Source organism: Pristiophorus japonicus, chromosome 5, assembly GCF_044704955.1.
Source record: "Pristiophorus japonicus isolate sPriJap1 chromosome 5, sPriJap1.hap1, whole genome shotgun sequence".
Taxonomy (NCBI): domain Eukaryota; kingdom Metazoa; phylum Chordata; class Chondrichthyes; family Pristiophoridae; genus Pristiophorus; species Pristiophorus japonicus.
In genome coordinates, this window is record NC_091981.1 from 293,934,501 (window position 1) to 294,819,073 (window position 884,573).

The window sequence follows — 884,573 nt, forward strand, 5'->3', positions numbered from 1 at the left end:
CCATGAACTAATTTCACGCTACTGGTGAGGACCAATTTCATCCTGCAAGCTCTCGCTCACAAAATGCAGCCAGCGGAAAATCATATGCAGAAATAAATGGCCGGAAGCTTCCCAGCCCTGCGAGTGCGGGTTTGGAGGCAGGCCCACTGTCTAATCCACAGCGGCTCGGGATCCCGCTCTGAACCCGCCTCCGTGTGAGTTTCTGACCTGTCAGATTTGCATTCGGATCGCAGACCCGACAGAAAGAAGCGGGACAGGTAATTAAACATCATTAAAAAGTACTTAAATGCTGGTTAAGAGGCTTAAAAACAGGCACTTACAATTTTACCAACCTTTTGACGGGTTTGCCATGCCTCGGAGAACACGCCAGGTAAGTGAAGTCAGGTTCACAGTGACTCTCTATTGCTTTGGCTAGTTGACAGTTACAGCAGTGGTGTAAAAGCTACAATTTCACAGCTGTTCACTTTCCAATGTCAGAAGCTAAAGCCTTCAGGATTTGGAAAAGACTGTTGAGCTGTATGCATTTTGGAAGTTGTAAGGGGCCCCTCCCACGAGCGGGCCCCCTGATATAGAGGGCCGACGCTCGCCCCAACCTGCGTAACAGCCCCCGGAGTTAGCAGACAGAGACGGATGGCAAGGTATAACGATCTTTTATTACGAACATCCAGGAACACCTCTTATCACAGTCGCCGATGAATGGAGATGCTCTCCGAACAGCACAATCATACAACTTTTATACATTTCAAAAACCCCTCCGTTCCCTGGTAAGACCTCCCTAGATCTCTAATTGGACCTCATCAGTGCTACTTCTCTAATTGGACTACCTTATTAGTGCTACTTTGGATTGACAGGCCAAGACCCTCGTGACCACCTTTGGCCGTGACTAGAATGACTTCATTAGGTCAGAATTTGTTGATTCTCCTTGTTGTCTGTGAGTCTGCCTCGAGCCTCTTCGCAAGGTCTTATCAATGTCTGTTTAGGTTCTCACATCGTATCCTGTCGGAATATTATTGAATTGATAACTTCTGGAGCCTTGGTACAAGGCCGAAGAAAGGCCTTTTACCTCCTTATGGGTCGGTGCAGGAACCAGCACTTTAACCTTTGTCCCGCTGGTACCCCTAATGCCAAATTTCTCTTACAATTCCCCCCTTTTGGCCCTTGGTTATACGCCAAGCTGGCCATATTTCCCGAGAACGATCTCCCTGTAGGCAAGTTCCAAATAGGTCCGTTCACCCGGGTGGCCATCTCCCCAGCTTCGGGACCTCCTGAGACCTTTCCTGCAAATTTAAAAATGTAAGTGCTTCCTGTAGAACTGCTTAAATTTTCATCCCTTATGGCCTTAATCATAGTGCGTGCCCTGACGTATCGTTTGGCCTGTTTAATTCGTGCACATGTTAATCCCATCATGACCATCAGAACCAGGCCCTGTATTACTACAAGTACATGTGATATAATTCTTATCCATAGGTAGATTCAAATATTAAGTCCAAGTCCCACAGCTTTGAGTACCAGAGCTGATCAGCCAGCATCGCGTTAGGGTTGTCTACTTCTTCCATCAGCTGGATATACTGTCGTCTTTGATTCTGGATTCCTTGCACCAAACATAATTATTCCTCATTTAATTCCGGTGCCTTGCGGTTCCCATACCGCCTCCTTGTACCCCTCTCGGAGGGTATCCGTGACCGTTCCGTGGATGATTTCCGTTGTCTTGGGATGTATGTGGTATCCATTTATGTCTATTTTTCCTATGGGCCTGAAACAGAAGTTAGGGTTAGTGATGACACAGGGGGTGACTCCTCCCTGGTCTTAATCGTTGGGTTGGCTGCTCCTGTGCTCACGTACCAAATCTCCATTCCCTTGTGGAGCAGCGATTGTTTCGGAATCGTGTTCAACAGGAGTGATACTCAGCATGCATCTGTTTGTTTGGTGGAATCTGCAATCATCATTCGTCATTCATGGCGTACCGCGACATAAAACCACTTGATTATTTTTATAGCAATCAGTTATGTCAATGCCTTTCATACTAATTTAATTTTAATCACCTGTCTGGCAGGCTGATGGTAACACAACCGAGTTTGGTTTCTTACTTCACCGATATTATCGATCTGGTATAAAGGGTCTCCCTTTGTTACATCATACTGTGGTATGGACAACATAAATCCGATCATATTCACCCGCCCAGTAATACATCTGAAATTTGGCACCCATGCGTGACTATTCCTTCGTACCTCGCATTTGTCATTCATTTTTTTATCTAGAGTCCAATTGTTAAGTATGCTGTTCGGGATCCAATGTGGTATGTCCCCATTCTGGAGTTGCTCCAAGTTATGTTGTACTTCACTTAATCCAGGCCCCATACCCGGAGCAAACTATCTCAGTTTGTAATTGTTTACTTATGTCGTTCCCCATTGCGTGGATCAAATTTATTGTCTTGGCATGCTTCTGTAATGTATGGGCCACTTGTAACAGTTCCCCTTCCGCACCACCTCCCCACCGCGCATGTCGGGCTTGATTATCCAAGTCCCTCCCCACTAAACCACTCAAGACTACACCATTAAGTTGTTAACCCGGTCATATATTGCCTACAGGCCTATGGAATTCATCGTCATAACCCCTGCCGCATAACCCGTGCCTAGTGTTTCCAGTATTCCCCTTTTTGTTCGACCTTGTCCTGTTCCCTTTCTGAAATTAAATCTCAGGGTAGTGGATTCTGGGCCTTCGAGGATCCGTTGTGCCAGGTTCTGGTATAGACTTATAGTTTCATTCTCACAGAAGCTAGGAAGAATGATATCCATTAGATTTAAGTTAAGTAGTCACTGACGCACCCCAAATTATATCCTTTCTTTAGATTCTTTTATTACTAGCCCCCCTTTGGCTCCAGTCTTTATGGACGGGCTTATGGGGGGACTTGCGTGGTTGTGCTGGGAAGAGTTGTTGTCCCCAGAGTGGTTGTTGGGGCAGTGGTAGGGCTTCCCAGGGTCCCTTTGGGCATGTTTGGTGTCCCAGCCGGACCTTTATTGTCATCTTTCCTCCACACTTCATCCGTCCCCCTTTTTAGGTTGTATTCCTTCTTGTTTGCGCTGCGCATGATCAATACCGGCTTCTCCGTGTTGTTACCGTGTCACGCTTCAGGACATACACCTTATATTCCAGAGACCTCCCTTGGTCTTCATTTTATCCCATTGGCCAGTTTTCCTAAACATCCTGGGGTCCCACCCCCTTTTTGCTCCATTCTGTTCCCACCCTTCTGTTTCTCTTGCGGGGTGGATTTGGCTGCTTGTTTTGCAGCTTCATCCGCCCAGGCATGAGCTTCTAGAACTGAAATTCCGTCCAGTTGGATTTCTGCGCCCTTCCCCTTTTGATCCTATGAACAAGCTCCTGTCCTCGGAATCTACTGGCGCCCATGGCATCGGCAGCCTGCTGCATTACAACCTTACTTAAGACACTATACATAGCCATGCGTTAAAATAAGTTCTGTCCTTGCTCCAGTCGTTGGCTGCTGGGATGCATATTTCGGCAGTCAAATTAAACAAAGCTAGTTGATGTAGTAGTGTCTTTCCTGCGTGTGCTATATCTCTCGTAGTCCATCTGTATTATCCGGTGCCTGCGTAGGCCTTAAGGTTCCCAGTATCCTGAGTCTCTGAAGTAGCCGCTGCGGTCCCATCTCAGTGAGTGTTTTATCTGCAAATTTTAAACAGATAGCCTGGTCGTCACCAGGTGTTAGGTTCTGGTCTACTCATCTTTTATCCATGCATGTCGAGGTCACTCTGTGAAATCGGAGGTAAAGTTAGGTTGGGTTTGTAGACTACACTTACCCACCGTGGGCTCTATTGCCATAGGTGATGGTGCTATGGCTGCGCACTGCACTATCCGTCTGGTCCCATTTAAAAAAATCTCTTCCCGCTTATTTATCTTAGCTTTTAATTCTTGAATTTGTTTTGTTTGAGTATATTTCTTTTATTTGTATCAGGCGAGTATTATTACATAAGCTAGTTCTGTTTTTATTTTTATTCTGACTATCGCACCATTTCCTCTGTCTGTCAGGTGAGTCTTTTTTATTCTATTTAGAAATCCAAATTAATAATGTCCAGTATAAAACAGCTGTCAATGGAAAGGGTTAACTCCTTTACAGATTTGTAAGAAAGCCTGATGTCATTACGTGACTTCACGTAATCATCCGAAAAATTCTTTTTTAAGTCTTTGTGCCTTCAAAACTTGCTTAGAAATTAGGAATCCATTAAAACAGCAGAAAGTAAAGCCGTCATAATAAAAGTCTTCTCATCAGGAAAGACGGCATTTTAGATTAAACTCCAATTCTTTCTTAACTTCTAATTCAAGTACTTGCCAAAGATTTTTTTTTAATTGATTTAAAACGAGATCACACATTTTTAATAGCAATTTTGTTTACTGAAATCCAATTTTCACACACACTATACATTTCCAACATTTCGTTTTATTTTACACTCCCGTTCACTGGGCAGATCTTGTGTTTTATTTCTCTTTCAGCACAAAATCTAAACATCCGTGCCAGTTCTATTTTCTATAAGAATTTTAAAATTTAGTAAGATTCTCTAATTCCCAGTTTTTTCTTTCTGTGCTGAGTTCGCATAGCTTAGATCTTTGCTCCTCATTATTTTCAAAACCCTCCTGCTTGTTTAGACTGTTCGGGACTTTTCTTGATAAACAACGTCCATTTTGGAAATCTTTCAAACTGCAGTGAAACATTCTCGTAATTTAAAATCATTATCAATGGAGAGTGTCTTTTACCTCTTCAAATTCTTTTTTTTCCCAATTAAACCAATATCTTTTTCACAGCTGAGATCAACTAGTATTTAGTAAGTTATGTCTTTTTCCATCGCAAACACCCCTTTTTTTTTCCAGCACCTAATTAGTGCATTACGTCTTTTTTTTTCAGATCACCTTTCTTCAAATTAGGTTTTGTATTTTACACGGAGGGCTCGTGACTCCGTAAATTTGTTAATTTAAAATCATCAGACAATCGAAAACACTTTTTCTTTCAAATTTGTTCAGTTTGTTTACTTTCAAAGTGGCGTCTTTATCTTTTTCTTTTCTCCATAACTAGAACGGAGTCTAGCACGTACGCTTTGAGGGCTGCTTTTCGTTATCTCAAATTCCAGTTTCAAGGTCGTTACAATGTCTTTTTCTAAACTGCTAAAGCTTGCTGTTCTAACATTTTCAAAAGTCCCTTTTACACCTTCGCAGATAGCTCGCCACTCGCCCAGGAGTTTGACCTGATCCGTGAAGGTATTTCTAGACTGTTTCCAAACCTTTTCGTTTTATTTCTCCTTTTTTCTTTAAGAGATCAGATTTAATTTAATAATTAATTTTTTTTAGTTTGAATCCATCTCAGTATTTTGCTGTGCCTTCTCTTAATATCTCAAAATACCAATTCAAATTTTGTAATTTCAATCTTTATTTAAAACTTTTTTTTTACTGAGCTAGAAGCTTTTGCGTCAAGGTTTTACACAAAGGAAAATGGGAGCGTACTTCCCCAGACCGCAGCCACGAGAGATCCTCACAGGCCTTTTTTAAAAGGCATTCTTTATCTCATTCCTAGACTAAATTTATGTCTTTCAACCCAATGTAATCAATGATTGCGTGTTTTCTTTCGACAAGTAAGTGAGCGTGTCAAATAAATATTTTTTTTTTTAACCACCTGGACAATGTATTTTTTTATCTTTTGCTCAACAAACCTATCCTTTGTGCATTTCCTAGCTCCATAACTTATCATCCGAATAAATCCACACCTGCGTTTCTAACTTAAAATGTCTTAAAACTTCCCACATACAGGACAACACTACAAAGGGTTAAAAAAAACTTTCACTCTGTTTGGAAAAGTGGGTGGAGCTGCACTATTTTTCCAAACAGGCTTTCAGAAACATGAAAAATTCATTCCGCAGTCAAAAAATCACACAAGGACTCTCACTCAACGACAGACATTCACAAAAGTCTCTCTTCATTCAACAAAGCCTATTAATTGTTTGGCTGGCTCTATTTTTGGATGATCCATATGTCACTTAAGATAGTCACTATCAGCTTTTTTATGGCATTACGTAGTTATGCAAGTTACAATTGGTTTTATTCGCCTTTTTAATAGCCGTGTTACCCATCTTCTTCGGGGCTATCTTGGGCACTCCCTTTAATTCGTGTTAGGTATGCAGGACGTTATTTATATCTATATGTCTTCCCTTAGCGCCGTACACTCGTACTGCCACGCTTTGGGTCAATATATCCCATCACTGCCGGGACGTCGTCTCCATGTCCTCGCTATATATATGTCTTCCCTTGGCGCCGTACACTCGTACTGCCACGCTTTGGGTCAATATGTCTCGTCCCTGCACCGTGCACTCGTACCGCTTCGGGTCAATAGACTTTCCTCTATATCTTCCCTTGCGTCGTACCCTCACACTGCCATGCTACCTCCACGCGCGCATTTTAGGATGCACCTTTTGACCCCCTTCTACCCCAAGATCGTCCTTGTCCTCCGTCTCCGTCCCTCCTGGACCTGCTACAAATGGTTCTTTGTACAGATGTCCTTCCCTTGCGGTTTACAATGCCACAGCTCTAACTTGAAGGTGGTAAATTAAAACATACTCACCCCAACAGCTGGGTCATTGTTCCGTTCGGGAAGTCCGTACCCTGCTCGCAGCGCCAAATGTAAGGGGAAAATGGGAAGGCTTCTCCTCCCACGAGCGGGCCCCCTGATATAGAGGATCGATGCTCGCCCCAACCCGCATAACAGCCCCTGGAGTTAGCAGACAGAGCTGGATGGCAAGGTATAATGATCTTTTATTACGAACGTCCGGGAACACCTCTTATCACAGCCACCTATGAGTGGAGATGCTCTCCGAATAGCACAATCATACAACTTTTGTACATTTCAAAAACCCCTCCGTTCCCTGGTAAGACCTCCCTAGATCTCTAATTGGACTACCTTATCAGTGCTACCTCTCTACTTGGACTTCCTTATTAGTGCTACTTTGGATTGACAGGCCAAGACCCTCGTGACCACCTTTGGCCGTGACTAGAATGACTTCATTAGGTCAGAATTTGTTGATTCTCCTTGGTGCCCGTGAGTCCGCCTCGAGCCTCTTCGCAAGGTCTTATCAATGTCTGTTTAGGTTCTCACATTGTATCCTGTCGGAATATTATTGAATTGATAACTTCTGGAGCCTTGGTACAAGGCTGAAGAAAGGCCTTTTACCTCCTCATGGGCCGGTGCAGGAACCAGCACTTTAAACCTTGTCCCGCTGGTACCCCTAATGCCAAATTTCTCTTACAAAGTGTTTGCAGTGAACTCTCTATTCACTGTCACCTCTCTAGAACAACCTCTCTCACTACTGACAGGACGCTTCTGTTATCTCAACCTCACCTGCCATCTATTCCAGTATCATCGGTGCCTTTGAAAAAAATCTCACCGAGGTCCTTAGAATCTCACCACGATCAGCCCCAACACAAACATCACTAAACACACCAGCATCACCACTAACAACACCAACCTTCTCCACAATCACCTGAAGCTGCACATTACGCAGGGCATCAGCACCCGACCACATTGCTGTCCGGGAGGCCAGTGATGGCCTCACCATGGCCACATTTATTTCACTTGACGCTGTGCACCCTGAATAACACATGATGCTCCAGGTTGGCACCATCCCACACCAGCTTCATAAAGCCTCCCTGCAGTGTCCAACCCATTCCTTTCACACTCATCACCATTGTGGGGGTTCCCTTTATGTCTCACTATTCACTACAACTCACTAAGCCACTTCCAAAGCTGCCCACAAATGTGTCCAAGAACGCAAAGTGCTGGCAAATAAAGATTTCAATGTTTGACAACACATCAACATTAACTATACATGAACATTGTACAAAATACCCAAGTGTCTACCCTTTGTGTGTTGTTAGTTGGTATGATTGGACTAGGATGAGGGTGAGTGTGAGGGGTGACGCGTGAGATGGGCAACTGATAATGTAGATAGAGAGATGGGTGGAGGTGCAAGGTAAGTTGGTGTGAGTAAGGATGTGCAGGAGTAGGGTAGGGAAGGCAGAGGGACGGGGATGTGATGAGTGGCACAGCAGGATGAGGTTAAGTGTGGCTTTGCAGTAACGTTTCGTGATCTATTGAGATCATTGAAAGGTTTGCACCACTGCAGCCTGGTCCTCCTGACCACATCCCTGCTTGTGCCCTCCTGTACAATGTGCATCAGGCTGCATTGGTGTACTGATGAGGTCCCTTCCGCCCATGGGAAGGGAAGAGAATCTCCCTGCGTGCTGTGACTCCCTCCATAAGCATCGAGAGCCTGGGTACAGCTGCGCACCTCTGCAGTGCTTGTCAGTGTTTGCAGCAGCTCAATGTTGCAGAACACTGACAGAAGAAGTGCCAAAAGCAATATGGGCATGGTCCCTTTAAGGAAACCAGCTGATGACGCATCATCAAACAACGTCATCAGATCGGCTTCCTCTTAATTGGCCGGGAGCAAGCACAATCATTGGAAGAATCGGGACAGAGAGCAGGCTCAACTCAGGAGCACCAATCCCAGCCACACCGATCCCACCATGTGTGGCGAAATCACTGCCTATATGTCTAAAGCCTGCTCACAAAATTTAGCAATCAGCCTGTGCATACACAGAACAGCTAATTTATGCAGGCAATTAGCCCTTATATCTTTCATCCAATGTGAACAAGTACCGCTTAATCAATATATATATATATATTTAACAATTATGAATTGTGGCTGTTATACTTTAGGAGTCACACATACTAGTATTTGAACCATGCTTTAAAGATATTGGCCAGATTTTCCTGTAGCAGGCTATCTAACGGCATATCAAACTTTCAGCTCCGAATAGCTTTGTCCATTAAGTTGTTGAAAGTATGAGCTGATAAGGGTGCAGCGAGAGAAACAGAGCATCTGGGACCTGAGTCAACAGGGCAAGCAATAGAATGTCTCCTTAACCAATAAGATTGAAGGAGTGAAAAATAAATACAGGATGGACTGAGAAGAAGGGTAAATTAAAGGGGGTGAATTCAATGTCAAATCAGGTACAGAAAGAGAAATGGAGAGAGGGAAAGAAAGGTTTGGTTTAAGAGGGAAAAAAAAACAAAAAAACATTTTTAATTTTATGTTTTCAAAATCTCCCAACAATAATTAAAAGCTGAAGGAATCAAACTCCACACTTGTAATAGTTAATTTTCAGTACCAAAGATGTTGATTGTCAGTAATTAACACTCACCAGATTGTTAAAAGGTTACTTAACACTTGAAATGACAAGGCCTAACTTTCTGTGACACCTTTTGATTGTATCTACGGCGCAGATACAGCAACTTCCTGCCAATGGTGAGGCAGAGCGCAAAATGCCATTTTAGTGAAGCTAATGGCGGAGTGGTACAACTCGGACAGCAACATTTGGATATTTGCATTTAACCGTAACTCTGGCCCTCGCCTGAAGTTGCTGTACCCTTTAGCCTCACCATTATTTTCACAACAAAATCTGGTTCATTATAAAAAACTAACACTTAAAATTTCCAACTGGTTTCTTTTGAGCAGTCGTTTACAAGCACCTGCTACAGAAAAAACTTCCAAATAACAGAAAATGCACTCTGTGACATCAGGAATTGTCCATTTTCATTATTTAAACATTATGAACTTAAAGAGACACCAATTACAGACAGCCCCGTCTTACATGGAGTAATGTTCCTTTCCTTATAAATCAGTGCATCCTCTGCTTAAAGAACATAAGAAATAGGAGCTAGAGTAGGCCATTTGACCCCTCGAGCCTGCTCTGCCATTTAATAAGATCATAGAAACATAGAAATTTACAGCACAGAATTAGGCCATTTTGGCCCATCGTGTCCACGCCGGCCGACAAAGAGCCGCACGGCCCTTGGTCAGCAGCCCTAAAGGTTCCACATAAACCTATGAACAATGGGGAAAGTCAAAGAGCACCCAGCCCAACCAGTCCGCCTCACACAACTGTGACACCCCTTATACTGAAAACATTTACACTCCATCCCAATCAAAGCCATGTGATCTCCCGGGAGAGACAAAAACCAGATAAAAACCCAGGCCAATTTAGGGAGAAAAAATCTGGGAAAATTCCTCTCTAACCCATCCAGGCGATTGACACTAGTCCAGGAGATCACCCTGGCCGTGTTCTATTCCCTGCAGTACTTACCATTATATCTACACCGTCCAACGAAAGGTCATCCAGTCTACTCCCAATTACCAGCTCTCGGTCTGTAACCCTGCAGGTCACTGCACATTAAGTGCCCATCCAATCATCTCTTAAAAAGTGGTGAGGGTTTCTGCATCCACCACCCTTCCAGGCAGAGTTCCAGATCCCCACAACCCTCTGCGTAAAGAAGCCTCCCCTCAAATCCCCTCTAAACCTTCCGCCAACCACCTTAAAACTATGCCCCCTCATAATAGACCCCTCCACCAATGGAAATAGACCCTTACTATCCACTATCCAGGCCCCTCAATATTTTGTACACCTCAGTGAGGTCTCCTCTCAACCTCCTCTGTTCCAATGAGAACAAACCCAGCCTATCCAATCTGTCCTCATAACTAAGATTCTCCATTCCAGGCAGCATCCCAGTAAATCCCCTCTGCAACCTCTCCAGTGAAATCACTTCCTTCCTATAATACGGCGACCAGAACTGCACGCAGTACTCCAGCTGTGGCTTAACCAAAGTATTATACAATTTAAGCGTAACCTCCCTGCTCTTCTATTCTATGCCTCAGCCAATAAAGACAAACATTCCGTATGCCTTCTTACCCACCTTATCCACCTGGCCTGCTACTTTCAGGGATATGTGGACAAGCACCACTCTGTACTGGGCCTCACCCTGCACTGGGCACCACCCTGCACTGGATCACTCTGCGCTTGGCACCACCTGCACTGGGCCTCACCCTGCACTGGGCACCACCCTGCACTGGATCACTCTGCGCTTGGCACCACTTGCACTGGGCATCACCCTGCACTGGGTCACCCTGCACTGGGCATCACCCTGCACTGGGTCACCCTGCACTGGGCACCACCCTGCACTGGGTCACCCTGCACTGGGCACCACCCTGCACTGGGCACCACCCTGCACTGGACATCACCCTGCACTGGGCACCACCCTGCACTGGGTCACCCTGCTCTGGGTCACTGCACCGGGCACCACCCTGCACTGGACATCACCCTGCACTGGGCACCACCCTGCACTGGGTCACTCTGCACTGAGCAACACCCTGCACTGGGCACCACCCTGCACTGGGCACCACCCTGCACTGGACATCACCCTGCACTGGGTCACCCTGCACTGGGCACCACCCTGCACTGGGTCACCCTGCACTGGGTCACTCTGCACTGGGCACCACCCTGCACTGGACATCACCCTGCACTGGACATCACCCTGCACTGGGCACCACCCTGCACTGGGTCACCCTGCACTGGGCACCACCCTGCACTGGGCACCACCCTGCACTGGGTACCACTCTGCACTGGGTCACCCTGCACTGGGTCACTGCACCGGGCACCACCCTGCACTGGACATCACCCTGCACTGGGCATCACCCTGCACTGGGTCACCCTGCACTGAACATCACCCTGCACTGGGTCACCCTGCACTGGACATCACCCTGCACTGGGCACCACCCTGCACTGGGTCACCCTGCACTGGGTCACTGCACCGGGCACCACCCTGCATTGGACATCACCCTGCACTGGGCACCACCCTGCACTGGATCACCCTGCACTGGGTCACTCTGCACTGGGCACCACCCTGCACTGGACATCACCCTGCACTGGGCACCACCCTGCACTGGGTTACCCTGCACTGGGTCACTCTGCACTGGGCACCACCCTGCACTGGGTCACCCTGCACTGGGCACCACCCTAGATCACGGCTGATCTGATCATGGACTCAGCTCCATTTCCCTGCCCACTCCCCATAACCTTCACCCCCTTATCGCTCAAAAATCTGTCCATCTTCACCTTAAATATATTCAATGACCCAGCCTCCACAGCTCTCTGGGGCAGTGAATTCCACAGACTTACAACCCTCTGAGAGAAGAAATTCCTCCTCATCTCAGTTTTAAATGGAAGGCCCCTTATTCTGAGACTATATCCGCGAGTTTTAGTTTCCCCTATGAGTAGAAATATCCTCTCTGCATCCACTTTGTCGAACTCCCTCAATATCTTATATGTGTTGATAAGATCACCTCTCATTCTTCTGAACTCCAATGAGTATAGGCCCAACCTACTCAGCCTATCTTCGTAAGTCAACCCCCTCATCTCCAGAATCAACCCAGTGAAACTTTCTGAACAGCCTCCAATGCAAGTATATCCTTCCTTAAACACAGAGACCAAAACTGTACGCAGTACTCCAGGTGTGGCCTCACCAATACCCTGTACAGTTGTAGCAGGACTTCTCTGCTTTTATACTCCATCCCCCTTGCAATAAAGGCCAACATTCCATTTGCCTTCCTGATTACTTGCTGTACCTGCATACTTAACCTTTTGTGTTTCATGCACAAGGACCCCCAGCTCCCTTTGTACTGCAGCTCTTTACAGTTTTTCTTCATTTAAATTATAATTTGCTTTTCTATTTTTTCTGCCAAAGTGGATAACCTCACATTTTCTCACCATGTGCTCTATCTGCCAATTTTTTACCCACTCACTGAGCCTGTCTATATTCCTTTGCAGATTTTTTGTGTACTCCTCACAATTTGCTTTCCCACCCATCTTTGTATCATCAGCAAACTTGGCTACATTACACTCAGTCCCTTCACCCAAGTCATTAATATAGATTGTAAATAGTTGAGGCCCCAGCACCGATTCCTGCGGCACCCCACTAGTTAATGTTTGTCAACCGGAAAATGATCCGTTTATCCCGACTCTCTGTTTTCTGTTAGTTAGCCAATCCTCTATCCATGCTAATATATTACCCCCAACCTCGTGAACTTTCATCTTGCTCAATAACCTTTTATGTGGCACCTTATCGAATGCCTTCCAAAAATCCAAATACACCACATCCACTGGTTTCCCCTTATCCTCCCTGCTCATTACATCCTCAAAAACTCCAGCAGGATTGTCAAACATGATTTCCCTTTCATAAAACCATGCTGACTCTGCTTGATTGAATTATGCTTTACCAAATGTCCTGCTATGGCTTCCTTAATAATGGACTCCAGCATTTTCCATCGATATATGTTAGGCTAACCGGTCTATAGGTAGCTGTCTGTCTGCCTCCTTTTTTAAATAGGGGCGTTATATTTGCGGTTTTCCAATCCGCTGGGACCTCCCCAGAATCCAGGGAATTTTGGTAAATTACAACCAATGCATCCACGATCTCTTCTTTTAAGACCCTAGGATGCAAGCCATTAGGTCCAGGGGACTTGTCCGCCTTTAGTCCCATTATTTTACCGAGTACTACTTCTTTAGTGATAGTGATTGTATTTAATTCCTCCCTCCCTATAGCCCCTTGATTATCCATTATTGGGATGTTTTAGTGTCTTCTACCGTGAAGACCAATACAAAATATTTGTTCAATGTCTCTGCCATTTCCCTGTTCTCCATTATTAATTCCCCAGTCTCATCATCTAGGGGATCAACATTTAGTTTAGCCACGTTCTTCCTTTTTCATCATCATAGGCAGTCCCTCGAAACGAGGATGACTTGCTTCCACGCCAAAAAAGGATAAGTTCACAGGTGTTCCAATGATGGACCTAAAATTCCAGGTCCTGAACCACATCCTGAAGAGTGGAAGCTGCCTGTGTGTGGATTTTTTTAATGTGCACACAGCCACCACACAGGCTTGACAGAGTTAGGTTTTGGTCTAGTGGCAAGGATTACCCAAGACTGGAGACCTGCTCTGCTGCATGGACCTAGTGCACACATATATCGCAGTGTGGACTGGCCCGTGCTGCCCCTGGGCCCGAACCCACGCCTCCCCTGGGCCCCGATCACGTCCCTCCTCAATCTCTTGCCGCTCCTTCACCCCGACCTCGCCGGCCACAAACACGCACAATGGCCGGTCGGCACTGCAACTACTGGGTACTGCACCCCTGCAGCCTGCTCCTGGGAGAGACCTGGAGCTGCCTGTGCAGGGACCCGCAGCTCACCAACTTGACGCAAACCGTGCTGTGCCCAGTGTGTCCATTACTTACAGAATTGTGAGGTACTTCAGATCTTCCCTCCCAAGTAGGAAGTTCCTGAGCAACAGCCCACCGGACACAGAGCTTCAATGGACCTTTTATGTACCTATAGAAACTCTTATATTTTGTGCTAGTTTACTTTCATAATCTATCTTCCCCCTCTATTATTTTTTTAGTCATTCTTTGCTAGCTTTTAAAAGTTTCCCAATCCTCTGGCCTCCCACTAGTCTTGGCCACATTATATGCCCTTGTTTTTAATTTGAAACCATCCCTTATTTCCTTCGTTAGCCACAGATGGTTAACCCTTCTCTTACAGTCTTTTCTTCTCATTGAGATATATTTTTGTTGTGAGTTATGAAATATCACCATACTGTGAACCTTTTGACATTGGTATTGGTGGCCTCTTCAAGATCATTAATTAAAACAATGAACAATAAAAGATCCAATGCAGAACCAGGGAATTTTTACCAGACTCTAATCTGAATTGGTTCCATTAATCACAAGGGCCAAGGGAAGCAAGGACACGGAATAAATAAAGACAAGTCTTGCATTTATATGGCGCCTTTCACAACTTCAGCGTCTCCCAAAACACTTTCTAGCCAATTAAGTACTCTTGAAGAACTCCCCCAACCAAGCTATTCTAGAACAGTAATGGAATATAGGAACAGGAGTAGCCCCATTCAGCCCTTCGAGCCAGTTAGAATCATAGAAATTTACAGCATGGAAGGAGGCCATTTTGGCCTATCGTATCTGCCGGCCAACAAGCAGCTATCCAGCCTAATCCCACTTTCCAGCTCTAGGCCCGCAGCCCTGCACTTCAGGTGCACATCCAAGTACTTTTTAAATGTGGTGAGGGGTTTCTGCCTCTACCACCCTTTCAGGCAGTGAGTTCCAGACCCCCACAAGCTGGATGAAGAAATTTCCCCTCAAATCCCCTCTAAACCTTTGAGCAATTACTTTAAATTTATGCCCCTGGTTGTTGACCCCTCTGCTAAATAGGCCCTTTTTATGCACTATATCTAGGCCCTTCATAATTTTATACACCTCAATGAGGTCTCCCCTCAGCCTCCTCTGTTTCAAGGAAAACAAACCCAGCCTAACCAATCTGTCCTCATAGCTAAGATTCTTCACTCCCAGCAACATCCTCGTAAATCTCCTCTGTATCCTCTCCAGTGCAATCACATCCTTCCTGTAATGCGGTGACCAGAACTGCACGCAGTACTCTTGCTGTGGCCTAATTTTTATACAGTTCAAGCATAACCCGCCCTCCCAGCTCTTATATTCTATTCCTCGGCTAATCAAGGCAAGCATTCCATATGCTTTCTTAACCACCTTATCTACCTGGCCTGCTACCTTCAGGGATCTGTGGACATGCATTCCAAGGTCCCTTTGTCCACCTGGCTTTTGTTCCTCTACACTGCTCAATGTCCTACCATTTATACCCTTTCCTTGTTAGCCCTCCCCAAATGCATTACCTCACACATCTCCGGATTAAATCCCATTTGCCACTGTTCTGCCCACCTGGCCAGTTGATTGATATCTTCCTGCAGTCTGCAGCTTTCTTCTTCATTATCAACCACACAGCCTATTTTTGTATCATCTGCAAACGTCTTAATCATACCCCCTACATTCAAGTCCGGATCATTGATATATACCACAAAAAGCAAAGGACCTAGTTCTGAACCTTGCAAAACCCCACTGGAAACATTCTTTCAGTCACAAAAACACCCATCAACATTTACCCTTTGATTCCTGCCTCTGAGCCAATTTTGGATCCAACTTGCCACTTTGCCCTGGATCTCATGGGTTTTTACTTTTGTGACCGGTCTGCCATGTAGGACCTTGCTAAAATCCATATATATTACATCATACGTACTGCCCACATCGTCTCTCCTGGTTACCTCCTCGAAAAATGCAATCAAGTTAGTCAGACACAACCTTCCCTTAACAAATCCGTGCTGACTGTCCCTGAGTAATCGTGTCTCTCTAAATGTAGATTTATCCTGTCCTTCAGGATTTTTTCCAATAATTTTCCCACTACTGAGGTTAGGCTGACTGGCCTGCAATTACTCGGTCTATCTCTTTCTCCCTTCTTAACAAGAGTACTACATTAGCAGTCCTCCGGCATGACACCTGAAGCCAGAGAGGATTGGAAAATGATGGTCCAAGCCTCTGCTATTTCCTCTTTTGCTTTGCTTAACAACTTGAGATACATTTCATCTACTATAAAAAGCCCAAGGCCTTACTTCAATCTTGAACACTGTCTGTTGCTAGGATGATCTGTAATTCTCTCTCTCTCTCGACTGTTCCTAGGCGAGGGTATCATTCTCCCCCTCATGTACCAACAGACACTGAGCCACATCAGGAAATATTAGGACAGGTGACCAAATGCTTGGTCAAAGAATTGGTTTTAAGGAATGCCTTAAAGGGCAAGAGAGACAAAGAGGTGGAGTGGTTTAGGGAGAGAATTCCAGAGCTTAGGGCCGAGGAAGCTAAAGGCACGGCCACCAATGGTGGAACGATGCAAATTGGAGATGTGCAAGAGGCCAGAATTGGAGGAGCGTAGTGATCTTGGAAGTTTTTCGGGCTGAAGGAGGTTACAGAGATCGGGAGGGCCAAGAACATGGAGGGATTTGAAATCAAGAATTAGAATTTTAAAATAGAGGCGGTGACCGGGAGCCAATGTAGGTCAACGAACACAGGGGTGATGGGGACTTATCCACTTTCAAAGCTGCTAAATCCCTTAATACCTCCTCGCTCACTATGTTTATTTCATCTAAAATTTCACCTCCTCCTCGATAGCAGTGTCGTAAGCTCTGGAATTCTCTCCCTAAACTGCTCCACTTCTTTGTCTCTCTCCCCCTCTCTTTTGTGAAAGCAGACGCAAAGTATTCATTGAGAACCATAACCACATCTTCTGCCTCCCTACAGATTATCATCATGGTCTCTAATAGGCCCTACCAATGCTTTTGTTATAAGAACATAAGAAATAGGAACAGGAGTAGGCTGTACGGCCCCTCGAGCCTGCTCCGCCATTCAATAAGATCATGGCTGATCTGATCATGGACTCTTCTCCACTCCCCATAACCTCATATCCTCTTATCATTTAAGAAACTATCTATTTCCATCTTAAATTTATTCAATGTCCCAGCTTCCACAGCTCTCTGAGGCAGCGAATCCAAAGATTTACAACCCTCAGAGAAGAAATTTCTCATCTCTGTTTTAAAAGGGCGGCCCCTTATTCTAAGATCATGCCCTCTAGTTCTAGTTTCCCCCATCAGTGGAAACATCCTCTCTGCATTCAACTTGTCAAGCCCCCTCATAATCTTATACGTTTTGATAAGATCACCTCTCATTCTTCTGAATTCCAATGAGTAGATGCCCAATCTACTCAACCTTTCCTCATAAGTCAACCCCCTCATCCTCGGAATCAACCTAGTGCACCTTCTCTGAACTACCTCCAAAACAAGTATATCCTTTCGTATATATGGAAACCAAAACTGCACGCAGTATTCCAGGTGTGGCCTCACCAATACCCTGTACAACTGTAGCAAGACTTCCCTGCTTTTATACTCCATCCACTTTGCAATAAAGGCCAAGATACCATTGGCCTTCCTGATCACTTGCTGTACCTGCATACTATCCTTTTGTGTTTCATGCACAAATACCCCCAGGTCCTGCTGTACTGCAGCACTTTGCAATCTTTCTCCATTTAAATAATAACTTGCTCTTTGATTTTTTTTCTGCCAATTTTATCCTCATGCTCTTAATATATTTATAAAACATCTTTGGGTTTTCCTTGACTTTACTTGCCAAGAACTTTTCATGCTCTTTGCTTTCCTAATATCCCTTTTAATTTCACTCCTGGACTTTCTACATTCCTCGAGAGATTCTGCTGTATTTAGCCATCGGTATCTGTCATTAGCTTCCTTTTTTCTTTATCCTAACCTGTATGTCCCTGTCCCTGATTCAATATTAGTTTCCTTGGGATTTACGGCATGCTATCCTCTTTCTCTACGTTAAATATTGACACGAAGTAATTATTCAACATGTCCACCATTTCCATCATCATCATCATAGGTAGTCCCTCGGAATCGAGGAAAACTTGCTTCCATTCTTAAAGTGAGTTCTTAGGTGGCTGAACAGTCCAATCCGAGATCCACAGTCTCTGTGACAGATGGGACAGATAGTCGTTGAGGGAAGGGGTGGGTGGGACTGGTTTGCCACATGGTCTTTCTGCTGCCTGGGCTTGATTTCTGCATGCTCTCGGCGATAAGACTCGAGGTGCTCGGTGCCCTCCCGGATGCACTTCCTCCACTTAGGGCGGTGTTTGGCCAGGGACTCCCAGGTGTCGGTGGGGATGTTGCATTTTTTCAGGGAGGCTTCGAGCGTGTCCTTGTAACGTTTCCTCTGCCCACCTTTGGCTCGTTTGCCGTGAAGGAGTTCCGAGTAGAGCGCTTCCTTTGGGAGTATCGTGTCTGGCATGCGGACAGTGTGGCCTGCCCAACGGAGCTGATCAAATGTGGTCAGTGCTTCAATGCTGGGGATGTTGGCCTGGTTGAGGACGCTAATGTTGGTGCGTCTGTCCTCCCAGGGGATTTGTAGGATCTTGCGGAGACATCGTTGTTGGTATTTCTCCAGCGACTTGACGTGTGTACTGTACATGAACTATCATTAACAGTATCACCGATTTCAGCATTCAAGTGGCCAACATTACTCCTGACTACCCTCTTTTACCCAATATAATTATAAAAATTATCTTGTTAATTTTGATATCCCTCACAAATTTCTTATCAGACTCTCTTTTTGAGGATCTTACTATCTGTTTTGTCACCCTTTGCTCTTCTTTGCATCTTTACCATTCACCCGGATCTGTTCCAGTTTTTGCATTTTTGTATGTTTTATTCTTTTCATTTTATGCTGCCCCTCACCTCTTTAGTTATCCATGGCTTTTTTTTGGCAAGTAGCTCTCTTGCCCCTCAGAGATATAAACTGGTTCTATATTACGTTAAATGATTTTTTTCAATTCGGATCTTTTGTCGTTGTACCCAGTTTACTGACTCATCACGTTAAAGTCGGCATTATCTACATTTCTTCTTAGGCAGTCCCTCGGAGTTGAGGATGACTTGCTTCCACATTAAAAATGAGTTCTCAGGTGACTGAAGAATCCAATACGGGACCTACAGTCTCTTGTCACAGGTGGGGCAAATGGTGGTTGGAGGAACGGGAGTTTGGGGTGCCTAGGTTGCTGCGATCTCCTTCCTCTGTCTACACTTGGCTTCAGTTTGCTCTCGGCGAAAAGACTCGAGGTTTTCAGCACCTTCTGGATGCTGTACCTCCACTTAGGGCAGTCTTGGGCCAGGATTTCCCAGGTGTCGGTGGGGATGTTGCACTTTTTCAAGGAGGCTTTTCAGAATGGCAGGCAGTGACTAGTGGAGTGCCGCAGGGCTCAGTGCTGGGACCCCAGCTCTTTACAATATACATTAATGATTTAGATGAAGGAATTGAGTGTAAAATCTCCAAGTTTGCAGATGACACTAAACTGGATGGCGGTGTGAGCTGTGAGGAGGATGCTTAGAGGCTGCAGGGTGACTTGGACAGGTTAGGTGAGTGGGCAAATGCATGGCAGATGCAGTATAATGTGGATAAATGTGAGGTTATCCATTTTGGGGGCAAAAACACAAAGGCAGAATATTATCTGAATGGCGGCAGATTAGGAAAAGGGGAGGTGCAACGAGACCTGGGTGTCATGCTTCATCAGTCATTGAAAGTTGGCATGCAGATACAGCAGGCGGTGAAGAAGGCAAAAATGGTATGTTGGCCTTCATAGCTAGGGGATTTGAGTATAGGAGCAGGGAGGTCTTACTACAGTTGTACAGGGCCTTAGTGAGGCTTCACCTGGAATATTGTGTTCAGTTTTGGTCTCCTAATCTGAGGAAGGACGTGCTTGCTATTGAGGGAGTGAGGCGAAGGTTCACCAGACTGATTCCAGGGATGGCTGCACTGTCATATGAGGAAAGACTGGATCAACTGGGTCTTTATTCACTGGAGTTTAGAAGCATGAGAGGGGATCTCATAGAAATGTACAAGATTCTGATGGGACTGGACAGGTTAGATGCGGGAAGAATGTTCCCGATGTTGGGGAAGTCCAGAGCCAGGGGACATAGTCTTAGGATAAGGGGTAGGCCACTTAGGACTGAGATGAGGAGAAACTTCTTCACTCAGAGAGTTGTTAACCTGTGGAATTCCCTGCCGCAGAGAGTTGTTGATGCCAGTTCATTGGATATATTCAAAAGGGAGTTAGATATGGCCCTTACGGCTAAGGGAATCAAGGGGTATGGAGAGAAAGCAGGAAAGGGGTACTGAGGGAGTGATCAGCCATGATCTTATTGAATGGCGGTGCAGGGTCAAAGGGCCAAATGTCCTACTGCTGCACCTATTTTCTATGTTTCTATGTGTCCTTGAAGAGTTTCCTCTGGCCACCTGGGGCTCGCTTGCCATGTCGGAGCTCCGAGTAGAGCGCTTGTTTTGAGAGTCTCGTGTCAGGCATGCGGACGATGTGGCCCATCCAGCAGAGCTGATCGAGCGTGGTCAGTGCTTCGATGCTGGGGATGTTGGCCTGAGCGAGAACACTGACACTGGTACGCCTATCCTGCCAACGGATTTGCAGGATCTTGCGGAGGCAATGTTGGTGGTACTTCTCCAGTGTTTTGAGGGGCCTGCTGTACATAGACCATGATTCTGAGCTATATAGGAGGGCGGGTATCACTACTGCTCTGTAGACCATGAATTTGATGCTGCGTTTGACGTCCTCGTCTTCAAGCACTCTCTTCCTCAGGTGATTGAAGGCTCCACTGGCACACTGAAGGCAGTGTTGGACCACGTCGTCGATGTCTGTCATTGTTGACAGTAGGCTCCCGAGGTATGGAAAATGGTCCACGTTGTCCAAGGCCTCGTCGTGGATTTTGATAAATGGGGCGCAGTGCTGTACGGCGGTGGAGGACCTTTGTCTTACAGATGTTTAGTGTAAGGCCTAAGCTTTCGTACGCCTCAGTGAAGGTATTGACGATGGCTTGGAGTTCGGACTCCGAATGCGCAAACATAAGCATCGTCTGCGTACTGTAGTTCGTTGATGGAGGATGGGACGAAGATCTAGAATCATAGCAGCTGGTTTGCGTTTCTCCCTTTCAAACACTACGTTGAACTCGATCATGTTACGATCACTATTAGATAAATATTCACGCACCATTAGTCTGTTAACTAAATCTGGCTCATTACTAAATCTAATATGCATGTCCTCTTGTTGGTTCTGGGACATATTGTTGTAGGAAACTATCCTGGACACTCCAGAAATTCACTACCTTCCTGACAGGTGCTAGTCTGCTTGTCCCAATTTATATAAATGTTAAAATCGCCCATTAAAACCACTCTAGCTTTACTACACGCTTACCTAATCTCTGCATTTATACAATCTAACGCTTCACAGCTGCTTCTCTCTTTCCCCAGCCTCCCTCTCCCCAGTCTTCTATACCCCAGTCTCCCTCTCCCCAGCCTCCCTCTCCCCAGTCTCTCTCCCCCCACCCCAGTCCCTCTCTCCCCCCCAGTCCCTCTCTCCCCCCCCAGTCCCTCTCTCCCCCCCCAGTCCCTCTCTCCCCCCCCAGTCCCTCTCTCCCCCCCCAGTCCCTCTCTCCCCCCCCAGTCCCTCTCCCCCCCACCCCCAGTCCCTCTCTCTCTCCCCCCCCCCAGTCCCTCTCTCTCTCGCCACCCCCAGTCCCTCTCTCTTCCCCCCCCCCAGTCCCTCTCTCTTCCCCCCCCAGTCCCTCCCTCTCCCCCCCCCCCCCCACCGTCCCTCCCTCTCCCTCCCCCCAGTCCCTCTCTCTCTCCTCCAGTCCCTCTCTCTCTCTCTCTCTCTCTCCCCCCAGTCCTTCTCTCTCTCCCCCAGTCCCTCTCTCGCCCTCCAGCCCCTCTCTCTACCCCCTCCCCCAGTCCCTCACTCTCCCCCAGTCCCTTGCTCTCTGTCCCTGTCTCATTCTCTGTCTCTCTCTCACTCCCCCTCCCTCTCTCTCTCCCAACTCTCTCTTTCCCCCTCATCTCTCTCCCTTTCTCTCTCCCCATTTCTCTCTACCCCAGTCTCTTTCTCTCTCTCTCTCCCCCAAACTCTTCCTCTTTCTCCCATTGTTGTGTACGCGTAAATAACTGACAAACTGAGCCAGGATTAATGTAACTTAACTGTGTTTTTATACAGCCCAAAATGGAGTCTCCAAACCGGCATGAACCAGCATGAGTACAGCAACTGTGAATAGCTCTCGCAGGATCCTAATGCCCGTCTGTCCTGTAACAAATAAATAGTGTATGAACACAACATATTTCCCCCCTTTTTAAAACCACAGTCCATGTACAGACAAAGTCCCTGGATAACCAGGTCGTGTTCTGATACGCTGAGACTGGCGTGGAGCTTGTGGTGTTTGATCGAGGTTTTCGGTTAGAAAACAGAACGGAGCCTCTGCCCACCTGGTCTGTTGGCCTGTGAGTTGGGATCAGTCTAGGAACGTTCCATCAAGTTCCGTCATTGAGCTCGTAGATGTGAGGGCTGAACTTTCGCCCGATCTGTTTTGAAGGCGCAAGTGAAGATGCAAGCTTATAACTGCGGTTTGGGCCCTTAACTCTGACCCAATCTCTGTTCTTCAGTTGGAGCTTTTAAGCGTGTCGTTTTGTGTCAGTGTACGATTTCGCTTTTCATTAGCATTCCGAAATCTGGGATGCGAGTGTAGTTATCTTCGCGCTAGGTTTGACCGGGGGTTTGAGAATGTCCAGTAGCCAGCGAAGATTCCGCCCAATCATGAGCTCAGCGGGTGTCTTCCCCGTTAGCGAGTGCTTTGTCGAACAGTATGTGCGGAGAATGGTCTGAACCGCTTCATCGAATGTTTGGCCTGCGGCAAGGTTGGCTTTCAAACCCTCTTTGATGATGCGGTTACAACGCTCAACACCTCCGTTGCTTTGAGGTTTGTACCGAGCAGTAAGCTCGATAGCATGACGAATGAGGAAATCCACGAAATGGCCAGACACAAACTGTGGTCCATTGTCAGTGATTATGACCTCTGGGAGGCCCCACTTTGCAGAATAGTGACGATTGTTGATGAGGCCACTGAACTTTTTGTAGTGATTTCGGGCCATTGGAATGCAGGTCATGTACTATAACGAAACGCTGGTGCTGTGGAGCTGCTTCAACTGGACCGAAGATATCCAACGAAAGTTGTGGCCGTGGAATAGGCTTCATTGGCACTGGTCAGATGTTTGCAGCCCCTTTGCTCAGACTGTATGCTTCGCAGGGTGAGATGAACTCCTCGATGCGAGTGTCAATCCCAGACCACCATACTGAATCACGACTTCATGCGGACAATGCCAGGGTGTCCATCGATTGCCAATGAGAGAACGCGCTGTTGAAGCGACTTGGGAATTACTGCTCTATCACTCAACAAGGGTAGATGTCGATGACGAAGTCCAACACTGCCTTCAGTGTGCCAGTGCAGCCTTCGGTCGCCTGAGGAAGAGAGTGAAGCCTAGGATCTCAAACCCAACACCAAGCTCATGGTCTACAGAGCAGTAGTGATACCCGCCCTCCTATATGCTTCAGAGACATGGACTATGTACAGCAGGCACCTTAAAGCACTGGAGAAGCATCACCAGTGCTGCCTCCACAAGATCCTGCCAATCCATTGGCAGGATAGGCACACCAATGTCCATGATCTCGCTCAGACCAACACCCCCAGCATTGACCACACTCAATCAGCTCCAATACCCGATACGAGGCTCCCAAAACAAGCACTCTGCTCAGAGCTCCGACACAGCAAGTGAGTCCCAGGTGTGCAGAGGAAACGCTTCAAGGACACCCTCAAAGCCTCCTTGACGAATTGCAACATCCCCACCGACACCTGGGAATCCCTGGCCCAAGACCGCTCAAAGTGGAGAAGCATCCGGGAAGGCGCCGAACACTTCGAGTCTCTTTGCCGGGAGCACGTGGAAGCCAAGCGCAAACAGTGGAAGGAGTGCACGACAACCCAGGCACCCCACCCATCTTTTCCTTCAACCACCGTCTGCCTCACCTGTGACAGAGACTGTCGGTCCCATATTGATCTCTTCAGTCATCTGAGAACTCATATTAGTGTGGAAGCAGGTCATCCTTGACTTCAAGGGACTGCCTAAGAAGACTTCAGTCCACTTCTCTATCATCCCCAACACACACTCTCCTTCCCACGGCACCTTCCCGTGCCAGCGCAGGAGATGCAACACCTGCCCTTTTACCTCCTCCCTTCCCACTGTCCAGCGCCCCAAACACTGTTTCCAGGTAAAACAGCGATATACTTTGTACTTCTTTCAATTTAGTATAGTTTCTTCCCTGCTCAGGATGAGGTCTTTTCAACATTGGGAAGACTAAATACAGATTGTGTGATCGCTTTACAAAGCACCTTGATTCAGTTCACAAGCGTAACCCCGAGCTTCCGGTTGCCTGTCATTTCAATACTCTGATCTACTCCCACTCTGACCTCTTTGTCCTTGGCCTCCTACACTGGTCCAATGAAGCTCAACATAAGCTTGAGAAACAACACCTCATCTTTCTATTAGGCACTTTACAGCCTTCCGCACTCAATTTTGAGTTCAACAATTTCAAATCAAAATCGCATACCCCATTTTTTTGGATGGCAGCTATTGCTGATGATTTTTGTTATTCCCATTTACACCTCCTCTAGACCCATCTTTTGTTTATTTACTTGTCCCATTACCATCTCTTTTTGCCTTGCACCATCATCACATTTGTCTTTTAATCTCTCCTGCCTTCCACCTCATCACCGACCATCACTGTTGTTCTTTCCTCTCCTCCCGCCTTTCCCTGGCTCTGTACTTGCTGAAAACCTGTTGGGCTGGAACTTGCCCCGTGCCCTATTTATTCAAATTATTTACGGGAGGCGGACGTTAGCACCCAGAAATTGGGCTCTTTGTCCTGAAGAAATCTTCCTGATGCTTTCAGAGCGGTAGGTAAGCGACAATAGGGCGTTGTCACTCAGCGGCCCGCTGACCACGTCAGCTCAGCGCTATTGACAACAGCGCGACTTAAAAGGCCGGCAATTAAAGTATGATGGCGACCACGGCGCAAGGCCCTCTCCTTTAAGGGCCGCTGCAGTGCCAGCCATCGGCAGCTTCGCGACCTGCAAAGTGGTCGGGGGCCTCGCCCGGCGCCAACCGTGCTCCCATGGGGCACTTTCCACCGCAGGGCGCAAAAGGAGTCGGCGTGGGGCGATAAGGATTCCCAGGGCGAAAACAACGGGGCTGGGCGGAAACCCCCGTTAATCCCGAGGAAATTGCGAGTGGGGCGCTCCAGCCGCCTGCCCACGGGCGCAAAACACCATCGCCCCATTAGTGGCTACTGCAGGCATTTTCACAAAGGGACAATTTCTAGACCGTTACATCCCTAACTTTTTGTACTTCAGACGAAGTGTCATCAACCTGACTATTAACTTTGTTTCTCTCTCCACAGATGCTGCCTGACCTGCTGAGTATTTCCCACACATTCTGTTTTCTTTTCAGATTTCCAGCATTCACAGTATTTTGGTTCTGTTAATTTTGGTTGGTTAATTTTCTTGCAAAAGAACATAACATAAGAAATAGGAGCAGGAGTAGGCCATTTGGCTCCTCGAGACTGCTCTGCCATTCAATGAGATCATTGCTGATCTGATCCTGGCCTCAACTCCACGTTGCGGAATTGGAGCTGAGGGTGGATTTACTCTGGAGCATCCACGATGCTGAGAATGACATGAGCAGCACGTGTAGTGAATTGGCCTTACCGCAGGTGAAGGGTCCACAGCCAGTTAGGGAATGGAAGACCAGCAGGAAGAGCAGTGCAAGGAAGGTAGTGCAGGGGTCCCCTGTGGCCATCCCCCTGCAAAACAGATACACCGCTTTGAGTACTGTTGAGGGGGATGACTCATCAGGGGAGGGCAGCAGCAGCCAAGTTCATGGCACTGTGGCTGGCTCTGCTGCACAGGAGGGCAGGAAAAAGAGTGGGAGAGCGATAGTGATAGGGGATTCAATTGCAAGGGGAATAGATAGGTGTTTCTGCGGCCGCAACAGAGACTCCAGGATGGTATGTTGCCTCCCTGGTGCAAGGGTCAAGGATGTCTCGGAGCGGGTGCAGGACATTCTGAAAAGGAATGGTGAACAGCCAGTTGCTGTGGTGCACATTGGTACCAACGATATAGGTTAAAAAAAAGGAATGAGGTCCTACGAGACGAATTTAAGGAGCTAGGAGTTAAATTAAAACGTAGGACCTCAAAAGCTAGTCAGAGTAGGAATCGCAGGATAGCTCAGATGAATACGTGGCTTGAGCAGTGGTGCAGCAGGGAGGGATTCAAATTCCTGGGGCATTGGAACTGGTTCTGGGGGAGGTGGGACCAGTACAAACCGGACGGTCTGCACCTGGGCAGGACCGGAACCAATGTCCTAGGGGGAGTGTTTGCTAGTGCTGTTGGGGAGGAGTTAAACTAATGTGGCAGGGGGATGGGAACCAATGCAGGGAGACAGAGGGAAACAAAATGGAGACAAAAGCAAAAGACAGAAAGGAGATGAGTAAAAGTGGAGGGCAGAGAAACCCAAGGCAAAAAACAAAAAGGGCCACTGTACAGCAAAATTCTAAAGGGTCAAAGTGTAATAAAAAGGCAAGCATGAAAGCTCGGTGCCTCAATGCAACGAGTATTCGGAACCCAGGAGAGGGCTCTGAGATAGTTAGAGTGGGTGAGAGCTCAGATGAACAGGACCCCAAGAAAGAATGCAAAAGGCAGGAGGCAACAGAGCAGAGTAGCACTGGGGTAAGTGTAAACCACAAGGTGATAGGAAGGGACAATATGTATGAATATAAAGGGGCTGCAGGAGGGGTCAAAACTAAAAATCATGGTTTAAAAACTAGTATTGAAACACTCTACCTAAACACACGCAGCATTCGAAATAAAGTAAATGAGTTGACGGCACAAATCATTACAAATGGGTATGATTTGGTGGCCATTACAGAAACGTGGTTGCAGGCTGGCCAAGACTGGGAATTAAACATACAGGGGTATCTGACAATTCGGAAAGATAGACAAGAAGGGAAAGGAGGTGGGGTAGCTCTGTTAATAAAGGATGATATCAGGGCAGTTGTGAGAGACGACATTGGCTCTAATGAACAAAATGTTGAATCATTGTGGGTGGAGATTAGAGATAGTAAGGGGAAAAAGTCACTGGTGGGCGTAATTTATAGGTCCCCAAATAATAACTTCACGGTGGAGCGGGCAATAATCAAGGGAATAATGGAGGCATGTGAAAAAGGAATGGCAGTAATCATGGGGGATTTTAACCTACATATCGATTGGTCAAACCAAATCGCACGGGGTAGCCTGGAGGAGGAATTCATAGAATGCATATGGGATTGTTTCTTAGAACAGTATGTTACAGAACCTACAAGGGAGCAAGCTATCTTAGATCTGGTCCTGTGTAATGAGACAGGAATAATAAACGATCTCCTAGTAAAAGATCCTCTCGGAATGAGTTATCACAGTATGGTTGAATTTGTAATACAGATTGAGGGTGAGGAAGTAGTGTCTCAAACGAGCGTACTATGCTTAAACAAAGGGGACTACAGTGGGATGAGGGCAGAGTTGGCTAAAGTAGACTGGAAACACAGACTAAACGGTGGCACAATTGAGGAACAGTGGAGGACTTTTAAGGAGCTCTTTCATAATGCTCAACAAAAATATATTCCAGTGAAAAAGAAGGACGGTAAGAGAAGGGATAACCAGCCGTGGATAACCAAGGAAATAAAGGAGAGTATCAAATTAAAAATCAATGCGTATAAGGTGGCCAAGGTTAGTAGGAAACTAGAAGATTGGGAAAATTTTAAACGACAGCAAGAATGACTAAGAAAGCAATAAAGAAAGGAAAGATAGATTACGAAAGTAAACTTGCGCAAAACATAAAAACAGATAGTAAAAGCTTTCACCGATATATGAAACAGAAAAGAGTGACTAAAGTAAATGTTGGTCCCTTAGAAGATGAGAAGGGGATTTAATAATGGGAAATGTGGAAATGGCTGAGACCTTAAACAATTATTTTGCTTCCGTCTTCACAGTGGAAGACACAAAAACCATGCCAAAAATTGCTGGTCACGGGAATGTGGGAAGGGAGGACCTTGAGGCAATCACTATCACTAGTGGGGTAGTGCTGGACAGGCTAATTGGACTAAAGGTAGACAAGTCCCCTGGTCCTGATGAAATGCATTCTAGGGTATTAAAAGAGATGGCAGAAGTTATAGCAGATGCATTCGTTATAATCTACCAAAATTCTCTGGACTCTGGGTAGGTACCAGCGGATTAGAAAACAGCTAATGTAACATCTTTGTTTAAAAAAGGGGGCAGACAAAAGGCAGGTAACTATAGGCCGGTTAGTTTAACATCTGTAGTGGGGAAAATGCTTGAAGCTATCATTAAGGAAGAAATAGCGGGACATCTAGATAGGAATAATGCAATCAAGCAGACGCAACATGGATTCATGAAGGGGAAATCATGTTTAACTAATTTACTGGAATTCTTTGAGGATGTAACGAGCATGGTGGATAGAGGTGTATCGATGGATGTGGTGTATTTAGATTTCCAAAAGGCATTCGTTAAGGTGCCACACAAAAGGTTACTGCAGAAGATAAAGGTACGCAGAGTCAGAGGAAATGTATTAGCATGGATAGAGAATTGGCTGGCTAACAGAAAGCAGAGAGTCAGGATAAATGGGTCCTTTTCGGGTTGGAAATTGGTGGTTAGTGGTGTGCCACAGGGATTGGTGCTGGGACCACAACTGTTTACAATATACATAGATGACCTGGAAGAGGGGACAGAGTGTAGTGTAACAAAATTTGCAGATGACACAAAGATTAGTGGGAAAGCGGGTTGTGTAGAGGACACAGAGAGGCTGCGAAGAGATTTAGATAGATTAAGCAAATGGGCTAAGGTTTGGCAGATGGAATACAATGTTGGAAAATGTGAGGTCATCCACCTTGGAAAAAAAAACAGTAAAAGGGAATATTATTTGAATGGGGAGAAATTACAACATGCTGCGGTGCAGAGGGACCTGGGGGTCCTTGTGCATGAAACACTTTTAGAGTTTATCTGCAAAACAAAACATTAAACCGTGCCACCCGACCTGGGTGACACACCAGACATTTACAAGGCCCTTTTTTTTTTCCTTTTTTTGGATTTTTTTTTGTGTTTTTCTTTTTTTTTTGGTTTTTTTTTGGGCACTAAAATCACAATTTATCCCCAGTGCCCCCTATAAAAGGGAAGGGGGACACGAAAAGCACCGGCAATTAAAACAAATTAAACTTTAAAACGTAAAATCAAATTAAAATTTGGTTGCCGTGCGTGATGATGCACTCCAGTCCCTCCGGTGCCCACCTCTCGCGGAAGGCCGTGAGCGTACCGGTGGACACCGCGTGCTCCATCTCCAAGGACACCCTGGACAGGATGTAAGAGCGGAAGAGAGACAGGCAGTCAGGTTGAACGATCCTTGTGCATGAATCCCAAAAAAGTTAGTTTGCAGGTGCAGCAGGTAATCAGGAAGGCGAATGGAATGTTAGCCTTCATTGCGAGAGGGATGGAGTACAAAAGCAGGGAAGTCCTGCTGCAACTGTACAGGGTATTGGTGAGGCCGCACCTGGAGTACTGCGTGCAGTTTTGGTCACCTTACTTAAGGAAGGATATACTAGCTTTGGAGGGAGTACAGAGACGATTCACTCGGCTGATTCCGGAGATGATGATAGATTGAGTAGACTGGGTTTTTACTCGTTGGAGTTCAGAAGGATGAGGGGTGATCTTATAGAAACATTTAAAATAATGAAAGGGATAGACAAGATCGAGGCAGAGAGGTTGTTTCCACTGGTAGGGGAGACTAGAACTAGGGGGCACAGCCTCAAAATAAGGGGGAGCCAATTTAAAACCGAGTTGAGAAGGAATTTCTTCTCCCAGAGGGTTGCAAATCTGTGGAATTCTCTGCCCCAGGAAGCAGTTGAGGCTAGCTCATTGAATGTATTCAAATCACAGATAGATTGATTTTTAACCAATAAGGGAATTAAGGGTTACGGGGAGCGGGCGGGTAAGTGGAGCTGAGTCCACGGCCAGATCAGCCATGATCTTGTTGAATGGCGGAGCAGGCTCGAGGGGCTAGATGGCCTACTCCTGTTCCTAATTCTTATGTTCTGATGTTCTTATGTTCCCTGCCCGCTCCCTATAACCCTTGCTCCCTCATCATTCAAAAATCTGTCTAACTCCACCTTAAATATATTCAATGACCCAGCCTCCACAGCTCCTTGGGGTAGAAAATTCCAAAGATTCATGACCCTCTGAGAGAATAAATTCCTCCTCATTTCTGTCTTAAATGGGCGACCCCTTATTCTGAAACTATGCCCCCAAGTTCTAGATTCCCCCATGAGGGGAAACATCCTCCCTGCATCTACCCTGTCGAGCCCTCTCTGAATCTTATATGTTTCAATAAGATCACCTCTCATTCTTCTAAACTCCAATCAGTAGAGGCCAAAACTACTCAACCTTTCTTCATACAACAACCCCTTCAACTCAGGAATCAACCTTGTGAACCTTCTCTGAACTGCCTCCAATGCAAGCATATCCTTCCTTAACTAAGACCAAAACTGTACGCAGTCCTCAAGGTGTGGTCTTACCAACGCCCTGTACAGTTGTAGCAGGACTTCTCTGCTTTTATACTTTATCCCCCTTGCAATAAAAGTCAACATTCCATTTGCCTTCCTGATTACTTGCTGTACCTGCATGCTAACTTTTTGTGTTTCCTCTGTACCTCTGTACTGCAGCACTCTGTAATCTCTCCCCATTTAAATAGTAATTTCCTTTTTTATTTTTCCTACCAAAGTGGATAACCTCACACTTTCCCACATTATACTCCATCTACCAAATTTTTGCCCACTCACTTAGCCTGTCTATATCCCTTTGTAGATTCTTTACAGCCTCCTCGCAGCTTCCTTTCTACCTATCTTTGAATCATCAGTAAATCTGGCTATGTTACACTCGTTCCCTTCATCCAAGTCATTAATATAAATTGTAAATAGTCGAGGCCCCAGCACTGATCCCTACGGCACCCCACTAGTTACTGTTTGTCAACCTGAAAATGACCCATTTATCCTGACTCTCTGTTTTCTATTAGTTACCCAATCCTCTATCCATGCTAATATATTACCCCCAACCCCATGAGCTCTTATTTGTGCAGTAACCTTTTATGTGGCACATTATCGAATGCTTTTTGGAATCCAAATACCTGTACACAACATCTATTGGTTCTCCTTTATCCTGCTCATTATATCCTCAAAGAACCCCAGCAAATTTGTCAAACATGATTTCCCTTTTAGAAAGCCATGCTGACTCTGACTGCATTTTGATTTTCTAAATGTCCTGCTACTACTTCCTTAAATGATGGACTCCAGCATTTTCCCAATGACAGATACTAGGCTGACTGGTCTACAGTTTCCTGCTTTCTGTCTCCCTCCTTTCTTAAATAGGGGACGTTACATTTGCGGTTTTCCAGTCCACTGGGACCTCTCCAGAATCAGGGAATTTTAGTAAATTGCAGCCAATGCATTCACCAACTTTGCAGCCACTTCTTTTAAGACCTTAGGATGCAGGCCATCAGGTCCAGAGGACCAGGCCATCAGGTCCAGAGGACCAGGCCATCAGGTCCAGGGGACCAGGCCATCAGGTCCAGAGGACCAGGCCATCAGGTCCAGGGGACCAGGCCATCAGGTCCAGAGGACCAGGCCATCAGGTCCAGGGGACCAGGCCAGCAGGTCCAGAGGACCAGGCCATCAGGTCCAGAGGACCAGGCCATCAGGTCCAGGGGACCAGGCCATCAGGTCCAGAGGACCAGGCCATCAGGTCCAGGGGACCAGGCCATCAGGTCCAGAGGACCAGGCCATCAGGTCCAGAGGACCAGGCCATCAGGTCCAGGGGACTTGTCCACCTTTAGTCCCATTAGTTTGCCTAGTATTTTATCTCTAGTGATAGTGATTGTTGTAAGTAGCCCCCACCTCCCCACTAGCTTCTTGATTATCAGTTATTGGGATGTTTTTAGTGTCTTTTACCATGAAGATTGATACAAAATATTTGTTCAAAGTCTCCGCCATTATTAATTCCCCAATCTCATTCTCTAAGGAACCACTGTTTACTTTAGCTACTCGCTTCCTTTTTATATACCTGTAAAAGCTCTTAATGCCTGGTTTTATATTTCTTGCTAGTTTACTCTCATGTGTTATCTTCTCTTCCTTTATCATTTTTTTATCATTTGCTGGTTTCTAAAAATGTCCCAATCCTCTGGCCTCCCACTGTTCTTCACAACATTGTATGCCTTTGTTTTCAATTTGATCCCATCCTTTACTTCCTTATTTAACAAGGGATGATTCATCCTTCTCTTAGAGTCTTTATTTCTCACTGGAGTATACTTTACTGAGAGTTATGAAATATCTTCTTAAATGTTTGCCACTGTGTTTTTACAGTCTTACACTTTAATATATTTTCCAGTCCACTTTAACCAACTTTGCCTTCATACCTTTGTAATTACCTTTATTTAAGTTCAGGACACTAGTTTGAGACCTAGCTTTCTCACCCTCAAACTGAATTTGGAATTCTGTCATGCTATGATCACTCTTCCCAAGAGGATCCTTCACTGCGTGATCATTAATCGTTACACATTCCCAGATCTAGAATAGTCCTGTACTGGTCTGCAAATGATCAAATTGAATTGAATATAATTTCACAATTTGCCCTCGTAGGAATTGAATACACGACCTCTGGGACTACCTTAACCAATAGATGACCAGAATTGGACACACAGGTGTGGTCTAACCTGAACACTGTTTGACCATAGCTTTCCCTAACCATGTAGTGTAACATTCCAGTTGTTCATTGTTTCTCTGCATTGGTTGGACATATTAAACTTTGAGGCCACTAAAACTTTTGGGTCACTTGATTACATTCTTAGCTGGTGCAACACTATTCATTGAGTATATGTGTCATCTATTTTTTCCGGGGCGGTACTAGGTGCTCCAGGATGAAGTCCCGATCTCCGAGGCGCAGATCGTAGCGTTTTCGGCCTCGGACTTCTTATTGCTCCGCGCCGACCCCTTTTGCGCCCTTCGGGGGAAATTGCCCCACGGGAGTGCGGCTTGCACTGGGCGATCGATGCCGGTCCCACGGGAGTGCGGCTTACACTGGGCGATCGATACCGGTCCCACGGGAGTGCGGCTTGCACTGGGCGATCGATGCCGGTAGTGCCCCGTTATTACCCCCCTTTGGCTTATGTCTTTGAATTAGAAGAAGTTGTGGACCCAGCACTGATCCCTGGGGCACCCCATTCAATACTCCCACATTCACCAACCCCACCACCCCAATGTAACTCCTTTACACAACTCAGAATGTTTTTATCCATACCTATAATACTTGGATTCTCACAGCCTTAAGTGTGTAACTTTGTTAAATGCCTTTTGGAAATCTAATTAAATGAAATATATTTTTATGGGGAGAGAATATCCATGCCATACCATGTAATTAGAAACTATTATACAGATTTCTCATAACTTTGGTCTGGAGATTCTTAAGCAGTGTAACAGGTTTCTGTGAATGTTATAATAAAATACAAGGTTCATTTTAAAGGCAGCTTTAAAGATTCGGAATCACTGTCATTAATGGTAATTGGCATTCATTTCCCTGATATAATGATTGGATTTGTAACTCAAGCCTTTTTGTAATGTAAACCAAGCAGCAAATAAAACATTTTCCAGGTTTTTGGGAGATGTTTTTGTCCAGTGTTGCAAGTTTTACAGCAAATTATCAAAAATGGACCAAAGTGGACCTGCAAAATCAACAGGGCCTCAAACTATGAACATTAGAAATAGGAACAGGAGTAGGCTATTTTGCCCCTCGAGTCTGCTCCGCCATTCAATAAGATCATGGCTGATCCTTCACTACAAGATCATTAATTAATCCAAACTCGTTACACATTACCAGATCTAAAATAGTTTTCTCCTGGTTGGTTCCACAACGTATTGTTCCAAGAAACCATCCCACATACACTCTATAAACTCTTCCTCAAGGTTACCATTTGCCAATTTGATTTGTCCCATCAATATGAAGATTAAAATCGCCCATGATTATTGCTGTACCTTTCTTACAAGCCTCCATTAATTCTTGATTTATACTCTGTGCCATGGAACGGCTACTGTTTGGGGGCCAGTAGACCGCTCCCACCAGTGACTTCTTTCCCTTATTATTTCTTATCTCCACCCAAACTGATTCTACATCTTGATCTTCTGAGCCAATATCATTTCTCACTACTGCACTGTTCTTATCCTTTATTTATAGAGCTACCGCATCTCCTTTTCCTTTCTCCCTAGCCTTACGAAATGGCAAATACCCCTGAATATTTAGTTCCCAGCCTTGGTCACCTTGCAACCACGTCTCTGTAATGGCACTCAGATCATACCCATTTATTTCAATTTTGCCGTCAACTCATCTATCTTGTTATGAATGCTGCATGTGTTCAGATATAGAGCTTTTAATTTTGTCTTATGCTCTGTCACTACTTGTCACACTCTGGTTATCATTACCCCTATCGCTACCGTGCACTTTTGCCTTCTCCTTTCTCTTTGTCTTTTTTAATTTCTGCTCACCGGATTCCGCCCCCCCCCCTCCCACTATTTAGTCTAAAGCCCTATCTACAGCCCTAGCTATTCGATTCGCCAGGACACTGGTCCCAGCCTGGTTCAAGTGAAGTCCGTCCTGATGGAGCAGCTCCCTCCTATCCCAGAACTGGTGCCAGTGCCCCCTGAATTGAAACCCATGCCTCCTCTCAAAATGGTGGAGAGGAGCAGTGGGTCCTGTCTCCAATAATATATAAAAATTACAGAGCCGGATCAAGAGAGTCCAACTAAATACCTTACACTATAACTGGTAACCAGGGGAATGCTTCCAAGAATACAGATGAACTGATGCAAGATAAGTTCAAAATACAGAGAGGACTTTTAACCCCCCAAAATGGGTGGGTTGGGGTCAGGAGGGAGGGTAGGAAGTTAAAAAATTGAATCCGGCCTCAACCCGCCTCCAACCCACTCATTTCTGATTTTAACTGAGGTGGCACAGGGTGCAGCAGCCAACTCATTCCTCGGAGGTGGATCGCACATTTAAATATTATAATAAGACTGGCGTGCCTTATGCTGATCCACCCTTTCAAATTTAACTCTGCCTGATCCGGTTTCCCGGGCCTCGAAGAACTGACCAGATAAAGGAAGACGAGGACTGCTGGATCCAGGAGCTAAGTGCCTTTACATTCCGATCACCCGCCGATCACCCCGTGAGGTCTCTGACCCCCCCCCCCCCCGCAACCTGAGGCCTCCAATCCTCACTCTGTCCTCTCCCCTCCAACCTCCTATCACCATCCCAGCCTCCCCACTCTAGCCGCCTATCCTGCTAAGGCCCCTAACCACCCCCACCCCATGCTCCTCCAGTCTTCCTCACCTCAAGCCCGGATCATCATCTGTCCACCAAGCACCCCCACCTCCCGATGCTCCTCCTGCCCCAAACCTCCTGCCCCAATTGTTGTGTGTCTTCTGACTACACCTACCTAGCCCGATGTTCCTCTGGCCCTGATCGCTCTGCATCTCTCGACAATGCTTCATCCCCCCCACCCCGCCCCCCCGATGCTCCTCTGGCCCCCAGCCACAGCCCCGGTCACTCTGTCCCTCCTCTCTGCGGCCTAATGCCGCAGGCCTATCCACCCATAGCCTGCCACAATCTCCATCTGGCTGGCTGCAGGGCAGGAAACAGAGATTTCAAATGCTAATCAGGCCTTGCTGTTAAGTTCCCCAGGTTTCCTGACCACTTTCTAGCCCTCCTCCTCACTCCCCACTCACCTCCAGATTAAAGTTCCAGCCACAGTATGAGTAGTGAACAATGATAAAGTAGCAGGGGCACTTAAGCCAATTTTCTATCCTTCCCCCTCCCTTGTCTCAATTAAGTCAGGTGTTGTGCTTTTTACCGATGCATGAGTTGACCTTGGATGAGCCAGTCCAGTGTTTTGGGTTCAACCAATTACCCTGGCCCTGATATTCCACAGGTGCTGATCTTGGTGATGGTGATGAGATTGCACCTGCCAGTGACCTCCAATACTGACCCCCGCCTGAGTTTGTGGAGTCATTGGGAGGGAACCACATTTGTATGGGGCAAGCAGAAGTCAAATGGTGCATCTTTAGCTTCTGCCTGCCCCATACACCTGGAAGCTTGAACCACAGTCTGTCTGCTTTTTAATGACTGTCTTGTTCTGAACATGGAAATCAACTCAATAATAGCATCTGCTGGCACTGAGGCTAATAATATTATTTAAAGTTGCAAACATAGGAACATAGGAATGGCTAGATGAAAAAAGACCGAACGTCCATCTAGTTCAACTTCAGCCGATCAGACATGATCTTATTGAATGGCAGAGCAGGCTCGAGGGGCTGTATGGCCTACTCCTGTTCCTATTTCTTATGTTCTTCTAATCCTGCTAGTCACATGATACACTGATAATGGAATTATTCACTAATCATAATAATCAGTCTCTATCAATTAGATTACAATCGACTCAGACATGAGACGAGGAGACCCCCCACAGTGGCGGAAAGCTTTGGGTGCATAGGTCCAAGGCAGGGTACACTTACCACATGTTATGTCTCAGGTTACATCACCTAGTCGGGAACAGCAGCGGGAGCGGGCGGACCTGTGAGGGAAGCGGCAGCAGCGGAGTCAAAAGTAAGAAAGAAGTAAAAAGTAATCGAAGTGTGGCGTCAAGCCAAAAGGGTAAGTGATTGGCTGGTTGAGTGGTGAGTAGTTTTCTTTTTCTTTATCTTTTTTTTTTCTTCGCAGTAAGAAACCTTGTCGTTGTTGCCAAATTAAGTAATCTAAGGGTTAAGTCATCACAGGAGAGCCCAGACCTGTGTCATGATCCTCCTGTGCTATGTGGGAAATCAGGGACACTGGACAACTGCATGTGCATCCAACTGCAGATCCTGACAGACCACATTGCGGCACTGGAGCTGTGCATGGATTCACTCTGGAGCATCCACGATGCTGAGGATGTCGTGAATAGCACGTTTAGTGAGTTGGTCACACCACAGGTAAAGGTTACACAGGCAGATAGGGAATGGGTGACCATCAGGAAGAGCAGTGGAGGAGGATTTCCTGGAGTGTATAAGGAATAATTTTCTAGACCAATATGGCGTGGAATCAATTAGAGAGCTGGCCATCCTAGGCTGGGTCTTGTGTAACGAGAGAGGATTAATTAGCAAATCTGGTCATGTGGGGTCCCTTGGGGAAGCGTGACCATAAGATGGTAGAATTCTTCATTAAAATAGAGAGTGACACAGTTAATTCAGAGATTAGGGTCCGGAACTTAAAGAAAGGAAACTTCGACGGTATGAGACGTGAATTGGCCAGGATAGACTGGAGAATGATACTTAAAGAGTTGACGGTGGATAGACAATGGCAGACATTTAAACATCACATGGATGAGCTACAACAATTGTACATCCCTGTGTGGTGTAAGAATAAAAAAGGAAAGGTGGCCCAACCGTGGCTAACAAGGGAAATTAGGGAAAGTGTTAAATCCAAGGAAGAGGCATATAAAATGGCCAGAAAAAGCAGCAAACCTGAGGACTCGGAGAAATTTAGAATTCAGCAGAGGAGGACTAAGGGTCTAATTAAGAGGGGAAAAATAGAGTATGAGAGTAAGCTTGCAGAGAACATAAAAACTGACTGCAAAAGCTTCTATAAATATGTGAAGAGAAAAAGATTAGTGAAGACTAATGTAGGTCCTTTGCAGTCAGAATCAGGTGAATTCATAATGGAAAACAAGAAATGGCAGACCATGTGAACAAATACTTTGGTTTTGTCTTCACTCAGGAAAACACAAATAACCTCCCAAAAATACTAGGGGACCGAGGGTCTAGCAAGAAGGGGGAACTGAAGGAAATCCTTATTAGTCAGGAAATGGTGTTAGGGAAATTGAAGGGACTGAAGGCTGATAAATCCCCAGGGCCCGATAGTCTGCATCTCAGAGTACTTAAGGAAGTGACCCTAGAAATAGATGCATTGGTGGTCATTTTCCAACATTCCATGGACTCTGGTTCAGTTCTTATGGATTGGAGGTTAGCTAATGTAACCCCACTTTTTAAAAAAGGAGGGAGAAAGAAAACAGGGAATTATAGACCGGTTAGTCTGACATCAGTGATGGGGAAAATGTTGGAATCAATTATTAAAGATGTAATAGCAGCGCATTTGGAAAGCAGTGACAGGATCGGTCCAAGTCAGCATGGATTTATGAAAGGGAAATCATGCTTGACAAATCTTCTAGAATTTTTTGAGGATGTAACTAGTAGAATGGATAAGGAAGAACCAGTGGATGTGGTGTATTTGAACTTTCAAAAGGCTTTTGACAAAGTCCACATAAGAGATTAGTATGCAAAATTAAGGCATATGGTATTGGGAGTAATGTACTGATGTGGATAGAGAACTGGTCAGCAGACAGGAAGCAAAGAGTGGGAATAAACGGGTCCTTTTCAGAATGGCAGGCAGTGACTAGTGGAGTGCCGCAGGGCTCAGTGCTGGGACCCCAACTATTTACAACATACATTAATGATTTAGACGAAGGAATTGAATGTACTATCTCCAAGTTTGCAGATGACACTAAGCTGGGTGGCAGTGCGAGCTGTGAGGAGGATGCGAAGAGGCTGCAGGGGGACTTGGACAGGTGAATGGGCAAATGCATGGCAGATGCAGTATAATGTGGATAATGTGAAGTGGCAAAAACTGGAAGGCAGAATGTTATCTGAATGGTGACAGATTACTAAAAGGGGAGATGCAACGAGACCAGGGTGTCATGGTACATCAGTCATTGAAGGTAGGCATGCAGGTACAGCAGGCAGTAAAGAAAGCAAATGGCATGCTGACCTTCATAGTGAGAGGATTTGAGTATAGGAGCAAGGAGGTCTTACTGCAGTTGTACAGGGCCATGGTGAGACCACATCTTGAGTATTGTGTGCAGTTTTGGTTTCCTAATCTGAGGAAGGACGTGCTTGCTATTGAGGGAGTGCAGCAAAGGTTCAGACTGATTCCCGGGATGGCAGGACTGACATATGAGGAAAGACTGGATTGGCTAGGCTGATATTCACTGGAATTTAGAAGAATGAGAGGGGATCTCATAGAAACTTATAATATTCTGACGGGACTGGACAGGTTAGATGCAGGAAGAATGTTCCCGATGTTGGGGAAGTCCAGAACCAGAGGTCACAGTCTAAAGATAAGGTGTAAGCCATATAGGACCGAGATGAGGAGAAACTTTTTCACCCAGAGAGTTGTGAACCTGTGGAATTCTCTGCCACAGAAAGTTTTTGAGTCCAGTTCGTTGGACATATTCAAAAGGGAGTTAGATGTGGCCCTTACAGCTAAAGAGATCAGTGGGTATGGAGAGAAGGCAGGGGTGGGGTACTGAGGTTGCCTGATCAGCCATGATCATATTGAATGGTGGTGCAGGCTTGAAGGGCTGAATGGCCTACTCCTGCACCTATTTTCTCTGTTTCTATGTTTCTAATTTGCCAGGCATCAAGAGCAAAATCAGACTGTCAGGCATTCTATTACTTCTCCATACTGAACAGGCTCAGGGCTAGACTTTCCATTAGTTTTGCATCGCGACCGCCCACTTAGCGTCCATTTTAATGCTGAGATGAGGTATACCGCCCAAATATCACCCATTTCGCAAAAAAATGGAAACTAACGCCCATTTATCGCTTATTTATCGCCCAGCATTACTTTCGGCATTTAGTTAATCCCGAGAATTAATAATACCGCCCGTCCATTTTTTCCTGCCGTAAACTTCATAAAATTGGAAATTAACGCCCATATTGTCGCCAAGCTTTTGGCATCTCGACCAAATATCGCTCGCCGAAACAAACACGGAGAAAAAGTTGCTCTCTCCTGAACTAAACCCAGCGGTATGGATGCCATGTTGTAAATCGAAGGAGTTTTCATAAAAAAGGCTTCTTTAACTTCTGGGGAGTTTTGATGTAATCTGGAGTTATTTTAAGTTGATTTGAACATCTGAACAAACATCTTATCATACTGTTGATGAATTGAATTTATTTTATTTGTTTTACTAGGTAAATTTATTGTTTGTGAACAATAGTCTAGTACTGATAGTTATTGTAATGGGGCCTGTCATTTCTCAGCCGTCTTGATGACTATGCACATGCTGCAGACTAGAGATGGGAGAAGGTTTATTGAAGAGCATTATGTGCCCAACCAAAGAGGTGCCAGACTGAGGAGGAGGAGGACGAGAATGTACACCCGATGCACTTACCGGGAGACGTGCTCTTATCTGAGAAAATGGGCAACAATGTTATGTAAAATAAAATAAATATAATATCTGTATTAAGTCATACTGAGAACTGTACAAAACACCCCACTCCACCCCACAACAAAACTAACACATTTGAATCATCTATAACATTTTTTACACTTCCAACAATACTTCAAAAGAACACAAATGCAAAAAAAACTAGGTACCCCCTTCCCCCAAACCTCCCAACAAAGTAGCAACAACAACATCAACATACTGTCACCAATACAACTCCTGCCGCCATGAGCCTCACTTTCCTTTACCCCCTCGCTTCTCCCCACCTCTACCCCTTCCCCTCCCGACTCCAAGCTGCCTTGCTGAAGTGCTCCTCAGGCGCTGCTTCATTGATGGGAGGACGGGAGATCCGCTGGTTGGCCGGATACAGGAGAGGACGGTCCCGATGAGGGAACGGCATCTGAGCCAGAAGCAAGAGCTTCCTCCTGGCTCGTATATGTCGTTGGCAATGGGGATGCGGCACCTTAGGGTTCAGTGCCGCATTCCGGGACCACTGGTGATACCAGTGATCCTGGCTATCACCTCCAGGGCCTCCGCTATCCACGGCACGTACTCAGTCATGGTGGCCGACATGCTGGCCCATTGTCTGGAGGATCTGCTGACATATTTCAACACTCTTCCTGGACAAACTAACCATGTCCCCACTTAGTTCTGCCGCTCGCGAAGCAGTCCTGCTGCATCGAACCAACCTCCGCAGGGTTGGCACCGGCATGGAGACATTTGGGGTGCTCTGCGGCATAGTGCTTGGGCCCGCTACCTCTATGGTGGAGGAGGACATGGCCGCAGGAGCACTAGATGTTATCAGGGTTGTATAGATGATGGAGCTTGTCGCTGCAGGCTGCTCAAAGTCTGCACTGTCATCAGTGGAGAAGGCACCCTGCAGCTCCACGGGTGAGATTCGGGGCTCCTTAGTACCAGACTGACGATCCCCCGCCGAGATTACCGCTGGATCTGCACCTTGGCTCGTTGATGTTGCATGGGACTGCACTGCTGGCTGAGGTACAAAACATAAATCAGGTTATTAGAGCAGAAGGGGGTGCTAGGGTCACAGGGTGATTCACACGCTACATGCAGCATATGCATGACAAAAACACTACCGCTATCAAAATGATCACAGCTATCACCCATGCGCCACTGTTCGGCCCTATTCTTCGAGAGCTTCTTCTGCAAAAGGTAACAACAGCATGACATGGCATGAGATTATTGCGTAAGATCATTGCTAGGTCACAGAAACTGATACAACACATAACCGACAGATGTAATTATTATTATTACTATTATTAACCTAAAGACGTGCATAGGCTTTGAGTAAAACATTCCCGGTATAAGTGCAATACATCAGGTCTGAATTTATTCACTCATTACACTTACAATTCAAATTATATAAATATATAAGTAAATGTAAATAAATATAATACTTACTCTGGCGGATCCGACAGGGTCATTCCACCACTTGCGGCACTGGTTGCCATCACGCACTTCGTGCGTCACTGACGAGACCAGCTCAGCTATGACGACCCAAATTTTCTGGTAAACCTTTGGGGTGGGCTTCACACGCGCACCCCGGATCAACTGACCCCAACATGACTCCACCTCCTGCAGGAAGGAGGCATTTGCCTCGTTGGAGAATCTCCGAGCTTGTTTTCGTCCTCCCACTTCAAGTTCCTCTCCTACTTCACTGCTCTCGCCAGTCTCCTCCCCCTCCTCATCGTGCTATCTCGCCTGCTCCATGTCTTCCATGTAAATAATTTTTTTTCTCCCAAATCTCGGTGTAAACAAAGTAATTTGTGCTCTCAATTCTTCTTACTGCTCCAAAATCTCTTTCCTACCTCCCACAACAGCCAAACAACCAGACAACACACCCACATACTTTCACTTCCTCTCTTCTCTCTCTGCGCATATACTGATGACCCCTGACCTCCTGAAACACAGAAAACGACCGTTGCCATGGCGTTGCTATGGATGCCGACATTTGATGGCAGAAGGGCAAAAGAATTACCACTAACATCCATTTCACCGCTCCCGGTAACGCCCATTTTATAAAGTGCAAAGTTGGGGTTTTGAAAGTGGCTGATAATCCAGCGATCTCAATACCCATAATAAACGCCAACGCTGGAAATAACGCCCATTTTTGGGCGATCTGCACAAAAATAGAAAGTCTAGCCCTCAATGTTATTAAGTCAACTGGGACATTTGTTCTGGTACGATAACTTGTCACAATAAATCAAGGAGAATTTATTGTCTCACATTGCTTTATTGTGTGAATGAGTCAGTAGGTTGCTCTTCTGTGCGATGACCTTTCCTCAATGCAGTGACCTCTACTGACTAAATGTTGGTTTTCTGTAATTAATTGAGAGAGTTCATTCAAAAATGAACAAGTCCCTCAGTGAGACAGATGACAGATTTCTTTGAATGTTCTCTGCAGGTAGTTTGAATTGTTCGACCAATATTTCACACCCACTTCATCTGTCCCTTAACAAATGCCATTGGAATTGAAGAATTGGAAGGATGGATGAACCGCTGAATTGGCACTGGTGTTACAAACTTGGGCGGGCCTAGTATTGGAGGTCACTCTGAAAAAATAACGGCAATGTTTCATTAAGACAAATGTCTCCCATATTACAAATCTAGACACTGAAGCTCTGAAATTCCTGGGGCCAAGGAGGATGAAAGTGAGGCACCATTTAGGGGTGCAACTCGAAGATGCTGGGTTTCCGTCTCACATAAGAACCTCCACATTCTCATTCTGAGAGAGGTAGGCACTTAGGCAAATACCTGCTTTGAGGGCCAAGCATAGGTTCCGCCGTCAGCCACTGCGGCTCAGTAAAGGAGACCTCTGATGCTCAAGCAGGATTGAGGGGCACCATATAATATACCCAGAGGGAATTGCCAGTAGTGTGTTCAGTGCTGAACAATCTGACAGGCACATCACCATAAAATCTGCTGATAGGGAAAAGCTACAAGCCATTGAGAGCCTGGAAAATTATACACATAATCTAGTAGCAGCTGAGTAACCAGTGCAAGAAGGCAGACTGTTACATCAGGCAATCACAGACGCATATTTTCCAGGTAAAGAAGAATTTCACCTTCGGAATTATTTGCCAGGGAGAACTGGCATCTTAACAGTGGTCAAACTATGACATTTTTAAAACAGAACCCTTGTGCTCGGTGATTTCAATCTTTTCCTTAATTCATCAAGCTCTCCTTTGAATTCATTGCCTTCCTATCTTCCCTTAATCTCTCCCTCCATATAAACTCCCCAACCCATATTCACTGCCATCTCCTTGACCTTGCCATCTTGCATGACCTTACCACTCCCATCATGTCAATCAAAGATAAGGCCATCTCTGCTCAATTCCTTGGTCTAGAAATTGGCCTCGTTAGCGCCTCCACAGGGTGACGACGGGGCGCTAACCAGGTATCGACCGGGTGAGGTGATATATTCGGCGGTAGGTTGGCGGCGATGGTACTGTATTGCACCCCTATCTCCTTCACCCAGAGATCGTGACATCATCGTGGGCATCGTCCCCATAGTGCCCCGGATCCGAACTTGCGTTCCACCCCTTGCAGCATCGCTGGATGAAAACACCGGCAGCTGCAGGAGGCGTCCATCAGGAGGCCGGACACTTCAGGGGCGAGAATTAAAGGCGAGGTGATTGAGGTAAGTACAAAAAAAATGTAACTGCTCTCTTTCAGGTTTGTTGCTGTTCTTCTTTGCCCATGATTGAGCAGCCTGGCACTTTGCTTCAGTGCATCAGGCTGATCGGGCCGGATCAGCCCACAGGGAGAAGCTAAGTTTTTATTTTGCAGAGCCTGTAGCGATGGCCCTTCCCTTTACAGGAAGGAAGGAGTCTTCCAACACAGCAGCGCTGCACAACTTACCACCCCGTCTGCTGCCTGTTGCGCTCCAGGAAGGAAGTGGAGCGCCTGATTTAGTGCTGCACTTCATTCCTGGAGTGATACCCCTGAATTTTTTTTTAAGTAGATAAAGATTAGCTCCTGGTGTTATCACCCCAAACGGGGCGCTCCTGAATATCTCCCTGCTTGTATCACTCTCCACCCATATCCTCCTTCTCCCTACCAACCCTTCTTCCCTACTTCCTTTTGTATCCACCCATGGAAAAATTCTCTCCCAAATCATTTTACAACTACACATCCCAACTGGCTAGCCTTTGGTCTGCCATTCACCACATATCTGCAGCTACCTATATGCTCAACCACACTCTCACCTCCTCCTTTTACGCCTAGGTCCCCATTAAAACCATTGCTCTCTCTCACCCTGGTTATTCCGCCTGGTATGATCCTCATCTCCATTCTCTTAAGTCCACAGAATGCAGACTTGAACGTGTATGGCAGACAACTGGTTTAGCCATTCATCACCAGATCTGGCTGGACATAAAGCACTATCGGGTCCTGCTCACCTCTTCCAACATTGCTCACTATTCCAGGATCATGCTGGAATGCTAAGATAACCCTCAATTTCTTTTATATATTGCAAATGCTCTTCTTAAACCCCATCCTCTGCCTCCTTTACCCTCGCCTCCAACAATAAGTGCAAGAAGCTCATGAACTTCTTTGTCACTAAGATTGAGACTATCTGTTCAGCTGCCTTTGTCACTTTCCTCCCTTTCCCTATCCCACCGGATCAAACTTTCTTCCATTCTCCCATCAATCCTGTGCTTGCTGACCTACATTGGCTCCAGGTTAAGCAAAACCTTGATTTTAAAATCTCATCCTTGTTTCCAAATCCCTCCATCACCTAGCACTTTCCTATCGCTGTAACTTCCTCCAGCCCTACAACCCTCGGAGATATCTACGCTCCTCCAATTCTGGCCCCTTGCTCATCCCCAATTTTAATCGCTCCATCATTGGTGGCTGTGCCTTCTCTGCTGCGGCCCTAAGCTCTGGAACTCCCTCCCTAAACCTCTCCGCTGCTCTACCTCTTCTCCTTTCTAGACGCTCCATAAAACCTACTTCTTTGACCAAGCTTTTGGTCATCTGCCTTAATGTCCCCTTAGGTGGTTTGGTGTCAAGTTTTGTTTGATAACACACCTCTGAAGCGCAGAGGGACATTTTACCATGTTAAAGGTGCTATATAAATGGAAGTTGTCATGATTTCGATTCCTTGTGCGTAGAGGAAATCTGCTCACTTAAGAGTTATTGGCAGAGATGAAACGGAATTCTACAAGCACTGGTTGAACAATATTCTGGACTATTATGTTACCCTTTACTACAAATTTTAAAACAGAACCCAAATATCTTTCAGCCTAAAAAATGCTGTCTTTCTAGAACTTACGTCTACCATGTTGAGTCAAGTTACACAGAGGAACTGTAAAAGCGACACCAGGTTGAACCGGATCTGGACGATTTGCTGTCAGGAAATAGAGAACAAAATGAAGTCCAGTACATCAAGAAAAACATCTGACTACTGAGAATGTGCAAATTACCAACTAAATACAATGTTGAAATTGTTATTCAACGAGAAAGGCTGCTGATGGACTCCATGTTATTTGTAGATTGCACTATAGATTCTTATGATGGAGATTACAGATTCCACTGATGGAGATTGTAGATTCATATGATGGAGATTATGGGCGAGACTTTCCATGGGTTTTGCATCTCTACCGCCCACTTAACGTCCATTTTAACGCTGAGATGAGGTATAACGCTCAGATACACACACTTGGGAAAAAAATGGAAACTTATGTGCATTTATTGCTCACTTATCACCCAGCGTTACTTTTGGCATATAGTTAACGCCAAGAATTAATAATACTGCCCGCCCATTTTTTTTTTGCTGTAAACATCAGAATAGACTAAACTAACGTCCATAATATCGCCGAGCATTACTTTCGGCAGCTCGCCCACCAAATATCGCTCGCCAAAACAAACGCTGAAAAAAAGCTGCATTCACCTGACCTTCAGCCAGCGGTATGGACGCCATTTTGTAAATCGGAGGAGTTTTCATGTAAAAGGCTGTTTCAACTTCTTCAAGTTTTTATGTAATCTGGAGTTATTTTAAGGTGATTTGAAAATCTGAACAAACATTTTATCATACTGTGGGCGAATTGAATTTATTTTATTTGTTTTAGTAGGTAAATTTATTGTTTGTGAACAATAGGTATAATACTGATTGTTATTGTAATGGGGCCTGTAATTTCTCAGCCTGTCTTGATGATTATGCACATGCTGCAGACAAGAGATGGAAGAAGGTATATTGAAGAGCATTATGTGCCCAATCAAAGAGGTGGCAGACTGAGGAGGACGAGAACTTACACCCGACGCACTTACAGGGAGAAACAGTCTTACCTGAACTTGTCTGATAACACTTGCCTTAGGACACTGCGCTTCCGGAAAGAGGTCATCCGTGAGATATGCCAGCTCATCAGGGGAGATCTGCAGCCTACCAGCACCATCAGGACCGTACTGTCCGTTGAGGTTAAGGTCACTATGGCACTTTCCTTCTATGCATCGGGTTCTTTTCAGGCCTCAGCTGGTGACATTTGCGCTATATCTCAGCATGTCACACATTGCTGCATTAGACAGGTGACTGAAGCCCTTTACACACGCAGGATGGACTTTATCAGCTTCCCTATGAGCAGGGTGGCACAGACTGAGAGGGCCCTAGGATTCTCCAGAATAGCAAACTTTCCCAAGGTGCAGGGAGCAATAGACTTTACGCACATCGGCATGCAGGCACCTTTTCAGGATGCAGAGGATTTTCGGAACTGAAAGGGATTCCACTCACTGAATGTGCAACTCGTTGTCGACCACAAGCAAATTATAATGGCAGTTAATACCAAATTTCCAGGCAGCATCCATGATGCTCACAACCTGTGTGAGAGCGCTGTATCTGACATGTTTACCAGTCAGCCACAAGGTAATTGCTGGGTGCTTGGTGACAAAGGATATGGCCTCGCCACCTGGCTGATGACCCCCCTGCGTAAGCCCCAGACAGAAGCCGAGAAGAAATACAATGAAAGCCACACGCAATATCGGCAAAAAGACAATTGGAGTGCTTAAGCAGCGCTTTAGATGCCTGGACCACTCAGGAGGGGAGCTACAATACAACCCTGAGCAGGTAGCTCAATTCGTGGTGGACAACTTGGCTATTAGGAGGGGACAAGAATTGTCAGAAGGGACTGCCGGTCCACCTCAGGAGAGAGAGGAAGAGGAGGATGAGGAGGTAGACGCTGACCTCGAGCCAGACAATCAGGCTGACAATGAAACCATGCCCCCGCCCCCCCCCTCTAAATCGTAGGAAAGGGCCCGTGATGGCTACATAGCTGCAAGACTCTTACGTCAGCAGCTCATTAATGAGCGCTTTGCTTGAAATAACGGTGGTATTTACAAAGCTGCAAGACTGCTGTGTCTGCAGTTCATACATGAATGGTGTGCATTACCTTGGTGACAGTTAAAGTTGATTCAAGTTACGTTTAATTATCCCCTTTCATGTTAAGGAATCACCAGTGTTTAACGTTACAGCTATCTGAGAAAATACGCAACAATGTTATGTTAAATTTTTAAAAATTAATCAAACCATTTGTATTAATTCATTATTCTTACTCTAAAAAACACTCCACCCCACCCCACAACAAATTTATAACATTTTTAACATTTCCAGTAACACTAATAACACAAATGCAAATACAACAATGTGCCCCCTCCCCCCTCCCCCAAACGTCCCAACATTCATTAACGAGCAACAACAACAACAATACTGTTAGAACTCCAAATCCTGCGTCCATGCACCTCATTAACCTTACCCCCCCTGTATCTTCTCCCCACCTCTACGCCTTCCCCTCCTGACTCCAAGCCGCTTTGCTGCAGTGCTCCTCAGGTGCTGCTTCATTGGGGGGGATGATGGTAATCTGCTGTTTGGCCAGATGCTGGTGAGGACATTGCCGAGGAGGAACCTCCTCCAAGCCAGAAGCAAGAGCTTCCTCCTGGCTCTCGTGTCATTGGAAATAGGGGTCCAGCATCTTGGGGTTCAGTGCTGCATTCCGGGAACACTGCTGGCCCTCTGGCACCAGTGTTCCTGGCTCTCACCTCCAGGGTCTCCACCATCTGCGGCATGTACTCTGTCATGGTCACGGATAGTGTGGCCATCTGTTGGGATATGTCCCCCATTGTCTGGAAAATCTGCTGACCTATGTCAACACTCCTCCTGGACAAATGCACCATGTCCCCGCTGAGATCTGCCGACCGTGGAGCAGTCCAGCTGCATCGAACCAACCTCGGCGGCGTCGGCGCCGGCATGGAGACACTTGGGGTGCCCTGCGGCAATTTGCTTGGGCCCGCTACCTCCACAGTGGAGGAGGACATGGCCACAGGAGCACTAAATGTAATAGGTGTGCTGGATCTTGATGTCATTGCTGCAAGCTTCTCCAACTCCTCACTGTCCTCAGTGGAGAGGAGAACCTGCAGCTCAACGGGCTATATACGGGGCCACTCAAGACCACCAGAGCACAATCCACCGCAGACGCTGCCACCGGATCATCACCTTGCCTCGGGGCTCTTGCCAGTGACTGCGCTCTTGGCTGAGCTACAAAACATAAATGAGGTAATTAGAGAAGGGGGTGCTAGGGTCACAGGGTGATTCAAACGTGACACACAGCATACTCATCAATCATCTATCATATATTGTATGGATATGAGTGGGTGTGGCATCTATTGACTTTACATCAATGGGGTACAATTTACTCAGGTGGCATAACATCAGGTTCTGCTGCTGCACGGGTGGACGAGTGGTTGTGGCTCCCCACTAGTGCCAGCGCCCGCTCCTCGATGTCTGTCAGCTCACTGAGCACTGGTGGGCCACCAAACGTGCGCCGCTGCTCGGCCCCATTCGAAAGCTTCTTCTGCAAAAGGTAACAACAGCACGACATGCCATAAGATCATTGCATTAGATCATTGTTAGGTACTGTCACAGATACTGATACAACCACATAACCGTATGGATGGTATAATTATTATTATGATCATTATTAACCTAAACACGTTCACCGTAAACATAGGATTTGAGTAAAACATTAGATTTGAGTAAAACATTACCGGTCTAACTGCAATACATCAGATATGAATTTATTTACTCATTACACTTCCAATTCTAATTATATAAATATATAAGTAAATGAAAATAAATGTAATACGTACTCTGCTGGAGCTGACAAGGTTGTTCTAGCATTTGCGGCACTGCTTGCCCTCACACACCTCATGCATCACCGACGAGACCATTTCAGCAATTTGGGTCCAAATCTTCAGATCAACCTTCAGGGTAAGCTTCCCATGCTCACCCCGAGTCAATTGATCCCAACGTAACTCCACCTCATGCAGGGGGGCAGCATTTGCCTCGTCTGAGAATCTCCTCGCTCATTTTCGTCCTCCCATCTCCACTTCCTCTCCAACCTAACTGCCCTCACCAGCCTCCTCCACCTCCACATCGTGATCTCTCGCCTCCTCCATCCCTTCTGTTTTTTTATATCTTTGTGATAGATATTTCTGTCTCACAAAACGAAATAGTGCTATTTTTAATGAGTATTCTTCATAAAAATCGTTCCAAACTCCCACGATATCCAAACAAAGCACAAATACCGACACAACAACCCCACACATGCTTTCTCTTCCTCTCTGCTCTCTCTCTCCTCTTCTGCGCACGAATTGATGACCACTGACCTCCTAAAACGCAGGAAAAGACCGTTGCTATGGCGTTGCTTTGGACGGCGACATTTTAAGACAGGAAAAAAAATACCACTAACGCCCATTTCACATCGCTCCCGCTAATGCCCATTTTATGAAGTGGACATGAGCGGTTTCCAAATGGGCGATAATCCGGCAATCTCAAATATTGTGTTCCTAACACAGATGAGGCTGCACACAGGGAGGTTAAAGTAACAGTGACCTCAGTCTTTAATAAGACACTCCAGAGTGAGGAACAGGCCTTAGGGGCCAGCTTATATCTCCCAAGAGATGCTGGGATCCCTTGGGACTTCAGGGGATGAGCTCCCTGGTGGCGGAACATGGCAGTGCATGCTTTACAGATACACAACATCACTCCCCACTCCCAAAGTCAAAGTGAAAACTATTTATAAGGTGAGGCGGTTGGGAGCCTTTCTTTCCCTGGTGAACCGCCTCGGTACAAATGTCTGATCTGGTGTGTTGGCTGTGCCCTCGTTGAGCTGGAGTGTTGTTGTCCCTGCAGGGCTGCTGGGTGAGCCTGGCCTTGCTGGGCTGTTGGGCGTGATGGGTTCGATTTCCTGGTCCGGCGTGGTGTCGTTGATCCTTTGGGTGTGTGTTGTGGGCTCGATAAAGGTGGTGTCTGCCGTGGGTTGTTCAGGGCAGTCTGTGAATCGCAGCCTCGTTTGGTCCCGGTGCTTTCTGCAAATTTGTCCATTGTCTAGTTTGACTACAAACACCCTATTCCCTTCTTTAGCTATCACCGTGCCCGCGATCCACTTGGGACCATGTCCATAGTTTAGCACATACACAGGGTCATTCAAATCAATTTCCCATGACACAGTGGCGCGACCATCGTTTATATTTTGTTGCTGCCGCCTGCTCTCTACCTGGTCATGCAGGTTGGGGTGAACCAGCGAGAGTCTGGTTTTAAGTGTCCTTTTCATGAGTAGCTCAGACGGGGGCACCCCTGTGAGCGAGTGGGGTCTCGTGCGGTAGCTGAGCAGTACTCGGGACAGGCGGGTTTGGAGTGAGCCTTCTGTGACTCATTTAAGGCTCTGTTTGATGGTTTGTACTGCCCGTTCTGCCTGCCCATTGGAGGCTGGTTTAAATGGGGCCGAGGTGACATGCATGATCCCATTGCGGGTCATGAATTCTTTAAATTCGGCACTGGTGAAACATGGCCCGTTGTCACTGACCAGTATGTCAGGCAGGCCGTGGGTGGCCCTCAGGCTTTCAATGGTGGCGGTGGCGGTGCTTCCCGACATTATTTCACGTTCAATCCATTTTGAAAAAGCATCCACCACCACCAGGAACATTTTACCGAGAAACGGGACCGCATAGTCGACATGGATCCTCGACCATAGTCTGAAGGGCCAGGACCACAAACTTAGTGCTGCCTCTCTGGGCGCGTTGCTCAACTGAGCACATACACTGCTTTGCCGTACACAGGGCTCTAAGTCAGAGTCGATACCGGGCCACCACACGTGGGATCTGGCTATTATTTTCATCATTACTATACCCGGGTGTATGCTGTGGAGAGCCGAGATGAACGTCTCCCTGCCCTTTTTGGGTAGCACTACGCGGTTACCCCACAACAGGCAGTCTGCCTGAATGGACAGCTCGTTCTTTCGCCGCTGGAATGGCTTGATTGGCTCTTGCATTTCAACGGGGATGCTGGCCCAGCTCCCTTGCAGTACATATTTTTTTACTCGGGACAGCAGAGGATCTTGGCTGGTCCAAGTCCTAATCTGGCGGGCCGTGACAGGTGGTTTATCATTTTCAAACACTTCCATGACCATCAACAAGTCTGCGGGCAGCGCCACCATCAACAAGTTTGCAGGCTGCGCCATTTCCACCCCCGTGGTGGGCAATGGTAGCCGACTGAGAGCATCCGCACAGTTCTTGGTGCCTGGCTTGTGGCGGATGGTATAGTTATACGCTGATAGGGCGAATGCCCACCTTTGTATGCGGGCTGAGGCATTAGTATTTATCCCCTTCTTTTCAGCGAACAGGGTTGTGAGGGGCTTGTGATCGGTTTCCAGCTCAAATTTGAGGCCAAACAGGTACTGATGCATTTTTTTCACCCCGAACACACGCTAATGCCTCTTTCTCAATCATGCTATAGGCCCTCTCGGCCTTAGGCAAGCTCCTGGAAGCATAGGCGACAGTTTGCAGCTTCCCTGCACCGTTAGCTTGTTATAATACACACCCGACTCCGTACGACGATGTATCACATGCTGGCACAAGTCTTTTACACGGCTTATACAATACAAGCAGCTTGTTGGAGCATAAAATGTTTCTGGCTTTCTCAAAACCAATTACTTGTTTTTTTTCCCCATACCCAGTTCTCACCTTTGCGCAATAACAAATGTAGGGGCTCTAAGAGGGTGCTTAACCCCGGTAGGAAGTTACCAAAATAGTTGAGGAGTCCCAGGAACAACCGCAGCTCCGTGACGTTCTGTGGCCTGGGCGTGTTCCTGATAGCCTCTGTCTTGGTGTCTGTGGGCCGAATGCTGTCCGCCGCGATCTTTCTCCCCAAAAACTCCACCTCTGTTGCCATGAAGACACATTTCGACCTCTTCAGCCACAGCCCTACGCGATCCAGTCGCTGGAGGACCTCCTCCAGGTTTTGTAGGTACTCGACGGTGTCCCGACCCGTGACCAATATGTCGTCCTGAAAAACCACCGTGTGTGGTACCGACTTGAGTAGGCTCTCCATGTTTCTCTGGAAGATCGATGCAGCCGACCGAATTCCAAACAGGCATCTGCTGTAGATGAACAGTCCCTTGTGCGTGTTGATGCAGGTGAGGCTTTGAAGACTCCTCCAGCTCCTGCGTCATGTAGGCCGAAGTCAGGTCGAGCTTGGTGAACGTCTTACCTCCTGGCAGCGTTGCAAATAGGTCGTCTGCCTTAGGTAGCGGGTATTGGTCCTGTAGCGAGAAACAATTAATAGTTACTTTATAATCGCCACAAATCCTGACCGTGCCATCACTTTTGAGTACTAGAACAATCGGGCTGGCCCACTCGCTGAATTCCACTGGGAAGGCGATGCCCTCGCGTTGCAGCCTGTCCAGCTCGATTTCCACTCTCTCCCTCATCATGTGAGGTACCGCTCGTGCCTTGTGGTGAATGGGTCGTGCCTCTGGGACCAAGTGGATCTGCACCTTCGCCCTGGAAAAGTTTCCAATGCCTGGCTCAAAAAGGGAAGGAAATTTGTTCAGAACCTGGGTACATGAGGCCTCATTGACATGTGATAGCGCTCGGATATCCAGCTCCAGCGGATTTTGCCCAGCCAGCTCCTTCCAAGCAGTGTGAGGCCATTGCCCGGGACAATCCAGAGTGGCAGTTTATGCACCGTGCCATCATAGATGACCTTGACCATGGCGCTGCCCAGGACAGTGATAAACTCTTTGGTGTAGATTCTCGGTTTCGTGTGGATGGGGCTCAGGGCTCGTCTGAATGCCTTGTTGCACCACAGTCTCTCAAACATCTTTTTACTCATGATGGATTGGCTAGCGCCAGTGTCCAGTTCCATGGCTACGGGTAAGGCATTCAATTTTACGTTTAGCATTATAGGTGGACGTTTCATTGAAAATCTGTGCACCCCGTGTACTTCAGCATCTGCCTCCCTCAGACTCGAAACTGCTTTGATCCACCATGGACCGATCTTCCTCTGCCACGTGGTGGTTAGCAGGTTTTGCAGAGCTTGCAGCTTGTTTGCAAGCTCGTTGGAGGTGCCCCATTGTTCCACAGCTCTTTCAAGCATATCCTTTGAAGCGGTGTGAATAGGCTGAATGGAAGCCTCCACAACGCCAACAAGGTGTGAATTGGCTTGCATTCATCCTTTGTTGGGGACTCTGAGTCATCTGGGTCACCCGAGGCCTGCTGGCAGTTGCAGACTCGTGGGCTCTGCCCTGTACATTTCTGCTCGCAAACATAGTTCCAGTTAATTTATGAACATTGCTAGCACTTGTGTGCTGAGAGATTTGTTTGGTGTTATCACTGGTGGACATAAACGCCTGTGCTATCGCAATGGTCTTCCTGAGGGTCGGTGTCTCTACAGTCAAAAGTTTTCGGAGGATGGTCTCGTGGCCAATGCCCAGTACAAAAAAGTCTCTGAGCATCTGCTCCAGGTAGCCATCAAACTCACATTGTCCTGCAAGTCGCCTTAGCTCGGCGACGTAGCTCGCCACTTCCTGACATTCAGATCACTGGTACGGTGTAGAACCGATACCTCGCCATCAGCATGCTCTCCCTCTGGTTAAGATGCTCCCAAACCAGTGTACACAGCTCCTCATATGACTTATCTGTGGGTTTCACCGGAGCCAGAAGATTCTTCATGAGGCTGTAGGTCGGTGCCCCGCAGACCGTGAGGAGGACCGCTCTCCTTTTTGCAGCGCGTCCTTCTCCGTTCAGCTCGTTGGCTACAAAGTACTGGTCTAGCCGTTCGACATAGGCTTCCCAGTCCTCACCCTCCGAGAACTTCTCCAGGATGCCCACAGTTTGCTGCATCTTTGCGTTGGATTCATATTCTTGTCGCCAATTATTGTGTTCCTAACACAGATGAGACTGCATACAGGGAGGTTAAAGTAACAGTGACCTCAGTCTTTAATACGACACTCCAGAGTGAGGAACAGGCCTTAGGGGCCGGCTTATATACAGTGCTCCCAAGGGATACTAGGATCCCTTGGGACTTCAGGGGATGAGCTCCCTGGTGGAGGAAAATGGGAGTCCATGCTTTACAGATACACAACATCAAAACCCATAAAAATGCCAACGCTGGAAATAACGCCCATTTTGGTCGATCTGCACAATAATGGAAAGTCTGGCACAAAAGATTGTTATGATGGAGATTATAGATTCCATTGATGGAGATTATAAATTCTTATGATGGAGATTATAGAGTATTATGATGGAGATTATAGATTATGATGAAGACTATAGATTATGATGATGGAGATTATAGATTATTATGACAGAGATTATAGATTATAGATTCCAGGCAGCATCCATGATGCTCACAACCTGTGTGAGAGCGCTGTATCTGACATGTTTACCAGTCAGCCACAAGGTAATTGCTGGGTGCTTGGTGACAAAGGATATGGCCTCGCCACCTGGCTGATGACCCCCCTGCGTAAGACCCAGACAGAAGCCGAGAAGAAATACAATGAAAGCCACACGCAATATCGGCAAAAAGACAATTGGAGTGCTTAAGCAGCGCTTTAGATGCCTGGACCACTCAGGAGGGGAGCTACAATACAACCCTGAGTAGGTAGCTCAATTCGTGGTGGACAACTTGGCTATTAGGAGGGGACAAGAATTGCCAGAAGGGACTGCCGGTCCACCTCAGGAGAGAGAGGAAGAGGAGGATGAGGAGGTAGACGCTGACCTCGAGCCAGACAATCAGGCTGACAATGAAACTATGCCCCCGCCCCCCCCCCTCTAAATCGTAGGAAAGGGCCCGTGATGGCTACATAGCTGCAAGACTCTTACGTCAGCAGCTCATTAATGAGCGCTTTGCTTGAAATAACGGTGGTATTTACAAAGCTGCAAGACTGCTGTGTCTGCAGTTCATACATGAATGGTGTGCATTACCTTGGTGACAGTTAAAGTTGATTCAAGTTACGTTTAATTATCCCCTTTCATGTTAAGGAATCACCAGTGTTTAACGTTACAGCTATCTGAGAAAATACGCAACAATGTTATGTTAAATTTTTAAAAATTAATCAAACCATTTGTATTAATTCATTATTCTTACTCTAAAAAACACTCCACCCCACCCCACAACAAATTTATAACATTTTTAACATTTCCAGTAACACTAATAACACAAATGCAAATACAACAATGTGCCCCCTCCCCCCTCCCCCAAACGTCCCAACATTCATTAACGAGCAACAACAACAACAATACTGTTAGAACTCCAAATCCTGCGTCCATGCACCTCATTAACCTTACCCCCCCTGTATCTTCTCCCCACCTCTACGCCTTCCCCTCCTGACTCCAAGCCGCTTTGCTGCAGTGCTCCTCAGGTGCTGCTTCATTGGGGGGATGATGGTAATCTGCTGTTTGGCCAGATGCTGGTGAGGACATTGCCGAGGAGGAACCTCCTCCAAGCCAGAAGCAAGAGCTTCCTCCTGGCTCTCGTGTCATTGGAAATAGGGGTCCAGCATCTTGGGGTTCAGTGCTGCATTCCGGGAACACTGCTGGCCCTCTGGCACCAGTGTTCCTGGCTCTCACCTCCAGGGTCTCCGCCATCTGCGGCATGTACTCTGTCATGGTCACGGATAGTGTGGCCATCTGTTGGGATATGTCCCCCATTGTCTGGAAAATCTGCTGACCTATGTCAACACTCCTCCTGGACAAATGCACCATGTCCCCGCTGAGATCTGCCGACCGTGGAGCAGTCCAGCTGCATCGAACCAACCTCGGCGGCGTCGGCGCCGGCATGGAGACACTTGGGGTGCCCTGCGGCAATTTGCTTGGGCCCGCTACCTCCACAGTGGAGGAGGACATGGCCACAGGAGCACTAAATGTAATAGGTGTGCTGGATCTTGATGTCATTGCTGCAAGCTTCTCCAACTCCTCACTGTCCTCAGTGGAGAGGAGAACCTGCAGCTCAACGGGCTATATACGGGGCCACTCAAGACCACCAGAGCACAATCCACCGCAGGCGCTGCCACCGGATCATCACCTTGCCTCGGGGCTCTTGCCAGTGACTGCGCTCTTGGCTGAGCTACAAAACATAAATGAGGTAATTAGAGAAGGGGGTGCTAGGGTCACAGGGTGATTCAAACGTGACACACAGCATACTCATCAATCATCTATCATATATTGTATGGATATGAGTGGGTGTGGCATCTATTGACTTTACATCAATGGGGTACAATTTACTCAGGTGGCATAACATCAGGTTCTGCTGCTGCACGGGTGGACGAGTGGTTGTGGCTCCCCACTAGTGCCAGCGCCCGCCCCTCGATGTCTGTCAGCTCACTGAGCACTGGTGGGCCACCAAACGTGCGCCACTGCTCGGCCCCATTCGAAAGCTTCTTCTGCAAAAGGTAACAACAGCACGACATGCCATAAGATCATTGCATTAGATCATTGTTAGGTACTGTCACAGATACTGATACAACCACATAACCGTATGGATGGTATAATTATTATTATGATCATTATTAACCTAAACACGTTCACCGTAAACATAGGATTTGAGTAAAACATTAGATTTGAGTAAAACATTACCGGTCTAACTGCAATACATCAGATATGAATTTATTTACTCATTACACTTCCAATTCTAATTATATAAATATATAAGTAAATGAAAATAAATGTAATACGTACTCTGCTGGAGCTGACAAGGTTGTTCTAGCATTTGCGGCACTGCTTGCCCTCACACACCTCATGCATCACCGACGAGACCATTTCAGCAATTTGGGTCCAAATCTTCAGATCAACCTTCAGGGTAGGCTTCCCATGCTCACCCCGAGTCAATTGATCCCAACGTAACTCCACCTCATGCAGGGGGGCAGCATTTGCCTCGTCTGAGAATCTCCTCGCTCATTTTCGTCCTCCCATCTCCACTTCCTCTCCAACCTAACTGCCCTCACCAGCCTCCTCCACCTCCACATCGTGATCTCTCGCCTCCTCCATCCCTTCTGTTTTTTTATATCTTTGTGATAGATATTTCTGTCTCACAAAACGAAATAGTGCTATTTTTAATGAGTACTCTTCATAAAAATCATTCCAAACTCCCACGATATCCAAACAAAGCACAAATACCGACACAACAACCCCACACATGCTTTCTCTTCCTCTCTGCTCTCTCTCTCCTCTTCTGCGCATGAATTGATGACCACTGACCTCCTAAAACGCAGGAAAAGACCGTTGCTATGGCGTTGCTTTGGACGGCGACATTTTAAGACAGGAAAAAAAATACCACTAACGCCCATTTCACATCGCTCCCGCTAATGCCCATTTTATGAAGTGGACATGAGCGGTTTCCAAATGGGCGATAATCCGGCAATCTCAAATATTGTGTTCCTAACACAGATGAGGCTGCACACAGGCAGGTTAAAGTAACAGTGACCTCAGTCTTTAATAAGACACTCCAGAGTGAGGAACAGGCCTTAGGGGCCAGCTTATATCTCCCAAGAGATGCTGGGATCCCTTGGGACTTCAGGGGATGAGCTCCCTGGTGGCGTAACATGGCAGTGCATGCTTTACAGATACACAACATCACTCCCCACTCCCAAAGTCAAAGTGAAAACTATTTATAAGGTGAGGCGGTTGGGAGCCTTTCTTTCCCTGGTGGACCGCCTCGGTACAAATGTCTGATCTGGTGTGTTGGCTGTGCCCTCGTTGAGCTGGAGTGTTGTTGTCCCTGCAGGGCTGCTGGGTGAGCCTGGCCTTGCTGGGCTGTTGGGCGTGATGGGTTCGATTTCCTGGTCCGGCGTGGTGTCGTTGATCCTTTGGGTGTGTGTTGTGGGCTCGATAAAGGTGGTGTCTGCCGTGGGTTGTTCAGGGCAGTCTGTGAATCGCAGCCTCGTTTGGTCCCGGTGCTTTCTGCAAATTTGTCCATTGTCTAGTTTGACTACAAACACCCTATTCCCTTCTTTAGCTATCACCGTGCCCGCGATCCACTTGGGACCATGTCCATAGTTTAGCACATACACAGGGTCATTCAAATCAATTTCCCATGACACAGTGGCGCGACCATCGTTTATATTTTGTTGCTGCCGCCTGCTCTCTACCTGGTCATGCAGGTTGGTGTGAACCAGCGAGAGTCTGGTTTTAAGTGTCCTTTTCATGAGTAGCTCAGACGGGGGCACCCCTGTGAGCGAGTGGGGTCTCGTGCGGTAGCTGAGCAGTACTCGGGACAGGCGGGTTTGGAGTGAGCCTTCTGTGACTCATTTAAGGCTCTGTTTGATGGTTTGTACTGCCCGTTCTGCCTGCCCATTGGAGGCTGGTTTAAATGGGGCCGAGGTGACATGCTTGATCCCATTGCGGGTCATGAATTCTTTAAATTCGGCACTGGTGAAACATGGCCCGTTGTCACTGACCAGTATGTCAGGCAGGCCGTGGGTGGCCCTCAGGCTTTCAATGGTGGCGGTGGCGGTGCTTCCCGACATTATTTCACGTTCAATCCATTTTGAAAAAGCATCCACCACCACCAGGAACATTTTACCGAGAAACGGGCCCGCATAGTCGACATGGATCCTCGACCATAGTCTGAAGGGCCAGGACCACAAACTTAGTGCTGCCTCTCTGGGCGCGTTGCTCAACTGAGCACATACACTGCTTTGCCGTACACAGGGCTCTAAGTCAGAGTCGATACCGGGCCACCACACGTGGGATCTGGCTATTATTTTCATCGTTACTATACCCGGGTGTATGCTGTGGAGAGCCGAGATGAACGTCTCCCTGCCCTTTTTGGGTAGCACTACGCGGTTACCCCACAACAGGCAGTCTGCCTGAATGGACAGCTCGTTCTTTCGCCGCTGGAACGGCTTGATTGGCTCTTGCATTTCAACGGGGATGCTGGCCCAGCTCCCATGCAGTACATATTTTTTTACTCGGGACAGCAGAGGATCTTGGCTGGTCCAAGTCCTAATCTGGCGGGCCGTGACAGGTGGTTTATCATTTTCAAACACTTCCATGACCATCAACAAGTCTGCGGGCAGCGCCACCATCAACAAGTTTGCAGGCTGCGCCATTTCCACCCCCGTGGTGGGCAATGGTAGCCGACTGAGAGCATCCGCACAGTTCTCGGTGCCTGGCTTGTGGCGGATGGTATAGTTATACGCTGATAGGGCGAATGCCCACCTTTGTATGCGGGCTGAGGCATTAGTATTTATCCCCTTCTTTTCAGCGAACAGGGTTGTGAGGGGCTTGTGATCGGTTTCCAGCTCAAATTTGAGGCCAAACAGGTACTGATGCATTTTTTTCACCCCGAACACACGCTAATGCCTCTTTCTCAATCATGCTATAGGCCCTCTCGGCCTTAGGCAAGCTCCTGGAAGCATAGGTGACAGTTTGCAGCTTCCCTGCACCGTTAGCTTGTTATAATACACACCCGACTCCGTACGACGATGTATCACATGCTGGCACAAGTCTTTTACACGGCTTATACAATACAAGCAGCTTGTTGGAGCATAAAATGTCTCTGGCTTTCTCAAAACCAATTACTTGTTTTTTTTCCCCATACCCAGTTCTCACCTTTGCACAATAACAAATGTAGGGGCTCTAAGTGGGTGCTTAACCCCGGTAGGAAGTTACCAAAATAGTTGAGGAGTCCCAGGAACAACCGCAGCTCCGTGACGTTCTGTGGCCTGGGCGTGTTCCTGATAGCCTCTGTCTTGGCGTCTGTGGGCCGAATGCTGTCCGCCGCGATCTTTCTCCCCAAAAACTCCACCTCTGTTGCCATGAAGACACATTTCGACCTCTTCAGCCACAGCCCTACGCGATCCAGTCGCTGGAGGACCTCCTCCAGGTTTTGTAGGTACTCGACGGTGTCCCGACCCGTGACCAATATGTCGTCCTGAAAAACCACCGTGTGTGGTACCGACTTGAGTAGGCTCTCCATGTTTCTCTGGAAGATCGATGCAGCCGACCGAATTCCAAACAGGCATCTGCTGTAGATGAACAGTCCCTTGTGCGTGTTGATGCAGGTGAGGCTTTGAAGACTCCTCCAGCTCCTGCGTCATGTAGGCCGAAGTCAGGTCGAGCTTGGTGAACGTCTTACCTCCTGGCAGCGTTGCAAATAGGTCGTCTGCCTTAGGTAGCGGGTATTGGTCCTGTAGCGAGAAACGATTAATAGTTACTTTATAATCGCCACAAATCCTGACCGTGCCATCACTTTTGAGTACTAGAACAATCGGGCTGGCCCACTCGCTGAATCCCACTGGGAAGGCGATGCCCTCGCGTTGCAGCCTGTCCAGCTCGATTTCCACTCTCTCCCTCATCATATGAGGTACCGCTCGCGCCTTGTGGTGAATGGATCGTGCCTCTGGGACCAAGTGGATCTGCACCTTCGCCCTGGAAAAGTTTCCAATGCCTGGCTCAAAAAGGGAAGGAAATTTGTTCAGAACCTGGGTACATGAGGCCTCATTGACATGTGATAGCGCTCGGATATCCAGCTCCAGCGGATTTTGCCCAGCCAGCTCCTTCCAAGCAGTGTGAGGCCATTGCCCGGGACAATCCAGAGTGGCAGTTTATGCACCGTGCCATCATAGATGACCTTGACCATGGCGCTGCCCAGGACAGTGATAAACTCTTTGGTGTAGATTCTCGGTTTCGTGTGGATGGGGCTCAGGGCTCGTCTGAATGCCTTGTTGCACCACAGTCTCTCAAACATCTTTTTACTCATGATGGATTGGCTAGCGCCAGTGTCCAGTTCCATGGCTACGGGTAAGCCATTCAATTTTACGTTTAGCATTATAGGTGGACGTTTCATTGAAAATCTGTGCACCCCGTGTACTTCAGCATCTGCCTCCTCCCTCAGACTCGAAACTGCTTTGATCCACCATGGACCGATCTTCCTCTGCCACGTGGTGGTTAGCAGGTTTTGCAGAGCTTGCAGCTTGTTTGCAAGCTCGTTGGAGGTGCCCCATTGTTCCACAGCTCTTTCAAGCATATCCTTTGAAGCGGTGTGAATAGGCTGAATGGAAGCCTCCACAACGCCAACAAGGTGTGAATTGGCTTGCATTCATCCTTTGTTGGGGACTCTGAGTCATCTGGGTCACCCGAGGCCTGCTGGCAGTTGCAGACCCGTGGGCTCTGCCCTGTACATTTCTGCTCGCAAACATAGTTCCAGTTAATTTATGAACATTGCTAGCACTTGTGTGCTGAGAGATTTGATTGGTGTTATCACTGGTGGACATAAACGCCTGTGCTATCGCAATGGTCTTCCTGAGGGTCGGTGTCTCTACAGTCAAAAGTTTTCGGAGGATGGTCTCGTGGCCAATGCCCAGTACAAAAAAGTCTCTGAGCATCTGCTCCAGGTAGCCATCAAACTCACATTGTCCTGCAAGTCGCCTTAGCTCGGCGACGTAGCTCGCCACTTCCTGACATTCAGATCACTGGTACGGTGTAGAACCGATACCTCGCCATCAGCATGCTCTCCCTCTGGTTAAGATGCTCCCAAACCAGTGTACACAGCTCCTCATATGACTTATCTGTGGGTTTCACCGGAGCCAGAAGATTATTCATGAGGCTGTAGGTCGGTGCCCCGCAGACCGTGAGGAGGACCGCTCTCCTTTTTGCAGCGCGTCCTTCTCCGTTCAGCTCGTTGGCTACAAAGTACTGGTCTAGCCGTTCGACATAGGCTTCCCAGTCCTCACCCTCCGAGAACTTCTCCAGGATGCCCACAGTTTGCTGCATCTTTGCGTTGGATTCATATTCTTGTCGCCAATTATTGTGTTCCTAACACAGATGAGACTGCATACAGGGAGGTTAAAGTAACAGTGACCTCAGTCTTTAATACGACACTCCAGAGTGAGGAACAGGCCTTAGGGGCCGGCTTATATACAGTGCTCCCAAGGGATACTAGGATCCCTTGGGACTTCAGGGGATGAGCTCCCTGGTGGAGGAAAATGGGAGTCCATGCTTTACAGATACACAACATCAAAACCCATAAAAATGCCAACGCTGGAAATAACGCCCATTTTGGTTGATCTGCACAATAATGGAAAGTCTGGCACAAAAGATTGTTATGATGGAGATTATAGATTCCATTGATGGAGATTATAAATTCTTATGATGGAGATTATAGAGTATTATGATGGAGATTATAGATTATGATGAAGACTATAGATTATGATGATGGAGATTATAGATTATTATGACAGAGATTATAGATTCCGCTGAAGGAGGTTATAGATTCTTATTATGGAGATTATTATGATGGAGATTATAGATTCTTATGATTGAGATTATAGATTATTATGATGGAGATTATTAATTCCAATGAGAAGTACATAAGAACATTAATACGATCATGGCTGATCCGATCATGAACTCAGGTCTACATCCTTGCCCACTCCCCATAACCCCTTATCCCTTTATCGTTTAAGAAACTGTCTATTTCGGTCTTAAATTTATTTAATGTCCCAGCTTCCACAGCTCGCTGAGACAGCGAATTCGACAGATGGAGATTTTAGATTCTTATGATGGAGATTATAGAAACATAGAAAAATAGATGCAGGAGTAGGCCATGTGGCCCTTCGAGCCTGCACCACTATTCAATAAGTTCATGGCTGATCATTCCCTCAGTACCCCTTTCCTGCTTTCTCTCCATACCCCTTGATCCCCTTAACTGTAAGAGTCATATCTAACTCCCTCTTAAATAAATCCAGTGAACTGGCATCAACAACTCTCTGAGGCAGGGAATTCCACAGGTAAACAACTCTCTGAGTGAAGAAGTTTCTCCTCATCTCAGTCCTAAATGGCCTACACCTTATCATAAGACTATGTCCCCTGGTTCTGGACTTCCGCAACATCGGGAACATTCTTTCCGCATCTAACCTGTCCAGTCCCGTCAGAATCTTATATGTTTCTATGATATCCCCTCTCATCCTTCTAAACTCCAGTGAATAAAGGCCCAGTTGATCCAGTCTCTCCTCATTTGACAGCCCAGCCGTCCCTGGAATCAGTCTGGTGAACCTTCGCTGCACTCCTTCAATAGCAAGAACGTCCTTCCTCAGACTAGGAGACCAAAACTGAACACAATATTCCAGATGAGGCCTCACTAAGGCCCTGTACAACTGCAGTAAGATCTCCCTGCTCCTATACTCAAATCCCCTAGCTATGAAGGCCAACATACCATTTGCCTTCTTCACTGCCTGCTGTACCTGCATGCCAACTTTCAATGACTGATGAACCACGACACCCAGGTCTCGATGCACCTCCCCTTTTCCTAATCTGCCATCATTCAGATAATATTCTGCCTTCCTGTTTTTGCACGCAAAATGGATAACCTCACATTTATCCACATTATACTGCATCTGCCATGCATTTGCCCACTCACCTAACCTGTCCAAGTCACCCTGCAGCCTCTTAGCGTCCTCCTCACAGCTCACACTGCCACCCAGTTTAGTGTCATCTACAAACTTGGAGATATTACACTCAATTCCTTCATCTAAATCGTTAATGTATATTTTAAAGAGCTGGGGTCCCAGCACTGAGCCCTGCGGCACTCCACTAGTCACTGCCTGCCATTCTGAAAAAGACCCGTTTATCCCGACTCTCTGCTTCCTGTCTGCCAACCAGTTCCCTATTCATGTCAGTATATTACCCCCAATACCATGTGCTTTGACTTTGCACAACAATCTCTTGTGCGGGACCTTGTCAAAAGCCTTCTGAAAGTCCAAATGCACCACATCCACTGGTTCTCCCTTGTTCACTCTGCTAGTTACATCCTCAAAAGATTCCAGAAGATTTGTCAAGCATGATTTCCCTTTCATAAATCCATGCTGACTTGATCCGATCCTGTCACCGCTTTCCAAATGCGCTGCTATTTCATCCTTCATGATCGATTCCAACATTTTCCCCACTACTGATATCAAGCTAACCGGTCTATAATTACCCGTTTTCTCTCTCCCTCCTTTTTTAAAAAGTGGTGTTACATTAGCTACCCTCCAGTCCATGGGAACTGATCCAGTGTCGATAGACTGTTGAAAAATGATCACCAATGCATCCACCATTTCTAGGGCCACTTCCTTGAGCACCCTGGGATGCAGACTATCAGGCCCCGGGGATTTATTCGCCTTCAATCCCATCAATTTCCCGAACACAATTTCCCGCCGAATAAGGATATCCTTCAGTTCCTCCTTCTCACTAGACCCACTGTCCCCTAGTACCTTCGGAAGGTTATTTGTATCTTCCTTCATGAAGACAGAACCGAAGTATTGGTTCAATTGGTCTGCCATTTCTTTGTTCCCCATTATAATTTCACCTGAATCCGACTGCAAGGGACCTACGTTTGTCTTTACTAATCTTTTTCTCTTCACATATTTATAGAAGCTTTTGCAGTCAGTTTTTATATTCCCTGCAAGCTTCTGCTCGTACTCTATTTTCCCCCTCTTAATTAAACCCTTAGTCCTCTGTTGAATTCTAAATTTCTCCCAGTCCTCAGGTTTGTTGCTTTTTCTAGCCAATTTATATGCCTCTTCCTTGGCTTTAACACTATCCTTAATTTCCTTTGTTAGCCATGGTTGAGCCACCTTCCCAGTTTTATTTTTACTCCAGCCAGGGATGTACATTTGCTGAAGTTCATCCATGTGATCTTTAAATATTTGCCATTGCTTATCCACCATCAACCCTTTTAGTATCGTTTGACAGTCTAATCTATCCAATTCATGCCTCATACCATCGAAGTTACCTTTCCTTAATTTCAGGACCCTAGTTTCCGAATTAACTTTATCACTCTTCACCTTAATAAGGAATTCTACCATATTATGGTCACTTTTCCCCAAGGGGCCTCGCACAACAAGATTGCTAATTACTCCCTTCTCATTACACAATACCCAGTCTAGGATGGCCAGCTCCCTGGTTGGCTCCTTGACATGATGGTCTAGAAAGCCATCCCTATTACACTCGAGGAAATGTTCCTCCACCGCATTGCTACCAGTTAGGTTAGCCCAATCAATGTGTAGATTAAAGTCGCCCATGATTACTGCTGTATCTTTATTGCACACATCCCTTATTTCTTGCTTGATGCTGTCCCCAACCTCACTACTACTGTTTGGTGGTCTATACACAACACCCACGAGCGTTTTCAGCCCTTTGGTATTCCGCAACTCCAACCATACCGATTCCAGATCATCCAGGCTAATGTCCTTCCTTACAATTGCATTGATTTCATCTTTCAACAGCAACACCACCCTGCCTCCTTTTCCTTTCTGTCTATCCTTCCTAAATGCTGAATACCCCTGGATGTTGAGTTCCCAGCCATGGTCACCTTGGAGCCATGTCTCCGTGATGCCAATCACATCGTATCCGTTAACTGCTGTCTGCGCAGTTAATTCATGCACCTTATTCCGAATACTCCTCGCATTGAGGCACAGAGCCTTCAGGCTTGTTTTTTTAACACACTTTGCCCCTTTAGAATTTTGCTGTAATGTGGCCCTTTTTGTTTCTTGCCTTGTGTTTCTCTGCCCTCCACTTTTACTATTCTCCTTTCTATATTTTGCTTCTGACTTCTTTTTATTTCCCTCTGTCTCCCTGCATAGGTTCCCATCCCCCTGCCATATTAGTTTAACTCCTCCCCAACAACACTAGCAAACACTTCCCCGAGGATATTGGTTCCGATCCTGCCCAGGTGCAGACCGTCTGGTTTGTACTAGTCCCACCTCTCCCAGAACTGGTTCCAATGTCCCTGGAATTTGAATAGCTCCCTTCTGCACCACTCCTCAAGCCATGTATTAGAAACATAGAAAATAGGTGCAGGAGTAGGCCATTCGGCCTTTGGAGCCTGCACCGCCATTCAATGAGTTCATGGCTGAACATGCAACTTCAGTACCCCATTCCTGCTTTCTTGCCATACCCCTTGATCCCCCTAGTAGTAAGGACTAAATCTAACTCCTTTTTGAATATATTTAGTGAATTGGCCTCAATAACTCTGTGGTAGAGAATTCCACAGGTTCACCACTCTCTGGGTGAAGAAGTTTCTCCTCATCTCGGTCCTAAATGGCTTACCCCTTATCCTTAGACTGTGACCCATGGTCTTTCCCAACATTGGGAACATTCTTCCTGCATCTAACCTGTCTAAACCCGTCAGAATTTTAAACGTTTCTATGAGATCCCCTCTCATTCTTCTGAACTCCAGTGAATACAAGCCCAGTTCATTCAGTCTTTCTTGATATGTCAGTCCCGCCATCCCGGGAATCAGTCTGGTGAACCTTCGCTGCACTCCCTCAATAGCAAGAATGTCCTTCCTCAAGTTAGGAAACCAAAACTGTGCACAATACTCCAGGTGTGGCCTCACCAAGGCCCTGTACAACTGTAGTAACACCTCCCTGCCCCTGTACTCAAATCCCCTCGCTATGAAGGCCAACATGCCATTTGCTTTCTTAACTGTCTGCTGTACCTGCATGCCAACCTTCAATGACTGATGTACCATGACACCCAGGTTTCGCTGCACCCCCTCTTTTCCTAATCTGTCACCATTCAGATAATAGTCTGTCTCTCTGTTTTTACCACCAAAGTGGATAACCTCACATTTATCCACATTATACTTCATCTGCCATACATTTTCCCACTCACCTAACCTATCCAAGTCACTCTGCAGCCTCATAGCATCCTCCTTGCAGCTCACACTGCCACCTAACTTAGTGTCATCCGCAAATTTGGAGATACTACATTTAAACCCCTCGTCTAAATCATTAATGTACAGTGTAAACAGCTGGGGCCCCAGCACAGAACCTTGCAGTACCCCACTAGTCACTGCCTGCCATTCTGAAAAGTACCCATTTACTCCAATCTTTGCTTCCTGTCTGCCAACCGTTCTCAATCCACGTCAGCAAACTACCCCCAATCCCATGTGCTTTAACTTTGTACATTAATCTCTTGTGTGGGACCTTGTCGAAAGCCTTCTGAAAGTCCAAATACACCACAACAACTGGTTCTCCCTTGTCCACTCTACTGGAAACATCCTCAAAAAATTCCAGAAGATTTGTCAAGCATGATTTCCCTTTCACAAATTCATGCTAACTTGGACCTATCATGTCACCTCTTTCCAAATGCGCTGCTATGACATCCTTAATAATTGGTTCCATCATTTTACCCACTAACGATGTTAGGCTGATCGGTCTCTAATTCCCTGCTTTCTCTCTCCCTCCTTTTTTAAAAAGTGGGGTTACATTGGCTACCCTCCACTCGATAGGAACTGATCCAGAGTCAATGGAATGTTGGAAAATGACTGTCAATGCATCCGCTATTTCCAATGCTACCTCCTTAAGTACTCTGGGATGCAGTCCTTCAGGCCCTGGTGATTTATCGGCCTTCAATCCCATCAATTTCCCCAACACAATTTCCCGACTAATAAGGATTTCCCTCAGTTCCTCCTTCTTACTAGACCCTCTGACCCCTTTTATATCCGGAAAGTTGTTTGTGTACTCCTTACTGAATACCGAACCAAAGTACTTGTTCAATTGGTCTGCCATTTCTTTGTTCCCCGTTATGACTTCCCCTGATTCTGACTGCAGGGGACCTACATTTGTCTTGACTAACCTTTTTCTCTTTACATATCGATAGAAGATTTTGCAGTCCGTCTTAATGTTCCCTGCAAGCTTCCTCTTGTACTCTATTTTGTACTCTACTGCTCTAATCAAACCCTTTGTCCTCCTCTGCTGAGTTTTAAATTTCTCCCAGTCCCCGGGTTCGCTGCTATTTCTGGCCAATTTGTATGCCACTTCCTTGGCTTTAATACTATCCCTGATTTTCCTTGATAGCCACGGTTGAGCCACCTTCCCTTTTTTATTTTTACGCCAGACATGGATGTCCAGTTGTTGTAGTTCATCCATGCGGTCTCTAAATGTCTGCCATTGCCCATCCACTGTCAACCCCTTAGGTATCATTCACCAATCTATCCTAGCCAATTCACGCCTCATACCTTCAAAGTTACCCTTCTTTAAGTTCTGGACCATGGTTTCTGAATTAACTGTTTCATTCTCCATCCTAATGTAGAATTCCACCATATTATGGTCACTCTTCCCCAAGGGGCCTCGCACAACGAGATTGCTAATTAATCCTCTCTCATTACACAACACCCAGTCTAAGATGGCCTCCCCCCTAGTTGGTTCCTCGACATATTGGTCTAGAAAACCATTCCTTATGCACTCCAGGAACTCCTCCTCCACCGTATTGCTTTCAGTTTGGTTAGCCCAATCTATATGCATATTAAAGTCACCCATGATAACTGCTGCACCTTTATTGCATGCACCCCTAATTTCCTGTTTGATGCCCTCCCCAACATCACTACTACTGTCATCTGAGCTATCCTGCGATTCCTACTCTGACTAGCACGTGGCACTGGTAGCAATCCTGAGATTACTACTTTTGAAGTCCTACTTTTTAATTTAACTCCTAGCTCCCTAAATTCGCCTCGTAGGACCTCATCCCATTTTTTACCTATATCATTGGTTCCTATATGCACCACGACAACTGGCTGTTCACCCTCCCTTTTCAGAAGGTCCTGCACCTACTCCGATACATCCTTGACCCTTGCACCAGGGAGGCAACATACCATCCTGGAGTCTCGGTTGCGGCCACAGAAACGCCTATCTATTCCCCTTACAATTGAATCCCCTATCACTATCGCTCTCCCACTCTTTTTCCTGCCCTCCTGTGCAGCAAAGCCACCCACGGTGCCATGAACTTGGCTGCTGCTGCTCCCCCCGATGGGTCATCCCCCTCAACAGTACTCTGTTTTGCAGGGGGATGACCGCAGGGGATCCCTGCACTACCTTCCTTGCACTGCTCTTCCTGTTGGTCTTCCATTCCCTATCTGGCTGTGTACCCTTTATCTGCGGTAAGACCAACTCACGAAACGTGCTATTCACGTCATTCTCAGCATCGTGCATGCTCCAGAGTGAATCCACCCGCAGCTCCAGTTCCACAACATGGTTCGTCAGGAGCTGGAGGCGGATACACTTCCCGCACACGTAGTCGTCAGGGACACCGGAGGCATTCCTGATTTCCCACATAGTACAGGAGGAGCATAACACGTGTCCGAGGTCTCCTGCCATGACTTAACCCTTAGATACACTTAAATTGGCAACAACAATGCTAAAAGTTACTCACTGATATAGAAGAGAAAAAAGAAAAACTACTTACCAATCACCAGCCAATCACTTACCCCCTTGGCTATGACATCACTTTTCTATTTCTTTCGACTTCTTTTTTGCCTTCTCCCTGTAGTTGCACAACTGGCCTCTCGCCGACCCCGGACTCACGCCTCTCGCCAACGCACCTCGCGACTGCCACCATGTTGGGCCTTTTATAGACCTCTCGCCGATCCCGGACTCACGCCTCTCGCCAACGCACCTCCCGACTGCCGCCGCGTTGGGCCTTTTATAGACCTCTCGCCGACCCCGGACTCACGCCTCTCGCCAACGCATCTCCCGACTGCCGCCGCATTGGGCCTTTTATAGACCTCTTGCCGACCCCGGACTCACGCCTCTCGATGACGCATAATACATTATTATAATGGAGATTATAGATTCCACTGATGGAGATTATAGCTACTTTTGATGGAGATTATGGGCTAGAACTTCAACTTTTCTTGCATGCTTAACGCTCACTTAATGCCTATTTTACCACTGAAATGACAGAAAATGCCCATATATCACCCATTTTGGCACAAAATGGAAACTGATGGGCATTTTTCGGAAACTTATCGCCAAGCGTTACTTTCCCCATGTACTTAACACTGAGAAAATATATTACTGCCCACCCACTTTTTTAGGGCGGAATCAGCAGAATGGGCGAATTCAATGCCCATAATATCGCCTAGCGTTACTTTCTGCATGGAATTAACGCCAAGATTCAATATTATTGCCTGGCGACTGTTTTTTTTATCATAAAGAGCATTGTTGCCGAAACTAGCGGCAATGAGATCACCCATTGTCACTTTCACCACATCGCACACAAATCGCCCACAATATTGCTCACCCAAAAAATCGCCCACAAAAAGTGGAACTAACCGGAACTAATCACAGCGTTATGGACGCCATGTTCTATTTAGATCACATGTCGCGTCCTTTAAAAGTGCTTCAACCTCGGCGGAGTTTGGATATACTCTGCAGGTCGTTGGAGTTGATATGAACATCTGTAAAAACATCTTGACCATACTGTGACTGATTGGAATTGAAGAGGTGTCTTCATCGGGACATTCCTTGTTTGTGATTAATCGGTGGAAAACAGAGCTACTGGAATGGGGCCTGTCCTTTCTCACCCTCTCTTGGTGACCAAATACATGCAGGAGACTCGACATCGCCGAAGGAACGCTCCACTGAATTATGTGCCCAATGTAAGACATGACAGACAGATGAGGAGGACCAGATGTTACACCCCCCGCAAGTACAAGGAGAAGCAGTCTCACCTCGACTTGCCTGACACCACTGGCCTTCGGAGACTGCGCTTCCACAAAGAGGTTATAACCGAGGTATGCCAGCTCATAAGGGCAGATCTGCAACCTGCCAGCGCTACCAGTACTGCACAGTCCATCGAGGTCAAAGTCGTCACGGCACTGTCGTTCTACGCCTCGGGTTCTTTTCAGGCCACAGTTGGCAACATTTGCGGACTTTCTCAGCATGCCACACATCGCTGCATTAGAAACATAGAAACATAGAAAATAGATGCAGGAGTAGGCCATTTGGCCCTTCGAGCCTGCACCACCCTTCAATAAGATCATGGCTGATTATTCCCTCAGTACCCCTTGCCTGCTTTCTCTCCATACCCCTTGATCCCTTTAGCCGTAAGGGCCCTATCTAACTCCCTCTTGAATATATCCAATGAACTGGCATCAACAACTCTCTGCGGTAGGGAATTCCACAGGTTCACCACTCTCTGAGTGAAGAAGTTTCTCCTCATCTCAGTCCTAAATGGCCTACCCCTTATCCACGACTGTGTCCCCGGTTTTGGACCTCCCCAGCATTGGGAACATTCTTCCTGCATCTAACCTGTCCAGTCCCGTCAGAATCTTATAGGTTTCTATGAGATCCCCTCTCACCCTTCTAAATTCCAGTGTATAAAGGCCCAGTTGATCCAATCTCTCCTCATATGTCAGTCCTGCCATCCTGGGAATCAGTCTGGTTGGCAGACAGGAAGCAGAGAGTCGGGATAAATGGGTCCTTTTTAGAATGGCAGGCAGTGACTAGTGGAGTGCCGCAGGGCTCAGTGCTGGGACCCCAGCTATTTACAATATACATCAATGATTTAGATGAAGGAATTGAGTGTAATATCTCCAAGTTTGCAGATGACACTAAGCTGGGTGGCAGTGTGAGCTGTGAGGAGGACGCTAAGAGGCTGCAGGGTGACTTGGAAAGGTTAGGTGAGTGGGCAAATGCAAGGCAGATGCAGTATAATGTGAGGTTATCCATTTTGGGGGAAAAAACACGAAGCTGGAATATTATCTGAATGGCAGCAGATTAGGAAAAGGGTAGGTGCAACGAGACAAGGGTGGCAAGGTATATCAATCATTGAAAGTTGGCATGCAGGTACAGCAGGCGGTGAAGAAGGCAAATGGTATGTTGACCTTCATAGCTAGAGAATTTGAGTACAGGAGCAGGGAGGTCTTACTGCAGTTGTACAGGGCCTTGGTGAGGCCACACGTGGAATATTGTGTTCAGTTTTGGTCTCCTAATCTGAGGAAGGACATTCTTGCTATTGAGGGAGTGCAGCGAAGGTTCACCAGACTGATTCCCGGGATGGCAGGACTGACATATGAGGAGAGACTAGATCGACTGAGCCTGTATTCACTGGAGTTTAGAAGGATGAGAGGGGATCTCATAGAAACATATAAAATTCTGATGGGACTGGACAGGTTAGATGCAGGAAGAATGTTCCCGATGTTGGGGAAGTCCAGAACCAGGGGACCCAGTCTAACGATAAGGGCTAAGCCATTTAGGACTGAGATGAGGAGAAACTTCTTCACTCAGAGAATTGTTAACCTGTGGAATTCCCTACCGCAGAGAGTTGTTGATGCCAGTTCATTGGATATAGTCAAGGGGGAGTTCGATAAGGTCCTTATGGCTAAAGGGATCAAGGGGTATGGAGAGAAAGCAGGAAAGGGGTACTGAGGTGAATGATCAGCCATGATCTTATTGAATGAAGGTGCAGGCTTGAAGGGTCAAATGGCCGACTCCTGCACCTATTTTCTATGTTTCTATTCCACTGATGGAGATTATTTTAAAAAGGAGGCAGACAAAAAGCTGGAAACTATAGACCAGTTAGCCTAACATCTGTGGTTGGGAAAATGTTGGAGCCCATTATTAAGGAAGCAGTAGCAGGACATTTGGAAAAGCAAATTTCGGTCAGGCAGAGTCAGCATGGATTTATGAAAGGGAAGTCATATTTGACAAATTTGCTGGAGTTCTTTGAGGATGTAACGAACAGGGTGGATAAAGGGGAACCAATGGATATGGTGCATTTGGACTTCCAGAAGGCATTTGACAAGGTGCCACATAAAAGGTTACTGCACAAGATAAAAGTTCACGGGGTTGAAGGTAATATATTAGCAAGGATAGAGGATTGGCTAACTAACAGAAAACAGAGAGTCGGAATAAATGGTTCATTCGCTGGTTGGCAACCAGTAACTAGTGGGGTGCCGCAGGGATCAGTGCTGGGACCCCCAACTATTTACAATCTATATTAACGACTTGGAAGAAGGGACTGAGTGTAACATAGCCAAGTTTGCTGCCGATACAACAATGGGAGGAAAAGCAATGTGTGAGGAGGACACACAAAATCTGCAAAAGAACATAGACAGGCTAAGTGTGTGGGCAAAAATTTGGTAAATGCAGTATAATGTTGGAAAGTGTGAGGTCATGCACTTTGGCAGAAAAAAATCAAAGAGCAAGTTATTATTTAAATGGAGAAAAATTGCAAAGTGCCGCAGTGCAGCGGGACCTGGGGGTACTTGTGCATGAAACACAGAAGGATAGTATGCAGGTACAGCAAGTGATCACGAAGGCCAATGGAATCTTGGCCTTTATTGCAAAGGGGATGGAGTATAAAAGCAGGGAAGTCTTGCTACAGCTATACAAGGTATTGGTGAGGCCACACCTGGAATACTGCGTGCAGTTTTGGTTTCCATATTTACAAAAGGATATACTTTGGAGGCAGTTCAGAGAAGGTTCACTAGGTTGATTCCAGAGATGAGGGGGTTGACTTATGAGGAAAGGTTGAGTAGGTTGGGCCTCTACTCATTGGAATTCAGAAGAATGAGAGGTGATCTTATCAAAACGTATAAGATTATGAGGGGGCTTGACAAGGTGGATGCAGAGAGGATGTTTCCACTGATGGGGGGGGGGGGGGGACTAGAACTAGAGGCCATGATCTTAGAATAAGGGGCCGCCCACAAAAAAATTCGAAGTATTCAATTTCTTCTCATTTTAATGATCTAAGAAAAAAATGAACATTAAAAAAAAGAGGTTGTGTAACATTTAAGGGGTAGGGGATAATATAGAAGAAAATTGCGAGAAATATAGAAGAAGCCACGAAGAGAAGGACATTTGGCAGACTAAGCAGAATATAAAATAAATTCCATGGTCAACAGAAAAAGGAATGGCTCAGGACTTAATCAGTACATAAGGAGTATCAGGACTGTCAGCTTTGAAAGAATAGAAGGAGTTACATTTATACAGCTTTGGCACTGTGGCAGCACTTTCACCTCAAAGCCAGAAAGTTATGGGTTCGAAGCCCCATTCCAGAGACTTGTATACATAATGTGTGCACTGTTGGATGTGCTGTCTATTGGAGGTTAAACCGAGGTCCTGTCTGTCCCTCTCAAGTTCACATAAAGGAGCCCATGGCATTATTTGAAGAAAAGCAGTAGGATTTTTCTTGCGGCCTGGCCAATGCCTATCTCTCAGCTGCCACCACCAAATCTGATTATCTAATCATTTATCTCATTGCTCTTTGTTGGACCTCTCTGTGTGAGAATTGGCTGCTATGGTTCCCTACATTATTTCAAAAGGACTTCATTGACTGTGAAGTGCTTTGGGACATCCTGAGGATATGGAAACATTATATAAATGCAAGTCCTTTCTTTAGTCAAAGAAGGAGTAGGGCTAGTTAGAGATGGATAAACCCAGTTGTACTTGACAATGAGTGAGGTCCTCAATAAATCTTTTGCCTCAGTTTTTACAGAGGAAGGTGAAAACGTAACTGTAGGAATACCTGAGGAGAGTACATACTTGAGATATATTTTAGAAGCAAATTGTACTTTAAAAATGCGACTAAAAATAGAAAAGTTCCAGGGTCCAGATAAGTACTGTATTTGAAAAAGAGGAATATAGAAGATTATTGGTGAAGCACAATGCAGTGGAACTAGGGCCAACAGATAGAACCATTGGATCATAGAATGGTTACAGCAGAGGAGGAGGCCATTAGCCCTTTGAGCCCGTGCCGGCTCTCTGCAAGAGCACTTCAACCAGATCCACTCCCCCGTTCATTCCACAATTTTTTTCCTTCAGGTACGTATCCAATTCCCTTTTGAAAGCTTTGATTGAATCTGCCTCCAACACCCTTTCAGGAGGTGCATTCCAGATCATAACCACTCGCTGCATAATAAAGTTTTTCCTCACGTCGCCTTTGGTTCTTCTGCCAATCACCTTGAATCTGTGTCCTCTAGTTCTCGACCCTTCAATCAATAAATAATCCACTAATGGGAACAGTTTCTATCTACTCTGTCCAGACCCCGCATGATTTTGAACACGTCAATCAAATCTCCTCTCAACCTTCTCTGCTCGAAGGACAACAACCCCAGTTTCTCCAGTCTATCCACATAGCTGAAGTCCCTCACCTGTGGAAGCTTTTCTGCACCCTCTCTAAGGCCTTTACATCCTTCCTAAAGTGTGGTGCCCAGAAATGGACACAATACTTCAGTTGAGGCCAAAAGTTTTTCATAAAGGTTCATCATAAATGTCTTACTTTTGTACTCTATGGGCTGGATTGTCAGCTCATTTGCACCTTGGTTAGCGCCCCAGTGGAGCGTTAAATCCTGATTTTGGGCATTATGCCGGGTGTCCAGGATTTACTGCCCGAGTGGAAGATTCAGCTATTGGTTTGCGGCAGCTCAAAAACTTACTGCCCCGCCCTCCATTTTTAGCGTGATGATATCAATCGTCGTGCAAAGCTGCGCTGGCGCTCCGGATGGAATATTCGGCCTTAACGCCTCATTTAACGCCCACCCCAGGAAACACCTAAAAAACACAGGCGGTATTGGCAGCATTTTTAAATGGAGGATGAGGATCCTACATTACAGGTCATATTGACTACAACGGTTGCGCGCAGTATGCTGTGTGAAGCTCCAACTTGCAAACTTCACTTTTATCTGCCATTACAGTGCCCTTACAACTTCAGTAAGAGAAATTAATGGGGGCATTACTAGTTCACCAGCGTAAAATGCTCCATGCTATTGCCAAGCGGTGTCAAGCTAGAGAAAGGACTCTTGGCCATGTCGGCCCATGGATGATGAGAGGCCAAAGACATCCGGGGAGGAGGGCTTACCTCGCACGGGTTTACAGGCACCAATGCTCAGACCTCCAGCTCGCTGAGGAGCAGTGTGTGAGAAGGCTGCGCTTCTGAAAGGAAATGCTGACAAAGATATGCCATCTGCTACAGGCAGACCCATGCCTGGACCACTCTGGAGGCAGCCTTGAATACTCCCCTCAACAGATTTCCAAATTCATTATTGTGTACTGCATGTTGCACAGCTTAGCCACCATGAGGGGCCAGGCATTGCCAGTGGGGATTGTATACCCACCTCAGGAGGAGGAGGATAAAGAAGAGGAGCCTGGAGAGGCCCCCATTGGATTGCCACCCCATCCACGGGGGAGGCAGCGTGGAGATGTTGCCAGACCCACGAATCACACGTCACCAGCTCGCAATGGACCGGCTCTCCCGGATGCTCTTCCTCCACTTAGGGCGGTATTTGACCAGGGACTCCCAGGTGTCGATGGGGATGTTGCACTTTATCAAGGAGGCTTTGAGGGTGTCCTTGAAACGTTTCCTTTGCCCACCTGGGGCTCGCTTGCCGTGTAGTAATTCCGAGTAGAATGCTTGCTTTGGGAGTCTCGTGTCGGTCAGGCAAACAACATGGCCCATCCAACGGAGCTGATTGAGTGTGGTCAGTGCTTTGATGCTGGCCTGATCGAGGACACTGACGTTGATGCGTCTGTCCTCCCATGGGATCTCCAGGATCTTGCAGATGCATCGCTGGTGGTATTTCTCCAGTGGTTTGAGGTGTCGACTGTATATGGTCCACATCTCTGAGGCATACAAGAGGGCGGGTACCACTACTGCCCTGTAGACCATAAGCTTGGTGCCAGATTTGAGGGCCTGATCTTCGAACAGTCTCTTCCTCCGGCGGCCGAAGGCTGCGCTGGCGCACTGGAAGTGGTGTTGAACCTCGTCGTCTGTGTCTGCCCTTGCTAGTAATAGGCTCCCAACTATACAGCATTCCTTCAGTACTACATTGAATTATTAGCCTGGAATGTGTACTCAGTTCCTGGTGAAGTATTGAGTTAACAACCCTTTAAAAGGCGAGAGCACTACCAAGCTAATACCAACAACAATAAATTACATTTATATAGCACCCAAAAGTAGGAAAATGTCCCAAGGCACTTCACAGTAAGGAAAAACTGAAGCTAAAGATACAGGGATGACCAAAACCATATTCAAGGGGATGTGTTTTAAGAAGTGATTTACAGGAGGAGAGGGAAGTGCAGAGGCAGAGGAGAGGGAATTCCTGAGTGAAGGATTCGGCAGCAGTCACTAGTGTTGAGGCAAAGAGAGGGGACAGTGCTTGAGAGCCCAGAGTCAGATGAATGGAGAGTTTGGGGTGGAGAGGGAGCAGAGGGGAGTTGTAGAGCTGGAAAGGGTTATGGGGATAGGGAAGAGTAAGATTAGTTTAAACACAAGAATGAGAACTTTAAATGAGAGGCATTGACGGACCGGGAACCCTGAATAGCTCAGCGAGGACAGGTGTGGTGGGTAAACGAAGGAGTTTTGGTTGAGCTGAAGTTTATGGAGGAGGCTAGCCAGGAGAACATTCTTATAGTTGAGTCTGGAGTCAACAAAGGCATGGAAGAAGGTTCCAAAGACAGAGGAAATGGTGGAGGCAGCTAATATTACAGAAGTAGGTGCTATTTGTGATGGAGACGATATGGAGACAGAATTTCAGCTTGGGGTCAAATAGGACACAGAGGTGAGGGCCAAAGATGATGGCTTTGATTTTCCCACATGAATCATACTTTTAGAAATCCTCGATTTTCCAAGGCTACTTGCCAGGAGCAGAGCCTTGCTACTAGCAGATGGGGGAAGGATGGAAAACAATCTAATGTGGCCAAATTTTCAGCCTGCAATGTTGGGAGTCTATGCTCCAGGCATATAATATTGATTTAAATTTAGTCCCATGTATGCCTTTGGACAAGGCTCTGTTTATAACAGCACCATTCATTTAAAATGGATGAAAAATCGGGCAGGCTTGATTACTTGTATGCAATCCTTCCTATCTGATTTTCTTCTATGCCCTTCACCCAGCTGAATATTTAACACCTAAAAGCAAAGGAGGTAAATCAACTTCATATTTTTGAAGTGCTTTGTTGGCAAACTTGATACGATTTTGGGTAAAGTAACACCCAGCAAAAAGCAGAGGAATAAATGGTCAGTTAGTTTGAAGGTGGGTAGTGGTGTCCCACAAGGATCAGTGCTGGGACCACTGCTGTTCACAATTTACAATAATGATTTAGACTTTGAAATCAAAAATACAATTTGTAAAAATTTGCAATGACACCAAATTGGGGACGATAGTTAATACTGAGGAGGATGGCAACAAATTACAGGAGGACATTAATAAACTTGCAGAATGGACATATAATTGGTAAATTAAGTTCAGCACAGATAAATGTGAGGTATTACATTTTGGTAGGAAGAATAGGGAGGTCATTTATTACTTGGAGGGTACGAATCTAGGTGGGGTAGAGGAATAAAGGGATCTCGGAGTACAAATGCACAAATCACTAAAAATTGCGACACAGGTTAGCAAGGCCATAAAAAGCAATCCAAACACTGGGGTTTATTTCTCGAGGTATAGAATTGAAAAGTATGGAAGTTATGCTAAACCTGTATCGAACCTTGGTTAGACCACACTTAGAGTACTGCGTACAGTTCTAGTCGCCAGATTATAAAGATATATAGAGGAACTAGAGAGGGTACAGAGAAGATTTACAAGGATGATACCATAAAGGTGAGGGTATACATATCAGGAAAGGATGAACAGGCTGGGTCTCTTTTCTCTTGAAAAAAAAAAGGCTGAGGGGTGACATAATAGAGGTCTTTAAAATGATGAAAAGTTTTGATAGAGTGGATACAGAGAGAATGTTTCCACTTGTGAGAAGAGCATAACTAGAGGCCATTAATATAAGATAGTCACCAAGAAATCCAAGAGGGAATTCAGAAGAAACTTCTGTACCCAGAGAATGGTGAGAATGTGGAACTCGCTACCACACGGAGTGGTTGAAGCGAATAGTAGCGATGCATTAAGGGGAGGCTCCACAAGCATATGGGCGATAAAACCAGAAAATGCTGGAAATCTCAGCGGGGTCAGGCAGCATCTAGGGAGAGAAAAACAGAGTTAACATCTCGGGTTGACGCCCCTTCGTCAGAATATTTTGTTTTTGTAATGCATTTGAGGGAGCAAGGAATAGAGGGTTATGCTGATAGATTTAGATGAGTAAAGACTGGAGGAGACTCAAGTGGAACATAAAAGCGGGCATGAACTGGTTGGGCCCAATGGCTTGTTTCTGTGCCATTTATCCTATGTAATCCTATGTAGTTTTTTTGTTGATGTTGATGGTGTTGGTTGAAGTTGTAATGTTGGCCAGAATGCCAGAATAATACTCTGCCTGTTTGAAAATAGCTATGGGATGTTGACCCCCCATGCCCAGTCCTGTGGCCTCTACCACCAAGAAGGACAAGAGCAGCAGGTGCATGGCAACATCACCACCTCCATATTCCCCTTGAAATCACACACCCTCCTGATTTGGACGTATATTACCATTCCTTCATCATTGCTGGGTCAAATTCCCTATCTAATATTATTGTGGAACCATTAACGTAAGGTCTCAGGTTGGTTAAAAACAAGGCCCACCATCACCTTCAACTAGCAATGGGCATTATTTTATTTTTTATTTATTTCCTATCTCAAATTGCCCTTGAGAAGGTGGTGATGAGCTGGCTTCTTGAACCGCTACAGTCCGTAAGGCGAAGGCACTCCCACAGTGCTGTTAGGGAGGGAATTCCAGGATTTTGACCCAGCGACGATGAAGGAATGGCGATATATTTCCAAGTCAGGCTGGTGTGTAACTTGGAGTTGAACTCGGAGATGCGGCTTTGGCATCAACTGCATCTTGAGAACTAATAAATAAAAAGGATTCCAGCTGAACAAATGGAATAGGCAGACAAGACATCAGGTTAATGTCTGATAAAAAAAGACGACAGCTTGAAAAATGCAGTTTGGGCATTAGAATGTCAGCTCGATTCTGAGCTAAAACTCCAAAAATGGAGCCCACAACCTTCTGACCCAGGAGCAAGAGTACCAACCAAGTGAGCCAAGCTGACAGACATTTCATAACTTACTAATTCTGTGTCTCTTTGCAACCGGCGCAGGTTGAAGGTTAAATCCACTGGGAAGTTGATCATCTCCAGCTCTCCGAGTGTCAGCTTTTAAAGCTGCCATTAAATAGATAATTGAAGTTACACAGATATCAAAATAAGCTAAATACTGAATAGTAACAAAACACAAGTAAGATAATGTTGAACCTCGTCTTTGTCTAGAGATGTGATTACTGACATCCTACTTGCAGGAAAAAAATCAAATAAATTTTGGTAGCCAGCGGCTGTCCACACAGTAGCATTGGCAGCACATTCACAGGTTTTAACCTCATGTTGAATCATGCAATCATATGGGACGAAATTCGATACCACCCCATTTGGGGGCAATAATCACTGTGAGGCAGGACTTCCTGCACTCCACCACCTCTCGAGGGCGGGACTGGGACACTAACTGCCCCGGACATTTTCCAGCGCTACACGGAGTGTCTTCTCTTAAAGGATAGGGCACTTTGCCGACTCTGCATCGGGGAGAAGGAGCCACCACTTCGCCACTGGGGAGCAGGGCGCTATGGCAGCAGCCTGGCACAGAAGCGGAGTGCCGGGCTGCAACATCGCGGCACGGACCCCGCCAACGGATAAAACAAGACAACACCCGTTAAGTCGGCCGTTTAAAAAAAAAAGTGCGCGCCGCATCTCCCCTTTAATTTTCGTCCCGCGAGCGGAGTGAGGTCCAGTTCGCGACCCTGTTCTTCTGACATACACATATGTACTTCCACACGATGGTTTCCAGAGAGAGATCAGGAGTAGAACCCTCGATTTCCTTCGCTGAATCCCAGCTCTTCCTGTAGCCATTGCATCTGCACCTGATTGTCGAACCCAGCCAACAGAGCATAGGGCACGGATCAAAACTGGGAACTTTCAAGTTTGTACAGCTCAGCTATTCACTGCCATTATCGAGAGATTCATTATTCCTGTTGTCAAAAGAGGATTCAAATAAACCTAAGGATTTCTTAACTCCATGACTTACCTGATTGATTTTCCTGTTGCTGCCTCATCCTTCTATGCCTTTCTTCATCTTCTTCTGCGAATTGCACTAGCTGTTCCATTATCCGCTCTAAATCTTTTTTCGTCTTCCGGTGAATTTCGTCCATGTCTTTTAGGTCGTTTTCCAATTCCTCTCGCTCTTCTGCTGTCTTTTCCCTGCATTTCATTCCGTCCATCAATCGTTGAATTTCTACTTGCTCTTGAGCAATCAGTACCTCATATTCCCCGCGCATGCGTTCCAGCTTAGCTATTTTTTCTGGTCGTTGTTGCGCTCTCAATGTCTGTTTCTCTATTCTGTCCCAAAAATTGTGCACTTGCTGTTGTGTTTGGAGATTAGTAAAATCAAAATTCAGTCGCTGTTGATCTGTTAATAAAGAGACATGATATGAGTGATGGCATCAAAATCTACCTTGAAAGAAAATCTAAGTGCTAAATGGTGATGCAGAGGCAAACAAAATATAAGCCTAGTAACGTCAAGCAAATAATTATTCCAGGAGGTGGACAACAGAAGTGAAATTCACAATTTTTTCTGGTAGCTGGCCATCAGGCTTATTCGTTGGGTTGGCAAAGGACAAAGAACATGAAGGCAAGAAATAGGAGGGAGGCCAGGATGGAACTTTGAGGAATAATAGAAGTGACCTTGTGTATGCGGGAGGGTAAATCATTGCAAGAAATATGGTAGTTAGCCTGGAGCAAGTAGGAATGGCAGCCTGGTAAGGTAGTACTGCAGAGCTGGATCATGGAGGAAAGGAATGGAGGAGGGTGGGAGTGTTCAACTATATTAAAACTGCAGAAATCAGGGCAACGATTATCACAAAAGATGCCACTGTGACTTTGGCCAAGGGTACTCTCAGTGCTGTGGGGCTAGGAAAGATTAATACAGAGCTGGATAGCAACAACACATCTGAGGTCCTCAGAAAGTGGATGTTAGAGATGAGATTGCAGTTGAAGAGGATGGTGAGGGTTTCGAAAGTGAGCTTTTTAACGATGGTGGGCTTTTGCAGAGAGGACAGGAAACCTGTCAAATGGTTTACGATGTAATTGAGTATTGGACTGAAGAATAGTCATTGAGTGCTGAGGAACTGGTTACATATTACAGAAACCATTTTTAAACATAATTTTCTCCTATCCTTCTCCTTTAAATCACCAGCAAATTATTCTCTGTCAAATGGCACTGACTCCTAGAAAATGACATCCCATTCTTAGGCCAGTCTCTAAGAGGCACGCAGAGCATCCGGGTATGATATGCCAAAGGCCAGCCCTTCTCCCCTGTGAGGCCTTTGTGTGTCACCTATTGTAATAGTCTCAGTTGCATTCTGAAACTTTCTGTAAAATAAGAACATAAGAAATAGGTGCAGGAGTAGGCCCATTCGGCCCTTCGAGCCTGCACCATCATTCAATAAGATCATGGCTGATCATTCCCTCAGTACCCCTTTCCTGCTTTCTCTCCATAACCCTTGATCCCCTTAGCCGTAAGGGCCATATCTAACTCACTCTTGAATATCTCCAATGAACTGGCATCAACAACCCTCTGCGGCAGAGAATTCCACAGGTTAACAACGCTGAGTGAAGAAGTTTCTCCTCATCTCAGTCCTAAATGGCCTAACCCTGATCCTAATACTGTGTCCCCTGGTTCTGGACTTACCCAACATCGGGAACAATTTATTCGAATCTAACCTGTCCAGTCCCGTTAGAATCTTGTATTTTTCTATAAGATCCCCTCTCATTTTTCTAAACTCCAATGTATAAAGGCCCAGTTGATCCAGTCTCTCCTCATATGTCAGTCCTGCCATCCCGGGAATCAGTCTGGTGAACCTTCGCTGCACTCCCTTAATAGCAAGAACGTCCTTCCTCAGATTAGGAGACCAAAACTGAACACAATATTCCAGATGAGGCCTCACGAAGGCCCTGTACAACTGCAGTAAGACCTCCCTGCTCCTATACTCAAATCCCCTAGCTATGAAGGCCAATATACCATTTGCCTTCTTCACCGCCTGCTGTACCTGTATGTCAACTTTCAAAGACTGATGAACCATGACACCCAGGTCTCGTTGCACCTCCACTTTTCCTAATCTTCCGCCATTCAGATAATCTGTCTTTGCGTTTTTGCCCCCAAATTGGATAACCTCACATTTATCCACATTATACTGCACCTGCCATGCATTTGCCCACTCACCCAACCTGTCCAAGTCACCCTGCAGCCTCCTAGCATCCCCCTCACAGCTCACACCGCTACCCAGTTTAGTGTCATCTGCAAACTTGGAGATATTACACTCAATTCCTTCATCCAAATCATTGATGTATATTGTAAAGAGCTGGGGTCCCAGCACTGAGCCCTGTGGCACTCCACTAGTCACTGCCTGCCATTCTGAAAAGGACCCGTTTATCCCGACTCTCTGCTTCCTGTCTGCCAATCAGTTCTCTATCCACGTCAGTATATTACCCCCAATACCATATGCTTTGATTTTGCACACCAATCTCTTGTGTGGGACCTTGTCAAAAGCCTTTTGAAAGTACAAATACACCACATCCACTGGTTCTTCCTTGTCCACTCTACTAGTTACATCCTCAAAAAATTCCAGAAGATTTGTCAAGCATGATTTCCCCTTCATAAATCCATGCTGACTTGGACCGATCCTGTCACTGCTTTCCAAATGCGCTGCTATTTCATCCTTAATAATTGATTCCAACACTTTCCCCACTACTGATGTCAGGCTAACCGGTCTATAATTACCCGCTTTCTCTCTCTCTCCCTCCCTTTTTAAAAAGTGGTGTTACATTAGCTACCCTCCAGTTCATAGGAACTGATCCAGAGTCGATAGACTGTTGGAAAATGATCACCAATGCATCCACTATTTCTAGGGCCACTTCCTTAAGTACTCTGGGATGCAGACTATCAGGCACCGGGGATTTATCAGCCTTCAATCCCATCAATTTCCCTAACACAATTTCCCACCTAATAAGGATATCCTTCAGTTCCTCCTTCTCACTAGACCCTATGTCCCCTAGTACTTCTGGAAGGTTATTTATGTCTTCGGGATAAACGGGTCCTTTTCAGAATGGCAGGCAGTTACTAGTGGAGTGCCACAGGGCTCAGTGCTGGGACCCCAGCTCTTTACAATATACATAAATGATTTGGATGAGGGAATTGAGTGTAATATCTCCAAGTTTGCAGGCTCGAAGGGCCGAATGGCCTACTCCTGCACCTATTTTCTATTTTTTCTATATTTTGTGAAGACAGAACCAAAGTATTTGTTCAATTGGTCTGCCATTTCTTTGTTCCCCATTATAAATTCACCTGAATCCGACTGCACGGGACCTACGTTTGTCTTCACTAATCTTTTTCTCTTCACATATCTATATTCCTCCTCAGTTCCGTTTTAAGTGGGCGACCCCTTATTCTGAAACTATGCCTCCTAGTTCTAGATTCCCACATGAGGGGATACATCCTCTCTGTATATACCTTATCGAGCCTCCTCAGAATCTTATATGTTTCAATAAGATCAGCTCTCATTGTTCTAAACTCCAATGAGTATAGGCCCAACCTGCTCAACCTTTCTTCATATGACAACCCCTTCATCTCAGGAATTAACCTCATGAACCTTCTCTGAACTGCCTCCAATACAAGTATATGCTTCCTTAAATTAGGAGAAGAAATCTGTACACAGTACTCCAGGTGTGGTCTTCCAAATTCCCTGTACAGTTAGAGCAGGAATTCCCTACTTTTATATTCCTTGCAATAATAGTAACATAGGAAATAAGAGAAGCCCATTCGGCCCCTTGAGCCTGCTCCGCCATTCTATAAGATCATGGCTGATCTGACCTTGGGCTCAGCTCCTCTTCCCTGCCCGCTCCCCATAACCCTTCACTCCCTTATCTTTCAAACAGCTGTCTATCTCCAACTTAAATATATTTAACGACCCAGCCTCCACAGCTCTCTGGGACAGAGAATTCCACAAATGTACGACCCTCTGAGAGAAGAAATTCCTCCTTATCTCAGTTCTAAATGGGCAACCCCTTATTCTTGAACGATGCCCCCTAGTTCTAGATTCCCCCACAAGTGGAAACGTCCTCTCTGCATCTACCTTGTCGCGACCCCTCAGTATCTTATATGTTTTAATAAGATCCCCTCTCATTCTTCTAAACTCTAATGACTAGAGACCCAGCCTACTCAACCTTTCGTCATAAGTCAATCCCCTCATCTCAGGAATCAACCAAGAGAGCCTTCTCTGAACTGCCTTCAATGCAAGTATAGAAACATAGAATTTACAACGCAGAAGGAGGGCATTTCGGCTCACCGTGTCCGTGCAGGTCAACAAAGAGCCACATGGCCCTTGGTCAGCAGTCCTAAAGGTTACACATAAACCTATGAACAATGACGGAAAGGCAAAGAGCACCCAGCCCAACCAGTCTGCCTCACCACAACTGTGACACCCTTTATACTAAAACATTCTACACTCCACCCCAACTGGAGGTATGTGATCTCCTGGGAGAGGCAAAAACCAGATAAAAACTCAGGCCAATGTAGGGAGAAATAATCTGGGAAAATTCCTCTCCGACCCATCCAGGTGATCGAAACTAGTCCAGGTGATTACCCTGGCCATATTCTATTCCCTGCAGTACTTTACCATTATATCCGCGCCGTCCAACAAAAGGTCATCCAGTCTAATCCCAATTACCAGCTCTAGGTTCGTAACCCTGCAGGTTACTGCACTTTAAGTGCCCATCCAACCATCTCTTAAAAGTGGTGAGGGTTCCTGCATCCACCACTCTTCCAGGCAGCAAGTTCCAGATCCCCACAACCCTCTGCGTAAAGAAACACCCCCTCAAATCCCCTCTAAACCTTCCACCAGCTACCTTAAAACTATGCCCCCTCATAATAGACACCTCCACAAATGGAAATAGACCCTTACTATCCACTATGTCCAGGCAATATTTTGTACACCTCAATGAGGTCTCCTCTCAACCTCTTCTGTTCCAATGAGAACAAACCCAGCCTATCCAATCTGTCCTCATAACTAAGATTCTCCATTCCAGGCAGCATCCTGGTAAATCTCCTCTACACCCCCTCTAGTGCAATCACGTCCTACCTTTAATACAACGGCGAAAACTGTACGCAATACTCCAGCTGTGGCCTAACCAAAGTATTATACAATTCAAGCATAACCTCCCTGCTCTTATATTCTGTGCCTCGGCCAATAAAGGCAAGCATTCCCTATGCTTTCTTAACCACCTTATCCACCTGGCCTGCTACTTTCAGGGATCTGTGGACAAGCACTCCAAGGTCCCTTTGTTCATCTACACTGTTAAGCAACCTACTGTTTAATGTGTATACCCTTTCCTTATTAGCCCTCCCACAGTGCATCACCTCACACTTCCCTAAATTAAATTCCATTTACCACTGCTCTGCCCACCTGACCAGTAGATTGATATCCTCCTGCAGCCCATGACTTTCCTCTTCATTATCAACCACACAGCCAATTTTAGTGTTGTCTGCAAACTTCTTAATCATACTCCCTATATTCAAATCTAAATCATTGATATATACCACAAAAAAGCAAGGATCCCAGTACTGAGCCCTGCAGAACCACTGGAAACATCCTTCCAGTCACAAACACATTCATCAATCATTACCCTTTGCTCCCTACCTCCAAGCCAATTTTGGATCCAACTTGACACTTTGCCCTGTATCCCATGGGCTTTAACCTTCATGATCAGTCTACCATGTGGGACCTTATCAAAAGCTTTGCTAAAGTCCATATATACTACATCATACGCACATCATGTGCAAAGTTAAAGCACATGGGATTGGGGGTAGTGTGCTGACGTGGATTGAGAACTGGTTGTCAGACAGGAAGCAAAGAGTAGGAGTAAACGGGTACTTTTCAGAATGGCAGGCAGTGACTAGTGGAGTGCCGCAAGGTTCTGTGCTGGGGCCCCAGCTGTTTACATTGTACATTAATGATTTAGACGAGGGGATTAAATGCAGTATCTCCAAATTTGCGGATGATACTAAGTTGGGTGGCAGTGTGAGCTGCGAGGAGGCTGCTATTAGGCTGCAGAGTGACTTGGATAGGTTAGGTGAGTGGGCAAATGCATGGCAGATGAAGTATAATGTGGATAAATGTGAGGTTATCCACTTTGATGGTAAAAACAGAGAGACAGACTATTATCTGAATGGTGACAGATTAGGAAAAGGGAAGGTGCAACGAGACCTGGGTGTCATGGTACATCAGTCATTGAAGGTTAGCATGCAGGTACAGCAGGCGGTTAAGAAAGCAAATGGCATGTTGGCCTTCATAGCGAGGGGATTTGAATACAGGGGCAGGGAGGTGTTGCTACAGTTGTACAGGGCCTTGGTGAGGCCACACCTGGAGTATTGTGTACAGTTTTGGTCTCCTAACTTGAGGAAGGACATTCTTGCTATTGAGGGAGTGCAGCGAAGGTTCACCAGACTGATTCCCGGGATGGCGGGACTGACCTATCAAGAAAGATTGGATCAACTGGGCTTGTATTCACTGGAGTTCAGAAGAATGAGAGGGGACCTCATAGAAACGTTTAAAATTCTGACGGGTTTAGACAGGTTAGATGCAGAAAGAATGTTCCCAATGTTGGGGAAGTCCAGAACCAGGGGTCACAGTCTGAGGATAAGGGGTAAGCCATTTAGGACCGAGATGAGGAGAAACTTCTTCACCCAGAGAGTGGTGAACCTGTGGAATTCTCTACCACAGAAAGTAGTTGAGGCCAATTCACTAAATATATTCAAAAGGGAGTTAGATGAAGTCCTTACTACTCGGGGGATCAAGGGTTATGGCGAGAAAGCAGGAAGGGGGTACTGAAGTTTCATGTTCAGCCATGAACTCATTGAATGGCGGTGCAGGCTAGAAGGGCTGAATGGCCTGCTCCTGCACTTATTTTCTATGTTTCTATGTTTCTACCCTCATCGACCCTCTTGGTTGCCTCCTTAAAAAATTCAATCAGGTTAATCACATGATCTTCCCTTAACAAATCTGTGCTGACTGTCCCTAATTAATCCTTGCCTTTCCAAATACAGATTTATCCTGCCTTTCAGGATTTTTTCCAATAATTTTCCCACCACTGAGGTTAGACTGACAGGCCTGTAATTACGCGGCCTATCCCTTTCTCCCTTCTTAAAAATGGTACTACATTAGCAGTCCTCCAATCCTCTGGCACCATGCCCAGATCCAAAGAGGACTGGAAAATGATGGTCAAGGCCTCCGCTATTTCATCTTTTACTTCACTCAACAGCTGGGATGCAGTTCATCCGGGCCTAGGGACTTATCTACTTTCAAAGCTGCTAAGCCTTTCCTCTCTCACTATATTTATTTCATCCAGAATATCACACTCCTCTTCGATAGCAGTATCTGCATTGCCCCTTTCCTTTGTGAAAACAGTTGCAAAGTATTCGTTAAGAACCTTCTCAACATCTTCTGCCTCCACACAAAGATTACCCTCATGGTCTCTAATAGGCCCTACCCTTTCTTTAGTTACATTCTTAGTCTTAATATATTTATAGAACATCTTTGGGTTTTCCTTAATTTTACTGGCCAAGAATTTCTCGTGCTCTCTCTTAGCATTCCTAATATCCTTTTTAATTTTGCCTCTTAACTTTCTACATTCCTCTAAAGATTCGATAGTATTTAGCTGTTGATATATGGCTTAAGAGTCCCTTTTTTTCTTAATCCTCCCCTGTAAATCCCTAGACATCCAAGGGGTTCTAGAATTATTTTTCCCAGCCTTTTTTCTTAAGGGCACATGTTTGGTCTGAGCCTTCTGGATCTCCTCCTTAAATGCCTCCCACTATTCTGACATTGATTTACCCACAAGTAGCTGTTTCCAGTCCACTGTGGCCAAATCACTCCTTAACTTAGCAAAATTAGCTTTTCCCCAATTCGGAACTTTTATTCCAGGCCTATTCTTGTCTTTATCCATAACCAACTTGAATCTGACTGAATTATGATCACTGGCACCCAAGTGCTCCCCCACTAATAAACCTTCAACCTGCCCAGCTTCATTCCCCAAAATTAAATCCAAGACCGCTCCCTCTCATGTTGGGCTTGCTACATACTGAGTAAAAATGTTCTCTTGAATGCATTTCAAAAATTCCACACCCTCCATACCTTTCACACTAAATTTGTCCCAATCAATATTTGGATAGTTAAAATCCCCCACTATTACTACCCTATGGTTCTTGGACTTCACAGCAATTTGCCTATATATTTGCTCCTCTGTCTCTCCCTCCCACTGTTTGGTGGTCTATAATACACGGCAAGTAGTGTGATCGCCCCTTTTTTATTTTTCAATTCGACCCATATGGCCTCATTTGATGATCCCTCTAACATATCATTCCTCCTCACCGCTGTAATAGTTTCTTTAATCAGTACTGCAACCCCACCTCCCCCCCACCCACCTTTTTACCCCCCTCGCTATCTTGTCTAAAAATCCTGTAGCCAGGAGCATTGATCTGCCAAACCTGTCCCTCTTTCAGCCATGTGTCATGTATCTCACACCACTATATATAACTGTATCTTACCATGCTATACATGACTGTAACTAGATATGACCTGTAACCACAAGCATACCTTACCACCAGGGGTGCACTTGCAGGAGACACTGCACACCTGTCCCACACAGGTATATAAAGGCAGGTCTCAGGCAAGTGAGGCATTCCAGAGCTGTGAAATAAAGGTGCAGGTCCTGAGTGACCTTGACTTCAACATGTGCCTCGTGTAAGTCTGTACTGCAGGGTCAGGACTTTACACCATGTTTCTGTAATGGCTATAATGTCATACTCCCAAGTGTCTACCTGTGCTCTGAGCTCATCTGCCTTATTCGCTATACTTCTTGCATTAAAGTATATACCATTCAGCACAGGAAGACCTCCTTGCTTACTACTTATGAAGCCCTGTTTCCTCTGTCTTACAGATTCACTTTCTAGATTCTTGCTATCTAACTTCTGCTTTACTTCCTTCCCTTTTGAATTCGTTCTCAGGTTCCCATCCCTCTGCCAAGCTAGTTTAAACTCTCCCCAACAACACTAGTGAAACTCCCCGCGAGGATATTTGTCCCGGCTCTGTTGAGGTGCAACCCGTTCGGTTTGTACAGGTCCCATCTCCCCCAGAAGCTGTCCCAATGCCTCAAGAATTTAAAGTCCTCCCTCCTACACCAACTTTCCAGCCACGTGTTCATCCTCTCTATTCTTCTATTCTTATGCTCGTTAGCACGTGACACCGGTAGTAACCCAGCGATTACTACCTTTGAAGTCCTATCCTTTAATTTTCTTCCTAGCTCCCTGAATTCTTCCTGTAGGACCTCATTCCTTGTTTTACCTATGTCATTGGTCCCGATATGGACCACGACCTCTAGCTGTTTACCCTCCCCCCTCAGGATGCCCTGCGTCCGCTCTGTGACATCCTTAACGCTGGCACCAGGGAGGCACAAAACCATTCGGAAGTCACAGAATGCCGCAGAAATGCCTGTCTGTTCCTCTAACTATAGAATCCCCTATCACTGGGGCTCTTTTGTTCTTTGTCCCTCCCCTCTGTGCAGCTGAGCCACCCGTGGTGTCTTGGAATTGGTTCTGTCTGCACTCCCCAGAGGCACCATCATCCTTACCGATACTCAAAAGTGAATATCGGTTTGAAAGCGAGATGGACCCACGGGGAGACTCCTGCGCTACCTGCCTAGCACACTTACTACATCTGGTGGTCACCCACTTCACCTCTACCTGCACGCCTTTAAGCTGCGGGGCGACCACCTCCTGAAACGTGCTATCCACGTAGTTCTCAGCCTCGTGGATGCACCTTATTGACTCCACCCACTGCTCAAGCTCCGAAACGCGAAGCTCGGGTAGCTGAACCTGGAGACACCTCCTGCACACATAGTTGTCTTAAATAAGGACGCAATACCTCAGGTGTGGTCTCACCATACCCTGTACAGTTGCAGCAGTACTTCCCTGCTTTTATCATGCATCCCCCTTGCAATAATGGCCAATATTCCATTTGATTTCCTGATTAATTGCTGTACCTGCATACTATTTTTTTGCACAAGGACCCTCTGTACTGCAACATTTTGTAATTTCTCTCCAATTTAAATAATAATTTGCTTTTGGATTTTTCCTGCCAACATGGATAACCTCACACATTACACATTATACTCCATCTGCCAAATGTTTGCCCACTCACTTAGCCTGTCTATATCCCTTTGTAGATTATTTGCATCCTCCTCACAACTTGCTTTCCCACTGATCTTTGTATCATCAGTAAATTTAGCTGCATTACAGTCAGTCCCTTCATCCAAGTCATTAACATAAATTGTAAATACTTGAGGCCCCAATACTGATCCTTGTGCCACCCCACTAGTTACAGTTTGCCAACCTGAAAATGACTCACTATCCCGACTCTTTGTTGTCTGTTAGTTAGCCAATTCCCTATCCACATTAATATCTTACCCACAATCCCATGAGATCTAATCTTGTGCAGTAACCTTTTATGTGGCAGCTTGTGGAATGTTTTCTGGATATACAAATACACGACATCCACTGTGTTATACATGTGGACTTGTATTTACCCTGTACAGCCACCAGAGGGCTCATTCCCCGGAGTCCCAAGGGATCCCATAATCCCTTGGGAGCACAGGTATTTAAGAAGGCTTCACAAGTTGGAGAGGCACTCAGGAGACCTGCAATAAAAGACTAAGGTCACACTTTACTTTGAGCTCACAGTGTTCAGTCTGACTTTTTCTCCATACACAACAACTGACGATGAGATACAGACAGCGAACCCAAAGATGCAGAGAACAGTGGGCGTCCTGGAGAAATTTTCGGAGGGAGAGGATTGGGAAACTTTTGTGGAGCAACTCGACCAATACTTCGTGGCCAACGAGCTAGATGGGGAAGAGAGCACTGCCAAACGTAGAGCGATCTTCCTCACCGTCTGTGGGGTACCAACATATGGCCTCATGAAGAATCTGCTCACTCCAGCGAAACCCACGGAGAAATTGTACGACGATTTGTGCACACTGGTCCGAGAGCATTTGAACCTGAAAGAAAGCATTCTGATGGTGAGGTACCGGTTCTACACCTACAAAAGATCTGAAGGCCAGGAAGTGGCGAGTTATGTCTTCAAGCTGAGACGCCTTGCAGAACATTGCGAATTTGTAGGACATTTGGGGAACATGCTCAGAGACTTTTTCATGCTTGGCATTGGCCATGAAACCTTACTTCGCAAGCTTTTGACTGCAGAGACCCCAACCTTGAGTAAGGCCATAGCGATAGCCACCAGTGACAATACTAAGCAAATCTCTCAGCACACAAGTGCTGCTACAAGTACAGTGAACAAAGTGATGTTGTTTTCGAATCATAACGTACAGGGAAGGTCACACATACCTGCAGCTACACGTCCGCAGATGTCTCAGAGTCCAGCATCAAGAGTGATGAATGCAAGGCCATTAACACCTTGTTGGCACTGCAGGGGTCATCATCATTTCCATTCATACCGATTCAAAGGATACATTTGCAAGGGCTGTGGAACAATGGGACACCTCCAACGAGTGTGCAGGCGAGCTGCTAAGCCTGTTAAACCTGCAAACCACCACATTGCAGAGGAGGACAGATTCATGGAGGATCACTACGAACCAGAGCCTCAGATAGAGGAGGCAGAGGTACATGGGATGCACACATTCACCACGAATTGTTCCCCGATAATGCTGAATGTTGAACTAAATGGACTCCCGGATGGCAATGGAGCTGAACACGGGCGCGAGCCAGTCCATCATGGGCAAAAAGACTTTCGAAAGGTTGTGGTGCAATAAGGCCTCAAGGCCAGTCTTAACTCCAGTTCGCACGAGACTAAGAATTTACACTAAAGAACTGATTCCTGTAATCGGCAGTGCTACCGTAAAGGTCTCCTACGATGGAGCACAAGCTACCACTCTGGGTGGTACCGGGCGATGGTCCCAAGCTGCTCGGTAAGAGCTGGCTGCGAAACATACGCTGGAACTGGAATGACGTCCGAGCGCTATTGCCCGCTGACGACACAGGTCTTAAACAAATTTCCTTCGCTGTTCGAACCAGGCATCGGGAAATTCCAAGGAGCAAAAATGCAGATCTACCTAATTCCGGGAGCGCGACCCATCCATCACAAGGCGAGAGCAGTACCGTACATGATGAGAGAAAATGTAGAGATCGAGCTAGACCGGCTGCAATGAGAGGGCATCATTTCACCGATTGAGTTCAATGAGTGGGCCAGTCCTATTGTCCCAATCCTCAAGGAAGATGGCACCGTCAGAATCTGTGGCGATTACAAAGTAACTATCAATCGTTTCTCCCTGTACCAATACCCACTACCAAAAGCCGACGACCTCTTTGCAACGCTGGCGGGAAGAAAGACGTTCACGAAGCTGGATCTGACATCAGCCTACATGATGCAGGAACTGGAGGAATCATCGAAGACCCTCACCTGCATCAACACGCACAACGGTCTTTTTATTTATAACAGATGCCCATTTGGAATCCGATCAGCGGCGGCGATATTCCCGAGAAACATGGAAAGCTTACTGAAGTTGGTCCCGCACACTGTGGTCTTCCAGGACCATCTTGGTCACAGGTCGGAACACAGTCGAGCACCTGCAGAACCTGGAGGTGGTTCTTAGTTGACTCAACCGCGTGGGGCTCAGGTTAAAACGCTCAAAGTGCATTTTCCTGGTGCCTGAAGTGGAGTTCCTGGGAAGGAGGATTGTGGCGGACGGCATCAGGCCCACCAACATGAAGACGGAGGCAATCGAGAATGCACCGAGGCCACAGAACGTGATGGAGCTGCGGTCGTTTCTAGGACTCTTGAACTACTTTGGTAACTTCTTACCGGGTCTCAGCACACTGCTAGAATCACTGCATGTCTTACTATGAAACGGGGGTGAATGGGTTTGGGGCAAAAGCCAAGAAAATGCCTTTGTAAAAGCGAGAAAATTGTTATGCTCAAACAAATTGCTTGTGCTGTATGATCCATGTAAGCGTTTGGTACTAGCACGCGATGCATCGTCATATGGTGTCGGGTGTGTATTGCAACAAGCTAATGATTTCGGGAAACTGCAACCGGTTTCTTATGCATCCAGGAGTCTGTCTAAGACTGAGAGAGCCTACAGCATGATTGAGAAAGAAGCGTTAGCGTGTGTCTATGGAGTAATGAAAATGCATCAATACCTGTTTGGGCTAAAATTCGAATTGGAAACTGACCATAAGCCACTTATATCCCTGTTCTCTAAGAGTAAAGGGATGAATACCAATGCATTGGCCCGCATCCAGAGATGGGCACTCACATTGTCCGCATACAACTACGCCATCCGCCACAGGCCAGGCACAGAAAACTGCGCCGATGCTCTCAGTAGGCTGCCATTACCCACCACAGGGGTGGAAATGGTGCAGCCCGCAGATCTAGCCATGGTTATGGAAGCATTTGAGAGTGAGCAATCACCCGTCACTGCCTGGCAGATCAAAACCTGGACAAGCCAGGACCCCTTATTATCTCTTGTCAAAAGCTGTGTGCTTCACGGGAGCTGGTCCAGTGTCCCAGTGGAAATGCAGGAAGATATAAAGCCGTTCCAGCGGCGCAAAGATGAAATGTCTATACAGGCAGATTGCCTTCTGTGGGGCAATCGAGTAGTGGTTCCCGAGAAGGGCAGAGACACTTTCATCAATGACCTCCACAGTACCTACCCAGGCATCATAATGATGAAAGCGATAGCCAGATCCCACGTGTGGTGGCCCGGTATCGATGCGGACTTAGAGTTCCTGCGTTCACGGATGTAATACATGCTTGCAGTTAAGAAATGTACCCAGGGAGGCGCCGCTAAGGTTATGGTCTTGGCCCTCCAAACCGCGGTCTAGGGTACACGTCGACTATGCAGGCCCGTTCTTGGGTAAAATGTTCCTTGTGGTTGTAGACGCGTACTCCAAGTGAATTTGAATGTGAGATAATGTCGGCTAGCACGTCTGCTGCCACCACTGAAAGCCTGCGGGCCATGTTTGCTACACATGGCTTACCCGATGTCCTGGTGAGCGACAACGGGCCATGTTTTACCAGTGCTGAGTTCAAAGAATTCATGACCCGTAACGGGATCAAACATGTCACATCTGCCCCGTTTAAACCAGCATCCAATGGTCAGGCAGAGAGAGCAGTGCAAACCATCAAGCATGGCTTGAAGAGGGTAACTGAAGGCTCACTGCAGACTCGCCTATCCCGAGTCCTGCTTAGCTACCGCATGAGACCACACTCACTCACTGGGATCCCACCTGCTGAACTGCTCATGAAAAGAGCACTTAAGACAAGGCTCTCGTTAGTTCACCCTGATTTACATGAATAGATAGAGAGCAGGCGGCTTCAACAAAATGCAGACCATGATATTGCATATGTGTCATGCGAAATTGAAGTCAATGATCTTGTATTTGTATTAAATTATGGACAAGGTCCCAAGTGGCTTCTCGGCACTGTCGTGGCCAAAGAGGGGAGCAGGGTGTTTCGGATCAAACTTTCAAATGGACTCATTCACCGGAAACACTTGGACCAAATCAAACTCAGATTTACGGACTACCCTGAGCAACCCACCTTGGCCCCTACCTTTTTTGATCCCCCAACATACACACCAGTGGCAACCGATACCACGGTTGACCAAGAAGCAGAACCCATCATCCACAGCAGCCCTGCAGGGCCCAACACACCAGGCAGCCTAGCAAGGCCAGCTGCACAGCAGCCTGCGAGGGCCCAACAAATGATTCAACAACTGAGCTTTCACACCGAGATGATCAACCAGGGCAAGAAGGGTCCCAGATCGACTCACATTGTAAATAGTTACACTACTAACTTTGAGGGGGAATGTTGTTATATATGTGGACTTGTATTTAGTCTATATAGGCACCAGAGGGCTCATTCCCCGGAGTCCCAAGGGATCCCATAATTTTTTGGGAGCACAAATATTTAAGAAGGCTTCACAGGTTGGAGAGGCACTCTGGAGATCTGCGATAAGAGACTAAGGTCACACTTTACTTTGAGCTCACAGCGTTCAGTCTGACTCTTTCTCCATACACAACACACTGGTTCACCTTTAACCACTCTGTTTGTTACATCCTCAAAGAACTCCAGCAAATTTGATTCCCTTTTCATAAAACCATGCTAACTCTGATTGACTGCATTATGATTTTCTAAATGTCCTGCTACTACTTCCTTAATTTTCCCAATGACAGATCTTAGGCTAACTGATCTATAGTTTCCTGCTTTATGTCTCCCTCCTTTCTTAAATAGGGGCGTTACATTTGCATTTTTCCAATCCACTGGGACCTTGCCAGAATCCAGGGAATTTTGGTAGATTACAACCGATGCATCCACTTTCTCTGCAGCTACTTCTTTTAAGACCCTAGGATGCAGGCCATCAGATCTAGGGGACTTGTCCATTTTTGGTTCCATTAGTTTGTCTAGTACTTCATCTCTAGTGATAATGATTGTTTTAAGTTTCTTCCACCTCCAATAGCTCCTTAATAATCAATTATTGGTGTCTTCTACCATGAAGACCGATACAAAATAGTTGTTCAAAGTCTTCGCCATTTCCCTGTTTCCCATTATTAATTCTCCAGTTTCATCCTTTAAGGGACCAACGCTGACTTTAACTACTCGCTTCCTTTTTATATACTTGTAGAAGCTTTTACTGTCTGTTTTTATATTTCTTGCTAATTTACTCTCATATGTTATCTTCTCTGTCTTTATCATTTTGCTGGTTTCTAAAAATGTCCCAATCCTCTGGCCTTCCAATGTTCTTTGCAACATTGTATGCCTTGGTTTTCAATTTGATACCATCCTTTACTTCCTTAGTTAACAAGGGATCCTTCCCTTCCTTCCCTTCCCTTCGCGTCTTTATTTCTCACTGGAATAAATCTTCGCTGAGAATTATGAAATAACTTCTTAAATGTTTGCCACTGTGTTTGTACAGTCTTTCCCTTTAATATATTTTACCAGGCCACTTTAACTAACTCTGCCTTCATAGCTTTGTAATTACCTTTATTTAAGTTCAGGACACTAGTTTGAGAACTAGCTTGCTCACCCTCAAACTGAATTTGAAATTCTACCATGTTATGATCACTCATCCCAAGAGGATCCTTCACTACAAGATCATTAATTAATCCAGACTTGTTACACATTACCAGATCTAAAATAGTTTGCTCCCTGGTTGGTTCCACAACGTATTGTTCCAAGAAACCATCCCACATACACTCTATGAACTCTTCCTCAAGGCTGCCTTTGCCAATTTGATTTGTCCAATCAATATGAAGATTAAAATCACCCATGATTATTGCTGTACCTTTCTTACAAGCCTCCATTATTTCTTGATTTATATGTGCCACAGAGTGTCTGCTGTTTGGGGGTCTGTAGACCGCTCCCACCAGTGTCTTCTTTCCCTTATTACTTCTTATCTCCACCTAAACTGATTTACATCTTGATCTTCTGAGCCAATATCATTTCTTACTACTGTACTGATCTCATCTGTTGGGGTAAAAAGACTTCTCTTTCTCAAGGTGGACTCCCTGATATAAGAGATCGACACCCGCCCTCTCGTATAGCGACCATGGAATCACTTAAACGAAACCTTCGATTCAACTGGTTTTTATTCAAGCATGCTATGGAAGGGTTCCGATGGACGCTTTTCCGATCAGAGGTTTTACAATTACAATTTTACATTTTTCGAGGTGTGCGACCCTCCTACAAAACCATCGATTGGTCTACTGCTATCAGCGAAGTTACATTGATTTGTTGACCCTTATCAGACTAGCTCTGAGTGGTTCTTCACCAGCTGTCCATCTCCCATCACATGTCACTCTCCCAGAATGTGTGGTTCAGTGGTGTTAACTTTGCCTCAGTTCCTCATGACGTGTGAAGTAACCTTGCCTTCCAGGGTTTGCCATGTTTCTAGACTGTTGACTCTCCACTGCCCTTGGGGGGTGTGTTATTCAGTACTGAGTGTATGTTTTCATCTTCTTTCAGTCTGTGCTAAGGAGCAATGCATTGTTGGCTACTTATAAGCCCTACAATCTGGACCATGTGTCAGATCAATTCACTACCTTCAGTATCCTTTTTAGTGACCATCTGTCTGTCTCCCACTTTAGTGACCGTATTTTATCCCCTCACATCATCCTTTATTATCAGAGCTACCCCACTTCCTTTTCCTTTCTGTCTATCCTTACAAAATGGCAAATACCCCTGAATATTTAGTTCCCAGCGTTGGTCACCTTGCAATCACGTCTCTGTAATGGCAATCAGATCATACCCATTTATTTCTATTTGTGCCGTCAACTTATCTATCTTGATGTGAATGCTTTGTGTGTTCAGATATAGAGCTTTTAATTTTGTCTTATGTGTATATGCTCTGTCCGTACTTATCACACTCTGGTTACAATTACCCCTATCGCTATCCTGCACTTTTCCCGTCTCCTTTTTCTTTGACGTTTTTAATTTCCGCTCACCGGATCCTTCCCCCCCCGCACTATTTAGTTTAAAGCCCTATCTACAGCCCTAGTTATTCGATTCGCCAGGACGCTGGTTCAAGTGAAGTTCGTCCTGATGGAACAGCTCCCTCTTATCCCAGTACTGGTGCCAGTGTCCCATGAATTGAAGCCCATTCCTCCCACACCAATCGTTGAGCCACGCATTCATCTCTCTGATCCTATTTATCCTATACAAATTTGCTGCGACCGCTCAAAGTAGAGGAAAGGCATCCGGGACGGCGCCGAACACCTCGAGTCTCTTCGCCGAGAGCAAGCTAAAGCCAAGTGTCGACAGTGGAAGGAGCGCGCGGCAACCCAGGCATCTCACCCACCCATTCCTTCAACCACCGTCTGCCCCACCTGTGACAGAGACTGAAGGTCCTGCATTGGACCCTTTAGTCACCTGAGAACTCATTTTTAGTGTGGAAGCAAAGTCATCCTCGACTCCAAGGGACTGCCTATGTTGATGATGATGAATTCAGAGATTATTACCCTTGTGGTTCTGCTTTTTGATTTAGTCCCTAGCTCCTCAATCTCCCTCAGCAGAACCTCTTTCTTTGTTCTACCTATGTCATTGGTACCTGCATCGACCACGACAACTGAATCTTCCCCCTCTCAATCCCCTTCAAATTGTGTCATGGGATCTTTTATATCCAGCTTTGGTTTAAACTTCATCAAAGATGGCAACTTTGGGAAAGCAGTATTTGCCTAGATTCATGCACTAAAAATACAGAGCGGGGCTTGAACTTACAGAAGCAAGAATATCAACAGTTGAACCAAGCTATTTGGGTTGAAATTCACATGTGCCCAATCTCTGATGTGGTCCTTAGAAGAATTGTCCATTGCCTCTTCCCACTAGGCTGTCCTTAAATCATTACCTGTATTTTTATTTAACTGTACCTTATTCTGGTACTTACCCAGTCTTCGATTATATATGTCCCTTTGTTCTTCTGCAATCAAAGAACAGAAAAACTTTCAAGCACAAACCGCAAAGTACAGAAAAAATATTTCTCATCCGTTGTCTGCAGCCTTCCCCAACTTTCCTTATTGTGGATTTATGAGCACTAATTGGTCTCCAATCACAACCAAGTTGCCATTCTTCATGAATAAGCCTTCATAATGAGTTCATTGGCTGCACATATCAGCAGGGGGCACAATATCATTAGTAACTTGCATTACTTAAAGCTAGCCCGCACTACTGAAAGCTATCTTGCACTTCTTAAAAGGGAGGTGCATTGTGGCTGAAGCAGGTGCTAGGAATGAGACCCCAGAGGAAGGTAGTGGTGTAGGGCAAAGAGATAAGATGTTGAGTCTTTTCCCAGCAAACAGTACTGAGAATCGGTGTCAGAGAGAGAGTGGCTGTGACTTAAAGCTTCATCTCTTGTTTTCTCACTGACATGATTATAGGCATCAAATCAGTGCCAATATTCTCCATGTCCATTTTTCCTTTGCGCTTCCGATTTCGGCTTAGTTCCACCCCGTGCATGTGGTTTCGCTCCCCCACCCCACCCACTGCTTTTCAGCTCTCTGATTTTCTTTCTTTTTTTCACTTACCTTACGTCTTGATAATTTCCTGGGGCTTATAAGAATTATCATGCCACCCTAATAGCAGCTTGTAAAAGTTGTGGCATTTGTGATCACGATGTTGTTCCTGGAGAACCACATCCAGAAGCTGGAGGAATCTTGGGGAAAAACTGGGTGGTGTTCGGACATTATTAGCCTTTATGGGATAAAACCCCATTCTGCTCCGAGAGCTCAGTCATAATATAGATTGGAACCTGGTAATTTAATTGAATTTGTATCTATTATATATTAAAAATGAAGGGCTGAATTTTCCACTGCATCTCCGCCCGGTTTCTCGGCAGTATTGGTCGGTTAGGGCGGAAAACCATCCGGCGTAAAATTCCATAGAGTTCCACCGGTGGTTTCGAAATACCGCTGGGGAGCGGACCGCCGGCGTGTACCGTCCAAAAACCGCCACTGTCCGAGTTCTGACTCAGCGGTGACCCGTGGCTAAGTAGAAAAAAAACACCCACGAGAAAGCGGGAGCTGGGCGGTAGGTAAGTAGCCCTGCAAAAAAAACAAGGTCAGTTAACGGGTTTTTAATAACTATTTTAAAATTATTTTACAGCGATTAAGTTGAATAGGGTTCTGAGAATGTTTTCTGATTTTTTATTTTATGTTTTTTAGAAAAAATATTTTTTGTGTTTTGCTCCCTCCGGGGCCCAACCCGCAGCCTCGGTCTAAATTTTAGTAATTACCGCCCAATCGGCACAAGATCGCGTTTTCCACTGAGAATCGGGGTGTAATGTCCATTTTTTCCACTGGGCGAAATGTTTTCCTTTTTTTTGTGGAATTTTTCACCCGCACTAATTTTTGGACTGGTGGATGTTTTGGAAATTCTAGCCCAAGTCCAAACCATTCCCTTGGTGGTGCATTATCAGTATTGTTGGGGCTGAATTCGCGGCCCCTATGGACGCGTACGAGGTGCTCATGTGCCTGTAGGTTTAGGCATGCACTCCACATGCACCTGAACCTGGGAACTTGCGCTCTGTCTAACAGAAATGGGAATTTGCCCAACTTCTTCCCAGCGAATACCCGTGAAATTCTTACACCTGACAAAGGTAAGACTTTTAAAAGACAGAAAAATACATTACTTTCAATAATTTAAATATTTAAAAACCTGTGGAATAAGGTAAGTTTATTGTTAGACCCTTTTAAAACATGTAAATTTATTTTTCAAAAAATAACATTTTTGTTTTAAATAATTAATTGCATTCAATTTTGATGAATTTTAAATATGTAATGTTTGTTAAATTTATTTTAAGTGTTTGTGTATTCTGGGGGCTGTTCCGTACATACGGAACTCACCACAAGTATGAATGGGAATACCCTACCTTGATTGGTTGGGCTGGCCTGCGTGATCCCAGGGCCGCTTGTGAATACATGGCCCTCTATGCAGGCCAATGTGTAGAGGCCCAGGACCAGAAGTCTCCAAACCTCCCGGACCACCAGGTAAGTTCGTCGATTTTTTTTCAGGTCGGAAGCATCCGCCCGAGGGAAGCCTCCGACCGCAATTTCTGCACCGTTGTCCTTGTTTATAAAATTGTTCATTTTTTATGTTGTTCGTAAAGCAGCAGCTGGAAAGGGCTAGGCCTGTGCTGCATGCCTACAGCCATTACACCAAAGCCCAAAACTTGGAAAAGTGTTTATATGTCTTTGGAGTCAGCCTATTCATGTGCAATTTGAGTGGAAAAACACAGGTCAAGACGAGGATTGTTGCAATTGCTGTGCAACTGAATTGTATTAAACTAAATCAATAATGCAGATATTGTATACATATATTGTGATTTCGTAATTCCATGAGTCAATTTGCAAGAGTGGGAAAGTTGCAATTGTGTTACTATCTACTGTACAATTGGGAATTAGAATTGTGTCCAGTAGCATATTTATACAGCCATGATCTTATTGAATGGCGGAGCAGGCTCGAGGGGCTAGATGGCCTACTCCTGTTCCTAATTCTTATGTTCTTAAGTATATGCATTTTAGAAAAGTGTTTGCTTTGGAAAGAGAATTATGTGAGATATCTCTGGTCAGTCAGAGTGGGGAGAAAAGAGGAAATCTCAGTCCAAGGAAGGGAAAGACTGGAGGAGTAAAACAAAAATAATAATAAATATATATGTTTAATTGTTTAACTAATTTTTATGCAGGGGTACCATGGAATTTTTATAACATGTTAGGCGGGCCTCAAAAACTAAAAGGCTGAGATCCCCTGACTTAGTGGTAGCATAGAGCTGGAATCTGCACATGGTGTGACACTGGGCACAAGTGTGTGCACTGCAGTCAGGGCAGGGGTCAGGGATAGCGCAGGTGCCAACTCGCCGGAGGGCAAGGTCTCACACGGGTTCTGTTGCAGAGGACTCAGATGAGGACTTCGATGGGCTAGGCTACAGCAAAAGGCTGATGGGTATACACACCAAAATGCTTGACAGAAAGCCTGTGTTCTATTTCGAGGAGCGTGGAGGAGTCCGGTACTAACCTGGTGCTGGTCTTTGCACAGAGCTTGGCACCCCTCCTTTCCAGCGTGGCACTGGTGGCCAACTCCATCAACGCACTTGTGGAACCAACCACGATGCAACGTCTGATGGCTGATGTCTCAGCTTCCACTGCAGTACAAGCAGCAGCCACCCAACATTTGAGTGCTGCAGTGGTAGCTCAGACTGCTGCCATCCTGGCTCTGGATACCGGTGTTCAAAGGGGCTTCCAGGGTGCTCCAGCAGTCCAGCAATCTGTCCTCCACCAGATGACTAGGATTGTTGAGGCACCGCCTAGGAGAATCCTAGTGGCTCCATGGAGCACGAACCTGCTGTCCTCTCTCAGGATGACAGCATTTGTGCTCTTACACTCCAGCCCCTTCACCAGTGCCCTTACTATCAGCCAGCCAGCCCAGACTGCTGCTGCCCATGCTGCCCTGCAGTCTGGGTTCCTTGGCCCACAGCTGCTTGCGGTCATCCTCCAAGGCCATCTGCAGTCTCCTCCATTGAAAGTAAGCAGACTTCCACCAACAATGCTGCATAGCCACTAGGGGAGCATCTCGTAGGAGCATTAGGACAGGCAAAGGCCTGATGAAAACAGGCAATCAAGGAATTCACAAGGATGATTATTTATGTATGCAATATTGCATTTTTAATTTATAATTTTGGAATGGAATGTATATTGTTTGTTGGCTTTTATTTTTCCATGGTGGGCAAGAGACTGGGCTGTAATGATCAGTGACAGAGGGAAGGTAAGGAGTGTGGGACTGTTGGTGAATGGGAAATTGGGGTTCAGGTTACTAGTATCGCACTTGAATTAGCTCCTAATGCAAAGCCCGAGCCAGCCTTCCTTCCTCTTCCATCTCCTCCATCTCCTCCTCCTTGGGCTCCTGCTCCTCAGCTTCCCATCTATTAGTATAGTATAGTATTAGGCAGTCCCTCATGATGAGGATGACCCATTTCCACACCAAAAAAAAGGTGAGTTCACAGGTGTTTCAATGAGTGACCTAATATTCCAGGTCCCGAGCTACATCTTGAAGGGTGGAAGATGCCTGTGCGTGAATTCCTTTAACCAGCCACCACACGGGCTTGACAGAGCAAGGTCTTGGTCCAGTGGCAAGGGTTAACCAAGACGAGTGGAGTCCAAGCTCTGCTGCATGGGCCCCAACCCCACTGTTGCTATATGTTGCGCCGCTTCTGGCCCACGACCCCTCCGCTCCTTACCTCTGACACCGTCACTCCTGGGCCCCAAACGCTCACCTCTCCTGGGCCCCAAACGCTCACCTCTACTGGGCCCCAAACGCTCACCTCTACTGGGCCCCAAACGCTCACCTCTCCTGGGCCCCGAAATCTCACCTCTCCTGGGCCCCGAAATCTCACCTCTCCTGGACCCCAAACTCTCACCTCACCTGAACCCCGAAATCTCACCTCTCCTGGGCCCCGAAATCTCACCTCTCCTGGACCCCAAACTCTCACCTCACCTGAACCCCGAAATATCACCTCTCCTGGACCCTGAACTCTCACCTCTCCTGGACCCCGAACTCTCGCCTCTCCTGGGCCCCAAACTCTCACCTCTCCTGGACTCCGAACTCTCACCTCTCCTGGGCCCCGAACCCTCACCTCTCCTGGACCCCGAACCCGCACCTCTCCTGGACCCCGAACCCTCACCTCTCCTGGGCCCCGAACTCTCACCTCTCCTGGGCCCCGAACCCTCACCTCTCCTGGACCCCGAACTCTCACCTCTCCTGGGCTCCGAACTCTCACCTCTTCTGGGCTCTGAACTCTCTGCCTCTCCTGGGCCCCGAACTCTTGCCTCTCCTGGGCCCCGAACTCTCACCTCTCCTGGGCCCCGAACCCTCACCTCTCCTGGGCCCCGAACCCTCACCTCTCCTGGACCCCGAACTCTCACCTCTCCTGGGCCCCGAACTCTCTGCCTCTCCTGGGCCCAGAACTCTTGCCTCTCCTGGGCCCCGAATGCTCGCCTCTCCTGGGTCCCGAACTCTGCCTCTCCTAGGCTCTGAACTATCGCATCACCACGGCCCCAACCTCATTGCTCCTCCGCTTCTCGCTGCCTCTCTTCCAGTACCTGGGACCCGACCCCGCCGATGGTCCCGCCCACACTCCAATCGGCGACCTGGATTATTGTGACGTCAATCCAGTTGCTCTCCTCGAAGCCATCGCTCTCCAAGAATAGCTCGTGCTGGGCCTGGGGCTTGCTCCTCCTTTTATCCCCAACTTGCCGCTGATATTGTCCCTCGTAGGCAGCGCCCTCCCGATCTGCGAGGGAACACCATCAGCGGCAGGTCGGGGATATAAGGCGGAGCCAGCCCCAGCTTCTCACCTTCTCGGTGGTGGCAAGGGCTGTTCCTTCATAATGACAAGGTTGTGAAGCATGCAGCATATCACTACAAATCTTGAGACCCGCTCAGCCGAGTACTGCAGGGCTCCTCCAGAGTGATCCAGGCTGCGGAATCGTTGCTTCAGGACAACAATTGTCTGCGCTATCAGATTTCTATGGCAGCGTAGCTCTCATTGTATGCCTGTTGTTCACATTTGCGTGGGGTTGCAAACCAGAGCCATGTTGTCACTGGATACCCCTCGTCACCCGTTAGCCACCCTTTGGCTTGCCATGGTGGTTGAAATGTAGCTGACGCAGAGGATTGCGCAGAATGAACACATTGTAATTGCTGCCAGGACACCGGGCATTGGCCTGCATGTTGTGCTGCCTGTGTCACACACCAGCTGCACGTTGAGGGAGTAGAATCCCTTTTTTTTCAGGTACATAGCAGAGTTGACATGAGGCGCCCGTAAAGCAATGTGCGTGCAGTTAATGGCACCCTGAGCCAAGGAGAAGCCTTCAATACATTAAAACCCTTGTGGTCACTCCACCTGCTTCTCTCTGGCAATAAAATGAAGTTATCTCTGCGTAGAGTGCCTCAGTGACCTCCCTTTGTGCAACAGTGTACTGCAAACTGTGAGAAGTTGCTAATGTCTCCAGCAGCTGCCTGCAAGGATAAAAGTTCATCGTTACGGTTACCTTCACAGCCACTGGCAATATGGTCCTTGCCTTGCTCTGAGGTTGGAGTTGAAGCAGTTGGCAGATTTCAGTGACAGCGCAGACAGCTCAAACATTGGCCATCATTGAAGTTCAGATCGGAGAATTATTCCCTGAACACCACTGGCAGATATTGCCTCCTGCTCAGAGCCCTTCTCCCCTCCTCCTCCTTCCTCTTTTAGCAGCTTGTCCTGCTCTGTGTGGCCTCTACTCGTTCTCTCAGTCATATTTGATTCCAAGAGAAAGGCCTGCTAGTGCACCCATGTCTGGGAGCAACTGATTTGTGCAGAAGCCTTAAAGTCAGCACAAAGTACTTCAGCACATGCCACAACACTCCCTGTAAATCTTTGAAACTTGGCACAATTATGGAAAATATCAGAAATGTGTAGAATTGTAGAAACAGCCAGAGGAAATAAACCAGCAACTAGCCTGTAAGTAGTTGATGATCCCTTTAAATAAGACAGGTGAGGAGTCTTTTACGTGTTCAGCTGTGCGAGGTTATGAGAGGGTGTAAACTGGAGCTTGGAGCTCCAAACTCTCAAATCAGCGATGCATGCTGATTGGCGTCATTATCTGTCTGTCCTACATACTTCTGGTGCACATTGGGTGCACAAACGTTATCCCTTTTAGCAAGATGGCGTCCGTGCACTTTCCATCAGAAGTGTGTGTACACACTTTGGGCAGCATTAAGGAACCCTAAGGAGCACTGTAGCTCCCAAAAAGCAGATGTTGCCATGTAGTTTTATCATGCAGCACCATATAGTTCAATCAGGAATAGGAATGCAGCAGATTTTCTTTCTCCTTGCTAATCTAGGGTGACACAGCCCACTTGTAGCACAATGAACGTTGTCCCTATTGGAATCACAAAACTCTGCACAAACAGATTTTGCAGGTATATATTAGTTCAACCACTTACTAAATAAACTCACAGCCTTTGGGGATGGGAGGGAGATGGAATCTAATTGTTATTTCTTCAAAAGAGAGCCTAAAAATCTTTCAATTAAACAAGTTCTCCACTTCCAGGACTTACGTGACAAATATGGCGGCTGCAAATATTCTGGTGGAATAGTATAGGGAAGCTTTACCCCTGTTAGTAAACAAAAAACAATGGAAAATATAAGTACAGTACATATTGAACGATGGTGGACAAGAACAACAACTTGCATTTATATAGTGCCATTAACGTAGTAAAACATCTTAAGGCGCTTTACAGGAGCGTTATCAAACAAAACTTGCACTGAAAATCGAAGATGCACAAAAGACCAGAATTGAAGGACCACAGAGATCCCTGAGGGTTGTAGGATTGGAGAAGGTTACAGAGCAAGGGAAGGGTGAGGCCATGGAGAGATTTTAAAATAAGGATAAGAATTTTAAAATCGAAGCATGTAGGTCAGCATGCCATAAACAAAAATATATTTGTTGAACAAATAAATATTCTGTAATGTGGACAACCTGAAGGAAATTCACATTGTTTCTGGCAACCAATAACACTCGATAAATTTGCTAGCACACCACAGTATAGATGCTCCGGCACTAGCGGAATATACACTGGAATTTCTACTGGTGGCATCTGGACAGATTCAAATGGAAGTTGGCTGTTTATATCCAATTTTCCAAGGCCAACTCATTAGTATAGCTTCAGATACAGATTCAGACAGGTGTAAGGAGCACACTAGCAGTGGGAGCAGGAAAATTGCATTGTAGTGAAATTTGAAGGATTGAGTCAATTGAAGCGAAGTGCAATAACAGAGAGGGACAGCATTCTGCAAGACTTTTGGAACCCTTCAAAAGACACAGATCTGCTGACCGAGGGCCCCATGGCCAGATGCGTTTGCCAGGGCCTGGATAAATGGTTAGTGTTGTCATGGCAAAGTGCAGCCAATAGGAATGTTAACTGTGAATCAGCTAATAATGCATTGCTTTCTGCATTATACTGGAAGCAGGGTACACTGGGATTGTGGTGCTGTTCTGAGCAAACCATATTGGTTATTCAGGCATTCATATAACTTAGTCATGCCATTGGGATTGCTGTCCTGCTTTTCTTTGGAAAGTGGGGCCTGCACCTGCACTAATCTGCTGCCAGAGTGAGGTATGGTCACAATGTTTGCAGATGTGGGTATTTGAAGAACGTAATTGGGCGAATGCTGCTGCCAGAATAACCAGGTGGCTTGGAACCGATCTCAGTGTAGAAGATGCAACAACGAGCATCTGGAGGGTGAACGAGGATGAACTGAAGAGGGAACTTGGAACAGGATGTCACAACTCAGACCCAGGGATCAATGGAGCAATATAATTCTCAATTTTTTCTTGTGAATTGCTGCTCAAAAAATGTAATGTATTAAGTCTTACTTATATCAAATAAAAATCACCACTGTTACCAATCTGGCATCAGCTTCGGACAATTGGAAAAAGTCCAAAAAGAGCTTAACCCTGGCCCCGCCACACATAGAGTTCTGTCTTGTCTGACTAACTTAATTGAATTTTTCGAGGAGGCAACCAGGAGGATCGATGAGGGTATGATGTAGTGTATATGGATTTTAGTAAAGCTTTCAGTAACGTCCCACATGACAGACTGGTCACAAAAGTAAAAGCCCCTGGGATCCAGGGCAAAGTGGCAAGTTGGATCCAAAATTGGCTCAGATGCAGGAAGCAAAGGGTGACGGTTGATGGGTGTTTTTGTGACTGGAAGGCTGTATCCAGTGTGGTTCTGCAGGGCTCATTGCTGGGTCCCTTGTTTTCTGTGGTATATATCAATGACTTGGACTTGAATGTTGGGGATATGATTAAGATGTTTGCACATTACACTGAAATAGGCTGTGCGGTTAATAATGAAGAAGAAAGCTGCGGACTGCAGGAAGATATCAATGTACTGGTCAGGTGGGCAGAACAGTGGCAAATGGAATTCAATCCGGATAAGTGTAAGGTAATGTATTTGGGGAGATCTAACAAGACAAGGAAATATATATTAAATGTTACGACACTGAAAAGTGTAAAAGGAACAAAGGGACCTTGGAGTGCAGGTCCACAGATCCCTGAAGGAGCAGGCCAGGTAGATAAGGTGGTTAAGGCGGCATATGGAATACTTGCCTTTATTAGTCGAGGAATAGAATACAAGAGCAAGGAGGTAATGCTTGAACTTTATAAAACACAAGTTAGGCCACAGCTGGAGTACTGTGTGCAATTCTCGTCACCACATTACAGGAAAAATGTGACTGCACTGGAAAGGGTGCAGAGGAGATTTACAAGAATGTTGCCTGGGACTGGAGAATTTTGGCTATGAAGAAAGATTGGAGATGCTGGGTCTGATTTCTTTGGAACAGAGGAGGCTGAAGGGGAGACCTGATTGAGGTGTATAAAATTATGAGGACCTGGATAGAATGAATAGGAAGGACCTGTTTCCCTTGGCGGAGGGCTCAACAACCAGAGGGCATAGAAACATAGAAATTTACAGCAGAAGGAGGCCATTTTGGTCCATCATGTCCGCACCGGCTGACAAAGAGCCACATGGCCTTCGGTCAACAGCCCTGAAGGGTACATGATCTTAGAATAAGGGGCCGCCCATTTAAAACAGAGATGAGGAGGAATTTCTTCTCTCAGAAGGTTGTAAATCTATGGAATTTTCTGCCTCGGAGAACTGTGGAAGCTGGGACATTGAATAAATTTATATATTTCCAAGTAGATGGTGTGTGACTTGGAGGGGAACTTGCAGGTGATGGTGCTCCCATTCGCCTGCTGCCCTTGCCCTTCTAGGTGCTGGAGGTAGAGGTTTGGGAGGTGCTGCCGAAGAAGCCTTGTTGAATTTGCTGTAGTGCTGCTTGTAGCTGGTACACACTACAGTCACGGTACGCCGATGGTGGAGGGAGTGAATGTTTAAGGTGGTGGATGGGGTACCAATCAAGCGGGCTTCTTTTCCCTGGATGGTTCTTCTTGAGTATTGTTGGAGCTGCACTCATCCAGGCAGCTGGAGTATATTCCATCACACTCCTAACTTGTGCCTTGTAGATGGTGGAAAAACTTTGGGGAGTCAGGAGGTGAGACACTCGCCACAGAATACCCAGCCTCTGACCTGCTCTTGTTGCCACGCTATTTATGAGGCTGGTCCAGTTAAGTTTCTGGTCAATGGTGGCCCCCCAAGATGTTAGTGGGGGATTTGGCGATGGTAATGCCATTGAATGTTAAGGGGCAGTGGTTAGACTCTCGCTTGCTGGAGATAGTCATTGCTTGGCATGTGTGTGGCTCGAATGTTACTTGCCACTTATCAGCCCAAGCCTGAATGTCATCCAGGTCTTACTGTATTCAGGCATGGGCTGCTGCATTATCTGAGGAGTTGCGAATGGAACTGAACACTGTGCAGTCATCAGCGAACATCCCCACTTCTGAACTTATGATGGAAGGAAGGTCACTGAAGATGGTTGGGCCTAGGACACTGCCCTGAGGAACTCCTGCAGCGATGTCCTGGGGCTGTGATGATTGACCTCCAACGACCATAACCATCTTCCTTTGTGCTAGGTCTGACTCCAGCCAGTGGAGAGTTTTCCCCCTGATTCCCATTGACTTCAGTTTTACTAGAGCTCCTTGATGCCACACTCGGTCAAATGCTGCATTGATGTCGAGGTCAGTCACTCTCACCTCACCTCTGGAATTCAGCTCTTTTGTCCATGTTTGGACTGTAAGGGGATAAAATATGGTCACTAAAGTGGAAGTAGACAGACAGATAGATGGTCACTAAAGTGGATACTGAAGGTAGTGAATTGATCTGACATATGGTCCAGATTTTAGGGCTTATCAGTATTAGGAGGCTCTGAGGAATCGAGAGTTTCTCTACCTTATGGTAGGGATTGCAATATATTGTAATTTTACAGATTGTATGTAAAACTCGCTTATGTATGTAAAGCACAACACACACTTACATTGGGTTTTAAGAAGAGGAAGCAGCAAAGCTTGCTATGCAGCAAAGCTTGATGGTTAATGAACCATCCGTTGTGTTAACCTTAATACAAACTGAAGGAAACTTACATTCAGTACAGAATAACATCCACCAAGGACAATGGAGAGTCAACAGTCTAGAAATATAGATTGTAGCAGCATCTGAAAATCAGATAGCAAACCCTGGGAAGCAAGGTTAATTCACATATCATGAGGAACTGAGGCAAAGTTAACCGGTCAAAGTTGACACCACTGAACAACACATTACAGAAGGGTGACTTAATGGGAGATGGACAGGTGGGAGGAACTATTCAGAGCCAGTCTGACAAGGGACAACAAATCAATGTAACTTCACTGATAGCATAGGCCAATCGACAGTTTTGTAGGAGGGTCGCACACCTCGAAAAATGTATAACTCTAGCTGTAAAATCTCTGTTGTTAGAAAGTTCATCCGTGAACACTTCCCCTGCACGCTTGAATAAAAACCGAGGTTTGGTCTTAGTGATTCTGTGGTCACTATACGGGCAGGTGTCGATTCCTTATATCAGGGAGTCCACCTTGAAGAAGAGAAGTCTTCTTTTTACCCCAACAGGACCAAGGCTGTAATGAAGTCTGTAATGCCGAGTGTTCCTGTTGGAACCCAAACTGGGTATCAGTGAGCAGGTTATCGCTGAGTAAGTACCGCTTGATGGCACCGTGGATGACACCTTCCATCACTTTGCTGATGATTGAGAGTAGACTGATAGGGCGGTAATTGACCGGATTGTATTTGTCCTGCTTTTTGTGGACAGGACATATCTGAGCAGTTTTCCACATTGCTGGATAGATGCTAGTGTTGTAGCTGTACTGGAACAGCCTGGCTAGAGGCACGGCCAATTCTGGAGCACAAGTCTTCAGCACAACAGCCGGGATGTTGTCGGGGCCCATAGCCTTTGCTTTATCCAATGCACTCAGCCATTTCTTGATATCACGTGGAGTGAATCGAATTGGCTGAAGACTGGCTTCTGTGATGGTGAGGACCACAGGAGGAAGCCGATATAGATCATCCACTCAGCACTTCTGGCTGAAGGTGGTTGTAAACACTTCAGCCTTTTCTTTTTCACTCACATGCTGGGTTCAGCCATCATTGAGGATGGGGATATTCATGGAGCCTCCTCCACCCGTTAGTTATTTAATGGTCCACCACCATTCTCGGCTTTTTCTCGGCAGGTCTACAGAGCTTTGATCTGATCCGTTGATTGTGGAATTGATTAGCCTAGTCTATAGCATGCTGCTTCCGCTTTTTAGCACGCTTGTTGTTGGGGTAAAAGGAAGACTTCGCTCCCTCGAAGCGGATTACTTTATATAGGAAGTCGACATCTGCCCTTCTGTTGGGGTAAAAGGAAGACTTCTCTCCCTCAGGATGGACTACCTGATATAGGTAATCAACACCTCGCCTGTCGCCCTCCGTATAACGACCACTGAATTAAACAAACAAAACCGTAGGTTCAACCAGCTTTATTTTGAGCAAATGCAAGGGAAGGTTCAATCGCGGATCCTTCAAAATACAAGAGGTTTCGAGTATAATTTATACAGGTTTTGGAGAGGAGCTACCCTCCTACAAAATCATCGATAGGTCTATTGCTATCAGCGGAGTTACATTGATTTGTCGACTCTTATCAGACTGGCTCTGAGTGATACATGCGATTGTCCATTTCCCATCATATGTTAATTATGTTGTTCCATGATTTGCACTTTGCCACAGTCAAGATGTCGCCTGAAGTAACTGTTCCAAAATACTGGCTTTCTTATCTCTTCCTCAGAGACTTATAATCCAAATTGTAACTACTGATTTCTGCTGTTTTGCTAAGTGTTACTAAGGTTAACCATACAGTTTTAATGCGTTATAATGTGCTATACCTACATAAGCAAGATACAATAGGCAATTATTCCTCAGACCCTCCTTATACTGATTAGTTCACTACCTTCAGCATCTGTCTGCTCTTTGCCTGCCACAATTCGATATCCCTTACACATGTAGTTCTGTGCTGCTGCTTCTCCAGGTTGGCACCTAATTTTTATGAATGCCTGGTGCTGCTCCTGGAATGCTCTTCTACACTTCATTGAACCAGGGTTGGTCCCCAGGCCTGATGGTAAAGGTAGAGGGAGGGATATATCGGACCATGAGGTTACAGATTGTGGTGGAAAACAATTCTGCTGCTGCTGATAGCCCACAGCGCCTCATGGATGCCCAGTTTTGAGCTGCTAGATCTATTCTTCATCTATCCCATTTAGCACGGTGATAGTGCCACACAACACGATGGAGGGTATCCTCAGTGTGAAGATGGAACTTTGTCTTCACAATGACTGTGTGATGGTCACTGCTACCAATGCTGTCACTGACAGATGCTTCTGTGACAGGTAGATTGGCGAGGACGAGGTCAAGTAGGTTTTTTCCTCGTGTTGGTTCTCTCACCACCTGCTGCAGGCCCAGTCTGGCAGCTATGTCCTTCAGGACTTGGCCAGCTCGATCAGTAGTGGTGCTGCTGAGCCACTCTTGATGATGGACATTGAAGTCCCAACCCAGAGGACATTCTGTGCCCTTGCAACTCTCAGTGCTTCTTCCAAGTGGTGTTCAACATGAAAGAGTACTCATTTATCAGCAGAGGGAGGGCGGTAGGTGGTAATCAGCAGGAGGTTTCCTGGCCCATGATTGACCTGAAGCCATGAAACTTCATGGGATCCGGAGTCAATGTTGAGGACTCCCAGGACCACGCCCTCCCGACTGTATACCTCTGTGCCACCACCCCTGGTGGGTCTGTCCTGCCGGTGGGACAGGACATACCCAGGGATGGTGATGGAGGAGTCTGGGACATTGGCTGAAAGGTATAATTCTGTGAGTATGGCTATGTTAGGCTGTTGCTTGACTAGTCTGTGGGACAGCTCTCACAATTTTGGCACAAGCCCCCAGATGTTAGTGAGGAGGACTTTGCAGGGTTGACGGGCTGGGTGTGCCGTTGTCGTGTCCATAGCCAGTGCCGAGGTCGATGCCAGGTGGTCCGTCTAGTTTTATTTTTATTATTGTTTTTCGTAGCGGTTGTATACAATTGGGTGTCTTGCTAGGCCATTTCAGAGGGCAGTGAAGTGTCAACCAATTGCTGTGGGTCTAGAGCCACATATAGGCCTGACCGGGTAAGGACGGCAGATTTCCTTCCCTGAAGGACATTAGTGAACCAAATGGGTTTTTATGACAATCTGGTAGTTTCTTGTACATGAATCACAGAAAGTTAACATGCAGGTACAGCAAGCAATTAAGAAAGCAAATGCTTTGTTAGCTTTTGTCACAAAGGGATTAGAGTATAAAGTAAAGAAGCCTTACTACAATAATACAGAGCATTGGTGGGGCCACATCTGGAGTACTGTGTACAGTTCTGGTCTCCTTATATAAGGAAAGACTTGCCATAGAGGGAGTGTACAACAAAGGTTCACCAGACTGATTCCTGGGATGGGAGGATTGTCCTATGAGGAAAGTAAACTAGGCCTATATTCTCTAGTTTAGAAGAATGGGAGGTGATCTAATTGAAACATAATTCTTAAGGGGCTTGATAGGATTTAATGCTGGGAAAATGTTTCCCCTGGCTGGGGAATTGAGAATATGGGGTCATAGTCTCAGAATAAGGGTCAGGCCATTTAGGACCAAGAGGAGGAGAAATTTCTTCACTGAGTTGTGAATCTTTGGAATTCTCTATCCCAGAGAGCTGTGGATGCTCAGTCGTTGAGTATATTTGAGACAGAGGTCGATAAATTTTGGGGAACTATGGGAATAATGTGGGAAAGTGGAGTTGAAGTAGAAGATCAGCCATGATTTTGTTGAATGGTGGAGCAGGCTCGAGGGGCCAAATGATCTACTCCAGCTCCTATTTCTTATGTTCTTGAGGTATTGATCAGTCATGATCTAATTGAATGGCAGAACAGGCTTGAGGGGCTTAATGGCCTCCTGTTCCTATTTTTCAATTTTTCATACCAGCCATCCTACAAGATAAGGAAACACAAGTAGAAAGGGGTGAAAAGCCAGTTCAGGACAACAGTCAGGAGATACTTCTTGTACAAAGAGAGATCAATAATGGGAATGTTCCTGTGCATAAGGTAGTGGAGTCAAATGCTTTAGAAATCATGCAGATCATAAGTTTCTATCAAAGGAAGAGCCCAATGGCCTGAATGGCCCTCCTCATCTGGGCCTTGTCTTTTTGACAGAAAGGTATAAGCACGAGGAACTAGGCTTGCCACTGCCTCAAACCCTTTCTGTAGGATTCTTACAGCCAAGCAGAGAATGGGATATATTTCCTCCAATTACTGTAGGCAGGACTTGAACCCTACATCCCAGAGGTGAAATGTCATTGTGTTTACCTAATCTATAGAGGCAGATAGATTTTTAACACATAACTCGGTTTAAGACATTGCAACAGTTTAAAATATGTTTCTTATTTTCCTTGATAGCAACAGGATGGAGACACCAACAGATTTTTTTCACTCTAAAATGGCAGGTAGTGTTTATATTAGATGAAATGCAGCAGGAGAAGATAAAAACTACAATTTATCAATATTAAATACATGGTTAGTACTTCTTTATTTGTTCTTTACTCTCCCTCGTCTGACAACTCATGCCAGGGTACTGTTCCACCCTCTAGTAACTCACTTTTCATGTGTGAAGTCTGTAAAGTATTTAGCAGTGAAGGGCATTAAGAGAGCCCACTCTTAATGCCCTTCTGACCCCATGCAGCAGGAGTCACTGAGTAGAGGATCAATCCATAATTTCCCCTTCTCTAACCTAGGGGCACAGAGCGAAATGCATTGCTCCTATCGCGCTGGAACATAGGTATAGGAGGAGGCTATTCAGCCCATTGAATCTGTTCCACCATTCAATGGCTGATCTGTATCTTAACTCCATTTACCCACCTTCGTTCCATATTCCTTAATAACCTTACCCAACAAAAATCTATCAATCTCAGTTTAAATTGACCTCCATCCATAACAGTTTTTTGGGGGAGAGAGTTCCAGATTTCACCAACCCTTATGTGAAGAAGTGCTTCCTAACATCACCTCTGAATAGCCTAGCTCTAAGGTTAAGGTTATGCCTCCTTGTTCTTGTCTACCTCACGAGAGGAAATAGTTTTTCTCTATCAACCCTATCAAATTCTTTAACCATCAAAAACACAAAAGGATCACCCCTTTTTCTTCTATACTCGAGGAATACAAATCAAGTATATGCAGCTCAGTAAACTCAGCACATGCTGGGATCTTCCAGCTGCATACCGATAAATTATTAATTAGATCAACTATCTGATCACTACACTTTGGAAAGAGTGCTGCAATATCCTGCCATTAAAGAATTTCTGCAGTTTCAGAACTTACCAGTGGGCTCCAGTGCACATGGCAGTGAATCTGGCAGTGGCTCTGCCAGTGGTCCTGGCGTTCTCTCTCGTTCTGTTAGTTAAACAGAGGACAGACACACTTAGCTCAAAACTAGATCAAACAAAAATCTGCTTACAGTAATTGCTGGGTGGCAAACCATCAATGAAAGCAGATACATTAATGTTGCACAAGAAATGATCCTGACAGATGAACTACCCAAAGGAAGTTCACAATGTGGGGTCAGATTAACCTAACCTGCCTGGCGGGAAACTGATGGGATCAGATCGGGGGTTGCCCCATTTTGAAACGAGCAGTCTATCCGATCCTGTCAGTTTACCATTGGGCGAGTTAGGTTAAAATTATGTCCACATTGTTTTTTGGGGAGCCAGGTAGGCTTCCCACACAGTTAAAAATTCCTGTTAGCCATCGGTCTTTACAGTTCTGAACAAATGTGCCCAGTTCTGTCATTGCGTCTCTGCTGCACTTTAAAAGCAAGCATTAAACTTCACAACTCTGAGGCCAGTATAAGGTCACGTCACATCTTAGCGGCCACAAAAGAAAAATGTCCTCAAAAATGCATCCGTCGCACTCCCACTTGTGCTGCTAACCCTCGTCCGTCCCGAATGTGACCGCCTCCTGTATCGGGGTGGGGGGACAGCACAGTCAGGGGGAGGGGGATCTCCTACTTTCAGGTACATACAGATCATTACTCACTAGGTCACCTTTCTAATCGCTACACTTTGGAAAGCTGCTTCAATATCCTGCCATTAAAGAATTTCTGTAGTTTCAGAACTTACCAGGCATGATGGGTGGCTGGTACTCCAGCCTTGGCTTTGGATACTGAATTGCCTTTGGTTGTGGCTTTGGTACAGGGCAAACCGGAGGTGCTTCTGTTAATAAATAATTAGGACAGACACACTTAGCTCAAAACTAGAACATCAAACAAAAATCTACTTACGGTAATTACTGGGTGGCAATCCATCAATGAAATGTTGCACAAGAAATGATCCTGACAGATGAACTGCCCAACGGAAATTCACAATGTGGGGTCAGTTTATCCTAACCTGCCTGGTGGGAAACTGATGGGATCAGATCAGTTGCCCCATTTTGAAATGACCAGTCTATCCGATCCTGTCAGTTTACCCTTGGGCAGGTTAGGTTGAAATTATGTCCACATTGTTTTCTTGGGAGCCAGGTAGGCTTCCTACACAGTTAAAAATTCCTGTTAGCCATCGATCTTACAGTTCTGAACAAATGTGCCCGGTTCTGTCATTGCGCCTCTGCTGCACTTTAAAAGCAAGCATTAAACTTCACAACTCTGAGGCCAGTATAAGGTCACGTCACATCTTAGCGACCACAAAAGAAAAATGTCCTCAAAAATGCATCCGTCGCACTCCCGCTTGTGCTGCTAACCCTCGTACATCCCGAATGTGACCCCCCCCCCGCCCCGTATCAGGGCGGGGTCGGCACATTCAGGGGGAGGGGGATCTCCTGCTTTCAGGTACTTACAGATCATTACTCACTAGGTCACCTCTCTAATCGCTATACTTTGGAAAGGTGCTTCAATATCTTGCCATTAAAGAATTTCTATAGTTTCAGAACTTACGTATGGGAATCATGGGAGGCGGCAGGTTAGCCGGCACTGGCCGAAACATTGGGTACATGCTTTGCTGCAACATTTCCAAAGTTGGCTGTACGGCTGGTGGGGGTGTTATGGCCCGAGGAAAATTGGTATAGTATGGCAACTTTTCTGTTAACAAAAGTAGAGGACACACTTTGATCAAAACTAGAACATCAACAAAAAGAATCTACTTACAATAACTACTGATTGGCAAACCATCAATGAAAACACAGGTATGTTCTAATACTACTTAGAATTTACAGCAAATAGTCCATTCGGCCCAACTGGTCTGTGCCAGTGTTTATGCTCCACACGAGTCTCCTCCCATCCCATTTCATCTAACTGCATCAGCATATCCTTCTATTCCTTTTTCCTTCATGCACTTATCGAGCTTAGTGTCAGCTGTGGCTCAGTAGCACCCTCGCCTCTGAGTCAGAAGGTTGTTAGCACATAAATCTAGGGTGACACTCCAGTGCAGTGCTGAGCGTTATACTGTTGGAGGTGCTACCTTTTGGAGGAGACATTAAACCGAGGCCCCGTCTGCTCTCTCAGGTGGACGTAAAAGACCCCCATGGCACTATTTTTTTGAAGAATAGGGAAGTTAGCCCCAGTAATGTTTATCCTGGCCAATATTTATCCCTCAATCGATATCTCAAAAAAAAAATTCTGCTCATTATCACATTGTTATTTGTGAGAACTTGCTGTGCACAAATTGGCTGCCGCATTTCCTACATTGCAACAGTGATTACACTTCAAAAAGTACTTAATTGGCTGTAAAGCGCTTTGGGAGGTCCGGTGGCCGTGAAAGGCGCTGTATCTTAAAGTCATCTATGTGATTTGCCTCAACTTCTCCACATGGTAGGAAATTCCACATTGTAACCACACTTTGGGTAATACAGTTTCTCCTGAATTCTTTATTGGATTTATTAGTGACTATCTTGGCCCCTAGTTTTGGTCCCCTCACAAGTCTAACCTATGAATCCCTTTTTAAAATTTAAATACCTCCATTAAGTCAACATTGCAAAGGAAATCTAAGATTCAAGATTTAGGTAAGAATTACTTCAATGGGTTGAGAAATAGATTGTCCACAGTAAACTTAGTAAATCTGTTAGTGGGTAAAATGACAGAAGATCAGTGGGAGATGTTCAAAGAAGAATGAACGTGATACAAAACCAGTTTATACCGCCTAAGGGGCAGATGTTCTACATGGACGACTAAATAGATAAGGGAAAACATAAAACTAATTGAAAAAGCATATGAGAATGCAAACTTTAACACACATCCTGGCGAATGGGTGGGATACAAAGAACAGCGCAGATGGATGTTAACGGATATGATGTAATTGGGATTACGGAGACATGGCTCCAGGGTGACCAAGGCTGGGAACTCAACATCCAGGGGTATTCAATATTCAGGAAGGATAGACAGAAAGGAAAAGGAGGTGGGATAGCATTGCTGGTTAAAGAGGAAATTAACACCATAGTAAGGAAGGACATTAGCTTGGATGATGTGGAATCTGTATGGGTAGAGCTGCAGAACATCAAAGGGCAGAAAACGCTAGTGGGAGTTGGGTACAGACCACCAAACAGCAGTAGTGAGGTTGGGGTCAGCATCAAACAAGAAATTAGGGATGCGTGCAATAAAGGTACAGCAGTTATCATGGGCGACTTTAATCTACATATAGATTGGGCTAACCAAACTGGTAGCAATGCGATGGAGGAGGATTTCCTGGAGTATATAAGGGATGGTTATCTAGACCAATATGTCGAGCAACCAACTAGCGAGCAGGCCATGCTAGACTAGGTGTTGTGTAATGAGAGAGGATTAATTAGCAATCTTGTTGTGTAAGGCCCCTTGGGGAAGAGTGACCATAATATGGTAGAATTCTTCATTAAGATGGATAGTGACACAGTTAATTCAGAGACTAGGGTCCTGAACTTAAAGAAAGGTAAGCTCGATGGTATGAGACGTGAATTGGCTAGGATAGACTGGCGAATGATACTTAAAGGGTTGACGGTGGATAGGCAATAGCATACATTTAAAGATCACATGGATGAACTACAACAATTGTACATCCCCGTCTGGCGTAAAAGTAAAACGAGGAAGGTGGCTCAATCATGGCTAACAAGGGAAATTAGGGATAGTGATAAATCCAAGGAAGAGGCATATAAATTGGCCAGAAAAAGCAGCAAACCTGAGGACTGGGAGAAATTTAGAATTCAGCAGAGGAGAAAGAGTTTAATTAGGAGGGGAAAAATAGAGTTTGAGAATAAGCTTGCAAAAACTGACTGCAAAAGCTTCTATAGATATGTGAAGAGAAAAAGATTAGTGAAGACAAATGTAGGTCCCTTGCAGTCAGAATCAGGTGAATTTATAAAGGGGAACAAAGAAATGGCAGACCAAATGAACAAATACTTTGGTTCTGTCTTCACGAAGGAAGACACAAAAAACCTTCCGGAAATAGTAGGGGACCGAGGGTCTAGCAAGAAGGAGGAACTGAAAGAAATCCTTATTAGTCAGGAAATTGTGTTAGGGAAATTAATGGGATTGAAGGCCAATAAATCCCCAGGGCCAGATAGTCTGCATTCAAGAGTACTTAAGGAAGTGGCCCTAGAAATAGTGGATGCATTGGTGGTCATTTTCCAACATTCTATAGACTCTGGATCAGTTCCTATGGATTGGAGGGGAGCTAATGTAACCCCACTTTTTAAAAGAGGGAGAGAAAACAGGGAATTATAGACCGGTTAGCCTGACATTGGTAGTGGGAAAAATGTTGAAATCAATTATTAAAGATGTAATAGCAGCGCATTTGGAAAGCAGTGACAGGATCGGTCCAAGTCAGCATGGATTTATGACAGGGAAATCATGCTTGACAAATCTTCTAGAATTTTTTGAGGGTGTAATTAGTAGAGTGGACAAGGGAGAACCAGTGGATGTGGTGATTCTGGACTTTCAAAATACTTTTGACAAGGTCCCACACAAGAGATTAGTGTGCAAAATTAATGCACATGGTATTAGGGTAATGTATTGACGAGGATAGAGAACTGGTTGGCAGACAGGAAGCAAAGAGTAGGAATAAACGGGTCCTTTTCAGAATGGCAGGCAGTGGGGTACCGCAAGGTTCAGTGCTGGGACCCCAGCTATTTACAATATACATTAATGATTTAGACTAAGGAATTGAATGTAATATCTCCAAGTTTGCAGATGACACTAAGCTGGGTGACAGTGTGAGCTGTGAGTAGGCTGCTAAGAGGCTGCAGGGTGACTTGGATAGGTTAGGTGAGTGGGCAATTGCATGGCAGATGCAGTATAATGTAGATAAATGTGAGGTTATCCACTTGGGTGGCAAAAACAGGAAGGCAGAATATTATCTGAATGATGGCAGATTCGTAAAAGGGGAGGTGCAACGAGACCTGGGTGTCATAGTACATCATTCATTTAAAGCTGGCATGCAGGTGGTGAAGAAGGCAAATGGCATGTTAGCCTTCATAGCGAGAGGATTTGAGTATAGGAGCAGGGAGGTCTTACTGCACTTGTACAGGGCCTTGGTGAGGCCACATCTTGACTATTGTGTATAATTTTGGTCTTCTAATCTGAGGAATGACATTCTTGCTATTGAAGAAATGCAGTGAAGGTTCACCAGAATGATTCCCGGGATGGCAGGATTGACATATAAAGAAAGACTGGATCGACTAGGCTTATATTCACTGGAATTTAGAAGAAGGAGAGGGGATCTCATAGAAACATATAAAATTCTGACGGGATTGGACAGGTTAGATGCAGAAAGAATGTTCCCAATGTTGGGGAAGTCCAGAACCAGTCTAATGATAAGGGGTAAGCCATTTAGGACCAAGATGAGGAGAAACTTCTTCACTCAGAGAATTGTGAACCTGTGGAATTCTCTACCACAGAAAGTTGTTGAGGCCAGTTCGTTAAGATATATTCAAAAGGGAGTTAGATGTGGCCCTTATGGCTAAAGGGATCAAGAGGTATGGAGAAAAAGCAGGAATGGGATACTGACGTTGCATGATCAGCCATGATCATATTGAATGGTGGTGCAGGCTCGAAGGGCCGAATGGCCTACTCCTGCATCTATTTTCTGTTTCTATGTGACAAAACAGCTTGAGCTACAAAAAGGGAGTATGTAAAGGAACTTGTAAGGGATATCAAAATCAACACAAACAATTATATTAGGAAAAAGACAGTGCTTAAGAGCAATGTGGGCTCTTAAAAAACTGATACTGGTTATACTATAAATGAAAATAACAAAATGCCGAACATGTTAAATAATTACTTTACCAGCACAAAATGTCCTCCAATTCTGTACTGTAATTATTCTATAAATCTAATATGTACAGTAGAGGAAAAGGATAGTCTGCTGGATACCCCTAGGAAACTAATTTTGAATAAGTGACAGGGACTCGCCATAATTAACGTAAGCAAATTATTAGTAATGAAGAAAATAGTGACAAATCCCCATCCTAGAGTTTTAAAGGAAGTAGATGAGAACATTGCCGATGCCCTATGATATTCCCCAAATCCCTCAATTGAGGAACCGTTACTTTAGTTTGGAAAATTGCACGTATCCCTTTGCTTTTTAAGAAAGGTGAGAGAGGGAAACCAAGGATTTATAGACCTGTTGTTGGGAAATTACTCGAGTTTATAATTAAGGATAGAGTGACTGAGCAGCTTGAACATTTTCAGCTGATCAGAGAGAGCCAGCATGGTTTGTGTAAGGTAGGTCATGCCTGCTGAAGCTGATTGAATTTATTGAAAAAGTTACTGAAGTAGTGGACAGGGGATTGTCAATGGATGTTACTTTTATGAACTTCCAAAAGGCATTTGATAAAGTCCCGCATATGAGACTATTAGCTAAAGTTGAAGGTCATGGAATTGAGGGAAATTTGTTGTCCTAGTTAATAGATTGGCTGAGCGGCAGAGGAGTCAGAGAGTAGGGATAATGGGCAACTATTCAAATTGGCAGGAAGTCTCGTTATCGACGGTTGAGCCATTGGAAACAGTTTCTCTTTAATTACTCTATCCAAATCCTTCATGATTTCAAACACCTCTATCAAATCTCCTCTTAGCCTTCGCTGCTGTAAGGAGAACAATCCCAGCTTCTCTAGTCTAACCACTCTAATCCCTCATCCCCGGAAACATTCTAGTAAATCTCTTCTGTTCCCTCTCCAAAGCCTTCACATCCTTCGTAAAGTGTGGTGCCCAGAATTGAACACAATACTCCAGAAAGGCTTCCACATTTTAAAAGAGATGGTTGGTTCAAAGCTGTCAGTGTCCTGTTAGGTGGGTTAGGTTAAAATGGCTCCAACATTGTTTTTTTTTTGGTCGACCTTAATCATGCTGTTCTGAAGAAATTTGTCCGATTATTTCATTCCGCTTCTGGCTGGACTTTAAAGGTCTGCAACAATCCTCACAGCTCAGAGGCCAATACATCATCATAGGCAGTCCCTCGGGGTACAAGGTCAAATCACATTTCACTGACCAAAAACAGAAAATGCTGGAAATACTCAGCGGGTCAGGCAGCATCAGTGGAGGGAGAAACAGAGTTAATATTTCAGTAGGATCATCGACCTGAAACATTAACTCTGTTTCTCTCTCCACAGATGCTGCCTGACCTGCTGAGTATTCCCAGCATTTTCTGTTTTTATTTCAGATTCCAGCCTTATTTTGCTTTTGTACAAGAAAAATTTATCCTGGAAAATCTGCATCTGCTGTACTCCTACTTGTGCTGCTCACCATCATCCACCCTGAATGTGACCAGCTTTTTGCCTGAAGCTATTTACACTGTCCATTTTAATGTATTTCCCTGGTAAATTATGCCTAATTCTTTTTTTACTTTCGGTGAAAAAGTTTCACCTGACTTCCCATCCTGCCCTAACTTCCTAATTTTTCTAACTGCGTTTTCTGAAATGTGAACCCTTCAACATAGTGAACAAATTGTCTGAATCAATCATAATTTCTTTACCAATCTGGAAATCTTGAACTAGATTAGCTTACATTTTTCTTGCTTTGAAATAAAACAAGCCTTTTTAACTTTCGTAACCTGCAACACAGACCGTAGATGGGATAGAGTTTTAGGACTCATGGAGGTAGAAATTGGACCTTTTTGCACCTGTTTTATGGGATGTAAGTTGTTCCCAATTTCAGGAACAAACATTCTGCACCTCAAGGACACCTAAAAAACGTTCAACCCGAAATTAGGGTGGGCCATTTTTTCCAGAGTCTGTAGCAGCCAATTAAGAAAGGTGTTGGGCCTCTTGCATATGCTATTGAAGGCTCTAATGCCTGATTTATGCCCTTTTCAGGAAATTAGGTTGTTCTGAGAGCAGGTAGCATTGGGTCTGCTCTGCTCAGCTTTTCCATGCATTGGATGCAGCCTAGCAAGTGGCTGCCACCAAAAAGATCAATTTTTTTTTTGGTCATGTGGAGTCAAGAAGAGCAGGAGAGGATCCACAGCACTCCCGATGGCCACAATCAGCCTCCCCCCACCCCACACACTTAGCTGAGGGTTACTGGTGGCAAAAATGGCCCAAAATTTGTTTTCCAAGATAGGCAATCTACTTGTAGAGGCCGAGGTGTCAGCAGCTTGCCAAAAAGGCCTCCCACTAGAATAGTTGGCCAACAGCTTAAGGAAGTGGGGTGGCCACTGCTCTCAAGCATATTCTAGGGACACAATTTTTAATTTGTTCTCAGGATGTGGATGACATTGGCAAAACTGTGCTATTGTCCATCGTTAATTGTGTACATCTGGATAACTTGCAGAGTTACTTCATTGGACATTGAGTGAATCATGTAATGTGGTACTGGAGCCAGTCACATTTGGGCCAGACTAGGTAGGGGCTGGCAGGTTTCCTTCCCTGGAATGCATTAGTGAAGCAGTTAGGTTTTTCTTAACGACAATCTGGCAGCTTTAAAAGGTAATTTTTTGCTGCTTCTAGCTCACAATTTACCAGATGTATTGAATTCAATTCATCACTTGCCATGCTGGGATTTGACCTACCTGACCTCCGGTTGCTAGTCCAATATCGTAACCACAACACTTCATGGGAGCCAGTAAGTGCTCTCACTTCAGGAGAGATGGTGTGTAGCATAGGGACACAGGAGAAAAGCTTCAGTGGAGATGCAACTTCACACAGAGGGGCCAATAATGTGACCCGAGCACCTGACTACCATCACTGTCCAACAAAGGGTTAGACCGATTCCTCCCCAATACCCGCACCTATACGCACCCACCTCCTGGTGTGAGTTATCATCAAGCTCTGGGTAAATCTCTCATGAGTCACACTGAGAATGTTGGGGCAGTATTTTGGGCACAAGCAGCAAATGAAAAGACTGCAGGATTGTGCACGCGGCACTTTTCCAGTGGGAGGAGGGACACTGTGCAGAGGGCAAAGGGTAGGGTAGGGAATTGTTGCCATTGGGCAGAGTGCAGCAAAAGGACTGGGGTGCCCAATTTTACTTCTTTCATATTTTTAAAATACAGCTTCTCCTGTAGCTTTTTGCAGGCTACTCGGGCTCTCCAGCAGCAGTGTAGGATGGTATTTAAAGAGATCCCGGGTTGGATGGAGTGATTTAATGAGCTTATTGCACAACATGGATGCTGCCACCCACCTCCTTTTGCACTTGGCATCTGCATTCAGGCACATTGAGGGATTCAGGTGTCTGCGCCCAATTTTCCAGCTGGATTCACCTTGGGGCCAAAATTCGTTAACGCCTCATTTGGGGCGGTAATTTTTTACTCTGAGAAATTTTAGTGCCCGGCGAGATGGGTTGCCAAATTGTGGCAAATTGGGCGTTTTTGCCCCAGAAGTAAGGAAGGTGGGGGCGGCTGTAAATGAGGCACCAATGCCCTCAGCTGGGTGCTGCAGGGGTCCTATTCACAGCCACTTACCCAATTTCAGCTGAATTCCATTCATGAATCAGCTGTCAATCCTTAACTCCAGCTCCATCTGGCTCTTAAAGGGATTGATGCTGGTTTTCAGCCTTGCTGAAGTCATTCACTCATCTCTGGACTTCAGGAAAGAACTGAAATGGCTGTTGGACATCGCTCTTCAAGGAAGAGGGCCACAAGATTCAGCAATGTGGCTTTGGAGACATTGGTGGGGCCACTAGATATCAGGAGGGACTCCCTGTTCCCTCCTTGGGAAGGGAACCATCACCACAGGTTTTCCGTGCCACGTGGCCCGGGAGGTGTAGGCCAGCACTGAGGTGCACAGACGCCTGCTGCTTGAAATTCATCGGCCTATGTCGAGTGGCAAAAGTGAGTACAAGCTTCCACACCTCCTCCATACCAGCCTCTCAACCTCTGTCTGTGCACACTGTGCAAACCAGCACTCACCCACCTCCTCCATACCAGCCTCTCAACCTCTATCTGTGCACACTGTGCAAACCACCACTCCCCCACCACTCAACCACCAAGCATCTGCAGATACTCACATCCTCGTCTCACGCCTTGCCTACATTCACAGCTATTCAACCATGGCAGGCATATTTTCGCATATGTTGCTGGACTCTTTATCTTTCCTTTACAAGCCAAGGTGGCACATAATAGATGGGAGCAGCAGAGGACTGGAGTAGGGGAACTAACCTGCGACCCCTCTCTGACCTTGAGGAGCAAGTGCTGTGGCTTATTGGCCTGCAGGTTTTGGGCACCGAGGCCAGCGGCGGCGTTGACCCCGCTGGGGGCAGCAACAGTATCTTTATCCCCTCTCCTTCTCTCATACCACTCCCCCGCCCCCCCACACACCAGCATGCTTTATCACTTTCCAGCTCCTGATACTGTCTGCATTCCTTTCTCCATTACTGCCCCACTGCCTTCGCCTTAAGGCAAAGCTGTCCATCCTGCACCTGAGTTCCCCAACACATTGTGGAGGGAGATGATGAGGAGGAGGAGGAGCTGAGCACAGCGTCATTGTATCCCTCACCTACAGGCACCTGCTCAGAGACTGGTATGATGCATTCATTAGCAATGAGCTTAGTAGAGGGGTCTGCACTGGGCCAAGAGGGCTGCAGCAAGGCCAAGGAGAAAGGGAACCTTGGGAGCCATCTCCCCGGAAGGCGAGTCTACACACGAGTTCAGCTCAACAGGCCTCAGATGAGGACATCAATGGGGAGACATTCACACAAAGGATGATGGCCATGTACTCTGACATCATAGATGCAATGGCAAGGGTGCCTAAGAGCCTGTTAGGAGTGGTATGGAGCATGGAAGAGTCCGCCTCTAGCATTGTAGAGCACTCTGCGTGAATCATGGAACCCATCATTGGCAGTCGGCAGACGATGGCGGACTCCCAGAGAGACCGTGTGGATCCAGACGTCATGACACGTGTCATGGGCGACATGGCAGCTTCCATTGCAGCACTGGTGGAAGCAATCAATGTCTTAATGCTGTAATGCAGACAATGATTGGTGGCATTGAAGCTCAGACTGTTCTCATGCAGTCTCAGCTGGATGCCATGCAATGTGTTGGTGCTGTCATGCAGTCGGTGAGTGCTGACATCGAGTCTCAGACTGCTCTCACGCAGTCTCAGCTGGATGCCATGCAATGTGTTGGTGCTGTCATGCAGTCAGTGAGTGCTGACATCGAGTCTCAGACTGCTCTCACGCAGTCTCAGCTGGATGGCACGTGTGCTGTGACTGCTGCCACTACTGCTAGGACCGCCACAATCTACCGGGGATCTCACGGTGTCACAGCAGCCAACCAAACTGTGCTCTAGTGGATTGGTGGGGATGCTGAGCTGCTGCCCCGGAGCAGTGACACTGGGTCAGTGGAGCAGGAACCTGTTGTCCTCTCTCAGGATGACAGCATTCCTGAGCCCACCACTGCCACTCCACCATTGCATTTGTCACTCCAGCCTCGCGCTCCAAACTCTAAATTCCAAACTATGGCAAATCAAACAAAGCCCGACTTCATGGGACAGTTAGAGGAGCAGTTTGGAGCGCGGGGTGGGAGCTGTGGGCAAATCAAAAAAAGCTAGCCACCACAGCAGCAGAATCAACAACGCAGAGGTTGGAAGCAGCGTGGAGCGGAGGTTGTAATCGGGGAAGAGCGGAGGTTGTAATCGGGGAAGAGCGGAGGTTGTAATCGGGGAAGAGCGGAGGTTGTAATCGAGGAAGAGCGGAGGTTGTAATCGGGGAAGAACGGAGGTCGGAATCGAGGAGGAGCAGAGGTCCGAAGAGTAAGTGGTGAGGAGCGGAGGTCGGAAGCGGCGAGGAGAGGAGGTCGTAATCGGGAAAGAGCGGAGGTCGGAAGCGACGAGGAGAGGAGGTCGGGAGCAGTGAGGAGCGGAGGTCGGAAGCGACGAGGAGCGGAGGTCGGGAGCGCTGAGGAGAGGAGGTCGGGAGCGCTGAGGAGAGGAGGTCGGGAGCGCTGAGGAGAGGAGGTCAGAAGCGGTGAGGAGAGGAGGTCGGGAGCGGTGAGGAGAGGAGGTCAGCAGCGGTGAGGAGAGGAGGTCGGGAGCGGTGAGGAGCGGAGGTCGGGAGCGGTGAGGAGAGGAGGTCGGGAGCGCTGAGGAGAGGAGGTCGGGAGCGCTGAGGAGAGGAGGTCAGGAGCGGTGAGGAGCGGAGGTCGGGAGCGGTGAGGAGAGGAGGTCGGGAGCGGTGAGGAGAGGAGGTCAGAAGCGGTGAGGAGCGGAGGTCGGGAGCGGTGAGGAGAGGAGGTCGGGAGCGGTGAGGAGCGGAGGTCGGGAGCGGTGAGGAGAGGAGGTCGGGAGCGCTGAGGAGAGGAGGTCGGGAGCGCTGAGGAGAGGAGGTCAGAAACGGTGAGGAGCGGAGGTTGGGAGCAGTGAGGAGAGGAGGTCGGGAGCGGTGAGGAGCGGAGGTCAGAAGCGGTGAGGAGCGGAGGTCAGAAGCGGTGAGGAGCGGAGGTCGGGAGCGGTGAGGAGCGGAGGTCGGGAGCGGTGAGGAGCGGAGGTCGGGAGCGGTGAGGAGCGGAGGTTGGGAGCGCTGAGGAGAGGAGGTCGGGAGCGGTGAGGAGCGGAGGTCGGGAGCGGTGAGGAGCGGAGGTCGGGAGCGGTGAGGAGCGGAGGTCAGAAGAGGTGAGGAGAGGAGGTCGGGAGCGGTGAGGAGAGGAGGTCGGGAGCGGTGTGGAGCGGAGGTCGGGAGCGGTGAGGAGAGGAGGTCAGAATCGGTGAGGAGAGGAGGTCGGGAGCGGTGAGGAGAGGAGGTCGGGAGCGGTGAGGAGAGGAGGTCAGAAGCGGTGAGGAGAGGAGGTCGGGAGCGGTGAGGAGAGGAGGTCGGGAGCGGTGAGGAGCGGAGGTCGGGAGCAGTGAGGAGAGGAGGTCGGGAGCAGTGAGGAGAGGAGGTCGGGAGCAGTGAGGAGTGGAGGTCAGAAGCGGTGAGGAGAGGAGGTCGGGAGCGCTGAGGAGAGGAGGTCGGAAGCGGTGAGGAGAGGAGGTCGGGAGCGGTGAGGAGAGGAGGTCGGGAGCAGTGAGTAGAGGAGGTCGGGAGCAGTGAGGAGAGGAGGTCGGGAGCGGTGAGGAGAGGAGGTCAGAAGCGGTGAGGAGAGGAGGTCGGGAGCGGTGAGTAGAGGAGGTCGGGAGCAGTGAGGAGAGGAGGTCGGAAGCGGAGAGGAGAGGAGGTCGGGAGCGGTGAGGAGAGGAGGTCGGGAGCGGTGAGGAGAGGAGGTCAGCAGCGGTGAGGAGAGGAGGTCGGGAGCGGTGAGGAGCGGAGGTCGGGAGCAGTGAGGAGAGGAGGTCGGGAGCGGTGAGGAGCGGAGGTCGGGAGCGGTGAGGAGAGGAGGTCGGGAGCGGTGAGGAGAGGAGGTCGGGAGCAGTGAGGAGCGGAGGTCGGGAGCGGTGAGGAGAGGAGGTCGGGAGCGGTGAGGAGCGGAGGTCGGGAGCGGTGAGGAGAGGAGGTCGGGAGCGGTGAGGAGAGGAGGTCGGGAGCGGTGAGGAGAGGAGGTCGGGAGCAGTGAGGAGCGGAGGTCGGGAGCAGTGAGGAGAGGAGGTCGGGAGCAGTGAGGAGCGGAGGTCGGGAGCGGTGAGGAGAGGAGGTCGGGAGCGGTGAGGAGCGGAGGTCGGGAGCGGTGAGGAGAGGAGGTCGGGAGCAGTGAGGAGAGGAGGTCGGGAGCGGTGAGGAGAGGAGGTCGGGAGCAGTGAGGAGAGGAGGTCGGGAGCGGTGAGGAGAGGAGGTCGGGAGCGGTGAGGAGAGGAGGTCGGGAGCGGTGAGGAGAGGAGGTCGGGAGCGGTGAGGAGAGGAGGTCGGAAGCGGAGAGGAGAGGAGGTCGGGAGCGGTGAGGAGAGGAGGTCGGGAGCGGTGAGGAGAGGAAGTCGGGATCGGTGAGGTAGAGAGGAGGTCGGGAGCGGTGAGGAGAGGAGGTCGGGAGCGGTGAGGAGAGGAGGTCGGAAGCGGAGAGGAGAGAATGAATGACGCACGGAGGAGCGGAGAATTCGGAGTCCAAAGGTAGAGCTGCATGATCAAGACCAAGGGAAGGCATAGCACGGGCCAATAGTGAGGCTGTGAGGTCATGAGGCACACATTGCGTTCTATCAATTCCACATAGAGAGAGGTCCTGTGGGAAGGAGGACAGTAGGAGTATGTTTGAGTTTGTGTGTATGTATTGGCACACACTGGTCTCCGGCCGTCTTGGATCCCCTTGTCACTGAACCAAGACCTTGGTGCGTCAAGCCCATGTGGTGGCTGGTGTGCAATGGCCAACCCACATTAAAATAATTCACGCACAGATATCTTCCTCCATTTAAAATGAGTTCATCAGTCACCTGAGTACTCATCTATAGTGTGGAAGCAAGTCATCCTCGACCCCGAGGGACGGCCTATGACGATGATGATGATGGATGCAAAACAGGGAGATGATGGAGATGTCTCCTGTTGCTCCCTGGAATGATCCATTGGCAAAGAATTGAACGCGATGGTGACCTTGACTGCCATTGAGAGAGCCGTCCTCAGCCTGGTCTGAGGCTCGAGGTCTGGTTGGAGGAGGTGGCAGAGCTCTGTGACCACGTCCTTGCTGAAGCGCAGCCTTCACACAAACTGTTCCTTAGTGAAATTTATGTCAGAGAACTGCTGCCAAAATGCCCTGAGACAGTAAGGTTTCAAATTTTCAGCCCTGTGGCACCTTCTCCCTCTGGCCACATTTTGCTGCCTTTCTCTCTGTGCTGATTCCTGTGCTGATCCCTGTGCTAATCCCTATCTTGCACATGTCTTTCTCCTTGCCTTTCTCTATGCCTTTCTCTCTGCAATTGTCTCCACCTTTGTCTTCGCCAAAGCATCCTCCGCCTAAGCAGCAAGCCTGAAGACTGGGAGAAAGTTAGAATTCAGCAGAGGAGGACAAAGGGTTTAATTAGGAGGAGGAAAATTGAGTACGAGGGGAAGCTTGCAGGGAACATAAAAACTGACTGCAAAAGCTTCTATAGATATGTGAAGAGAAAAAGAGTAGTGAAAAATGTAGGTCCCTTGCAGTCAGACTCAGGTGAATTTATAATGGGGAACAAAGAAATGGCAGACCAATTGAACAAATACTTTGCTTCTGTCTTCATGAAGGAAGTCACAAATAACCTTCCGGATGTACTGGGGGACCGAGGGTCTAGTGAGAAGGAGGAACTGAAGGATATCCTTATTAGGTGGGAAATTGTGCTGGGGAAATTGATGGGATTGAAGGCCGATAAATCCCCGGGGCCTGATTGTCTGCATCCAAGAGTACTTAAGGAAGTGGCCCTAGAAATAGTGGATGCATTGGTGATCATTTTCCAACAGTCTATTGACTCTGGATCAGTTCCTATGGACTGGAGGGTAGCTAATGTAACACCACTTTTTAAAAAAGGAGGGAGAGAGAAAACGGGTAATTATAGACCGGTTAGCCTGAAATCAGCAGTGGAGAAAATGTTGGAATCAATTATTAAGGATGAAATAGCAGCGCATTTGGAAAGCAGTGACAGGATCGGTCCATGGATTTATGAAAGGAAAATCATGCTTGATAAATCTTCTGGAATTTTTTGAGGATGTAACTAGTAGAGTGGACAAGGGAGAACCAGTGGATGTGGTGTATTTGGACTTTCAAAAGGCCTTTGACAGATCCCACATAAGAGATTGGTGTGCAAAATCAAAGCGCATGGTATTGGGGATAATGTCCTGGCGTGGCTAGAGAATTTTGGCAGACAGGAAGCAGAGAGTCGGGATAAACGGGTCCTTTTCAGGCAGTGACTGGTGGAGTGCCGCAGGGCTCAGTGCTGGGACCCCAGCTCTTTGCAATATACATTAATGATTTGGATGAAGGAATTGAGTGTAATATCTCCAAGTTTGCAGATGACACTAAACTGGGTAGCGGTGTGAGCTGTGAGGAGGCTGCAGGGTGATTTGGACAGGTTAGGTGAGTGGGAAAATGCATGGCAGATGCAGTATAATATGGATAAATGTGAGATTATCCACTTTGGTGGCAAAAACACGAAGACAGAATATTATCTGAATGGCAGCGGATTAGGAAAATGGAGGTGCAAAGAGACCTGGGTGTCATGGTTCATCACTCATTGAAAGTTGGCATACAGGTACAGCAAGCGATGAAGAAGGCAAATGGCATGCTGGCCTTCATAGCGAGGGGATTTGAGTATAGGAGCAGGGACGTCTTACTGCAGTTGTACAGCGCCTTGGTGAGGCCTCACCTGGAATATTGTGTTCAGTTTTTGTCTCCTAATCTGAGAAAGGACGTTCTTGCTATTGAGGGAGTGCAGTGAAGGTTCACCAGACTGATTCCCGGGATGGCAGATCTGACATATGAGGAGAGACTGGATCAACTGGGCCTATAAAAGGCTCAGCAGTCCGGGGAGAGTCGAGAGAGGCGGGAGTCGAGAGAGGCAGCGGCCTATAAAAGGCTCAGCAGTCCGGGGAGCGTCGAGAGAGGCGGGAGTTGAGGGAGGCAGCGGCCTATAAAAGGCTCAGCAGTCCGGGGAGCGTCGAGAGAGGCGGGAGTCGAGAGAGGCAGCGGCCTATAAAAGGCTCAGCAGTCCGGGGAGCGTCGAGAGAGGCGGGAGTCGAGAGAGGCAGCGGCCTATAAAAGGCTCAGCAGTCCGGGTAGAGTCGAGAGAGGCGGGAGTCGAGAGAGGCGTACTTGTGCAGCTCCAGCTGAGAGAAGTCAAAAAAGAAGTAGAAAGAAATCAAAAGGTGACGTCACAGCCAACGTGGTAAGTGATTGGCTGCTGATTGGTGAGTAGTTTTTCTTTTTTTCTTTTTCTTTATTAGTCAGTAACTTTTAACATTGTTGTCGGCAATTTAAGTGTATCTAAGGGTTAAGTCATGGCAGGACAGCTCGGTCACGTGATATGCTCCCCCTGTACCATGTGGGAACACGGGGACAACACCAGTGTCCCTGACGACTACATGTGCGGGAAGTGTATCCACCTCCGGCTCCTGACGGTCCGCGTTGCGGAGTTGGAGCTGAGGGTGGATTCACTCTGGAGCATCCACGATGCTGAGAATGACGTGAGTATCACGTGTAGCGAGTTGGTCTTACCGCAGGAGAAGGGTCCACAGCCAGCGAGGGAATGGAAGACCAGCAGGAAGGTAGTGCAGGGGTCCCCTGTGGTCATCCCACTGCAAAACAGATACACTGCTTTGAGTGCTGTTGAGGGGGATGACTCATCAGGAGAGGGCAGCAGCAGCCAAGTTCATGGCACCGTGGCTGGCTCTGTTGCACAGGAGGGCAGGAAAAAGAGTGGGCGAGCGATAGTGATAGGGGATTCAATTGTAAGGGAAATAGATAGGCGTTTCTGCGGCCGCAACCGAGACTCCAGGATAGTATGTTGCCTCCCTGGTGCAAGGGTCAAGGATGTCTCGGAGCGGGTGCAGGACATTCTAAAAAGGGAGGGAGAACAGCCAGTTGTCGTGGTGCACGTTGGTACCAATGACATAGGTAAAAAAAGGGATGAGTTCCTACGAAATGAATTTAAGGAGCTAGGAGCTAAATTAAAAAGTAGGACCTCAAAAGTAGTAATCTCGGGATTGCTACCAGTGCCACGTGCTAGTCAGAGTAGGAATCGCAGGATAGCTCAGATGAATACGTGGCTTGAGCATTGGTGCAGCAGGGAGGGATTCAAATTCCTGGGGCATTGGAACCGGTTCTGGGGGAGGTGGGACCAGTACAATCCGGACGGTCTGCACCTGGGCAGAATCGGAACCAATGTCCTTGGGGGAGTGTTTGCTAGTGCTGTTGGGGAGGAGTTAAACTAATATGGCAGGGGGATGGGAACCAATGCAGGGAGATAGAGGGAAACAAAAAGGAGGCAAAAACAAAAGACAGAAAGGAGATGAGGAAAAGTGGAGGGCAGAGAAACCCAAGGCAAAGAACAAAAAGGGCCATTGTACAGCAAAATTCTAAAAGGACAGAGGGTGTTAAAAAAACAAGCCTAAAGGCTTTGTGTCTTAATGCAAGGAGTATCCGCAATAAGGGGGATGAATTAACTGTGCAAATAGATGTTAACAAATATGATGTGATTGGGATTACGGAGACATGGCTCCAGGATGATCAGGGCTGGGAACTCAACATCCAGGGGTATTCAACATTCAGGAAGGATAGAATAAAAGGAAAAGGAGGTGGGGTAGCATTGCTGGTTAAGGAGGAGATTAAGGCAATAGTTAGGAAGGACATTAGCTTGGATGATGTGGAATCTATATGGGTAGAGCTGCAGAACACCAAAGGGCAAAAAACGTTAGTGGGAGTTGTGTACAGACCTCCAAACAGTAGTAGTGATGTTGGGGAGGGCATCAAACAGGAAATTAGGGGTGCGTGCAATAAAGGTGCAGCAGTTATAATGAGTGACTTTAATATGCACATAGATTGGGCTAACCAAACTGGAAGCAATACGGTGGAGGAGGATTTCCTGGAGTGCATAAGGAATGGTTTTTTAGACCAATATGTCGAGGAAACAACTAGGGGGGAGGCCATCTTAGACTGGGTGTTATGTAATGAGAGAGGATTAATTAGCAATCTCGTTGTGCGAGGCCACTTGGGGAAGAGTGACCATAATATGGTGGAATTCTGCATTGGGATGGAGAATGAAACAGTTAATTCAGAGACCATGGTCCAGAACTTAAAGAAGGCTAACTTTGAAGGTATGAGGCGTGAATTGGCTGGGATGGATTGGCGAATGATACTTAAGGGGTTGACTGTGGATGGGCAATGGCAGACATTTAGAGACCGCATGGATGAACTACAACAATTGTACATTCTGAATGGTGACAGATTAGGAAAAGGGGAGGTGCAAAGAGACCTGGGTGTCATGGTACATCAGTCATTGAAGGTTGGCATGCAGGTGCAGCAGGCGGTTAAGAAAGCAAATGGCATGTTGGCCTTCATAGCGAGGGGATTTGAGTACAGGGGCAGGGAGGTGTTGCTACAGTTGTACAGGGCATTGGTGAGGCCACACCTGGAGTATTGTGTACAGTTTTGGTCTCCTAACCTGAGGAAGGACATTCTTGCTATTGAGGGAGTGCAGCGAAGGTTCACCAGACTGATTCCCGGGATGGCGGGACTGAACTATCAAGAAAGACTGGATCAACTGGGCTTGTATTCACTGGAGTTCAGAAGAATTAGAGGGGACCTCATGGAAACATTTAAAATTCTGACGGGGTTAGACAGGTTAGATGCAGGAAGAATGTTCCCAATGTTGGGGAAGTCCAGAACCAGAGGTCACAGTCTAAGGATAAGGGGTAAGCCATTTAGGACCGAGATGCGGAGGAACTTCTTCACCCAGAGAGTGGTGAACCTGTGGAATTCTCTACCACAGAAAGTTGTTGAGGCCAATTCACTAAATATATTCAAAAAGGAATTAGATGAGGTCCTTACTACTAGGGGGATCAAGGGGTATGGCAAGAAAGCAGGAATGGGGTACTGAAGTTGAATGTTCAGCCATGAACTCATTGAATGGCGGTGCAGGCTAGAAGGGCCGAATGGCCTACTCCTGCACCTATTTTCTATGTTTCTATGTTTCTATGTTTATACATTGGAGTTTAGAATGATGAGAGGGGATCTCATAGAAACATATAAAATTCTGACGGGTTTGGACAGGTTAGATGCAGGAAGAATGTTCCCGATGTTGGGGAAGTCCAGAACCAGGGGACATAATCTTAGGATAAGAGGTAGGCTATTTAGGACTGAGATGAAGAGAATCTTCTTCACTCAGAGAGTTGTTTACCTGTGGAATTCCCTGCCGCAGAGAGTTGCTGATGCCAGTTCATTGGATATATTCAAGAGGGAGTTAGATATGGCCCTTAGGGCTAAAGGGATCAAGGGTTATGGAGAGAAGGCAGGAAATGGGTACTGAGGTGAATGATCAGCCATGATCTTGTTGAATGGCGGTGCAGGCTCGAAGGGCCGAATAGCCTACTCCTGCACCTATTTTCTATGTATCTATGTTTCTATGTCGGAGCAGGGGGCCGAGTGCCAACACAGGACCCATGAAGCAAGTCATTGGTACATCAGTCATTGAAAGTTGGCATGCAGGTACAGCAGGAAGTGAAGAAGGCAAATTGCATGTTGGCCTTCATAGCTAGAGGATTTGAGTATCGGAGCAGGGAGGTCTTACTGCAGTTGTACAGGGCCTTAGTGAGGCCACACCTTGAATATTGTGTTCAGTTTTGGTCTCCTAATCTGAGGAACGACATTTTTGCTGTTGAGGTAATGCAACAAAGGTTCACCAGACTGATTTCCAGGATGGCAGGACTGACATATGAAGAAAGACTGGATCGACTAAGCTTATATTCATTGAAATTTAGAAGAATTAGAGGGGATCGCATGGAAACATATAAAATTCTGACGGGTTTGGACAGGTTAGATGCAGGAAGAATGTTCCCGATGTTGGGGAAGTCCAGAACTAGGGGTCACAGTCTAAGGATAAGGGGTAAGCCATTTAGGACCGAGGTGAGGAGAAATTTCTTCACTCAGAGAATTGTGAACCTGTGGAATTCTCTACCACAGAAAGTTGTTGAGGCCAGTTCGTTGGATATATTCAAAAGGGAGTTAGACGTGGCCCTTACGGCTAAAGGGATCAAGGGGTATGGAGAGAAAGCAGGAGTGGGGTACTGAAGTTGCATGATCAGCCATGATCATATTGAATGGCGGTGCAGGCTCGAAGGGCCGAATGGCCCACTCCTGCACCTATTTTTATGTTTCTATGTTAAGAGAAATGTTGTAATTTCAAATCTGCCTTTAGTGATACAGGGGATAGTTAGGAGGCAGAACAATCCTTGAAATAAATATCGCTGCCATCGGTTTACCAGCAACTCTGCCTATTTGTTGGAAAGCAGAAAAAAGAAATGTCCGACAGAAATTATGTTTCAAGATGACACCTTTAAATAGCACTGCTCCAGTTGATTCCCGACTGCAACTCGGCAGCTGAAGCTGTTGTCACTGCCAGGCGGTAAGTGAGGGTGTGCAGCCGAATTTCACTTCTGGGGCGGTGATGGGGCATTGCACATGGTGATGATGTCATCATAGCAATGCGCAGCCAAGAGGGGGCTCTCCCGGCAGGAGCAAGGCACCCTCCGCAAAATCCCCGCCCAATTCCGGGGGTCGATTTTAGTGCCACGCCCGGGGGAAAACCATTTTGTGCCCTGATAGCGCCTCCCGGAAGCGCTAACGGCAATCGCAATAGAAACGGAAATTTCGGCCCCCTTGTGTCCACCATCATATTACTGGTCACATGGAGTCTGGCGTGCCTTTTTCCCTGCAAACCTCAATTTGTTTTATGTCTCTCAAACTTACTTTTTACTACCTCTGGTTGTTTAGGTGGATATCTCTCTCGAAGAGTAGGCTTATTTTTTACGAAATAGCATGCCATCTCTTTGTCAGTTAAATTTTTGACAACTAGTGGTTCTTCTGCAAAAGGAAACAACAGTTATTGAACAGTTAAAGATCTACAATACAAACAAATAAATGACCCCAGGCAGGGCTAGAACTTCACATTTTTAGGAGCAAGTTAGGTTGCTTACTCATTATATTTGCTGGTCAAACAAAGACTTTGACAGTCAAAATATTCAATACATAAGCATGCAGTCCTTTGGCACTTCCCCTGGCTGTTATTTCAAAGCTATTTACTATCTCTACATGGTGAATTATAGTCACATTTATGCTTGCATTTCTATTCTTTCCATTTGCATTATTTTCTATATCTATTGTAATGGTGTATGTATGTAGACTCGGGGAGAAATTTGCAGTTTGCGATTCCCGCCTCGGTTACCGCCCCCAAACGTGGTGCTATTGGGCCCCGGACACTAAATGGAAAGTGGTTAAATTTGCTGATAATGCCAACCCGTGAGGGGCAATGGAGTTGGAGGAAGCAACACAACAATTTGGACATTTGGACAGATAAATGGCAGGTGAAATTTAATGCAGGCAAGTACAAAGCACTGCACATAATGTGGAAAAATAAGACACATACATACTTCATGAATGGTGTTGAAATAGCTAATAATGAGAAAAGAGATCTAAGAATCTTAGTAGATTTGACACACAATATGTTCAAGTCAGTAGAATGTTAAACCACAGAGCCAGAAGAGTAGGATACAAGTCAGGTGATCAAACTGCACATGTATTTGGCCGGACCGCACCTGGAGTACTGTGTCCAGTTCTGTTCACCGAGGGAGATATTCAAGTGCTGGAGGCAGTACAGAGAAAAGGCTGATGTCGAGGATCTGAGATATGAGAAAAGACTGGAAAAATCTTCTTTTTGTCCTGGAAAGAAAGTGCTAATGAGGTAATCTATAGAGGGATCTAAAATGTAGTCTGGAAAACGTAAATTCGCAATATTGCTTTAACTCAAATTGTAGGAGTGTAACAAGAAGACAAAGATTCAAACCAGTGAAGGATAAATTTAGTTATGATATCAGGAAATTAATATTTCTTTACACACAATATGATCAATGTTTGAGCTTCAAGATGGAGAGGTGGAGATTAAAAATCTTGGATTAATTTAAGAAACAATTAGATGATGCATTCGGGAGACTATAGACTGCTTCTGGATGGATGAACTAATATGGACTGAATAGTCTTTCTCATTCGTAATTTATCTTGTGGTTTTGTGTGTTTATCAGTGTGGCCCTGAAATCATATCATGGGATATTAAAGCTGAAAGCATTGCTTTAAAGTTGAGCTATGTTATTTTAGCACAGATATTAGCCCATTTATTTTGCAATGTATTATTAATGTTTACAATCCACTTACAGAGTGGTGATGAGAAATGTTACACTTCTCCTCCCGTCTGGTCCTAGCTGTAGTGTGGTGCTGGAGGATTGCTAACGTTGTACCGTTGATTAAAAGGGGAGAAAGAGATAGACTGAGTAATTACAGGCCAATCAGCCTAACCTCGCTGGTGGGAAAATTATTAGAAAAAATTCTGTTGGACAGGATAAATCTTCATTCTAAATAGACTAATCAAGGAAAGTCAGCATGAAATTGTAAAGGGAAAGTTGTGACTTTGTAATTTTTGAGGAGGTAACAAGGAGGGTCGATGAGGGCAGTGCATTTGATGTAAAAAATGAATTTTAGCAATGTTTTTGATAAAATCCACATGTAAGACTGGTCATGAAAGTAAAAGCCCATGGTATCCAAGGCAATGTGGCAAGTTGGATCCAAAATTGGCTCAGAAGAAGAAAAAGATAATGGTTGATGAATGTTATTGTGACTGGAAGGCTATTTCCAGTAGGGTTCCGCAGGCCTCAGTACTAGGTCCCTTGATTTTTGTGGTATATATCAATGATTAGACTTGAATTTAGGGTGTATGATTAAGAATTTTGCAGATGATACAAAAATTGGCTGTGTGGTTGATAATGAAGACAAAAACTATAGATTGCAGGAAAATATCGCTGAACTGGTCAGGTGGGCAGAACGGTGGCAAATGGAATTCAATCCGGAGAAGTGTGAGGTTAATGTATTTGGGGAGGGCTATCATATCATTGTAGGCAGTCCCTCGGAATCAAGGAAGACTTGCTTCCTCTCTAAAAATGAGTTCTCAGGTGACTGAACAGTCCAATACGAGAACCACAGTCCCTGTCACAGGTGGGGCAGACAGTCGTTGAAGGTAAGAGTGTGACAGGTTTGCCACACGCTCGTTCCGCTGCCTGCGCTTGACTGCTACATGCTCTTAGCGATGAGACTCAAGGTGCTCAGCGCCTTCCCGGATGCATTTCCTCCACTTAGGGTGGTCTTTGGCCAGGGTCTCCCAGGTGTCGGTGGGGATGTTGCACTTTATCAGGGAGGCTTTGAAGGTGTCCTTGTAACATTTCCGCTGCCCACCCTTGGCTCGTTTGCCGTGAAGGAGTTCCGAGTAGAGTGGATTGGGTCTGTAATGGATCCGTTGGTAAGGATCACGGCCTGCAGGTTGTTGTGGAGCAGGCAGAGAATGGTGACTGTAGTAGAACAAATTAGTCAGGGGGAAAATTAATTTAGTAAAGTTCAAATCTTAAGCAAGAAAGGTTGAAAGAAAAGATATACATGTGTTCATGATGGAATAGCTGAGCTCTGCAGTTCAGTAACTAATGGTTATAGCCTTCTCTATAATCTCGAAACAGAATGTGTTTTGCTGTTATCAGAGCTAAGAACAAAGAGGTTATAAAACCCAGCTGAATGTGTTTTTAGAAGGAGTTGAAACTGAGGTCAAGATTGGTTTACCAATTGTTTCAAAGCAGTTAGGATAAGAGGACAACAGTTCAAGGAACTTCAGAATGATGTGACCATGTAACTTATCAGATAAATGGCAACAGGGGAGGTAACAAAGTTTGCTGTCAATATAATTGTAGTAACCAATTAATTATAGCAGGTAGGCGAAAAGTTTGTGACGCGACAGGGAAACAACAAATGGAAAGCCTCCGCGGAGAACTTCATGATTTTGTATGTATTTTGACTGTATAAAAACAGTAAACCAGGATTGTTCAGAGAGAACAGCTGGTTTGGGTCACCGAGTTATTGAACTCGTGTAGAAGCTGTTTCTCCCTGGATCGAGTACCTTATAATAAACAATTCTTTTCTCCAAAACAGACTTGTGTTGAGTATCTTTGTAATATTCCATGACAGTGACGAACTTTTGGGGGCATCCGAAACGGAGGATGATGCCCCATCGACCCTTACGGTTGACAGTATCAAAGGCCTTTGTAAGGTCAAAGAAGGCCATGTGTAAGGGTTGGTGCTGTTCCCTGCATTTTTCTTGCAGCTGTCGCGATGTAAAAATCATGTCCGTTGTGCCCTGTGGGGGACGAAATCCGCACTGTGACTCCGGGAGGAGCTCCTCAGCCACAGGGAGAAGACGGTTGAGGAGGACTCTAGCGTCGAATTTCCCAGTGGCTGATAACAGGGAGATTCCTCTGTAGTTGCCGCAGTCAGACTTGTCCCCTTTTTTAAAGATGGTCATGATCACTGCATTTCTGAGATCTCTCGGCATGCTCTCCTCCCTCCAGATGAGGGAGATGAGGTTATGCATTCGTGCCAACAGTGCCTCTCCGCCATACTTCAGTGCCTCAGCGGGGATTCCATCTGCTCCCGTGGCCTTTTTGTTTTTAAGCTGTCTTATGGCTTTTTCTACCTCGTGCAGGGCTGGAGTTTTACTGAGGTGGTGGCAGGTAGCATGCTGCGGGATGGAGTTGAGGACACTCGAGTCAAAGGCAAAGTCTCAATTGAGGAGATCTTCGAAGTGCTCCTTCCAGCGGGCCCCGACTGCCTCGGTGTCCTTGATGAGTGTTTCCCCGTTCTTGGCCAGCAGTGGGGTGGGGCTTTTGGAGTTTGGACCGTAGGTGGCCTTGACTGTGATGAAGAATCCTCGCACATCCTGGCTATCAGCCAGCTGCTGTATCTCCTGTGCTTTTTCCATCCACCACCTGTTCTTTAGGTCCCGAGTTTTTTGTTGGACCTCGGCCTTAAGCCGTGCTGCCTTGCTGCTCCCGAGTTAGGTTGTTGTTTAAGGCTCAGAAATGCCCTGCGCTTGCGATCTATTAGCTCTTGCATCTCCTGGTTATTCACATCAAACCAGTCCTGGTGCTTCCTGGTTGAGTGACCGAGCGTCTCTTCGCAGTCGCTGGTTATGGAGGCCTGGAGGGCAGACCAAGTGCTGTGGGCATTCTGCGTCTCGGGATCATCAAGGCACGCCAGGTTAGCTATGAGGCGCTGACTGTATAGGGCTCTCTTAGCTGGGTCTTTGAGTGCCCCGGCATTGACTTTTTTGCAGCACTGCTTCTGCTGCCCTCGCTGCTTTGGGGCTATGTTGATGTCAATGATGGATCGGATTAGGCGCTGGTCCGTCCAGCAGTCATCAGCTCCTGTCATGGCGCAGGTGATGTGCACATCCTTGCGATCCCTGGCTAGGATGACAAGGCAAGGGAATACATATTAAATGGTAGGACATTGAGAAGTGTAGAGGAACAAAGGGACCTTGGAGTGCTGTCCACAAATCCCTGAAGGTAGCAGGCCAGGTAGATAAGGTGGTTAAGAAGACATACGGAATACTTGCCTTTATTAGCTGAGGCATAGCATACAAGAACAGGGAGGCTATGCTTGAACTGTATGAAATACTAATTAGGCCATAGTTAGAGTACTGCATGCAGTTCTGATCACCATATTACAGGAAAGATGTGATTGCACTAGAGAGGGTACAGAGGAGATTTACAAGAATGTTGCCTGGACTGGAAAATTTTAGCTAAGAGGAAAGACCTTATTGAGGTGTATAAAGTTATGAGGGGCCTATATAGAGTGGATATGAAGGACCTATTTCCCTATATTGTAAGGGGGATGGAGTATAAAAGCAGAGAAGTCCTGCTACAACTGTACAGGATATTGGCGAGGCCACACTTAGAGTACTGCATTCAGTTTTGGTCTCTGTATTTAACGAAGGATATGCTTACATTGGAAGCAGTTCAGAGAAGGTTCACTAGGTTGATTCCGGTGATGAGGGGGTTGACGTATGAAGATAGCTTGAGTAGGTTGGGCCTGTACTGATTGGAGTTCAGAAGAATGAGAGGTGATATTATCGAAACATATAAGATAATGGGGGGCTCGACAAGGTGGATGCAGAGAGGATATTTCCACTCATAAGGGAAACTAGAACTAGGGGGCATAGTCTCAGAATAATGGGCCGGGGAGATGAGGAGGAATTTCTTCTCTGAGGGTTGTAAATCTGTGGAATTCTCTGCCCCAGAGAGCTGTGGAGGCTAGGTCATTGAATATATTTAAGGCGGAGATAGACAGATTTTTGAGTGATAAAGGAATAAACGGTTATGGGGAGCGGGTAGAGAAGTGGAGCTGAGTCCATGATCAGATCAGCCATGATCTTATTGAATGGCGGAGCAGGCTCGAGGGGCCAAATGGCCTACTCCTGCTCCTATTTCTTATGTTCTTATTTAAAGTAATTGGTATTAAGTTTAGAGGGGATTTGAGGGGAAATGTTTCCACCCAGAGGGTGGTGGGTGTCTCAAACGCACGGCCTGAAAGGGTGGTAGAAGCAGAAACCCTCACCGCATTTAAAAAGTACTTGGAAGTGCACTTGAAGTGCCGTAACCTATGGACCAAGAGCTGGAAAGTGGGATTAAGCTGGATAGCTCTTTGTCAGCTGGCACGGACACGATGGGCAAAAGGCCTCCTTTCAGGCTGTAAGGGCTAGACTTTCCACTAGGTGGCTAAGGCCCCAAAAAATAGACCTTATTCCAGCGATTTGTGATGTATCGCCCATGCTGATCGCCAGCATAAGGCCCATCTTTTTTTTTGGCGATTTTCCACTCGGCCTTACCCCAGTGATGTCAAATGGGCAATCTGATTTCTCAGCGATCTCACGATCATCCGAAAAAAGAGGAAGTGAAATGGAAGTCCAAAAAAAAAGCTTCCCTAGCAATGATATTGTGCGCATGTGTGGGATGTTCTTTTTTGGATCGATTTTTTTTGCCGCGTTTGGAGAGTTCATGGGTCATCGCACATGCTCAGAAGGAAAGGGAGGGTTGGTGAGAGCGGGAGAGAGAGAGGAGAGAGGAGTTCATTGGTAGATTGTTATCAGTTATCATTACAGACGTTTCAGCAATGGTCATGTCGAACCAAAATCCAAATGAAAGTAAAAGTGAAAGAAGGGCCAAAGCCTTCAGTGAGGAGGCTAATGAGGCACAAGTCCATGTTGTATCAACAAGGTGGGAGGACTTGACACGGGGTGGCCTTGGGAAACTTCCGCCCCGTGCTTACAGGCGGATCTGGCAGGAGATTGCTGATGTGGTGACATCGGCATCCCATGAGGTGCGGACATCTGACCAGTGCCGCAAGAGGTGGAACAGCCTCCTAGCAGCTGCCAGAGTAAGTCTGATTCTACTATATGTTTAAAACATATATAACACTCCTGTTTATAAATTATTATGTATTATTTATTTGATGTTTATTAATTGCAAACAAATTCTTCAATTTTAATTATTTATAATGTGAAGTTAAAAAACTACTTTAAATGAAAAAAATGACATTACCAATTACATTTATTCACCCTAATACTAAGTTGCATGTTATAGTATTAAAAATTATTCATATGCAGCCACCATAGTAAGTTGCATTGTAATATTTAAAAATATTAATATTTTTTTTAAATTGTAATATTTAAAAATATTCATTTAAAAGATATTTAAAAGTCAGATTTAAAATCATACGTACATATGTATTGTATACTTACTGTGTATAATTAGAATAATATTAAAAATTATTCATATGCAATACGAGCTTACGTAATAATGGAACATTTAAATCAGTCTTCAAAGTTTATTGTCAGGAAAAGTAGCTTATGCCATGCAATGTTAAATTATCATTTACAGAAAAAGATAAGTTTAAACTGCGCGGAGCAAAGGAGGATGGGTGGCGGCCCCGTGGCAATGCACATTCTCAATCCATACGAGGAGCTTGCGGTGGCCTTGGTGGGTCCTGAAAGCCGTGCGGTCACGACTCGTGATGAGGCCGAGCCCACCCTTGAGCCTGGTGAGTAATGCGGAATGTGCAAATCAAACTTTACTAATAACATACGCGAATATCGTAGTTGCGCATTTGTTATGCAATTATAATTCATTAGTTCAGATGTAGTCTGATCTACGAGTGAGGTCATGTTAACGCGGATGAACCCTTGTGCATTTGTGGTTTTGCAAAGTATTGCAAAGTTTTGCATTACATTGAAATTGATATTGAAATATTGAAATATATTCATATGTATTGTTATGAGTTGTTTAGAAATTTCATTCATCTTTCTAAGGTGAAGTGTCCGTTAAGCACTGCCACTCGCAGAGCCTGGTTCTAACAGCTCACAGGAGGGTGAGACAGCGGAAGACGAGCAGGAGGAGGAGCAGGGAGGAGGAGGAGGATTTATTTTGTGGGGGGGGAGCAACCTGCGGCCATCTCGGTTGAGATGGAAGAAGCACCGGGACCAAGCGGTGTGCAGGTGGCGATGCCAAGGCGTGTCATATTGCAAACGCTGACCCCACGGAGGTCCGGCGAGCAATCACCTAGCTTGGCGGGCCAGACAGAGAGCTTGATTTTCCTGTGCAGGGAGACGACCTTATCCAAGGGTTCGCGGGATTCTCTGCGAACTGGAGCCAGTTTCCAGCATCCTGGAGCGAGTTCTGCACGAACTTCTCGAACTGGTCTTCTGAGCAGTCACAGACTGCAAGGGAGACCTTGGAGGCTATTAGGCAACAGACAACCGCAACCAATGCCCTATGGCATGCGTTGCTGGCTGCACACGGCGCTGCATCCCAAGGTGTCGTGTCTGCTCACAGCAAAACCTCTGGCACGCAAGTGAGTACAGAGGACACAGTTCCTCCTGACTCGGAAGTGGAGCCTCAGGCTTCTGCTTCCGCTCCGTCATCTCCACCACGGCAGGAAGTCTTGCCGTCCCACTCTGCACGACGTCTTGGTGTTGGTCTGCGTCGACCAAAATGGGTGGGTGGGGTGCGAACCCCGGGTGGGGCTGGACCTGGAGGGAAATGTAGCTGCAGGTAGGGAGCGGGGCATTTTTTCACAGTTTGTTCACTTGTTCAATTGTTCTTGTTCCTGTTTTGTTAGTTTTGTTTGTTGTTATTGGTTAATTGTTGGTTGTTAATTGTTAAGATTTTGTATTTTGTATTTGAGGGAAGGGTGGGTTGGTGCCGGGGGGGGGGAGGGGGGGAGGGGGCTGGGAGCAGGGGATTGGAGGGATAGTTTTTCAATTTTTATTTGCGTTTTTGTTCATAAAAAAAAAATGTCTTTAATTCAATAAATTGTGTGTCTTCTCTCTTAGTTATCAACTATACAGATGTTATTCCATATCTGAGCATTCTATTAATATACAAGTACTTTAGTAATACCTTCTAATAAATTCTATTATATAAAACCTATTCAATAAAAACATGAAAAATTACAGTTCTCATCCTCATTAAATTTTATTATGTAAAACCTAATTATATAAAACCAAACATAATATAACTATATGAAAACTTACAGCTCTCAGTAAATTATACTATATAAAACCTATTTAATAAAAATAACGTAATAATACCTATTTATATTCCTTGTCTCAATATTCTGAGTACAACTAGCTCTCTAATTAAATCACAACTAATCCTCTACCCTTCCACTGAAGTCAAAATGGCATCCATAGTGCCCATTTTCCTTCTCTTAGGTCCAGAAAAAGCAACTATTTCTCAGCACTGTTTTGGGCCTTACATCAGCCCAGCGAAGTGCATGCTAGGTGCTGAAACTTGGGATGGGCCTTAGTGTGGGCTATAATTTCGGCGATCTTCTTAGACGCCTGTTTTTTGGGCGATATTTTGGGCCTAGTTTCCACTTTTTGCTCAAAATGGGCGATATAGGTCCATTTTGGGCCATATATGGGCCATAACTGGGCGATGTGAAGTGGAAAATCTAGCCCTAAATTTCTATGATTTTGTGTATTTACAACCAACCCCTTTCTGCACGTCTTCAAATCATTTAAGCTGTTCTGGAGAGTGTATGTGTGCCAGTGTGCATAAATCATTTACTAACATTCTGTCTTTTTTGGACTAGGAAGCCGATCTGTCTCTATCAATTCAGGAACATATGCTAAGCCTATTTTGTTTGCCTCTTTCATCTGCCCTTTTCAAGGCACCCCCCCATTTAAGACTTCATTTCAAACCTACATTGGCCCAATATGGTTTTTTGGGGGGTCATCCAAGATCATACTGCTCTGGTAAGGAAAAAGCATCTCCTTGTGATGGCTTCAACCATGGGTCAGTGCATAAATACACACCATGATAGTGTCAAGGTATACTGAACAGAAAGTCCTGGTATCGATAATCTACAGGGATGCATTGCAGCCACTCATCATGGTTACGTTGATAGCACAAGCCTCCCCTGTAGTCTCTATTACCACACAATAGGACAAGAGTTGTGAGAGCTTCGTCAAGTTCCCCTCCAAGTCACACACCGACTTGGACATATGTCGCCAGTCATTCCTTCATCATCGTTGAGTCAATGTCCTGGAATTCCCTTCCAAACACCCTCAACACAAAGACTGCAGTGGTTCAAGGAGAAGGCTCACCATTACCTTCTCAGGGCAATGAGGGATGGCCAATTAAATGTGCCCCTGCCAGTGTTGCCTGCATCATAAGAACAAAGCATAAAAAAAATTATCAAATCTTAGTCAGAGGTAAGGCTGCCAATTCTGGTTGGATGTAGTCCTGAAGGTTTCATCACATGACCTCCCTCCTCCCACCCAGTTCAACAGCTGTTTTATCCTTCTCCAATATTTTGATAACTAATAAAAAAATAGAAAATGCTTGTTTCTTTAATGCCCCCTGACTTTTCTCTCCCGGGATGTTTGCAGCAGTGTCCTGGAAATTAATCTTCAACACTAGTCAGAAGTGCTGCAATTGCCTTTCATTCTGAGGCTACGGAGGGGGGAACCAATGGAGTGTTCTGGGCCGAGTTTTGGGCCAGCAATGCCCAGTGTCACCTTTGACACGCACACTATATTATTGGGGGAAAAAACCTTGATTAGCTTAAATTTCTCATTGTTGTTGACTGCAGTATTGCCTACGTTTTCGTCTTTTTCGTCTCTTTGCTGTTGACAAATAAGAAAAAGATTACTTTAAAATCTTATTGATTTAAAAATGCAGGTATTGTTCTCAAAGATAACCATTTCCTCTGTACTCACGTGGAAGTGTGGGTTGTCGGGTGCCTATTAACATACAACAGAAAACAAAATAAGTTAACATTTGGAAACACAGCACATCAACTACTAGAAGCTGATATCAAAAAACACTTTAAAGGGCATTATTGGTGAGAGCAAAGTCACTCGAGAGGATAGTGGAATAACTATTGGAGGACCAGCCTTGTTGTTGGAGTAAGTGAGAGTATGAGTAAGGAGAAACTCTTTTTGGAGTTCACCTGCAAAACATAAAACATTAAACTGTGCCACCCGACCTGGGTGACACTCCAGACATTTACAAGGCCCTTTTTTTTCCCCCTTTTTTTTTTGTTTGTTTTTTTCTTTTTTTTGTTTTTTTTTTGGGCACTAAATTCACAATTTTTGAGTAAGGAGAAAGTGCACCCGGGGGTCGACAGCTGGGAGAAATTATTGAGGTCAGGTGGGATGAGATCATGTATGCATTTGAAGTCGAGGATGAGGTTAATCGGGAGTGATTAAAGCTTGATAAGGGCAGGGGTCATGGGAGGACTGGTCTTTGACTTGCAATCAGACCAATGAAGAAATGAATATCCCACCAATTTCGACTTATTTTGAAGCCAGGTCTCACTGAACTGTTCACTCCCCAAAGTGGGAGCCAGGTTTGGAGCAAAGTGTCCAGGTACTCTTCGCCCTCCCTTATGACTACCTAAAATCAGAGTCATTGAGCGGGAGTGTGAGTTGGAGACACTCCGACACATAAAGAAGGGGGAAGAGTATCTGGACAGTTTGCTCCAGACTTTGGTTACACCTCGCAGAGAGGTGCAGGTTTAAATCGGTGTTGGCGTGCAGAGTAAGGGGAATTCAGGTAAGAAAAGGAATGGGGATCCACAGAAACTGATCCTATCCAACAGGTATGTATGTGCTACCTGTGGGGATAAGGATAAAGACTGTCAGAAGGACAGCCAGAATGCAGACCATGGCACTTTGCAGCAGGAGGCTGTCCAAAATGGAAAGTAGGAGGAGCAGAGGAAGTGTAATGTGGTAGTTATAGGAGATTCTATAGCATTCTTTGTAAGCAAAATTGAGAGTCCCCCATGGTATGTCCTGACATTATAATTTCAATTTGGCCCATCATCCCTTTTGTCTCTCTAATCTCTCCTGCCTTCCATCCTATCACAGACCTTCCCTTTTGTTCTTCCCCTCCCCCTTTCAGTGCTTGTTAAGAATCTGTTCTTTCCAAACACTCTCCAGTTCTAACGAACGGTCATCGACCCAAAACATTAACTCTGCTTTCTCTCCACAGTTGTTGCCTGACCCGCTGAGATTTGCAGCATTTTCTGTTTTTATTCTTGATTACAGGATCCGCAGTATTTTGCTTTTGTCTGGTATGTTGCCTATCTGGTGCCAGGATGAGGAACATCTCGACGCAGCTTGAAAGGATATGGAGAGGGAGGGGGACAATCTAGTTATTGTGGTCCATGTTAGAACCAACAACATAGAGAAGAGCAGGCAAGAGGTCCTGTTTGGGGCATACCAGGAACTAGGAGCTCAATTAAAGAACAGTACCGCAAAAGTTATAATCTCTGGATTATTACCTCAGCCATGTGCAAATTGGCATAGGGAAAAGCTGATTAGGGAAGTGAACATGTGGCTAAAGGAGTGGTGTGGGAAAGAGGGCACTGGCACCAGTATTGGGACAGAAGGAACGACACCATTGGGACGGGATGCACCGGGGTCATAGCAGAAAGGAAAAATAGGGCGGTCACAAGGACTTTAAACTAGTAAATATGAGGGGAGGGTTCAGGTGGAAATTGTAGTACAAATAGTAACTTAAAAGCAAACAAAAGTGAAGAGAGTAGAGTAACAGTCAGAAATTGTGCTTTAGGCACTACAAGTAAAGGAAAAGTTAAAAGATTAAACCAGGAGAGAGAAACAAGAGAGTAAAATATTGGAGCTGAAGGACAGGCTAGGGTGTGTGGCCCAAGTAAGCGTTCTTTATACAAACGCACAGAGTATAAGGTATAAATTGAATGAAAGAAAGAATGAACTGCAGGTGTGAATTCAAATTGAGGGTATGACATGGTAGCCATTACTATGACATGGCTGCAAGACTGTCAGGACTGGGAACTAAATATACCAGGTTATAAGGTCTACAGGAAAGATAGGGAAAATGGCAGACGGGGAGGAGTAGCGTTAGTAATTAAGGATTTAATCATTTCAATGATAAGAGAGGATATAAAGAGAGGTAAGCAGGCAGTGGAGAATTTATGGGTAGAATTAAGAAATAGAAAAGGATTTAAAACTGTAGTGGGAGTTGTGAAGTACTCGTTTGTATAAATGTAGAGATTAGACAAGCGAGTAGCAAAGGCAGAGTGGTTTTAATGGGGGATTTTAACTTTCACATTAATCTGGATAAGCAGGTAATGAATTTCTTGTGTGCCCAGGATACTTTTCTACAACAATATGTCCTGGAGGCAACAAGGGGTCATACCATATTAGGTTTAGTAATGAGTAATGAGCCAGATTTAGTTAACAGACTAACGGTGTGTCAATATTTATCCAATATCGATCATAATATGATCGAGTTGAACGTAACGTTTGAAAGGGAGAAACGCGAAGCAGTTACTAAGATTTTAGATTTCGGTAAAGCCAACTTCAAATTGATGAGACAGAGATGGCCCACAGTAAACTGGGCAAGTCTGTTAATGGGTAAAACCACAGGTGCTGGGGCCTCAACTATTTACAATCTATATTAATGACTTGGATGAAGGGACTGAGTGCAATGTAGCCAAGTTTGCTGATGATACAAAGATGGGTGGGAAAGCAAATTGTGAGAAGGACAAAAAATCTTCAAAGGGATATAGACAGGCTCAGTGAGTGGACAAAAATTTGGCAGATGGAGTATAATGTGGGAAAACGTGAGGTTATCCACTTTGGCAGAAAAAAAAGAAAAGCAAATTATTATTTAAATGGAGAAAAATTGCAAAGTGCTGCATTACAGAGGGACCTGGGGGTCCTTGTGCATGAAATACAAAAAGTTAGTATGCAGGTACAGCAAGTGATCAAAAAGGCAAATGGAATGTTGGCCTTTATTGCAAGGGGGATAGAGTATAAAAGCAGAGAAGTCCTGCTAAAACTTACAGGGTATTGGTGAGGCCACACCTGGAGTACTGCATACAGTTTTGGTCTCCGTATTTAAGGAAGGATATATTTGCATTGGAAGCTGTTCAGAGAAGGTTCACTAGGTTAATCCCGGAGATGAGAGAGATGACTTATGAAGATAGCTTGAGTAAGTTGGGCCTATACTCATTGGAGTTCAGAAGAATGAGATGATCTTATCGAAACATATAAGATAATGAGGGGGCTCGACAAGGTGGATGCAGAGAGGATATTTCCACTCATAGGGGAAACTAAAACTAGGGGGCTGCCCATTTCAAACTGAGATGGGGAGGAATTTCTTCTCTCAGAGGGTTGTAAATCTCTGGAATTCTCTGCCCCAGAGAGCTGTGGAGGTTGGGTCATTGAATATATTTAAGGTGGAGAAAAACAGATTTTTGATCGATAAGGGAATAAAGGGTTATGGGGAGTGGGCAGGGAAGTGAAGCTGAGACCATAATCAGATCAGCCATGATCATATTAAATGACGGGGCAGGCTTGTGGGGCCAAATGGCCTATTCCTGCTCCTATTTCTTATGTTCTTATTGTTATGTCTCAAATAAAGTAATGTAACTGAGTTCTGTAGACGTGAGTAAGTGTGACCTTAGTTCCTTTATTCTAACTCCAGAGTGCAAGTACAGCATGGGAGGCTTGCTTATATACAGTGCCCCCAAGGGATGCTGGGATCCCTTGGGACTCTAACAGGTACGCCCTCTGGTGGCGGTATAATACTGGTTACATAGGGTTGCATACATAACATCACTTCCTCCCAAAGTCAATAGTACACTTATTTACAGGGTGAGACGATCTGGGGCCTTTTGCTCCCTAGTCAATCGTCTCGGTACAAATGTAGGTGTAGGTGAGTTGATTGGTTCTTCGTTGGGCTGCAGTGCAGCTGGCCTTGCTGGGCTGCTAGGGATGGTGAGTTCAGCTTCGTGGTCAATCGTGATGTCAATTGCCACTTGTGTGTGTGTTGGAGAATCGAAGTTGGTGGTGTCCTCTTCGGGTTGCTCGTGGCTGTCTGTGAATCACAGTTTGGTTTGGTCCAAATGTTTTCGGCAAGTTAGTCCATTCGCAAGTTTGACCTCAAACACCCTACTTCGTTCTTTACCTATGACAGTGCCAGCAAGCCATTTGGGACCATGTCCATAGTTGAATACAAATACAGGGTCATTGACTTCAATATCGCGTGACAAATTTGCACGATCATGGTACAGGCTTTGTTGATGCCACCTGTCCTCGACATGATCATGGAGATCAGGGTGGACAAGAGAGAGCCTTGTTTTGAGCGCCCTTTTCAAGAGCAGCTCGGCTGGGGGATCCCCGTGAGCGAGTGGGGTCTGGTGTAGTAGCTGAGCAGGACTTAGGGCAGGCAGGTCTGCAGGGAGCCTTCCAACACGTGTTTCAAGCTTTACTTGATGGTTTGGACTGCCTGTTCTGCCTGGCTGTTGGATGCGGGCTTGAACGGGGCTGATGTGACGTGCTTGATCCCATTGCGAGTCATGAATTCCTTGAATTGAGCACTGGTGAAGCACGGCCCATTGTTGCTGACAAGGACATCAGGCAGGCCGTGCGTGGCAAACATAAGCTCATAGGCTTTCGATGATGACAATGGAATTGCTTACAGACATTATTACGCACTCAATCCATTTTGAATAAGCATCCACAATAACCAAAAATATTTTGCCTAGAAACGGGCCAGCAAAATCAACGTGGATCCTAGACCACGGTTTGGAGGGCCAGGACCACAAACTTAGCGGTGCATCCCTGCGTGCATTGCTCAGTTGAGAGCAGGTGTTGCATTGGCGCACGGAAGACTCCAAATCTGAGTCAATGCCAGGCCACCAAACATGGGATCTGGCTATTGCTTTCATCATTGCTATGCCTGGGTGGGTACTGTGTAGATCACGTATGAACGTTTCCCTGCCTTTCTTAGGCAAAACCATGTGATTACCCCACAAAAAACAGACCGCCTGTATGGACATTTCGTCTTTGCGCCACTGGAACGGCTTGATCTCTTCATGCATCTCCGCTGGGACGCTGGACCAGCTCCCATGGAGGACACGGTTTTTTACAAGGGACAGTAAAAGATCCTGGCTAGTCCAGGTCCTGATCTGGCGGGCTGTAACGGATGACTTTTCATTTTCAAATGCATCCATCACCAAGAGCAAATCTGCGGACTATGCTATTTCCATCCCGGTGGTGGGCAATGGTAGCCGACTGAGAGCATCAGCGCAGTTCTCTGTGCCCGGCCTGTGGCGGATTACATAGTTATATGCAGACAGTGTGAGCGCCAGTCAATAGTTTGTGAAAAAGTCTCTTAGCATTTGCTCCAGGAATCCATCGAATTTGCAATGTCTTGCAAGGCGCCTTGGTTCGGCGACATAGCTCGCCACTTCCTGGCCTTCAGACGTGGACATGCCATCAGAACGCTCTCCTTCGGAATTAGGTGCTCCCGGACCAGCGTACACAGTTCCTCATACGATTTGGCTGTTGGTTTCATCGGAGCGCGAAGATTCTTCATGAGGCCCTAGGTTGCTGCCCCGCAGACGGTGAGGAGGATTGCCCTTCATTTGGTATTGTTCGAGCTCCCTTCTAGCTCATTGGCCACGAAGTATTGGTCGAGACGCTCCACGAAAGCCTCCCAATCATCCCCTTCTGAGAATTTCTCCAGGATGCCAACAGTTCTCTTCATTTTCGCGTGATGGTTCGTTATCTCGTCGCCATTTGTTATGTCTCAAATAAAGTAATGTAACTGAGTACTGTAGACATGAGTAAATGTGACCTTAGTTCCTTTATTCTAACTCCAGAGTGCAGGTACAGCATGGGAGGCCTGCTTATATACAGTGCTCCCAAGGGATGCTGGGATCCCTTGGGACTCCAACAGGTACGCCCTTTAGTGGTGGTATAATACTGGTTACATAGGGTTGCATACATAATACTTATGTTCTAGGATCAGTGGAAGATGTTCAAAAAAGAATTTAAGGTGATACAGAACCAGTTTATACCCCTGAGGGGCAAGAGCTCTACTTTGGAGGCAGTTCAGAGAAGGTTCACTAGGTTGATTCCAGGAATGACTTATGAGGAAAGGTTGAGTAGGTTGGGCCTATACTGATTTGAATTCAGAAGAATGAAAGGTGATCTTATCGAAACATATGAGATTATGAGGGGACTTGACAAGGTGGATGCAGAGAGGATGTTTCCACTGATGGGGGAGACTAGAACCAGAGGGCATGATCTTAGAATAAGGGGCCGCCCATTTAAAACTGAGATTAGGAGAAATTTCTTCTCTCTGAGGTTTGTAAATCTGTGGAATTCACTGCCTCAGAGAGCTGTGGAAGCTGCGGCATTGAATAAATTTAAGACAGAAATAGACAGTTTCTTACATGATCAGAGGATAAGGAGTTATGGGGAGCGGGCAGGGAAGTGGATCTGAGTTTATGATCAGATCAGCCATGATCTTATTGAATGGTGGAGCAGGCTCGAGGGGCCGTATGGCCTACTCCTGTTCCTATTTCTTATGTTCTTATGTTCTTATTGCCAAAAAACAGCCATGGATGACTAGAGAGGTGAGGGATGGCATAAAACTAAAAGAAAAAGCATACAAAATGCAAAAACTAGCACAGATCCTGGCGACTGGCAAACATATAAAGAACAGCAAAGGGTCACAAAACAGATAGTAAGAGCTTCAAGAAGGGAGTATGAAAATAAACTTGCAAGGGATATCAAAGTCAATATGAAGAATTATATTAGGAAAAAGAGGGTAGTCAGCAGCAATGCTGGCCTCTTCAAAACTGAAAGTGGTGATATTGTCATGGTAATAAGAAAATGGCGGACATGTTGAGTCATTACTTTGCGTCAGTAATTACATTACAGGAAGAGGACAGCATGCCAGAAATTCCAAGAAAACTAATATTAAATCAGGGACAGCCACTCAATAACACAAGTAAAATAACAGTAATGAAGAAAATAATGGCACTAAAGAGTGACAAATCCCCAGGGCCAGATGGTTTCCATCCCATTGCAAATATCCTAATTATGATCTTCCAAAGTTGCCTCAATTCAGGAACCGTTCGTTTAGATTGGAAAATTGCACGGCACTCCGCTAATTAAGAATGGCGAGGAGGGAAATCCTAACATCTATTGTGGGGAAATTGCAAGAGTCTATAAGTAAGGATAGGGTGACTGAATAGCTCGATGATTTTCAGTTGATCAGAGAGCATCAGCATGGATTTGTGAAAGGCAGGTCATGCCTGACAAACCTGATTTTTTTGAGGAGGTGACTAAAGTAGTGGACAAGGGAATGTCTATGGATGGTATTTATATGGACTTCCAGAAGGTATTTGATAAAGTCCCACATAATGGGCTGTTAACTAAGGTAGAAGCTCATGGAATTAAGGGAAATTTATTGACCTAGTTAGGAAATTGGCTGAGCAGCAGGAGACAGAGAGAAGGGATAATGAGCAGTGCTCTAATTCATAGGTGTCCCACAGGGATCTGTGTTGGAGCCTCAACTATTCACTGTATTTATTAACAACAAAAATGATGGTATAGAAAGCCACATATCCAAATTTGCCGATGACACAAAGATAGGCGGCATTGTAGGCATGAAAGCATAACATTACAAAGGGATAGTGACAGATTAAGTGAATAGGCAAAACTGTGGCAAATGGATTTTAATATAGGCAAATGCAAGATCACTTTGGATCTAAAAAGGATAGAACAGGGTACTTTCTAAATTGGTGAAAAGCTACAAACAGTGGGGGTCCAGGTACATAGATCATTAAAATGTCATGAACAGGTACAGAAAATAATTAAAAAGGCTAATGGAATGCTGGCCTTTATATCTAGAAGACTAGAATACAAGGGGGTAGAAGTTATGCTGCAGCTATACAAAACCCTGGTTAGACCACACCTGGAGTACTGGGAGCAATTCTGGGCACCATATCTTAGGAAGAATATATTGGCCTTAGAGGGAGGGAGGGAGGGAGAGAGGTTTACCAGAATGATACCTGAACTTCATGAAGAGAGCTAGGGTTCCCTAGACTTTAGAAGGTTAAGGGATGATTTGATAGAAATGTTTAAGATATTAAGCTGATAGAATTGATAGAGATAAACTATTTCCGCTGGTTGAGTTTTCTAGGACTAGGGGCCAGTGTAAAAATTAGAGTCAGACCTTTCAGGAGTAAAATTAGGAAACACTTCTGCACACAAAGGGTGGTAGAAATTTGGAACTCTCTTCCATAAATGGCAAATGATGCTAGATCAATTGTTCATTTTAAATCGGAAATTGCTAGCTTTCTGTTAACCAAAAGTATTAAGGGTTATGGGTCAAAGGCGGATATATGGAGTTAGGTCATAGATCAGTCATGATCTCACTGAATGGTGGAACCGGATCGAGGGGCTAAATGGCCTACTCATGTTCCCATCTTCCTCCAAAACAACAACTTGTATTTATATAGCACCTTTAACGTAGCAAAACGCCCCAAGGCTCTTCATAGGAATGTTTTAAAACAAATAAATTTGACAGCGAGCCACATAAGAAGAGATTACGGCAGATGACCAAAAGCTTGACCAAAACACTTAAGGATAGAGTTTCTGATTTGGCATTCCCAATGGAAGCGCATATTGCAAATCAATATCCTATCACACCCTGGTGCAGTACATTGAAGCTCAATCTTAACTTTAGCTTTGTTGTATAGCTTACATGTTTCACGTTTTTGCTTCTTCATCTTTTCCTCTAACTCCTCTTGCTTCGCTGTGAAGACAGAAAATAAATATTTTAGTTGCATGCCTTCACATCAGGTAACGTGAATTGTTAGTGGTCCACTGCGCTCAGAGTGCGTAACCCCATTTGTGAGCCTCTTCTCATTTTGCAACTTACGTTTTCCCTGATACGCTAGCATCGCTTTACGACCATCCTCTGTGGAGTTAAAAATATAAAAAAATGTTCAGAACTGTAAAGAGACAAAATAAACCATTCATATCCATCTGGCCAATCACCAACCCTTGACTGCACTTCACCTCTGATACCCTTCAGCCCTAGCAACAAAAATGTACACACCCCCTTGAAATTTCAAGTGCCCTCTGCTCCCACTACATCCCTGGTTAGGCTATTAGATGCACTGTAACAAACTTCTGTCTGAAAAAGTGTTACGGCTATCTCTGCGACTGACTTTCTCTTTCAGGAAGCGGTGATCACAGGGGGTGCTAGTTCTGAACTCATGGGTTCACAGGTTCTGATTTTCCATCGAAACAAAAATTCCAGAAGCCAGACAATAGAGGCAGATAGAATGGCTTCCATCTGTGCTGTACTGTTCTATGACACAAGACTCCCAAAGCAAGCGCTCTACTCGGAATCCTTCACTGCAAACGAGCCAAAGGTGGGCAGAGGAAACGTTACAAGGACACCCTCAAAGCCTCCCTGATAAAGTTGAACATCCCCACTGACACCTGGGAGTCCCTGGCCAAAGACCGCCCTCAGTGGAGGAAGTGCATCTGGGAGGGCGCTGAGCACCTCGAGTCTCATCGCCGAGAGCATGCAGAAAACAAGTGCAGGCAGTGGAAAGAGCATGTGGCAAATCAGTCCCACCCACCTCTTCCCTCAACGACTATCTGTCCCACCTGTGACAGGGACTGTGGTTCTCGTATTGGACTGTTCAGCCACCTAAGGACTCATTTTAAGAGTGGAAGCAAGTCTTCCTCGATTGCAAGGGACTGCCTATGACTGTTTTATGATTCTATGATGACCACAATACCAGGTTGATCTGTCCCTCCCTGAGCATAAACTCAGTCAGTGCCGGACAGTCATGTTCCCCAGAAAATTTTGTTCTCCAGCCGCTCCATTCTGATGCTCAGCTGCTGTTATTACAAGGCCCCTGCTTCATCTGAAGAAGGCACCTTTGTCAAAGGGTCAACAGAAGTTGTTGCTTCTAGAGGCAGATCAGATGCTGCTTTTGAGGTACTAGTGGTGCTATGTGTAAGATGGATCTTTTTACGAGCTGTCTTGTCATGGTCTGTCAATCATGGTCAATCATCTCAGCCCCAGAACATCACTGCAGGAGATCCTCAGGGCAGTGTCCTAGGCCTAACCATCTTCATCAATGACCTTCCCTCCATCATAAGGTCAGAAATTGTGGATGTTCACTGATGACTGCACAGTGTTCAGTACCATTCGGAATTCCTCAGATAATGAAGCAGTCCATGCCTGTCTGCAGCAAGGCCTGGATAACATTCAGGCTTGGGCTGATAACTGGCAAGCAATATTCATGCTACACAAGTGCCAAGCAATGACTATCTCCAACAAGAGAGAGTCTAGTTACATCCCCTTGACAGTCAATGGCATTACCATGGTCAATTCCCCCACCATCAATATCCTGGGGGTCACCATTGGCCAGACATTGAACTGGACCAGCCACATAAATACTGTGGCTACAAGAGCAGTTCAGAGGCTGGATATTCTGCGGCAAGTGACTCACTCACCTCTTGACTGCCCAAAGCCTTTCTACTATCTACACGGCACAAGTCAGGAGTGTGATGGAATACTCTCCACTTGCCTGGATGAGTGCAGCTCCAACAACACTCAAGAAGCTCGGCACGATCCAGGACAAAGCAGCCCGCTTGATTGGCATCCCATCCACCACCTTAAACATTCACTCCCTCCACCGCCGGCTCACCATGGCTACAGTGTGTACCATCTACATGATGCACTGCAGCAACTCGCCAAGGCTTCTTTGACAGCACTTCCTAAACCTGCGACCTCTACCACCTAGAAGGACAAGAGCAGCAGACACATGAGAACACCTGTAACCACCTGTAAGTTCCCCTCCAAATCACACACCATCCCGACTTGGAAATATATTGTCATTTCTTCTTCGTCGCTGGGTCAAAATCCTGAAAAACTGCATTATGGGAGTACCTTCACCACATGAACTACAAAAAAAAAAAATACTGCTACAGCTGCCTCGGTGAAAGTAATGTAAGAGAAAGAATCGTAACCTCACTTCCGCTCTCCCTCCCAGATTTAGATCTCTGGTAGTGCCATGACAAACAGTAAATTGTTGGGCCTCTCCATACCATGAAGCCCAGGAGATTATAACTCAGTCCACCGTCAGAAGCACTCATTGGTTCGCAGACAGGAGCAGGATTTGAGGCAGAAGGAGGCCCAGCACCAATGAACCCGAGCACTTGGGTAAGGAGGAGGCCTGAAGGGCATCACGGTTGGGGATGTCAGAGGTAGGGTAGGCCCAAGGTTTGCTTGTGTGGCCCAGAGATACATTCCTGCTCCTCCTAGCTCACAAGGGAAACCAGAGAGAAAGTAAAATGATATTCTGGGCCTCTTCGGTTTCCCTGTTCCATACCTTTGGTTTCGCCTCTTCCCCTCCCTCAGTTTTGCCTCTTCCCCACTCTCGGTTTCCCTCATTCCTCACACTTGGTTCATCCACTTCCCTACCCTCAGATTCCCCTCTTCCCCATTCTCATTTTCGCTTTTTCCTCGCCATTGGTTTCCCGACTTCTCCAATTCTCCAATTCCCCGATTCCCCGATTCCATAATTCTCCAATTCCCCACTCTCAGATTCCTCACTTCCGTACTCCCAGATTCCCCTCTTCCCCACCCTCAATGTCTCTTCTTCCCTTCCTTCAGTGTCCCCACTTCTCCACTCACATTCGCCCCTTTTCCCTGCCCTCTGTTTCCTCTGTTTCCCACACTCAGTTTCCGGTCTCCCCACTTTTGGTTCCCCCAGTTCCCCGCCTTCCGTCTCCCCTCTTCGCCTGCTCATGTGTGTCCTTCAGGTTCTTGGAACTTGTCGCACAACAGCTGCTGTACAAAATCACAAACAGAATTACTCATTTTCCGGGCACCCCAACTTTATAAGATAAATGCAATAACATTTGTAGAAATCATGTCATCAAATGTCACATGATCAAATGTCAAGTGATCAGAAGTCACATGATTGGTGCCATGTGTTCAGATGTCATGTGGTCAGTGTCACATGATCAAACTTCCAGGAATGACTCCAACCAGAGTTGGCAACCCTACTGTGGCCATTTTAACAGCTTGCCTGCCAGGTTTTGCGGCTAGTCCATTATGAAAGCCTTGCCTTTTTCCCTTACAGACATACAGCAAAAGTGCAGGGTATCCTTTGGATGTGTAACTGCATCAGTCTGGCATTACCACTTCTGCTTCCCCTCCTCTCGAATCCACAAATTCAGAGATCTCCTGACAGGAACATCTCACGGCTGGACTCCAATCAGAAAATAAGCAAGTGTAGCTGTGCTAACAGCCAGAGACACAAGATGTAGAAGAACCTCTGGTTGTCATCAGGAAGGCTCCAAGAAGTACCTAGATCATGCAGAAACAAATTGTTGCTAAAAGACCAACCAAGAATTGCAATACAGTTGAAAGGAACCCAACTAGCAGCATCCTTTTTATAGTTGTGTTCAGTCTTTGGGAAGCAGTCCCTCCCAAGGGTGGCAACTGACTCACTAACACAAATGAACGTCGACGCTAGTGCGTCTATCCTCCCAGTGGATTTGCAGGATCTTGGGGAGGCAGCATTGGTGGTATTTCTCCAGTGCTTTGAGGTGTCTGCCATATATGGTCCACATTTATGAGTCATATGGGAGGATAGACGAACCAACGTCAGTGTTCTTCACCAGGTCAACATCCCCAGCATCGAAGCACTGACCTCACTCGACCAGCATGCCAGACACGAGACTCCCAAAGCAAGTGCTCTATTCGGAACTCCTACACGGCAAGCGAGCCGCAGGTGGGCAGAGGAAACATTTCAAGGACACCCTCAAAGCCTCCCTGATAAAGTGTAACATCCCCACCGGAACCTGGGAATCCCTGGCCCAAGACCACACTAAGTGGAAAAAGAGCATCCGGGAGGGCACTGAGCACCTCGAGTCTCGTCGCTGAGAGCATGCAGAAAACAAGCACAGGCAGCAGAACGGGCATGCGGCAAACCAGACTCCCCACCCAACCTTTCCTTCAACGACTGTCTATTCCACCTGTGACAGAGATTGTAATTCCCGCATTGGGCTATTGATCATTTTTAGAGTGGAAGCAAGTCTTCCTCGATTTCGAGGGACTGCCTAAGATGGTGAAGGAACACAAATGATCAGTGCATAAGAGATACGTTATTAAGCACTTTGGTTCATCAACCATGAAGTAGACCCCTGGCCTTTGTATCTAATCATACATGGCTCCTGCACTCTCAGGTGGTCAACATTGATTTATTGGCCACATAAATTACACACACGCTCATGCACACATATATTAATACACACAAAACCACTTATTTACAGATATATATACACAGATATATATACACAAATGCACATGCTCATTCACAAAGAAACACACACACACACATCCACACACATTTTGCTACTCAGTTAACAAATTTGGTAGATCAGCCAAAAACACACATTGACACAGACATAAAAAATCTCATTGGGAATTTCCTCAGGGTTCTCCCGGATAACTGCTGGAACAGAAGATCAGCGTAAGCCCCAGATACATATATGAACTGGATTTACGCCGATCTTACGCTGAAGTTATGGTGACCGATCAGAAGAATGGATCCGAGGAAATTCTCTCCCTCCAGGGATCAAGTTAAATTTAAGAACACCAGACAAAACAACATGAAGTGTCAATTTAGAATCTGACACTGTTCAAGGACTTACCTCTCTTTGCTTGGGATATTTTGCGCTCCCAAACTTCAATTGCAGACAAGAGAATGAAAGTAGTCAGTATACAGTCTGTGCATCAAATCCCATCTACTGAAAGTAGCTACCAAGCATAGGCACAAAACTATTGAACAGAGCACTGTTCAGTGATAGGAACTGCTACAGAAGTCTGTATATTTGTCAGCCAGTTTGGCTATCCACTTAACAAACTTACCAGCTCACCAAATGTTTTGGTAACCACAGATATACATGCACACACACAAAAATATATTGATTCCAAAATAAACAAAGACCTGAAAATTTCGACTTGTGCTTCTCTACAGATACTGCCTGACTTGCTGAGTATTTCCAGATTTTTCTGTTTTTAATTCAAGCATTTGCACCAGTTACATTTCAAGTTGAAATTACAGTTAACAATCTTGCAAACCCGGAGCCTGACCATTGACTCACAAGGGGTAAGCATATGTGCTTTCAGAGCCATGATAATCTAAAGCAGTACTTTATAAATTGATTTATTTTTTATAAGACATTTATTGTGGTAAACCTGTAATATATATAGCTCCACCCAGTCGACTACTGTGGTACTGCAGCCAGTACTGTTTACAAGAATAAACAGTTCAGGTCAGCTGACAGGGCTTCCTGAAGATATCAGCCATCTTAAAGCCTGTGTGTGTTTGTGATGTCATATTAACAACATAACATTTGGTGATGAGAATGGGACAATCGGATAACAAAGCTGCAATTTTTATTGGCGGATGATTCAGCCACCTGACAGAGAGACTTTGAGAGCTTCTCTGTTTTGATTAACAGCTAAAAATTCAAGGTAAATTACAAGCACATTTGTCTGAATTGCCAGAGTCCAGATGGCCGCATCTATGGAAATAATAGGGCACTTGGGGGAGTTTCAACCTGACCATGAAAGTTTCGGGGCATATTTGGAGCGGCTAGAAATGTTGTTCACCATGAATAATATAATTGAAGTCCCCGATGATGAAAACCATAACCGGGTGGTTTTGGAAAGAAAACGGGCTATTTTCTTAACTGAAGCAGGGCTCGAGGTGTATGCAACCCCAAAAAATGTGTTTGTGCCTGTCAAACCAAAGGACACATCTCTTAAGCAGAACAGCACTACAGTCATGAACCCCTGGAAATTGCTGAAACTTATCATTTCGGAATACAAGATCAGTTAACTGAAGAAAATATCAGAGTACATTGTAGCAAAAAAAAGTTATCGATTCACTGTAATTTCGGTAACTTTCAGGACCGAGCATTGAGTGACCACTTTGTTTATGGGATGAAAAATGATGCGATCAGAAGAAAGTTATTGACAACTCCTAACTTGACTTTTGATTTAGCTTAGAACATAAGTACATAAGAAATAGGAACAGGAGTAGGCCATACGGCCCCTCGAGCCTGCTCCGCTATTTAATACAATCATGGCTGATCTGATCATGGACTCAGCTCCACTTCCCACCCGCTCCACATAACCTCTTATCCTCTTATCGTTTAAGAAACTGTCCATTTCTGTCATTTATTCCATGTCCCAGCTTCCACAGCTCTCTGAGGCAGCGAATTCCACAGATTTACAACCCTCTGTGGGAAGAAATTTCTCCTCATCTCCATTTAAAATGGGCAGCCCCTTATTCTAAGATCATGCCCTCTAGTTCTAGTCTCCCCCTTCAGTGGAAACATCCTCTCTGCGTCCACCTTGTCAAGCCCCCTCATAATCTTATACATTTTGATAAGGTCACCACATTCTTCTGAATTCCAATGAGTAGAGGCCCAACCTACTCAACCTTTCCTCATAAGTCATCCCCCTGATCCCCGCAATCAACCTAGTGAACCTTCTCTGAACTGTCTCCAAAGCAGTTATATCCTTTCGTAAATATGGAAACCAAAACTGCATGCAGTATTCCAGGTGTGGCCTCAACAATACCTTATATAGCTGTAGCAAGACTTCCCTGTTTTTATACTCCATCCCCTTTGCAATAAAGGCAAAGATTCCATTGGCCTTCCTGATCACTTGCTGTACCTGCATACTATCCTTTTGTGTTTCATGCACAAGTACCCCCAGGTCCCGCTGTACTGCGGCACTTTGCAATCTTTCTCCATTTAAATAATAACTTGCTCTTTGATTTTTCTGCCAAAGTGCATGACCTCACACTTTCCGACATTATACTTCATCTGCCAAATTTTTGCCCACTCACTTAGCCTGTGTCTGTTCTTTTGCAGATTTTTTGTGTCCTCCTCACACATTGCTTTTCCTTCCATCTTTGTATGGTCAGCAAACTTGGCTGCGTTACACTCAGTCCCTTCTTCCAAGTTGTTAATATAGATTGTAAATAGTTGGGGTCCTAGCACTAATCCCTGTGGCACGCCACTAGTTAGTGGTTGCCAACCAGAGAATGAACCATTTATCCCAACTCTCTGTTCTCTGTTAGTTAGCCAATCCTCTATCCATGCTAATATATTACCCCCAACCCCGTGAACTTTAATCTTGTGCAGTAACCTTTTATGTGGTACCTTGTCAAATGCCTGTCAAATGCTTGTCAAATGCTTGTAAGACAGCTATGTCAATGGGCATGGCTGACCAATATTCCCGAGAATTTCATACCATTTCTAGTCATCAGACAACCGAGGTGAATCGCCTGCAGGTTAAAAGTAAAAGACAGTTGGGCTCAAAGGTCTCAGCAACTGGCAATGGTAACAGAGCATTGAAGTCATGCTGTCGGTATCTGGGACAACACATTGCTCAAAGTTGTCCATATGTGAAGGTAGAGTGTTTCTTCTGCAGGAAAACTGTGCGTCTTGTGAAGGCATGCCAACTGAAGAGTAAACCAATAAAATTCCCCAGAGACTACATAGCATAGAAGAAAAACAACAGGACGAGGAGGTTTTAGAGCTACACATCATCAGGAGCACGAGGGTAACTAACAGCGATTCGAAAAGTATCATCGTCCACGTAGATGTTGCAGGAACCAAGATACCCATGGAAATCGACTCTGGTACATCTGTGAGTGTCGTACCGGAATTGCTATACCTCGACAAATTGCGTGATTTCCCATTGAAGAAATCCAAGATAGAGCTGCGAGGCTACACAGGAGAGAACATTCCTGTGGTACCGGTGAAATACAAGGATCAATTTCAGAGCTTGCCTCTCTTGGTAGTGGCAGGAGACAAGCGTGCTTTACTGGGAAGAAATTGGTTGGGATCACTGAAGCTGGATTGGAGTGAGATTTTTCATGTTGAAACAAGATTTGCATCAAAGGATGATGTCATCAAGAAATATCCGAAGGTGTTCTGCAAAACAGGCAGTCCGATCCAAGGCTTCAGGTGAGTATCAGGGTACAGAAGGACATTAGACTAGTTTACTGCAAGTCACGTCCCGTACCATATGCACTCAAGGAGAAAGTTGAACAAGAAATCAAAAGACGAGAGACTGAGAACATTATCTCTAAGATAGATCTATGTAATTGGGCTACACCATTGTTGTTGTACCTAAGTCCGATGGTAAGGTAAGGTTGTGTGGTAATTATAAATTAACCGTAAACCAGGTTCTAGAGGGTAATGTCCCCAATACATTGCCAAATGTAGAAGATTTGTTCATAACACTGACAGATGGTCAGATCTTCTCAAAGGTGGATCTGATGAATGCCTACTTACAACTTGAACTAGATGAGGAGTCCAAGTCATGCTTGACTATAAATACTCATCTAGGCCTATATCAGTTTAATAATAGGTTACCATTTGGAGTGTCTTCCGCCCCTGCTAAGGGGTGATGAACCAGATTTTGCAAGATATTGAAGGGGTAGTATGTTATTTAGATGACATACTAATTTCAGCACCAAACAGGCAAATTCATAATAACATATTGAATGAAGTATTCAAATGGCTAGAGAAGTACAGAGTACGAGCGACTGCTCGCAAGTGTGAGTTATTTCAAAACTCAATGGAGTACTTAGAGCACAGGGTAGACAAAGATGGTTTACCTCCAACTAAGGGAAAGCTGGTTGCAATCAGAAATGCACCCACTCCCAAGAATGTCACTGAACTTCGATCATTTTTGGGTCTTTTGAACTATTATGGGAAGTTCCTACCAAATTTGGCTACAGTGTTACATCCACTGAATGAACTATTGAAAAAACAGGTCCATTGGAAATGGTCACAGCATTCAAGGAGTGTAAAAGCAAATTGGTAGAGAGCACCATGTTAGTTCACTATGACCTATCTAAGGAGATCAAGCTAGCATGTGATGCCTCTCTGTATGGAGTTGGGGCTGTAATCTCTTATGTACTACATAGTGGGGAGGAGAGACCAATTGCTTTTGCTTCATGCACTCTCAGTGCCAGTGAGAGTAATTATGTGCAAATCGAAAGGGAAGCTTTGGCATTAATTTTTGGAGTCAAGAAGTTCCACAAATACTTGTATGGTCATAAGTTTACCATCGTTATAGACCATACATCGTTATGACAGCAATCCTCCATCCGAAGTCCCCAGTTCCAACATTAGCTGCAGCCTGAATGCAGAGATGGGCTTTGATTTTGTCAGCATATACAAATGATATTGAATACAGGCGACCAGCTGATCACAGTAGTGCTGATGCTATGTCTAAATTACCTTCCCCATCACGTTACACCCGATAGGGAAGAAGTGTTCTATTTTTCATACATTGATGAACTGCCAGTCACAGCTGAAGAGATTGGTAGAGCAACCAAACGTGACTCAGTTATGTCAAGGGTGTATGATTACATCGCAAATGGCTGGCCAAACCAGATATCAGATAAAGATATTCATCCATTCTTCATTCATAGGAATGAATTATCAGTCGATAAAGATTGTATCATGTGGGGTGCAAGAGTAGTTATACCTAATAAATTCAGGTCCAAATTATTAAGAGATCTTCATGACAAGCACCTGGGAAACATAGAAACATAGAAAATAGGTGCAGGAGTAGGCCATTCGATAAGATCATGTGCCTGACCAAGAGTTTTGCACGCAGTTACTTGGTGGCTAGGTCTAGATAAAGATATAGAGTACATCGTCAGTCAATGTACAACATATCAATCGGTAAGCAAGAAACCACCACCAGTACCATTACAGCCATGGAAATGGCCTCCCAGGGTTTTGCAAAGGTTACATATTGATTTTGCTGAGCTAGAAGGACAACAATTGTTCAATGTGATTGATAGCCATTCGAAGTGGGTCGAGATGTTTCCAATGCGGAAAATAACAAGTAAAACAGACATTTTGCGAAGATTATTTTCTTCGTTTGGCCTCCCAGAATTGTTTCTAATAATGGACCACAATTTTGTTCAGAAGAATTTGTACAGTTCACGAGTAAAAATGGTGTGAAACATACCACGTACCATCCTGCTTCAAAAGGTGCAGCAGAGCGCACAGTACAAATTGTAAAACGTGCCCTCATCAAACAGATGTTGGATCCAAATCCAAAGAAACGACAGTTGTCATTGGACCACAAATTGGCTAATTTTATAATTACGTATCATAATACACCTCATACAACTATTGGTAGAACACCAGCAGAGTTGTTTCTGAAACGACATCGACGAACCAGATTCTCGTTGTTAAAACCAAACTTTGCAGAGTCAATCGAAGAGAAACAATTAAGACAGAAAGAGAATCATGCTAGAGGTAGAGTAAAAGAGAGTAGTGTGAAATTAAATCAGAAGGTGAGAGTGAAGCACTAAAGTGGTTACCAGGAAGAGTAGTGAAGATATGTAGTTCTTGCACATATTTGGTCAAGATGTTTGATCATGGACATGTTAGGTTTGTTTACATTGATCATATTTTACCTACAGACGTGGAAGGAGTTGAAGGTTGGAATGATTTGATTATTTCTGACTCATATAGTTTTAATACAAGTAAAGTACCAGTAGCATATCCTACATCAAATGTATTGGAAACAAGTCCAAGAGAAAATAAGAATTTAAGTCTGAGTCCAAGTCAGGCAGACAAACAATCTGAAGTTAGAGAGAATTCAAATGGAAATCAAGGGCATCCCTTGGAGGAAAACTTTCCTCAGGATCAGCCTTGAATGAGTCTAAGTTCAACACCATGTTTGGAAGGATTGGTTTGAGAGCGGAGGTATCCTCTTCAAAACAGAAAACAAGTGGTTAAGCTTGATTTGTAAATGTGGCAAAATAAGTCCATATCTTTTGTTATGTATAACCATGCAAGTTATGTATGATGATCGTTTTTTATAATTACTTCTTCATTAAGGAGTGAGAAGTGTAATATATATAGTTCCATCCAGTGTGGCACTGCAGCCAGTGCTGTTTACGAGAATAAACAGTTCAGGTCAGCTGACAGGGCTTCCTGAAGTTATCAGCCATCTTAAAGTCTGTGTGTGTTTGAGATGTCGTACTGAAAACATAACAAACTTTATTCTAAAATTCACCTTCTGTTTTAGGAGGCCTTTTCATATACTTCTCAGGACTCCAAACTCTTGGGTCTATCTCATCTTTTGCAAACTCAAAGAATTCTGGTGAAAACAGAACTGTTAACAGAGAATGGAAGAAATTAGTCATAGTTATGCCAACCATCTAAAACCAGTAAGTAACACATGTTACTATCAAAGTCTAATACAAGATTGAACAAGTATTTGTTCAGTGTTGTGAATTATTAAAAGTACTGGGTACAACTAAAGGTTTGCATGGTCTGTTGACAGCTAGTCATGTCAACTTATGCTTCAAATATGGTAGTCCAGATCGTACATTCTGGAACAAATCTAGCCAGTCATCTTGCTGTTCTTGGCTAAATTTCCATATCTTGTAATAATCTTGACAAAATAAGAGTTTAGATCATATGGTCCCTTTCTCCATTGACCTTTCAATGCAACTAGGATGGACATATGTGCGAAACAGTTTGCAAAACGCTGCTGCCCATATTTACATCCATCTAATAAACTGACAGAAATGACCAGATAATGTACAGTATATCTATCAGAATATGAGGGAGGGGGTGGTGAGGGAATGGCAGATGTAAAGTATTTAAGTGATGGAAATAAATCATCCAAATTATTTCCAGTCATTTCCATCGAGTATGGGTTCCAGGTCACCATATTGCCACTACAGTTTCTAATCCTGATCTCTTGTACCAATCCTCAACACTCTACTTGTAAGCCAAATAGGACAGCAGTATAGGTCTTCTGATTGGGCGCGATGCCCTGTGGACAATGAATGGGAAAAATCAGTTCCCACTCTGGTTTGTTATCCAGTGAGACTCTGCTGGAAAGTGCATGGACATAAGAGCTCCCAGCCCTGCTTGCCGGGGCCACATATTGGGAATTTGGTTACGTGTTTCCGTATATTTGCTATGCATGCAGATGAGGGTAATAGAGATGTTTAAAATGACGAAGGCATGAATAGGGTAGATAGAAACAATTTACTCCGGTGGGGGGGTTCCAGAATTTAAAATTAGAGCTAAGCCATTTAGGAATTAGGAATCAAGAAGTAATTTTTCACACAAAGGATAGTGGAAATCTGGAAGTGCCTCCCCAAAAGGCTGTGGATGCTGGGATAATTGAAATTTTCAAGAAAGATCATTAGCTTTTTGTTTAAGTAAGGGCATCAAGGGAGTAATGAAGAGTAAATGAAGCTAAGGTACTGATCAGTCGTGATTTAAATGAATGGTGGAACAGGCTCGAGGGGCTGAATGGCCTCTTCCTAATCCTATGGTCCCATGTCAATTCTTATGAGGACTGTCCAGACTGCCTATTGGGTGTTATGGCAGCAATCTGGAACATTAACAGAGGGGATATACCTTAATTTGCCTTTTCTTGTTTTTTGGAATACTGATGGAATATGTTGGCATTTCACTGCTGAAAGTTCAGTTCAAAAGCCTATTGGATCATTCCTCATTTGAACACTTACGTTTGGGCTCATCCTTTTCGTATTCGGCACAAGCAGCATCAAATGCCTTTCTCAATATTTCTGCTGTTAATAGTGAACAGAAAATAGAAATATTTATTTCAGAAGGAATCTAACTACTGGAAAAATTTAATTATGTCATCAATGCACAAGACAGTGTTGAACATCATTTAATGATTAGAACTGTTAAAAGTTTCTTCAGCAGAATGAAACATTCTTCTTTTTGTGAATTTTGAACTCATCCAGGTACGGTGACATTGCATAAGCGTCGGTATTAAGAAGCATAGTATTGTTTGATGTAGGCTAAATCTACTAATCTGTTCCAACATCATGGATGCAATAGTTACAGAGAGGCGGGGTGGGAGCAGTGGAGCACATTTGCGTGGGGGAAACCCAGAATTCCCAGGAAGGAGGAGGCCCTACAATCATTTCTAAATTCTGGTTCCAATCCGGCAACCGCTCTAGATTGACAGGCTATCTGTAGAAGGGGCAAATCCCGACAACCAGGAAAGATCATGGGTTGAAAGGAGGAGCCAATAAAGATTACGGGACATAAGGGGTTGTCCCTGAGGTTCCAGCATTTTCCCCATGACCGATGTCAAGCTAACCGGTCTATAATGCCCTCTTTTTTAAAAAGTAGGGTTACATTAGCTACCCTCCAATCCATAGGAACTGTACCAGAGTCCATGGAATGTTGGAAAATGTCCACCAATGCATCCACTATTTCTAGGGTCACTTCCTTAAGTACTCTGGGATGCAGACTATCAGGCCCTGGGGATTTATGGCATGCAGTCCCTAACACCATTTCCTGACTAATAAGGATTTCCCTCAGTTCCCCCTTCTCACTAGACCCTTGGTCCCTTATTATTTTTGGAAGGTTATTGGTGTCTTCCTTAGTGAAGACAGAACCAAAGTATTTGTTCAATTGGTCTGCAATTTCCTTCTTCCCCATTATGAATTCATCTGATTCTGACTGCAAGGGATCTACATTAGTCTTCACTAATCTTTTTCTCTTCACATATCTATAGAAGCTTTTGCAGTCAGTTTTTATGTTCCCTGCAAGCTTCCTCTCATACTCTATTTTCCCCCTCTTAATTAAACCTTTTATCCTCCTCTGTTGAATTCTAAATTTCTCCCAGTCCTCAGGTTGGTTGCTTTTTCTAGCCAAATTATATGCCTCTTCCTTGGTTTTAACACTATCCTTAATTTCCCCGTTAGCCACGGTTGAGCCACCTTTCCTGTTTTACTTTTACTCCAAACAGGGATGTACAATTGCTGAAGTTCATCCATGTGATCTTTAAATGTTTGCCATTATTTATCCACTGTCAACCCTTTAAGTATCCTTTGCCAGTCTATTCTAGCCAATTCATGCCTCATACCGTCAAAGTTACCTTTCCTTAAGTTCAGGACTCTAGTTTCCGAATTAACTGTGTCACTCTCCATCTTAATAAAGAATTCTACCATATTATGGTCACTCTTCCCCAAGGGGCCTCACACAACAAGATTTCTAATTAGTCCTTTCTCATTACACATCACCCAGTCTAGGATGGCCAGCTCTCTAGTTGGTTCCTCGACATATTGGTCTAGAAAACCTTCCCTAATACATTCCAGGAAATCCTCCTCCACCGCATTGCTACCAGTTAGGTTAGCCCAATCAATGTGTAGATTAAAGTCGCCCATGATTACTGCTGTACATTTATTACACACAAATCTTATTTCTTGTTTGATGCTGTCCCCAACCTCATAACTACTGTTTGGTGCACTGTACACAACTCCCACTAGAGTTTTCTGCCCTTTCGTATTCCACAGCTCCAACCATACCGATTCCACATCATCCAGGCTAATGTCCCTCCTTACTATTGCATTAATTTCCTCTTTAACCAGCAATGCCACCCCGCCTCCTTTTCCGCTCTGCCTATCGTTCCTAAATGTTGAATACCCCTGGATGTTGAGTTCCCAGCCTTGGTCACCCTGGAGCCATGTCTCCGTGATGCCAATTACATCATATCCATTAACTGCTTTCTGCACAGTTAATTCGTCCACCTCATTCCGAATACTCCTCGCATTGAGGCACAGAGCATTCGGGCTTGTATTTTTAACACACTTTGCCCCTTTAGAAGTTTGCTGTAATGTGGACTTTTTTGTTTTTGCCTTGGGTTTTTCTGCCCTCCACTTTTACTATTCTCCTTTCTATCTTTTGCTTCGGCCTCCATTTTATTTCCCTCTGTCTCCCTGCATAGGGTCCCATCCCCCTGCCATGTTAGTTTAACTCCTCCCCAACAGCACTAACAAACACTCCCCCTAGGACATTGGTTCCAGTCCTGCCCAGGTGCAGACCATCCGGTTTGTACTGGTCCCACCTCCCCCAGAACCAGTTCCAATGTCCCAGGAATTTGAATCCCTCCCTTTTGCACCACTCCTCAAGCCACATATTAATCTGAGCTGTCCTGCGATTCCTACTCTGACTAGCACGTGGCACTGGTAGCAATCCTGAGATTACTACTTTTGAGATCTTACTTTTTAATTTAGCTCCTAGCTCCCTAAATTCGTCTTGTAGGACCTCATCCCATTTTTTACCTACATCGTTGGTACCTATATGCACCACAACAACTGGCTGTTCACCCTCCCTTTTCAGAATGTCCTGCACCCACTCAGAGACATCCTTGACCCTTGCACCAGGGAGGTAACATACCATCCTGGAGTCTTGGTTGCAGCCGCAGAAACGCCTATCTATTCCCCTGACAATCGAATCCCCGATTACTATAGCTCTCTCACTCTTTTTCCTGCCCTCCTGTGCAGCAGAGCCACCCACGGTGCCATGGGCTTGGCTGCTGCTTCCCTCCCCTGATGAGTCATCCCCCTCAACAGTACCCAAAGTGGTGTATCTGTTTTGCAGAGGGATGACCGCAGGGGACCCCTGCACTAAGTTCCTTCCACTGCTCTTTCTGTTGGTCACCCATCCCCTATCTGGTTGTGTACCATTTACTTGCAGTATGACCAACTTAAATGTGCTATTCTCATCATTCTCAGCATCGTGGATGCTCCAGAGTAAATCCACCCGCAGCTCCAGTGCCGCAATGCGGTCCCTCAGGAGCTGGAGGCGGATGCACATCCCGCACACGTAGTCGTCAGGGACACCAGAGGCGTCCCTGACTTCCCACATAGTACAGGAGGAGCATAACACATGTCTGAGCTGTCCAGCCATGACTTAACCCTTAGATAAACTTAAATTGGCAACAACAATGATAAAGGTTACTTACTGATATAGAAAGGAAAAAGAAAAACTACTTCCCAATCACCAGCCAATCACTTACCCCCTTGGCTGTGACGTTACCTATCGATTTCTTTCTACTTCTTTTTTCCTCCCTGCTGCAGCTGCACCGACTAGCCTATTTAAATGTCTGCCATTGCCTATCCACCGTCAACCCTTTAAGTATCATTCTCCAGTCTATCCTCGCAAATTCACGTCTCCTACCGTCGAAGTTTCCTTTCTTTAAGTTCAGGATCCTAGTCTCTGAATTAACTGTGTCACTCTCCATCTTAATGAAGAATTCTACCATATTAAAGGCCCTGCACGACCAGATTGCTAATTAATGCTCTCTTGTTACACAAGACCCAGTCTAGGCCTGCTCTCTAGTTGGTTCCTCAATAGTCTAGAAAACTATCCCTTATACACTCCAGGAAATCCTCCTCCACAGCACTGCTACCCAGTTTGGTTAGCCCACTCAATATGTAGATTAAAGTCACCCATGATTACTGCTGCACCTTTATTGTATGCATTCCTAATTTCCTGTTTGATGCGATCCCCAATCTCCCTACTACTGTTTGGTGGTCTGTACACAACTCCCACTAACACTTTCTGCCCTTTGGTGTTTTGCAGCTCTACCCATATAGATTCCACATCATCCACGCTAATGTCCTTCCTTACTATTGCGTTAATCTCCTCTTTAACCAGTAACGCTACCCCACCTCCTTTTCCTTCCTGTCTGTCCTTCCTGAATATTGAGTTCCCAGCCTTGGTTACCTTGGAGCCATGGCTCCATAATCCCAATGACATTATATCCGTTTACAGCTATCTGCGCAGTCAATTCACCCACCTTATTATAAATGCTCCTTGCATTGAGACTCAGAGCCTTCAGGCTTGTTTTTTTAACACTTTTTGTCCTTTTAGAATTATGTTATAATGTGGCCCTTTTTCATTTTTGCCCTTGATTTCTCTGCCCTCCACTCTTGCTTTTCTCCTTCCTACCTTTTGCTTCTGCCCCCCTTTTACTTCCCTCTGCCTCCCTGCATAGATTCCCATCCCCCTGCCATTTTACTTTAAACCCTTCCCAACAGCACTAGCAAACACTCCGCCTAGGACATTGGTTCCGGTCCTGCCCAGGTGCAGACCATCCAGTTTGTACTGGTCCCACCTCCCCCAGAACCGGTTCCAATGTCCCAGGAATTTGAATCCCTTCCCCTTGCACCATTTTGCTACTCTGACTAGCACGTGGCACTGGTAGCAATCCTGAGATTACTACCTTTGAGGTCCTACTTTTTAATTTAACTCCTAGCTCCCTAAATTCAGCTTTTAGGATGTCATCCCGTTTTTTACCAATGTTGTTGGTACCTATATGTACCACGACATCTGGCTGTTCACCCTCCCTTTCCAGAATGCGCTGCAGTCGCTCCAAGACATCCTTGACCTTTGCACCAGGGAGCCAACATACCATCCTGGAGTCTCGTTTGCGGCCGCAGAAACGCCTGTCTATTCCCCTTACAATCGAATCCCCTATCACTGTAGTTCTCCCACCCTTTTTCCTGTCCTCCTGCGCAGCAGAGCCAGAGCAGGTCAGCCATGATCTTATTGAATGGCGGAGCAGGCACGAGGGGCCAAATGGCCTACTCTTGCTCTTATTTCTTATGTAAGGGGGAGAGGCAGAAAAGATCATGGCGCTTAAGGTGTGGTCGGCAAAGATTGTGGAGCATAAGGAAGTTCGGACCAGCCTTCAGAAGGGAGGGAAATATCGCGGTGCATAAGCCTTAGTATGGCGGGATTGGCTGATCACTGCAGAAGGTTTACTTGAGACAAGCACTGCTCTAAAAAGCACTTACTTGCTTGATCTGGCTGCTCCCATCTCCAACTTGCTGTTGCATTTGCCCTGGGAAAACCAGCTGGCCAGTGTTAAATTTAAATCAGGCTCCCAACTGCACTGTGGGAGCCTGATTAAATATTATAATGACCTGACCGACTCTGGAGAACATGACATAGACACGCAATGCAATGTGCCACCGTAAAAATGGCAACAGGCATGTAAATGGCGGGTTGGGATCATATTATGTGATTTTAAACTTTTACCCCTGACTTGATGTGGTTAAAATTTCCCCCCTTTATCAAACCCCAAAAGTTAGCAGTAGTGCACCAGTATGACATTTTTCAATCTCCTTCTCACCAACGTATGCGCATGTACTCTGTCAATGTGCAGTTGGTGGTGAGTCATTTGGAGGTTTCACACAGACATCTACTTTTCTGAGTCAAAGACTGTGGACTTGGCGGGTTGCTTAAAATGAAAGCATCGTGGAGTCTGCTGTAACATAACGGTGGGCATAACACTGTAGCACAATGTGGAATGTGTGGCAACTTCAGACTGATGTTCAACAGCTTCCCCCCTACCACCGAGGCCCTCAGGACAGTCTCAGCTGCTGCCACAGATTCTCCGACTGCCTCGCACAGAGGCCCTTGTGCTGGTTGAAGAGAGACACCCTTTCCCAGCTTCCATGTATTAGGGACTGGGATACTGACATGTATTCTGAGGGAATATTTTTGCAAAGGCTATGGGGAAATAGCAGGGGGAGTGGAACTAATTGGATAGCTCTTTCAAAGAGCTGATATCGACACGATGGGCCAAATGGCCTCCTGTGCTGTAGGATTCAATGACTCTTTAAATTGTTATGGCGGGATTATGAACTCATATTGTCTGGACTATTAGTCCCATCCTCTAGATTACTATCGAATAAAATAACCACATGACCATACCCTGTTATTGATCACGGGGCATCAACTGTACAGGCTAAAGCGGTTTCCTTTTAATATAATTCAAAGAAATTGGACCTTCTTTGGCCAGCAGAGATCAGGGCTGCGTTAACCTGCAGCAGGCACTGAGGAGTTTATGGCCCCTGTTCGGGGGTATCCCTAGTTGAGGCCGAGATCCTCAAAAAATGCTCATGACCTTCACCCTGGCCAAATCAGTCAGGGTCAGGGGGCACACTCTTGAACTCCCAAAGGTTTCCACAGCAATAGAAAATCCTGGCTCATCTAGCCCATCAGTTCAAGAATTCAATGTTCAAGGTCTTACGCTTTGAAGGTCGGTCAAAGAGACTGTTAAACCCTTCTTCTCCTTCACGGGCTAGACAGAGAATAAAAGTTAAGCACTTGCTCAACACAACATATACTTATTGAAAACATTCGATTTTGCTGTGACAATACAAATTAATAATGCTGAAGAAATAGTAATTGACAGACATATTGTAGGATTTAACTTTACTGCAATGAGGTTATCTCTTTTCATGCGTAACTAACAAAGAGATTTTCTTTTAATATAAATTAAAGAAAATTGACCTTCTACATTAAGCTGCGACAGGCAACTGAGGCCTCAGTTTCTGGCCACTGACCACCAGTCATTAACTTTTCTTCAACATGGATGAAATCCAACAAACCTCAGCCTAGAAAATGAGGTTGGTGACACATTCAAAGACTCTTAAATATAGATCCAAGCTGCTTCACAGTGACACAAGAAAAATACATTCTACACAAAGTCAAAGGACATATTTGAAGAGGTGTGACTGGGAACCTCATGAAATAAATTGGTTTTTAAAGAGGGTCTTAAAGAAATGGAGTGAGATGGAGATGTGGCGTGTCTTAGGGGGAAATTCTAGAGCATGGGGTCTATGTGTCTGAAGGCACAGCGGTGAAGTGGTGAAGTGAAGTGATGATGCACAAGAGGCCTAAGTCAGAGGAGTGGATAATTTGTGTTGAGGGGGTGGGATTGTAAGGTTGTAAGAGGTTATGGAGATGAAAGTAGGTGGACTTAGTGATGGAGAGGATATGGGCTAGGGATCATTTCGGGGTCGAATAGGACACCAAGGTTGTAAACAGCCTGGTTCAACCTAAGACGTTGGCTAGGTAGAGGAATGGAATCAGTGGCAAGGATATGGCGTGGTCCAAATATGATGGCTTTATTCTTCTCAGTATTTACATGGTGGAAATTGCAGCTCATCCAAGAATGGACATCAGACAGGCAGTCTGAGTTCACAAAGACAGTGGAATTTTCAAGACAGGTGGTGGAGTGATAGATTTGTGTGTCATGACCAACTCGTGTGGAAGCTAACTCCATGTTTGCAGCTGAAGTCACTAAGGGGCAGGTTGTAGATGAGGCAGAGGAGTGGGCCAAGCCTTGGCTTAAAGACATTAGGAGGTAGCTTCTGGAATTGTAAAACAACTGAGTGCAAAGAGGAGAATCCAGTAGGTTCCATCATGAGCACACGGCCAAGTTTCCTGCCTGATTTTCCTCTTTTCACTGCTTTGCACACTCAGGCGATCCAACGCACCCAAGCAGATTCAGCCCCATGCAAGTCCTGAGGAGCTCTCTGGCAGGAGTGGAAGTGCATGTTATAAAGGGATTACAAAGATAACCTTAAAATACTCAACCTTCAGTCTTCATCCTTATGATTTAAAATCAGCTTCCATTCACTCCATGACAGTTAGATTCGATTTTCCCATTAGCAGGAATATGATCCAACTGAAGGCGGATGGGATTTGTGCCCCACACCTTTCTGCTAGTACGCTGGCCGAGGAACATCTTCCGTGGTCAGCACCATTTCTCATATGTAAGGCGGGCTTGCAGTAGTATGTGGGAAACGTACTCTAGTCATTAATATGCACAGGAATGTCCTGGAAGTAGTGGCTGGAGCTGGTGAAATTGTCTCCCCGCCACACTTCCTACTCCCACTCAGTATTCTACTACCTGAGCAGTGAAAAATCGACTCAACGTACCTTGGGCTAGCAACACCCAACATGGTGCTGACCATAGACGATGTACCAGGAATGAATGGAAACTGGACTGAATGTTGAGTACTTTATGGTTATCTCTGTAATATGGTAGACCAGGGCAGCAGCAGCACCGAGCAGCCAGAGGATAAATTGAGCAGGAGGCCCAGAGAGAGCATAGACTGGAGCAGCGGCGGCAGCGAGTAGGCAAAGGATCGGGAGCAACTCAACACAGGAGTGACCAGGAAACCAAAAGTGACCTCAACATAAGGGAGCTGATAGGTGAGTAGCTGTTGAGTAGTTTTTTTTAAACGTTTTCTTCTTAAGTTTTAAATGTATTTCTGTTAGGTTCGTTCATAGCCAATTAAATAGAGGGACAGAGCTGATTGGTGAGCAGCTGATGAATGTTTTTTGTTAAGTTTTAAATTTATTTCTGCCATGTTAGTTCATAATCTATTAAATAGAGGCATGGCAGGGCAGTTCAATCCCGTGGAATGCACATCCTGTGCCATGTGGGAAGTCCTGGATGCTTTTCGCGGTCTGGACGACCACGTGTGCGGGAAGTGTCGCCAGCTATGGCATCTTAAGATCTGTGTTTTGGAGCTGTGGTATATCCATGAGGCTGATAAATTTGTGGTTAGCGCGTTTCAGGAGCTAGTCACCCCGCAGCGCAAGAGTGTGCAGGCATAGAGGGAATGGATGACCTCCAGACAGATGAAGAGGACCAGGCAGGTATTGTAGGAGTCCCGTGAGTCTATCTTGCTCTCCAACCAGTATTCTATCCTGAGTACTGGTGGGGGCGATGGTTCCTCTGGGGAATGCAGCCAGAGACAAGTCCACAGCAACACGGGTGGGGATTCGATAGTCAGGGGAGCAGACAGGCATTTCTGTGGCCACAGATGTGACTCCAGGATGGTATGTTGCCTCTCTGGTGCCAGGGTCAAGGATGTCACTGAACGGCTGCAGATTTTAGGGAGCTAGGAGAGAGGTTAAAAAGCAGATTATTTCCAGTGCCATGTGCTAGTGAGTACAGAAATGGGAAGATAGAAGGGATGAATGAGTGGTTGGAGAGATGGTACAGGAGGGAGGGCTTTAGATTCCTGAGGCATTGGGTCCATTTCTGGGGGAGGTGGGACCTGTACAAGCCAGATGGGTTGCACCTCAACAGAGCAGCGACCAATATCCTCATGGAGAGGTTGGTTGTGCTGTTGGGGAGAGTTTAAACTAGCTTGGCAGGAGTTGGGAACATGAGAGTAGTGTTAGAAGGGAGAGAAGCCAAGCTGGAAATGGAATGCAGAAAATTAGTAAGCGAGTTTGGAAGGCAGAGGAAACAAAGGCTAGAAAATGGACAACAAGGCAGTTTGGAAATGCTAAATGGCATATACTTTCATGCAAAGAGTCTAGGAAATAAGGCAGATGAGCTAAGGGCACATAGATATATGGGATTATGATATTAAAGCCATTACTGAGATATGGCTGAAAGAAGGGCAGGAATGGCAGCTCAACATTGCTGGTAACAGGATTTTCAGATGAGATCGAGAGGGGAATAAAAAAGGAGTATTGATTATTAAATAAACAATTACAGCTGTGAGGAGGGATGATATGTTACAAGGATCATCAAATGAGGCCATATAGATTGAACTAAAGAACAAGAAAGGAACAATCACACTGCTGGAAGTGTACTACAGACCCCAAAACAGTCTGAGGGAGATAAAAGAGCAAATCTGTAGGCAAATTTCTGACAAATGCAAAAGCAATAGAGCAATAATAGTGGATGAAATCAATTACCCTAATATTGGGCCCAATTTTAGCCATGACTTGCATCCATTTTTTGGAGTAAGTTGGTTTTTCTGACGTAAGTTTAAAAAACCCGATTTTCCCCAATAAACTTGCTCCAGAGTAACTTAGTTAGGTACGATTTTTTAAAGTTTTTTTTTCAAAGGCACTTACACCAGTTTTGGACATTTATGCCACTTTGGCCAGCTAACACTTACACCAAATCGACCTAGGTCAGTGTATGTGGCCAGCTCTGAAAAACGTTGCGGGAAGTTAAGAAATCAACCCAGGTAAGTAAGTAAGGACCTGCACCCAAGCACCAAGCAGCAAACATTCCAAATAAAAGTTAAAATAACTAAATAAAAATAAAGAACTCAGGTAAACAATTGATTAACAACTAAATATTTGAAGTAAATCCTACCTTGGGCAGGGGAAGGCAGTGGGCCGGCCGATAGGGGAGGCATGGGATGGGGCGGCCGGCAAAGACGCATTGGTAAGCTGAAGCGGGGGGGAAGGAAGGGAGGGAGAGGAAAGGCTGGGCTCGACGGCATTGGGAGGGGGGGAGGGAGGGATGGAGAGGAAAGGCTGGGCTCGACGGCATTGGGAGGGGGGGAGGGAGGGAGGGAGAGGAAAGGCTGGGCTCGATGGCATCAAGGGGAGGGGGTGGGGAGGGAGAGGAAAGGCTGGGCTCCACTGCATCAGGAGGGAGGGAGAGGAAAGGCTGGGCTCGGTGGCCTGTGCAGGAGGCCTCTCGGCCTGGGTTAGGGGCGGCACGACAACGCGCACTTGGGGGGGGGGAAATTGAGTCCCTGGTGCTGGAAGGTCGTATTATGCTTAGGAGCTCTTTTTCGATCGGCACAGATTCGATGAGTCAATTGGCCTACTTCTGTGTTGTTATTTATCCATGATTCAATGGGCTCAATTTTGGCCCAGCCCGTTTTTCGGCGCACTTACCGGAGATGCGCCACTTTTCTCCGTTCAGAAGTGTGCAGAAAAGTTTCCTTCACAGTTTGGCCGCTGTCCGGCCTCCTCCCTGTGGTCGCGCAGTGTGGCCAGTCGAGTGGGGGGTGGAGCCAGCATCCTGTGCCGAAAACAGTGCCAGGACGTCTGCACATGCGCAGTGGAGTGTCCGCGCATGCGCAGCAGCTCCTCGTCCCCAGCCTCTCTATGTCTTGCTGCAGCCGCTGTGTGGGACCCGTGCCGGCCAAATGTTGTGAGTAGGGGTATGGAGTGGCAATTGCATGGATTGCTTAGTTCCATTTGGTTGGAAAATGCCTATTTATGGATTTAAATTGAAAAATACATTACTTATTGGGGAGCTGTGTGTGCATTAACAGATGATGCAGTCAGTTTAAGTAGCATGCTTCTTTAGTTACCCACATTGAAAAGCCTTAACCCTACTTTGGTAAATGCATCAAAATTGAAGCTTTAATCACTTTAATCTTAGAAATCGCACTGCCCGCCCACCTCTAGCCCTGGCCGAGTGGGCTCCAGTGGGATTTCTAAGAAATCAATCGCACCAGGAGGCCACTCGGCCTGGGCTAGGGGCAGGCAGGAGAACTGATAGTGCTCCTGCCTGGATGATTTCTATCAGTTCTCCTGCCTGCCCGTCCCTAGCCCAGGCCGAGTGGCCTCCAGCACCGGTCGGCCCACTGCCTTCCCGGGCCGAGTGTTAAGATGAAGGTCGGACTTACTTCAATTTTTTATTTGTTATTGAACGTTTCGAACTTTTTGTTTCCCAGCTTTGCTGGTTTGTAAGGCTTGATGCTTTAGGTGCAGGTCCTCTCCGCTTCCCTTCCCACCCAATCCCAGGCTGAATGGCCTCCGATGTACCTATCTGCGCCGATTTCTTTAACTCTCTGCAAAGGTTTTCTGAAGTGGCCACATATGCTGGCCTAAGTAGATTTGGAGTAACTATTAGCTGGTCAAAGTTGCCTAAATGGGCAGAACTGGTGTAGGTGGCTGGTAACGCCCCCTTTTGAGAGAAAAAAAAACAAAACTAAAAAAATCGTAACTAACTCACTTACGCTGGTGCAAATTGATTGTGGAAAATGGGAATTTTTAAGTTACACCAGAAAAACCAAGTTACTCCAAAAAAAACGGAGCAACTCCTGGCCCTATGATACTAAGGATGTCTTTAAGTATTACCAGTTTTTAAGCCATGAATGTCCCAGTTTATAGGTTCTCCGATCATTATATCACCAGCTGAGAAAGTGTGCAAGACACTTGCTCATCCCAGTATTTCCTTCTTCATGACCCAAAATTCAAACATCTTTCAAATAGTTATTTCCTTATGTTAGATATTTACCTGTTCTCATCTCCTCTTCGGCCTCTTTAAAAAAAAAACAACATAAAGTTCAAGTCTTGCCAATGGATAAAATGCAACAGATATCAATCCTATAGAGGGGTCCTATTGCGATTGTTGGGTGCTGTAAAGCACTGCAAGGCAGAGCAATGTGGCCCACAGCATGAAGGCCCAAGCCTCTGACAATCTTGGACCAGTGCCTATGGACTGGAGGGTAGCTAATGTAACCCCACTTTTTAAAAAAGGAGGGAGAGAGAAAACAGGGAATTATAGACCAGTCAGCCTGACATCGGTAGTGGGGAAAATGTTAGAATCAATTATTAAAGATGTAATAGGAGCTCATTTGGAAAGCAGTGACAGGATCGGTCCAAGTCAGTATGGATTTATGAAGGTGAAATCAGCCTTGACAAATCTTCTGGAGTTTTTTGAGGATGTAACTAGTAGAGTGGACAAGGGAGAACCAGTGGATGCGGTGTATTTGGACTTTCAAAAGGCTTTTGACAAGGTCCCACACAAGAGATTAGTGTGCAAAGTTAAAGCACATGGTATTGGGGGTAATGTATTGACGTGGATAGAGAACTGGTTGGCAGACAGGAAGCAGAGAGTAGGAATAAACGGGTCCTTTTCAGAATGGCAGGCAGTGACTAGTGGGGTACCGCAAAGTTCAGTGCTGGGACCCCAGCTATTAATGATTTAGACGAAGGAATTGAATGTAATATCTCCAAGTTTGCAGATGACACTAAGCTGGGTGGCAGTGTGAGCTGTGAGGGGGACGCTAAGAGGCTGCAGGGTGACTTGGACAGGTTAGGTGAGTGGGCAAATGCATGGCAGATGCAGTATAATGTAGATAAATGGCATGTTGGCCTTCATAGTGAGATGATTTGAGTATAGGAGCAGGGAGGTCTTACTGCAGTTGTACAGGGCCTTGGTGAGGCCACATCTTGACTATTGTGTATAGTTTTGGTCTTCTAATCTGAGGAATGACATTCTTGCTATTGAAGAAGTGCAGTGAAGGTTCACCAGAATGATTCCCGGGATGGCAGGATTGACATATAAAGAAAGACTGGATCGACTAGGCTTATATTCAATGGAATTTAGAAGAAGGAGAGGGGATCTCATAGAAACATATAAAATTCTGATGGGATTGAACAGGTTAGATGCAGGAAGAATGTTCCCAATGTTTGGGAAGTCCAGAACCAGGGGTCACAGTCTAAGGATAAGGGGTAAGCCATTTAGGACCGAGATGAGGAGAAACTTCTTCATGCAGAGAATTGTGAACCTGTGGAATTATCTACCACAGAAAGTTGTTGAGGCCAGTTCGTTAGATATATTCAAAAGGGAGTTAGATGTGGCCCTTACAGCTAAATGGATCAAGGGGTATGGAGAGAAAGCAGGAAAGGGGTACTGAGGTGAATGATCAGCCATGATCATATTGAATGGTGGTGCAGACTCGAAGGGCCGAATGGCCTACTCCTGCACCTATTTTCTATGTTTCTATATTTTTTTGAAGCTCATTAAAGCACCAGCATTTAATAAGCAACTACAATGCATCACAATTTGTTTCAAGGGAGGCTATTTTTCTGTTTTTCTTTTGACTCTTAGCTCATTCTGGAACTTACCATATTTCGCAACATACTTGGCCCTTAACTTCCCTGTTGATAAAGAACATAAAAATCATCAGATACAAAGCATGCAAGTCATTTAATGATCTATCAGTTCTCTCCCTTCCCCCTGTCTTGTTTCCTTTTCATGTTGTCCATATCACCAAAGGTGGCCATGAGAATCCATGGGCACTGTCCAACATTGAGAAGAGTCATGCTTAACTGGAGCTGCTACAGTAAACAAATGCTATTCGTACTAATGGAAAAGAACGTTTACTCTCATCAAATGTCTAACCAGACAGATTAATTGATATTACAGCACAGCAGGAGTTTATTTGCCCTGTCACATCTGTGCCAGTCAAACTCCTCAACTGGGACTATGTCAACCCACTCTTCTATCCTTTCTCCATCTCCCTGTATATTCTTCCTTTTCAAAGGCTTATTCAATCACCTTATAAGTGATGCTACAAGGGGTCATTTTTCCGAATTCCACCTTTCACCAGGGAAGTATTTCCTGTTGTCTATTGGAAGTGTAATACTGCAGGATTCTCCATCCTGAATCATAATCGTGATAACTTGGGTGTTCCATGAATGGAGCACTGGGTCTCTCTATGTCCAATTCTCCAATGCTCTCATGTAGAGCAGGGCTTCATGTTAATAATGTTCTCACAACATTCACCCACAACAGAGGAGGTTAGACAAGCATATGAGGGAGAAGGGAATAGAGGGTTATGCTGATAGATTTAGATGAGGAAAGATGGGAGGAGGCTCAAGTGGAGCATAAACACCGGTATGGACTGGTTGGGTTGAATGGCTTGTCTCTGTGTCGTATATCCTATGTAACCCTTATACATCCAAGAACAGTGAATTAATACTCTTTCTGTCTACTCAAACTTCTCTGGGTAGGAAATGGGCCTTCAATGCTAAGCCTTTAAGTCTGAGAGTGTGCATTGTGATCAGGTCAAACTCTATATGGTAATGTAAATATATATGAATTGGTTATGTTAATTGTGTATCAATGAACTATAAGTGGTGGAAGATGTGGAATAACGTGTCATTCAAGTAAATGGTCTTCTTGCAGTATATATAAATCAACTACAATATGTTCCCTACACTCCACACACATCAGAGGGTTGGTTATGACAAAATGCAAAACTACAGTGGGGATTGGAGGACCCCCATGCCCCTTCCCCTCTAATATTAATGCACTGTAATACTACACCATACTTAAAACAATTTTGTTTCCAGTTTTTTCTCCAGAAGGCATTGGAGGTGAAATTGGTCTTTGGTGAAAGCCCAGAGTGGGCAACAGCGAAATGGCAGGTCGTTCTACACTGTGCTCAATTTTTCTTTCTATTGAAGTCATGGTCTGCTGATTTACTATTGCCCACTTTACACTTTTACTGAAGACCAATTTCAACCAACTGACTTTCATGTGGTGCCACAGATGCCATGAGCTGTCCGGCTCCATGTCCAAGTGCCAACAGGCTATTCCATCATAGACAGGATCGTAGCTGAGCCCGATCCTTGCCCATGCCCTGAGACCGCATATGTGTGCTTTCCAGTAAGGGTCACAATAACAAATAGATGCAGGAATCCTGACAGATTTGTTCTCCCTCTTGCAGCCAATGGAAGCCAACTATATTGCCCATCCTGAGGCCAACTCATTCAGGCCAATCCAAGGGCTGTCTGCTTTCATGGTCTGGCAATCTCAGTGCCATGTACTTACTCAACGAGCTATCACTTTCACCAGAACCAATACTTTTAAAAAGGGAAATCATTCCCACACTTACCAATTGCCATGCATTTCTGCTGGGTCGAAATTGCGTCTGTTGACAAAAGATCTCAGTTCAGGTCTTGCACATCCAAACATACTAAAGAATGTATATTATTGTCTGGCATAAGTATAATACTGTTAAATAAATCATTATTTGGTTATACAATGAAATAAATCTCTTGTAGTGGAAATTTGGAGTAATTGGACAGTTTGGAAAGGTCTCCCTGATGATCCAATGAAGAAAAGAATCTTGTGAAACACCTATTAGGATGGCGATCACTGCCTGAAGACCAAGTCGTGACTCCATAGCAACTCCACGGGGTGGTGGGGAGGGGGAGCGGTTCTTAGGCAGGGGACCAGGAGAACCCTTCAAGAAATGGCTAAATCATCACCCACACTGGTTCTTTTGTTAATTATTTTAAATCTGTTACCTCCTGCCACTGAAAACAGTTTCTCCTTATTTACTCTATCAAAACAGCTTTTGAACACCTCTATCAAATCTCCTCAAACCTTATCAGCTCCAAGAAGAACAACCCCAGTTTCACCCAGTCTCTACACATAATTGAAGTCCTTCATCCCTGGTACCATTCTAATGAATCTCCTCTGCACCTCGCCAAGGCTTTGAAATCTCATGATCCCCAATCAATTATTAGTATAATCCTGAAAAAAATTGGTAAATTGGAATTTTAGCATTGTGTTTCACATTATTCGCTGATCCCCGAGGTCCTCTTTGCACTTAATATCCCATTTAGACTTTTACTGTTCAGACACAATTTTCCTTTCAGGTTTTGTATAGATCTCTCTTTTCTTATTTTTATTTAAACTAACCTGTTCATTGCTTTGGTTTCTGTATGTTCAGTTTACATGGATATACAATGTGATTATTTTTTGAAGTAGTCCATATTAGCAATCAGGATACCTTTCCGGAGTTAGACAGTCATAGAACATACAAGCACTGGGGTAGGCTATTTGACTCCTTGCTTCTTTACCTGCACTACCATTGCAATCTACTGATCTCTCTGCTCATTTGAATTCATAGCCACTATTCAAATTGTCTGAGAATTCCCCCCAAAATTTAAGCACTAAATTTCACTTTGCTGTGTTATTTACATGATTTAATTTGAAGTATTTGGAATAATTTAACATTTAAAATTATCAGGAGCAATACCCTCAAGGAGTCCTTGGAAAATTGTAAGCACCTGGCCCCTGATTTTCCATCCATTCACTTATGTACACATCCTGCAAGTGTTGGAGATCCTAGCTTGCAGGATAAGAACATAAGAAATAGGAGCAGGAGTAGGCCATTTAGCCCCTCGAGTCTGCTCCGCCATTCAATAAGATCATGGCTGATACCATGAACTCAGCTCCACTTCCTTGCCCGATCCCCATAACTCTTTACTCTCATCACTCAAAAAACTGTCTATTTCCACCTTAAACATATTTAACGACCCAGCCTCCACAGCTCTCTGGGGCAGAGAATTCCACAGAGTTACAACCCTCTGAGAGAAAACATTCCTCCTCATCTCAGTTTTAAATGAGTGACCCCTTATTCTAAAACTATGTCCCCTAGTTCTAGATTCCCCCATGAGTAGAAACATCCTCTCTGCATCTACCTTTTCGAGCCCCCTCATTATCTTATATGTTTCAATAAGATCACCTCTCATTCTTCTGAACTCCAATGAGTACAGGCCCAACCTACTCAACCTAGCTTCATTAGTCAACCCCTTCATCTCAGAAATCAACTTAGCGAACTTCTATCTGCCTCCAATAGAAGTATATCCCTCCTTAAATAAGGAGATCAAAACTGTACGTAGTAATCTAGGTGTGGCCTCACCAATACCTTGTAAAATTGTAGCAGGACTTGTCTGCTTTTATACTCAATTCCCCTTGCAATAAAGGCCAAAATTCTATTTGCCTTCCTGATTACTTGATGTACCTGCATACTAACATTTTGTGTTTCATGTACAAGTACCCCCAGGAACCTCTATAAAGCAGCATTTTGTAATTTTTCTCCATTTAAATAATAATTTGCTTTTTTATCTTTTCTGCCAAAGTGGATAACCTCACATTTTCCCACATTATACTCCATCTGCCACATCTCTATAACGCCTATAGCATTCAGAGGAATTCATACCTTCTAGTAAATCGTCCCACTAAATTGCACCTCAAGGTCAGGACAGCATTCCCAAAGCAGCTCGACTTTTGGACCTGTGATTCATCTCCTTGAGCCAGCACTGGGACGCAGTGCATTGGAGCTGCAAGGCCTGGTACCACTGCGGCAATCCAAAAAGAAGAGCTCGATTGACATCAAATCTTATCTCCTAGCACTTACCGCGTCGTTTCTCAGCGTAGGACTTCACCAATTTTTCTGTGAATAGAGAATGAAGCAGTTATTGCAAATCCTGCACATCAGAGATTGCTAAGTACTTAATATCACTGTCACAATACAAGTACAGTAATGCTGATTGAATCATTATTCATCAACATCAGCTCTTAAAAGACTCATTGGTCAGCACTTTCGAAGGTGGTAGCGGGCACGATCACTGGCGGGTCAAGTGGAAATGTTATTTTTGACAGCGGGTCAGGAACCGACCTGTCAACGCGGAACTGACCGACTGGCAGTGGCGGAGAACCCAGTTGAGATGATTATCAGGTACATTATAGACACTTGAGCCTTTTTCACTTACATTTTAAATTTCCCTGCATGGCCACGGGATTCACGCAGTTCGGGAACCACATCTGTTAACCTGAGGCGCGAGTTATGTAGCCATTGCTCCAACTGATTACTTGACAGCATGAAATATTCAGTGAAACCTCCAACCTGACAGATGATCATTTTCCTTAGGCAGAAGCAGTTGCTCAGTTCATTTCCAGCACAAATTCTGCAGCCTACAAGTGTTTCCAGCAAAGTCTCCATCCCGTGTCACCTTATTGGAAGAACTCTCTCACCATTGACAGATTACTTCTGTCATCTGTAATTAACCTGCCATCTATTCCATCAACATGAATGCCGTTTATACCGTCTCACCTTGATCCTCAGAATCGCACCACGACGAGACCCAACACCAGCAGTACCAGGCATACCAGCAGCACCAACAATAATACCAACCTACTCTGCAATCACCTGATCCTACACAGGACACAGGGCATCAGCATCTGAGTACATTGTTGCCCGGGAGGCCAGGGATGGCCTCAGCATGGCCAGATTTAGTTAACTTTATGCTGTACACCCATATGGCTGCCATATAATGCGCCACGTTGGCACCACCCCACACCAACACCATAATGCATCCCTGCAATGACCAACCCATTCCTTTCACACTCATCACCGTTATGTCTCACTGCAACTCACTAAGCCACTTCCAAAGGTGCACACAAAATTGTCCAAGATTGGAATTGCTGAAAATAAAGATTTTTATGTTTGACACCACATTAACAGAAACTTTACATATACATTGGATAAAACACCCAAGTTGATACTTTTGTGCGTTGTTAGTTGGTATGGTTGCACTAAAATGAGGATAAGTGTGAAGAGGGATGTTATAATGCAGATAGAGAGAGAGAGATGGGTGGAGGTGCAAGATATGTTGGTAAGGATGTGCAGGAGTAGGGTAGGGAAGGCAGAGTGATGGGGTGTGATGAGAGGCACAGCAGGTTGAGATTCAGTGTGGTTTTGCACTAATGTTTCCTGATCTAATGAGATCATTGAGATGTTTGCGGCACTGCACCCAGGTTCTCCTGACCACATCCCTCCTTGTGACCTGTGCAATCAGCAACCAGGCTGGCTTGGGCTCCTGGGGAGGTCTCTTCCGCCGATCAAAAGGGAAGAAGACCTCCCTGCGTGTTCTGACTCCCTCCATAAGCATATGGAGGGGGTCATCAGAGAACCTGGGTGCAGCCCTCTGCCTCTGTGCAGTCAGTGTCATTTCCATGCTGTAGTGCACTGACAGCACTATCTTAGATTAAACTTCAAATCTAATGTGGCCATGGTCCCTTTAAAAATCCCGACTGAAAACGCGTCATGAATTACATCACTAGACCCGCTCCATCTCATTGGACCGGATAACATGTGGGTGGGCTTATTAGGCCCAATTACGGTAAGTTCATTTTCAACACCGGGATTGAGCCAGCAGCGGGGTTGCGACTCCCCACGGACACCGTCCGCATCGGACCTGGCTATGTAGGCAAAATTCTGGCCATTATTTTCCAGCCCAATTAATTTCAGCCTTATATAGAATAAAGAAGCTTACAGCACAGAAGGAGGCCATTCGGCCCAATGTGCCGTGCCAACTCTTTGAAAGAGCTCCCAAATTAGTCCCACTCCCCTGCTCTTTCCCCAAGGAATTGCACATTTTTCCTCTTTAAGTATTTATCTAATTCCCTTTTGAAAGTTACTATTGAATCTGCTTCAACCACCCTTTTAGGCAGTGCATTCCAGATTGTAACAACTTGCTCCGTAAAAAAGATTTCTCTCCCCCTGGTTCTTTTACCACAAAGTACAGCTTCGTGTAGCCGCACATTTCCACTGGCGCTCGATCACCCGGGCGACCTCAGATAACGTGAGCCTAGATAGATGAGTCTAGATAGTGAGGAGTCCCGGAGAGTGGGATAATGCAACCTGGCAAGTGGAAGCCCATCAAAGGGCAGTAGTGGGATGGCCTAGCCAATTTTACGGTACGCATCTCATTGGCAGGCCACATGCCTACTTCCCCGACAACAGTGGCCTTGATGTCAACAAGAAGTGGCTGCCTGGCGATTAAAATTGGGCAGCTCAAAAGCTATGGGACACCGTCCTTGGCACGAGGCAATTGGGTCAGAGGGGCTTGGCAGGAGAATCGCGCTCAGGGGAGAGTGATGGAAGCTAGGACCAGGAGAAGCCAAAGGTCTCCTGCTTCTTTCAGCTCACAAGGTAATCAAATACATTTTTAAAAGCTTACCTTACCAGATCCTCTTCTTGCTCTTGACAGCTTTGGCCTGGCAGGGAAGCCACCACTGTTCCCTGCTCATGTCTCAGGAAAAATTAGCAACTGGGCCCTAATGATGGGCTTGATTGGGGATACGGAGTATGTAAGTCACCTGTTCCATTTTAACTGCCTCATCCTAATACCAAACCCCACATACACATGGTGTATGAGTTCTGGTATGATCTGCCTCTACATTGCCCCAGCAAGCACTTGGGCATTCTTGTTAACTCATGTTAAGAGTGGAAACAAGTCTTCCTCGACTCCTAGGGACTGCCTATGATGATGATTCTTAGTTCAGTTTTTAAAAAATTCATTCCCGGGATGTGAGTGCCGCTGGCAAAGCCAGCATTTATTGCCTGTTCCTAATTGCCCTTGTGGAGGTGGTGGTGGGCTGCCTTCTTGAACTACTGCAGTACTTATGGTGAAGCTATCCCACAGTGATGTCAGGGAGAGACCCAGCAATGATGAAAGAACGACCGATATTACTTCCAAGTCAGGATGGTGTGTGACTTGGAGGGGAACTTGGAGGTGGTGGTGTTCCCAGGAGCCCTTGTCCTTTTAGGTGGTAGAGGTCGCGGGTTTGAGAGGTGCTGCCGGAGAAACCTTGGGGAATTGCAGCTGTGCATCTTGTAGATGGCACACACTGCAGTCACGGTGTGTCAGTGATGAAGGGAGTGAATGCTTAAGGTGGTGGATGGCTGGATGAGCTTCTCGAGTGTTGTTGGAGCTGCACTCATCCAGGCAAGTGGAGAGTATTCCATCACACTCCTGACTTGTGCCTTGCAGATGATGGAAAGGCTTTGGGGTCTTACATCAATGTTTAGATGCAGAGTAAATCGCACTGTCCATAGTCTCATCAAACACTCCCAGAGCAGGTACAGCACAGATTAGATACAAAGTAAAGCTCCCTCTACACTGTCCCATCATACTCCCCAATCAGCTACAGCTCAGGATAAATGCAGATTAAAGCTCCCTCTACACTGTCCCATCAAACACACCCAGGGCAGGTACAGCACGGGGTTAGATACAGATTAAAGCTCCCTCTACACTGTCCCATCAAACACTCCCAGGGCAGGTACAGCACGTGTTATAGGCAATGTTAAAGGTCAGTGTACAGTGTTTAATCAGTTCTATCAGATCAAGTGAGTACAGGTTTGATGCAGAGTAAAGCTACATTAACTATCATTTGCTCATCTAATACAACATTTTTTCCCCCAAACAACTTACAATTCCTTCTAACTGTGCTCACTATGAAAACTTACCTCTTCCAAGTGATTTTCGCAATCCAATTTTCTCTGTTAACAAAAAATAGAGATTCTTCAGTAAAACATCGCATATCAAGACCCATCTATGCACTGAGAGTGCTGAATGATATCATTACAGCACCAAAATCTTCTCAAGGAAGGATTCTTTTGTTACCAACATTCAACACAATGAGCTATTTTACATTAAACTAATTTGTTCTGAAACATATCAGAATGAAAAGTGACTGTTTCTTTTCTTCTTCCTCAGTGATCAAGACAGTGTTCTTTGAAGTACAAGTACAGCAAAGGTGTACAAGTTTTTATGTCATTGTATTTACCTCACCTTTACTTTTAATCTTTCAACCTTAGTGTCAGTTCCACCTGTCAATATCACAATTTGTTACTAATCATTTCAGAAGCCCGATCATCAGTACCATCTTCAATGTCTTGCATTAGTTTCACCTATAAATATCAACTGTCAATACCATCTGTTGGTATTACCTGTTGTTATCACCTGCCAGTATTGTTACGCTCATAATAACAGATACAACTGAGTACTGTATGCAATGAGTAAGTGTGACCTTAGCTCCTTTCATTAAACTCCAGAGTGCTGGTACAGCATGGGAGACCTGCTTATATACAGTGCTCCCAAGGGATGCTGGGATCCCTTGGGACTCCAACAGGTAGGACCTCTGGTGGTGGTATGATACAGGTTGCCAAGGGTTACATACATAACATGTATCATCTCAGTTTCACCTGTTATTAGCATCTTTTAGCATCACCTGCTGATTATCCGGTGATGTCACTTGCCAGTGTATAGCCTGTTGATGTCACTTGTCAGTTTAGTCCATTGATGTCACCTATCAGTTTTACCTGTCGATGTCACCTGTCAATTTCATGTAATAGCAATGTGTTTAACCTAATTCATTGTAAATAGTTCTGAAAACATTCTCTCCCTCCCCCCCACACCGTGTTTTAAAATATGTTGATTGATTTACTTTCTTGTTGCCATTACGACAAGGAAACAATTATAGCTTGTACTCTGATCATCTGGCCAGGTCTCAGTGTCCTACACATTGCTCCAGCCAGTATCATAAGTCAATATACGTTATGCAACATATCAGAATATTGGGAACTTGAAAACTGAGATTTGTACAGATATTAGATGAGAAAAACAGATTGCAAAGAGATCCAGATGCAATGGAGAAATGGGCCCACATCTGGCAGATGCCATTTATTGCAGATGAATGCATAGTTAAGCATGTGAATAGAGCCAACATCAAGCGTGTGTACACCATGCAGGGTTGAAGCTCAAGGGGGTTGAATGGGAGAAGGCTCTAGTCACAGCACATGAATCTCTGAAGAATCACAACCAGTGCCACGAGGCTTTACAAAAACAAATAAACTGCTAGAATATATTGCCAAGATGATTCAATTAAAAAAAGCATTGGCCCAAAATTTGCGGTGGTAGGGCAATGAACGGCACTCGTTATTTGTGAGACTTGCCCTCTTCCGTTTAATGTCGACGATATTTTGCGTTGCAAATTGCGAGAAGTGTGAGATGGAAATGGCGCAGCACCCTCTACAGGTCATCTCGGGCAAGCAACTGTGTATCTCCTTAACCAATCAGAGTGACGTATTGTGAAAATAATAGCGCAAGGACCGAGAAGGAAGTGTAAATTAGAGGGGGTGAATTCAATGTCAAATCAGCTAGAGAAAGAGAAATAAAGAGAGGAAAATAAAGGTTGGATTAAAAGAGAGGCAAAAAAGAGAAAGAAAAAATGAAAAAATTAATTTACATTTTCAAAAAAAATCTCCAACAACAATTAGAACCTGAAGGAATAAGACTCCACACTTGTAATAGTTAATCTTCAGTGGCAAAGAGGTTGACTGGCAGTAATTAACACATATCACGTCGTTAAAAGGATACTTAGATTTGAAATGAATTGGCTTAACTTTCTATGATGAGCTTACATTTTATCTACCGTGCAAATACAGGAACTTCAAGCCGCTTAATACATTTGAATGGGGAAACAGACAGTGAGAGCATTGTTGTTGCCAATTTAAGTGCATCTAAGGGTTAAGTCATGGCAGGAGAGCTCGGTCACGTGTTATGCTCCTCCTGTACCATGTGGGAACTCAGGGACACTTCCGGTGTCCCTGACGACTACGTGTGCAGGAAGTGTATCCGCCTCCAGCTCCTGACAGACTGCGTTGCGGAATTGGAGCTTGAGGGTGGATTCACTCTGGAGCATCCACGATTCTGAGAATGACGTGAATAGCACATTTAGTGAGTCGGTCTTACTGCAGGTGAAGGGTCCACAGCCAGCTAGGGAATGGAAGACCAGCAGGAAGAGCAGTGCAAGGAAGGTAGTGCAGGGGTCCCCTGCGGTCATCCCCCTGCAAAACAGATACACTGTTTTGAGTACTGTTGAGGGGGATGACTCATCAGGGGAGGGCAGCAGCAGCCAAGTTCATGGCACTGTGGCTGGCTCTGCTGCACAGGAAGGCAGGAAAAAGATAGGAGAGCAATAGTGATAGGGGATTCGATTGTAAGGGGAATAGATAGGCGTTTCTGCGGCCGCAACCGAGATTCCAAGATGGTATGTTGCCTCCCCGGTGCAAGGGTCAAGGATGTCTCGGAGTGGGTGCAGGACATTCTGAAAAGGGAGGGTGAACAGCCAGTTGTCGTGGTGCACATTGGTACCAACGATATAGGTAAAAAAAGGGATAAGGTCCTACGAGACGAAATTAAGGAGCTAGGAGCTAAATTAAAATGTAGGACCTCAAAAGTAGTAATCTCAGGATTGCTATCCTGCTAGTCAGAATAGGAATTGCAGGATAGCTCAGATGAATACGTGGCTTGAGCAGTGGTGCAGCAGGGAGGGATTCAAATTCCTGGGGCATTGGAACCGGTTCTGGGGGAGGTGGGACCAGTACAAACCGGACGGTCTGCACCTAGGCAGGACCGGAACCAATGTCCTAGGGGGAGTGTTTATTAGTGCTGTTGGGGAGGAGTTAAACTAATATGGCAGGGGGATGGGAACCAATGCAGGGAGACAGAGGGAAACAAACAGGAGACAAAAGCAAAAGACAGAAAGGAGATGAGTAAAAGTGGAGGGCAGAGAAACCCAAGGCAAAAAACAAAAAGGGCCACTGAATGTAAAGGGGCTGCAGGAGGGGTCAAAACTAAAAATCATGGTTTAAAAACTAGGATTAAAACACTCTACCTAAACGCACGCAGCATTCGAAATAAAGTAAATGAATTGATGGCACAAATCATTACAAATGGGTATGATTTGGTGGCCATTAGAGAAACGTGGTTGCAGGGTGGGCAAGACTGGGAATTAAACATACAGGGGTATCTGACGATTCGGAAAGATAGACACGAAGGGAAAGGAGGTGGGGTAGCTCTGTTAATAAAGGATGATATCAGGGCAGTTGTGAGAGACGATATTGGCTCTAATGAACAAAATGTTGAATCACTGTGGGTGGAGATTAGAGATAGTAAGGGGAAAAAGTCACTGGTGGGCATAGTTTATAGGCCCCCAAATAATAACTTCACGGTGGGGCGGGCAATAATCAAGGGAATAATGGAGGCATGTGAAAAAGGAACGGCAGTAATCATGGGGGATTTTAACCTACATATCGATTGGTCAAATCAAATCCCATGGGGTAGCCTGGAGGAGGAATTCATAGAATGCATATGGGATTGTTTCTTAGAACAGTATGTTACAGAACCTACAAGGGAGCAAGCTATCTTAGATCTGGTCCTGTGTAATGAGAATAATAAACAATCTCATAAGAACATAAGAACATAGGAATTAGGAACAGGAGTAGGCCATCTAGCCCCTCGAGCCTGCTCCGCCATTCAATAAGATCATGGCTGATCTGGCCGTGGACTCAGCTCCACTTACCCGCCCGCTCCCCGTAACCCTTAATTCCCTTATTGGTTAAAAATCTATCGATCTGTGACTTGGATACATTCAATGAGCTAGCCTCAACTGCTTCCTTGGGCAGAGAATTCCACAGATTCACAACCCTCTGGGAGAAGAAATTCCTTCTCAACTCGGTTTTAAATTGGCTCCCCCGTATTTTGAGGCTGTGCCCCCGACCAGTGCAAACAAGCTCTCTGCCACTGTTCTGCCCACCTGACCAGCAGATTGATATCTAAAGTAAATGTTGGTCCCTTAGAAGATGAGAAGGGGGATTTAATAATGGGAAATGTGGAAATGGCTGAGACCTTAAACAATTATTTTGCTTCGGTCTTCACAGTGGAAGACACAGAAACCATGCCAGAAATTGCTGGTCACAGGAATGTGGGATGGGAGGACCTTGAGACAATCACTATCACTAGGGGGGTAGTGCTGGACAGGCTAATAGGACTCAAGGTAAATAAGTCCCCTGGTCCTGATGAAATGCATCCCAGGGTATTAAAAGAGATAGCGGAAGTTATAGCAGATGCATTCGTTATAATCTACCAAAATTCTCTGGACTCTGGGGAGGTACCAGCGGATTGTAAAGCAGCTAATGTAACGCCTCTGTTTAAAAAAGGGGGCAGACAAAAGGCAGATAACTATAGGCCGGTTAGTTTAACATCTGTAGTGGGGAAAATGCTTGAAACTATCATTAAGGAAGAAATAGCGGGACATCTAGATAGGAATAGTGCAATCAAGCAGACGCAGCATGGATTCATGAAGGGGAAATCATGTTTAACTAATTTACTGGAATTCTTTGAGGATATAACGAGCATGGTGGATAGAGGTGTACCGATGGATGTGGTGTATTTTGATTTTCAAAAGGCATTCGATAAGGTGCCACATAAAAGGTTACTGCAGAAGATAAAGGTACGCGGAGTCAGTGGAAATGTATTAGCATGGATAGAGAATTGGTTGGCTAACAGAAAGCAGAGAGTCGGGATAAATGGATCCTTTTCGGGTTGGAAATCGGTGGTAAGTGGTGTGCCACAGGGATCGGTGCTGGGACCACAACTGTTTACAATATACATAGATGACCTGGAGGGGACAGAGTGTAGTGTAACAAAATTTGCAGGTGGCACAAAGATTAGTGGGAAAGTGGGTTGTGTAGAGGACACAGAGAGGCTGCAAAGAGATTTAGATAGATTAAGCGAATGGGCTAAGGTTTGGCAGATGGAATACAATGTCGGAAAGTGTGAGGTTTTTTTCTTGGGAAAAAAAACAGTAAAAGGGAATATTATTTGAATGGGGAGAAATTACAACATGCTGCAGTGCAGAGGGACCTGGGGTCCTTGTGCATGAATCCCAAAAAGTTAGTTTGCAGGTGCAGCAGATAATCAGGAAGGCGAATGGAATGTTGGCCTTCATTGCGAGAGGGATGGAGTACAAAAGCAGGGAGGTCCTTCTGCAACTGTATAGCGTATTGGTGAGACCGCACCTGGAGTACTGTGTGCAGTTTTGGTCACCTTAATTAAGGAAGGATATACTAGCTTTGGAGTGGGTACAGAGACGATTCACTAGGCTGATTCCGGAGATGAGGGGGTTACCTTATGATGATAGATTGAGTAGACTGGGTCTTTACTCATTGGAGTTCAGAAGGATGAGGGGTGATCTTTTAGAAAGATTTAAAATAATGAAAGGGATAGACAAGATAGAGGCAGAGAGCTTGTTTGCACTGGTCGGGGGCACAGCCTCAAAATACGGGGGAGCCAATTTAAAACCGAGTTGAGAAGGAATTTCTTCTCCCAGAGGGTTGTGAATCTGTGGAATTCTCTGCCCAAGAAAGCAGTTGAGGCTAGCTCATTGAATGTATTCAAGTCACAGATAGATAGATTTTTAACCAATAAGAGAATTAAGGGTTACGGGGAGCGGGCGGGTAAGTGGAGCTGAGTCTACGGCCAGATCAGCCATGATCTTGTTGAATGGTGGAGCAGGCTCGAGGGGCTAGATGTCCTACTCCTGTTCCTAATTCTTATGTTCTTATGGGATCCCTTGGGAAGTGTGAGATGGAAATGGCGCAGCGCCCTCTGCAGGTCATCTCGGGCAAGCAACTGTGTATCTCCTTAACCAATCAGATTGACGTATTGTGAAAATAACAGCGCAGGGACTGAGAAGGAAGTGTAAATTAGAGGGGGTGAATTCAATGTCAAATCAGCTGGAGAAATAAAGAGAGGAAAATAAAGGTTGGATTAAAAGAGAGGCATAAAAGAAAAAGAAAAAATGAAAGAATTAATTTACATTTTAAAAAATGTGAATAACGAAGCTAACAGAGAAGCACTGCACCTTCGCCAGAACTTTTCAATTTCCGTCTTAAATCGTACATCTACCATCGCCTAAAGTTGCTTTGGAATTTGCACATAAATAACAGAGCCTCACCGTTATTTTGACGATAAATTATTCGCCCAGGCACAGAATATAAGAGCAGGAAGGCTATGGTTGAACTTTATAAAACACTAGTTAAGCCACAGCTAGAGTTCTGCGTGCAATTCTGGTCACCATATTACAGGAAAGATGTGATTGCTCTAGCAAGGCTAGAGAGGAGATTTACAAGGATGTTGCCTGGACTGGAGAATTTTAGCTATGAGGAAAGATTGGATAGGGTGGCTTTGTTTTATTTAAAACAGAGAAGGCAGACGGGAAATTTAATTAAGGCGTATAAAATTATGAGGGGTCCAGATAGAATGATAGGAAGGACTTATTTCCCTTAGCAAGGAGGTCAATTACCAGAGGGCATAGATTTATAGTAATTGATAGAAGGATCAAAGGGGAGTTGGGGAAGAAATGTCTTCACCCAGAGGGTGGTGGGTTTGGAACTCACTGCCTGAAAGGGTGGTAGAGGCAGAAACCCTCACCACATTTACAAAGCACGTGTAGGTTATGTCACTTCAAGTGAATATCCAAGGCTGCGGAGCAAGAACTGGAATGTGGGATTAGTCTGGATAGCTCTTTGTCGGCCAGCACAGACACAATCGGCTTGATTTTCGGCTTATTTGTGCCTATGTTTGTGCCCCAGAAGGGCGGTAAGTGATGTTTCTAGGCATAACGTCGGGCGTCCAGCTTCTACCGCTCGGTGGCAAATTCGGCTCACGGTCTGCGGTGGCACAAAAACTTACCGCCCCGCCCGCTAGTTTCACTGAGATCATGAAGTCAAATCGTCTCATCGTGCAACACTCCACTAGCGCCCCAGATGCAAATTAATTTAACACCTTCCCCAGGAAACGACTGAAGGCTATAGCCTGCCTGTTTAAAAGCCTGCCTGTTAAAAGTAGCCTCGGGAGAGGGGCATATTCCAAAGCAGAACTAAGTGAAGTTTTAATTTAAACAGGGAGTTGCATCAAACAGGAAGAGGTTTTTTTTGATGGACATTCAAGTTGGCCAATCAGCGGATGTCGTCACGTAATCTCTAAACAAACAGAGCTGTACATTTGGCTTTTGACCGGGATCAGCTTGTTTGAGGTATAAAACCCATGAGACAAAGAATTTTCTTTCTCTTGAGCTTGGAACAGGAACACCGGAAGGGGGTGTTGAAGACGGTGGCCGAACACGTGGAAGCGAACACGTGGAAGGTATATTTCGGATGGACTGATCACCCATTGAATTATACTGAGCCAGTTTGAGCATAGGTACTGCTGAGAGGATTGTGCATAACCAATTAACATTGGAGCATATGCGAATTTTAAGGTTTTAATTGTGTCAAACGGGGAATTTGTAGCTACAGTTTTTCGTTTTAAATTTGTATGCGGTAGTATTGAACTCGGAACTTAGTCATTTTTAATCTTTTTAATAAAAGTCCATTGTATTGGAAAATCTCGGTGTTCTTATAAGTCTTGGGGCTAGACTTTCCCGAGAGCCCTTCAACGCCCGATTGCCCACCCAGAAAAACCACTAACGTTTTGTAAGTAACACTGGCAAAAATTTCCACTTTTAAATTAAAAATAATCGCCCGGCAAGAAAATGGATCTTGCACCATTATTCTTGACGGTTTTCTCGACGGTTAAGGGGAAACTAAGTAAAACGGGCAATTTTTAAAAAATTTAGTCCGAGGCTGCGGTCGGGCCGAGGGAGGGGGAGAACTTAAAAAAAAATGCCACTAAAAAAAGGTTAAACATTCCCAAGGCACTTTTACACCTAATCGCCGTTTTACAATTTAAAAAAAAATAAAGAACCTTTAACTTGCCTTTCTTTGCAGAGTACTTACCTACCACCCTGTTTAAACAGCTTTCACAGGGCGGTACTCTCGGTGATCTGGACGGGCTTCCGTTGAGACCCAACTTACGCCCCTGGCGATTTTCTCGGCGATGTACATCGGTGGTTTGGTCCCGGGGGGCGTTTTCAAATTTGGGTGATACCATTGAAAAACATAGGGGGAACTTTCACCGGGCGGAAAAACAGCTGTACTACCGCGAACCCGCCGAAAATGAAAAGAAAGTTTAGCCCTTGATGTTCGAAACCCGTAGGAAGAAATCCTACAGACTGTAAAACCAGGGTGCAGCAGGCACTATTGGCAGCGTTTTTAAATGGAGGGATGAGGATCCTACATCGCAGGTCACATTGACTGCAATGATTGTGCACGTCATGTTGCATGAAGCTCCAACTTGCAAACGGTACTTTTAACTGCCATTACAGTGCCCTTACAAAGTGAGTGAGAAACGTTAATGGGGGCATTACTAGTTCGCCAGCGTAACATGCTCTATGCTATTGCCAGGTGGCGTCAAGCTAGAAAAATTACTCTTGGCCATGTCGTCCCATGGAAGAGGAGAGGCTGAAGACTTCTGGGAAGGAGACCCCCCACAGTTTTACAGGCACCAACGCTCCGATCTCCAGCTCGCTGATGAGCAGTGTGTGAAAAGGCTGCGCTTCCGAAAGGAAGTGCTGACAGAGATATGGCATCTCCTACAGGTAGACCAATGCCTGGACCATTCTGGAGGCAGCCTTCAATACTCCCCTCAACAGGTATTCGAATTCAATGTGATGTGCTGCATGTTACACAACTTGGCCATCATGAGGGGCCAGGCATTGCCAGCGGGGATTGCATGCCCACCTCAGGAGGAGGAGGGGGAGGAGGATGACAAAGAGGAGCCTGGCAAGGTCCCCATTGGATAGCCACACTATCCACAGGGGAGGCAGCGTGGAGATGCTGCCGGACCAAGAATCGCTCATCGCCAGCTCATAATGGACCGGCTCTCCTAAATGAAGGAAACTGAGGGATGGAGCTAATACTGGACACGCTATGTGCCCCCATAAAGGCACATCTCCGGTGAACGTTGGAATGATGCACAAGATACCAAATGATGAGTCAGAAATTTTAATGCAACAAAGTCACAAACTCCCACTACCAAAAAAAACCCATCCAATATACAACGTTATGTTGCAGGGCACTAAACAACAATGAAGTTCCTTAAATCAATAAAACTTTTTTAACGCCACGATTTGCGGCTCAGGCGCAATAACTTCCTTCTGTAACGCCTGATTTTGCACCCCCGACCATGAAACCTCATTTTTTGCTGATTTTTGCAGACAAGGGCGCAAACTTTTACCAAGCGGTACCAGGATCACCCCACCGCCATTACCGCACCGAAATCTCAAAAGCTGAAAATCTTGCCCCAAGGGTCGAATGGCTTCTTTCTATGGCGTAAATTTCTACGATTCTGTGGTTCCTGTCTCCATATATGTATACATACACCCCACCAGTCTGTCTAACATAAAAACTTACAGCGCAGAAGGAGGCCATTTCAGCCCATCGTGTCCACGTCGGCCAACAAAGAGCCACACGGCCCTCGGTCAGCAGCCATGAAGGTTACATATAAACCTATGAACAATGGTGGAAAGGTAAAAAGCACCCAGCCCAACCAGTCCACTCCACACAACTGCGACACCCCTTGTGCTGAAACATTCTACGCTCCACCCCAACCAGAGCCATGTGATCTCCTGGGAGAGGCAAAAAATAGATAAAATCCCAGACCAATTAGGGGAAAAGAAATCTGGGAAAATTCCTCCCCGACCCATCCAGACGATCGAAACTAGTCCAGGAGATCACCCTGACCATATTCGATTCCTTGCAGTACTTACCATCATAACTGCGCAGCCAACAAGAGGTTATCCAATCTAATCCCAATTATCAGCTCTAGGTTCATAACACTGCAGGTTACGGCACTTCAAGTGCCCATCCAAGCACCTTTTAAATGTGGTGAGGAGGACGCTCCATAGACCCTCGCGGTTGACAGTGTCAAAGGCCTTTGTAAGGTTGAAGAAGGCCATGTATAAGGCCATGCATTTTTCCTGTAGCTGTCGCGCTGCAAAAATCATGCCTGTTGTGCCCCGTAGGGGACGAAATCCACACTGTGAATCCAGGAGGAGCTCCTGGGCCACGGGAAGAAGTCGGTTGAGGAGGACTCTAGCGACGACTTTCCCAGTGGCTGATAGCACGGAGATTCCTCTTTAGTTGCCGCAGTCAGACTTGTCCCCTTTTTTAAAGGTGGTCACGATCACTGCATCTCTGAGATCTCCCGGCATGCTCTCCTCCCTCCAGATGAGAGAGATGAGGTTGTGTATTCGCGCCAGCGGTGCCTCTCCGTCATACTTCAATGCCTCAGCAGGGATTCCGTCCACACCCATCGCCTTGTTGTTTTTAAGCTGTCTTATGGCTTTTTCTACCTTGTGCAGTGTTAGGCTCAGTGTTGAGGTGGTGGCGGGTAGCATGCTGCAGGATGGAGTCGAGAACACTTGCGTCAAAGGCAGAGTCTCAATTGAGGAGATTTTCGAAGTGCTCCTTCCAGCGGGAACTGACTGCTTTGGTGACCTTGATGAATGTTTCCCCATTCTTGGCCAGCAGTGGGGTGGGGCCTTGGATGTTTGGCCCATAGATGGCCTTGACTGCGATGAAGAATCCTCGCACATCATGCTTGTTGGCCAGCTGCTGTATCTCCTGTGCTTTCTCCATCAATTACACACATTAACAATTTAAATGAAGGAATTGAGTGTAATATCTCCAAGTTTACAGGTGACACTAAACTGAGTGGTGGTGTGAGCTGTGAGGAGGACATAGAAACATAGAAACATAGAAAATAGGTGCAGGAGCAGGCCATTCAGCCCTTCTAGCCTGCACCGCCATTCAATGAGTCCATGGCTGAACATGCAACTTCAGTGCCCTCTTCCTGCTTTCTCGCCATACCCCTTGATCCCCCTAGTAGTAAGGACTTCATCTAACTCCCTTTTGAATATATTTAGTGAATTGGCCTCAACTATTTTCTGTGGTAGAGAATTCCACAGGTTCACCACTCTCTGGGTGAAGAAGTTTCTCCTCATCTCGGTCCTAAATGGCTTACCCCTTATCCTCAGACTGTGACCCCTGGTTCTGGACTTCCCCAACATTGGGAACATTCTTCCTGCATCTAACCTGTCTAAACCCGTCAGAATTTTAAACGTTTCTATGAGGTCCCCTCTCATTCTTCTGAACTCCAGTGAATACAAGCCCAGTTGATCCAGTCTTTCTTGATAGGTCAGTCCCACCATCCCGGGAATCAGTCTGGTCAATCTTCGCTGCACTCCCTCAATAGCAAGAATGTCCTTCCTCAAGTTAGGAGACCAAAATTGTACACAATACTCCAGGTGTGGCCTCACCAAGGCCCTGTACAAATGTAGCAATACCTCCCTGCCCCTGTACTCAAATCCCCTCGCTATGAAGGCCAACATGCCATTTGCTTTCTTAACCGCCTGCTGTACCTGCATGCCAACCTTCAATGACTGATGTACCATGACACCCAGGTCTCGTTGCCCCTCCTCTTTTCCTTATCTGTCACCATTCAGATAATAGTCTGTCTCTGTTTTTACCACCAAAGTGGATAACCTCACATTTATCCACATTATACTTCATCTGCCATGCATTTGCCCACTCACCTAACCTATCCAAGTCACTCTGCAGCCTCATAGCATCCTCCTCGCAGCTCACACTGCCACCCAACTTAGTGTCATCCGCAAATTTGGAGATACTACATTTAATCCCCTCGTCTAAATCATTAATGTACAATGTAAACAGCTGGGGCCCCAGCACAGAACCTTGCGGTACCCCACTAGTCACTGCCTGCCATTCTGAAAAGTACCCATTTACTCCTACTCTTTGCTTCCTGTCTGCCAACCAGTTCTCAATCCACATCAGCACACTACCCCAAATCCCATGTGCTTTAACTTTGCACATTAATCTCTTGTGTGGGACCTTGTCGAAAGCCTTCTGAAAGTCTAAATATACCGCATCAACTGGTTCTCCCTTGTCCACTTTACTGGAAACATCCTCAAAAAATTCCAGAAGATTTGTCAAGCATGATTTCCCTTTCACAAATCCATGCTGACTTGGACCTAACATGTCACCTTTTTCCAAATGCGCTGCTATGACATCCTTAATAATTGATACCATCATTTTACCCACTACTGAGGTCAGGCTGACTGGTCTATAATTCCCTGTTTTCTCTCTCCCTCCTTTTTTAAAAAGTGGGGTTTCATTGGCTACCCTCCACTCCATAGGAACTGATCCAGAGTCAATGGAATGTTGGAAAATGACTGTCAATGCATCCGCTATTTCCAAGGCCACCTCCTTAAGTACTCTGGGATGCAGTCCATCAGGCCCTGGGGATTTATCGGCCTTCAATCCCATCAATTTCCCCAACATAATTTCCTGACTAATAAAGATTTCCCTCAGTTTCTCCTCCTTACTAGACCCTCTGACCCCTTTTATATCCGGAAGGTTGTTTGTGTCCTCCTTAGTGAATACCGAACCAAAGTACTTGTTCAATTGGTCTGCCATTTCTTTGTTCCGCGTTATGACTTCCCCTGATTCTGACTGCAGGGGACCTACGTTTGTCTTTACTAACCTTTTTCTCTTTACATATCTATAGAAACTTTTGCAATCCGCCTTAATGTTCTCTGCAAGCTTCTTCTCGTACTCCATTTTCCCTGCCCTAATCAACCCCTTTGTCCTCCTCTGCTGAGTTCTAAATTTCTCCCAGTCCCCGGGTTCGCTGCTATTTCTGGCCAATTTGTATGCCACTTCCTTGGCTTTAATACTATCCCTGATTTCCCTTGATAGCCACGGTTGAGCCACCTTCCCTTTTTTATTTTTACGCCAGACAGGAATGTACAATTGTTGTAGTTCATCCATGCGGTCTCTAAATGTCTGCCATTGCCCATCCACAGTCAACCCCTTAAGTATCATTCGCCAATCTATCCTAGCTAATTCACGCCTCATACCTTCAAAGTTACCCTTCTTTAAGTTCTGGACCATGGTCTCTGAATTAACTGTTTCATTCTCCATCCTAATGCAGAATTCCACCATATTATGGTCACTCTTCCCCAAGGGGCCTCGCATAATGAGATTGCTAATTAATCCTCTCTCATTACACAACACCCAGTCTAAGATGGCCTCCCCCCCCTCGACATATTGGTCGAGAAAACCATCCCTCATGCACTCCAGGAAATCTTCCTCCACCATATTACTTCCAGTTTGGCTAGCCCAATCTATGTGCATATTAAAGTCACCCATTATAACTGCTGCACCTTTATTGCATGCACCCCTAATTGCACCCCTAATTTCCTGTTTGATGCCCTCCCCAACATCACTACTACTGTTTGGAGGTCTGTACACAACTCCCACTAACGTTTTTTGCCCTTTGGTGTTCTGCAGCTCTACCCATATAGATTCCACATCATCCAAGCTAATGTCTTTCCTAACTATTACATTAATCTCATCTTTAACCAGCAATGCTACCCCACCTCCTTTTCCTTTTATTCTATCCTTCCTGAATGTTGAATACCCCTGGATGTTGAGTTCCCAGCCCTGATCATCCTGGAGCTGTAATCCCAATCACATCATATTTGTTAACATCTATTTGCACAGTTAATTCATCCACCTTATTACGGAAACTCCTTGCATTAAGACACAAAGCCTTCAGGCTTGTTTTTTTAACACCCTTTGTCCTTTTAGAATTTTGCTGTACAGTGGCCCTTTTTGTTCTTTGCCTTGGGTTTCTCTGCCCTCCACTTTTCCTCATCTCCTTTCTGTCTTTTGCTTTTGCCTCCTTTTTGTTTCCCTCTGTCTCCCTGCATTGGTTCCCATCCCCCTGCCATATTAGTTTAACTCCTCCCCAACAGCACTAGCAAACACTCCCCCTAGGACATTGGTTCCGATCCTGCCCAGGTGCAGACTGTCCGGTTTGTACTGGTCCCACCTCCCCCAGAACCGGTTCCAATGCCCCAGGAATTTGAATCCCTCCTTGCTGCACCACTGCTCAAGCCACGTATTCATCTGCGCTATCCTGCGATTCCTACTCTGACTAGCATGTGGCACTGGTAGCAATCCCGAGATTACTACTTTTGAGGTCCTACTTTTTAATTTAGCTCCAAGCTCCTTAAATTCGTTTCGTAGGACCTCATCCCTTTTTTTACCTATGTCGTTGGTACCAATGTGCACCATGACAACTGGCTGTTCTCCCTCCCTTTTTAGAATGTCCTGCACCCGTTCCGAGACATCCTTGACCCTTACACCGGGGAGGCAACATACCATCCTGGAGTCTCGGTTGCGGCCGCAGAAATGCCTATCTATTCCCCTCACCATTGAATCCCCTATCACTATCGCTCTCCCACTCTTTTTTCTGCCCTCCTGTGCAATGCTAAGAGGCTGCAGGGTGACTTGGACAGGTTAGGTGAGTGGGCAAATGCATGGCAGATGCAGTATAATGTGGATAAATGTGAGGTTATCCATTTTGGGGGCAAAAACATGAAGCCAGAATATTATCTGAATGGTGGCAGATTAGGAAAAGGGGAGGTGCAACGAGATCTGGGTGTCATGGTTCAGCAGTCATTGAAAGTTGGCATGCAGGTACAGCAGGCGGTGAAGAAGACAAATGGTATGTTGGCCTTCATAGCTCGGGGGTTTGAGTCTAGGAGCAGAGAGGTCTTACTGCAGTTGTACAGGGCCTTGGTGAGGCCTCACCTGGAATATTGTGTTCAGCTTTGGTCTCCTAATCTGAGGAAGGACGTTCTTGCTATTGAGGGAGTGCAGCGAAGGTTCACCAGATTGATTCCAGGGATGGCTGGATTGCCATATGAGGAGAGACTGGATCAACTGGGCCTGTATTCACTGGAGTTTAGAAGGATGAAAGAGGATCTCATATAAACGTATAAGATTCTGACGGGACTGGACAGGTTAGATGCAGGAAGAATGTTCCCGATGTTGGGGAAGTCCAGAACCAGGGGACATAGTCTTAGGATAAGGGGTAGGCCATTTAGGACTGAGATGAGGAGAAACTTCTTCACTCAGAGAGTGGTGAACCTGTGGAATTCCCTGCCGCAGAGAGTTGTTGATGCCAGTTCATTGGATATATTCAAGAGGGAGTTAGATGTGGCCCTTACGGCTAAAGAGATCAAGGAGTATGGAGAGAAAGCAGGAAAGGGTTACTGAGGGAATAATCAGCCAAGGTCTTATTGAATGGTGGTGCAGGCTCGAATGGCCGAATGGCCTACTCCTGCACCTATTTTCTATGTTTCTGTGTTTCTATGTTTCTATCCACCACCTGTTCTTTAGGTCTCGGGTTTTTTGTTGGACCTCAGCCTTGAGCTGTCTGTAATGCGGCTTTGCTGTTCCCATGTTGGATTGTTGTTTAAGGCTCAGAAATACCCTGAGCTTGAGCTAGGTCCGTTTCGGATGCCCCCAAAAGTTCAGCATCATCCTCCGCCTGCTCCACGATGACATGCAGGCCGTGATCCTCACCAACAGATCCATCACAGACTCAATCCACGTCCGGACCGGGGTCAAACAGGACTGCGTCATCGCCCCAACCCTCTTCTCAATCTTTCTCGCCGCCATGCTCCACCTCACAGTCAACAAGCTTCCTGCTGGAGTGGAACCAGTGGGAACCTGTTCAACCTACGCCATCTCCAGGCCAGATCCAAGACCATCCCAACCTCTGTCGTCGAGCTACAGTACGCGGACGATGCCTGCGTCTGCGCACATACAGAAGCTGCACTCCAGGACATAGTCGAGGTATTTACTGAAGCGTACGAAAGCATGGACCTTACGCTAAACATCCATAAGACAAAGGTCCTCCACCAGTTTGTCCTCACCGCACAGCAGTGCGTCCCAGTCATCAAGATCCACAGCGCGGCCCTGGACAAAGTGGACCACTTCCCATATCTCGAGAGCCTCCTATCAACAAGAGCAGGCATCGACAATGAGATCCAACACGGCCTCCGGTGCGCCAGTGCAGCCTTCGGCCGCCTGAGGAACAGAGTGTTTGAAGACCTAGCCCTCAAAACTGCCACCAAGCTCATGGTCTACAGGCTGTAGTAATACCTGCTCTCTTGTATGGCTCAGAGACATGGACCATGTACAGTAGACACCTTAAGTTGCTGGAGAAATATCACCAGCGATGTCTCCGCAGGATCCTACAAATCCCCTGGGAGGACAGGCGCACCAACATCAGCATCCTCATTCAGGCTAACATCCCCAGCATTGAAGCACTGACCATACCCGATCAGCTCCGCTGGGCAGGCCACATAGTCCGCATGCCAGACACGAGACTCCCAAAGCAAGTGCTCTACTCGGAACTCCTTCATGGCAAACGAGCCAAAGGTGGGCAGCGGAAACGCTACAAGGACACCCTCAAAGCCTCCCTGATAAAGTACAACATCCCCACTGACACCTGGGAGTCCCTGGCCCAAGACTGCCCTAAGTGGAGGAAATGCATCCGAGAGGACGCTGAGCACCTCGAGAGCATGCAGAAATCAAGCGCAGGCAGCGGAAAGAGCGTGCGGCAAACCAGACCCACCCACCCCTCCCCCACCTGTGACAGAATCTGTGGCTCTCGTAATGGACTGTTCAGCAACCAAAGAACTCACTTCAGGAATGGAAGCAAGTCTTCCTCGATCCCGAGGGACTGCCTATGATGATGATGATGAAATGTGGTGAGTGTTTCTGCATTCACCATCCTTCCAGGCAGCGAGTTCCAGACCCCCACAACCCTCTGCGTGAAGAAGCCCCCCCCCTCAAATCTCTTCTGAACCTTCCACCAACCACCTTAAAACTATGCCCCCTCGTAATAGACCCTTCCACCAATGGAAATAGACCCTTGCTATCAACTATATACAGTCTCCTCTCAACCTCCTCTGTTCCAATGAGAACAAACCCAGCCTATCCAATCTGTCCTCATAGCTAAGGTTCTCCATTCCAGGCAGCATCCTAGTAAATCTCCTTTGCACCCTCTCTAGTGCAATCATGTCCTTCCTATAATACGGCGACCAGAACTGCGTGCAGTACTCCAGCTGTGGCCTAACCAGAGTATTATACAATTTAAGCATAACCTCCCTGCTCTTGTATTCTATGCAGGATGGGTGGCTCCCATTGAAATCCACGGTGGCCACGTCTGCGGTAAGTGTCTGCAGCTTGAGGAACTTCAGCTCCGCATTGATGAGCTGGAGTCCGAGCTGCAGACACTGCGACACATCAGGGAGGGGGAGAGTTACCTGAACACTGTTCCAGGAGGTCGTCACACCTCTTGGGTTAACTAACTCAGATTTGGCTAGCGGTCAAGGACAGGAGGATATGACTACAAGCGAGGCAGGTAGGGGGATCCAGGAGGTAGTGATGGAGGAGCCTTAGCACTTGCTCTTGTCCAACAGGTATGAGGCTCTTACCCCCTGTGTGGACGAGTGCAGGGATTGCAGGGAGGTTGAGCAAACTGACCACAGCACCGTGGTACAGAAGGTCATTCAAGCGGGGGGAGTAAAAAGAAACATTGTAGTAGTAGGGGATGGTATCATTCTCTGCAGCCGTGAGCGTGAGCATGATGATGATGATGATGATTATTAGGGGGATAGATACAGTTCTCTGCAGCCGTGAGCGTGAGTCCAGAAGGCTGTGTTGCCTGCCCAGTGCCAGGGTTAATAACATCTCCTCTGGGCTACAGAGGAATTTGGAGCAGGAAGGGGAAGATCCAGTTGTCGTGGTCCACATGAGTACCAATGACGTAGATAGGACAGACAAGAAGGTTCTGCTGAGGGATTATGAGCAGCAAGGGGCCAAATTAAAAAGCAGAACCACAAAGTAATAATCTCTGGATTACTACCCGAGCCACGAGCAAATTCACACAGGTTAAATAAGATCAGTGAGCTAAACTTGTGGCTCAAAGACTGGTGTGGGAGAAATGGGTTTTGGTTGTTGGGGCACTGGCACCAGTACTGGGGTAAGAGGGAGCTGGTCCGTCGGAACGTGCTGGGGCGAGGGTCCTGGCGAAATGAATAACTAGGGCTGCAGGGAGAACTTTAAACTAATTAGTGGGGGTGGGGCAGAAACCTAAAAGCTCAAAGAACAAGGTGAAGGCAATAGAGCAGGGTAGCATTGGGGGAAACGAAAACCAGAGTGTGACAGGAAGGGACAGAATGTATAAACATAAGAGTGTATCAGAAACTGGGGCCACAGCAGGAGAAAATAGTAAACAAACACATTTAAAAGCTCTTTATCTGAATGCACGCAGCATTCGTAGCAAATTAGATGAGCTGTCGACACAAATAGTTAAAAATGGGTATGATCTGATAGCCATAACAGAGACCTGGTTGCAAGGTGACCAAGGCTGGGAACTAAATATTCAGGGGTACTTGACAATTCAGAAGGACAGATAGAAAGGAAAATGAGGTGGGGTAGTTCTGTTGATAAAGGATTGAATCACTGCAATTGTGAGAAATGATATTGGCTCAAATGATCAGGATGTTGAAACAGTTTGGGTGGAGATAAGGAATAATAAGAGGAAAAAGTCACTGGTGGGCGAAGTCTATAGGCCCCCAACAATAGCAAATCTGTTGGTCGGAGTATAAGCCAGGAAATAGTGGGGGCTTGTAAAAGGGAACAGCAATAATCATGGGTGATTTTAACCTCCATATTGATTGGACAAATCAAATTGGTCAGGGTAGCCTTGAGGAGGAGTTCATAGAGTGCGTAAGGGACGGGTTCCTTGAGCAGTACCAGGGAGAAGGCTATCTTAGATGTGGTCCTGTGTAATGAGACAGGATTAATAAACAATCTCCTAGTAAAGGATCCTTTTGGAACGAGTGACCATAGCATGGTTAAATTTCAAATTCAGAAGGAGGGCGAGAAAGTTGGATCTCAAACTAGCTTAAATAAAGGAGACTACAAAAGGTATAAGGGCAGAGTTGGCTAAAATGGACTGGGAAAATAGATTAAAGTGTAGGACTGTTGATGAATAATGGCGTACATTTAAGTAAATATTTCATAACTCTCAAGAAAAATATATTCCAATGAGGAGGAAAGGTGTAAAAGAAAACATAGCCATCCGTGGCTAACTAAAGAAATAAAGGATGGTATCCAATTTAAAAACAAGGGCATACAAAGTGGCCAAAACTAGTAGGAGGACAGAAGATTGGGAAGCTTTTAAAAGCCAGCAAAGAATGACTAAAAAAATGATTAAGAAAGGGAAGATAGACTATGGGCTCAATTTTCCCCAGTGATTTGCGCCATTTTTTTTGAGCAGGCTGCTTTTTTTGGCCTGTTAAAAAACTAGTTTCCCCAATCAATTTGCACCAGCGTAACTCAGTTAGTTACGATTATTTTAGCTTCCTTTTTTTTCAGCAAAAGGGGACGTAACTTGCCACCCGCGCCAATTCTGGCCATTTAGACAAGTTTGGCCAGCTGAGAGTTACTCCAGTTCTGCTTAGGCCAGCATATGTGGCCTCTGCAGAAAAACCTTCTGGAGAGTTAAAGAAATCGGCGCAGGTAAGGAAATCGGCGCAGGTAAGGAAATCGGCACAGGTAAGGAAATTGGCGCAGGTAAGGAAATCGGCGCAGGTAAGGAAATCGGCGCAGGGAAGGAAATTGGCGCAGGGAAGGAAATTGGCGCAGGTAAGGAAATCGGCGCAGGTAAGGAAATCGGCGCAGGTAAGGAAATCGGCGCAGGGAAGGAAATTGGCGCAGGTAAGTTCAGCAGATGCCTGGACAGCAGCAGCAGGAAAGGTAAGAGGGGGAGAGAGGTGGCGGGGGAGGGGGGGGGGGAAGAGAGAGATGGGAGGAGGGAGAGAGGTTGGAGGGAAGCCTTTCAGGTGTAGTTAGGTGTGGGGACCGGGAGAGAGGAGGCCATTCTGCCTGGGATGGGACGGGGGAGCAGACCGGGAGGCCAGTTGGCCTGGGCTAGGGGCGGGGGGACTAGCTGGGAGGCCACTTGGCCTGGGCTAGGGGCGGGAGAGCGCACCGGCAAGCCCTTCGGCCTGGACTTGAGGCGGGGGAGCAGGAGTGCCTTTAATAATTGGAGGTAAGTTGGACCCTGGAAGTCATCAGAAAAGCCGGTTTTCAGCGCGCAATGCGCATGCGCTGAAAACCAGCTTTTCCGATCTGTCGACAGATCCTCCGCAGATCGGGAGCGAGGACACTTGCTTGGACAAGATTGCAGGATTTACGCATATCTTGCCCAGCAAATGTCCTCAAAATTCTTGCGCCTAATAAAAGCAGGCATATAGCCTACTTTTACAGGCGCAAGTATTTAAAAATACACAAAAACATTTTAAAATAAAGTTATAAAAACACATTTTATTGTTAAAATCCCTCCCCACTACGGTAAGCTTATGTTAAAGCATAATTAAAAAAACTTTTTTAAAAATCGGATACATTTTTTTTTATGACATTAATAACTTTAATTTAAATGAATCTTAAAATATGTAGTGTTTATTTTCTATTTTTTATTATAGTGTTGGGGGTTTCTCATTCATAGTAATGGAAACTCCAACTTACGGAGTTCCCATTATTATGAATGAGAGAATACTGCACCTTGATTTGCTGCCCAGAGCCATGTGACTCCAGCTCCAGCTTACAGACGTCCCTACGAGCACGTGCTGCGACGCGCAGGGAGTGAAGGCCTCAGGACCGAGATCTCGAGCGGGTGCAGCAGCTTCAGGTAAGTGCGCATTTTTTTTCCTTTTTTCAGTAGTTTGCCCGCGGGAAGACCTCGACCGGGATTTCTGCCCCAATGTGCTGGGAGCTTTGCAGCCACAGCCCGCATTGTGTCCCTGGTTACCGTGGCAATCGGGGGATCTTTATGGTGCGGATCAAGGCTCCACCCCCAAAACTAAAGGACAGGTTAGGCCACGCCAAAATGAAGAAATCCAACGGGGAAACTTAGAACATTTTTTTTTGCCGTACTTGGGCCCAAAAAAACGGGCATAACTCTTCAAATACGCCAAAAAAAAAGCTTTGGGGAAAATTGAGCCCATAGAAAGTAAACTAGCAGAAAATATCAAAACAGATAGCAAGAGTTTCTACAGGTATATAAAAAGGAAAAGAGTGGCTAAAGTAAATGTTGATCCCTTAGAGGACGAGACCGGAGAATTAGTGATGGGGAATATGGAGATGGCAGAAACTCTGAACAAATATTTTGTATCAGTCTTTACGGTAGAGGACACCAACAGTGGATAGTCAAGGGGCTATAGGGGGGAGGAGGAACTTAACACAATCACTAAGGAGGTTGTACTCAGTAAGATAATGGGACTAAAGGCAGATAAATCCCCTGGACCTGATGGCTTGCATCCTAGGGTCTTAAGAGAAGTAGCGGCAGGGATACTAGATGCATTGGTTGTAATTTATCAAAATTCCTTGGATTCTGGGGAGGTCTCAGCAGATTGGAAAACCGCAAATGTAACACCCCTATTTAAAAAAGGAGGCAGACAAAAAGCAGGAAACTATAGACCAGTTAGCCTAACATCTGTGGTTGGGAAAATGTTGGAGTCCATTATTAAAGAAGCAGTAGTAGGACATTTGGAAAAACGAAATTCAGCCAGGCAGAGTCAGCATGGATTTATGAAGGGGATGTCATGTTTGACAAATTTGCTCAAATTCTTTGAGGATGTAATGAACAGGATGGATAAAGGGGACCCAGTGGATGTGATGTATTTGGACTTCCAGAAGGCATTGGACAAGATGCCACATAAAAGATTACTGCACAAGATAAAAGTTCACAGGGTTGGGGATAATATATTAGCATGGACAGAGGTTTGGCTAACTAACAGAAAACAGAGAGTTGGGATAAATGGTTCATTCTCAGGTTGGCAATCAGTAACTAGTGGGGTGCTGCAGGGATCAGTGCTGGGACCCCAACTATTTATAATTTATATTAATGACTTGAATGAAGGGACCGTGTGTAACGTAGCGGACAACCGAATCGCGCAACTGACCTCCCGCCTGCCGAGCTGCGATATTAATGCGGGCGGGAGTCGGCGGCAGAATGTAGGTGGACTGCTGGCTGGAGGCTGATCTGTCCACGACGGTCCGTAGGAAGATGGGGGAAAAAAAAGGTTAGTTGACTTTTGTAATTTTTTTCTTTATAGGGACTTACCTGGATGGGGTCCCCTGAAGGTCTTCAGATGGTTTAAAAAAATGTTTTTATGCTTTTGCTTTTTAGCTCTTCGACCCTCCGTGGGCCCAGACTCCATCCTTGGTGGCACTTGGGCGGCAAGCGCCTTTGCCGCCGAGAATGAGAGCTCCCGTCAGCTGCCGCACAGATTGGCACCATAAGTCGCTCATTTACCGTGTGCCGACCTTAGAGGGATCTCTCCGATGAAAACCCTGGTCAAAGTACCCTCAGGTACCTCGGCACCCATCGGCGGTCCTTTGGGCAGGCGGAGGCCTTCATCAAATTCGGGCCGAGTGTTGGCAGGCTATTCACTTGTGGGCACCCATCTCAACTCCTTCAGCATGGTGTGCACCCATTTCCGATAGTGTTCACTGGATAACTATCAGAGACAAATCAGAGATTCATAAAATGATACAGCATAGAAGGAGACTATTCAGCCTATCGTGCTGGCTCTTTGGAAGAGCTATCCAATTAGTCCCATTCCCTAATATAGAAACAGAAATTGCTGGCAATACTTAGCACATCAGGCAACATCTGTGGAGAGAGAAACAGAGTTAATGTTTCAGGCCACCGACCTTTCATCATATTTACCTGACAAGTTTCTCTCTCCACAGATGCTGCCTGACCTGCTGAGTATTTCAAAGCATTTACTGTTTTTAATCCCAGCTTCTCTAGTCTCTCCACGTAACTAAAGTCCTGCATCCCTAGTACCACTCCAGTATATCTCCTGTACATGCTCATAAGCCCTTGACATCCTTCTAAGGCTTTGACATCCTCAGTGCGCGAGCATTGAGTCTGCCTGTAACACCTCCACCATTGTCCTACTTGGGATCATCTTAAATTAGAGACTGGAAATCAAACCCAGGACCTTTCTAGTCAGTTGAGCTCAGGTGCTCATTGGACGAGAATGGCTAAAACACAATTTATGTCCATTTACAACATTCAGTTACAGTGCTTACCTCGATGGCGTTGTGCTTCGTCAAGAAGCGCAGCTGTGGAAAAAAATGGAAGATCTCAGTTACAGCTTTGGACATCAAAATACTAACTAATTGCTGAAAGTAACCAATACAAAAGCACAATATTATTAAATGAGTCCTTATACATTGTTAGCAACTTTTCAAGGATTACACAAGAGCACAAATTTCTGTTGTTTCTTTTAGATGATCCCTTAAACCCAGGCTCTATCTGCTCCCTCAGGTGGACATAAGAGATCCATTGGCACTATTCGAAGAACAGAGGTGTTCACCCAGTGTGATGATCAATATTTATCCCTCAGTAAAACAGATTATCTGACCATTTATCTCATTGCTGTTTCAGAGAATCATAGAAATTCACGGCACTGAAAGAGGCCATTCGGCCAATTGTGTCTCTGGCAGTCGAAAAAGAGCTACCCAGCCTAATCCCACTTCCCAGCTCTTGGTCTGCAGCCTTGCAGGTTACGGCACTTCAAGTGCATATTCCAGTACTTTTTAAATGTTATGAGGGTTTCTGCCTCTACCACCTTTTCAGGCAGTAAGTTCCAGATCCCCACCATCCTCTGGGTGAAAATGTTGCTGTTCAACTGCCAAGCGGTCTGTGCATGCGCGCTGCGTGTTCCACACAGGAGCGAGTTCGTTTATAAAAAAAAAAAAAATTTAAAGCTGGGAAGAGAGATGGGTTGTGAAGAAAGCCAGGAATATTTTAAAAAGGCTTTGAAGGGAACGGGTTGGTGAGAAAGCCGGGAAAATTCAAAAAGCCGGGAAGAGAGCGGGCTAGTCAGAAAGCGAGAAAAACTTTTTTTTAAATCGTGAAGGGAGCAGGCGGGTGAGAAAGCCGGGAAAATTTTAAAAAGCTGGGAAGGGTGTGGGCTAGTCAGAAAGCCGAGAAGGGACAAAACAAAGTATCCAATCATTAACACATTGCTGTTTGTGGGAGCCTGCTGTGCGCAAATTGGCTGCCGCGTTTCCCACATTACAACAGTGATTACATTCCAAAAGTACTTCATTGGCTGTAAAGCGCTTTGAGACGTCCGGTGGTCGTGAAAGGCGCTATATAAATCCATGTTTTTCTTTCACCAAGACATAAAACTGATTGTTTGGTCATTTATCTCATTCCTGTTCATGAGGCCTTGCCATGCGCAAATTGGCTGCCAAAACATTGACTGCACTTCAAAACAAAAGTACTTCATTGGCTGTAAAGCACTTTGGGTCATCCCAAAATCATGAAAGATGCTATATAAATGCAAGTTCTTTCTTTAAAAGTTGATGATGAAACAGATGGAACATTAAAAAGGCTCTGAATTCAAAAGATTCTAGATGGTCCAATGAATTGGCTCACCTGCTCCTCTTGCTAAGGGTGGGTAGATGAGGCTATTTGCACGGATGCAGAGGCCCCGAAGTTCTATGGGACACGATCCAGCTGGTGCCCTCTGACGCTGACCCCTGCTGGAGCGGTGGGGTCAGTGGGAGGGCACTATCATCTGCATGGAGCCAGTGGGCACAAGCGCCACCCACCTGCCCCACCCTCCCGGGAATTGACACAGCCACCCACCCGAATAGGAAGTTGCTGAACCTTTCCGAAGTTCCCTGCCGTTTTACTGCTCCGACTAGCCCGTGTAAGTGGGGCCAACTCTAAAATTTACCTGAAGGGGCCTCCCAAATCTGTCACCTCCACCATCTCGAAGGACAAGGGCAACAAGCACATGGGAAAATCATTGCATCCAAGTTCCCCTGCAAGTCACACACCATCCTGACTTGGAAGTATATAGCCGTTCCTTCATTGTCACTGGGTCAAAATTCTGGAACTCCCTCCCTATCTGCATTGTGGGAGTATCTTCACCACACGGACTGTAGCGGTTCGGTTCAAGAAGGCGACCCATCACCACCTTCTCAAGGGCAACTAGGGATGGACAGTAAATGCTGACCTTGATATTGACGCTCATATCCTATGAATTTTTTTTTAATGCGCCCTTATAGAAGGGCTTCACCTCACTCGGCACACAGACCTCCCCCGATATACCAGATGCCCATTCATTGCCAGGACCAGAAACTCCTGTTTTAGATAATATCTCCTTCCGCTGTAAAGGGCAGATGGAATGGAATATCAGACATGGCTTTGACCCATCATAACTGGCTCTCCCCCCAATTCCTCGGAGATTCCGTTGAAATGACGGCAGGAAGCCAATAGAACTTCCGGGGCTGTGCTGTGTGGTATATTTGGTCCAATCCAGTAGAATCAGCTTTTCCCATCCAACAACTTACTTTCCATTTCATCCACATCACCAGCTGTCGCGCATCCTTTGAGTTTTCTTTTGTAGTCTATTTTATACAATTCCTCATTGCGTATCGGCTGTCTGTATATCATGTCTCTTTTGCCTTGGGGTAATCTACTAACTGGTGAAGTCAAACAGAGAGTATCACTAGATTTTGCAAAAACAAGTCAGCCACATATTTTCCAGAATCAGATTAGTTGCACAATTTTTGTACTTACTCCTTTTTATGCCTCCTAAGACATACGGTGCTGTGGGAAGAGAATGCAAGCAATCAGTCCAGGTCTCACACACCAACCAATTTAAATACCATTTATTTTTTGAAAGAAGGAATAAATCAGTTGAAACTTCCATGATGCAGGATGAACACCATGGTTGGAAAGGGTAGAGAAGAGGACAAAATAAATCACAAAGAATTGATAAGGTAACATCAAGATACAGCCAGTAGATTATAGGATTGTCGGAGGAAGGGAAGACCAAAGGAGGTGAGAGATTCCAGGTTCTGGGAAAGAATGAGTTTGAGCAGGAACATAAGAACAAAACAACAAAGGGACGGGAGTAGGCCAATCGGTCCTCGAGCCTGCTCCACTACTCAATTAGATCATGGCCTCAACCCCATTTACCCACCTTTTCTCCATTTCCCTTGATACCCTTACCTAACAAAAAATTAGAGATCTCAACTTGAACGCTCCAATTGAACCAGATTTCCTCTACCCTTTGTGTGAAAAAGTCTTTCCTGAATTCACTCCTGAATGGCCTAACTCTAATATTAAGGTTATGGGGCCAAAATTGCCCCTTTTATCGACAGCCGTTAGTGCCTCCGGAAGGCACTAATGGCGCACAAAATAGAATTTGGGCGGGCACGATGCAAAAATCGAGCTCCCTGCAGAATTGGGAGGTAGTGCCCCACTCTTGCCGGGAACGTCCCGCTCCAGTGCGCGCAGCTATGATGTCATCGCCGTGTGCACCGCCCCCTTACTGCCCCAGAAGTGAAATTGCCCCACGCAACCTACCTTAGCGCCTACCGATGACAACAATGAGGTGTCTGCTGTATACAGTCCACATCTGTGAGCCATATAGGAGGGAAGTTATCACTACTGCCCTGTAGACCATAAGCTTGGTGCCAGATTTGAGGTCCTGGACTTCAAACACTTGCTTCCTCAGGTGACCGAAGGCTGCGCTGGCACACTGTAGGCAATGTTGGACCTCGTCATTAATATCTGCCCTTACTGATAGGCTCCCGAGGTATGGAAAAGGCTCCACGTTGTCCAAGGCTGAGCCGTGGATTTTGATAACCGGGAAGCAGTGCTGCATGGTGGGATCAGGTTGGTAGAGGACTTTTGTCTTACGGATGTTTAGTGTAAGGCCCATGTTTTCGTATGCCTCGGTGAAGATGATGATGATGGCTTGGAGTTCGGCCTCTAAATGTGTGCAGACGCAAGCATCATCCGCGTACTGTAGTTCGATGACAGAGGATAGAATGACCTTGGATCTAGCCTGGAAGCAACGTAGGTTGAACAGATTCCCATTGGTTCTATAGTTTAGTTCCACTCCAGTGGGGAGCTTGTTGATAGTGAGATGGAGCAGTGCAGCGAGGAAGATCGAGAAGAGCGTTGGTGCGATGATCCCGGTCCAGATATGGATTGGGTCTGTGGTGGATCTGTTGGTCAGGATCACGGCTTGCATGTTGTCGTGGAGCAGGCGGAGGATGGTGACAAACTTTTGGGAAGAGTAGTTGGTGTACCGATAGCAGCGATTTTTAGCTCAAACATTTTTCTGCCTCCTACCTTATCCCCTCTATCCCTCACGGCACTTTCGGTGTTCAACCATTTCTGTCGCTTCATGGGGGCTGTGCTGGCACTTGACTGCCTGCTGCGACATCACTGTCAGAGACAAAGGTGCTGCCAATTACAGAGGGAGAGGCATCGAGAGAGGGAGAGAAAAAAGCTACGAAAAAGAAAGGCAGCACCACAGGAAGAGGCCCATGGAGCACACCACAGGAAGAGACACAAGAAGATGGAAAGGGAGAGGGAAAGGAAGTTGGACAGACAAGCAAATGCAGCAGCACAGGGAGAAGTACAGAGGAAGAAGGCACCACAGGGCTGGCAACAGGAGGCCTTACTATCCTCGGGTATTCCGGCAGCATTTCTCCTGCATCAATTTCTCTGAGGAGCAGTGTGTGCGAAGGCGAAGACTGCGTTTCAGGAAGAATATGGTCACAGAGCTCTGCCATCTGCTGCAACCAGACTTCGAACCTCATACCAGGGTGAGGACGGCTCTCAGTGGCAGACAAGGTCACCATCGCTCTCAATTTCTATGCCATCCAGGGAGCAACAAGAGACATCGCCAACATCTCCCAGTTTGGCATCCATTGCTCCATCCGTGAGGTCACAGATGCTCTCCACAGGAGGGACCACATATCCTTCCTCATGAGCAGAGAGAAGCAGCACGAGCATGCAGTTAGCTACGCCAGGATAGTGGGCTTCCCCATGGTGCATCATCATCATCATAGACAGTCCCTCGGGATCGAGGAAGGCTTGCTTCCACTCTTAGCATGAGTCCTTAGATGGCTGTACAGTCCAATACGAGAGCCACAGTCTTTGTCACAGGTGGGACAGACAGTGGTTGAAGGAAAGGGTGGGCGGGGAGTCTGGTTTTCCGCACGCTCCTTCCGCTGCCTGCGATTGCTTTCTGCATGCTCTCGGCGATGAGACTCAAGGAGCTCAGCGTTCTCTCGGATGCACTTCCTCCACTTAGGGCGGTCTTTGGCCAGAGTCTCCCAGGTGTCAGTGGGGATGTCGCACTTTATCAGGGAGGCTTTGAGGGTGTCCTTGCAACGTTTCCGCTGCCCACGTTTAGCTCGTTTGCCGTGGACAGTTTGTCGTGGCCGTGGACCCATGGTGCAGGGTTCCATTGACTGCACCCACATTGCTTTGAAGGCACCGCATCACAATCCAGAGATCTTCCGTCACCGCAAACGCTCCTACTCACTGAATGTCCAGTTGGTGTGCACCCTCACATGACAGAATAATGACCGTGAATGCCTGCTATCCTGGCAGCAGCCATGATGCATTCAACCTGCACCAGACAGGTGTGCCAGCTCTGTTCCAACGCCCAAATGAAGCTCACAGCTGGCTGCTCGGAGACAAGGGCTATCCGCTATCCACCTGACTCCCTCTGCAACCCCATCAGTCCTGGCCAGCACTCATACAATGACAGCCATGCCACCACCAGAAACATCATTGAGCAGACCGTCAGATTGCTGAAGCAACGGTTCCGCTGCCTTGACCGCTCGGGAGGAGTCCTGCAGTACTCGCCTGAGCGGGTGTCTCTAGTCGTCATTGTCTGCTGCATGCTGCACAAACTGGTCATCATGAGGGCACAGCCATTGCCACCAGGCATAACCGCACCACCTCAGGAGGGGAACCAGGTAGAGGAGCAATAGTAGGAGGGCGAGGAGGATCAGGAGCAGCAACACCCACGACGGAGGAGGCAGCGACTCCATTGCGATCCTGCAACTGAGGTCCGCGACCGTCTCATTAGAGCTCGTTTCCACTGATTTCTATCTCACGTCCCAGTTCCTGTCGATGTCCCCACATCAATTTCATCACATCAATTTGCCCTTCCATACCAACACTGAAATGAGAGACAACAGCAAACATTAAACATTCCAATCATCATTTAGCAAACAATAAAATATTTAACTGTGTATTCATTCAACAGTTTTGTGCATTTTCTTATAGCCCCTTTTCTGTGCACCTATTCGACTACTCCTCCACAGTATCTCCCCTGTGGTTGCAGGATCGTTGGTGGAAGGCTGCTGTGTGTCAGGGCCAGAGTTTACAGATGGCCTTGTAGGTCACCCTTGACCAGCTCTAGGCCTGGAAGGCCCGGCTGCAGACTACACCACCTCAGGCTGAGTGACAAGTGCAATGGTGGAGTGGCAGGGGTAGGATCAGGAATGCTGTCATCCTGAGAGAGGAAAGCAGGTTTCTGCTCCAATGACGCAGTGCCATTGCCCCAGGGCAGCACCTCAGCATCCATACCAATCTGACAGAGCATAGATTGCTGGGCTGCTGCGACATTGTGTGATCCCTGTCGATTGGTGGACCCAGCGGCGATGGCAGCAGACATAGCTTGCATGGCATGCAGCTGATACTGCATGGCATCACCAAGACCTTGTGCGGCACCAGGCTGAGACTACATGAAAGCAGTCTGAGCATTCATGCGAGCAACCATTGACTCTATTGCAGCAGTAAGACATTGTGTTACTTCTGCCTGTGCTGCAATAGAAGCTGCCACAGCGCCCATGAAATGTAGTCTGGATCCGCACAGTCTGTATGGGAGTCCACCATCGTCTGCACACTGGCAATGATGGGGCCCATGGTGTACGCAGAGCTGTGTACAATGCAGGAGGCAGACTCTGCCACACTCTTTACCACTCCCGACAGGCTCTTGGGCACCCTTGCCATTGTCCCTATCATATCGGAATGCATGGTAATCACCCATCGAGGTCCTTATCTGAGTCTTGTGCAGCAGAACTCGAGTGTGAACTCTCCCTCTGGGGAAGTGGCTCCCCAGCTTCCCTTTCTCCTTGACCGTGCTGCAGCCCAATTGGCCCCGGTGCATCACCCAGTGCAGACCCCTGACTTAAACTAACCTCTAAGGACCATGTAGTGCCAGTATCTGAGTTGGCGCCTGTGGGTGAGAGAAGCAGTGATGCTCCTTCTCCTCCTCCTCCTCCTCCTCCCCCTCCCCTCTTCATCCTCGTCCCCCTCTTCATCCTCGTTCCCCTCTTCATCCTTGTGACTGGGTTGAGGAGGCACAGGCACAGGCTGCCCATCTGCTGGCTGATTATTTAAAAGCATAACTGGCACAAGAGTTGGGTTAAGGTGAGGGCAGGGGGGAAAGAATGGAAAAAGGAAGGCAGACAGATTGAGGAGCTGGAATGAGATAAAGCCTTCTGGTTTAATGGGGAAGTGGGATGAGAAGAGGGGATAAGGATACAATTGTTGCCCGCAGTGGACTCGATGTATCTGCCGGTCATTGGGCCCACCACCTGTGGGCCAGTGAGCTGCAGCACTCGCTCCTCCAGCTCCAAAAGTTACTGCAGTTCACCCTCCAGTCTGTTGCTGTTGCACCTGTTGTCTGCCATCTGAACCTACAAAAGAAAGGAACCTGTGTGAGTAAGAGTCCACTTATGTATGCAGAAGATATGCCTTCCATGGTTAAATAGCTGTGAATGTAGGCAACGCGTGAAATGAGGCTGTGGCTGTGAGTAGGTACAGATGGTTGGTGGTTGCCTGATGGGTTAAGTGCTGGGTTGCAGAGTGTGCACAGACAGAGGCTCAGAGGCTGGTATCTAAGAGTTGTGGAAGCATGTACTCACCTTGACCACCCGAGTGAGGTTGTTGAATTTCGAGCGGCACTGTATATGGCTTCTATCCACCACAGTGCTGGCCGACCGACACCTCCTCAGCCAGCTCTGCCCACGTGCCCTGAAACCCAGTGGAGTTGGCCTTCTCCCAGCTGGAGGGAACAGTGCCTCCCTCCTCTCCACTGCCCACACCAATGCCAGGTCACTGAACCGAGTGGCCCTTGCCTGAGGTCATGAAGCAGCCACCGCGGACCTTCCTTGCAGCTCTCAGTCAACTCCAGAAATGATGAAAATGAACAGGTGCTGCCTGAAACGACATCCCCTTTAAGAACTGGAATGAACAGCAGGCTGATTACCACTGAATGAAAGTCAGCTGAAATTGGGTGCTGCACTGGTAATAGCAGACCTGCAGCGCCCCACTGAGGCCATTAGCGCCTCAGATACCGCCTCGCTGCATTTTTAAGGGAAAAGTGTCCAATTTCCCACATTTTTGCAGCCCATCTCACTGGGTGTTAAATGATCAAACGGATAAAACTTAGCACCCCAAGCACGGCGCTACCCAATTTCGCCCCCTATGTCTTCTTGTTCTGAATTTCCCCACCAGACGAGTTCTATGTATCACCCTGCCTCCTCACCATCTTGCCACCCCCCCACTCCCGCCACCAGCCCCACAACCAAAACCTTCCCAAAAACCAACCCAAACTACCCTATCACAGCAGAACTTAGAATCACACAGCACAGAAGAAGGCCATTCGGCCAATCGGGTCTCTGCAACTTACATTTGAATTTCCTCTTTGCTGGTGCCCACTGGACGTCAAATCTGTCACTCGTTCTCTGTGGAAGTGGGATGACCGCTGAAAATAGAAGCATTCATTTTGAACCTTGCATGTTCAGAGAAGTGAAAATACCACGCACTGATATAAAAACTGATATTAGTCACTGAGGGCTGCAATTCATTGTTTACTGGCAACAAAAATATTGATAAGCTAAAACAATTTTATTTTCATAACACTGTTTCTGACTCTCCCAAATCACAATAGCTGGTGGTCTCACCAAAGGCATTTCCCCTTCCGCTAACAGCATCATTTCAACATCTTTCAGGATGTCAAACCCCGCTAATTAGTTTCATCAGTTAATTTCATTGGTCATTTTCACTGGTCATCTGTCCATTTTAATAGTCAGTTTCATTGGTCAATTTTATTGAGTCAGTAGCTATTAACAGATTCATTTCTTGAAATGTAACCAGATTAAGACCGAATTGGTACAACCCATTCATTTCTAGAAATGTAACCAGATTAAGACCGAATTGGTACAACCCATTTATTAGAATGCCAAGGTTCCTTTGCAACTCTTTCCCTCCTATATACCTTTCTACACATTACACCTTGTAATATTTAACCATTTGGCATTTCAAATCATCATCATCCATCATAGGCAGTCCTCGGAGTCGAGGCTGACTTGCTTCCACTCTAAAAGTGAGTTCTCAGGTGACTGAGGAGTCCAATGTGGGACCTACAGTCTCTGTCACAGGTGAGGCAGACAGCGGTTGAAGAAAAGGGTGGGTAGGGAGCCTGGGTTGACGCACGCTCCTTCCGCTGTCTACGCTTGGTTTCTGCTTGTTTTTGGCTATGGGACTCGAGGTGCTCAACGCCCTCCCAGATGCTCTTCCTCCACTTTGGGCAGTCGTGGGTCAGGGATTCCCAGGTGTCGATGAGGATGTTTCTCTTTATAAAGGAGGCTTTCAGGGTGTACTTGAAGCATTTCCTCTGCCCACCTGGGGCTCGCTTGCCGTGTCGAAGCTCTGCGTAGAGCGCTTGCTTTGGGAGTCTTGTGTCGGGCATGCGAATGATGTGACGTGCCCAACAGAGCTGATCGAGCATGGTCAATGCTTCGATGCTGGGGATGTTGGCCTGAGCGAGAACACTGAAGTTGGTGCATCTATCCTGCCAATGGATTTGCAGGATCTTGCGGAGGCAGCACTGGTGGTACTTCTCCAGCATTTTCAGGTGTCATAGAAACATAGAAACATAGAAAATAGGTGCAAGAGTAGGCCATTCAGCCCTTCGAGCCTGCACCACCATTCAATATGATCATGGCTGATCATCACCTCAGTACCCCTTCCCTGCTTTCTCTCCATACCCCTTGATCCCTTTTGCCGTAAGGGCCATACCTAACTCCCTCTTGAATACGTCTGCTGTATATGGTTCACTTCTATGAGCCATATAGGAGGGCGGGTATCACTACTGCCCTGTAGCTTGATGCCGGATTTGAGGTCCTGATCTTCATCCTCAAGCTACCGAAGTCTGCGCTGGCCCACTGAAGGCGGTGTTGGACCTCGTTGTCGATGTCTGCTCTTGCTGACAGTAGGCTTCCGAGGTATGGAAAATGGTCCACGTTGTCCAAGGCCTCATCGTGGATGTTGATAATCAGGGATCAGTGCTGTGTGGTGGGGTCAGTTTGGTAGAGGACGTTTGTCTTACAATGTTTAGCATAACATCTCGTACACCTTGGTGAAGGTGTTGACGATGTCTTGGAGTTTTGCCTCCGAGTGTGCGCAGACACAAGCGTCGTCTGCATACCCACAAGAACATAAGAACACAAGAAATAGAGCAGGAGTAAGCCATTTGACCCCTCGAGCCTGCTCCACCATTTAATAAGATCATGGCTGATCTGATCATAGACTCAGTTCCACTTCCCTGCCCGCTCCCCATAACCCTTTACTCCATTATCGCTTAAAGATCTGTCCACCTCCACCTTAAAATATATTCAATGACCCAGCCTCCACGGATCTCTGCGGCAGAGAATGCCACAGATTTACAAACCTCTGAGAGAAGAAATTCCTCCTCATCTCAGTGTTAAATGGGCGGCCCCTTATTCTGAGACTATGCCCCCTAGTTTTAGTTTCCCCTATGTGGAAATATCCTCTACGCTTATCCAGTCCTCTCATTGACTTATATGTTTCAATAAGATCACCTCTTATTCTTCTGAACCTCAATGAGTATAGTTCCAACCTACTCAACCTATCTTCATAAGACAAGTCAAGGGTCCTGGCATTATTCTGGTGAATCCGCTTAGGATCTAGTTTTGATAGCAAACACTTGCCAGATCACTGTGCCACACCAAGGTGACGTGAGTAAGAGGTTAATGAGTGTGTAATTGAAAGAGACATGTAGAAAGCAAGATGGCAACAAAGCCTGCTGTGACAGGCCCAACGTTCTCCAATCCTTACTGCTGTGTGCCCTTCCCGCAGATGGGTTTGAAAAATGGTAGGATCTCCACACTTCCTATTGTGTGAAAACTTTTCCTGCAAGAAGAGTGGGAAGTAGATGAATCCGTGCCTTGGGCAAGGTCTATCATTGAGCAAACTATGGTAATCTCGCTAAGTAAAATCTCCCTCGTGTGTGTATAACGTGATGACAGGAGTGCCAGCAGATAATGCCAAGAGAGAGAAGTCATTTTGAGGGGTGGTATCAGCTCGGAAGGTGCAGGACAGAGATGACAGTGAAGTCTTCTTCCCTGATAGCTATGTACAGAAGAGAAGGGTTAATTGTTCAATGACAAAGGTGGGATCCCGCAGGACTGATTACAACAAAAGAGGAATGCAACCAATTTGAGGTGAGATATTTGAATTCTTTCTGCGCTCTATTATGTTGTTCACATTTACACATTGCACATCATTAACAATGCCGATCCACTGACTGGCCAACCCAGGCGAAGAGGACCGCCCTCTTCTCAGCCTTCTTAACCAGCATCTCTACAGCTGAAAACATTGGGGGAGGGGGACCTGCATTCTTGCTCCCAGACTTCTTTTCATATGATTGCTTCGTTGCTTTAGCCACAGAAATAAAAACTGCCCATTAAGCTGCTGCAGTGAGCTCTCTATGGGACATCTGTTTTGTGCTGGCAGCTTGTCTGTTGCATGAAAATGAGAGGTGAGGTGTTATATAGGACCTGTCATCCTGCTGTTTCCATCAGGCGATCATTGCTGTTGCCTCAACCCTACCTCCACCCACTTCTCCCCTGCCCCCCCATCGTGCCAGTTATACGCAGGGAGACCAAAATCAACCACATTTTCTATATCTCTCAAATCCAAGGGCAGTTGGGGCCAATTGTACCAAACCCTTCTGAAGCTCAGACACCAAGTAGTAACCACTCTGGCTCAGTTGTACGCAGACAAACTTGCTGACTAATTGAGGGAGCAAGATTTTTTTTAAGAAACTCTCGTCTTTCCATTCACTCGCATTCTATTTGAATTTTAAGTGGCTTTATAAATTGTAAGAAATATCAGTACTCTGCCTGTTCCTTGCGATGACCTCGTCTGATAAATGACTTCCGTCTAGAGGAAGAATATATTGTTTGCCATCGATCGTGTAGCCATGGGGTCCTTCATGAAAGCCTTTCTGTGATGCTAAAAAAAAAAGAAATCTCTCATTACAATAACTGCATGTCAATAGATGACAACAGAACATAATAAAACTGAGAGCAAGAAAAAAAAATCACCCAATTCCATCCAGAGTCTATGGGTTGATTTTCTACTTGATGCCTGGATGCACAACTGGTGTTGTGGATTGGGCCACCCATTATAGAAATAAAAGTCGAGTGGTTTCTACAACAGAAAACGTTAGCTTTATGCCCAGCAGGCAAATTAACAATCTAACCCTTGTGTCTCATTACCCTACTGTGGACTCCCTCTCCATAAGCTATTGAGCCTGCCACTACTTTAAGGAAGAATGCGTTCTTCCCTCAAGGAAAATCAAACAGTGCTATTAATGCCTCTATAACTCTATCCCGCTTCCTTCTCAAGTGCTATTTCTGTTTGTTATAATGCTGCCGTTAGATAATCCTGGACAGGTAAAATCCATTAGCTCTCCCAAGGGCTCCACCTGACCAGCTTTCTGTAATGGTTCCTGAGTTGAGAGTTTTAATCCACAAATTCACCTTGAAAAGAGAACGTTCATAAACTGGGTTGCTCGTACCAAGCAGAATTCCCGGGCAAGTCTGGGAACTTTCCGACATGTCTCCTCGCAGTGGGGAGGAGGAGGATGGGGGGGGGGGGAAGGATGGTGCGGGATATGCAGCAGGCTCACTTGCACATCTTCACAGGAATTTAAGGTGAGACTTTGCATGGGCAGGATTCCAATTCAAGTAGGTTCTGCCCCAAATTCTCAACCCACTCCGGGCAGAAATCTCCTTATCCACCCTCATCCAATCCAGCATTTAGGTCTTACCATTTCATCCAACAAAATTGTGACCCAGGTGGGAAGAGACTCACTGGTCTACTAATAGTAGTGATAAGTGTTATAGTATAGAAATATTTTTTATGACAAATCTTTGCAACAAGTACACGTCACATTTTACAACAACTAGCACTTAGATCGCAATGTTCACATGACTGCAGCTCCAAAATCACTCAAGAAGCTCGACAACATCCAGGACTAAGCAATCCGCTTGATCGGCACCTCTTGAGGAGGCGGCTCACCATCATCTTCTCAAGGGCAACTAGGGAAGGGCAATGAATGCCAGCCTTGCTAGCGATGCCCACATCCCGACAATGAATTAAAACAAAAACCTACTTTCCTCTCGCCAACAATACATAAATGAGGCCAACTGCAGCAACCTGATATCAACTCATTGCAGACCAGGGACCACACATGGGACCAGGGATAACTATGGCTCATTCGCGCCTGGCGAAACACGCTGATTAATAATAGAAGCAAGATTATTTTTCAAAATCCAACATCCCAAATTCCTTCCCATTAACTCTCATTACATTTGAATGACATAGGACTAGATTTTCCACATTTTTTGCATGCATAACACCCACTTAATGTCCATTTTACCGCTGAAATGATGTATAACACCCAGATAGCGCCCATTTAGCCACAAAATGAAAATTGACGCCCATTTTTTGGACACTTATCGCTGAGCATTACTTTCCCCATGTGCATAACGCCGGGAAAAAATAATACCGCCCGTCCACTTTTCTGGGGCGGAATCATCAGAATGGGCAAAATCAATGCCCATAATATCACCCAGCGTTAGTTTCTGCACGTAATTAACGCTGAGATTCACTTTTTTCTGGTCGTAAAAATCACATTTGCCGAAACTAACGCCAAGGAGATAGCGCAGCATCACTTTCACCATCTCGCCCACAATTTCGCTCGCCCAAAAAAACGCTCAGAAAAAGTGGAACTGTTCTGAATGAATCACAGCGGCTTGGGCGCCATTTTTAAAATCGCAGGTCACTTCATTCAAAAGGCTGCTTCAACTTCGGGGGAGTATGGATTGACTGTGGAGATCTTCTCAGGTGAAGTGACCATCTCAACAGACATATTTTCAGACTCTGGACTATTGGAGGTTTACTCTAGCTGTATTTTAGTGATGAAATGATTGCTTCTGATCAATTGCTATTATACTTTCATTGCAATGGGGCCAGCCATTTCTCAGCCTGCATCGATTAATAAGCAGATGCTGCAGAGTGCAAATGGCTCAATGTCTGATGCACATCATTATGTGCCAAATTTAAGACGTGCAAGACTGAGGAGGAGCTCCTGACCATACACACCCTGCATGTACAGGGAAAAGACGTGTCTGAACACACCTGCCTTCGGAGACTGCGCTTCCACAAGGTGGTGATCAATGAAATATGCGAGCTCATCAGTGCCATCAGGACATCAGTGTCGGTCGAGGTCAAGGTCACGGCACTGTCTTTCTATGCACCCGGTTCCTTTCGGGCCTCCGCGGTCGAGATTTGCCCTCTGTCTCACCATGCCACCCATCGCTGCATTAGACAGGTCACAGAGGTCCTTTACACGCGTAGGATGGACTTTATCAGCTTCCCCATGACCACGGAGGCTCAGACTGACAGGGCTGGAGCATTCTACCGCATTGCTAAGTTCCCCAGGGTGCAGGGAGCAATACAGTGCACTCACATCGCCATGCGTCAGGACCCAGAGCTTTTTTGAAACAGAAAAGGATTTCACTCCCTTAAGGCCTAACTAGTTGTCGACCACAACCAGATCATAATGCCAATGAATGCCAAATGTCTGGGCAGCTTTGATGAGGCTCGCATCCTGCGTGAAAGCGCTGTCTCTGACATGTTTAAGAGTCAGCCACAAGGACAATGCTGGATGCTTGGTGACAACTGATATGGCCTCGCCACCTGGCTGATGAGCCCTCTACGTGACACCCAAACCGAGGCCGAGAAGCGATGCAACCAGAGCCACAGAGACACACACAATGTGGTCCAGAAAACAATAACTGCTTAAGCAGTGCTTCAGATGCCTGGACCACTCAGGAGGGGAGCTACAATGCCCTCACTTGGAATATTGTGTTCAGTTTTGGTCTCCTAATCTGAGGAAGGACGTTCTTGCTATTGAGGGAGTGCAGCAAAGATTCACCAGACTGATTCCAGGGATGGCTGGGCTGACATATGAGGAGAGACTGGATCAACTGGGCCTTTATACACTGGAGTTTAGAAGGATGAGAGGGGATCTCATAGAAACGTATAAGATTCTGATGGACAAGTTAGATGTGGGATGAATGTTCCCGATGTTGGGGAAGTCCAGAACCAGGGGACACAGTCTAAGGATAAGGGGTAGGCCATTTAGGACTGAGATGAGGAGAAGCTTCTTCACTCAGAGAGTTGTTAACCTGTGGAATTCCCTGCCGCAGAGAGTTGTTGATGCCAGTTCATTGGATATATTCAAGAGGGAGTTAGATATGGCCCTCACAGCTAAAGGGATCAAGGGGTATGGAGAGAAAGCGGGAAAGGGGTACTGAGGGACTGATCCGCCATGACCTTATTGAATGATGGTGCAAGCTCGAAGGGCCGAATTTTCTATGTGTCTATGTTGCAATGCAACCCTGAGCAAGTAGCTAAATTTGTGGTCGTGTGCTCCATGCTCCACAATTTGGCTATCAGGGGGGCCAAGAATTGCCAGAAGGGACTGATGCTCCACCTCAGGAGAGAGAGGAAGAGGAGGACAAGGGGCTGGATGCTGACCTAGGGCCAGACAATCAGGCTGGCTATGCAACCATGCCCACGTCCCCCTCCAGACCGCAGGAAAGGGCCCGTGGTGACTACATAGCTACATCAGGAGCTGATATCTGAATGATTTGCCTGAAAGAATGTTGCTGTGAGTGACAACGCTGATACACTGCTGTGTGTGTGCAGCTCAGGCCTCAATGGTGGCCACCACCTTGGTGCCAGTTAAAGTTTACGTTGATTGAAGTTAAGTTTTATTTAACTCTTTCATGTTAAGGAATCACCAGTGTGTAACGGTCCAGCTATCTGAGACAATGCGCAACAAGGTTATATTCAATAAAAAAATGTTTATACCAACATTGGTCTGAAATCATAAGTATCACGGGCAAAAACACCCCACCCACACCCCACTTTTTCCACCGTTGACATCAATCAAATGGTCAACATGTCCAGCAACACAGAATACAAAGGCAAAGCAGGAGGGTGGCCCCCTCCCCCCATACATTACAACAAATTGCATACACCCAGATGGAAATATAACACAGCCATCACCTGCGGACATGCACCTCACTTTCCTTCTCCCTTCCCCTTCTTCCCATCTCTACCCCTTCCCCTCCTCGTTCCACGCCTCTTGGTCGAAGAGCTCCTCAGACGGTGCCTCATTGGGGGGGATGAAGTCAGATGAGGTTGTTGCACGGGTACGGGAGCAGGGGTGCCGAGGGGGGAACATTCTCTGATCCAGAAGCAGGACTCTTGACCCTGCCTCTTATCTGTCGTTCGCAGTGGTGGTGCGGAACCTGGGGTGGAGTGCCGCGCTCTGGGACCACTGGGAGGCCTGTGCCAGCAGTGTTCCTGGCTATCGCCTCCAGGGCCTCCGCTATCCGTGGAATGTACTCAGTCATGGTGACCAGCTGTCGGGATATGACCCCCAATGCATCGAGGATTTGGTCACCAATGTCTACAGTCCTCCTGGACAACTGTATCATCTCTCCACTCTCATGTCAAGCTTGTGGACCAGACCTGCTGTATCCACGAAACCTCCGTGGGGTCGGCGCCGTCCTGGGGACAAATGGGGTACTCTGTGGCAAAGTGCTTGGGGCCGGTACCTCCAGAGTGGAGGTGGGAATGACCGGAGGAGCACTAGATGGCCTTGGGGTGGAATGGCTTCTGGAGCGTGGCGATGCAGGTTCTTCGAAGTCCACTCTCTCATCCGTAGAGAAACGACCCAGCGGATTGACGGGCGAAAATCGGAGCTCCTCAGCAGATGTAGAATCAGCGCCCAGCGCCCCCATCTTCTGGCCTCTGTGGTCTTGCCTGGGGCTGTGCTGCTGGCTGAGCTGCAAAACACAAATGAGGTTATTAGAGGAGAAGGGGGTGCTTGGGTCACAAGGTGATCCCAGCGCTACACACAGCATATGCATGACAAAAGCACCACCGCTATCAAAATCATCACAGACATCATATTTCATGACCATCAGCACATTGTGCATTGCAATGATTTTCATTCGGCCATCATTATTTCTATGACAATTTTAGAAATCATCTAGCATATATGATTGTTCGGATATGAGTGGGTGTGGCATCTATTGACTTTACATCACGCAATGGTGTAAGCTTTACTAACGTGGCATCACTTCAGGTCCGCAGATGCATAAATGGCTGTCCGGGTGTGCTTCCCCACGAATACGAGCACTTGCTCCTCCATCTCAGTGATGTCGCTGGGGACTGGTGGCCCCCTCCAGCCGTTCACCTCTGCAGGGACCTCATCGTCGATAGCTTCTTCTGTAAAAGGTGACAGGACGACATGTGGCCCGAGAAATAGTTAATGCATTCGTGGTCATTTTCCAACATTCCATGGATTCTGGTTCAGTTCCTATGGATTAGAGGGTAGCTAATGTAACCCCACTTTTTAAAAAATGAGGGAGAGAGAAAACAGGGAGTTTTCGACCGGTTAGCCTGACATCGGTGGTGGGAAAAATGCTGGAATCAATTATTAAAGATGTAATAGCAGCGCATTTAGAAAGCAGTGACAGGATTGGTCCAAGTCAGCATGGATTTATGAAAGGGAAATCAGGCTTGACAAATCTTCCAGAGTTTTTTGAGGATGTAACTAGTAAAGTGGATAAGGGAGAACCAGTGGCTGCGGTGTATTTGGACTTTCAAAAGGCTTTTGACAAGGTCCCACACAAGAGATTGGTGTGCAAAATCAAAGCACATTGTATTAGGGGTAATATACTCTAGTGGATAGAGAACTGGTTGGCAGACAGGAAGCAGAGAGTCGGAATAAACGGGTCCTTTTCAGAATGGCAGGCAGTGACTAGTGGGGTGCCACAGGGTTCAGTGCTGGGACCCCAGGTATTTACAATATACATTAATGATTTAGATGAAGGAAGTGAGTGTAATATCTCCAAGTTTGCAGATGACACTAAGCTGGGTGGCAGTGCGAGCTGTGAGGGGGATGCAAAGAGGCTGCAGAGGGACTTGGACAGATTAGGTCAATGGGAAAATACATGGCAGATGCTGTATAATGTGAATAAATGTGAGGTTATCCACTTTGGTGGCAAAAACAGGAAGGCAGATTATTATCTGAATGGTGACAGATTATTAAAAGAAGAGATGCAACTAGACCCGGGTGTCATGGTACATCCGTCATTGAAGGTAGGCATGCAGGTACAGCAGGCAGTAAAGAAAGCAAATGGCATGCTGGCCTTCATAGTGCGAGGATTTGAGTATAGGAGCAGGGAGGTCTTACTGCAGTTGTACAGGGCCTTGGTGAGACCACACCTTGAGTATTGTGTGCAGTTTTAGTCTCCTAATCTGAGGAAGGACGTTCTTACTATTGAGGGAGTGCAGCGAAGGTTCACCAGACTGATTCCCGGGATGGCAGGACTTACACTCACTGGAATTTAGAAGAATGAGAGGGGATCTCATAGAAACTTATAAAATTCTGACAGGACTGGACAGGTTAGATGCAGGAAGAATGTTCCAGATGTTGGGGAAGTCCAGAACCAGGGGTCACAGTCTAAGGATAAGGGGTAAGCCATACAGGACCGAGATGAGGAGAAACTTTTTCACCCAGAGAGTTGTGAACGTGTGGAATTCTCTACCACAGAAAGTTGTTGAGTCCAGTTCGTTGGACATATTCAAAAGGGAGTTAGATGTGGCCCTTACGGCTAAAGGGATCAGGGGGTATGGAGAGAAGGCAGGGGTGGGGTACTGAGGTTGCATGATCAGCTATGATCATATTGAATGGAGGTGCAGGCTCGAAGGGCCGAATGGCCTGCTCCTGCATCTATTTTCTATGTTTCTATGGCATGAGATCATTGCGTGATATCATTGGTAGGTACTGTCACAGAGCCTGATACAACACTTAACCGACAGATGTAATCATGATTATTATGATAATTATCATTCTTTACCTAAAGAGTTTCAGTATGAACGCAGGCTTTGACTACAACATTCCCGGTAAAAGTGAAAAACCTCACATCTACTGATAGTCACTCATGACAGTTACAAATCAAATTATATAAATACATAAGTACATGTAAATAAATGTAATACTTACTGTTGCAGATCCCACAAGGTCGTTTCATTGTTTGCGGCATTGGTTGCCATTACGCACTTCGTTGGTCGCCGACGAGACCACCTCTGCTATCTCGGCCCATATCTTCTGGTAAGCCTTTGGGGTGGGCTTCCCACGCCCTCCCTGGGTCAAATCACCCCAGCGTAACTCAACCTCCTGCAGGAGGGAGGCATTTACCTCGTCCAAGAACCTCCTCGCTCTTTTGCACCCTCCAATGTGCTCCTCTCCCAGTTCACTGCTCTCACCAGTGTCAGTCTCCACAGCGTGCTGTGATGCCTCCTCCTCTCCCTCCATTTTAGGCCAAATTTGGGCAAATATCTGGCTGGTAACAGCTAATTTTTGTTTTCCTATTTGCTCTAAAGCTCTAAATCTCCCTCCTTCCTCTCAAAGCAGCCACACTATACCCACACATGCTATCAGTCCCTCTCAGCTCCCTCTCTCTCTGTCTCCTCTTCTGCACATGTCATGATGACCCTTGGCCTCCTGAATCATGGGAATCGAGCGTTGCCATGCTGTTGCTAAGGTCGGCGACACTTAACGGCAGAAGGTCAGAGAGATTTAACACTAATGCCCATTTCATATCGCTCGCAGTAACGCCCAATTTCAAAAATGAAGACTAGGGGCTTTGAGAATGGGCAACAAGCCGGCGATCTGAAAACCCATTTTTAGCGCCCACGCCGGAAATACGGCCCATTTTTGGGCGATCTGCACAAAAGTGTAAAATCTAGCCCCATAGATTGTACAGCACAGCAACAGGCCACTTGGCCCAACCCGTCTATGATGGTGTTTATGCTCTACATGAACCTCCTGCAACCCCTCTTCATCTAACCTATCAGTATATCCTTCTGTCCCTTTCAACCTCATGTGCTTATTTAGTTTCCCTTTAAATGTGTCTATGCTATTTGCCTCAATTAGATAAATATATATATGTATAGAAAATGGACCTGTCATATGTATGTTTGTATGAATCTCTGGAGGAATATAGAATGGTCGGAGGTAAAATTAAAAAGGATATTAGGAATGCTAAGAGAGAGCATGAAAAATTCTTGGCAAGTAAAATCAAGGAAAACCCAAAGATGTTCTATAAATATATTAAGAGCAAGAGGATAACTAAAAAAAGGGTAAAGTCTATTCGAGACCATGAGGGTAATCTGTGTGTGGAGGAAAAAGATGTTGGTATGGTTCTTAATGAATACTTTGCATCTGCTTTCACAAAGGAAAGGGGCAATGCAGAGACTGCTATCGAGGAGGAGTGTGAAATTCTGGATGAAATAATTATAGTGAGAGAGGAGGTATTAAAGGGTTTAGCGGCTTCAAAAGTGGCTAAGTCCCCAGGTCCGGATGAAATGCATCCCAGGCTGTTGCAGTGCAGGCAGGTACAGCAGGAGCAGCGAGGGCGGGACGAAGGAGTGGCAAGAGTTCGTAGAGGGATATGATCGGGGCTCAGGAAAGGCGTGAATTTAGGGCCCAGAAGAGGCGTGGGCCCAGGGGCAGCATGGGCCAGCCCACACTGCGATATGTGTGTGCACTAGGTCTGTGCAGCAGAGCTGGTCTCCAGTCGTCTTGGTTAATCGCTGCCACTGGACCAAGACCTAGCTCTGTCAAGCCCATGTGGTGGCTGGTGTGCAACGGCCACCACACATTAAAAAAATCCACACACAGGCATCTTCCACCCTTCAGGATGTAGTTCGGGATCTGGAATATCATTGAAACACCTGTGAACTCATCCGTTTTCGGCATGGAAGCAAGTCATCCTCTTTTGAAGGACTGCCTATGATGATGAGATTATGATTAAGAAGTTTGCAGATGACACTAAAATTGGCTGTGTGGTTGATAATGAAGAGGAAAGTCATGGACTGCAGGAGGATATCAATCTACCACTCAGGCAGGCAGAGCAGTGGCAAATGGAATTTAATTCGGAGAAGCGTGAGGTAATGCTCTTTCAAAGGGCTAATAAGGAAAGGATATACACATTAACCGGTAAACCACTTAGAAGTGCAGATGAACAAAGGGACCTTGGAGTGCTTGTTCACAGATCCCTGAAAGTTGCAGGCCAGATGGATAAGCTGGTTAAGAAGGCACAGAATACAAGAGCAGGGAGGTTATGCTACAATTGTATAATACACTGGTTAAGCCACATCTGGAATACTGCATGCAGTTTTGGTCGCCGTATTGTAGGAAGGATGTGATTGCACTAAAGAGGGTGTAAAGGAGATTTAAGAGGATGCGGCCTGGAATGGAGAATCTTAGCTATGATGACAGATTGGATAGGCTGGGTTTGTTTTCCTTGGAACAGAAGAGGCTGAAAGGAGACATCATTGAGGTGTATAAAATTTTGAGGGATATAGTGGATAGCAAGGGCCTATTTCCCTTGGTGGAAGGGTCAATTACGAGGGGGCATAGGTTTAAGGTGGTTGGTGGAAGGTTTAGAGGGATTTGAGGGGAAGCTTCTTCACGTGGAGCGTTGTGGGGGTCTGGAACTCACCCTGGAAAGGTGATAGAGGCAGAAACCCTCACATTTAAAAGGCGTTTGGCTGTGCACTTGAAGTGTCGTCACCTGCAGGGTTACAGACCTAGAGCTGGTAAGTGGGATTAGATCTTGTTGGCTGGCGCAGATACGATGGTAAGGACTTCAGGGAATCTAATACAGCCAGAGTGATCTCCTGGACTAGTTTCGATCGCCTGGATGGGTCGGAGAGGAATTTTCCCAGATTTTTTTTACCCCTATTGTCCTGGTTTTTTTTCTGTTTTATTGCCTCTCCCAGGAGATCATATGGCTCCGGGTGGGGTGGAGTGTAAAATGTTGCGATATATGGGATATCGTAGTTGTGGGGGGGCGGTCTGGTTGGACTGGATGCTCTTTACCTGTCCACCATTGTTCATTGTTCATAGGTTTATATGTACATAAGAACATAAGAAATAGGAACAGGAGTACACTCGAGCCTGCTCCGCCATTCAATAAGATCATGGCTGATCTGATCATGGACTTAGCTCCACTTCCCTGCCCGCTCCTCATAACCCCTTATCGCTCAAGAAACTGTCTATATGTGTCTTAAATTTATTCAATGTCCCAGCTTCCACAGCTCTCCGAGGCAGCAAACTCCATAGATTTACAACCCTCTGAGAGAAGAAATTCCTCCTCATCTCTGTTTTAAATGGGCGGCCCCTTATTCTAAGATCATGTACCCTTCAGGGCTGTTGACCGAAGGCCATGTGGCTCTTTGTCAGCCGGTGCGGACATGATGGACCAAAATGGCCTCCTTCTGCGCTGTAAATTTCTATGTTTCTATGCCCTCTGGTTGTTGAGCCCTCCGCCAAGGGAAACAGGTCCTTCCTATTCATTCTATCCAGGTCCTCAATCAGGTCTCCCCTTCAGCCTCCTCTGTTCCAAAGAAAACAGACCCAGCATCTCCAATCTTTCTTCATAACCAAAATTCTCCAGTCCTGGCAACATTCTTGGAAATCTCTACTGCACCCTTTTCAGAGCAATCACATCTTTCCTGTAATGTGGTGACCAAAACTGCACTCCAGCTGCAGCCTAATCAGCGTTTTATACAGTTTAAGCATAACCTCCTTGCTCTTGTATTCCATGCCTCCACTAATAAAGGCAAGTATTCCATATGCCTTCTTAACCACCTTATCAACCTGACCTTCAGAGATCGATGGACCTGCACTCCAAGATCCTTTTGTTCCTCTACAATTTTCAGTGTCGTACCATTTAATGTGTATTCCTTTGCCTTGTTAGACCTCCCCAAATGCATTACCTCACACTTATCCAGGTTGATTTCCATTTGCCACTGTTCTGCCCACCTGACCAGTACATTGATATCTTCCTGCAGTGTGCAGCTTTCTTCATCATTATCAATCACACAGCCGATTTTAGTGTTTTCTGCAACTTCTTAATCATACCCCGAACAACACAAGTCCTTGACACATACCAGAAAAAGCAAGGGACCCAGCACTGAGCCCTGCGGAACCCCACTGGATACAGCCATCCAGTTACAAAAACACCCATCAACCATTACCCTTTGCTTCCTGCCTCTGAGCCAATTTTGGTTCCAACTTGCCACTATGCCCTGGATCCCACGGGCTTTAACTTTCGTGACCAGTCTGCCATATGGGAGACTGGCCTAATCAAAAGCTTTGCTAAAATCTATATACAGTACATCATATGCACTGCCTTCATCGAACTCTGGGCTACCTCCTTGAAACATTCAATCAAGCTAGTCAGACACAACCTTCCCTTAACAAATCCATGTTGACTGTCCTTGATTAACATAGAAACATAGAAACATATAAAATAGGTGCAGGAGTAGGCCATTCGGCCCTTCGAGCCTGCACCGCCATTCAATGAGTTCATGGCTGAACATGCAGCTTCAGAACCCCATTCCTGCTTTCTCGCCATACCTCTTGATCCCCCTAGTAGTAAGGACTACATGTAACTCCTTTTTGAATATATTTAGTGAATTGGCCTCAACAACTTTCTGTGGTAGAGAATTCCACAGGTTCACCACTCTCTGGGTGAAGAAGTTTCTCCTCATCTCGGTCCTAAATGGCTTACCCCTTATCCTTAGACTGTGACCCCTGGTTCTGGACTTCCCCAACATTGGGAACATTCTTCCTGCATCTAACCTGTCTAAACCCATCAGAATTTTAAACGTTTCTATGAGATCCCCTCTCATTCTTCTGAACTCCAGTGAATACAATCCCAGTTGATCCAGTCTTTCTTGATATGTCAGTCCCGCCATCCCGGGAATCAGTCTGGTGAACCTTCGCTGCACTCCCTCAATAGCAAGAATGTTCTTCTTCAAGTTAGGGGACCAAAACTGTACACAATACTCCAGGTGTGGCCTCACTAAGGCCCTTGACAACTGTAGTAACACCTCCCTGCCCCTGTACTCAAATCCCCTCGCTATGAAGGCCAACATGCCATTTGCTTTCTTCATCGCCTGCTGTGCCTGCATGCCAACCTTCAATGACTGATGTACCATGACACCCAGGTCTCGTTGCACCTCCCCTTTTCCTAATCTGTCACCATTCAGAAAATAGTCTGTCTCTCTGTTTTTACCACCAAAGTGGATAACCTCACATTTATCCACATTATACTTCATCTGCCATGCATTTGCCCACTCACCTAACCTATCCAAGTCACTCTGCAGCCTCATAGCATCCTCCTCACAGCTCACACTGCCACCCAACTTAGTGTCATCCGCAAATTTGGAGATACTACTCGCCTCGTCTAAATCATTAATGTACAATGTAAACAGCTGGGGCCCCAGCACAGAACCTTGTAGTACCCCACTAGTCACTGCCTGCCATTCTGAAAAGTACCCATTTACTCCTTCCTGCATCTTTGTCTGTGTCTTTCTAAATGAAGATTTATCCATTCCCTCAAGATTTTGTCCAATAATTTTCCCACCGCCGAGGTTAGGCTGACTGGTCTGTAGTTACTCGGTCTATCCTGCTGAGCCAGAAGCCGCCGAGGCCCGAGCCTCCGACCGAGCCCTGCGTCTCTGACCGGGGCCACGAGACTTCTGCTGAGCCACAAGCCGCCGAGCCCCGAGCCTCCGACCGAGCCCTGCGTCTCCGACCGGGGCCACGAGCCTCCCGCTGAGCCACAAGCCGCCGAGCCCCGAGCCTCCGACTGAGCCCTGCGTCTCTGACCGGGGCCACGAGCCTCCCGCTGAGCCGCAAGCTGCCGAGCCTTAAATTGGTTCTCCAACTCCCTTTACACCAATACCCAATGTCTCAGAAAACTCGGTGTGTGTGTTACAAGGGACATCGTTGGAGTGGATGAAATCCAGAAATCAATACACTGTCACTATTCACTTCATACCCAATAAACCTGTTAACAATGCGTACACAATGCCCCATCTATGGTGGGGGTGGGGTTAAGGTCATGCACTTATGCTGGGGTAAGGGACTTTGGCAGGGGGAGGCAGCATTTGTGCTGATGTAATGGACATCAGCTGGGGGAGGGATGCACTTACGCTGGGGTAATGGTCTTCGGCTGGGGGAGGCAACACATGTGCTGGGGTAAGGGACTTCAGCTGCTGGAGGCAGCACTTGCGCTGGTGTAAAGGTCCTCAGCTGGGGGAGGAATGCATATGCGCTGGGGGTAAGGGACTTCGACTGGACCTTGGTGACTTTTGAGGAGATCTATCGGCTGTAGCTTCTGAAGTCAAAATGGATCGAATTATAAATTGGAAAGTCAGTCAGAACTTGGGCTGGGCAGTTCCAGTTACACGTTACAGAGGAACTCCAGGGTGTGGCATATCCTCCAAGGAGACCAATCAGCAATAGGTCATGTGATAATGGAGACAATTAGAGATAAGGCGGCCATTTTGGCAATACAAATAAATGCATCCTAATGTTATAGTCTTTCCTGTTATTAGTCTTTCCTGTTAGTTGTACCCTCTCAGTTACATAAGAACATAAGAACATAAAAAATAGGAGCAGGACTAGGCCATACGGCCCCTCGAGCCTGCTCCACCATTCAATAAGATCATGGCTGATCTGATCGTGGACTTAGGTCCACCTCCCTGCCCGCTCCCCATAACCCCTTATTCCCTTATCGTTTAAGAAACTGTTGATTTCTGTCTTAAATTTATTTAATGTCCTAGCTTCCATAGTTCTCTGAGGCAGTGAGTTCCACAGATCCACAACCCTCTGAGAGAAGAAATTTCTCATCTCAGTTTTAAATGGGCGGCCCCTTATTCTAAAATTTTGCCCTCTATTTCTAGTCTCCCCCATCAGTGGAAACATCCTCTCTGCATACACCTTGTCAAGCCCCCTCATAATCTTATACGTTTCGATAAGATCACCTCTCATTCTTCTGAATTCCAATGAGTAGGAGCCCAACCTACTCAACCTTTCCTCATAAGACAACCCCCTCATCTCCGGAATCAACCTTGTGAACCTTCTCTGAACTGCCTCCAAAGCAAGTGTATCCTTTCGTAAATATGGAAACCAAAACTGCACACAGTATTCTAATATTGTTGTGGCCTCACCAATACCCTGTACAACTGTAGCAAGACTTCCCTGCTTTTATACTCCATCCCCTTTGCGATAAAGGCAAAGATTCCATTGGCCTTCCTGATCACTTGCTGTACCTGCATACTAACATTTTGTGTTTCATGCACAAGTACCCCCAGGTCCCGCTGTACTGCAGCACTTTGCAATCTCTCTCCATTTAAATAACAACCTGCTCTTTGATTTTTTTTTGCCAAAGTGCATGACCTCACACTTTCCAACATTATACTCCATCTGCCAAATTTTTGCCCACTCACTTAGCCTCTATATGTCCTTTTGCAGATTTGTTGTGTCCTCCTCACACATTGTTTTTCCTCCCATCTTTGTGTCATCAGCAAACTTGGCTACATTACACTCAGTCCCTTCTTCCAAGTTGTTAATATAGATTGTCAATAGTTGAGGTCCCAGCACTGATCCCTGCGGCACCACACTAGTTACTGGTTGCCAACCAGAGAATGAATCATTTATCCCAACTCTCTGTTTTCTGTTACTTAGCCAATTCTCTATCCATGCTAATATATTACCCCCAACCCCGTGAACTTTTTATCTTGTGCAGTTGTGGTATCATCCTGGTAAATCTTTTTTTCACCTTCTCCAATGCTTCTATATTTTTTCCTAACACGGAGATCAGAAATGGGCGCGGCCTAACCAAGGTTCTATCTAAGTTTAACTTAACTTTTGAATTTTATTCCTCTAAAAATGAATCCCAGTGCTTTGTTTGCACTTTTATGGCTACTTTTAATGATTTGTGAATTTGTACCCCTAGATACCTTTGCATTTCTACCCCATTTAAACTCTTTTTTCGCAATGGTGGCCTCCTTATTCCTCCTACCAAAATGCACCACCTCACACTTAACCTATATTGAAATTCATTATATTCAAGCCTTAATTTATTTAAAGAGATATAAAAGATTACATTATGTGAATTAGGGTCTTTGTAACCAAAAGGTTTGGGAAAGGCGTGAGAAAGAACAGCCCCGAGAAATGGCACTGTCAAAAAGAAACAGACATCATTAGTCCCAACCTAGCAAATCAGTACATGAAACAGAACACAAGATTGCTATTAATAATTCTGTAATCCTCAATCCCTCTGCTCGGTGGGTACCCCCTACAGGCAAATCCATTCTGCTTCTCCATGGGTCGTCGCTACCTGGCCAGGCTTTTTGAAATCATTTATGGTCAAACGTTTTGGCTGACACACAGAGTGGCTGTTTTTTTTATATATATTTTTTTACAATGTTCACATTCAGTACAGAATATTAATGGTCCAATGCACAGACAGTCTCAACCAGCAACAATTTCAAAAGGTCAATCTGGGCAAGAGATAAATAAGCTAAGGAAGCAAGCCCTGCCCCAGCTAAGGCTACTTTTGATCTGTTTTCCCCCTCCTCTACCATGCTAACTATAACTATGTTGGCAGAGATCAGGGGATCGAACCCCTCAAACTTCCTGATCTTCATGGTTCAGCTACTCATCAGATAAACTCTCAGATTTGTTTGGAAGGTAGTCCTCACTTAATACTTCGATGACAATGCAATGTCGCACTGCTAGTCAATAGCCTGACTGAGCAGCATGCGGCGGCCCGGCCCAGAAATCGGCGCAGTCCTGGCCTGCAAGACCATCAGCAGGCCAGGGCCATCAGAGGGAGCAGCGTGCGGCGGCATACCACTGCAGGAGGGCGACGGCTGCGAAATCCGGTCACTGATTGCAGTGCAAGCAGGCACGGCAGGAGGGGCCAAGGAGCGGCAAGAGTTTGTAGATGGAAGTGATCGGGGCCCAGGAGAGGCTTGAGTCTGGGGCCCAGAAGAGGCGAGGGCCCAGGGGCAGCACGGGCCAGCCCACACTGCGATATGTACGCGCACTAGGTCCGTGCAGCAGAGCTGGTCTCCAATTGTCTTCTGGACCAAGACCTAGCTCTGTCAAGCCCGTGTGGTGGCTGGTGTGCAACGGTCACCACACGTTTAAAAAATCCACGCACAGGCATCTTCCACCCTTCAAGATGTAGTTCGGGATCTGGAATATTAGGTCCTTCATTGAAACACCTGTGAACTCATCCCTTTTTGGCATGGAAGCAAGTCATCCTCGCTTCGAGGGACTGCCTATGATGATGATGACAACACATTTCAGGCAGAATTGGGAATTTCTCTCTCGTCTCCTGAACAATATTTCGTGCTCAACAAACATCAGTAAAAAACATATTGCTGCTTGTGGACATTGCTGTATGCAAATTGGCTAATGCGTTTCCTACACAATAACAGAGACTACACCTCAAAAGCACTTCATCGCTTGTAAAATGATTGGGTGATGCAGGCGGTTGCAATTACCACCATGCAGCCTGACTCTCCGTCTCGGTGACAGGCTGTGGCCATGGCTCCCCTTAGCCCCGGTGGCTGCCCACGTAGCACCCTCTAACCCACTTGCGGAGCGCCCCCGAACCCACCCAGGTAGCACACCCAAACCCGCCCCAAGGTGAGGTGGAAAACGCGACATTGCCCTCCACATCCGGAGAGAAGCGGCCGGTGCAGAGAAGAATTCCCAGCGGGGACACCGGGAGAGCGGGGGCTCCGGCCCGGCTGGGACACTGGGACAGCAGGGACTGCAGCCTGGCGGAGTCACCGAGATAGGAGGCACACCAGCCGCCCAGACCCACCGACACCGGCACCTTCAGGCCGGCTCGCCTTCTACCTTCAGCGGTAGACCGGAGGCGCGGCCCAACCTCAGCAGCTGAGTCGGAGACTGACAAGTTTTAAACTTACATTTTAGACTCTCAACCGAAATACTTTTAAACATTTATTATTAACCTACATCTTTGACTTTTAACAACTTTTAGAAACTTTTTAAACTGGGGAAACTTTTATAATCTATTATTGATTTATATCTTAGATTTTTAAAAACTCTTAGAAACTTCTTAAAACGTTTTAACAACTCTTAGAAACTTTTGAAATAAATTGGGAACCTTTATCAACTTTTAATCTTTTAAAATAACTTTGGAAGTCACCTTCCTAATGCCTGCCCCCCAACCTAGCCTCGGGCCATCTACTATCAATGGCGCCACCCAGCGCTGAGCTTGCGGCCAACACTTCACCGTAGGCAATTAGGCTTATCGAGCTGTGCCTGGTCTCCAGTTGTCTTGGACCCCCTTGCCACTGGACCGAGACCTTGCTCAGCTAAGCCCGTGTGGTTGCCGGTGTGCAGCGGCCACCCCACGTTAAAAGAACTCACGCACCGGCATCTTCCACTCCGTCAGTATGAAGTTCGGGACCTGGAGCGTCAGGACCATCATGGACAATCCCAACAGCAATAGGCCGGAACGCCACACCGCGATAGTTGCCCGGGATTTCAGACGTTTTGACATTGACATCGCCGCCCTAAGCGAGACCCGGTGGGCTGGGAAAGGCCAGTTGAAGGAACATGGTGGAGTTTACACCTTCTTCTGGAAAGGGAAACCAGAGGCAAAACGCCGCCTTCATGGAGCCGGCTTTGCCGTCAAGAATGAGCTGGTCGACCGCCTCAAAGACTCCCCCTGTGGGGTCAACGAACACCTCATGACTCTTCGTATCACCCTATCTCAAAACCAATGTGCTACAGTCATCAGTGCGTACGCCCCTACACTCGATGCAACGGGTGAGGCTAAAGAAGGTTTTTATTCCAACCTCGAGACATCCTTGTCCCGTGTCCCCACGGGCGACAAATTGATGGTGATTTTGATGCCAGGGTTGGCAAAGACACAGCCCTCTGGCAGAGAAGGAGTAGGGAAAGCCAATTCCAGCAGTATCCTACTCCTGACAAAATGTCTAGAACATGAACTCCTCATTACCAACACCCTGTTCCGCCAGAGGGACAAATACAAGGCATCGTGGCAACACCCTCGCTCCAAACACTGGCACCTGCTTGACTATGTCATCGTCAGAGCCAGGGATCACAAGAAGCAATCTCCTCAATCAAGATTCTGCCTTTGACTCAAGTGTTCTCGATTTCATCCCGCAGCATGCCACCCGCCACCAACTCAGTGAAACTCCAATGTTGCACGAGGTTCGCAAAGCCATAAAACAGCTTAAGAATAACAAAGCTACGGGTGCAGATGGAATCCCTGCTGAGGCATTAAAATATGGCGGAAAAGCACTGTTGGCGCAGATACATGACCTCATCTCTCTCATCTGGAGGGAGGAGAGCATGCCGGGAGATCTCAGAGAGGCAGTGATTGTGACCATTTTAAAAAAGGGAGACAAGTCCGACTGCGGCAACTACAGAGGAATCTCCCTGTTATCAGCCACTGGGAAAGTTGTCGCTCGAGTTCTCCTCAATCGTCTTCTCCCTGTGGCCAAGGATCTCCTCTCGGAATCACAATGCAGATTTCGTCCCCTACGGGGCACAACAGACATAATCTTTGCAACGTGCCAGTTGCAGGAAAAATGCAGGGAGCAGCACCAGCCCTTATACATGGTCTTTTTCGATCTTACAAAGACCTTTCACACTGTCAACCATGAGGGTCTATGGAGCGTCCTCCTCTGTTTCGGATGCCCTGAAAAGTTTGTCAGCATCCTTCGCCTCCTTCACGATGACATGCAGGCCGTGATCCTTACCAATGGATCCATTACAGACCCAATCCACATCCGGACCCGGGTCAAACAGTGCTGCGTCATCGCTTCAACCTCTTCTCAATCTTCCTCGCCGCCATGCTCCACCTCACAATCAACAAGCTCCCCACTGGAGTGGAATTAAACTACAGAACCAGTGGGAAGCTGTTTAACCTACGCAACCTCCAGGCCTGGTCCAAGATCACCCCAACCTCTGTCATTGAGCTGCAGTATGCGGACAATGCCTGCATTTGTGCACATTCAGAGGCTGAACTCCAGGATATAGTCAATGTTTTCACTGAGGCATATGAAAGCACAGGCCTTACGCTTAACATCCATAAGACAAAGGTCCTTCACCAGCCTGTCATCGCCGCACAGCACTGCCCTCCAATCATCAAGATCCACGGCGCGGCCCTAGACAATGTGGACCAATTCCCATATCTCGGGAGCCTCTTATCAATAAAGGCAGACATTGATGTGGAGATTCAGCATCGCCTCCAGTGCGCCAGCGCAGCCTTCGGCCGCCTCCGGAAAAAAGTGTTTGAAGACCAGGCCTTCAAATTTACCACCAAACTCATGGTCTACAGGGTTGTAGTAATACCCGCCCTCCTGTATGGATCTGAGGCATGGACGATGTACAGAAGGCTCCTCAAGTCGCTGGAGATAAATCACCAACGATGTCTCCGCAAGATTCTGCAAATCTCCTGGGAGGACAGGCGCACCAACATCAGTGTCCTCGACCAGGCTAACATCCCCAGTGTTGAAGCACTGACTACACTTGATCAGCTTCGCTGGGCAGGCCACATAGTACGCATGCCAGATACGAGACTCCCTAAGCAAATGCTTTATGCGGAGCTCTTCAGGGTAAACGAGCCAAAGGAGGACAGCGGAAACATTATAAGGACACCCTCAAAGCCTCCCTGGTAAAGTGCGACATCACCACTGCCACCTGGGAGACCCTGGCCGCAGACCGCCCAAGGTGGAGAAAGTCCATCCGGGAGGGCGTTGAGCTCTTTGAGGCTCGCGAAACAAGCATGAAGAGGCCAGGCGCAGGCAGCGGAAGGAGAGCGCAGCAAACCAGCCCCACCGACCCCTTCCCCTGACGAACAATGGGCTGCCTTTAAAGAGGAGATGGTTCGGGTACAGTCGAGGCACATTCCCACGGGAGGGGAAGGTGGGCAAACAAAGCCCGAGCTCCCTGGATGATGAAAGAGATAGAGAGTAAGAGGAAGCAGACAAAGGGGGTGTGTGACAGATGTGAGGTTGAGAATACAAGTGAGAACCAGGCTGAATATAGAATGTTCAGAGGAAAAGTGAAAAAGGAAATAAGAGGGGCAGAGAGAGAGTATGAGAATAGATTGGCAGCTAACATAAAAGGGAATCCAGAAGTCTGCTATAGGCATATAAAAAGTAATTGAGTAGTAAGGGGAGAGGTGGGACTGATTACGGACCAAAATGGAGACCTACGCATGGAGACAGAGGCCTGGCTGAGGTACTAAATGAGTACTTTGCATCCGTCTTTACCAAGGAAGAAGATGCTGCCAAAGTCATAGTGGAAGACAAGGTAGTTGAAATACTGGATGGGATCAAAATTAATAAGGAGGATGTTGTGTATCTGTAAAGCATGCACTCCCATGTTCCGCCACCAGGGAGCTCGTCCCCTGAAGTCCCACGGGATCCCTTGGAAGCATTGTATATAAGTTGGCCCCGAAGGCCTGTTCCTCACTCTGGAGTGTCTTATTAAAGACTGAGGTCACTGTTACTTTAACCTCCCTGTGTGCAGCCTCATCTGTGTTTGGAACACAATAACTGGCGACGAGAATACGAATCCAATGCAAAGATGCAGCAAACTGTGGGCATCCTGGAGAAGTTCTCGGAGGGTGAGGACTGGGAAGCCCATGTTGAACGGCTCGACCAGTACTTTGTAGCCAACGAGCTGGACAGAGAAGGAAGCGTTGCAAAAAGGAGAGCGGTCCTACAACAATTCGATTCACTATTCCAACACAAAGCCAGAGCGGTGCCGTATGTGATGCAGGAAAAGATCGAGAGCAAATTGGACCAGCTGTTGAAAGAAGGCATCATCTTGCCTGTTGAATTCAGCGACTGGGCGAGCCCCATCGTTCCCGTCCTAAAAGAGGATGGCTCTGTCAGGATCTGTGGCGAACAAAGGCCACCATCAATCGGGTGTCCCTACAAAATCAATACCCGCTCCCGAGAGCGGAGGACCTCATCGCCACGCTGGCAGGCGGTAAGCTGTTCACAAGTTGGACCTCACTTCAGCCTATATGTTGAATCATTGTGGGTGGAGATTAGAGATAGTAAGAGGAAAAAGTCACTGGTGGGCGTAGTTTATAGGTCCCCAAATAATAACTTCATGGTGGGGAGGGCAATAATCAAGGGAATAATGGAGGCATGTGAAAAAGTAACGGCAGTAATCATGGGGGATTTTAACCTACATATCGATTGGTCAATTCAAATCGCACAGGGTAGCCTAGAGGAGGAATTTATAGAATGCATACGGGATTGTTTCTTAGAACAGTATGTGGTCCTGTGTAATGAGACAGAAATAATAAATGATCTCCTCGTAAAAGATCCTCTTGGAATGAGTGATCACAGGATGGTTGAATTTGTAATACAGATCGAGGATGAGGAAGTAGTGTCTCAAACGAGCGTACGATGCTTAAACAAAGGGGACTACAGTGGGATGAGGGCAGAGTTGGCTAAAGTAGACTGGAAACACAGACTAAACGGTGGCACAATTCAGGAACAGTGGAGGACTTTTAAGGAGCTCTTTCACAGTGCTCAACAAAAATATATTCCAGTGAAAAAGAAGGGCGGTAAGAGAAGGGATAACCAGCCGTGGATAACCAAGGAAATAAAGGAGCGTATCAAATTAAAAACCAATGCGTATAAGGTGGCCAAGGTCAGTGGGGAAAATAGACGATTGGGAAAATTTTAAACAACAGCAAAGAATGACTAAGAAAGCAATAAAGAAAGGAAAGATAGATTACGAAGGTAAACTTGCGCAAAACATAAAAACGGATAGTTAAAGCTTTTACAGATATACAAAATGGAAAAGAGTGACTAAAGTAAATGTTGCTCCCTTAGAAGATGAGAAGAGGGATTTAATAATGGGAAATGTGGAATTGGCTGAGACCTTAAACAATTATTTTGCTTCGGTCTTCACAGTGGAGGACACAGAAACCATGCCAGAAATTGCTGGTCACAGGAATGTGGGACGGGAGGACCTTGAGACAATCACTATCACTAGGGGAGTAGTGCTGGACAGGCTAATGGGACTCAAGGTAGACAAGTTCCCTGGTCCTGATGAAATGCATCCCAGGGTATTAAAAGAGATGGCAGAAGTTATAGCAGATGCATTCGTTATAATCTACCAAAATTCTCTGGATTCTGGGGAGGTACCAGCAGATTGGAAAGCAGCTAATGTAACGCCTCTGTTTAAAAAAGGGGGCAGACAAAAGGCAGGTAACTATAGGCCAGTTAGTTTAACATCTGTAGTGGGGAAAATGCTTGAAACTATCATTAAGGAAGAAATAGCGGGACATCTAGATAGGAATAGTGCAATCAAGCAGACGCAACATGGATTCATGAAGGGGAAATCATGTTTAACTAATTTACTAGAATTCTTTGAGGATATAACAAGCATGGTGGATAGAGGTGTACCGATGGATGTGGTTTATTTGGATTTTCAAAAGGCATTCGATAAGGTGCCACACAAAAGGTTACTGCAGAAGATAAAGGTACGCGGAGTCAGTGGAAATGTAGTAGCATGGATAGAGAATTGGCTGGCGAACAGAAAGCAGAGAGTTGGGATAAATGGGTCCTTTTCGGGTTGGAAATCCGTGCTTAGTGGTGTGCCACAGGGATCGGTGCTAGGACCACAACTGTTTACAATATACATAGATGACCTGGAAGAGGGGACAGAGTGTAGTGTAACAAAATTTGCAGATGACACAAAGATTAGTGGGAAAGCGGGTTGTGTAGAGGACACAGAAAGGCTGCAAAGAGATTTGGATAGGTTAAGCGAATGGGCTAAGGTTTGGCAGATGGAATACAATGTCAGAAAGTGTGAGGTCATCCACCTTGGGAAAAAAAAACAGTAAAAGGGAATATTATTTGAATGGGGATAAATTACAACATGCTGCGGTGCAGAGGGACCTGGGGGTCCTTGTGCATGAATCCCAAAAAGTTAGTTTGCAGGTGCAGCAGGTAATCAGGAAGGCGAATGGAATATTGGCCTTCATTGCGACAGGGACGGAGTACAAAAGCAGGGAGGTCCTTCTGCAACTGTATAGGGTCTTGGTGAGGCCGCACCTGGAGTACTGCGTGCAGTTTTGGTCACCTTACTTAAGGAAGGATATATTAGCTTTGGAGGGGGTACAGAGACGATTCACTAGGCTGATTCCGGAGATGAGGGGGTTACCTTATGATGATAGATTGAGTAGACTGGGTCTTTACTCGTTGGAGTTCAGAAGGATGAGGGGTGATCATATAGAAACATTTAAAATAATGAAAGGGATAGACAAGATAGAGGCGGAGAGGTTGTTTCCACTGGTCGGGGAGACTAGAACTAGGGGGCACAGCCTCAAAATACGGGGGAGCCAATTTAAAACCGAGTTGAGAAGGAATTTCTTCTCCCAGAGGGTTGTGAATCTGTGGAATTCTCTGCCCAAGGAAGCAGTTGAGGCTAGCTCATTGAATGTATTCAAATCACAGATAGATAGATTTTTAACCAATAAGGGAATTAAGGGTTACGGGGAGCGGGCGGGTAAGTGAAGCTGAGTCCACGGCCAGATCAGCCATGATCTTGTTAAATGGCGGAGCATGCTCGAGGGGCTAGATGGCCTACTCCTGTTCCTAATTCTTATGTTCTTATGTTCTTATATGACCCAGGAACTGGCCGACGAATCTAAACAACCGACCACCATCATCACGCACAAGGGACTGTTCGTATATAACAGGTGCCCGTTTGGCATTCGATCAACGGCCGCGATTTTTCAAAGAAACATGGAAAGCCTGCTTAAATCCATTCCTGGAATGATCGTATTCCAGGACGACAGCCTCATCACGGGTCGAGACACCGAGGAGCACCTCCACAACCTTGAGGAGCTGCTACGCCGACTGGACCGAGTAGGCCTGCGACTCAAGAAGTCTAGATGTGTGTTCTTAGCTCCTGAGGTTGAGTTTCTGGGCAGGAGGGTTGCTGCAGATGGGATTCGGCCCACCGAATCCAAAACAGAGGTGATTCGACGAGCACCCTGGCCCTGCAACACATCGGAATTGCGTTCATTCCTGGGAACTATTTCGGGAACTTTCTGCTGAACTTGAGCATGTTGTTGGAGCCGCTACACGTGCTCCTGCGTAAGGGTTGCGATTGGTTTTGGGGGGACTGTCAGGAACGGGCTTTTGATCGGGCACGAAACCTATTTTGTTCGAACATGTGTTTGACCCTGTACGACCCCTGTAAAAAATTGGTTCTGACATGTGATGCATCGTCCTATGGGGTTAGGTGCGTGTTGCAGCAGGGCAATGCTGAGGTTCAACTACAACCTGTGGCATATGCCTCCAGGTCGCGCTTTCAAGCAGAACGGGGATGTGGGATGGTCGAGAAGGAAGCGCTTGCATGTGTCTATGGTGTAAAAAAAATGCAACAGTACCTCTTTGGTAGGAAGTTTGAATTAGAGATGGACCACAAGCCATTAATATCCCTGTTGTCAGACAGCAAGGCTATCAATGCCAATGCATCAGCTCGCATACAGCGATGGGCTCTCATGCTGGCTGCTTATGACTACTCCATCCGGCACCAGCCCGGCGCTGAAAATTGTGCTGACGCGCTCAGCAGGCTTCCACTGGCCACCACTGAGGGGGCAGTGGAGCAAAGCGCTGAGATGGTCATGGCTGTCGATGACTTTGCCGGCGCAGGCTCCCCCATCACGGCCTGCCAGATCAAAATCTGATTAAGAAATGTGTCCTGACTGTGGATTGGGCGCCCGCATACGGAGCATGCCCTGAGGAGGTCAGACCGTTCCAGAGACGGATGGATGAGCTCTCCATCCAAGCTGACTGCCTATTATGGGGCAGCCGGGTAGTTATGCCCCAGAAAGGCAGGGAGGCATTCACTAGGGAATTCCACAGTGAGCACCCAGGCATTGTGCTGATGAAGGCCATTGACCGGTCACACGCTTGGTGGCCAGGAATTGATTCAGGCCTGGAACACTGTGTTCCATTCATGTTGACTACGCGGGCCCGTTCATGGGAAAGATGTTCCTTATTGTGGTCGATGCGTACTCGAAATGGATCGAGTGCATCATTCTGAATTCATGCACGCCATCCACCACCGTGAAAAGCCTATGTGCGATCTTTGCAACCCATTGCTTGCCGGACATCCAAGTTAGTGATAATGGCCCGTGTTTCACAAGCTACGAATTCCGAGAGTTTATGTCAGGCAATGGCATCAACCACGTCAGGTTGCGCCATTCAAGCCGGCCTCCAATGGCCAGGCGGAACGTGTTGTCCAAATCATTAAGCAAGATATGCTCAGGATTCAAGGAACCTCCCTACAATGCCGCCAATCGCGCCTCCTGCTGGCCTATCGATCCCGACCGCACTCGCTCACAGGGATCCCGCCCGCAGAGCTACTAATGAAATGGACACTCAAAACTCGGTTGTCCCTCATTCACCCAGTCCTGACCGACATAGTTGAGGGCAAGCGCAAGTCACAAAACGAGTACCATAACCGTAATTCGAGGGGGAGATGTATAGAAATAAATGATCCTGTATTCGTCCTCAATCATGCCATGGGGCCCAAATGGTTTGAGGGCACTGTAATAGACAAAGAGGGAAATAGGATCATCGTGGTAAAACTCAACAATGGTCAGATATGCCATAAGCATCTGGACCAAGAAAAGAAAAAGCTTCAGCATCGACACGGAGGAACCTGAAGACGACCATGAGATGGAGCTCACCACACCGCCAGTGAACGAGCAACATGAGCAATCAGAAGAATGCACAGTCCCTGAGGTCAGCCCGGACAGGCCGGAATCACCACAGGTGACAGACACTCACGTCAGTGTCCAACAACCAGAGCCCCAACTGTGGCGCTCCACGAGGAAGCGTAGACCACCTGAAAGACTAAACCTATGATCCCAATAAGACTTTGAGGTGGGGGGGGGAGGTGATATCATGTCTGCAACCACAATGTAACACCACTGTATTACTGTATAACTCAACCTAGATGCACATCTTGACCACAAGGGGTGAACTTGTGGGAGACACTCCTTACCTGATCACGCAGGTATAAAAAGGGAGGTTTTTGGAGTCCTGTGAATAAAGAGTTAAGTTCACAGAGTGACCTTGTCCCAAGAATGTGCCTCGTGTGGTTTCATACTGTAGAGTAAGGACTTTACATCTTTCTTGCTCAGCATCTTGTGATCTTTTCGCAATTGCTTATCTCATTCTGTCATATAGTACATTTTCTAAAGCACAGCAATTTCGCACTAACACTATTAACCCTTCAGAGAGTTACCTGGGTCTATGCCCAAGAGGGGTGTTGAGGATGTTGGGCGACTGCAATTGTCTGGGCACACAAAAATATGAAAGAATTGGCTAGCAACATGAAATCTATGCTGCCAACTACCTAGCATTTTGGCTGCTGTTCGGAAAAAAAAAGGATCAAATAGGTGTCACCCACCTGCATTTTTACACCTTGATATGTTGGGCCTCTCAGAGTACAGAACGTTAGCAAAGGCCTACTACCAGCTTCTCCCAGGAGACCGCACAGACAGACTAAAGGAAAGTCAGCTGGCATAGACGCCCCTCACTTACACTTATTCCGCCTTCCCTCTCCAAAAGAGATAACCCTAGAAATCGCCTAAGCCTAACATAAGTGTAGTGACCTCCTGGACTGATTCCGATTATCTAAAGGGGTCGGCGAGAAACTGATAATAGGGCCCGGGGTTTTTATCTGGTTTTCAACCTCTCCCAGGAAATTCAATCGTTCCGGGTGGGCAGGGAGTATATCTTAATCATGATGAACAAAGAATCTTAGCTGTGTGGAACAAGCTGGATGAACCAGTTGGTCTTTTTCTGCCAAACATTTCCGTATACTTCTTGTAATGTATTATTCATATGGTTTGGTATGAGCATGCTCAGCTCGCTTTGGTCTAATAAAGCAAGCACATGGACTAGTAACTAATAATTTATCTGTTCTTCATTTGTTCCACCCACATATATTACATTTTGCCGATGAGGATGAGATCCCAAAGCTATTTGTAGGAATCATGGAAGGACACAGTGTTCAGCCTTCGCGTGGACAAGTATAAGGTGAATTTGTGACACCTAAACTGAATTTTTGTGATGTTTTATCATTAATGCTCATGCATAATTGTCTGTGCTTCGCCTTCATGTGTATGCATACACAGCAACAGCAGCATTTATTCTCACATAGAAACATAGAAAATAGGTGCAGGAGTAGGCCATTCGGCCCTTCAAGCCTGCACCGCCATTCAATGAGTTCATGGCTGAACATGCAACTTCAGAACCCCATTCCTGCTTTCTCGCCATACCCCTTGATCCCCCTAGTAGTAAGGACTTCATCTAACTCCTTTTTGAATATATTTAGTGAATTGGCCTCAACAACTTTCTGTGGTAGAGAATTCCACAGGTTCACCACTCTCTGGGTGAAGAAGTTTCTCCTCATCTCGGTCCTATATGGCTTACCCCCTTATCCTTAGACTGTGACCCCTGGTTCTGGACTTCCCCAACATTGGGAACATTCTTCCTGTATCTAACCTGTCTAAACCCGTCAGAATTTTAAACATTTCTATGAGATCCCCTCTCATTCTTCTGAACTCCAATGACTACAAGCCCAGTTGATCCAGTCTTTCTTGATAAGTCAGTCCTGCCATCCTGGGAATCAGTCTGGTGAACCTTCGCTGCACTCCCTCAATAGCAAGAATGTCCTTCCTCAAGTTAGGAGATCAAAACTATACACAATACTCCAGGTGTGGCCTCACCAAGGCCCTGTACAACTGTAGTAACACCTCCCTGCCCCTGTACTCAAATCCCCTGGCTATGAAGGTCAACATGCCATTTGCTTCTTAACCGCCTGCTCTACCTGCATTCCAATCTTCAATGACTGATGTACCATGACACCCAGGTCTCGTTGCACCTCCCCTTTTCCTAATCTGTCACCATTCAGATAATAGTCTGTCTCTCTGTTTTTACCACCAAAGTGGATAACCTCACATTTATCCACATTATACTTCATCTGCCATGCATTTGCCCACTCACCTAACCTATTCAAGTCACTCTGCAGCCTCATAACATGTACACAGGTAGCGTGCTGAGTCACTGTTCGACGGGATCAGGACCCATGGCAGCGCCTACGAGATTCATCGGAAGTCTCAGTAAGTATGACTGAGCGCGCAAACCCTTCAGTTCTTCCATTGAGTGGATGGTGATGGTTTTTAGGGCCAATAACATTATTGAGACTAAAGGTGCAGAAGAGAAGGTGCAGAAGCTCAAAATAAAATCATTTGTGAACGGAAGAAAGAAATTTTTTTAACACGGATCGGGCCAGATGTCTACGGAACATCGATCGACAAACCTACTCGCGCCAGGGAAAGCAAAGGATACGTCGAGTTAAGACATTGTCGAAAAACACGAGGACCATTTCGACCCAAAGCTGTGTGAAATAGCAGAAACCTATAAATTTGGTACTAAAAACCAAAAACAAAGTGAAACCATCAGTAAGTACATTGTAGCTCTTAAGAACCTGCCATTGCTTTGCAATGTTAGCACATTTTTGAATCGTGCGTTGCGAGATAAATTTGTGTATGGACTTGTGGATGAGTGCACACAATCCAAGTTACTGAACACTCCGAACCTAACATTTGACATAGCATGCAAAATTGCACTATCTATGGAGATGACATTTAAGAATGCTAGTGAACATGGTCCAACTCAAGTGACTACTGCAGCTGAGGTCTACAGACACAAAGCTACCTCCAAACGTAAAGCTATGAGACCAATTCAAAATTGAGAGCAGTTCAGTGAATTGTTCTCGCTGCAATGGAACTCACTCACCACAGTCCTGCCAATACAAAGATACGAAGTGGTTGGGTTAAATCCTTCAATTCCCTGAGGTTAGATATTTCAAATTTGGTCTGTGATCAGTGACAGGAGGGTGTGACTACATAGAAACATAGAAAATAAGTGCAGGAGTAGGCCATTCGGTCCTTTTAGCTTGCACCGCCTTTCAATGAGTTCATGGCTGAACATGCAACTTCAGTACCCCATTCCTGCTTTCTCGCCATACCCCTTGATCCCCCTAGTAGTAAGGACTTCATCTAACTCCTTTTTGAATATATTTAGTGAATTGGCCTCAACAACTTTCTGTGGTAGAGAATTCCACAGGTTCACCACTCTCTGGGTGAAGAAGTTTCTCCTCATCTCAGTCCTAAATGGCTTACCCCTTATCCTTAGACTGTGACCCCTGGTTCTGGACTTCCCCAACATTGGGAACATTCTTCCTATCTAACCTGTCTGAACCCATCAGAATTTTAAACGTTTCTATGAGGTCCCCTCTCATTCTTCTGAACTCCAGTGAATACAATCCCAGTTGATCCAGTCTTTCTTGATAGGTCAGTCCCGCCATCCCAGAAATCAGTCTGGTGAACCTTCGCTGCACTCCCTCAATAGCAAGAATGTCCTTCCTCAGGATAGGAGATCAAAACTGTACACAATACTCCAGGTGTGGCCTCACCAAGGCCCTGTACAACTGTAGCAACATCTCCCTGCCCCTGTACTCAAATCCCCTCGCTATGAAGGCCAACATGCCATTTGCTTTCTTAACCGCCTGCTGTACCTGCATGCCAACCTTCAATGACTGATGTACCATGACACCCAGGTCTCGTTTCACCTCCCCTTTTCCTAATCTGTCACCATTCAGAAAATAGTCTGTCTCTCTGTTTTTACCACCAAAGTGGATAACCTCACATTTATCCACATTATACTTCATCTGCCATGCATTTGCCCACTCACCTAAACTATCCAAGTCACTCTGCAGCCTCATAGCATCCTCCTCACAGCTCACACTGCCACCCAACTTAGTGTCATCCGCAAATTTGGAGATACTACATTTAATCCTCTCGTCTAAATCATTAATGTACAGTGTAAACAGCTGGGGCCCCAGCACAGAACCTTGCGGTACCCCACTAGTCACTGCCTGCCATTCTGAAAAGTCCCCATTTACTCCTACTCTTTGCTTCCTGTCTGACAACCAGTTCTCAATCCATGTCAGCACACTACCCCCAATTCCATGTGCTTTAACTTTGCATATTAATCTCTTATCTGGGACCTTGTCGAAAGCCTTCTGAAAGTCCAAATATACCACATTAACTGGTTCTCCCTTGTCCACTCTACTGGAAACAGCCTCAAAAAATTCCAGAAGATTTGTCAAGCATGATTTTCCTTTCACAAATCCATGCTGACTTGGACATAACATGTCACCTCTTTCCAAATGCGCTGCTATGACTTCCTTAATAATTGATTCCATCATTTTACCCACTACTGAGGTCAGGCTGTCTGGTCTATAATTCCCTGTTTTCTCTCTTCCCTCCTTTTTTAAAAAGTGGGGTTACATTGGCTACCCTCCACTCGATAGGAACTGATCCAGAGTAAATGGAATGTTGGAAAATGACTGTCAATGCATCCGCTATTTCCAAGGCCACCTCCTTAAGTACTCTGGAATGCAGTCGATCAGGCCCTGGGGATTTATCGGCCTTCAATCCCATCAATTTCCCCAACACAATTTCCCGACTAATAAGGATTTCCCTCAGTTCCTCCTCCTTACTAGACCCTCTGACCCCTTTTATATCTGGAAAATTGTTTGTGTCCTCCTTAGTGAATACCGAACCAAAGTACTTGTTCAATTGATCTGCCATTTCTTTGTTCCCCGTTATGACTTCCCATGATTCTGACTGCAGGGGACCTACGTTTGTCTTTACTAACCTTTTTCTCTTTACATATCTATAGAAACTTTTGCAATCCGTCTTAATGTTTCCTGCAAGCTTCTTCTCGTACTCCATTTTCCCTGCCCTAATCAAACCCTTTGTCCTCCTCTGCTGAGTTCTAAATTTCTCCCAGTCCCCGGGTTCGCTGCTATTTCTGGCCAATTTGTATGCCACTTCCTTGGCTTTAATACTATCCCTGATTTCCCTTGATAGCCACGGTTGAGCCACCTTCCCTTTTTTATTTTTTACGCCAGACAGGAATGTACAATTGTTGTAGTTCATCCATGCGGTCTCTAAATGTCTGCCATTGCCCATCGACAGTCAACCCCTTAAGTATCATTCGCCAATCTATCCTAGCCAATTCACGCCTCATACCTTCAAAGTTACCCTTCTTTAAGTTCTGGACAATGGTCTCTGAATTAACTGTTTCATTCTCCATCCTAATGCAGAATTCCACCATATTATGGTCACTCTTCCCCAAGAGGCCTCGCACAACGAGATTGCTAATTAATCCTCTCTCATTACACAACACCCAGTCTAAGATGGCTTCCCCCCTAGTTGGTTCCTTGACATATTGGTCTAGAAAACCATCCCTTATGCACTCTAGGAAATCTTCCTCCACCGTATTGCTTCCAGTTTGGTTAGCCCAATCTATGTGCATATTAAAGTCACCCATTATAACTGCTGCACCTTTATTGCATGCACCCCTAATTTCCTGTTTGATGCCCTCCCCAACATCACTACTACTGCTTGGAGGTCTGTACACAACTCCCTCTAACGTTTTTTGCCCTTTGGTGTTCTGCAGCTCTACCCATATAGATTCCACATCATCCAAGCTAATGTCCTTCCTAACTATTGCATTAATCTCCTCTTTAACCAGCAATGCTACCCCACCTCCTTTTCCTTTTATTCTATCCTTCCTGAATGTTGAATACCCCTGGATGTTAAGTTCCCAGCCCTGATCATTCTGGAGCAACGTCTCTGTTATCCCAATCACATCATATTTGTTAACATCTATTTGCAGTTAATTCATCCACCTTATTACGGATACTCCTTGCATTAAGACACAAAGCCTTCAGGCTTGTTTTTTTAACACCCTTTGTCCTTTTAGAATTTTGCTGTACAGTGGCCCTTTTTGTTCTTTGCCTTGGGTTTCTCTGCCCTCCACTTTTCCTCATCTCCTTTCTGTCTTTTGCTTTTGTCTACTTTTTGTTTCCCTCTGTCTCCCAGCATTGGTTCCCATCCCCCTGCCATATTAGTTTAACTCCTCCCCAACAGCACTAGCAAACACTCCCCCGAGGACATTGGTTCCGGTCCTGCCCAGGTGCAGACTGTCCAGTTTGTACTGGTCCCATCTCCCCCAGAACCGGTTCCATTGCCCCAGGAATTTGAATCCCTCCCTGCTGCACCACTGCTCAAGCCACGTATTCATCTGCGCTATCCTGCGATTCCTACTCTGACTAGCACGTGGCACTGGTAGCAATCCCGAGATTACTACTTTTGAGGTCCTACTTTTTAATTTAGCTCTTAGCTCCTTAAATTCGTTTCGTAGGACCTCATCCCTTTTTTTACCTATGTCGTTGGTACCAATGTGCACCACGACAACTGGCTGTTCTCCCTGCCTTTTTAGAATGTCTTGCACCCGCTCTGAGACATCCTTGATCCTTGCACCAGGGAGGCAACATACCATCCTGGAGTCTCAGTTGCGGCCGCAGAAATGCCTATCTATTCCCCTCACAATTGAATCCCCTATCACTATTGCTCTCCCATTCTTTTTCCTGCCCTCCTGTGCAACAGAGCCAGTCACGGTGCCATGAACTTGGCTGCTGCTGCCCTCCCCTGATGAGTTATCCCCCTCAACAGTACTCAAAGCAGTGTATCTGTTTTGCAGGGGGATGACCACAGGGGACCCCTGCACTACCTTCCTTGCACTACTCTTCCTGCTGGTCTTCTATTCCATAGCTGGCTGTGGACCCTTCTCCTGCGGTAAGACCAACTCGCTACATGTGCTACTCACGTCATTCTCAGCATCGTGGATGCTCCAGAGAGAATCCACACTCAGCTCCAATTCCACAACGCGGTCCATCAGGAGCTGGAGGTGGATACACTTCCCGCAGATGTAGTCGTCAGGGACACAGGAAGTGTCCCTGAGTTCCCACATGATACGAGTGAGGTGTTTATGGGGATCTAGAATGTAGCATTGGAGAAGCCTCAGCCCTTGCTCTTGTCCAACAAGTACGTGGTTCTTCCTCCTTGTGTTGACGTCAAAGAGACAGGAGAAGGCAAAAGTTTAGCAATAGGGGTAATGATAACCAGGGTGTGACAGGAAGGGACAGAGCATATAAAAATAAGAGTGCACCAGAAAGTAGATTCTGAGTAGGGAAAAATGATGAAAAGATAAAATTAAAAGTTCTTTATCTGAATATATGCAGTGTTCGGAACTAGATGAGCTGACGGCGCAAATAAAAATAAATGGGTATGATCTGATTGCCATTACAGAGACGTGGTTGCAAGGTGACCAAGGCTGGGAACTGAATATTCAGGGATATTTGACATTTTGGAAGGATAGACAGAAAGGAAAAGAAGGTGGGGTAGCTCTGTTAATAAAGTGCAATAGTGAAAAGTGATATTGGCTCAGAAGATCAAGATGTCGAATCAGTTTGGGTGGAGATAAGAAATAATAAGGCAAATAAGTCACTAGTGAGAGTAGTCTATAGGCCGCCTAAAAGTAGCTACACTGTAGGACAGAATATAAATCAAGAACTAATGGAGGCTAGTAAGAAAGGTACTGCAATAATCATGGGCGATTTTAATCTTCATATAGATTGGACAAATCAAATTGTCAAAAATAGCTTTGAGGAAGAGTTCACAGAGTATATTCATGATGGTTTCATAGAACAATACATTGTGGAACCAACCAGGGAGCAGGATATTTTAGATCTAGTGTGTAATGTGATAGGATTAACTAATGATCTCATAGTAAAGGATCCTCTTTGAGGGTGAGAAACTTGGGTCTCAAACTAGTGTCCTGAATGTAAATAAAGGCAATTACAAAGATATGATGACAGAGTGGCTATAATAGACTGGGACAATAGATTAAAGGGTAAAACTGTAGATTAACAGTGGCAGACATTTAAGGGGATATTTCATAACTCTCAGATATATTCCAGTGAGAAAGAAAAACTCTAAGAGAAGTATGAACCATCTGTGGCTAACTAAGAAAGTTAAGGATGGTATCAAATTGGAAACAAAGACATACAATATTGCGTAGATTAGTGGGAGGCCAGAGGATTTGGAAATTTTTAGAAACCAGCAAAGGATGACTAAAAAAAGTAATAAAGTGAGAGAAGATAGATTATGAGTGTAAACAAGCAAGAAATACAAAAACAGACTAAAATCTTTTACGGGTATATGTAAAGAAAGAGAGTAGATAAAGTAAACATTGGTCCCTTAGAGGAAGAGACTGGGGAATTAATAGTAGAAAACAGGGAAATGGCAGAGACTTTGAACAAATATTTTGTATCGGTCTTCATAGTAGGAGACAGTAAAAGCATCCCACTAATAATAGATAATCAAGTGGCTAGAGGGAGGGGGGAATTTAAATTAATCACTATCGCTAGAGAAAAATTACTAAGCAAACTAATGGGACTAAAGGTGGACAAGTCCCCCGGACCTGATGGCTTGCATCCTAGGGTCTTAATATACGTGGCTGCAGAGATACTGGATGCATTGGTTGTAATCTACCAAAATTCCCTGGATTCTGGAGAGGTCCCAGCAGATTGGAAAACTGCAAATGTAACGCCCTATTCAAGAAAGGAGGGAGACAGAAAGCAGAAAACTATAGACCAGTTAACTTAACATCTGTCATTGGGAAAATGCTGGCGTCTATTATTAAGTAAATAGTAGCAGGACATTTAGAAAATTATAACACAATCAAGCAGAGTCAATATGGTTTTATGAAAGGGAAATCATGTTTGACAAATTTGCTCGAATTATTTGATGATGTAACGAGCAGGGTGGATAAAGGGGAACCAGTTGATGTAGTGTATTTGGATTTCCAGAAGGCATTCGATAATTTTCCACATAAAAGGTTACTGCACAAGATAAGAGCCCACAAGGTTGGGAGTAATATATTAGCATGGATAGAGGATTGGCCATCTAACTGAAAACAGAGAATCGGGATAAATGAGTCATTTTCAGGTTGGCAAACTGTAACTGGTGAGTTGCCACAGGGATCAGTGCTGGGGCCTCAACTATCTAAATTAATGACTTAGATAAAGGAATCGAATGTAAAGTAGCCAAATTTGATGATGATACAGACAGGTGGGAAAGCAAATTGTGAGAAAACAAAAAATCTGCATTGGGATATAGATAGGTTAATTTGATAGGCAAAACATTGGCAGATAGAGTATAATGTGGGAAAATGTGAGGTTATCCATTTTGGTAGGAAGAATAAAAAAGCAAATGATTATTTAATTGGAGAGAGACAACAAAATGCTGCGGTACAGAGGCATCTGGGGGTCCTTGTACATGAAACACAAAAAGTCAGCATGCAAGTACAGCATTTAGAGTATTTAGGAAGGCAAATGGAATGTTGGCCTTTATTGCAAGGGGGATAGAGTATAAAAGTAGGGAAGTCCTGTTACAACTGCACAGGGCATTGGTGAGACCACACCAGGAGTACTGCATACAGTTTTGGTCTCCTTATTTAAGGAGGGATATACTTGCATTGGAGGCAGTTCAGTGAAGGTTCACAAGGTTGACTCCTGAGATGAAGGAGTTTTCATATGAAGAAAAGTTGAGCAGGTTGGGCCTATACTCACGGGAGTTCAGAAGAAGGAGAGGTGATCTTATTGAAACGTATAAGATTCTGAGGGGGCTTGACAGGATAGATGCAGAGAGGATACTTCCCCTCCTGAGGGAAACTAGAACTAGGGGCCATAGTTTCAGAATAAGGGGTTCACCATTTAAAATGGAGATGAGGAGGAATTTCTTCTCTGAGGGCCCTGAATCTTTAGAATTCTCTATCCTTGAGAGCTGTGGAGGCTGGGTCATTGAATATATTGTAGGTGGAGAAAGACAGATTTTTGAACAAGAAGGGAGTCAAGGGTTATGAGGAGAGGGCAGGAAAGTCTAGTTGAAGTCAGGGTCAGATCAGCCATGATCTTGTTGAATGACGGAGCAGGTTTAAGGGGCCAAATGGCCTCAGCTACTGTGGTGGGATTTGAACTCACATCTCTGGATCATTACTCCAGGCCTCTGGAATACTAGTGCAGCAATATAACCACTAATCGACTATTCCCATCACCGTACTACGTAACAAAAACTCTTGGCTTTTTTTATTTTAAATGAGCTACAAATCTAGTATAATAACAGGTTTGTAGAGCCTTCCTGATGCACTTTCGTTCACTTCCACTGGATTTCCTTCTTGAAGAGCTCACTCAGGTCGCTAACTCAGGTAAGAAACATGCTGGATCATTCAAGGAAAGATCTTAACTCAGACACAATCTGCGGCTCTGGAGCATTGATGACAGTTAAACCTTTTGCTTCATTTGTTGCAAGCCATTTGCATCAACTTTCAGACCAAGGTACACATTTTCTCCTTTTCAATTTGACATTGTAGCCATTCAACCTTTGAAGCACAATATCTAACACTTCCAGATTTTCTTCTTTGCTGCTTTTTGCAATCAGCACATCATCTTGATTGCATAAGCAATTTGGAACTCCTTGCAAAATCTTATCCATCCTAGCCTGAAAGATTTTGGAGGAGGACTTTATACCATACAGCAGCTTGGTGTATGAGTACAGTCCCTTGTGTGTGTTGATGATAAGATACTGTTGACTCTTTTTGTAAACATTTAGCTGGGAGAAAATCTTTGACCCAGAGAGTGCTGCATACAAATCTTATGATATTGGTAACGGGTACTGCTCATCGTCAACTGCTTGGGTGATAGTAATTTTGTAGTCACCACACAAGCGTGCACTTTTGTCTGCTTTGGGCACTACCACAATTGGGGTGGCCCTTTCACTTTTGTCAGTTTTTAATAGCATTCCGTTCTCTCTGAGCTTCGCTAGCTCTTCCTCCATCTGTCTTTTCAACGCATAGTGGACTGGCCTTGCATATAATTAAGAACATAAGAACATAAGAACATAAGAATTAGGAACAGGAGTAGGCCATCTAGCCCCTCGAGCCTGCCCCGCCATTCAATAAGATCATGGCTGATCTGGTCGTGGACTCAGCTCCACTTACCCGCCCTCTCCCCGTAACCCTTAGTTCCCTTATTGCTTAAAAATCTATCCATCTGTGACTTGAATACATTCAATGAGCCAGCGTCAACTGCTTCCTTGGGCAGAGAATTCCACAGATTCACAACCCTCTGGGAGAAGAAATTCTTTCTCAACTCGGTTTTAAATTGGCTCCTCCGTATTTTGAGGCTGTGCCCCCTAGTTCTAGTCTCCCCCACCAATGGAAACAACCTCTCTGCCTCTATCTTGTCTATCCCTTTCATGATTTTAAATGTTTCTATAAGATCACCCCTCATCCTTCTGAACTCCAACGAATAAAGACCCAGTCTACTCAATCTATCATCATAAGGTAACCCCCTCATCTCCGGAATCAGCCTAGTGAATCGTCACTGTACCCCTTCCAAAGCTAGTATATCCTTCCTTAAGTAAGGTAACCAAAACTGCACGCAATACTCCAGGTGCGGCCTTACCAATACCTTATACAGTTGCAGCAACACCTCCCTGCTTTTGTACTCCATCCCTTTCGCAATGAAGGCCAACATTCCATTTGCCTTCCTGATTATCTGCTGCACCTGCAAACTAACCTTTTGGGATAGATAGATAGGCTAAAATTGTGATTTTAGTGCCCAAAAAAAAAACCAAAAAAAGAAAAACACAAAAAAAAAGGGCCTTGTAAATGTCTGGAGTGTCACCCAGGTCGGGTGGCACCGTTTAATGTTTTATGTTTTTGCAGGTGAACTCCAAAAAGAGTTAGATAGATAGGCTTCGCTTTCCACTTGATGTGGAGATGTGCGCCATACCCAGTGATGTCCTTATAACTGTCTGTGAACATGCTTCCATACATGTTCAGCATTGCATCAAGTCACTTCTTTGAAGTATCTACACTGAAGATGGTTTTCCAGTTTAGGTTTAACTTTCTCAACCAATCATTGCCCTTGAGAGCTGGTTTGCTGTTGTAGTTTGCTACAATAATAAGCAGCTTGACTGATAGGCCATTGTGTTGAATAGTAACTTTGTAGCCACCACACAAGAGTACACTTTGGCTGCTTTGGGCATTACTACAATTGGGGTAGCCCACTCACTTTTGTTAGTTTTCTCCAGCTGTCTTTAGAATTTCTCTGGAGTAGCTTTTTAACTCTAACGTACTCGTTGTAAGTGGTACTTGATTACACTTACCCTATTATGTGTCCTTGCTCATGATGGTGCAGTCCACTGTGTCGATACACATAGAATCATAGAATCATTAAAATTTACTGCACGGAAGGAGGCCATTTCAGCCCATCGTGTTTGCGCCAGCTGACCAAGCGCTATCCAACCTAATCCCATCTTTCAGCTCTTGGTCCGTAGCCCTGTAGATTATGGCACTTCACTTGTACATCCAAGTATTTTTTAAATGTGCTGAGGCTTTCTTGCTCTACCAACCTTTCAGGCAGTGAGTTCCAGACCCCCACCACCTTTGGGTGAAAACATTTCCTCTTCTAAACTTTCCCCAATTACTTTAAATCTATGCCCCCTAGTTGTTGACACCTCTGCCAAAGGAAACAATTCCTTCCTATCCACTCTTATCTAGGCCCCTCATAATTTTATACACCTCAATCAGATCTCCCCTCAGTCTCCTCTGTTCCAAAGCAAACAGACCCAGTATCTCCAATTGTTCCTCATAGCCAAAATTCTCCAGTCCAGGCAACATTCTTGTAAATCTCCTCTGCACCCTTTCCAGTGGAATCACATCTTTCCTGTAATGTGGTTACCAGAACACAATACTCCAGCTGCGGTCTAACCAGTGTTTTATACAGTTCAAGCATAATGCCCTTGCTCTTGTATTCCATTCCTCGACTAATAAAGACAAGTATTTCATATGCCTTCTTAACCACCTTATCTACCTGGCCTGCTACTTTCAGGGATCTGTGGACCTGTACTCCAAGGTCCCGTTGTTCCTCTACACTTTTCAGCGTCTTACCATTTAATGTGTATTCCCTTGCCTTGTTAGACCTCCCCAAATGCATTACCTCGCGCTTATCCGTATTTGCCACTCGATTTGCCATTGTTCTGCTCACCTGACCAATACATTGATATCTTTCTGCAGTCCGCAGCTTTCTTCTGCATTATCAACCACACAGCCTATTTTAATGTCATCTGCAAATTTCTTAATCGTAGCCCCAATATTCAAGTCCAAGTCATTGATATATACCACAAAAAGCAAGGGATCCAAAACTGAACCCTGCGAAACCCCACTGGATAAAGCTTTCCAGTCACAAAAACACCCATCAACCATTACCCTTTGCTTCCTGTCTCTGAGCCAATTTTGGATCCAAATAGCCACTTTGCCCTGGATCTCATGGGCTTTTACTTTTGTGATCGGTCTGCCACATGGAACCTTATCAAAATCTTTGCTAAAATCCATATACACTACATCATACGCACTGTCCTCATCGACCCTCCTGGTTAGCTCCTCGAAAAATTCAATCACGTTAGTCAGACACGACCTTCCCTTAACAAATCCATGCTGACTATCCTTAATTAATCCATGTCTTTCCAAATGAAGATTTATCTTGTCCCTCAGGATTTTTTCCAATAATTTCCTCACCACTGAGGTTAGGCTGACTAGCCTCTAATTACTCGGTCTATCCCTTTCTCCCTTTTTAAACAAAGGTACAACATAACCAGTGTTCCAATCCTCTGGCACCAAGTCTGTTGCCAGAGAGGACTGGAAAATGATGGTCAGAGCTTCTGCTATTTCCTCTTTTGCTTTTCTTAACAGTCTGGGTTACATTTTATCTGGGCCTGGGGATTTATCAATTTTCAAAGCTGCAAAGCCCCTTCATTATCTTGTCTAATATTTCACACTCCTCCTCCCTCATTGCAAATTCATTTGTGAATGTATCAATATATTCCTTGTGGATTAAAAGTTTTGTCCAGAAATCTTTCTCACAACTGCTAGCATTGCCACTACTGGCATATCTACTAGGGAGCAGCATGCGGCGGCATACCACTGCAGGGAGCAGCGTGTGTTGCTGCAGGAGGGCGATGTCTGATTGCAGTCCGGGCAGGTACAGTAGGAATGGCGCAGTCGGGGTGAACAAGAGTTCGTAGAGGGATGTGATCGGAGTCCAGGAGAGAATTCAGGGCCCAGGGGTAGCATGGGCCAGCCAACATTGCAATATGCGTGCGCACTAGATCTGTGCAGCAGAGCTGGTCTTCAGTCGTTTTGGTTAACCCTTGCCACTGGACCAAGACCTAGCTTTGTTAAGTCCATGTGCTGGCTGGTGTGCAACGGCCACCACACGTTAAAAAAATCCACGCACAGGCATCTTCCATCCTTTAAGATGTAGTTTGGGATCCGGAATGTTAAGTCCTTCATTGAAACACCTGTGAACTCATCCCTTTTCGGTGTGGAAGCAAGGCATCCTCGTTTCGAGGGACTGCCTATAATGATGATAAACTACTGCAGATGCCTAGTTCTTCAACATCAGGTGTGTTCACGTCTATATCCCTCTTGCTCTCGCTCCTTTGTATTGCCACTAGAATGGTTCTTCCATTCAGTTAATTAAATAAATCTGGACGAAAAAGCTACTATCAGTAATGGTGACCATGAAACTACCGGATTGTCGTAAAAGCCTATCTGGTTCACTAATGTCCTTTAGGGAAGGAAATTTGCTGTCCTTACCTGGTCTGGCCTATATGTGACTCCAGATCCACAGTAAGGTGGTTGACTCTTAATTGCCCTCTGAGTTGTACCAAACCGCTGCAAAGAAGTTTCACCACATGGGACTGCAGCATTTCAAGAAGGCTCACCACCACCTTCTCAAGGGCAAGTAGGGATAGGCAATAAATGCTGACTTTACCAGTGATGCCCACAAATTTAAAAAAATGTAATGCTGGGAAAGGTGGGACCATAATTTTGTTGTATTTGAGAGGGAATACATACATTTTTATTAAGGCAGAAGGCAGTGTAATGTATTGTCACATGGTTTGGAATAAGCATGCTCAGTTTGTGCTGGTCTAATAAAGTCAGAACATGAACTAGCAACTCATCGTGCCTGTCCTTCATTTGTTCTACCCACATATATTACACTCGTATAAAGAGGGCTCCTTTGCACCCGGAAACCAATTGATCCCGAATGCATACAGAGGGAATTCAGACGTTTACCTCCACTCTAACATGTGCCCTCTCTGCAAACAAATTCTGGGTTGTCAACCATTTTTTTGCTAGTGACGACAGTGCACATTTCAAATGGTGATGGGACAGTGCCACTAGCAGGAGCTATTATGTTTTTTTTTCATAACATATCATCGACTTCAGCTTGTTTCTTGTTCAAGCACTTACCAGCTGATTTGTATTTTGGAAGAAGCGAAAAGTCTGTGGAAACAAAATAGAAGTATTTAGTTTAAACCTCGCAAACAAAAACAAAATGTGCAAACACATCAGGTTCAATGACGTTCAACAAGTTTGTTGTTATCGATTATGAACTGAAATTTTAAAACCCTGCTTTTTACAGAGCCCCAGATGATAATGATGTCTGGGAGAGGGATTCTTCATACTTCCAGAGGCAGGAGAAGCCTCATCATTGGGACTCCATGGAGAGGGTTCCACTGGCAAAAGGAGCCCCATCGCTGGAACTGTATGGAAAGGGTTCTATAGGCAGGAGGAACCTCCTCACCTTCCAAACCCATGATCTCCATCATCTTGGTCATTTGATATACATTAATGACTTAGGGGTGCACATCACAATTTCAAAATTTACAGAAGACACAAATCTCGGAAGTGTAGTAAACAGTGAGGAAGAGTCTTCAACAGGACATTGACAGGCTTATGTAATGGAATGTGGCAGGACATGTTAACAGAGCAGTAAGTAAATGTAATATCTGTAAGCTTGTAATGTTTGTAGCTCCACACTGTGGATGTGGACGTATTATGTACTGCAACTGCAGAGTTAATAATAAACAGAACCAGGCAGATTCCGGAGGCTTCCGAGAAAGCTGCCTGCCATGTTGGGAGCTGTATGTGCTGTGCTCTGTGAAGATATCACATTTGGCGATGGGATGGGATTTTTCGGATGATTTAAAGCTTAAATTTTGTTGGTGAAGGATTCAGCCAGCCGACAGAAAGACTTTGGAAGATTCTGATTTTGAAAAAAGCTATAAAAATCCGAGGTAAAATACAGCACGTGGTGTGAACAGCCAGACATTAAAATGGCAGGTGTAATCAGACATTTTGGGGAATATAGACATGACTGGGAATGTTTTAAAGCATATGTGGATCGGCTAGAAATGTATTTCACTGCAAATAACATAATCGAAGTTCCAGACAATGCAGTCCATAACCGGGCTGTGTTGGAACGTAAGAAAGCGATCTTTTTATCGGAGGCGGGTCCGGCATTGTACGAAACTCTTGCAAATCTGCTATTGCCTGACGAGCCAAAGGACACAACGCTTAAAGAGATTTTAACAAAGCTGGAGCAGCACTATAACCCCAAACCATTAGAAATTGCTGAAAGCTATCATCGAGCGTCAAAAGAGGCGGGACTCGGCGAGAGGCAGCGGCCTATAAAGGCTCAGCAGTCGGGCAGTCCGGGGAGCGGCGAGAGAGGCGGGACTCGGCGAGAGGCACCGGCCTATAAAGGCTCAGCAGTCGGGCAGTCCGGGGAGCGTCGAGAGAGGCGGGAGTCGGCAAGAGGCAGCGGCCTATAAAGGCTCAGCAGTCGGGCAGTCCGGGGAGAGAGGCGGGAGTCGGTGAGAGGCAGCGGCCTATAAAGGCTCAGCAGTCGGGCAGTCCGGGGAGAGAGGCGGACTTGTACAGCTCCAGCTGGGAGAGAAAGCAAAAAAGAAGTAGAAAGAAATCAAAAGGTGACGTCACAGCCAAGGGGGTAAGTGATTGGCTGGTGATTGGTGAGCAGCTTTTCTTTTTCTTTTTTATATCAGTCAGTAACTTTTAACATTGTTGTTGTCAATTTAAGGGTATCTAAGGGTTAAGTCATGGCAGGAGAGGTCGGTCACGTGATATGCTCCTCCTGTACCATGTGGGAACTCAGGGACACTTCTGGTGTCCCTGACGACTACGTGTGCGGGAAGTGTATCTGCCTCCAGCTCCTGGCGGACCGCGTTGCGGAGTTGGAGCTGAGGGTGGATTAACTCTGGAGCATCCACGATGCTGAGAATGACGTGAGTAGCACGTGTAGCGAGTTGGTCTTATCGCAGGTGAAGGGTCCACAGCCAGATAGGGAATGGAAGACCAGCAGGAAGGTCATCCCCCTGCAAAACACATACCCTACCATTTTGATGACTGTTGAGGGGGATGACTCATCAGGGGAGGGCAGCAGCAGCCAAGTTCATGGCACCGTGGCTGGCTCTGTTGCACAGGAGGGCAGGAAAAAGAGTGGGAGAGCGATAGTGATAGGGGATTCAATTGTGAGGGGAATAGATAGGCGTTTCTGTAGCCGCAACCGAGACTCCAGGATGGTATGTTGCCTCCCTGGTGCAAGGGTCAAGGATGTCTCGGAGCAGGTGCAGGACATTCTAAAAAGGGAGGGAGAACAGCCAGTTGTCGTGGTGCACGTTGGTACCAACGACATAGGTAAAAAAAAAGGGATGAATTCCTACAAAACTAATTTAAGGAGCTAGGAGCTAAATTAAAAAGTAGGACCTCAAAAGTAGTAATCTCGGGATTGCTACCAGTGCCACGTACTAGTCAGAGTAGGAATCGCAGGATAGCGCAGATGAATACGTGGTTTGAGCAGTGGTGCAGCTGGGAGGGATTCAAATTCCTGGGGCATTGGAACTGGTTCTGGGGGAGGTGGGACCAGTACAAACCGGACGGTCTGCACCTGGGCAGGACCGGAACCAATGCCCTAGGGGGAGTGTTTGCTAGTGCTGTTGGGGAGGAGTTAAACTAATATGGCAGGGGATGGGAACCAATACAGGGAGACAGAGGGAAACAAAAAGGAGACAAAAGCAAAAGACAGAAAGGAGATGAGGAAAAGCGGAGGGCAGAGAAACCCAAGACAAAGAACAAAAAGGGCCACTGTACAGCAAAATTCTAAAAGGACGAAGGGTGTTAAAAAAACAAGCATGAAGGCTTTGTGTCTTAAACATAGAAACATAGAAACATAGAAAATAGGTGCAGGAACAGGCCATTCAGCCCTTCTAGCCTGCACCGCCATTCTATGAGTTCATGGCTGAACATGAAACTTCAGTACACCTTCCTGCTTTCTCGCCATAACCCTTGATCCCCCGAGTAGTAAGGACTTCATCTAACTCCCTTTTGAATATATTTAGTGAATTGGCCTCAACTACTTTCTGTGGTAGCGAATTCTGCATTTGGCCTCCCTGAAGAAATTGTTTCAGATGATGGACCACAATTTCGTTCCGAAGAATTTGCATAATTCATGAGCAAAAATGGTGTGAAACATATCAAGGTTCCACCATACCATCCTGCTTCGAATGGTGCAGCAAAGAGCACTGTACAAATTGTAAAACGTGCCCTCTAAAACAAATGTTAAATCCAAATCCAAGGAAACGACAGTTGTCATTGGATCACAAATTGCCTAATTTTTTTGATTACATATTGAAATACTCCTCATACAACTACAGGTAGAACACTAGCAGAGTTGTTTCTCAAACGACCAGCCATGAACCAGATTCTCGTTGTTAAAGCCAAATTTGGCACAGTCCGTAGAAGAGACACAATTAAGACAGAAAGAGAATCATGATAGAGGTAGAGTAAAAGAGAGAAGTGTGAAATTAAACCAGAAGGCGAGAGTGAAGAACCATCACCATAAATGGTTAAAGTGGTTACCAGGAAGAGTGGTGAAGATATGTGGTCCTCGCACATATTTGGTAAAGATGTTTGATAATGGACAGGTTAGGTTTGTTCATATTGATCATATATTACCTACAGACATGGAAGGAGTTGAAGGTGGGAATGATTCAATTATTTCTGACTCATCAGATAGTTTTGATACACCAGTAGCAAATCCTAAATCCAATGTACTGGAAACAAATCCAGGAGAGAATCAGAATGAAAGTCTGAGTTCGAGTCAGGAAAACAAAGAGCCTGAAGTTAGAGTGAGTTCAAATGAAAATCAAGAAAATTCCGTGGAGGAAAACGTTCCTCAGGATGAGCCTCAAATGAGTTTAGATTCGACACCATGTTTAGAAGGTTCTGTTCGAGAGCGAAGGTATCCTCTTCGAAACAGAAAAGAAGTGGTAAAGTTAAATTTATAATTATGGAAAAAAAAATAAGTTTATATCCTGTGTTATGTATAAATATGAAAGTTATGTATGATGTTTGTTGTAATAACTTCTTCATTAAGGAGGGAGAAGTGTAATGTCTGTAAGCTTGTAATGTTTGTAGCTCCACACTGTGGATGTGGACGTATTGTGTACTGCTACTGCAGAGTTAATAATAAACAGAACCAGGCAGATTCCGGAGGCTTCCGAGAGAGCTGCCTGCCATTTTGGAGCTGTGTGTGCTGTGCTCTGTGAAGATATCACAGTAAAGAATCTGTGATATGAGATCCTTGGCTTTATAAATAGAGACATAGAGCACAAAAGCCAGGAAGTTTTTCTAAACCTATATAAAACACTAGTTTGACCCCAGCTGGAGTATCGTGTCCAATTTTGGGCACCACAGTTTAGGAAGAACATGAAGGCTTTTAAGAGGCTACATAAGAGATGTATTAGAATGGTTCCAGGGTTGAGGGATTCTACTTATATGGATAGACTGAAGAAACCTTCAAAAGGTGAATTGGATAAATTCTTGTAGGCGAAAAAATTGCAGGGATATGGGGAAGAGCTGGGGAATGCAACTAACTGGATTGCTCATCGAAAGAGCCGGCACAGACTCGATGGGCCAAATGGCCTCCTTCTATGCTGTACTATTCTATGATTCAAGGGGTGCAGGCGCATCAGACATCATCACCTCCAAGTTCCCCTGCAAGCATGAATCATTCTAACTATAATATATATCGACCTTCCTGTATCGTCACTGGGTCAAAATCATGTAACTTCCTACCTAACTGCAATTTGGGAGCATTTTCACCATATAAATTTCAGCATCATGAATATCTTATAACATCAGTCCAAGCTTTGCAACAGGACCAACACAAATTGTAACCTCAAAATGAGCATAATTAAGATAGCCAGTTTTCATATCTTTTGGCTGAAATAAACAAAAGACTTGTGTTTCTGTAGCGCCTTTCACGACCACAGGATGTCCCAGAATGCTTTACAGCCAATTGGATCATTTTGAAGTGTCATAAGGAAAGGGTTAATGTGACTTGTTCTGAAGTCTGCAAGTGTTATATTGCTATTATAACCTTTGCCTGTTAAGCAGGGAAGTTTAAGTCCATTTAAGGTACCATTGGGCTGTTGATCCATGGCTGACCTTAAAGCATTGGTCAGTTTTGTAACTTCAGTAAATCTATTTAAAAAACATGCCAGTGCATATTGACTTACATATTTTAGAGAGCTTTAATCAGTTGTTAATAAGTGCAGGAAACACAATTAGTTCTGTACCAGTGAAACAGCACCATTTTTAATTGGGATTTATATAGATCCAGCTTTATTGATCCCATTCCAGAGACTTGAGCACAAGATCTAGGCTGACATCCCCAGTGCAGGACTGACTGACTGACTGACTGACTGACGACTGACGACTGACTGACTGACTGACTGACGACTGACTGACTGACTGACTGACGACTGACTGCTGCACTGTTGAAAGGTTAACATTACTACAATGTGAAGATCAATCACTAGCAGTATAACACTGGTAGACTTCAGGACAAGTCAGCGTGACACTTCAAAATGACCTAATTGGCTGCAAAGCACTCTGGAACATCCTGCTGTCGTTTGGATAAGACGTTAAACCTGTCTGCGCTGTCTGCCTTCTCAGGCAGATGTAAAATATCCCATGAATATATTCAAAGAATAGTAGAGGAGTTATCCTTGGCTAATATTTATCCCTCAACCAACATCACTAAAGCAGATCCTCTGGTCATTGCTATTTGTGGGACCATACTTTCCATAAATTGGCTGCTGTTTTTCCGACATTACACCCTTGAGTACTCCATTGGCTGTAAAGTTCAAATCGGTGAGACTGCCTGATGGATCAGGAGATAGACTGACTGCATGGTGCGGAGCCGAGACACATAAAACCAGGAATGGCCATGCTCTTTAGTAGTATCCAGTGACCTCTGATGGGAAGATGTCACGTTTAGGATGGAATTAAGCTTGTCAATGTTAACTAGTTGAGGGTATGGTGGGGTTTGTTTTTCTTTTGAGCCATCATTGACCAACATAACTAGTTAATTCAGAGTCCTTTAGTGATGAGAAATGAGCTGTTAAGTTCAGGCAGCTTAAAGGCAGCAGTGGCGGCTAGATACGCCAGGGAGCAGTGCGAGTAGGTTGGTACTGCGACGAAGTGGAACTGGGCGACTACATTAAATGTCATAGGAAAGCAGGGAAGTGATTGGTTGGTGAGTTCTCTCTCCTTTCTTGTTTTTCTTGCCTATTTATTTAATCAACTGTTTTCTAAATAGCAGTAGTGTGTGTGTTACTAAGGGTTAGAATTCCGTGGCATTGGTGGGACTAAAAATAAAACTTAATTAGTAAATTAAATACATTAAGATGGCAGGACGGGTGATGTGTCAGTGCTGCAACATGTGGGAGCTGGTGGACCCCATTGAGGTCCTCAGTGGCCACGTCTGCGGTAAGTGTCTGCAGCTTGAGGAACTTCGGCTCCACATTGATGAGCTGGAGTCCGAGCTGCAGACACTGCGACACATCAGGGAGGGGGAGAGTTACCTGGACACTGTTCCAGGGGGTAGTCACATTCCTTAGGTTAACTAACTCAGATTTGACTAGCAGTCAAGGATAGGAGGGTGTGACTACGAGTGAGGAAGGTAAGGGGATCCAGGAGGTAGTGATGGAGGAGCCTCGGCCCTTGCTCTTGTCCAACAGGTTCGAGGCTCTTATTCCCTGCGTGGGCTGCAGGGAGGATGAGCAAACTGACCACAGCACCATGGTACGGGAGGCCATTCCAGCGGGGGTAGTAAAAAGAAACATTGTAGTAGTAGGGGACAGTATCATTAGGGGAATAGATACAGTTCTTTGCAGCCGTGAGCATGAGTCCCGAAGGCTGTGTTGCCTGCCCGGTGCCAGGGTTAAGGACATCTTCTCAGGGCTGGAGAGGAACTTGGAGTAGGAGGGGGTAGATCCAGTTGTCGTGGTCCGCGTGGGTACCAACGAGATAGATAGGACAAATAAGAAGGGATTATGACAGCTAAGGGCCAAATTAAAAAGCAGAACCACAAAGGTAATAATCTCTGGATTATTACCCGAGCCACGAACAAATTTACATAGATTAAATAAGATCAAAGAGCTAAATTTGTGGTTCAAAGACTGGTGTAGGAGAAATGGTGATGGGGAACATGGAGACGGCAGAAACTCTGAACAAATATTTTGTAAGTCTTTACAGTAGAGGATACTAAAAATATCCCAACAGTGGATCGTCAAGGGACTATAGGGGGGAACAAATTTAACATAATCACAATCACTAAGGAGGTGGTACTCAGTAAGATAATGGGACTAAAGGCGGATAAATTCCCTGGACCTGATGGCTTGCATCCTAGGGTCTTAAGAGAAGTACAGGCAGGGATAGTGGATGCATTGGTTGTAATTTACCAAAATTCCCTGGATTCTGGGGAGGTCCCAGCAGATTGGAAAACTGCAAATGTAACGCCACTATTTAAAAAAGGAGGCAGACAAAAAGCAGGAAATTATAGACCAGTTAGCCTAACATCTGTGGTTGGGAAAATGTTGGAATCCATTATTAAAGAAGCTGTAGCAGGACATTTGGAAAAGCAACACTCGTTCAGGCAGAGTCAGCATGGATTTATGAAGGGGAAGTCATGTTTGACAAATTTGCTGGAATTCTTTGAGGATGTAACGAACAGAGTGGATAAAGGGGAACCAGTGGATATGGTGTATTTGGACTTTCAGAAGGCATTTGACAAGGTGCCACATAAAAGGTTACTGCACAAGATAAAAGTTCACGGGCTTGGGGGTAATATATTAGCATGGATTGAGGATTGGCTAACTAACAGAAAACAGAGAGTCAGGATAAATGGTTCGTTCTCGAGTTGGCAATCAGGTGCCGCAGGGATCAGTGCTGGGACCCCAACTATTTACAATCTATATTAACGACTTGGATAAAACAACCGAGTGTAACGTGGCCAAATTTGCTAATGATACAAAGATGGGAGAAAAAGCAGTGTGTGAGGAGGACACAAAAAAATCTGCAAAAGGACATGGACAGGCTAAGTGAGTGGGCAAAAAATTGACAGTTGGAGTATAATGTTGGAAAGTGTGAGGTTATGCACTTTGGCAAAAAAAAATCAAAGAGCAAGTTATTATTTAAATGGAAAAAAATTGCAAAGTGCTGCAATACAGAGAGACCTGGAGGTCCTGGTGCATGAAACACAAAAGGTTAGTATGCAGGTACTGCAAGTTATCAGGAAGGCCAATGGAATCTTGGCCTTTATTGCAAAGGGGATGGAGTATAAAAGCAAGGAAGTCTTGCTACAGTTATACAGGGTATTGGTGAGGCCACACCTGGAATACTGCGTGCAGTTTTGGTTTCCATATTTAAGAAAGGATATACTTGCTTTGGAAGCAGTTCAGAGAAGGTTCACTCGATTGATTCCGGAGATGAGGGGGTTGACTTATGAGGAAAGGTTGAGTAGGTTGGGCCCCTACTCATTGGAATTGAGAAGAATGAGAGGTGACCTTATCGAAACGTATAGGATTATGAGGGGGCTTGACAAGGTGGATGCAGAGAGGATGTTTCCACTGATAGGAGAGACTAGATCTGGGGACATAATCTTAGAATAAGGGGCCGCCCATTTAAAACTGAGATGAGGAGGAATTTCTTCTCTCAGAGGGTTGTAAAGCTGTGGAATTCGCTGCCTCAGAGAGCTGTGGAAGCTGCGACATTGAATAAATTTAAGACAGAGACAGTTTTTTAACCAATAAGGGGTTATGGGGAGCGGGCAGGGAAGTGGATCTGAGTCCATGATCGGATCAGCCATGATCGTATTAAATGGCGGAGCAGGCTCAAGGGGCCATATGGCCTACTCCTGCTCCTATTTCTTATGTTCTTAATTCAAAGCACTATTTTACCACACAAAAAAGGTGTACTGCTGACCTTCTGGAGAAGAATCCCATGGGCAATAGTTCTTTTCTGGAGAAGTAGCCTCGTAGGTTTTTCTCATCCTACGCTCCATGTCAAGCTTCTTCCGCTCTGCTTCCAATTTCTTTTTGAATTCCAGGTCACTTTGGCTTTCCATTTTTCCCTCCTCCTCTGGACACAACACTTAGTTGCAAATCCTGACTGAAAGTCCCAAGGTGGACAACTCTGTCACCAGATGTCAACCTCAAAGCTTTGTGACATGGGAGAAAGCACAATGACTAATTCACTTTGTTTATGATGTCATCAAATTTAAATTAACTGAATTGAAGACCCTAAAATTTAGAAAGTGTATTGAGGTTGTTGCCTAGTCGTTATGACAATCGTAACGCAGTGGATATAAGTTCAAATCCCAAAGAAAAAGTTGTAAAATTTTGATTCAATAAATCACATCAAGGGGGAAAGTGACCATTGAAGCTGATGAATTTTTGCTGAATACCTAATGGCCCCCTAATATCCTTCTAAGGAATGGAATTAGTCACCTTTACCTGGGATGGAATTCATAACTTCCCATATAGTGGGGCAGGCTTGATGGACAATTTAGTTTTCTCTTGCCCGTCAATTTTGTATGGTCTGGCCTATATGTGGCTTCAGTTCGGAAGAGACCTAGCCAGCAATTCAGTTGTAGAACAAATTGTTACCCAGGACACCCATCACCACCTACTTAGGTGTCATCCATGGCTCAGTGGGTAGCACTCTTGTCTCTGAGTCAGAAGGCTGTGGCTTCAAGTCGTGGTGAACTGTCGCTGCTCTCCCTCAACAGCAAGAATGTCCTTCCTCAGCTTAGGTGACCAAAACTGTACACAATATTCAAGGTGTGGCCTCACCTTGAATATTTTGTACAGTTTTGGTCCCCTAATGAGACCAGCGAAGGTTCACCAGACTGATTCCTGGGATGACAGGACTGACATATAAAGAAAGACTGGATCGACTAGGCTTATATTCACTGGAATTTAGAAGAATGAGAGGGGATCTCACAGAAACATATAAAATTCTGATGGGATTGGACAGGTTAGATGCAGGAAGAATGTTCCCATTGTTGGGGAAGTCCAGAACCAGGGGTCACAGTCTAAGGATAAGGGGTAAGCCATTTAGGACCGAGATGAGGAGAAACCTCTTCACTCAGAGAATTGTGAACCACAGAAAGGCCAGTTCGTTATATTCAAAAGGGAGTTAGATGTGGCCCTTATGGCTAAAGGGATCAAAGGGTATGGAGAGAAAGCAGGAAAGGGGTACTGAAGTTGCATGATCAGCCATGATCATATTGAATGGTGGTGCAGGCTCGAAGGGGCGAATGGCCTACTGCTGCACCTATTTTCTATGTTTCTAATTTGAGAACCATCCATCATCATAGACGGTCCCTCGACCGAGGATGACTTGCTTCCAAGAGTTCACAGGTGTTTCGATGAAGGACCCAATGTTCCAGTCCTGAACTCCAATTGAGGGGGTGGAAGATGCCTGTGCGTGAATTTATTTAACGTGTGGTGACCGTTGCACACCAGCCACCACACGGGCTCGACAGAGTGAGGCCTTTATCCAGTGGCAAGGGTAAAACAAGACTGGAGACCTACTCTGTTGCACGGACCTAGTGCGCACACATATCGCAGTGTGGGCTGGCCCCTGCTGCCCCTGGGCCCTCGGCTCTCCTGGGCCCCGTACCCTCATCTGTTGCACCTCCGCCACGATCTCTCACTGCTCCTCCACCATAAACATTCACCGCATCTCGCCACAACCATCCCACTCCTCTGTACCTGGGCCCTGCCGATGTTCCTGCCCACGCTCCAAAATGGTGACCAGGGTTTTGATGACATCACCGAGTCGCCCATCTCAAAAACGTCGCACGCTTGGAGCAGCTCGCGCTGGAGGTTGAAGTGGTATGCCGCTCCGAGAACCACAGTCCCTGTCACAGGTGGGACAGATAATCGTTGTGGGAAAGGGTGGGTGGGACTGGTTTGCCGCACACACTTTCCGCTGCCTGCGCTTGGTTTCTGCATGCTCTTGACGATGAGGCTCGAGGTGCTCAGCGCCCTCCCAGATGCTCTTCCTCCACTTAGGGCAGACTTTGGCCAGGGACTCCCAGATGTCGGTGGGGATGTTGCACTTTATCAAGGGAGGCTTTGAGGGTGTCCTTGTAATGTTTCCTCTGCCCACCTTTGGCTCGTTTGCCGTGAAGGGGGCGTTCCGAGTAGAGCGTTTGCTTTGGGAGTCTTGTGTCTGGCATGCGAGCTATGTGGCCTGCCCAGCGGAGCTGATCAAGTGTGGTCAGTGCGTCAATGCCGGGAATGTTGGCCTGGTCGAGGAGTCTAACGTTGGTGCGTCTGTCCTCCCAGGGGATTTGCAGGATCTTGCGGAGACAATATTTATTATCATAATGCTCTTATGAAAGCAGCTATATAAATACAAATTCTTTCTTTTTGTCTTCCGCACCACAACTAGGGATGGGCAATAAATGCAACCTTTCCAGTGTCCTAAGAATAAATGAAAGTATCAGTTTTAGAGTGTTGTATGAATTGCAATGCTGACTCCACTTTGGATATAATATTATTTGTTATTGTGATGTGCAAAAAAAAGCCAGAGGAGAGATGAGCAGAATTTTTTAATGCAGTGAGTTGTTAAAAGCTGGAATGAACTCCCTGAAAAGGTTGTGGAAGCAAATTCAACAACAACATTCAAAATTAAAACCGAGATCGGCCATTTAGGACTGAGATGGGGAGGACTTTCTTCACTCAGAGAGGATTGTGAATTTTTGGAACTCTTTACCCCAAAGGGCTGTGGATGCTGAGTCATTAAAGGCCATATTCAAGGCTGAGATAGTTAGACTTTTGGACTTGAAGAGAATCAATGGATATGGGGATGAGATGGGAAAGCGTAGCTGAGGTCGAAGATCATCTATGATCCATTGAATAGTGGAGTCGGTCCGAGGGGGGGAGGGGGAGTCGGTCCGAGGGGGGGAGGGGGAGTCGGCTCGAGGGGGGGGGAGGGGGGAGGGGTAGTCGGCCCAAGGAGGGGGGAGAGGGAGCCGGCCCGAGGGGGGGGGGGGTGGTCCGAGGGGGGGAGGGGGAGTCGGCCCGAGGAGGGAGGAGGGGGAGTCGGCCCGAGGAGGGGGGAGGGGGAGTCGGCCCGAGGAGGGGGGAGGGGGAGTCGGCCCGAGGAGGGGGGAGGGGGAGTCGGCCCGAGGGGGGGAGGGGGAGTTGGTCCGAGGGGTGGAGGGGGAGTCGGTCCGAGGGGGGGAGGGGGAGTCGGCCCAATGGGGGGGTGGGGGGAAGGCCCGAGGTGGGGGCGAGGTCGCGATGGCTGCCTGAGGCAGGTAAGAGGTCGGCGGGGGAGAGTCGGCGGTGGCCTGAGGCGGGAGTCCGCATTCCGGAACATTTTCCAGATTTCGGACGACCCTGCCATAGATCGTCCCGGTGTCTGGTTTCCGGAATAGTACGGATTCCAGAACTCCGGACGCTGTACTGAAGAGATCGCAAAGTGTCTGTTTAAAGAATGCACTTAGTCGAGAAGATTTCATGGAGTTTACTTTTTTTCTGAGCGTACTTTCCCTGTGCTGAGCTCACCCTGTGCAGAGACGTGAAAAAAGCAAATTTTTGTTAAAACTCCAGAGTTCGCTCACCAGTCCCAGCTAAAGGAAGGGGACCAAGAATATTGACAAAGAGCTGTCAGCCAGGAAGGGGGGGCCATTGACAAAGCCACTCTAATATGCAAAAGCACCTCTAACCTCCACCTCAGAAGAAGAGCAGAACAAAGAAGCCACTAGCCTGGCCAGTCAAAGAGGAGCCAAGTCTTTCCCAACACAAAGTCTGCGAGATATACGTGAATAACTGAGAATGACGTGAATACCACGTTTAGTGAGTTGGTCTTACAGCAGGTAAAGGGTACACAGCCACCTAGGGGATGGGTGACCAACAGAAAGAGCAGTGGAAGGAAGGTAGTGCAGGGGTCCCCTGCGGTCATCCCCCTGCAAAACAGATACACCACTTTGGGTACTGTTGAGGGGGATGACTCATCAGGGGAGGGCAGCAGCAGCCAATACTTTGGTTCTGTTTTCACGAAGGAAGACACAAATAACCTTGCGGAAATATTAGGGGACCAAGGGTCTAGTGAGAAGGAGGAACTGAACGATATCCTTATAAAGCGGGAAATTGTGTTAGGGAAATTGATGGGATTGAAACATAGAAACATAGAAAATAGGTGCAGGAGTAGGCCATTCGGCCCTTCGAGCCTGCACCACCATTCAATATGATCATGGCTGATCATGCAACTTCAGTACCCCTTTCCTGCTTTCTCTCATACCCCTTGATCCCTTTAGCCGTATGGGTCACATCTAACTCCCTTTTGAATATATCTAACGAACTGGCCTCAACAACTTTCTGTGGTAGAGAATTTCACAGGTTCAGAATTCTCTGGGTGAAGAAGTTTCTCCTCATCTCGGTCCTAAATGGCTTACCCCTTATCCTTAGACTGTGACCCCTGGGTTTTAGACTTCCCCAACATCGGGAACATTCTTCCTGCATCTAACCTGTCCAATCCCGTCAGAATTTTATATGTTTCTATGAGATCCCCTCTCATTCTTCTAAATTCCAGTGAATATAAGCCTAGTCGATCCAGTCTTTCTTCATATGTCAGTCCTGCCATCCCGGGAATCAGTCTGGTGAACCTTCGCTGCACTCCCTCAATAGCAAGAATGTCCTTCCTCAGATTAGGAGACCAAAACTGAACACAATACTCAAGGTGTAGTCTCACCAAGGCCCTGTACAACTGCAGTAAGATCTCCCTGCTCCGATACTCAAATCCCCTCGCTATGAAGGTCAACATGCCATTTGCTTTCTTTACTGCCTGCTACACCTACATGCCTATCTTCAATGACTGATGTACCATGACACACAGGTCTCGTTGCACCCCTCCCCTTTTTCTAACCTGTCACCATTCAGATAATAATCTGCCTTCCTGTTTTTGCCACCAAAGTGGATAACCTCACACTTATCCACATTATACTGCATCTGCCATGCATTTGCCCATTCACCTAACCTGTCCAAGCCACCCTGCAGCCTCCTAGCATCCCCCTCACAGCGCACTGCCACCCAGCTTAGTGTCATCTGCAAACTTGGAGATATTACACTCAATTCCTTTGTCTAAATCATTAATGTATATTGTAAATAGCTGGGGTCCCAGCACTGAACCCTGCGCCATTCTGAAAGGGACCCGTTTATTCCCACTCTTTGCTGCTTGTCTGCCAACCAGTTCTCTATCCACATCAATACATTACCCCCAATACCATGTGCCTTAATTTTGCACACTAATCTCTTGTGTGGGACCTTGTCAAAAGCCTTTGAAAATCCAAATACACCACATCCACCAGTTCTCCCTTATCCACACTACTCGTTACATCCTCAAAATGGTAGAAACATAGAAACATAGAAAATAGGTGCAGGAGTAGGCTATTCGGCCCTTCGAACCTGCACCACCATTCAATAAGATCATGGCTGATCATTCACCTCAGTACCTCTTACCTGCTTTCTCTCCATACCTCTTGATCCCTTTAGCCGTAAGGGCCATATCTAACTCCCTCTTGAATATATCCAATGAACTGGCATCAACAACTCTCTGCGGTAGGGAATTCCAGAGGTTAACAACTCTGAGTGAAGAAGTTTCTCCTCATCTCAGTCCTATATGGCTTACCCCTTATCCTTAGACTATATCCCCTGGTTCTGGACTTCCCCAACATCGGGAACATTCTTCCTGCATCTAACCTGTCCAGTCACGTCAGAATTTTATATGTTTCTATGAAATCCCCTCTCATCCTTCTAAACTCCAGTGAATACAGGCCCAGTCGATCCAGTCTCTCCTCATATGTCAGTCCCGCCATCCCGGGAATCAGTCTGGTGAACCTTCGCTGCACTCCCTCAATAGCAAGTATGCCCTTCCTCAGATTAGGAGACCAAAACTGAACACAATACTCCAGGTGAGGCCTCACTAAGGCCCTGTACAATTGCAGTAAGACCTCCCTGCTCCTATACTCAAATCCCCTAGCTATGAAGGCCAACATACCATTTGCCTGCTGTACCTGTGTGCCAACTTTCAATGACTGATGTACCATGACACCCAGGTTCCGTTGCACCTCCCCTTTTCCTAATCAGCCGCTATTCAGATAATATTCTGCCTTCGTGTTTTTGCCCGCAAAGTGAATAACCTCACATTCATCCACATTATACTGCATCTGCCATGCCTTTGCCCACTCACCTAACCTGTCCAAGTCACCCTGCAGCCTCTTAGCGTCCTCCTCACAGCTCACACCGCCACCCAGCTTAGTGTCATCTGCAAACTTGGAGATATTACACTCAATTCCTTTATCTAAATCATTAATATATATTGTAAATAGCTGGGGTCCCAGCACTGAGCCCTGCGGCACCCCACTAGTCACTGCCTGCCATTCTGAAAAGGACCCGTTTATCCCGACTCTCAGCTTCCTGTCTGCCAACCAGTTCTCTATCCACATCAGTACATTACCCCCAATACCATGTGCTTTAATTTTGCACACTAATCTCTTGTGTGGGACCTTGTCAAAAGCCTTTTGAAAGTCTAAATACACCACATCAACTGGTTCTCCCTTGTCCACTCTGCCAGTTACATCCTCAAAAAATTCTAAAAGATTTGTCAAACATGATTTCCCTTTCATAAATCCATGCTGACTTGCACTGATCCTGTCACTGCTTTCCAAATGCGTTGCTATTTCATCTTTAATAATTGATTCTAACAATTTCCCCACTACTGATGTCAGGCTAACCGGTCTATAATTACCTGTTTTCTCTCTCCCTCCTTTCTTAAAACGTGGTGTTACATTAGCTACCCTCCAGTCCATAGGAACTGATCCAGAGTTGATAGACTGTTTCTAGGGCCACTTCCTTAAGTACTCTGGGATGCAGACTATCAGGCCCTGGGGATTTATCAGTCTTCAATCCCATCAATTTCCCTCACACAATTTACGCCTAATAAGGATTTCCTTCAGTTCCTCCTTCTCATTAGACCCTTGGTCCCCTAGTATTTCCGGAAGGTTATTTGTGTCTTCCTTCGTGAAGACAGAACCAAAGTAGTTGGTTAACTGGTCCGCCATTTATTTGTTCCCTATTATAAATTCACCTGAATCTGACTGCAAGGGACTTACGTTTGTCTTCACTAATCTTTTTCTCTTCACATATCTATAGAAGCTCCAGAAGATTTGTCAAGCATGATTTCCCTTTCATAAATCCATGCTGATTTGGACCGATATTGTCACTGTTTTCCAAATGCGCTGCTATTACATCTTTAATAATTGATTTCAGCAGATGTCACCCTTTAAGAAAGGTGAGAGAGGGAAACCAGAGAATTATACACCAGTTAGCCTAACCAGTTAGCCTAACATCTGTTGTTGGGAAATTACTAGAGCCTATAATTAAGATAGAGTGACTGAACACCTTGAAAATTTTCAGCTGATCAGAGCGAGCCAGCATGGGTTTGTAAAAGTTAGGTTATGTCTGACGAACCTGATTGATTTTTTTTGAAGAGGTGACTAATGTAGTGGACAGGGGATTGTCTATGGATCTTATTTATATGGACTTCCAGAAGGCATGTGATAAAGTCCCTCATAAGAGACAGTTAGTTAAAGTTAAAGCTCATAGAATTGAAGGCAAATTATTGTCCTGGTTAGGAAATTGGCTGACCGGCAAGAGACATGAAAGTTGGGATGATGGGTAGGTACTCTAATTGGCAGGATGTGACTCGTGATGGCCCACAGAGATCTGTCTTGGGGCCTCAACTATTTACCGTATTTATAAACAACAAAGATGATGGGATCTTATCAAAGTTTGCCAATGACACAAAGATAGGCAGCATTGTATGTAGCGTAAATGGAAATATAAAATTACAAACAGATATTAATAGATTAAGTGAGTGGGCAAAGATGTAGCAAATGGATTTCAAGTATGGCAAGCATAGGCAAGTATGTGGTCATTGACTTTCGACCTAAAAAGGATAGATCATAGTACCTTCTAAAGGGTGAAAAGCTAAAGGCAGTTGAGGTTCAAAGAGTCTTTAGGGATCCATGTATAGAGATCATTAAAATGCCATGGACAGGTAAAGAAAATAATCAAAAAGGCTAATAGAATGGTGGGCTTTATATCTAAATTTCATCTGCCACGTGTCCGCCTATTCCACCAGCCTGCCTATGTCCTATTGTAGTCTATCACTATCCTCCTCACTATTCACCACACTTCCAAGTTTTGTGTCACCTGCAAATTTTGAAACTGTGCACTGTACACCCAAGTCTAAGTCATTAATATATGTATATGAAAAGCAGTAGTCCTAGTACCGACCCCGGAAACACCGCTGTGTACCTTCCTCCAGTCCGATAAGCAACCGTTCACCACTAATCCCTGTTTCCTGTCACTTAGAGAATTTTGTATCCATGTTGCCACTGTCCCTTTTATTCCATGGGCTTCAATGTTGCTACCAAGCCTATTATGTGGCACTTTATCAAATGCCTTTTTAGAAGTCCATCTCCAACCCATCGATCCTCTGTTACCTCATCATTTGTGTTTAACAAATCCATGCTGGCTTTCCTTAATTAATGCACACTTGTCCAAGTGACTATTAATTTTGTCCCTGATTACTATTTCTAAAAGCTTCCCTACTACCGAGGTCATGTAGACTGGCCTGCAGTTGCTGGGTTTATCCTTACACCCTTTTTTTCAACAAGGGTGTAATATATGCAATTCTCCAGTCCTCTGGCATCACCCCCGTATCCAAAAATTGGAAGATTATGGCCAATACCTCCGCAATTTCCACCTTTACTTCCCTTAGGTGCATCCCATCCGGTCCTGATGTCTTATCTACTTTAAGTACAGCCAGCTGTTTTAGTACATCCTCTTTAACAATTTTTATCCCATCCAGTATCTCAACTACCTCCTTTTTCACTATGACTAGTGCATCTGTGGTTGTCCAGGACACGAGAAGCATCCTGGACTTTCCACGTGGCACAGGTTGATCAAGGTGCTCTGCCATGCCTCTATTTATTGGACTACTAACAAAATGTCTTCATTTCACCCTCCCCCCCCAAACCCCCCCCCCGCCATACTGTAAAAAAAACGGCAATTCTCACCAACCAATCACCTGCCTGTGATGTCACTCCTTGATTTTTGTTTTGTTTTATATTTCTGCGAATATATGTAAGAATAAAAGTTTTTATTAACGAAAATTGATTCTGTGTATGTATAAGTGTAGATTATACGGAAGGGTTGGAGTTTGAAGAGACAACATGGATATCTCATATCTCATGTCTTTGCTGGCTGGGCAGAGCTCAAGGAACCAAGGAAACATGGCTTTGAAACTCACCAAAGTAGAAAAAATGTTAATTGGAAAGCCATTAAACTCATCAAGGAATGGCACTGGTCCTCCAGACACGTGTATGAGGAGAAGCCAATAAGGAACTGCCCTGGAACCAAAACCCAATCCTGGGGCTTTGTGAGAAACAATGAACTCAAAGGATATAAAAACCCAAGCACAAAGATTGTTCCCTCTCTTTTCCATAGAACATGGCAAAGCAGGAACCTCCCTCCACAGCAGAAGCAAGGACGAACGTCATGTGTTTGTGCTTTGCCAGAGGGAAGTAAAGTAAACCTTTTTATAAATGATTATTGTAATATCATTGTATCTGTTGTAACTAAGTAGATCCATAGGATAGTTGATGACAGCTGATGGAAGTGCATGTGTGTGTGTTTAATAAACTATTCCAAATTGTTTTAAAAGAATCGGCCTGTCTGTCAATTTAATGCCAGAGATTTAGAAATCTTACATATATAATGCCGCCTCTCCTACTGCCACCTCCACTCAGGTCCTCACTCTGTCCTGGACCTTCTCTCCCGCTCTATTTATGCTTCTGATTTCCCTGCTCAGGTCCGCGCTTAGTCCGGGGCCTTCTCTCCCACTCTATTTATGCTCCTGCCACCTCTGCTCATGCCGCCTCCTCTCAGGTCCGCAGTGTGTCCATTATCACATCTCTCAGTACGTCCAAACTACTTCACATAATGAATTACTTTTTGGGTGGAATCACTGTTGCTATCTAATTGGAAAGGTAGTGCCTTGCACATAGAGAAGTCTTGTACATTGCAATCAGATGATGGCAATGCTTGTTAAGGGATGAATGTTGGCCAAGGCACTGGTAGAGTTCCCCATCTCTTGTTCTAATAGTGCCACGTGATCTTTAACATCGATCTGAACAGGGAGATGGGACCTTGGTTTAACATGTCATCCAAAAATCCGTCTGTTTTTTTAGTTTATTCTTGGGATGCGGGCAACACTAGCAAGGCAGAAGATTTTACCCATTCCTAGTTATGCTGAGGATATGAGTCAAACCATGTAGTTTGGGGGTGAAGTTATGATTAGGCCAGACCAGGTAAGGGTGGCAGATTCCCTTCTCTGAGTGAACCAGTTCAGTTTTTCTGATAGTTCGGCTGATTTGATGGTCATTTTTTACTGGTTCCAAGCTCTGACATGACAGCACTCCCTCAATACTGTGCTAAATATTAGCTTAGATTATGTGTAGAAAGAGTGTGGAGCTGGGATGGGGGCTTAGAAACATGGGCCCAACCTTGATGGAAACTAAGTTCCACCCAAAGGACCGCCGAGATACCTGACGGTACTTTGGGCGGGAGTTTCGTAAAAAAGTCCTTGAAAGACCGAACGGCGGCAAAAAAGGGACTTACGCCGTGAATCTGGGCGCAAGTGGGCGGGAGCTCCTAATCCCGGTGGCAAAGTGCCGCCAAGGATTGAGTCGAGCCCAGGGAGGGGGGAGCATATAAAAATAAACATTTTCACCAAAAAAACCCGCTGGAAGACCTTCAGCGGAACCCATCCACATAAATCGCTGGAAAAAAAATAAAAGAAGTTCACTAACCTTTTTTTGCAGGTCTCCTTACTTACCGTTGGGGTTAGACCTTCCTCCACACTGCTGCCACCGACTCCTGCACTGAGGAATCTGCCAGCTCGGCGGGCGGGAGGACACTTATGTGCCTTGCGCGCTAGCGGCCATCAGCGGGCGGTTCCCAGTGGTCCTCCCCTCCCGCCGGCGGGAGGCCTAGTCGAAACTGGCACCGAGGGGAGACCGCCCAAAAAACTCAGCGGCAGTGGGCGCTAAGGCCACCAAGTTCGGGCCCATAAAACTTTACGGCACAGACAGAGGCCATTCGGCCCATTGTGCCAATGCCAGATCTTTGAAAATGCTGTCTAATTTAGTCCCACACCCCAGCTTTTTACTTTAATCTTTCCAAATTAGTTCCCTTCAAATACATGTCCAATTGCCTTTTGACATTTCTGATGGAATCTAGTTCTACCATCTTTTCAGGTAGTGTGTTCCAGATCATAACAATCCTCTGTGTGAAATAATCTTTCCTCACTTTCTCACTAATTCTTTTGCCAATTATTTTAAATCTATGACCTCTGGTTACCGACCCACTTGCTCTATCAAAACCCCTCACAAACCTCTAATAAGTCTCCCATAAACCTTCTCTTCTCAAATGAGAACAATTCCAGCTTCTCCAATCTATCAACATAACTGAAGCCCTCATCCCTGGTAACATCCTGGTAAACGTCAATTTTTATATATTTATTCCTTCATGGGATGTGGGTGTTGCTGGCCAGGCAAGCATTTATTTCCCATCATTAATTGGACCTGAAATATGGTGGTGAGCTGCCTTCTTGAGCTGCTGCAGTGTATCTGGTAAAGGTACTCCCACCATGCTGTTCGGTAAGGAGGTCCAGAATTTTAACCCAGTGCTAAAGAAGGATTGGTGTTTTATTTCCAGAATATATTTGGAGGGGAAATTGGAGCTGGTGATGTTCCCATGCGATTGCTGTCCTTCTAGATGGTAAAGGTTGGGCAATAGGGAGGTGATATAGAAGAAGCCTTGGCGAGTTACATAAGAACAAAAGAAATAAGAGCAGGAATAGGCTACTTGGCCCCCTCGAGCCATTTAATAAGATCACGGCTGATCTGATCATGGACACAGCTCCACTTCACTGCCCGCTCTCCATAACCCTTTCTGTCTATCTGCGCCTTAACTATATTCAATGACCCTGCCTCCACAATTCTCTGGGGCAGAGAATTCCACAGATTTGCAACCCTCTGAGAGAAATTCCTCCTCATCTCAGTCTTAAATGGGTGGCCCCTTATTCTGAGACTATGCCCCCTAGTTTTAGTTTCCCCTATGAGTGAAAATATTTTCTCTACATCCACCTTGTCGAGCCCCCTGTTTCGATATATTTCGATAAGATTGCCTTTCATTCTTCTGAACTCCAATGAGTATAGGCCCAATCTATCTTCATAAGTCAACCCCCTCATCTCCGAAATCAACCTAGTGAACCTTCTCTGAACAGCCTCCAATGCAAGTATATGCTTCCTTAAATACAGAGACCAAAACTGTATGCAGTACGCTGGGTGTGGTCTCATCAATATCCTGTACAGTTGTAGCAGGACTTCTTTGCTTTTATACTCCATCCCCCTGACAATAAAGGCCAACATTCCATTTACCTTCCTGATTACTTACTGTACCTGCATACTAACTTTTTGTGTTTCATGCACAAGGACCCCCAGGTCCCTCTGTACTACAGCACTTTGCAATTTTTCTCCATTTAAATTATAATTTGCTTTTCTATTTTTTCTGACAAAGTGGATAACCTCATTTTTTTCCCACGTTATACTCCATCTGCCAAATTTTTGCCCACTCACTTAGCCTGTCTATATCCCTTTGTATATTTATTGTGTCCTCCTCTCAATTTGCTCTCCCACCCATCTTTTTATTGTCAGCAAACTTGGCTATGTTACAAACTTGGCTACAGTTGTTGCAGTGCATCTTGCAGATCAGAGAAACTGATGTGGGAAGCACAGGGTTAATGGGTATGTTGTTTTAAAATACTGTAGCTATATTACAAGGCATGATGGGTAGTGTTATATATGTAAACCTGTAAATACTACAGGGAGAAGGCAAAAAAGAAGTAGAAAGAATTAGAAAGGTAACGTCACAGCCAAGGGGGTAAGTGATTGGCTGGTGACTGGTAAGTAGTTTTTCTTTTTTCTCTTCTAGATCAGTCAGTAACTTTTAGCATTGTTTTTGCCAATTTAAGTTAATCTAAGGGTTAAGTCTTGGCAGGGGAGCTCAGACACGTGATATGCTCCTCCTGTACCATGTGGGAACTCAGGGACGACACCTGTGTCCCTGACGACTACATCTGCGGGAAGTGTATCCACCTCCAGCTCCTGATGGCCCGCATTGCGGAATTGGAGCTAGGGTTGATTCACTCTGGAGCATCCACGATGCTGAGAATGACATGAGTAGCACGTGTAGCGAGTTGGTCTTATCGCAGGAGAAGGGTCCACAGCCAGCTAGGGAATGGAAGACCAGCAGGAAGAGCAGTGCAAGGAAGGTAGTGCAGGGGTCCCCTGCGGTCATTCCCCTGCAAAACAGATACACTGCTTTGAGTACTGTTGAGAGGGATGACTCATCAGGGGAGGGCAGCAGCAGCCAAGTTCATGGCACCGTGGCTGGCTCTGCTGCACAGGAGGGCAGGAAAAAGAGTGGTAGAGCGATAATGATAGGGGATTCAATTCTAAGGGGAAGAGATAGGCGTTTCTGCGGCCGCAACCGAGACTCCAGGATGGTATGTTGCCTCCCTGGTGCAAGGGTCAAGGACATTCTGAAAAGGGAGGGTGAACAGCCAGTTGTCGTGGTGCACATTGGTATCAACGATATAGGTAAAAAAAGGGATGAGGTCCTACGAGACGAATTTAAGGAGCTAGGAGCTAAATTAAAACGTAGGACCTCAAAAGTAGTAATCTCAGGATTGCTACCAGTGCCATGTGCTAGTCAGGGTAGGAATCGCAGGATAGCTCAGATGAATACTTGGCTTGAGCAGTGGTGCAGCAGGGAGGGATTCAAATTCCTGGGGCATTGGAACCAGTTCTGGGGGAGGTGGGACCAGTACAAACAGGACGGTCTGCACCTGGGCAGGACCGGAACCAATGTCCTCGGGGGAGTGTTTGCTAGTGCTGTTGGGGAGGAGTTAAACTAATATGGCAGGCTGGTGGGAACCAATGCAGGGAGATAGAGGGAAACAAAATGGAGACAGAAGCAGGAGACAGAAAGGAGATGAGTAAAAGTGGAGGGCAGAGAAACCCAAGGCAAAAAATAAAAAGGGCCACTGTACAGCAAAATTATAAAGGGTCAAAGTGTAATAAAAAGGCAAGCATGAAAGCTCGGTGCCTCAATGCGAGGAGTATTCGGAACCCAGGAGAGGTCTCTGAGCTAGTTAGAGTGGGTGAGGGCTCAGCTGAACAGGACCCCAAGAAAGAATGCAACAGGCAGGAGGCAACAGAGCAGAGTAGCACTGGGGTAAGTGTAAACCACGAGGTGATAGGAAGGGACAATATGTATGAATATAAAGGGGCTGCAGAGGGGGTCAAAACTAAAAATCATGGTTTAAAAACTAGTATTAAAACACTCGATCTAAACGCACACAGCATTCGAAATAAAGTAAATGAGTTGGCGGCACAAATCATTACAAATGGGTATGATTTGGTGGCCATTACAGAAACGTGGTTGCAGGGTGGCCAAAACTGGGAATTAAACATACAGGGGTATCTGACAATTCGGAAAGATAGACAAGAAGGGAAAAGATGTGGGGTAGCTCTGTTAATAAAGGATGATATCAGGGCAGTTGTGAGAGACGATATTGGCTCTAATGAACAAAATGTTGAATCATTGTGGGTGGAGATTAGAGATAGTAAAGGGAAAAAGTCACTGGTGGGCGTAGTTTATAGGCCCCCAAATAATAACTTCACGGTGGGGCGGAAAATAATCAAGGGAATAATGGAGGCATGTGAAAAAGGAACGGCAGTAATCATGGGGGATTTTAACCTACATATCGATTGGTCAAATCAAATCGCACTGGGTAGCCTTGAGGAGGAATTCATAGAATGCTTACGGGACTGTTTCTTAGAACAGTATGTTACAGAACCTACAAGGGAGCAAGCTATCTTAGATCTGGTCCTGTGCAATGAGACAGGAATAATAAATGATCTCCGAGTAAAAGATCCTCTCAGAATGAGTGATCACAGTATGGTTGAATTTGTAATACAGATTGAGGGTGAGGAAATAGTGTCTCAAATGAGCGTACAATGCTTAAACAAAGGGGACTACAGTGCGATGAGGGCAGAGTTGGCTAAAGTAGACTGGAAACACAGACTAAACGGTGGCACAATTGAGGAACAGTGGAGGACTTTTAAGGAGCTCTTTCATAGTGCTCAACAAAAAGATATTCCAGTGCAAAAGAAGGGCGGTAAGAGAAGGGATAACCAGCGGTGGATAACCAAGGAAATAAAGGGGAGTATCAAATTAAAAACCAATGCGTATAAGGTGGCCTAGGTTAGTGGGAAACTAGAAGATTGGGAAAATTTTAAACGACAGCAAAGAATGACTAAGAAAGCAATAAAGAAAGGAAAGATAGATTACGAAAGTAAACTTGCGCAAAACATAAAAACAGATAGTAAAAGCTTTTACCGATATAGAAAACGGAAAAGAGTGACTAAAGTAAATGTTGGTCCCTTAGAAGATGAGAAGGGGGATTTAATAAAGGGAAATGTGGAAATGGCTGAGACCTTAAACAATTATTTTGCTTCGGTCTTCACAGTGGAAGACACAAAAACCATGCCAAAAATTGCTGGTAACGGGAATGTGGGAAGGGAGGACCTTGAGATAATCATCACTCGTGGGGTAGTGCTGGACAGGCTAATGGGACTCAAGGTAGACAAGTCCCCTGGTCCTGATGAAATGCATCCCAGGGTATTAAAAAAGATGGCGGAAGTTATAGCAGATGCATTCGTTATAATCTACCAAAATTCTCTGGACTCTGGGGAGGTACCAGCGGATTGGAAAGCAGCTAATGTAACGCCTCTGTTTAAAAAAGGGGGCAGACAAAAGGCAGGTAACTATAGGCCGGTTAGTTTAACATCTGAAGTGGGGAAAATGCTTGAAGCTATCATTAAGGAAGAAATCGCGTGACATCTAGATAGGAATAGTGCAACCCAGCAGATGCAACATGGATTCATGAAGGGGAAATCATGTTTAACTAATTTACTGGAATTCTTTGAGGATCTAACGAGCATGGTGGATAGAGGTGTACCGATGGATGTGGTGTATTAGATTTCCAAAAGGCATTCGATAAGGTGTCACACAAAAGGTTACTGCAGAAGATAAAGGTACGTGGAGTCAGAGGAAATGTATTAGCATGGAGAGAGAATTGGCTGGCTAACAGAAAGCAGAGAGTCGGGATAAATGGGTCCTTTTCGGGTTGGAAATCGGTGGTTAGTGGTGTGCCACAGGGATAGGTGCTGGGACCACAACTGTTTACAATATACATAGATGACCTGGAAGAGGTGACAGAGTGTAGTGTAACAAAATTTGCAGATGACACAAAGATTAGTGGGAAAGCGGGTTGTGTAGAGGACACAGAGAGGCTGCAAAGAGAGGTTAAGCGAATGGACTAAGGTTTGGCAGATGGAATACAATGTTGGAAAATGTGAGGTCATCCACCTTGGAAAAAAAAACAGTAAAAGGGAATATTATTTGAATGGGGAGAAATTACAACATGCTGCGGTGCAGAGGGACCTGGGGGTCCTTGTGCCTGAATCCCAAAAAGTTAGTTTGCAGGTGCAGCAGGTAATCAGGAAGGTGAATGGAATGTTGGCCTTCATTGCGAGAGAGATGGAGTACAAAAGCAGGGAGATCCTGCTGCAACTGTACAGGGTATTGGTGAGGCCACACCTGGAGTACTGCGTGCAGTTTTGGTCACCTTACTTAAGGAAGGATATACTAGCTTTGGAGTGGGTACAGAGACGATTCACTAGGCTGATTCCGGAGATGAGGGGGTTACCTTATAATGACAGATTGAGTAGACTGGGTCTTTACTCATTGAAGTTCAGAAGGATGAGGGGTGATCTTATAGAAACATTTAAAATAATGAAAGGGATAGACAAGATAGAGGCAGAGAGGTTGTTTCCACTGGTCGGGGAGACTAGAACTAGGGGGCACAGCCTCAAAATACGGGGGAGCCAATTTAAAACCAAGTTGAGAAGGAATTTCTCCTCCCAGAGGGTTGTGAATCTGTGGAATTCTCTGCCCCAGGAAGCAGTTGAGGCTACTCATTGAATGTATTCAAGTCACAGATGGATAGATTTTTAACCAATAAGGGAATTAAGGGTTATGGGGAGCGGGCGGGTAAGTGGAGCTGAGTCCTCGGTCAGATCAGCCATGATCTTGTTGAATGGCGGAGCAGGCTCGAGGGGCTAGATGGCCTACTCCTGTTCCTAATTCTTATGTTCTTATGTTCTTATGTTAACCACCAGAGGGCTCATCCCCTGGAGTCCCAAGGGATCCCACAATCCCTTGGGAGCACCTGAACATAAGGAGGCCTCACAAGCTGGAGAGGCACTCTGGAGACCTGAATAAAGGACTACGGTTACACGTTACTTTGAGCTCAAAGTATCTGGTCAGATTCTTTATGCAAGACATGACAACTGGCGTTCATCGCCACCAGTTACAATACTAAACAAATCTCTCAGTACGCGAGTGCTGTTGCAAGTACTGTGAACAAAGTGATGTTGTTTTTGAATTGTAACGTACAGGGCAGGACTTGCATGTCTGCAGCTTCACGTCGGCAGATGTCTCAGAGTCCACCATCAAGAGTGGCGAATGCAAGGCCATTAACACCTTGTTGGCGCTGCGGAGGTGATCATTGTTTCCATTCATGCCGCTTCAAAGGATATGTTTCAAGGGCTGTGGAATAATGGGACACCTTCAACGTATGTGCAGGCGAGCTGCAAACCCTGCTAATCCTGCAAACCACTATGTTGCAGAGGAGGACAGATCCACGGTGGATCACGATGAACCAGAGCCTCAGACTGAGGAGGTAGAGGTATATGGGGTGCATACATTTACCACAAAGTGCCCCCAATAATGATGAAGGTTGAATTAAATGGACTCCCGGTGTCAATGGAGCTTGACACGGGCGCGAGCCAGTCCATAATGAGCAAAAAGACTTTCGATAAACTTTGGTGCAGCAAGGCCTCAAGGCCAGTCTTGACTCCCATTCGTACTCAACTGAGAACGTACACAAAGGAACTGATTCCCGTAATCGGCAGTACTACCGTAAAAGTCTCCTATGATGGAGCGGTGCACAAATGATCACTCTGGGTGGTACCGGGCGATGGCCCCACGCTGTTCGGCAGGAGCTGGCTGGGGAAGATACCCTGAAACTGGAACGCGTCCGAGCACTCTCGGCCGTCGACGACACATCATGTGCCCAGGTCATAAATAAGTTCCCCTCGCTGTTCAAACCGGGTATCGGGAAGTTCCAAGGAGCAAAAGTGCAGATCCATTTGATTCCGGGGACATGACCCATCCATCACAAGGTGGGAGCTGATGAGAGAGAGGATGGAGATCGAGCTGGTCCAGCTGCAACGAGAGGGCATTATTTCGCCGATCGAATTCAATGAGTGGGCCAGTCCGATTGTTCCAATCCTCAAGGAAGACGGCACCATCAGAATCTGTGGCGATTACAAAGTAACTATCAATCGTTTCTCCCTGCAGGACCAATACCAACTACCAAAGGCAGAAAACCTATTTGCGACGCTGGTGGGAGGAAAAACGTTCACGAAGCTGGACTTGACCTCAGCCTACATGACGCAGGAGCTGGAAGAATCATCGAAGGGCCTCACCTGCATCAACACGCACAAAGGTCTTTTCATTTACAACAGATGCCCGTTTGCGATTCGATCAGCCGCGGCAATATTCGGAAAGTTTGCTGAAGTCGGTCTGTGCACCGTGGTCTTCCAGGACAACATCTTGGTTACAGGTCGGGGCACCGTCGAGTACCTGCAGAACCTGGAGGAGGTTCTTAGTCGGCTTAATCGTGTGGGGCTCAGGTTAAAACGCTCGAAGTGCGTTTTCCTGGCACCTGAAGTGGAGTTCCTGGGGAGAAGAATCGCGGCGGACGGCATCAGGCCCACGGATTCGAAGACTGAGGCAATCAATAACGTACCGAGACGGCAGAACGTGATGGAGCTGCGGTCATTTCTTGGACTCCTGAACTACTTTGGTAACTTTTTACCGGGTCTTAGCACACTGTTAGAACCACGACACTCTTTACTGCGTGAAGAAGATGAATGGATATGGGGTAAAAGCCAAGAAAATGACTTTGAGAAAGCTAGAAAGCTGTTATGCTCAAACAAATTGTTTGTGTTGTATGATCCATGTAAGCGTTTTGTACTAGCATGTGATGCATCGTCATATAGTGTCGGGTGTGTATTACAACAAGCTAATGAACCTGGGAAATTGCAACCGGTTGCTTATGCATCCAGAAGTCTGTCCAAGGCTGAGAGGGCCAATAGCATGACCGAAAAAGAAGCATTAGCGTGTGTTTATGAGGTAAAGAAAATGCACAATATCTGTTTGGGCTCAAATTTGAATTGGAAATCAACCATAAGCCACTGATATCCCTCTCTTCTGAAAGTAAGGGGATAAACACGAATGCATTGACTCGCATCCAGAGATGGGCACTCACATTGTCTGCATACAATTTTGCCATCCACCACAGGCCAGGCACAGAAAACTGTGCCGATGCTCTCAGTAGGCTGCCATTGCCCACCACAGGGATGGAGATGGCACAACCCGCAAATTTAGTTATGGTAATGGAAGCATTCGAGAGTGAGCAATCACCTGTTACTGCCCGACAGATTAGAACTTGGACGAGTCAGGACCCCTTACTGTCCTTAGTAAAAAACTGTGTGCTCCACGGGAGTTGGTCTCGTGTCCTGTTAGAGATGCAGGAAGAAATAAAGCCGTACCAGCGGCGCAGAGATGAAATGTCCATACAGACAGACTGCCTCCTTTGGGGTAATCGGGTAATGGTGCCAAAAAAGGGCAGGGACACTTTCATTAGTGATCTCCACAGTACCCACCCAGGCATTGTAATGATGAAAGCGATAGCCAGATCCCACGTGTGTGGTGGCCTGGTATCGATGCAGACTTAGTGTCCTGCGTACACGAATGTAACACATGTTCCCAGTTAAGCAATGCATCCAGGGAAGTGCCACTAAGTTTATGGTCCTGGCCCTCCAAACCGTGGTCCAGGGTTCATGTCGACTACACAGGCCCATTCTTGGGAAAAATGTTCCTAAGTGGTTGTAGATGCGTACTCCAAATGGATTGAATGTGAGATCATGTTGGCAAGTACATCCGCTGCCAGCACTGAAAGCCTGTGGGCCATGTTTGCCACGCACGGCCTGTCTGATGTCCTTGTAAGTGACAATGGGCCGTGCTTCACCAGTGCTGAGTTCAAAGAGTTCATGTCACACAATGGGATCAAGCATGTCACTTCGGCCCGGTTCAAACCAGCGTCCAATGGTCAGGCAGAGCAAGCAGTGCAAACAATTAAGCAGAACTTGAAGAGGGTAACTGAAGGCTCACTGCAGCCTCGCCTATCCCTAGTCCTGCTTAGTTACTGCTCAAGACCCCACTCGCTCACTGGGATTCCCCTTGTTGAACTGCTCATGAAAAGGGCACTCAAGACAAGACTCTCGTTAGTCCACCCTGATCTACACGAACAGGTAGAGAGCAGGCGACTTCAACAGAATACATATCATAATCGCGCAAATGTGTCACGCGAAATTGAGATTAATGACCCTGTATTTGTGTTAAACTATGGACAAGGTCCCAAGTAGCTTCCTGGCACTGTTGTGGCCAAAGAGGGGAGTAGGGTGTTTCAGGTCAAACATTCAAATGGACTCACCTGCAAGAAACACTTGGACCAAACCAGACTAAGATTCACAGACTATCTTGAACAACCCACAATAGACACTATCTTTTTTGACCCCCCCAACACACACACAAGTGGCAACCGACTCAGCGATTGACCACGAAGCAGAACCCATCACCTGCAGCAGCCTAGCGGGACTCACCACACCCAGCAGCCCTGCAAGGCCAGCGAGGGCCCAACAAACGACTCACCAAAACCAGCATTTGCACCAAGACGATCAACCAGGGAAAGGAATGCCCCAGATCGACTCACATTGTAAATAGTAACACTATTGACTTTGGTGGGGAGTGTTGTTATATATGTAAACCTGTAAATACCTTGTTTAACCACCAGAGGGCTCATCCCCTGGAGTCCCAAGGGATCCCACAATCCCTTGGGAGCACCTGTACATAAGGAAGCCTCACAGGCTGGAGAGGCACTCTGGAAACCTGAATAAAGGACTACGGTCACACGTTACTTTGAGCTCAGTTTCTGGTCAGATTCTTTATGCCAGACATAACAGGTAGCTTAGACAAAACAGACAGTTTTGACAGATAGTGTCATAGAAACATAGAAACATAGAAAATAGGTGCAGGAGTAGGCCATTCGGCCCTTCTAGCCTGCACCGCCATTCAATGAGTTCATGGCTGAACATGCAACTTCAGTACCCCATTCCTGCTTTCTCACCATACCCCTTGATTCCCCTAGTAGTAAGGACTTCATCTAACTCCTTTTTGAATATATTTAGTGAATTGGCCTCAACAACTTTCTGTGGTAGAGAATTCCACAGGTTCACCACTCTCTGGGTGAAGAAATTCCTCCTCATCTCGGTCCTAAATGGCTTCCCCCTTATCCTTAGACTGTGTCCCCTGGTTCTGGACTTCCCCAACATTGGGAACATTCTTCCTGCATCTAACCTGTCTAACCCCGTCAGAATTTTAAACGTTTCTATGAGGTCGCCTCTCATTCTTCTGAACTCCAGTGAATACAAGCCCAGTTGATCCAGTCTTTCTTGATAGGTCAGTCCCGCCATCCCGGGAATCAGTCTGGTGAACCTTCGCTGCACTCCCTCAATAGCAAGAATGTCCTTCCTCAGGTTAGGAGACCAAAACTGTACACAATACTCCAGGTGTGGCCTCACCAAGGCCCTGTACAATTGTAGCAACACCTCCCTGCCCTTGTACTCAAATCCCCTCGCTATGAAAGCCAACATTACTGTTGGCATAAAGACGTTTCATGATACCTTGTTACAGAGGCAATGGGTAAAGATGATACCTTGTTACAGAGACAATGGGTAAAGATGATACCTTGTTACAGAGGCAATGGGTAAAGATGATACCTTGTTACAGAGACAATGGGTAAAGATGATACCTTGTTACAGAGGCAATGGGTAAAGATGATACCTTGTTACAGAGACAATGGGTAAAGATGATACCTTGTTACAGAGACAATGGGTAAAGATGAAACCTTGTTACAGAGGCAATGGGTAAAGATACCTTGTTACAGAGACAATGGGTAAAGATGATACCTTGTTACAGAGACAATGGGTAAAGATGATACCTTGTTACAGAGACAATGGGTAAAGATGAAACCTTGTTACAGAGATAATGGGTAAAGATGATACCTTGTTACAGAGACAATGGGTAAAGATGATACCTTGTTACAGAGACAATGGGTAAAGATGTAACCTTGTTACAGAGACAATGGCTAAAGATGATACCTTGTTACAGAGACAATGGGTAAAGATGATACCTTGTTACAGAGGCAATGGGTAAAGATGATACCTTGTTACAGAGACAATGGGTAAAGATGATACCTTGTTACAGAGACAATGGGTAAAGATGATACCTTGTTACAGAGACAATGGCTAAAGATGATACCTTGTTACAGAGACAATGGGTAAAGATGATACCTTGTTACAGAGGCAATGGGTAAAGATGATACCTTGTTACAGAGACAATGGGTAAAGATGATACCTTGTTACAGAGACAATGGCTAAAGATGATACCTTGTTACAGAGACAATGGGTAAAGATGATACCTTGTTACAGAGACAATGGGTAAAGATGATACCTTGTTACAGAGACAATGGGTAAAGATGAAAGCTTGTTACAGAGAAAATGGGTAAAGATGATACCTTGTTACAGAGACAATGGGTAAAGATGAAACCTTGTTACAGAGACAATGGCTAAAGATGATACCTTGTTACAGAGACAATGGCTAAAGATGATACCTTGTTACAGAGACAATGGGTAAAGATGATACCTTGTTACAGAGACAATGGGTAAAGATGAAACCTTGTTACAGAGACAATGGCTAAAGATGATACCTTGTTACAGAGACAATGTGTAAAGATGATACCTTGTTACAGAGACAATGGCTAAAGATGATACCTTGTTACAGAGACAATGTGTAAAGATGATACCTTGTTACAGAGGCAATGGGTAAAGATGATACCTTGTTACAGAGACAATGGGTAAAGATGATACCTTGTTACAGAGACAATGGGTAAAGATGAAACCTTGTTACAGAGACAATGGCTAAAGATGATACCTTGTTACAGAGACAATGTGTAAAGATGATACCTTGTTACAGAGACAATGGCTAAAGATGATACCTTGTTACAGAGACAATGTTTAAAGATGATACCTTGTTACAGAGGCAATGGGTAAAGATGATACCTTGTTACAGAGACAATGGGTAAAGATGAAACCTTGTTACAGAGACAATGGGCAAACATAAGACAGAAATAACAGAAACAATTTGCTGAGGGCTTACCTGATTAACAATTCACTGTTGCTCGGTTGTTGATCACGTTAGCTTGTCAACTCTCGAGTTTTGCTTCCACTTGATTATGTATAAATACACTGCCACAACTACTGCATAGATGAGCGACTTTGAGACGTGACTTCAGGATGCCAAATGCTCTCCCCTGCATGCTTGGATTAAAGAATTCTCTTATCGTGGACTATAAGTGATTTTGAGTGGTGTTTTTCCCACAACAGAAATCATAGACATCTACTGCACGAAAGGAGACTATTTTGGCCCATCGTGTCTGCGCCAACCAACAAAGAGCTATGCAGCCGAATCCCACTTTCCAGCACTAGGTCCGTAGCCCTGTAGGTTATGGCACTTCAAGTGCACATCCAAGTGCTTTTAAAATGTGATGAAGGTTCTGCCTCTATCACCCTTTCAGGCAGTGAGTTCCAGACCCCACCAACCTCTGGGTGAAAACATTTCCCCTCAAATCCCCTCTAAACCTCCTACCAATTACTTTAAATCCATGTCCACTGGTTGCTGACCCCTCTGCTAAGGGAAATAGATACTTCCTATCCACTCTATCTAGGCCCCTCATAATGTGTCACACCTCAATAAGGTCTCTCCTTAGCTTCCTCTGTTCCAAAGAAAACAAACCCAGTCTATCCAATCTTTCCTCATAGCTAAAATTCTCCAGTCCAGGCAACATCCTCGTAAATCTCCTCTCTATCCCCTCTAGTGCAATCACAGCTTTCCTGTCATCATCATCATAGACAGGGACTTGCTTCCACTCTAAAAGTGAGTTCCCAGGTGGCTGTACAGTCCAATACAGGAATTACAGTCTCTGTAACAGGTGGGACAGACAGAGGTTGAAGGAAAGGGTGGGTGGAGAGTCTGGTTTCCCGCACACTCTTTCCGCTGTCTGTGCTTGGTTTCTGCATGCTCTCGGTGATGAGACTCGAAGTGCTCAGCGCCCTCTTGGATGCTCTTTCTCCACTTTGGGCGTCCTTGGGCCAGGGATTTCCAGAGAAGCGGCGGAGGTCAGAGCGGAGCAGGTCAGGAGTAGCGAGGCCCATAAAAGGGAGCGCAGCAGTCGGAGAAGTGGCGGAGGTCGGAGCGGAGCAGATTGGGAGCAGTGAGGCCTATAAAAAGGGCCCAGCAGTTGAGAGCGGCTAGCTGGTGCAGGGGCAGAAGGTAAACAAAGAAGTAAAAAGAAATCGAAGTGTGATGTCACAGCCAAGTGAGTAAGTGATTGGCTGGTGGATTGGTGAGTATTTAATCTTTTTCTTTTTCTTTTTTTTCTTATCAGTCAGTAACCTTTGGCATTATTGCCAAATTAAGTTAGTTTAAGGGTTAAGTCATGGTAGGAGAGCACAGACCCATGTCATGCTCCTCCTGTGCTATGTGGGAAGTCAGGGACACTTCTGACTACACTTCTAGTGTCCCTGACTACTATGTCCAGCTACAGTTCCTGACAGACCACATTGTGGCACTGGAGCTGCACATGAATTCACTCTAGAGCATCCGCGATGCTGAGGATGTCGTGAATAGCACGTTTAGTGAGTTGGTCACACCGCAGGTAAAGGTTACACAGACAGATAGGGAATAGGTGACCATCAGGTAGAGCAGTGGAAGGAAAATAGAGCAGGGGTCCCCTGCGGTCATCTCCCTCCAAAACAGATACACCGTTTTGGGTACTGCTGGGGGGGATGACTCATCAGGGGAAGGCAGCAGCAGCCAAGTTCATGGCACCATGTGTGGCTCTGCTGCACAGGAGGACAGGAAAAAGAGTGGGAGAGCTATAATGGTAGGAGATTCTATTGGAAGGGAAATAGATAGACGTTTCTGCGACCGCAATCGAGACTCCAGGATGGTACGTTGCCTCCCTGGTGCTAGGGTCAAGGATGTCTCGGAGCAGCTGCAGGGCATTCTAGACGGGGAGGGTGAACAGCTAGTTGTCGTGGTGCATATAGATACCAACGATATAGGTAAAAAAACAGGATGAGGTCCTACAAGCTAAATTTAGGGAGCTAGGAGTTAAATTAAAAAGTAGGACCTCAAAGGTAGTAATCTCAGGATTGCTACCAGTGCCACATGCTAGTCAGAGTAGAAACAGCAGAATAGTTGAGATGAATACTGTTATGTATGCAACACCTTGCAACCAGCATTCTACCGCCACCAGAGGGCGCATCTGTTGGAGTCCCAAGAGATCCCAGCATCCCTTGGGAGCACTGCATATAAGCAGGCCTCCATGCTGTGCCAGCACTCTGGAGTCAGAATAAAGAGACTAAGGTCACACTTACTCAAGTCTACATTACTCAGTCACATTGCTTTATTTGAGACATAACAACTGGCAATGAGTAATAGATAATGAACCATCGTGCGAAAATGGATAGAACTGTTGGTAGCCTGGAGAAATTCTTAGACGGTGAGACTGGGAAGCCTTCATGGAGCGACTCGACCAATATTTCGTGGCCAACGAGCTGGAAGGGAATGAGAACTGTGCCAAACAAAGGCGATCCTCCTCACCGTCTGCAGGGCAACAACCTATGGCCTCATGAAGAATCTTCTTGTTCTGGTGAAACCAACAACCAAATCGTATGAAGAACTGTGTACACCGGTCCGGGAGCACCTAATCCAAAGGAGAGCGTTCTGATGGCAAGGTATCGATTTTATACATGTCAATGATCTGAAGGCCAGGAAGTGGCGAGCTACGTCGCCGAACTAAGGCACCTTACAGGACATTGCGAATTCGATGGATTCCTGGAGCAAATGCTAAGAGACATTTTTGTGCTTGGCATTGGCCATGAGGTTATTCTTCGCAAACTATTGACTGTTGAAACACCGAACCTGAGCAAAGACATAATGATAGCCCAGGCATTTATGTCCACCAGAGATAACACCAAACAAATTTTGCAGTATAAAGATGCATCGGCAACTACTGTACACAAATTAAGGTCATTTTTAGGCAGGAATGTATGAGGCAGAACATACACGTCTGCAGCTGCATGACCGCAGATGACTCAGAGTCTGCCATCAAGTGTGAATGTGAGGCAATTAACACCTTGGTGGCGCTGCGGAGGTGATCATTGAGCCCATCAATGCCGTTTCAAACACAATGCGTGCAAAGGCTGTGGAACAATGGGACACCTCCAGCGAATGCGCAGATGAGCTGCGAACCCTGCAAACCACCACGTTGCACAGGAAGACCGATCCATGGCAGATCAAACTGAACTAGAGACTCAAACAGAGGAGGCAGACGTGTACGGGGTACACACCTTCACCACGAAATGTCCACTGATCATGTTAAAAGTTAAACTGAACGGAATTCCAGTATCCTTGGAATTCGACAAGGGTGTGAGTCAGTCTATCATGAGCAAAAAGGCCTTCGAGAGACTGTGGTGCAAAAAGGCACAGAGGCCCAAGCTGAGCCCCATTCACACCAAGCTGAGAACTTACACGAAAGAGCTGATCCCGGTAATTGGCAGCACAGCAGTAAAAGTCTTCTATGATGGAGCAGTGCACAAACTACCACTATGGATAGTACCAGGGGGGCAGTAAAAAGAGTGGGAAAGCTACAGTGATAGCGGATGCAATTGTAAGAGAAATAGATAGACGTTTCTGCGGCTGCAACCGAGACTCCAGGATGGAATGTTGCCTGGTCAAGGATGTCTCGGAGCGGGTGCAGGACATTCTGAAAAGGGAGCGTGAACAGCCAGTTGTCGTGGTGCACATAGGTACCAACGATATAGGTAAAAAATGGGATGAGGTCCTACGAGACGAATTTAGGGAGCTAGGAGCTAAGTTAAAAAGTAGGACTTCAAAAGTAGTAATCTCAGGATTGCTACCAGTGCCACGTGCTAGTCAGAGTAGGAATCGCAGGATAGCTCAGATGAATACATGGCTTGAGGAGTGGTGCAGAAGGGAGGGATTCACATTCCTGGGACATTGGAACTGGTTCTAGGGGAGGTGGGACCAGTACAAACCAGACGGTCTGCACCTGGGCAGGACCAGAACCAATGTCCTCGGGGGAGTGTTTGCTAGTGCTGTTGGGGAGGGGTTAAACTAATATGGCAGGGGGATGGGAACCTATGCAGGGAGACAGAGGGAAGTAAAATGGGTGCAGAAGCAAAAGATAGAAAGAACAATAAAAGTGGAGGGCAGAGAAACCTAAGGCAAAAAGCAAAAAGGGCCACATTACACCAAAATCCTAAAGGGGCAAAGTGTGTTAGAAAGACAAGCCTTAAGACTCTGTGTCTCAATGCGAGGTGTATTCGTAATAAGGTGGACGAATTAACTGCGCAGATAGCAGTTAACGGGTATGATGTAATTGGCATCATGGAGACATGGCTCCAGGGTGACCAAGGCTGGGAACTCAACATACAGAGGTATTCAACATTCAGAAAGGATAGACAGAAAGGAAAAGGAGGCGGGGTGGCATTGCTGGTTAAAGAGGAAATTAAAACAAGAGTAAGAAAGGACATTAGCTTGGATGATGTGGAATCGGTATGGGTGGAGCTACGGAATACCAAGAGGCAGACCACCAAACAGTAGTAGTAAGGTTGGGGACAGCATCAAACAAGAAATTAGGGATGCATGCAATAAAGGTACAGCAGTTATCATGGGTGACTTTAATCTACATATTGATTGGGTTAACCAAACTGCGGTGGAGGAGGAGGATTTCCTGGAGTGTATAACGAATGGTTTTCTAGACCAATATGTCAAGGAACCAACTAGAGAGCTAGGTGTCATGGTTCATCAGTCATTGAAAGTTGGCATACAGGTAAAGCAGGCGGTGAAAAAGGCAAATGGTGTGTTGGCCTTCATAGCTAGGGGATTTGAGTATAGGAGCAGGGAGGTCTTACTGCAGAGGCCTCACCTGGAATATTGTGTTAGTTTTGGTCTCCTGATCTGAGGAAAGACATTCTTGCTATTGAGGGAGTGCAGCGAAGGTTCACCAGACTGATTCCTGGGATGGCAGGATTGACATATCAGGAGAGACTGGATCAACTGGGCCTTTATACATTGGGGTTTAGAAGGATGAGAGGGGATCTCATAGAAACATATAAGATTCTGACGGGACGGGGCAGGTTAGATGTGGGTAGAATGTTCCCGATGTTGGGCAAGTCCAGAACCAGGGGACATAGTCTCAGGATAAGGGGTAGGCCATTTAGGACTGAGATGAGGAGAAACTTCTTCACTCAGAGAGTTGTTAACCTGTGGAATTCCCTGCTGCAGAGAGTTGTTGATGCCAATTCATTGGATATATTCAAGAGGGAGTTAGATATGGCCCTTACGGCTAAGGGGATCAAGGGGTATGGAGAGAAAGCAGGAAAGGGGTACTGAGGTGAATGATCAGCCATGATCTTATTGAATGATGGTGCAGGCTCGAAGGGCCGAATGGCCTACTCCTACACCTATTTTCTATGTTTCTATGTTTCTATGACCCCACACTGTTCGGCAGAAGCTGGCTGGGAAAAGTCCGCTGGAACTGGGGCGACATCCGAGCGCTTTCGTCCGTCGACGACACCTCATGTGCCCAGGTTTTGAGCAGGTTCCCATCGTTGTTTGAGCCAGGAAATTTCTCTTGAGCGAAGGTGCAGATCCACTTGGCTCCCGGTACACAACCCATCCACCATAAGGCACATGCGATGCCATACATGATGTGAGAGAAAGTTGAGACTGAGCTGGACAGGCTGCAACGAGAGGTCATCATTGTGCCGGTTGAGTTCAATGAGTGGGCCAGTCTGATTGTTCCAGTTCTCAAGGGCGATGGCACCGTCAGAATGTGTGGAGACTATAAAGTAACGATTAACCGTTTTTTGCTGCAGGACCAGTACCCACTACCCAAGGCACACAACGTATTTGCAACGCTAGCATGAGGGAAGACGTTCACCAAGTTGGACCTGACCTCAGCCTACATGACACAGGAGCTGGCGGAATCTTCGAAAGGCCTCATCTGTATCAAAACGCTCAAAGGTCTGTTCATCTACAATAGATGCCCGTTTGGGATTCGATCGGCCGCGGCTATTTTTCAAAGGAACATGGAAAGTCTGCTAAAGTCGGTTCCGCACATTGTGGTTTTCCAGGACGACATATTGATCACAGGTCGGGACACCAACGAACACTTGCAGAACCTGGAAGAGGTTCTAAGTTGGCTAGATCGTGTGGGGCTCAGGTTGAAACACTCAATGTGTGTTTTCATGGCGCTAGAGGTCGAGTTCTTAGGGAGAAGAATCACATCAGACCCACCGACACCAAGACGGAGGCCATCAAGAACGCACCGAGACCACAGAACGTGACGGAGCTGCGGTCGTTCCTGGGACTCCTCAATTATATTGGTAATTTCCTACCCGGATTAAGCACCTTGATAGAACTTCGACATGTGTTGCTACGCAAGGGGGATGACTGGGTATGGGGGAAATCACAAGCGACTGCTTTTGAGAAAGCCAGAAATCTGTTATGTTCCAACAAACTGCTTGTTCTGTATGACCCATGTAAACGTTTAGTGCTAGCTTGCGATGTGTCTTCGTATGGGGTCGGGTGTGTGTTACAACAAGCAAACGAAACGGGAACATTACAACCGGTCGCTTATGTGTTCAGGAGTTTGTTCAAGGCTGAAAGGGCCTACAGCATGATCGAAAAAGAACCTCTGGCATGTGTTTACAGGGTGAAAAAAATGCACCAGTATCTGTTTGGGCTTAAGTTCGAGTTAGAAACTGACCATAAGCCGCTCATATCGCTATTCTCAGAGAGCAATGGTATTAATATCAATGCCTCTGCTCGCATTCAGAGATGGGCGCTCATGCTGTCTGCATATAACTATGAAATTCGTCACAGGCCAGGCACAGAGAACTGCGCTGATGCTCTCAGTCGGCTACCATTGCCCACCACCGGGGTGGAAATGGCACAGCTTGCAGACTTGCTCTTAGTGATGGATGCATTTGAAAACGAAAGTCACCTGTTAGGATCCTTTACTGTCCCTTGTAAAAAGCGGTGTCCTCCATGGGAGTTGGTCCAGCGTCCCAGCGGAGATGCATGATGAGATCAAGCCGTTCCAGTGGCACAAAGAAAAAGGTCCATACAGGTGGACTGTCTTTTGTGGGGTAATAGCGTGGTTTTGCCTAAGAAAGGCAGGGAAACGTTCATATGCAATCTGCACAGTACCCACCCACGTATAGTAATGATGAAAACTATAGCCAGATCCCATGTGTGGTGGCCCAGCATCGACTCAGATTTGGAGTCTTGCGTGCACCAATGCAACACTTGCTCTCAACTGAGCAATGCACCCAGGGACGCACCGCTAAGTTTGTGGTCATGGCCCTCCAAACCGTGGTCTACTGACATCTGAGGAGGAGACTGGATCAACTGGGCCTTTATACATTGGACTTTAGAAGGATGAGAGGGGATCTCATAGAAACATGTAAGATTCTGACGGGACGGGACAGGGTAGAATGTTCCCGATGTTGGGGAAGTCCAGAACCAGGGGACACAGTCTTAGGATAAGGGTTAGGCCATTTAGGACTGAGATGAGGAGAAACTTCTTCACTCAGAGTTGTTAACCTGTGGAATTCCCTGCCGCAGAGAGTTGTTGATGCCAGCTCATTGGATATATTCAAGAGGGAGTTAGATATGGCCCTTGCGGCTAAGGGGATCAAGGGATATGGAGAGAAAGCAGGAATGGGGTACTGAGGGAATGATCAGTCATGATCTTATTGAATGGTGGTGCAGGCTCAAAGGGCCGAATGGCCTATTCCTGCACCTATTTTTTATGTTTCTATGTTTCTAAAACAAGGCTCTCTCTGATCCACCCTGACCTGCATGATCATGTCGAGGGCAGGCGGCATCAACAAAGCATGTACCATGATCGCGCAAATTTGTCACGCGGTATTGAAGTCAATGACCCTGTGTTTGTACTCAACTATGGACATCGTCCCAAATGGCTTGCTGGCACTGTCGTAGCCAAAGAAGGGAGTAGGGTGTTTCAGGTCAAACTCGCAAATAGACTAACTTGCAGAAAGCTTTTTGACCAAACCAAACTGCAATTCACAAACAGCCACGAGCAACCTGAAGAGGACACTACCAACTTCGACCCTCCGATACACACAAGTGGCAACTGACATTACGGTTGACCACGAAGCTGAACTCATCATCCCCAGCAGCCCAGCAAAGACCCAACCAACTCACCTGCACCTGCGTTTGTACCGAGACGATCGACTAGGGAATGGAAAGTCCAAGATCGTCTCACCCTGTAATAAATGTACTATTGACTTTGGGGCGGAATGATGTTATGTATGCAACACCTTGTAACCAGCATTCTACCGCCACCAGAGGGTGCATCTGTTGGAGTCCCAAGAGATCCCAGCATCCCTTGGGAGCACTGCATCTAGCAGGCCTCCCATGCTGTGCCAGCACTCTGGAGTCAGAATAAAGAGACTAAGGTCACACTTACTCAAGTCTACAGTACTCAGTCACGTTGCTTTATTTGAGACATAACAAATATGTGACTTGAGGAATGGTGCAAGAGTGAGGGATTCAAATTCCTTGGACATTGGAACTGTTTCTGGGGGAAGTAGGACCAGTACAAACCAGACGGTCTGCACCTGGGCAGGACCAGAACCAATGTCCTAGGGGGAGTGTTTGCTCGTGCTGTTGGGGAGGATTCAAAATGGCAGGGGGATGGGAATCTATGCAGGGAGACAGATGGAAGTAAAATGGGGGCAGAAGCAAAAGGTAGAAAAGAGATAAGGAAAGGTGGAGGACAGAGAACTCAAAGGCAAACATCAAAAAGGGCCACAATACAACATAATTCTAAAAGGACAGTGTTTAAAAAGAACAAGCCTGAAAGCTCTGTGTCACAATGCAAGGAGCATTCATAATAAGGTGGATGAATTAACTGTGCAGATAGCTGTTAACGGATATGATGTAATTGGGATTACGGAGACATGGCTCCAGGGTGACCAAGGCTGGGAACTCAACATCCAGAGGTATTCAATATTCAGGAAGGATAGACAGAAAGGAAAAGAAGGCGAGGTAGCGTTGCTGGTTAAAGAGATTAATGCAGTAGTAAGGAAGGACATTAGCTTGGCTGAGGTGGAATCTGTATTGGTAGAGCTGCGGAACACGAAAGGGCAGAAAACGCTAGTGGGAGTTGTGTACAGACCACCAAACAGTAGAAGTGAGGATGGGGATTGCATCAAACAGGAAATTAGGGATGCGTGCAATAAAGGTACAGCAATTATCATGGGTGACTTTAATCTACATATAGATTGGGCTAAACAAACTGATAGCAATACGATGGAGGAGGATTTCCTGGAGTGTATAAGAGATGGTTTTCTAGACCAATATGTCAAGGAACCAACTACAGAGCTGGCCATCCGAGACTGTGTGTTGTGTAACGAGAGAGGATTAATTAGCAATTTTGTTGTGCGAGGTCCCTTGGGGAAGAGTGACCATAATATGGTAGAATTCTTCATTAAGATGGAGAGTGACACAGTTAATTCAGAGACTAGGGGCCTGAACTTAAAGAAAGGTAACTTCAATGGTATAAGGCATGAATTGGCTAGAATAGACTGGCGAATGATACTTCAAAGGTTTGATGGTGGATAGGCAAAGGCAGACATTTACAGATCACATGGATGAACTTCAACAATTGTACATCCCTGCCTGGAGTAAAAATAAAACGGGGAAGGTGGCTCACAAGAGAAATTAGGGATAGTGTTAAATCCAAGAGGCATATAAATTGGCCAGAAAAAGCAGCAAACCTGAGGACTGGGAGAAATTTAGAATTCAGCAGAGAATGACAAATGGTTTAATTAGGAGGGGAAAATAGAGTATGAGAGTAAGCTTGCAGGGAACCTAAAAACTGACTACAAAAGCTTCTATAGATATGTGAAGAGACAAACATTAGTGAAAACAAATTTAGGTCCCTTGCAATCAGAATCAGGTGAATTTATAATGGGGAACAAAGAAATGGCAGACCAATTGAACAAATACCTTGCTTCTGTCTTCACTAAGGAAGACACAAATAACCTTCCAGAAATACTAGGGGACGAGGGTCTAGCGAGAAGGAGAAACTGAAGGAAATCCTTATTAGTCAGGAAATTGTGTTAGGGAAATTGATGTATTGAAGGCCGATAAATCTCCAGGGCCTGATAGTCTGCATCCCAGAGTACTTAAGGAAGTGGCCCTAGAAATAGTGGATGCATTGGTAATCATTTTCCAACAGTGTATCGACTCTGGATCAGTTCCTATGGACTGAGGGTAGCTAATGTAACAGCACGTTTTAAAAAGGGAGGGAGAGAGAAAGCGGGTAATTATAGACCAGTTAGCCTGACATCGGTTGTGGGGAAAGTGTTGGAATCAATTATTATGGATGAAACAGCAGCACATTTGGAAAGCAGTGACAGGATCGGTCCAAGTCAGCATGGATTTATGAAGGGGAAATCATGCTTGACAAATCTTCTGGAATTTTTTGAGGATGTAACTAGTAGTGGACAAGGGAGAACCAGTGGATGTGGTGTATATGGACTTTCAAAAGGCATTTGACAAGGTACAACACAAGAGATTGATGTGCAAAATCAAAGCACATGTTATTGGGATAATATACTGACGTGGATAGAGAACTGGTTGGCAGACAAGAAGCAGAGAGTCGCGATAAACGGTCCATTTCAAAATGGCAGGCAGTGACTAGTGAAGTGCCGCAGGGCTCAGTGTTGGGACCCCAGCTCTTTACAATATACATCAATGATTTGGATGTAGGAATTGAGTGCAATATCTCCAAGTTTGCAGATGACATTAAACTGGGTGGCGGTGTGAGCTGTGAGGGGGACGCTAAGAGGCTGCAGGGTGACGTGGACAGGTTAGGTGAATGGGCAAATGCATGGCAGATGCAGTATAATGTGGATAAATGTGAAGTTATCCACTTTGGGGGCAAAAAGCGTGAAGACAGAATATTATCTGAATGGCGACAGATTAGAAAAAGGGGAGGTGCAATGAGACCGAGGTGTCATGGTTCATCAGTAATTGAAAGTTGGCATGTAGGTACAGCAGGCGGTGAAGAAGGCAAATGGTATGTTGGCCTTCATAGCTAGGGGATTTGAGTATAGGAGCAGGGAGGTCTTACTGCAGTTGTACAGGGCCTTGGTGAGGCCTCACCTGGAATATTGTGTTCAGTTTTGCTCTCCTAATCTGATTAAAGATGTTCTTGCTATTGAGAGAATGCAGCGAAGGTTCACCAGACTGATTCCCGGGATGGCAGGACAGACATATGAGGAGAGACTGGATTAACTGATCCCTTATACATTAGAGTTTAGAAGAATGAGAGGGAATCTCATAGAAACATATAAGATTCTGACAGGACGGGACAGGTTAGATGCGGGTAGAATGTTCCCGATGTTGGGGAAGTCCAGAACCAGGGGACACAGTCTTAGGATAAGGGGTAGGCCATTTAGGACTAAGATGAGCAGAAACTTCTTCACTCAGAGAGTTGTTAACCTGTCGAATTCCCTGCCGCAGAGAATTGTTGATGCCAGTTCATTGACTATATTCAAGAGAGAGTTAGATATGGCTCTTATGGCTAAAGGGATCAAGGGGTATAGAGAGAAAGCAGGAAAGGGGTACTGAGGGAATGATCAGCCATGATCTTATTGAATGGTGGTGCAGGATCGAAAGGCCGAATGGCCTACTCCTGCACCTATTTTCTATGTTTCTATGTTTCTATGGCCCCACACTGTTCGGCAGAAGCTGGCTGGGAATAATCCGCTGCAACTGGGATAACATCCGAGCGCATTCGTCCGTCGACGACACTTCATGTGTCCAGGTTTTGAGCAAGTTCCCATCGTTGTTTGAGCCAGGCATCGGAAATTTCTCTTGAGCGTAGGTGCAGATCCACTTGGCTCCCGGTACACAACCCATCCACCATAAGGCACATGCGATGCCATACATGATGCGAGAGAAAGTGGAGACCGAGCTGGACAGGCTGCAAGGAGAGGACATCATTGTGCCGGTTGAGTTCAACGAGTGGGCCAGTCCGATTGTTCTGGTTCTCAAGGGCGATGGTCAGAATTTGTGGAGACTATAAAGTAATAATTAACCATTTTTTGCTGCAGGACCAGTACCCGCTACCCAAGGCAGATGACCTATTTGCAACGCTGGCAAGAGGGAAGACGTTCACCAAGTTGGACCTGACCTCAGCCTACATGACGCAGGAGCTGGCGGAATCTTCGAAAGGCCTCACCTGCATCAAAACGCACAAGGGTCTGTTTATCTACAATAGATGCCCGTTTGGGATTCGATCGGCCGCGGCTATTTTTCAAAGGAACATGGAAAGTCTGCTAAAGTCGGATACGCACATGGTGGTTTTCCAGGACGACATATTGATCACAGGTCAGGACACCATCGAACACTTGCAGAACCTGGAAGAGGTTCTCAGTCGGCTAGATCGTGTGGGACTCAGATTGAAGCGCTCGAAATGTGTTTTCCTGGCGCCAGAAGTCGAGTTCTTAGGGAGAAGAATCGCATCAGACCCACCGACACCAAGACGGAGGCCATCAAGAATGCACCGAGACTACAGAACGTGATGAAGCTGCGATCATTCCTGGGACTCCTCAATTATATTGGTAATTTCCTACCCGGATTAAGCACCTTGATAGAATCTCTACATGTGTTGCTATGCAAGGGGGATGACTGGGTCTGGGGGCAAATCACAAGCGACTGCTTTTGAGACAGCCATAAAGCTGTTATGTTCCAACAAACTGCTTGCTCTGTATGACCCATGTAAACGTTTAGTGCTAGCTTGCGAGGCGTCTTCGTACGGGGTCGGGTGTGTGTTACAACAAGCAAACGAATTGGGAACATTACAACCGGTCGCTTATGTGTCCAGGAGTTTGTTCAAGGCCGAAAGGGCCTACAGCATGATTGAAAAAGAACCTCTGGCATGCGTTTACGGGGTGCAAAAAATGCACCAGTATCTGTTTGGGCTTAAGTTCGAGTTAGAAACTGACCATAAGCCGCTCATATCGCTATTCTCAGAGAGCAATGGTATTAATATCAATGCCTCTGCTCGCATTCAGAGATGAGCGCTCACGCTGACTGCATATAACTATGTAATTCGTCACAGGCCAGGCACAGAGAACTGCGCTGATGATCTCAGTCGGCTACCATTGCCCACCACCGGGGTGGAAATGGCACAGCTTGCAGACTTGCTCTTAGTGATGGATGCATTTGAAAACGAAAAGTCACCTGTTAGGATCCTTTACTGTCCCTTGTAAAAAGCGGTGTCATCCATGGGAGCTGGTCCAGCGTCCCAGCGGAGATGCATGATGAGATCAAGCCGTTCCAGCGGCACAAAGGCAAAATGTCCATACAGGTGGACTGTCTTTTGTGGGGTAATAGCGTGGTTTTGCCTAAGAAAGGCAGGGAAATGTTCATATGCAATCTGCACAGTACCCACCCACGTATAGTAATGATGAAAACTATAGCCAGATCCCATGTGTGGTGGCCCAGCATCGACTCAGATTTAGAGTCTTGCGTGCACCAATGCAACACTTGCTCTCAACTGAGCAATGCACCCAGGGACGCACCGCTAAGTTTGTGGTCATGGCCCTCCAAACCGTGGTCTACTGACATCTGAGGAGAGACTGGATCAACTGGGCCTTTATACATTGGACTTTAGAAGGATGAGAGGGGATCTCATAGAAACATGTAAGATTCTGACGGGACGGGACAGGGTAGAATGTTCCCGATGTTGGGGAAGTCCAAAACCAGGGGACACAGTCTTAGGATAAGGGGTAGGCCATTTAGGACTGAGATGAGGAGAAACTTCTTCACTCAGAGTTGTTAACCTGTGGAATTCCCTGCCGCAGAGAGTTGTTGATGCCAGCTCATTGGATATATTCAAGAGGGAGTTAGATATGGCCCTTGCGGCTAAGGGGATCAAGGGATATGGAGAGAAAGCAGGAATGGGGTACTGAGGGAATGATCAGCCATGATCTTATTGAATGGTGGTGCAGGCTCGAAGGGCCGAATGGCCTACTCCTGCACCTATTTTCTATGTTTCTATGTTTCTAAGGCTCTCGCTAATCCACCCTGATCTCCATGATCATATCGAGGGCAGGCGGCATCAACAAAGCATGTACCATGATCGCGCAAATTTGTCACGCGATATTGAAGTCAATGACCCTGTATTTGTACTCAACTATGGACATCGTCCCAAATGGCTTGCTGGCACTGTCGTAGCCAAAGAAGGGAGTAGGGTGTTTCAGGTCAAACTCGCAAATGGACTAACTTGCAGAAAGCTTTTTGACCAAACCAAACTGCGATTCACAAACAGCCACGAGCAACCTGAAGAGGACACTACCAACTTCGACCCTCCGATACACACACAAGTGGCAATTGACATCACGGTTGACCACGAAGCTGAACTCATCATCCACAGCAGCCCAGCAAAGGCCCAACCAACTCACCTACACCTGTGTTTGTACCGAGACGATTGACTAGGGAACGGAAAGCCCAAGATTGTCTCACCCTGTAATAAATGTACTATTGACTTTGGGGCAGAGTGATGTTATGTATGCCATACCTTGTAACCAGCATTCTACCGCCACCAGAGGGTGCATCTGTTGAAGTCCCAAGGGATCCCAGCATCCTTTGGGAGCACTGCATATAAGCAGGTCTTCCGTGCTGTGCCAGCACTCTGGAGTCAGAATAAAGAGACTAAGGTCACACTTACTCAAGTCTACAGTACTCAGTCACGTTGCTTTATTTAACAAATACGTGGCTTGAGGAATGGTGCAAGAGTGATGGATTCAAATTCCTTGGACATTGGAACCGGTTCTGGGGGAGGTAGGATCAGTACAAACCGGACGGTCTGCATCTGTGCAGGACCAGAACCAATGTCCTAGGGGGAGTGTTTCTAATGCTGTCGGGGAGGGTTCAATATGGCAGGGGGATGGGAATCTATGCAGGGAGACAGATGGAAGTAAAATGGGGGCAGAAGCAAAAGGTAGAAAAGAGATAAGGAAAGGTGGAGGGCAGAGAAATCAAAGGCAAAAATCAAAAAGGGCCACAATACAACATAGTTCTAAAAGGACAAAGAGTGTTTAAAAAAAACAAGCCTAAAGGCTCTGTGTCACAATGCGAGGAGCATGCATAATAAGGTCTGTAGTGTCTCTGCATCATTTGGAGTCCCAAGGGATCCCAGCATCCCTTGGGAGCACTGCATATAAGCAGGCCTACCATGCTGTGCCAGCACTCTGGAGTCTGTGGCCCCAAGTTTGCACATGATTTGCTCCTGACTTTTAGGAGCAACTGGTGTAGAACGGAGTATCTTAGAAATCGGAATTCTCGTCATTTAGTTTGCTCCAGTTCTAGTCAGTTAGAACAGTTTCACTTTGGAACAGAATTTTTTTTCAAAAGGGGGCGTGTTCGACCACTTACGCCTGATTTCAAAGTTTTGTGAGTGAAAACTTACTCCAAACTAACTTAGAATGGAGTAAGTGAAGATTTATGTACGCTCAAAAAAACCTTGTCTACACTTTAGAAAATCAGGCGTAGGTTACAAATCAGGCATAGGGAATGGTGGTGGGGGGGGGCGGTGTTTAAAGGGAAGTTTACAAACATTAAACACTTCAGTTTTACAAATAAAGAGCCATCATCAATAATAAATAATAAATACATCAATAAATCAACCAATAAATCAATCAAAAAAAATTAATAAGAAATAATTTTTTTTTTAAATCAATAATTAAAACGTTTTCTACTTACCGACTGCAGCAACAGGAGCCCTCCAACAGCATGCTGGGATGCCCCCCTCAGTGTGTCTCTGTCAGTGTCTCTATCTGTGTGTGTGTCTCTCATTCTCTGTCTGTCAGTGTCTGTGTTTCTGACAGCGAGGGGAGGGGGAGGAGGGGGGTAGAGGGAGAGAGGGGGGGAGCAGAGGGAGGGAAGGGGGAGAAGAGGGAGGCATGGGGAGAAGGGGGAGGGGGGAGAAGGGGGAGGGATGGGGGAGAAGGGGGAGGGATGGGGAGAAGGAGGAGGGATTGGGGAGAAGGGGGGAGGGATGGAGAAGAAGGGGAAAGGGGGGAGAAGGGGATAAAGGGGAGAAGGGGGAGAAAGGAGATGGGGTGAAAGGAGATGGGGGGGAAAGGAGATTGCGGGGGAGAAGGAGATTGGGGGGGAGAAGGAGATTGGCGGGGGGAGAAGGAGATTGTGGGGGTGGAGAAGGAGATTGGGGGGGTAGAAGGAGAATTGGGGGGGAGAAGGAGATTGTGGGGGGAGAAGGAGATTGGGGGGGAGAAGGAGATTGGGGGGGGAGAAGGAGATTGGGGGGTGGAGAGGGAGATTAGGGGGGGGGAAGAAGGAGATTAGGGGGGGAGGAGATGGGGGGGTGGGGGGGAAGGAGGGAGGCTGAACGGGCCGGGCCCGAGACTTCGGGCAGGGCCCGTCCCCAGCACCAGATTTACAGGGAGGTGGCATTGGGTCGGGTCGGGGGGTTGGTGGGAGGGAGGTCGGTTCGGTTTGGGTTGGGGGGGAGGGAGGGAGGGAGAGGGAGGTCAGGTCGGATCCAGTCCGGAGGTGGGGGGGGGAGCGGGTGTCGGGTCCGGTCCGGGGGCGGGGGGGGTGGGGGAAGTGGGAGTCGAGTCGGGTCGGGAGGAAGCAGGAGCTGGCCGTGGGAGGAGCCTTATTCACGCAGCCCCAGTGAGGCCATTCAGCCAGGGCTAGGGGCTGCGTGCTTCGGGCCCCTCCCACACAGTTTCGGGCGCCTGGAGCTACTGCACTTGCGTGCCCACTGTAGCGCGCATGTGCAGAGGTCCCGGCACTGTTTTCAGCGCAGGGACCTGGCTCCGCCCCCTACAGCTCCTGCTGCGCTGCGCCGAGGGCCAAAGGACCTGCAGGAGGTGGAGAATATGGAGGGTTTTTTTTAGGTCCAGGTCGGGACTGCGCCGTTCTAGGCGCGGCTCGAAACTTGGGCCCAAAGAGACTAAGGTCACACTTACTCAAGTCTACAGTACTCAGTCACATTCCATTATTTGAGACATAACAAATACGTGGCTTGAGGAATGGTGCAAGAGTGAGGGATTCAGATTCCTTGGACATTGGAACCGGTTCTGGGGGAGGTGGGACCAGTACAAACCGGATGGTCTGCACTTGGGCATGACCAGAACCAATGTCCTAGGGGGAGTGTTTCTAGTGCTGTTGGGGAGTGTTTAATATGGCAGGGGGATGGGAATCTACGCAGGGAGACAGATGTAAGTAAAATGGGGGCAGAAGCAAAAGGTGGAAAAGAGATAAGGAAAGGTGGAGGGCGGAGAACTCAAGGGCAAAAATCAAAAAGGGCCACAATACAACATAATTCTAAAAGGACAAAGAGAGTTAAAAAAACAAGCCTGAAGGCTCTGTGTCACAATGCGAGGAGCATTCATAATAAGGTGAATGAATTAACTGCACAGTTAGCTGTTAATGGATATGATATAATTGGGATTATGGAGACATCGCTCCAGGATGACCAAGGCTGGGACTCAACATCCAGGGGTATTCAATATTCAGCAAGGATAGACAGAAAGGAAAAGGAGGTGGGGTCGCGTTGCTGGTTAAAGAGATTAACGCAATAGTAAGGAAGGGCATTAGCTTGGATGAGGTGGAATCTGTATGAGTAGAGCTACGGAACACGAAAGGGCAGAAAACGCTAGTGGGAGTTGTGTACAGACCACCAAACAGTAGTAGTGATGTTGGGGACAGCATCAAACAGGAAATTAGGGATGCGTGCAATAAAGGTACAACAGTTATCATGGGTGACTTTAATCTACATATAAATTGGGCTAACCAAACTGGTAGCAATACGGTGGAGGAGGATTTCCTGGATTGTATAAGGGATGGTTTTCTCGACCAATATGTCGAGGAACCAACTCGAGAGCTGGCCATCCTAGACTGGGTGTTGTGTAACGAGAGAGGATTAATTAGCAATCTTGTTGTGCGAGGCCCCTTGGGGAAGAGTGACCAGAATTCTTCATTAAGTTGGAGTGGAGAGTGACACAGTTAATTCAGAGACTAGAGTCCTGAACTTTAAGAAAGGCAACTTCGATGGTATGAGACGTGAATTGGCTAGGATAGACTGGCGAATGATACTTAAAGGGTTGACGGTGAATAGGCAATGGCACACATTTAAAGATCACATGGATGAACTTCAACAATTGTACATCCCTGTCTGGAGTAAAAATAAAATGGGGAAGGTGGCTCAACCGTGGCTAACAAGAGAAATTAGGGATAGTGTTAAATCCAAGGAAGAGGCATATAAATTGGCCAGAAAAAGCAGCAAACCTAAGGACTGAGAGAAATTTAGAATTCAGCAGAGGAGGACAAAGGGTTTAATTAGGAGGGGAAAATAGAATATGAGACTAAGCTTGTAGGGAACATAAAAACCGACTACAAAAGCTTCTATAGATATGTGAAGAGAAATTGATTAGTGAAAACAAATGTAGGTCCCTTGCAGTCAGAATCAGGTGAATTTATAATGGGGAACAAAGAAATGGCAGACCAATTGAACAAATACTTTGACAGAACCAAGGAAGACACAAATAACCTTCCGGAAATAGTAGGGGACCGAGGGTCTAGCGAGAAGGAGGAACTGAAGGAAATCCTTATTAGTCAGAAATTGTGTTAGAGAAATTGATGGAATTGAAGACCGATAAATCCCCAGGGCCTGATAGTCTGCATCCCAGAATACTTAAGGAAGTAGCCCTAGAAATAGTGGATGCATTGGTGATCATTTTCCAATATTCTATAGATTCTGGATCAGTTCCTATGGATTGGAGAGTAGCTAATGCAGGAAGAATGTTCCCGATGTTGGGGACGTCCAGAACCAGGTGTCAGTCTCAGGATAAGGGGTAAGCCATTTAGGACCAAGATGAGGAGAAACGTCTTCACTCAGAGAATTGTGAACCTGTGGAATTCTCTACCACAGAAAGTTGTTGAGGCCAGTTCGTTAGATATATTCAAAAGGGAGTTAGATATGGCCCTTACGGCTAAAGGGATCAAGTGGTATGGAGAGAAAGAAGGAATGAATTTGCACGATCAGCCATGATCACATTGAATGGTGGTGCAGGCTCAAAGAGCCGAATGGCCTACTTCTGCACCTATTTTCTATGTGCCGGTGGGGATGTTACACTTTATCAAGGAGTCTTTGAGGGTATCCTTGAAGAGTTTCCTCTGCCCACCTGGGGCTTGCTTGCCATGTAGGTGTCGTGAATAGAGCACTTGCTTAGAGAGTGTCATGTCGGGCAAGCAGACAACGTGACCCGCCCAATGGAGCTGGTCGAATGTGGTCAGCGCTTCGATGCTAGGGATGTTGGCCTGAGCAAGATCACTGATGTTGCTGCGTCTAACCTCTCAGTGGATTTGCAGGATCTTGCCTCTGCAAGATCTTTCCTGTAATGTAGTGACCAGAACTGCACGTAGTACTGTAGCTGTGGCCTAGTGTTTTATACAGTTCGAGCATAACCTCCTTGCTCTTGTATTCTCTGCCTCGGCTAATAAAGGCAAATATGGCAAGATGGTACGCACTGCAGCCAGGTGCACTGGTGATGGAGGGAGTGAATGTTCAAGATGGTGGAAAGGGTACCGATCAAGAGGGCTGCTTTGTCCTGGATGGTGTCTCGTGTCTTGTGTGTTGATGGAGCTGCACTCATCCAGGCAAGTGGAAAGTATTTCATAACATGCCTGAGTTGTGCTGTGGAAAGGCATTGTGGAGTCAAGTGATGACCTGTTCTTGTTGCCACAGTATTTACAGTTAAGTTTCTGGTCAATGGTGACCCCAGGAAGTTGATGGTTTTAATTAAAGTAATGCCATTGAATTTCATGGGAAGGTGGTTAGACTTGCTCTTGTTGGAGATGGTCATTGTCTGGCACTTGTGTTACTTGCTACTTATCAGCCCAAACCTGGATGTTGTCCAGGTTTTTCTGCATGTCTGAGAAATTATGAATGGAACTAAACACTGTGCAATCATCACCGAACATCTGACCCACTTCTGGCCTTATGATGGAGCGAAGGCTCATGATGAAGCAGATAAAAGATGGATCGATCTGAGGAACTCCTGCAGCACTGTCTGAGGGCTGAGACGATCGGTCTCCAACAACAACAACTATAATTTTAAAAGGGATTTGGCCAGATACTTGAGGATGAGGAACTTACAGGGTTAGGGACAAAAAGCAGGCATGAGGGACTAAGCTGGACTACTCTTTTATAGACCGAGCACAGATATGATGAACCGAATGGCCTCCTACTGTGCTGTAAGTTTCTATGATTCTATAATTTTCATTTGTGCTAGGTATGACTCCAGCCAGTCACGAGTTTTCCCCCTGATCCCCATTAACTTCAATTTTACTAGGGCTCCTTCACTTCTAATTTTTCCATATTTGGACCAAGGCTGTAATGTGGTCTGGAGCTGAGTGGTCCTGGTGGAACCCAAACTGAGCAATGGTGAGCAGGTTCTTGGTGAGTAAGAGCCGCTTGATAGCACTGTCAATGACACCTTCCATCACTTTGTTGATGATTGAGAGTTTGATGGGACATAATTGGCTGGATTGGATTTGTCCTGCTTTTTGTGCTGGGTAGATGCCAGTGTTGTAGCTGGACCAGAACAGCTTGGCTAGAGGTGGATCATCCACTCGGCACTTCTGGTTGAAAATGGTCGCGAACGCTTCAGCCTTGTCTTTTGCATTCATGTGCTGGGTGCCGTCATCTTTGAGGATGAGGATGTTCAATGGGCCTCCTCCTCCCGTTAGTTGTTTAATTGTCCGCAACGATATCCGACTGGACAACAACAACTTGTATTTATATAGCATGTATGTTGTAGCTTCACTAGTTTGGCACCTCATTTTCCGGTACACCTAGTACTGCTCCTGGCATGCTCTTCTATGCTCCTCATTGAACCAGGGTTGGTTTCCCAGCTTTATGGTAATGCTAGACTGAGTAATATGCCAGGCCATGAAGTTATAGATTCTGATGCAATACATTGCTGCTGATCTCCAGTCCCTCATCGATGCCCAGTTTTTAGCTGCCAGATCTGTTCTGAATCTATCCCATTTAGCATGGTGCTCGTGTCACAAAACACGACAGAGGGTGTCCTAAGTGTGAAGACTTGTAGCATTGATGTTTATTCATAATCACTTATATTAAATATTTTTGTCTCCACAAGGACTGTGCAGCGATCACTCCTACAAATGCTGCCATGGTTGAATGCATCTGCATCAGGTAGATTGGTGAGGGTGAAGTCAAGTATGTTTTTCCATCATGTTGGTTCTCTCAACACCTGTTGCATGCCCAGTCTGGAAGCTATGTTGTTTAGGACTCACATCAGCTCAGTCAGAAGTGGTGCTACCAAGCCACTTTTGGTGATGGACATTGAAGTCCCCCACCCAGAGTATATTCTGTGCCCTTGCTACACTCAATGCTTCTTCCAAGTGGTGTTCAACATGGAGCAATATTGATTCATCAGCTGAGAGAGGGCGATAGGTGGTAATCAGCAGGTTTCCTCTGTACCCTGTCCAATGCCTTGACATCTTTCCAAAATTGTGGTGCCCAGAATTGTACAGAATACTCCAGCTGAAACCTATCCAGTGATTTGTACAGGTGTAGCATGACTTTCTTGCTCTTGTAAAATGAGGGAGGGGTGATGTCAGTCAGAATGCAATGCCGATTTAACATCACCAAGGTGAACTTGGCACTTTGCGCTGAGTTCAGCGCTGGATCCTAAACTCATCATGTAAACCCAGAGTCTAAAGGGACACATAAATCTTTCAGGCAAGTTTGCATTTAAGCTTTTGGTCTGAGTTTTAAAAACATTTTTACTGAAGTAGTGGCTTGCTGCAAGAAATGTTAAAAGTATTTTAATTGTGCAGAGAGTGCTGCTGGATGCTTACAGGCCTCGGATGGTAAAGGAAGGTCCCAGAAGCCAGAAAAAGCTGAAAATACTGAGCAGGCCAGGCAACGTCCGTGGAGAGAGAAACAGAGGTCATGTCTCACGTCAAGATGCTGCCTAACCTGCTAAGTATTTCCAACATTTTATTCTTTGTGACCGGAATAAAATCATCTGCCTGCGGTACCAGTGACCACAACTCCAATTCTCCTTTCAACATTTGTCTTACACCTTACCTTCTCTCTGTTACTGATCAGCATGACATCCTCTTGACCATGATGCTGAATAAAAGCCAATACAAAGCAAATTTTCCAATCCAATTTTATACATCTAATACGACATCAAGAAATCAACTAAATACCCTTATGCATTCTCTTAGTGGCTGTCTTGTGTGTGCCTTTGCCTATCCTACTGATGTCATGCAGTGCTATCCCAATGGCTGCAGCATGACTGGTGGAAGGCTGCAGACTTTCAGTGGGGAACTGCAAATTGCATTGCTGGACGGACCTTGAGGATCTGTGGCAGGGAGTGTCAAATCAAGTGACGGTGTTTCTACTTCTTCACTCTCTAGTCTCTCGTTTTGGCCAATCACTGGCTGGGCAGGCTGCATTTCTTGGGTTTGTGAAATAAGGAAGGTACAAGGGTGGATTTGTGGTGAGGGGAGGATGAGAAAGCAAGAGGTGCATGCCAGAAGGAGAATAATGTATGAGAATATCAACATCTTATATCCTTTCTGCCATGCCGCAGGCCAAGTGCTCAACCAATGCTCTGCCAAGAATGGCTGCACTGTCTCCTTCAAGGGGGTGAGGTGAAGCTAGGAATGGGAGATGTACCTCATGATTGGTACAGATTGTTGGTAGGTGAGTGATTGGCGGGGGGGGGGTCGTCGTGCATTGAGCAGCGTGTGAGGCTAGAGGTGCAGTTGGCAGCAGATGTATGCCCTCACCTTGACCCATGGTCTGAGGTCATGAAGCTTCTTTGGCCACTGGAATCAGGTGGTGAGGCCAGGCAGTGACAGCATCAGTAATGCTGCCCACATTTTTATTTCTGGTGGGCCTCTTGGTCCCTGTGGGTAGAGTATTCTTGCATTGTTGACCCCCTGTACAAAGCCGGAGTGCTGTGAGCGAGACCCTTAGGTGCCCCTTCCCTGGCTAACCCTGGTAAATTGGCTAACGTAACTGGGTGGTGCTGAGACCGATGTAGAATACAAATAGAAAGCTTTTAAGAACAAGATAAAAAATGTGGAAAACAAATATGTACCCAAAGTCAAATAAGATGTAAATAGAAATGTTTCTATAAATTAAAGGTATTTAATACTCAACTAAACTAAATAACAACTAAAGAAAACAAAAGCTGCTATTGGATCAACAAAAAGGCTATGGAAAAAAGGATCAAAGACAACTGTGGAAGTAATGAGAAAAGCTTTTTCAGTTATGTGAAAAGTCAGAGAAATGTCAAAGACTGTATTGGACCAGTGAAAAATATTCAAGTACAGGTTACAAAGGACTCACTGGTGGAAATATTAAGTGAGTACTTTGCATCGGTCTTCAGCCTTGAAGATAATGCTCATCTATTAGAATTTAATAATGTTACTAACAAAACCAGTAATATTAACCTAGATGAACATATTGTTTTAGAAAGAATTAAGAACTTAAAAATAGATAGAGCAATTGGGCCAGATGAAATCCGTCCGAGGGTTCTCAGGGAGATGGGATATGCACTATGTGAGCCCCTGGCCTGTATTTTTAATAGCTCACTGCACTCTGGAATGGTTCCTATAGACTGGAAGGAGGCTAATGTAGTCCCCATCTTTAAAAAAGGTACAAGATGAACCTGGGTAACCATCAGCCCATTAGTTTGACATCAGTCATAAGTAAGATGTTTGAGGGAATCATTAAGGATGTATTATATGAATGCTTGGATAGAGATGGACATATCAGGGACAGTCAACATAGCTTCATAAAAAAGCCAGTCATGCCTTACAAATCTAATTATATTTTTTGAAGAAGTTACAAAGTTGATGGATAAGGGACATCCAGTAGACATTGTCCACTTATACTTCCAAAAAGCTTTTGATAAGTTACCACACATGAAGCTTCTCTATAAATTCAAAGCCTTTGGTATTAGTGATAATATATTAAGCTGGATTGAGACCTGATTGGCACGGCGTAGGCAATAGATGAACGTAGTAATAGATGAATTTGTATCTGTTTGCACACTGGTCACCAGTGGCGTCCCGAAGGCATCAGTGCTGGGACCGTTGCTATTTACTATTTTTATTAATGATCTGGATGTAGGTATTGGGGGCATGATCTGAAAATTTGAAGATGATACTAAGTTCTGTATTAGGACTGTAGACATCTGCTTCAGGCGGGTCTTAATGTGTTGGAAGATTGGGCTCATGACAGGAAAATGATGTATAACTTGGATATGTGCAGTGTTACATGTGGGCAGGGCAAATGCTCAATATTCCTACACTCTTCAGGGAAAAGCATTAAACAAAGTGGAAATAAAAAGAGATTTGGACATTTTAGTGCATACATCTTTAAAGATACATGAGCACTACCATGAAGTGATAGCTAGAGCAAGTAACGTGTTAAGAACATAAGAAATAGGAGCAGGAATAGGCCATATGGTCCCTCGAGCCTGCTCTGTCATTTAATGGCTGATCTGATCATGGATTCAGGTCCACTTCCCTGCCCGCTCCCCAAACCCCTTATTCTCTTATCGTTTAAGAAACTGTCTATTTCTGTCTTAAATTTATTCAATGTCCCAGCTTCTACAGCTGACTGAGGCAGCGAATTCCACAGATTTACAATTCTCTGAGAGAAGAAATTTCTCCTTATCTCAATTTTAAATGGGCGGCCCCTTATTCTAAGATTATGTCCTCTAATTCTAATCTCCTCTATCAGTGGAAACATCCTCTCTGCATACACCTTGTCAAGCCCCCTTAATATCTTATACATTTCAATAAGATCACCTCTCATTCTTCTGAATTCCAATGAGAAGACGCCCAACCTACTCAACCTTCCCTCATAAGTCAACTCCCTCATCTCTGGAATCAACCTAGTGAACCTTTTCTGAACTGTATCCATTTGTAAATATGGAAATCAAAACTGCACGCATTATTCCAGGGTGTGGCCTCACCAACACCCTATATAACTGTAGCAAGACTTCCCTGCTTTTATATTCCATCCCCTTTGCAATAAAGGCCAAGATTCCATTGGCCTTCCAGATCACTTGCTGTACCTGCATACTATCCTTTTGTGTTTCATGCAAAAGTACCCCTAGGTCCCGCTGTACTGCGGCACTTTGCAATTTTTCTCCATTTAAATAATAACTTGTTCTTTGATTTTTGTCTGCCAAAGTGCATGACCTCACACTTTCCAACATTATATTCCATCTGCCAAATTTTTGCCCACTCACTTAGCCTGTCTATGTCCTTTTGCAGATTTTTTGTGCCCTCCTCACACATTGCTTTTCCTCCCATCTTTGTATCGTCAACAAACTTGGCTATGTTACACTCGGTCCCTTCTTCCAAGTCGTTAATATAGATTATAAATAGTAGGGGTCCCAGCACTGATCCCTGCAGCACCCCACTAGTTACTGATTGCCAACCTGAGAATGAACCATTTATCCTGACTCTCTGTTTTCTGTTAGTTAACCAATCCTCTATCCATGCTAATATATTACCCCCAACCCCGTGAACTTTTATCTTGTGCAGTAACCTTGTCAAATGCCTTCTGCAAGTCCATATACACTACATCTACTGGTTCCCCTTTATCCACCCTGTTCATTACCACCATGTTGTGGTGTACTCATAATACAATTGAATACAATAAGAGGCATATTATTTTTGTCCTTGTACAAGACTTTGGTCAGGCCGTAATTGGAATACAGTTCTGGTCTCCCCACATAGTGGGTGATATTGAGGCATTGGAAAGGGTGCAGGGAAGGCCACTAGACTAATTTCCAGTTTAAAGCATCTTAGTTTTCAAGATAGGCGAAAAGAGTTAGGCCTCCACACTTTAGAGAAGAGTTGACATAGAGGTGATCTGATTGAGATACTGAAGGGAATAGATTGTGTTCCAGTTAACATTTTGTTCCATTTAAACAGGTTAGGGAGGACCGGGGATCACAAATTTAAGTTATACAAGGCCAGATCTAGGTTAGATGTCAGGAGGTGATTCTTTACCCAGTGGACCTCTGGAACAGGCTGCCATCTTGTGCGATGGATGGTGATTTGCTGAATTCCCTCAAACGAGATCTGGACCTGTTTCTGGCTGGGGTGGCGATCACCTCTTACAGAAGGTAGGTTCTGCAGGAAATTCTGGGCCAGAGTGATCTCCTGGACTAGTTTCAATTGCCTAGATGGGTCAGAGAGGAATTCCCCAGATTTTTTCCCCAACTTGGCCTGTTTTCTGGTTTTAATCTGGTTTTTTTGTTTCAGGTAGGGTGTAGTTATATTGTGATACAGAAGGTATCGCAATTGTGTGGGACAGACCCATCATTGTTCGCATGTTTATAAATTTTATAAATCCATGTTGACTCTGCCAACAGTGCCCTTTACCACACCCCTAATAATAAATTCTAGCATCTTCCATACTACTGATGTCAGACTAACTGGCCTGTAGTTCCCTATTTTCTCTCGTCCTCTTTTCTTGAATAGTGGTGTCACATTTGCTATCTTCCAATTTGCAGGGACCGTTTAAGAATCTAGGGAATGTTGGAAGATCAAAACCAATGCATCCACTATCTCTGTAGCCACCTCTTTTAGAACCTTAGGATGTAGGCTGTCGAGTCCAGGGGATTTGTCGGTTTTAGTCCTATTAATTTCTCCACTACTATTTCTTTACTAATACTAATTTCTTTAGGTTTCCCATTTTTACGAGACTCTTGGTTCTCCACTATTACCAGAATGCTTTTTTGCATCTTTTTCCGTGAAGACAGATACAAAGACCACAATTTCGTCTACTGGGACAGTCGGGGTTGGTAGCTCAGCCCCAGCCTGCTTCCTGCTCCATCCCGCTCTGAAGAAGTGATTTTACGATGATTGGGCTAGCTAAGCCTACCCAGCAAGGTTCCCAGCCAATTAAAAGGAAGTTGGTCTGATGACGTAATTTGATGATATATCATCAGTCAGTTTTCTTAAAGGGGTCATGTCCAGATTTACTTTGACAGTTGTGCTGTCAGTGTTCCGACAGCATTGAGGTGCTGCAAACATTGAAATGCACTGCACAAAGGTGCATGGCTGCACCCAGGCTCTCCCATGACTTCCTCCATATGGAGGGAGTCCAAGCACACAGGGAGGTTCTCTCCCTTCCAATGGGCGGAAGAGACTTCTCCAGGACACCAACGTAGCCTGGTTGTACATTGCACAGGAGGGTACAAGCAGGGATGTCATCAGGAGGAGCTGTAGTACAAACCTTTCAATGATCTCAGTAGATTACGAAACATTACTGCAAAGCCACACTCAACCTTATCTTGCTATGCCACTCATCACATCCCCATCATTCTGCCTTCCCTACCCTACTCCTGCATATCCTTACTCACATCAACTTACCTTGCACCTCCACCCATCCCTCTTCCTATCTACACTGGCCACCGCTGTCGGTGAAATCGCAGCCTTTGTATCTGAATTCACGGAAGAAGATGCAAAAAGCATTCCGGCAAGAGTGGAGAACCAAGGGTCTAGTGAGAATGGGGATGTGATAATGTAGATAGCCACCCCTCACACTCACCCTCATCCTAGTACAAGCATACCAACTAACAACACACAATGGTAGGCACTTGGGTGATGTCACCAATGCTAATGTAAAGTTTCTGTTAATGTGTTGTCAAACATTGAAAGTTTTATTTTCATTATTGGACAGATGTGTTCACCTTTTGAAGTGGCTTAATGAGCTGCAGTGAATGGTTAAACATAAGGGTTCCCCCCGCAATGGTGATGTGTGAAAGGAATGGCTTGGGCATTGTAGGGATGCTTTATGGTGTTGGTGTGGGGTGGTGCCAGCCTGGCACATCATGTGGCAGCCAGGGTGTACAAGTGAAGTAAGTCTGGCCATGGTGCGGCCATCCCTGGCATCCCTGGCAGCAATGTGGCTGAGTGCTGATGCCCTGTGAGCTGTGCAGCATCAGTTGATTGCTGAAAAGGTTGGTGTTGTTATTGGTGCTGCTGGTGTGCCTGGTGATGCTGGTGTTGGGGCTGATCATGATGGGATTCTGAGGAGCAAGACGAGATTTTTTTCAAGGGCACCGATGCGGATGTAATAGATGGCAAATTAGGTTGAGATGACAGAAGTGATCTGTCAATGATGAGAGGTTGTTCCAATGAGGTGGCACTGTGTAGAGTTTCTTCCAAACACTGCATAAAGCTCAATCTGTCTTCCAAATGCAGTAAGCAACAGATTCTGTGAAAAGTGATTACCTATGAAATGGAAGCTTTTATAGACCATTTGCAGCTGTCGTTAAGAAATCATCCCATGCTGATACAACACCCGACCTCTTTACTTGACGTGAGCCCCGAGCAGTGGGGAAGCTGTTGGCAACCTCTTTAAATCTAACGGTGAGCTTATGATCATTTTAAGTGCCTGTTAACAAGCTCTTCATTATCTAAATTGGCTCCCCCGCCACTTGGTGCCGGGTCTGTTCAGTGCTGATAGACCCGACACCTGGGAGACTAGTGTGGAGGCAGGTTGACAGCGGGGTCTCGACCCGCTGTCAATCATTTCAAATTTCACAGCTGATCTACCTCCAATCCCATCCTCTGAGCGCTGGTAAAATTCCAGCCAAAGTATTTATTTAATTCTCTGCCATTTCCTTATTCTCTTTAGAATTTCTCCTGCCTCTGCCTATAAGGAACCCATGGTTAGTTTAGCTAATTTCTTCCTTTTTACATAACTATAAAAGCTTTTACAATCTCTTTTTATGTCTCTTGCTAGTTTACTCGTATTTTCTTTTCTCTCTCATCAATTTCTTGGTTATCCTTTGCTGAATTCTAAAATCCTCCCAATCTCATGCGTATGATTCTTTGACAACATTATAAGCCTCCTCCTTTAATCTAATACTATCTTTAACTTCTCGACAGTTACAGTTGGACCATTTTTCTCGTGGGTTTTTATTCCTTAAAGGAATGTATATTTGTTGTGAATTATGAATTATTTCTTTAAATGTTTGTTATTGCATATCTACCGTCATATCTGTTGATCTAATTTCCCAACTCACCTCTCATATCTCCGTAGTTTGTTTTTTTCAGATTTAAGACACTAGTTTCTGCCTTAACTAAATCATTCTGAAACGCTACATAAAATTCTATCATATTACGATCACTGCTCCCCAAAGGCTCCTTTACGACAAGGTTATTGTCTCATTCCACAATACTTGATCTAATATAGCCTGTTCCCTATTTGGTTCCTCAACATACTGATCTAGAAAACTATCTTGAATACATTCCATGAACTCATTCTCTGCACTATTATTGTAAATTTAGTTTGCTCAGTCTATATAAAAATTACTGTAAAGGTATGATGCGATGAGTATGACTATCTCAGGCTATTGCTTGACTAGTCTGTGGGCAACTCTCCCAAGTTTGGCACAAGTCCCCTGATGTTAGTGAGGACATCTTTGCAGGGTCGACTAGGCTGAGTGTGCATTTGCAATCCTCCAGTCCAAGGAGGATTGAAAGATTGTGGTCAAATCTTCTGCTAGCTCTACCATAGTTTCCCTAAGCAACTTAAGCTGACTCACATCTGAATCGGGTGACATTTCGAGGTCGAAATTGGGCTCTGTAACACCTGTTTTGTGGCTCCTTATGCATTGAAAGTGGTGTCCGCGGCGCACATGTACCATTCCGATGGGTAGTTCACCGGTCGTCATCTTCATAAAGGTGTTTGCAGAGCAAGCAGATCTGATTTCACGCTTTTTTGACATCAGCACTGCCATTTTGGAGGTCTAGACTCCAGCCTACTCCCTCTCTCCCTCGGGGGAGGCCGAAGGCTTGCTTGATGGGCTGGAAAAATTACTCTTGGTCCTCCTGGCCCACAACATGTGCTGAAACAGGCACTTACCTTGTGAAGTCTGCAGCTCCCGCCTAGCTAGCAGGTTTCCCGACCTCTGGGAAACTCGTGCAGCATGCTCCCAATTGCACTGTGAGAGCCTCATTTAAATACATTAATAAGCATCCTGCCTCTCCATAGCAGGACACATGGACACGGTGATACCTGGCGCCGTAAACAAGGCGACGTGCACGATGTGCTTGGGTCGCGTACCACATATTTAACTCTTTAACACCTTCCCCCATCGAATATGCTCCACCCATCGTGGGGAGGTGGGGTTCATATCTTGCGAAGGTGATTGGTTCACTTACATGCTTGTAAACAAATGGGAAGTGGCTTACCAATTGCTGTTTCCTGAAGAGGCCATTCCTTTTATTAAAGGCAACTCCTGTCATTAAAGGGATTTAACGTCATTGGTAAACCTGAATGTCAGACTAAGGCTGGTATTTAATTTGAATTTTTGCCTTATCCTCAATAATAGAATTGCCTTTGCCCTTCAAATCCTAAATATCTGATTCAAGGTAATTTACTGGATCTGCTGGTCAGTGTTGTTTTTGGACTAAAATGTTCACAGTTCTCTTCAACCTAGAGGCTTTCCCTTACAAGCTCCGAGTTCCAAAGACCAAGATTGCGTGCAAAAGAAGGATTAAATACAGATCTGTGGACAGCAATGTTTCCTGTAAGCTGTGCAGCCACACAGCGCAGCACTCCAGGGACCCGTGCAGCGCTTTTCAATGAGAAAAACCATGGTATTTTGAAGGGGTTGCGCAGCACCAAACAAAATTACTGGGAACATTGGTGGACAGTATATTGGTGCTCCAGTGCTGTGTGCCATGGAGTTTGGGGTGGTGAGGGGAGACACAGTCATGCTTCCATTCTCCACATAACTATTTCTACCATGTTGCTGTATGGGGGACATCAAGGGAAAATTTACATGTTTGCTTTTACCCCAGGAAGGAGGTCATCGCCTTGGGTACTCTCGAAACTCCCGGCATTTGTAGAGCTGGGGCCTTTGGACTAGATCTACAATTTGTCCTTTTGGCTTGGAAGAATTAACCCCCTACCCCGGTCGCTCCTCCAAAACAATTAGCCAGCCAGGGAGGAAAGAACCAAGCAAATTGGCCAAAATTGCAGAGAGACAGATAACTTTGTGTTTCTTTGACATTCAAAGTGTCCATTTAACTAAATCAGGGGTGTGACTAAGTGATCTCACATTCGCAGCAAGACTGCCCAGTGAGAGTGTGCTGACATTTGTTGGCTATAGGTTTGCTGGACACCAGCATCAAGCTGGTAACCTTACTCATATGGCCATTCTTCAGGTGTAAGCCTCAACAGTGACTACTGGTAATTATTTGACAGCACCAGATGGAACTTCACAGCTGCCCCCATTCACTTGAGGTCTATAAAAGCCCAACTTCCAGTAGGAGCACTGACTAGTGATTAAGAGCAGACCCTTGCTTGGCTGGGTTTTTTTTGTCCATCTGTAGCCTAAAGGCATTGAGGACAGTAAAAGTACTCCACAAAGATGCAGGCAATAACCTGGGTTTTATTCCTTCCAGGCTCACGAGATTACCATGTAGTGCATTGAATCACTGAGCCACAGAGGGTACTGTTATCTCTCACATTGAGAATGTAAAACCTAAGAATTCATAATTTGAGCTGAGGGTTGTTTTTACTCTACTCTTCAAACTGGGGTGGAAGTCCCTTTATTGTCACTGCTAATCAAACACAGTCCAATCTATGAAGACTCCTCACTACGATGACCTTTTCTCACTACGATGACCTTTTCTCCATGTTGCTCACTGGGAAATTCCACAAGCAGCATCAGTATGTCGGGTGGGTGGAGTTATTATAACACCAAGCTTAGAATGCTTTCGGGATTCTCTGTGAATTCTAAGGATGACTCATTCCCCTGCGTTCCTCAGATGTTCCACTTTCTGAATCTAGCGAGCGACTATGTCTTTCACCTTCTAAAGCCTGAAGAAGAAATTGAACGTTTCATCAAACAGTTGTATCAGGGTTCCACCTGCCCAGCTTGGCAGCACAGTGCCCTCCAGCTCCATACTGCAGCATTGGAAGACACCAGGAAACAAGTCACCCACCTGGACAATCGTCCAGTGAGGGTGCCTTGCTCAGTGAGTGCCACAAAAGGAAAATGGGTGAAAAAATAAATAACGGCGAAATGATTATTGGGTTTTTGCCTCTGTATCCTGAACCAAAGATGTTTATGGCACAGAAGGATGCCATTCAGCACAACATGTTTGTGCTGAAGCAAGTCAAAAGTTGCCTGCGGCATATATCCTCTCCTTCTAATTATTGGGTGGAAATTGTGGCAGAATTCATGCCTTGAGATCTTCTGAGAAACTTGAGAGGGAGTGAATGTATTGAGTCAAGGCCACCTGGAAGAGCTTGAACCCAGTACTGAAGGCGGAGGAAAAACAAACTGGTTCGTGAAACTCTTTCAACATATTTTTACAGTAAAAATATCTTTCATATTTCCTTGATTGGCTAAGTGTCTTTTTCCTGCTTCTCAATCACATTGTAACAAGACAAAATTGGCCTGAGTTTTTATCTGGTATTTCGCTTGTACCAAGAGATCACATGGTTTTCAGGTGGGATAGGGACTGTATATATTGTGATGAACAAGGAATTGGAGTTGTGTGGGACAGGCCAGATGGACCAGAAGGTCTTTTTCTCTCTGTCATTTATAGTATGTTCATATGTAAAATCTCTCCATGTGACTGGGACTCTCCATGTGACTGGGACTCTCCACGCGACTAGAATTCTCTTTAGCCAAGACTTTTAGCTAATCAAGGAAATAAGAGGTATGAAATATATTTTTACAGTAAAGATATGTTGAAAGAGTTTCTAGGACTGTCTACTTATAAGAACATAAGGACATAAGAAATAGGAACAGGAGTAGGCCATATGGCCCCTCGAGCCTGCTCTGCCATTTTATACGATCATGGCTGATCCGATCATGAACTCAGGTCCACTTCCTCGCCCGCTCTCCATAATCCCTTATTCCCTTATCGTTTAAGAAACTGTCTATTTCTGTCTCAAATTTATTCAATGTCCCAGCTTCCACAGCTCTCTGAGGCAGAGAATTCCACAGATCCAGAACCTTCAGGGAAAATAAATTTCTTCTCATCTCAGTTTTAAATGGGCGGCCCCTTATTCTAAGATCATGACCTCTAGTTCTAGTCTCCCCATCAGTGGAAACATCCTCTCTGCACCCACCCCGTCAAGCCCCCTCATAATCTTATACATTTCGATAAGATCACCTCTCTTCTTTTAAATTCCAATGAGTAGAGGCCCAACCTACTCAACCTTTCCTCATAAGTCAACCCCCTCATCTCCAGAATCAATCAAGTGAACCTTCTCGGAACTGCCTCCAAAGCAAGTTTATCCTTTCGTAAATATGGAAACCAAAACTGTACGCAGTATTCCAGGTGCGGCCTCACCAATATTCTGTATAACTGTAGCAAGACTTCCATACTTTTATACTCCATCCCCTTTGCAATAAAAGGTGAAGATTCTATTGGCCTTCCTGATCACTTGCTGTACCTGCATACTAACCTTTTGTGTTTCATGCACAAGTACCCCTAGGTCCCGCTGTACTGCAGCACTCTCCATTTAAATAATAACTTGCTCTTTGATTTTTTTTCTGCCAAAGTGCATGACCTCACACTTTCCAACATTATCTAGAATTCTCCATGTGTTTGGGACTATCCATATATCTACAATTCTCTTTGTATTTGGGACTCACCATGTACCTAGGATTCCCCCATATGCCTGGGACTCTCCTTGTATTGGGGACTCTCCATGTATCCAGGATCCCCATGTGTCTTGAATTCCCCATGTGTCTGTCACTCTCCATTTGTCTGGGATTCTCCATGTATCTCGAATTCCCCATGAGGTTCTCCCTGTGTCTTGAACCCGCAACCGATTCTGCATATCTGGATTGTCACTCCCACAAAATAACCTCCATCCTCCAATTCTCTATGCTTCAAATAACTTCTGAATTTCACTCGCTACACCTGTCTCTGAACTTAGAATCATAGAATCATTACCGTACAGTAGGAAGCCATTCGGCCCGTCGAGTCCATGCTGACTCTCTCGCTTCAGCTAGTCTCACTCCGCTGCCATTTTGCCATAGCCCTGCAAATTTGTTTCCATCAGGTACTTATCCAATTCTCTTTTGAAAGCCACGATTGAATCTGCCTCCACCTCCCTTTCCAGCAGTTCATTCCAGATCCTATCCATTCTCTTCATAAAAATGTTTCTTCCTCGTGTCGCCTTTGGATCTTCAACCAATCGCCTTAAATCTTTGTCCTTTGGTTCTCAACTTTTCCGCCAATGGGAATAGTTTTTCTCTACTCTGTCTAGAACCCTCATGATTTTGAATACCTCTATCAAACCTTTTCTCAACATTCTCTGCTCTAAGGAGAACAACTAAGCTTCTCCAGTCGATCCATGTAACTGAAGTCCCTTATCCCTAGAAGCATTCTTGTCAATCTTTTCTGCACTCTCTCTAAGGCCTTCACATCCTTCCTAAAGTCCGGTGCCCAGAATTGGAGACAATACTCCAGTTGTCTCCGAACCAATGTTTTATAAAGGTTCGTCATAATTTCCTTGCCTTTGTACTCTATGGCTCTATTTATAAAGCTCAGGATCCTGTATGCTTTTTTAACCGCTTTCTCAACCTGTCCTGCCTCCTTCAATGATTTGTGCACATATACCCCCGAGTCTCTCTGTGGTGCACCCTGATAGAATTGTACGCGTTAGTTTATATTGCCTCTCCTCGTTCTTCCTACATTGCACTTTCCTGCGTTAAACTTCATCTGCCACTAGCCTGTCTATGTCCTTTTCCAAGTCATTACTATATATTAAGAAAAGCAGTGGTCCTAGTACTAACCCCTGGGGAACAACTTCCTCCAGTCCGAAAAACAACCGTTCACCACTACTCTGTTTCTTGTCACTTAGACAATTTCGTATCAATGCTGCCACTGTCCATTTTATTCCATGAGCTTCAACTTTGCTGGCACGCCTGTTATGTGGCACTTTACCAAATGCCTTTTGAAAGTCCATGTACACCACATCAACTGCATTGCCCTCATCAACCCTCTGTTACCTCATCAAAAAATTCAATCAAGTTAGATAGACACAATTTGCCTTTAACAAATCCATGCTGGCTTCCCTTAATTAATCCACTCATGTCCAAGTGACTGTTAATTTTGTCCCGGATTATCATTTCTAAAAGCTTCCCTGCTACCAAGGTTAAGCTGACTGGCCTGTAGTTGGGCAACAGTTCATTGATGCTCCATGTCAACTCTAACCTACCTACATCAACTTTATTCCACCACGGGACCTCTGACTTTAATGGTGGGCTTGCTCCTATTGTTTCCTATCTATTCCATGTTACTACCAAGAAATATGTGTCCTAATAATTGCTGCTTAACCATGCCTATATAACTTAAGTTTCCCGTGTCCATTCGTGTGTGCATTTTGGCTGCCGCTTCGGACCGAGCCGATCACTTCTATTTCCACTTCTTTCTCCTTCTTTTTCTTGTTTTCCTTCCTCTCCATGGCAGCTATCTCCTGCCCTCATGCCTCCTTTCATTTCTCCTCTCTCTGCTCTCCCAAATCTCGATCCCAATCCGTCATTACTCCAACCTTCCTACTCTCCTGTCGCCGTCCCTCTTGGATAAGCCTACAGCTTCTTCCCTCTGTGCCTCTCCGAAGGGCCAATGAGGCATTCGTCACTTCCTCCTCACAAGCATCAACCCCAATTGTCCCATTCTACACTCTCACCGACCTTCCCGTCTAGCCAACGTCCTCCCCGTCCCAGCGCTGACCCTGTGGATTCTGGCAGCAGATCAGCTATCATGTCCCCTCTCTGCATCTCCCCCCAAAAAGTCCGTTCACTTGTGTACAAGCCCCTTGCCATCCATGAGCTCAACGTGGATGATTACATTGACATCATGGCCTTGGAAGTAACCTAGCTGAGGGGTAATGACACCTTACTCCTAAATGAAGCCTGCCCACCTGGCTACAACGTCCTCCACTTACCTTGCCCAGACCGTCATGGTGCCGTGTGTGGCTCTCATTACCAAATCGCACCTTGGTCTGTCCTCTTACTCCGCTGGCACTTTCTCCTCCTTTGAGCATTTCACCTTGTCCACCACCTCCTCATTTAAAATCCTCATTCTCTACCACCCACCCAAGTACCTTAACAATTTTTTCACCGAGGTAGCTTCATTGCTTTGCTTCCTCAGCTTCTGCACTGACGATTTCTCAACCTTGGAGATGTCAACCTCCATCTCAATTCATCATGCTCTCTCTCCTGAGTTCACTGTCCTCCTATCCAACCTTAATCATAGAATCATAGAAATTTACAGCACAGAAGGAGGCCATTTCGGCCCATCATGTCCGCGTCGGATGACAGAGAGCTATCTAGCCGAATCCAACTTCCTAGCTCTCGGTCCGTAGCCCTGTAGGTTACGGCATTTTAAGTGCATATCCAAGTACTTTTTAAATGTGGTGAGGGTTTCTGTCTCTTCCACCCTTTCAGGCAGTGAGTTCCAGACCCCCACCACCCTCTGGATAAAAGAAATTCCCTCAAAACCTCCTACCAATTACTTTAAATCTATGCCGCTAGTTGTTGACCCCTATGCTAAGGGAAATAGGTCCTTCCTATCCACTCTATCTAGGCCCCTCATCATTTTATACAGCTCAAAGGTCTCCCCTCAGCCTCCTCTGTTCAAATGAAAACAGACCCAGCCTATCCAATCTTTCCTCATAGCTCAAATGCTCCAGTTCAGGCAAAATTCTTCTAAATCTCCTCTGTACCCTCTCTAGTGCAATCACATCTTTCCTGTAATGTGGTGACTAGTACTGCATGCAGTACTCTAGCTGTGGCCTAACTAGTGTTTTATAAAGTTCAAGCATATAAAGTTCCTTGCCTCGGCTAATAAAGGTAAGTATCCCGTATGCCTTACTAACCACCTTATCTACCTGGCCTGCTGCCTTCAGGGATCTGTGGAATGCACTCCAAGGTCACTTTGTTCCGCCATACCTCACTGTCCTACCATTTATTGTGTATTCCCTTGCCTTGTTAGCCCTCCACAAATGGATCCCTCACACTTCCCCAGATTGAACTCTATTCGCCACTGTTCTGCCCACCTGACCAGTTCATTGATATCTTCCTGCAGTCTACAGATTTCTTCTTCATTATCAATCACTCAGCCAATTTGTGTATTATCTGCAAACTTCTTAATCATTCCCCCTACATTCAAGTCTAAATCATTGATATATATCACAAAAAGCAAGGGAGCTGGTACTGAGCCCTGCAGCACCCCACTGGAAACAGCTTTCCAGTCACAAAACCACCCATCAACCATTATCCATTGCTTCCTGCCTCTGACCCAATTTTGGATCCAATTTGCCACTTTGCCCTGGATCCCATGGGTTTTTACTTTCATGACCAGTCTGCCATGTGGGCCCTTATCAAAAGCCTTGCTAAAATCCATATCAACATCATAGGCAGTCCCTTGAAACGAGGATGACTTGCTTTCACGCCAAAAAAGGATGAGTTCACAGGTGTTTCAATGAAGGACCTTCTATTCCAGATCCCGATCTACATCCTCAAGGGTGGAAGATGACTGTGTGTGGATTTTTTTAATGTGTGGTGGCCGTTGCACACCAGCCACCACATGGGCTTGACAGAGCTAGGTTTTGGTCCAGTGGCAAGGGTTATCCAAGACGACTGGAGACCTGCTCTGCTGCACGGACCTAGTGCGCACACATATCGCAGTGTGGGCTGGCCCATGTTGCCCCTGGGTCCCTGGCCCCGAACTCACACCTCTCCTGGGCCCCCAATCACATCCCTCCACAGTCTCTCGCCGCTCCTGCTGTAGCTGCCCACGCTCCAATCACCGACCTGAACCTTGATGATGTCACTCTTCGCTGCCATCGCCCTCCTGCACCAGCTCGCACTGCTCCACGCTGCTCCCGTGGCCTACACGCTGCTCCCGGGCTTCTTTTATGGCCTCAACCTGCCGCTTGTATTCTCACGCAGGTCGGGGCCTCTACGCTGCTCAGAACAAAAGGGAAGGTCCATCTACACTACGTCAATTGCACTACCCTCTTCGACCCTCCTTGTTACCTCCTCAAAAAATTCAACCACATTTGTCAGACACGACCTTCCCTTCATAAATCCATGCTGACTGTCTTTGATTAATCTGTGTCTTTCTAAATGATGATTTATCCTGTCCCTCAAAATGTTTCAAGTTTTCCCACTACCCAGGTTAGGCCGACTGGCCTGTGATTACTCGGTCTATCCCTTCCTCCCTTTTTAAACAACGGTACAACGTTAGCAGTCCTCTAATCCTTCGACACCACACCTGTAGCCAGAGAGATTTGTCAGTCCCACCCTTTTTCTATAAGGGAACATACCGGTTCCGAACCCTCCAGATCTCCTCTTTGAATGCCTCCCAATGCTCTAACACTGATTTAACTTAGAACATAAGAAATAAGAGCAGGAGTAGGCCATTTGGCCTCTCGAGCCTGCGCCGCCATTCAATAAGATCATGGCTGATCTGATCATGGGCTCAGCTCCACTTCCCCACCTGCTCCCCATAATCCTTTACTCTCTTATCGCTCAAAAATCTGTCTATCTCCACTTAAATATATTCAATGACCCAGCCTCAACAGGTCTCTGGGGCAGAGAATTCCATAGATTTACAACCCTCAGAGAAGAAATTTCTCCTCATCTCAGTTTTAAATGGGTGGCCCCTTATTCTAAGATGTTGTCCCCTAGTTTTAGTTTCCCCTATGAGTGGAAATATCCTCTCTGCATTGACCTTGTCGAGCCCCCTCATTACCTTATAAGCTTCAATAAGATCACTTCTCATTTTTCTGAACTCCAATATATATAGGCCCAACCTACTCAACCTATCCTCATAAGTCAACCCCCTCATCTCCGGAATCAACCTAGTGAATCTTCTCTGAACAGCCTCCAATGCAAGTATATCCTTCCTTAAATACAGAGACCAAAACTGTACACAGTACTCCAGGTGTGGCCTCACCAATACCCTGTACAGTGGCAGCAGGACTTCTCTGCTTTTATACTCTATCCCCCTTGTAATAATGGCCAACATTCCATTTGCCTTCCTGATTATTTGCTGTAACTGCATACTAACTTTTTGTGTTTCCTGCACAAGGACCCCAGGTTCTCTCTCTACTGCACTTTGCAATTTTTCTCCATTTAAATTATAATTTGCTTTTCTATTATTTCCCACATTATGGGCCCAAGTTGCGAGCCGCGCCTAGAACGGCGCAGTCCCGACCTGGACGCCCGTTTTTCGCGCCACAAAGTGCGCCTAAAAAAAACCTCTGTATTCTCCACCTCCCTGCAGGTCCTCTGGCCCTTGGCGCAGCGCAGCACGAGCTGTGGGGGGGGCGGAGCCAGGTCCCTGCGCTGAAAACACTGCCGGGACCTCTGCACATGCGCGCTACAGTGGGCGCGCAAGTGCAGTAACTCCAGGCGCCCGAAACTCTGTGGGAGGGGCCCGAAGCATGCAGCCCCTAGCCCTGGCCAAATGGCCTCACTGGGGCTGCGTGAATAAGGCTCCTCCCACGGCCAGCTCCTGCTTCCTCCCGACCCGACTCGACACCCGCTTCCCCTCCCCCCCCCCGGCCTCTGGACCGGACCCGACACCCGCTCCCCCCGCCGCCTCCGGACTGGATCCGACCTGACCTCCCTCCTCCCTCCCTCCCCCCGACCCGAACCGAACCGACCTCCCTCCCATCACCCCCCCGACACGACCCAACGCCACCTACCTGTAAATCTTGTGCTGGGGACGGGCCCTGCCCGAAGTCTCGGGCCCAGCCCGTTCAGCCTCCCTCCCCCTTCTTCTTCCCCCCCACCCCCCCCAATCTCCTTCACCCCCCCAATCTCCTTCTACCCCCCCAATCTCCTTCTCCCCCCCAATCTCCTTCTGCCCCCCCAATCTCCTTCTCCCCCCCAATCTCCTTCTCCCCCCCTTCTCCCCATCCCTCCCCCTTCTCCCCATCCCTCCCACTTCCTCCCCCTTCTCCCCCTTCCCTCCCCCTTCCCTCCCTCTGCTCCCCCCCTCTCTCCCTCTACCCCCCTCCTCCCTCTTCCCTCGCTGTCAGAAACACAGACACTGACAGACAGAGAATGAGAGACACACAGACAGACAGAGAGATAGAAACACTGACAGAGACACACTGAGGGGGGCATCCCAGCACGCTGTCGGAGGGCTCCCGGTGCTGCAGTCGGTAAGTAGAAAATGTTTTATTTATTGATTTAAAAAAAAATTATTTCTTATTAATTTATTTTGATTGATTTATTGGTTGATTTATTGATGTATTTATCATTTATTATTGATGATGGCTCTTTATTTGTAAAACTGAAGTGTTTAATGTTTATAAACTTCCCTTTAAACACCCCCCCCCAACCATTCCCTACGTCTGATTTGTAACCTACGCCTGATTTTCTAAAGTGCAGACAAGGTTTTTTCGAGCGTACAAAAATCTTCACTTACTCCATTCTAAGTTAGTTTGGAGTAAGTTTTCACTCACGAAACTTTGAAATCAGGCGTAAGTGGCCGGACACGCCCCCTTTTGAAAAAAAATTCTGTTCCAAAGTGAAACTGTTCTAACTGACTAGAACTGGAGCAAACTAAATGACGACAATTCCGATTTCTAAGATACTCCGTTCTACACCAGTTGCTCCTAAAAATCAGGAGCAAATCATGTGGAAACTTGGGGCCTATATTGCAGCTGCCAAATTTTTGCCCACTCACTGTCTTTATCCATTTGCCGATTTTTGTGTCGTCCTCACAATTTGCTTTCCCACCTATTTTTGTATCATCAGAAAACTTGGCTACATTACTCTCAGTCCCTTCATCCAAGTCATTAATTTAGATTGTAAATAGTTGAGGACCCAGCACCGATCCCTGCGGCACCCCACTAGTTACTGTTTGCCAACCGGAAAATGACCCATTTATTCCAACTCTCTGTTTTCTGTTAGTTAGCCAATCCTCTATCCGTGCTAATATATTACCCCCAACCTCGTGGGCTCTTATCTTGCGCAGTAACCTTTTACGTGGCACCTTATCGAATGCCTTCTGGAAATCCTAATACACCACATCCACTGGTTCCCCCTTATCCATGAAGCTCGTTACTTCAAGTAGCTGTTTCCAGTCCTCTTTGCCTAAGATGGTTAATCTCTCCCTCCATGTAAACTCTCCAACCGACATTTACAGTCAACCCATTGACCTTGCTATCTCACGTGGCATCGCTGCTCCCATCATGTCAATCAGATAAGGCCATCTCTGACCGCTTCCTTGTATTACGCTCCACCCACATCCCTTTTCAATCCCCTACAACAGCCCTACTTCCTTCTATATCCCTGCATCAAAAAGTCAGAAGTGGAGATGTTCGCTGATGATTGCATAATGTTCAGTTCCATTTGCAACTTCTCAGATAATGAAGCAGTCAATGCCCGCATGCAGCTAAACCTGGACGATATTCAGGCTTGGGCGTGCTCCTTCCGCTGCCGCGCTTAGCTTCAGCTTGCTCTCGGCGAAGAGACTCAAGGTGCTCAACGCCTTCGCGGATGCTTTTCCTTCACTTTGGGTGCCTTGGGCCAGGGATTCCCAGGTGACGGTGGGGATGTTGCACTTTTTCAAGGAGGCTTTGAGGGTGTCCTTGAAGCGTTTCCTCGGCCCACCTGGGGCTCGCTTGCCGTGTCAGAGCTCCGAGTACAGCACTTGTTTCGGGACTCTCGTGTCAGACATGCGGACGATGTGGCCTGTCCAGCGGAGTTGATCGAGTGTGGTGAATGCCTCGATGCTGGGTATGTTGGCCTGAGTGAGAACACTGGTATTGGTGCGCCCATCCTGCCAATGGATTTGCAGGATCTTGCGGAGGCAACGTTGGTGGTACTTCTCCGGTGTTTTGAGGTGCCTGCTTTACATAGTCCATGTCTCCGAGCCATATAGGAGGGCGGGTATCACTACTGCTCTGTAGACCATGAATTTGATGCTGGGTTTGAGGTCCTAGTCTTCAAACATTCTCTTCCTGAGGTGACCAAAGGCTGCGCTGGCACACTGAAGACAGTGTTGGACCTCGTCGTCGATGTCTGCCCTTGTTGACAGTCGGCTCCCGAATTATGGAAAATGATCCATGTTGTCCAAGTCCTCGTTGTGGATTTTGATAACCAACATTGACCTCAACATCGCTGCCCTAAGCAAGACCTAGCAGGCAAGGGAAGGCCAGCTCAAAGAACAAGGTCGTGGCTACACCTTCTTCTGGAAAGGCACCTCCATCGGGTAGGCTTCGCAGTAAAAAACAAGCTAGTGGGCCATCTCAGAGATTCCCCTTGTGGGATAAGCAAAAGCCTCATGACTCTTCGGCCCACCCTAGCCTGGAACCAGTGCACTACGCTCTTTAGGGCGTACACGCCAACACTGGAAGCTACAGACGAGACCAAAGAGGAAGTCTACTCCAGTCTCGAACAATACCACATATCCATGCCATAACTAAGATCAATTATTTCCACCTCCATAACATCGCCTGACTTATTGAATGGTGGAGCAGGCTCGAGGGGCCAAATGACCTGCTCTTGCTCCTATTTCTTATGTTCTTTTGCCCTGACTCATCAGCTCAGCTGCTCATGGAACCCTCATCTGTACCTTTGTTACCTCTAGACTTGACTATTGCAATGCATTACTGGCTGCCCTCCCAGGTCCTACCCTACATAAACTTGAGGTCATCCAAAACTCTGCTGTCCTTACCCTAACTCGCACCAAGTACCATTCACCCATCACCCGCTCTCCACATGTCTGCTGCTCCATCTGAAGACTGTCTGGTTACGAGTCCAAATTCTGCCATTCGGTGACATGAGACCTTGCTCTAACAGCACAATAACTGGGAACACTGAGCCCAATTGTTCAAATTAAAGCTTTTAGGCCAAGAAATTTGAGTCATTTGCGCCTCCCTTTAGCGCCCCCGATGGTAGCTAATGGGGCGCAACGACTTTTTGCCTGGGTGCGGCGCCACTAACAATCACAATGTGCAACTCCCCGTTAGTGCCCTGGACCCTGAATTGGGGAACACCACCTGAAGCTGTGCCGGGTGATGACAATGACAGCTTCAGGGGACATGTACCGGGCGGCCAGTTAAAGGGGCCTAGGATGCTGAAGGCATTTCAGAAAAAAATGCCTCCGATTTTGCCGGGCTTGAAATTTTGTTGGTTCATGCCACGATGGGTCAGCCCGGCACTCTGCTTGCACGGCACGCCCAGTCCCTGGTGGTTTAGGAAGGACACTTTTGTTGCTGCAGAATATGCAGCTTGGGCCCTTCCCTTTAATTATGGTAATAGCCCCTCCTACGCGGCAGCACTACGTGGCCCACTGCGTCGCGCTGTGCCCCGCTCCCGACGCGTCCGCCCCACTACTGCCCCAGTTTTGCGCTACACTTCCTTTCGAAGGTGGAGCCCCAATTTCTCACGAGAGGCGAGAGTTCTGCGCCTGGCGCAAAATCTCGCGCCTCACGAGTGTTACCAGCCAGTTTTTCCCCGTAGAGTTTTAGAACTTACAATGCCAGAGTCAGAATAGTTGCAGGGCTTCATATCCCGGTGGTCATCGCGTGCATGGTCAGTGTCCTGTCATTAACAAAAAAACAGAAACATTTAGTACAAACCGTGTAGATTACAATCATCACAAACCTTCAAGTCCAGTTGAGTATTAAGAGGGTCGGTGGGATAAGAGAGGTAGATTTCAGGATAACACAGACAGGATGGTGAAATGGGCAGAAACATGGCTGATGGAGTTGAATGCAGAGACGTGTGAAGTAATGCACAGTGAGAGGACTAATATGGAAAGGTAGTATACTATAAATGGCACGATTTTGATAAGTGTAGATAAGCAGAGAGATCTTGGCGTCCATTCACACAAATCCTTAAAAGATGGCAGGGCAAGTTGATCAGGTGGATCAAAAAACATGTAAGCTACATGGGTTTATAAATAGAAGCATAGAGTATAAAAGCAAAGAGATCATGCTAGAACTTTATAAATCATTGGTTAAGCCTCAGATGGAGCATTGTGGACAATTCTGGGCAAAAAACTTCAGGAAAGATGTGAAGGGCTTAGAAAGGGTACAGAGGAGGTTTACCAGGATGTTACCAGGATGAAGGACTTCCGTTATAAGGAGAGTTCGGACTGTTCTTATGGAATAGAGAAGGTTAAAAAATGACCGAACAGAAATTTTAAAGAGGATGAGAGTTTATGGCGAGTGGGTCAATAACCAGAGGTCACAGATTTAAAACAATTGGTGAAAGATCTAAGGCCCCAAGTTTCGTGCCGCGGTGAAAACGGCGCACCTCCGAGCTGGGCGCCTGTTTCTCGCGCCGTAAACGGCACCTAAAAAAAAAGTCCGATATTCTCGAGCTCCTTGGAGCTCGATGTCTGCTTGGCGCGGCGCGCTCTTCGCAGCAGGGGGCGGAGCCTAACACTCGCGCCGATTTTCTAAGTAGCAGGGGGCGGGTACAATTTAAATTAGCCTTCGTGGTGCCGGCAACCCTGCGCGTGCGCGTTGGAGCGTGCGCACATGCGCAGTCTCACACAAACATTGGCACTCGGCCATTTTTAAAAATACTGCAGAAATAGTGAAGATTTGTTTCTTGGACCCCTGCAAAGGCTTGTAATTTAATTTTTTTTGATATTTCTGTGTGTGAGGGAGTGCTTTTAGCAGCACTGCTGAATAAATCACCTGCTGAAATCAGTGAGTTCAGCTTTTCACTCCTAAACTTGCAGAACCGGTGCTGCATTGGTGCATGCAAATTAAGGACTGTGTGTTTGGAGAAATAAGAGTGTCAATTCAACTTTGCAATAATACGTGGTGTTGACAATGCAGCACCCATTCTGCAAATTTAAATATAAAACTGTCGATGTGGCTGCCTCTCCCTGTCCAAATGGCCTCAGTCCCCCTCACAGCTCGAAGGCTGCTGCTGTATCTTCGGCTGCCGGCCAGCCACTGATGCCGCTGCTATCTCATGGCCGAATGGCCTCGGGTCCGTCCGGTGCTGCTTCTTCGCGGCCAGCCACGAAGAGAATGAAGGCCTGCCTCAAGCACTGCAGCTCAGCTCGAAGCTTGCTGCCGCTGCCGTCGAGACACTGACGCCACACCCATGCCTGTCTCCAACATGAAAGGCCTGCCTGAAGCACTTTCACACAGGTAGGAACATGGTTTATTTAATCTTTTCTTTGCTTATAAATTTTTATTCAGGTTGGATTTATTTGTATAATATTTGTATAAGTATAACTAAGGATTGATTGTAGAATTTAATGACTTCCCTTCCCCCCCCTCCCCCCCCCCCCCCACCTCGTTCCCTACACCTAATTTGTAACCTATGCCTGATTTTCTAAAGTGTAGATAAGGTTTTTTTGAGCATACAAAAATCTTCACTTACTCCATTCTAAGTTTGTTTGGAGTAAGTTTTCACTCACGAAACTTTGAAATCAGGCGTAAGTGGCCGGACACGCCCCCTTTTGAAAAGAAAATTCTGTTCCAAAGTGAAACTGTTCTACCTGACTAGAACTGGTGCAAACTAAGTGTGGAGAATTCCAATTTCTAAGATACTCCGTTCTACACCAGTTGCTCCTAAAAATCAGGAGCAAATCATGTGGAAACTTGGGGCCTAAGAGTGGAGATGGAGGAAAGAAATTCACTCTGGGAGTTGTCGGGATCTGGAATGCTTTACCTAAAACGGTGGTGGAAGCTGATTCCATAAATAATTTTGAAAAGGAGTGGGACACGCACTTGAGGATGTGGCAGTTACAGGGTTAAGGAAAAAAACAGGGCACATTTGCTCTTTCAAAGAGCCAGCATGGGCACGATTGGCTGAATGGCCTACTTCTGTGCTGTAAGTTCCTATGATTCTATGGCTGTAGCTAACAACAAAATGTTTGCCTAATGTATCTTAATACCCCCCTCATCCAAGACCCTATCCGGGGCCCAGGATCACCACTATTTCCTGTCGTGGGACATTAACATGACAAGAGGGCACCCCCAGCAGAGGTCCCCCCTGATAGGGGTAGTAAAGGGGGGGGGTGGGGTCGGTGGGAGGAAGAGTTTTGCAAGCTAAAGCAGATTTAATGGTCACTGGGTACCAACCAGAATGTCCTGAGCCTCTAAGGTTCTCCTAATGGGGAGCCAGGGGTGGTAGAAAGCAAACAAAATAAAATACTTTCATTCACTTTTACTTGCATAAAGTCCCATTCACCCATCACCCCTAAGCTCGTTGACCTACATTGACTTCCGGTCAATGCCTCTTTTTAAAAATTCAAATTCTTGATTTGAAATCCCTCCAGGTTCTTGGCCCCTTGGCCCTCCCTGTCTCTGTAACCTCCTTCAGCCCAACAAACTTCCAAGATCTCTACGCTCCTCCAATTCTGGCCTCTTGCACATTCTCAATTGCATCGCTCCACCATTGGTGGCCGTGCCTTTAGCTTCCTCGGCCCTAAGCTCTGGAATTCTCTCCCTAAACCTCTCCACCTCTTTGTTTCTCTCCCCCTTCTTTAAGACACTCCTTACAATCTACTTCTTTGGCCAAGCATTTGGTCACCTGTCCTAATATTTCCTGATGTGGCTCAGTGTCTGTTGGTACATGAGGGGGAGAACGATACCCTCGCCTAGCAACAGTCGAGAGAGAGAGAGAATTACAGATCATCCTAGCAACAGACAGTGTTCAAGATTGAAGTAAGGCCTTGGGATATTTATAGTAGGGCCATACTATAAACATCCCACTACTTCTTTACTACTCCATGAGAGAGGAAGTATTAAGGGGCTTAGCAGCTTTGAAAGTGGATAAATCCCCAGGCCCGGATGAACCAGAGAAGGTTCACTCGGTTGATTCCGGAGATGAGGGGGTTGACTTATGAGGAAAGGTTGAGTAGGTTGGGCCTCTACTCATTGGAATTCAGAAGAATGAGAGGTGATCTTATTGAAATGTGTAAGATTATGAGGGGGCTTGACAAGGTGGATGCAGAGAGGATGTTTCCACTGATGGGGAAGACTAGAACTAGAGGGCATGGTCTTAAAACTGAGATGAGAAATTTCTTCACTGAGGATTGTAAATCTGTGGAATTTATTGCCTCAGAGAGCTGTGGAAGCTGGGACATTGAATAAATTTAAGACAGAAATAGACAGTTTCTTAAACAATAAGGGGTTAGGGGGAATGGGCAAGATAGTGGAGCTGAGTCCATGATCAGATCAGCCATGATCTTATTGAATGGTGGAGCAGGTTCGACGGGCCGTATGGCCTACTCCTGTTCCTATTTCTTATGTAAATGTATCCCAGGCTGTTAAGAGAAGCAAAAGAGGAAATAGCAGAGGCTCTGACCAACATTTTCCAATCCTTTCTAGCTACAGGTGAGGTGCCAGAGGACTGGAAGACTGCTAATGTTGTACCTTTGTTTAAAAAGGGAGAAAGGGAGTAATTACAGGCCAGTCAGCCTAACCTTGGTGGTGGGAAAATAATTGGAAAATATCCTGAGGGACAGGATAAATCTTCATTTGGAAAGACATGGATTAATCAAGGACTGTCAGCATAGATTTGTTAAGGAAAGGTCATGTCTCACTAACTTGATTGAATTTTTCAAGGAGCTAACCAGGAGGGTTGATGAGCGCAGTGCGTTTAGTGTATATAGATTTTAGCAAAGCTTTTGATAAGGTCCCACATGGCAGACTGGTCATGAAAGTAAAAGCCCATGGGATCCAGGATAAAGTGGCAAGTTGGATCCAAAATTGGCTCAGAGGCAGGAAGCAAATGGTAATGGATGATGGGTGTTTTTGTGACAGGAAGGCTGTTTCCAGTGGGGTTCCGCAGGGCTCAGTGCTGGGTCCCTTGCTTTTTGTGGTATATATCAATGACTTGGACTTAAATATTGGGGGTATGATTAAGAAGATTGCAGATGACACTAAAATAGGCTGTATGGTTGATAATTAAGAAGAAAGCTGTGAACTGCAATGTACTGGTCAGGTGGGTAGGACAGTGGCAAATGGAATTCATAAGAACATAAGAATTAGGAACAGGAGTAGGCCATCTAGCCCCTCGAGCCTGCTCCGCCATTCAATAAGATCATGGCTGATCTGGCCGTGGACTCAGCTCCACTTACCCTTCCTCTCCCCGTAACCCTTAATTCCCTTATTGGTTAAAAATCTATCGATCTGTGACTTGAGTACATTCAATGAGCTAGCCTCAACTGCTTCCTTGGGCAGAGAATTCCACAGATTCACAACCCTCTGGGAGAAGAAATTACTTCTCAACTCGGTTTTAAATTGGCTCCCCCTGATTTTCAGGCTGTGCCCCCTAGTTCTAGCCTCCCCTACCAATGGAAACAACCTCTCTGCCTCTATCTTGTCTATCCCTTTCATTATTTTAAATGTTTCTATAAGATCACCCCTCATCCTTCTGAACTCCAACGAGTAAAGACCCAGTCTACTCAATCTATCATCATAAGGTAACTCCCTCATCTCCGGAATCAGCCTAGTGAATCGTCTCTGTACCCCCTCCAAAGCCAGTATATCCTTCCTTAAGTAAGGTGAGCAAAACTGCAAGCAGAACTCCAGGTGCGGCCTTACCACGACCCTATACAGTTGCAGAAGGACCTCCCGGCTTTTGTACTCCATCCCTCTCGCAATGAAGGCCAACATTCCATTCGCCTTCCTGATTACCTGCTGCACCTGCAAACTAACTTTTTGGGATTCATGCACAAGGATCCCCTGGTCCCTCTGCACCGCAGCATGTTGTAATTTCTCCCCATTCAAATAATATTCCCTTTTACTGTTTTTTTTCCCAAAGTGGATGACCTCACACTTTCTGACATTGTATTCCATCTGCCAAACCTTCGCCCATTCGCTTAACCTATCCAAATCTCTTTGCAGCCTCTCTGTGTCCTCTACACAACCCGCTTTACCACTAATCTGGAAATGTTGTTACACTACACTCTGTCCCCTCTTCCAGGTCATCTATGTATATTGTAAACAGTTGTGGTCCCAGCACCGATCCCTGTGGCACACCACTAACCACCGATTTCCAACCCGAAAAGGACCCATTTATCCCGACTCTCTGCTTTCTGTTCGCCAGCCAATTCTCGATCCATGCTAATACATTTCCACTGACTCCGCGTACCTCTATCTTCTGCAGTAACCTTTTGTGTGGCACCTTATCGAATGCCTTTTGGAAATCTAAATACACCACGTCCATCGGTACACCTCTATCCACCATGCTCGTTATATCCTCAAAGAATTCTAGTAAATTTCCCCTTCATGAATCCATGCTGCGTCTGCTTGATTGCACTATTCCTATCTAGATGTCCCGCTATTTCTTCCTTAATGATAGTTTCAAGCATTTTCCCCACTACAGATGTTAAACTAACCGGCCTATAGTTACCTGCCTTTTGTCTGCCCCATTTTTTAAACAGAGGCGTTACATTAGCTGCTTTCCAATCCGCTGGTACCTCCCCAGAGTCCAGAGAATTTTGGTAGATTATAACGAATGCATCTGCTATAATACCCTGGGATGCATTTCATCAGGACCAGGGGACTTGTCTACCTTGAGTCCCATTAGCCTGTCCAGCACTACCCCACTAGTGATAGTGATTGTCTCAAAGTCCTCCCTTCCCACATTCCTGTGACCAGCAATTTTTGGCGTGGTTTTTATGTCTTCCACTGTGAAGACCGAAGCAAAATAATTGTTTCAGGTCTCAGCCATTTCCACATTTCCCATTATTAAATCCCCCTTCTCATCTTCTAAGGGACCAACATTTACTTTTGTCACTCTTTTCCGTTTTATATATCTGTAAAAGCTTTTACTATCTGTTTTTATGTTTTGCGCAAGTTTATCTTCGAAATCTATCTTTCCTTTCTTTATTGCTTTTTTAGTCATTCTTTGCTGTTGTTTAAAATTTTCCCAATCCTCTAGTTTCCCACTAACCTTGGCCACCTTATACGCATTGGTCTTTGATTTGATACTCTCCTTTATTTCCTTGGTTATCCACGGCTGGTTATCCCTTCTCTTACCGCCCTTCTTTTTCACTGGAATATATTTTTGTTGAGCACTATGAAAGAGCTCCTTAAAAGTCCTCCACTGTTCCTCAATTGTGCCACCGTTTAGTCTGTGTTTCCAGTCTACTTTAGCCAACTCTGCCCTCATCCCACTGTAGTCCCCTTTGTTTAAGCATAGTACGCTCGTTTCTGACACAACTTCCTCACCCTCAATCTGTATTACAAATTCAACCATACTGTGATCACTCATTCCGAGAGGATCTTTTACGAGGAGACCGTTTATTTTTCCTGTCTCATTACACAGGACCAGATCTAAGATAGCTTGCTTCCTTGTAGATTCTGTTACATACTGTTCTAAGAAACAATCCCGTATGCATTCTATGAATTCCTCCTCCAGGCTACCCAGTGCGATTTGAGTTGACCAATTGATATGTCGGTTAAAATCCTCCATGATTACTGCCGTTCCTTTTTCACATGCCTCCATTATTCCCTTGATTATTGCCCGCCCCACCATGAAGTTATTATCTGGGGGCCTATAAACTACGCCCACCAGTGACTTTTTCCCCTTACTATTTCTAATCTCCACCCACAATGATTCAACATTTTGTTCATTAGAGCCAATATCGTCTCTCACAACTGCCCTGATATCATCCTTTATTAACAGAGCTACCCCACTTCCTTTCCCTTCTTGTCTATCTTTCCGAATCATCAGATACCCCTGTATGTTTAATTCCCAGTCTTGGCCACCCTGCAACCATGTTTATGTAATGGCCACCAAATCATACCCATTTGTAATGATTTGTGCGGTCAACTCATTTACTTTATTTCGAATGCTGCGTGCATTTAGGTAGAGTGTTTTAATCCTAGTTTTTAAACCATGATTGTTAGTTTTGACCCCTCCTGCAGTCCCTTTATATTCAGTGGCCCTTTTTGTTTTTTGCTTTGGGTTTCTCTGCCCTCCATTTTTACTCATCTCCTTTCTGTCTTTTGCTTTTGTCTCCTTTTTGTTTCCCTCTGTCTCCCTGCATTGGTTCCCATCCCCCTGCCATATTAGTTTAACTCCTCCCCAACAGCACTAGCTGTTCAATCTGGATAAGTGTGAGACAATGCATTTGGGGAGGTCTAACAAGACAAGGGCATACCCATTAAATGGTAGGACAGTGTAGAGGAACAAAGGGACCTTGGAGTACAAGTCCACAGATTCCTGAATGTCGCAGGCCAGGTAGATAAGCTGGTTAAGAAAACATATGGAATGCTTGCCTTTATTCGTTGAGGCATGGAATACAAGGGCAGGGCGGTTATGCTTAAACTGTATAAAACACAGGTTAGGCCACAGCTGGAGTACTGTGTGTAGTTCTGGTCACCACATTACACACCACCGCAGGTCGTGGCCATAAAAAGGAGCAGAACTGCGGCGGCCCGGGAGCAGCCACTTCAGGGATCAGCACGAGCTGGTGCAGGAGGGCAACGACTTGGAGAAGGGCGACTGGATTGGATGTCACTAAAATCCAGTTTGGTGATTGGGGCATGGGCAGGTACAGCAGAGGAGCGGCGAGGTCGGGGCGAAGGAGCGGCGAGAGATTGTAGAGCGACGTGATCGGGGCCCAGGAGAGGCGTGAGTTCGGGGCCCAGAAGAGTTGAGGGCCCAGGGGCAGCAAAGGCCAGCCCACACTTCGATATGTGTGCACACTAGGTCCGTGCTGCAGAGCAGGTCTCCAGTCGCCATGGTCGATCCTTGGCACTGAAACACGACCTAGCTCTGTCAAGCCCGTGGATGGCTGGTGTGCAACGTCCAGCACACATTAAAAAAAATCCACGCACAGGCATCTTCCACCCTTCAACATGTAGTTCAGGACCTGGAATGTCAGGTCCTTCATTGAAACACCCATGAACTCATCCCTTTCTGGTGTGGATGCAAGTCATCCTCGATACGAGGGACTGCGTAAGAAGAAAAAGATAGGAAAGCTATGATTATACTGGAAAGGGTTCAGAGAAGATTTACAAGAATGTTGCCTGGACTGGAGAATTTTAGCTATCAGGAAAGATTGGAGATGCTCGATCTGATTTCTTTGGAACAGAGGATGCTAAGGGGAGACCTGATTGAGGTGTATAAAATTATGAGGGGCTTAGATAGAGTGGATGGGAAGGACCTGTTTCCCTTGGCAGAGGCTTCAACAACCAGGGGGCATAGATTTAAAATAATTGGGGGGAGATTTAGAAGAGATATGAGCGGAAATCTCTTCACCCAGAGGGTGGTGGGGGTCTGGAACTCACAGCCTGAAAGGGTGTAGAGGCAGGAACCCTCACCACATTAAAAAAATACTTGGATGTGCCGTAACTACAGGGCTGTGGACCAAGAGCTGGAAAGTGGAATTAGGTTGGATAGCTCTTGATCAGCCAGTGTGGACATGATGGGCTGAAATGACTTCCTTCTATGCTGTAAATTTCTATTATTCTGTACCAATGCAACCTGCGCAATGGAATGTTGATACACATTGCAAAAGGATATTGATAGAAACATAGAAAATAGGTGCAGGAGTCGGCCATTTGGCCCTTCGAGCCTGCACCGCCATTCAATAAGATCATGGCTGATCATTCCTTCAGTACCCCTTTCCTGCTTTCTCTCCATACCCCTTGATCCCCTTAACCGTAAGGGCCATATCTAACTCCCTCTTGAATATATCCAATGAACTGGCATCAACAACTCTCTGTGGCAGGGAATCCCACAGGTCAACAACTCTCTGAGTGAAGAAGTTTCTCCTCATCTCAGTCCTAAATGGCCTACCCCTTATCCTAAGACTATGTCTCCTGGTTCTGGACTTCGCAAACATCGAGAACATTCTTCCCGCATCTAACCTGTCCAGTCCCGTCAGAATCTTATATGTTTCTATGAGAACCCCTCTCATCCTTCTAAACGCCAGTGAATAAAGGCCCAGTTGATCCAGTCTCTCCTGATATGACAGCCCAGCCACCCCTGGAATCAGTCTGGTGAACCTTCGCTGCACTCCCTCAATAGCAAGAACGTCCTTCCTCAGACTAGGAGACCAAAACTGAACACAATATTCCAGGTGAGGCCTCACTAAGGCCCTGTACAACTGCAGTAAGACCTCCCTGCTCCTATATTCAAATCCCCTAGCAATGAAAGCCAACATACCATTTGCCTGCTTCACCGCCTGCTGTACCTGCATGCCAACTTTCAGTGACTGATGAACCATGACACCCAGGTCTCGTTGCACCTCCCCTTTTTCTAGTCTGCCGTCATTCAGATAATATTCTGCCTCGTGTTTTTGCCCTCAAAATGGATAACCTCACATTTATCCACATTATACTACATCTGCCATGTATTTGCCCACTCACCTAATCTGTCCAAGTCACCCTGCAGCCTCTTAGCGTCCTCCTCACAGCTCACTCCGCCACTCAGTTTAGTGTCATCCGCAAACTTGGAGATATTACATTCTATTCCTTCATCCAAAACGTTAATGTATATTGTAAAGAGCTGGAGTCCCAGCACTGAACCCTGTGGCACCCCACTAGTAACTGCCTGCCATTCTGAAAAGGACCCGTTTATCCCGACTCTCTGCTTCCTGTCTGCCAACCAGTTCTCTATCCACATCAGTACATTACCCCCAATACCATGCGCTTGATTTTGTACACCAATCTCTTGTGTGGGACCTTGTCAAAAGCCTTTTAAAATCCAAATACACCACATCCACTGGTTCTCCCTTGTCCACTCTACTAGTTACATCCTCAAAAGATTACAGAAGATTCGTCAAGCATGATTTCCCTTTCATAAATCCATGCTGGCTCGGTCCGATCCTGTCACTGCTTTCCAAATGGGCTGCTATTTCATCCTTAATGATTGATTCCAACATTTTTCCCACTACTGATGTCAGGCTAACATAACTGCTGATGAATGCGTAGAGAAATGTAAACCTGTGTGCATAAGAGTCAGCTGAAGGACGGTGCATTCACTGGCGACTACCAAATAAGGCAAGGTCATTTCCAGTTTGATAAAGAAATCAGTGTATAAAAAAGAAGCTTTTATGTTATAAACGTAGGAGTGAAACCTGCAAGACTTGAGTGCACACCATTGTTCAGAAGTGACAAAGCTCCGCTTACAAACTGCTTTATACTCTGAAGAACTTATACTCAGCTTTTGGATTGTTTTTTATGTTAAAGTAGAAAAAATAAAGTACAGCCATAAGACTGAATGTTTTTACTATGCAATTGAACAACAGAGGATTCTTTAAAATAAACTGTCAAGTTTTGTCTGATACTACTCCTGTGACGTGCCTAGGGACGTTTTGCTACATTAAAGGCACTATATAAATCCAAGTTATTGTTGCTTTTCAGCCTGTCTTGAGGACCCTCACAGACCTGTGGGAGTCCTGGCACCATCATTAACATCTAGTTTCCTCCAATTGTGTGGGTGCCCAACAAGCCAACAATAAGGAAAGTAAGGCAGAGGGCTCAGAACATTCCCTCCCACTCATCTGCATAAGTTTGTTTGACTTGCGTATTATGCAGCTGCAGGTACAGCTTGGCTCCAGAAGTCCCAGAATTATTGGGACAATGTAAAGGAGGCACAGATCCAGCAAAACAACCCTTTTTCCTAACCTTTATACCCCAGGGATAAAAGCCTTTGTCAATAGACTTAATAGAAAAATTTTGGACATGGAAATGTGGTAAAGATAACTTTTGACAGGAGCCAAATTCCGATGGCATCACTCAAGGAAACATGACTGTCGTCTTTCCCAATGGAGGGCCAGAATGCCTGAGTGTGGCCATGCTGTTCCCACACGACAAAGGGGAGCCCAGGAACAACCTCCCAGATATAATGCAGCAGGTCTCCCACAGGAGCTACTGGGCCATTCCTGCAAGGTAATCAATTCTCTGACTATCCAAAGATACCGTCAGGAGCAGCAAGTGTGCATTAAGAAGGATTAGGGAATGTCTTGGAAATGAACTGGTACTCTTTGAGGAGGTTTAAAAAAAAACTGATGGAATGGGGCGGATATAATTTACTTGGAATTACACAGAAATTTGGCAACGGTAGACTTGTCCATTAGCAGTTTTCAGGTGCAACACAGGATGCGCATTAAACCTGACTCTCGACAGCACAGAGTAGTAGATCAGTGGTGAATCACCTCTTTCCCTGTAGTAAAGGGCATGGTATTTAGCATTGAACCAATAAGGTCTGGTTGAGGATATGCCATGCCAATCTAGCATCTCATTCCTCCATGAAATGGAACATCGAAACGTCAATGTCTCTGTATCAGTGAGCTGCTGTCAAAACAATAACATTTGTAATCCATAGAATCCAATATATATATTTCAGTTTTATAGTCTTTCTTCACTCTAGAACCTACCTCATTGACGCCGTGCATTGTTGCCTTTCCTGGCCCTCCTTCGTGCACGGCCTATTGTTATTAAACAGAGAATAATTGATTTAAACATCGAAATTATTATTTAATTAAATGAAATTTACATTTACATTTAAAGGATTCTTCTTGGAAGGAGACAAAGTTCTTTTTTTTTTACTTCATTCTCAGGATGTAGGTGTCACTGGCATTTATTGCCCACCTTTAAAAAGGTGATGGTTGACGGGCCTTCTTCTCTCTGGGCCATTTCAAAGTCATCCACATTGCTGTGGGACTGGAATCACATATAAACCAGATTGTGTAAGGACAGCAGGTTTCCTTCCCTGAAGGACATTAGTGAACCAGTTGGGCTTTTATGACAATTTAATAGCTTTCACATAGTCATAAGAACATAAGAACATAAGAACATAAGAATTAGAAACAGGAGTAGGCTATCTAGCCCCTCGAGCCTGCTCCACCATTAAATAAGATCATGGCTGATGTGGCCGTGGACTCAGCTCCACTTAACCGCCCTCTCCCCGTAACCCTTAATTCCCTTATTGGTTAAAAATCTATCTATCTGTGACTTGAATACATTCAATGAGCTAGCCTCAACTGCTTCCTTGGGCAGAGAATTCCACAGATTCACAACCCTCTGGGAGAAGAAATTACTTCTCAACTCGATTTTAAATTGGCTCCCCCGTATTTTGAGGCTGTGCCCCCTAGTTCTAGTCTCCCTGACCAGTGGAAACAACCTCTCTGCCTCTATCTTGTCTATCCCTTTCATGATTTTAAATGTTTCTATAAGATCACCCCTCATCCTTCTGAACTCCAATGAGTAAAGATCCAGCCTACTCAATCTATCATCATAAGGTAACCCCCTCATCTCCGGAATCAGCCTAGTGAATCGTCTCTGTACCCCCTCCAAAGCCAGTATATCCTTCCTTAAGTAAGGTGACCAAAACTGCACGCAGTATTCCAGGTGCGGCCTTAACAATACCTTATACAGTTGCAGCAGGACCTCCCTGCTTTTGTACTCCATCCCTCTCGCAATGAAGGCCAACATTCCATTCGCCTTCCTGATTACCTGCTGCACCTGCAAACTAACTTTGTGGGATTCATGCACAAGGACCCCCAGGTCCCTCTGCACCGCAGCATGTTGTAATTTCTCCCCATTCAAATAATATTCCCTTTTACTGTTTTTTTTCCCAAGGTAAATGACCTCACACTTTCCGACATCGTATTCCATCTGCCAAACCTTCGCCCATTCGCTTAACCTATCCAAATCTCTTTGCAGCCTCTGTGTCCTCTACACAACTCGCTTTCCCACTAATCTTTGTGTCATCTGCAAATTTTGTTACACTACACTCTGTCCCCTCTTCCAGGTCAAAAATGTATATTGTAAACAGTTGTGGTCCCTGCACTGATCTCTGTGGCACACCACTAACCATCGATTTCCAACCCAAAAAGGACCCATTTATCCCGACTCTCTGCTTTCTGTTTGCCAGCCAATTCTCTATCCATGCTAATACATTTCCTCTGACTCCGTGTACCTCTATCTTCTGCAGTAACCTTTTGTGTGGCACCTTATCGAATGCCTTTTGGAAATCTAAATACACCACATCCATCGGTACACCGCTATTGACTTTTACTGATTTACTTACTTTTATTTTCAATTTTTATTCAACCGATTTCACATTCTCAAACTGTCACAATGGGATTTAAACTCACTTTCCCTGGATTATTAGGCCAGTACATAACCACTACACTACTGTACCCCCTCCTCTTTTTAGGTTACAACCAACACGTGGTTCTATTAATGGGTTGTTCCTAGCTATCCTTTATTACTACTTTGACAACCTGAGTCATATGTCCTTGTCGATAGGCTGAGCCTGTTGGTGATCCTGATCAGATCAGGACAGATGGAGCGAGGCGACACCGAGATGTCGTTTACTTATGGGTGTATGGGAGGAGCCGGGGCCGCCGTAACACAGGGCAGTATAACACAGGGAACTGACGGGAAAGCTACATTCTTCCACCCACCAAATCATGGCGGAGGTACTGCGAATGTTTGGTGCAGAGGTATGGCAGGAGATCGTGGTGGAGGTGCGGCAAGTGTTTGTGGTGGAGGAACGGTGAGGGATTGTGGCGAAGGTGCAGTGAATGTTTGTGACGGAGGAGCGGTGCGAAATCATGGCGGAGGTGCGGCGAATCAGGGTACGGGGCTCAGAAGAGCCGAGGGCCCAGGGGCAGAACGGACCAGCCCACACTGCGATATGTGCGCGCACTCAGTCCGTGCAGCACAGCAGGTCTCCAGTCATCCTGGTTTACCCTTGCCACTGGATAAAGGCTTAGCTCTGTCAAGCCCATGTGATGGCTAATGTGCAGCGGTCATCACACGTTAAAAAAATCCACACACAGGCATCTTCCACCTCCTCAATTGGAGTTCACAACTGGAACATCAGGTCCTTCATTGAAACATCTGTGAACTCATGTGGAAGCAAGTCATCCTCGTTCAAGGGACCGCCTATGATGAGGATGATGATGTCCTTGTGAAACACTCTTCTCCAGACACCTAGGCTAGGTGATGTTTACAATAGATCCCTTTTTGCAAAACCAGTGTCATCAATCCCCGCTTCAAAAAACCTACCTTCGACCCTTATGAGCCCTCCACCTGCTACTCCATCTCTAACCTCCTTTTCCTTCTGTTTTCTTAGGCCCTCCAATATGGCCACATCTCTCAAGATTTTTTGGTTGAATCGCTCCAGAATGGCTTCAACCCTTCTTACAATAACAAGACGGTCTGAGCCAAAGTCTTGAATGACATCCGCCATGATTATGATCATGGTACATTATCCCTCCTGGACTTCCTTGGCCTCTGCAGCATATGATGCATTGGACCCTGCCAATATCTCTCCTTTATTGTTCAGTTTCATGGGGCTGCCTCACATGGTTTGATTCCTATATATGCAAACATAGCAATTGCCTATCTTCAGATTCAGTCAACTCCTGAGACCCCCTCTATTTCCTCATCTACATGCTGCTCCTCAGTAATATCATCCACAAACACAGGGTCAGCCTCCATATGTACGATGTAAACAACCAGCTCTACCTTTCCACTAACTCTTTTGATCCTAATGTGCTATAAGAATTCTTGTTGATATCAACTTCCTTCGCTTGAACACCAAGAAAAATGAAGCGACCATTTTCACCCCTTGCTATCAAATCAGCTCCCAAGCCAATTACTGCACCCCTCTTTCCAGCCACTCACGCAGGCCTAATGGTAAATGAGCCAAAGGAGGACAGCGGAAACGTTATAAGGACACCCTCAAAGTCTCCCTGGTAAAGTGCGACATCACCACTGACACCTGGGAGACCCTGGCCGCAGACCGCCCGAGGTGGAGAAAGTCCATCCGGGAGGGCGTTGAGCTCTTTGAGTCTCGACGCAAGGAGCATGAAGAGGCCAGGCGCAGGCAGCGGAAGGAGCGCGCGGCAAACCAGCCCCACCGATCCCTTTCCCTGACAAATGTCTGTCCCACCTGTAACAGGGTCTGTGGCTTTTGTATCGGACAGTTCAGCCATCAAAGAACTCACTTTGGGAATGGAAGCAAGTCCTCCTTGATTCCGCGGGACTGCCTATGATGAATCAGACTGTGCAAAAACTCGCTTCCCTTTTTGACCCAGAGCAGAACTTGGAATCTTGACCGCAACTAAGACCATTTACATAGAGCGCTCCAGTGTCATTCGCCTCTGTTCCTTTCTCAGTCTCTCCATGTTTTTGTCACTCCTCAACACCATTATTCCAATGCTCTCCTTGTCCTTCATCCCATCTTTCCATCCTGTACAAAATCTAATTTTTCCAAACGTCATCTGCACATATCCTGCTCGCCGGTTATCTCCAGCTTCACTGTTGGCTGCTTGTTCAACTATGCAGTCAATTTAAAATCAATGGGGCTAAATTGGATAAGGCCCAAAGACGGGCGTGGGGATCGTGAAGCATGATTGGCCCGCGCCAGTTGCAAGCAGTGCAGGTAGCACGCAAAATTTGCGCAACCTGTTCATTAACATGATTGCAGCGCTAAACGCACTGTTGGTCGGCTCAACGCTCAACAGGCTGCCCATTATCATGGGAAGTCTGCTCTGTATTTAAAGGTTGCCTGCAGAGTGAAAGGCTGTCTGCACTTCTTAAAGCAGAGGTGATTTGTGAAATAAATACTTTATTCTGACTAGAGCTAAGCAAAAGGGAAGTAAGTAATGTCACAACAGGGCAGAGAAAGGGCACCTCGGTTTTCAGATGCAGCACTGGAGGACTTGGTGCAGGGAGTCAATAGGAGGATGTAGGTCCCCTGCCCACAGGTGGGGGGGGTGAGGGGCAGGAGGCCTTCCAGACACACTATGAAGGCAGTGGGAAGAGATCGCTGAAATGGTCAGTGCCACCAGTCTTTCCTCTAAGACATGGATTCAGTGCTAGAAGAACTTTAATGACCTCACATGAGTGAATGCAACTTCAAATTACATATCACACCAACTGCACCACCAGCCTCACACACTGTTCAATGCACCATACGCCTATTATTCACCTGCCAACAATCTCTAGCAATCACTACTTATACTTCACAATCGTAGCTTCATCTCACCCTCAAACTTACCATTGCTGCAAGATTCATACCCACATCTCACACATTGCACACTCTGCCAGCTATTCAAACATGGCACGCACATCACCCAAACACATTGCACCACACTCACTTAAATACTTCTCTTTCAGATCAAGGGGGTTCACAACCGACGCAAGCAGGAACAAAAAGGCGGTGGTTACGAGGTGGCTGGGGGGTGGGGGTAGAAGTTCCTTCCTGTAATGTGGTGACCAGAACTGCACGCAGTATTCCAGCTGTGGCCTAACTAGTGTTTTATACAGTTCAAGCATAGGGAAATAGGTCCTTCCTATCTACTCTGTCTGGGCTCCTCATAATTTTATGCAGCTCAATATGGCCTCCTCTGTTCCAAAGAAAACAACCAAACTTCTGGCGGAGAGAATGGCCGCAGCCCTGGAAGCTCAGAATGCTCACATGCTCTCTGGGCAACAGGCCACGGAGCATCTTAGTGCTGCCATGGAGCGTCAAACTGCTGCCATCTCTGGTGGATTTGAGACTCTGGCTGTTCTCATGCAGTCTCAGCTTGATGCCACCAGCCACCTCAGTATTCCATTTGCAGCTAGCTCCAACACAGGTTATGGGGGAACCTTCCTGTCTTGCGCCACATCACCGACCTGATCTCCCTCAGCTGGTGCTAAGGTGCCGCCCCCGGGGACTGACGCAGGCTCCACGGACTAGGATCCTGATGATGTGCTCTCAGGACCATAACATTCCTGGCCCCAGACCTCCCACTCCACCAGTGTCTCCACGCATGGCCTCGCCTGAGCCAAGCCAGACTGCACCCGGCCCTTCCAGGCCCAAAGGTGTTCGAGGGCATCCTAGAAAGACAGCTGTGGTTCCCACATAACAACTACAGCAGCCTTCCCAGGCCGATGATGCACAGGGGAGACACTTAGGCGTAGTGTTCGAAACATTGAAACATAGAAAATAGGTGCAGGAGTAGGCCTTTCGGCCCTTCAAGCCTGCACCACCATTCAATATGATCATGGCTGATTATGCAACTTCAGTGCCCCATACCTGCTTTCTCTCCATATCCCTTGATCCCTTTAGCTGTAAGGGCCATATCTAACTCCCTTTTGAATATATCTAACGAACTGGCCTCAACAACTTTCTGTGGTAGAGAATTCCACAGGTTCACAATTCTCTGAGTGAAGAAGTTTCTCCTCATCTTGGTCATAAATGGCTTATCCCTTATCCTTAGACTGTGATAGCTGGTTCTGGACTTCCCCAACATCAGGAACATTCTTCCTGCATCTAACCTGTCCAATCCCATTAGAATTTCATATGTTTCTTTGATAGCCCCTCTCATTCTTCTAAATTCCAGTGAATATAAGCCTAGTCGATCCAGTCTTTCTTCATATGTCAATCCTGCCATCCCGGGAATCAGTCTGGTGAACCTTCGCTGCACTCCCTCAATAGCAAGAATGTCCTTCCTCAGATTAGGAGACCAAAACTGCACACAATACTCAAGGTGTGGTCTCACCAAGGCCCTATACAACTGCAGTAAGACCTCCCTGCTCCTATACTCAAATCCTCTCGCTATGAAGGCCAACATGCCATTTGCCTTCTTCACCGCCTGCTGTACCTGCATGACAACTTTCAATGACTGATGTTCCATGACACCCAGGTCTCGTTGCACCTCCTCTTTTCCTAATCTATCACCATTCAGATAATATTCTGCGTACCTGTTTTTGCCACCAAAGTGGATGACCTCACATTTATCCACATTATACTGCATCTGCCATGCATTTGCCCACTCACCTAACCTGTCCAAGTCACCCTGCAGCCTCTTAGCATCCTCCTCACAGCTCACACTGCCACCCAGCTTAGTGTCATCTGCAAACTTGGAGATATTACACTCAATTCCTTCATCTAAATCATTAAAAATTGTAAATACCTGAGGCCCCAGCACTGAACCTTGCGGTACCCCACTAGTCACTGCCTGCCATTCTAAAAAGGATTCATTTATTCCTACTCTTTACTTCCTGTCCGCCAACCAGTTCTCTATCCACGTCAATATATTACCCCCAATACCATATGCTTTAATTATGCACACCAATCTCTTGTGTGGAACCTTGTCAAAAGCCTTTTGAAAGTCCAAATACACCACATCCACTGATTCTCCCTTGTCCACTCTACTAGTTACAGCCTCAAAAAAATTCTAGAAGACTTGTCAAGCATGATTTCCCTTTCATAAATCCATGCTGACTTGGACCGATCCTGTCACTGCTTTCCAAATGCGCTGCTATTACATCTTTAATAATTGATTCCAACATTTTCCCCACTACCGATGTCAGACTAACCAGTCTATAATTCCCTGTTTTCTCTCTCCCTCCTTTTTTAAAAAGTGGGGTTACATTAGCTACCCTCCAATCCATAGGAACTGATCCAGTGTCTATAGAATGTTGGAAAATGACCACCAATGCATCCACTATTTCTAGGGCTACTTCCTTAAGTAGTCTGGGATGCAGACTATCAGGCCCTGGGGATCTATCGGCCTTCAATCCCATCAATTTCCCGAACACAATTTCCTGACTAATAAGGGTTTCCTTCAGTTTGTCCTTCTCGCTGGACCGTTGGTCCCCTAGTATTTCCGGAATGCTATTTGTGGCTTCCTTAGTGAAGACAGAACCAAAGTATTTGTTCAATTGGTCTGCCATTTCTTTGTTCCCCATTATAAATTCACCTGATTCTGACTGCAAGGGACCTACATTTGTCTTCACTAATTTTTTTCTCTTCACATATCTATAGAAGCTTTTGTAGTCAGTTTTTATGTTTCCTGCAAGCTTACTCTCAAACTCTATTTTCCCCCTCCTAATGAAACCCTTTGTCCTCCTCTGCTGAATTCTAAATTTCTCCCAGTCCTCAGGTTGTTGCATTTTCTGGCCAATTTATATGCCTCTTCCTTGGATTTAACACTATCCCTCTTTTACCTTGTTAGCCACGGTTGAGCCACCTTCCCTGTTTTATTTTTTATGCCAGACAGGGATATATAATTGTTGAAGTTCATCCATGTGATCTTTAAATGTCTGCCATTGCCTATCCACCATCAACCCTTTAAGTATCATTCGCCAGTCTATCCTAGCCAATTCACGCCTCATATCATCGAAGTTGCCTTTCTTTAAGTTCAGGACCTTAGTCTCTGAATTAACTGTGTTACTCTCCATCTTAATAAACAATTCTACCATATTATGGTCACTCTTCCCCAAGGAGCCTCGCATAACAAGATTGCTAATTAATCTTCTCTCATTACACAAGACCCAGTCTAGGATGGCCAGCTCTCTAGTTGGTTCCTCGACATATTGGTCTAGAAAACCATCCCTTATACACTCCAGGAGATCCTCCTCCATCGTATTGCTACCAGTTTGGCTCGCTCAATCTAGATGTAGATTAAAGTCACCCATGATAACTGCTGTACCTGTATTGCACAAATCCCTAATTTCCTGTTTGATGCCATCCCCAACCTCACTACTACTGTTTGGTGGTCTGTACACAACTCCCACTAGCGTTTTCTGCCCTTTGGTGTTCCGCAGCTCTACCCATACAGATTCTACATCATCCAAGCTGATGTCCTTCCTTACTATTGCTTTAATCTCCTCTTTAACCAACAATGCTACCCCACCTCCTTTTCCTTTCTGTCTATTCTTCCTGAATATTGAATACTCGTGGATGTTGAGTTCCTAGCCTTGGTCACCCTGGAGCCATGTCTCCGTAAACCCAATTACATCATATCCGTTAACAGCTATCTGTGCAGTTAATTCATCCACATTATTACGAATGCTCCTCTCATTGAGACACAGAGCCTTAAGGCTTGTTTTTTTAACACTCTTTGTCCTTTTAGAATTAGGGTAGGCAGCATAAAAGTGTTAGGGTAGGCACACATAAAAGGTGTTATAAGGAGATGCACAGGGGTAAGACATGATTATTGGTGTTAGTTGATGGTCGTCTTTTTGTTGATGTTGTGTTCTTGCACTGAATTGAATCTTTATTTTGGCACATATCTGGCCAGGTGTTTAATTCAGGAGTGGGCCAATTGTGCATGAAGGCACTCATTGCAATGGCCATTGAAAGTGGGAGCTGAAGGGTCATGTGTGGATGGGATTATCTGAAGCGAGCAGCTATGAGATGCAGCTGCACCTCCCTTACAAGATTGCGATGGAGACAAGACCTCCTAGCTCGGAGTGAGGGGATCCTCCTCCTCCTCTTCCTGCGCCTCCTCCTCAGGTGGTACTGTTGGCTCCACCTCCAGCAGCTGTCCCCTCATGAGAGCCAGGTTGTGCAGCATGCACCACGACGAAAATGGAGACTCGTTGAGGACAGTACTGCAAGGTGCCATCAGGGCGGTACAGGCACCGGAGCCTCTGCTTAAGGATGCCAATACAATGCTCGCTGATTCACTGGTGTCAGAATGAGCATCATTGTAGGCATGCTCTGGCACTGTTCTGGGGTTTCGCAGTGGAGTGAGCAGCCAAGTGGACAGGGGATATCCCTTGACAACCAACCACAATCCTGATTTGGGCCGGGGACGAGGGCAGGCACACTGCTCTGGCACAGAATGAAGGAATCATGGGTGCTTCCTAGGTACCTCGCATCAACTGATAGGATCCGACGCTGGTGGTCACATACGAGCTGCACATTCAACGAGTGGAACCCCTTGCAGTTCACCATGATCTTGGGGTGATGTTGTCGCGCCCTCAGCCCAATGTGTGAGCAGTCTATCGCACCCTGTGCCCTCGGGAAGCCTACAATTCAGGCATATCCAGCCTGCCGCTCCACCTGTTTGTCCCTTGTCATGGGGAAGATGTACTGCACCCTTCTCCCGTAGGGTGAATCGGTGACCTGCTGGATGCACCGATGTGCCGAGAATTGCGAGATGTTGCCAATGTCTGCAGTGGCAGACTGGAAAGACCCCATGGCATAAAAATTCAATGCAATGGTGACCTTGGTCTCTATGGTCAGGGCGTTCCTCAGCATTGTGAGAGGCTGGAAATCTTCGCACAGGACAGCGCAGAGCTCCCCGAGCACGGCTTTGCTAAATCTTAGCCTTTGCAGGCATTGCTCATCACTGAGCTGGAGGAAGGAGAACTGAGGTCTGTAAACCCTTTGAGGGTAGGGCCTCCTTCCCCCACCTCTGCGTTGGCCATCTCCCCTGGTAGCTGGATGATGCCCATCTCCCTGGTCCTCCTGATTGTCAAGCGCCTCTGGAGGCTCTTGCTGGCAAGGCTCCTGGCCCAGTATTTGGTGTGGGGTGGGTCAGCATACCTCACCCTCCTCGTGATGCCATCTCCCTCCTGGCCACCTTCTCTAGCTGCAGGTGTGCGCACACCTGCAGGCCCTTCTCTCTGTTGGGCAGCCTTGGCTGCTGCCTACCTTGCCCACTGCTTCTCTAGACGTTGCTGCGGCGAAGCCTTCTCCTGCATGGGTGTACCAGATGGTCCCCTGCCAACACTGACCCCATTCTTTTTCAGGCTGCACCCTGCCAAGCAGGTTTCTGGAGCACAGAATGACGCCTACAGGCCTCTACTAAAGACTGAGAGCTGAAAGTACTCAAAACCTCTGAACACCACTCAGCATGTTCAATGCAGCCAAAAAACAGAAGCAAAACTTTTCTTTAAAAATCGCCCCAATCACGGGAATAGTCCGTTGACCTCATCCAGCGGTGTCGCGTTCCACGGCAAAGTGGACCGACACAAAAACCTGGCGGGGTCACTGCCGAAAAAAATTCTCTCTTTTAACAGCTGAATATGGGTGGCATGGCCGCGTAGCAGCGGTGCGCACCCTGATGACGTCGCCGCGGCCTAAACCCCTTTACCGCTGCTTGGCGGAAACTCCCCCTTCCCCCAAGTTGAATATGCATTGGGGGGGGGGGGCGCGGGAGGGTGGTGGGAGGGGGGCAATACACTGGAGCACGGCGGCCAATCGATTTTTCCTATTGGCCGCCGAAAACGCGCCTTAATGGTCCCATCAGGGACACTGAATAACAGCCCCCTGGACTACATTCAGTCTTGAACTAATGTGTGGCGCGAATGTTTTTTGCCACTTAAGTGGTAGGCATTGACTATATCCAACAAGCGCGAGTCTAACCACGGCCCCTTGACATTCAACAGCATTACCATCGCTGAATCTTCCACCATAAAAACCTGGGGGGGAGGGGGCGGTCACTATTGATCAGGGTTCTTTTCAAACACTCTCCAGTTCTAAAGAAGGGTCATTGACCCAAAACGTTAACTCTACTTCCTCTCCACAGATGCTGCCTGACCTGCTGAGATTTCCAGCATTTTGTGTTTTTATTCCAGATTCCAACATCCGCAGTATTTTGCTTTTGTATTGACCAGAAACTTAACTGGACCAGCCACATAAATACTAGAGCTACCAGAGCTGGTCCGAGGCTGGGTATTCTGCGACGAGTGTCTCACCTCCTGACTCCAAAGACTTTCCACCACCTACATGGCACAAGTCAGGAGTGTGATGGAATTCTCTCCACTTGCCTGGATGAGTGAAGCTCCAACAATACACAAGAAACTCAATACCATCCAGGTCAAAGCAGCTCGTTTGATTGGCAGCCCATCCACCACCTTAAACCTTCACTCCCTTGACCACCAGCGCACCCTGGCTGCAGTGTGCAGCATCTACAAGATGCACTGCAGCAACTCGCCAAGGCTTCTTCGACAGCACCACCCAAACCCACGACCTCTACCACCTAGAAGGACAAGGGCAGCAGGCATACAGGAACACCATCACCTGCAAGTTCCTCTCCAAATCACACACCATCCTGACTTGGCAATATATCACTGTTCCTTCAGCGTCGCTGGTCCAAATCCTGAAACTCTCTCCTAACAGCACTGTGGGAGTACCTTCAAAACACGGACTGCAGCGGTTCAAGAAGGCAGCTCACCACTAAATTCTCACGGGCAAATAGGGATTGGCAATAAACGCTGGCCTTGCCAGCAATGTTCACATTCCATAAATGAATTTTTAAAAATGAAAGTCAGCACGGATGTGTTATAGGCACACCTTCTTTGACTAATTTGATTGAGATCTTTGATGAAGTAAAGTGTGTATGAGGGTTGTATGGTTGATGTTATATATATGGACTTTCAAAATGCACTTGACAAAGTACTGCGTAATAGATTTGTTAGCAAAATTGAAGCTCACTGGATTAAAAGGGGCATTGGCTATGTGGATACGAAATTAGCTAAGGGTCAGAAAGCAGAGAGTAGTAGTGAACGGTTGTTTAGCAGACTAGAAGGAAGTGTGTAGCCGTGTTCCCCAGATGTTGATGTTGGGACCACTGCTGTTTTTAATGTATATTAATGACCTGAACTTGAGTATACAGGGCGGAATTGCAAAGTTTGCAGATGAAACAAAATTCAGCAATGTAGTAAAGAGTAAGAAGTATAGTAACGGACTTCAGAAAGACATAGACAGACTGGCAAAATAGGCAGACAATGGCAGATTAAATTTAACACAAAGATGTGTGAGTGATTCATTTTGGTAGGAAGAATGAAGAGGGACAATATGAACTAAATAATACAATTTCAAATGGAATGCAGGAACTGAGAGACCTAGGCATGTACACACACAATTCTTTGAAGGTGACAGGACAAGTTAAGGAGGCTGTTAAAAAAAGCATATGGGATTCTTAGATTTATAAACCTATCCTCCTTCTGTGCTGTATGTTTCAATGTTGGGTTACATAATTACCAGCCTCCAGCAATTTTACACTAGCAGTGACCCAATGACACAAGGTCACTCTTAAATTGCTACATTGTCAGACTGAGCTGTAACTTACATGGACCACATGCTCTCGGCTGCTTCCGCGACGAATATCCACGGCGATGTCGTCTGCCGCCGCTTTTGGCTTGTGGAAGGTTGCAGGCTGTTGAAGCTCTTCTTTCTGGTGGGGCAGTGATTAAAGAATGAATGGTAGCACCTCTACTCACATCTCACATATCACATATCAATACAGTTGATAGCAGGACTCTGCTCACATCTCACGCAGAAGAAAACAAAAATCAGAGGACTGTCAGCTGTTGGTCATCGTGTGTGAGGAAAAAGCACGCTCATGGGGCTAATATCCCCAGTGGGACTGAAAACACAATTCCAGACAAACCCCGCTGGAGTATTACCCTACAGGTGAAGCATGTGCCCCCCGAGAATGCATCATCTGCGCTAGATGAACACTGAGCCCGTTGTGGCAGGACTTCCAATGCCAGCGATATGTAAACGTCTGTTTGCACCTTGAGATGAAGGGACCCTTCAGGGAAGGTGAATAGCATCTGGCTAGAAGGAAATCAGCTTTTTCCAGGTTTAAAGGTCAATCAAGGTGTCAGTTGGATGGTTAGGGCACTCATTTATAAATGTTTTCAAAAATTTCTACTGACCCTTCCTTATGGTGCACTTTACCCACCTTTGGTGTCAACCGTAGCTCAATGGTAAGCAGTCTCACCTCTGAGTCAGAAGGTTGAGTGTTCAATTTCCACTTCAGAGACTTGAGTACATAATCTAAGCTGACACTTCAGTGCAGTACTGAGGGAGCACTGCACTGTTGGAGGTGCCGTCTTTCAGATGAGAGGTTAAACTGAGGCTACTACGTCTGCCCTCTAAGGTGGATGTAAAAGATCCCATGGCACTATTTCGAAGAAGAGCAAGGGAATTCACCGTGGTGTCCTGGACCAAAAATTATCCCACAACCAACAGATTATCTGATCATAATTTCATTGCTGTTTATGGGGCCTTGCTCTACACAAATTAGCTGCCACTTTCCCTACAACAGTGACTACACTTCAAAATTACTTTATTGGCTGTGAAGTGCATTGGGATGGTCTGAGGTCATGAAGGGCACTATATAAATGCAATCTTTCTTTATACGTTTACTTAACCTTAATCTATCAATCCCAATCTTGAAAATTTCAATTAACTCAGCATCCACAGATTTTGGAGACAGCGATTTCCAGATTTCCACTACTCTTTGTGGTTTCTGATTTCACTTCAAAATGGCCTAGCTCTAATTTTAAAATGTTCTAGCTTTGAAAGCTTTACAATCACGATTAACTAGGCACACTAATTGTCCTGTGGTGATGTTACAGAGGCTCCTCTACTCCCTTCCTTAAACTATAATTGTTCTCAGTGTCCCTGACCCTGCCGAGAAGTGCTGTCTGCTCCCTGGGTTAGATAACAGGCCATGGATTAAAAAAAGATGCCAGGATAGAACTGAATCTAAACAAAGGCATACACAAAGTATATAAACAATAAAAGGAGAGAATAAAAGAGAATATGATGAGATTAAAAAGACAATAGGATAGCAAAGAGGAAATATAAAATGAAAATATCAAAGAATATAAAATCAAATAGTAAAGTAGTTATATAATTAGTACATAAGTAACAAAATGGAAATTAAGATTAAGGATAGAGCCACTAAGGGATGGGTGAGATAAACTCACAGGAGATGATACCGAAATAGCAGGAATATTTAACCTCAGTTTTCACTAAAGAGGTTATTAAAGAGGAAATGACTATAGTAGAAGTAATCGTGAGGGATATTACAAGAGAGATGATAGAAAGAAACTAGATTCTAGACAAACCAGTCAAATGTAAGGAGCACAAGATTCTGGATCCAGATGGATTGCACATATAGATATTCAAAGAAACCAAAAAGGAGACGGCAGAGGCACTATTATCCATAGATAAAAATTCAATAGGAAAAAGAACAGTGCACAGAACAGGCGAACAGCAAATCTAATTCCTATCCTCAGAAAGGGAGATAGAACTAACCCAGAAAAATATAGATTTTAATGCCAGTGGTAGGAAAGATACTGGAATCTTTGCTAAAAGATGAGAAAGACTTGCATTTCTATAGCGCCTTTCATGACCACTGGATGTCACAAAGCACTTTATGGCCAATGAAGTACAATAAGATTGAAAAAATTCTAGAGACTGGAGAATATAATAAAAAATAGTAAGGATGGATTTCTAAAAGGAAGGTCATCTTTAACGAATCTAATTGAATTCTTTGAAGCAGTAACAGAATGAGTCGACAAAGGCAATACAATGGATCTGATATACATGGACCTTCAGAGGCCATATAAGGTGCCATATAAAAGAGACTCATGATAAAGGTGAGAGCATGTGGGGTCAGAGGCCTGGAAGCAGAAGGGATTGAAAAGGAAGCTACAAAATGGAAAACAGATGGTAATAGTTAAGGGATTACAACATAGTAACAATGCAAAAATAGGTCACTCGGACCAACAGAGTTTACGCTCCACACAAGCCTCCTCCCATTTTATTTCATCTCACCCTATCAACATACCCTTCTATTCCTTTCTCTCTCATGTACTTACCTAGCCTCCTCTTGAATGCATCTATGCTATTTGCCTCAACCACGCTATGTGGTAGTGAGTGCTCAGGCTGACAGAAAGTGGGATAGGGAATTAGTCTATGTCAGAAATAGGTAAAATACTCAACGATTCAGCAGCCTGTACTGTACAGCACCCTGTTAAAAATATATACTTGTATTTACTCTGTACATCCACCAGAGGGCTCATCGCCTGGAGTCCCAAGGGATCCCATAATCCCTTGGGAGCACAGGTATTTAAGGAGGCTTCACAGGTTGGAGACCTGCAATAAAAGACTACGGTCACACTTTACTTTGAGCTCAAGTGTTCAGTCTGACTCTTTCTCCGTACACAACAACTGGCGACGACATACAGGTAGCAAACCCAAAGATGCAGAGAACAGTGGGCATCCTGGAGAAATTCTCGGAGGGAGATGATTGGGAAACTTTTGTGGAGCGACTCGACCAATACTTCGTGGCCAACAAGTTAGATGGGGAAGAGAGCGCTGCCAAACGAAGGGCAATCCTCCTCACCGTCTGTGGGGCACCAACGTATGGCCTCATGAAGAATCTGCTCACTCCAGCGAAACCCACGGAGAAATCGTACGACGTTTTGTACACACTGGTCCGAGAGCATTTGAACCCAAAGAAAAGCGTTCTGATGGCGAGGTACTGGTTCTACACCGACAGAAGGTGTGAAGGCCAGGAAGCGGTGAGTTATGTCGCCGAGCTAAGACGCCTTACAGGACATTGCGAATTTGAAGGACATTTGGAGCACATGCTCAGAGACTTTTTCGTATTTGGCATTGGCCACGAAACCATACTTCGCAAACTTTTGACTGTAGAGAACCCAACCTTGAGTAAGGCCATAGCGATAGCCCAGGCGTTCATTGCCACCAGTGACAATATAGAAACATAGAAACATAGAAAATAGGTGCAGGAGTAGGCCATTCGGCCCTTCTAGCCTGCACCACCATTCAATGAGTTAATGACTGAACATGCAACTTCAGTACCCCATTCCTGCTTTCTCGCCATACCCCTTGATCCCCCTAGTAGTAAGGACTTCATCTAAGTCCTTTTTGAATATATTTAGTGAATTGGCCTCAACAATTTTCTGTGGTAGAGAATTCCACAGGTTCACTACTCTCTGGGTGAAGAAGTTTCTCCTCATCTCGGTCCTAAATGGCTTACCCCTTATCCTTAGACTATGACCCCTGGTTCTGGACTTCCCCAACATTGGGAACATTCTTCCTGCATCTAACCTGTCTAAACCCATCAGAATTTTAAACGTTTCTATGAGGTCCCCTCTCATTCTTCTGAACTCCAGTGAATACAAGTCCAGTTGATCCAGTCTTTCTTGATAGGTCAGTCCCGCCATCCCGGGAATCAGTCTGGTGAACCTTCGCTGCACTCCCTCAATAGCAAGAATGTCCTTCCTCAGGTTAGGAAACCAAAACTGTACACAATACTCCAGGTGTGGCCTCACCAAGGCCCTGTACAATTGTAGCAACACCTCCCTGCCCCTGTACTCAAATCCCCTCGCTATGAAGGCCAACATGCCATTTGCTTTCTTAACCGCCTGCTGTATCTGCATGCCAACCTTCAATGATTGATGTACCATGACACCCAGGTTTCGTTGCACCTCTCCTTTTCCTAATCTGTCACCATTCAGATAATAGTCTGTCTCTCTGTTTTTACCACCAAAGTGGATAACCTCACATTTATCCACATTATACTTCATCTGCCATGCATTTGCCCACTCACCTAAGCTATCCAAGTCACTCTGCAGCCTCATAGCATCCTCCTCGCAGCTCACACTGCCACCCAACTTAATGTCATCTGCAAATTTGGAGATACTACATTTAATCCCCTTGTCTAAATCATTAATGTACAGTGTAAACAGCTGGGGCCCCAGCACAGAACCTTGCGGTACCCCACTAGTCACTGCCTGCCATTCTGAAAAGTCCCCATTTACTCCTACTCTTTGCTTCCTGTCTGACAACCAGTTCTCAATCCATGTCAGCACACTACCCCCAATCCCATGTGCTTTAACTTTGCACATTAATCTCTTGTCTGGGACCTTGTCGAAAGCCTTCTGAAGTCCAAATATACCACATCAACTGGTTCTCCCTTGTCCACTCTACTGGAAACATCCTCAAAAAATTCCAGTAGATTTGTCAAGCATGATTTCCCTTTCACAAATCTATGCTGACTTGGACCTATCATGTCACATCTTTCCAAATGCGCTGCTATGACATCCTTAATAATTGATTCCATCATTTTACCCACTACCGATGTCAGGCTGACCGGTCTATAATTCCCTGTTTTCTCTCTCCCTCCTTTTTTAAAAAGTGGGGTTACATTGGCTACCCTCCACTCGATAGGAACTGGTCCAGAGTCAATGGAATGTTGGAAAATGACTGTCACTGCATCCGCTATTTCCAAGGCCACCTCCTTAAGTACCCTGGGATGCAGTCCATCAGGCCCTGGGGGTTTATCGGCCTTCAATCCCATCACTTTCCCCAACACAATTTCCCGACTAATAAGGATTTCTCTCAGTTCCTCCTCCTTACTAGACCCTCTGACCCCTTTTATATCCGGAAGGTTGTTTGTGTCCTCCTTAGTGAATACCGAACCAAAGTATTTGTTCAATTGGTCCGCCATTTCTTTGTTCCCCGTTATGACTTCCCCTGATTCTGATGCAGGGGACCTACGTTTGTCTTTACTAACCTTTTTCTCTTTACATATTTATGGAAGCTTTTGCAATCCGTCTTAATGTTCCCTGCAAACTTCTTCTCATACTTCATTTTCCCTGCCCTAATCAAACCCTTTGTCCTCCTCTGCTGAGTTCTAAATTTCTCCCAGTCCCCGGGTTCGCTGCTATTTCTGGCCAATTTGTATGCCACTTCTTTGGCTTTAATACTATCCCTGATTTCCCTTGATAGCCACGGTTGAGCCACCTTCCTTTTTTTATTTTTACGCCAGAGAGGAATGTACAATTGTTGTAGTTCATCCATGCGGTCTCTAAATGTCTGCCATTGCCCATCCACAGTCAACCCCTTAAGTATCATTCGCCAATCTATCCTAGCCAATTCACGCCTCATACCTTCAAAGTTACCCTTCTTTAAGTTCTGGACCATGGTCTCTGAATTAACTGTTTCATTCTCCATCCTAATGTAGAATTCCACCATATTATGGTCACTCTTCCCCAAGGGACCTCGCACAACGAGATTGCTAATTAATCCTCTCTCATTACACAACACCCAGTCTACGATGGCCTCCCCCCTAGTTGGTTCCTCGACATATTGGTCTAGAAAACCATCCCTTATGCACTCCAGGAAATCCTCCTCCACCGTATTGCTTCCAGTTTGGTTATCTCTCAGCACACAAGTGCTGCTACAAGTACTGTGAACAAAGTGATGTTGTTTTCGAATTGTAACATACAGGGCAGGTCACACATACCTGCAGCTACACGTCCGCAGATATCTCAGAGTCCACCATCAAGGGTGATGAATGCAAGACCATTAACACCTTGTTGGCGCTGCGGGGATGATTATCATTTCCATTCATGCCGATTCAAAGAGCACGTTTGCAAGGGCTATGGAACAATGGGACCCTCCAACGAGTGTGCAGGGGAGCTGCAAAGCCTGATAAACCTGCAAACCACCATGTTGCAGAGGAGGGCAAATCCACAGAGGATCACGATGAACCAGAGCCTCAGATCAAGGAGGCAGAGGTACATGGGGTGCACACATTCACCATAAATTGTCCCCTGATAATGCTGAATGTTGAACTAAATGAACTCCCGGTGTCAATGGAACTGGACACGGGCGCGAGCCAGTTCATCATGGGCAAAAAGACTTACGAAAGGCGGTGCAACAAGGCCTCAAGGCCAGTCTTAACTCCAGTTCGCACGAAACTAAGAACTTACACGAAAGAACTGATTCCTGTAATCGGCAGTGCTACCGTAAAGGTCTCCCTACGATGGAGCGGTGCACAAGCTACCACTCTGGGTGGTACCGGGTGATGGTCCCATGCTGCTCGGCATGAGCTGGCTGGGAAAGATATGCTGGAACTGGGACGACGTCCGAGCGCAATCGCCCGCTGACGACACTTCGTGTGCCCAGGTCTTAAACAAATTTCCTTCGCTGTTCGAACTAGGCATCGGGAAATTCCAAGGAGCAAAAGTGCAGATCCATCTAATTCCGGGGGCGCGACCCATCCATCACAAGGCGAGAGCAGCACCGTACATGATAAGAGAAAGGATATAGATCGAGCTAGACCGGCTGCAAAGAGAGGGCATCATTTCCCCGATCGAGTTCAATGAGTGGGCCAGTCCTATCGTCCCAGTCTTCAAGGGAGATGGCACCGTCAGAATCTGTGGCGATTCCAAAGTAACTATCAATCCATTTCTCACTGCAGGACCAATACCCACAACCAAGGACCGACGACCTCTTTGCAACGCTGGCGGGAGGAAAGACGTTCACGAAACTGGATCTGACTTCAGCCTACATGACGTAGGAACTGGAGGAATCATCGAAGGCCCTCACCTGCATCAACATGCACAAAGGTCTTTTTGTTTATAACAGATGCCCGTTTAGAATCCAATCGGCGGCGGCGATATTCCAGAGAAACATGGAAAGCTTACTGAAGTCGGTCCTGCACACCATGGTCTTCCAGGACGACATCTTGGTCACAGGTCGGGACACAGTCGAGCACCTGCAGAACCTGGAGAAGGTTCTTAGTTAACTCAACTGCGTGGGGCTCAGGTTAAAACACTCGAAGTGCATTTTCCTGGTGCCTGAAGTGAAGTTCCTGGGAAGGAAGATTGTGGCGGACAGCATCAGGCCCACCAACGCGAAGACGGAGACACCGAGGCCACAGAACGTGAGGGAGCTGCGGTTGTTTCTGGGACTCCTGAACTACTTTGGTAACTTCTTACTGGATCTCAGCACACTGTTAGAACCACTACATGTCTTACTACGAAAAGGGGGCGAATGGGTTTGGGGCAAAAGCCAGGAAAATGTCTTTGTAAAAGCGAGAAAATTGTTATGCTCAAACAAATTGCTTGTGTTGTATGATCCATGTAAGCGTTTGGTACTAGCATGTGATGCGTCGTCATATGGCGTCGGGTGTGTATTGCAACAAGCTAATGATATCGGGAAACTGCAACCGGTTGCTAATGCATTCAGGAGTCTGTCTAAGGCTGAGAGAGCCTACAGCATGATTGAAAAAGAAGCGTTAGCATGTGTCTATGGGGTAAAGAAAATGCATCAATACCTGTTTAGGCTAAAATTCAAATTGAAAACTGACCATAAGCCACTTATATCCCTGTTCTCCGAGAGTAAAGGGATAAATACCAACGCATCGGCCCACATCCAGAGATGGACGCTCACGTTGTCTGCATACAACTACGCCATTCACCACAGGCCAGGCCAGAAAACTGCACCAATGCTCTCAGTAGGCTGCCATTGCCCACCATTGGGGTGGAAATGGTGCAGCCCGCAGATCTAGCCATGATCATGGAAGCATTTGAGAGTGAGCAATCACCTGTCACTGCCCGGCAGATCAAAACTTGGACAAGCCAGGACCCCTTATTATCTTTAGTCAAAAGCTGTTTGCTTCGTGGGAGCTGGTCCAGTGTCCCAGTGGAAATGCAGGAAGAGATAAAGCCATTCCAGCAGCGCAAAGATGAAATGTCTGTACAGGCAAACTGCCTTCTGTGGGGCAATCGAGTAGTGGTCCCCAAGAAGGGCAGAGACACCTTCATCATAGTACCCACCCAGTCATCAAAATGATGAAAGCGATAGCCAGATCCCACGTGTGGTGGCCTGGTATCGATGCAGACTTAGAGTCCTGCGTTCACAGATGTAATACATGCTCGCAGTTAAGCAATGTACCCAAGGAGGCACCGCTAAGTTTATGGTCTTGGCCCTCCAAACCGTGGTCTAGGGTACACGTCGACTTTGCAGGCCCGTTCTTGGGTAAAATGTTCCTTGTGGTTGTAGACGCATACTCCAAGTGGATTGAATGTGAGATAATGTCGGCTAGCACGTCCGCTGCCACTACTGAAAGCCTACGGGCCATGTTTGCCACATACGGCCTACCCGATGTCCTGGTGAGTGACAACGGGCCATGTTTTACCAGTGCTGAGTTCAAAGAATTCATGACCTGTAACGGGATCAAACATGTCACATCTGCCCCGTTTAAACCAGCGTCCAATGGTCAGGCAGAGCGAGCAGTGCAAACCATCAAGCAAGGCTTGAAGAGGGTAACTGAAGGCTCACTGCAGACTCGCCTATCCTGAGTCCTGCTTAACTACCGCACGAGACCCCACTCACTCACTGGGATCCCACCTGCTGAACTGCTCGTGAAAAGAGCACTTAAGACAAGGCTCTCATTAGTTCACCCTGATCTACATGAACAGATAGAGAGCAGGAGGCTTCAATAAAGTGCATACCACGATAGCGCAAATGTGTCACGTGAGATTGAAATCAATGATCCTGTATTTGTATTGAATTATGGACAAGGTCCCAAGTGGCTTCCCGGCACCATCGTGGCCAAAGAGGGGAGCAGGGTGTTTCGGGTCAAACTTTCAAATGGACTCATTCACCGGAAACACTTGGACCAAATCAAACTCAGATTCACGAACTATCCTGAGCAACCCACCTTGGACCCTACCTTTTTTGATCCCCCAACATACACACCAGTGGCAACCGGCACCACGGTTGACCACGAAGCAGAACCCATCATCCAGAGCAGCCCAGTAGGGCCCAACACACCAGGCAGCCCAGCAGGCCAGCTACACAGCAGCCCGGCGAGGGCTCAACAAATGATTCAACAACACCAGCTTTCACACCGAGACAATCAACCCGTGCAAGAAGGGCCCCAGATCAACTTACATTATGAATAGTTACACTATTGACTTTGCCGGGGGGGATGGGGGGGGGAGTTGTGTTATATATGTATACTTGTATTTATTCCGTACAGCTACCAGAGGGCTCATTCCCTGGTGTCCCAAGGGATCCCATAATCCCTTGGGAGCACAGGTATTTAAGAAGGCTTTGCAGGTTGGAGAGGCACTCTGGAGACCTGCAATAAAAGACTAAGGTCACACTTTACTTTGAGCTCACAGTGTCTAGTCTGACTCTTTCTCCATACACAACACACCCAACTGTCTTTTCTATTGACTTCAGTGGGCGTGGTGCATAATGGGGCTGCTAATTTGCTGTGAGCCCATTTTGCACCCTGTGGTGTCTCGCAGGGATCCATTCTGGGACCAGTGCTATTCACCATCCACATAAATTAGTTGTACTCAGAAATTGGAGCTGTGGAGGAATAAGGCAGCCTCTTATTCCTTGCAATGATAAGAAACTACAACACAGAAACAGGCCATTTGGCCCAACCAATCCATGCTGCCATTTATGCTCCACTCGAGTCTCCTCCCATCCTTCCTTATCTAACTCTATCAGCATAATCCTTCATTCCCTTCTCCCTCATATACTTATCTAGCTTCCTTTAAATGCATCTATACTATTCACTTCAACCACTCCCTTTGATAATGAGTTGCACATTTTCACCACTCTCTGGGTAAAGAAGTTTCTTCCAAATTCCTCATTTGATTTCTTGGTCACTATCTAGATTTACTCTTCCCCACAAGTGGAAACACTTTCTTTGTGTCTCCACTATCAAAACCTTTCATAATTTTAAAGACCTCAAATAGATCACCCCACAGCTGACTCTTTCCAAGAGAAAAGAGACTCAGCCTGTTGATTCTTTCCTGATAGGTATAATCTCGCAGTTCTAATATAATCTTTGTAAATCTTTTTTGCACCTACTCTATCCTTTTTCATAATATGTCGACCAGAACATTAGTTGATAAGATTGTAAACAAAGTACTGGGGTTGAAAACAGTGAAGTAATGTTAAATGCATATAGAGCTTAGTTAGACTGTACCTGGAGTACTGGATGCATTTCTGTACTCCATACTACAAAAAGGAGATTGAGGCATTGGAAAAAGTGCAGAAAAGATATACAAGGATGCTATCAGAATTGAGGGGATGTAACCATCAAGATTCATTAAGCAGGCTGGGGTTCTTTTCTATCGAAAAAGGGAAGACTAAGGGGAGATCTGATAGAGGTCATTCAAATTATATAGGGCTTAGATAAGTTGGATGTGGAGAAAGTATTTAACTATTTCTACTTTTGGCTGAGTCCAGAACAAGGGGTCATAAATATAAGAAAATAGCACATCAAATAAAAAATTTAGGAGGAATTTCTTTACACAGAGTGGTAAGAATGTTGAACTTCCTGCCACATGGAATGGTTGAAGCAGACCCATTGATGCATTTAAGGGGAGGCTTCATCTATACATCAGGGAGAAAGGAATAGAGAGACGGAGTGGGAAGAGGTAATTAAAGTGGGAGGGGCCTCATGTGGAACACAAGAACATAAGAAATAGGAGTAGGCCATTCGGCCCCTCGAGCCTGCCCCACCATTCAATAATCTCATGGCTGATCTTCTACCTCAACTCCACTTTTCTGCACTATCCCCATATCCCTTGATTCACTTAATAGCCAAAAATCTATCGATCTCTGTCTTGAATATACTCAACGACTGAGCCTCCACAGCCCTTTGGGGTAGATAATTCCAAAGGTTCACCACCCTCTGAGTGAAGAAACTTCTCCTCATCTCAGTCCTAAATGGCTGACCCCTTATTCTGAGACTGTGACCCCTGGTTCTAGACTCCCCAGCCAGAGGAAACATCCTCCCTGCATCTACCCTGTCAAGCCCTGTAAGAATTGTGTATGTTTCAATGAGATCACCTCTCATTCTTCTAAACTCTAGAGAATATAGGCCTAGGATATTCAATCTCTACTCATAGAACAAACCCCATCTCAGGAATCAGTCTGGTGAACCTTTGTTGCACTCCCTCTATGACAAGTATATCCTTCCTTAGGTAAGGAGACCAAAACTGTTCACAATAGTCCAGGTGTGGTCTCACCTGGGCCTATATAATTGCAGTTAGACATCTTTATTCTTATACTCAAATCCTCTTGTCATAAAGACCAACATTCCATTTGCTTTCTTAATTGTTTGCTGTACCTGCATGTTAACTTTCAAAGATTCATGTACAAGGACATCCAGGTCCCACTGAGCACCAACATTTCCCAATCTCTCACCATTTAAAAAATACTCTGCTTTTCTATTTTTCCTACCCGAGTGGATAACTTCACATTTCTCCACATTATATTCCATTTGCCATGTTCTTGCCCACTCACTTAGCCTGTCTATGTCCCTTTGAAGCCTCTTTGCATCCTCCTCACAACTTACATTCCTACCTAGCTTTGTATCATCAGTAAATTTGGATATATTACATTTAGTCCCCTCATCCAAATCATTGAAATTATTAAAAGATGGCTCCCGTGGAGTTTGGGCGGGTGACCGAAAAAATCGATGGGCCGCCGCGGTCGGATGATTTTTCCCTCCCTGAGCCATATTCAGCTCGCGGGGATTTTGAGCGGTGTGCGCTTCCACCGGAAATGGTGCGGTGAAGCCGCTGTAAAGGAGACATTCCAGCGGTGGGCTCTGCAGCGTGTGGGCCACTCGAAAGCCAGCAGGACAGGGATTTTCAGCTGCAAAATGGTAAGCCTTTTTCCAGCAGTGACACAATGAAGTATTCGAGTCGGTGCTCGAACAGGACACCGCTGAAGTGTTGCCGTGATCGGGGTCCTTTGGTAGGGAAATAGTTTTTTTAATTTTAGTATTTTTATTTAAGAATACAGCATCCACTGTATTTATCTTTTAATAGTTTTATTAATTATTAGTGTTTTTATTTAAGATTACAGCATCCACTGTATTTATCTTTTAATAATTGTATTAATTATTTTGGCTCCATTCAACCTGTTGAGTGCTGCTGAGAGGTTTGCACAGACTTTTGTACAACTTTCAGGTCTGACTTTTTAGTGGAGGCCTGTGGGCTGCAGAGACCTGCTTGGCATGGTTCACCATGAGGATGAGAGGAGTGTTGGGAGGGCGACACCTGGTACACCTGCTCAAAAGCAGAGTGGCACACAGGAGAAGGCGTCACAGTCAGCACCGTGCAGACAAGCGGTGGGCAAGGAAGGCAGCAGCCATGATTCGTTCATTCTGCGCCAGACCAGTGTGCCCGCCATCTTCACCGGCCTGAATCAGGATTGCGGTTGGCTGCTTGGGGACAAGGGATATCCCCTGTAAACGTAGCTGTTCACTCCACTGCGGAACCCCAGGTCAGCACCAGAGCATGCATACAATGACGCTCATTGTGCTACCAGGTGCATCATTGAGCAGTGCATAGACATCCTTAAGCAGAGGTTCCAGTGCCTGGACCACTCTGGTGTCACCTTGCAGTACTCTGCTCAATGGGTCTCCATAATCGTCGTAGTCTGCTGCATGCTGCACAACCTGGCCATCATGAGGGGTCAGCTGCTGGAGGCCGAGCCAGCAGTACCACAGGAGGAGGAGGAGGAGGTGAAGGAGGAGGAGGTGCAGGAGGAGGAGGATAAGAGGAGGCGCAGGAGAAGGAGGAGGAACCCCGTCGCCCCAGAGCTAGGAGGCGTCGACCTATTGCCACACTGGAAGAGCCGGGTGCAGACTGGCCAGCACCCTCCTGGGAGGGTGCATCCTCACATATAGGGAGGTGCTGGACACCTCCCCTGCAATCTCCCTCCATGCATTATGTACTGCCTAACTGCCAGGTCTCCGCACGTCAGGAAACAGTATTCTTCTTCTGTCCTCCACACCGTTCATCAGTGTCTCCAGCTCAATATCATTGAACCTGTTGGCTCTCCTTGCACCTCTTACACCATCCATCCTTCCCCCTTCAGGGCCTTGCTGCAAACCCCGGCCTTTAAAATGATCATGGAGCAGCTGGCTTGTTAGAAACCCTTACCTGCATGCTGAATTTCTCAGTGGTGATAACGCTCAAATTAAGACAGCCACACCGCTGAAAAATCCACTTTGGAAGGGTTCATTAGTGCTGGAACCCATTTGTTCACTTTTGGAGCGGAATATGGGTTGGCCCACCCACGAAAATTTTTTGCCGCGAATGGTCACAAAAAGGTTGGGGGGGGCAGCACCAGCTTTCCAGATTGTCAACAACTGAGGCCCAAGAAGCACTGATCCTTGCGGCACCCCACTAGTTATAGTCTGCCAACCCGAAAATGACCTAATTATTCCTACTCTCTGTTTTCTGTCCATTAACCAATCCTCAATCCATGCTAGTATATTACTTCCAATCCCATGAGCCCTAATTTTGCTTAATAATCTTTTCTGTGGCAGCTTATCGAATGCCTTCTGAATATCCGAAAACATTACATCCACTGGTTCCCCCTCATCTATTCTGCTAGCTTCAACCTCAAAAAACTCTAACAGATTGTCAAACATGGACAAAAGATCTGAATTCCAGAGGTGAGGTGAGAATGACTGCCCTTGAAATCAAGGCAGCATTTGACCAAATGTGGCACCAAGGAGCCTTCGTAAAACTGAAGTCAATGGAAATAAAGGGGAAAACTCTCCACTGGCTGGAGTCAGACCTAGCACAATCATCTCAGCCCCAGGACATTACTGCAGGAGTTCCTCAGGGCAGTGTGCTAGGCCCAACCATCTTCAGCTGCTTCATCAATGACCTACCATCCATCATAAGGTCAGAAGTGGAGATTTTCGTTGATGTCTGCAAGGTGTTCAGTGCTATTCGCAACTCCTCAGATAATGGAGCAGCCCATGCCCACATGCAACATGACCTGGACGACATTCAGGCTTGGGCTGATAAGTGGCAAGTAACATTCGCGTAACACAAATGCCAGGCAATGACTATCTCCAACAAGCGAGAATCTAACCACTGCCACTTGACATTCAACGGCATTACCATCGCCAAATCCCCCACCATTAACATCCTGGTGGTCACCATTGACAGAAACTTAACTGGACCAGCCACATAAACACTGTTGCAACAAGAGCAGATCAGAGTCTGGGTATTCTGCGGCGAGTGTCTCACCTCCTGACTCCCCAAAATCTTTCCACCATCTACAAGGCACAAGTCAGGAATGTGATGGAATACTCTCCACTTGCCTGGATGAGTGCAGCTCCATCAACACTCAAGAAGCTCGACACCATCCAGGACAAAGCAGCCCATTTGATTAACACCCCATCCACCACCTTAAACATTCACTCCCTCCATCACCGACGTACCGTGGCTGCAGTGTGTACCATCTACAAGATGAACTGCAACAACTCACCAAGACTTCTTCAGCAGCACCTCCCAAACTAGTGACCTCTACCACCTAGAAGGACAAGGGCAGCAGGTGCATGGGAACACCACCACCTCGAAGTTCCACTCCAAGTCACACACCATACTGACTTGGAAGTATATCACAATTCCTTCATCGTCACTGGGTCAAAATCCTGGAACTCCCTCCCTAACAGTACTGTGGGAGTACCTTCACCACACGGACTGCAGCGTTTCAAGAAGGCGGCTCACCACCACCTTCTCAAGGGCAATTAGGATGGGCAATAAATGCTGGCCTTGCCAGTGACGTCCACATCCCAGGAACTAATTTTTAAAAAATTCACATTCATAAATCCGTGTTGGCTCTGCCCAATCCTATTATTATTTTCTATATGCCCTGTTATCATGTCCTTAATAATAGATTCTAGCATTTTCCCTACTACTGATTGTGGAGACGGAAGATGTTGGTATGGTTCTTAATGAATACTTTGCGTCTGTTTTCACAAAAGAAAGGGGCAACACAGATACTGCTATCAAGGAGAAGTGTGAAATTTTGGCTGAAATAAACATAGTGAAAGAGGAGGAATTAAGGGGTTAGCAGCTTTGAAAGTAGATAAGTCCCCAGGCCCGGATGAAATGCATCCCAGGCTGTTGAGTGACGTAAAAGAGGAAATAGCAGAAGCCTTGACCATCATTTTCCAGTCCTCTTTGGATTAGGGCATGGTGCTGGATGATTGGAGGACTGCTAATGTATTACCCTTGTTTAAGAAGGGAGAAAGGAATAAGCCGACTAATTACAGGCCTGTCAGCCTAACCTCAGTGGTGGGAAAATTATTGGAAAAAATCCTGAAAAACAGGATAAATCTAAAGGCAAGGATTAATTAGGGACAATCAGCACGGATTTGTTAAGGGAAGATGGTGTTTGATTAACCTGATAGAATTTTTTGAGAAGGTAACCAGGTGGATCGATGAGGGGTAGTGCATACAATGCAGTGGATATGGACTTTAGCAAAGCTTTTAATAAGGTCCCATATGGTAGACTGGTCATGAAGGTTAAAGCCCATGGGATCCAGGGAAAAGTGGCAAGTTGAATCCAAAATTGGCTTAGAGGTAGGAAGCAAAAAATAATGGTTGATGGATGTTTTTGTGACTGGAAAGATGTTTCCAGGGGGTTCCACACGGCTCAGTACTGGGTCCCTTGTTTTTTGTGGTATACATCAATGATCTAGATTTAGATTATAGGGAGTATGTTTAAGAAGTTTGCAGATGACACTAAAATTGCCTTTGCGATTGATAATGAAGAGGAAAGTCATGGGCTGCAGAGAATATCAACCGACTGGTCAGGTGGGCAGAGCAGTGGCAAATGGAATTTAATTCAGAGAAGTGTGAGGTAATGCACTTTGGGAGGGCTAATAAGGAAAGGGTATAATATTAAGCGGTAGGCTACTTAATAGTGTAGATGAAAAAGGGACCTTGGAATGCTTGTCCACAGATCCCTGAAAGTAGCAGGCCAGATGGATAAGGTGGTTAAGAAGGCATACGGAATGCTTGTCTTTATTGGCCAAGATATAGAATACAAGAGCAGGGAGGTTACGCTTAAATTGTATAAAACTCTGGTTAGGCCACAGCTGGAGTACTGCATGCAGTTCTGGTCGCCGTATTATAGGAAGGATGTGATTACACTAGAGAGGGTACACAAGAGATTTTCTAGGATGCTGCCTGGAATGGAGAATCTTAGCTATGAGGACAGATTGGATAGGCTGGGTTTGTTCTCATTGGAACAGAGGAGGTTGAGAGGAGATCTCATTGAGGTGAAAAAATTTTGAGGGGCCTGGATATAGTGGATAGCCAGAGCATATTTGCCTTGGTGGAGGGGTCAATTACGAGGGGGCATAGTTTTAAGGTGGTTGGTGGAAGGTTCAGAGGTGATTTGAGGGGAGGCTTCTTCATGCAGAGGGTTGTGGGGGTCTAGAACTCTGCCTGGAAGGTGCTTGGATGGGCACTTGAAGTGCTGTAACCTGCAGGGTTACGGACCTAGAGCTGGTAATTGGGATTAGACTGGATGACCTTTTGTTGGACGGCGCGGATATATAAGTACTGCAGGGAATAGAATATGGCCAGGGTGATCTCCTGGACTAGTTTTGATCACCTGGATTAGTCAGAGAGGAATTTTCCCAGATTTTCTTTCCCCAATTGGCCTGGGTTTTTATGTTTTTTGCCTCTCCCAGGAGATCACATGGCTCCAGTTGGGGTGGAGTGTAGAATGTTTCAGTGCAAGGGGTGTCGCAGTTTTGTTGGGCTGGGTGCTCTTTACCTTTCCGCCATTGTTCATTGTTCATAGGCTTATATGTAACCTTCAGGGCTGCTCACCGAGTGCCATGTAGCTCTTTGTCGGCTGACACGGACACGATGAGCCGAAATGGCCTCCTTCTGCACTGTAGATTTCTATGTTTCTATGATTTCAGACTAACTGGTCTGTAGTTCCTCGTTTTCTCTCTCTCGCTCCATTCTTAAATAGTGGGGTTACATTTGCTACCTTCCAATCCGTGGGAACCTTTCTAGAATCTATGGAATTTTGGAAGATGATAGCCAATGCATCCACTAACTCTATAGCTACCTCTTTCAAAACCTTAGCAGGTAGGCCATCAGGTGTACGAGATTTATCAGCTTTCAGTTCCATTAATTTCTCCAGTTTTAAGAAAAGTAGCGGCAGGGATTGTGGATGCATTGGTTGTAATTTACCAAAATTCCCTGGATTCTGGGGAGGTCCCAGTAGATTGGAAAACTGCAAATGTAACGCCCCTATTTAAAAAAGGAGGCAGACAAAAAGCAGGAAACTATAGACCAGTTAGCCTAACATCTGTGGTTGGGAAAATGTTGGAGTCCATTATTAAAGAAGCAGTAGCAGGACATTTGGAAAAGCAAAATTCGGTCAGGCAGAGTCAGCATGGATTTATGAAGGGGAAGTCACGTTTGACAAATTTGCTGGAGTTCTTTGAGGATGTAATGAACACGGTGGATAAAGAGGAACCAGTTGACGTGGTGTATTTGGACTTGCAGAAGGCATTTGACAAGGTGCCACATAAAAGGTTATTGCACAAGATAAAAGCTCAAGGGGTTGGGGGTAATATATTTGCATGGATAGAGGACTGTCTAATGAACAGAAAACAGAGAGTAGGGATAAATGGTTCATTCTCTGGTTGGCAGCCAGTAACTAGTGAGGTGCCACAGGGATCAGTGCTGGGACCCCTACTATTTACAATCTATATTAACGACTTGGAAGAAGGGACTGAGTGTAATGTAGCCAAGTTTGCTGACAATACAAAGATGGGAGAAAAAGCAACGTGTAAGGAGGACACAAAAAATCTGCAAAAGGACATAGACAGGTTAACTGAGTGGTCAAAAATTTGGCACATGAAGTATAATGATGGAAAGTGTGAAGTCATGCACTTTGGCAGAAAAAATCGAAAAGCAAGTTATTATTTAAAGGGAGAAAGATTGCAAAGTGCTGCAGTACAGCGAGACCTGGGGGCATGAAACACAAAAGGATACTATGCAGGTACAGCAAGTGATCAGGAAGGCCAATGGAATCTTGGCCTTTATTGCAAAGGAGATGGAGTATAAAAGCGAGTAAGTCTTGCTACAGCTATATAAGGTATTGGTGAGTCCACACCTGGAATACTGCGTGCAGTTTTGGTTTCCATATTTACCAAAGGATATAGATGCTTTGGAGGCAGTTCAGAGAAGGTTCACTAGGTTGATTCTGGGGATGAGGGGGTTGACTTATGAGGAAAGGTTGAGTAGGTTGGGCCTCTACTCATTGGAATTCAGAAGAATGAGAGGTGACCTTATCGAAACATAAGACTATGAGGGGGCTTGACAAGGTGGATGCAGAGAGGATTTCACTGATGGAGGAGACTAGAACTAGAGGGCACGATCTTAGAATAAGGGCCGAGCATTTAAAACAGAGATGAGGAGAAATTTCTTCTCTCAGAGGGTTGTAAATCTGTGGAATTCGCTGCCTCAGAGAGATGTGGAAGCTGGGTCATTGAATAAATTTAAGACAGAAATAGACAGCTTCTTAAACGATAAGGGGATAAAGGGTTATGGGGAGCAAGTGGGGAAGTGCAGCTGAATCCATGGTCAGATCAACTATAATCTTATTGAATGGCGGAGCAGGCTCGAGGGGCTGTATGGCCTACTCCTGTTCCTATTTCTTATGTGCTTATATATCCCAATGAGAAGGAAAGACAGTACGAGATGGGATAACCATCCATGGCTAACTAAGGAAAGAAGGGATGGTATCAAATTGAAAACAAGGGCATACAATGTGGTAAAAGCCAGCAAAGAATGACTAAAAAAATGATAGAGAGGGATGATAGATTATGAAAGTAAACTAGCACAAAATATAAAAACAGATAGTAAGAGTTTCTACAGGTACATAAAAAGGAAAAGAGTGGCTAAAGTAAATGTTGGTCCCCTAGAGGATGAGACTGGAGAATTAATAATGGAAATGGCAGAGACGTTAAACAAATATTTTGTATCGGTCTTCACGGTAGAAGACACTAAAACATCCCAATAGTGGATAATCAAGGGGCTATCGGGTGGGAGGAACTTAATACAATCACTATCACTAATGAAGTAGTACTCGGTAAAATAATGGGACTAAACGCGGATACGTTGCCTGGACCTGATGGCTTACATCCTTGCGTCTTAAAAGAAGTGGCTGCAGAGATAGTGGATGCATTGGTTGTAATCTACCCAAATTCCCTGGATTCTGGGGCAGTCCCAGCGGATTGGAAAACCGCAAAATGCCCCTGTTTAAAAAATGAGGCAGACAGAAAGCAGGAAATTATCGACCAGTTAGCCGAAAATCTGTCGTTGGGAAAATGCCGCAGTAATTATTAAAGAAGCAGTACCAGGACATTTGGAAAAGCATGATTCAATCAAGCAGAGTCAGCATGGTTTTATGAAAGGGAAATCATGTTTGACAAATTTGCTGGAGTTCTTTGAGGATGTAATGAGCAGGGTGGATAAGGGGGCACATTTGTGGTGTATTTGGTTTTCCAGAAGGCATTCGATAAGGTGCCACATAAGAGGTGACTGCACAAGATAAAAGTTCACAGGGTTGGGGTAATATATTAGCATGGCTAGAGGATTGGCTAACTAACAGAAAACAGAAAGCAGAGTTGGGATAAATGGATCATTTTCCGGTTGGCATACAGCGACTAGTGAGGTGCTGCAGGGATCGGTGCTTGGTCCTCAACTATTTACAATCTATATTAATAACTTGGATGAAGGTACCAAGGGTAATGTAGCCAAGTTTGCTGATGAGACAAAGATGAGTGGGAAAGCAAATTGTGAGGAGGACACAAAAAATCTGCAAAGGGATATAGACAGACTAAGTGAGTGGTCAAAAATTTGGCAGATGGAGTTAAATATTTCAGTCTGAAACGAGTGTCTTATGACAGATGTTAGGCTAACTGGTCTATAGTTCCATAGAAACATAGAAACATAGAAAATAGGTGCAGGGTAGGCCATTCGGACCTTTGAGCCTGCACCACCATTCAATAAGATCATGGCTGATCATTCCTTCAGTACCCCTTTCCTGCTTTCTCTCCATACCCCTTGATCCCCTTAACCGTAAGGGCCATATCTAACTCCCTCTTGAATATATCCAGTGAACTGGCATCAACAACTCTCTGCAGCAGGGAATTCCACAGGTTAACAACTCTCTGAGTGAAGAAGCTTCTCCTCATATCAGTCCTAAATGGCCTACCCCTTATCCTAAGACTATGTCCCCTGGCTCTGGACTTCTCCAACATCGGGAACATTCTTCCCGCATCTAACCTGCCCAGTCCCGTCAGAATCTTATATGTTTCTATGAGATCCCATCTCATCCTTCTAAACTCCAGTGTATAAAGGCCCAGTTGATCCAGTCTCTCCTCATATGACAGTCCAGCCATCCCTGGAATCAGTCTGATGAACCTTCGCTGCACTCCCTCAATAGCAAGAACGTCCTTCCTCAGACTAGGAGACCAAAACTGAACACATTATTCCAGGTGAGGCCTCAATAAGGCCCTGTACAACTGCAGTAAGACCTCCCTGCTTCTGTATTCAAATCCCCTAGCTATGAAGGCCAACATACCATTTGCCTTCTTTACCGCCTGCTGTACCTGCGTGCCCACTTTCAGTGACTGATGAACCATGACACCCAGGTCTCGTTGCACCTCCCCTTTTCCTAGTCTGCCGCCATTCAGATAATATTCTGTCTTCGTGTTTTTGCCCCCAAAATGGATAACCTCACATTTATCCACATTATACTGCATCTGCCATGCATTTGCCCACTCACCTAACCTATCCAAATCACCCTGCAGCCTCTTAAGTTTTCCTCACAGCTCACACCGTCACCCAGTTTAGTGTCATCTGCAAACTTGGAGATATTATACTCTATTCCTTCATCCAAATCGTTAATGTATATTGTAAAGAGCTGGGGTCTCAGCACTGAGCCCTGCGGCACTCCACGAGTCACTGCCTGCCATTCTGAAAAGGACCCATTTATCCCGACTCTCTGCTTCCTGTCTGCCAACCAGTTCCCTATCCACGTCAGTATATTATCCCCAATACCATGTGCTTTGATTTTGCACACCAATCTCTTGTGCGGGACCTGGTCAAAAGCCTTTTGAAAGTCCAAGTACACCACATCCACTGGTTCTCCCTTGTCCACTCTGCTAGTTACAACCTCAAAAAATTCCAGAAGATTCGTCAAGCATGATTTCCCTTTCATAAATCCATGCTGACTTGGTCCGATCTTGTCACTGCTTTCCAAATGTGCTGCTATTTCATCCTTCATGATCGATTCCAACATTTTCCCCACTACTGATGTCAAGCTAACCGGTCTATAATTACCCATTTTCTCTCTCCCTCCTTTTTTAAAAAGTGGTGTTACATTAGCTACCCTCCAGTCCATGGGAACTGATCCAGAGTCGATAGACTGTTGGAAAATGATCACCGATGCATCCACTATTTCTAGGGGCACTTCCTTGAGCACTCTGGGATGCAGACCATCAGGCCCCGGGGATTTATCGGCCTTCAATCCCATCAATTTCCCTAACACAATTTCCCACCTAATAAGGATATCCTTCAGTTCCTCCTTCTCCCTAGACCCACTGTCCCCTAGTACCCTCGGAATGTTATTTGTATCTTCCTTTGTGAAGACAGAACCGAAGTATTTGTTCAATTGGTCTGCCATTTCTTTGTTCCCCACTAGAAATTCCAGCTTTCTGTCTGCCTCATTTTTTAACTAGGGGCGTTAGATTTGCAGTTTTCCAATCCGTTGGGGTCCTCTTCAGAATCCAGGGAATTTGGGTAGATTACAACCAATTAATCCACTATCTCTGCAGCTACTTCTTTTAAGACCCTAGGATGCAGCCATCAGGTCCAGGGGACTTATTCAGATTTAGTCCCATTATTTTACAGAGTACTTTTTCTTTAGTGATAGTGATTGTTTTAAGTTCCTGCCTTCCGAAAGCCCCTTGATTATTCATTATTGGGATGTTGTCTTCTACCATGAAGACCGATATAAAATATTTGTTCAAAGTCTCTGTTTCCTATTATTAATTTCCCAGTCTCATCTAAGGGACCAACGTTTACTTTATTTATTTTCTTCCTTTTTATATAGCTGTAGAACCTCTTGCTAACTGTTTTTATATTTTGTGCTAGTTTACTCTCATAATCTATCTTCACTCTTTATTATTTTTTTATTTGCTTTTTTTTTTATTTTCACAATCCTCTGGCCTCCCACTTTGTATGCCATTGTTTTGAATTTAATACCACCATTTACTTCCTTAGGTAGTCACGGATGGTTCTCCCTTTTCTTAAAGTCTTTCCTACTCACTGGAATATATTTTTGTTGAGCGTTATGAAACATCTCCTTAAATGTCTGCCACTGCCTGTCAACCATCCTACTCTTTAATCTGTTTTCCCAGTCCACTTGAGCCAACTCTGCCTTCATACCTTTTTAATCTCAGGATTATTATTTAAACTCAGGACATTGGTTTGAGATCCAACTTTCTCACCCTCCAACTGAATTTAAAATTCAACCATGCTACAATCACTCTTTCATAGAGGATCCTTTATTAGGATCATTTATTAATCCTGTCTCATTACACAGTACCAGATCTAAGATAGCCCATTCGCTGGTTGGTTCTGCAACGTACTGTTCAAGGAAACCATCCTGGATACACTCTATGAACTGTTCCTCAAGACTACCTTGGTCAATTTGATTTGTCCAATCAACATGAAGATTAAAATCGCCCATGATTATTGCCGTTCCTTTTTTACAAGCCTCCATTATTTCTTGATTTATACTCCGTCCAACAGTTGTTAAGCATCCTATAGACTATGCCCATCAATGACTTCTTCCTCTTATTATTTCTTATCTCCACCCAAACTGATTCTACATATTGATCTTCTGAGCCAGTATCATTTCTCACAACTGCACTGATCTCATCCTTTATTAACAGAGTTACCACCCCATCTCTTCCTATCAATCTATCCTTCCGAATTGTCAAATACACCTGAATATTCAGTTCCCAGCCTTGGTCACCTTAGAAACATAGAAACATAGAAAATAGGTGCAGGAGTAGTCCATTCGGCCCTTCGGGCCTGCACCACCATTCAATATGATCATGGTTGATCATGCAACTGCAGTACCCCATTCCTGCTTTCTCTTCCTACCCCTTGATTCCTTTAACCATAAGGGCCACATCTAACTCACTTTTGAATATATTTAACAAACTGGCCTCAACAACTTTCAGTTGTGGAGAATTCCACAGATTCAAAATTCTCTGAGTGAAGAAGTTTCTCCTCATCTCGGTCCTAAATGGCTTACCCCTTATCCTTAGACTGTGACCCCTGGTTCTGGACTTCCCCAACATCGGGAACATTCTTTCTGCATCGAACCTGTCCAATCCCATCAGAATTTTATATGTTTCGATGAGATCCCCTCTCATTCTTCTAAACTCCAGTGAATATAAGCCTAGTCGATCCAGGCTTTCTTCATATGTCAGTCCTGTCATCCCGGGAATCAGTCTGGTGAACCTTCGCTGCATTCCCTCAATAGCAAGAATGTCCTTCCTCAGATTAGGAGACCAAAACTGTACGTAATATTCAAGGTGTGGCCTCACCTAGGCCATGTACAACTGCAGTAAGACCTCCCTGCTTCTATACTCAATTTCTCTCGCTATGAAGGCCAACATACCATTTGCCTTCTTCACCGCCTGCTGTATCTGCATGCCAACTTTCAATGACTAATGTACTATGACACCCATGTCTCGTTGGACCTCCCCTTTTTCCTAATCTGCCGCCATTCAGATAATATTCTGCCTTCGTGTTTTTGCCACCAAAGTGGATAACTTCACATTTATCCACATTATACTGCATCTGCCATGCGTTTGCCCACTCACCTAACCTGTCCAAGTCACCCTGCAGCCTCTTAGCATCCTCCTCACAGCTCACACTGCCACCCAGCTTAGTGTCATCTGCAAACTTGGAAATATTACATTCAATTCCTTCGTCTAAATCAATAATGTATATTGTAAATAGCTGGGATCCTAGCACTGAACCTTGCGGTACCCCACCAGTCACTGCCTGCCAACTATCCTCCTAATGATACTGTCCCCTACTACTACAACATTTCTTTTTACTCCCCCCCACTTGAATGTCTCCCTGTACCACTGGTGCTGTAGTCAGTTTGCTCATCCTCCCTGCAGTCCCTGCCTCATCCAAACAGGGAGCAAGAATCTCGTACCTGTTGAACAAGAGCAAAGGCTGAGGCTCCTCCATCACTACCTGCCATTTATTCCTACTCTTTGCTTCCTGTCTGCCAACCAATTCTCTATCCACGTCAATACATTACCCCCAATACCATGTGCTTTAATTTTGCACACTAATCTCATGTGGGACCTTGTCAAAAGCCTTTTGAAAGTCCAAATACACCACATCCACTAGTTACATCCTCAAAAAATTCTAGAAGATTTGTCAAGCATGATTTCCCTTTCATAAATCCATTCTGACTTGGACCAATCCTGTCACTGCTTTCCAAATGAGCTGATATTACATCTTTTATAATTGATTCTAACATTTTCCCCACTACCGATGTCAGGTTAACCATTCTATAATTCCCTGTTTTCCCTCTCCCTCCTTTTTTAAAAAGTGGGGTTACATTAGCTACCCTCAAATCCATAGGAACTGATCCAGAGTCTATAGAGTGTTGGAAAATGACCATCAATGCATCCACTATTTCTAGGGCCACTTCCTTAAGTACTTGCAACCACGTCTCTGTAATGGTTATCATTTCATACCATTTTATATCTATTTGTGCCGTCAAGTCATCTATCTTGTTCCGAATGCTACGTGTATTCAGATAAAAAGCTTTTAATTTTGTTTTTTTACTATTTTTCCCTGCTGTGTCTCTACTTTCGGATATACTCTTATGTTTATTCATTCTGTCTCTTCCTGTCACATGCGGGTTATCATTTCCCCCTGTGCTACCCTGCACAATTGCCTTCTCCTTTCTCTTTGACGTTTTAAATTTCCGCTCACCTGAACCCTGCCCCCACTATTTAGTTTAAAGCCCTCCCTACAGCTCTAGTTAGTCAATTTGCCAGGACACTAGTCTCAGCACAGTTCAAGTGAAGCCCGTCCCGATGGAACAGCTCCCTCTTACCACAGTACTGGTGCCAGTGCCCCATGAACCAAAACCCGTTTCTCCCACACCAGTCTTTAGCCACTTGTTCATCTCTCTGATCCTATTTACCCTATGCAAATTTGCTCGTGGCTCAGGTAGTAATCCAGAGATTATTACCTTTGTGCTTCTGCTTTTTAATTTAGCCCCTAGCTGCTCATACTCCCGCAGCAGAACCTCTTTCTTTGTTCTACCTACGTGGACCACAACAATTGGATCCCCTCCCACTCCAAGTTCCTCTCCAGCCCAGAGGAGATGTCCTTAACCCTGGCACCGGGCAGGCAACACAGTCTTCGGGACTCACGCTCCCGGCTGCAGAGTACAGTATCTATCCCCCTAATGATACTGTCCCCTACCACTACAACATTTCTTTTTACTCCCCCAGCTTGAATGTCTCCCTGTACCATGGTGCTGTGGTCAGTTTTCTCATCCTCCCTGCAGTCCCTGCTTCATCCAAACAGGGAGCAAGAATCTCGTACCTGTTGGACAAGAGCAAGGGCTGAGGCTCCTCCATCACTACCCCCTGGGTCCCCATACCTGCCTCGCTTGTAGTCACATCTTCCTGTCTCTAACCACGAACCGAATTTGAATGAATTAACCTAAGGGGTGTGACTGCCTCCTGGAAGTCAGCGTTCAGGTAACTCTCCCCCTCTCTGACGTGTCACAGTGTCTGCAGCTCGGACTCCAGCTCATCAACACGGAGCCCAAGTTCCTCGAGCTGCAGACACTTACTGCAGATGTGGTCGCCGTGGACCTCAATGGGGTCAACCAACTCTCACATGCAGCAGCAGTAATACATCGCATGCCTGCCATCTTGAATATATTTAATTAATTAGGCTTTGAAGTTTTCAACGTTTAGTTTTTAATCCCACCTCTTAATCTAAACCAATGCCCAAAAAAAGAGAGAAAAATTGACCAACCACTTCCCTGCTTTCCTGTGACATTACACTTTCAATCTTTTGATTTCTTATCCTAACAGGTCAGTTGGTGCTGTTCTGGCTAGCTGCTTTATGGTCTGCCGCTGCTCCCAATTTCATGCTGCTTTATGGTCTGCTGCTACTCCTGATTATGCGCTGTTTTATGGTCAACATGTTCTTTAGCTACTCTCTTCCTTTTTATTTATTTGTAGAAGCTCTTACTGTCTGTTTTTATATTTCTTGATAATTTACTCTCATAATCTATTTTTTCCCTCTTTATTATTTTTTTAGTCATCCTGTACTGATTTCTAAAATGTTTCTAAATCTTCTGACCTATCACTAATCTTCACAACCTTGTATGCCTTTTCTTTCAATTTAATACCATCCTTAACTTCCTTAGTTATCCACGGATGGTTCATCCTTCTCGTTGTCTTTCTTTCTCAATGGAATATATCGTGTTGAAAATTATGAAATATCTCCTAAAACGTTTGCCACTGCTTATCTACCGTCTTACCTTTTAATCAATTTCTCCAGGCCACTTTAGCCAACTCTGTCTTCATACCTTTGCAATTGCCTTTATTTAAGGCACTAGTTGCAGGTCCAAGTTTCTCACCCTCAAACTGAATGTGTAATTCTATTATATTACTCTTCCCCAGAGGATCCTTTAATATGTGATGATTAATTAATCCTTTCTCATTACACATTACTAGACCTAAAATAGCCTGTTCCCTGGTTGGTTCCACAATGTATTGTTCGAAGAAACTGTCCCTAATACACTCTATGAACTTGTCCTCAAGGCTAGTTTTGCCAAATTGATTTTTCCAATTTATATGAAGATTAAAGTCACCGACGATTATTCATAGAATCATAGAAATGTACAGCACAGAAGGAGGCCATTTCAGCCCATCGTGCCCACGCCGGCCGACCAAGAGCTATCCAACCTCATCCCCCTTTCCAGCTCTTGTAGGTTACGGCACTTTAAGTGCCATTCCAAGTACTTTTTAAATGTGGTGAAAGTTTCTTCCTCTACCACCCTTTCAGGCAGTGAGTTCCAGACCCCCACCACCCTCTGGGTGAAGGAATTTCCCTTCAAATCTCCTCTAAACCTCCTACCAATTACTTTAAATCAATGCTCCCTGGCTGTTGACACCTTCGCTTAGGGAAATAGGTCCTTCCTATCCAATCTATCTAGGCCCCTCATAATTTTATACACCTCAATTAAGGTCTTCCCTCAGCCACCTCAGTTCCAAAGAAAACAAACCCAGCCTATCCAATTTTTACTCATAGCTAAAATTCTCCAGTCCAGGCAACATCCTCGTAAATCTCTGTACCCTCTCTAGTGCAATCACATCTTTCCTGTAATGTGGTGACCAGAACTGCATGCAATACTCAAGCTGTGGCCTAACTAGTGTTTTATAGAGTTCAAGCATAACCTCTCTGCTCTTGTATTCTATTCCTCGAGTAATAAAGGCAAGTATTCCGTATGCCTTCTTAACCACCTTATCTACCTGACCTGCTACCTTCAATGATCTGTGGACGTGCACTCCAAGGTCCCTTTATTCCTCTAAACTTCTCAGTGTCCTATCATTTAATGTGTATTCCTTGTTAGCCAAATGCATTATCTCACACATTTCCGGATTGAATTCATTTGCTACTATTCAGCCCACCTGACCAGTTCATTGATATCTTCCTGCAGTCTACAGCTTTCTTCTTCATTATCAACCATACAGCCTATTTTAGTACCATCTGCAAACTTCTTAATTATACCCCTTACATTAAAGTCTAAATTATTGATATATACCACAAAAAGCAAGGGACCTAGTACTGAGCCCTGCGGAACCCCATTGCAAACAGCCTTCCAGTCACAAAAACACCCATCAACCATTACCCTTTGCTTCCTGCCTCTGAGCCAATTTTGGATCTAATTTGCCACTTTGCCCTGGATCCCATCGGTTTTTACTTTCGTGACCAGCCTGCCATATGGGACCTTATCAAAAGCCTTGCTAAAATCCATATACACTACATCAAACACACTACTCTCATCGACCCTCCTTGTTACCTCCTCAAAAAATTCAATCAAGTTAGTCAGACACAACCTTAACAAATCCATGCTGTGTCCTTGGTTAATCCCTGTTTTTCAAAATGAAAATTTATCCTCTCCCTCAGAATTTATTCCAATAATTTTCCCACCACTGAGGTTAGGCTGACTAGCCTGTAATTACTCGGTCTATCTTTTTTTTTCCTTTTTAAACAAAGGTACCATATTGGCAATCCTTCAGTCCTCCGGCACCATACCTGTAGCCAGAGAGGATTGGAAAATGATGGTCAGAGCCTCTGCTATTTCCTCTTTTGCTTCTCTTAACAGCCTGGGAAACAATACCCACATCTTCCGCCTCCACACACAGATTACCTTTATGGTCTCTAATAGGCCCCACTCTTTCTCTAGTTATCCTCTTGCTCTTAATGTATTTCTAAAACATTTTGGGGTTTTACTTGATTTTACTTACCAACATTTTTTCATGCTCTCTCTTTGCTTTCCAAATAACCTTTTTAATTTCACCCCTCCACTTACTATACTCCTCTAGAGTTTCTGCAGTATTGAGCCCTCAGTATCTGTCATAAGCCTCCCTTTTTTTCTTTATCCTACCCTGTATGCCCCTTGACATCCAGGGGGCTCTGGATTTGTGAGTCCCATCCTTTTTCTTTCAGGGAACGTACTTGCTCTAAACCCTCAGGGTTTCCTCCTTGAATGCTTCCCATTGCTCTGACACTGATTTACCTTCAAGTAGCTGTTTCCAGTCCACTTTGGCTAAATCCCATCTCAGCACAGCAAAATTGGCTTTACCCCAATTGATAACTTTTATCAATTATTCCCACATTGCATCAGTGACTACATTCTAAAAGTACTTCATTGGCTGCAAAGCTATTTAAGATGTCCAGTAGTCATGAAAGGCGCTATATAAATCCTAGTCTTTCTTTCTTGTTCTTTCTTTTATTCCTGATCTATCTTTGTCCTTTTACATAACTACCCTAAATCTAACTGAATTATAATCACTAGCACCAAAATGCTCTCCCACTGATACTCCTTCCACCTGACCAGCTTTATTCCCTAAAACTAAATTCAGAACTGTCCCCTCCCTTGTTGGGCTTGTTACATACTGACTAAAAAAGTTCTCCTGAATGCATTTTAGGAATTCCGCACCCTCTGTACCATTCTCTAACATACATAAGAACATAAGAACATAAGAATTAGGAACAGGAGTAGGCCATCTAGCCCCTCGAGCCTGCTCCGCCATTCAACAAGATCATGGCTGATCTGACCGTGGACTCAGCTCCACTTACCCGCCTGCTCCCCATAACCCTTAATTCCCTTATTGGTTAAAAATCTATCTATCTGTGATTTGAATACATTCAATGAGCTAGCCTCAACTGCTTACTTGGGCAGAGAATTCCACAGAGTCACAACCCTCTGGGAGAAGAAATTCCTTCTCAACTTGGTTTTAAATTGGCTCCCCCATATTTTGAGGCTGTGCCCCCTAGTTCTAGTCTCCCCGACCAGTGGAAACAACCTCTCTGCCTCTATCTTGTCTATCCCGTTCATTATTTTAAATGTTTCTATAAGATCACCCCTCATCCTTCTGAACTCCAACGTGTAAAGACCCAGTCTACTCAATCTATCATCATAAGGTAACCTCATCTTCAGAATCAGCCTAGTGAATCGTCTCTGTACCCCCTCCAAAGCTAGTATATCCTTCCTTAAGTAAGGTGACCAAAACTGCATGCAGTACTCCAGGTGCGGCCTCACCAATACCCTGTACAGTTGCAGCAGGACCTCCCTGCTTTTGTACTCCATCCCTCTCGCAATGAAGGCCAACATTCCATTCGCCTTCCTGATTACCTGCTGCACCTGCAAACTAACTTTGTGGGATTCATGCACAAGGACCCCCAGGTCCCTCTGCACCGCAGCATGTTGTAATTTCTCCCCATTCAAATAATATTCCCTTTTACTGGTTTTTTTTCCAAGGTGGATGACCTCACATTTTCCAACATTGTATTCCATCTGCCAAACCTTAGCCCATTCGCTTAACCTACCTAAATCTCTTTGCAGCCTCTCTGTGTCCTCTACACAACCCGCTTTCCCACTAATCTTTGTGTCATCTGCAAATTTTGTTACACTACACTCTGTCCTCTCTTCCAGGTCATCTATGTATATTGTAAACAGTTGTGGTCCCAGCACCGATCCCTGTGGCACACCACTTACCACTGATTTCCAACCCGAAAAGGACCCATTTATCCCACTCTCTGCTTTCTGTTAGCCAGCCAATTCTCTATCCATGCTAATACATTTCCTCTGACTCCGCTTACCTTTATCTTCTGCAGTAACCTTTTGTGTGGCACCTTATCGAATGCCTTTTGAAAATCTAAATACATCACATCCATCGGTACCCCTCTATCCACCATGCTCGTTATATCCGCAAAGAATTCCAGTAAATTAGTTAAACATGATTTCCCTTTCATGAATCCATGTTGCGTCTGCTTGATTGCACTATTCCTATCTAGATGTCCCGCTATTTCTTCCTTAATGATAGCTTCAAGCATTTTCCCCACTACAGATGTTAAACTAACCGGCCTATAGTTACCTGCCTTTTGTCTGCCCCCTTTTTTAAACAGAGGCGTTACATTAGCTGCTTTCCAATCCGATGGGACCTCCCCAGAGTCCAGAGAATTTTGGTAGATTAGAATGAATGCATCTGCTATAACTTCCGCCATCTCTTTTAATACACTGGGATGCATTTCATCAGGACCAGGGGACTTGTCTACCTTGAGTCCCATTAGCCTGTCCAGCACTACCCCCCTACTAATAGTGATTATCTCAAGGTCCTCCCTTCCCACATTCCCGTGACCAGCAATTTTTGGCATGGTTTTTGTGTCTTCCACTGTGAAGACTGAAGCAAAATAATTGATTAAGGTCTCAGCCATTTCCACATTTCCCACGATTAAATCCCCCTTCTCATCTTCTAAGGGGCCATCATTTACTTTAGTTACTCTTTTTCCGTTTTATATATCGTTAAAAGTTTTTACTATCTGTTTTTATTGCGCAAGTTTACCTTCGTAATCTCTCTTTCCTTTCTTTATTGCTTTCTTAGTCATTCTTTGCTATCATTTAAAATTTTCCCAATCTTCTAGTTTCCCACTAACCTTGGCCACCTTATACGCATTGGTTTTTAATTTGATACTCTCCTTTATTTCCTTCGTTATCCCTTCTCTTACTGCCCTTCTTTTTCACTGGAATATCTTTTTGTTGAGCACTATGAAAGAGCTCCTTAAAAGTCCTCCACTGTTCCTCAATTGTGCCACCGTTTTGTCTGTGTTTCCAGTCTACTTTAGCCAACTCTGCCCTCATCCCACTGTAGTCCCCTTTGTTTAAGCATAGTACACTCGTTTGAGACACTACTTCCTCACCCTCAATCTGTATTACAACCATACTGTGATCACTCATTCCGAGAGGATCTTTTACTAGGAGATTGTTTATTATTCCTGATGTTACAAGGACACCCTCAAAGCCTCCCTGATAAAGTGCAACATCCCTACTGACACCTGGGAGTCCCTGGCCAAAGACCGCCCTAAGTGGAAGATGTGCATCTGGGAGGGCACTGAGCTCCTCGAGTCTCATCGCCGAGAGCATGCAGAAACCAAGCGCAGGCAGTGGAAAAAGAGTGCGGCAAACCAGTCCCACCCACCCCTTCCCTCAACGACTATTTGTCCCACCTGTGACAGAGACTGTAGTTCTCATATTGGACTGTTCAGCCACCTAAGAACTCATGTTAAGAGTGGAAGCAAGGCTTCCTCGATTCCGAGGGACTGCCTATGATGATGACCGTTCACACTAATTCTATCCCAGTTAATATTAGGGTAGTTGAAATTCCCTACTATTACTGCCTTATAATTTTTGTACTTCTCTGAACTTTGCTTACATATTTGCCCTTCTATCTCCCTCTGACTATTTGGGGCCTATAGTACACGCCCTGCAATGTGTTTGCCCCTTTCTTGTTCTTCAATTCAACCTATATGGCCTCATTTGATGATCCTTCTAATATATCATCCCTCTCACAGCTGTAATAGTTTCTTTAATCAATACTGTGAGACACCCTTCTTTTTTATCCCCCTCACTATCCCATCTGAAAACCCTGTAGCCAGCAATATTGAGCTGCCATACCTGCCCTTCTTTCAGCCATGTCTCAGTAATAGCTATAATATCATCATCCCAAGAGTGTATCTGTGCTCTCAGCTCATCTGCCTTATTCCCTAATACAAAGCAAAATATTGCAGATGACCAGTGTTATGTATTTAACCCCTTGTAACCTGTATTACACTACCACCAGAGGGCCTACCTGTTGGAGACCCAAGGGATCCCAGCATCCCTTGGGGGCAGGGTATATAAGCAGGCCACCCACGAGGTACCTGCACTTTGGAGTCTTATTAAAGGAGTTAAGGTCACACTTGCTCATTGTACACAGTACTCAGTTTCACACTTTATAATGAGTGTACCAATTGGCAACGAGGTAACGAACAACCGCGCGAAAATGCAAAAAACAGTTGGTATCCTGGAGAAGTTCTCAGAAGGGGACGATTGGGAGGTCTTTGTGGAGAGACTCGACCAATACTTCATGGCCAACAAGCTGGAAAGGGACGAGAACGCTGCCAAACGAAGGGCGATCCTCCTAACTGTCTGTGGGGCAACAACCTATGGCCTCATGAAGAATCTCCTAGTTCCGGCAAAACCAACAGAGAAATCCTATGAAGAATTTAGGCGCTGGTCCGGGAGCGCCTAATTCCTAAAGAAAGTATTTTGATGGCGAGATATCGGTTCTACACATGTCAACGATCGGAGGGCCAGGAAGTGGCGAACTACGTCGCCGAACTAAGGCGCCTCACAGGACATTGTGAGTTTGAGGGATTCCTGGAACAAATGCTTAGAGACTTTTTTGTACTGGGCATTGGCATGAGACAATCCTTCGCAAACTGTTGACTGTTGAAACTCCGAATCTAAGTAAAGCCATATCGATAGTCCAGGCATTTATGTCCACCAGTGACAACACCAAACAGATTTCGCAGAGTAAAGAAGTTTCGGCCAGTACTGTGCATAAAATAAGGTCGGTTTCGAGCAGAAATATACATGGCAGAACATACACGCCGGCTGCTGCTGCCCGACCTCAGAGGACCCAGAGTCCACCATCAATCTTTAATGCGAGGCAGTTAACACCTTGTTGGCACTGTGGAGATGATCATCGGCCCCATCAATGCCGCTTTAAGCACTATGCGTGTACCACTTGCAGAACAATGGGACACCTCCGGCGAATGTGCAGGTGAGCTGCAAACTCTGCAAACCACCACGTTGCAGAGGAAAATCGATCCACTGTGGTTCAGGCTGAATTGGAGACTCGTACCGAGGAAGCAGAAGTGTGCGGGGTACACACATTCACTACGAAATGTCCACCAATAATGTTGAAAGTTGAACTGAACGGAATTCCAGTATTTATAGAATGGGACACAGGTGCAAGTCAGTCCATAATGAGTAAAAAGGCCTTCGACAGGCTGTGGGGCAAAAAGACACACAGGTCCAAGCTCAGCCCCATTCACACCAAACTAAGGACTTACACCAAGGAACGAGTCCCTGTAATTGGCAGTGCAGAAGTCAAAGTCTCCTATGACTGAGCAGTACACGAACTCTTGCTGTGGATTGTGCCAGGGGATGGCCCCACATTGTTTGGCAAAGCTGGCTGGGAAAAATCCGCTGGAACTGGGACGATATCCGAGCACTTTCGTCCGTCGATGACGCATCATGTGCCCAGGTTCTGAGCAAGTTCCCATCGTTGTTCGAGCCAGGCATTGGAAGTTTCTCGGGGGTGAAAGTGCAGATCTATTTGGTTCCCAGAATGCAACCCATCCACCACAAGGCACAGGCGGTACCATACCTGATGCGTGAGAAAGTGGAAATTGAGCTGGACAGGATGCAGCGAGAAGGCATCATCGCGCCGGTGGAATTCAGCGAGTGGGCTAGTCCGATTGTCCCGATACTTAAAGAGGACGGCATGGTTAGAATTTGTGGGGACTATAAAGTGACGATTAACCGTTTTTCACTACAGGACCAGAACCCGCTACCCAAGGCAGACCTATTTGCGACCCTGGAGGGAGGACATTCACTAAGCTGGACCTGACCTCGGCCTACATGACGCAGGAGCTGGAGGAGTCTTCGAAAGGCCTCACCTGCATCAACACGCACAAAGGTCTGTTCATCAAGTACCGGTGTCTGTTCGGGATTCAGTCGGCTGCGGCAATCTTCCAACGGAACATGGAGAGCCTGCTAAAGTCAGTTCCTCGCACCGTGGTTTTCCAGGACGACATACTGGTTACAGGTTGGGACACCATTGAGCACTTGAAGAATCTGGAAGAGGTTCTTAGTCGGTTGGATCGCGTGGGGCTCAGGTTGAAACGCTCGAAGTGTGTTTTCCTGGCGCAGGAGGTTGAGTTCTTGGGAAGAAGAATCGTGGCAGACGGCATCAGATCCACCAATGCCAAGACGGAGGCCATCAAGAACGCGCCAAGACCACAGGACGTGACGGAGCTGTGGTCATTCCTGGGGCTCCTTAACTATTTCGGTAATTTCCTACCTGGGTTAAGCACCCTGCTAGAACCCCTACATTCGCTGCTGTACAAGGGAGACGACTGGGTTTGGGGGAATTCACAAGAGGCTCCCTTTAAGAAAGCCAGAAATCTGTTGTGTTCTAACAAACTGCTTGTCTTATATAACCCTTGTAAAAGATTAGTGCGAGCTTGCGATGCGTCGTCATACGAGGTCGGGTGTGTGTTAACGAATCGGGGATCTTGCAACTGGTCGCTAATGCATCCAGGAGTTTGTCCAAGGCCGAAAGGGCCTACAGCATGATTGAAAAAGAGGCTCTGGTGTGCGTTTACGGGGGGAAAAAAATGCACTAGGACTTATTTGGTCTCAAGTTTGAGCTGGAAACTGACCACAAGTTGCTCATATCGCTCTTCTCTGAGAGCAAAGGGATTAACACCAATGCCTCTGCCCGCATCCAAAGATGGGCGCTCACTCTGTAGGCATACAACTATGTAATCCGCCACAGACCGGGCACAGAGAACTGCGCTGATGCTCTCAGTCGGCTGCCATTACCCACCACCGGGGTGGAAATGGCACAGCCAGCGGACTTGCTCATGGTAATGGAGGCATTCGAGAATGAAAAGTCCACTGTTACAGCCCGCCAGATCAGGACCTGGACCAGCCAGGATCCTTTACTGTCCTTGGTAAAAAAAAATGAATCCTCCATGGGAACTGGTCCATTGTCCCAGCAGAGATGCAGGAGGCGATTAAGCCGTTCCACAGGCGCAAAGACGAAAAGTCCCTGCAGGCGGACTGTCTGTTGTGGGGCAATTCGTGTGGTCTTGCCCAAGAAAGGCAGAGATACGTTCATATGTGAACTGCACAGCACCCACCCAGGCATTGTAATGATGAAAGTCATAGCCAGATCCCATGTGTGGTGGCCCGGCATCGACTCAGATTTAGAGTCATGCATGTGCCAGTGCAACACTTGGTCTCAGCTGAGCAATGCACCCAGAGAGGCACCGCTAAGTTTGTGGTCGTAGCCCTCCAAACCGTGGTCGTGGATCCACGTGGAATTATGCGGGCTCATTTCTAGGAAAAATGTTTTTGGTTGTCGTGGACGCTTACTCAAAATGGATTGAATGTGCGATAATATCTGTAAGCACGTCCATGGCCATTATTGAAAGCCTACGAACCATGTTTGCCACGCATGGCTTGCCTGATGTCCTAGTCAGCGACAATGGGCCGTGCTTCACCAGTGCTAAATTCAAGGAATTCATGATCCGCAATGGGACCAAACACATCACATCTGCCCTGTTCAAGCCTGCATCCAATGGCCAGTTCAGACCATCAAGCAAAGCTTGAAACATGTGTTGGAAGGCTCCCTGCAGACCTAGCTGTCCCGAGTGCTGCTCAGCTACCGCACCAGATCCCACTCACTCACCGGGGTTCCCCCAGCCGAGTTGCTCATGAAAAGGATGCTAAAATAAATGCTCTCTCTCTTGTCCACCCTGATCTCCATGATCACGTGGAGGGCAAGCAGCATCAACAAAGTGTGTCCCATGACCACGCAAATTTGTCACACAATATCGAGATCAATGATCCTGTGTTTGTGCTCAATTGTGGACATGGTCCCAAATGGTTCGCTGGCACAGTCACAGCCAAAGAGGGGAATAGGGTGTTTCTGGTCAAATTGGCCAATGGACAAACATACAGAAAACATTTGGACCAAATCAAATTGCGGTTCACCAACAGCTACGAACATCCTGAAGAAGACAGCACCAACTTTGACCCTCCAACACACACACACATGATGGCAACTGGCATCATGCTTGACCACAAAGCCAAACTCACCATCCCTAGCAGCCCGGCAAGGCCGGCTGCCCAACAGCCCAGTGATTAACTAACCAACTCACCCACACCCGCATTTGTACCGAGACGATCGACAAGGGAGCGAAAAGCCCCAGATCGTCTCACCTTGTAAATAAGTGTACTGTTGACTTCATGGGAGAGTGATGTTATGTATTTAACCCCTTGTAACCTGTGTTACACTACCACCAGAGGGCCTACCTGTTGGGAGCATGGTATATAAGCAGGTCACCCACGAGGTACCTGCACTCTGGAGTCTTATTAAAGGAGCGAAGGTCACACTTGCTCATTGTACATAGTACTCAGTTTCATCCTTTCTTATGAGTGTACCAATCAGGAAACACCAAGACTTGTTCGACAAGAACAACCTAGAGATCCAGGAGCTAATAAGCCGCAAGCACAAGACATTCTTGTTTTGGAAACGGCAACACAACTCGAGAGCAAGAAAGCAGCTCTACAGATGGCTGAAGGCCGAGGTCCAACAAAAAACTCACGGCCTAAAGAACAGATGGTGGGTGGAGAAAGTGCAGGAGATCCAGCAACTAGACAACATCCACAACATGCGAGGATTCTTCAGCGCAGTCAAGACCACGGTATTCACGCCGTAAGTGCAAAGTGTAAGCGCTGGAAGGAGCATTTCGAAGATCTCCTCAAACAAGATTCTGTCTTTGGCATGAGTGTACTCGACTCCATCCCACAGCATGCTACCCGCCATCTCAGCACAACCCCAGCCTAGCATGAGGTAGAAAAGACCATCCGTTAACTGAAAAACATCAAGGCCTCAGGATCAGATGCAATCCCCGCCAAACCACTAAAACACGGCAGAGAAGCACTTTTGGTACAAATACACAATCGCATTTCTCTCATCTGGAAGGAGGAAAGCATGCCAGGGGATCTCAGAGATGCGGTAATCGAGACCATCTTCAAGAAAGGCGACAAGTCCGATTGCGGTAACTACAGAGGAATTTCCCTGCTATCTGCCACAGGGAACGTCATCGCAAGAATCCTCCTCAATCGCCTTCTCCCTGTGGCAGAAGAACTCCTCCCAGAGTCGCAATGCGGATTCCGCCCACTAAGGGGCACAATGAACACGACCTTCACCGCACGACAAATCCAAGAGAAATGCAACAACAGCACCAACCCCTGTACATTGCCTTCTTTGACCTCACAAAGGCCTTTGACGTTGTCAACCATGAAGGATTATGGGGCGTCCTCCTCAAATTCGGCTGCCACCAAAAGTTTGTCACCATCCTTCGCCGGTGCCACGACGACATGCAAGTCATGACCAACGGATCCACCACAGACCCAATTCACATTCAGACCGGGGTCAAGCAAGGCTGTGTCATTGCACCAACACACTTCTCGATCTTTCTTGCTGCAATGCCCCATCTCATCCTCAGTAAGCTCCTCACTGGAGTGGAGCTAATCAACAGAACAAACGATAAACTGTTCCACCTCTGCCACCTCCAGGCCAAAGCCAACGTTATCCCATCCTCTGTCACTGAATTACAGTACGTAGACGATGCCTGCATCTGTGCACACTCGGAGGCCGAAATCCAAGCCATCATCAACACCTTCACTGAAGTGTACAAGAGCATGGGCCTTACACTAAACACCCGTAAGACAAAGGTCCTCCACCAACCTGTCCCCGCCACGCAGCGGTGCGCCCCGATTATCAAAATCCACGACGAAGCCTGGAACAACGTGAACCATTTTCCATACCTTGGAAGCCAACTGTCAACAAGGGCAGACGTCGATGATGAAGTCCAACACCCGCCTTCAGTGTGCAAGTGCAGCCTTCAATCGCCTGAGGAAGAGGGTGTTTGAAGACCAGGACCTCAAACCCGGCACCAAGCTTATGGTCTACAGGGCAGTAGTGATAGTCGCCCTCCTATATGGCTCAGAGACATGGACTATGTACAGCAGGCACCTCAAAGCCTCCACAAGATCCTGCAAATTTATTGCAGGATAGATGCACCAACGTCAGAGTTCTTGCTCAGGCCAACATCCCCAGCATCGAAGCACTGACCACACTCGATCAAATCCGTTGAGCGGGCCACATCGTCCACATGCCCGATACAAGATTCTCAAAACAAGCGCTCTACTCGGAGCTCTGACACAGCAAGCAAGCCCTGGGTGGGAGCGAGGTGGGCAGAGGAAATGCTTCAAGGACACCTTCAAAGTCTCCTTGAAAAAGTGCAACATCCCCACCGACACCTGCGAATCCCTGGCCCAAAACCGCACAAAGTGAAGGAAAAGCATTCAGGAAGGCGCCGAACACCTTGAGTCTCATTGCCAAGAGCAAGCTGAAGCCAAGCGTAAACAGCAGAGGGAACGCAAGGCAACCCAAGCAACCCACCCACCCATTCCTTCAACCACCATCTGCTCCACCTGTGACAGAGACTGTAGGTCCCGCATAGGACTCATCAGCCACATGAGAACTCATTTTTAGTGTGGAAGCAAGTCATTCTCGGCTCCGAGGGACTGCCTCAGAAGAAATATGGTCACTTACTGACACACAGGATGGTCCACAGGTTGGACATTTGACTCTCAATTACAGACTATCCCTTCAAATTACAGAGATACTCTCCTCCTCTAAACCCACCCCTACCCATACAGAGACACTCTCCCCTCTACCCTCCGTCTCCCAGCACAGATGTGCTTTCCCCCTCTAACCCCCCACAAACAGAAATACTCTCCCCTTCAAAACACACCATGCAGAAATACTCTCTCCATCTAATTCCTGATACAGAGATTCTCTCCACCTCGAAATTCATAGGCACAATTTTATGCACTCCCTCCAATTCGAAAACAACTGACTCAATGACGACCCAGGATCGACCCTGGGACCATTTGCTTTCCATGGTATTCAATAAGGTGCCACAAAAAGGTTGTTACACAAGGTTAGAGCTCATGGCATTGGTGGCAATATATTAGCATAGATTGAGGATCGGTTAACGGGCAGAATACAGAGTAGGAATAAACAGGTACATTTTTGGGGTGGCAAGGATAAGTTCGGCCCATCGAGTCCATGCCAGTTCTCTGTAGAGCAATCCAGTCAGTCCCATTCCCCTGCTCTATCCCGTAGCCATGTACGTTTATTTCCCTCAAGTGCCTATGCAATTTCCTTTTGAAATCATTGATTGTCTCCGTTTCCACCACCCTTGTCAGCAGTGAGTTCCTGGTCATTACCACTCGCCGTTCGTCCTCACATCCCCCTATATCTCTTTCCCAAGACCTTAAATCTGTGTCCCCTAGTCCTAGTACCATCAGCCAATGGGAACAGCCTTTCTCTATCTATCTTATCCAAACCCAACATAATCTTGAACCCCCCAGGTCCCTCCGTCCCTGCACACTCCTTAAAACTGTGCTATTAAGTCTATAATGTCTCTCCCTATCCCTTCTTCCAAAATGCATCACCTCACACTTCTCTGTATTAAATTCCATCTGCCGCTTGTCTGCCCATTCTGCTAGCCTATCTATGTCCTGTTACAGTCGATTGGTATCATCCTCACTGTTTGCCACATCTCTAAGTTTGGTATCATCAGCAAATTTTGAAATTTTACTCTGTGTTCCAATATATGTGTGTCAATTATATCTATAAAAAAGCAGTGGTCCTAGCACTGACCCTTAGGGAACACCACTGTCTACCATCCTCCAGTCTGAAAAACAACCATTTAACACGACTTGCTGTGTTCTGTCCTTTCTTATCCATGCTGACAATGATGCTTCTATTCCATGAGCCTCAATTTTGTAACAATCCTCAATGATGGCGGAGCCCAGCATGTGAGTGCAAAAGACAAGGCTGAAGCGTTTATGACCATCTTTAGCTAGAAATGGCGAGAGGATGATCCATATCGGCCTCCTCCTGAGGTCCCCACCATCACCGAAGCCAGTCTTCAGCCAATTCGCTTCACTCCACGTGATAGCAAGAAAAGGCTGAGTGCACTGGAGACAGCAAAGGCTATGGGCCCGACACCATCCCGACTATCATGCTGAAGACTTGTGCTCCAGAACTAACCTTGCCTTTAGCCAAGCTGTTCTAGTACAGCTACAACACGGACATCTATCCGACAATGTGGAAAACTGCCCAAGTACGTCCTGTCCCCAAAAAAGACAAATCCAATCCGGCCAATTACCGCCCCATCAGTCTACTCTCAATCATCAGCAAAGTGATGGAAGGTATCACCAACAGTGCTATCAAGCAGCACTTACTCACCAATAACCTGCTCACTGATGCCCAGTTTGGGTTCCGCCAGGAGCACTTGGCCCCAGACCTCATTAAAGCCATTCGTAACTCCTCAGATAATGGAGCAGTCCATGCTCGCGTCCAACAAGACCTGGACGACATTCAGGCTTGGGCTGATAAGTGCTAAATAATATTCGCACTACACAAGTGCCAGGCAATGACTATCTCCAACAAGCGAGAGTCTAACCACCGCCCCACAACATTCAACAGCATTACCATCGCCGAATCCCCCACCATCAACATCCTGGGAGTCACCATTGACCAGAAACTTAACTGGACTAGCCACATAAACACTGTGGCAACAAGAGCAGATCAGAAGCTGGGTATTCTGTGGCTGGTGTCTCACCTCCTGACTCCCCAAAGCATTCTCACCATCTACAAGACACAAGTCAGGAGTGTGATGGAATACTCTCCATTGCCTGGATGAGTGCAACTCCAACAACACTCGAAGCTCGACACTATCCAGGACAAAGCAGCCCGCTTGATTGGCAGCCCAACCACCACCTTGAACATTCACTCCCTTCACCACAGATCACCATGTCTGCAATGTGTACCATCTACAAGATGCACTGCAGCAACTCACCAAGGTTTCTTTGGCAGCACCTTGCAAACCTGCGACCTATACCACCTAGAAGGACAAGGGCAGCAGGCGCATGGGAACACCACCATCAAGTTCTGCTCCATCCTTACGTGGAAGTATATCACCGTTCCGTCATTGTCACTGGGTCAAATTCCTGGAACTGCCTCCCTAACAGCACTGTGGGAGTTCCTCCACCACAAGGACTGCAGCAGTTCAAGAAGGTGGATCACCACCGCCTTCTCAAGGGCAATTAGGGATGGGCAATAAATGCTGGCCTTGTCAGCGACGCCCACATCCCAGGAACAAATGAAAAAAAACAGCATTCATGTGGTACTTTGTCAAATGTTTTCTTAAGATCGATATAGACAACATCCACTGCATTCCATTCATTAAGCTTCTGTTACTTCATCAAAAAATTCAATTTGATTCATCAAACATGATCTGCCTTTTACAAATCCGTGCTGGCACTCCTTAATTAACATAAACCTCTCCAAGTGCCCTTTAATTTTTTCCCTGATTATTGTTTCTAACACCTTACCCACCACTGATGTTAACTACAGGCCAGTCAGTTTACTAGGATTGTCCTTACACCCTTTCTTAAACAAGGGTGTCAACTTTTTCCACTTTCCAATCCTCAGGCACTTCCCCAGTATTTAGGGAAGATTGGAAGATTATAGCAAGCCCTTCCGCTATTTCCACCCCAACGTTCCTTAGCAAACTGGGAGTTAGATGTGGCCCTTACGGCTAAAAGGGATCAAGGGATAGGGAGAGAAAGCAGGAATGGCGTACTAAAGTTGCAAAAATGGTCAGCCATGATCATAGTGAAGGTGGTGCAGGCTCAAAGGGTCGAATGGCCTACTCCTGCACCTACTTTCTATGCTTCTATGTCTATGTTTCTATGGACCTGGCAACTTATTCACTCTAAGCATATCCAGCCATTCCAGTAAATCTTGCCTATCAATTTTCACCCCAAACATTACCTCGACTATCTCTGCTTCTACCGATATTTTGTCAGCATCCTCTTCCTTAGTAAACACCGATTCAAAGTACTCATTAAGTATTCTAGCCTTGCCCTATATCTAGGGATATATTACCTTCATTGTCCCTAATAGGCCCCACCCAGCTTACTTTTTACATGCCGATATTTCCAATATTTGCAAGTTAGCTGAGAGTACAAAGCTTGGTGGAAAAATAAGTTGTGCGGAGGACACAAAGAGGCTGATAAAAAATGTATAAACCAGTTAAGTGATTCGGCAAGAAGGTGGCAGATGCAGTATAATGTGGAGAAGTGAGTGTCAAGTTAACCACATTGGTAGGAAGAATGGAAGAGCACTATATTTTTTTAAAGATGAGAGGCGACTAATAGTAAGGAAGGACATTAGCTTGGATGGTGTGGAATCAGTATGGGTGGAGCTACGGAATACCAAAGGGCAGAAAATGCTAGTGGGAGTTGTATACAGATCACCAAACAGTAGTGAGGTTGGGGACAGCATCAAACAAGAAATTAGGGATGCGTGCAATAAAGGTACAGCAGTTATCATGGGCGACTTTAATCTACATAGATTGGGCTAACCAAACTGGTAGTAATACGGTAGAGGAGGATTTCCTGGAGTGTATTAGGGATGGTTTTCTAGACTAATATGTCGAGGAACCAACTAGAGGGCTGGCCATCCTAGACTGGGTGATGTGTAATGAGAAGGGACTAATTAGCAATCTTGTTGTGCAAGGCCACTTGGGAAAGAGTGATCATAATATGGTAGAATTCTTTATTAAGATGGAGTGTGACACAGTTAATTCAGAGACTAGGGTCCTGAATATAAGGAAAGGTAACTTTGATGGTATGAGACGTGAATTGGCTAGAATAGACTGGCGAATGATACTTAAAGGGTTGACGGTGGATAGGCAATGGCAAACATTTAAAGATCACATGGATGAACTTCAACAATTGTACCTCCTTGTCTGGAGTAAAAATAAAACGGGGAAGGTGGCTCAACCGTGGCTAACAAGGGAAATTAAGGATAGTGTTAAATCCAAGGAAGAGGCATATAAATTGGCCAGAAGAAGCAGCAAACCTGAATACTGGGAGAAATTTAGAATTCAGCAGAGGAGGACAAAGGGTTCAATTAGGAGGGGGAAAATAGAGTATGAGGGGAAGCTTGCTGGGAACATAAAAACTGACTGCAAAAGCTTCTATAGATATGTGAAGAGAAAAAGATTAGTGAAGACAAACGTAAGTCCCTTGCAGTCAGATTCAGGTGAATTTATAATAGGGAACAAAGAAATGGCAGACCAGTTGAACAAATACTTTGGTTCTGTCTTCAGGAAGGAAGACACAAATAACCTTCTGGAAAGACTAGGGGACCGAGGGTCTAGTGAGAAGGAGGAACTGAAGGAAATCCTTATTAGGCGGGAAATTGTGTTAGGGAAATTGATGGCATTGAAGGCCAATAAATCCCCGGGGCCTCATAGTCTGCATTCCAGAGTACTTAAGGAAGTGGACCCAGAAATACTGGATGCATTGGTGATCATTTTCCAACAGTCTATCGACTCTGGATCAGTTCCAATGGACTGGAGGGTAGCTAATGTAACACCACTTTTTAAAAAAGGAGGGAAGAGAGAAAATGGGTAATTATAGACCAGTTAGCCTGACATCAGTTGTGGGGAAAATATTGGAATCAATTATTAAAGATGAAATAGCAGCACATTTGGAAAGCAGTGACAACATCGGTCCAAGTCAGCATGGATATATGAATGGGAAATCATTCTTGACAAATCTTCTAGAATTTTTTGAGGATGTAACTGGTAGAGTGGACAAGGGAGAACCAGTGGATGTGGTGTATTTGGACTTTCAAAAGGCTTTTGACCACGTCCCACACAAGAGATTGGTGTGCATAATTAAAGCACATGGTATAGGGGGTGATGTACTGACGTGGATAGAGAACTGGTTGGCAGACAGCAAGCAGAGAGTCAGGATAAATGGGTCCTTTTCAGAATGGCAGGCAGTGATTAGTGGGGTGCCACAGGGCTCAGTGCTGGGACCCCAGCTATTTACAATATACATTAACGATTTAGATGAAGGAATAGAGTGTAATATCTCCAAGTTTGCAGATGACACTAAACTGTGTGGCGTTGTGAGCTGTGTTGAGGATGCTAGAAGCTGCAGAGTGACTTGGACAGGTTAGGTGAGTGGGCAAATGCATGGCAGATGCAGTATAATGTGGATAAATGTGAGGTTATCCATTTTGGTGGCAAAAACACGAAGGCAGAATATTATCTGAATGGCGGCAGATTAGGAAAAGGGGAGGTGCAATGAGACCTGGATCTCATGGTACATCAGTCATTGAAGGTTGGCATGCAGGTACAGCAGTCGGTGAAGAAGGCAAATGGTATGTTGGCCTTCATAGCTAGGGGATTTGAGTATAGGAGCAGAGAGATCTTACTGCAGTTGTACAGGGCCTTAGTGAGGCCTCACCTGGAATATTGTGTTCAGTTTTGGTCTCCTAATCTGAGGAAGGACGTTCTTGCTATTGAATAAGTGCAGTGAAGGTTCACTGATTCCCGGGATGGCAGGACTGACATATGAGGAGAGACTGGATCGACTGGGCCTGTATTCACTGGAGTTTAGAAGGATGAGAGGGAATCTCATAGAAACATAAAATTCTGACAGGACTGGACAGGTTAGATGCAGGAAGAATGTTCCCGATGTTGGGAACAGGGGACATAGTCTAAGGATAAGGGGTAAGACATTTAGGACTGAGATGAGGAAAAAGTTCTTCACTCAGAGTTGTTAACCTGTGGAATTCCCTACTGCAGAGAGTTGTTGATGCCAGTTGATTGGATATATTCAAGAGGGAGTTAGATGTGGCCCTTACAGCTAAAGGGATCAAGGAGTATGGAGAGAGAGAGCAGGAAAGTAGTACTGAGGTGAATGATCAGCCATGATCTTAATGAATGGTGGTGCAGGCTCGAAGGGCCGAATGGCCTACTCCTGCACCAATTTTATATGTTTCTATGTTTCTATCTAAATGTTCAGAAGGATTTAGGGATCCTTGTACATTAATCACAGAAAGTTAGCATGCAGGTACAGCAAGTAATTAGGAAGACAAATCGTATGTTTGCCTTTATTTTAAGGGGGTTGGATGACAAGAGTAAGGAAGTCTTGTTGGAATTATGTAAGGCTTTGGTGAGACCACATCTGGAGTTCTCTGGAGTTTAGAAAAATGAGAGGTGATCTCACTGAAAAGTATAAAATTCTTAGAGGGCTTGACAGTGTAGATGCTGAGAGGCTGTTTCCTCTGGCTGGAGAGTCTACAACTAAGGATCATAGTTTCAGGATAAGGAGTCGGCCATTTAGGACTGAGATGATGAGAAATGTCTTCACGCAGAGGGTTGTGAATCTTTGGAACTCTATCCCAGAGGGCTGTGTATCCTCAGTTGATGAATATATTCAAGACTGAGATCGATAAAATTTTGGGGACTAAGGGAATCAAGAGATATGGAGATATGGTGGGACAGTGGAGTTGATATAGAATTTCAGCTGTGATCTTACTGAATAGCGGAGCAAGTTCGATGGGCCACATGGCCTATTCCTGCTCCTATCTCTTATGTTCTTATATTTCAACATTAGCCAATAAGTAGCCTGACCTTCACTGAACCAGATGGACGAACCGAGCTGAATAATGGACAAGAATCAGTGACATACTGTTCAGTCCCAAAGAGTGTTGGATCACCAATGCTCGAACTCCTTCCAAGTGCTTTTTCTGAAACAAAGCTCAATGTATTTCAATTTAAGACTATTTATAATTTTACTTACCGTACTGTGACAACTCAAGTGAATCGGAGCTCATTTGACGGGTTACTATTAAATAAAGGAGAAGGTTTCAGTGCTCACAGTATACATGAATGAAAATGCTGAATGCGCTTAGCTGATTCGGAGAAGCATAGGTCCGGGGAGTCGGGAGGCCTATAAAAGGCCGAACGTCATCGCGAGGTGGGAGTTCGGAGTAGTGCGAATCATAGAAACATAGAAACATAGAAAATAGGTGCAGGAGTAGGCCATTCGGCCCTTTGAGCCTGCACCGCCATTCAATAAGATCATGGCTGATCATTCCCTCAGTACCCCTTTCCTGCTTTCTCTCCATACCCCTTGATCCCCTTAGACGTAAGGGCCATATCTAACTCCCTCTTGAATATATCTAATCAACTGGCATCAACAACTCTCTGCGGCAGGGAATTCCACAGGTTAACAACTCTCTGAGTGAAGAAGTTTCTCCTCATCTCAGTCTTAAATGGCCAACCCCTTATCCTAAGACTATGTCCCCTGGTTCTGGACTTCCCCAACATCAGGAACATTCTTCCCACATCTAACCTGTCCAGTCCCGTCAGAATCTTATACGTTTCTATGAGATCCCCTCTCATCCATCTAAACTCCAGTGAATTAAGGCCCAGTTGACCCAGTCTCTCCTCATATGACAGTCCAGCCATTCCTGGAATCAGTCTGGTGAACCTTCGCTGCACTCCCTCAATAGCAAGAACGTCCATCCTCAGATTAGGAGACCAAAACTGAACACAATATTCCAGGTGAGGCCTCACCAAGGCCATGTACAACTGCAGCAAGACCTCCCTGCTCCTATACTCAAATCCCCGAGCTATGAAAGCCAACATACCATTTGCCTTCTTCACCACCTGCTAGACCTGCATGCCAACTTTCAATGACTGATGAACCATGACACCCAGGTCTCATTGCACCTCCCCTTTTCCTAATCTGCCGCCATTCAGATAATATTCTGCCTTTGTGTTTTTGCCCCCAAAATGGATAACCTCACATTTATCCACATTATACTGCATCTGCCATGCATTTGCCCACTCACCTAACCTGTCCAACTCACCCTGCAGCCAGGGAGTCGGGAGACCAGTAAAAGGCCCAACGTCGTCGCGAGGCGGGAGTTCGGAGCAGCTCAAGTCCGTGGAGTCGGGAGGCCTATAGAAGGCCCAACGTCGTCGGGAGGCGGGAGTTCGGAGCAGCGCGAGTCCGGGGAGTCGCGAGGCCTATAAGAGGCCCAATGTCGTCAGGAGGCGGGAGTTCGGAGCAGCGCAAGTCCGGGAGTTGGGTGGCCAGCTGGTGCTGGTGCAGCAGGGAGAGAAGGTAAACAAAGAAGTAGAAAGAAATCAAAAGGTGACGTCACAGCCAAAGGGGTAAGTGATTGGCTGGTGATTGGTGAGTAGTTTTTCTTTTTCTTTTCCTTTATCAGTAGGTAACCTTTATCATTGTTGTTGCCAAATTAAGTTAATCTAGGGGTTAAGTCATGGCAGGAGAACTCGGACACGTGTCATGCTCCTCCTGTGCTATGTGGGAACTCAGGGATGATTTCAGTCACCCTGACAACTACATGTGCAGGAAGTGTGCCCTGCTGCAGCTCCTGCAGACCGCATTGTGGTATTGGAGTTGTGGGTGGATTCACACTGGAGCACCGCGATGCTAAGGATGCCATGAATAGCACGTTTAGTGAGTTGGTCTTACCGCAGGTATAGGTTACACAGATAGATAGGGAATGGGAGACCAACAGGAAGAGCAGTGGAAGGAAGGTAGTGCAGGGGTCCCCTGCGGTCATCCCCCTCCAAAACAGATACACCGTTTTGGGTACTGCTGGGGGGATGACTCGTCAGGGGAGGGCAACAGCTGCCAAGTCCATGGCACCATGGATGGTTCTGCTGCACAGGAGGGTAGGAAAAAGAGTGGGAGAGCTATAGTGGTAGGGGATTCTATTGTAAGGAGAATAGATAGACGTTTCTGCGGCCGCAATCGAGACTCCAGGATGGTATGTTGCCTCTCTAGTGCAAGGGTCAAGGATGTCTCGGAGCGGTTGCAGGACATTTTGGAGGGAGAGGGTGAACAGCCAGTTGTCATGGTGCATATAGGTACCAACGATATAGGTAAATGGGATGAGGTCCTACAAGGTGAATTTAGGGAGCTCGGAGTTAAATTAAAAAGTAGGACCTCAAAGGTAGTAACTCAGGATTGCTACCAGTGCCACGTGCTAGTCAGAGTAGGAATTGCAGGATAGCTCAGAGGAATACGTGGCTTGAGGAGTGGTGCAGAAGGGAGGGATTCAAATTCCTGGGACATTGGAACCAGTTATGGGGAAGGTGGGACCAGTACAAACCAGATGGTCTGCACCTGGGCAGGACCGGAACCAATGTCCTAGCGGGAGTGTTTGCTGGTGCTGTTGGGGAGAGGCTAAACTAATATGGCAGGGGGATGGGAACCAACGCAGGGAGACAGAGGGAAGTAGAATGGGGGCAGAAGCAAAAAATAGAAAGAAGAAAAGTAAAAGTGGAGGGCAGAGAAACCCAAGGCAAAAAATCAAAAAGGGCCACATTACAGCAAAATTCTAAAGGGGCAAAGTGTGTTAAAAAGACAAGCCTGAAGGCTCTGTGCCTCAATGAGAGGAGTATTTGTAATAAGGTGGACGAATTAACTGCACAGGCAGCAATGAATTAATATGATATAATTGGCATGACGAAGACATGGCACCAGGGTGACCAAGGCTGCGAACTCAACATCCAGGGGTATTCAACATTCAGGAAGGATAGACAGAAAGGAAAAGGAGGTGGAGTAGCATTGCTGTTTAAAGAGGAAATTAATGCAATAGTAAGGAAGGACATTAGCTTGGATGATGTGGAATCTGTATGGGTGGAGCTGTGGAATACCAAATGGCAGAAAACACTAGTGGGAGTTGTGTACAGACCACCAAACAGTAGTAGTGAGGTTGGGAACGGCATCAAAGAAGAAATTAGCGATGCATGCAATAAAGGTACAGTAGTTATCATGGGCGACTTTAATCTACATATAAATTGAGCTAACCAAACTGGTTGCTGTAATGTGGCGGAAGAGGATTTCCTGGAGTGTGTTAGAGATGGTTTTCTAGATCAATGTGTCAAGGAGCCAACTAGAGGGCTGGCCATCCTAGACTGGGTGATGTGTAATGAGAAAGGACTAAGTAGCAATCTTGTTGTGCGAGGCCTCTTGGGGAAGAGTGACCATAATATGGTAGAATTCTTTATTACGATGGAGAGTGACACAGTTAATTCAGAAACTAGGGTCCTGAACTTAAGGAAAGGTAACTTCGATGGTATGAGACGTTAATTGGTTAGTATAGACTGGTGAATGACACTTAAAGTGTTGACGGTGGATAGACAATGGCAAACATTTAAAGATCACATGGATGAACTTCAACAATTGTACATCCCTGTCTGGAATAAAAATAAAACGGGGAAGGTGGTTCAACCGTGGCTAACAAGGGAAATTAAGGATAGTGTTAAATCCAAGGAAGAGGCATATAAATTGGCCAAAAAAAGCAGCAAACCTGAGGACTGGGAGAAATTTAGAATTCAGCAGAGGAGGACAAAGGGTTTAATTAAGAGGGGAAAAATAGAGTATGAGAGGAAGCTTGCTGGGAACATAAAAACTGACTGCAAAAGCTTCTATAGATATGTGAAGATAAAACGATTAGTGAAGACTAATGTAGGTCCCTTGCAGTCAGAATCAGGTGAATTTATAATGGGGAACAAAGAACTGGCAGACCAGTTGAACAAATACTTTGGTTCTGTCTTCACGAAGGAAGACACAAATAACCTTCTGGAAATACTAAGGGACTGAGGGTCTAGTGAGAAGGAGGAACTGAAGGAAATCCTTATTAGGTGGGAAATTGTGTTAGGGAAATTGATGGAATTGAAGGCCGATAAATCCCCGGGGCCTGATAGTCTGCATCCCAGAGTACTTAAGGAAGTAGCCCTAGAAATAGTGGATGCATTGGTGATCATTTTCCAACACTCTATCGACTCCGGATCAGTTCCTATGGACTGGAGGGTAGCTAATGTAACACCACTTTTTAAAAAAGGAGGGAGAGAGAAAATGTGTAATTATAGACCAGTTAGCCTGACATCAGTAATAGGGAAAATGTTAGAATCAATTATTAAAGATGAAATAGCAACGCATTTGGAAAGCAGTGACAGGATCGGTCCAAGTCAGCATGGATTTATGAAAGGGAAATCATTCTTGACATATCTTCTAGAATTTTTTGAGGATATAACTAGTAGAGTGGACAAGGGAGAACCAGAGGATGTGGCGTATTTGGACATTCAAAAGGCTTTTGACAAGGTCCCGCACAAGAGTGCAAAATTAAAACACATGCTATTGGGGGTAATGTACTGACATGAATAGAGAACTGGTTGGTAGACAGGAAGCAAAGAGTCGGGATAAATGGGTCCATTTCAGAATGGCAGGCAGTGACTAGTGGAGTGCTGCAGGGCTCAGACCCCAGCTATTTACAAGATACATCAATGATTTAGATGAAGGAATTGAGTGTAATATCTCCAAGTTTGCAGATGACACTAAGCTGGGTGGCGGTGTGAGCTGTGAGGAGGATGCTAAGAGGCTGCTGGGTGACTTGGACAGGTTAGGTGAGTGGGCAAATGCATGGCAGATGCAGTATAATGTGGATAAATGTGAGATTATCCACTTTGGGGGCAAAAACACGAAGGTAGAATATTATCTGAATGGCGGCAGATTAGGAAAAGGGGAGGTGCAACGAGACCTGGGTGTCATGTTACATCAGTCATTGAAAGTTGGCATGCAGATACAGCTGGCGGTGAAGAAGGCAAATGGCATGTTGGCCTTCATAGCTAGGGGATTTGAATATAAGATCAAGGAGGTCTTACTGCAGTTGTACAGCGCCTTGGTGAGGCCTCATCTGGAATATTGTGTTCAGTTTTGATCTCCTAATCTGAGGATGGACATTCTTGCTATTGAGGGAGTGCAGCGAAGGTTCACCAGACTGATTCCAGGGATGGCAGGACTGACATATGAGGAGAGACTAGATCGACTAGGCCTGTATTCACTGGAGGTTAGAAGGATGAGAGGGAATCTCATCGAAACATATAAAATTCTGACGGGACAGGACAGGTTAGATGCAGGAAGAATGTTCCCGATGTTGGGGAAGTCCAGAACCAGAAGACACTGTCTAAGGATAAGGGGTAAGCCATTTAGGACTGAGATGAGGAGAAACTGCTTCACTCAGAGAGTTGTTAACCTGGAATTCCTTACTGCAGAGAGTTGTTGATGCCAGATCATTGGATATATTCAAGAGGGAGTTAGATATTGCCCTTACGGCTAAAGGGATCAAGGGGTATGGAGAGAAAGCAGGAAAGGATTACCGAGGTGAATGATCAGCCATGATCTTATTGAATGGTGGTACAGGCTCGAAGAGCCGAATGGCCTACTCCTGCACTTATTTTATATGTTTCTATGTTTCTATCAACAGTAAATGTGCTTCAATGTGGACAGACAGAGCCCAGATCAGTGTCTTGCTCTCTATTCTACAACATTCCTACCTGTGCCTATCGGAGATGAATAGTGAATGGGGAATAAATTCAGCTCAACCTTCCTCCATTTTTCAGAGAGAAAATGCTTGCTGTGTCTGTCTAGTTTAGGTGACCACCTCGCGGCCAGAGATACTCACCCTTCTATTCCCTCATATCCAGGAACTCTCCCACTCTAATTCCTCTTAAATCTTTGCCTTTTAAATCCCCCCACTGACAATGGTAACACTCTCAACTCTGAACCAGAAGGATGTAGTTTCAAGTTCCACTCCGGAGAGTTGAACACATAATCCAGGCTGACATTCTAGAATGGTACTGAGGGTGTGCTGCACTGTTGGAGGTGCTGGCTTTTGGAGGTTAAATCGACCTGCTTTGTCAGGTTGAATTAAAAGATCCCATGGCACTATTTTGAAGAAGAGCCGGGGAGTTTTCCATGGTGTGCTGGTCAATATTTATCCCTCAACCAACATCACTGAAACAGAGTATCTGGTCATTATCTCCCCTCCCCCTCTAAATACCCCATGCAGAAATACTCTCCCCTTCAATGCCCCATACTGCGATGCTCCCCCCAAACCCCCTTCCATACAGAAATACTCTCCCCTTCAAAAACACTATATTACAATACTCACCCCTCTAATGCCCCCACAGTGATACTCTCTTCCTCTAAGCATCTCCCATCCAGAGATGCTTATCTCGTCACCTTCCATACAGAGATACTGTCTCCATCTAACCTTAAATACAGAGATACTCTCTCTCTAACCCCAAATCCCCCCATACAGAGATACTGAAATAAACCCGCATATCTTTGAGTTTAAGACTATCTATATTTGCACTTACGGCATGAATTCTGTGGTTCATCCAGTGAATCATCACTCATTTCAAGTGAATCTGCGCTCATTTCATGAACTGCCATTATAGAAAGGAGAAAGTCTCAGTTCTTACATTATAAATCAGTGAAAGTACTGAATGCGTTTAGCTGATCATTCACAGTAAACGTGCTTCATAACATTGACAGATAGAGCCCAGATCTGTGACTCACTATTCTACAACATTCCTACCTGGGTATACTAAACATCTATAGGGTTTTCAATGAGTGTTCCAAAATACTCTTCCCCTTTTAATACCCCAATATTGTCCCCCTCTAACCCCCAAACAGAGACACTTTCCCCCTCTAACCCCCCCATAAAGAGATACTCTAACCCCCTAACCCTCCCAATATAACAACTTGCAGTTATATAACAGCTTTAGCATAGTAAAAGGTCCTATGGCGCTTTACAAAAGTTGACATCGAGCCACACAAGGAGATATTAAGGCAGATGGCTTGGGTATATGGACTTTCAAAAGGCATTTGATAAAATACTACATATTAGGCTTGTTAGCAATAATAGGCTTGTTAGGATAAAAAGGGCAGTAGCAGCATGGATACAAAATTGGCTAAGCGATTGGAAACACAGGCCTAGAAAATGGATAAGGCCCAAAAACAGGCGCAGGCACCCAAAGCACGATGTGCCCGCACCCATTCAAAATGTTGCAGACAGCACACAAAGTTTGTGTTGCCTGTTCATAATTTGTGGTCAGCAACGAAGCAAAGGCATGTGCCGCTGGCCTTGAAGAATGCTTCCCACAAGATCTCACAATCTCTGTAGCAAGAAATTTGGCTTTTTCGGCGTGCAGGTGAGATCAGTGTAGTTTAGTGGGAGTTAGTTTAGATTAGTTATTAGATTTGCCAGGCATTGGTCCCAGCCCAGTTTAACTGTAGCCTGTCCGAACGGAACAGCTCCTTCTTTCCCCAGTACTAGTGCCAGTGCCTTTGAATCGAAACACCTTCCTCCTGCACCACTCTTTAAGCCACGTAGTTAACTCGCTGATCTGCTTAACCCTATATCAATTTGTACGTGGCTCAGGTAACAATGCAGAGATTATTACCCTTTGAGGTTCTGCATTTTAATTTAAACCCTAGCTCCTCAAACTTACTTCTACCTATGTCGTTGGTTCTTACGTGGATAATGACAACTGGTACTCCCCCTCCTACTCCAAGTTCTTTTCTAGCGCGAGGCACTGTCCTTAATCCTGGGCAGACAACACAGCCTTCGGGACTTCCGGTGACGGCTGCAGAGAACAGTATCTATCCCCTATACTAAACTGTCCCCTACCACTACATTATTGCTTTTTACTCCCCGCACTTGTATCACAGTACTGTGTCGGCTTGCCTGTCCTCCATGAATTCTTGTTCTCCTCTGCTCAGGTAGTAAGTGTTATATATATATATACACTGTACAGCCAACAGAGGGCTCATCCCCTGGATTCCCAAGGGATCCTAGAATCCCTTGGGAGCACAGGTACTTAAGGAGGCCTCACAGGTTGGAGAGGCACTCAGGAGGCCTGCAATAAAAGACTAAGGGCACACTTTACTTTGAGCTCACAGTATCCAGTCAGACTCTTTCTTCATACATAACAACTGGCGACGAGATACAGATAACGAACCCAACGATGCAGAGAACAAAAGGAATCCTGAAGGAATTTTCGGAGGGAGATGATTGAGAAACTTTCGTGGAGCGACTTGACCAGTACTTCGTGGCCAACAAGCTGGAAGGAGAAGCGAACGCTGCCAAACGAAGGGCGATTCTCCTCACTGTCCGCGGGGCACCAACGTATGGCCTCATGAAAAATCTGCTTGCGCCAGCGAAACCCACAGAGAAATCGTACAATGATTTGTGCACACTGGTCTGGGAGCATCTGAACCCGAAGGAAAGCATTCTGATGGCAAGGTACCGGTTCTACACCTACAAAAGGTCTGAAGGCCAGGAAGTGGCGAATTATGTCCCCGAGCTAAGGCGCCTTGCAGGACATTCGAATTTGAAGGACATTTGGAGCACATACTCAGAGACTTTTTCATACTTGGCATTGGCTATGAAATGATACTTCGCAAACGTTTGACTGCAGAGACCCCAACCTTGAGTAAGGCCATAGCGATAGCCCAGGCGTTCATTGCCACCAGTGACAATACTAAACAAATCTCTCAGCACACGAGTGCTGCTGCAAGTACTGTGAACAAAGTGATGTTGTTTTCAAATCGCAATGTACAGGGCAGGCCCCACATGCCTGCAGCGACACGTTCGCAGATGTCTCAGAGTCCCCCATCAAGGGTGATAAATGCAAGGCCATTAACACCTTGTTGGCGCTGCGGGGGTGATCATCGTTTCCATTCATGCCATTTCAAAAGGTATGTTTGCAAGGGCTGTGGAACAATGGGAACAAGGGCTGTGGAACATCTCCAACGTATGTGCAGGCGAGCTGCAAATCATGTTAATCCTGTAAACCACCATATCACCATATTGCAGAGGAGGACAGATCCACAGCGGATCACGACGAACCAGAGCCTCACACCGAGGAGGCAGAGGGACATGGGGTGCACACTTTTACCATGAAGTGCCCCCCGATAATGCTGAAGCTTGAACTAAATGGACTCACTAAGAACTTACACAAAGAAACTGATTGCCATAATCAGCAGTGCTACCGTAAATGTCTCCTACGATGGAACGGTGCACAAGCTACCACTCTGGGTGGTACCGGGCGATGGCCCCACGGTGCTCGGCAGGAGCTGGCTGTGGAAGATATGCTGGAAGTGGGATGACGTCCGAGCGCTCTCACCTGCTGACGACACTTTGTGCGCCCAGGTCTTGAACAAGTTCCCTTCGCTGTTCGAAACAGGCATCAGGAAGTTCCAAGGAGCAAAAGTGCAGATCCACCTACAAAGAGAGGGCACCATTTCACTGATCGAATTCAATGAGTGGGTCAGCCCGATCGTTCCACCCCTCAAGGGAGACAGCACCATCAGAATCTGTGGTGATTACAAAGTAACTATCAATTGTTCCTCCCTGTAGGACCAATATCCACTACCAAAGGCCGACGACCTTTTCGCAATGCTGGCGGGAGGAAAGATGTTCACGAAGCTGGACTTGACCTCAGCCTACATGATACAGGAGCTGGAGGAATCATGGAAGGGCCTCACCTGCATCAACATGCACAAAGGTGTCTTCATTTATAACAGATGCCCGTTTGGAATTCAATCAGCGGCGGCGATATTCCAGAGAAACATGGAAAGCTTACTGAAGTCAATCCCGCGCATGGTGGTCTTCCAGGACGACATCTTGGTTACAGGTCGAGACACAGTCGAGCATCTGCAGAACCTGGAGGAGGTTCTAAGTCGACTCAACCGCGTGGGTCTCAGGTTAAAATGCTCGCAGTGCAGTTTCCTAGCGCCTGAAGTGGAGTTCCTGGGGAGGAGGATCAGGCATCAGGCCCACTAATTCAAAGACAGAGGCAATCAAGAACGCACCGAGGTCACAGAATGTGACGGAGCTGCAGTCGTTTCTAGGACTCCTGAACTACTTTGGTAACTTCTTACCGGGTCTCAACACAGTAGAACCACTACACGCCTTACTGCATAAAGGGGACGAATGGGTATGGGGTAAAAGCCAAGACAATGCCTTTGTAAAAGCTAGAAAATTGTTATGCTCAAACAAGTTGCTTGTGTTGTATGATCCAGGTAAGCGTTTGGTACTAGCATGTGATGCGTCGTCGTACGGTGTCGGGTGTGTATTGCGACAAGCTAATGAATCTGGGAAATTGCAACTGGTTGCCTAAGCATCCAGAAGTCTGTCCAAGACTGAGAGAGCCTATAGCATGATTGAAAAAGAAGCATTAGCATGTGTATATGGGGTAAAGAAAATGCATCAATACCTGTTTAGGCTAAAATTTGAATTGGAAACTGACCATAAGCCACTTATATCCCTTGTTTCCAAGAGTAAGGGGATAAATACTAATGCATCGGCCCGCATCCAGAGATGGGCGCTCACGTTGTCCGCATACAACTACGCCATCCACCACAGGCCAGGCACAGAAAGCTGTGCCGATGCTCTTAGTAGGCTGCCATTGCCCACCACGGGAGTGGAAATGGCGCAGTCCGCAGATTTAGTCATGGTTATGGAAGCATTTGAGAGTGAGCAATCAGCCGTCACAGCACGACAGATTAGAACCTGGACGAGCCAGGACCCCTTACTGTCTCAAGTTAAAAACTGTGTGCTTCATGGGAGCTGATCCAGTGTCCCAGTAGAAATGCAGGAAGAGATAATGCCATACCAGTGGCGCAGAGATGAAATGTCTGTACAGGCAGACTGCCTTCTGTGGGGCAATCAGGTAGTGATCCCCAAGAAGGGCAGAGACACCTTCATCAGTGACCTCCACAGTACCCACCCAGGCATCGTAATGATGAAAGCGATAGCCAGATCCCACATCTGGTGGCCTGGTATCGATGCGGACTTAGAGTCCTGCGAGCACAAATGTAACACATGCTTGCAGCTAAGCAATGCACCCAGCAAGGCGCCACTAAGTTTATGGTCTTGGTCCTCCAAACCGTGGTCTAGGGTCCATGTCGACTATGCAGGCCCGTTCTTGGGTAAAATATTCCTTGTGCTTGCAGATGCGTACTCCAAATGGATTGAAGGTGAGATAATGTTGGCAAGCACGCCAGCTGCCACTACTGAAAGCCTGCGGGCCATGTTTGCCACACATGGCCTGCCCGATGTCCTTGTGAGCGACAACGGGCCATGTTTTACCAGTGCCGAGTTCAAAGAGTTCATGACCCATAACGGGATCAAACATGTTACATCTGTCCCGTTTGAACCAGCATCCAATGGTCAGACAGAGAGAGCAGTGCAAACCATCAAGTAGGGCTTGAAGAGGGTAACAGAAGGCTCACTGCAGACTCGCCTATCCTGAGTCTTGCTTAGTTATCGCACAAGACCCCACTCACTCACTGGAATTCCACCTGCTGAACTGCTCATGAAAAGGGCACTTAAGACAAGGCTCTACTTAGTCCACCCTGATCTTCATGAACAAGTAGAGAGCAGGCGACTTCAACAAAGTACATATCATGATAGCGCAAATGTGTCACGCGAGATTGATATCAATGACCCTGTATTTGTATTGAATTATGGACAAGGCCCCAAGTGGCTTCCTGGCACTGTTGTGACCAAGGAGGGGAGTAGGATGTTTCGGGTCAAACTTTCCAATGGACTCATTCACCGAAAACACTTGGACCAAATCAAACCCAGATTCACAGACTATCCTGAGCAACCCACCTTGAACCCTACCTTTTTTGATCCCCCAACATACACACCAGTGGCAACCGACACCGTGGTTGGCCACAAAGCAGAACCCATCATTCACAGCAGCCCAGCAGGACTCACCAGACCCGGCAGCCCAGCAAGGCCAGCTGCACAGCAGCCCAGCGAAGGCCCAACAGATGTCTCACCAATGCCAGCATTTGCACCAAGACGATCAACAAGGGCAAGAAGGGCCCCAGATCGACTCACCTTGTAAATAGTTACACTGTTGACTTTGGGGGGGGGGATTGTTGTTATATATGTAAACTTGTATATACTCTGAACAGCCACCAGAGGGCTCATCCACTGGAGTCCCAAGGGATCCCAGAATCCCTTGGGAGCACAGGTACTTAAGGAGGCCTCACAGGTTGGCGAGGCACTCTGGAGACCTGCAATAAAAGACTAAGGTCATACTTTACTTTGAGCTCGCAGTATCCAGTCAGACTCTTTCTTCATACATAACAGTAAGTACCTTGTACCTTGTACCTCCATCCTGTCACTATACTCTGGGTCCCCATACCTTCCTGACTCACAGTCACATCCTCCTGTCTCAGACCATTGATTGATCTAAACTATTAACTTAAAAGGTGTGATTAGTTCATGGATTAAACCATGGCCCAACAGGCAAAAGAGAGGGCGAGGAGATTTTCGGATGTGGCACTGGAGGCCTTGGTCCTGGAGGTTCAAAGATGCCATGAGGTCCGCCACCCATACAGTAGCAAGAGGCCTTTCCAGGTAGAACGCAAAAAGGATGTGGGAGGAGATAGCATAAGCTGTCTGTGCAACGAGTGTTGTCTCCAGAAGCGACAAGGTGGATCCAGTGCAACAAGTCAAGGTGAGTGACTGCATCTTCAAAGGCCATATCCTATAAATGCACCACTGACCTCACACACCGCTCAATGCAGCACACCCCTATCACTCACCTACCAACAATCTCGAGCAATCCCCACTCATACCTCACAATAATAGCTTCACCTCACCTTCACACACTTACTACTAGTGCAAGGCTCACATCCAGATCTCACACTTGCACACACTGCCAGCTATTCAATCATGGCAGGCACATACCCAAACAGATTGCACCACACTCAACTGGCACACTTCACTTTCAGGCAAAGGTGGCTCATAACCGCCAGGAGCAGCATCAGGATGGGAAGCCTGAATGCAGAATTTTGCAGAGTTGGAGGAAGCAGTGCTGGTGATCATTGGAAGCAGAGTCTAATGATGCTCTCATGGACAGCCTGTCCGAAACGGGGATCTGTTGCCTGCCTCCTCCCTTTCTCGTCCTCCCCCTCCTCCTCATGAGGTGGTCCCAGAGCCCATGGTGTCAAGAGTTGCGCCTTCATGATGGACAAGTTGTGGAGCATACAGCAGACCTCCACAAAATGGGACATTTGTCTTGACGGGTACTGGAGGGCTCCTGAGTGAGTGTAATGCAATCTGTTAGGGTCTTGGTTGAATAACTGGCAGTTTCTACAAACTCTGAGATGTGGGGGTTAGGCTTGCAGCAGTGGTAAGTGCGTGAAGGTGAGTTAAAGCTATGAATGCGAGTTTGTCTACTGTTTGATAGAGATTGTTGGTAGGTGAGTGATTGAGGTGTGGTGCATTGAGCAGTGGGCAGTATGTGAGGCTAGTGGTGCAGATGGTGAGATTTGGCATTCAAAGGTAAATTCACTGACCTTGGCCACCCGTGTGAGGTCATTGAACTTCTTGTGGCACTGCATCCAGGTTCTCGGGGCTTGACTTCTGACATTGACCGCCACGGCTATCTGCTCCCACTGCCTTTGCCGAGTTTGTTTGGAGTGCCTTATGGCCCCCTGTGGTTAGAGGACCTCTCTCATCCTGTCCACCATCTCCACCAAGGCCTCCAGTCTGAGAACCTTGGAGCACACTCTCTCCCCTGTTGTGCCATTAGTAATCACCTTCTTGCAGGTCAGAATCTCTTCCCCAACCACTTCCAGTACCTGATCCAGCCAGAAAGCAACTCCTCTTTAAGAGGAGCAGGCTGGCTTTAAATAGTGCAAGCTAGCTTTAAGTGGTGCTAGCCTTGCACAAACTTGGGCCCCCTGTTAAGGTGCAGCCAGTCAACAGCAAGACAAAAGCTTGTTTAAAACTGTGGGTTTTAAGGAGCATTTTAAAGGAGGAAAGAGCGGTAGAGAGGCAAAGAGGTTTCAGGAAGGAATTCCAGAGCTTAGGGCCTCTGCAGCTGAAGGCACGGCCACCAATGGTGGAGTAATTCAAATCAAGGATGTACAAGAGGCCAGAATTGGAGGAGTGCAGATACCTGAGGTTGTAGGGCTTCTGATTATTTTGTCAGAAATTTCTACTCATCCTGTATTAGATATCAGATAAGCAGTCTAACAATTTAGAGACAGTGCGAAGGTGGAGAGAGGTGGTGGTGAGGTAGAACTGGGTGTCTTCAGCATACATGGAACTTGACATTGTATCAGATAAGGGGCAGCATGTAGTTGAGAAATAGGAGGAGCCAAGGATAGATCCTTAGGAGACTCCAGAGGAAACGATGCGGGAGCGGAATGAGAAGCCATTGCAGCTGATTCTCTGGCTACGGCTGAATTGATAAGAATGGAAGCAGGTGAGTGCAGTCCCACCCATCTGGATGACGGAAGAGAGGCATTGGAGGGGAATGGTGTGGTCAACCTTGTCAAACAAGTCGAAAAAGACGAGGAGGGATAAGTTACCGTGGTCACATTCACTCAGGATGTCATTTGTGACTTTGATAAGAGTTGTTTTGGTACTTTGGCGGGGTGGAAATCTGATTGGAGGGATTCAAATATGGAGTTGCGAGAAAGATGGGCACAGATTTGGGTGACAACAGCACGGTCAAGGATTTTGGAGAGGAAAGAGAGGTGGTAGTTTGCAAGGACAGTGGGGTCAAAGATTGTTTTTTTGAGGAGTGGGGTGATAATGGTATGTTTGAAGGTGAGTAGGACAGAACATGGGGAGAGAGAATCATTAACAATATCAGCTAACATAAGGGCCAGGATGGGAAGTAGGGGGGGTCAGCAGTTTAATGGAAACAGGGTCAAGGAAACAGGAGGTGAGTCTCCTGGAAAAGATGAGCTCATAGAGGGCATAATGGAAGATAGAAGAGAAATTAGAGAAAGATGCAAGTTCAGGGCTGGGGCAGGTGGGCAACCTAAGCGGAAGTTTGGCCCGGTGGGCTAGGGGAAGGGAGGGAAGCGGCAGGGGCAGCTGAACGGATGGTTTCAATCTTAGTGACAATATATACTCCCTCACTAATCTCCGAACACACATAGATACTCTTCACTCTATTCCCGCCATACTGAGCTACTCTCTCTCTCCAATCTTTCCTACAGAGGTACTCTTGCTTTTAAATTCCCCAATATACTGGTCAGCTATATCAGAGGATGTGGGTTCAATTCCCACTCCACAGATTTGAACGCATAATGCAGCTGACATTCCAGTGGAGTACTGAGGGAGCGGTGCACTGTCAGACGTGTCGTCTTTTGCACGAGATGTTAAATCGAGGCCCCATCTGTCCTCTCAAATGGAATTAAAAGATCCCAGGGAACTATTTTGAAGCAGATCCAAGGAGTTCTCCCTGGTGTACTGGTCAATATTTATTACCCAAATTTTTAGGCCGCACCCAAAAACAGTGCGGCCTAAAAATTGGCCCACTTAGCGCCACGTGTTTTCCCCGAGATCTAGTCTAAAAATGACGGCCGCCACTTTGCGTCCTTCTGTGGTGCGGGACTCTGCGGCCACATTTTGGTGAGTGCCTTAGCACTGCTGATAGCAGCGCTGGCCCTGGAAATGTAAATTAAAAGAGGGTGAGGTCATGCCAATTTAACGTCACCTCAGCAAACTTGGACCCTAGTGTTGAGTTCTGCCCTGGGTCCTAAGCTCGCCATGAAAACCCAGCATTCAGCAGACTGTCGGCACCTCTTAAAGGGGCGCACACATCGACATAAGAACATAAGAAATAAGAGCAGGGTAGGGCATTTGGTCCCTGGAGCCTGCTCCGCCATTTAATAAGATCATTGCTGATCTGAGCATGGATTCAGTTCCACTTCCCTGCCCACTCCCCATAACCCTTTATTCTCCTATCACTCAAAAATCTGTCTATCTCCGCCTTAAATATATTCAATGACCCAGCCTCCACAGCTCTCTGGAGCAGAGAATTCCACAGATTTACAACCCTCTGAGAGAAGAAATTACTCCTCATCTGTTTTAAATGGGCAGCCCCTTATTCTGAGACTATGCTCCCTAGTTTTAATTTCCCCTATGAGTAGAAATATCCTCTCTTCATCCACCTTGTCAAGCCCCCTCATTATCTTATATGTTTCGATAAGATCACCTCTCATTCTTCTGAATTCCAATGAGTATAGGCCCAACCTACTCACCCTATCTTCATAAATCAACCCCCTCATCTCCGGAATCAACCTAGTGAACCTTCTCTGAACTGCCTCCAATGCAAGTCTTGGTCGTCTGTCGTATCCAACAAAGACGTTGATGTGCTAATCATCAATGGCATGTGTCTTCAAGTGGCTGTATAGGCCAATTCTGGATGCACATAGTCTCTTGCACATCGGACAAGGGAAGTTCGATGTGCCTGATGCCGACAGTACTGCCACCTGATGTCGTCTATCTCTAGTGTCCCGCAGGCGTTGACATCGGCTTTCTTCGAAGGTCTGGCAGGCAGTCCTCGTGAGGGTTCGCCACTGGATTTTATTAGCTGCTGTATTCTCGAGGTCCTTTGGAGGTTAGCCTTGATGCAATCTTTGTAGCGCTTGCGGGGGCACCCCTGGTGTCTTTGACCTTCACAGAGCTTGCCGTGAAGAAGCTGAAAAGGGATCCTTGTCTCATCCATGCGGATGACATGTCCAGCCCACCGGAACTGGGTTCGCATGATCATCACCTCGATGCTAGTTGATTGTGCTCTCTCCAGAACCTCAAAGTTTGACACTCGGTCTTGCCAGCGTATGTGGAGTATAGATCTGAGACTGCGCATATGGAAAGCTTCCAACTTTTTGATGTGACACCTGTAGGGTGTCCAGGTCTCACATCCATAAAGGAGAGATGAGAGAAAGACTGCTCTATACACCAACAGTTTAGTTGACAGTCGGATGTGGTGGTGACTCAACATCTTAGTGCGCAACCGACCAAGTGCCTGGCTGGCTTTACAGATCCTTGCATCAATCTCCTTGTCCAAGGACCATCACTTGATATGGTGCTGTCAAGATACTTGAAGCTGTCCACTGACTTTAGTTGTATACAGCCGATGAAGACTGTGGGAGCAGGTGCTGTGGTGCCAGGGACAGGCTGATAGAGAACCTCGGTTTTACTAAGGCTGATGGTTAGGCCAAACAATTCTGTTGCCTTTGCAAATTTGCTGAGTATGAATTGTAGGTCACTCTCCTTGTGTGCCATAAGGGTGCTGTCGTCAGTAAAGAGTGCCTCTAGGATGAGTAGTTTCCGTACTTTGGTCTTCGCAGCAAGGCGGCGGAGGTCGAACAGTGAACCATCTAATCGATATTTCAGGTAGACCCCAAACTCCAAGTCTTTTATGGCATAGTTCAAGATGCAGGTAAAGAATAGGTTGAACAGAATTGGAGCGAGTACACAACCTTGTTTCACTCCATTTGAGATGACAAATGGGGCTGTGGTTGTGTGTCTGAGAGCACTTCACCTGTCATGTTGTCATGAAACAGCTCAATGATGTGGACAAACTTCCTTGGGCACCCAAGTTTCGTCAAGATTGACCACAGCGCTACTCTGTTGACAGTATCAAAGGCCTTGGTGAGGTCAATAAATACAGCGTACAGGTCCATGTTCTGCTCAATGCACTTCTCCTGCACTTGTCTGGGGTGTAAAGGTGTCTGGGAGGGGTAGCACCTCTGACAGTGGACTTGTCGTGCTCTTCGGAGTAGTTCCTCTGCCTGGTCCCCACCTGGCATCCAACTCTCATCTGTGGCTCCAAGTAGCTGTAGCTTGCACAGCGGCCACACCCTGGTAAACTGCTTCGACAGGTAGGCTAAACCAGATGAGGGTAGCCGATGGGTATTATCCCTCGGTGATTTTCGGGACCTGCACACCCCAGCATGTGAAGTCTGTTGCGGTGGATTGGGTGGAGGAAGTTTGATCCAATGGCCATGAAGGTGGAACAGCAATGCACTGTGGAGTGTATAGGGCATGGCAGAGCACGAAAGACGTCATGGCCATCCACTGCAGCCAACAAAGTCTTCAGTTGTACCAAATTTTGGGCCACTGAAACCCGGCTTCTGCGGAGGAGAAAGTGGGACCGCCCCTGTGCACCGGCCTTCCCACTTAAAAGCATCAATGCACAGGTTTGTGCTAACCATCATCCAACATACCAAGTCCTGCGGCAATGGGGGAGGGACGAAGCGACAGGTGGAGGTGATCACTGGGAGTCGTAGCCTTAAACCTGCATGTAGGCGGCCTGTGGGCAAGTGGTTGCTCGACTCTGTATCCAGGGCAGCAGAGGAACCCGGCAGCACCCCAGGCGACTGAGCAGTCCTCTTTAGGACAGCACTGCTCCCCCTTTATAAGGGAGGGGCTTAGAAAAGGTGGCCCAAACATTGCCGGCCCTTCCATTAACTGGCCAGTATACCGCGGCTGGCAGTTCAACCCATTCTGCGGTCGAAAATATAGCAAAAGTCGAAAACTTCATAACACAAGAAAACTTCTTCTCGGACAATGAAACATTCGCACACTCTTAGACAGAGCTGACACTACAAGACCGGAAAGAAGGATTGCCCTTATTGCAAGAGAGCTGCAGCGTTATAACATCGATATAGCAGCTCTGAGTGAGACAAGACTTGCAGAGGAGGGCTGCATGAGTGAACCAGGCAGCGGCTACACCTTCTATTGGAAAGGCAAGGCAGAGAATGAGAATAGGATCCATGGAGTTGGCATAGCAGTGAAGACTTCTCTTATGTAACTGTTTCTGAATCTGCCTGAAGGGATTAACGAAAGACTTATGAAATTGCATTTCCCCCTGAATGCCAAGCGCCATATCACCATTATAAGTGTTTATGCACCCACCCTTCCAAGCCCCGCTGAGATGAAAGAGAGGTTCTATGAAGATCTAGACAGACTGGTCAGGTCCACACCTGCTGGGGACAAGTTGATCATCCTGGGTGATTTCAACGCACGAGTTAGAAAAGACAGCAAGCACTGGAAGGGAGTCATTGGACAGCGCGGCACAGGAAAATGCAAGTATATCCTTCCTTAAATACGGAGACCAAAACTGTACACGATAGTCTAGGTGTAGCCTCACCAATACCCTGTACAGTTGTAGCAGGACTTCCCTGCTTTTATACTCCATTACCCTTGCAATAAAGGCCAACATTCCATTTGCCTTCCTGATTATTTGCTGTACCTGCATACTAACTTTTTGTGCTTCATGCACAAGGATGCCCAAGTCCCTCTGTACTGCAGCACTTTGCAATTTTTTCCATTTAAAAAACATTTGCTTTTCTATTCTTTCTGCCAAAGTGGATAACCTCACATTTTCCCACATTATACTCTATCTGCCAACTTTTTTGCCCACTCACTTAGCCTGTCTATATCCCTTTGCTGATTTTTTTTCTGTCCTCTTCACAACTTGCTTTTCCACCCATATTTGTATCATCTACAAACTTAGCTACAGTACACTCAGTCCTTTCATCCAAGTCATTAATGTAGATTGTAAATAGTTGAAGCCCCAGCACCGATCCCTGCGGCACCCCACTAATTATCGTTTGCCAACTGCAAAATTACCCATTTATCCCGACTCTCTGTTTTCTTTTAGTTAACCAATCCTCGATCCATGCTAATATATTATCCCCAACCCCGTGAACTTTTATCTTGTGTAGTAACCTTTTATGTGGCACCTTATCGAATACCTTCTGGAAATTCAAATACACCACATCCACTGGTTCCCATGTGTCTACCCTGCTCGTTACATCCTCATAGAATTCCAACAAATATGTCAAACATGATTTTCCTTTCATAAAACCATGCTGACTCTGCTTGATTGAACTATGCTTTCCCAAATGTCCTGCCACTGCTTCTTTAATTCCTCTTTCAGGTAAGTTTACTTTCAAGCTTTTGAACTGGATTTTTAAAAATTTTATTGAAGTACTGTAGTGGGTTGGTGCAATAAATGTTAAAAGTTTTTTTAAGTGTGCAGGGTGTGCTGTTGGACGCTTGCAAGAACTCGGATAGTAAAGGAAGGTCGCTGAGAAGACAGAAAATGCTGGAAATACTCAGCAGGTCAGGCAAGATCCATGGAGAGAGAAAAAGATTTTACATCTCAGGTCGTGATGCTGCCTGACCTCCTGTGTATTTCCAGTAATTTATGCTTTTATTTCAGATTTACAGCATCCACTCACAGAGGGAAGATGCAGAAGAGGAAGATGCAGAAGAGGAAGACGCAGACAGCCCCTTTCTGGCCGGGATATCCAGGATGGAATCATCCGCCTGTAGTACCATTGACCACAACCCCAATTCCCCCTTCAACATTAGTCCCACACCTTACCTCCCCTCTGTTATTGACCATCACAGCATCCTCTTGGTCACAATGCTGAAATAAACGCCACCACAAAGCTAACTTTCCAATTCATCATTATACATCTTTCCTCGGCTGCCCATGTCCTAACTCGTACCTAGTCCCACTCCCCCATCACCCCTGTGCTTGCTGACGGTTAAGCAATGCCTCAATTTCAAAATTCTCATCCTTATTTTCAAATCCCTCCATGGTCTCACCACTATCTACCTCTATAATCTCCAGCCCCACAACCATCCGAGATGTCTGCGTTCCTCTAATTCTGCCCTCTAGAGCATCCCTGATTATAATCACTCAACCATTGGTGGTCGTGCCTTTTGTTGCCTGGGCCCCAAGCTCTGGAACTCCTGGCCTAAACCTCTCCGCCTCTCTTTCCTCCTTCAAGACGGTCCTTAAAACATAGCTCTTTGACCAAGCTTTTGGTCACCTGTGCTAATTTCTACTTATGGGGCTCAGTGACAAACTTTTATCGCATAATACCACTACTGTGAAGCCCCGGGATGTTAAAGAAGCTGGGGCTAAAGTTCAGGCCTACCAGAATCCTGGCGAACTTACCGTTTTTTAAGTGTTTTCATCGGCGGGTAGGATGAGGTCAACTCTTGATCGATATTCAGCTCTTTGTCTTTTTATTAAGCAGCCAGGAAGTCAGTCATAAAGGGGCCGGAAGTGTGGTGGTAAGTGCTGGTGAGGGGCAGAAGTGGAGGCGAGGCGAATTCTCTGCCTCTGTCACTCAGCAGCGCAGTGGTGGTGGCGTCATTGCGCCTCTGCGTCACCACGTATCTCCCCTCCCTTAAAGGGGAGAGAATCGGCAATTATTGAGGTTTGGCCACTGGGCCACCAGGGAGGGTTTCGGCTGGGCCAGTGCCTGGCACCCAAGAGGAGGAGACAATACAAGGTGCACCAACAGAGAAAGCTGTCATGGGGTACCATTCGGCAGGCATTAGATTCCTTAGTCTGAATTTCGAGGTAGATGGGGGGGTCCCAGCGGTGTACGCACTGATGACACACTTACGGCCACTCGACAGCAGCAGAGCAGAAGTGGGGATTGGCAGAAACACCCCCCCCCCCACCCTCCTGCTGAATTTGGCTGGCAGCGGCCATTCGACCAGAAATCGGCGGCCATTGGATTCTGCCACCTGGTCGCCGCATTCTGAAGTAACGGGCCTTATCGGGACCCTGAATTTCAGTCTCATTATATAAATACGAGTTATTCTTGTTGTTTATCCATCCAATTTGACATCAAGAAATCAACTTATCACCCTTATGCATTCTGTTAGTGACTGTCTTGTGTGTGTCTTGGCCTATCCTGCTGATGTCACCCTGTGCTACGCCTGTGGCTGCAGCATGGCTGATGGAAGGCTGCTGACTTTCAGTGAGGGACACTGCAAATGGTCGACTTTGAAGAGCTGGTGGCTGGGAGTTTCTGTTTCTTCTTCTTCTTCACTTTTCTCTCCCCCTTCTTGGTCAACCACTGGCTAGGCAGGCTGCTTTTCTTGGACGTGTGAAATGAGACAGGCACAAAGGTGGAGTTGTGGTGAGGGGAGAGTGAGAAAGCAAAAGGTGCATGCAAGAAAGGAGGATGACACATGAGGATACCAGCATCTTGTATCCTTTCAGCCCCGCCGCTGGTCAAGGGCTCAGCCATGCCCCTGCCAAGAATGGCCAACATCACCACCTCCAAGGGGGTGAGGTGAAGCTAGGAATGGGAGGTGTGCCTCATGATTGGTACAGATCGTTGGCAGGTGAGTGATTGGGGGGGGGGGGGGTCAGGAATTGTGTATTGAGAAGTGTGTGAGCTCATAATGCAGTTGTAGGAGATGTCTTTTGAATATGCATTCACTGACCTTGACCACTGGTCTGAACTCAAGAAGCTTCTTTGAGCACTGCAGCCAGGTGGTGGGTAGACACTGCTGGCAGCGATGACCTCGGTGATCTTGTCCCATCTCATTCTTTCCGGAGGGCCTCCGGGCCCCTGACCTTTCTTGCAGTGTTGACCCCATGCACAAAGCTGAAGTGCTGCGTGCGAGACTCTGGGTGTCCCTTCCCTGGCTTGCTGAACCATATGTGTTATTGCTGAAGCAATTTTCCCAATTTTTTAGATGCGGAAAGGCATTCAGCTTTAAGAGCTGAAGGCTCCCACTTGAGAATTTGTTTTAATGTTAATAGTTTTTCAGAAGGGAGTTGAGCTGTAAGGGCTAAAAACTGCATATTTTACGTCATTTTTTTATTTTTATCGTTTTTGAAGGCATTGCCCGTTTAAGAAAATAACAATGCATTGCCCTTTTATGATCCCACAATGCTCTGCGAAACCACAGCCTCACTGACAGAGGCAGTTGAAGCAGCAATGCCGCTTAGGCACGCCACATAGAGGACTGCTGCTGGGACAAATGCCACCAGGAGGGCGTTACACTGTGTGTTTAGCGCTGGACGAATGAGAATTAGTCCCCAGCACCAATTTTTCAGTCCTGCGAGTGCCACAACTTTTGGCGGCTGTTAAATCCGGTTACGTCCTCCTCGTGACACTGGCAGTTTATGTGGTGGCCACAAATTTCTAGGCCTGTATTAGTTCATTATCTCACCTTCTATACAGAGATACACTTTTGCTCTAAAACCCCACCGTGCAAAGATACTCTCCCCCTCCAACCCCCCGTTCCCCCATACAGCGGAATCCCTCCCGCCCTCCCGACCGCCTTCCCAGGACTTTACCTGAACTAAGCATCAATGTCGTTCAATTTAAAACTATTTGTACTTACAGCCTGCAAACTCTGGCATCGCTCGTGCACCTGCATGCATTGCTGCCATTAAAGAAAGGAGAAGGTCTTAGTTCTTATATTACACATCAATTAAAGTGCTGGTTAGCTGCTCATTAACACGAAATGTACCTGAAACTGTGAACAGACAAAGCACAGATCTGTGACTGTCTCATTATTCTGCAATGTTCCAACTTGGGCCTATTAGAGATGAGTATACAGAACATCTATAGAGTTTTCAATGAGTGCTAGTAGTATCTCTCTGTTATTTCTCTCAATTTAGTTTCATAGAAACATAGAAAAGAGGTGCAGGAGTAGGCCTTTCGGCCCTTCGAGCCTGCACCACCATTCAATAAGATCATGGCTCATCATTCACCTCAGTACCACCTTCCTGCCTTCTCTCCATACCCCTTGACGCCTTTAGCCGTAAGGGCCACATCTAACTCCCTCTTGAATATATCCAATGAACTGGCATCAACAACTCTCTGCAGTAAGGAATTCCAGGTTAACAACTCTCTGAGTGAAGAAGTTTCTCCTCATCTCAGTCCTAAATGTCTTACCCCTTATCCTTAGACTATGTCTCCTGGTTCTGGACTTCCCCAACATCGGGAACATTCTTCCTGCATCTAACCTGTCCAGTCCCGTCAAAATTTTATATGTTTCTATGAGATCCCCTCTCATCCTTCTAAACTCTAATGAATACAGGCCCAGTCGATCCAGTCTCTCCTCATATGTCAGTCCTGCCATTCTGAGAATCAGTCTGGTGAACCTTCGCTACACTCCCTCAATAGCAAGAATGTCCTTCCTCAGATTAGGAGACCAAAATGGAACACAATATTCCAGGTGAGACCTCACCAAGGCCCTGTACAATTGCAGCAAGACCTCCCTGCTCCTATACTCAAATCCCCTAACTATGAAGGCCAACATACCATTTGTCTTCTTCATCCGCCTGCTGTACCTGTATGCCAACTTTCAATGACTGCTGTACCATGACACTCAGGTCTCATTGCATCTCCACTTTTTCTAATCTGCCGCCATTCAGATAATATTCTCCCTTCGTGTTTTTTGCCACCAAAGTGGATAAATTCACATTGATCCGCATTATACTGCATCTGCCATGCATTTGCCCACTCACCTAACCTGTCCAAGTCTCCCCTGCAGCCTCTTAAGTCCTCCTTACAGCTCACACCGCCACCCAGCTTAGTGTTATCTGAAAAATTGGAGATATTACACTCAATTCCTTCATCTAAATCGTTAATTTATATCGTAAATAGCTGGGGTCTCAGCACTGAGCCCTGTGGCACTCCACTAGTCACTGCCTGTCATTCAGAAAAGGACCCGTTTATCCCGACTCTCTGCTTCCTGTCTTCCCACCAGTTCTCTATCCACATCAGTACATTACCCCCAATACCATGTGCTTTGACTTTGCTCACCAATCTCTTGTGTGGGACCTTGTCAAAAGCCTTTTGAAAGTCCAAAGACACCACATCCACTGGTTCTCCCTTGTCCACTCTACTAGTTACAGTCTCAAAAAATTCCAGAAGATTTGTCAAGCATGATTTCCCTTTCATAATTCCATGCTGACTTGGACCGATCCTGTCATTGCTTTCCAAATGCGCTGCTATTTCATCTTTAATAATTGATTCCAACATTTTCCCCACTACTGATGTCAGGCTAATCGGCCTATAATTACCCATTTTCTCTATCCCTCCTTTCTTAAAAAGTGGTGTTATATTAGCTACCCTCCAGTCCATAGGAACTTATCCAGAGTCGATGCATCCACTATTTCTAGGGCCACTTCCTGAAATACTCTGGGATGCAGACTATCAGGCCCCAGGGATTTATCGGCCTTCAATCCCATCAATTTCCCTAACATAATTTCTTGCCTAATAAGGATTTCCAAAAGTTCCTCCATCTCTCTAGACCGTCGGTCTCTTAGTATTTCCGGAAGGTTATTTGTGTCTTCCTTCGTGAAGACAGAACCAAAGTATTTGATCAACTGGTCTGCCATTTCTTTGTTTCCCATTATAAATTCACCTGAATCTGACTGCAAGGGACCTACATTTGTCTTCACTAATCTTTTTCTCCTCGTATCTATAGAAGTTTCTGCAGTCAGTTTTTATGATCCCAGCAAGCTTCCTCTCATACTCTATTTTCCCCCTCCTAATGAAACCCTTTGTCCTCCTCTGCTGAATTATAAAATTCTCCCAGTCCTCAGGTTTGCTGCTTTTTCTGGCCAATTTATATGCCTCTTCCTTGGATTTAACACTCTCCTTAATTTCCCTTGTTAGCCATGGTTGAGCCATCTTCCCCGTTTTATTTTTACTCCAGACAGGGGTGTACAATTGTTGAAGTTCATCCATGTGTGCTTTAAATGTTTGCCATTGCCTATCCACCGTCAACCCTTTAATTATTATTCGCCAGTCTATTCTAGCCAATTCACGTCTCATACCATCGAAGTTACCTTTCCTTAAGTTCAGGACCCTCGTCTCTGAATTAACTGTGTCACTCTCCATCTTAGTGAAGAATTTTACCATATTATGGTCACTCTTTCCCAAGTGGCCTCACACAACAAGATTGCTAATTAGTTCTTTCTCATTACACATCACCCAGTCTAGGATGGCCAACCCTCTAGTTGGTTCCTCGACATATTGGTCTAGAAAACCATCCCTAATACACTCCAGGAAATCCTCCTCCACCGCATTGCTACCAGTTTGGTTAGCCCAATCAAGTCGCCCATGATAACCACTGTACCTTTATCGCGCGCATCCCTAATTTCTTGTTTGATGCTGCCCCAACTTCACTACTACTGTTTGGTGGTCTGTACACAACTCCCACTAGCATTTTCTGCCCTTTGGTATTTCGTAGCTCCACCCATACCGATTCCACATCATAGAAACATAGAAAAATAGGTGCAGGAGTAGGCCATTCGGCCCTTCGAGCCTGCACCGCCATTCAATGAGTTCATGGCTGAACATGTAACTTCAGTACCCCATTCCTGCTTTCTCGCCATACCCCTTGATCCCCCTAGTAGTAAGGACTAAATCTAACTCCTTTTTGAATATATTTAGTGAATTGGCCTCAACAACTTTCTGTGGTAGAGAATTCCACAGGTTCACCACTCTCTGGGTGAAGAAGTCTCTCTTCATCTCGGTCCTAAATGGTTTTCCCCTTATCCTTGGACAGTGACCCCTGGTTCTGGACTTCCCCAACATTGGGAACATTCTTCCTGCATCTAACTTGTCGAAACCCATCAGAATTTTAAACGTTTCTATGAGATCCCCTCTCATTCTTCTGAACTCCAGTGAATACAAGCCCAGTTGATCCAGTCTTTCTTGATATGTCAGTCCCGCCATCCCGGGAATCAGTCTGGTGAACCTTCGCTGCACTCCCTCAATAGAAAGAATGTCCTTCCTCAAGTTAGGAGACCAAAACTGTACACAATACCCCAGGTGTGGCCTCACCAAGGCCCTGTACAACTATAGTAACACCTCCCTTCCCCTGTACTCAAATCCCCTCGCTATGAAGGCCAACATGCCATTTGCTTTAACCGCCTGCTGTACCTGCATGCCAACCTTCAATGACTGATGTACCATGACACCCAGGTCTCGTTGCATCTCCCCTTTTCCTAATCTGTCACCATTCAGATAATAGTCTGTCTCTTTGTTTTTAACCACCAAAGTGGATAACCTCACATTTATCCACATTATACTTCATTTGCCATGCATTTGCCCACTCACCTAACCTATCCAAGTCACTCTGCAGCCTCATAGCATCCTCCTCGCAGCTCACACTGCCACCCAATTTAGTGTCATCCGCAAATTTGGTGATACTACATTTAATCCCCTCGTCTAAATCATTAATGTACAATGTAAACAGCTGGGGCCCCAGCACAGAACATTGCGGTACCCCACTAGTCACTGCCTGCCATTCTGAAAAGTACCCATTTACTCCTATTCTTTGCTTCCTGTCTGCCAACCAGTTCTCAATCCACGTCAGCACATTACCCCCAATCCCATGTGCTTTAACTTTGCACATTAATCTCTTGTGTGGGACCTTGTCGAAAGCCTTCTGAAAGTCCAAATACACCACATCAACTGGTTCCCCCTTGTCCACTCTACTGGAAACATCCTCAAAAAATTCCTGAAGATTTGTCAAGCATGATTTCCCTTTCACAAATCCATGCTGACTTGGACCTATCATGTCACCTCTTTCCAAATGCGCTGCTATGACATCCTTAATAATTGATTCCATCATTTTACCCACTACCGATGTCAGGTTGACCGGTCTATAATTCCGTTTTCTCTCTCCCTCCTTTTTTAAAAATTGGAGTTACATTGGCTACCCTCCACTCCATAAGAACTGATCCAGAATCTGTGGAATGTTGGAAAATGACTGTCAATGCATCCGCTATTTCTAAGGCCACCTCTTTACATACTCTGGGATGCAGACCATCAGGCCCTGGGGATTTATCGGCCTTCAATCCCATCAATTTCCCCAACACAATTTCCCGACTAATAAGGATTTCCCTCAGTTCCTCCTTCTTACTAGACCCTCTGTCTCCTTTTATATCCGGAAGGTTGTTTGTGTCCTCCTTAGTGAATACCGAACCAAAGTACTTGTTCAATTGATCTGCCATTTCTTTGTTCTCAGTTATGACTTCCCCTGATTCTGACTGCAGGGGACCTACGTTTGTCTTTACTAACCTTTTTCTCTTTACATATCTATAGAAGCTTTTGCAGTCCATTTTAATGTTCCCTGCAAGCTTCCTCTTGTACTCTATTTTCCCTGCCCTAATCAAACCCTTTGTCTTCCTCTGCTGAGTTCTAAATTTCTTCCAGTCCCCGGGTTCGCTGCTATTTCTGGCCAATTTGTATGCCACTTCCTTGGCTTTAATACTATCCCTGATTTTCCTTGATAGCCACAGTTGAACCACATTCCCTTTTTTATTTTTACGCCAGACAGGGATGTACAATTGTTGGAGTTCATCCATGCGGTCTCTAAATGTCTGCCATTGCCCATCCACTGTCAACCCCTTAAGTATCATTCACCAATCTATCCTAGCCAATTCACGCCTCAGACCTTCAAAGTTAACCTTCTTTAAGTTCTGGACCATGGTCTCTGAATTAACTGTTTCATTCTCCATCTTAATGTAGAATTCCACCATATTATGGTCACTCTTCCCCAAGGGGCCTCGCACAACGAGATTGCTAATTAATCCTCTCTCATTACACAACACCCAGTCTAAGATGGCCTCCCCCCAGTTGGTTCCTCAACATATTGGACTAGAAAACCATCCCTTATGCACTCCAAGAAATCCTTCTCCACCGCATTGTTTCCAGTTTGGTTAGCCCAATCTATATGCATATTAAAGTCACCCATGAGAACTGCTGCACCTTTGTTGCATGCACCCCTAATTTCCTGTTTGATGCCCTCCCCAACATCACTCCTACTGTTTGGAGGTCTGTACACAACTCCCATTAACGTTTTCTGCCCTTTGGTATTCCGTAGCTCCACCCATACCGATTCCACATCATCCAAGCTAATGTCTTTCCTTACAATTGCATTAATTTCCTCTTTAACCAGCAACGCCACCCCGCCTCCTTTTCCTTTCTGTCTATCCTTCCTAAATGTTCAACATCCCTTCAGATGAAGTGAGATGTACAAATTGCAAATACAAAAGCTCAAGCCAGGCAATAACTCATTAGAGTTTAACATGTAGACTGGAAAGATCCGAAATTTGAGAGTTTCTGCAAATCAAACTTATAATTGTATGAAATCTATTATGCAAACTTCAAAAAGAATTAGCAATCCATACAAACCAGAAGTAATTTAATGAGGGAAGGAAGAACCACCATTATATCTGTCTCCTTGCTTTTCTGGCCAAACCATAAACTGTATAGAAAGACTGTTATTATGTTTTGTTATCTTCTTCCTTTATCCCCATAGGAACTATTAAGCAACCCCCGTACTGCAGGTAGAGGAGTCCACGGTTTGTGTGTGAATACTGGAAGGCTATTTGACCACAGGTACATCAGTGTAAAGTGTGATCCTGTCCCCATATGACTTCTATGCAGCATGGATTAAAAATTAAAACCAAGAAACCTGACTAATTTTTCGCTCACTCACTTGAGTACCTCAGCTGAGAGGAGTTAAAACAGTACAGATTAAGAATCAAAGCTGGCACCTTCCTTATGACTGGAATAGATCTCTGAGCCATTGGAAGGATTACTGTACTCTTCTGGCAAATTTTCTGGACCTTGAAATTATATAGTGGGATACTAGGATACAAACACGTACCTGTAACATGTTTGCCTAAAAATTCTCTCCACCATTTTAACAGAGGCATGAACCCATGAGAAGCTGTGGTTGTACCACTCCAGAAACTTGAGCACAAAAATCTAGGCTAACACTCCAGTCCAGTCCTGAGGGAGCGCTGCACTGTTGGAGGTGCCGTCCTTTGGATGAGACTTTAAGCCAATGCCCCGTCTGCTCTCTCAGGTGGATGTAAAAGATCCCATGGCACTATTTTGAAGAGCAGGGGAGTAATCCCTGATGTCCTGACCAATATTTATCCCTCAATCAATATAAAACAGATTATCTGGTCACTATCACATTGGTGTGTATGGGAGCATGCTGTGCACAAATTGGCTGCTGCGTTTCCTACAGTACAACAGTGACTATACTTCAAAAGTATTTAATTGGCTGTAAATCACTTTGGCATGTCCTGAGATCGTGAAAGGTGCTATATAAATGCAAGTCTTTCGTTCTTAGAGTAGCAATGACTAAGAGGAGATTTGATAGAGATGTTTAAAATCATGAAGGGTGTAGATAGAGTAAATAAAGAGAAACTGTTTCCAATGGTTGAAGTGTCATTAACCAGAGGGCATAGATTTAAGATGATTGGCAAAAGAACAAGAGGCTACATGAGGAAAAATGTTTTTACGCAACGAGTGGTTAGGATTTGGAATGCACTGCTTGACAGGGCTGTGGAAACAGATTCAATAGTAGCTCTCAAAAGAGAATCGGATAAGTACTTGGAGAAAAAAATGCAGGGATATCGTGAAAGAGCCAAGAAGTGGGACTAACTGGATTGCACTTCGAAAGAGCCGACGCAGACTTGATGCGCCGAATGGCCTCATTCTGTGCTGTACTAGTGTATGATTAATCCCATTGCTTAATGCCAAGGCCCTTATGTTTTAGTTACCCTGTCTCCTCTTCTTTCAAACTGAGTCAAAAATTTAAGGCTGATTTAACAGCAGTAAAGCAGGTTTGAATAAAATGTTTCCTGATCTGCTGATTCCAGCCCCATGGATTTTGCAGTTTGTCCAGGAGGAAGTGATTCAATTATATTTTTTAAGTTCTATATTTAAAAAGAAATTGTGGTAAAGTTGATCTTATTGATAAATCTTAGAAAGAACTTCCAAGCTAAAGTTCTTCCTTACTATTGTGTTAATTTCCTCTTTAACCAGCAACGCCATCCCACCTCCTTTACCTTTCTGTCTATCCTTCCTGAATGTTGAATATCCCTGGATGTTGAGTTCCCAGCCTTGCTCACCCTGGAGCCATGTCTCCATGATGTCAATTACATCATATCCGTTAACAGCTATCTGCATAGTTAATTCGTCCACCTTATTACGAATACTTCTCGCATTGAGGCACAGAGCCTTCAGGCTTGTGTTTTTAACACATTTTGTCCTATTAGAATTGTGCTGTAATGTGGCCCTTTATGCTGACTTGGACCGATCCTGTCACTGCTTTCCAAATGCCCTGCTATTTCATCCTTAATGATTGATTCCAACATTTTCCCCACTACTGATGTCAGGCTCACCGGTCTATAATTACCCGTTTTCTCTCTCCCTCCTTTTTTAAAAAGTAGTGTTACATTAGGTACCCTCCAGTCCATAGGAACTGATCCAGAGTCAATAGACTGTTGGAAAGTGATCACCAATGCATCCACTATGTCTAGTGCCACTTCCTTGAGTACTCTGGGATGCAGACTATCAGGCCCCGGGGATTTATCAGTCTTCAATCCCATCAATTTCTCTAACACAATTTTCCGCCTAATAAGTATATCCCTCCTTCTCACTAGACCCACTGCCCCTAGTACATTCAGAAGGTTATTCGTGTCTTCCTTCATGAAGACAGAACGGAAGTATTTGTTCAATTGGTCTGCCATTTCTTTGTTCCTCATTATAACTTCACCTGAATCCGACTGCAAGGGGCCTACATTTGTCTTCACTAATCTTTTTAACTTCTCATATTTATAGAAACTTTTGCAGTCAGTTTTTATGTTCACTGCAAGCTAACTCTCGTACTCTATTTCCCCCCTCTTAATTAAAACCTTAGTCCTCCTCTGTTGAATTCAAAATTTCTCCCAGTCCTCAGGTTTGTTACTTTTTCTAGCCAATTTATATGCCACTTCCTTGGTTTTAACACTATCCTTAATTTTTCTTGTTAGCCGCAGTTGAGCCACCTTCCCCATTTTATTTTTACACCAGACAGGGATGTACAATTGCTGAAGTTCATCCATGTGATCTTTAAATGTTCGCCATTGCTTATGCACCGTCAACCCTTTAAGTATCCTTGGCCAGTCTATTCTAGCCAATTCACGCCTCATACCGTCGAAGTTCCCTTTCCTTAAGTTCAGGACCCTAGTTTCCGAATTAACTGTGTCACTCTCCATCTTAAAAAAGAATTCTACCATATTATGGTCACTCTTCCCCAAGGGGCCTCACAAATCAAGATTGCTAATTAGTCCCTTCTCATTACACATCACCCAGTCTAGGATGGCCAGCTGTCTAGTTGGTTCCTCGACATATTGGTCGAGAAAACCATCCCTAATACACTCCAGGAAATCCTCCTCCACCGCATTACTATCAGTTTGGTTAGCCCAATCAATATGTAGATTAAAGTCGCCCATGATAACGGCTGTACCTCTACTGCACGCATCCATTATTTCTTGTTTGATGCTGTCCCCAACCTCACTACTACTGTTTGGTGGTCTGTACACAACTCCCACTAGCGTTTTCTGCCCCTTGATATTCCGCAGCTCCACCCATACCGATTCCACGTCATCCAGGCTAATTTCCCTCCTTACTATTGCATTAATTTCCTCTTTAACCAGCAACACCACCCTGCCTCCTTTTCCTCTTTGCCTATCCTTCCTAAATGTTGAATACCCTTGGATGTTGAGTTCCCAGCCTTGGTCACCCTGGAGCCATGTCTCCGTGATGCCAATCACATCGTATCCGTTAACTGCTGTCTGTGCAGTTAATTCGTCCACCTTATTCCGAATACTCCTCGCATTGAGGCACAGAGTCTTCAGGCTTGACTTTTTAACACACTTTGCCCCTTTAGAATTTAGCTGTAATATGACCCTTTTTGTTTTTTGCCTTGGGTTTCTCTGCCCTCCACTTTTACTTTTCTTCTTTCTATTTTTTGCTTCTGCCCCCATTCTACTTCCCTCTGTCTCCCTGCGTTGGTTCCCATCCCCCTGCCATGTTAGTTTAACTCCTCCCCAACAGCACTCGCAAACACTCCCCCGAGGACATTGGTTCCGGTTCTGCTCAGGTGCAGACCGTCTGGTTTGTACTGGTCCCATCTCGCCCAGAACTGGTTCCAATGCCCCAGGAATTTGAATCCCTCCCTGCTGCACCACCCCTCAAGCCACATATTCATCTGAGCTATCCTGCAATTCCTACTCTGACTAGCACGTGGAACTGATAGCAAACCTGAGATTACTACTTTTGAGGTCCTACTTTTTAAATTTAGCTCCTAGCTCCCTAAATTCGTCTCGTAGGACCTCATCCCATTTTTTACCTATATCGTTGGTACCTATGTGCACCACAACAACTGGCTGTTCACGCTCCCTTTTCAGAATGTCCTGCACCCGCTCTGAGACATCCTTGACCCTTGTACCAGGGAGGCAACATACCATCCTGGAGTCTCGGTTATGGTCGCAGAAACGCCTATCTATTCCCCTGACAATCAGATCCCCTATCACTATCGCTCTCCCACGCTTTTTCCTGCCCTCCTGTGCAGCAGAGCCAGCCACAGTGCCATGAACTTGACCGCTGGTGCCCTCCCCTGATGAGTCATCCCCCTCAACATTACCCAAAGCGGTGTATCTGTTTTGCAGGAGGATGACCGCAGCGGACACCTGCACTATCTTCCTTCCATTACTCTTCCTGTTGGTCACCCATTTACTATCTGGCTGTGTACCCTTTACCTGCGGTGAGACCAACTCACTAAACGTGCTATTCATGATATTCTCAGCATCGTGGATGCTCCAGAGTGAAATCCACCCGCAGCTCCAGTACCGCAATGCGGTCCGTCAGGAGCTGGAGACGGATACACTTCCCGCACATGTCGTTGTCAGGGACACCAGAAGCGTCCCTGTCTTCCCACATACTACAGGAGGAGTATAACGTATGTCCGAGCTATCCTGCCATATCTTAACCCTTAGATTAACTTAATTTGGCAACAACAATGCTAAAGATTACTTACTGATATAGAAAGGAAAAAAGACGGAAAAACTACTTACCAATCACCAGCCAATCACTTACCCCCTTGGCTGTGACATCACCTTTCAATTTCTTTCTACTTTTTTTTGCCTTCTCACCCCGCTGCAGCTTTACAAGCCACGCCTTTGTAGACCTCCCGACTCGACGCTGCTCCTCCTCCTCGCTCTCCGACTGCTGCCAATGGGCCTTTATAGGCCTCTCCGACTCAACGCTGCTCCTCCTCCTCGTTCTCCCACTCTCCGACTGCTGCCGAAGGGCCTTTATAGGCCTCTCCGACTCAACGCTGCTCCTCCTCCTCGTTCTCCCACTCTCCGACTGCTGCCAATGGGCCTTTATAGGCCTCTCCGACTCAACGCTGCTCCTCCTCCTCCTCCTCCTCCTCGCTCTCCGACTGCTGCCGATGGGCCTTTATAGGCCTCCCGACTCGACGCTGCTCCTCCTCCTCGCTCTCCCGCTCTCCGACTGCTGCCAATGGGCCTTTATAGGCCTCTCCGACTTGACGCTGCTCCTCCTCCTCGCTCTCCCGCTCTCCGACTGCTGTCGATGGGCCTTTATAGGCCTCCCGACTCGACGCTGCTCCTCCTCCTCGCTCTCCCGCTCTCCGACTGCTGTCGATGGGCCTTTATAGGCCTCCCGACTCGACGCTGCTCCTCCTCCTCCTCCTCTTCCTCGCTCTCCGACTGCTGCCAATGGGCCTTTATAGGCCTCCCGACTCGACGCTGCTCCTCCTCCTCGCTCTCCCACTCTCCGACTGCTGTCGATGGGCCTTTATAGGCCTCCCGACTCGACGCTGCTCCTCCTCCTCCTCCTCTTCCTCGCTCTCCGACTGCTGCCAATGGGCCTTTATAGGCCTCCTGGCTCGACGCTGCTCCTCCTCCTCGCTCTCTGTAAAAGTGACCATGGAACTATGGGGTTGGCATAAAAACCCACTGGCCCGGTAATGTTCTTTTGGGAAGGAAACCTGCTGACCTTATCCATTCTAGTTCTATATGTGTCTCCAGCCCCACACCATCATGACCTCTGAAGTGGCCTAACAAACCACTCAGTTATATCACAGGGAAGGGCAATAAATTCCGGCCTTGTCAATGACACCCACATCCTGAGAATGAATTATTTAAAAAATAATAGCCTAAGCTCCTGATATGCACTTTAATTGTGTGAGAGGCATCTACATGGTCATTATGTTCAAGCAATTCATTATGCTGTAGGGAGTGGCTTATTTGGGCAATCCCATTGACCAGAAAATGTTCCCTAATATCTCTTTTATCAGAGGGTTTTCAGGTAATAGTTTGCGCTCTCAGTTAAATGATGACTTTCATCCCATGTATATATATATTTGGATTTGTATTACAAATTGAACTGCGTTGCTATGTTTGTTGAACAAAATAATGAACTCCTTCATACAATCAGAATGTAAAGAAGGCCCTTTGGCCCCTCATTCCTGCTCAGATATTCATTCTTGAACTGGAGTTGTCTGTGCTAATCCCATTACACTGTCTGTTCACTATTTCATTTTATATCAATGTTACTAAATCCCCAATCTATGAAAACAATCTCTCACTTTACACTCTTCAACCCTTTCATAATTTTAAAAGCCTCTATCACTCCTTCACATTCTCTCTACAAGTGAAAAGGCCTCGGTTCCTGTCATAACTACAGCCTGTCAATCCCAATGTCATTCCAGTGAATCTTGGCTCTAACCTTCCATGGATCTAATATCCTTCCTTCTGCGTTTCTAAGTTCATATGAGTTGTATTCTGTATCATTTAACCATGCTGAGCCATCCCTGTACAGGACAAATGGTAGGGGGACTACTTGTCCCATCAAGATAACAATGTCGGTGCCTAACTTTGTGTATTGTTGATGAGCAGGTTCCTATTACCCGACGGACCTTCCGCCCCTACCCCTACACTCAGCACTTTGGAAGATGCCATGCAGCTCTGTCTCCTTCAAAGCACATTTCTGGAACATAGTCAATTAAAAACTTTTCTCATCCCGAGTCAGTCAGTCACTTGCATCACAACATAATTTATGTGACCTTTTCAGAACGATATGCTGTGGGATGAAATGCAAAGTCCTTTGACGGCCCACAACACTCCGGGGACTAAGCAACATTTATTTCACTGCAGATATATCCTGCGCTCTCTGCTACTCAGAACTGACCCTTGGAACAGAAGTTCCTTGACATCTGAAGCACATCCCTTTAAGTAGCACGCTGCCAGCCGCCAGCTGTCTGGTTCGCGCCTCTGCTCCCTGGCGCTGTTGTCGTGAGGCAGTAAGGCAGGGGGCGCTACTAAAGTTTGCAGATCGAGCGCCCAACGTGCATTGCATGCTCGCTGATGTCATAATCTGCACAGCAAAAGGTGCTGAGGCACGAACTGCTATTGCCGGCGTTACTGGGCCGGCGAATTTGCCGTCCGGTGCAGGATTCGCCCCGCCGTGGTGCTACTGCCTGAGCGTCCCATTAGCAGCCCTACCTGACGCTAACTGTCGAATTTCTCCCACTTTTTCATTGTTGTTACGGCATACTGGCTGTTGCCACTGTGCTCCACTTGCATTTAATGAATATGCTGCCATTAAAGAAAGAAGAAGGTCTTAGTTGAAGGTCTTAGTGCCGCATTATACATCAATGAAAGTGCTGGTAGCTGCTCAATAATAGTAAATGAGCCTCGCAATGCGGACAGAGCCAAGTTCTGTGAATCGCTTCCTATTCTACAATTTTCCAACCTAGGCCTCTGAGAGCTGAACATCTATTGGTTTTTCAATGGGGGTTAATAGCTCTCAATAAAGGAACTAAATGGGTGCATGATCACTTTCTGACACATAGGATGGTCCACAGGTTAAGCAAACAAGAATACAAAAATAGCACATTTCCTGGCGAATGAGAGAATTACAAAGAACAGTAAAGGGTGACAAACAAATAGTTATAGCAAAAAGGAGTATGAAAAGAAACTTGCAAGGGATATCAAGGGTGGTTAAGAGCAATGTGTGGCCCTTAAAAACTGATAATGATGATATTATAAAGGAAAATAAGGAAATGGCGAACATGTTAAATAATTACTTGCGTCAGCATTTACAGTTGTGGAAGAGTTAATATAGCGGACACCCCAAGGAAACTAATATTGAATCAGGGACGGGAAGTCACCATAATTAATCTAATCAAATTAACAATAATGAAGAAAATAATGGCACTAAAGAGTGACAAATTCCCAGAACCAGAGATTTAAAGGAAGCCCCAATTATGATCTTCCAACGTTCTCTCGATTCAGAAATCATTCCCTTAGATTGGAAAATTGCACATGTCACTCCACTCTTTAAGAAAGGTGAGAGACGGAAATCAGGGAATTATAGTTAGCCTAACATCTGTTGTCAGGAAATTGCTAGAGTCTATAATTAAGGATAGAGTGACTGAGCCAGCATGGATTTCTAAAGAGTAGGTCATGCTGATGAACCTGATTTAACTTTTTGAAGAGGTAACAAAATTGTGCACAGGGAGAGCCACATATCCAGGTTTGCCAATGACACAAAGATAGGCAGCATTGTAAGCAGTGTAGATGGATCAAAATTACAACCATTTCAGTTGGTTGGGGAATCTCAGACGAGGGGACATAACCTAAAAGTTAGAGCCAGGCCTTTCAGCAGTGAAGTTAGGAAACATCTTTACACGCAAAGGGTGGTAGAAGTTTAGAATTTACGCAAATTACATCTGGGTCAATTGTTAATTTTAACTATGAGATTGAGATATTTCTGTTAATCAAAGGTGTTAAGGGATATGGGGCTGAGGCGTTAGGTCATAGATCACCATGGTCTCACTGAATGGCGAAACAGGCTCGAGGGATTAAATGGATTACTCACATTCCTAAGTTCCTTTCTGACTGCCATTTATGTCTGTGTCCCTTCACATTACAGAGATACTCTCCACCCCCCCCACCATACAGAGATACTCTCCCCCCCGCATACCGTTACCCGCCCCCCATATCAAGATACTCTCTCTGCCCCCCCAATAGAGATACTCTCCCCCTTCCCCCCATACAGAGATAATCTCCCCCTTCCCCCCGCCATACAGAGATACTCTCCCCCCTCCCCCCCATGCAGAGATACTCTCCCCCTACCCCACACCCCATACATATACTCTCCCCCCTCCTCCCCATACAAAGATACCCTCCCCCCCCGCCATACAGAGATACTCTTCCCCCACCCCGCCCCCCCCACCATACAGAGATTCTCGCCTCCCCCATATAAATTGTCTCCCCACCCCATACGGAGAAACTCTCCCCACCCCCACAATATAGAGAGACTTTCTCCCTTCCCCCATAGAAACTTTCTCCCCTCCCCTCATACAGAGATTCTCTACCCCCCCGCCCCCACCAACCCCCCCCAACCCCCTGCTCCCTCCCCGTCCCATACAGAGATTCTCTCACCTCAAAATCCCTTCAATTCACAGAGGCACGTTAATGCGCTCGCTTCACTTTGCAGGTCGACTGAGTCGATGTCGATTCTGGGAACTTTCGCTTTCTTTTAACATTAACCAGCTGTTAGCCCACTGTCCACTTACCTTGACGGCCTAACCAAGTTGATTGTGGGCAAAAGTCTGTGCCTTACGGTTCAGCGGTTCAGTCCCACAGGCGTTGCATCTCAAATCGTCAAAGACCTTCTAATGGCTTTATCTGAATAAATCTAAATGGCTTTCAATTGAAGACTATCTATAATTGTACTTACGTTGGAAAGACTGTGAGAACTCAAGTGAATCTGCGCTCATTTCACATGCTACCAATAAAGAAAAGAGAAGGTCTTAACACTCACATTATACATCAATGGAAGTGCTGAATGCGTTTAGCTGATCATTAATAGTAAAAGTGCCTCAATGTGGACAGACAGAGCCCAGATCAGTGACTCGCTCTCTATGCTAGAACATTCCTACTCCTGTGCCTATTACAGATGAATATACTAAACATCTATCAGGCTTTCAGTGGAGGGTAATAGCTCTCAGTAAAGGAACTCAACTTGAGCGTGCACACAGCAGCGGGATGCATGGTCACTTACTGACACAGGGGATGGTCCACAGGTTGGACATCTGACTCTCATTATGCCTGTGTCACTACACATTACAAAGGGGAAGAAATGCAATTCATCTTCCTCCATTTTTCAGGGGAAAATGTTCACTGTGCCTGCAGGATTCAGAACGCCACCTCACACATCTGATCAGCGCTGCGTGTAGGCCAAACACCAATGGCGAAAACTGGAGGTGAGATGTTTGGAGGCGGCAGGTCAAAGGATGAAGTCTCACGGAAATCGTCCAACCAGAGGTGAAACCCCAATCTTTGTCCAGCTTCCATAAACCCCACAAAATACTCGCCACATCTAACACCCCATAAAGAGATACTCTCCTGCTCCTCCCATACAGAGATACACTTCCCTCCCCCGCATACAGAGATACTCTTCCCCCCCCCCATACAGAGATACTCTCCCTCCAATACACAGATATTCTCCCCCCAACACAGAGATACTCTTCCCCCTCCCATACAGAGATACTCTCCCCCCCCACCCCCAAACAGAGATACATAGAAACATAGAAACATAGAAAATAGGTGCAGGAGTAGGCCATTCGGCCCTTCTAGCCTGCACCGCCATTCAATGAGTTCATGGCTGAACATTCAACTTCAGTACCCCATTCCTGCTTTCTCGCCATACCCCTTGATCCCCCTAGTAGTAAGGACCTCATCTAACTCCTTTTTGAATATATTTAGTGAATTGGCTTCAACAACTTTCTGTGGTAGAGAATTCCACAGGTTCACCACTCTCTGGGTGAAGAAGTTCCTCCACATCTCGGTCCTAAATGGCTTACCCCTTATCCTTAGACTGTGACCCCTGGTTCTGGACTTCCCCAACATTGGGAACTTTCTTCCTGCATCTAACCTGTCTGAACCCATCAGAATTTTAAACATTTCTATGAGGTCCCCTCTCATTCTTCTGAACTCCAGTGAATACAAGCCCAGTTGATCCAGTCTTTCTTGATAGGTCAGTCCTGCCATCCCGGGAATCAGTCTGGTGAACCTTCGCTGCACTCCCTCAATAGCAAGAATGTCCTTCCTCAAGTTAGGAGACCAAAACTGTACACAATACTCCAGGTGTGGCCTCACCAAGGCGCTGTACAACTGTAGCAACACCTCCCTGCCCCTGTACTCAAATCCCCTTGCTATGAAGGCCAACATGCCATTTGCTTTCTTAACCGCCAGCTGCACCTGCATGCCAACCTTCAATGACTGATGTACCATGACACCCAGGTCTCTTTGCACCTCCCCTTTTCCTAATCTGTCACCATTCAGATAATAGTCTGTCTCTCTGTTTTTACCACCAAAGTGGATAACCTCACATTTATCCACATTATACTTCATTATACTTCATCTGCCATGCATTACCCAACCCTCCATAAATAGATACTCTCCCCCTACCACCCCCAAACAAATATAATCTCCCCACCCTCCATAGAGAGATTCTCTCACCCCCCGCATACAGAGATTCTCTTCTCTCCCCCATCCAGAGATACTCTCCCCCCAATACAGAAATACTCTTCCCCCCCCTCATACAGAGATACTCTTCCCCTCCACCCCCAAACAGAGATACATTACCCAACCCTCCATAAATAGATACTCTCCCCTTACCACCCACATACAGAGATAATCTCGCCACCCTCCATAGAGAGATTCTCTCTCCCCCCGTATACAGAGATTCTCTCCTCTCCCCCATCCAGAGATACTCCCCCCCATATAGAGATACTCTAACCCCCTCCCATACAGAGATACTCTACCCCTCCCCCAATACAGAGATACTCCCCCCCCCCATACAGAGCAAAGAGTAGGAGTAAATGGGGACTTTTCAGAATGGCAGGCAGTGACTAGTGGGGTACCGCAAGGTTCTGTGCTGGGGCCCCAGCTGTTTACACTGTACATTAATGATTTAGACGAGGGGATTAAATGTAGTATCTCCAAATTTGCGGATGACACTAAGTTGGGTGGCAGTGTGAGCTGCGAGGAGGATGCTATGAGGCTGCAGAGCAACTTGGATAGGTTAGGTGAGTGGGCAAATGCATGGTAGATGAAGTATAATGTGGATAAATGTGAGGTTATCCACTTTGGTGGTAAAAACAGAGAGACAGACTATTATCTGAATGGTGACAGATTAGGAAAAAGGGAGGTGCAAAGAGACCTGGGTGTCATGGTACATCAGTCATTGAAGGTTGGCATGCAGGTACAGCAGGCGGTTAAGAAAGCAAATGGCATGTTGGCCTTCATAGCGAGGGGATTTGAGTACAGGGGCAGGGAGGTGTTGCTACAGTTGTACAGGGCCTTGGTGAGGCCACACCTGGAGTATTGTGTACAGTTTTGGTCTCCTAACCTGAGGAAGGACATTCTTGCTATTGAGGGAGTGCAGCGAAGGTTCATCAGACTGATTCCCGGGATGGCGGGACTGACCTATCAAGAAAGACTGGATCAACTGGGCTTGTATTCACTGGAGTTCAGAAGAATGAGAGGGGACCTCATAGAAACGTTTAAAATTCTGACGGGGTTAGACAGGTTAGATGCAGGAAGAATGTTCCCAATGTTGGGGAAGTCCAGAACCAGGGGACACAGTCTAAGGATAAGGGGTAAGCCATTTAGGACCAAGATGAGGAGGAATTTCTTCACCCAGAGAGTGGTGAACCTGTGGAATTCTCTACCACAGAAAGTTGTTGAGGCCAATTCACTAAATATATTCAAAAAGGAGTTAGATGAAGTCCTTACTACTAGAGGGATCAAGGGGTATGGTGAGAAAGCAGGAATGGGGTACTGAAGTTGCATGTTCAGCCATGAACTCATTGAATGGCGGTGCAGGCTAGAAGGGCCGAATGGCCTACTCCTGCACCTATTTTCTATGTTTCTATGTTTCTATTCTCCACCCCCATACAGAGACACAATACTCCTCCCCCCCATACAGAGATACTCTCTCCCCCACACAGAGAAACTCTCTCCCCCAATACAGAGATACTCTCTCCCCTCCCCCATAAAGAGATACTCTCCCCATCCCCCCATACAGGGATACTCTCCCCCACCCCCCCCATACAGAGATATACTTTCCCCCACCATACAGAGATTCTCTCCTCTCCCCCCATCCAGAGCTACTCTTCCCCCCTCCCCCATACAAAGATACTCTCCCCCCCCATACAGAGATACTCTCCCCCCCCCTATACAGAGATACTCTCCCCCAACCCCCCATACAGAGATACACTACGCCCCCTCCATAAAGAGATACTCTCCCCCTACCACCCGGCCCCCGCCATACAGAGATTCTCTCCCCCCCAATACAGAGATTCTCTCCTCCCCCGCCATATAGAGATAATCTAACCCTCCCCATGCAGAGATACTGTCCCCCTCCCCAACATAGAGATACTCTCCCCCCCATACAGAGATTCTCTACCCCCGCCATAGAGACTCACTCCCTCCCCCCATATGGAGAAACTCTTCCCCCCTCCCCGCCCCCATACAGAGATTCTCTCTCCTCGAAATCCCTTCAATTCACAGAGGCATGTTAATGCGCTCCCTTCACTTTGCAGGTCAACTGACTCGATGTCGATCCTGGGAACTTTTGTTTTCTTTTAACATTAACCAGCTGTTAGCCCAGTGTCCACTTACCTTGACAGTCTAATCGAACTGATTGTGGGCAAAAGTCTGTGCCTTACAGTTCAGTCCCACAGGCGTTGCATCTCAAATCCTCAAAGATCATCTCATGACTTTATCGGAATAAATCTAAATGCCTTTCAATTTAAGACTATCTATAATTGTACTTACGTTGCAAAGACTGTGAGAACTCAAGTGAATCTGCGCTCATTCCACGTGCTGCCAATAAAGAAAAGAGAAGATGTTAACACCCACATTATACATCAATGGAAGTGCTGAATGCGTTTAGCTGATCATTAATAGTAAATGTACCTCAATGTGGACAGATCAGTGACTCGCTCTCTATGCTACAACATTCCTACCCCTGTGCCTATTACAGATGAATATATTAAACTTCTATCAGGCTTTCCGTGGAGGGTAATAGCTCTCAGTAAAGGAACTCGACTTGAGCGTGCACACAGCAGCGGGATGCATGGTCACTTACTGACACAGGGGATGGTCCACAGGTTGGACATCTGAATCTTATTGTGCCTGTGTCACTACACATTACAATGGGGAAGAAATGCAACTCACCTTCCTCTATTTTTCAGAGGGAAAGTGTTTACTGTGCCTGCAGGATTCAGAACGCCACCTCACACATCTGATCAGCACTGAGTGTAGGCCAAGCACCAATGGCGAGATGCTGGAGGTGAGATGTTTGGAGGCGGCAGGTCAAAGGATGAAGTCTCAAGGAAATAGTCCAACCAGAGGTGACAACCTCAAACTTTGTCCAGCTTCCCTAAACCCCACAAAATACTCCATACAGAAATACTCTTCCCCCCCCCATACAGAGATACTCTCCCCCCCCAAATACAGAGATACTCTCCCCCCTCCCCCATACAGAGATACTCTCCCCCTCCACCTGCAAACAGAGATACATTACCCAACCCTCCATAAAGAGATACTCTCCCCCATCACCACCCATACAGAGATAATCTCCACACCTCCCATAGAGAGCTTCTCTCTACCGCCCCCCCCCACCCCCCATACAGAGATTCTCTCCTCTCCCCCCATCCAGAGATACTCTCCCCCTGTATAGAGATACTCTAACCCCCCATACAGAGATACTCTCCCACTCCCCAATACAGAGATACTCTCCACCCCCATACAGAGATTCTCCCCCTCCCCCAATACAGAGATCCTCTCCCCCTCCCCAATAGAGATACTCCCCCTCCCCATACAGAGACACTCTCCACCCCCATACAGAGATTCTCCCCTCTCCCCCAATACAGAGATACGCTCCCCCTCCCTCAATACAGAGATTCTCCCCCCCTCCCCCAATACAGAGATACTCCCCCCTCCCCCAATACAGAGATACTCTCCCCCCTCCCCCAATACAGAGATACATTACCCAACCCTCCATAAAGAGATACTCTCCCCCTACCACCCCCATACAGAGATAATCTCCACACCTCCCATCCAGAGATACTCCCCCCTGGATAGAGATACTCTAACCCTCACATACAGAGATTCTCCCCCCTCCCCCAATACAGAGATACGCTCCCCCTCCCTCAATACATAGATACCCCCCCCTCCCCCAATACAGAGATACTCTCCCCCATCCCCCAATACAGAGATACTCTCCCCCTCCCCCAATACAGAGATACTCTCCCCGCTCCCCCAATACAGAGATACATTACCCAACCCTCCATAAAGAGATACTCTCCCCCTACCACCCCCATACAGAGATAATCTCCACACCTCCCATCCAGAGATACTCCCCCCTGGATAGAGATACTCTAACCCTCACATACAGAGATACTCTCCCCCTCCCCAATACAGAGATACTCTCGCCCCCCTCCATACAGAGACACTCTCCACCCCCATACAGAGATTCTCCCCCCCCTCCCCCAATACAGAGATACGCTCCCCCTCCCCAATACAGAGATACACCCCCCCCAATACAGATATACTCTCCCCCTACCACCCCCCATACAGAGATAATCTCCCCAACCCCCCATAGAGAGATACTCTTCTCCCCCCATACAGAGATTCTCCCCACCCTCCACCATACAGAGATACTCTCCCCCTCCTCCAATACAGATACTCTCCCCCCCATAGAGAGATACTCTCCCCCCTCCCCAATACAGAGATACTCTCCCCCCGAAAACAGAGATACTCTCCCCCCACTCCCCCATAAAGATAAACTATCCCTTCCCCCATACAGAGATACTCTTCCCCCACCCCCCCCATACAGAGATTCTCTCCTCTCCCCCCATACAGAGATACTCTCTCTCCCAAACAGAGATACTCTTCCCCCAACCCCCCCCCCCATACAGAGATACACTACCCCCCGCCACACAGAGATACTCTCCCCCTCCCCCAATACAGAGATACTCCCCCCCCATACAGAGCAAAGAGTAGGAGTAAATGGGGACTTTTCAGAATGGCAGGCAATGACTAGTGGGGTACCGCAAGGTTCTGTGCTGGGGCTCCAGCTGTTTACACTGTACATTAATGATTTAGACGAGGGGATTAAATGTAGTATCTCCAAATTTGCAGATGACACTAAGTTGGGTGGCAGTGTGAGCTGCGAGGAGGATGCTATGAGGCTGCAGAGTGACTTGGATAGGTTAGGTGAGTGGGCAAATGCATGGCAGATGAAGTATAATGTGGATAAATGTGAGGTTATCCACTTTGGTGGTAAAAACAGAGAGACAGACTATTATCTGAATGGTGACAGATTAGGAAAAAGGGAGGTGCAAAGAGACCTGGGTGTCATGGTACATCAGTCATTGAAGGTTGGCATGCAGGTACAGCAGGCGGTTAAGAAAGCAAATGGCATGTTGGCCTTCATAGCGAGGGGATTTGAGTACAGGGGCAGGGAGGTGTTGCTACAGTTGAACAGCGCCTTGGTGAGGCCACACCTGGAGTATTGTGTACAGTTTTGGTCTCCTAACTTGAGGAAGGACATTCTTGCTATTGAGGGAGTGCAGCGAAGGTTCACCAGACTGATTCCCGGGATGGCAGGACTGACCTATCAAGAAAGACTGGATCAACTGGGCTTGTATTCACTGGAGTTCAGAAGAATGAGAGGGGACCTCATAGAAATGTTTAAAATTCTGATGGGTTCAGACAGGTTAGATGCAGGAAGAAAGTTCCCAATGTTGGGGAAGTCCAGAACCAGGGGTCACAGTCTAAGGATAAGGGGTAAGCCATTCAGGACCGAGATGAGGAGAAACTTCTTCACCCAGAGAGTGGTGAACCTGTGGAATTCTCTAACACAGAAAGTTGTTGAGGCCAATTCACTAAATATATTCAAAAAGGAGTTAGATGAAGTCCTTACGACTAGGGGGATCAAGGGGTATGGCAAGAAAGCAGGAATGGGGTACTGAAGTTGCATGTTCAGCCATGAAGTTATTGAATGGCGGTGCAGGCTCGAAGGGCCGAATGGCCTACTCCTGCACCTATTTTTTATGTTTCTATGTAATACAGAGATTCTCTCCTCCTCCGCCATATAGAGATAATCTAACCCTCCCCATGCAGAGATACTGTCCCCCTCCCCAACACAGAGATACTCTCCCCCCCATACAGAGATTCTCTACCCCCCGCCACTAGAGACTCTCACCCCTCCCCCCATATAGAGAAACTCTTCCCCCCTCTCCGCCCCCATACAGAGATTCTCTCTCCTCGAAATCCCTTCAATTAACAGAGGCATGTTAATGTGCTCCCTTCACTTTGCAGGTCAACTGACTCGATGTCGATCCTGGGAACTTTTGTTTTCTTTTAACATTAACCAGCTGTTAGCCCAATGTCCACTTACCTTGACGGGCTAATCGAACTGATTGTGGGCAAAAGTCTGCATTACGGTTCAGCGGTTCAGTCCCACAGGCGTTGCATCTCAAATCCTCAAAGACAATCTAATGGCTTTATCTGAATAAATCTAAATGCATTTCAATTTAAGACTATCTATAATTGTACTTACGTTGGAAAGACTGTGAGAACTCAAGTGAATCTGCGCTCATTCCACGTGCTGCCAATAAAGAAAAGAGAAGATCTTAACACTCACATTATACATCAATGGAAGTGCTGAATGCGTTTAGCTGATCATTAATAGTAAATGTACCTCAATGTGGACAGACAGAGCCCAGATCAGTGACTCGCTCTCTATGCTAGAACATTCCTACTCCTGTGCCTATTAAAGATGAATATATTACACATCTATCAGGCTTTCAGTGGAGGGTAATAGCTCTCAGTAAAGGAACTTGACTTGAGCATGCACACAGCAGCGGGATGCATGGCCACTTACTGACACAGGGGATGGTCCACAGGTTGGACATCTGACTCTCATTGTGCCTGTGTCACTACACATTACAATGGGGAAGAAATGCAACTCATCTTCCTCCATTTTTCAGGGGAAAATGTTCACTGTGCCTGCAGGATTCAGAACGTCACCTCACACATCTGATCAGCGCTGCGTGTAGGCCAAACACCAATGGCGAAAGCTGGAGGTGAGAAGTTTGGAGGCGGCAGGTCAAAGGATGAAGTCTCACGGAAATCGTCCAACCAGAGTTGACAACCCCAGTCTTCATCCAGCTTCCCTAAACCCCACAAAATACTCGCCACATCTAACACCCCTTACAGAGATACTCTCCCGCTCCTCCCATACAGAGATACTCTTCCCCCCCCGCCATACAGAGATACTCTCCACCCCATACAGAAATACTCTCCCCCTCCATACAGAGATACTCTCCCCCTCCACCCCCAAACAGAGATACATTACCCAACCCTCCATAAATAGATACTCTCCCCCTACCACCCCCAGACAGAGATAATCTCCCCACCACCCATAGAGAGATTCTCTCTCCCCCCCATGCAAAGATTCTCTCCTCTCCCCCCATCCAGAGACACTCCCTCCGCATATAGAGATACTCTAAGCACCCCCCCATACAGATATACACTCCCCCTCCCCAATACAGAGACACTCTCCACCCCCATACAGAGATACTCTCCCCCTTTCCCAATACAGTGATACTCTCCCCCCGATACAGAGAAACTCTCCACCCCCATACAGAGACACTATACCCCTCCCCGAATACAGAGATACTCTCCCCCCGATACAGAGAAACTTTCCACCCCCATACAGAGACACTATACCCCTCCCCGAATACAGAGATACTCTCCCCCTGCCCATATAGAGATACTCTCCCCCCCACCCACCATACAGAGATTCTCCCCCCTCACTCATACAGAGATTTTCTCCCCTCCCCCCATACGGAAAAACTCACCCCGCCCTCCCCGCCACATACAGAGATTCTCTCACCTCGAAATCCGTTCAATTCACAGAGGCATGACACTTTGCAGGTCAACTGACTCGATGTCGATCCTGGGAACTTTCGCTTTCTTTTAACATTAACCAGCTGTTAGCCCAGTGTCCACTTACCTTGACGGGCTAACCGAGCTGATTTGGGAAAAAAATCTGTGCCTTACGGTTCAGTCCCAGAGGCGTTGCATCACCAATATACAAAGAGCTTCTAATGGCTTTATCTGAATAAATCTAAATGCTTTTTAATTTAAGACTATCTATAATTGTACTTACGTTGCAAAGACTGTGAGAACTCAAGTGAATCTGCACTCATTCCTCGTGCTGCAATAAAGAAAAGAGAAGATCTTAACACTCACATTATACATCAATGGAAGTGCTGAATGCGTTTAGCTGATCATTAATAGTAAAAGTGCCTCAATGTGGACAGACAGAGCCCAGATCAATGACTCGTTCTTGTCATGTCTCTCACATTACTGTATATAACTGTATCTTACCATGCTATACATAATTGTAACTAGATATGACCTGTAACAATAAGCATACCTTATCTCCAGTGGTGCACTTGCAGGAGACACTCCATACCTGTCCCACTGTGGTATATAAAGGGAGGTCTCAGGCAATTGCAGCACTGGAGAGCTGGAAATAAAGGTACATGTCCTGAGTGACCTTGACTTCAGCATGTGTCTCATGTAAGTCAGTACATTAGAGTCAGGACTTAACAGTGGCGACGAGTTACAGGATCACAGAATCCACAGAATGGCTACCAACAGCTCAGATGAGAAATACAATGCTAGAGACAATTGGGATGACTTTATAGAAAGGCTCCAGCAAAGCTTTGTGACCAAAGACTAATTGGGCGACCTTAAGGCAGACAAGAGAAGAGACCATCTCTTGACCAGCTGTGGCTCGAAAACATACGCTTTAATGAAAGACCTGCTAGCACCCGAGAAACCAGCAAGCAAGTCGTTTGAAGAGTTGAGCACACTGGTGAGAGACCACCTGAAGCCAGCGAGCAGCCTACACATGGCCAGACACAGGTTCTACAACTACAGACGCTGTGTGGGCCAAAGCATACCCGACTTCGTGGCGGAACTTCGGAGGCTGGCTAGTTCATGTGAGTTCCCCGATGAACTAAGGAGAGAAGTACTGAGAGATTTTTTTATTGAAAGAATAGGCCACGCAGGCATATTCCGAAAGCTTATAGAGACCAAGAACTTGACTCGAGAGGCAGCAGCACTGGTCGCACAGACGTTCTTGGCAGGCGAAGAAGAAAAGAGGCTGATCTATACTTCAGGTATGACAACCAACGAGGCATCGGAACAAGGGGTTCACATTGTGAAACAAACCATTACCCCCACACACAGACAAAGGCAGGAGAGCAGGCCTTCAACAGCAGACAGTGGCGCCGGAAGCCATCAAAATCAAGGGCCACATGAACGGCCGATCACACCTCATCAACCCACAATGCGAGCAATCAACAACAGATTGAGAGAGGCTCAAGGGAGATCAGCCAGACGCAGCTCATCCTTCGGAAACAATGGAAACGGTCTATGTTGGAGATGTGGGGGAAGGCACTCAACCAGAGTGCATCGATTTCAGCATGCCGTTTGCAGACACTGGGCATCTGGCTCGCATGTGCAGAAAAACAGCAGCTCGGCTGGTATACGAATCGGAAGGGTCGGAAAGCGCACCAGAAGACGGTTGAAACAGTGCACGGGACGCCGAGGTACAGCGGGTTAACACGAACAATGTCCACTGTTCTTACACCAAGACGCCTCCAATTATGATGAGGGTTCTACTCAATGGGATACCCGTCAACATGGAACTGGACACGGGGGCCAGTCAATCCCTCATGAGCGTTCAACAATTTGAACAGCTGTGGCCGCACAAAAGCAACAAACCAAAACTCACAAAAACCGACACCAAACTAAGGACCTATACTAAAGAAATTGTCCCAGTCCTTGGCAGCGCCATGCTCTCAGTCACACACAAAGGGATGGTGCACCGACTTTCCCTGTGGATTGTCCCCGGGGATCTCCAAGCCCTGTTGGGGAGAAGCTGGCTAGCAGAACTTAATTGGAAATGGGATGATGTTCACGCCATGTCGCCAGAGGAACGGACCTCCTGCTCAACAGTTCTAAGCCGTTTTGAACATCTCTTTCAGCCAGGTGTGGGCACCTTCAAAGGGGCTAAAGTTAGAATCTACATCACACAGAATGTCAGACCGGTCCATCACAAGGCTAGAGCTGTGCCATATGTGATGAGGGAAAAGATTGAAAATGAACTGGACCGGCTTCTGCGGGAAGGCATAATTTCTCCTGTGGAATTCAGCGACTGGGCAAGCCCCATCGTCCCCGTCATGAAGCCTGATGGATCCGTGCGAATCTGTGGGGATTACAGGTCTACCATAAACAGAGTCTCCCTACAGGACCAATACCCGTTGCTCAGAGCAGAGGACCTATTTGCCACGTTGGCTACAGGAAAACTTTTCTCGAAACTTGACCTCACATCTGCGTATATGACGCAAGAACTGACCGAAGAGTCTAAGCTACTCACCACCATCAACACACATCGAGGCCTTTTTGTGTACAATCGATGCCCATTCGGCATCAGGTCGGCAGCTGCTATATTCCAGCGCAACATGGAAAGTCTGCTCAAGTCCATCCCGGGGACGGTTATGTTTCAAGATGACATACTCATCACGGACAGGGACACCGACTCTCATCTCCGCAATCTTGAGGAAGTACTAAGTCGATTGGATCGGGTAGGCCTAAGAGTTAAGAAATCCAAGTGTCTGTTTCTTGCGCCTGAGGTTGAAATTTTGGGCAGAAGGATTGCCGCTGATGGAATCCGCCCAACCGAATCCAAAACCAAAGCGATTCGCCTGGCCCCGGAATGTCTCGGAACTGCGCGCCTTTCTCGGGCTACTCAATTAATTTGGTAACTTTATGCAGAACTTGAGCACACTGCTAGAGCATCTCCACGTGCTACTCAGAAAGGGGTGCGATTGGTTTTGGGGGGACGCCCAAGAACGCGTCTTCAATAAGGCATGCAACCTTCTATGTTCCAAGAGTGTTTTCGCCTTTTTTGACGCAGGTAAAAAGTTAGTCCTTACGTATGATGTGTCAGCGTACGGGGTCGGGTGCGATTTACAGCACGTCAATGATGCGGGTAAATTTCAGCCCGTTGCTTATGCCTCCAGGTCACTTTCGCGGGTGGAGCGCGGGTACGGTATGGTTGAGACGAAGGCACTCGCGTGCGGGTACGGTGTCAAAAAGATGCACCAATACCTTTTCGGGGCCAAGTTTGCATTAGAAACCGACCACAAACCCCTCACATCCCTACTATCCGAGTGCAAGGCAATCAACGCCAACGCCTCGGCACGCATTCAGCGGTGGGCATTCATGCTGGCGGTTTACGACTACACAATAAGGCACAGACCAGGCACAGACAAATGTGCCGACGTGCTTAGCAGGCTACCCCTGGCAACCACAGAAGGGTCCGACGAACAGGACTGTGAGATGGTCATGGCAATCAATGCCTTTGAATCAACAGGTTCGCCCATGAAGGCTCGCCAAATCAGAGCCTGGACGACCAGCGACCCCACATTATCTCTATTTAAAAGATGCGTTGTAACCGGTGACTGGCAGAGGCTTGTGATGCCTGCCCTGAGGAGGTAAAACCCTTCCATAGGCGTATGCATGAACTCTCACTACAGGCAGACTGCCTGATGTGGGGCAGCTGAGTAGTATGCCCTTACAAGGCAGGGAGGCATTTGTCCAGGAGCTCCATCGCGAGCACCCGGTGATCGTTCTTATGAAGGCCATAGCCAGATCTCATGGCTGGTGGCCTGGCATTGACGCGGACTTGGAGCTCTGCGTCCGTCGGTGCACCATTTGTGCCCAACTCAGTAATGCCCCCAGGGAGGCCACCCTAAGCCCCTGTCCCTGGCCCACCAAACCGTGGTCGCAGGTGCATGTAGACTATGCGGGCCCATTCATGGGCAAAATGTTCCTCGTAGTCGTTGATGCATTTTCAAAATGATCGAGTGCACCATTTTAAACTCGAGCACCACCTCCACCACTGTGGAGAGCTTTAGAACCATGTCTGCAACGCACGGCATTCCTGACATATTGGTCAGTAATAATGGTCCGTGCTTCACCAGCGTAGAATTTCACGATTTTATAGTTGACCCCGTTATAAATCGCGTTAAGACGGCACCTTTCAAGCCGGCCTCCAATGGCCAGGCGGAGCGAGCAGTGCAGATCATTAAACAAGGCATGCTCAGAATCCAAGGTCCCATGCTGCAGAGCCACCTGTCGCGACTGCTGCTGGCATACAGATCTCATCCGCATTCGTTGTCTGGGGTTCACCCCGCGCAACTATTGATGAAACGAACCTTAAAGACCAGGCTCTCGTTAATCCTCCCAGACATGCATGAAATTGTTGAGGCTAAGAGTCAAAAGCTAACTGAGTACCATGACCGAAATTCGAGGGGGAGATGGAATGAGATTGGGGACAAAGTGTTTGTGCTAAACTATGGCCGGAGTCCCAAATGGCTTGCAGGGACAGTAACAGACAAAGAGGGAAACAGGCTACTGGTTGTACAAATGGACAATGGCCAAACCTGCATGTAGACCAAATAAAAAGTAGATTCACTGATAACACTGAAGAACCAGAGGCAGACTACAATGTGGAACTCACACCACACCTGGTGGAACAACCTGAGGAAAGGGCAGTCTCAACAGACAGCCCAGGCAAGATATCAGCAATCACACCAAACGAAACAGACAGCCCAGGCGAGATACCAGCAATCACACCGAACGAAAAACAGGCACCAAGGCAAACAACTGAACCACAACTAAGACGCTCCACGCGAGAACGCAGACCACCTGAGAGACTGAATCTATAAAGACAATAAGACCTTGGGGGAGGGTGATGTCATGTATCTCACATTACTGTATATAACTGTATCTTACCATGCTATACATGACTGTAACTGGATATGACCTGTAACAATAAGCATACCTTACCACCAGGGGTGCACTTGCAGGAGACACTCCATACCTGTCCCACTGTGGTATATAAAGGGAGATCTCAGGCAAGTGCAGCACCGGAGAGCTGGAATTAAAGGTACAGGTCCTGAGTGACCTCGACTTCAGCATGTGTCTCGTGTAAGTCAGTACATTAGAGTCGGGACTTAACAGTTCTCTATTCTACAACATTCCTACCCCTGTGCCTATTACAGATGAATATACTAAACATCTATCAAGCTTTCAGTGGAGGGTAATAGCTCTCAGTAAAGGAACTCGACTTGAGCATGCACACAGCAGCGGGATGCATGGTCACTTACTGACACAGGGGATGGTCCACAGGTTGGACATCTGACTCTCATTGTGCCTGTGTCACTACACATTACAATGGGGAAGAAATGCAACTCACATTCCTCCATTTTTCAGGGGGGAAATGCTCACTGTGCCTGCAGGATTCAGAATGCCACCTCACACATCTGATCAGCGCTATGTGTAGGCCAAACACCAATGGCGAGAAGGAGGTGAGTTGTTTGGAGGCGGCAAGTCAAAGGATGAAGTCTCACGGAAATCGTCCAACCAGAGTTGAGAACTCCAGTCTTCGTCCAGCTTCCCTAAACCCAACAAGATACTCGCCCCCTCCTCCCATACAGAGGTAATCTCCCCCAGCCTCCCATACAGAGATACTCTCCACCCCACATACAGAGATACCCCCCATAAAGAGATAATCTCCTCCCCACCGCAATACAGAGATACTCTCCCCCTCCCCCCCATACAGAGATACTCTCGCCGCCCCATACAGAGATACTTTCCCCCCCCCATACAGAGATATTCTCCCCCCCTCCCCCGTCATACAGAGATACTCTCCCCCCGTACAGAGATACTCTCACTCCCCCCGTACAGAGATACCCTCCATCCCCCATACAGAGATACTCTTCCTCCCCCAACAGAGATACCCTCCATTCCTCCATACAAAGATACCCTCCCCCCCATACAGAAATACTCTCCCCCCCCCCCATACAGAGACACACTTCCCCCCCTTCCTCCAATACAGAGATACCCTTCTCCCGCCATACAGAGATACTCTACCCCTCCCCCAATACGGAGATACTCTCCCCCCCATACAGAGATTCTCTCCCCTCCCCCATACGGAGAACCTCTTCCCCCCCCCTGCCCCATATAGAGAGACTCTCTCCCCTCCCCCCATAGAAACTCTCTTCCCTCCCCCCATACGGAGATACTCCGCCCGTCCCCCCTCCCCCATACAGAAATTCTCTCCTTCCCCCAATAAAGAGATACTCTCCGCCTACCACCTCCCCATACAGAGAAACACCTCCCCCCACTCCGCCATACAGAGATACTCTTCCCCCCCATACAGAGATACTCTCACTCTCCCCGTACAGAGATGCCCTCCATCCCCCCATACAGAGATGCCCTCCATCCCCCTGTACAGAGATACTCTCAATCCCCCATACAGAGACACACTCCCCCTCCCACCGCCATATAGAGATACTCTTCCCCCCCCATACAGAGATACTCTCCACCCCCCATACAGAGATACACTCACTCCCCCCATACAGAGACACACTCCCCTCCCCCCGCCCCCATACAGAGATACTCTACCCCTCCTCTAATACAGAGATACTCTTCTCCCCCATACAGAGATACCCTCCCCCCCATACAGAGACACACTCCCCCCCGCCATACAGAGATACTCTCCCCCTCCCCTAATACGGAGATACTCTCCCCCCCATAAACAGATTCTCTCCCCTCCCCCATATGCAGAACCTCTTCCTCCCCAATATAGAGAGACTCTCTCCCCTCACCCCATAGAAACTCTCTTCCCGCCCCCAATACGGAGATACTCAACCCACCCCCCTACCCCCATACAGAGATTCTCTCACCTCGAAATCCCTTCAATTCACAGAGGCACATTAATGCACTCCCTTCACTTTGCAGGTCAACTGATTCGATGTCAATCCTGGGAACATTTGTTTTCTTTTAACATTAACCAGTTGTTAGCCCACTGTCCACTTACCTTGACGGGCTAACCGAGCTGATTGTGGGCAAAAGTCTGTGCCTTACGGTTCAGCGGTTCAGTCCCACAGGCGTTGCATCTCAAATCCTCAAAGATCATCTCATGGCTTTATCTGAATAAATCTAAATGCCTTTCAATTTAAGACTATCTATAATTGTACTTACGTTGGAAAGACTGTGAGAACTCAAGTGAATCTGCGCTCATTCCACGTGCTGCCAATAAAGAAAACAGAAGATCTTAACACTCACATTATACATCAATGGAAGTGCTGAATGCGTTTAGCTGATCATTAATAGTAAATGTACCTCAATGTGGACAGACAGAGCCCAGATCAGTGACTCGCTCTCGATTCTACAACATTCCTACCCCTGTGCCTATTACAGATGAATATATTAAACATCTATCAGGCTTTCAGTGGAGGGTAATAGCTCTCAGTAAAGGAACTCGACTTGAGCGTGCACACAGCAGCGGGATGCATGGTCACTTACTGACACAGGGGATGGTCCACAGGTTGGACATCTGACTCTCATTGTGCCTGTGTCACTACACATTACAATGGGGAAGAAATGCAACTCATCTTCCTCCATTTTTCAGGGGGAAAATGTTCACTGTGCCTGCAGGATTCAGAACGCCACCTCACACATCTGATCAGCACTGAGTGTAGGCCAAACACCAATGGCGAGAAGCTGGAGGTGAGATGTTTGAAGGCGGCAGGTTAAAGGATGAAGTCTCACAGAAATCGTCCAACCAGAGGTGACAATCTTTGTCCAGCTTCCCTAAACCCCACAAAGTACTAGCCCCATCTAACACCCCTTACAGAGATACTCTCCCGCTCCTCCCATACAGAGATAATCTCCCCCATCCTCCCATTTAGAGATACTCTCCACCCCACATACAGAGATATCCCCCATAAAGAGATAATCTCCCTCCCAATACAGAGATACTCTCCCCCCTCCTCCCATACAGAAATAATCTCTCCCTTTCTTCCATGCAGAAATATTTCCCACCCCCACCATACTGAGATACTCTCCCCCTACCCCCATGCAGAGATACTCTCCCCTACCCTCCATACAGAGATAATCTCCCCCCCCACTTCCAAAGATTCTCTCCCCCACCTATACAGGGATACACTCCCCTCCCATACAGAGATTCTCTCTCCCCCCCGCCATACAGAGAAACTCAACCCTCCCCCCATAGATACTCTCCCTCCCCATACAGAGATACTCTACCCCTACCCTACCTCACCATACAGAGATAATCTGCCCCAATACAGAGATATTCTCTCCCCCCATACAGAGATTCTCTCCCCCCCCCATACAGAGATAGTCTCGACCCCTTCACCCACCCTCCCGCCATACAGAGATACTCTCCTCCCCCATACAGAAATTCTCTACCCACCCCATAGAGATTTTCTCCCCTCACCCCATACGGAAAAACTCTCCCCCCGCACCCCCCTCCCCGCTCCCATATAGAGATTCTCTCACCTCGAAATCCGTTCAATTCACAGAGGCACGTTAATGCGCTCTCTTTACTTTGCAGGTCAACTGACTCAATGTCGATCCTGGGAACTTTTGCTTTCTTTTAACATCAAGCAATGTCCACTTACCTTGACGGGCTAACCGAGCTGAATTGTGGGCAAAAATCTGTGCCTTACGGTTCAGTGCCACAGGCGTTGCATCACCAATACTCAAAGACCTTCTAATGGCTTTATCTGAATAAATCTGAATGCTTTTCAATTTAAGACTATCTATATTTGTACTTACGTTGCAAAGACTGTGAGACCTCAAGTGAATCTGCGATCATTCCATGTGCTGCCAATAAAGAAAACAGAAGATCTTAACACTCACATTATATATCAGTGGAAGTGCTGAATGTGTTTAGTTGATCATTAATAGTAAATGTACCACTGAGCCCAGATCAGTGACTCGCTCTCTATTCTACAACATTCCTACCCCTGTGCCTATTACAGATGAATATACTAAACATCTATCAGGCTTTCAGTGGAGGTTAATAGCTCTCAGTAAAGGAACTCGACTTGAACGTGCACACAGCAGCGGGATGCATGGTCACTTACTGACACAGGGGATGGTCCACAGGTTGGACATCTGACTCTCATTGTGCCTGTGTCACTACACATTACAATGGGGAAGAAATGCAACTCATCTTCCTCCATTTTTCAGGGGAAAATGCTCACTGTGCCTGCAGGATTCAGAATGCCACCTCACACATCTGATCAGCGCTGCGTGTAGGCCAAACACCAATGGCGAGAAGCTGGAGGTGAGATGTTTGGAGGCGGCAGGTCAAAGGATGAAGTCTCACGGAAATCGTCCAACCAGAGTTGACAATCCCGGTCTTCATCCAGCTTCCCTAAACCCCACAAAATACTCGCCCCATCTAACACCCCTTACAGAGATACTCTCCCGCTCCTCCCATACAGAGATACTCTCCCCCCCGCCATACAGAGATACTCTCCACCCCACATACAGATACTCCCGCCCATAAAGAGATAATCTCCCCCCACTGCAATAGAGAGATACTCTCCCCCCTCCTCCCATACAGAGATACTCTCCCCCCTCCTCCCATACAGAGATAATCTCTCCCATCCTCCCATACAGCAATAAACCTCCTTCATACAGAGATACTCTCCCTCATCCCATACAGAGATACTTATCACCCATACAGAGATGCTCTCCCCCCTCCTCCATACAAAGATACTCTTCTCCCCCCCCATATAGAGATACTCTCCCCCCTCCCCTTTACAAAGATACTCTCCCCTCCCCCCCCCATACAGAGATACTTATCACCCATGCAGAGATGAGCTCCCCCTCCCCCATACAGAGATACTCTTCTCCCCCTATACAGAGATACCCTTCCTCCCCCCCATATCTTAACCAGTACCTCGGAGTCGAGGATGACTTGCTTCCACACTAAAGATGAGTCCTCAGGTGACTGTTCAGTCCAATGCGAGACCTACAGTCTCTGTCACAGGTGGGGCAGATGGTGGTTGAAGGAACGGGAGGTTGTGTTGCCTGGGTTGCCGCACGCTCCTTCCGCTGTCGACGCTTGGCTTCAGCTTGCTCTCAGCGAAGAGACTCGAGGTGTTCAGCGCCTTCCCGGATGCTTCTGTTCCACTTTGGGTGGTCTTGGGCCAGGGATTCCCAGGTGTCGGTGGGGATGTTGCACTTTAACAAGAAGGCCCTGAGGGTCTTCCTCTGCCCACCTGGGGCTCGCTTGCCATGTCAGAGCTCCGAGTAGAGCGCTTGTTTTGGGAGTCTCGTGTTAGGCATACGGACGATGTGGCCCGTCCAGTGGAGCTGATTGAGCGTGGTCAGTGCTGCAATGCTGGGGATGTTAGCCTGAGTGAGGACACTGACGCCTATCCTGCCAATGGATTTGCAAGACCTTGCAGAGGCAACATTGGTGGTACTTCTCCAGTGTTTTGAGCTGCCTGCTGTACATAGTCCATATCTCTGAGCCATATAGGAGGGCAGGTATCACTACTGCTCTGTAGACCATAAGCTTGGTGCCTGGCTTGCGGCCCTTGTCATCAAACACTCTCTTCCTCAGGTGACATCCACACCGAAGCCGAGAGGCGATACAACAAGAGCCACAGAGCCACTCGCAATATTGTGGAGAAAACCATTGGAGTGCTTAGGCAGCGCTTTAGATGCCTGAACCACTCAGGAGGCGAGCTCCAATACTACCCTGAGCAGGTAGCTCAATTCATGGTGGTGTGCTCCATGCTGCACAACTTTGCTATCAGGAGGGGACAAGAATTGCCTGATGAGTCTGGCAGTCCACCTCACCAGAGAGAGGAAGAGGAGGACGAGGAGGCGGACGCCGACATCGTCCCAGACAATCAGGCTGACGCTGAAGCCTTGCCCCCACCCCGCTGTAGACTGAAAGGGCCCATGGTGGCATGATAGCTGCAAGAGCCTTACGTCAGGAGCTCATCAATGAGTGCTTTTCTTGAAAGAACGTTGGTGTTATTTACAAGGCTGACACACTGCTGGGTGTGCAGGTCATACATCAATGTGTGCATCACCTTGGTGACAGTTGAAGTTTAAGTTGATTGAAGTTAAGTGTAATTATACCCTTTGATGTTAAGGAATCACCAGTGTGTAACGGTGCAGCTATCTGAACCAATGCGCAACAAGGTTTTGTTAAATAAAAAACATTTAAACCGAACAGTTGTCTGAAATCATCAGTATTTTGTAAAAACCAACCCTTCCCCACCGCCCCCCCCCCACTTCTCCTCCCAACCTCTACCTCTTCCCCTTCCCCTCCTGACTCCAAGCTGCCTGGCAGAGGAGCTCCTCAGGCGATGCTTCATTGGGAGCGGGATGATGGCCGAACTGCTGCTTGGATGGATACGGGAGAGGATGGTCCCGAGGTGGGAACGAGATGTTGCTCCTGGCTCTCATGTGCAGTTGGCAAGGGGGGTGCGGCACCTTGGGGTGCAGTACCATGCTCTGGGACCACTGGGAGTCCTCTGCCACCGGTGTTCCTGGCTACCAGATCCAGGGCCTCCACCATCCTTTCCATGTTATATATTATTTGTTGGACAAAAACTCGTTGCCAACTATGTTCTTGGTGCTCAGTAGGCTTTTTGCTGCTGGTGAATCTCCCTCGTGCCTCCCACAACAGCCAAACAAGCACACATCACAGGCACACACACTTTCAGTCTCTCAGCTCCCTCTCTCTCTCTCTGTCTCCTCTTCTGAGCATGTCATGATGACCCTTGACCTCTTGAATCACGAGAATCGAGCGTTGCCATGGGACGGTAACACTTTACGGCAGAAGGTCAGCGAGATTCAGTGCTACCGCCCATTTTATATTCCTCGAGATACCGCCCAATTTCAAAAATGGAGACTAGGTACTTTGAGAATGGGCAAGAAGCCGGCGATCTGAAAACCCATTTTTACCGCCCACGCCAGAAATAACGCCCATTTTGGGTGATATGCACAAAAGTGTAAAATCTAGCCCATTCTCCCCGCATCTAGTTTGTCCAACTCCGTCAGAATTTTATACGTTTCAATGAGATCCCCTCTCATTCTTCTAAATTCTAGTGAATACAGGCCTAGTCGACCCAATCTCTCCTCATACGACAGTTCTGCCATCCCAGGAATCAGTCTGGTGAACCTTCGCTGCACTCCCTCGATGGCAAGTATATCCCTTCTTAGGTAAGGGGACCAAAACTGCACACAATACTCCATGTGTGGTCTCACCAAGGCCCTGTATAACTGTCGTAAAACATCCTTAACTTGTACTCAAATCCTCTTGCAATGAAGGCCATCATACTATTTGCCTTCTTAGCTGCTTGCTGCACCTGCATGTTTGCTTTCAATGACTGGTGTACAAGGACATCCAGGTCCCTTTGTACATCAACATTTCCTTAGCTTTTACCATTTATGTTTTTCCTACCAAAGTGGATAACTTCACATTTATTCATGTTATACTGCATCTACCATGTGTTTGCCCATTCACTCAACCTATCTAAAACACCTTGCAGCGTCTTTGCATCCTCCTCACAATTAAAAACAAGGGCATACAAAGTGGCCAAAACTAGTGGGAGGACAGAAGATTAGGAAGCTTTTAAAAGCCAACAAAGAATGACTCAAAAAATGATTAAGAAAGGGAAGATAGACTATGAAAGTAAACTAGCACGAAATATAAAAACAGATAGCAAGAGTTTCTATAGGTATATAAAAAGGAAAAGAGTGGCTAAAGTAAATGTTGGTCCCTTAGAGGACGAGACCGGGGAATTAGTAATGGGGAACATGGAGATGGTTGAGTCCTTACACTCCACTGTAAATCAACACGAGGCACATACTGGGGACAAGGTCACTCTGTGACCTGTACCTTTATTCACATGACCAAGAAGTGATGACCCTGCGTGGAACCTCCCTTTATATACCTGGAAGACCAGGTGAGGAGTGTCTCCCACAAGTTCACCCCGTGGTCAAGGTGTGCATTTCTTAGGTGTATACAGTGTACAGTGTTGTTACATGAAGGTTAGTTACATGAAGGTTACATACATGACATCACCTCCCCCGCACCCCCACGTCTTTGGGTCAAAGATTGAGTCTTTCAGGCGGTCGATGCTCTCTCGTGGAGCGCCGCAGTTGGGGCTCTGGTTGTTGAGCCTTGGCATGCGTCTTTGTCGTACAGGGCATTGGTGAGGCCACACCTGGAGTATTGTGTACAGTTTTGGTCTCCTAACCTGAGGAAGGACATTCTTGCTATTGAGGGAGTGCAGCGAAGGTTCACCAGACTGATTCCCGGGATGGCGGGACTGACCTATCAAGAAAGACTGGATCAACTGGGCTTGTATTCACTGGAGTTCAGAAGAATGAGAGGGGACCTCATAGAAACATTTAAAATTCTGACGGGTTTAGACAGGTTAGATGCAGGAAGAATGTTCCCAATGTTGGGGAAGTCCAGAACCAGAGGTCACAGTCTAAGGATAAGGGGTAAGCCATTTAGGACCGAGATGCGGAGGAACTTCTTCACCCAGAGAGTGGTGAACCTGTGGAATTCTCTACCACAGAAAGTTGTTGAGGCCAATTCACTAAATATATTCAAAAAGGAGTTAGATGAGGTCCTTACTACTAGGGGGATCAAGGGGTATGGCGAGAAAGCAGGAATGGGGTACTGAAGTTGAATGTTCAGCCATGAACTCATTGAATGGCGGTGCAGGCTAGAAGGGCCGAATGGCCTACTCCTGCACCTATTTTCTATGTTTTTATGTTTCACCTGTGATGATTCCGGCTCGTCCAGGCTGGCCGCAGGGACTGTGCATGCTGCTGAAGGTTCTTGTTGCTCGTTCTCTGGTGGTGGTGTGGGTAACATCTCATGATCTTCCTCAGGTTCCTCAGTGTCCATGCTGAACCTTTTTTTTACTTGGTCCAGATGATTGCGGCATATCTGTCCATTGTTCAGTCTGACCACTATGACCCTATTCCCCTCTTTACCAATTACAGTAATCTCAAGCCAATTGGGCCCCAAAGCGTGATTAAGAACAAATACATGGTCATCGATTTCTATACATCTCCCCTTTGAGTTACGGTCATGGCACACATTTTGGGACTGGCGCTTGCCCTCAGCAATGTCTGACAGGACTGGGTGAATGAGGGACAGCCGAGGTTTTAGTGTGCGTTTCATGAGTAGTTCCACTGGCGGAACTCCCGTGAGCGAATGCGGTCGGGACCTGTAGGCCAGCAGGAGGCGCGATAGGCGGCATTGAAGGGAGGGTCCTTGAATCCGGAGCATGCCTTGTTTTATGATTTGGACCGCACATTCCGCCTGGCCATTGGAAGCCGGCTTGAACGGTGCTGTACTGACATGTTTGATGCCATGACCCGACATGAACTCCCAGAATTCATAGCTAGTGAAGCACGGGCCGTTGTCGCTAACCAGGACGTCCGGTAAGCTGTGGGCCGCAAAGACCGCATGCAGACTCTCCACTGTGGTGGATGTCATGCACGAATTCAATATGATGCACTCGATCCATTTCAAGTACGCATCAACAACAATGAGGAACATTTTCCCCATGAACGGGCCCGCGTAGTCTATGTGAATGCGTGACCATGGCTTGGTGGCCAGGGCCACGGGCTGAGTGGGGCCTCCCTGGGGGCATTGCCCAGCTGGGCACACATCGTGCACCTGCGAACACAGTATTCCAGGTCTGCATCAATTCCCGGCCACCATATATGTGACCGGGCAATGGCCTTCATTAGCAGTGGAGTTCCCTGATGAATACTTCCCTTCCCTTCTGGGGCATGACTATGCAGCTGCCCCATAGTAGGCAGTCGGCTTGGATGGAGAGTTCACCCATCCGTCTGTGAAACGGTCTGACCTCTTCAGGGCATGCTCTGTGTGCGGGCGCCCAATCCCCAGTAAGGACACATTTCTTAATCAAGGATAGGAGGGGATCTCTGTTGATCCAGATTTTGATCTGGCGGGCTGTGATGGGGGAGCCTGCGCTGTCAAAGGCATCAACGGCCATGACCATCTCAGCGCTTTGCTCCGCTGCCCCCTTGGTGGTGGCCAGTGGAAGCCTGCTGAGCGCGTCAGCGCAATTTTCGGTGCCTGGCCGGTGCCATATGTTGAAGTTATATGCTGCCAGCTTGAGAGCCCATCGCTGTATGTGAGCTGACGCATTGGCATTGACAGCTTTGCTGTCGGACAGCAGGGATGTTAATGGCCTGTGGTCCGTTTCTTACTCGAACCTTCTGCCAATAAGGTACTGGTGCATCTTTTTCACCCCATAGATACATGCAAGTGCTTCCTTTTCAACCATCCCATATCCCCTTTCTGCTTGGGAGAGCGACCTGGAAGCATAAGCCACAGGTTGGAGTTGGCCCTCATCATTACTCTGCTGCAACACGCACCCAACCCCATAGGATGATGCATCGCATGTGAAAACCAATTTCTTACAGGGGTTGTACAGGGTCAATAGCTTATTAGAACAAAGCAGGTTCCGCGCCCGATTGAAAACCCATTCCTGACAGTCCCCCCAAAACCAATCGCAACCCTTACGCAGGAGCACGGTGTAGCGGCTCCAACAATGTGCTTAAGTTCGGCAGAAAGTTCCCGAAATAGTTCAATAGTCCCAGAAATGAACGCAACTCCGATGTGTTGCCGGGCCTGGGCGCGCGACGGATCGCCTCCATTTTGGATTCGGTAGGCCGGATCCCGTCTGCGGCAACCCTCTTGCCCAAACACTCGACCTCTGGGGTCAAAAACACACACTTGGACTTCTTTAGTCACAGGCCTACCCAGTCCAGTCGGTGTAGCACCTCCTCCAGGTTATGGTGGTGTTCCTCGGTGTCTCGACCCATGATAAGGATGTTGTCCTGAAATACGATTGTTCCAGGGATGGATTTGAGCAGGCTTTCCATGTTCCTTTGAAAGATAGCGGCTGCTGAATGAATGCCAAACAGACATCTGTTGTAGACAAACAGCCCCTTGTGCGTGGTGATGGTGGTCAGTAGCTTGGATTCTTCGGCCAGTTCCTGGGTCATGTAGGCCGAAGTGAGGTCCAACTTGGTAAACAGCTTGCCGCCTGCCAGCGTGGCAAAAAGATCCTCCGCTCTCGGAAGCGGGTATTGATCTTGTAGTGACACTCGGTTGATAGTGGCCTTGTAGTCGCCACAGATCCTGACCGAGCCATCCGTTTTTAGGACAGGGATGATGGGGCTTGCCCAGTCGCTGAATTCAACGGGCGAAATTATGCCCTCTCTCAGCAACCTGTCCAACTCACTCTCAATTTTCTCCCGCATCACATACGGCACAGCTCTGGTTTTATGGTGCACTGGTCTGGCGTCCGGGTGATGCGTATCACTACTTTGGTACCTTTGAAAGTCCTGACAGCAGGTTGAAATAGTGACTCAAATTTCTGTAGGACCTGTGAGCATGAACTTCGCTCCACAGATGAAACGGCGTACACATCCCCCCATTTCCAGTTCATCTCGGCTAGCCAGCTCCTCCCCAAAAGCGCGGGACCATTTCCCGGGACAATCCAGAGTGGCAGCCGGTTCTCTGATCCATTATATGTGACCACCAACATTGCACTGCCTAGCACTGGGATGATCTCTTTGGTGTACGTCCGTAATTGCGTGTCAATGTGTTCTAGTTTGGGTCTGCTAGCTCTGAGTGGCCACAGTTCCTCGAATTGTTGGACACTCATAAGTGACTGGCTGGCTCCTGTGTCCAGCTCCATGTGTACCGGGATGCCGTTTAGCAACATAGAAACATAGAGAATAGGTACAGGAGTAGGCCATTCAGCCCTTCGAGCCTGAAGCGCCATTCAATAACTTCATGGCTGAACATGAAACTTCAGTACCCCATTCATGCTTTCTTGCCATACCCCTTGATCCCCCTAGTAGTAAGGACCACATCTAACTCTTTTTTGAATATATTTAGTGAATTGGACTCAACAACTTCTTGTGGTAGAGAATTCCACAGGTTCACCACTCTCTGGGTGAAGAAGTTTCTCCACATCTCAGTCCTAAATGGCTTACCCTTTATCCTTAGACTGTGACCCCTGGTTCTGGACTTCCCCAACATTGGGAACATTCTTCCTGCATCTAACCTGTCTAAACCCGTCAGAATTTTAAACGTTTCTATGAGATCCCCTCTCATTCTTCTGAACTCCAGTGAATACAAGCCCAGTTGATCCAGTCTTTCTTGAAATGGCAGTCCCGCCATCCCGGGAATCAGTCTGGTGAACCTTCGCTGCACTACCTCAATAGCAAGAATGTCCTTCTTCAAGTTAGGAGACCAAAACTGTACACAATACTCCAGGTGTGGCCTCACCAAGGCCCAGTACAACTGTAGTAACACCTCCCTGCCCCTGTACACAAATCCCCTCGCTATGAAGGCCAACATACCATTTGCTTTCTTAACCGCCTGCTGTACCTGAATGCCAATCTTCAATGACTGATGTACCATGACACCCAGGTCTCGTTGCACCTCCCCTTTTCCTAATCTGTCACCATTCAGATAATAGTCTGTCTCTCTGTTTTTACCACCAAAGTGGATAACCTCACATTTATCCACGTTATATTTCATCTGCCATGTATTTGCCCACTCACATAACCTATCCAAGTTACTCTGCAGCCTCATAGCATCCTCCTCGCAGCTCACACTGCCACCTAACTTAGTGTCATCCGCAAATTTGGAGATACTACATTTAATCCCCTCATCTAAATCATTCATGTACAATGTAAACAGCTGGGACCCCAGCACAGAACCTTGCGATACCCCACTAGTCACTGCCTGCCATTCTGAAAAGTACCCATTTACTCCTACTCTTTGCTTCCTGTCTGCCAACCAGTTCTGAATCCACGTCAGCACACTACCCCCAATCCCATGTGCTTTAACTTTGCACATTAATCTCTTGTGTGGGACCTTGTCGAAAGCCTTCTGAAAGTCCAAATACACCACATCAACTGGTTCCCCCTTGTCCACTCTACTGGAAACATCCTCAAAAAATCAGAAGATTTGTCAAGCATGATTTCCCTTTCACAGATCCATGCTGAATTTAACAGCACTCTCATCATCATAGTGTCTTTGTGTATGAGCTGTGGATGTTTGCCACCTGAACCTGCTGAACTTCAGGGTCCATTGCTGTGTCCCAAGCATAACCCTGCCTTGCAGATCCCTCTTGTGGTTCATCTACTTCGTAAATCAGCCTCGCTGCGGGCTTCCTGCACATTCTGGCTAAATGTCCACTGAAGTTACAAATTCTGCAGATAAATTGTTGAAACCTGCAGGTTTTCGCAGCATGTCTGCCCCCGCACTTCCAGCAAGAGCTGAGATTGTTGTGAACAAAAGAACTGTTACCAGGTATTCCTCTCTGATTGACTCTTTGATTATTCTTGAGCACTCTGTTAGTGGGTGTCGATGGCTCCATCCCAAGACGCATTGTCCTTTGTGATGGTGTAAATGTCCGTTCAACTTGCCATTATCTGTGTTGAGGACCCACCCTAGAGTCTGTTATTGCCTGGTTGGTGTCGAATTGCCCTTGCCTGCCTGCGGGGTTCTGAGTCGCGTTTACCCTGTTAACTCCCTGCACCATCGCCACGTTGGGAGCAGGGTTGCGCGCGTATATGATCTGGGTTTCTTCCTCCCCCGCCATGAAGGTTTGAGCCATCAACGCCGCTGCTTCCAAGGTCAAGTCCTTGGTCTCAATTAGCTTCCTAAAAATCCCGGCATGACCAATGCCCTCAATAAAGAAATCTCATAACATCTCCCCCCTGCAGGCGTCTGTGAACTTACAGAGGCTGGCCAAGTGCCGAAGGTCCGCAACAAAGTCCGGTATGCTTTGCCCTTCCCGACGTCGGTGTGTATAGAATCGGTGTCGGACCATGTGTGCTCACCGATCAGTTTGCTGAGCTCCTCAAAAGTCTTGTCCGCCGGCTTCTTGGGTGCGAGCAGGTCTTTCATCAGCGCGTACGTCTTAGGTCCACAGCTGGTCAGTAGATGCGCCCTTCGATTGTCAGCCGCTGCCGCTCCCAGCCAGTCCTTCGTGACAAAGCTCTGCTGGAGCCTCTCAACGAAATCGTCCCAGTCCTCACCAACAGTACCGTTCCTCTGTGCTACCGGTAGCCATTCTCGTGAGTCATTGATTCCCGTTTCTCGTCACCAAATGTTGAGTCCTTACACTCAACTGTAAATCAACACGAGGCACATACTGAAGACAAGGTCACTCTGTGACCTGTACCTTTATTCACATGACCAAGAATTGATGACCCTGCGTGGGACCTCCCTTTATATATCTGGATGACCAGGTGAGGAGTGTCTCCCACAAGTTCACCTCCGATGGTCAAGGTGTGCATTTCTTAGGTGTATACAGTGTACAATGTTGTTACATGAAGGTTACAGTTACATGAAGGTTACATACATGAGATAGCAGAAACCCGGAACAAATATTTTGCATCAGTCTTTATTGTAAAGGACACTAACAATATCCCAACAGTGGGCTAAAGCGGGGAGGAACTTAACACAATCATGAAGGTGGTGGTACTCAGAAAGGTAATGGGGCTAAAGGCGGATAAATCCTCTGGACCTAATGGCTTGCATCCTAGGGTCTTAAGAGAAGTAGCGGCAAGAATAGTGGATGCACTGGCTGTAATTTACCAAAATTCCCTGGTTTCTAGGGAGGTCCCAGCAGATTGGAAAACAGCAAATCTAACGGCCCTATTTAAAAAAGGAGGCAGACAAAAGCAGGAAACTATAGAAACATAGAAATGAGTGCAGGAGTAGGCCATTCGGCCCTTCGAGCCTGCACCACCATTCGATAAGATCATGGCTGATCATTCCCTCAGTACCCCTTTCCTGCTTTCTCTCCATACCCCTTGATCCCCTTAGCTGTAAGGGCCATATCTAACGCCCTCTTGAATATATCCAATGGGCTGGCATCAACAAATCTCTGCGGCAGGGAATTCCACAGGTTAACAACTCTCTGAGTGAAGAAATTTCTCCTCATCTCAGTCCTAAATGGCCTACCCCTTATCCTAAGACTGTGTCCCCGGTTCTGGACTTCCCCAACATCGGGAACAATCTACCCACATCTAACCTATCCCTTCCCGTCAGAATCTTGTATGTTTCTATGAGATCCTCTCTAATCCTTCTAATCTCCAATGTATAAAGGCCCAGTTGATCCAGTCTCTCCTCATACGTCAGTCCTGCCATCCCGGGAATCAGTCTGGTGAACCTTCACTGCACTCCCTCAATAGCAAGAACATCCTTCTTCAGATTAGGAGACCAAAACTGAACACAATATTCCAGGTGAGGCCTCACCAAGGCCCTGTACAACTGTAGCAACACCTCCCTGCCCCTATACTCAAATCCCCTAGCTATGAAAGCCAACATACCATATGCCTTCTTTACCGCCTGCTGTACCTGTATGCCAACTTTCAATTACTGATGAACCATGACACCCAGGTCTCGTTGCACCTCCCCTTTTCCTAATCTGCCACCTTTCAGATAATATTCTGTCTTTACGTTTTTGCCCCCAAAATGGATAACCTCATATTTATCCACATTATACTGCATCTGCCATGCATTTGCACACTCACCTAACCTGTCTAAGTCACCGTGCAGCCTCTTAGCGTCCTCCTCACAGCTCACACCGCCAATCAGTTTAGTGTCATCTGCAAACTTGGAGATATTATACTCAATTCCTTCATCCAAATCATTGATGTATATTGTCAAGAGCTGGGTTCCCAGCACTGAGCCCTGCAGCACTCCACTAGTCACTGCCTGCCATTCTGAAAAGGACCCATTTATCCCAACTCTCTGCTTCCTGTCTGCCAACCAGTTCTCTATCCACGTCAGTATATTACCCTCAATATCATGTGCTTTGATTTTGCACACCAATCTCTTGTGTGGGACCTTGTCAAAAGCCTTTTGAAAGTCCAAATTCGCCACATCCACTGGTTCTCCCTTGTCCACTCTACTAGTTACATCCTCAAAAAATTCCAGAAGATTTGTCAAGCATGATTTCCCCTTCATAAATCCATGCTGACTTGGACCGATCCTGTCACTGCTTTCCAAATGCGCTGCTATTTCATCTTTAATAATTGATTCCAACACTTTCCCCACCAGTGATGTCAGGCTAACCGGTCTATAATTACCCGCTTTTTCTCTCCCTCCCTTTTTAAAAAGTGGTGTTACATTAGCTATCCTCCAGTCCATAGGAACTGATCCAGAGTCTTCCATGGCCACCGTCCTGCTGTCTATATCAACCAACACCTTTTGCCATTGACGGCAACAGCCGGGTATGGGCCCGACGCTCCAGCGCCATCTGTCAGAAAATGATCACCAATGCATCCACTATTTCTAGGGCCACTTCCTTCTGTACTCTTAGATGCAGACTGTCAGGGTCCGGGGATTTATCGGCCTTCAATTCCATCAATTTCCCTAACACAATTTCCCGCCTAATAAGGATATCCTTCAGTTCCTCCTTCTCACTAGACCCTTGGTCCCCTAGTACTTCCGGAAGGTTATTTGTGTCTTCCTTCGTGAAGACAGAACCAAAGTATTTGTTCAATTGGTCTTCCATTTCTTTGTTCCCAATTATAAATTCACCTGAATCCAACTGCAAGGGACCTATGTTTGTCTTCACTAATCTTTTTCTCTTCACATATCTATAGAAGCTTTTGCAGTCAGTTTTTATGTTCCCGGCAAGCTTCTTCTCGTACTCTATCTTCCCCCTCTTAATTAAACCCTTTATCCTCCTCTGCTGAATTCTATATTTCTCCCAGTCCTCAGGTCTGCTGCTTTTTCTGGCCAGTTTATATGCCTCTTTCTTGGATTTAACACTATCCTTAATTTCCCTTGTTAGCCACGGTTGAACCACCTTCCCTGTTTTATTTTTACTCCAGGCAGGGATGTACAATTGCTGAAGTTCATCCATGTGATCTTTAAATGTTTGCCATTGCCTATCCACCGTCAACCCTTTAAGTATCATTTGCCAGTCTATTCTACCAATTCACACCTCAAACCATTGAAGTTACCTTTCCTTAAGTTCAGGACCCTAGTTTCTGAATTAACTGTGTCACTCGCCATCCTAATAAAGAATTCTACCATATTATGGTTGCTCTTCCCCAAGGAGTCTTGCACAACAAAATTGCTAATTAGTCCTTTCTCATTACACATCACTTTGGCTGCTACTGCCCTTCCCTGATGAGTCATCCCCCTCAACAGTAACCAAAGCGCTGTATCTGTTTTGTAGGGGGATGACCACCGGGGACCCCTGCACTACCTTCCTTGCACTGCTTTTATTGTTGGTCATCCATTCCCTATCTGACTCTGTACCCTTTCCCTGCGGTAAGACCAACTCACTAAATGTGCTATTCATGTCATTCTCAGCATCGTGGATGCTCCCGAGTTCATCCACCCGCAGCTCCAGTGCCGCAATGGGGTCCGTCAGGAGCTGCAGGTGGATGCACTTCCCACACACTAGTCGTCAGGGACACCAGAAGTGTCCCTGACTTCCCACATAGTACAGGAGGAGCATAACACGTGTCCGAGCTGTCCTGCCATGACTTAACCCTTAGATAAACTTAAATTGGCAAAAACAATACTAAAGGTTACTTACTGATATAGAAAAGAAAAAGAAAAACTACTTACCAATCACCAGCCAATCACTTACTCCCTTGGCTGTAACGTCACCTTTCGATTTCTTTCTCCTTTTTTGCCTCCCCCGCTACAGCTGCACCGGCTGGGCCTCACCAATGCTGCTGCTCCGCCTCCGACGACGCTGCTGCTGCTCCCTGCAACTGCTGGGCCTCTTGTAGGCCTCACCAACGTCCCGTTCCGCCTCCAACGATGCTGCCACTGCTCCCTGCAACTGCTGGGCCTCCTGTAGGCCTCACCAACGTCCCGCTCCGCCTCCAACGATGCTGCCACTGCTCCCTGCAACTGCTGGGCCTCTTGTAGGCCTCACCAACGTCCCGTTCCGCCTCCGACGATGCTGCCACTGCTCCCTGCAACTGCTGGGCCTCTTGACTAACCTATACACTAGTTAGCCTAACATCGGTAGTTGTACATATATGTGATATAGCCCACATACCCTAATATACCACATACTACCTCTATGTATAATCACCATTAATAGAATTACCCCATCCTTATTACATATACTATGCTTAATACTCATTAACCTATAATCCCCTATATATAACATACTATGATTAGTCCCCATTTCTCTAAGGCCAGCTATTTCATAACATAATATGATTAGCCCCCATAGTTCATTATTAAAGAAGCAGTAGCAGGACATTTGGAAAAACATAATTCAGTCAGGCAGAGTCAGCATGGATTTATGAAAGGGAAGTCATATTTGACAAATTTGCTAGAATTCTTTGAGGATGTAATAAACAGGGTGGATAAAGGGGAACCAGTGAATGTGGTGTATTTAGACTTGCAGAAGACATTTAACAAGGTGCCACATAAAAGGTTCCCCCTCATTTCTGGAATCAGCCTAGTGAATCGTCTCTGTACCCCTTCCAAAGCTAGTATATCCTTCCTTAAGTAAGGTGACCAAAACTGCATGCAGTACTCCAGGTGCGGCCTTACCAATACCTTATACAGTTGCAGCAAGACCTCCCTGCTTTTGTACTCCATCCCTTTCGCAATGAAGGCCAATATTCCATTTGCCTTCCTGATTACCTGCTGCACCTGCAAACTAACCTTTTGGGATTCATGCACAAGGACCCCCAGGTCCCTTTGCACCACAGCATGTTGTAATTTCTCCCCATTCAAATAATATTCCCTTTTACTGTTTTTTTTCCCAAGGTGGATGACCTCACACTTTCCGACATTGTATTCCATCTGCCAAACCTTAGCCCATTCGCTTAACCTATCCAAATCTCCTTGCAGTCCTCTACACAACCCACATTCCCACTAATCTTAGTTCATCTGCAAATTTTGTTGCACTACACTCTGTCCCCTCTTCTAGGTCATCTATGTATATTGTAAACAGTTGTGGTCCCAGCACTGATCCCTGTGGCACACCACTAACCACCGATTTCCAACCAGAAAAGGACCCATTTATCCCGACTTTCTGCTTTCTGTTCGCCAGCCAATTCTCTATCCATGCTAATACATTTCCTCTGACTCCGCATACCTTTATCTTCTGTAGTAACCTTTTGTGTGGCACTTTATCGAATGCCTTTTGGAAATCTAAATACACCACATCCATCGGTACACCTCTATCCACCATGCTCATTATATCCTCAAAGAATTCCAGTAAGTTAGTTAAACATGATTTCCCTTTCATGAATCCATGCTGCGTCTGCTTGATTGCACTATTCCTATCCAGATGTCCCGCTATTTCTTTCTTAATGATAGTTTCAAGCATTTTCCCCACTACAGATGTTAAACTAACCGGCCTATAGTTACCTGCCTTTTGCCTGCCCCCTTTTTTAAATAGAGGCGTTACATTAGCTGCTCTACAATCCGCTGGTACCTCCCCAGAGTCCAGAGAATTTTGGTAGATTATAACGAATGCATCTGCTATAACTTCAGCCATCTCTTTTAATACCCTGGGATGTATTTCATCAGGACCAGGGGACTTGTCTACCTTCAGTCCCATTAGCCTGTCCAGCATTACTCCCCTAGTGATAGTGATTGTCTCAAGATCGTCCCTTCCCACATTCCTGTGGCCTGCAAATTTTGGCATTATTTTTGTTGCTTCCACTGTGAAGACGGAAGCAAAATAATTGTTTAAGGTCTCAGCCATTTCCACATTTCCCATTATTAAATCTTCTAAGGGACCAACATTTACTTTAGTCACTCTCTTCCGTTTTATATATCGGTAAAAGCTTTTACTGTCTGTTTTTATGTTTTGCGCCAGTTTACTTTCGTAATCTATCTTTCCTTTCTTTATTGCTTTCTTAGTCATTCTTTGCTGTCATTTAAAATTTTCCCAATCTTCTAGTTTCCCACTAACCTTGGCCACCTTATACGCATTGGTTTTTAATTTGATACTCTCCTTTATTTCCTTGGTTATGATGATAGATTGAGTAGACTGGGTCTTTACTCGTTGGAGTTCAGAAGGATGAGGGGTGATCTTATAGAAACATTTAAAATAATGAAAGGGATAGAAAAGATCGAGGCAGAGAGGTTGTTTCCACTAGTCGGGGAGACTAGAACTAGGGGGCACAGCCTCAAAATACGGGGGAGCCAATTTAAAACCGAGTTGAGAAGGAATTTCTTCTCCCAGAGGGTTGTGAATCTGTGGAATTCTCTGCCCAGGGAAGCAGTTGAGGCTAGCTCATTGAATGTATTCAAATCACAGATAGATAGATTTTTAACCAATAAGGGAATTAAGGGTTATGAAAAGCGGACGGGTAAGTGGAGCTGAGTCCACGGCCAGATCAGCCATGATCTTGTTGAGTGGCGGAGCAGGCTCGAGGGGCTAGATGGCCTACTCCTGTTCCAAATTCTTATGTTCTTATGTTCTTATGTTCTTAAAGTGAGTCCTTTGGTGGCTGAACAGTCCAATACGAGAGCACAGTCCCTGTCACAGGTGGCACAGACATTCGTTCGGGGAAGGGGAGGGTGGGACTGATTTGTCGCATTCTCCTACCGTTGCCTGCACCTGACCTCTTCACGCTCGCGCCGTTGAGCTTCGAAGAGCTTAACGCCCTCCCGGATGCATTTTCTCCACCTCGGGCAGTCTTTGGCCGGGGACTCCCAGGTGTCAGTGGTAATGTCGCAGTTTACCAGGGAGGCTATTGGAATTAACCATGAGGGTCCTGACATTCCAGGTCCCGAACTTCATATTAGCGAAGTAGAAGATGCCTGTGCGTGAGTTCTTTTAATGCGGGCTGGCCGCTGCACACCGGCAACCACATGGGCTTAGCTGAGCAAGGTCTTGGTCCAGTGGCAACTGGAGACCAGGCACTGCTGTATAAGCATAATTGCCTACGGCGAGGTGTTGGCCGCAAGCTCGGCACTGGCTGCAAGCTCGACACCAAAAGCGCCATTGATGGTCGATGGCCCGAGGCTTGGTTGGGGGGCAGGCATTGGGAAGGTCAGCTGTCCGCTGGGGTTCCGAGGAATGTTTGGGAAGTTTCTTCCAAAGTTAAGAATGTCCCCAAAGGCTTCCAAGTTGTTTTAAAAATTTAAGAGTTTAAAAGTATTTCTGAATTATTTTTTTAATTTAATAAATGAATAAAATTGATAAAATTGATTTTAAAAAGTCTAAAATGTAAATCAAGTTGTTTAAAAAGTTAGAAAAAAAGAAACAGAAAGTTCTTCAAATTGATTAAAAATTTTAAAGTTTTCCAAAATTGTTTAAGAAGTTTAAAAGTTGATTAAAAGTTTTTTTTTAAATTGAGTCCCTTCGGCCGGTTCAATGCCGGCCCCGGAGTCCCTTCGGCCGGTTCAATGCCGGCCCCGGAGCCCCTTCGGCCGGTTCAGCGCCGGCCCCGGAGTCCCTTCGGCCCACACCTGCTCTCGCCCCTGCTCCTGGGCTGGGTCTGTCCTCCGCTCCCGGGCTGGGTCTGTCCTCTGCTCCCGAGCAGGGTCTGTCCTCCGCTCCCAAGCAGGGTCTGTCCTCCGCTCCCGGGCGGGGTCTGTCCTCCGCTCCCGAGCGGGGTCTGTCCTCCGCTCCCGGGCTGGGTCTCTCCTCCGCTCCCGAGCGGGGTCTGTCCTCCGCTCCCGAGCGGGGTCTGTCCTCCTCGATTGAAGCGGGCGGGTGCGGGGTCCCTTCAGCCCAGGATAGAAGCGGGCCAGTGCGGGGTCCTTTCAGATAAGGGAATAAGGGGTTATGGTGAGCAGGCAGGGAATTGGACCTGAGTCCATGATCAGATCAGCCATGATCGTTTTAAATGGCAGAGCAGGCTCGAGGGGTCATATGGCCTACTCCTGCTCCTATTTCTTATGTTCTAACTCACAATCCCTCTTAGTTTTGTGTGGCCAGCAAACTTGGAAATATTTGTCACCCTCCAATCTGCAGGAATTACCATAATCTATAGAATTTTGGAAGATGACAATCTATTCCATGGCTACCTCTTTTAGTACTCTGGGATGCAGATTATCAGGCCCTGGGGATTTATTGGCTTTCAGTCTCATTAGTTTCTCCAGCACTATTTTCTTACTAATAATCATTTCCTTTCATTCCTCTAGCTCACTCGACCCTTGGTTCCCTAGCATTTCTATGATATTATTTGTGTCCTCTTCCGTGAAGACAGAACCAAAGTATTTATTTAATTGTTCTGCCATTTCCTTGTTCCATTATAAACTCTCCCATTTCTGACTGTAAAGGACCTACATTTGTCTTCACTAATTTCTTTCTTTTTATATACTTGTAGAAATGTTTGCAGTCGGTTTTTATGTTCCTTGCAAGTATACTGCCAAACTAAGTGCTCTACACGGAGCTCCTTCACGGCAAACGAGCCAAAGGTGGGCAGCGGAAACATTACAAGGACACCCTCAAAGCCTCCTTGATAAAGTGCAACATCACCACTGACACTTGGGAGACCCTGGCCAAAGACCGCCCTAAGTGGAGAAAGTGAATCCTGGAGGACATTGAGCACTTCGAGTCTCAATGTTGAGAGCGTGCAGAGGTCAAGCGCAGGCAGCGGGAGGAGCGTGCGGCAAACCAGATTCATCCACCCCTTCCCTCAACAACTGTTTGTCCCACCTGTGACAGAGTCTGAGGCTCTCGTATTGGACTGTTCAGCCACCAAAGAACTCACTTCAGGAATGGAAGCAAGTCTTCCTCGGAGGGGGACAGAGGGCAATAAAAGGGAGACAGGGGCAAAAGATAGAAAGGAGAATAGCAAAGGTGGAGGGCAGAGAAACCCAAGGCAAAAAACAAAAAGGGCCACATTACAGCAAAATTCTAAAGGAGCAAAGTGTGTTAAAAAGACAAACCTGAAGGCTCTGTGCCTCAATGCGAGGAGCATTCGGAATAAGGTGGACGAATTAACTGCGCAGATAGCAGTTAATGGATATGATGTAATTGGCATCACGGAGACATGGCTCCAGGGTGACCAAGGCTGGGAACTCAACATCCAGGGGTATTCAACAATTAGGAAGGATAGACAGAAAGGAAAAGGAGGCGGGGAAGTGTTGCTGGTTAAAGAGGAAATTAACGCAATAGTAAGGAAGGATGATGTGGAATCGGTATGGGTAGAGCTACGGAATACCAAAGGGCAGAAAACACTGGTGGGAGTTGTGTACAGGCCAGCAAACAGTAGTAGTGAGGTTGGAGATAGCATCAAACAAGAAATAAGGGATGTGTGCAATAAATGTACAGCAGTTCTCATGGTGACTTTAATTTACATATAGATTGGGCTAACCAATGCGGTGGAGGAGGATTTCCTGGAGTGTATTAGGGATGGTTTTCTTGACCAATATGTCGAGGAACCAACTAGGGAGCTGGCCATCCTAGACTGGGCGATGTGTAATGAGAAGGGACTAATTAGCAATCTTGTTGTGCGAGGCCCCTTGGGGAAGAGTGACCATAATATGGTAGAATTCTTTATTAAGATGGAGAGTGACAGTTAATTCAGAAACTAGGGTCTTGAACTTAAGGAAAGGTAACTTCGACAGCATGAGGCATGAATTGGCTAGAATAGACTGGCAAATGATACTTAAAGGGTTGACGGTGGATAAGCAATGGCAAACATTTAAAGATCACATGGATGAACTTCAGCAATTGTACATCCCTGTCTGGAGTAAAAATAAAACGGGGAAGATGGCTCAACCATGGCTAACAAGGGAAATTAAGGATAGTGTTAAAGCCAAGGAAGAGGCATATAATTTGGCTAGAAAAAGCAACAAACCTGAGGACTGGGAGAAATTTAGAATTCAACAGAGGAAGACTAAGGGTTTAATTAAGAGGGGGAAAATAGAGTATGAAAGGAAGTTTGCAGGGAACATAAAAACTGACTACAAAAGCTTCTATAAATATGTGAAGAGAAAAAGATTAGTGAAGACAAACATATGTCCTTTGCAGTCGGATTCAGGTTAATTTATAATGGGGAACAAAGAAATGGCAGATCAATTGAACAAATTCATGAAGGAAGACATAAATAACTTTCCGAATGTACTAGGGGACAGTAGGTCTAGTGAGAAGGAGGAACTGAAGGATATCCTTATCAGGCGGGAAATTGTGTTAGGGAAAATGATGGGATTGAAGGCCGATAAATCCCCGGGGCCTGATAGTCTACACACCAGAGTACTTAAGGAAGTGACCCTAGAAATAGTGATGCATTGGTGATCATTTTCCAACAATCTATTGTTTCTGGATCTATTCCTATGGACTGGAGGGTAGCTAATGTAACACCACTTTTTAAAAAAGGAGGGAGAGAGAAAACGGGTAATTATAGACCAGTTAGCCTGACATCAGTAGTGGGGAAAATGTTGGAATCAATCATTAAGGATGAAATAGCAACGCATTTGGAAAGCAGTGACAGGATTGGACCAAGTCAGAATGGATTATGAAGGGGAAATCATGCTTGACGAATCTTCTGGAATTTTTTGAGGATGTAACTAGCAGAGTGGACAAGGGAGAACCAGTGGATGTGATGTATTTGGACTTTCAAAAGGCTTTTGACAAGGTCCCACACAAGAGATTGGTGTGCAAAATTAAAGCGCATGGAATTGGGGGTAATGTACTGACGTGGATAGAGAACTGCTTGGCAGACAGGAAGCAGAGAGTCGGGATAAACGGGTCCTTTTCAGAATGACAGGCAGTGACTAGTGGAGTGCCGCAGGGCTCAGTGCTGGGACCTCAGCTCTTTGCAATATACATTAACGATTTAGATGAAGGAATTGAGTGTAATATCTCCAAGTTTGCGGATGACACTAAACTAGGTGGTGGTGTGAGCTGTGAGGAGGACTTAAGAGGCTGCAGGGCGACTTGGACAGGTTAGTGGGCAAATGCATGGCAGACGCAGTATAATGCAGATAAATGTGAGGTTATCCACTTTGGGGGCTGTTGTAGGAGGTAGGCACCTTTAGAATATACCAGAATACTAGGCATTAGGCACCTGCTAGATATATCTAAACGCATATAAGTTTAAAGTGGCCACACATAAAATGGCTGCCCAAGCATGATGGGAAATCAGGTAGTCAAGCTGTGAACTGTTGAATGTTCAATGACCGAGCAATAACCCTGTGAGGCCCACTATAGGAATGCCTTGGATGCAGGATAAGAATAATGAGGAGAGAATCCATCTCCCGTATTCAAGGCCATAAACCAATTAATTCCCCAGGAAGAAAGAGATAAGAGAACCCATCTCCTGTAAACAAGGTTATAAACCAATTATTTCTCCAAGAAGAAAGAACTAGTGAGAGAACCTATATCAATCAGCCCAAGCTGACAAGAGACGAACACATGGTTCCTGAGACATAAGGGGAATTCTATTGGGTTAAAAGAACCTATATGTAATCTATAATCGTTGTGATTGGCTTGTGGCCAGCCGTGATGGGCTGTGTAACTGTAGTAAAATGTTTGTAACTGTTGTGAAACATATAAAAGTGAATGTAACCCTTTGTTCTGTGGAGAGAAGCCTGGACTCAGTCTTGTGATTTCCTCCCCGCTAAGCGTAATAAAGGCCGCATCAGCATTGGAACCAACTCTGAGTGTTGAGTGATTCTTCTGAGAAAACACTAACGCTAACAGGGGCAAAAACACGAAGGCAGAATATTATCTGAATGGCGGCAGATTAGGAAAAGGGGAGGTGCAACGAGACCTGGGTGTAATGGTTCATCAGTCATTGAAAGTTGGCATGCAGGTACAGCAGGCGGTGAAGAAGGCAAATGGCATGTTGGTTTTCATAGCTAGGGGATTTGAGTATAGGAGCAGGGCGGTCTTACTGCAGTTGTACAGGACCTTGGTGAGGCCTCACCTGGAATATTGTGTTCAGTTTTGGTCTCCTAATCTGAGGAAGGACGTTCTTGCTATTGAGGGAGTGCAGCGAAGTTTCACCAGACTGATTCCAGGGATGGCTGGACTGACATATGAGGAGAGACTGGATCAACTGGGCCTTTATACACTGGAGTTTAGAAGGATGAGAGGGGATCTCATAGAAACGTCCTGCGTTCACAGATGTAATACATGTTCTCAGTTAAGCAATGTACCCAGGGAGGCGCCGTTAAGTTTATGGTCTTGGCCCTCCAAACCATGGTCTAAGGTACACGTCAACTATGCAGGCCCGTTCTTGGGTAAAATGTTCCTTGTGGTTGTAGACGCGTACTCCAAGTGGATTGAATGTGAGATAATGTCGGCTAGCACATCCACTGCCACTACTGAAAGCCTGCGGGCCATGTTTGCCACACACGGCCTACCCGATGTCCTGGCACACACGGCCTACCCGATGTCCTGGTGAGCGACAATGGGCCATGTTTTAGCAGTGCTGAGTTCAAAGAATTTATGACCCGTAACGGGATCAAACATGTCACATCTGCCCCATTTAAACCAGCGTCCAATGGTCAGGCAGAGAGAGCAGTGCAAACCATTAAAGCTTGAAGAGGGTAACTGAAGGCTCACTGCAGACTCGCCTATCCCAAGTCCTGCTTAGCTACCGAACGAGACCCCACTCACTCACTGGGATCCCACCTGCTGAACTACTCGTGAAAAGAGCACTTAAGACGAGGCTCTCGTTAGTTCACGCTGATCTACATGAACAGGTAGAGAGCAGGAGGCTTCAATAAAGCGCAAATGTGTCACGTGAGATTGAAATCAATGATCCTGTATTTTTATTAAATTATGGACAAGGTCCCAAGTGGCTTCCCGGCACTGTCATGGCCAAAGAGGGGAGCAGCGTGTTTCGGGTCAAACTTTCAAATGGACTCATTTACCGGAAACACTTGGACCAAATCAAACTCAGATTCACAGACTATCCTGAGCAACCGACCTTGGACCCTACCGTTTTTGATCTCCCAACATATACAACAGTGGCAACCGGCATCACGGTTGACCATGAAGCAGAACCCATCATCCATAGCAGCCCAGCAGGGCCCAACACACCAGTCAGCCCAACAAGGCCAGCTGCACAGCAGCCCAGTGAGGGCCGAACAAATGATTCAACAACACCAGCTTGCACGCCGAGATAATCAACCAGGGCAAGAAGGGCCCCAGATTGACTCACATTGTAAATAGTTACACTATTGACTTTGGGGGGGAGGGGGGAGCGTTGTTATATATGTAAACTTGTATTTACGCTGTACAGCTCATACCATGGAGTCCCAAGGGATCCCATAATCCCTTGGGAGCACAGGTATTTAAGGAGGCTTCACAGGTTGGAGAAGCACTCTGGAGACCTGCAATAAAAGACTACGGTCACACTTTACTTTGAGCTCACAATGTTCAGTCTGACTCTTTCTCCATACACTACAGACATCTTATCATTATGTTGTACTACAGCCCTATTCGTCTTATCACTATTTTTTTTTTACCTAGACCCTATTTGTTCGTGCACTCTTTTGTTTGTATGCTCACAATCACTTTCCTGCATTGCTTCCTTTTCTTTTCTCTTTAGCATTCTAGATTTCTCTCCTCTGCGACTGTCTTTCCCACCCCCCCCCCCCCCCATTTAGTTTAAAGCCCTGTCTACCTCCATAGTTATTCGATTCGCTAGAACTCTGGTCTCAGCATAGTTCAAGTGTAGTCCGTCCCCAAGGAACAGCTCTCTCTTTCCCGAGTATTGGTGCCAGTGCCCCACGAATCGAAACCCACTTCTCCCATACCAACCTCTGAGCCATGCATTCATCTCCCTGATTCTATTGACCCTGTGCCAATTTGTTCGTGGCTCAGGTAATAATGCAGAGATTATTACCTTTGTGGTTCTGCTTTTCAATTTAGTCCCTAACTGCTCAACCTCTCTGAGCAGAATCTCTTTCTTAGTCCTAACTATGCCATTGATACCTACATGTACCATGACAAATGAATCCTCCCCCTCCCACTCCAAGTTCTTCTCCAGCCCAGAGGAAATGTCCTTTACCCTGGCACCGGATAGGCAACACAGCCTTTGGGACCCACACTCTCAGCTGCAGAGAACCCTATCTATCCCCCTAACTATACTGTCCCATACTAAAACCACCTGCCTCTTTACTCCCCCCTCATTTGAATGGCTTTCTGCACCACAGTGCCTTGGTCAGTCTGCTCTTCCACCCCACAGTCTGCACACTTGTCCTTAAGGATTGCAAGAACCTCAAATATATTGGACATGTGCAGGGACTGAGACTCCTGCAATACTACCTCCTGCAATATTACCTGCCTCACACCCTCCTGTCCCTGGCCATGTGTCAATTCTAAAGTATTTAATCTAGAGGGTGTGGCTGCCTCCTGGAGCAAAAGGTCCAGGTAACTTTCTCCCTCCCTGATGTCTCGCAATGTCTGCAGCTCGGACTGCAGCTCCTCAACTCGAAGCCAAAGTTCGTCGAGTCGCAGACACTTACCGCAGATGTAGTCGCCCTGGACCAAAACGTCCAGAAGCTCCCACATATTGCAGCAGCAACACATCTCCTGTTTTCCCATTGTATTATTTAATTAAGTAATTTAGTGTTAATCAAAGTATTTAACCTATATAGTTTATTAAATTAGTTAAAGGTTGTTTTTAGAATTTAGTTATATGCTATATGTTAAGTTAAAAGAAAAACTTAGCCCACAATCACTACCAATCACTTACCTGCCTTACCAGTGATGTCACACAGCAGAGTTCTTCTCACCCGGAGCCGTGAGATATCCTGGGAGAGGCAAAAAACCAGAAAAACCCAGGCCAATTGGGGAAAAAATCTGGGACAATTCCTTTCCCACCCAACCAGGTGATGGAAACTAGTCCAGGAGATTACAGTGTGGCTGTATTAGATTCCTTGAAGTTGCAAGTCTGCTGTGGCTTTTACCTCACTCTCGGTCCTCAGTCTGCTCCCACTCAGGTACGCTGCCGCTCAAACTCTCAGGTTTCCCACTCTGAGCTGCTGCACTCCGTTTAATCCCTGTTTAATTGCTGTTTAATCCCACAGAGTGTTGGAGCACCAATGCTTGAACTCCTAATTTTAAAACAAACCCACATATCTTTGAATTTAAGACTATTTATATTTGCACTTACGGCATAAATTCCGTGGTTCATCCAGTGAATCATCACTCATTTCAAGTGAATCTGCGCTCATTTCACCTGCCACCATTAAAGAAAGGAGAAGGTCTTAGTACACAAATTATACATCAATGAAAATGCTGAATACAATGAGCTGACTGACCATTAACAGTATATGTGACTCATAATGTGGACAGATAGAACCCAGATCTGTGACTTGCTCTCTATTCTACAACTTTCCTGCCTGGAACTATTAGAGATGAGTATACTGAACATCTTTTGGTTTTTCCATCTCTAACATTAACCAAGTGGTCACCTGGCCTTCATTGACTCTGGTGGACTAACTGAGCTGTGAAGTTCACCATATCCTGAATTGTGTTCAAGAACCAGTGCCTTGCTGTTCAGTCCCACAGAGTGTTGGATCACCAGTGCTCGAATGCCTTCCAAGGTCTTTTTCTGAAACATACCTAAATGTCTTTCAATTTAAGACTATCTATGATTGTACTTACGGTATACAAACTCTGGCATTATTCGTTCACCTGCATTCATTCTTAATGCTGCTATGAAAGAAAGCAGAAGTCCTCAGCGCTCATATTATACATCAAAGACAAGTTGAAAACATTTAGCTGACCATTAACAGTATATGTGTCTCATAACGTGGACAAATAGAGCCCAGATCTGTAACTCGTTCTTTATTCTACAACATTCCTACCTGGAATTATTAGAGATGAATATACTGAACATCTTTTGGTTTTTCCATCTCTAACATTAACCAAGTGGTCATCTGGCCTTCATTGACTCTGATGGACAAAGTGAGCTGTGAAGTTCACCATATCCTGAATTGTGTTCAAGAACCAGTGCCTTGCTGTTCAGTGCCTCAGAGTGTTGGATCACTAATGCTTTCAATTTAAGACCTGAGGAAAAGAGTGTTTGAAGACCAGGCCCTCAAAACCACCACCAAGCTTATGGTCTACAGGGCTGTAGTAATACCCACCCTCCTGCATGGACCAGGTAACATAGAAAATAGGTGTTGGAGTAGGCCGTTCGGCCCTTCGAGCCTGCACCACCATTCAATATGATCATGGCTGATCATGCAACTTCAGAACCCCACTCCTGCTTTCTCTCCATACCCCTTGATCCCTTTAGCCGAAAGGGCCACATCTAACGCCCTTTTGAAAAATCTAACGAACTGGCCTCAACAACTTTCTGTCGAGAGGTCGGGAGTTCGGAGGCCCTGAGGTCGGTGAGTCGGAGGCCCTGAGATCGGTGAGTCGGGAGGCCCTGAAGTCGGTGAGTTGGGAGTTGGGACGACGGGAGTTCGGAGGCCAGGAGGTCAGTGAGGTGAGTTGGTAAGTAGCTCTCTTTTCTTTATTTCTTTTTAAGTAGGTCGGGAGTTTGAAGGCCGGCAGGTTGGGAACTCGGAGGTCGGGAGGCCACAGAGTTCGGTGAGGTGAGTTGGTGAGTAGCTCTCTTTTCTCTATTTCTTTTAGGTTGGGAGTTCGGAGGCCGAGACATCGGGAGGCCACAGAGGTCGGTGAGGTGAGTTGGTGAGTAGCTCTCTTTTCTCTATTTCTTTTTAAGTAGATTTTAAACTAGATAAGGCTAACTAGATGGATGGCAGTGCAGCTCAGTCCTGTGGAGTGCACATCCTGCGGCATGTGGGAAGTCCTGGACACTTTCCGCAGCCGAGACAACTGTAGTATATGCAAGCACTCTAATAACAACTCCACAAGGTAAAGGTATAGTTCTTGAACTGTAGTGACCTTAGTCCTTTATTGCAGCTCCTAGAATGAGGACACCAAGAGGTTAGCTCCCTTTTATACATGGTTACCTGCAGTGTACAGGTGACCCTTAGGTCTCCAGCAGCAGCACCCTCTGGTGGTACAGGTATGCTGTATATAGGGTGAAGGTACATTCAGTGGTCTAGTGTTACAGTACATATATTAACATGCATACATAACAACACTCCCTGCTAAGCCTTTCCCAAGTCCTTATTGCCATGACATGGAGAGGTGGTCAGTAGTGGACGGTGGGGAGTTGTGGTGAGAGTTGTGTGGGTGCCGGCTGTGATCCATGTATTCGTGGCTGCACACATCCATTTTCCCCTCCAATACATAGACCACGTGGGTATGTCACTGTTGGAGGGTTCCGCAGTGGTGGAGCAAGTACATGTTGTTATGGGTAAGGTACATACATTGTTGAATGGGTGGGTGGTGGCATTTAGTGGTGGGCAGGGCCACAGGATGGTGTGGCCTCCTTGTCCTCCATTGGTGGGAGAAATCTGGTCATCCCAGGTTCACCAGGAAAGCTGGAGGGTACTGGCCTCTTGCTTCCGGTGCTGGTTCTGGTGGCCAGGGGGCGTAGGACCGATCTGGGGCAGGTTGCCAGTGGTGGTGGCTGTGCTGTCCATTGACAGCTGTCCCTGCAGTGGGTATGCTCCCACTGGGTGTGTGTGAACCTTTCCTGGGGCATCACATTGGTCCCAGAAGCGCAGGCTACATGATCAGGTAGCCCACTGGACCTGGGTGTTTCCCACGTGGGGGTTACCTTTGGCATTGTCAGTATACATGTAGAACCCAGTATCATTTCTTATTCTATCATTAGCATACATGATACATTGGCTCCGACCACAACTAGCTGACTCGAAATTGTTATATCTCTTTACACTTTCACATTTGTCACACAATGCTTTCTTGTGTCTATCTGAATCTCTGTACAAGGTTACATTTGGATACCTGCCTTTGTTAGTTAACATTTGTCACGTTAGCATTACTGGCATCATTGTTCAGCAGTACAAACTTGTCACTTACATCACTTTTTGAAGTATTCATTACATTTCTCCCATTAGCATTGCCGGCATCACCATTCAACAGTACATTTATATACCTGCGAAGGTTCACCAGACTGAATCCTGGGATGGCAGGGCTGACATATGAAGAAAGACTGGATCGGCTAGGCTTATTTATATTCACTGGAATTCAGGGGCTCTCATAGAAACATATAAAATTCTGACAGAATTGGGCAGGTTAGATGCAGGAAGAATGTTCTCAATGTTGGGGAAGTCCAGAACGAGGGGACACAGTCTAAGGATAACGGGTAAGCCATTTAGGGCCAAGATGAGGAGAAACCTCTTCACTCAGAGAGTTGTGAACCTGTGGAATTCTCTACCACGGAAAGTTGTTGAGGCCAGTTCGTTAGATATATTCAAAAGGGAGTTAGATGTGGCCCTTACGACTAAAGGGATCACAGGGTATGGAGAGAAAGCAGGAAACTGAAGTTGCATGATCAGCCATGATCATATTGAATGGTGGTGCAGCCTCGAAGGGCCGAATGGCCTACTCCTGCACATATTTTCTATGTTTCTATGTTAAAAGAAATGTTGTAATTTCAAATCTGCCTTTAGTGATACAGGGGACTAGTTAGGAGGCAGAACAATCTTTGAAATAAGTATCGCTGCCATTGGTCCACCAGCAACTCTGCCTATTTGTTGGAAAGCAGAAAAAAGAAATGTCCGGCAGAAATTATGTTTCAAGGTGGCACCTTTAAATAGCACTGCTCCAGTTGATTCCCGACTGCAACTCGGCAGCTGAAGCTGTTGTCACTGCCAGGCGGTAAGTGAGGGTGTGTGGCCGAATTTCACTTCTGGGGCGGTGATGGGGCATTGCACATGGTGACGACGTCATCATAGCTATGCGCAGCCAAGCGGGGCCTCTCCTGGCAGGAGCAAGGCACCCTCCGCAAAATCCCCGCCAAATTCCGGGGGGGGGCGATTTTAGCGCCATGCCCGGGAGAAAACCATTTTGTGCCCTGATAGCGCCTCCCAGAAGCGCTAACGGCAGTCGCAATAGAAACGGAAATTTCGGCCCCCTTGTGTCCACCATCATATTACTGGTCACATGGAGTCTGGCGTGCCTTTTTCCCTGCAAGCCTAAATTTGTTTTAAGTCTCTCAAACTTACTTTTTACTACCTCTGGTTGTTTAGGTAGATATCTCTCTTGAAGAGTAGGCTTATTTTTTACGAAATAGCATGCCATCTCTTCGTCAGTTAAATTTTTGGCAACTCGTGGTTGTTCTGTGAAAGGAAACAACAGTTTTTGAACTGTTAAAGATCTACAATACAAACAAATAAATGACCCCAGGCAGGACTAGAACTTCACACTTTTAGGAGCAAGTTAGGTTGCTTACTCATTACATTTGCTGGTCAAAAAATACTTTGACAGTCAAAATATTCAATATATAAGCATGCAGTCCTTTGGCACGTCCACTGGCTGTTATTTCAAAGCTATTTACTATCTCTACATGGTGAATTATAGTCACATTTATGCTTGAATTTCTATTCTTTCCATTTGCATTATTTTCTATAAATATTGTAATGGTGTATGTATGTAGACTCGAGGAGAAATTTGCATAGTTTGCGACTCCTGCCTCGGTTACCGCCCCCAAATGGGGTGTGACTGAATATCGGCCCTGGACACTTAATGCATAGTGGTTAAATTTGCTGATAATGCCAACCCGTGAGGGGCAATGGAGTTGGAGGAAGCAGCACAACAATTTGGACATTTGGACAGATAAATGGCAGGTGAAATTTAATGCAGGCAAGTACAAAGCACTGCACGTAAGGTGGAAAAATAAGACACATACATCCTTCATGAATGGTGTTGAAATAGCTAATGATGAGAAGGAAGAGATCTAAGAATCTTAGTAGATTTGACACACAATATGTTCAAGTCAGTAGAATGTTAGACCACAGAGCCAGAGGAGTAAGATACAAGTCAGGTGATCAAACTGCACATCTCTTTGGTCGGACCGCACCTGGAGTACTGTGTCCAGTTCTGCTCACCGAGACACAAGGAAGATATTCAAGTACTGGAGGCTGATGTCGGGGATCTGAGATATGAGAAAAGACTGGAAAAATCTTCTTTTTTTGTCCTGGAAAGGAGGTGTCTAATGAAGTAATCTATTGAGGGATCTGAAATGTAGTCTGGAAAACGTAAATTCGCAATATTGCTTTAACTTAAATTGTAGGAGCCCTGAGGGTGAGATCTGGTCGTTCGGATTGAATCATCTCGCCGCTAAGTTGTGTAGCCTGTGTCGTTGCCGCGCAGTCGAGTCGGACGATAGGATTTTCAGGTGCTGCGATGGATCCAAGTTTGGGGCCGAGTAGGATGTCGATTGCCGGGGCCCGGAGGCCTTCGTCACTCTGACAGATTTGGACTTGCTTCATCGATCTTCTTCTCAGCAGTGTTGGACCATCACCGGCAATGATCCACAGGGGAAGCTTGTGCATCGCGCCGCCATGGGACACCTGGACCTCCACGCTGACAACAACTGGGATGGTGCCTTTTGTGTAGGTGAGCAGCTTTGCCTGGATTGGGGACATTTTGGGTCGTTAGGCGGGATTGTCCCAAAGTTTCTCAAAGGCCGTCTGATTCATCAGCGACTGGCTCGCCCCTGTGTCGATCTCCATCGAGACTGGAACCCCGTTGATTTTCACTTCCATTTTCCACGGGGAACTCTCGGTGGAACACGTATACATTCCATACTCCTCTTCCAGGGGCTGAGCCGCTTTGTCTACATCAGCAGTGGAGCCCGGGTGATCGGCCAACTCTTCAGCGACTTGGTGAGTAAAACTTCTTCCACACATTTGCTGAAGGTGAACTTTAGTGTTGCAGCCTTTGCAGGTATAGTCTTTGTATCGGCACTGGTGGGCCCTCCACAGTGTCAGCACGGGGCTAGCCGGTTGGTCCCATGTGGCGGACTCAGGGTTGCGGGACTCGGGGCAGCAGTCTTTCCTCTGAAAGTCACCATTTGGTTCACTGTCCTGGTCGGGTTAGAGTCCTGGAGGTGAGTCATCATCCTTTTGGAGTCGCAGACCAAAATCATGAATGCCTGGCTCACTTTGATTGCCTTCTGCAGGATGACCGTAGTGTCCGCAAAGAGCAGCTTATGGAGGAGGCCCTCGTGGCCAATTCCAATAACGAAGATGTCCCTTAGAGCTTCGGTGAGGTGGTCGCCAAAATCACATGGTGCAGCCAATCTTCTCAGATCTGCAGCATATTTAACAATTTCTTGGTCTTCGGGCCAGCGAGGGGTGTAGAACCGGTGTCCGGCTGTGAGGATGCTCTCTTTAGGTTTGAGTTGTTCTTGTATTAAAGTTAAGAGCTCCGCATAGGTCTTGGTTGTCATCTTCACTGGGGCTAGCAGGGCCTTGGCATGGCCGTGGACATTGGGCCCACAAGGATGGCTCTGTGCTTGAGCTTCAGCGAGGTCGGTGAGTCCCCAGCCAGGTCGATCACGATAAAAAAGTGTTCGAGCCTTTCCACAAAGGCATCCCAATTTTTCCGATGAGCGAATTGTTGGAAGTTGCTTAGGTTAGACATATTGTGCGTGGAAATTTGTAACCTTGTCGCCAGTTGTAGTATATGCAAGCACTCTAATAACAACTCCACGAGGTAAGGGTATAGTACTTGAACTGTATGGACCTTAGTCCTTTATTGCAGCTCCTAGAGTGAGGACACCAAGAGGTGAGCTCCCTTTTATACTTGGTTACCTGCAGTGTACAGGTGACCCTTAGCTCTCCAGCAGCAGCATTCCTCTGGTGGTACAGGTGTGGTGTATAGAGGGTGAAGGTACATTCAGTGGTCTAGTGTTACAGGGGGTTAAACTAATATGGCAGGGAGATGGGAACCTATGCAGGGAGACAGAGGGAAGTAGAATGGGGGCAGAAGCAAAAGGTAGAAAGAAGAAAAGTAAATGTGGAGGGCAGAGAAACCCAAGGCAAAAAGCAAAAAGGGCCACATTACAGCAAAATCCTAAAGGGGCAAAGTGTGTTAAAAATACAAGCCTGAAGGCTCTGTGCCTCAATGCGAGGAGTATTCGGAATAAGATGAACGAATTAACTGCGCAGATAGCAGTTAACGGATATGATGTAATTGGCATCACGGAGCCTTGGCTCCAGGGTGACCAAGGCTGGGAACTCTACATCCAGGGGTATACAACATTTAGGAAGGGTAGACAGAAAGGAAAAGGAAGTGGGGTGGCGTTGCTGGCTAAAGAGGAAATTAATGCAATAGTAAGGATGATGTTAGCTTGGATGATGTGGAATCTGTATGGGTGGAGGTACGGAATACCAAAGGGCAGAAAACGTTAGTGGGAGTGTGTACAGACCACCAAATAGTAGTAGTGAGGATGGGGACAGCATCAAACAAAAAATTAGGGATGCGTGCAGTTGAGGTACAGCAGTTATCATGGGTGACTTTAACCTACATATAGATTGGGATAACCAAACTGGTAGCAATGCGGTGGAGGAAGATTTCCTGGAGTGTATTAGGGATGGTTTTCGAGACCAATATGTCGATGAACCAACTAGAGGGCTGGCCATCCTAGACTGGGTGATGTGTAATGAGAAAGGACTAATTAACAATCTTGTTGTGCGAGGCCCCTTGGGGAAGAGTGACCATAATATGGTATAAATATTTATTAAGATGGAGAGTGACAGTTAATTCAGAGACTAGGGTCCAGAACTTGGGGAAAGGTAACTTCAATGGTATGAGACGTGACTTGGCTAGAATAGACTGGCAAGTGAGACTTAAAGGGTTGACGGTGGATAGGCAATGGCAAACATTTAAAGATCACATGGATGAACTTCAACAATTGTACATCCCTGTCTGGAGTAAAAATAAAACGGGGAAGATGGCTCAACCGTGGCTAACAAGGGAAATTAAGGATAGTGTTAAATCCAAGGGAGAGGCATTTAAATTGGCCAGATAAAACAGCAAACCTGAGGACTGGGAGAATTTTGTAAATACAGCAGGGGAGGACAAAGGGTTTAATTAGGAGGGGGAAAATAGAGTATGAGAGGAAGCTTGCTGGGAACATAAAAACTGATTGCAAAAGGTTCTATAGATATGTGAAGAGAAAAAGATTAGTGAAAACAAACGTAGGTCCCTTGCAGTCAGATTCAGGTGAATTTATAATGGGGAACAAAGAAATGGCGGACCAGTTAAACAAATACTTTGGTTCTGTTTTCACGAAGGAAGACCAAATAACCTTCCGGAAATACTAGGGGACCGAGGGTCTAGTGAGAAAGAGGAACTGAAGGATATCCTTATAAAGCAGGAAATTGTGTTAGGGAAATTGATGGGATTGACGGCCGATAAATCCCCGGGGCCTGATAATCTGCATCCCAGAATACATAAGGAAGTGGCCATAGAAATAGTGGATGCATTGGTGATCATTTTCCAACAGTCTGTCGACTGTGGATCAGTTCCTATGGACTGGAGGGTAGCTAATGTAACACCAGTGTTTTAAAAAGGAGGGAGAGAGAAAACGGTAATTATAGACTGGTTAGCCTGACATCAGTTATGGGGAAAATGTTGGAATCAATAATTAAAGATGAAATAGCTGCGCATTTGGAAAGCAGTGACAGGATCGGTCCAAATCAGCATGGATTTATGAAAGGGAAATCATGCTTGACAAATTTTCTGACATTTTTTGAGGATGTAACTAGTAGAGTGGACAAGGGAAAACCAGTGAGTGTGACGAATTTGGACTTTCAAAAGGCTTTTGACAAAATCCCACACAAGAGCTTGGGGGAAATGTACTGACGTGGATAGAGAACTGGTTGGCAGACAGGAAGCAGAGAGTCGAGATAAACGGGTCCTTTTCAGAATAGCAGGCAGTGACTAGTGGAAGACCGCAGGGCTCAGTGCTGGGACCCCAGCTCTTTACAATATACATTAACGATTTAGATGAAGGAATTGAGTGTAATATCTCCAAGTTTGCGGATGACACTAAGCTGGGTGGCGGTGTGAGCTGTGAGGAGGACGCTAAAAGGCTGCAGGGTGACTTGGACAGGTTAGGTGAGTGGGCAAATGCATGGCAGATGCAGTATAATGTGGATAAATGTGAGGTTATCCACTTTGGGGGCAAAAACACAAAGGCAGAATATTATCTGAATGGCAGCAGATTAGGAAAGGGGGAGGTGCAACGAGACCTGGGTGTCATGGTTCATCAGTCTTTGAAAGTTGGCATGCAGGTACAGCTGGCGGTGAATAAGGCAAATAGTATGTTGGCCTTCATAGCTGGGGATTTGAGTATAGGGGCAATGAGATCTTACTGCAGTTGTACAGGGCCTTGGTGTGTTTAGTTTTGGTCTCCTAATCTCAGGAAGGACATTCTTGCTATTGAGGGAGTGCAGCGAAGTTCACCAGACTGATTCCCGGGATGGCGGGACCGACATATGAGGAGAGACTAGATCAACTGGGCCTTTATACATTGGAGTTTAGAAAGATGAGAGGGCATCTCATAGAAGCTTACAAGATTCTGACGGGACGGGACAGGTTAGATGCAGGTAGAATGTTCCCGATGATGTGGAAGTCCAGAACCATGGAACACAGTCTTAGGATAAGGGGTAGGCCATTTAGGACTGAGATGAGGAGAAACTTCTTCACTCAGAGAGTTGTTAACCTGTGGAATTCCCTACCGCAGAGAGTTGTTGATGCCAGTTCATTGGATATATTCAAGAGGGAGTTAGATATGGCCCTTGCCACTAAAGGGATCAAGGGGTATGGAAAGAAAGCAGGAAAGGGGTACTGAGGGAATGATCAGCCATGATCTTATTGAATGGTGGTGCAGGCTTGAAGGGCTGAATGGACTACTCCTGCACCAATTTTCTATGTTTCTACAGTACATACATTAACATGCATACATAACAACACTCCCCCCTAAGCCTTTCCCAAGCCCTTATTGCCATTACATGGGGAGGTGGTCAGTAATGGACGGCGGGGGGTTGTGGTGAGGGTTGTGTGGGTGCTGGGTGTGATCCATGTGTTCGTGCCTGCACAGCCTAGACAACCATATGTGCAGAAGATGTCTTCAGAATCAACTGCTCGATATCCGCGTTTTGGAGCTGGAGCAGCGGGTGGAGTCAATAAGATGCATCTGCGAGGCTGAGAGCTACATGGATAGCACGTTTCAGGAGGTGGTCACCCCGCAGCTTAAAGGCGTGCAGGTGGAGGGGAAGTGGGTGACCACCAGACGTAGTAAGTGTGCTAGGCAGGTAGCGCAGGAGTCCCTCCGTGAGTCCATCTCGCTTTCAAACCAATTCTGAGTATTGGTAAGGACAATGGTGCCTCTGGGGAGTGCAGCCAGAGCGAATTTCAAGGCACCACAGGTGACTCAACTGCACAGGGGGAAGGGACGAAGAACAAAAAAGCCCTAGTGATAGGGGATTCTATAGTTAGGGGAACAGACAGGCGTTTCTGCGACCGTAGACGTGACTCCCGAAAGGTTTTGTGCCTCCCTGGTGCCAGAGTCAAGGATGTCATAGAGCGGACGCATGGCATCCTTGGGGCGGGGGAGAGTAAACAGCGAGAGGTCGTGGTCCATATCGGGACCAAAGACATAGGTAAAATGAGGGATGAGGTCCTACAGAAAGAATTTAGGGAGCTAGGAAGAAAATTAAAGAGTAGGACCTCAAAGATAGTAATCTCCGGGTTAGTACCGGTGCCACATGCTAATGAGTATAAGAATAGAAGGATAGAGAGGATGAACACGTGACTGGAAAATTGGTGTAGGAGGGAGGGCTTTAAATTCTTGAGGCATTAGGACCGCTTCTGGAGGAGATGGGACTTGTACAAACCGGACGGGTTGCACCTCAACAGCGCCGGGATCAATATCCTCGCGGGGAGTTTTGCTAGTGCAGTTGGGGAGAGTTTAAACTAGCTTGGCAGGGAGATGAGAACCTGAGAACGAATTCAAAAGGGAGGGAAGTAAAGCAGAAGTTAGATCGCAAGAATCTAGAAAGCGAACCTGTAAGACAGAGGAAACAGGGCTGAGTATGTAGTAAGCAAGGAGGTCTTCCTGTGCTGAATGGTATATACCTTAATGCAAGGAGTATAACTGTCATGTATTCAACTGTCATTGTAATCCATGTTTTAACTGACCTAAGTTGTACACCATGAAAACACTGATCACTAGATGGTGAACTTGTGGGAGACACTCCTAACCTGGACTTTCAGGTATAAAAGGGGAAGCTCCACCCATCTTCTCCACTTCAGTGCTGGCTAATAAAGGTTACTGGTCACAGAGTGACCTTCTGTCTAGTATGGGTCTCATGTGCATTCGTACTGTTAGTAAGGATATATTAATAACGAATAAGGCGGATGAGCTAAGAGCACAGGTAGACACTTGGGAGTATGACAGTATGACAGAAACATGGCTGAAAGAGGGGCACATCAATATTCCTGGCTACAGGATTTTTAGACAAGATAGAGAGGGGTTTAAAAAGTGTGGGTGGGGGGTGGGGGGTTGCGGTACTGATTAAAGAAACTATTACAGCGGTGAGGAGGGATGAAATGTTAGAGGGACCATCAAAAGAGGCCATATGGTTCGAATTGAAAAATAAAAAAGGGCCGATCACACTGCTGGGCGTGTATTATAGACCACCAAACAGTGGGAGGGAGATAGAGAAGCAAATTTGTAGGCAAATTGCTGTGAAGTCTAAAAACCATAGGGTAGTATTAGTAGGGGATTTTAACTATCCAAATATTGATTGGGACAAATTTAGTGTGAAGAGTATAGAGGGTGCAGAATTCTTCAGATGCATTCAAGAGAATTTTTTAATTGGTATATAGCACGCGCAATACGAGAGGGAGTGGTCTTGGATTTAGTTTTGGGGAATGAAGCTGGGCAGGTTGAAGGTTTATTAGTGGGGGAGCACTTGGGTGCCAGTGATCATAATTCAGTCAGATTCAAGTTGGTTATGGATAAAGACAAGAATAGGCCTGGAATAAAAGTTCCGAATTGGGGAAAAGCTAATTTTGCTAAGTTAAGGAGTGATTTGGCCATAGTTGACTGGAAACAGCTACTTGTGGGTAAATCAGTGTCGGAACAGTGGGAGGCATTCAAGGAGGAGATCTGGAAGGCTCAGGCCAAACATGTGCCCTTAAAGAAAAAGGCTGGGAAAAATAATTCTCGAGCCCTCTGGAGGTCTCGGGACTTACAGCGGAGGATTAAGAAAAAAGGGACGCTTATGTCATATATCAACAGTTAAATACTTTAGAATCTTTAGAGGAATATAGAAAGTTAAGAGGAAAAATTAAAAAGGATATTAGGAATGCTAAGAGAGAGCACGAGAAATTCTTGGCCAGTAAAATTAAGGAAAACCCTAAGATGTTCTATAAATATATTAAGAGTGAGAGGGTAATTAAAGAAAGGATAGGGCTTATTAGAGACCATGAGGGTAATCTTTTTGTGGAGGCAGAAGATGTTGATAGGGTTCTTAACGAACACTTTGCATCTGTTTTCATAAAGGAAAGGGGCAATGCAGATACTGCTATCAAGGAGGAGTGTGATATTCTGGATGAAATAAATATAGTGAGAGAGGAAGTATTAAGGGGTTTAGCAGCTTTGAAATCAGATAAGTCCCCAGGCCCGGATGAAATGCATCCCAAGCTGTTGAGCGAAGTAAAAGAGGAAATAGCAGAGGCATTGACCATCATTTTCCAGTCCTCTTTGTATATGGGCATGGTGCTGGAGGATTGGCGGACAGCTAATGTAGTACCCTTGTTTAAGAAAGGAAAAAAGAATAGGCCAAATAATTACAGGCCTGTCAGCCTAACCTCAGTGGTGGGAAAACTATTGGAAAAAATCCTGAAAGACAGGATAAATCTGCATTTGGATGGGCAAGGATTAATTAGGGACAGTCAACACGGATTTGTCAAGGGAAGATCGTGTTTGATAACCTGATTGAATTTTTTGAGGAGGTAACCAAGAGGATCGAAGAGAGTATTGTGTACGTTGTAGTATATATGGACTTTAGCAAGGCTTTTGAAAAGGTCCCGCATGGTAGACTGGTCATGAAGGTTAAAGCCCATGGGATCCAGGGCAAAGTGGCAAGTTAGATCCAAAATTGGCTCGGAGGTAGGAAACAAAGTGTAATGATTGATGGATGTTTTTGTTACTGGAAGAACATTTCCAGTGGGGTTCCGCAGGGCTCAGTATTGGGTTCCTTGCTTTTTGTGATATATATCAACGATTTAGATTTGAATATCGGAAAAATGATTAAGAAGTTTGCAGACGACACTAAAATTGGCTGTGTGGTTGATAATGAAGAGGAAAGTCATGGACTGCAGAAGGATCTCAATTTACTGATCAAGTAGGCAGAGCAGTGGAAAATGGAATTTAATTCAGAGAAGTGTGAGGTGATGCACTTTGGGAGGGCTAATAAGGAAAGGGTATATACACATTAAGCGGTAGGCCACTTAATAGTATGGATGAACAAAGGGATCTTGGAGTGCTTGTCCACAGATCCCTGAAAGTAGCAGGCCAGGTGGATAAGGTAGTTAAGAAGGCATACGGAATGATTGCCTTTATTTGCCGAGGCATAGAATATAAGAGCAGGGAGGTTATGCTTTAATTGTATAATACTTTGGTTAGGCCACAGCTGGAGTACTGCGTGCAGTTCTGGTTGCCGTATTATAGGAAGGACATGATTGCACTAGAGAGGGTGCAGAGGAGATTTACTAGAATGATGCCTGGAATGGAGAATGTTAGTTATGAGGACAGATTGGATAAGATGGGTTTTTTCTCATTGGAGTGGTGGATGCAGAAACCCTCACCACTTTTAAGAGATGGTTGGATGGGCACTTAAAGTGTAGTAACCTGCAGGGTTACAGACCTAGAGCTGGTAATTGGGATTAGACTGGATGATCTTTTGTTGGACAGTGCAGATATAATGGTAAGTACTGCAGGGAATAGAATACGGCCAGGGTGATCTCCTGGACTAGTTTCAATTGCTTGGATGGGTTGGAGAGGAATTTTCCCAATTTTTTTCTCCCTAAATTGGTCTGGGTTTTTATCTGGTTTTTGCCTCTCCCAGAAGATCACATGGCTCCGGTTGGGGTGGAGTGTAGATGTTTTCAGTATAAGGGGTGTCGCAGTTGTGTGAGGCGGACTGGTTGGGCTGGGTGCTCTTTGCCTTACCGTCATTGTTCATAGGTTTATATGTAACCTTTAGGGCTGCTGACCAAGGGCCGTGCGGATCTGTGTCGGCCGGCGTGGACACGATGGGCCGAAATGGCCTCCTTCTGCGCTGTAAATTTCTATGTTTCTATGTGGTAGAGAATTCCACAGGTTCACAATTCTCTGGGTGAAGAAGTTTCTCCTCATCTCGGTCCTAAATGGCTTACCCCTTATCCTTAGACTGTGACCCCTGGTTCTGGACTTCTCCAACATCGGCAACATTCTTCCTGAATCTAAACTGTCTAATCCTGTCAGAATTTTATATGTTTCTATGACAGCCCCTTTCATTCTTCCAAATTCCAGTGAACATAAGCCTAGTCCATCCAGTCTTTCTTCATATGTCAGTCCTGCCATCCCGGGAATCAGTCTGGTGAACCTTTGCTGCACTCCCTCAATAGTAAGAATGTCCTTCCTCAGATTAGGAGACTAAAATTGTACACAATATTCAAGGTGTGGCCTCACCAAGGCCCTGTACAACTGTAGCAACACCTCCCTGCTCCTATACTCAAATCCTCTCACTATGAAGCCCAACATGCCATTTGCCTTCTTCACCGCCTGCTGTACCTGCATGCCAACTTTCAACGACTGATGTACCATGACACCCAGGTCTCGTTGCACCTCTCCTTTTCCTAATCTGTCAACATTTAGATAATATTCTGCCTTCCTGTTTTTGCCACCAAAGTGGATAACTTCACATTTATCTACATTAAACTGCATCTGCCATGCATTTGCCCACTCATCTAACCTGTCCAAGTCACCCTGCAGCCTCTTAGCATCCTCCTCACAGCTCACACCGCCACCCAGCTTCGTGTCACCTGCAAACTTGGAAATATTACATTCAATTCCTTTGTCCAAATTATTAATGTATATTGTAAGTAGCTGGGGTCCCAGCACTGAACTTTGCGGTACCCCACTAGTCCCTGCATTCCATTCTGAAAAGGGCCCGTTTATTCATACTTTTTGCTTCCTGTCTGCCAACCAGTTCTCTATCCATGTCAATACATTACCCCCAATACCATGTGCTTTAATTTTGCACACTAATCTCTTGTGTCAAAAGCCTTTTGTAAGTCCAAATACACCACATCCACTGGTTCTCCCTTGTCCACTCTACTAGTTACATCCTTAAAAAATTCGAGAAGATTTGCCAAGCAAGATTTCCCTTTCATAAATCAATGCTGTCTTGAACCGATCCTGTTACTTCTTTCCAAATGCGCTACGATTACATCTTTAATAATTGATTAAATTTAATAATTTCCCCACTGCTGATGTCAAGCTAACTGGTCTATAATTCCTTGTATTTCTCTCTCCCTCCTTTTTTAAAAAGTGGGGTTACATTAGCTAGCCTCCAATCCATAGGAACTGATCCAGAGTCTATAGAATGTTGGAAAATGACCACCAATGCATCCACTATTTCTAGAGCCACTTCCTTAAGTACTCTGGGATGCAGGCTATCAGGCCCTGGGGATTTATCGGCTTTCAATCCCATCAATTTCCCTAACACAATTTCCTGATTAATAAGGATTTCCTTCAGTTCCTCCTTCTCACTCGACCCTCGGTCCCCTAGTATTTCCGGAAGGTTATTTGTGTCTTCCTTAATGAAGACAGAACCAAAGTATTTGTTCAATTGGGCTGCCATTTCTTTGTTCCCCATTATAAATTCATCTGATTCTGACTGCAAGGGAGCCACATTTGTCTTCACTATTCTTTTTCTCTTCACATATCTATGGAAGCTTTTGCAGTCAGTTCTTATGTTCTCTTTTAGCTTACTCTCATACTCTATTTTCCCCCTCCTAATTAAACCCTGATTCCTTCTCTGCTGAATTCAAAATTTCTCCCAGTCCTCAGGTTTGGTGCGTTTTCTGGCCAATTTATATGCCTCTTCCTTGGATTTAACACTATCCCTAATTTCCCTTGTTAGCCACGGTTGAGCCACCTTCCTCATTTTATTTTTACGCCAGACAGGGATGTACAGCAGACACCTCAAGTCGCTGGAAAAATATCACCAATGATGTCTCTGCAAGATCCTGCAAATCCCCTGGGCGGTTAGATGCACCAACATCAGCATCCGCGTCCAGACTAAGATCCCCAGCATTGAAGCACTGACCACACTTAATCAGCTCCGATGGGCAGGCCACATAGTTCGCATGCCAGACACGAGACTCCCAAAGCAAGTGCTTCACTCGGAAGTCCTTCACGGCAAACGAGCCAAAAGTGGGCAGTGGAAATGTTACAAGGACACTCTCAAAGCCTCCACTGACACCTGGGAGTCCCTGGCCAAAGACCGCCCTAAGTGGAGAAAGTGCATCCGAGAGGGCGTTGAGCACCTTGAGTCTCAACGCTGAGAGTATGCAGAAATCAAGCGCAGGCAACGGAAAGAGCATGTGCAAACCAGTCCCATCCACCTTTACCCTCAATGACTATCTGTCCCCCCCATGACAAAGTCTGTGGCTCTCTTATTGGACTGTCCAGCCACCAAAGAACTCACTTCAGGAGTGGAAGCAAGTCTTCCTTGATTCCGAGGGACTGCCTATGATGATGATGATGATGATCTATGATTGTACTTACGGACTGAAAGCTCTGGCATCATTCGTGCACCTGCATTCATTGCTGCCATTAAAAAAAGGAGAAGGTCTCAGTTCTTATATTATACATCAATTAATGTGTTGGTTAGCTGCTCATTAACACTAAATACGCCTGATAATGTGGACAGAGAGAGCCCAGATCTGTGACTGTCTCTCTATTCTACAATTTTCCTATCTTAGCCTATCAGAGATGAGTATACAGAAAATCTATAGGGTTTTCAATGAGTGTTAGTAGTATCTCTCAGTAAAAGAAATTGGCTTGAATTTGCATGTAAAAATTGTAAATGTAATGCTTGATGAATTCCTAGTGTGAATCTTTGTTTGATTACATTTTTAAAGGGCTGCAGCTAAATTTTGATGGAATGCATCCAGTTAAACATACATTTTGAACTTTTCGCAAGGTTGCAGAGGGAAAAAAACTAATGGCAGCCAAAATACGAACAGACGGAAATGTTAGACAGGAAAAGACCAGCTTGCCTGTCCCATGCGTTATGCTTCACAACCAAGACCGCCCTAGCCACCAAGTGCCATGTTATCTCCTGGGAGATGTGAAAAGCAGGTTTTTTAAAAACATGTTCCACTTGGAAAGGGTGGGGGTGGGGGGGTTTGGAAAATTCCTCTCCGATGGTGATCAAAACTAGTCCAGAAATCCAGAACAAGGGAGTATTAGCTTAAAATTGGAACTAGGCCATTCAGAGTTGATATCAAGAAGCACTTATTTACACAAAGGGAAGTGGAAATCTGGAATGCTCTCTCTCCTGTTCAGACTGGGTCAATTGAAAATACTTTTGTTCAGTAAGGGTATTTAGGGTTATGAAACCAAGGTGGATAGATGGCGTAAGATACAGATCAGCCATGATCTAATAGAACAGGCTTGAGGGGTTGATTGGCCTACTCCTGTTCCTATGCTTCACTGACCATGATTTATATTACTTGGTACCTACCTCTTGTATGACACAATCTCTGCTCCAACTAGGAACTGGTCCAGTTCATTTCAAGACTACTTCCATCACAAGATGGCACAAACCAGAACAGAATAGACCCAAACTGGAAGGGGAACTCACAAATTAGAAGCCTGACATCTCTCTTGGAGGATTTCTCCCTGGATATCATTTCACAGGGAGAGTAGGGGAAGCTCAGGGCTAGTATCATCCAGATCTCATATCTGATGCCCCATCTCATTCACTCCTACACAGCAGAATGCACAAAAGCACACAAATTTCACTTGCAGGCTACATTGTTTTGGTCACCTTGCTTAAGAAAGCTTTGGAGGGGGTACAGAGACGATTCACTAGGCTGATTCCAGAGATGAGGGGGTTACCTTATGATGATAGATTAAGTAGACTAGACTGGGTCTTTACTCGTTGGACCCGTTCAGAAAGATGAGGGGTGGTCTTATAGAAACATTTAAAATAATGAAAGGGATAGACAAGATAGAGGCAGAGAGGTTGTTTCCACTGGTCGGGGAGACTAGAACTAGGGGGCACAGCCTCAAAATACGGGGGAGCCAATTTAAAACCGAGTTGAGAAGGAATTTCTTCTCCCAGAGGGTTGTGAATCTGTGGAATTCTCTGCCCAAGGAAGCAGTTGAGTCTAGCTCATTGAATGTATTCAAATCACAGATAGATAGATTTTTAACCAATAAGGGAATTAAGGGTTATGGGGAGCGGGCGGGTAAGTGGAGCTGAGTCCACGGCCAGATCAGCCATGATCTTGTTGAATGGCGGAGCAGGCTCGAGGGGCTAGATGGCTGACTCCTGTTCCTAATTCTTATGTTCTTATGTAATTGCAAGCTCTGTTTGATATTGTGCCTTGGAACTAACATTTAACCTGTTTCTGTCGTTGTAGGCCTTTAATCAATGCCAATCCCAAGACAGAGCCTCAAAACCCTGTGTCCCTCTCACATGACCTGGAGATGCAGTTATTAAGCGTCAGATGGTTGCATTGGGTGAGTAAATATGCACAGGTGCGGGGGTAACAAGTGATGGTGCTGGAGAAGGAATTGGACTTTGCTGCCTGGATGGCCACATTGACGCCATCAATGACCCCACTTCAATTTTTGACTCAGTCAGTAACACAATGACCTCTGAGTGAAAAGATTGCGGGTATTGCTGAGACCGCAGATTCTCGCCTGGAATCAGGCAGAACTAGAGATTTTTGAGAGCTGTGATGGCCTTGACTGGGATTGACAGTGAGCCCCAATGTTGGAAAGATGACAGCACAGCCGTGCCACTGACTCTATTCTGACCTGGAACCTACAGATGCAGTTATCATTGACAGGAAGGTGCGCTGGGACCTGGTTGGCATAAAGGTGGGTATGTGAAATTCAGCACTGATGCCTTCTGTCATGCCTTGCTATACATGGGTACGATGGTGGAGTGGTTATGTTGCTGGATTTAAAAATTCAGGGAACATGAGTTCAAATCCCCACCATAACAGTTGCAGAATTTGAATTTAGTTTCAATAAAAAGCAGCCATCTGTAAAAGTGACCATGGAGCTATCGGGTTGGCATAAAAACCCACTGGCTCCGAAATGTTCTTTAGTGAAGGAAACCTGCTGCCCTTATCCATTCTAGTCCTATATGTGACTCCAGTCCCATACCAACATGCCCTCTGAAGTGGCCTAGCAAACCATTCAGTTATATCACAGGGAAGAGCAATAAATTCCGGCCTTGTCAGTGACACCCACATCCTGAGAATGAATTATTAAAAAAATAATAGCCCAAGCTCCTGATATGCACTTCAGGCACTTTTACCTTTAAATGTGTGAGCGGCATCTACATGGTCATTATGTTCGAGCAATTCATTATGCTGTAGGGAGTGGATTACTTGTGCAATCCCATTGACCAGAAAATGTTCCCTAATATCTCTTTTATCAGAGGATTTTGAAATAATAGTTTGCGCTCTCAGATATGTAATGACCTTCACCCCATGTATATATATATTTGGATTTGTATTACAAAGTGAACTGCGTTGCTATGTTTGTCTAACAATATAATAAACTTCTTCATACAATCAGAATGTAAAGAAGGTCCTTTGGCCCCTCATTCCTGCACAGGTGCTCGTTCTTGAACTGGAGTTGTCTGTGCTTATCCCATTACACTGTCTGTTCACTATTTCATTTTATATCAATGTCACTAAATCCCCAATCTATGAAAACAATCTCTCACTTTACACCCTTCAACCCTTTCATAATTTTAAAAGCCTCTATCACTCCTTCACATTCTCTCTATAAGTGAAAAGGCCTTGGTTCCTGTCATAACTGCAGCCTGTCAATCCCAATGTCATTCCAGAGAATCTTGGCTCTAACCTTCCATGGATCTAATATCTTTCCTTCTGCATTTTTAAGTTCATATGAGTTGGTTACTGTATCATTTAACGATGCTGAGCCATCCCTGTACAGGACAAATGGTAGTGGAGCTACTTGTCCCATTAAGATAACAATGTCGGTGCCTAATGGCACTGTTTCGCTCATTTGATGAACTTTGTGTATTGTTGATGAGCAGGTTCCTAATACCCTATGGACTTTACGCTCCTACTGCTTAGCACTCAATGCAGGGAGCAGGGTTTGCGATTCTGTACCATACCATCGGGGGCTCCAGTGCCCAAAGTGCACGAGTACGTCAAGCACTGTGGGTCTCAGCATCAATCCCACCTTGTGCAGAATCACAGAGGGGAACCGATGTGCTGGTGCTCTGTGGCATTGCACTTTGGAAGATCAATGTGCCATGTAGCTTTGTCACTTTCAAACCACATTTCTGGACCATAGTCAATTGTGTAGGTTTTCTCAAAATTCAAAGATTCCCCCATGCTTGAAGAAACCCCAAGGAAGGATCATTTTTGGACTCTTTTAAGACGAACTTTGGGTCTGTGAGGGAAAAAAGGCTGCAAGACCAGAGGTGGGATCAACCTCTGTAAAGCCAGTTTTGGATATTGGAGCTAATCAAACTATCTGGGGATATTGGAGCTAATCAAATTGTCTGGAGAATTGTTTACCCTCAGACCTACCCACTAGAAGACATTAACATTTCAACAATCGACCCAAGGAAGTACAGTTTCCAGTCTAAGCACAGGACCCATTCAACACATGCATAATACTAATCACCTTTCCGGCCTTTATAGAAATCTCAGACCCAGACAGGCGACTCGACACCAGAAACTAGCTTCAACAATTGCGACTCGAAACCAAAGGATAATTTCAACAATTGACACATTTACGAGCCCGCCAAAGGATAATTTCAACAAGTGACACATTAACGAGCCCGCCAAAATTAAACAAAGAACTGGGCTTGATTTGGCGCACAGATTAGAGGGCCTCTCAAAGTATAATTGAGGCCCTGTTTTGCAGTCAGTAGGTTATCACAGGTTATTCAAAACTATTCATGGTTATTTCGAGGCTGTCACAGATCATCACAGCCAAGGCAGAAAGTCAGTTTTCTGTGACCACGGACATCATCGGACATATCGCGGCAACAAGAGCCTTACGAAACTACCAACAAACCATTACCAACAACCAACTTGGTAATATTGAACCACCGCGATCGGCAGATTTCGACAAGAACCAACTCGGGAAAAAAACAGAGAATCGAAAGTTTTACACTCTACAATCTGTTCCTGACCTGCTAACGGGTAAAACCTCACCTAAAGTAACCCAAAACCCTACCTCTGCAAGAGAAAAAGTGGGTACTTACTCCATACATCCAAAATGCGCCCTACCGCATCAGCGGACACACCCCAACTGAAGGAAACGCAGTAAGAAGTCCTCTACTACGTTTGGGGTATGGCAAGCAGAACCTACAAAACCCAGCGAACCCCGAAATCACGAACTACCATCAACTGTCAAAGGAAGGATTGGTGAGCATTATCCCTGCTGCCCTAGAGTCTAACTTAGCTACAGATAGGGATTGGGAGGTGGGAGATGTTTTTTTCTGCTGTATTTCTTCTTGTGTGTATTAAAGTGTTCCCTATTTTAGAGATTGTAAGATTTTGACAAGACATTAAATATTGTATTTTTCTTTCTTGAATAAAATCAAAGTTTCTTGCACCAAAACCAGTTGTCTGCTGCACTTTGTCACATCCCTAAATAAATCCAAGGTCTAGAATCGAGGGAGTGAGAGTGATTCGAACCGCTCAGAAAGTCAGAAGTGAACCTGACCCACACACTACCCCCTACAATTGAAAACTTTTCTTATTTCTGTCACTCTCATCACAACATGAACTATGTAACCTTTTCAGTATTAAGTTCCGGTTACCTGAACTGAGGTCCTCAACTTCATGTTGTGAATCTGCACTGAATATGGAGGACAAATTTCCAAAGTCTATCAAATAGAGAATAAAAAATATTCAGACAATGCCTTTCACATCAAAAACCCAAAACAAACAATGAATCTCGTAATGGGGAACAAGCTCTTACTACTTATCATTTGTCGTCCCACTTCCCAGCTCTATCCCCGTAGTCTTGCCATTTTTTCTTTTAGCAACTCACTGTATTAAAAATTGTCCTCATCTCCCCTCTGGTTCTTTTGCCAATTATCCTAAATCTGAGTCCTCTGGTTACAGACCCACCTGCCAGTGGAAGCAGTTTCTCCTTATTCTATTCTTTCATGTGATTCCATGTCTTAGATGATCTCATTAATATTAAAGCCTAGTTACCTTGATGGTCGTATTCATTCTCCAAATCATCTATCATGGAAGAATTCATAATTGGGAAGCCTGGCATTGAACAGAGAAGAGCAACACTCAATAAAAAGAAAGACATGCATTTATAGAGCACCTTTCACAACCACCGGACCTCCCAAAGCACTTTACAGCCAATGAAGTACTTTTGGAATGTAGTCACTGTTGTAATGTGGGAAAACCGAAGTCAACTTGCGCACAGCAAGCTCCCGCAAACAGCAATGGGATAATGACCAGATAATCTGTTTTGGTTATGTTGATTGAGGGATAAATATTGGCCAGGACACCAGGGATAACTCCCCTGCTCTTCTTCAAAATAGTGCCATGGGATCTTTTACATCCACCTGAGAGGGCAGATGGGGCCTCGGTTTAACGTCTCATCCAAAACACAGCAGCTCCGAGAGTGCAGCACTCCCTCAGCACTGCACTCACTACTCACCTCAAGTCTCTGAAGAAATACCACCATCGATGTCTCCGCAAGATCCTACAAATCCCCTGGGAGGACAGACGCACCAACGTTAGCGTCCTCGGCCAGGCCAACATCCCCAGCATTGAAACACTGATTACACTTGATCAGGCCACATAGTTCGCATGCCAGACACAAGACTCCCAAAGCAAGTGCTCTACTCAGAACTCCTTCACGGCAAACGAGCCAAAGGTGGGCAGTGGAAATGTTACAAGGACACCCTCAAAGCCTCCCTGTTAAAGTGCAACATCCCCACTGACACCTGGGAGTCCCTGGCCAAAGCCCGCCCTAAGTGGAGGAAGTGCATCCAGGAGGGCGCTGAGCACCTCGAGTCTTGTCAGAAAATGGGTAATTATAGACCGGGTAGCCTGACATCGGTAGTGGGGTAAATGTTGGAAATAATTATTATCGATGAAATAGCAGCACATTTGGAAAGCAGTGTTGGGAATAGTCCAAGTCAGCATGGATTTATGAAACAGAAATCATGCTTGACAAATCTTCTAGCATTTTTTGAGGATGTAACTGGTAGAGTGGACAAGGGAGAACCAGTGGATGTGGTGTATTTGGACTTTCAAAAGGCCTTTGACAAGGTCCCACAGAAGAGATTGGTGTGCAAAATTAAAGCACATGGTATTGGGGGTAATGTACTGACGTGGATAGAGAACTGATTGGCAGACAGGAAGCAGAGAGTCGGGATAAACGGGTCCTTTTCAGAATGACAGGCAGTGACTAGTGGGGTGCTGCAGGACTCAGTGCTGGGACCACAGCTATTTACAATATACATTAATGATTTGGATGAGAGAATTGAGTGTAATATCTCCAAGTTTGCAGATGCCACTAAGCTGGGAGGCGGTGTGAGCTGTGAGGACGACGCAAAGAGGCTGCAGGGTGACTTGGACAGGTTAGGTGAGTGGGCAAACGCGTGGCAGATGAAGTATAATGTGGATAAATGTGAGGTTATCCACTTTGGGGGCAAAAACACGAAGGCAGAATATTATCTGAATGGCAGCAAATTAGGAAAAGGGGAGGTACAACGAGACCTGGGTGTCATGGTACATCAGTCATTGAAAGTTGGCATGCAGGTACAGCAGGCGGTGAAGAAGGCAAATGGTATGTTGGCCTTCATAGCTAGGGGTTTTGAGTATAGGAGCAGTGGGGTCTTACTACAGTTGTACAAGGCCTTGGTGAGGCCTCACCTGGAATATTGTGTTCAGTTTTGGTCTCCTAATCTGAGGAAGGACATTCTTGCTATTGAGGGAGTGCAGCGAAGGTTCACCAGACTGATTCCAGGGATGGCAGGACTGACATATGAGGAGAGATTGGATCGACTGTGCCTATATTCACTGGAGTTTAGAAGGATGAGAGGGGATCTCATAGAAACATATAAAATTCTGACGGGACTGGACAGGTTAGATGCAGGAAGAATGTTCCCGATGTTAGCGAAGTACAGAACCAGGGGACATAGTCTAAGGATAAGGGATAAGCCATGAGATGAGGAGAAACCTCTTCACTCACCTGCGGAATTTCCAACCGCAGAGAGTTGTTGATGCCAGTTCATTGGATATATTCAAGAGGGAGTTAGATATGGCCCTTACGGCTAAAGGAATCAAGGGGTATGGAGAGAAAACAGGAAAGGCTGAGATGAATGATCAGCCATGATCTTATTGAATGGTGGTGCAGGCTCGAAGGGCCGAACTGCCTACTCCTGCACCTATTTTCTATGTTTCTATATTTCTAAAAAGAAAAGAAGTGGCAGGACCTTAGTCAAGTAGTTAGTGTAAGTAATATTTTCAGTTATTCAACCAGCAGAAAAACACCATCTCTTAAAAAGTTATATTTTCATCTTTGCAAAGGAAGGTGGCGCACAACAAAAGGGAAAGAACTCGAACAGGTGGAGGCCTGGCAAATCTGCACCCACTGACCCCCTTGGAAGACAGGGTTGCTGCTTTGATGGGTCCTGCCTGGAGAAAAGCAACCACCACTACACCAGCTGGGCCCACACTCGAGGGAGAGGGTAAGTCCTGCAAATTCCACAGTCTGGCTTTGCTAAATGTTAAGTACTGCGTGGGCTAGCCGTCCTTTTATTCATGGGGTTGTCTCCGTCAGCTATGCTTCGGTTGATGCAATGTGCTATCATTCATTGTGGTCCTTCAAATGAGCCTGCTGCCTGGCGCTGTGTGAGCCTACTCATGCCGCCCTGCCCCCTTCTCTGTTGCTAACCATTTGTCTGTTCTGTTATATTTTTCAGAACTTGAGGCCAACCCTGACGAGGCTGAAGCCGATACAGAAGAAGATTCAGACGCGGATGAGCCTGAAGAAGAGAACATCTTGCAATCCTACCTTCCAGACCAGGAGCATGACGGGGAGGGGATGGATGAAGCCCCCACTGTTGTACTCAGTCTGGAGGAGGTGCAGATGCCATTGAGGTGCCAACTCCTTCCCTGAATGGAATGAGTATTGGTGGGACATTCCATGGTTTCCCACCGTCCGAGGCTGAGGATTTCATTGGGCTGCAAGTGAGGCACATCCAGGGCTCCACCATCTGAGCCTGCGGGTCCCAGTGCGATGCAGCGAGCCACATCCAGGGTGAGGAGGGGAAGGAGAGCTCAACAGCGCTCTCCTGAGGTGCAGGATCTAACAGATGTGGTTAAAGATGAAGGCAATGAGTGCGGAGAGCATTGACCTTACCCGAGCACTCCTGGACAACATCAGTGGGGTGGGTGATCAGGTATTGGGCCTGGCGGGAGAAATAACAATACACTCTCGAGAAATGGGAACACTGTCCGGGAACATGAGGGAGAGATTATCTCAGTCAGCCGAAACAATGTCGGTGCACATGAGGAAGGGAATGTTGCAGGTAGCTGATGCGCTATCAGTGAACATGAGGGAGGGAATGTAGGAGTTAGCTGCTGCAATAAGGGAACACACCCAGACCCCGCGCCGATTGACAGAATCAACTGCCACTCCCGCTCCAATCCTCAGACCAGCCTCTGAAGAGGCATTGGTACAATTATTTGGGTTGTGACACCAAGCAGTACTTGGTCAAAATTGGTGAATACATCAGGAAGCTTCATGGGATCAAATGTTTCTAGCGAGTGATACACCTTCGGTACCACAAGTAGATGATTGAGTCTGAGTTGGATGATGAACAGTGTGAGTGGACAGGTCCAACTACTTCAACGGACTCAACGTCCATATCCCCACCAACTCAGATGCAGCCGACTGAGGGTATGGGACAATCTCGCAGAGACTCTGCATCTTCCGGGGGGGCAGGCAGTGAAGTTGGGGTTCAGATGAGAAGATCAATGAGAAAACGCAAACCAACTAGACGGAATATTGATAACTGGGAACATCAAGATCTTGGGAAGAAAGCTAACACTAGGACTGATGTAAGGGTTTCAAGGAAACTCAAGAGGATACAGGAACATAGAGGTCAGAAACCCTGGGCTACACGTCATGGAAACTGAAATTCCCCAAGACGGTGTCCTGAGTCAAATAAGAATATAGAAAATGGGCGTAGCCAGTCAATTGCAAAGAAATCGAGGTCAGAGCAGGAGGAAGTTAAAAGCTTACAACAAGATCCTCAGGCTCAGCAGTCAAATTTGTAAGATTGTAATCGTAAGTATTTTTTTGAAATATTGTATAAATACCGTGCTTCTTAAAAAAGGCGAAGCAGTGTAATGTATGCACCTGGTGAGTATGTTCACAGGTGTGCAGAGCTGTTGTAGGTGTGGCCTATTCACTTGGAGCAGTGAGCTGGTGGAGAGAGGAGCTCTTGCAATCTGCTCCAGCCTGCTGACCTGAGTACACCCCAGGAAGAGGAGGAAGGGGCTTACTGAATTCAAACATCCAGAGGGAGAGGAGGAGAGCAACTGCTACAGAGAGTTGGAGAGAGGAGGAGAAAAGAACAACAAATAACATCCTAGAAATAACATCATCCATTGAGGAAGGAGGGAGAGCCATTATTCTACATCATCTACTGGTGGGTGTATTGGTGCACTTCCCAAAAAGACTTTGTTTTATTGGTGGGGGGAGGAAAGAAGATTAATTTGAAGGCCGGAACATCGCGGGGGGTGTGTGTGTCTAAGTGTGTGTGGGGTTCTTGCCCACAACTAGGCCACACACACACCACTAAAGCACCCTTCCCCCATTGCCTGGCCTGGGTTAGCTGGAGCTACCTGGCTGAAGACTCATTAACACCCTAATTAACATCGTTGGGAGTACTGTGCCTGGGTAGTTCCAGCTATCCCGGGCGAAGACATCTTCTCCCCCCACCCGAAGACCATTATTTAAGACTTTGTCTAGTGTTTACCATCCGGGTAGTGCACCCCAGAAAATACCCACCCAACGCTGTGAGGGGAGACCTACTCTCGCAGCTTGTCTCTCTCTGAGTGGCCCCGTTCTCCCCTTTAATTAATTAAATTATTTATAATAAGACAACTGAGCAGAGGGAGAAATGCCCCTCCCCAATCATCAAGTAGGGGAGAGGTGTGCCTCTTTAAGAGCTCCCTCTGCTCAATATTAACAAGGCCATTGAGACCTATCAGGCCTGTGACTTTGGGATGAGTGTAGCCCTTAAAGGGACCCCATAATGGCAACCCCATCCATGCCCATGGCAGGGCCAGCAATGACATATACGTGCGTGGTGTCCGCAGCCATGGCGCCTCCTGCTGCCCTGCCATCATTTAAACTCATTGCCAAAAAAAATGAGGTGAAGAGCTACACTCACCCCAACATGAGCATCGAGGAGTGCTTGAGGGCAATGGCTGGGGGTAGTCGGCCCCTCGGCCATTGTCGCAGCCTCCAAGATGTCCGGTAAGGCTGTGTTCTTCCTGGAGTCAGAGCGGGTGGTGTCCCTGACCCTCGAAAAGGGGCTCACGGTGGGCGGGACCTTCCTGCCGGTGGACCCTCTCGAGGCCACCGCGCAGAGGGTCATCATTTCGAATATCCCACCCTTTGTTCCCGCTGAGCTCCTCCTCCCCCACCTACATCAACTGGGGGAGGTAAGGTCTGGGATCAATCCCATACCTCTTGGCCTCAGGGAGGCCAGCCTCCATCATGTGTTCTCCTTCCGCCACCAGCTTTTTGTTCGGCTGGTGCGGGAGAAGACAACGGAGGGATCATTTTGTGTGCCATACCCAGTGCGGTCGACGGACCGGCTGCTGGCGGCGACCACCCAGAGGGGGACGGGGATTCGGTGGAGGGCACGGGAGAAGATCTGGAGTCCATCACCAGTGAGGTGGAGGATCTCCTCGTGCCTACCGCTGAGTCCCCCCTCATTCCTGTAAAGGAACTCCGAGATTTTTTGGCACAATGCCAGGGTCGCCGCAACCGAACCCATCTGACCCTGGACAAATGGTCCGAGCCAGCGCTGCTCAACAGGTCCGTCCGCGCCGCCATTAAAACCATGGCCGCAGGCGGGCCCTTATCAAAACAAGAAAGCTTTGAGCTGCGCCAGCTCAGAACGTTCCTCACTGGGTTGCTGAGGGAGTGGAGGTCAACAAACGACTCCACTTCCCCCCACAATAGGTTAAGGTAGAGGTTGCACTATGCTTTTGCCATGAAGATAACCATAGCCAGTATCAACATCAACAGCAGCAGAGAGACACGCCATAGATTTAACAATTTTTCGATCCTATGGGAGGGGACATATGCGGTGTGCTTCCTGCAGGAAACCCACACCATTCTGGGAGACGAGGCCACGTGGCTCCTGGAATGGCAAGGAGAGGTCCGCATAAGCCACTTCACTACCACTTCTTGTGGGGTGGCTAGCTTTCTGGCCCCACATTTTCAGCCGGAGATCTTGGGGGTCGAGGAGCCTGTGCCAGGGCATTTGCAGCACGTCACGGTTCAACTGGGGGACATGCCGCTCCATCTCGTGAACGTGTACGCCCCTCAGCCCGGCCCGCAGCAAACGCGCTTCTTTGAAGAAGTGTCCACTCTTCTTGGCTCCGTCGACATTGGCGACTGCATTGTCCTCGGGGGGGATTTTAACTGCACCCTTGAGGCGAGGGACTGCTCCGGTGCCCCGCAGAGCATGACGGCGATAGAAAAATTGAGAAACGTAGTCGGGTTCCTCGACTTGGTGGACATCTGGCGAAATCTCCATCCCGACTCCAGCGCTTGTGGGTGAGGCCTGGAAGAGGATGGTCCAGAATCGACCGCCTTTACATGTCTCGGGCGTACGTTTCCTGCGTTCCGGCGGCCTCCATGCAGCCGGTGCCGTGTTCGGACCACCACCTGGTGTGGGCGGAGCTCACTTCACTCCGCGCGAGGACGGGGTCCGCATACTGGCATTTTAACAACCTGCTGTTGGAGGACGAGCGGTTCCGGGATTCGTTCCGTCATTTCTGGGCCAACTAGAGAAGAAAGCAGGGGGCCTTCCCCTCCTTGAGGCTATGGTGGGACGTGGGCAAGGCTCACGTCCGTCTCTTCTGTCAAGAGTATGCGAGGGGGTCGACCAAGAGGCGGGCAGCCAGGGAGGGGTGCCTGGAAAAGAATGTGCTCGACATGGAATCCCGTCTCGGTCAAGTCGTTGAGGACCCGGCCCTGCGGATGGTGTACGAAGCGAAGAAGGCCGCGCTGAAGGACCTGCAGCTCGCCGGGTCCCGAGGCGCATTCGTGAGGTCGTGGATTTGGTTTCTCCAGGACCTGGATCGCGGCTCCCCCTTCTACTCTCTGGAAAAAAGACAGGGGGTCTGTAAGCAGCTCTTGATGCTGCTGGCCGCCAACGGATCTCTTGTCTCGGATCCGGAGGTCATCGGCAACAGGGCCCGAGACTATTACGGAGTTCTGTTCTCTCTCTATCCGTCCAGCAAGGAAGCACGTAGAGTTTTGTGGGAGGACCTGCCGAAAGTCGGCCCGGAAGGCACCGAAAATCTGGATGCTCTGCCAAGCTTGGCGGAGCTGACCGGTGCCCTTGACCAGCTCTCGAGGGGAAAGGCCCCGGGGCTGGACGGATCCGACTTTTGTACGCCGCCGCAGAGTGTCTGATTAAGGTGAACGGGTCTTTGACGGCGCCTCTTTGCTTTGGGAGAGGAGTGCGCCAGGGATGCCCCATGTCCGGCCAGTTATATGCCATCTGCGTGGAGCCTTTCCTGTACCTCTTGCGGACGAGGCTGACGGGACTGGCTCTGCAAGGGCCAGACGTGGAGGTCATCCTCTCGGCTTACGCCGATGACTGGCTCCTCACGGTCGAGGATCCCGTTGACCTGCAGAGGATGCGTGAGCGCCTGGAGATTTACGCGGCCGCATCCTCCGCCAGGATCAACTGGGAGAAATGTTCCGGACTCCTGGTGGGTCAGTGGCGGGTGGACTCCCTGCCGGAGGAGCTTGGGCCTTTTGCCTGGAGCACGACCCATCTCTTCTATCTGGGAGTCTACCTTAGCACCGATGAGGAAGCCTGGCCGGCAAACTGGCAAGAGCTGGAGGCCAAGGTCGCCGCTCGCCTAGGGCGCTGGACAGTACTGCTCCGAGTGCTGTCCTACAGGGGTCGAGCACTAGTCATAAACCAGCTGGTGGCCGCTATGCTGTGGTACCGGCTGGTCACTTTGATCCCTCCCCCCGCCAAGATACAGAAGAAGCCGGTGGACTTCTTCTGGATCAACGGGAAGCACTGGGTCTCTGCTGCGGTCTTCAGTCTCCTGCTTAGGGAGGTGGGTCAGGCGTTGGTGTGCGCAGGCACCCAGCTTGAGACTTTCCGTCTTCAGACCCTGCAGAGATACCTTTACGTGGGGCCTTTCCTAGGTGGCGTGCACTGGCGACGTATTTCTTCCGCCAGCAGTACAGCCTCAAATATGACACACAGCTCCTGTTTCTGAGCCTGGGGGGCATCAGGACCGCCATGCGGGGGCTGCCTATCTTTTACCAGGAACTCATCAGGGTCTGGAACAGAGTCGCCACCAAGCGCAGCTCTCCACCATCTGGAGTGGCGGTTGTCCTGCAGGAGCCGCTGCTCAGAAATCAGTGCCTCCACGACCACGGTTTTAGGTGGCAGGCGGACGAGAGGGCTGTGGCTGGCGAGGTAACCAGGGTCAGCAACAAGCTCGATGGCGGAGGAGCGGGCTGGATGGCACCAGACGTGTTGGCACGGCGCCTAAACTGGGCCGACGTCCGGCGCGCGACCAATGCCATTGAGTCGCTAAAATCAGCGCTGGGCCCTGACTCCGTTAGGTGTGTCAAGGAGGCTCAAGCACGTGGGGAGATCCCGTCCAAACTGACCCCTGTCCGGATGGAATTCCTCATCGGCGCCAAGCCCCGAAACCTCCCTCGGGAGCCAGCGCCTCACAACTTGAGCCGCCTCAGGGAAATCCCCTCCGTGCCTTTCAGTTCTGCGCAGAGAGGTTTCCTGTACGGGCTGCTCCTGCACACTCTCCACCTTGCCATCCTCGTCTGCCGTCCGGACACGCCATGGTGTACCATCTTGCCGTCCGGAGGAGGCGAGGGTCCCCAATGGAGTGTACTCTATGCGGGAGTCCTCCCACTATTTATTGGGGACTTGGCCTGGAGGGTGGTGCACGGAGCAGTCCCGTGCAATAAATTTATAAGTCGGTTCACGGGCTCCCAGGCCGCCTGCAATTTCTGCGGCCTGGAAGAGTCCGTGTTCCATGTTTTTATGGAATGTGCGAGGTTGCAGCCCCTATTCCATTATTTGAAGGGATGGCTGCTCAAATTCTGGCTGCACTTCAGTCCCACACTCCTGATCTTTGGGCACCCTGTGCGGAGGGGAGCGGGTAGGTCCGAGGGCCTCCTTGTAGGACTGCTCCTGGGCACAGCCAAGGGGGCCATCAGCCGGTCCAGGCAGCGGGCGGTCGCGGGGGTCGTTCGGCCCGACTGCCTGCCTCTCTTCAGTGGTTACATCCGAGCCAAGGTGTCCCTGAAGATGGAGCACGCGGTGTCCACTGGTACGCTCGCGGCCTTCCGCGACAGATGGGCACCGGAGGGACTGGAGTGCATCATCACCCCCGGCAACCAAATTTTAATTTGATTTTATATGTTTTAAAGTTTAATTTGTTTTATTGCCGGGTTTTAGTGTCCCCCCTCGTGTTTTAGCCAGGGGGGACTTGTATAATTTGTGGTTTTAGTGCCCCCCAAAAATTAACAAAAAAAAGGGCACTTGTGAACTGTTTGAAGTGTTCCCCCCCCCCCCCTTTAATCAGGGAGCACTTGATTTAATTGTTTATTGTTCTCAACAAAAGAGTTGTAGAGCTGTTGCATTGTGAGTGGCTTAGCCAGTCATGTGATGTTGAAGACTCAATAAAACACAGTCATCCACAATGAGGTATGCAGTTGTGAGCCTACTGGAAGAACTGGTAATGTGCAGTGTGATTGTTAAATCTTTGCTCTTAAAAACTAGGTGGTTTATCAACAAAGAACTTATGAAGCAAAAACATTACCTTTTATGTTGCACACGAGCCTTCATCTCACTTTATCTGCATATTCTATTCCTTTCTTCCTCATGCACTTATCTACATTCCCTTTGTGCATCTCTGCTATTCACCTCAACTACTCCATCTGGTAGCGAGTTCTACATTCTCACCATTCTCTGAGTAAATAAGTTTCTCCTAAATTCCTTATTGGATTTATTAGTGACTATCTTATATTTATGGCCTCTAGTTTTGGACTGCCCCACAAGTGGAAATATTTTCTTTCCATCTACCCTATCGAATCCCTTCATAATTTTAAAGACCTCGATCAGGTCCCCTCTGTCTTTGCTTTTCTGGAGAAAAGAGCCTCAGTCTATTTTGAAGAAGAGTAAAGGAGTTCTCCCTGGTGTCCTGGCCAATATTTATCCCTCAACCAATAACACTGCAACAGGTGTAATCTGTAATTGTTACATTGCTGTTTGTGGGACCTTGCTGTGTGAAAATTGGCTGCCGTGTTGCCTACATTACAGCAGTTCAAACGTATTTCATTGGCTGTAAAGTTTTATGGGACGTCCTGAGATCATCAAAGATGCCATTTAAAAAAATGCATATCAAGTCAATTCCGAGATTCTCTCCCCCTCAATTCACGATAGACCCTGTTACCTTTTTGTTTCTGTGGTTCAGCATTAACCAAGTGGTATCCTGGCCTCCATTGACCATGATGGGCTAACCAAGCTGTGAAGTTCACCATATCCTGAATTATGGGCAAGTTACTGTTCAGACCCAGAATGTTGGATCACCAATGCCCGCACTCCTTTCAAAGGCTTTTTCTGAAAAAAAACTCTTTCAATTTAAGACCATCTATAGCTGTACTTACGGCATGTAGGCTGTGGTATGTCAAACGAATCTGCGGTCATATCATATTCTGCCAGTAAAGAAAGGAGAAAGTGTTGGAGAGAGAGATTTTCCAATAGAGCAAAGGCGCCTGTAGCATAATGCATAATGTTAGAATTAAATGTGTGTGTGTAAAATGTATGAAGATGGCTGCTCGTGATTCAGCAAAGCCTCAAGCGATTTCAGCTAGCCGAAAGAGACTGCATTCTTTGTTACTGATAACTGTTGTTTCTCACACAGGAATACATATTCAAAAAATGAGTTCTGCAGATGTCTCTAATCAACTGGCTTTCAGGCCTCAGACAAGATGTCCTGGTTCATGTTAGAACAATAAGACTCTGTAACAGGATTAAGATAAGGAGACTGCCCAAAGACAGCACCCAAGGACAGTAAGATAAGAGGGGGCCTGGACCATGTCACAAGATCATGAATAATTCTTAGCAACACATGAGGCAATCACGCAGCCACCTAATGTTTCAGGACCACTTCTATTGCTCTATCTGAATCTATATGTAATCCATAATCAATATGATTGGATAGTGTCCGGCCGAAATGGGCTGATGTAACTGTAGTAAACTGTTGTAAAACATATAAAAATCCATGAAACCCTTTGTTCGGTGGAGAGAGGTACCTGGATGCACCAGTGGCTTCATCTCCCCGCCGGCGTAATAAACCGTTTTGATGTATGGACCGACCCTGAGTGACGAGTGATTCTTGGAGGGTACATTCGCGCTATCAATGGCATAGTCGGCAGGATATTGCAGAGGCTGTTGGGACACCCCTGGAGAACCTTTTTCTGAAAAAAAACTCTTTTTCAATTTAAGACCATCTATAGCTGTACTTACGGCATGTACGCTGTGGTATGTCAAACGAACCTGCGGTCATATCATATTCTGCCAGAAAAGAAAGGAGAAAGTCTCAGTGATCACATTATACATCAGTGAAAGTGCTGAATGCGGTTGGCTGTTAATTAACAGTAAATGTACCTCATAATGTGAACAGACAGAGCCCAGATATGTGACTTCCTCTTCATTTTGGGGATATGGGTATAGGGAGGAAAAGTGGGGTTGAGGTAGACGAACATCTATTTGGTATTTAATGGGGGTTAGTTAATCGCTCTCAGTAAAAAAAAAAAGACTTGAACATGCACATCGCAGCAGAATGCAGGGTCACTTACTGACACGCAGGATGGTCCACAGGTTGGACATTTGATCCAGATTGTGCCTGTGTGCTATCAGTTTACAATGGGGAAGAAATTTAACTCCTTAACCATTTTTCAGGGAAAAACTGGGCCTGGAGGTTTCAGGTGGCCAACTTACATTCCTGATCACACTGCTAGTGCAAGTTTTTTTATTATTTATTCATTCACGGGATGTGGCCGTCGCTGGCAAGGCCAGCATTTATTGCCCATCCCGAACTGTCCTTCACCATGTGGTGCTGAGCTGCCACCTTGAACCGCTGCAGTTTGTGTGGTGAAGGTACTCCCAGTGATGCTACGTAGGGAATGCCAGGATTTTGACCCAGTTCTGATGAAGACATGGCAATATATTTTCACGTCGGGATGGTATGTGACTCGGAGGGGAACTTTAATGTGGTGGTGTTCCCATGCGCCTGCTGCCTTTGTCTTTCTAGGTGGTCAAGATTGTGGGTTTTGGAGGTGCTGTCGAAGAAGCTTTGGCCAGTTGCTGCAGTGCATCTTGTAGATGGTACACACTACAGCCACGGTGCACAGGTGGTGGAGGAAGTGAATGTCTAAGATGGTAGATGAGGTACTTATCAATCGGGCTGCTTTAACCTGGATGATGTTGAGCTTTTTGATTATTGTTGGAGCTGCACTCACCACCTCCGACATCGCGCCCCATAGCGACCTCCACCTTGCCCGAACTCTTCCCATGTCCTTTAACCACTACGGGACCGCAGAACAGGATTGTATTACTTAACGAAGGTGAATTATTATATGATAATGTAAAACATGAAATTGTGTCGGTTCTGATCAATATTTCAGGCATACAAATGCTGGAGTATTGTACAGAACAGGCAAGAAAGATGTATAGTGTAAGGTTGTAGTGTAGCAGGCTGCTGATGCCATGGGTGCCAGTAGGTTCCGAGGACAAGAGCAGGTGCATAGGCATAAGAGGAGAATAATTAATGACGCTGTTACCGGCTTTAATACCGGGACCTCCATAGTAAACTCACTGGATATACAAGGGCTGAATGAAAAGGTGGAACAACTTAAAGAGGTGATGAAGGAACTGTTAGAGCGGGCAGAGCAGAATCAGAAAGACCAAGTCGACTTAGGAAGGGAAGGCATAGAGATACAGTTAGATGGAATTTCAGTAATCGACACACATGCCAAAACAATTAATCATCTAATTGACAGAGAAGAGGAAGATGCCGAAAAGCTCCGACAAGGGCAACTCTGTCACACTTATGGTTTGTGGATGGTGGGACAGATACGACACAACCGCGATCAGATCCAAAGGGGGGAGGTACCGGACTGGATAGACAGCTCACATCTGGCTCTGCTAGCCAAGATGAAGGGGACACTGGATAACTGCACTCTGAAGGGACTAACCAGAGTATACCCAGCGATCCCAAACTGCCAAATGGGCACAGCTGCGGGAGTGGGGATTGTCTTGATCATCCCTATAGTCACACGAGACTCAGGTCCATTTCCCCTTCACCAATTGGAGAATATCGGGGTTGTACGCGACAATGCCTCCCTCCGTTACTATTTAACCGCAGACTCCGCTATCCGTAGAGATAACACGCTATACGGCGTCTCCCTGACAGACAGGGTGCAAACAGAGGGGCGAGATCACGGTGTGTCCACACCCAGTGGGACAGGGAGAATTAGATGAGTGCGGTTTTAATCGAACCGATGGATGCGTTCTGGAAATAGTACCTGCCCCTACACATTTTGCCCGGGCCGGGTACGGAGGCAAAGGGAGATACTGTGTCTCCACCACGGAACACTCATATCAGTATAACGGCTTGCAATGTCAGATCCCGCAACCAAACTTCTGCTTTACACCCCTACGACCCATTGCTATAGGGCAAGCCCGCTTTATCCAAGTTAGACGGCGAGGTACCGAAATCATTAACGCTACCGATCAGCTCCATGATCACCTGCAGGACTATGACGAGCCAGTACAGGCCCCTATTCCCCATTTAGCGGAAGTAGTAAGGGAACTAAGACTCAGAGTCGGACAGTCTGTTAAACTCTACCACCAACTACAGACAAAGATTGAGATACTGGAGAAAGACACCGACACAGAACTGCAGGATGAGAGTTGGTGGAGGAGGGTTTGGAACTGGGGGATGAATGTCAACATCCACCCTTGGATTTGAATTATATCACATACACTGGTCGGAATACAGCAAGTCCTAACGTTAGCATGGGGAATCATGACTTGCCGTTCCTGCAGATATTATGCACAACAACGGAGGTTTAACACCAGAGCTCACATGACAGGCGAGAGGGGCGATTCGAACTATATTAATTTGATCTAAAACAACTGGGACTCCTGAAATCACGTGACTGGCCAGCACGTCAAAGCAGGGAGTACCGGGTGATAAAAAAAAACCATAAATGACATCATATAAATTAGTGTCGGTTTCAGGGGGCTAGGACTAGCCCCTTTACTGAAAGGGGGGAATTGTTAGAGAGAGATATTTTCCAATAGAGCAAAGGCGCCTGTAGCATAATGCATAATGTTAGAATTAAATGTGTGTGTGTAAAATGTATGAAGATGGCTGCTCGTGATTCAGCAAAGCCTCAAGCGATTTCAGCTAGCCGAAAGAGACTGCATTCTTTGTTACTGATAACTGTTGTTTCTCACACAGGAATACATATTAAAAAAAATGAGTTCTGCAGATGTCTCTAATCAACTGGCTTTCAGGCCTCAGACAAGATGTCCTGGTTCATGTTAGAACAATAAGACTCTGTAACAGGATTAAGATAAGGAGACTGCCCAAAGACAGCACCCAAGGACAGTAAGATAAGAGGGGGCCTGGACCATGTCACAAGATCATGAATAATTCTTAGCAACACATGAGGCAATCACGCAGCCACCTAATGTTTCAGGACCACTTCTATTGCTCTATCTGAATCTATATGTAATCCATAATCAATATGATTGGATAGTGTCCGGCCGAAATGGGCTGATGTAACTGTAGTAAACTGTTGTAAAACATATAAAAATCCATGAAACCCTTTGTTCGGTGGAGAGAGGTACCTGGATGCACCAGTGGCTTCATCTCCCCACTGGCGTAATAAACCGTTTTGATGTATGGACCGACCCTGAGTGACGAGTGATTCTTGGAGGGTACATTCGCGCTATCAATGGCATAGTCGGCAGGATATTGCAGAGGCTGTTGGGACACCCCTGGAGAACCTTTTTCTGAAAAAAAACTCTTTTTCAATTTAAGACCATCTATAGATGTACTTACGGCATGTACACTGTGGTATGTCAAACGAATCTGCGGTCATATCATATTCTGCCAGTAAAGAAAGGAGAAAGTCTCAGTGATCACATTATACATCAGTGAAAGTGCTGAATGCGGTTGGCTGTTAATTAACAGTAAATGTACCTCATAATGTGAACAGACAGAGCCCAGATATGTGACTTCCTCTTCATTTTGGGGATATGGGTATAGGGAGGAAAAGTGGGGTTGAGGTAGACGAACATCTATTTGGTATTTAATGGGGGTTAGTTAATCGCTCTCAGTAAAAAAAAAGACTTGAACATGCACATCGCAGCAGAATGCAGGGTCACTTACTGACACGCAGGATGGTCCACAGGTTGGACATTTGATCCAGATTGTGCCTGTGTGCTATCAGTTTACAATGGGGAAGAAATTTAACTCCTTATCCATTTTTCAGGGGAAAACTGGGCCTGGAGGTTTCAGGTGGCCAACTTACATTCCTGATCACACTGCTAGTGCAAGTTTTTTAATTATTTATTCATTCACGGGATGTGGCCGTCGCTGGCAAGGCCAGCATTTATTGCCCATCCCGAACTGTCCTTCACCATGTGGTGCTGAGCTGCCAGCTTGAACCGCTGTGTGGTGAAGGTACTCCCAGTGATGCTACGTAGGGAATGCCAGGATTTTGACCCAGTTCTGATGAAGAAATGGCAATATATTTCCACGTCGGAATGGTATGTGACTCGGAGGGGAACTTTAATGTGGTGGTGTTCCCATGCGCCTGCTGCCTTTGTCCTTCTAGGTGGTCAAGATTGTGGGTTTGGGAGGTGCTGTCGAAGAAGCCTTGGCGAGTTGCTGCAGTGCATCTTGTAGATGGTACACACTGCAGCCACAGTGCACAGGTGGTGGAGGAAGTGAATGTCTAAGATGGTAGATGGGGTACTAATCAATCGGGCTGCTTTAACCTGGATGATGTTGAGCTTTTTGATTATTGTTGGAGCTGCACTCACCCAAGCAAGTGGAGAGTATTCAATCACACCCCTGACTTGTGGTGAAAAGGCTTTGGGGAGCCAAGAGATGAATCACTCAATGCAATATAGCAGCCTCTGACCTGTTCTTGTAGTCACAGTATATATGTGGCTGGTCCAGTTATATTTCTGGTCAACGGTGACCCTGAGGATATTGATGCAGGAAATTCGACGACAGTAGTGCCATTGAATGTCAAGGGGAGGTGGTTAGACTTTCCACTGTCATTGGTCATTGCCTACTGCTATTCAAGAAAGGCGGGAGAGAAAAAACAGAGAACGACAGACCAGTTAGACTGACATCAGTCACTGGGAAAATGAAGGAATCCATTGTTAAGGAAGTGGTATCAGGGCACTTAGAACATCATAACATGATTAGGCAGCATCAACATGGTTTTATGAAAGTGAAATCGTTTTTGACAAATTAGAGTTAGAGTTGGAGAATTAGAGGTTTTTGAAGATGTAACTAGCAGAGTAGATAAAGGTGAACCAATGGATATAGTATATTTAGATTTGCAAAATGCATTCGATAAGGTGCCACATAAAAGGTTATTACACAAGATAAGGGCTCAAGGCGTTAGGGCTATTATATTAGCATGGATCATCATCATCATCATAGGCAGTCCCTCAGAATCGAAGAAGATTTGCTCCCATTCTAGGACTGAACAATCCAATACAAGAACCACAGTCCCAGTCACAAGTGAGACAGATAGTCGTTGAGGGAAAGGGTGGGTGGGACAGGTTTGCCGCACACTCATTCCGCTGCCTGCGCTTGCTTTCTGCATGCTCTCGGCGATGAGACTCGGTGCTCAGCGCCCTCCCGGATGCACTTCCTCCACTTAGGGCCGTCTTTGGCCAGGGACTCCCAGGTGTCAGTGGGGATGTTGCACTTTATCAGGGAGGCTTTGAGGATGTCCTTGTAACGTTTCCTCTGCCCACTTATGGCTCTTTTGCCGTGAAAGAGTTCCGAGTAGAGCGCTTGCTTTGGGAGTCGCGTGTCTGGCATGCGAACAATGTGGCCTGCCCAGCAGAGCTGATCAAGTGTGGTCAGTGCTTCAAAGCTGGGGATGTTGGCCTGGTCAAGGACACTAACGTTGGTGCGTCTGTCCTCCCAGGGGATTTGCAGGATCTTGCGGAGACATCATTGGTGGCATTTCTCCAGTGACTTGAGGTGTCTACTGTACACAGTCCATGTCTCTGAGCCATACAGGAGGGTGGGTATTACGATAGCCCTGTAGACCATGAGCTTGGTGGCAGATTTGAGGGCCTGGTCTTCGAACACTCTTTTCCTCAGGTGGCCGAAGGCTGCACTGGCGCACTGGAGGCGGTGTTGAATCTCGTCGTCAATGTCTGCTCTTGTTGATAAGAGGCTCTTGAGGTATGGATTCGATAAGGTGCCACATAAAAGGTTATTACACAAGATAAGGGCTCAAGGTGTTGGGGGTATTATATTAGCATGGATAGAGGATTGGTTAATGGACAGAAAATTGAGAGTAGGGATAATACATCCTGCAGGTTGATAGGATGTAACTAATGGGTGCCGCAAGGATCAGTGCTGGGGCCTCAGCTATTTACAATCTATATTAATGACCTAGATGAATGAACCGAGTGTACTGTATACAAGTTTGCTGACAATACAACGCTAGGTGGGACAGTATGAGAACACAAAGAGTCTGCAAAGGGATATAGATGGACTAAGTGAGTGGGCAGTAAGGTAGCAGATGGAGTATAATGTAGGGAAATGTGAGGTTTTTCACTTTGGTAGGAAGAATGGAAAAACAGAATATTTTTTAAACAGTGAAAAATGTTTTAATGTTGGTGTTCAGAGAGATTTGTATGTCCTCTTAGAAGAATCTCAGGAAGCTAGCATGCAGGTACAGCAAGCAATAAGGAATGTTGGCCTTTATTGCAAGGGGGTTGGAGTATAAGAGTAAAGAAGTCTTGCTACAATTGTACAGGGCCTTGCTGTGACCACACCTGGAGTACTGCGCACAGTTTTGGTCTCCTTATCCAAGGAAGGATATACTTGCCATGGAGGCAGTGCAAAAATTCACGAGATTGATTCCTGGGATGAGAGGACTGCCTATGATGAGAGGTTGTGTAGAATGGGCCTATGCTCTTCAGTTTAGAAGAATGAAAGGTGATCTCATTGCAACATACAAGATTATGAAGAGGATTTACATGATAGATGCTAGAGGTTGTTTCCTGGCTGGAGTGTCTAGGACTAGGGGGCATAGTCTCAGGATAAGGGGTAGGCTATTTAAGACCCAGATGAGGAGGAATATCACCACTCAGAGGGTTGTGAATCTTTGGAATTCTCTACCCTAAACGGCTGTGGATGCTGAGTCTTTGAGTATAATCAAGGCTGAGATAGATTGTTGGACTCTAGGGAAATCCAGGGATATGGAGATTGGGCAGGAAAGTGGAGTTGAGATTGATGATCAGCCATGATCTTATGTTCATATGGCTCCTGTGTGGCACGAATGTTACTGGCTACTTATCATCTCAAGCCTTGATGTTGTGCAGGCATTACTGAATTTGTACATGGACTGCTTCAGTGTCTGAGAAATTATGAATGGAATGGAACATTGAACATCCCCACTTCTGATCTTCTGATGAAGGGAAGGCCATTGATGAAGTCATAGGAGGTCCCTCGAACGAAGATGCTTCCACAAGAGTTCACAGATGTTTCAATGTAGGACCCGATGTTCCAGCCCTGAACTCCAATTGAGGGGGTGGAAGATGCCTGTGTGTGTTTTAACAGGCTTGACAGAGCTAGGCCTTTATCCAGAGGCAAGGGTTAACCAGGACGACTGGAGACCTGCTCCGCTGCACGGACCTAGTGCGCACACATATCGCAGTGTGGGCTGGCCCGTTCTGCCCCTGGGCTCTTGGCTCTTCTGCGCCCTGTACCCTCATTCGCCGTACCTCCGCCACGATTTCTCGCCGCTCTTCCGCCACAAACATTCGCTGCACCTCTGCCACGATCCCTCATTCCTCCTCCGCCACAAAAACAATCGCCGCACCCCCGCCACGATCACCCACCAAATCTCAGCCACGTTCCCTTATTGCTCCTCCGACCCGATCACTCGTCGCAGGTTCGCCACGACATCCCTCGTCCTCTGCTGTACCAGGGCCCAGCCGATGTTCCTGCCAACACTCCAAACGGCGACCTGGATGCTGATAACGTCACCCAGTTGCCCACCTCGAAGCCATCGCACATTTGTGTCAGCTCGCGCTGAAGCTGCAGTGGCATGCTCCAGCTGTTTTTGAAGCTCCAACCAGCGGAGATGTTCTCACGCAGGTCAGGAGAGCTCATGATGTCCTAGGGCCTGCCGCTCCAGCTGTCTTTGAAGCCCCAACCTGCGAAGATGTTCTCTCGCAAGTCGGTGTGGGCCACGATGATGTCCTAGGGCGCTCCAGCTCTTTGGACAAGTTAGATGCAGGAAGAATGTTCCCAATGTTGGGGAAGGCCAGAACCAGGGGTCACAGTCTAAGGATAAGGGTATGCCATTTAGGACCGAGATGAGGAGAAATTTCTTCACTCAGAGAATTGTGAACCTGTGGAATTATCTACCACAGAAAGTTGTTGAGGAAAGTTCGTTATATATATTCAAAAGGGAGTTAGACATGGCCCTTACGGCTAAAGGGATCAAAGGGTATGGAGAGAAAGCAAGAAAGGAATACTGAAGTTGCATGATCAGCCATGATCATATTGAATGGCGGTGCAGGCTCGAAGGGCCGAATGGCCTACTCCTGCACCTATTTTCTATGTTCCTATGTTAAAAGAAATGTTGTAATTTCAAATCTGCCTTAAGTAATAAAGGGGACTAGTTAGGAGGCAGAACAATCCTTGAAATAATTATCACTGCCATTGGTCTACCAGCAACTCTGCCTATATGTTGGAAAACAAAAAAAAATGTCCGACAGAGATTATGTTTCAAGATGGCACCTTTAAATAGCACTGCTCCAGTTGATTCCCGACTGCAACTCGGCAGCTGAAGCTGTTGTCACTGCCAGGCGGTAAGTGAGGGTGTGCAGCCGAATTTCACTTCTGGGGCGGTGATGGGGCATTGCACATGGTGATGATGTCATCATCGCCATGCGCAGCCAAGCGGGGGCTCTCCTGGCAGGAGCAAGGCACCCTCCGCAAAATCCCCGCCCAATTCCGGGGGGCGATTTTAGCGCCATGCCCGGGAGAAAACCATTTTGTGCCCTGATAGCGCCTCCCAGAAGCGCTAACGGCAGTCGCAATAGAAACGGAAATTTCGGCCCCCTTGTGTCCACCATCATATTACTGGTCACATGGAGTCTGGCGTGCCTTTTTCCCTGCAAACCTCAATTTGTTTTAAGTCTCTCAAACTTACTTTTTACTACCTCTGGTTGTTTAGGTGGATATCTCTCTCGAAGAGTAGGCTTATTTTTTACGAAATAGCATGCCATCTCTTTGTCAGTTAAATTTTTGACAACTCGTGGTTGTTCTGCGAAAGGAAGCAACAGTTATTGAACAGTTAAAGATCTACAATACAAACAAATAAATGACCCCAGGCAGGGCTAGAACTTCACACTTTTAGGAGCAAGTTAGGTTGCTTACTCATTATATATGCTGGTCAAACAAATACTCTGACAGTCAAAAGATTCAATACATAAGCATGCAGTCCTTTGGCACTTCCTGGCTGTTATTTCAAAGCTACTTACTATCTCTACATGCTGAATTATATTCACATTTATGCTTGAATTTCTATTCTTTCCATTTGCATTATTCTCCATATCTATTGTAATGGTGTATGTATGTAGACTCGGGGAGAAATTTGCATTGTTTGCGGCTCCCGCCTCGGTTACCGCCCCCAAACGTGGTGCTACTGGGCCCCGGACACTTAATGGAAAGTGGTTAAATTTGCTGATAATGCCACCCTGTGAGGGGCAATGGAGTTGGAGGAAGCAATACAACAATTTGGACATTTGGACAGATAAATGGCAGGTGAAATTTAATGCAGGCAAGTACAAAGCACTGCACGTAAGGTGGAAAAATAAGACAAATACATACTTCATGAATGGTGTTGAAATAGCTAATGATGAGAAGGAAAGAGATCTAAGAATCTTAGTAGATTTGACACACAATATGTTCAAGTCAGTAGAATGTTAAACCACAGAGCCAGAGGAGTAAGATACAAGTCAGGTGATCAAACTGCACATCTCTTTGGTCGGACCGTACCTGGAGTACTGTGTCCAGTTCTGCTCACCGAGACACCAGGAAGATATTCAAGTACTGGAGGCTGATGTCGGGGATCTGAGATATGAGAAAAGACTGGAAAAATCTTCTTTTTTTGTCCTGGAAAGGAGGTGTCTAATGAAGTAATCTACAGAGGGATCTGAAATATAGTGTGGAAAACGTAAATTCGCAATATTGCTTTAACTTAAATTGTAGGAGCCCTGAGGGTGAGATCTGGTCATTCGGATTGAATCATCTCGCCGCTAAGTTGTGTAGCCTGTGTCGTTGCCGCGCAGTCGAGTCGGACGGTTGGGTTTTCAGGTGCTGCTGGGGACCGAGTAGGATGTCGATCGGCAGGGCCTGGAGGCCTTCGTCACTCCGACAGATTTGGACTTGCTTCATCGATCTTCTTCTCAGCAGCATTAGACCATCACCGGCAATGATCCACAGGGGAAGCTTGTGCATCGCGCCGCCATGGGACACCTGGACCTCCACGCTGACAACGACTGGGATGGTGCCTTTTGTGTAGGTGAGCAGTTTTGCCTGGATTGGGGACATTTTGGGTCGTTCGGCAGGATTTTCCCAGACTTTCTCAAAGGCCGTCTAATTCATCAGCGACTGGCTCGCCCCTGTGTCGATCTCCATCGAGACTGGAACTCTCGGTGGAACAGGTAAATATTCCGTACTCCTCTTTCAGGGGCTGAGCTGCTTCGTCTTCATCAGCGGGGGAGCCCGGGTGATCGGCCAACTCTTCAGCGACTTGTTGAGTAAAACTTCTTCTACACATTTGCTGAAGGTGAACTTTAGTGTTGCAGCCTTTGCAGGTATAGTCTTTGTATCGGCACTGGTGGGTCCTCCACAGCGTCAGCACGGGGCTAGCCGGTTGGTCCCATGTGGCGGACTCAGGGTTGTGCGACTCAGGGCAGCAGTCTTGCCTCTGAAAGCCGCCATTCGGTTCACTGTCCTGGTCGGGTTAGAGTCCCGGGGGTGAGTCATCATCCTTTTGGAGTCGCAGACCGAAATCATGAATGCCTGGCTTACTTTGATTGACTTCTGTAGGGTGACCATAGTGTCCGCAGAGAGCAGCTTATGGAGGAGGCCCTCGTGGCCGATTCCAATATCGAAGATGTCCCTTAGTGCTTCGGTGAGGTGGTCGCCAAAATCACACGGTGCAGCCAATCTTCTCAGATCTGCAGCATATTTAGCAATTTCTTGGCCTTCGGGCCGACGGTGGGTGTAGAACCGGTGTCTGGCTGTGAGGATGCTCTCTTTAGGTTTGAGTTGTCCTTGTATTAAAGTTACAAGCTCTGCATACATCTTGGTTGTCGTCTTCGTTGGGGCTAGCAGGTCCCTCACAAGGCCGTGGACATTGGGCCCACAACTGCTGAGCAGGATGGCTCTGCGCTTGTCCTTCAGCGAGGTCGGTGAGTCCCCAGCCAGGTCGATTGCGATAAAAAAAAGTATTCTAGCCTTTCTACAAAGGCATCCCAATTTGCCCCATCAGCGAATTATTGGAAGTTGCTTAGGTTAGACATATTGTGCACGGAAATTCATAACCTCGTTGCCAGTCGTAGTATATGCAAGCACTCTAATAACGACTCCATGAGGTAAGGGTATAGTACTTGAACTGTAGTGACCTTAGTCCTTTATTGCAGCTCCTAGAGTGAGGACACCAAGAGGTGAGCTACCTTTTATACATGGTTACCTGCAATGTACAGGTGACCCTTAGGTCTCCAGTAGCAGAATCCTCTGGTGGTACAGGTGTGGTGTATAGAGGGTGAAGGTACATTCAGTGGTCTAGTGTTACAATACATACATTAACATGGATACATAACAACACTCCCCCCTAAGCCTTTCCCAAGTCCTTATTGCCATGACATGGGGAGGTGTTCAGTAGTGGACAGTGCGGGGTTGTGGTGAGGATTGTGTAGATCCATTTATTCGTGGCTGCACAACCATATGAGCAGAAGGTGTCTCCAGAATCAACTGCTCGATCTCTGCGTTTTGGAGCTGGAGCAGCGGGTGGAGTCAATAAGATACATCCGCGAGGCTGAGAGCTACGTGGATAGCACGTTTCAGGAGGTGGTCACCCCGCAGCTTAAAGGCGTGCAGGTGGAGGGGAAGTGGGTGACCACCAGACGTAGTAAGTGTGCTAGGCAGGTAGCGCAGGAATCTCCCCGTGAGTCCATCTCGCTTTCAAACCGATATTCAATTCTGAGTATCGGTAAGGACAATGGTGCCTCTGGGGAGTGCAGCCAGAGCCAATTCCAAGGCACCATGGATGGTTCAGCTGCACAGGGGGAAGGGACAAAGAACAAAAAAGCCCTAGTGATAGGGGATTCTATAGTTAGGGGAGCAGACAGGCGTTTCTGCGGCCATAGACGTGACTCCCGCAAGGTTTTGTGCCTCCCTGGTGCTAGGGTCAAGGATGACACAGAGCAGACGCAGAGCATCCTGCTGGGGTGGGGGGGAGGGGAAACAACTAGAGGTCGTGGTCCATATCGGGACCAAATACATAGGTAAAATGAGGGATGAGGAAGAATTTAGGGAGCGAGGAAGAAAATTAAAGAGTAGGATCTCAAAGGTAGTAATCTCCGGATTACTACTGGTACCACGTGCTAATGAGTATAAGAAAAGATGGGTAGAGAGGATGAACACGTGGCTGGGTAATTGGTGTAGGAGGGAGGGCTTTAAATTCTTGAGGCATTGGGACTGCTTCTGGGGAAGATGGGACCTGTACAAACCAGACGGGTTGCACCTCAACAGCGCCGGGATCAATATCCTTGCGGGGGCTTTTGCTCGTGCTGTTGGGGAGAGTTTAAACTAGCTTGGCAGGGGGATGGGAACCTGAGAACGAATTCAAAAGGGAGGGAAGTAAAGCAGAAGTTGGATAGCAAGAATCTAGAAAGTGAATCTGTAAGACAGAGGAAATAGGGCTGAGTAAGTAGTAAGCAAGGAGGTCTTCCTGTGCTGAATGGTATATACTTTAATGCAAGGAGTATAGCGAATAAGGCAGATGAGCTCAGAGCACAGGTAGATACTTTGGAGTATGACGTTATAGCTATTACAGAAACATGGCTGAAAGAGAGGCAGGTTTGGCAGATCAATATTCCTGACTACAGGATTTTTGGACAAGATAGAGAGGGAGGTAAAAAGGGGAGGCGGGGTTGCGGTACTGATTAAAGAAACTATTACAGCGGTGAAGAGGGATGATATGTTAGAGGGATCATCAAATGAGGCCATATGGGTCGAATTGAAAAATAAAAAAGGGGCGATCACACTGCTGGGCATGTATTATAGACCCCCAAATATTGGGAGGGAGATAGAGAAGCAAATATATAGGCAAATTGCTGTGAAGTCTAAAAACCATAGGATAGTAAAGTAGGGATTTTAACTATCCAAATATTGATTGGGACAAATTTAGTGTGAAGGGTATAGAGGGTGCGGAATTCTTGAGATGCATTCAAGACAATTTTTTTAGTCAGTATATAGTACGCTCAACACGAGAGGGGGTGGTCTTGGATTTAGTTTTGGGGAATGAAGCTGGGCAGGTTGAAGGGGTATTAGTGGGGAAGCACTTGGGTGCCAGTGATCATAATTCAGTCAGATTCAAGTAGGTTATGGATAAAGACAAGAATAGGCCTTGAATAAAAGTTCCGAATTGGGGAAAAGTTAATTTTGCTAAGTTAAGGATTGATTTGGCCATAGTGGACTGGAAACAGCTACTTGTGGGTAAATCAGTGTCGGAACAGTGGGAGGAGATCCGGAATGCTCAGGCCAAACATGTGCCCTTAAAGAAAAAGTCTGGGAAAAATAATTCTAGAGCCCCGGATGTCTAGGGACTTACAGGGGAGGATAAAGAAAAAAGGGATGCTTATGTCATATATCAACGGCTAAATACTTTAGAATCTTTAGAGGAATATAGAAAGTTAAGAGGCAAAATTAAAAAGGATATTAGGAATGCTAAGAGAGAGCACGAGAAATTCTTGGCCAGTGAAATTAAAGAAAACACTAAGATGTTCTATAAATATATTAAGAGTAAGAAGGTAACTATAGAAAGGAAAGGGCCTATTAGAGACAATGAGGGTAATCTTTGTTTGGAGGTGGAAGATGTTGGTAGGTTTCTTAACGAATACTTTGCATCTGTTTTCACAAAGGAAAGGGGCAATGCAGATGCTGCTATCAAGGAGGAGTGTGATATTCTGGATGAAATAAATATAGTGAAAGAGGAAGTATTAAGGGGTTTAGCAGCTTTGAAACTAGATAAGTCCCCAGGCCCGGATAAAATGCATCCCAGGCTGTTGAGCGAAGTAAAAGAGGAAATAGCAGAGACCTCGACCATCATTTTCCAGTCCTCTTTGGATATGGGCATGGTGTCGGAGGATTGGAGGACTGCTAATGTAGTACCCTTGTTTAAGAAGGAAAAAAGGATAGGCCGAATAATTACAGGCCTGTCAGCCTAACCTCAGTGGTGGGAAAACTATTGGAAAAAATCCTGCAAGTTGAGGTGTCTGCTGTACATCCCTGTCTGGAGTAAAAATAAAACGGGGAAGGTGTCTTAACCGTGGCTAACAAGGGAAATTAGGGATAGTGTTAAATCCAAGGAAGAGGCATATAAATTGGCCAGAAAATGCAGCAAACCTGAGGACTGGGAGAAATTTAGAATTCAGCAGAGGAGGACAAAGGGTTTAATTAGGAGGGGGAAAATAGAGTATGAGAGGAAGCTTGCAGGGAACATAAAAACTGACTGCAAAAGCTTCTATAGATATGTGAAGAGAAAAAGATTAGTGAAGACAAACGTAGGTCCTTGCAGTCAGAATCAGGTGAATTTATAATGGGGAACAAAGAAATGGCAGACCAATTGAACAAATACTTTGGTTCTGTCTTCAAGAAGGAAGACACAAATAACCTTCTGGAAATATTAGGGGACCGAGGGTCTAGCGATAAGGAGGAACTGAAGGAAATGCTTATTAGTCAGGAAATTGTGTTAGGGAAATTGATGGGATTGAAGGCTGATAAATCCCCAGGGCCTGATCTTTTGCATCCCAGAGTACTTAAGGAAGTGGCCCCAAAAATAGTGGATGCATTAGTGATCATTTTCCAACAGTCTATCGACTCTGGATCAGTTCCTATCGATTGGAGGATAGCTAATGTAACACCACTTTTTTAAAAAAAGGAGGGAGAGAGAAAACGGGTAATTATAGACCGGTTAGCCTGACATCAGTAGTGGGGAAAATCTTGGAATCAATTATTAAAGGTGAAATAGTAGCACATTTGGAAAGCGGTGGCAGGATCGGTCCAAGTCAGCATGGTTTTATGAAAGAGAAATCATGCCTAACAAATCTTCTAGAATTTTTCGAGGATGTAACTAGTAGAGTGGACAGTGGATGTGGTGTATTTGGACTTTCAAAAGGCTTTTCACAAGGTCCTACACAAGAGATTAGTGTGCAAAATTAAAGCACATGGTACTGGGGGTAATGTATTGACGTGGATAGAGAACAGGTTGGAAGACAGGAAGCAGAGAGTCAGGATAAATGGGTCCTTTTCAGAATGGCAGGCAGTGACTAGTGGACTGCCGCAGGGCTCAGTGCTGGGACCCCAGCTATTTACAATATATATCAATGATTTGGATGAAAGAATTGAGTTTAATATCTCCAAGTTTGCAGATGACACTAAGCTGGGTGGCGGTGTGAGCTGTGAGGAGGATGCTAAGAAGCTGCAGGTTGACTTGGACAGGTTAGATGAGTGGGCAAGTGCATGGCAGATACAGTATAATGTGGATAAATGTGAGGTTATTTACTTTGGGGGCAAAAACAGGAAGGTAGAATATTATCTGAATGGCGGCAGTTTAGGAAAAGGAGAGGTGCAACGAGACCTGCGTGTCATCAGTCATTGAACCAGGTGCAGCAGGCGGTGAAGAAGGCAAATGCAATGTTGGCCTTCATAGCTAGGGGATTTGAGTATAGGAGCAGGGAGGTCTTCCTGCAGTTGTACAGGGCTTTGGTGAGGCCTCATCTGGAATATTGTGTTCAGTTTTGGTCTCCTAATCTGAAGAAGGACATTCTTGCTATTGAGGGAGTGCAGCGAAGGTTCACCAGACTGATTTCCAGGATGACAGGACTGACATATGAGAAGAGACTGGGCCTGTATTCACTGGAGTTTAGAAGAAAGAGAGGGGATCTCATGGAAACATAAAATTCTGATGGTACTGGACAGGTTAGATACACGAAGAATGTTCACTATGTTGGGGAAGTCCAGAACCAGGGGTCATAGTCTAAGGATAAGGGGTAAGCCATTTAGGACCGCGATCAGGAGAAACTTCTTCACTCAGAGAGTTGTTAACCTGTGGAATTCTCTACTGCAGAGAGTTGTTGATGCCAGTTCGTTAGATATATTCAAGAGGGAGTTAGATATGGCCCTTACGGCTAAAGGGATCAAGGGGCATGGAGAGAAAACAGGAAAGGGGTACTGAGGTGAATGATCAGCCATGATCTTATTGAATGGTGGTGCAGGCTCGAAGGGCCGAATGGCCTACTCCTGCACCTATATTCTATGTTTCTATGTTTCTCTCAGTAAAAGAAATTGGCTTGAATTTGCATGTAAAAATTGTAAATGTAATGTTTGCTGAATTCCTAGTGTGAATCTTTGTTTGATTACATTTTTAAAGGGCTGCAGCTAAATTTTGATGGAATGCATCCAGTTAAATATACATTTTGAACTTTTCGCAAGGTTGCAGGGGAAAAAACTAATGGCAGTCAAAGTACAAATGGACGGAAATGTTAGACAGGAAAAGACCAGCTTGCCTGTCCCATGCGTTATGCTTCACAACCAAGACCGCCCTAGCCACCAAGTGCCATGTTATCTCCTGGAAGATGTGAAAAGCAGGTTTTAAAAAGCAAGTTCTATTTGGAAGGGGTGGGGTTGGGGATATTTGGAAAATTCCTCTCCGATGGTGATCAAAACTAGTCCATAAATCCAGAACAAGGGAGTATTAGCTTAAAATTGGAACTAAACCATTTAGAGTTGATATCAAGAAGCACACAAAGGGAAGTGGAAATCTGGAATGCTCTCTCTCCTGTTCAGACTGGGTCAATTGAAAATACTTTTGTTCAGTAAGGGTATTTAGGGTTATGAAACCAAGGTGGATAGATAGCGTAAGATGCAGATCAGCCATGATCTAATAGAACAGGCTTGAGGGGTTGATTGGCCTACTCCTGTTCCTATGCTTCATTGACCATGATTTATATTACTTGGTACCTACCTCTTGTGTGACACAATCTCTGCTCCAACTAGGAACTGGTCCAGCTCATTTCAAGACTACTTCCATCACAAGATGGCACAAACCAGATCGGAATAGATCCAAACTGGAAGGGGAACTCACAAATTAGAAGCCTGACATCTCTCTTGGAGGATTTCTCCCTGGATATCATTTCACAGGGAGAGTAGGGGAAGCTCAGGGCTAGTATCATCCAGATCTCATATATGATGCCCCATCTCATTCACTCCTACAAAGCAGAATACACAAAAGCACACAAATTTCACATGCAGGCTGCATTGCAAGCTCTGTTTGATATTATGCCTTGGAACTAACATTTAAACTGTTTCTGTCGTTGTAGGCCTTTAATCAATGCCAATCCCAAGACAGAGCCTCAAAACCCTGTGTCCCTCTCACATGACCTGGAGATGCAGTTATTAAGCGTCAGATGGTTGCATTGGGTGAGTAAATATGCACAGGTGCGGGGGTAACAAGTGATGGTGCTGGAGAAGGAATTGGACTTTGCTGCCTGGATGGCCACATTGATGCCATCAATGACTTTTGACTCAGTCAGTAACACAATGACCTCTGAGTGAAAAGATTGCGGGTATTGCTGAGACCGCAGATTCTCGCCTGGAATCAGGCAGAACTAGAGATTTTTGAGAGCTGTGATGGCCTTGACTGGGATTGACAGTGAGCCCCAATGTTGGAAAGATGACAGCACAGCCGTGCCACTGACTCTATTCTGACCAGGAACCTACAGATGCAGTTATCATTGACAGGAAGGTGCGCTGGGACCTGTATGAAACGGTTGGTTGGCATAAAGGTGGGTATGTGAAATTCAGCACTGATGCCTTCTGTCATGCCTTGTCATACATGGGTATGATGGTGGAGTGGTTATGTTGCTGGATTTAAAAATTCAGGGAACATGAGTTCAAATCCCCTGCATAACAGTTGCAGAATTTGAATTTAGTTTCAATAAAAAGCAGCCATCTGTAAAAGTGACCATGGAGCTATCGGGTTGGCATAAAAACTCACTGGCTCGGAAATGTCCTTTAGGGAAGGAAACCTGCTGCCCTTATCCATTCTAGTCCTATATGTGACTCCAGTCCCACACCAACATGCCCTCTGAAGTGGCCTAGCAAACCATTCAGTTATATCACAGGGAAGGGCAATAAATTCCGGCCTTGTCAGTGACACCCACATCCTGAGAATGAATTATTAAAAAAATAATAGCCCAAGCTCCTGATATGCACTTCAGGCACTTTTACCTTTAAATGTGTGAGCGGCATCTACATGGTCATTATGTTCGAGCAATTCATTATGCTGTAGGGAGTGGCTTATTTGGGCAATCCCATTGATTAGAAAATGTTGCCTAATATCTCTTTTATCAGAGGGTTTTAAGATAATAGTTTGCGCTCTCAGTTATGTAATGACTTTCACCCCATGTATATATATTTGGATTTGTATTACAAAGTGAACTGTGTTGCTATGTTCGTCTAACAAAATAATGAACTTCTTCATACAATCAGAATGTAAAGAAGGCCCTTTGGCCCCTCATTCCTGCACAGGTGCTCGTTCTTGAACTGGAGTTGTCTGTGCTTATCCCATTACACTGTCTGTTCACTATTTCATTTTATATCAATGTTACTAAATCCCCAATCTATGAAAACAATCTCTCACTTTACACCCTTCAACCCTTTCATAATTTTAAAAGGCTCTATCACTCCTTCACATTCTCTCTACAAGTGAAAAGGCCTTGGTTCCTGTCATAACTGCAGCCTGTCAATCCCAATGTCATTCCAGTGAATCTTGGCTGTAACCTTCCATGGATCTAATATCCTTCCTCATGCGTTTCTAAGTTCATACAAGTTGTATTCTGTATCATTTAACCATGCTGAGCCATCCCTGTACAGGACAAATGGTAGCGGGACTACTTGTCCCATCAAGATAACAATGTCGGTGCCTAATGGCACTGTTTCGCTCATTTGATGAACTTTGTGTATTGTTGATGAGCAGGTTCCTAATACCCTATGAACCTTCCACCTCTACTGCTCAGCACTTACTGCAGGGATCAGGGTTTGCAATTCTGTGCCCCATACCATCAGGGGCTCCAGTGCCCAAAGTGCCCTAGTATGTCAAGCACTGTGGGTCTCAGCATTAATCCCACCTCGTGCAGAATCACAGAGGGGAACCGATGTGCTGGTGCTCTGTGGCATTGCACTTTGGAAGATCAATGTGCCAAGTGGCTTTGTCACCTTCAAACCACATTTCTGGAACATAGTCAATTGAAAACTTTTCTTATTTCTGTCACTCTCATCACAACATGAACTATGTGACCTTTTCAGTATTAAGTTCCGGTTACCTGAACTGAGGTCCTCAACTTCATGTTGTGAATCTGCACTGAATATGGAGGACAAATTTCCAAAGTCTGTCAAATAGAGAATAAAAAATATTCAGACAATGCCTTTCACATCAAAAACCCAAAACAAACAATGAATCTCGTAATGGGGAACAAGCTCTTACTACTTATCATTTGTCGTCCCACTTCCCAGCTCTATCCCCGTAGTCTTGCCATTTTTTCTTTTCAAGAGTAGCAACTCACTGTATTAAAAATTGTCCTCATCTCCCCTCTGGGTCTTTTGCCAATTATCCTAAATCTGAGTCCTCTGGTTACAGACCCACCTGCCAGTGGAAGCAGTTTCTCCTTATTCTATTCTTTCATGTGATTCCATGACTTAGATGATCTCATTAATATTAAAGTCAAGTTACCTTGATGGTGATAGTCATTCTCCAAATCGTCTATCATGGAAGAATTCATATTTGGTAAGCCTGGCATTGAACAAAAAAGAGCAACACTCAGTAAAAAGAAAAAAAGACTTGCATTTATATAGCACCTTTCACGATCACTGAATGTCCCAAAGCACTTTACAGCCAATCAAGTACTTTTGGAATGTAGTCACTGTTGTACTATGGGAAAACCGGAGCCAACTTGCGCACAGCAATGTGAAATTAACCAGATAATCTATTTTTGTTATGTTGATTGAGGGATAAATATTGGCCAGGACACCGGGGATAACTCCCCTGTTCTTCTTCAAAATAGTTTCATGGGACCTTTTACATCTACCTGAGAAGGCAGGTGGGGCCTCGGTTTAACGTCTCGTCCAAAACACAGCACCTCCGACAGTGCAGCACTGCACTCAGTAGACACCTCAAGTCGCTGGAGAAATACCACCAACGATGTCTCCGCAAGATCCTACAGATCCCCTGGGAGGACAGATGCACCAACGTTAGCGTCCTCGTCCAGGCCAACATCCCCAGCATTGAAGCACTGACCACATTTGATCAGCTCCACTGGGCAGGCCACATAATTCGCATGCCAGACACGAGACTCCCAAAGCAAGCGCTCTACTCGCAACTCCTTCACGGCAAACGAGCCAAGGGTGGGCAGCGGAAATGTTACAAAACACCTTCAAAGCCTCCCTGATAAAGTACAACATCCCCATTGGCACCTGGGAGTCCCTGGCCAAAGTCCACCCTAAGTGGAGGAAGTGCATCCAGGAGGGCGCTGAGCACCTCGAGTCTCGTCATTGAGAGCATGCAGAAATCAAGCGCAGGCAGCGGAAGGAACATGTGGGGTGATCCCATCCGAACTGACCTCCACCTGGACGGAATTCCTTATCGGCACCAAGCCCCGAAATCTCCCTCGGGAGCCGGCGCCTCACAACTTGAGCCTTCTCGGGGAAATCCCCTCCGTGCCTTTCAGTTCTGCGGAGGGGATTCCTCTTGCACACCCTCTATTTTGCCATCCTTGTCTGCCATCTGGACATGCCATGGCATATCATCTTGCCATCTGAAAGAGGCGGGGCTCCCCAGTGGAGTACTCTCTACGCGGGAGTCCTCTCTTTATCTATTGGTGACTTGGCCTGGAGGGTGTTGCATGGGGTAGTCCTGTGCAATAAGTTTTTAAGTCTGTTCATGGACTCACAGGCCGCCTGCATTTTCTGCGGTCTGGAGGAGTCTGTGTTCCATGTATATGTACAGTGTGTGAGGCTGCAGCCCCTCTTCCATTATTTGAAGGGGCTGCTCCTCACTTTCTGGCTGCACTTCAGTCCCATGCTCCTGATCTTTGGGGACCCAGTGCGGAGGGAAGTGTGCAGGATGGAAGATCCTCTTGTGGGACTTCTCCTGGGCCTGGCCAAGGTGTCCATTAACAGGTCCAGGCAGCGGGCAGTTGAGCCGGTCGTTCAGCCCAACTGCCTGCCTCTCTTCCGCGGCTACAATCGCCTAGGGTATTCCTGGAGCTGGAGCATGGGGCGTCTACCGGTACACTCCTGGTGAGCACCAGAGAGACTGGAGTGCATCATCACCCCTGGCAACCAAATTTTAATTTGATTTCTTTGATTTGCTAGTTGTTGTGCCCCTTTAACAAGGGGGGCACTTGGCTAATTGTGTGTTTAAAATAGTTGTAGAGATGTTGCATTGTGAGTGGTTTAGCCAATGACGTGATGTTCACAACATTCAATAAAACCCCAGTCAGTTGGGTCTAGGTCATTCACAATCATGGATGTACTGGTGATCCTAGTGGATGAACTAGTAATGGGCATTATGATTGTTAAACCTTTGTTCATAAACCAACTAATTCTTAATAGCAATGTGTTGCTATGAATTCTGAAGCAAATAACCCTTGAAGCAAATACATTACAAACTGGTGACGAGAATAGGAGTTTCTTCATAAAGAAATGTTGGTGAAATTTCCTTTTGAAGGCAAATCCAAGTGGAGCACAGCAAGAAGGTATACTGGCAGTGTGGTTCCCGAATTGGCGGTACCAATTTTTTTGTGAGTAGTGAACAGTGGGGAACTGACAAAAAGAGCTTGTGGAAAGCCATTTAGAGTTATTTAAAAGCAATTTGAGATTATTGAGAGTAATTAATGGCTATTAAGCTAAGAAAGCAACATGGATGTGACAACAGGAGCTTTTGACAAGAACGAGGAATTGTTTAGATCCTACAGGGAAAGATTGTAAATGTTTTTTTAGAGCTAATGATGTCAATGAAGTCCCAGCAGGTGTGGCAGATTCGCAATTAATGAATCAAGCAGTTCAGGAGAAGATGAAAGTTATTCTGTCAGTCATGATTTGAGCAGAGAATTATAGTATCTTGGTGAATTTGTTAACCCTGAGAGGTTAAGGATGCTTCATTCTCAGACATACTACAAACATTCTAGAATCATTTTGATCCACAGCCTTTAGAAATAGCAGAGAGCTATAAGCTTGCAATGAGAAACCAGAGGCCTGATGAAACCATCAGTGAATACCTTGTTGCCATAAGAGCATTTTCTCTACACTGCAATTTTGGAGGATTCCTAAGCCAGGGATAAATTTGTGTGTGGATTAACGGATGAGTGCATCCAGTCAAAATTGTTAGGTATGAATGATCTCTCTTTTGAAAGAGATTCCAAGATAGCCACCTCCATGGAAATGGCAGAAAAAATATTAGGGAATATCACCCATTTCCGGCAGTAGTAGCAGTTCACAGCCAGAGGACTGTAGAAACACAGAAGATTGTGAGCCCTATTTGGATGGAGAGTTATGAATGAAACCAAGAAGAATAGATGTTATAGGTGTAATTGGAACCATACCGCACAACAGTGTCGGTTCAAGTGGACAAGATGCTACCAATGCCACGTAAGGGGACACAGAATGGGTTGCAAATCCTGTGGAATTCGCTGACTCAGAGAGCTGTGGAAGCTGGGTCATTGGATAAATTTAAGATGGAGATAGACAGTTTCTTAACTGATAAGGGAATAAGGGGTTATGGGGAGCGGGCAAGGAAGTGGACCTGAGTCCATGATCGGATCAGCCATGATCGTATTAAATAGCGGAGCAAGCTCGAGGGGCCATATGGCTGACTTTTGTTCCAATTTCTTCTGTTCTTATTAAAGTTGCACGTAAATCCAAGGACAGGCCCAACAATAATCAAAGACTTCACTGGATGGAAATTGTTCAGAACAGTGTAGGTCTTGATGTATATGCAGTGAAGGGCAAAGCAATTCCTTATGTCAGGATTTCAGAATGTTAGTACTGATTAATAATCGATGGATTAATACCCTGTCTGACAATAGATACAGTGACTGATTGCTCAATAATGAGTCGGAATGTGAATTACAAGAATTTCGGGGGCATGCCATTAAAGGCGAGCTCAGTGAAACTGAAAACATATTCAGGGTTAAAAACTACGGATGCTTGGACAAATGGAGTGTATAGTACAATACCAGGGGCAACAAGCAAGATTACCTATTATTATAGCGAAATATGTCAATCGGTTGACACTTATGGCCAAAGGTTGGCTAAGTGTGCTTCATTTGGATTGGTATAGCATCTGTAGTACAGAAATGGTTAAGTCTCGGCTAGGTACTCTGCTGGAGAAATATGGTAACATCTTTGAGGGCTCACATGAGGGCATCAGGGATACAGTGCACATATTCAGATTAGGTCGGTTGTCCAACCCATTTTTTTTGTAGACCAAGGCTGATACCATATGCATTAAAATCACAGGTTGAGCAAGAGTTTGATAAGTTGGGGAAAAACAGTTTTAGTGAAGACTGATAGGGGTGACTTGACCACCCCATTAGTTGCAGTTCTGAAGGCAGACAAAATGGTACGGCTCTGTAGGGATTATAAAATTACCCTGAATCGAGCAGTTGTTGATGAACAGTACCCTTTACCGACATCACAGAACCTATATGCAGAATTGGCAGGAGCCAAAGTCTTCACAAAACTGGAACTGTCCCATGCCTATGCTCAACTCTAAGTTGGCAAGGATAATCAGCAGTATCTGACAGTTAACACACACACAGGATATATTCATACACTAAGTTACCAAAGATATTTCAGATTACCATGGATCAGATCTTGGAGGGAATAAATCACTATTTATGCAATCAAGATGATGTGTTGATAGCCACTGCCACAGGGAAGGAAAATCTGAAAATTTTAGAAGTATTCAGATGATTCAATTACCATAATCTGAAGCTGAAGATGAGTAAATGTACATTCATATAGCATGAGGTGGTTTATCTAGGATTACGGGTTGATGAAAATGGTTTCCAACCAGTTAAGGAGAAAGTGCAAGCCATCATGAGGGCTCAGGAGCTGAAAAACATTACCGAATTACAATCCTTTTTAGACATGGTCCTTCTTTTTAGACATGCTTGTTTCCTTCCAGGGCTAGCAACGGTGCACGCACCACTCCATTATTTATTAAAGGTGTGGGTTGGATATGGGACAAAGAGCAACAAAATGCATACCACACATGCAAACGACGCTTGAGAAGTAGTGCTCTTCTTGGCCATTATAATCTGACTCATGAACTAAGACTAGCATGTGATGCCTTTGGGTATGGTATAGGAATAGTGATGAGCCATTTTATGAATGATGGGCAGGAAAAATCGGTTGCCTTTGCATTGCTTTTGTTGAGCATACGCGATCAAAATTATGCCCAGATTGAGAAATATTTGGTATTAAAAAGTTTTACCAGTTTCTTTTGGAATGCCAATTCACGCTAGTAACCGATCACAAACCATTACTAAGGTATCCTATGCCCAAACACAGCAATTCCATCTATGGCAGCTTACCGGATGCAAAGATGGACTATTTTATTGTCTCAGTACATTTTTTAAAATCGAGTATCGTACATCGAAGCAGAATGCAGTGGCGGATGCCCTTTCAAGGTTGTCTTGTGAAGTTTCTGGAATTGACCGCGAACAGCCAACCTTTACTCTAGATGTTGTTGATGAGGACTTTCCAGTCACCGCCCCTGTTATTGCAGAGCACACGCAGAAAGATGCCACGTTTCAGCGGATGCAAGGGTGATCTGAAGATCAGACGCATTTAGACAAGGGGATAATGCCCTTTTATCATCGTTGACTCGGTTTATCACGTGAGCAGGGATGCCTAAAATGGGGCCTGAGAGTAGTCATTCCCAGTGCACTACAGGCAAAAAGTCTTGATGGAACTTCGCGGTGAGCATACTGGCATCGTGGGCATGAAAGGGGTGGCCTGAAGTTTTGTTTATTGGCCTGGGTTGAATAATCATAGAGATTTACAGGACGGCGGAAGCCATTTTGGCCAACAGTGTCCGTGCTGGCCAACAAAGCTATCCAGCCTAATCACACTTCCCAGCTCTTGGGGCTCAATTTTCCCCAGTGCCATTTTTTGGCGTATTGCTAGAGTTACGCCCATTTTTCTTGGCCCCAACTACTCCCCCCAAAAAAGTAGCAAGTTTCCCCGTTCTAATTTTTGAAATTGGCGCCGCGCAGCCTGTCCTGTAGCTTCGGAAGGTGGAGCCTACTGTCTGCAGCAAAAAAATGATGCCCCCCCCTTCTGCACATGCACGAGGAAAAAAAAGGGGTGATTTTGATGTAATTCCTAAGGGCATGCATGCCCAGCACAGCTCCCGATCTGCCAGTTGAGTGTGAGAACTTTAATTCTCATTGGAAAAATCGGAGCTACAATACAAGATGCAACGCGGCGCAAGGACCAAGAATTTCTTGCAGGATGAAGTGGAGGCACTAGTTACTGTGTTTGAGGCAGATGACATGAGCTGGACACCAGCAGAGGTCACATAAAAGTTTCATGAAAAGAAATGAAGAAACGCTGGAACAAACTTGCAGAAGATTACTGTGCAATGGTGACCACCCCGAGATCTGGAGGCCAGTGTAAAAAGAAGTGGCAGGACCTTGGTCAAGTAGTTAGTGTAAGTAATATTTTCATTTATTCAATGAAATTGTAAATGTGACCATCTGTATACGTCCCAACTAGCAGAAAAACACCGTCCCTTAAAAAGTTATATTTTCATCTTTGAAGAGGAAGGTGGCACACAACAAAAGGGAAAGAACTCGAACAGGAGGAGGCCCGGCAAATCTGCACCCACTGACCCCCTTGGAAGACAGGGTCGCTGCTTTGATGGGTCCTGCCTGGAGAAAAACAATCACCACTGCACAAGCTGGGCACAAACTCGAGGGAGAGGGTAAGTCCTGCAAATTCCACAGTCTGGCTTTGATAAATGTTACATACTGCGCGGGCTTCGGTTCATGGGGTTGTCTCCATCAGCTATGCTTCGGTTGATGCAATGTGCTATCATTCATCGTGGTCTTTCAAATGAGCCTGCTGCCTGCACTGTGTGAGCCTACCCATGCCACCCTGCCCCCTCCTCTGTTGCTAACCATTTGTCTGTTCGGTTATATTTTGCTGAACTTGAGGCCAACTCTGACGAGGCTAGAGCCGATACAGAAGAAGATTCAGATGCGGACGAGCCTGAAGAGGAGAACATCTTCCAATCCCACCTTCCAGACCAGGAGCATGAGGGAGAGGGGATGGATGAAGCCCCCACTGTTGTACTCAGTCTGGAGTAGGTGCAGCTGCCGCCCATTGAGATGCCAACCCCTTCCCTGAGTGGTATGAGTGGTATGAGTGTTGGTGGGACATTCCATGGTTTGCCACCGTCCAAGGCTGGGGATTCCAGTGGGGTGCAGCGAGGCATACCAAGGGCCCCACCATCTGAGGCTGCGTGTCCCAGTGCGATGCAGCGAGCCACATCCAGGGTGATGAGGGGAAGGAGAGCTCGACAGTGCTCTCCTGAGGTGCAAGATCTAACAGATGATGGCAATGAGTGCGGAGAGCATTGACCTTACCCGAGCACTCCTGGACAACATCAGTAGGGTGGGTGATCAGGTATCGGGACTGTCAGGAGAAGTAACAACACTCTCTCGAGGAATGGAAACACTGTCCAGGAACATGACGGAGGGAATGTCTCAGTCAGCCGAAACAATGTCTGTGCACATGAGGAAGGGAATGTCGCAGGTAGCTGATGCAATAAGGGAAGACGCCCAGACTCCGCGCCGATTGACAGAATCAACTGCCACTCCCACTCCAATCCCCAGACCAGCCTTTGAAGAGGCCCAAGCCAGGCCCTCCACATTGGTGACTCCGCCACTCCCCCGCTGCCCCTCCCCCACCCCATCATGAAGTGCGCATTACCTGAGATGTTCGAAAGAATAAGCTTGGTACCAACCCGAGAAACGTTGCGCCACTGCCTGTGGGCGGGGGTGGAGTCACCAAGACCAAGCGCAGCAGGAGGTCTTAGAATAAGGTGGAGGAGAAATGGGTGCAGCCTTTCTTTGCTGCTGTTGTTGTTGCTATTATTGTTGTTGTAACTATTCTCAAATTAAACATTTTGTGCAAGTTATGTAAATTTACAAGTTTGAAAGTGATCTTAACTGAAAACTTTAAAGCTTGATACAAGAATATTTTAATTTAAGTTAAGTACCAACAAATGTTTGTAAAACTTTTGAATAAAATATATTTTAAATTATAACTGAATCATTTACATTATTTGTTCCATTATTAACAACTTTTTGAAGTAAACAAGAATAATTTCCATCATTTGTTCCATTAACACAACACAACATTACAGAACAGGCCCAAACATTAAACATGGTCAATGTGGAATAGTTGCCGCTGAGCCTTCAGGCAGCAAAGCGTTCACGAATGAACTGCTGACGCAAGGCTCGAGCAACCGTTTAAAGGGACACGACGGCCTGTTCTCCTCCATCATCGTGCTCCAGGTTCAGGTAGTTGCATGGCTTCCTCCTCCTCCTCCTCCTCATCTGCATCTTCCTCATCGACATCAGCCACTCTCGCCTCAGGTGGGTTTTCTACGACCAGATGCTGCTGCCTCATGATGGCTAAGTTATGCAACATGCAGCAAACAACAGTGAACTGACCGACAATCTTAGGGGAGTATTGCAAGTAGCCTCCGGAATGGTCCAGGCATTGGAAACGCAGTTTCAAGATGCCAATAGTCTTCTCTATTATGCTGCGCGTCGCAATGTGCGACATGTTGTATTCCCGGTCAGCTTCCATCCGGATTACGCATAGGGGCATCATGAGCCAGGTGGCGAGGTAAGCATGAAGCATAGGTTAGCAAATTTTCCTTTTCAAATACAGAACTATGCCCCATTCTACAACAGGGTGCACACCTGCTGAATTACTGATGAAGTGTAGGCTGAAGATGCATCTCAGTTTATTGCAACCAAACTTGTCTGATAAGGTAGAAAAGGTACAATTGGTGCAGAAACATCATTATCATTCTGGTATTAAAGAGTGGTGCTTTCAGAAGAGTGATCCGGTCAGAGTTGTCACTCAATCGAAAAAGGGCAAGTCCACACAAATGAGACATTGGTACAATTATTCGGGTTTGTGACACCAAGCAGTACTTGGTCAAAATTGGTGAATACATCAGGAAGCTTCATGGGATCAAATGTTTCTTGCGCGTGATGCACCTTTGATACCACAAGTAGATGATTGAGTCTGAGTTGGATGATGAACAGTGTGAGTAGACAGGTCCAACTACTTCAACGGACACAACGTCCATATCACCACCAACTCAGATGCAGCCAACTGAGGGTATGGGACAATCTCGCAGAGACTCTGTATCTTCCGGGGGGGTGGGCGGTGAAGTTGGGGTTCAGATGAGAAGATCAATGAGAAAACGCAAACCAACTAGACAAGATATTAATAACTGGGAATATCAAGATCTTGGGAAGAAAGCTAACACTAGGACTGATGTAAGGGTTTCGAGGAAATTAAGAGGATACAGGAACATAGAGGTCAGGAACCTTGGGCTACACGTCATGGAAACTGAAATTCCCCAAGACGGTCTCCTGAGTCAAATAAGAATATAGAAAATGGACGTAGCCAGTCAATTGCAAAGAAATCAAGGTCAGAGCAGGAGGAAGTTAAAAGCTTACAACAAGATACTCAGGCTCAGCAGTCAAATTTGTAAGATTGTAATCGTAAGTATTTTTTTGAAATATTGTATAAATACCGTGCTTCTTAAAAAAAGGCGAAGCAGTGTAATGTATGCACCTGGTGAGTATGCTCACAGGTTTGTAGAGCTGTTGCATTGTGAGTGGCTTAGCCAGTCACGTGATGTTCAAGACTCAATAAAACCACAGTCATCCACAATGAGGTATGCAGTTGTGAGCCTAGTGGAAGAACTGGTAATGTGTAGTGTGATAAATCTTTGTTAATAAACCACCTAGTTTTTAATAGCAAAGAACTTATGAAGCAAATACATTATCTTTTATGTTGCACACGAGCCTTCATCTCACTTTATCTGCATAGTCTATTCCTTTCTTCCTCATGCACTTATCTACATTCCCTTTGTGCATCTCTGCTATTCACCTCAACTACTCCATCTGGTAGCGAGTTCTACAGTCTCACCATTCTCTGAGTAAATAAGTTTCTCCTAAATTCCTTATTGGATTTATTAGTGACTATCTTATATTTATGGCCCCTAGTTCTGGACTGCCCCACAAGTGGAAATATTTTCTTTACGTCTACCCTATTGAATCCCTTCATAATTTTAAAGACCTCTGTCAGGTCCCCTCTGTCTTCTCTTTTCTGGAGAAAAGAGCCTCAGTCTATTTTGAAGAAGAGTAAAGGAGTTCTCCCTGGTGTCCTGGCCAACATTTATCCCTCAACCAATAACACTGAAACAGGTGTGATCTGGTAATTGTCACATTGCTATTTGTGGGACCTTGCTGTGTGCAAATTGGCTGCCGTGTTGCCTACATTACAGCAGTTCAAAAGTATTTCATTGGCTGTAAAGTTTTATGGGATGTCCTGAGATCATCAAAGGTACCATTTAAAAAAAATGCATATCAAGTCAATTCCGAGATTCTCTCCCCCTCAATTCACTATAGACCCTGTTACCTTTTTGTTTCTGTGGTTCAGCATTAACCAAGCGGTATCCTGGCTTCCATTGACCATAATGGGCTAACCAAGCTGTGAAGTTCACCATATCCTGAATTATGGGCAAGTTACTGTTCAGACCCAGAATGTTGGATCACCAATGCCCGCACTCCTTTCAAAGGCTTTTTCTGAAAAAAACCTCTTTTTCAATTTAAGACCATCTATAGATGTACTTACGGCATGTACGCTGTGGTATGTCAAACGAATCTGCGGTCATATCATATTCTGCCAGTAAAGAGAAAGTCTCAGTGATCACATTATACATCAGTGAAAGTGCTGAATGCGGTTGGCTGTTAATTAACAGTAAATGTACCTCATAATGTTAAGTCAGAGCCCAGATATGTGACTTCCTCTCCATTTTGGGGATATGGGTATAGGGAGGTAAAGTGGGGTTGAGGTAGACGAACATCTATTTGGTTTTTAATGGGGGTTAGTTAATCGCTCTCAGTGAAAAAAAAGGACTTGAACTTGAACATAGCAGCAGAATGTAGGGTCACTTACTGACACGCAGGATGGTCCACAGGTTGGACATTTGATCCAGATTGTGCCTGTGTGCTATCAGTTTACAATTGGGAAGAAATTTAACTCCTTATCCATTTTTCATGGGAAAACGTTTACTGGGCCTGGAGGTTTCAGGTGGCAAATTTACATTCCTGATCACACTGCTAGTGCAAGTTTTTTTATTATTCATTCATTCACGGGATGTGGCCGTCGCTCACAAGGCCAGCATTTATTGCCCATCCCTAATTGTCCTTCACCATGTGGTGCTGAGCTGCCACCTTGAACCGCTGCAGTTTGTGTGGTGAAGGTACATAGGGAATGCCAGGATTTTGACCCAGTTCTGATGAAGAAATGGCAATATATTTCCACGTCGGGATGGTATGTGACTCGGAGGGGAATTTGAATGTGGTGGTGTTCCCATGCGCCTGCTGCCCTTGCCCTTCTAGGTGGTTGAGATTGCGGATTTGTGAGGTATTGTCGAAGAAGCCTTGGCGAGTTGCTGCAGTGCATCTTGTAGATGGTACACACTGCAGCCATGGTGCACAAGTGGTGGAGGAAGTGAATGTCTAAGATGATTGATCGGTACCCCATCTATCGGGCTGCTTTATCCTGGATGATGTTGAGCTTCTTGATTGTTGTTGGAGCTTCACTCACCAAGCAGTCATTGGGAAAATGAAAGAATCGAATGTTAAGGAAGTGGTATCAGGGCACTTAGAAAATCATAACATGATTAGGCAGCAACAACAAGGTTTTATGAAAGTGAAATCGTATTTGACAAGTTAGAGTTAGAGTTAGAGAATTAGAGTTTTTTGAGGATGAAACTAGCAGGGTAGATAAAGGTGAACCAATGGATGTAGTATATTTCGATTTGCAAAATGCATTCAATAAGGTGCCACATAAAAGGTTTTTACACAAGATAAGGGCTCAAGGCGTTGGGGATATTATATTAGCATGGATCATCATCATCATCATCACAGGCAGACCCTCGGAATCTAGGAAGACTTGCTTCCACTCTAAAAATGAGTCCTTAGGTGACTGAACAATCCAATACAAGAACCACAGTCCCTGTCCCAGGTGGGACAGATAGTCGTTGAGGGTAAGGGTGGGTGGGACTGGTTGGCCGCACGCTCTTTCCGCTGCCTGTGCTTGATTTCTGCATGCTCTCGGCAATGAGACTCGAGGTGCTCAGCGCCCTCCCAGATGCACTTCCTCCACTTAGGCCAGGGACTCCCAGGTGTCAGTGGGGATGTTGCACTTTATCAGGAAGGCTTTGAGGGTGTCCTTGTAACGTTTCCTCTGCCCACATTTGGCTCGTTTGCCGTGAAGGAGTTCCGAGTAGAGCACTTGCTTTGGGAGTCTCGTGTCTGGCATGCGAACAATGTGGCCTGCCCAGCGGAGCTGATCAAGTGTGCTCAGTGCTTCAATGTTGGGGATGTTGGCCTAGTCGAAGACGCTAACATTGGTGCGTCTGTCCTCCCAGGGGATTTGCAGGATCTTGTGGAGACATCATTGGTGGTATTTCTCCAGTGACTTGAGGTGTCTACTGTACACAGTCCATGTCTCTGAGCCATACAGGAGGTTAGGTATTACTACAGCCCTGTAGACCATGAGCTTGATGGCAGATTTGAGGGTCTGGTCTTCAAACACTCTTTTCCTCAGGCGGCCGAAGGCTGCACTGGCGCACTAGAGGTGCTGTTGAATCTCGTTGTCAATGTCTGCTCTGTTGATAAGAGGCTCCCGAGGTATGGATTCGATAAGGTGCCACATAAAAGGTTATTATACAAGATAAGGGCTCAAGGCATTGTGGGTATTATATTAGAGGATTGGTTAATGGACAGAAAACCGAGAGTAGGGATAATACATCCTGCAGGTTGATAGGATGTAACTAGTGGGTGCCGCAAGGATCAGTGCTGGGGCCTCAGCTAGTTACAATCTATATTAATGACCTAGATGAATGAACCGAGTGTACTGTATCCAAGTTTGCTGATGATACAATTCTAGGGGGGACTGTAGGAGAACACAGAGTCTGCAAAGGGATATAGTGAGTGGGCAGTAAGGTGGCAGATGGAGTATAATGTAGGGAAATGTGAGGTTTTTCACTTTGGTAGGAAGAATGGAAAAACAGAATATTTTTTCAACAGTGAAAAACTTTTTAATGTTGGTGTTTAGAGAGATTTTTGTGTCCTTGTGCAAGAATCTCAGGAAGCTAGCATGCAGGTACAGCAAGCAATAAGGAATGTTGGCCTTTATTGCAAGGGGGTTGGAATATAAGAATAAAGAAGTCTTGCTATAATTGTACAGGGCCTTGCTGAGACCACACCTGGAGTACTGCACACAGTTTTGGTCTCCTTATCCAAGGAAGAATATACTTGCCATGGAGGCAGTGCAAAAAATTCACGAGATTGATTCCTGGGATGAGAGAGCTGCCTATGATGAGAGGTTGTGTAGAATGGGCCTATGCTCTTCAGTTTAGAAGAATGAAAGGTGATCTCATTGCAACATACAAGATTATGAAGAGAATTTACATGATAGATGCTAGAGGTTGTTTCCTGGCTGGAGTGTCTTGGAATAGGGGGCATAGTCTCAGGATAAGGGGTAGGCCATTTAAGACCCAGATGAGGAGGAATATCACCACTCAGAGGGTTGTGAATCTTTGGAATTCTCTACCCTAAATGGCTGTAGATGCTGAATCTGTGAGTATAATCAAGGCTGAGATAGATTGTTGGACTCTAGGGGTATCCAGGGATATGGAGATTGGGCAGGAAAGTGGAGTTGAGATTGATGATCAGTCATGATTTTATGTTCATATGGCTCCTGTGTGGCACGAATGTTACTGGCTACTTATCATCCCAAGCCTTGATGTTGTGCAGGTCTTACTGAATTTGTACATGGACTGCTTCAGTGTCTGAGAAATTATGAATGGAATGGAACATTGAACATCTCCACTTCTGATCTTCTGATGAAGGGAAGGCCATTGATGAAGTCATAGGAGGTCCCTCGAACGAAGATGCTTCCACAAGAGTTCACAGATGTTTCAATGAAGGACCCGATGTTGCAACCCTGAACTCCAATTGAGGGGGTGGAAGCTGCCTGTGTGTGGATTTTTTTAACAGGATTGATCCAATGGCAAGGGTTAACCAGGACGACTGGAGAACTGCTCCACTGCACGGACCTAGTGTGCACACATATCGCAGTGTGGGCTGGCCCGTTCTGCCCCTGGGCTCTTGGCTCTTCTGCGCCCTGTACCCTCATTCGCCGTACCTCCGCCACGATTTCTCGCCGCTCTTCCGCCACAAACATTCGCTGAACCTCCGCCACGATCCCTCATTGCTCCTCCGCCACAAAAACAATCGCCACACCTCCGCCACGATCTCCCGCCGCACCTCTGCACCAAACATTTGCAGAACCCCCGCCACGATCACCCACCAAATCTCAGCCACGTTCCCTTATTGCTCCTCCGCCCCGATCACTGGTCGCAAGTCCGCCACGCGCTTCCCAGTCCTCTACTGTACCAGGGCTTAGCCGATGTTCCTGCCAATGCTCCAAACGACCTGGGTGCTGATGACGTCACCCGATCGCCCACCTCGTAGCCATCGCACATTTGTGTCAGCTCGCGCTGTAATCTGCAGTGGCATGCTCCAGCTCTTTTTGAAGCTCCAACCTGCGGAGATGTTCTCACACAGGTCGGGAGGACCCATGACGTCTTCGGGCCTGACGCTCCAGCTCTTTTTGAAGCCGCGACCTGCGGAGATGTTCTCTCATAGGTCGGGGTGGCCCATGAGTCTCCCTGTTACTTTGATCCATTAATTCAGGCCCAATATTTCCTGGTAATCAACTGATTAATGGGGGTGCGAAAGCAGAGAGACCTGGGGTGTTTGTGCATAAATCTTTGAAGGTGGCAGGACAGATTACTAAAGTATGTAGGATCCCGGGCTTTATAAATAGAGGCATATAATACAAAAGCCAGGAAGTTATGCTAACCACTAGTTTTGCTCCAGCTTGGACTATTGTGTTCAATTCTGGCCACCACACTTTAGGAAAAACGTGAAGGCTTTGGAGGGGGTAAGGTGGTGGAAAAATATTTTTTCGCAACAAGTGCTTAGGGTTTGGAATGCACTGCATGATAGGGTGGTGGAAACCGATTCGATAGCAGTTTTCAAAAAGGAATTGGTTAAATACTTGAAGGAGAAAGAATTGCAGGGATATGGGGAAAGAGTGGGGGAGTGGGACTAACTTGGTTGCTCTCCAAAACAGCCAGTGCAGACTCGATGGGCTGAATGGCCTCCTCTGTGCTCTACTATTCTATGATTCTAATGACACTGCTGCTCGTAAAAATGTAACAAGAAACTTAATAAACCTTCTTACCTTTGCCATCACTATCCCTATTTTAGAATATACTGAGTACCAGTATGCACAGATAGTCAAGGCCAATCTGAATTTTCAGGTCCAGCATGGTTAGAGAACTGGGGAGGGCAAAGAGTGAGAGAAAAGAGGTGGGGTGGAGCGGGAGGAGAAAACAGTGTGAGAGAAGGGAGAAGACAATGATAGTGTATCGGGGAGTCAGAGAGGTGAAGGAGGAGAAATAAGAAGAGGGTGGAAGAAGCTGTGGTAAGTACATACTATAACCTTGTTATGCTATTGGTGGATAGGGTGGATTTTTAGGCTAGTGGATAAGGTGTCGATCAAGCATACTGCTTTGCACTGGGATGGTGTTAAGCTGCACCCATCCAGATAAGTATAGAGTATTTCATCACAGTCCTGATGTGTGTCTTGTAGATGGTGGAGAGGCTTTGTGGAGTCAGGGGGTGAGCCAATATGCAGCCTTTGACCTACTCTAGTAACCACAGCATTTATGTAGTGGTCCAGTTGAATCTGTGGTGACGCCCAGGATATTAATGGGAGGGGGACTGGGCGGGGGGTGGGGGGGGAGGAGATTCGGCGATGGCAATGCCACTGAATGTCAAGGCGAGGTGGTTAGGCTCTCTCTTGTTGGAGATGGTCATTGGCACTTGTGTGGTGCGAATGTTACTTGCCACTTTAGCAGCTCAAGTCTGGATGTTGTTCTGGCCTTGCTGTATACGGGAATATATTTCTTTAGTTGAGAAATTGTGAATGGAAATGAACACTGCATTATCAGTACATAGCCCTGCTTTTGACCTTAGGAGTACCTGTTATGATATTGCATATCTATAGTGGATAAATGTTCAGATGAGCAGAAAAACAATCACTCAAAAAAGTTTAATCACTCTTCACTATAGAAGTTTATGTTAAAACACAATTTTTTGAGAAACTTTTATCTGAGCACTTATATTGATACTTGTGCATAGAGCTTTGTGAGAGATCCCACAACCCCTTACCAACAGTTCTTGGACTTCAGGATTAATAAAAACAAAATACACACGGTACAGGGTTTTGGCTCAACTTTAGATTTGTACATTTATTGAACTTGCGCTATTCCCCAGTGCATAATCTCCCTGAGATTTGACCAGAATAACACAGAACCCACAATACAAAACCCCTACACAAGGTTACCTGAAGCCTAACACGAAATATCAGTTTAAGACTTTTTTGCGATCTGACTGCGATTACAAAACTACTCAGACAAGTTCCCCTGTGATTTGACTGAAACTTGCAATCTCACCCACACAGCTGGTTGTTCCGGTGTCAGTTGTAGGCTCGGACCAGGTGACCACCCTCCATCCTTCTTCCTGACTGCAGCCCCCAAACCCCTCTACAATTTGGGTGAAACTTACAATCACCGACACAGCTGGTTGTTCTGGTGTTGAATGTAGGGGGGACCAGGTGACCGTCCTCTGTCCTTCTTCACTGCAGTGCCCCACGCTCCGAAGTGGTCCTCTTTTTATGAGGGTTCATATCACAGCATTTCAAACATATTTCCTGTTGTTCTCCTATTGACTCGTCCAATGGCTAACATCTTTTGATTATCAGTTTATTCCAGGCACTGGTCCAGACAGGACCAAATGGACACGATCAGTTCGCCTGCTGTGTAGCACAATGCAAACCTTCCATGGTAACTGATACCTGTCCCCAAAGTTAACGAATGTGTGAATGATGAAGTAGCTAAAGGTGGTTGGGCCTAGGATTGTGGACAGGACATACCAAGGCAATTTTTCACTTTGTCGGGTAGATTCCAGTGATGTAATTGTACTAGAACAGTTTGGCTGGAGGTGTGGCTAGTTCTGGAGCACAAGTTTTCAGCACTACAGCCGGGATGTTGTCAAGGCCCATAGCCTTTGCTGTATCCAGTGTGTTCCGCCGTTTCTTGATATCACGTGGAATTGGCTGAACACTGGCTTTGATGGTGAGGACCTCAGGAGGAGGCCGAGCAGGATTGTCCATACTGTGTTCCTAACACAGATGAGGCTACACACAGGGAGGTTAAAGTAACAGTAACCTCAGTCTTTACTAAGACACTCCAGAGTGAGGAACAGGCCTTAGGGGCCGGCTTATATAGAGTGCTCCCAAGGGATGCTGGGATCCCTTGGGACTTCAGGGGATGCGCTCCCTGGTGGCAGAACATGGTAGTGCATGCTTTACAGATACACAACATCACTCCCCCCCAAAGTCAAAGTGAAAACTATTTAGAAGATGAGGCGGTCGGGAGCCTTTCTTTCCCTTGTGGATCGCCTCGGTACAAATGTCTGTTCTGGTGTGTTGGCTGTGCCCTTGCTGGGCTGGCGTGTTGTTGGCCCTGCAGGGCTGCTGGGTGAGCCTGGCCTTGCTGGGCTCTTGGGCGTGATGGGTTCAATTTTCTGGTCCGGGGTGGTGTTGTTGATCCTTTGGGTGTGTGTTGTGCGCTCGAGAAAGGTGGTGTCTGCTATGGGTTGTTCAGGGCTGTCTATGAAACGCAGCCTCGTTGGGTCCAGGTGCTTTCTACAAATTTGTCCATTGTCTAGTTTGACTACAAACACCCTACTCCCTTCTTTAGCTATCACCATGCTTGCGATCCACTTGGGACCATGTCCATAGTTTAGCACATACACAGGGCCATTCAGATAAATTTCCCGTGACACAGTGGCGCGACCATCGTTTACATTTTGTTGCTGCCACCTGCTCTCTACCTGATCATGCAGGTTGGGGTGAACCAGCGAGAGTCTGGTTTTAAGTGTCCTTTTCATGAGTAGCTCAGTTGGGGGCACCCCTGTGAGCGAGTGGGGTCTCATGCGATAGCTGAGCAGTACTCGGGACAGGCGGGTTTGGAGTGAGCCTTCTGTGACTCATTTAAGGCTCTGTTTGATTGTTTGTACTGCCCGTTCTGCCTGCCCATTGGAGGCTGGTTTAAACGGAGCCGAGGTGACATGTTTGATCCCATTGCGGGTCATGAATTCTTTAAATTCGGCACTGGTGAAACCTGGCCCATTGTCACTGACCAGTATGTCAGGCAGGCCGTGGGTGGCAAACATGACCCTCAGGCTTTCAATGGTGGCGGTGGCGGTGCTTCCCGACATTATTTCACATTCAATTGATTTTGAAAAAGCATCCATCACCACCAGGAACATTTTACCGAGAAACGGGACCGCATAGTCGACATGGATCCTCGACCATGGTCTGGAGGGCCAGGACCACAAACTTAGTGGTGCCTCTCTGGGCGCGTTGCTCAACTGAGCACACACGCGGCATTGCCGTACACAGGACTCTAAGTCAGAGTCGATACCAGGCCACCATACGTGGGATCTGGCTATCGCTTTCATCATTACTATATCCGGGTGTGTGCTGTGGAGATCCGAGATGAACGTCTCCATGCCCTTTTTGGGTAGCACTACACGGTTACCCCACAACAGACAGTCTGCCTGAATGGGCAGCTCGTCCTTTCGCCGCTGGAATGGCTTGATTAGCTCTTGCATTTCAACGGGGATGCTGGCCTAGCTCCCATGCAGTACACAGTTTTTTACTAGGGACATCAGAGGATCTTGGCTGGTCCAAGTCCTAATCTGGCGGGCTGTGACAGGTGATTTATCATTTTCAAACGCTTCCATGACCATCAACAAGTCTGCGGGCTGCGCCACCATCAACAAGTTTGCAGGCTGCGCCATTTCCACCCCCGTGATGGGCAATGGTAGCCGACTGAGAGCATCCGCACAGTTCTCGGTGCCTGGTCTGTGGCGGATGGTATAGTTATACGTTGATAGCGTGAGTGCTCACCTTTTGAATGCAGGCTGAGGCATTAGTAATTATCCCCTTGCTTTCAGCGAACAGGGATATGAGGGGCTTATGATCGGTTTCCAGCTCAAATTTGAGGCCAAACAAGTACTGATGCATTTTCTTTACCCCGAAAACACATGCTAATGCCTCTTTCTCAATCATGCTGTAGGCCCTCTCGGCCTTAGACAAGCTCCTGGAGACATAGGCGACAGGTTGCAACTTCTCCGCAACATTAGCTGGTTGTAATACACACCCAACTCCGTACGACGATGCATCAAATTCTAACACAAGTCTTTTACACTGGTTTTCCAATACAAGCAGCTTGTTGGAGCATAAAATGTTTCTGGCTTTCTCAAAAGCAATTACTTGTTTTTTTTCCCCATACCCAGTTCTCACCTTCACGCAATAACACATGTAGGGGCTTTAAGAGGGTGCTTAACCCCGGTAGGAAGTTACCAAAATAGTTGAGGAGTCCCAGGAACGACCGCAGCTCTGTGACGTTCTGTGGCCTGGGCACGTTCCTGATAGCCTCTGTCTTGGCGTCTGTGGGCCGAATGCAATCCGCCGTGATTGTTCTCCCCAAAAACGCCACTTCTGTTGCCATGAAGACGCATTTCGACCTCTTCAGCTGCAGCCCTACGCGATCCAGTCGCTGGAGAACCTCCTCCAGGTTTTGTAGGTGCTCGACGGTGTCCCGACCCGTGACCAATATGTAGTCCTGAAAGACCACCGTGCGTGGTACCGACTTGAGTAGGCTCTCCATGTTTCTCTGGAAGATCGCTGCAGCCGACCGAATTCCAAACGGGCATCTGTTGTAGATGAACAGTCCCTTGTGCGTGTTGATGCAGGTGAGGCCCTTTGAAGACTCCTCCAGCTCCTGCGTCATGTAGGCCTAAGTCAGGTCGAGCTTGGTGAACGTCTTGCCTCCTGCCAGCATAGCAAATAGGTCGTCTTCCTTAGGTAGCGGGTATTGGTCCTGTAGCAAGAAACGATTAATAGTTACTTTATAATTGCCGCAAATCCTGACCGTGCCATCACTTTTGAGTACTGGAACAATCGGGCTGGCCCACTCGCTGAATTCCACTGGGGAGATGATGCCCTCGCGTTGCAGCCTGTCCAGCTCGATTTCTCTCTCTCATCATGTGAGGTACTGCTCGCGCCTTGTGGTGAATGGGTCGTGCTTCTGGGCCCAAGTGGATTCGCACCTTTGCCCCGGAAAAGTTTCCAATGCCAGGCTCAAAAAGGGAAGGAAATTTGTTCAGAACCTGGGTACATGAGGCCTCATCGACATGTGAGAGCGCTTGGATGAGATCCCAGTTCCAGCGGATTTTGCCCAGCCAGCTCCTTCCAAGCTGTGTGGGGCCATCGCCCGGGACAATCCAGAGTAGCAGTTCATGCACCGTGCCCTTGTTAGGTGACCTTGACCATGGCGCTGCCCAGGACAGTGATGAGCTCTTTGGTGCACGTTCTCAGTTTTGTGTGGATGGGGCTCAGAGCTGGCCTGAGTGCCTTCTTGCACCACAGTTTCTCAAACATCTTTTTACTCATGATGGATTGGCTAGCGCCAGTGTTCAGTTCCATGGCTACGGATAAGCCATTCAATTTTACATTTAGCCATTCAATTTTATATTTAGCATTATAGGTGGACATTTCATCGAAAATGTGTGCACCCCATGTACTTCAGCATCTACCTCCTCTCTCTGAGGCTCGAAATTGCTTTGATTCACCATGGACCAATCTTCCTCTGCCACATGGTGGTTAGCAGGTTTTGCAGAGCTTGCAGCTCATCTGCAAGCTCGTTGGAGGTGCCCCATTGTTCCACAGCTCTTGCAAACATACCCTTTAAGCGGCATGAATAGGCTGAATGGAAGCCTCCACAACGCCAACAAGGTGTGAATTGCAGGACTCTGAGTCATCTGGGTCACCTGAGGCCTGCTGGCAGTTGCAGACTCGTGGTTTCTGCCCTGTACATTTCTTCTCATAAACACAGTTCCAGTTAATTTATGAACATTGCTAGCACTTGTGTGCTGAGAGATTTGTTTGGTGTTATCACTGGTGGACATAAATGCCTGTGCTATCGCAATGGCCTTATGAGGGTCAGTGTCTCTACAGTCAAAAGTTCTCGTAGGATGGTCTCGTGGCCAATGCCCAGTACAAAAAAATCTCTGAGCATCTGCTCCAGGTAGCCATCAAACTCACATTGTCCTGCAAGTCGCTCGTAACTCGCCACTTCCTGACCTTCAGATCGCTGGCACGTGTCGAACCGATACCTCGCCATCAGCATGCTCTCCCTCGGGTTAAGATGCTCCCGAACCAATGTACACAGCTCCTCATACGACTTATCTGTGGGTTTCACTGGAGCCAGAAGATTCTTCATGAGGCTGTAGGTCGGTGCCCTGCAGACCATGAGGAGGACCGCTCTCCTTTTTGCAGCGCTTCCTTCTCCATCCAGCTTGTTGACTACAAAGTACTGGTCTAGCCATTCGACATAGGCTTCCCAGTCCTCACCCTCCGAGAAGTTCTCCAGGATGCCCACAGTTTGCTGCATCTTTGCGTTGGATTCGTATACTCATCGCCAGTTATTGTGTTCCTAACACAGATGAGACTGCACACAGGGAGGTTAAAGTATCAGTTACCTCAGTCTTTATTAAGACACTCCAGAGTGAGGAACAGGTCTTAGGTGCCGGCTTATATGCAGGGCTCCCAAGGGATGCTGGGATCCCTTGAGACTTCAGGGGATGCACTCCCTGATGGCGGAATATGGGAGTGCATGCTTTATAGATACACAACAGTCCACTCGGCACTTTAGTTTAGAATTTCAAGATTAAAATTCTCATCTGCAAACAGCATTCGATGCTAGGTCAGTAGTTAATTTTAAAACTAAGATTGATGGATTATTGTTAACCAAAGGTGTTCAGGGATATGGAGCAAAGCGGGGTATATGGAGTTAGTCACAGAGCAGACATGATCTCATTAAATGGCAGAACAGGCTCGAGGGGCTAAATAAGCCTTCTCCTGTTTAAATGTTCCTATATCCTGATACATTTATTTTGCATTATTGTCCATTTGCAGCTAGGTTTCTATTAATCCTATGGTGTAGATCTTCCTGTAAAATTATAGATATGGACCATTGTGCTGGTGTCCAGTGGCACAGCACTTTGGAACATCAATGGTTTACCACCTTCGAAACACATTTTTGGAACATAGTCAACTGAAAATGTTTCTTATTCCTAACCAGTCTGTCACTCTTATAAAGACATCATCAGTATTAAGAACCAGTTACCTGGACTGGAGACATCATTGTCTTCTGTACTGCATATTTCAGAAAGATTTCCAAAGTGTGCTACATGGGGAATAAAACATATTCAGTACATGCCTTGCATATAAAAATCCTAAACACTGACTAGTGCTATCAAAATGCGAATCTCAGAAACAAGCTCTTATTCCTTGACATTTGTAGACAGTAGAAGAGATTATAGTTTGAAGAAACTCAAAGAATTCGATTTCTGGAACCTGTGCCCCTTGTAACACAATCAAGAATCTTCCAATCGCCCTCACTGCTCTCAGCATCCTGTGCTGTTGCCTGAACTGAGAGTCGGATGATTACAAGAGGTGTTGATGTGGGTACTTTCTTGAAACACTGAAGGCAAGCTGAAGCTGCGGGTCAATTCGAATTCTAGCTACGCACCACAACAGACAAACCTCTGTGTCCAGGAGCATGAATCGGAAAAGATTTCTTAAATGTCCTTCAACTCAAAAGCTCTTATTTTTGCCACAGCTCATACTGCATAAAGTAGGCCATTCAGTCCACCGTGCCTGTGCCTGCGCCACTCCCCTGCCCAATCTTTATCCAATTCCCTTTTGAAAGCTATTATTGAATCTGCTTCCACTGTCTTTTCAGGCAGAGCATGCTAGATCACAACAACTCGCTGCATTAAAAAAATGTTTCCTCAGGTCACCTCCAGGTCTTTTGCCAATCTGGTTCCCAAACTCTTCTGCCACTGTGACAGTTTTTGCTTATTTATTTTTCATTCATGATGTTGAACACATCTATCAAATCTCCTCTTAATCTTTTGTGCTCTAAGGAAAACAACAGCTTAAGAACATCAAAATCAGGAGCAGGAGTAGGCCGTATAACCCCTCGATCCTGCTTCACCATTCAATCAGATCATGACTGATCTTCGACCTCAACTTCACTTTCCTGCCCTATCCCCACATCTCTTGATTCTCCTGTCGCTCCACATAACTGAAGTCCCTCATACCTGGTACCATTGTAGTAAATCTCTTTTGCACCCTCTCTAAGGCCTTGACATCCTTCCGACAGCGTGGTGCCCAGAATCGCTTGCAATACGTCAGCTGAGGCCTAACCAGTGTTTTTTTAAAGGTTTAGCATAACTTCCTTGCTTTTGTACTCTATGCCTCTATTAAGCCAAGGATCCCATATACTTTTCTAACAGCCTTCTCAACTTGTGCTGCTCCTTCAAAGATTTATGTACACTCACCCCCAGGTCTCTGTTTCTCCACCCATTTTAAAATTGTATCCTTTAGTTTATATTGCCTCTCCTCATTCTTTCTATCAAAATGTATCACTTCACACCTCTGCGTTGTGTTTCACTTGCCCATTTCACCATAGAATCATAGAAATTCACAGCACGGATGGAGGCTATTTCAGCCACACCGGCCAACAAAGAGCTATCCAGCCTAATCCCACTTTTGAGCTCTTGGTCCATAGCCCTGCAGGTTACGGCACTTCAAGTGCACATCTAAGTACTTTTTAAATGTGGTGAGGATTTCTGCCTCTACCACCCTTTCAGGCAGTGAGTTCCAGACCCCCACCACCCTTTGAGTGAAGAAATTTCCCCTTATATCTCCTCTAACCCTCCCCCAATTGCTTTAAATCTATACCCCCTGGTTGTTGACTCCTCTGCTAGGGAAATAGATCCTCCCTATCCACTCGATCTAGGCCCCTCATAATTATATGTACCTCAATGAGGTCTCCCCTCAGCCTCCTCTGTTCCTATGCAAACTTTCCTCATAGCCAAAATTCTCCAGTCTGGGCAACATCCTCGCAAATCTCCTCTGTGCCCTCTCTGGTGCAATCACATCTTTCCTGTAATGTGGTGACCAGAACTGCACGCAGTACTCCAGCTGTGGCCTAACTAGTGTTTTATACAGTTCAAGCATAACCTCCCTGCTCTTGTATTCTATGCCTCAGCTAATAAAGGCAAGTATTCCATATGCCTTCTTAACCACCTTAACTACCTGGCCTGCTACCTTCAGTGATCTGTGGACCTGTACTCAAAGGTCCTTATGTTCGTTTACACTTCTCAGTGTCCTACCATTTAATGTGTATTCCCTAGCCTTGTTAGCCCTCCCCAAATGCATTACCTCACACTTCTCCAGATTGAATTGCATTTTCCACTGCCCACCTGACCAGTTTATTGATATCTTCCTGCAGTCTACAGCTTTCTTTTTCATTATCAACCACACAGCCGATTTTAGTATTGTAGTGTATGGAGAAAGAATCACACTGAACACTGAGCTCAAAGTAAAGTGTGACCTTAGTCTTTTATTGCAGGTCTCCAGAGTGCCTCTCCAACCTGTGAAGCCTCTTTATATACCTGTGTTACAAGGGATTATGGGATCCCTTGGGACTCCAGGGGATGAGCCCTCTGGTGGCTGTACAGAGTAAATGCAAGTGTACATATATAACAAGTATCATCTGCAAACTTCTTAATCATACCCCCTACATTCAAGTCTAAATTATTGATGTATACCACAAAAAGCAAGGGACCTAGTACTGAGTCCTGCAGAACATAACTGGACACAGCCTTCCAGTCACAAAAACACCCATCAATCATTACCTTTCGCTTCCTGTCTCAGCAAATTTTGGATCCAACTTGCTACTTTGCCCTGGATCCTATGGGCTTTTACTTATGTGACCAGTCTGCCATGTAAGACCTTATCAAAAGCCATGTTAAAATCCATATACGCTACATCAAATGCACTACCAATTGAGAATTGACATTTGTTAAAGCTGGCATTCAACAGAGAAGAACAGCATTCAATACAGATCCTGCACTCCAAATAAGCACTACAATCAAAATACAAAAAAAAAGAATCATTGGACTGCTGTGAACAAATCTGAGCCATTTATTCCAGCTCAGCAACCTGTGGCATATGTACATAGTGGTCACAAAAAGGATATGAAGAAACTGAGGGGCAAAATCCAGTAACACCGTGTTTGGGGCGATAACTTTTAAAAGATTGACCATTTAACGCTCAGCGAGATGGCCTGCATGATTGTGGGAAATTGTGCACTTTTCCCTGAGAAATGAAGCCAGGCGATATCAGAGGTACGAATGGCCTCAGTGGGACACTGCAGGGGACACTATTAACGGGGCTGCACCCAATTTTAGCTGACTTTCATTAACTGATAATGAGGTTGCTGTTCATTCCAGTTCTTAAAGGGGATGTCATTTCAGTCAGCACCTGGTCAATCTAGTAATTTCTTCAGTTGACTGAGCTACAAGGAAGGTGTACGATTGCTGCTGCAAGGCGTTATGCAAGGAGCATTTGCTTCGGTGACCTAGTCTTCGAGCCATTTCGGGGGCAGTCGAGGAAAGGCAAGAGATACCATTCCCTGCATCTGTGAGAAGGCCTACTTCACAGGCTTTTAGGTTCATGTGGGCAGAGGTGTTCGGCAGCACGGTGGTGGACGGTGTCACAAGAAATTCAACGACCTCACTCAGGTGGACAAAGTGAGTACATATTTCCACAAGTCTTACATACCAGCCTCTGAGGCTCTGTCAATGAACACTGTGCAAATCAGCGTTTAACCCAGCAGACAATTACCGACCATCTGTACCTACTCACACTCACAGCCTCATTTCTCGCCTTGCCAACATTCACAGCTATTTAACCACGGTAGGCATAACTTCCACATGCATAAGAACATAAGAAATAGGAGCAGGAGTAGGCCATTTGGCCCCTCGAGCCTGCTCCTCCATTCAATAAGATCATGGCTGATCTGATCTTGGCCTCAACTCTACTTCCACGCTCGCTCCCCATAACCCTTGACTCCCTTATCATTCAAAAACCTGTCCATCTCACCTTAAATATATTCAAAGACCCAGCCTCCACAGCTCTCTGGAGTAGAGAATTCCAAAGATTCACAACCCTCTGAGAGAAGAAATTCCTCCTCATTTCTGTTTTAAATGAGCGACCCCTTATTCTGAAACTATGCCCCCTAGTTCTAGATTTCCCCATGAGGGGAAACATCCTCTCTGCATCTACCTGTCAAGCCCCCTTAGAATCTCATATGTTTCAATAAGATCACCTCTCATTCTTCGAAACTCCAATGAGTATAGACCCAACCTGCTTTTGGTAGATCACAACCAATGCATCCACTATCTCGGCAGCCATCTCTCCTAATACCCTTGATGCAGGCCATCAGGTCAAGGGGACTTGTCCACCTTTAGTCCCATTAATTTTCCGTAATGATAGTGATTGTTTTAAGTTCCCCCCTCTCCAATAGCTCCTTGATTATAAATTATTGGGATGATTTTAGTGTCCTCTACTGTGAAGACTGATACAAAATATTTATTCAAAGTCTCTGCCATTTCCCCGTTTCCCATTATTAATTCCTCAGTCTCAAATTCTAAGAGACCAATGTTTACTTTAGCTACCCGCTTCCTTTTTATATACCTGTATATAAAAGCTCTTACTGTCTGCTTTTATATTTCTTGCTATCTTCTCTGTCTTTATCATTTTTTTCAGTCGGACTCTAACTCACACAGCTTCCTTTCTTTTGCAGGCAAAGATGGTAGGCAAAGGATGCAGCAGACTGGGGGAAGCTGAACTGCGCAATCGTTTTGATCTGGAGGAGCGAGTACTGCGGCTCATTGGCCCACAGGTGGTGGACCCCGTGGCCGCTGGAGATGTCGAGCTGGGTGGGGGCAACAATGGTATCTTTAATCCCCTCTTCTCATTTCACTTCTCCCTTTAAACCAGAAGCCCTTATCACTTTACACCTCCTCATTATTGTCTGCCTTCCTTGCTCCATTCCTGCCCTCACCGTAACACGACTGTTGTGCCATTTATGCTTTCAGAGAATGAGCCAGCAGATGAGCTGCCTGTGCCTGAACCCCCTCAACCCAGTCATGAGGGAGAAGAACAGGATGAGGATGATGAGCCAAGTACTGTGTCACTGCTTCTCTCACCCACAGGCACCAGCTCGGATATTGGCACTACGCGATGATGAGAGGATAGTTTAGGACACGGGTATGCACTGGGTGATGCACTGGGGCCTAACGGGGTGCAGCAGGGTGAAGGGGAAAGGGAAGCTCGGGAGCCATCTCCCCGGAGGGCAAGTTCGCACACGAGTTCTGCTGCACAGGACTCGGATGAGGACCTGGATGGAGAAGCATACACACAAAGGGTGATAGCCATACACTCCGGCATGATAGGTGCAATGGCAAGAATGCCGAGAGCCTGTCGCAAGTGGTAAAGAGCGTGGAGGAGCCTACCTCCAGCATTGTAGATAGCTCTGTGCACGCCATTTGCAACTCCTCAGCTATTGGAGCAGTCCATGCCCGCATGCAGCAAGACCTGAATGACATTCAGGCTTGGGCTGATAAGTGGCAAATAACACTCGTGCCACACAAGTGCCAGGCAATGATTATCATCGCCGAATCCCCCACTATCAGCATCCTCAGAATCACCATTGACCAGAAGCTTAACTGGACCAGCCACATAAATACTGTGACAACAAGAGAAGGTCAGAACAGAAAATACTGGAAATCACAGTGGGTCAGGCAGCATTGGTGGAGAGAAAAACAGAGTGAACTTTTCAGGTTGATGCCCCTTCGTCAGAACTGACGAATATTCGAAAAAAAACACGGGGCCAGAAAGCTGGCTAACCTATGATTTTTTGACTGGTACTTACCGCTGGAAGTCTTGATACGGTAGGGAGAGCCATTTTCAGGACTTCAACATTTTTTCAAAGTCCCACAGGAAGTGGATCATAATGCCTTACACTGAAAGCCAGGCCGACTGGCTGAAGATGGGTCAGACGGGAGCCTCCACCGCTGTGAATCACTGGAGTGACGTCACAGCATGTGTGTGTCACCATGCTCTCTCCCCTCCGTTATAGGGGAGAGATTCTATCATTTTTTAATCTTTCACCACTGGGCCACCAGGGAGGGTTTCGGCCGGGCCAGCGGCCTGGCACCCAAGAGGGGGTGCCAGGCTGCCCGTTGGCGACCCGGCCAAACCCGGGTGCGGTATTTTGCCGGCCGATCAGCAAATCGGCTGGCAAAAATGTTTGCATTCTCCCAGTTTCTCCGTCTCCGTCGCATCTGTTCTGATATCATCACCTTTCACACTAGTGCCTCTGACATGTCTTCCTTTTTCCTCAACTGAGGATTTCCCTCTGCCGTGGTTAACATGGCCCTCGACCATGTCCGTTCTATTTCCCGCATCTCTGCCCTCACTCTTTCCTCTCCCTCTAAGAACCACGACAGGGTTTCTCTTGTCCTCACCTTTCATCCCACCAGCCTCCACATTCAATGGATCATCCTCCGCCATTTCCGCCACCTCCAGCGTGATCCTACTACCAATCACATCTTCCCCTCCCGTACCCTCTCAGCATTCGGAAGGGGCCGTTCCCTCCGCGAGAACCTGGTCCGTTCCCCAGTCACCCCCAGCAGCCCCTCCCTTTCCCATGGCACCTTCCCGTGCAAGCGCAGAAGATGCAAAACCTGCCCTTTTACCTCCTCCCTTTCCACTATCCAGGGCCCCAAACACTCCTTCCAGGTGAAACAGCAATTTACTTGTACTTCTTTCAATTTAGTATTCTCTATTCGCTGCTCATCGGAAAGACCAAACGCAGATTGGATGACCGCTTTGCGGAGCACCTCGGTTCAGTCCGTAAGCGTGACCCTGAGCTTCCGGTCGCCTGTCACTTTAATTTCCCGCTTCACTCCCACTCTGACATCTCCGTCTTCGGCCTCCTACACTGTTCCAATGAAGCTCAACGCAAGCTCGATGAACAGCACTTCATCTTTCGTTTAGGCACTTCACAGCCTTCTGGACTCAACATCAAGTACAACAATTTCAGAACATAATCTCTGCCCATTTTTGGCTCCCTCCACTCCCCCCCCCCACCCCCGATCTTGTTTTTTTTTCCCTCTTTGTCCCTAATGCCAGCTGGTCATTATTACACCATTCACACCCTATCTAGACTAACCTTTTTCTAACTTCTGTCATTACCATTTCAATTCGGCCCATCAGCCCTTTTGCCTCTCTAATCTCTCTTGCCTTCCACCCTATCACAGACCTTCCCTTTTATTCTTTCTTCTCCTTCCCCTTTCAGTTCTCCTTAAAAGCTGTTCTTTTCGAACATTCCCCAGTTTTGATGAAGGGTCATCGACCTGAAATGTTAACTCTGTTTTTCTCTCCACAGATGCTGACTGACGCGCTGAGATTTCCAGCATTTTCTGCTTTTATTTCAGATTCCAGCATCCGCAGTATTTTGCTTTTGTTAGAGCAGGTCAGAGGCTGGGTATTTTGTGGCGAGTGTCTCACCTCCTGACTGCCCAAAGCCTTTCCACCATCTACATGGCACAAGTCAGGAGTGTGATGGAATACTCTCCACTTGCCTGGATGAGTGTAGCTCCAACAACACTCAAGAAGCTCGACACCATCCAGGACAAAGCAGCCTGCTTGATTGTCATGCCATCCACCATCTTAAACATTTACTCCCTCCACCACCGGCATACCATGGCTGCAGTGTGTACCATCTACAAGATGCACTGCAACAACTCGCCAAGGCTTCTTCGGCAGCACTTCCTAAACCTGCGACCTCTGTTACCTAGAAGGACAAGGGCAGCAGGCGCATGGGAGCACCTTCACCAAGTTCCCCTCCAAGTTACACACCATCCTGACTTGGAAGGATATCGCTGTTCCTTCATCATCGCTGGGTCAAATCCTGGAACTCCCTCCCTAACCACACTGTGGGAGTACCATCACCACACAGACTGCAGCGGTTCAAGAAGACGGTTCAATGGCAATTAAGGATGGGCAATAAATGCTGGCCTTGTCAGCGATGCCACCAGCCCATGAACGAATAAAAAAAAAACATGGAGCCCATGATTGCCAGTGTGCAGACAATGGTGGACTCCCAGACAGACCGTACGGATTCAGACCTCATGAAGTGGATCCAGACCTCATGACGCATGTCATGGCTGATACGACAGCTTCCACTGCGGAACAGGCGGAAGCAACACAATGTCTTGCTGCTGCAATAGAGTCAATAGAGTCGCATGGATGCTCAATCTGCTCTCATGCAGTCTCAGTTTGATGCTACACAAGCTCTGACTGCTGCCATCACCACTGGGTCGATGAAGGCAAAGCGTATGATGTAGCGTATGTGAATTTTAGCAAGGCTTTTGATAAGGTCCCACATGACAAACTGGTCACAAAAGTAAAAGCCCATGGGATCCTGGGCAAAGTGGCAAGTTGAATCCAAAATTGGCTCAGAGGCAGGAAGCAAAGGGTAATGGTTGATGGGTGTTTTTGCGACTGGAAGGATGTTTCCAGTGGGATTCCGCAGGGCTCAGTACTGGGTCCCTTGCTTTTTGTGGTATATATCAATGATTTGGACTTAAATGTTGGGGGTATGATTAAGAAGTTTGCAGATTATACTAAAATCGGCTGTGTGGTTGATAATGAAGAAGAAAGCTGCGGACTGCAGGAAGATATCAATGTACTGGTCAGGTGGGCAGGACAGTGGCAAATGGAATTTCATCCAGAGAAGTGTGAGGTAATGTATTGGGGGAGGGCTAATAAGGAAAGGAATACACATTAAATGGTAGGATACTGAGACATGTAGAGGAACAAAGGGACCTTGGAGTGCATGTCCACAGATTCCTGTCAGTAGCAGGCCAGGTAGATGAGGTGGTTAAGAAGGCATACGGAGTGCTTGCCTTTATTAGCTGAGGCATAGAATACAAGAGCGGGGATTTATGCTTGAACTGTATAAAACACTGGTTAGGCCACAGCTGGAGTACTGCGTGCAGTTTTGGTCACCACATTACAGGAAGAACATGATTGCACTGGATAGGGTACAGAGGAGATTTACGATTGCCGGGAGTGGAAAATCTAAGCTATGAGGACAGATTAGATAGGCTGGATTTGTTTTCATTGGAACAGAGGAGGCTGAGGGGAGACTTCATTGAGGTGTATAAAATTATGAAGGGCCTAGATATAGTGGATAGAAAGGACCTATTTCCCTTAGCAGAGGGGTCAACAAAGGGGTTATGGGCTAGACTTTCCACTTTCAGGCTAAGGCCGAAAAAAATGGGCCTTGTTCCAGCGATGCGGGACCTATCGCCCGTGCTGATCGCCGGCTCGAGGCCCATTTTTGTTTTTGCGATTTTCCACTCGGCCTTAGCCCAGCGATATCAAATGGGCGGTGTCATTTATCGGCGATCTCCTGATCGCCCAAAGAAAACGGAAGTGAATTTAGAAAACGGAAGTGAATTTTAAAAAAAGCTTCCCTAGCAACGCATTACTGCACATGTGCAGGTTGATTTTCTTTTCAGGTTGATGCTTCTTCCCACGTTTTGAGAGGTCAAGGGTCTTCACACATGCTCAGAAGCTCTGGGTGGGTCTGGGGGGGAGAGAGAGAGAGAGAGAGAGAGGAGAAAGGAAGGTCAGAAAGTCTTATCCAAATTACAGATAAATTTAAAGAATGGAGGGAGGTGCAGGAAAGAGAAGGACCAAACCCTTCAGCGAAGAGGCAAATGAGGCCCTCATAAAATGCTGTCAGCTCCAGGTGGGAGGATCTGACACGGGGTGGGCAGGGGAAACCTCCACCCCGTGCATGTCGCAGGATTGGTCCGAAATAGCCAACGTAGTCACATCGTCCTCCAATGTAACGCGCACACCGGACCAATGCCGCAAACGGTGGAACAGCCTACTGGCAGCTGCGAGAGTAGTTGAAATTTATATTTATGTATTATTTAATGATCTAAATAGTAACTAGAATCTGCAATGTTATTGGGTTACATTTAAACATAACTAAATTTTACGCAACCCAGCATAAAGTTAAATGTTCACTTGTTCACTTGTTATCATTACTTAACTGTTCCCTTTCCATTCTTTCTGAAATGGTCACTTGTTATCATCACTGAAATGGTCACTTGTTGTCATCACTGAAATGGTTACTTGTTGTCATCACTGAAATGGTCACTTTTTATCGTCACTGAAATGGTCACTTGTTATCATCACTGAAATGGTCACTTGTCATGACTGAAATGGTCACTTGTTATCATCACTGAAATGGTCACTTGTTAGCGTGACTGAAATGGTCACTTGTTGTCATGACTTAAATGGCCACTTGTTCTGTAAAATGTTAATTTCTTCTTCTTGTAACGTTTTGGGGATTTTGAGGGAAGGATGCGTTGGTGCGGGAGGGTGGGGGGTTGGAGGGAGGGTATTGTTCATTAGTTCTTTGTTAATAAAAAAAAAAAATTCTACAACTTTTGAATCATGCAGATTTGTTTGTTTATTCTGTTTCCCCACGGAATATCATTAAATAACATCACTATGTAAAAGTTATTAAATAAATAATTCCAATATATGCATAAATAAGGTGATAATACCTATTTATATTCCCTATCGCAAATTTCTGAGTATAATTTGCATCAATTTTACTCTCTAAATAACTCAGAACAATTCTCCACCCTTCCTCAGAGGCTAAAAATGGTGTCTGCAGTACCCATTTCCCTCTCTAAGGCCCTGAAAAAGCAACTATTTTTGAGCACTCTTTTGGGCCTTGCATCTGCCCAGCGAAGTGCATGCTAAGTGCTGAAACTTGGGATGGGTCTTGTGTGGGCGATCATCTCAGCGATTAAAGTGGAAACTTGAGGGCCTATTTTTCCGGTGATATTTTGGGCCTAGTTTCCACTTTTTGCTCAAAATGGGCGATAGAGGTCCGTTTTGGGCCATAGATGGGCCATAGATGGGCAATGTGAAGTGGAAAGTCTAGCCCAATGAATTTAAAGTAATTGGTAGAGGGGATTTGAGGGGAAATTTCTTTACGCATAGGGTTGTGGGGGTCTGGAGCTCACTGCCTGAAAGGGTGGTAGAGGCAAAAACCCTCACCACATTTAATAAAGTACTTGGATGTGCACCTGAAGTGCCGTGACCTGCAGTGCTACGGACCTAGAACTTGAAAGTGGGATTAGGTTGGATAGCCCCTTGTTGGCCGGCACGGACACGATGGGCCAAAATGGCCTCCTTCCGTGCTGTAAACTTCTATGATTCTATGATTACCTTTTTTTGCAGGTTTTCATACTGCTGCTGGCAGGACTGTACCGACAGGTTTGACCTGTCGGTATTCTGGGCACGGCTTATGGGTCAGGAGAGTGACGAAAGTACGATGGTAATGCAATACGCCTCGTTGTGTGTCGGCGCATCTCTCCCCGGCAGTACTTCATGTCGCCGCCACAAACGAGCCCAGGATCTTGCCCGGGCTTTGCGACATGGGCTTTTGCCGTGTAAGGTCAAAACGCAGGGAAAACCTGGTCGCAAACCAGCCAAAGGGTGTATCTCTAGCGCCCACCAGCCTCATATTGCAAACATTTGCCCTCCAGTGCGGGCCGGCGGGCTCCTCTCCCCAACCACCACCCCACTGAGAACCCACTCTGTAAGAACATTTTAAATTATATATCCATTAACAGTAACCCAGAGGCTAGAGTGCCTTAGATATGCAATCCTTCTCTTCCCCCCACCCCCAGTCTACAATTTGAAACTGCTGGCAATGTGAAGGATTCAGGAGAGTGCCATTGGTTGACTTGCAATGGTTTTCTGTCCTGCACTGCATGCTTATCCTGAGGGACTAATTGGGCTGTGACTCCTACCCTGTAGCAAATTGATGGTGAGATCCATTGTGACAAATAACATGAGGAAATCAGAGCTCTCTGTTACTCTGATACATAATGTGTCAGCTGTGGCTCAGTTAGTAACCGTCACCCTGCTGGGAAGCTCGCACTGCTCCCTGCAGGGGCTAGCTCCTCTTATTCCCGACCTGTGGCCAGTGTTTCCTCGCAGGTCGGGAGCGCCACGGTGTCCAGGACCGCTCCGCTCCTCAAAAGAAAACGTCATTAAAATCCAGGTCACTGATTGGAGCGTGGGCAGGATCATCGGCGGGGCCCAGGTACAATAGAGGAGCGGGGAGATCGGGGCGGAGGAATGGCGAGAGTTCGTGGTGGAGGTGCGCCGAATGATTGTGGTGGAGGAGCAGTGAAAGATCGGGGCCCAGAAGTGTCGTGGTCGGGGCCCAGAAGAGGTGAGGGCCATGGGGCAGCACGGGCCAGCCCACACTGCGATCTATGGAGTATGTGTGCGCACTAGATCCATGCAGCAGAGCTGGTCTCCAGTCGTCTTGGTTAATCCTAGCCACTGGACCAAGACCTAGCTCTGTCAAGCCCGTGTGGTGGCTGGTGTGCAACGGCCACCACACGTTAAAAGAATCCACACACAACCATCTTCCACCCTTCAATTTGTAGTTCAGGAACTGCAATGTCAGGTCCCTCACTGAAACATCTGTGAACTCATTCTTTTTTGGTGTGGAAGTGGGTCATCCTCGACATGAGGGATTGCCTAAGAGAGAAGAGTTGGTAGCACTCTTGCCTCTGTGGGTTCAAGTCCCAATCCAGAGATTTGACCAGAAAGTCTTGCCTGACACTTCTAGTGCAATACTGAGTTTTGTACTGTCAAGAGGAGCTATCTTTCAGATGAGCTGTTAAACCAATGCCCTATCTGCCCTCTTGGGTGGACATTGAAAGATCCCATGGCACTATTTTGAAGAAGAGAAGAGTTTGCCCTGGTGTCCTGGTCAACAATTATCCCTCAAAATATCACTAAAGCAGATTATATGGTCATTATCTCAAAGCTGTTTTGGAACTTTGCTGTGTAAGTTGACTGTTGTGTTTCTCTACATTACAACAGTACTTAATTGGCTGTAAAGCGCTTTGGGACATCCTGAGGTGGTGTAAGGTGTTATATAAATGCAAGTTCTTTCTGTCACATCAAATTTAAAAGTAAAACAAAGCCAACTTCAAAACATCTTTAAATTCAAGGATTTCCTGATTCTTCTACTTACACTGTCTGGTAGTATTTCTCGCTGTGTTTCGGGAACATACAGAACAGCCTAAATGTGGCTTTGTTGGAGCTGCGAGATTTGTCATGCCACAGAAATAATAGAAACACTCAGTACCAACACATCAAAAATATCTAAATGCTACTGTCAAAGATATCAATTGCTGCTTGTAATCATGGTCAATTTTTTAATGGAAAAATCCTGTTTTAACTCAAGAATTTACACAATTATGCAAACTTTGGGTCAAAAAAGATTGGCTTATGAAAAAACTGAAATGCAAAAAGATTAAAGGATAATTATGGTGAGTAGGTGAGGTATGATAAATGAAAATGATTCTTTACTTATCATGGTCTAGAAGTCAACAATCAGATTTATTCTTGTTTCATCTGATCATTTTCCACATGGATTGAACGATTATTAGATCAAACTGTTGATGGCTGGGTCACCAGATAGCCCTTTCTGAATGTTGGCATTGGTATGATAGACCAAATGGGGAAAGGGCAGGGGAATGGGACTAAGTGGATAGCCCTTTCAGAGAGCCAGCACAGGTATAACCAGCCCAATGGCCTCTTTCTGTGCCATTCATTGACATGCAGTGCTTTTCTGTCTCTCCCTAAACAGGGTAGTAGCCTCCAACTCCATGCTTATCCTGATAAGCTGAAACCCACTCTAAGGCATAGCATTATGGATCAACACTGCTCTGTGTTGCTTAGACAAGATCAAATCCAGTTTTTAAACAGAAAATGACAAAGCCCAAATATGTATCAATTGAAGACTTTGCAGATTATTATACTTACAAAATGGGAAAGGTTGTTTCTTCAGGGGTAAGGGACATGAAGAGCGGGTGGGCTTGTGCCAACGTGAATCTATTGAAGATGAGATGTTTGGAAAATCTGACATCAAATAGAGAATAGAAGCACTCAGTCCAGATCTTGCACACCAACAAATCTAAATACAGACTTATGAAATGTTGCTATCATATGTAGTGTCGTATAGTGGTTATGTTATTGGACTAGTAATCTGGAGAATATGAGTTCAGATCCCACCATGGCTGTGGTGGGGGAGGGCAGGCCAATAGACCTCACTTCCAATTTCCCTTTCAGGAACTTCTGGCTGCTGGTTGCCCGTCGACACCCGGAGGATCCTGATGAGCAAGGCCTGCCTGTAGCTGCCTCTGAAATCCTAGGCCCTACCATCGGCACTAGGCCCTTGCAGGGGGGCCATTTAAATGACATGGATAGGAAATACAAACAATACAGGGTGAGGAAGGTATGGCGTGCCACTCCGATTTAGCACCCAGCCAAAGAGGGTCCAGGAAAATTGGCTAAACTATTTTGATTATCAAAAGCTAGTTGAGAAAGTGCCATATAAGAAACTAATAAAGATCTAGCCCCATGGTATTGAAGGCAAATATTAGACGAATAACTGAAAGATAAGGTAATTGTATCGGGCCCTCTCTTGGTCTCCATCTACTTTAGGAATTGGATGTAGGCCTAGAAAGAATAAATCAAAAATTTGCTCACACAAAAATTGAAGAATAGAGCAAGCAATCGGGATGATGAAGATGTACTTCAGACAGATCTGGAGGAGCCCTCCAGTACACACCAGCCAGCATTTCCAAAATGATTGGGGTCTGCTGTGCACTGCACAACATAGCGCAGCAGCGAGGATTGGAGCTGCAGGAGGAGCAAGGCATAGAGCACACAGCCTCTTTGGAGTAGGAAGAGGAGCATGTGGGACACGATCGAATCTCTAATTCTCTAATACCAGTCCTTCGTACAGGTGCATATGGCACCAACAGCGGTGCACATTGCTGCATACATTGCTGCATGAGTGACCTGGGATGGACTCATAATGGCCTATCCATTTCTGTCATACACACATAGCCATTGCTCGAGGTTAAGTAATGTCTCACCATTCACTCAAAGTGTCAAGGCCAGTTCACAGGTAGCAGGCAAAAATGGACATAAATACAACTTAACCACTAACATTTTGAAACACACCCATGTGCATACCCTTGAGTATCTACAATTGTGGCATTTTTCTTTTCATAGAATCATATAATGGTTACAGCACAGAAGGCCATTCAGCCCGTCAAGCCTGTGCCAGCTATCTGCAGGAGCACGTCAGCTAGTCCTTCACCCCACCACCAACCCCAGCCCTGCCCACTTTCCCCGTAGCCTTGAAAAAAATTCCTTCAGGTACTTATCCAATTCACTTTTGAAAGCCACATTTAAATCTGCCTCCACTACACTTTCAGGCAGTGTATTCCAGATCCCAACCACTCGCTGCGTAAAAAAGTTTTTCTTTATGCCGCATTTGGTTCTTGTTATGTATGAATAAAGAGTCTGACTGGATACTGTGAGCTCAAAGTAAAGTGTGACCTTAGTCTTTTATTGCAGGTCTCCAGAGTGCCTCTCCAGCCTGTGAGGCCTCCTTAAGTACCTGTGCTCCCCATGGATTGTGGGATTCCTTGGGACTCCAGGGGATGAGCCCTCTGGTGGCTATACAAGGTACATGCAGGTTTACATATATAACAACACACCCCCCGCAAAGTCAACAGTGTAACTATTTACAAGGTGAGTCAACCTGGGGCCTTTCCTTCCCTGGTTGATCGTCTCAGTCCAAATGCTGGTTTTGGTGAATCGTTTGATGGGCCCTTGCTGGGCTGCCTGGTGTGGTGAGTCTTGCTCGGCTGCGGTGGATGATGGGCTCTGCATCGTGGCCAACCGCGGTGTCGGTTGCCACTGGTGTGTATGTTGGGAGGGTCAAAGAAGGTAGGGTCCAAAGTGGGTTGCTCAGGATAGTCCATGACTCTGAGTTTGATTTGGTCCAAGTGTTTCCGGTGAATGAGTCCATTTGAAAGTTTGACCCGAAACACCCTGCTCCCCTCTTTGGCCACAACAGTGCCGGGAAGCCACTTGGGACCTTGTCCATAGTTCAACACAAATGCAGGATCATCGATTTCAATTTTGCGTGACACATTTGCACTATCATGATATGTACTTTGTTGAAGCCGCCTGCTCTCTACCTGTTCATGTAGATCAGGGTAAACTAATGAGAGCCTTGTCGTAAGTGCCCTTGTCATGAGTAGTTCAGTGGGTGGAATCCCAGTGAGCGAGTGGGGTCTCATGCGGCAGCTAAGCAGGACTCAGGATAGGCGAGACCGCAGTGAGCCTTCAATTACCCTCTTCAAGCCCTGATTGATAGTTTGCACTGCTCTCTCTGACTGACCATTGGATGCTGGTTTGAACGGGCCAAATGTAACATGTTTGATCCCATTACGGGTCATGAACTCGGCACTGTTGAAACATGGCCTGTTGTCGCTCACAAGGACATCAGGCAGTCCGGGCATGGCAAACATGGCTCGCAGACTTTCACTGGTGGCAGCGGACGTGCTTGCTGACATTATCTCACATTCAATCCATTTAGAGTACGCATCTACAACCACCAGGAACATTTTACTCAAAAACAGGCATAGTCGACATGGACCCTGGACCACGGTTTGGAGGGCCAAGACCATAAACTTAGTGGCACCTCCCTGGGTGCATTGCTTAACTGCAAGCATGTGTTACATCTGTGCATGCAGGACTCTAAGTCCGCATCGATACCGGGCCACCACACGTAGGATCTGGCTATCGCTTTCATCATTACGATGCCTGGGTGAGTACTGTGGAGGTCACTGATGAAAGTGTCCCTGCCCTTCTTGGGGACCACTACTCGATTACCCCACAGAAGGCAGTCTGCCTGTACAGACATTTCAGCTTTGCACCACAGGTACGGCTTTATTTCTTCCTGCATTTCTACTGGGACACTGGACCAGCTCCCATGAAGCACACAATTTTTTACTAGGGACAGGTTCTAATCTGTCAGGCTGTGACAGGTGATTGCTCACTCTCAAATGCTTACATAATCATGACTAAATCTGCAGGCTGTGCCATTTCCACCCCCGTGGCGGCAGTTTAGGAAAAGGGGAGGTGCAACGAGACCTGGGTGTCATGGTTCATCAGTCATTGAAAGTTGGCATGTAGGTACAGCAGGCGGTGAAGAAGGCAAATGGTATGTTGGCCTTCATAGCTAGGGGATTTGAGTATAGGAGCAGGGAGGTCTTACTGCAGTTGTACAGGGCCTTGGTGAGGCCTCACCTGGAATATTGTGTTCAGTTTTGGGCTCCTAATCTGAGAAAGGACATTCTTGCTATTGAGGGAGTGCAGCGAAGGTTCACCAGACTGATTCCAGGGATAGCTGGACTGACATATGAGGAAAGACTGGATCAACTGGGCCTTTTACACTAGAGTTTAGAAGGATGAGAGGGGATCTCATACAAACGTATAAGATTCTGACGGGACTGGACAGGTTAGATGCGGCAAGAATGTTCCCGATGCTGGGAAAGTCCAGAACCAGGGGACACAGTCTTAGGATAAGGGGTAGGCCATTTAGGACTGAGATGAGGAGAAACTTCTTCACTCAGAGAGTTGTTAACTTGTGGAATTCCCTGCCGCAGAGATTTGTTGATGGCAGTTCATTGGATATATTCAAGAGGGAGTTAGATATGGTCTTTACGGCTAAAGGGATCAAGGGGTATGGAGAGAAAGCAGGAAAGGGGTACTGAGGGAATGATCAGCCATGATCATATTGAATGGTGGTGCAGGCTTGAAGGGCCGAATGGCCTACTCCTGCACCTATTTTCTATGTTTCTATGTTTAACTTCAATCAACTTAAACTTTAACTGTCACCAAGGCGATTCCCACCATTGATCTATCACCTGCACACCCTGAAGTGTGTCAGCCTTGTAAATAACACCAACATTCTTTCAGGCAAAGCGATCATTGATGAGCTCCTGATGTAAGACTCTTGCAGTTATCATGCCACCATGGGCCCTTTCATGCGGTCTACAGGGGGGCGGGGGCATGGATTCAGTGCCAGCCTGATTGTCTGGGCCAATGTTAGCGTCCGCCTTCTCGTCCTCCTCTTCCTCTCGCTGGTGAGGTGGACTGTCAGACTTATTAGGTAATTCTTGTCCCTTCCTGATAGCCAAGTTGTGCAGCATGGAGCTACCTGCTCAGGATGGTATTGGAGCTCACCTCCTGACTGGTCCAAGCATCTAAAGCTGCTTCAGCACTCCAATGGTTTTCTCCACAATATTGCGAGTTACTCTGTGGCTCTCGTTGTATCGCCTCTTGGCTTCGGTGTGGGTGTCACGCAGGGGGGTCATCAGCCAGGCGGTGAGGCCATATCCTTTGTCACCAAGCATCCAGTATTGACCTTGTGGCTGATTGTTAAACAAGTCAGACACAGTGCTCTCACGTAGGATGTGAGCATCATGGTGATGCCCAGAAATTAAGCATTCACTGCGAGTATAATTTGCTGGTGGTTGACAACCAGTTGGATATTCAGGGAGTGGAATCCCTTGCGGTTATTGAAAACCTCAGCATCCTGAAAAGGTGCCTGCATCGTCATGTGCATACAGTCTATTGCTTCCTGCAACTTGGGTAAGTTTGCAATTCTGGAGAATCCTAGAGCCCTCTCATTGGTCATAGGGAAACTGATCAAGTCCCTTCTGCATGCGTACAGGGCTTCAGTGGCCTGTCTAATGCAGCTATGTGTGGCATGCTGAGAAAGTCCCGCAATGCGTCCTTCCTTGTTGGGCGGCCTACAGTATACACCTAGTTGGGTAATGGCACCTCTATTGTTTCTCAACTCTAACCAAATAGATTCTGTCCTCGAAGACATCTTCTCTCTCTGTCCAGCACTGTAATATTCTCCTTAATCAATACTGCCATCCCACCTTCTTTCCTTCTTTCCCTATCATTCCTGAACACCTTGGAGCCGAAATTGCCCCTTGTTTTACTTAACGGAGCAGTAAGGAGCTACCACTCAGACGTGGCAGATGGGTTGACATTTTGTAAATTGGCCTCGTCCATTTGTGTGGCGCCCCGCCCGTGTTCCCGCCCCGTCGGCCACACGCCGACCTCGTACCAATCGGCAGCGACCCCTTTACGCCCTGCGTGGGAAATTGCCTCGCGGGAGCAGAGTAGCCACCAGCCAGTGCCACGGACAGCTTTTCGCGGTGGGAAGCTGCCAGTGACTGAATGGCACGTCTGCCCTTAAAGAGGCGGGCGCTCTGCCGTGGCCGGCAATTTATAGCAATGCGGTGGAGGAGGATTTCCTGGAGTGTACTCGGGATGGTTTTCAAGACCAATATGTCGAGGAACCAACCAGAGGGCTGGCCATCCTAGACTGGGTGATGTGTAATGAGAAAGGACTAATTAGCAATCTTGTTGTGCGAGGCCCCTTGGGGAAGAGGGACCATAATATGGTAGAATTATTTATTAAGATGGAGAGTGACACAGTTAATTCAGAGACTAGGGTCCTGAACTTAATGAAGTGTAACTTCGATGGTATGAATTGGCTAGGATAGACTGGTGAATGATGCTTAAAGGGTTGATGGTGGATAGGCAATGGCAGACATTTAAATATCACATGGATGAACTTCAACAATTGTACATCCCTGTCTGAAGTAAAAATAAAACGGGGAAGGTGGCTCAACCATGGCTAACAAGGAAAATTAGGGATAGTGTTAAATCCAAGGAAGAGGCATATAAATTGACCAGAAAAAGCAGCAAACCTGAGGACTGGGAGAAATTTAGAATTCAGCAGAGGAGGACAAAGTGTTTAATTAGGAGGGGGGAAATAGAGTATAAGAGAAAGCTTGCTGGGAACATTAAAACTGACTGCAAAAGCTTCTATAGATATGTGAAGAGAAAGAGATTAGTGAAGACAAACGTAGGTCCCTTGCAGTCAGAATCAGGTGAATTTATAATGGGGAACAGAGAAATGGCAGGCCAATTGAACAAATACTTTGGTTCTGTCTTCACGAAGGAAGACACAAATAACTTTCCGGAAATACTAGGGGACAGAGGATCTAGCGAGAAGGAAGAACTGAAGGAAATCCTTTTTAGTCAGGAAATTGTATTAGGGATATTGATGGGATTGAAGGCCGATAAATCCCCAGGGCCTGCATCCCAGAGTACTTAAGGAAGTGGCCCTAGAAATAGTGGATGCATTGGTGATCATTTTCCAACAGTCTATCGACTCCGGATCAATTCCTATGGACTGGAGGGTAGCTAATGTAACACCACTTTTTAAAAAAGGAGGAAGAGATAAAAGAGGGAATTATAGACCAGTTAGCCTGACATCGGTAGTGGGGAAAATGTTGGAATCAATTATTAAATATGAAATAGCAGCGCAATTGGAAAGCAGTGACAGGATTGGTCCAAGTCAGCATGGATTTACGAAGGGGAAATCATGCTTAACAAATCTTCTAGAATTTTTTGAGGATGTACCTAGTAGAGTGGACAAGGGAGAACCAGTGGATGTGATGTATTTTGACTTTCAAAAATCTTTTGCCAAGGTCCCACACAAGAGATTGTTGTGTAAAATAAAAGCACATGTTATTGGGGGTAATGTATTGACGTGGATAGAGATCTGGTTGGCAGACAGGAAGCAGAGAGTCGGGATAAATGGGTCCTTTTCAGAATGGCAGGTAGTGACTAGTGGGGTGCCGCAGGGCTCAGTGCTAAGAGGCTGCAGGGTGACTTGGACAGGTTAGGTGAGTGGTCAAATGCATGGCAGATGCAGTATAATGTGGATAAATGTGAGGTTATCCACTTTGGTGGCAAAAACGTGAAGGCAGAATATTATCTGAATGGCAGATTAGGAAAAGGGGAGGGGTGTCATGGTTCATCAGTCATTGAAAGTTGCATGGAGGTCTTACTGCAGTTGTACAGGGCCTTGGTGAGGCCTCACCTGGAATATTGTGTTCAGTTTTGGTCTCCTAATCTGAGGAAGGACATTCTTGCTATTGAGGGAGTGCAGCAAATGTTCACCAGACTGATTCCCGGGATGGCAGGACTGACATATGAGGAGAGATTGGATCGGCTAGGCCTGTATTCAGAGGGGATCTCATAGAAACATGTAAAATTCTGACGGGACTGGACAGGTTAGATGCAGGAAGAATGTTCCCAATGTTGGGGAAGTCCAGAACCAGGGATAAGGGGTAAGGATAAGGGGTAAGCCATTTAGGACCGAGATGAGGAGAAACCTCTTCACTCAGAGAGTTGTGAATCTGTGGAATTCTCTACCGCAGAGAGTTGTTGATGCCAGTTCGTTAGATATATTCAAGGGGGAGTTAGATATGGCCCTTATGGCTAAAGGGATCAAGGGATATGGAGAGAAATCAGGAAAAGGGTACTGAGGTGAATGATCAGCCATGATCTTATTGAATGGTGGTGCAGGCTCGAAGGGCCGAATGGCCTACTCCTGCGCCTATTTTCTATGTTTCTGACTCCGAAGTCGGCTCAACAATAGCGGCCATGGGTTTGGCCGGGCCACCATCTGGCAGCCTAGCATCCCCTCTCGGGTACCAGGCCACTGGACCGGACAAAACTATTCCTGGTGGCTCAGTAGGCGTCCCTAAAGTCTGTGCAGAGCTCACAGCAGCCTCCCTCTTTAACTGAAGGTGTGGGTCATTGTGACGCATCAGCGCAGCACTGATGACACGGCCCGCGTTTCACCCCGCTGCCGACCAGCTTCCGCTCCGCAGCCGCCCGAAATACCGCTCCAACCGAAAGTCTACCAAAAAGAGGGCAAAATTCCTCTAATCCCCACCCCATCGATTGGGACGGTAAATCAACAAAGAAAACGTTGAGTATGCCCAGTTTTGGTCGGAGGGCAATTTCAGCCCCCCTATATCCAGGAATATTTGGTACCCAATCCTGTCCTTTTTGGAGCCAGGTCTCCGTTATCAGCATGATATTTTCCCAGCACTTCTACAACGTATACCCCCTGTGGCTTCAACAGAGGTAGAGGCCGGCTGCTCACTTCCTTGCTCTGACTGCTTAGAAACTTTTGTTGGACGTCCTCGGCGTTTTGGAGCCCGTGAGATCCCCGTCAAAGACTGCTCCTCCTGCAACTGTGCAGTGGCAGATTCACCAATGGGATCTGAGGCAGTATGTGAGGCTCTGACTCAGGGGGAGGCAACAGGGGAGAAGTGCTTTGAGCCGAGCCCCTACTTGAGAACATAAGAAATAGGAACAGGGATAGGCCATTTGGCCCATCGAGCTTGCTCCGCCTTTCAGTAAGATCATGGCTGATCTGATCATCGACTCAGCTCCACTTCCCTGACTCCCTCTCCAGAACCCTTCACTCCCTTCTCGTTCAGAAATCTGTCTATCTCCGCCTTAAATATATTTAATGAACCAGCCTTCACAACTCTCTGAGGCAGAGAATTCCAAAAGATTTACAACCCTCTGAGAGAAGAAATTCCTCCTCATCTCAGTTTTAAATGGGCGACCCCTTATTCTGAAACTATGCCCCCAGTTCTAGATTCCCCCACGAGGGGAAACATCCTCTCTGCATCTCCCATGTCGAACCTCCTCAGTATCTTGTTTGTTTCAATGGGATCATCTCTCACCATCATCCCTCTCATCGGCCAACCGCACTTCCCACCCGGGAAGGAGTTGGAGAGCACCTTGCTGCACATCAGTGGGACGATGAATGCACAAGTCTAGGTTTCTATCCCTCATGGATATTCCTGCAATAACAGTCTACAAGCCGGTGTTCACAGCAAGCATGTTCTTGTTTGACTGGCGCGTTTGGTCCTCCATGCAGGTAGCCACTCTTTCCATAGAAGAGCACATCGTTGCCATCACCTGCAACATTGGTGCTGCTCATGTTGGAGATGGACTCCTCCATTCTCCCTACAATCACGCACATCGCAGCTGAAAAAGCTAACAGAGCCCCCCGCATTTTTTGCTGCTCATCCAAGAACATCCTCTTTGTTGACGGCCCCGAGGTTCAGCAACTGCATCCAACTGAGCAGAGCATGGAGCGCCACGCAACCTCTGACACTACTGTCCCTGTATCCACCATCTGCTCTTGCCCACTTGTGATCGGTGAGTCACCAGATGACAACATTATTCTCTCTCTCACAGGACCGCCACGTGTGCGTATCTATGCTGGTGCTGGGTGCGCATGGGTCGTGTGAGGGTGCACCCTCAGAAACTGCAGCTTCCTCTTCGGAGTCATCTTCCTCCCCTGGCTGAACAGTGGGATGGAGGCACTTGATGGACCTGTGGGAGAGTAAAGATAGGAATTAGAACTGTTATGATAAGAATTTTTAAAGTTACCATTATGCTCATGATCATATTTCACTGGCTGCTGGCATCAAATCACCATGAGTGACTGTTGTATGCCATGTGACTGTGTGATATTTAATTTCATCACCAGGTTGCTGGGAGGTCCCTCTCTCACCATCTCCCACCACCAGCACCTCGCAACTCCACTTATTTCCAGGGCCTCCTCCTCTGTTGCTGGCAATGGAGTGGTGATTGGAGGGCCACCTCGAATTCATTGGTTCTCTGTCTCCCCCTGCTTTTCTGCGCTTTCTTCTCCTGCAAGGGGGGAAATAGGAGAACTTTGGGTGAGAGTCATGGAATGAGTGTAAGGGATGTATGGATCACATTTGTTTAGAGTGACTATGAGAGACTGGCGTGACATTGCCAAGTGGCTTCCTTCTGTGGTGTTAATTTATATGATTGCATTAGGATGAGGGTGAGTGTCAATGGTGGATCATCTGCTGCTGAAACCTCATCCATGCCTTTGTTACCTCTAGAACTGACTACTCCAATGCATTCCTGGCTCTCACATTCAACCCTACATAAACTTGAGGTCACCCAAAACTCGACAGCCCATGTCCTAACTCGCACCAACTCCCGTTCACCCATCACCCCCTGTGCTCGCCGATCTACATTGGCACCTGGTTAAGCAACGCCTCGATTTCAAAATTCCCATCCTTGTTTACAAATCCCTCCATGGCCTCACCCCTCCCTATCTCTGTAATCTCCTCCGGCCCCACAACCCCACACCCCCTCCCCCCGAGATGTCTGCGCTCCTCAAATTCTGCCCTCATGAGCATCCCCGATTATAATTGTTGAACCATTGGTGGCCGTGCCTTCAGCTGCGTAGGCCCCAAGTTCTGGAACTCCCTTCCTAAATCTCTCCGCCTCTATTTCTCTCTTTCCTCCTTTAAGACGCTCCTTAAAACCAAGCTTTTGGTCAGCTGCCATAATTTCTTCTTATGTGGCTCAGTGTCAAGTTTATTTGTTTTGTCTTAAAACACTCCTGTAAAGCACCTTGGGATGTTTTGCCACATTAAAGGCGCTGTATAAATACAAGTTGTAGTTGTTGTTGTTGTAGACGGATGGGGATGTGAGTAGGTGCAGACAGTGAGGGATGGGTGCATCTGCAAGGTACGATGTTGTGAGGAGTGATGTGCAGGAGTAGGCTTGGGAAGGCAATATGATGGGGTTGGGGTGACACACACATCACAATGTAGTTGAATGTGGCATTGTACTCACCTTTCCTGACCTGACGAGGTCCATTGAATCCATGACCTGATGACAACACTCCTGCTGCTCACTTTGTCGCCGATCTCCAGCTATGCCCTCTTTGTCTCTGCGGTGGTCCTCTTCCCCCCCGTCAGCAGGGGAGAGACCTCCCTGTGGGCTCTCACTCCTTGGAGCAGAAGTTCCAGGGAGCTATCATTGAATTTTGACGCAGCCTTTTGCCGATGAGCCTGCATTTTTCTTTACAAATGTTTCAACCTTTACAATGCAATCACTTCCATCCTCTCACACCAACCTTGCCAGCACCTCCACCAAACTTTATCTGTCATCTATGCAATGCTCATTTAAATAGGGGAGATGAACTCAAGTCATCCCTGACGTCATCAGATCCGCTCCACTTAATTGGCCGGGAAAGCCACATGACTAGTTTCAATTGGAGTAATTCAGTTAAAAACACACCGAAGAGCTCACCAAAAGAACGTCCGGGATAGCGACCTGCTACACGGTGCACCGCCATCCCCACCCACACACCCCCACCGCCCCCCCCCCCCCGCCCACACACACCCAAAAGCATGGATTCCGGCCCATGGGTTCAAACCTCAGAACAGGATTTGAGTCCAGTATCTCAAGCTGACATTTCTGTGCAGTAGTGAGGCAGTGCTCCACTATCAGCCATGCCATCTTTTGCATAAGATGTAAAACTGAGGTCTCGGGTGAGTGTCAAAATATCATGGCATTGTTAAAGAAAAGTAGGAGAGTTCTTCCCGGTGTCCTGGCCAATATTTATACCGCAGCCAACATCATTGAAATGGTTTGATTGGTTATTTATCTCACTGTTCTTTGTGAGACCTTGCTGTGCACAAATTGACTATCCTGTTTCCCTACATAACAGTAACTACATTTCAAAAGAGTTTCGTAAGAAAATAAGAACATAAGAAATAGGAGCATGAGTAGGCCATTTAGCCCCTCGAGCCTGCTCCGCCATTCAATAAGATCATGGCTGATCTGATCATCGGTTCAGCTCCACTTCCCTGCCTGCTCCCCATAACCCTTTTCTCTCTTAACACTCAAAAATCTGTCTATCTCTGCCTTAAATATATTCAATGACTCAGCCTCCACAGCTCTCTGGAGCAGAGAATTCCACAGATTTACAACCTCTGAGAGAAGAAATTCCTCCTCGTCTCAGTTTTAAATGGGCCATTGGCTGCAAAGTACTGTAGGATATAATGAAAGGTGCTACATACAAAGACAAATCCTTTCTTTCGAAATGTGAAGACAAAAACAACACAGTGCCCAAATATCTTTCAATTCCAAACGCGCGTTGTGTACTTACTCCTCTTATTTACTTACCACATGGCCCCATGGATCTGGTCATAGGTCTGGGATTTAAATATATCTTTGATGCAGATGAGAGATTGGCCAAATCTGTCATTAACCAGAGAATACAATTAAGTAATTTGATGATTAGAGGCTTTTTAGATATCTTGCAGATTACAGGATACTTATGGATGAGAAAAGCCATTCTTAATTCTCCATGGGTTTCTAATTGTTATCACCTGTCCCAGGAGATAACATAGCTTCCAGGTGAGGTTGAGAGTGTATATATTGTGATGGACAAGATATTGCAGTTATATGGGCAGGCTGGATGGACCAGTGGATCTTTTCCTGTCTGTCATCGTTCAATTTTCATAATACAGGGAATAGATATGAGAGTTTTTATTTGGCTTATTGGAGAAATTTGGCTTATCAAGCCTGCTCCATACATAGAGGGATCTTTGTCTGATTATTCTATGAAAGACCATACCATCGTCACACACACCAGCTATGCATCCATATTTTAAGACACAAAATTCTACTCTCTATGGGGCTGAAATTGCCCTCCGATCAAAACGTGGTGCACTCTTTGATGATTTACCGGCCCAAGCATTGAGTAATTTTGCCCTCTTTTTAATTTTTCTTCTGTCGGGGCGCTGTAGTTGGGCTGTGGTAGTGCGGAAGTCGATGGGGTGCAGGGCGGAAGGCGGGCAGATTAATGAGCGCCGTGCTGACGTGTGACAATATCCCACCCCTTCAGTTAAAGGGGAGGGCCGCTGTCCGCTCTGCATAAACTTTAGTGGTGCCCACTGGGCACCTGTTGCCGGCCCGGCCGACTTCTTTGTCACCATTGTCGGGCTGACTTCGCAGTCGGCCAACAATTAAAATAAAATGACGGCCGCGGCAGTGCTCCTTCCCCTTTAAGGGTGGACCTGCCGCCCAGCCACTGGCAGCTTCCTGCCCGGCCGACTGCGGCGGGAATACGAGCGGGCATTAGCGTACACCGCTACAAAAATAGATGAGGGCAATTTCTAAAATGTCGGTACCTGCGCTCTGATTGACTGGTAGCTGCTTACCAACACGATACATAACGGTTCTTAAAAAAAGGGCAAATTTCGGCCCCTATGTCTCCTAACAAACATTTTTGCAATGTTATGACAAATGGGACTAAATGCATAGGTTTTTCTATTATATTCATGCGACTCAATAGATTTTTCAGACCCGCTCAACTTAATTGGCCGGGAAAGCCGCTTGACTAGTTTCAATTGGAGTAATTTAGTTAAAAGCACACCGAAGAGCTCACTAAAAGAACGTCCGGGATAGCAACCTGCTACACAGTGCACCCCACCCTCACCCCACCGCAGCCACACACAACCAAAACCCATGGGTTCCGGCCCATAGCTTCCAAAAGATTTGAGAATGAAACAGTTAATTCAGAGACCATGGTCCAGAACTTAAAGAAGGGTAACTTTGAAGGTATGAGGCGTGAATTGGCTAGGATAGATTGGCGAATGATACTTAAGGGGTTGACTGTGGATGGGCAATGGCAGACATTTAGAGACCGCATGGATGAATTATAACAATTGTACATTCCTGTCTGGCGTAAAAATAAAAAAGGGAAGGTGGCTCAACCGTGGCTATCTAGGGAAATCAGGGATAGTATTAAAGCCAAGGAAGTGGCATACAAATTGGCCAGAAATAGCAGCGAACCTGGGGACTGGGAGAAATTTAGAACTCAGCAGAGGAGGACAAAGGGTTTGATTAGGGCAGGGAAAATGGAGTACGAGAAGAAGCTTGCAGGGAACATTAAGGCGGATTGCAAAAGTTTCTATAGGTATGTAAAGAGAAAAAGGTTAGTAAAGACAAATGTAGGTCCCCTGCAGTCAGAATCAGGGGAAGTCATAACGGGGAACAAAGAAATGGCAGACCAATTGAACAAGTACTTTGGTTCGGTATTCACTGAGGAGGACACAAACAACCTTCCAGATATAAAAGGGGTCAGAGGGTCTAGTAAGGAGGAGGAACTGAGGGAAATCTTTATTAGTCGGGAAATTGTGTTGGGGAAATTGATGGGATTGAAGGCCGATAAATCCCCAGGGCCTGATGGACTGCATCCCAGAGTACTTAAGGAGGTGGCCTTGGAAATAGCGGATGCATTGACAGTCATTTTCCAACATTCCATTGACTCTGGATCAGTTCCTATGGAGTGGAGGGTAGCCAATGTAACCCCACTTTTTAAAAAAGGAGGGAGAGAGAAAACAGGGAATTATAGACCGGTCAGCCTGACCTCAGTAGTGGGTAAAATGATGGAATCAATTATTAAGGATGTCATAGCAGCGCATTTCGAAAATGGTGACATGATAGGTCCAAGTCAGCATGGATTTGTGAAAGGGAGATCATGCTTGACAAATCTTCTGGAATTTTTTGAGGATGTTTCCAGTAAAGTGGACAAAGGAGAACCAGTTGATGTGGTATATTTGGACTTTCAGAAGGCTTTCAACAAGGTCCCACACAGGAGATTAATGTGCAAAGTTAAAGCACATGGGATTGGGGGTAGTGTGCTGACGTGGATTGAGAACTGGTTGGCAGACAGGAAGCAAAGAGTAGGAGTAAATGGGTACTTTTCAGAATGGCAGGCAGTGACTAGTGGGGTACCGCAAGGTTCTGTGCTGGAGCCCCAGCTGTTTACATTTTACATGAATGATTTAGACGAGGGGATTAAATGTAGTATCTCCAAATTTGCGGAAAACACTAAGTTGGGTGGCAGTGTGAGCTGCAAGGAGGATGCTATGAGGCTGCAGAGTGACTTGGATAGGTTAGGTGAGTGGGCAAATGCGTGGCAGATGAAGTATAATGTGGATAAATGTGAGGTTATCCACTTTGGTGGTAAAAACAGGGAGACAGACTATTATCTGAATGGTGACAGATTAGGAAAAGGGGGAAGGTGCAGCGAGACCTGGGTGTCATGGTACATCAGTCATTGAAGGTTGGCATGCAGGTACAGCAGGCGGTTAAGAAAGCAAATGGCATGTTGGCCTTCATAGCGAGGGGATTTGAGTACAGGGGCAGGGAGGTGTTGCTACAGTTGTATAGGGCCTTGGTGAGGCCACACCTGGAGTATTGTGTACAGTTTTGGTCACCTAACTTGAGGAAGGACGTTCTTGCTATTGAGGGAGTGCAGCGAAGATTCACCAGACTGATTCCCGGGATGGTGAGACTGACCTATCAAGAAAGACTGGTTCAACTGGGCTTGTATTCACTGGAGTTCAGAAGAGTGAGAGGGGACCTCATAGAAACGTTTAAAATTCTGACGGGTTTGGACAGGTTGGATGCAGGAAGAATGTTCCCAATGTTAGGGAAGTCCAGAACCAGGGGTCACAGTCTAAGGATAAGGGGTAAGCCATTTAGGAACGAGATGAGGAGAAACTTCTTCACCCAGAGAGTGGTGAACCTGTGGAATTCTCTACCACAGAAAGTAGTTGAGGCCAATTCACTAAATATATTCAAAAGGGAGTTAGATGAAGTCCTTACTACTCGGGGGATCAAGGGGTATGGCGAGAAAGCAGGAAGGGGGTAATGAAGTTTCATGTTCAGCCATGAACTCATTGAATGGCGGTGCAGGCTAGAAGGGCTGAATGGCCTGCTCCTGCACCTATTTTCTATGTTTCTACGTTTCTATGAGTCCAATACCTCAAGCTGACATTTCTGTGCAGCACTGAGGGAGTGCTCCACTATCAGAAGTGCCATCTTTAGCATAAGATGGAAAACTGAGGTCTCAGGTGAGTGTCACAATATCATGGCATTGTTAAAGAAAAGCAGGAGAGTTCTCCCTGGTGTCCTGGCCAATATTTATCCCGCAGATAACATCATTGAAATGGCTTAATTGGTTATTTATCTCGCTGTTCTTTGTGAGACCTTGCTGTGCGAAAATTGACTATCCAGTTTCCCTTCATAATAGTAACTACATTTCAAAAGAGTTTCATTGGCTGCAAAGCACTGTAGGATATAATGAAAGGTGCTACATACAAAGGCAAATCCTTTCTTTCGAAATGTGAAGACAAAAACACATTGCCTGATATGTCCTTACTATACAGTATAAATGCGCACGCACGAGGCCCATGCTTGAGAGAAGGTCAGTCTGTGACCTGTCCTTTATTCCATAGCACTCAAGTGATGAAGGTGGGTGGAGCTTCCTCTTTTATACCTGAAGGTCCAGCTAAGGAGTGTCTCCCAAAGGTTCACCACCTCGTGGTTATTGTTCTCACAGTGTACAACTTGTCAGTTTACACATGGGTTACAATGCTGGTTGAATACATGACATCACCTCCCCCCAAAGTCTTATTGGGATCACAGGTTGAGTCTCTCTGGTGGTTTACGCTCTCTCGTAGAGCGCCTGAGTTGGGGCTCCGGTTGTTGGGCGCTGGCCTGATTGTCTGCTGCTTGCGGTGCCTCAGGCCAGTCCGGAATGCCCATAGTGACTAGGCTCTCCTCCCTTTGGTTCCGGTGTTCGGTCACCTGTGATGGAGTGAACTCTACATCGTGTTCTTCCTCTGCTTCTTCTATGGGGTTGCTGAACCTCCTTTTTGTTTGATCCATATGTTTGCGGCAGATTTGTCCATTGGTAAGTTTAACTACCAGAATCCTATTCCCTTCTTTTGCCATCACAGTGCCTGCGAGCCATTTGGGCCCTGCAGCATAGCTGAAGACCAAGACAGGGTCATTTACATCAATACATCGCGCCCTCGCATTCCTGTCATGGTAGTCACATTGTGACCGGCGGCTGCTCTCGACAATTTCTTTCATGGTGGGGTGTATAAGGGATAATCTGGTTTTGAGCGTCCTTTTCATTAACAGCTCTGCAGGTGGAACCCCTGTGAGCGAGTGTGGTCGGGATCTGTAGGCCAACAGGAGGCGTGATAAGCGGCTTTGTAGGGAACCCCCTTGGATTCTGAGCATCCCCTGTTTGATTATCTGCACTGCTCGTTCTGCCTGGCCGTTTGAGGCCGGCTTGAACGGTGTCGTTCCGACATGGTTAATTCCATTGCCTGCCATGAAGTCCTGGAATTCAGTGCTTGTGAAGCACGGGCCATTGTCGCTGACCAAGATATCCGGTAGACCGTGGGCGGCGAACATTGCCCGTAGACTTTCTACCGTGGCAGAGGATGTGCTTGAATTTAAAATGTCACACTCAATCCATTTGGAATAGGCGTCTACTACAACCAAAAACATTTTTCCCATGAAAGGACCTGCGTAGTCCACATGGATGCGTGACCAAGGCTTGGCGGGCCAGGACCACGGTCTAAGGGGGGCTTCCCTGGGCGCATTGCCTAGCTGGGCACACATGTTGCACCTGCGAACACAAAGTTCCAGATCTGCATTTATTCCTGGCCACCAAACGTGTGACTTGGCAATTGCCTTCATCATGACAATGCCCGGGTGCTCATTGTGGAGTTCTCTGATGAACACCTCTCTGCCCATCTGGGGCATGACTACGCGGTTTCCCCACAGTAGGCAATCGGCCTGAATCGAGAGTTCATCCCTGCGCCTATGAAATGGTCTAAATTCCTCAGGGCATGCCCCGTATGTGGCTGCCCAGTCCCATTTCAGGACACATTTCTTGACTAAAGACAATAGTGGGTCTCTATTTGTCCAGACTTTGATCTGACGGGCTGTCATGGGTGAGTCTTCGCTTCTGAAAGCTTCAACAGCCATGACCATCTCAGCAGCATGCTCGGGAGCCCTCTCAGTGGTGGCTAGTGGGAGCCTGCTGAGTGCATCGGCGCAGTTTTCAGTGCCCGGTTTGTGATCTGTCTCCAGCTCAAATTTCCTGCCAAACAGGTACTGGTGCATTTTCTTTACCACATATACACATGCAAGTGCCTCCTTTTCTACCATCCTGTAGCCCCTTTCTGCCTGGGACAGACTTCTGGAGGCATAAGCTACCGGCTGTAACTGACCCTTGGCATTGACATGCTGCAACACACACCCGACACCATAGGACGACGCATTGCACGTTAACACAAGTTTCTTACATGGGTCATATAGCGTTAACAGATTGTTGGAACATAACAAATTGCGTGCTTTATTAAAAGCCCTTTCCTGGCTGTCCCCCCAGACCCATTCGCGACCTTTGCGAAGGAGCACGTGTAGCGGCTCTAGCAGCGTGCTCAATTTGGGAAGAAAGTTATCAAAATAGTTCAGGAGCCCCAGGAACGAACGCAGCTCCATTGTGTTACGGGGTCTGGGTGCTCTCTGGATTGCTTCCATCTTGGACGCAGTCGGGCTGATCCCGTCTGCTGCTACCCTCATCCCCAGAAATTCTACCTCTGGAGCTAGGAAGACGCACTTCGCATTTTTCAGTCACAGCCCTACCCGGTCCAGTCTGTGTAGCACCTCCTCCAGGTTGTGGAGGTGTTCTTCAGTATCGCAACCCGTGATGAGGATGTCGTCTTGAAAAACCACCGTCCCTGGAATCGACTTGAGGAGGCTTTTCATATTTCGTTGGAAGATCACGGCGGCTGAGCGAATCCCAAACGGACATCTGTTGTACTCAAACAATCCCTTGTGTGTCGTGATGGTGGTCAGCTTCTTCGACTCACTCGCCAGCTCCTGGGTCATGTAAGCTGAGGTCAGGTCCAATTTTGAAAAAGGTTTGCCACCGGATAGCGTCGCAAAGAGGTCCTCTGCTCTTGGTAGCAGGTACTGGTCTTGGAGTGACACCCGATTGATGGTGGCCTTGTAATCGCCACATATCCTGACCAACCCATCCGCCTTGAGCATCGGCACAATCGGGCTCACCCAGTCACTGAATTCGACTGGCGAGATGATGCCTTCCCTCAGCAGGCGGACCAATTCACCTTCTATCTTTTCCCACATCACGTACGGCACCGCTCTGGCCTTGTGGTGTACTGGCCGAGCGTCCAGATTTATGTGAATCACTACCTTGGCCCCCATGAAAGTGCCAATGCCGGGTTGAAACAGTGAGTCAAATTTGTCCAGGATCTGTGAGTATGATACTCGCTCCACAGAGGAAATTGCATTGACATCGCCCCATTTCCAGTTCATGACAGCAAGCCAACTTCTCCCCAGTAGTGCGGGACCGACCAACCCAGAGTGGCAACCTGTTCTCCGAATCTTTGTGGGTCACGACTACCGTGGCGCTGCCTAGCACCGGAATGATCTCCTTTGTGTGAGTCCGTAGCTGTGCGTCAATCGGCGATAATTTTGGCCTCCTGGCCTTGGACGCCCACAACTTTTCGAACTGTTTGATACTCATCAGGGACTGGCTGGCCCCCGTGTCTAGCTCCATTGATACTGGGATGCCATTGAGGAGCACTTTCATCATTATCGGTGGTGTCCTGGTGTATGAACTGTATACATGCTCCACATGAACTCGCTGAACTTCAGCTTCCAGCGATTTCCCCCAGCGTTCATTTCTGCAGGTATTTTGCTCATCTCTGCAAACTCCGGCTGAGTGTGTGCCTCCACACCTCCAACATGAGTTGTTGTTGGAAACAAAAGGTCCCTTGCCAGCTGATCGTCTCCGACTGCCTCTGTGACTGTCCTTAAGTGCGCTATTAACAGGTGTTGATGGCCGCATTACTGGTCGCATTGTCCCTTGCAATGGTGTGAATCGCCGTTAAGCTTGCCATTGTCTCTGTCGAACTCCACCTCTGGGCTCGACTACGTGTTGGGGCATGCCCAATTGCCCTTGTCTGCCTGGAGAACTGCGTGCTGCTTTAACAATGTTGATTCTCTGTCCCAACCATTCCTTAACACAGTATCTCTCGTCTGTTCTGCTAGTGGCCATGCTCGCGTGGTTTAAATCCCAGTTTCTCGTCGCCATTGATACGTCCTTACTATACAGTATAAATGCACACGAGGCCCATGCTTGAGAGAAGGTCAGTCTGTGACCTGTCCTTTATTCCATAGCACTCAAGTGATGAAGGTGGGTGGAGCTTCCCCTTTTATACCTGAAGGTCCAGGTTAGCAGTGTCTCCCAAAAGTTCACCACCTAGTGGTCATTGTTCTCACAGTGTACAACTTGTCAGTTTATACATGGGTTACAATGCTGGTTGAATACATGACAGTGCCCAAATATCTTCCAATTCTAAACAGCGCTTTGTGTACTTACTCCCCTTAGTTACTTACCCCATGTCCCCGCGTATCTGGTCATAGGGCTGCGACTTGTATTTGATGCAGATGAGAGATTTGCCAAACCTGTCATTAACCAGAGAATACAGTTAAGTAAATTGATGATTAGGGGCTTAATAGATATCTTGCAGATCACAAGATACTTATGGATGAGAAAAGCCATTCTTAATTCTCCATGGGTTTCTAACTGTTATCACCTCTCCCAGGAGATAACATAGCTTCCAGGTGAGGTTGAGAGTGTATATATTGTGATGGACAAAGTATTGCAGTTATGTGGGATGGACCAGTGGGTCTTTTCCTGTCTGTCATTGTTCCATTTTCATAATACAGGTAATAGATATGAGCGTTTTTATTTGGCTTATTGGAGAAATTTGGCTTATCAAGCCTGCTCCACACATAGAGGAATCTTTGTCTGATTATTCTATGAAAGACCATACCATCGTCACACACACCAGCTGTGCATCCATATTTTAAGACACAAAATTCTACTCTCTGTGGGGCTGAAATTGCCCTCCGATCAAAACGTGGCGCATTCACCGTTTCCTTTGTTGATTTACCGGCCCAAGCGTTGGGGCAGTGTCTCGAGTAATTTTGCCCTGTTTTTGATTTTTCTTCTGTCGGGCGGTGAAATCGGGCTGTGGCAGTGCGGAAGTCAGTGGGGAGCAGGGCGGAAGGATTCATGATTGCCGCGCTGACGTGTGACAATGTCCCACCCCTTCAGTTAAACGGGAAGGCTGCTATGAGCTCTGCATAAACTTTAGTGGCACCCACTGGTCCACCAAACACTGCCTGCTGTCGGCCCGGCCGAAACCGTGGCCACCATTGTCGGGCCGACTTCGGAGTCAGCCAACAATTAAAGTAAAATGACGGCCGCAGCAGTGCGCCCTCCCCTTTAGAAGCGGACCCACCGTCCAGCCACTGGCAGCTTCCCACCCGGGGAAAGTTCTCAGGGGCACCGACCGACGGCCGCTCCGCTCCCGCGGGGCAATTTCCCAGAAATGGATCAGCGTGCGGCTGACGGGGCAGGAACACAGGCGGGCGATAGCATACACTGCTAAAAAAATGGACCAGGGCAATTTCTAAAATGTTGGCTCCTGCGCCCCGCCCCCCGACTGAGTGGTAGCTGCTTACCGACCCATTATGTAACGGCTCTTTAAAAAAGGGACAATTTCGGCCCCTATGTCTCCTAACAAACATTTTTGCAATGTTATGAGAAATGGATAGGTTTTTCTATTGATAGAGATATTCATGGGACTAAATAGGTTTTTCAGAGAGCCAGTAGGGAAGAGATGGGTCGAATAGCCACCTTCTGCCTTCGATGCCAGCGCTATTATTTTGGAGCTCAGTGCTCCAGCCCTAACATTGAACGACGCCACCTTTCACATTAGTGCCTCTGACATGTCTTCCTTTTTCCTCAACAGAGGATTCCCCTCCGCCGTGGTTAACATGGCCCTCGATCGTGTCTGTTCTATTTCCTGCACCTCTGCTCTCACCCCTTCCACTCAGAACCACGACAGGGTTCCCCTTGTCCTCACCTTTCACCCCACCAGCCTCCACGTTCAACAGATCCTCCGCCATTTATGCCACCTCCAGCGTGATCCCACCACCAATCACATCTTCCCCTCCCCTCCCAGCATTCAGAAGGGACCGCTCCGTCCGCGACACCCTGGTCCATTCCGCAGTCACCCCCAGCACCCCCTCCCCTTCCCACGGCACCTTCCCGTGCAAGCACAGGAGATGCAACACCTGCCCTTTTACCACCTCCCTTCCCACTATCCAGGGCCCCAAATACTCCTTCTAGGTGAAACAGCCATTTATTTGTACTTCTTTCAATTTAGTATACTGTATTCACTGCTCACGATGTGGTCTCCTCTACATTGGGGAGTCCAAGCGTAGATTGGGTGACCGCTTTGCAAAGCACCTCTGTTCAGTCCGCAAGGGTAACTCTGAGCTTCCAGTCGCCTGTCACTTTAATTCTCCACTGCATTCCCACTCTGACCTCTCCATCCTCAGTCTCCTACACTGTTCCAATGAAGCTCAACGTAAGCTCGAGGAACAGCAACTCATCTTTCGTTAGGCACTTTACAGCCTTCTGAATCCAACATCGAGTTCGAAAATTTCAGAGTGTAACCGCTGCCAATCTTTGGTTCCCTTTCCGCACCCCCACCCCCCCTCCCTGCCCCCCTGAGAGCCTGTTTTTTTCTTTCTTTTTTCTCCTGGTCTCTAATGGCAGTTTGGTCATTATCCTGCCATTCACACCCTATCCTAATGTTTTTCTAACTCCTGGCATTACCATTTGAATTTGGGCCATCATCCCTTTTGTCTCTCTAATCTCTCTTGTCTTCTACCCTATCACAGAGCTTCCCTTTTGTTCTTTCTTCCCCTCCCCCTTTCAGTGCATGATAAGAATCAGTTCTTTTCGAACACTCTCTAGTTCTGACGAAGGGCCATCGAACTGAAACGTTAACTCTGCTTCCTCTCCACAGATGCTGCCTGACCTGCTGAAATTTCCATCATTTTCTGTTTTTAATTCCAGATTCCAGCATCCACAGAATTTTGCTTTTGTATTTATATCTAACATTGAACTTCTTGTGGCACTGCATCCATGTCCTCGGAGCTTGATTCCTGACATTGGCCGCCACAGCTATCTGCTCCCATTGCCTTCCAAGCCTCTGGACCCCCTGTGGAATCGCAACATCTCTCCTCCTTTCCCTCTCCTCCACCAAGGCCTCCACTGCAGCTTCCGAAAACCTCGGAGCCTGCGCTCTTCCCTGTTTTGCCATTCCTCTCTTTTTTCCAGGCAAGAATCTCTTCAGCCATGACTACCTGCTCCAGTCAGAATGCACCTCTCCTTTAAGAGGTGCAGGCTCAGTTTAAGCATGTAAGCTAGCTTTAAGTAGTGCGAGAGAGGTATGCTATTGGGCCCCCTGCTGAGGCATGCAGCCACTCTACAGCATGGTTAGCGCAGGCTGCAATTATGTTAATCAGCACAAAGATTGCGTGCTGCCTACATCGGAAGCAACAGGCGCAGCTTAATCATGCATCTCATCGTGCCCGGTTTTGGACTACAAATTTAGCTGCCATAGAATTTTACAGGATGGAAGGAGTCCATCGCTCCTGTACTGGCTCTCTGAAAAACCTATCCAATTAGTCTCATGAATATTTTACATAGAATTACGTAGACTATACAGCACGTAAACAGAACAGTCTGTCCAACCAGTCAAATACTGGTGTTTATGCTCCACTCGAGCCTCCTCCGATCCTTCCTCATGTAACTCAACAGGCATAACAGTCTATTCCTTTCTCCCTCATATGATTTTCTATGTTCCTCTTAAATACATCTGCACTATTTGCCTCAACCACTCCCTGTGATAGCGAGTTCCACATTCTTAACACTCTCTGGAAGCTTCTTCTGAATTCTCTATTTGATTTCTTGATGACTATCCTATATTGATGGCCTATAGTTTTGCTCTTCCCCACAAGTGGAAACACTCTCTCTGTACATAATCTATCAAAACATTTAATTTTAAAGACCTCTATTAGGTCACTCCTCAGCTTTCTCTTTTCAAGAGAAAAGAGACCCTGCCTGTTCAACCGTTCCTGAAAAGATACAACCTCGCAGTTCTGGTTATCATTGTAAATTTTTACTGAATCCTGTAATGTATGAATAAACCAGATACTGTGAGCTCAAAGTAAAATGTGACCTTAGTCTTTTATTGCAGATCTCCAGAGTCTCTCTCCAGCCTGTGAGGCCTCCTTAAGTATAGGTGCTCCCAAGGGATTGTGGGATCCCTTGAAACTCCAGGGGATGAGCCATCTGGTGGTTAAACAAGGTATTTACATATATAACAAAACCTGTCCAGTGCCTCGATTGTTTTTTCTAAATCGTGGTTCTGGAATGGAGGGGAAAGGGTGACAGGAGAAGTGCGGGAAATGGGACCAACACGGCCGAGGGCCCTGTCAATTATGGTGGAAGGAAAAGCACTGGTATCGAAGGTGGCATCGTCAGAACAGATGTGACAGAGACAGAGAAACTGGGAGAATAGAATAGAGTCACAGAATCATCGAAATTTATGGCACAGAAGTGGTTTATTTGGGAATTTGGAAAGAGTGGAAATTTCTGGTAAGTATTGGGGAAATAGAAGCTGTACATAGTGGAATCTAGTTTAACATTTGATTTAAAGCTAGAACTTTAACAGGAGTTGCCTGTTAGAGGTGGTTAACTGTCAGTCAGCTGTGTTTGTCTTGAATAGGTGTTAATCTCAGAGAATAGGGGAGCTGAGTCAAGACTTATAAATTGGGTGTAGCTCTTAAGAGTATAAAAGTCAACAGTTTTTCAGAGCAGCGTGGTCTGCACAGGGCGGTCTTAAAGGGAGTGCACTTAAACAGAGTGGTTTATTAGGGAATTTAGAAAGAGTGGGAATTCGGAGAAGAGGAAGAAGAAAGTCTATTAACTAGAGGCATGGCAGGGCAGCTCAGTCCCGTGGAATGCACATCCTGTGGTATATGGGAAGTCCTGGATGCTTCGCACAGCCTAGGCGACCATGTGTGCGGGAGGTATCTCCAGCTGCAGCAACGCGAGCTCCACGTTTCGGAGCTTGAGCGGCAGCTGGAATCACTGTGGTGCATCGAGATGGAGAATTTCATGGATAGCACGTTTCAGGAGGTGGTCACCTCACAGTTTAAGAGTGTGCAGACAGAGGGGAAGTGGGTGACCACAAGACAGAAGAGGAGTATTAGGCAGGTAGTGCAGAATTCCCCTGAGTCATCTCGCTCTCCAACCAGTACTGGTAAAGGCGATGGTGCCTCTGGGGAGTGCAGCCAGAGCCAAGTCCACAGCACCATGGGTGGCTCAGCTGTACAGGGGGAGAGGAAGAACAATGGAAGAGCAATAGTGGTAGGGGATTCAATAGTCGGGGAGCAGACAGGTGTTTCTGTGGCCGCAGATGTGACTCCAGGATGGTATGTTGCCTCCCTGATGCCAGGGTCGAGGATATCACTGAGCGGCTGCAAGACATTCCGGGGGGAGAGGGAGAATTGCCAGAGGTCGTGGTCCATATCGTTACCAATGACATAGGTAGAAAGAGGGATGCGGTCCTGCAGGCAGAATTTAGGGAGCTAGGAGAGAGATTAAAAAGCAGGACCTCAAAGGTAGTAATCTCCAGATTACTGCCAGTGCCACGTGCTAGTGAGCACAGAAATAGGAGGATAGCAAAGATGAATGCGTGGCTGGAGAGTTGGTGCACGCGGGAGGGCTTTAGATTCCTGAGGCATTGGGACCATTTCTGGGGGAGGCGGGACCTGTAGAAGCCGGACGAGTTGCACTCAACAGCGCTGGGACCAGTACCCTTACAGGAGGTTTTGCTAGTGCTGTTGGGGAGGATTTAAACTAGCTTAGCGGGGGTTGGGAACCAGAGAATAGATTCAGTGGGGAGAGAAGCAAAGCTGAAATTGGGCAGCAGAAATGTAGAAGTAGAAAGTGAATTTGGAAGACTAGAGGAAACAAGGACTGGAAAATAGACAACAATGGAGTTTGGCAACACTAAATGGTATATACTTCAATGCAAGGAGTATAGGAAATAAGGCAAATGAGCTGAGAGCACAGATTGACACTTCGGAGTACGATATTATAACTATTACTGAGACATGGTGAAAGAAGGGCAGATATGACAACTCAACATTCCTGGTTACAGGGTTTTTAGACAGGATAGAGAGGGAGGTAAAAAAGGAATGGGGAGTCGCAGTATTGATTAAATAAACAATTGCAGCTATGAGAAGGGATGATGACCTCAATTTTCCCCAGTTATTTGCGCCGTTTTTTTGGCGCGCTGCTTTTTTGGGCCTAAATTAAGAAATACAAGTTTCCCCAAAGATTGTGCGCCAGTGTAACTCAGTTAGTTACTGTTATGTCTTGAATAAAGAATCTGACCAGATACTGTAAGCTCAAAGTAAAGTGTGACCTTAGTCTTTTATTGCAGGTCTCCAGCCTGTGAGGCCTCCTTATGTACAGTTGCTCCCAAGGGATTGTGGGATCCCTTGGGACTCCAGGGGATGGGCCTTCTGGTGGTTAAACAAGGTATTTACAAGTTGACATATATAACAACACAACCCCACAAAGTCAATAGTGTAGCTATTTACAAGGTGAGTCGATCGGGGGCCTTTCTTTCTCTGGTTGATCGTCTCGGTGCAAATACTGGTTTTGGTGAGTCGTTTGTTGGGCCCTCGCTGGGCTGCTGCACAGCTGGCCTTGCAAGGCTGATGGGTGTGGTGAGTCCTGCTGGGTTGCTGCAGGTGATGGGTTCTGCTTCGTGGTCAACCGCTGGGTTGGTTGCTACTGGTGTGTGTGTTTGGGGGGTCGAAAAAGGTAGGGTGTAATGTGGGTTGCTCTGGATAGTCCTTGAGTCTGAGTTTGGTTTGGTCCAAGTATTTCCTGTAGATGAGTCCATTTGAAAGTTTGACCAGAAACACCCTACTCCCCTCTTTGGCCACAACAGTGCCGGGAAGCCACTTGGGACCTTGTCCATAGTTCAACACAACTACAGGATCATTAATCTCAATTTCACGTGACACATTTGCATGATCATGATATGTATTCTGTTGAAGCCGCCTGCTCTCTACCTGTTCGTGTAGATCATGGTGGACTAATGAGAGCCTTGTCTTGAGTGCCCTTTTCATGAGCAGTTCACCGGGGAGAGCCCCAGTGAGCGAGTGGGGTCTTGTGCGGTAACTAAGTTGGACTCAGGATAGGCAAGTCTTCAGTGAGCCTTCAGTTACCTTCTTCAAGCTCTGCTTTGATTGTTTGCGCTGCTCGCTCTGCCTGACCATTGGACGCTTGTTTAAACGGGGCAGATGTGACATGTTTGATCCCACTGCAGGTCATGAACTCCTTGAACTCAGCACTGGTGAAGCATGGCCCATTGTCACTCACAAGGACATCAGACAGGCCGTGCGTGGCAAACATGGCCCGCAGGCTTTCAACGGTGGCAGCGGACGTGCTTGCCGACATTATCTCACATTCAATCCATTTGGAGTACGCATCTACAACCACAAGGAACATTTTTCCTAGGAATGGGCCTACATAATCGACATGGACCCTGGATCACGGTTTGGAGGGCCAGGACCATAAACTTAGTGGTGCCTCCTTGGGTGCATTGCTTATCTGGGATCTGGCTATCGCTTTCATCATTACAATGTCTGGGTGGGTACTGTGGAGGTCACTAATGAAAGTGTCCCTGCCCTTTTTTGGCACCACTACCCGATTACCCCATAGAAGGCAGTCTGTCTGTATGGACATTTCATCTCTGCGCAGTTGGTACGGCTTTATTTCTTCCTGCATCTCTAACGGGACACTAGACCAACTCCCGTGGAGCACACAGTTTTTTACTAAGGACAGTAAAGAGTCCTGGCTCGTCCAGGTTCTAATCTGTCGGGCGATAAAAGGTGATTGCTCACTCTCGAATGCTTCCATTGCCATAACTAAATCTGCGGGCTGTGCCATCTCCACCCCTGTGGTGGGCAATGGCAGCCTACTGAGAGCATCGGCACAGTTTTCTGTGCCTGGCCTATGACGGGTGGCGTAGTTGTATGCGGACAACATGAGTGCCCATCTCTGGATGCGGGCCGATGCATTCATATTTATCCGCTTACTTTCAGAAAAGAGGGATATCAGTGGCTTATGGTCGGTTTCCAATTCAAATTTGAGCCCAAACAGATATTGATACATTTTCTTTACTCCATAGACACACGCTAACGCTTCTTTTTCGATCATGCTGTAGGCCCTCTCAGCCTTAGAAAGACTTCTGGATGCATAAGCAACCGGTTGCAATTTCCCAGATTCATTAGCTTGTTGTAATACACACCCAACACCGTACGACGACGCATCACATGCTAGTACCAAATGCTTACATGGATCATACACAAGCAATTTGTTTGAGCATAACAGTTTCCTAGCTTTCTCAAAGGCATTTTCTTGGCTTTTACCCCATACCCATTCATCTCCTTTACGCAGTAAAGCGTGCAGTGGTTCAAACAGTGTGCTAGGACCCGGTAAGAAGTTACCAAAGTAGTTCAGGAGTCCTCGAAACGACCGCAACTCCATCACGTTCTGTGGTTTCGGTGCGTTCTTGATTGCCTCCGTCTTTGAAGCTGTGGGCCTGATGCCGTCCGCCGCGATTCTTCTCCGCAGGAACTCCACTTCAGGTGCCAGGAAAACGCACTTCGAGCGTTTTAACCTGAGCTCCACATGATTAAGCTGGCTAAGGACCTCCTTCAGGTTCTGCAGGTGCTTGACGGTGTCCCGACCTGTAACTAAGATATCATCCTGGAAGACCACGGTGCGCGGGACCAACTTCAACAAGCTTTCCATGTTCCTCTGTATTATTGCCGTGGCTGATCGAATCCCAAACGGGCATCTGTTGTAAATGAACAGACCTTTGTGCGTGTTGATGCAGGTGAGGCCTTTCGACGATTACTCCAGCTCCTACGTCATGTAGGCCGAGGTCAAGTCCAGCTTCGTGAACATTTTTCCTCCCGCCAGCGTCGCAAATAGATCATCTGTCTTTGGTAGTGGGTATTGATCCTGCAGTGAGAAACGATTGATAGTTACTTTGTAATCATCACAGATTCTGATGGTGCCGTCTTCCTTGAGGACTGGAACAATCAGACTGGCCCACTCATTGAATTCGATCGGCGAAATGATGCCCTCATGTTGCAGCCGGTCCAGTTCGATCTCCACCCTCTCTCTCATCATGTATGGTTCCGCTCTCTCCTTGTGATGGATGGGTCGCGCCCCCGGAATCAAGTGGATCTGCACTTTTGCTCCTTGGAATTTAGCAATGCTCGGTTTGAACATCGAGGGGAACATGTTTAGGACCTGGGCACATGAAGTGTCATCCCAGTTCCAGCCTATCTTTCCCAGCCAGCTCCTGCCGAACAGCGTGGGGCCATCGCCCGGTACCACCCAGAGTGGTAAATTGTGCACTGCTCCATCGTAGGAGATCTTTACGGTAGCACTGCCGATTACGGGAATCAGTTCCTTTGTGTACGTTCTCAGTTTACTACTAATGGGAGTCAAGATTGACCTTGAGGTCTTGCTGCACCACAATTTATCGAAAGTCTTTTTGCTCATTAAGGACTGGCTCGCGCCCGTGTCCAGCTCCATTGACACCAGGAGTCCATTTATTTCAACCTTCAGCATTATCGGGGGACACTTTGTGGTAAATGTGTGCACCCCATATACCTCTGCCTCCTCAGTCTCAGGCTCTGGTTCGTCGTGATCCACCGTGGATCTGTCCTCCTCCACAACATGGAGGTTTGCAGGATTAGCAGGGTTTGCAGCTTCGCCTGCACATACGTTGGAGGTGCCCCATTGTGCCACAGCCCTTGCAAACGTATCCTTTGAAACGGCATGAATGGAAACGATGATCATCTCCGCAGCGCCAACAAGGTGTTAATGGCCTTGCATTCACCACTCTTGATCGTGGACTCTGAGACATCTGTGGACATGCAGCTGCAGGCATGTGAGGCCTGCCCTGTACGTTACGATTCGAAAACAACATTTCTTTGTTCACAGTACTTGCAGCAGCACTAGTGTGCTGAGAGATTTGTTTGGTATTGTCACTGGTGCCGATGAACGCCTCGGCTATCGCTATGGTCGGGGTCTCTATAGTCAAACGTTTGCGAAGTATTACTTCATGGCCAATGCCAAGTACAAAGAAGTCCCTGAGCATGTGCTCCAAGTGTCCTTCAAATTCACAATGTCCTGCAAGGCGTCTTAGCTCGGCGACGTAGCTCGCCACTTCCTGATCTTCAGACCTCTTGTACATGTAGAACCGGTACCTCGCCATCAGGACGCTTTCCTTCGGGTTTAGATGCTCCCGGACCAGTGTGCACAAATCATCGTACGACTTCTCTGTGAGTTTTGCTGGAGCGAGCAGATTTTTCATGAGGTCATACATTGGTGCCCTGCAAACAGTGAGGAGGATCGGCCTTCGTTTGGCAGCGTTCACTTCTCCTTCCAGCTCGTTGGCCATGAAGTATTGGTCGAGTCGCTCCACGAAGGTTTCCCAGTCATCTCCCTCCGAAAATTTCTTCAGGATGCCCACAGTTCTTTGCATTGTTGCGGTGAGGTTGGTCGTCGCCAGTTGTTATATCTTGAATAAAGAATCTGACCAGATACTACAAGCTCAAAGTAATGTGTGACCGTAGTCCTTTGTTATAGGTCACCAGAGTGCCTCTTCAGCCTGTGAGCCCTCCTTATGTACAGGTGCTCCCAAGGGATTGTGGGATTACTTGGGACTCCAGGGGATGGGCCTTCTGGTGGTTAAACAAGGTATTTACAGGTTTACATAGATAACAGTTACGATTTTCATAGGTTAGTTTTTTTTTACCTCTTTGGGGGCGTAACCTAACACCCACGCTAATTCTGGCCATTTAAGCAAGTCTGGCCAGCTCCGATTTACTACAATTTTTCTTAGGACGGCGTATGTGACTTCTGTGGACTTTTGTCATAAACCTTGCAGGCAATTAAGAAAATCAGCGCCGGTAAAGAAATCAGCGCAACAGATGCAGTTCCACGGCCCGGACAGCAGCAGCTGAGAGGGGAGAGAGAGAAAGGGAGAGAGGAGGGGTGGCCTTTCGGCCAGAGTTTAGGAAAGGGTACCAAGAGAGAGGAGGCCCTTTGGCCTGAGATAGTAGCGGGTACCGGCACCGGGAGGTCCTTCAGCCTGGGTACCGGCATCGGGGGAGTGGGGAGGGGGAGGAGGGGGAGATAGACTTTTGTCATACACACTTTAATAATTTAATGGTGGTAGGTTGCTGCAATATGTAATGTGCTTGCGCAGGTCACTGTGAGCTGACTGTTGTATGTTTCACTTTCCAGCCTCAGCCCGCAGTGTGTCCCTGGTTACCGTGGCACCCCGATCTTTTTGGCACAGATCTGAGGCTCCACCCGCAAAGCAAAAAGACAGGCTAGATGGCGCCAAAATGAACAATTCAAATGGGAAAACTTGGATGATTTTTTTTGAGGTAGTTGGTCCCCAAAAAAACGGGTGTAACGCTTCAAGTACGCCAAAAAACAGCAATGGGGAAAATTGAGCCCAATATGTTGGAGGTGTCATGAAACGAGGCCACATGGGTTGAATTGAAGAACAAAAAAGGGGCGACCACACTACCTGGAGTGTACTATAGACCCCCAAGCAGTCAGAGGGAGATAGCAGAACAAATATGTGGGCAAATTACTGTGAAGTGCAAAACCTATAGAGTTGTATTAGTGGGGGATTTCAACTACCCTAATATTAACTGGGAAAAAGATAGTATGCATGGTACATAGGGTGCGGAATTCCTAAAATGCATTCAGAAGAACTTCTTCAGCCAGTATGTAACAAGCCCAAAAAGGGAGGGGTCGGTTCTAGACTTGGTTTTGGGGAATCACGAGGCGCAGGTGGAGGTGGGAGAGCATTTTGGTGCTTGTGGTCATAATTCAGTAAGATTTAGGGGAGTTATGGAAAAGGACAAAGGGGGACCAGGGATAAAAGTTCTCAATTGGGGTAATGCCAATTTTGCTGAGCTGAGATGGAATTTGGCCAAAGTGGACTGGAAAAGTCTACTTGGCAGTAAATCAGTGTCAGAGCATCCACCTTGTCGAGCCGCCTCATAATCTTATACATTTCGATAAAATCATAAGAACAAAAGAACATGACATAAGAATTAGGGACAGGAGTAGGCCAGCTAGCCCCTCGAGCCTGCTCCGCCATTCAATAAGATCATGGCTGATCTGGCCGTGGACTCAGCTCCACTTACCCGCCCGCTCCCCGTAACCCTTAATTCCCTTAATGGTTAAAAATCTATCTATCTGTGACTTGAATACATTCAATGAGCTAGCCTCAACTGCTTCCTTGGGCAGAGAATTCCACAGATTCACAACCCTCTGGGAGAAGAAATTACTTCTCAACTCGGTTTTAAATTGGCTCCCCCGTATTTTGAGGCTGTGCCCCCTAGTTCTAGTCTCCCCGACCAGTGGAAACAACCTCTCTGCCTCTATCTTGTCCATCCCTTTCATGATTTTAAATGTTTCTATAAGATCACCCCTCATCCTTCTGAACTCCAACGAGTAAAGACCCAGTCCACTCAATCTATCATCATAAGGTAACCCCCTCATCTCCGGAATCAGCCTAGTGAATCGTCTCTGTACCCCCTCCAAAGCCAGTATATCCTTCCTTAAGTAAGGTGACCAAAACTGCACGCAGTACTCCAGGTGCGGAATTACCAATACCCCATACAGTTGCAGCAGGACCTCCCTGCTTTTGTACTCCATCCCTCTCGCAATGAAGGCCAACATTCCATTCGCCTTCCTGATTACCTGCTGCACCTGCAAACTAACTTTTTGGAATTCATGCACAAGGACCCCCAGGTCCCTCTGCACCACAGCATGTTGTAATTTCTCCCCATTCAAATAATATTCCCTTTTACTGTTTTTTTTCCCCAAGGTGGATGACCAAACACTTTCCGACATTGTATTCCATCTGCCAAACCTTAGCCCATTCGCTTAACCTATCCAAATCTTTTTGCAGCCTCTCTGTGTCCTTTACACAACCCGCTTTCCCACTAATCTTAGTGTCATCTGCAAATTTTGTTACACTACACTCTGTCCCCTCTTCCAGGTCATCTATGTATATTGTAAACAGTTGTGGCCCCAGCACCGACCCCTGTGGCACACCACTAACCACCGATTTCCAACCCGAAAAGGACCCATTTATCCCGACTCTCTGCTTTCTGTTTGCCAGCCAATTCTCTATCCATGCTAATACATTTCCTCTGACTCCGCGTACCTCTATCTTCTGCAGTAACCTTTTGTGTGGCACCTTATCGAATGCCTTTTGGAAATCTAAATACACCACATCCATCGGTACACCTCTATCCACCATGCTTGTTATAGCCTCAAAGAATTCTAGTAAATTAGTTCAACATGATTTCCCCTTCATGAATCCATGCTGCATCTGCTTGATTGCACTATTCCTATCTAGATGTCCTGCTATTTCTTCCTTAATGATAGTTTCAAGCATTTTCCCCACTACAGATGTTAAACTAACCGACCTATAGTTACCTGCCTTTTGTCTGCCCCCTTTTTTAAACAGAGGCGTTACGTTAGCTGCTTTCCAATCCGCTGGTACCTCCCCAGAGTCCAGAGAAATTTGGTAGATTATAACGAATGCATCTGCTATAACTTCCGCCATCTCTTTTAATACCCTGGGATGCATTTCATCAGGACCAGGGGAATTGTCTACCTTGAGTCCCATTAACCTGTCCAGCACTACCCCCCGAGTGATAGTGATTGTCTCAAGGTCCTCCCTTCCCACATTCCTGTGACCAGCAATTTTTGGCATGGTTTTTGTGTCTTCCACTGTGAAGGCCGAAGCAAAATAATTGTTTAAGGTCTCAGCCATTTCCACATTTCCCATTATTAAATCCCCCTTCTCATCTTCTAAGGGACCAACATTTACTTTAGTCACACTTTTCCGTTTTATATATCTGTAAAAGCTTTTACTATCTGTTTTTATGTTTTGCGCAAGTTTACCTTCGAAATCTATCTTTCCTTTCTTTATTGCTTTTTTAGTCATTCTTTGCTGTTGTTTAAAATTTTCTCAATCCTCTAGTTTCCCACTAACCCTGGCCACCTTATACGCACGGGTCTTTGAATTGATACTCTCCTTTATTTCCTTGGTTATCCACGGCTGGTTATCCCTTCTCTTACCGCCCTTCTTTTTCACTGGAATATATTTTTGTTGCGCACTATGAAAGAGCTCCTTAAAAGTCCTCCACTGTTCCTCAATTGTGCCACCGTTTAGTCTGTGTTTCCAGTCTACTTTAGCCAACTCTGCCCTCATCCCACTGCAGTCCCCTTTGTTTAAGCATAGTACGCTCGTTTCTGACACAACTTCCTCACCCTCAATCTGTATTACAAATTCAACCAGACTGTGATCACTCATTCCGAGAGGATCTTTTACGAGGAGATCATTTATTATTCCTGTCTCATTACACAGGACCAGATCTAAGATAGCTTGCTCCCTTGTAGGTTCTGTCACATACTGTTCTAAGAAACAATTCTATGAATTCCTCCTCCAGGCTACCCTGTGCGATTTGAGTTGACCAATCAATATGTAGGTTAAAATCCCCCATGACTACTGCCGTTCCTTTTTCACATGCCTCCATTATTCCCTTGATTATTGCCCGCCCCACCGTGAAGTTATTATTTGGGGGCCTATAAACTACGCCCACCAGTGACTTTTTCCCCTTACTATCTCTAATCTACACCCACAATGATTCAACATTTTGTTCATTAGAGCCAATATCGTCTCTCACAACTGCCCTAATATCATCCTTTATTAACAGAGCTACCCCACTTCCTTTCCCTTCTTGTCTATCTTTCCGAATCGTCAGATACCCCTGTATGTTTAATTCCCAGTCTTGGCCACCCTGCAACCATGTTTCTGTAATGGCCACCAAATCATACCCATTTGTAATGATTTGTGTCGTCAACTCATTTACTTTATTTCGAATGCTACGTGCATTTAGGTACAGTTTTTTAATCCTAGTTTTTAAACCATGATTTTTAGTTTTGACCCCTCCTGCAGCTCCTTTATATTCAGTGGCCCTTTTTGTTTTTTGCCTTGGGTTTCTCTGCCCTCCACTTTTACTCATCTCCTTTCTGTCTTTTGCTTTTGTCTCCTTTTTGTTTCCCTCTGTCTCTCTGCATTGGTTCCCATCCCCCTGCCATATTAGTTTAACTCCTCCCCAACAGCACAAGCAAGCACTCCCCCTCGGACATTGGTTCCAGTCCTGCCCAGGTGCAGACCGTCCGGTTTGTACTGGTCCCACCTCCCCCAGAACCGGTTCCAATGCCCCAGGAATTTGAATCCCTCCCTGCTGCACCACTGCTCAAGCCACGTATTCATCTGCGCTCTCCTGTGATTCCTGCTCTGACTAGCATGTGGCACTGGTAGCAATCCTGAGATTACTTCTTTTGAGGTCCTACTTTTTAATTTAGCTCCTAGCTCCTTAAATTCGTCTCGTAGGACCTCATCCCTTTTTTTACCTATGTCGTTGATTCCAATGTGCACCACAACAACTGGCTGTTCTCCCTCCCTTTTTAGAATGTCCTGCACTTGCTCCGAGACATCCTTGACCCTTGCACCAGGGGGGCAACATACCAGCCTGGAATCTCGGTTGCGGCCGCAGAAACGCCGATCTATTCCCCTTACAATTGAATCCCCTATCACTATCGCTCTCCCACTCTTTTTCCTGCCCTTCTGTGCAACAGAGCCAGCCACAGTGCCATGAACTTGGCTGCTGCTGCCCTCCCCTGATGAGTCATCCCCCTCAACAGTACTCAAAGCAGTGTATCTGTTTTGCAGGGGGATGACCGCAGGGGACCCCTGCACTACCTTCCTTGCACTGCTCTTCCTGCTGGTCTTCCATTCCATAGCTGGCTGTGGGCCCTTAACCTGCGATAAGACCAACTCGCTACACGTGCTACTCACGTCATTCTCAGCATCGTGGATGCTCCAGAGTTAATCCACCCTCAGCTCCAACTCCGCAACGCGGTCCGTCAGGAGTTGGAGGTGGATACACTTCCCGCACACGTAGTCGTCAGGGACAGTGTCCCTGAGTTCCCACATGGTACAGGAGGAGCATATCACGTGACCGAGCTCTCCTGCCATGACTTAACCCTTAGATACCCTTAAATTGACAACAACAATGTTAACAGGTTACTTACTGATATAAAAAAGAAAAAGAAAAGCTACTCACCAATCACCAGCCAATCACTTACCCCCTTGGCTGTGACGTCACCTTTTGATTTCTTTCTACTTCTTTTTTGCCTTCTCTCCCTGCTGCAGCTGCACAAGTACGCCTCTCGCTGCCGCTGGGCCTTTATCGGCCTCACCAACCACGCACTCCCGCCTCTCGGACTGCCGCCGCCTCTCGCTGCCGCTGGGCCGTTTATAGGCCTCACCAACCACGCACTCCCGCCTCTCGGACTGCCTCTCATTCCTCTCATTCTTCTGAATTCCAATGAGTAGAGGCCCAACCTACTCAACTTTTCCTCATAAATCAACTCCCTCATCCGCAGAATCAACCAAGTGAACCTTCTCTGAACTGCCTCCAAAGCAAGTGTATCCTTTCGTAAATATGGAAACCAAAACTGCACACAGTATTCCGGGTATGGCCTCACCAATACCTGTAGCAAGACTTCCCTGCTTTGTTCACCATAGATGTTCAAATCTGCATCCCTTGTATGTAAAGGAGCAGAGATGAGGGATATACCGTGGAAATAATTAGGGTGAAAGAGAGTAATAGTTTTAATGGGGACAAGGGCATCAAAGGTAGAGGAGAGGGTGTGATTTAGCAGATCGATAACTGCAGAAATGTCATGGTGAATGGCAGGCCAAAGGCTATTAGATAGTTGGGAACTTGAAAGTGCAGTAGTAAGTGTTTCAAGAGACAACTTTTTCCAGGGGCGGACACTGAAAGAATTGGAGTTGAAGGGAAAAGGGGATGTGGATAGAGAGCGATTCAAGGAAATGATCAGAGATTGCCTTAACTGTGATAGTCACGATGGGAGTAGCAAGCCCACGTGAGATGGCATGATCGAGGGGGTGGCCATGGGTAGGAGGGAGAGCTGTAGGGAGGAAAAGAGGGCAGTGAACTTAGAGAAGAGAGAGCAAGAAGAGTTGAGATGGAGGTTGAAATCACTGAGGATGCCCGGTGCAGAAGCTGAGGGAGAAAAGCAGAGAAGATATCTCAGTGAAAAACTTGGTGTGATATTAGGGTGGGTAGTACAGAACAAGGATTTTAAATGAGAGGCGTGAGGGGTGGAACAAGAAATGCTCAAAGAGGAAGTTGCCAAAGAAGTAGAGAGACAGACCAAGGAGTGATTTAAAGATAAGGGCTACACCTCCATCGCAAGTCGTAGCTGGTATCGCTAGGTAGGGACGCTTCATTGAGGGAAAGGTGTCAACACCCCTCAGCCATGTATGCATTAACAACAACTACTTGTATTTACTTCGCAACTTTAACATAATAAAACATCCCAAAGCGCCTCATAGGAGCATTATCAACTAAAATTTGATATCAAGGCACAAAAGCAGATATTGGGGCAGCTGCTTGGTCAAAGAGGTGGTTTTAAGGAGTGTCTTGAAAAAGGAGAACGAGGTAGAGAGATTTAGGGAGGGAATTCTAGAGTTTAGGGCCTTGGCAGCTGAAGGCATAGCTGCCAGGGTTAAAGCAATTAAAATGTGACAACCAGGAAGGTAGAAGGAGAACTAGATGGACCTGGTCTTTTTCCCATCTAGCAATTTCTATTATTCAATTATTAAGGCAAGAAGTGAATATGCAATGAAATTATTAAAGAAGATTGACACCCTTCCCCCACCATCAGCATCCTGGAGCAGATTGAGAAATCCTTTGGGGAGAATCACGGGTAGGATCTAGGATCTACCATTCCATCAGCTTAAGGGACTATTTGCAGTTGGGTGGGAGATAAAGTAAGGGAAAATAAAGAATTGGCTTTTAATGGTGGCTCTGACAATCTCTGGCATGTCTTTCCCGCTGAAAATAAAAAATCAAACCAAAAATGTACTGTTTGTTATTATTTGCCATTTGATGTTTCTATATTTTCAGTACTTACCACATGCGTCAGATTCATTCATTGAATTCGGTAGGAACACGTCATCATCTCCATAAGATACATCATCTAAGTAATGATCTAAGTATTCATCGTCATATGATGAAGGTTCTGTCATTAAAAAGACAGTAAGAGGTAGAAGTGTTATTTCATCATTAGCTATCCATGCAACCTGCTCACCATACTGGTAGCCCATCACAAGTTATGGAATCCCAAATCAAAGCCATTCTACAAAAATTAAGCCATTTTTTTCCTCTAAAGACTACTTCATCAGCAACAGCAGTGAGGGTTTCGCCTGACGACAGAAATCAATTAGAACCATTGAGTCTGTCATCAAGGAGCCCCAGTAAAATTGAAGTCAATGAGAGTCAAGGAAAAAACTCTCCACTAGTTGGAGTCATACCAAGCACAAAGGAAGATGGTTGTGATTACTGGAGAAGAATCATCTCAGCCCCAGGACATCACTGCAGGAGTTCCTCAACATAAGAACATAAGAACATAAGAATTAGAAACAGGAGTAGGCCATCTAGCCCCTCGAGCCTGCTCCGCCATTCAACAAGATCATGACTGATCTGGCCGTGGACTCAGCTCCACTTACCCGCCCGCTCCCCGTAACCCTTAATTCTCTTATTGGTTAAAAATCTATCTATCTGTGACTTGAATACATTCAATGAGCTAGCCTCAACTGCTACCCTGTGCAGAGAATTCCGCAGATTCACAACCCTCTGGGAGAAGAAATTCCTTCTCAACTCGGTTTTAAATTGGCTCCCCGGTATTTTGAGGCTGTGCCCCCTAATTCTAGTCTCCCCGACCAGTGGAAACAACCTCTCTGCCTCTATCTTGTCTATCCCTTTCATTATTTTAAATCTTTCTATAAGATCACCTCTCATCCTTCTGAACTCCGAGTAAAGACCCAGTTTACACAATCTATCATCATAAGGTAACCCCCTCATCTCCGGAATCAGCCTAGTGAATCGTCTCTGTACCCCCTCCAAAGCTAGTATAACCTTCCTTAAATAAGGTGACCAAAACTGCGCACAGTGCTCCAGGTGCGGCCTCACCAATACCCTATACAGTTGCAGCAGGACCTCCCTGCTTTTGTACTCCATCCCTCTCGCAATGAAGGCCAACATTTCATTCACCTTCCTGATTACCTGCTGCACCTGCAAACTAACTTTTTTTTGGGATTCATGCACAAGGACACTCTCAACTTTGCCATCCTCGCCGGCCGTCCGGACACGCCATGGCGTACCATCTTGCCATCCGGAGGATGCGGGGGTCCCCGATGGAGGGCACTCTACGCAGGGGTCCTCCCACTATTCATCGGGGACTTGGCCTGGAGGGTGGTGCACGGAGCAGTGCCGTGCAACAAATTTTTAAGCCGGTTCACGGACTCCCAGGCCGCCTGCAATTTCTGCGGTCTGGAAGAGTCCGTGTTCCATGTTTTTATGGAATGCACAAGGTTGCAGCCCCTTTTTTTTTTTTTTGAAGGGGCTGCTCCTGAAATTCTGGCTGCACTTCAGTCCCACTCTCCTGATCTTTGGGCACCCTGTGCGGAGGGGAGCGGGTAGGTCCGAAGGCCTCCTCGTAGGACTGCTCCTGGGCACGGCCAAGGGTGCCATCAGCCGGTCCAGGCAGCGGGCGGTCGAGGGGGTCGTTCAACCTGACTGCCTGCCTCTCTTCCGCTCTTGCATCCAGTCCAGGGTGTCCTTGGAGATGGAGCACGCGGTGTCCACCGGTACGCTCGCGGCCTTCCGCGAGAGGTGGGCACCGGAGGGACTGGAGTGCATCATCACGCCCGGCAACCAAATTTTAATTTGATTTTACATTTTAAAGTTTAATTTGCTTTAATTGCCGGTGCTTTTAGTGTCCCCCTTCCCTTTTATAGGGGGCACTGGGGAAAAATTGTGATTTTAGTGCCCAAAAAAAAAAACCAAGGAAAAAAAGGGCCTTGTAAATGTCTGGTGTGTCACCCAGATCGGGTGGCACGGTTTAATGTTTTATGTTTTGTAGGTAGACTCTAAAAGAGTTTCATGCACAAGGACCCCCAGGTCCCTCTGCACCGCAGCATGTTGTAATTTCTCCCCATTCAAATAATATTCCCTTTTACTGTATTTTTTTCAAAGGTGGATGACCTCACATTTTCCGACATTGTATTCCATCTGCCAAACCTTAGCCCATTCACTTAACCTATCTAAATCTCTTTGCAGCCTCTCTGTGTCCTCTACACAACCCGCTTTGCCACTAATCTTTGTGTCATCTGCAAATTTTGTTGCACTACACTTTGTCCCCTCTTCCAGGTCATCTATGTATATTGTAAACAGTTGTGGTCCCAGCACCGATCCCTGTGGCACACCAATGACCAGCGATTTCCAACCCGAAAAGGACCCATTTATCCCGTCTCTCTGCTTTCTGTTCACCAGCCAATTCTCTATCCATGCTAATACATTTCCTCTGACTCCGCGTACCTTTATCTTCTGCAGTAACCTTTTGTGTGGCACCTTATCGAATGCCTTTTGGAAATCTAAATACACCACATCCATCGGTACACCTCTATCCACCATGCTCGCGAAATCCTCAAAGAATTCCAGTAAATTAGTTAAACATGATTTCCTCTTCATGAATCCATGTTGCGTCTACTTGATTACACTATTCCTATCTAGATGTCCCGCTATTTCTTCCTTAACGATAGCTTCAAGCATTTTCCCCACTACAGATGTTAAACTAACTGGCCTATAGTTACCTGCCTTTTGTCTGCCCCCTTTTTTAAACAGAGGCGTTACATTAGCTGCTCTCCAATCCGCTGGTACCTCCCCAGAGTCCAGAGAATTTTGGTAGATTATAACGAATGCATCTGCGATAACTTCCGCTATCTCTTTTAATACCCTGGGATGCATTTCATCAGGACCAGGGGACTTTTCTACCTTGAGTCCCATTAGCCTGTCCAGCACTACCCCCCTAGTGATAGTGATTATCTCAAGGTCCTCCCTTCCCACATTCCCGTGACCAGCAATTTTTGGCATGGTTTCTGTGTCTTCCACTGTGAAGACCGAAGCAAAATAATTGTTTAAGGTCTCAGCCATTTCCACATTTCCCATTATTAAATCCCCCTTCTCATCTTCTAAGGGACCAACATTTACTTTAGTCACTCTTTTCCGTTTTATATATGGGTAAAAGCTTTTACTATCTGTTTTTATGTTTTGCGCAAGTTTACTTTCGTAATCTATCTTTCCTTTCTTTATTGCTTTCTTAGTCATTCTTTGCTGTCGTTTAAAATTTTCCCAATCTTCTAGTTTCCCACTAACCTTGGCCACCTTATTTAATTGGTTTTTAATTTGATACTCTCCTTTATTTCCTTGGTTATCCACGGTTGGTTATCCCTTCTCTTACCGCCCTTCTTTTTCACTGGAATATATTTTTGTTGAGCACTATGAAAGAGCACCTTAAAAGTCCTCCACTGTTCCTCAATTATGCCACCATTTAGTCTGTGTTTCCAGTCTACTTTAGCCAACTCTGCCCTCATCCCACTGTAGTCCCCTTTGTTTAAGCATAGTACGCTCGTTTGAGACACTACTTCCTCACCCTCAATCTGTATTACAAATTCAACCATACTGTGATCACTCATTCCGAGAGGATCTTTTACTAGGAGAACGTTTATTATTCCTGTCTCATTACACAGGACCAGATCTAAGATAGCTTGCTCCCTTGTAGGTTCTGTAACATACTGTTCTAAGAAACAATCCCGTATGCATTCTATGAATTCCTCTTATGGCTACCCCGTGCGATTTGATTTGACCAATCGATATGTAGGTTAAAATCCCCCATGATTTCTGCCATTCCTTTTTCTCATGCCTCCATTATTCCCTTGATTATTTTCCGCCCCACCGTGAAGTTATTATTTGGGGGCCTATAAACTACGCCCACCAGTGACGTTTTCCCCTTACTATCTCTAATCTCCACCCACAGTGATTCAACATTTTCTTTATTAGAGCCAATATCATCTCTCACAACTGCCCTGATATCATCCTTTATGAACAAAGCTGCCCCACCTCCTTTCCCTTCTGGTCTATCGTTCCGAATCGTCAGATACCCCTGTATGTTTAATTCCCAGTCTTGGCCACCCTGCAACCATGTTTCTGTAATGGCCACCAAATCATACCCATTTGTAATGATTTGTGTCGTCAACTTATTTACTTTATTTCGAATGCTGCGTGCGTTTAGGTAGAGTGTTTTAATACTAGTTTTTAAACTATGATTTTTAGTTTTGACCCCTCCTGCAGCTCCTTTATATTCATACATATTGTCCCTTCCTATCACCTTGTGGTTTACACTTACCCCAGTGCTACTCTGCTCTGTTGCCTCCTGCCTTTCGCATTCTTTCTTGGGGTCCTGTTCATCTGAGCCCTCAACCACTCTAACTAGCTCAGAGCCCTCTCCTGGGTTCCGAATACTCCTCGCATTGAGGCACCGAGCTTTCATGCTTGCCTTTCTATTACATTTTGACCCTTTAGAATTTTGCTGTACAGTGGCCCTTTTTGTTTTTTGCCTTGGGTTTCTCTGCCCTCCACTTTTATTCATCTCCTTTCTGTCTTTTGCTTCTGTCTCCATTTTGTTTCCCTCTATCTCCCTGCATTGAGTCCCATCCCCCTGCCATATTAGTTTAACTCCTCCCCAGCAACACTAGCAAACACTCCCCCCAGGACATTGGTTCCGGTCCTGCCCAGGTGCAGACTGTCCGGTTTGTACTGGTCCCACTTCCCCCAGAACCGGTTCCAATGCCCCAGGAATTTGAATCCCTCCCTGCTGCACCACTGCTCAAGCCACGTATTCATCTGAGCTATCCTGCGATTCCTACTCTGACTTGCACATGGCACTGGTAGCAATCCCGAGATTACTACTTTTGAGGTCCTACGTTTTAATTTAGCTCCTAGTTCCTTAAATTCGTCTCGTAGGACCTCATCCCTTTTTTTACCTATATCATTGGTACCAATGTGCACCACGACAACTGGCTGTTCGCCCTCCCTTTTCAGAATGTCCTGCACCCGCTCCGAGACATCCTTGACCCTTGCACCAGGGAGGCAACATACCATCCTGGAGTCTCGGTTGCGGCCACAGAAACACCTATCTATTCCCCTTACAATTGAATCCCCTATCACTATCGCTCTCCCACTCTTTTTCCTGCCCTACTGTGCAGCAGAGCCAGCCACGGTGCCATGAACTTGGCTGCTGCTGCCCTCCCATGATGAGTCATACCGCTCAACAGTGTCCTAGGCCCAACCATCTTCAGCTGCTTCATCAATGACCTTCCCTCCATTATAAGATCAGGGGGGTAAAACCACCCTCTGCCCCAAACAGGGCGGCTCATTTGAATTCAATGATCAGAGAGGGATTTTGCCTTCGTTTAGGGTGCAGTTTCGATGGGGTGGTGTTTCGGGCGGCTGTGGGGCGGAAGTAGGTCAGGAGTGGGGCGGAAAGCGGGCGGTGTCATCAGCGCCGCACTGAACACATCAACATGGGGGCTGATGATGTCAGCACGACGCAGACGTGCCGTGTCGTGCAGATGCATAGCAATGTCCCTCCCCTTCAGTTAACAGGTAGGGCTGCTGCGAGCTCTGCAGCGACATTAGTGGCGCACACTAGGCCACCAGCGAGGGTTTTGACCGGGCCAGCCACCCGGCATCCAAGAGAAGGTACCGGGCTGCCAACAGGCCAAACATGTGGCCGCAGTGTCGGTTCAATTTCAGAGTCGGCTGACAATTAAAATAAAAGGATGGCCACGGCAGAGTGCCCTCCGCTTTAAGGCCGGGCGCACTACCCAGCCACTGGCAGCTTCTACCGGATAAAGCTGTCGGGGGCACTGACTGGTGGCCGCTCCACTCCCACGGGCCAATTTCCCACACGGGGCGGAAAGGGGTCACCGCCGGGCGGTAATGGACCTTAAAGAGGGGGGGAATTTCGGCCCCGCAGAAGTCCAATGACAATCAAGAAACTCTACACCATCCAGGTTAAAGCAGTCCTGATGGTGGCCAGGGAAGGAGTTTGTGGTGAGGTCCAAAGATGATGTTCTTCAGACTTCCCAATATTTAGTTGGAGGAAATTTCTGTTCATTCAGACAAGTAGTGTGAAAAATCAGAGACAGTGGAGGGGTCAAGAGAGGTGGTCGTGGTAAGATAAAGCTGAGTATCGTCAGCGTACATGTCAAAGCTTGATGTTGTGTTTTCAGATGATATTGCCAAACGGCAGCATGTAGATGAGAAATAGAAGGGAGCCAAGGATAGATCTTTGGGGCACTCCAGAGGGTAATGGTGTGCGAGTGGGTAGAGAAGCCATTACAGATGATTCTCTGTATACGATTTAATAGATAAGAATGGAACCAGGCAAGAGCAGTTCCACCTAGCTGGACGGCAGAGGAGAGGCATTGTCGGAGGATGTTGTGTCGAAGGCTGCAGATAAGAACATAAGAAATATGAGCAGGAGTAGGCCATACAGCCCCTTGAGCCTGCTCCACCATTTACTACGATCATGGCTGATCTAATCAACTCCACTTCCCCGTCCGCTCCCCATAACCCCTTATTCCCTTATCGTTTAAGAAACTGTCTATTTCTGTCTTAAATTTATTCAATGTCCCAGCTTCCACAGCTCTCTGAGGCAGCAAATTCCACAGATTTACAACCTTCTGAAAGAAAAAATTTCTCCTCATCTCAGTTTTAAATGGGCCGCCCCTTATTCTAAGATCATGCCCTCTAGTTCTAGTCTCCCCCATCAGAGGAAACATCCTCTCTGCATCCACCTTGTGAAGCCCCTCATAATCTTATACGTTTTGATAAGATCACCTCTCATTCTTCTGAATTCCAATGAGTAGAGGCCCAACCGACTCAACCTTTCCTCATAAGTCAACCCCCTCATCTCCGGAATCAACCTAGTGAACCTTCTCTGAACTGCCTCCAAAGCAAGTATATCCTTTCGTAAATATGGAAACCAAAACTGCACGCAGTATTCCAGTTGTGGCCTCACCAATACCCTGTATAACTGTAGCAAGACCTCCCTGTTTTTATACTCCATCCCTTTGCAATAAAGGACAAGATTCCATTGGCCTTCTTGATCACTTGCTGTACCTGCATACTATCCTTTTGTGTTTCATGCACAAGTACCCCCAGGTCCCGCTATACTGCAGCACTTTGCAATCTTACTCCATTTAAATAATAACTTGCTCTTTGATTTTTTTCTGCCAAAGTGCATGACCTCACACTTTCCAATATTATACTCCATCTGCCAAATTTTTGCCCACTCACTTAGCCTGTCTATATCCTTGAACAGATTTTTTGTGTCCTCCTCACACATTGCTTTTCCTCCCATCTTTGTATCGTTGGCAAACTTGGCTACGTTACACTCGATCCCTTCTTCCAAGTCGTTAATATAGATTGTAAATAGTTGGGGTCCCAGCACTGATCCCTGTGGCACCCCACTAGTTACTGATTGCCAACCCGAGAATGAACCATTTATCCCAACTCTCTGTTTTCTGTTAGTTAGCCAGTCCTCAATTCAAGCTAATACATTACCCCCAACCCCGTGAACCTTTATCTTGTGCAGATGGAATACAATGAGGTCATCCACCATGGGAAAAAAACAGTAAAAGGGAATATTATTTGAATGGGGAGAAATTACAACATGCTGCGGTGCAGCGGGACCTGGGGGTCCTTGTGCATGAATCGCAAAAAGTTAATTTGCAGGTGCAGCAGGTAATCAGGAAGGCGAATGGAATGTTGGCCTTCATTGCGAGAGGGATGGAGTACAAAAGCAGGGAGGTCCTGCTGCAACTGTATGGGGTATTGGTAAGGCCGCACCTGGAGTACTGCGTGCAGTTTTGGTCACCTTACTTAAGGAAGGATAGGATATACTAGCTTTGGAGGGGGTACAGAGACGATTCACTCGGCTGATTCCAGAGATGAGGTGGTTACCTTATGATGATAGATTGAGTAGATTGGGTCTTTACTCGTTGGAGTTCAGAAGGATGAGGGGTGATCTTATAGAAACATTTAAAATAATTAAAGGGATAGACAAGATAGAGGCAGATAGGTTGTTTCCACTGGTCGGGGAGACTAGAACTAGGGGGCACAGCCTCAAAATACGGGGGAGCCAATTTAAAACCGAGTTGAGAAGGAATTTCTTCTCCCAGAGGGTTGTGAATCTGTGGAATTCTCTGCCCAAGGAAGCAGTTGAGGCTAGCTCATTGAATATATTCAAGTCACAGATAGATGGATTTTTAACCAATAAGGGAATTAAGGGTTACGGGGAGCGGGCGGGTAAGTGGAGCTGAGTCCACGGCCAGATCAGCCATGATCTTGTTGAATGGCGGAGCAGGCTCGAGGGGCTAGATGGCCTATTTCTATTCTTAATTCTCATGTTCTTATTTAGCACCTTTAACATAATAAAACATCCCAAGGTGCTGCATAGGAGCATTATCAACTAAAATTTGATATCAAGCGTGAAAGCAGATATTGTGGCAGAAGTTTGGTCAAAGAGGTAGGTTTAAAGGAATGTCTTGAAAGAGGAAAGAACATACCATAAGAAATAGGAGCAGGAGTAGGCCACCTGGCCCCTCGAGCCTGCTCCGCCATTTAATAAGATCATGGCTGATCTGATCATGGACTCAGCTCCACTGCCCTGCCCGCTCCCCATAACCCTTTATTCCCTTATCGCTCAAAAATCTGTCCATCTGCTCCTTAAATATAAATAAATGACCCAGCCTCCACAGCTCTCTGGGGCAGAGAAGTTCATAGATTTACAACCCTCTGAGAGAAGAAGTTACTCCTCATCTCAGTTTTAAATGGGCGGCTCCTTATTCTGAGACTATGTCCCCTAGTTTTAGTTTCCCCTATGAGTGGAAATAATCCTCTCTGCAGCCACCTTGTCGAGCCCCCTCATTATCTTATACGTTTCGATGAGATCACTTCTCATTCTTCTGAACTCCAAAGAGTATAGGCCCAACCTATTCAACCTATCTTCATAAGTCAATCCCCTCATCTCCGGAATCAAGTTGTGAACCTTCTCTGAACAGCCTCCAATGCAAATACCTGTATATCCTTCCTTAAATATGGAATCCAAAACTGTACGCAGTACTCCAGGTGTGGCCTCACCAATACCCTGTACAGTTGTAGCAGAACTTCTCTGCTTTTATCCCCCTTGCAATAAAGACCATCATTCCATTTGCCTTACTGATTACTTGCTGTACCTCCATACTAACTTTTTGTGTTTCATGCACAAGGACTCCTCTGTACTGCAGCACTTTGCAATGTCTCGCCATTAAATTATAATTTGCTTTTCTATTTTTTCTGCCAAAGTGGATAACCTCACATTTTTCCACATTATACTCCATCTGCCAAATTTTTACCCACTCATTTATCCGTTTGCAGATTTCTTATGTCCTCCTCACAATTTGCTTTCCCACCCATCTTTGTATCATCATCTAAGTCATTAATATAGATTGTAAATAGTTGAGGCCCCAGCACCGATCCCTGGAGCACCCCACTAGTTACTGTTTGCCAACTGGCAAATGACCCATTTATCCCGACTCTCTGTCTCCTGTTAGTTAGCCAATCCTCTATCCATGCTAATATATTACCCCCAACCCCGTGAACTTTTATCTTGTGCAGTAACCTTTTCTGTCATCAACATCATAAGCAATCCCTCGAAATCGACTCTAAAAGTGAGTTCTCAGCCCAATACGGGAATTACAGTCTCTGTCACGGGTGGAACAGACAGTGGTTGAAGGAAAGGGTGGGTGGGGAGTCTGCGTTTGGTTTCTGTATGTTCTTGGCGACGAGACTCGTGATGCTCAGCGCCCTCCCGGATGCTCTTCCTCCATTTAGGGCAGTCTTGGGCCAGGGATTCCCAGGTGCCGGTGGGGATGTTGCAGTTTATCAAGGAGGCTTCGAGCATAGAAGCATAGAAGCATAGAAAGTAGGTGCAGGAGTAAGCCATTTGGACCTTCAAGCCTGCACCACCATTCAATAAGATCATGGCTGATCATTCACCTCAGTACCCCTTTTCTGCTTTCTCTCCATACCCCTTGATCCCTTTAGACGTAAGGGCCATATCTAACTCCCTCTTGAATATATCCAATGAACTGGCATCAACAACTCTCTGCGGTAGAGAATTCCACAGATTAACAACTCTCTGAATGAAGAAGTTTCTCCTCATCTCAGTCCTAAATGGCTTACCCCTTATCTTTAGACTATGTCCCCTGGTTCTGGACTTCCCCAACATCGGGAACATTCTTCCTGCATCTAACCTGTCCAGTCCTGTCAGAATTTTATATGTTTCTATGAGATCCCCTCTCATCCTTCTAAACTCCAGTGAATACAGGCCCAGTCGATCCAGTCTCTCCTCATACGTCAACCCTGCCATCCCGGGAATCAGCCTGGTGAACCTTCGCTGCACTCCCTCCATAGCAAGAATGTCCTTCCTCAGGTTAGGAGACCAAAACTGAACACAATATTCCAGGTGAGGCCTCACTCAGGCCCCTCCATTTGGAAAACGCTTATATGTTTTCTCAAAGTTACAGATGGGGAGAAAATTATATAAAATAAATGAACTAGCAGCAAATCATGATGAAGGGTTAGCAAAGAAGACTTAAAATCTTAGCTGAAGAAGTGGGTTTTCAGAATGTTTTAAAAGGTGGAGCAAGAAGTGAAGTGGTTTATGGAAGGTGTGGCCTGGCTTCTTGCAGCTTTAGCTGGCAGAGGTGTGACACAGTTATCTATAACAACTTTAGATTTAAGGCCTGGTCAAACACATAGAACAAATAATTATGGAATTCCTGTTAAATCATCTGTTGTGCGGCCCCTTCTGTTCTACTCTGTATTAAGAGTGAACTTGCCTGATTGCTGTTTACAGTACGAGTTTAACTAGATCTGCTCCTGTTTTTAATTTAATATAATTTTAAAAAATTGGTCTTGGGATATTGGCAATGCTGGGTTGTTGTGAGTCAGTTGTGGCCAGGTGGTGTATACTAGAGTCAGGTGTGAGTCAGATTGGGTAGGGTTGGGGATGGCAGCCAGTGAACAGGTGGGGTTTTTAAAACAATTCAGCCTTCAGCAATTCTGACAAAGCATTTAGGACCTGAAATGTTAGCAACATCTTTTTCCTTTCTCCACAACCGTTGCCTGACTTGCTGAGCCTTTCAGCATTTTCTGTTTTTAATTCAGCCTTTATGGTCATTTATTTATGGGGCTAGCACAGAGACTTATTGAATTTATTTTTTTATAACTCTGCATGGTGGGATATAAACCCAGAGCCTCGAGGTTACTGACTCACTAACATCATTATCCCTATTTGTACCCTATAAGGTAGAAATGCTGTACAACAGTAACCAGGTCGCTCCTGCCCACTTGGTGAATGAAGTATCTTTCAGCTAAATTCATTGTATGTGACAATGCTGGTAGTTTCCTGTTACGTGTAATATTCTTCACGTTTATAGCTCTTCATTTCCAGTATGTACCAGCTGTACACCAACATTTTTGGTATCCACAGGTACTTAGGATTAGCAAAAATAGAGGGTGTCCTTGAAATGTTTTCTCTGTCTACCTGGGGCTCACTTGCCATGTAGGCGTTCCGAGTAGAGCGTTTGCTTTGGGAGTCTCATGTCAGGCATGCAGACGATATGGTCCGCCCAATGGAGCTGGTCGAGTGTGGTCAGTGCTTCGATGTTGGGGATGTTGGCCTGAGCGAGAACACAGATGTTGGTGGTCTATCCTCCCAGTGGATTTGCAGGATCTTGCATAGGCAGTGCTGGTGGTAACTTCTCCAGCGCTTTGAGGTGTCTACTGTATATGGTCCACGTCTCTGAGCCATATTGGAGGGCGAGTATCACTACTGCTGTGTATACCATAAGCTTGATGCGAGATTTGAGGTCATGGCCTTCAAACACTCTCTTCCTCAGGCGACCGAAGGCTGCGCTGGCATACTGGAGGCGGTATTGTACCTCATCGTCGATGTCTGCCCTTGCTGATAGTAGGCTCCCGAGATGTGGAAAATGGTCCACGTTGTCCAAGGCCGCGCCGTGGATCTTGATGACCGGGGGGGCAGTGATGTGAGGCGGAGTCAGGTTGGTGGAGGACCTTTGTCTTACAAATGTTTAGTGTAAGGCCCATGCTTTCGTACGCCTCAGTGAAGATGTTAATGATGGAGTGCGGTCTGTGAACGTGCGCAGACGTAAGCGTAGTCCGCGTACTGTAGTTCGCTGTCAGAGGATGGGCCGACCTTCGATGTAGACTAGAGGCGACGAAGGTTGAACAGGTTCCCATTGGTTCTATAGTTTAGTTCCAGTCCAACAGAGAGCATGTTGAGAGTGAGATGGAGCATTGCAGCGAGGAAGATCGAGAAGAGCATTGGCACGATGACGCAGCCCTGCTTGACTCCGGTCCGGATGTGGATTGGGTCTGTAGTGGATCTGTTGGTCAGAATCACGACTTTCATGTCATCATGGAGCAGGTGGAGGATGATGACAAACTTTTGGCGGCGGTCGAAACAGAGGAGGACACTCCATAGTCCCTCACGGTTCAGGGTGTCAAAGACCTTTGTGAGGTCAAAGAAGGCCATGTACAAGGGTTGGTGCTGTTCCCTGCATTTCTCTTGTAGTTGTCGCGTGGTGAAGATCATGTCCATTGTACCCCTTAGTGGACGGAATCTGCAATGGGACTCTGGGAGGAGCTCTTCAGCCACAGAGAGAAGACGGTTGAGAAGGATTCTAATGATGACTTTCCCAGTGCCCGACAGCAGGGAGATTCCTCTGTAGTTGCCGCAGTTGGACGTCCCCTTTTTTGAAGGTAGTCACGATACGGCATCTCTGAGATCACCCAGCATGCTGTCCTCCTTACAGATAAGAGAGATGAGGTCATGCATTCGTGCCAATAGCGCTTCTCCGCCATACTTCAGTGCCTTGGCGGGGAGTCCATCTGCTCCTGATGCCTTGCTGTTCTTGAGCTGACTGATTGCCTTTTCTATCTCGTGCAGGGCTAGGTTTTTGCTGAGGTGGTGGTGGGTAGCATGCTGCGGGATGGAGTCGAGGACACCCATGAACTTTTGTCTTGTGCAATAACCTTTTATGTGGCACCTTATCGAATGCCTTCTGGAAATCCAAATACTGGTTCTCCCTTATCCATCCTGCTCGTTATATCCTCAAAGAACTCCAGCAAGTTTGTCAAACATGATTTCCCTTTCATAAAACCATGCTGACTCTGCTTGATTGAATTATGCTTTTTCAAATGTCCTGCTACTGCTTCTTTAATAATAGCTCCAGCATTTTCTCAACAACAGATGTTAAGCTAACTGGTCTATAGTTTCCTGCTTTTTGTCTGCCTCCTTTTTTAAATAGGGGCGTTACATTTGCAGTTTTCCAATCTGCTGGGACCACCCCAGAATTCAGGGAATTTTGGTAGATTACAACCAATGCATCCACTATCCCTGCCGCTACTTCTCTTAAGACCCAAGGATATAAGCCATCAGGTCCAGGGGATTTGTCCGCCTTTAGTCCCATTATTTTACCGAGTGCTACTTCATTAGTGATAGTGATTGTATTAAGTTCTTCCCTCTCTATAGCCTCTTGATTATTCACTATTGGGATGTTTTTAGTGTCTTCTAACGTGAAGACCAATACAAAATATTTGTTCAACGTCTCTGCCATTTCCCTGTTCTCCATTATTAATTCCCCGGTTTCATCCTCTAGGGGACCAACATTTACTTTAGCTACTCTTCTCCTTTTTATGTACCTGTAGAAACTCTTACTATCTGTTTTTATATTTTGTGCTAGCTTATTTTCATAACTTATCTTCATTCTCTGTCATTTTTTTAGTCATTCATTGCTGGCTTTTAAAAGTTTCCCAATCCTCTGGCCTCTCACTAGTCTTGGCCACATTGTATGCCCTTGTTTTCAAGTTGATACTGTTATGTATTTAACCCTTGGCAACCTGTATCCCACCACCACCAGAGGGACTACCTGTTGGGGTCCCAAGTGATCCCAGCATCTCTTGGGAGCACTGTATATAAGCAGGCCCATCATGCGGTATCTGCACTCTGGAGTCGAATTAAAAGAGCTAAGATCACACTTACTCATTGCTTACAGTACTCAGTTTCATCCTTTATTATGAGCGTAACAATTGGCGACGAGGTAACGAACAACCACGCGGAAATGCAAAGAACAGTTGGTATCCTAGAGAAGTTCTTAGAAGGGGATGATTGGGAGGCCTTCATGGAGAGACTCGCCCAATACTTCGTGGCCAACGAGCTGGAAGGGGATGAGAACGCTGCCAAACGAAGGACAATTCTTCTTATTGTCCATGGGTAACAACCTATGGTCTCATGAAGAATCTTCTAGTTCCGGTAAAACCAACAACCAAATCCTATGAAGAATTGTGTACGCTGGTCTGGGAGCACTTAAATCCTAAGGAAAGCATTTTGATGGCGAGGTATCGGTTCTACACGTGTCAATGGACGGAGGGCCAGGAAGTGGTGAGCTACGTCGCCGAACTAAGGCGCCTTGCAGGACATTGCGAATTTGATGGATTCTTTGAACAAATGCTGAAAGACTTTTTTGTGCTTGGCATTGGCCATGAGGTAATCCTTTGCAAACTATTGACTGTTGAAATACCGAATTTGAGCAAAGCCATAACGATAGCGCAGGCATTTATGTCCACCAGCAATAACACCAAATAAATTTTGCAGCATAAAGAGGTTTCGGCCAGTACTGTGCACAAAGTAACGTCGTTTTCGAGCAGGAATATACATGGCAGAACGTACACGCCGGCTGCTTCATGACCTCAGGTGATCCAGAGTCCGTCATCAATCGTTAATGTGAGGCAGTTAACACCTTGTTGGCGTTGTGGAGGTGATCATCGGGCCCATCAATGCCGCTTCAAGCACTATGCGCGCAACGGCTGCAGGACAATGGGACACCTTCAACAAATGTGCAGGCGAGCTGCAAACTCTGCAAACCACCACATTGCAGAGGTGGATCAGGCTGAATTAGAGACTCGAACCAAGGAGGCAGAGGTGTATGGAGTACACATCTTCACCACAAAATGTCCACCAATAATGTTAAAAGTTGAACTGAATGGAATTCCAGTATCCACGGAACTGGACACGGGAGCAAATGAGCAAAAAGGTCTTCGACAGGCTGTGGTGCAACAAGGCACACAGGCCCAAGCTCAGCCCCATCCATACCAAGCTAAGAACTTACATCAAAGAACTGATCCCTGTGATTGGCAGTGCAGAAGTCAAAGTCTCCTATGATGGAACAGTGCACGAACTCCCACTATGGATCGAGCCAGGGGATGGCCCCACACTGTTCGGCAGAAGCTGGCTGGGAAAAATCCGTTGGAACTGGGACGACATCCGAGCGCAGAATTTGTGGGGACTATAAAGTAACGATTAACCGTTTTTCGCTACAGGACCAGTAGCCGCTACCCAAGGCAGACGACCTATTTGCGACCCTGGCTGGAGGAAAGACATTCACCAAGTTGGACCTGACCTCGGACTACATGATGCAGGAGCTGGAGGAATCTTCGGAAGGCCTCACCTGCATCAACACGCGCAAAGGTCTGTTCATCTATAACAGATGCCCGTTCGGGATTCGGTCAGCCGCGACAATTTTCCAATGGAACATGGAGAGCCTGCTAAAGTCAGTTCCACACACCGTGATTTTCCAGGGCGACATACTAGTCACACGTCGGGACACCATCGAACACTTGAAGAATCTGGAAGAGATTCTAAGTCAGCTAGATCGCGTGGGACTCAGGTTGAAACGCTCGAAGTGTGTTTTCCTGGCGCCAGAGGTCGAGTTCTTGGGAAGAAGAATCGCAGCAGACGGCATTAGACCCACCGACGCCAAGATGGAGGCCATCAAGAATGCGCCGAGACCACAGAACGTGATGGAGCTGCGGTCGTTCCTAGGACTCCTCAACTATTTCGGCAATTTCCTACCCGGGTTAAGCACCTTGCTAGTGTGCTACTGTGCAAGGGAGACGACTGGGTATGGGGGAATTCACAAGAGGCTGCCTTTGAGAAAGCCAGAAATCTGTTATGTTCAAACAAACTGCTTGTTCTGTATAACCAATGTAAACGATTAGTGCTAGCTTGCGATGCGTCGTCATATGGGGTCGGGTGTGTGTTACAACAGGCTAACGAATTGGGGATTTTGCAATCGGTCGCTTATGCTTCCAGAAGTCAGTCCAAGACCGAAACGGCCTACAGCATGATTGAAAAAGAAGCTCTGGCGTGCGTTTACGGGGTGAAAAAAAATGCACCAGTATTTGTTTGGTCTCAAGTTTGAGCTTGAAAGCTCATATCGCTATTCTCAGAGAGCAAAGGGATTAACACCAATACCTCTGCCCTCATCCAAAGATGGACACAAACGCTGTCTGCATACAACTATGTAATCCGCCACAGACTGGGCACAGAGAACTGCGCTTATGCTCTCAGTCGGCTACCATTGCCCATCATTGGGGTGGAAATGGCACAGCCTGCAGACTTGCTCATGGTGACGGATGCATTCGAAAATGAAAAGTCACTCATTACGGCCCGCCAGATCAGGACCTGGACCAGCCAGGATCCTTTACTGTCCCTGGTAAAAAAAAACGTGTCCTCCATGGGAGCTGCTCCAGTGTCCCAACGGAGATGCAGGAAGAGATTAAACCGTTCCACAGGCACAAAGACGAAATGTCCTTACAGGCGGACTGTCTTTTGTGGGGTAATCGCGTGGTCTTGCGCAAGAAAGGCAGAGAAACATTCATACATGACCTACACAGCACCCACCCAGGCATCGTAATGATGAAAGCCATAGCCAGAGCACCATGTGTGGTGGCCCGACATCGACTCAGATTTAGAGTCATGCGTGCGCCAGTGCAACACTTGCTCTCAACTGAGCAATGCACCCAGAGAGGCACCGCTAAGTTTGTGGTCGTGGCCCTCCTATCGTGGTCTAAGATCCACGTTGACTATGCTGGCCCATTTCTAGGCAAAATGTTCTTGGTTGTTCTGGATGTTTATTCAAAATGGATTGAATGTGTAATAATGTCTGTAAGCACGTCCACCGCCACCATCGAAAGCCTACGAGCCATGTTTGCCACACATGGCCTGCTTGATGTCCTTGTCAGCGACAATGGGCCGTGTTTCACTCGTGCTGAATTCAAGGAATTCATGACCCGCAATGGGATCAAACACATCACATCTGCCCCGTCCAACAGCCAGACAGAACGGGGAGTTCAGACCATCAAGCAAAGCTTGAAACGCATGTCGGAAGGCTCCCTGCAAACCCGACTGTCCCGAGTTCTGCTCAGCTACTGCACCAGACCCCACTCGCTCACCATGGTTCCCCCAGCTGAGCTGCTCATGAAAAGGGCGCTCAAAACAAGGCTCTCTCTTGTCCACCCTGATCTCCATGATCACGTCGAGGGCAGGCGGTATCAACAAAGCATGTACCATGATCGCGCAAATTTGTCACACGATATTGAGGTCAATGATCCTGTGTTTGTACTCAATTATGGACATGGTCCCAAATGGCTCGCTGGCACGGTCATAGCCAAAGGTCATAGGTCAAATTGGCCAATGGACTGACGTGCAGAAAGCATTTGGACCAAATCAAGTTGTGGTTCACCAACAGCTACGAACAACCCGAAGAGGACACCACCAACTTCGACCCTCAAACACACAAACAAGTGGCAACCGACATCACGGTTGACCACGAAACCGAACTCACCATCCCCAGCAGCCCGGCAAGGCCAGCTGCCCAGCAGCCCAGTGAAGAACCAACCAACTCACCCACACCTGCATTTGTACTGAGACAATCGACAAGGGAGCGAAAAGCCCCAGATCGTCTCACCCTGTAAATAAGTGTACTATTGATTTTACGAGGGAGTGATGTTATGTATTTAACCCTTGGCAACCTGTATCACACCACCACCAGAGGGCCTACCTGTTGGAGTCCCAAGGGGTCCCAGCATCCCTTGGAAGCACTGTATATAAGCAGGCCCACCACGCAGTACCTGCACTCTGGAGTCGAATTAAAGGAGCTAAGGTCACACTTACTCATTGCTTACAGTACTCAGTTTCATCCTTTATTTTGAGTGTAACAGATACCATCCCTTATTTCCTTAGTTAGCCACCGCTGATTATCCCTTCTCTTACAATCTTTCCTTCTCATTGGGATGTATTTTTGTTGCGAGTTGTGAAATATCTCCTTAAATGTTTACCACTGCTCATGAACCTATTTTCCCAGTCCACTTTAGCCAACTCTGCCTTCATAACTTTGTAGTCCCTTTTATTTAAGCTTAGGACACTGGTTTGAGATCCAACTTTCTCATTCTCCAACTGAATTTGAAATTCAACCATGTTATGGTCACTCATTCCTAGAGGATCCTTTATTAATCCTGTCTCATTACACAGTATTAGATCTAAGATAGCCTGCTCCCTAGTTGGTTCCGCAACGTACTGTTCAAGGAAACTGTTCCGGATACACACTATGAACTCTTGCTCAAGACTACCCTGTCCAATCAATATGAAGGTTAAAATCACCCATGATTATTGCCGTTCGTTTTTTACATGCCTCCATGATTTCTTGATTTATACTCTGTCCAACAGTGTAGCTACTGTTAGGGGGCCTATAGACTACGCCCACCAGAACCTTTCCCCCTTATTATTCCTTATCTCCATCCAAACTGATTGAACATCTTGATCTTTTGAGCCAATATCATTTCTCACTAATGCACTGATCTCATCCTTTATTAATAGTGCTACCCCACCTTCTTTTCCTTTCTGTCTGTCCTTCCGAATTGTCAAATACCCCTGAATATTTAGTTCCCAGTTCTGGTCACCTTGCAACCATGTCTCTGTAATGGCTATCAGATCATACCCATTTGTCTCTATTTGTGCCATCAACTCATCTATCTTGTTATGAATGCATTCAGATAAAGAGCTTTTAAATTTGTTTTTTTATCATTTTTTCCAGTTTTGACACCACTTTCTGATTCAAATTTATGTTTATACATTCTGTCCCTTCCTGGCAAGTGAGGTTAAAGAGATTTAGGGAGGGAATTCCAGGGTTTAGGGCCTTGGCAGCTGAAGGCACAGCCGCCAGGGTTAAAGCAATTAAAATGTGACAACCAGGAAGGTAGAAGGAGAACTAGATGGACCTGGGTCTTTTTTCATCTAACAATTTCTATTATTCAATTATTAAGGCAAAAAGTAAATATGCAATGAAATTATTAAAGAATATACTTGACACCCTTTCCACCATCAGCATCCTGGAGCATATTGAGAAATCCTTTGGGGAGAATCACGGGTAGGATCTAGGATCTACCATTCCATCAGCTTACAGCATAAGCTGTTGCACTTTTCATTTAAGGGATTATTTGCAGTTGGGTGGGAGACAAAGTAAGGGAAAACAAAGAATTGGCTTTTAATGGTGGCTCTGACAATCTCTGGCAAGTCTTTCCCGCTGAAAATAAAAAATCAAACCAAAAATGTACTGTTTGTTATTATTTGCCATTTGATGTTTCTATATTTTCAGTACTTACCACATGCGTCAGATTGATTCATTGAATTCGGTAGGAACACGTCATCATCTCCATAAGATACATCATCTAAGTAATGATCTAAGTATTCATCGTCATATGATGAAGGTTCTGTCATTAAAAAGACAGTAAGAGGTAGAAGTGTTATTTCGTCATGAGCTATCCATGCAACCTGCTCACTATACTGGTAGTCTGTTACAAGTTTTGGTATCCCAAGTCGAAGCCATTCTAAAAAAATTAAGCCATTTTTTCCTCTAAAGACTATTTCATTAGCAACAGCAGTGAGGGTCTCGCCTGCCTACAGAATTCAATTAGAACCATTGAGTCTGGCATCAAGGAGCCCTAGTAAAATTGAAGTCAATGGGAATCAGGGAAAAAACTCTTTACAAGTTGGAGTCATACCTAATACGAAGATGGTTGTGATTATTGGAGGTCAATCATCTCAGCCCCAGGACATCGCTGCAGGAGTTCCTCAGGGCAGTGTCCTAGCCCCAACCATCTTCAGCTTCATCAATGACCTTCCCTCCATCATAAGATCAGGGGGGTGAAACCACCCTCCACCCCAAACAGTGCGGCTAACTTGAATTAAATGATCAGAGAGGGATTTTGCCTTCGTTTAGGGTGCAATTTCATCGGACCGGTGTTTCAGGTGGCTGTGGGGCAGAAGTAGGTCAAGAGTGGGGTGGAAAGCGTCCCGCACTGAGCACTTCAGCACAGCGCCGATGATGTCAGCATGATGCAGGCTTGCCGCGTCGTGCTGATGCACAGCAATGTCCCTCCCCTTCAATTAAAGGGGAGAGCTGCTGTGAGCGCTGCAGGCACTTTAGTGGAGCCCACTGGGCCACCAGGGAGGGCTTTGGCTGTGCCAGTGGCCCGGTACCCAAGAGAGGGTGCAGGCTGGCCTGTTGGCAATCTGGCCGAATGCATGACTGTCATTGTTAAAATAAAATGGTGGCCACGGCGGAGCGCCCTCCCTTTTAAGGGCGAACGCATTGCCCAGCCACTGGCAGGTTCCATTGGGAAAAGCTGTCGGGGGCACGACCAGCAGCCGCTCCGCTCCCGTGGACCAATTTCCCTCGTGGGGTGGAAAGGGGTTACCGCTGGGAGGTAATGGACCTTAAGGAGGGAAGAAAACTTCGGACCCCAGAAGTCCAATGACAGTCAAGAAGCTCGACACTATCCAGGTTAAAGCAGTCCGGATGAACCGTACGCATCCACCACCTTAAATATTCACTTTGTCCACCATGGGCACAACGTGGCTGCAGTGTGTACCATCTACAAGATGCACTGCAGCAACACGCTAATGCTTGAGAGCATCTCCCAAACCTGTGTCCTCTACCACCCAGAAGGACGAGGACAGCAGGCACATGGGAACACAATCATCTCCAAATTCCCCTCCAAGTCACACACCATCCTGGCTTGGAAATATATTGCCGTTCTTTCATCATCGCTGGGTCAAAATCCTGGAACTCCCTCCGAAACAGCATTGTGGAAGAACCTTCACCTCACAGACTGCAGCAGTTCAAGATGGCTGCTCACCATCATCTTCTCAAGGGCATTTAGGGATAGGCAATAAATGTTGGCCTTGTAAGCGACGGCCATGAATGAATTAAAAAAAGGATGATCTGCATATTTAGAAGGTCCCACAAGGATCTGTGCTGGGACCTCAACTTTTCACTGTATTTATTAATTTAATGACTTAGATAACACAATAGACATCCACATACTCAAGTTTGCTGATGACGCGAAGATTGATGATCATGGGCTAGATTTTACATTTTTGTGCAGATCGCCCAAAAATGGGCGTTATTTCCAGTGTGGGCGGTAAAAATGGGGTTTCAGATTGCCAGCTTCTCGCCCATTCTCAAAGCACCTAGTCTCCATTTTTGGAATTGGGCATTATGGCGAGCGATATGAAATGGGCGTTAAATCTCACTGACCTTCTGCCGTAAAGTGTTGCCGTCCTTAGCAACGGTATGGCAACGCTCGATTCCCGCGATTCAGGAGGTCAAGGGTCATCATCACATGCGCAGAAGAGGAGACAGAGAGAGAGGGAGCTCAGAGGGACTGAAGGCGTGTGTGGATGTGATGTGGCTGCTTTGGGAGGAGGAAGGGAGAGTTTAGAGCTTTAGAGCAAATAGAGAAATAAAAATTAGCTGTTACCAGCCATATATTTGCCCGATTTTGGCCGATAATGGAGGGAGAGGAGGAGGCATCACAGCACGCTGTGGAGACTGACGCTGGCGAGAGTAGTGAGCTGGGAGAGGAGCACATTGGAGGGTGCAAAAGAGTGAGGAGGTTCTCGGATGAGGCAAATGCCTCCCTCCTACAGGAGGTCGAGTTACACTGGGGTGATTTGACATAGGGAGGGCGTGGGAAGCCCACCCCAAAGATATGGACCGAGATAATAGAGGTGGCGACCAATGAGGTGCGTGAGGGAAACCAATGCCGCAAACAATGGGACAACCTTGTGGGATCCGCAAGTGTAAGTATTACATTTATTTACATGTACTATGTATTTATATAATTTAATTTGTAACAGTCATGAGTGACTATCAGCAGATGTGAGGTCTTTCACTTTTACCGGGAATGGTGTACTCAAAGCCTGCGGTCACAGTGCACATCTTTAGGTAAAGAATGATAATTACCATAATCATCATGATTACTTCTGTCGATTATGTGTTATCAGTCTCTGTGACAGTACCTAGCAATGATATCACACAATGATCCCATGCCATGTCGTCCTGCCACCTTTTACAGAAGGAGCTATCGACGATGAGATCCGTGCAGAGGCAAACGGGTGGGGATCACCAGTTGTCAGCGACATCATTGAGATGGAGGAGCAGGTGCTCACACTCGTGGGGAAGCACCCCCAGACAGCCGCGCAAGCATCTGCAGACCTGAAGTGATGCCACGTGAGTAAAGCTTACACCATTGCGTGTTGTAAAGTCAATAGATGCCACACCCACTCATATCCGAACAATCATATATGATAGATGATTTCTAAAATTGTCCCAGAAATAATGCTGGCCTAATGAAAATCATTGCAATGCACCATGTGTTGATGGTCATGAAATGTGATGTCTGTGATGATCTTGATAGCGGTGGTGCTTTTGTCGTGCATATGCTGTGTGTAGTGCTGGAATCACCTTGTGACTCTAGCACCCCCTTCTCCTCTAATAACCTCATTTGTGTTGTGCAGCTCAACCAGCAGCGCGGCACCAGGCAAGACCACAGAGGCTAAAAGGTGGGGGCGTGGGGCCGGACTCACTGAACGATCCTACATCTGCTGAGGAGCTCCGATTCTCGCCCGTCAATCCCCTGGGTCTGTTCTCTACGGATAAGAGCGCCAACTTCGAGGAACCTGCATCGCCATGCTCCAGAAGCCATTCCACCTCAAGGCCATCTAGTGTTCCTCCGGTCATTCCCGCCTCCACTCTGGAGGTACCGGCGCCAAGCACCTCGCCACAGGGCACCCCATTTGTCCCCAGGACGGCGCCGACCCCGCTGAGGTTTTGTAGACGCGGCAGGTCTGGTCCACGAGCGCAACATGAGAGCAGAGAGATGGTACAGTTGTCCAGGAGGACTGTAGACATTGGTGACCAGCTCCTCGAAGCATTGGGGGGCATATCATGACCGAGTACGTTCCGCTGATGGCGGAGGCCCTGGAGGCAATAGCCAGGAACAGGCCTCCCAATGGTCCCAGAGCGTGGCACTCCTCCCCTAGGTTCCGCACCACCACTGCGAACAACAGATGAGAGGCAGGACCAAGGTCCTGCTTCTGGATCAAAGAATGTTCCCCCTTCGGCACCCACCGCTCCGGTACTCGTGCAACCACCGCCTCTGCCTTCATCCCCCCCATTAGGCAGCGCCTGAGGAGTTCTTCGGCCAGGCGCTATGGAGCGAGGAGGGCAAGGGGTAGAGGTGGGGAGAAAAAGGAGAGGGGGGAAGGAAAGTGAAGTGTATGTCCGCAGGCGATGGCTGTGTTATATCTCCATCTGGGTGTATGCAATTTATTGCAATGTATGGGGGGAAGGGACCACCCTCCTGCTTTGCCTTTGTATTCTGTGTTGCTGGACATGTTGAACATTTGATTGATGTAAATGGTGGAAAAAGTGGGGTGTGGGCAGGGGTTGGGTGTTTTTGCCCGTGATACTTATGATTTCAGACCAATGTTCGTATAAAAATATTTTTATTGAACATTACCTTGTTTCGCATTGTATCAGATAGCTGGACCGTTACACACTGGTGATTCCTTAACATGAAAGGGTTAAATAAAACTTAACTTCAATCAACATAAACTTTAACTGGCACCAAGGTGATGGGCACCATTGATGTCTGAGCTGCACACACACAGCAGTGTGTCTGCGTTGTCACTCACAGCAATGTTCTTTCAGGCAAATCATTCAGATATCAGCTCCTCACATAAGAGTTTTGCATCTATGTAGCCATCACGGGCCCTTTACTGCGGTCTGGAGGGGGTCGTAGGCATGGTTGCATAGCCAGCCTGATTGTCTGGCCCTAGGTCAGCGTTCAGCCCCTCGTCCTCATCTTCCTCTCTCTCCTGAGGTTGAGCATCAGTCCCTTCAGGAAATTCTTTTCCCCTCCTGATAGCCAGGTTGTACAGCATGGAGCACACGACCATGAATTTACCTACTTGCTCAGGGTTGTATTGTAGCTTCCTGCCTGAGTGGTCCAGACATCTGAAGTGCTACTTAAGAGCAGTTATTGTTTCCTGGATCACATTGCGTGTGTTTCTGTGGCTCTGGTTGTATCGCTTCTCGGCCTCAATGTGAGTGTCACGCAGGGGGGTCATCAGCCAGGTGGCCTGCTCCTGCATCTAATTTCTATGTTTCTATGTTTCGAGGCCATATCAATTATCACCAAGCATCCAGCATTGTCCCTGTGGCTGACTCAAAAACATGTCAGAGACAGCGCTCTCACGCAGGATGTGAGCCTCATCGAAGCTGCCCGGACATTTGGCATTCACTGCCATTATGATCTGGTTGTGGTCGACAACTAGTTGGACCTCAGGGAGTGAAATCCTTTTCTGTTACGAAAAAGCTCTGGGTCCTGAGAATGTGCCCGCATGGTGATGTGAGTGCACTGTATTGCTCCCTGCACCCTGGGGAACTTAGCAATGCAGTAGAATGCTCCAGCTCTGTCAGTCTGTGCCTCTGTGGTCATGGGGAAGCTGATAAAGTCCATCCTATGCACGTAAAGGACCTCTGTAGCCTGTCTAATGCAGCGATGGGTGGGATGGTGAGACAGAGGGGAAATCTCGACCGCGGAGGCCCGAAAGGAACCGGACGCGTAGAAAGACAGTGCCGCGGTGACCTTGACCTCGACCGACACTGATGTCAGGCTGCATATGTGGCCTGATGAGCTCACATATTTCATTGATCACCACCTTGTGGAAGTGCAGTCTCTGAAGGCAGGTGTGCTCGGACACGTCAAGGTAAGACCTCTTTTCCCTGTACATGCGGGGTGTGTATGGTCTAGCCCTCCTCCTCATTCTTGCACATCTTAAATTGGGCACATAATAATGTGCATCAGACATTGAGCCATCTTTGCTACAAATATACAAAAGTCCTGGTTAGACCACATCTGGGATACTGTGTACAGTTCTCTGCACCGCACCTTAGAAAGGATATATTGGCTTTGGAAGGAGTGCAGCGCAGACTCACCAGAATGTTACCAAACCTGCAAAGGTTAGGTTATAAGGTGCGATTATATAAACTAGGGCTTGCATTCCCTGGTATATTGAAAGTAGTCACCACCTCACCAGTCATAACCAGACTAGCTACTTACATTCCAATTTCTGAATGAGTCTTTTAACAGCTCACAGATGTCTATTCTCCATATGAGCAGTGGTCCTAATTTCATATGCCCACTCTGTTCCCATGTCCCTTTATCACTCTTCCTTTCAATCACATTTCTAACCTATTCTGTTGACATGATCAATTACTAACTCCTGTAGTACATTCCACAACACAAGAACATAAGAAATAGGAGCAGGAGGAGGCCATTTGACCCCTCGAACCTGCTCCACCATTCAATAAGATCATGGCTGATCTGATCATGGACTCAGTTCCACTTCCCTGCCCGCTCCCCATAACCCTTTATTCCCTTATCGCTCAAAAATCTGTCTATCTCCACCTTAAATATATTCAAAGACCCAGCCTCCACAGCTCTCTGGGACAGTGAATTCCATAGATTTACAACTCTCTGAGAGAAGAAATTCCTTCTCATCTCAGTTTTAAATGGACAGCCCCTTATTCTGAGACTATGCCCCCTAGTTTTAGTTTCCCCCATGAGTGGAAGTATACTCTCTGCATCCATCTTATCCAGCCCTGTCATTAGCTTATGCATTTTGATAAGATCACCTCTCATTCTTCTCAACTCCAATGAGTATAGACCCAACCTACTCAACCTATCTTCAACACCCTCATCTCTGGAATCAACCTAGTGAACTTTCTCTGAATAGACTCCAATGCAAGTATATCCTTTCTTAAATACGGAGACCAAAACTGCACGCAGTATTCCAGGTGTGGCCTCACCAATACTCTGTACAGTTGTAGCAGGACTTCCCTGCTTTTATACTCTATCATTGCGGTAAAGGCCAACATTCCATTTGCCTTCCTGATTACTTGTTGTACCTGAATACTAACTTTTTATGTTTCATGCACAAGGACCCCCAGGTCCCTCTGTACTGAAGCACTTTGCAATTTTTCTCCATTTAAATTATAATCTGCTTTTCTATTTTTTCTGCCAAAGTGGATAACCTCACATTTTCTTACATTATACATCATCTGCCAAATTTATGCCCACTCACTTAGCTTGTCTATACCCCAAGATGGAAGCCTGTGCGGGGAGGCAGAGGGAAGTTGAGAGGAGACGGGGGCGGGGGATGGAGGGGAGAGTGGTGGAGGTGGAGGGCGGAGAAACCCAGGGCCGGGGACAGGAGGGGCCACATTGCAGCGGAGGTCTGGCGGGGGCGAAGTGTGTTGGAGGGGCGGGCCTGGGGACTCTGTGCCTCGGTGCGGGGAGTGTTCAGAGTGGGGTGGACGGGTTGACTGCACAGATGGCGGTTGGTGGATGTGGTGTGGTTGCCGTTGCGGGGGCGTGGCTCCGGGGTGGCCGGGGCTGGGGGCTCGACATCCGGGGGTGTTCGGCATTTGGGAAGGATTCTGACGGGACGGGGCGGGTTGGGTGCAGGGGGAGTGTTCCCGGTGTTGGGCGGGTCCGGAGCCGGGGCAGGGGGGCACGGTCTTGGGATGGGGGGGGCTGTTTGGGGCTGGGATGGGGAGAGACTTCTTCACTCGGGGAGTTGTTGGCCTGTGGGGTTCCCTGCCGCGGAGAGTTGTTGATGCCAGTTCATTGGATGTGTTCGGGAGGGAGTTGGATGTGGTCCTTGCGGCTGGGGGGGTCGGGGGGTGTGGAGGGGGCGTGGGGGGGAGGTGCTGGGATGGATGATCAGCCATGATCTTGTTGAATGGCGGTGCAGGCTCGAAAGGCCGAATGGCCTACTCCTCCACCTATTTTTATGTTTCTATGTTTCTACCCCTTTACAGATCTTTTGTGTCCTCCTCACAATTTGCTTTCTCACCCAACTTTGTGTCATCAGCAAATCTGGTTACATTACACTCGGTCCCTTCATCCAAATCATTAATATAGATTGTAAATAGTTGAGGCCCCAGCACTGATCCCTGCGGCTCCCCACTAGTTACTGTTTGCCAACTGGAAAATGACCCGTTAATCCTGACTCTCTGTTTTCTCAATCCATGCTAATATATTACCCCCAACCCCGTAAACTTTTATCTTGTGCAGTAACCTTTTATGTGGCCACATCCACTGATTCCCCCTTATCCACCCTGCTCGGTACATCCTCGAAGAACTCCAGCAAATTTGTCAAACATGATTTCCCTTTCATAAAACCATGCAGACTCTGCTTGATTGAATCATGCTTTTCTAAATGTCCTACTACTGCTTCCTTAATAATGGACTCCAGCATTTTCCCAACGACCAGTCTATAGTTTCCTGCTTTCTGTCTGCCTCCTTTTTTAAACAGGGACGTTACATTTGCGGTTTTCCAATTTGTTGGGACCTCTCCAGAATCCAGGGAATTTGGGTAGATTACAACCGATGCATCCACTCTCTTTGCAGCCATTTCTTTAAGGACCCTAGGATGCAAGCCATCAGGTCCATGGGACTTCTCCGCTTTTAATCCCATTATTTTATCGAGTACTACTTTTTTAGTGATAGTGGTGTATAAAGTTCCTCCCTCCCGATAGCCCCTTGATTATCCGATATTGGGATGTTTTTAGTGTTTTCTACTGTGAAGACCTATACAAAATATTTGTGTAAAAAAATTTCTCCTGCTCTCTGTTTTAAATCTCTTGCATTTAGTCTTACATCTGTCTCCAAAATCTTTGTAGTATTTTAGTTGAGAGCATTGAATTCCATTGAACATAGCTGCCTTACAACTTGTATCGCAGGGTTTGTGGGTTATGGATCTGGCAGTAACAATGCGGGTATATATGATAAGAGCTTTGACCCTTTTGGCATAGATTAATCAGGACCCCCACCTCTTTCCAGCGGGAGTACTGGTCGCCTATATGGATCTCCAAACAAAAATCGGAAACAGGCAACCTCCAGTGAGACATTCCAACCCCCCTCCTCACCCCCCCCCCCCACCCCACGGATTACGTCCTGCTACCACCACATTTCTAGGCATACATGGGGCCAAGGTGAGATGAAAATGAGCTCCATTCTATTCCCATCCTTCTTCTTGATCAGCATTAAAATAAAACTGAATGAACTATTTAAAAAATATATACTTCACTGCAGAAACTCTAGAGGATTATAAGAAGTGCAGGGGTGCAATTTAAAAAGATATCAGGAAAGCAAAGAAAGAGAGCATGAAAGAATATTCATAAGTAAAATCAGGAAAAAACAAAAGATGTTTTATAAATACATTAAGAGCAAGAGGATAACTAGAGAAAGAGTTGGGCCTATTAGAGACCATAAAGGAAATCTGTGTGTGGAGGCGGAAGACTTGGGTAGGATGCTTAATGCATACTTTGCATTCATTTTCACAAAAGAGAGGGCTGATGCAGACTCTGCAATGAGGGAGGAGGAGTGTGAAATATTAAACAATATAAATATAGTGAGAGAGGATGTATTAAGTGCCTTATCAGCATTGAAAGTGGAAAAATCCCCAGGCCCGGATGAAGTGTATCCCAGGCTGTTAAGAGAAGCATAAGAGGAAATAGCAGAGGCTCTAAACATTATTTTCCAATCTTCTCTGACTACAGGTGTGTGCCAGAGGACTGGAGGACTGCTAATGTTGTACCTTTGTTTAAAAAGGGAGAAAGGGATAGACCGAGTAATTACAGTCCAGTCAGCCTAACCTTGTTGGTGGGAACATTATTGGTAAAACTCCTGAGGGACAGGATAAATCTTAATTTGGAAAGACATGGATTAATCAAGGACAGTCAGCATGGATTTGTTAAGAGAAGGTCGTGTCTGACTAACTTGATTGAATTTTTTTGAGGAGGTAACCAACAGGGTCGATGAGGGCAGTGCGTATGATATAGTGTATATGGATTTTAACAAAGCTTTTGATAAGGTCCCACATGGCAGATTGGTCACGAAGGTAATAGCCCATGGGATCCAGGGCAAAGTGGCAAGTTGGATCCAAAATTGGCTCGGAGGTAGGAAGCAAAGGGTAATGGTTGATGGGTGTTTTTGTGACTGGATGGCTGTATCCAGTGGGGTTCCGCAGGGCTCATTCTGGGTCCCTTGCTTTTTATAATATATATCAATTACTTGGACTTAAATGTTGAGGGGGATATTTAGGAAGTTTGCAGATAACATTAAAATAGGCTGTGTGGTTGATAATGAAGAAGAAAGCTGCGGACTTCAAGAAGATATCAATGTACTGGTCAGGTGGTTAGGACAGTGGCAAATGGAATTCAATCCAGATAAATGTGAGGGAATGCATTTGGGGAAATCCAACAAGGCAAGGGAATACACATTAAATGGTATGACACTGAAAAGTGTAGAGGAGCAAAGGGACCTTGGAGTACAGGCCACGTAGATAAGGTTAAGAATACTTGCCTTTATTAGCTAAGGCATAGAATACAAAAGCAAAAACACTAGTTAGGCCACAGCTGGAGTACTGTGTGCAGTTCTGGTCACCACATTACAGGAAAGATGTGATTGCATTGGAAAGGGTGCAGAGGAGATTTATAAGAATGTTGCCTGGACTGGAGAGTTTAGCTATGAGGAAAGATTGGAGATGCTGGGTCTGTTTTCTTTGGAACAGAGAACTGATTGAGGTGTATAAAATTATGAGGGGCCTGGATAGAGTGGAAAGGAAGGATCTGTTTCCATTTGCAGATGGGTCAACAACCAGGAGGCATAGATTTAAAGTAATTGGGGGAGGTTTGGAGGTGATGGAGGTCTGAAACATAGAAATATAGAAAATAGATGCAGGAGTAGGCCATTCGGCCCTTTGAGCCTGCATTCAATAAGATCATGGCTGATCATTCACCTCAGTACTCCTTTCCTGCTTTCTCACCATACCCCTTGATTCCTGGATCTGGAACTCACTGCCTGAAAGGGTGGTAGAGGCAGGAACCCTCATCACATTTAAAAAAATACTTGGATGTGCACTTAAAATGCCATAACCTACAGGGCTACGGATCAAGAGCTGGAAAGTGGGATTAGGCTGGATAGCTAATGGTTGGCTGGCACAGACATGACGGGCTGAAATGACCTCCTTCCGTGCTGTAAATTTCTATGATTTTGTTGTTTGGGCTTTTAACTATTCCCTGAATCCCTGAGGGGCCCCAAACAACTATGGCTAACAGCTTCAATGCGGAATAAACAAAAGTTCTTTCACAGGGGTGTAATTTTAGGTGATTGTGTAAATCAGGTGATATCAAATTGGCCACCAATTATATACCTCGCCCAATGTTTCTTTCCATTGGAAGTTGTTGGGGTGTGAAATGAGCAGATAATTCAATATCACCCATTTGAAGTTATTACCCAAAGTTAAGATTGCCCTTCACAGAGTCTAAAATAAGAGATTTTAACCGTACTTGATCAATAGAAACCTGGCAGGTAGGCAGTTAAAATCGCCCTTGCTCTTACCTGTCCGAAAACCACCATGATCGCAACATCCATAATTTTAACCCGCTCTCCTGAGGACACGCGCCCAGAGCCAACAGGGGTCTTCTTTACATATGCATGTTGTGGCCCAATTACATAATTGAGACCCAGCTGTAATTTTAACTCAGACCTGAGTGGAGAATCCACCTAGAATTAAAATCGGGGCCTAGTTCCTGTTCAGTACAACCCTAGCTACAAGCTCAAGGTGGAATACGAGAGACTTTTATATGATGGCATGCGTCATCCAAAGCTGAAGATAACAGGACTGGGTGTGAGCGATTGGCCTGGGCAATCTGCAATCAATTGCATGTAGCGGGTGCTCAATTGCGCTTTTTTTGGTAAATTTCAGTGCAGCTTCTTTAAGCTTTTAATAATTTTCTGTTCACAATTCTGATGCCCTGCCTCCCCACCCCTCTCCCCCTCCACCCAGCTTTGGTGCAACTCAATGTGACATCACAAGAGTCTGTTACATCATCCAATTAAATTCTAATCTCTTGTTTGAGGCTGAGAAATGCTCTTGATATCGCAGTCAGGTTCTCATCAACTGAAGGCTGTATTCTTTTTTAAATTATTCATTCTGGGGATGTGGGCATCGCTGGCAAGTCTGGCATTTATTGTCCATCCCTCGTTACCCTTCAGAAAGTGGTGGTGAGCCTTCTTCTTGAACTGCTGTAGTCTGTGTGGTGAAGATGCTCCAACCAAGTGGTTTGGTACAACTGAGCGACTCAATAGGTCACTTCAGAGGGCAGTCAAGCATGTTGGTGTGCGATTGGAGTCATATATAAGCCACACCTGTAAGGATAGCAGGTTTCCTTCCCTAAAAGAACCTTAGTGAATCAGTTGTGTGTTTACGACAATCCGACAATTTCATGGTCACCTTTACTGATACCAGCAAAGTGAATTCAAATTTTCAAACTGCCATGATGGGATCTAAACTCATGTTCTCTTAATTATTAGTCCAGGTCTCTGTCGGTGGGCACTTCAGATTGAACAATGCATTATCCCTCGGCCTGATGGGTAGCGAAGATGCTCCCAGATCCTTAACAATGCTGTGATTGGTGGGAGAAGTACAGGCATGACGTAAGAGGTCGCCTCGCTCTCTAATAATCTGATGTATTTGCATAACTAAGGAGGCTTTGACCCTGAAATTCCTTGGGGAAATCTGCAGGTTTCCCACTGTAAGATAGAGTAGGAGTTAAGGGCAGTTTCTCAGAGTGGTTGGAAATGGGTAGCTGTGTCCCACAGGATTTTGTTCTGGGACCAGTCCTGTTCACTGTGCACATCAATGATTTGGATTGATGGGCTAGAGGGAGCGCTGTCCAAATTTGCAGACGATACTAAAACAGGAGGCGTAGTAAATCATTCTGATGTCCAAACAAAGCTGCAAGGCGATATTGATAATATAGTGGGATGGCCAATATAGGGGAGAGTTAGCTGGACACTTTGATCCAGGAGATAGTTACACCTCTTAGGTTAAGTAGTGATATAGGTCTGGTTAGTGGTTAGACTGCTTGTCTGAAATCCAGTCCTGGATGAGCCACAATTACTGTCAGATAAACATTGGAAAGATCGAAGCCATCATCTTTGGCCCCTTCCACAAACGCCCTGTACGTTTGCCATTGATTCCATCATCTCTCTGGCAACTGTTCCAGGCTGAACCAGACTATTTGCAACCTTAATGTCCGGTTCAACCCGAGCTGAGGTTTCAATCCCATCTCCTTTGCATTACGAAGATAGCCTATGTAATTTTCATAATATTGGCCTGTGGGCGGACGCCTCTGACCAAGACTTTATTAACAAAAATACCTGATGGTCCCGAAGGAACGTAGAATTGTGCTCCGAGGCCTAGTTGCACAGTCCAGCGTATGAGCCCATGTCTTCCAGGAGCGTATGTGTATCCTGGGATCACGTGGGCCTGGACCACCAATCACAATGTAGTATTCTCATTCATAGTAATGGTAGCTCTGAGCCCCCCACCCTTCCTTTGGCCCACATCTGTGCCTTCAGGCACCACACTCTGGAATTTCTTCCCAAAATCACTCTCCTCTTAACTTCCCTCTCCTCCTTAAAACCCACCTCTTTGATTAAGCTTTTGGTTGACTCTCCTAATATCTCTTCATTTGATTCAGTGTCCATTTTTGATTACATCTCTAGGGAAGTTGTTGTTGAGACCTGAAAACAAGATCTCAGCTTCCATCTCAGCTGGATGTTAAAGATCCCTGGCACTATTTGAAGAAGAACAAGGGAGCTCTTCCAATATTTGACCCTCAACCAACATTAATTAAACAGATTATCTGATCATTTATCTCAAGGCTGTTTGTGGGACCTTGCTTTAAAAAAAACAAGTGACTGCATTTCAAAAACATTTCATAGGCTGTGAAGTGCTTTGGGACATCGTGAGAGTATGAAAGGCCTAATATAAATATGAGTTCTTTCTTTAAATGTCAGCTCTTTTCTGCGCAACAGCATAGTTGAAGTGAAATGGGTCAGTGGTAGTAGCAGAAAAGGGAGATAGCGAATCAGCAACCTGTTTTAAAACCCTCACGGGTTTCTTTTTCACCCAAGCCTAATCCTACCCACACCCGAAGTCCAGCAGGAATCAATGGATCAGGAAGGGAATTCCAACTTATTTGGAATCATAGAATCAGACAGTACAGCAGAGAAGGAGGCCTTTTGGCCCACTGGCCGAAAAAGAGCTATCCAGCCAAATCCCACCTTCCAGTTCTTGGTCCATAGCCTTGTAGGTTACGGCACTTCAAGTGCATATCCAAGTAATTTTAAAATGTGGTGAGGGTTTCTGCCTTTACCACCTCTAAGGCAGTGAGTTCCAGACCCCACCACCTTCTACGTAAAATCATTTCTTCACAAATCCCCTCTAATCCTTCTACCAATTACTTTAAATCTATGCTGCTTGATTGTTGACCTTTCTACTAAGGGAAACAGGTCTTTCCTAGCCACTCTATCTAGGCCCCTCAAAATGTTAAATACCTCAATAAGGTCCCCCCTCAGCCTCCTCTGTTCCAAAGAAAACAAACTCACCCTATCCAATCTTTACTCATATCTAAAATTCTCTAGTCCTGGCAACATCCTCGTAAATCTCCTCTGTATCCTCTCTTGTGCAATCACATATTTCCTGTAATATGGTGACCAGATCTATAACAGTATTCTAGCTGTGGCCTAAATAATGTTTTATACAGTTCAAGCATAACCTCCCTGCTCTTTTATTCTATGCCTTGGCTAATAAAAGAAATTATCCCATATGCCTTAACTACCTTATCTGTTTTTTTGCCTCTCCCAGGAGATCACATGGCTCCAGTGGGGATGGAGTGAAGAATGTTGCGGTGCAAGGGATGTTGCAGTTGTGTCGGGGCGGACTGGTTGGGCCGGATGTTCTTTACCTTTTCACCATTGTTCATTGTTCATAGGTTTATATGTAACCTTCAGGTCTGCTGACCGAGGGCCATGTGGCTCTTTGTCGGCCAGCGCGGACACGATGGCCGAAATGGCCTCCTTCTGCGCTGTAGATTTCTATGTTTCTATGTTATCCGTCGGTCCTGCTATCTTCAGGGATTTGTGGATATGCAATCCAGCGTCCCTCTGTTCCTGAACACTTCTCAGCGTCCTATCATTTATTGTTTATTCCCTTTTGTTGTTAGCTTTCCCCAAATGGATTACCTCACACTTCTCCGGATTGAATTTCGTTTGCCACTTTTTTGCCCACCTGTCCATTCCGTTGCTATATGCCTGAATTCTAAAATATTCTTCCTCAATATCAACCACACGGTCAATTTTTGTAAATCTGCAAACTTCTTAATCATGCCCCCTACATTGGAGTCTAAATCATTGAAATATACCACAAAAAACAAGAGACCTAGGGGCCAAAATTGCCTCCTTCATTAAGGCCTATGGCAGATTGGCCTCTGATTTTTCATGGCATGTCCGTTGTTTGCGCAATTGCCCTCAAGCGTTTTTCCGGTGGTGACCATATCCGCCCCGCTCCCCCCACTTCCGCCTTGCTGCTGCCGAAGTGCATCATCAGAGCACGCACCGTCGATGTCCTGCCCCGGAAGTGAAATTCCGCTCTAAAGGTCCTCCCGCCACTTTTCGATGCCCCCGACAGCTTTTTTTGTCAGTACACTCCTTGTTAGTCGGCGATGTGGTCGCCTTTAAAGGGGAGGTGGCACTGCCGGCAACGCCATTTTTTTTTATTGGTGGCCGACAGCCAGGTCGGCCCGACAATTATGCCCCCAGGTTCAGCCGGGCCGCCAACAGGCAGCCTGACACTGACTTTTGGGTGCGAGGACGCTGGTCTGGCCAAAACCATCTCCGGTGGCCAAGTGGACCTAACCAAAATAAACGCAGAGTTCACAGTGGTTCTCACCTTTAACTGAAGGGGAGAGATGTGGTTACTCCGTCCCGCCCCTACCTCTGCCCTACTAGTGACAGTCATTCCGTACCATCCCCATTTCCACCCCCATTATGACCGACTTTCCGCCCCACTCGAAAAAAAAAGACGAAGAGCTGAATTTCGCTCGATAGGCCACCGCATCCATTGCTGTGACCAGAATACAACAAAAACAGTAGGCGCACCCCATTTCCGGCGGAGGGCAATTTCTGCGCCCTAGTACTGAGTACTGCGGAACCCCACTGGAACCAGGCACAAAAACACTCGTCGACTAATTTTGGATCCAACGTAGGTTTTTAATTTTCTGAGAAGTCTGCCATGCGAGACTTTGTCAAAAGCCTTGCTAGACGACATATAAACTAAACCAAACACGCTACACTCATCGACTCTCCTTGTTAGTTCCTCAAAAAAAATCAATCAAGTTAGTATGACTCAACCTTCCCTTAACAAATCCATGCTAACTGTTCTTGATTACCCTGTACCTTTCTAAATGACGATTTTTCCAGTCCCTCAGAAATTTTTTCAATCATTTGCTCACCACCGAGGTTCAGCTGACTGGCCTGTAATTACTCGGTCTATTCCCTTCTCCCTTTTAAAACAATGGCACATCGAAACATAGAAACATAGAAAATAGGTGCAGGAGTAGGCCATTCGGCCCTTCGAGCCTGCACCGCCATTCAATAAGATCATGGCTGATCATTTCTTCAGTACCCCTTTCCTGCTTTCTCTCCATACCCCTTGATCCCCTTAACCGTAAGGGCCATATCTAACTCCCTCTTGAATATATCCAGTGAACTGGCATCTACAACTCTCTGCAGCAGGAAAATCCACAGGTTAACAACTCTCTAAGTGAAGAAGTTTCTCCTCATCTCAGTCCTAAATGGCCTACCCCTTATCCTAAGACTATGTCCCCTGGTTATGGACTTCCCCAACATCGGGAACATTCTTCCCGCATCTATCCTGCTCAGTCCCGTCAGAATCTTATACGTTTCTATGAGATTCCCTCTCATCCTTCTAAACTCCAGTGAATAAAGGCCCAGTTGATCCAGTCTCTCCTCATATGACAGCCCAGCCATCCCTGGAATCAGTCTGGCGAACCTTCGCTGCACTCCTTCAATAGCAAGAACGTCCTTCCTCAGACTAGGAGACCAAAACTGAACACAATATTCCAGGTGAGACCTCACTAAGGTCCTGTACAGCTGCAGTAAGACCTCCCTGCTTCTATATTCAAATCCCCTAGCTATGAAGGCCAACATACCATTTGCCTTCTTTATCGCCTGCTGTACCTGCGTGCCCACTTTCAGTGACTGATGAAGCATGACACCCAGGTCTCGTTGCATCTCTCCTTTTCCTAATCTGCCGCCATTCAGATAATATTCTGCCTTCGTGTTTTTGCCCCCAAATTGGATAACCTCACATTTATCCACATTATACTGCATCTGCCATGTATTTGCCCACTCACCAAACCTGTCCAAGTCACCCTGCAGCCTCTTAGCGTCCTCCTCACAGCTCACACCGCCATCCAGTTTAGTGTCATCCACAAACTTGGAGATATTACACTCTATTCCTTCATCTAAATCGTTAATGTACATTGTAAAGAGCTGGGGTCCCAGCACTGAGCCCTGTGGCACTCCACTAGTCACTGCCTGCCATTCTGAAAAGGACCCGTTTATCCCGACTCTCTGCTTCCTGTCTGCCAATCAGTTCCCTATCCACGTCAGTATATTACCCCCAATACCATGTGCTTTGATTTTGCACACCAATCTCTTGTGTGGGACCTGGTCAAAAGCCTTATGAAAGTACAAATACACCACATCTACTGGTTTTCCCTTGTCCACTCTGCTAGTTACATCCTCAAAAAATTCCAGAAGATTCGTCAAGCATGATTTCCCTTTCATAAATCCATGCTAACTTGGTCCGATCCTGTCACTGCTTTCCAAATACGCTGCTATTTCTTCCTTAATGATTGATTCCAACATTTTCCCCACTACTGATGTCAGGCTAACCGGTCTATAATTACCCGTTTTCTCTCTCCCTCCTTTTTTAAAAAGTGGTGTTACATTAGCTACCCTCCAGTCCATAGGAACTGATCCAGAGTCGATAGACTGTTGGAAAATGATCACCAATGCATCCACTATTTCTAGGGCCAGTTCCTTGAGTACTCTGGGATGCAGACTAGCAGGCCCCGGGGGTTTAGCAACCTTCAATCCCATCAATTTCCCTAACACAATTTCCCGCCTAATAAGGATATCCTTCAGTTCCTCCTTCTCACTAGACCCACTGTCCCTTAGTACCTTCGGAAGGTTATTTGTATCTTCCTTCATGAAGACAGAACCGAAGTATTGGTTCAATTGGTCTGCCATTTCTTTGTTCCCCATGATAAATTCACCTGAATCTGACTGCAAGGGACCTATGTTTGTCTTCACTAATCTTTTTCTCTTCACATATTTATAGAAGCTTTTGCAGTCAGTTTTTATGTTCCCTGCAAGCTTCCTCTCATACTCTATTTTCCCCCTCCTAATTAAACCCTTAGTCCTCCTCTGTTGAATTCTAAATTTCTCCCAGTCCTCAGGTTTGTTGCTTTTTCTAGCCAATTTATATGCCTCTTCCTTGGCTTTAACAACATTAGCAGTCCTCAGGCACCACACTTGTGGCCAGAGAGGATTGCAAAATGACAGTCAGGGCCTCTTCTATTTCCTCCTTTGCTTCTCTTACATTTCATCCAGGCCTGGTGATTTATCTACTTTCAAAGATGCTATACCCTGTAAAATTTACTTTCACTATGTTTATCTCATCTAATATTTCACACTACTCCTCCTTAACTGTAATGTCTGCATCGTCCCTCTCTTTTGTAAAATCAGACACAAAGTATTAATTAAGAAAAATACCCACATCTTCTGCCTCCACACACAGGTTATCTTTTTGGTCTCTAATAGGCCCTACTCTTTCCTTAGTTATCCTCTTGCTCTTTATGTATTTATAAAATCTTTGGGTTTTCTTTGATTTTACTTGCCAATATTTTTTCATGCCTTCTCTTTGTTTTCCTAATTTCCTTTTTAATTTCACCCCTGCACTTTCTATATTCCTCCAGGTTTTCTGCAATAATTAGCTCTTGACCAAGCCTCCCTTTTTTGCCTTATCCAACTATGTCTTTCCTTGATATCCAGGGGGCCCTAGATTTGAGAGCTCTACCCTTTTTCGTTGCAGGAACATACTTGCTCTGAACCCTCACTATATCCTCCTTGAATGCCTCTCCCTGCTGTGACACTGATTCACATTCGAATAGCTGTTTCGAGTCTACTTTTGCCAAATCCCATTACAGCTTAGTAAAATGGGCCTTTCCACAATTCAGAACTTTTACTTCTGGTCTATTTTTCTCCTTTTCCATAACCTAACTGAATTATAATAGCTACTACCAAAATGCTTCCCACTGATACTTCCCCAAATAGTGGAAGGGAGGTGGAGGAAGGAATATGCAGATAAATTCTGGAAATGAGTAAAAAACATAGATTAGTAATCGTGGGGAACTTCAACTACCCTGATATTAATTGGACAGAAGAAGTAGGTAAAGGGGATAAGGGAATCGAGTTCCGACAATGTGTTCAGGACTCCTTTATGTAAAAAGCCCAAGGGAGGATTCATTATTGGATCTAGTAATAGGGAATGAACCAGAGCACATTAGAGAAGTAAAAGTAGGGGTACATCTAGGCAATAGTGATCATAATATAATACACTTCAAGATGATAATTGAGATTGACAAAAACCAGGCTAATAGATTGGAGAAAAGCTGACCTTGAGGGACTGAGAATAGAACTGGATAAATAAAATGGACAACAATATTGGCAAAAAAACAATGTAGAACAGCAATGAGAAACATTTAAAATGGTATTCAACAGAGTGCAGGAACACTATATTCCGCTAAAAGGAAAGAACAAACTAAACACGAATGAGACTCCATGAATGAATAAAGCCATAAGGGAACAATTGAGGGTAAGGAAAGATGCAAACATTAAGTACATAGATAGCACAGGAGTGCATGATAAGGGAGAATATGAAGGGATTAGGAGCAAAGTCAAAAATGCAATTAGGAAAGCAAATAGGATCTACGAAATAAAATTATCAAAGAAAATAAAACAAAATAGTAAAATATTTTACATGCACATAAATTAAAAAAGGAGAGGCTAGACAAACATATGAGGGAAAAGGGAAGAGAGGGTTATACTGATAGATTTAGATGAGGAAAGACAAGAGGAGGCTCGAGTGGAGCATAAACGCCGGCATAGACTGGTTGGGCCGAATGGCCTGTTTCTGTGCCGTATATCCTATATAATCCTATGTAATTCCACCTGCCCAGCTTCATTTTCTAAAACTAAGTCCAGAATAACTTCCCCCCTCTCTTGTTGGGCTTGATATGGACTGGCTAAAAAAGTTTTCCTGAATGCATTTTAAGAATTCTGTGCCACCTATACATAAGAACATAAGAAAAAGGAGCAGAAGTAGGACATTTGGCCCCTCGAGCCTGCTCCGCCATTCAATAAAATCAGGGCTGATCTGATCCTGGCCTCAACTCCACTTCCCTGCCCGCTCCCCATAACCCTTGACTCCCTTAGAAACATAGAAACATAGAAATTTACAACGCAGAAGGAGGCCTCCGGCCCATCGTGTCTGCACCGGCTGACACAGCCCTTGGGGGGCTTCTTTACGCGCAGGGTTGTGGGGATCTGGAACTCGCTGCCGGAAAGAGTGGTGAATGCAGAAACCCTCACCACTTTTAAGAGATGGTTAGATGGGCACTTAAAGTGCAGCAACCTGCAGGGTTACAGACCTAGAGCTGGTAATCGGGATTAGACTGGATGACCTTTTGTTGGACGGAGCAGATATAATGGTAAGTACTGCAGGGAATCGAATACGACCAGGGTGGCCCTTGGTCAGCAGTCCTAAAGGTTACATATAAACCTATGAACAATGACGGAAAGGCAAAGAGCACCCAGCCCAACCAATCTGCCTCACACAACTGCGACACCCTTATACTAAAACATTCTTCACTCCACTCCAACCGGAGCCATGTGATCTCCTGGGAGAGGCAAAAACCAGATAAAAACCCAGGCCAATTTAGGGAGAAAAAATCTGGGAAAATTCCTCTCTGACCCATTCAGGCGAACAAAACTAGTCCAGGAGATCACCCTGTTCGTATTCGATTCCCTGCAGTACTTACCATTATATCTGCTCCGTCCAACAAAAGGTCATCCAGTCTAATCCTGATTACCAGCTCTAGGTCCGTAACCCTGCAGGTTGCTGCACTTTAAGTGCCCATCTAACCATCTCTTAAAAGTGGTGAGGGTTTCTGCATCCACCACTCTTTCAGGCAGCGAGTTCCAGATCCCCACAACCCTGCGCGTAAAGAAGCCCCCCACTCAAATCCCCTCAAAATCTTCCACCAACCACCTTAAAACTATGCTCCTCGTAGTAGACTCCTCCACCAATGGAAATAGACCCTTACTATTCACTATGTCCAGGCTCCTTATCGCTCAAAAATCTGTCTATCTTCACATTAAATATATTCAATTACCCAGCCTCCACAGCTCCCTAGGGTAGAATATTCCAAAGATTCACGACCTTCTGAGAGAAGAAATTCCTACTCATTTCTGTCTTAAATGGATGACCCTTTATTCTGAAATTATGCCCCCTAGTTGTAGATTCCCCCATAAGGGGAAACATCCTCTCTGCATCTACCCTGTCAAGCCCCCTCAGAATCTTATGTTTCAGTCAGATCATCTCTCATTCTTCTAAGCTCCAATGAGTATAGGCCCAACCTGCTCAACCTCTCTTCATATGATAACCCTTGCATCTCAGGAATCAATCTCATGAACTTTCTCTGAACTGCCTCCAATGCAAGTATATCCTTCCTTAAATAAGGAGACCAAAACTGTACACAGTACTCTAGGTGTGGTCTTATCAACGCCCTGTACAGTTGGAGCAGGACTTCCCTTCTTTTATACCTCATCCACCTTGCAATAAAGGCCAACATTCCATTTGCCTTCCTGATTACTTGCTGTATCTGCATGCTAACTTTTTGTGTTTCATGTCCAAGGACCCCCAAGTCCCTCTGTACTGCAGCATTTTGTAAACTCTCCCCATTTAAATAGTAATTTGCTTTTCTATTTTTCCTAGCAAAATGGATAAGCTCACGTTTCCCCACATTATACTCCATCTGCCAAATTTTTCCCACTCGTTGAGCCTATCTATACCCTTTGTAGATTATTTATAGCCTCCTCACAACTTGGCTTTTCCACCTATCTTTGTATCTGCAGAAAATTTGGTTATGTTACATTCAATCCCTTCATCCAAATCATTAATATAAATTGTAAATAGTTGAGGCCTCAGCACTGATCCCTGTGGCACCCCACTAGTTACAGTTTGCCAACCTGTAAATGACCCATTTATCCCAACTCTCTGTTTTCTGTTAGTTAGCCAATCCTCTATCCATGCTAATATATCACCCCCAACCCCATGAGCTCTTATCTTGTGAATTAACCTTTTGTGTGGCACCTTATCGAATGCTTTCTGGAAATCCAAATACACGACATCTACTGGTTCTCCTTTATCCACCCTGTTCGTTACATCCTCAAAGAACTCCAGCAAATTTGTCAAACATGATTTCCCTTTCATAAATCCATGTTGACTCTGCTTGACTGCATTTTGATTTTCTAAATGTCCTGCTACTACTTCGTTAATGATAGTCTCCAGCATTTTCACGATGACAGATGTTAGGCTAACTGGTCTATAGTTTCCTGCTTTCTGTCTCCCTGCTTTCTTAAATAGGAGCATTACATCTATGATTTTCCAATCTGTTGGGACCTCTCCAGAATCCAGAGAACTTTGGTAGATTACAACCAATGCATCCACTTTCTCTGCAGCCACTTCTTTTAAGATCCCAGGATGCAGGCCATCAGGTCCAGAAGACTTGTCCACCTTTAGTCCAATTAGTTTGCCTAGTACTTTAGTGATAATGATTGTTTTAAGTCCCCCACTCCCCCACTAGTTCCTTGATATTCAATTATTTTACACTTAATCTATCCCAGTTAATATTAGGGTAGTTGAAATCCTCTACTGTTACTGCCCTATTGGCTGGAATTTTCCGGGGGATCAGCAAGCGGGATCGGTGGTGGGAAATCTAATTTTCTTGCCAGCAAGTCGGGAACCTGCTGTCATTCCGCTGCAACGCTCCTTTCCCAATGGCACGTCTGCGATCTCGGATCGGACCCGAATCGCAGAGGCGCGCAACCCAATTAGGCTAGGCATAATAGCGCCACAACTTCAATAGGACTCCGGTGCTACCACCCTAAGAGTGGAACATTTCCCTTAGCGCTCCACTCCCCTCTTGGGGCGCTAATAGTGAATAGTGAATGGAGGTAGTAAACATCGCTCAGCGCTAAAATTAGCGCGCAGGCGGTGTCACCGCCTCAAACCGGACTGCAACGAATTTCTAGCCCAGATGTTTGACAGAAAATTAACAGAAACTTTACATGAACATTGGATTAAACATCCAATTGGCTATCCTTGTGTTTTGTCAGTTGATATGATTGCACTAGGATGAGTTGAGTGTGAGGGGTGACAAGTGAAATGGGGATGTGATAATATAGGTAATGTAGAGAGGGATGGGTGGAGGTGCAAGGTAAGTTGGTGTGAGTAAGGATGTGCAGGATTAGCATAGGGAAGGAAAAGTCATGGGGATGTGATGAGAGGCACAGCAAGATGAAGATGAGTGTAGCTTTGTACTCACCTTTCCTGATCTAATGAGATCATTGAAAGGTTTGCGCCACTGCACCGAGGTCCTCCTGACAAAATCCCTGCTTGTGACGTCCTTCACAATATGCAACCAGGCTGTCTTGGTCTCCTGGGAAGGTCTCTTCTGCCCATTGTGCCCTGCGTGCTCTGACTCCGACCATTAGCATATGGACGGTCATGGGAGAACCTGGGTGCAGCCTTGCACCTCTGTACAGTGACCGTCAGTGTTTACAGCACTTCAATGCTATAGAACACTGACAGCATAAACATCAAAAGTAAGGTGACCATGGTCCCTTTAAGGAAACTGGCTCAAGACGCGTCAACAGACCCGCTCCATCTAATTAGGCCAGGAAACGCACTGGGCAGACTTAACAAACCCCATGAAAGTAAGTTCATTCTGTGCAGTGGGATAGAGCCATGAGCGGGTTGCGACTCACCACCGAAACCGGCCGCACTTATCCACCCAGCTGGGCAAAATCTTGGCCTGTGTTTGTGTACTTCTCAGAAACTTCCACCACCCCTCCCACCCCCTCCTCAATGCAAGGGACTTAGAAACAAACTCTCATTTCCCCAGTGCCACCCAGGCTGAGATCAACTAACTCACCACTAACCAGGCATTGAACCTGGCAGTGTGTATGAGAATTACACCATAATTATATGTCAGAGATACTGGCAGAAATATTAACCTAACCTACCCATTGTGAAACTTACGGGATCGGGTGCAACACCGGTTTAGCACCCTGCCCAATTTTACTCTCCATTGAAGTCAACCGGAAGTAATATTGGATCGGGTATAAAACCAGCATTCCACGCAATCTTATGTGATTCCCATCCTGCGGATTAGATTAAAATTATCATCTCTACCTCTAAAAACATGTACCTAGGATGGCCCATTAAAATAAGCCTATAAAAGTGTTAACAAGTGTTATAACCTAAATTTATACAGACTAACCATTTTGCGAATGATATAAACATGTCCGGTCAGCTGACGAATCCATATCTTCCTCCTCCTCTGGTTTCACTTTACTTGGCTACAAGCACTTGGCAGAAAAGATGAGATAGACAACCATCCTGAGGTGTCAAGCTGAAAGCTTTGTGACATAAGAGAAAGCCAATGATGCAATCAGGCTGTTTCTTCAATCATCAAGTTGTGATTCACTGAATTGTTACATTGCAAGTTTTTAAAAGTGCCATGGTTGAGTAGCAAAATATGGTTGTTAAGGGTGTTGGAGTGAGAGACTTGAACACAAGCGACACATAAGACTTCTTTAAAAAAGTGCTGGAGGCTGCAATTGCTCTCCGCCCGACGCTCCCACCCCGTTTTGTTTGTTTTTACTGTCGTGGTGGTTGAGGTCGCCTCTTAAGCGACGTTCTTCTCTTTGATTTTTCGACGGTTTGTGTTGTGTATCTGTAAAGCATGCACTCCCATGTTCCGCCACCAGGGAGCGCAATCCCTGAAGACCCAAGGGATCCCAGCATCCCTTGGGAGCACTGTATATAAGCCGGCCCCTAAGGCCTGTTCCTCACTCTGGAGTGTCTTAATAAAGACTGAGGTCACTGTTACTTTAACTTCCCTGTGTGTAGTCTCATCTGTGTCAGGAATACAATAACTGGCGACGAGTATACGAATCCAATGCAAAGATGCAGCAAACTGTGGGCATCCTGGAGAAGTTCTCGGAGGGTGAGGACTGGGAAGCCTATGTTGAATGGCTGGACCAGTACTTTGTAGCCAACGAGCTGGACGGAGAAGGAAGCGCTGCAAAAAGGAGAGTGGTCTTCCTCACGGTCATGACCTACAGCCTCATGAAGAATCTTCTGGCTCCAGTGAAACCCACAGATAAGTCGTATGAGGAACTGTGTACACTGGTTTGGGAGCATCTTAACCCAAGGGAGAGCGTGCTGATGGCATGGTATCGGTTCTACACGTGCCAGCGATCTGAAGGTCAGGAAGTGGCGAGCTACGTCACCGAGCAAAGGCAACTCGCAGGACAATGTGAGTTTGATGGCTACCTGGAGCAAATGGTCAGAGACTTTTTTGTACTGGGCACTGGTCATGAGACCATCCTACGAAAACTTTTGACTGTAGAGACACCGACCCTCAGTAAGGCCATTGCGATAGCACAGGCGTTTATGTCCACCAGTGATACACCAAACAAATCTCTCAGCACACAAGTGCTAGCAATGTTCATAAATTAACTGGAACTGTGTTAGCGAGCAGAAATGTACAGGGCAGAAACCACGAGTCTGCAACTGCCAGCAGGCCTCAGGTGACCCAGATGACTCAGAATCCGCAACAAAGGATGAATGCAAGGCAATTCACACCTTGTTGGCGTTGTGGAGGCTTCCATTCAGCCTATTCGTGCCACTTCAAAGGGTATGTTTGCAAGAGCTGTGGAACAATGGGGCACCTCCAACAAGCTTGCAGACGAGCTGCAAGCTCTGCAAAACCTGCTAACCACCACATGGCAGAGGAAGATCGGTCCATGGTGGATCAAAGCAATTTCAAGCCTCAAAGAGAGGAGGCAGATGCTGAAGTACACGGGGTGCACACATTTTCGACGAAATGTCCACCTATATTGCTAAATGTAAAATTGAATGGCTTACCCGTAGCCATGGAACTGGACACTGGCGCTAGCCAATCCATCAGGAGTAAAAAGATGTTTGAGAGACTGTGGTGCAACAAGGCACTCAGACTAGCCCTGAGCTCCACTCCACACAAAACTGAGAACGTACACCAAAGAGCTTATCACTGTCCTGGGGAGCACCATGGTCAAGGTCACCTATGAGGGCACGGTGCACAAACTGCCACTCTGGATTGTCCCGGGCGATGGCCCCACACTGCTTGGAAGGAGCTGGCTGGGCAAAATCCGCTGGAACTGGGATGACATCCGAGCGCTATCACATGTCGATGAGGCCTCATGTACCCAGGTTCTGAACAAATTTCCTTCCCTTTTTGAGCCAGGCATTGGAAACTTTTCCGAAGCGAAGGTGCGGATCCACTTGGTCCCAGAGGCACGACCCATTCACCACAAAGCGCGAGCAGTACTTCACATGATGAGGGAGAGAGTGGAAATCGAGCTAGTCAGGCTGCAACGCGAGGGCATCATCTCCCCAGTGGAATTCAGCGAGTGGGCCAGCCTAATTGTTCCAGTACTCAAAAGTGATGGCACGGTCAGGATTTGCGGCGATTATAAAGTAACTATTAATCATTTCACGCTACAGAACCAATACCCACTACCTAAGGCAGACGACCTATTTGCGACGCTGGCAGGAGGCAAGACATTCACCAAGCTTGACCTGACTTCGGCCTACATGACGCAGGAGCTGGAGGAGTCTTTGAAGGGCCTTCGAAGGGCCTCACCTGCATCAACACGCACAAGGGACTGTTCATCTACAACAGATGCCCGTTTGGAATTCGGTCGACTGCAGCGATCTTCCAGAGAAACATGGAGAGCCTACTCAAGTCGGTACCACGCACGGTGGTTTTTCAGGACGACATATTGGTCACAGGTCGGGACACTGGCAAAACCTGGAGGAAGTCCTCCAGCGACTGGATCGCGTAGGGCTGTGGCTGAAGAGGTCGAAATGCGTCTTCATGGCAACAGAAGTGGAGTTTTTGGGGTTTAAGATCACGGCAGATGGCATTCGGCCCACAGACGCCAAGACAGAGGCTATCAGGAACGCGCCCAGGCCACAGAACGTCACGGAGCTGCGGTCGTTCCTGGGACTCCTCAACTATTTTGTTAACTTCCTACTGGGGTTAAGCACCCTCTTAGAGCCCCCACATGTGTTATTGCTTAAAGGTGAGAACTGGGTATGGGGAAAAAAAACAAGTAATTGCTTTTGAGAAAGCCAGAAACATTTTATGCTCCAACAAGCTGCTTGTATTGTATAACCCATGTAAAAGACTCGTGCTAGCATGCGTCGTTGTATGGAGTCGGGTGTGTATTACAACAACCTAACATTGCGGGGAAGTTGCAACCTGTCGCCTATGCCTCCAGGAGCTTGTCTAAGGCCGAGACGGCCAACAGCATGATTGAGAAAGAGGCATTAGCGTGTGTGTTCGGGGTAAAGAAAATGCATCAGTACCTGTTTGGCTTCAAATTTGAGCTGGAAACCGATCACAAGCCCCTCATATCCCTGTGCGCTGAAAACAAGGGGATAAATACTAATGCCTCAGCCCACATACAAAGGTGGGCACTCGCGCTATCGCCGTATAACTATACCATCTGCCACAGGCCAGGCACCGAGAACTGTGCGGATGCTCTCAGTTGGCTACCATTGCCCACCACGGGGGTGGAAATGGCGCAGTCTGCAGACTTGTTGATGGTCATGGAAGCATTTGAAAATGATAAATCACCTGTCACGGCCCGCCAGATTAGGACTTGGATCAGTCAAGATCCTCTGCTGTCCCGAGTAAAAAACTGTGTACTGCATGGGAGCTGGGCCAGCATCCCCATTGAAATGCAAGAGCTAATCAAGCCGTTCCAGCGGCGAAGGGACGAGCTGTCCATTCAGGCAGACTGCCTGTTGTCGGGTAACCACGTAGTGCTACCCAAAAAGGGCAGGGAGACGTTCATCTTCAATCTCCACAGCACACACCCGGGTATAGTAATGATGAAAGCGATAGCCAGATCCCACGTGTGCTGGCCCGGTATCAACTCTAACTTCGAGTCCTGTGTACGGCAATGCCGCGCGTGTGCTCAGTTGAGCAACGCGCCCAGAGAGGCACCACTAAGTTTGTGGTCCTGGCCCTCCAGACCATGTTCGAGGATCCATGTCGACTATGCGGGCCCGTTTCTCGGTAAAATGTTCCTGGTGGTGGTTGATGCTTTTTCAAAATTAATTGAATGTGAAATAATTTTGGGAAGCACTGCCATCGCCACCATTGAAAGCTTGAGGGCCATGTTTGCCACCCACAGCCTGCCTGACATGCTGGTCAGTGACAACGGGCCATGTTTCACCAGTGCCGAATTTAAAGAATTCATGATCCACAATGGGATCAAACATGTCACCTCGGCTCCGTTTAAACCAGCCTCCAATGGGCAGGCAGAGCGGGCAGTACAAACCATCAAACAGAGCCTTAAATGAGTCACAGAAGGCTCACTCCAAATCCACCTGTCCCGAGTATTCCTCAGCTACCGCCGAGACCCCACTCGCTCACAGGGGTGCCACCAGCTGAGCTACTCATGAAAAGGACACTTAAAACCAGACTCTCGCAGGTTCACCCCAACCTGCATGATCAGGTAGAGAGCAGGCGGCAGCAATAAAATGTAAACGATGGTCACGCCACTGTGTCATGGGAAATTGATCTGAATGACGTGTGTATGTGCCAAACTATGGACATGGTCCCAAGTGGATCGCGGGCACGGTGATAGCTAAAGAAGGGAGTAGGGTGTTTTTAGTCAAACTAGACAATGGACAAATTTGCAGAAAGCACCTGGACCAAACGAGGCTGCGGTTCACAGACTGCCCTGAACAACCCACAGCAGACAACACCTTTTTCGAGCCCACAACACACACCCAAAGGAACAACGACACCACCCCGGACCAGGAAATCGAACCCATCACACCTAACAGCCCAGCAAGACCAGGCTCACCCAGCAGCGCTGCAGGGCCAACAACACGCCAGCCCAGCGAGGGCACAGCCAACACACCAGAACAGACATTTGTACCGAGGCGGTCCACCAGGGAAAGAAAGGCTCCCGACCTCTTCACCTTGTAAATAGTTTTCACTTTGACTTTGGGGGGAAGTGATGTTGTGTATCTGTAAAGCATGCACTCCCATGTTCCGCCACCAGGGAGTGCATCCCCTGAAGTCCCAAGGGATCCCAGCATCTGTATATAAGCCGGCCCCTAAGGCTTCCCAGTCCTCACCTTCCGAGAACTTCTCCAGGACGCCCACAGTTTGCTGCATCTTTGCGTTGGATTCGTGTACTCGTCACTAGTTATTGTGTTCCTAACGCAGATGAGACTGCACACAGGGAGGTTAAAGTAACAGTGACCTCAGTCTTTGTAAAGACACTCCAGAGTGAGTAACAGGTCTTAGGGGCCGGCTTATATACAGAGCTCCCAAGGGATGTTGGGATTCCTTGGGACTTCAGGGGAAGCGCTCCCTGGTGGCGGAACATGGGAGTGCATGCTTTACAGATACACAACAAAGGCCATCAGCATCAGTCAGGTGTTCATGACCTCGACCTGCAGCACCAAGCAAATTATTCATCTGTGGACTCAAACCCAGCAAGTACTGTACACAGAATGGTGCCTTTCACAAGCAAGACTGTAGAACTTGGCTCTGCCCAGGGCAGGGAGCACAGACCTCAGGGTTCCAGAACTCAGAGTCTGCCGAGGAGTGCTAATCGAGTAGCACCATGCTGGCGTTGCGAAGGAAAACATAGGGCTCACCAGTGTCGGTTTGCTGAGTACGTGTGCAAAGCCTGTAACACGAAGGGCCACCTCCAGCGTATGTGTAAAAGAAATACGACTCACCATCTAGCAGAGGAGTCAGTAGATGACTTTGAATCCAGCTAGAGAGTTTGCTAGAGAGGCAGCTCACCCCAAGAAGAAGTGTATGGAGTGTATACCTGCACCATCGATTGTCCTCCAGTGAAGGCAGAAGTATAGATAAACGGAATTCCAGTCTTCATGGAAGTGGACACGGGAGAGAGCCAGTCACTGATGAGTCAGGATCCCTTTGAGAGGCTATGGAACGAAAAACGACCAGAGCTGGTTCCAGTACAGGAAAAGTTGCGCACCTACACCAAGGAGCTGATCCCAGTCCTTGGTATTGCGGATGTAAGTGTAATCTATAATGGCATGGTGCACAATTACCTCTGTGGATTGTTGCAGGTGATGGTCCAATGCTACTCGGAAGAAGGTGGATGGGGAAGATCCAGTGGAAAAGGGAAGAACTCTTCACTCCAGCAATCGATGTCCCCCATGCTCAGAGGCAGAGCAAAACCTCACCTTTGCTTGGGCCAGGCACCAGAGAACAGACTAGCGCGGCACCTGAGGCACAGACCGTCCATCATGACTGCGTAGCAATGATCCAACCGGGATGTCCAAAAAATACCTTCCCGGCTCCAGTGGCAGGAATCCTGGGGAGGAATATCGAATTCACAGGCACTCTTCCAGCTTTTGTAGCAGAATCGCGGGAGAGCAGGATCAAGGCAGTCGACCTCGAGGACAGAGGCAAGATGGCGTTCCTGCTGCATCGAGGTGTAGCGTGGCTGAAAAAAAAGATGCCCGTGGCAATGCCACGAGGTGCAACGCTGAAGGACCAACACGTGGTGTCCAACAAAGGATTTGATTGGGGTAAAACCAGTAGGGATCTCTTAAAGGAGACCTGCAACCAACTGAATTTAAAGAGACATTGTATGCATGGCTATCAATGTAACGAACCGATTAAGATTGTGAACAAAATGTTGTCGCGAGATGTCGGTACTATTCCTAATGTAAAGAAACATTTATCCACATTATACTGCATCTGCCATGCATTTGCCCTGTCCTGTCCAAGTCACCCTGCAGCCTCTGAGCATCCTTCTCACGTCTCACACTGCCACCCAGTTTAGTGTCATCTGCAAACTTGGAGATATTACACTCAATTCCTTCATCTAAATCATTAATGTATATTGTAAAGAGCTGGGGTCCCAGCACTGAGCGCTGCGGCAGTCCACTAGTCACTGCCTGCCATTCTGAAAAGGACCCATTTATCCCGACTCTCTGCTTCCTGTCTGCCTACCAGTTAAGTGTCATTATACCCATTGATGTTAAGGAATCACCAATGTGTAATGGTGCAGCTATCTGAGCCAATGCGCTACAAGGTTTTGTTAAATAAAAAACATTTAAACCCAACATTAGTCTGAAATCATCAGTATTTCTATACAAACCAACCCTTCCCTCCCGCTCCCCCGCTTCTCCTCCCCACCTCTTCCCTTTCCCCTTCCCCTCCTGACTCCAAGCCGCCCGGCCGAGGAGCTCCTCAGGCGATGCTTCATTGGGGGGGGGGCGAGGGGCACTGATGGCCAAACCGCTGCTTGGACGGATACAGGAGAGGATGATCCCGAGATGGGAACGTGCTCCGAGCCAGAAGCAAGATGTTGCTGCTGGCTCTCATGTGTGGTTGGCAATGGGGATGCAGCACCTTGGGGTGCAGTGCTGCGCTCCTGGACACTAGGAGCCCTCTGCCACCAGTGTTCTTGGCTACCAGCTCCAGGGCCTCCTCCAACCCTTCCATGTTATATCTTATTTGTTGGACAAAAACTCGGTGCCAACTATGTTCTTGGTGCTTAGTAGGCTTTTTGCTGCTGGTGAATCTCCCTCTTGCCTCCCACAACAGCCAGACAAGCACACACCACATGCTTTCAGTGCCTCTGAGCTCCCTCTTTCTCTGTCTCCTCTTCCGCACATGTCATGATGACCCTTGACCTCCTGAATCGCGGGAATCGGGTGTTGCCATGCCGTTGCTAAGGATAGCAACACTTTACGGCAGAAGGTCAAAAAGATTTTACGCTAACGCCCATTTCATATCGCTCGCGATAACGCCCATTTTCAAAAATGGATTCTAGTTTCTTTGAGAATAGCCGAAAAAGTCTTAAACCCGGAAATGGCGATAAGCACAAAAGTGGAGGTTCTAGCCCATAGACTGGCTGGTGAAATGGCAGATATGTGGCAGATGAAATTTATCGCAGAAAAGTGCAAAGTGATACTTTTTGGTAGGAAGAACAAGAAGAGGCAATATAAACTAAAGGGTACAATTCTAAAGGTTAGTAAAGACAAACGTAGGTCCCCTGCAGTCAGAATCAGGGGAAGTCATAACGGGGAACAAAGAAATGGCGGACCAATTGAACAAGACTTTGGTTCGGTATTCACTGAGGAGGACACAAACAACCTTCCGGATATAAAAGGGGTCGGAGGGTCTAGTAAGGAGGAGGAACTGAGGGAAATCCTTATTAGTCGGGAAACTGTGTTGGGGAAATTGATGGGATTGAAGGCCGATAAATCCCCAGGGCCTGATGGACTGCATCCCAGAGTACTTAAGGAGGTGGCCTTGGAAATAGTGGATGCATTGACAGTCATTTTCCAACATTCCATTGACTCTGGATCAGTTCCTATGGAGTGGAGGGTAGCCAATGTAACCCCACTTTTTAAAAAAGGAGGGAGAGAGAAAACAGGGAATTATAGACCGGTCAGCCTGACATCGGTAGTGGGTAAAATGATGGAATCAATTATTAAGGATGTCATAGCAGTGCATTTGGAAAGAGGTGACATGATAGGTCCAAGTCAGCATGGATTTGTGAAAGGGAAATCATGCTTGACAAATCTTCTGGAATTTTTTGAGGATGTTTCCAGTAGAGTGGACAAGGGAGAACCAGTTGATGTGGTATATTTGGACTTTCAGAAGGCTTTCGACAAGGTCCCACACAAGAGATTAATGTGCAAAGTTAAAGCACATGGGATTGGGGGTAGTGCTGACATGGATTGAGAACTGGTTGTCAGACAGGAAGCAAAGAGTAGGAGTAAATGGGGACTTTTCAGAATGGCAGGCAGTGACTAGTGGGGTACCGCAAGGTTCTGTGCTGGGGCCCCAGCTATTTACACTGTACATTAATGATTTAGACGAGGGGATTAAATGTAGTATCTCCAAATTTGCGGATGACACTAAGTTGGGTGGCAGTGTGAGCTGCGAGGAGGATGCTATGAGGCTGCAGAGCGACTTGGATAGGTTAGGTGAGTGGGCAAATGCATGGCAGATGAAGTATAATGTGGATAAATGTGAGGTTATCCACTTTGGTGGTAAAAACAGAGAGACAGACTATTATCTGAATGGTGACAGATTAGGAAAAGGGGAGGAGCAAAGAGACCTGGGTGTCATGGTACATCAGTCATTGAAGGTTGGCATGCAGGTACAGCAGGCGGTTAAGAAAGCAAATGGCATGTTGGCCTTCATAGCGAGGGGATTTGAGTACAGGGGCAGGGAGGTGTTGCTACAATTGTACAGGGCCTTGGTGAGGCCACACCTGGAGTATTGTGTACAGTTTTGGTCTCCTAACCTGAGGAAGGACATTCTTGCTTTTGAGGGAGTGCAGCGAAGGTTCACCAGACTGATTCCCGGGATGGCGGGACTGACCTATCAAGAAAGACTGGATCAACTGGGCTTGTATTCACTGGAGTTCAGAAGAATGAGAGGGGACCTCATAGAAACGTTTAAAATTTTGACGGGGTTAGACAGATTAGATGCAGGAAGAATGTTCCCAATGTTGGGGAAGTCCAGAACCAGGGGACACAGTCTAAGGATAAGGGGGAAGTCATTTAGGACCGAGATGAGGAGGAATTTCTTCACCCAGAGAGTGGTGAACCTGTGGAATTCTCTACCACAGAAAGTTGTTGAGGCCAATTCACTAAATATATTCAAAAAGGAGTTAGATGAAGTCCTTACTACTAGGGGGATCAAGGGGTATGGTGAGAAAGCAGGAATGGGGTACTGAAGTTGCATGTTCAGCCATGAACTCATCGAATGGCGGTGCAGGCTAGAAGGGCCGAATGGCCTACTCCTGCACCTATTTTCTATGTTTCTATGTTTCTATGAACAGAGAGACCTCACTTGGAATATTGTGTTTAGTTTTGGTCTCCTAACCTGAGGAAGGACATTCTTGCTATTGAGGGAGTGCAGCGAAGGTTCACCAGACTGATTCAAGGGATGGGAGGACTGACATATGAGGAGAGACTGGATCAACTGGGCCTTTATACATTGGAGTTTCGAAGGAGGAGAGGGGATCTCATAGAAACATATAAGATTCTGACGGGATGGGACAGGTTAGATACGGGGTAGAATGTTCCCGATGATGGGGAAATCCAGAACCAGGGGACACAGTCTTAGGATAAGGAGTAGGCCATTTAGGACTGAGATGAGGAGAAACTTCTTCACTCAGAGAGTTGTTAACCTGTGGAATTCCCTGCCGCAGAGAGTTGTTGATGCCAGTTCATTGGATATATTCAATAGGGAGTTAGATATGGCCCTTATGGCTAAGGGGATCAAGGGGTATGGAGAGAAAGCAGGAAAGGGGTACTGAGGGAATGATCAGCCATGATCTTATTGAATAGTGGTGCAGGCTCGAAGGGCCGAATGGCCTACCCCTGCACCTATTTTCTATGTTTCTATGTTATCAAATTTTTGCCGATTCACTGAGCCTGTCTATGTCCTTTTGCAGATTTGTTGTGACCTCCTCACACATGCTTTTCCTTCCATCTTTGTATCGTCAGCAACCTTGGCTACATTACACTCAGTCCCTTCTTCCAAGTCATTAATATAGGTTATAAATAGTTGGGGTCCCAGCACTGATCCCTGCGGCACCCCACTAGTTACTGATTGCCAACCCGAGAATGAACCATTTATCCCGACTCTGTTTTCTGTTCGTTAGCCAATCCTCTATCTATGCTAATATATTACCCCCAACCCCGTGAACTTTTATCTTGCGCAGTAACCTTTTATGCGGCACCTTGTCAAATACCTTCTGCAAGTCCAAATACACCACATCCACTGACAGGTGATCTTATCGAAACGTATAAGATTATGAGGGTGCTTGACAAGGTTGATGCAGAGTGGATGTTTCCATTGATGGGGGAGACTAGTACTAGAGGGCATCTTAGAATAAAGGGCCGACCATTTAAAACAGAGACGAGGAGAAATTTCTTCTCTCAGAGGGTTGTAAATCTGTGGAATTCGCTGCTCCAGAGAGCTGTGGAAGCTGGGACATTGAAAAAATTTAAGACAGAAATAGACAGTTTCTTAAACGATAAGGGGATAAGGGGTTATAGGGAGCGGGCGGAGAAGTGGAGCAGAGTCCATGATCAGATCAGCCATGATCTTATTGAATGGTGGAGCAGGCTCGAGGGGCCGTATGGCCTACTCCTGTTTCTATTTCTTAAGTTCTTATGTTCTTATGTTCCCCTGTTCGTTACATCCTCAAAGAATTCCAGCAAATTTATCAAACATGACTTCCCCTCATAAATCCATGCTGACTCAGCCTGACCGAATTACACTTTTCCAAATGTCCCGTTACTGCTTCTTTAACAATGGACTCCAACATTTTCCCAAACACAGATGTTAGACTAACTTGTCTATAGTTTCTTGCTTTTTGTCTGCCTCCTTTTTTTAAATAGGGGCGTTACATTTGCAGTTTTCCAATCTGCTGGGACCTCGCCAGAATCCAGGGAATTTTCGTAAATTACAAGTAATGCATCCACTATCCCTGCTGTTACTTCTCTTAAGACCCGAGGATGCAAGCCATCAGGTCCAGAGGATTTCTCCGCCTTTAGTCCCATTATCTTACTGAGTAGAAACATAGAAACATAGAAAGCAAGTGCAGGAGTAGCCCATTCAGCCCTTCGAGCCTGCACCACCATTCAATAAGATCATGGCTGATCATTCACCTCAGTACCCCTTTCCTGCTTTCTCTTCATGCCCTTGATCCCTTTAGCCGTAAGGGCGATATCTAACTCCCTCTTGAATATATCTAAAAAACTGGCAACAACAACTCTCTGCGGTAAACAATTCCACAGTTGGAAAATTCTCTGAGTGAAGAAGTTTCTCCTCATCTCGGTCCTAAATGGCTTGCCCCTTATCCTTAGACTGTGACCCCTGGTTCTGGATTTCCCCAACATCGGGAACATTCTTCCTGCATCTAACCTGTCCAGTCCCGTCAGAATCTTATATGTTTCTATGAGATCCCCTCTCATCATTCTAAACTCCAGTGAATAAAGGCCCAGTTGATCCAGTCTCTCCTCATATGTCAGTCCTGCCATCCCAGGAATCAGTCTGGTGAACCTTCTCTGCACTCCCTCAATAGCAAGAATATCCTTTCTCAGATTAGGAGACCAAAACTGAATACAATATTCCAAGTGAGGCCTCACCAAGGCCCTGTACAACTGCAGTAAGACCTCCTTGCTCCTATACTCAAATCCCCTAGCTATGAAGGCCAACATGCCATTTGCCTTCTTCACCACCTGCTGTACCGGCATGGCAACTTTCAATGACTGATATACCATGACACCCAGGTCTCATTGCACCTCCCCTTTTCCTAATCTGCCGCCATTCAGATAATAATAATAGCAACCATTCAGAGTACCACCTCCTTAGTGATTCTGATTGTGTTAAGTTCCTCCCCCCCATAGACCCTTGACTATCCACTGTTGGGATATTGTTGTGTCCTCTACCGAAAAGACTGATACAAAATATTTGTTCAGAGTTTCTGCCATCTCCATGTTCCCCATTACGAATTCCCCGGTCTCGTCCTCTAAGGGATCAACATTTATGTTGTGTTCCTAACACAGATGAGACTGCACACAGGGAGGTGAAAGTAACAGTGACCTCAGTCTTTATTAAGACACTCCAGAGTGAGTAACAGGCCTTAGGGGCCGACTTATATACAGTGCTCCTAAGCGATGCTGGGATCCCTTGGGTCTTCAGGGATTGCGCTCCCTGGTGGCGGAACATGGGAGTGCATGCTTTACAGATACACAACATCACTCCCCCACAAAGTCAAAGTGAAAACTATTTATAAGGTGAGGCGGTCAGGAGCCTTTCTTTCCCTGGTGGACCACCTCGGTATAAATGTCTGTTCTGGTGTGTTGGCTGTGCCCTCACTGGGACTGGCGTGTTGTTGGCCCTGCAGCGCTGCTGGGTGAGCCTGGCCTTGCTGGGCTGATGGGCGTGATGGGTTCGATTTCCTGGTCCGGGGTGGTGTCGTTGATCCTTTGGGTGTGTGTTGTGGGCTCGAAAAAGGTGGTGTCTGCTGTGGGTTGTTCAGGGCAGTCTGTGAACTGCAGCCTCGTTTGGTCCAGGTGCTTTCTGCAAATTTGTCCATTGCCGAGTTTGACTACAAACACCCTACTCCCTTCTTTAGCCATCACCGTGCCCGCGATCCACTTGGGACCATGTCCATAGTTTAGCACATGCACAGGGTCATTCAGATCAATTTCCCGTGACACAGTGGCGCGACCATCATTTACAACCTGATCATGCAGATTGGGGTGAACCAGCGAGAGTCTGGTTTTAAGTGTCCTTTTCATGAGTAGCTCAGCCGGTGGCACCCCTGTGAGCGAGTGTGGTCTCATGCGGTAGCTGAGCAATGCTCAGGAAAGGCGGGTTTGGAGTCAGCCTTCTGTGACTCGTTTGAGGCTCTGTTTGATTGTTTGTACTGCCCACTCTGCCTGCCCATTGGAGACTGGTTTAAACGGGGCCGAGGTGACATGTTTGATCCCATTGCGGGTCATGAATTCTTTAAATTCGGCACTGGTGAAACATGGTCCGTTGTCACTGACCAGTACGTCAGGCAGGCCATGGGTGGCAAACATGGCCCTCAGGCTTTCAATGGTGGCGGTGGCGGTGCTTCCTGACATTATTTCACATTCAATCCATTTTGAAAAAGCATCCACCACCACCAGGAACATTTTACCAAGAAACGGGCCCGCATGGATCTTCGACCATGGTCCGGAGGGCCAGGACCACAAACTTAATGGTGCCTCTCTGGGCGTGTTGCTCAACTGAGCACACACGCTGCATTGCTGTACACAGGACTCTAAGTCAGAGTCGATACCGGGCCACAAAATGTGGGATCTGGCTATCGCTTTCATCATTACTTCTAGCGCCAGGGAAGCCGGTGGACAAGACGATCAAAGAGCTCAGTATGTTGATCGGGGAACACCTTAAACCGGCGAGCAACATGCATATGACGAGACACCGGTTTTACACGCACCAGCGGCGAGAAGGGCAAAGCATTCCAGACTTCGTGGCAGATCTCCGGCGACTGGCGAGCCTATGTATGTTTCCAAATGCATGCAGAGCGGAGATGCTGCGAGACTTTTTTATTGAGGACATTGGGCACACAGGGGTTTTCAGGAAACTGATTGAGACCAAAGACTTGACCTTGGAAGCAGCAGCTCTGATAGCCCAGCCATTTATCTCAGGGGAGCAAGAGGCCAGAATGATGTATGACAAAAATCTTGGCTCAAATGCGGCAAACGACCAGGGAGTCAACGTTGTTAACGCGGCACACAGTTCTCCAGGCAGACAAGGGCAATTAGACGTGCCCCAGCTTGTAGTCGAACCCAAAGGGGGAATTCAACAGAGACAATGGCTAGCTGAACAGCAATTCATGCCATCGCAATGGACAATGCGGCCAGTAATGGGACCATCAACACCTGTTAACGGTCCGCTTAAAGACAGTTACAGAGACAGTCAGAGACGATCGACTGGTAATGGACCTTTTGTTTCCAACAACGGGGCCTCCAGCTCATGCTGGAGGTGTGGAGGCAAACACCCAGCCAGAGCTTGCAGGTATCAGCAATATACCTGCAGAAAGTGCAACGTCAGCGGTCACTTGGCATGTATGTGCAGGAAGCCTGCAGCCAGGTTGATGAAAGAGGAGGAGTGGCCCGTGTAAGCCCTATGAGGCCAAATTAATACTGGGGGAAATCGCTGGAAGCTGAAATTCAGTGAGTTCATGTGGAGCACATATACAGTTCATATACCAGGACGCCACCGATAATGATGAAAGTGCTCCTCAATGTCATCCCAGTATTAATGGAGCTAGACATGGGGGCCAGCCATTCCCTGATGAGTATCAAAGAGTTCGAAATGTTGTGGGTGTCCAAGGCCAGGAGACCAAAATTATTGCCGATTGACGCACAGCTACGGACATATACAAAGGAGATCATTCCGGTGCTAGGCAGCGCCACAGGAGTCGTGACTCACAAAGGTTTGGAGAACAGGTTGCCACTCTGGATTGTCCCGGGGGATGGTCCCGCACTACTGAGGAGGAGTTGGCTTGCTGTCATGAACCGGAAATAGGGCGATGTCAATGCAATTTCTTCTGTGGAGTGAGTATCATGCTCATAGGTCCTGGACAATTTTGACTCATTATTTCAACATGGCATCGGCACTTTCATGGGGGCCAAGGTAGTGATTCACATAAACCCGGATGGCAGGCCAGTACACCATAAGGCCAGAGCAGTGCCGAACGTGATGCGGGAAAAGATAGAATGCGAATTGGACCGCCTGCTCAGGGAAGGCATCATCCCGCCAGTCGAATTCAGTGACTGGGCGAGCCCGATCGTGCCAGTGCTCAAGGTGGATGGGTCGGTCAGGATATGTGGCGATTACAAGGCCACCATCAATCGGGTGTCACTCCAAGACCAGTATCCGCTACCGAGAGCGGAAGACCTCTTTGCGATGCTATCCGGTGGCAAACCTTTTTCAAATTGGACCTGGCCTCAGCTTACATGGCCCAGGAGCTGGCGAGTGTGTCGAAGAAGCTGACCACCATCACGACACACAAGGGGTAGTTTGAGTATAACAGATGTCCATTCAGGATTCGTTCAGCCGCCGTGATCTTTCAGCAAAATATGAAAAGCCTCCACAAGTCGATTTCAAGGAAGGTGGTTTTTCAAGACAACATCCTCATCACGGGTTGCGATACTGAAGAACACCTCCACAACCTGGAGGAAGTGCTACGCAGACTGGAATGGGTAGGGCTGCGACTGAAAAAGGCGAAGTGCGTCTTTCTAGCTCCAGAGGTAGAATTCCTGGGGATGAGGGTAGCAGCAGACAGGATCAGCCCTACTGCGTCCAAGACGGAAGCGATCCAGAGAGCACCCAGACCCCGTAACACGATGGAGCTGCGTTCGTTCCTGGGGCTCCTGAACTATTTTGGTAACTTTCTTCCCAAATTGAGCATGCTGCTAGAGCCGTTACACGTGCTCCTACGCAAAGTTCGCGAATGGGTCTGGGGGACAGCCAGGAAAGGGCTTTTAATAGAGCCCGCAATTTGTTGTTGCCAATTTAAGTGTATCTAATGGTTAAGTCATGGCAGGAGAGCTCGGTCACGTGATATGCTCCTCCTGTACCATGTGGGAACTCAGGGACGATGACTACGTGTGCGGGAAGTGTGTCCGCCTCCAGCTCCTGACGGTCCGCGTTGCGGAATTGGAGCTGAGGGTGGATTCACTCTGGAGCATCTACGATGCTGAGAATGACGTGAGTAACAAATGTAGCGAGCTGGTCTTACCACAGCTGAAGGGTCCACAGCCAGCTAGGGAATGGAAGACCAGCAGGAAGAGCAGTGCAAGGAAGGTAGTGCAGGGGTCCCCTACGGTTATCCCCCTGCAAAACAGATACACCGTTTTGAGTAATGTTGAGGGGGATGACTCATAAGAGGAGAGCAGCAGCAGCCAAGTTCATGGCACTGTGGCTGGCTCTGCTGCACAGGAGGGCAGGAAAAAGAGTGGGAGAGTGATAATGATAGGGGATTCGATTGTAAGGGGAATAGATAGGCGTTTCTGCGGCCGCAACCGAGACTCCAGGATGGTATGTTGCCTCCCTGGTGCAAGGGTCAAGGATGTCTCGGAGCGGGTGCAGGACATTCTAAAAAGGGAGGGAGAACAGCCAGTTGTCGTGGTGCACATTGATACCAACAACATAGGTAAAAAAAATGGATGAGGTCCTACGAGACGAATTTAAGGAGCTAGGAGCTAAATTAAAAAGTAGGACCTCAAAAGTAGTAATCTCGGGATTGCTACCAGTGCCACGTGCTAGTCAGAGTAGGAGTCGCAGGATAGCGTAGATGAATACGTGGCTTGAGCAGTGGTGCAGCAGGGAGGGATTCAAATTCCTGGGGCATTGGAACAAGTTCTGGAGGAGGTGGGACCAGTACAAACCGGACGGTCTGCACCTGGGCAGGACCGGAACCAATGTCCTCAGGGGAGTGTTTGCTAGTGCAAACATAACCTTTGAAGCGGCATGAATAGGCTGAATGGAAGCCTCCACAATGCCAACAAGGTGTGAATTGCCTTGCATTCATTCTTTGTTGCGGACTCTGGGTCATCTGGGTCAACTGAGGCCTGCTGGCAGTTGAAGACTCGTGGTTTCTGCCCTGTAGATTTCTGCTCGCAAACACAGTTCCAGTTAATTTATGAATATTGCTAGCACTTGTGTGCTGAGAGATTTGTTTGGTGTTATCACTGGTGGACATAAACGCCTGTGCTATCGCAATGGTCTTACTGAGGGTCGGAGTCTCTACAGTCAAAAGTTTTTGTAGGATGGTCTCATGGCCAATGCACAGTACAAAAAAGTTTCTGAGCATTTGCCCCAGGTAGCCATCAAACTCACATTGTCCTGTGAGTCGTCTTAGCTCGGTGACGTAGCTCGCCACTTCCTGACCTTCAGATCCCTGGCACGTGTCGAACCGATACCTCGCCATCAGCACGCTCTCCCTCAGGTTAAGATGCTCCCGAACCAGTGTACACAGCTCCTCATACGACTTATCTGTGGGTTTCACTGGAGCCAGAAAATTCTTCATGAGGCTGTAGGTCTGGTGCCCCGCAGACTGCGAGGAGGACCGCTCTCCTTTTTGCAGCGCTTCCTTCTCCGTCCAGCTTGTTGGCTACAAAGTACTGGTCTAGCCGTTCGACATAGGCTTCCCAGTCCTCACCCTCAAAGAACTTCTCCAGGATGCCCACAGTTTGCTGCATCTTTGCATTGGATTCGTATACTCGTCGCCAGTTATTGTGTTCCTAACACAGATGAGACTGCACACAGGGTGGTTAAAGTAACAGTGACCTCAGTCTTTATTAAGACACTCCAGAGTGAGGAACAGGCCTTAGGGGCCGGCTTATATACAGTGTTCCCAAGGGAGACTTCAGGGGATGCGCTCCCTGGTGGCAGAACATGGGAATGCATGCTTTACAGATACACAACAATTTACTTTACCCACTGTTTTCCTTTTTACATACCTATAGAAACTCTTGCTATCTGTTTTTATATTTTGTGCCAGTTTACTTTCATAGTATATCTTCTCTTTCTTAATCATTTTTTTAGTCATTCTTTGCTGGCTTTTAAAAGTTTCCCAATCTTCTGTCCTCCCAGTAGTTTTGGCCACTTTGTATGCCCTTGTTTTTAATTGGATACCGTCCTTTATTTCTTTAGTTAGCCACGGATGGCTATCTTTTCTTTTACACCCTTTTCTCCTCACTGAAATATATTTTTCTTGAGAGTTGTGAAATATCTCCTTAAATTTACGCCACTGTTCATCAACCATCCTGCACTTTAATCTATTTTCTCAGTCAACTTTGCCCTCATACCTTCATCGTCTCCTTTATTTAAGCTTAGTACGCTGATTTGAGATGCAACTTTCTTACCCTCCATCTGAATTTGAAATTCAACCATGCTATGATCACTCATTCCAAGGGGATCCTTTGCTAGGATATTGTTTATTAATCCTGTCTCATTACACAGGATCAGATCCAAAATTGCCTGCCCCCTGGTTGGGTCCGTTGCATACTGCTCAAGGAACCCATCCCTTATGCACTCTATGAACTCTTCCTCAAGGCTAGCCCGAACAATTTGATTTGGCTAATCAATATGGAGGTTAAAATCACCCATGATTATTACTGTTCCCTTTTTACAAGCCCCCACTATTTCCTGGTTTATACTCTGGCCAACAGAGTTGCTACTGTTAGGGGGCCTATAGACTACGCCCACCAGTGACTTTTTCCCCTTATTATTCCTTATCTCCACCCATCAACATCCTGATCATTTGAGCCAATATCGTTTCTCACTATTGCATTGATTGCATTTTATCAATCGAGCTACCCCACCTGATTTTGCTTTCTGTCTGTCCTTCCGGATTGTCAAATACCCCTGAATATTTAATTCCTGGTCCTGGTCACCTTGCAACCACGTCTCTGTACTGGCTATCAGATCATACCCATTTGTATCTATTTGTGCCGTCAACTCATCGATTTTGTTACGAATGCTATGTGCATTTCGACAAAGTGCCTTTAAAAAAAATTTTCACCCTTTTATCCTGCTTGTTTCCTCTCTCCTTCAAACTCACTTTCTTTATTTTTGCTTTCTAATTCCAGCTTTACTCCCCTCCCGACTGAATCTATTCTCCGGTTCCCATCCCCCTGCCAAGCTAGTTTAAACTCTCCTCAACAGCACTAGCAAACACCCCTGCGAGGATACAGGTCCCGGCTCTGTTGCAGTGCAACACGTCCGGCTTGTACAGGTCCCACCTCCCCCAGAAGCAGTCCCAATACCTCAGGAAACTAAAACCCTCCCGCCTGCATCATCTCTGCAGCCATGTATTCATCTGCTCTATCCTCCTATTTCTGTACTCACTAGCTCGTGGCACCAGGAGGAATCCGGATAACTGTAGACCGGTTAGCCTGACATCAGTAGTGGGGAAAATGTTGGAAACAATTATTAAAGATGAAATAGCAGCGCATTTGGAAAGCAGTGACGGGATCGGTCCAAGTCAGCATGGATTTATGAAACGGAAATCCTGCTTGACAAATCTTCTAGAATTTTTTGAGGATGTAACTGGTAGAGTGGACAAGGGAGAACCAGTGGATGTGGTGTATTTGGACTTTCAAAAGGCTTTTGACAAGGTCCCAAACAAAAGATTGGTGTGCAAAATTAAAGCACATGGTATTGGGGGTAATGTACTGACGTGGATAGGGAACTGGTTGGCAAACAGGAAGCAGAGAGTCAGGATAAACGGGTCCTTTTCAGAATGGCAGGCAGTGACAAGTGGGGTGCCACAGGGCTCAGTGCTGGGACCCCAGCTATTTACAATATACATTAATGATTTGGATGAGGGAATTGAGTGTAGTATCTCCAAGTTTGCAGATGACACTAAGCTGGGTGACGGTGTGAGCTGTGAGGAGGACGCTAAAAGGCTGCAGGGTGACTTGGACAGGTTAGCTGAGTGGGCAAACGCGTGGCAGATGCAGTATACTGTGGATAAATGTGAGGTTATCCACTTTGGGGGCAAAAACACGAAGGTAGAATATTATCTGAATTGTGGCAGACTAGGAAAAGGGGAGGTGCACCAAGACCTGGGTGTCATGGTACATCAGCCATTGAAAGTTGGCATGCAGGTACAGCAGGTGGTGAAGAAGGCAAATGGTATGTTGCCCTTCATAGCTAGGGGATTTGAGTATAGGAGCAGAGAGGTCTTACTCCAGTTGTACAGGGCCTTGGTGAGGCCTCATCTGGAATATTGTCTTCAGTTTTGGTCTCCTAATCTGAGGAAGGATGTTCTTGCTATTGAGGGAGTGTAGCGAAGGTTCACCAGACTGATTCCAGGGATGGCTGGAATGACATATGAAAAGAGACTGGATCAACTGGGCCTTTATTCACTGGAGTTTAGAAGGATGGAAGGGGATCTCATAGAAACATATAAGATTCTGACTGGACTAGACGGGCGGGAATGTTCCCGATGTTGGGGAAGTCCAGAACCAGGGGTCACAGTCTAAGGATAAGGGGTAAGCCATTTAGGACTGAGATGAGGAGAAACTTCTTCACTCAGAGAGTTGTTAACCTGTGGAATTCCCGACCGCAGAGAGTTGTTGATGCCAGTTCATTGGATATATTCAAGAGGGAGTTAGAGATGGCCCTTACGGTTAAGGGGATCAAGGGGTATAGAGAGAAAGCAGGAAAGGGGTACTGAAGGAATGATCAGCCATGATCTTATCGAATGGCGGTGCAGCCTCCAAGGGCCGAATAGCCTACTCCTGCACCTATTTTCTATGTTTCTATGTTTCTGTGTTTCTATGTTCTTGCTATTAAGAGAGTGCAGCGAAGGTTCACCAGACTGATTCCCGGGATGGCAGGACTGACATATGAGGAGACTGGATCGACTGGGCTTGTATTCACTGGAGTTTAGAAGAATTAGAGGGGATCTCATAGAATCATAAAGAATTCTGACAGGACTGGACAGTTTAGATGCAGGAAGAATGTTCCCGATGTTGGAAAAGTCCAGAACCAGGGGACATAGTCTAAGGATAACGGGTAAGCCATTTAGGACTGAGATGAGGAGAAACTTCTTCACTCAGAGAGTTGTTAACCTGTGGAATTCCCTACCGCAGAGAGTTGTTGATGCCAATTCATTGGATATATTCAAGAGGGAGTTAGATATGGCCCTTAAGGCTAAAGGGATCAAGTGGTATGGAGAGAAATCAGGAAAGGAGTACTGATCTTATTGAATGGTGGTGCAGGTTCGAAGTGCCGAATGGCCTACTCCTGCACTTATTTTCTATGTTTCTGTTAATACCTTTGAGGTCAAGCTTTTTAATCTCTCCTAGCTCCCTAAACTCTGCCTGCAGGACCTCATCCCTCTTTCTACTTATGTCATTGGTCCCGATATGGACCTATGGCTGTTCACCCTCTTCCCCCCGAATGCCCTGCAGCTGCTCAGTGACATCCTTGACCCTGGCACCAGGGAGGCAACATACCATCCTGGAGTCATGTCTGCAGCCGCAGAAACGCCTGTCTGCTCCCCTGACTATTGAATCCCCTACCGCTATAGCTCTTCCATTCTTCTTCCTCCCCGCGCCCACCCCGTGCAGCTGAGCCACCCGTGGTACCGTGGATTTGGCTCTGGCTGCACTCCCCAGAGCCACCATCACTCTCACCAGTACTCGAACAGAGTACCGGTTGGAGAGCGAGATGGACTCAGGGAACTCCTGCGCTATCTGCCTGGTCCTCCTCTTCTGCCCGGCGTTCACCCTATCTCTATCTGCCTGCACATTCTGAAGCAGCGGGGTGATCACCTCTAGAAACGTGCTTTCACATAGCTCTCGGTCTCACGGATGCATCACAGTGACTCCAGCCGCCGCTCAAGCTCCAAAACGCGGAGCTCGAGTTGGTGCAGCTGGAGACACCTCCGGCACACGTGGTCATCGCGGCTGCGCGAAGCATCCAGAATTTCGCACATGCCACAGGATGTGCCATCCACGGGACTGAGCTGCCCTGCCATCCCTCAAGTTACACTCGGAACTATCAAGTAGGACTAAACTCTGAACTTAAGCAAGACGCACCCAGCAATCAGCTAATTTAACTAACCCTTATTTAAAGACCAAGTACTAACTGTTATGCATAAAATGAAAGAGTCTGACCAGATACTGTGAGCTCAAAGTAAAGTGTGACCATAGTCCTTTATTACAGATCTCCAAAGTGCCTCTCCAGCCTGTGAGGCCTCCTTATGTACAGGTGCTCCCAAGGGATTGTGGGATCCCTTGGGACTCCAGGGGATGAGCCCTCTGGTGGTTAAACAAGGTATTTACCGGTTTACATATATAACAACACTCCCCCTCAAAGTCAGTGGTGTAACTACTTACAATGTGAATCGATCTGGGGCCTACCTTTCCCTGGTTGATCATCTCGGTGCAAATGCTGGTTTTGGTGAGTCGTTTGTTGGGCCCTCGCTGGGCTGCTGTGCAGCTGGCCTTGCTGGGCTGCCTGGCGTTGTGATGGGTTCTGTTTCGTGGTCAACCTCTGGGTCGGTTGCCACTGGTGTGTGTGTTGGAGGGTCAAAAAAAAGTAGAGTCTATTGTGGGTTGCTTTGGATAGTCCGTGAATCTGAGTTTGGTTTGGTCCAAGTGTTTCCTATAGGTGAGCCTGTCATGTATGTAACCTTCATGTAACTGTAACCTTCATAACAACACTGCATATTGTATACACCTAAGAAATGCATATCTTGACCATAGGGGGTGAACTTGTGGGAGACACTCCTCACCTGGTCATCCAGGTATATAAAGGTCAGCACTTATTGATCCTGTGAATAACGGTTCAGGTCACAGAGTGACCTTGTCTGCAGAATGTGCCTCATGTGAATTTATAGTAGTGTGTAAGGACATTACATTTGGCGACGAGAAACGGGAATCAACGACTCATGAGAATGGCCACCGATAGCACAGAGGAACGGTACTGTGTTGGTGAGGACTGGGACGATTTCGTTGAGAGGCTCCAGCAGAGCTTTGTCATGAAGGACTGGCTGGGAGATGCAGCGGCTGACAAGCGAAGGGCGCATCTATTGACCAGCTGTGGACCTAAGACGTATGCGCTGATGAAAGACCTGCTCGCACCCGAGAAGCCGGTGGACAAAACCTTTGAAGAGTTCAGCAAATTGATTGGTGAGCATCTCAAACCGGCGAGCAGTATACACATGGCCCGACACCGATTCTATACACACCAATGTCGTGAAGGACAGAGCATACCGGACTTCGTTGCGGACCTCCGGCGCTTGGCCAGCCTCTGTAAGTTCACAGATGCCTGCAGAGGGGAGATAGTAAGGGATTTCTTTATTGAGGGCATTGGTCATGCTGGGATTTTCAGAAAGCTAATTGAGACCAAGGACTTGACCTTGGAAGTGGCGGCGTTGATGGCTCAGGCCTTCATGGCGGGAGAAGAGGAAACCAAGATAATATACGCGCGCAACTCTGCTTCCAACGTGGCGATGGATCAGGGAGTTAACATTGTAAACACGACTCAGAACCCCACAGGCAGGCAAGGGCAATTCGACACCACCCAGGCAGCAACAGACTCTAGAGTGGGTCCTCAACAGAGACAATGGCAGGTTGAACGGACATTTATGCCATCACGGTGGACAATGCGTCCCGGGATGGGGCTATTGACACCCATTAACAGAGTGCTCAAGAGTAATCAAAGAGACAATCAAAGAGGAATGCCTGGTAACAGCCCTTGTGTTCACAACGATCTCAGCTCATGCTGGAGGTGCGGGTGCAGACATGCTGCAAAAAACTGTAGAAATTGTAACTTCAGTGGACATTTAGCCAGAATGTGCAGGAAGCCCGCAGCAAGGCTAATTTACGAGGCAGACGAACCAGAATAGGGGTCTGCAAGGCAGGTTGGTACTTGGGACAAAACAATGGACGCTGAAGTTCAGCGGGTTCATGTGGCAAACATCCACAGCTCATATACCAAAATGCCACCTATGATGATGAAAGTCCTATTAAACGGCATCCCGGTATGCATGGAGCTGGACACAGGGGCCAGCCAGTCACTTATGAGTGTCCAACAATTCGAGAAACTATGGCCACTCAGAGCTAGCAGACCCAAACTAGAACGCATTGACATGCAATTACGGACGTACACCAAAGAGATCATCCCAGTCTAGGCAGTGCAATGTTAGTGGTCACACATAATGAACCAGAGAACCGGCTGCCACTCTGGATTGTCCCGGAAAATGGTCCCGCGCTTTTGGGGAGGAGCTGGCTAGCCGAGTTGAACTGGAAATGGGGGGATGTGTACGCCATTTCATCTGTGGAGCAAAGTTCATGCTCACAGGTCCTACAGAAATTTGAGTCACTATTTCAACCTGGTGTCGGGACTTTCAAAGGTACCAAAGTAGTGATACGCATCACCCCGGATGCCAGACCAGTGCACCACAAAGCCAGAGCTGTGCCGTTTGTGATGCGGGAGAAAATTGAGAGTAAGTTGGACAGGTTGCTAAGAGAGGGCATAATTTCGCCCGTTGAATTCAGCGACTGGGCAAGCCCCATCGTCCCTGTCCTAAAAACGGATGGTTCGGTCAGGATCTGTGGCGACTACAAGGCCATTATCAACCGAGTGTCACTACAAGACCAATACCCGCTTCCGAGAGCGGAGGATCTTTCTGCCACACTAGCAGGTGGCAAGCTGTTCACCAAGTTGGACCTCACTTCAGCCTACATGACCCAGGAACTGGCAGAAGAATCCAAGCTACTGACCACCATCACCAAGCACAAGGGGCTGTTTGTCTAGAACAGGTGTCCGTTTGGCATTCGATCAGCAGCCGCTATCTTTCAAAGGAACATGGAAAGCCTGCTCAAATCCATCCCTGGAACAATCGTATTTCAGGACACCCTTATCACAGGTCGAGACACCGAGGAACACCTCCACAACCTGGAGAAGGTGCTACGCCAACTGGACCGGGTAGGCCTGCGACTAAAGAAGTCCAAGTGTGTGTTTTTGGCCCCAGAGGTCGAGTTTTTGGGCAGGAGGGTTGCCGCAGACGGGATCCGGCCTACAGAATCCAAAACGGAGGCGATTCGTCGTGCGCCCAGGCCTGGCAACACGTCGGAGTTGCATTCATTTCTGGGATTCTTGAATTATTTCGGGAATTTTCTGCCGAACTTAAGCACATTGTTGGAGCCGCTACACGTGCTCCTGCGTAAGGGTTGCGATTGGTTTTGGGGGGACTGTCAGGAACAGGCTTTCAATTGGGCGTGGAACCTGCTTTGTTCTAATAAGCTGTTCACCCTGTACAACCCCTGTAAGAAATTGGTTTTGACATGTGATGCATCATCCTATGGGGTTGGGTGTGTGTTGCAGCAGAGTAATGATGAGGGCCAATTCCAACCTGTGGCTTATGCCTCCAGGTCGCTCTCCCAAGCAGAATGGGGATATGGGATGGTTGAGAAGAAAGCACTCGCGTGTGTCTACGGAGTGAAAAAGATGCACCAGTACCTTTTTGGCAGAAGGTTCGAGTTAGAAACGGACCACAAGCCATTAACATCCCTGTTGTCAGACAGCAAAGCTGTCAATGCCAGTGTGTCAGCTCGTATTCAGCGATGGGCTCTCACGCTGGCTGCGTATGACTACGCCATACGGCACCAGCCAGGCATCAAACATTGCGCTGACGCGCTCAGCAGGCTCCCACTGGCCACCACTGAGGGGGCAGCGGAGCAAAGCGCTGATATGGTCATGGCCTTTGAAGCCTTTGACAGCGCAGGCTCCCCCATCACAGCCCGCCAGATCAAAATCTGGACCAACAGAGATCCCCTCCTATCCTTGATTAAGAAATGTGTCCTGACTGGGGATTGGGCGCCCATACGGAGCATGCCCCGAGGAGGTCAGACCGTTTCACAGATGGATGGATGAGCTCTCCATCCAAGCCGACTGCCTACTATGGGGCAGCCGGGTAGTCATGCCCCAGAAGGGAAGGGAAGCATTCATCAGGGAACTCCACAGCGAGCACCCAGGCATCGTGCTAATGAAGGGCATTGCCCAGTCACATGTATGATGGCCGGGAATTGACTCAGACCTGGAACAGTGTGTTCGCAGGTGCACGACGTGTGCCCAGCTGGGCAATGCCCCCAGGGAGGCCCCACTCAGCCCGTGGCTCTGGCCCACCAGGCCATGGTCACGTATTCACATAGACTACGTGGGCCCGTTCATGGGAAAATGTTCCTCGTTGTTGTTGATGCGTACTTGAAATGGATCGAGTGCATCATATTGAATTAGTGCATGACATCCACCACTGTGGAGAGTCTGCGTGCGGTCTTTGCGACCCACGGCTTGCCGGACGTCCTGGTTAGTGACAACGGCCCGTGTTTCACTAGCTATGAATTCCGGGAGTTCATGTCGGGTAATGGCATCAAACATGTCAGGACGGCACCGTTCAAGCCGGCTTCCAATGGCCAGGCGGAACATGCGGTCCAAATCCGCATGCTCCGGATTCAAGGACCCTCCCTTCAATGCCGCCTATCATGCCTCCTGCTGGCCTATAGATCCAGACCACATTCGCTCACAGGAGTCCTGCCCGCGGAACTACTCATGAAACGTACATTTAAAACTCGGCTGTCCCTCATTCATCCTGTCCTGTCAGACATTGGTGAGGGCAAGTGCCAGTCTCAAAATGAGTGTTTTGACCGTAACTCAAAGGGGAGATGTATAGAAATCGATGACCCTGTATTTGTTCCTAATCATGCTTTGGGGCCCAAGTGGCTTGAGGGTACTGTGATTGGCAAAGAGGGGAACAGGATCATTGTGGTCAGACTTAACAATGGACAGATATGCCGCAAGCATCTGGACCAAGTAAAAAAAAGGTTCAGCATGGACACTGAGGAACCTGAGGAAGATCATGAGATGTTGCCCACACCACTGCCAGTGAACGAGCAACAAGAACATTCAGCAGCATGCACAGTTCCTGCAGCCAGCCTAGACAAGCCGGAATCACCACAGGCGACAGAGACGCATGCCAAGGCTCAACAACCAGAGCCCCAACTGCGGTGGTCCACGAGAGAGCGTCGACTGCCTGAAAGACTTAATCTTTGACCCCATAAGACATTGGGGGGCGGGGTGGGGGGGGGGGGGGGGGAGGTGATGTCATGTATGTAACCTTCATGTAACTGTAACCTTCATAACAACAACACTGCATATTGTACACACCTAAGAAATACACACCTTGACCACAGGGAGTGAACTTGTGGGAGACACTCCTCGCCTGGTCATCCAGGTATATAAAGGGAGGTCCCACGCAGGGTCATCACTTCTTGGTCCTGTGAATAAAGGTTCGGGTCATAGAGTGACCTTGTCTGCAGGATGTGCCTCGTGTGAATTTATAGTAGTGTGTAAGGACATTACAGAGTCCATTTGAAAGTTTGACCAGAAACACCCTACTCCCCTTTTTGACCACGACAGTGCCTGGAAGCCACTTGGGACCTTGTCCATAGGCAGCACAAAAACAGGATCATTAATCTCGACTTCGCGTGACACATTTGCACGATCATGATATGTATTCTGTTGAAGCCGCCGGCTCTCTACCTGTTCGTGTAGATCAGGGTGGACTGATGTGAGCCTTGTCTTAAGTGCCCTTTTCTTGAGCAGTTCAGCGGGGGAACCCCAGTGAGCGAATGGGGTCTTGTGCGATAACTAAGCAGGACTCGGGATAGGCGAGTCTGCAGTGAGCCTTTAGTTACCCTCTTCAAGCTCTGCTTGATGGTTTGCACTGCTCTCCCTGCCTGACCATTGGACGCTGGTTTAAACGGGGCAGATGTGACATGTTTGAGCCCATTACGGGTCATAAACTCTTTGAACTCGGCACTGGTGAAGCACGGCCCATTGTCACTCACAAGGACATCAGGCAGGCCGTGCGTGACAAACATGGCCCGCATGCTTTCAATGATGGCAGCGGACGTGCTTGTCGACATTATCTCACATTCAATCCATTTGGAGTACGCATTTATAACCACTGGGAAAATTTTTCCCAAGAACGGGCCTGCATAGTCGACCTTGGACCACGGTTTGGAGGGCCAAGACCATAAACTTAGTGGCGCCTCCCTGGATGCATTGCTTAACTGTGAACATGTGTTACGCAGGACTCTAAATCTGCATCGATTCCGGGCCACAATACGTGGGATTTGGCTATCGCTTTCATCATTACAATGCCTGGATGGGTACTGTGGAGATCACTAATGAAAGTGACCCTGCCCTTTTTTGGTACCTCGACCCGATTACCCCACAGAAGGCAATCTGCCTGTATAGACATTTCATCTTTGCGCCGCTGGTACGGCTTTATTTCTTCCTGCATTTCTAACAGGACACTAGACCAACTCCCGTGGAGCACACAGATTTTTTACTAAGGACAGTAAGGGGTACTGGCTCATCCAGGTTCGAATCTGTCGGGCGATAACAGATGATTGCTCACTCTCAAATGCTTCCATTACCATAACTAAATCTGCGGGCTGTGCCATCTCCACCCCCGTGGTGGGCATTGGCAGCCTACTGAGAGCATCGGCACAGTTTTCTGTGCCTGGCCTGTGGCGGATGGCATAGTTGTATACGGACAACATGAGCGCCCATCTCTGGATGCGGGCCGATGCATTTGTATTTACCCCCTTACTTTCAGAAAAGAGGGATATCAGTGGCTTATGGTCGGTTTCCAATTCAAATTTGAGCCCACACAGATATTGATGCATTTTCTTTACCTCATAAACACAAGCTAATGCTTCTTTTTCGATCATGCTGTAGGCCTTCTCAGCCTTGGACAGATTTCTGACATAAGCAACCAGTTGCAATTTCCCAGATTCATTAGCTTGTTGCAATACACACCCGACACCGTATGACGACGTATCACATGCTAGTATCAAACGCTTACATGGATCATACAACACAAGCAATTTGTTTGAGCATAACAGTTTTCTAGCTTTTACAAAGGCATTTTCTTGGCTTTTACCCCATACCCATTCATTTCCTTTACGCAGTAAAGAGTGCAGTGGTTCTAACAGTGTGCTAAGAAGTTATCAAAGTAGTTCAGGAGTCCTAGAAACGACCGCAGCTCCATCACGTTCTGTGCGTTCTTGATTGCCTCCGTCTTCGAATCGGTAGGCTTGATGCCATCCGCTGCGATTCTTCTCCCCAGGAACTCCACTTCAGGCGCCAGAAAAACGCACTTCTAGCGTCTTAGCCTGAGCCTCAGAGCCAACTAAGAACCTCCTCCAGGTTCTGTAGATGCTCAACGGTGTCCCGACCTGTAACCAAGATGTCGTCCTGGAAGATCACGGTGTGCGGGACCGACTTCAGTAAGCTTTCCATGTTCCTCTGGAATATCGCCGCGGCTGATCGAATCCCAAACGGGCACCTGTTGTTAATGAAGAGATCTTTGTGCGTGTTAATGCAGGTGAGACACTTCTATGATTCCTCCAGCTCTTGTGTCATGTAGGCCGAGATCAAATCCAGCTTCGTGAACGTTTTTCCTCCCGCCAGCGTCGCAAATAGGTCGTCTACCTTTGGTAGCGGGTATTGATCCTGCAGAGAGAAACGATTGATAGTTACTTTGTAATCACCACAGATTCTGACAGTGCCGTCTTCCTTGAGGACTTGAACAATCGCACTGGCCCACTCGTTGAATTCGATCGGCAAAATGATGCTCTCTCTTTGCAGCAGGTACAGCTCGATCTCCACCCTCTCTCTTATCATGTACAGTATCGCTTTCGCCTTGTGATGGATGGGTCGTGTTATGTATCTGGACTTGTATATACTCTGTACAGCCACCAGAGGGCTCATTCCCCGGTGTCCCAAGGGATCTCATAATCCCTTGGGAGCACAGGTCTTTAAGAGTACAGGTTGGAGAGACACTCTGGAGACCTGCAATAAAAGACTAAGGTCACACTTTACTTTGAGCTCAGTGTTCAGTCTGACTCTTTCTCCATACACTACAACTAGCGACGAGATACAGATAGCGAACCCAAAGATGCAGAGAACAGTGGGCATCCTGGAGAAATTCTCGGAGGGAGATGATTGGGAAACTTTTGTGGAGCAACTCGACCAATACTTCGTGGCCAACGAACTAGATGGGGAAGAGAGCGCTGCCAAACGTAGAGCGATCCTCCTCACCGTCTGTGGTGCACCAACATATGGCCTCATGAAGAATCTGCTGTCTCCAGCGAAACCCACGGAGAAGTCGTACAACGATTTGTGCACACTGGTCCGAGAGCATTTGAACTCGAAGGAAAGCGTTCTGATGGCGAGGTACCGCTTCTGCACCTACAAAAGATCTGAAGGCCAGGAAGTGGCGAGTCATGTCACCGAGCTAAGACGCCTTGCATGACATTGCGAATTTGAAAGACATTTGGAGCACATGCTCAGAGACTTTTTCGTACTTGGCATTGGCCACGAAACCATATCTCGCAAACTTTTGACTGTGGCGACCCCAACCTTGAGTAAGGCCATAGCGATAGCCCAGGCGTTCATTGCCACCAGTGACAATACTAAGCAAATCTCTCAGCACACAAGTGCTGCTACAAGTACTCTGAACAAAGTAATGTTGTTTTTGAATTATAATGGACAGGGCAGGTCACACATGCCTCCAGCTACACATCAGCAGATGTCTCAGAGTCCAGCATCAAGGGTGATGAATGCAAGACCATTTACACCTTGTTGGCGCTGCGGGGGTGATCATCATTTCCATTCATGCTGATTCAAAGGATACATTTGCAAGGGCTGTAAAACAATGGGACACATTCAACGTGTGTGCAGGCGAGCTGCTAGGCCTGCTAAACCTGCAAACCACCACGTTGCAGAAGAGGACAGATCCACGGAGGATCACGACGAAACAGAACCTCTGATAGAGGAGGCAGAGGTACATGGGCTGCACACATTCACCACGAATTGTCCCCCGATAATGCTGAAGTTTGAACTAAATGGACTCCCGGTGTCAATGGAGCTGGACACGGGCGCGAGCCAGTCCATCATGGGCAAAAAGACTTTCGAAAGGTTGTGGTGCAACAAGGCCTTAAGGCCAGTCTTAACTCCAATTCGCACGAAACTAAGAACTTGCATGAAAGAACTGATTCCTGTAATTGGCAGTGCTATCGTAAAGGTCTCCTACAATGGAGCAGTGCACAAGCTACCACTCTGGGTGGTACCGGGTGATGGTCCCACGCTGCTCAGCAGGAGCTGGCTGGAAAAGATACGCTGGAACTGGGACGACATCCGAGCGCTATCGCCCGCTGATGACACTTCGTGTGCACAATTCTTAAACAAATTTCCTTCGCTGTTCGAACCAGGCATCGGGAAATTCCAAGGAGCAAAAGTGCAGATCCACCTAATTCCGGGGGCGCGACCCATCCATCACAAGGCGAGAGCAGTACTGTACATGATGAAAGGGTAGAAAGCGAGCTCGACCGGCTACAAAGAGAGGGCATCATCTCACCGATCGAGTTCAGCGAGTGGGCCAGTCCTATTGTCCCAGTCCTCAAGGGAGACGGCACCGTCGGAATCTGTGGCGATTACAAAGTAACTATCAATCATTTCTCCCTGCAGGACCAATACCCACTTCCAAAAGCCGACGACCTCTTTGCAACACTGGCGGGAGGAAAGACGTTCACGAAGATGAACCTGACCTCAGCCGACATGACGCAGGAACTGGAGGAATCATCGAATGTCCTCAACTGCATCAACACGCATAAAGGTTTTTTTGTTTATAACAGATGCCGGTTTGGAATCCGATCAGCGGCGGCGATATTCCAGAAAAACATGGAAGTCGGTCCTGCACACCGTGGTCTTCCAGGATGACATCTTGGTCACAGGTCAGAACACAGTCGAGCATCTGAAGAACCTGAGGGTGGTTCTTAGTCGGCTCAACCGCGTGGGGCTCAGTTTAAAATGCTCGAAGTGCGTTTTCCTGGCGCCTGAAGTGGAGTTCTTGGGAAGGAGGATTGCGGCGGATGGCATCAGGCCCACCAACATGAAGACGGAGGCAATCGAGAACGCACCGAGGCCACAGAACGTGATGGAGCTGCGGTCGTTCATGGGACTCTTGAACTACTTTGGTAACTTCTTACCGGGTCTCAGCACCCTGCTGGAACCACATGTCTTACTACGAAAAGGGGGCGAATGGGTTTGGGGCAAAAGCCAAGAAAATGCCTTTGTAAAAGCGAGAAAATTGTTATGCTCAAACAAATTGCTTGTGTTGTATGATCCATGTAAGCGTTTGGTACTAGCATGTGTTGCGTCGTCATATGGCGTCGAGTGTGTATTGCAACAAGTTAATGATTTCAGGAGACTGCAACCGGTTGCTTATGCATCCAGGGTCTGACTAAGGCTGAGAGAGCTTACAGCATGATCGAAAAAGAAGCATTAGCGTGTGTCTATGGGATAAAGAAAATGTATCATTACCTGTTTGGGCTAAAATTCGAATTGGAAACTGACCATAAGCCACTTATATCCCTGTTTTCCGAGAGCATAGGAATAAATACCAATGCATCGGCCCGCATCCAGAGATGGACGCTCACGTTGTCCGCATACAACTACACCATCCGCCACAGGCCAGGCACAAAAAACTGTGCTGATGCTCTCAGTAGGCTGCCATTGCCCACCACGGGGGTGCAAATGGCGCAGCCCGCAGATCTAGCCATGGTTATGGAAGTATTTGAGAGTGAGCAATCACCCTTCACTGCCCGGCAGATCAAAACCTGGACGAGCCAGGACCCCTTATTATATCTAGTCAAAAGCGGTGTGCTTCGCGGGAGCTGGTCCAGTGTCCCAGTGGAAATGCAGGAAGAGATAAAGCCGTTCCAGCGGCGCAAAGATGAAATGTCTATACAGGCAGATTGCCTTCTGTGGGACAATCGAGTAGTGGTCCCGAAGAAGGGCAGAGATACCTTCATCAATGATCTCCTCAGTACCCACCCAGCATCGTAATGATGAAAGCGATAGCCAGATCCCATGTGTGGTGGCCTGGCATCGATGCGGACTTAAGAGTCCTGCATTCACAAATGCAATACATGCTCGCAGTTAAGCAATGTACCCAGGGAGGCGGCGCTAAGTTTATGGTCTTGGCCCTCCAAACCGTCGTCTCGGGTACACGTCGACTATGCAGGCCCGTTCTTGGGTAAAATGTTCCTTGTGGTTGTAGACGCGTACTCCAAGTGGATTGAATGTGAGATAATGTCGGTTAGCACGTCTGCTGCCACCACTGAAAGCCTGCAGGCCATGTTTGCCACACATGGCTTATCCGATGTCCTGGTGAGCGACAACAGGCCATGTTTTACCAGTGCTGAGTTCAAAGAATTTATGACCCGTAACAGGATCAAACATGTTACATCTGCGCCATTTAAACCAGCGTCCAATGGTCAGGCAGAGAGAGCAGTGCAAACCATCAAGCAAGGCTTGAAGAGGGTAACTGAAGGCTCATTGCAGACTCGCCTATCCCGAGTCCTGCTTAGCTACCGCATGAGACCACACTCATTCACTGGGATCCTACCTGCTGAACTGTTCATGAAAAGAGCACTTGAGACAAGGCTCTCGTTAGTTCACCCTGATCTACATGAACAGGTAGAGAACAGACGGCTTCAACAAAATGCATACCATGATAGCTCAAATGTGTCATACGAGATTGAAGTCAATGATCCTGTATTTATATTAAATTATGGGCAAGTGGCTTCCCAGCATTGTCGTGGCCAAAGAGGGGAGCAGGGTGTTTCGGGTCAAACTTTAAAAATGGACTCACTCATCAGAAACACTTGGACCAAATCAAACTCAGATTCACGGACTACCCTGAGCAACCCATCTTGGATCCTACCTTTTTTGATCCCCCAACATACAAACCAGTGGCAACCGACACCACGGTTGACCACGAAGCAGAACCCATCATCCACAGCAGCCCTGCAGGGCCCAACACACCACTGGCAGCCCAGCAAGGCCAGCTGCACAGCAGCCCAGCGAGGGCCCAACAAATGACTCAACAACACCAGCCTTCACACCGAGACGATCAACCAGGGCAAGAAGGGCCTCAGATCAAGGTGTATGGAGAGAAAGGGGTATGGAGAGAAAGCGGGAAAGGGGTACTGAGGGAATGATCAGCCATGATCTTATTGAATGGTGGTGCAGGCTCAAAGGGCCGAATGGCCTACTCCTGCACCTATTTTCTATGTTTCTATGTCACTTTTAAACTCTGATGTCCCTTTTGAATGTTGCCTGATGAGCCTTGCCTTTTAAGTCTCCGCCTCAGCTTCTGTTGCTGCTCCCACGCAGGTCCGCTGCCTCTGTGAAATATCACTTACCTATTTGTAATTTTTTAATTAATCTACCCCTCTTCTTTGAAATCCCACTCTTTCCAAATTCCCGGATAAAACACTCTGCTTACCTCCACTCCGTTTAAGACCTCTCTGTGCAGATCACTCTGTGCTCTGAAAAACGGTATACCTTCGGAGCTACACCCAATTTACAAGTGCTGACTCAGCACAGCTTGTGCCTATGATTAACACATATTCAAGGCAAAAAATTTCAGCTGACTGACATGTTGCTGAGAAATTCAGCACGTTGTTCATCATCATAGGTGGTCCCTCATATCGAGAATTACTTGCTTCCTCGCCAAAAAGGGATGAGTTCACAGGTGTTTCAAAGAAGGACCTAATATTCCAGGTCCCAAACTACATGTTGAAGGGTGGAAGATGCCTGTGCGTGGATTTTTTAACGTGCAGTGGCCATTGCACACCAGCCACCACTAATGTTGATAATGTGGATCTAACGAGCCAGCTGCGCCCTGGCCTTCTTAAAGACTAGTGTTTGCAGCTAGGCCCTGAGGAGGGAAGGAGTAGCGTTGCAGGATGCCTGGTGCTAGTGGACCAAGGAGGGCAAGCCGCTTTACTGACACCAAGCTGGAGACCCTCATGCAAAATGTCGAGGGCAGGAGGAGACTGATTTATCCCGACGTGGTGAGACCAAGGTGTGAGGTATTACGCAATGCATGGAGGGAGATTGCAGAGGAGGTTTCAGGCACCTCCATTCACCACAGGACTCCCACGTAGTGCAGAAAACGCTTCAATGATACCATCCGTCTCATGAAAGTGAGTACTTGTTCCACCAACTGCTGATCTTGCATCTGCGAGCTTCTCCTTCAACATTCTCTGAGTTCCCATCCTCACTGTTTAGTCACTGAAGCAGCATTTCATTGTTGTTCTTGCAATGGAAGCTCCCTTTCATCTCACTCTTACAGCTGCAAGTCAGGGACAAAAAACACTTGTGCACTCATTTCTGATGAGTCATCAAGTGATACTCACCAATCATTCTTTGTTTGGCAGGATAAACTGTCTCACAATAGAATGGAGCAATGGAGAACTGCTGGTGGTGAGGCAGACATCCAGGTCCTCACATCTTTGGAGGAGAGGGTTGAGGCGCTCGTGGGCAGACATGGTGCCTTCCCTGTGGGGCAGGGTACTGCTGACACCGATGTGGGTAAGTGAGGGCCCTCCTTTATTGTGCTCTCTCCTTCAATGTGCCAGCGCCTACTGTTCCTTCCCTTCTGGAATTTTGCTAGTTGCAGGGTCCATGCGTCAATCACTCACCTCCCCCTCACGGCAGCCCTTCTCCCATTTATGTTTGCAGATGAGACGCCCCCTGTGGCCTGCGGTACTGGCAATGCCGATGTAGGTAACATGGGTAAGTAAGGCCGTCCTTTAATACGCTCTCTACCTGAATGTGCTAGCGCCTACTATGCCTTTCCTTCTGGAAGACTGCTATTTGCAGGCTCCATGCGTCAATCCCCCACCACCTCCTCATGGCAGCCCTTCTCCCATTTATGCTTGCAGATGACAGACTGAGTGGTAGCACACCCAGCACAGTGGGGAGCGAGGAGAGACCGCGCAGACCAGCTGGAGGCCTGCCTGAGACCATTCTCCATATCACAGCAGACATCTCAAGTCGCAGCAGTGAGGACATTGAGGGATCAAGCCCTGCTGACAGTATCAAGAGCACTCCATCATTTGGGGATGCAACTGAAGAGGAAGAGGAAGAGGAAGAGGACACTGACACTGCTTCTACCAACACACGCCAGCTCAGATACTGGGAGTGCGCGGTCTGATACAGTTGATATGGTACAGGGGTCTGCACTGGGTGTTGCACCGGAGCCTCGCGGGCTGCAGCATGGTGACGGATCTAGGCAACCTCAGGTGCCATCTCTCCAGGGGGCAAGTCCGCACTGGAGTTCTGCTGAGGAGGAGGACTCAGATGATGCCATCGATGTTGCGGCTTACAAAAGGGTGGAGTCCATGCATTCGCAGATGTTGGGGGCGCTGACAAGGATGCCAGTGAGGCTGTCGGAAGTGTTGAGGAGTATGGAGGAGTCCGCCTCCCGCATAGTCGACAGCTCTGCGCACACCATGGAGCCCATCATTGCCAATGTGCAGGCGATGGTGGACTCCCTGGATGCCGTGCGGATCCAGCTGTGATGCCGCAACCTGCAGATGATGTGGCAGCTGTCATTTCAGCATAGGCATGAGGGAACAAACGCATCAGTGCTGGATTGGAGAGGGTGGCCTGGAAGCTCAGAATGCTGTTATGCACTCTGGGCAGCAGGCCATGGTGCGTCTTACTGCTGCCATGGAGCATCAAACTGCTGCCATGTCTGCTGGCTTTGAGACTCAGCTCGATGCCACCGGACACCTAAGTGTTGCATTGCGGGTGTGTTCAACTCTGGTCACAGGGGACTTTCCAGTGTTGCGCCACAGCACCGACCTGATCTCCCTCAGCTTGGTGGTGGTGGTAGTGTGCCACCCCCAGTGAATGACTCAGCTCCTCGGACCGAGATCCTAATGATGTGCTCTCTCAGGATCACAACATTCGTAGCCCCAGACTTGCCACTCCGCCAGTGCCTCCACGCATGGCCTCGCCTGAGCCAAGCCAGACTGAACCCTCCCAGGAGGGTGCTGACCAGTCTGCACCCGGCCCTTCCAGGCTCAAAGGTAGTCGAAGGCGTCCAAGAAGGACACTTGTAGCGTCGACACAAAAACCGCAGCAGCCTTCCCAGACCCATGAGACGGACATGGGAGGAGTAGTAGTAGGATAGGCACGCGTAAGGTGTTATACGGAGATGCACAAGGAGATTAAAAAATTATGTTTTTAATCTTAGTTTCTAGTATTGTTTTTTGTTCAGTTGTCTTTTTGCACTGACTTGCATCATGTCATAAATCTTTCTTTTTTGCACGTATATTTGGGCAGGTGTTTCATTTCAGAGTGGGCAATTCTGCGTGAAGGCACTCATTGGGATGGCCATGGAAAATAGCTGAAGGATCACGTGAGGATGAGATTATGTGAATCGAGCAGCAATGAGACATTTCTGCACCTCGCTTGCAGGATTGCGATGGCGACGACGCTTCCTGGCTGGGTGGCGACGGGAATCCTCCTCCTCCTCCTCCTCATCAGGTGGTACTGTTGGCTCGACCTCCACTGGCTGGCCCCTTCATGAGGGCCAGATTGTGCAGCATGCAGCAGACCACCACGATTATGGAGACTTGTTCAGGAGAGTACTGCAAGGCGCCACCAGACCGGTCCAGGCCATGGAACCTCTGCTGGAGGATCCCAATGCAGTGCTCGATGATGCACCTGGTGCCAGAATGAGCGTCACTGTAGGCATGTTCAGTCACTGTCCTGGGGTTCCACAGTGGAGTCAAAAGCCAAATGGACAGGTGATATCCCTTTTCGCCAAGCAGCCATCCGCAATCCTGATTCGGCCCGGTGAAGGGGGCGGGCACACTGGTCTGGCGCAGAATGAATGAATCATGGCTGCTGCCTGGATACTTGGCATCAACTACCAGGATTCTATGCTGGTGGTCACATACCAGCTGCACATTGATAAATCCGGCCTGCCGATCGACCTGCTTCTCCCTGGTCATCGGGAAGGAGATAGCATCCACTCTTCCCCTATATAGAGCATCTGTGACCTGCCAGATGGAGCGATGGGCAGAGAATTGGGAGATGATGGTGATGTCTGCAGTCGCAGACTGGAAATACCCCGTAGCATATACATTCAGAGTGATAGTGACCTTGGTCTCAATGGTCAGATCAGTCCTGAACCTTTTGTGAGGCTCCAGATCTTGGCGCAGGACATTGCAGAGCTCCCTCAGTACGTCCTTTCTAAATCTGAGCCTTTGTAAGCATTGCTCATCACTGAGCTCCAGAAAGGAGAATTGACGGCAGTAGACCCTTTGACGGTAGGGCCTCCTTCCCCCAGGTCTGTGCTGGCCACCTTGCATGTCGGCTGGCTGATTGCCTTTTTCCTGTTCCTCCGCAGGCTATTGCTGGCAAGTCTCCTGGTCCAATATGTGGTGCAGGGGGTCAGCGTACTTGACCCTCCTCCGCACACCATCTCCCTTCTGGCCATCCTCTCTGCGTGCAGCTCAGCGCACATCTGCAGGCTCTTCTGGATGTTGACCAGCCATGGCTGCTGCCTCCCTTGCCCGCTGCCCCTCTACACGTTGCTAACAGCGCCACCTTCTCCTGCGTGCCACCTGCATCTGACAAGGTGAACAAGGTGTTCCCCTGCCAACACTGAGCCCATTCGGTGTGAAGGCTAGTCCCTGACAAGCAAGCCTCTGTGGAACACAGAATGAGGCCTACAGGCCTCCACTAATCAGTGAGAGCTAAAAGTCCTCAAAACACTCTCAAAAGTGATGAACACCACTCAAGCAGCTTAGAGAAATGCACAAAATGAACTCAAAAGTTTTCACCAAAAATACCCCTGATCGCGGGAATCCTCCGTTCTCCTCCTCCAGCGGTGTCAAGTAGCACGGCAAAGTGTACCGAGGTCCACACCGCTGAAGAAACTCACGTGCTGAAAATGCGTCGCGGGGGCCAATCGACCGGAACACGGCGACCAGTCGATTTTGCCGAATGGACGCTGAAAACCTACGGTAACGGTCCATCCCGGGATCCTGAATTTCAGCCCCTTTGTGTCTTCTTCATAACTTGCTTTCCCACCTATCTTTGTGTCATCAGCAAATTTGGCTACATTACACTTGATCCCTTCACTCAAGTCATTAATAAAGATTGTAAATAGTTGAGGCCACAGCACTGATCCCTGTGGCACCCCACTATTTACCATTTACCAACCTGAAAATGACCTATTTCTCCCGACTCTGTTTTCTGTTGGTTAGCCAATTCTCTATCCATGCTAATATATTACCCCCAACCCCGTGAGCTCTCATCTTGCTCAGTAACCTTTTATGTGACACCTTATCGAATGTCTTCTGGAAATCCAAATACACTACATCTACTGGTCCCCCTTTATCCACCCTTCTCGTTACATCCTCAAAGAACTCTAGCAAATTTGTCAAACATGATTTCCCTTTCACAAAACCATGCTGACTCTGCTTAACTTTATTATGATTTTCTAAACATCCCGCTACTATTTCCTTAATAATGGACTCTAGCGTTTCCTGTCATATTTGTAACCTTCACATAACTGTAACCTTTATGTAACAACACTGTATATTGTATACACCTGAATAATGCACACCTTGACCACAGGGGGTGAACTTGTGGGAGACACTCCTCACCTGGTCATCCAGGTATATAAAGGGAGGTCCCATGCAGGGTCAGCACTTCTTGGACCTTGTCTGCAGTACATACCTCGTGTGATTCTATAGTAAGGTGTAAGGACACTACATTTGGCGACGAGAAACGGGAATCAACGAGGATGGCCACCGGTAGCACAGAGGAACGGTACTGTGTTGGTGAGGACTGGGACGATTTCGTTGAGAGGCTCCAGCAGAGCTTTGTCACAAAGGACTGGCTGGGAGAGGAAGCGGCTGGCAAGCGGAGGGCGCATCTACTGACCAGCTATGGATCCAAGACGTATGCGCTGATGAAAGATCTGCTCACACCCGAGAAGCCAGCGGACAAGTCCTTTGAAGAGCTCAGCACTCTGATCGGTGAGCACCTCAAACTGGCGAGCAGTATACACATGACCCGGCATCGGTTCTATACACATCGACGTTGGGAGGGACAAAGCATACCGGACTTCGTTGCGGACCTTCGGCATTTGGCCAGCCTCTGTAAGTTCACAGATGCCTGCAGGGGGGAGATGTTAAGGGATTTCTTCATTGAGGGCATTGGTCATGCCAGGATTTTCAGGAAGCTTATTGAGACCAAGGACTTGACTTTGGAAAGGGCAACGCTGATAGCTCAGACCTTCATGGCAGGGGAAGCGCAGCCCTGGTTCCAATGTGGCGATGGACCAGGGAGTCAACATTGTAAATGAGACACAGAACCCCGCAGACAGGCAAGGGCATTCGACACTGCCCAGGCAGCAACAGGCTCTAGGGTGGGCCACCAACAATGGCAGGGGGATCGGCAATTCACGCCATCACAAGGGACAATGTGTCCCGGAATAGGACCATTGACACTCAGCAACAGAGTGCTCAGGAGTAATCAAAGAGACAATCAGAGAGGAATGCCTGGTAACAGTTCCTTTGTTCACAACAATCTCAGCTCATGCTGGAGGTGCAGTGGCAGACATGCTGCGAAAACCTGTAGGTTTCAACAATTTATCTGTAGAAACTGTAACTTCAGTGGACATCTGGTCAGAATGTGCAGAAAGCTCGTAGCAAGGCTAGTTTACAAGGCAGAGGAACCAGACGAGGGGTCTGCAAGGCAGGGTGATGCTTGGGGCAAAGCTATAGACGCTGAAGTCCAGCGGGTTCATGTGGCAGACGTCCACAGCTTGTATACCAAAACGCCACCTATGATGATGAAAGTTCTATTAAATGACATCCCGGTACGCATGGAGCTGGACACAGGAACCAGCCAGTCACTTATGAGTGCCCAACAATTTGAAAAACTATGGCCACTCAAAGCTAACAGGCCCAAACTGGAATGCATTGACACGCAGCTATGGACGTACACCAGAGAGATCATCCCAGTACTAGGCAGTGCAAACTTAGTGGTCACACACAATGGATCGGAGAACCGGCTGCCATTCTGGATTGTCCCGGGGAATGGTCCCGCGCTCTTGGGGAGGAGCTGGCTAGCCGAGATGAACTGGAAATGGGGGGGTGTGCACGCCATTTCATCTGTGGAGCGAAGTTCATGCTCACAGGTCCTACAGAAATTCAAGCCACTTTTTCAACCAGGTGTCGGGACCTTTAAGGGCACCAAAGTAGTGATACGCATCACCCCGGACGCCAGATCAGTGCACCACAAAGCCAGAGCCGTGCCGTATGTGATGCGTGATAGAATTGAGAGTGAGTTGGACAGGTTGCTAAGAGAGGGTATATTTTCGCCTGCTGAATTCAGTGACTGGGCAAGCCCCATCGTTCCTGTCCTTAAAGCGGATGACTCGATCAGGATTTGTGGCGACTACAAGGCCACCATCAACCGAGTGTCACTACAGGACCAATACCCGCTTCCGAGAGTGGAGGATCTTTTTGCCACGCTGGCAGGTGGCAAGCTGTTCACCAAGTTGGACCTCATTTCAGCCTACATGACTCAGGAACTGGCTGAAGAATCCAAGCTTCTGACCACCATCACTACACACAAGGGGCTATTCGTTTACAACAGGTGTCCGTTTGGCATTCGTTCAGCGGCTGCTATCTTCCAGAGGAACATGGAAAGCTTGCTTAATTCAATCCCTGGAACAATTGTATTCCAAGATGACATCCTTATCACGGGTCGAGACACCGAGGAACACCTCCACAACCTGGAGGAGGTGCAACGCCAACTGGACCGGGTAGGCTTGCGACTAAAGAAGTCCAAGTGTGTGTTTTTGGCCCCAGAGATTGAGTTTTTGGGAAGAAGGGTTGCCGCAGACGGGATCCGGCCTACGGAATCCAAAAACACATCGGAGTTGCGATCATTTCTGGGACTAATGAACTACTTCAGGAACTTTCTGCTGAACTTAAGCACATTGTTGGAGCCGCTGCACATGCTGCTGCTTAAGGGTTGTGAATGGTTTTGGGGGGACTGTCAGGAATGGGCTTTCCATCGGGCATGGAATTTGTTTTGTTCGAACAAGCTGCTGACCTTGTACAACCCCTGTAAGAAACTGGTTTTAACGTGTGATGCATCATCCTATGGGGTTGGGTGCGCGTTGCAGCAGAGTAATGATGAGGGCCAACTCCAACCTGTGGCTTATGCCTCCAGGTTGCTCTCCCAGGCAGAACGGGAATATGGGATGGTTGAAAAGGAGGCACTCGCATGTGTCTACGGGGTGAAAAAGATGCACCAGTACCTTTTCGGCAGAAGGTTCGAGTTAGAAATGGACCACAAACAGTTAACATCCCTGTTGTCCAACAGCAAGGCTGTCAAAGCCAATGCATCAGCTCGCATACAGCGGTGGGCCCTCACGCTGGCTGCATATGACTACACCATACGGCACCGGCCAGGCACCGAAAATTGCGCTAACGCGCTCAGCAGGCTCCCACTGGTGACCACTGAGGGGCGTCGGAGATGGTCATGGCCGTTGAGGCTTTCAACACCGCAGGCTCCCCCATCACAGCCCACCATATCAAAATCTGGACCAACAGAGATCCCCTCCTATCCCTGATAAAGAAATGTGTCCTGACTGGGGATTGGGTGCCTGCACACTGAGTGTGCCCCGAGGAGGTCAGGCCGTTTCACAGACGGATGGATGAGCTCTCCATCCAAGCCGACTGCCTGCTATGGGGCAGCCGGGTAGTCTTGCCCCAGAAAGGAAGGGAAGCATTCATCAGGGAACTCCACAGCGAGCACCCAGGCATCGTGCTAATGAAGGCCATTGCCCGGTCACATGTACGGTGACCGGGAATTGACTCAGACCTGGAACACTGGGTTCGCAGGTGCACGACGTATGCTCAGCTGGGAAATGCCCCCAGGGAGGCCCCATTCAGCCCGTGGCCCTGGCCCACCAGGCCATGGTCACGTATTCACGTTGACTACGTGGGCCCGTTCATGGGAAATATGTTCCTGATTGTTGTCGATGCATACTCGAAATGGATCGAGTGCATCATATTGAATTCGTGCACGGCATCCACCACCGTGGAAAGGCTGCGTACGGTCTTTGCGACCCATGGCTTGCCGGACATCCTGGTTAGCGATAATGGCCCATGTTTCACTAGCTCTGAATTCCAGAAGTTTATGTCGGGTAATGGTATCAAACACGTCAGGACAGCACCGTTCAAGCCGGCTTCCAAAGGCCAGGTGGAACGTGCAGTTCATATCATAAAACAGGGCATGCTCCGGATTCAAGGACCCTCCCTTCAGTACCGCCTATTGCGCCTCCTGCTGGCCTACAGGTCCTGCCTGCATTCGCTCATGCAAGTCCCGCCCGCAGAATTACTCATGAAATACACGCTTAAAACGCGGCTGTCCCTCATTCACCCAGACCTGTCAGACATTGTTGAGACATTGGACCAAGTAAAGAAAAGGTTCAGCATGGACACTGAGGAACCTGAGGAAGATCATGAGATGTCACCCACACCACTGCCAGTGAACGAGCAACAAGGACATTCACTAGCATGCACAGTCCCTGTGGCCAGCCCGGACAGGCCGGAATCACCTCAGGCGACAGAGACGCATGCAAAGGCCCAACCACCAGAGCCCCAACTGCGGCGCTCCACGAGAGACCGTCGACCGCCTGAAAGACTCAATCTTTGACCCAAAGACGTTGGGGGGAGGTGATGTCATATTTGTAATCTTCACATAACTGTAGCCTTTATGTAACAACACTGTACACTGTATACACCTGAATAATGCACACCTTGACCACAGGGGGTGAACTTGTGGGAGACACTCCTCACCTGGTCATCCAGGTATATAAAGGGAGGTCCCACACAGGGTCAGCACTTTTTGGTCCTGGGAATAAAGGTTCAGGTCACGTAGTGACCTTGTCTGCAGTACATGCCTCGTGTGATTCTATAATAAGGTGTAAGGACACTACATTTCCAATCTGCTGGGACCTCTCCAGAATCCAGGGAATTTTGGTAGATTACAACCAATCCATCCACTATCTCTGCAGCCACTTCTTTTAAGACCCTAGGATGCAGGCCATCAGGTCTGGAGGACTTCTCCACCTTTAGTCCCACTAGTTTGCCCAGTACTTTTTCTCTAGTGATAGTTTTAAGTTCCCCACTCCCTTTAGCCCCTTGATTATCTATTATCGGTCTTCTACCGTGAAGACCGAAACAAAACATTTGTTCAAAATCTCTGCCATTTTCCTGTTTCCCATTATTTCCCCAGTCTCATCCACTAAGGGACCAACATCTATCTTCTCTCTATTTTTTTTTTAGTCGTCCTTTGCTGGTTTCTAAAAATGTCCCAATCCTCTGGCCTACCATTAATCCTTGCAACATTGTATGCCTTCGTTTTCAATTTGATACCATCCTTAACTTCCTTAGTTAGCCATGGATGATTCATCCTTCTCTTAGAGTCTTTCTTTCTCACTCGAATATATTTTTGCTGAGAGTTATGAAATATCTCCTTAAATGTCTGCCACTGCTTATCTACCGTCTTACCCTCTAATCTTTTTTTCCCAGTGAACTTTTGCCAACTGTGTCTTCATACCATTGTAATTGCATTCATTTAGATTTAAGACACTAGTTTCAGACCCAAGTTTCTAACCCTCAAACTGAATTTGAAATTCTAACATGCTATGATCACTCTTCCCTGGAGGATCCTTTACTATGAGATCATTAATTAATCCTATCTCGCTACACATTACTAGATCTAAAATAGCCTGCTCCCTGGTTGGTTCCACAACATATTGTTCTATGAACTCTTCCTCTAGGTTGCCTTTGCCAATTTGATTTGTCCAATCAACATGAACGGTGTCATGGTATATCAGTCATTGAAGGTTGGCATGCAGGTACAGCAGGCGGTTAAGAAAGCAAATGGCATGTTGGCCTTCATAGCGAGGGGATTTGAGTACAGGGGCAGGGAGGTGTTACTACAGTTGTACAGGGCCTTGGTGAGGCCACACCTGGAGTATTGTGTACAGTTTTGGTCTCCTAACTTGAGGAAGGACATTCTTGCTATTGAGGGAGTGTAACGAAGGTTCACCAGACTGATTCCCGGGATGGCGGGACTGACATATCAAGAAAGACTGGATCAACTGGGCTTGTATTCACTGAGTTCAGAAGAATGAGAAGGGATCTCATAGAAACGTTTAAAATTCTGACGGGTTTAGACAGGTTAGATGCAGGAAGAATGTTCCCAATGTTGGGGAAGTCCAGAACCAGGGGTCACAGTCTAAGGATAAGGGGTAAGCCATTTAGGACCGAGATGAGGAGAAACTTCTTCACCCAGAGAGTGGTGAATCTGTGGAATTCTCTACCACAGAAAGTTGTTGAGGCCAATTCACTAAATATATTCAAAAAGGAGTTAGATGAAGTCCTTACTACTAGGGGGATCAAGGGGTATGGCGAGAAAGCAGAAATGGGGTACTGAAGTTGCATGTTCAGCCATGAACTCATTGAATGGCGGTGCAGGCTCGAAGGGCCGAATGGCCTACTCCTGCACCTATTTTCTATGTTTCTATGTTTCTATTAGAATCGCCCATGAGTATTGCAGTACCTTTCTTACAAGCCCCCATTATTTCTTGATTTATACTCTGTCCTACAGTGTAGCTCCTGTTAGGGGGCCTATAGACAACTCCCACCAGTGACTTCTTTCCCTTATTATTTCTTATCTCCACACAAACTGATAATACATTTTGATCTTCTGAACCAATATCATTTCTCACTACTAGACTGATCTCATCCTTTATTAACAAAGCTACCCCATCTCCTTTTCCTTTCTGCCCATCCTTCCGATATATCAAATACCCCTGGATATTTAGTTCCAGCCTTGGTCAGCTTGCAACCACATTTCTGTAATGGCTATCAGAACATACCCATTTAATTATATTGTGTCATCAACTCATCTATCTTGTTACGAATGCTGCATGCAATCAAAGAGTCTTTATTTTGTCCTTTTACCATTTTTCCCTACTCTGACTCTACTTTCTGGTGCACTCATATGTTTATACGCTCTGTCCCTTCCTGTCACACTCTGGTTATCTTTAACCCTATTGCCTTCTTCTTTCTCTTTGATTTTTTAATTTTCAGTTCACCTGAACTTCCCCACTATTTAGTTTAAAGCCCTAAAGGAAGTTGGTCAGCACATTGCCGATGCCCTAACTATACACTTCTAAAGTTCTCTCGATGCAGGAAGTGTTCCTTTACATTGGAAGCTTGTCACTCTGCTATTTAAGAATGGTGAGAGAGGGAAACCATGGAATTATAGACCAGGTAGTCTAACATTTGTTATCGGGAAGTTGCTAGAGTCTATAACTAAGGTTAGGGTGACTGAACACCTCGAACAAATGTTAGCTGGTCAGAGGGAGCCAGCATGGATTTGTGAAAGGTAGGGTCATGCCTGACAAAACTGATTGAATTTTTCAAGAGGTGAGTAAATTAGTGGACATGGGAATGTCTATGGATGTTAAAACATAAGAACTTCCAAAAGGCATTTGATAAAGTCCCACATAAAAGCCTGTTAACTAAGGTAGAAGCTCATGGAATTGAGGGAAAATTATTGACTTGATTAGGAAATTGGCTGAGTAGCAGGAGACAGAGCGAATGGATAGAAACATAGGGCCCAAGTTTCCACATGATTTGCGCCTGATTTTTAGGAGCAACTGGTGGAGAACGGACTATCTTAGAAATCGCAATTCTCCACATTTTTTTTTCTGCAGTTCTAGTCAGGTAGAACAGTTCCACTTTGGAACAGAATTTTTTCTTCAAAAGGGGGCGTGTCCGGCCACTGACGCCTGATTTGAAAGTTTCCACAGTGAAAACGTACTCCAAACTAACTTAGAATGGAGCAAGTGAAGATTTTTGTAGAACTGAAAAAACCTGTTCTACACATTAAAAAATCAGGCGCAGGTTACAAATTAGCCGTCCAGAACGAGGTGGAGGGGGAGGGGGAAAGGAAGCCGTTCTAGACGACCGACCGAACACGAGGGGGGGGGGGAGGGAGGAAGCCGTTCCAGACGGCGGGAGGGAGGGAACCGACCGCCGACCGAACCGGGGGGTGGGGGGGGGGAGGAAGCCGTTCCAGACGGCGGGAGGGAGGGAACCGACCGCCGACCGAACACGAGGGGGGGGGGGAGGGAGGAAGCCGTTCCAGACGGCGGGAGGGAGGGAACCGACCGCCGACCGAACCGGGGGGTGGGGGGGGGGAGGAAGCCGTTCCAGACGGCGGGAGGGAACCGACCGCTGACCGAACGCGGAGGGGGGGGGGAAGGAAGCCGTTCCAGACGGCGGGAGGGAGGGAGGGAACCGACCGACCGACCGAACGCAGCGGGGGGGGGGGGGGCGGGGGAAAGGAAGCCGTTCCAGACGCCGGGAGGGAGGGAGGGAACCGACCGCTGACCAAACGCGGGGGAGGGGGTGGGGGCGGAAGGAAGCCGTTCCAGACGGCAGGAGGGAGGGAACCGAACGACCGACCGAACGAGGTGGGGGGGGGGAGAAGAAAGCCGTTCCAGACGGCGGGCGGGAGGGAACCAACCGACCGAACGCAGGGGAGGAAGCCGTTCCAGACGGCGGGGAGGGACCGAATGCAGGGGGGGGGCGGAGGGGGGAGCCGTTCCGGGCGGGCGAGCGGGGGGAGGGGGGGGAGTGCGGGCCCGACCGACCGAACGCAGCGGGGCGGGGGTGGGGGGGAGGAAGCCGTTCCAGACGGCGGGAGGGAGGGAGGGAAGGAGACAGAAGGCTGCAGGAAGCCTCAGAACTGGAGGAGCCATTTCCCGACGGCAAAAGGGGGAGGTCGTCGGGAAACGGCTGCCTCAACTTTCTGAGGCTTCCTGCAGCCTTCTCAGTGCTGATGTGCTGATGGCAATGTGCTTTTATTAAAAAATGTTCAAAAACTAAACAGCTACAAAGAACTACAAAAATGGCCGAGTGCCAATGTTTCCTTCACACTGCGCGTGCGCGAACGCTCCAACGCGCACGCGCAGGGTTGCCGGCAGGAAAAAAACTAATTTAAATAGTACCCGCCCCCTCTCACTTACAAAATCGGCACGAGTGTAGGCTCCGCCCCCCTGGGCGCCGCGCCAAACAGACAAGGAGCTGCAGGGCTCTCCAGAATCGCGCGTCTTTTTTCCGGCGCCGTTTTAGGCGCGAAAAACAGGCGCCCAGCTCGGAGGGTCGCCCGTTTTTTATCGTGTGGAAACTTGGGCCCATAGAAACATAGAAAATAGGTACAGGAGTAGGCCATTCGGCCCTTCGAGCCTGCACCACCATTCAATAAGATCATGGCTGATCATTCCCTCAGTACCCCTTTCCTGCTTTCTCCCCATACCCCTTGATTCCTTTAGCTGTAAGGGCCATATCTAACTCCCTCTTGAATATATCCATTGAACTGGCATCAACAACTCTCTGCGGCAAGGAATTCCACAGGTTAACAGCTCGCTGAGTGAAGAAGTTTCTCCTCATCTCAGTCCTAAATGGCCTACCCCTTATCCTAAGACTGTGTCCCCTGGTTCTGGACTTCCCCAACATTGGGAAAATTCTACCCACATCTAACCTGTCCCGTCCTGTCAGAATTTTATATGTTTCTATGAGATCCCCTCTCAGCCTTCTAAACTCCAATGTATAAAGGCCCAGTTGATCCAGTCTCTCCTCATATGTCAGTCCTGCCATCCCGGGAATCAGTCTGGTGAACCTTCGCTGCATTCCCTCAATAGCAAGAATATCCTTCCTCAGACTAGGAGACCAAAACTGAACACAATATTCCAGGTGAGGTCTCACCAAGGCCCTGTACAACTGCAGTAAGACCTCCCTGCTCCTATATTCAAATCCCCGAGCAATGTGCCCAAGTTTCGAGCCGCACCTAGAACGGCGCAGTCCCGACCTGGACGCCCGTTTTTCGCGCCACAAAGTGCGCCTAAAAAAAACTTCCAGATTCTCCAGCTCCCTGCAGGTCGTTTGCAGCTCGGCTAGGCGCAGTACGAGCTGAAGGGGGCGGAGCCAGGTCCCTGCGCTGAAAACAGTGCCGGGACCTCTGCACATGCGCGCTACAGTGGGCGCGCATGTGCAGTAGCTCCAGGTGCCCAAAACTGTGTGGGAGGGGCCGAAGCACACAGCCCCTAGCCCTGGCCCAATGGCCTCACTGGGGCTGCATGAATAAGGCTCCTCCCACGGCCAGCTCCTGCTTCCTCCCGACCCGACCCGACTCCCGCTTCTCCCCCCCCCCCACCCCCGGACCCGACACGACTCCCCAGACTGGACCCGACCCGAATCTCGCTTCCCCCGCCCCCCGCCTCCGGACCGGACCCGACACCGACCCGACTCCCCCCACCCCCCGCCCCCAGACTGGACCCGACCTGACCTCCCTCTCCCTCCCTCCCCCCGACCCGAACCGAACCGACCTCCCTCCCACCACCACCCCTGACCCGCGCTCCCCCCGACCCAACCCGCGACCCAACCCAATGCCACCTACCTGTAAATCTGGTGCTGGGGACGGGCCCTGCCCGAAGTCTCGGGCCCAGCCAGTGCAGCCTCCCTCCCCCTTCTCCTTTCCCCCCCCCATCTACTTTCCCCCCCCATCTCCTTCCCCCCACATCTCATCTCCTTTCCCCCCCCCACCATCTCCTTTCCCCCCCCACCATCTCCTTTCTCCCCCTCCTCCTCCCCCCCTCCCCCTTCTCCCCCCCTCCCCTTCTCCTCCTCCCCCCTCCCCCCTCCCCTTCTCCTCCACCACCCTCCCCCTTCTCCCCCCTCTCCTCCACCACCCTCCCCCTTCTCCCACCACCCTCCCCCTTCTCCCCCCTTCCCCTCCCCCTTCTTCCCCATCTCTCCTCCTTCCCTCCCTCTGCTCCCCCCCTCTCTCCCTCTACCCGCGTCCTCCCCCTCCCCTCGCTGTCAGAAACACAGACACTGACAGACAGAGAATGAGAGACACACACAGACAGACAGACAGAGAGATAGAGACACTGACAGAGACACACTGGGGGGGTGGGCATCCCAGCACGCTGTTGGAGGGCTCCCGGTGCTGCAGTCGGTAAGTAGAAAATGTTTTATTTATTGATTTTTTAAAAATTATTTCTTATTAATTTTTTTTGATTGATTTATTGGTTGATTTATTGATGTTTTTATCATTTATTATTGATGATGGCTCTTTATTTGTAAAACTGAAGTGTTTAATGTTTGTAAACTTCCCTTTAAACCCCCGCCCCCCCCCCCCCATTCCCTACGCCTGATTTGTAACTTACGCCTGATTTTCTAAAGTGTAGACAAGGTTTTTTCGAGCGTACAAAAATCTTCACTTACTCCATTCTAAGTTAGTTTGGAGTAAGTTTTCACTGACGAAACTTTGAAAACAGGCGTAAGTGGCCGGACATGCCCCCTTTTGAAAAAAAAATTCTGTTCCAAAGTGAAACTGTTCTCACTGACTAGAACTGGAGCAAACTAAATGGCGAGAATTCCGATTTCCAAGATACTCCGTTCTACACCAGTTGCTCCTAAAAATCAGGAGTAAATCATGGCGAAACTTGGGGCCTATGAAGGCCAACATCCCATTTGTCTTCTTCACCGCCTGCTGTACCTGTATGGCAACTTTCAATGACTGACGAAGCATGACACCCAGGTCTCGTTGCACCTCCCCTTTTCCTAATCTGCCGGCATTCAGATAATATTCTATCTTCGTGTTTTTGCCCCCAAAGTGGATAACCTCACACTTATCCAAATTATACTGTATCTGCCATGCATTTGCCCACTCACCTAACCTGTCCAAGTCACCCTGCAGCCTCTTAGCGCTCCCCTCACAGCTCACACCACCACCCAGTTTAGTGTCATCTGCAAACTTGGAGATATTACACTCAATTTCTTCATCCAAATCATTGATGTATATTGTAAAGAGCTGGGGTCCCAGCACTGAGCCCTGCGGCACTCCACTAGTCACTGCCTCCCATTCTGAAAAGGACTCATTTATCCCAACTCTCTGCTTCCTGTCTGCCAACCAGTTCTCTATCCACGTCAGTATATTACCCCTAATACCATGTGCTTTGATTTGTGTGGGATCTTGTCAAAAGCCTTTTGAAAGTCCAAATACATCACATCCACTGGTTCTCCCTTATTCACTCTACTAGTTACATCCTCAAAAAATTCCAGATTTGTCAAGCATGATTTCCCCTTCATAAATCCATGCTGACTTGGACCAATCCTGTCACTGCTTTCCAAATGCGCTGCTATTTCATCCTTAATAATTGATTCCAACATTTTCCCCACATTTTCCCCACTGATGTCTGCCTAACCGGTCTATAATTACCCGCTTTCTCTCTCCCTCCCTTTTTAAAAAGTGGTGTTACATTAGCTACATTAGTCCATAGGAACTGATCCAGAGTCGATAGACTGTTGGAAAATAATCACCAATGCATCCACTATTTCTAGGGATGCAGACTATCAGGCCCCGAGGATTTATCGGCCTTCAATCCCATCAATTTCCCTAACACAGTTTCCCGCCGAATAAGAATATCCTTCAGTTCCTCCTTCTCACTAGACCTTCGATCCCCTAGTACTTCCGGAAGGTTATTTGTGTCTTCCTTCGCGAAGACAGAATAAACATAGAAAATAGGTGCAGGAGTAGGCCATTCGGCCCTTCGAGCCTGCACCGCCATTCAATGAGTTCATGGCTGAACATGCAACTTCAATACCCCCTTCCTGCTTTCTCGCCATACCCCTTGATCCCCCTAGTAGTAAGGACTTCATCTAACTCCCTTTTGAATATATATAGTGAATTGGCCTCAACAACTTTCTGTGGCAGAGAATTCCACAGGTTCACCACTCTCTGGGTGAAGAAGTTTCTCCTCATCTCGGTCCTAAATGGCTTACCCCTTATCCTTAGACTGTGACCCCTGGTTCTGGACTTCCCCAACATTGGGAACATTCTTCCTGCATCTAACCTGTCTAAACCCGTCAGAATTTTAAACGTTTCTATGAGGTCCCCTCTCATTCTTCTGAACTCCAGTGAATACAAGCCCAGTTGATCCAGTCTTTCTTGATAGGCCAGTTCCACCATCCCGGGAATCAGTCTGGTGAACCTTCGCTGCACTCCCTCAATGGCAAGAATGTCCTTCCTCAAGTTAGGAGACCAAAACTGTACACAATACTCCAGGTGTGGCCTCACCAAGGCCCTGTACAACTGTAGCAACAGCTCCCTGCCCCTGTACTCAAATCCCCTCGCTATGAAGGCCAATATGCCATTTGCTTTCTTAACCGCCTGCTGTACCTGCATGCCAACCTTCAATGACTGATGTACCATGACACCCAGGTCTCGTTGCACCTCTCCTTTTCCTAATCTGTCACCATTCAGATAATAGTCTGTCTCTCTGTTTTTACCACCAAAGTGGATAACCTCACATTTATCCACATTATACTTCATCTGCCATGCATTTGCCCACTCACCTAACCTATCCAAGTCACTCTGCAGCCTCATAGCATCCTCCTCGCAGCTCACACTGCCACCCAACTTAGTGTCATCCGCAAATTTGGAGATACTACATTTAATCCCCTCGTCTAAATCATTAATGTACAGTGTAAATTATTTGTTCAATTGGTCTGCCATTTCTTTGTTCCCCATTATAATGGGTAGCTACTCTAATTGGAAGCATGTGACTAGGTGCGTCCTGCAGGGATCGGTCTTCATGCCTCAACTATTCATTGTATTTATTAATGACTTAGATGATGGCATAGAAAGCCACATATCCAAATTTGCAGATGATACAAAGACAGGCGATATTGTAGGCAGTGCAGATGAAAGTATAAAATTACAAAGGGATATTGATAGATTAAGTGAATGGGCAAAACTATGGCAAATGGATTTAATTGTAGGCAAATTTGAGGTCATCCACCTTGGACCTAAAAAGGATAGAACAGGGTATTTTCTAAATGGTGTAAAGCTAAAAACAGTGGCGGTCCAAAGAGACTTGGTGGGGTGGGATCCAGTACATGGATCATTAAAATGTCATGTCATGAACAGGTACAGAAAATAATCAAAAAGGCTAATGGAATGCTGGCCTTTATATCTAGAGGACTAGAACATAAGTGGGTAAAAGTTATGCTGCAGCTATACAAAACCCTGGTTAGACCACACTTGGAGTACCGTGAGCAGTTCTGGGCCTTAGGACATCTATATTGGCCTTGGATGGAGTGCAGTGTAGGTTTACCAGAATGATACCTAGACTTCAAGGGTTAAGTTACAAGGAGATCATAGAATGGTTACAGCACAGAAGGAGGCCATTCGGCACGTGGAACCTGTCGCAAATTCTGTTTGTACTTCCCTAGAATTTAGACGGTTAAAGGGTGATGTGATCAAAAATTTCAAGATATTATGGGGAACAGATTGGGTAGATCGAGAGAAACTATTTCCACTGATTGGGGAATTCGAGGACGAGGAGCATAGTCTAAAAATTAGACCCAGACCTTTCAGGAGTGAAATTAGGAAACACTTCTACTACAAAGGGTGGTAGACTTTTGGAACTGACTTCCACAAATGGCAACTGGTGCTAGATCAATTGTTAATTTTAAAGCTGAGATTGATAGCTTTTTGTCAACCAAAGGTATAAAGGTATATGGGCCAATGGCGGGTATATGGAGTTAGGTCACAGATCAGCCATGATCTCACTGAATGGCGGAACAGGCTCGAGAGGCTGAATGTCCTACTCCTGGTCCTATGTTCTGATGTTCCACTCCATAGTTACAGCCTGCAAACCTGAAAATGACCCGTTTATCTCGACTCTATTTTCTGTCCGTTAACCAATCCTCTATCCATGTTAAGATATTACCCCCAACCTCATGAACCCTTATCTTGCATAACAACCTTTTAGTGGCAGCTTATCGAATGTCTTTTCGAAATCCAAATGTTCTGCATCCACTGGTTCCCCTTTACCTGCTAGTTACATCCTCAAAAAACTTTAATAAATTGTTAAACACGATTTTCCTTTCATGAAACCAGTTGATTCTGCCTAATCAGATTATGATTTTCTAATTGCCCTGTTACCATTTCCTTAATAATGGATTCCAGCATTTTCCCAACAACTGATGTTTTCTCAATGAATGGCCTGGCTCTGGTTTTAAGGTTATGCTCCCTTGTCCTTGACTCCCCTGACCAATGGAAAAAGTTTCTCTCTACCATATCAATTCCTTTCAAAATCCTAAAAACCTGAATCAAATTACCCGTTAACATTCTATATTCCAGGGAATAAAAGCCTAGTTTATGTAATATCTCATTATAATCTAACCCTTGGAGTCCTGCTAACATTCTGATGAATCTGTGTTGCACACCTTCCAAGGCCAATATTTCCTTTCCAAGATGCAGTGCCCAGAACTGTACACAGTACTCCAAATGTGGACTACCCAAGACTTTGTATAGCTGTAGCAAAACTTCCTCCCCTTTATATTCTAGTCCTCCAGTTATAATTAGTCTTTTTGAATTTTCTTTGTACCTGACTATGACATTTTAGTGATCTGTGTACCTGGACTCCTAAATCTCTTTGGATCTCCGCCGCTCCTAGTTTTTCACCATTTAAATAACGATGTAACTATTTGTACTGCACTTGTTTTGACAGACAGGCGTTTGTCAAGCTCCACCCCCCATCCCCCCCCCACCCCCTGCCCGTACTGCACTTTTTTGACTGACAGGTGACAAGCCCCGCCCCCTGGCTGGGTGGGAGGGGGGAGAGAGAGAGAGGCTGGGGGGAGAGCGAGGCTGGGGGGGTGCAGGGAAAGAGAGAGACATGGGGGGGGGTAAGAGAGAGGCAGGGGAGGAGAGAGGCAGTGGGGGGAGAGAGACGGGGGGCAGAGCGAGAGAGGCTGGGGGGAGAGAGGCTGGGGGGAGAGAGAGAGAGAAAGGCTGGGAGGAGAGAGAGAGAGAGGGGCTGGGGGGAGAGAGAGCGAGAGAGAGGCGGGGGGAGAGAGAGGGAGGCTAGGGGGAGAGAGAGCGAGGCTGGGGGGAGAGAGGGAGGGGCTGGGGTGGGGAGAGAGAGAGAGAGGTTGGGGGGAAGAGAGGAAGGGGTTGGGGGAGAGAGGGAGGGGCTGGGGTGGGGAGAGAGAGAGAGAGACTGGGGGGAAGAGAGGGAGGGGCTGGGGGGAGACGGATCACATTCTTCCAACCCCCTACAAGGGACATCATTGGAGTAGATGATATTCAGAAGTCACAACACTGTCACTATTCACTTCATACCCAATAAACCTGTTAACATTCTGTACACAATGCCTGCCCCATCTATGGTGGGGTGAGTGGGGGCGGGATGCACTTGCACTGGGATAAGGCACTTCGGATGGGGGAGGGATGTATTTGGACTGGGGGAAGGCACTTTGGCTGGGGGAGGCATGCACTTGGACTGGGGTAAAGCACTTCAGCTGGGGGAGGCATGCTCTTGAACTGGGAGAAAGCACTTCGGCTGGGGGAGGCATGCACTTGGACTGGGGTAAAGCATTTCTGCTGGTCCTTGCTGTCTTCTGGGAAGCTCTGTCCTCTGTCGCTTCAGGAAATCAAAGTGGATCGAGTTAGAATTTGCAAAATCAGTGACAGTTACAAATTCCTGTGAAACTTCAGGGTGTGGCTTATCCTCCAAGGGAACCAATCAGAAACAAAGGATGGAACATGTTGGCCATTTCTGCAGTACAAATAAGCACATCCTTTACATAATACTCGAAGCTGTCCATTTTTGTCCAAAATGGATGACTTCACACTTACCTGCTTTGAAATCCATCTGCTACAGTTTCACCATTCACTTAATCTATCAATATCTCTTTGTAATGTTATGCTCCCATCTACATTACTTACTATACCACCAATCTTTGTGTCATCCGCAAACTTGGATACTGTGGCTCGCTATTGTATCAAGTCATTAATAAATGTTGTGAATAGTTGAGGCCTCATTATAGCTCCTAATGGGACATTTTGTTCCAATTTGAGTACATACAGTCTCTTATGTGGAGGTGAGCTGAGAGCAACATAACCTCTTCCAGGTAACAGCTGCACATGGCCTCACATCTCAGGATGATTTTCCCTTTCTTGTTGACAGACTCTCGGGCCACTCACACAACCCATCAAGGCTTGCCCTCACCTTCCAGTAGTGCTTCCCTGACATGAATCCATTCAATCTCAGGACACAGACCCAGAGATCAAACCTCTCCTGTGTGTCAGGGAGCTCAAAGTCTCACACTTGTCCAGCCCCCAGACAGGACAAACCAATGAGGGGCTGTGTTTGAATCCAAAGTCAGAGAGGCTGGAGCTGGGGAGAAAGTTAAAATAAAACAGTGAGTGATCTCATTTCTTGCTGTGATTGATTCAAACACTTTCTTGTTAAAGCACTGTTACAGCACTATAAAGGGATGATATACTTGCTGTATTTGGTTATAATTAAAGAACAATAGAGGATCTATTATGCTGCTGGGTGCATACTATAGGTCACCAAATAGTGGGAAGGGAATAGAGGAGAAAATCTGGAAGCAAATTACAGAACGATGCAAGAACTTTAACGTAATGATAATGGGGGACTTCAATTATCCTAATACAGACCCCAAATTTCCACAGCCGCTTTGAGTGACGTAGTTAGATGTGGTGCGCCGACTTCGTGGGGGGAAAAAGCGTCAAAAATGTACCTCTCAATTTGGCCGCTCCCTCATTGTCCAGATCCATTGGCATGGCACTGCAGAGCCTCGGTGGTGGGGGGGGGCGGAGCTTCGGCCGTGCTTGCTCAGCGCAGCCGGCAGGTGGGCTGGGCTTGGGCCCAGCATTTTGTGGAGTGCCAGCAGGGGGACGCATGACCGTTTGAGCGTGCGCATGCGCAATGGGCGATCCAGCTTGCGCGCATGTGCAGTGCGACAGGAAGCTTGGCAGTCGGCCAATCAAAGGGCGAGCATCCTAAGAATCATTGGAAATGGAGCATATATAAAGGTGAGCTTTGAATATTGATTTTTGTGTGGCTGAGGGAGTGGAAAGGAGTGCTGGATAGGTGGAAGAAAGGTGTTAAGTGTGATTTTTGAACATTACCTGCGTGTGAGTCCAATAGACCGAATGGCGCAAGAGCATGCAAGACGAACGAAGAATTTCCTCCATGAGAAAGTGGAGAAACTAGTGACTGTAATTGAGGAGAAATGGCTGGAGCTGGATATCAGCAAGAGTGGTCCGTCAAAAGTTTCACCCAAGGAAATGAGAAAAAGATGGAACCTCGTTGCAGAAGAATTCTCCGCTGGGGTCAACACCGCAAGATCTGGAAGCCAGTGCATGAAGAAATGGCAGGACGTTGGTCAAGTAGTGAGTGTAAGTAATAACTTCATCTTTAAATTGAATTGCAATGGAAAATGTGACCATCTGTATGTGTCCCACCCATCAGAAGCATACCATGTCTGAAAATTAATATTTTCATCTTTGCAGAAGAAATTGGCCCACAACAAAAGGGAGAGAACGAGAACAGGAGGAGGTTCACCAAATCTGCACCAACTGTCACCCCTGGAACAGAGGGTTGCTGCCTTGCTGAGTCGCACTGGCAGAAAAAGAATCAGTTCTGCACAAGCTGGACCCACACGCGAGGGTGAGGGCGAGTCATTAAAATGCACAGTCGCCCTTCAAATCAACCTGCTGACTGGCCTGCTACGCATGAGACTACTCATGCCACCCATCCTGCCCCCTCCTGTGCTGCTAACCATTTGACTGTTGTGTTGTCTTTTGCAGAGAAGAAGACATTCCTCAAGATCCTGAGCATCCACCAGAGGATCCAGATGCGTGCGCTCCAGACCAAGGCGGGTGGGGGGAGGAGGGGTACATGGAAATGTGTGCTCAAGAGAATGCTGACTGCGATATGAATCAGGACATAGCACAGGGCATCACACTGCCAGAACCCTCCATGAGCTCCTCGGCAACATTCCATGGGTTCACACCTTCCGAGGTCGCGGGTCCAAGTGGCGGTCAGGAAATGCATCTTGGGACACGCAGTCCCCCACCGTCCCAGCCTGCGCCTCGCACTGGAAGGGTGCCACTAGGCAGACTCACGGCGAGGGGAAGGAGAAGCCGACCAGTCTCTATGGAGATGCAGCCCTCAGGTTGTTTCATTGGGTGAGGAGACCAATGCCCTCAAAAGATCACGCGTGGCGGCCGTCAGTGGGGTGCATGATAAGGTCGCGACATTGTCAGACTGATTCCTGGGATGGCAGGACTGACATATGAGGAGAGACTGGATCTACTGGGCCTGCATTCATTGCAGTTTAGAAGGATGAAAGGGGATCTCATAGAAACATAAAAAATTCTGACTGTACTGGACAGGTTATATGCAGTAAGAGTGTTCCCGATGTTGGGGAAGTCCAGAACCAGGGGACATAGTCTAAGGATAAGGGGTAAGCCATTTAGGACTGAGAAGAAGAGAAACTTCTTCACTCCTGCAGAGAATTGTTGATGCCAGTTCATTGGATATATTCAAGACGGAGTTAGATGTAGCCCTTACGGCTAAAGTGATCAAGGGGTATGGAGAGAAAGCAGGAAAGGGGTACTGAGGTGAATGATCAGCCATGATCTTATTGAATGGCGGTGCAGGCTCGAAGGGCCGAATGACCTACTCCTGCACCTATTTTCTATGTTTCTATGTTTCTATGTCGGTGAAATCTCTACACTAAGACGGGAATTGAGGGCGTGCATTTCAGAGGATGTGCAGACGATGGCAGATGCCATGAGGGAGTTGGCTTCTGCAATAAGGGCACAAGGCCGGAGACTCAAATGCCACTCCCACTTCAATCCACGCACCAGCCACCGGTTAGACCCAAGCCGGGCCCCCAACCACCCCCACCAACATCACCAACCCTATGAATAAGCGCACTTTCCCCGAGATGTGGCTGAGGGATAGGTGCAGCCTTTCTTTGCTGTTAGAAACATAGAAACATAGAAAATAGGTGCATGAGTAGGCCATTCGGCCCTTCGAGCCTGCACCACCATTCAATATGATCGTGGCTGATCATTCACCTCAGTACCCCTTTCCCGCTTTCTCTCCATACCCCTTGATTCCTTTAGCCATAAGGACCATATCTAATTCCCTCTTGAATATATCCAATGAACTGGCATCAACGACTCTCTGCGGCAGGGAATTCCACAGGTTAACAACTCTCTGAGTGAAGAAGTTCCTCCTCATCTTAGTCCTAAATGGCCTACCCCTTATCCTAAGACTGTGTCCCCTGGTTCTGGACTTCCCCAACATCGGGAACACTCTTCCCGCATCTAACCTGCCCGTCCCGTCAGAATCTTATACGTTTCCATGAGATCCCCTCTCATCCTTCTAAACTCCAGTGTATAAAGGCCCAGTTGAACCAGTCTCTCCTCATATGTCAGAACAGCCATCCCTGGAATCAGTCTGGTGAACCTTCGCTGCACTCCCTCAATAGCAAGAACGTCCTTCCTCAGATTAGGAGACCAAAACTGAATACAATATTCCAGGTGAGGCCTCACCAAGGCCCTGTACAATTGCAGTAAGACCTCCCTGCACCTATACTCAAATCCCCTAGCTATGAAGGCCAACATGCCATTTGCCACCTTCACCGCCTGCTGTACCTGCATGCCAACTTTCAATGACTGATGAACCATGACACCCAGGTCTCGTTGCACCTCCCCTTTTCCTAATCTGCCACCATTCAGATAATATTCTGCCTTCGTGTTTTTGCCCCCAAAATGGATAACCTCACATTTATCCACATTATACTGCATTTGCCCACTCACCTAACCTGTCCAAATCGCCCTGCAGCCTCTTAGCATCCTCCTCACAGCTCACACCACCACCCAGTTTAGTGTCATCTGCAAACTTGGAGATATTACACTCAATTCCATCATCCAAATCATTAATGTATAATGTAAAGAGCTGGGTTCCCAGCACTGAGCCCTGCGGCACTCCACTAGTCACTGCCTGCCATTCCGAAAAGGACCCGTTTATCCCGACTCTCTGCTTCCTGTCTGCCAACCAATTCTCTATCCACGCCAGTACATTACCCCCAATACTATGTGCTTTAATTTTGCACACCAATCTCTTGTGTGGGACCTTGTCAAAAGCCTTTTGAAAGTCCAAATACACCACATCCACTGGTTCTCCCTTGTCGATTCTACTAGTTACATCCTCTACAAATTCTAGAAGATTTCTCAAGCATGATTTCCCTTTCATAAATCCATGCTGCCTTGGACCGATCCTGTCACTGCTTTCCAAATGCACTGCTATTTCATCTTTAATAATTGATTCCAACATTTTCCCCACGAGTGATGTCAAGCTAACTGGTCTATAATTACCCGTTTTCTCTCTCCCTCTTTTTTTTAAACAGTGGTGTTACATTAGCTACCCTCCAGTCCAGAGGAACTGATCCAGAGTCGATAGACTATTGGAAAATGATCACCAATGCCTTTACTATTTCTAGGGCCACTTCCTTAAGTACTCTGGGATGCAGACTATCAGATCTGGGGATTTATCAGCCTTCAATCCCATCAATTTCCCTAACACAATTTACTGACTAATAAGGATTTCCTTCAGTTCCTCCCTTCTCACTAGACCTTTGGTCCCCTAGTATTTCCGGAAGGTTATTTGTGTCTTCCTTAGTGAAGACAGAACCAAGGTATTTGTTCAATTGGTCTGCCATTTTTTTGTTCCCCATTATAAATTCACCTGAATCTGACTGCAAGGGACCTACGTTTGTCTTCACAAATCTTTTTTTTCACATATCTATAGAAGCTTTTGCAGTCAGTTTTTATGTTCCCAGCAAGCTTCCTCTTATACTCTAGTTTCCCCCTCCTAATTAAATCCTTTGTCCTCCTCTGCTGAATTCTAAATTTCTCCCAGTCCTCAGGTTTGCTGATTTTTCCGGCCAATTTATATGCCTCTTCCTTGGATTTAACACTATCCTTAATTTCCCTTGTAGCCACTGTTGAGCCACCTTCTGAGTAAAAGTTTAGGGCAGAGAAACCCAAGGCAAAAAACAAAAAGGGCCACTGAATGTGAAGGGGCTGCAGGAGGGGTTAAAACTAAAAATCATAGTTTAAAAACTAGTATTAAAACACTCTACCTAAACGCACGCAGCATTCGAAATAAAGTAAAGGAGTTGACGGCACAAATCATTACAAATGGGTATGATTTGGTGGCCATTACAGAAGCGTGGTTGCAGAGTGGCCAAGACTGGGAATTAAACATAAACGGGTATCTGACGATTCGGAAAGATAGACAAGAAGGGAAAGGAGGTGGGGTAGCTCTGTTAATAAAGGATGATATCAGGGCAGTTGTGAGAGACGATATTGGCTCTAATGAACAAAATGTTGAATCATTGTGGGTGGAGATCAGAGATAGTAAGGGGAAAAAGTCACTGATGGGCGTAATTTATAGGCCCCCAAATAATAACTTCACGGTGGGGCGGGCAATAATCAAGGGAATAATGGAGGCATGTGAAAAAGGAACGGCAGTAATCATGGGGGATTTTAACCTACATTCGATTGGTCAAATCAAATCGCACGGGGTAGCCTGGAGGAGGAATTCATAGAATGCATACGGGATTGTTTCTTAGAACAGTATGTAACAGAACCTACAAGGGAGCAAGCTATCTTAGATCTGGTCCTGTGTAATGAGACAGGAATAATAAACAATCTCCTAGTAAAAGATCCTCTCGGAACGAGTGATCACAGTATGGTTGAATTTGTAATACAGGTTGAGGCTGAGGAAGTAGCGTCTCAAACGAGCGTACTATGCTTAAACAAAGGGGACTACAGTGGGATGAGGGCAGAGTTGGCTAAAGTAGACTGGAAACACAGACTAAACGGTGGCACAATTGAGGAAGAGTGGAGGACTTTTAAGAAGCTCTTTCATAGTGCTCAACAAAAATATATTCCAATGAAAAAGGGCGGTAAGAGAAGGGATAACCAGCCGTGGATAACCAAGGAAATTAAGGAGAGTATCAAATTAAAAACCAATGCGTACAAGGTGGCCAAGGTTAGTGGGAAAATAGAAGATTGGGAAAATTTTAAACGACAGCAAAGAATGACTAAGAAAGCAATAAAGAAAGGAAAGATAGATTACGAAGGTAAACTTGCGCAAAACATAAAAACGGATAGTAAAAGCTTTTACAGATATATAAAACGGAAAAGAGTGACTAAAGTAAATGTTGGTCCCTTAGAAGATGAGAAGTGGGATTTAGTAATGGGAAATGTGGAAATGGCTGAGACCTTAAACAATTATTTTGCTTCCGTCTTCACAGTGGAAGACACAGAAACCATGCCAGAAATTGCTGGTCACAGGAATGTGGGAAGGGAGGACCTGGAGACAATCACTATCACTAGGGGGGTAGTGCTGAACAGGCTAATGGGACTCAAGGTAGACAAGTCCCCTGGTCCTGATGAAATGCATCCCAGGGCATTAAAAGTTATAGCAGATGCATTCGTTATAATCTACCAAAATTCTCTGGACTCTGGGGAGGTACCAGCGGATTGGAAAGCAGCTAATGTAACGCCTCTGTTTAAAAAGGGGGGCAGACAAAAGGCAGGTAACTATAGGCCAGTTAGTTTAACATCTGTAGTGGGGAAAATGCTTGAAACTATCATTAAGGAAGAAATAGCGGGACATCTAGATAGGAATAGTGCAATCAAGCAGACGCAGCATGGATTCATGAAGGGGGAAATCATGTTTAACTAATTTACTGGAATTCTTTGAGGATATAACGAGCATGGTGGATAGAGGTGTACAGATGGATGTGGTGTATTTAGATTTTCAAAAGGCATTCGATAAGGTGCCACACAAAAGGTTACTGCAGAAGATAAAGGTACGTGGGGTCAGTGGAAATGTATTAGCATGGAGAGAGAATTGGCTGGCTAACAGAAAGCAGAGAGTCGGGATAAATGGTTCCTTTTCCGGTTGGAAATCGGTGGTTAGTGGTGTGCCACAGGGATCAGTGCTGGGACCACAACTGTTTACAATATACATAGATGACCTGGAAGAGGGGACAGAGTGTAGTGTAACAAAATTTGCAGATGACACAAAGATTAGTGGGAAAGCGGGTTGTGTAGACGACACAGAGAGGCTGCAAAGAGATTTAGATAAGTTAAGCGAATGGGCTAAGGTTTGGCAGATGGAATACAATGTCAGAAAGTGTGAGGTCATCCACCATGGAAAAAAAACAAAAAAAGGGAATACTATTTGAATGGGGAGAAATTAGAACATGCTGCAGTGCAGAGGGACCTGGGGGTTCTTGTGCATGAAACTCTTTTGAGTTTACCTGAAAATAAACATAAACATTAAACCGTGCCACCCGACCTGGGTGACACAGCAGACATTTTCAAGGCCCCTTTTTTTTTTCCTTTTTTTTTTTGTTTTTTTTTTTGGGGCGCTAAAATCAAATTTTTTCCAGTGCCCCCTATAAAAGGGGAGGGGGACACTAAAAGCACCGGCAATTAAAACAAATTAAACTTTAAAACGTAAAATCAAATTAAAATTTGGTTGCCGGGCATGATGATGCACTCCAGTCCCTCCGGTGCCCACCTCTCGCGGAAGGCCGCGAGCGTACCGGTGGACACCGCGTGCTCCATCTCCAAGGACACCCTGGACCGGATGTAAGAGCGGAAGAGAGGCAGGCAGTCAGGTTGAACGACCCCCTCGACCGCCCGCTGCCTGGACCGGCTGATGGCACCCTTGGCCGTGCCCAGGAGCAGTCCTACGAGGAGGCCTTCGGACCTACCCGCTCCCCTCCGCACAGGGTGCCCAAAGATCAGGAGAGTGGGACTGAAGAGGAGAGTGGGACTGAAGTGCAGCCAGAATTTCAGGAGCAGCCCCTTCAAATAATAAAACAGGGGCTGCAACCTTGTGCATTCCATAAAAACATGGAACACGGACTCTTCCAGACCGCAGAAATTGCAGGCGGCCTGGGAGTCCGTGAACCGGCTTAAAAATTTGTTGCACGGCACTGCTCCGTGCACCACCCTCCAGGCCAAGTCCCCGATGAATAGTGGGAGGACCCCTGCGTAGAGTGCCCTCCATCGGGGACCCCCGCCTCCTCCGGACGGCAAGATGGTACGCCATGGCGTGTCCGGACGGCCGGCGAGGATGGCAAAGTTGAGGGTGTGCAGGAGCAGCCCGTACAGGAAACTGAAAGGCACGGAGGGGATTTCCCCAAGGCGGCTCAAGTTGTGAGGCGCCGGCCCCCGAGGGAGGTTCCGGGGTTTGGCGCCGATGAGGAATTCCGTCCGGACGGGGGTCAGTTCGGACGGGATCTCCCCACGTGCTTGAGCCTCCTCGATGCACCTAACGGAGTCAGGGCCCAGAGCTGTTTTTAGCGACTCGATGGCATCGGCCGCGTGGCGGACGTTGGCAGAATTTAGGCGCCGCGCCAGCGTGTCTGGCGCCATCCAGCCCGCTCCTCCGCCATCGAGCAGGTCCCTGACCCTGGTCACCTCACCAGCCACAGCCCTCTCTTCCGACCGCCACATAAAACCTCGGCCGTGGAGGTACGGATTCCCGAGCAGCGGCTCCTGCAGGACGGCCGCCACTCCAGCCGGCGGAGAGCTGCGCTTGGTGGAGACTTTGTTCCAGAACCTGATGAGTTCCCTGTAAAAGATAGGCATCTCCCGGAGGGCGGTCCTGGCACCCCCCAAGTTCACAAACAGGAGCTGCGTGTCATAATTGAGGTCGCGCTGCTGGCGGAAGAAATACCTCGCCAGAGCACACCACCTAGGAGGGGACTCGACGTAAAGGTGTCTCTGCAGGGTCTGAAGATGGAAAGTCGCGAGCTGGGCGCTGACGCACACCAACGACTGACCGCCCTCCTCAAGCGGGAGACTCAAGACCGCAGCAGAGACCCAGTGCTTCCTGTTGTTCCAGAAGAAGTCCACCAGCCTCTTCTGTATCTTGGCGACAAACGCAGGGGGAGGGGTCAAAGTGACCAGCCGGTACCACAGCATTGCGGCCACCAGCTGGTTTATGACTAGCGCTCGACCCCTGTAGGACAGCACTCGGAGCAGTCCTGTCCAGCGCCCTAGGCGAGCGGCGACCTTGGCCTCCAGCTCCTGCCAGTTCGCCGGCCAGGCTCCCTCGTCAGGGCTAAGGTAGACTCCCAGATAGAGGAGATGGGTCGTGCTCCAGGCAAAAGGCCTGAGCTCCTCCGGCAGGGAGTCCACCCGCCACTGACCCACCAGGAGTCCGGAACATTTCTCCCAGTTGATCCTGGCGGAGGACGCGGCCGAGTAAATCTCCTGGCACTCACGCATCCTCCGCAGGTCAGCGGGATCCTCTACCGCGAGGAGCACGTCATCGGCGTAAGCCGAGAGGACGACCTCTTCGCCCGGCCCTTGCAGAGCCAGTCCCGTCAACCTCGTCCGCAAGAGGCGCAGGAAAGGCTCCACGCAAACGGCGTATAACTGGCCGGACATGGGGCATCCCTGGCGCACCCCTCTCCTAAAGCGAAGGGGCGCCGTCAAGGACCCGTTAACCTTAATCAGACACTCCGCGGCGGCGTACAAAAATCGGATCCGGGCGACGAAATGCGTCCCGAACCTGAAAGCACGCAGAGTTCCGAGCAGATAGTCGTGATCCACCCTGTCGAACGCCTTCTCTTGGTCGAGGGATAGGAAGGCGACCGACAGACCAGCCTCCTGGGAACAATGGATGAGGTCCCGGACCAGATGGATGTTATCGTGGATTGTCCGGCCCGGGACCGTGTAGGACTGGTCGGGGTGGATCATGTGGTCCAGCACGGCACCAAGGCGAGCAGACATCGCCCTGGCGAAGATTTTGTCGTCCGTGCTGAGGAGGGAGACCGGGCGCCAGTTCTTAAGGAGGCGGAGATCGCCCTTCTTAGTCAGCAGGACGATGACTGCCCTGCGCCAAGAGAGGGGCATCTCCCCGGTCGCCAGACTTTCCCCCAGGACCCGCGCGTAGTCGCTCCCCAGGACGTCCCAGAACGCCCTGTGGAACTCCACGGTCAGCCCGTCCAGCCCCGGGGATTTTCCCCTCGAGAGCCGGGCGAGGGCACCGGTCAGCTCCGCCAGGCTTAGCGGAGCTTCCAGATTTTCGGCGCACTCCGGGCTGACCTTCGGCAGGTCCTCCCACAAAACTCTACGCGCTTCCTCGCTGGACGGATCCGGAGAGAACAGAGCCCCGTAATATTCACGGGCCCTGTTGTTGACGCCCTCCGGATCCGAGACGAGAGAGCCGTCGTCGGCCAGCAGCGTCAAGAGCTGCTTACGGACACTCTGCCTTTTTTCCAGCGAGTAGAAGAAGGGGGAGCCGCGGTCCAGATCCCGCAGGAACCGGATCCGCGACCTAACGAACGCGCCTCGGGACCCGACGAGCTGCAGGTCCTTCAGCGCGGCCTTCTTCGCTTCGTACACCGTCCGCAGGGCCGGGTCCTGGACGACTTGACCGAGACGGGCTTCCAGGTCGAGCACCTCTTTTTCTAGGCGCCCGACTCTGGCCGCCCGCCTCTTGGTCGACCCCCTCGCGTACTCTTGACAGAAGACGCGGACGTGAGCCTTGCCCACGTCCCACCATAGCCTCAAGGAGGGGAAGCCCCCCTGCTTCCTTCTCCAGTCGGACCAGAATCGACGGAACGAGTCCTGGAACCGCACGTCCTCCAGCAGCCGGTTGTTAAAGTGCCAGTACGCGGACCCCGTCCTCGCGCGGAGCGAAGCGAGCTCCGTCCACACCAGGTGGTGGTCCGAACACGGCACCGGCCGCATGGAGGCCGCCGGGACGCAGGAAACGTACGCCCGAGACACGTAAAGGCGGTCGACTCTAGACCATCCTACTCCAGGCCTCACCCAAGTAAAGGCGCTGGAGTCGGGGTGGAGATTTCGCCAGACGTCCACCAAGTCGAAGGACCCGACCAGGTCCCTCAACTTCTCCATCGCCGTCATGCACTGCGGGGCACCAGAGCGGTCCCTCGCCTCGAGGGTGCAGTTAAAATCCCCCCCGAGGACAATGCAGTCGCCGACGTCGACGGAGCCAAGAGCGGACACCTCTTCAAAGAAGCGCGTTTGCTGCGGGCCGGGCTGAGGGGCGTACACGTTCACGAGATGGAGCGGCACGTCCCCCAGGCGAACCGTTACGTGCAGCAAGCGGCCTGGCACGGGCTCCTCGACCCCCAAGATCTCCGGCTGAAAATGCGGGCCCAGCAAGATGGCCACCCCACTAGAAATGGCGGTGAGGTGGCTCATGCGGACCTCTCCTTGCCATTCCAGGAGCCACGTGGCTTCGTCTCCCGGAACGGTGTGGGTTTCTTGCAGGAAGCACACCGCATATTTCCCCTCCCGCAGGAGCGAAAAATTGTCAAATCTACGGCGTGCCCCTCTGCCGCCGTTGATGTTGAGGCTGGCTATGGTTATCTTCATGGAAAAAGCATAGTGCAACCTCTACCTTAACCTATTGTGGGGGAGGGAGCGGAGTCTTTTGTTGAATTCCGCACCCTCCGCAGCCCAGCGAGGAGTCCCTCGAGCTCGCGCAGCTCAAGGTGTTGTGCCTTTGTCAAGGGCCCGCCCGCGGCCAAGGTTTTGACAGCGGCGCGGACGGACCCCTTGATCAGCTCTGGCTCGGACCATTTTTCCAGGGCCAGTCGGGCTTGGTTGCAGCGACCCCGGCTCTGGGCCAAAAAGTCCCGGAGTTCCTTTGCAGGAATGAGGATGGTCTCGGCGGTGGCCACGAGCAGATCCACCGCCTCGCTGGCGGTGGTCTCTAGGTCTTCACCCGCGTCCCCCACCGAGTCCCCGTCCTCCTCCGGGAGATGGCCGCCAGCAGCCGGCCCATCGACCGCACAAGGTACGGCAAATGAACCGGCCGCTCCAACCGGCCCTGGCTCTGCCCCGATCCCACCCCCAGGATCGTCGGCAGAGGAGTCCCCACTGGGCTCTTTTAAAAATGGTGCTGGGTCGGGAAATGACAGCGGAAGGGGTTCCCCCTCCGCCCCAGGAACCGGGGAACAAGGAGAGACCCGGCCATAGGAAATCCCCAGGCTCCCCAAGTGCTCCAGCTCCAAAGTAAGGGGCGAGGGTGGGTGTTCCTCCCCCTCCCCGCTGCCACCCCCCGGCCCAGCATGTACAGTATCATTAAAATCAGTTGTTTCATTCTCTGCCGGGTCGAGCAAATCCCGGGGGAAGTTGGGTATTGGCTGGGCGTGCTCAGGTTCGGCCTTTTCGGCCCCGCCCGCCTCAGTCCCCGGGACGCCCGGCCCGGCGGCAATGCTTTCCTCCGCGGTCCCCACGCCCCCCACGACGGGCAGATCCTCCACGCCATCCCCGGGAGGCTGAGGCTGGGCAGCCTCAACTGTCTCACCCTCCCCGGGGACAGACTCCTCTCGCCTACGGCGCAGCTTGGGGGCGCTGGTGGGGGACGCGGGACACGCGGCGGGCACCGACTCCTCCGCGGAGGGATGTTGTTCCCCCTCCGCCTCAACGGAGCGGCGCCTCCTTTTGTTGCTGGAGGTGCGCTGAGGCAGGGAGACCTCCATGTCTGCCGAGGCCTCCCGCACCACCCCCCGCTTTTCCTTTTCTTGCCCGCGCCCGAGCCCCTCTGTGGTATTGGTCAAGGGCTCAGGCGAGGGCTCAGGGCACCCCGCGCTCGCTGGTGACTGGGTTGGGCTGAGCGCGGTGGTCAAATTGTCTGGCGCACTGAGGGGACCCGCCTCTGGATGTTTTGCCTTCTTCCGCGCCTTCTTTCCGGTCGGACGCTCTCCCTCCCCCCCGCCGGGGGCCCCGAAAACAAAGGCCTCCGACGATGCCCGCGCACCTACGGCTCCCGGCACGCGGACGCAACTAGGGGGAGGGGTGGCGGCGGCGCCAGCCTTGGCCGCCTTCGGTGGTTTGGCGGCCTTGGAGGCGGGGCAGTTCTTGCGAACGTGCCCCACCTCCTTGCAGGCATGGCACCGCACGCCGTCCGACGTCCAGAAGACGCGGTAGGCAGTCCCCTCGTGCACCACATTAAAATTTCCCTCCGTCGTGTCCTCCCGCGCCAGCCGGACAAAGAGCTGGCGGCGGAAGGAGAACACGTGGCGCAGGCTGTTCTCCCTGAGGCCGAGCGGTATGGGGTTGATCCCTGACCTTACCTCCCCCATTTGTTGTAGGTGAGGGAGGAGGAGCACAGCGGGAACAAAGGGCGGGACGTTCGACACGATGACCCTCTGCGCGGTGGCCTCGAGAGGATCCACCGGCAGGAACGTCCCGCCCACCGTGAGCCCCCTTTCGGGGGCCAGGGACACCGCTCGCTCCGACCCCAGGAAGAACACAGCCTTCCCAGACATCTTGGAGACTGTGACAATGGCCGAGGGGCCGATTACCCCAGCCATCGCCCGCACGCACTCCTCGATGCTCATTGTGGGGTGAGTGTAGCTCTTGACCCCGTGTTTCTTCGTAATGAGTCTGAATGGTGGCAGGGCAGCGGGTGGCGCAGGAGGTGCCGTGGAAGCGGTTGCCACCTGCGCATATGTCTTCGCTGGCCCTGCCACCGGCGTGGATGGGGTCGCCATCACGGGGTCCCTTTAAGGGCTACACCCACCCCAAAGTCACAGGCCTTAATGGTCTTTATTAGCCTCGTTGGTGTTTGAACAGAGGGAGCTCTGAAAGAGGCACACCTCTCCCCTTGTTAATGATTGGGGAGGGGCCTTGTTCCCTCTGCTCAGTGCCTTAATTGTTTTTTTTTTTAATTAGGAGAAAGGGGCCTCAGAGAGAGAGGGGAGAAACAGAGTAACAGCGAAAGAGAGAGGGGTTGGGAAGGGGGAGGGGGAAATGCGAGGGCAGGTCTCCCCTCGCAGCTGTGGGTGGGTGCAATCCCCAGATGGCAAAACACAAAGTCTTTGGGGTGGTCTTCAGGTGAGGGGAGAAGATGTCTTCACCTGGGGCAGCTCGAGCCACCAGGCACACACTCCTAATGATGTTTAATAGGGTATTTAAGGAAAAGAAATCTTCAGCCTGGTAGCTCCAGCTATCCCAGGCTAGGCAATTGGGGGGGCGGGGGGGGGGTTCAATTGGGGGGGGGGGCCTAGTTGTAAGCAAGGTCCCCACACACACTTTCCACAAACACACACCCCCCGCGATGTTCCGGCCCTCAGTGGTCTTCTTTCCTCCCCCCACCGATTCAACAAAGTCTTTTTGGGACTGCACCAATACACCCACCTGTAGAAGATGTAGAGTCTCCCTCCTTCCACACTGGATGTTTTTTGGTCTTTCCCCCTCTCTCCAACTCTTTGCAGAAATGGTAAAGATGGTAAAAGTTTTCTGTTCTCCTCCTCTCCCTCTGGGTGAAAGTTGGTGGTGAAGCCCCTTCCTTCCTTCTCTTCCTGGGCTGGTCTCAGGGCTCTCCAGGCAGGAGCAAAAGTTGGTAGCTCCTCTCCTCACTGCTCACAGCTCCAACTGAGCAGGACACGCCTCCACTGCTCCACGATTGGTCCTTGTGCATGAAACTCTTTTTGGAGTTCACCTGCAAAACATAAAACATTAAACTGTGCCACCCGACCTGGGTGACACTCCAGACATTTACAAGGCCCTTTTTTTTTCCCCCCTTTTTTTGTTTTTTTTTGTTTTTTTCTTTTTTTTGTTTTTTTTTGGGCACTAAATTCACAATTTTCCCCAGTGCCCCCTATAAAAGGGAAGGGGGACACTAAAAGCACCGGCAATGAAAACAAATTAAACTTTAAAACGTAAAATCAAATTAAAATTTGGTTGCCAGGCGTGATGATGCACTCCAGTCCCTCCGGTGCCCACCTCTCGCGGAAGGCCGCGAGCGTACCGGTGGACACCGCGTGCTCCATCTCCAAGGACACCCTGGACCGGATGTAAGAGCGGAAGAGAGGCAGGCAGTCAGGTTGAACGACCCCCTCGACCGCCCGCTGCCTGGACCGGCTGATGGCACCCTTGGCCGTGCCCAGGAGCAGTCCTACGAGGAGGCCTTCGGACCTACCCGCTCCCCTCCGCACAGGGTGCCCAAAGATCAGGAGAGTGGGACTGAAGTGCAGCCAGAATTTCAGGAGCAGCCCCTTCAAATAATGGAACAGGGGCTGCAACCTCGTGCACTCAATAAAAACATGGAACACGGACTCCTCCAGACCGCAGAAATTGCAGGCGGCCTGGGAGTCCGTGAACCGGCTTAAAAATTTGTTGCACGGCACTGCTCCGTGCACCACCCTCCAGGCCAAGTCCCCGATGAATAGCGGGAGGACCCCTGCGTAGAGTGCCCTCCATCGGGGACCCCGCCTCCTCCGGACGGCAAGATGGTACGCCATGGCGTGTCCGGACGGCCGGCGAGGATGGCAAAGTTGAGGGTGTGCAGGAGCAGCCCGTACAGGAAACCCCTCCGCGCGGAACTGAAAGGCACGGAGGGGATTTCCCCGAGGCGGCTCAAGTTGTGAGGCGCCGGCCCCCGAGGGAGGTTCCGGGGTTTGGCGCCGATGAGGAATTCCGTCCGGACGGGGGTCAGTTCGGACGGGATCTCCCCATGTGCTTGAGCCTTCTCGATGCACCTAACGGAGTCAGGGCCCAGAGCTGTTTTTAGCGACTCGATGGCATCGGCCGCGTGGCGGACGTTGGCAGAGTTTAGGCGCCGCGCCAGCGTGTCTGGCGCCATCCAGCCCGCTCCTCCGCCATCGAGCAGGTCCCTGACCCTGGTCACCTCACCAGCCACAGCCCTTTCTTCCGACCGCCACATGAAACCTCGGCCGTGGAGGTACGGATTCCCGAGCAGCGGCTCCTGCAGGACGGCCGCCACTCCAGCCGGCGGAGAGCTGCGCTTGGTGGAGACTTTGTTCCAGACCCTGATGAGTTCCCTGTAAAAGACAGGCAGCTCCCGGAGGGCGGTCCTGGCACCCCCCAAGTTCACAAACAGGAGCTGCGTGTCATAATTGAGGTCACGCTGCTGGCGGAAGAAATACCTCGCCAGAGCGCACCACCTAGGAGGGGGCTCGACGTAAAGGTATCTCTGCAGGGTCTGAAGACGGAAAGTCGCGAGCTGGGCGCTGACGCACACCAACGACTGACCGCCCTCCTCAAGCGGGAGACTCAAGACCGTGGCAGAGACCCAGTGCTTCCTGTTGTTCCAGAAGAAGTCCACCAGCTTCTTCTGTATCTTGGCGACAAACGCAGGGGGAGGGGTCAAAGTGACCAGCCGGTACCACAACATTGCGGCCACCAGCTGGTTTATGACTAGCGCTCGACCCCTGTAGGACAGCACTCGGAGCAGTCCTGTCCAGCACCCTAGGCGAGCGGCGACCTTGGCCTCCAGCTCCTGCCAGTTCGCCGGCCAGGCTCCCTCGTCGGGGCTAAGGTAGACTCCCAGATAGAGGAGATGGGTCGTGCTCCAGGCAAAAGGCCTGAGCTCCTCCGGCAGGGAGTCCACCCGCCACTGACCCACCAGGAGTCCGGAACATTTCTCCCAGTTGATCCTGGCGGAGGACGCGGCCGAGTAAATCTCCTGGCACTCACGCATCCTCCGCAGGTCAGCGGGATCCTCTACCGCGAGGAGCACGTCATCGGCGTAAGCCGAGAGGACGACCTCCACGCCCGGCCCTTGCAGAGCCAGTCCCGTCAACCTCGTCCGCAAGAGGCGCAGGAAAGGCTCCACGCAAACGGCGTATAACTGGCCGGACATGGGGCATCCCTGGCGCACCCCTCTCCTAAAGCGAAGGGGCGCCGTCAAGGACCCGTTAACCTTAATCAGACACTCCGCGGCGGCGTACAAAAGTCGGATCCGGGCGACGAAATGCGTCCCGAACCCGAAAGCGCGCAGAGTTCCGAGCAGATAGTCGTGATCCACCCTGTCGAACGCCTTCTCTTGGTCGAGGGATAGGAAGGCGACCGACAAACCAGCCTCCTGGGAACAATGGATGAGGTCCCGGACCAGATGGATGTTATCGTGGATTGTCCGGCCCGGGACCGTGTAGGACTGGTCGGGGTGGATCATGTGGTCCAGCACGGCACCAAGGCGAGCAGACATCGCCCTGGCGAAGATTTTGTCGTCCGTGCTGAGGAGGGAGACCGGGCGCCAGTTCTTAAGGAGGCGGAGATCGCCCTTCTTAGTCAGCAGGACGATGACTGCCCTGCGCCAAGAGAGGGGCATCTCCCCGGTCGCCAGACTTTCCCCCAGGACCCGCGCGTAGTCGCCCCCCAGGACGTCCCAGAACGCCCTGTGGAACTCCACGGTCAGCCCGTCCAGCCCCGGGGATTTTCCCCTCGAGAGCCGGGCGAGGGCACCGGTCAGCTCCGCCAGGCTTAGCGGAGCTTCCAGATTTTCGGCGCCCTCCGGGCTGACCTTCGGCAGGTCCTCCCACAAAACTCTACGCGCTTCCTCGCTGGACGGATCCGGAGAGAACAGAGCCCCGTAATATTCACGGGCCCTGCTGTTGACGCCCTCCGGATCCGAGACGAGAGAGCCGTCGTCGGCCAGCAGCGTCAAGAGCTGCTTACGGACACTCTGCCTTTTTTCCAGCGAGTAGAAGAAGGGGGAGCCGCGGTCCAGATCTCGCAGGAACCGGATCCGCGACCTCACGAACGCGCCTCGGGACCCGACGAGCTGCAGGTCCTTCAGCGCGGCCTTCTTCGCTTCGTACACCGTCCACAGGGCCGGGTCCTGGACGACTTGACCGAGACGGGCTTCCAGGTCGAGCACCTCTTTTTCTAGGCGCCCGACTCTGGCCGCCCGCCTCTTGGTCGACCCCCTCGCGTACTCTTGACAGAAGACGCGGACGTGAGCCTTGCCCACGTCCCACCATAGCCTCAAGGAGGGGAAGCCCCCCTGCTTCCTTCTCCAGTCGGACCAGAATCGACGGAACGAGTCCTGGAACCGCACGTCCTCCAGCAGCCGGTTGTTAAAGTGCCAGTACGCGGACCCCGTCCTCGCGCGGAGCGAAGCGAGCTCCGCCCACACCAGGTGGTGGTCCGAACACGGCACCGGCCGCATGGAGGCCGCCGGGACGCAGGAAACGTACGCTCGAGACACGTAAAGGCGGTCGTCCTTGTGCATGAATGACAGAAGGTTATTTTGCGGGTGAAGCAGGCAATCAGGAAGGCAAATGGAATGTTGGCCTTCATTGCGAGAGGGATGGAGTACAAAAGCAGGGAGGTCCTTCTGCAACTGTACAGGGTATTGGTGAGGCCACACCTGGAGTACTGCATGCAGTTTTGGTCGCCTTACTTAAGGAAGGATATACTGGCTTTGAAGGGGGTACAGAGACGATTCACTAGGCTGATTCTGGAGATGAGGGGGTTACCTTATGATGATAGATTGAGTAGACTGGGTCTTTACTCGTTGGAGTTCAGAAGGCTGAGGGGTGATCTTTTAGAAACATTTAAAATAATGAAAGGGACAGACAAGATAGAGGCAGAGAGGTTGTTTCCACTGGTTGGGGAGACTAGAACTAGGGGGCACAGCCTCACAATACGGGGGAGCCAATTTAAAACCGAGTTGAGAAGGAATTTCTTCTCCCAGAGGGTTGTGAATCTGTGGAATTCTCTGCCCAAGGAAGCAGTTGAGGCTAGTTCATTGAATGTATTCAAGTCACAGATAGATAGATTTTTAACCAATAAGGGAATTAAGGGTTATGTGGAGCGGGCGGGTAAGTGGAGCTGAGTCCACGGCCAGATCAGCCATGATCTTTTTGAATGGCGGAGCAGGCTCGAGGGGCTAGATGGCCTACTCCTGTTCCTAATTCTTATGTTCTGATGTTCTTATGTATGTTCCCCGTTTTAGTTTTACTCCAGACAGGGATGTACAATTGTTGAAGTTCATCCATGTGATCTTTAAATGTTTGCCATTGCCTATCCACTGTCGGCTCTTTAAGTATCATCCGCCAGTCTATTCTAGCCAATTCACGTCTCATACCATCGAAGTTACCTTTCCTTAAGTTCAGGACCCTAGTCTCTGAATTAACTGTGTCATTCTCCATCTTAATAAATAATTCTACCATATTATGGTCCCTTTTCCCCAAGGGACCTCGCACAACAAGATTGCTAATTAGTCCTTTCTTGGTACACATCACCCAGACTAGGATGGCCAGCCCTCTAGTTGGTTCCTCGACATATTGGTCTAGAAAACCATCCCTAATACACTCCAGGACATCCTCCTCCACCGTACTGCTACCAGTTTGGTTAGCCCAATCTATATGTAGATTAAAGTCGCCCATGATAACTGCTGTACCTTTATTGCACGCATCCCTAATTTCTTGTTTGATGCTGTCCCCAACCTCACTACTACTGTTTGGTGGTCTGTACACAACTCCCACTAGCGTTTTCTGCCCTTTGATATTGCGCAACTCTACCCATACAGATTCCACAACATCCAAGCTAATGTCCTTCCTTACTATTGTCGTTAATTTCTTCTTTAACCAGCAACGCTACCCCACCTCCTTTTCCTTTCTGTTTATCCTTCCTGAATATTGAATACCCCTGGATGTTGAGTTCCCAGCCTTGGTCACCCTGGAGCCATGTCGCCGTAATCCCAATTATATCATATTGGGAGGACCCGGTCGCCATTAAGGAGGAGGTCACCTGTGGGGAAGGAGAGGTCCAGCCATCGTGGAGGAGAGACCCGATCGCCGTTGTAGCAGTGAAGGCCCGCCGCTGGAGGCCTGATTGCCGTTGGAGGGGTGAAGGCCCGCTGCTGGAGGGGTGAAGGCCCGAACGCCGCTGGAGGGCTGAAGGCCCAGTCGCTTGGTCGAAGGGACTGCCTATGATGATGATGACTTCTGTGCATGGTCCATGTCTCTGAGCCATACAGGAGGGCGGGTATTACTACAGCCCTGTAGACCATGAGCTTGGTGGCAGTTTTGAGGGCCTGGTCTTCAAACAATCTTTTCCTCAGGCCGCCGAAGGCTGCACTGGCGCACTGGAGGTGGTGTTGAATCTCGTCGTCAATGTCTGCTCCTGTTGATAATAGGCTCTTGAAGTATGGAAAATGGTCCACGTTGTCCAGGGCTGTGCAGTGGATCTTGATGACTGGGGGGGGGCAGTGCTATACAGCGAGGACAGGCTGCTAGAGGACCTTTATCTTACGGATGTTTAGCATAAGGCCCATGCTTTCGTACACCTCAGTAATTACGTCGACTATGTCCTGGAGTTTAGCCTCTGAATGTGCACAGACGCAGGCGTCGTCCATGTATTGTAGCTCGACGACAGAGGTTGGGGTGGTCTTGGACCTGGCCTGAAGAAGGTGAAGGTTGAACTGGTTCTGTAGTTTAGTGCCACTCCATCGGGAGTTTGTTGACTGTGAGGTGGAGCATGGCAGCGAGGAAGATTGAGAAGACATTGAGATGACGCAGCCCTGTTTGACCCCGGTCCGGACGTGCATTAGGTCTGCAATGGGTAAGGATCATGGTCTGCATATCATCGTGGAGCAGGCGGAGGATGGTGACGAACTTTTGGGGGCATCCAAAACGGAGGAGGACGCTCCATAGACAGTGTCAACGGCCTTTGAAAGGTCGAAGATCGAAGGTCCATTCTGCTACTTGTCTGCTGACTCTACATTCTCAGATGTTGTTCATCAGTTTATTATGGGGTACCCTATCGAAGGCCTTTTGAAAATCTAGATAAATTACGTCAACTGCATTATCATTGTCTACTCTCGCTGTTACCTTTTCAAAAAATTCAATTAGGTTGGTCAAGCAAGACCTTAGAGCCGAAATAGCACCCCAACTAAGAGTAGGTACACTTACCAATATTTAAAATTTTTCTCCACCCCAATCCATGGGTGGATCTTGCGCCGATATTCAGCTCTTTGTCATCTATTTCCAGTCGGGGCGGTGCTGAGGGGCGGAAGTGCCCTTCGGTTGGGTCAGGCGCCCCAACGAGTCATTAGCAGAGCACGACACTGATGATGTCAGCGCGACGTGGACATGCCACGTCGTGCTGCTGCGTCACGACGTCCCTCCCCTTCAGTTAAAGGGGAGGGTCGCATCGAGCTCTGCAAGAAGGTTAGTTAGGCCCACTGGACCACCAGGGAAGGTTTTGGCCGGGCCAGCGGCACAGTACCCAGGAGTGGGTAGCGGCCCAGCCGAACCCTTGGCCACCATTGTCGGGCCGGCCTCGGAGTCAGCCAACAATGTAAATAAAATGGAGGCACCGGCTGTGCGCCCTCCCCTTTAAGGACGGACACACCACCCAGGCACACACAGCCTCCCGCAGGGGAAAGCTGTCGGGGGCACTGATCGGCGGCAGCGCCACTCCCGCGGGGCAATTTCCCACTGGGGTCGGTAAGGGGTCACCGCCGGTCAGTGCATGCCCAACAGGGCCCATTCCCGTCGCTCCCGGCCTAGGGGAAATTTCACTGGGGTCGGCCCATCCATCTGCCCCCAGTCGCTGAAGCCTACCTGCTCCATTGCCGCCTCTTCGAGGGGGACAAATTTAGCCCCTTTCCTTTTGAAACCCCTGCTGCCTCTTCATTATCATATTTTTGGTTTCTAGATGTTGTCCTATTTTCTCCTTTAGTAGGGATTCCATTATTTTTCCTACTGCCGATGTTAAGCTGAGTGGGCTATAATTTCCTGGGCTTGTTCGATCCCTCTTCGTAAAAATAGGTATTACGTTCGCTATCCGCTAGCACTACACCTTTTTCTAACGAATTATTAAATATGTGTAGTAATGCGTAAGCTATCTCTTCCCTAGATTCTTTTAAAATGCATGGATGCAATCCATCCGGACCACAGGGGGTTTTATCCTCTTTGAGTTTGATTAGTTTATTTAATATAGTCCCTCTTTTGATTTTAAATGCACTTCTCATTACTAATCTCATCATCCAATGTCATGTCCACCTGTTCTCCCTGATAAATACTGAAGCAAAATAATTATTTCATATTTTTGTGCCTTAAAGGAATGTATGTTTGTTGTAAATTATGCATTAATTCTTTAAATGCTAGCCATTGCTGGTCTGGCGTCATACGTTTCAATGTTCTTTCCCAATCTACCTTAGCCAACTCTCCCCTCATACCGACGTAGTTTCCTTAGTTTAGATTTAAGACCCTAGTTTCGGATTTAACTAGATCCCTTTCAAACTTAATGTAAAATTATATCATATTATAGTCACTCTTCCCTAAGGGACCCTTTACTACAAGGTTATTAATTAACCCTTTCTCATTGCACAATACTAGATCTAAAATAGCCTGTTCTCTAGTTGGTTCCTCAACATGCTGATCTAGAAAACCATCTTGTATACATTCCATGACTTCGTCCTCCACACTATTACTGCAGATTAGGTTTGCCCAGTCTATATGTAGATTAAAGACCCCCATGATTACTATATTACCCTTGTTACATGCACCTCTAATTTCCTGATGTATACTGTGCCCTACATTACCACTACTGTTTTGGGGCCTATAAACAACTCCCACCAATGTTTTCTATGGAAGTTTTATAAACTAGTGCCTCTGCTATATCCTCCTTGAGTATGCGTGGGTGCATATCATTCAAACCTGACGTCTTATCCTCTTTTAGTTATTTTCTTCCTTTCTATCCCAACTATTAATATTCTTTTTAAGCTCATACTCCAATGAAGTGTCTATTTGTTATCTTCTTTAATAAAAACAGTGCAGTGGTTAAGAGTCAGAACCCTTGACCCAACAATCTTGGAGATGTTACAATCGGTACAGATGTCTAGTTGTACACTAGTCTCTGAAAGAAGTATTCAGGACTTGTTCCATTTCCGATTGAAGAGTAAGAAGATCAAGATGTTGAGATTCAATTACTGACATGGAAAAGGAATGGAGGTTATTTGCAGAGATCTTGTGCGAATTGAAGAAAGTAACATTATCAAAAGAGTAGATAATGTTAGACGATACATGAAGATGGTTATTTAAAACTAACAGAGTAGGATCATAGAATCTTACAGACAAGAAGGAAACCATTTGGCCCACAATGCCTGTACTGACTCTTTGCTGTCCAATTTAGTACCACAAAACGCTTTTTTCCACATAATCCTACAAACTAGTCCTCTTCAAGTATGTATCCAATTGCCTTTTGAAAGTTCCTATGGTATCTGCTTCCATCACCTTTTCAAGTAGTATGTTCCAGATCCGAACAATCCTCTGCATGTATAAGTTTCTCTAGTTCTTTTGCCGATTATTTTGAATCTATGACTTCCGGTTACCGACCTACTTGCCAGAAGAAACAGATTCTCTCTATTTACTCTATCAAAACCCTTCATAATTTTGAATACTTCTATTGGGTCTCCCCTTAACCTTCTCTGCTCCAAGGAGAAAAATCCCAGCTTCTCTAATCTATCCACATAACTAAAGTCTTGTCAACCTTGGTATTATCCTGATAGCCTCCTCTGTACCATCTCCAAGACCATGATATCCTTCATAAAGTGTGGTGCCCAGAATTGGTTACAATACTCAAGCTGAGGCCTAACTAATGATTTGTAAAGATTTAGCATGACCTCTTGTTTTTGTACTCAATGCCCCTATATATAAAGCCAAATATCCCATACACTTTCTTAACCACTTTATCAACTTGCCCTGCCACCGTCAAGATTTGTGAATATGCACCGCCAGTTCCCTCTGTTCTTACACCCCATAAAATAGTACCTTTAGATCAAGGGTGGGAAATTACTTGGGCTGGAAGACCACTTAATAAGTTTCGGTGAGCTGTCGAGGGCCACACTGTTTTTCCCATACAAAAGCCGGTGAGCACCTGCAGCTTAACGGGAACATTGCCGCACACATGAAATTGTACAGTTAACAGCTACCATTGAAATGTTTTATGGCATTTATTGTATAAAGAATCCTTCATGTTGTTTCTGCACTTAATAGAAATAACACTTATTAATATGCTAACGAACGTAATACAGGTTTACCCAAAACTTATCTTAGCCATTGATATTATGATGCCATAATTAAAACTGTAAAACTGGTTACTCGACAACTGCTGTACAACTTTGTAAAAAAAAGAAAAACTTTAAGCAGTTATAAACTTTCAGAAGATATTGTTTTAACAATTACAGATAATAAACAAATCATATACTAACCAACATCTACAACAAAATATTTTAATTTTATTTCAAAAAATAATTTTTGCCCAGATTTATTTTTGTGTCTATAGAACCAATTGTACAACAGCTCAAAATATAGGCCCTGAAATTCCGATGTCCCGGGTCAGTATGAAGTTTCTACAGACCCAGGAAGGCATTGGAAAAGCCGGGTTTCAGGGCGTAATGCGCATGCACTGAAAACCGGCTTTTCCGATCTGTCAAGTTTCTGGCTTGACAGATCATCCACAGATCTGGAGCGAGGACACTTGCAGGGTAAGATTTCCGATATTTATGAATATCTTGCCCTGCAAATGTTCTTATGGAACTCCCATTACAATGAATGAGAATCTATACTCCACCTGATTGGCTGCTGTCACCAGATCACAGACCGCGCATGTCCCCACGCGCACGCGCTGGAACGCGCAGTAACAGGGGCATCTTTTTTCTCTTTTTCTGTCGTTTGCCCGCGGGAAGAGCTCGAACGGAATTTCAGGGCCATGGTCTTACACTTGTATATTGAAAATTGGGTTAAAGAAAAACAAGGAAACTCACTCAATGGGAAGAATGAAGCCTATGATGTGCATTCACGAGAAAATTGAAGTCCGGCATCATCGTAGTTGTTGTAATGCAGAGCACTGCTGCAAGGTAGTCATCGCTCATCGAAGATAAATGTCTTGATATATTGAATTTCATCACAGAAAATATCTGTTCACATATGTATGTTGATCCAAACAGCATCTTGATCTGCAAACTTCTGTTCATTGGGAGAGGCGTAAAACCCAGGAAGCGGCACTAATTTGAATTGCTCCGCAAGCAATAGAAACATAGAAAATAGGTGCAGAAGTAGGCCATTCGGCCCTTCGAGCCTGCACCGCCATTCAATATCATGGCTGATCATTCCCTCAGTACCCCTTTCCTGCTTTCTCTCCATACCCCTTGATCTCTTTAGCCGTAAGAGCCATATCTAACTCCCTCTTGAATATATCCAATGAACTGGCATCAACAACTCTCTGCAGCAGGGAATTTCACAGGTTAACAACTCTCTGAGTGAAGAAGTTTCTCCTCATCTCAGTCCTGAATGGCCTCCCCCTTATCCTAAGACTATGCATCACATTGCAGGTTGATAAGCTCGAGTTGGAAGCCATGTGAAATGTTGTCAACATCAAATGTGAATTCAGGTCATTTTCTACCATTCTAAAATCCTGGAATCGGCTAGAAAATTCAGCATGCAAGTAGAGCAGTGACGACGTGTACTTTTTCAGCTTTTCATCCCAAACAGTAATCTGTTGCAAAGTTGGAAAAGCTGAACTGTTTGCTTTCTATCTGACGGTGCAAAAGGACTTGACACTGCAATGCAAATCATGAGCAAAAAGCTTCTTCCCTTGCAGTCTTAAATTCAGTTCATTTATGTGGCCCATGATATCAACAGCGAATGCAAAACTAGAGAAACAATCTGCTTCGTTCAACTGTGGAAAATGCAAATCTTTTTCTTCCATTTTCAAAAACAAACCAATCTCGGTTCTAAGTTACCACACTCTTTTCAAAGTTTTACCCAAACTAAGCCATCTTACGTTGGTATGATACAGAACATCATTGAGCTCGGATTCAGGTTTCTCAAGCAGAATTACAAATTGCCTGTGGCTTAATCCTCATGCTCAAATGTAGTTGACCACTTTCATAACTGTGTCTACGATATTGCTTAGTTTTAAAACTCCTTTATAGAGGACCTCTTGATGAATAATGCAATGTAGAAAAATAATTTTCTGTTCTGGATTCGTTTCTATGACTTGGTCTTGAATTCTTTTCAGTAATGCAACATGTTTATCTGTCAGATTTGGGCTTTTATCAGTGGCCATACTTGCCATTTTTTTCCACTCCACTCCAAATTTTGACATGTGCTGATTTACAGCTTCCAATAAATCTTTTCCTGTTGTCGTATCTTTCATTGACTGAATTGATGCTAATTCTTCCTTGATCTCAACAGTTTCGGTGATACCTCGTATGAAAATCAACACCTGGGCTGTGTCTTTGATATCACAACTCTCATTGAGTGCCAGTGCAAAATAGGAGAAATTGGTCACCTTATGCATGTCTAGGTTTTGATATATCCTTGACACATCTCACCATAGTTCACCTCGATAAGGAAATGTTCTCGAACTTCTTATTCTTGTCTCGGCACAAAATCGCGGCAGATTCAACAGTACATTCCTTAATAAATTTTCCTTCAGAGAATAGTTTGTTGTTCTTGCCGATTGTGCGTAGACTCACGTAGCGCGTTCTCGTAATTTTCTGCTTTTTCTTCAGCAGACAAGTTTTTATATTTGGATGTATGTTTACTCTCAAAACGCCGATTCACATTGCATTCTATGAGCACTGCCATTTACTTTGCAAATTAAGCACACAGCTTTTCCACCCGCATCGGTAAAACAATATTTAGAAGTCCATTCTTTATTGAACATTTGGCATTCAGCATCTACCTTTCTCTTCTTTGATGAGCTCATTTCCAAATTTTGATTAGAGTTCAAGCGGATTTTTCTGGTCGGACCTGGCAACATAGTAACATAGTCACATCAAAATCAACAAACCCCAGCAGCACTCAAATCACTAAACACTCAGTCAAACAGTTTATAAACTATTGCACAGAAGTTCTTTGGTTATATTTGGCTGAATTTTAACTTTAAAGAACGCATGGGTTTGCGAGCGGGTGGGTAGTAAAAAGCACTGAAATTGACAGAAGCCGTCTTCAACCCGCTGGCTTGAGTCTTTAACTCGGGCACGTTAAGTAGCACGCCAGAGACCCCCTCAGGAGAGGTGGGTTACCTAATTAAACCAATTGAGAGTTTTTTAAGCTGTTGGTGCTTTACTGGCTTTTTCCAACACCACTTGTGCTGAGAGTTTGCTTTCAGGAGTTTGCAGATGATTTCTATAACTTTGGAAATCACTCTCACAACATCAGGTCCGTGCAGCAGAGCAGGTCTCCAGTCGTCCTGGTTAACCTTTGCCACGAGATAAAGGCCTAGCTCTGTCAAGCCTGTGTGGTGGCTGGTGTGCAACGGTCACCACCCATTAAAAAAATCCATGCACAGACATCTTCCACCCCCTCAATTGGAGTTCAGGACTGGAAAATCGGATCCTTCGTCGAAACATCTGTGAACTCATATGGAAGCAAGTCATCCTCATTCGAGGGACCGCCTATGATGATGTGAGTTTCTTGTAACACAACACCTCCCTTTGCCCCTGGTTCAATATATGGACATTCCCACTTATAGGGAGTCTTGGTAGTGGGGAGGGGACGATGGGATCCCAATGGTGGTCGGGGCTGTCGTGGTGGTGGTGGGGGATTGTTCCCGACGCACTATTATTTTACTCTGATTTTTGCATGAACAGTTGGGCTTTGTGTTGGTCCAGGGATTGTTGGTTACGTTGTGTACAGAGGCGATACTACTACATCCATAAACAACTGTAATTGACCATTACCTTTGATAATATAACAACATATTTCCTTTCAGAGTACAATTAAGCCCTGTCGAGGGGTTGTTGGCTGAGGGGACCCTGCCAAATGGCTACTAACCATGGCCTGCCAAATGTTGTTGGCTGGTCATGTGGTTGCACCTATACATACCTTGGTTAGGTTACCATCCAGGCTGTACCATTAGGGGCTTCCCAATTGCTTGCCACATTAGTACAGTTTGTGGAATATGTCTCTCCAGTACCATTGGCATAATAAAATATCTGTACCGGAGGACTAGAATTGTTACTTTGGGTCTTTGCTGCCACGGCAAGGATGATTACCAAAATGAATCTCTCCATGGTTACTCCCCGTTACTACTTCTACTATCTCGTAAGGAGTTCTCCGTTTCCTCCCTCTGACTCCTGACACCCACTTACACAATGATATATTACAATGCAAATTACAGTAATAAACAAACACACAAAACACAAAATCATTAGTCCATATTTCAGCTGATTACTCCATTCATTAGCTAAGTCCCGAAAATGTTCTGATTCAAGATATGGGATTACTTCTGGCATATATGTCCACCCTGTAGGATAATAAAATACAGTATCAGTTGCTCTCCTTACAGAGTAGGTCTTCTCAATCTCCTCGAACTCGGGGCAGAGCCAGGCAAAGGTATTGGATGGTTTATAGTCCTCGCGACTGTGTTCCTTTCTCACTCTGGCAACCGTCGTCCTCGCTTCCTTCTCCTGGCCAGCGGGGTGACTCGAGGTGTGAGACTCATAGCTTCAAAACTCCGTGACAAACCGGCTGTTGGACTTGGTGCCTTCTCATCATGAAGGACTTCGTCAAGTGTCCCTGGGGTGGGTACCTGGTCATCTCCTGAATTATATATCCGATAAAGGCCCAGCAGGAATCCGGGGATCGGCGGCAGTCGGAGAGGCGGAGCAGCAGCGTGGGTGAGGCCTATAAAGGCCCAGCGGAAGTCCGGGGATCGGCGGCAGTCAGAGAGGCGGAGCAGCAGCATTGGAGAGGCCTATAAAGGCCCAGCAGGAGTCCGGGGATCGGCGGCAGTTCGAGAGGAGGAGCAGCAGCGTTGGTGAGACCTATAAAGGCCCAGCGGGAGTCCAGGGATCGGCGGCAGTTCGGGAGATGGAGCAGCAGCATAGGTGAGGCCTATAAAGGCCAGCTGGTGCAGCTGCAGCAGGGTGAGAAGGCAAAAAAGAAGTAGAAAGAAATCAAAAGGTGACGTCACAGCCAAGGGGGAAGTGATTGGCTGGAGATTGGTAAGTAGTTTTTCTTTTTCTTTTCTATATCAGTAAGTAACATTTAGCATTGTTGTTGCCAATTTAAGTTTATCTAGGGGTTAAGTCATGGCAGGATAGCTTGGACACGTGTTATGCTCCTCCTGTATTATGTGGGAAGTCAGGGACGGTTCCGGTGTCCCTGACGACAACATATGCGGGGGTGTATCCAGCTGCAGCTCCTGACGGACCGCATGCGGTACTGGAGCTGCGGGTGGATTCACTCTGGAGCATGCACGATGCTGAGAATGACGTGAATAGCACTTTTAGTGAGTTGGTCTTACCGCAGGAAAAGTTTACTCAGGCAGATAGGGAATGGATGACCAACAGGAAGAGCTGTGGAAGGAAGGTAGTGCAGGGGTCCCCTGCGGTCATCCCCCTGCAAAAGAGATACACCGCTTTGGGTACTGTTGAGGGGGATGACTCACCAGGGAAGGGCAGCAGCAGCCAAGTGCATGGCACTGTGGGTGGCTCTGCTGCACAGGAGGGCAAGAAAAAGAGTGGGAGAGATATAGTGATAGGGGATTCAATTGTAAGGGGAATAGATAGACGTTTCTGCGGCCACAACCGAGACTCCAGGATGGTATGTTGCTTCCCTGGTGCAAGGGTCAAGGATGTCTCGGAGCGGATGCAGGGCATTCTGAAAAGGGAAGGTGAACAGACAGTTGTCGTGGTGCATATAGGTACCAACGATATAGGTTAAAAAAAAGGGGATGAGGTCCTACAAGACGAATTTAGGGAGCTAGGAGCTAAATTAAAAAGTAGGACCTCAAAAGTAGTAATCTCAGGATTGCTACCAGTGCCATGGGCTAGTCAGAGTAGGAATTGCAGGATAGCTCAGATGAATACGTGGTTTGAGGAGTGGTGCAGCAGGGAGGGATTCAAATTCCTGGGACATTGGAACCGGTTCTGGGGGAGGTGGGACCAGTACAAACCGGACGGTTTGCACCTGGGCAGACTGGAACCAATGTCCTTGGGGGGAAGTGTTTGCTAGTGCTGTTGGGGAGGTGTTAAACTAATACGGCAGGGGGATGGGAACCTATGCAGGGAGACAGAGGGAAGTAGAATTGGTGCAGAAGCAAAAGATTGAAAGAAGAAAAGTAAAAGTGGAGGGCAGAGAAACCCAAGGCAAAAAGCAAAAAGGGCCACATTACAGCAAAATTCTAAAGGGGCAAAGTGTGTTAGAAAGACAAGCCTGAAGGCTCTGTGCCTCAATGTGAGGCGTATTTGGAATAAGGTGGATGAATTAACTGCACAGATAGCAGTTAATGGGTATGATGTAATTGGCATCACAGAGACATGGCTCCAGGGTGACCAAGGCTCGGGAATTCAACATCCAGGGGTATTCAACATTTAGGAAGGATAGACAGAAAGGAAAAGGAGGTGGGGTGGCATTGCTGATTAAAGAGGAAATTAATGCAACAGCAAAAAAGGACATTAACTTGGATGATGTGAAATCGGTATGGCTGGAGCTGCGGAATACCAAGGGGCAGAAAACGCTAGTGGGAGTTGTGTACAGACCACCAAACATTAGTAGTAAGGTTGGGGTCAGCATCAAACAAGAAATAAGGGATGCATGCAATAAAGATACAGCAGTTATCATAGGTGACTTTAATCGACATATTGATTGGGCTAACCAAGCTGGTAGCAATACGGTGGAGGAGGATTTCCTGGAATGATTTAGGGATGGTTTTCTAGACCAATATGTCGAGGAACCAACCAGGGAGCTGGCCATCCTAGACTGGGTGATGTGTAATGAGAGAGGATTAATTAGCAATCTTGTTATGCGAGACCCCTTGGGGAAGAGTGACCATAACATGGTAGAATTCTTTACTAGGATGGAGAGTGACACAGTTAATTCAGAAACTAGGGTCCTGAACTTAAGGAAAGGTAACTTCGATGGTTTGAGGCGTGAATTGGCTAGAGTAGACTGGCAAATGATACTTAAAGGGTTGATGGTGGATAGACAATGGCAAACATTTAAAGATCACATGGATGAACTTCAGCAATTTTACATCCCTGTCTGGAGTAAAACTAAAACGGGGAAGGTGGCTCAACTGTGGCTAACAAGGGAAATGAAAGATAGTGTTAAATCCAAGGAAGAGGCATATAAATTGGCCAGAAAAAGCAGCAAACCTGAGGACTGGGAGAAATTTAGAATTCAGCAGAGGAGGACAAAGGGTTTAATTAAGAAGGGGAAAACAGAGTACGAGAAGAAGCTTGCCGGGAACATAAAAACTGACTGCAAAAGCTTCTATAGATATGTGAAGCAAAAAAGATTAGTGAAGACAAATGTAGGTCCCTTCCAGTCGGATTCAGGTGAATTTATAATGGGGAACAAAGAAATGGCAGACTAATTGAACAAATACTTTGGTTCTGTCTTTACAAAGGAAGACACAAATAACCTTCCGAAAATACTAGGGGACCGAAGCTCTAGTGAGAAGCAGGAACTGAAGGATATCCTTATTAGGCGGGAAATTATGTTCGGGAAATTTATGGGATTGAAGGTCGATAAATCCCCGGGGCCTGATAGTCTGCATCCCAGAGTACTTAAGGAAGTGGCCCTAGAAATAGTAGATGCATTGGTGATCATTTTCCAACAGTCTATCGACTCGGGATCAGTTCCTATGGACCGAAGGGTAGCTTTTTAAAAAGGGAGAGAGAGAGAAAGCGGGTAATTATAGATCGGTTAGCCTGACATCAGTGGTGGGGAAAATGTTGGAATCATTTATTAAGGATGAAATAGCTGCGCATTTGGAAAGTAGTGAGAGGATCGGTCCAAGTCAGCATGGATTTATCAAGGGAAAATCATGCTTGACAAATCTTCTGGAATTTTTTGAGGATGTAACTAATAGAGTGGACAAGGGAGAACCAGTGGATGTGGTGTATTTGGACTTTCAAAAGGCTTTTGGCATCGTCCCACACAAGAGATTGGTGTACAAAATCAAAGCACATGGTATTGGGGGTAATGTACTGACGTGGATAGAGAACTGGTTGGCAGACAGGAAGCAGAGAGTCGGGATAAACGGGTCCTTTTCAGAATGGCAGGCAGTGACTAATGGACTGCCGCAGGGCTCAGTGCTGGGACCCCAGCTCTTTACAATATATATCAATGATTTGGATGAAGGAATTGAGTGTAATATCTCCAAGTTTGCAGATGACACTAAACTGGGTGGCGGTGTGAGCTATGAGGGGGACGCTACGATGCTGCAGGGTGACTTAGACAGGTTAGGTGAGTGGGCAAATGCATGGCAGATGCAGTATAATGTGGATAAATGTGAGGTTATCCACTTTGGGGGCAAAAACACGAAGACAGAATATTATCTGAATGGTGGCAGATTAGGAAAAGGGGAGGTGCAACGAGACCTGGGTGTCATGGTTCATCCGTCATTGAAAGTTGGCATGCAGGTACAGCATACGGGAAGAAGGCAAATGGTATGTTGGCCTTCATAGCTAGAGGATTTGAGTATAGGAGCAGGGAGGTCTTACTGCAGTTGTACAGGGTCTTGGTGAGGCCTCACCTGGAATATTGTGTTCAATTTTGGTCTCCTAATCTGAGAAAGGACGTTCTTACTATTGAGGGAGTGCAGCGAACGTTCACCAGACTGATTTCCGGGGTGGCCGGACTGACATATGAGGAGAGACTGGATCAACTGGGCCTTTATACATTGGAGTTTAGAAGGATGAGAGGGGATCTCATAGAAACATACAAGATTCCAATGGGACGGGACAGGTTAGATGCGGGTAGATTGTTCCCGATGTTGGGAAAGTCCAGAACCAGGGGACATAGTATTAGGATAAGGGGTAAGCCATTTAGGACTGAGATGAAGAGAAACTGTGGAATTCCCTGCCACAGAGAGTTGTTGATGCCAGTTCATTGGATATATTCAAGAGGGAGTTAGATATGGCCCTTACGGCTAAAGGGATCAAGGACTATGGAGAGAAAGCAGGAAAGCGGTACTGAGGGAATGATCAGCCATGATCTTATCGAATGGTGGTGCAGGCTCGAAGGGCTGAATGGCCTACTCCTGCACCTATTTTCTATGTTTCTATGTCTATGTTTCTATGTTTCTTTCTTCTTTGGTGGCTTCCTCGGAACTACTTGCAGGGGGCCTCTAAATTTTGGATAGGCGGCAAGACGGGTATTATACCTTGGGCTGGGATTGGGTTAGCTGCTGGGTCGGGTGGGGCGAGCCCTGTTTCTTCTGAATCTCACATGACGTGGTACATGTGGCTGTTTATTTTCCCAAAGGGTTTTAGCTGGTGCCAACGGCAATTTCGCTAGCCGTGTGACTAGTAGTTGCCTGCGACGGTTCTTGGGTTAAATACCAAATGACACACTAGATGATGGTACCATTAATGTTCGTTTAATACAGAAGAAGTACAAGACTCACCACTTATACTTTATAGTTACCTAATAGGTCCGCGGATGGTCAGTCCGTCCTAACACTGTTCCGTCAAGGGTCTCTTCCCTGGCACCTACTTCTGCCGAGTGTTGCTCCTAGGTTCTTGCTATGGACTGTCCGTACCTGTCTATCTTTATACCCTCCTTCTCACGCAATATTCCTGTTCCCCTAACCTGTCGAGTTGGCGTCAGTAAGTCGAAGGTGATCATGTCAGTAAGTCTAAGGTGAGCATGTCAGTAAGTCTAAGGTGATCATGTCAGTAAGTCTAAGATGATCATGTCAGTAAGTCTAAGGTGATCATGTCAGTAAGTCTAAGATAATCATGTCAGTAAGTCTAAGGTGATCATGTCAGTAAGTCTAAGATAATCATGTCAGTAAGTCTAAGATAATCATGTCAGTAAGTCGAAGGTGATCATGTCAATAAGTCTAAGATAATCATGTCAGTAAGTCTAAGATAATCATGTCAGTAAGTCTAAGATGATCATGTCAGTAAGTCTAAGATGATCATGTCAGTAAGTCTAAGCTGATCAGCTAAATTCAATGACCATTGTTTGCTAATGTCTGGCCGATTCCCTCGTTTCGGCTGCATCTGGCATATTGTAACACAACTGGGGTGACTAGCTTCTTACCTGCTGAAATTGACAGTGCATAATAGGGTTAATAAAACTCCACTAGGCTAGCACATTACATCAACTCTTCACTGTCCATCATATTAACTTCCTGTTACCTTATGGCCTATACTTCCACAAAGAGATAACCGAAAGATAGTAAACTCGAGAACCTGGTGCAGTAAACCCCAGAGCCTGGTGCAATAAACTTCCAAAGCCCTGAACCCATCAGAACAGCTACCAGCTGCCCCTTCTCTACACACAGCATGTAAATACCCAGATGGCCATCGAATTTTCATGATTAATGACGTTGTGTCCACCAGCCCAAGAATGACCAGGAGAAGTGTTGGTAGCAGCAGAAAGCCCGGCATGTTGTGGATGGAGGGAGGGCCTATGTGATGGTCTCCTCTCTCTTTCTCTCTGTAGACGCCAAACACTAACCTCAGACTCAGCTGAGGCTTAAATACAGAATTACCATTCCTCCTCCGGGGCTCTCCCACACCCTTTGCCCCCTTCCTCCCTTCTAGATACTTCTTACTTCTTCGTGTCAGTTGTGGCTCAGTGCTAGCACTCTCACTTCTGAGTCAGAAGATTGAGAGTTCAAGCCCCACAACAGAGATGAGCATAACATTTGGGTTACATAAGAACATAGAAATAGCAGGAATAGGCCATTCGGCCCCTCAAGCCTGCTCTGCCATTCAATAAGATCATGGCTGATCTACCTCAACTCAACTTTCCTGCACTATCCCTTGATTCTCTTAATATCAAAAAATCTAGCGATCTCTGTCTTGAATATACTCAATGACTGAGCCTCCACAGCCCTCTGGGGGAAAGAATTCCAAAGATTCACCACCCTCTGAGTAAATAAATTTTTCCTCCTCTCAGTCCTAAATGGCCTCACCTGGAATATTGTGTTCAGTTTTGGTCTCCTAATCAGAGGAAGGATGTTCTTGCTATTGAGGAAGTGCAGCGAAGGTTCACCAGACTGATTCCAGGGATGGCTGGACTGACATTTGAGGAAAGACTGGATCAACTGGGCGTTTATACACTGGAGTTTAGAAGGATGAGAGGGGATCTCATAGAAACGTATAAGATTCTGACGGGACGGGACAAGTTAGATGTGGGAAGAATGTTCCCGATGTTGGGGAAGTCCAGAACCAGGGGACACAGTCTTAGGATAAGGGGTAGGCCATTTAGGAGTGAGATGAGGAGAAACTTCTTCACTCAGAGAGTTGTTAACCTGTGGAATTCCCTGCTGCAGAGAGTCGTTGATGCCAGTCATTTGGATATATTCAAGAGGGAGTTAGATGTGGCCCTTACGGCTAAAGGGATCAAGAGGTATGAAGAGAAAGCGGGAAAGGGGTACTGAGATGAATGATCAGCCATGATCATATTGAATGGTGGTGCAGGCTTGAAGGGCCGAATGGCCTACTCCTGCACCTATTTTCTATGTTTTCTTTGAATCAGTCTGGTGAACCTTTGTTGCACTCCCTCGATGGCAACTATATCCTTCCTTAGGTAAGGAGACTAAAACTGTACACAATACTCCAGGTGTGGTCTCACCAGGGCCCAATATAATTGCAATAAGACGTCTTTATTTTTATACTCAAATCCTCTTGTAATAAAGACCAACATACCATTTGCATTCTTAATTGCTTGCTGTATCTGTATGTCAACTTTCAGTGATTCGTGTACAAGAATACCCAGGTCCCTCTGAACACCAACATTTCCCAATTGCTCACCATTTAAAAAATACTCTGCTTTTCTATTTTTCCTACGTAAGTGGATAACTTCACATTTCTCCACATTATATTCCACTTGACATGTTCTTGCCAACTCACTTAATCTATCTATATCCCCTAAAAGCCTCTTTGTATCCTCACAACTTACATTCCCCCCTAGCTTGGTATCATCAGCATCTTGGATAAACTACACTTGATCTCCTCAACCAAATCATTGATATAGATTGTGAATAGCTGAGGCCGAAGCACTGAACCTTGCGGTAGCCCACTATTTACAGCATTAGGGTTGGTATTACTGAGGTGTCGTCTTTCAGATGAGATGTCAAACTGAGGCCCGGTCTGCCCTCTCAGGTGGATGTAAAAGATCCCATGGAATTATCTCGAAGAAGAGCAGGGGAGTTGGCCAATATTTATACCTCAACCAACCTCAACCAACATCATTATCTAATCATTTATCTCACTGCTATTTGTGGGAGCTTGTTGTGAGCAAAGTGGCTACATTACAACAGTGACAACACTTCAAAAACTATTTAATTGGCTGTGATGTGCTTTGGGGTTTCTTGAGGTCATGAAAGGCGCTATAGAAATGCAAATCTTGCTTTTTTGTCACCTCCTTGCAGCAGCATATCTGGAATGTGGAAACCTCAAGGACTGCACCTCTGCACCTTGCTGGACCTTTGTACTGCTTGTTACGTGCCACTCAATGTAGGCATATTTACAGGTTAGGTTTTTATTTTACTGAATGGGGAGTAACAAGTTAGAAAAATAAGTTGGAAAATTAGGAAAGGTTAACAGTTGAAGAAATGTGGGATATGAAAGGGCTCCCAGTGCTTTAATGGGGTCTTTTATCCCCTCAAATGTGTTCCCCATTTGAACTGGCCATTGCATTGTCAAAGGTCAAATATTAAATGTAGCCACAGGAAGACCGGAAACACTCAGTCATCGTGCTGTTGTGATAAACAGGAAGTATTTCACAACCGCTGCTACTTGGTTGCGCAATTATACTAGCTTACTGTACATTGGAACAGGAGCAGGCCAGTCAGTCTCTCAAGCTGGTTCCACCAAAGCCTCAAGGCTCTTGAGGCCTGCTGCAGCAGATCTCCAGCTAACACTTGGTACACTCCTCAGCAGAGGCCGGGCAGCCTGCCAGCCTAGTGGCTGAACATTATCAGCCGGGGTTGGGATAGAGGGATATCTCGCCACACTGAGGATTCACTCCAGTTCCACAAACCAAAAGTCCTGGGCCCTGAATATTATCAGGGCTTAGAGGATTAAATTATGGGGGCAGGTTGGATAAACTTGGTTAATATTCCCTTGAGTTCATAAGACTGAAGGGTGATCGAATCGAGTTGTTTGAAATGTTAAAACATTCGACAGGGCAGATACAGAGAATTCTTTACCCTAGTGGGGTAATCCAGAACGAGAGGACTCTATCTCTGGGGATAGGCTTTCAACCAGTATCCACTACACGCCCACTGATACCCACAGCTACCTGGACTACACTTCCTCCCACCCCGCATCCTGTACGGACTCCATTCCATGCTCCCAGTTTCTCCGTCTCCGTCGCATCTGCTCTGACGATGCCAGTTTTAACACTAGTGCCTCTGACATGTCTTCCTTTTTCCTCAACAGAGGATTCCCCTCCGCCGTGGTTAACATGGCCCTTGACCGTGTTCATTTTATTTCCCACACCTCTGCTCTCACCCCTTCCCCTCCCTCTCACAACCATGACAGGGTTCCCCTTGTCCTCACCTTTCACCCCATCAGCCTCCACGTTCAACGGATCATAAGAACATAAGAACATAAGAAATAGGAGCAGGAGTAGGCCATACGGCCCCTCAAGCCCGCTCCACCATTTAATAAGATCATGACTGATCTGATCATGGACTCAGTTCCACTTCCTCGCCCGCTCTCCATAACCCCTTATCCCCTTATCGTTTAAGAAACTGTCTATTTCTGTCTTAAATTTATTCAGTGTCCCAGCTTCCACAGCTCTCTGAGGCAGCAAATTCCACAGATTTACAACCATCTGAGAGAAGAAATTCCTCTCATCTCAGTTTTAAATGGGCGGCTCCTTATTCTAAGATCATACCCTCTAGATCTAGTCTCCCCCATCAGTGAAAACATCCTCTCTGCATCCACCTTGCCAAGCCCCCTCATCATCTTATATGTTTCGATAAGATCACCTCTCATTCTTCTGAATTCCAATGAGTAGAGACCCAACCTACACAACCTTTCCTCATAAGTCAACCCCCTCATCCCCAGAATCAACCTAGTGAACCTTCTCTGAACTGCCTCCAAATCAAGTATATCCTTTCGTAAATATGGAAACCAAAACTGCATGCATATTCCAGGTGTGGCCTCACCAATACCTTAATAGCTGTAGCAAGACTTTATACTCCATCCCCTTTGTTATGTCTTTAGATGCTCTGATAATGAGTCCACGAGGCAATGTATTGCACTTGAACTGTAGTGACCTCAGTCCATTTAATATAACTCCAGAGTGAGGATCACACATGATGGCCTGCCTTTTAGACTAGGCCTGGCACACCTGTACAGGTAACCTACAAGTCTCCCACTGCAGTGCCCTCTGGTGGCACACCTTAGTGACCATATAACTGATGTACACGTTTCCCTTGGTAGTGCCCTCTGGTGGCACATCATGTATAATAGTACAAGCAGTAACCATGTCTGGATACATGACACCCTTTGCAATAAAGGCCAAGATACCATTGGCCTTCCTGATCACTTGCTGAACCTGCATACTATCCTTTTGTGTTTCATGCACAAGTACCCCCAGGTCATGCTGTACTGCGGCACTTTGCAATCTTTCTCCATTTAAATAATAACTTGCTCTTTGATTGTTTTCTGCCAAAGTGCATGACCTCACACTTTCCAACATTATACTCCATCTGCCAAATTTTTTCCCACTCATTTAGCCTGTCTATGTCCTTTTGCAGATTTTGTGTGTCCTCCTCACACATTGCTTTTCCTCCCATCTTTGTATCGTCAGCAAACGTGGCTACGTTACACTCGGTCCCTTCTTCCTAGTTGTTTATATAGATTGTAAATAGTTGGGGTCCCAGCACTGATCCCTGCAGCACCCCACTAGTTACTGGTTGCCAACCAGAGAATGAACCATTTATCCCGACTCTCTGTTTTCTGTTAGTTAGCCAATCCTCTATCCATGCAAATATATTACCCCCAAACCCGTGAACTTTTATCTTGTGCAGTAACCTTTTATGTGGCATCTTGTCAAATGCCTTCTGGAAGTCCAAATACACCACATCCACTGGTTCCCCTTTATCCACCCTGCTCATTACATCCGCAAAGAATTTCAGCAAATTTGTCAAACGTGACTTCCCCTTCATAAATCCATGCTGACTCTGCCTGACCGAATTTTGCTTTTCCAAATGTCCTGTTACTGCTTCTTTAATAATGGACTCCAACATTTTCCCAACCACAGATGTTAGGCTAACTGGTCTATAGTTTCCTGCTTTTTGTCTGCCTCCTTTTTTAAATAGGGGCGTTACATTTGCAGTTTTCCAATCTGCTAGGACCTCCCCAGAATCCAGGGAATTTAGGTAAATCACAACCACTGCATCCACAATTCCTGCCGCTACTTCTCTTAAGACCCTAGAATGCAAGCCATCAGGTCCAGGGGATTTATTTGCCTCCACCATTTCCACCACCTCCAGCGTGATCCCACCACTAATCACATTTTCCCTTCCCCTCCCAGCATTCCGAAGGAACCGCTACCTCTGCAACACCCTGGTCCATTCCGCTGTCACCCCCAGCACCCCCTCCCCTTCCCACAGCACATTTCCATGCAAGTGCAGGAGATGCAACACCTGCCCTTTTACCTCCTCCCTTCTCACTATCCAGGGCCCCAAATACTCCTTCCAGGTGAAACAGCGATTTACTTGTACTTCTTTCAATTTAGTATACTGTATTCGCTGCTCACGATGTGGTCTCCTCTACATTGGGGAGACCAAACACAGATTGGGTGATCACTTTGCGAAGCACCTCCGTTCAGACCGCAAGTGTGACCCTGAGTTTCCAGTCGCCTGTCACTTTAATTCTCCACTCCCACTCTGATCTCTCTGTCCTCTGACTCCTACACTGTTCCAACGAAGCTCAACGCAAGCTCGAGGAACAGCACCTCATCTTTCGTTAGGCACTTTACAGCCTTCTGGATCCAACACCGAGTTCAAAAATTTCAGAGCGTAACCGCTGCCAATCTTTGGCTCCCTTTCTTCCCCCTCCCCCCCTCAGTGTGTGTTTCTTTCTTTCTCCTTGTCTCTGATGATAGTTGGCCATTATCCCACCATTCACACCCTATCTTGACTAATGTTTTTCTAACTCTTGGCATTACTGTTTGAATTTGGGCCATCACCTCTTTTGTCTCTCTAATCTCTCTTGTCTTCCAACCTATCACAGACCTTCCCTTTTGTTCTTTTTTTCCCCTCCCCCTTTCAGTGCTTGTTAAGAATCTGTTCTTTTCAAACACTCTCCAGTTCTGACAAAGGGTTATCAACCGGAAATGTTAACTCCGCTTCCTCGCCGCAGATGCTGCCTGACCAGCATTTTCTGTCTTTATTCCAGATTCCAGTATCCGCAATATTTTGCTTTTGTACTAGAATTAGGGGTCGCCCATTTAGAATTGAGATGAAGAGGAATTTCTTCTCTGAGAGGGTCGTAAATCTGTGGAATTCTCTTCCCCAGAGAGCTGTGAGGCTGGGTCACTGAATATATTTAAGGTGGAGATAGACAGATTTTTCAACGATAAGGAAGTGAAGGGTTATGGGATGCGGGCAGGGAAGTGGAGCTGAACCGATGATCAGATCTTAAATAGAGGAGTTACATTTGCGCTTTTCCAATCTGCTGGGACCTCTCCAGAATCCAGGGAATTTTGGTAGATTAAAACCAATGCATCCACTTTCTCTGAAGCCACTTATTTTAAGACCCAAGGATGCTAGCCATGTCTATCTTTAGTCCCATTTGTTTGCATAGTACTTTTTCTCGAGTGATAGTTTTAAGTTCCCCTCCACCAATAGCCACTTGATTATCAATTATTGGGATGCTTTTAGCGTCTTCTACCGTGAAGACCGATGCAAAATATTTGTTCAAAGTCTACCATTTCCCCGTTTCCCACTATTAATTCCCCAGTCTTATCCTCTAAGAGACCAATGTTTAATTTAGTTGCTGTCATGTATCTTACATTATTATATATAACTGTATCCTAACATGCTATACATGACTGTAATAAGATATGACCTGTAACCACCAGCATACCTTACCACCAGTAAGGTATATAAGGATAGGTCTCAGGCAAGTGCAGTATTCCAGAGCTGTGAAATAAAGGTGCAGGTCCAGAGTGACCTTGACTTCACTACATGCCTCGTGTGAATCTGTACTGAGGGGACAGGACTTTACAGTGGCGACGGGTTACAGGATTACAGAATCCACAGAATGGCGAACAACGGATCAGATGAAAAGTACAATGCGGGAGACAATTGGGAGGACTTTATAGAAAGGCTCCAGCAAAGCTTTGTAACCAAAGACTGGTTAGGCGATGATAAGGCAGACAAGAGAAGAGCCCATCTCTTGACCAGCTGAGGCTCGAAAACATACGCTTTAATGAAGGATCTGTTGGCACCCGAGAAACCAGCAAGGAAGTCGTTTGAAGAATTGAGCACACTGGTAAGAAACCACCTGAAGCCAGCGAGCAACATGGCCAGACACAAGTTCTACAACTACAGACGCTGTGTGGGCCAGAGCATACCCGACTTCGTGGCGGAACTTCGGAGGTTGGCTAGTTTATGTGAGTTCTCCGATGAACTGAGGAGAGAAATGCTGAGAGACTTTTTCATTGAAGGAATAGGCCACGCAGGCATATTCCGAAAGCTCATAGAGACCAAGAACCTGACCTTAGAGGCAGCAGCACTGGTTGCACAGACATTCTTGGCAGGGGAAGAAGAAACGAGGTTGATTTACAATGCAGGTACGACAACTAACGAAATATCGGAAGAAGTTCACAGCACTAAACAAGCTGCTACCCCCACATACAGACAAAACTGGGAGAACAGGCTCTCGACAGCAGGCAGAAGCCATCAAGGGCCACAGGAACAGCCGTTCACACCTCATCAATCCACAATGCGATCAATCAACTACAAACTGAGAGAAGCTCAAGAGAGATCAGCCAGACGCAGTTCATTCTTTGGGAACACTTTAAACAATAGAACAGGTCTGTGCTGGAGGTGTGGGGGTGGGCACTCATCAAGGGGATGTCGATTTCAGCAGGCTGTTTGCAGAAATTGTGAATATACAGGGCATTTGGCCTGCATGTGCAAAAAAACGGCAGCTCGGCTGGTATATGAATCGGATGGGTCGGAAAGCGGACCAGAAGATGGTGGGGACAGTACCCGGGACACCGATGTACAGCGGGTCAACACAATCAATGGCCGCTGCTCCTACAACAGGACGCCTCCTATAATGATGAGGGTCCTACTCAACGGGATATCTGTCAACATGGAGCTGGATACGGGAGCAAGTCAATCTCTCATGGGCGCTCAACAATTTGAACAACTGTGGCCGCATAAAAGAGACAGACCAAAACTCACAAGGGTCGACACCACACTAAGGACCTATACCAAAGAAATCGTACCAGTCCTCGGCAGCACCATGTTCTCTGTCACACACAAAGGAACAGTGAACTGACTTCCCTGTGGATTGTCCCCGGAGACCCCCCAGCACTGCTGGGGAGAAGCTGGCTGGCAAAACTAAACTGGAAATGGGATGATGTCCATGTCCATAGGATACAGTTATATATAATAATGTAAGATACATGACAGCAACTAAATTAAACATTGGTCTCTTAGAGGATAAGACTGGGGAATTAATAGTGGGAAACGGGGAAATGGTAGACTTTGAACAAGGTTAGTAAAGACAAACGTAGGTCCCCTGCAGTCAGAATCAGGGGAAGTCATAACGGGGAACAAAGAAATGGCTGACCAATTGAACAAGTACTTTGGTTCGGTATTCACGAAGGAGGACACGAACAACCTTCCGTTATAAAAGGGGTCGGGGGGTCTAGTAAGGAGGAGGAACTGAGGGAAATCCTTATTAGCCGGGAAATTGTGTTGGGGAAATTGATGGGATTGAAGGCCGATAAATCCCCAGGGCCTGATGGACTGCATCCCAGAGTACTTAAGGAGTTGGCCTTGGAAATAGTGGATGCGTTGACAGTCATTTTCCAACATTCCATTGACTCTGGATCAGTTCCTATGGAGTGGAGGGTAGCCAATGTAACCCCACTTTTTAAAAAAGGAGGGAGAGAGAAAACAGGGAATTATAGACCGGTCAGCCTGACATCGGTAGTGGGTAAAATGATGGAATCAATTATTAAGGATGTCATAGCAGTGCATTTGGAAAGAGGTGACATGATAGGTCCAAGTCAGCATGGATTTGTGAAAGGGAAATCATGCTTGACAAATCTTCTGGAATTTTTTGAGGATGTTTCCAGTAGAGTGGATAAGGGAGAACCAGTTGATGTGATATATTTGGACTTTCAGAAGGCGTTCGACAAGGTCCCACACAAGAGATTGATGTGCAAAGTTAGAGCACGTGGGATTGGGGGTAGTGTACTGACATGGATTGAGAACTGCTTGTCAGACAGGAAGCAAAGAGTAGGAGTAAATGGGTACTTTTCAGAATGGCAGGCAGTGACAAGCGGGGTACCGCAAGGTTCTGTGCTGGGGCCCCAGCTGTTTGCACTGTACATTAATGATTTAGATGAGGGGATTAAATGTAGTATCTCCAAATTTGCGGATGACACTAAGTTGGGTGGCAGTGTGAGCTGCGAGGAGGATGCTGTGAGGCTGCAGAGCGACTTGGATAGGTTAGGTGAGTGGGCAAATGCATGGCAGATGAAGTATAATGTGGATAAATGTGAGGTTATCCACTTTGGTGGTAAAAACAGAGAGACAGACTATTATCTGAATGGTGACAGATTAGGAAAAGGGGAGGTGCAAAGAGACCTGGGTGTCATGGTACATCAGTCATTGAAGGTTGGCATGCAGGTGCAGTAGGCGGTTAAGAAAGCAAATGGCATGTTGGCCTTCATAGCAAGGGGATTTGAGTACAGGGGCAGGGAGGTGTTGCTACAGTTGTACAGGGCATTGGTGAGGCCACACCTGGAGTATTGTGTACAGTTTTGGTCTCCTAACCTGAGGAAGGACATTCTTGCTATTGAGGGAGTGCAGCGAAGGTTCACCAGACTGATTCCCGGGATGGCGGGACTGACCTATCAAGAAAGACTGGATCAACTGGGCTTGTATTCACTGGAGTTCAGAAGAATGAGAGGGGACCTCATAGAAACATTTAAAATTCTGACGGGGTTAGACAGGTTAGATGCAGGAAGAATGTTCCCAATGTTGGGGAAGTCCAGAACCAGAGGTCACAGTCTAAGGATAAGGGGTAAGCCATTTAGGACCGAGATGCGGAGGAACTTCTTCACCCAGAGAGTGGTGAACCTGTGGAATTCTCTACCACAGAAAGTTGTTGAGGCCAATTCACTAAATATATTCAAAAAGGAGTTAGATGAGGTCCTTACTACTAGGGGGATCAAGGGGTATGGCGAGAAACCAGGAATGGGGTACTGAAGTTGAATGTTCAGCCATGAACTCATTGAATGGCGGTGCAGGCTAGAAGGGCCGAATGGCCTACTCCTGCATCTATTTTCTATGTTTCTATGTTTCTATGTTTCTATGTCATGTCATTAGAGGAACGGACCTCCTGCTCAACAGTTATAAAGCGATTTGAACATCTCTTTCAGCCAGGTCAAAGGGGCCAAAGTCAAAATCTACATCACACAGGATGCTAGACCGGTCCATCACAAGGCCAGCGACCCCACGTTATCTTTAGTAAAAAGATGTGTCCTAACCGGTGACTGGGCAGAGGCTCGTGATGCTTGCCCCGAGGAATTAAAACCCTTTCACAGGCGCATGCATGAGCTATCACCACAAGCAGACTGGCTGATGTGGGGCAGCCGAGTAGTCATGCCTCTGCGAGGCAGAGAGGCATTTGTCCGGGAGCTCCACCGCGAGCACCCGGGGATCGTTCTCATGAAGGCCATAGCCAGATCCCACGTCTGGTGGCCTGGTATTGACGCGGACTTGGAGCTCTGCGTCCGAAGGTGCACCATGTGTGCCCAACTCAGCAATACCCCCAGGGAAGCTCCACTGAGCCCCTGGCCCTGGCCTACCAAACCGTGGTCGCGGGTGCACGTAGACTATGCGGGCCCATTCATGGGCAAAATGTTCCTCGTAGTTGTAGATGCATTCTCAAAGTGGATCGAATGCACCATTTTAAACTCGAGCACAACCTCCACCACTGTGGAGAGCCTTGCAACCATGTTTGCAACACACGAAATCCCTGACATATTGGTCAGTGACAATGGTCCATGCTTCACCAGCGCAGAATTCCAAGACTTTATAATTGACCACGGCATAAATCACGTCAAGATGGCACCGTTCAAGCCGGCCTCCAACGGCCAGGCGGAGAGAGCACTGCAAATCATTAAACAAGGCATGCTTAAAATCCAAGGTCCCACGCTGCAGGGTCGCCTGTCGCGACTGCTGCTGGCATACAGATCTCGTCCGCACTCACTAACTGGGATCGCCCCCGCGCAACTGTTGATGAAAAGGACTTTCAAAACAAGGCTCTTATTAATCCTCCCAGGCATGCACGAAATCGTTGAGGCAAAGTGCCGTAAGCTGACTGAGTACCATTACAGAAATTCGAGGGGGAGATGGTTTGAAATGGGGGACAAAGTTTTTGTACTAAACTATGGCAGGGGTCCCAAATGGCTTGCAGGGACAGTAACGGGCAAGGAAGGAAACAGGCTACTGGTAGTACAAATGGACAATGGCAAAACCTGCCGGAGGCATGTAGACCAAGTCAAAAGCAGATTTACCAACAATACTGCGGAACCAGAGGCAGACTACAATGTGGAACTCGCACCACACCTGGTGGACAGACAGAGGGAACAACCTGAGGAAAGGGCAATCCTAACAGACAGCCCAAGCGAGATACCAGCAACCACACCTAAAGAAAAACAGACACCAAGGCAAACAACTGAACCACAACTCAGAACCTCCACGCGAGAGCGTAGACCACCTGAGAGACTGAACCTATAAAGACAATAAGACCTTGGGGAGGGTGATGTCATGTATCTTACATTATTATATATAACTGTATCCTAATATGCTATACATGACTGTAATAAGATATGACCTGTAACCACCAGCATACCTTACCACCAGGGGTGCACTTGCAAGAGACAGGTATATAAGGGCAGGTCTCAGGCAAGTGCAGCATTCCAGAGCTGTGAAATAAAGGTGCAGGTCCAGAGTGACCTTGACTTCACTACATGCCTCGTGTGAATCTGTACTGAGGGGACAGGACTTCACAGCTACCCTCTTCTTTTTTATATACCTGTAGAAGCTCTTACTGTCTATTTTTATATTTCTTGCTAGTTTACTCTCGTAAGCTATCTTCTCTCTCTTTATCATTTTTTTAGTCGTTCCTTGCTGGCTTCTTTAAATTTCCCAATCCTCTGTCCTTCCACTATTCTTCGCAACATTGTATGCCTTTGCTTTCAATTTGATACCATCCTTTACTTCCTTAGTTAGCCACGGATGGTTAATTCTTTCTCATTAGAATATATCCTAGCTGTTATGAACTATCTCCTTAAATTTTTGCCACTGCTTTTCTACCGTCTTACCCTTTAATCTATTTTCCCAGTCAACTTTAGCCAACTCTGCCTTCATGCCTTTGTAATTGCCTTTATTTAAGCTTAGGACACTATTTTTGAGACCTAGCTTCCTCACCCTTAAAATGAATTTGAACTTCTACCATGCTATGATCACTGTTCCCATGAGTATCCTTCACGATGAGAACATTAATTAATCCAGACTCATTACACATTAACAAATCCATGCTGGCTTTCCTTAATTAATCTACACTTGTCCTAGTGACTGTTAATTTTGTCCCGGATTATCGATTCTAAAAGTTTACCATTACTGAGGTGAAACTCAGTGGCATGTAGCTGTTTGGTTTATCCTTACATGCTTATTTTGAACAAGGGTTTAACATTTGCAATTCTTCTGTACACTAGCACCTCCGATATCAAAGGGGGACTGGAAGATTATGGCCAGAACCTTCGCAATTTCCACTTTTACTTACTTCGTCATCCTAGGATGCATCCCATCCGGTCCTGGTTACTTAGTTACAACCAAAGGTTTAATCAGGAGGGGGAAATAGAGTATGAGAGGAAGCTTGCTGGGAACATAAAAACTGACTGCAAAAGCTTCTATAAATATGTGAAGAAAAAAAGATTAATGAAGACAAACGTTGGTCCCCTGCAGTCAGAATCAGGTGAATTTATAATGGAGAACAAAGAAATGGTAGACCAATTGAACAAATACTTTTGTTCTGTCTCACGAAGGTAGACACAAATAACCTTCTGGAAATACTAGGGGTTCAGTGCTGGGACCCCAGCTATTTACAATATACATCAATGTTTCAGATGAAGGAATTGAGTGTAATATCTCCAAGTTTGCAGATGACACTAAGCTGGGTGGCGGTGTGAGCTGTGAGGAGGATGCTAAGAGGCTGCAGGGTGACTTGGACAGGTTAGGTGAGCGGGCAAATGCATGGCAGATACAGTATAATGTGGATAAATGTGAGGTTATCCACTTTGGTGGCAAAAACACAAAGGCAGATTATCTGAATGCCGACAGATTAGGAAAAGGGGAGGTGCAACGAGACCTGGGTGTCATGGTACATCAGTCATTGAAAGTTGACATGTAGGTACAGCAGGCGGTGAAGAAGGCAAATGGCATGTTGTCCTTCATAGCTAGGGAATTTGAATATAGGAGCAGGGAGGTCTTACTGCAGTTGTACAGGGCCTTGGTGAGGCCTCACCTGGAATATTGTGTTCAGTTTTGGTCTCCTTATCTGAGAAAGGACGTTCTTGCTATTGAGGGAGTGCAGCGAAGGTTCACCAGACTGATTCCCGCGATGGCAGGACTGACATACGAGGAGAGACTGGATCGACCGGGCCTGTATTCACTGAGAGGGGATCTCATAGAAACATATAAAATTCTGACAGGATTGGACAGGTTAGAATGTTCCTGATACTCGGGAAGTCCGGAATCATGGGTCACAGTCTACGATAAAGGGTAAACCATTTAAGACCGAGATGAGGCGAAACTTCTTCAATCAGAGAGTAGTTAACCTGTGGAATTCTCTACCACAGAAAGTTGTTGAGGCCAGTTCGTTAGATATATTCAAGAGGGAGTTAGATATGGCCCTTACGGCTAAAGGGATCAAGGGGTATGGCGAGAAAGCAGGAAAGGGGTACTGAGGTGAATGATCAGCCATGATCTTATTGAATGGTGGTGCAGGCTCGAAGGGCTGAATGACCTACTCCTGCAACTATTTTCTATGTTTCTAAGTTCTAGTATCTTCGTGTTTATCAATTTTTATCCCATCCAATATCTCAACTACTTCCTCTTTCACTATGACTTTGCATCAGTCTTTACCAAGAAAGAAAATGCTAATGTGAATGTTTAAAAATGTATAGAGACATTGAAGTTGAGAACGTGGGAATTGTATAGGGACAGTATAAGCTAACAAAGAATTCATGGAGGAATAGCCATGACATCTCAGACTCGAGACTGCGAAATGTTACAACACTAACATGTATTGAAACAAAACCCACAGCTTGCAGAAAAACCTCAAGATCTTATTAAATCCTGTTATTAACCTGAAACATTAACAGAAGGTCTTTGTTTAAAATCAGACCATACTTAGGTCGGCTTATGAGTGGACAAAGAGAAAGAGGGATCTAAGAGGATAGGCTGAACTAGGATGTCACTCTAGCCCTATCTTGTTATCTTTTGCCGAAAATGTATAACCATCATCCCTTTACAATGTAACTTTGTCCGTAGGAAGTGAGTGCGTTCGAACAGACTTGCATTCCTTCTGTCTGATAAAGTCCCCGATCGGGATTTGCTTTTTAAATAAAAGCTTGCTTTGTTTAAAGCACAAACGGTATTCGTTTCAGCAATTTTGCTGAACCAGATTGAGGTAAAAGAATCCAGGTGTCAGAAGTGAGATCTCAACGGACGACTGCCGAAAACTTGCGAATTAAGAGCCAGATTGGCCTTGGACGAGACGAGGGGAAAGTGGCCACTGGAGTGAGTATGATTTCAATACTGCTCCAGTTTCTCCCGGTTTCAAAAGTCTGAGGAAAGTTTAGCCACTCGCTGGTTCTCAGGTAGTGTCTGAACGAGATCCAGGACAATCTGGTGAATACCTTTCAAACTTAGAATAGGGATAGAGATAGGGAAATTGCGCGGTGACGCAAACCAAGCGGCGACTTGGAAAGATAGGTTATAGTTAGAGCTAGATAGGGATAGATGATCAATCATGGATCCAAAAATTAATAGGAAAGAAAAGAGACTCTTGTGAACGTCTGTTTAAATGAGAAATGCTTCTGTGATTTTTACTGTAAAATAAAAAGCCGGGGAGTTGTGGTTTGTTTTAGCTCCACCTACTTTTTCAAACAGAATGAAAGTTTTTTTTAACCCTTCGTAGTGTTGTCCTGTATGTGGGAAGTTTAAGAGTGTGAACCTTATTGAATTACGTATATTCGGAAGATAAGTTACGGAGCCAGGAAATGCACAAAGGATAGGTTTGTTGAGTAAAAAAAAAAGAAAAAATTACATGGTCCCAGTGGTTAAAAAAAAAAGGATTTAACATGCTCACTTACTTGTCGAAAGAAAACATTCAGAGAAGGCACAGCAAAACAACTGAGATGGATTCAAAAGGATTCAAAAAAATATATATTATATTAAATAACATGACCTTGAGGCTAGAACAATTGAGATAACGAAAAGCAGTCCACAGCCTACGTGCCAGACTTCTCTCTAGTTATGGAAAAGACAAAAAAAAAGGTAACGTACTAAATAGGTGCTGGAAAAAAAATGTTCTGAGATTTTAAATTATGAGAAAAATTCCACTGCAGTCTAAAAAAAAAATCACTCCTGTCCAGTTGGCAGAAAAACTCCATTAAATTAGGGCTTTCATTGACTGATTGGATTTAAACTGCGCAGTGACGCGAAAGGATAGGGAAATTTGGAGACTAAAAGAAATTAAATAAGGCTCATAAGAAATCAAATTTAGAAAATTAGGCTCACAGGGAATTAAGTAAGGCTTATGGGGAATTAAATAGAGGATAGGTGTTCAAGTCAGGTGTGACGTCAACCTCGTATATCACTTGGCCCGCCTAGGCACTGATTGAATTTAAATCACGCAGCAACTCGAAAGGTAGGGCTAGATAAGCGCGCGGCGGCGCGAACGCGTATCGACGCGGGACGAGCGGCGGCGCGAGCGTGCGGCCGAATGAACGTGGGCTGACGCGAACGCGCAGCAACGCGAACCGAAGGGTGATATCAAAGTCAGTGCTGGTTTCAGTAAGTCTGTTTATTTTAAGTGTTTCAAATCGCGCGGCGAAGCGAACCACAGGGCGACGCGGAAATCTGTGTTAGATTTAGTAAAGTTTGTTTATTTTAAGTGTTTCAAATCGTGCGGCGACACGAACCGCGGGGTGAAGCGGAAATCAGTGTTAGTTTTAGTAAAGTCTGTTTGTTTTAAGTTTGTTCAAATCGCACGACGACGTGAACGCGTAACGACACGGTAATACGAGGGACAGCGTGAAAATGGGTAATCAGTTGGATAAAACAACGGATGCGGATAGTCCGCTACAAAAGTTATGTGAGGAATTCCCTGAAAGAGCTGAAGACTTTAGAAAATTATCAGGAGCCCTGAACAAATTATTAGGAGATGACCAGTGGCCTCTAGGTAGCACTAGAAGCGTATAGGTAGCAAAAAAAGCACAGGGATTAATTTGGAGAAGGGGACAAGGAAAAGGGGACAAAAATGTAAATTGCAACATGGCGACACTATTGTCAAAAATTAAAAGATGCATCACTTCTGTCAAGTTGGCAAATAAATACTATTAAATTAGAACTCTCATTGACAGAGGGAACACATGTTAAAATTGTAGACGTCTTAAAAAAAGAATGTGCGCACGAGAAACTTACTAAGAGATCCTTTGGGACCTCTGAGAAAGGTATTGACTGACTACGTAGTCAAATGGCTGGCTTTGTGTTAACCGAGGTTGATGATGAAATTGATGAGTGGTCACTGACTCAGTGCCCAACGGCGCCTCCCGCACCCCCTGGCCCCTTGCTCCAGTCCTCTTCCCAACACCCTCCACCTTACATTCCGGCAAGAGGAGTTAAATATAACCCCATACCACCAAAGCAACAAACCCAAACTGACTCCTCATCCTCTGATAGCGATTCGGATCCCCAGTTCACAAGCAATATAGCCGAAAGGACCAGATCTCACACTCGAAAGGGCAGAAGTATATCTCGATTTCAGTTTATAATGCAGAATCAAGGGACCTGTGGACCTTGGTAAAGCAAACCTTGAGCCCAACTGAACACACCCGATTTACTCATGATGCATTGTTGGTTGCTCACCCTAACGATATCCAGGATCGCCTAAACGCTATCTTCAATTCTCTCACCACGACCTTTCAGAAGCCCATCAGTATGGCCACAGTATTAGAAACTAAACCCAAGCGTGAAGAAACTGCCGATTGAAATATACGGGAGTCAATCAGGAGATAATGCCTTCAGGGCAGGAGAGGATTCTCCTCAATTCTGCGCTATCCTACTTCAGTGCCTGCCCTATTCAGTTGCTCACGTTATCCGGACAAATAATTGGGCAGATAATAGTAAAGCCCAGATGGAAAGGGCGGTTAAATATTATTGGCAGGAAAAGAAAGGAGAGGGGGGAGGTGCGCCCCCAACCCGGGTCAAGACTGAATACGTGACTAGAAAGGAAGAGCCGCCTCGGTTAGAAGGACCAAAACCCGACCCAAGGGGATACCAGATGGAACCGCAGTATTGCGTGCAGGGTTGGGTGGATAAACAGGGATACGGTTATATCAAACACCCAAATGGCCCGGGCCCTGCTAATTACGGACTGCCCTACTGTCCCCGGCCTGGTATGGGAAGAGGTCGGGGCTGGGAAAGACGAGATGGATGCTTTATTTGTGGGCAAGAAGGACATTGGAATAGAAATTGTCCCTCCCGTCAGCACGAAAAAGGAAGAGGAGGAAGAGGAGGGGGATCTTACACTAACTTCTCCCAGAACAACCCCTTTGGCCAACCGTCCCCCGATTCGTATTGACTACGCAGCTTGATTGTGCAGGGACCCTCCCCGGATGACGAACCGATGATATTGTTAAAAATTCGGAATGAGTGGCAACCCTTCTTGATAGATACGGGAGCCTTCATGTCTTCTGTACAATCAAAGCTTAAACTCCCCGCCTTCACTGAAACACAGAGACTGTCAGGATTCCTGGGACAAGTCTCTACATTCCCAGTGTCAGAACCGGTTAAAATGGGTTACCAGGAAGAATCGGTGGAACATCGATTTGTTATCACAACCAATCTGGACTGTAACTTGATGGCTAGGGACCTTCTCTGCAAATTCCAGTTGCATTTGAAGTGTGGAGATGATGGGATTATTGTAAAACAGGGAACCCTTAAGCGGCAGTATACCACTAGAACCCCTCAGTGGTGGTCTCTGGACCTGCCGCAGGCACTCTATCACGTGACCCTAGCATACGATCCTAGTGGAAATGGGAAGACCTCTTCACTCCAGCAATCGATGTCCCCCATGCTCAGAGGCAGAGCAAAACCTCACCTTTGCTTGGGCCAGGCACCAGAGAACAGACCAGTGCAGCACCTGAGGCACAGACCATCCATCACGACTGCGTGGCAATGATCCGACTGGAACGATCTAAAAATACCTTCCCAGCTCCAGTGGCAGGACTCCTGGGGAAGAAGATCAAAGGATCAAGGCAGTCGACCTCGAGGACAGAGGCAAGATGGCGTTCCTGCTGCAGCGAGGGGCAGCGTGGTTGAAAAAAGAGCCCCACCACGCTAAAGATTTGGAAGTTATGGTGCGCCAGGCTATAGACAAGGCTGACCCTACCAGCCGGGATGTACAAATACCTGACTATGTGGATCCTCATGTGTGGGCAGAGGACCACTCCCAAGTGGGTTATACTCCCATTGATCCGATTGAGATCCCAGTGCAGGGCAATGTGGACTGGCCCTCTATCCGACAGAACCCACTGAAATCACAGGCAATCCTAAACTGACCTTTCGGCACTGTACTGCAATTAATCCGGCCTGTTTTCTTACTGAGCCACCCCAAGTTGAGGAAGAACCCAATCATGATTGTTTATCTTTAATTTAAGAGGCCACATCAGTCAGGGAAGATTTTGTTGATGTACCAATTGAAGATCCAGACTGTATTATGTATGTTGACGGAATTAATCCAGAAGGTACACGAATCTCAGGATACGCCATAGTAAACCAGGAGAATCAGGTCTTGGAATCTGCCGCTTTTGAAACTGCCTATTCTGCCCAACAAGCTGAACAATTCGCCCTCACCCGAGCCTGTATCTTGGCCAAAGATCTCAAAGTCAATATCTATACCGACTCTAGGTATGCCTTTGGGGTGGCCCATGATTTCGGACAATTATGGAAAAATAGGGGATTCCTAACCTCACAGGGGAATGAGATATCCCATAAACAGCTAGTATCTGATTTGTTGCAAGCCCTCATGTTCCCCAAACGCATTTCCATTGTCAAATGTACCGCCCACACTACCGGAAATTCTCTGGTTGATATAGGGAATCGTTGTGCTGACCAAGAGGCCAAACAGGCCTCTCGTGACCAACAGATGGTAGTGCCTAGAATGATGAGTCAGACTAAAAATCCTGCAAAGGATAAGTTAGCCTCGGAAAAACCAATGCCAACCATCCAAGATGTTATAAAAGCACAGGAGGACGCTCCTGAAAAAGATAAACTGTTGTGGAAATATTATGCATGTACTTATGACAATGTTTCTAAACTCTGGACCACTCCCGCGGAACAGACTTGCGTGTCTGACGAGTTGGCTCTATGGGTTATTGATTGTATGCATTTTGCTACTCATTGTGGAGCAAGAACCACGAGTGATACACTTTTGGCTACTTGGTGGCACCCTAGACTCCAGGTGCTCGCCCAGAACATCAATAGTCGTTGCCTGGTTTGCCAGCAACATAATCCAGGGAAGGGAGTCCCCTGTGATTGGGGTAAAACGCCCATACCTGAAGGTCCTTTTGAGACATTTCAGTTGGACTACATTGAGTTGCAAAAAGTTCAGTGTTAGTAATAGCAGATGGATTGAAGCCTACCCTACCATGGACAATAAGGCTCAAACTGTTGTTAAGGTGTTAATGAGGGAAATTGTTCCTAGATATGGTATCTCAGCTCGACTGATGACCACCTATGTTCTTTCTCTGACACAGGCTCTGCGACTAGCTCACAACCAGGTTCAAGATGCTCACCTCGACCTCCCAGTTTTACCCGAATTGTCCCTCGTGGCACCAGGGAAGTATGGACTCGGAAGGGATTAGAGCCACAATGGGAGGGGCCTTTTCAGGTGTTACTCACTACCCGCACTGCAGCCAAGGTTGAGGGGAAAAGTGCCTGGGTTCACCTGCAACACTGCAAGCTCACCACTCTCTAACAAACTTATTTTACTGGTTATTCTAACTCCTGTTTCTGTTCCAGACTTCCTCTTCTCCATAGCAGAACAAGGCCGTTGGCATCCTAATTTGAACGTGGACCAGTTTCAACTTTTACCCATAGTGATAGACAGCCAGCTACACCGACGGTGATCTGAGCAGAGAGACGGGAAAACTGAACTTTTTTAATCAGCAAAATAATTGGACTATTTATCTGAATCCTGAGCCATAAGATGAAACTGTCTGTATGCCACAGTCTGTATAATATTGTTGATATATGACAGTTTCGGCGCATGGGAGGGGAGACAGAGACGAGAGCTCCATGTAAACACCTTTTTGTACATGTCTTATTTTTATGCGCAAAATGGGAACTTTTCTAGATGTTGGGTGTGTTCACATTCCCTATACATTCCCTATAGATTCCAAAGGGGGAATTCCACTAACCCTAACTGAGACTGTCAGATGGATTCAGAGCCAAACTATCACGAGAGGAGGGGGGCCAATACAATACTGCTGAAGCTCTGGAGGGCATCACAGCTGAAATGGTAGCAATAAGGACCGTAGCATTACAAAACCGAATGGCCCTCAATTACCTGTTAGCTGAGAAAGGGGGAACGTGTGCCCTGATAGGATCTGAATGTTGCACTTACACTCCTGATAGTTCAGAAAACATAACCAATCTCGCTGATCACATAAGAAGGAAGGTGAAGAAGTTATCCACACCAGCAGAAGGATCTAGCTGGTTTGATTGTTGGTTGCCTTAACCTTTGTTGTAAAGTAATGATGGCAAGGTTAGCAAACCCTCTTGTGGTCAAGGGCTCCCGAGTTATGATCCAACGAACTAAAGAACTACTCGACACTAACAACAATATGATTCAGGAAATAGAGTGTGAACGGATGATTGCGATACTCCTAGAATGATCCTAAGTGTTATCATGGAATGATAAAAGGGGGCAATGTGAATGTTTAAAAATGTATAGAGACATTGAAGTTGAGAACGTGGGAATTGTATAGGGACAGTATAAGCTAACAAAGAATTCATGGAGGAATAGCCATGACATCTCAGACTCGAGACTGCGAAATGTTACAACACTAACATGTATTGAAACAAAACCCACAGCTTGCAGAAAAACCTCAAGGTCTTATTAAATCATGTTATTAACCTGAAACATTAACAGAAGGTCTTTGTTTAAAATCAGACCATACTTAGGTCGGCTTATGAGTGGACAAAGGGAAAGAGGGATCTAAGAGGATAGGCTGAACTAGGATGTCACTCTAGCCCTATCTTGTTATCTTTTGTCGAAAATGTATAACCATCATCCCTTTACAATGTAACTTTGTCCATAGGAAGTGAGTGCGTTCGAACAGACTTGCATTCCTTCTGTCTGATAAAGTCCCCGATCGGGATTTGCTTTTTAAATAAAAGCTTGCTTTGTTTAAAGCACAAACGGTATTTGTTTCAGTAATTTTGCTGAACCAGATTGAGGTAAAAGAATCCAGGAATCAACACTACCAAAGTACTAATTTAGTGCCTCAGCCATGCCCTCTGCATCCATGCATAGGTCTCCTTTTTCATCCCTAATCGGCTCCACTCCTCCTCTTACTACCCGTTTACTATTTATATGCCTATAGAAGACTTTTGGATTCCCTTTTATGTTGGCTGCCCATCTATTCTCATACTCTCTTTTTGCCCCTCTTATTTCCTTTTTCATTTCCTCTCTGAACTTTCGAGCCTGGTTCTTGTATTCTCAACCTGACATCTGATATACACCCCTTTTTTCTGTTTCATTTTACTCTCTATCTCTTTCATCATCCAGGAAGCCCTGGTTTTGGTTGCCCTCCCTTTCCCCCTCATGGGAATGTACTTCGACTGCACATGAACCATCTCCTCTTTAAAGGCAGCACATTATTTGATTACAGTTTTGCCTGCCAATCATTGATTCCAATTTACCCGCCAATCATTGATTCCAATTTACCCGGGCCAGATCTGTTCTCAACCCACTGAAATTGGTCCTCCTCCAATTAAGTTTTTTAATCTAGATTGATGATCTAATTGAATTGTGGATCAGGCTCGAAGGGCAAAATAGCCTACCTTTGTTTCAAAGGAAAAAGTCAAAATTCAATTCAATCAGCTTCAGTCCTGTATCAGTTGCTTCTCACAAAATACTCTGCAGTTGAATGTCTGATTTCCTTTGTAAATTCCACTGTTTTAAAGATTTTCACCAGCTCGGACGTCTGTGAAAATAAACAATGCAGGCAGTTTTGGGTAACGCAATAGCATTGACAAAGTCTGGTGTCATTGTGGATTCTAGCTTATTGTGCATCTTTCCTAATGGGATTAAGATCTATAGCCTAGTATTTCAGTGATGTTGGGTGATGGATAAATATTAGTCAGTACTCCCTTGCTCTTCTTCAAAATAGTGCCTTGAGACCTGACAGAGAAGACTTGGCCTCGATTTAATGCCTCAACCAAAAAACATCACTTTCACAGTGCAGCACTCTCTCAGTACTGCGCTGTCACCCTTGAATTTGTGCTCATGTCTCTGGAATGGGTCTTGAACCCACAGCCTAAAGACTGAGTTTTAAATTGGACCATTGGGAATTGTGAAACTGAATTCAAAATTTTGGTAATTAGTGGGATAGAACCAGGAAAACGGCCATGAAAGCTGCAAGAAAGTTGTAAAAATCCAACTGGTTGACTAATGTTCTTCAGGGGAAGGAACCTGCCACCCCTACATAGTCTAGGGTTGTCAACTCTGGTTGGACGTATTCCGGGAGGTTTCATTACAATGACCTCCCACTTCCAACTGCCCCACCCTCCACACTCCCGACACGTCCATCCTCTCAACACAGTACCTTCCCACATCGATTGGATGAGTCTTGACTGTCAGTCAAAAAGTGGTCAAAGAAACTGTTTTTTTATTAGTACTGTTAAGCTCATAATAAAGTAATGCAACTGAGTACTGTAGACAATGAGTAAGTGTGACCTTAGCTCCTTTATTCAAACTCCAGAGTGCTGGTACAGCACGGGAGGCCTGCTTATATACTGTGCTCCCAATGGATGCTGGGATCTGTTGGGACTCGAACAGGTGAGCCCTCTGGTGGCGGTAAGATACAGGTTGCCTAGGTATGCATAAATAACATCACTCCCTCCCAAAGGCAATAGTACTTATTTACAGGGTGAGACGATCTGGGGCTTTTCGTTCCCTTGTCGATCGTCTAAGTACAAATGCAGGTGTGGGTGAGTTGGTTGGTTCTTCGCTGGGCTGCTGGCAGCTGGCCTTGCTGGGCTGCTGGGGATGGTGAGTTCAGCTTCGTGGTCAACCGTGATGTTGGTTGCCACTTGTGTGTGTGTTGGAGGGTCAAAGTTGGTGGTGTCCTCTTCGGGTTGCTCGTGGCTGTTTGTGAATTGCAGTTTGGTTTGGTCCAAATGCTTTCTGCAAGTTAGTCCATTGGCAAGTTTGACCTGAAACACCCCACTCCCTTCTTTGGCTATGATGGTGCCAACAAGCCATTTGGGACCATGTCCATAGTTGAGTACAAATACAGGGTCATTGACTTCAATATCGCATGACAAGTTTGCTCGATCATGGTACATGCTTTGTTGATGCTGCCTGCCCTCGATGTGATCATGGAGATCGGGGTGGACAAGAGAGAGCCTTGTTTTGAGCGCCCTTTTCATGAGCAGCTCGGCTTGGGGAACCCCGGTGAGCGAGTGGGGTCTGGTGCGGTAGCCAAGCAGGGCTCGGGACAGGCGGGTCTGCAGGGAGCCTTCCGACACACGTTTCAAGCTTTGCTTGATGTTTTGGACTACCCATTCTGCCTGGCCATTGGATGCGGGCTTGAACGGGACAGGTGTGAATTCAGCACTGGTGAAGCACGGCCCATTGTCGCTGACAAGGACATCAGGCAGGCCGTGCGTGGCGAACATGGCTCATAGGCTTTCGATGGTGGCAATGGACGTGTTTACAGACATTATTACACATTCAATCCATTTTGAATTAGCAGCCACAACAACCAAAAACATTTTGCCTAAAAATGGGCCTGCAAAGTCAACGTGGATCCTAGACCACAGTTTGGAGGGCCATGACCACAAACTTAGTGGTGCTTCTCTAGATGCATTGCTCGGTTGAGAGCAAGTGTTGCATTGGCACACGCATGACTCTAAATCTGAGTCGATGCTGGGCCACTACACATGGGATCTGGCTTGAGCATTCATCATTACTATGCCTGGGTGAATATTGTGTCGGTCGCGTATGAACGTTTCCCTGCCTTTCTTAGGCAAAACCATGCGATTACCCCACAAAAGACAGTCCGCCTGTATGGACATTTCGTCTTTGTGCCGCTGGAACGGCTTGATCTCTTCTTCATGCATCTCCGCTGGGACGCTGGACCAGCTGCCATGGAGGACACAGTTTTGTTCTTTGTTGAAGCCGCCTGCTCTCTACCTGTTTGTGTAGATCAGGGTGGACTAACGAGAGCCTTGTCTTAAGTGCCCTTTTCATGAGCAGTTCAGCAGGTGGAATCCCAGTGAGCGAGTGGGGTCTCGTGTGGTAACTAAGCAGGACTCGGGATAGACGAGTCTGCAGTGAGCCTTCAGTTACCCTCTTCAAGCTCTGCTTGATTGTTTGCACTGCTCTCTCTGCCTGACCATTGGATGCTGGTTTGAACGGGGCAGATGTGACATATTTGATCCCATTGCGGGTCATGAACTCTTTGAAGGTGGCACTGCTGACACACGGCCCGTTGTCACTCACAAGGACATCAGGCAGGCCGTGCATGGCAAACATGGGACGTACTTGCTGACATTATCTCACATTCAATCCATTTGGAGCACGCATCTACAACCACTAGGAACATTTTTCCCAAGAACGGGCCTGCATAGTTGACATGGACCCTAGACCACGGTTTGGAGGGCCAAGACCATAAACTTAATGGCACCTCCCTGGGTGCATTGCTTAACTGTGAACATGTGTTACATTTGTGCACGCAGGACTCTAAGTCCGCATCGATACCGGGCCACCACACGTGGGATCTGGCTATTGCTTTCATCATTACAATGCCTGGGTGGGTACTGTAGAAATCACTAATGAAAGTGTCTGCCCTTTTTTGGTACCACTTACCCGATTACCCGACAGAAGGCAGTCTGCCTGTATAGACATTTCATCTTTGCGCTGCTGGTACGGCTTTATTTCTTCCTGCATTTCTAATGGGACTTATCATGGGTGACTTTAATCTACATATAGATTGGGCTAACCAAACTGGTAGCAATACGGTTGAGGAGGATTTCCTGCAATGTATATGGGATGGTTTTCGAGACCAATATGTCGAAGAACCAACTAGAGGGCTGGCCATCCTGGACTGGATGATGTGTAATGACAAAGATCTAATTAGCAATTTTGTTGTGCGAGGCCCCTTGGGGAAGAGCGACCATAATATGGTAGAATTATTTATTATGATGGAGAATGACACAGTTATTTCAGAGACTAGGGTCCTGAACTTAAGGAAAGGGAACTTCGACGGTATGAGGCGTGAATTGGCTAGAATAGACTGGCCAAGGATACTTAAAGGGTTGACGGTGGATAAGCAATGGCGAACATTTAAAAATCACATGGATGAACTTCAACAATTGTACATCGCTGTCTGGAGTAAAAATAAAACGGGGAAGGTGGCTCAACCGTGGCTAACAAGAGAAATTAAGGATAGTGTTAAATCCAAGGAAGAGGCATATAAATTGGCCAGAAAAAGCAGCAAACCTGAGGATCGGGAGAAATTTAGAATTCAGCAGAGGAGGACAAAGGATTTAATTAGGAGGGGGAAAATAGAGTATGAGAGGAAGCTTGTGGGAACACAAAAACTGTCTAAAAGAAATGGCAGACCAGCTGAACAAATACTTTGGTTCTGTCTTCACGAAGGAAGACACAAATAACCTTCCGGAAGTACTAGGGGACCGAGGGTGTAGAGAGAAGGAGGAACTGAAGGAAATTGTGTTAGGGAAATTGTGTTAGGGAAATTGATGGGATTAAAGGTCGATAAATCCCCGGGACCTGATAGTCTGCATTCCAGAGTACTTAAGGAATTGGCCCTAGAAATAGTGGATGCATTGGTGATCATTTTCCAACAGTCTATCGACTCTGGATCAGTTCCTATGGACTGGAGGGCAGCTAATATAACACCACTTTTTAAAAAAGGAGAGAGAGAGAAAACAGGTAATTATAGACCGGTTAGCCTGACATCGGTAGTGGGGAATATGTTGGAATCAATATTAAAGATGAAATAGCAGCGCATTTGGAAAGCAGTGACAGGATCGGTCCAAGTCAGCATGGATTTATGAAAGGGAAATCATGCTTGACAAATCTTCTAGAACTTTTTGAGGATGTAACTAGCAGAATGGACAAGGGAGAACCAAATGGATGTGGTATATTTGGACTTTCAAAAGGCCTTTGACAAGGTCCCACACAAGAGATTGGAGTGCAAAATTAAAGCACATGGTATTGGGGGTAATGTACTGACGTGGATAAAGAACTGGTTGGCAGACAGAAAGCAGAGTCGGGATAAACGGGTCCTTTTCAGAATGGCAGGCAGTGACTAGTGGAGTGCCACAGGGCTCAGTTCTGGGACCCCAGCTATTTACAATATACATCAATGATTTAGATGAAGGAATTGAGTGTAATATTTCCAAGTTTGCAGATGACACTAAGCTGGGTGGCGGTGTGAGCTGTGAGGAGGATGCTAAGAGGCTGCAGGGTAACTTGGACAGGTTAGCTGAGTGGGCAAATGCATGGCAGATGCAGTATAATGTGGATAAATGTGAGGTTATTCCCTTTGGTAGCAAAAACACAAAGACAGAATATTATCTGAATGGAGGCAGATTAGGAAAAGGGGAGGTGCAATGAGACCTGGGTGTCATGGTACATCAGTTGTTGAAAGCTGGCATGCAGGTACAGCAGGCGGTGAAGAAAGCAAATGGTATGTTGGCCTTCATAGCAAAGGGATTTGAGTATAGGAGCAGGGAGGTCTTACTGCAGTTGGACAAGGCCTTGGTGAGGCCTCACCTGGAATATTGTGTTCAGTTTTGGTCTCCTAATCTGAGGAAGGACATTCTTACTATTGAGGGAGTGCAGCGAAGGTTCACCAGACTAATTCCCGGGATGGCAGGACTGACATATGAGGAGAGACTGGATCAACTGGGCCTGTATTCACTGGAGTTTAGAAGAATGAGAGGGGATCTCACAGAAACATATAAAATTCTGACGGGACTGGACAGGTTAGATGCAGGAAGAATGTTCCCAATGTTGGGGAAGTCCAGAACCAGGGGACATAGTCTAAGGATAAGGGATAAGCCATTTAGGACTGAGATGAGGAGAAACTTCTTCACTCAGAGAGTTGTTAACCTGTGGAATTCTCTACTGCAGAGAGTTGTTGATGCCAGTTCATTGGATATATTCAAGAAGGAGTTAGATATGGCCCTTACGGCTAAAGGGATCAAAGGGTATGGAGAGAAAGCAGGAAAGGGGTACTGAGGTGAATGATCAGCCATGATCTTATTAAATGATGGTGCAAGCTCGAAGGGCCGAATGGCCTACTCCTGCACCTATTTTCTATGACACTGGACCAGCTCCCATGGAGCAGACAGTTTTTTTTACTAAGGACAGTCACGAGTCCTGGCTCATCCAGGTTCTAATCCGTCAGGCGGTAACAGATGATTGCTCACTCTCGAATGCTTCCATTACCATAACTAAATCTGCGGGCTGTGTCCTTTCCACCCTCGTGGTAGGCAATGGCCGCCTACTGAGAGCATTGGCACAGTTTTCAGTGCCTTACCTGTGGCTGATGGCGTAGTTGTAGGCGGACAATGTGAGCGCCCATCTCTGGATGCGGGCAGATGCATTCGTATTTATCCCCTTACTTTCAGAAAAGCGGGATATCAGTGTCTTATGGTCAGTTTCCAATTCAAATTTGAGCCCAAACAGATATTGATGCATTTTCTTTACCCCATAAACACACGCTATGCTTTTTTTTCATCATGCTGTAGGCCCTCTCAGCCTTAGACAGACTTTTGGATGCATAAGCCACTGGTTGTAATTTCCCAGATTCATTAGCTTGTTGCAATACACACCCGGCACAGTATGACGACGCATCACATGCTAGTACCAAACGCTTACACGGATCATACAACACAAGCAATTTGTTTAAGCATAACAGTTTTCTAGCTTTTACAAAGGCATTTTCTTGACTTTTACCCCATACCTATTAGTCTCCTTTACGCAGTAAAGCGTTCAGTGGTTCTAACAGTGTGAAGAAGTTACCAAAGTAGTTCAGGAGTCCTAGAAACGACCACGTTCTATGGCCTTGGTGCATTCTCGATTGCCTGTCTTCGAATCGGTGGGCCTGATGCCGTCCGCCGAGAATCTTCTCCCCAGGAACTCCACTTCAGGTGCCAGGAAAACGCACTTCGAACGTTTTAACCTAAGCCCCATGGGATTAAACCAACTAAGAACCTCCTCCAGATTCTGCAGATGCTCGACTGTGTCCCGACCTGTAACCAAGATGTCGTCCTGCAAGATCACGGTGTGCGGGACTGACTTCAGTAAGCTTTCCATGTTTCTCTGGAATATCGCCGCGGCTGATCGAATCCCAAATGGGCATCTGTTGTAAATGAAGAGACCTTTGTGCGTGTTGATGCAGGTGAGGCCCTTCGATGATTCCTTCAGCTCCTGCTTCGTGAACATCTTTCCTCCCGCCAGCGTCGCAAAAAGGTCGTCTGCTTTTGGTAGTGGGTATTGATCCTGCAGGGAGAAACGATTGATAGTTACTTTGTAATCACCACAGATTCTGACGGTGATGTCTCCCTTGAGAACTGGAACAATCGGACTGGCCCACTCGTTGAATTCAATCGACGAAATGACGCCCTCTCGTTGCAGCCGGTCCAGCTTGATCTCCACCCTCTCTCTCATCATGTATGGTACTGCTCTTGCCTTGTGATGGATGGATTGCGCCCCTGGAATTAGGTGGATCTGCACTTTCACTCCTTGGAACTTCCCGATGCCTGGTTCGAACAGTGAGGGGAACTTGTTTAGGACTTGGGCAGACGAAGTGTCGTCAACGGGCAAGCGTGCTCGGACGTCGTCGCAGTTCCAACGTATCTTCCCCAGCCAGCTCCAGCCGAGCAGCATGGGGCCATCGCCCGGTACCATCCAGCGTGCTAACTTGTGCACCGCTCCATCGTAGGAGACCTTTACAGTAGCACTGCCGATTACGGGAATCAGTTTCTTTGTGTAAGTTCTCAGTTTAGTGCGAATGGAAGTCAGGACTGGCCTTGAGACCTTGCTGCACTACAATTTATCAATAGTCTTTTTGCTCATAAATGGACTGGCTCGCGCCCGTGTCCAGCTCCATTGAGCCCCAGAGTTCATTTAATTCAAGCTTCAGAATTATTGGGGGACACTTTGTCGTAAATGTGTGCACCCCATATACCTCTGCCTCCTTGGTCTGAGGCTCTGGTTCATCGTGATCCGCCATGGATCTGTCCTCCTCTGCAACATGGTGGTTTGCAGGATTAGCAGGGTTTGCAGCTCGCCTGCACATACGTTGGAGATGTCCCATTGTTCCACAGCCCTTGCAAACATATCCTTTGAAACAGCATGAATGGAAATGATGATCATTCCCGCAGTGCCAACAAGGTATTAATGGCCTAGCATTCATCATCCTTGATAGTGGACTCTGAGACATCTGCAGATGTGCAGCTACAGGCATGTGAGGCCTGCCCCGTACGTTACGGTTCGAAAACAACATTACTTTGTTCACTTATAACAGCACTCGTGTGCTGAGAGATTTGCTTGGTATTGGCACTGGTGGTGATGAACGCCTGGGCTATCACTATGGCTTTACTCAAGGTTAGGGTCTCTACAGTCAAAAGATTGCAAAGTATTACTTCATGGCCAATGCCAAGTACAAAGAAGTCCCTGAGCATGTGCTCCAAATGTCCTTCAAATTCGCAATGTCCTGGAAGGCATCTTAGCTCGGTGACATAGCTTGCTACTTCCTGGCCTTCAGACCTCTTGCACGTGTGGATCTGGCACCTTGCCATCAGAACGCTTTCCTTCGGATTTAGGTGCTCCCAGACCAGCATACACAGTTCTTCATACAATTTGGTTGTTGGTTTCACCGGAGCTAGAAGATTCTTCATGAGGCCATAGGTTCTTGCCCCACAGACGGTGAGGAGGATCGCCCTTCATTTGGCAGCGTTCTCGTCCCCTTCCAGCTCATTGGCCATGAAGTATTGGTCGAGTAGCTCCACGAAGACCGCCCAATCATCCCCTTCTGAGAATTTCTCCAGGATACTAATAGTCTCTGCATTTTCGCGTGGTTGTTCGTTATCTCGTCGCCAGTTGTTAAGCTCATAATAAAGTAATGCAACTGAGTAATGTAGACAATGAGTAAGTGTGACCTTAGCTCCTTTATTCAAACTCCAGAGTGCTGCTACAGCATGGGAGGCCTGCTTATATACAGTGCTCCCAATGGATGCTGCGATCCCTTGGGACTCCCATCAGGTGAGCCCTCTGGTGGCGGTAAGATACAGATTGCCTAGGGTTGCATACATAACAAGTACCCCTATGATTGTTCTCCTGAGTTCCTCTCAGCAGTGTCTGGGAAATTAATCTTTAATTCCTGTAGACTCCAAGACAATCCTGGAGGGTTTGTTACCCTAACCTGGTTTTGTCACTATGCGACTCCAAAACCACACTATTTGGTTTCCTCTCAGGGCAACCACTTCTCTAGACCTCAATCTGTGACATAACTTGTGGTAAGTGTAGCTTGGAAGGAACAAGTGACTTTGGATTGATTCCCAAAGCTCTCGACCACTGGATATTTTCCTCACCTCATGTCTGGGTCTGTTGTTATGTATGCAACCCTAGGCAATCTGTATCTTACCGCCACCAGAGAGCTCACCTGTTGGAGTCCCAAGGGATCCCAGCATCCCTTGGGAGCACTGTATATAAGCAATTGTTATAATTAGTTAACAACACCATTATCATCATATCTACCAGGATGGTAGAAGGCAAACTAGATAGACCTTGGTCTTTTTTCTTCTATAAATTCCTATGTTGCTAAAAAATCAATCCCAGATTCATCTTAGTTAGTATCTTTTTGATCAAAGAAAAAATTATTGAGAAACTAAAGTGATAGGCCAAGACCCATAGTGTAGGATATTGTTACAGTTCAAAGAGTAAAGTTGATAAGGTTAATCAGGAAGAAGTCATTAGATGATATCAAACTTGGGTTTCAAAAGTCTGAAGATTGTAACAAGAAAAAAATATGGCAAAGGTGAGGTGTTCTATTGTTTTGAGCTCCTGACAAAGAAACACAGATTGCACAACGATTCTGGATTTCAACACAGTAAGTATGCAGGGAGGAGGAATAATGTATAGGGGCATTGGAGCGTAATTGAAACCAAACAATAGGAAGGTTGGGAAAGGCACCCTAAAACTGGTACTGGAACCAGGAAGAAAACAAGAGGCAAAGGGAGAAGGCAAAAATGTGAAATGGAGTTCAAAGCAAGTGCATCATAGGAGGTCCCTCGAAACGAGGATGACTTGCTTCTACGTCAAAAAAGGACGAGTTCACAGGTGTTTCGAATGAAGGACCCGAACTACATCCTCAAGGGTGGAAGATGCCTGTGCGTGGATTTTTTTAACGTGTGGTGGCCATTGCGCACCATCCACCACATGAGCTTGACAGAGCTAGGTCTTGGTCCAGTGGCAAGGATTACTCAAGATGACTGGAGACTAACTCTGCTGCACAGACCTAGTGCGCACACATATCGCAGTGTGGGCTGGCCCATGCTGCTCCTGGGCCCCTGGCCTTGAACTCACACCTCCCCTGGGCCCCGATCACATCCCTCCAGTCTCTCGCCGCTCCTGCTGTATCTGCCCACGTTCCAATCACCGACCTAGACCTTGATGACATCACTCTTCGCTGCCGTCACCCTCCTGCACCAGCTCGCACGGCTCCCTGGAGTAGTATGCCCCCATGCTGCTCCTGGGCCACTCACCTCCACTCCTTTTATGGCCCCGACCTGCCGCTGGTGTTATCACGCAGGTCGGGGCCTCCACGCTGCAAGTGCACAAATCAGATCTGAACATAAGAAAGCATGAAGTGAATTATGGTCACGTGGCAGAACAAATCTAGTAACATAGGGAACTGAAGGAGACCAGTTAGCCCCTTGAGCTTGTTCCGCCATTCAGTTGGATCATGGCTGATCTGTACCTCAACTCCATTTACCTGCCTTTGCTCCATATCTATCGATCTGAGTCTTGAAAATGTCAATTGACCCAGAATGCACAGCCTTTTGAGAGAGAGATCCAGATTTGCACTACCCTTTGTGTGAAAACTCTTTCTTTATGCCATGAACTGTCATGGACTCGATCTGATACAGTTATTTTCCTGGCCTATTGTACTGTATAAATAATCCCAGATTTCCCCCAAATTGAGGTAAGTATGAAAATATTCACCATCCTTCATGTTGCCACCATTCAACTCTGGTGAGCTGCCCTCAAGAGAAAAAGTTGTACCCCTCAAAACACCTATTCATAAAATAGTACAGCAGAAAAACAGGCCCATTATTGAGTGCACCAAGTCTGTGCAACTGCTTTCCCCTCATGAACCTCCCTCTCCGTGCCTGCTGCATGCTCTCCGTAGCTTTTAATATTGCTCTTTTTTCAATCAACTATTCCCTTTCAATACTGACAGCGAGGTAGTGTAGTGGTTATTGCAGCAGAGGTCTCCAGTCGTCCTGGTTAACCCTTGCCACTGGATAAAGGCCTAGCTCTGTCAAGCCCGTGTGGTGGCTGATGTGCAACGGTCATCACACGTTAAAAAATCCACGCACAGGCATCTTCCATCCCTTCAACTGGAGTTCAGGACTGGAATATCGGGTCCTTCATTAAAACATCTGTAAACTCATGTGGAAGCAAGTCATCCTCGTTCGAGGGACCGCCAATGATGATGATGAGGTAGTGGTTATGTTACTCGATTAGTAGTCCGGAGACCACCTGTTCAAATCCCACCATGGCAGTTGGAGAATTTAAAAGCCAGCATCAGTAAAAGTGACCATGAAGCTGCCGGATTGTTGGAAAAATTCATTCACTCATGGCCTGTCGTAATACCCGCCCTCCTGTATGGCTCAGAGACATGGACCATGTACAGTAGACACCTCAAGTCGCTGGAGAAATACCATCAACGATGTCTCCGCAAGATCCTACAAATCCCCTGGGAGGACAGACACACCAACATTAGTGTCCTCGACCAGGCCAACATTCCCAGCATTGAAGCACTGACCACACGTGATCAGCTCCGCTGGGCAGGCCGCATAGTTCGCATGCCAGACACGAGACTCCTAAAGCAAGCGCTCTACTCGGAACTCCTTCACGGCAAACGAGCTAAAGGTGGGCAGAGGAAACGTTGCAAGGACACCTTCAAAGCCTCCCTTGATAGAGTGCAACATCCCCACTGACACCTGGGAGTCCCTGGCCAAAGATCGCCCTAAGTGGAGGAAGTGCATCCGGGAGAACACTGAGCACCTTGAGTCTCGTCGCCGAGAGCATGCAGAAAACAAGCGCAGGCAGCGGAAGGAGCGTGCGGCAAACCTGTCCCACCCTCCCCCTTCCCTCAACGACTATCTGTCCCACCTGTGACGGGGACTGTGGTTCTCGTATTGGACTGTTCAGCCACCTAAGGACTCATTTTAAGAGTGGAAGCAAGTCTTCCTCGATTCCGAGGGACCGCCTATGATGAGGATCAGGGAAGGAAACCTGCTGTCCTTACCTGATCTGGCCTTAACGTGACTGTTAACTGCCCTCTGCAGTGGCAATCAAATCGCTCAGTTGTCCAGGGCAGCGAGGGATGGTCAATAAATGTTAAAGATGCCTCATAAAATAAAATAATTCTTACAGTTTCCTTCAACTGACAGTTGCACAACCTTTATGTGTAAAGACATTTTTTTTTTTGCCTAACCTCCCTTTTAATACTTTGTGATTTGTCTTCCTCGATTCTGAGGGACTTTGCCGATGATGACTTGGTGATTATTTTAAATCTGTGCCCTCTAACCAACCCTAAGCAAAAGTATAAGTGGCAAATATAACAATGCTGAATTAATGGATAGATATAAACCTTTAAAAAGGTGACTGGGCAGCCCCCGGCCGGCTTTTGCCTCTATTTTGCTGACTCGACCCTGAATCCCAACCGCCACGCCGCACGTTCCGGTCCGCCTTCAGTCTCCTGGCCGCACCTGCCGGTGGGCGGGGTTGCGTGCCGTGCGCGCTGATGTCAGGCGGGCCACCGGGCAGGTGGCGCAGGTGAGAGTGCGGTTGCGCGAGATCAGGTGGCAGTTGGCAGTAGTGTGGGGGGGGGGGGTCCGATAATGAGCGGTTGTCGCCGCCTGGCCCGGTGTTCCGTGTGTGTGTGTGTGTGTGTGTGTGCGTGCGCGCGCGACGGCGGCGGCAGCGGCAGCAGCAGCAGCAGCAGTGAGCAAGAGAGGTGCCGGCGGCTACCATCCAACCCACTCACTGACGCAGCACTGCGAGCAAGAAGCGGCTCCAGGTGAGCTCCTCCCGGGCAAAGGTCAGTCAGTTCAGTCAGCACAGCTTATGCTTCCTGGTCAGGCAAAGGAGCGGGAGGGGGCAGTCCAACTGTTCCATCACCGATCCTGATGGACCTGCTGCATCCTTCCATCATTATCTGCTGTCCGATCTCATTCATTTACTCAGATCCCTTTTTTGTGAAACCTTTGTCGGCTGTGGCTCAGTGGATAGCATTCTCCAGTCAGGAGGTCTTGCATCCAAGATTCGTAAGAGAAGTAGCGGCAGGGATAGTAAATGCATTGGTTGTAATTTCCAGAAATTCCCTGGATTCTCGGGAAGTTCCAGCAGATAGGAAAACTGCAAATGTAACGCCCCTATTTAAAAAAAAAAAGAGGCAGACAAAAAGCAGGAAACTAAAGGGATCAAGGGGTATGGAGAGAAAGGGATACTGAGGTGAATGATCAGCCATGATCTTATTGAATGGTGGTGCACCTATTTTCTATGTTTCTATGACCAGTTAGCCTAACATCTGTACTTGGGAAAATGTTGGAGTCCAATATTAAAGAAGCAGTAGCAGGACATTTGGAAAAACACAATTCAGTCAGGTAAAGTCAGCATGGATTTATGAAAAGGAAGACATGTTTGACAAATTTGCTGGAATTCTTTGAAGATGCAATGAACAGGGTGGACAAAGGGGAACCAGTGGACTTCCAGAAGGCATTTGACAAGATGCCACACAAAAGGTTACTGCACAAGATAAATTTCACGGGGTTGAGGGTAATATATTAGCATGGATAGAGGATTGGCTAACTAACAGAAAACAGAGAGTCGGGATAAATGGTTCATTCTCGGGTTGACAACCAGTAACCAGTGGGGTGCCGCAGGGATCAGTGCTGGGACCCCAACTATTTACAATCTATATTAATGACTTGGAAGAAGGGACCAAGTGTAATGTAGCCAAGTTTGCTGACGATACAAAGATGGGAGGAAAAGCAATGTGTGAGGAGGACACACAAAATCTGCAAAGGGATATAGACAGGCTAAGTGAGTGGGCAAAAATTTGCAGATGGAGTATAATGTTGGAAAGTGTGAGGTTATGCACTTTGGCAGGAAAAATCAAAGAGTAAGTTATTTAAATGAAGAAAAATTGCAAAGTGCTGCAGTACAGCGTGACCTGGGGGGACTTGTGCATGAAACACAAGAGGTTAGTATGCAGGTATAGCAAGTGATCAGAAAGGCCAATGGAATCTTGACCTTTATTGCAAAGGGGATGGGGAATAAAAGCAAAGAAGTCTTGCTACAGTTATACAGGGTATTGCTGAGGCCACACCTGGAATACTGCATACAGTTTTGGTTTCCATATTTAAGAAAGGGTATACTTGTTTTGGAGGCAGTTCAGAGAAAGTGCATTAGGTTCATTCTGGAAATGAGGGGGTTGACTTGTGAGGATAGGTTGAGTAGTTTGGGCCTCTACTCATTGGAATTCAGAAGAATGAGAGGTGATCTTATCAAAATGTATAATTTTATGAGGGGGCTTGACGAGGTGGATGCAGAGAGGATGTTTCCACTGATGGGGGAGACTAGAACTAAGGGCATAATCTTAGACTAAGGGGCTGTCCATTTAAAACTGAGATGAGGAGGAATTTCTTCTCAAAGGGTTGTAAACATAGAAACATAGAAAATAGGTGCAGGAGTAGGCCATTCGGCCCTTCGAGCCTGCACCGCCATTCAATAAGATCATGGCTGATCATTCACCTCCATACCCCTTTCCTGCTTTCTCTCCATACCCCTTGATCCCTTTAGCCGTAAAGGCCATATCTAACTCCCTTTGGAATATATCCAACGAACTGGCATCAGCAACTGTCTGCGGTAGAGAATTCCACAGGTTAACAACTCCGAGTGAAGAAGTTTCTCCTCATCTCAGTCCTAAATGGCTTACCCCTTATCCTTAGACTGTGTCCCCTGGTTCTAAATCTCTGGAATTCGCTGCCTCAGAGAGCTGTGGAAGCTGGGTCATTGAATAAATTTAAGACAGAGATAGATAGTTTCTTAACCGATCATCATCATAGGCAGTCCCTCAAAATCGAGGAAGACTTGCTTCCACTCTAAAAATGAGTTCTTAGATGACTGAACAGTCCACTACGGGAATTACAGTCCCTCACAGGTGGGGCAGAGAGTGTTTGAGGGAAAGGGTGGGTGGGACTGGTTTGCCGCACGCTCCTCCTGCTCTTGCGCTTGCTTTCTGCATATTCTCGGCGATGAGACTCAAGTGCTCAGCGCCCTCCCGGATGCACTGCCTCCACTTAGAACGGTCTTTGGCCAGGGACTCCCAGGTATCAGTGAGGATGTTGCATTTTATCAAGGAGGCTTTGAGGGTGTCCTTGTAATGTTTCCTCTGCCCACCTTGGGCTTGCTAGCCATGTAGGAATTCTGAGTAGAACGCTTACTTTGGGAGTCTTGTGTCAGGCATGCGAACAGTGTGGCCCTCCCAGCGGAGCTGGTCGAGTGTGGTCAGTGCTTCGATGCTGGGGATGTTGGCCTGCTCGAGGACGCTAACGGTGCGTCTGGCCTCCCAGGGAATTTGCAACACCTTGTGGACACATCGTTGGTGGTATTTCTCCAGCAATTTGAGATGTCTACTGTATATGCTCCACGTCTCTGAGCCATACAAGAGGGAGGATATCACTACAGCCCAGTAGACCATGAGCTTGGTGGTAGATTTGAGGGCCTGATCTTCGAGCGTTCTTTTCCTCAGGTGGCCGAAAGCTGTGCTGACGCTCTGGAGGTGGTGCTGAATCTCGCCGTCGATGTCTACCTTTGTTGATAATAGGCTCCCGATGTATGGAAAGTGGTCCACGTTGTTCAGAGCCGCGCCGTGCATTTTGATGACTGGGGGGGTAGCGCTGTGTGGTGGGGTCAGGCTTGTGGAGGACCTTTGTCTTACGGATGTTTAGTGTAAGGCCAATGCTTTCATAGAAACATAGAAAATAGGTGCAGGAGTAGGCCATTCGACCCTTCGAGCCCGCACCACTATTCAATAAGATCATGGCTGATAATTCACCTCAGTACCCCTTTCCTGCTTTCTCTCCATACCCCTTGATCCCTTTAGCCGTAAGGGCCATATCTAACTCCATCTTTAATATATCCAATGAACTGGCATCAACAACTCTCTGCGGTAGGGAATTCCACAGGTTAACAACTCTCTGAGTGAAGAAGTTTCTCCTCATCTCAGTCCTAAATGGCTTACCCCTTATCCTAATACTGTGTCCCCTAGTTCTGGACTTCCCCAACATCGGGAACATTCTTCCTGCATCTAACATGTCCAGTCCTGTCAGAATTTTATATGTTTCTGTGAGATCCCCTCTCATTCTTCTAAACTCCAGTGAATACAGGCCCAGTCGATCCAGTCTCTCCTCATATGTCAGTACTGCCATCCCGGGAATCAGTCTGGTGAACCTTCGCTGCACTCCCTCAATAGCAAGAACGAACGTTCTTCCTCAGATTAGGAGACCAAAACTGAACACAATATTCCAGGTGAGGCCTCAGTGAAGATGTTGACTAAGACTTGTAGTTCAGTCTCTGAATGTGCGCAGACGCAAGCATTGTCCGCGTACTGCAGTTCGACAACAGAGGTTGGGATGGTCTTGGACCTGGCCTGGAGACGACGAAGGTTCCCACTGGTTCTGTAGTTTAGTTCCACTCCAGCAGGGAGCTTGTTGAGCGTGAGGTGGAGCATTGCAGCGAGGAAGATTGAGAAGAGGGTTGGCGCGATGACACAGCCCTGCTTGACCCCGGTCCGGACTCAGATTGGGTCTGTAATGGGTCCATTAGTCAGGATCGTGACTTGCACGTCCTTGTGGAGCAGGCGGAGGATGGTGACGAATGTTTGGGGGCAGCCGAAATGGAGGAGGACGTTCCATAGCCCCTCGTGGTTGACAGTATCAAAGGCCTTTGTAAGGTCAAAGAAGGCCATGTACAAGGGTTGGTGCTGTTCCCTGCATTTTTCTTGCAGCTGTCGCGCTGTAAAAATCATGTCCGTTGTACCCCATAGAGAACGAAATCCACACTGTGACTCCGGGAGGAGCTCCTCAGCCACGGAGAAGACTGTTGAGGAGAATTCTAGTGGCGACTTTCCCAGTGGCTGATGGGGAGATTCCTCTGTAGTTGCCACAGTCGGACTAGTCCCCTTTTTTAAAACAAATGATCTCCTGGCATGCTCTCCTCACTCCAGATTAGAGAGGTGAGGTCATGCCAACAGTGCTTCTCCGCCATACTTCAGTGCCTCAGCGGGGATTCCATCCGCTCCCGTTGCCTTGTTGTTCTTAAGCTGGCGGATGGCCTTTTCTACCTCGTGCAGGGCTGGGGTTTTGCTGAGATGGTGGCGGGTAGCATGCCGATGATGGGTTATGGGGAGCGGGCAGGGAAGTGGACCCGAGTCCATGATCAGATCAGCCATGATCATATTAAATGGCGGAGAAGGCTCGAGGGGCCGTATGGCCTACTCCTGCTCCTATTTCTTATGTTCTTATGTCGTGGGTTCAAATCCCATTCTAGGGACTTGAGCACAAAAATCTAGGCTGACACTCCAGTGCAGTGCTGAGGGAGCACTGCACTGTCGGAGATGCCGTCTTTCAGATGAGATGTTAAACTGAGGCCCTGTCTGCTCTCTGAAGTGGACGTAAAAGATCCCATGGCACTATTTAGAAGAGCACAGGAGTTATTCCCGGTGTACTGGCCGATATTTATTCCTCAATCAACACAACAAAAAAACAGATTATCTGGTCATTGCTGTTTGTGGGAGCTTGCTGTGCACAAATTCAGTCCCGTGTTTCCTACATTGCAACAGTGACCACACTCCAAAAGTACTTCATGTGTTGTAAAGCGCTTTGAGACGTTGTGAAAGATGCTAAATAAATCCAAGTTTTTTTTTGCCCTCACTCCTCCCCCTTGCCTCTGTTTTTTCTGCATTTCCCCCCCCCCACCCCAAGCTCGTCACTGTGGCATTGACTGCTCCCTGAGGCATCATAGAAGTTTACAGCACAGAAGGGGAGGCCATTTCGGCCCATCGTGTCCATGTGGGATGCTGGGCATGGTCACGATGGGCAGCCTGACTAACGCTGATGCCTATGATCTGTCACATCCACACTGGGACACCTTGCAGCAAGCAAAGATTGAGTAGACTAGGTGATCTCATTGAAACATGTAAAATTCTTACAATGCTTGACAGGGTAAATGCAGGGAGGATGTTTCCTCCTGCTGGGGAGTCTAGGAGTAGGGGGGTCACAGTCTCAGAATAAGGGGTCGGCCATTTAGGACTGAGATGAGGAGAAACATCTTCACTGAGGCTAGCTCATTGAATGTATTCAAGTCACAGATAGATTTTTAACCAATAAGGGAATTAAGGGTTATGGGGAGCGGGCGGGTAAGTGGAGCTGAGTCCACGGCCAGATCAGCCATGATCTTGTTGAATGGAGGAGCAGGCTCGAGGGGCTAGATGGCCTACTCCTGTTCCTAATTCTTATGCTCTTATGTTCTCAGAGGGTGGTGAATCTTTGGAATTCTCTATCCCAGTGGGCTGTGGCGGCTCAGTCTTTGAGATGGATCATTAGATTTTTTTAATATTAAGGAAATGAAGGATATGGGGATAGTGCAGGAAAGTGGAAACATAGAAACATAGAAAATAGGTGCAGGAGCAGGCCATTCAGCCCTTCTAGCCTGCACCGCCATTCAATGAGTTCATGGCTGAACATGAAACTTCAGTACCCCCTTCCTGCTTTCTCGGCATACCCCTTGATCCCCCGAGTAGTACGGACTTCATCTAACTCCCTTTTGAATATATTTAGTGAATTGGCCTCAACTACTTTCTGTGGTAGAGAATTCCACAGGTTCACCACTCTCTGGGTGAAGAAGTTTCTCCTCATCTCGGTCCTAAATGGCTTACCCCTTATCCTCAGACTGTGACCCCTGGTTCTGGACTTCCCCAACATTGGGAACATTCTTTCTGCATCTAACCTGTCTAAACCCGTCAGAATTTTAAACGTTTCTATGAGGTCCCCTCTCATTCTTCTGAACTCCAGTGAATACAAGCCCAGTTGATCCAGTCTTTCTTGATAGGTCAGTCCCACCATCCCGGGAATCAGTCTGGTGAATCTTCGCTGCACTCCCTCAATAGCAAGAATGTCCTTCCTCAAGTTAGAAGACCAAAACTGTACACAATACTCCAGGTGTGGCCTCACCAATGCCCTGTACAACTGTAGCAACACCTCCCTGCCCCTGTACTCAAATCCCCTCGCTATGAAGGCCAACATGCCATTTGCTTTCTTAACCGCCTGCTGTACCTGCATGCCAACCTTCAATGACTGATGTACCATGACACCCAGGTCTCGTTGCACCTTCCCTTTTCCTAATCTGTCACCATTCAGATAATAGTCTGTCTCTCTGTTTTTACCACCAAAGTGGAGTTGAGGTAGATCATCAGCCAGGATCTCATTGAATGGCAGAGCAGGCTCGAGGGGCCGAATGGCTTACGCTTGCTCCTAAATGTTATGTTCTTATGTTATGATAGGACTGTCAACCCTCCAGGATTGTCCTGGAGTCTCCAGGAATTAAAGATTAATCTCTTAGTCGTAGAAGTTTGGAACACACTTGGTAATTGATGCTAGATCAATTGTTAATTTTGAATCTGAGATTGATAGATTTTTGTTAACCAAGACAAGTATATGGAGTTAGGTCACAGATCAGCCATGATCTCATTGAATTGCAGAACAGGCTCGAGAGGCTAAATGGCCTACTCCTGTTCCTATGTTCTTGTACACTGTTGTGAGCAACACAGGAGAAAAATCATAGGGGCATTAAAAAAAATGTATTTCACTCATTTTGAGCACTTGTTTATTAGTTATAATATTGGAGATGGGGAAAAGTGCTGTTTGACAGGCGGTTGGAGGCGGGAGGTCATGTGATGAAACCTCCAGGGATACTTCCAGGCAGAATTGGCAAGCCTAGGCAGTGAGGAGCAGAAATCCTGAACTTCCTTCGATCTATAACCCACAGGAGCTGTAATATAATATTGTAGTGAAACCTCTTCCCTCCCCTGACTGAAATCAATTGACGTGGTGCAGGTCTGTATGGCTGTTTACTAGATAAACTTAATCAGCTACTGGGGTGTTCAGCTAGATCTCAGTACTTGATTTACTGTTCTATCATATATTAGATAAAGTAAATGAAGTGTCTTTGTTAAGCTTCCTAATTCAGTCGCACTTTGTAGCTTTAGCTCCTGGGCAAATTTTAGAATCGTTTTCCCAACATGCCAGGTCTGTGATGAGATGTGGCTAATTTTTTTAAATCAGTTTAGAGAGGGGAGTAATCTAGTTACATGTTCAGTGTGTCTGTAGCTCTGACGTTCTGAGATAAACCCGGTGAGACTCAGGTTTATGAACACTGGCCAAGCCCTGTGACTACACCACTGCTTATACTTCTTGGCACCGTTAGTTATTGATAGAATATGTCCTGACAAAATGGCTAGAAAATGAACTTGTCATCACGAACACCTTATTCCGCCAGAGGGACAAATAGAGGACATCGTGGCAACACCCTCGCTCCAAACACTGGCACCTGCTCGACTATGTCATTGTCCGAGCCAGGGATCGCAAGGATGTGCGCATCACCGGCGTCATGACAGGAGCTGACGACTGCTGGACGGTCTACCGCCTAATCCGATGCATCATTGACATCAACATAGCCCCAAAGCGGAGGGGGCAGCAGAAGCAGTGCCGCAAAAAAGTAAATGCCGGAGCACTTAAAGACCCAGCTAAGAGAGCCCTATACAATCAGCGTCTCACAGCTAACCTGGCGTGCCTTGATGACCCCGAGACGTAGAATGTCCAAAGCAATTGGTCTGCCCTCCAGGCCTCCATAACCAGTGCCTGCAAAGAGATGCTCGGTCACTCAACCAGGAAACACCAGGACTAGTTCGATGAGAATGATCAGGAGATCCAAGAGCTAATAGATCGCAAGTGCAGGGCATTTCTGAGTCTTAAACAACAACCCAACTCAGGAGCAGCAAAGCAGCATTACAGACTGCTCAACGCTGAGGTCCAACAAAAGAACAGGTGGTGGATGGAGAAAGCACAGGAGATACAGCAGCTGGCCGACAGCCATGATGTGCGAGGATTCTTCATCGCAGTCAAGGCCAACTACGGTCCAAGGTCCCACCCCACTGCTGGCCAAGAACGGGGAAACACTCATCAAGGACACCGAGGCAGTCAGGGCCCGCTGGAAGGAGCACTCCTCAATCAAGACTCTGCCTTTGACCCGAGTGTTCTCGACTGCATCCCGCAGCATGCTACCTGCCACCACCTCAGTAAAACCCCAACACTGCATGAGGTAGAAAAAGCTTAAGACAGCTCAAGAACAACAAGGCTACGGGAGCAGATGGAATCGCTGCTGAGGCACTGAAGTATGGCGGAGAGGCACTGTTGGCACGAATCTCTCATCTCTCTCATCTGGAGGGTAGAGAGCATTCTGGGAGATCTCAGATGCAGTGATTGTGACCATCTTTAAAAAATGGGACAGGTCCGACAGCGGCAACTACAGAGGAATCTCCCTGTTATCAGCCACTGGGAAAGTCGTCGCTCGAGTCATCCTCAACCGTGGCTGAGGAGCTCCTCCCAGAGTCGGTGCGGATTTTGTCCCCTATGGGGCACAAAGGATATGATTTTTGCAGCGCAACAGCTGCAGGAAAAATGCAGGGAACAGCATCTTGTACATGGCCTTCTTCGACCGTGAGCCTTTGACACTGTCAACCGCGAGGGATTATGGAGCACCCTCCTCCGTTTTGGATGCCCCCAAAAATTCGGCACCATCCTCCGCCTGCTCCACGTCGACATACAGGCCGTGATCCTTACCAATGGATCCACTACAGACCCAATCCACATCCGGACTGGGGTCAAATAGGGCTGCGTCATTGCCCCAACCCTCTTCTCAGTCTTCCTCGCTGCCATGCTCCACCTCCGTCAACAAGCTCCCCGCTGGAGCAGAACTAAACTACAGAACTAGTGGGAACCTGTTCAACCTTCACCATCTCCAAGCCAGGTCCAAAACCCCCCCAAACTCTGTCGTCGAGCTACAGTATGCGGACGACGCCTGCGTCTGTGCACATACAGAGGCTGAACTCCAGGACATAGTCGACCTATTTACTGAGGCATACAAAAGCATGGGCCTTACGCTAAACATCCGTAAGACAAAGGTCCTCCAGTAGCCTGTCCTCGCCGCACAGCACTGCCCTCCAGTCATCAAGATCCACGGCGTGGCCCTGGACAACGTGGACCATTTCCCATACCTCGGGAGCCTCTTATCGACAAGAGTCAACACCGCCTCTAGTGCGCCAGTGCAGCCATCGGCCGCCTTCAGAAAAGAGTGAAGATCAGGCCCTCAAAACTGCCACAAAGCTCATGGTAGTAATACTCGCCCTCCTGTATGGCTGAGACGTGGACCATGCACAGTAGACACCAAGTCGCTGGAGAAATACCATCAGCGATGCCTCTGCAAGATCCTACAAATCCCCTGGGAGGACAGATGCACCGACGTTAGCGTCCTCGACCAGGCCAACATCCCCAGCATTGAAGCACTGACCACACTTGATCAAGCTCCGCTGGGCAGGCCACATCATTCACGACACGAGACTCCCAAAGCAAGCGCTCTACTCTGAACTCCTTCACTGCAAACGAGCCAAAGATGGGCAGAGGAAACGTTACAAGGACACCCTCGAAGCCTCCCTGAAAAAGTGCAACATCCCCACTGATCCCTGGGAGTCCCTGGCCAAAGATCACCCTAAGTGGAGGAAGTGTATCCGGGAGAGCATGCAGAAATCAAGCGCAGGCAGCGGAAAGAGCGTGCGGCAAACCTGTCCCACCCACCCCTTCCCTCAACGACTATTTGTCCCACCTGTGACAGGGACTGTGGCTCTCGTATTGGACTGTTCAGCCACCTAAGGACTCATTTTAAGAGTGGAAGCAAGACTTCCTCAATTCCGAGGGACTGCCTATGATGATGATGATACTTCTTGGCACCATTAGTTGTTGATAGAATATGAAGAAATATATTTTTTAGCAATGTTTCATTTTTGAGTCTTTAATCACTGAAAACTCTGACACTGGTTCACATGTACGTCCTGTACATTTCTTTTATACAGCAGAGAGTAGGCCTCAGGCAGTTGAAGGGGATTGAGAGTGCAGGAGCTGGAGGAGGTGAGCATGGTTAGGACTGGGGCACAGATCGGGGTGCAGGTACAGTGTCTTATGCATTGAAGCTTGGATGAGGAACAGTTGGCCAAGGATGATGGAGGAGGAGGCTGAGGCGATTGTCTTCACCTTCCAGGATGATGCTGAAGAAGCGGAAGGAATTGGCTGAAGGGAGAAAGAGCATTTCTTGAGGTGCTCCAGCCATGATTTGGTGGTGGAAAACCTGGGACACTCCAGCCTGTGGTCCTCGCGTAGGTACCAATCAAAACGACGGGGCTGGGGAAAACAAAAGGCAGAATGTTGCCGAGCTTTGCAAACCAGCCGGTGGCTGAGGGGGTTTCAACATTTGTTCTCTGGGACGGAGGGGGATACAGCCTGCTGCAGGTTGCTATCCAGTGTGTGTGACAGAGCAGTGTGCTGCCACCTAACCTCAAACCTTATAAGCAATGTTCTCCGTAAAAATATATTTCCTGTAACCGGCCCATTCAAAAGTCCACGCACGCGTGTTTTTTTTTCAATTTGAAAGACGGTTCACCAGCTGTGCGGGGCCCCTGGAGCGCTGCATGGCCACGCAACTTTAAGGGAGCATTGTTTATTGGCCTGATGTACATTGCTGGTAAATAATGAGTTAAAGAAACCGTTTGCATTATATAGCGCCGTTCACAACCTCAGGACATTCCAAAGTGCATCACAGCTAATTATTACTTTTAATGTGTAGTCACTGTTATAGTTGCAGGGAACACAGAAGCCAATTGAGCACAGCAAGCTCCCACAAACAGCAATGAGATAATGACCAGATCATCTGTATTTTTTTTGTGAATATTGGTTCAGGGATAAATATTGGGCAGGAGCACGGTCCCTCCTGCTCTTCGAATAGTGCCACGGATATACTTAACGTCCACTTGAGAGGGCAGATGCCGGGGCCTCAGTTTACCGTCTCATCCGAAAGACGGCATCTCCGACAGCATAACGTTCCCTCAGTACAGTACTGCAGTGTGGTTCACAGAATTCTTTTTATTTTAAGAACAGACACCGGAATTGATGACTCTTGTTTTATTCCAGATTACAAGAGGACAAAGAGGAGACTGGTTCCACATCGACAGGACTGGATACATGGTCTCCCCCAATGGAACATGCCATAAAACAAAATGCAGTGTTAAATGATTGGGTCCAGCCTACCAACACTATTTACTGAGCTTGTAGCATACCCATTGCTTGAGAAGATTATAGATTTTTTTTTAATGTTAAGATGGTTCTCCGTGAATCTCCTTTCCCCAATGCCTGTGTCCATGCCTTGCACACTGCAGCCTGGGCCTTGATCTTTCCCTGTTTCTGGTCCCTGGATCACATGATCGCCGCTTGTGTACCAACGACCTATGAGAAGCATCAAGAGCAAGAGGGCTGCCTTTGGCCGTTAAAGGTTTTCTTCAGCTTCCTTCTTTGTCTGACTCTGTTGACAATCACTGTGCCATTGGCGCTAGTTGGATTCATCGTCTGGGCTCCTTTACAGGCAGTGCGAAGGCCCTTCTGTTACTCCTGTGTGAAAACCCCGACAGTTGAAGTCCAGAAGGAATGGATGGGTCATGGGGAGGGAAAAGGCTTTTGTTTCGTGGAGGCAAACTTGTGCTTTCTGCCCAACTGCTTGGCCCGATTCAACAACCTGTCTAGGACCCAAAGGAGGGCGGCTCAGATCGCCGCCCATATCTGCAATTCTGTCGGCCGGCCAAGGATTAAAGTCTGCGTGGACTCTCCGACGAGTATGACCGCCAGCTTGCAGAGCAGAAGTAGCCTCCTGCCTGCCGTCGGAGAGGCGCACAACACTTACGGCACATCTAAGCCGCAGCGACCTGGAGCTTCGGTTCTAACCGTCAACAGCTTGCACTACATCGATAGTTCCGAGGAGAGCAGCGAAGTCGACAATGCACTTGAAAGTTTGGGTGCAGGTCGCACCAACGTGGATCCTTCAGAAGGGAGCAACCCAGCAAACGTCACAGATGAGGTGTCAGCCAACCAGCCCAGCGGGCAGCGAGCCCCATCTCCTTTCTATCCGAAGTGCCACGATAGACCTCTGAGAAAGCGGACCTGGGAAAATGACCTGCCCGCAGAAATATCTCCGCTCTTTCCCGCTGATGTGGCTTTTGTCTGCCTCCTGGAAGTGTTTGAGAAGCGTGCGGCGGCCAAGCTGGAGCAGCTTCTTCGGCCAGCCTTCGGGCACATCCTTTACGATGTCGGCGTGTACGGCTTTCACGGTTGCTGCGAGTTCAAATTCCTCAACAGCGGCATCTTCTTTGCCAGCCGCTATCCCATCCTGGATGCCAAATATCACTGTTTCCCCAGGACCCAAGGGGAAGATGCCTTGGCTGCTAAAGGTCTCCTGTGCATTAAAGTAAGGAAGGATTTATTTCCCAGAAAGAATGGTCACATGCATGTTAGTTGCACCTTGTCATCTGTGGTTAGCGCAGGCCAGCCGTGGCTCAGTGGGTGGCACACTCGCCTCCGAGTGAGAAGGTTGTGGGTTCATTGGTTGTCATCTTCCAAAATTCCATAGATTCTAGAAAGGTTCCTGTGGATGGGAAGATAGCAAATATAACCCCGCTATTTAAGAAAGGAGGGAGCGAGAAACTGGAGAACTACAGAGCAGTTGGCTTGACATCAGTGGGAAGCAAAATGCTGGAATCCATCATTATTAAGGAAGTGGTAACAGGGCACTTAGAAAAGAATACTTTAAATGGAGAAAAACTGCAAGTGCTGCAGTACAGAGGGACCTGGGGTCCTTGTGCATGAAACACAAAGTATGCAGGTACAGCAAGTAATCAGGAATGCAAATGGAATGTTGGCCTTTATTGCAAGGGGGATAGAGTATAAAAGCAGAGAGGTCCTGCTACAACTGTACAAGGTATTGGTGAGGCCACACCTGGAGTACTGCGTACAGTTTTGGTCTCCGTATTTAGGATATACTTGCATTGGAGGCTGTTCAGAGAAGGTTCACTAGGTTGATTCCGGAGATGAGGGGGTTGACTTATGAGGATAGGTTAATTAGGTTGGGCCTATACACAGTCGAGTTCAGAAGAATGAGGTGACCTTATTGAAACTTGAAGGGTATTTCCACTCATGGGGGAAACTAAAACTAGAGGACATAGTCTTATAATAAGGGGTCATCCATTTAAAACTGAGAAGAAATTTCTCCTCAAGGGTTTTAAATCTAAGGAATTCTCTGCCCCAGAGAGCTGTGGAAGCTGCGTCATTAAATATATTTAAGGTGGAGATAGACAGATTTTTGAGCAATAAGGGAGTAAAGAGTTATGGGGAGCAGGCAGGGAAGTGGAGCTGAGTCCATGATCAGATCAACCATGATATTGAGTGGCAGAGCAGGCTCGAGGGGCCAAATGGCCTACTCCTGCTCCTATTTCTTATGTTCTTATGGGTCACTTTCTTATGGCTGATAGACTTATGGTTGGTAGACTGTAACGAGTGGGGTACTGCAAGAATCAGTGATTCATAATCTATATCAATCATTTGGATGAGGGGACCAAATGTAATGATAAAAGGATAGTATGCAGGTACAGCAAATGATCAGGAAGGCCAATGGTATCTTGGCCTTTATTGCAAAGGGGATGGAGTATAAAAGCATGGAATTCTTGCTACAGCTACACAAGGTTTTTGGTGAGGCCACACCTGGAATACTGCGTGCAGTTTTGGTTTCCATATTTACAAAAGGATATACTTTGGAAGAAGTTCAGAGAAGGTTCACTAGGTTGATTCCTGGGATGAGGGGGTTGATCTATGAGGAAAGATTGAGTAGGTTGGACCTCTACTCTTTGGAATTCAGAAGAATGAGAGGTGATCTTATCGAAGCGTATAGGCTTATGAGGGGGCTTGACAAGGTAGATGCAGAGAGGATGTTTCCACTGATGTGGGAGACTAGAACTAGAGGGCATGATCTTAGAATAAGGGGCCGCCCTTTTAAAATGGAGATGAGAAATTTCTTCTCTCTGATAGTTGTAAATCTGTGAAAGTCGCTGCCTCAGGGAGCTGTGGAAGCTGGGACATTGAATAAATTTAAGACAGAAATCGACAGTTTCTTAAACGTTATGGGGAGTGGGCGGGGAAGTGGAGCTGAGTCCATGATCAGATCAGCCATGATCGTATTGAATGGCGGAGCAGGCTCGAGGGGCCGTATGGCCTACTCCTGTTCCCATTTCTTATGTTGTGTAATATATCCAAGTTTGCTGATGATACATTCCCACCTAGCTTTGTAAGTTATGAAGAGGATGCAAAGAGACTTCAAGGGGATATAGACAGGCTAAGTGAGTGGGCAAGAACATGGCAAATGGAATATGGCTCAGTTTCCCCAAAACATTTTTTTGGCGTACTTGAAGAGTTACGGACAAATTTTTTTTTTGGGGCGGGGTGGGGTGGTTTCCTCATTGGATTTCTTCATTTTGGTGTGGCCTCGCTCACCTCACTCACTCACTCTGCGTTAGGGAATTCCACAGGTTAACAACTCGAAGAAGTTTCTCCTCATCTCAGTCCTAAATGGCTTACCCCTTATCCTTAGACTATGTCCCCTGGTTCTGGACTTCCCCAACATCGGGAACATTCTTCCTGTCCAGTCCCATCAGAATTTTATGTTTCTATGAGATCCCCTCTCATCCTTCTAAACTCCAGTGAATACAGGCCCAGTTGATCCAGTCTCTCCTCATATGTCAGACGAGCCATCCCAGGAATCAGTCTGGTGAACCTTCTCTGCACTCCCTCAATAGCAAGAACGTCCTTCCTCAGATTAGGAGACCAAAACTGAACACAATATTCCAGGTGAGGCCGCACCAAGGCCCTGTACAACTGCATTAAGACCTCCCTGCTCCTATACTCACAACCCCTAGCTATGAAGACCACCATACCATTTGCCTCCTTCGCCTGCTGTACCTGCATGCCAACTTTCAATGACTGATGTACCATCTCGTTGCACCTCCCCTTTTCCTAATCTGCCGCCATTCAGATAATATTCTGCCTTCGTATTTTTGCCCCACATTTATCCACATTATACTGCATCTGCCTTGCATTTGCCCACTCACCTAACCTGTTCAAGTCACCCTGCAGCCTCTTAGCGTCCTCCTCGCAGCTCACAACGCCACCCAGTTTAGTGTCATCTGCAAACTTGGAGATATTATACTCAATTCCTTCATCTAAATCATTAATTAACACACGCACGCTATCACGCACCACTGAAAACTTCCCCTCGGGTTGTGAACATGGAAATAAAGGTTAAAAGAAAAACTACTCTTGAAATGTGACTGTCACCAACAACAAAGCTATAATAAAAATGTTTTACTTTCAGGTCCAAGTTGGTTTGACCCGCAAGGGCCAGCGGATTGTGGGATATCTTGGCTGCACTCACCTGCATGCCACAGCAGGTAAATGGGTCTCCTAATCCAGCAGATCATTGGTCAGCAATCCATCGTCGGACATCCTTCATAGGGTTAGATGACACGGTGGGAAAAAGCTCATAAGCAGTATAAATACTGGCATGGACCAGTTGTGCCAAATGGCCTGTTTCTGTGCTGTAAACTCTAATTTTATGTAGTTCAGCGCAATGTTCATTCGCTTATCTGGGGCCGTGGTCCCAGTCACTCTCTTGCTGAAGGACCGTCCTCAAACTGTCAAACGCTGCTCAACAGAGTGATGAACATGACTCTGATCTCATCTCCATCACTCATTGAGCTCCAAGTGGCTGTTCTCAAAGGGAGGTCAGGAACTGATACACAGGTAGAGGATATAGGGGAAGAAGGACCCATAGTTCTATCTTAATAGAGCCCTGCACGGAAATTGGAATATTGCTCTCTTGGGGCAGCAGCTCATAGTCAGATGGGTTGTGAATGGAGAAAAGAATATAGTGAGCAGTGAAGAAACTAAATCAGAATTTCACATTGACGTCCTACAGTTTGATCAGACCCTGTCCACCAAAAATATTATCAAGCAAAGAGTCAAAGTTATGAGCAGTTTGCATTCCTGAAGTCTCGCTGTGAAAATTGAGCAGTGTTCTATATTTTTTTTAATTGCAAAGTAAGAGAATGCTCCAGGTGAAAGAGAGTGTGTCGCTGTCTGGTTTCAAGTTCATGTGCCTCTATTTCAGTGGATAGCCACATCCGCCATAACCAGCTCAGTCACATGGTGGTGTGGATCGATGAGTTCCGGAGCGCGTCCAAGACCAAGGATGAGAAGGTCGTGTTCGATGTTCTTTGTGGGGATTTTAACTTCGACAACTGCTCGCTGGGTAAGTGTCAGTCTGTACAGGTGGCTGAAAACAATAGTGATTTATTCTTCCCCACCAGTGACACCCCACCCTCACCTAAGTTATAATCTAATTAGCCATTTGTGTACAACCTCCTTTTACCAGTTTAAATGTAACTCTTTCTCGGAGTGGGTGTCGCTGGTAATGCCGACATTTATTACCCTGAGACGATGGTAGTGGGCCGCCGCCTTGAACCGCAGCACTCGGTTTGATACGGAGTGGCTCAATTGGCTACTTCAGAGGGCAATCAAGAGTTGACTCTGCTGGTGTGTGACTGGAGTCACGTCTGCGCCCAGATCGGCGAAGGAGGGCAGGTTTCTTTTTGAAAGGACATTATTGAAGTAGTTGGCTTCTTAACAACAATCGGACAGCTTCACGGTCACTTTTATTAAGCTGGTGCTAGTAAAAGGTAAAATTGAGCTGGAGCACCCCATGTTTGATCCTTGGTCTGTACAGTTAGCTAATCTTAAGATATTCTCAATGTTATAATATCTTAACATGACAATGGGCTTGTGAAAAAAGGGTTATCTTATTTAATAAGTTAGAGCTGAACATCAAAAAAGGCCAGAATCAAAATATCCCGTTCAGTATGGTTCTCGATGATAACAAGTGCACTAGATAAGAACATAAGAAATAGGAGCAGGAGTGTAGACCATTTGGCCCCTCGAGCCTGCTCCGCCATTTAATAATATCATGCCTGATCTGATCATGGACTCGGCTCCACTTCCCTGCCCGCTCCCCATAACCCTTTACTCCCTTATTGCTCAAAAGTCTGTCTATCTCCGCCTTAAATATATTCTCTGCCTCCACAGCTCTCTTGGGCAGAGAATTCCTTAGATTTACAACCCTCTGAGAGAAGAAATTTCTCCTCATCTCAGTTTTAAATGGGCGACTCCTTATTCTAAGACTCTGTCCTCTAGTTTTAGTTTCCCCTATGAGTGGAAATATCCTCTCTGCATCCGCCTTTTCGAGCCCCCTCATTATCTAAGTTTCAATAAGATCACCTCTCATTCTTCTGAATTCCAATGTGTATAGGCCCAACCTAATCAACCTATCCTCATAAGTCAACCCCCTCATCTCTGAATCAACCTAGTGAACCTTCTCTGAACAGCCTCCAATGCAAATCCTTCCTTAAATATGGAGACCAAAACTGTCCACAGTATTCCACGTGTGGCCTCACCAATACCCTGTACAGTTGTAGCAGGACTTCTCTGCTTTTATACTCCATCCCCCTTGCAATAAAGGCCAACATTCCATTTGCCTTCCTGATTACTTGCTGTACCTGCAATACTAACTTTTTGTGTTTCATGCACAAGGACCCCCAGCCCCTCTACTGCAGCACTTCGCAATGTTTTTCCATTTAAGTTATAATTTGCTTTACTATTTTTTCTGCCCAAGTGGACAACCTCACATTTTCCCACATTATATTCCATCTACCAACTTTGTAACCACTCACTTAGCCTGTCTATATCCTTTTTGCAGATTTTTTGTGTCCTCCTCACAATTTGCTTTCCCACCCATCTTTGTATCATCAGCAAACTTGGCTACATTACATTCGGTCCCTTCATCCAAGTCATTAATATAGATTGTAAGTAGTTGAGGACCCAGCACCGATCCCTGCAGCACCCCACTAGTCATTGTGTTTGCCTGCTGGAAAATGATCCATTTATCCCTACTCTCTGTTTTCTGTTAGTTAGCCAATCCTCTATCCATGCTAATATATTACTCCCAACCCCGTGAGCTGTTATCTTATGCAGTAATCTCTTTCGTGGCATTTTATCGAATGCCTTCTGGAAATCCAAATACATCACGTCCACTGGCTCCCCCTTATCCACCCTGCCTATTACATCCTCAGAGAACGCCAGCAAATTTGTTAAACATGATTTCCCTCTCCTAAAACAATGCTGACTTCTTGATTGAATCATGCTTTTGCAAATGTCCTGCTTCTGCTTCCTTAATAATGGACTCCAGCATTTTCTCAACAACAGATGTAGGGCTAACTGGTCTAGTTTCCTGCTTTTTGTCTGCCTCCTTTTTTTAAATAGGGGTGTTACATTTACTGTTTTCCAATCCGCTGGGATCACCTCAGAATCCAGGGAATTTTGGTGGATTACAACCAATGCATCCACTAGCACTGCTGCCACTTCGCTTAAGACCCTAGGATGTAAGCCAGCAGGTCCAGGGGACTTGTCCGCCTTTAGTCCCATTAATTTATCTAGAGCTACTTCATTAGTGATTGTATTAAGTCCCTCCCTCCCTCTAGCCCCTTGATTATCCACTATTGGAACGCTTTTAGTGTCTTCTACCGTGAAGACCGATACAAAATATTTGTTCAAAGTCACTGCCATTTCCCTGTTCTCCATTATTAATTCCCCAGTCTCATCCTTCAGGGGACATTTACTTTAGCCACTCTTTTCTTTTTTATGTACCTGTAGAAACTCTTACTATCTGTCTACCTCTTGCGTCCCTAACCACTTGTTCTTTTTTGCTTTAGATGATCAATTAGAACAGCAGCATCAGATACTCAAAATGTATAAAGATCCCTGCTGTATTGGACCAGGTAAAGAGAAGCCTGGGGTCATAGGTGAGTACTCACTCCCTTTGCTCAGTCATTCAGTGAGGTCTGATTTGTATACAGTCCCCCACTGTTTATTGCAGGTGCCTCGTGCGAATGCAATTTGCTCGCGATACGCATTAGCCAGTATAACGGGGTAGTGCTATGACAGTACTGTACCACACACTCTAGGTCACGATTGCAACCTGTGCTTAGTACAAACTGTAACATCATACCACTTGCAGGCGATTAGAAGGGTTTAAGTACACAAAAGATAATTGGATCTTAGAGGTGCTATTTACTTAGATTCAGTGCACCTTAAATTCATTGGATATATTCAAGAGGGAGTTAGATATAGCCCTTAGGGATAAGGGGAATCAAGGGGTATGGAGAGAAAGCAGGAAAGGGGTACTGAGGGAATGATCAGCTATGATCTTATTGAATGGTGGTGCAGGCTCGAAGGGCCGAATGGCCTACTCCTGCGCCTATTTTCTATGTTTCTATGTTTAACAAGGGGTGAGCTAGTGAACATACAGTTGTTTCTGCACAAAATAAACTGAGCACTTAAGACGCAATAACCAGCAACCTTTTAAGTTGATTATCGCTTTTTGCCTGATTTCAGCGACTGCCTGATTTCAGCGACTGCCTGATTTCAGCGACTGCCTGATTTAAATGTGGCTGTCTTAAGTGGTGGGGACTGTAATGTATTTCAACTCTAGCTTTAGAGGAGTGTTCATTCATTCAGCCCAGGATAAAAATATTTGCCTGATTATCATGTCTTGAGATAGAATAAAGCTCCAGATATCAGCTATGTCGCTGTGGGTCTGGGAACCAGGTGTTCCCCCTAGGGAAGGGGAGCCACTGATGATTTTGTGCCTCTGCCAGTGTGGTTGTATCAATGAGTGCTGCTATAGAGAGGCTTGGGGAGCTGAAAGAAAGAACCGACTGGGAGGTAGAACCAACAACACCAGCAGCATTTGCATTGGTCAACAAGGTGGGATTTAAGGAACATCTTAAAAGAAGAGAGGGAGGTGGACAAGTAGAGGGGGTTAGGGCTGGAGATTCTGGTGCGTGGGACCTAGAGGGCTGAAGGCACGGCTGGCGATGGTGGGATGAAGGGAGGGGGATGCACAAGAGGCTAGAGTCAGAGTTTTCAATGTGGTGATTTGATAGCACCTGATGTGAGTAAACAGCCTCCCAGAAGTGAATGATTTGGCTCAGTCCTGGGACTAGCAGAACATACGGTTCAGAATGTGACCGCACAGGAATCAAATCCAATTTTTAATATACTATGAAGAGAATCTGTGGAATAGATATGTGGGTGGTCTTTGTGTGGAGCCAGAAGAGATCCGACTTGAAAAATTAGGTACCTAAATGATGATCTAAATATAACTACTTCACACCAAGAGTTGGGTCACTGAATTAGATTATCCCAATCAATGTTCCCTCTAACTTATTTTGGGTGCACGGCTCATTCAAATTTCCGTGCATGTGCGGTTTTTTCCATTCGAAAGCTGGTGACTGGCTTGTGCGGGAGCTCCAGACCGCAGTGGTCTCAATGCAGTGAAATTATAGATACAGATCATAGAATGATACAGCACCGAAGGGGACCTTCGGCCCATTGCTCCTGTGCCGGCTCTTTGAAAGAGCTATCCAATGAATCCCACTCCCCTGTTCTTTCCCCTTCAAGTATTTATTCAATTCCCTTTTAAAAGTTACTATTGGATCTGTTTCTACCACCCTTTCAGGCAGTGAATTCCAGATCACTGAGTTTAAAAAAAAAAAAAAAAATGCCCCTTCCTCTTCATGTGTTTATCTGCATTTGTACTATCTGCCTCAACTACTCCCTGTGGTAGCGTGTTCCATCACTGTCTGGGTGAAGTGGTTTCTTCACAATTCCCTATTTGATTTCTTGGTGACTATCTTGTATTGATGGCCTCTAGATTTGCTCTTCCCCAAAAATGGAAACACTCTGGGGCCGAAATTGCCCTCTGCTGGAAACGGAGCACACCTACCGATTTTTAAGGGTTCCATTCGCCCCAATGCATGGGGTGGACAATCCGGAAAGATTCACGGCTTTGTTTTTTTTTAAAGCGGGGCGGAAGTGGTGTCATCATCAGGGCAGAAGTGCGGGCAGGCGGGAGCGGCCATCGTTCAGAGTCATCAGCACTGCGCTGATGATGTCACCGTGGCGAGGAAGTGCCCTTCAGTTAAAGGGGAGGGCTGCTGCGAACTCTGCAGCCACTTTAATGGTAAACACTGAGGAGGGTTTCAGCCGGACCGCTGGCCTGGTACCCAAGAGGGCCTGTTAGCGGCCCGGCTGAACCCATGGTCGCCATTGTCAAGCCGACCTGGCAGTCGCCGACAATTAAAATAAAATAGCGGCAGTGCGCCCTCCCCAGCCACAAGAAGGTTCCTGCCTGGAAAAGCTGCCGGGGCACCGAGCCGCAGCCGATCTGCGGGACAATTTCCCACGCAGGGCAGAAAGGAGGTCACCTCCGTTGGGTAAGGGGTCAGCGGGGCCGCAACAGGGCGGAGCAGAGACGTTCTCTGCCAGGAAAATCCACAAGGGCAATTTTTTTTAAAGGCCGGCCCATCCGCACCGACCGAGTGGGGAGTCCTGACCAACCTGAGGCAGCCACAGCTCTTATAGAAAGGGGCAATTTCAGCCCCTCTGTGTCTACTCGATCAAAACCCTTCACAATTCCAATCTCAACTAAGCTAGCAGCTAATTAGCCTCAGTGCCCTGGGTTAGGGAGGGGGAAATCAGCCAGGTTTGTGTGTATGTGTATAGATGAGGACAGAATTGGCTCGGTTGTGGGTAAATAGTCTGCCGACACTGACGTCCAGCCTCACTCGAGGAGAAATCTGTTGGACTTGGTATTGGAAGGCCAATTGGGGCCTGTGGAACTGTAGCCCAGCATGAGGTGGGGGGGGTGGGGTGGTGCGGGAAGAGAGACACGCAAAAATGTGAGCAAAATTGGAAATTAGATATTGTTCTCCATATAGCAACTTCCCCATGAAGTACTTATTTAGTGCCGCAGCCATCTCCTCTGCCTCCACAAGAGGATCTCCTTTATGATCCCTAATCGGCCCTTCCCTTTTACTACTTATGTTTATAAAAGACTTTTGGGTTCCCTTTTATGTTGTCTGCTAATCGATTTTCATACACTCTCTTTCCCTTAGTTCCATTTCATTCCCTCTATACTTTTTATATTCAGCTTGGTTCGCTACTGAATTATGAATCTGGCATTTGACAAAGGCTTCTTTTTCAGTTTCATTTTAAGGTTTACATCTTTAGTTGTCCAGACAGGTCTAGCTTTGGATGCCCTTTCTTTTCCCCTCGTGGGAATATGTCTATTCTGTACCCGAACAATCTCATCTTTGAAGGCCTCCCATTGCTCATTTATTATTTTATCTGCCAATCTTTGATTCCAATCAACCTGGGCCCCTTTTCAACTCACTGAAGTTAGCTCTCCTCCAGTTGAGTATTTTCTTCTTTGATTTGTCTTTATCCTTTTCCATAACTACACTAAACCTGATGATATTGGATTACTGTTTGCCAAATGCTGCCCCACTGAAACATGATCCACTTGCCCCACTTGATTCCCCCAGAACTAGATTCAGCTCTTTGCCCTTTACACTGTTATTTTCCCAGTCTATATTAGGATAATTGAAGTCCTCCATTATCACTACTCTAAAGTTCTTGTATCTTTCTGCAATAACCTGCAAATTTGCTCCTCTATCTCCTTTCCAATATTTGGTGGCCTGCGGTGGCCCAGCAGCGTAGTAGCTCCTCCATTGCTTAATTCTAGCTAAATAGATTGTCATTGAACCCTCGAGTACATCATCCCTTTCTAGTGCTATCAATACTGCCATCCCCTTCCTTCTATTCCTTCCCTATCTTTCTTGAATACATTGTAGTCAGGAATATTAAGTGCCCATTTATCTCCTTGGGTGAGCCAGGTCTCCTGTTATTGCCACTATATTATAATCCCATGTGGCTACTTGTGCCTGCAGCTCACCAACCTTATACCTTATTTACCATGCTCCGTGCATTTATGCACATGCACTCCAAGCCCATCTTAGTCTGCCTCGCACTCTTTCCCTCACTCCCCCCCGTAACTTGGAGTCTGTTGAAACATTTAAAAAAGAAAGGTCTCTGAAACTGTCTCCCAAAAAGCTGTTGAGGCTAGGAGCCAATTCACAATGTAAAAACTGAGATTGATAGATTTTTTATTAGGTATTGAGGGTTACGGAACTAAGGTAGGTAGATGGAGATAAGATACAGATCAGCCATTGAATGGCAGAACAGGCTCGAGGAGTTGAATGGCCTACTTCTGTTTCTAAGTTCCTGGTAAGAGGTGGATAAAAATGTTAGCTAGCTTTGGAGCACTTTAGTAAGGGACTGACCTGGACCATCTGGCTTTTCTTGTATTCAGTAGATCCAACCCAGGGAACCTCAAGGGGCAATTGACACCCCAAACCTGTTCACGATGGTGGATTGATCGTTCTTGGGCACTTCTAATGCACGGTCCTGTTATTGCCATTCAAGTCATTCAAAATGCAAAAACTGAGATGGATAGATTTTTTATTAGGTATTGAGGGTGATGGAGATAAGATACAGATCAGCCATTGAATGGCATACATCTGAATTCGAATGGCAGATGCTCAAAAAAAGCAACTGGATGAAAGGGAACATAAGGATACTCATGTATTAAGAGGCTTGTCCCATCTTTTTTAGGTACTCTGCTAGAGCAAAGAACCATGTATGAAGAGCCAGTGATCAGCCCAGAAAACTTGCAGCGGTGAGTATGGACGAGAGGGGGAGCTCAAATAACCGAACTGGACTCAACTACAAAGCTCCCAGCACTTGCGTGTCAGCTGTGGCTCAGTCAGTAGCACTCCCGCCTCTGAGTCAAGCCCCACTCCAGAGATGGACATGCAATCCAGGCTGACCCTCCCAGTGCAGTACTGAAGTAGTGGTGTCTTTCAAATAAGGCATTAAACCGTGGTCCCGTCTGCCTCTCGAGTGAGCGGAAAGGGTCCCACGGCACTACTTTGAACAAGAGCTGGGGAGTTCTCCCCAGTGCGCTGGCCATCATTTATACCTCAACCAACACTTAGAACAGATGATCTGGTCATGTATCACATTGCTATTGTGGAACCTTGCTGTGCATAAATCTGCTGCCACATTTCCTACATTACAATAGTGACGACGCTTCTAAAAGTACTTAATTGGTCTAAAGCGCTTCAAGACGTCCTGAGGTCATGAAAGGATCTATAAATGCAAGTTATCATTTCTTTCTTCTGAATAGGTTACCTACCTCACAGTTACTGCACTTCAAATAACTCATTGTGCACGAAGCACTTTGAGATATTTCTATAAATGGAGCAGCTAATTTATGCCTGTGTTTGTTTGTCTGTTTTTCTCCCTTTTACCTGAAAAATCAGGAGATATCTGCAATGAGTGGTTAAGTCAAAAATACTAGAATAATCCAAGGTTTAAAACAACTGTTTCAATCCTTTCAGGGCCTTGGAGATTGACGAATTGAGGAAACAATACCTGGCATTCCCCATAAATCCTGCTATTGACACCACTGACTGCACAGAGTCCGAGACTGTGGGAGGTGGACGCAGGATCGATTACTTGCTGTATCGGGAAGACACTGTCTCAAAGGAAGTGACAACTGTGAGTGTGCTGCCCATGTCCTAACTCCCGTATCCAAGTCCTGTTCGCCCAACACCCCTGTGCTTGCTGACCTATATTGGCTCCCCAGTGCGGCAACGCCTCTCAACATTCTCATCCTGTGTTCAAATCCCTCCATAGCCTCGTCCCTCCCTATCTCTGTAACCTCTTCCAGCCCTACAACCCTCCTTGAATTCTGGCCTGTTGCACATCCCAGGTATTAATCGCTCCACCATTGGAGGCCATACCTGCAGCCACCTAGGCCCTAAGCTGTGGAATTCCCTCCCTAAATCTCTCCGGCTCTACCCCTCTCCTCCTTTATAACGTTCTTTAAAGTCAAACTTTTGGTCACCTGTCCTAATATCATCTTATGTGGCTCGGTGTAAAATTATATTTGATAATCGCTCCTGTGAAGCACCTTGGGACATTTTACAATGTTAAATGAGCTATATAAATGCAAGTTTTGTTGCTGCAGTGATCTTCAATCTGTCACCTGATTTATTCTCAAAGATGGGTAGGGGGATGAGAAACTCTGGTTTCTGAATCACTGGGGCCAGGGTTTTTATGCTCTGGATGTGGGCAACATGGGCAAAGCCATCTGAGTGGCTGGCTAGGCCACTTGAAAGGGCAGTGAGAGTTAGCAACATAGCGCGAGCTTTCACATTGAATCTGGTCCTTGCCTGGTGTGCACACTCACTGTCCAGCAGCAGTTGCTGGATGGTCAGAGTTCCAACTCTTGGTTCAATTTTTGCTCTCCACTCCCTCAGTTGCTGAGGGAAGTTGTAGCTTTCCAGCTCAGGCAGAAGAGGACTGATTGAATTGAACTGGTGATCTTTCCAGCTCTGTTCCACATTAGGTTGTGTACTACCAATTGAGTCATCTGGAGGACCCTTAGCTTTCCTTTCTTTCCAATGGTAATGCATTTAATTCTTCAGGCAATAAATGTTAGTAAATTGTTTTAATTATCCTAATTTATTCACGGTGATGGGTACTTATCCTAATTTATATGTGCAGAGGAGTGATTATGCTAATTTATTTATTCTCCATGACAGGAACTGGAGGAGTTCACCTTTATCACCCAGCTGGCTGGGCTGACTGACCATCTTCCTGTCGGAATGAGACTCTTCATTTCCATGACAACAGAGGAAGATGATGATATGAACCATGACCTTGTTGATGAACTTTGATCCCCTGCCATCCTGCAATAAAGAGACTGACTTATTATTTGCCAAAAGCTTCAAAGTGTACAAAAGAATATCTTCAAATTGATACTATTTAAAAAAATATGAATTATGAATAAAATGAGAAATTCTAGAGTCTTTCCTAAATAAGAAATGTGAATCTTCATAGATTTATCTGATATTTTGTGCTCATGAAGATGAGGGATGGTGATGCTGGAGAATGGAGCGCACTCCATGTCACTTGTATTCAGCCCTGAACATTCCAGGATCAAGTGCTGCAATCCGAGACCTTAGCTCCAACTCCAGTTGCCCCAATGTGATTTTTTTTTTTACATTTTCCACTTACCATATTGTGGCCTTTCTAAGTAAGATTACCAACTCATTGCCAAATGAGTCAGTTCTGTGCTGTCCTGCTATTTAAGACATTCCCATGGGACACTTGGAAGTTTTCTTCACTTGCATCAGTCTGGGCTGGATTTGAACCCATGTCCCAGTGATAAGAGTTGCCAACTCTGGTATAATGTATTCCTGGAGGTTTCATCACTGACCTCCAACCCAGTCAAACAGACTTCTTTCCCATCTCCAATATGTTGCTATCTAATAAATTAGTGTTAAACACTTTTTTTTAATGGCCCTTTTTTTTTTCTCTTGTGATGCTCTCAGAAGTGTCCAGGAGATTAATTAATTCCTGAAGATTTCAGGACAACCCTGAAGGGTTGGCAACCAATGTTCTGTTTAAGCTGGGGGGCCGTGCAATGCTCCAGTGGTCCCTTGCAGCTGGTGAGCCAGATTTTAAATTGACGAAAAAACACGCATGCGCGGACTTTTGAATGAGCTGCGCAGCGCAAAAGAAATTACGGGGAACATTTTCAGTTTATTTTGTTGGCAACCCTACCTGGAGGTAGTAGGCTCGTGTTTATTTTGTTTATTGATTTAAGTGAATTACAGGTGCATTAGCTTCATTTGCACTAACTTTTCTTTTCAAAAATGAATTTGGAAATGGCCATATGTACACAGTAGCTGGATGGGGTTGGATAAATAAACCTATACCTTCCCTTTAAACTGAACATTCTCCTTCCTGACTGATATATTAATATGTCAAGTCTATTTGGATTGAAAAGGTTACCTGCATCCAAATTGAAATAATGCGCTCAGAGTTAATACACAAATGCAGCTCGAGACTGATGGCATAAAGTCTCCTTTTGGTATCAGCAGTGGCCAGGTGGGTATCTCACTCACCTGAGTCAGAAGGTTGTGGGTTCAAGTCCCACACATGAGACTTGAGCACATAATCCAGGCTGACACTCCAGTGTAGTATTGAGGGAGTGCTGCTTGAGCTGAGGCGCCATCTTTCAGATGAGATGTTAAACTGAGGCCGCCTGCTCTCTCCGGCGGATGTAAAAGATCCCACAGCACTAGTCAAAGAGGAGCAAGTTATCCCCGGTTTGTGTCCCAATATTTATCCATCAACCAACATTACTAAAAACAGATTATCTGGCCATTTCTGTTTGTGGGAGCTTCTTGTGCACAATGTTGTGTTTCCCTACATTACAACTGTGACTACACTTCAAACAAAAAGTACTTAATTGGCTGTCCTGAGATTTGTAAATGGCAGAATATAAATGCAAGTCCTTTTCCTTTACTGTCATACCATCTATCCATTTGAGCTCTGGGGGAGGGAGGGAGAAGCCCTGGAACCATTGTGAAACAGTTTGAGCAGTCTTAATTCTAGAATGCATGGGCTCCAAGCAGGCAATTCAGGGCTCAGTGAGAGGCCATGGGATGACTGGGGAAACAAGTAGCTAAATGTCATTCTGGTGCAGCAGTGGGTGCTGTGGGGCAGTGTAGGATGAGCTCTGCTTTGTCTGAGCTACAAAAGCTTGGTGCTGATACCGAAATCTAATGAGAGCCAAGTCATAAAATTGCTCTTTGCAAAAGTAACTTTCACCTTGTTCAGCTCAACACTGGGATTTAATCTGGGCTTAGCCCAAGAGATATTACAAATGATCTTGAGTGTTTGAAATATTTACAGCTAGCCCTCAATGAAACTTCTGAATTATCCTTGGCTGAGTCAGGCTTTCTGTTGCATACTCTCCCCATCTTTCTGCACTGTTGGCAATTTTCCAGGGTCACATTTATGAGATGTCTATCCTTGTAGTTGTAGATTCCACTCTGGATCTTCCCTCTGAATGAGGGTATATCCCCAAACAGGGCTTTATCCATCTGTACTGCTACATCTTTGAGCTTGGTCTCCCTGTTCAGACTGTCACATAGTTGGTGGAGTTGGGTTCACAACCTCAATCAAGTACCTTCAATGTGTGAACGGAAGTATTTCTCTGGAGTTTAGCGTTCATCGTATTTCTCTCTTCATTGCCTGTCAAATACTATTGAATGAATTTCAAAACAGTGACTTCAATTACTAATGTAACAATTGGCACAGAAAATGGCTTCCACCTGGAAGGCTTGGATCTAGTATTGACCAATATCCCCATGTCATGAAGAAAGTCAACAAATGGCAGTCTGTCCTGACTACAGGTGCCTTTCATTGGTATCACGAGAATAATGCCAAACACAACTCACTTGTTACGGGGTCAATTGGAATGGTCAGAAGCAGTAATCACAGCAAGTCATCCCATCTACTGAGAAGTCAGACTTTCATCTGGGCTCAGGCCACAAAGACCATGACTAGTACTTCAGAATGTCACCTCCCATCTCAGCCACAGTATGAAAGACCCGCCCTCAAATGCCAGATACAAACTCAAGCTCATCTGGGAAATAGATTAAAGTATAGGACGGTTGATGAATAGTGGTGTACATTTAAGGAGATATTTCACAACTCAAGAAAAATATATTCCAGTGAGGAGGAAAGGTGTAAGAGAAAAAATAGCCATCCGTGGCTAACCAAAGAAATAAAGGATGGTATCCAATTAAAAACAAGGGCATACGAAGTGGCCAAAACTAGTGGGAGGACAGAAGACTGGGAAGCTTTTAAAAGCCAGCAAAGAATGACCAAAAAAAATAATTAAGAAAGACTATGAAAGTAAACTAGGGCAAAATATAAAAACTGATAAAAATATTTTGTATCAGTCTTTACGGTAGAGGACACTAACAATATTCCGACAGTGGATAGTCTAGGGGCTATGGGGGGGGGTACTTAACACAATCACAATCACGAAGGAGGTGGTACTCAGTAAGATAATGGGACTAAAGGCGGATAAAATCCCCTGGACCTGATGGCTTGCATCCTAGGGTCTCAAGAGAAGTAGCGACAGGGATTGTGGATGCATTGGTTGTAATTTACCAACATTCCCTGGATTCTGTGGATATCTGAACGGAATATATGGAATTAAGGACAGTAAAGTAAACGGGACATATGAAAATGTATAAGCCATGGAAGAATAGCTGGGAGAATGTCAGATTGCAAATAGTGCAACATCAGCATAGCTAACAGTCTTTCCCAAGGTTTCAAGTCACTAATCCTACCAATATCTAATTGGAACATGAAATAAATCTGCAGAATTGCAAGGTCTCAGCTAATAGTCACACCACTAGATTGAAACATTTAGAGGCAATGCTTGAGCTTTCATAAAAACATCTCATATAGATTGACTAATGAGTGGCTGAGTTAGACTGTCAATCTAATTGTATTTTGTTATCTGATTTCAAAACTGTATAACTGTTGACGCTTTACGATGTAACTTCACCTATCCGTAGGGAGTGTGTAGGCTCTATCCAGAGAGTATATCTTCTGTCTGATAGGTCTTACCGGCCGGTAAGACCTAAGACTGCTTTGTTCAAAGCACAAGAGGTATTCGACTCAGTAATTTTACTGAACCAGATTGAGGTAAAAGAATCCAGGAATTTACACCAGCAGATTGGAAAACTGCAAATGTAATGCCCCTATTTTAAAAAGGAGGCAGACAAAAAGCAGGAAACTATAGACCAGTTAGCCTAACATCTGTGCTTGGGAAAATGTTGGAGTCCATTATTAAAGAAGCAGTAGCAGGATATTTGGAAAAGCAAAATTCAGTCAGGCAGAGTCAGCATGAATTTATGAAGGGGAAGTCATGTTTGACAAATTTGCTGGAGTTGTTTGAGGATGTAACGAATAGGGTGGATAAAGGGGAACCAGTGGATGTGGTGTATTTGGATTTCCAGAAGGCATTTGACAAGGTGCCACATAAAAGGTTACTGCACAAGATAAAAGTTCACGGGGTTGGGGGTAATATATAAGCATGGATAGTGTCAAGTAGTCAACTGTCATTGTAACCCATGTATAAGCTGACCCAAGTTGTATGCCTTGAGAACACTGACCACAGGGGACGAACTTGTAGGAGACACTCCTAACCTGACTTTCCGGTATAAAAGGGGAAGCTCCACCCACCGTCTAGCTCTTGAGGTCTTGGTAATAAATGTAACTGGTCACAGAGTGATCTTTTCTCAAGTATGGGCCTCGTGTGCATTTATACTGTATAGTAAGGACATATTAGATAGAGGATTGGCTAACTAACAGAAAGCAGAGAGTAGGGATAAATGGTTCATTCTCTGGTTGGCAACCAGTAACTAGTGGGGTGCCGCAGGGATCAGTGCTGGGACCCCAACTATTTACAATCTATATTAACGACTTGGAACAAGGGACTGAGTGTAACGTAGCCAGGTTTGCTGACGATACAAAAATGGGAGGAAAAGCAATGTGTGAGGACACAAAAAATCGGCAAAAGGACATAGACAGGCTAAGTGAGTGGGCAAAAATTTGGTAAATGCAGTATAATGTTGGAAAGTGTGAGGTCATGCACTTTGGCAGAAAAAAATCAAAGAGCAAGTTATTATTTAAATGGAGAAAGATTGCAAAGCGCCACAGTACAGCGGGACCTGGGGGTACATGTGCATGAAACACAAAAGGATAGTATGCAGGTACAGCAAGTGATCAGGAAGGCCAATGGTATCTTGGCCTTTATTGCAAAGGGGATGGAGTATAAAAGCAGGGAAGTCTTGCTACAGCTTTATAAGGTATTGGTGAGGCCAAACCTGGAATACTGCGTGCAGTTTTGGTTTCCATATTTACGAAAGGCTTTGGAGGCAGTTCAGAGAAAGTTCACTAGGTTGATTCCGGGGATGAGGGGGTTGACTTATGAGGAAAGGTTGAGTACGTTGGGCCTCGACTCATTGGAATTCAGAAGAATGAGAGGTGATCTTATCGAAACATATAAGATTATGAAGGGGCTTGACAAGGTGGATGCAGAGAGGATGTTTCCACTGATAGGGGAAACTAGAACTAGAGGGCACGATCTTAGAACAAGGGGCCGCCCATTTAAAACAGATGAGGAAAAATGTCTTCTCTGAGAGTTGTAAATCTGTGGAATTTGCTGCCTCAGAGAGCTGTAGAAGCTGGGACATTGAATAAATTTAAGACAGAAATAGACAGTTTCTTAAATGATAAGGGGATAAGCGGTTAAGGGGAGCAGGGGGGGAAGTGGAGCTGAGTCCATGATCAGGTCAGCCATGATCTTATTAAAGGCAGTGCAGGCTCGAGGGGCCGTATGGCCTACTCCTGTTCCTATTTCTTATGTTCTTATATATTTAATATACTGGTCACCGAATTGATACCGGCAACATTGTTCTTTTCTACAAGGGATTGGGGACCAGAGTTAAAATCCCATCTGCCAGTCACTGAATTAGGAACCAAGAACTCAGTCTTTCAAGAATGCTAAAAGCTGTAACTACAGCCTGGCGCAGTTGACAGTCAAAGTTGATGAGGTTAGATTTTAAACTGTATAATATAGTATTTCACATCAGGAATTTCAAGAGGCACCAATCATGTAGCAAGCTCTTGCACAGCAATGGGAACCAATTATACCTGCACCATCTATTCTGTTAAATTATAGATTGATACAGCACAGGCCATTCAGCCCATCAGTGCTTGTGCTGGCTCTTTGGTACAGCTCTGCAATTAATTCCACTCCTCTGCTTTCCCCACTTCAGAAGTGCATTCCATATCACTACAACACTGTAAAAAAATATTTACACATGTTGGTTCTTATTCCTTTGCCTATCACCTTAAATCTGTCCCCTCTTGATATCGACCCCCTTCTGCCACTGGAAACATTTTCTCCTTCATGCTTTTGAACACCTCTATCAAATAACTGTCTCTGCTCTGATCCATTTGTGGTCTTGGGAAGGTAACAGTTAGCATCCATCACTAGTTGCTGAGGGCTTCAAGACCCAACCACACAGTGTAGGATTGAAGCTTTATGGTTACTTTTCCTGGCACCAGAAACATTATCCCGATTTCTTGAATTCAATTTCAATAACTTTCCATGCTAGGAGATGAACTCACGGCTAAGTTACTGCTCCACTGCTATAACCACTATGCCAACAAACCAATACATCTGTTTTCTTGGCCTGGAATTTGCATTCAGCGGTGAAGCAAAGGTGCTCACCTAACCTCAACTATAGGATTTCCAAGTTTAGATGTGTGCACTAAATCCTGAAGTTGCGGTCAGTTTCAGAGGGGCAATAATGTGAACGTTGTTCGTTTGCAGTTATTACTCATCATAAATTCCGGGCCATTAAATCTTTTATATAGTAGCCAAGTCAGGTTCTGCTAAATCTATGGTTGCAATTCTGATACATTACAATGGAAAGAATGAAACTCAAGTTGCAAATATTTAATTACATATATAATATATATATACACATTTACGTATTCGAGTTACTTATTTATACATCCACTTTTATCAATAGAAGTCAAAAAAAGCTTTCATAAAATAGATGTATTGCAAGATAGTAAAAGCACCAATCACTGCTTTAAGCAGCTAATGAGCACAGTCCCAGTCTGTAATGCTCTTGCCTCCCCCCACCTCTTTATGGGACCGACTCCTTGCTGGGATTATACTCCCCAGTTCTTGGCCATGTTCCCATTCATCACACGCGATTCCAGAGTAAGTGAGTTGCAGGGGAGGCCGCTGCCAAGTCCAGTCCTACCCTTGCCCAGGCTCCTGCATGGGTTGCTGTAGCAAGAGCAGGAAGATCCCAGGCAGATTTTACTCTCCCTTATCCTGGGCGGGGGCGGGGGCGGGGAGGTAGTTGCTGAGATCAATAGTGGGACCCATGTCGCTAACAAGCTCAGCAAGCAGGGGCATCCAACTTAGCACCCAAGCTGCTCAGCTATTCACTTCCTTAACTAGCTGGGAAAGCTACCTTGCTTTTCCTGAGAATAGAAGCTGTAACCGCCCGAAACGTTACAAAAAATGATCAATTATTAATTCATATTTTCAGTTAATGTACCATGATTTAAGTATTCACATCGATGGCCTCTGCTCTTCCACTCTGACCATGGAAATGCAATTAACGCTTTATCGATCAGCAGCCGGTGAAAAGGAATGAGCTTCTTTTTAAAGAGTGGGCCTGCGGGGTTTCAGGATAAGGAAAGACCAAGCGTCCAAATACTCTGCTGCCGGAACCATGGATGTACCGACCAAGCAATAGGGCAGAAGTTGAATGGAGCAGTGGTTTAAAGGCAGATTAATATCCTGGAGTTTTGATTTGGGGAGAGGAGCAGGTAGAGACTCTGCAGAGCTGGTTGCTCGTCTCCCTCGGGAGATCCTGCGGGTTGAACAAAGTGCATGGTCCCTGGACAGTGAGCTTGGGTAGGTAGCCCCTTCACCTATTATTTCAGTAGTAACAGTGACTACACGTCAAAAAATATTTGTTGCACGTTCCGAGAAGTGATAAAAAGCAATACAAAGGCAAGTTTTGTTCTTTCTACTTGGTTACAAATGACAGGAGGGAGCCCGGAGACAAAAATAATGGACCTCACAACAGCTTGTACAAGGAAGCAGCTCATTTCTCCAACATACATTTAGAAGATTAAAACCTAGGGCTTTGCTACAGACAGATCAAGGGGACACAAGCTACTCGCCAGAACATTTTACTCAGAATCCAGTTCAGCGGATTTTAATCATTATTGTTTTAATAATTTGAACTGAGCTGCATTGAGTGACAAGGTTCCTCTGTGTTTCTCTACACACTGAATTTCTGAGAAGTGTCCTTCCACTCATTCACTGTAACTGCTGGAAGAGCTGCGAGAATCCCAGGAAATTGGTGGGAATGCCTCTGGGGCCATTCTCCTGGGCTTTTGATGGGTCTTCTGCCAAAGTTACAATGGGCGAGTGGCAGATCACCCCAGGGTAAAACACAAAACTTAAAAAAATTTCTGGTCTCAATGGCTCACTTTAACTTTAAATCCAGACTCTCAATGATAAGAACAGATGGGTTTGGTCCCACTGCCTCCCAGCTTTAGGAGACCAGCCTTTCCACATGTCCAGGGTCCCGAATGGTTACGTCAAGCAGCACAGGAGATGGGCAAACAGTTGAGCAGTTTCTGCAGAACACTTCAATGGTGGACGGAAGGGGGAGTCACATCAAGTTTACGTCACCCCGGAGACCGTATTAAAAGGTGCGCTAAGCACGAGTGTCAGCTGCAGGGCACAGCAGCGCTCAAATGCATTGTGCCAGGCGAATGGTAGCACCCTCTCATCCCCATTTAATATACTCCTGACCACAAGCCATTATGGGAAGCTGCAGATGAGAGAGAGACTTTGTCATAGGGAAGAAAGATTAAAACACCCGGCTACTTAACACACAGCCTAGAAACTCATTAAAAGGCGGCTCTGACAAAGCCCTGGAATGGGCCACTCCCCTGCCTCTGGGCTGCAGTGGCATGTGGTGCTGGGGGATCTATGGGCCGAGGGGGAGGTGGGGGAAGGGCACAGAAACACACAAGGCACTAGACATTTATCTCCCCTAGTGTTCAAATCAGGAGGTTTAAAAACAGTTATTGTAAAAATGTACTGCGGGCTTGTAGGATTGCAGAATTGGGCCTCAATGTACATTCAGCAAGTTATGGATAGCGAACCAGAATTTCCTGCCCGCTGTGTTGAGAGACAGGTGTTCACCCACCACTTTCACTGCGCTGGTCTGTGTGATACACGTCATCTCAAAAGAGTCCTTCCTCTACAGCTCAAATCATACAGTCCACCCTGTCGGGAATCCTACTTGCTGCCATGTTTTTGTAAAAGTCACATTAACCATACAAATTTATCCCAAGGCACCTTAACCTGCATTACATCCCGGTCTCCAGTCTGCTTAAAGTACCATTCGCTGATCAGTTTTTTCGACGATTATGTAGCTAGGCCTTTTTTTTGCATATTGGAAGAAACTGTGCTCAACCTGGAGTACAGCCTGAACCCAGTTCAACCTGGAGTACAGAATAAACTGCACTCAACCTGGAGTACAGCCTGAACCCAGCTCAACCTGGAGTACAGTTGATATTTTTTATGCTTTATTTACTGATTGTGCTTTGAACTTTATGGAACGAATTGGACACACAAACTCTTTGTCTAAGAAGGCGGGTCAGTCACACCAGCCTTTGAATCTGCAATCCGACCGGGGCCTTTGCCGTTGTCTCTGAGCCTGCTTCACAACCTCCCCTTGTGGTCCACATTCGCTGCTGCGCTGCTGCCTTCCACACTGCTCAGCAAGCGGTTGACAAACTGGCAGATCTCGTCCTGACCTCGGTAGATGCGCTTCAGCCCCCGGGGAAGGCAACGGCAGGATGTCAGGTTCAGGTAGCTCAACATCGGGCTGCTGCTCACCACCACTCTGCAGGACAGGGGCAAGGGACAGAAAAAGAAAACCAAACATAACTCCGATCATCAGAAACAGCAGCCAGGAAATCCGTCAGTGGAATTCAGAAGAATGAGAGGTGATCTTATTGAGACATATAAAGATATTGAGGGGGCTCGACAGGGTAGATGCAAAGAGGATGTTTCCATTCATAGGGGAATCTAGAACTAGGGGGCATAGTTTTAGAATAAGGGGTCGCCCATTTAAAGCAGAGATGAGGAGGAATTTCCTCTGAAGGTTGTGAATCTGTGGAATTATCTCAGATCAGCCATGATCGTATTAAATGGCGGAGCAGGCTCGAGGGGCCAAATGGCCTAATCCTGCATCTTATGTTCTTATGTAGGACATTGCTCACCATCTGGAGGAGAAAGACAGGTTGAATTACATAAGAACATAAAAAATAGGAGCAGGAGTAGGCCATACAGCCCCTCGAGCCTGCTCCGACATTCAATAAGATCATGGCTGATCTGATCTTGGGCTCAGCTCCACTTCCCTGCCCGCTCCCCGTAACCCTTCACTCCCTTATTGTTCAAAAATGTGTCTATCTCCAACTTAAATGTATTCAATGACCCAGCCTGCACAGCTCTCTGGGACAGAGAATTCCACATAGAATAAACAGCACAGAATCAGGCCATTCACCCAACGATCTATGCTGGTGTTTATGCTCAAGACGAGCTTCCTATCTAACCCCATCAGCATATCCTTCTATTCATGAGAAATAGGAACAGGAGTAGGCCATACGGGCCTTCCAGCCTGCTCTGCCATTCAATTAGATCATGGCTAAACTTCTACATCAACTCCACTTTCCCGCCCTATCGTAATATCCCTCGATTCCCTTAGTGCCCAAAAATCTATCGCTCTCAGCCTTAAATATATTCGAATGACTGAGTATCCACAGCCCTATGGGGTAGATAATTTCAAAGATTCACAACCCTTTAAATTAATTTTTTCTTCATCTCAGTCCTAAATGGTCAACCCCTTATCCTGAGATTATACCCCCTCGTTCTAGACTCTCCAGCCAGGGGAAACAGCTTCTCAGCATCTACCCTGTGAAGCCCTCTAAGAATCTTATATGTTTCAATGAGAGCACCTCGCATTTTTCCAAACTCCAGAGAATATAAGCCCATTCTCTTCAATCTCTCATCCCAGGAATCAAGCTAGTGAACCTTCGTTGCACCCCCTCTAAGGTAAGGAGACCAAAACTGTTCACAGTACTCCAGGTGTGGTCTCACCAAAGTCCCATATAATTGCAGCAAGACTTCCTTACTCTTATACTCCAACCCCCTTGCAATAAAGGCTAACATGCCATTTGCCTTCCTAATTGTTTGCTGTACCTGCATGTTAGAGAGGGCAGGGAAGTGGAGTTGAGGCCAAGATCAGATCAGCCATGATCTTATTGAATGGCGGAGCAGGCGCGAGGGGAAGATGGCCTAGTCCTGCTCTGATTTCTTATGTTAACTTTGTGATTTGTGTACATGGACACCCAAATCCCTCTGAATAACAACTTGCTTTTTGTGGTATATATCAATGATTTAAACTTCAATGTAGGGGGCATGATTAAGAAGTTTGCAGACCACCCAGGACTCAGATGTGGGCCGACTCCACGTTGGAGCTAACCGAATTTTCCAGGGCCTCAGGAGTCTCGATTGCCATCCGCAGCTCGCCGCGTTTATGCCCGAAGCCCAATTTTCAGTGAGCCTTGGAGCCTGGGGTGCACGTTCCGGGTGTGCCCACAACTTGCCACTGGTTTCTGATGCCAAATTAATTTCTTTCCCCATTATTCCCAATAGAGATATTAATGGTGTTGGTGTCTATAAAAACAGGAGAGGTAGGGCAAGGAATCTAGCAGTGCATTTAAAACAAAGACGTCAATACCTGTGTGAACAATGCACACAGAAGGATTTAGTATGAGCATGCAAGTGCTCATAAGGGAATTAGGCTGACCAGAAAATATAACATAAGTGATCAACAGGGGGAGGTGGTGGGGAATAATCATACAAAGACTCCGGATGTAATGAACTTGATCATAGAATCATACGGGCTCTCTGAAAGGGCTACCAAGTAGTACCACTCCTCTGCTCTTTTCCCCCAAATGTTTGCTTTTTAAGTATATATTCAATTCCCTTTTGATGTGCTGAATGGCCTTTTCTTGCTTCAGATCTTCATACAATTTTTACAAGGAGGAGACCACACTGATTAGCACATCTATTGATGAATACCTGATGGCATCCAGCGTGACCTTCGTCCCAGCCAGGTTCAAAGAGCGCAGGACCTGGTTTCCTTCGGCCCCTGCTAGGATCTCCATGGCCAGCTCAAGGTCCTTCTCTTTGTAGCACTGACCGGTCAGATCCAGTTCTTCCAAAGAATGCTTCCATTTCAGTGCCATCTGCTCCGAGCCCTGTTTAGCCAGCAGTAGGGTGGTGGTGCTGCAGTAAAGTCCCAGGAACAGCCGTGCCAGGTCTGGAGTTGGAACAAGCAGAGAGTTTTATAAGAAAGCAGCTTAGTCCTTAAGCCTCGGACATCTCAACGGGAGAGGGTACAGGTGGTAGAAGTCATGGGCTGCAATCTCTGAGGGGCTCTGTCAAATTTTGTTTGATAATCACTTCTATAAGTTTTATGACATTAAAGGCGCTACATAAATGCAAGTTATTGTTTCAGCAAGCAGGGTGTGAATGGACACAAAACTGGATAGAGAACTGGTTGGCAGAGAGGAAGCAGAGAGTCGGGATAAACGGTTCCTTTTCAGAATGGCAGGCAGTGACTAGTGGAGTACTGCAGGGCTCAGTGCTGGGACCCCAGCTCTTTACAATATATATTAATGATTTGGATGAAGAAATTGAGTGTAATATCTCCAAGTTTGCAGATGACACTAAGCTGGGTGGCGGTGTGAGCTGTGAGGAGGATGCTAAGAGGCTGCAGGGTGACTTGGACAGGTTAGGTGAGTAGGCAAATGCATGGCAGATGCAATATAATGTGGATAAATGTGAGGTTATCCACTTTGGTGGCAAAAACATGAAGGCAGAATATTACCTGAATGGTGACAGATTAGGAAAAGGGGAGGTGCAACGAGACCTGGGTGTCATGGTACATCAGTCATTGAAAGTTGGCATACAGGTACAGTAGGCGGTGAAGAAGGCAAATGGCATGTTGGCCTTCATAGCTAGGGGATTTGAGTATAGGAGCAGAGAGGTCTTACTGCAGTTGTACAGGGCCTTAGTGAGGCCTCACCTGGAATATTGTGTTCAGTTTTGGTCTCCTAATCTGAGGAAGTACATTCTTGCTATTGAGGGAGTGCAGCGAAGGTTCACCAGACTGATTCCTGGGATGGCAGGACTGACATACGAGGAGAGACTGGATCGACTGGGCCTGTATTCACTGGAGTTTAGAAGAATGAGAGGGGATCTCATAGAAACATATAAAATTCTGACGGAACTGGACAGGTTAGAAGAATGTTCCCAATGTTGGGGAAGTCCAGAACCAGGGGTCACAGTCTAAGGATAAGGGGTAAGCCATTTATGACCGAGATGAGGAGAAAGTTCTTCACTCAGAGAGTTGTTAACCTGTGGAATTCCCTGCCGCAGAGAGTTGTTGATGCCAGTTCATTGCCAGTATATTCAAGAGGGAGTTAGATATGGCCCTTACAGCTCAAGAGATCAAGGGGTATGGAGAGAAAGCAGGAATGGGGTACTGAGGTGAATGATCAGCCATGATCATATTGAATGGTGGTGCAGGCTCAAAGGGCCGAATGGCCTACTCCTGCACCTATTTTCTATGTTTCTATGTTAAAACTGCATCCACGATTCATCTAGGTTGAGATCCTGATATCAAGGCTTCTTCGACAGCAGCTCCCAAACCCGCGACATCTACCAGCCCGAAGGACAAGGGCAGCAGGCGCATGGGAACACCACCATCTGCAAGTTCCCCTCCAAGTTACTATCCTGACTTGGAAATATATCGGTTGTTCCTTCATCGTTGCTGGGTCGAAATCCTGGAATTCCCTCCCTAACAGCGCTGTGGAGCACCTTCACCACATGGACAGCAGCAGCTCACCACCACCTTCTCAAGGGCAATTAGAGACGGGCAAAAATCCTGGTCTCGCCAGCAACAGCCAAATTCCAGGAATGAATTTTTTTTTTTAAATCGTGCTACCGTGGGGGCAGGAAGGGAGGACAAAGTTCTACAGGATCTGCGGGTTTAATACAGCCTTTTTGTCGGGACAGCTTCACTTCTTTGCTCTTGGTTTTTCTCTCACTATAATAACCAAGGGAAAGAGCTGTAATAGCACATAGGGGGCAAAATTTTGTCCCTTTCTGCAACGCTTGTTAGCTGCTCGGGGACGGTACGATTGTGCTCCACCTTGAGGGTCGGTAGGCCCAATTCAGCGGCCGGGGCGGGACTGCCACTCCGGGCGCAGGAAGTCCCACCCCGAGCAGGTTACTGCCCTCTATCGGGGCGCAGGGCAATTTCACCCCCATAAGCTCAGTTCGGTCAACATTCCCACAAGCCAAGTAGGCCTTGAACGGAGGGCCAGACATGTGGAGCTGCACATCTGGGAGTGCTTGAAGGTAGCAATGAGTTAGAAAACTGTTCTATTTGTAGTAATAACACCTCTCATATTAACTAAATAAATCAAAGGAAAAGAAAATAAGTTCCCTAATCATACAAATACCTGAGCCGAGGGGGTCATAAAAGGTGGGTTCCGCGAACATAAGAACATAAGAATTAGGAACAGGAGTCGGCCATCTAGCCCCTCGAGCCTGCTCCGCCACTCAACAAGATCATGGCTGATCTGGCCGTGGACTCAGCTCCACTTACCCGCCCGCTCCCCATAACCCTTAATTCCCTTATTGGTTAAAAATCTATCTATCTGTGATTTGAATACATTCAATGAGCTAGCCTCAACTGCTTCCCTGGGCAGAAACATGTTCCTACCTTCACAGGGCAGCAGCTGTAATCCCGCTGACGTGATCCGGTAGCAACCTCTCAGGTCTAATGTCCGTAGCCTGGATGACAAGTGCAGCAACTTTACCAGAACTTCGTCTGTGACCAGCGAGAATGAAGATGTGGCCAAGCACAACTCCTCCAACTCAGAGAAGCCGACCTCTGGCGAAACGATCATCGTGCAAGCCTTTGGGAACCAGGTCAGGTTCAGGAGCCTCAGCACCTGCACGAAAGAAGGGCATTAGAGGGTCTCAGTGTATGGGACGCTGAATGAGAGGGGATGAGGTCTACACTGTCATTGGGCGATGCCCACATCCCATGAGCGAATAATTATTTTTTTTTTTTAAAAGAGGACTTCAGCAGCAAATGGGCTGAGATTCAGGAGCGGGCGGATGATGTTGATGGAAGCAGTCTTTGTGATGGAGAGGATATGGATCTGGAAACTCAGCTCAGGGTCCTAAGTTGCAAACAGTTTAGCCAGGGAGGGAGATGGAGCTAGTGATGAGAATAGAGAGTTTGGAGCAATGGGCCGAAGACAACAGTCATGGTACCAGAGGGCGCCTGTGGAACCGCACACCAGCAAGGAGTCAGTGACATCAGGGAGGAGAGGGAATAGCAGAGAAAAGTGGTGAGGATCAAAGTCCCTTTATTAAGTCAATATTGATCTGGTACATTTTTAACGAGTTGATTGCCACAGCATTAACTTCCTTTGCTGGCAGCCGCAGGAAGGCAATGGCTTCGATCATCCCAATGCTGGCAGAAATTGTGGATCTTCGAAGACTGTATCTCAGGCAAGCAATCTGACAACACAGAGACAGTGGAGGGGTTGAGAGGGGTGGTGGAGAGGTCAAGATGGGTGTCAAAAATGACCCCAAAGCTCTCCAAGGGGCACCTGGTAAATGAGGAAGAGGAGGGGACCAACCATCAATTCTTGGACAGCGGAGGAAATGGTGCAGGGGCAGGAAGAGAAGCCATTACTGGCGATGCTCTGGCTACGATTGGATAGGTAAGAGTGGAACAAGCAAGAGCGAGACAACAAAGAAGAGAAGTTGCGGGATGATGGTGTGGTCAACTGTGCCAAAGGGTTCAGAAAAAGCGAGGAAATGGAAGGAGAGAGAAAATGTACCATGGTCATAATTAGAAAGAAGGCCATCTTGGGGCTGTGGGAGGGGCTTGATAGGCAGGATTGAAGCAGGGAGTTGTGGGAGAGATAGGCAGAAAAACATATTGGAGGTCTTTGAAGACGACGTTGGAGATGGGATGTAGATGGCAAGAACACACAGGGTGAGGGTGTTTTTTGCTTTGAGGAGTCGGTATTGAAAGGGAGAACACACTCTCTAAAGGCGAGGATGTGGAGCATTTCCTCCCGAAATACCTGCAGCTTGGGACAGCCAGCCTGCAGCATCTCGATGCAGAACTGGAAGTAGGGGTTGGTCTGCTTGATTTCAGTGTTCACCTCCAGTAGCCGAAGTTCAGTGCAGCAGCCAGCCTACGGGACAGAATCACAGAAAAAACAGGCAAATTTAGCACGAAGCCGACTGGGAAACACTGCTCCCTCCGACGCTACCAAGCCAGCCCGTTCCTCTGTGAGAAAACTGGAACACAGTATCGCCCACTCGTGTAAAAATGTCAAATACAAATCAGGCATCGAGATGCTCGTCCGCTAATTGGAATCCGTTTCCACACCCTTTATTCTTCCCTTCCTCCTTCATTACACTATTTCGAAGAAGAGCAGGGGAGTTCTCCCCGGTGTCCTGGACACTATTTATTCCTCACACAAAATCACTAAAACAGATGATCTGGTTATCACAGTGCCGTTTGTGGGAGCTTGCTGTGCGCTAATTGGCCGCCGCGTTTCCAACATTACATAAGAACATAAGAAATAGGAGCAGGAGAAGGCCATACAGCCCCTTGAGCCTGCTCCGCCATTTAATACGATCATGGCTGATCCAATCATGGGCTCAGGTCCACTTCCCTGCCCGCTCCCAATAACCCTTTATTCTCTTATCGTTTAAGAAACTGTTCTTTTCTGTCTTAAATTTATTCAATGTCCTAGCTTCCACAGCTCTCTGAGGCAGCAAATTCCACAGATTTACAACCCTCAGAGAAGAAATTTCTCCTTATCTCAGTTTTAAATGGGCGACCCCTTATTCTAAGATTATGTCCCCTCGTTCTAGTCTCCCCTATCAGCGGAAATATCCTCTCTGCATCCATCTTGTCAAGCCCCTTCATAATCTTGTATGTTTCGATAAGATCACCTCTCATTCTTCTGAATTCCAATGTGTAGAGGCCCAACTTACTCATCCTTTCCTCATAAGACAACCCCCTCATCTCTGGAATCAACCTTGTGAACCTTCTCTGAACTGCCTCCAAAGTATATCCTTTCGTAAATATGGAAACCAAAACTGCATGCAGTATTCCAGGTTTGGCCTCACCAATACCCTGTATAACTGTAGCAAGACTTCCCTGCTTTTATACTCCATCCCCTTTGCAATAAAGGTTAAGATTCCATTGGCGTTCCTGATCTCTTGCTGCACCTGCATACTAACCTTTTGTGTTTCATGCACAAGTCCCGCTGTAGTACAGCACTTTGCAATCTTTCTCCATTTAAATAATAACTTGCTCTTTGATTTTTTTTCTGCAAAAGTGAATGACCTCACACTTTCCAACATTATACGCCATCTGCCAAATTTTTACCCACTCACTTAGCCTGTCTATGTCCATTTGCAGATTTTGTATGTCCTCCTCACACATTGCTTTTCCTCCCATCTTTGTATAGTCAGCAAACTTGGCTACGTTACACTCAGTCCCTTCCTCCAAGTCATTAATATAGATTGTAAATAGTTGGGGTCCCAGCACTGATCCCTGCGGCATCCCACTAGTTACTGGTTGCCAACCCGAGAATAAACCATTTATCCTTCTGTTTTCTGTTAACTAGTTAATCCTCTATCCATGCAAATATATTACCCCCAACCCCGTGATCTTTTATCTTGTGCAGTAACCTTTTATGTGGCCCTTGTCAAATGCCTTCTGGAAGTCCAAATACACTACATCCACTGGTTCCCCTTTATCCACCCAGTTCGTTACATCCTCAAAAGAATTCTAGCAAATTTGTCAAATATGACTTTCCCTTTATAAATCCATGCTGACTCTGCCTGACCGAATTTTGCTTTTCCAAATGTCCTGCTACTGCTTCTTTAATAATGGACTCCAATATTTTCCCAACCACAGATGTTAGGCTAACTGGTCTATAGTTTCCTGCTTTTTGTCTGCCTCCTTTTTTAAATAGGGGCGTTACATTTGCAGTTTTCCAATCTGCTGGGACCTCCCCAGAATCCAGAGAATTTTGGTAAATTACAACCAATGCATCCACAATCCCTGCCGCTACTTCTCTTAAGACCCTAGGATGCAAGCCATCAGGTCCAGGGGATTTATCCGCCTTTAGTCCCATTATCTTACTGAGTACCATCTCCTTAGTGATTGTGATTGTGTAAAGTTCCTCACCCCCCTATAGCCCCTTGACTATCCACTGCTGGAATATTATTAGTGTCCTCTACCATAAAGACTGATACAAAACACAACAGTGATGACACTTCAAAACGTACTTCATTGACTATGAAGCGCTTTGGGAAGTCCTGCGGTGCAAGTTGTTTCTTATTTTTATAGCCTACAGCCTATTAAAATAGCCTACGGCACAAATCATTACAAATGGGTATGATTTGGTGGCCATTACAGAAACGTGGTTGCAGGGGGGCCAAGACTGGTAATTAAACATACAAGGGTATCTGACGATTCGGAAAGATAGACAAGAAGGGAAAGGAGGTGGGGTAGTTCTGTTAACAAAGCATGATATCAGGGCAGTTGTGAGAGACGATATTGGCTCTAATAAACAAAATGTTGAATCGTTGTGGGTGGAGATTAGAGATAGCAAGGCAAAAAAGTCACTGGTGGGCGTAGTTTATAGGCCACCAAATAATAACTTCACGGTGGGGCGGAATATAACCAAAGGAATAATGGAGGCATGTGAAAAAGGAACGGCAGTAATCATGGGGGATTTTAACCTACATATCGATTGGTCAAATCAAATCGCACGAGGTAGCCTTGAGGAGGAATTCATAGAATGCATACGGGATTGTTTCTCAGAACAGTATGCAACAGAACCTACAAGGGAGCAAGCTATCTTAGATCTGGTCCTGTGTAATGAGACAGGAAAAATAAACGATCTCTGAGTAAAAGATCATCTCGGAATGAGTGATCACAGTATGGTTGAATTTGTAATACAGATTGAGGGTGAGGAAGTAGTGTCTCAAACGAGCGTACTATGCTTAAACAAAGGGGACTACAGTGGGATGAGGGCAGAGTTGGCTAAAGTAGACTGGAAACACAGACTAAATGGTGGCACAATTGAGGAACAGTGGAGGACTTTTAAGGAGCTCTTTCATAGTGCTCAACAAAAATATATTCCAGTGAAAAAGAAGGGCGGTAAGAGAAGAGATAACCCACCGTGGATAACCAAGGAAATAAAGGAGAGTATCAAATTAAAAACCAATGCGTATAAGGTGGCCAAGGTTATTGGGAAACTAGAAGATTGGGAAAAATTTTAAACGACAGCAAAGATTTTAAACGACTAAGAAAGCAATAAAGAAAGGAAAGATAGACTACGAAAGTAAACTTGCGCAAAACATAAAACAGATAGTAAAAGCTTTTACCGATATATAAAACGGAAAAGAGTGACTAAAGTAAATGATGGTCCCTTAGAAGATGAGAAAGGGGATTTAATAATGGGAAATGTGGAAATGGCTGAGACCTTAAACAATTATTTTGCTTCGGTCTTCACAGTGGAAGACACAAAAACCATGCCAAAAATTGCTGGTCACGGGAATGTGGGAAGGGAGGACCTTGAGATAATCACTATCACTCGGGGGATAGTGCTGGATAGGCTAATGGGACTCAAGTTCCCTGGTCCAGATGAAATGCATCCCAGGGTATTAAAAGAGATGGCGAAAGTTATAGCAGATGCATTCGTTATAATCTACCAAAATTCTCTGGATTCTGGGGAGGGACCAGCGGATTGGAAAGCAGCTAATGTAACGCCTCTGTTTAAAAAAGGGGGCAGACAAAAGGCAGGTAACAATAGGCCGGTTAGTTTAACATCTGTAGTGGGGAAAATGCTTGAAGCTATCATTAAGGAAGAAATAGCGGGACATCTAAATAGGAATAGTGCAATCAAGCAGACGCAACATGGATTCATGAAGGGGAAATCATGTTTAACTAATTTACTGAAATTCTTTGAGGATATAACGAGCATGGTGGATACAGGTGTACCAATGGATGTGGTGTATTTAGATTTACAAAAGACATTCGATAAGGTGCCACACAAAAGGTTACTGCAGAAGATAAAGGTACGCGGAGTCAGAGGAAATGTATTAGCATGGAGAGAGAATTGGCTGGCTAACAGAAAGCAGAGAGTTGGGATAAATGGGTCCTTTTCGGGTTGGAAATCGGTGGTTAGTGGTGTGCCACAGGGATCGGTGCTGGGACCACAACTGTTTACAATATACATAGATGACCTGGAAGAGGGGACAGAGTGTAGTGTAACAAAATTTGCAGATGACACAAAGATTAGTGGGAAAGCGGGTTGTGTAGAGGACACAGAGATGCTGCAAAGAGATTTAGATAGGTTAAGCGAATGGGCTAAGGTTTGGCAGATGGAATACAATGTCGGAAAATGTGAGGTCATTCACCTTGGGGAAAAAAAACAGTAAAAGGGAATATTATTTGAATGGGGAGAAATTACAACATGCTACGGTGCAGAGGGACCTGGGGGTCTTTGTGCATGAATCCCAAAAAGTTAGTTTGCAGCTGCAGCAAGTAATCAGGAAGGCGAATGGAATGTTGGCCTTCATTGTGAGAGGGATGGAGTACAAGAGCAGGGAGGTCCTACTGCAACTGTATAGGGTATTGGTAAGGCCGCACCTGGAGTACTGCGTGCAGTCATGGTCACCTTACTTAAGGAAGGATATACTAAGCTTTGGAGGGGGTACTGAGACGATTCATTAGGCTGATTCCGGAGATGAGAGGGTTACCTTATGATGATCGATTGAGTAGACTGGGTCTTTACTCGTTGGAGTTCAGAAGGATGAGGGGTGATCTTATAGAAACATTTAAAATAATGAAAGGGATTAGACAAGATAGAGGCAGAGAGGTTGTTTCCACTGGTCGGGGAGACTAGAACTAGGGGGCACAGCCTCAAAATACGGGGGAGCCAATTTAAAACCGAGTTGAGAAGGAATTTCTTCTCCCAGAGGGTTGTGAATCTGTGGAATTCTCTGCCCAAGGAAGCAGTTGAGGCTAGCTCATTGAATGTATTCAAATCACAGATAGATAGATTTTTAACCAATAAGGGAATTAAGGGTTACGGGGAGCGGGCGGGTAAGTGGAGCTGAGTCCACGGCCAGATCAGCCATGATCTTGTTGAATGGCGGAGCAGGCTCGAGGGGCTAGATGGCCTACTCCTGTTCCTAATTCTTATGTTCTTATGTTCTTATTGAAGCCCAGGCTTGAAGTCACAATTACTATTGCCTGATCTGCCTCACTTTCTATCCTTGCTGCTCTCCTGGTTTATGACCCTTTCACCTGGGTTTAGAAACACGCACTGATCTCGAACGGTCATTTGCTGAGGCTGGGTAATGTGTGGGGCAGACGCAGAAGGAAATGGGACTGAAGAGATGAATCGCTCAGCGAGCTCCTCGTTCACACATTCCTGCAGCTGAATAAAGGATGGTGCTGATGTGGGAGTGGGAAACCTGCCCAACCACCTCTTGATCAGCAATAAAGAAAAAAGAACTTACATTTATTTGGCACCTTTCACAAACTCAGGACATGCCAAAGCACTTTGCAGCCAATTAATTACTTTTTGAAGCGGCAGCCAATTTTCACACAGCAAGGTCCCACAAACAGCAATGAGTTAAATGACCAAATCATGTATTTTAGCGGTGTTGATTGAGGGATAAATATTGGCAAGCACACCTAGGATAACTCCTCTCCTCATCTTCGGAATAATGTCATGAGATCTTTTACCTCCACCCAAGAGGGCTTTGGTTTAACGTCTCATCCAAAAGGCGACGGCTCAGACAGTGCAGCAGCACTGAAGGGTCAGCCTTGATTATGTGCTCAAGTCTCCGGAGTGGGACTTGAGCCCACAACATTCAGATGCAACTTACTGAGCCTTCAGCAATGATGAATGGTACCGATCTGAGGACATGAAAAAAACAAGAGGGTGAGGGGAAAAAAAAGGGGGGAAAAAAAACATTTATCACAATCACAAAATAAAGTAATATCCACTACCAATCCTTAACTAAGCAAACTATTCATTACAACAGTATATTGAACAAATGGGGCCAATGCAAGTATAACAGACTCAGACTGCCTCTCAGCCACCTATATGTAACTGTGCCCCTGCTTGTACTCTGGTAATGTTATCCAAGGAGCCGAAATTGCCCCTTCCCTTAATTGCCCATTACTGCCGGAAATTGGCGGCCACGCTTTGGAGTGCTGATTATTCGTGGAATGGCCGCCATTTTGAAAATTATGCTCCTGCGGTATCCCAGCGGTGACCTGCTCCCCCCACTACTGCTCCACTGCTGCCGATCTGTCCTAGGTGTATCATCAGAGCGCGCACCGCCAATGTTCCCCTGAATGCAAAATTCCGCCGAGAAAATCTTGCTTCCGCCGCTCGGTGCCACCGGCAGCTTTTTCTGCCGGTGCACTGTGCTTGGAGTACTCGCAAAATGGCGGTGCGGCTGCCATTAAAGGGGAGGACCTATTGCCGCGGCCACCATCTTATTTTTTTGGTCGGGCGACTGCCGTGTGAGGCGACAATCATGTCCCCGGGTTCGGCCGGGCTGCCAACAGGTAGCCTGGCACCACCTCTTGGGTGCCAAGCCACTGGCCCGGCCGAAACCCTCCCTGGTGGCCCAGTGGGCCGAACCTAAAGAATCACAGCGTCTCTCCCCTTTAAGTGAAGGGGAGCGGCGTGGTGACGCGGCACCGTGATGACATCATCAGCGCTACGCTGATGAGTGACAGCGGCGGATACTCAACCCGCCCCCAGTTCCGCCCCTCTACTTTGCAAACTTCCGCTCACCGCCACACTTCCGCCCCCATTATGACCGACTTCCAGTCCTCTGGAAAAAAAGTCAAAGAGCAGAATTTCGCTCAAGAGGCCACCGCATCCACCATGCCGGTAAAAACAACTGAAACAGGGTAGGTGTGCTGCATTTTCGGCGGTGGCAATTTCGGACCCCAGTGTGCTATGTGGTACCTACTTTATATGCACAGATTCAGCACAATTTCCCCCAACCCACACCACAGGTCCAGGCCTGATATAATGACTTCCTATACCTCCGCCCCCACCAAGGTGTCTTACCACAATGGCGTTGAAGATGTTGTGCAGGCGACTGCTGTACGTCACACAAAGCTGTTTGAGGTTTGAACCTGCTGCTTCGAGAAAACTAACAACAGCTGCCGTGTCAACCTGCAAGGAAAGGCAAATAATACGGGAGTCGAGACTCAATAAAACAGGTTCCTTTCAGTTAGAAACATAGGAACAGGAGGAGGCTACTCAGCCTTCGAGCTTCATCCGCCATTCATTTAGATCATGACTGATCTGTATCTTAACACCATCGCCTCGTCTTGGTTCCATAACTCTTAATAACCTTGCCTAACAAAAATATATAATTCTTAGTTTCGACAGCTTCAATTAACCTAGCCCCAACAGCTTTTTGAGGACCTTAGCGAGGAAAGGGAAGTTGGAGACGTGGCAGTAAAAGGAGAGGATGGAAAGGTTGAGGATTTGTTTTTGAGGGGGTGATTACAATGATTTTGCTGGGATAGTGCCCAAGAAGCAACCATCGACAATATTAACTGGCACGGGCCAGGAAGGGCAGCTAGATGGCCAGGAGACGAATCGATAGAAAATCAAGGGCACAGGAGTGGTGAGCTTGGAGAGGTCGGGGAATTCAGAGGCTAAGTGCAAGGCCTCGATTTTAAAATTCTCATTCTAGTTTTCAAATCCCTTCATGACCTCGCCCCTCCCCATCTCTGTAATCTCCTCCAGTTCTACAACCCTCCGAGTTATCTGTGCTCCTTCTGGCCTCTTGAGCATCCCAGACTTTAAATCACTCCACCATTGGCAGCCAAGCCTTCATGTCCCAAGGCCCCAAGCTCTGGAATTCCCTCCCTAAACCTCTCCGTTCCTTTACCTCCCTCTCCTCCTTTGAAACATAAGAATGAGGAGATGGGAGTAGGCCATTCGGTTCCTCGAGTCTGCTCCGCCATTCAATAAGATCATGGCTGATCTTCTACCTCAACTCCACTTTCCTGCACTGTCCTCAGATCCCATGATCCCCTTAAACGCTTCTTAAAACCACGCTCTGTGGCCAAGCTTTTGGTCATCTGCCCCAATATCACCTTATATAGCTCGATGTCAAATTTTGTTTGATAAACGCTCCTGTGAAGTGCCTTGGAACATTTTACTACGTTAATACAAGTTGTTGTTGTAGTACTAATCCGTACAGGAAGTGTTTGGTCTGTGTTGAGCTAGCTGCTTTCAACCAGGACTGCAGTTCCTGTATCCACTGCACTTCTAGAAACAAACTTTCTGCTGTCGTTAACTTTGAAATAAAGTATTAAGCAACAGACTTCAGAAAAGTCACAGCACTGATCCTTTATAAAAACAGGCATGACATTATTATGGATTTTGCACGCAGCTAGGTGAGTGATACGAGTGCTGCAGTCACCCAGTGTCAGCATCAAATACTCTCGGGTCAGGTAGAGGATAAAGCTCCCTCCCACAGACCACATGCCTCATCCACAACATCAGAAGTGCACCCCTAAATGCAGCCAGGTGGCATTCTTCCATTCGCCTCACCAACCCTCCCGAGGCCTTCATGAGTGGGAATGCCAATTAATACCGACTGAAAGGTTCCACAAATCTGGATTAAACAGTCCAAACTAATTTCAGACAGAACATTTACAGCCAGCAGAGAGACGGCCATTATCTCACCCTCTTTGGGCTGGATTTCAAACCAGGATGTCTGCCTCACCCACTGTACCACCCCACCATTTTATTTTAAATTGGCATCAATATATGTTTCCACACAAGAAAATATGGAGTGGGATCAACCACATTTAAGAGGGCATTTGATCAAGTTTGACAAATAAGAAGATACGGGAATAAATTAGCACGATAGGCTGACTGAAGTCCACTTCTTGTTCAAATTGGTATGATGAGTGTACGCTCACAACTCACGTGTACACCCCGGGAGTAGTCCTCTTACCACTGAATGTTGCAGGTTTAAATTTTCCAGCTTCCGGCAATGGATGGTCAGCGCCTCAAAGACTTCAGCTGTGACACCAGTGCAGTTGGTCAGTCGCAGGGAGACTAAGTGAGGGCAGGACTCAGTGATGGCCTGGAAAGAGAAAAACAGCAAACACTGATATTGTAAAAATTGCTGGAACAGCAGTGAAACCTGGGACGCTGCACCCAAATCAAACAGGACAAGGTGATGCCAGATGAATCTCTATGGGAATTGGACTCATGAAAGCTACAGAATGGAACACTTTCCGATAATATACAACCTACCACAGCATTAAATGTTCCAGACCAGATAAAGGACAGGACAGATAAAAATCCCTTTACATGAAGGAATCCTGTCATGTACAGCACAGGGTAAAGCTCCCAGACCTACAGGTCTACAGAGCAGTAGTGATACCCGCCCTCCTATATGCTTCAGACATGGACTATGTACAGCAGGCACCTCAAAGCACTGGAGAAGTACCACCAGCCCTGCCTCCGCAAGATCCTGCAAATCTACCGGCAGGATAGACGCACCAATGTCAGTGTTCTCTCTCATCTCCAGTATCGAGGCACTGACCACGCTCGACCAGCTCCGTTGTGCGGGCCACTGTCCGCATGCCCGATGCTAAACTCCCGAAACAAGCGCTCTACTCCAAGCTACGTCACGGCAGGCGAGCCAAAGGATGGCAGAGAAAACGCTTCAAGGCAAGGACACCCTCAAGGCCTCCTTGAATAAATGCAACATTCCCACCGACTCTTGGGAATCCCTGGCCCAAGACCGCTCAAAGTGGAGGAGGAGCATTCGAGAAGGCGCCGAACACTTCGAGTCTCTTTGCCGGGAGCACGCGGAAGCCAAGCACAAAAAGCGGCAGCAGCGTACGACAAATCAAGCACCCCACCCACCCGTCCCCCCAACCTGTGGCAGAGACTGTAGATCACTCATTGGTCTCATCAGTCACCTTAGAACTCAGTTTTGTGTGCAAGCAAGTCATCCTCGACTGCGGGGGACTACCCAAGAAGAAGAAAGCTCTCACTTCTCTGACCTAACAAGCATACCCAGGTGAGATGTACCAAAGTAAAGCTTCCTTCACAACGCATCTTAACCACAACTGCAGAACTGTACCTTACAGAATATTCCACTACCAACATCAACTCCCATAAAAACAGGCAGCCTGTGCCTTTGTGTTCTTTACATACATACCCTGCCGCCAGCTAAGTGGATTAGTATTACCTGGTTATACCCAGGCTGTGCCTATAAAAGGAAGAAAACAGATCAAACTGAACAGAGGAATGTATGGGAGCAGAAAAGATTATTCTAACCAATCCCAGCGTGTTGAGAAATATTGGCAACCTTTTCCCTTATATTTGGGTGACAGAGGATTAAAGAGTTAGCACTGAAGACAAACTATGCGCTGCTAATCCGAGTGGAGAGCGACCCTCAAGTATCGATCTTACCTTCATGGTGTAACTCACTAGATTGCTCCAGTGGCAGAGAGAGAACTCCCGAAGCTGTGAAAACCTGGATAAATTGTAAGAGTTGCAAATAGGTGGTCAGAATTATTTATAACGCATGAAACTGTATCCTTAACCTTAGTAACACTTAAACAGCCGAAGGCAGCAGTTCTTGATTAGAAGTCTCTGAGGACGAGATAAGGAAGCCAGTATTTTGGTACAGTTACTCCAGGCAACGTGCAGTCTGGGGTAGAGGGCAAATAATGGAACAACACAATGATGGGAGATGGACAGTTGTATATACCACTCAGAGCCAGTCTGATAAGAGTTGACAAATCAATGTAACTCCGCTGATAGCAATAGACCTATCGATGATTTTGTAGGAGGGTAGCTCCTCTCCAAAACCTGTATAAATTATACTTGAAAACTCGTAATAAAGCTGGTAAACCTGAGGTTTCATTTGTTTACTTCCACGGTTGTTATACAGTGGGAGCTGGGCGAGGTGTCGATTAACTATATCAGTTAATCCACCCCGAGGGAGAGAAGCCTCCTTTTTACCCCTACAACCTGCATGTGAAAATTCAGATTGAATCAGTTTGCAAACTTTACCACAAATTTCTCAAGGACTGAAATATAAAGAAATAGGAGCAGGAGTAGGCCATTTGGCCTCTCGAGCCTGCTCCGCCATTTAATAAGATCATGGTTGATCTGATCATGCACTCAGCTCCACTTCCCTGCCCGCTCCCCATAACCCTTAGCTCTCTTATCGCTCAAAAACCTGCCTATCTCTGCCTTAAATATATTCAATGACCCAGCCTCCACAGCTCTCTGGGGCAGAGAATTGCACAGATTTACAACCGTCAGAAGAAATTTCTCCTCATCTCAGTTTTGAAAAGTGCCTATGCTGACCATCTGAGCAGGAAGGGAACAATTCTCTGCTGCCACCGGAGCCCCTGAATTCTGAGAACCAGCGCCTGTCTCGATGTTAAAGCCATTTCGGCAGCTGTTTTTTTTTTACACACATGGAATATACAGCACACCCTTGGCTGGACTGTCTAGAACTAGGGGGCATAGTCTCAGGAAATGGGGTGGGCCATTTAAGAACATGATGAGGAGGAGTTTCTTCAGAGGGTTTTGAATCTTTGGAATTCTCTGTTCCAGAGGGCTGTGGATGCTGAGTCTTTGAGTATAATCAAGGCTGAGATTTTTGGACTCCAGAGGAATCAAGGGATATGGAGATCGGGCGGGAAAGTGGAGTTGAGGCCGATGATCAACCATGATCTTATTGAATGGCGGAGTAGGCTCGAGGGGCCAAATGGCCATTCAGCCCTTCCAGTCCATGCTGGAATTTATGCTCCACTCGAGCATCCTCCCCTCCTTCCTTGTCGAACTCGATCAGCATAATCCTCTATTCCCTTCTCCTTCATATGCGTCTCTAGCTTCCCCTTAAATTCTTCGATGCTATTCGCCTCAACTACGCCTTGTGGTAGAGAGTTCCACATTCTCACCACTCTCTGTGTTCCTTCTCTGTGCTACCTCCAGTGCTTAAATGTCTCCCTTGTGACTTGGTGATCGTAACTGGACACAGTGCTCAAGGTCTGGTTTGGCCAGAGCGATGAACAGGTAATCATGACTTCCATGATCTACCCTGGTTAATTTTTTCTTTTGCTACCAGTGGGAGTAATGACGACCTTCCACTTCTCGCCGCTTTTAACCTGAAAACAGCCCGAGGGGCTTTATAGAACCCGCGTGGGAAACGGAGACCGGGCCAGGCGAGGGGAGGGGAGGTGGGGTGACCCATTGCTTGGTCACGGTGCTGTTTTTAGTGGGAGGAGAGGGAGATTTAGAGCTGGAGCTCACCCAAAACTCTGCTGCCCGTGTCCTAACTCACACCAAGTCCCGTTCACCCATCACCCCTATGCTCGCTGACCTACATTAGGTCCCGTTCCTACAACACCTCAAATTTAAAATTCATATCATCGTGTTCAAATTCCCCCGTGGGATCACCTCTCCCTGTCTCTGTAACTTCCTTCAGAACTACAACCCTCCGAGAACTCTGCGTTCTTCCAATGCTGGCCTCATGCAACCCTCACTTCCTTTGCCCCACCATTTTCAGTCGTGCCCTAAGCTCTGGAATTCCCTCCTTAAACCTCTGTCTCTCTCCTCCATTAAGATGTTCCTTAAAATCTACCTCCTTGACTAAGCTCTTGGTCACTTGTCCTAATGCCTCCCTCTTTGTCTCGAAGTCACTTTTTGTCTGATTACTTTCCCATGTAGCGCCTTGGGAGGTATTACTACGTTAAAAGGTGCTATATAAATATAAATGCACGTTATTGTTTACCATTCCAGCAGCTGACCTCACCTGAAAATACCACACATCAACCCTCCCCCCCTCTCCCCCAACCACCGCTCCACCCAATTAAAAGCAACCAGCTGGTTCCTGCAACCATTACACTCATACAAACCTGTTGTCTCTTAGCCAATTGAGGGTGTTTTGGATTTTTCTCTGAATTGGAGGTGCCAGTTTCTTTCCCGGTTCCAGCCAGCAATAGGAGACTGTAACCCTGTGCCAGAGTCTGGGATTGGCAGCAGCTCCATACCACAGGTGACACACACGAGCCATCCTGTTTAGAAAAAAAGAAAGGACAGGAAGATCAAATCACATGTATACTCAGACTGAAACCCAGGGTGGTAATTCGGAGATTACAGTGAAGGAGTTTTCTGCTCTCTCTGACCATGCAAGGAAGTCACAACTATAGAGATCGAATCAAAGGGGTTAACGACGGTCCAGGGAGATCTGATCATTAGTAATGTGAAAAGAATATCAGAAAGCCCGATCAACTGCAGAGGGCAACCAAAATCAGCAACCAGAGGGTTGTTAGGACATGGAATGCTCGACCAGAGATAGTGAAGGAAGTAGAATCCATAATAGCTTTTAAAAGGGATGGGGATAAATATTTGACACAGATAAGTGTATAGGGCCAGTGTTCCACGCAGTGTGCATGGCCAGTACACCCACTTCTCCTCCGCGCCCCCACTCCGTTTAAAATGGGCTCACCTCAACAAGCAAGAAACACTCTCTCCCTCTCACCGTGCCTTTACCTGCAGAGAAATGGTACGGCTCCATTCGATGACACCACATAATGAAAGATATGAACCAAGATTTCGATCGGAAGCTCTTGACCCCATCGGTCCAAGGCCTCTTGCTCGTCAGCCTCCAGTTCTGAATCCGCTAGCTTATTCTGGCCTTCTGGACCCTCAGAGATGGCCTCCTTCATCCCTGTACTGTCCAGGGGAACCTTATTGCTTTGGGAACTGCGCTTTGTGTTCAACTTTTGGCTGCTTTTCTTCCCCGACAATTTCCTCGGCTTCCTCTGCAGCTCATTCTCGTTGGAAATTATCAAAAGCATGTCGTTGTCGGTATCGTGGACTGTGTAGCCCGTGGTGTTCCACCTCGGCATTCGCCGCACTTTCTTCACCGGCTTGCCGGCCACACGGATGCGCGACCTACCCTGGCTTTCAAAGCCCCCTTCCCGCTTGCGAGGCGACTGCCTGGAGGTCTGGGGAGATGAAGAGCCTTCCATCATGGTGTCCCCTCTCAGTTCTCCTCATGAAATTCTTCGGCCGGACAAGTCCTTATCCAAACGTTAACGTAAAGAGGAATGTCACAGCGTCACTGGAACAAGAGAAATTCAGCATTTCACCACTGTCGCTGTTTGCTAAGCAACCAAACCATCTCACTCTCGGAAGGAGGCGAATTGGTATCGATAATTTAAACAGGAAAATTGCACTTAAACTGTTGAATTGAATGTTAAAAATTTATATAAAAATTCTCCATATTCCCATTCCTCCCCCACTGCCCTCCCCACGTACCCACCAGAGTGGTATAAAGCTCTCTCTGGACACCGCAGCATCTCTGTTCATATTCATTCTGCATGGTTGGGAAGCGTGGAGGAAACGTTAGTCAGTCTCTGTTTTACATCATTACCAGACCTCACTCTCGTCCCAGAGCCTTCCCATCATAATAGGAGTGAGGTGTGGATTGGTTACCAAGAAAGGCTAGCGAATTGCATATGGTTTATAAAATTCATCAAACCCCAGCTCATGAGAAGATAGGCATGCAGGTACAGCAGGCAGTAAAGAAGGCAAATGGCATGTTGGCCTTCATAGCGAGCGGATTTGAGTATAGGAGCATGGAGGTCTTACTGCAGTTGTACAGGGTCTTGGTGAGGCCTCACCTTGAGTATTGTGTGCAGTTTTGGTCTCCTAATCTGAGGAAGGACGTTCTTGCTATTGAGGGTGTGCAGCGAGGGTTCACCAGACTGATTCCCGGGATGACAGGACTGATGTGTGAAGAAAGACTCGATCGACTAGGCTTATATTCACTAGAATTTAAAGAATGAGAGGGGATCTCATAGAAACATATAAACTTCTGACAGGATTGGACAGGTTAGATGCGGGAAGAATGTTCCCGATGTTGGGGAAGTCCAGAACCAGGGGTCACAGTCTAAGGATAAGGGGTAAGCCATTTAGGACCGAGATGAGGAGAAACTTCTTCATTCAGAGAGTTGTTAACCTGTGGAATTCCCTACCGCAGAGTGTTGTTGAGGCCAGTTTGTTAGATAAATGCAAATGCAGTTAGATGTGGCACTTATGACTAAAGGGATCAAGGGGAATGGAGAGAAAGCAGGAAAGGGGTACTGAGGTTGAATGATCAGCCATGATCTTATTGATTGGTGATGGAGACTCGAAGGGCCGAATGGCCTACTCCTGCACCTATTTTCTATGTTGCTACCAAATGAGACAAGTTATAAATCAGCTGAAGCTGGAATATTATGTCCCAATTCTGGGCACCACACTTTAGGAAGGGTGTAGAGGAGATTCACACCAGAGAGGAGGGACTTCAGTTATGGAGAGACTGGAGAAGCTGGCATTTTTCTCATTAGAGCAGAGAATGTTAGGGGAGATTTAATAGAGGTGTTCAAAATGCTGAGAGTTTTGAGAGTAGATAGGGCAAAGCTGTTTTGACTGGCAGGAGGGTCAGTAACTAAAGGACACAGTAATTGGCAAAAGAGAGGGAGGATGAGGAGATTTTTTTTATATAAGCACAGCAAGATGTAATGATCTGGAATGCACTGCCTGAAAGGGCAGTGGAAGCAGATTCAATAGTCACTTTCAAAAGGAAATTGGATAAATTTCTTGAAAAAGAATAAATTTGCAGGCCTATAGGTAAAGAGCGGTGGAGTGGGACTTTCAAAGAGCCGGCACAGGCAGGATGGGCCGAATGGCCTCCTGCTGTGCTGTAGGATTCTATGGTTCTAAATCTCGCTAAAAAAAGACATCAAAATCTGTTTTTGTTTGAGGTGGGGGCGCAGCGGGGAAGGGGGGGGGGGCGGAGGAGAACAGGATGCTTTACCACATTTTCATTTAATTGAAGAAATCTAGGCAAAGGCCAAGGACCAACTAACAGAAAAACAGAGAGTCGGGATAAATGGTTCATTCTCCGGTTGGCAGCCAGTAACTAGTGGGGTGCTGCAGGGATCAGTGCTGGGATTCCAACTATTTACAATCTATATTAACGACTTGGAAGAAGGGACTGAGTGTAACGTAGACAAGTTTGCTGACGATACAAAGATGGGAGGAAAGCAATGTTTGAGGAGGACACAAAAAATATGCAAAAGGACATAGACAGACTAAGTGAGTGGGCAACAATTTGGCAGATGGAGTATAATGTTGGAAAGTGTGAGGTTATGCACTTTGGCAGAAAAAATCAAAGAGCAAGTTATTATTTAAATGAAGAAAGATTGCAAAGTGCCACAGTACAGCGGGACCTGGGGGTACTTGTGCATGAAACACAAAAGGATAGTATGCAGGTACAGCAAGTGACCAGGAAGGCCAGTGGAATCTTGGCCTTTATTGTAAAGGGGATGGAGTATAAAAGCAGGGAAGTCTTGCTACAACTATACAGGGTACTGATGAGGCCACACCTGGAATACTGCATGCAGTTTTGGTTTCCATATTTACAAAAGGATATACTTGCTTTGGAGGCAGTTCAGAGAAGGTTCACTAGGTTGATTCCAGGGATGAGGGGGTTGACTTTTGAGGAAAGGTCGAGTAGGTTGGGCCTCTACTTCATTGGAGTTCAGAAGAATGAGAGGTGATCTTATTGAAACATATAAGATTATGAGGGTGCTTGACAAGGGGGATGCAGAGAGGATGTTTCCACTGATGGGGGAGACTCGAACTAGAGGGCATGATCTTAGAATAAGGGGCCGCCCATTTAAAACTGAGATGAGGAGACATTTCTTCTCTCAGAGGGTTGTAAATCTGTGGAATTTGCTGCCTCAGAGAGCTGTGGAAGCTAGGACATTGAATAAATTTAAGACAGAAATAGAGAGTTTCTTGAGCGATAAGCGGATAAGGAATTATGGGGAGCAGGCGGGGAAGTGGAGCTGAGTCCATGATCAGATCAGCCATGTGACCCTGCTTCTCGACTCCCCAGCCAGGGGAAACATCCTCCCTGCATCTATCCTATAAGATCTGATTGCAGAGATGGTACAGAGGAGATCTACGATGATGGCACAGAAAGTCAAATCTTGTTATTTCAAGTGTAAGTACCCTTTTAACAATGTGCTAAGTATTAATTACTGTCAATGAACTTCTCTGGCACTGAAAAATAACTATTACTGGTGTGAAGTCTCATTCATTCAAGCTTTTAATTGCTGCTGGAAATGTTAAAAATGTTAGATTTTTAAACGTTTGATTTTTATTTTAAGTTTTCCTTTTGATCTCTTTTTCTTCAGCTCTCTTAATCCATTCTTCCTTTCTCTCTCTTAATCCAATCTTTCTTTCCCTCGCTTTCTGTACCTGAGTTGACATTGAATTCATCTGCTCTAATTTACACTCCCTTCTCAGTCCTTGCACTGTTAATTTACAAATCCTTCAATTTGCTTGGTTAAGGAGTCACCTAGTGGATTTCCCTGTTCACTCAGGTCCCACATGCTCTGTTCCCCTCGCGGCACCTCATCGGCTAGCAAATCCAGCAACTTGCCACGCAAAAATGTTAAAATCTAGATATGAAAGGGCAAGTTTAACGGCATATGCCATTGGATACCCAGCTACAGCTAATTCTGGCCATGTTTCTTCAATCCAAAGTGTTAGCGAACAGCAAAAAGGAGTAGGCCATTCAGCCCCACGAGGCTGAGCCACCACTCAGAATCATACAGCATAGAAGGCCATTCGGCCCATCGTTCCTGCTCTCGAAAAGAGCTATCCAATTAGTCCCACTCCCCCCTACTCTTTCCCATGACCATACAAATATTTCCTTTTCAAAGTATTTATCCAATTCCCCATTGAAAGGTACTACTGAATATGCGTCCACCGCCCTTTCAGGCCGTGCACTCCAAATCACATCTCGCTGAGTAAAAGGAATTTTCATCTCACCCTGGTTTTTTTCACCAATTATTTTAAATCTGTTTCCTCTGGTTACCTCCTGGCAGTTTATCCCCATCTACGCTATCAAAACCTCTCCTTAACCTTCTCTGCTCTAACAAACACAATCCCACCTTCTCCAGTCTCCCCACATAACCGAAACCCCTCGTCCCTGGAATTTACCATTCCAGTAAATCTCCTCTGCACCCTCTCCAAGGCCTTGACATCCTTTCTAAAGTGCAGTACCCAGAATGAAACACAATACTCCAGCAGAGGCCTAACCAATGATGTTGCCATCTTAATTTGTGAATGTATAGGTCTCCCTATTCGTGAACTCTTTTTGAGAGTACAGAGGAGATTTACTGGAATGGTACCAGGGATGAGGGGTTTCAGTTTCTATTGCCGTGTAAATTTTCCTTCTAAAGTGTTTCACGTCACACTTCCCTGCATTAAGTATCATCTTTCATGTGCCTGCCCGTTTCTCCAGTCTATGTCCTGGTCACTATCCTCATCCTGGTTTACCACATTTCCAAGCTTTGTGACATCTGCAAACTTTAAAATTATGCCCCCTATACCCAAGTCCAGGTCATTAATGTACATCAAAAAGAGCAGTGGTCCTAACACTCACCCTTGGGGAACACCACTGTATATTCCCCTCCAGGGCAACAAACAATCGCTCACCAATACTCTTGACTTTCTGTCTCTCAGCCAATTTCGTATCCGCACTGCCATTGCCCCCTTAATCCCATTCAATTTCGCTAACAAGACTATTATGTGGCACTTTATCAAACGCCTTTTGAAAGTCCAGATACAGATTCAAATATAACATAGGTGATCTGTACCTCAACTCCATTTACCTGCCTTTGCTCCATAGCCAGTTATCCTTACCTAATAAAAAAAAAAATTATCAACCTCAGTCTTGAAAATTTGAATTGAACCCCAGCATCCACAGCCTGTTGGTTGGGGAGTGAGATCCAGATTTTCACTACACTTTGTGCGAAAAAGTACTTCCTCATTTCACTCCTAAATGGCCTAGCTCTCATTTTAAGATTTAAGACTCCCTGTACTGGATTCCCCCACCAGATGAAATAGTTTCTCTGTATCTACTCTATCCAATCCTTTTATCATTTTAACAACCTCAATTAGCTCATTCCTCAGCCTTCTCAAAAGAATACAAGCCAAGATTACACAACCTGTTCTCATAATTTAATCCTTTTATTCCTGGTGTAAGTCTGGTGAATGCACCGTATCCTATCCAAAGCCAATATATATCTTTCCCGAAGTGCGGTACTCAGAACTGAACGCAGTATTCCAGATGGGGTGTGACCAGAGCTCTGTATAACCAAAGCAAAATTTCCTCCCTTTTGAATTCCAACCTCCTAGAGATAAAGGCCTGAAATGTTAACTCTGTTCTTCTCTCCACAGATAACCTGCTGAGTATTTCCAGCATTTACTGTCTTTATTTCAAGCTATAATTATAGCGGCTGAAAAACATCCCAAAATACTTCACAAAAGGGTCAGATCATACAGTAGGCAGAGGTTAGGGGAGAAGTGGCTTATGGTTAGACATATTCTTGGAGGTTTGATCACATGACCGTCTGTCTCCAACCACAAACAGCCTTTTCTCCCCAATATTTAAGAACACAAGAACATAAGAAATAGGAGCAGGAGTAGGACATAAAGCCCCTCGACTTGCATCGCCATTCAATAAGAGCATGGCTGATCCTCCACATCAACTCCACTTTCCTGCATTGTCCTCAAATCTCTTGATTTTCTTAGTGCTCAAGAATCTATCAATCTGTCTTGAATATACTCAACGACTGAGCATCCACAGCCCTCCGGGGCAGAGAATTCCAACGATTCACAACTCTGAGTGAAGAAACTTCTCATCTCAGTCCTAAATGGCCGACCCCTTGTCCCTGGACTATGACCCTAGTTCTAGACTCTCCAGCTGGGGGAAACAGACTCTCAGCATCTCCCCTGTCAAACCCTAAGAATTTTATACGTTTCAATGAGATCACTTCTCATTCTTCTAAACTCTAGAGTATCGGCCCATTCTACTCAATCTCTCCTCATAGGATAACCCTCTCATCCCAGAAATTAATCTAGTGAATCTTTGTTGCGCCCCTCAAGGTAAATATATCCTTCCTTAGGTAAAGAGACCAAAACTATACATAGCACTCCAGGTCTGGTTTCACCAAAGCTCTGTACAATTGCAGTAAGATTTCTTACTATTATAGTCCACCCCTTGCAATAAAGACCAATTTGCTTTCCTAATTGCTTGCTGTACCTGCAGGTTAACTTTGTGTGATTCATGTATAAGGTCACCCAAATTGCTCTGAATACCAATATTTACTAGACTCTCATTTCTTAAAAAATATTCTGCTTTTCCATTAATCCTACCAAAGTGGATAATTTCACACCTTCCCACATTATATTCCATCTGCCACCTTCTTGCTCAATCACTTAACCAGTCTATATCTCTTTGCAGACTTTGTATTGTAAATAGCTGAGGCCCAAGCACCAATACTTGCAGCATTCCACTAGTTTACACCCTGCCATCCCAAAAATGATCCGTTTATTCATAGAAACAGGAGTAGGCCATTTAGCCCCTCAAGCCTGTTTTGCCAGTCAAGGAGATCATGCTGATCTGTGATCTAACTCCATATACTCGCTTTTGCCCCATATCCCTGAATACATAGGAACACAAGAATTAAGAGCAGGAGTAGGCCATTCGGCCCCTTAAGCCTGCTCCGCCATTTAATAGATCATGACTGATCATCTACCTCAACTGCACTTTCCTACACTTCCTCGATATCACTTGATTCCCTTAATACTCAAAAATCTATCGATCTCCGTCTTGAATATATTCAAAGACTGAGCCTCCACAGCCCTCTGGGATAGAGAATTCCAAAGATTCACCACCCTCTGAGTGAAGAAATTTCTCATCTCAGTTCTAAATGGGTGGCCCCTTATTCTGAGACTGTGACCCCTGGTTCTAGACTCCCCAGCCAGAGGAAGCATCCTCCCTGCATCTACCCTGACAAACCCTGTAAGATTTTTGTATGTTTCAATACCTTTGGTTAACAAGAATCTATCAATCTCAGATTTAAAATTAACAATTGATCCAGCATCAACTTCCATTTGTGGAAGAGTGTTTCAAACTTCTGCCATCCTTTATGTGCAGTAGTGTTTCCTTACTTCACTTCTAAAATGTCTGGCTCTGTAGGCTATGTCCCCAAGGTCTAGACTCCCCAACCAGTGATGAGGGTAATGCGGTTGACTTAGTGTACATGGATTTCCAAAAAGCATTCGACAAAGTACCATATAATAGGCTTGGCAGATAAACTGAAGCCCACAGGTAAGCCCCCGTGGGCAGCGAGGATGGCGCCGACCGATGTCACTGGGTTGCAAAGCAGGCGTCCCTTAAAGGGGAGGTTGTTTGCGGCATAATTGACAAGGTGCCACATAAAAGGTTACTGCACAAGATAAAAGTTCACGGGGTTGGGGTTAATATATTATCATGGATAGAGGATTGGCTAACGAACAGAAAACAGATTGTAAGGATAAATGGTTCATTCTCTGGTTGGCAATCAGTAACCAGTAGGGTGCCGCAGGGATCAGTGCTGGGACCCCAACTATTTACAATCTATATTATTAACGACTTGGAGAAAGGGACTGAGTGCAACGTAGCCAAGTTTGCGGACGATACAAAGATGGGAGGAAAAGCAATGTGTGAGGAGGACACAAAAAATATGCAAAAGGACATAGACAGTCTAAGTGAATGGGAAAAAATTTGGCAGATGGAGTATAATGTTGGAAAGTGTGAGGTCATGCACTTTGGCAGAAAAAAATCAAAGAGCAAGTTATTATTTAAATGGAGAAAGATTGCAAAGTGCTGCAGTACAGCAGGACCTGTGGGTACTTGTGCATGAAACACAAAAGGATAGTATGCAGGTACAGCCAAGTGATCAGGAAGGCCAATGGAATCTTGGTTTTTATTGCAAAGGGGATGGAGTATAGAAACAGAGAAAATAGGTGCAGGACTATGTCATTCGGCCCCTCGAGCCTGCACCGCCATTCAACAAGATCATGGCTGATCATTCCCTCAGTACCCCTTTTCTGCTTTCTCTCCATACCCCTTGATCTCTTAGCTGCAAGGGCCATATCTAGCTCCCTCTTGAATATATCCAGTGAACTGGCATCAACAACTCTCTGCGGCAAGAAATTCCATAGGTCTCTGAGTGAAGAAGTTTCTCCTCATCTCAGTCCTAAATGGTTTACCCCTTATCCTAAGACTATGTCCCCTGGTTCTGGACTTCCCCAACATCAGGAACATGCTTCCCACATCTAACCTGTCCAGTCCCGTCAGAATCTTATATGTTTCTATGAGATCCCCTCTCATCCTTCGAATCTCCAGTGAATAAAGGCCCAGTTGATCCAGTCTCTCCTCATATGACAGTCCAGCCATCCCTGGAATCAATCTGGTGAACCTTCGCTGCACTCCCTCAATAGCAAGAACATCCTTCCTCAGATTAGGAGACCAAAACAGAACACAATATTCCAGGTGAGGCCTCACCAAAGCCCTGTACAACTGAAGTAGGACCTCCCTGCTCCTATACTCAAATCCCCTAGCTATGAAGGCCAATGCACCATTTGCCTTTTTCACTGCCTTCTGTACCTGTATGTCAATTTTCAATGACTGATGAACCATGACACCCAGGTCTCATTGCACCTCCCCTTTTCCTAATCTGCCGCCATTCAGATAATATTCTGCCTTCGTGTTTTTGGCCCCAAAATGGATAACCTCACATTTATCCACATTATACTGCATCTGCCATGCATTTGTCCACTCACCTAACTTGTCCAAGTCACCCTGCAGCCTCTTAGCGTCCTCCTCACAGCTCACACTGCCACCCAGTTTAGTGTCATCTGCAAACTTGGAGATATTACACTCAATTCCTTCATCTAAATCATTAATATATATTGTAAAGAGTTGGGGTCCCAGCACTGAGCCCAGTGGCACTCCACTAGTCACTGCCTGCCATTCTGAAAAGGACCCGTTTATCCCGACTCTCTGCTTCCTGTCTGCCAACCAGTTCTCTATCCACGTCAATACATTACCCCCAATATCATGCGCTTTGATTTTGTACACCAATCTCTTGTGCGGGACCTTGTCAAAAGCCTTTTGAAATTCCAAATACACCACATCCACTGGTTCTCCCTTGTCCACTCTGCTAGTTACATCCTCAAAAAATTCCAGAAGATTCATCAATCATGATTTCCCTTTCATAAATCCATGCTGACTTGGACCGATCCTGTCACTGCTTTCCAAATGCACCGCTATTTCATCCTTAATGATTGATTCCAACATTTTCCCCACTACTGATGTCAGGCTAACCGGTCTATAATTACCCGTTTTCTCTCTCCCTCCTTTCTTAAAAAGTGGTGTTACATTAGCTACCCTCCAGTCCATAGGAACTGATCCAGAGTCGATAAGACTGTTGGAAAATGATCACCAATGCATCCACTATTTCTAGGGCCACTTCCTTGAGCACGCTGAGATGCAGACTATCAGGTCCCCGGGGATTTATCAGCATTCAATCCCATCAATTTCCCTCCTTCTCAATAGACCCACTGTCCCATAGTGCATTCGGAAGGTTATTTGTGTCTTCCTTCGTGAAGACAAAACCGAAGAATTGGTTCAATTGGTCTGCTATTTCTTTGTTTCTCATTATAAATTCACATGAATCCGACTGCAAGGGACCTACGTTTGTCTTCTTTGTATAAAAGCAGGGACGTCTTGCTACAGTTGTACAGGGTATTGGTGAGGCCACACCAAGAATATTGCGTCCAGATTTGGTTTCCATATTTAGGAAAGGATATACTTCCATTGGAGGCAATTCAGAGAAGGTTCACAAGATTGATTCCAGAGATGAGGGGGTTGACTTATGAGGAAAGGTTGAGTAGGTTGGGCCTCTACTCATTGGAGTTCAGAAGAATGAGAGGTGATCTTATCGAAACGTACAAGATTATGAGGGGGCTTGACAAGGTGGATGCAGAGATAATGTTTCCGCTGATAGGGGAGACTAGAACTAGAGGGCATAATCTTAAAATAAGGGATCGCCCATTTAAACTGAGATGAGGAGAAATTTCATCTCAAAGGGTTGTGGATCTGTGGAATTCGCTGCCTCAGAGAGCTGTGGAAGCTGGGACATTGAATAAATTTAAGACAGAAATAGACAGTTTCTTAAACGATAAGGGAATAAGGGGCTATGGAGCGGGCGGGGAAGTGGGCCCGAGTCCATGATCGGATCAGCCATGATCGTATTAAGTGGCGGAGTAGGCTCGAGGGGCCGTATGGCCTACTCCTATTTCTTATGTTCTTATATTTTTCCGTCGGCCGACTCTTCTATCAGCACGACAATAGCGGCCCTCGCCTTGACCAGGCTGCCATCCTGCTCAGTAATTGAAAGGGAGTGACATTCTGCCACGACAGTACTACGCGGAGCATCCACATAGCGCTGATGTTGCCAACGGGGCGCTGCGCCTCAGATCACTGTGCTGGACTCAGCGTTGGTCTACCGGGAGCACCTCTGATAGCTCTCCACCTCCATTGAGGGGCAGAAGGGCCTAGTTCCACGCCGGGGGGGTAGGAACCTCCGGGCCAAGCAATACATGTCCCGGCCCCGGAAGGTTATCACTTCTAAACGGGTCACAGGGCAATTTCGCCCCCAGAGTGGTGGTGAACAGTTGTTTTTCAGACTGGAGGAAGGTACACAGTGGTGTTCCCCAGGGGTCAGTACTGGGACCATTGCTTTTCGTGATATAGATTAAGGACTTGGACGTGGCTGTACAGGGCACAATTTCAAAATTTGTAGGTAACAAAAAATTTGGAATTCTAGGTGAACAGTGAGGAAGACAGCGATAGACTGCAGGAAGACATAGACAGGCTGGTGAAATGCAGAAAAGTGTGAAGTGATGCATTTTGGTAGAATGAGGAGAGGGTATATAAACTAAATGGTACAATCCTAAAGGGGGTGCATGAACAGAGTCCTGGGGGTTATGTGTGCACAAATCGTTGACGGTGGCAAGGCAGGTTGAGAAAGCAGTTAAAAAGACTTCAGGATCCTGGGCTTTATAAATAGAGATATAGAATACAAAAGTGTGGAAATTTTGATGAAGCTATATAAAACACTGGTTCACCCCCAACCCTAATATTGTGTCCAATTCTGTCACCACACTTTAAGAATTATGTGAAGGCCTTAGAGAAGGTGCAGGAAAGATTTACAAGAATGATTCCAGGAATGAGGGCGTTCAGTTACGTGGACAGACTGGAGAAGCTGGGGTTGTTCTCCTTAGAGTAGAGGAGATTTGAGAGAGGTGTTCAAAATCATGAGGCGTCTGGACCAGAGAGAAACTGTTCCCCTTGGCAGAAGGGTCAAGAACCAGAGGTCACAGATTTAAGGTGTTTGACAAAAGAACCAAAGGCGATGTAAGAAAAAAAAAACATTTTACGCAGCGAGTGGTTAAAACCTGGAAGGGTGGAGCAGACTCAATTTTATCTTTCAAAACGGAGTTGGATAAGTATCTGAAGGGCTACAGGGAAAGAGCAGGGGAGCGGGACTAGCTGAGCGTCGGCATGGACTCGACGGGACAAATGGTCACCTTCTGTGCTGTAACCATTCTATGACCCCCCAATCCCTTGAGTCCTAATCTAGTGCAACGTCAACTTGTGTGGCACCTTATCAAATGCTTTCTGAAAATGCAAATATACTACATTTTTATAACTAATGAGCAAAAGTGTTCAAACAAAATTTTTTTAAATCATTATTTATGCCCATATGATCTTTCTCCTGGTTCGAGAGATTAATCTTTAATTCTTGGAGACACCAGGACATTTCTGGTTGGCAACCGAACTGATGGCATGTTGGAGGTGGGTTTTGAGAAAGTCTCTGAAGTAGCGAGTATGAGACTATTTTACAAAGACCCCCTAATGATCCCACCACATTCACTAATTGAGTGGAAGACTAATCCAGTGCGTTCCAGCGACATCTGCAGTCTTGCCCAGCATCGCAGGAATACAACTTTTGAGGACCACAGCAGTCGCCTGGTACCCACTTTAAATGGTGGAATTTCTGGGGCAGAGGTAGTAGCCATGGTGTCCAACTGGGAGGGGGTGGTAACCATGGTGTCCAACTGGGAGGGGGTGGTAACCATGGTGTCCAACTGGGAGGGGGTGGTAACCATGGTGTCCAACTGGGAGGGGGAATGATATCCAACTGGATGGATGGATGGGGGAGGGGGCTCAGAGAGAGACAGTAACCATGGTAACGAGGCCTTATTAAGGCTTTTCGAAAGCACCGCCGCACACGTCCTGTTCCTGTTAGTAACCCTATGTGAACCGCCCGGCCTCGGCCTCGCCCTGCTCCTGCTGCTCCTGCTGCTCCTCCTCCTCCTACTCCTGCTACTCCTGCTACTCCCACACTCACTCACTCTGCGCTCCGCTTCAGTCACTCCCCGCCCGCCGCCGCCATGTCCCCGGCCGCTCCGCTCTGGGTCGCACTAACCTGATTCGCAGGCTCCAGGTCCCGCCCCCAGCTCTCGCCAATTGGCTACTTCGCAGCCGCCTCCTTCCGCCAGGGAAGCGCGGTGCTCACCAGCGATTGGTCCACCGCTGCCGTCAATCACAACAGGCCAGCGGCCGCTCGCGCTCGCGCCTGCGCCGCTCTTCACAACACAACCTGGAAGGCAACGTCTTAAAGGGGAGGGGGCAACGGCGAAAGCGACTTTAAAAAAAACTGACCGAATTTTTATTTATTTTGTAACTTTTTTTTAAAAAACATGTTATTTTTATTTTGCGTTAAACGCGTGGCACAAAGCAAAACGCTGACGTTTATTTTTTTTATTGCAGCTGCTCATTTGCATAGACAGACAGACAGCTATTTCTGGAGCAGTTTTGACAAACTCAGCAAATAGTTTTATTTGACTCTGCTATTTGCTTTAGTGTTTCGATTTCCTGGATCTATTGCCTGTATATCACCCTCTCAGGCTCTTAAAACCCTCAACAATCTGGTAAATAGGGCTCAATTTGAAATACCGGCGGACAATTAATGGGGCTTGAGACTCCACAGGCTTTCGGCCCAACACAAACAGGCCATTCGGCCCAACTGTTCTATGCTGGTGTTTATGCTCCACACAAGGCTCCTCCCTCCTTTTATTTTTTAAAACCCAAGTCATAAAAAAGACAACAAAAATGTAACAATTTAAATAATAATGTTTCTACCTGTGTGTCCAGGACAAACTCAGCAGTCCCTCCAGTGCCTATTAGTCGCCGAAGGGCTCAATTGTACTGGCAGACACTCTCCAGAGCCATCCCTCCCACTCCACCCCATCTCACCCTACCGCCATATCCTAGTTCCTACATTACTACAGTGACTGCACTCCGACCCTTGGGGAATCCCTGGTCCGTCCAAGTCCGCTCAAAGTGGAGGAGAAGCATTCGAGAAGGTGCCGAACACTTTGAGCCTCTTCATCAAGAGCACGCGGAAGCCAAGCACAAACAGCGGAAGGAGCTGACGACAAACATAGAAAGTAGGTGCAGGAGTAGGACATTCGGCCCTTCAAGCCTGCACCACCATTCAATATGATCGTGGCTGATCATGCACCGCATCCACCCATCCCTTCAGCTGTGGCAGAGTCTGTAGACCCCGCATTGGACTCATTGGTCACCTTAGAATTCATATGAGTGCGGAAGCAAGTCATCCTCGACTCCGGGGGATTACCTAAGAAGAAGAAACTCCAAAAGTACTTCATTGGCTATAAAACACTTTGAGACACCCAGTGGTCGTGAAAGGTGCTATATAAATGCAAGTCTTTCTTTTCTTCCTCATATATTTACCTAGCTTCCCCTTAAAGGCATCTATGCTATTCGCCTTGAGTATAGAATAACAACTTATTACAGTCATAAAAGGCCAATAAAGGAGACATTAAGAACCTGTTAAAAATATATTTGGATGCACCTTAATTGTATTAATACAGTTGCAATGGTAAACATGATAAAAGGGCCACAGTCCTAATAAACATATGCCTAAGCATTCATTCCATGAGCATGGTCCTGAAGGCTGCACTTTACTCCCTATTACTGGTCTCACCCTGCCTAATATTTTCTTTCATAGAAACATAGAAACATAGAAAATCGGATGTTTGAGTTGACTGAGAGCCACAAAGGAATTAAGAAGGTAGAAAAACTTGGAATGTGGTAAGCTATTCACCAAGTCCAGTCCTCAGCAGGCTCTTCCGACTTTTTCTGAAGGAGGAAAGTAACCCCCCAGAAAACGTCCAAGGGCTGACCACTCTCTCTGACAACTTTTTAAGAAAGATGGTTAAGAGATAAATATTGGCCAGGACACTAGGGAGAACTCTTATACCTCTTCTGCTGAAATAGTAACACGGGATCTTTTACATCCACAGACAGGACCTCAGTTTAATACCACATCCAAAAGACAGCATCTTCAACAATGCAGCACTCCCTCAGCACTGAACTGGAGTGTCAGCCTAGGTATTTGTGCCCAAGTCTCTGGAATGGAACTTGAACCCACAACCTACTGATTCAGAGACAAGGGTGCTACCCACTGAGCCACAGCTGACATTGCAATACAGTCCACATTATGCAGCCTGACCAGTCGAATTTCACAGATGTCATTACATTGATACTTGTATACTTTTTTTATATGTAATATACCAGCCTGCCACCAGTCCCTGTTGAAGGACTGATGGGAAAAAGACACTTGTTTTCCCTGCCTCTGATTTCCACTCTTGAGGCCCATGAATTTTGATCACCTGTGCCACTGGACATGTGGCCTATATTGTCTTGATAACATGCAGTCAGCTGCTGCTGCCGCCTCCAGCAACACAGTCATTGTACAAGGACCTGTGGTGTTCTAGAGAGTATTGAACAATCTTTCTCACTCGTGCATATGTGTGTGCATTGGTGTGTGTGTGTGTGGCTCAGTCCCATACCTCGGGAGCCTCCTATCAACAAGAGCAGGCATTGACGACGAGTTGTTGATGCCAGTTCATTGGATATATTCAAGAGGGAGTTAGATATGGCCCTTGCGGCTAAAGGGATCAAGGGGTATGGAGAGAAAGCAGGAACGGGGTACTGAAGGAATGATCAGCCATGACCTTATTGAATGGCGGTGCAGGCTCGAAGGGCCGGATGGCCTACTGCTGCACCTATTTTCGATGTTTCTATGTTTCTATCCAACACCGCCTCCAGTGCGCCAGTGCAGCCTTCGGCCGCCTGAAGAAAAGAGTATTTGAAGACCAGGCCCTCAAAACTGTCACCAAGCTCATGGTCTATAGGGCTGTAGTAATACCCGCCCTCCTGTATGGCTCCGAGACATGGATCATGTACAGTAGACACCTCAAGTCGCTGGAGAAATACCACCAACAATGCCTCCGCAAGATCCTATAAATCCCCTGGGACGACACACACACCAACATTAGCGTCCTCGACCAGGCCAACATCCCCAGCATTGAAGCACTGGTCACACTTGATTAGCTCCGCTGGGCAGCCAACATCTTTCGCATACCAGACATGAGACTTCCAAAGCAAGCGCTCTACTCGGAACTCCTTCACGGAAAACGAGCCAAAGGTGGGCAGAGGAAACGTTACAAGAACACCCTCAAAGCCTCCCTGATAAAGTGCAACATCCCCACTGACACCTGGGAGTCCCTGGCTAAAGACCGCCCTAAGTGGAGGAAGTGCATCCGGTAGGGCACCAAGCACCTCGAGTTTCATCGCCGAGAGCATGCAGAAATCAAGCGCAGGCAGCGGAAAGAGCGTGCGGCAAACCAGTCCCACCCTCCCTTACCCTCAATGACTATCTGTCCCACCTGTGACAGGGATTGTGGTTCTCGTATTGGACTGTTCAGCCACCTAAGGACTCATTTTTAAGAGTGGAAGCAAGTCTTCCTTGATTCCGAGGGACTGCCTATGATGATGAGTGTGGCTCACCACTTACACAGACATCTAAACCACCCGCATTGCCTAGCTTCTGCCTAGGCCTTGCATAGTCTCCCATTCCAATCTTGCCCCTTGTACAACAGTCACCTTCATGGGCTCAGGTCCATGAGCCACAGGCTCAATCACACCTGCTGCACGCCTGATTAGGACATACGACATATGAGGGCAGGAAAAACACCAGCTAGTCCATCGAGTCTGCCCCACACCATGGTGCTCTGACTATCATGGCTAGACACGTCTTCCCTCCCGCCCCCGCCCCACAACCCCCTTATCTCGTCTCCCAGAAACACTCCATAGTCTTTGGACCCAATGGAAGGGCAGTGGCTAGTGTTGTGTAGGGGAAAGTGACCGCCCTTTTGTGTGAGATCCTACTTAACAATAACAACAACTTGTATTTATATAGAGCCTTTAACATAATGAAACGTCCCAAGGCGCTTCACAGGAGTATTACGCGATAAAAATTTGACATCGAGCTGCATAAGTAGAAATTAGCGCAGATGACCAAAAGCTTCATCAAAGAGGTATGTTTTAATGAGCGTCTTGAAAGAGGAAAGAGAGGCAGAGAGGTTTAGGCAGGGAGTTCCAGAGCTTGGAGCCTAGGCAACAGAAGGCACCAATGGTTGAGCGATTATAACAGCGTGAGTTGAACAATCGGTTATTAGTGGTTGAAGAGGCCCCTGGGTACCTGGAGAACTCCCTGCTCTCTGGGATCTTTCACACCCACCTGGTCCCAACACATGGGGCCTCTGAAGATCGGCATCTCCCACAATGCAGCACTCCCTCAGCACTGCCCCAGAGTGTGAGTCTTGAAAGTTCTCCCTCTGCCTATACCCACCGCCAGGTCTGGCTTGACTATCACAAGTACCTCCTCCACCCCCTCTTCTCCACAGCCAAACCCTCCTAGTACTCCGGAATCATCCGTTGACCAAAGACAACCCCAAACCCCTTCTCTCCCTCACAAACTGGAACCACAAACCTCTCCATCCTGTTACTGCCATTCTCAATCCATACGAACAAATTCAAAGCAAGATAAGAAAAGACCATCAGGTCTATCCATGGCCACCATACCCATTCGACAGCGCAACTTCATGCACTACCTTCCCCAACCACTAGTAATGCTGACGCACTCCGGTGGGGTGAAGGCAAATATATTGTATCCAGTTTCAGGAAAAGCTCTGGGAAATTCCTCCCCGACTCCCTGAGATAATCAAACCCATGACACATCACTAGGCCAATGTAACCTAATTCTCTGTCCCCCCCGCCATATTCTAATTTCCTGAAGAATATATGGGGACATAAGGGACCAGAAATTACCATCTTTGCCCATTGAAACAGTACCAAAAGTCACAAACTTCTTGTCCTACTTTGAATTCTGGGGTACAATAGTTTAGTACTAATTTTACTGGACCGGTAATCTGGTGAATTTGAGTTCAAATTCCTCCACAGCAGTTTAAGAATGTGAATTCAGTTTTTAAAAATCTGGAAATAAAAAGTGATCATGAAGCTGTCAGATTGTCATAGAAACTCAACTCATTCACTAATGTCCTTCATGGAAGGTGTAAGGGGTTTTCACAGGGTTGTTGTTGTGCCTTGGGTGTCTCTCTCTGGGCTTCTGCCCTCACAGCTTATGCCTGGCCTGTGAGGTACCCTGAGTGCTGCAAGAGCACTCCTGGAGAGACTGTGTCCACAGCTTATGAAGGGGGTTTTGAGACTCGTGCGTCCCCACAGCTTATGCCTAGCCTGTGAGGCACCTGTGAGTGTCAAACACTCCTAACCCCTTCTTCCCTAGCCTGTGACACACAGTTGAACGTTTTCGAGGCGCTCCTAGCTTCCCTTACACGGTTCTGACATAAGACTCACGATCAGGAGATGTAATACAATAGAACTGAGACAAGGTGATTCCAAGAGGAACTTTAGGCTTCCAATTTATTTGGCAAGGTGTAACTCAACAGACAGCAATACACCAACAAAACAATCCCCCTAAATCCCACTAAACGGACACAACGAAAATCTTTACACCAGTTTAGCAGTACAATGCCCAACCTCCCACCTTTCCTGGCCTAACTGAGTTGGGAGTTCTGGGGACCAGAGGTTATACTCACTACTGTGCCTTCTGCAGTCTGGTGGTTTGTTTCTTCTATCTTTGGTGTCTTCGGACGCTGGTTTTCCTTCAGTGTCAAGAGGCCTGTGGTTGTGGTTGTTGAATCACCAGGGCAGGGAAAATCATCACTCCTCTTTCACTATGTCAGAAACCCCTTTTTTATAGCCAGATTATCCAGTCCGCCTCTCCTGCTGAAGTCGATTCTTCTCATTGGTGGACTTTTGATTTTGAAAAATGCAGCAGTTTGAGGTTTTTAGGTTTTTTTCCCACTGATCTTAACCTACTCAAGGTTTGAGTGGGTGTTGATTGCATTGGCCTCCTATAGCCATTGTGCTAGTCTGGCCTGAGCCAGATATTTCGATGCCTGATGAAAAAGGTGTTGGAATATGTATGTGGCATTGTTTAAATGCTAATGTTTTCAAGGGGCAAGTTTCGAGGGTATACAGTTCCCAGACAATTTGATTAGTTCCAATGTCCAAACTGGCCCTTTTGATATTGACTCCACCCCTTTTCTTGCAGACCTTTAAAAAATTCCCAAATTCGATTAAAGTTCGTAGTTTCTTCCATGTGCACTTTAGGATTTCAAACTTTCTGGTAGATAATTCCAAATTAAATTCCCTTTCCTATGAGTCCAAACACTGGGGGAGGGGGGGGTCTCCATTTGTGTCCCAAAGTTTTCCTTCCATCGGTTTCAATTCACAGCACAGACTGATCCCACAGCCCTTTTCCTTCTGGGTAAAATGAGGGGTTTTCGTCCTCCCCTACAAAGGGAACCTGACGTGCTTATCCTGTCTGACCTCCAGTCCCACACCTGAGTGGTTGACTTGTAACTATCTGAGCAAGCCACTCATTCAGTTGTAGAAGCAGAAGGCCCACCACCACCATCTGTGGGCAAGTAGGAATGGGCAATAAATGCCGGCCTCACCAGCAACACTTACATTGTGAGAATGTATTCAAAATACTCCAATAGCTTGGGCGGAATTCCCGGTGCATATAATTTGCAGTTTATTCTCCCATTTCCTCTATTCCTCATCAAATTCTTCTCCTCTGAGAATACTCCATAATTCCCCTCCCCACCTCCTCCGACTACTCAACTTGTGCCATCTTGACTCAGTGGCAGGACTCTGAGTCAAAGGTCATAGATTCAAGTTCTACTTAAAGACTTGAGTGCGTCATTTAGAGTAACACTCCATTGCAGTGCCGAGAGAGTGCTGCATTGTCAGAGGTGCCATTTTCAGGTGACACACTGCCAGTTCAGGTGGCCACAAAATATCTCATGGCACTATTCAGAGTTGAGCAGAGAACTTTATCTGTATCCTGACCAACTTTCCTCCCTCAGCCAATTGAAAAAAGAACCGATTAACAGGTTATTCATATTCTTTGCTCTTTGTAGGATCTTTGTGTCTGCAAAATGATGGCTGTGTTTTTATACATAACAACTGTGATTTCACCTTAAAGTAAGTTATTGATCAGGAAGGAAGGACTTGCATTTATACAGCACCTTTTCACACCCTCAGGATGCCCCAAAGTGCTTCACAGGCACTGAAGTACTTTCAAAGTGTAGTCACTATTGGAATGTTGGAATGGTGGTAGTCAATTTGAGCACAGCAAGGTCCCATGAACAGCGATGAGATAATGACCAGATAATCTATTTTCGTGGTGTTGGCTGAGGGATAAATATCGGCCAGGACACCGGGAAGAACTCCCTGCTCTTCTTCGAAATAGTGCTGCAGGATCTTTTACATCCACCTGAGATTGTCTCGGTTTAATGTCTCATCTGAAAGACAGCACCTCTGACAGCGTAGAATTCCCTCAGTACCACACTGCGAATGTCAGCCTGGATTATGTGCTCAAGTCTCTGCAGTGAGACTTGAGCCTCATATGTTATGAGAGTGCTATCACTGAGATACAGCTGACCTTGGTCTTTGGAATATACTGAGAGTATAATAAGTCACTATATATGTATGAATGCAAGTTCTCGTGTGGCACAGACTAGTTGGGCCGAATGGACTGTTTTTGTGCTGTATATTCTGTGTAATTCTATGTAAGCCTTCACTTGGTTCCTTTCTGCAGCTTGCTGGCCACCATTGCATGATGTTGTGAGACAATTCCTTTTGTAAAATGTGTTATTACTAATCCTGTTCATGATCAGATGTTTTGCATCTGCACCTTTTTTTAAAGGAGCGATATTAACTTTTGCGCTTTCTACACATCTAACATGATTCAGAGTGGGGTGGGGGGAGTTGAAATCTCTTGCTTATCTGTGCATTAAAAAACACTTTTCCTTCATGTGGTTTCTTTTCCCCTGAAATTTTTTGTCGGCAGAAAAAAATATTGGATTGTCCCTTTAAGAAGAACATGCCCCTTTAAGACAAGGTTCACCACGATTGGATGGTATAAACACAACAAGGCCAATCCACATGCTGCTTCTTGTGGAGTAGTGGTTGCTTGGTGAATATAAATTACTGATCCAGGGACAGCGGGAAGTATGTGTAGTTGGCTTCAGGATCAGGCGGTGACCCTGGTCAGTGAGGTGCTGGTGAGTGGGAAGGGGCTGTTAGACAAGGCACATGTTGCAGTGAGCTGTTGAGCAGTGACCAGGACTAGTACAGCACTTCAGGTAAGGAGAGTAATGCGCTGGCAAAGTTGTCCCCTTACTCCCAAAGTTGCTGACTCCTTACTAAGGGTATAACTAGTTTGCTGCCTGCCTTTATTAGACAAGGTCATTGCCTGGGGGGCAGAACCTTAAAATTAGAGCTAGGCTGTTCAGGGTTGATGTCAGGAAGCACTTCTTCACACACAAGATAGTGGAACTCTGCAATTATCTCTCTCTCTCTCTCTCTCTCTCTTTTCTTCCTCCTCCTCCTGAAAATGTCAAAGATTGCTAGATGTTTGTTAGGTGAGCTTGCATGATGCAAGTTAGGAAGTACATGGTCAAACAGTGCAGTGTTCTAGTCAGACACCCCTTCACCAATGTGTTCAATTCATGTTGCTGAAACACTGCAAGCATTAGATAAGGTGCAGAGAGCGCCTCAACTGTCTTGGTGTTGGAGTCTGTGAGCTGTGAGGAATGACTGCAGCAACTCACCAAGCCTTATTTGGCAGCTCTTCCCAAACCTGTGATCTCTCCTACCTAAGAGGACAACAGCATGATTTTATATACTGCCTTTTAATGTAAGATTATGGGGATAGTGCAGGAAAGTGGAGTTGAGGTCGCTCATCAGCCATGATCTTGAATGGTGGAGCAGGCATGAGGGGTCAAATGGCCTACTACTCATGTTTCTTATGAGACAGGCAATGTTACGAAGGTGGAAATGGGTGGTTTTAGTTATGCTACAGATATGTGGTCAGAGCTCATTTAAAAGTCAAATATGACCCCTAGGTTGTGAACAATCTCTTGTTCAGCTTCTGATAGATGCTAGGGAGAGGGATGGAGTCGGTGACTAGGGAACAGAGTTTGTGGTGGGGACCAAAGACAGCGGCTTCGGTCTTCCCAACATTTAATTGGAGAAAATTTCTGCTTGTCCTGTGTCTGACAATTTAGTGACGTGGGGGTGAGGTAGAGCTAGGTGTCATCAGAGTGCATGTGGAAACTGATGCCATGTTTTTGGATGATGTTGCCAAGTATGACCTAGCGAACTTGATTGAATTTTTTTTTTTGTTTGAAGTGGTGACTAAAGTAGTCAAAAGGGGAATATCTATGGATGTTTATATAGACTTCAGAAGGCATTTGATAAAGTTCCTCCATAAGATTGTTGGCTAAAATTGAAGCTCATGGTATTAAAGGGCAAATTATTTACCTGGTTAGATTAGCTGAGTGGCAGAGGACAGTAGGGATAATGAGCAGTACTCCAATTGGCAGGATGTGACTAGTGTCCTACAGGGATCTGAGGCCTCCACTATTCCAGTATTATTATGTGACTTGGATGATGGGATAGAGCCACATATCCAGTTTTCCAGTAGCACAAAGATAGGTTGCATTGTAGGTGGAAGCAAAAAATTACAATATTAAGTGGGCAAAACTGGCAAATGGATTTCAATGTGAGGTCATCCATGTTGGACCATAAAAAGATAGATTGGGGTACTGTCTAAATGGTAAAGCTAGAGGCAGTGGAAGTCTAAAGAGGGGTCCATGTACATCGATCACTAAAATCTCATGAACAGGTGCATAAAATAACCAAAAAGGCAAATGGCATGCTGGCCTTTAGATATAAAGGACTAGAAGTTATGCTGCATCTATACAAAACTCTGGTTAGGCCACACCTGGAGGGATAAGGGAGTTAGGGTTGAGTCCAGCCCCTGGGGTGCTTGTCTTGATCTTGCCCTTGGATGACAATTGCTGCTTGTTGCTTTGCCTTCCCAGATCACCTGACTGCTCAAGATGTCCACGTCTGGTTTGGGTCAAACACTCTTCACCCACCTGTTGGTGGCCATGTTTGGAATGGGGTCATGGGTTGCGGTGAACTCCTTGTGGGTGGAGCTTCCAGTGGTGACCAAGTTCCTGCCTGAAGGTGAGTGCCAGAGATGACAGTTTCCAAACACACTTTTTTGTTTGGAGATTCCCCCAATGGCTTCAGTGAGATCGGTCTGTGACGTACGGATCTAGAAGTTTCCGGTTTTCTTGTTCTCTTCCCCAACCCTGGTTGCCCACGAGTCAGCTAATCGTGGCTTAGCCTGGCCACAAACTGAGGGTAAAAGCACATGCATCCACAATGCCCTCTGCTGTTGACCAGCTTGGTATTGTGCTGTCCTGACTTGTACTGGGGAAGTGCTGCACTCTCCGTGGTATCGACTTGGATGAGACCTTAAACCGAGGCCCTATGTTTCCCCCTCAGGTGGACGTCAAAACTCCCACGGGGCTATTTCATCAAAAAAAAACCTAAGATGTAGGCTGTTGGGTCCAGGGGATTTGTTGGCTTTTAGTTGCATTAGTTTCTCCATTGAGAAGTAAACTCCATGGTAAGTGATCCACTATGTGACTAAAGAACTTAAGGATAGTATTAGATTTTAAGAGGCTTGTAATGTTGTGAAGAGTAGTAAGCCTGAGGCTTGGGAGAGCTTTAGAAACCAGCATAGGATGACCAAAAAAGAGAGAAAATAGAATGAGAGTAAGTTGGCAAGAAATATGAAGAGACTGTGTAAGAGCTTCTCAAGTATGTAAAAAGGGAGAGTAGCAAAAGTAAGTGTTAGTCCCTCAGAGGCTGAGACAGGAGAAATTGTAACAAGGAAATGGCAGTGACAAACAAATATATTGTATTGGTCATCACAGTAGAAGAGACAAAGCATACCAAAAATCGTGGGGAACCAAGGGGCTGGTGAGTGAGGAACTTAAAAGTAATTGATATCAGTTGAGAAAAGCTGACCAATCCCCTGGATCTGATGGCCTACATCCTAGGGTTCTAAAAGAGGCTGCAGAGATAGTGGATGCATTGGTTGTGATCTAGATTCCAGAACCATCCCAGTGGATTGGAAGATATGTAATCCTGCTATTCAAGAAAGGAGAGAAAAATGGGAACTGCAGGCCAGTTAGCCTGACATCATCTGTTGGGAAAATGCTGGAATCTATTAAGTGGTAACCGGGCACTTTAAAAATGGTAATATAATTAGTCAACATGGTTTTATGAAAGGAAAGTGTTTGACAAATTTATCAGTTTTAAGGATGTAACTAGCAGGGTAGATAAAGGGGAGCCAGTGGATGTAGTATAATTGTTTTTCCAAAAGGCATTTGATAAGCTACATAAGTTGTGCAAGATGATAGCTGATGGGGTTGGGATTAGCATGGATAGAGGATTGCTTAATGGAGTGTAGGGATAAACTGGTCACTTTCAGGTTGACAGGTTGTAACTAGTGGGGTGCTAAAAGTATTGGTGCTTGGGCCTCGGGTATTTACAATCGATGTTAATGACTTGGATGACGTGATCGAGTGTAATGTATTGCAAGTTTGCTCACGATACAAAGCTAGGTGGGGAAAGTCAGCTGTGAGGAGGATGTAGAGCCTGCAAAGGGATATAGACTGGTTAAGTGAGTGGGCAATAAGGTGGCAGATGGAGTATAATGTGAGGTTATTATTGGTAGCAAGAATAGAATATTTTTAAAATGATTGCAATGTTGGTGTTCAGAGATTTGGGGGTCCTTGCACTGGAAACAGTATGCATGTATAGCAAGCAATTAAGAAGGCAAATTTAATTATCTTGATTTTGGGGTCAGCGGCACAATTTCCAAACTTGCAGATGATACCAAGAACTGTGCGAGTGTTAGAACTGTAGAAGATGCTCATCTGCTTCAAGTAGATCTTGATGTGTTGGGAGATTGGGCTCCCACATTGGCTTGGGCTTTTTGCCTCTCCCAGGAGATTGCATGGTTTGGGGTGGGGTGTGTATGTTGATACACAAGGTATCCCAATTGTGTGGGGCAGGCTGGATGGGCCAGACGGCCTTTACCTGTCGGTCATTGTTTCTATGTTTGTAAATGGCATGTTGGCCTTTTTTGCAAGGGAGTCAGAATACAAGAGTAAGGAAGTCTTGCTACAGTTGTACAGGACTTGAGACCACACCTGGAGTACAGTGCACTGTTTTACTGAGGATGGATAGATATGCCTTGGAGGTTCACTAGATTGATTCCTGTGAGGAGAGATTGAGCAGGTTGGGCCTATACTCTGGCTTTTAGAAAAATGAGGTGTGATCTCATTGAAACATTCTGAGGGAGGTTGACCAGGTGGATGCCAAGAGGTTGTTTTCCCCCTGGCTGGAGCATCTAGGACTCTGGGGCATAGTCTCAGGATAAGGGGTTGGCCATTTAAGACTGAGATCAGGAGACATTTTTTTTCACTAGTTTTGAATTTTTGGAATTCTCTACCCTAAAGGGTTGTGGATGTTGAGTCTTTGATTATGTTCAAGGCTGAGATAGAGGTTGTTGGACTCTAGGGGCATCGCGGTGGATCGGGTGGGGAAAGGAGTTGAGGTCGAAGATCAGCCATAATCTTATTGAATGGTGGAGCAGGCTCGAGGGGCAGAATGACCGACATTTTTTTTTTGCTCTTGTAAGAGCAGGGGCATTAACCCTGATGTACTGGCCAATTTATTTAACCCTCAGCCAATATCACTAAACATGTATTGCATTGCTATGTGAGAGCTTGCTATGCTCAAATTGGCTGGTGCATTTCCTACATTACAACAGTGACTACACTCGAGAGCTTTGAGACATGAGGTTGAGGTGCGCTAAAAATTCAAGTTTGTTCTTAAACTGATGGTGGAGATTTTGTTTGCTCTTGTCCTTCTGGTACAGCGCAGTGTTGAGTAGGTTGCTGATTACCTTTGGGGCGTCAGTGCAGATGCCCACCTTTATGACCATGTTTTTTGTAAATTTCACAATTGGAATGTCCAAAGACCTGTTGTACAGGACCCGAGTAACCCTCTGTACCTGACTGGCTCAGTAACTCCTGCCTGTGTTAACAATGTATCTTTACTGATAAATCAGCTCTCTTATCATAGAATCCAGAGATTGGATCGACTGGGCTTGTATTCACTGGAGTTTAGAAGAATGAGAGGATTTCATTAAAAACATATAAAATTCTGACAGGATTGGACAGGCTAGAGGCAGGAAGAATATTCCTGATATTGGGGAAGTCTAGAACCAGGGTTCAGTCTAAGGATAAGGGGTAAGCCATTTAGGACCAAGATGAGGAGAAACTACTTCACTCAGAATTGTGAACCTGTGGAATTCTCTACTGCAGTGTGTTGTTGAGGCCAGTTCGTTTGATATATTCAAGAGGGAGTTAGATATGGCCCTTACGGCTAAAGGGGTATGGAGAGAAAGCAGAAAAGGGGTACTGAGGTTGCATGATCAGCTATGATCTTATTGAATGGTGGTGCAGACTCGAATGGCCTACTCCTGCACTTGTATTCGATGGCCTCCTTCTGTGCTGTATAGAAACATTCAGCCCATTGTGCCTGTGTTGCCACCTGTTGTTGAAGTACCACTTCTCAACTGATCAGCCTAGAGATCTAAATGGAGAGGGGGAGAAAGACATGGCAGGAGATGATGATGATTCCTTGTGGAACTGAGGGTTATTTCAGACTAACACTAATCTTCCTCTTTATTTTCCCATTCCCTAGGGTGGAATCTGCCGGCCTATTTAACGGTGCTGATCGCTTTTTCGAATGTTGGCCCTATCTCGGTCACCCTCGCTCACAAGTTTTCCCCGGGCCGCCTGAATGAACGTTGCGTCATCTACTGCATCCAGGTCCTGGGTGTGGTCTCCTCTGCTGCCCTGGCCCTCTCCTGGAATCGGACTGTGCTGGTTGGCGGGGAGCGGCACAGTGTGGCCTACCTGACCCTGGCTTTCGCCCTGGCCTTTGTCTGCTGCACCTCCAATGTCACCTTCCTGCCCTTCATGTTCCGCCTCCCATCCAAGTTCATCAGGACCTTCTTTGTGGGCCAGGGCTTCAGCGCTCTCTTCCCATGTGTGGCGGCCCTGGCACAGGGAGTGGGTCAGCTGGAGTGTCGCAATGGTTCCCATGCCAACAGTTCCCATGCCAATGACTCCCACGCCCTCCGGCCGCACTACCTGGAGGAGAATTTCTCGGCCAGCTCCTTCTTCTGGTTTCTAGTGGGCCTGATGACCATCTCCCTCGTGTCCTTTGCCGGACTGGCCCGGCAGGGCTCCGGCGACCGGCACCGACCCGGCAGCGCCGAAGAATCGAGCCGGCTGTCCACTGAGACCGCAGATGCCTCCAAAATGCCACCTCCGTTCTGCACGCCGCGCAACATCTACCTGCTGACCTTGCTGGCTGTCTCCAACGCCCTGACCAATGGGGTGCTGCCGTCCATACAGACCTACTCCTGCCTGCCCTATGGGAGCGCCACCTTTCATCTGGCTGTGGTGCTTGGGAACCTCGCCAATCCGCTGGCTTGTTTCATTGCCATGTTTGCACTCTGGAGGTGAGACCACGTTTTTTTGTTCTCGTATAAACTGCTGAGCTCTTGATCAAAATGGGGGCCCTCGAACTCCCTCTCCATCACCTCAGACTCTGTCAACCCTTGCCCGTTCTTGTAGCCTCCGCACACTAATGTTCTCCTTCGCCCCATCCTCCTGCAACTCTGGTCCAAAATAGTGTCTCTGTCCCTCACTTGCCTGCTGCTCACCCCATCACTCCAGGCCTTGCTAACCTACATTGGATCACAGTTCCCAAAGACGCTACAAATATTTAAATCTTCAAAGCCTTGTCCCTTCCTCTGCAACCATGTCCAACCTGATATCCCACCCAGCACTCCATTGTCCTGACTAGCCTTTTCTGCTGGCACTTTTTTTTCTCCCCCGCCCCCCCCGCACTTCCTTCTCTTCCTCCATGGCCCTGAACATACTTTTGTTTTCAAGTGTTTATCCAATTCCCTTTCCAAAGTTATTGAAGGTGCTTCCACTGCCCCTTCAGGAAGTGCATTCCAGATCACCACAACTCACTGCATTTATTTAAATCTCCTTGTATCCCCTTGGGTTCTTTGGCCAATTATCTTAAATCTCTATCCTCCAGTAACCAACGCTCCTGTCATTGGAAACCATTCATGATTTTGAACACCTCTTTAATTCCCACGTAACCTTCTCTACTCCAAGGAGAACCATTCCATCCTTTCCACATAACTGAACTCTCTCTCCCCTGGTCCCATTCTAATAAATGTCTTCTGCACTGCCCCCCCCCCCCCCCCCCCCCCCCCAAAAGCCTTGATATCCTTTATACATCTCCATTTCCTGCTTTGGCCCTTGGTTTTCGAGGCTTCAGCTGCTGGATCCCCTTTGCTAAAACCCATTCATCTCCTCACATTTCACAATCCTATTCCACATCCACCTTTTCTCAATCTGATGTTTGGATGCTCTCACTCATAGTGGGTTACTTGCAGGTGATGGTGTTCCCATGCACCTGCTGCCCTTGTCCTTCTAGGTGACCGAGGTCATGGGTTTGGGAGGTGCTGTCAAACAGGCCATGCTGCAGTGCCAATCAAACGAGCTGCTTTGTCCTGGATGGTGTTGAGCTTGAGTGTTGTTGGAGCTGCACTCATCCAGGCAAGTGGAGAGTATTCCATCACATTCCTGACTTGTGCCTTGTGGGTGGTGGAAAGGCTTTGGGGAGTCAGGAGAGGAGACATTCGCTGCAGAATACCCAGCCTCTGACCTGCTCTTGTTACGGTGTTTGTGGCTGGTTAAGTTTCTGGTCAATAGTGACCCCCAGGATGTTGATAGTGGGGGATTTGACTATGCTGTTAAATGTTGTTGAAAGGTGAGGCTCGCCATTCAAGAGCAAAGACATCTTGTAATTTTATATAGGGGCCTGGTGAGACTGCACCTGGAGTATTGTGTACAGTTTTGGTCTCCTTGCCTAAGGAAGGATATACTTGATATAGAAGATTGCTGGATGGAGGGATTGTCCTGTGAGGAGAGATTGAGCAGACTAGGCCTATATTCTCTGGCGTTTAGAAAAATGAGAGGTGATCTCATTGAAACATATAAAATTCTTACAGGGCTTGACTGGGTCGATGCAGGGAGGATGTTTCCTCTGGAGGCTAGAACCAGGGGTCACAGTCTCAGAATAAGGGGTTGGCCATTTTAGGACTAATGAACTTCAGAGGGTGGTGACTCTTTAGAATTCTCTACCCCAGAGAGCTGCAGATGCTCAATCTTTGTGTATATTCAAGACTGAGATCAATAGATTTTTTTTTTGCATATCAAGTGCTATGGGGATTGTGCAGGAAAGTGGAGTTGAGGTAGAAGATCAGCCAGGATCTTATTGAATGGCCAAGCAGGCTCGAGGGGCCATTTTGTGTTTCTCTCTTGTTGGAGATGGTCATTGCCTGGCACTTGTGTGGCATGAATGTTACTTGCCACTTATCAGCCCAAGCCTGAATGTTGCCCAGGTCCTGCTGAGTACAAGCATGAACTGCTTCATTAGCTGAGGAGTTGCGAATGGAACGGAACACTTCTCTTTTTTTCTGTTTTCTATCAGCTTCATCCTTTGTGTTTAACACTTGACCCTTTTTCCAATTCCTCCACCCCACAAGGAATTTGCTAACTCGTGGAGTGGTTGAGGTGATTTTAAGGGCAAGCTAGATAAGTACCTGTGGGAGCAAGGAATGGGAGGATATAGACCTGTTGGGCCAAACTGCCTGTTAGTGTAGTCTAAACTAGGTTCTTCACAGAGCAGTGACACTCTGGTCCTGTTCAAACTCCCTTTTTTTACCAAAGTGCTTCACCTGGTCTCTGACTGCAGAAAATTAGTAGTTCTATATGTTCAATAATGTGCTTTTCATTTTGTGCAGGTCGAGCATTGGACTGAGTGCCCTGGCCGTGCTGGGCGGGCTGTTTGGGGCCTACATCTTGACATTGGCAGCGTTCAGTCCATGCCCCCCACTGCTGGGGAGGCCTGAGGGAGTTGCTTTGGTGGTAAGTACAGTGCAGGGGATGGACTAGACCCTGTTCACATTATTGCTCAAATGTGGAATTGGCTAATGAGATGCCAGACTGCCAACATAGCAGCTATATTTTTACACCGGAATTCCCTTTTGGATTTGTTAGAAACCATCTTATATTTATGGCTTAGTCTTAGTGACACGTGCATGTGTGCACACACCACTGTCTTCTGTTGTGGAGAAAAGTGCTCCAACCTGCTCAGCCTTTCCTTGGTAATCTAACCTCTGTTCAGGTAACATTCTTAAAAATCTCTCTCTCTCTCTCTCTCTCTCTCTCTCTCTCGCTCTCTCCCCCTTTCTGGACAGTACTCCAAGTGTGGTCCAACCAAAAGTCTATCTACAAGTTTAACAATGTCTCTGCTTTTCAATTCTATCCCTCAGAAATGAACCAGTGCTTTTTTTATGGCCTAATTAACCCTCATTGCTACTTTTGGTAATACTTCATTGGCTGTAAAGCACTTTGAGACAGCCTGAGGGCATGAAAGGTGCTATATAAATCCTTTAAACCCTGGTATGATTCTGGTGAATCTGCACAGCACCCTGCCAAAGCTAATGTATCCTTCCTGAAGTGCAGTGGGATCTGACCCAGGCTCTGTACAACTGAAGCATCACTTCCTCCCCTGTATTCCAGCTCCCTTTGGCACTCTCTCTACTGGTGCTCCTGAGCCAGTGTGGTGGCAGTTATGTTATGGAACTTGGAATCTGGAGGCCTGGACTAATGATCCTGATCATGAGGCCCAGCAGTGTGTGCCAAAAGTTACAGTTGCAGTGTCTGCCATGGCAAATGCTACACTTGCCTGAGGTGTACTTCCAGCAGGGGGTGCCAGAGTCAAAAGAAGCAGAAAGTGTTTTGCCCACTCTCGCGCGCTCTCTCTCTCTCTCTCTCTCTCTCTCTCTCTCTCTCTCTCTCTCTCTCTCTCTCTCTCTCTCTCTCTCACATAGTCGGGGCTGTACCTGGGCAAAGACTGGGGTTTCTCCCCAGTGCTTCAGTTTTTGCAGAGTGCTGATTAAACTTGCCGTTTCAAGTCTACAACTCTCCAGCAGATGCAACCCAAGGCACTAGTTGTTTTTAAGGAGCCTGAGGGCAAGGCAATGTCAAACATACAGAATTATATAAGCTGTGATCAAGAATGACTTTGTTCAGCGCCTTTCACGACTTCAGAACATCTCTCAATGCTTTACAGCCAATGAAGTACTCTTGATGTGTAATCACTGTTGTTGTAATGTAGGAAATGTGGCAGCCAATTTGTGCACAATAAGCTCCCACAAACAGCAATGTGATGAATACCAGAATCTGTTTTTAGTGGTGGTGATTTTGGGAGTGGGTGTGGTGTAGCACAACTAGATCCTGAGCACGCTGTTCTGATCATTATCCAGTGATCCTAGTGTACTGGTTAGTGTGGGCTGAGGATACAATCTGGCTTTGCTGTTCTGCCTCCCCCAAGTCTAATGGATGGCTAATGCTCACTGTCCGGCTCTGTAATCTGCCTATCGGGTACCGTTCCCCAGCAACAAGCTAACCACTTAAAAGAAAGAACTTGCATTTATTCATACTGCCTGTCCGGGCATCCCAGAGCACTTTACAGCCAATGAAATACTTGGTGCTGTCACTATTGTAATGTGGGAAACACAGCAGCCAATTTAAGCACAGCAAGCTCCCACAAACAATGTGTTAGTTGGTTGAGGGTTAAATATTGGCCATGACACTAGGATTGGTCGAGGGGTACATGTTGCTGTGATTGGCACTGCCCATTGATTCATGGCCGTGACACTGCAGGACTTTCCATTTAGTGGGTTCTCTCTTGCAGGTGATTGCGTGGATGCTGTTCACGGGGCTGTTCTCCTACCTGAAGGTGGTGATCGGCAGCATCCTCCACGAGGCGGGTCACTCGGCCCTGGTCTGGTGCGGGGCGGCCATCCAGGTGGGCTCGCTGATCGGTGCCCTGGTAATGTTCCCGCTGGTTAGTGTCTACCACCTCTTCACAGCTGGCCACCCGTGCATGGACACCTGCGGGCAGTGACCCAGCACATGGGGTATTGGATCGGACTGAACCTGGGGGGGGCAGGGGGCGGAGCATGACTCAAGCAGCAAAGATCATCCACGCTGGCAATGGAGCCTCAAACATGTCCCCCCTTGGCCATGGATCATCTGAGGATTAAACACACTCTTTGCAGGAGAACCACCTTTCCTCTACTTGGGACTTGTTTTTTTTTTCCCCTTCCCTCTTTTTTAAACTCTTCACATCCTTCACCCCCCTCCCCCCAAAAATCCTTTCTTCACTGTTGTGGGCCAGAACTGTGCATTAGCAGGCAATTGAAGACCAGCATTGGCTCGGGATGAGACAGGAATGGTGCTCGAGCCTCCCTCACCCCAGGCTTGAGGTACACCATCTCTCTCAATCTCAAGCCCATTGTCGTTAAAGGGGACTAGTCACCATTTTAAATGCGAACCTGTGGATCGGTGTGGTTTTAAGTCACCATTTGCAATTTAACGGGAAGGGAAAGTTTTAAATAAATAAACGGTCGGCTATTTTAAGCTGCTGGAGGTGGATGTTTGAACCAAGGAGAAAAAGTGGGGTCCAGCAATGAAATACTCCCTAGGCCAACAATGGGCTGTGTGCTGCGGTATTGATGGGTGGTTCAAGGCCTTCCTGTGTCCTGAGTTAGCGGGTCCTCCAGCACCTGGGCTCCAAGGGGCGCTCCTTGCCCAGGGCAGAGGTTCTAGCTCGCAATTGGGTTGACCTCCCTTGCCCTTGCTTGCTTTCTCCTTTTTTTTTTCCTTTTTTTTTCTCCCCTCCCCCAAAAAATTATCCCACTGCTTGTTGGGCAAGTTGACTAACCTTGTAACGTGTGCTGCTTGGAAGGAATGTTTGATGTAAGCAATGGTCTCTGTAATTTTTTTAAGTGGCTGCGCAGCCTATTTAAAAGCCGGTCTGCCAGCTGCAGTGTAAAGGGAACATGGGTGTAAGGGATGGATGAAAGGACCAATAACCTTAAAGGATTTGTGTTCCTTGTTTTGTAAAAAAAATAAATACATTCATTTCTCACTAAAATACCATTTTGCCTCTGCTCCTTTTTCATTACAAGTCTTTGGAAAATGTCAAGCCTTCAAGTTGCTGTAAAATAGCTTCCGCTCCCCTCCCTGCAAGTGCAGCTTTGACCAGATGGGGATTGTGTGTAGCTGTGATGCTACTTCCAGTTGAATAGCTTGGTAATGCTGCCACTCCAAGCTCTTACATGAAGGGTGGCCTTTGGGATGAATTACTGAGGTGACTGTGGAAACATACCCAGCTGGGAGTTGATTCCTTCTGAAATTGGAGAAAGGAATTTGCATTTATACAGAACCTTGGGGTCTCAAATGCTTTATGGCCAGTGTAGTCGCTGTTGTGATGTAGGAAATGCACTAGCCAATTTATGCATTGCAAGATCCCATGAACAGCTGCAGTATCAATCAGATCATGTGTGTTGTGCTAGTGGTTGAGGGATTAACCATCCCTTGACTACTGTGCCCAGTTCTGTCTCTTTGGAACATCAAGCAGTGAGGATTCACCAGGCTGGTCTCGCAGTGTCTGAGTATTGAGTGATGGATGGGGGGGGGAACCTAGTGAAACTTGGGCTGTTCATAAAACAGTGATACAACAAGAGGGCATTGGTTCAAACTAGTGAAGGGTCCATTTAGGACAGATATTCTGAAATTCTCCTTCACTGATCCAAGGTATGGAGTAAACTGCAAGGTAAAGTAGAGGAGACCAAAATTGTGGAATGACTTAAAACTATTTGATGCTATGAGGTAGGAGGCCATGTGGCCTTTCTCATTTGTAATTATCTTCTGACATCTGTTCCCTTCACGGCCCATGTCCAGTATGGACTACAGTTTATTTAATAATCTGAGGGACAAGTTCTCAATGCACAAATGATCCCCAAAAATAATCACTGGAGAAAAGCCTCCAGCCCCTCAAGCCTGTTATACCATCAATTAGCTCATGGTTTATCTACCTCAACTCCATTTACCTGCTTTTGCTCCATCTCCATTGATGCCACTTATCGAACAGCCTATTTGTTCACCATGTAACTGTAGTCTATATTCAGGGTAAGGGTTACTCACTATACAGAGTTACTGTTTGTTTAAAGGTTACACGTTGTTCCTTCAGCAGAGTAAGGGTTACTACTCATGTACACAAGTGCAACAGGAGTGAAACTGCTCAGTGGTTTCAGAGCATTCAGTTAACCAGCTATATATCTATAGTATGTTCTGTGCAGAATAAAGTGGGATTTGTAGATTGTTCTTGGGATCCTGTACCTCCCTCCCCTCCATGTATTGACACACTGCTCTGGAGAACTGAAACCCTCACCCTCCTGGGAACACATTACCAGATCTCAAACTGGGGCAGGAACAGTAAGTGATGTGTAGACTGTGCAATGCTGTGATTAACTAACTGGTTAGGGAGAGGAGTGCATGTCCAATCTGGAGTGTCCTCAGTGCTTTTTCCCTGTCGCTTCAAAATACAAGTGACAATGCGTCTAGAAAGTGAGGAAACATTCAGATACTTGCCTTCAGGGTTGGAGATGATGCTTGTAACTTACTGTGGCTCTCTCTCTCTCTCTCTCTCTCTCTCTCTGTCTCTCTGTCTCTCTGTCTCTCTGTCTCTCTGTCTCTCTGTCTCTCTGTCTCTCTGTCTCTCTGTCTCTCTGTCTCTCTCTCGCCCCCCTCGCGCTCTCTCTCTCTCTCTCTCTCGCCCCCCCCCTCTCTCTCTCTCGCCCCCCCCCCCTCTCTCTCTCTCTCGCCCCCCCCCCTCTCTCTCTCTCGCCCCCCCCCCTCTCTCTCTCTCGCCCCCCCTCTCTCTCTCTCTCTCGCCCCCCCTCTCTCTCGCCCCCCCTCTCTCTCTCTCTCGCCCCCCCTCTCTCTCTCTCTCTCGCCCCCCCTCTCTCTCTCTCTCTCGCCCCCCCTCTCTCTCTCTCTCTCGCCCCCCTCTCTCTCTCTCTCTCGCCCCCCTCTCTCTCTCTCTCTCGCCCCCCCCTCTCTCTCTCTCTCTCGCCCCCCTCTCTCTCTCTCTCTCGCCCCCCCTCTCTCTCTCTCTCTCGCCCCCCTCTCTCTCTCTCTCTCGCCCCCTCTCTCTCTCTCTCTCGCCCCCTCTCTCTCTCTCTCGCCCCCCTCTCTCTCTCTCTCGCCCCCCCTCTCTCTCTCTCTCGCCCCCCTCTCTCTCTCTCTCCGCCCCCCCTCTCTCTCTCTCTCGCCCCCTCTCTCTCTCTCCTCGCCCCCCCTCTCTCTCTCTCTCGCCCCCCTCTCTCTCTCTCTCGCCCCCCTCTCTCTCTCTCTCGCCCCCCTCTCTCTCTCTCCGCCCCCCCTCTCTCTCTCTCTCGCCCCCCCTCTCTCTCTCTCTCGCCCCCCCTCTCTCTCTCTCTCGCCCCCCCTCTCTCTCTCTCTCGCCCCCCCTCTCTCTCTCTCTCGCCCCCCTCTCTCTCTCTCTCGCCCCCCTCTCTCTCTCTCTCGCCCCCCTCTCTCTCTCTCTCGCCCCCCCTCTCTCTCTCTCTCGCCCCCCCTCTCTCTCTCTCTCGCCCCCCTCTCTCTCTCTCTCGCCCCCCCTCTCTCTCTCTCTCGCCCCCCCTCTCTCTCTCTCTCGCCCCCCCTCTCTCTCTCTCTCGCCCCCCCTCTCTCTCTCTCTCGCCCCCCCTCTCTCTCTCTCTCGCCCCCCTCTCTCTCTCTCTCGCCCCCCCTCTCTCTCTCTCTCGCCCCCCTCTCTCTCTCTCTCGCCCCCCCTCTCTCTCTCTCTCTCGCCCCCCCTCTCTCTCTCTCTCGCCCCCCTCTCTCTCTCTCTCGCCCCCCCTCTCTCTCTCTCTCGCCCCCCCTCTCTCTCTCTCTCGCCCCCCCTCTCTCTCTCTCTCGCCCCCCCTCTCTCTCTCTCTCGCCCCCCCTCTCTCTCTCTCTCGCCCCCCCTCTCTCTCTCTCTCGCCCCCCCTCTCTCTCTCTCTCGCCCCCCCTCTCTCTCTCTCTCGCCCCCCTCTCTCTCTCTCTCGCCCCCCCTCTCTCTCTCTCTCGCCCCCCTCTCTTCTCTCTCTCTCTCGCCCCCCCTCTCTCTCTCTCTCGCCCCCCCTCTCTCTCTCTCTCGCCCCCCCCTCTCTCTCTCTCTCGC

General features: G+C 46.5%; 6 protein-coding genes and 1 long non-coding RNA gene across 33 annotated transcripts in view; 2 read left to right on the plus strand and 5 right to left on the minus strand.

Moving 5' to 3' along the window:
• Window positions 1-42,972: 42,972 nt before the first annotated feature.
• On the minus strand, window positions 42,973-217,789 carry LOC139264173 (PH domain-containing protein DDB_G0287875-like). Its single transcript, XM_070880257.1, has 25 exons — window positions 217,711-217,789; window positions 217,482-217,613; window positions 215,202-215,234; window positions 191,889-191,921; window positions 187,995-188,030; window positions 185,679-185,714; window positions 183,904-183,936; window positions 182,288-182,311; window positions 176,513-176,563; window positions 170,178-170,240; window positions 168,704-168,802; window positions 157,475-157,513; window positions 157,298-157,348; window positions 148,462-148,485; window positions 148,345-148,368; window positions 138,063-138,176; window positions 118,319-118,462; window positions 117,510-117,602; window positions 116,713-116,784; window positions 107,426-107,482; window positions 100,224-100,256; window positions 81,745-82,125; window positions 80,742-80,834; window positions 45,994-46,068; window positions 42,973-43,270 (listed from the first exon to the last, which is right to left on the minus strand). The coding sequence occupies exons 2-25, from the start codon at window positions 217,582-217,584 to the stop codon at window positions 43,266-43,268; spliced, it is 1,716 nt and encodes a 571-aa protein (XP_070736358.1). The 5' UTR covers window positions 217,585-217,613; window positions 217,711-217,789; the 3' UTR covers window positions 42,973-43,265.
• A 4,774-nt stretch (window positions 217,790-222,563) lies between these two features.
• LOC139264030 (uncharacterized) lies at window positions 222,564-277,602 on the minus strand. Its single transcript, XR_011593282.1, has 5 exons — window positions 277,534-277,602; window positions 268,654-268,686; window positions 227,158-227,274; window positions 223,646-223,720; window positions 222,564-222,650 (listed from the first exon to the last, which is right to left on the minus strand). It is a non-coding gene; the product is annotated as an uncharacterized lncRNA (long non-coding RNA).
• Window positions 277,603-332,721: 55,119 nt separating this feature from the next.
• LOC139264761 (uncharacterized) lies at window positions 332,722-792,755 on the minus strand. Of its 20 annotated transcripts, none has more exons than XM_070881849.1 (37): window positions 792,274-792,755; window positions 780,539-780,681; window positions 748,755-750,747; window positions 644,046-644,153; window positions 624,481-624,588; window positions 606,795-606,863; window positions 598,680-598,754; window positions 586,719-586,814; window positions 585,925-585,993; window positions 573,037-573,096; window positions 561,267-561,314; window positions 551,044-551,103; window positions 550,637-550,702; window positions 540,172-540,285; window positions 534,804-534,851; window positions 531,197-531,244; window positions 530,335-530,382; window positions 519,603-519,662; window positions 519,203-519,268; window positions 513,934-513,975; window positions 501,302-501,415; window positions 497,853-497,900; window positions 497,359-497,424; window positions 472,039-472,086; window positions 470,440-470,487; window positions 463,481-463,528; window positions 461,867-461,914; window positions 458,074-458,121; window positions 453,968-454,015; window positions 451,726-451,818; window positions 438,726-438,767; window positions 422,092-422,160; window positions 415,688-415,732; window positions 369,084-369,188; window positions 356,646-356,696; window positions 344,807-344,872; window positions 332,722-333,153 (listed from the first exon to the last, which is right to left on the minus strand). In XM_070881849.1, the coding sequence occupies exons 4-35, from the start codon at window positions 644,065-644,067 to the stop codon at window positions 356,647-356,649; spliced, it is 2,019 nt and encodes a 672-aa protein (XP_070737950.1). In that variant the 5' UTR covers window positions 644,068-644,153; window positions 748,755-750,747; window positions 780,539-780,681; window positions 792,274-792,755; the 3' UTR covers window positions 332,722-333,153; window positions 344,807-344,872; window position 356,646. The 20 variants fall into 20 exon arrangements, with proteins under 20 accessions (XP_070737950.1, XP_070737947.1, XP_070737948.1 ...); XM_070881846.1 differs by having other exon boundaries at window positions 497,853-497,903; XM_070881847.1 differs by having other exon boundaries at window positions 497,853-497,903; window positions 792,619-792,754.
• LOC139264174 (putative nuclease HARBI1) lies at window positions 705,679-706,512 on the minus strand. Its single transcript, XM_070880258.1, has one exon. It carries the CDS (start codon window positions 706,510-706,512, stop codon window positions 705,679-705,681), a length of 834 nt encoding a protein of 277 aa, XP_070736359.1.
• On the plus strand, window positions 792,730-819,102 carry smpd5 (sphingomyelin phosphodiesterase 5). 2 transcript variants are annotated; one of them, XM_070881869.1, is made up of 8 exons: window positions 792,730-792,803; window positions 804,329-805,652; window positions 808,605-808,680; window positions 809,400-809,540; window positions 812,053-812,142; window positions 816,857-816,920; window positions 817,645-817,804; window positions 818,854-819,102. In XM_070881869.1, the coding sequence occupies exons 2-8, from the start codon at window positions 804,516-804,518 to the stop codon at window positions 818,986-818,988; spliced, it is 1,803 nt and encodes a 600-aa protein (XP_070737970.1). In that variant the 5' UTR covers window positions 792,730-792,803; window positions 804,329-804,515; the 3' UTR covers window positions 818,989-819,102. The 2 variants fall into 2 exon arrangements, with proteins under 2 accessions (XP_070737970.1, XP_070737969.1); XM_070881868.1 differs by lacking the exon at window positions 792,730-792,803 and adding an exon at window positions 792,873-793,047.
• Window positions 819,103-825,635: 6,533 nt separating this feature from the next.
• fbxl6 (F-box and leucine-rich repeat protein 6) lies at window positions 825,636-861,429 on the minus strand. Of its 2 annotated transcripts, none has more exons than XM_070881871.1 (10): window positions 861,346-861,429; window positions 848,525-849,098; window positions 847,888-848,046; window positions 845,426-845,489; window positions 843,951-844,082; window positions 842,039-842,146; window positions 834,986-835,099; window positions 833,602-833,833; window positions 830,889-831,129; window positions 825,636-828,645 (listed from the first exon to the last, which is right to left on the minus strand). In XM_070881871.1, the coding sequence occupies exons 2-10, from the start codon at window positions 849,007-849,009 to the stop codon at window positions 828,462-828,464; spliced, it is 1,719 nt and encodes a 572-aa protein (XP_070737972.1). In that variant the 5' UTR covers window positions 849,010-849,098; window positions 861,346-861,429; the 3' UTR covers window positions 825,636-828,461. The 2 variants fall into 2 exon arrangements, with proteins under 2 accessions (XP_070737972.1, XP_070737971.1); XM_070881870.1 differs by having other exon boundaries at window positions 861,350-861,413.
• A 369-nt stretch (window positions 861,430-861,798) lies between these two features.
• slc52a2 (solute carrier family 52 member 2) overlaps window positions 861,799-884,573 on the plus strand; it is a 50,404-nt gene continuing 27,629 nt past the window's right edge. For 2 of the 6 annotated variants that reach the window (XM_070881879.1, XM_070881878.1), the window contains exons 1-4: window positions 869,442-869,605; window positions 871,349-871,496; window positions 875,100-875,925; window positions 878,293-878,416. In XM_070881879.1, coding sequence (XP_070737980.1) covers window positions 871,367-871,496; window positions 875,100-875,925; window positions 878,293-878,416 — 1,080 coding nt within the window. In that variant the 5' untranslated portion in view covers window positions 869,442-869,605; window positions 871,349-871,366. Of the gene's footprint in view, window positions 861,929-861,966; window positions 862,448-869,441; window positions 869,606-871,348; window positions 871,497-875,099; window positions 875,926-878,292; window positions 878,417-880,250; window positions 881,428-884,573 lie in introns of those variants that run through there. The other 4 variants (XM_070881877.1, XM_070881875.1, XM_070881874.1 and 1 more) reach the window with 4 other exon arrangements.

What these genes read in the sequence shown, in the direction of transcription:
- LOC139264173 (XM_070880257.1), bottom strand. Translation starts at nt 217,584, where the DNA reads ATGATATACAGACAGCCGATACGCAATGAGGAATTGTATAAAATAGAC. An exon ending in CTACGCTGAGAAACGACGCG is followed by an intron (nt 185,715 to 187,994) that starts GTAAGTGCTAGG and finishes TTTTGTCAACAG; the next exon opens with ACGCAATTTCGACCCAGCAG. An exon ending in CGAAAAGGATGAGCCCAAAC is followed by an intron (nt 168,803 to 170,177) that starts GTAAGTGTTCAA and finishes CTCTGTTAACAG; the next exon opens with TTCTGTTTTCACCAGAATTC.
- LOC139264761 (XM_070881846.1), bottom strand. Translation starts at nt 644,067, where the DNA reads ATGAATCAATCTGACGCATGTG. An exon ending in AATGCCAGAGTTTGTATACC is followed by an intron (nt 497,425 to 497,852) that starts GTAAGTACAATC and finishes TAATGGTGGCAG; the next exon opens with GTGAAATGAGCGCAGATTCA. An exon ending in GTTCTCACAGTCTTTCCAAC is followed by an intron (nt 463,529 to 470,439) that starts GTAAGTACAATT and finishes TCTTTATTGCAG; the next exon opens with CACGAGGAATGAGTGCAGAT.
- LOC139264174 (XM_070880258.1), bottom strand. Translation starts at nt 706,512, where the DNA reads ATGCAAGGTGGCCAGCACAGACCTGGGGGAAGGAGGCCCTACCGTCAA.
- smpd5 (XM_070881869.1), top strand. Translation starts at nt 804,516, where the DNA reads ATGGTTCTCCGTGAATCTCCTTTCCCCAATGCCTGTGTCCATGCCTTG. An exon ending in CTTCGACAACTGCTCGCTGG is followed by an intron (nt 809,541 to 812,052) that starts GTAAGTGTCAGT and finishes TTTTTGCTTTAG; the next exon opens with ATGATCAATTAGAACAGCAG. An exon ending in AGAGAAGCCTGGGGTCATAG is followed by an intron (nt 812,143 to 816,856) that starts GTGAGTACTCAC and finishes CATCTTTTTTAG; the next exon opens with GTACTCTGCTAGAGCAAAGA.
- fbxl6 (XM_070881871.1), bottom strand. Translation starts at nt 849,009, where the DNA reads ATGATGGAAGGCTCTTCATCTCCCCAGACCTCCAGGCAGTCGCCTCGC. An exon ending in TAAACCTGCAACATTCAGTG is followed by an intron (nt 842,147 to 843,950) that starts GTAAGAGGACTA and finishes CTTTCCTTGCAG; the next exon opens with GTTGACACGGCAGCTGTTGT. An exon ending in ACATCTTCAACGCCATTGTG is followed by an intron (nt 835,100 to 842,038) that starts GTAAGACACCTT and finishes TCTGTCCCGTAG; the next exon opens with GCTGGCTGCTGCACTGAACT.